Raw genomic sequence first — 935,495 nt, forward strand, 5'->3', positions numbered from 1 at the left:
ACTGCCATGTAAACCGTGTTTGGCACAAATAGGTGGCCTGGCTCCAAAATGGCCATGCCACGAGGTTCTTTGTCCTGTCCTTTGGCCATCTTGCCCCTTCACCTTCACCAGGTTGAGCCAACCTGGGTCAGTCCTTATTTGGGCATCCATTCTCCCACAAAACTCAAAGCTTTTGCGGCCTTCTGCATGCCTTGTGTGTGTGCTTCCAGGATGTGGGCTGGACTGTCTGGTTCCAATACATATCCTGGGTGCCAGAGAGTCTGGTGTGCTCTGAATACCTGGGACCACCATGGTCCATGATTGGTCCACGTATTGTATGTCTATATGTGAGCAGATCTCCCATTGGGTCTTCTTCGTTTTGGCGCGAAGGAGATTTTGGATAGGAAAAGGCTCCAAACAGCCATACCATGTCGAGCTCTGAAATTCTTACAGAACAAAGGATAGGATCCAAGTATCCTGAAAGCCGAGTCGAGGAACCGCTGGTGACCCGCTGGAAGGTTTGGCACACTGAGCCCACTGTTGTCCCGCTGGACCCCTCTGCATCTGGTCGTCCTAGAAGGTCTGTGAAGATGCTTCAAGCCATTGGAATAGTGGGACCAACTATTCTCGGCACCTTCATCAAACCCTGCAAGTAAGCCTTCTCAGAAGTGCACTTGGGCCAACCAGTGGGCTGACCAGCTTACACATGACCTTTGCTCTGATACCGCTGCCATTTCGAGCAGGCCCTTGAAACTTGGTACATTACAAGCTCTGTGTTCACGGCCCTCTCACACTGAATTTCGTACACTTCGCATTCCCAGGTCTGGAGTAAAGAGAGAGCGCCCGAACCGGAGTACACGCGGTTACTGTGTCACCCAGCCGTGGTGACGAACTTTGCAAACTCATTGCAGCTGTACCCCTCTGTGCCCTGAAGCCTGCTGCAGTTGAACTGGCCTGATCCATCCACCAGGAGCGGAGAAATTGCCACTGTCACGTTTAGGTATCAACGCTGTAACTTCGCTGCTGAAAGCCGCAGAGCCGCAAGTTTGTTGCATTTGAACCTTGAACCGAAGAGGACTAGATTGCTGAAGTTTGGTCCAGACTGCACCGGGGCAGTGAGTAATTGCAACCATAACCTGTGGCCCCTAGCACAACCATCCATTTTTACGCACCAGTGGCCCCTGAGAGCCCCTCTACTTTCCACTGCTAGTGCGAACTAGCAAAATATTCCCAACTGTTGGAACCTGCTCTGCCCTCAAGGGGAGACCCTCCACGAATAGTGGAACCTATTCTGCATCACCTCACCCACCTTCCTGAGCTGCTACAGCCATTGCAAAAGACCCTGTTTCACCCATCTGCACTACCACATGCTCCAGCATCACAAGTACATTTGAGCACTAGGCTCCTCTCATTTTAGGGATTGCACTGCCTTTCAGTTTGGATTGCGTTTGATGCAGAACTGCCTAAAGACTATTTGCACTACCTGATTCCTTCCCTTTCTAGGTTGTGGACCCATTTCGTGCATTAACCCTTTAGGCCCCTTTGGTCTTTTATATATGTATTTTAGAAGGATTGTGTGGCTTAGAAATGTTACTGTGATTATTACTGTGTGCTGAACCTCAAGGGCCTTGAAATAAATGTATTTGCATTTTTAATATATATACACCTGACTGGGAGTAATTTGTAAGTGTCCTTTACTCTGTGTGCTCATTGAGGTCTTTCAGTCACTCTCACCCCTCCTGAGACCTAGTCTTGACTGCCGCCAATGCTACCTTGATTGGTCTGGCTTGTCTAGAAGGTTACCCTGTTCCAGGAAACTAGGATGGCCTTCTGTACCTCTGCCCACCAGGTCAGAGTTCAGAAATCTGTCTTAACAGTTGACCTCCTTCCTTCTGGACTGACCCAGGTCCAACTTGGGTCCTTTCATTCCACCACCTCTCTCTCCACATATGGTGTTCCCCAGGGTTCTACCCTCTCACCCTTCAATGTCTGCTTGGCCCCTTTGGCCCACCTGATCTCTACTTTCTCCTCTAACATTCAGTGTTATGTGGATGACACTCAGATCTCTTTCAGGCTCCCCTCAGCCTCCTCTCCTCTCTTGTTCATTCCTGACTGTCTATCCGCGATTCAGGATTGGTGCACCTCCAACGATCTCTGCCTTAATGCCAGTAAGACTGAGATCCTTCTCATTTGGACCCCAGCCCCGAATTTCCCTCCCTCACTATGGCCGCCCTCCTTGAACCCTCATCCTTCGTCTTCCTGTGAGCCAAAAAATCTTGGTGTCATTTTTAACTTCATTCTCTCTTTCTCTCCTCACATCACAGACCTTGCCAAGAAGGCCTACTACCAGCTGTGCCTCCTCAGAGATATTTTCCTTTTCTCACTCTCCCCCAGAAGCTCACTTGGCCTCATTACGAGGTAGGTGGTAAGGGATTACCGGCACCGGTAAGGACACCGGTGCCAGTAATCCCTTACCACCCTATTCCGAGGTCCCTTAGCGGGTCCCTTCCATAACGCCCGGTTTTACCAGGCGTTATGGAAGGGATCCGTTAAGGGACTTCAGAGCTAATAACAGTACTGCAAATTGCGGTACCGTTATTAGCTCCATCCCCATTCCCATTGAGCCCTATGGGGGCTCGAATGGGAATGGGGTATGGTTCCCGGAATGGGGACTTACCGGGTCCTCCAAGGTTGGAATGACCCGGTAAGTCCCTGTTTCAGGAACCCGACCCGGAATGCGGTAAGGGGCTAGCCATGGTGCTAATAGCACCATGGCTACCTCCTACCTCATAATGAGGCCCACTGTCTCCAGAGCCCTGGTTCTCTCAAGGCTGGACTACTGCAACAGCCTCTTTCTCAATCTGCCTTCCTCTACTCTCCGTCCTCTTCAACTAATCCAGCACGGGACTGCAAGGTTATCCTTGGCCTCAAGTCCAGGCACCTTATCTCTCCAGCCCTGAAATCTCTACACGGGCTCCTGGTGGCTGCAAGGATCAAGTTCAAGACCCTCTGCATCATCCACAAGGCTTTCTGGGGCTGGGCTCTGCATTACATCCAACTCTCTCTTCCAAAATACCTTCCTTCCCGAGCCCTTCACTCAGCTACCTCCAACTCTCTAAGGATCAGATGCTTCTCCAAGCAGAGAGTGGGGGTAGATCTCTCTCCTCTGCAGGTGCCTCCCTCTGGAATGGTCTCCCTGCCTCTCAGACTTACGCCAGACCACCTGAAGTTCCGGAAGCAGCTCAAGACCTTCCTTTTCACCTCTGCTTTCTCTCTCTACCTTCCATGCTGACCTACCTGTCTGCTGCACCGACTGGTTGCCTGGCTACCTTCAGAGACTCACAGGGTTCAGACTCCTTCATGATCAGTCTCCACTGCACTGCCTCCGAGCCTACCGTGCACTTAGGGACTGTAACAGTCCCATGCCTCCTTGCACTTACCCAGAGCCGCGCTGCCCTGGTTGAACTTACTCAGAGCATTGCTGCCCTGATTGTACTGCCCACTTCCCTCTCCCTTGCACTACCCGCTCTCCATCCCCCCTGCACTTTGCGCTGTCACGCTTGCACGATTTGAATGACACAAGGCATTGTAAGATTGTTTGTCTTGTCCTCCCTCTGTCTTCCCTACCTTGTCTTGTCGCACCTTGAAACACTGGTGTATAGGTGCGTAATAAAAGACATATCATATCATATCATTGTGGTTCCCGCTCCATCAAACTCGGATGAAAGGAGGGCCGGATTGACTGTGATTGATTTTGCACACCCTAGTCCCATGCAGCACTATGGTTATGAGAAGAGCTCATTGGGATTAGGCTATTCATTTAACCGTAGAGGTGTCCAGCAGCACCCACTGATACTAGCAATTAATAAGGGCAGCTGAACTTTACCCTTCCATCCATGTAACGGATAAGCTCACTGATATGCCATAACGTGCTCAGCAATCTAAGCTAAAAATAATATGCTCCTGTCACATAGATGACAGGAGTATGTACCCCAATGAGAAACAACACCATCGTGGGACACCCATAGAGAGATCCAACCCTGACCAGGTTAATGATGGATATAGAAAGCCATGAGCCCCAGTGCTATGTTCCAGAGAGGTCGAAGGACAAAAAGAAACACAGTGGCAGCAGTAGTTCCAAGCAGTGCAAGATGCTGCAAGCATCAAAAGCCTTCTATAAAAAACAGACCTCCAAAGCCCTAAGAAACCACTTGAAAAGCCGTCAAAAACAAACATTCAAGGGGGTCACCTTGTAATGCTGCCCCTGGACTGAGCCCTGTATCAAAATTGGCAGGTTGATGAGTTTCTCAGGTAAAGGTTGAAGAAGAGGAGGGTAACAACATCTCCTTATCCAGTCAAAAACTCCCCATGTAAATTACCAGACACGAAGAGGAGGTGTGGTGTGAGCTTTGATTCAAGAAGAGCAAGAATAAGTGTGCAGATAAAAATAGGAAGGGAGAGGGAAGTTCAATCCATTACTTAAATCTTGGGAGACTGATCATCCCGATCCCAAGTGACCGGGAAAAGGAAATCTAATAACCACTAGCCAATCTGCAATATGGCACATGTTTGCCCAAGCACGCTTAACTGGTATCCTGTGGCAGTAAACAAGCAACACAGGTGTCAAACCTTCAGGTTGCATGCTATCCACACTCTCCTTCTCTTCTCACATCTCTGAAGTCTCTAAGAAGTCACACTACCAGCTGCACCTCCTCAGAGGTATTCTTCCTTTCCTCTCCTTCCATCAGAAGCTCACTGTCTGCAGTGCTCTGGTTCTCTCTAGGCTGGACTACTGCAACAGCCTCTTTTTAAATCTACCTGGTTCTACTCTCCGCCCTCTGCAACTCATCCAGAACAGGACTGCAAGACTTGTCCTTGGCCTCAAGCCCAGGGATCGTATCTCTCCAGGACTGAAATCTCTGCACTGGCTCCCAGTGGTTGTGAGGATTAAGTTCAAAACCCTTTGCATTGTTCACAAGGCCTTCTGCGGTACGGGGGCCTCAATACCTTCAACTCCCTCTTCCTATATATCTTCCTTCTTGAACTCTTCGATCATCCGCCTCCAACTCCCTCATGGTCAGTCGCTTCTCCAAGCAACGAGTTGGTGGTAGATCTCTTTCTTCGGCTGGGGCCTCCCTCTGGAATAGCCTCCCTGCCTCCCTGAAACGTGAGGAGAACCGTCTCCAGTTCCGGAAAACCTTCCTCTTTGCTTCTGCTTTCTCTCCTCCTCTCCCCTGCTGAACTCCTAGCTGAAACTGCACTGGTCACCTGACTACCCTCTGATCTCGAGCTCAGGTCCCCTCCCCCACCAGTTGCACCACTGCACTGCCTCCCTGGCATCCCCCGCACTTGGGGACACTACAGACTCCTACCAGCACTTGACACTGATGCCTGCACTCACCCTTGCACTTGCCACCAGATGGCTGCACTTTCACTTATTACTTTATTCTATTTATTTTACTGTTGTTCCCATGTATTGTACTGCCCCCTTCCCCTTCCCCTGCACTTGCACAATCTCAATGTCACCTGGCCTAGTAAGATCGATGTCCCTGTCTTCCCTCTGTTACCCCTCCCTTGCCTCGTCGCGCCTTGAAACACTTGTGTATAGGCGTGTTATAAATGCCACATCATATCATATTGGCCATGCACTGAAAACACACCATGTTTCAAGCTCTCTGCAAGCACACAACACACCATCCTACCATCCTCAAGAGGTAATTTGCACAGACCAGTCGTTAGCAACAAGTTGCATGCACAGAGTAGTGAAACACATCTTGTAAGTGATTTTATCTATAAAATACTCACATTGTGAAGATTTCTTCTACAGAGTATCCCCTGACCTAAAAACCCTTACCACGATAATCCCAATCCAAAATTCTGGTACAAGAAACAGGCTGTTTTTAATCTGAATAGTCTGTTTTGTTTAAAATAATAATTCATAATAATTAAGGATTATCCCTAACTTGAATGCTGCTGAAGTCATCTACAATATTCCATACAAGTACAGACAGCTTGTTTACAGAAGAAAAGTGCAACCTGCCCGCTGTTAACTTGCTATGTTTACATCCACAATGCACACAACCATGTATCCATGTGAAGACCAAGGGCCTCATTACGACCTTCGCGGAACGGGTTAACGGGCTCCGCTAATGGAGGCGGACCCGTTAAACCCGTTCCGCGAAATTACGAGGTCTCCTCGCGGGACCCGGTAAGGACGCCTGGTAAAACCAGGTGTCGTTACCGGGTCCCGCGAGGGGAAGAGGGAGCTAACAACGGGCTGGTCGTAATCGGCCCGTTGTTAGCTCCCTCTCCCATTCCCATTGAGCCCTATGGGGGCTCAGATGGGAATGGGGAAGATCCGGGCCCGGGTTCCCAGAGGGAGGAATTACCGGGCCCTCCAAACTCGGAATGGCCTGGTAATTCCCCATTCTGGGAACCCGGTAAAGGAGCCTGGTTTGGCAGCAGCCATGGAGCTAGTAGCTCCATGGCTACCGCCAAACTCGTAATGAGGCCCCAAGTCTCAATATCTACAATACAGAGTAGGTACAACCTTCTATGGTGCAAGTAAGAAGAATCCACGCATTAGGTATGGCCTAATACTCAAAGGGCATCTGAATGAGCGCATCTTAGATGTACTCATTCAGATGCCCTTTTCCCTCCATTGTGAATTTGCGCAAATAAGCAGTGTTTCTGCGCATTTAAGAGAGCATCACAAATTTATAAAGGGGGTGTGCTTTTAAATATAGTTAAATCAGGGTCACCTGTTTCTGACCCTGTCATGATTTCTTTTTGAAGTGTGACAAGTGTAGTTTAAAATGCGGCTGTCACACTAGCATTTCCCTCCCCAAAACCGTCATGGAAATATTATTTTTTTCGATAGGTCATCACTCCTTTCCCTGGAATAGCCTCTCGTCATGTGGCCAGGGGGAACTAGCAGCTTCCTGATTCTGACCCTGGGGGCAGCTATTTGAGGGAGGATCACATGGGGGGAGACGGCCCTCGGGGGGATGACATGACATCATAAGGTGAACCACAATATCTCCCTTTCCCTTTTGGGGATATTCCCCAATCCCTCATTCCCTAATGGCATGTTTCCATTATTCCCTTCATCAACCTGACCAATCTTTCAGACCATGTTCCTCAATATAAGAGAGCAAATAACAGAACAAGATCGAGACGAGGAAGAGGCAAGGAGCAATGAGCAATGTGAACCAAAGTCAACAGTCTAGTGGTTGGAAGACTGTAATTGCCCAAAATGGTTTAAAACCATGCCTAGAAAAGAAACGTGGAGTTTGTCTCCTTGCCCATCTGGTTTGAGGTCTGCCGAGGAAAGAGACCGGGAGGACTGCAACTGGTGGCACAGGAGTTTTGCTGTTTCCAACATGGTCAGAATGACTAAGGGAAGCAGAATATCCTGATGAGTCCTGAGAGTCCTCTGAGCATAGTCTGAAGAGCCTCAAGGGGCAGAGCACAGTCACTGAGACGTCAGGAAGAGAGGAGGCTGCTAAGGGGAACCAGAGGCATGGTGAATGCCGTTGAGTGAAGAAAGCGCCCCATGGACCCGCTGACAAGCCACAGACTGACACAGGAGATGCAAAGTACCCCGAATCCACTACTGAGAACCGGTGATCCCGCTGAGAGGGAAAGGTCAACCCGGGCGCTTTGGAGGGTTTACCACGTACCGAAGGAGATGCAGTGTGAGAACTTGGGAAAGCCTGAGCAGGCGAATAGAGCCCCAGGGACATTTGATAACAAGATAAGAAGCACATGGAAAAAGGCCCATTGCAACGTTGAAAGACACACATGGGGAAAACCGTGTGGCAGATAAAAGAGTGAAAGAACATTAATGCGAAAAGACCTGGCAAAGGAGAATACCCGACAGAATCAAGTGTGTAGAAAGTGAACTATATAACGAGAACCTGGTAGAAGAGTATACCAGGTGTTTTGTGAGCACCAGAATCCCAAGGAAGACACATACCCTAAGGATTCCGAATTGTGATGAAGGAGTAGAGAGCACCTGGCAGGAGAGTATACCAAGTATTTTGTCAACAAAAGAATCCCAAGGAAGATACATGCCCTAAGGGTGCTGATTTGTGATGAATGAGTAAAGAGAACCTGGCAGAAGAGTACATCAGGTATCTTCTGAATCTGGGACCCGCACCCATGCTGTATCAAGGAACTATATGAAAGAGCCTGACAGGGGAGTATAACAGGTGTTGTTCTGTGACTGAGAGAAACCCAAGGGAGATGCATGCCCTTCGGATTTTAGCAATGCATTGAATGTGAGAAGGAATTGGGGAAGAGAGACATTTCCCCTGGAGCAAGATGCAACATGAAGATGAGGGGAGTTATCCTGTTGAGCTACAAAGAACTTGGTTATTCTTTTGAACATTGGTTTGGTAGAGAGAAACCTGGGTAATGAAGCGATTCCCTGAAACTGTGAGCCTTATTCACTTGGAACTTTGTTGGATTTATGCTTTTTTGTTGAACTTGAACATTTTCGCACTTTGCATGTCAGAGACATTACCCTTAGCACCTTAGAGTTACTTTTAGAGTGTGAGGGCTAGGATAGGATGTCGGGCACAGAACATTTTGCTTTTGAACATCTTGACACAAGACAGGCCCTTAGACTTTGGTTGAGGTAGGGAAATACCTCCTGGGATAGGGGCAGTGAGGCATTTTCCAACCCTGTTTTCATTTAATAAAAGTGTATGGTGTTAGGCAGAATCCTGTGCAGTTCCCTTAGGGAGCACTACAGAAGATTAAGACTACAGGTATATGCAAGAAAATCCCCTTTGGTATCAGTCTGTACCACAACAATTTAGTTGGTAGCTGTGGCTAAGCAGTCAGACTTATCTCAAGAGGGAGATGAGCAGTATTCAGGGTTGACCAAGGTGGTTATAAGGGTTAGGTGCACCAACACATTTCTAGGTGAGAAGCAATCTAGAGAAGGCAGTTGTAACCGATTTAGCCAGAGTCAATAGGCCTGTGCCAGTGTCAATGGTACAAGGCAATGTGTGCAGGATCAATATGTTCTAGTAGCTGCAGTCAAGTCTTTGTTTAACGATTCGAAAAGGCGATTGCAGAAGGTGAAAGACAATGTTAGATGATAGGGGCAGCCAACCCAGTAGGTAAGTAAAGGATTTAAAACACCTTAAGCGATACCCAACAAAACGGGAGGCCTGGTGAACAATGTACCTTTAAAGTAGAAGAGGCTCCTGCGGTGGTGGTAGTTCCTGCAGTTCGGTAGATCCAGCAGAGGAAGAGAGGCTCTCGTTGTGGAGGAAGGTTTGAATTACTGCACTGCCCAGGGATGAAACCAGCCACGGTGCTGCCAATGAATAAAAGGTACGCTCCTTTAAATTGCGGTCCGGGTGGACAGGTGCCTGGCTATCCGGTCTCCTAGTGCTTGGCACTGGTGATTCGAACAGGGCAGGTCCGGGAAGGCGATTGGCGAACTGGTTGGCCCCACCAGCTCAAGGGAAGAAGACTCTTTCCGAGGAAGATCTTCTCAACTTGTTGGAGAAAAGTGGTGAGGATCTGCAGCAGGGCTTCACCGGTGGTTCAGTCGTTGCAGACGTCTTCAGCTTCTCTCCTCTTCGGCTTCTTAGTTCTAGTGGCAACATCTTGTCCTCCAGTCCTCAGGACCCCGCTTTTATGCAGCAAGACCCCCATTCATACAGCCTAGCTGTCACTCACACAGTGGGGTGGATCTCCTGGCGGGAGAACCCCTCAGCCTGTCAGGGCAGAGTGCAACTAGGGTTGCGTAGGCAACCCTGTCCAGGGTGCCTATTCCCCCTCCCACACATCCTGTCTACCCCAGACTCAGTGGCGCCGAGAGGAGGGCTTCTCTGTAGAAGCCCGCCAAAAGGACGAACAAAGGATCCCCGACCTGGGTTAGGATTATAGAGAAAGACACGAGAAAGAAATATAATCAAAGTTCTGGCAAAAAAAAACTACCGGATAAAGTTACTATAAAAATAAACCAGCAGTATGTTAGAGGCTGTCAGTAAAAGTGATAGCCTCAAACAATGGGAAAATCCCATAGGGAAATATTTGCGGTCGAATATTTATGGTAGTAACCACTGCCACCAACCAGAAACTTTTGAGAGAGGGACTGTACGATACCCCCTCGAAAATGAACGTTAGGGAAAAACTATGAACCCTTTCCAGTACTTCCATAGTAAGATGGGTTGTACTGGTTTTGTTCATAAGAATTGACTAGTAAAGTCAATGAGGACTTTACATGCCCTGGGAGACAGTAGTCAGTCCCAGGGTATGGAGTCTATGTTTGAGGGTCGCTACGACACCCCTGTGGTATGCCACAGAGGGTGCTGTATACCACACATGTTAAAAAGATGATTCCTATGAGGGTGAGAAAAACCCCATAGACCATAAGCACACAAGATAGCCTAAAACACACACGAGCAATCTGTCTAAGGGGGGAAAAAAGGGTCTCACTCTTAGCAGGAGAAAAAAAGAAACCCTTCAAATCCAGCAAAGCTGCTGGGGGACTCTACAGGCAAGGGGAATTAGCCTTAGAAGAGAATTCTCCCTAACATATGGCAAACACCATGAGTCCTCTGTGTCCAAGTCTCATTCCTGGTTCATCACATTTCACAGAAATGGGCCCTTTTGGGCTCATCCCTGTGAAATGCACTCCCAACAATGGTGTTGCTCAAAGCTTGTCATACATTAGTGTTGGGAGTGTGTTCCAGACACTAATGTATGCAAGAGGGCTGGGCAGTACAACATTGGCCACTCTTCAGCCCCTTCCCGAAATACTCAAGTCACTTTTGTGAATAAGGACACCTGAGCATTTCTGCAAACAGGAAAAATATAACAACTGAATTATCTGTGCTTGTTTCATTTGCACTACTTTTTAGGAGAATCTATCTTGTTGTACTTTTAAGACTCACTATATGCCCTGAATACCCCATATACATCTGTTCAACTAAGCGTATGGATTAGTTACTGATCAATGGTGGGTTTTGTTATAGCAGAGAATTGACCTCTTAGCCTCTTGTCTTGGGAACTAAGTAGAATAAACGCTGCCAGATTGCAGCTGCTTTGTACCAATTTTCAAATGACATGCAAATAGCAAGCAACGCCGTGGTCTAGTTTTTCTTAATGAGAAGTTGATAACATAGGCCTTATCAACAAACTTAATTAAATCATCATAATGTATAGTATATGGACATTGGGCCTCATTACAAATCAGGCGGTCCGGAAATAACGCTGGCGGTAAACCCGCCGCCACCGTTGTTTCCGGACCGCTTGATCCTGACTCCTGCAGGCGAGAGGTGATGTTCCCGCCAGGTTTGACCTGGCGGGTTTAACACCGCCCGCCTGCAGGCGGACGAGGAAACACCGGCAGCATTACGAGATGCTGCCGGTGTTTCCATGATCCCCATTCCCATTGAGTCCGATAGGACTCAATGGGAATGGGGATTAACACCATTCCGCCTCCGTGATCCCGGGAAACCGGGGTTGTAATGCCCCGGTAATTCCAGGAATCACAGAGGCGGAATGGTAATTCGAGTCCGGTGGTAACCAGGCAGTTTTACCGTCTCGGTTACCGCCAGACTCGTAATGAGGCACATTGAGTTATTTTGCCGCATGCTGTTTAGGGTTCATTTATGTAACATGGCTGCACCAAAGGAGCACTGTTTTTAAAAACATTTGCTTACACATGTTATTTTGTGATAATTGCATAGTAGAGATGAAAAAGCCCCACACTATACATTTTATTTAGTAGATATGTGTTTCATTTATATGAAATACGATTTACGAGATTGAGGTCTCTAAAACAGAAAACCTGGTGAGAAAGACTAGGTTGACTCGAAGGAAAGAGTGCATTCCTTGCACCAGCACTGGTGCCACAGCAGACAGCCTGGAGCAGATATCTGTAGTCCCCTGCTGTCATGTACCTTCTAGTGAGGCCAAATGAAGAGTGTGGAAGCCACTCCAGTAACAGGACTAACCTGACAATTGAAACAGGTAACACCATGAAATTAGGAGCAACCACCAATGGAAGCCCTCTGGAGAATTAAACCCTTGAACAGCTGTAGCCTGGACAGGCGAAGTACTGTGTTTGGGCAGGCAGAGTTCAGAAGCTGGAAGGTGGCCTGTGATGGCACATGGACTGCAGGAGAAGGGGAACTAGGAGCAGTGAACAAATGCAGGGGAACAAGAGCATAGCAGAAGGTGGGAAAGAATAGAAACATGTGCTCCTGCTCAGAAAGCCCGTCCTTAGCAGTCTGACACGAGGCAGTTCCTGCACAATCTCCTCCAATACCAGCATAACCACAGATTCTGTGGAGGAGGTTTTGGGTAGCATTGGATGCTGCATGACCTCTCGCCCTGAGCTGCCACCTTGTGTTTTGAGGCATGTTGGTAATGCTGAAACATCTTGGTTGGGGACCACTGCAGAGCAGGCCAGTTATCTGAAAGATAACGTGCAGCTGGTGCCAACGTTGCCATAGCAACCAAGGTCGCATGGAGGTCATGACACCTACTAACCCCTTGGTCTTAAACATTCACGTTGGAGTGCTGAGTAGGTAAGCATTGACTGTTAGGAGAAAGAAGGCAGGTGCTGGGATGGCATGAGGTCCCACCCGCACTGATGTCCCCAAAGACCCCAAACTCAGGTACCCCTTGGGGAGGCAGAAGGTACCCATTTTCAAAGCAAGAACTGATCAGCCTTCTTTGCCTATTCATCAAGTTGAGACGCTTATCACTCCAGAGTGCAACCAGGTGTGAAAATACAGGAGACTGCAGGAGTCAAAAGACGGTGGAGTGGAGACCAAAGGAGCTAGCAGGAGTCTCCTATTGGGGTACCATATTACTGTCAGGAAGCTAGGATGAAGGTGCCCAGAGAACAAAAGTCATTTCACTATCCATTCAATAGATGACTGAACAGCTGCAGGGAGAACCCCTCAAAATCTGGTACAGGACTTCCACCCTTTAGGAGAAGGGCGCATACCAGCTGTCATGTCTCTCTGGAACTTACTGTAGAGAACAAGGAGTCTGAAAGAGACAGCTGTTCCCCTTCAAGCAGCAACCACACTGTGACCCCACAGTGTGCAGTAGATGGCTGCAGCAACAAAGACAACCTGCCACAGGCAGAGATGCAGACATTGCCGATGAAAGTGGACATATTAAGGAAGGCATGTTCAAAGTTCCTGGGCTGCTGTGTCCCTCCCGGCAGCATGCTGCCAGCTATTGTGTAATTCCCAGATAGGGTATGATAATCCTAAACATGCTGAGATAGGCTCAGTCAATATTTCAGGACTATTCAGCAACACATGCATTAAGGTACCCGCTGGCTGAAGCAGCTAATGGTACAACCTGTTTTTTTCATTTACTATGATGACCATATTATGACACCTGCATGACGCTAATGCCAGTGGTAAGACTGGACCTGGATTATCTGTTCCCAAATCTTCAATGTACTCAATGTGCTACAGGGGAGAGAAAGTCAGAGTCCCCATTCTGTAGAGGACCCCAAAGATGCCTTGTGGAGCTTGAGGACTATGGACCCCTGACTTAAGCCACAATGACCTGGCTTTGACCATATCCAGGACTAGACAAGGAATCCACTCCTATTACTATCCGTTAAAGTAGGCCCTGCTCCTGAAGGGAGTACTGTGACACCAGTTGGGCCATTATATGGCCACTTCCAACCCAACCCATGTTCTGAGAATTTATTTTGAGAACCCACCTGCTTGTCATTGTGAGTCCCATGCTCTCACCTTGACATACCACCCTTTTAAATTGATAGATTCTGCATTCCACTACAAGGTTTCAACTGTTAGGTCCACTGGGGAGAGGGCATCAGAGGGCAGGACATATATAACCTTAAATGGATGGCAAATCCCTCAAAATACCATTTCCTCTCAAGTCTGCTATTGCTGTACTTATCTTATAGTGGAAGAACGAGAGAAGGTTGCAGGGGAAGGCTTATAGCTCAGAAAAATGCCTGTAGGAACTCTTACCAGCACAACCACAGAGACTGCACAAGCACTATGTGCCAGTTGTCATGAAGCCCAACCTCTCCTCTTTTAAAATAAAATGTTTCAAGAATAGAGACTCCTCTCAAAGTCAGTCACACATCCAGCCTTGCCTGCCCTTTCCGCATTTGGCTTTGTGGTAATGCGGTAGCACCCATCACCATCGAGGTCCTTAATGGTATTGCCTCTGTCTTCAGTGCATGGCAGCCCCAACTGTTGACCCTCTCTTATGGGTACAGTGTCATAGAGAGATTGAGGGAAGAAGATAAAACGGGCTCTGCCTGAATGAACTGTCTGAAGTGGGCACAAAATAAAGGTCATTTTCATTGGGCGATGTCCTCTTAAGAAGATCCCTGTGGTTGGGCGGTGAGGCCTAAGGAGGCCATGTTTTGGCTTGTAGGGAAAGTTTCCAGGGATACAGGGAAAATGTCTTTTGGAAGGATTGGACATCCTTCATGAAGTGGTGAATGTAATAAAGGAAGAGGGACGAGGGGGTAATAATGGTGTTGTCAGTCTAGAAAAGTAGACACCCCTCGAACAGAAGGCAATGCAGGATAATTGGTTGGCCGAAGACCAACCGCCTCATTTAAAGTATAAAGAATATGTGCTCATTACTTATTACGTAGCTATTAGTTCAACTAGAGTGCAGCCATTTTAAGGTAACCAGAATCGCCATTTTGTTTTCTCTATGTTTCTCTTTAACATCGCCACTTTTGCCTCATGTAAAACTGCTTTGCTGTAGATATTATTCTGCTTCAATGGTCCAAGGTTATTGAAGACATGTTGAAACATTGCGCGAGGAGCCAGACAGAAAAGCCAGTTTTCCTCCTTCACATATCCTTGGAAGCAGGGAGCAAGGCATTCTTATCAGTACACGAATGCCAGTGAGTCTCCTTAAAAGAATAGCAATGCACAAAACTAATATTAAAGGGCTTGAATTATGTTCTTCTTTCCGGCCCCCCCTTCTGAGCGCTGTGAGCCCCTGGAGAGCAAGCTGACCTCTAGAGAGTGAATTGAAACCAGGAGATAGTAAGGCCTGGAATGTGCCAATCCCCCTACGCGCAGCTTGTCCATGAAAACAGAAGCGCTGTGTTCTCACAAATAAAGAATAGTGTCTGTAAATTCGAGATTGCAAACTGTTACTAAATATGGTGATCTAAAGTGTCATATTCGTCACCATGGTCAATCATCGCCTCCACTTCAAAGGGAATGAATTAGGGGCGGAATCGAATGTGTCAAATGTGTCATTACTGATTGTAAGATGCTCATTTTGTATATATGTAACTGATGTACGATTTTCACTCTCTTGCGTCCCCTGAGGTCTGTTAGACACACGTCGCAGGGCATGGGACCATTTGGCCAACTGGGACTATTTGTTTTTGCAATAAACCCTAGATTTTGGGACTACAACCTCGTGTCTGGTGTATCTGTTTGTGTGTGATGATTGTGCCTTGTTTCCACATCTGAGGGTCCCTCAGGGGCCCCTTCAAGATGGCGCCCGAATAGGGACCCTCCCCCACTTGTTCCATCGTGTACGTTGCAAATTGATGAAGGCGGGGTAAGAACGGCGAGGACAGGAGCAATCGAGCCGGGATCAAGAGGTGTCCGGGGCACCCTGCGAAAGTGATGAGACTCCTTCACAGATCTGTACACAGTTGCTTCCTGATCGACGTGCCTGGCCAGCGAACAAGGGGACGAGGGTCCCGAAATGAGGCAGTGCCGAGATACGCAGACACAACGTCATTGGTTGCGTCAGTATACGGACGGATTGTGTCTTGAAAAGACAAATTGACTAATCAGGTGAGTCGTGCCCCGATTTGTAAGTAATCCTGATATTGGTTGAGAGTTGATTTTGCAAAATCAAACGCCAAGAGTAAGTTTGATTAGCCAAGGGTAAGGTTAAAACATGCCTGGGGTATTGTCCACCTTAACGGGTTTTTTCCGCTGCGGCGAACAATCTTTGGAAACTGGCCAGGTTGCCCCTCCGGGGGGAACACCGGCTTATGATATGTATGTGAAGTATGGTGTGGGAGAGATAATGTTTTGTGAAATTTGCATAATCAAACCAGAAAGCAGGAAGACCTTCAATGGCCGAGGAATGGTAGTTTTGAGATGTATCGGATAGATAACCTGGAAAAGGTTTTGATAAGTAAGAAAGCGCGTCCTGCGGCACTTGATATCCTTAGGGATTGGAGGAGGGAAGCAATGCTCCGATTTAGAAGTAGAGAGAAACATGCGCGCAGGCATAATCCAAAAGCAGAGAGAGCGGAGGAAAAAGAGGAGGAGGAGTGGAGCAATAGTTTGAGAAAGGCAAATAGACGCGACCAGTTGAATATTGAAAAAATATATCCACAGAGAGAGTTACATTCATCAGATGAATTAATAAACAAAATACTAACCGAGACAAAACAAGGCCCGAGAAGTGAAACTAAGAAGACCACTTCAGTAGCCGTCATCCAACCCCCTCCTATTGCTCAGCCTGTCCCAACCACAATACAGTCACAGGCAGCATTAGTAATTGCACCGCCCTCTAGTCAGCCAACCCTGAGTGTTTCGCAACCATCACAGCCCCAGCAGATCTATCCCATGCCCACTGCCCCTTCCACACCTTCCGCTCAAGGGGGTATTTCTGTTCCGACTGCGCCCCCATAAGCAAATTAGAACAAAGCGAGTGTGTAAACGCAGCGCGATTAGCAAGGAGAGAAAGCGTGAGCTGCAAGAGCAGGCGGAAATGTATATAGACGAGAACGATGGGACAGCCACGTTAGTGTCAATACATGACTTCAGGAAGAGCAACGAAAAACAGGTATTGTTGGAATGCATGGGGGAATATTTGTCGGCGCAATGGAAAAAGTTAGTTGGGAAGTTACCACCTCAGCGATTGTTGGATTTGAATGCATTGGCCCGTTGTAGAGGGAGAGATGAGGAAATAGAAGAGCATGTCAAGCGACTGTTTGAAATAAAGAATGAACTTGATGAAGAATATTCTGAAATACTTGCCACACCGGGGTACAGGAGAAAAGATATTGAGAGAAGTAGGAAGAGAGCGACAGGGTTTTATATGCAGAAATCCTTGCCACCACCGGGACAGATAGGTGATAGGCAAAGATTGCGAGTGTGTATGCAGGAAACAATGAGATGGATGTCAAGTCCAAGGATTTCTGTGAGTGAAATAAATGAGATATGTAATGAGTGCCCTTTACAAATAAGAATAGAAGCCCTGCGAACAATAGTGGGAGTGTTACTTCAGCAGGTAGCAGGACATAACAGGGGAAGGGGAAATGTGCAGAGCAGGGACAATTTGAATATGCATGGAGGGCCTCTGGGGTTAAGCCAATGGGCATATTGTAGAGAGGAAGGACACTGGCGAGCACAATGTCCACACTTGCAAAATAGAGGCGGATATGGTCAGAGGAGACAGCACAGAGGGCAACGAGGAACAAATGGCCATAATAGAAACCATATGCAGCAGCACTAGAATAGTCAAGGGAATGGTGCACAAAATCAGGGCCAGGCGCCGAATCAAAATGCTTTTACTCAGAGTCAAAATTATCCGGCCAATCAAAGTGGAAACAGAGGAAGAGGCGGAAATATTGTTGATACTCAGACAGGTGCATACTATAGTAATAGTAGTGATTACACCTCGGATGATGAGTTGTTACCCCAATAGGACAGCCCAGGAGAGGGGTCAGAACCAGTATCCATTCCCGTGAATCAGAAAGGGCCCTACGTAGAAATGAAAGTTGGGAATAAAGAGCATAGATTCCTCGCAGATTCGGGGGCACAGAGGTACTCGATAGATCGTCACTTGGTTCCAGATATACCTCTGTCAGGGCGACAAAATATCTCAGTAGGGTTCGCAGGCACCCCAGTAATAAATCCTGTGTCCAAATCAGTAGCAGTGACAAAAGGGCCTTTTACTGAACATTGTCCATTTCTTTTGACAGAGAATTGTGGGGAAAACCTCCTAGCATTGAATCTATTGAAAAAGCTAAGCGCGGTTATCCACTGCACACCAGATGGGGTATTTTTGACTATTTCTCCTCAGAGTGGGCCGACTTTTGAATTTGTGATGAAATCTTTAACAGGGGAATTGAGTGAGGTGCCAACTTGTATTTGGGCCATGAATGACAATGATGTGGGATGCTTGAAAATAGAGGCAGTGAAACATTTTTTGCAAGAAGGAGTGAGGTTACCACAGTATAAAATTTTAGCAGAAGGGGAGAAATGATTGAAAAGTATTGTTTCTGATTTGGTGAAATTGGGAGTGATTGAAGAAATTACAGGCAGTGTATGCAACAGCCCCATTCTTCCAGTGTATAAGAAAGGGGGTAATGAGGTACCGTACCGTTTCATAATTGATCTCTGTGCACTAAACAAAGTAGTAATGAGGTACCGTAGTAGTAATGAGGTACCGTACCGTTTCATAATTGATCTCTGTGCACTAAACAAAGTAGTAGATCCCCAATTTCCGTTAGTGCCAGATGCCACTACGATATTGACAATGATCCCTGCATCGGCAGAATACTTTAGTGTTATTGATTTGAAGAATGCTTTCTTTAGCATTCCAGTACACAGAGAAAGCAGTTATTTATTTGCTTTCACTTTAGGAGGACGATCATTCACATTTACACGCATTTCACAAGGGTATACTGAAAGTCCGAGCATATACAGTAGAGCATTGAAAGAACAGCTAGACATGTTAGAATTACCGGCAGACTGTGTGTTGTTGCAATCTATTGGCGATTTGTTAATCGCTGCTGACACAGAAGAAATTTGTAAAAAAGGTACTGTCTCATTATTGACCCATCTTGCTGTGCATGGCCATAAAGCAAGCTTAAAGAAATTCCACTACTGTCAGAAAGAAGTGTCTTATTTGGGTTACTTACTTTCAAAGGAAGGGAGAAGATTAACGCCAGAGAGGATAGAGAGCATTTCTGGTATGCCTATTCCAAAGACGCAGAAGGAAGTCAGAGCTATAATTGGCATGGCTTCATATTGCCGTCAATGGATTGTGAACTTCGCCTTAATTGTAAAACCAATGGTGGAATTGACAAAAAAGGATGCTGTGATGCCTTTGCAGTGGAATGAAGAATGTCAGGAAGCATTTGACTCGCTAAAAACCATTTTGAGTTCTGCTCCAGTTTTGGGCACACCGAATTATGAAAAGGTTTTTAGGCTGTTTGTGCATGAGAGCGAAGGATGTGCGTTGTCTGTCCTAACACAGGAACAAGGTGGAAGAAATAGGCCGTGTGGTTATTTTTCTTCCACGCTGGACCCTGTAGCGTGCGCACTACCACGATGTTTGCGAGCTGTTGCAGTGGCTGCTGTGTCAGTGAAACAAACAGAAGGGATGGTACTGGGGCACACTTTAATTCTAATGGTGCCACATGCCGTAGATGTTCTACTCAATAGAACGCAGACGCAACACCTCACCTCTGCTAGATTGTCTAGATATGAAATTGTATTGTTCGCCCCCCCACATCCAAATCATGAGGTGTAGCGCTTTGAATCCAGCAGAATTAATGCCAATGCCCAGAGAAAACATTGATGAGACTGAATCACCTCCCCATGATTGCTTAATGGTTACTGAGGAAGAAACAAAAGGGAGAATTGATCTACACGATACGCCACTAAAAGAACCAGATGGAGAACTGTTTTGTGATGGTTCTTGCTTTAAATAACCTGACGGCACTTCAACCACCGCATACACTATCACCACGTTGAAAAGCATTGTGAAGAGTAAAAGAATCCCATACAACTCTGCCCAACCAGCAGAGATAATTGCCTCAACAAGGGCTTGTGAAATTTCAGAGAACTTGAGCGTAAATATCTACACTGACAGCCAGTACGCCTTTGCCGTGGTTCATAACTTCGGCTGACTGTGGGTCCGAGAGAGGTTTCCTAACATCACATGGGGCTAGAACTCAACATGGCCCTTTGATTGTACGATTACTGTCTGCACTTACGTGTCCAAAGCACCTGGCGATAGTGAAATGCGAGGCGCATAAAAAGGTGACATGCAGAGTGGGAGAAGGAAACGCATTTGCAGACAGAATTGTGAAACAAACTGCCACTGATTTGAATACAAAAATGTTAACAGTACAATCGAATGAAGTACCCTGTATGATAGAAAATGGAATTGTAACTGTTAGAGAGTTGCAAGCGGAAGCTACCGCTGACGAAATACAGGGATGGGCCAGAACTAGACTTGGAGGGTTGTTGGGTGGACAAGAAGAGCGGGAATTGGATGTTGCCGAATGCTATCTAAATGCGATGGTAACAATGGCTCACAGTCCCACCCACATCTGTGCGAAGAAAATAGTCCAACATTTAGCCACGGTCTGGGAAAATCCTCTCATAAAAAAGAATGCCGAAAGGCTAGTACAGAACTGCATAACGTGCCTACAGCACAATGTGGGGAAGGGAACAGTGACTCCAACAGGAAGTTTTGGACCTCCCTCTATGCCATTCGAAGTGATCCACTTTGACTTCATAGACATTGAGAGATGCCAAAACCTGAAGTATGTTCTGGTGATCATATGTGAATTAATCAAATGGGTGGAAGCGTATCCATTGAAAGACTGCACAGCCATGAGCACGGCGGAAGAAATGCTAAAAGAGTATTTCTCTCGCTTCGGTCTGCCCTGTGTCATATGGTCGGACAATGGTCCGCATATTGTAGGTGCAGTAATATTGCAGATTTGTGCAGGTCTCCAAATCGATAAGCGATTCCTTTGCTCCAGGCATCCCATGAGTGCCGGACTTATTGAACGTCATAACGGCATCCTGAAATCCAAAATAAGTAAGATTTGTGCAGGCAGCAAGCTAAGTTGGGTAGATGCATTGCCAATAGCGTTACTGTGTATGCGAACATCAGTGCAAGCCAGAACTGGGCTCTCCTCATATGAAATCATAATGGGAAGACCGGCGAATCTGTGGTGTGCATCCCAGCCAGAATACCCTGTACTTAGCATTTTTTTTAATTCATCAGCAGGTGCAGGAGGCATTACCTGTGAGGTACACTGGTCGAGGACATGCATTGGAGCCTGGAACCTGGGTGTTGATTAGAAATTATGAGCGGAAAACATCACTGGCACCCAGGTGGCGTGGGCCCTACCAAATCCTTTTGACCACGTAGACAGCGATACGCGTGGATGGGCGGAAAGCGTGGATTCATGTCACATACGCCAAGAAAGTCCCACTGCCATTTGACACTTCGACTGATCGGGACAAAGTCCAGAAAGAGCCAGCAGTGGCTCCAGAAACGAGAAATGCAATTGCCAGTTCTTTGCCACAAAAACTGCCTGATCCTGAAACAAAGCCTGATGAGATTGCCATAAGAGAGGAGGGGCAAAGGGCGCCCCAACGTTGTCCAGCAGATTCTGCATCACTGCAGGCCGATATCAAGCATATACCTCTGTGGCGCCCACCATCTTCTGTTGCGCCGCTGCCTGCATCATCGCCTGGGCACTCTTCATCATCTGCCATTGTGCCCCAGGCTGACTCCAAGCTTGAGACCAGAAGTGCACCCGCACTATTTGTTGACCACGCGATACCGGGAGCAAATCGGTATAACCTACGGAGCAGAAAAAGGAGTGATCACATCGTCAGCTTTTTGTGATTTTATTGCCTCTGTTTCCTATTCTCGGATGAAGTAGGAACCGGAGGCCTAGAGGAGAGTGGTGTGAGAGTTGTGCAAGCTAGACAGCTCAACAAACGCAACTCCTCGGTGCTAAATCCATGTGTCCAGAACCCGAGCGAACAAGCTGGGCGCACATGGTGCAAACGCAACTGCTCTGAAACTCTAGAGCAATGTGCAAATGCACGGAAATCTTACCAAACAGATAAGCAATCCAGGCTGAACGAGAACTGGCATGGAAGGACTGTAGACATTTATCGAACTCTCTGACATCCCAACAAGTGCATCGGCAGGAGATATTCACGATGAACACGGCGAGAGCAGAACGATGAGCGAAGATGCCGGAGCCAGCCAACGTCTCCTTCTGCACCAATGCTGATAGTGAGTTAAACGCAGTACATAGAAAGGTGAAAAAGGGACATGGTCGAAAGAATTGTATGTTGGGTTTAGCAATAATAATGTGTATAATGAGTATATTAGCCCCAATATTGACCATATCAGTATTATGGTACCTAGATGAAATGCACACCCTTGAGGTACTGTTGCCTATTGTGAACATTTCCATGACGGAAAGCCCAGTCCATATGATTTCCTATACCTTGTCCCCAATAGAAGAGAGACATAGGGAAGGATATGGGAACAACACATTACTATTGATAATGAACATGACACACTCAATACTAAGAAAGAAAAACTGTTGGGTCTGTGCCCACTTGCCACAGCATGGTGGTAAGGTAATATGAAGGTATGTACAGCCCCTGCCATTGACTTCTGCATGTTATTCTTCTCTGAGTGCCTTATATCATGGGAAATGGAACGAAAGTGAAACTGGTCAACTAGACAAAACAAACATGAATGAATTCGAGGAAGTGATTATGAAACCGGTGGGTTTCTCCATATTCCATAAAAGATGATGAATTACACCAGCAATAATGCCACAGGATAGATTGTCTGTACCTTATAAATCTTCCGTGATCACGTTCCACGGGAACCCAGAAGGGAATAAGGATGCAGAACCCCCTTCTTATACAGTGAATTATAACCCTCATTCTGTCCCATTCTGTTTAAAGAAAAAGGGTTCTTTCCAGGTAGGAACATTTACCAGATGCAGGAACATAGCATTCCTTGATAAAGAAGTGGAACCAATATATGTGGGAGATCCTGTGTACTTTATATGTGGAGAAAAAACATATCCTTGGTTACCTAGGAACTGGGGAGGCACGTGTTATTTAGGCTTTCTGTTTCCTGGGGTGTTTCTTTTAAAAACATCAGACATAACCAAATTGACCAGGTCACGACCTCGCCAGAATATTGAAGACGGGTTGATTGTAGGGGACATAGCAAAATCATTCATACCATTTTGGGGCCAGGCGATAAACTCCTATAACATAAGACGACTATCTAGGATATTAGAAGAAACAATAAATGGAACCACCGACATATTATATAATATGACTCTTGAGGAAAAAGGAATTAGATTGATGCCACTGCAAAACAGAATGGCCCTTTATATAATCTTAGTTGATCGCGGCGGTGTTTGCAAAATCATGGGATCAGCGTGTTTGCATATTTGTAAGTCACTCCTCCCCCACGATTTTCTAAGTGATAAGAAAATTGCATGTATTAAGCTCTGACCTTCACCCTCCTGAGAGTGGTTGGGAGTTAAATATAAGCTCCTGGTTCTGGGAAGTGTTACAGTCCTGGGGATGGAAGCTATTTGCAATCTTAGTAGCAATTTTAGGAATATTCATGACATGTTGTTGTTGCATACATTGTCTTCCCATAGTATGCACAGAAATTAGTGAGGAATGTGTTCAAATGGTAGAACGAAAACCCATTACTAGACCAAATACCCACAATGATAATGAACCCAAAACAATTAAAGAATTCATGGCAATTAATATCGATGATGAAAAGGAGGAATCTAAGAGCGTATATGAGTCAGAGTTTGAATCAGATTCCGAGTCTGATCTAAACACTTAGTCGAAGGAAGTTGCAATTTATTGATGAGGCGTTTGGCATACGTCCAAGAGGAGGGTTTGTCAGTCTAGAAAAGTAGACACCCCTCGAACAGAAGGCAATGCAGGATAATTGGTTGGCCGAAGACCAACCGCCTCATTTAAAGTATAAAGAATATATGCTCATTACTTATTACGTAGCTATTAGTTCAACTAGAGTGCAGCCATTTTAAGGTAACGAGAATCGCCATTTTGTTTTCTCTATGTTTCTCTTTAACATCGCCACTTTTGCCTCATGTAAAACTGCTTTGCTGTAGATATTATTCCGCTTCAATGGTTCAAGGTTATTAAAGACATGTTGAAACATTGCGTGAGGAGCCAGACAGAAAAGCCTGTTTGTCTCCTTCACATATCCTTGGAAGGAGGGATCAAGGCATTCTTATCAGTACACAGATGCCAGTGAGTCTCCTTAAAAGAATAGCAGTGCACGAAACTAATATTAAAGGGTTTGAATTATGTTCTTCTTTACGGCCCCCCTTCTGAGTGCTGTGAGCCCCCGGAGAGCAAGCTGACCTCTAGAGCGTGAATCAAAACCAGGAGATAGTAAGGCCTGGAATGTGCCAATCCCTCTACGCGCAGCTTGTCCATGAAAACAGAAGCGCTGTGTTCTCACAAATAAAGAATAGTGTCTGTAAATTCGAGATTGCAAACTGTTACCAAATATGGTGATCTAAAGTGTCATATTCGTCACCATGGTCAATCATCGCCTCCACTTCAAAGGGAATTAATTAGGGGCGGCATCGAATGTGTCAAATGTGTCATTACTGATTGTAAGATGCTCATTTTGTATATATGTAACTGATGTACAATTTTCGCTCTCTTGCGTCCACCGAGGTCTGTTAGACACATGTCGCGGGGTGTGGGACCATTTGGCCAACTGGGACTATTTGTTTTTGCAATAAACCCTAGATTTTGGGAATACAACCTCGTGTCTGGCGTATCAGTTTGTGTGTGGTGACTGTGCCTTGTTTCCACATCCGAGGGTCCCTCAGGGGCCCCTTCAGTGTTTGTAATGTTTGTATAATTATTGTCCTCTATGTATTATTTTCACTGATTCTATAAATATATTGTTTTCCCCTGTGTTTAAATTGAGTTATGTAACTATGAATTCCAGGTTATTCAGGACAACATTAACCTGGGGTCCTGTAATATTTTGTAATGTATGGCCCAAACAACCTCCATCTCTCTTAACTATATGCTGATAGTGAAGGGACATCAGATGATGATAACCAGTGCATAGCAATGTGGTGCTTATTGCTTCAATTTAAGCATGTGCCCCAGAAAGCATGTTCTTGGTACTTTCAGATTTAATGTGCCTATCAATTTGTCTAGAATGTTAGTTGCTCTAGGCCAGAAACATGCTACCTTTTATCAGGACCATATTACATGGCATTTTGAGGCTTCATCAGACTGGCATTTAGTGGACAAAGCACAGCAAGAGGCACCAACGTAGGTTTCATGTACTGAGTGATGTATGTTCAATGTAAGACATTGGCCCTCATTATGAGTTTGGAGGTAGCCATGGCATTTTTAGTGGCATGGCTACCCCAAACTCAGATCCGGGTCCTGCAAAAGGGGAGTTACTGGGCCATTCCGACCTTGGAGGGCCCGGTAATTCCCTTTCACGGGACCCGAACTCAGTACGTCCCCATTGGGAATATGGGAGGATGCTAACAATGGGCCCGTTAATGAAGGGCCTGTTGTTAGCATCCTGTACTGCTAGCGTGTCCCGCTCTGCACGTCTGGTCTGGCCAGGCGTACAGAGCGGGACCCGCTGCAGAACTCGTAATGTGGCGGCCCGGAATGAATGGTGCCGGTCCCTTACCGGCACCGTTCATTCCGCGGCCGCTAGCCTCGTGATGAGGCCCATTGTGTGGCAATTGTTTGAATCTCAAGCTACAAGATACATTCTTAACCTGTAAACATATCACCACCCTTTCTGCCTTGGTTAATTCTGATTTCTTCTTGCACAACATGACGGTCATTCTGTGTCAGCATAACACGATTTGTATATTGTGCAGGTTAATGGACCAATCAGATTGCTCAGAATGGGTACTAAAAAACGGATTTGTGTAATTGTTCTGAGTGAGCTGAGCACTGCTTGCATTCGCTTGCATTTCCCAGACTATCAACCTGGCCTCCTACTGCACATGCCACACTGCTAAGTTGTCCTTAGTTGATGACCAGGTTGTAGACTGGCCTTCTTCTCTTACCCCCTTGGCTCTCTTCCATTTTCTATCCCTTGCCATCCCTGTCTGCACTCCCTAGAAATGAAAGAGGGTCTGGCTCTGAGTCCCAGCTTCCATTTTCATGAATGAAATGCTCATCACAAACTGCAAACTTTTTGCTGGTCATTTTGTTGTAGTACTAGAAACACTATTAACACCTTGGGTATAAACTCTGGGTGCTAATGCCAATTGCAGCCTCTGTAACATGTTTCATTGGCCAGTAACAATGCAATGCAGTGGCTTGCTTTAAGGCTGGTTAGCCTCAGAGCATCAAATGTTAAGTCTTAAGTGTCAAAACTGAGCAACGTTCAGAACGAATTTCCAATATGGCTATAAACAGTACAGACTCAGGAGGCTCCACTGGGAACCTAGGCCAACAACCTCTTGCTGCCTTTATACACCTGATGAATCATAGATTAGGATCACTTTTTATCTCAAAGTTCACATGTGTCAAGAATAATTTTCAGACACAGTCCTATGGATGGGTTCTGAGCTGAGATGCTAGCCTAAGTGATGAGACAAGACTTTTCACACTTTGTCTTACCAAACTCTCTCAAGTAGGCTGAGCAATAAGCCGATTTAAGAGATCAGGGGCTGGTAAGTAAATAGAGTTACTTGTGATGAATCTGTTGGAGTCATCACTGTTTTCCTGGCGATGGCTTCCTCCCATGTGGCCATGGGACGGTAGCCACTACCTGATCCTGACCTTGGGGGAAGCTGAATGAGGGAGGATCACATGGGAGAAGACAACCGCCGGGGAGTTGCCATTGCTTCATTGGATGAGACATGGCATCCCCCTTCTGCCCATGGAAAAGACCCCCTAATACTCAATAACCTGGCTTATTGCCATGCATTTTTCCCCCCTTAAGGAAAATGGTAAGCCTTTTCCCAACACCTTTTAGGCCAAACTCCCAACCCTGGCCTAAAAAGTAAAAACTCAAAGAATACCTTTTTCAGTACTAATTCCTTTCATACAGAACAGTTTTTTCATATGGAACAATTGAGAGAAATATTCCAAATACTATGCATTAGTTGACATCAATGGACTCCAATTCACACAACCACCTAAGTATTGAGACAATGAGAATGAAGGAAATGATGCAGAAGGCGTCTCAAGCTCAATGGGCGTGCTAGTTGTTTTTTTAAAGCACTGGTGCGTTGGACATTTAAAGAAGGAAAATAAGCTATTGGCAGCAGCTGTTTAGGAGAGGATGTTGCATCTCCCTCAGAGGTGTGTGGAAGCTGGAGACACACGCCGGTGTGGTGGAGGCAAGGAGCTCACCAGCAAAGAAGGAAAGTATTGTTCCGTGAGCAAGCCATGCTGCAGAGATGCCAGGAACCACAGGAAAATTCCTAGGCATTTGGAAGCTGGAGGAAGCAACGTTAACTCTTCAAGGTCCTGAAGGAAAGCAGGCGTGGAGAAGCGGAGCCACGAGAGAAGCCGGAGAGACGTCAAAGCCATCTAGAGTGGAAGGCAGGTGGCAATGCTATTCTGCATAAGTGCAAATGGGGCCAAAGACGCCACACAGAGCAGGTGAGTCAGCCCAAGTGAAATGGGGACACTAGGGTGTTTCGGAGTCACACAGTTTAAACATTGTTACGCTGCAGAGACAGAAACAATAAGAAGATTGTTTGTAAGTCAAAAAGTCAGAGTACAAACACAACCCCCAACAATGTATGAGTGCATGGAGTGCAGATATGGGGAAAACTGAAAGTGAACATTGAAACTAATAGAAATGCTGAAGCACAGAAGATATATGCAATTGTGGATGTAAAGTTCTGTTGTATTTTCATTTATGAGCACTTTTTAAAAATACCAGGTTAAAGACATTTCTCTTCTCACCCTTTTATTTGGTTTGTAGCGTGAGAGTCAGGATAGGAGGTTTTGGACACAATGACGATTTTTGATTTCTGACATCCTGACACAGACAGATCATTCGTTTTTGGTTATAGGTGGGTAAATTCCTCTTCGAGCAGGGTCAGAGAGGCATTTTCCCAACACGTGTTATGTTAATTAAAGTCTTTAACCAAAAACATGACAACTTTGTGTCCGGCTTTCATTTCTGACCCCTCACAAACCACACAAATAGACGCTCAAGTATTATCATTCCACACAGAGGTATAAAAATGAACTATGTATTAGGCTTTAACACACTAAGCAGGTAAAACCTAAGAATGCTACATACTACTAAAACACATATATGCATATACATACACACAGTTAGTATACTCAAAGTGAGATTACCTACTCTTAACACTACACACAGTAAAAAGCAATTCAATGAAACAGAACAGTAAAACAAAAAAGAAAAATACAGTGGGCCTCATTACGAGCCTAGCGGAAAAATTCAGGTTGTACCGTGATGGCAGTCCCACTGGTTCCGGCAATGTGTTGTGCCAGAAACAAGGTAGTATTACGCCTTGTAGTTCGCGTTCATCCTGTACATGAGGAACCGGTGCCAATGCCATTATGCTAAGACCGGCGGAGACGGGTGCACCGCCACCAAGGTGGGTGGTGCATCCTCTTCCTCTGTGTGCATGACAGATGCAGCAGCACCACAGAAATGGAGCCGGAAACACCAGAACCAGAAATAACGTGATCGCCGGAAATGGAATGAAGCAGCCAGCCATTACAAAAATCACAATCCACTGCAATCAGCCTGTACTGGAAGCCATCCACCCCTTCTGAACATGAACATGACAGCAAGGATCCCGCAAACCAGCCAGCACAAGCCACGCTTTTGTTGAGATCATTGTGGAGCATGCCAGGGAGCTATTTTCTGCCAACCAGCACCGCAGCACGCAGCTCCAGAGGAAGGGAATCTGGGAGGAAGTTGCCTGGTAGGTGACTGATGTGGGGGTGACACCATACAATGTCAAGGACTGTCACAAGTTCTGGGATGACCTGTGCCTGTAGGTGCGCAACCTCCTTGCTGCACACTGCAGGCACTGCATGGGTAACAGACCATCCTGCCCCATCAAGCTGCTGCCCTGGGAGAAGTGAAGCAGGGTGCTGCATATGAAGAGGATTGAGGGAGTCGGTGCAGCGGAGGAGGGAGCCGGGACACTGGTCGAGGCCGGTGAGTACACAAAGTGCCCCAATGTATACTTCACACCTGCCCACCCTGTCCCCCCATACCACCACGGCACTGAAATGGCTATAGCACTGCCCACATCACCCAGATCCAACCCAGCACTAGCATTGCCCCCCACCTAGTCAATATGGCACAAAGCAAGTTACATGCCCTGCCTCCCGTGCATGGCCCATACCCAACCACATGAAAAGGCACCACACAATGGCCCACATCCTGAGTTTGGTGGTGATAAAACAAGGGTGCCTGTAAGGTCACTGGCACACATGTCACTGGACCGGCACACAAATGACAATGCCCCATTACACTGGCTGCCGGTACTGCAGCGCCAACAGGCCTGTCCCTGGCCACTGCTGCAGCCCTGGCAGGCTGAGCTGGCATAGAAGCACCGGAACTGCTAGCAAAGGTGCTGCAGCTTCCAAGTCACCATCACCATGGAGTCCGAGGGAATGGGGACGGACCAAATACGCCACCTGAACACCCGCTTTGCTAGGACTTGCAATTACCCTACTGCACCGGGGAGTCAAGCAACAGATCGAGCGGTACAGAGACAGTTACACCCCACCGGATGCACCAGCGGAATAAGGCAACCACACAATGAGGCCCAGTGTCACCTGCACACTGCATCTCACCCACCCACCCCTACAGGGACACCCATACACACCTGCATGGACACCATGGGTACAGCCTTGACCATGCACCCAGGCCCCCCCAAAGTAACAAGCACCTGAGAGCCCTGATGAACACCTCATAGGCAGCCTGTAATGCCAAGTGAAAAAACATAATCCCTGATGCATACACTGGGCAACCTGGCACTGTGTACTGCATGTGTGCCTGCCGTACCACCGTTGACACTGCAGCACAACACTGGTAGCCCTCATCTGCATGGACGCATGGGCACCCATCCATCCAATGGACAGTGCATGTCCCTTACATGACCCTGCCAGCCCTACCACGAACCCCCCACACACATACTGGGCATGCAACTGTGTCACCCATGGAGTCCAGCTACGCTCACCCCGAACGCCTCCCTCAACACCTGCCTCATCACATCCCAACAACCTGCATATGGGCAGACAGGCATGTCGCTACCCACAGCCAAATGCAAGTGTACATGGCAGTAGTACCAGCACAAATGTGTTGCATGTGCCAACTGCACAGTGCCTGTGGCCGCACAACACATGCATGAGTGTGGCATACCATGCAGCACTGCATGTCCCCACAGTGTAATGCTGCACAATCACCATGTTGCATGTAACTGGCCAATTCTTAGCCAGGCTGGTCACTGACATCATGCCTTTCATTGAGCCACAGGCACATCATCTTACACGGACGGCGGTCAACCAGATGCATCGAGGGGTACCAGATGTGCAAGGCGGATGTCACAACGCCCATCAACTTCCTGTGACAGTACATCCGGCACTGTGCATGTCACAACTGCCATCGTGCACCAGGCAGCCCATGTGAAGGATACTCCAGCTGCCACTGTGCAACAGGCGCCCCTGTGGAGGACATCCCAGCTGCCACTGTGCAACAGGCAGCCCCTGTGCAGGATACCCCAGGTGACACTGTGCAACAGGCAGCCCCTGTGGAGGACACCCCATATGCCACAGACAACCTGGCAGTAGCCGCTGTGGCACAAGCACACACAAGGTGAACGGAATAGGGACGGGCACCACCCAGACCCCAGCAGCCCGACTACCATGGCACTGACACCAGTGATGGGGATGTAGCTGGAGACGCTGGACTTGACACATGGGATGACACCAATCACACCCCAGATGTGGGGGAGCCATTCAGCCCCATGGGCCTATCAGCCCACATCGCTCACCTTACCCCTCTCTCAGTGAAATGAATGTGCCACTCAGATGCATGGAGGAGCATCAGGGCACCCTCACTGCCCTGGTGCAGCAGCACCAGGAGGCGTCCCACCTCATGAGGGAAAGAAACCAGGCCATTGGACGTTGATGCGCATGTGCACTTGGCCGGTAAACTGCAGCCACTGTACATTTGGCGAGGAGGGTCTGTGAGAGGAACAGTGTCCAGTCCACAATAGCTGAAACAATGGCCCTGGCCCTACAGGCATGTATGGGACAACACGCCAGTGACCACACATCATTGGCCTCCACCAGCTCCACGCCTGCGAGCTCCCAAGTAGGCACTCATAGGAGGCGATCCATGCACCTGTCTGGCACAGCAGACAAGTCCACACATGGTGCCAAGCTTGGGCGCAAGTGTTAAAGATGGCGTCTCTAGGGCGCTGAGTACCTGAACTTCCGGTAGTTGATCGTGGTGAGGTCGCCAGGCTGTCCGACAGATGACTGCAGAAGATGTAACGCGGGAAACCAGTGCAGCCCTCTCCCTGGTGTCAACAGGGCTAGGGGTGGACCAGCTCCCAACGCCACAAGCGTGCACCTCCCTGATTCTCGTGGCGCCGGGGCAGTCTGGAGGGCCAGTGCTTGCGGACTGTATGCTGGAACCCACTTCAGAGAGGTCCCCAAAAGTAGGCTGAAGATTTAAGGCTAATGTCCACAAAAGAAGTAGCAAGATTCCAGGAAACGGCTGGGACCAATAGTTGAGCAGAGTAGGTAGTCCAAGGCAGTGACTGCAAGACACAAGGAAGGCAGCAGGCAAGTTGGCTGGTCCGAGGAGAGCAGTCCGAGGCAGTAGCTGCAAGGCTCAGGGAAGGCAGCAGGCAAGTCGGCTGATCAGGAGTGATTAGTCCATAGCAGTATGGCTGGGCAACAGGAAGGCTGCAGCAGGCAAGGCAGAAGAGAAGCAAGGCTGGGAGGGAAGGAGAAGAGCTAGGCAGCCTAAGGGAACCAAGGGAAGGGAGGACCAAAACCAAGGAACCAGGAGGGAACAGGAGGAACAGGAATCCAACAAGGAGGAAATGGGCGCAGCGGACGGCTGCAGGAGCGAAAAGCACGATCTGGGAACAAACCGCGTTGAGACGCGGTGAGTCTCAAGATTCCATCCCTTAAATAGGGCTGGCAGCACCCGGGAGGCTTGGAACGCAAGCCGTGCTGTCCCCGTGTGCTGCCGTGCCCAGAACGAGGCTTGGGAAGCAAGCTTGTGGCTTCCCAAGCATCTCGTGGACTGCGCATGCACAAAGAACAAAACGCGGCCTTCCGCGCATGCGCAAATCCCGAGACACAGAAACCCCGGAAGCGCCGAGTGCCGCAGAAGACCGCGGTCCCCCCAGCCGGTATCGGGGATTGCAGCGCCAGGATGGGGCGCGCCGGGACCCATAGGTGTGCCCCCTACGACAGGTAAGTGGTGATGTGGTAACAGCAAGTAGGGCGTAACTGCCTTCAACAGGCCTATGTCATAAGGGCTTGTAGTCTATAAGGGGATTGGTATCTTCTCCATGTCTTCATCTAAGAAAGCTGGAGGTTTCAGCTCTAACACCATTCTATGTGGGACCTCTCGTCTTTCTGTCCTGATCCAATAAGTGATGCTCATTTCAAACACCACTTCATCATTTAACGGGTCATCTCTTAACATATCCTTGACAGTGACATCAGTCAATCTATATCCATCACCAATGGCAATTACTGTTCTCCATGGCCTGCCCTGACCCTATCCTTTGAGCATAGCCAATTCCCCTAGCACTATGGCTGCCTGTAATTCCAAGGGAAAAACCCATCCCCGCTCTTCGTCTGTTGGTATCTCTGGTCTAAAGAGAAATTCACCTAGTATTCACATAATCTTACCAACTAAACCAAGTAGCCATGTTAACAAAATGCGTACCCCATAGTGAAAAACCTCAGGCTCCAATGGCATCCCTTGCAAAGCTACTTGCCCTGTATATGCTATAATGAATTCACTTACATTTAAACAGTGTATTCCTGGTGTTGAACACACTATGCCTTCATCAGTGAAGGAAATCGTAATATTTAACTTCGTCATTAAATCTCGACCCAGTATGTTAACTGGAGTCTGTCTTGAATACAATAATGGGATAGACATATCACATTCTCCTTTAGAAACTGGCAATTATACAGTAAAGGAACTCTACTTGTAGCTCCAGAGAACCCTTGAGCATTAATGGCATTACCCGATAACAAACATTTTCCCTCTTGTATACATGAACGTGTTGCTCCTGTGTCTATTAAAAAATAAAAGGATTTGCCTCCTATGGTGACATCAACCCTCGGTTCCTCTTGAGGATTGGGCATTACCGATAATACTGAACACATCAAGTCACCTTGTGAGCTGTCCTATTGTGGGTGCATACTTATTCCCGTACCTGTAAAAGGATTCCCACCATCGATGGTGACACCTCCTACTCTCGGGGTCAATAACTGCCCAGTGTTTGCACTCTGCTGTATCTGCATTGGTGCGTGCGGTGACTGCCCTTGCAGCTGATTCAATGGTGCTTGCTGTGATTGGAAAGCCTGCTGTGTATGCGGTGTTGGCATCTGATACAGTGTCTGATCTTGGGTGAACCCATTCCTGTTTTGTGGGCTATATGCTGAAGGATAAACTGTTCCCCGCCCTCTTGATAATGTCCCATTCTGCACTTATGCTTGGCTTCCACATGTTCACGCTATGTTCCCTGTCATTCCACATGTCCAACTGTAACGCTCACCTGATTCTCGCAGAGGCGCCGGTCTTGACTGGGCGACTACCATATCTTCAAAGGTGATGTGTAGCACCCGGTTGGCTCTTTGGGCTGGACCCCTGTGCACTGTATGCCTGACGTGTAGAGTAAGATGTCTGCAGATAGAAAAGATGGGGTTAATGAACTGGGGTTATTGGGGTGTCCCTATCTCTTTCCTCTTCTCCTCTCCTGTAGACCCCCAAAGGTTAACGCTCTCACCTTAGGTAAGTGAATGCCGAGCTCTCCATCTGCCTCGGGGCAGGGTGCTGTAACCAGTTTCTTCACTGGATAGGTAGCGCAGGCCTCTTGACTTCAGAGGACTGCTGTCCGTCGTTTACTGCATGAACGGTAAGTTTCGAGTCATTCAAATGTCTTTAAAGTCTTTAGTAATGATGTCTCTTGTTTTGCAGGGTTCCGGCGATGGCGGATGACGGGCTGAAGTGAGTTGAAGATGGAGCCCGTGTGATGAATAGAAGCGCCTGGAAGCACGTAAGTAAGCTCTTGTTGCCTGCTTCACTATGCGCTATAACTGTCTTTTTATTTTGCAGGTACGAGTTCGGAGCGGCTGCAGGGTGCCGGAATACCCACTGGATTAGATGTGAAAAGGAGTAATGGCACGTGAGTATTAAAGTTCCCCAATGTCTTTAAACGCACCTTGTTTTGTCTTTCAGATGCGGGATGCAGCGCCAAAGGCCTCCGGAGCGTGCGAAGAGTTGGTAAACTTTTGTCTTTCAGATGCCGGAATACAGTGTGAAGACCTCCGGAGCGCACGAAGAGTAGGTAAGCCTTTGCCTTTCAGATGCCGGAATGCTAACCTGTTCTTTCTTGTCTTTATAGGTGTTGCTGAAGACTGGATTCAGGATGGTAAGCCTTTGCCTTTCAGATGCCGGAATGCTAACCTGTTCTTTCTTGTCTTTATAGGTGTTGCTGAAGACTGGATTCAGGATGGTAAGCCTTTTTCCTTAGGCCCAGGACCGGATGCAGAAGACACGATGAGCGTTCTGCTGCAGAGGTTGCAGAATAACGCAAAGCAAGATTCATCCACCGGGTGTGGTTTAAATAGCCTCCTGTAGTGCTTAGTTGTCTCCTTCCACAGCCACGCCTAAGTAAGAAAAGAGTTCCTGGTAAGAAAAGGGTTCCTGCCTTCCAGAAGAGTTCCAGTGTTCTGAATCTAGGGAGTGGCTCCAGCCCCACCCAACAGGAAAAGTAGTTCCAAACAGAAGAGGATCAGAGGCTCAACTGGCAGGCAAGTAAGCAGCATGGTCTGCTGAAGGTAAGTCCACCCAAGCATTATGAGCCCGGCGCTTCCAGCGCTGGGACTGGGCATATTTATGAGCCTGGTGCCACTGGCGCCAGGACTGGGTCCAAAAGGTCCCAATTGGGACTGGTTGGCACTCGGAACCTGGGTTATGGATCTGCTTCCAAGGGAGTAGGGAAAACCCTGACCTTTTGGAAGCAGAGATCATGACACCAACATACAGGAGGGAATCTCCTAACCTGTCCTTCCTGCATGCCTTGGTTGTCATTCTGTACATTTTGAAAACCACCTTGGTTATTCGGGAAGCCTCCTTGATTATTTTGAAAGGCTCCTCTTCCATGAAAGCCTCCTCTGCCTCTTGGCACAAATCCATTTCCTCCTTGATCCAACTGCCATTGGTTATTCACCTGTGGCAAACCTGCTGTCTGCTGTGACCCTGGCCCTTCTCCACTAATTGACATCGCCCCTTCTATAGCATATTTGGACAGTTTTTTCTGTACTAATTTTGCTTCCTCGATCTTCCTACTATCCTCTTTCTTCTGATTTTTCTCTTGCAACAATTGGCAATGGTGTGCTATGGTCAGCTGCATTTCTGGCCATGGCTTTGCCTCCATACCCACCAGCTTCGTGAGCTGTCTCTTCACCTGATCTGGCAATCCCTGACATAGTATATGATAGAATACCGGTATAGATTTTCCCCACGGCTCATGAGTTTCTAAAGACCACTGCTCTTGAAAATTCTGAATGTAAGCAAGCAGATCTTCCCCTTCCTGCGTAATACATGCCATTATAGCTCCCATATCTGATGTATCAGGATTTATACTCTAAGCGCCTTCCAGACTGCCACTCTACAATTATTAAACAGCGTGCCATTGTGCACTGTGTTCTGGGAGGTAACACTCGAGTATCCCGCTTTCGTCCAAATATTGTCAGCCCTCTCCCCAAGGATGGTGGCTAGGAGACATTTAATGTCCCCTATAGCTAAAGTGTTTCCTCCTGTCATTTTTTCTCATTCATAGATTCATTACCTGGTGCACGAAGTCAAACTTGGGAGCTTACACCTTAGATTATCCTTGTCCATCTGGGGCCACAGTATATACTGTGGTCTAACCCCTCCTTTCTCTAACAAGGGGAATTGCAAAATCCCAAAATCGCAGTTGGCTTCCATCATCTGCCTAGTCATAGTAGGGGCAATGGGCTCCATTATGACTCCGACGGGAGCCATGCTGGTAAATACCTGCATGGCTGCCGCTGGAGTCATTTTTTTCGGCGCTCTGCAATGAGGACTTGCCGGGGCATTACAGCCCCAGAGGTCCCAGTAATTCCCTATTACTCCCCACTCCCATTCGAGTCCCATTGGACTCAATGGGAATGGGGATGACGGATGCACCGGCACCATTCATGAATGGTGCCGGTGCATCCATAAAGGTCTGCAAGCGGGTGCCATTCCGCCCGCCATGTCAGACCTGGCGGGCTGAAGGGCACCCGTTCGCAGACCTCAGAGTATGGCGGTCCGATACCAACGGTGCCGGTAGCTTACCGGCACCATTGCCGGCACACTCATAATGAAGCCCAATGGGTCCTGATCACCGTCTGCCTGGCAATTACTTTAATCTGCTAACGTCAAGTCAAGTGGCCGGTCAAGTGGCACAGCGAGTAGAGCGCTCGCTTTGACACCCGTGCAGAGCCTGTTAACGCAGGTTCGAATCCCGGCGGGGCCAAACTCAGCCTTTCATCCTTCCGAGGTCGATAAATGAGCACCACACACCGTGGGTAATAATAAGCAGCGCTCAGATACCTGAGGGTTTGTAGCGCTATATAAATGCCTAATTATTATTATTATTATTATTATTAACGTATGGTGGCGCCTCCGGCCCTTACACTATGAGATCACCCTTTAGATTGTTTTGTGCATGCCATAGGCTCTGGTGTCCTTTCTTTTGGTAGGTCCAGATCCGACCATCTAACCTCTTTGTCTGTTTGAAAACATCCCGCGGAACTGCATGAACCAGCTTCCGTCCCCCCACGGAAGGTTTCTCTGCCTTCGTCTGACATATCTTGTCCCCAACTCGTATGACTGTCCTCTTTCTCTTCCCTGTTCAGAGTCAGTTTGTCCAAAGACAGAGCTTGATGCTCTAGACTAAACAGACTTCGCCCTTACCCCGTGACTAGGAAATCTCATATCGATCATCTTTCCCTTTATTTTTCAATTCTTTTTTTCTTCTAATCTCTTGATAAGCCTATTCGATTCTATCTCCTATGTCTCCTATCTCAAAATCCTCCCCTAGATTTATTCTAGAGGGCCCTGGCATCGGTCCTTGTAATGGAAAGAACTCTTCTATGTCCTCCCATGCTACTGCTGGATTTGTTTCTATTAACTCTTTCTCAATGTGAGCAATGTTGCATGCTCTGTGTCTTCTCTTCTGTTCCATCTCTTCATCAAATGCCCTTTGGTTTTTAGCTTCTTCTCCAACCCTTTCTTCCTCTTGTGTCTTCCTTTCTCTCCTAACATTTGCCCTACGCACCTCTTCATCTTTGCATTCTTTTATCTCTCATTTTCTGTTCTTCCTCTTCTTCTCTTTTCTTCTCTAGTCCGTCTCACTCTTCGATCACTCTCTGCCTATTGACATATTTTCTTTGCTCCTCTGCCTTTTTTTCCATTCTCAACTGTTCTTCCTGATACATTTGTTCTCATCTTTGTGTACTCTTTCTTTTAGACTCGTCTTCTTTCAATCGCTTCCCTCATTCCCTGTCTTTTGCTTGTCTTGATCTTTCCTTTGCCATACATCCTCAATGCTCTTTCCATCAAGTTTGCGCAATATCTGACCTCCCATCTACTCATTCTCTTATGAGCACCATCTGGTCAGTTTTGTCTTTTTCCCCTTTCCATCTCTTAATTTCTCTTTCTATATCTAGAGTCACACTTGGTCGCCCACCTTTCTCTTTGTCCCGTGGAACTTTAGAGATCACATCTTTCTCTGAAAATCTCTCTGGGCTCTCATCACTGCTATAAGCAGGCAGTTCATACGTTGGATTACTATATCCTGCCGCTGCTTTAAGCTCTCTTAGCGGATGTATACCTTCATCTTTTGTACTATTGCTATTGACTTCAGGTGTGGTAGAGGGAGCAGAAGGCTCAATACCCCCTCTTTACACTAGTTAAGCATCCAGTCTTTGGGAGGTGGATCTTCCCATTCCTGCTGGTACATTTTCCAAAGCTCTAAGCTTGCTAGCCTTTTTCTAACTTCTTCCCTGTGTACGCTGCGTGCAAATACGTTGTCATGTGTTGCAAAACTGCTTTTGACAGTCATCCCCCTTGTGGACATGGCATGAACATTTTATCTGCTGTGCCCTTAACCCATTCTGCACTGTACTGCTTATGCTTAGGTGCCTGTTTCAGCAACTGTTTGCACAATTGTATGAGCGGAGTAACAGCCTCCATTGTGACAAGTCTTAATCGACCGTCGATACTTACCGTTCTTTACACAGAAAAATACTTTTCAGAAAAACAACACAATATGAGCGAGCACCAATCGTCTCCTGCTCCAAACCTCTATGTTTCACTTTACTTCAATCTACCTACTCTGTCAATACTCTCAATGACTAAATAAATAAATAATCTGCTCCTAGTCTTTTACCACAATCTATTAGTAGTCACTCTTCGACTTCTCATTTTTTCCTTTACACATAAAATACATAACATACAATACACACAGACGAACTGGCCTCCCCAACATATATCTCCTGCCAAAGCTCCTTGTGGCTACCCTCGCCCCTTAATGACTCAGATCGCAGTGTGAATTGTCTTCTCTCACAAATCTATTTCTGTGCAGGCTAGTTTCACCCACTTGGGTTTTAAGACAAATTCCTTCTAGACGTTCCTGAACGTAGGACTTCTGGGCTCATTTTATGGATCATTCCTCATCCATATTTCTCCACTCAACACTCTTCATCATCAACTTAATACCCAACCAACCCTCCGTTACTTATTCCCCATCATTGCATTCCCCATGCAATATTCTTTTGCCACATTTCTCAATCTACTCACCATTTGTTGTTCAGCTCCTGACCCTTGGGATCATATCCTCCTCAACCGACCCCCTCAGCCTTCAGGCCTCTCAGTTGCCTGTATAAACTGTGAGGGTAATTCTGTGACAGAGGGACCCGTCCCACCTATCTTTTAGTGACTGGCAAGTATTTACTACTGGCTGCTATGCACAGGGAGCCTTGCAGCCCTCCAGCTAAAGGGCGGAGGACATCCGATAATCAGAGACCCTTAAAAGCTTACTAGGTCTATGGGTACTTTAACCATAACCATCCTCTGCTACCACATGAACCTGGACACCTAGGGTCCTTTAAGACGAGGCAGCAATACTTAGAGGTCAAAGGGGATGCAGAAGTTATGCAAACATCAATACAAACATCAATAATCAAAACGATTAAGGAAGTTGGCAAAACTTGTTTCTGTTTTAATATCAATTATCTAAAACAGGAAGTTACAACGGACATCATCCGACATCGCACAGCACGGTCTCAGAATATTTCATACAAAACAGTACTTTTATAGCAAAAACTCATCATACGTGACATCACACTACATGGCAAACTACAAAAACCTACGGAGAGTCGAGATTGGTTTACAAGGAACCTCTAAGTATACATTCCATACTAACGGGGAAAGTGATTGGGTATTTAAGTCAGGTGGGGAACTAACCCCATTCCTAGTGACAGGTCATCTTCATCGTCATAAAATACATAACAATTAATTGGTTACACAAACTATAGGGCTCTTTCATATGTGGCCCTCTACAATTGGTTGGCACGCTTGTACCCTTGTACCCTTCTGGAATATTCCACATGCTAGCAGCACGCAGGCTAGCATCCCAGGTGCATAGATGGTCGGCGTGATCATACCTCCCTACCCACTTAGCCCACATCTATCATCACTCCTACAGTCTGCCAGTCAATTGACGCTTTGAACTTGGCCTTGCAGAAGCTCTCTGTGCCTGAGAATAAAAGGGAGTATCTTCTTGGTTTCGGTGTCACTCGACCCAATGTCTATTTGATCTGTGACTTGGAGAACACTCTTTCGGAATTTTGTTTTTTTCATGTAAGTTCATGTAACTACTGGATAGACAACCAGGCTCATGGTGGCCTCGACTTCTTGGTCCTGGGCCAGCCAAGCCTTTCTTGTATTTCTTCATTGCCATCCATTTTTTTCCAACTGCATCAGACTGAAATCCCTTCCAAGCCTTGCTAAAGTGCATCTTGGAATATTCAGGTTCTCTTCAGTCCTATATGTATACATTGGCGCATCGCTGCAACCATTCACTGCATAGCCAGCCGTATGATTACTTCGTCTGCTTGCGTTACTGCATCTGTACAAGTGTAAAATGACTTTGCATTGTCTTCAGTGTTTCTGTAGCATGAGCATCTTCATCTCAAGCCCGAAATGTTGCTCATATTTATCCCCCCCTCTTCAGATCCTTATAGAATGTTTATATTATTTTAGCTCATGCATCCTTTCAGGGTACGTCAGTTCTATTTCGTATGACGTCACCTAATCTTCTTTCTTGTTCATCTTCATTCCTCTGGAACTTCATCCAAAAGAACACTATACAGGGGATCATTACAAGTTTGCTGGTCCGGGAAGCATGCTGCTACCGTAGTTCCCGGACCGGCAAACTACAAGTTCTTCTCATGGGTGCCATTACAGCCGCCAGGTCTGACCTGCCAGCCGTACCGGCACCAGCGAGCAGAGCATGTCGGATGCACCGGCACCATTCACGAATGGTGCCGGTGCATCTGGCTTCCCCATTCCCATTGAGCCCTATGGGGCTCAAATGGGAATGGGGAAGAATATTTCCGGGCGCCCAGGAATGGGTAATTGCCCATTCCTGGGTGCCAGAAACATTCCCAAGTTTGATGGCAGCCTGACGGTTTTACCGGCAAGGCTACCGCCAAACCTGTAATGAAGATATATGTCTTTGTGCATGTATGCAGGGTTTTCTCAATGGGTACCTTGTCTCGAGGGTCCTTTGCAGTATAGGCTTCCTCACTAAAACTGCATGTGTCGCCATTTGTGGTTCCCAACATATAGGCAACATGGGGGTGGAGCTTTGGATGGGGGTACTTTGCTCCTCCTCTACACTTTCATGTCTCTCACACATTTCTGCCCAATTACACTGCATTGGTTGTTCATGTAGTCTGTATTGCTTGCTTCAGCATGACATTCTACATCTTCTGAGCGCTCATATTTCAATTTGCATGTCTGCGATCACAGGTACGATTTGTTGCATGATGGCACACTGATGTACATTGATTTTGGATATGGGTCCATGTGTGTAGTGATACGTTTATTGTTCATCACACATGATGCAGCATGGGTGTGGTTGTCATTAATTGTCAGAATTGGGTACTGTTTGAGGTGGGTGTATGCACTGTAATGTGCAATTGGTGCTTGCTGCACAGTTGTGTAGGGGAGGGAGGGTTGTCGATTGGCATGGCGACAATTACCTTGGTCCCTACGCAGGGTTGTTGACTGGGTGGTTTGGTGTCACTTTTCCATCACTGATTCTCACACACCTTGCCATGTTGGCCTATGCCTCCATGCCCTCCTTCTATGCCCATTGCGTCAGCACATGCTGTGTCCGTTGATATGTCGTATATTGCTCATCACTGTCATTCATTCCTGTGTGCCACATTCAGGTTCACATACATGTCACATGCATATGGGTATGTGCGTCTGTGACAGGCATGTGTACTGGCTACATGCTGTGAGGTTTACTGCTGATAGTGTGTAGGATTGCATTCAATTGACTTGTCTGTGATGCAGGTGGTGGGGGATGTGCAGTTTTATTTCCGAGATTTTTGTAAATGCTGTGATGCATTCTGGTACATATGGTACTTTTAAGTTGCTTCTATGACTTCAAAATGATTGGGATTGGGTGTTATCCGTATGCATATTTGGTACATGCTCTACATGCCTTTGAAATCAGGAATGCCATTTGTGTGTGTTAAGTTGCATTTGGCACATGCTCTGCTGACTGTTCATCTACCCCCCACTACTGCATTGGTCATTCTACTCACCCAACAGCCAGGTGCACTCTGCTGAGTGCCTATTAACCCCACCACTGCACAGAGGCCATGCATTGGTCATTCTACTCATGCCACAGCCAGGTGCACTCTGGTGAGTGCCTATTAACCCCCCCACTACACAGAGGTAATGCATTGGACATTCTACTCACCAAACAGCCAGGTGCGCTCTCCGCTGTGCCATGTCATGTACCCTGGCAGAGTGGAATTTCTCAGTACCATTGAGTCGTGGGTGTATCCCAGAAACTGGGTTCAACAGTAGGTGATGAGGTGTTCAGCATCACAGACCATCTTCACATTCAGGGAGTGGAATTGTTTGTGCTTTCAATACGCTGCCTCAATGGCATGTCTTGCCACTAGATCTACATGGGTGCAATCTAATGAAGTGATGCAATTGGGCATGCCTGCCAGGGAATGGAAGGCCACTTTGGTGGCATTCACCTGGGCAGTGGTTTGGGGTAGGGCGATGTGGTCTGCCACATGGCATAGCAGTGCATCAAGGACCTGGAACAGCACCCTTGAGAAAAAAGGTTGTGACAACTCATGCAGCTCACCCACGGTGTGTTGGTATGTGCCAGTTGCCAGGAAGTGTAGTACCAACACTACCTTCAGCAAGGTGGGGGTTGCAGTCCTTATATTTATCAGGCTGGTGATGTTGTCATGTATCAGGGTGATAATTGATATAATGGTCTCCCTGTCAAGCTGGTACAGGGTGTGTATTTGGCGTGGGGTCAGGTTCCAGGGCATGACCCTGATGCAGGGTATTGGTGGCTGCCTGCGGGGTGCTAGCTGCTGGCCATTGATGCTCTACATGGCCAACTGGTTCCTGATTCACCTCTGCCACCTCCTCTGCCTCTGTGCTGCTTCATCCTTAATCCCTCCTTGCAGATTCCCCAGCCCAATTGCTGCTACAATGACTGTTAGCATGGTTGCGTTGGGAGGGTGGTTTAGTATGGGTATGGTCCTTTTGTACATTCCCTGTGGTCAATGGTGTGCAGCTGTGCTGATTTTGGACACCTGGGATCTGTTGCTGCTCATCTGGCACTGTTTAACACCTGGTCCACGGTGCTGGTATTACAGGCGCGGTATTCACTTTGCCACCGCCATTTTTATGGCAGTGTTTCCGTGTAGGCGGTACTCAGAATGTGCCCATACTAACGCCATGCTGGTGATTCAGGCACTTCTGGTGGCTCATTTCCGCAGTTTACAGTCATGGTTCTGCCGTATGCGGTGGCACTGTGGGTGTGACTTTGCAGTAACAGTGTTTCTGCCTTAGCAACTCATAATGTTCCAGTCCATAAAACAGAGTGCTGGTACAGGGCTACCGGCACCACTTTTTCTGGACTGGAATACTTGTAATGAGACCAGTGATTCAAAACATATACCATACACTCTAACTTAAATTTATAATGCAGGCAATTAGCTTAAACAGTCCTGCCCTATCAGTTAAATGTTTCACAGTCTTAAAAGAGTTTAAGATGTTGTTTTGCTTTATAAAGAGTGCATCAACATATACAGGTATCTTTTCTCTCACCAATACACTGAAAGAAAAACCTTGAATGCAGGTAAGCAAGGATTCACACAAACACTCAGCTAAATGACATATTGACTCCTATATGGCCCTTTATTCATCAACAGCATATATAAACAAATAAATGCAACAGAATAAATGAAGCAAAGAAGTCTAAAGAAAATACATCACTGTTGGCACATCTTTAAGGAATGCCCTCATCTCAGCAGAATCAGCTGAAAATCCCCAGAACAGCCAGACAAGAAACCACGGCAGCCAACAAGCTTTCTGCATTATCCTTTCAGTGCCCCACATTTTAAACCCTCTGCAAAGGCGGGTTGGCACCTTCTAGAATCTTCTGGCCTGAGTCTCTGCTCATTCACAGTTCCTGTGTGCCCACGGCCGGAGTGACCCATGGTAACCTCAAGGAGCGGGACTCTTCCCTTTCTCAAGAAAGCAGCAAAAACAACTTTATAACTCATCCTCAGCTTTGACAATGTCCATGGCAACCTAATCAGGTACCAGCGGGCAGCTGCGTATCCCATCCTTTTTGTACACAGTGTCCTTAGATGAGCAATGCAAACCAATTTAAGCAACGAATTACGTCGAAAACATGTTTTTCAGTGAAATAATGCGAACCGTGCTGAAAATATGTTTATAGTTCACAACAAGTGCAGCTTTCACTGAGGTGTGGGGCAATTGTCCATTATGGCTCTGAGCGCACCAGAATGCACTGCACACCAGCGCCATATTATAGCACAAAGCATTACGGATGTAGATAAGTACATGAAGTAACTGAAGAGGGTAGGGAATCTCAGTTCCCCAGCACAAGATTTGACAGGTTGTCCCAAACACCACAGGATAGGAGCCACAATGTGTCATGCGACGCTTGGGTTACTGGCGTCTGTGGCCCCGTTTGAGTCTCCGCCGCTCTTCCTGATTCCCGCCACGCCTTCATCTACGTGCCCGCAGCGGTCTAGTTCTTTTTCCATTAGCAGGCACGTAGAACTATTTAGGCACACCCCTTTTTGACGTCTGTGCGTTGCAACCTTTCGGTCAGCTGTGTTTTTCTTCGCTGCCGTTGTTGTGCTCTGCTGTATTTTGCCGGACTCTTCCGGCCCTGCTTTTTTGCCTTATTTCTCCATTGGTCCTCTTACCATACTTCCCCTCCTTTTTGTTCTTTTTCTTTCGCTCTGCTTCCCCGTACGCGGCTTCGCTTATGGGTCTACTGTTACGAGTGGTGCCTCCGCTTCCCTCCCTTTCTGCTGGTGTACTTTCTACACTCATTACAACGTTCTTTGGGGGATACAGATCGAAATTAGTTCATTTGGATTCCACTGCTGGACACTACCATACCCTTCAGCCTGTGTCACGCTCTTTCACGGAATCCTGCTGTAACTGCCAATCTGAGGTTTTTTTTGCCACATTAGGCTTTTTCCCCTTATTTGTCCCGTCCGGGAAGGGGGTCACCAGGGAAGTGCTCCAAAATAGCCTTCACTGTGGCGTCCTCCCGTGCGAGAGCTAAGCTACAAAACAAAAAAGAAAAGGACTACAGATCCCACAGACCTCTGAGCCTAGTGGAGGAGGACACAGATTACTCAGGTGAGGAGGTGGAGGAGGGAAACGGTGATAGCCTGTCACATCAGGATAAGGAGCCTGACACAATGATGTCCATGATGGGGAGTGATACCAGGACAGGGCAGGCAAATTGCAGCAGTGAGGAAACCCCAGTGTTGGCTTAGAAGGCTGAGTTTGTGGTGGTGGTAAAGATAAGGCTCCAATTAGTCCTCACTTCATGCAGGAAAACAGCTTGACAAGGTTTCAGCCATCAGGTCCTTACAGCCACAACTTGAGGATCTATGGAGTCCAATCATGGACAGCACACAGGATGGGCAGGATACTTCTGACATCCACATATGGCAGGATACTGGTGCAGGATGCAGGACTCGTTTATCCTACCAGTCCAAAGGAAGCAAGCTCCATGAAGGGTCTTCCCTGGTTTCTGGCGAAGCAGCAGGGCGTCACCAGTAGATGGCTTGGGCAATGCTGGTTGCTTGTAGCATCAGTCCTCCAGGACTTAATCTCTTTTGATACTTGGCTCCAGTGGATATCCTCCAGAATGCCTTCAGGCTTCTTTTCTTATTCAAAATTCAGGTTGGAGTCTTGCCCAGGCAGACAAATTGCAAGGAAATGCACCATTCAAACAGGTAAGGGTAGACCAGTCATGGAAAGCCACTTATCCCCTATCTGCTCAGAGCAGTTTGAGCACGTTCAGTCACACAACACAATTTGTCCAGGTTCCCTGAGCAGAGCCTGCAAAATTGCATGCCCTTATAAAGCAGTTTCCAATTTGAAAGGACAGAGAAACCAGCCCAAAAGCAAGCTGATCAAAGACCAGGACTTAAACTTCATAGGGACACCATTTTAAATATATGGTTCTCAAACAGGTATACTTATGGTAAAAATCAAAGTAAAGCACATTTCGCTGCTACCAGCCTTTCCTAGACACATCAAAAACTCCTGCACAAATGCATGTAAATTGTTGCCAGGGGGTAGACAATACCCCCTGTAAAACCCCACTTAAAATGATCTGTGCTACAAAATGAAAACACAGGAAAACATGAAGGGGAGAAATATTCTTCCTGTACTGGTAGCCCTAGGTGCTGAATAAAATAAAAGAGTAAAGCAGTTAGGTGAATCTAAAAATGTCCCAAAATACAAATCTATACAAGTCCATGATCTTACATAACTATCTTTTGCCGCTTTGGTAAAGTGTGAAAAAGCCCATATGGGACATTGTTTAGCATGTGGGGAATTTGACACCCCAACATCATAAAGGCCTTTGCACATATGTTCGTACTGAGAGTCAGCAAACAAGGCGGTGTCTCTCCCTCAGAACATTCAGTAGCACCAGTCCAGATAATCAAAATGGGAGGCTAAAATATGTTTTTCAGAATACAATTCAGACTCCAACCATTGGTACTCAAACTGTGACAGACTGAATAGAATGATTTGAAATCTAGTACTTCAGTTCCTCCCTTTTGAAATGAGTGACACAGAGTTTTTAGTCCACCCTGTGTCTGTATTGTCTCCATAATATTTTGATCAGCAGTTTATTAATACCTTTAAAAATATCAGAAAGAATGTCTACCGATGAACCTTGTACCAGTCCAGGCAACATCAGCTACATAATGAGAGCCATACAGCCGAACATGGATAGAGGAGCGTTAATCCTAAAATTGATTGCATTTTCTACACCACACAATCTACAATTCATATTATGCTTTATATTTTCCTTAGTCCATCTTCCTTGTCACATTAAATCATGCAGTGAGAGTAATTTGCTCTAGACATGCATTATTTTCTTTAAAACATATTTACAATCCAAGGGCCTCCGCATCCTCTCCCCTCAGGGGTTGGGCATAAAAGACCATCATGTCCATCAGACATCCTGTTGTTATTTCGAAGCAATCTTCAAAACATATGTTTGTACTATCCCGGGTGGGAGGGAATGAACTGGAATGTGACAAGGAAAATACATTATAGGGCCTCCATCTTGACAGTGATTGTCTCTTCAAATATGTTGGCTTTCTTTAGGTCTATAATGGGTCTGAACTTCCGAGAGGTTTTTCACACCATAACGATTATGGAATAGACCCTGTGACCTCACTCCTCTTCTTGGACATTGGTGATAGCTTCATTGAGTAGCAAACCTTGATCCCTGATTCAAGGGCTGTCCTTCTCTCCTGGGATTTCAGACATGGCATAATGAAAATAATGGTTTCTGAATGGGTGTGGAAAAACTCTATCGTATATTCTTCCTATACAACACGGTGTGCCCAAGTGTTTTACGGCTGGGAGTTCCACAGATGGGCACAATTCTGCAGTCTCTACAGCCTCCTTAGAGACAGACAGGTCTACAGAAGCATATCAGGATTACAATCAGGAGGACTGTGACAGGGCCAAAGGGACTTCTGAGGCAGGTTTCCACCACTAGAATATCTAGAGTTGGAGAAGGTCTTGTTTACTTTATTCCTAGAGCTATATGGCTTGGACAAGGGATTGCTTTAGCCTTCATGTTACCCAAAGGACATATTGAGCCCTGCAGACTATTTCACTAGTTCCTGAGCTGGGGACCTAGGACTGTCTGGCCAGGAAGGGAGCCTAAGGAGAATAATTCACTGGGGGCTTCCTTTTCCAGAACTGAAGCTAGATCTGTTGTCTGTCTGAAACAGCTGCATATGTTTCTACAGCTGTTGTTGTTAGGATGTCAAATGATAGATGTATACTAGCTGCAGTTGCTTTCCATCATTTCAAAAATGGAACCCATATCCGTGGCCTCCCCCAGTGCTTTGAGGAAGGCCTGCAAGCATCAAGTAAAGATTGGGTGCTACAGGTATACTATGGATCAACTCTGAGGAGGTTCTCAGGGCTCTTTCCACCTCCTTGTCAGTCTCCAGGAGCTGCATCCTCTAATCCCACCACCAGTCCTTTACAAAAAGTAGGCAAAATAAAATCAAGTTTTAGGACCTCAGGCAATTCAGCCTCAAATCCCGAATTGGGCATGTCTTGGTGCAGTATGTGGGCACCGAGGATTCTCTGGGGGTTTCCCCTTGATAATGGGGGACTGTGACAGAGATGCTGGAGATGGGGCTAATGTGAGACAGTAAGAAGTTGGAAGAAGGTAGGAGTGGTGGGGGACCATATTACATTCATGGAGGACGATGTCTTTTACACTGTCCAGAGGGGGGGCTCATTGGGGGTAGGATATACCTGTTATAGGCATCTCACTCCAATACTGTAAATTACTTATCCTTTTTATTAAAGTTAGATCAGATGTACTCCATCACATTCTTAATCACGTCATTGTGCAAGAATGTTCCTTCTTTCACTAGATAAGGAACCTGAGGGTCTCGTCTTAGGAGGGAGGTTCCTCTTCGAATTGGATATCTGGATCAGGAGCAGGAATCAGCAGAGGCATCCCCACAGGTGCCGGGATGACCACTGGCATAGGTATTGTAGGTGTATGAATTGCCTGCACAGGTGTCATCACAGGAGTTGCTGGAAGGTACTCTCCAGCTTGGCACTGCAGCTTGTCCACAACAGCTGTCCCAACCAGCATTGAGATCAGAGAGAGTTACCCTGATTCTCTCTCTATGGTTTTCAACAGTCTTGAAACAATCACATGTGGAAAAAGACTAGTCTGTGCATAATTAATTGTTGGAATTGCTCTGCATTACCCAGGGTCTCCTCCTCATGTCAGTACTACCAGTCGCCCATGCTGCAATATGGTTTCTCCTTGTCATTATACTAAGGTCCGGTGCTCCTTCTTCATACCTATGGACAGGAAAACTGGTATTACTGAGAAGGTTTGGTTCCATAATTTCAGTAGCTTTACAGTTACAAAAATAATTTTTTGGACAGTCAGAATGATTCATGTTGATGTTACCAGGTCCTTTTAACATGTGAGGTAGAAACAAATAAGGTGACTTCCTTACAGATTTAAAGTATTTTACTGCAAGTTAATATTCAGAGCCAACAAGAGGAAAAGGTGTTGAACCTATCAGACAGACAGGGCTGAAAGGTATTTTGTCTCATGGGTAGAAGTATACTCTAAATGGGCACTGCGAGAAAATTAAGGGTATCCTGACACCTACTCCCCTTGGATCCTCTTTTCAGGTGGCCTGGGAAAGGCTATCACTTTTGAATCCTGATGCGAGATGCAAGGGAGGATCACCTGGGTCGAGGGTGCTTGGGGATTGGGGTGAGGGTATATGCAGGAGAGCCATGGTATCCTACTTTTCCTGATGAGAACTAACCTTACCCTCTCCATGCCTTGATAGGCTGTTGTCAATCCCTTCCCCTCATTTTGCCTCATTCATACCACTATAGTACTGGGATGAGGAAGAGGTGACCAGGAGTGGTACACCCTAGAATGTCATTTCACTACTCTGGTACTGAGACCCAAGAACCTTTGTGAGGGTCAGGCATGTCCAGAGAATACCAATAACTCTGGGCAGGCAATTCAAACTTAGTGCTCACACCTGCAACCTGTTAAATGGTTACAGGTGAATAAAAGGTGGAGCGGAGAGACTAGTAGAGAAACCCTCAGGGGAGACCAGCAGGAGAGAAACCAGGCTGACCATTTCAGGCCTGCGAGGAGACCAATCCTGTGGATAAGGAGGCTGCTGAGGAGGGTCTTGCATGGAGGACAGGATGCTGGCAGGACTGCGCCTCACTGGTCGGATGCGCACAGCAGGAGCAGTAAGGCACGGAAGCAACCCTGTTGCTGTAAGCTACCACCAGCATCCATGAGATGTGAGCGGAGCTGCCGGCAACCCACAGGGAGGATACCGGCATGCGAGTGTGGCTTGCAGGCTCGCAATATTACGAGGACATGTATGCCAAGCATGGGAAGAGGGATGAAGCTGCACGGAGGAGCTGCCAGGGACCGGTGAGTGAACACAAGGGAACACTTGTACCGGGACGCTCCTGGGGCTATTACAGGGCAACAGTAATTGCTGAATTAACTAAATGAGATGTGCATGATAAAGTGAACCCAAAGTGAAGGGTTGCAGTGAACCATACGAATAATTTGAACTGTAAATGAAAGAATATTAACTGAGAACTATTGAATACTGAACTAAAGGGAAGTTTTAATAAGCCTCTGAGTGGAAGGCAAGATGGCATGGAGCACACGCGATAAATATTGAAAAGCAAAGAAAAATCTTAGCATATCCAGTAAAAAGCAAGTACTGAATATTAGAGAAAGTGTGAAAGTAATGTGGTGAAGGAAAACAAGCTTCACATAGTGAACTGTGTGAATGAACATATTGTGGCAAAGTCAGAAGACTGGCAAAGAGGAAAGCACACTGTGGCAAAGCCAAAAGACTGGCAAGGAAAAGGCAGTGACGGTGAACTCGAGCACAGGGGCAGTGACAGAAGAACCTGTGTCAGCAAGAAAGCTGAGGGCTACTGGTTGCGTGACCTGTAGTGGGTGGACCATGTGGTCTGACAACTGCACCTAGACTGGGGGTACCCTATTTGTGAAAAGCAAGGAAACATATATAGAACAAATCATCCTGTGTGAAAGAGATTACTGAAGATAATCAGAAGAAAGCAATCTGCATAAACCGTCAAGGAATCGGAAGGAGTCTAAAGTTGACCTGGAACAGCTATTTGCATATGAAGAAACTGAATCTAAGATGAACAAGCTGACATCTTGGGGAGGGAACCCTAAGACCTTATGAACTTTGTTGTTTCCTTCAGGAAGGGAATCTCAGGGCCCCCTTTTTTGGAACGGTGTTGTCTTCTTGAGGAAGGTCATTAAGAGATTTTGTGGAACTGTCTTGAACTTGGGGAAGGGGAGCTGGAAAGCAAACTGAGAGCTGGAAGAAGCTCAGAACTTTATTTTGGAACACTATTTGATTTATGGTTGACATGCCTACACATTGTTTAGCTTTAGTTGTGAGGGCAAGTATAGGTTTTGGACACAGACAGACTTTTAAGTTGAACTTACTGACTTAGACTATCCTTAGATTATTTGGTAAGGAAATCCCAACTTAGTATAGGGCAAGTTAGGCCTTCAACCATCCTGACATTTGAGGTAATAAAAGTATTTTGTTAGAACTTTGAATCTGTTGTCTGTGTCTTTCTTTGTGATTCCTTCCTAGCACGCTGATTGTTAAGTAGAGATCTTCCTTTCATAGGGACTTCACTCTGGTTATTACCTTTACAGGAACTATCCAGCACAGACTGCCCTTTTCTGACATAGAAAGAAGGGGCTCTCCATCCGTAGAGAACAAGTGTCGAGATCTACTGATTCACCACGCATGCTTGTTTTGATGGAGACTGGACTTTGTACTTCACATCTGACAACGAGCACCCTAGGTTAGTTTTGTTAGAAGTGTATCCCATAGACTAGGGTCAGTCAGGCATTTTCTTTATTATTTAAGTAAAAGCAAGTTGAACATGCCACCTTATAGACCTTCTCCTACTTCTGACCTACCTCATAGTCCTCCAGGCAATTCCAGCATAGGACCCGTAATTCCAGATGGGTGATGAGGGCCCACAGCATGTGCCATGATGGATAATAATAATAATAATAATAATAATAATAATAATAATAATAATAATAATAATAATAATAATAATATCCCCAACTCCAACAGCTTCCATGCCTTGATGGCAATTACCTGCCTGGTGTTGCGCTGGTAGACACTGACCTTCGTGTTGTGCCTTGCACCGGGAGTGGTGTATGCAGGGAGCCTTTACTCACCAATGCAAGGACAGTGGTATACACACCTGCACACATGCACAAGTGCACGTGACCTGACGTTGGCAAAGCCAGTGGTTAGTATGATATGATATGATAGTTTATTTATATAGCACCTATACATAATGTGTTTCAAAGCGCTTCAAGGCAAGGGAGGGAACAAGGGAAAATACAATGACATTCTGTGATGCCATGAACAGTAAGGATGTGTAATTAACTATCATACTTTGCTTGATGACATTTCAGATAGTGCAGGAGCTAAGACATAGATAAGGAAGGGAGGGGCAGTGTGGGAAGGAAATGGAAAAAGACAGGTGACTACCGTACTAGGCCTGAGATCATTTCTGGTAGAACTGGAGAAAAGCAAAAGGTGAGGGAGAGGGGTGCAGAAAGGGAGGGGAGAAACAAAACAAGCGACTATTGTACTAGACTTTTTTTGGTTGGCTGACTAAATCAACCTTTCAAATTCATTATAAATTAGAAATGATATCATCATTACACATGACATATGAAAATTAACACATCACATCATAATACACAGGTAGAAAAATATACATTGTTCAATCTCATGATTCAATGACAGCATCTAGATTCTAATAAAATCTTTTTTTTTAAAGTGTTTCAATAATGGATTTAGAGAAATACCACTTTAACTAAAGGTCTAGATGTTTGCTGGAGGGGGAGGGGAAACAAGTAAGGGGAAGGTGGAGGAGATAGACGAGGTTGCTATCATACTAGGTCCAGGGACAAGTCTGAAAGAGTAAGTGCATAGAAGAAAGTAAGGGGACGAGGGGAGAAGATAGGAAAAGGGAGAGGAGGAGAGAACAGAGAGTAAGCAGTCAAAAAGAGTGGAGAAGCAAGAGGGGAGAGCGAATTCAATTGCAGAAGTCAGTAGTAACACATAATGTTGCAAGCCTGGATACAAAATGAATTTGGGAACAGCATGATTCAGGGCCACCATGAGTACAAGATGCAAAGGAATTCCAGCATGAGAGTTGAGAAAGGGTGATGCACCGTGAATCAATGAAGTCCATAAAGGTAAATCCAGCATTGGCCACAAGACGGTGATGGTGAAACCAGAATGTATCATGACAGACTCCTGCAGAAGGAGGCTGGAGGGGGTAGGGTGAGCAGGGTAGAAGAATCAAGGAAAACAAGCAACACCTGTGTGCGAGAAGGGTGAGGGCCACAAGGGAACATCACAGGGGGACCAGAGGGGGTGAGGATGGCCTGTGGGGACGGACTGAGTAAACACATGTTGGTGCATGCTTACCTGCTGTCTGCACATGGGGTTGGGCCCTCAGTCCGTCTGGTCCGAAAAGGTGCAAACAGGAATTGCCCTTTTCTTCATCTGCCCTTCGCTTTGGATGCCCAGGTGAGAGATGCCCTTGATCTAAGAGTTAAGAGCAGGAAGGAAGAGGTGGGGCTAAGAAGGTGGGTGGGGCTTAGGCCAGGTGACCTAGATCCACTTGCACCTACTCTCCATCTGCAAAGGAAAAGAGGTTGGAGTGTTCTTTGAGTAGGGAAAAAGAGCGGCAACCAGGTGGCACAAGGTGGACGGGGCTTGCTAAGTGGGGAAAAAGAGCGGCAACCTGGAAGGCACCAGGTGGGCGGGGCTTAGGTCAGGTGACCTAGATTCACTTGCATCTGCTCCCCATCTGCAAAGGAAAAGAGGCTGGGAGGGCTCCTTAAGTAGGGAAAAAGAGCAGCAACCAGGAAGGCAACAGGTGGGTGGGGCTTGCTAAGTGGGGAAAAAGAGCGGCAACCTGGAAGGCCCCAGGTGGGTAGGGCTTGGGCCAGGCGACCTAGATCCACTTGCACCTGCTCCCCATCTGCAGCTGCAACATGGTGTGTACATATTGTACATATTGGTAAGGCAGGGCAATGCGATAACCTGGGCGAGCCATGCACATGCCACAGGCTGCTTCCTCTTTCCAGTCAGGTATGCAATTTTGTGTACATGCAGGTTCAACTGTGTGAAGGGCTGCAACATGGACGTTTCTGCATGTGACATAGGCACCTGTGACTCGTGTCCTCAAGTGTCTCCTGCCCATGATGAGTGTTGTGCAGAAGCCGTTGTCCACTGGTGGAAATGCCTGGTGTGATTGGCATTGCATCCATCTGTGTATGTCATGCATATGATGGCTATGCCAAGCAGACTGGTGAATGTATGTACGAACACCTGAGCTTTCCATTTAGGGTGATATGGTGTTGGGGGTTTGCTGCAGCCTGGCCTGCTGGATGTCTGAGTGGCCGATCTAGTTTGTATCATGCAGGGCATGACTAGCATCCATATATCAGCACACACACCATGGTCATGGTACAGGTTATGCAAGGCACATGTGACTGTAAGGATATTTGGCATGTTACAGCATAGAGTACAGCACTACTGCACAAGTAGCATTTTTTTTTGCAGCACCACCACAAGGGTGCGGTGCATTGCTATAAGGGTTAGCAGATTAACAAGGAAAGACAGACTATTCAGTCAAAAACGATTTTAACATATAAGATGCAAATCTATTTTTACAGTTAAAAGCACACGTGTTCATTTAAAAATGCACACTATTTTTCACCTGAAATGCCTATATTGCTAGAGACACATTTGAAAATTAACAGCTAACATATTAACCATTAACCTGACTAATAAAACCTTATTTTAATATAACTCACTAATAAAATGTGTTCTCTACTGCAGAATTAGGCATACTTGGAAAACCAGTTAAATGAGTGTGCAGATTTTTTTTTCCTCTCTTCTCTGCCTGATTATCCGTGTTGTTGTGCACAGTAACTGCAGGAGGAAGGAAGTCAGATTTGCAACAATTGCAAATGTATAAGCGAAGCTATTGTTGAAGAGTAGGAGGATGAGAGATGATGGATTTCATTGGAACACGTCATAAAGAGGGCTGAGAGGAAAGTTTTAGTGGGCAGTAGCAGGGAAAAAGACAGGCAGACATCTTTCTGCACTACTGGGGAGAAGACCTGGCTGTGGGGGTGTCCTGCTGCAGTCGAGACTGGGGAAAGCTGAAAGAATTACCTTTCCACTGGCAGAGGCAGTCCTATCTGAAAAAGCTGAGAATTCCAGGCAATGACCCCGGCTTGAGAAGGCAAGCGTTCCTTTTTGCTGGAATTAAGCCAAGAGAGCCACATTCACAGAGAGAAGCCTCTGAACAGATAAGGTAATTACCTAACTGGGGGAGCTGTGTGTGTGCACGAAAGTATGCAGTCAGTGTAGAAAAATGAAAGTCCCGTGCGTGTCTTAATCAAGTGCTAATGTTGCAATTTAAGTTCTGTTCTCCGCCACTATAATTGCAGTGTGTCATTGAAAATGCTTTGATTGTTCCATTTTATTGCTGTAAAGAATGAGATCATGTCTAAATGCAACTTTTATAATACAGAAAATATTTGAAAACAGACGGGTGGTTTATTTTCTATTTACCATTACAATGCCAATGATGTGGGGAGATTTTTAAACAGTGCAATGGTCATTTTAAGACAGATGTGTGTATGTCAGAATCAGTATGAATAATTGTGAGTGACTGTAGTATAACTTGTTGGAGGTACATGAGCCAACGGGAAGAGAGACTCTCTGAACATAGCTCCCTACCGTATATAAGGTAGTGGAAATTACCACAAGACTACCACATATAGCTCTCTGTCGTAAATAAGTCAGTGAGTTTGCCCATGGTGGCACACCAACACTATCACTGGAAATTGTGGTATCTCTAGAATGCAGGTCTGAGGTCTCTCTAGTGATCACACGAAAAATCTAAGCGAAGATAAGGGATTCTGGACATTGGGGCCACAAATAAAACAAGGGAATTATGCTCACCAAAATACCACCAACCACGTATACCAAATAAGCAGGTCTGGGGTGCTGAAATAATGCATGTCCATTGTATTATTGTTGCACATGGCCAAATCTGAATACAAAGAGTGATTATTGCTAAGTTATTTTTCGGCGGTAATAAAATACCGTCAGGCCCCAAATCTCCACAAAATACCCTACATATTTATGGTGCGTTGGCCGGGAAAGTGATCATAGAGTACCTACTGGGCGTGGCAAGCGTGTCTCACACTGCCATTTGCACATTAAAGGGAACCCATTTTATAATAGCAGTGTGCCACTAAAAACGAATTTCAGAATGTCACAAAGGGAAACCACATTCTCAGATCTAGTGCAATATTTAGAGGCAAAGTTATTTGCACATGGGAATTGGTCTTCGAACAGTACCTTAGAATGGAGTAACCGCATTCAGGGTGAGGTGCAGAAAGAAAAACTAGACAATATTTTTGCAGAAGGCAGCATAATTCAGGTCTGCCTTACAAGATTATTGAATGCAGCCGATAAAAGTGCAGAGAAAGACTGTTTAATACGGCTATGCGGCAAAATATGGTTTATTTTAAACAAGTCACTGCGAATGCAAGAGAATGATACTCAGCAAATTAACAGGTTAAAGACTGAATTAGATGGGGCAAGTAAAAATCAGGAAATGTGGATCGATTTACTGATAATGGAAATCAATATAGGGGCCAGTACCCACAATCTGAGAGACAGGACATGAAGCAAAACGTGAACTACCGTCCACGCCAGTACAATGATTCCCCACCAGGGGACTATAATCAAAGGATGGGTGCAACCCGCTCCCCTCCACAAATGAATCAAGAGTTCAGAAACCATCCCAACCGGTATCAATCACCTGAGAGGTATCAGAATAGATCCAATCAGGGGGAAAACAACCAATATCGACCTAGGCCACAGAAAGAGGATCCTAGAGAGGTGGAAAGGTTCCAATGCCTTGAGGCCCAAGTGAAAATGTTAGCTGAGCAAATAGGAAAGCTCTATACAGCGCAAAAACAACCTTCCAAAGAGGGGGCTGATGGCCATAGCAATGACCGGGGGGCTTCCGAAAAGTGACTAAGTACTCATGATAACTGCAGTGCCAAAATGACAGATTGCTCTGATATAACTTTGCATAACGACTCTGAGATGACTAATGGATTAAAAATGAAAGTACCAGTAAATGAAATTGTGATGGAAAGTGTAAATACTTCTAAAAAAGAGGTACGGTTTAACTTAGAGCTAAATAAAACAGTAAAGATTTGCACAAATGAAAAAGAAACATTAGGAATTCCAAAAGAACAAAGGGACAGATTTAAGAAAAATGACTCATGCATGGGGAATACCAGTGAACAGGGAGTAAGTGGGGATGCCATAGCTCCTTCCCTGGGCAAGCAAAACAATGACCAAACACAGACAGAAAAAGGAAATACTCACAAGGAGGGTACAAGTCAATCACCTGAAAAATTCTTTGAGCCACATATTTTTGAAGAGGCTGAAAGGGCTGGTATTATACTAAATGATCACAAATGCACAGAATTAAAAAATGACAAATTGCTGAATGATGTTGTTACACATGTTCAGTTGGAAGGTTGTAATGTGGTCTCTGATGTTACCCAGATGGATGGGCGAACGGTGGCCACACTCCAAAAAACCTCTGAACATGGAGAAGTGAATAAAATACCTCGCACAGAAATGGGTAAAAAGGAGGAAAAAATGTCTTTTCATTTACCAATGTGCTTAGCCAAAAGTGAAAAAGACCTGAGAAAGGTGAGCCCTGAAATCAGTAAGAATTCACATTTCTTATGTGTATTAGAGGAAGTTGAGGACAGATATTATGCACCCATCACTGTAGAAGAAAAATGCCACACCTTTGCTATGATTGACACTGGCGCACAGGCCACAATTATGTCCAAGGAGCTGGTAAAGAGTATCAATGAAGGGAGGCCTCCACAGAGTCAGATCACAGTGAAGGCAAATCAAGGCCCAGTGCATAACTTTAATGGGGAGGAGGTGCCCATCATAGGTGTAACTGAGGTTGACATAAAAATAGGAAAGCACAGAATGAAACAAGAGGTATTGATCACATCTATTTGTGAAATTCCATTTCTGATGGGGACAGATTGCCTGAAAAGATTGTCTCCTCTCATAGATGGGGTGAATGGAGTGCTGTGGTCCTTAACCAAAAAACCATTGAGGCCTAAGAAACTAAAATCACAAAACAGCAATATAAAAGAATGTCACACCGTTGCCAAAACAAATGATGCTGTGGAGGTATATCTCCAGAATAGCTGCATACCTAGTGTCACTGTTATATTAATGTGTCAAGACAAAGATCAGAGCGACAATGAAAAACTACCTGTACAAATATACTTGGACCCAAGGAAAGATTGGCAGACTGCTATAGATGAACACACATTACGTTTTTACTTAAAAGAGAATACATGCAAACAGAATATTGTTCCTAAAACAGATTCAGAAAAACACATTACCACTCTGGCAGAGATACACATGGAAGATGAGCAACCATGGGTTCACGCTGGTATAAATGATTATCTTAAAACAATAAAAGCCACTTTAGCGCTTGAACATGAAAGGAGTTTCATTAATGAGAAATTGTTGCAAAAAATTATGGAGAGGGAAGAAATCCCGAAATTTAGGATTAAAAACCAATATGTTTCTGGGTTGGACAGTCCAGACTTTGAAAACCGAATTACAGGCAGATGCATGCTTAAAATTAGCATTGGGCAGAAAACAATTTACCATAATGTATGGATAGTGAGTGGAGCACAAAATGAATTTTACATGGGCAATGACATCATGCACAGAATGTGTATGGTGTTAGATTTCCTTAATCAAAAAATATGGTCACGCCTAGGTGGACCGGCGCCTGAATTTGAAGACAAAAGAAGGGCTTATCATTGTGCACAACTAGTTCCTTATGCAGTCGAATTACAAATGAGGAAAAATACTATTGTTCCTGCATTTACAAAACAGTTTGCAATAACACTGAAATGCAAAAATGGACAGCAGATGAAAGGCTCTGATGCATTTGTATGCCTGAATGAATCCATAAAACAGCAAGGCCTGGATTATGAATACATTCCATTGGTAGACATTGGTGAGGGATCTGTAAAAATCATGGTAAATAATAAAGGTTGTCAGGATATTCATTTAGAGGAAAACTCCCCATTAGGAATGGCCATACAAAAATCACATTATACGGCAGATTTAAATAACATGGTGATTGGGAATATTCCTGAAAAATATGTAGATGCCAAGGGCGAGTTGCCAGAACACCTGGACTCTCAGCCCAAAGGAATATTTAAAATTCATTCTGTGTATCCTTATGATTCAAATGAGACAGTGTGCTGCCATCAAGAGGATTGCATAATATTTAATTTAAATGAAAATAAAACAGGAAATCAGCCCATTGAAGTGGAAGCTGATATGCCAAAATATTTGAAAGTGGCAGCTCTACAAAAAGACACAGCCACACAGTTAGAGGAAAGCGCTGAGATTCCTTTACCAGAAGAGTTTCCAGAATTTTCCAGAATGGTAGAAGAGCAGATCTCCTTAGGGGATGCATGTAACAGCGATGAGGATCGACGCAATCTGAGGGAAATATTTATGGAGTTTAAGGATGTATTTGCAAAAGATGCTTATGATTGTGGTTTAACTGATTTACATGTGGCCACACTACCAGAAGGTTGTAGCAGAAATCCAGTGTTTGTACGCCAGTATAGACTACCGCTGGCATGTTTAGAATCATTGGCAGAGATTATTAAAAATTTGGAATCACGGGGAATAATTAGGCCCATTCATAGCACATCCAATACGCCTATTTTAGGTGTGTTAAAGCCAAATGGTCAATGGCGGCTGTGTGCAGACTTAAGAGAGTTAAATAAAAGAGTACCAGTATCTAGATGGCCACTACCATTTATTGATCAGGGCCTAGCTCAGATACATGGTTCAAATGTATTTACCACGTTAGATCTCACATCTGGATATTGGTGTGTGCCATTGGCAGAGGAGATACAACACCTATTTTCCTTTACATTTGACAGGACTCAATATGCCTGGCTTAGAGCTCCGTTCGGGTACATCAATAGTGGGAGTGAATTTGGCATATTTTTGAGAAAGGCCATGCCGGATGCAGCGGAAAGAGGGACAATAGTTTATGTGGATGATGTCTTGATAAAAAATGAAAACCTTAAAAGCCATTTTGATGAAATAAGACATGTGCTTGGCCAATTGCAGAAAGCAGGCGCCAAAGTATCTTTGCAAAAAGCACAATGGTGCAAGAAAAAAGTGAACTTTCTAGGGCATGAAGTGACTGAACATGGGCTAAATCCACAAAGGAAGAAAATAGAGGCCATACAAAGATTAAAAGATCCTAAAAATGTGAAAGGAGTAAAAAGTTTATTAGGGATGACAGGCTATAACAGAAAGTTCATTGAGAATTATGCAGAAATCACTCAACCATTGACTAAACTGCTTAAACTAAATACTCCCTGGAGATGGGAAAGAGAGCAGTCTGATGCAGTAGCTAGATTGAAGGAATGTCTTGTAAAGGCACCATGTTTAGCATACCCCATAAAGGACAGGGATTTCTTTATAGAAATAGGCTTTTCTGAACATTGTATGTCAGCAGTGTTATCACAAAAACACGATTTGAATCACAAAACCATTGCATATGCAAGTAAGGCATTTTCCCAAGTTGAAATGAAATTTAATGAATGCGAAAAGGCCCTATTAACCACTGTGTGGGCGCTACAACATTTCCGCCCCATTGTTCAGGGAGAAAAGGTGATTATTGAAACAAATCATCAACCTTTGCAATTTTTAGAGAGTAAAAGAATTAGATCAGGCAATCTAGCGCAATCCAGAATCACTTCATGGACACTGGCATTACAAGGTTTTCCCGTAGAAGTAAGATATGGACAAAATAAAAAGAGCCCAATTGCTCAAGGGTTAGCTGATTTACATGACTGTGCAGCTGAACAAATAACAAATGAAATGGATGTGGAAGCTAGTTTACAGGAATTTGAACAATCACCACACAAAGCTTTTGATGAAAAAACATGCAAGGATTTGCCAACTGTATATGTGGATGGTTGTGCTTTTCACATTGAAAATGACAGTAATAAACAATTAGTGGCAGGAATAGGAAATGTCTGGTTGAAATGTGAAGGCGTTCCTAGTATAGGGATGAGGATTGGAGATAGGAGCAGTCAGGTGGCGGAATTGGCAGCCATCTATAAAGCAATTGCTACTGCAGTTGATAAAAAGTTCAGTGAAATTGTCCTGGTGACTGATTCTGACTATGCACGGAATAGCTTTGTGGAGTATTTGCCTGGTTGGAAAGCAAGAGGCATGGTTACATACAACAAAAAGCCACTTAAACATGGAAAAATGATACAAGCCATAGACAAATTGGTGTCAGAAAATAATTTAACAATATACTGGAGAAAAATTCGTGGGCATTTAAAAACACCAGGAGAGGATAAGGAGGGAAATGATAAGGCAGACCATCTGGCTAAGATTGGGGCTGTGATGGGAGAATTGCTACCTATTGATTATTTAATGGGTGAAATACAAATTGATGCAGTCACACGTTCTAAAGCACCAAAGGAGGTAGATCAACCGGTGGTGCAGTGGAGTCATGACACGCCAGACCAAGATTTGATTGAGGCACAAAAGAATGATCAAATTTTGGGAATCTATTATAATCATTTGATAGATCCTGAACAAAATCCTTTAACAGAAAATGATTGTATGGGAAAAGAAGAGTTGAGGGTGTTATTAAAGAACAAAACACGAATTAGATTACAGGATGGACTCATGATTAGAGAGTCCATAACAGGGCAAATACAGTGGGTAGTACCCCTTTCATTCAGAGGACTAATGCTACACCATGCACACGATGCCATAACTGCAGGCCATAGAGGTTCACAAAAGACATTAGAAATATTAAAAGATTATGCTTACTGGCCACATATGTCCCAAGATGTGGAATTATATACTAGAGGATGTCTAGTATGCGCCCAATTTAAACCTGCTTCACCAATGCATAGAGCACCATTGATGAAAAGAGGCCTAACTCTCCCATGGTCAGATTTGCAAATAGACTATGTAGGTCCTTTAAAAAGGTCGAGCAGGGGACACCGTTATATTTTGAGTGTGGTATGTTTGATGTCAAAGTGGATTGAGTGCATTCCTGCACCAGATTGTAGTGCGCAAACAGCAGCCACATTGCTGGTGAACCATGTGTTCTCAAGGTTTGGGTTGCCACAAAGAATTGAGTTAGACAGAGGAAGTCATTTCACAAGTACTCTAATGAGTAAGGTATGGCAAATACTAGGTGTGAAAAGGAAACTACATATCGCATATCGGGCGGCGTCTTCAGGTACAGTTGAAAGAAGCAATAGGTCTGTTGTGGATATTTTAAAGAAATTTGTGGCAGAAGCAGGTTCCAGCTGGGATTTGCGTTTACCATTGGTTTTGATGGCAATCAGGTCGACTCCTGCCAAAGCAACAGGTGTTAGCCCCCATGAGGTCTTAACAGGTAGGAAAATGGTGTTACCACAACACCTACTATACAGAACACATGAGCAAACTCTAGTGAGTGCATCCACAGTTCATGAATATATTGATGAACTGAGGAGGCATTTGCAACATGCATTTGCTTTTGTGCAGAGAAATCTGGAAAGAGCTGCTGACAGTGCTAAGTCATATTATGACAAAAAGACATCAGTAAAGGAATACAATGTAGGGGATCAGGTGTACAAGTTTCATTTTGGAAAAAGTAAACAGAAAAATTCTAAATTTCTGGCAGCCTGGCAGGGGCCATTTCGAATTATAGATAAAGTCTCTCCTGTAGTGTATAAAATTTTGAAAAATGAAGGTGAAACAGCAATAGAGCAGTTTGTCCATGTAAATCAAATCAAACCATGCCATCCCAGACATGAGATCAGGCAGCTTGAGCATGTGGAAACGGATAGAGTCCCTTGAGAAAATAAATGGGTGTGATCAGGAGGCAGTGACAAAGAAGTTAAAAAAAAGTTGATTGTTATGATGGCACATAAACACTGTAATATATGTGAAAATATATAATATAAATAAATAAATAAATAAATAAATAAATGCACATATAACGGAAGCTCGTGGTTGGTGTGCAGAGAGAAAGTGTATTAAATATTGAATGCTGTTTTATATGTGTTTGTTTTCTTTTAACTTGTGTTTAATTTCAGAAAAAAGAAAAAAAAACGAAGTATTTTTACCAAGCATGTTTTATTTTTGGCAAAAGGATGAAGTTAGTATTGTGCTATGTACTTAATCTGTTTATTTTCTATTTTGATTTAGACAATTAACATTATTTGGTCGGAGGTTCCGGGATCAGAGGCCACGGGAGACGATGGAGTCCTGGAGTCCCTGGATGAAGACCAAAAGATGCCTGCCTCCAGGTGGAGGTGAAGACAAAATGACCGGAATGCCAAAAGAGATGAATACTGTGGATTCAAGATTGCCAAGATGAAAGAGTACTCGAATGAACCGAATAACATCGCTGGTCGGGACATACCAAAAGAGACAAAGCAAAAGTTCCGGCATATGAAGTTCCACGTATTTATTATTTTAATTATTTATTTTAACTTGTTATATTACTTATTTGTTTTAGTTAGTTGTTTTATTTCATTGTTTTTAATTGACTTGGAAAATTTAAACTTAAAGTAATGCCACTTCCACTGAGAAGGCAAATGTGGAACATTTTATGAACTTATGGACTCAGATGAAATATTGATTGCAAATTTTCATTGATGCACATGAATATTCATTTTGTTGGATTGATATATTGTATAAAAAAAAAAAAAAGAACAAGTTGTTTTTAGAGATTGGCTTGGATTATAGCCAAGTTCTAAAAACAAAAGGAGGGTATATGTAAGGATATTTGGCATGTTACAGCACAGAGTACAGCACTACTGCACAAGTAGCATTTTTTTTTTGCAGCACCACCACAAGGGTGCGGTGCATTGCTATATGGGTTAGCAGATTAACAAGGAAAGACAGACTATTCAGTCAAAAACGATTTTAACATATAAGATGCAAATCTATTTTTACAGTTAAAAGCACACGTGTTCATTTAAAAATGCACACTATTTTTCACCTGAAATGCCTATATTGCTAGTGACACATTTGAAAATTAACAGCTAACATATTAACCATTAACCTGACTAATAAAACCTTATTTTAATATAACTCACTAATAAAATGTGTTCTCTACTGCAGAATTAGGCATACTTGGAAAACCAGTTAAATGAGTGTGCAGATTTTTTTTTCCTCTCTTCTCTGCCTGATTATCCGTGTTGTTGTGCACAGTAACTGCAGGAGGAAGGAAGTCAGATTTGCAACAATTGCAAATGTATAAGCGAAGCTATTGTTGAAGAGTAGGAGGATGAGAGATGATGGATTTCATTGGAACACGTCATAAAGAGGGCTGAGAGGAAAGTTTTAGTGGGCAGTAGCAGGGAAAAAGACAGGCAGACATCTTTCTGCACTACTGGGGAGAAGACCTGGCTGTGGGGGTGTCCTGCTGCAGTCGAGACTGGGGAAAGCTGAAAGAATTACCTTTCCACTGGCAGAGGCAGTCCTATCTGAAAAAGCTGAGAATTCCAGGCAATGACCCCGGCTTGAGAAGGCAAGCGTTCCTTTTTGCTGGAATTAAGCCAAGAGAGCCACATTCACAGAGAGAAGCCTCTGAACAGATAAGGTAATTACCTAACTGGGGGAGCTGTGTGTGTGCACGAAAGTATGCAGTCAGTGTAGAAAAATGAAAGTCCCGTGCGTGTCTTAATCAAGTGCTAATGTTGCAATTTAAGTTCTGTTCTCCGCCACTATAATTGCAGTGTGTCATTGAAAATGCTTTGATTGTTCCATTTTATTGCTGTAAAGAATGAGATCATGTCTAAATGCAACTTTTATAATACAGAAAATATTTGAAAACAGACGGGTGGTTTATTTTCTATTTACCATTACAATGCCAATGATGTGGGGAGATTTTTAAACAGTGCAATGGTCATTTTAAGACAGATGTGTGTATGTCAGAATCAGTATGAATAATTGTGAGTGACTGTAGTATAACTTGTTGGAGGTACATGAGCCAACGGGAAGAGAGACTCTCTGAACATAGCTCCCTACCGTATATAAGGTAGTGGAAATTACCACAAGACTACCACATATAGCTCTCTGTCGTAAATAAGTCAGTGAGTTTGCCCATGGTGGCGCACCAACACTATCACTGGAAATTGTGGTATCTCTAGAATGCAGGTCTGAGGTCTCTCTAGTGATCACACGAAAAATCTAAGCGAAGATAAGGGATTCTGGACATTGGGGCCACAAATAAAACAAGGGAATTATGCTCACCAAAATACCACCAACCACGTATACCAAATAAGCAGGTCTGGGGTGCTGAAATAATGCATGTCCATTGTATTATTGTTGCACATGGCCAAATCTGAATACAAGGAGTGATTATTGCTAAGTTATTTTTCGGCGGTAATAAAATACCGTCAGGCCCCAAATCTCCACAAAATACCCTACAGACTGTGATGCCACTCAGCTTACGATGTCACTGGACCAATGCATGGCTTGTGTTGGATGGACACATGCAAACTACTGGTGACACTGAGGGGTACGTGGTCCTTTGCCTATGTATGGTGGGTGGGTGGTGATGCGGTATGTGCAGTGAACATGAGTGGATGTGTAAACATGTTACCAGTGTGTCTCTCTCCTGTTATCCACACATACAGCCCATTACTCTGCATCATGCGAGTGGCACAAGAAAAGTTGGATAGTGAACACGTGCTTTATTGAATGTGGTAGATACTTTTTTGGGTGCATTTGTGTGGTGCTGAACATGGGGAATGTGCAAGGTGGTTTGTGATGGTACTGTACTTCGGTGGGGGGGTGTTCAGGATTTGGTGGCACGTGTAGCAAGGAGCTAGGGGAGGGAGTGGGGAGTGGAGGACAAGTGGAATAAGTTGAAAGTAGGGGGCCGCTTCCTCGGTCTCTGACATCACATTTTGGCCTGTGGCTCAGCCTTGGATGGGAAGGCTGGTTGGCACTCTGGAGAGTGCTGGGCCTGCATGCAGGTTATGGCACATTAGGCAGGGTGCCAGCTGTGTGCCTGGCCCTATCCACCATTTCTGATCTCCTCATGGGTGCACTCTGCATTGTCAGCAGCTGCCCATCCTCCCTGACACTCCCAGGTGTGCCTCAGGCACAATATCCAAGGATGTGCCCAGCCCGAAGATGTTCCTGTTTATCTCATTGCCTGTCTGATGGATTGAATGAAGGTGGCTGGACATGATTGTGAGCTTCTATCTTATGCTGCACCAGTCCTAGGCCACAGTGTCGATCATGAGTCACTACTGCTGCAGGACGTTGCTCAGCCATTTGGGTTGCTCAAACCCTGATGGTCCCTCAAGCTGTGGTGGTGGGGTGTATCAAGAGGGTGGGGTTCTAGATATGCAGCATGTTGGGCCCAGATGCTTGGGTGCGCCACAGGCGAGGGACCTTGTGGGGAGTGATGATGGGGGGAGGTGATGTGCTTGGAGTCTCCGCTGCTGGTATCCTGCTCATTATACTCTGCATGTGCAAGGGGCATGCAGTCCTCTGCCAGCACCTCTGGCATCACCTCCCATGCAGGCATAGCAATAGCAATTTGGAGACCCACGTACCTCTGTGCTGCTGAAAGTGATTCCGCACGGTGCTCCTCCTGCTTCAATGAGATGTAATCCCCCAGACCTCTTCCTGGTTGGGTTTGCATAGGTCAGCAATGTCTTCTTCCCCCTCACCACTGCTGTCAGAGTGTTCCTCCGGGGCCCCTTCCTAGGTCATCATGGTTGCGAAGTTTAAAGAATAGGAGACATGTCAGTAACTGGCATTGAATGGATGTGTGCTCATGAGTGACATTATTGTGGCCACATGTGACTTTATGGTGGCAGGCATGTGGCCCTCACACATCTTCTCATTGCACTGTCCACCCACTGTTGTCGCCAATGTACGTATGACTCACATAGATGTGTTTCAGCTGCTGTTTGCATAGCGTGGTGCATGTCTGGGCATGGTGACAGTGTGTCAGGTGTTTGTGTGTGTCAGTATGGTTGCAGACCCATGATTGTTTGCATGGCTATGCTGCATGTGGTAGTTTTGTCCCTTGTATCCATGTGGCATGGAATAAGTTGCTTGTTGGCAGTGCACAGATGGCACACATAGCATGGTAATATGCCCATTTTGTTTGTAGGTGAGACTTCCATGTCCCTGAGGTGTGTGTTTGTTTTCTCTGTGATGCATGTGCCAGTGGTGGTGTTGTCTACTGAGTGGTTTGCTAACATGTATGTGTTTTGTAGACATGTGCATCCAGGTCTGTGTGTGGCGTGGGTGCTATGTTGTGTCCTCTGTGCAGTCGTCAGCTGTGGTGTACTGGCAATGGGTATGTGTCATGGCCTGTGTGCCTCCATGTTGCACTCCCTTTGACCAGTTGTATTGCTTGTTCGGGTGATGCATGGGTGTCTGGACCACAGATCAGGATGAGTGCACAAAGGCGATGTCCTAACCACAGATGTCCCCATAGGCCATTGCACAACTCCTCTGGGATCAGGTTCAGGGTCTTCTCCTCCCTGGGCATTAGTCACAACCCGGGGCCTGGTGGTACTCCTCTGGAATTGTGGTACATGTTCAACTGGGTGTACTTCAGTTCAACCCTCCAATTCTCATCCAATCACTTCTTTTTGATTTCACCCGAGGTGCGTTGTTCAATGCCCAGGGTGTCCACTTCATTGGTGAGCCTGAGCCAGTTTAAATGGCGCTGGCTCACCATGATGCTGTGTCCAGGCATCTGGAGCATGCATGTCTAGTGAGTGTGGATGAACTCCAACATCAGGTTCATCTTGCGCCAGACGTCATTTGCAGCTTCCATCTTGCTCTACACCACAACCTATGCAGCGCATGGGGCTACATATTTGTGGTATTTATAGTTAGTCAAGGTTGGAGGTGGAGGTGTTTCGCATTTGTCCTTGATTACTGCGTCACTTGGGTGTGTGAAGAGGTGTTGTGTCTTTCATGTAACCAGATGTGCATCTTTTCCTAGTGTGCAACTTGTTTGATGACTGTGGGAGGCATCTGTTCTTGATGGTGTCACATGTGTACTGGGCTCACTGTGTGCATTCTGTATGTTTGTCTCTTCGTTTGTGTTGGAATGTGCTTTTGTTGCTGTGTTAAGTGTTTGTCCTGTGGGTGCTGTGTGTATCTTGCATTGTGTTGAGTGGTTCGAATATACATGTGATATCTGGCGTATATTCCGCAATTTTGTGACATAATGTCCAAGTCGGGATGTCTGGCATGTAATGTACAAGCCTCAGTGGTGTGCTTTCTGCCTTCTTTCTCTTTTTCTTGGCCATGTGGTATGGGTGTTTTTGTGGGTGTGTTCAGTGAATTGTGGGCGTGTCAGCGTGTGTGTATTTTGGTGGGTGTGTCAGTGGGTGTGTCCATGCATTTTGGGAAATGTCGGTGGGTGTGTCTGTGTTTTGCTGTTTGTGCTAGGGGCGCAGTGTGTGTTTGGTTTTCATGGTCGGATGTGCTTTTTCTTAGTGAATCAGGCTTGACTTACATCCGATTTTAGGCACAGTGTGAGATCCGCTGAATTTCTGTGTCTGCTGATTTGGATGTTATTTACACTGCATGTGTGACTAAATAGATTTTCACGTAACTTACACATGAAACTGTTGTAGTTAGTAAATCGTGCCCACAAAGATATATTACAGGGCCTGCGGTAGTGGCCCTGTAGTTATGGTTCACAATGCTCAACCCACAGGAAGAGCACTTTTTTTGGCAGCTCATAACTTCGCCCCCACGGACGAATCCTCACAAATCTTTGCAAAAACCTATTTGGCCCCGTCACATTGATTCTGTGAAGTTTGGTGAGGTTTCGCGCAGGGCCGGTAAAGTTATAGGGGGGTCCCAACATTTGTGGTTTTTACCATAGACGCAATAGAGGAAAAAAAATGGACAGGCCTACAGCCCAAACTGTTGGATGGATGTTCACCAAATTTGTGCAAAATCAATGAAATCATCAATGACATTTGTGATGTCATCTTTCATGTCCTGGGTGTTACTCTTAGTAGTGTATGGTGGTTGCGCGGGTTATGCTTGCTTTGCTTACCATAACTGGCGAATTTCTGGGTTTCTTTCAGTATTCTTGTAACCATAACGTCCCTTTAACAAAGTTTTTTCATTGAATTTCATAGGTTTATATTAGTGCAACTTAACCATAGCATCCCTTTAACAAAGTTTTTCAGTGAATCTTTAGAAAACTACTATTTTAGGTCATGGTTATAGAAATATGGCTAGTGTAAAATCCTACTTCATGAAGAATAATACGTTGTATTTGCAATGTTAAGTATTTGAACTGTGAAAATATAAATATGTCTGTGTGTTTGGGTTCTGTGAATATGGTACATATGGAGATATTTCAATTTAAGTGTGCGTGTTTTTTTCAAGATAATATAACTCCTTATGTACTCTTCCACAATAAAGTCGTTGCTCTGTAGGTATAGGTTGGTTTTCTGGATTTTCTTTGAGGTTGTTGTGTTATTTGAGCGGATTTATCGTCGAGAAAACACTTCGCAAGATTTAGAAATTATCCATAGTTAATATGTACTGCGTGTTATGTTGAAGTTATATTACTGTTTAAGGGGAAGACTGTTATAAAATAGCAGATCAGGTCAAACGGTACAATTCTGCAGGAATACCAAATGCACCGTGAATTTTATTTCTGAGCTTCTTTCAACACCATTTTCAAAATAAAATTGTCAGGGTAATGCTTATTGTTGAATGCACTCATTTATACTTTGGACAGAATGCTGGAATTGTGGGAATTAATCAGAACGTAAATTTGTGCAGAAGTGTTTTCTTGTTTCATTGACGAATTCCTTGTGCCACAATGTTAGCTATTTGTGTTCATTCCAAGTCACCCACTCTGTCTTTGCTCTAATATCAGTCTTCAGCCTCCATCTGCCAATTTTCCACTTAATTGTGGCTGCTTTTTTCGCATCTTGTGGGATACAGAGGCTTCTGACTGTTGAAAGTGTTACTTTAAATAACTGTAGGTTGTAACATTTTCAATGTTTATTATGTTTTGGTAATTTTACGATATTGTTGTTTTGTATGTTTTTATTTGTTACCATAATGTATACCTGTGGTTCCTCTCTGTTTGCTACTTTGTTTATCCTCTGCATTCAGTCTTTTGAGCTCCATGTTGCTATTATGGAAAAACAAGTAGCTGATTTTCTTGATTTTTGATGAACATGCATAGTTACTGCTTGAATTACTATGAATTACTATGTATAATAAGTATATATATTGACACGTTCACTGTTTGTTACTGTGTTTGAAGGGAATTTCGTAGTCAATTGATGGACTAAGTTTGAAGATGTGAATCCCTGTCAGGGTAAAACCTACAGAGAATTAGGTAATTTACACATGCCACTCAGGGAAAGCTTCCAGGTGGTGGAATGTGGTCAGTCACTAAGAGATTCTACCTGCTTTTCTAGTTCCCTCATTACAAAGTCACACTGTAAATGTTCATTATATGTGATATTAGCTTTTGACAGAGAGGCAGGAAACATGTTCTAGTGTAATTACTATTTCATTACCTTTTTTACTTCTTCCACATCACAATTCCTTATTACCCTGCCTCACTGTTCCTTGTCCCATTACCTCATTTTATGATATGGTATTTATAACGCGCCTATACGTAATTGTTTCGAGGTGCGATGAGGCAAGCGAGGGGGAACAGAGGGAAGACAGAGACAACGATACTAGTAAGCCAGGTGACATTGATATCGTGTAGGGGAAGGTGGAAGGGGGAAAATGCAGGGGGGAAGGTGGAGGGGGTAGTGCAGTAGATGGGATCGAAAGTTAAAAAAATAAATAGAATAAATGTAAGCAATCAGTAAAAAGTGCGGCCAGCTGGTGGCAAGTGCAAGGGTAAGTGCAGACATCAGGTGTCAAGTGCTGGTAGGGGACTGTAGGGATACAGAAAACAGTCCCCAAGAGCGGGGGTTGCCAGGGAGGCAGTGCAGGTCTGCAACTGCCAGGGGAGGGTACCTGGTCCCGAGATCAGACGGTGGCCAGGTGACTAGTGCAGTTTCAGTTTCAGCCAGGAGTTCAGCAGGGGAGAGGAGAGAAGCAGAAGCAAAGAGGAAGGGTTTGAGGTGCTTCCGGAACCAGAGATGGTTCTACTGAAGTTTCAGGGAGGCAGTGAGGCTGTTCCAGAGAGAGGCCCCAGCCGAAGAAAGAGATCTATCACCAACTCGTTGCTTGAAGAAGCGACTGACCCTGACGATGTTGGAGGCGGATGAGCGAAGAGCTCGAGAAGGGAGATATTTAGGAAGAGAGAGTTGAAGGTATTGAGGCTCCAGGCCCCAGAAGGCCTCGTGGACAATGCAGAGGGTCTTGAACTTAATCCTCGCAGCCACCAGGAGCCAGTGCAGAGATGTCAGTCCTGGAGAGATACAATCCCTGGGATTGAGGCCAAGGACTAGTCTTGCAGTCCTGTTCTGGATGAGTTGCAAAGGGCGGAGAGTAGAAGCAGGCAGATTTAAAAAGAGGCTGTTGCAGTAGTCCAGCCTAGAGAGAACCAGAGCTATGGAGACAGTGAGCTTCTGGGGGAAGGAGAGGAAAAGAAGAATACCTCTGAAGAGGTGCAGCTGGTAGTGTGCCTTCTTAGAGACGTCAGAGATGTGAGGAGAGAAGGAGAGTGTGGAGTCGAAGATGACCCCAAGGTTTTTAGCCTCACAGGTGGGAGCAGGAAGAGGGCCAAGAGAGGTCAGCCAGAGAGTGACAGGAAAGGAGGGAGTGGGTGTGGCGATGAGGAGAATCTCAGTCTTACTGGCATTAAGGCAGAGATCATTGGCAGCCCATCACTCCTGGATAGCAGACAGCCAATCAGAGATGAGAGAAGGAGAAGAAGTGGTGGAGGGGAGCCTGAAAATGAGTTGAGTGTCATCCGCATAGCACTGAAAGTTTGGGTAGAGAGCGGCAATGCGTTGGGCAAGAAGTGGCAGGTATTGCATGAACAGCCAGGGAGAGAGGTTAGGCCCATGAGGAACACCACAGGTAGAGATAGAGATAGAGGAGTGATTTTCCACATCCTGCTCGTCTTCATCCTAGTACCCAAATAAGTGCTACATTATTTTGTCTCACTCTTCCCCATTCTACTGCCCCATTTTCCCTGCTTTGTTTGTTTGTTTTTAATATTTGTAAAGCGCACCTAAGCCGTGGGTAGCAGGGCGCAAGCAACAAGAGGAGTGTACAACTTAAGTTACAGAGCACGCAGTAAATTAATCCAACTAGGTTACAGTGTTGGAAGCATCAAACATTTGGGCCAATACATCAAAGTATAAATTATAGGTGAATATACATAGTTTACAAGTTGTGGATATATCTAAGCATAGAGGTGAGAGGATATACAATTTATACACAATTTACAATAGGCGCGGCAGTGGAAGTGATTAGATGTCCTAGCATTAGGTGTCATGTTCCTTGATCCAGCGGATGTATTAGATCTGAATTGTGGGTAGGGAAGGTCAACCCTAAGAGATGGTGGTAAGGAATTCCAACATTGTGCTGCTTTGACAGGAAAGCTATTCCCTCCAGACATAGCACGTTTGAATCTTGGTACAAGGAGGAGGTTTGAGTTGGCCTTTAGAGGGGCGGCATGAAGTCGGTCTGGTGAATCTCGTTATCAAATATTGAGGGGCCACTTGGTGTAGGCATTTATAGGTCAGAGAGACCGATTTAAGGAAAATGTTATCTTTTGTAGAAAGCCAATTGTACTTTCTTCTAGTCTCTGAGATATGTGCTTTCCTCGGGAGGCTTACGGCTGCTCTTAAGGCATTGTTCTGCAGGGTTTGAATTTTATTTGTAATGTATTTGTTACTGCCTACGTAGAGTGTGTTGCAATAATCCAACTTGGATAGGATCAATGCTCTGGCTAGAGTAATGCAGTTGTTTGGTGAGAGGAATGGTTTGGATGCCCTAATGAGTTTACATGTATAAGATGTAGCGGAAGCCATGGCATTGACTTGTTTTTTGAAGATGAGCGTTGAGTCTAAATAGAATCCTAAGGTTTTAAACTCCTTAGCTACGGTGATGATATTATTGTCAATGACAAAGGAGGAGTAGTTTTGACCTAATTTATTGAGGTTGGGTGCGGTGCCTAGGATGAGGAGTTCTGTCTTGTCATCATTCCGGCATAGACCATGAGAGGCCATCCATGCCTGGATGATGAGGTACACACGATTTACAAAGGCCAAATCCTTGTCATAATCCCCCGTCAATGGGATAAGGATCTGGGTATCATTAGCATAGTTTGTGTAGGTGATACCCAGGCCACCTAGATCATCGAAAAGGGGCTTTGTAAAAATGTTGTACAGGGTAGGGGAGACGCAAGAACCCTGTGGCACACCACAGGTAATGGGCATGGGGTCAGCGGCTGCTGAAGGGGAAAAAACTTGCATAGTGCGGTTATTGAGGAAGGACTCGATCCATTCAGTTGCCTCCTGGGAGAAATGAGCTGCCGACTGTAAGTGTGTGCAGAGGATCTCGTGGTTGACCAGATCAAATGCAGCTGAGAGATCGAGAAGTAACAGAAGTGCTGTCTTGACCTCATCTCTCAGCTCATCGATCTGTGCCTTAAGAACTATAAGCGCAGTCTCGGTCCCGTGCTGGGGTCTGAAGCCTCACTGTCAGACTCCTAGGAGGTGGTTAAGTTCAAGGTATTGTTGAATTTCTTGGTATGCTATTTTATCAAGGATTTTGAGAAGAAACGGCACTGTAGTGATGGGACGGTAGTTGGTAGGGATGTCAGGATCTAGATTCGTTTTTTTAAGGAGTGGGAGGACCCAGGATTGTTTCAGGTTGTTGGGTATGGTACCGGCTGTTAAGGAAGCATTTATTAGTTTAGTCATAAATGGTGAGAGTTCTCGAGCTGCATCTTTTATCAGTGGTGCAGGGCATAGGTCCCCATGGCTGTTCGAAGGTTTGAGTGCAAGAATAACTTTTTCAACCTCTTTAGTAGAGACTTTACTGAAGTTGAAGAGGAGGGTGGGCACAGGAGGTGACGTCCAGGTGGGTTGAGGAGTAGAAATGGTGTTGCTCAATTTGGAGATGGAGAGAAGGGAATCTTTTTTGTTACTGATTTTAGTTTGCAGAGAAATAATTTTATTAGCAAGAGCTTTTTGAATATCTGTGCACCCGTGTTTGTCCTTGATGCATGAGTCAGGTGGCTGGACGGGAGTTTCTATTTCTTTCAGAATTGAGAAGAGCTCTTTAGTATTAGATTTCGCTTGAGAGATTTGTTTTGCAAATATAATTTCTTTTTTGTACTGGGAAGCTAAATTACTAGGGTTTATCTTATTAATTTCAGATGGATCTGATCTCCAGATTTTTTCATAGCGTCGTTTCTCCTGTCTGATAGCCTTAAGGTGAGGAGAGAACCAATTGTTCACATGTTTGCGAGGTTTGCTCTTTCTCACTTTGAGAGGTGCTATGGCATCAAGGGAGGATAGCATTACTTTATTGTACAGATCAACCATGGTTGAGGCATCCATATGGTCGGGAATAGCTTTAAGAGTAGGTAGGATCATAGGAATAAGGTTTTCAGGAGTGATATTTCTCTTATTTCTAGTTGGGACAGCTGGAGCTATGCTGTTAGGTTGCAGCGATGGTGTGGGCTCTAAGGAGAATGTGATCAGGTGATGATCAGACCACGTCTGTGGAATTATAGATGAGACTGTAAGTGGGCAGTTACGCACAGCTAGCCATTCCAAGGTTCTACCTTTGGTATGGGTAGGAGCTGTGATGTTCTGAGTGAAACCTAGTTCCTCTAGGGGGTTGTTGATTATAGTAGCATTAGTGTCTAACGGGTCGCTAAAATCTCCTAATATGATGCTTTGGGAGGAGTTATTGAGATTATGCAATATAATATTTGTTAAGTTATCTTCAAAAGATCCTAATGGACCAGGAGGTCTGTATATTAGGTGAATGGATACAGTCTGCGTATTAGATAGAGTTAACTTAGCCGTTAGGGATTCACACAAACGTATGTTGTGTGGTGGTGAGAGATTCACTGATAGGTTGGTTTTAGCTATAATAGCAAGGCCACCACCTCGAGAGGTGGTACGGTCAAGTCTTAGGAGGGTGTAGTCGTCTGGCATGGCTAGCATAATTGCTGGGCCGGCTGCTGGGTGGAGCCAAGATTCAGTAACAGCTAAGAAGTCTAAGTCTTCGTTGTGTAGCAAGTCAGCTATGTTGGTAGCATGGGCTACCATAGAGCGTGCATTTATGAGAGCAGCTCTCATCCCAGACTGAACTGGTTTCAGGATTGCTAGTTGTGTTTTAAATTTGCATTTCAGGGGCAGGATAGGTTCTCGGAAGAGTCTGCTGTTAAGTTGGAGTGGGTGCTGGTGATGGCTTAAATTACGCAGGCTGCGAGTGGCATTACTGTGCGCTAGTTTGGTTGGAAGGTCATAGAGCCTAAGTAGTCTGGCACGTAATTTAAGGTTCCTCTGTGAAACAGTGCATGGTATGGTAATCATGGAAGCCTGTTTGAGGGCATTCTGTGCTGGCGTAGGTGGGGGTGGATTAAGGAACATGGTGTGGTCATGTAGGATAGTAATGTATAGAAGAGCTCTTAGTAGGACTTTGTAAAGCATTGGAAAATACATTGTATACAGAGAACTGGTAAGGAATCAGGCTCATCCTCATCACTACTCGTCCTCATCTAAGTCTGTCAATACACTTGCTCTACTCTTTCTCTGACCTCAATATTCCTGAACCCAGACTCCCATTACACTTGCCTCACTCTACCATTTCTCTGTACTCTATTACCCATTCACTCATTCTGGTTCCCCATTGCCCACCTCACGCTGCCTCATTTCATTACCCCATTATTCCGCCTCACTATTCCTAGTTCCAGTACCTGGTTTGCACCGCCTCACTTTTCCTCACACAGTACTTCATTACCCTGCTTCACTTTTCCTCATCTCTGTCCTCGTATTGATATTTTGTATGCTGCTTTTGTTTACCGTTGCATTTCATGGTTTGGATGAGCAGTAATATTTGTAATCTATTAGGATGATGTTTGATTTGCTCAATGCTGATTTGTTTTCAAATTAGTAGCATGTTTTCTATTTTCAGAGTACTTTAGAATGCTTAGCAATTTAGTAAAAATCATTTAAATATTGAGTTGTAGCAGTAATTACATGATATTCGTTGTCTGTGCGTTGATTTGGTTAATTTCTTCTCTGTATTTTTTCTTATTTAGAAGATTCTGTCAAGATGCCTAAATGGAGCACAAGGGTCAGCTGAAGACCCACCACTATCACCTGCAAGAAGTACTGTTTAGAAAATGTCAGTGCATCCTCTGAAAATAATTGCCATGTACATAATGAAGTAGAAAATATTGACCAACATGTAGCAGGAGCTGCAGAACATTTGAAAAAAGTCAGCTGAATTCAGATCTCTTCGCAAACCTTGTGTAAACTGAAGCAGTTCATCAATGCACAGACATACAAAAAACAAGTTAAACATAAATGGGGCAAAATTAGTCACTACGACTTTTTTTTCGTGCGGAAGTTACGATAAAACTCATTTAGTGGTACATGCAGTTTAAGTTACGTCCAAATCAGCATATTTACAATGTCAGACCAAGAAATACGTCGGATTGCACACCGTGCAGAAATCGGACATAAGTCAAGCATGCCTCACTAAGATAAAGCACTTATGACCAAAAATACCCCATTTAACAACAATCGACAGAAATCACACCAGCGTAAGTGATCGTAGCAAGGAAAACTTAAGAAAAATATGACGAATATGTGCACATCTCACCCGTGAAGGTGTCAAACATGCACCATTGCATTGTAGCCAAAAATCCCTGCAGTCACTGTGTCAATCAACAAACTTACCTGCATCGTTCACCACACTTACACCATCAACTGCATGGCTTAACTTAGAACACTCCACACTCATCTCCCAACATGCACCTAGTAAATATCTCCAAACTTACACCGTTTGGGCGTCCCAGTTGCCAAGACACACTAAGCCCCTGCACACCCAGCAAAACATGGACACACCCACTGACATGCCCCCAGATACATGGACCCTCTCACTGACCACTCAAATGGATGGACACACCCAACGAAAACACCAACAAAAATTGCATGCCAGACATCCTGACTCAGACATTGCACTAAGCAATTGCGGAAGATACACCAGATCGCAGATGCACACAATCACCGCTTCAACACTGACAACATCGCCAAAGCAATGCAAGATAGACACAGCACCCATACGACAAACACTTCACACAGCGATACAGACACATTCCATAACATACTAAGACACAAACATACAGAATTCACACAGTGAACCCACAACACATGTGACACCATCAAGAACAGGTGTCTCCCACAATCATCAAGCAAGCAGCACACTGGGACAAAGATGCATCTCATATCACGTGAAAGACACAACTGCTCCCTGGACCTGCACACACTCCATGGCAATGCAATATACATGGCCAGTACCACACAAGTCGATGATGCACACATCCTAATCAGAGCCAAATGCCTCCACCTCAAACATATTCAAACAGTATAAAGCTACACAAGTGGCCCCAATAGCTGCAAAGTCCTTGGTGTCCAGCAAGGTGAAATCTACCAAGGAGGTCCAGCGCAAGATGAACTTCACCAGAGGTGAGGTGCATCTGATGGTGGAGTTTATCCACAGCCACGAGACCCGCATGCTCTGCATACCGGGACACCACACTATGCGGAGCCAGCGGCCCGCCTACTGTCTCAGGCTCACAGAGCAGGTCGATTCTCTGGGAATTGAGCAATGCATCTGGGAGGGAAAATAAGTGGTTGGACGAGAAGCAGAGGGTCAAACTAAGTACATCCAATTCTATATGGCCAAAGCTTCTGGAGGAGAACCACTAGGCCCTGGGCTGCGCCTGATGCCCAGGGAGGAGAAGATCATGAGCTTGATCCTATGCACACACACACTCATGTCCGCGGCCCACACACACATGCAGAATGAGCACAATCCATGCAAACAGGCTGAAAGGCAACACAACATGTGGGCACACAGGCCATGACTGATGTCAATTGTAATGATGCCACATTGCCTCACGGCCCGAAGTACACGCCATGGCACAACCACTCCAAATGAACTTGGAAGAACACTTCCACAGAACACACATACACATGTCACAATACCACACAGTACCGGTACATGACACTACTGGTAAACGCATCCCAGACTCCACATAAAACCGCCCTCCAGTCCCATGGACGCATCTGTGACCACCAAAGGTAAAATACCACCACAACACATATGGAACCTGTGCACTGGCAGCAAGCAGCATGTCCCACGCCACCACTGCATGTGCAGCAACACCCCCAACAACTGTTGTATGCACAGCCAGATGTACACAGGTGACCCAACTAACACATGCGTTGCACCATCCGCCCCACACATAGACATGCAATGAATCATGGGGTAGTTACCAAACCAACATCCACATAGACCTCACAGATTGCCATCTTGCACAGACATGCACCACCAATCGGCAATGGGTAATGGTATCCGACTATGGAGTCATCCATACATGGATGACAAGAGTGGATCGACGTTGCAATCGGAAGATGCGTCAAGGCCACATGCATGCCAAAACATTGCAACATGTTGCATTATAAATGAAACATATCATCACACACAACAGACTGACATATCTCCTTCCCTTGCAATACACAGCCATGACGACGGATTAAGGGGACCCTGCAGACTGCTCCAACAGCAGTGAGGAGGGGGGACAACACCTGGCTGGCTGGAGCTCACCCACTCAAAAGGCTGAGGAGGAGGAGGAGGAGGAGGAGGAGGAGGACTGTGAGGACCACATCTCCCCCACATAGAAGGACAGCCATGCAGAGTCACCAGCAGCACACAGGTGCATGGGTCTCCAAATCGCTCTAGCAGCGGAGACGCCACGCACATCACCTCCCAGAACCAACACTCCCAACAAGGTGCCTCGCCTGTGATGTGCCCAAGTGCCCCGCTGAAACCGGCAGAGTCCAGCTTCAGGCTGCGCTGCCACCACCACGGCCTGTTGGACCATTAAGGTTGGAGCAAACTTAGTGGCTGCGTGACTTCCTGCAGCAGCAGAGGCTCATGTTAGATATTGTGGCTGAGGTCAGGCACAGCATAACACGGGAGCTTGCAGATATGTCCAATCACCTTGATTCCATTCTTTTGACAGGCAATGAGATAAACAGGATCGTCCTCTGGCTGGATCTGTCCATGGATTCTGCGACTGAGGCACACCTAGGAGTGTTGGGGAGGTTTGAACAGCTGCTGACAATGCACAGCACACCAATGAGCAGGCCCAAGATGATAGATGGGCCATAAAGGCAACTGGCACCCCGTCTTCTGTGCTACAACCTGCACGCAGGCCCACCACTCACCACAGTGCCAGTCAGCCTGGAGGTAGCCAAGCCCTTGAGTAGAAGGACAGCTTGACCTCCCAGGCATCTCAGGCTGAGCCACAGGCCAAAAGGTGATGTGGGAGGCCCAGGAAGCAGCCCCCTTATCCCATCATCATTCCACTCCTCCTCCTCCCGCCTCAACCCCACCACCAGTCCCCACTGCCACCAAGTCTTGAACACCCCACGAGGATGGCACCATCACAAATATATGCACATCCTCCATGTGCAGCGCGACACACATGCACAGAGTCATGGGCAGTACACGGGTGGTGTGAAGTTTGGACTGTGTGAGTGGAGGCCAGGGGAGAGACACACTGTACACATGTTCACACATTTATGCACATCCACTGAACATACAACATACAATGCCATTAGAGTGCCATTGATCATATCTAAGAAACAACACATATCGGATACTAGACACTGTATAAATTGGCTTAACATTAAGCAAAGGATAGCCCTTAAAAAACTATCCCTTGCACATAAGTGCTTATCCAACCATGCACCTATCTACCTATGTATGCCATCACCCGCCATACATCAACACGGTCATAAGAACATCACAGACTCACTTTGTTAACATCCCACACTACAAGTTACAAAGAGCAGGAGGGGCTAGTTTCCCAGTCCTTCCTGCTAAGAAATGGAACGCACTCCCGCTTTTTTTAAGAGCGGTACCTCCCACTTCTTATTCCGGAAAAAGGTCAAAGTGTGGCTCCATGAGCAAGACCTTATCACAGTCGCATAACCTCATCCCGCTATGTATATATGTATATTAACCCTTGCCAGATGCATATCTGTAACGCTTCTGTATATAATTTGCATGTAATTTACTGCTGTATCATATGCTTTTTTTTTCCTCTTGTATATTTTGTAACCTGCAAGCATTGCGCCCGGATGCCTTGGGGCTTGGCGTGCTCAACAAATAAATAAACTAAACTAAACTATAACCACACTCACCCAGCAACACATAAGCAAAGGACCACGCACCCCTCAGTGTCACCAGCAGTTTGAATTATATGATATGATCGGTCATTTATAACAGGCTTAATACCCATAGGTTTCTAAGCACGGACCCGGGATCGAACCTGTGTTGCTCCATGCCATTTTGTTTCCAAGACAAGCACATTGCCCCTGAGCTATCCTCCCGAGACAAATCCATCTAACACATCCACGCAGCAGTCCACCAATATCATAAGCTTACCACCATTACAGTCACATCCCACATATTCCGCATGTAACCTGTACCGGGAGTAAGATTTGTGTGCAGACATAGGGATGCTGGTCATGCCGTGTATGATACACACACGTGGAAAACACAAAATACACAGCAGTTAAGTCACATATGCATGCATCATGCATGCACAGACAGAGCCAGAAGCTGCGTTGATCGGCCACTCAGACATCCAGCAGGCCAGGCTTCTGCAAACTCCCCAACACCGGATCACACTCAATGGAAAGCTCAGGTATCCAGACATACATCCACCAGTCTTTGAGACATAGCCATCATGTACATGACATACGCAGATGGATGCAATGTCAATCACACCAGGTGTAACCACCAGTGGACAATGTCTGTTGTACAACACTCATCATGGACAGGTGATGCTTGATGGCACGAGTCAGATGTGCCCATGGCACATGCAGAAACCTCCATGACACAGCGCATCACACAGGTGAACCTGCAAGTACACAACAATTCATATCTCACTGGGAAGATGAAGCAGTCCCTGACATATGCACAGGTCTCCCAGGTCATGGCACTATGTACAACACCAACTGCCACTGCCCAGTAGAGGCGTGAGCTACATCTGGCCAACGTGTGGTCATGTGCCATTGTGCATGCAACCTTGCATCAGTGAGTCAAGGCTCCCTGCATGTACCGTACCACTCCCGGTACACCAGTGAAGGGTGCCAATGCACACAGTCACAGTACCAGTGAGTGTGCCTATCAACCATGGCCTTACCACATCACATGAAGCGCGACCATGCCAGTACACGTTGACGAGACCTGATGTGGAAGGGTGAAGGAAATGGCATTGAGGCCGGGATACAACAGACCCACTGGAGGGACCCTCTGGTCAGTGCAGGAGAATCATGTGGAGTGGGGCCTGCAGCCCACCGTGGTGGATGCAGATGCCTCAACCACAAGAAGTGGCCAGAATATGGGGGCACCATGGGCTAGCAGCACACAGTCAGGCCCACTGGAACCCTGCCCAGCGTTCACACGGCCCCTGTCAGGGACATTGTGCCCACTCCCACACATGACCACCCCTGAGTCCTATTGAGGAGGAGGGGGAGGATGGGGCCCTGTGGAGGACCCCAGTGAGGAGTGCGCCCCTGCCACACTGCCAGCCATGACTTCTGACACCAGCAAGTCAGTATCACCTACCTGACCCCCACCACACCACAAGATGACTCACCATCCAACCCTAACTTCATCCAACAGGAGGTGAATGTCCCCAACACTCCCAGGTGTGCCTCAGTCGCAGTAGGTATGGGCACCTCACTGGCACAGCTCGCTGCACACCGAGGTGGTAGCATGGGACAAGTCCTGGGCAAAGATCTCAAGGTGCATCACCAAGGCCTTGGTCTTCCGGAGCAACGCCAAGGAGGTGACTAAGCACTGGGACAACCTCACGCTACCATCATGGCATGGAAGCTACTGGAGGCGGTTACACACAATCCATCCTGGCCCATGCTGCAGGCCCGCATCAGCCACCTGATAATCTGGGTCCTATGCTGGATTTTCCAAGAGGACTACCAAAGGCCCTGCTGCCTTAACAGCATGTGCCAGTGTGTCTGGTGTCTGCTACCTGTGTAGTCACCATGTGTGTGCCACATGTCTATGCTGTTTGTCCCTTTGTGTGTGCATTGCCTCATGTCCCTTTCTCCTCTCTCACAGCCTCTGTTGCCAGTGACTCCTTGGCCCAGGATGACACCCGCGTGTCAGAGTTGGCAGCCTACAGGATGCACAAGAGGAGCAGTATGGAGGTGAAGGAGATGTCAGGGGTGGAGGCCCAGGTTTGGGTTGAAGAAGCACAGGAGCGGCAGCAGGCAGTGTGTGCAGGGCCATGTAGCCCCCACAGGAACTACGGTAGCCCCTTCTGTTGCAGCTCATGTGCCTCCTCCTGCTCCACCTGTCCCCCCACCCCTTGTGCATGTGACCCACAACCAGCTACATGAGACTACCTCTCCTACCTGGACTGTCTCACCCCTTTGTCCCACTGTGACTCCTGCCCCCTTACCAGTGCTCGAGACAGAACAAGGGCACAAGGAGTGTACCCCATCTGCCACCCTGTGTAGGTCACGCCCGTGTTCTGCAATACCTGAAAGTGGCGGGGCACCGACTGGCCATTGCACAACATGGGCCATCAGTGCTGTGTGCAGCTCGTCCACCTATGCAAGACACTGTCTCCACCCCAGTGACCGCTGGTACTGCCCCTTCAGGGGGCAAACCGCATGTCCCCACACCTTGAGTTGAAAGTGTGGACTTCAGGGGGTCCTGCAGGGCATCAGGGTGGGGTTGCAGAAGGTGCCAAGGGAGGAGAGGGAAGCAGGGGAGAGACAGTCACAGGAATAGAGGGCATTGAGGGAGAAGGTTGCAGGGCTGAGGGCCAAATTGCATGCAGATAGAGAGGAATTGAGGGCGATCAAGGATGCTGTCTGTGTTATCCAATATCATCTCTCACAGACACAGACAGGTGCTTTGCCTCATAGGTCCCCTGTGCTCTCGGCCACCCTGACTCCTCCTGTGCCCATGGGTGGCCAGCGGGGACAAGCAGCATGCCTCTCCTCTCACTTTCCTCCATCCTGACTGGCCAGTGACCCCTTCATGGTGAGGTGAAGGAAGAGGAGGTGGAGGTGGTATTCATGGGGATAATGATTCAGAAGGGTCGGAGGGGGCTCTGTATGGGTATTTATTACTGCCTAATGTACCCCTTCCATTTCACTTTTCTTGCACAGTGTGCCTTGTGTATTGGTTGTTTTACTCCAAGTCTCTGTTGACCACTTGTTCCACTGACTCCTCCATGTACTACACCCTCAAAGTCACTGTTCCATTTGCCTGCATTCCCCTTTCATTCCCCTTTCATTCCCCTTTAATTCATTTCTCCACTGCCCGTGTACATGTGCACCATACCCCCATTGTTTTATGCACCATGCTGTTGCTCACAATACACATTCATCTGTGTGCTATCCACAACTCATGTACAATTTGTAATGTGTGTGTGTGTGCGAGCCATGTGGTCATGTAGGTTTTGGTCTATGGGACGTTGTAAGGTCAGTATGGTCAGCGACGGTGTATTCCCAAGTTGATGATTAGATAGGTGCCAGGCATTCCTGGGCCCATCTGCCATTGCCTGCCTACATCCAGGGGGTAAACACTGATCTTGTACTTGTCTGTTTTGTTCATAGGGTGAATGAGCCCTTGTTTCGGGCAGAGTTGAAAGTCTCTTTGTCACGCTCACCTGGTCTCCACGGGGGCGTCGCACAAAGCTGCACAAAGGATGTTTGCACTGGCATTACACGGGGCTGTGTGATGAGGCTTGCACGCGACTTCTCCCTCACTGTCAATTGCCAGGAAGCGTTTGCCTAAAATGCCAAAATAAGATATTAGTCAGCCGTGAGGAACGGGTTTGGTTCCCACCTCCCGTAACCTCTTAATGCCCCCTCTCTGCTTCAGCCTCACCTTGGGTTTTTTAATGGAGGACCCTCCGTCCTGCGATCTCTAGCAGGGGCGCAATATGTTCAGTCTTTCCATGGATCGAGTTCCTTCACTGATCCTGCGGGTTTTAGCAGAGTCTTCAATAGCTTGGTTCAGCCGGTAAGTCTCTATGTCAATAGATGCTTGGTATAGTTGCTTAATGTCCTTAATACCCAAGTTTTGTGTTTTGTTTCTCTTTTCTTTCAGGCGCGGCCGTGAGTGGTTTGATAATGAAGATTTGCCTCTTCCTACAACGCTGAGCAGATTTCCTGCGGGTGAGTATAGCGCGAGTGCGTGGCGCTGAATGTCTTTAATAATGGGTTCTTTCCTGTGCACGACTAACCTGCTGTTTTCTTTCCTTTTCTGCAATGCAGGTGCAGGGTGGCTCCGGAGCGGCAATTGGATGAACCGCTACAACGAAATCCCATAAGAAAGCAGTCTCCGGGTGAGTATCGGCTATCCTTGCATATGCTTTCTTTTCTGCAGATGCGACGAGCCGGAGAGCAGCTGAAGGCACGGCTGTTCGGATGGAATGCTTCAGGTAAGACCTCAACTGCTGTACTAATTCCTGTTCCTTTCTTTCTCTTCTTCTCAGGTGCCGATGGATCATGATTCCAGGACAGGCATGGCTGCTGAAGTTCGGGTACTGGTTCTAAGCAGACACGGTGAGCGTTACACTGCATTGTTTGGATGATTATGATGGAATCTTTTTAACAACCGTGGAGCATGAATGTGATCACTAGGTTCCCATGATCTTTCTTGTGGTCCATATCCTTTCCAGCCTATCAAATAGAATAGTTTTGATTTGATGATTTTTTAGTCCAAAATATCCTTAACTTCAAATTCAGGTTCCCCGTCGACCATGATTGGTTTTGGTGGTTTCAGTACTCGGGTCCCAGGTTGCACCGGTTTCAACAGGGAGATGTGAAACACAGGATGAATCCGCATGTGTGGAGGTAAGTCCAATTTTACTCCTACCAGATTAATGATGACCTTTATGGGGTACGGACCTAAATATCTAGGATTGAAGGTATGGGTTCCTTTCACTGGTATGTGTTTCGAGGCCAGCCAGACTTCATCCCCAAATTGATACCTTGGGGCTTTACTTCTATGCACGTCTGCCGATTTCTTGTATCTTTCCTTAGATTTCCTCAGATGGTCTGTCACCAGTTTAAAGGCTTGAGTGATGGTAGTGTGCAAACTTCTTACGGCTGGCATTTCCAGAAGTTGAGGCGGGTCAAGATTGGAGGTTCGTGGAGGCATCCCGTATATTGTATAGAAAGGACTCTGCCCAGTGCTGGGGTGTAAGGAATTGTTATAGGCATACTCGGTTATCCACAAAACATCTTTCCAACTGCTTTCTGTTTTCTGTTTGGTGTAACATACATTTTAGGTATTGCTCTAAAGTCTGGTTGATCCTCTCGGTCTGACCATCGGTTTGTGGATGGTGGCTGGTCAAAACGTCTTACATCGATTTGCGCTAACGTGCAACATTTTTTCCAGAAACGTGAGATAAATTGACTGCCTTGGTCTGAAATCAGGATGGAAGGAAATCCGTGTATTCGGACTATCTGTTGAAGGGATTCCTTGCCCAGGATTGAAGCTGAGGGTAAGCCTTTTAGTGGAATGAAATGAGACATTTTGGAAAACAAGTCCACTACCACTAAAATGGTGATGAATCCATTGCAAGGAGGGAGATCAGTGATAAAATAAAGAGATAATGTGTGCCAAGGTGTAGGCAGAATATCCAGTAGTTTCAGTAGACCTGGTGATCTCTTCTTTTGGGCCTTGTTTTGTGCACAAACTCCACATGATAATACGAATTGCTTGATGTCCTTACGGCATGTTGGCCACGAAAAGTGTCGCTTGACCTTGGCTTCGGTTTTAGCAATTCCAGGATGACCTTCTACCAGTGATTTGTGGTAATTTAAGATGACCTTTTCCTGAAGTTCCTTGCTGGGTAGATAGAGACGTCCCTGAAAATATGGCAAATGGTTTGAGACTGAGTGGTGTGTACTTTTGGTTGGCCAATCCTGCAGAGTGTTGGTATCAATGAGATGTGCAATTTCCTTGTGAATGTCATCTAATGTTAGAGATGTTGTAATTCCTAGGATTCTTCCTCCAGGGATAATGGGTACTGGGTCTGAATTTGTATATGCATCATCTACCCCTATACGGGACAGGGCATCCGCCTTTCCATTTCGACAACAAGGCCGGTAAGTAATTACAAAATCGAATTCAGCAAAAAATAACGCCCATCGGAGTTGGCGAGTTGATTGTGCTTTCGCCATCTTTAGATATTGTAGATTGCGGTGATCTGTGATTACCGCGATGGTGTGCCTTGCTCCCAAGAGATAATGTCACCAAGCTTTGAAAGTTGCCTTGATGGATAAAAGTTCCTTGTCTGTTATGGTGTAATTCAGTTCTGGTGCCGGGAATTTCCGTGACCAAAAGGGTGAAATTGACCCGTTTCAGGATCTCATTGCGAGAGGACCGCTCCCATTGCCAAGCTGGAAGCGTCGTTCTCAACCACGTACGGGAGATCCAGACCAGGGTGTTTCAGAATGGGAGCTGAGATGAATTTTTGTTTTAAGTTCTGGAAAGCTTTTTCCGCCTCTTCTGACCATTGAAAACGTTTATTCCTTCGCAGTAAAGAGGTGATGGGTGCACAAGTTACGGAAAGCCTGGAATAAAGCGACGATAGAAATTCACGAATCAAAGCATACTCTGAATTCCTTTGATTGAGGTTGGAGAAGGCCAGTTGAGGATGGTATACACTTTCCACGAATCCATACGTACTCCACGAGGGGTTAGGACAAATCCAAGGAACTCGACTTCAGTAACATGGAAGAAGCAATTTTCTAATTTAGCATATCATTTGTGTTGCTGAAGTTTGTCCAGAACAGCACGGACGTGTTTCAAATGTTCTTTTTCAGAAGAGGAGTATACCAGAATGTCGTTGATGTATACTATGACACAGACATCAATCAACTCTCGCACGTCCTCATTCTTGAAATATTGAAACGCCGCTGGGGCGTTGCACAGGCCAAAGGGCATTACTTGGTATTCAAATAGCGCGTATTTGGTACGGAAGGCGATCTTCCATTCGTCCCCTTTCTTAATTTGTACAAGGTGGTACGCTCCTCGGAGGTCTAACTTGGCTTACATTTGTGCATATTTAACTTGATCCAATAGTTTAGGAATCAAACGCAAGGGGTAACGATTTTTAACAGTGACTTGGTTCAATGCGCGCTAGTCAAAACAAGTCCTAAGGTCTCCTTCCTTTTTAGGCACGAAGAAAAAGGGTGAGGCCATCGGGGACTTGGACAGCCGGATAAAACCGTTTGCCAGGTATTGGTCTACATACTTTTTAAATGCAGATTTTCAGGCTCAGTGAGCACATAGATTCGGCCACATGGAATCTGTGCACCTGGTATAAAGTCGATCTGGCAGTTGTATGGTCTATGGGGGGGAAGAGTGTTGGCTTGATCCTTCTGGAAGACATCTTGATAGTCTTGGTAAACCTGGGGCAGCAGATTCGTTAGACTCATGATCGTGGTCACTTCTTTGGCCAAAGGTCCTACTGCTTGATAGCAAGTATGAGCACGCTCGACTGAGAAGGTCAGCCTCTTAGCACACCAGTCGATGCAAGGATTGTGTGATTCTAGCCATGGCATTCCCAGAATTATATGGAATTGTGGAGCTTTGATTAAATTGAACACAATGGCTTCCCGATGCCCATCTTGGCACAAAAGCGTCATCTCTGTCGTTGAATGTGTTACCGGTCCCCAGTAAATCTCTGTTCCATCGACAGTGGTGACTAAGTCAGTTGTTGACTTCTCGCAAAGAGGAAGATGCATCCTTGTAGCCAATTCATGATCCATATAGTTCCCAATGGCTCCGCTGTCGATATATGCTCTGACTGCATGCATTTGAGACGGCTGTTGGTGACTTATGAGAATCATTGGCATAGCTAGGAGTGAGGTCTGGGAGTTCTTTTCACTCGCCAAACGGACCTCTATTCTTGTCGGGCGGGGAAGTTTTCTGGAACTGGCTCTGCCTCACCCTTGCCGGCAACCCCTACTGCTTTCTTGTGAGGTTTCACTGGGCACTCTCGGAGGAAGTGGCCCGCTGTTCCTTAATACAAGTACAACTGTTGCTACCTTCTCTTATCTCTTTCAGCCTTGGATAGCGGCCCTCGCACCCCTCCAATCTGCATGGGTTCAGACACGTCAGCAGTTTTGGAAGCATTTTCCTTTGGACGCACAAATACCCGAGTGTCCATTCTAGCTTGATCAGCCTTACGGTTCTGCAGCCTATGATCAAGCTGGACCACCAACTCTATGTATTCAGCACAGTCTCTTCGTGGATTGACCACTTGAGCTAAAACGTCTTTTAACTCGCCTCTCAAACCACAGTGAAACAGCGTGGTTCTTTTGTCATCCGGCCAACCGGTTTCCACTACCAGCCTATTGAAGGTTGCGTTGTACGTTAACAGATCTTGGTTCCCTTGACGCAGAGACAAGATTTCAATATCTAATGCCTGGCCTTGGCAGTGCCGGGCAAACAACTTTTCCATGTCCAATTGGAACCTCTGGAAGTCTCGCAAAATGGGATCATCTCGATTGACTAGTGGTACCGACCAGTCTTCAGCACTGTCACTGAGATATGAAAGCACAAAGGCCACCTTCGATCGGTCATTTGGAAAGGCCCCCTCCTGCACAGGAAATGTAGGCAGCACTGGCTCATAAAAACCGTGTACCTTTTTGGGTCTCCTACAAAGCGTTCTGGGTGTGCCAAAGGTACGGCTCCTGGAAGTGTCGGAATTGAAACAATATTATGCCTCCTATCGCAGCAATTGTATGTGAATTGGCCTACGCCAAGTTGTCTAAAACATCATATGCGAACAAACTCCGCGGCAAGTTCTTAACCTTAGAGAAAGTAATGTAAGTCGCCATCTTGGATTAAGCCGCCAATTTAGGTTCTCTTGTAATGTGGAAGTCACCCTGAACATCAAAATGGAGGCCGCATGACATTCTGAGTAAGATTCCGGCTGTTGTGACCTCCGCACACACGAATAATTAATATGCCTGCAGGCCACTTGTTGGGGTCGCGAACTGAGACCTTGTCCTATTGCTGACCTATGTGTAAATGTACAACTATATCAGCAAAACTAATCAAAATGCATAAATTATAGGATTGACCTGGCTAGGAACCCATAGGCCCGATCCCTAGAATGGTTAACCCGCAAGGGGGTTGGCCAAGGGCTGGACAAATCATATAAAAGACCCAAGTATTCCAATGTACGGTCTCTCTTACTAATGCATCGAACCTTCGTTGAAGTTCGTTACGTTACTATGAGAGCCGAATAGCTATCCATTTGTCAATTGACTTTGGTAACTGTTGCAGCTTTTAAATAAAGCACTTGTATGTTCATTGTAACCTGTGTTGGTGTGTTTCTTTTGGGCTTCCCGGCCTCATATTATTTTTATGTTTTCACAGTTGGCGCCCGAATAGGGACCCTCAAGATTGATGCCGGATCATTGAAGGTTGACGCAGACTATCGAACCGGGATCGGACGGTGTGATACTGCGGGCCCGACCGAACAAGACGTGATACCTCGGCAGCACTGCACGATCCGATCCTTGGACGATAGTCGTGTGGTCTGACACGGCATCTTGAAGAGGGTCCATTTTTGCGGCGGGCAGATTTGTCGAAACCACCAAACACAAGGTAAAATGTGTTAGTTAAGTTCTTTGGTAAAGCGTACGGTCCTCCTTAGGTTTGGTCAGGTGCAGTCGTGACCCGGCTCTTAATTTAACCCTGACAATTTGAATTTGGCGTATTGTATCTGCAGACACAATTATTGACCAGGTAACACCAATTTTTTGTGAAATGCCTGGGCAATTGTCCAGCTGCTTTAGGGCTCTGTTCCGCAGCGATCGACAATCTTTGGAATTTAGCCGCCCGGCACCACAGGAGGGGTCGCCGGCATGTACTATGTACTGTAAGTATGGCATTGGAAGTATAGTATTTAATGATATTTGGCACAGACAAACCAGACATGCCTCCGAATTTCAGTGGCCAATCAATGGTAGTTTTGAGATCTCCCATATTGAATACCTAGAATCGGTCTTGCTAAAAAAGAAGGCCAGACCTGCAGCCTTTGATGTTTTGCAGAATTGAAAAAAAGAAGCATTACAGCAGCTTAAAAGTAGGGATAAATATGCACGCCGTCATAAAACAAATTCGAAAAGCGTTGTAATATGATAAAGAAAAACATTTAGAGTCAGTTAAAAATATGGATAGGACTTTTTCACTCGGAATCCAGAAAATGTATCCCTCTAAAGATTTCCATGTTTCTGAAGAATTTATTGAAAAATTGTTAAACGAACGAAGGCCTGGTGCCTCTGCGCCACCTCCGTATGATCCTCTCCCGGGTGCTCTGCCCCTTCCTGCTGTTTTCCCTGCTGTTATTCCTATTCCCCCTGTACAACCTATTGTTCCTATTCCTCTAGTTGTTGTTCCTCCACCTATCGCACCACCCCTTCCTCCCGCGCCGATAGTTGCACCCTTATTGAATTTGCCCGCACCTCTGCTCCCGAGTGGTTCCGTATTGACTGAAGTTGATCACGGTGCGGGGTCAAAGATTGTCACTCGTAATACTGTTTCTGTAGACAAGAAACGGGAATTGTTTGCGTGGGCTAAGCACTGTATGGAGAAAGGTGATCAAGTTAATGTTTTTCCACATTATCAAATTTGAATAGTTTTCCCGAGAAAAATGTTTTTATCGAAGGTATGGGGACTCATTTATGTGTGATGTGGGGTAGATTACAAAATTCGGATCTCCCACAAGGGGAGAGGGATCTAAATTCTTTAGCACTTTCGAGGGACACAGAGAAGAAAGTACATGGTCATGTTGAAAGATTGTTTGAGTATAGGAGGGACTTTGAAAAATCACGAGATGAGGATGATGAAGACGACAGTATGTATGTACAGAAACGGTTCCTTCCGTGTCGGATCGGCACCTGAGGAAGTACGAATTTGTACCAAAGATGCGATTCGATGGATCTCGGATTCATCGATATCGCCAGATGAAGTATATGACACGTATAGTCAATATACAGTGGAAATGCAAAAGAAGGTGATTCAGGTAATGAATACAGTACCTGCAGGAAAAATATGTAAGGAAGAAGGTTAGTTGCCCTATAGAGTTATTGGGGATTTGTAAAAGGGATTTTTCGCCCAATATTTCTTCGACTGCCTTAGCGCTCGACCTGGCTCTGTTGCTTAGTAAGTGGTCGGAGTTACCTAGATCTCAGTTGCCTATGAGAGAGGTTCCTCCGACATTTGTCCCAAAGGTTGAGATTCCCGCTAACGCTGGGACTGGTGCACCCACTGCGCATTATGTATCGCAATTTGTTCACGTCCCGTTTTCACAACAGGAAGTGAACACTATTAGACAATCAATTCCCGATATCAGGAAAAACCCGACAGGGTTTTACAAAGAGATAGAGTCCGTTTTGCAGTCCTCTGTGTTCACCTTGAGTGATATTGACTTGCTATTCCCTGTACTCCTGCCCGTAGATTTATGGAAGCAGGTTCGGACAATAGACGATGTGCCAGGGTTGGGAGATACGTGGGCTAACATGACTAGGTTTGATGGGGAAAGACCAGCTGGTGAGAAACCACCTCAGGTAATACTCACTTTGCCTGATAGAATTGTCGCAAAATTAAAAACTATAATTCCAGAGAAAAGAATTATTTGGGACAAGCTTACGGCCTGTGTTCAAGGAAAAACTGAAGGCGCCACCGAATTCTTTAATAGATTTGAACAGGTATTCTCTGACTTCAGTGGACAGGACTTGGGCACAGAGTCTGGGAAAAGGTTGTTTGTGGACAAATTCGTACGTGGATTGTTGCCCGACATCCAGTCACAGATTATGTCCTCTGAGAGCGCTTGGCAGGCGAAATCTCAATCTGAAGTTTTGCACATGGCTCAGTATTATGAGAACCGTGTTAATAATGAAAAGGAGAAAATAGAGAAAAGGAAAGGAGATCTGAAGACTAAAGTATTGTTACAACAAATTGTTAGAAACCCCAGAGGAGGTACGATGCAAACCAGAGGTCAGTATGTCCCAAAAGGAAACGCTCCTTTGGGTTCTGTGAATATTATTCAATGTGCCTATTGCCGCCAGGAAGGTCATTGGCGAGCACAGTGCCCCGTCCTTCGACAAAGGTCAAACAATGCGTTTGGGAGTATGGGTAGAAGACCTAGAAGTTGCCCTGGAGCAAGGGGCCCTGATAGAGGTCAGTTTTCACAGATCCTCAGCAACCTTTTTCACGGGAAAATCAGACTTCGAGTGTGGACGCAAGAAACATATTTGATCACCCTTATGCTGCCTACCTTTCTGAAGATCTTCCTTCCGACGACATTTTATTTTGTTAGGACTGCCCGAAGCAGGGTTTGGAACCTTCACCTATTCCCGTTAATCAGAAAGGTCCCTACGTTGAATTGTTAGTGGGGAATAGGAAACATCAGTTTTTGATAGACACTGGAGCACAGAAGTGCTCCATTGCTCATTCCCGGGTTCCAAATATTCCACTGTCAGGGCAAACAAATGTTTCTGTAGTGTTTTCTGGTATACCAATTGTTTGTCCGGTTTCTTCACCGGTGTCTGTTTCTTTGGGTCCCTTTACGGACCATTGTCCCTTCCTTCTGACTTCGAACTGTGGAGAGAATTTGCTGGGGTTAAATCTGTTGAAGAAATTGAATGCAGTAATTCATTGTTCCTCTGATGGAGTACGACTGACGGTTTCACCACAGCAACTTCCCAATTCTCAGTTTCTGATTCGACCATTACCTCCTGAGTTTAGCTTTGTTCCGGAATGTTTATGGGCAGTGGACGACAATGATGTCGGGGTACTAGAGATTGAACCCGTCAAAATAGTTTTGAAACGTGGAGTTAAATTACCGCGCATTCCGCAGTATAAAATATCAGTTGAGGGCGAGCGTGCTTTGAAGTGCATTGTCTCTGATTTTGTGCATCGTGGGGTGATTGAGGAGATTGCAGGTAGTTTATGTAATAGCCCGATTTTGCCTGTATACAAGAAAGGCGACAATGCAATCCCATACCGGTTCATAATTGATCTTCGTGCTATTAACAAAGTCGTCGCCCCACAATTTCCAATTGTGCCTGATGTAACAACGATACTAACAATGATCCCTGCTACGGCTACGCACTTCAGTGTTGTGGATTTAAAAAATGCTTTCTTTAGCATTCCTATACACAAAGAGAGTAGATATTTGTTCGCGTTCACCTTGGGAGGACGCTCATTTACATTTACTCGGGCACCTCAAGGGTATACTGAAAGTCCAAGCATTTATAGTAGAGCTTTGAAAGAGCAGCTTGACACCCTTGAATTGCCACCTACTTGTACACTGCTTCAATATGTCGATGATTTGCTTTTGGCTGCAGATTCTGAAAGTGCTTGTAAAGAAGGCACTGTACTGTTGCTTGTTCATCTAGCTAAAAATGGTCATAAAGCTTCGCTCAAAAAATGTCAATATTGTTGTCAGGAGGTCGCCTATTTAGGCTACCTCCTGTCAGAGGAGGGGAGAAGATTGACACCTGAAAGAATAAAACACATTTCTGGCATGTCTGTTCCAAATACACAGAAGGAAGTCAGAGCCTTAATAGGTATGGCTTCTTACTGTAGGTTGTGGATCCCAAACTTTTCACTAGTGATAAAACTGATGTTGGCTTTGATGAAGAAGGGCATTTCTCTGCCACTGCCATGGAAATCGGAACATCAACGATCATTTGAGCTTCTCAAAACCGCGTTATGCTCTGCATCGGTTCTAGGTTCTCCAAATTATGACAAGGCCTTTGTGTTGTTTGTGCATGAATGTGACGGATGTGCTTTGGCTGTGTTAACGCAGGAACATGGAGGGAAGAATAGGCCGTGTGGCTACTACTCCTCCGCCCTTGATCCTGTTGCATGCGCTTTGCCAAGATGTTTGCGAGCTGTCGCTGCTGCTGCCGCGTCTGTAAAACAGAGTGAGGGAATGGTCCTAGGCCATGATTTGATTTTGATGGTACCTCACTCTGTAGATATCCTATTGAACAAAACCCAAACGCAACACCTCACCTCTGCACGGCTAACAAGGTATGAATTAATTATGTTGCCCCTCACATTCAAATTAAGAGGTGTTGTGTTCTTAATCCGGCTGAACTTCTACCTTTCCCGCAAAATACTGCTTGCGGTGACGAAGAATTACATGACTGCCTGTATACCACTGAACAGGAAACGAAGGACAGGATAGATCTTATAGATACTCCTTTGGGCAATGCGGAAGGGGAGCTGTTTTGTGATGGCTCCTGCTTCAAACTTCCAGATGGTACATCTACAGCTGCTTACGCAGTTACTACGTTGAGTACGGTTGTTGAAACTAAGAGAATTTCTTATAACTCCGCGCAGGCCGCAGAGATTATAGCGTTGACCAGAGCTTGTGAACTCTCCGAAGGGCGTATAGTAAACATATATACTGATAGCCAGTATGGCTTTGGGGTGGCTCACAACTTTGGGAGGCTCTGAGCAGAAAGAGGGTTCCTAACCTCACACGGGACCAAGATCCAGCATGGTCCCCTGATAGTGCAATTGCTCTCGGCACTCTCACTCCCTAGGCAGTTAGCGATCATGAAATGTGCAGCACATCGTAAGGTCATAGATGATGTGGGAAAAGGGAATGCTTTTGCTGACCAGATAGCCAGGCAAACGGCTACAGACCTTAGCGCAGACATGTATGCTCTAAGGGAAACAAAAGATGCCTATGTAATGGATGAGGGTATTGGGTCTGTGCGAGACATCCAAACTGATGCCACATTAGAAGAGTCTAAAAGGTGGGCCGAAGGAATGGGGAAACTGGATGATGATGGGTGTTGGGTGGATGCATCTGAAGGAAAATGGCTGCTCCCTGATTCATATGTGCTGGCAATGGTTACGATGGCACACGGTCCTACGCATGTGTGTGCTCAGCTGATCACGAAAATGTTAGAACAAGTCTGGGTGAATGATAAAATTCTGAAGACTGCACAGCGACATGTTCAGAATTGTATGATTTGCTTACAGCACAATGTGGGGAAGGGGACAGTAACTCCAAGGTGAAGCTTTGGGCCCCCTTCTGTTGCCTTCGAGGTCATCCACTTTGATTTTATTGAGATGGAACGGTGTAACAATCTAAAATATGTTCTTGTGATTATTTGTGCTTTTAGTAAATGGGTCGAGGCTTTCCCCGTTAAAGATGCTACTGCCATGACCACTGCAAAGACTATGGTAAAAGAATTCTTTCCATGATTTAGGCTTCCAAGGGTAATTGGGTCGGACAATGGTCCCCATTATTTCGCAGCAGTAATTTTGCAGATATGCACAGCGTTACACATTGAAAAACGATTTCACTCAGCTAGACATCCTCAAAGTGCTGGGTTGGTAGAGAGACACAATGGTATCTTAAAGAATAAGTTTGCAAAAGCATGTGCCGACACCAAATTGAAATGGCCAGATGCCTTACCTATTGTATTATTAGCCATGCGTACCACACCTCAAACTAAGACCGGGCTTTCTCCATTTGAGGTAGTGATGGGGAGACCTGCTAACATTTGGGGTCTTCCGAAGCCTAAAGCCCTGAGGGAGGTAGAAAATGTATTGCTTGTAGACTACTGCAACCAGTTGACTAAAAACCTGTATTTCATTTATCATCAGGTTCACTCAGTTTTACCTGTACGGTTCACGGGCCCAGGACACGATATTCAGCCTGGAAGTTGGGTCCTAGTGAAGGCCTACGAAAGGTCTTCATGTCTCGCTCCTCACTGGAGGGGACCCTACCAGGAGCTGTTGGTCACTCGGACAGCAGTGCGGGTGGCTGGGAAAAAACACTGGATCCACGCGACGCATGTCAAGAAACTTCCTCACCCGACGCCACACGTTACAGAAGAAGCAGAACCCCTCGCTGATGCTACAATCTCTGATCCTGGAGTAGCAAACAGCGCTGTGAGTGCGTCGAAGAATTCCTCTGAGCCCGTAGAGCTTGGGGAACAGTCCATTTCGTCTCCGCACTCTTTGGAAAAGTCACTTCCGGAAAACACTGTTACAAGTTCTGCAACTTCCGTCGCCTCCGATACGTCGCTTCCCTCAGGAAGTGACGACGCCTTGTTTCCGGATCAAACAGTTTTGGGTACCACCAGGTACGACCTTCGATGAAGAAAATAGAACTACGGCACGGGTCTTTCCGTGCATTTGGAAAGAAGAAGTGATTAAAAGTTTTCTCTTGTAAAAGAAAGTTCCTCTTGAACAAAAGGGAAAAAAAGGGATTCTGCTGGCTAGGGTTGAGAAGGACTAAGAAGTCGCGCGACCGTAGTGTCGCCAGCAACGAACATTGGGGTCGTCGATTGAGAAACTGCAATGCCTGCCACCTCCACCACTGCTCCCCGCACTGGACTTGTAAATAAGGGGGTGACCAACTCGGACAACGAACAATGTGCCTGGGCCCCGAAAACGTATTGCTGCGTTGTGTTAATAATAATTGGAATTTGCGTAATTACTGGTGTGGGACTTTGGTACTTTGAAGAAATTTACCCTCTAAAACCCCTACTGCCAATTGAGATTGTACCTACTGCTTTGACTCCCTCTGTACACCTTCACACTCTGTCACCTAGAGACTCCCAGCATAGACGAAAGTATCATAATAACACTTTAATGATAGTAATGAATGCAACGCATGCCATTTTTAATAAGAGTAATTGTTGGATTTGCACTCATTTACCGCAACATGGGAACAAGGGGCTAGGATGGTATATTCACCCTTTACCTTTAACGACTGCTTGCTATGCCTCTCTTAGAGCACTATTCTTTGGCCGTTGGAATGATAGCATCTCAGGGAACTTTGATGGAACTAATTGAAATGATTTCGAGAAACGTGAATTGACTCCCCTGGGATGCTCGCTTTTTGCAAATAGAAGTAAACCTAATGTTGCTTCTATTAGGCCGTCTGATAAACTATCTTTTCCCTTTCAAACTCTAATTTCCTTTAAAATGGCTCCGATAGGCAATAAGGACGCCGTGCCTCCTTCCTACTCTATTAATCATAGCCCTGATTCAGTCCCCTTTTGTGTACAAAGAAATGGCACTCGGCCAATGGGGGATTTTGAAGGTTGTATAAACATTGTAAATTTGACTGGAGAGAACAGGCCTCTGTATGTAGGGGGGCCTGTTTATTTCATTTGTGGTAGTTCAGCATTTCCCTGGTTGCCCAAGAATTGGCAGGGAACCTGTTATTTAGGAATCCTGTTACCTGGGGTATTTGTAGCTAGTACATTGGAGGTTTCTAAGGCTCGCCCACGGCGGGCCGAGAACGGAGATACCCCTGGGCAAGTATTGGGAGATATAGCAAAATCAGTTGTGCCCTTTTGGGGACAGATAGCAAATTCTGAAAACATTAGGGGACTAGCAAGAGTACTGGAGAGAACAATCAACCGGACCACGGATATACTCTACAATATGACATTAGAACAAAAGGCAATAAGATTGGTAGCACTCCAAAATCGGATGGCATTAGATGTCATTTTGGCAGAACGTGGTGGAGTATGCAAATTAGTGGGGTCCGCTTGTTGTGTTTTCGTACCAGATTCCTCGCCGACAATTTTTAAAGCAATACAGAACTTGCACATCCTTAGTTCTGAAGTGCATGTTCCTGTGGGGGATTGGAATATTAGCGCCTGGTTCTGGGATTCTCTACGTTCTTGGGGTTGGAAGGTGCTTTCTGTCATTCTGGTTATTTTGGGGATCCTGCTATTCCTTTGTTGCTGTTTTCAATGTCTACCTAGTATATGTGTAATGCTAGGGGGATGTTGTGCTCAAGCAGTGAGCACAGTAGGGCACAGAATGTACGCCCCAGATACAGCATCTAAAGAGTTTGTGCTACAAGAGGTTCTGATGAACGACCTAATGGCTATAGACATTACAGATAATGATTCAGGATGCATGGACGATAATGCATGGAGTTATTTGCAAAAGTATTAGAAATGATATTAGCACTTGGCATAGGCCAAAAGGAGGGTCTGTCGCAATTGAAACAATATTATGCCTCCTATCGCAGCAATTGTATGTGAATTGGCCTACGCCAAGTTGTCTAAAACATCATATGCGAACAAACTCTGCGGCAAGGTCTTGACCTTAGAGAAAGTAATGTAAGTTGCCATCTTGGATTAAGCCGCCATTTTAGGTTCTCTTGTAATGTCGAAGTCACCCTGAACATCAAAATGGAGGCCGAATGACATTCTGTGTAAGATTCCGGCCGTTGTGACCTCCGCACACACAAATAATTAATATGCCTGCAGGCCACTTGTTGGGGTCGCGAACTGAGACCTTGTCCTATTGCTGACCTATGTGTAAATGTACAACTATATCAGCGAAACTAATCAAAATGCATAAATTATAGGATTGACCTGGCTAGGAACCCATAGGCCCGATCCCTAGAATGGTTAACCCACGAGGGTGTTGGCCAAGGGATGGACAAATCATATGAAAGACCCAAGTATTCCAATGTACGGTCTCTCTTACTAATGCATCGAACCTTCGTTGAAGTTCGTTACGTTACTCTGAGAGCTGAATAGCTATCCGTTTGTCAATTGACTTTGGTAACTGTTGTAGCTTTTAAATAAAGCACTTGTATGTTTTTTGTAACCTGTGTTGGTGTGTTTCTTTTGGGCTTCCCGGCCTCATATTATTTTTATGTTTTCACAGAAGGACCACCTGTACTGGATTGCTTGATGAAGCCGGGACCTTTGATCCCAATCCCGGTAGCAGTGTTTGCTCCACCTGCTATCGAAGCAGTTGTCTGGTGAGGTTGTCTGTACAATCCTTGGCTACAATCAGTTCTCTTCTTAAGGCATTGGTTTCTTGCCTAGCGGAATGCACCTCAGCCCTGAGTGCCCACAAAATCTGGGCTAGCTGGTCAGCCTCTGAGGTTTCCATGACACCCAGGTGGAGGTTTTTGTAAGGCTTCGCATTCTGTCACGCTCACCTGGTCTCCACGGGGGCGTCGCACGAAGCTGCACGAATGATGTCTGCACTGGCGTTACACAGGGCTGTGTGATGAGGCTTGCATGCAACTTCTCCCTCACTGTCATTTGCCAAGAAGCGTTTGCCTAAAATGCCGAAATAAGATATTAGCCAGCCGTGAGGAACGTGTTTGGTTCCCATCTCCCGTAACCTCCTAAAGCCCCCTCTCTGCTTCAGCCTCACCTTAGGTTTTTTAATGGTGGACCCTCGTCCTGCGATCTCTAGCAGGGGCGCAATATGTTCAGTCTTTCCCTGGATTAAGTTCCTTCAACGATCCTGTGGGCTGTAGCGGAGTCTTGAATAGCTTGACTCAGCCGGTAAGTCTCTATGCTAATAGATGCTTGGTATAGTTGCTTAATGTCCTTAGTGCCCACATTTTGGCTTTTGTTTCTCTTTTCTTTCAGGCGCGGCCTTGAGCGGTTTGCTGATGATATAGATTTGCATTTAATAATGGTTTCTTTCCCGTGCGAAACTAACCTGCTGTTTTCTTTCCTTTTCTGCAATGCGGGTGCAGCGCGGCTCCGGAGCGGCAATTGAATGAACCGCTACAACAAAATCCCAGAAGAAAGCAGTCTCCAGGTGAGTATCGGCTATTCTTGCATATGCTTTCTTTTATGCAGATGCGATGAGCCGGAGAGCAGCTGAAGGCGCGGCCGTTCGGATGGAATGCTTCAGGTAAGTCCTCAACTGCTGTACTAACTCCTGTTCCTTTCTTTCTCTTCTTCTCAGGTGCCGATGGATCGTGATTCCAGGACAGGCATGGATGCTGAAGTTCGGGTACTGGAGCTAAGCTGACACAGTGAGCGTTACGGTGTAGGAGTGCAGAATAACGCGAAGCGTGTTCTGTTTGTAGGGTGTGGTTTAAATAGCCTTGTAAGTAGTTCCAGGTAAAATAGTCCCTCCAGCCTCATCCTGCAATCGCAGGTAAAGTAGTCCCATGCAGTGTACCACCAGATGAGTCCAGGAAGTCCTAGGACACCCCTTTGGGGCTTTATAAGCCATAATGGGTGCCAGTGAATGGGGTAGTACCACCAGCTCCAGATGTTTGAGAGCATGCACCATGACACTCTTATGCAACAGTGAAGGGCACGCTGTTCATTGTGGCCTACCGCTACTGCTACTGATTATAGTAGGTAGGACTTGTGCATTCGATGGCTTCTCAGAATATGTGGGGATCATGAGTCCTTCGCCGGATGCCTATGACTATATGCAAATGGTCCAATCCAACCAGTTTCTTGCCCAAAGAGGGTCTGGAAAGGGTGTACCATGGACATCAGGGCGTTCCGCTTCAGAATGCATTCGAAGTACAGGTTGGTACATTACAAGTCTGCATGTACCTGTGTGTTCCGCAGTAATACAAATGTGTGCATTGTGAGCCCTTGCATGAGCATATGTCAGTATGTGTTACAGGGCCAGCGTGTGACCCGTGCAGAGTACACAGATGTCATCACAAACCCATTGGGACCCCTGAAACTGATGTAAGCACACATCTTTAAAAGCATGGCTCCATTAATGTGTCTTGCTGCAAGCTGTGGGAATGGATGTGGTCTGACGTCCCATGTAGGGTACTGACTGCCTTGTTGCCAGATACATTCTTGCTGTCTGTCGATGTTGGGGAATATTGGTCCCTGAATTTGGATTTTTCAGAGTAGTGACAGTCATTAACCTGCCATTTGACTGTTCCCTGATGATCATGTAAAGTGATATTAATGGACTGATTTGCCCGCATGCTGGGCTACCTCTGTGATCTGATGTGCAAGATTGATTTGCAATTAAGTGTTGCCATGGAGTAGTCTGTGTGTTGTACATAGTGTGTGTTTCTCATGCTGCTGCTCTTGTGCACTCATGTCTACTTGATGCTTAGTTCATGTGCATGTCAGTGCAGGGGTGGTGTGTTAAGGATTTCAGTTCAGCAATACACCATGGTCTCAGCCTAGTATGTAGTGTGCACATTAAATATTATTTACTTTGTCTATAGGTTCAATATTCTGAGTGATACACCACTCATATCACACCCTTCTCAAAATACCCCCCAGGTCACACTGGACCAGGAATCAGGCTGGCTGGTAAAAGTAAATATTTATTTATTATTTAAAATTCAAATCACACATAAGTTTTAATATATGGGGCAGCAATCACCAATGTCGTGACAAAACAATTCAAAAAGTAAGTAAAGCAATTGAATTAACTTATAGCCATACAGAATAGAAAACACAGGAAAAAGAACAGTTTTGGCTTGTGAAAAGATAGCACTTAGGTTAAAGTTTCCCCCTGCAAAGTCCTTAATGCACAAATGAGCAATTCTACACAGATGTAAGTAAGCAGCAGGTATTTAGGAATGACGAACAGTGTATACAGTTTGAATGCAATCTTCCCTCCCCAAACAAGAGAGAAAAGCATTGTGTGAAGATTTACACTTTTAAATGACTTTTGAAAATAGCTTAGAAAATAATGAAAAGTGTGCAAAAATCCTTAAATTTATGTAAATTCCTGTGAGAGCAACACTGAACAGATTCTAACCAACATGAGCTACACGATGAGCAAGAGAACACACTTTAAATCAGGATGGAAGTTAAGAAACACTTTGAATGGGAAAAGGCACGTGTAAAACTTTTGCAAAATGCGAATTCGCTCCTTAATTTCACTATGCGATCTTTAATACAAACAGGTCAAATACATTATTTTGCAATGCGTTTTTTTGTTGTGGATGTAGCTACATGTCTTAGGTTTAACTGAGAGTTTAAATGCAGTCTCTATCTATAAAATTGAAGAAGTTATGTAAGTTTTAATGAGAGACTTGAAAAAATAGAACAGAGAAAAGCAGAAATTCGGTTTTAAGATGACAGATTGGTTTTATTTAAACTATATTAATGACTAAGAAAAAGAGAATGCCCCCCGTGAATCTCCACAGTTACGCACGGCCGATTGTAACCCTTCACGTGGCAGATACTCTGTTTTTCGGGTTGGGAATTACTTTATTTAAGCTAAATCACTAATGGCTTATGGTCTGATGAAACAATTGAGAGAAATTCAGTGCTAACACAGGGGATTACAAACAGGGTTGCAAAAATGATTCTGACAATATTCAGAAAGAGCTGTCATATTTTATGATGTGATTGGGAACTCCCACATGGATTTGAACCACAATTTAACTTTCCCACAAATGGTTATTTCTATAATTATGCCCTCTAATAAAATAGGACACATACATTACATATTTTGTGGGTTATACTTAAATCTAACTCCCATCTCAGTGAGAGATGGCTTTGTCATTCTGCGGAATCTCATCAATTTTAATCATAATGGTTTGGCCTAACAATTGCTAATTCAGTGCATATCTGTTCAATTAACCCCAGAACATGGGTATACAATATTATATTTGCAACATCAATAGTTTTGCCACACTTATTCTTTCTGTGTAACTTTTGTTCCTCATTAGTACAGAGTTCAATCACATCTTCAAAGAAAGGGCGTAACATTAGATTTACAACTACCAACTTTTAGATTTGTCCTCCTTCATGTGGCAAAGTTAAAGGTTTTGAAATCTTAATTACAAATAGGCATTTTATAATTACAAATAGGCATTTTAAACAACAAATGTCCTTTAGCAGTTTTTTGTTTACTTCTTCCAACTGGCAACAGCTGTCAAATTCCTTTGATCAGGGTGGGGTCCTCTTCCTTGAGAGGGAATTTCCTGCCCCTGCCCTGAAGTGATGAGAGTTCAACCTGCCATTGTCCTTGCCTTGACCACAGACAAATGTCTAATGAGTTCATTGTTCTGAGTATGCAAAAACCTCCCCCAGCAATTAAGGCTTCCTGCTAGCAGGGGAGTGTCAACCATTCCGAGGCTGAAGGTGTCAGCCCAGAATTAAATATTTAATCAACTCAAGACTGGGTTTTGACTTTAAGTTTTACCCACATCTTTCATTGAAACATATAAACTGCACATAGTTTATTAGTGTATTTTGACATTAGCAATCCTTTGACATTTCTTCAAGAATTAAACCATTAAACCAAAACATGCTTTTAAACAGGCGATTTTGCACTTTCTTCATGGAAAAACACATTAAACTGAGTCTTTTTAAATCCAATTGTCTTAGGCAGCACACACATTTAATTCAGCATTATTTCTGTCCTTGAGTGCTGGGATGTGTCAGCAGTCTGGAAGTAGGTATCCAGCCTTTGGTTGGAGTTCTCTCTGCTCAGCTGAAATGGTTACATGTTTTTCGACTTTTAGCTGCATTTTTCTGTGGAACTGAAAGAAATGTTGCTGTGCTGCCTTTTTCATGAGATACATTTCTTAGTTGCTGTCAGTCAAGGAGGCCCAGTTTCTCTGGCCACACTGGATGATATGTTATCCTTTTAATATCAATGGTTCACTGGAAAATGAATGAATTTATCACCAAAACAGCACTTTAAAGGTTGCAAAGCTGCATTTTAAGAGGCATTTTCGGTTTTTAGCCCGATTCTGTGGCCTTGCTTCATGTTGAATGGAACAGCACCCACTGGCATGCTCCTGCATTGAGTTCTTTTTTCACCCCCACTTTGACTTTGTGGCAGAGGTGTGCAGCCCTTTGTGATTGTGATCCACACGCAGTTTTGTAGATTTTTGCATGCACAGGGTTTAGCTAATCCATTTTTGGCTGTTTCTTTCCCTATTTGTAAATTGATGCAGTGGGGCATATCGGAATGGGTCAAAATATCCCACATACCCCCCCCCCCGACTTCGGCTTGACTTCCAGTCATGGGAAAGTCAGGCATGTGGGATTTTTCTTTCTGTCCATGTGAAGAACACCGGTTTCTTCTCCCATCAGCGAATGATGCGACATGCTCTCCTCGCTGGCTCTGGTTGGAATAGGAATGATACTCCCGTCTTCTCTTATGCTTTCTTTTCCAGTGTCGAGCGACATTCCGGATCTCTTGAATTTTTCCTCCAGGGTCCCAGAGTAGGTCTTCCTTGGTGATTTGGTGTATTTAGTGCCAATACTAGAAAAAAGAACATAACGCAGTTATGAACATTTTCCCACTACTGTTCCCAGGGGGATTTCTGCAGTGGGATAGACACATGCATTTAATGACAATTTACAATATTTCCCCACATGTATTCAATGACAATTTAACAATTTCCTAGGTGTCAGGATTCTCTCCCGCTGGGTTTCCGCTAGGCTCTTCTATTTGCCGCACTGCATGCCTGGGATTGCAACTCTTTAGCTGGTTTATGTGGACCCACTTGTCTTCCCCTTCTGTCAAATTTCCCTTGGGGATGCGGATTCTGTAGGCAACTGGTGAGATTTTGTCCACAATTTCAAAAGGTCCAGCCAGCTGGGCAAAAATGTGCGCTCCTTGGCTTGGTTCCTTTGAAAATTGTACAAGTAGACCGTGTCTCCTACTTGATATTCCTTTTTGGTTGTCTTAAGGTCATAGTGGGTCTTCATACTATCTGCAGATCTTTCTAGATTCTGATGAGCATACGCAAAAGCATGTTGAAGGTGTTTTCTCAGATTCTCAACATACTCATGAGTTGTGGAGGCATTTATCAATGTCTGCTCTTGGGTTCTATAGAGCAGATGCTGGGGTAGCACCATCCTTCGTCCAATCATCAGCTCAAATGAAGACATTTTAGTTGCAGAAGAAGGGGTTGATCTCATGGCCGTCAGGACAAGGGGTAATTGAATGTCCCAACTTGGCCCAGAGTCTGCCACAAACTTTTTTAATATGCTCACAATGGTTTTATTGTACCTCTCAACTCCACCACTAGAGGATTGGTGGCATGCAATGTGTAATTCCTTTTTACCCCAAGTATCTCCCACATCTTTGTCATCACTTCGCTGGTGAAGTGACTATGTTGGTGTGACTCAATCCTTTGAGGCAGTCCAAAAAACATGAGAAGATGTGATTGATCATCAGGGCAGCTGCTGTTTCTGCCTTGCAATTTGGGGCCAGGAGACATTCCACCCACATGTACTTGCTCCCCCTAGAGCAGCGAATCACGGGCCCGATGAAATCGACTTGCAAATCTGACCAAGGCAGTGTCATCCCCCTCTTTTGGAGGGTAGCACGGTGTGTGAGTGATGTTGGGTGAAATTGTGCACACGCAAGACACCCCTTCAAGTATTGGTCGAGGTCCTTTCCCATGTGTTGCCAGTATGCAACCTCTCGCAATATTTCTAATGTAGTACTAAACTCCCAATGACTGGCTGTGGCCGCATCATGGGTGTGACTTAGAATCAGGCTTCGGAATGTGGCAGGGACTGCCCACTGGTCCCAGCCAGATGTGGATCTCCTCACCAGCAAACCGCCTTGGATTCAGAACATTTTTGGACATTTCATCAACACTCTGAGGTCCTCTTTCCCAATGCAATCGGTATCCGTCAGGGGAAAGTCCTCCGGGTCCTCAATGTGTTGTTAAAACTTACCAATGATTGCATCCCCTTTTTGAGCCGTGATTAAATCAGCATCTGGGATCTCCTTTCTTCACTGGGCAGTTAAGAGTTGATTGCGAGCATTTGTCTGGGACCTAGTGATAGCAGCACCTGGATTTCCCCCAACAGGTACTTGATCTCAAGTAGATCCCCTTGGATGGCTCTGGTTTTGGCAAGCTGATCAGCTAAATAATTTCCAGTTTTGTCTGGTCCCGCTACTTTGGAATGACCCTTGATAGTTTTCCAGTAGATGGTCATCCCACTAGAGGTGACCAGATCATTAATATTTTGTATTAGTTTTCCATGTTTTAGTGATTTGTTGCTAGCATATAGCATTCCTCTGGTTTTCCAATTAACCAGGTGCTCCACGAACCCGTTCCGGACATAATCTGAATCAGTGATTATGACCAGTTTGTGGAGTTGGTATTGGACAGCAGTGTGGATGGCTTGATGAACTGCCATCAGCTCTGCCACCTGACTACTACGGGGACCAATTTTGTACCCAGAGGAGGATTCTGGGGCAGCATTCACCCAGGCATTCCCCACGCCGGCCACTAGTTCCTTTTACCCATTGTTGTCAAAATGGTAGGAGCACCCATCCACATAGACAGTGGGCATTCCCTCACACTTGTATTCTTCATAGACTTTGTGTGGGGAATTGAGGTATGCCTCCATGTTGTCCTGGATTTTAAGACTTTCGTCCTCGAGACAGTTTTCTCTGGAACAATCATGAAAGTCAGCCAGACCTTGCGCAAGGGTACTCTTCTTGTTTTGGCCATATCTGACCTCCACAGGAAAGCCTTGCATTGACAGAATCCAGGAAGTAATTCAGGAAATACTCGCATTTCCGGCCCGGATTCTGTCACTTTGAAAATATTCCAGAGGCTGGTGTGGAGTCTCCACTATGATGTGTTCCCCCGGATGAACGGGTGGTAATTCTTCAATGGCCACACCATTGCCAGGAGTGCCTTCTCACAATCGTTGAATTTTTCCTCCACAGAGGATAAAGTCTTGCTTGCATAGGAGATTACTTTATTGACCTTTTCATGCTTTTGGTATAATACTGCGGTCAAGCATGTATTTGAGAACCCTGTCTCCAAGAAGAACTCCTTGTTTTTGACAGGGTACGCTAGACAAGGCGTTTGTGAGAGGCTTCTTTTGAGTTGCTTTACTGCCTTGGCTTGTTCTGGACCCCACTCCCACTTGACCCCCCTTCAACAGATGGATCAGGGGTCTAGTGATCTCTGCGTAATCCTCAATGAACTTTCTATTGTAATTAGTCAGTACAAGGAGGCTCCTTAGCTCACGCAGAGTTGTGGGGTCTTTTAGTTTCCGGAGTGCTTCTACTTTCTTTTCCTGGGACAGAGACCCTTAGGAGTTATCTCATGCCCCAAGAAATTGACACAGGTCCTGTACCACTGTGCCCTTTGGAAAGATAGTTTTGCTCCGGCAGCCCTCAACAGTGTCAGGACATAACAGATCTCCGCTATGTGTTCCTCCACAGTTGAGCTTTTGATCAGAATATCATCTACATAGGGCTGCTTACCCCAAGTTGGGCATGGCCTTGTTCAAGAAGATATTAAATTAATTGCCAGAGTTGATGTATATGAAGGGAGTCCGGGTCCATGTGTACTGCTGCCCCCAAAGGTAAAGGTCAGCTTGTATTGGTCCTCCCTACTGACAGGCACGGTCCAGTACCCATTGGTCAGGACCTTTGACCCCTGGATCTGGGCCAGCCCTTGGTCAATGTGGGGAAGAGTCCATCGGGACGTGTGGATCCATTTGTTTAGCTCCCTTATGTCAGCACAGAGTCTCCCCTGGCCGTTCGGTTTTAAAATCCCCAGCACCGGATTATTAAAGGTGCTGTGGACTGGACGAATTATCACACGGGTCTCAAGGTTTTTCATTATTTCTGTGAGGGACTCCATGGATGTGAGAAGCAAGCGATATTGGTTCACAAACACTGGAGTCATGCCCGGGTCCGTGGGAATTGTTGTTGTATGTATTTCGGTGCGACCACAGTCATATGAGTCCACCGCAAAGAGATCCTGAAAATCTAAGAAAACTTGTTTCAACTTTTGCTTTTGCTCCAGAGTCTCACAGGCATCAGCTAGGTTTACTCTCTCTTCAACCATCTGCCATGATGCCCGGAAAGACTTCTGGTTTAGCTATCTTGCGGCCTCCTCCACCAGAGTGGAGAAGTCCCTGGTTAAAGTATTGACCCGGACTGAGGGTTCCAGGCAGGGAAGGGATTCCTTGTGGACTTGGAAGATCACCTCATCCCTCCTGAAGTCACATGTCACCTCTTACTTACCATAAGGGCAGGGAGAGTACACCAGGAAATTCCCCCCATGCCGGGTGAAGATCCTGTCTGGTGTTGTGTCATTGTTGCTATCACTGTCAAAATAGTCATTGGGGATTGGTCCTATCAGTTCATTACCTAAATCTATGGAAAAATGTCGATCATCAACCGCCATTGCAATAATGGTGCCTGCGTCCAGAGTGATACTCCTAAGGTCGCTGTTATCCAGCAATATTGGTATTGTGCTGTGTTCTTTATTAACTAATGGTGTTGGGTTTAACCCCAACCCTTGCTGTTGGAGATGGGCATTGAGGTGAACATATGCGTCAGGATTTTGCTGTTTCTGTCCTCTTTTAATTTTTACTTTAAGTGGGAATAGTCAGGTCTATTCTGGGATTGTGACTTCCTTTCCAATTTGAACTTCAACTGCAAACGGCAGCAATTGAGCTGACCGAAATGCTTTTTCTGAATCATCAAAGTCCATGGGATTACCCCCTAATCGGGACCAAGCTTTGAAGTTTATCAGGTCCAAACTAATGGCAAAGCGATTGAGAATGTCACTGCCTAAATAAAATGCAGCAGGGACATCTTGCACAATCTAACAATTATGTAATATGCTTTTGTTGTCCATTGAAATTTTGAGCATACACCTGCTAGGCAGGAGATGTTTAGAATTGGGAGTTTCCAGGTCCATTTCCCATTTGTCTATCAATTTAAATGTGGGAATGGCTGGATCTTTTGTGAGTTTTCGGAACATGGCTTCGCTGTTGAAGCTCTTACCGTTGTTCATGCACACTCAGAACAGATTCCTTCCCCTCATTTAACTGAATTGGGATGAACAACTGTTCTCTAATTTTCTGAATGTCAGCCAAGCTTTGTGCTGGTTTCTCATCATTTTGGACTATGGAAGTGGGTTTTTCTGATTGTGAATTGGTATAGAATTTCAGGGTATTTCCTTCCAGTGTGGAATGCCACTTGAAACTGGAAGGAAGGTTGATTTTCAGAAATAGAGAGGAATTCCCATCACCAGTTTGCTGTCCTACTGCAATTACTGTCACGTCAAGGATTTGGTTGTTTTGAAAATGGAATTCAATATGATCCTGTTTTTGTTCAACCATGTGGCATGTGCCATTTAAACTAACATGGTTGACACTATGTTTTAATTTTATTGGTCTGTTAGTCTGGGTCCAGAGGACCTTGTTTATACAGCTATTAGGGGAGACAACGTACGGAGGATGTCATTCCCCAGTAAACATGGTGTGCCCTCCGGACTCATGGCTATGACCGGGTGTTTCACCTTGTGTCGCCCAATTTTAATTTTGAAATCCGTAGTCCCTCTTCCCCCTTCCTGAATTCAGCTGATCAAAGGCTCTCTTTGACAGAAGAGTGGCTTCGGATCCAGTGTCCACCAGTGACAAAAATGTACATTGCCCTTGTACTTGGACCGGAGCATAAAATCTTCCCTCCTTCTCCTCAAGGGGGCAAATATAATGTGCATTTTGGGCCAGTTGGTGGGTTAGTTTCTTGATTCTTGATTCTGACACCGGGGTAGTTTGGGCAGGATTATTTGTGGGAGCTTGGGGATCTGTAAGAAAAATATGGCAGTTGGATATTGGTGGAGTTTTGGGCTCCCCTAGTTCTGATTCTGGGTGCCCCCCCTTTTGGAGGCAGTCCCCCGAATATCTTTGGGCAAGGTGGTTTTCTGGCTTATTATTTTGGGGTTCAATGGTGGGCAATCCTAACTCAGTCCCCACATTTACCCAGTCTTTATTGGGATCTCTCTGGACCCATTTTTCTTTGGGAGGAGATCCCCCATCCCTGAAGGAGAGGATTTTTTCCCTGAGTCCTCCGAGGATCCGTCTCCATCAAACTGGAGGACACTAACCTCCTGCTCAAAATGGGTCTTTTTAGGTCCTTTATTTCTCCTACCCGCCCTCTGTTCCTTAGGTTGCAGACTTTCGGGGGCAGGAGATTTTGGTTCTGGGTCCTGTGTTCCCAGGGGCATTTCACAAGTGGGTAAGGAAGCTTCCTCTAAGGCTTTACACCCCCTTTTCCCTGTGCCTCCTCCTTTGGAACCGGTGAGTTGTCGGGGTTCTCTTCCCGTCATTGTTCTGGTTACCAGACCCTTGGTTTGTGGAGTTCTGTGCCGCCATGTTCATCTGAGGGTTCTGCTGAGCCCTCAACATGTGACCCAGATCCTGGGACAAGTTCTGGACCTGTCACTCCAGTTGGGACACCCGCTCTGGCTGGTACGGGGGTCTCTGGTCCATACGAGGTGGATCACGGGAAGGGTAACTGTCCCTTCTCCCATAATACCCTGGGTTCAGATAGTTTGGGTAACCCTCCACCCTTGGCCTCCCCTCTCCCGGATTGGGCTGTCTGGGCTCAGGAAAGTGGGGAATGAAAGGAGGGTTGTTTTGTGGGTTGAAGTTTAGTGGGTACCGGGGAAAGAACCTTAACCTGGCATTTGGGGGATTACTACCCTCCTGAGGAAGTTAGGAGGGAAGTTTCCTGGGTTGATACCTACCTGGTTGGATCCCCCTTGGGCTGGGGGAGTCCACACATACCCTAGGATGGGGTTGTTGCCCTTGAAACGGGGGCTAATATAATCAGGGGAGTTAGAGGTCCCATTGGTGGGATTACCTCCATGACTACATGATTGGATTGGCCAAAGGGCCTTCTGGTTCTTTGATTGGGTAGTTTCAGTGCAAGTTTATATTTAGGCCCTCCCATCTCCAGATCTAAAATGGGGGCAACCTTCATTTCTGACACCTTATCAGCAGCAGGGGTGTTGGCTGGTTTGGGGTGTTTATTGATGTTTTTGTTCTCTACAGGTTTCTGCACTTAATAAATACGGGTCCCCTGTTCAATGACACAGTCCAGTGATCTCTTCTCATGAAAGTCCCTCACCAGCAAAGTCATGATGTATTTGGGGAGTGCATGGAAGAAGGTATTGATGAACTCCCTACTATATGAGTTCTTGCACACATTCTTGTGGGTCCTGATCTTCCCCACACTGAAGATTGTAGGCCACCTTGCGGGCTTCTTGGGGATTTCTATGGACAGAAAAGTTTTTTAAGATGGCCGCCCTGTAGGTGGACCATCTTGAATGGTTCTGACCCTCCAGCCCCACAAAGAAGCTGGAGTACTCAGGGGAGAATGTCCATTTTACATAGTGATGCAACTCTGACTATCTTTCAGATGAAAAGTATCCATCATCTCCTCATACAATTCAGGGTGTTCCCAGACAGAATCCTTGGCATTTTTGTGATAGGGAGATATAACACTTCTCATAGCCTTGATCTGTTTCAGGGGATCTTTTGTAGAGCCCTCTTGATTTTGTGGGCCTTTTTGGTCTTAGTCACCCGAGTCCACTCATCCTCTGACTCAGAGGCACTACTACAGGAGGTGGCTATTTGATGCTCTAGGCACTCCCTGATTCTGCAAGCTTGAGAAGGGCTTGCAGAATGTGGGGGTCTAGTTTCCTGTGGCCTCCGGTGCTCAGAAGAGTCTTCTGGCTCTCCCCTGCTCCCAGGATTGGAGGAGTCCCCTCCACTGCCCTAGCTGGGAAGAGGTTTTTAGGATACACTTTTTGGGATTTAGTCCCCACCAAATTTTACAAACTGATCCTTTAGTAGGCAGTATTTTTGAGGATCCAATTCCCTGACTCTCCCCTCACAGGAGTCTTCCTGATCATAGAGGTTAGCCCTAACATTTGGGGATCTGTAGAGAGACGCCCGTCCATCAATTTCTGGGAGGCGCTGACCTGTCAGTCCCATGTTACCAATTCTGCTGAAGTCTACCATCCCCATGGCCCTTGGTTCATATGAGCCAATGGACATGAAGCTGGTAGAGTCTGGCGGACTATGCCAGTGGACATGAAGCTGGCAGAGTCCATGGTACTGAACTCCCTGATTACAGGGATCCTGATGTTATGCTCAGGGGTTTCTCATTCCTTCCCTACCTCTTCTCTGTCAGCCCCTATTCCCTGGTGATATGTCCCAATTTGAATCTTTTGCTATTCTATCAGGGCCTTACTGGTCTAAATAATTTGCTCCTGCATGGCTATCTGTGGTGGAGTGGATCATTCTTTTCACAGAGAGCCTCATTGTCTCTCTGTGCTTCCTGCCTGGTTTGGAAATAATGGGCCAATTTCTGCTGCAGGAGCCTCACCTCCTGAGTTTTATCATTATTGGTCTGGGTGTTCTTTTCCAGAGCATCCTCATCCCGCCTGGTATGCTCTAGTAGCTTCTCACATTCTGTTTTTGCTTCATGGAGCTCCTGGAGGGACAGCTTTCTTTCCTCTGTTTTGGTTTTTAATTGGCTCACTTCCTGGCCTAAGGCGTCCCTCTCCTGACTTACAGTACCCCTCTGTTCAGCCAAGTCGTCCCTTTGTTTTTTAAATACACTGGATTTCTGGTGCTCCTCATTAAATTCCTCTTGAGAGTGGATGTCTTTAATAATTAATTTATTGTTTTCCTCATTTAATTTGTCTATCTTGTCTTGTAGGGCGTCCATTTGTTCTGCGCAGGCTCTATTAAAATTTAATTATTGCGCCAGTTTCTGTTGACTCTGTTGTAAAGAGTCAACCCTTTCCTCAAACTCATCTTTCAGTGCCTGGACTTGGGTATCTTGCTCTACCTTCTCATGCGGAAGGAGAGCCAGGATCTCTTTTAATTTTGTCCGATACTGCCTAGCTTCTGTCTCTGATTCTTGGCTCTTCTGTAGCCTTTGCTCTGGAGAGACTAGATCACTCTGGATTCTTTTTAGTGTTTCCACTTCATTCTTTACCAGAACTATGTTCTCAGCATGCTTTTCCTGCATTACTCCTATGTGGAGGTACAGGTAGGCCACTATTTTGGCAATTTTACTCTGCTCCTCTTTAGCTTTTGGGGCCATGTACAGTTCACTAAGAGCTTGGTGTAATTGGCTCTTGTCCTGCCATATATCTAGGTCCATGCCAGTGACCTGTTCTTTGATTTCTTAAAGCCAGATCTGCTCATTCTGTTCTGGCCACTCACCACTGACAAACACTTTGTGCAGGACGTGCTCCCTAGTGATACTGATTTCTACTGGGATCGCCATTTTGGAAATATCAATTTCTTTATGGCTTATTTCAGGGTTACTTTACTTTTACAAACAGGACTGATTTTGGAATATTTATTTTGAGAGGTGCTTGTACAGTGCAGCACAGTACACCAACCCAGCAAGGTGGCTGTACCCTGCAGGCTTGTATGCTGTGTTAGACTGTCACAGGTGGTAACTCAAACTCAAAATCACGGCACAAGCCCTCACATCTGTTAAGATTTCAATTAGGCAATACCCTCTGGTCTCAGCCTAGTATGTAGTGCGCAAATGAAATACTTATTTACTGTGTTTATAGGTTCAATATTCTGAGTGATACACCACTCATATCACACCCTTCTCGAAATACCCCCCCGGTCACACTGGACAAGGAATCAGGCTGGCTGGTAAAGGTAAATATTTATTTATTATTAAAAATTCAAATCACACATACATTTTAATATATGGGGCAGCAATCACCAATGTTGTGACAAAACAATTCAAAAAGTAAGTAAAGCAATTGAATTCACTTATAGCCATACAGAATAGAAAACATAGGAAAAAGAACAGTTTTGGCTTGTGAAAAGATAGCACTTAGGTTAAAGTTTCCCCCTGCAAAGTCCTTAGTGCACAAATGAGAAATTCTACACAGATGTAAGTAAGCAGCAGGTATTTAGGAATGATGAACAGTGTATACAGTTTGAATGCAATCTACCCTCCCCAAACAAGAGAGAAAAGCATTTTGTGAAGATTTACACTTTTAAATGACATTTGAAAATGGCCTAGAAAACAATGAAAAGTGTGCAAAAATCCTTAAATTGATGTAAATTCCTGTATGAGCAACACTGAACAGATTCTAACCAACATGAGCTACAGGATGAGCAACAGAACACACTTTAAATCAATCAGAATGGAAGTTAAGAAACACTTTGAATCGGAAAAGACACGTGTAAAACTTTTGCAAAATGTGAATTCGCTCCTAAATTTCACTATGCGATCTTTAATACAAATGGGTCAAATACACTGTTTCACAATGCAGTTGTTTGTTGTGGATGTAGCTACAGGTTTTAGGTTTAACTGAGAGTTGAAATGCAGTCTCTAGCTATACAATTGAAGAAGTTATGTAAGTTTTAATGAGAGACTTTTTGAAAAAAATAGAACAGAGAAAAGCAGAAATTCGGTGATTGGTTTTATTTAAACTATACTAATGACTAAGAAAAAGAGAATGCCCCCCGTGAATCTCCACAGTTATGCACGGCCGATTGTAACCCTTCACATGGCAGATACTCTGTTTTTCGGGATTGGGAATTACTTTATTTAAGCCAAATCACTGATGGCTTATGGTCTGATTAAACAATTGAGAGAAATTCAGTGCTAACACAAGGGATTACAAACAGGGTTGCAAAAATGATTCTGACAATGTTCAGAAAGAGCTGTCATATTTTATGATGTGATTGGGAACTCCCACATTGATTTGAACCACAATTTAACTTTCCCACAAATGGTTATTTCTATAATTATGCCCTCTAATAAAATTGGACTCATACATTACATATTTTGTGGGTTATACTTACATCTAACTCCCATCTCAGTGAGAGCTGTCTTTGTCATTCTGTGGAATTTCATCAATTTGAATAATAATGGTTTGGCCTAACAATTCCTAATTCAGTGCATATCTTTTCAATTAACCCCAGAACATGGGTAGACAATATTATTTTTGCAGCATCAATAGTTTTGCCACAATTATTCTTTCTGTGTAACTTTTGTTCCTCATTAGTACAGAGTTCAATCACATCTTCAAAGAAAGGGCGTAACATTAGATTTACAACTACCAAAGTTTACATTTGTCCTCCTTCATGTGGCAAAGTTAAAGGTTTTCGAAGCTTAATTACAAATAGGCATTTTATAATTACAAATAGGCATTTTAAACAACAAATGTCCTTTAGCAGTTTTTTGTTTACTTCTTCCAACTGGCAACAGCTGTCGAATTCCTTTGAGTTGATGCATATGAAGGGAGTCCGGGTCCATATGTACTACTGCCCCCAAAGGTAAAGGCCAGCTTGTATTGGTCCTCCCTACTGACAGGCACGGTCCAGTACCCATTGGTCAGGGCAATGGCTGTGTATACCTTTGACCCCTGGATCTGGGCCAGCCCTTGGTCAATGTAGGGAAGAGTCCATCGGGACGTGTGGATCCATTTGTTTATCTCCCTTATGTCAGCACAGAGTCTCCGCTGGCCGTTCAGTTTTAAAATCCCCAGCACCAGATTATTAAAGGTGCTGTGGACTGGACGAATTATCCCACGGGTCTCAAGGTTTTTAATTATTTCTGTGAGGGACTCCATGGATGTGAGAGGCAAGCGATATTGGTTCACAAACACTGGAGTCATGCCAGGGTCCGTGGGAATTGTTGTTGTATGGATTTCGGTGCGACCACAGTCATATGAGTCCACCGCAAAGAGATCCTGAAAATCTAAGAAAACTTGTTTCAACTTTTGCTTTTGCTCCAGAGTCACATAGGCATCAGCTAGGTTTACTCTCTCTTCAACCATCTGCCATGATGCCCGGAAAGACTTCTGGTTTAGCTATCTCGCGGCCTCCTCCACCAGAGTGGAGAAGTCCCTGGTTAAAATAGTCACCTGGAATGAGGGTTCCAGGCAGGGAAGGGAGTCCTTGTGGCCTTGGAAGATCACCTCATCCCTCCTGAAATCACATGTCACCTCTTCCTTACCATAAGGGCAGAAGAGTACACCAGGAAATTCCCCCCATGCCGGGTGAAGATCCTGTCTGGTGTTGTGTCATTGTTGCTATCGCTGTCAAAATAGTCATTGGGGATTGGTCCTATCAGTTCATTACCTAAATCTATGGAAAAATGTCGATCATCAACCGCCATTGCAATAATGGTGCCTGCGTCCAGAGTGATACTCCTAAGGTCGCTGTTATCCAGCAATATTGGTATTGTGTTGTGTTCTTTATTAACTAATGGTGTTGGGTTTAACCCTACCCTTGCTTGTGGAGATGGGCATTGAGGTGAACATATGCGTCAGGATTTTGCCGTTTCTGTCCTCTTTTAATTTCTACTTTAAGTGGGAATAGTCAGGTCCATTCTGGGATGGTGACTTCCTCTCCAATTTGAACTTCAACTGCAAACGGCAGCAATTGAGCTGACCTAAATGCTTTTTCTGAATCATCAAAGTCCATGGGATTACCCCTTAATAAGGACCAGGCTTTGAAGTTTATCAGGTCCAAACTAATGGCAAAGCGATTGAGAATGTCAGTGCCTAAATAAAATGCAGCAGGGACATCTCGCACAACCTAACAATTATGTAATATGCTTTTGTTATCCATTGAAATTTTGAGCAATCACCTTATGACTCATATCTTCAGCCCCAAATATGTGAAGCAATCTGTTGGTGTGAACAAATACACTCAGAAGGCAGTTTTAGAGGCAGAAGAAATACTAGAATTCCACAAAATAAAGTTTTATCTTCACGTTTTTTTAAATCTATGAAAATCAGTAAATCCAAAGTCGATTGTATTTCAGCAGTTCGGAAAAGGATTCAAGCTGAGTCTTTAATTATGAAAGCTTTCATGTAAAAAGAAAACTCTTTGTTTTGATTTTGAAATGCCTGAAGTGGTTAAAAAAGTTAGAACTCTGGCAAAACCGTGCACATTTCAAAACAGTTACACCAAGAGTTTTGGCACAATGGTCACTGGCAGTGGCTCCATACTTCTCATTCTGAAAGATTATTAAATGAAGAAAGTTATAATCAAAAAGCTGATGTAACTTTGCAATCAGTGACACATGTACAGTCTTTGAGGTTACAAATGATGCAATAAGTGAACTTAAATAAAGCAGCGTTTCACAAATAATGAAGGAGAGTCAGGCATAATTACTTTACAGTTTAGAGAACTTTTCTTACAACAATGTGCACAAACAATAGTGTATCATTTTGAAGGTTTGCTTTTTTCACAAATATGACAATGTCAAAAGGCAAATTAGAGTACTACTCAATTTCGATCAGTGGGTGTTAGGCAGAAACCTGTGCAGTTCCCTCTGGGACCACTGCAAAAGATTTAAGACTACAGGTGTTTGGCAGTAAACCCACTTGGTAGCAGTCTGTATCACCCAGATGTACCTGGTAGCTGTGGCTGAGCAGTCAGACTTCCCTCAAGAAGAGTTAGGCAGTATATAGAGCATACATAATAGGTACAGAGGCACAGTAGTACAAGCAAACACTGACCAGAGCTAGGTGTAAAAGTATATAATGATTTATTTAAAAGACACACTCATAAATTACACTAGCACAGAAAAGGTAAGTAAGTCAAAACACAGTCACTATTACTTATATGTACATCCCTAGTTATTTGTTGGACAAGTCCAAGTTAACACCACTTATTTCCAAACAGAGGTGAGCGCTTAACATTAGACGGCACTCCAACAAGTTAGTTAAAAAGGGAGGGAAAAGGCAGAAGTAATGAAAACAGCAAGGCAAAACACTTTTCAGAGATTCACAGTGAGTTTAGAAAGGCAGTCTATTGAGGAGCAAGGAAGTTCGGTTGCCAGGCCCACTCTAGGGAAAGCCAGGCGAAAAGATGTCCAAGATCACACAATGTCACAAGTCTTTACAGGTGAGTAGAAAAGGTTTTACTAAGTTTAGAAAAGTTTAGTTAGGGTGTCCCAGGCTTACCCAGGTTCGAGAGCCGAGGGCTAAATCTACCCCGTACAATCGGTGTCAAGGGAAGCCGGGCGGAACACGGTACCTTTAAAATGGAAAGGATCCTCCAGCGGTGGCAGTTGTTCCTGGTAGTGGGTGCAAGTCGCGGCGTCGTCCAGAGGAAGAGAAGATCTCGACGTGGAGGAAAGCTGAAGGTCGTTGCACTACCAGGGAAGAAACCAGCCGTGGAGTTTTCCGGTTAAAAGAATGTTACCCCTCTTTCGCGGTTGAGGTAAAAAGTGGTATCCCGGTTGCCAGGGTGCTTGGCACAGGCAAGGCGGCCACGAGATGCTTCAGGGTGGCGAAAAGAAGGCAGAAACTGGTTGTCCCCACCAGTCAAGGGAAGAAGACTCTCCAGGCGGGAGATCTCCTCTGTCGTTGGGAAAAGTGGTGAGACGGTTCCGCAGGGCTCCACCGGTGGTGTCGTCTTGGCAGGTCGGCTCGGCTTCTCCCTCTTCGGCTTCTTAGGTCCTGTGGCGACTTCTGAAGAACCAGTCCCAAAAACCCTGCTTTTATGCAGCAAACCCCCATTCATACAGCCTAGCTGTCACTCAAACATGCTAAGTGGTGAGCGGGGCGGCTCACCACTTGGGCCAATCACACCAGAGTGCGACATGAGTTGGCAAGGCAACTCAGTCCAGGGTGCCTAAACCCCCTCCCACACCTCCTGTGGTACCCAGACAGAATGGCACCACTTTGGAGGGCTTCTGTGCAGAAGCCCGCCAAAAGTGGAACAAAGGCTCGACTCGGTTCAGGGTTACTGAAGTGAACCTAGACGCCATTTTGGCGGCGAGTTCCGGCAAAAAATCCCAACCGGTGAATTTATATTAAATAAATAAACCGGCGGTATCTTTAACATTGCACCAAAAAGTGGTGCATTAAAATCAATGGGAAATCCCATTGGGAAATATTCCGGTGGAATATTTCCGTTGGAATCCACTGCCACCAGCCAGAAACTGGGCGAGGGGGGACGGGACAGTACCCACCCGACAACAGACCGAGGGGCAATCTAATTGCCCCTACCATTACTTCCACAGTATGATGGTTTGTACTGTTAAGTTCCTAAATTAAGACTAGTAAAGTCAATGGTGACTTTACAGACCCAGGGAGACAGTAGTCAGTCCCAGGGTGTGGAGTCTATGTTTGGGGGTCTCTATGACACCCCTGTGTTACTGCACTGAGGGTGCTGTGTAACACATATTCAAAAACCAATGATAGCCTATGGGGAAAAAATACCCCATAGCCCATAAGCACATAGCAAGTCACAGAAACACTCTCAAGTCAGGCCCAAGAGTGAGGGTAAAAGAGTCTCACTCTTGGCAGGAGAAAAAAATAAACCCCAAAAATCCAGCAAAGCTGCTGGGGGACTCACTAGGTTAGGAAATTCAGCCTAAACAGAGAATTCTCCCTAACACTCGCCCCCCCCAGACTAAGGGACAGGAGGATTTAATCCACTCCTGGACTCCTCATGACATACATCCTGGAGAGTTCATCAGCATTTTGATGGTGACACCCTGACCTGTGCTCAATGGTGAAATCAAACCCCTGGAGGCAGATTGACCATCTCAATAGTTTTGGATTTTCCCCTTTCATTTGCATTAACCATCTCAAGGGTTGGTGGTCAGTCTGAATGACAAAAGTAGAACCATACAAGTATGGCCTAAACTTCTCCAGTGCCCACACAATAGCAAAGCATTCTCTTTCTATTGTTGCCCACCTTGTTTCAGGATCCTTCAGTTTTCTACTGATGAAGCAAATGGGGTGTTCCCTACCCTTCTCATCCAGTTGGCTAAGAACTGCACCTATACCTACATTGGAAGCATCAGTTTGTACAATGAAAGTTTGGTGGTAGTCAGGAGCTCGGAGTACTGGAGCTTGGCAAAGAGCTTTCTTCAGGTTTTCAAAGGCCTGATTGCATTCCTCATTCCATTTGACCTTCTTAGGGAATTTTGGAGAGGATATCACATTCAGAGGAGAAGCTATGGTCCCATAGTTCTCAATGAAATTCCTGTAATACCCAGTGAGGCCTAAGAAGGCTCTCACCTGGGTCTGAGTAGTAGGTGTTGTCCAATTTTGCACAGCTTCAATCTTGCTGAGCAAAGGCCTTATCTCTCCACCTCCTACCTCATGTCCAAGGTAGACCACTTTACTCTGTCCAATTTGGCATTTGCTTGCCTTTATGGTCAGATTGGCCTGCTCAAGAGCCTGCAAAACATGTCCTAAGTGGTTCACATGTTCCTCCCAGGAGTGGCTGAAGACTGCAATGTCATCCAAGTATGCCATGCAGAAGTCCTCCATCCCAGCTAGAACTTGGTTCACCATCCTTTGGAATGTTGTAGGTGCATTTTTTAGTCCAAAAGGCATAACCTTGAATTGGTATAGGCCAACTGGGGTAGAAAATGCAGTTTTCTCCTTGGCATTGTCTGTCAGGGCTATTTGCCAATAGCCTGACGTAAGGTCCAGTGTGCTGAGGTACTTGGCTGCACCAAGTTTATCCACCAACTCATCTGTCCTTGGCAAAGGGTGGGCATCAGTCTTGGTGACTGCATTAAGAGCTCTATAGTCCACACAGAATCTCAACTCTTTGGATCCTGCCTTTGGTACTAACACCACTGGGCTAAACCATGGACTAGTAGAGGGCTCTATTACCCCGAGATCAAGCATCTTCTTGACCTCACCTTTGATGTGGGTTCTGACATGTTCTGACATTCTGTATCCTCTGCTTTTGACTGGCAGACAGTCACCAGTGAGTATATCATGCTGTCCCCAAGGGGTCAAGCCTGGTGAAAGGGAGAACAGAGGGGCAAACTGATTTAACATAGCTTTGCACTCCTCCTGTTGCTCAGGGGTCAGATCTGAAGAGAGATTAACTCCTTCAACCTTTTCGTCCAAAGGTAAGCCTCTCAGGAGGTCAGGTAGAGCTTCACTCTCCTCCTCCTCTTCTGATGAAGCTAGAAGCAAGGCTCCTACTTCTGGTCTAGAGACATAGGCTTTGAGGCGGTTGGTGTGGAAGACTCTGGGAGCTTCCCTGGGTTTGCCCAGATCCACCAGATAGTTGACCTCTCCAAGTTTTCCCACAACCTTGAAGGGTCCCTGTCATGATGCCTACCTCCAAGGAGCCAGGTTCGACCCAGCAACCCCAGAGGCAGGCATCATTTCCCCCAGGGAAGTACCAGCGGGCCCAGGCTGGGGCCCTTTGGACACAGTCCTGGCGCCTTTGGCGCCAGGCTCATGTTGGACCCCTGTCCTGGCGCCTTAGGCGCCAGGCTCATAAAGCTAGACATGTGTTCAAGTGTTTTAAGGTACACTTACCTGATGCAGACCATGCTGCTACATCCAGGCCCTCTTGAGGCCTGAATGGAACTACTTTACCTGTGGAACTACTTTCCCCTGGGTGTGGTCGGGGAAGGATACATACCTGATCGGTGGAAGGATACCTGGAACTTCTTCCAAAGCTATTTAAACCACGCCCGATCAGCAACTCACGCTTCGCGTTGTTCTGCTCCTCGCAGCTGGACGCTCACCGTGTCAGCTCCTGCATCTGGACTTCAGCCACGCCTGTCAGCATCCTGGGTCACCTGCTAAGAGAGAATTGGAGAGAAAGAAGACCTTACCTGCTAAAGCTGCATCACGGAGACTTCATACCGACGATCCTGAAAGGGAAGACATCATTTTAAAAGCATTTCGCTTCGATCGCTGCAGCGCTGCATTTCACTGACCTTTCCAGGGCATTTCCATCTTCAGCAGCGATCATCCGGATCCGCAGCCACTTCCCAGAGCCTAGAGAGAAAAAGACAAGAACACAAGGTGAGAGAAGGAAGGGAATAGGAAAAGCTCAGTTTCCTTCTAAGACTTACCTGTTGGGTCATTCCCATTTAATTTCGGGTCCTGCTGCATCCTGGCATTCCGGACCCCGGCCCCTATGGGGAAAAAAGACAAAGACATTGAATGAGCGAATGCAAAGACATTACCCGAACGCTCATCCAGAACTTCCCTGTCATTTACTGGAACTGCACGTTTCACTTCGGGTCGACGCCATATCTCCGGCATTCCGAACCCCGGCCCCTAAGGGGAAAAAAGACATAAGCGTTAGCGCTTGCTGCAATAAGACAAAGAACATTATTATTAAGCTTGAACTTTTGAACTTGCTACAGAACTCTTACAGCACCTTACCTGAATAGTCAGGCTTATTTGAACTCCCATCAAACCTCAATCCAGTGAAGTAACTGGGTTTCAACGTGCCCCTGCATCAGAAGCAGGATGGAGAACTCATCCTTCCAGACCCTAAGGTGAGACTTCACGGGGAATCAAGGAAGGGTATCATGGAGGGTTGGAAGGGAGTGGGAGACTTGAGCACTGTTCCGTCAGTAGGTAATACTCCCTTTTCACGCACAGGGGAATATTCCTGCGAACCAGTGAGGCCATCTTCAGAGTCCTGTGCTTCATCAGCACTCGAAGCCAGACCAGCGCCTCCGTGGGAATCAGGTGAGCGTGAGAGTCCCATCCATTTGTCTTGCTAGGCCCTCTGCCTTGTTGGAAGCATAACTAGAACTAGCTGGTCTTGAGTAAACTCAACCATGTTAGCCTTCTGATCATGCCAATGTTTGATCAGAGCTTGTCCAGCTTTCAAGTTGTCACTTGCTTCTGCCATCATGTGTGACATTCTCCTTTGGAGACCTATCACATAGTCAGTCACTCTGACTGGCTTGGGGGAAGGAGCACTCTCCAACCCCTCCTTAATCAGGGCCAAGGGGCCTCTGACTGGATGGCCATAGAGAAGTTCAAAGGGAGAGTAACCTACTCCCTCCTGAGGGACTTCTCTATAAGCAAAGAGAAGGCATGGCAGTAGAAGGTCCCACTTCTTTTTAAGGGGTTCTTCTAAAGCACCTATCATGCTCTTCATGGTTCTGTTAAACCTTTCTACCAACCCGTTTGTCTGAGGGTGGTATGCGATTGAGAACTTGTAGGTAACTCTGCAGGTTTTCCACATGGCTTTCATGTAGTGGGACATAAAATTTGACCCCCTGTCAGAGATCACCTCCTTAGGAAACCCAACCCTGGTAAAAATACCAAGGAGGGCCTTAGCTACAGCCGGAGCTGTAACAGTCCTCATAGGAATTGCCTCAGGGTACCTAGTAGCATGGTCTACTACAACAAGGATAAACCTGTTGCCTGAGGAGGTTGGGGGATCAAGGGGACCAACAATGTCAATCCCTACCCTCTCAAATGGGACTCCCACAACTGGGAGAGGCACTAAAGGTGCCACATTCTTGGAACCAACCTTACCAGAAGTCTGGCAGGTATGGCAGCTCCTGCAATATCTATCTACTTCAGCCCCCATCTTTGGCCAATAAAAGTAGAGAGAGAGCCTTTCCTTGGTCTTCTTGAAACTCAAGTGACCAGCCAAAGGAATCTCGTGGGCTAGTTGCAAGAACTGTTGCCTGTTCTCTTGGGGCACTACCAGGCGTTGGTAGGCTCCAGGTTCAGATCCAGTTGGTTCACTGTAGAAGAGGCCATCTTCCCAGTGTAACCTATACTTCCCAGGCTCTTGCCCATCAGCCTGAGAAGCTGCCTGTTGGCGAAGGCCCTCCAGAGTTGGACATTCTCTTTGTCCTTTACGAAAAGCTGACCTGCTGGGTCCACCTTCTGCCAGTAAAGACTGCAGCTCAGGATGGTCAGCCGGGTCCAGGTCTCCAATAAGTTCTGGGCCTCCTACTAGCTCTTCTTCAGAGTCTAGTTCAACCAGACAGGGTTGTACCTCCCTCTCAGCCTCAGCTGGAGGTGGAGTTACAGGTGTAACTTTGGACAACCTCGGGGAAGTCCTTGTTGGAAGCACTGAAGTGCTTGCTGTAGGTTTTTTCTAGGAGTCCTGGGTTGCCCCTTTGCTCCTGATCTGGTAGTCACTGCAGCAAGTTGCTCCAGTGGAAGAGGAGTGATTTTTGTCATCATCTCCTGAGATAAACCTCGCAGGCTTTTCTCTCTTGCAGGTTTGGTGAGCTCCTGTAACCTTTTACTAGGAGGTCTGGGGGTATGTGACACAACTCCAAGAGCTTTCAGGTCATTACCCAACAGAACCCTTCCTGGTACTTCACATTGTATACTGACAGGTATCTTCACAGCCATATCATTACACTGGATGAGAACTGGTAACTGGGGACACATCTGCACAGGCCCTCCAGCTAACTTGGTGAGGCATTTGGGTTCCTTAGCAACATCCTCTGCCTTGAAAAATGATCCATCCACCACAGTTATGCTGGCCCCAGTGTCCCTGATGGCAGGAGTCTCCTGACTATTCACGTGGACACTGTCCTTATAATACTCTTTAGTATTATCTGGGATAGAATTATAGACATCTAAATTCTGTTGTTCCCACAACCCCAGAGAGACTAAAGAAACACTGGCTGAGACTCCAGGGGGTTCATCAGCCAGTAGTAGAAAGTTTCCACTTGCCATAGGGACTTCCTCCTCTGGAGCGAAGGCTAAGGAGACAAGCTGGATCCCTGAGGGTTTACCCTTACATCTGGGATATCCTTTCACATGGTCAGTAGCCTTACAAACATAACAGGATCCAAAGGTCCTTTGGATTGGAGGCTTGTTCTGACCTCCTTCTGGTTTGGCACCAGAAGGTATACTACTCTGCTGTGGTTTCCCAGGTGGCTTACCCTTATGGTGTGGTTTGGGGCCCTCTTTGGAATTGTAATTATTAGAATTCTCTTTGGAGTCTTTCTTAGGCTGTCTCCCCTCATCCTTCTTCTGAGTTACCCCAGAATCCTTGTGAGTAGCCCTGTTGGCAACCCACAAGTCAGCAGCCTTAGCTAGCTTTCTAGGATCTAATTCCTGTGAATCAGCCAAGTGCTGTCTGAGCTCAGGAGAGCAGGCATCATAAATTGACTCCATCATTACAAGATTTCTCATTCCTTCATAAGTGTTCACTTTGCAACCCTTAATCCATCCCTCTAAGTTTTTCAACCCTTCACACACCCAGGTAGCCCAAGGGGTACCATCATGCTTTTTGAGGCTTCTAAACCTCCTAAGATACTGGGAAGGGGTCTTCCCAAACCTAGCCATCAAAGTTAGTTTCACACATTCATACTCTTTCCTATCCTCCTCCCCCAACTCCATTACTGCATCAGTCGCAACAGGGGGGGAGCCTAGAGAACAACCAGGTGAGTAACTCATTACCTGTGATGTTCTGGAGCCCATGATTATACTCAAACATAGACAACCAATCCAACACATCCAAGCTAGGCTCATACATACCAATCAGTTCTTTAGGCATCCGGGGTCTTTTAGGACTGGAACTTCTAGAGGAGCCAGAGAGAGAAGCATTCTCAACAGACAATTTCTTCATTTCTAGCTCATACTTGAGCTCCATTTCTCTTAGCCTTAGTTCTTTGTCAGTTTGAGCATTAAGTTTCTTGTACTCTAATTCAAGTTTCATTTTCTCCAGTTCGTAGTACTGAGGACCAAATGTGAGACCTGGCAAAGGCCCAGTAGGTACAGCTGGTAGAGCAGACAGAGGCCTAGAGGGAACATCTACAATAGTTTCATCCTCCTCTTCTGGTTCTGACCCAAGATCATCAATACTTTGTTCAATATCAATATCATTGCTGTTCTCTACATTTGCTGGAGTGGTAGGTTCCTCTGAAGCATCATCCAGACTTTGGTTTTCTAACAACCTTTCTATTAGCTCCATTTTCTTTCCTTTAGTCATGAGATTCTTATGCTTACAGAGAACTCTTAAACAATCAGCAGTTTTTGTAGCAAGGGACTCTTGACTATAACTTTCCATAGCAGACCTGTTAGAAAATGACTTTTTCTTTTTGTGCTTAAGCTTTGTGGTTAGTTGCCCTAAGGTATCTCAAAAGTACACTAAAGTGTATACTCAATATAAATCCCACCGCTGTACACCAGTGTTAGGCAGAAACCTGTGCAGTTCCCTCTGGGACCACTGCAAAAGATTTAAGACTACAGGTGTTTGGCAGTAAACCCACTTGGTAGCAGTCTGTACCACCCAGATTTACCTGGTAGCTGTGGCTGAGCAGTCAGACTTCCCTCAAGAAGAGTTAGGCAGTATATAGAGCATACATAATAGGTACAGAGGCACAGTAGTACAAGCAAACATTGACCAGAGCTAGGTGTAAAAGTATATCATTATTTATTTAAAAGACACACTCATAAATTACACTAGCACAGAAAAGGTAAGTAAGTCAAAACACAGTCACTATTACTTATATGTACATCCCTAGTTATTTGTTGGACAAGTCCAAGTTAACACCACTTATTTCCAAACAGAGGTGAGCGCTTAACGTTAGATGGCACTCCAACAAGTTAGTTAAAAAGGGAGGGAAAAGGCAGAAGTAATGAAAACAGCAAGGCAAAACACTTTTCAGAGATTCACAGTGAGTTTAGAAAGGCAGTCTATTGAGGAGCAAGGAAGTTCGGTTGCCAGGCCCACTCTAGGGAAAGCCAGGCGAAAAGATGTCCAAGATCACACAATGTCACAAGTCTTTACAGGTGAGTAGAAAAGGTTTTACTAAGTTTAGAAAAGTTTAGTTAGAGTGTCCCAGGCTTACCCAGGTTCGAGAGCCGAGGGCTAAATCTACCCCGTACAATCAGTGGCAAGGGAAGCCGGGCGGAACACGGTACCTTTAAAATGGAAAGGATCCTCCAGCGGTGGCAGTTGTTCCTGGTAGTGGGTGCAAGTCACGGTGTCGTCCAGAGGAAGAGAAGATCTCGACGTGGAGGAAAGCTGAAAGTCGTTGCACTACCAGGGAAGAAACCAGCCGTGGAGTTTTCCGGTTAAAAGAATGTTACCCCTCTTTCGCGGTTGACGTAAAAAGTGGTATCCCGGTTGCCGGGGGCTTGGCACAGGCAAGGCGGCCACGAGATGCTTCAGGGCGGTGAAAAGAAGGCAGAAGCTGGTTGTCCCCACCAGTCAAGGGAAGAAGACTCTCCAGGCGGGAGATCTCCTCTGTCGTTGGGAAAAGTGGTGAGACGGTTCCGCAGGGCTCCACCGGTGGTGTCGTCTTGGCAGGTCGGCTCGGCTTCTCCCTCTTCGGCTTCTTAGGTCCTGTGGCGACTTCTGAAGAACCAGTCCCAAAAACCCTGCTTTTATGCAGCAAACCCCCATTCATACAGCCTAGCTGTCACTCAAACATGCTAAGTGGTGAGCGGGGCGGCTCACCACTTGGGCCAATCACACCAAAGTGCGACATGAGTTGGCAAGGCAACTCAGTCCAGGGTGCCTAAAACCCCTCCCAAAAGTGGAACAAAGGCTCGACTCTGGTTCAGGGTTACTGAAGTGAACCTAGATGCCATTTTGGCGGCGAGTTCCGGCAAAAAATCCCAACCGTTGAATTTATATTAAATAAATAAACCGGCGGTATCTTTAACATTGCACCAAAAAGTGGTGCATTAAAATCAATGGGAAATCCCATTGGGAAATATTCCGGTGGAATATTTCCGTGGTATCCACTGCCACCAGCCAGAAACTCGGCGAGGGGGGACGGGACAGTACCCCCTCGACAACAGACCCAGGGGCAATCTAATTGCCCCTACCAGTACTTCCACAGTATGATGGTTTGTACTGGTTAAGTTCCTAAGTTAAGACTAGTAAAGTCAATGGTGACTTTACAGACCCAGGGAGACAGTAGTCAGTCCCAGGGTGTGGAGTCTATGTTTGGGGGTCTCTATGACACCCCTGTGTTACTGCACTGAGGGTGCTGTGTAACATACATTCAAAAACCAATGATAGCCTATGGGGAAAAAATACCCCATAGCCCATAAGCACATAGCAAGTCCCAGAAACACTCTCAAGTCAGGCCCAAGAGTGAGGGTAAAAGAGTCTCACTCTTGGCAGGAGAAAAAAATAAACCCCAAAAATCCAGCAAAGCTGCTGGGGGACTCACTAGGTTAGGAAATTCAGCCTAAACAGAGAATTCTCCCTAACATTGGGGAATAAGTGAATTCCATGGCATACATGATTATGCATTGGCTTGCCTTGCAAAAGAAATGTGTAGTAGTTAGTTTCATACAAATGTTAGCTGTTTAGAACATCGCATTGTGCCTCCCTGTCAAATAATATCATACAAAACATAATCTCTCTAGTATCACTGCAAAACACCATCTCTGTCTCTTGTGCTTGTGAATTGTCTATATTATATACTATCTGCTATATGTTTACAAAATGTTACTGCCAGTGAGATGGCACAAAAAGTCAAAGGAAAGGATGAAATATAAGAATGAAAGATAACAAACATGCTAGCCAGAATGATGCGTCAGACCTAAGAATATTGGTAAAGATGACATTCAGATATTTGATGCATGCTACAAAAAGTCCTCCCCCTTGGTTTTTGACTTTCAATTTTCCAGGCTATGATGACGATTATATTTGAGGTTCTATTCATGAAAATTACACAAATAAAGATGGGGTGATGAAGACGATAACAACTAAACATTGTGCCATGGACCCTGTTCTTGTGCCATTTCATAGATATTGGGCCTCATTACGACCCTGGCGGTAAGGGGTTTATGCCAGCGTTAGCTGCGCCGACCCCTTACCGCCAATTACGAGGTCCCCTAGCGCCATGGTGCTTTTAACACCTGCTTTTAGCAGGTGTTAAAATCCATGGCGCTAAGGGACCATGGAGTTAATTACGCCACCGTAATTTACGGTGGCGTAATTAACGCCTTCCCCACTCCCATTATGCCCTATGGGGCAAAAATGGGAATGGGGAAGGGTAAATGGGGATTGGGGACTTACCGCCCCGCCAAGGTCGGAATGGGGTGGTAAGTCCGCCAACCACCATGGCGTAAACGTAGTTTACGCCATGGTGGTAAAGTCACGGCCCAGGCGGTAACTTACCGCCTGGGTCGTAATGAGGCCCATTGTGTACATTATTTGCAATACAGAAAACGTTCCATTAGGTATTGTTGGACAATTAGTTGGAGTAAAGAATATCAAGCTTGCCGAGGAACTCAAATTCACATCCAAAGATACTTCAAACTTTGGAAAAGACCATGACATTTCTGTCATGGAATTAATAGAATGTATAGCAAAATATATCACAGGTGTTATTCCAACAGATTCTAGTAATAAGAAATGATGGGCCTAAGTATTGCATTTCCATACATGCAGATATGGCAAATATTGCAATAGAAGATAAAAGAATGAAGACAAATTATGTACAAAGTGTAAGTTTGGTTTTCCCTGGCTCATATGTGCATCTGGTCAGGCCAATAGTGTCTTATCTTCTGTTTATAACAATGACATAGGTAAATCACCCAAGAACACAAACAACCCCAAAAGAGATTAGCAATCTCAGAATATTATTGATTACAATGCTGAAATTATTCTGCTTTGGAATGCAAATAGTGATGTAAGTAAGTAACAGACCTTCTCCACAACCTTTTCCCAGTCATCCCCCAATGAAACTTTGGGCTTCTATTTCACTCTCGAATGTACATGTTCTATAGAATCTAAGATATGTCCTATAAGTTTCATAGAAACCAAATCATCCTTTCTATCAAGCATATTAAACATCTGGAACTCTGACAAGGTAATGTTGCTGCTGTAAAAAATGTAGTATTATTTGTATGTATTCCTTGGCCAAGGCTTTAGTGGAAAGGGTAGTGAAGTGCCTGCTCCATTTCTTCAAGCTTTCCTTTTTCTTAAGAGGGTTTATTAATAGTAGTTGTAGCAGGGTCCAGTCCAATACACAAACAATTTCACAAATAATTGCTTGTTCAACAATGAAAGTATGGAGAAATATAAACAGCCATTCATATCATAAAGAGTAATCAGGGGGTACCAGGTGTCACCTCAGAGTTCCCATTTAGATCTCCTAAAAATATTATTTAAATCTGTGGTCAGTGGTCAGATGGGCAGTGGCAGGCACAGAAAGTAAGCATGTTACTGCTGTGAACCATGTTCATTTTCTGGCTTCTGACCATTTATACATGTGTTTCCAGCATCCAGTAGAAGGTGGCTAAAGAATAATGGTAGGACAATGCATAGGAACAACCACACACTGCTTTTATCCCTCCCAGTAATCTCCTACTGGCTGCTGGGAGAGGAATGGAAGGGCAGATGGTGGAATTTTTTCTTCTCTCCTCACAGAGAAGTGGGAGGAGAGAACAGACATGTCATGAGGGTCAGAGAAAACTTGGGAGAACCCACTCCTGTCATTGCAATTAGATGTATGCATGGGTGAGCATGTATACAAAATGCCCCATCTGCGTCTTGTAGGCCTTCTATTTATGAGCTCTTTCTGACCAAATTGTATGCCCCTCTTGAATCCAGCTCTGAAAAGATCTGTGAACCTCACCAAATTGTATGGCCCCCTTGAATCTACCTTTGAAAAGATCTGTGAGCCTATTATCTTTTAAAGTATGTATCAGGTGGCAGGGCTACTAATTCTTGATTGTATTTAAATTCAAAACGTGGGGTGGCGCTAGGGAGCCCAAACACATATGGTGGACTCCCTGTGAGCTCCCAGAGCTGGCTCACATAAATCCTGATTTGCGCTGGTACTGGAGCGATCTCACTGTAATTGCTGAGGGGGTCGGGAGTTGTGGGTTGCCAGTCGCGTCCTGCTTCAGGTTTGCTTGAAACCCGTTGTGCAGTAGGAGGGGGACCTGAGCAGCGTCCTGTTTGGAGGTGCCTCAGTGGTCACCGTGCACAGAGGACAGCCCCCGGTGGGGGAGCGCGGTCGACCCGCAATACTTTGAGGAGCGGGAGAGTTGGCAGTGGGGGGGTGCCCACCCGGACAAAAGGTGGACAGACAGGGCCTGGCTGGTAGAAAGGAGGAGCGCAACACGGCTCATTGCGGGCCTGTTGGCGGTGCGGCTGACCAGAGCTGTAAGCCCGGCTGGGCTGGAAGAGGTGAAGGAGACCCTGTGGTGAACAAAGGCCATTTGCAGCACTTCTGCTTAGGTACTCTTTTGCCTGTGTCTTGGCTGTACTCCCCTGGCATTGGTGGTGCGCTCTGGCCCTCCTGGTCGCCCAACAGTGAACCCCATCTGTGCAACATGGGACTCCTGGTGGTGGGCTGAGGCTGTGACTGCTGCAACTCTGGTGGTCCCTATGCTGGCAGGACTTTGAAGTAGCGGCCAGAGGTGGTCTGGAGTCTGTTGACTGCAGCTATCCGGTGCTTGTTGGTGGTGAATTGGAAGTGGGGCAAACTCCATTTTCTTGGGTTGGTTGCCACCGGCAGGGCCCCCCCCTTCAAGCATTGGAGGGCGTCTACGTGTGTAATGGGGCCACACACTGACGTGGGTCGATGCAGCTCTTGTGGTCCCTGAGGGTCGGTTGGTCGGCAAGGTGCTGGTTGAGTAGCGCTGGAATCACTGGCCTATGGGTCTGGTGGCCTCTGCTGGTCAGTGGCTTGCCTTGATGGATCCTTGCCTTGAAGCACTAGGGGCTTGGAATGAGGTGTGGGGGCCCATCTGAATAAGGGGCTGTTTAGCCAGTGTCAGCTGGAAGGCTGAGCCCTGCCGTTGCTGGTAGGTTCTTCCTAACTTCAAGAGAAGTGGAATGTCCTCTGTTTGGCTGTGGCCTTGCTGCTCTTGTTACTTGGGCCCAGTGGCCTGCAAGATGGGGAAAAACTCTCTTTTGAGGTCTGATCCTGCTCCAAGACACCCTGCATCCAGTCCCAGTAGGTTGACCCGGGACTGGTGTATGTCTCTAATGGGGGGCGGCCAGGGAACCGGAGGTGGGCATTAAGATGGTCCCGAAGGATCTCAAGGCCAACATTGGGGGGCTGGACTTGAAACTGGATTCACTTTTGTTGAAGGTGGATATGTTGCAGCACCAGCTAGACAAGCATGGTGATAACCTGGATGAGGCCGATGTGTTGCTTACCTGACCTACATGATCTTGGGTCTGCAATATTCTTGTGTAGCTAGCACCCACACCTCTACAGGGACACAAGCATGTGCGGATTATGAAAACACATGTGTCCTTGTCTTCCAAGATATATGACTGGATTGTTGTGGACTGGGTTGTCTTCCCCTTGCTCTCATCTCTGTGTTTTCTTTCTGTGGAAACAGAGGGTGTATTAGAGTCCCAGCAATGAGGGCAGTTTCATCCACTTGTGGCCCAGGAACAGGAGGATGCTGTATCTCCTGTTGTCTTACCAGAGTCCTTGGGTGGTGATATAGCTCCAGCCTCGTTTTTTTGGGGTGTTGGTTCTGTGACTAGCTCTGTAAAAAGACAAAGTCCCATGAGTGCTAGCAAGTATATGGTCTGTATGGTTCTGAAGGCTTAAGACTTTTGGTCTTACAGTGCTCAGCCTATCCCTTGGCCTTCTGTTAATAATGTATTTTTCTTTTCTTTCCTCTCTTGCTTTCTTTGTGCATAACAAAGTATCTATCCTCTTCTTCCTCTCTCGCTTTACTCATGCACAATAATGTCTCTTCTCTTGATTTCCTAGTTTGTAAAATTGTTTCTTTCTTTTTCAGGTAGCCAAGTGGAGGCATGATGTAACAGAGACTGTGTGGTTCTGCATATGTTAATTTGGAGAGGGTACAATGATTCTGCTGAATGTGAAACATGAAGGAGAATCGATTTCAAAATTGTCCCCCAATGGCAGGCATTAGTGGGAAAAGCGGGTGGGAGGGAGTGGTTTCTTCGGAAGACTGCTCCTCTCTTTGGTAATGCTCCTAGAGAGCACAGGAACCACGAGAGATGCCACACGACCTGTTAACTTCACAGATCAGTGCACTGAACTCTGCGCTGAACACTGCTGTCTGAACCGTGGTGACAGAAATGCCTCACTGGGCACCCGGGGAAACGTTGACCTCACAGTAGGCTATCGGCTCAATACCAAGGTTGCTTTGGTTGGATAGGTTCTTCTGGACTTTGGATTTGACTCAATATAACTGGAAATAGGACACAAAGGTAAATGTGGGTGGAATTTGTTAAGTCCTTTCATATTAATGTGTTTTGTGGTCAGCCACACCTGGTCTCTGAGGTGGTAGGTCAGGGCAGCTTCTCTTTTCTTGTTAGGTTGCAGGTTGTATCTTTTTTATGCCAACTGTATGTGCTGTCTTGCCTGTGGGATTGTTTGGTGGATAGTTTTATGTAACAGCGAGACGGCGGGCATCTCAAGCACCTCTGGTGGGTCATTGGTTGATAGGCGTGGGTGCATGCCATCTAGGAGGTAATCTGGGATATAACCAGTGGAATCATGTATGGTGTTGTAGGCGTATTCCACTACCCAAAGGAGGTCCACCCAATCTTGCTTGGTGTACAGCAGCATGCATCAAAGGTATTTCTCGAGAGTCTGATTAGTTCATGGTAACTGGTCATGATCTCGTGACGAGCTGTGATGATTGCCACAAACAGTCGTCCTTGATAGTACGGCAGTCCGTTCCTTTCTTGTCTTTCTGAACCGCCTTTTATCCAGACCTACAACTCCTTTGACGGTAGAGTGCTGCAGATGTTTTCTTGTAATTTCAGAAGGTCAGGTGTGGCGTCAATGCTCCCTATGATTTTATGGAAGGGTATGATGGGAGTTGGGTCTGGTGCAGCATATACCTGTTGCATGTCTGCTTGTTCGCACTCTAATCTGGACAAGGTATCAGCTTTCCCATTTTGTGTTCCTGGTCGATAGGCAATTACAAAGTCATACTATGTGAAGAAAAGGGCCCACCACAGCTGCCTGGTTGATTGGGTTCTTGCATTTTTCAGGTACTGCAGGTTCTGATGGTCGGTGTACACAACGACCTGGTATCTTGCTCCTAAAAGGTGATGTCTCCATTCTTTGAATGCTGCCTTGATGGCTAGTAGTTCTTTATCAGTGATTGCGTAGTTCCTTTTGGTCCGGGTGAACTTTTTCAACAAAAAGGCTACTGAGTGGATGTGTCCCATCTGGGGGTCTCTTTGTGACAGCACTGCAACCATAGCGGCACTAGAGGCATCAATTTCAACAATGAAGGGCAAATCTGGATTTAGGTGCTTCAAAATGGGGTCTGTCACAAACCTGTTCTTCAGTTCCAGGAAATCTTGTTCATTTTCAACACTCCAGTTAAACCCACTGTTCTTTCGTAACAGTGAGGTGTTAGGATGTACCACTGCAGAGAAGTCAGGTATAAACCGCCTGTAAAAATTGTCAAACCCTGTGAAACTTTGCTGCACAGTTTTTACTGATGTGGGCGATGGCCATTGGAGGATTGCTTCCACTTTCTTGTCCATGCACATTCCCTGGGGTGTAAGGACATAGCCTAAGAACTCCACCTCTGTCACATGGAATTAACACTTTTCTGCCTTTGCAAATAAACAATGTTTTCAACGTGTTGGGTATGTGTCTCTGGATTGGGTGAATAAATCAGGATTTCGTCGATAGATACAATAGCACACACGTCAAGTAATTGTCACAGGACAATGTTCATAAAGTATTGGAATGTAGCAGGGGCATTGCATAGGCCAAACTGCATTACTTGGTACTCGAAGAGGCCATACTTGGTGCGAAACGCTGTCTTCCATTCGTCTCCTTCCTTGACGTGAACTAAGTGGTAGACCCCCCTGAGATCGAGTTTTTTTTTTATAAATGGCTGCTCCTCTCACCTGATCCAGTAATACGGGTATTAGAGGCAATGGATACCAGTTTTTTTAGGTGACATCATTTAGCCTCCTTAAATCGATGCATGTCCAAAAGTCCCCTTCCTTCTTTGGGACAAAGAAGAGTGGCAAGGCTGCTGGAGACTTGGAAGGGTGGTATCAATAATGTAAGGACTGACCTTGTCTTCTTGCACGGAGGAATAGATGCAAGAACCAACAGTCCAAAAGGTCCTGGAGAGTCTGGAATAAACAGAACTCACGAGAAACCTTCGGGATGCCAGCCAGGGAAAATCCCTCTTAGGGAATAATAAACCCTCGAAGAGATGCATCTTCGTTCCGCAGATGGTATAGCGGATGGATGGTTGAAACAGAATCAATGGAACAACTAGTAAGGACTGGAGAGAAGATCTTCAGCAACTGTCAGGAAGGCAAAGGAAGAAAAAACAGGAATCGGACAATGGAGAAACCCAAGGAGTCCAGGAATGAAAAATGGAGAAAGCTACCGGTTAGAATGAGAAAAGGCTGAATGATGCACAGAGTGGATGAAGGATCTCGAAAGCAAGGGAAGGAAACAAGAATAGATTAGTCAGGGAGCATCAATGCTTGAGGAAAAGAAGCAATGCATCTGCTTACCGTTCCGTGGCTCCTTAAGAGTTTGGACTGCATCCGATCTTGCCGAGCATGCTGGTTCCAGCAGGGGCGCCTTCTTGCGGGTAGTCTAGACCTTCCACTGCAAAAGGGAATGAAGGATCAACTTGCTGCCATCTTGGACGAAGCAAAGTAGAACACACAAGATTTTTTCTCCAACGCTGCCACAATGACCACCCAGAAGTAATGCGTTTCCTGAGAGGTGGGTGAACCCATTTGCCAGTTATTGTTTGCAGTAACTACATAGGTGTTTTTTCTCCTTTTCAGTAAGGGCATAGATCCCGCTTCAAGGCACATGGGCTCTGGGTACTAGATTGATTTGATAGTCATACTGCCGGTGAGGGCAGGGTTTCTGCTTGTTCTTTCTGGAACACGTCCTCATATTCCCAGTAAATGGCCAGAATGCCACCCACCAATCGTAACACCTTTTTCAGTTTTGTAGAACAACAGGTCTGCAAACACTCCTTCGAGAATGACAGTTCTCTCATTCTCCAATTCACCTGGGGAGTGTGCTTCTCAAGCCAGAATAGGCCTAATATGACTTGCATATGCAGAGCATCAATAAGGTCAAAAACGATTGAATCTCTGTCCATCCTGGCATACAAGGCTCAGGACTTCTCTGTTTTTGTTCACGGGCCTGGAAGATAAGGGGGTGCCGTCAACATCCACCATTTATTCTACCACTTCCTTTTGTCATATGGATAGCTCGATTTGCCTTGCGAGGGATTGGTCCATGTAGTTGCTGATTGCACCGCAGTTCAATAGGGTCCAGTGCATGCTTATTTTGCAGTTCCCGTGGGCTGACCAAGGTAATTGGTACATCCTATTACCAAGGTAATAGGATGTACCAATGCACGCAGGAAGTGACTCGACTTTCCGCAATACAAACATAACTGTTGTTGGCCCCTATGGCTCCATTCTTCTTGAGACAAAGGTCCCTAGAGAGCTCCCATTTGCATCGGTTTGGGTGTGCCAAGGTTGATATATCAGGCATTCTCTTTAGGTCGGACGTACACGAGTCAGAAGTCCAACTGTGACTTATCAGCCTTCCTTTCCTGCAAGTGATACTTCAGTTGCACCACAAGTTCTATAAGCTCAGAACAAACCACTGGCGGGTTCACCACTTGGGGTAAAACGTCATTCAATTCCTCTTGAAGGCCTCTGTGAAAAAGTGAGTTTCTCTTCTCCTCAGGCCAGTTGGTTTCGACAGTGAGCCTGTTAAAAGAAGTGATATAAACCAAAAGGTCCTGAGAACCTTGTCATAAGGGCAGTTTCATCCACTCGTGGGCCAGGAGCATGCTGTATCCCCTGTTGTCTTACCAGAGTCCTTGGGTGGTGGAATAGCTCCAGCTTCAGTTTTTTGGGCTGTTGGTTCTGTGAATAGCTCTGTAAAAAGACAAAGTCCCATGAGTGCTAGCAAGTACGTGATCTTGGATAGTTCTGAATGCTTAAGGTTGTTGGTTTTACAGTGCCCAGCCTATCCCTTGGCCTTTTGTTAATAATGTATGTTTCCTCTTCTTCCTCTCTTGCTTTCCTTGTGCATAACTATGTCCCTTTCCTCTTCTTCCTCTGTAGCTTTCCTCGTGCACAATAATGTCTCTTCTCTTGCTTTCCTTGTGTGTAAAATTGTCTCTTTCTTTTTCAAGTAGCCAACTGGAGGTGCGAGGTAATGGAGGCTCTGTGGTTCCGCAAATGGTGAGTGACCTGTTAATGTGGAGAAGGTACAGTGATTCTGCTTAGTGTGAAACACAAAGGAGAAGCCGTTTCCTCTGGTGACTGCTCCTCATTCTAAAATTGTCCCTCAATTGCAGGCGTTAGTGTGAAAAGCTGGCGGGGGACAGCGGTTTCCTCAGAAGACTGCTCCTCTCTCCGGTAATGCTCCTAGAGAGCACAGAAACCCCATGGGATGCTATGTGACCTGTTATCTTCAAAGGTCGGTGTGCGCAGACAGCTGAACTCCGCTGTCTTCTCCATGGTGACATAAATGCCTTACTGAGCACCGGGGGAACCGTTGACCTCATGGTAAGCTATGGGTGAGAAACCTGGGTTGTGTTGGTTGGATATGTTCTTCTGGACTTTGGGTATGACTGAATATAACTGGAAATAGGACACAAAGTTAATTGCCTAGGCAATCCTTTTCCAGCCTGCAAACAATATTAAGCATGGGCTGCCAGCAGGGTGTGGCTTATTCAACCAGGGTGTCTGGAGTGCTGCACTGCTCATTTGTTCTTTCAATCAGGGGGCCAGAAGGGAGCCATGTCAGTAGGTTCCCCTGTGTGTCAGATCAGGTGGCCATCCTGCAATGATACTGCTGTATCAGCGTTGCCCAAGTAGGCATAAATCCACCTAGGTCCTTGACAGCACTCCCACTCAAGGCCCCATCTAAGGGTTTGTTCAGGGGCTTTGGTTTGTTTGGGTGTTCTGGGTGAAAATGTTTCATCAGTCTTGCTGAATGAACATTTGTGGCCAGTTCCCATGTCCTGTCTATGGCTCCATGACCCTTCCAGTCTAAAAGAAAAAAAACTATTTGTTCCATACTAGTTTTGAGTCCAGAATTAATTTTTATCTCATACTCCGGTTCCTGCTGTTCATTCATGATCAGTGGTGGTTGGGTTAAGGGGCTGCGGGTACCAGGCTGTACTAGTTTCACCAAGGACACATGGAAAATGGTATGGATAGTAAGGTTTGAGGGTAACTTCAGACTCACGGCCATGGGGTTTATGACAGCTATGAATGGATAAGACCCGATAATATGTGGGTGGAATTTGTTGGTTCCTTTCATACAAATGTGTTTCGTGGTCAGCCACACCTGGTCTCTGATGTGGTAGGTCAGGGCAGCTGCTCTTACCTTGTCAGGTTGCATCTTGTATCCTTTTTCTGCCAACTGTAGGTGCTGTCTTGCCTGTGGGATTGTTTGGTGGATAGTTTTATGTAACAGCGAGACAGCAGGTACCTCAAGCGGCTCTGGTGGTTCATAGGTTGATAGGGGAGGGTGCATGCCATGTAGGAGGTAATTTGGGGTATAACCAGTAGAATCATGGATGGTGTTTTTGTTGGCGTATTCCACTAGGTAAAGGTGGTCCAACCAATCTTGCTTGGTGTACGTCAGCAGGCACCAAAGATATTTCTCGAGAGTCTGATTAGTTCTTTCAGTCTGTCCATCGGTTTGGGGGTGGTGGCTAGTGGACAGGCACACATTGATTTGGGCTAGTGAGCAACACCTTTTCCAGAATTTGAGACAAACTGACTGCTGCAGTCTGAGATCACTACCGATGGGAAGCCATGTAATTTGATGATGTTGTGCAAGAAATGTGTGCAAGTATTCCAGCCGCCGGTAGCCCTTTAAGGGCTGTGAAGTGTGCCATTTTGGATAGCAGGTCGACAACCACAAGGACAGCATCATATCAGCGGCTGGGAGGAAGGCCTGTTATACAGTCAAGGGAAATAGTATGCCAGGGTGCTGGCAGGGTAAGCATTGGTTGTAGGAGAACATGGGGGTTTCTTTGCAAGCCTTTCTGTTGCGCACAAATGCTGCATGTTCTTGCATGCTCTGTGATATCCTGCTGCAGAGGAGGCCACCAGTAGTGTTGTTTCACTTTGAGGTACATTTTTGTGATAACCAGGTGAGCACCCAAAAGGGCATCATGGTAACTGGTCATGATCTTGTGACGAGCTGTGATGATTGGCACAAACATTTGCCCTTGATAGGACAGCAGTCTGTTCCTTCCTTGTCTTGCCACGCTGCCTTCTATCCAGACCTACAACTCCTTCTGCGGTAGAGTGCTGCAGCTGTTTTGTTGTAATTTCAGAAGGTCAGGTGTGGCGCCAATGCTCCCTATGATTTCCCGGAAGGGTATGATGGGCGTTGGGTCTGGTGCATCATATACTTGTTCCATGTCTGCTTGTTCGCACCCTAATCTTGACATGGCATCCGCTTTCCCGTTTTGTGTTCCTGGTCGATAGGCATTTACAAAGTTATACTCTGTGAAGAAAAGGGCCCACCGCAGTTGCTTGGTTGATTGGACACTTGCGTTTTTTTCGGGTACTGTAGGTTCTGATGGCCGGTGTACAGCACGACTTGGTGTCTTGCTCCTAAAAGGTGGTGTCTCCATTCTTTGAAAGCCGCCTTGATGGCTGTAGTTCTTTATCAGTAATTGCGTAGTTCCTTTTGGCCGAGAACTTATTCCCAAAAAAAGGCTACTGATTGGATGTGTCCGATCTGGGGTCTCTTCGTGACAGCACCACACCCATGGCAGCACTAGAGCCATCAGTTTCAACTATGAACAGCAAATCTGGATTTGGGTGCTTCAAAATGGGTGCCGTCACAAACCTGTTCTTCAGTTCCAGGAAAGCTTGTTCAGCTTCATCACTCCAGTTAAACAGATGGTTCTTTCGTAACAGTGAGGTGATAGGATGTACCAATGCAGAGAAATCAGGGATAAACCACCTGTAAACATTGGCAAACCCAATAAAACTTTGCACAGTTTTTACTGATGTGGGTGATGGCCATTGGAGTATCGCTTCCACTTTCTTGGCCATGCGCACTCTCCGGGGGGGTAAGGACAAAGTCTAAGAACTCCACCTCTGTCACATGGAATGAACACTTTTCTGCCTTTGCAAATAAACAATGTTGTTGAAGGAACTCCAGAACAGCCCTGAGGTGTTGGGTATGTTTCTCTGAATCGGCTGAATAAATCAGGATAACGTCGAAATGAATGATAGCACACACATCAAGTAATTCCCGCAGGACAATGTTCATAAAGTATTGGAATGTAGCAGGGGCATTGCATAGGCCAAATGGCATTACTTGGTACTCGGAGAGGCCATACTTGGTGCGGAACACTGTCTTCCATTCGTCACCTTCCTTGACATGACCTAAGTGGTTGGCCCCCCTGAGATCGATTTTGGTGTAAATGGCCGCTCCTCTCACCTTATCCAGTAATACGGGTATTAGAGGCAATGGATACCGGTTCTTTATGGTGACATTGTTTAGCCTCCTGTAATCGATGCTCACCCGAAGGTCCACTTCCTTCTTTGGGACAAAGAAGAGTGGCAAGGCTGTAGGAGACTTTGAAGGGTTAATGAACCCATTTGTCAGGTATTGTTCCCGGTAACTACAAAGGTGTTTGTTCTCCTTTTCAGTTATCGTGTAGATCTGGCTTCAAGGCACCTGGGCCCCGGGTACTAGATTGATTTGACAGTCATACTGCTGGTGGGGGGGGGGCATGGTTTATCTACTTTTTCTTTCTGGAACAGGTCCTTGTATTCCCTATAAAGGGCCAGAAGGCATCCCACAAACCCTATCACCTTATTCGGTTGTGTAGAACAACAGGTCTGCAAACACTCCTTCAAGATCGGCAGTTCTCTTGTTCTCCAATTCACCTGGGGATTGTGCTTCTCGAGCCCGATTAGGCCTAACATGACCTTCATCTGCGGATCATCAATAAGGTCGAAAATGATTATCTCTCTGTGTCCATCCTCACACACCAGGTTCAGGGCCTCTTTGTTTGTGTTAAAGGGCCCGGAGGACAAGGGGGGGGCGCTTTAACAAAAACACAGAGGCCCTGATGTGGACATCACATTTTCTACCACCTCCCTTTGTCATATGGATTTCCCGATTTGCGTTGCGAGGGATTGGTCCATGTAGTTGCTGATTGCTCCGCAATGCAATAGGCTTCCGGCGCATGCATTTTTTGGGGTTCTCTGTGAAATGTGAGACTGGAGAGTCCTTATCCACCTCAGCAGTCTGGCCTCGACAACTGCCAGGCTTGTTAGTTTTCTGATTGAGGTCTTACTGGCGGCTTCTACTGCTCTCAATGGTTTATGCTGTGGTTTAGCTGGCCAGTCACGCAAGAAATGACCAGACATTCTGCAATACAAACATAACTGTTATTGGCACCTACAGCTCCATTGTTCTTGAGGCAAAGGTCCCTGGAGACCTCCCAATTGTGTTGGTTTGGGTGCGCCAGGTTAGATGTGTCGGGTATTTTCTTTAGGTCGGACGAACACAGGTCGGAAGTCTGACCGTGATTTATTGCCTTCCTTTCCTGCAAGCGATGGTTCAGTTGCACCACAAGTTCTATAAACTCAGAACAAACCACCAGCGGGATCACCACTTGGGCCAAAAAGTCATTCAATTCCCCTCAAAGGCCTCTGTGAAACAGTGAGGTTCTCTTCTCCTCAGGCCAGTTGGTTTCCGCAGTGACCCTGTTAAAAGAAGTGATATAAACCAAAAGGTCCTGAGACCTCTGTCATAGCGATAGGAGCTCATTGTCTAGTGCTTGAGCATGTGCCTTTTTTGCAAACAGTTTTTCCAGTTCTTTTTGAAAGCCCTGAAAATCACCCAGAAGAGGGTCATTCCGCTCCACCAAAGGTATATACCAGTTGGCCTCATGGCCTCCTAGATATGAAAGAATATGGCCTCCTTGGTTTGGTCATTAGGAAAAGAACATGGTCGGCAAACAAAATGCAGCTTGCATTGATTCATAAATATTTCATATTTCAACGGGTCCCCAGTGAAATGCTCTGGTGGAGGCAATGGCACTGGTGTGCTTGCCACCACCTGTACAGGTTCTGGGGCCTGTGGTGACTGGCTCAGAGCGGGTAACGGGATGTGGCTCGCTTGAGTTTTGGCCAGGTTTCTGGCTAGCTCCTTGGTTTTATCCCTGTTCACCACTAGCTCTCTTCAGAGGGTGTTGATCTCGTGCCTGGCCTCATGCACCTCTGCTCTGAGTTCCCCTAAAAGGGCTAACAGCTGATTCACATCTGAGGTCTCCATCTCTTCCAGGCGGTACTAGCAACGCAGGCTTAGCATTCTGTGATGCTTGCCTACCTGATGCTGGTTGTGCAATATGCTGTGTAGATAGCGCCCACACCTTTACAGGGACAAAAACATGTGCAGATTATGGAAACGCACTTGTCCTTGTCTTCCAAGAGATAGGACAGGATTGTTGTAGCCGCAGGCTGGGTTGTCTTCCCTGTGTTCTCTTATACGTGTTTTCTCTCTGTGGAAAACAGAGGGCGTATTAGAGTCGCAGCAATACGGGTGTTTTTATCCACTCGTGGGCCATGAGCAGGAGGATGCTGTATCCCCTGTTGTTTTACCGGATTCCTTGGGTGGATATATAGCTCCAGTCTCATTGTTTTTTGGGTGTTGGTTCTGTGACTAAGTCCATGAGTGCTTACAAATATGTAGTCTGGATGGTTCTGAAGGCTTAGGGTTGTTGGTCTTACAGTACTCATCCTATTCCTTGGCCTTTTGTTAATATTATATGTTTCCTCTTATTCCTCTATCACATTATTTGTGCCTAACAATGGGCCTCATTACAAGGTCTCCGGTCCGGAAAGTGGTGATTCCGTGGTGGTGGTAATAAAGTCTCTGCGTCCGCAAAGGTGCGGAAAGATCAGCCGATTACGGGCTGTCGTTCACGCGCACCACACGGACGTGGAAACGGTGTCACCGTCACCACGTAAATACCCACGGAAATGGACATAGCGGCCCCACAAGCAGTGTAATAACCGTGTCCGCCGCTGTCGTCGCGGACACGGAAGCGGAAATACCATGACCGCAAAAACCGGAAATAGAGAGGCGGCCATCATATAAAGCACAATCCACTGCCATCTAGAGTCAGCACAGGTTAAATCTGCAAAGTGAGAAGCCAAAAAGGACCACCAGCATGTCAGCCAGGATCCCTGCCCCGAGACAATGCAAACAGCGCTTCAGCGAGGCAGAGCTAACTGCATTGGTTGACCACATCGTGCAGCATTCCGAAATGCTGTTTAGTGCAGACCAACGGCGTGCAACACAGCAGCACAGGAAGGAAGTGTGGGCGGAAGCTGCACGCAAGTGCAGAGCTGTGGGCATGACTGCAAGGAGCATCAAGGACTGCCACAAGAGGTGGGATGATCTCAGACTGAGGGTACGGAACCTGATCTCAACACACCAGCAACGCAGCAGTGGGACAGGTGGAGGGACCCCTTCCCCACTGAGACTGCAAACATGGGAGGAGCGCTGCAGCAGTGTCCTCCACCTTGAGGCCATCCATGGGATCGGGGTTGCTAAGGCAGGAGTGAGCCCACCTGCAGATGCTGGTAAGTGCACAAATATGAATGCCATATGAGTTCTTGATGAGGCCAGGAGTGCTCCAATGGACCCATTAACAACCCCTCCCCTCCCCCAGTCAGTGCATGAGTGCCCCAAAGGACCCATTAACAACCCCCCCCAGCCAGTGCATGAGTTCCACAAAGGACCCATTAACAACCCCCCCAGCCAGTGCATGAGTGCCCCAAAGGACCCATTAACAACCCCCCCAGCCAGTGCATGAGTGCCCCAATGGACCCATTAACAACCCCCCCCCAGCCAGTGCATGGGTGCCCCAAAGGACCCATTAACAACTTCCCCAGCCAGTGCATGAGTGCTCCAATGGACCCATTAACAACCCCCCCAGCCAGTGCATGAGTGCCCCAAAGGACCCATTAACAACCCTCCCCGCCCCCAGCCAGTGCATGAGTGCCCCAAAAGACCCATTAACAACCCCCCAGCCAGTGCATGAGTGCCCCAATGGACCCATTAACAACCCCCCAGCCAGTGCATGAGTGCCCCAAAGGACCCATTAACAACCTCCCCATCCAGTGCATGAGTGCACCAATGGACCCATTAACAACCCCCCCAGCCAGTGCATGAGTGCCCCAAAGGACCCATTAACAACCCCCCCAGCCAGTGCATGAGTGCCCCAAAGGACCCATTAACACCCCCCCAGCCAGAGCATGAGTTCCCCAAAGGACCCATTAACAACCCCCATGCCCCCAGCCAGTGCAAGAGTGCCCCAAAGGACCCAATCATGACCCAGACGATAATCAACATCCCTACAATACATGACCGTCAACAGTCATATGCGTGTGAATGCAAATGTTCACTGATCAACCTGTCTGATGCATGTGATGCACCCATCAGGTACCACCACACAACTAATAGCATGACTTCTGTGTCCCCATAGCCATATCAAGTGACAGTGACACCGCACCACAGCCGAGGCAATTGGCACCTGCACGTGTGCAAGCCAGCGCCCCTGCCCAGGAGGATGCCGCTAGCAGCTCAGCAACTTTGCCACCAGTTGCATCTGGTATGCATGTACCGGCCACTAGCAGCAACATCTCCACCATCTCCACGCTGCCTGCTGCAACACAGTTGCCACGGGCACCCATCATGCCTACACAACCCATCCCAGAAAATATCTGCACTGCGGAGGAGGCTGCAGGCAGCGACAACAGTGCCCCAGCACTGCAGTCTGATTAGGGCCACAGGGGGAGGTGCCCAACCTGGATGACTTGGCATCCTTCCATGAACTCCAGCTCAGCCCGACATCACTAGCCAGTCCGATGAGGTCCCCAACCCCCTCAATGGCTGGGCTCAATGCCTGCATGCAGCGGATGGAGGACCAGCAGGCTACCCTCAACCAGCTAGTGGAAAGGCAGCTTGAGGAGTCCAGGCTGCAGAGGGAGAGCTACAGCACATCTGTGCATCAGCTCTTAAGGTCAATTGGACGCTTTGCCACCACCATAGTCACCCTGGCACGCCATGTGCGGGAGGGCAACAGCAACACTTTCAGTATTGCCGAGTCAATGTTGCTTGCCCAGCAGGCATATCTGGGACATTTGCGACCAATGCCAGCAACAGTTCCATCCACTACCACCACCCCATCCAGCTCCACCTCTGCCAGCCCACAGAGGCGCTCAAGTCGGCTAACAGGGCCCTCTGGCAAGGATGGCTGTGGGCAGAAGCGCACACGCAAATGATGGCATGTGTGTTTGGCACTGCAGGACACATGGGGACAAGAAGGGGTTAAGGGTGTGGGTACATTTGGGTGGTGGGGGAGGTCCATTAGGGAGTTAGTGATTTGGGGGCTGGTTGAGGGTGGGTACATTTGGGTTGTGGGTGGGCACGGGTATACAGCTTCCCTACCCATTGCACCTTCTTCCCTGTTGTAATGTTAAAAATATATCATCATTGAAACAAACATTCATGAGTGAACATCCATCAATTCATTTTCTGTCCATCAATTTATTAACTGGCATCGTCATATCCATGCATATCCATGCAATGCTGTCAATGTGCAGTCTTTCAAAAGTAAATGCGAATCAGTGTATCCCGTGCTTGTTGTCCATCTTGTGCATCTCCATCCCCATCTCCATCCTCTGCGTCTGGGGGCACCGGAATGTTCCTGTGCAAGCACAGATTGTGCAGCATGGCACAAGCGAGCGTGATTTATTTTTTGAAAATTCAGTTTTTATTAAAGTTTTTATAATTATGCCATGAATAGAAGAAGGATACAAGCGTTGAAATGAAAGAAAATATGGTCACAACTCCACCCCCCCTCCTCCCCCCCTCCACCTTCTCCCTTCCCTCACCATGGTTCATTGGATGATAATAACAGCATGGTCCAACACATTATCTTAAAACACATCACGAGCATAAGGTAGTCCCGAAAAAGGGTCGCTCAGAACGTAAGGTCCAACATGTAGGAGCAGCATCTCCCATCATAACATATCCCTCCATGCTCTGGGGGGAGTGTCCAGGCAATAAGTTCAGATCAGGGAGACCGTCTGAGATGTTACTTATGTCTTAAGCTGTTCTCCCATATTTATCGAAGAAAGGAAGCCATAGGCCTTCAATATTAGACTTGGATTCATGGATCAGGTGAGTTAGGAACTCCATGTTGTAGATTGCCCGTATTTTCGAAACCCAATCCCCCTCCCCATGGGGTCGGGTGATTTCCATTTTTGGGCCCAGCAGCATCTAGCTGCAACTAGCATGACTTGCAGCATGTGGTCGTGTTTCACCTTTGGACCCCCCTCCACCTCATTACCAAACAACATTAGCCAAGAGGATAGAGTTCTCCCAATTCCATCTACCTCTTTTATCCATGACAGGACCTCACTCCAATAGGTTTGCACCACATGACACTTCCACCACATATGTACATAGTCCCCTTTTTCAGTGTGACACTTCCAGCAGTGGGGATCGTAGCCCTTTCTCATTCTGGCTATCCTCTGTGGAGGGTAGTGCCATCTGTGGATCAGCTTCAGGGCCTGGTGGCGATATTGGGGGGCGGCTGTGGAGCGATTGGCCAGTCTACAGATCTTGGTCCATCTCTTTTTGGTTATGGGAGTGCCTAGATCTTTTTCCCATTGTACCTGGGAGAATGGGGGGTCCCGTGGGGCGGAGACCAGCAAAAATCTGTAGAGCCGCGATATCACCCCTTTGGTCCCTTTGCGTGTTATCAGGAATTTCTTGAAGTCTGTTAAATCTCTCCTGAGCCTGTCTCCCCATCTACTCTCAGTGAGGGTGCCCTTAAGCTGCAGGTATCGAAAGGGAGAGAGGTCGGGAAGGCCCAGGACGTCCTTCAGATCCCCCAGGGATATAAACACCCCCTCCGCCCAGAGCTGTCCGGCTCTATAAAGGCCTGCCTCGTACCATTGTTTGAAGGCTAATGGTTCATTGATCCCTTCCCATAGTGGGGGAGCCCAAATGCAGCTTAGGGACGAGGGCCATGTTGTGAGCCACCTGAGATAACCCCCCTCTTTCCATATGGACCATAGCACCCCCAAGACCGGTTGTTTCAAAACCTTTCTCGGGATAGATGCCTTGGGGACCCATAGCCACTCGTCTAATGTGACTAGGGAAAAAAGCGTGTTGTCCAATACCACCCATTGTTTCTTTGGGCCCATCACCAAGTGGTCAACCAGAATTCACAATTGTGATGCCTTATTATATGTGTCTAGGTCTGGGAAATTAACTTCGCCCTCATATTTGGTCCTTGTAAGAGTATCGTAGGCGATCCTGTGGGATTTTCCGGAGAAGGGTCCTCTTGACCTCTTGGAGGAATGGTTCGGTATCTGCGTCGGCAACATTTGAAATAGATATAAAAATTTAGGGAGGATCACCATTTTGATGGAGTTAAGGCAAGCCATCTATGAGAGGCTGGATTTCGTCCAGCGCTCCAGGTCACGTTTGATCGCCAACCAGAGGGGCGGGTAATTTGCCTTGAAAATATCCGCTAAATCTGATGGTATCTGGATCCCCAGGTGACAGAGTCCCTCAGTTTGTTTACAGAATGGAAGGTCCTCAATATATTGCCTCTCTGTATCTTTGAGCTGGCCTGCTGGAAAAACAACTGATTTGTTTAAATATACCTTTTAGCCGACAAGGGACCCATATCATTCTAAGCTATTCAACACCATAGGGACTGATTGAGATGGGTTAGAGAGGTATAAGAGGACATCGTCGGCAAACAGAGTTATTTTGTAGTTGGTTTCCCCTATTTTAGTACCCTGGATCTTGTCGTTCCCCCTGATCGCTACAGCCCAGGGCTCCATCACTAATGCATATATGAGGGGGGACAATGGACACCCCTGTCTTTTGCCTCTTTCCAGTGGAACGGGTTCTGATTCACCACCGTTCACCACCACTCTTGCGAAGGGGTGAGAGTAGAGGGCTGTCATCCACCCAGTCATTTGGGTCCCATGCCCAAAGATGATAGGACACCCTCCATGAAGGCCCAGCTCACCCTGTTGAACGCCTTCTCCGCGTCTAGAGATAGGAGAAGAGCACCCTCCGAATTCACTCCTTTTGAGCTCAGTGTAGGGTTTTGCGCATACTGTCAGCCCCCTGTCTGTTCATTACAAACCCAACTTGGTCAGGGTGGATCAGTCGGGGAAGACACTTTTCTAAGCGTGTTGCCAGGATCCTGGTGAAAATCTTCGCATCTGTGTTCAGAAGCGAGATGGGCCTATATGAGCTGCACTCTACAGGGTCCTTGCCGGGCTTAGAAATTACTGTGATCATGGCCTGTAAACATGTCGTGGGATGGTTTCAGAGGTTTTAATTCGGTTAAACAGCTTGGTTAGTGGTTGTATTAGCTCCGATTGGAATTGTTTGTAAAAGTCGGCTGTGTATCCATCTCCCCCTGGGGTATTACCTACTTTAAGCCTTTTAATGGCCCCCTCCACCTCTTCCTCAGTTATTTCCCTTTCCAGTACCTCCCTTTCTGAGTCTGTGAGCTTGGGTAGGGGGTGGTCCTCGAGATATCTTCGGATCTCGTCTAATGATTCACCCTCTTGTTTAGTGTAGAGTGCCTTATAGAAGCCGGCAAATGATTTGGCTATGTGCTCGGTTTTTGTCTGGATGTTACCTGCCCCGTCCCTGACCTTCTCTATCCGTCTACCCACCCTATTTCCCCTCAGCATGTGTGCCAAGAGGGTTCCAACCTTGTCTCCCTTCTCATAGTATTGCTGCTTTGTGTATCTCATTTTTTTGACCACCTCACCAATTAAGATTGTGTGTAGGGCTTGTCTCTTCTCTCTCATTTCGCCCAGGAGGTTTTCGCGGTCCATATTGCCTTTAGTGTGCTGTGCCCTCATAACCCGTAATTCCTCCCGGAGTTTGGATTCTATCAGTGCCCTCTCCCGCTTTTTGCTTGAGCCCTCTACGATAAGGAGACCCCTGAAGGTAGCCTTTGCCGCCTCCACGACTGTGGCATTGAGATTTCCCCTGTGTCGTTTGTTATGAAGAAGGCTTCTATTTCTTTCCATTGGAATTCCTTAAACACCTGGTCCCTCGTGAGGGTGTTGTTACAGCGCCACCTGTATGATTTCGGGGTGGCTTGCAATCGCCATTCCATAACGAGAAGTTCATGGTCCGACCAGGTCACTGATTCAACCGTGGGGTTTCCAACCTCCCTTCCTCCTTCCTCTGATACCAATAGTAAGTCGATTCTAGTATATGTTTGGTGAGGAGGGGAGAAGAATGTGTAACCCCCAGGGGCTTGCCAACATTTTCGCCATACATCCACCCAGTAATATTCTTGTAGAGGGTCCCTCATGGCAAGGTTATCCTTTGTGGGGGCTTTCAGTCCCGTCCCTCTGGCGGACCACCAATCAAGTCGAGGGTCTGTGATAAGATTAAAATCTCCACCCAGGATCATAGCCCCCTCCGCCCATTCGTCCATGACTTTAAGAACTTCATGAATAAACTTGATTTGGCCAGCGTTGGTTGCGTACAGGGTGGCCAATGTGACACGTGTGCCCTGAGACAGCCCAAAAATCTACCTCCAAAGCCCCTTTACGTCTCGACATTGGTAAGGTGCAGTTATTTACCTAGGAGAATGCCTACTCCCTCCTTCTTCGAGGATTTGTGCCAGAATTTACTGCCTATCTCCTTTCCTTTTATCGTAAATTCTGTCCCCCTTCTATAGTGTGTTTCTTGTAGGAAGAGGGCTAGCAGTTTCTGTTTGCGGAACATGTTACTTGTGAGAGATCACTTGTTTTGTGAGTTTAGGCCCTTAACGTTGAGCGTGCCAATCCGTCCTTCAACCATGATTGTCGCTACCCTTGCCCTGTGAAATTTCAGTGAGTACCCCCCGTATCATCCGTTTGCTTGAGCCCTGGTTCCATGGCATGGTGTCCCCCTTTCCTATGTCCCCCCCTCCCTTGTTCCCTATCTCCCTTACCCATTTTTAAGGCGTTCGTCTCCATCGCTCGACAAACATCGGGGTTAGTCAACGAACCACCAGGGCTGCTGCCCGGGAGAGTAGATGGTGCGGAACATACCCTCTGCATTTTCATTCAAGAACTTTTCCCAAATTTAGTTGAGATTTAATCTCCCTGTGGGCCCCCATTCAACTTTCCCCTCCCTGTATCCACAACTTGTATTGTGTCCCACCCACCTCGGGACCCATCGTGGATTAGTGCGAATCGGAGCGGATCTCTTCAGTCTTGGAGTTTAAGCCCGAATACTCTCCGGTAAAAACAACACCCCTCCGTCCCTCAGTCAGATGGGCCCCAAACTTTCCATTGTCAATTCAACATAAACCTTGCCAACAGTGGCAACACCCAAAGGCAACATGCAATTCCCCCCAACTTGGTGGAGCCCACGAGGGTGGTGTAAGCAATTGCATTACAGAAAATAACATCACATTTCTTTTCTCTCTCCCTCCCCTTTATGATCATGTGGGTACACCGCGACCCGCCAGGGGATGTCTAGTATTCTGAAATTTCCGAGTGCCTTTCACTTTGTGCTTCCCTTGACTTAAGTCAGGGCCTTGTGGGGCCCGGCCCGGGTCCCTGTCAGTCCCGTTCTGTTCCCCCGAAGTTCCTGGGGAGCCCCCAACCAGCTCATCAATGGCTCTTTGGATGTCTTCTTCCGTCACGAGCTGTTGGTTCTCGCCTTGCCATTCCAACGATAGATGAAATGGGTGTCCCCAGCGGTATCAGACCCCCTTTTCCTGTAACCATCTAGTAATTGCCCTGCATTTTTTCCTCATTTGCAGCGTGAGGGCGGACAGGTCTTGGTAGATTGCCTCCCTGGAATTGTCGTATTGTATGTCTCTTAGAGTCCTCGCCCTTTCAAGTAGTCTTGCTTTGTCTCTGTAACAGTGGAATCTTGCCAGCACAGAGCGTGGGCCCCTACCACCTCCACCAGCTCGATGGACCCTGTCGATCAAGACGGTTTCCCGAGAGTTGGTTCCCAAGACAATCCTGATGATCTCCTGCACCTTGCCCTCCAGGCCGGCCTGGGTCTCCCCCTCCACCTCCGTCAGGCCAAAGATTTGCAGGTTACTTCTCCGTTCACGATTTTCCATGTCGTCAACCTTGAGACGGAGCTCCCCCTCCCGTCGCTGCATGTGTGTCCAGGAGGTCAGTGGACACCTGATTGTTCTCCACCCCCTCCATTCTGTCCTCCAATGTGGAGACTTTGGCGGTAAGGTCAGCCAACTTGGCTCCCATGTCCGTTCTCATCCCCCTAATTTCATCTAGGATCGTCTGGATGTTATTCTGCATGGTTTTCATGTCCGGGGCCTGTGTGGATGAGGTGCCGGTCTCCATCTCTAGATCTCCGGGTGTGAATTGGTATTTTGCTAGGGTTTCTTTCCAACTCATGAGGTGTTTCTGGACCTTGATCTCTGTGGTTTCTTAATGTTGCCAGTGGTGTCTCCTGGGGTCCGGAGCTTATTCCCTTGCCTCCGCCTCAGCAAATGTATGGTATTGCGAGATGGGTGAGTCCTAGTGGTTTGTTTCACTTGTGGGGGGTTCCCTCGTACCACAGAGCCCAACTTTGGGGTGGCCGGTGCACCTTGCTCCTTATATCCTTAAGTTTGCCTCTGTGACTGATGGGTGTTCAGGCGCCTCGAATGTCGGTCTATCTGGAGCATCAGGAAATTATCTATTTGTGTCTCTATGTTTGGTGTCAGAGACTTCTTCCTGTTGTAGCACTCCCCTGTCAGTGGCTCTCAAGTATGGTAGTGGAGAGGGAAGTGGCTTGGGTGGGTGGTCTGGGCCCCAACCCCCGCTGGTTATTAGCACTCATGATTGCGCCAGTGTGGGCCTGGAGGATCCGTCTTGGGGTCACCGGAGTGATAGCCCCTAGAGCGTTCACTTGGATCTGGCGGGCTCCGCTGTGGATAGAGGTTGTCCCCCTGGAGGGGGGTGGGGACAGTGAGGGAGGGGGTTGCCTTGTGGAGATATGATATGTCCTCCGTCGCTGGGGGAGGCTAATTTCAGCAAGCCCTGCTTCAATGGATGGTGTCCCCCAGGTGATTCGCCATGTGGGTGGCCTTTAGCATGTCAGAGGGGACAAGGCGCGCTCCCGCATCGGCCCGGGCCTTTGTGGTGGCCGCCTCGGCAAGCCGCATCCCTCCGGTGGCTCAGCAGATTCCCTGGGGCACTTGATGCTGTTGGGCCCTCCGCTAGGGGGGAAGAAGGGGGTGGGCCTCGGGCGCGCTCCCGCGACGGCCCGAGCCAGTGAGAGGAGATGCCGGTGGGGGCTCCAGGAGTGAAGCAATACCAGTGGGGCACACGGCGGTCAGAGCCCGGGCACACTCCAGGCTGTCCTGCCTCTTGATCTGCCCCTCCCTGCTGCGCCGCGCCGGGTGCAGAAGGCCGGCAGGTTGTGGATGCCGGGAGGAACGGGGTCCAGATCCTCAAGGGATCTCAGCATTCATCGCTGAGTTCGCCGGCAGGGCCGTAGGGCGCGGAATCCGCTGGGTAGCTATGGCGCTGGGCTCGCCTGTGGTAGGGTGGAGCTTGGCTCCGCATCTCTGACTCCAGCGCAGCGCGGGCCTGGAATGGGGAGGGGGTGCGCGAACGCTCAAAGTCAATTATCTCCGGCACCAGTGTTAGGCAGAATCCTGTGCAGTTCCCTTAGGAAGATAATTTTTTGTCAGTCTAATTAGTTAAACTGTCTGAGTGAATTGAAAATTCCAATGAAGGGACAATCTAATCCTAATTATTGAATAGAATTAGAATAGAAGAATTAGAGATTAGAAAGTCATTATCTCTAAGATCTTTTAGAATTGTATGTTCTTAATGTTTGTCTTTGTCAACACGATACACTTGTATCTTTTTAGAGGGTTTAATCATGTATTTTAGACTATTTTGCTATCTCCATTAAAATGTGTACTTTTTGAATTAACCAATGGCATTCAGATGAATGGATAACTGTTGATAAAGGACTAAGTCCTATCTTTTCGAGTCTTGTGTAACCTTAAGTCCCAAAAACAAGATAGGACTCCACAATCTTGGAATTTGGGCTCTCTTCATTGTATTCTTTACCTTACTTCCCTTAGGAAGCACTACAGAAGATTAAGACTACAGGTATGAGCAAGAAAAATCCCCTTTGGTATCAGTCTGTACCACAAAGATTCAGTTGGTAGCTTTGGCTAAGCAGTCAGACTTATCTCAAGAGAGAGATGAGCAGTATTCAGGGTTTACACAATAGGTATCACAGTACTATGGCACAAGAAAACACTGGCTATTTACAGTAGAAGTGAAAGGGCTTCCACTACTTGTCTACGCCCCAATCTACACAGCACAAAACAGACAGTAGTTATTTCATTACAGATTAAGTTATTCCTGGGTCTGAGTCCCTATAGATAACTCACTGGCTCTGTGTTCAAATATCTCATGTCCCCGAATGTGTGACACACCCATCCCTAGAATAGCGATGCTGTGCCGCCTCCAAGGGGATGTAGAGATATTGGCCCTCAGCTCTCCCACTACTTTCTTAAAACAAACTAATAAGATGCACATTAATTGGTGGTCAGTTCTCTTCTTTATTTTTACTGCCACCGTCAATGTGTCTTATAAATAATAAATTGTTATGGTCATATTGGCCACCTTCAGCTAGTTAAGAATCTATCAGTTAATGTCCCATTACTGTTAGATAAGGTTAAAATGATGTATGATTACTCGAGCCCTATCTTCAAATGTATGTAGGATCTCGGAGTTGTGGTCATCGGCCTATCAACTCTACAATTTGTCAACCGGTTTCAGCGGAGTGGATCACTCGCCGCCTTCTTCAGGACGGAGAATCTTGCATTCTCAATGGCACTTTGATTTCTTCACAGGTATCCACTGGGTGGATGAATGTAGAGTTTTCTCTGGGTTTCCCACGGGCAGTACAGCTTGCGTTCTGATCCCTGTAGGATTATAAAAATGGACAAAGGGGGGAAGGGTTCAGTATACGAGGGTATATAGAACTCAAAAGTTAATTCAATTACAATTAAACAGGAGATGTTACCTGTAGTATCACTGGTTTCTCCCTAGTAATGATGGTAGCTTAGTGGGTTCCCCTTGTGTGCTTCTTTACTCCTGGTCACATGGCCTACAAAAAAGGGGTCCCCAGATGTCATTTTCTCTACTCATAATTTTGCATGAAATCTCTGTCACAGATAGCCAGTGTCTACAAAACTGACTCAGTACAGTAAAATTACCTGTAAGGTTAGTGGCCGTTCCTCACAGGCTCTTTACGTGTTGTGTACTGGGGTCGTATACTGGCAAGGAAACACTGACCAAAGCTTTGTATTAAAAAGAGAATATATAGAATTATTTTACACACATCTAGTTCAACACATAAATCACCGTTGATAAAGCAAGTTAAGTTTAGTCAAGGAAAGTATATACAACTCCCTAGTCAATTGTAGACAAGTTTGCGGTAGAGTGAAAACTGAGCAAAACGGCACAGTGAAAACCAACTACAAATGGCACTCTAGCAATTTAGCGAAAGGGAGGGAAAGCACAAGTTAAACCGAAATATCTTCAGACACCCACTAGCAACACTTCCCTGAAGTTTTGTGAACAAGTAATGCACAGTAATACTTTAGCAGAAAGATAAGTAATTGAAAACTGAGCAAAATGGCACTTCACAAGTTAAAACAGTAGGAAGGAAGAGGTGTTTAGAAGATGCAGGTGTATCAACACATTTCTCTTTGAGAATCAATCTAGTGAGAGCAGATCTAACAAATCAGCCGGAGTCAATAGGCCTGAGCCAGAGTCAGTGGTACAGGACCAAGAGTTTAGGAGCAAAAATGTTCTTGTAGCTGCAGTCAAGTCTTTGGTTAACGAATATTGAAAAGGTAGATGCAAGGTGAAAAGACAATGTTAGACGAAAGGGCGGCCAACCCAACAAGTAGATAAAGGATTTAAAACACCTTTAGGGCTACCACGCAGAAAGGGAGGCCTGGCGGAACAAAGTACCTTTAAATGAAGAAGTGGCTCCTGCTGTGGCGGTTGTTCCTGGTAGTTCCTGCAATTTGGGGGATCCAGCAGAGGAAGAGAGGCTCTTGTCGTGGAGGAAGGTTCGAGTTACTGCACAACCCAGGGATGAAACCAGCCGCGGTGCTGCCCAATGAAAAAAATGTACGCTCCTTTAAATCGCGGTCCGGGTGGATGACTGCCTGGCTATCCGGCCTCCAAGTGCTGGGCATTGGCGATTCGACCAAGGCAGGTCTGAGGAAGCGATTGCTGAACTGGTTGGTCCCACTAGCTCAAGGGAAGAAGGCTCTTGCGAAGAAGATCTCCTCTCGTTGTGTGGAAGAAAAGTGGTGAGACGCTGCAGCAGGGCTTCACCGGTGGTGCAGGTGCTGAAGAAGTCTGTGGCTTCTCTCCCTTTCAGTTCAGTAATTCCAGTGGCGACGTCTTGCTCTTCCAGTCTTCAGGACCTTGCTTTTATGCAAAAAGAACCCCATTCATACAGCCTAGCTGTCACTCACACAGTGGAGTGGTCATCTTGGCGGGAGACCCTCCAGCCTATCAGGATAGAGTGCGACATGGGTTGCGGAGGCAACCCTGTCCATGGGGCCTACTCCCCCTCCCACACAATGGACCCACCCCAGACTCAGTGGCGCCGAAAGGAGGGCTTCTTGGCAGAAGCCCGCCAAAAGGACGAACAAAGGATCCCCGACCTGGGTTAGGAGTTTAGAGTAAGGCCCTCATTACAACTCAGGCGTTAAGGGTTAATGCCGTCGTTAACCCTTAACGCCTGATTCCAATTTTAACGGCTGCTTTCAGCAGGCGTTAAAATCCATGGCGCTAAACCGCCTTGGTGCTAATTACGGCACCGTAATTTATGGTGCCGTAATTAGCGCCTTCCCCACTCCCATTATGCCCTATGGGGCAAAAATGGGAATGGGGAAGGGTAAATGGGAAATGGGGATTTACCGCCCCACTCACCTTGGAATGGGGCGGTAAATCCGCCATCCACCATGGTGTAAACGTAGTTTAAAGTTGGTGTACTTACCGCCTCGGTCGTGATGACCTCCTAAGACACAAGAAAGAATTTATATTAAAGTTCTGGCAAAAAAAACCTACCGGAGTAAAGTTAATAAAATAAACCGGCGGTATTTTAGAGGCTGTCAGAAAAAGTGGTAGCCTCGAACAATGGCAAAATCCCATAGGAAAATATTTGCGGTCGAATATTTATGGTAGTAACCACTGCCACCAGCCAGAAACTTTAGAGAGAGGGACTTTACGGTACCCCCTCGAAAATGAACCTAAGGGAAAAACTATTAACCCTTTCCAGTACCTCCATAGTAAGATGGGTTGTACTGGTTAAGTTCATAAGAATTGACTAGTAAAGTCAATGGGGACTTTACATGCCCTGGGAGACAGTAGTCAGTCCCAGGGTATAGAGTCTATGTTTGGGGGTCACTGCACTGAGGGTGCTGTGTAACACATGTGAATAAAGATGGTTCCTATGGGGGAGAGAAAATCCCATAGGCATTAAACACAAAATAGCCTAGAACACACATAGCAAAAAATACCTAAGAGTGGGAAAAAGAGTCTCACTCTTAGCAGGTAAAAAGAAACAAACCCTTCAAATCCAGCAAAGCTGCTGTGGGACTCTATATGTAAAGGGAATTAGCCATAGAATGAGAATTCTCCCTAACAACAGCAGTGGTTGGACCGGTAGTTGATTGCCATTCCTGGGTCATTGTAGTGGACGTTGGCATCTGGACATTGACCAGCATTGACCTGCGGGAAATATTGGTTGGTAAGTGTGGCATTGTGCACTGATGTACACACATGGCGGAGTCAATCAATTGACTGTGATGATGTTGTCGATGCAGGATGTCTCATGTGCAGGCATCATATGCATTGGAGGGGGGAATTGGTGCATATTGTGGGTGGATGTATTGAGTGGCTCCAGGTGTATGGGCCAGTGGTAGTATTGGCGGTGTGTGTCATGTGGCAGGTTGTGTACAGGCACACTGTGGCAACCTGTCATGTGTAGCTTTGTGATATGTTGGTTGTGCTGACTATTCACTCAATTGGCAGGGGGGGCATGTGCAGTCGTAGCGGCCCACTCACATAGGTCATTGCCGTGGACACACACCCCACTTCCACAGGGACTGTGCATTGGCAGTTTTACTCACCCAATAGCCATGTGCTTTGTCCAGCGTAGCGTTCCATGTACCGTGGCAATGTCGAATTGCACAGAACCATTGAGTCATGTGTTGATCCCGGGAAACATGCGCAGCAATGTGTTATGACTTGTGCAGCATCACATACCATCTGTACATTCAGTGAGTGGTACAGTTTCCTATTGCGGTACACCATCTCGATAGCACGTGGTACTGTCAGCTCTATGTGGGTGCAGTCTACTGCACCTATGCAATTTGGCATGTCTGCAATGGCATTGAAGGCCAACTTGGTGGCAATGACCTGGGTAAGGGTACGGGGTAGGGCGATGTGTTCAGACACATGGTGCAACAGGGCATCCAGTACCTGTACCATTATTCTGGAGAAACAGGGTTGTGAAAGCCCGTGTAGCTCACCAACTGTGTGCTGATAAGTTCCGGTGCCAAGGAAATGCAGTACTGACACCACCTTCAGGAGGGGGGATGGCGGTGGTGATGTCAATGTGGCTGCTGATGTCGTCATCTATCATGGTGGTGATATGCATGATTGTTGGACGGTCCAGCCGGTATAATGTGTGGATCTGTCCTGGGGTCAGGTTCCAGGGTGAGGCCCTGATGTGGTGTATTTCAGGCTGCCTGCGGGGTCGTGCCGGCTGGACAGTAGGGTTTGGCATGGGTACAGGGTTTGCTAGGTGCCACCTGCGCCTCCTGCGCCTCCGCCTCCTCCTCCTCTGCACCATTACTGCCATCATGTGCAGTGCTGCCTGTTGGTTCAATAGCCCCAGTCCCAATGCTACTAGAGCTGCTGCCTGCATAGTTATGTTTGGAGTTGGCCTGGGTGTGGCCCTTTTGTAGGCTCCCAGTGGGCTGCTGGGTCCAGCTGGGCTCATTTGGTGCACCTGTGGCCTAATTCAGATCACCAGGCACTGTTTAACGTCATGTTTGCGGTGGCGGCGATACCGCCACCGTGCCCACGGTTTTAGCGCCATTTTTGTGCTGGTCTTTCCATGTCCATGCTTCTCGTAATGCTCGCAGTGTTTTGTATTGCCGGTAACGGGGGGTTTCCGTGCAGGCGGCGTTTACGGGTGCCTTGACTCCGCGGTGGCGGTTTATATTGGTGGTATTTCCGTGTCCGTAGGTCATAATTTGGCAATCGTGGAAACGGAGCCGGTATGGTTATGACGGCAGTGTTAAGTCTGGACCAGTGTCCTTGTAATGAGGCCCAATGTCTTTTTCCTCTTCTTCTTCTCTTGCTTTCCTCCTGCACAAAACTTTCTCTCCTCTTGCTTTCCTCACATGTAATATTGTCTGTTTCTCTTTCAGGTAGCCAACTGGAGGCACGAGGTAATATAGCCTCTGTGGTTCCCTATATGGTGAGTGGTCTGTTAAAGTGGAGAGAGTACAGCAATTCTGCTGAGTGTGAAACACGAAGGAGAAGCGGTTTCCTTCATCCGCCGACCGCTCCTCATCCCTCAATTGCAGGTGTTAGTGAGAAAAGCTGGCAGGGGACAACGGTTTCTTCGGAAGACTTCTCCTCACTCTGGCAATGCTCCTAGAGAGCATAGGAACTCCGGGTGATGGGGCACAACCTGTTACCTTCACAGTTCAGCGGATGCTGACGGCTGAACTCTGCTATATTCTCAGTGGTGACAGAAATACCTCACCTAGCCCTGGGTAATGGTTGTCATCACGGTAGGCTCCAGGCTCAAAACCAAGGTTGCTGTGGTTGGATAGGTTCTTCTGGACTTCAGGTTTAACTGAATATAATTTGAAATAGAACACAAAGATAAACGACTGGGCAAGCTTTTTCCAGCCTGAAAACAATGCTAAGCACGGGCTGCCAGCAGGGTGTGGTTTATATAGCCCAGGTGTCTGCAGTGCTGCACTGTTCCTTTGTTCTTTCAATCAGGGGGCCCGATGGGAGCCATGTTGGTAGGTTCCCCTGTGTGTCGGAGCAGGTGGCCATCTTGCAATGGTACTGCCGTATCTGCGTTGCCCATGTAGGGAGCAATCCGCCTGGGTCCTTGACAGTCGAGCACAGGGTGTCCGGTCTGGAGGACGGGGTGGTGACGCTGGAGGCACAGCTCAAGTCGCTCTCAACCAAGAATAAGGACTTGGAGGGCCAGGCCCACAGGAATAACATCAGGTTAGTTGGGATCTGTGAGCAGCAAAGCCAGTCCAGAATGGAGGAATTTGTGGAGTCTCGCTGCAGGGCAGTTTTCAGAGAAGCAGAGCTCTTGTCCCTATTTGTTATTGAGAGGGCACATCGGGTCCCGGCGGTGAGGCCTGTGCTGGAGGCCCCCTGTGCCCCATCATTACATGCCTGTTGAATTTCTGGGGATCGGGACACTACCTTCCGCCGGGCATGGCAGAAGGGAGGCCTGCAGTTTGATGGATATAGGTTCCACCTTTTTCAGGACTATTCGGCTGTGCTACAGGAGTCCAGGAGGTCCTTTGTTGGGGTTAAAAGTAGACTTTGAGATAAGAACATACAGTACTCCATGCTGTTTCCTGCGAAATTGCAAATTAAATATGAGGTGAAGGCTCAATTATTCATGTCTCCTGAGGCTGTGAGCTCGTTCCTGGAGGGCATTGGGCGGGCTCGCCGCCAAGTTCGTCAAATGCACCGAATTGATTAAATGAACCACGGCCACGAAGGGCAGGAGGATCCCTGAGCACCGACTACTGGACTCTTTTGGGCAGTAGAGGGGAGACAGACTGCAACCTAGCTTCTGTTTGGCAGACATCTATGTCCTAGAAAGGTGGGTTTGTCCTTAGTGCTCCTTGTATCTATGTGAGTGAGCTGGCTTTAGTTGGTTGGGCACTCGCGTCCTGGCGCTGCACCTGTCTGGGTTGCTTTTTTGAGGGCTGGGAGGGGGGGCTCTGTTGGCTGTTCTGGGAGGGGGCTGGGTGGGAGTGCTTCAGGCTTTTGGGGGTTGCCCCTAGGACTGAGGAGAGACAGTTGTGCTGGTGGCTTGTTTTGGAGTCAGAGTGCTTATGCGGTAGCTCACCAACATGCCATGGTGGCCAGGTTTCAGCGCCTATCTACAGCAAGGAGGGGGCTGCCACCCAGGACATTTGTGGTTTGGAAGGATAAACTTTACAATAGCCACGGGGAACATTAGGGGGGAATCAGCCACTAAGGTCAGGAGGGTTGGCCAGTATCTGGGTCAACACATGGTGGATGTGGCTATCATCTAGGAGACCCATGTTATCTCATCCCCAGAATCCTGTTGGGCTTCTTGCTGGGGGTGCCACAGGTACTTCTCCTCGTACTCCTCCAATGCAAGGGGAGTGGCGATACTGCTGATTAATAAAACAGTTAAAGTCAAGCTCATCTTGGTGATGAAGGATGATGAGGGGAGAGCCTTATTGGTATGTGGGGTTCTGAAGGGTGTAAGGGTATCGCTGGTCAACACATGTTGGCGAAATGTAGATAGCAGCAACTCCTTTGATTGGGTGATGGTCCAACTTGCTGGGTGTCTGGGCACACATTTGTTTGGTGCAGGGATCTGCTGGATCCAAGCCTGGATAGGTCTGGTGTGGCCTAAGGGGCCCAATCTAAAGTTTGTAAACAAGTGATGGAAATATGTGAGGTCTATAGTTTAGTAGCCATTTGGAGGATGCATCACTTGTGACTACACCTTTCATTCTTGGGTTCATGGCTCTAGCTCTAGACTGGATTATCTGCGGGTGTCCCAGGGGGTGGTCGGATACTTCTCTGGAATCTTTCTGATCACTCACTGGTTGTCTTGGAATGCTCGGGTGCATGGGGCACTGGGAGGGTGTATGCCTGGCGCTTTAAGTCCAACGGCCTGGCTTGCACTGATTTTCCGACTGGAGGTGCATGAGGAAATTGAAGCTAATTTTGTACACAATGATGGATCTGTCTCTACACAGGGGGTGCTTTGGGAATTTTTCAAATGTTACATTACAAGCATTTATATGGGTAAAGAAAATTGAATTCTCAGACAGATTAGGGAGGAGCTTGAGGCAAGCAAAGGGTGGTTATAGCAGTTAGAAGGGAAATATGCATCCACAAAGGACCACAGGATCCTGGCTGCGCTGTGGCAGGAGCTCGATGTGTTTCGAGTGAATGCTGACAGGGAGATTAAATTCCTAGGTCAGGGCGATGCTGTGCTGCAATATGGCGAAGGGGAGAAACCAGAGGCCCTACTGGCCTGGCTGCTGATGGCAGATAGTCAACCACTGCAAGAACTTCAGGGGAGGCCTTCCTATTCCGATGAGGACATCGCTGCAGTGTTTTGGGAATTCTATAGTCGCTTGTACGCCTCCTGCCATACACAGATGAGGGGAGCTTGCAGGAGTATTCTGAAAAGGTTGCATTGTATTGGGTAGACTGCCCACTTCGGGAGACCCTGAATTGTGAAGTGTCATTGGAGGGAATCACGGAGGCCATTAAGGAGCTTCCCAGATGTATGTCCCCTGGTCCTCATTTGTTTGTTTGTTTGTTTGTTTGTTTGTTTTATTTATTTATATAGCACGCCTGACCCAGAGGATTCTGGGCACTTTAGGTAGAGATGTGGTTACAAGCAGGTACACATTATGCAATGGTTACATGATACAGTTATAGAAGGCAGAGTACAGATGACGAGTACAGTAATATAAGTACAAATGAAGAGATACAAGATGGAAATAAGTTAGGGAATACAGAATCGTTTCAGTTATAAAATAGTAGAGTTAGTTGTTGTTCAGTACCCATATGATGACTTCGCTTCTGAATTTTTCAAAAGTTTGAATGGTTTTGATGTCCTGTGGAAGAGTGTTCCATAATTTGGCGGCTAGAACCACCTGCTCTTTTCCGGTTGTACGTGGGCACTACCAGGCAGGATGTGTTGGTAGATCTTGTGATTCTGGTCCATAATTTCATAGTGAATTTTTCTGAGAGATATGTTGAGGCTTGGTGGTTCAAAGCTTTGAAGGTAAGGCAGATGGTTTTTAAGGTATCCGGTCATATTTTCGAAAACATATTTTCGAATGACCATTATGTCGAAAACATTTTGCCAAAATGTTTTGTTTCGAATGTTTTTATTTGATATGTTTTGTTTGGGTTTCGTTAGTAAAAAAAAAAGTGTAAATAAAAAAAAACAGGGTTTGGGGGGATCCCCCATTTTAAAAATAAAAAAAAACATTCGGAAAAAGAATTTCGGCAAATTTGGTTTCGATAAAATGCCATTCGAAAATATGGGTTTCGAAAATATCACTATAAACCAGTTTTTAAGTCAATTTTTTCTTGTATAGAGAGCCATTTGTGGGACTTTCTGATTGCTGAAATGTGCTCCCTTGTAGGTATGTTGAGTGCAGCTCTAAGCGCGTTATTTTGCGGAACCTGTAACTTGTTGATTATGGATTTGTTAGCACCTAGGTATAGGCCATTGCAGTAGTCCAGTTTGGACTGTTTAAGTGCTCTGGCCAGTATGATGCAACTGTTGGTGGACAGCACGGGTCTGCAAGCCCTGATTAGTTTCCCTGTGTAGGCGGTGGCCGAGGCAGTCATATTGACCTGTTTAGGGAGATTGGTGTTGGCATCAAGGTGGAAGCCCAGGGTTTTTACATGTTTGTCAATGGGTAGGTTGTTCCCATCGATGAGGATGCTATTGCAGTTGGGACTAAGTTTCTGTAAGTTATTGGGTGAGCCGACTAGGAGTAACTCAGTCTTATCATCATTCAGGCAGAGGCCATGTGTGGCCATCCATGCTGAATGATGGTGTAGACTACTTTGATCAGACAGACGTCAGCGTCATAGGTGCCTGACAGTGTTAGGAGGATCTGGGTGTCATCTGCATAATGACTGTAGGTGACACCTTATGGTCTCACATGGGAATTTTACAAAGCCTATGCTGCCGTGCTTGCCCCTGTGTTGTTACAAGTGTACGAGGAATCATTGGCGGGTTTGTCCCTTCTCCCGTTGCTCCAGGAGGCCAATGCGATTCTGTTGCATAAGAAAGGTAAGACAACGGAGGAGTGCAGCTCATACCTGCCGATATCTTTGATTAATGTTGATAATAAGAGGTTTGCCAAAGTGCTGGCTAATCGGCTTCTACTTATGATGCCTGGGTTTGCATTGGCGGACCAGGCAGGCTTTCTGCCCGGCAGCAACACTACATTCGGACTGCCCCGATTCTTCTGGGTCTTGTTGGTGCTCGCGCCCATGTTAGGGAGAATTCTCATTTCATGGCTAATTTCCCTTACTTAGTGAGTCCCTCAGCAGCTTTGCTGTATCTTTGGAGTTGTTTCTTTCCACTTGGTAAGAGTGTGAGCTTTTCCCCCACTCTTTCCCATGTTTTGCTATGTGTCTTTTACCTGTTTGTATGAATGTGGGCTCTGGAGTACACCACTTCAGTGGCCCCCTTCTTTTGTGTGTTACACAGCACCTTCAGTGCAGTGACACAGGGATGTCGTTCAGACTTCCCACCGACTCCATTTCTGAGGATGACTACTGTCCCCCAGAAAAGGGTAAAGTTGCCATTAACTTTACTTAGTCAAATTAACCACAGATCCAGTACACCCCATCTTGTTTGTTTGTTTGTTTGTTTGTTTGTTTGTTTATTTATTTATAATGCGTACCAGACCCGAGGGTATTAGGGCGCAGAAAAAGGAAAATAGGTTTGTTCAGCTTAGGTTACATTGCTGTGCATTATAATACAAAATATTAGTAAACATTAAAGACTTATGCCGTACAGATAAGTAGAATATTAAAACATAAAACAGCAGTTATATACAATATGTACAATATACGCAGTAGTGGGCAATGTTATGGAGGGTTAAATGTCATGCTCCATAATCCATTGGATGAGGTTAGATCGAAAGCGTGGGAAGGGCATGTCTTCTCTTAAGGAGGGTGGGAGTGAGTTCCAGTTTTGGGCGGCTTTAACCGGGAAGCTGCTGCCACCAGACTTTATGCGTTTGAATCTAGGCACTTGAAGTAGGTTAGTATTATCTATTCTGGAGGGGCGGTTGGTGGATTGTCTCCGGAATCTCGAGGTAAGGTATTAAGGGGCGGCCATATGTAAGCATTTATGAGTAAGGGAGGCTGATTTGAGGAGAATTTTATCATTAATGGAGAGCCAGTTGTTAGATCTTCTAAAGTCGGATATATGGGCTTTCTTGGGAATGTTGAGGGCTGCTCTTAAACCATTGTTTTGTAGGATCTGGATCTTATTTGTAATGTATTTGTTGCAGCCTATGTATAGTGCGTTGCAATAGTCCAGTTTAGTTAATACCAAGGCTCTTGCTAGGGTGAGGCAATTATTAGGTGTAAGGAAAGGCTTAGCTGCCTTAATTAGCTTGCAAGTGTAGGCGGTAGCCGAGGCCATGGAGTTAACTTGTTTTTTGAAGGTGAGAGTGGAGTCTAAGTAGAAGCCAAGAGTTTTCACTTCCTTGGCTACTGGGATGTTGTTGTTGTCTATGGTGAAGTTGGTGTATAGATGGCCTAATTATTTGAGATTAGACGTGGTGCCCAAGATGAGGAGTTCCGTTTTGTCATCATTCAGGCATAGTCCATGAGAGGCCATCCATGCCTGGATGATGAGATATACTCTATTCACAAAGGCCAAATCCATCTAGATCATCAAAAAGGGGCTTCGTGAAAATGTTGTACAAAGTGGGCGAAACACATGAGCCCTGAGGCAAACCACAAGTGATCGGAATAGGGTCTGCGGCTGCTGAAGGTGCGAAGACCTGCATAGTTCTATTATCTAAGAATGATTGGATCCAGCCTATGGCTTCTTGTGAAAAGTGGGTGGCTGAGTCTAGGTAGTGGCAGAGAGTCCTGTGGTCAACCAAATCAAATGCTGCTGAGAGGTCAAGCAACAGAAGTAGTGCTGTGTTGCCATTGTCTCTCAAGGTGTCTATTTGTGCTTTAAGGTCAATCAGTGCAGTTTCCGTTCTGTGTTACGGTCTGAAACCTGACTGACTTACTCCTAGGAGATGGTTGCATTCCAGGTATTGCTGAATTTGGAGGTACGCTACCTTGTCCAGAATTTTAAGCAAAAAAGGCACTGTCGTAATGGGGCGATAATTTGTAGGAACAGACAGGTCGAGTGATTGTTTTTTTAGTAGTGGGAGGACCCATGACTGTTTCAAATTATTGGGAATGGTGCTGGAAGAGAATGAAGCATTTATAAGTTTGGTTATGAATGGTGAGAGGTCCCTTGCGGCATCCTTTATAATTTGTGCAGGGCAAGGGTCGCCGTGACAATTGGAGGGTTTAAGAGTTAAGATGACTTTTTCAACTTCAAGATTGGATACTTTCTTAAAGTTGAAGAGGGATTTAGGTAGCTTGGGCAGGGTAGGGGGTGAGATGTTCGAGGGAGCAGAGGCCGTGATGTTGTTAGAGTTTGAGGCGAGGAAGAGAGATTCATTTTTGTTGGTAATTTTAGCCTGCAGGGTCGTTATTTTATTAGATAGGGCACTCTGAATACTAGTGCACCAAGCTTTGTCCATGAGGCAAGTGTCCGGGGCTTAGATAGGTGTTTCCAATTCTTTAAGGATTGTGAAGAGTTCTTTTATATTAGAATTAGCTTGGGTGATGCGCAAATTGTAAGATTCATGTTTGGCTAGGATTATTTCTTTTTTATATAGGGAGGCCAGTTGTATGAGGTTGTTTTTGTTAGTTTCAGATGGGTTTAATCTCCATATCTGTTCACATTTCCGTTTCTTAAGTCTGATGGCTTTTGGGTGAGGAGAGAACCAAGAAGTAAGATGTTTTTTCTGTTTGCATTTTATGATTTTCAAGGGTGTTATGGTATCCAAAGTGGATAGCATTACCGTATTGTATTCTTCAACCAAAGTAAGTGGGTCACCAGAGTCAGGAAGAGAGTTCAAGGTAGGGATGATCAGCGGAATCAGTTTGTCAACAGTAATGTTCTTTTTATTCCTTGTGGGAATAGCAGGAGCTGTACTGATGATGTGATCGGGGGCTGAGGCGTCAAGGGAGAAGGAGATCAGGTAGTGATCAGACCATGGCAAGGGTGTTATGGCATTGATAGCCATTGCACACTGGTGTTCCGCTATCCAATCAAGGGTTCTGCCCTTAGTATGAGTAGCGCCTGTTACCTTTTGGGCGAAACCTAGTTCCTCAATGGAGTTGTTGATCAGTGTGGCATTAGGATCTGAAGGTTCTTTGTAGCCGAGATTAAAATCTCCTAGGAGAAGACTTGGTGATGTGTTTTTGAGGTTATCTGAAAGTATATTAGTGAGATCTTCTTCAAAAGAGCCTAAAGGGCCTGGGGGTCTGTAGATAAGATGGATCAATAAGGTAGTCGTGGTTGAGATAGTTAATTTGGCTGTCAGGATTTCACAGGAATCAACCTTTAGTGGGGCAGCAAGTCTCAAACTAGGCTAGTTTTTGCGATTATGGCAAGGCCACCGCCTCGAGAGGTGGTGCGGTCTATTCTTAGGATAGTGTAATCCTCGGGAATGGCTAGCATAATTGCTGGGCCGGCTGCTTAATGCAATCAGGATTCCGTAATGGCGAAGAGGTCCAGTTTTTCAGATTTGATAAGGTCTGCTATTTCTGTGGCATCTGCCACCAGAGAACGGACATTGATTAAGGCTCCTCTTATGCCTAGGAGTGTGTGCTCAGAAGGTGATATCGTAGTATTATGGAGGGGGTTAGGGACGATGGTAGGGTCTCGATAGAGTCGGCTGTTGAGTTGGAGTGGGTGCTGAGTATTAGTAGGGTTGTATGAAGAAGTTTTGGTGTTTAGCTGGGCACTTCCTCGATTACTAGACAGGTTATTAGAGAGGAGGTGTAGGGATTTGGCTGTAGGTTCATAGATTTTGGGGAGTCTGGCACAAAGTTTGGAGTTTCTTTGGGTGAGATTGCAAGGTCTAGTGATCATGTAATTTAAATTTTTGGGCTCGTTCCGGGGTGTCACAGGCACCAAGGAGGGCAGGATGTGAGGCATGTTAACATTTAGTGTGATGAGTAAGTGTAGGATAGTCCTCAGTAGGACTGTGTAGATAGCTGGCAGATACATGGTTATATGAAAGTGGACTACCTAAAATAACATACTAGGCAGTAGGCCGGAACAGTTAGCAGCAGGGTTTGTCTGAGTTCAAGGAACACAGTGTGTGCTAAAAAAGCAATGTGTGAATAGGTGGAACAATTTAGCAGCAAGGTTCACCTAAATTCAAATCACAGTGTATGCTAGGAATACAGTGTACCAGCAGGTAAGAACAATTTAGCAGCAAGGTGTGCCTAAATACAAGACACAATGGGCCTCATTACGAGTCCGGCGGTAACCGTGCGTGAAATTCCGGCAGGTTACCGCCGGACTCGTATTACCATTCCGCCTCCGTGATTCCCGGAATTACTGGGGCATTATGACCCCGGTAACCCGGGAATTCCGGAGGCGGAATTTGGTAAATCCCCATTCCCATTGAGTCCCACAGGACTCAATGGGAATGGGGAAGTGGAAACACTGGCACCATCTCGTGATGGTGCCAGTGTTTCCACGTCCGCTTGCAGGCGGGTGGTGTTAAACCCGCCAGATCAGACCTGGCGGGAATGACATCTCCGCTTGCAGGACTCGAGATCACCCGGTATGGAAACAACAGTGGCGGCGGATTTACTGCCACCGGTATTTCCATACCGGGTGACTCATAATGAGGCCCAATGTATGCTAAGAATACAGTGTACCAGCAGGTAGGAACAATTTAGCAGCAAGGTTCACCTAAATACAAGACACAATGTATGCTAGAAATGCAGTGTACCAATGTATGCTAGAAATGCAGTGTACCAACAGGTAAGAACAGTTTAGCAGTAAGGCTCACCTAAATACAAAACACAATGTATGCTGGAAATGCAGTCTATAGTTTCTATGCTGTTTAAGCTAGGGAGCAATAATATAAAGCATGTGTGGGGTAGGTTGGGTCACTTTGTAGAGTACCTGGTTTAGATTGACCGTAAGTTGGATGCATACCAAAGAGCATAGCCATAGGTGAAGATTCAGGAGGGGCAGGTACTGTGAGGAGGTAGTTAGAAACTGATAATATGCGCGTGGGAAATACAACAGTACAGCATAGGAGCAGTAATGGATTGTGCCGTCATTTGCGAAAATGCTTAGTTATTTTATGGTACATACATTTAGTATAAACGTACTCACTGAGTCAGCGTATCTGTAATGCAAATGACTGAACAGGACAGATAGAGTCTTGGCAGTGGCGGATTGTTCAGTGTCTCCGAAGAAAGCTCCAAATGGCGTAGCCTCAGGAAGAAGCAGTAATGTTAAAGTTATAATGTTATGGGGTGCATTCAAGACTGGGTAAGCGACAGCAGGTGTGCTTACAGGCTATTGCGATAGGTATTGGCTGCGTATGTAGGAGGTTAGAGGGTTGGCCACGCCACGCTCCCATTAGCGAACAGGAGCTGTACAGGCCTTATCTCCGTGGCCATCGCTACAAGTGGCCGGCTTCTGCCTGCCGGTATGGCCTTCTGGCATAAGAAGGGCTCCGTTGCCTAGCAACAATAGGAAAGCCTTGCTTCCATGCCGTACATACCATGGGCCATCTTGTGATCAGGCATGTTTCGGGGAACAGCTGATCGAGAGTGCGATCGGGGCCGCACTTGCAGCGGGGCTTACCTCGCTGCTGAAAGTGTGGAGGGAGACCCTGTGTAGGCAGACTAGGGCATCAAATAGGATGAGCAGGTGAGGGGGGGGCTCCTCTTCTAAAGATGCAGGGATTCGGCGAGCAGAGTGCTGCTCACAACAGATGAGGATCCTTGGCTGGGGAGGGGCTCCTGCCGGTCCAGGGCTCCGGCTTCAATGGGGGAAACAGGAGCTGAACAGGCCTTATCTCTGTGGCCTTCGCTACTAGTGGCCGCTTCCGCCTGCCGGTTTGGCCTTCTGGGATAAGAAAGGCTCAGTTGCCTAGCAGCAATGGGAAAGCCTTGCTTCCATGCCGCACATGCCGTCGGCCATCTTGTGATCAGGCATGCTTCGGGGGACAGCTGATCGAGAGTGCGATCGGGGCCGCACTTGCAGCGGGGCTCACCTTCGCTGCTGAAAGTGTGGAGGGAGACCCTGTGTAGGCAGACTAGGGCAACAAATAGGATGAGCAGGTGAGGGGGAAGTACTCTTACATGGAGTACTGGAAGGGTTAACTCTTAGCCCTTTTTATCTGTACCTCTTAGAGCATTGTTTTGCTCTGTTAACATTTATAATTGGCTGGTGGCAGTGGTATCTACCCTAAACTTTTCTACCGCGGTTATCTTATATAAATGTGGTAGTATTGTAGGCTATTGTATTAGCCTCGAACTTAAACCCGCTTGACCAAATACTTTTTCTTTTGGCTCTGGTGTGGTTTATTCGCCATTTCTTTTTGTTAAACTCCATCTTGTGTTTTACTTTGTGCGGCAAACCAGGTTTGCCTTCTTTGTTCACTGTCTTTGGCGGGCTTCTGCCAAGAAGCCCTCCTCTAGGCGCCTGGGTGTCTAGGTGGGCTGAATGTGAGGGAGGGGTGTAGTCACTCCCTGCACTGGGTATCCTAGGAAACCCAAGTCGCACTTTTTCATGATTGGCCGAGGTGGTTGTCCGGGCTGGACAACCCCCCTGCTGTGTGATTGACAGCCAGGCTGTGTGAATGGGGGATTTTCGCATAAAAGGCAGGTCTCTTGGGCTGGAAGTCAGAGAGTCACCACTGGAACTACAAGGAACCGAAGAGAAGCGGAGGAGAGGTCGACTGCTGCAACTATCCCATACCGGTGAAGCCCTGCTGCAGTCCTGAGCTATCTACCCTTCAACGACTAAGAGAAGATCCAGTCCGGAGTCTTCTTCCTTTGAGCGTGGTGGGGATAACCAGCTCCTCTTCTTCAGCCAGAGGAATCCCTTCGTGGTTGAAATCGCTGCACACTGCTGTAGTGGTCTGGATAGCCACCTGAAGAGCCTCTCATGTTTTTAAGGAGAGCACCTTTTATTCATTGTCGCTACTGCCGGCCTCATCCCTGTGTGATGCAGACCCCCTCATCGTCCTTCTTCGTGCAGAAGCTCCAGGAATCATGGGTCTGCAGGAAACTACCAGGAACAACTGCCGTGGCACCAGCTTCATCAGTTGAGAAAGGTACTGTGTCCTGCTTGAGGAATTTGGGTGAATCCCTATTTCTCTTCTTCAAGGCTTGTCCTTACTTTTCCCTCCTTCTTATAACTTTTGCCTCCGAACATTGACAATATCAAAGTACTCTTGGCTACGTTGAATCGTGAACTGTCCGACTGTGAGATCCTCGACAACAGGCACCGGGTGTCACTTGACTTTGGCTCCGGCCGTTTGACTCTTGAATTCCTGTCTATGAGTGTTCTTCGATCCTGTCTGCCTAACTAATATATTGCCTATGATTTTTGCCCCAACTCTCTTTGGGTATCTCAGTATGTTTTTACCTCAGTAGAATTTCTTGCTGCGGATACGCGTTTATTTAGTAGACCAAACTGTCAAAAAGTGATCGCAATCTTATTGACGGTAACGTGTCTTGTTTCATAACACCGGTCCATTCAAACACAGGGTACTTACCTTGATTAATACCGTACAAAGTGAATTGGTTAGTTGTAGTGTATTTTACGTGCGGTTTTTGAATTAATAGAAGTGTCGTGTTGATGACAAATGGTTTAAAAATAAATGTACTTATATTTTTTACCTGAAACCTTGAGTCAGTGTTTGCTTGAGTCACAGTAATTGTGGTCCCTTTGTGTAATCTCTGCTACTGCTCATATACTCTTGAGATAAGCCTGGCTGCTTCGCTACTGCTACCACTTTAACATAGTAGTACAGGCTTGTACCAAAGGTAAAACTTGTATTGCCACCTGTAGTCTTAATTGTGTGTAGTGGTCCCTAAGGGCACTGCACCGGATTCTCCATGATGTCTCTGCTATACGTAGGACCGATGGCTAGGATAGTAGTTGGGCGGCATTGGTCCGAGAGTACTGTTATGAGTTGCAGGACGAGATAATGGTGCCCATTGTCTCCACTCCTTTTCGCTCTCGCTATGGAGCCTCTGGCGGCTCGTCTTCGTGAGTGGCGATTCTGGTGAGGGCTGCAGTTGGGCCCTCATAGAATAATCATATCCCTATATGTAGATGACGTGGCGTTATTCCTGGAGGACCTGGTGCATAATCTGTCCCCCGTGATGTGCAAGGTGATAAAGTTTGGGGAGTTCTCTGGAATGAAAATGAACCACAGTAAATCAGTGTTTTTTCCCCCTTACGAATGGGATGGCAGTGTTTGAGGATGAGTGTTTTCAAGACCTTCCTCTTCGGCTATGCCTTTTCCCCTCTTCTCCCCTGCTGATCTGTTCTCTCTCTTGGCACTGTGCACCTAGCCACCCTCTGTCCTTTGGGCCCAGGTACCTGCTCACCCTGCCAACCTCTGACTAACACAGCACTTGCCGGCTGCACTACCACTGTTTATCGCCTTTATTTATTTATTTTTAATTATAATATTTATTCTGTTCTCTCCTCTGTTACGCACCTTCCATTTCTCTCCCCCCATCCATGCACTTTCCTCATTTTCCCTTCCCCATGCACTTGCGCGTTTTTAATGTCACTGGGCCTAGTAAGATCGTGTTTTTTGTTCTTCCCTGTTCCCCCTCCCTTTTTGCCTGGTCGTGCTCTGAAATACTTGCGTATGAATGCATTACAAACAAAATATCATTTAATTTCATTTCATTTCATTTTGGGCATGTGAGGGAGTGGCTGGGGCTCGATATTTGGGGGTGGAGATCTCGTGTTGCCCGGACACTCGGTTTCATGATAACTGTGGCAGGGCTATTGGGTCCCTCCAGGAACGGGTAGTGCGGTGGCAGGGGCTCCCGCTTACATTGTTGGGACGAATCTCCATCAGGGAAGTGATTATTCTCCCAAAGTTCCTCTACCTGTTTCTCAAAGTTCCACTGTTTTTGTCCTCAGGCTTTTTCCTACAGTTCCAGGACATCATTTTGAATTTGATCTGGGCGGGGAAGCAGGCCGGGGTGGCTTACACCATGCTCACTCAATCTTATGAGAAGGGGGGTCTAGCCCTGCCGGACCTGGAGCGCTATTACTGGGCAGCACAGCCTCATTATTTGGCGCATTGGTATTCTACATGCTTTGTCCGCCCTCATGACCAAGTGGTGAGGGTGTTGGCCTCCTCTCACCTCCTGCACTCCATGATCCTCAGATCCTACGGGGGGTTGGTTGGGCTCCCGAAAATTGTGAAAGTAACTTGTGCGATCTAGCGGAAAGGTGGTGAGCAGGTTGTGGATTGACACTTTGTATTCACTGCTGCTTCTCACTGCTGCTTCCAGTCAGACATGTGGCCGATATGGTGTTCACCCGGGAGGGGGTCTACCTTAAATGGGTGGATAAAATGGGGATCACCTCCTTTAGTCCATTTTTGTAGATGGTACATTTATGTCTCTACAACAGGCGAGGGACGGGGGGGCATCCTCTCTGGATATCTTTTTATATTTCCGGGTGTGGAATATCTTTAAGGGGGCATTCCCCTCATTTCCCAAACAGCCCTCTACATGGACAACTTTACAATGGCAGGGGGAGTGCCTCCTGGTATCAGGCTTGTATATCAGTTTCATGGCCAATATCCTGTGGGATGGGATGGGACGGCGTCAAAGTCGCGCTGGTAGGGGGCTCTGGGTAGGGACATTATAAGTGATGATTGGGAATATGTATTGAGGCAAACTCGAAAAGTGTCCTTGAACTCTAAATTTAAGTTGATTCATTTTAACTTTTTGCACCCGGTTTATCATACCCCTGCAAAACTTCACAGGCACTTTGCTACTGCTCCGGATTCATGTGATAGAAGAAGCCTTGGCCCGGCTGAGTTCTTTAATTTAGCTTGGGAGTGCCCGCAGGTGTCCCAGTTTTGGGGGATGTGTGGGCCAAGATTTTGCTTATTGTTGGGGATCTAATTGATCCCGATCCTTTGGTGTCATTCCTAGGGTGTACCAGGGGGTTGCTGCATGGGGTTAGGTGCCTAGCCGACCTGCTTTTGGTGGTAACCATTAGGAGGGTTGCCTGGTCCTGGTGGAGGGTACCCTCGCCCTGTATGCAAGTGTGGTTGTGGGATGTGATGTATTGTCATGACACGGAGTCAGCCTTTATTCAGACTGGTCTGCTGCATGCTCGACCTCTGGATTGTAAAACTCCACGCGCACCCCTCGGAATACATGTACCCCGCTCGCGCCAGGCCAATTGCGTGTAAACCTCCCCACACACCCCTCAGAATACACGTACCGCTCGTGCCAGCGGAAACATGTGGAAAAAGTCCTCTCTGTGGAGTGGGCTGCCTGCGGAGCATGCCCAGGGTGGATGGGCTGCCTGCGGGGTATGGACTGGGGTGATGGGCTGCCAGCGGGGCATGCCCAGGTGTGATGGGCTGCATGCGGGGTATGGACTGGGGTGGATGGGCTGCCTGCACGTATTCCGGGGGTGCGCGTGGAGTTTCACACGCGATAGGCCTGGCGCGAGCGGGGTATGTGCATTCCGGGGGTGCGCGGGGAGTTTTACACGCGATAGGCCTGGCACGAGCAGGGTATGTGTATTCTGAGGGGTTCGTGTGAAGTTTTATATGCGAAAGGCCTGGCGCGAGCGGGATACGTGTATTCCGAGTGGTGCGTGTGAAGTTTTACAGGCGATAGGCCTGGCACGAGCAGGGTAGGTCTATTCCGAGGGGTGCGTGTGAAGTTTTACACATGATAGGCCTGGTGCAAGCAGGGTAGGTGTATTCCGAGGGGTGCGCAGGGAGTTTTACACGCGATTTTGCTGGCGCGAGCGGGGTACGTGTATTCCGAGGGCTGCGCGGGGAGTTATACACACGATTTGGCAGTGTGTGCCCTCCCGGTTGTGCCCCCCCTCCACATGCCCCGCAGGCAGCCAACACCACAGGGGACCACCCCACACCCCTGGCCATGCCCCACAGGCAGGCCACATGGCACCATGCACTTGGGAGCCCCGACACATGTCCCCCACCCCCCTCCCACCCGGATTGACGGGCACCTGCCAGCAGGCCCCGACTCATGTCCCCACACCCCCACCATTGACGGGCATCTGCCAGCAGGCCCCGACACATGGGCCACCAAACAACATGTCATAACAAAACAGACCCATGGCCCTCATATCAACCCAAAGCCCTCCTGCCCCCAAGTACAAGCACGCAACCATTCACTGCACCCACTCCCAAATTAGCCATGCCATGAGAGTCTCAAAAGAACCAGCTTGGCCATGCATGAGTGTACAACAGAGCCACTCAGTGGCAACACATGACTGAGGCAATGCTCATAGAGACATGCACAAAACCAATGAGAGTACACAACACCAATAATGAAGTTTGAATAAATGTATTAAAACATAATGAAATTACATAAAAAAAATCAAACTTGGAAAGCAATAAACAATGACAGATATTACCAATAAATAGGGAAAATCCAATGAAAAACAAAAATCCACGCCATGAAAAAAGAAAAGTGGTCCATCGCCAATGTCAATATGAAAATATTATCCAAAAATAATGAAACCTGATCCATGGAAATGTCAAAAAAGAAAGTAAGTGCAAGTCTTCAACTATATACAATCCAAGTCCAAAGGGTTCATGATCCCCAAAACAAATGAAACCTACCAAAAAGTCTGACGAATAAAAAAACGAAATACATGAAGTGGAGTAAAGTCCATTACCTCCAAAAAAAGAGAAAAAACAAAGGAAACCTAACCCTAAAGAATTATGTACAAAGGCGGCGGGCAAGTCCTATCGCTCACTCTTCGATGTTCTGGGCCAGGGCATCATTGAACTTCTCTTCAAAGTCCTGGAGGCGGGCCTCTCCCCTGGCCTCGAGGTCTCGCAGGGATGCAGCCATGGCCTCCTCCAACTCCCTGCGAGTTGCCTCGAGGCACTCAGCCCGCCTCAATGCCCTGCGCATAGAGTTCTCTGCCCTGACCATAGTGAGCCGTGCTTCTTCCGGCTGCCGCCGCTCCGCATCTATTTCCTGTCCCAAACACTGCCACACGGAAGACACTCCCAATCCAGGGTCCTCCTGCCCTCCGGCCAATGCCTGCCCCTGTGATATTGATGGCCCAGAGCCATCATCGCTCCCACCTTGAGCCTGCTGCTGCCGTGCATGTGCCCTGCCTGTCGATGCCTGCACGTCCTCCTCCTGCTGGGGTCCAGTTGTTGGGGTGGCCACCCCTGCTGGACCTCCGACTCCTGACTGTGGCAGGGATGTGTCCTCCACCAGCCTAGCCGCTGGCTCAGGGGCAGCTACACATGGTGCCCAGGTGATACTTGGGCAGGAAGATGGCATGGAGGATGACTGACAGATAGGGGGTTCAGTTGAGGAGGGGGTCACCAGAAGTTACAGCACATGGAGGAACCCAGCCCTGCTGACCCCTCCTAGTCGGTCGACGTGGTCAATGAGGTATTTGAAATGACGTGCATTGTCCTCACGAGAACCCTGCACGTCATCCCGAATACCACATTGACACAACGCCAGCCCAGCTAGGACAGGCTCAACACGGTCCCCGATTGGCACGTCCGCAGGGAGAGGAAGGCAAGTTGTTTTGAGCGCATCCCCTCCCTGAAAACAGGTCTGGACGGAAGCATCCCTGCTGGTGCCGGATGATGCAGTCACAGGATCGGGGACAGGATTACACACAGGCACCTCCGCGGCGGCCTGTGCTGCCTCCTGTCCCTGCCCCTGGACTGCACCACTAGCACCAGTGGAATCCCCCTCTCCAGGCCCCATGCGTGGGCCTTCCACGGCCTCCTCCTGAACTGCACCCCCCACCAACCTGGATGACTATGTGCCATCTTCCTCCATAGGCCCCTGTGCGGGCTCAGCTGCCCCTTCTGCTGCCGAGGAGTCCACCCCCAACCTCCACCTCTTGGACTGTCAGGGGTTTTGACCCATGTTCGAGTTATTATGCTGCAACATTTGGGGCTGTGGGCTCAGAAAATCCAAGATGGCCGAAAAAGTCCACATTTGCGCCAGAATCCAGGAAAACCGCGCAGTTTTGCGCACACCAAAATGGTCGCCGAACCTGCCACCCACCAGTGCGAGCGTGATGGGCCAGGAGTGCCATGAGTGGAATGTGTGCCAAAGGAAAAACAGCAGTGCCTGTAAGCTCAAAAACACTTTGAAATCACGTTTGCTTCTCGAATGCAAGCTCAAATTGCCTATTTTAAACATTGCAAGATATTCAAAAATCTCACTGAACACCAGCAGACATTTGACAGAATGTAGTCTTGTGTGCATACAAAATCTGGGAAAAGAAAGAGCCTAAAATATTGTTCATAATGAAACTGGCTGAGCTGTGGATGTCAGCAGATTAAGTTAAATTGGACTGAAAGCCATTAAAATCTAAATGTTTAAAATAAATGAGTGACCTACTGTTGAGTGTCACATAGTTTGCAACTGTTAAATGTCATAGTTTTGAACTTAGAATCAGCATTCTAGCTGCATGTGTAAAAATTGTAAGTTTGATTTGGATGAAGAAAAACTGGGAACAAAAGTGACATTTGGCTGAAGCCTGGCTTGAAGAGAGTGAATTCTGCCCGGCAAGTACCCCCGACAGGAGTTGAAACTTGCTCAGCCACTCTTCCCAGTCCTGGCTGCATTCTGCTGCACCCACCAAAAGGAGATGACACCTCCCTGATTGAATCAGGGGAGGAGCACCTAGGACTGGAGGGAAACAGAACAATGAGCCTTCCTTGGCTCAGGCAAATGTTAAATTAGGGGGGGGTCGTAAATGGCTGCCTCTTGAGAGAAACTGGGAGGGGCAGTGCCTCTGTGAGCAACTTGAGTTGGAGGAAGTGGACAAACCAGAAATTCCACCATGTGCTTTGGGAAACCATACCCCTCTGGGCCAGAGCATAATTTTAAAAAGATGGATAATTCATAGTACAGACTTGTCAACATTATATAATTAATATCATTATTCTTGTGATTTGTCTGTGAACATTTTAAGAGGTGTTAGCACTCTGTACCATGTTCTGAGGCAAAACCCCACGAATTATGGAGATTGCAGACACAGGGTTCAGGCTAGGAAAATGAAAATGTACTGGAATATGTGTAGAAAGGCGGTGTACATCTGTGTAATATTTGGTAAAAATCCAATATTGGTAAACCAACTAAAAACGAAAATAAGTTGCCATTTTTGAACCCTGGCTCTTAGAAACATTAGAGTTGGAACAGAGACCTACCCGAAGTAATATATGATGTGTACATGTAATGTCAACCACTTGTGTATTTGGGAAATATGTTTAGTTATGAAAATGATTTTCTAAGGTAAAAGCAAAGGGGAGTGTTCTTTCTTTGGAGCCATAAACATGACACCTGATGACATAGGATGACTCACTGCTCCCTTCTCAAATCAGGTCAAAGAGAAATCCTTGACCTATCAAATCATGAGTGGGTTGGGCATAGAAAGTTAGCATCCACACCCATTTTCAAAAGACATAAAAAGAGCCACTGGAAGCCGGACAGGGACATTCATTTTCCAACCTTCAACTGAATTCCTGCGCAGCACGCTGACGGAGAACTCCAGAAACCAGAACTCCAGAGATCCAGACTAACTCCAGAACAAAAACTCCAAAGAGCTGAACTCTTCAGCAGGCCTCAAAATCTTTTGCAAATTATTCAACCGCCGGGCTGTGCGGTTTGCTGCTTGCAAAGAGTCCTGTGTATCCAGAACAGAACCAGTACCCAGAAAGCAGTGCAGTATCCTGAATCCACTTGATCCAGACCAGCAGAACCAGAGACCCACACTAGACCGCTGTGAACCGAACCAATGCCTGATTGACCCGCCGAGCAGAGAGAACCGCAGCTAAACTTGTTCACCAGATCCGTGACGAGGCCATTCCTTTCAAATTTATAGTGTGAGTACCCAGCTAGAACTGTGCAGAACCCATCTCTTAGCTTAAAATAATCTGATTCAAAACATTTGAACCTGTTTAGAAATGCATCATAAGAAATCGTGTGTTCCTCCTGTTGATTCAAACCTTTCAAAGCGCATCTGTCATTCCGAAACTGTAATTTAATTTCTGAAAAACTACCTTTACAAAATCGTCTGTATCTATGGAACCGTGCATCCTAGGAACGGAATTTAACTTGTATTGTAAAGCTAAGAGTCCCAGCTTTCCAACAAGCCCTTTGCTTCCATTACTGAAATCCGTTTTCAACCTGATAATCCCTCATTAATCATTGTTAGTGTGGACCTGAACTGATTTAAAGTATCTCTCACTCACCCTGAACCTCTAGAGGGAATTAAATCAATTTTAGCATATTTCAGTCCCTTGCAACTCACCTGAAAGTCTTTCGCCTGTGTTTCAAAATCATCCCTGGTGCTATAAGCTTGCTAGGGGGGAACTGAATTCGTATTGTACTGTGATTGTATTCCTGAAGACTGTGTGTGTTACTTCCATCTCCTTACATTGCATAGGGGGGGAGTGAATTGTCAGAGAAAAAGTGATCATATTATCTCATGTGAAACCATTTTAGTTTATTTCTGTACTGCATTTTTATTAATCTTTGCATCTCCTTGAACCATATAAAGCATTCTCTGCTACCTTATTCCTCTGTTCCTATTCATAAGTATCCAAGAACTATGCTACAGTAGTATCACCTATTTCTGATTACTGCTCATATTCACAAGTGTGCTATCAATTATCAATTTATTTATAAAAGTGTGATATATATATATTGTGTGATTTTCCAAATAAACCTTTTAATTTGCAAAACAAACCTACTTCTTGGCTCAGTGGGGTCAGGGGGATTCTAAGAGAGGGGTGTTATATAAGGGTTGTCATCCAGAGTAAACGAACTGGACATAAAAATACATCAATAAGGGTTTCCATCAGCATCCCAGACTAGGCATTGACTTAGCTGTAGTGTTGAATTGAAGCCGCTTACAGGACCTTCCCTCAGCAGCTGCGGCCACGGACGCGGCATCAGACTCCTCACTCCCCAAAGACATGTCAACCTGGGAGGGGAGCTGGGCCTTGCGTCTCCTGCTGGCGGTGCGATCCCTGCCACTGTGCACCACAGCAACGTCTCTGCCCTCTTCATCAGTTGACGCTGCAGACAGGGAGAGACAGAACACAGGCATCAGGGCACTGTACAATGGTCTGATACACACATGACAGTTGCACATGAGTGGCAGTCTCAAACCTCACAGCTGGCATCACACTCCCCAACACACATATCAATTGAACCCACAAACATGAGCAAATTAACAGGAATCATGCAGCAGGCAGCAGCATCCATACACATACAACAGCATGAACATCAGAAGGTTATCCTGACGTCACATGCAACAGGGGGAGTGCCGAACACATGCACACACACCACCAGACATACATGCATCTGTGCATCTCCACCACCTGTCACAGTGCAATCATCGGCAACTATGTCACATCTGCCAATGGGGTTCCTACATGTCTGTGTCACATGCATCCATGGCGTATCACATGTGCACACATGTCAAACACACACATGCACATGTATGCTGTGCACGTACATGAAGGTGGAACCAGCATCCATGTGTCACACCCCAACCATGCCATAGTACATGCACAGAAATGCTAACATGTGTGCATTCCCTCATGAATTTGTGCATCATGCATTTGAACACATACACCATTGATGTGCCTCACACATGACTGGACTCACATGCGGCATGCTCATGTCCCTGCACATACACATCCATATATGGACCTTTCAAGACATATGTCCTAGCTGCACACACCTGGCACACCTCAACATGCACTGCGTCCAATCAGTACACATGGACACTTACCGCTCGACCCCTGGATGGGTATGCCTCTCAAGGACCTGGAGGTGAAGCGCTGGGTGTATACGTTCCAGGACCCTCATCTGGTCGTTGGTAAGGCGAACCCGGCAACCCTCTGCATCCACTGCCACCAAGAGGCACCGGGCCTTCCTGAGGGTCCTGGACCTGTAGTCCTCCCAGCGCTTCCGGACGTGTCGTATGTCGTGGGCTGCCACCCCTTCCACGTTGAAGGCAGCCACGATGTCCTTCCAGATCCTCTTCCGTCCATCATTGTCAGAGCATGGTCTTCCGAAGAGGGCATCATAATGCACCAGGACTTGCTCCACCAGGATACCAACTTCTGGGATGCTAAAGCTGGTAGCCCTCTGCCTCTCTGGCTGGGGGTCGCCAGTGGTCTCTGATGGTGTTTGCCCCGACATGTCAACCCTCGAGGCAGGTGTGGGTGGGCAACTGAGTTCTGGTGCTGGGCTGTGGAGCGATGGAACTTCAGTCAGGAGTCTTCTGTTCCAGCAGGGGTGGTCAAAGCAACTGGACCCCTGCAGATGGCTGACGTGCAGGCACCAAATAGCAGGGCACCTGGCCAGCAGGCAGCAGCAGATGGCTGGTGGGAGTTGGCCCGGGGCTCTGGGGGGCAGGAAAATGGCCTTCTGGTCAGGAGCGTGGTCTTCCATGTGTTGTCACGTGGTCAGCTTGATAAGGAGTGATTTGGCACCTAAAAAAACTGCACGTCATCGTGTAATTCGAGGAAAGGCCCTTAGCGCGTAAGCGCGTATATGACGTAACATGTGCGCGGGCGTTTCCCTGGCACGGGTTGAAGGTCCCATGTGGGTTTCCATCGCTCTGTATGTGCTTTTCGTGGAAAGCGATGCGTGTGTTTTCCAGGCTTTGGGGTTTACACGCGATTACTTCACAGCGGCTACAGTGCGTACTTCTTTTGGCGTGGGTGTTGGCTACGCCTTCTTCTTCTACACGCAAGGCAGACGGTGAGTCACACACGCTATTTTTAATAATGTGGGTGTCCCCGTTAGTCGCGTACCCCTTTTTCTCCAGGCATACTAGCCTGCGTGTTGATCATGTACGTGTTTTTTGTGTTCCTGGCTGCCACAGCGTACTGCGTGTGTTTTTTTACATGCACATGGGCTGCAGGGGTCGCTTATCTCTTTTTCTTCCTTTTTTGGGATTCCTGAGCGTTGCGTGACACGTCATGTCTCCTAGGGGGCCACAGAATGGGACATTCATCATAGCTGTATATACATGTTTGCTGTTTGCGCACACTTTTGTAATGCGCAGGGATGCTACCGCCTGCCTTCATGTGGCAGACGTGTTTAGGCCTGTGCGTGTCTTTGGCCATGCGTGGGTTTCCCCTATTCGATTCCAGGAATACGTGTTGTTCGAATACGTGTGGGCGTTTCATGTACTTTCCAGCAGTACATCCCTAGTTACGCCCTTATGTTCACGCGTTGTTCCCCATTCCGTGCGCTCTGCCCCGTGTTCCGCCCCCTTTTTGGTGTGTGCGCTAACGTTGTGCGCTTTCGCTGTGCATGTCGCGCCTGGCGTTCTGGATGTTGCAATGACGTGTGCACCCGTGTGCGCCACTCACGGATTTGGCGCACATCCAGGGGGAAAACACGCGCAGGCCCTTCCAAGAATCGCACGCGTGCGCTTGCTTTTTCACACTTGCACCACGATTTTCGGCGCACATTTGTTCCATGAATCGGCCCCTTGGTATCTTAGCTTACATGAAAAAAGTTAGAGTGTAGCTCTTTAATCTTTCAAGAGTACAGATAGGAGTTTCAAACAATGATGTGTTGACTGCTTTATTCAACCTAAAAGAAAAAAAAGCTTTCTTATCTTTGCACAATACATTCAGTGTAGGAATGTAAACCAATAACAGAGGCTTAAGAATGGACCCCCGGAAAAATATGAAACAAAGTGACAACTCTGAGGTAGTACTAAACTGTGAATAATGGAGTAGCTGCCGGAGACATGCAGCCTGGGAATGGAGTTCTTCCTGAGTTCCCGTGTAGGTAGGCAAATAGTTTCTCACCAAATGGTGTGCGCAATGCAGCTACTTCCGGCATAGTTCTGAAGGGTGTCCAGTAAAAGTTTCGAAAAAATAGTTTTGACAGGTAAAAGTTTTGACACAAAAGTGCCGAAAACAAAAGTTTCCTTTTTTAATAGTAAAGTGTTTATTTTAATTTGGTATTGTTAAATAGGTGTTTAAAAAAAACAGGGGTTTGGGGGGGTCCCCCCCCATAAAAAACTTTTTTGCCAAGAAGTCCTACTTTTGAAGCAAATAACCTGGGATGTATCTACAAAGAGAGCTGAGCCACACTGATGGTACTAGTGTAGATTTAACAGTGACTACCCAAGTGTATGGATGTGAGCCGTGCAACCACAGGGAGTCTGGGGTCCTCACACCACATGTATTATTTACTGATATAAACAAAGAAAAATCCTAAAATATAACACTGGGGGATGAAAGGTGCTGTTACACAACAGTAGATGAACTAGCAGGACGGCTTGAACATAATACTTAGATCTGTGAATTTGCCATTATGCCATTGATAGCTTGGCTCTGATGGTGTGGTTTTTGATGCAGCTGTTTAGATATTTGCACATTTGGAAGTGGAACAAGAAATTAGTTAATGCTGGAGAGAACATGAAAATGCACTACAGCAAATTATTGCAGTTAGCACTGGTTGGAATATTTTTTTATTTATTTGTACATGTATTAAGCACACAAAACCCAAGCGCATTGAGGCACTGTTAAAACCAGGTACTTTTACATTTTAGAGAATAGTGTAGGAAGAGAACACATAGCCGAGGGTAGAGTGTCTGGGGCACTAGGTAAAGATCCAAGTTTTCAAGGCCTTGCTGAAGGCCCATTACGATTGTTCCACCCTCAGATGTGGTAGGAGTGAGTTCCAATGAAGAGCAGCAACAGAGGGGAAACTAAAGCCTCCATTTTTAGCTTGCCGAGATTTGGGCAGAACAAGTCTTGGCCCTCCTGATAGCTCTAGAGGACTGAACTCTAACAAAGATTCGGGACTGATAGGGGGGGTCCAGGTTGGAGAGGCATCTGTGCGTGTTCAAGAGTGTTTTGAAGATGATCCTTTCCTTGACGTGCAGCCAGTGGGAATTTCTTCTTGCCTCAGAAATGTGCTCTCCTTTGGGAATGTTGAGAGCCGCTTGGATGGCATTGTTTTGGATCAGTTGTAATTTATGAATGTTGTGTGAGAAAGTGCTGGCCAAAAAGCCATTGCAATAAACCAGTCTCGCTCTGCTGATGGTTCTAGTGATGGTGAGGCAGTTAGAGTGGGCTAGGATGGGTCTGGCGGCACTGATGAGCTTCGTCGTGTAGGCAGCTGATGTCGTTATGGCGTTGACCTAGCCTGTCAGGGAGAGTGATGAGTCCAAGTAGATACCCAGGGTCTTTACCGGAGTGGAGACATTGATCAGTAGATTGTCTATGTTGAAGTTTGCATATTGGGGGCATAGGTTTTTTAGAGACTGATGGGGGTCCGACCATCAGGATCTCCGTTTTTTCATCATTTCAGCACAGGTCATTGGTTGCCATCGAAGCCTGGACAGTTGAGTAGATTTCTTTCAATGCAGTGGAGTCTTACATGTAGTTACCAGTGAGGGGTAACAGAATTTGCTTATCATCTGCATAGTTAGTGTAGGAGATACCGATGGAGTCCAGGAGGTCGAAAAGGGGTTTGGTGAATATGTTGTATAGTGGGAGGGAGGCACAGGAGCCTTGGGGCACTCCGCAAGAGATGGGGAAGGGGGTGACGGGCAATTTCTGAGAAGACTCTTATTGTTCTGTTAGCCAGGAATGAGGCTACCCAGGCCATGGGTATATGATATAAAACAGATGATGATGCCTGAGAATTAAGGATTTGCTAAGGTTGTTTGAACACGCTTCAAAAGATGCTCATCCAAAAATCACATGCGCCTTTGTGCTTGGTGAACTCACACTTTTCCCACTAACAGATACGGGAGTAACCAAAAGATGCCCATGTTTGCAGCTCTTGTTTCCCACAGAGAACTGAAAAAAAATGCCTGGGTTCTGTCATCCCTAATCAAAGATGACTGTGTACACCACTATGGAACTGAAATAATATATGAAGGATGCAACAGAAGAACAGTGGCATCAAATGATATTAAAGGCAGTCACCACCGAAGTATCTAGAGCTGTCGCTCTGCTGCAACATGTTGTTGGGTACCAGGACGGCTGGTGGTGGTATGGGCTCTGGCTGTTGATGAAAGCGTCACAGTTGAGGTCCTCTGGGTTCATCCCAACCCTTTGCATGCTTTCACATTTTCTGGCACTGCATGGCAGCCAATTAAGTCCCAGCTGTTTGAATGCACATTTTTCTTTCAGACAGTAAAGATGGCAAGATGCTTTCTTTTTCTGGTATGAAGAAAACTCCACACTATGGATGTATCTGTGGGACTGTGACCTACTTTGCACCAGTGGCCAGGTGAAGGAGTTAGTGGCGTGACTGGCGCATGCTGATGTTTTGCCCTTTCAAATCTGTCTTTCTGTTTTTAAATGCTCTCTACCAACATGGAAGGGTAGCTTTGTACTTCAATCTTGTCTTCAGAACTTTTGTATTGTTCTCCTCCTTTTCCTCGATATCATTTCTTTTCAAAACCAGTTTTTGTGGCATAGATTCGGATGGATCACCTTTACCCTGCTAATCACCATTACCCCCAGACTTATCGGGGATGTGTGCGTGTGGTGGCAGAGAGGGAGACGAGGAGCATCCGGTATGGACTTATAAGGTAGACATACAAATGAAAGTCAGACTCAGGATATAGACATTTTAAGATTTAAAGTTGGCAGAGAAAAATGTAAAATGAAGAATGGCAATGGGCATGAAAGTAAGCTTGCAGGGACATCATTGGGCGTCGCCAGCGGTTGCACCTGCGACCCCTGCGGTCTCCCTTGCTAAACCTGTGGTCTGCCTTGCTACCCTGAAAAAGAATAACTAAAATATAATGTATTTTTATTTTTTTAAATTGAAGCTTGTGGGCTTGTGTCCAGCGCCATATGGCTCTTTGTTTCTGGAGTGGCTGACTTCCTTGTTCAGGTCTCTTTAAAAAAAAAACAGGTGGTTCCACAAGTGTAACACTTTGAGCAGTAACACTAAATAAGAAAGAATAGGAATAACAAATCATTTGGCTTTCTCGAATTCTATACAATAATTGCTAGACTCATTAAAGGTTTATTTCAGGCACACTTTAGGGGATGAGTCACTGATTTAGTCTGTTCTTAAACACCTCAAATTCACAATGCAGACAAAAACTTCCAAAAAGCATTTTGAGTAGAATAAGCATCAATTTCTGGGATCTTTCACAAGTTGGCCGATATGCCGGCGGTAAATTTGTATTTGTATTTTTGTATTTTATTGTTTATATAGTGCTTAAATCCAAAGCGCTTTACAGTTTAACAACAATAAACATCAAACATAGAACATAGAAGCAATACAAATATACATGAATCAAACCAGAAAACAGATTGTAGAACAATTTACATATAAGAAGGAAGAGGGAAGAGAAAAGGAGGGGGAGGGGAAGGAGAAAAGGGAGAGAGAAAAGGGGAAAGAGTAGCAGGGAAGGCGGAGATCAAAGGGGAGATAGGGAAAGGAACAGGAAGAGTGAATTGGGAGGAGACGGAGGAGGTGAAGGGGAAAGGAGTCAGGGAGGGGAGTGAAGAAGGAGTGATTTCAAGGAGGAACGGGAGGAGGAATAGGTGGAGATGGAGCGGATAGTGAAAGGAAGGGAATTCCAATGTAGGGGGGCAAGGAGCTGAAAGGAGCGGAAACGAGATGAGGCACAAGGAGGTGGGGGAACAGAGAGTAAGAAGCAGAGCACAGGGAGCAAGAAGGGGGAATAGATTGAGAGAAGAGAGGTGAGGTAAGGAGGGGCAAGGTCATGAAGAGATTTAAATCCACCGGGATACCGCCCAATGCAATTAGCGTTACCGCAACTTGGTCCGGCGCTATTAGCGCCGCATCACAAATTGCAGTTTCGGGGTAAGCGTGTTTTTTTAAAGTCCATGTTAATTGTGCCGAAAAAGTGGCGGAAAGTCAGTGTATTCACCTCTAGCTCTGAGTTGGAGGTGAATGCTCTGAGTTTACCTCAAACTCGGGATTGGGCAGAGCGGTAAGGAGGTGGTAATAGCATTACTTGCCACATTTTTACTGCTCTGCCCAACTCCTGATGAGGCCCTATGTATTTTGCTTTTCGAATGTTGCAGTTATAGCATGTTTCTTTCTGCCGCTGTCTCTGTTACGATCATTACAAGACATTCCATCTTGGTGACCTCGATCATTTGACAAAATCCTGGTGCCTAAAAGCTTGTGTACAATGTAGAAATGTTTGACCATAGCACATAAAGTGGGCCTTGATTTCATTGTGCCAGAATTAATGCTTTGTTGTAATGTGTCTATCTTTCCTATCTCACTGGCATGCTGTTCAGGATGTTTGTTTGCATGTATGAGGTAACAAGTGCCCAGAGTATGGGTTGCCACGTGAGTGTGCTGCTTTCCATGTGCTATTCTAAACTCTTTAATACACAGTTATGAACCGTCCCAATGGTATGTATTTTTCCAACCTTCCAAGCCGGAAAAGTAGATCCACGCAGGCTGGACAAGTGGCCAACATTGCACCAGACCTGCAGATGAACTGGCATGCTTTTTAAATCTCACTTATCAGTTTAATGGTATCCATTACAGAGTGTAATTTTCTTTCAGATTTTGAGAACATTCAGACATGAAATTGCTCATTTTACTATAGCCGGTTAGATAGCTATAGCCACTAAGATAGCTCAGTGGATTGAGTGCTCACTACTGCAATGTGCATGTGATCTACAGATTGCAGGTTCGAATGCCGGCAGGGCCAACACAGCTTTTCATCCTTCTGAGGTTGATAAATGAGTACCAACACAGTGTTGGGTGATATTGTATGTATATTTGTTCTATATAAAGCACTTAAGGGTAAGTGCTATATAATAACACATCATTATCATTTGGTCTTGGACGCCTGCTTGCATTCAAAGTAATTTGGTAATATGGACCTATACACACTGATATTAACAATACATATGGTGATCCATTCTTGTATTAAATGTATATCACATTACAGTGATATCGTAACCATATTTCTCATGGTGTACTTTGGAACAATTCTATGGGATACCACTTCCTGTTTTGTCAAGGGATGAAAAGTTGTGTTCAATCGCTTCCTGTGATGTCACATTGGGGTGGGATCAAATGACATCACTTCATTTGATGTCATCAGAGGTCAAGGGTTGTGCAATGTCACTTCCGTTACCCCTGGCATTCTGGTGAAATGACGTCCCTGTAAGCTTGTTGCCGATGCCGCCCCCTATTATAAAAACAAAGCAATCTGAATGTAAAGGAAAACATTAATATAAGGGTGTATGTATGCATTTTTTGGTATATCTAGGGTGGAATGCGAAAATGCACTGATGGGATGTCATATTTAAACATGTCAATCTTTTAACCTGACAGTTTTTAACTGCCAAAATTCTACATATTTTTCATTTCAACGTAGGCATTTCGTTCTTTATAGCAAGTGACCTTATACTGTGTATATTTTCACATGGGGATCTTTTAATGTACAACAAACGACACGTAAGACATGTCGACCTCGGTGGCAAGTCGATCTTTTACTGTCAACATCTGGATCAAAAGACATACAACCGAACAGCCCCTATCCTGTACCTCTGCACTGTGGGTTGTTTATCCTGTGTCCTCATTAAATACGATCTGCAACTATTCTCCACAGTCTGCCCCCGGAGACAGCAAGATGAAACTCCTCCTCCTCCGGCTTCAATATCTGAATATGTATTCATGTGTCGTGCGTACCACTGTTGTGTGTATCCAAAGGTGCTGCTGATGAAATCAAAATTAATAATATCAAGTTGCCAAGCTCAATTCCGGCACCTGGATGCACAATGCTCATGTGGTCACACGCTTCCTTCAATCCCTGATACAGTGAGATGCTGCTGACATGCTATGCTGGCACTCACAGTGATCACTTCTTCGCAAAAAGAAAGCATGTGTTTCATGCCCAGTTACAACCACTGAATGTGATTGTATCCTACCTCCAGACAATTTTATAGGGGGAATTCTCTTGCATGTCTTTTAATGTGTCCGAGTTTGAGAAATGCCCAGGTCAACTCTGATTCTAAAAGGTGACCAGCACAGTTCAGGGGGGCTCGGCACCAGAGCAGAACATGTGCGTGCCAGCCCCTTTCCATACATCATTGTTGGATTATCCTCCCGGCGCTAATGTATTACACAGTGGCTGTCCCTTGAAGGCTCCATCATCGTGAAATGTAAACAAAACAGCATTCCTGTCCATGGTTGTGGAATAGACCTGCAAGCAGGACGGCGGCAGCTCAAACCACTGCTCATACTTAGAAACATATATGATAGGTTCACACATGCACCTGTCCTAGGGTGTGCATCGGCCTGCATCTGTTCCAAAGAGGGGCAGGGGAATGTGTTTGTTTTCGGCATATGTCAATGCGCATCATGTTTTTTTTTATACTGTAGATGCATTGAGATTAATTTGTATGTGGCTGCCTAAATCCTTCAGAACTGAAATCGAACCACTCTATGTTAACCCTAATCAGCCAAAACACCTTTCCCAACACTGCATAAAGCTCAGGAAAGCGTGCCTTGTTTTTATACTAGGGGGGATTCGCCCACCCCTCAAGCCTCCTTTCAGGCCCATTCTTTGTCTGGCTTTGCCTAAAAGGACCACATAATCACACCTTCCAGAATCACCTTTGTTGAAAAAGGGAAGTTATTTATGACTGCAGCATTGACATTGATTTAAAGCATTGAGTACATTGTTGCTATTTAGGAAGAATTAGAGGGAGATGACTTTTGCCTCCATTACCTTGCAGAAGAGTGGAATCGCGGCTCCTGGGAGGATATATGCTGTATTTTGTTTAACCATGGTAAGCTTCTTTCACATGGTGTGTTTGAGGTCAAGTAACAAATGTAGAATAGACGGAGGGCGATGTTGTGCGCCGACGAAAATGCCTGCCTAACCGTAGAACTCCACACTATACAATATCCTGTTGACTAAATCCTGTGAACTGAAGGACCACAGAACCAAGCGACTACAGCTGGTGGCCGTTGGAACATAACAGCTCTCATCGCTCCAAACTTGGAGGCGCTCTGAATCCCGGAACACAGTGATCAGCCACATTAGACTGTCTCCCGTGCAGCGGCCATGTGAGCGGTCGCGTGCCAGAGGGAAACAGTCCATCCCGGGCGGCAGAGGAGGTGCTGAATGCCACCCTGGAAAGTAACATGGAGGGACAGCTGCAGCAGGACTCACACACGACACGCAACTCTTAGGGGGTTCCCTGGTTCATGGGAGAAACCTCGCCTGACATACTTGCCACCATTATTGTCAGCCACCGGTGGACGACCAAAAGGAGGTGGCAACTCCAAGTGGACTGGGGAGGACCGTGGCAGGTACGTGGCTTAATCCCCTGCCATATAACCACAGCAGAGCAGAGCAGTACTCATGCGGAGAGTGTCCCACTACCGAATGTAGGCTGCAGGCACTAGTGGCTGCACCGGCACCAGCAACAAACAACCGGCTCACATTGGACACCCGACATACTGCCATAACGCACGCTGCAAAGTGCAAGCAAGCACTGAGAAGGGGAAATTCTTTACGCTGGCAAAAGAACTACTTACAGAGGTATGAGAAGCGAGCAGGAGAAATGAAACTGACATACTCCATAACTGTAAGGGCGCCATAGACATGCAACCTAAACAGAACCACAGCCTCTACATTGGTAAAGTGCAATAACTTGCCAGAAATACTCCCTATCCTCAAAATATGACCCACGGAGGCCCAAAAGGAGGTAAAAAGGGGCCCATCAACGCATTCACCAACATGCCACGGCCTGATGAGGACGCCATTTGCTCCCAGGAACCCCCCACGAAGACACTGGCACTTACCGACAAGGATATGGTTCCTTACATGGTGGCAATGCAGGCTGGGTTTGCGGTGGTGAACGCTATGATGGATGACATGGGCACCAGCATATCCTCACTAAGAGCAGATCTACAGAAAGAAAGCGTCCGGATCACTGCATCAGAAAATCGCATGGGAGATCTCAGGACATTGAGGAAATTTAAAAAAATGTAAAGGTGGTGCGTGTAAAGTGTGAAGACTTGGAGTCCCAATACCTGCAAAACAACATTAGGGTGGTGGGTATGGCTAAGAGAACCCTCAATGTTCCTATGGAAACGTTTATGCAGGAAGCACTGCAAACAATATTCCCAGAAGCACAATTCTTGGCCCAGTTTCTCGTGGAGAGAGCGCACATATCCCTGGATCCGCCACCCAAACCTGGGGTCCCACCGCAGACTTCATTGCCCAACTACTGAACGATAAAGGCCTGGTCCCGAATATTCAAGAGGGTTGGAGTCACTGTCGCATACAACAATACATCCCCTCTCTGGCACTACCCTGGTATTTCCGCCTCATATGACCTGGCATTGAAGAAAAGAGCATGGGATACCCAAAAACAACCGACATTCAGAGACATGTTCCCCAACAGCTCATTTGTGTTGCTAGAAGACCTCCAGGCTAAGATGGGGCATGGACTCATCAAGGCACTGCAGTACGACTGGATGAGAGCAGCATTCGGACACCTGTGGATCTCCTTCCTTTCCCATCCCCAAACCCACCCATTCACACATGCCATTATGACAACAAATGGAATTGCATGTGTTACCTCCACATTATACAACACTGTACAGTCCTATATTCCTACCTGCAACAACATAAAGGCCATATGGAAAGAGACCTGGGCATGGTGCTAGATGACACACAATGGACCCGTCACTGCCAACTAACCAAGACAATCTCCCTCAATGCAAATCTAAGACTAGTACATTTTAAAGTCCTGAATCACCTGCACTTCACCCCCAACAAAATTGGGAAATTCTCCCAAGGAAACTCGGCCAGATGCCCTAAGTGCCATGCCACAGAAGTTGACTCATTCCACATGTACTGGGCTTGTCCACCCATCCTTGAGTTCTGGGAAAAGGTGGCAGACACCCTGAGTGACATACTAGACATCCCCATCCCTCCTACCCCACTGAAATGAGGGTCGATATTGGGACGGTACCCATTAAGGTGCAAAGACTATTTAACGTAGCCTGTGCAACAGCAAAACATAATATCCTAAGAAACTGGAAATCTACGACGGCCCCAACTACACAGGCAAGGCTCAGGGACCTGAGCTATATACACGAGGGTGAGGAGGGCTTTGTTATGCTCGTCTCACCCACAAACAGATCCAAAGACATATGGGCCGCATTCCGTTCCTACCTAGCCGAACAACACAAAGCAGCCCAGATGACCTCGGGAGATTCTGATCTATGAGTCCTATATTGTAGGAAAATGTATTATATGTATTTGAATGTGCGCCGACGTACGTGAGAAATGTCATGAAGTGTGCTCCATGATTGTAACCGTCAATTAAATACAGTTTTGAAAGAAAAATGTAGAGTAGACCCAGTCACATATGTTATATAGCAATATGATATCAGAACATGTTTTTCTTTGCAAAATAATAGTGGGCAACCTCCACTTTGGAATTGTTTGTCCACCTTTCATGATGGTTGTCTTCTTAACTGATGATCACAAAGGTAACAAAAGAATTGGGAAACCATTAGGTTTTTCAAGGTTTTTTAATAATCTTCTGGAGATAAATGGAACAGTGTCACGATCTTGTTATTTTTCACGCCAGAAACTATTCCAAGCCAGGGTTTATTACGGGTCAACTGCAAGAATTCAATTTCAAAACTGCTTTCAACTTTTCTCTGAGTCTTTTTGCTGGTTCATTAACTTTTTTGAAGTAACTTTAACTGTTCATGGAATTTGTATGCCATTTTGTGTATCTGTATTTGCATTTTGTAGTTACTGAAATTGTTGTAGAGCTTTTGCCAAAGTGATGAACAATCAAATTAATGGTACATTATACATTTGTAAAATGACAATACATTGCAGGTTTAATAATGATGTTATACTAGGAAGAAGGGGATGATGAAAGGGAATACACTCTTTGGAGAGAGCGAAAGGTTGCAAGAGAGGTGGAAATTCATATATGAAGAGGTATTGCATTACACTGATTAGGCACAAGACCACAGAAAGCACAGAAATGAGATTGAGCACAAGGTGGATGAGGTACAGGCAGTAGAAACTGGGATGAGTAGCAAAGAGATTGTGATGTCTTAAATAAAGAAAGTAGGGAGTAGATTGAGGAACTGCCACGTGGCAAGGATTTAGAATCCATGGCTATTTTTATTTGTATTAATTATAAAATTATCCAGGTAATTCCATATCTGTTAGAGTAATCTGCTAACTAGATTCCCCTTTCATTAGTTCCATGCTGAAAGCACAGTGCACACCTGTGCCTTGGTCTATCAGTAGCCAAATCTTCAGCGCCACTTCTCCAGTGGCACAGAACAGGTTCAGAGGTCACATGTGCCCATCTGACAGTTTTAGTGACAGACAAGTATCTGAAGCACAGGGGCTGCATTTAAGATATGCAATTCTGTTCCAAAAACGACATAACCATGAAAATAATGTACTGATTGCATTCTAAACTAAAAATATAAACCATACCGAGTTAAATGCATGGTGGCCAGCATCTCTCATATTTATCTAAATCACAACATTTTGATATTTCACATGTGTTGGACTTGTGAGCCCAGCTCAACTGTGAAAAGGATTATGTGTATTCTCCCCAGCCAGGTTGTCCTTGATGCAACTGGCAGCACTGTAGCCTTCAGGGTTGCCACTCTTTGTTCCTTTGTGAGTGCAGTTAAACTGCCTGCCCCCCACAGATACAACCACTCCAAGGAAGTTTTCCTGAGAAGAGGAATCAAAGGGCATAGTCATCGACAAAAGGAGTAGCCTCACACCAGGGTGCTGCATACCAAAAGGCCTTTCCTTCTATTGAGAAGGGAAGTTGTGGGATGTGTGTAGATAGAGGGGGCTCCTTATGGCTGGAAGAAGGCTCCACCATCTAGTTTCTCTCTGCCTCTGTCTTTCCTTTCTTTCCCTTGCACTCCCTGTAGCATAAATCACTTTGGGTGTGATGTCAGAAGGCAAGGTCCATGATGAAAGGGATTGGACCCCTAACACAATCTTGCTTGAACCCACCAGCTTGCTTTTGTCCAATAACTTGTGGCCTTGCACATTTAAAAGAAGGGGGCAACTATTCCTTCTTTGATTCACTTTTGGACAAACACTTAAGGAAGAATGTGTTGGACCTCTGTTGGAAGGGTTGACATTTCCAAAGTTCTCTACCATTGAGTTGAAGATTGAGTGTCCAAAGCAGAGGCAAGCACCCCAGAGAACATTGGGGTGAACTGCTGCTGATATAAGACCTGCCTCTCTGCCAGCCACACTGGTAACCATGACCTTGCCATGCTGAAGGACCCTTGCAGTTTTGTGGCAGCCTCCCTGTGTTTGAGTGCCTGAGAACAAGGACTACTCTGGTCTTTGAATCCCTGAATTGGATTTCAATCACAGCATCCTGAGAGCCAAGACAGCCAGTAACCCTGTTTTCATTACTTTGAATCAGTCGAACTGCTTTCAAACTGGGTTGACTGCAAAAGGAACCACGGGACCCACCAGTGCTGCCTTTGGCACTTAAACTCTTCAAACCAGTGTGCTTGTACTTCGAACCATCTTGTTGCTGCATTGTATCTTACAGAGCAGGTCAGCTGCTTTTCTCGTATCAACTGCTCCTCGCAAGAACCAATAGAGTGCCCCTAATCATAGACTCCATCAGGCTTGACCTTGAACTGCAGCTTCTCCAAACCACACACCAGAGCATCAGGATCAATGCTTCCAACTATTGCAGGCCTTTGACCCGAACCACTGGAGAATCCCTAGCTGACTCTACCCAGCAGTTACTACCCGTCTCGAACCAGCTTGACTCTGAATAGATGCTGGCTGATGCTCCAAGCTCATCGCTCGAACACCACATTCAAACCTCTATGAGCCACGGCATTATTCCTAACTTGATGCCAGCTCATCCTTTGGATCAACATGACTCGCTGCACCTCTCACTGCACGGCTCGCTGCACCTGAATTCGAAGTTTGTTTCAATTTTATTTAACCACCAAGAACGCAGGAAGATATTATTGACTGCTAACGTCCCCCTTGGTCCATTTTTGGGGCCCTGCAGACTGGTTAGGTCCTTCGATCCCTTCTGCACCGAAGAACATATCCTTGAACACTGTGGGCCTGTCACGCACTCCACTCACTCTCCCCCCAGTTCTTCTAGGGCTCCCATTTCCCACCCCTGTACCTCCAGTTCCCCCCATCCTCTGGCCCGGTTCCGGGACTCACATGTGCTTTCCTCAAATCCTCAGGCGCCACGGGGCCAAGTGCCACAGCGCAAAATCCAGCATGCTGCTCGCTCCATTGGCGTCTTCCCTGGCGCTTGCGAGACCGGCTTCTTCCGCGTCACATGACCACCGCCTCCCGCTCACGTGTTTCTAACCTACGCTCACATGATGCGGTCAAGGATCATGTGATCGGGAGGAAATAGCAGCGCTAGTATTTAAACGGCTGCATTGTAGGGCTTCGGTGCTTCACAGCTGTTCTCTTGGACTTCTGTACGGCGCTATTCTTGTCTTTTGTCACTTCTGGATTTTGGACTCGGATTTCACCACGGACTGCTATCGGATTACCCCTGGCTCTGGTTTCTACTTCTTGGATTCATTGCTACGATCACGGACTGCCTCTCGGATTCCTATCCACTACGTTCCGTCTTCATTGTGCGGATTCTGGTACCCGGTGGGCCCGGCTCTCGCAACACTGCTGGGATCGCTACACTGCTAAAGGAACAGCCTTGTTGGGTCTCGGAACCTCCCCTATAGGTACAACTGATTCTCCACAGACACCTCCTGGTAAGACCGTTCCACCTATTTGTTGATTGGTTGTTGATGCTGTTTTGGCTTAATACTTAACCAGTGTTTCCCTTGCAGTGGTTCAGGGTTCCACGAGTTCCGCAGTTCCGGAAGAACATCTCCCACCTGTGGCCTCAAAGGTTGTACAGAGAGTGGCTTAGATTCTCTCTGTGCGGCACTTGTGGACAGAGGACTCTTCGACTACACGACAGTCAAGACACAACAGACTGTGAATCCATCCTGTCGTGTAGCCTATGGAGGAAGCTGCGGATGACCCCTTGACCACTATGGTTCAGGCCATAACCGTGTTACGTGCAGACATGGCCGCAGCGAATTCTGCCATTCACCAACGTTTAGATAACATTCAGAGTTCTAGACACCCCTTACCCCCGGAAGCTGAATTTGGGGATTTGCCACCAACCCCTCCGCCTGTCCAGCCTTCTATTCCACCCACTCCTAACCCCATTCCCGTGGTACTCCCCTCTCCTTTTCCCTTGGCCACCCCCGAGAGGTATCATGGGGATCCCAGCAAGATTAGAAGTTTCCTGAACCAATGCAAGTTGCATTTTTTGTGCAGGCCCCTGGCCTTTCCGGACTCCACCACCAAGGCAGCCTTTACTCTCTCGCATCTAGCAGGTACGGCCACTGCCTGGGCTAACCCACTCCTAGAAAACAACAACCCAGCCCTTTACGACTTTGATTTACTGGTTACGGAAATGTCCCGAGTGTTCGAAACCCGTCACAAAGTTCAGTCCCGAGATCTGGAACTCCTGGATCTGGGGCAGGGTAGGGGGTCCCTAATCGAATACATCACTAAGTTCAACCAGCTTGCTGCCGAAAAATCCTGGCCCGAAGCCAAACAGGCTGTTGTATATTATCGAGGCCTAAACAACGCTATGAAGGACGCCCTTGCGCTTGTTCCCTCCTTACCGACCTCTTACCAAGATCTAGTAGACCTAACCCTGCAACTGGATGCCAGATGTTCTGAACGCAGGGCTGAGGCTGGTTTTGTGCACACAAATGCCCCATCTCCTTCCACCTCTGCCCCCTCTGGCACCAGTCCCGAACCCATGCACAGATTGGGGGCATCAGGAGTCCTATCACACCTATAGAAAGGGAACGTAGGAGGGTGGACAACGCGTGTTATTATTGCGGCCTAACTGGCCATTATGTGAAGGAGTGTCCCCGTCGCCCAAAGCTTAAACCTTCGGGTTTTCGGAGTGCTCGACCCTAGACTCGGGGACTGGATCGAGCGCTCCTTGTCATACCCCGAACCCTGTGTTTGCCTTTGGTCGCATCAGGCCCGTTTATGTACAGGCCGTTCTGCAACCCACGCCTGATGTCTCTCACCCACTCACTATTATCATAGATTCCGGGGCCACAGGCAACTACATGGATATCACGCTGGCTCAAACCCTAAACCTACCTCTTCTAGCCAAAACCAGGCCGGAACCAGTGCAGGCAGTCGATGGTACGTCTCTAGTATCTGGGCCCATCAAACAACAGACTGCCCCAATGCTCCTGACCATACAAGCCATACATAAGGAAACCTTGAGTTTCGATCTCATCTCGATGCCCCAGCTCGGTGTAATATTGGGGATACCCTGGCTACGCGAGCACAATCCTTTAATTAATTGGAAGGTGGGTTCGGTGCATTTTGAATCCGATCTCTGTCAACACTATTGTCTAGCAGCAACCACTAGCATCGATACACCCGCTCAAGCATTGGGAGTCATAGCTCAGTTAACCCTAGAAGAGGCCACTATTCCCTCTACAGAACACCACACAGTTGGATTGGTCTCCACACTCATTCCAGCTCAATACCAAGATTTCATGGGAGTGTTTGACCATGGTTCATCGGAAGTCCTACCGCCGCATCGTCCGTACGACTGCCCGATAGATCTGGTTCCGGACAGTGCGATTCCCACAGGCCGTATCTATTCCCTTTCCCCTACTTAAGACCTGGCCCTCAAAGAGTACATTCAGAAGTCCCTCCGTTTGGGCCAGATACGTCCTTCCACTTCTCTGGCGGCTAGCCCCATTTTCTTTGTCCCCAAGAAGGAAGGTGACTTACGGCCTTGTGTGGACTATTGTCGGCTCAACGCCATCACGAAGAAAGACCGCTACCCCATCCCACTAATCACGCCCCTGTTGGACCGCCTCACACACGCCACTGTTTTCACTAAATTGGACCTCCGCGGTGCCTACAATCTAGTCCGATTGCGTCCCGGAGACGAATGGAATACTGCTTTTTGTACTCACTATGGCTTGTACGAATATACGGTCATGCCGTTCGGTTTGTGCAACGCTCCGGCCACGTTCCAGAGGTTCATGAATGACATCTTCTCTGATATCCTGGACGTGTTTGTTGTGGTCTATTTAGATGACATCTTGATATTCTCCCAGACCATGAAAGAGCACGTACAACACGTTAGGGAAGTGCTTTCCCGCCTACGTAGCCACTCCTTGTTTGCCAAACCCGAGAAGTGTCAGTTCAATGCCGACTGCGTAGAGTTCCTTGGTTTTCACATCTCGCCTGGAGGGTTAGCCATGAATACCTCCAAAATTCGGGCGGTGTTGGACTGGCCGGTGCCCGATTCCCTGAAGGCTCTCCAGTCTTTCCTTGGTTTTGCTAACTTTTACAGGCAGTTTATCTCTGAATTCTCGTCTCTGGTGGCTCCTCTTACCTCTCTAACTAGCCCTTGCTCTCCTTTCTTGTGGACGGAGACACAACAACGAGCATTTGAGGCCTTAAAGACGGCGTTCACTGCCGCCCCTATTCTACAGCACCCAGACCCCGAACTGCCGTTCATAGTGGAGGCTGATGGCTCATCCTTTGCCCTAGGTGCTGTATTATCACAGACTTGCCCTACATCTGGTCGTCTTCACCCAGTGGCCTTCCATTCTCGTAAGTTCACAGACGCTGAGTCCCACTATACTGTGACCGAAAAAGAACTACTGGCGGTCATGGACGCATTCCGTGTTTGGCGACACCATCTCTTGGGGGCTAAGCACCATATCACGGTTTATTCCGATCACCAGAACCTACAATACCTAGCGTCCCTGAAATGTATCAACAGCAGACAGGTCAGGTGGCATCTCTGCTTTGCGGCCTTTGATTTTGTTATCAAACATCGCCCATGTCCTATCCATGGCAAAGCCGATCCCTTGTCGCGTTCCCCTGGGGGGGTGGCCTTGCCCACGTTTACAGATAGATGTCGGTAAGGTGGTTTGTTTGTGTACTCCGACTTTGCCCCTGCTTGACACAATACGGAACTGGGTTACCTTACACCCAGATCAGTTGTCCGATTGGGATTTAGTGGTTCACGACGGTCTTCCCTTTGTTTCTGATCGACTATTCCTGCCCACGGTAGACACCTGCAACATGGCCTTGGAGTGGTCGCCCGACGCTCCGGTTCATGGACATCCCGGTCAGAAACGCACTTTGGAGTTGTTGAGAAGGTGGTGCTGGTGGCCGTTCATGAAGAGAGATGTTGAGTCATATGTCAACGCATGTGCTGTTTGCGCACAGAGTAAGCATCGTAGGGGTCGCCCTGTTGGTCTTCTGCTTCCTTTACCTGTCCCTCCCAAACCATGGCACACTTTGACCATGGACTTCGTTACTGACTTACCCCGGATCCGGGGCTTTGATACCTTGTGGGTAGTCAGCGACTCTTTTTCTAAGATGGCTCGCTTTATCCCTTATAAGGGCATCCCCTCTGCACCTACACTGGCTCGACTGTTCTTCGAGAATGTCTTCTGTCTTTTTGGGCTTCCTTCCGTTCTCATCTCGGATAGAGGTTCCCAGTTTACGTCACGCTTTTGGCGGGCCCTGACCAAGCTACTCGGTATGGACGTCTGCTTCTCCTCCGCATACCATCCTGAGACGGACGGCTAGACCGAAAGGCTTAACCAGACGCTGGAGCAGTACCTGCGTTGTCTGATCTTCCAGATGCAGTGTTCTTGGTTAAACGTGTTGCATCTCGCAGAATTTGCGTACAACAATGCCGTGCATTCCTCCACTGGTTTCTCCCCGTTCTATGTGCTCTATGGTCAACATCCTCGTGTTTTACCTTTCACAGATCTGCCTCCCTCAGTCAATCCGGCTGCCCTTGCGTGTGTTAGGGACCTGACCTCCATCCACGCCCAGGTGTCGACTCATCTCGTCGAGGCTCAGGCGTCCATGAAGGCGCAGGTGGATAGGAAATGGGTGATGGCCCCGCTGTATTCTGTGTGGTTCCGTGTTTGGTTGTCCACCCGTCACCTGTGGTTGGTGGGTTGCCGCAAGCTACTGCCTCGTTTTGTGGGTCCCTATGTTGTCACCCATGTTATCAACCCTGTGTCCTATCGTCTTGCAATTCCGGGGTCCTGGCGGCTTCAACTCGTCTTCCACTTCTCAAGTTTCACTGCTCAAGTCCTGTCACGCTTCCACACGGCTTCGCTCCCCTGTGGCAACGGTGTCTCTGTCCTCCCCGGATGTGTTTGAGGTCTCTGCCATTCTGGGTTCCCGTGTCTCTAGGGGTTGCCTCCAGTACCTCGTGGATTGGTCGGGGTATGGCCCCGAGGAGAGGTCCTGGGTCCCTGCTGCTGATGTCCAGGCTCCCCGTCTGGTGGCGCGCTTCCATAGGGACAATCCTTCGTGCCCACGGGGTCGTGGGCCTTTGGGGGGGGCTCTGTCACGCACTCCACTCACTCTCCCCCCAGTTCTTCTAGGGCTCCCATTTCCTGCCCCTGTACCTCCAGTTCCCCCGTCCTCTGGCCCGGTTCCAGGACTCACATGTGCTTTCCTCAAATCCTCAGGTGCCACGGCGCCAAGTGCCACAGCGCAAAGTTTGGCATGCTGCTTGCTCACGGAGACGCCCGCTCCATTGGCGTCTTCCCTGGCGCTTGCGAGACCGGCTTCTTCCGCGTCACATGACCACCGCCTCCCGCTCACGTGATGCGGTCAAGGCTCATGTGATCGGGAGGAAATAGCAGCGCTAATATTTAAACGGCTGCATCGTAGGGCTTCGGTGCTTCACAGCTGTTCTCTTGGACTTCTGTACGGCGCTATTCTTGTCTTTTGTCACTTCTGGATTTTGGACTCGGATTTCACCACAGACTGCCATCGGATTACCCCTGGCTCTGGTTTCTACTTCTTGGATTCATTGCTACGACCACGGACTGCCTCTCGGATTCCTATCCACTACGTTCCGCCTTCATTGTGCGGATTCTGGTACCCGGTGGGCCCGGCTCTCGCAACACTGCTGGGATCGCTACACTGCTAAAGGAACAGCCTTGTTGGGTCTCGGAACCTCCCCTATAGGTACAACTGATTCTCCACAGACACCTCCTGGTAAGACTGTTCCACTTATTTGTTGATTGGTTGTTGATGCTGTTTTGGCTTAATACTTAACCGGTGTTTCCCTTGCAGTGGTTCGGGGTTCCACGAGTTCCGCAGTTCCAGAAGAACATCTCCCACCTGTGGCCTCAAAGGTTGTACAGAGAGTGGCTTAGATTCTCTCTGTGCGGCACTTGTGGACAGAGGACTCTTCGACTACACGACAGTCAAGACACAACCGGGCCTCATTACGAGTAAGCGGTAAGTGGTATAATTAGCAGTAACGCTGTTACCGCCAATTTTATCACTATGGCAAATTATAAGGTCAGGCCTGGAGGGGAGGATTTACCTCCAGGAAACTCCTTTGGTTAAATTCTGCCACTCTCCACTGAAAAATTAACAGATCCGGTGGAATTACTGTGGCAGATTCCGCCAAAAAAGCCACATTGAGTCCAATGGACTAAAAAACTATGGGGAAATACACCGCCACCTGTAATCCGGTGGTTATTCCAGAGGACGAATTGGTGGCAATGGTAATTCAGTTGGGCAGTATTCTGGCGGATTTACTACCAGGATACTGCCCAACTTGTAATGACATCCTGTATCTTTTACTTGCCTTGCACCCCTGCAGCTTCCTATCTTTGCTAATTCTCTGTTCTTCCCTCAGGGTCGGGTATTTTGCAGTCTCTTCTCTTTAGTTACAATTGCATATGGTATTTTTAATTAAAGGATATACATTTTTTATTGAAGGCTGCTTGAACATTCCTTTATTCTGAACTGTTATACTGCTCTCTTCGCATTGCTACTGATTCACATTTACACCATGCTTGAGAGTATAGCCTTCCCTCGGCCCACATTACCACAAAAGGTGAAGGAGGTGTATCTCTTAACTGTACCTGTTTTACCTTTCTGATTGTGTTCGCTCTTGGTTTGTTGAAGTGTACATTAAAATAGTATAATAACTGAATAGATGAATCAGGGTTATATAGCAAGAAAATGTTCAACTATTAGGTGAAGTTGACAGTAAATTACATTTCAAGAGAGTACGAAAGAGATAAAGAGAAATGGTGGCATGGACAGGGAGAGAGAAGGAGTTCTACAAGTTAGCTACAAGAAGAGAAAAAGAGTGGACATGAAAGGAGGCACATGGGAGTTTAGGGACAGTAAGAAGACACATTTACAGAGCAGACGAGGACAGGAGGGAGTATAAAGAGAAATATGAGAGGCTAGATAAGATGAAGCCAGTGTAAGTGATCTCAACCCAGCACTCCACCTAAGTCAATGCCTAGCGTGTGATGCACAGCTGGAACCCTTAATTAATTATTAAGTTATGTCTATAAGTTCTTTTATTTCTGAATGATGTACCCTTATATCACGCCCCTCTCTTTGAATCCATCCCGGTCACACTGAACCAGGAAGCAGGCTGTTTTGCAAAGTTAAAAATATTTATTTTATGGATTTGCACAATATATCTATCACACTACTTAATGGTTATACAATGGTCACCAATGGGGTGATGTCACAATACATCTCTTTTATCTCAAGAAGCAATGAAAGGAAAAATAATGTAGCATAGAATAATACTTTTGTGTGGGTTCAATCAAAATGCAATGTGATCATTCTTTCCCCCTGCACACTACTCAATCCCCCCAATATGCAATATGAAGAGATGGAAGGAGAGAAAACAGGTTTCAGGAATACAGAATTCAACAATATAGTATCAATCCCAATTTCCCCCCAGCAAACACAGAGAAAAACAGGAATGATTGCAAACTTGACAAAAATGGTTTAAAGTTGGCTTGCATGAATGGAAACACTGAAAATGGATTTAATTCACTAATATTTCGATACTAGAGGGAGCCACTTTGTATGGTATCAGACAAACACTACCAATGATTATTGAATAACTGGCAGGTTGAAAACTTAATTCTGAGGTCGGATGCAATGAACAGCTATTTCACACATGATGGATTTGAGCCAAACGAAAAATTCACAGCAAACTTTTCTGCGTGCGGTAAGTGCGATTTCAGAATAACTATAAGGTTTTGGGTGTGTTGGAAAGCTAAGGAGGTTAGCTTCGATTAGACACTTAAATTTCGTTTCAGGCATACACAGTGAAGAAGTTATGAAGGTTTTTGTAGAGGTCGTTTTTTTTTCAGGAAGAGTCAAAATTTGCAAAAGAAATATGCGCTTTTTAAAATGACAAACAAGATTTCTTTACACTAGGTAGACTATGAAGCCACAAGCTACACGATAGCACAGCCACCAACCCAGCGACGCCTCTTTATGGTTTTTGCCCGCCGAGACGCTCGTCTTTCTTCAGAAAATATGTTAGCGCAAAGATGATTTTAACACTCCTATAACAAAGGACTATGGGGTGAGAGAAAGGGTTCAGGTAAGACAAAAGAGTTTTAGCTATACAGTTCTGGATATAAGAGAATGGGTTTGGATAGGATTACTTATGGATAATATATTTGCTAGCGACTATCCTATGCTATGGATACTCACTACCAATGTTTGGAATGGACCCGTCAGGGATCTGGTCAGGGAGACTTTCTGGACAGGAATTCAGCTAGCACACCGGACTGGACTCAAGGCGATCTGGTACTGCACTCAGCAAGGCACTCTGGACACTGCACGGTGGGATTGGACTGGATCTGACTGGTTGGTTCTGGTTCGCACCTATCTGGTCACAGCTCTGCTCTACTGGGTTGGATCTCTGGATTCTGGCAAGAATTCTTAGCAAGAAAGCAGCAACAGCACAGCCAGGCTGTTCTTTTGTTCCCTTTAGAGGTCTGGGGTAAAATCTGGTTTCTGGATTTTTAAAGGCCAGGCTAAGAAGAGTTCAGCTTTGGAAATGGGCCTTTCTGCTTTCGAAATTCTGGAGTTTGGAGTCTTGGATATGGATTTCTCTTGCAAAGTGCTCCGCCAGCAATCAGATGGTGGGTGAATGTGTGTGTCTTCTAGGTCCTAAGTTATCTCTATTTATGTATTTTCTAAAGGGGTGGGTATGCTAAATTATGCTAGGCACACCCCTAGGGATTCTATTGGTTAGGGTATTTCCTTTCCCCTGATTTGAGAAGGAAACAGAGTGTCATGATTTTATGATCCAGGGAGAACCTCACCTTTGTTTCTGCAAAGAAAATCTATTTTTCATACAAGACACATTTACAATTTTACAAACTTGCTAGCAATCTCGGTGAGAGCTTGGGTTCAGATTTGGCAATTTTTAGCACTTTTGGTCTGGTACCCAATGTCAGATATGTCCACATTTTTCCACATATATGCACATGACATCTGGGCATAATCATGTGAAGTTTCATGTTTCTGGTATCACCACAATTGCTACAAAACCACATATTATGTAGTCATGTCCCTGAACATAGCACAGAGTTCTGAGTATTTTTAAAACGTAACCAGAATTTTCATATTAACAATACTGTAATTTTCCAATTTTTACAATTTCGCACAGTTCTGTGTCAGTCCTTTTCAAAAATATACGTTTCTGTGTTCTCAGAATATACAACACCGTCTGTCCCGCCCCCAAAGTTTTGGTGGGTCAAGAGCAATCTCGCCTCTTTCCTCTGGCAGGAGTTTCTGTTGACACTTGCATCTGCATATTCTTTTCAGCCAAGGAAACCCTTTGTCTCTGCCAGGGGCAGCAGAGCAAAATCCCCTCCTCTCTTCATTAACAACTAACTGAGAGTTCCTGGGCTTTGCTGAGAAGCAGGAGAGCTGCCTTTTGTTGGGGCAACTGTGGAATTTGCTTTGAAGTTCTTTGCCTGGCCTCAGATTTATTTAAAAGCAAATGTTACATTTTCTTTAGTTGAAAAAAAAAACTTACAATTTCACACAGGCAAACAAATCTCTAATTCCAGTCTTTTTTTAAAACATAGAGATTAAATAGTTGCAACCTATATTGCTTTTGATGGAAAGTCTTTAATTCCAACCATTCGATTTTACTGCACAAGTTTAAGCTTCCAGTGTAATTAAATGACAGCTTTTATACAGGCGGCCGATGGTACTGCGCCCATATTTTACAGATTTTCACAGACAAGCACACTTTTTAATGTGGGTATTCTTATGATGGATTCTGCTTTTCCGGACATTGTGTGCTTCTGTTAATTCTTTAAATGAAGAGATGGGTAACACCCAGCAAGGATGTTGGACATTTCTGATGTTTGGGAACCAATATTTTGTGATTTCAGCAACCAAGGAAAAACGGACTTCAGAGCATTTCTAGTTTTCCTCGCAATAAAGCACTGCCTTTCAGGTAGTTTCCATTTTCACTCTGTGGGCAGCCCAATGACAGGTTTTAGCAGTGCAGTCTCCTGTTCCACCACTGACACAGGCAAAGTAGATTGTCAGCCATCTTTCTGGTTTCACTGCGCAATTTTCAGAGGTTTAGCGCGCATAGGGATTTTTGCGGCCATTTCGCTGGTTCTGGTGCCACCAGCACACAGTGATGTCGCAGGGCAGAGACAAGTGGGTCAATACATCCCACACCAGGCTGTGGATTCGTTTGTAAACAGTGCAGAGGAAATATGATATGATATGTCATGTATAATGCGCCTGTACACAAGTGTTTCTAGGCGCAACAAGACAAGGGGGGAAGACATCCGGGGACAAGACAAACAATCTTACTAGGCCTTGTGTCATTCAGATCGTGCAAGTGCGGGGGAAAGGAAGGAGGGCAGTGAAATTGGGCAGCATAGCTCCCAGTGAGTGCAGCCAGAGCAGTGCGGCTCTAGGTAAGTGCAAGGAGGCAGGGCTGTAGAGGTTAGAGTTACAGCCCCTACGTGCACGCTAGGCCCGGAGGAAGTGCAGGGGAAACTGATCATGGAGGAGACTGGTACCCAGTGACACTCTGGGGGTAGCCAAGCAACCAGTCCGCACAGCAGACTGGTAGGTCAGCAGGGGAGAGAGAGAGAGAGAAAGCAGAGGAGAAAAGAAAGGTCTTGAGCAACTTCCGGAACTTCAGGTGGTCCGGCTCAAGTTTGAGAGGGGCAGGGAGGCCATTCCTCCAGAGGGAGGCACCTGCAGAGGAGAGAGATGTACCCCCCACTCTCTGCCTGGAGCAGTGTCTGACCGTCAGAGAGTTGGAGGTAGCTGAGCGAAAGGCTCGGGTAAGAAGGTGTTTTGGAAGAGAGAGTTGGATGTAGTGCGGGCCCCAGCCCTAGAAAGCCTTCTGGATGATGCAGAGGGTCTCGAACCTGATCCTTGCAGCCAGTGGGAGCCAGTGGAGAGATTTCAGGGCTGGAGAGATTCGGTCCCTGGGTTTGAGGCTAAGGATAAGTCTTGCAGTCCTATTCTGGTTTAGTTGCAAACGGGTGGAGAGTAGAGGAAGGCAGATTTAGAAAGAGGCTGTTGCAGTAGTCCAGCCTAGAGAGAACCATGGCTCTGGTGAAAGTGAGCTTCTGGGGGAAAGTAAGAAAAGGAAGAATACCTGTGAGGATGTGCAGTTAGTAGTGGTCCTTCTTGGCAAGATCTGTGATGTGAGGAGAGAAGGAGAGAGAGTGGAATCGATGATGACACCCAGATTTTTTGTCTCACAGGACGGCAAAGGAAAAGGGCCCAAGGAGGGGGGCCAGAGTGAGAGAGGGAAAGCGGGAGCAGGGGTCCCAATGAGAAGGATCTCTGTCTTACTGGCATTAAGGCAGGAATCGTTGGAGGCGCATCAATCCTGAATCATGGGTAGACAGTCAGGAATGAGCAAGAGAAGAGAGGAGAGGAGGCTGAAGGGAGCTTGAAAGAGAGTTGAGTGGCATCCGCTTACCACTGAAAGTTAGAGGAGAAGGTAGAGATCAGGTGGGCCAAAGGGGCCAGGTAGACATTGAAGAGCCAGGGTGAGATGATAGAGCCCAGGGAAACACCACATGTGGAAACAGAATAATAGACAGTTATTAAAAGAGAGGAGGGAGGCACATTGTATATAAGGAGTAATAGAAGACTGAGTGGGTAAGCAGAACATGAGATTAATAGTAGAATTGAAAACAGAGCTGAGAGGGGCAAGATGAGAGGTAAGGAGACCAACCAGGAGTGAATAACAGTAGTCTAGATGGAAAGATTAGACAAAAGATACATGTAATTGCATTACAAGCAAGGCAGGGCCACCCCAACACATATTATAGAGGTTATAACACGCCTGAGCAGTAGTAGAAATGTGCACCGAAAATCAAAGGGAAGAATCAAAGATGACACTAATATTTCTATTGGTGGGAGAAAAACAAGAGAAGAGCGGGTGAATATGTTTTCCCAGATGGGTAGGCAGAAGAAGAGAGAGTAGAGTTTGGAAAAATAACAGCTTGCTTTGGAAGGATTCAAGTGAAGAAAGTGAGTATGAATGTAATGTTCGACTGCAGAAAGACATGCAGAAACATTGGTATGAAGACTGTCAGAGAGGGTAGAAAATAAGAAGAATATTTGAGAGTTATGTGCTTAAAAGTGGAATGAAAGATTGACAGAGGGAATGGGCTTAGAGCAAGGAATAGTATAGAGAGAAAAGAGAAGAGTGCCAATTACAGAGTCCTGAAACACTGTTTTGGGAGGGCGCGAGTCAGAGGTACGACCAGCCCATGAGACAGGAAAGGAATGATTAGAGAGATAAGAAGTTCACCATTGAAGCATATTGCCAAAACGACAAAGTGAAGAGAGACAAGATAGATGGTTGGGGTGATCCACAGCATCAAATGGAGTGGACAATGTGAAGAAAGTTAGTGACATGTAGTAGGGCAGAGTGAGATGGACAGTAACCAGATTGTCGAGAGGGCAGTAGGGAGTGAAGGTTAAGGTCAGATAAGACCTGAGAGTAGATGATGGGCCTCATTACAACCCAGGCGGTAAGTTCCCTACTTTACCACCATGGTGTAAACTAAGTTTACACCATGGTGGATGGCGGATTTACCGCCCCATTCCAAGGTGAGTGGGGCGGTAAATCCCCATTCCCCCTTTACCCTTCCCCATTCCCATTTTTGCCCCCATAGGGCATAATGGGAGTGGGAAAAGCGCTAATTACGGCGCCTTGCATTTTAACGCCTGCTAAAAGCAGGCGTTAAAATGGTAATCAGGCGTTAAGGGTTAACGGCGCCGACGGCGCCGTTAAACCCTTAACGCCTGGGTTGTAATGAGGCCCGATGTGTTCCAATAGTTTGGAAAGAAAAGGAAGAAGTGAAATAGGGCAATAGTTGACCCAAGAGGAGAGGTCAAGAATGGGATTTTTCAGAATTGGAATTACAATGGCATGTTTGAATGAGGATGGGACTAGAGCAGAGGAAAATAAAAGTTTGAAGAGACAGGTAAGATATGGGATAAGGTGAGGATAAACCAAGAGTATCAGGGTAGAAGGAAGAGGATCGTGAGGGGAGGAAGTAAATTTGGAACGATGCAGGTAGCGTGCATGTCAGATTCAGAGAGTGGAAGAAAAGAGGGAGTGTGTAATGAAGAAGAACGGGGCGTGGTGGGCAAATGAGTTGGCCTTTTAGCCTCTGCTCATCCTTGATCTCCTGCAGGGCAGATGGCAATTCATCCCAATGAGGGATAGGAGGGGAGGGCTTGCCATGAATGCACTGATATACAATGAAAATAAAGTGAAATGTACTCCAATGTAAAGAAGCAAGCCTAGAAAATATAGAAGAATGAGGTGATAGATGGAAGAACAGATAGATAGATAGATAGATAGATAGATAGATAGATAGATAGATAGATAGATGAGTTAAAAATAGAGTGGAAGGGGTGCCAGAGCCTACGCAGCATGACTTATAAGAAGAACAGAACAATAGTTTAACAGTGAGAAAATAAAAGAAGCGATTAGAGGTTTGGTGACATGAAGAGTAACACAGACATGAATTTTAGCAATGTGAAAGAGAAAGAAACAAGCCAAAGAGAACCATCATGAATGTCTAAAAAACAATGCACTGATGTTGATAGCGGAAGATGTGATGTAGGAACAAAGAGAGAAATGGGGAGATAAAGAAGATGGCTCTGTGGCAGCGAGGTAAAAAATTTCGTTTTCACGGGTTTAGGATGAAAAAGAAGAAGTGAATAAGAAAGCATTGAAGTTTAGATAACTGAAAGACAAGCAAAAAATTAGAGTGCAGAGAGAAAGAAAAGAGAAAATATAAAAATAAAATCTGTGAGTCGTTTGCATTGAAATGGCACGACAGATTTACCAGTGAAGTAATATCAGAGAGAGGTATTATATATGGATAAAAGAGTAAAGGACCAATAACAGATTATTGTGGGATACCATAACAGAGGGCTGGGCGTGCAGAAGCAAACTGACCTGCCAAAGATACATAATAAGGCTGGTCAGAATGATAGGAAGAAACCCAGTAAAAAACAGTCCCAGAGAGACCCAGGCTGGATAGAATAGACACACGTATAGCATGATCCCTGTATCAAAGGTGCTGAGAGATGCAATAGCAGAAGAAAAGAAGAATGTTTAGCATGTTGAGCTGAAAGTAAATAATTGGTAAAATGGGGCAAAGCAGTTTTGGTTGAGTGAAGATGGTGAATTCCAAACTGGAGTATAGGAAAGGGAATTTGTTTTAAGAAAGGATGATCGCTCTGAATACACAACCTGATAGGGCCCTTGAGGGACCCTCGAATGTGGAAACAAGGCACAATCACCACACACGAACTGATACGCCAGACACGAGGTTGTATTCCCAAAATCTAGGATTTATTGCAAAACAAATAGTCTCAGTTGGCCAAATGGTCCCACGCCCCGCTATGTATGTCTAACAGACCTCGGGGGACGCAAGAGAGCGAAAATTGTACATCAGTTACATGTATACAAAATGAGCGTCTTACAATCAGCAATGACACATTTGATGCTGCCCCTAACTTAATTCTCTTTGAATTAGAGACGATGATTGACCATAGTGACGAATTTGACATCTCAGGCCGCTACATTTAGGAACAGTTTGCAATCTCAAATTTACAGACACCATTCTTTATTTAATAGAACACAGCAATTCTATTTTCATGGACAAGCTGCGCGTAGGGGAATGGCACATTCCAGGTTTTGCTATCTGCTGGTTTCTATTCGCGCTCCGGAGGTCAACTTGCTCTCCGGGCTTCACAGGGCCCAAGAAGGGGGGCCGTAAAGAAGAACATAATTCAAACCTTTTACTAATAGTTTCGTACATTGCTATTCTTTTAGGGAGACTCGCTGGCATCCACGTACTGGTTAGAATGCCTCGCTCCCTGCTTCCAAGGATATGTGAAGGAGGGAACCGGGCATTCTTGTCTGGCTTTCCGTGCAATGTTTCAACATGTCTTTAATAACCTTGGACCATTGAAGCGGAAAAATATCTACAGCTAAGCAGTTTTACATGAGGCAAAGTAGCAGCGTTAAAGAGAACAGAGAGGAAACAAAATGGCGATTCTGGTCATTTAAAAATGGCTGCACTCTAGTTGTGCTAATAACTATATAATGATTAATATATATATATATCTCTAACACTGAGAATGAGGCGGTTGGTCTTCGGCCAATCAATTGTCCTACACTGCAGTCCGCTCGAGGGGTGTTGAATTTTTCTAGACTGACAAACCCTCCTCTTGGCCGTATGCCAAACGCCTCATCCATCCATTGCATCCTCCTCCGACCAAGTGTTTAGATCAGACTCAGAATCTGATTCAAACTCTGACTCGTATACACTCTCTGTCTCCTCCTTTTTATCATTGATATCGATCGCCATGAATTCCTTAATCGTTTTGGATTCAGTATCATTGTGAGTGGTTGGTCTTGTGATGGTTTTTCATTCTATCATTTGGACACATTCTGTGCATACTATGGGGAGACAGTGTATGCAACAACAACATGTCACAAATATTCCTAGGATTACTACTAAGATTGCAAAGAGCTTCCATCCAAGGACCGCAACAGGTTCGCAGAACCAGGAGCTTATGTTCAATTCCCAACCTCCTTCAGGAGGGTGAAGGCCAGAGCTTAATACATGCAATTTTCTTATTGCTTCGAAGATCGTGGGGGAGGAGTCACTTACAAATACGCAACACGCTGATCCCACGATTTTGCAAACACTGCCGCGATCAACTAAGATTATATCAAGGGCCATTCTATTCTGCAGTGACATCAATCTAATTCCTTTTTCCTCGAGAGTCATATTATATAATATGTTGGTGGTTCCATTTATTGTTTCTTCCAATATTCTAGACAGTCGTCTTATGTTATAAGAGTTTATCGCCTGGCCCCAAAATGGTATAAATGATTTTGCTATGTCTTCTACAATTAGCCCATCCCCAATATTCCGGTGAGGTCGTGACCTGGTCAATTTGGCTATATAGAAAACCTAAATAACAAGTACCTCCCCAATTTCTAGGTAACCAAGGATATGCTTTTTATCCACATATAAAATACACAGGATCTCCCACATATATTGGTTCCACTTCTTTATCTAGGAATGCTATGGTCCTGCATCTAGTAAATGTTCCCACCTGGAAATAACCCTTTTTCTTTAAACAAAACGGAACATAATGTGGATTATAATTCACTGTATATGAACGGGGCTCCGCATCCTTATTTCCCTCTGGGCTCATGTGGAACGTGATCACAGATGATTTATAAGGCACAGACAGTCTATCTTGTGGCATTATTGCTGGTGTAATCAACCGTGTGTTGTGGAATATGGAACAACCCACGGGTTTCATAATCACTTCCTCAAACTCATTCATGTTTGTTTTGTCTAATTGACCGGTTTCACGTTCGTTCCATGTCCCATAATATAAGGCACTCACAGAAGCATAGCATGCGGAGGTCAATGGCAGGGGCTGTACATACCATCCTATTCCCTTCCCACCATGCTGGGGCAGGTGGGCACAAACCCAACAGTTGTTCTTTCTTAGTATTGAGTGTGTCATGTTCATTATCAATAATAATGTGTTGTTCCCATATCCTTCCCTATGTTTCTCTTCCATTGGGGACAAGGTATAGGAAATCACATGAAATGGGCTTTCCGTCGTGGAAATGTTCACAATAGGCAAGAGTACCTCAAGAGGGTGCATTTCCTCCAGGTACCATAATACTGATATGGTCAATATTGGGGCTAATATACTCATTATACACATTATTATTGTTAAACCCAGCATACAATTCTTTCAACCATAACCCTTTTTCACCTTTCTATGCACTGTGTTTAACTCACTATCAGCATTGGTGCAGGAGGAAACGTTAGCTGGCTCCGGCATCTTCCCTCGTCGTTCTGCTCTCGCTGTGTTCGTCGTGAATATCTCCTGTCGATGCGCTTGTTGGAATGTCAGAGAGTTCGATAAATGTCTACAGTTCTTCCATGCCAGTTCTCCTTCAGCCTAGATTGCTTATTTGTTTGGTAAGATCTTCGTGCATTTGCACATTGCTCTAGAGTTTCAGAGCGGCTGCTTTTGAACCATGTGTGCCCCGCTTGTCCGCTCGGGTTCCGGACACATGGATTTAACACATTTAACACCGAGGAGATGCGTTTGTTGTCTGTCTGGCTTGCACAACCCTCACGCCATACTCCTCTAGGCCTCCGGTTCCTACTTTATCCGAGAATAGGAAACAGAGGCAATGGAATCACAAGAGAAATGCAGATGCGATCACTCCTTTTTTCTGCTCCGCAGGTTATACCGATTTGCTCCAGATATCGTGTGGTCAATAAATAGTGCGGGTTCACTTCCGGTTTCGTGCTTGGAGTCAGCCTGGGGCACAATGGCAGATGATGATGGGTGCCCAGGCGATGATGCACGTTGTGGCGCAAAAGAAGATGGGAGGCGCCACAGAGGTATACGTTTAGTGTTGGCCAGCAGTGATACAGAATCTGCTGGACAACGTTGGGGCACTCTTTGCCCTTCCTCTTTTATGGCAACCTCATCAGGCTTTATCTCAGGATCAGACAGTTTCTCTGTCAACGAACTGGCAATTGTTTCTTTTGTTTCTGGAACCGCTGCTGTCTCTTTCTGGTCTTTGTCCCGATCAGTCAAAGTGTCAAATCGCAGTGGGACTTTCTTGGCATGCGTGGCATGTATCCACGTCTTTCGTCCATCCACACGTATTGCTGTCTGCGTTGTCAAGAGGATCTGGTAGGGCCCCCACCACCTGGGTGCTAACAATGTTTTTCGTTCATAGTTCCTAATCAGCAGCCAAGTTCCTGGCTCCAATGCATGTCCTGGGCCAGTGTATTTCACAGGTAATGCCTCCTGCTGATGAATCAAACGCAGTTTTTTCATTAACAGGTTACAATAAATGCTGAGTACAGGATATTCCACTTCTTTCATTCTTTTTGGCTGAGGTGCACACCACACATTCGCCGGTCTCCCCATTATGATTTAGTACGGGGAGAGCCCAGTTCTCGCCTGTACTGATGTTCGCATACACAGTAACGCTATTGGCAATGCATCTACCCAACTTAGTTTGCTGCCTGCACAGATCTAGCTAATTTTGGACTTCAAGATTCCGTTGTAGTGTTCAATAAGACCGGCCGACATCGGATGTCTCGAGCAATGGAATCGTTTATCAATCTTTAACCCTGCGCAAATCTGCAGTATTACTGCACCTACAAAGTGCGGACCATTGTCCGACCATATGACATGGGGCAGACCAAAGTGAGAGAAATACTCTTTCAGCATTACTTTCGTCGTGCTCATGGCGGTGCAGTCTTTCAATGGATACACTTCCACCCACTTGCTAAACGCACATATGACCACTAGAACATACTTCAAGTTTTGGCATCTCTCCATTTCTATGAAATTAAAGTGGATCACCTCGAATGGCATGGAGGGAGGGCCGAAACTGCCTGTTGGAGTCACCGTTCCCTTCCCCACATTGTGTTGGAGGCACGTAATGCAATTCTGTACCAGCCTTTCGGCATTCTTTTTTATAAGTGGATTTTTCCAGATGGTGGCTAAATGTTGGACTATTTTCTTCACACAGATATGGGTGGGACTGTGAGCCATTGTAACCATTGCATTCATATAGGCATTTGGCAACATCCAATTCCCGCTCTTCTTGTCCACCCAACAACCCTCCAAGTCCAGTTCTGCAGAGCCCTCAGCCCACCCCTGTATTTCGTCGGCGGTGGCTTCCGCCTGCATCTCTTTAACAGTTACAATTCAATTCTCTATCATACAGGGCACTTCCTCCGATTGTACTGTTCACATTTTATATTCAAATCAGTGGCAGTTTGTTTCGCAATTCTGTCTGCAAATGCGTTTCCCTCTCCCACTTTGCATGTCACCTTTTTATGTGCTTCATATTTTATTATCGCCAAGTGCTTTGGACACATAAGTGCAGACAGTAATCGAACAATCAAAGGCCCATGTTGGATTGTAGCCCCATGTGATGTTAGAAAACCTCTCTCGGCCCACAGTCGGCCATAGTTATGAACCACGCCAAAGGCGTATTGACTGTCAGTGTAGATATTTACCCTCAAATTCTCCGAAATTTCACAAGCTCTTGGTAAAGAAATTATCTCTGCTGCTTGGGCAGAGTTGTAAGGAATTCTTTTACTTTCTACAATGCTTTTTAACGTAGTGATAACGTATGCGGCGGTTGCTGTGCCGTCAGGTAATTTAAAGCGGAACCATCACAAAACAGTTCTCCATCTGGTTCTTTTAGTGGCGTCTCACTTAGATCAATTCTCCCTTTTGTTTCTTCCTCAGTAACCATTAAGCAATCATGGGGAGGTGATTCAGTCCCATCAATGTTTTCCCCGGGCATTGGCATTAGTTCTGCTGGATTCAAAGCGCTACACCTCATAATATGGATGTGGGGCGCAAACAATACAATTTCATATTTAGTCAATCTAGCAGAGGTGAGGTGTTGCGACTGTGTTCTATTGAGTAGAACATCTATGGCATGTGGCATCATTAAAATTAAAGTGTGCCCCAATACCATCCCTTCTGTTTGTTTCACTGATGCAGCAGCCACTGCAACAGCTCACAAACATCGTGGTAGTGCGCGCTACAGGGTCCAGCGCGGAAGAAAAATAACCGCACATCCTATTTCGTCCACCTTGTTCCTGTGCTGGGACAGACAACTCACAGCCTTCATTCTCATGCACAAATAGCCTAAAAACCTTTTCATAATTCGGCGTGCCCAAAACTGGAGCAGAACTCAAAATGGTTTTTAGCGAATCAAATGCTTTCTGACATTCTTCATTCCACTGCAAAGGCATCACAACATCCTTTTTTGTCAATTCCACCATTGGTTTTACAATTAAGGCGAAGTTCACAATCCATTGATGGCAATATGAAGCCATGCCGATCATAGCTCTGACTCCTTTCTTTGTCTTTGGAATAGGCATACCAGAAATGCTCTCTATTCTCTCTGGCGTTAATCTTCTCCCTTCCTTTGAAAGTAGCTAACCCAAATAAGCTACTTCCTTCGGACAGTACTGGAATTTCTTTAAGCTTGCTTTATGGCCATGTGCAGCTAGATGAGTGAATAACAAGACAGTACTTTTTTGGTGTCCAGTCATTATCTCGAAAACAAAATGTCGAATTACAATAATGTCGAAGCAATAATGTCGAAAACAAAAATGTCGATTTTTTTTTTTTTAATTTACATGTTTTTCATTGGGTTCTGGTGGTAAAAAAAGGGGTAAAACATAAAAAAAAAAATTAAAAAAGGAGGGTTGGGGGGGAATAAAAATCAACAAAAAAAAAAATTCGACATATTTGTATTCGAGATTATGACTATAAACCTACTTTTTTTTACAAATCTCTTCCGTGTCAGCAGCAATTAGTAAACCGTCAATGTATTGTAGCAACACACAGCCTGCTGGTAGTTCTAGCATGTCTAGCTGTTCTTTCAATGCACTGCTGTATATGCTCGGACTTTCAGTGTAGCCTTGTGGAATGCGTGTGAATGCGAATGATCGCCCTCCTAAAGTGAAAGCGAATAAATACCTGCTTTCTTTGTGTACTGGAATGCTGAAGAAGGCATTCTTCAGATCGATAACACTAAAGTATTCTGCCGAAGCAGGGATCATTGTAAAAATCGTAGTAACATCTGGCACTAACGGGAATTGGGGATCTACTACTTTGTTCAATGCACGGAGATCAATTATGAAACGGTACGGCACCTCATTACCCCCTTTCTTGTACACCGGAAGAATGGGGCTGTTACATGTGCTGCCTGTAATTTCTTCAATCACTCCCAATTTCACCAAATCAGAAACAATACTTTTCAATCCTTTCTCGCCTTCTGCTGAAATTTTATACTGTGGAATACGCAGTAGCGTTACTCCTTCTTTCAAAACAATTTTCACTGGCTCTATTTTCAAGCATCCAACATCATTGTCATTCACAGCCCAAATACACGTTGGCACCTCACTCAATTCCCCTGTTAAAGGTTTAGTCATAAATTCAGAGTCGGCCCATTCTGAGGGGAAATAAACAAGAATACCCCATCTGGTGTGCAGTGGATAACCGCGCTTAATTTTTTCAATAGATTCAATCCTAGGAGATTTTCCCCACAATTTTCTGTCAAAAGAAATGGACAATGTTCAGTAAAAGGCCCTATTGCCACTGCTACTGATTTGGACTCGGGATTTATTACTGGGGTACCGGCAAACCCTACGGAGATATTTTGTCGCCCTGACAGAGGTATATCTGGAGCCAGGTGATGGTCTATCGAGCACTTCTGTGCCCCCGTATCTACGGGAAATCTATGCTCTTCATTCCCAACTTTCATTTCTATGTAGGGTCCTTTCTGATACACGGGAATAGATACTGGTTCCGACCCCTGTCCTGGGCTGTCCTATTGGGGTAACAACACATCATCCGAGGTGTAATCACTACTATTACTATAGTATGCACCTGTCTGAGTATCAAAGATATTCCCGCCTCTTCCTCTGTTTTCATTTTGTACGGCCTGATGATTTAGACTCTGGGTAAAGGTATTTTGATTCGAAGCCTGGCCCTGATTTTGTGCACCATTCCCTTGACTATTCTGGTGCTGCTGCATATGGTTTCTATTATGGCCATTCGTTCCTGGATGCCCTCTGTGCTGTCTTCTCGGACCATACCCGCCTCTATTTTGCAAGTGATGGCATTGTGCCCGCCAGTGTCCTTCCTCTCTGCAATATGCACATTGGTTTAATCCCAGAGGCCCTCCATGCATGTTCGAATTACCCCTGCCCTGCACATTTCCCATTCCCCTGTTATGTCCTGCTACCTGCTGGAGTAACACCCTTGTTTTCAAATTTGTCCTTTCCTTTGCCTCTCTTTCTTTCTCCACATTCACTCTATTCTCATAATATTTGGCCATGTGTGATACCTCACCTAATGATTTTGCTTGCCATGCACTTTCTGATGTCATTATTACATTTTGGATCGGTAGTATTAGCCCTCTTACATATTTATCCACAAATAGCCTTTTCCCCGCTTCCGTGCTTATATCCTGCCCACTGAACTCTGCAAATACATCCTCAAATCTATTAAAATAGTCGGTAGCCAGTTCATCCTTACCTTGAACACATGCAGTCAGTTTGTCCCATTGAATCCTTTTGTCTGGGGCAATTTCATTTAATTTTTGTACTATTCGTGCCGGTAATGCTAACATGTTCGGCCCTGGTTTTGCACCCACCTCTTTATTCTTATCCTCCTGCATGAGATTTGCCCATGTGGCACCATAGGCCGTTTCATTGTCTACCTTCCTTATTCTTTTTCATATGTCCGCTGGTAGTATTACGGAGAATATTAGATCTATATCCCTCATAGTGAATACTGATGATTGCAATAGTGACTCTACTTCTTTACAAAAGCCCACTGGATTTTTTTGTATGTCAGGGATTGTTTGTTTTATGTTATTCACTTCCTGCCTAGAGAAAGGGACATGCACATATTGCGCCATGTAATGTGCTGGAGTAACACGTGCTGGCTCAGAGCCTACCCCAGGAGTCTCTACCTTTGGTACAAATGCGGGGGGCACTTTTCTCATGGGAAAAGCTGCACTCACAGTTCCTCCCCCCTCTCTCATATGTAACAATATTCCCAGATCGATGGATAAGGCTGTTTCTCCCGTTCCCCGTTTCATTGCCCTCTTATATACTGCCATCAGCTAAGGGGGGCTGACCTTTTCCTCGCTTATATCCTTGTTTATCAAATATTCAACCATTGTCTGTAATGCTCTCCTTTTCATTGATAGAGTATACTCATCAAATATTCCATGTATTTCCATTGTGGGAATACTAGGATCTGAAATCCATTGTAGCGCCTCTCGCATACATACTTTTAGTTCAGCACTGATTTGCGCTGCCGGTGACAAGAATCGCTGCTGTCTACACCTCTCAATATCTTTTCTCCTATACGCCGGTGTGGCAAGTATTTCAGAATATTCTTCATCAAGTTAATTCTTTAATTCAAATAGTCGCTTCACATGCTCTTTTATTTCCTCATCTGTCCCTCTACAACGGGCCAATGCATTGAAGTCCAGCAATCGCTGAGGCGGTAACTTCCCAAATAACTTTTTCCATTGCGCTGACAAATATTCCCCCATGCATTCCAACAATACCTGTCTTTCATTGCTCTTCCTGAAGCCATACATTGACGCTAATGTGGCAACCCCATCGTTCTCGTCTATATACATTTCCGCCTGCTCTTGCAGCTCACGCTTTCTCTCCTTGCTGATCGCGCTGCGGGTCACTCTCACACATTCGCTTTGTTCTAGTTCGCGTATGGGGGGGCAGTCGGAACAGAAACACCCCCTTGAGCGGAAGGTGTGGAGGGGGCAGTGGGCGCGGGAGAGATCTGCTGGGGCTGTGGTAGTTGCGAAACACTCGGGGCTGGCTGACTAGAGGGCGGTGCAATTACTAATGCTGCATGTTGCTGTGTTAGCGTTGGGAGAGGCTGACCAACAGGAGGGGGTTGGGTGGCAGCTACTGACGTAGTCTTCTTAGTCTTACTCCTCAGGCCTTGTTTTGTTTCAGTTAGTATTTTGTTTATTAATTCATCTGATGAATGTAGCTCTCTTTGTGGATATATTTTTTCAATATTCAACTGGTCGCGTCTATTTGTCTTTCTCAAACTATTGCTCCACTCCTCCTCCTCCTTTTCCTTTGCTTTCGAGTTATGCCTGCGCGCATGTTTATCTCTACTTCTAAATCGGAGCATACCTTCCCTTCTCCAGTCCCTAAGGATATCAAGTGCCGCAGGGCGTGCCTTTCTGTTTATCAGAACCTTTTCAAGGTTATCTATCCGGCCCGGAAGCAGGCATCAAGTTATTTTGAGCAAGCCCAAAAACCCCTGCTACGGGCTGTTTGGGTGCGGTCCTGGCGCCTATGGTGCCAGGCTCATATGGAGAGTCAGTCCTGACGCCATAGGCGCCAGGCTCATAGAGTAGAACTTACCTGATGCAGACCATGCTGCAGAGCTCCAAGCCAAATGAGGCTTGGGAGGGACTATTTTACCTAGGGACTATTTTTTACTCGGGTGGGGCTGGGGAGGAATACTTACCTGGGACTACTTTGGAGGCTATTTAAACCACGCCCGAAGAGCAGCATCCAGCAGCATAACGCTCACCGTGTCTGCAAGCCTGCATCCAGTCTTCTGCCACTCCCGCCTCGAATACAGATCACTTTCAACAAGACCACAGCCCATATCTAGAGGTAAGCTTAATTAAGCAGACGGTGGCCTTATGTATTGGTGCACAGTTTAATTATATACTGTCATACAGTCCAATCATGTCTTTCTTTACAAGTATAAAAAGACTGAGGAGACTAAACATAAAATGTCACCCCTGATTTTGGCAATAGGAGCCCTTTGGGATCATCACATTCACTTCCATAGGTATGCTGTGTTTTTCCTTGAAACTTTTCACATGGCACAGCTATTGATTTATTCATTGCCAAATAATGACCACTTGAGCACTCCCCTGATTACTTTTCCCTTTCCCTGTTCACAGCACTCAAAGAATATCCATATCATACAGCACCCCGTCCTGAAGAAGGCCGTGTCAGATACGAGGCATATCTAGCCCCTATAGACGGCTGAAACACCACGGTGTAGACACACCTTTTAAGCACAGTGTATTGTCATTGTTCTCTGGAAGAGCAATTTGTTACTCGTTTTGTTGTCTCTGTTAAAAATGTTCCCTTGCTTTCTATGTGATACTGTCTATCGGATAATGACAGTGAAGGACTCACTCCTTGTTTTGATGCACAAGCAACTGGATTAATTATTGTTCATGCTCTTGTATTTTTTCTCCCTGTATGATCAATACCGATACATTTTGTGTTATCTTGACAATGTGCCTTTCCTTATAAAAACCAAGAAGGTAACATATTTTGAGTGTTTATTTAACTTTTATGGTGATAGGAAAAAGGAGAGTGCATAAGGGAATTCCCCGACCTATTCAAGTGTATCCTTGTTCCATAAGTAGCCTTCCTGGGCAGAATAGGTTCCTCACCAGGAGCCCGGATTTATAAATACATTTATTTCCCTACATTTTCTCAACATCTTTTACCTAGTAGTATCTTATGTGTGTGCATGTTGCACAATTGCACCATACCATTCGCACACATACCTCCCACGTATGCATCCATAGTTCAGGACGTTCTATATGTGCGAATCAAGACTGCTATGTTTTCTAGGAATGTATGTATTGCTGTTTAAAACAAAACGTGTGTGATTCGGTCCCAGTGTATTTTCGTGATCCTTAATGTACCCTGTTGATACAAAAAATAGTGTAGGAATGTAGAGTGTGTTGCTTCTCACCAGCAGTCCCTTCACATTCGTTTCACACAAAACACCAATGCAGGTGGGGCTTCATTCACAGAGCCTAGACAGAAGAGTGTAACCCTCCACGTGATGATTTAAAAGACCTGTTCAAGATAACAACTTTCCGAGAAAGCACTGCTTACAATCAATCTCTGGCAGAGGACATCTGTTTTAATAAAAGTTCACAAACATCAGCTTTTCGAGAAGTCTGTTCCTTCCTTGTGTAGCCTTTGTTTTCAGTTGAAGTGCAAGAGGAGGAGATGCGATTGCGTACAAAGAAAGGGCACATCTGCTCCCTGCACCTGGGGACAGAAATTGTTCAGTGCTTAACAGCCAGCCCTGTTGCTTGAAAGCACTGAGAATAGTTTATGAATCTATTACACCATTGTAGGGTATCGGTTTATCAATCTTTAAAAGATAAATTATCCCACCTACCTGGCAGCAAAGGCAACCCAATAACAGCCACCTCAGAGCAGACAAGGTCATTAGCCAGGTGAGACTCCTAAAATATCCAGAGGGGTAGAGTAGAAAAGATCTTGCCTGCGACTGCATCCTGCACGAGTTCTCTCGTACGCTGTCAGTGCCAGTCAAGGCCCAGATTTAAAGGGCCGTTGTATTCTTTCATTTAACAAAATAATAATTTACTGCAGGCTAATTCTGTTCCACAATACTGAGTAAAGATTAGGTAGGAGATGTTAACATTTGTCTCCAAAGCAAGTAATGAGCGGCGTGCCGCGTAGCTCGTGTTATTTGGTATGTGTGGCACAGACTGTGCACTCTGTTTCTCCTCAATGAATCATGAATTACCGGCGGCATTCTCCTTGCTGTTTCTCCGTATTGAGTAATGAGCTGGGAGCTGCCAGTGCTGTTTCGTCACACTGGGCCTCATTACGAGGTATGCCGGTAAGGGAAAAATGATGCCGGTATGTAAATACCGGCATCATTTAACGTTCCGTAGCATTCTGAGACACAAACCCGGTATTAACGGCACTTTTATTTACTGTGCCGCAAATAGCGGCATAGGCACGTACACGCGCCTCTTCAGGCAGGAAATACCGGCATGCCAGTAATAGGTGCCAATTACAACCCACGCAAACATGCAAATACCGGCATCGCGAACCCGGTAATAATGGGCTGCATGATGCCGGCAAAACAGGCATCGCGGACCACCCGCAAACAGCAACCAAGATACAAGGCAGCTGCCACAGGTGCACACAATCCCCACAGGTGGAGTCAATGGAGGCTGTGCCAGTATGAACTGAGCACACCCACACACCACAACCCCCCCACAGGTGTAGGCAATGTAGAGTGGCCCAGTACAAAAGGAGCCCACCTACACACCACACCCCTTCCTACACCAAAATGCTACCACTAGCATTTGCAATCATGGCGCAGAAGGACATGCCTATACTGCTACAACTACAGCATCAACAGCAACAACAGGCAGCAGAGAGGAGACGCAGGAGGGTGAGACAGGGCCAGCAATTACCACCAGCGCAGCTACCAGCGCCTCGTAGGCAGCCACCAATCCCTTGCACCAGACCCAGCCCATTCAACCTAACCCCTGAGCAGAACCACACCCTGTACTGGTTGGACCGTGACACCATCACCACCATAGTGGACATGATACAGAACGACATTGCCAGCCACATGCGAATATGCACTGCCATCCCCTCACTACTAAAGGTGGTGTCTGTGCTACACTTCCTGGCCACAGGCACCTACCAACACACAGTGGGCCAGCTGCATGGCATTTCACAACCACTATTCTCACGCATGCTGAACCAAGTGCTGGATGCCCTCCTGAAGCACGCAGGCACCCACATATCCCTACCACTGCCCAGGAGATAGCCGAAACCAAAGTAGGCTTCCATGCACTGGCAGGCATGCCCAATTGTGTTGGTGCCATCGACTGCACCCATGTGGAATTGGTAGTCCCCCATGCCATAGAGGCGGTGTACCGCAATCGCAAGCAATACCACTCCATCAATGTGCAAATGGTATGTGACTCCAGCAAGATCATCACCCATTGCTGCGCCCGATTTCCTGGATCCACACATGATGCCATGGTACTGCGCAACTCCACGCTACCCCGTCACATGGAACGACATGCTGGACCACGTGCCTGGCTGCTCGGTGAGTTGCACAACAGGCCCATGGCCATGCTGTGGGGTACTCATGTGTGCGGATGCAGAAGGGGGGGGCTACTGCACCCGGGTGGGAAAGGGGGGGATACTTTACCAGGGTGGGAAAGGGGGGGTTAATAGTACACCTGGGTGGCAATAGCCAGTGAGTGGAGAATTAATGCAGAGCTAAACACTCCTCACCTGACCCAGCCAAACGGAAAATGACACATCACTGGGCCACATATCACAAATAATGCATATGATGACAACAAGTTAGAGGCACAACCGGGGCACCATGGTGATGGCAAGCAATGCATGACTGAATAGGATGGCAACTGTAGCAATGCGGCTAGTGTTACCATGCATAGTGAAGAGTATACAGCATGAATTGGAGGCTAAACATTGTCGCACTGCCACAGCACATCTGCCTCAGAATACATGATTACACCCTGCATCATCTATTCAACCCCATCCAGTGTTCCACACCTCTTTACAGTAAACATTCTATATAGGTGACTATTTGGTACACGTACAGGGACATGTTCATGCCCACACCAAATAGCTGCTGCCATGACCGTGCTGCCTGAAGGTGGCAGTTCAGAATGATACACACCTATTTGTATCTGCTTGCAGGTGATGGAGGATATCCCTTGAGGCCGTGGCTACTTACCCCTGTGCGGAACCTGCAGAACAGCCATGAAGAGGAGTACAATCGTGTGCACACTCGTACCCGTGTTGTGATTGAGCAGACCTTTGGCCTGTTGAAGGCGCGGTTCCGCTCCCTAAGCAGGTCTGGTGCGGCACTCCTATATAGGCCTGATGAGGTGGCAAAGATCACCATGGCCTGTGTCATGCTGCACAACATGTTCGTGCGAAGGAATGTACCACTGCCACTTGACATTGACATGCATGGGCCGGGTGAGGATGAAAGGGATGGAGACGGAGGCGAAGGAGTCCCCCTGCCAGTACGTGATGCACGGGACGGCCATGCTGTGCGCCAAGCACTAATTGACGAATACATTTGAAACACATGGACGATGAATGACTTGTGTCAGTCAGACACTGGGCCAATGTGAACATGCACAAAGGCAATGTTGGTGGTTGGGCACTGAACACTGTAACACATTAAATGGATTAACACGAAAAATAACAATGTCCAGCCATGGATTTTTCTCATCACAACTTGTGTATTATTTGTAACAGCAGAACTGTGCACACTCCCCCCTCCCAGAACCCCCCAACAAACTCCCTCACCCACCCCACATACCCCAGTGAATAGGCCAACAAACTCCCTCACCCACCCCACGGATCCCAAATGTCCCCATGTGTGCAACAAACAGTGTTGCCTTCACCATTGTAGTTCCTCACATATTGCCATTTCCCATAATGTCATTTCTTTGCGACTTTTGGGTGTGGGGGTGCCACGGCCGAGCGCCGTGCACTCCTCCGCGTTAAGCACACAGGGCTTGATTGTACCGAGGTGGAAGGGGATGACGTGGTTGAGGTGTCTATTATCGGTCCCCTGGCTGGGCGATGGTGTGGCTGCTGCACTTGCGTGATGTTCGCAAGAAGGGCCTGGGTCAGTGACCCCATGCACTCCCGGAATGCACACGTGGACGCCTCCACGGCAGCTGTATTGGCAGCAATGGCCGTGGATATGGCCTTCATGGCCTCAGCACCAGAGACGACCTGTTGTCGCATTATCTGGAAAATTTCTTTTTGGCGGACCTCGAAGGGGGTTTCAGCCGCAGGTGTACCGGTGGCTGGCGGGGTGGTGGAAGGCAGGGTGGTGGAAGGCAGGGTGGTGGCTGGCGGGGTGGTGGAAGGCAGGGTGGTGGTTGGCGGGGTGGTGGAAGGCACCTGCGTGGGGTCCTCGTCCTGGGCAGTGTCCTCTTCGAAGATGCCAAAGTCCGATTCTCCAAGGTCGGAGTCATGCAGACATGGGTCATCCTGGCTCTCAGTCTCCGCAGGTGGGGGGGTGCTGGCAATGGGCGTTGGGCTGGGCGTTCCGGACATTACCTCTGCCTCTTCAGCCACCTCTGTGGACACGACGTCCGTGGTGGCCGGCGGAGCAGCTACCACTGTCGCAGCAGGGCCCCCCTGCAGGGTTGATGCCTTGCGTGGCACACTGGGTGTGGCTGCAGGCAATTTCTTGGACGAGGGGGTGGCGGTGGTCCTGGTCCCCTTGCGTGCACTGGATGTGCTCGCACCCCTGTCCTCTGTTCCACCTTCCTCATCGGTGCCTGGGACATAGAAGAGATGCAGGTCATCAGTGATGTTGCCAAATGGCAGCTGTGATGTTTTGCGGTGTGATATTTGCATACATACATGTACAATTTAATTTCTGTTGTGTGGCATTTGGTGTATTGAGGGGACATGTTGGCAATCATTGCATGGCTGGTGGCATTGGATTGTTTTGGTGTCTGGGGGGGGCATGGGCATGGTTGGGTCATGTTGCACCTCTGTTGGGATTGGAATTTTCACTCATCATGCGTGTGGTGCAGGGGGTGGCACTCATTATTCTATTGATTTGTTGATGTTGCCTTGGGACATGCATTGGCGTGCCTAATTTGACTTCACCATCACTTGTGTCACATCATGTTTTGTTTTGAGTGGATGTGATGGTTCACTCACCTTCCTCTGTTGTAGTTGCTGCGCCAAACTCCTGGTCTCCTATCCCCTCTATGGATTCCGGGTCAATGAATCCACTTGCGGTCTCCTCCCATGCAGTGAGCTTTACAGGGGAGTGTGTGCCACTGCCTGTCGCCATTGCGGCCCTCCGGTTCTCCGACAGGATCTTCCGGACCCGGAGGCGGAGGTGGTCCCAGCACTTTCGGCAATCCCATATGCTCCTTGGAGTGCTCCCCACTGCCGACACCCTTGTAGCAACCTCCTGCCACACCTCTTTTTTTTGGGTTTGGACCGCATGCTTAAGGTCTGTGCTTCTGATGACATCAGCATGCTGCTCGAGGGTGTTTGCCAGCATTGTCTGTTCAGCATCACAAAAACGCTGCTTCCTCTTCCTTTGGGTGCTTTTTCTGGTGGCCTTCGACATCCTGATTGAGTTGTGGCACTCAACAAAACGGGTGTAGTGGTGGTTATGGAGGATGGCAATGGATTGTGTTTTTAAAGATGGCCGGTGGCCCATTTCCCGTTCCTGCGCGATGACGTAATTTCCAGATCCGGTTTTTACGTACACAGGGATACCGTTCCAGTATCACCGTGCCGGTATTCAGGTGTTGGTATGAAGCGGTAACGCTATGGGCGTGTCGCGCGACGCCGGTATAAGGGGGTTGGTGGCACTTTACCGGCATGGCAGGATTGCAACTACCGTTTAGAAGAAAAGTAAGGTAGCATTACCTTACTAAAGGCTAGAGCTCTCAGTTGACCCTTGGCAGGGTTGCACATTTTTTTTCAAATATACAATCAAGTATTAAATATTGATTCAAAGATATGAAATAGTTGTAGTAAATTCTTCAACAAGAAATGTTTTATTCACATTTCTAGGTTTAGTATCGCCAATTCGATTTTTGTATATTTCAGATTGCAACTACCGGCATGGGGGAACGCGCGTGCTCGCGCCCTCGTAATCACCAGCTGTTAGCGGGTTCATACGTGCACGGACACGCTCATTCTGGCATGCCGGAAATGGACCCGCTATTACCGGGCAACTCGTAATGAGGCCCACTGACTGATGATTTGCATTGGCCGCCCGTGCTGTTTTTATGTGCTGAATAACGGTTAACACGAGATGGCCAGGCTGTGTCTGAATGCCAGGCAATGATCTTGCAGTAATGAGCTTCGTGCTATATCGCCGGCTTGTTAAGGTTTTACAGGTTCTGTTTGTGCTGTTGCTTTACCCCGACTATTCAACCTTTTCACAGAGTTAACGAGTTCAACTGTGTTATTGCTTTGCATAGTACAAATGTACATACTACCGCCCCACACAAAATCAACCACATAAGCCATACGATACAATCTAGACACCAATAACTTTAGGAGGGTTATTGAATTATCTTTTTCCTTTTTCCGATTTTGCTTGCCAGTCTCTGGCTGCCTCAGACTCGTGAAGTTCCCCGGGGCACTGAATTAGGACTTCCCTTCCTGGCCGGCTGCCACTGCCTCCTGCTGCTGCTGCGTGTGCCCCTTGCCCATACCAACCCGGAGGTAGCAGTCACGTTTTCTCTTCACCTGCGCATGTTGCCACCCCTATACATGTTAGAAAGCTGGTATTATGGCACTTTTCAGAACCTATGATCTGATACAGATATTTTCTGTGTGGTAGCTCAGTGAGTTGAGCACTAGCTGCTGAGTTGTGCCATGCGTTCAGAATGCCAGCAGACCCAGAGCAGCACTTGCGAGTTCGGCCTCAGTCCGAGCAGTGTTGTGCCCGCAGCCACATAGCACCGCTTATTTCTTCCCTAAATTAAATGGTCTATTGCTTATTGCAAATTCCCCCTTTGCCAAAAGCTTTCTGGCCCTGTTTAATCACGCTCTACAGGCACAGAGTGAACAACCCTGTTAGGTGCTATGTAACAGGTGCACAAGTAGCAGAAAATGCAGAGGCGCTAGGACAGCTGAAGTGGCCACTGCTGCTGGCATATGTGAAGTAGGAAGGGATACCTTGGCTTGTAGGCAATGCATACCGTGAGAGGAGTTGTGCCCATTAGCAAGAGTGCATTGCTGAGTGCTTTCAGCTTTCTGGTATCTGGGAGAACCCTTGTCTAATTTCATCCGGAGACTCTTTCCCTTCTCGAAGCTGTTACCATCTGATTGGTCCTAGCCACGATTTGTTTCATCTAAGTCCCACCCTTCTCCACAGAAGTGGATAAAGGCCTGGGCCACGCGCATCCAGCGCACGCACATTAGCAAGAGTGCATTGCTGAGTGCTGTCCGCTGTTCACGCTTTAGCGCAAGGCCTCATCTGATTGCCACCTTGAGTCCTCTATTGGTCGGACAAACGCCCATATTCTTCACTCTAGTGTTCTGCCTTGGTGCCTCCTGTCCTTCGGGGAGCCTTTACAAAGTGTGGTCCTAAGTGTTGAAGTCTGCAGTCAGCAGGCTAGCAGGTGAGTGGGGAAATACTCACTCCTATCTTCAGAAGATAACAATGTTGTTATAAAGAAATTTGCTAACGGATGGAGTAAACCAGCTGCCTGGAAACTGTGGGGGCTCGCCCCTTTGATCCAGGATCTTTTGACTTACTCTTAACTTTATACCACTACCTATTTTGAGATGTGTCTGTACTAGGGGCAGGCAACATCATCAGCCTTTGCTTTTGCTGCTAGCTTTCATCGAGTGCAGAATATGTGAGAGTGAGGTACCTCTGGTTGTCTGAAACCACACCGCCCTTTATTGGACTCAATACAGATCTTATACCTTTATTATCAACACTTAGACGGTTAAACAAGACTCTTACTCTCGAACGGCGACTGAGGGCCTGGTGTCCTGAGCGTTTGAACATTTTGTGTTACTCATTGCCTGGGAGTGGTTTTGCTGCTTAATAACTTGGGGATTTGTTCTTTGTCATCACTCTCTGAGTCTGGGAGTCTGAACGAACCCTGGTTCTCCGAGGTCTCCTCTTCCTGCATTTATCCATCTCGAACTTCATACTCCCATTGACAGCACTTTGATTGTAAAGCGTGACCTCTGTGAACGGCGACTGCCTACTTGGTGTCTTGGCGCCGTGTCATTATCTCAGACTATCCGTTGCCTGTGCAGGGATCTGTTGTCCAACAAACTTGAGATTTGGGCAACTTAAGTGCATCACTTCTCATTTTTGTTTTAATCATGGTACTCACCTGCTTTGAGCTCCACCTCCCTCCTTTTCAGATGCATATGCGAAGTGTGAAACCTGCTGCGAACGTGAATCACCCAGTCTTCTATACGGACGAGGAAATGAGGAAATGCTGAAGACCGTAAACGTTCCCTTGCCTCTGTCTCTTAGAGGTCCTCTAACACCAAGCATAAAACGCTCCAAATTGCAGTCCATGCCACAAAACACTCCTAAAGGCTCCAATAAAATCAAAGACACAGGAAACACTTTAATAACTACTTTGTTCCCTAAAGACGTACATTCTACGTCAAATGACGAATTAAAAGCTCTATCTACAGTGCCGGAAACGCCCAACAAGCCACTGCATAGTCAACAGTTGAACTCTATACCTTCTTCTGGACGATATGCTAAAAAATCTTTGTGCGAGTCTACTAATCTGTTATATTTTACTACCATTGATGTTTCCTCTGATTACAATGACTCTAAAAACCAAACTGTTGCCTGCTTGTTTTTTGTGTGCATCCCCCCCTTCTTTTGAAGCTTTGCGTAGACCCTCTTTATCCACTTCTGGGACCAACCTACACTGGAAGGTCCCCTAAGATGAAACTCTAATTGAAATCAATCAAGTTTTATGTAATATGGTGAAATTATATGAAGCCTTGATAATTTAACAACTATGTACAAAGCTTCTAATAAAGGGAATTTCTGATGGTACATCTTCAGACTCCCAACCTTATTTTACTCCCACCCCACAACTAATTTAGATACTAAGTTGACTACCTCCAGCACAAGACCGCCTGAGGAAAGCATGAGAGTAATAGAGGAGGGGGGGGGCAATAAGGGATTGTGCTGATGATGTAATTTTTGTGTGTGAACTTGCCCCTCGTTGCACTAAGCCCCCTAATCAGACTGTAACAAAACTTAATATCAAACATGAGTTGAGAGGTCTACCCACAATTGTTACCTCCATTGCAGCAAAATGAGGATGCTGTGGAGCCCTGTGTCAATGTGGTGGTGGTCCTTCTGCAGCGGGGCCAGGTGGCCCTCGATGTACTTGGCTGGCTAGACTCATTACCAGATGATGTGCCTGAGGGAGTTAGAAAGGCAGGGCGTCAGTGATGGGTGTGGATTGATGAGACAGACATGAATGCTAGTACTCTTTGATGATAGTGCTGTGTCAGGGACATGGTGGTGGCCATGGCATGCTTCACACAAGCTTTTGTCAGGGAAACTGTGCGGGTGCATGTGTGGTGTGCCTACATGGTGTGTGCAGTGATGCTTCCGTGGTGTACTTGTGTTTCCTGGGTAGGGTGTTATGGGTGCGGCACACAAGCTGTATGATATTGTGTTGTGGCTGGTTGTGACATGGATGTGTTACACATGTAACTGCTGCCTGTGGCACATAGTGTGTCGCTGATGATTTGGCGACATGGGTCATGGTGGATGGGACGAGGGGGCCACATGTTTCATTGCTGTGTGCGGAAGTTCATTTGTTGGTGCTGTAGGTGCTTGGCACTGACGTGACTTTGGGCTTGTACTAGAACAGTGGTAAAAACACAAGTTAAGCTGTGTCAGGGGGATGCGTCTCTGAGTGCCTGCAGGAGCATCTTGTGAGGGCGATACAGGAGGCCTGTGTTATGTTCACTGTGTGAGTGGGTATGAATGAGGTTTGCGTGCAAGGTGTATGTCGATGTGTGCAACCAGGTTGCAGGGGGTGCCGGCAGGGCTGTACTGGCATTATGCATGTTCACACATTAAAGAACTCAGATTAGCCAATTCTATAAAAATGTTCCAAAAATATATTATTTTTCTTTTTTTAGATTCAATTCGCCCTCTTGTGAGGTACTTGAGATTCCTTTAAAAGCTACTTCAAAGATGAAAAAAATTATTTTTATTAAATTTCTCTGTCCACAGGGTGTTAAAAAGAAATATATGTAACTGTATTCCTATTGGATACCTATGTTCATTTATCTCAAAAGGTAGTATCCTGTTATTTATGTTATCCCTCGTTTAGGGACAATAACTTTTTCAATGACTGTCCATTTAAAATCCATCACTCAGTGCTGATGTTCGACAAAGTGCGTGACCATCGGGGCAGTCATTTTCTTGGTGCGGATACACGACCGATGTTCCGCCAGTCTGGTTTTAATAGACCGGGTGGTCATGCCCACATATCGTTTGTCACAAGGGCAGGTGATTAGATAAATAACGTTCTTGCTGTTACAGTTGGTGAAATTTCTCTGAAGCCATGGGTAGAGCCAGCCAATGTTGATAGATGTAGTTCTGGTGGTTCCTGCACAGGCACTGCAAGACCCACATGGTGCATGTCCCATGGGTTTTACCTGATTCCATAAAGTGTTGACAATGGGTTCCCTTGGTTCTTTATAAGTGTGGATCAAAGAGTCTCGAAGGTTCTTCCCTCGCTTGATTGCAAATCTTGGTTTCTCCAGATTTGACTCACCCACCTTCAAGAGTGGCCACAGTTTGATCACTTCTTTTTTGATTTTATTAGTAAGTGGTGAAAAGCTAAAGATCGCAGTGATTTTCTCTTCCCGTTCATTTTCTCTCTGGTGTTGTTCCAAAGTTACGTCTTGTGGAATGTTCTTTGCTCTTTTTCTAGCTCTCTTTATCCTGTGTTTTGGATAGTGTCCGCCCAGCCCTGATGAATGTGGAGCTCTTGCCACTGAAACCGGTAGGCTTTTTTGTGGCTTCCATAGCAGGATGAGTCCTAGACGAATAGATAATTAAGAATCGCTGGACTTCCTGATCCTCGACTCCCCTAGAAATAGATGGGAATCATCAAGATTTCTGAACTGGATTCTACAAATTGTAACAAAGACCAGAACAGAAGTAAAACATGGGAGATTTGAACTCTTGAAGAAAACAATTTGAAAGTATACAAATAACAGGATACTACCTTTTGAGATGAATGAACATAGGTATCCAATAGGAATACGGTTACATGTATTTCTTTTTAACACCCTGTGGACAGAGAAATTTAATAAAAATAATTTTTTTCATCTTTGAAGTAGCTTTTAAAGGAATCTCAAGTACCTCACAAGAGGGCGAATTGAATCTAAAAAAAAGAAAAATAATATATTTTTGGAACATTTTTATAGAATTGGCTAATCTGAGTTCTTTAATGTGTGAACATATAAGGGTAGACTCAGGTATGAGATCCCCCCTCTCCATTTGGTCCTTTTTTGTCTGTCAAGTGACTGGCATTATGCATGACATACTTGATGTTTTTGCCGACTCTAGTGTATGCAGTGTGGACAAGGTGGTTAATGTGACATTGGGTTACAGGTACTCACCAGCCTCCTCAGATGTCACACCTCCGGCCTCCGCTGCACCAACTTGGTCAATTGATTCTAGGTGCAGCACGCTACTGCAGGTCTCCTACCATGGCTGCAGGTGGATGGGGGATGCAGTGCCACCTCTTGTGGCCATGCCCTGGGTGCACTGGGCCGACAGGAGGTTTTGCTCCCTCACACACAGGTTGTCACATCTTTTATGGCAGTCACAAACAGTGCAGGGTGTTGTTCCAACTGCGGTGACCTTCTGGGCCACCTCCCACATTGCGAGTGTTAGGGAGAATTCTCTGTTTAGGCTGAATTTCCTAACCTAGTGAGTCCCCCAGCTGGATTTCTGGAGTTTGTTTTGTTCTCCTGCCAACAGTGAGACTCTTTTCCTCACACTCATGGACATGATTTGAGGGGTTCCTTTGACTGTTAATGTGTTTTATGGGCTATGGGGTCTTTTACTCCATAGGGTCTCACGTGTTTTTACTATGTGTGTTACACAGCACCCTCAGTGCAGTGACACAGGGGTGTCATAGTGACACCCCACCATAGACTCCATACCATGGGCCTGACTACTGTCTCCCAGGGCATGTAATGTCACCATTGGCTTTACTAGTCCCAAATTATGAACAGAAACCAGTACAAACCATCATATTGTGGACGTATTGGTCGGGGCAATTCGATTGCCCCGGGGTCTGTTGTTCGAGGGGGCACGTCTCCGTCCCCCGTTATCGAGTTTTGGCTGGTGGCAGTGGATACTACTTTTTATATTCAACCGCAAATATATCTCTATGGGATTTTCCCATTGTTCGAGGCTACCAACTTTAATTATTTAATTCCTATAGTCTCGAACATACCGCCGGTTTATTTAATTAATATTAATTCACCGGTTGGTATTTTTTGCCAGAACTCGATTCTAAAATGGCGTTTGTGTTCTCTTCTGTGACTCCAACCCAAGTCGAGCCCTTTGTTCCACTTTTTGGCGGGCTTCTCCACAGAAGCCTCCAAAAGTGGTGCCACTCTTTGTCTGGGTACCACTGGGGGAGTGGGAGGGTGTTTAGGCCCCTTGGACTAAGTTGCCTTGCCAACCCAAGTCGCACTTTTGCGTGATTGGCCCAAGTGGTGAGCCGCCCCGCTCACCACTTAGCATGTTTGATTGACAGCTAGGCTGAATGAATGGGGGTTTCTTGCATAAAAGCAGGTCTTTTGGGACTGGAACTTCAGAAGTCGCCACAGGACCTGAAAATCCGAAGAGGGGGAAGCTGAGCCAACCTGCAACGATGACACCACCGGTGAAGCCCTGCTGAACCGTCTCACCACTTCCCGACGACAGAGGAGATCTTCTTGCCGGAGAGTCTCTTCCCCTTGAGCTGGTGTGGACAACCAGTTTGCTTTCTTTTTCGCCTACCATGACGTCTACTGGTCGAATTGCCCGTGCCAAGCACCCCGGCAACCGGATAGCCACTTACCACTGAACCGCAAATAAAAGGACCACTCCTTTTAATCAAGAACTCTGCGGCTGGTTTCTTCACTGGCAGTGCAACGACCTTCTGCTTTCCTCCCCGACGAGATCTTCTCTTCCCCCGGACGAAGCACTGACTTGCACCCGCTGCCAGGAACAACTGTCCCCGCTGGAGTGTTCTCACCATTTCAAGGTACTGTGTCCGCCTGGCCTCCCTTTCTATAGATTGCTACAAGGTGACAATAAATCCTTAACCTTCTAGACTAGGCTGGAAGATGATGGTGCACAGACAGCGCCAAGCACTGAACCCAGGACACACGGTGCTAATGAGCAAGAATAAAGAGGACAGAAACAACCCAGAGGTGAAGAAAAGTACTCTGAGCAGAGAGAGCAGTTCAGGAACAAGCAAAGAGTACTCGGGAGCAACGATAGAGAATGAGCTGAACTCCAGCAGGGAGAAGAAGAACAGGATAATCAAAGCAGTGAAGCACAACATAGACATTGAGACACGTGGAGCACTGTTGCAACTGAACTTCTATAGCCCTGGAGGGCCGTGCAGTCATTTCCACAACTGCCTAGTGATGGCCAGATTCTCCTGCGCGCACATGCGTGGAGCAAAGGAAACAGGAAACAGCAATGATACACATGCATTTGGGCAGCAAGATGGCGTGCCCAGTTGTACAGGCTGATGTCAGGGTGGAGAGGATGACGGATAACGTAAGTTCCTCATGCCACCGTGTCGATAGCATTATGGTGGGTAGAGCCTCCAGGCTCCCTGCACAGGTAGGATGGGCAGCTACTCGTGGGTGGCATATGAGGGCACGCTCCAGCACGTAACACTTAAAAGGGAAGGTAGAGGACTATCAGTCGAAGAGGTAGGATGAGCCCTAGCCAGTGCAGAGGAAAAATCTACATCAGAGAGAGGGTGGAATGCAGACATCACAGAGGAAGAGGAACTAGAACATTATGAGAGAGAAGATGAGGTAGAGGAAGTAGAGGGAATACATACATGCCAACATTCTGGGACCAAAAATCTGTAGGAATCTTAAAGTTTCAAAAATAGTCAGGCAAGGAGGTAATGATAGGAATAGGGCACGTCAGGAGCCCATTGTCATTGAATGAGCCCGCCGCCGCGGGTGCATTCAATGACAATGAGGCACCTGCCATGCCTTCTGCCACCACGCCAGCTCGGGGGAGCCCTTGAAAGACTCCCCCGAGCTGGCATGGTGGGGGGCTAATGTCGCCTTTTGTCAAGGCACCCGCAGCGGAGGGGCACATTTAGCCCACTGCCGTGGGCGCCTTTTACATCAAAAGCCTGCATGCCGCGCCTTCTCCCACTACGCCAGCTCGGGGGAGCCCTTGAAAGACTCCCCCCGAGCTGGTGTGGGCAAAAAAAAGAAATATAAAAAAAAAAAAAATCCGTAGGGTTGGCAAGTATGTAACTATCTACTTTAAGGTGTTGACAATTATTTGTTGCAAATCGTGATGTCCTGAAAGCCTTATGGTTAAAGATTATGAGGACAATATCAAAAAATCTCCTACATAGCTGGTGAAAGTCAGCACCCATGTCTGCGGCCAACGCGTAAACATCACTTCCTTCTTAAAAAATCACCTTACCGTGGAATAAGTACAACATGCAACTGTAAATAACCCCCCTGCCTCCACACCCACCGTTACATGCTACCGTGGAATGTGCTATGTTAAGAAAATTCGACAAAAATCAGCATTTATTCAACCAACTATTAAACCAAGTAACTTCCAGCGACACATTCTTTCCCCACAACAGACCCCATAGTGTTTGTTTATACATATTATGGAAATCATTGCCACCCAATTATGTGTGGGTCACACGGTGTTGCTACGTCTGAAAAAGATCCGGGACTACGCTAATGTCGGGACTGGCAGGATTCGGGGCTAGCTGTAGCCCTTTGGTTGTAGTCCCTGAGCTTCTATCCGGGGCTACAACCAAAAGACCAGGCGCTATAGCCCCCTTACGCCTCTCCCAGCAACGTCACCAAAACAGAATTTTGAAAGGCATGGAGCATTTCAGTATGCATATCCGTTAATGCAAACTGTGTTTCAGGCACACACACTTTATTTTAAAAGTCAGAAACACAGTTTTAAATTTCCTGTGTTTAACATTGTTTTTAAAGTAGATTTTGCAAGTGCATTTCTACTTCCTGATGTAATGATGGATCATACTTTAAAGGCCCTCCTCATGCTAGCGGGATTATTTGCAGATCACTGGTCTGTAGAAAAGTTCATCTGTTTTTGCACTAAGGCCCATTATGCTTTCCTTCCCATAAAAAGTGCTTTGAAAAACTGCCACAGTTCTTTGACAATGACATTTTTTGTGATTATAAAGTGGATTTCATTTCACGTTTTCTGCATAAATAACCCAAGAATCCTGTTAAACAGACCAACAATTTTCTTTATGAATCAGGTCCTGTGTTTGTAACAAATTGTTGCAGCAACTGGGAATGACAGTGTGACAGGCCCGGTGGGTTATTAATGCGAATGACAGACTGCAAATCAGAAATCATCGCGCTGCCTCCGTATGAGCAGCTACTTGTGCCGAGTCGAATCACCGGGAAAGCTAAAGATATCCTGGGAAAAGGAACCATCGAACGGGCCCAAAGATGTATCCAAAGGTACCCGGAAGTAATTGAGAAACAACGCAATGCGTGAAAACTGTCTCACAGTATTGCTTGCACGCCCCCACCAGAACCTCCCACCGCCGTGGCAAGAGCTCCACACCACCCTAGTTCACAATGTTATATTTTACCATGTTAACAGGGTGTGCTACGCCTATATTATGTGGGATGAGAATAGCGTAAACAGAATATTTTTTCTTTTACCTGACTGAGAGTGAGTCCGGTCGTCCAGACTGACACTAGTGACTCAATTTAGCTGAGGCACTGACACTGCCCGAAGGATCACGGCACTTCACGCTGCAGGCAAACACTACCAAGCCTTGGTGCGCAGGGGTCACGTGACTGCCCATTTCAGATTTTGATTGATGACAGAGGCGTGCGCCTGGCCAAGCGCACGCCTCTCTCATCAATCAAAATCTGAGATGGGCAGTCACGCCCCCAGTGCTCTGGGGCCTCAGGCATAGGCCTGAAAATCCGTAGTGCAGCCCCGAAAGTCGGTAGGCGGTAGGACTGCTTAAAAAGCGGTATCCTACCGCCTACATCGGTAGGGTTGGCAAGTATGGGAATAGAGGAACGAAGTAGGGAGGTTTTGTAAGTAAAGTAGTTGCAAAAAAAGCTGCAGAGAGGGGAGAGGATGATGCAAGATCAGGGGGATCATGGGAAAGAATGCAGTGCGGGTTCCGGAAAACATGACGATGGAAAAATTGTTGCTCAGCAGATAAAAGCAGGGAGACATAGGTCGTGTGAAGAGAAGATGAGAGACAACTCAGTTGCTTCCCCGGACTTACACTAATACCGCCCACCCTGTAGTAGTGAGCGGCGAGTTGGCCAAAGAGTCTGTGGCATCCAAGAATGGGAAGGCCTACAAGATGGAGAAAAAGCAACCCAGCGATAATGAAAAAAAGGCAATTGTACTGCTGCTGGCCATTTGTGCATTTCTCCTCAAAGTTTGATGTCTGAGCCGCTGGGGTCTGCATTGTGTAGGTTCCTCTGTCGAGCCATTTCCGTTGTTGACTCCAATTGTGGATGGACAATTCCTCTTTTTTTGAGCAATTGGGTTTGTTTCTGGCTCAGGGTTCAAGGCTTTGGGGGACCAGAACCTTCATTTCACCCTTTAAAAAGAAGTATTTACTTACAGGGTTGTTCTGCCTTTCTGAAACAGTGTTTTCAGGAACAAATGCTGTAACTACTTACCTCTGGGTCCTGCAATGGTGTGTTGTTCCTGATACTAATCCTCAAGGGTCCTGTGGTCCATGATAGAAAATCTGTGCAAGCGGATGACTTTACTGGGCCTGCTGGGTCTGGGACCTAGCCGTGGATCTCTTTGGTGGGTCCCGAGGTTGCTGCTTCCATCTCTGCACCTTAGGGGAGGAACTGGGACTTACCTGGCTTTTTCTATCAAAAGCACAGTTCGGCCTACAGCCTTGTTTTCATTGATTTCTATGGAGCATGTTTACAACACTAAAACTTCTACAAGTGAAACTGTGAAGTATTTATCTGAACGGTGACATGTTTTTAGGGTCCTTGGAGTTACCCACCAATCCCTGGATTTTTAGAGACTCCCCTCGATTAAGTAGTGATTTTTAAATCTATTCATTACATTCCTGTCTCAGGATGTACACTGTGTTATTGTGTATTACTTGTGTTTCCCTTCTTGGAGTGTAATATGCCAATCTGCACCTGTGTAGTGTAAACCTAAAATATATCCTGGACTTTGGCAGCCCTAATGGCTTTGCTGGACATTGTGTACCCCCATTTACAACCTCTGTGTATTTTACAGCAGTCCTATGTGCATACGTATTATGTGTAATATTGAATTTGAGTCTAGTAGGAAACCTGTAGTAAATAATGTGTGGCATACTCAAATCCTAAATATGATGGCCGTTACTGTGTATGTTATTGTCTAAGGTTCTACTCTTACCTTACATCTGGGCTCCTGAATGTATAGTGTCTGCCACCAGCTGTGGGGGCTTGCATTTTAGAGTAAAGAGTCAGTTAGGGCATAACTGGCTACTTACTGGGTTTTGTTTATCTACACCATGCTCTACTCTGTGTTGCGTTTCACCTGAGTGCTTATTTTTTTCCAAACACATGTATTATCTATGTAATCTTGTAATAACAGTGTATATTTGTCAGCATAGAAACGAGGGGTTGTTAGGAACGCTGTATGTCACGCCAGTTGTGAGATGTACAGGGTGATGACAACTTCAGTGGGCATTTGTGTATCATAGCTACTTTGGCATTTATGGTTATGTTATGTTCAGTTATGTTATTTTCTGGCAACCAGTGCATCTGTGCTGCATTGCCATAACATTCCATCCATGATGTGTCTGGGTTCTCACTGTCAACATATTGGAACCTGGAACTATGGGGGGCACTGGAGCATTGCATGGTTCCAGAGAGAGACAGTTGGTGTCTGGTGGCAGCAGAGGCTGCTGCTTGATGTAACTTGATCTTCTTAAGTAAAGTTACTTCATTTATCTTATCACTGTGTCTCCTGTGATTCACGAAGCCCTCGCCACAGTACATAACAACTGCGTTCTTTTATGGTGACTATTGGGAATAATTGTAACTCCTTGCTAGCGTTCCTCCCCTGAAGTTAAACCTAACTACATTTACAGTAAGACAGTTTTGTCTTTTCTTTTACCTGACACAGAGTTCTAACATTAGGTTAGATGGTTACCAAGTCCCCACCGAAGGGACCAACAAGAGCGTTGTACATAAATCTCCCTAACAGTATAATTATGCAAAAATAAAAAGATCTTCGAAAAAAGCTAATCAAAAACATTTCAGTGTGCATCACTGGACTATCCTCAAACCACAATGTGAAGCTCTACTGCATAGCATCATTGCACATAACACAGCATATGAAATCTCTGAGCGGTCTTTCTAAACACTCAGAACGGTCTTTCCAAAGAGAACTGTCACACCCCTGCTGCACACAAGTGCACGCAGTGGCTGACAGACACTCCAAGCCAGGAAGAAGATGGGAGCCAAGGACGCAGCAGGTAAGCGTAAGTGTGTGTGCGCGTGTGTGTGTGGAGTGGACAGTCGGATACTGTTGGCCCACCCATATGGATCATCACACGGACACAGGACACAGAGAGTTGATTGGTTTCGGTAACCCTTTATTAATTACTAACTTCCCTTTCCTTCGCTCCTCCTCTTCCTCCAGCATGGGTGTAACTTTGCGAGGGGCCCGTGCTGCAACCTGCTGTGACACCCACAACACCTCCCTCTCACATATCTCCTTAAGTGAATCTCATATCTCTTCAATAAGTCTGATCGGCCGCTTGATGATTCCCTGTGGTAGACAGCCACTTTCTCCTCCTGCCCCTTGTGGCCCTTGCTCTTCCAGCCGGTCTGCTCCTCCACCTTGTTAGCTGCCCTTTGAATGTCTTGCTCCAAGCCACACCTCTGCCCTGCTGTTACCTCCATGTCAGGGATGAGGTGTTTGAAGAATGATGCATTTCTGGTCATCTTCTTTCTCTCCTTCTGGCCCATTACCATCATCCCCTTGAACTCTGTCACTCTCAGGGGCATTGTTTCATATTTGAGGCGGTCTGCTTCTGCATCCTCTCTTTGACCAGAATGATGGAGATGTCCCTGTACTGTTTGCAGCATTCTCCACTGTGCTTGTTGTATTTGTATCCTTTCAAGCATGGCCTTCTGTTTCTTTCCCTTTATCGACGCCATGAAGCGCTCTGCCATGCCATTTGCCTGTGGCCACAGTGGGGTGAGTTTCTGATGCTCAAACCACAGGTGTTTTGCAAATATGTGATACTCATGACCATTGAATGGCGGCCCATTATCGGTTTTCACTGTTTGAGGAATGCCCCACTCGCTGAAGACCTCATCAATCACACCAGCAACCTGAGCAAATGCCATGGAGGTTGCCACTTTTGCAATTGGGAACCTCGAAAACTCGTCCATGATAACCAATAGGTAATCTCACCTGACTCCAGCAGTCCATAGAAATCTATTGTGACTCTGTGTCAACCCCCCCTCCCCCGGGCTCTCACTCAAGTACAGCAGGAGAGGCGGGTCGCTTTTGAATGTGCATTGACATGGGAAACATTTCCCGACCACTTCCTCCACCATACCATCCATGAATGGAAACCATATGATATGATATGAAGGGTTATTTATAATGCGCTTAATAGCCAGAGGTTTCTAAGCGCGGACCCAGGGATCGAACCTGTGTTGCTCTGTGTCGCCTTGCTTCCAAGGCGAGCATGTTGCCGCTGAGCTATCCTCCCGAGACAAGACCATACAGTCTGTCAGAGTATTTTCTTGGTGGCATCTACTCCCATATGTCCTTCATTTGCTGTCAGCACCATGCCTCTCCTAAGGGTTGCTGGTATGACTAAGCAGCAGTCCCTTTGCAGTATCCCTTGCTTGGACACTGCCAGTTCCGTACTGATCTTAGCTAGGCGTTCCATCTCTCTCCTGTCTGCGCTCTTGTGCTGTTGCAGCTGCCGCTTCCATCTATTGATGCTGGTCAACTCCATGGCCATGATGATGGAAGGGTCTTCCCGCAATGCCTCAGCAAGCTCCTCCATCAATAACGCTGGTGGTAAGGTGTGCTAAGAGATGCAGTACAGGTATTCCACAACACCCTCCCTCAGTATTTGCTGTTGTTGACCAGGGTAACGTGAAATGTAATCAGTTGGGTGTGAACGATGTCGTAGACGGTTGTATTCCTGCAGTCGAATGCCCCACCTCTCAATCTGCTGTGCCATCTTTGTCCTCCAATTGCCAAAAAGTTATAAGAGTGCCTGGTGGTCCATGACAAACGTACATTTATTTCCTATTATAAAGTGGTGAAAGTACTCACATGGCCAGGTGGCATCCAGGCTCTACTTCTCAGCCTGAGAGCAGGTACCCTCGGTATGGGTCAACACCTGGCTAGCGTAGGCCACTATGTAGCTTGTTGGCACGCACCTCTGGCTGTTCACGCTGCCCATGGGCAACAGGGCAGGCTTCAACCACTATCTCTATGTGCCATGTCGGGTTGTAGTAGGCTAGGTGTGTTGTGTTTGCTAACTCTTCCTAGATATTATCAAATGCCCTCTGACACTCTTGCGACCACCGGAACAGCTCATCCTTCCACAGCAGTCTCCTCAGGGGCACCGCGGGGATGGCGTACTTCGGTAGATATCTGGCACAGTATCCCACCACACCCAGAAACAAACGCACCTCAGCCACCTGCATGGGCACAGGCAGTTCCCTGATAGTGTGTACTTTAGGGTTAGGTTGCATCCCGTGGCCAGAAAAAATGTGTTAATAGAATCGTAGTTTGCCCTTATTGATGTTGTGCTTGTCATAATTTAGCCTGAGGACTGCCCAGCTCAGAATTTCACATACAGCCATAAGGGCCTGATCGTGCACCTCTTGTGTCGTCCCATAGACCAGGATGTCATCTGAGTAGTTAAACACAGACATGACAGGAAATAGCAGCTGTCTGATGGCCTCTTCAAAGATTTCTGTGGCAGAGTAAATGCTGAAGTTGAGGCGTTTGTAGCATAACAACTCTGCGTGGGTGGAGAACCTAGTGATAGTCCTCGATTCAGGGTGCAGTTGCAGCTGATTCAGGTCTAACTTCGAGAACTTGGTGGCTCAGTTTAGCTCAATTTTCGGACCTGGGTGTCTCTCCCTCTGTATTGCCACGTTGGCCACCCTCATATTGATGCAAAGCCTAATTTTGTTTTCCTCTTTTGGCACTAGCACCAGGGGTGAGATCTACGGTGTCGGTCCCACTGCTTTTTCTAATATTTCGTTGTCAAATAATTGCTGTAGCTCTTGGGATGCTGCCTGCTGCAGTGAAACCCAACCCTCCTGGGGTGGTGTGGTACAGGCCATACCCTCTCATCGATGTGCAGCCAGACCACAGTTCTGAGCAGATTCCCTAGACTTCGGAACAGCTCTGGAAATTCCTGCCCGATTACAATGTTTCCCATTGTTGTCCCTGTCATGTGGAAGGTGTTCTGCATGGCGGCGGGGTCTTCACTGCATCGGATGACCTCCTTATCCTGGTAGTGGATGTCAATGAGGCCCAGCTCCTTTGCTGTGCGATAGCTGAGAAGACACTTCCCACTGACAGAGCTTCTGAGGATGTGTATGGTGGTGGTGTTATCCTTCCCTTTGTGTGAGAATGTCCGCTGGAATTGCCCAATGAATGGTAACAGTGTATTGGCTCCCCCACTGGAAAATGTGCACCTTCGATTGGGTTAGGTCGCTTCTGTCTCCCGTCTGCAGAAACTCTTGCTCTTCCATGAGTTGACGATGGCACCTATATGTATTAGGAAGCAGTGCTACATCTCTCCTATCCTAAACATCACTTTCAGGGATTCCACCCCCTCCAGTTCACTGTGCATGAGGTCGACCAATTTATCAATGCATTTCGGGTATATGTCCTGCTTATAATCCTCATAGTCATGATATGTGTCCACTGGGTATTCGTATTGATCAGGGTAGTATGCAGCCAGGGCCGTTTGTTCATCAAATTGGATCTCCCCATAGTCTGTGCCCTGGCCCTTACCATCCTTCTCAGCATTTGTGGTTAAGCCGGTGCTGGCCTCCATGGCGCCTGCCTGGTCCGTCTACCCGCAGGTCTCCAGTTTGTGGGCATCGGCTGTCTCACGTTCAGAAATGGACTCCCTTCTCTACAAATGGTGTGAAAATGGCCTTCCCTTTCGCACTTGGAACAATTTTGGCTGATTACTGGACGCATTCCCGAGTACGGGAACGTCTGAACACACGTTAATCATGTCCTCTGGGCGGGGTCCCAGCCACCGCTGTTGATATCCATCTCTTGGTGGACCTCTCATCGTGGAAGGGCCATGTGCGGGTACTATGATTGCATCCCTTGTCACTGAGAGGGCTGCTACTGTCTTGTCCTTTTCCCCTTTTTCCTTGGGCGTCTCCATGGAATTTGCCTGTATCTCCACCTGTTCATGAACTCTCGCTAGCTCGATGACCTCATAAAACCCCAATGCCTTCTTCAATAGCTGCTTCCGGAATGCCGATGATATGTATCCTTCATTCACATGTAGCCGAATAACTTCATTGTCTTAGAACTGTGAAAACTGGCACTGGCCCGCTGCTTTCTGAGTGGGCTGAGTTGATTGATGAATTCATCTATGGTTTCGTGGGGTGATTGTGAACACTGATTGAAAACCTGTCTCTCATAATGTCTATTGGGCTGTATCACTAATTTCTCGTTCAGTGCCACCACAAGGTCTTCATAGGAGGCTCTCTCCTCTATTGGGATTCTCTTAATTATACCTTTTATTTATTTCCCTGCCAGATTTGTGAAAATATCTTTGATGACTGGTGACTTTTCCTCTCCAGCCGCTCTTATGAAGTTGTCAAACTGTTCAAACCACTCAATCCATTGTGGACTCTTGCCCTGATGGGGCTGCAGTGCAAGCAGGCTTGGCTCCCTCAGGAAGGATACGTTTGCGCTTGTCTGTGGCACCGCCATTGGGTCAGCTCCTTGATCTTCCATGGCGACTCCTTAAACTGTTATTAGTCACTCAGTTGACAGACTGGAGTCCCTTGTGTTTCACGGTGTTGCCCTCCCACTCATCGGCTACCGCACATGGTTATGCAGCACGTGCAGCTTTAGAGGCCTGCATGGGCCAAATCAAATTCAGTTCTGGATGCTGCTGTGCAGCCACTCCTCGCAGTCTCTTTATAGTCTCAGGGGGTGGCCCAGCAGGCTAATGATCACACAGGAAAATGCAGAATCCATTTTTGATGGTGCAGTCCCTGATCCGTGATTTGTCTCAACATGGCAGCCACAGTTCATGCAAATAAATGATTATTGCTATTTTAACCTCTTCATTAATAGTCAACATTCGTCTGATCCTGATATCATATGTGGATGTAATTCATCTCACCTCATCTTATTTTCCCAATTTACATCAGATCTTTATATCATATATTATGATGATAGTTAATCTTATCCTTTATACGTTATTATAACAAATCCCACAAAACAAGAGTGGGTAACCCCTCTCTTCACAAATGCACATTTCTATTGTGTAGAACGAATCTTGATTATAGTTTCTGGACCACCAAAAATCAGCAATCACTATTACCAAGTCTCTCAAAAGAAATGTACAGAAATATTTTGACTTGTTGAATGTACAAAGATATGTTTCTATTTTTTATGTGTACATCAACACCACCTTTTTCAAACAAACATTACAATTCAATTTCACCATAAGAATAGACACATTTCATATCAACAAAGTGCATCAGGGTTAGTGCATGTGTGCTTATGCAGGAATGGAAAACATTGTTCATTGTTAAGCTATAAGAGAAAAACCTATTGCCAAACAACTTTTAGGAAATCCTATTTCTTGAGGTCAGTAACTTAACTAGGATTGCCTGTGTGGCATATCAATAGAAAGAACACCTTTGTCCCTGTGATAAGTTATTATAATTTTTCTTGTCATCTTGTCTCCTATTTATCATATATTATTATAGTTTATCTTGTCAACAAGCTTATGAATAGCAAAACACATTTTGGTGCTGGGAGTAATTGTGGCGCCTTCGTTGGGGCCCTGGAGTCTAGTGAGCAGTGTTTAGTTTACTTTTTGGTCTCATGATAAAAATTGGATGTCAGCCCGACATTCATTTTGATTCTGCCCCAGCAACGCATCTATTAGTCAAACAGTGCCTAATCATGGTGCATCCTCAGAAAGAAGGAGTCATTTTTAGTTTGGGCTACTAGGTGTCGGTTGAGACACCTATTAGCCAAAACTACTGCACTGGATTACAGATATGAAGGCATTACATATGCGGAGTGACACAGAGTCTGTAGGTGTTGTTTGGTTATGTGCCCACCCATTGCCTGCTCATGGCCATGCTAATCCTTATGGCCATTCCCACCCAATCCTTACCTCTGCCCACCCAAAACCCCTCCTCATGGGAACTCTTTGGGCTCGCTTTAATCAAGCCATACCATCAGACTTTGCATTCAAAGTGCCTGCCAGTGTTTGGTCAAAACAGTCTTCTGAGAGTTAATGACTTAATTGAAGCTGTAAACCCACTACTGGTGTAATACAAATGTCTTACCAGGCCTGCTTTCAGCCACTCGATTCATTAGCACTCTGCATGTCCCTCACTGAAGTCCTGTTTAAAACAAGCATTGGCAAAGCCAACATTTTTGGCTTGGTCATACGTTCTCAGCTTTTGCCAGGCACTGCTATTACATGACAGGTACTCGTACCATTATGCACCTGCTACCAACAATGGGTAGTTAATACCACTACAGCTGTGCCTGGCAAGTGCCTTTTCCATACGTACACAAAACTCCAAACTGTTGGCAATGCCAGTGCTTGTTCAAGCAGGAGCCCAGCTTCAATCCTAGCATTCCGTGCACAAATGGTTCCAAAAGGCTCTTTGAGGGCGGTCGTGCTGCAATGTGACCCCAGTCTGGGAGGTATGGAGCCTGCTGCATGGATGCTGGGAGCCAATGAATATCTAAGTATTTTGTGCAGGTTCTTGATACTTAGATATAGATGGGAGCCTAACTGTAGCAATATGTGAAGGCAGCGTTTTAAAAAATATGGTTGAAAGCAAAACATATATTCAATAGTAGGGGACAATGTGAATGTACTAGCGAGAAAGTGTGAGAGTGGGAGGGTAAGCGAAAAAGCATGGGTGTGAGAGGATGGAATAAAAAAAGCAAGGGCTGAGAGCTACGGTGAGAGTTGGAGAAGATGAAGAGGGAATATCTTCAAAGGAAGAAGAAATGCAACAAGCAAGAGAATGTGATGGTGCACAAATAGAGTGACAGTGCATAAACAGAAAGAGAGTGACCGTGCACAGAAAGACAGCGCAGAGAGAGAGACAGCATGCAGAGAGAGAGAGAGCGTGCAGCGAGATGGCGCGTAGAGAGGCACAGAGGGAGAGAGAGGCACAGGGAGAGAGAGCACACTTTCGTTCTGACCATTGGAGAAAGTTTGGGGTTTAGGGCCTTTTGCATTTGTTGCATTGAATCTTTTTTGTCTGTTGCGCTCATCATGTGTATATTGTGTTGTGCTCCATTTTGTTATTAACGAAGCGCGATAAGCTTTGAAATGAAACAGAGCCTTTACACGCTTCGTACAGATTTGCCTCCTCTCCAATGTGAAGGTGGGAGTGTTGACATTTGCAAACAGCCCAAAGTGGCTGCATCTACTGTGCTCATGCAACAACAAGTGTGCTCCACCCCGAATGCTCGCTCCAAAGCTAGGAAGCTGGTGACACGTCTCCCAACTCATACTAAAGATACTCCTGCACGTGATATATGTTTCTTTTATCCTGACCCTGTAGTGCAATTGCATGCTTCTAAAAGTGACAGTCACTTACCTCCATCCAATAGTGACACAGCATCTTGTCATTCTCATATTAATATGGATGCTAAAAGTAAATCTCCCTTTCTGATAGTACGGTCTTGAGGGGGGACTCTTTAGCTCCTATAGCCATAGCAAGTCAGGATAAAAACTCCCTAGTCTCCGATGACGTTGCCGTCATCGACTTAGAGTCCCCCTGGGTCTAACTTCACTGTACAGGAGACTATTGAGAACCTGTCTTTCTTGCCTAAGATTTTCTCCAATGCTGATTTTACAAAATCAAATGTAACTTCCTCCTTTCTAGCTCCCACCCCACGGAAATCCAATATTACGGAAAGCCGACAAAATATCCAAGGCATTCCAAAGGTGGTTGAACTAACATTGGAAGCTATGAATCTAACAATGAAGACTATCACTCAATTTTTTGATACATTGAATGTTAAATTAAATGCTGAAAGTTCACAATAACTTCTGTTATTGCGTGGCAAATGAAACAGGACAAATACATGGAACAAAAAGGTGCCCCTTTAGTTGAACAAACTCTGTGTAACAATGTGCTTACCACACTAATAGATAAAAGCACTTCGCCCATAAAATCTTTAGCATCTGGCGCCTGTGCGAATTTCCCCCTCCTATTGTTGGAAAAAGGCTCCTCTCCTATGAACTCTTTGGTTCCATGTCTGCCACTGAAAATGAATATAAATATTGCTGACAATGTTGCTTTAAAACCTTCATTACCTTATATTGGCAAAATTATCACTGAAGAATTACCTTGCAAAGGTAAACTTGATGAAGCACCACATAGAACGCCTAATAAAGCATCAGAACAAGAACCATATACCATTTTTTGCAAAAACCCACCCTTAAATAAGAAAACTACTGTTCCTATTGGGTAAAAACCAAAAATCATAAAAATGATTAAAGCCACTACGACAGCTGCGACGAAACAATTTATCAAAACACTGACTGTTCCTCCAAAGAATGCTCATCTAGCTTCTATGGCTGTAACTAAGAAATACCTCCAACTGAACCGAGCTCGTAAACGGAAACTTGCTACTGTAAATATCACTACCCTGACTATAATGCCCTATGCACCACTGGATAATTTAGTTGATGCAGTTCAAGGTCATGAAAACCTGCGATCAACCCTAGAATCCAAGAATGCAAAAGCTTCTTTACCTGTTGACACTGATCATGCTCTGTTGGATAACTTAGTTGATGCAGTTCAGAGTCATAAAAATCTGCGACCAACTCCAGAATCCAAGAATACTAAAGCTTCTATATTTGCTGTTAATGATCAAGCAGCTGTTGTGAGTGGAAAAAGGACAGAGCCCCATTAAGAGGGAAGCTCGAGACTATGGGAGGGAGCGGGAAGTGGGAGGAAAGGGAGGGGCAAGGAAAGAGGGAAGTCAGTGAGGAAAAGGGAAAATAAAGAGAAGGTCATGGACAACCCTGGTTCCTGTGTGGTATGTCCTAGGGTGTGTGTGTGGCCCAATTAGGGGTACAACAGCAGCACAAGATATAAGAAGACAGGAGATACGGAAAGAAGTCGATGCTTACATGTGCAGATTTCCCACTGCCCCTCTGCTACAAGCACCATCTCTTATTTCTAATGCATGTCCGCCTGCAGCGGATTTTGAGCCCTCAAATGAAGTTCTTTTGCCTGATGGGCGATCTGATGCAACTAGCAAATCATCTTTAAAACTGCAGCCTAGTATTAGTGGGTCGGAATCAGTGTCTCAATTTCCACAATCTAGACATGACGCTGAGATAGACTTATTGCTACAATCTCTCTTACCACCAAATCAAAACAAGGCATTAGCTGTAACAGCTTTCAATACCCAAAACATCAATCAAAACTTAAAACCAATTCCAAATGTGAAAGATCGTAACAGGAATTAATCTGCGTTAATCCTTGGCTGTCGACCCTTTCCCTATCCACAGTATGTCCTCAACAGACGTAGTGTCTTGGAACTATTTTACGACATCTCTCTGTTGGAAGACATAAGTACTGCGGACATAGAACAAGTTGAATTCTTTAATGACTCCACATTGAGCACGGCTTGTTTGTGGCTTAGCTCTCGAGTCGTTCGGAATCTTATTTGGGAAGCTAAAGATCAGCTCCTTGCTCTGGGTTTTTGATTCTGGTGGGACCTTTCAATGTTAGCAATGAACAACCAAAAGCAGGTTTGTGGATAGATGAGACCTGAAAGGAGCTCGCCAAGCTCTCCACAGTTAGAAATTCAGAACAATCTAGTTTGAAATGCATTTGAAATTGCGGTTCTAGAAGTTAACTAGAGCATACAGGTGGAAAAGATCGCTTCATAACTCTAGCATCTTGGAATACACGTGGTCACCATCATCTGATCAACAATGAAAATTGTAAATTAGATAGCTATGATCTGATTTTATTACAAGAGACTTAGCTTACTGCAGCGCCTATTTGGAATGACCATGCGCTTCATTTTACCCCTGCTCTTAAGGGAGAGAAGGGTCGCTCTATGTCTGGCCTTTTAACTGGTTCCAAATCTAGCTAAAAAATTGGCATAATCTTCACACATGCTCCGAATCCATACTCACAACTTACTATTGTATCGATCGATACCGACCTGCATGCACTAGTTAACCTATACTGGAACCCTGAGGGCATTGACAAACAGAGGTTCTTGTCGGATGTTTCCACCCTGTTGGATTACATTGTATTGGTGCCTGAAATTGTACACAATATTGTGGCTGGAGATCTTAACTTGCACTGCTTTAAACAAAAGAACAGCGATGAATTTTCAAGACACATACAATGGGACCAGCTGATGGCTTCTAGAGGATTTTGCATGCTTAACGGAAGTAGTCTCGATAACAGTGACTTGAAACACACATGGACACATGGTTGTAACAAAGCTACCATTGATTATATCTATGTAGATGACAAACTATTCTCTAAAACAAATTCCTTTCAAATCAAATCCGTGGTGGGCAATGACCATCGAATGCTTACCTTTAAGTGGATTGTTGCTTTGCGCCAACCAGCTCAAGCAACCTCCTTTACAATTGGAACGATGTTTGTCAACGGGTCATTGAATCGAATAAAATGGGAAGAGAAAACATTAACACAATTTGAGCAATCTTTACACTCTGCTTTCATTCATTCGCGAGCAACTAAACCATCTTGCGATATCCCATACTATCCCATCTAATGCAACGATTTGTTGTGGGAAGTAATAATCATGTATCTTACTCACGTCGAAATCATACCTTTGACATCGAGGCTAAAAACATGATAACTGCTTTTCATTTCCAAAAGCGAGAAGCCATGAAATTGCCAATAACCATAAGATCCAAAGCCTTAATTAAGGCTAAGTCAACCTACAGAAACTGGTGCCGTTGGCACCGAATCAAATTATTATAAAAAGATGGTGAGACTATGCTAATAGCAACACGTGATAAAAACACTGCCCATATTTGGAAAGCGTTGAATAGTGCTGTAGCTACTCCTCAGACAATGTCTCAAATTCATAGTGTTCCTGAGTCTGTGTGGATTCAACATTTCACAAAGATCTATGCCAGCCCAAGTACCATAGATAAAGTACATGAGACCCATTCTGATAGCCCTTTCTTTATTAATATAATAAAGACTGACATACTATACTTCATCAACACAATAAGTCAATCAAGAGCACCGGGCCTTGGCGGCCTTTCTAATAAAACTTACAAACAGCATCCTGAAATCTGGTCTACAATTTTACAACAAATATTTGACCAAATCAACATAACCCAAAATATACCACTTCATGGAATTTTCCATAATCGACCCCATTCATAAGAAAGGTTACCGTTGTCTGCCTGAGAGTTACAGACCTATTGCTTTATTGGACGCCCCTGGAAAAATGTATAGTTGTATTTTATTACAAGAACTAAACTCCTGGACCTTGAGAGAGTGTAAAAGAAACCCTTTTCTATCTGGTTTTGTCTCTGGGCTAGGCACCTCACTCAACATGATCATCCTAAACATGCTATAATCCAAATACTTTTGAGCGAAACCAATCCATCTATATGGCCTTTGTGGATTTCCGCATAGCCTTTGAATCGGTTGACCGAGAACGCTTATTTGGTAAACTTAAACAATATGGTTGTCCTTCGTCACTTCTAACCGTTATTAAAAAATTGCATACAAATACAACTATACAAGTCAGACTTTCGCTAGATGGCACTTTCTCTGCTAAAATCAAAACTCAGAGGGGACTAAAGCAAGGGTGCATACTTGCATCAACTCTATTCAACCTTTTTCTGTTGGACATGGGAATGTCCTTTGAAGATGTTATTACTGATTCTCCCAAACTAGGCCTTCAAAAGATTATCTGGCTTTTATATGCTGACGATCCCATCCTACTATCTCAAACTCCAAAGGGACTGCAAAATCTACTGAATAAACTGGACGAATATGTTGCTAATAACCCGACTATTAATGTTGAAAAAACTCAAATAATGGTTTGTAAAAAAAAAAAAGAATTCTAAAATGTCTAACTACCAATAGTCCCTACAAGGAAAAAAACTGATGGTGGTATCCCTTTATAAATATTTGGGATTACCCTTCTCAGGGTCCATGGTTGACCAGGTCTATGAATCCACTCTTGATGCTAAAACAAGATCATTGACTTCTCAAGCAAAAATCATACTGCACAGATATGGAAAATTTACTACGGTTCACATATGAACCTTCTTTCTTCAAAAAGTGGTCCCCATTCTATCATATGGTGCTGACACTGTACTACCTAGATCAAGACAATTTTGGGACCGCTATGAGGCAACATTTTGGAAGTCAGTTTTGTGTTTACCTACCTGTACTCCGACAAGTCTATTACGCTATGAATTGGGTTTTATCTCCATGTCTAGCCAAGTGCTTTGGAAAATGTGTAACCTGTATAGAAAATGTTTATTGGGAATGAATGCACCAAACATCTTAGGCTCGGTCGCAGCTTACATTCAAACATCGGAAGCTACATTTCCTAGAATATGGGTTAAATGTGTCCTGAATACTCTTACTGATGCAGGCATAACAATTGATTTACTGTTAACTAACCCTGTGAAGGCCAAACTCCAGCTCTATCGTTATGATTGGATTATGACCCAAAATCTTTGTGCACGATATGTAGATTTCAATCTCCAATTATTCCCACATAAGAACTTTAGAACAATGGAAAGTTATCTTATTAAATGTCCTTCAGCTTCCGTTATATCTGAAATGTTGAGACTCTGACTGAATTTATGCCCAACTAATCAAATTTTGGTGAGAAGAGGCCTAATACACAAAAGTCAAAACATCTGTCGATTCTGCAAAGATGTAAAACAGTTGGAGACCTTATCACATTTGGTAGTAGAATGTCCAGCACTTCTCCAACTCTGAGTACAGTACTTTCGCAACTTGATGCAATTCACATGTGCCCGCACCACAGATGAAACTTGGAATGCCTGGATTACTAGCACTAGAACAGTGATACATATTGCTTTAACTCAATTTATAAAAACCATCATACCAAGAGAACTATGTCTGAATACAAACTGAGTAATAACAGCAATTACTCACCTATCTTGAAATAAGCGTTGTTTCTAATATACCAAGAACAAAATAGTTCTTTCTTATAATCTGTGATTCCTATATATATCTCAAATCCATTTTATTTTATTATTGTTTGACTATGAACTGTTTCAAATAATGAACTATGTTGTAAATCTATGTTTTAACATTTTGGATTTTTGAAGATTGTATGCTTATTATTGTTTATGAACATTTGTATATTGTTAATTATGAATACTAGTTGATGTAAATAATGAATTTATATATGTTTAAAAGTACACATTTTGAAAGGTTGAATTTGTCAGCCAAACAAAATTAAAAAAAGAGGCAATACTTAAAAAGAGTAAAAATGTATTGGGGAATACACAAAAGTCATTTAATTTGATTGCACGTTATATTTTAAATTCTTTTCACAGCTGCTTCTGTTTTGGAACAATTCCCGATTGATCACAAACAGTTAACCACGCCCCAGAAATGCCTATTCTTACTTGAATTCCTGGTGGTGCAATATGTTCAGAATTGTTCAAATTGCTTCATTTTGCGATGGTATTGATCCTTTCTAAGAGCCGTTGTATAATCGATCAAAGCATATGCTCAAAGAGAGACATTGGGCCTAATTATAAATTGGGAGGTGCAATGAAAATGCAGTGGTATTACAGTTACCACTGCATTACCGCACCGTCCAACTACGAGTTTGAGGGTAATGTGAAGGAAAAATCTCCAGCAAAAAGCTGGAGGTAACTCCTCCACCTTACGGGCTGAAATCAGCCAAATTGGCGGTAATACCGCCAAAATCCCCCCTTCAAGTTCTGTGGAATCCAATTAATGGGGATTAGCACAGTCTACCACCTTTTGTAATCCAGCTGTAATTCCGCCAGGCCGAGTGGCAGTAACAGTAAAACCATTTGGTGGTATCTCCAAACTAGTAATGGGGCCCATTGTATAATCGTTCAGCTTGAACAAAGGCAGTAACATTTCAGAGAAATTATCCCCATTGTTCTCCTTTTAGATGTTGTTCGTATTTTCCTTCTCCTCTGTTCTGGTATGGTGCAAGTGCATTGTAAACTATAGCACCACAGCATTGACGATGGCATTGGGCATGTTCTTTCATTGCGTGCATATCGTGGTTTTTCTGACCCCTGTGATCAGCAACAATAGTGCACTGAGGTGAATGACCTGATTACCGAAATAGAGACCATTTTAGTAGATTTAAGATGGTAGATTTAAGATGACAAAATAAGTCTGTCTCATGGCAGTAGGGAGGTAGCCTCAGTAGGAATAAAAAAAGATTGCAGACAAAAGTAGCCTAAAATAGCCCAATGGTGTGTGAAATAGCCCAAAATAGCCCATTGGGCAAATCACTATGCGGCTGGAAAATGGAAAGCCCAGCAGACTTGGTTCTTACAAAGCTACTGAATGGAGCAAACCTTGTTAGGGAGCTCCTCATTGGGTAGTACGGCGGAGGAGTTTGGAAAAATAAATGTTAGTGAGTTGGCCATTTCATTCCATGGCATGGCATGGCTGGTTGCTATGTCAACCAGTGACTGTCAGTTCAGAGCGCCATGTCCCTCTCTTTGTCTCTTTTGTAACAATGGTTTTGGAAAATGTGTGGCCTGCACCACAAAAATTTGCCAAAACCAAAAAAAGGTTCCCAGGATATTTTGTCCACGTTTCTGCAATTCAACATTTGCAATGGTGTTAATATATCTGTACCACAGTTTAAAAAAAAAAAAGTAAGGTCTTTACATATCTATAAATATGATTCTTGAAACCACAATTATATTTCGACTTAGTTTACTTGAAAAAGGATTTGTAAACCTTTTAGATATATGTACAGTAAACATCTTTTTTATAACGCTCTGTTAGAACTTTCTGACTTAGACTCCGGAAACGCAAGGCACGTCAGGACATTCAAACGTCTCGAAATACATGAAATCCTAAAACAAAGAGAAAAAAATGCAATTAGCAATTACGCTATATCGTGATAAATGTGTGGGTTTCTGCTGCATTTATTTGTATTAAAGGCACTAGGTTATTATTCTCATCAGGATATCTTAAACTGAAAATCACTCTTGAGAAACAATATCACATGATTTGAATATGGAAATCACCTTCATTGAGGCGATATTAATCGTGTCAGTGGGCCGACTCTGCCAACAATGGCCCACCTCCCAAGTTAAGGGGCTGAGCGAAGTGGCCCATTGACCCGCTTAATAGAAGGAGCATTCACAAGAGTGGCTTGTTAATGGGAGTGGCAAAACAGATTCTAAGTGTCTTACAATCTTAGTTAAAAACGCCAAAGAGGCTTCACAGAGACTTTGGGTCAGATTTACAAAACGTTTTTTAATGGGATTGCGCAATTGCAAAGCGCATTTGTAGATCAGGCCCCCTATCTGCAGTACACTATGTCCGCATTTGCAAAATCTGACAATAGAGAGCAATGATGCCATGAGTAATGTGAGGGGTCAAAAATGCAAGACGGACAAGTAGGAACAAGTTACTTACCCATAACTGTTGTTCTCCAGCATGGGTCTGGCACGGATTCACATGATCATAAATATTCCCTGGCAGGCTGGGAATCCTCGGTAAAAGAAAAAACTGTTTCAGTTTCGTTTCTGATCTGTCTTTCTCCTATAAACCAATCACTGAGCTTTGGTTCATACTGCCCCCAGCCAATTACTGCCCTCTACCTAAGACCCTCCTCTGGCAGCCATCTTCAGATCTGGTAGCACGTAAAGTGGCAGTAGGACCAAGAGAAGAGCCGCAGAGGGCTAGGCGGGAGGGTTTGCATGTGAATCCATGCCAGACCCATGCTGGAGAACAACAGTTACAGGTAAGTTACTTGTTCCTTCTCCAGCATGGGGTCTGGCATGGATTCACTTGCTCATGGACAAAAAATACATAGCAGTAGATACATGCACAACCATGGGAGGTGGCAAGGCTCAACAGAAGCAATCGCTTACCTCCTCACCAGGCTCACCTTCAAGAGAACAGGTTGCGTAGCACTGCTTGGCCGACTCTGTACTCCTCCCTGGAATCCCTGTCGATGCAGTAGAATTTCGTGAAGGTGTGCGTCGACCTCCACATAGCAGTCCTGCAAATATCCAGCAGGCGCACACTAGACAGGAACGCCGTTGTAGCAGCAATCATTCTGGTAGAATGGGTTCTCGGACGGCCAGGCAACGGTTAGTTTGCCAACCGGTGACAGTGAGTGATACAACCGGAAAGCCACCTGGAAATGGAAGCCTTGGACAGGGCCTTCCCATGGGTCAGAGGACAAAAGTTCACAAAAAGCTGAGAGGTTGTCCGGAAACTCTTTGTGCGGGCCACATTAAATTTCAGCGCTCTAGCCACATCCTACGAGTGCAAAGTCCTTTCAGCTGGCGATGAAGGCGTTGGAAAAAACACAGGTAACTCCAAGGGCCCGTTGAGGTGAAATTTTGATAGAACCTTGGGCATGAAGGAGGGGTGCGTCCACAGCACCACCCTCGTCTCGCAGAAAGTCAAGTAAGGCTGCTTGCAGGACAGGACCTGGATCTTACCTACTCTTCTTGCAGAGGTGATGGCCACGAGGAAAGCTGTCTTCCATGACAGAAACTTGAGTGGAGCTGAATGCATAGGTTGGAATGGAGCTCCCATGAGCCTAGTCAGTACCACGTTGAGCTCCCACACTGGGGCAGGAGCCTTCACCGGCGGGAACGAATGGAACAGTCCATTGATGAATTCTTTGACTAGATAGTGCAAACACAGTGAAGACCATCTCAGAGACCTGGTATAGTCGGAGATGGCTGCCAGATGTACCATGATGGAAGCGTGCGCCAGCCCTGATTTAGCCAGTGACAGTGAATACAGAAGTACTCGAGGGGCCGTGACCCTAAGAGTGTTTATCTTCTGTGACCGGCACCAAGTCGCAAAGCACTTCCATTTTTGTCCATAGCATTTCAAAGTGGACGATGCCCTGGCCTTGGCGAGTACTGCCCTGCAGTCTCCCAGAAGATCGAAGCCACCGAGCTCTAACGCTGCCGGAGCCAGGCCTTTAGGTTCAGAGATCCCGGGTCATAGTGCAGAATTGCGCCTCCTTCCCTGGCGAGAAGATCTGCGACCACTGGCAGCTTGACTGGAGGGGATGCTGACCCGGAGAAGGTTTGGGTACCAGATCTACCTCGACCACACTGGTGCGACGAGGATCATCCTGCACTGGTACCGTCTGAGTTGACTGATGACTCAAAAAAGTAGAGGCAACTGAGGGAACGCAGAGAGAAACAGGCCTTCTTAAAGGAATGAGAATGCGTCTCTCATGCTCCCCGACTCGGGCAATCTGCTGGCGAACCTCTGGCACTTGATGTTCGTTACTGTCGCAAACAGATATATCCAGGGACTGCCCCATTTGAGGAAAAGGTTGTCCACTTCATCCTGCCGAAGCTCCCACTTGTGGCAAGAGCGTAGCTCCCTGCTGAGAGAGTCGACTACAGTGTTCTTTACTCCTGCCAGGTGAAACGGAATGAGGAACATCCCGTGGGCGACAGCCCAGTGCCACAAGTCCTGTGCCTCTTTGGAGAGCGCTGGGGATCTGGTGTCACCCTGCTTCCAGATGTAAAACATCATGGTGGTATTGTCTGTGAATACTCTCACCACTTTGCTCTTGAGGGACAACAGAAACGATCTGAGGGCCCAAAACACCGCCTGTAGTTCCAGTACATTGATGTGTAGCAACTTCCCTTCCAGCATCCACAGGTCTCTGGCATGAAGATGTTCATTGTGGTCCCACATCCTTCCAGGAAAGCGTGCGTCATGACAATCTCCTGGTACGGGGGCTCTGGAAATTCATGCCTCGCCACCTTATCGCTTGACGGAACTCCTTATCGAGCGCGATCTTGTCCTGGAAGCCTCCAGACACCTGAACCCAACAGGCGTCGAAGAATTCCTGTATAGGGCGCATCCACTACCTGCAGAGCCGAATCAGGTATATGCATGATGACATCATGCCGAGCAACGACTTGATGTTCCGTACCGTGGTGATCTTCAGTGCCAACAGCCGTTGCACCTTGTCCAAGATGGCCGCTGTACTTTCCCCCGACGGAGACGCCAGGCATGACACCGTGTTAAGCCTGGACCCCAGGAACAGCGCACCTGCAATGGAGTCAAGCAGGACTTTGCATAAATCACAAAAAAAAACAGTTCCGTCAGCAGCCAGACGGTCCTCTCTGTGAGGTCGACAGCAATGTCTTTTGATGTGACCCGGATGAGCCAATCGTCCAGGTAAGGGTACACGTGGATCCCCTGCAGATGCAGATGGTCCACCACAGGAGCTAGGCACTTGGTGAAGACTCTGGGTGCCGACTTCAATCCAAAGGGAAGAGTCTTAAACTGGTAATGCCTCTCTTGGACGATGAAACACAGGAACTTGCGGTGCTTCTCGCGTATGGGGACGTGGAATTAAGCGTCCTCTAGATACAATGACAGAAAGTCTCTTTGCTCCAGCCGGCCGAGCACATACTGCAGCGTTACCATCCTAAACTTCTGGGACTTTATGTACTTGTTGAGTTGTCATAGGTCGAGAATGGGCCTCCTGCGCCCAGTCTTCTTTCTTACGAGAAAGTATCTTGAGTAAACTCTGGAGCCCTGGTGTCGCTGTGGAACAAGCTCTATCGCCCCTTTTCTTCACATGGCCCAAACTTCCAGCAGCAGCTGAGGGATGTTGTATTCCTGTCGGGCCACCATTGGTATTTGCAGACACTTTCGTTGAAACTCCAAGGTGTGTCCATGGCAAGAGCATCCAGCACCCATTTATTGGTGGAGATGGTCTTCGACACGCTGATGAAGTTTGCCAGCTGGCCACCCACTGGGGTGCATGGGTGGAGGACCGACATCCTGGCTGGTTCAATCTTGCTTGGAGGTCGGCGGTCCACCTTGGTGCCTTGACGAAGATGGAGGCTACCTCAGAAGACCTTGGAGCGACCCCTATTAGCTTCCTGGGTCAAAGAGCGGGAGGGTTGACGGAAAGAGGAAGAGCCAGCACCAAAACCCTTTGAAGACCTGCTGGACTTCCCTCCTGAGGAACAAAGGACAGCCAGTGTTGCTGCAGGGTGCCCAAAGCACGGGTCATCTATGTTTCGGTCTTGATGGCCTGGAGGGATTCATCAACACCTTCCCGGACAGGTTGTCTCCATCGAACGGCATGTCCAGGACCCTCGTCTGGACCTCCTGCCTGAAGTTGGTGGCCTTGAGCCAGCAGCAATGGTGAAGGCAAACCCTGTTGCCCATCTGTCGGAAACCCATGTCTGCAATGTCCAGTGCCACCGTGATGGCATGGTCCGATGCCACATTGCCTTCCTGGAAGCTCTTCAAAGCCTTGACCCGTTTATCGGGGAGGAACTCCAGGAAAGGAGCCATTTTGTAACAAAGTTCCCGGTCGTACCTGGCCACGATCGCTAAGGCGTTGGCCACTTTCACTGTCGTCGGCACTGAATAGATGACCTTTCTACCCATGGAATGTAACTTCTTCCCCTCGGTGTCCGGAGGGGCCGGCGAAGAAGACGCAGCACTCAACGATATCTTCCTGGTGGCCGCCGAGACCACAGAGTCCAGCGACGGTTGAGATCTAAGGCACTTGGGTGCAGACTCTGGCACCCTGCATTTCTTTTCTAGCCAGTCTCTCTTCGCTGGGGCTGAGGCGGGGTTCCTCAGCAGGGCCAGCCCCTCATCCCAAATGTCATCTAGGAGCGGGACCGACAGGATGGTCTTCCTCTTTGCCTCCCAGCGCAGATACAGGAAGCCCTCCTTTTCCTCCGGGGTGAGTTGGAAAAGCTCTAACGCAGAGGCGATCATGAAATGAAAGGAGCCCACCTCGTCCTGTGGAGAAGCTCTTGGCTGTGGCGACGGCGGACCTACCGTCCCACCGTCGTCCATGTCCGTTGTTGCTGTCTCTGTCCCCCTAGAGGGCGAGGGCAGCGATGGTTGGAAAGGAGGTGTAGGATGTCTTCTCTTCTTCGCCAGTGGCCGCCCCAGTGTCAATGGGTTCACCGGTGTTGGTGCCGCTGGTGGTACTGTCGGCATCCTCCTATGAATCTCCGACACCAGCATATAAAGGGTTGAGAAGATATCCTGCAAGACGTCTGCGGGGGGCAACTGGTGGACAGGGTCGCTGGGCCCAGCACCCATGTCGTCATCCCCATCGATGTCTTCGCCAGCTGACTCCGACGGGCGTCGCACCAACATTTCCATCGTTGTCATCACCACCCTAAACGGTGTGGATGGAAAGTATCTCCTCCTCGTCGGACGAAGAAATGTCCATTCCCTGAAGTTCTTCACCTCCCCCGTTTTCGGGTCCTGAGGGGTTGGTCTCAGGCTGAGGTCCGGCATCCTCTTCTCAGGAGTGTTCTCAGCCAGCTTGGCCGAAGCCTCCCTCCCGGGAGGAAGAGCCACTTGGGCTGCCGTGGGGCACCCTGGATGGGGTCTGCCCCTTTTGCCTTCGAGAGGGATGCCACTACCAACTCGATCGAAGAGGACAGTTTGGGCTGGTGCACCTGTGTCCTGCTTGACCTTCTCCTTCACAGGCAGGTCAGATACCTTGTCCTGCTTGGCCTTCTCCCTCACATGTAGGACGGACACCTTGTCCTGCTGGGCCTTCTCTGGCATCTCCCGCAGCTTCTCTGGGGTAGCTGACTTCCTTTTGGCTGAATAGCTGGAGCAGTGGCTGGAGACCTATGATATGATATGACATTTATAATGCGCCTATACACAAGTGTTTCACGAAGATGCTGACGAAGACGATGAAAGCGCCCTAACTTTTGCGGTACCCGCAGGAGCGGCGCCCCTGACAGAAACAGACTTGGCCCTGTGTTGGGCCTCCACAGATGGGGCGCCCCCAAAGGATTTAGGAGCCTTCTCAGATTGGCTGGATCCAGAAGAGACATGCCTCTGTGAATCACCCAGGGTAGAGGCCCTGGCCTTGAGCCATGTGGCCAACCAGACTTGTCGATCCTTCATTGTGCACTTAGTGAAGCCACGGCAGATCTCACAATCTTCTTTATGTGTCAGTTGTAGGCAATACAGGCACTGGGAATGCTTGTCGCCTGTGACCACATTCCGCAAACCGCAACTGGAGCATGGCTTGAAGAGGGAAACGCTGTCCTTTTCATCTGACATGATCTGCTCGGTGTAGGCCTGACAAACTTCTGGAAGCTTCCAAGAAGAACATTCAACGATTTCTGCCCTTGAGGGCTGTGAAAGATGCCGAAAAACGGGTCCCCGTTAATCGGAAGGATAATCGATGGAGCACACAGGCTCAATTTTCCCATCAAAAAAGTGAGAAAAAGCAGAAAACCTTGAAGAGCGAAACGTGAGGACTCCCAACACTTAAACGTACAATAAAAATCTGAAGATGGCTACCAGAGGAGGGTCTTAGGTAGAGGGCAGTCATTAGCTGCTGGCAGTATGACCCAGAGCTCAGTGATTGGTTTATAGGAGAAAGACAGTTTAGAAAAGAAAAACTTTTTACTTTTACTGAGGAATCCCGGCCTGACGACGGGGAATATTCATGAGCATGTGAATCCATGCCAGACCCCATGCTGGAGAAGATAGAGTTTCCTCACAAGTAGTTATTTTATTAAACAGTAAAGGTGAGACAAACGACTATCCTTTCCTAACCTAACAAGTGTTTCCCTACCTTTCAAACTAAGGCTAAAGGAAAATGACCTAATTTCCAAAGGTCTGTCCCTCACATTCATACATCCAACAAAACCATACAGGGATTATCTGACTGTTCAAACATCACAAAATAACAGAACATGTATAAACATAATTCCTTGTAACCAGGATTGGATCGCCTTCCCCTGGATCAATTCAGGATGTTTGAAACCAAAGTTCTAAATCAAGAAAGGTATTTTCAATAGCCAAGTTCCACTTGAAGTATGGACACAGTTCTGTTCATTCCATAGGTTCTTCACTTGGCAATATAATGGTCTTATTTTCAAAAAGGATTTCTCACTGTTTGACAAACCAAAAAGACATAGGGCCTCATTATGACCCTGCCGGTCTGTAAAGAACTGTGGCGGTAAAACCGCTGCCACGTTCTTCCCAGACCGGCTGATTGAGAGTCTTGCAGGCGGGAGGAGTCACTCCCGCCAGGTCTGACCTTGCGGGTTTAACACCACCCGCCTACAGGCGGACATGGAAACACCGGCTCTGTCATAGACAGAACCAGTGTTTCCATTGTCCCCATTCCAGGGGACAATGGAAGTCCTGGGTCACCGAGGTCGTAATGCCCCAGTGATTCGGGGAATCATGGAGGCGGAATGGTAATACGAGTCCGGCGGTAACCTGCCGATTTTTCCAGCACGGTCACCGCCGGACTTGTAATGAGGCCATTGTCTTCATACATCAGTCAGTATGAAAAATTCAAACATTATTATTCTCTTCTCTGAAGACCAATCATCTTTCATTAAATCACATTTCTTCTTCATAGGCAACGCAGTTTTGTCAGGATAGTTTCACAATAGTTTATCAGTGCACATCAATGGATCTACTTCTTTCTTTCCACCACTTTCTTCTACCACATAGCTGTACTTCAACTTACATTCTTACTGGTCCTGCCAGGACTAACCACTAATTGTCCCTTTATACTTGCATACCAGGATAAAACTCCTACCACCAGTATTTTGTGGTGAGAATTTCTTCAAACTTTCCACACTTAAGTCCTCAATGGGAAAGTTAAAAAAATAACTGCATCATGGATGAGTCTTAACTTTCAACAACCACAATGAGGTTTTGACTTCTCCAAGAATACAGTTCACACTGACAATGTCTCTCCCACTGGGCCTCATTACGAGTCTGGCGGTAAACCTGCCGGTGCTTCCAGCGGTTTGCCGCCAGACTCTTAACATTTTACTGGCACCTGACTTCCCAGTGCCACCAGGACATTACAAGTCCAGCGGCCCGGGAAGTCAGACGCTGGGAAAATGTTAGTGCCCATTCCCGTGGAGTCCCATAGGACTCCATGGGAGTGGGACTCAGAAGCGAAGGCACTGTTGCTAATGGTGCCTGTGCTTCCTTGAAGAGTATGCATACAATGGCCGCTGCAACCGGCAGGGTCAGACCTGTCAGGTGCAGTGGCCCCGGCAAGCAAACTCGTAGTTTGCCGGTCTGGAAACAAGGGTGCCGGTGAGCTTATCAGCACCCTTGTCTCTGGACCAGCAAACTCGGAAGGGCTTCTATTCTGCCATTTTTGGTTTTCTTTAGCCTTTCTTTGGCTTAGTCAATCCTGATTATAATCTTTTACAAATGAGCTTCCATTCTGTAAATCACAATATCGTTCCCTTTTGGCTTTGGCAATGGTGGTTATAATATTCTTTTACACATTGGTTAAATAGTGTCCCCTTTTTGCTTTGACAGTAGTGGGTACAAAATTCATTAACTCGATCTCTCTTAAAGTAAGAGTTTTGCTCAAACTGCTCCAATTCATTCGTTCGGTATTCAAAAATTTTCTTTTGAGCTGCAGGTCTGTTTCGGAATGCCCCAGGGTTACCTAACAGAGGTCATCTCACAAGTCTTTCCACGCATTTCCGCTGGACCCACTTCTCCTGTTTCTTCTTTCGTCAGGTTTGCACAGGTGCCTGAGAGGTCCGGTTTTGGTCCTGTTGCTTGCGCCTCCTGTAGCTGGAGCTTTCTCTGCTCCACTCACACTCCGGTGAACACCACACACTGGAGCAGCATGCAGGACCAGGAGAGCTTCTGTCTCCCTCAGGACAGCTAGCTTCTGTATCGCTTACCACTGCATGCTCTCTGCATTCTACAGTAGTACCGTCCTCTACCACTTCTTTGACATAGCGTCCTGCTTCCAAAACAGTGGCGGCACCGTCTCCTAATTATTCCTTCTGCATCTGCTGCTCCCACTGAGTCTTCTTAATGGCCCACGCCTGAAAGGCCTTTAAATGTTTAAAGGTCACACTCTGGTGTGGGTCATTACAACCACTGGACTGCACAATACAGTTTTGTAACTCGGATCTCCTCTACCTCGTCTCAGTTCTAAGAGCACTATGGGACTTGAAGTCCATAATGTTCTTATCCACTTCAATCCCAGAATTCCCAACTTAACGATATGCCATTAATACGTTATGGTCATTAGGAGAATTATTCACAGTATTTTCACATTCTTCCAAACTTGAACCTCCTCTCTTGTAATCCTCCCACATGATACTACCCCCAGGGTCAGGATCAGGTAGTGGCTGCCTTTCCCTGGCCACACGGGAAGAGGTCCTGCCCAGGGTTTCTGGGATGATCACCTCTGATTCCTCACAGTAAGCATTACATAAATGTGAAATACTTCATCCCAAAGAGAAAGTGAACATTGGCTGACAGTTAAGCAGTGTGGATCGCAGTGTCTGGCTGACCTGCTAGACGTCTGAATGTAAAGCACAACACTACCTTCAAAGAAACCTTTTTTCTTTGGATGGAGGGAGTCAGATGTCTTCTTGCTGCAAACCACAGCCACTAAAAGAGCAGAAGGACAGAGTTCATGTCCTACATCCATGGGTAGGCTAACAGGATACCTACTATTTAACTTCATATCTGAGGGATGTGTACGTGACAAATGTGTGCCTGCACATTGGTCCTACCTTAATTTTGTCTTTTTGGGGTCACTTACAAAGATGCTCCCTGTGTCCAGGGGCAACAAAGCAGGGCTTTCTATGGCAATATACAGGAATATGCTAGTTGAAACAAAACCTTGTTTTTTATCAGTTCAAATCCAGACCAATGTACTTTACTAACCATTCCATCCAATGACCAAAAATCCATAAATAGCACGTCCCACATCTAGGAAGCCTACACGACATGCAGTTGCATACATTTATTATTTCTGCAAATCTAAATGCATGCATGTGGTGGTTGTTCACTCAGTAACAAAGGGAACAGCCTCGAGAAATCTCATTGGTCTTTAGAGTATTAATCAGTGTTTGTTTGCATTCGCCTCTGCTACTTCCAAACACATTCACTCTAGAACAGGGACTCGGCACCGATAGCAGCAACTTGACACTCCCATGATACAGGAATCCATCATTGTCACTCTGCCATTTTTTGTCCCCAGGAGCAGACATTGATCTGATGATTCACTTCACTGTACTGCACACACCACATTTTTACGGCAAATACGAACTGACAATCTCCACCATCCAAGGAATCAACAAAGTCTGCATGTTACAAATTATTTTGTAATGTACTTGTGCTCTTGTATACTCAAAGTGGAATGGAGTGTGTGTCATGTGCAGTGGTAGAAGTGTGCCAAAATAAGTAGTGAGACTGTGACTCCGGAGGTGGACAGGGTAGGCGAGGGCACAAGCTGCAAGGGACTGTGGATGGGCCAGGTTGAGAGATAATTGGGTGGAACAGGTGAAAGAGGGAGGACCTCCTGTATTGTGCTTTATTTTTCGTTAATTCTGCTCATTTGGAACATTTATGTGAGGCCTTGTGAAATCAATCACCTCTATTCACTGATCTTAACTCGACTGGAACACATAACTACCACCTACCTGAACAGCAACTGCTTCAACAGAGACTTGGCCCTAGAACAATGTGTGCTATCATGAATAGAATTGGGTAATTTATTATAAAGTCTGGATCCCAAGAATGATAATCTTTTATCTTCTCTGGTCTGATAGAGTCTGAGAGATGAATAGTCTGTGGTCCTGAAGTATACTACGGGAGTGCATTACACTAGTCCGAGTGACTAGTCACTAAGGCTGCTACTAAAACCGCAGTTATAGTAGCAGTCTCAGTGACGTGAAGAGGCAAATCCCATGTGTCCACCTAATATTAAAATGAAATCCAGTGAAAATGGCCTGGATCTTTATCAACTGTAACATCTAAGCATGTAACCTGAGATGACAACTTGACAAGTTTTCCAAATCCAGAGGGAGATAGGGTGCTCTGAATGATAATTTCTTAGTTTTAGCAGAACTTCCTGCAGCTTCCAATATTTAAGATGAAGCCAGACGGAGTTCATCCAGAGATGTCATTCATTCGTTCTGAATGTACAGTGAAACAGATTTCAGCTGTCACTGCCGTAGGGGGGGGGGTAAAATGAAGTATGCTTTAACTTTAAAAACAATGATTCCAGAATGGTGAAAATAGTTGTAGAAAGTAGTGCACCTGTTAACAGTAAAAAATACAAGTTTTGGTACTCTGTTCCCGATAGTTCCCGCTCACTTCGACCACTGCTTCTTGTGTTGATATATTTTAGACTCTATAAACAAGTTAGATTCATGTATTCTTTCTTGTGGACAGCTTTTATTTTAAAGTTTACCATATTCTTTTTCTAGACGTTATCACTTAGAAAGGATAAGCAAAGGGATGTATTTGTGTATTCCTGTTGCTACATTTGGTATCGGTCGAATCTCAACCCTCACAAACTTCACAATTTAAAATCATCTACCATTGACTAATTTTCAGCGCTATTACCGCAGCACTTTTAGTGCTGCGGTAATAGTGCCGAAAATGCCCCATTGGGTCCAATGGACTCAATATGAATGGCGATTTACCACCCCCCCCCCCACCCCCTGCAACTCTGAATCCGGCTCCAGTAGCACCAGCCTAAGTTGCACTAACGCTATTTGCATTGGGCAGTATCCCGGTGGATTAACCGCTGGGATACCACCCAGTTGTGATGAGGCCCTAAATCTTTAGCAGAGCTAGTGGTAGATGCAAATCACTGCATCGTGTGTGAGGAATAGAAGCAAAACATGTTTGAGAGTAAATTGATGAATTTACAGATGCAAAGTTTATAGAGAAAGGTGAAGGGACTGATCCTGAATGTGCAGTCACTCGCCAAGAGGGGAGGCCATCCATGGAACAGGGGCTGAGGATGCTCTCCCATGGGGACACTATGCAAGTGGGACAGGTGGGTAGTTACCCCAGACAACCAACCCAGTAGAGACAATGAGACCTGCCAGTTCAGCAGAGATAGTGGGGCAACTAGATGAGCCGAGATCAGGGGGCTGGACAAGTACACAGGGATCACAGTGACCCCCACCAGGCCTCTTAGATTGTAATTACTGCAAGCAAACCGGGCACTGGAAAAATGAATATTCATATACATCACAAAGACTATAGTCCCAGAGAAACACAGGACACAGTGACATTCAAGGTCCCCAACCCAGGGGCCTGGCCCCTATTTCAGAGGTGTTGCAAGGAGGTCACACATCTTTTGTCAACCTCATGGTCAACACTTTTACCCCTGGAGTGTTGAATGCTGCCTTGATTGATCAAGACCCTTTCTGATTACTTGAGTAGGAGAGAATCCTGGAAAACCCTCTAATTTCAGTATATCAGGATGACCCATGTGTCCAGTGCCATGTAGAGATGATGTCTGTGTCATGGTTATTAAACATATGCGCAGCAAATAGATCTGCGCTGCGAATAGACAACTTTCCAGACGTCCCCGGGACAAGGAGACTGCGATGGCTGATGGTATATTTAACACCCCTGTCATACTTCCAGTTACCGAACTGTCATAATCACATTCAGACCCATTACTGACAGGCATGGATTTAATTTGAGCCTGACGGCACCTGTACATCTATTAGGCAGTGATCTTTTTATGCAAACTTAGATGCAATATATATTTTACAACACATCAAGTGTTTTTGAGTGTGCCCTCTGAAAATACCAAAGCAGTTCTTGCTACCCTCCAGGTAGAGATGTGGAGGGAGTCAGTGAGGGAGCACTGGATGACTTGAAAGCATTAATTGACACAATACCCGTTTCTTCTAGTGAAGAAGATAATGGTTATAGGTCAAATGTTCGAATCAAAATGATCGAATGACAAAAGGGTCGAGTCAAAATGACCGAAATAAAGGGTGGAATATTTTTTTTTGCGGGGGGGTATTTTTTTTGGGGGGGGGGTATTTTTTGGGGTGGGGGTCCACCCCAAAACCCCTGTTATTGGTGTAAAAACACCTTTTTTTACCAGTACTAAAGCAACAAAAAAATATATATTTTATAAAAAAATGTGACCCTTTTGTTTTCGGTCGTTTTGACTCGACCCTTTTGTCATTCGACCATTTTGATTCGAACATTTGACCGGACACCGAAGATAACTATACAGTAAGGGGATTACATAGAGACACTTTGTGGAGAGATAACTAAGGACGATTAGTGGCTCCCAAGATGTTAGTATCCCAACTTGTCAGAATGAATCATGTTCAGGCACAAGTGGGGCAAGATTAAACAATCACATCCCTAAATCATTCATAGTCCACTCCTAGGTTTGCCAAGATGGTGCATGAACATTGTCACCAATGTATTATTTGTCTTCAGAACAATAAGACTGTACTCTTCATATTGGGGAACCTCCTCCGTATGACCCCTTTGTGGGTCTCCACAGTTTGCCTACTGAAACTTCCATGCTGCAGTAATACACAGTACCTTCTTGTTGCCTAGGATGGGGTCTCCGAATGGATAGAGGCTTAACAGTGTAGAAAAGCAGATGCAATAACTGTTGCAAAGGTTTGGTGAAGGATGTTGTACTGGGATTTATAATGTCCATCAAGTCTCCCACTCTGTGAATAATATTATAAAATCATATCTAACTGCATTGAAAATCCAGCAAACTTTGCACTTCCCTCACCACCCCCAATTTGCAGGAGCAGTAGCAAGGAAGTATGAGTGCTGAATATTAAGTTAGCAAAATTGCATCAAGAAATTGGCTTTAAAAGGCAGGAGGCCTTGCTATTTGTGTGGTATAGTATGAGGCATACCTCAAACAGAAAAACAGGGCTCAGTCCATATGACATTCTATATGTACACCCTGTGTCTAATGCTTTTCATCTGACAGACGACAGACTATGAGAATATGTGAGGTCCTTCATTTCTACTGTCGGCCTCATCCACGATCAGGTAACATGTGCTTTGCCTAGAGAATTACTTCTACCTAGTCAATCCTTACAGCCTGGAGACCGAGTCCTGATAAAGATCCAACTGCAAAAACCTGCTTTGGCTCCTAAGTGGAGAGGGCCATATCTGGTCCGCCTGATATTGAACATGGCCGTTATACTCCAGGGCCATCCATCATAGGTGCATGTGTCCAGCTGCGAAAGGGAGGTAGCCCATGCAGTTTGCAATATCCAATATTTGTGTTCTGGCCTTTTGTCCTATTTTATTAAATTCAAGTTTGAACTTTATGCAACACTTTTACCTTAGAGCCCACAAACAATATAACCTAACTGACATAATCACCACTTCTAAGGTCGAGAGTCGCCCCAGGTACCAAAAACAGTACATCATCCAATGGCAGAGTGATTGTTAGGGTTCATTCTAAAACCAGTTATGTGCCCTCATGGAGTTATTTCTTATCCATGTGAAACAAATGCATTCTAATATCCCACAAATGTCAATATTGAATTCTTAAGATATGAGTTGGGTTTAAGATTTCATATTCTGACGTTGCAGTCGATGTTGGGCGAAGCGCGTATAACTAGTACAATTTTGTAATACTGTTATTAGAGGCTATGGGTAGTTCTGCAGCTTGCCATTAGACTGACTTTTTAGGTTACAGCGCACTGGCATTCCGGCGTACCCAATTCCTTGTTCTCTTATCCATATACAGCTCTCCCAAATTAAATGAGTGATGAGGATTACCTCCAGTTGCTAAATGAAGAATCACAGACTTAAGTAGTAAAACCTTCACCTGAAACATTTTCTAAAAATGAACCTATAGTTGCTAGATCTACCCGAATGGCTGAAGTGTCTGAATTGTACCATCATTATTGTTATTCTGCCTTATTTATTTGAAGAAGAAATAAAGTGATTTTGAAGATGGTATAGTGATACACCCAAATGCCAGGTACCTTGGTGGTGGCAAGGCAACAAACGCAAGGCAGTAACAAAAGCAGAAATGCTGATGAGTAATAGTGCAAGGACAGTGAGGAATAGAGGATCTGAGTATGTCTTTAAGAAAAGGCTCTAAAGGCTATATGTAGTTATATTGTTATTTGCCAAATAGTTTAGATTCTAGGAATTTGTATTTATTTTAATGTTACTTTATTGTATTTATTTATATTTATTTATATAACGTGAACCTTATCTACAAGTGATATGGGGAGCACTGTACATAGTAAAAATAAATGCAATTTAACAAAGTGAGAAAAACAAGAATAAAGGAGAGAATTTACCTCACCATTGGTTAAGATTATGGACATTCTGAAGAATATTCATGTTTGGAGTCTGTTTCTCTGGCAGCACTTTTAGTGATGTAGAAAGAACAGGATACTGATGCCTCATTTTGAATGCTACTTTGGTGACTAGTATGTTTACTGTGACTCTGTCTGCCTTTCAGGTTATTACACAGTTTCCAAACTGCTCTGAGATGGCCGATATGCGATTCAGCAGCAGATTGAGAAGTTACACTGAGGACGATTGAAAGGGAAGTAGCAGATTGGGTTTTGAATGTGGCAAACACTGCACTAGCAGTCTGGTGTATGTAAGAGGATTCAATTCAGCACTACAGCCAAGTTAACGCCTAGTCTAGAATACTGAATGAAAACCCTTATTGATATATCTTTAGGTCCAGTTCATGCGTTCTGGATGACTACCCTTGTATAACACCCCTCTCTTGGAATCCCCCTGACCCCACTGAGCCAAGAAGTAATTCTGTTTTGCAAGTTTAAAAGGTTTATTTGATAAATTAAAATATATATCACACTTTTTAATAAATTAATAATTGAATATCACACTTAATCTGATATGGTAAATATTAACAACGGAGAATCTGGCACTAGCACACTTCTTTAATCACTAATGAGTTGACATGAAATGGATAAGGTAGCACACTGGTAAATAGGAACAAAAGTATAATGTGGTAGAGGATGCTTTATGTAGGCTCAGGTGGATGCAATATTCATTGAATGCAGTACAGAAAATACGCAATATGATTTCAACCAAACAATGTAATCACTTTTCTCTGGCTACTCCCCTCCCCCCCTTGATGCAAGGCAAGGAAATGGAAGGAAAACACACAGTTCTCAGAAATGCAATCAACTGTAATTCAGTTCAATCCAGCAAGCTTAAACAGAAGTTTGAAAACACAGGCAAATGCTTTGATAGGTGCTAGCAATGAATGAGAAATATGCTGGAAACGCTCTTAATTCCCTTTTAGAGGTTCAGGATGAGTGGTATCTAGTTAATATTAGTCCAGGCTCACACTAGCAATGATGCAGGGATAGTTAGCAGGTTAAACGAATTTCTGGCAAATGAAATCAGGCAGCAGCAGTTTTTTTACATGTGAAGAAATTGCAAATCGCGGCAAAATTCGCGGATGCGCCGAGCGCTATTACAAAGGAACCGCAAGAACTATCTCTACCGTTTTGGGGTCCTAGGAAAGCCTGGGATCTCAGCTTCCAAATGAAAGTTATTGCAAGTCTCTAGCCCAAACGGTTGCGGAGATATGAGTAATTTAGTAAAGGTCGTTTTTGGTTTTGTAAATTTTAAACGCACACTTTTTCAAAATGACAAATTTTACTAGAAATGACAGGTGACAGATAGGAGGCAGTTCTACTTAGGTTAAATAGATTGAATTAGATGAATTTAAACTAAGAGATGTGTTCTGAGTTTTGCTAAGTACTCACAAGAGATTTTGAACAGGAAAGCGACTTGGTCACGATCTTCAGTCTGGTCAGGTCTTTCCGGATTCTGCTCACAGCGCCTGGTCTGGTCTCGGCTAGGCACAGCACTGCTTTCTCTCTGGTCTGGTCTCTGCTAGGCACAGCACTGCTTTCTCTCTGGTCTGGTCTCTGCTAGGCACAGCACTGCTTTCTCTCTGGTCTGGTCTCTGCTCTGGATAGATTGAAGTCTCTAGTTTGGCTTTCTGGAGTTTGATGGAGGTAAGTATGGATTTTTCCGGCAGGGCTTCCAGCGGCAGATGAAATTGAATGTCTCTATGTGTCCTGACTCTCTGCTTTTATCTGTTTCTTGAGAATGGGTGTGTGTGTTGCATCACTAGACTTGCCCCTCTCATTCGTCATTGGTCAGGCTTCCATTCCTCCGCTTGATTGGCAAACTGAACTGTGAGTCAGATTGATGTCATTTTATGATCTCTTGAAACAACCTCCCTTATCATCTGTGCACCCAAATATATATGTGATCAAAATCCATACTTCAGAGTTACACAGTTGTTTGAAATTACATATACATGGTGTGGCTGAATTTAGCCATGTCTATGTCCAAATCTGCTCATTCTCGGAGCTTGCATTCAAAGAGTGTACATAATTGACTTTTTAACTGCTTTTTCAATTTCCGACATGGACCCAACTTTACATACATGTGTGCAGGGGGTAGGGACATTAACTGATGAAGTTTCAGATTTTTAACATGCACACATTTAGAGTAATATCCACTTTTCCGCTAAAACCCCCCTGAACATACCACCGGTTCCTACCACGTCTTAAACTGTGGGCAGAAAAATCACAAGAATTATGGTATCATTTATAAAATTTTCACATGTCCGCACTATGAATTATCCCCCTTTTTATAAAACCATATCCTTGCTGCAGGGGTGTGTCTTTTCAGGTCACATGGTACAGAAACCAGTCTTTCCAGTTTCTGCCAAGCCAGCTTGCTTCTCACAGGCAGTGCCCCTCCCAGCTTCTCCAGGAGGAAGCCACTTTTTACGACGTCTGTAATAAAAACCTTTGCCTGAGTGGAGAGGGCTTTGTTCACTCTCTGGCAGAGCACAGGAAATTCAATTATCAGATAGATGGCATATCCTTAGTGTGGGCAGCAAAAGGAACATTGGCCTGGGAACATAGTTGTGACTCAAGTTTCACTCCTGATGGGATCCGTTGCTAGGCAAAATCAAGTTCCTTAAGCCAGACCTTCAGCTAACTTTTTGTTGCTTTTAAAATAACTTGTAATTTTACACATGCAGCTAGAATGCTGATTCTAAGTGCAAAACTATGACATTTCAACAGTTACAAAGGCATGTGACACCAAACATAGGTCACTCATTTAATTTAACATTTTCGATTTTGGTGGTTTTAAATCCAGTTGCAGTTAGGCTTAAGCTGCTGACTCCATAGCATTTTTGTTATAAGCATTGTTTTTGGGCTCTTCATTTCCCAGATTTTGTAGGCACACAAAACTCCATTCTGCCAAATGTCTGCTGGTGTTCAGTGAATATTTTGCACATGTTGCAAGGTTTGAAATAGGCATTTTGCTTGCCTTCAGAAAAACACACAGTGGGTTTTAAAACGCCGGCTTTTGGATAGTGGTGAGTACTGGTACTGCACCCATTTTTGGGATTTTCTTGGATTAATGCATTCTAAACAGGAATGGTTCTTACATGGTAGTAAATCCTTGCTTAACATTGTTTTGATGGGGCTCCTTACAGTAAGATGGTTATGTGGAACCCCACAAAAAGGGTTGAATCTTTAAAGTGGTCCAATGAGTCACGATTTCAGCAACTTTTTGACATCAGTAAAAGTGGATTTTGTTAACAAAGACCTTTCTTTACCCTGGTGGGTGGCAAGTTAGGTAACCATTTTGGTGTGCGCACAACTGCGCAGCTTTCCTGGATTTCGGCGCACATGTGGGTTTTCCGCCATCTTGAATTTCCTAAGCCCACAGCACCAAATGTTGTAGCAGGGTAGCTTAAACGTGGGTCAGGACACCCTACAAGCCCCCCCACGTGACTGCACTTTGAGTTTGGGTCGATGGGGAGTCGCGTGCCCAAGGGTTTTGACCCACGCACCGGTCTGTCCGCATAATCTTCTTCCTCTTCTGTAGATGGCACAGTTCAGCATCTTCTTCTCCATCCGGTCAGATCGATCAGTTCTCCTCGCCGGTCCTGATGGGAAGATTGGGCGGTACCCCGGGCCCGTTGTGTCTTTGCTCCCGGTCTCCGGATCGTCCTTCTTGGTCATCCTTCATGGTTTCATCTCTCCTAGGATGATAAAGGAAGAGCGGCAATATCTACTCATAGACGATTTTTTTTTCCACCACTGTTGAGATAGTGGGGCAGCATATGCATTTCATCGTAACGAAATATTACATTCTTATTTTGAAAAAAAAAAACAGCATCACTAGAGACAGTTTCATGTAAATCACAATATTTTAGAGACTAGATGTGGTAGGTTTTATGATTGGAACTGAATTAGTCTGATACAGTACCCGCTAGGATTCCAGAGGATTCCTCCAGTTGTTGCAGAGTGTGCCTGGGATGGCAACATTTCAACTGGTTTATGTGGACCCACTTGTCTTCCCCCTCTGCCGAACCACCTTTGGGGATGCGGATCTTGTAGGCCACAGGGGAGATCTTATCGACGATCTCAAAGGGTCCCTTCCATGTAGGCAAAAATTTGCGCTGCTTGGCCTGGTTCCTTTGGAAGTTGTATAGATAGACCCGGTCTCCCACCTGATATTCCTTCCTGGAAGTTTTCAGGTCATAATGGGTCTTCATGCTATCAGTCGATCTTTCTAGATTCCGCTGAGCATAAGCAAAAGCATGTTGGAGGTGTTTCCTTAAATTCTCTACATACTCATGAGTAGTGGAGGCATTTATCAGTGTCTGCTCTTGGGTCCTGTAGAGCAAATGCTGCGGAAGCACCATCTTGCGCCCAGTCATCAACTCAAATGGTGACATTTTGGTTGCAGATGAAGGGGTAGATCTGATGGCCATTAGGACCAGAGGTAATCGGATATCCCAAGTTGGCCCAGAATCTGCCACAAACTTCTTTAATATGCTCACAATTGTCCGGTTATATCTCTCTACTGCCCCAGAAGAAGCTGGTCTATAAGCAATATGCAGCTTTCTCTTGACCCCCAGTATCTCCCACATCTTTGTCATTACTTCACTGGTGAAGTGGCTACCTCTGTCTGACTCAATCCTTTGAGGTAGACCAAAACGGGAAAAGATGTGGTTAATCATCAAGGCCGCTGCAGTTTCTGCCTTGCAATTTGGGGCTGGGAGACATTCCACCCACTTGGTAAACAAGCATGTCACGGTCAACATGTACTTATTCCCCCTAGCCGAGCGAATCACAGGGCCTACAAAGTCGATTTGTAAATCTGACCATGGCAGTGTCATTCCCCTCTTTTGTAAAGGCGCCCGGTGTGTGAGGGATGATGGCTGAAATTGTGCACACACAAGGCAACCCTTCAGGTACTGGTCGAGGTCCTGCCCCATGTGTGGCCAGTATGCAACCTCTCTTAAGATTTCCAATGTTGTGTGAAACCCCCTATGACCGGCAGTGGCCGCATCATGGGCGTGACTTAACATCAGGCTTCGGAATGAGGTAGGAACCACCCACTGATCGTGGCCAGCTTTGGATTTCCTTACCAACAAACCGTCTTGGATCCGGAACATTTTGGGACATTTCATCAACACTCTTAGGTCCTCTTTCCCAATGTAATCGGTATCCGTCAGGGGAAAGTTCTCAGGGTCCTCAAGGTGCTGGTAAAATTTACCAATTATTGGATCCCCCTTCTGAGCAGTAATCAAATCAGCATCAGGGGTCTCCTTACTCCATTGTGCAATTGAGAGGTCGTTGTGAGCATTTGTCTGGGACCTAGTGATGGCAGTGACCTGGATTTCCCCCAACAGGGACTCAATCTCAATTAGATCCCCTTGGATGGCCCCGGTTTTGGCCAGCTGATCAGCTAAGTCATTTCCAGTTTTGTCTGGTCCCTCTACTTTGGAATGACCCTTGATCTTCTTCCAATAGATGGTCATCCCATTCGAGGTGACCAGATCATCAATGTTTTGGATCAACTTCCCATGTTTCAAGGGTTTGTTGTTAGCACATACCATGCCTCTGGTCTTCCAATTAACCAGGTGCTCCACGAACCCGTTCCGTACATAATCCGAATCTGTGATTATGACCAGTTCGTGGAGTTGATGCTGGACAGCAGTGAGGATGGCCTGATGCACAGCCATCAATTCTGCCACCTGACTACTTCGGGGACCAATTTTGTATCCAGCGGAGGGTTCTGGGGACTCATTCACCCATGCATTCCCTACGCCGGCCACCAGTTCTTTCTCCCCGTTGTTGTCAACATGGTAAGAGCATCCATCCACATACACAGTGGGCATTCCCTCACACTTGTCTTCTTCAAAGACTTTGTGGGGGGAATTAAGGTATGCCTCCATGTTGTCCTTGATTTTTAGACTTTCGTCCTCGAGACAGTTTTCTCTGGCACAATCATGCAAGTCAGCCAGACCTTGCGCGAGGGGACTCTTCTTGTTTTGGCCATATCTGACCTCCACAGGAAAGCCTTGCATTGACAGAATCCAGGAAGTAATTCGGGAATTACTCACATTTCCGGCCCGGATTCTGTCACTTTGGAGATATTGCAGAGGCTGGTGTGGAGTCTCCACTATGATGTGTTCCCCCTGGATAAACGGGCGGTAATTCTTCAATGCCCACACCGTTGCCAGGAGTGCCTTCTCACAATCGTTGAATTTTTCCTCCACAGAGGATAAAGTTTTGCTCGCATAGGAGATTACTTTATTGACCTTGTCATGCTTTTGGTATAATACTGCCGTCAAGCACGTATTAGAGAACCCTGTCTCCAGGAAGAACTCCTTGTTTCTGACAGGGTAAGCTAGGCAAGGCGCTTGTGAGAGGCTTCTCTTGAGTTGTTTTACTGCCTCGGCTTGTTCTGGACCCCATTCCCACTTGACCCCCCCCTTCAGGAGATGAATCAGGGGTCTGGTGATCTCTGCGTAGCCCTCAATGAACTTTCTGCTGTAATTAGTCAGTCCAAGGAGGCTCCTTAGTTCCCGCAGAGTTGTGGGGTCTTTCAGTTTCTGAAGTGCTTCCACTTTCTTTTCCTGGGGACAAAGACCCTGAGGAGTAATCTCATGCCCCAAGAAGTTAACACGGGTTTTACACCACTGTGCTTTCTGAAAGGAAAGTTTTGCTCCGGCGGCCCTCAACTGTGTCAGAACATAACGGATCTCCGCTATGTGTTCCTCCACAGTTGAGCTTTTGATGAGGACATCATCTACATAAGCCAGGTTACCCCTTGCACCCAGGTCGGGCATGGCCTTATGTAGGAAAATGTTGAATTCATTGCCGGAGTTGAGGTATCCGAAGGGAGTCCGGGTCCATGTGTACTGCTGGCCCCCAAAGGTAAAAGCCAGTTTGTATTGGTCCTCCCTGCTGACAGGCACGGTCCAGTATCCATTGGTCAGGTCTATTGCAGTGAATACCTGTGACCCCTGGATCTGGGCCAGCCCCTGGTCAATGTAGGGCAGAGGCCATCGGGAAGTATGGACCCGTTTGTTGAGCTCCCTGAGGTCGGCGCAGAGTCTCCACTGGCCGTTTGGCTTCAATATTCCCAGCACCGGATTGTTGAAGGTGCTGTGGACTGGACGGATTATTCCCCGGGACTCAAGGTTCTTAATTATTTCGGTAAGGGACTCCATTGATGCGAGAGGCAAGCGATATTGCTTCACAAACACAGGAGTCATGCCAGGGTCCGTGGGGATTGTTGTTGTGTGGATGTCAGTGCGACCACAGTCATATGAGTCTACCGCAAAGAGATCTTGGAAATCCAAGAAAACTTGTTTCAACTTTTGCTTTTGTTCCAGAGTCACACAGGCATCAGCTAGTTTGACTCTCTCTTCCACCATCTGCCTGAAGCCTGGAAAGACTTCTGGTTTGGCTATCTCCGCGGCCTCCTCCAGCTGGGTGGAGAAGTCCCTGGTCAGAGTGCTGATTTGGACCGGAGGCTTCAGGTGGGAAAGGCAGCCCTCATGGACCTGGAAAATCACCTCATCCCTCCTGAAGTCACAGGTCACATCTTCCTTACCATAGGGGCAGGAAGTGTACACCAGGAAGTTCCCCCCATGCCGGGTAAAAATCCTGTCTGGTGTTGCGTTGTCATCACTGTCACTGTCAAAACAGTCCTTGGGGATGGGTCCTAACAGTTCATTTACAAGATCAATGGAGAAATGTCGGTCATCAACCGCCATTCCAATAATGGTGCCTGCGGCTAGAGTAATACTCTTTAAGTCGCTGTTATCCACCTCTATTAGAATGGGGTCATGTTCTATGTTGACTAATGGAGTCGGGTTTACCCCCAACCCTTGCTGTTGGAGAGAAGCATTTAGATGTATGTAAGCATCAGGGTTTTTCAACTCTTGTCCCCTTTTAACTTTCACTTCCAGGGAGAATTGTCGGGTCCTTTCTGGGATGGTGACTTCCTCTTTAACCTGAATTTCAACTGCATAAGGTAGCAATTGAGCTGACCTAAATGCTTTTTCTGGATCATCAAAGCCCATGGGATTATCCGCTAATCGGGACCAAGCTTTGAAGTTTATTAGGTCCAAACTAATGGCAAAGCGATTGAGAATGTCACTGCCTAAGTAAAAGGCGGCAGTGACGTCTCGCACGACCCAACAATTATGGACTATGCTCTTGTTGCCAATGGAGATTTTGAGCATACACCTGCTTGGCAGGAGATGTTTGGAGTCAGGTGCTTCCAGGTCCATTTCCCATTTGTCTATCAGTTTGAAGGTGGGAATGGCTGGATCTTTTGGGAGTTGGCGGAACATGGCTTCGCTGATGAAGCTCTTACCGTTGTTCACACACACTCGAGCGAGAACAGAGTCCTTCCCATCATTTAACTGAACAGGGATGAACAACTGCTCTCCAATTTGCTGAATATCAGCCAGGCTTTGAGCTGATTTCACATCTTTCTGGACTATAGGAGTGGGGGTTTCTGATTGTGGATTAGTATAGAATTTCAGAGTGTTTCCTTCCAGCGTGGAATACCACTTTAGACTGGAAGGAAGGTTGATTTTCAGAAATAGAGAGGACCCCCCATCACCAGTCTGTTGTCCTACTGCTATTACCGTCACGTCTGGAATTTGGTTGTTCTGGAAGTGAAATTCTACTTGGTCAGATTTTTGTTCAACCATGTGGCATGTGCCGTTTAAACTAACATGGTTGACACTCTGTTTTAATTTTATGGGTCGGCTAGTCTGAGTCCAGAGGACCTTGTTTACGCAATCTATTAGGGGTGACAACCTTCTCAGGAGGTCATTCCCTAGTAAACAAGGGGTGCCCTCTGGGGTCACAACTATGACCGGGTGTTTCAACTTATGTCGCCCGATCTTAATGTCCAAGTCTGCCGTCCCCTCGACGGGAATTTCCTTCCCGTCAAAGTTCTGCAGTTGTCCAGGAAGAGAGGTGAGAGGAATTTGGTAATTCTCTCCCCTTCCTGCATTCAGTTCGTCAAAGGCCCTTCTGGACAGAAGGGTAGCTTGAGATCCAGTGTCCACCAGTGCTGAGATTGTACCCTGCCCCTGTACTTGTACCGGGGCATAATATCTTCCCTCCTTCTCCTCAAGGGGGCACAGATAATGTACATTTTTGGACAACTGGTGGGCTAATTTTCTGGTTTTGGACATCGCTAGCGAGGAGATTTGGGCAGAATTCTGTGGAGAGTCTTGGGAATCTGAAAGAAAAAATTTGCAACTGGAGATCAGAGCCATTGTGGGTTCCCCTGGCTCCGTTTCTGGGCCGCCCCCCCCTTTTTGGAGGCAGTCGCCAGGATGGGTTTGAACCAGGGGATTTTCTTGCTGTTGGTTCTGGGATGAGATGGTGGGCGGCGGTAGCTCAGTCTCCACATCTCCCCAGTCTGGATTTGCATCCCTAGGGACCCATTTTTCTTTGGGAGGAGTTCCCCCCTCTCTGAAGGAGAAGATCCTTTTCCCAGGATCCTCTGAGGATCCCTCTCCCTCAAATTGGAAGATCTGTACCTCCTCCTCAAACTGAGTCTGTTTGGGTCTTTTGTTTCTCCTACCCCCCCTCTGCTCCTTAGGAGGCAGACTTTCAGGGGCAAGAGATTTTGTTTCCGGTTCCTGGGTTTCCAGGGGCTGTTTACAAGTGAGGAAGGAAGCTTCCTCCAAGGCTTTACACCCCCCTTCCCTTTGTGCCTCCTCCCTGGGAACCGGTGATTTATCGGGGTGCTGCCCCCGTCATTGTTCTGGAGCACCAGGTCCAGAGTTGGGTGCGTTCTGCGCCGGCATGCTGATCTGAGGGTTCTGCTGTGCCCTCAGTATATGACCCATATCCCGCGCCATGTTTTGAACCTGGCGCTCTAACTGGGAAACCCGCTCAGGCTGATACGGGGCCCTGTTTTCTCCCCTGGGCTGATCCCGGGAAGGGTAGCTGTCCCTCCTCTGGTAGTACCCCTGGTTGGGAAGATTTTGGTACCCCTCCACCCTTGGCCTCCCCTCTCCCGGATTCAGTGGTCTGGGCTCAGGGAATTGAGGAAAGAAGGATGGATGATTTTGGGGTTGGAAGTCGGGTGGATATCTGGGGAAAAAGTTCTGCCCAGGGTTTGGTAAATTTCTGCCCTCCTGTGGGAAGTTTGGAGGGAAGTTCCCTGGGTTAGGTGCTTGGCTGGATCCCCCCCCTTGGGCTGGAGGAGTCCACACATAACCCAGGATGGGTCTGTTACCTTTGTAGCGAGGACTTACATAGTCAGGAGAGCGAGGGACCCCATTTGTGGGGCTGCCTCCCTGGCTCCCTGTCTGCGACTGGCCCGAGGACCTTCTGGGCCTAGCATTATTAGGTGCAGGTAGGTTTTTAGGCCCCCCCATCTCCAAATCCAAAACGGGGGTGACCTTTACCTCTGCCACCTTGGCAGCAGCAGGGGTGCTGTTGGCTTTGGGGTTTTTCTGGGCATTGCTTTTATTTTCTATGGGCTTCTGCACCTCATAGATGCGGGTAGCCTGTTCAATGACCCAGTCTAAAGATCTTTTCTCGTGAAAATCCCTCACGAGCTGGGTCATGATATATTTGGGCAAGGCATGGAAAAACGTGTTTATAAATTCACGGCTATCCGTGCGCACCCTTCTTGTGGTCTGTGCAAAAGCCCGCTTTAACTCCTGCACAAATTCTTGTGGGGCCTGATCCTCCCCACATTGCAAATTGTAGGCTGCCTTGCGAGCCTCTTGAGGATTTCTGTGAACAGAAAAATGTTTCAGGATGGCCGCCTTATAGGTGGACCATCTTAAATGATTTTGGTCCTCCAGCCCCGCAAAGAAACTGGAGTATTCCGGGGAGAAGGTCCACTTTACATATTGAATGCAGCTTTGGCTGTCCTTCAAATGGAAAGTCTCCATCATTTGTTCAAACAACTCTAAGTGCTCCCAAACAGAATACTTAGCGTTCTTATGGTAAGGCGTGATGACGCTCCTGATCGCCTTAATCTGCTTTAAGGGGTCCTTGAGCAAGGCCCTTTTTGCCTTATTGGCCTTTTTGGTTCGGGTAACCCTTGTCCATTCTTCGTCGGACTCAGAGGCACTGCTCCCAGAGGTTCCCGTCTGTTCTTCCAGGTTTTCCCGGATTCTGCGAGCCTGGGAATGGCTGGCAGAATGTGGGGACCTGGTCTCCTGTGTCCTGCGCAGTTCAGAGGAGTCTTCAGATTCCTCCTTGCTGTCAGGATTTGATGGGTACCCCCTCCACTGACCTAACTGGGCAGAGGTTTTCAGGATGCCCTTAATGGGCCTACTCTCCTGGGGTTCCCCACTGAACTGTATTGTACTTGGGTGCCCATACCCGGATGCCCACCCCTCCATTCCTGGATGGTACTGGCCTATGAGCCCCATGCTTCTGGCTGGATAGTAATCTGCCATCCCTGTGGCCCTGTGCTCATGTGCGCCAGGGGACATGGGGGTGGCAGAGTCCAGGGACTGAGAGGTATGAGGGCCTCTGGTACTAGGGCTCCTGAGGTTATGCTCCGGAGTTTCCATTTCCCAGCGAACCTCATCTCTATCCGCCCCTGCTCCCTGTTGCAATGCAAGAGCCTGCATTTGTGCCTTCAGTTCCTCAGTTAAGGCCTTACTCGACTCTATCAGTCTCTCCTGCATCGCTACCTGCTGTTGGAGCCTATCATTGTGTTGACAGAGGGCCTCATTTTCCCTCTGTGCTTCCTGGTTGGTCCTGGAGAACTGGGCCAGTCTTTGCTGCAGGAGGGTTACCTCCTGAGCTGTGTCCCTATTGGCCTGCTCCTTTCTTGCTAGAGCATCCTCCACCCTCCTGGTGTGCTCTAGCAAGTTCTGGTTTTCTTTTTGGAGGTCACCCAGTCCCTGGTGGGCCAGGTGATTTTCTTCCATTTTCCTTTTTAAATGGCAGACTTCCTGGCCTAAGGCGTCTCTTTCCTGACTAAGAGCCTGCATTTGTGCCGCCAGGTCGTCCCTTTGCCTTTGGAAGGCACCAGCTTTCTGGCGCTCCTGATCAAACTCTGCCTGGATATCCAGGTCTTTCAGGATCAGTTTATTGCTCTCCTCTTTCTCTCTGTCTAGTTGGATTTGCAGGGTGGCTACCTGCTCTGTGCATGCCCTGTTGAAATTGATCTGTTGCTCCAGCTTTTTCTGGCTCTGCAGTAAGGAGTCCAAACTGTCTTGGTGCTCCTTCTGCAGGGCCAGAAATCTAGTATCCTGTTCTGACTTTTCCTTTTGCAGCACATCCATATCCTCCTTTATTTTAGTAATGTACAGTCTGCTGTCATTTTCTGACTCCTGGCTCCTCTGCAGCCTCTGCTCAGAAGAGTCCAGATCAGATTGGACCTTCTGTAATGCCATCTGTTGCCTATTTGCCAGATTTTGGCTTTCAGCACATCTATCCTGCATGTCTCCCATATATAGGTACAGGTATGCTGCTATCCTGGCGATCTTATTGTGTTCCTCTTTGGCTTTAGGAGCCATATATAGTTCACTCAGGGCCACATGTAAGGGACCCTGATCTCTATATATATCTGACCCTGTTTCAGTGACCTGTTGTGTGATGGCCTGCAACCACACATCCTGGCCCTGTTCGGTCCATTCACCTCTCACAAATAGCTTATGCAAGAGGTGCTCTCTGGCTATTTTCATGTCTACTAAGGTCGTCATTCTAGAGATTGGTCTCTGTCCTGACTTACAGAAGTTAGTATTTTATTTTTGCAGAACAGAACTTTTCTTGGAGTGTCCCTTTTGAGGAATGCTTCACAGCGTAATGCAGCGTGGTGATCCGACCGGGTGTATGTATCCCGTCAGTTAGCACACTGTATTAAGCTGCACAACTGGTAAATCTAACCCAACGTCTCGGCTCGAGCCCCCACTTTGTAAGAGGATTCAATTCAGCACTACAGCCAAGTTAACGCCTAGTCTAGAATACTGAATGAAAACCCTTATTGATATATCTTTAGGTCCAGTTCATGCGTTCTGGATGACTACCCTTGTATAACACCCCTCTCTTGGAATCCCCCTGACCCCACTGAGCCAAGAAGTAATTCTGTTTTGCAAGTTTAAAAGGTTTATTTGATAAATTAAAATATATATCACACTTTTTAATAAATTAATAATTGAATATCACACTTAATCTGATATGGTAAATATTAACAACGGAGAATCTGGCACTAGCACACTTCTTTAATCACTAATGAGTTGACATGAAATGGATAAGGTAGCACACTGGTAAATAGGAACAAAAGTATAATGTGGTAGAGGATGCTTTATGTAGGCTCAGGTGGATGCAATATTCAATGAATGCAGTACAGAAAATACGCAATATGATTTCAACCAAACAATGTAATCACTTTTCTCTGGCTACTCCCCTCCCCCCCTTGATGCAAGGCAAGGAAATGGAAGGAAAACACACAGTTCTCAGAAATGCAATCAACTGTAATTCAGTTCAATCCAGCAAGCTTAAACAGAAGTTTGAAAACACAGGCAAATGCTTTGATAGGTGCTAGCAATGAATGAGAAATATGCTGGAAACGCTCTTAATTCCCTTTTAGAGGTTCAGGATGAGTGGTATCTAGTTAATATTAGTCCAGGCTCACACTAGCAATGATGCAGGGATAGTTAGCAGGTTAAACGAATTTCTGGCAAATGAAATCAGGCAGCAGCAGTTTTTTTACATGTGAAGAAATTGCAAATCGCGGCAAAATTCGCGGATGCGCCGAGCGCTATTACAAAGGAACCGCAAGGACTATCTCTACCGTTTTGGGGTCCTAGGAAAGCCTGGGATCTCAGCTTCCAAATGAAAGTTATTGCAAGTCTCTAGCCCAAACGGTTGCGGAGATATGAGTAATTTAGTAAAGGTCGTTTTTGGTTTTGTAAATTTTAAACGCACACTTTTTCAAAATGACAAATTTTACTAGAAATGACAGGTGACAGATAGGAGGCAGTTCTACTTAGGTTAAATAGATTGAATTAGATGAATTTAAACTAAGAGATGTGTTCTGAGTTTTGCTAAGTACTCACAAGAGATTTTGAACAGGAAAGCGACTTGGTCACGATCTTCAGTCTGGTCAGGTCTTTCCGGATTCTGCTCACAGCGCCTGGTCTGGTCTCGGCTAGGCACAGCACTGCTTTCTCTCTGGTCTGGTCTCTGCTAGGCACAGCACTGCTTTCTCTCTGGTCTGGTCTCTGCTAGGCACAGCACTGCTTTCTCTCTGGTCTGGTCTCTGCTCTGGATAGATTGAAGTCTCTAGTTTGGCTTTCTGGAGTTTGATGGAGGTAAGTATGGATTTTTCCGGCAGGGCTTCCAGCGGCAGATGAAATTGAATGTCTCTATGTGTCCTGACTCTCTGCTTTTATCTGTTTCTTGAGAATGGGTGTGTGTGTTGCATCACTAGACTTGCCCCTCTCATTCGTCATTGGTCAGGCTTCCATTCCTCCGCTTGATTGGCAAACTGAACTGTGAGTCAGATTGATGTCATTTTATGATCTCTTGAAACAACCTCCCTTATCATCTGTGCACCCAAATATATATATGATCAAAATCCATACTTCAGAGTTACACAGTTGTTTGAAATTACATATACATGGTGTGGCTGAATTTAGCCATGTCTATGTCCAAATCTGCTCATTCTCGGAGCTTGCATTCAAAGAGTGTACATAATTGACTTTTTAACTGCTTTTTCAATTTCCGACATGGACCCAACTTTACATACATGTGTGCAGGGGGTAGGGACATTAACTGATGAAGTTTCAGATTTTTAACATGCACACATTTAGAGTAATATCCACTTTTCCGCTAAAACCCCCCTGAACATACCACCGGTTCCTACCACGTCTTAAACTGTGGGCAGAAAAATCACAAGAATTATGGTATCATTTATAAAATTTTCACATGTCCGCACTATGAATTATCCCCCTTTTTATAAAACCATATCCTTGCTGCAGGGGTGTGTCTTTTCAGGTCACATGGTACAGAAACCAGTCTTTCCAGTTTCTGCCAAGCCAGCTTGCTTCTCACAGGCAGTGCCCCTCCCAGCTTCTCCAGGAGGAAGCCACTTTTTACGACGTCTGTAATAAAAACCTTTGCCTGAGTGGAGAGGGCTTTGTTCACTCTCTGGCAGAGCACAGGAAATTCAATTATCAGATAGATGGCATATCCTTAGTGTGGGCAGCAAAAGGAACATTGGCCTGGGAACATAGTTGTGACTCAAGTTTCACTCCTGATGGGATCCGTTGCTAGGCAAAATCAAGTTCCTTAAGCCAGACCTTCAGCTAACTTTTTGTTGCTTTTAAAATAACTTGTAATTTTACACATGCAGCTAGAATGCTGATTCTAAGTGCAAAACTATGACATTTCAACAGTTACAAAGGCATGTGACACCAAACATAGGTCACTCATTTAATTTAACATTTTCGATTTTGGTGGTTTTAAATCCAGTTGCAGTTAGGCTTAAGCTGCTGACTCCATAGCATTTTTGTTATAAGCATTGTTTTTGGGCTCTTCATTTCCCAGATTTTGTAGGCACACAAAACTCCATTCTGCCAAATGTCTGCTGGTGTTCAGTGAATATTTTGCACATGTTGCAAGGTTTGAAATAGGCATTTTGCTTGCCTTCAGAAAAACACACAGTGGGTTTTAAAACGCCGGCTTTTGGATAGTGGTGAGTACTGGTACTGCACCCATTTTTGGGATTTTCTTGGATTAATGCATTCTAAACAGGAATGGTTCTTACATGGTAGTAAATCCTTGCTTAACATTGTTTTGATGGGGCTCCTTACAGTAAGATGGTTATGTGGAACCCCACAAAAAGGGTTGAATCTTTAAAGTGGTCCAATGAGTCACGATTTCAGCAACTTTTTGACATCAGTAAAAGTGGATTTTGTTAACAAAGACCTTTCTTTACCCTGGTGGGTGGCAAGTTAGGTAACCATTTTGGTGTGCGCACAACTGCGCAGCTTTCCTGGATTTCGGCGCACATGTGGGTTTTCCGCCATCTTGAATTTCCTAAGCCCACAGCACCAAATGTTGTAGCAGGGTAGCTTAAACGTGGGTCAGGACACCCTACATGTATTTATAAGGGGCAAGCTTTAGAAGGCTGACTTGACCGCTTAAAAGCCACCAGGCTTTGTAGGAAATCAGAAATAGGAAACAGACAAGAGGACATGTTTTGTTCAAATGTTTATTGACGAAATTAAGAAAACCTTCTCTAATCCCTATATTACAAATAATCTTGGTCCTCCGTACACATCTACACAAACCTACTGTCTAGCCTACCACTATGAAAAGAAAAGCAAAGGGTTTAAGCAGAGCCTTTCCGGTTAGTGCAGCTACAAATTGGAATGGCCTGCCCCTGAACATAAGATTAGAGACCGACCTTCTCAAGTAAAAAAAAAAGGCTGAAAACGCATCTGTTCAAATGAATAGAGTCACTTCACAGTTAGACAGGTATACTGATTGTGTTCGTGTTGGCTCGGACAAGTGTCCTGTTCTTCACGTGTCATCTGTCTTGTTTCTGTCTCTATGGTGGCGCCCCGATGCACGCGGGCTTCCGGCGCCTTATAAATAAACAAATAAATAAGAGAATTTAAGCTTCTGCCTAGTATTGGGTTACTCCCCTTTTGTGGTGGCTGGTTTCCTGAACCCCACCCAAAGAGTTCTCACAGTCTCCGATTCAAATAATGTTCTTGTCGGATAGTCTTAATAGTCTCTGGTTTATCCCTTCACCTGTGAAGAATTCTCTTTACCTGGATAGGTAAGTAATTATAAAAGCAACAAAATTCACGTGTTATTCCCCCTAGTTTGTTCACAATCTTAGACACAGGCAGGGTCCCAATCTGTTCTACTCTGCTTGCTTTCTCCTTTCTTTCACGCTCATGCGAGGTAGTCGTTTTCTCATCCCCGGGTGGGCTATTGGCCTGATCAGCCCTCTGGTGGCTAATGCTTTTCTCTTCCCCTCCAGGGGTATTTGTTCTCTCAACCCAGAGTGGGTTACAGGTCTGCTCAGCCCCATGTGTGTCTCGTTACTTTGCAATGCTCTTACTACGGTATTTACATTGTTAGACATGTGCGGGCCATGACCTGCTCAGCCTAGTCTCTGAAGTTTCTTCTTTCACCCCCCTTGCAGGGTATTCAACTTCTCAACGCGTTGCTTCTTTAGCCTCCTGATTGCTTCTATTCCCCCCTCATGGGGTATATGGGTCATTAGCCCCATTTGGGTTTTGGCCCTGCTCAACACGGGGCAATCTGTTGCTTCTCTCATCGCCTTGCAAGGTGTTTGTACTTTCAGTCTAGTGTGGATTTTGTTGTGGTCTCACCACCCTCCAGCTGCTCCTCAGATGCTAACACATACCTGGACTACAGTGGAGCAGCTCTGTAGTGAAGGCATTCTCTTGGGCCCATGAGGATCTCCGTCCTTACCTTTACTCTGGTGAGCACTGGTGAGCACTGTCCACTGTTCTGCTTTACCTCTCCCTCCTCAGAGCTTCAACATCCGCAGAGTAGGCCGGGGCATCCTGTATCTTTTGGTTCTGCTTCGTTCTTCCGTGGCACACGTCTGTTCAGGATTCCTGCCTTCTCTGAAGTCAGGGGAGTTGCTAGGTCTGGAAAAGACCCGGGGCTACGCTGATGTTGGAACTGTTGGGACTGGGGGCTAGCTAGTCTTTTGGCTGTAGCTCCTGAGATTCTATCAGGGGCTACAACCAAAAGATCAGGGGCTATAGCCCCCTAAGCCCCCCCCATAGCAACGCCCCTGTCTGAAGTGACAGCACTCTGCACGCTGTACTGGAGCTATACTTGCCACGCTGACTGTGTGGCTGTTAGCTATCCTATGGGGGAGCTTCTCCCTCTGCTGTGCCTCCATGCACTCTACCGTCTCTGGCTGATTCTCTCCTCCTCTGTTGGCATATGGCAGCATTTACATTCCTTCAATGTAGAAAAGGATTCTATTGGTCCTGGTCTTCCCCAAGAGACGGCAAAAACAGCAGGTCAGTAACCAAGCCATCCACTTCAAAGGGACCCTGTAGCAGCTTGCAATGTTCCATTCCCATATACCAAATGAACATTAAGGAGTTAGAAGGGGAGGGAGGTGGGATGGAATTGTTACTTGGGCATTCCTTGTCCCCAGACAGGGGGGTTACCCCAAGAGGGATCCTGCTTACCCTGAGCCCTAGAAAGGTTATTGCGTAGTGGACTCACCTCCCTAGTCCCAAAGGGGGGGTCGCTCCCCCTTGGAGATAAGGGATACATTCCCTGAATTCATCACAGCCTATCTCTGGGGAAGAACTCTCCAATAGCAATACACATATCAATGAGCTGCATGTTATCAGGACGCTCAGTAGATTGAAAAGAGAAGCCCTGCAGCAATCGACGAAGAGCGCGATAATAGCAGGAATCAAGCTGCAATGGGATACGGTGTGTGTGAAAAAAGTGCAAGATTATCTAAACACTAAGCTGTTCAGTATCTGAGAAGATGGTTAACATAACAGCTGGCCAAGAAGTTTGGGAAATGACTCGAAGTGACAGAGTACCTGTGACCCTGAGGATGCATCTGCCAGTACAGCAAATAGTTCTGTGAATTGAAAAACTGTGGTTGCAATTGGGACTGGATAACTCACTAAGAAATGTGGGAAGTGCAACCACCTGGCAGTCCAGCCCGATATCTTACGTCTGCCCGGGAATATTCCCTAATTTGTGGTTTGGAGTTATGGCTCAAACTGGCAATTATGGCCCCTGCAACCATTCAAGTTGCAGTGTCTTAATAAGTTAGGCTTCGGTCAGGTATTGTTAGTGAGAAGGACTTTAAACCAAATACTCATCCTAGCGTGATCTGCCGAACAAACTCTTGAGAAATGTGTCTGGGGAAAGCAAATAAACCCTAAAACACTAACACATAGTTCTTACTAGTGCTTTTACTCTGGTTAAAAAAAGTGTAATAAATAGATCTACTAAGCCATATACAAAACAACACAAACACTGTGCAGCATGACAATTATACAGTACCCAAACCTATAGAGTGGTGGGTACAATTCCTATAAAGTGAGTGTGTACGATAACAATTTTAATCCTTTGACAAACACATCTTATCCTTCATTAGAATATAGCACCAATCAAAAGAAAACAATACAGTTGCCTATGTTGGCAAATAAGTAAATATGTATATAGTTGTTGTCTATCAATGTAGATGCTTGCTGTACTGAGTAATCGTTCTCCACCTTGGCCCTACATGTTTCAATACCCTGTGTTGGTGTCAGGATTTTCTTCTGGGGCGGTTATATTGTGAGTGGCACGTGGTACCTAAAGAAACAGAATAGTGAATAACATATGAGAAGCGTAGGCTCAGAATCAAAATAACTAACATTGACAAAAAAGAAGAGGAAGGATCCATTAAGATTAAGACCATACCTCTATCCATCTGGAATCTTCAAGACTACTAATTAGTGTCAGCTTGAATTTAACAAATATGCACTTGTCACTTCAACTGGTATATTTCATTCGACAAGTCCTGTGAAAAACACATAAACCACTTATGTATCTCATTTATTGATTAGATGTTGTGAGATTAAAGGTCAGTAATAATAAACACTGAATTAATGCTGTATTGCTATCTTACTATTGTGAGAAACCTGAAACGTGTCTTCTAGATTATTCCCAGCAATCCTTTGTTCAGGTGGCCAGGGGAGGGCCATCGCTCTTGGATCCCATCTCTGGGGGCGGACGAGCAAGAGAGGATCATCTGGGCAAGGGGTCCTTAGGGACTATGGGAGACACGCACATAGGAGAGACATGGTATTCCTCCCGTTCCGATACACCCCTACCTGACATCCCCTCAGTTGTCATAGGATATTGTAAACAGAGTCCCATCATACCCCAGTACCTTTCTGTAAGTAAAAGGTAAAACCATCAGGGAAAACAAAGACCATTCCTAAATTCCAACATGAGTTTTACCCCTCTTTCCTCTGAACCCACTTTTCAACCACCCTACATTCAAACCCCTTTTCCTGACAAAAATCTAAAACATTTTTATCCCTTTTTTATAGAACACCACAATTCCCATAATCCCATTCCCCTATTGAAATACACAAGGAATGGGACGAAGAAGGGGCAGATGAGATTCGTGAGGATTACCCATCGGAATCCATGGGCAATTGATTCATATGGGCAGTCTCCATGTTGTCCCAATAATGAGGTCAGGCGGAGTCAGGCAGGGAGGGACACCTACTCACATCAGACTCCAATCAACTCTAGCTGGGAGTATAAAAGCAGCAGCCAGAAACAGCTTTTTGTTAGTGAGCTAGGTATGCTGAAGGGTGCTGAGACACCAGAGGGAGTCCACTGTTGCCAGAGAAAACCTGGAAGAGGAAAAACTGCTTGTACACTGGACTGGTGAGCACAGGGGAGTGGCAGGAAGCCAAACTAGGGTCACCTGGTGGCACCGACATCAGAGGTCCTCTGCTGGGCCAAACCAGAGAGCTCAGGACTTTGAGGGGCAGGTGGTAGGACCCTGACCTCAAGCAGAAGATGCTCCTCATGCTCCCAAACTGTGAGAGTGCCATTTTAGGGAGCTGAGGAAGTGTGGGCAAAATATGCAGAAGTGCATTATGGGACTTGAAGTGCAAAACATTTATTTTGAAAACCATGAAAGAGGAGTCTGAGCCTGACTGAGGGAGACCCCTGAGGAGTCTGAGCCTGACTGGGGGAGACCCCTGAGGAGTCAAGAGCGAGGCAGAGCATGAAAGAAGGCTGTACTTCAAGGGCAGAGACAAAGGAGGTGGAGGAGAGCGAGAGGCCAGGGGGCTGAATCCAGGAGGCTGAATCCAGGAGGCTGAAGAGTGAAAGCCCTTTGTTGAGAGACCGCTACCACCTAGAAATCAAGGGGACTATGCAGGGAAGCCCAGCAGTGAAAGCCGGCATAAAATGCTACAAGGTTACCAGCCGGCCTTACCAGGTGAATGGCAAAGTTGGGGAGGCGCTGAGGCGATCAAGGTTAACAGCCTTTGACTCCAACATCAAACCGACCTGATAAAGGTTGACTCCCAAACCCAGCCGGTGGCAAAAGTCCAGTCTTTGGTTTGGAGTGCTTGCAACATTGAATGTGAACTTTGCTGTATGATACTTGATTGAAATTAGTCTGAGCCCGACTGAGGGAGACTAATTGGTTTTAAAAGGGATCTTTTCCTGACTGAGACGGATCCGGGTGAATACGTAATCACCTAAATTGAATACTTGTGAAAATTCAAAGAGAAAATTCACTTGTCTTTCTTTTTTTTATTTTCGTTGCATCAGGCCAGTTGCATGAGGTCCTCTGAATGAACAGACTTTGAGAAGCAAAGAGGCTTGCATACAGAAGGTCCTGATGCTAATAATCAAACTGTAACCTCGTGCCAAAGAAGCCAGAGACGGTGCTGCGCTCGAGTGAACCTCCTTGTTCCATGCTGAAAACGTGGGGAAGAGAGGCCAATGGCCTGAACATCCTGATATATCATTTTTGAACACTTCTTTCTTTTTTCTTAAACACCAATCCCTACCTGATATACTAATAGTGTGGGGGATAGTAATAGGTTTATTAGTATGGGCCCTTTTATTTGACAAGAGACCACTATGACTGCGTTATTATTTGGTGGTCATAGGTGCTCCCATCTGTAGATTTAGGGTTAGATATGCATTTTTCGAACCCTTTTTAAGTCAATAAATACCCTTGAACTGTGATAATTTGTGTCTGTCATCTTACTGTTGATAACATGTTTCCCTTGCACTATGCTCACTCGGGGACTTGTATGAGAGAACTCTCAGGCATCTGCAAAGTGCACATTCACTGCAGGACAAGCACCCCTCATTGTAATCGCTAGGACCCTACTGCTTAAATCTATAGATAGAAGGAAACAACAAACAAACCAAACTCATTTGGTAATTGTTCGTCATGTAGTTGGAATGTCATTTATAATGGCCCATTAATATGGTACTGAGCTGCCTAAACCTATGCAAACGGTGCAAGCAAACCAAACACGTTTAGAAGTTGTGCTTAATACTATGGAAAGGCAGATGGTTTGTCCCAATATTATAATATAAAGCTACCTGGATAGAGGCCATGCATCATATTTTACTAACATAATTTCTTACCAGTAGCACATTGTTTGACACCCTGAGAAAGGCCTCCTAGTGCCGATTACTGTGTGTGGTTACAGGCGGAGTTAGCCGGAAGTAGAACAGAACGGTGTGATTATACGTGTACACAGTAGCGAACTAGACCGAAGTTGTAAATGCTGGCATTGCACTGCTGCCACCATATTAAGATAGTGATGGTGAGACACAGGGGCCGATTCATGGAACAAACGTGCGCCGAAAATCCCAGCGCAAGCAGGCGCAAGGAGGCGCAAGCGTGAGAAAGCAAGCGTACGCGCACGCGTGCGATTCAAGGAAGGCGCTGCACTACTTTCCCACTGGTTGTGCGCCAAATCTGTGCATAGTGCACGGGGGCACACACGTCATCAAATGGCATGCGCTTCGCGCACAGCAAAAGCGCACATAGTGCAGCGCACAAAACAAAAGTGGGCGGAACAGTGGGCGTAACATGCTGAATGGGGAACAACGCGTGAAAAAGAAGGCGTAACTGGGGAAGTACTGCAGGGAACTACACGGAACGCCCACACGCACGCGAACAACCCGTATTCATGGATTCAAATACGGGAAACCCACACGACAAAAGACGCACATAGGCATCAACGCGTCCGCCACACGAAGGCAGACGGAAGCGTCCCCGCGCACAGCATAAAAGTTCGCGCAAACAACAAACACGTATATACAGCTACGATGAATGCCCCATTTGTCGCAGCACTGATCGTGGGACACCGCAGGAGGGGAATAGCCAGGGCACGCATTTTTTCACCACGGACAAGCCTTTTTGGGATGCCTAACGACCAGGTCTATGGCAGGTATAGGTTTCCACACCATATCATCCTAGACCTGGTCAGGGAGTGGGAAGATGACCTAACATCCCCCACCCTCTGCTCCCAAGCATTGAGCCCCTTGGTGAAGGTGCTCAATGTCCTGACTTTTTTGGCCACTGGGTCTTTTCAGCGGACTACTGCCATAGTGGGTGGAGTCTCACAGGCCACGGAGTCACGCTGCCTGAACCAGGTATTGGCAATCATGACCCTCAGTCCGCAGGCACATATACATGCCCAGAACACCCGCAGAAAGGCAGGCCGTTGTCCAGGACTTTTACAGGGTGGCACACTTCCCCAGTGCTCAGTGCCATAGATTGCACCCATGTGGCCCTACATCCACCTAGGGCCACTGAGCACATCTACCGAAACCGCAATCACTGGCATTCCATCAACGTACAGGTTGTATGCGATGCAAACGGAATCATCACCTCTGTCTATGCAAACTACCCTGGCTCGACCCATGACAGTTTCATATACAGAATGTCTGCCCTGAGCCGGGCCCTGGAAGCTGGGCAGCATGGCGACACATGGCTCCCAGGTGAGTACAAATGCCCGTGCACATACATGCATGTCACACACACACACAAATACACAAACCCCAATAATCACAACCATTATCACCTCTCCAGGGTACAGTGCCTACCCTCTGAGCAACCACATGATGACGCCAATCCGGAACCCCACCACACCACCCCAGGTAAGATACAACGCGGCCCATATTGCAACCAGGGCCATAGTGGAGCGCACATTCGGAGTGCTCAAGTCACACTTCCGCTCCCTTGACCGCTCTGGCGGGCAGCTACTCTATGCACCCCCAGTAGTGTGCAGGATCATTGTGGCAGCATGTGTCCTGCACAATGTTGCAGCACGGCAGGGCGTACCGGTGGACATGGTGGTGCCCCCACATCCCCAACCACAGGCACAGGCGTTGCCCATGGGAGGGGATAGGGCACGTGGCGAGGAAGCCCGGTCCCAGCTTGTGGCCAGATTTTTCACCTAAACTCCCAACCCTGCGGAGTGCACACAGGCCTGGGACATACCAGATGACAATCGATGATGACAAAGAGACAGTCAACTGTCACAACCTTACCACCCTGAGATTCTTGCCATGGAATTGCCACATTGTATGCATCCCTAGCTACTTAAACACAAGCAATCCTGTGAGACCAAAAGGCACACATGCAAGGTGTGAATCACACAGACCTGCAAAACAGGCCATGACTATCACTGGTATGTCACTCAAACCCTCCTAAAGCACAACATGACATGGCAAGCACTAGCCATACACCAACACAGTACCAATAAGGTACATATTGCCATGGGAAAAATGTAAATGGGCATCAGACAATGATGCCTGACATGGAATCAGATGAAATGACTGACCAACAACCTCCCACCCAAAATAAGTCATACCCAAATGCATTCCAAAAGTCGTATTTGAAACATAACAATGAATGCCTGTCCACATGCACAATGTGCATTGAATAATCAACACTGCAGCTACTGTGTGCCATGTCCACCTCCTGCAACACACTGTTCAGCGCACAGCACAGTGAACAGCCATTGTGTGTGATGCACACCCTGAGCATCACATCTAAGCGACAAACTACATAAAATAACAAAATTAGGCATGTAAAGGATCCAAAAATGGTCATAGAACATTCACTGCAGGGACACAGTGGGCATCAGAAGGCAAACACAGTGTACACGTGGACATGTAAGGGTGGTTGTACATGTAGTGGATCATAGTGCGAGTGTGTGGGTCAGTAGGGACATGCACTCAACATATGCATGTGAAATCAAGTGACCATCACTGTCCTCTACACATCACATGTGAACATTCACCATGTGTATACCTCAGCATGTCAAACCACAACTATCCCCTCATACCTGAAAGGTAAACACAACACATGAACAGGCATTGATGAGCAGAATACATCATATACAAGGTAAAGCACAATTACAATTTCAGGGTGCCCATCACACTGCAGGGCAAGGCAATGATCACCAACAAAACACCCCCCCCTCCCTCATAAATCACCACGACCCACTGAACAACTGCATCTGGGTTATTCATCCGACATCCTTGAATTCCACCTGGCCACAGGATCACCCTTCCCCTTTGTCACCATCTCCCACCTTGTGTGTAAAAAGTTGCCATCACCCTCAGAGTCTACCTAGATTTGCAAAAGCACAAAATCCAAGAGAACTGAAAGCAGGACAACACAGAAGCCAAGCAAATACCCTGCAGGCAGTAAACCAGAACAGCCTACAGTAGATGACTTCAAGAAGCAGTACGCCACAAAGGCCAAGTACTACCACAATGATGTTAACAACCAAGGTAGCACAGTAAAACAATGTCACAACAGGATCTGAACCAGGTGTGGTACATAAATTAGAATGATGCAACACGAACAGATGTCTACTGTCACAGCTCCCGTGTACAGGCACAGGAGTGGCACAAAACAACCACCCCCACCGTGGTCTGGGTGCCTGCAAGGTCTAACTCACACAGGCCTCTGAGACCCTGGTGGGGAAGGAGGACTAGGGATATGCAGTCGGCACAGGCATTGGCATACTGGATAACCGGAATGGTGGGAAGGAGAGGGGAGTAGGATTGACACAGGAAGGTAGGGAATGCACCAAAATAGAGTACACACATTAACACATACCCAAATAGACCAAACTTGTTCACATGCACATAGCAGCAAATTACTCAAATGGAAGTCAAAGAGAAACTTCTCTGGGGTGAGTGCTGGCCTCCTGCCTGCGCACTTTCCGGTCCGGTAACAGGAGCAGTTCAATGCTGCAAAGAGAGCCACAGTTAATAATCTGTGCATGCCCAAAACACACAAACACACCACCAAATATGCCCCCAAAGTAACAAAATACTCTACAAACAGACAATCTTGTGTGAATGCTTCATACCCATACGTAACATTACCCCTGTGATGGTTCATACACAGTCAATGCATTAAGCCAGGTACCGGTGGGTGCGTGGCAAATGGAACACCAATGTGCCACGATTCACATAACATGCAATGTTCCCTGGGTAAGCAGACAGACGCATATAGCAAGGTCTGACTTCGGAACAAGTCCTGTACCACCATGACCAAAATAAAGTAGCCAGTGCATGTATCAAATTCTACTTGGAAATGAAATGCACTTCACCCGAGTCTGTCCCTTGCTGTCTGTCCCTGTGAGCTGCTTCATTCCATGTCTTGCAACGCTACATGGCTAATACAAGTGCCACAATGGACCATGGTGGAATGGAGGGTATGTGCCACTGCCCATGAAGGTGCCCCAGACAACTTTCCCATCAACAGCCATCAGTCCACCAACACATCTGAGCTGTATTGTGTGCTTCAACACCAATATTTGTCCAAGCTCACCGTCAGTGCTGCTACTAAGCATGCATGCTCAACTGGCCAGGTGGAAGGTTTGCTGTGTTGTGACCCCCCTGTGCTGCTCACCTTGCCTGCAGTCCCTTGAAACACATCATTGTTTATTGGATGCATGATCGCAATCCCTGTGCCTCTGCTTGCGCACACATGCGCATGTCGGCACCACCAAACGTGTCCAGATTCCAGGCGTCCAATTGCCCATGTCTGCTGGCAAAGGTGGTCTTGAGGCTCATCCCCCTGCAGAAAGTCCATGAAACACATGATTAATGCTTAATATTCATCTGTGTGTGTCTCTTCAGGCATTACATGAGTGGACCACGTCAGAGACATACATCAGAAATCACACCATCAGTCTGTCTTTCACAGCAACAGTGTGGAACACACTATCTACGGCATGATTTTCAACAAGCACATGTTCATTAAAGATAAGAAACATACTACACAATGCATAGCAATGAATGTACACATGAATCATTAAACACCCCATCTAGCAAAATAAGAACAGTGGTCAATTACACCCCAATCCTCCCCACTAGGGGTGTTAACACAAGTTCCACAGCAGCAGAAATGCCACAGATATGACAGTCTGTTGCCCTTGTGCAATATGCTGTTACACTGAACCATCCTTGCGAGCCCATGGATAAGAGAAGCAGGAGTGGCATATGTGAGTCAAGGACCCCAAGCAGCAAACACATACACAAGACAAGCTTGAAGGGCCCAGCTGGAACAGACAGTGGATGTTTTCAAAAGCCACAAAGCACCACACCGTCACATGAAAGCACAATAGACTAGCAATTTTAAACTATATTAACTAATTACACTAACTTTGAAAAACCTACTTTACCTATTTAAACTAACTATCAAACAGAAACTTAACTAACTAAACTAAAAGAAAAATCAAAAATGGCCACATAAAACCCGGGGGGGAGGCACCCAGGAGGGGGGAGGTACAGGGTGCTGCTCAACACCCACATGCGATGATGCTGAGGAAAAAAAAAACTCCATGGGCTCAACGCCTGCACATCCCGACCTATGTGGGAGATAGATTGTCGTCCGAGTCTGGCTCTTCCTGGAAAGGAGGACGTGGCACAGGAGCATGACCACGCCTAGCCGCAGCTTGCCCCTTGTCGGCAGCAGGTCTGCCGGACGGGTGAGCCTGGTTCTGTGTGGCGATGACATGATATCATACGATATGGCATTTGTAACGCGCCTATACACAGGTGTTTCAAGACGCAACGGGGCAGGGAGGGGGGAACAAGGGGAAGACAGACAACGATCCTACTAGGCCAGGTATCATTCAGACCGTGCAAGTGCAGGGGTAGGTGAAGGGAAAAGTGCAAGGGGAAGGGGAGGGGGGGAAGTGCAGTGCAAGTAAGTAGAATAAAAAAAAAAATATATAAAATAAATAAATAAATAGGGCCAGCTGGTGGCAAGTGCAAGGTAAGTGCAGACAAGTGCTGGGAAGGGGGGCTGTAGGGATACAGAGACAGTCCTGCATGCAGAACCTCCCGTGATACACGTGCTTCCTCTTGCAAGGTAGCACGTGTAACACGGAGTTCCTCCTGCAAGGCCTGGCTGGACAACCACTGCACCTCCCGGCAAGCATGTAGCTCAGCCGAGATGGTACGCTCAAGCTGTGCAAACCTCTCCTCTGCCCACTCCCTCTTGGACATCAGAAGGACACCCAGAGTGGATCTGAGGGAAGCATGCTCCTCCCTCAGGGCCTTCATGTGTGCCTCTGCGTGAGCAGCAATTGCTTGACGCAGAGAGGACATTTCAGCCTGGCGTGCCCTGTCTGAGGCTGCCATGCACAGCCTGAGCGAGCCGGCCATGGACCGTGCCACCTGCTGCTGGAGAAGCACCTGCCTAGCAGGGGGGAGCACAGATTGGGCCACACGATCCATGCTCACAGCTATGTTCTCCATTGCTGCCCCCTGCCATTCAGAATTGGCAGTCATGTCTTGCTCCCACTCAGTATACTGCGGTTGCGCACAGTGGCTACGTTGCTGGGCTTGACCCCTGCGGGACCCAAGGACCATGTGTCCTCGTTGTGTTGGCACCGCCCGCGGCTGCACGACTACATGCCTCGTTGACGTGATGTCCCAGGCACATCAGTGACTGTTGTGGAGGGTGACCCGGCGTCCCGATCCACCACGGGTGGAGGTTTCCAAGACTGTCTGACCCCTCAGTGCAGGTGTCACGGACAGAGGAGTGTCCACATCAGAATCACTCACCCCTGACATATGGACCTGATGCTCATCCAACTCAACATGGTTGTCAGAGTGTTCTTCAGGGCTGGACTCATAGGCAGCCAGAGACAAGATGGACTGTAGCACTTGGGGGTTTTCGTGGCCTACCACCCCACTATCCCCACTTGTGCTGGGTTGATCTAGTGATAACAACCCTGTGCCTGGCATGACAACACCATCCTCCGGCTCCATTGCGTCATCATCTGAAAAACAGAGAGAAAAAAGGTCACTACACATGTTAGAAGCACACAACACACACACCGACAACAAACACATCAGGCAGACATGTGACACACAAAATAGAACCTGGCATGCATGCTGGGTCAACTTGGAATTGCTTCTGTGATCAGACCTGTTGAAAGGTGGCAGTCTGCATTGAAGTGGGTCTATGCAGTGCAGCAAATATGTATGTCACCCACTACCTACATGTACAAGGACTCCATGGTGTGTGTCAGAAAATGTGAAGGCAGTGCAAGGTCAACTTCAGGCATCACGTGCAATGTGCATTCAATTGGTAGCATATCTACAAGCAAAGCACCCCTCCACCCAAGTGCAAAAGCAGGGATGCCTAGCATGGTATCAAAAGGATGACCATAGACCTGTGTATTGACAGTGTTGACTAGCATCAACAGCTTCATATGAGTCAAGTGACAACACTGCAAATGATGATGGGACAGTAAGCAGGACACATGATGAAACCTCTGGAGTCCACCCACGTGTGAAGAAGACACTACACCAGTTGGACAGAGTCATTGGCCATTAAACAGGGTGAGGCCTGTGGCCCTCACAGATTGTCAGACCCTAAACATGTGTGCAACGCAGTACTGAGCCACAGTTGACATGGGAAGGCAGATGAAATGCCATGCAATTTGGGTCATCATGGACTTGTGTAACAGTGATCATCCAGTCATGGATACATATGGGCATGCGTGGAATGCACATGGAGCATGAATGGGCACTCATGTCCCTGCGGGGCATCTGACCTCTGCACAGTCCAAGTGAGACAGCCTGCATCAAGTACTAAGGATGTACCACAATGGATATGTCTGGCAGATCGGCCGCTGGATGTTAGAATGTACACAGGAGGCATGACCAGGGAAGTAACCAACGGCAATATTGTAGCAGACCAGTGCTAAAATGGAATTGGGGTGCAGAGCAGGGGGTTGAGGGGCAAGGGAGCATGCCTACATTGGCTACCCCCTTTCAGGCAGAGGACACATGCACGTCAGTCATGCTATGCATAGTTCCTGGGCTGAGAGGAAGCTCATCATGCTACATGCAGAAGTGCCAGTGAGCTGGAACATGGACCGGAGGGGCATACTGGTAACCAGCATGTGACTACAGTGCAAAAGTGGTGATGTGGACAGTCCCCGTCTGCTCCACATGTCCACCATCCATCAGAGTAGACATGCACCAGGGAAGCATTGCATTACTCACACATCATAACCAGACTGGGCATCAAAGTCCGGCATCTCTCCCACTCCTTCAACCGATTCAGAAGGTATGAACTCCCCAACGAGTGACTCATGCGGAGTGAGGTCTTCCTCCTCCGGTGAAGGCCCACCGCCAGTCACCAGAGTCAAGTTGTAATTTGAGGCACGCTTAGCCTTAGCGCTGCGTTTGAGGTCATTCCAACGCTTTTTGCACACTTGCGTCGTGCGCACCTCATGGCCGAATGCACTCACATGTTCCGCAACTTGCTTCCAGTGGGTATCACGGTGGGCAGACGTAGTCTGACAATTAGCACCCACTAGCATGTCACGGTTGTGTTTCCGCACGTTGCCCATGAGGAAGTCCAGTTCCTGGTTGCAGAAAGGCTTCTTCCTTGACGTGCAGAGGTCGTGGCTGTGTGTGGGGTCCCAGCCTGTGCTGCAGGTGCAACCTTCCTCCTCTAGGATTGTGGCACAGACCCTGGCTGGCTGATGCCGCCATGATCAGTATGACCAGTGGGACTGGTGGATTGAGCCAAGGGGGTGGCAGGTGGAGGGACGACCAAAGGGCTGTCAGTGGCAGCTGGGTGCCCTCTAATGGACCCTGCGCATCAACATTCTCTGTGGCCGGGTCATTGGCCGCAACTGTCCCGGTTGGCAGACTCACAACCGGGGTGTTGTTGGCTGCATCTGCCCCTGCACTTACCAACACCCGGCTGTTCGGGGCAGCAGAGGACATTACGGCCCCAGGGACACGTGTCTTGGTCAGGGCAGCCCTGCGTGCCCCTACGGTTTCTCTCCGGTCCTGTTGGAAATCTTCCAAGGGCTCTTCAATCGCCAACGCAGCCTGCGCTGGCAGACCCTGAGCCTGGGTGGTGGTTTCCACAGCTGCACCTGCAGCTACTACTAACCTTGGGCCCGTGGCAGTCAATGAAACGGACTGCCGGGTCACACGGGCGCCAGTGCCAGATGCAGAAGCTGCATCTCCTGGAACCACAGGGGGTGGTGGCATGACTACACCGACACATGGCACAACATCGTGCTCAAGTGGCGCACCCCTGCCTCTTCCCCCTCTGCGGCCACCCTGGACACCCTCGAGTCCCCCGACTCCCTGGTCACCCCGGCCACGTCCCTGACCATGCCCGCCATGAGGAGTACACCCAGCTGAGGCGCCCCTCACCTTTGGTGGCCTCCCAACCATGGCACAGATGGACTAGTGCCGGCACAGATGGAGTAGTGCCAATGGGAGGTGTAGACCACAATTGACCTGGGCATTTGGGGGTAAGGGGATGGGATGCAAGATGTTAACAGGCCCCCGGAACCTGCAAGGCTGTATGTGACCCCGGTGATGTAGTGACGGGTCACGCTACGCTCAGGCACCCCAAAACTGCAGTAAAACCATGCATGCAACCCTGCAGCCTACGTGCGTGGAATCAACCTCCTGCAGTACGCGGTAGCACTAAGTAACACGAAAAATGCATACACGTGGGACACGCAGGCTACTATGACTTCGAAAACGGGTGCGATACACAGGGGCACCCGCAGTGGGAAAAATAGCGTGCGCGACTCACCGTCTGACTAGCATGATAATGGAAAACACGCGTAGCCAATACCTCTGCCAAAAGTCGAGATAAATCCTCGATCGCTGTGGAGATGTGATGGCACGCGAAACAACACAAAGCAGCTACACATGTTGGTCTCCACGAAAGGCACGTACAGCGAACTACTGGCCCCGCTCACCTTTAACCCGTGCTGAGGGAAATGCCTGCGCGTGTCACGTCACTTACGCGCGTAGGCCCTTTCCTCGGATTACACGCATTCACACGCGGATGTGCAGTTTTTTCACGTGCACTGAACCACTATGCCCACGTCACGAGTGAAACGCCTGCGCGCGCAACTTCAGAGAAGCCCTTACGCGCTAAGGGCCTTTGGTCCAATGAAAACAAGTGCATGTGCTGACGCGCTTACACGCTAAGGGCCTTTCCTCCAATTACACACGGACGTGCAATTTTTTCACATGCCAAATCACTCCGTATCAAGCTGGCCACGCGAAAACACATGGAAGACCACGCTCCTGCCCAGAAGGCTGAATTACTGCCCCCCACAGCCCCGAGCATGCTCCCACCTGCATCTGCTGCTGCCTGACTGCCTGCTGCCCACGTGCCCTGCCATTTGCTGCCTGCACGTCAGCCAGGGATGCAATTGCTGTGACCACCCCTGCTGGAACCGAAGATTCCGACTGGGATTCCATCGCTCCAGAGCCCAGCCCCAGGACCCAGTTGCCCACCCACTCCTGCCTCTGGGGTTGCCATGTCCAGCACAACACCATCTGCCAGCACTGGCAACCCCCAGCCAGAGAGGCAGAGGGCCACCAGCTTCAGTGCCAGGGAAGTTGGTGTCCTGGTGGAGCAAGTCCTGGGGCAGTATGATGCCCTCTTTGGAAGTTCGCGCGCCGAGAAAATAAGGACAAACCAGGATCTGGATGGACATCGTGACTGCCATCAACGCGGTGGGGGTGGCAGTCCGCGACTTACATCATGTAAAGAAGCGCTGGAAGGACTTCAGGTCCAGGACCCTCAACAAGGCCGGCGCCTCGCGAAGGCAGCGGATGCCGAGGGGCACCGGGGCCAGCTGTCGGACCACCAAATGAGGGTCCTGGAACGCATATGCCCAGCGCTCTACGTCCAGATCCTTGAGAGGCAGACTTGTTTGGAGTCGAGCGGTAAGTGTACATGCATACTGATTGGACGCTGTGCGTGCCGTGGTGTGCCAGTAGTGTGCAGGTTGCACATGTGTTTTTGTAGGGCCATGTAGGGATGTGTATGAACATGGGCGTGAGGCTGCCACATGTGTGTCCTCTCAGGTGTTAGACACATTGATGGTGTATGTGTTGGTAAGCATGCTGGACAAATGCAGGGGTGGGAGCACACATGTTTGAATTTCTGTGTATGTACATTGGCATTGTTGTGGCATGGATGGTGGTTCTTAATGCATGTATCTGCACTGTGTACATGTGCGTGTACTTGACAAGTGTGCAACTTTGATGCAACATGGATGCATGTGACACTGATATGTAGAAGGCAGAATGGCAGATCTGACATGTATGGCAATCTCATCACTGCAACAGTTGGAGGAGATGTAGACATGCATGTAAGTGTGGTGGTGTGTGTGCATGTCTACTGCACTCCCTGTGTTTCATGTGATGTCTGGCTCACCTTTGGATGTTCATGCTGTTGTATGTGTATGGATGGTGCTGGCTGTTGTGATGTGGCTGTGGAATTGCTCATGTGTGTGAGTTGAAATGACATGTGTGTTGGGGATTGAGATGCCATGTCTGAAGTTTGACACTGCCACTCATGTGCAACTGTCATGTGTGTATCAGTCCATTGTACAGTGCCCTGATGCCTGTGTCCTATCTCTCCCTGTCTGCAGCGTCAACTGATGAAGAGGGCGGAGAGGGTGCTGTGGAGCACAGCGGCAGGGATCGCACCGCCAGCCGGAGACGCAAGGCCAGGCTCCCCTCCCAGGTTGTCATCTCGTCAGGGAGTGAGGAGTCCGGTGCTGCGTCCCAGGCCACAGCTGCCGAGGGTAGGTCCAAGAGGTGGAGGTCGGAGTTGGACTCCTCGGCAGCAGAAGGGGCAGCTGAGACCTCACAGGGTCCGACGGAGGCAGATGGCACAGAGTCATCCAGGTTGGTGGGGGGTTTGGTGGAGGAGGAGGCCGTGCAAGGGACAGACATGGGGTCTGGAGGTGGGGATTCCACTGGTGCTAGTGGTGCAGTGCAGTGGCAGCGACAGGAGGCAGCACAGGCCACCGTGGAGGTGCCTGTGTGTAATCCTGTCCCCGATCCTGTGACTGCATCATCCAGACCCGTTTTCAGGGAGGGGATCCGCTTACAACAACTGGCCTTCCTCTCCCTGCAGACGTGGCTATCCGGGACTGGGTTGAGCCTGTCTTGAGTGGAATGGCGTTGCGTCAACGGGGCATGCGAGGTGACCTGCAGTGTTTTTCGTGAGGACACTGCACGTCATCTCGAATGCCTCGTTGACCGCGTTGACCTACTGGGACGGGTCACCAGGGCCGGATTCCTCCGTTTGCTGGACCTTGTTCCGACCCCCTCCTCACCTGAACCCCCTATGCGCCAGTCGTCCTCCATGCTATCTTCCCACCCATGTATCACCTTGGTACCCTGTGGAGCTGCCTCTGACCCTGCGGCCAGGCTGGTGGAGGACACATCCCTGCCACAGTCGGGAGTCGGACGTCCAGGAGGGGTGGCCACCTCAACAACTGCACCCCAGCCGGAGGAGGATGTGCAGGCAGCAAGAGCCAGGGCACAGGCAGAGGCACAGCAGCAGCAGCAACAAGGTGGGAGCCATGATGGCTCGGGGCCTTCAACATCAGAGGGGCAAGCATCGGCCAGAGGGCAGGAGGAACCAGGACTGGAAGTGTCTTCCGTGTGGCAGCGGTTAGGCCATGCTATAGATGCGGAGCGGCAGCGGGCAGAAGAGGCACGGCTCACAATGATCAGGGCGGAGAACTCCATGCGTAGGGCTCTGAGGCAGGCCGAGTGCCTCGAGGCAATTCGCAGGGACCTGGAGGTCCACATGTCATCGTCCCTGAGAACCCTCAGGGCCATGGAAGAGGACCGCCTCCAGGACATGGAGCAGGAGTTCGATGATGCCCTGGCCCAGGAAATCGGGAAGTGAGCCGTCGGACTAGCCCGCTGCCATTGTGAATAGTTTTTAGAGTTAGGTTTCCTTTTCCTTTTCCTTTTATTTGTGGTTAATGGACAATGCCACACACATTTGTATATAGTTTTATTTTTATGTAGTTTCTTAGGTAGGTTTCATTTGTTTGGTTAGGCTCATGGACCCTTTACATTGTTGGGCAATGGATTGATTTGATTTATTTTTTGGATTTTGCACATGGATTCATGGATTTTTCTTTTGGACAATGGATTGTGAATAGTTTGGTCATGGATTAATTAGAATATTTTTTTGAGTATGGACATGGAGTAATGGATTATTTTTTGGACAATGCATTGAATATAGTTGGACTATGGAATAATTAGAATTTTTTTTTCATTATGAACATGAAGCAATGTATTTTTTTTTTTACCTTTCCTTTGGATTTGCATTGGTGGAGGGAGAGTTTGGACGGTTTTTCTTTCAATTTTTTTTGGATTGGTTATAATTTTCATTCACTCATCTTTTGCACATGCTTTTCATTTCATGTTTGCTATTTTTGTATGATTTCATTTAATGTTGTTATTTTTGTACATAATACATATTCATATTTTATTTCCATGTGTGGGATTCGCTCATTGGGTTGACGCATGTGAAATGTGTGTTTACACAATCAATGCCAACCAGTGTATCTGTGTGATGGATATGTGTTGATGTACATAGTTGACTTTTGGTTTGTGTCTTGAGATAGGCATGTCAGTGTGGGGTGGATTGGGAAATCATTGCGTCTCAAGAATGGGTTGGCGTGATGTGGTTTTTTGGTGTAGAAGTGGCCCATGATTGTGCTTCTTTATTTCGTGTAGGGGGGACATGAGTGGGGGCCTGCTGGCAGGTGCCCCTCACTGCTGGGGGGTAGGGGTACAGGGGACATGAGTGGGACATGAGTGGGGGCCTGCTGGCAGGTGCCCCTCACTGCTGGGGGTTGGGGGTGCATGGGGACATGAGTGGGACATGAGTGGGGGCCTGCTGGTAGGTGCCCCTCACTGCTAGGGTGTGGGGTTGCAGGGGGACATGAGTGGGACATGAGTGGGGGCCTGCTGGCAGGTGCCCCTCACTTCTGGCGGGTGGGTGTGCAGGGGGACATGAGTGGGACATAAGTGGGGGCCTGCTGGCAGGTGCCCCTCACTGCTGGGGGTGGGGGTGCAGGGGGATATGAGTGGGGGCCTGCTGGCAGGTGCTTGTCACTGCTGGGGGTGAGGGTGCAGGGGGACATGAGTGGGACATGAGTGGGGGCCTGCTGGCAGGTGCCCCTCACTGCTGGGGGTGGAGGTGCAGGGGGACATGAGTGGGGGCCTGCTGGCAGGTGCCTGTCACTATTGGGGAGTTGGGGTGCAGGGTGACATGAGTGGGACATGAGTGGGGGCCTGCTGGCAGGTGCCCCTCACTGCTGGGGGGTCGGGGTGCAGGGGGACATGAGTGGGAGCCTGCTGGCAGGTGCCCCTTACTGCTGGGGGGTAGGGGTGCAGGGGGACATGAGTGGGACATGAGTGGGGGCCTCCTGGCAGGTGCCCCTCACTGCTGGGGGGTGGGGGTGCAGGGGGACATGAGTGGGGGCCTGCTGGCAGGTGCCCCTCACTGCTGGGGGGTGGGGGTGCAGGGGGACATGAGTGGAGGCCTGCTGGCAGGTGCCCCTCACTGCTGGGGGGGTGGGAGTGAAGGGGGACATGAATGGGGGCCTGCTGACAGGTGCCTGTCACTGCTGGGGGGTGGGGGTACAGGGGGACATGAGTGGGGCATGAGTGGGGACCTGCTGGCAGGTGCCCCTCACTGCTGGGGGGTGGGGGTTCAGGGGGACATGAGTGGGACATGAGTGGGGGCCTGCTGGCAGGTGCCTGTCACTGCTGGAGGGTGGGGGTGCAGGGGGACATGAGTGGGGGCCTGCTGGCAGGTGCCCCTCACTGGTGGGGGTGCAGGAGGACATGAGCAGGGCATGGGTGGGGGCCTGCTGGCAGGTGCCCCTCACTGCTGTGGGGTGGGGGTGCAGGGGGACATGAGTTGGTGATCACTAGTGGAAGGTGACATGTGCTGGCTGGGGGGCATGCCCAGGGGTGCAGGGTTGTCCCCTGTGTTGTGGGTTGCCTGAAGGGGCCGTGGATGGGGTGGAGGGCACACCTGGGAGGACCCACACTGCCAATTCACATGTGGGACTCCCTGTGCACCCCACTAGATACACGTACCCGCTCTGACAGCAAAATCACGTGTGAAACTTCCCGCGAACCCCAGTAATACATGTACCCCACTCGCACAGGGTCAATCGCGTGTGAAACTTCCCGCAAACCCCAGTAATACACGTACCCCACTCGCACAGGCCCTTTCACATGTGAAACTTCCTGCGAACCCGAGTAATACACGTACCCCATTCGCACAGGGCCAATCGCGTGTGAAACTTCCCGCGAACCCCAGTAATACATGTACCCCACTCGCACAGGGCCAATCACGTGTGAAACTTCACGCGAACCCCAGTAATACACGTACCCCACTCGCACAGGCCCTTTTGTGTGTGAAACTTCCTGTGAGCTTGAGTAATACACGTACCCCACTCGCACAGGGCCAATCGCGTGTGAAACTTCCCGCGAACCCCAGTAATACATGTACCCCACTCGCACAGGGCCAATCGCGTGTGAAACTTCCCGCGAACACCAGTAATACACGTACCCCACTCGCACAGGCCCTTTCGCGTGTGAAACTTCCTGCGAACCCCAGTAATGCACGTACCCCACTCACATAGGGCCTATCGCGTGTGAAACTTCCTGCGAATCCCAGTAATACACGTACCGAATTCGCACAGGCCCTTTCGCGTGTGAAACTTCCCGCAAACCCCAGTAATACATGTATCCCACTCGCACAGGGCCTATCGCGTGTGAAACTTCCCGCAAACCCAAGTAATATACGTACCCCACTCGCACAGGGCCTGTCGCGTGTGAAACTTCCCGCGAACCCCAGTAATACATGTACTCCACTCGCACAGGGCCAATCGCGTGTGAAACTTCCCGCGAACCCCAGTAATACACGTACCCCACTCGCACAGGCTCTTTCACGTGTGAAACTTCCCACGAACTCCAGTAATACACGTACTCCACTCGCACAGGGCCAATCACGTGTGAAACTTCCCGCGAACCCCAGTTATACACGTACCCCACTCGCACAGGGCCTATCGCGTGTGAAACTTCCCGCGAACCCCAGTAATACACGTACTCCACTCGCACAGGGCCAATCGCGTGTAAAACTTCCCGCGAACCCCAGTAATCCACGTACCCCACCCGCACAGGCCCTTTCACGTGTGAAACTTCCAGCAAACCCCAGTAATACACGTACCCCACTCGCACAGGACCAATCGCATGTGAAACTTCCCGCGAACCCCAGTAATACACGTACCCCACTCAGACAGGGCCAATTGCATGTGAAACTTCCCGCAAACCCCAGTAATACACCTACCCCACTCGCACAGGCCCTTTCGCGTGTGAAACTTCCCGCGAACCCCAGTAATACACGTACCCCACTCGCACAGGCCCTTTTGCGTGTGAAACGTCCTGCGCACCCCAGTAATACACGATCCCCACTTGTCGTGTGCTGTGTGGCGGCCATGTATACTGGTACAGGGTTAGCGCAGCCCTTTTTCGCTGGATTGGGTATTTTCATGGCTTTTCCCTGCGCAAGGGGCATTCTTGGGGGCGTAACTGGTGCTGCTGCAGGGTCGCTGCGCCACTGTGCGCCACGGCTGGTTTTGGTAGTTAAAATCCATGAATACGCTGTGCGCGGAAATGGATTTTAGCGCACGCGGCTGACACAGAGATTCGCACGCGCACACTGTGCGCCAGCCCCGTGCGCCACTTGTGCACTAAATTCTATGACTTACCCCCTTAATGTGTTGGCTAGTGTGTTGTTAGTTAACCCTTTGGGGGCAATGTGCATGACCCCTTGTGATGAGTGGCTTGGTGTTAGGAAGACTCTGATTACCATCTCTAATGCGAAAATCCCCCCCTGCTTGCTCTGTAACAATACATCTGCCAACATTGTTATGCTGGGAACAAACTCCAAGTAAAGTCAAAAGAACCGTCGGTGTGAAAGTAAAACGTTGCAAACATATACAATTTTTCTGAATCTTGATGAGGATGACAATCTTCTAGGCACATTATTGACTCATATCAACACTCTATCCTAGGACATATTGGTATATAAATGGCAGAGCAGTAAACCTTGCAGAATATTATTGTAGGGATCTATTTACACCTTTGGGTTGACCTTAACTGATAGAAGGTTGTTTCATGGTAAGACGAAAAGCATAGAGTTAGTCACAATACCCGAGACAGATGTGCACTTCATAGTCCTCACTGAAACTCAACAGTTTAATTGTGTTGGGTGGCAGTAGGAAGGAATTCAGTGAGTATTCATGTGTAGTTTTGAAGGATTGGCCTAAGTTAGTACCTAGAAGGTTCAAGAATTTAGAAAGCTTAGCACCAGAGATTAAGAAAATTACAGATATCAAGAAGAATCTGCAGGTGTTAGAGGTAGTGTTAAATGAAGAAAAAAGGTAATTTTAGTCGGCACATCGTATGGCCACTCTGTGCACTCCAGGAGATATTGTATGTGCAGTTCATAAAGAAGTGTCTGATCATCCATACATCATCACCACAGTGTATTTAATGGTTTTCTTTTTATTATTGGTAGGCATTGTTTCCTGTTGTCTCAGATGTTGTAATAGAAAATGATTTATGATTATGAACATAGCGCCGCAGGACTGCTCCCCTTGACTGGGCCCTAGAATTGTTTGCTTCTTTGGCACTTTTTAAAATGTTCCTGTTACAATCATTCTTCGAAATCTCAATCATGGTTTTTCATCAAGCTACACGCTCAACTTAAGAAGTGTTGCGGTTTATTACGCAGTCACACTCAACTCAGGGTTTTCCTTTCCCCCCAATCAAGGTGGCGCTTTTAGATTGTTAAGGTTCACTTTGGAAAGGCCGCCAACACGTCTCCCACCCAACCCCAACAAATACCCGGTGCCACAATGGACTAGGAACCTGGCCGGTGGGTAGTAGGAATATAGATTATAGATTCATTAATTTAATTAAACCAAATTTGTCAAACAGACTAACATTACCCACCAATGCTGTGGCAAACAAGAATAAAAATGACTTCCGTAATGGCACCAAGAAAGATCTAATAGTGAGATATCCAGTCACAACTGCTTTCTTTTCAAATCACCCACCAATACAGAAAAAGAACATGTCAAAACATGCAGTGATTGCTGATTTGGTTATATTTTTTCCCCCAGCAACCCTCACCCTCCAAACATCAAATAGATCTGGCCCCTCTGAATTGAAGGCCAGTGACCGAGAATGGGAACACACTGATACCATTGTTTTGGGTCCTGATAGAAACGCACCCTTTGGAAAAGGGATTCAAGGGGAAAATGTGATATTTTTTTTTACTTGTTACCACAGATGCAATATGAGGGAAAGAAAAGCAAGTGGGAAAGTTTGTTTTGCCACACCTAAACAGAACAGGCAGAGCTTTGTGGTTTTGGTCAGAGCACAATGGGAACAAAGGAGCAATTTAGTTTTTTCCACCACACATGCAGACGAAATACAAGGCTTCACACTTCTGATTTAAAATGAAGGGGCTCAATGTGGAATTTAGTTTTGCACCCTGCACCCTCACTTTGAAACAGGGTTTTGAGATTCATTCTGTTGGCAAATCTTTGTCTATACCGGCTCAAAACACACTGGGAAGTGCTTGTTAGTTTCGAATGCTAACAAAACACATCCCGTGATTTCTATAGGATAATTAATTGATTTACTTTAATTAAATATGCTAAGAATCTACACAGACAGACGGGATATTTTGCTATGGGGAAATAAATAAAACAATGCTTGTAAATGCAGGGCCTACATAATCTATGGCTTTGGGGATAGTTTTACTTACTGGAGAGGCTTTGACATGGGCATCATGAAACAGCAGGGCACCTCTCGGACAGCAAGGGTGTCAGTCAAGGATAGTCCCCTCTGGCTCCTCCAAGGGGTCCCATTCAGCTTCTAGATCTCCTGGTCCCTGTCTGCAATGCAAGATTTGGGCTCTCTCTGCTTGGGTGTTTCTCGAAGAGTTCAGCAGCAGGTTACCTCCCAGAATAAGTGGAAAAGCCCCAGTTCTGATGCAAAATGGTATACTTATACGGCAAATGACATTACAAACTTGTCATGATTCCCTCAAAGGGATTGGTTGGTTTGCTCTACCCACCTCCCACCTGTGTTCTAAAAAGACAAGGAAATGAGAGAGAGTGTGAGATAGGAAAGCTGTGGCAGAAGAAAGCCTTGTCATCCCAAACTGACATGTGGGCTTGGCCTGTTGAAACTCTGAAAATCTATCAGCATGGCAATTACCCTAATTTTTCAAATCTTTACATGTATGGATATATTTTTTAAGAACTACATTTTAAGGCAAATCAGATGATGCAAATCTGAATTTGACATGCCCTTCCTATGCAGAGAAACATTTTTTTTTGTTTACTCAGGAGCCATATCAGTGAAAAATATGCCACTTTATTGTTCCCATGTTAATTGTGTCCTTCACCCTCACACCAACTTTCAAATCTGTCTCATAAACTTCTGTTATGTTTATCACACAAAAACCATTTCGGCATTGTTCAAAGGGGGTTACTGTCACCCTTAACAAAAGTCTGCAATGACTGTTGTGGCATATATGCTGCCCTTTTTCTGCAATCATATGTATTTTTCAATTAACAAAACTCCAGCCTTCGCTTGTTCCCTTCAGTTTCATTTCCCCTTACGCATGTGATCAGCTAGAGGCTGGCTCATGTTTATATTTGCCTATCCCTTCTTGGCCTTTAATGGCCCTGGCTGCAACTCTAATGTTCATTGTATGGGAGCTGTGACCTCAAGGTCACTTCTGCTGAAAGAACAGGCATGGCTTTATCGATTTCCACCGTGGTTTAAATCTAGGCAGTGTATTCCTTTCTATTTATTCAAGCAATGGACCTGATTGATGGTTGACAACCAGACCTCCCTCTCCAGGACCAGCAGAGGAAAGGTATTGGAGGTTAAGTTTCATTTTCAGGAGAAAATGCCCAGCTGCATGTCAAATTCTTCATGAAATGGCTTTTAAACTCACACACAATACATTTTACATGACATTTATAAACGCGCCTGGGCCTTATATCCTTGTGCAATGTACTTCTTTAATCTCACAGTTGCAAAATACATGGATCTTACTTCTGGATTGTTCATATGTATAGGGCAATTATACGAGAAAACCATGTTGAACTCAGAAAGTATAGTAGCCACTTCTCTCTGCATATTGTCATTTGGATGAGGAAATGGAAGTTATTTTATTTCTTAGAATTGCAATAAGCTTGATTTCAATTAAGATTTTGGGATCACAGTCTCATGTTGCATAAATATATTGTACATGCTGCTATATGTCTATTTAAGTAAAAAGTGCAGCTCTCCATGGATTTAGTAAAACAGCATTGTCAGCCAAATGCCATTCTTTTCCTTCCTGAAATGCATTGTGCATACCTTTGCACTTTTGAAATTTAAGCCCACTTTCTTTCCTTTGAGATCTAGGCCTGTTTTTTGGTTCAATAGGCCTTATGTTGACATCACCATTTCTTTGCTGGCCTTATACTTCAATGGGACTTCAAAAGTCACTCTGGCCTCATTATTTCTTGCATTCAGGGGCTATGTTTCGCCCCACAGAAGCAAGAAAGAACAAAAACAAATGTTTTCTTTTAAGTAGATTTGCAAGGGCTATCAGTGACTGTCTTAATGCCATTTGTTCTAAAACATGGGAAGAGCCTCTGCCTTCTGTAGTCTTCATACAAGGGGTAGAACAACAAGAAGTGAATAACATATCTTTTTGAGTTGTAATTGAAACATGTGTCTAAGCTCTGTCTGATCCAGCTAAACTTAGAATCGGCCAGAGGAAATATATTAATATGAAGTTTCAAAAACAAAGTCTTCCTGAAATAGGGATGTATGCAGTCCAAATATTCCTCTATCTCGAATGTACATTTATTTCCTAATTGATAGCTTATGTGAGGCTAATCTTGCCATTGAATAACTGTTTCCTGTGCTGTCCATTCGTAATACTTGGCCTTTACTCAGGTGCTTATTTGTTTAGGTTAGAAAGCCAGATTCACAGTCAAGTCAAACCTTCTAGTTCAAGCAAAGAAAAGTGCTACATGTTCGAACCTTGGCCACAAAGTGCCTCCAGGAGATTGAATAATAACCCTTTAAAGCAGCCCTGTTGCCCGACAGCTCTCAAAGCTATGAAGCCTGAGCCAGCGCTTTGAATCCTAAGCCAGTAAAGTATTGGTCTCTATTGGGCTTCATGATATAACCTCCTTAATCCAATCTTCATACACGCTGGAACTCTGGGGAGCTTTAAGGTAAGGATAGCAAATGTTTGAGGAAAAAACGTCTCGCAGTTCATCTATTTATTGAAATGTGTATACCCCCACAGTTCTGCACCATTTAGGACTGTTTTGACTTGTGCTCTACATACCTTTATAGTTGCCAAGAATACTTGAGGTGCAAATTGTTTGTAAAATTGCAAATTAGCCACTGCCCATCTCTTCAGCACAAGTTCACTCTTTTCTCTCTGTTCTGGCCAGAGTTCGATCCTGTGAAATTTGATTTCTAAATAGTCGTGGCTATTGGCCTGAGCTAATAGCTGGGCTTCTAAAACTATAGCTACGGTATTTCACAAGTGTAAGTGTTATAAGTGCTGCTTGGAAACAGTTTTAGTAATGAATGCCTTTTCCTTACAGATGGTGCTGAAAAATTACAATTGTTTCAAAGTCTCCATTGCTGGGAAGGATAGGAATCTTCGTACCATCTAGTTTGGAGCAGGTGCTATCCCACATTCCTCTCCACCCCTGTTTCCACTGGTAATTCATTAATGGTCTCTCCTCCTTCACTGTATCTTGTTACTGCGTAATTCCTAGTGTCAAGGTTTATTATAGCTTTTAGTGGAGAGGCTGGGAGTAAGCCAGAGGCCATGTATCTCTATGAAAAATTACCATAAACAGTATCAAAATCCGATTTAAAGTCAATGAAGACCATGTATAATGATGCCTCCTTTTGATGGAAACATTTATATATTACCCAATTGAGACGGAAGTCCAGGTCAGTTGTACCTACTCCCCTCTTAAAACCTGCCTGAAATGTTGATAGGACCGCGTTTACATTTTCTCAGGTCTACCCAGGACTTTATCATAAGATTTCAATAAGACATCAAGTGAAGAAATTGGCCGCTAATGCTCAAGTATCGTTTTAACTCATTTTTACGCATAGGCACAATTTCTGCGCTTCTCCATGTAGAAGGTATCCTCTGTATTGAGTTAAAAGCATTAGCAAGCATTGTCAAAAATGGTACCCAGGTGATCGGTTCAGCCTTAACGAGGTCTATCAGACATGTCTCTAATCCAGTTGCCTTCACAGATGTATGTGCAGCTAAAGCATGATCTACCAACAGTGATAATCATTTTGCCCTTGCTTTGCCCTATAAAGTGGTCCAACATACTCAAGTCATTTTCCTGGAGGAATATTGGTGTCAGTTTCCATTATGGACTCTCTAAACACATAACAACCATTCCCCAGAATCCCAGTTGATCTTTCTCCTTCAATGCCCTCCTGGGATTTGCCCAATTACATTCTTCCACTTCTTTTTTTCCTATCAGCAATAATGTTATTAGTGATGTTCACACCATCGCTACATCTTCCCTTCTTTAGTTCTAAAATTAATAATTTCTTAGTTATTTGACAATCTTCATTTTACTAACAAAACCTAGCTCTTGCCCATACCTGCTGGTATTTATGACATATGTGTATGCCATTTCCCCATTGATAGTATCTGTAGGCTCTAGAGCAAATGCCTTTTCCATAACGGGCAATAACATATCATACTTGGCTGGGACTGCATCCAAATGATGTATGCCAGCCCATCTGTTCAGTTTATGATAATTCTTGGTCCGAACATAAACATCTTTTCTTCACTGTTTCTTTGATTACAAGTTCTACTGAGTATGGCCTCTTTAAAACTAGAGTTACTGGATCGTGGTCACTCTCCATTCAAGATTTATCATCATATTGAGTTTTCAATTACAGAAGGCTAGATCCAACACAATATAATCTAGACACTGGAGCAATTTCCCCTTTTGAAAGTTGGATGTGCTGGTGAATTCCATGGAGCATGGCCATTGCAGACCCTCACTCCTGACCTCTGACCCCATCTTGTTGTTATAGTCTGCCTGGAATAATGGTGGAATGCAGTTTATTATTCAAACTGGCAATATTCCAAGTTAACATCCTTAATTCGCCAATGTCATTCATCAGTTTGTTAATTTCCATTCTGGTTTCGACAATTGATTTCTGGTAAGTGGGCGAGGGCTTGTCATGCCATCAACATGTCGCTGGCTTTGGTGGTCCAATTTCATATTGCCTCTGCTTGTCTGAGCCCATGTTAAAAATATTGTCAGTTGGATTGTGTGGATGTCTATTAATTGGTACATGATTTCTGCTTCTTTTGCTATACATACATGCTTCCTAAACTGTATTCCAGAACCACAGAGGGGTAAAGTCCTGTATGCAATCCATTAGGTAGTTATCAGTCATGGAAATTTCAAGTACTCAGTTCGATCATTCAGATCTTGTTGCATAGCAACTTTAGTTAAATCCTCTTGAATAATTGATAAGCACCTTTTCTATGCTCGCTCCAGGGAATAACATTGTTTATCAATGCGTCTAAGCTTTCTATGGTACCTTTACAAACCTTTGGGTTCCCTGTCATGTAAATTATATTAGGCAACTTTGTGTTGTAACTACATTCTAGATCTCCATGATAATGTTGTGACTGAACATTCCACCTTCGGTGAGTGTTCCTGCTTTTTCAAGTGAAGCCATCCTAAAATGACCTTAGTATTGATTTTATTGAGATAGGTGGGGGGTCGGGTGACCCGTGCTTTGAAACTACTGAGAGTAAAGGACACGGCACAGTAATGGCTTTATTGCACAGCATGGCAAACCTAGTGTCAGCATTTGGTTTCACATTTGGACATTCCATAATACAGGGAGGTAGAATATGTCTCCTCTATTTCCACAAATACTTATTTTTAGAAAAAAAGGCCTTCCTTCTCTTCATCTACCGGAGTGTGAATATTATCCACCATATTTTTCAGAATCTGCACCCCATTCAGAATGTCTTTAACATTTTAGTCATTTAATTGCACCTTATACCACCATCTCTCAATCTTATCTATGAAACCACACATTGTAACCGATTCCTTAAAGCTAATGAGGTCCTCTTGTGGGATAGCACTATGAAAATGTGGAGAAGATACAGTTTGTAGTTACAAGATAATTATGTTGCTTTGGTCTTGGGTCATCTAGAGATGCTAAGCAAGGTGAATTTGATAACAAGACCCCTTCAACTATATTGCAGAGACCACCCACACCCTCTCCCAATCCCTTTGTAGGGTGCTCAACTAAATGTCAAAGCCATTAAGGAGATCAATATCAGGTACACAACTGAAATAGGTATCGGCCACAATTTTAAAATTGAGTCCTATATTACATTCTGCTAAGCGTTGAACCACAGAGTTCACAAGATGATCATCTGTGTCAGTATTCCAGCTCACCTTGGGTATTCTGCAAGGTTGTTCTGCTGGAGACTGGTGTCAGCCCTCTGAGAATGTTCAATCTCCACCCTTAACTTTCTCCCTTTTCCTCCTCCTGACCTGAAGATTGGTCTTGAATGGATGATATTTGTGGTCTTCTAGCACAATAATCCTTCTCCTTCTTTCTCCTTTCTTTTTTTTCTGAGAAAGTGTCTTTCTCACGAAAGGAAGCCACAGTGTACTGTTGGGAATAGCACTACCTGCGGCCCCTCTTCCGAGAGGGACAAACTGGGGAAAAAGCCAGCCGGCACAAAAAACCCCAGAAGTAGAACAACAGCAGCGGAGGTCCGTCGTAAGGATTCCGGGTGGAAGGTAGGATCCAAAGGAACCGTGAGGTAGCCGATAATGACGGCATGCGAGAGTCAACAGTTCGGAGAAAGAACCGGAAGGGAGCCGGAGAAAGGAGGCGAACCGAAGAGAGGAAGGGAAGGAAGAATGAAAGGATAACAAGAGGACCGGGAAACGGGAAGGCAAGAAGCGGCTCAAGGGGCGGCAGAGGAGAGAGAGGAAAACGGAAAGAAAACTAGCGTAACCGCAACCGAAAGAAAGCAGTCAGGGAGCTGACCAAGCGGGTTGCAACTCACTGTTTGCCGGGGGGCGTGGCTGATAATCTTCCCGGCTCGCAGTGAAGGAAACACCAGACTGCTACAGCGACGTTCGTAAAACGTGGTGGAACGCTGCAATGGCGGCCCCCAAGCCGCACCCTGGACCATAACGTCCACAGGAGGCAGCGCATGACAACTGGCTGCACCTGCCTTTTCTCAAGGTGCAGGTATCCTGCAGATAGGGGAAAGCCTCAACGTAGCTACTCTGCCTGCTTAGAGGGAAACCCAGGCAAAGTGAGTCCCGGTGCAACTGTCAGGAAAAAAAAACCCTTCAAAGCAAGGGTTCAGAAACCGGTTCAGGATTCAGTGTCCAAATTATGCAGAAGATGGACAATTTTCCAGTATGAGCAGAAGTGGAGGATTCATGTGACAGGAATCAGACAAAGCAACAGAGAAAATTGAGCCATAGAAAAAAGGGGGATGAAGCATGGAAAAATGAAGAAGCCAGGAGTATATAGGAGGAGTGCTGAGCTGGTAATTATATCTAGTGTTGCAACACAGTGTGCTGAAGGAGGCTGCTGGTATGTAAATTGTGAAAAAAGTAATGGGTAGGTACCCTCTTCTTTGTTTGTGAGGGCCTGACTCTTGAGGGTTGTATAGATCAACAAAGGAAGTGTTGAGTCGCGCCTACCCCTCCCTTCGACACACATATAGTGCAAAACAACGTACAGAGGGCTAAGATGTATTTCACTTAGCCATTCATGATCAAACAAACAAGTTGAAGTACTGTTAAAACAACAGTTATTCTGAATGAAGTCTCACATTAAAAAACAAACATACGACTTGGATTGTTGGACATGACAGATGTAATGTGCTGTTACTGTTTCAGTACATAAATTCACTTCTCTGTTAGTAACTTCACCCTTTTAGAACCAAAGGTTCTCATGTTGTGAATAACAATCCAATTTGTATGTTTGTTTTTCAAAGTGAGACTTTATTCAGAATATATTTTGTTTTAACAGGATTTCAACTTGTTAGTTTGATCCTGAATGGCTAAATGAAATACATATTAGCCCTCTGTAGGTTGTTTTGCACTACCTGTGCGCCGAGGGAGGGGTAGCCTTGACTCATCTCTTCTTTTGTTGATCCAGTACACAGAAAATGCCAGCACCAAGAACTAGAACAATGCAGCTGCTTTCTGTTCGTCTTAGGTGGAGCCATCTTGGAGCAGACTATAGTATTCAGTAAACGAGGCGACAAATGTCATCTGGACCATACAGAGCAAGGACTTTTCATAACAACCCTGTATTGAGGAGCTTGGTAATTCATGGGGCAACTTCTTTTGTTCATTAGGTACAGAGTTGGTTGGTGCTTCAGTTGGAATGCCAGAGTTGTCTGAAACATTGGGATAGATTTTCAAGGATCTTGCAAATGGCCGTTTGAGGATCACTTTCAACCCTTCCATCTTTTCTTTCCCTCCAAATTGCATCAGAGAATCTGAACTCCTTCAATTAAAGGAGACGCATCCTTTATGAGAGCATTTGACCTATGAGCCTGGTCCCTTGGACGTGGTAGCAGTGCACGGCTCAATGGTAACATCGTCGGTTGGAACTGCTTCTGTAACTCACAACGCTAATTTCTTTAAGAGACTGGACGAACCCAGGGCAGAAGCAGCGCAGAAAAGGGACATGACGGACGTTCCAGATGAGGGGGGTGGCCTGGCCCATCAGCCAAGTTCCCCAGGTCGAAAGAGCTCAGGTGAGGAGGGCCCGCCCTGGGAGGCAGGCATGAGTTATCCTGACAGGGTCGAGAAGGGGAAGCCTGCCCACCTGAATTACTATGTTTTGGACCCCTGAATTGGCAGGAACACCCCGTAAAAGTGGAATTTATGTGCGGGACGATGGTGGCTGTGATTAAAGGGGTCCGTTATTGTGGTGTGTTGAGTGGTTTGATGTTTTGTAGGTAGCCATCCTTTGCTCTTTGTTTTGTTATGGAAAAGGAGGAGTGTGGTTCAGCCCCTTTAGGGGCACAGGCACGCGGCAGAGTGACGTTGCACTCCGCTGCGTGCAATATAAATAAAGTGGGCGTTCTCGGCCGCGGCAGTGCGACCGGGGAGCCCGACCTAGCAGCAAGTGTGTCTGTGTGCCTTTGTCAGCTGTGGGAGGGGTTCACGGTACTCTGTGAGCTGAGAGATACAAAAGGTTGCACCACTTAGAGCTGCAGCACTTTTTCTTTTTAATTTGAGTGCCATAGCAATGGCCCCCAGGTGTGGCTTGTCCCCCACAGATTGTTATTGACTTCTACACCCCTACTGTTCTGCTTGATTTATGCTTAGTTCAAAATGGCGCGGACGCGCAATGCATTCTGGGAGCGCTCGGAGCCATGTTGGATATTTACTTCACTCCGCAGTGAAAGGCTGCACACATTTGCTGAAGTGTTAGATTCACAGTGCTGAGACAAACATGCTTTTTCAAACTTGGTATGCAGTCAAGGCCAATTCTGCTGGGAAAAGCTCATGTTGTTATGACTTGCTACTGTTCTCCGTGGAGCATGTTTTTAGAGCAGGGAGGCCCTGCGTTCCGGGGGGAATTCTCGATTGACCCAGCTGGCAACCGACGGCTGTTCCTCAACTGCGCAGGTGCAATTCCAGAAGTTTCGAGAATTAACTCCCCTTTTTGTGGAGTTCCTATATATGCGGAAACCCGGAGGGGGTCAGGTGAGACTTCAGCCAGAGAAGGACACTCCATCTGGCCTTCCTGTGAGCTGTGGCACTCTCGGGCTGGCTGCCCCTGGAGTCTTCCAGCCGCTTCTGGACGAGATGAGGACTTCAATTACGCTCACGGTGATGTATTTCATTTGACTTCTTTACTTCTTCTGTGATCTATGGCCATATTATTTTTATGAGTTATTTCTATGTACTTGTAATCTTTTAATAAATAGCCGTAAAGAGCTGATTATCTTCTAAAGAGTGCGTGGCTGTGAGTTATTGTGTCTGTCTGTTTATGGGTTGAAGTATTTGCTCTATAAGTGCATTGGTGATTTATGGTTGTTCCGTGCACTTTTCAGGGTAGAGCAATACATTATGGCGCTGTGAGCAGGGTTATTTGTGATGAAGTATTCCAAATATTCAAGAATCTGTTTGAACGTAGATGGGCTTCGGTTATCTTGCAAGTGAAAGTAAGTTGGCAGTGAGTGTTGAACTGTGTTAAGCTGTTTTTTTTTTCCTTGCTGGTGTCTGCGTGCTTGTGGGAGTGATTGCAGTGAAAAAAGAAAAAAAATAGATATAAAGAGGTTTTGTACCATTTTGCAGTAAAGAATAGCTTGTTCAGGAAAAAGAGTGTTCCCGCTGTCGGTGAATGTTCTGATGTTATTATTCCAGGGTGGACTAAGAGTCCATATGATAAGTTGGCTCAGGCATGGGCCTGTGGTGCCGGGCTAAGTGAGACTTGGGATCAAGGATTGGGGGATGCCGATCCGGCTGATGTAATTGCATGCTTGCAACAGGTTTCAGTAGAACGTGGTAAAGAATGTGTGGATTCGGCAGGCGAGCTTGGGTTCTTTTGCATGCTTATAGGAAAATACATCAGAGGCAAATGGATATGAAAAATTAGGTTTTGCGATTAGAAAGAGAGCTGGCTGCAGAACGGCAGACTGCGTTAATGCAGCAGATTCAAATGAAACTGTTTAAAGATAATGCCAACACATATCAGGCGGTGGCCGAGAGGGCAGCAGTCAGAGTAGCCCGTTATAAGTATGGGAAAAGACAGGGAGGGGTCAACAAAAGAAAGGTGGCAACTGTAATCGCTACCGCTGGCGCAGACTGGCATCCAGACATGTGGGATGGTGATATTTTTGATTCGACAAGTCTAGAAAGTAGTTCTGCAGAAGAGTCTGACCCCAAACCAGAGGTGAAACAGAAAACAGTGGTGGCGAAGCCTGTTAGAAGGCGGCGAGCCGGACCACACCCGCAGAATCCTGGTGGTGGTATGGTGGATTTAACCACTTTGGAAGATTACACACAACAGGAGGTTGGGGAAATGATTGCCCGTTTGAGGCAAAAATCAGGGGAAGCTTTATTGACATGGATGGTGAGATTTCTAGATGGGGTGCTGCAGGGTTGTTGGTAGATTCTACTGATTGACCGCGTGTTTTACCCCTGTCAATTGACACCAATGTACAGGAGGTCTTAAGAGCAGGACCGCCCCCTGATGCAAATGGTCAAGATACACAGGTGTCTTTGTTGCACCTGATAGCCCAAGCATGTAACCGTAAATACCCCATTACCACAGACTGGCCTAGTGAAGAAACAAAGTGGCATACATTGAGAGAAGCAATTCAAAAAAGTCAGAGAGCATGCTATGAAAGAGGCGATTCACATAGATGCTCCTGATTACGTGGGAGCCGTGCCGCTCTCAGTTTCAACTCACAACATGCTGATTAGAACTGCGCCACCCGCATACAAAAGTATCATTATGACTTTGCTCGTAGGCATGACGGGCAAGGCTACTGATGAGGTAGCAGATGCCATTAGGGAACTTGCAGATTTGGGAGAGTGGGACAAGAGTGATAACAAGCCACGGGAGAGAGAGGGGCGCAGTGAGAAAAGAACTGAAGGCAGGCAGCAAGATAGCAGAGACTCCTGAGTGTCCCGAAAAGAAATGTTTTTGGCTTTGTTAAAAGATGGTGTGCCACATGAAGAAATTGATGGCATTAAAACCAGAGTAATGTATGAATTATACAAAAAACGAGGACTTGCAGCAAATGAGCGCTATAAACAGGTTAAGAAACAAGTAGTCACCACGCCACAGGGGGATGTTTCACCTTCTGCTCCCCCTGCGGAAGAACAAGATGAATGGTCTATGGGGACACCTTCCCCGTACCAGCCGACATACGCTGATTTGAGAACGGTGGCGAGTGCAATGCTAGAGGCGGAGTCAAGTCACACTCATTCGAAGTTTGACTAGGGCTATGGCCAAGCTCCGGCAGCGTCTGCCCGCATAAAAGTGGATAGGGGGCCTCATGTTGATGTAAAGATTTTTTGGGGGCCAGGAAATACACAAGGGGTGCGAGCATTGATAGACACCGGGGCGCAGGCCTCTTTGATTCATGGTAATCCGACATGATTTAAAGGCAAACAGTTTACGATCACAGGTTTAGGTGGAAAGGAGACCCCCGCAGTGCAAACGCGAGTTGAGATGAAAATTGGCAATTTAAAGAGGCAAAAATACCAAGTGTTGATGGTCCCGATACCTGAGTATATATTGGCTTTGACATTTTGGAAGGGCTAACCCTGGGACTTGGCGGTAAAACGTACCAGTTTGGGGTGAGTGCATTGATTTGTACACCCATTACTGTAGGCAAATTGAAGATGCCCCCAGTGCAAGTGCCAATAGCAACCAAGTGGGTAGCAATGAAACAATACCACATTCCTGGGGGGCACAAGGAAATTTCCGACACCATCAAAGAGTACTTGGAGGCGGGTGTATTACGCCCTATTACCACATCATGGAACAATCCGCTCTGGCCCATTAAAAAGGGGGATGGGTCGTGGAGGATGACGGTGGATTACAGGGATGTTGAATAAACACACTCCTCCCTTAGTGCCCGCAGTCCCAGATGCCATTACTTTAATTGAAAATGTCCAAAAGTTTGAGGGGACTTGGTATGCAGTGATTGATTTAGCTAATGCATTTTTCTCCGTGCCAATTGCTGATGAGTGTCAAGATCAGTTTGCATTTAGGTGGGGTGGACGTCAGTACACTTTCACAAGACTACCTATGGGGTACATGCACAGTCCGACTATCTGTCACCGGCTGGTGGCAGAACACTTAGACAAGATACCATGTAAACCTGACATACACATTTCTCATTACATTGATGACATTTTGATTCAGGGCAAGGATGAGCACAGCGTGCAAAGTCAGTTAGATGTCCTTATGGAAGGATTGAAAAAGGAAGGGTGGGAGATTAATCAGAGTAAAATTCAAGGTCCAGATGAAACAGTGATATTTCTAGGGATTCAGTGGCATCATGGGCATCGAGAAATGGTGCCAAAAGCTCAACAGAAAATACTTGAATTCACCACTCCAACGAACAAAAATAAAGCTCAGCAGTTTATAGGACTGTTTGGGTTTTGGAGACAGCACATTCCGCATTTAGGGCAGATATTGGCCCCCCTCTACAAAGTGACACAAACACGAAAGAAATATGAGTTTCAGTGGGGGGAAGAGCAGCAGAGAGCCTTTGCGATGGCGAAAGACACCGTGCAGGTGCTTGGTTTATGGCCCTTGAAGGAAGGCGAAGTGGAATTAAATGTGTCTGTGCAAGACAATTATGGTAACTGGATTGTGTGGCAGAAACAAGACAGGAAACTTGTGCCATTAGGGTTTTGGAGTCATAAGTTGCCCGATGCTGGTAACTCATATACTCAGTTTGAGAAACAATTGCTGGCATGTTATTGGGCTCTTGTTGATACTGAGAAAATGACGGTGGGCCATGATGTATTGATGAGGCCAGAAATAGCAATCATGCTATGGGTACTGAGCTCTCCTAAAACACATAGAATAGGACATGCTCAAGAAGCCAGCATAATTAAATGGTACATTCAAGACAGAGCCAAATCAGGGAAGAGTGGAGTGGCAAAATTACATGAGCAAGTAGCCAACATACCGCCCTCAGATTACATACCACCGGAAGTGCCTGAAAAACGTGAGTCTCCCGTGAAATGGGGAGTACCTTACAGCGATTTGACCGTGGAACAAACAGAGCATGCTTGGTTCACGGATGGTTCAGCTCGATATGTGGGAACTGAGCGGTACTGGAAAGCAGTGTCGTACAATCCCAAAACCAAAAAGATGTTGACGACGACAGGGAAAGGAAAGAGCAGTCAGTTCGCAGAACTTTACGGAGTTTACCAAGCATTGAAACAAGAGACCCCTGGTCAATGTTATGTGTACACAGATTCATGGTCAGTGGCAAATGGATTGGCAGTGTGGTTGCCAACTTGGCAAAAGAATGGATGGAAGATTCATTCAAAAGAGTTGTGGGGAAAAGAACTGTGGCAAGATATTGCAGAAATGTTGTTACAAAGTGAAGTCACTGTATATCATGTGGACGCGCATTGTGCCACAGATTCATTAGAACGTTGGTTTAATTCTGTTGCAGATGAACACACCAAGATTGCCTCAGTGGATGCAGAGGCTCGGGAAGATGATGTGGAGGGTTTGGCCAAATGGGCCCTTCAGAAATATGGGCACCTTGGAGAAATGGCTACAAGCTTGAGGCATCAGTCTTCCTTTAGAAGTAGTGAAAACCATTATTTTGCAGTGTCCTGTGTGCCAACACCAATTGCATAGACCTATACCCCAAATTGTTCGAAGCACATTGAGAAGAGGAAAATTACCAGGTCAAATTTGGCAGATTGATTATATTGGTCGTATGCCAATCAGCAGAGGTTGTCAGTATGCATGCACTATTGTAGATACCTACTCGGGATATTTGATGGTTTTGCCGTGCAAACGTGCAACCCAATTGAATACCATCATATTGTTAGATCAGATCATATTACATTATGGAGTGTCTTTGCAGATTCAAAGTGACAATGGGTCACATTTCAAGGGCAAATTAATCCAAGAATGTTGTCAGGAAAAGAGCATTGAGTGGGTCTATCACATTCCCTACCACTCAGCTGCAGCAGGGCTAATTGAACAAATGAATGGGTTACTGAAAGAACAGTTGCGCAAATCTGGAGACGGCAGTTTGGCAGGCTGGTGTGATCGTGTGTTTGATGCGGTGCAAGTGCTGAACAATAGGCCTGTGTATGAGCATGAAACTCCTTTGATGCGATTAATGACTCCTACTTTGCAGGTTCAACCCAATTCAGAGAAACACTATTATACTGGGAAATTACACCAGGTTCTTTAGCTCCCTATCGAGCAACTCCAGAGTCAGCAGGGGTAGACTTGCATTCTAATGAAGAAATCAGATTAGACCCAAGAGGAATAATTGTAATTGAAACAGGGATTGGAGTACAGATTCCCCCAGAGCATATGGGATGGATTGCCCCTAGATCTGGCCTAACATTGAAGGGAGTTCAAGTGTTGGGAGTGGTAATTGATGTTGATTCCCAAGGCGAGATTAAAGTCATCCTAATAGATAGTGGGGATCAATTGTTATCAATCCACAAGAGTGATCGAGTGGCCCACTAGTGCCAGCAGATGTCATTGCATCAGGCAAAGATCAAGTGGTTTTAGTAATGGAGCCTGGTAGAAGGAAATGGCAATATGTACCCGCAGACAAATGTTACCTAAGAGAGTGATGTGCAACACTGATATCTCTTTTCTGGGTTTGCTTTGTAGATCCTAGGTCTTGTTGGTGTGACTGTGGCACTAAATGGACTCCATTTGGAAGGGTTAGACGGTCTTCTGTCACCAGCAAAAAATGTCACATCTGTGCCAGTGATCAAGGGGATACCTATAGTGATGAATAATGTTGTCCCCAAGCAACCCTATACCAGTGCCAGCAAGCCCGCCAGACCGAAGACATGGATCCGTGAATTGTGACAAACACATCAAGAGCAAGTGAAAACAACCTTGATGCCAGTTGTGCAGGAGCCCTTTGTAGGACGGAAGACACACTCTCCTATGATAACTCAAGAAGAAAATATGTGGATCTATTTAGCACAGCAAGTACTGAATATATCACACTTTTGTTTAATTGATGTGCCCAATGCTGAAGCTTTATTGACTACATGTTTAGTAGTGGTGCCGACGCCTGTTCCGTTTTTAAAGCATATTTTCGGCGTCACACATAATGATTCTTTAGTTCAAGACTCAGACATTAGACAATCTTTTTCAGTCTACAAGTACTTCAGGTTCTGCCAAGAAATCGACAAGAAGTGGAGAAATTTGACACGTGTGATTACGTACAACGTAACCCAAGGTGATGTGTGTTATAATATGACGTGCAAAGCACAAGAAATTGGTAAATGCAGACAAATAGAGTTGACCGATCAATACAATCATACTACATTCGAGAGGAGACTGTGTTCACGAATGTCACGCAAATGCACCAGTGTAAATAACATTATGTCTTGCAATCATACAGTGATAACTGCTAGTCATTTGAATCATGTGAAACTTCCAACAGGATGGCTCTTTTCATGTGGTAACGTTACATATACTTATATTCCAGCTAACTTTTCTGGAGGTCCATGTGCTTTGACTCGATTAGGACTAATGATGTTTCCTTTACACTCAGCGATAACTCGAGGTAAAAGGTCAACCTTTGAATCTATGGGACTATCTCGTGACTGTGATTCACATGTATATTTGCTATCAGAAGCTGAGGTTTTAGCATTAACCCTTTCATTAGTAGGTGTTTGGGGTTTAGCTGCTTGAGGTTACAAATCTTTGATGAAATTAGCGTGTTTAGTAGTTAAAAGTCTTAATCATACTTCGCAAGCTTTAGAAGAATTACTCCTTGATAGTCAAGTTGTTAGAAAAGCTACTTTGCAGAACAGAGCTGCTGTGGATTATCTATTGCTGAAACATAATTTAGGGTGTAATGCCTTTGAAGGTATGTGTTGCTTCAATTTGAGTGACCACTCACGATCCATTGAAAGTCAAATTCGAAGTTTGAGGGATCTCATTTCTCAAGTGTCTCAAGATCAGAACAAAAACTGGTGGGATTGGTTATTTTCATGGATACCTAATATTGGGGGTACACTACGTTATATTTTTGCTTGCATTTTTATTATTCTGTCTATTATAATTGCTTGTTGGTGTTGCCTTCAATGTGTTCCCAATTTAGTTTTAACATTTTGTAGGTTTCAGAGACCAGTTCCAGTGCCACCTGGCTTCGGAAGATAAATATCTAAAGGGTGGAATTGTTCTGCTTTATTTATTCTTAGTTCAAAATGGCGCAGGCGCGCAATGCATTCTGGGAGCGCTTGGAGCCATGTTGGATATTTACTTCACTCCGCAGTGAAAGGCTGCACACATTTTGCTGAAGTGTTAGATTCACAGTGCTGAGACAAACATGCTTTTTCAAACTTGGTATGCAGTCAAGGCCAATTCTGCTGGGAAAAGCTCATGTTGTTATGACTTGCTACTGTTCTCCGTGGAGCATGTTTTTAGAGCAGGGAGGCCCTGCGTTCCTTGGGGGGAACTCTCGATTGACCCAGCTGGCAACCGACGGCTGTTCCTCAACTGCGCAGGTGCAATTCCAGAAGTTTCGAGAATTAACTCACCTTTTTGTGGAGTTCCTATATATGCGGAAACCCGGAAGGGGGTCAGGTGAGACTTCAGCCAGAGAAGGACACTCCATCTGGCCTTCCTGTGAGCTGTGGCACTCTCGGGCTGACTGCCCCTGGAGTCTTCCAGCCGCTTCTGGACGAGATGAGGACTTCAATTACGCTCACGGTGATGTATTTCACTTGACTTCTTTACTTCTTCTGTGATCTATGTCCATATTATTTTTCTGAGTTATTTCTATGTACTTGTAATCTTTCAATAAATAGCAGTAAAGAGCTGATTATCTTCTAAAGAGTGCGTGGCTGTGAGTTATTGTGTCTGTCTGTTTATGGGTTGAAGTATTTGCTCTATAATTGCATTGATGATTTATGGTTGTTCCGTGCACTTTTCAGGGTAGAGCAATACACCTACACACACCCGCTCATCTGCCTCAAAAACCTGGTTTCCGATTCTGCAGGTCCCCCTTGTAAGCATGCTTTGATTGGTCTTAATTGTGTGCCTCTCTACTTGGACAGAATGACATCCATTATGCCCAATGAGAGAGGCTGAGTGTGGAGCCAAACGAACTTCAGTAATGCAGAGTGGAATCACGGTGGGGGTGGACTGTGTTAACATTCTTCCGCTTAGGCCAGGATTTTCACTGATCCATATAGGTAGCACTTTGTTCCACAAACTGTTTCCGTTAATTTAATTGTGTGATTACTTCATGGTTGGAATGTGAACTACAGTCATCTTGATCAGCAGCATGCCGTATCTGCAGTCCTATGCCAGGTCAAGGCTGCCATTTTTCCTTGTGATTCATTGTAATGAATTTGCTCGCTAAGACAAGCATTTCCACCAAGAAAATAGAGCAACATATCCAGGATGTTATGGCTCTCCAATTTTGAGAAATGGCTTAGGCTTGTGTCATGTGTGACGAATCCAGGGAATTCATCCCTTCTCCCCAAGGAGGAGCTGCCCCCTTTGGGACTAGGCAACAGCCTCCCTAGGGGACAGGACAAGCAGGATCCCACAGGGGATTACCTCCCACTTGGGGACAAGGAATCAACGAGTAAGGGTTTTATTCCCCTTGCCATTCTTCAGAATCCTTAGTATTTTTTGGTTACATGGAGATTGAACAGAGTAGTAATATAAGGGGCCCTTTAAGGCGTGGATGGCTTGGTTTCTTACTCAAACTTGTTGCCATACTTTCATGGAGAGTGGAACAAATGGATTCTCCCCTTTTGTTCCAGGGAGGAGTATAAAGACCCTGGACTTCAACACACAGCAAGAAAATCACCAGGAAAGTGAGGGTCGCAATCTTGCGCAAGCACTTAAGGATAGATTCCCCACCTTGCAGGAGAAACCAGGAGCAAGAACCACAGCATCAGCGTGGTGGGCGGGGTGTCGACAAAGCCGGGGGAATGCTTCTGCTTGGTCAAAGGTCATGAAGCCATGGAGCTCCGAGCCGTGAAGCAGAATCAAGCATAGCCAAGCCAGAAGCAGCAGGTCAATATTCCGTCTAAGCATCCCCAAACGCCCTTTAGGCCTAGATGGGAGAAACTAACCGCACAGATTGAAGCAAGGTCTGGAGCACAGAACTACAATGCCCAGAGAAACGGCAGCCCCTGACGAGCATCACTGCTGGAAAGAAGGTATGCAGCTTCTTAAACTTTCGTGCTACAGGGGTAAGTAACTATTATCATCTGAACTGCCTATAGAGGAGCACATAATCCTAGAGGAGACGACACTAGCACTTCTGCCTGCAGTCTCTATATCTAACTCTTAGTGACATGCTGTTTTAACATTGCTACCGATAACTCCTAACAATTGTGTATTTTCATGAAAACATCTTGAGACATTCACGTTGAGTTTTTTTCCCTACTGCCGTATGAAATAGACTTGAATTTGCTTGCGGGCTGGTTTACCTACAAAACCAGTTTTCTGTGTTGTAGCCTTGTGTAGTATTCCTTCCCTGTCTGGTGCGTATAAGCACCGGCGCGCCTGGCCCTAGCCATTTGACATGAGTACGTGTGCAGGATATGCTGGTACCATCCTACGGACTTGTTTCATTAAAGGTGCGTGTGACCCACGTGTATCAAGGACGTTGTATTTTGGCTTGCATACTGTTTTAAGAGGTGTTGTTTGCCTAATAAACATGGCTAAAGTAAATGGAGAAATGAAGAAGGTTAAAATAGTACTTCTCAACACACGATCTTTGCATAAACATGCTACAAATGTAAAAGATCACATAGTAGATCATGAAGTCAACATCATGTGCCTCATTGAGACGTGACTGAAAATGTCTAGCGGCCCAAATATTCAACTTGCTACTCCAACAGACTATAAGTTTGTAAATCAGAATAGAGAACATAATATGGAAGGTGGGGTGGCAATTCTAGCCAGAGAGAAATTGGGCTTCTTTCAAACACCAGTTTCACTTACGGATTGTGAAGCAGCAATGGTGAAAACACCTACCCCAAATAACTGTGTTAATATTTAGTACTCTATCATCCTCCTAAAGGCACTCCATCCTTCTATGAGGAAATGCCGACCATTCTGGCGGACAGGAACAAGAGACTTTAATAGGTGGTTAGTGAATACTCTGGTCTCTGAACATACGAGTTTGGAGCAACTGTTAAAAGATTTTGTCTTTCAGTCACTTGTAAAACAATCAACTCATTGCAAGGAAAACATTCTGGACTGGGTGATGGTCAGAAACCTTTCAGTTACACTGTCTGAAGTAACACCATGACCATGGTCCGATCATTTCTTTGTTAGTTTGTAATGCGTATGTCCGTCTGTATTTATACAGAAACAGAAAAGGTGGTGAGCATACATTTTAAGAAAATCAGTGACAACGACTTGGAATGGTGTATGAAGACACTCAAGACATCTACGTCTAATGACGAAGCACCAATTTCACTAGCATCTAAATATAATCTGGCCTTGACTGTTCTGTTAGATCGTATAGCCCCACTTATGTTGAAAACTGTCAGAGAAAATAGTAACAATCAAAAATAGTTCTCACCTGCCTAATGACACGTAAACAGGAAAAACAGAGCAGAAAGGACTTGGGAGAAAAATCCTACCCATGAAAACAAAGATTCCTGGAAAGCATTGGATAGGCTTTATAGAAAGGAAATCTGCAAGGCCAAACGTAATTATTACGACACCCAGATAATGAACTCTAATAATACCACTAAAAAACGTTTTGAAACATTCAAAGAATTGTAAAAACCTAAGGTCCAATTTGTTCCCACTAAAGAAGACTGCATTGCAGTCCAAAAAGCTTTTGCTAAAAAAATACAGCTACCTCAAATCAAAATTGCACAAAGTCAGATGAAAATAAAGAGGAAAAATAAGAATCCCAAAGGGAGAAAACTGTAACTATTGGCAGATGATCTTTCACATTTCAGAAGGTAGATATACCTTGTATGATTCTTACATTTAAGACTTTGAGGCCCACATCGTGCCCAAGAGATGCCTTTCCTGTAAAGGTCATTCTGGACAAGGCTGAGATTTTAGCGCCTTTTCTAGTGAACTTTACTAATGTATCTTTTGAAGCTAAGGACGTTCCCGACTGCTGTAAAAGGGTGGTGGCTACCCCACTGCCAAAAAAAACAGGACAAAACTGCAGAAATCATAACTTGAGACCTATTATGAACATACCTTTCTTGCTTAAAATTATTGATAAAACAGCATCCATATAATTAAATATAATTATAGTCTCAAAAGTCTCAAAAACAGTCGGGTTTTAGAGCCAACCACGGCACCAAAAATGCCTTAATAGATCTCCATACAGGAATTCAGGCTATCATGGACAAGAGTAAATCGGGGCTGCTGATGCTTTTGGATTTGTCAGCAGCCTTTGATCTGGTGAACCATGATTTATTATTAAAAAAGGCTTGTCGAAGTAGGCCACTGCTCAGAAGTGGTAATTAAATGGATGAACTCGTTCCTCATGAATAGGATTTCCAACATTAATTGAGGGAAGAAAGCACTGAGCCAGAATGTATTGGCTGTGGAGTGCTGCAGGGGGCCTGTCTTTCCCTGGCTTTGTTTAATGTGTTTTGTTGTCCCCTGTGTGACCTACTGGACAAGCCGGGCATCCGCTTTACTAACTACGCGGATGATACCCAGTTAGTCATGTAACTATGCAGGGATTACAGGGAGGATTTAGAGGAGGTTTCTTTCATCTATGAATCAATCAAGGCATGGATGATAGAAAACGGATTGTGTATTAATGGATCCAAGACTGAGTTCCTCATATTTGGGTCTACACAATCACGAGCGAAACTGAATGCAAAATATGCAGGTTTCGAGAATGAACACCACCTGATCCACACCTTCACGGAAGTTAAAACATTAGGCATTACGCTTGAACCTTCCTTAAAGCGCACACCAGTAGTGTTGTGAATAAAGCGCAATACCATCTAAGGCTGCTCCGGTTAATTAAACTGTTTCTTTCTCAGGCTAATTGCATTACCTTGACGAGAGCAGTGCTCATGCTGAGATTAGACTATTATAATGCTATCTTGGTGGGAGCAAATAAGGGATGCATTCATAGGATGCAGGTATTGCAAAACGATGAAATCTGCATAGTGAAAAGCATCCCTAGAGGTGATCTAATTACTGAACACAGAAGAGATTTACATTGGTTGGCTATTTAGGAGAGGATTCGTTTTAAAATCAGCATCATTACCCACAAATGCCTATATAGTTCAGCCCCGGTATACCTCTGTGATAGCGTTCAACTGCAGCAGCCTGCTAGGACTACAAGGTCCAGTGATTCCATGCTTCTTCGCTGCACCCGTATTAGACGAGTCAGGGGTGGCGACCGTTATTTTCCATTGCAAGCAGCTACAACATGGAATAAACTGCCCATGGAGCTGAGGATGATTCCAGACTTACATCTTTTTAGAAAACGTCTAAAAACAATTTTCTTTAAATAAATTGTATAACCTTTCTTTCCAGACCTGTTGCTCCCTGCAGTCTTTTTGCGCCCGGATGCCTGTGGGCTACGGCACATTATAAGAAGATAAATAATAAAAGTTAAAAAAAAATATGTATACAGCGGGATGCTTTGGTATGAGTGAACAGTTTGAGGTTAATGTAGGAACAGTGATTCCCCTTGCATTTCAGTTATATAATATGCAGCAGGACTTCTGCTCCTGGTGTTCATGTTTTTCACTAGTAGCAGTTCACTCACCACTCCTTATCTACATTTTTTTGTCAGTGGGATGTAGAATAATAGCCTGAAACAAAAGGGGAAGGTGATATAGGGCGCCAGTTAATGGAATAAATATTATGTATATACCCAGTAGTGGACTGGCCTATCAGCCATTCTCAAAAACAAAACAATGATCAGGGTGACTGAACGTGGTGTACACACCTCACACAAAATAAAAGTACTTTGTCAGGCAAACAAAATTATTCATTTTTACCAAATGCTTATCAAGCAATGCTTGTTAAATCGACTTAATAACTTTCTGAATCAGTACACACTTCAAAATACACCTCTCTGTTCATTCCTTGACAGAGAGAAACCGGAGCTTTTAACCAAATTTTCACTTCCTGTCCTGATGAAGGCCAATCAAATCCTCAGCAACATAGATCAGCTAATGAATGGCCGAAACACTGTTGTGTCGACTTCCCTCCCAGTGTTAATATTCACACTGCAAATGTTTGTAATCTGATACACGTTGTCTACATGTTCATTGGTTTCACTAGGATCCCTGACTGCTACAAGGGTGTATAGATGTTATTTTACTCTAATCTAGGCATAATGGCATGGATAAACAAAGTTTCAATCAGATATACTGTTTCTGAACTGATAAGTGTCCTGTTAAGACTTTTTAACAAAAACAACTTTTATGCATTAAAACATTTGGTAAAAATGAGTAATTTTGTTTGCCTGAAAAAATACTTTTGTTTTCTATAAGCTGCAATAATGTCATTTATCTTGTGAAAACTGGGTGAGGTGTATACACCACATTCAGTCACCCTGATCATTGTTTTATTTTTGATTACTAACCTTCCTGGATAGATCAGTGCTTAGCCAGGAGCCCATACGCTCTATTATCTGCCATTCTGCCACCGGCCAAATCAAAATGGACTTTGGATGGCCCTGGGGCCGGTTTTGTGAGCCACATTAATATCCATGCAGTTGGGCTGGAATTTTGTAACTGAAGTTGTATTTGTTATGCTGCCTCACACAGCATGCCGCCAGATCACTGCACAGTGGAAAATGGATGCATTTATGATTAGGATGCACACAGTGTCAGTCGGAGAACATCAAAGACAAGTTAACACTTAGTAAGTTTTAACTTTTCTTTGATGATGCACCAATGGCATGAGTTGTGGGGCTGCCAGTGCCCCCGCTATCCACTGGCTTGGCGCCAGGCAGGCAGCTTCACGCTCTCTTCGAGAACACCAACAATTCCTATTGTGGGGGGTGGGCTTTACATCAAGTTTGCTTTTGCCTACCTTTGGTTGGGGGAAGGGCTGGCCTGGATCGGGGATGACTCTTCAGCCTCGCCCTATCAGGGCAGAGTCAGGGGGCCTGTTAATATGTAGCAGGCTGCCAGTGGCAGCCAATCATGCTCAAGACGCGTGGGCCATCAAGCGCATTGATGTGTTGCTGGGTGCCACACCCAGCACAATGCGCAGATATTCGAAAGGAAGTGTTGATGACAGAGGTGGGAGCAGGCCTCAAGCAAAGCACACCCAACAACGACAAGGGGCCTATTCGAGCTTCCTGGCCCAGCCATAAACTGCAATGGAGAGTCTGTGCAGAAAGCATTTGGGCATGAGGGTTACACAGATTAAGTAATAAAAACATAAAATTGAAAGGGCTAGCGGGGGTTGGGAGTCGGAGAAGAGGCAGTCACTCTGAACGAGAACAGTCAAGTGAAGTGTTTGAAATTAATTGTTACTATCTCTGTTAGTCGAGAAAGGGCCAGAACACTGCCACTCAGTCATTGTATGTCAAAACCGTGCAATCATTGAGTCAGCATGACTAACAATACATGCAACTCAAACCAGGGGATGTTTGAGCACAGACAAAAACAAATATGGAAGAAAAAATCCCATTTCCAATCAGAATAAATGAGTGTCTTTTGAATGAAGATCAGGTTTCCTCAAACACCTGTTGCAGTCAGCAGCATCCCTCCCATCCATGGAATATGGTGGTGGGAGCATGAGATGACACACTGAATGCTGTCCCTGGGGCTATATCTGCAGCTGGTGCGGAAGGGAGCCGTGTCGTGGTTTGCATGGGTCATTGCTTGCAACACCTGGATCAGTGTGGGCTAGACAGCAGTGGAGGGTCGGCCTTTGTAGTAGTCCTAGTCCTTACAAAAGTGCACCATGGGAGAGGGTAACACTGAATCCTAAAACAACCCATTTGTGTGTGCATAAATGTGCGCATGTAGCACTGTCAATTTGAATGAATGCCAGAACAACATGCTTAAAGTAGTGTGGACTCTGCCCACATGGAAGAGCTTCCCTGGACAGACTGTGTGCAGGGAAAGGTAAAAGGTTCTGTCCTGGTGGCGCATGCAGGACCTAGATATCCTGGTTGATGTGAAGTTTTTGGAAATAGCATCATTGTGCAGTCTTTCATTCTACTAATTGAAGCGTCGACCTGCTCCAAATTCCCATTTTACCTTTATCTTCCTGTCTTCACCCTCCATATTCTATCAAGCCTAGCCCCAAGTATTCAATTGAAACCGATTTCTCATAATGTGGGCCTGGGAGTGTTAGCAACCTGGCTGTCCGTGTTGCTCGTCTGTGCATAAGGTGTTTATGGTGCAGCTCGGTTGGTTTGCTGAAGGCAGCCCCACTGATGCTCGCTAGTGGACACTGGGTTTCTGGTCGCAAGTCTGAGACAGTCTGCGCTTGTCTATCCATTTTAAGATAGCGCGGGCCAGGCCCGGGCCCTCACTTCTTTGGGGTGCTACTTGGTGGTAGGGCTCTACAAATGGAGGAGGTCCGACTACAGTTTAGGCGAATCAGGCGGGACTGGTTCTGAAGTGGTTATATGCTGTGGCAAAGTCAGGACAGAGTTACCAAATGTGCAGCTAATGTATAAAACATTAATGCTGCTCTGTGATGCTACTCAGAGAAAGAGATGTTTACTCTGCTGTCAAAGGTGCTAGGCTCCTTTCAGTGCTGCTTTGTGTCAAAGGCATGTGAATGTGATGGTGTTCTGTGGTGAAAACATACAGTGCTGCCCAGTGGTAACGGCATTTGATGCTACTCAGGGTGTCAGTGTTAAAAAAGCATGGTGAAGGCGGTTAATTGTAAAGGTTCAAATTGGGTTGGCCTGGGAGGGAGTGGTGACAATAGAGTATTTAGGTGGCTCCAGTGTCACAATAAATATGTGCAGGAAGCTCTATGTTTCGACCTGGGCTACCCTGCGTCTATGTTATCGTACCTGCTGGATCCTTCATGCAGTGAGATTGTATGTATGTATGTCACACTCATGATCAAGCCTCCATGAAAGCTCTTTAAGACAGACTGAAAACAAACTGTATCCACGCCATGTGTTTCTTTTTAAGTGAAAGTGCTTATCTTCTAAATATGTCTCAAATTCGACATGGACAAACCGCTAGAAGCCAGGACAGAGCTTCATAATTTTGGTTTACAGAAATGGAAATTTCCATTAAACTGTAGTAAATATTTCTGCATGCATGTGTATTTTGTGCATGCCTGTTGACTAGGAGTGTCCAATGCACAGTGGTTATTGCAAGAGCTGATTTCCTAATAATTTCCATTGTACAATTGTAGGACACAGACAGTCAATTGTACTTCTGCATTAGGTATAAAGTTGTCAAGCACAAGTGTGCCCTATAATTTGTCATGTGGTCCTTTCACTCTCAGTCCGAACTGTTGGCTTTGGAGCCTAGTGTTTGACCTTGCTTCCAAACATTGCAGCATATGGCTGTCACGTTCTGTAAACCCTAGGATTGTATTTCAGAATGTAGTATATATCCAGAATATGAGGATTAACGCAAATCAGCAAAACTAATTTAATTTAAAAAAACTATTTCCCAGAATGCCTTGCACACTGCTTCCTCCTTACCTTTGCAGGTCAAGGGTGGGTGAAATAAAAAGAACATTTGTGCTGGCAGACGGTTGCATTTGCTGATACCTGAGATGCACAATCATTTTCTCTTAAAAGTTCAGTTTTGTTTATTCCAACGTTAGTCACAGGCTCTGGCATTTAAACGCTGGCCCTTAATCCAAACAGCCTGCTTTAATATATATTGGGTGTATGGTTGAATGTACAGATCCTACCTTTTATTTTGCCTGTGCACTTGCACAGATGAACCACAATACACAAAATTATATGAAGCAATGTTTTCTCTGTGCTTCCCTGTGCATTGGGAGTTTTGTTACAGGCCCCTCAGTAAGGGACCTCTCAGAGGCTGTGTATGGTTCAGATTCAGTGGCTGCATTGAGGCCCCTTTCTGAAGTTGCATCAATGCCTGTTTTCTTGGGGCATTTGTGTGCCTGGAAGGAAGCCTGAGGGACATAAGGTTTATTGCACCATGTTTCCTTTGAATACGTGTTTTCTGGTGTAGGGCATGTTTGCTCAGGGTTTTGAACAGAAAACAGGATGTTGTGGAAAGTGAGAGCTTCTTACTTCACTACAGTCTAAATACAACAATCTAAAGCCAGGTTATTGCTAGTGCCAGTTCTGCAGCATGCTGTGTCATACTGATATGGTGCACCGAGGACCAGTTTTCCTAATTTTCCCACCAGCAATCGCACCTCGGTAGTTTAGGTGCATTACCCTGATTTAACAAGGGATTGTTCTCAAACTGCAGGATTAGGGAGGTGGTAACCGTAGAGTGGCATTGCTTTAGATTGGGGATTGTCTGAGTGGCATAAGGTGTGTGATGGCACTGTGGTTGTGGTGAATTGTGGCATTGTTAAGTCATAGCTAAAACTGCATGCTTGCAGACATCACCCTTTCCTTACCCGCAAGACTAGACAACACACACAAGCATCATACATCCTGGCGCCTAATCCTGTACCTAGACAGACCCAGATGTGGGGTTCATGCATGCTTAGATTAAATGCTTCTGTCTGAACATGGATTTATCACACTCTCATGCTGTCTTGACTAAGGGCTTGGTGGTGCAGCTGCCCTTTGGTATCAGCTGTGATTCAAGAATGCTGCAGAGCAGAGCCCATCATTGCACTCGACTCGAGTGCACCCTAGCCTGCTGACCTATGCACAATAATTTATCTGTAACTGCTATTTTCCAATATAACAATGGGGTAGGAATTACAGAGAGTGAGGAGGGGAAGAAATATGGAGGAATGGTAGAAGAGACAAAAACAAGGAGGGTAGAAGGATGGAGGGAAGTTAAGAGGAAAGATGGTAAGAAGACAGAAAGGACACAATGTGAGAGAGGAAGGAAAGGAAGTTAAGAAAGATGCCCAAGAAATAAAGGGGAGAGAATGGAAGGGGAAGCAAGAAAAAAGGAAGGAACAAAAGAAAGAAAAAAATCAAAGGGAAGGAAGGGAGAGATAAGTGAGTGATGGATGATAGGAGGGAAAAAGGAAGGAACTGCTTGTTCCTCCTAGCTTACTCCAGTAATATAGACGAGCAGGTTGAGGGCTCGCTGATGCTGCTGCGATCTATGCATGATCTGCAGGTAGCAGGTTCAAATCCTGGCAAGGCCAACTCAGCCTTTCATTAATGAGAGGTTGATAAATGAGTATGAACTACTTCGGTTGGGAATGATTGTAAATATGTGCTATGTACATTGCTTTGGCAAGCGCGCTATTAAAATAACAAATCATTATCAAATGCCGGAGCTATGGAAAAGGAATGTTATCACTCATTGTCTCAAGTGTTTACAGGAAACATTACATGTGAAAAACACCATTAGCCCTCCATAAGTAGCATTTTCTGTAAAGGTGTGAATTGACATGATTTACAAATGAGGGTTTGAGGGCCACTTTTTTTAGGTGCGGGGCACTTTTCTTTTAGGTGTCTGGGCCCATTTCTTGTCCCAGTCCGACACTGTATATTTCCGCACTCTTTTCTCTTAATGCCAGGTATAAATTAATACAATTTAAGTTGTTACATCGGGCATACAACACACGAGCACAAATTCACCATATGGAGGATGCTAAGTTGTATAGATAATGCTGGGTCCTTTCACTAGATTTGGGCTTGCCCTGTAATTCACCAATTTTGGTCTGAAATTCGGTTCCTTGTGTTAATATCCCTGCAAAAATATTGCCATGCTAGAATGGCGTCATATTTGTGCCGGGATATTAACCCATTGAACCTGCGGGGGACACCCCCGCCACCCGGATATTATTTTAAAGGGAGAGGGGGACAACCCTGCAATCCCTGCTTCCATTTACCCCAGATATTATCCCCACTAATAATATTCCTTATGGCCGTTTCTGACAACCATATATATGGCGATATTATTGGTGGGGATGATATTACCTGATACCTGAAATCCTTGGCAATATTGCTAACATTCTGGGTCGTTCCAAACCTCAAGAAACCTTCTGCTGTGTATTTGGGGGATCAGTGGGCCTTTCAAGAGAGTCTCATAGGTTGTTGTCCACACTTTTTGGTTTAGCCGTACCAGTCCCATCTACGCAAGCATGGATATAAGACCTGCTATGGTTTCATGAGACTCAGACTAACACTTGTAATTTAACAGTAGGAGAGGAGTGCCCACCAGCGTAATGTGTGGGCTTCATTCAGGCAATTTCTTTTGCATTTGGCAGACCTGGTGGGCCCATGCAAATCTGATTGGCTTGCACAGCGTGCATTGTGTTTGATTTTTTTTTCCCCCTAATGTGACTTGATGGAAGTATTGATTGTTTGAGTACTATGGTGAAGGCTAAGTACTTCAACATTTTATTAAATTAAGGTACTTTGCTATGACCAATAAAGGTTGGAGAAACAATGCCTGAAGACTTGTATGGAGGTGAATTGGGGTCACACTAAATTTGAATTACAACATGATTGATTCAATTTTGTTGTTTTTGATCAACCCACCCACTCTCTCTCCTATACTATTTATTGAAAAATTAGTTATTTACATCGTGTGCTAATAGATGTAAAAAATGCATATATCGAGTGAAATGTTGGACTCCAATACAAAGAGCCATAAACAAGGGTAATCATAAATATCCTGGGCAAATCGTTAGTTCGAGTTTGGGATGCGGTAAACCCAGGACTGACCAATGAATAATGTGCACACTATTCTTAAAGAGCCACTTTAAAAGAAAAACCATGCGATTCGGACCAATATGGTACAACATAACCAGGGGTGGACTATTGGGAACTCTGGGGAGTTCCTGGTAGGCCTCTGCACCCTGGGCCTATTTTGTGTGGTGTTTCCAAATGTTGCCATAGGAAAAGGGTGGGGACTGTTGAAAATGTGTAATTTGGGGCCACTATGAACATTATTTCCAGGTCTCTTTTGGTTCCCAGTCCAGCACTGAACATAACTCAACTAGTAAACCACTGATTAAAAGCAAAGCTGTGCCCTTACTGGCCGTGAAAAATCCATTTTGAGGGAAGAAAAAAAATCTACGGCCGCAGGGTCTGGTGACATGGCTTTTGGTATCGACAGGCTCCCTCTGAAATGGCGGGCTGGATACCTGCGCACTTCATTTAACCATGGAGTTGTAGAAAAGGCTTTGCTAGTTGTCATGCGACTTACGAAAAGGATTTGTATTCTGGCCGAGCGTCGTACCCCCTAATTCCCTTATTGGATCCTTGCCAAGCGTGTTGCTACATTTCTACTAAAGCACCTAGAAGACTTGCGCTTTGAAAAGAAATATGTTTTCAGATTGTCTGAAAGGCGTTTAAAAAAATAGATTGGCTAATACTCTAATTTATGATACTACGTAATGCACAGGGAAGAAAGGCCAAACAATATATGCCAACTTCAACTATTTGTCGACAGCATTTGGATAGTAGATATATCTATGGTGTAAGCTAGGCGCCTATGGTATCAACCATCCCCTTTTACATCTCGTGCAAGGACTTAATTTGCATAATTGGACGGTAGCTCCTATAGGGAAGGGCACACGCCAGTTCAGGAAAGATTATAACAGGGCTGCATACTGGCACCCTTCCTATGAAATGCATTGTTCGCCAACCTGCCAGATTGGTTGACTCTTATTCATGAGGAACCCCTATTTTGAAATCATTTATGGTGACGGCATTACTTGTCTTCCAAACACCAATGGCCTTGCAAAATCGACTTAATATGTTACAAGGCAATGGTGTTTGGAAGAAACACAAAGGGAGGTGGTATATATATATACAATTGAACCAGCAGAGATGGTGACAACATTTAGGTACTTGGGCTTGTATTTTTTCCACCAATAGCTGCTGGGATAAGTTAGTAACCAATCAGATTTACCACTAGGGCTCATTACGGGTTTGGTGATCTTTTCCATGGCAATACTGCCAAATTTAAATACTCTTACATGCGGTAAATCTGCCAGATTATGAGTGGCAGGTTGGTGGTGCTGATTCCCATTAATGGAATACCAGTGTCCTTATTGGGCATTTTAAGCATTTACTGCAGACGGTAATTCTGCCCACGGTAAATCTTCCATTTCTGGAGCCAAGGTTGAGGAAAACCCTTCAGCAAAGTGCTGGAGGGTTTCCACTTCTCCTTGAAGTCAAAATTTGGCAGTACGTTAAATGTAATGGCAATTACTTCATAAACACTTTCCAACCTCATGGGAGCTCATTTTGCTCGAGGCGTAACGTGAAGTCAATGCGTAATGCGTAAACGTCATGCGTAAGACTTTTTTACCAATTGAATTCACGTTACCCCTTATTTTCATGCATTTGTATGGGAGAGGCTAATCATAAATTGCGATTCTGCCTCCCCTTCCTCTCTGTTATTCAACTGCTCCAGCATTTATGCCAGCATGAAACTTTCATGCTGTTGCAAATGCTGTGGAGTCCCATGAAATCTGCCTGCGTTTTACACCATCCAAAAGTGAGCGAATTCCATCATTTCAAACGCGGCCTGCCACGAGTACATTGCAGGCATCTTGCAGGCATCGTTTACTCATGCTGTATAGTGGGTGTCATACCTTTTTGCACTACACTTTTGCACTCTCTGCACAGATTGAAAATTATGCAAAGAGGACCTGCGTACGTCAGGGTGAACATGTAACAGGTCCCCTAAACGCAGATTAAGGGGAACTCGAAAAAGAGCCCCATAGTGAGGCGCAATGTCAGCTGAAAGGATTTAATCAAGAAAAATATCAACTCAAAGTGTAAGCATCCACAATTTACAATGAACTCTGTTCACTGGCTCACTTACTTGCCATTGTTTATGACACATCAATCCATGAGGAAAGTTTTTTTACATGAAAAACTTACTAATAGAAAACAGGTACCGATCAGGATAGCTTTCATTTTGACATCAAGGTCTAAGGGGAATTGCATCCCAAAGGAGTCAGAATCGAGCAACATCTCCTTCGCTAATCCACCATAGCGTTTGGAAATATTTCCAATGGTGTAACCACTACTGTACGTTTTGACCTGTAATTAAATAATACATGGCATTAGAAGGAAATCAAAACCACATAGTTCAATTTGTGGTATTTGACTAAACATTTAAATGACTTGATGAAAAGAAAAATGTACTTCAGACAAGAAGGAACTAAGCAAATGCCATGACCAACATTTCAGGGTTACTTTGTCTACATTATTATACAGAAATGACTTCCTTTTATTCAATATTTCCTTCAGTTATTTTGGAGTTTTCTTATTTGTTAGAGACTGGGCTTCAGGGAACATCCACCACACAACAAATGTAGTAAAATGATTTTTCCAGGATAATATTATTTAGTGAAAGGACAAACCTGCGATTTCAGAGCAGGTTTCCTGGTGGCCCTGTTCGCAATTTGACAACAGCCCCCATCACCTCCAATCCCAGCTTTAGTTTTAAACCAATGTAAAGAGGTGGGGAAGCTAGAGAATTATTAGAGCTGGGCTCATCTGGCCTTCTGCCTCTCCTCCCCACAACAGAGTGCCCTTAATTGGCACACTGACTACTCAGCATTCCACAACATAAAACCGGTGGCATCCTGCCTCCTCAGCAATACACATTATTCAAATGTTTACAAATTGTTAAGCTTATTATATATGTAGTGCCTCTAATAGATTATAAACCCATAGGGAAAATAAGGCACTTTCAGAATCACATGATGTGTAAAGTGTGGAATTAAGCACTGGTTTCCTGGTCACACAGTTTACAATTTATGTAGCGGAGTAGTCTTCATCTTCTCCTATTTCACCTTCAGTGTTAGAATCAATACAACACTTTCTGCAATGGTGTTATTCAAAGGCTAAACTAGTCCCCTTTTCAAGAAACATGCCTTTCACAATGTTCCAACAGTCTGGCTTTTAAAGTATCATGTCACATGATGAGGCAACATGACAAAATATAAGAGAAATCCTGTTTGAAACGTACATTAAAAAAGCAATTATGAATCACTTAATCTGAAAAAATGATGGTGCTGAGCACGTCCCATAATTGGGTGCGGTGGCATGCAGGTAAGACACAGATCTCAGCAAGCGTCACTCAATCTGCTGAGCTACCCTTCCCAGATTTGTGTATGTGCTTTATTTACTCTATTTTCCTTGCCATTCAACTGCCAATGTCCTTTCCCTGCCCCTACTCCTCAATGCCCTTCACCCCTTTGTTTACAATTAACTTTATAACCTCAGTTTTCCTTTTGCTACATCCCTCAGACACTCCAGAATATTGTGGCACCCGTAACCCTTAACGCAATCTATTCCTATATACCTCTCTTGCCCCCTTCCCTTGCCTATATTGTTCACTCACAAACTCCTTCCCACTGATCCACTTCAACTGCTCTTCACACCGAGTGCATTCTTTAGTCCTCGCCACCTTCCGTTGCCCTGGCTCACATGCAGACGGTAGACAATCGTAGTTCCCCATCCAGCCTCTGCCAGACATGTAAAGGGGCTGTGATGGTGTTCTTGCTGGAAATTGTGGCAAATTGTTGTTGGTTTATCAAAACGTTTACAAAAAAGAAACCAAACACAATAATAAAAGGAACTTCACTATCCATAAAACAATGTAGAAATATCAGACATTGACAATTTGTATTACAATTAAAAAGATTTCTACATTACTAATGTCATATAACCATGATGAAAGGAAAGTAAAGGAAAAGAAATACAAAAATTATCAAATAAGACTTTTAAAACAAGAAAGCCAAACATGTATCACTGAATTTTGCACACATTAACAAGTTAAGATTGTTCTCTATGAATTGGTATCTCCCATGACTTAACAAATGCGGCAACCGCCACGCCTTCAGCTGTCGATTTGGCGTTAAGCATTATTTTCCCCAATTCAATCAAATAAACTTTGTCATTAACCCCCATCATTTTATGAAATTAAGAGGACAGGGTAATCCATAAACAGATGTTTAATGCTCTCTGCAACCTTGGTATCTTTACAATGTATACACTCTGATTCCAGAGGGTCAATGGCACCCCTACTTATTAAAATCTGCTTGGTGTGAAACAAGTTCCACCAAAGTTGTAATATCATAGATCAGTAGTATCTAATAGGAAAGAATAAAAAAAGAGAGGGGGCAACAGCACTGCTGCGCTTGTGTTCATGAGACAAGTGTTGCAAAGAAGCAAAACCATGCAATATGTCGGTCGTTTTTATCCAGTCTTGATCACATAAAGCCATTTTCACTTTACCGGGCATACGTTGGAGAAATCCCACATCTAAATTTAGATCAAGAAGTATTGCTTTACAATTGGTTTTCAACCTGGGCAGAAATCCACCAGAACCTGGTGCAAATTGTCGGTGGCAAATCTGAAGCGCTTCAAAGTAGAGAGTGCCTTGATCAGCTGTAAGAATGTTATGATACAGGAGCAAGAACTGCCATTGGACATGGACTTTGAGCAAAACTAGCCCTAATTCAAATTGCATGGCTGCTACAGGTACCCCATTCGGAACTCGCAACACTTGTCTCCAAATCTTACCTTCTATAATATTTAGCCAATGTTGGGATTTATTTGGCCATAACTCCAACCCGTGTATTAGCTTTGGAATTACCTTTGCCTCGTAAAATTGGAGGGTTGCTTTAATGAAACAACTTCCATATCTCCTGTCAATGAGACTTAGTTGATTTGTTAGATTTTTAGTTTACCAAATTACTAAGCTCTGAGTAGCTCCAAAGCTGGTTTCTGAGGAAAAGTGAAAGCAAAAGCTGGAGACAACTTCCAGTTCTTTTGATTGAAGTAACCTTTTACTGTAGTTGTGCTTTCTTCCTCTAGAGAGCACCAGTATTTTTGTCTTTTGTGAATTCATCACCAACTCATTCTCCTTTGCGTAGTTAGTGAATGCTAACAGTCTACGCATCCCGATCTTTGCTCGATCAAATAGCAAAAAATCATCAGTGTGGGAAATCCATGAGGTTTTTATACTACCAAATTTAGGGGGAATTAATGCAGCCGTGTCATGAGACTCACCAATGTCAGACACATATAAATTAAAAAGACAGGCAGCTAAAATGCAAACCTGTCTTAGGCCTTGACGTGTATCAACTCTACGTGACGGGTGTTCAGCTTGATTTAATTGAAAGCAAACACCTGTATTAGAGTATAGACAAATTATTAGTATCAAGAGGCCTACAGATATGCCCCATTTGGCTAATTTGGACCACAGCCGGTTGTGATCGACCTCGTTGAATGCCACAGAGAGGTCTACTGACGTGACATAAGTTATTTTATGAGGGGAGCTCCAGGCAGATTCTTGTAGTTCGCGCAAAACCACACCACTAATATTAGTGGAGTGGCGGCGCCAAAAGCCTGTTTGAAAGCGATTCAGTCTACCCATCTCCTCTGCCAATCTTTCCAAATGACCTAAGAGGAAACCGGCAAAAATCTTACTCTCTACATCTAGAAGAGCGATCGGTCTATAGTTCGTTGAATCAGACCTCCCACCCTTCTTATAGATGGAAACTACACGTGACAGGTTCCAAGATTTAGGGATCACTACTTTATCGATAATGCTTGCAAAAAGGATCGATAATATGGTAGACCATACACATGGATCCTTTTTCAAAAGATCTATAGAAAGGCCATTTGGGCCAGGGGCCCCAGAGGATTTAGCTCTCTTAATCAGTTCTGTAATTCCGTCTGGCTCTGGTTTGTAATGGAGAGGCCAAGCCGACTGGTAGATGACCTTGCACCTCATTATTGGTTGTCATTAGAAGATTATTGGCGGAGTATAGAGTAGTAAAGTAAGATACCCAGCAAGACTCAGAGACAGCATTTACTTGGGAGAGATATGATATGATATGGCATTTATAACGCGCCTATACGAGAGATTGGGAATTGGTCATTGCATTAACAGTTTCCCAAAAAAGGCGAGAATCTTTTTCGACCAATATTGTTAACATGAATTCAGCATCTTTTTGTAATGAAGCTGCTTTGTTTCTTTTGCCAAAATGTCTATATTCCTGCTTTATTGTTTTTAGGTTGCAAATCTTAACTGCATTTTCACCCAAGGACTTCTCTTCCAACCTAATCGCTCTGCTAACTGCTTGTTTTTTTATGACAAGTTGTTCATTGTACTAGTGTAGATGTCTGCCGGGTTTGTCTCTAATTTACCTTGGACTACCTGGCACTATTTCAGACAGAAATAGCAATACATTCTCTGCATAATTCTCAACTTCAAAGCAAGCGAGTTTACTTTCATATGATGATTTTTGCAGAAAGCTCATGAGTTCTTTATTTAATTTCATTGAAGTTCTATGAGACCATCTTACTCTTTGCCTCTGTTATTAGTTATCAAATTAACAGGACCATTGGTATTGACCCTAGCATAGGGCACAATGAAATGGGTCATTACCATATTATGGTCGCTCCATACGTTTTCTATGACTAAAAAAACGAAACAAACATTTATTAGCGATCTATCAACAAATATGTAATCCAAAGTTGTATAACTTATCCCTCTATGCCATGTTGTTACCCTTTTGCCTGTCAGAGGGTCTACGTCACGTCATGAACCATAAACAAATCTATGCCTCGCCTAGTAAGGGCCCAATTCAGGCCTGCTGAAGCCTTGGCACCCGCTTAGGGAGTAAATCAGCTTTAACTCTGCAAAATTCACCACCAGGAAGAGTATTCGGACAATCAGCATTTAAGTGACCAGCAACTAGGATGGAAGCCCATATTTGCCGTTTTCCATCGCAGTATGCAACTATCTAGATTCTTTAGAAAGTCATCCAGGTCAGCTATGTCTTTGTGCCAATAGATGTTAACTAAAAGTATCGGGGCATACAATACACCAAGATTCATCTCAACAGCTAGAATCCCAAACAACGTGTTTGCGACTTTAGTAACCTTCAAACCATGCCCAGTTCGAATAGCAATGATTAGACCACCCGAAGTTCTACCTGGGCCAACTGTTGTAGCAGCTTGGTGAAAAAGCTCATAGCCATCTATTTGAGGGCAGCTAACTAGCCAGGTTTCTTGAAAAAAAATTAGCGTATTAGCATTCAGATAAGACCAAGCCTCAACATTCTCATAGAAATGTACAAACCCTTGAGTGTTGCAACTAACAAATTTGATGGAAAGGGTTTCAGTGTCAACCGCTTGCCGCCCTTCATTATCTATGTTTTCTAGCCCATTATGCTGGGGGTTGGGGGGATCAAAATTGACTCGTTTTTAGGCTGTTCTATCACCACTTATCCACGTTCTATCATTCTTAACCCCCAATCTTACATTGCAGGAGCTTAATTTTAGTATATATTTAGTATTCTTAAAGAACTGGAGGCTCCATGTCCTCTACCCGGTCAGGTTGTCAAAGACTCGAAGTGGTTTAATGATATTCAAGAGGCTTTCTTGGATACATTGAAAAAAATGCCGGCAAACATCTGCTGAAAAAACAGAGTGAGTCCTGCAGACCCTAATGACACTGTAGGGCATGCAATGCCCAAGACTTTTTTCGGAGATTGCTTTTCAGCCTATCTCTGAGCAGCATCTTGCTGATATCCTTTGTAAATTAACCTACTGATTGCAAGTGTAATATCTGCCCGGCTATTACGTCAAAAGCCTGTAAACCACATCTGGTTCCCCTCCTAACAAAATTAGTTAATGCGTCTTTCAGGGAAAACTTTGTCCCTAGTTCCATAAAACAAGCCCGGATCTCACCATTAATTTAAAAAAAAAAACTCTCTTAACCCTGGCATGGCAAGCAACTATCGGCCCATTACGAATGTGCCTTATCTGTTAAGGATCTTAGATAAAGTAGCACATCTACATATTGGAGGTCATTACGACCCAGGTGGTAAGGGTTAACGCCGTCGTTAACCCTTAACGCCTGATTCCAATTTTAACAGCTGCTTTTAGCAGGCGTTAAAATCCATGGCGCTAAACCGCCTTGGTGCTAATTACGGCACTGTAATTTACAGTGCCGTAATTAGCACCTTCCCCACTCCCATTATGCCCTATTGGGCAAAAATGGGAATGGGGAAGGGTAAATGGGAAATGGGGATTTTCCGCCCCACTCACCTTGGAATGGGGCAGTAAATCCGCCATCGACCATGGTGTAAACGTAGTTTACACCATGGTGGTAAAGTTGGTGTACTTACCGCCTGGGTCGTAATGACCTCCATTGAATCTTTTCTAGTTGAACATGACATCTTGGGGCCCAAACAATCAGGCTTCAGAAGAGCTAATAGTATGGAGTCTACTCTTCTCGAGCTCAAGACCAATATATTGCAGTCTATGGCAGAGGGCAAGACCACCATGCTTATGCTCCTCGATCTCTCTGCCGCTTTTGATCTTGTGGATCACTCTATTTTCTGAGTTCCGGATTATGCAGATTGCAATATTGTCACTCAGCACAAGGTGAAGACATTTGTGGTAATTTTTGATCAAGAACTGTCTCTGAAAAGTCAGGTTAATGGTCTTGTGTCTAGTACTTGTTACCATATGAAACTCTTGGCTCAGCTACAGTCCTTTCTCTCACCAGCTAATTTTGTCATAGTTGCACGGGCTATTATAGGAGCCAAATTGGATTATTGTTCCAGTCTTCTGCTTGAAATTTCCAAACATGACATGACCCGTTTACAAGTGATTCAAAATAACGCAGTACGTATTGTGGCAGGTTTGCAAAGGAGAGAACACGTCATGGCTGCTAGGAGAGCCTCACACTGGCTCCCTATTTGCAAACGAATCACCTATCGCGTTATGTCTATCAAGCACAATTGCCCAAGCTCCCAAGTATTTGCCCAGCCACATTTCGCACCTAGCAGCTCGTAGAGTTCTGGGATCTAACAATACCTGCCTTTTTGAAACCCCAAGATCTCATCTTACTTTCCGTATGCTGCTCCACGGATGTGGAATGCCCTTCCTTTCGATCTCAGATCATGTACTAGTCTACATCTTTTTAAACACAGGCTGAAAACCGTTTTATTTGAGTAAACCACTGGACTGCTCTAGCATGATCAATCTTCCATGATTATTTCTGATTCATGTTTTCTGTTGTATTGTCTTTGTTGGCACTCCTATGCCTCTGGGCTTTGTCTTGCGCGTGGTATAAATAAAAATAAATAAAATGTGTGTGCAGAATCATCTATTTTATTTTGTGAACACTTTAGCTCATTACAACTTTCGACACTGAATCCCAATTCTTCAAATCTGACTTTTTCAGCTAGAACTAAACCCATGCCTAAACGTGAAAAGAAATGGATAACACCCATCTGATTGTGATTGATTGGGAAAATTGATTCCTTCAAAAGGAGGAAATTGAGCATAACGTAGGAATTTCTACAAAAATGGTTAATACATTCGATGTATTTAAGCAAACTTGCATGTCTCCAGGACGTTGACAAGTCATGTACAGATTTTTTATATCTTTTTTGACTTGTTGAGGAAGCGGATGAGCAGGTCGCAGAGGAGGAGAATTATCAGTTGATGATGCCGTGGCTCCTTCATGGAGATAAGAGCGAATCAGTAAGAGAAGAAAGAGACATATCAGTGGATGTTTCTCTAGGGTAGTAGTTAAGAGGTAAGTCTGCTCCTTTCGCTCCACGCAGCACACTACAGGTCAATAATACTTGCCTGTTGGGAGCACTAGGAGTCAGATTTCATTCTTGCTGGTGATAAGCCACCCGAATCGTTAAGCCCACAGATGTTCTGTTATCAGGAACTTCAGCCAGTCATGGTTCCTCAATCGGCAATGGCTATAAAGTGTCAACCATGGCCGAACAAGGCCAATTCAGCTGTCAAAAAGGTACTGCATACAGGGAGGTGGCCACCAGGGGGCGCGCGGATGTGGTCTGACTTCGCGTGAGCTCCGCCACTTTGGGTCCCTAAGAGGGATTGAGCCCCCACTTTAACGACCCCCCCAAGATTCTACGTTGGTGTGCTGCCAGCAGAGAGCCCCCCCCCCTGTTTGGTCGAAAACCCGATCGAAAACGACCCCTGCAAACCGGAGATATACGTCCATCAAAAAGACGCCACACGTAACGGCTCCGCGGCCTGCTCGCAAGGAACTGCGCAACAGTCGGAAGCGGACCCTAGGCCTGCCGAACGAAGGACGCCTGAAAGACCTAGAACCCTGACCACAGAATTCGCACTCCCGGCGACGTCCCGCGCCACAAAAGGAGCGGGACAGCCTCGATCGAGTCAGCAGAGTTTCCGAAGAGCGAGACCGGGCTAGGCTAGGCCCTGGAACAGCGCTGAGCGGGGAGACGGTAGGCCTGCCCATCCCATATATCCCGTGAACAATGGCGGCATCACCACGCAGCAGCGGCTCGGACCCCTCGGACCCCTTGCGCCCTAAATGTTTCGCTTGCACAAGAAGAAATCACCCCCATACGCATTACTGAACCCGCACCCTGGGCATATCAGCAAACGCCTAACGTACGGAGAACACCGATGTCGTAGTGCAGAGGGTAGGGCCCCCGATCCAGGGGCATGTGCCTCCTCTGACCCCGACTCCGTCTCCCCATCGAACAGCATTGGTGATACTAAGGAACTTTGGGAGAACCAATGGACATTATGGAGAAACTAGCCACATTCTCCTACGTCTCGACTTCTGCCGAAAACTGTGCCCATACCATGGCGAACCCAAATCCCTCGGAGAGTGAATCAGCAGCTACCAAAGGGGGCATTGCCGCCTTGCTGGGCGAAATAAAGAATATGGGTGCCAGCATTGGCTCCAAAATTGACAAGATTACCCAACGTTTAGATACATTGGAGGGGAGGCTCGAAGGGGTCGAGAACAATCAAGCGTCCATAGACACTCTTGAAGCGCAACTCGACCAACGGATGACCGAACTGGAGCAACGAGAGGAGAGCTTCAAATTCAAGCTTGATGACTTGGAAAACCGAGAGAGGCGGAATAATCTGTGGATTTTCGGAATCCCGGAACGAGAAGGGGAAACGGAGAGCGATCTGAAGAATACCCTGCACGACATCATCAAACTCTTAGTTGCCGACGATGCAGTTGATGAACCTAAGACGGAGAGGATACACAGAGCAGGAGGGCCCCCAGGCAGACCGAGATCTGTCCTCGCTCGATTCCACCGCTTTCAGGACAAAACACGGATCCTCGAGAAAGCAAGAGGTAGCGACTCAATTACCCTCCAAGGATCCGTATCTCGATATACCAGGACCTATCATCCATGACCCTGCCACTCCAACGCACGTGCGGGCCTATCACCAAACATCTGAAAGAAAAGAACATAAGATACAGGTGGGGGTACCCCTTCTCTCTGTCCTTTGAATATAACAGAAACAAAATCAAGCTGAGCTCAGAAGGGGAGATCAAGGCGTACATCTCCGAACTCCTTGGATCAAGCGCAGAGGAACATGATCGGGGAGACCCACGCTACGAAGAAAGAGGATGGCGTATACAGGGCCCCAGAAGGAAATGTGTCAAGGGATCAAGGAAAGTTCGGAGAGGTAATACCCCCCCAGGGGGGGAGAACTGATTAACTACAACACTGGTAAGACGACATATACTTTAATACACATGTCCATGGCCTGAACTTTGTAAGGATATCTAGGGTCAAAAAAGATCCAGACCTTGTACACAAAGATGGGGGGTGAAGGGGGGCTCAATCAAGATTATGATGTTATAGTAGTCTTGGGGACCCGAGGCGACGGTCCCTAAAGGTGGTTCGATGCGTGACCAGCGTTTTCACCTGGGTCCGCACGGACGCCGTCAATGTGGGAAGGGTGGAGGGTGTGGGGGCTGGGCAGACAAGAAATCTACAGAGGATGAAGCAATACCGGCAACACGAAGGATCACTCAAGACGACGTGAGTCCCTATGACCAATATACATACTTGACATGGGTCTCGAATCCACAACCGAAATACTGTAATAATGGCACCAATTGAAGAGCAGAAGGGTAGGGAGTACCTAAGGATAGGAACACTTAACGTGAAAGGCCTCAACTCGCCGACCAAGAGATCACTAGTGGCGAGGGAATTCCGTAGATCTCAAATAGACATTCTCCTTCTACAAGAGACAAAGTTTGCCAAGGGGGAGGAGAGAGGAATACTTGGAAAAAGAGGGGGAAAGGAATTCTGGGGCTCGGGTCCACTCAGGAAAGGCGGAGTCGGAATCCTGATCAAGAAAGGAATTAACTTCGAAGTGGAAAAGACCTGGTCTGATGTAAGCGGGCGGGCTCTCCTGATATCTGGGACAATCGCAAAGGTCAAAGTAACAGTTGCAGTAATATACTCTCCCAATGCAGGACAAGCCAAGTTCCTAGAAAAGACAATACCCAAAATAATGTTGGAAGCATCCGGCCAGGTTGTTTTTGGAGGAGACTTTAACCAGTGGGCAGACCCGACCAAAGACTGGGAACCGGGCAACCCCGAGATAAGAAGCCAAATGAGATGTGAACGCACTGGACGTTCAGACATAATGGAGATATATGATCTACAAGATGTGTGGAGAATTAAACATCCTGATGAAAGGGTTAACACATTTTACTCCAATCCGCACAAAACATACACCAGGATTGATTACCTGTACCTCACCAAGGACCTCCTTGACACCACAACGCTATCAGAAATAATTCCGATAACATGGTCGGACCATGACATGGTCCTGGTAGATATAAGATGGGCAGACTTACCTGTTTTAGGAGGGAAGTGGCGCTGTAATGAAAGCCTGCTGAAAGATGCAGTATTTAAAGTTGAAATGGCAACTGAAATCGAGGAATACTTCAAACTAAACAACAATGGAGAAGTCTCCAAGCAGATAGTATGGGAGGCGGTAAAAGCCACCTGGAGAGGCATCCTGATACGAGAAGGATCTACCAAAAAAAGAGATAGAAAGATCATTGAGCACAGACTTAGGTCCGAAATATGCCAACTGGAGAGCGAGAACAGAGAACACCTGGGCACGGACTGCGACAACATCAACAATGCACAACGTAAAAGGGAAGAGCTAAAACTATTGGAGCACGAACAAATAGCACGCAAACTCTGATTCCTCAAACAGAAATTCTATGAGAAGGGGGACAAGGCCAACACACTATTGGCAGCCACACTCAGAGAACAAAGGGCAGAACGGAAAGTCAAAGAGATAATTGAAGATAACCCTACGACCCCCCAACCCCCCACACAATCCCAGAGAGTTTGGCAACTTTTACGAGGCGTTGTACACCTCCGAAGTGACTCCAGGGGAATCAGGTACAGAACACTATCTCTCCCAGATAGATATGCCCAAAATCTCGTATCCCGAAACTGATCTCTTAGAATCCCCGATATACGAACCTGAGGTCCAAGAGGCAATTAAAAGACTAACTATAGGTAAATCCCCCAGAGAGGACGGTTATACCGCTGGGTTTTATAAAACCTTCAGCAACCAACTGACACCATTCCTGACAGAGCCCTTTAACGAGATATTAGAAACAGGGACGGCCCCTGACTCCTTTACGAAGGCGCTAATAACAGTGATCCCAAAGGAGGGAAGGAACCCCAAACTTTGTGCTTCATACCGCCCAATTTCATTGCTCAACTTGGATGCAAAAATTTACACCAGGGTCCTAGCCGCTCGTTTAGAAGCACTGATCCCTCACCTCATACACAATGACCAAGTCGGATTTATACTGGGTAGGCTAGGGGCTGACACCATGCGTAAAACTCTTCATCTCATCCATGCATCACCATACCTACCAAGTGACCCTGCCCTACTGTCAATAGATGCAGAAAAGGCGTTTGATAGAGTGGAGTGGGAATTCTTGAGAGCAGTCCTTCGCAAGGTGGGGATAGGGCCGAGATTTAGGAAAGGGATACAAGCAGTATAAACATCCCCAACGGCATCTATCTCTGTTAATGGGGAATACTCCAGATGGTTTGGCATGGGACGTGGTACTAGACAGGGGTGCCCCCTCTCAGCTATACTTTTTGCCCTCTCCCTACAACCCCTGGCCCAAAAGATACGATCCGACTCCAGAATAGAAGGCATGCGATTGGGAACAAAAGAATATAAGATAACACTTTATGCTGATGACATACTTCTACACATTACCAACCCCTCTGTATCTGTCCCTCATGCTCTCCAACTATTAGAAGAATATGGTAAACTCTCCGGGTTTAAGGTGAACAAGACTAAATCAATATTGTTCCCTTTGCAAGGAACAAAAGAGGAAAACGAAACCAAGTTCTTGCCCTTAGGCCTCAAACTCGAACACTCTGCCTTTAAATATTTAGGCATCCAGATCACTAAAAACATAAAGGACCTATACGAAGCCAACTTCCCTCCCCTCCTCCAGAGCTTCTCGGCCGATCTGAACAGGTGGGACAAACTCACAATTTCGTGGTTAGGGCGGATTAACGCCATTAAAATGGTATGCCTCCCCCGATTCCTGTACCCTTTCCAGATGCTACCTATCGAGATACCAAATGCGTTTTTTGACGAAGCTAAGAAACTTATGCTTAGGTTCCTTTGGCAGGGAAAAAAGGCGAGGATTGCATTCAATACTCTGACGCTTTCCAAAGACAAAGGAGGGGCAGGTCTCCCCAACCTGCGAACATACTCCAAAGCCTCACAACTACGCATCCTTATCCCACACTTACGTTAACACAACCATCTACAATAGGTCCACATGGACAACCATTACTTCTTGCCGGCCACTGTGTCAGAATGGCTATGGACCTCTCACAAAAGGATACAATGGAAAATTAAGGGCCACCCAATATTGAGTACCATCTGGAACATCTGGCAACCAAGCAAAGCAATGAACAAGATCACCACCTGGCCGTCCCCACTTAGCCACTTATGGTCCCCTGGCATAAACGATCACATACCCGAGGTAGGGAGATTCCAATCCTGGTACGAGGCGGGACTCGAAAGGGTAGGGCAACTCCAGCAGAAGGACAAATTCACTACTCTCCCAGACCTAACAGATGCCTAGGGATAGGCCCACTGTCCACCTTCCAATAAATCCATATAAAAGGAGTCCTCACAAAATCCACATGGAAAGAAAAACTGCAGAGAGAACTCACACCATTCGAACAACTCTTGGATTCAAAGTCTGAAATGAAGGGTTTCATATCGGCTATGTACAAGGAACTCATCGAAGCAGGCACCGGGTCCACGGAACATCTTAGAAGCAGATGGGGGAGAGATTTAGGAGAGGAGATAGACCCAGAACAATGGGAAATGATATGCAAAAACGCATCCAAGACGTTCTTATCCAGCCAATATAAATCACACGCCATCAAACTCCTACATAGATGGCAATACGACCCACTCAAATTGTCCAAGATGTTTCAGACTCTGAGCCCGAAATGTTGGCGAGAATGTGGAAAAACTGCCGACTACTGACACATGTGGTGGAGCTGCCCACGCATTAGAGTATTCTGGGAGGAAGTCCTGGCATGGATTAAGGACATAGATGGCATACAGAGAGACGCTGATCCACGTTTGGTTCTCTTCGGAATGGAAAAAAAACGAGGACGAATGGACTAGACTTAGGGGTCTTGCCCCACACTTATTATTAGCAGCCCGTGCGCTGCTAGTAACGAAATGGAAATCCAAAAAGGTTCCAAGTAACATTTATACAATGGAATTGATCACGGCTTCCCTGCATAACAAAGCACCGCAATGCGAGACCTTATGGTCGGAGTTTCGAATCACACACCTCTCTGAGACGATGGACTCACAACCTGAAGACACTACGTGATCTTAAATAAATCAAGAATCCCAAAACATTCAATGCAAGCCAGCTAAGACCCATGAATCAAGGAAACCTCATAATAGTGAACCGAACATTACCCGCTATGAACATGTCAACAGAGAAAAGATGCTGCAATGATGTCTGCCCAACCACGGGGAGGGACGGGGGGGTATGGAGAATGTTATTCTGATTGTTACTACTAGAGATCCGAAACGAACGCAAGGACGATCAACTGTATAATGAGACTCTAGTTTTATTCTTTTGATGTAACCACATGCTAACAGAGTTGTAAGAAGTTGTAAGAAGTGAAACGCTTGAATCTTTTGTTCTTTTTTTTGTTTTTCTGTTTATTTTTGTTTCAAAATCAATAAAACCAAATTAAAAAAAAAAAGGTACTGCATATCAGTGTTAACGTTGACTAGGGAGGGACAGTCACCTTGCCCCGAGTCAATAGGCAGACAGGAGCCGCTAGGTATGCCACATCTCTCAGTTTTGCCAGCTGTCTCAGTAGTTTGACAGGGCCCACTCATGGAGGTAATAATAGTTGACCTCGAGGGTAGCTGGAATAAAGGATCCACTTTAGTGTTGGATGTCACGACAATTGTTGATTTCTCATCTTGTATCTGAGCTTTGCTTCCTAATTGCAAGCAAGATTGCGTGATGACTGACTTAGGGCATGACTCTGTTAGCATATCTGGATGCTGACAGAAACGGAATTGGGAAGGTCACAAGAACTTGTAGCCTTAGATTCCTGTGTTTGTGGGACAACCGCTTGACTCGATTCAACTGACGGTAACGTTGGAAGGTTTTCATTGGGTGGCATATTTGGTGAAATAGTCAAAGGTAAAGTTCCTTCAGCCAAGTTTGCAAGATTTATAGAAGTAGTGTCTCCTTTTCTCCAAAAAAAGATTGTGCAGTTGGTGGAACTTTCATTGACTTTTTAAAGGCTGTTTGTTTCTTAATTACGAGTTTAGCGGTCATGCGTCTGTGTTTAATTAATTTAGATCGCGACCCATTCCGTAAAAGTTAGAATTTATTTTCCTTCAGCATCCCTTTTCAAAAACAATGGCGAAGTTGGAATAACAACACCTTGATTTTGGCTTGTTGATTCAACCAAGATCACAGAATCATCCAGGATAATAGAATAAGGACCCTCTTCCTGCTTTTCTGGGAAGAGAATGGGAGAAAGCAACGGAAAAGGGCATAACATGTCACCCATTAGATCCAACTTCCGAGCAATCACGTCCAAGTAGTTCAAATGGTCCTTCACTTCCTTGTATATGTTGTTGTATGATGCGACAAAAGAGCAGAGTACCATATTCAGCGCTGAGACCATTGGAGAGGTCAGGCATAATCTATCATCCGGTTCCAGTAACGTATGGTGTAAGCCAGCTCCATCATTATAAAAGCTGCAAGGTTCAGATTCTGCTGCATCTTGAGTCCCATTGTTTGCCTCTAACAAGTTAATTAAGGCAGTTGGGGAATCAGGAGGGGAGCCATCTCAAGAAAGTGGTAGTGAAAGGATTGCCATTATTGGAAATGGCGCTGTGGCCAATGGTGCACTAGATAAATCACATACCATGGATTCAGCAAGATTTATCATGCTGAGATCATTCACATGGGAAGGATCAATCTCTTTGACATTTCTCAGATTTCAAAGGGTTTAATTTCAGTATTAGATAAAGATTTCTTGAAGAAATTAGTAAATGTATTCTGTCCCGTTGGTGATTTTTTATGGTCTTTTGTAGCATGGATTATTGGGGGCAGAGACCTCAATGGTTTTCTTTGAAAACCCCTTTGCAACTGAGGTGGCAGGGCATCATTGCCTAGATTGGTTAAGGGTTCAGCAACAATGGCATCTTCTTGCAAGGAAACACAATTAGATTTCAGTTTATAGTGATCTTTAAGAGAAGTCTGTCCCCTGTGTTAGCAGACAATTTCAGAGTCTAGTTTGGGCTTTCTTGTGGTATGCTTAGGGCCCCCCTGACTTCTCAGACCAGTCCGTGCCATAGATATTGTTGTATTTATCGCTGCAAAGTCACAAGGAGACCAGTACCTGATGAAGCAGGATTCGTTGGTCTCTGCTGTCAGCAGCTCTCAGCCTGCGGACAGCTGACCTCCTCACTTGTCAGCCACTTTGCGGTCGCTTTGTGGATTCCCACAGTATTTGTGGCAGAGCCCACCTGCAGGGAGCGGAGTCAGGTCAATGCAGGCTAACACTGGTAGCAACAAAGTCAGCAAGAGCAACAAAGTGGAACAGCAACCTCACCGTAGACCTCTTCACCTGTCAGCCACTTCGCTTTTATTGTGCTCCCAAGTTGCACTAACTTAAAGTCGGCTGCACACCGGAATTCTTGGAAACAGAATAGATTGTGAGGGGAGTCTGCCTGGGAGCTTGTGGCTGGGAGGGAGAACGGGTGACCTAGTATATTTGTGTTTATAAGGAAGGTGGTAGATTTGTGACTGTGTGATGTATATGTGGAAGGATGTATTTGTGTATGTCATTCAACTGTGCATCTATGTATGTCTCGATATTCGTGATGCTATAAAAAACGTATTATGATGAACTCCCCATTGATTAAGAAATTCACCACAACATGGGGGAGGCATTACAAGGTGAAACCGTGGACAAAGTCTAACAAGATATAGGCACTTATTTCGGTGGCAAAAATGATCACAATAAGCTGCTGAGGATCATAAATTGGGCCACAGCAGTGACAACATAATAGGCCTTGGTCAGAGTCTGTCACTGACATTTCTACATTGCCTGAGGGCATTATTAACATGAGTCTGTCACCTAGGATCTGCTCCTTCTCAGTCACTCGCTGTAAAGTCCCACATATGTGTGGGGGGCATACATGCACATTAGCAACATTGTTGAAATCAGCACGAGTGCTTCATCTACACAGAAGCCCAGTTGGCCGCGCACAACTTCATTCCTTCCAGGTAGGCTACATTCTGACTAATTTTCTCATAAATAAATGTATATATTTATATATGTTAACATAGTGCAGCTCTGGCTCAGGGACCAACAGTCCTGTCAGCCATTGGGGCAGTTGCCTCTTTGATCCCTTTCCCTGTCCACCCCTGGGAGCGAGAATGCTTTGTTCCTGTGGTAGATATCTGTGGTGAAAGTGGAAGACCACAGAACAGTTAAGTACAGGCTGATAAGACTGACATAATGGCCTTTCCAGGTCAGGTACAGTGGCATTTGTCTGACACTGCCACGTCCAAGTGGCTGGTTGGAGACCTTTTATGTTGGGAAATCTCACCAATTCCCCAAAGGTCAGTCTGCCTCATGGAGCTCAATGCGATAGGTAAAAGGTCTCCCTCTGTTTGTGATATATTAAGAGATCATTCATCTTCAGTGCAATTAGAAGGTGTCTCAAAATGCACATTTCTCGAAGTCAATACATCTGAGGAACTATGTTAGTGGTCAGAAAGAGCAAAGTGTGGCTGACTTTGTCCCAACCCTCCCCGCCTCTTAATAGGTGTTAGAAACCTCTACATTTCTGAATCAGAAAATACACCTCTGAGGTAAAGGAATGAGCAAATAGGGGTCTGTGCTTGTTTGGGACAAAAATAGAGAGGTAGTGACTCTGTATCTGTTATTAGTACCCAGCGCGGGTTTGTCAATCCCCCACACACAAACCGATTGGTTCGTTTGCGAGCCTTACCTGTTGGAAAGCCCGCTTATGCTTTTGCGTGTCCCTCATTTTTTTCAGGCCACCATGGAAAGGGAGAAGGGATTACGCATAGTCCCTTCTCCCTGTTCCATGGCGGCTATTTTTTTTGTTTACTTGTTTTGCAATTTACTTGAATGGCCGCCATGGAAGGGGAGAAGGGACTACATGTAGTCCCTTCTCCCCTTCCATGGTGGCCATTTTCTTGGGTTACTATGGCCGCCACGGAAAGACGAAACGCACTACGTTTTCTGACCGCAGCAACCATTTTTTCTACTTTCTTTTTTCTGGCTGCGAAACGCAACACGTCTCGCAGCCGGAAAAAAAAAAAACATTAGTAACCGAGTCTAACGGTACTAATGGCAATAAGTCCCTAGACTGCGGCCCATTTACGCATACGGTAATGCCCCCGGGGCCTTTGTTAACTATGGGCCCTGGGGCATTACCTTCGGCGGTAATGGCCCACAGTCGAGGGGCTTATTGCCTAAGTAGACAATGGGTGGAGAGTGAGAGATATCGAAAGAGTCATAGGGGCGAAGCTGAGGGAGATCAAGATAAAAGCTTCTTTTGATTGCTCGGCAAGCCATTTCAGGTCCCCTTTGTACTCTGGTGGGGTTCTCAGACACAGCATCTGGTTGTATATGATTTTGAAACAACAGCGAGTTAGCAGGCCTGAACTGGAAATGAAGTGTTGTGGTACTGTACAAAGACCATGGGCCGCACCCCTTATCCACGGTGCAGTGTTGGAAAGATGGCACCCTAGCATGTTCCCCCTGCTGCTGAATACAATTGAGGAGTGGGGGGTTTGGGCTGGAAGACTGGTGGCAGAGCAATATGGGGGTAGAGGTGGATCAGGCGGCAGTATTCTTCTTTGGATGTTGGAGACAGGCAGCAGATTAATCAGGGCCACTGTAACAGATACTTTTCCACTAAGGTGGACGAATTGGTCCAGGCTTCAAGGATATAATGCAACACATACAAGCATCCACATAAGGTAGATGAGGTGAAGAGGACAGCAACATCCATAGAATCCAGGAAAGAGATTGGGGCCAAAGATTGAAAGGATTTCTAGGAAAATGTGGTTGGATCTATGCCATTGTTTGCCACAAAAATAGAGAGAAGTGAGAACCGCTGAAGTGCAGGAGAAATGTGAGTGCTAGGCATTCTGAAGTTGAAGGATGAAACCGGTTTGTGTATCACAATTCATGTTCTGCTTAAAAAAATCATGCAATGAGAGATGATTCAGGGACTTTTCACAGTAATTTGGATGCAGTCTAGGAAGATGGGGAATTTGAGGTCAGAGAGGATAGGTACAGTAATAATTATTCTCTCTGGCCCAGAGCAGAGAAAATAATATTTAAGGAAGCTGGCTATGTCCAAGGAAATGAGGCTAGGGTTAAGCAGAAGAACTTGTTGGATTGCAGGAAAGAGCCATTGGATTTGGGGTGTAGCAGCATCAGATTGGTGCCCAGAGAAGCTGAATATAACCCTTCAAAGGAACCTATTTGTATTCTCTGATCCTAAAGCAGCTATTATGTTTTTCAATAAGGCCTGGTGGGAGGCTAAGCCCACAGATGGTTTAGGACGGTTGGAGAGATGATACATCGGGGCCATTCACGAAGGCTGGAATACCCTTGGATTGCATATTTCGTAATTGCCATGGGGTGGGTTTTTATGAAGCGGTTATCTGACTGAATTTGTTCAGTCACATAACCTGTTTCTTCATTAGCGCTCCTGACCTTGCTCTCTTGGTTTACTGCTCTCCCCTTTTTGGTTTTCACTTTTTTCTCCTTATATGTGTCTTCTTCCATACAATATTCTACCTTCTCAGTGGTATTTCATGGTTGATATAACTGCTTTGGTTCAATGTTTCTTCCTCACAAGTGTCTTTGGAAAGTGTAATGTTGTGCAAACAGTTCACTCATAAGATTTTAGAAAAAGAATGTGTAATAGATTCCTGCATCCTATGGTGTGGTCAGGTGGAGGAGTAAATAGAGAAGGATTGGAATAATGGGAAGGCAAAAGACTGCCCAACAGACAGGTGCTTTTAGGAAGCCCATAGGGCTGGGAAAAGTCACTCACTTTTCTAACTGAGCAGCATGTAATCAACTCTGCTGTACCCCTATTTGCCTCTGTCGGGAACCGGGCAATTAGTAAATCATACCTTTTGCCTATAGGCCAGATTATCTCTGAATACAAGGAATGGGAGATGAGAGTTTGAGGTTTGCAGGGTACAGAGGTCCATAAACCAATGCATCTACTATTGTGGCTTAACGGCAGGATGAGGAATGAGAGCTGAGAGGGCTCTGCATGAAGTAGGAAAATCCATATAGGTCTGCATTTTTAAGTGTGGTGGTGTGGCAGAGGGGCAAGCAGCAGTGGTCTGGCCTATCGAGAAATAGACTAATTCACAAGAGGTAGGTGTCTTTACAATGCTGTAGTTTTGGAGCAGAGTAAGTAACTTATCAGGTTTGATATTTCATTATCATGTATTATTTTGTTTGAAGGTACACTCATTTACCTGATGAAAACCATGAGAACCATGGCAGTTATTTCAGTAGGTATTGAAACATGTCAACATATTATGGTTATCTGAATCCCCAAAATGGGATATTGGATTTGATGTGGAAGACATAAAAGATGTAATTTTGAAGCTGAAGGGATCCAGAACCTTTCTTTTATTTGAGTTGTTAAAGAATATAATTGATTCAGCTTAAGTGTACCAGAAGTGGGGAGACTCTTTCCTGGTCGAAATATTTAAAAAGGAAAATTGGGTATACACAAGGAATTATTTCTTAATAGCATTGTGGGTGGCTCACGTGAAATATTTGTGTTGCTTCTCCTAATAGAGATGAAATGATGGGCTGTTAAACAAGATGTTTTGCCAGCAGAACAAACTGGTATTAGAATAGGCATGCCTACCATCATTCATAGCAAGTTTATTTTGACAATGTTGGTCAAAAAAGGCACATATGTGATGTTTTTGATATGTGAGTCTCTTTTGTATATTGCATTCCTGGATTTTACTGCAGGTTTCAATCCGGTGATTATGACTATGAGTCAAACTGCAGCATTGGGGAAATGATCAAGGCTTATTAAAGCGTAGAATCTTTTTGTATGCAGATAACATTGTCAAACTGAGAATGAGTGCACATAAGGCTCCTGTTTGAATCTCATTAAAGCATACAGAGGATAAAAGGAAGAGTGTTTGCTGTTCACATTTTTTTTTTTATATTTCAAACATAGTTGAAGTATTAAAAGCTATAACACATTTTCCTCCTAAAATGGGCGGTCAGCACATTGCATAGATGGTGCTAAGACATGAACAATAAACGGCCAACACGTATTTCACAATGCTGTACCAATATATCGTGGTACATCATGCAAGCTTCTTAGATAGTGGTCACATAGCTCAAAAACAACTTATGAAATTTAATTACAGCACGTTTTTGGTATTATTTAATATATCAATCACATTGAACAAATTATCAGTTCAAGAACAAATAAACCATATTAAGAATCACAGCTTTCAAAGTAATAAATCATAGAGAATGTGAAGAGGGGACATGAAAAAAAATAATTAATAAGTCAATGAGGACTTTGTTATTATAACTGGTTTTCTCAAGTAATTCAATATTTGTTACCAAGATTGTAAAAGTCAATTAATGTATCTGTGTCTATCTCTGTTTTATTGTATATCCACAGTTATAGGCTTCTTATTGTGTTGGCAATTTCTCACGTGGTACTGATTTTATTTAGACTTGGATCTGTTAATAATAATAACTAAAGAATCTTGTTGTAGATCAATTAAAAGATCTTAATATAGATCCATCCCTAAGAATAAGAATAATTTCCCCTTCCTGTTATGGTACAGTTCAGCTGTATTCATAACTAAACTATTATCAATTGCTGTGAAGTATTTTGATTATTACGTCAGGTTTATGGCACTGAAAAGATAAAATATCTATGTTTCAGTATATATGTTCACTTTTAGGTACTTTTTCTATTTAGTCCTCAATTTAATGAACCAAACACCATTACTTGTTGATGTATAACACATCTAACATTTCAGCTTGTAGTCATTTTGCATCCCTTGTCATGTGTGGTATAAAGGCTGCTTAGTGAATGGTGTTCTGTTTGAAGTGGAGAACACCTGCTTTGCTACTCTATATCTCTAACTATGAGTGGTGCAGACAATGGAATTCCATCCATCATTACTAATAATGTTGTTGCCTTCTTGTTACCATCTTGCAGTAGCGGTAGATAGTTTGGTAAAGCTTTAAAAGCTATGTTCTTTCAGTAGTATCACTTCTTATATATATTTGTAGTCTACCTTTTACTAAATACATAAATAATCAATATGTATGTTTGATACCTATCCATTACAGACAAAATCCATTTTAATAACAGTTTAGATATGTATATTCTAGTTTAGACATATAAACAAGACCTTTACCTTAATTGAACCACCAGCAACTTTTATGTTCTTCATCAAATACATTTGGTGATACGTTTTACTGACTATTTTTTTACAGATAAGTAAGTCCAGTTAAGTATACGTATACTCTCACTTTCATATTAGATGCCTATCAATAAAATACATTGTGCATGTGGTATTGATAAAAAATATTTGACCAAATTGATTACAATAATAAGGGTCATTAACATACAGAGCAACATCTTAAAATGTATATTCCACAATAATCTTTATCATACTTTCTTCACAAAAAAGTATATAATTCATGGTCCTTGTTCACACCATCCTCATTTGTATTCAAATGAAAGATGGTTTAGGCTTCTCTTTATCTTAGGTACTGTTAAAGATTGCCTTTCCTCTCTCCCAACTTTAAATGTTGCACTCCCATGATCCGTAACTGTTGAATGTCGTCATGTGCATGTTTTTCAATCCGGTGCATCGCCAGAAGGTATCTTTTATCTTTCAAATTCATTGATCAAATATGTTCATATATTCTATTTCTTAATTGTCTGATGGTGCGCCCAATATACAATTTTATACACACACACACATTTAATAGCATATATAACATACACGTTTGCAGTTTATGAATTGAATATTCTTTATACTTCTACCATTCATAGCCAATAGTGAAGTTTGTTCATCCATGGCATAACTACACATTTTGCATTGTTTGCATATAAAGAAACAGAAAATAAATGACCTAACCACATCAGATTTTTCAAAATAACACTTTGTAAATGGCTAGGAATACTATCTGTAGACTCTGAGTTTTCATTTCTGTGTCCAATTTAAGTAAATGTCAATGTTTATTAAGAATCTTAAAGATTGGATTACTATTGTGATCGTAATTCGTAATGAACAAGACGTTCTTTGCAATGTTCTTACTTTTTAAGGTTAGAAACTGTACTCTGTTGACTATGCTGACTTTGGTTTGCATGTTCAATTATTTCCTATGTATACCCTCTTTCAATAAATGTATTATCTAACGTGACACATTCTGCAACATAATATTTGATATGAACACAGTTTTGATGTGCTTGTATAAATTCACCTAAGGCAATATAGAGGTAGTTAATGACGAAGGCATACCCACAAGAGAAGTAAGGGAAGAAGGGGCAAACAGAGGAGTAAAAACCAGAGCCCAAATCAGAGGCAAAAAGAGACGAGAAAATGATTGTACATTTGTCATCAATTAAACTCAGCAAAAAAGAAGTCCTAACTTTAAAATGTCTTTCTTTTGCACCTTGTACAAAATGTAGACCTGTTAATATGTATTTAAATCCATTTAAAAAAGATTTAGAAAATGGAATTAAAAAACAAATCTTTCTTACAAAAATTGAGGAAATACCAGAAAGCACTAGGATTAATATACCATTCGTACATTAATGTCATGTTTTGGAAAACATGGAATTACTGCTATCACTAGAAAATTGTGTAGAAGCAGAAAATAAAGTCTTACAGGGTAATTCATGGAATTTCGCACAAAAGTGTTGCACGCGGCTGGCGCACAGCGTGCCTGTGCGAATGTCTGCACCAGCCGCGTGCGATAAAATCGATTTCCGCACACAGCGTATTCATGGATTCTCGCATCCAAAACCATCCGCAGCGCAGCGTGGCGCAGCGAGCCTGCAGCAGCGCCAGTTACGCCCCCAAGAACGCCCTCGCGCAAGAAAAAGCCATCAAAATCCCAAAACCAGCGCAAAGGGCTGCGCCAACCCTGGACCGCTTTACCGGACTGCTAAACAGCAAACGCCAAGCGGGGAACGTGTATTACGGGTTTCGCTGTAACACGCGATTGGGCTGGGTACGTGTATTCTAGGGGTGCGCGTGTGTTTACACACGCGAACGGGCCTGGGGGAGCGAGCACGTGTATTTCAGGGGTGCGCGGGAAGTTTTACACGTGATTGGGCTGGGTACGTGTATTTCATGGGTGCGCGGGAAGTTTTACACGCGATTGGCCTGGGTGCGTGTATTTCAGGGGTGCGCGGGAAGTTTTACACGCGATCGGGCCTGGGGGAGCGTGTGCGTGTATTTCAGGGGTGCGCGAGAAGTTTTATACATGATTGTCCTGGGTGCATGTATTTCAGGGGTGCGCGAGAAGTTTCACATGCGATCGGGCCTGGGGGAGCGTGTGCGTGTATTTCAGGGGTGCGCGCGAAGTTTTACACGCAATTGGGCTGGGTACGTATATTTCAGGGGTGCGCGGGTGTCTTCACACGCGATTGTCCTGGGTACGTGTATTTCAGGGGTGCGCAATAAGTTTTACATGCGATTGGGCTGGGTACGTGTATTTCAGGGGTGCGCGGGTGTCTTCACACGCGATTGTCCTGGGTACGTGTATTTCAGGGGTGCGCGGGAAGTTTTACACACGATTGGGCTGGGTACGTGTATTTCATGGGTGCGCGGGTGTTTTCACACGCAATTGGCCTGGGTACGTGTATTTCAGGGGTACGCGGGAAGTTTTACACGCGATTGGGCTGGGTACGTGTATTTCATGGGTGCGCGGGAAGTTTTACACGCGATCGGGCCTGGGGGAGCGGGTACGTGTATTTCAGGGGTGCGCGTGTGTTTACACACACGATCGGGCCTGGGCGAGCGGGTACGTGTATTTCAGAGGTGCGCGGGAAGTTTTACACGCGATTGGGCTGGGTACGTGTATTTCAGGGGTGCGCGTGTGTTTACACACGCGATCGGGCCTGGGAGAGCGGGTACCTGTATTTCAGGGGTGCGCGGGAAGTTTTACACGCGATTGGGCTGGGTACGTGTATTTCAGGGGTGCGCGGGAAGTATTAAACGCTCGCCTACAACACGTATTCATGGAATCGAACGTGGCCAATCCGGAAAGTGCGCGCAAACAACAAACAAGCTCAGACGCCAGGATGAATATACCGTTCCTAGCAGCAGTGGCCGTGTGATACCGCAGGAGGAGGAGGAGGATAGTCAGGGCCAGAATTTTTACACCCAGAAAAAGCCTTTTTGGGATGCCTGATGACCATGTGTATGGGAGGTACAGGTTTCCACCTCACATAATACTCGACCTGGTCAGTGAGTGGGAGGATGACCTCACATCAACCACCCCGTGCTCCCAAGCACTTAGCCCCCTGGAGAAGGTCCTTAATGTACTGCACTTCTTGGCCACTGGGTCATTTCAGCGGACAAGTGCCATAGTGGGGGGGGTGTCACAGGCCACGCTGCCTACACCAGGTCTTGGCCATCATCACTGCACGCCCATCAGTCCGCAGGCACATATACCTGCCTAGAACACCTGCAGAAAGGCAGGCTGTCGCCCAGGATTTCTACGGGGTGGCACAATTCCCCAAAGTGCTAGATGCCATTGATTGCATCCATGTGGCTCTACGTCCCCCCAGGGCAACTGAGCACATCTATAGAAACCGCAAGCACTGGCATTCCATCAACGTCCAGGTAGTATGTGATGCCAAGGGAATCATCACCTCAGTATATGCCAACTATCCAGGCTCCACCCACGACAGTTTCATTTACAGAATGTCTACACTAAACCGGGACATAGAAGCTGGGCGGCATGGCGATACATGGCTGCTCGGTGAGTATAAATGCCACTGCGCATGCATGCATGCATGTCAGATACTGAGTAATGTCACAACCCCACTAATGATACCCATCACCACCTCCCCAGGGGACAGTGCCTACCCTCTCAGCACCCACATGATGACGCCAATTCGGAACCCCACCACGCCACCCCAGGTAAGATACAACACAGCCCATATTGCAACCCGGGGCATCGTGGAGCGCACATTCGGAGTGCTCAAGTCACGCTTTCGCTCCCTTGACCGTTCTGGCGGGCAGCTGTTATACGCTCCCCCAGTAGTGTGCAGGATCATAGTGGCAGCATGTGTCCTGCACAACGTTGCAACACGCCGGGGCCTGGCCGTGGACATGGTGGTGCCCCACATCCCCAACCACATGCATGCCCGCTGCGCATGGGAGGGGAAGGGCACGGGGTGAGGCAGCCCTTACGCAGCTGGTGGCTAATTACTTCACATAAAATCACACCCCTGTGGAGTGCACACAGCCCTGGCACATACCAGCTGACAATCAATGATGAATCAATCTGACAATGATGATGCCTCAATGGACAGTCAACTGTCACAACCATACCAGCCTGAGATTGTACATCTGGAAGTGTTCCATTGTGTGCTTCCCTACCTACACAAACACCACCAATGCTGTGTCATCAAAAGACACACTTCTATGCTGCTAAAATCATTACCCCCTTGCAAGATACAACATGACAACAGTGCCATGTCACCCAACCCCTCCCCAGCACCGCCACCCAACACACCATGGCATGACATGCCATGTGAGAGCAAACAAAGTCATCCCCCAAACATGACACAAGTGTCACAAAGTACAGTGTCCCGAATGGAAACTGGCCACACACAATATGCCCACATAAATGTAGAAATAACAACACACATGACCAAATACTTACCACAATACAATCCACATAGCATAAACATGACAGTACTAAGGTAAAGGATACGTAGTCTTACAACATGAGAATGCCAGCACATCCACCACCTCCAACTGTACAATGTTGTTGCCACGCACATCTGGAAGTCCACTGCTCACAACATGAACTCCATCTCCAAAGGGGACGGCCTTGTGAAGACATGAGGAATGAACCTGCAAATTAGGAGGGAGACATGGATGCACAAGCACACATCAATACACCATGCAGTGCACAATAAAACAACAATATGCACTAGGAATGTATACACAGCATTGACTACAGACTGCCCACACATGTCGTGGGAGTCCAACGTCACTGTGTAAGCCACTGTCACTTGGGCACACCCTTTGCAAGCCCATGGAAACGGGAAGCAGGAGGGATGTGTGTCTCACGAACCTAAGCATCTAACCCAAACTCAGGACAAGCCTGCATGTGCCCAGCCGGAATACAATGGATGCCCACGGGAGCCACACAAGGCAACACACTGCAACAAAAAATCAAAAATCAAAAATCAAAAATGGCCATGTGTGGGCCAGGGGGGTGGGGGAGGCCACCCAGGAGGTCCGAGGACAGGGTGCTCACCAACAGCCACCCGTGTGGATGTTGCGAAAAAAAAACACCTCAATGGGCTCATGGCCTGCACGGCTACGACATCGTGGGAGATTCATCGCTGGATTCGCTCTCCTCAACCTCTGCTGCTGCTGCCACAGGAGGTGGTGGTGCTATGGGAGGCAACCCACGCAAAGCCCTAGTTTGGTCCTCCATGGCAGCAAGAATGCGGGTGTGGAAGGTCTCGTTCTGGAGGTATATGGTGCGGAGATCCCCATGCACCACCCGACGTGATGCCCGGATCTCCGCCCGAGTTGCCTGCATCTCTGCTGAGAGCGTACGGGTGACGCGCTCCAGCAGCTGTTCTGTCCTCGTGACAGTGGAAGCCTCAAGGTCCACAAGAGTCTGCCTGAGGTGCCGGACTTCTCTCCTCAGGGCTTCCCTCTGGCCCTGGGCCTCTAAAGAAATGGATTCCCTCAGATTGTCCAGGGCCGCCCGTCTGTCCCTGTTGGACGCCAACATGTACTCCCTGAGTGATTGGCAAATGGAGTCTGTTGCCTGCTGTAGTTGCTCCATCTGCCTTTCTGGGAGTGCAATGGAAGTGGCCACCCTCTCCATGGCTTGAGCCATCATCTCAGATGATGCTGCCTGTTGGTTTGCCATACCGTATATGGATTGCTCCCATGCGGTATTGCCTGGTGGCTGACGGCCACCGCGTTGGCGGGCACCACACCTGTCTGGGGCAAGGCGAACTGCGCTTTGCTGTGTCGGCACTGCCTGAGGCTGCAGGACTGCATTCCCCCTCTGATTTGCTGGCCCAGGAACAGGATCACATGTTGCGGAGTGTGGCCCTGCATCCGTAACCGCCAAAGGCGCACCTACCAACACTGACATCCCCATAGTGGGCTCTACCCCTGGTGCAGGTGGGTCGGACAGAACAGTATCCGTTCCATGAACACATACCTGCGAATCCACATAGGTCTCATCCGAATCAACACCTGAAAAGAGGTCTGGGGAGGTGCAGCCAGAAACACCCCTGGACACTATGGCCTGCAGCAAGAGAGGGTTCTCCCCCACCACCAAACCACGTACCCCACTGGTGCCCGGTCGTGCTTGAGATCCCTCTTGGGTCTGCACCATCTCCTCACCCTCAACAGCATCAAGTGCGTCATCCTCTGGAAAAACATGAAAGACAAAGAATGGAAACAGGCATTAGCACCATGGCACACAATTAGGCCAGACAAGCTACAGAACCAGTACTTGATTGACACATGTCCCACATGACCATAACCCTCCCATGCATGCACTGTCACTGAGTTGGAAGGGGAGGAAAATGTCAGACACTGATGACACCAAGATGGAAGACCAACACATTAGCTGCATGCTGGCTAGCAGTGCCATCACACAATGGCCTGTGAGTGGCATGTCCAATCCACATACATGACACATGCCATCACACAGATGGCATGTACCATAGGCATGTCATATATGTGACAATAGGGCAGAGAAATGCGTAGTAAAAGTGGGGGAATTCAAACAATCAGCCTGAATGAACACTGCAAAATACGAACAATGTTGTTGCAGGATGCCACTTCAAGGGCAACTGGTGTGATGTAGTGCAGAATGCCTACTGTGGGCAGAAGGGATACTGTAATACCCAAATCCAGGGCCGCAGAATGTATTGGATGAAGCACATGGGTGACGCGAACCACTCAGGCACACACACCCTCACCTGGCACTCAACCAGAACCCCTCCCACAAACAACATACACATGGATCACACACACATGCATGTGCACTCACAGGACAATGCCTCGTAATCCGGCAGTTCTCCCACACCTTGGATCTTGTCCTCTGTGACGTAGGTCCCAGCAACATGCTCATGTAGAGTGAGTTCAATGTCCTCTTGTGGAGACCCACCTCCAGTCACCAGAGTTGCGGCATGACTTGAGGCCAGCTTTTTCTTTGCCCTGCGCTTAAGGTCGTTCCAGCGCTTGTAGCACTCACCAGCTGGGCGCCTCACAAACCCAAGGGCACCTATGCTGTCTGCGATGGACTGTCAGTGTGCCTGATGTCGAGCAGGTTTGATCTTACACCCTGAAGTGATCAACATTTCGCCGTCATGTGCGGACACATACTGCACAAGTGCATCCAGTTCGGCATCATTGAAGCTAGGCTTCCTTGGCGTGCCGGACTGTGTAGCCGTGTCTGGGGCATCAGCCTATACTGGACAAGCACTCTTCCTCCTTCTTTTTGAAGGTGATGGGGATCCTGAGTGGCCTACGCCGCTCTGGCCACTAGGGGCAGGAGCACTGGTGGACTGTGTAGTAGTAATGTGCGATGGCACACTGACCATATTACTTTCGGCAGGCATTAGCTGAAGTGTGATGTTGGCAGGGGGAACCTCAGTCTGATGGACCGGGACCAACACTGACATGGCTGGGAGAGTTATAGCTGGAGTGGAAGGAGCTGCAGCTGCCCCTGCAGCCTCCCCACCCCGCCTACTCGGGCAGCAGATGACATGGCTGCCCCTGATCCACGTGACCTGGTGACACTGACTTGCATCGCCACCCGTGGCCTAGACTTGGGGACCTGGAAATCAGCCTGGGAGTCACCCTGTGCCAGGTCAGGAGCCACAATGGGCCGGTCCGACAAGGGCTGAGCAGAGATGGTGTCAGCCACGTTTCCCTCAACCATGGTGGGGGGGCATGGGTGTCCCTGACTGGTCCTCCACACGTGGGGGGCTAGGGGTAGCCTGCAAATCCCGGCCACGTCCCCTACCGCGCCCACCACGCCCACCTCTTGAGGTTCGGCCACCTTTGCCACCCTTACCACTTGCTCGCCTCCCAGCCATGGCACTGATGTTGTTGTGCGTATGGGAGTTGCAGTAAACTATTGTCCTGGGCAATTGGGAGTCAAAGGGGTAGGGTACTAGATGGAATTCGTACCCTAGTGCTCTAGCAAGGCTGTATGGAACCCCTGGGGAAAGATGACGGGTCACGCAACGCACAGGCACCCCAAAAATAGAAAATGAGGTGCACGCGACCCCTCGTAGACCACGTGTGTGGAAAAATGAACCCGCACTACGCTGTGGCACCCAGAAACACAATAATGAACGTACGCGTGTCACACGCAGCCTACAATGACCTCTGAAGGGGTACGTGACACACTGGGCAAGCACAGTTGGTAAATACGTGCGCGACTCACCGTCTGCCTGGGAAAAGAGCGTGAAAAATACGCTTGTGTGCGCGTTGGCAACACCCCGCCAAAAGAAGAATTGTACGCTGTCTGAGGAGACAGGACAAAAGAAGAAGTGAACGCTGTTTGAGGAAACAGGTCCAAGAGAAAATCAGAGAAAAACTGACAGAGGTAACAGGGAGTACGAACTAGAAACGCTGTGAAGTAAATCGCGTGTGAACCGACAAGAAGTACAGTATTCACCCACTCGCTCTCCACGAAAAAGCACGTACAAGGAAATGACTTCCTACACGTACCTTTTAAACCGGACCATACGTCCGACGTCACTTCCCGTATACGCACTGAGGCCGTATCCTCTAATTACACGAGATGACAATGGCACGTGCAGTTCTCGGACGTGTAACATGCACCCGGGTTCAGGGACAATCGCGCGTGTAAAACTTCGTGTGCACCCCTGGAATACACGTACCCAGGCAAATCGCGTGTGAAAACACCCGCGCACCCCTGAAATACATGTACCCAGGCCAATCGCGTGTAAAAATTCTCGCGCACCCCTGAAATACACGTACCCGCTCCCCCAGGCCCGATCGCGTGTGAAAACACCCGCGCACCCCTGAAATACACGTACACAGGCCAATCGCGTGTAAAACTTCTCGCGCACCCCTGAAATACACGTACCCGCTCCCCCAGGCCCGATCGCGTGTGAAAACACCCGCGCACCCCTGAAATACATGTACCCAGGCCAATCGCGTGTGAAAATTCTCACGCACCCCTGAAATACACGTACCCGCTCCCCCAGGCCCGATCGCGTGTGAAAACACCCGCGCACCCCTGAAATACACAAACACAGGCCAATCGCGTGTAAAACTTCTCGCGCACCCCTGAAATACACGTACCCGCTCCCCCAGGCCCGATCGCGTGTGAAAACACCCGCGCACCCCTGAAATACACGTACCCAGGCCAATCGCGTGTAAAACTTCCCGCACACGCCAGGAATACACGCACACGCTATTTTTGACACAGCGGGTGTCCGTGTTTGTCACGTACCCCTTTGCACGTCATTTGTCCTAGAGGGCCACAGTATGGGACATTCATCATAGCTGTATATACGTGCTTTTTGTTAGCGCACATTTTGGCGCACATTTTTTTTATGCGCAGGGACGCTACTGCCTGCTTTCGTATGGGTACGTGTATGGCCCTGTGCGCGTCTTTGCCCGTGCGCTGGTTTGCCCTATTCGATTCCATGAATACGTGTTGTAGGCGAGCGTGTGGGCGTTCCGCGCACTTGCCTCCTGTACTTCCCCCGTGACGCCCACATTTTCACAAGTTTTTCCCCATTCTGCGTGTAACGCCCCGTGTTCCGCCTACTTTTGTTATGTGCGCCGCGCAATGTGCGATTTCACTGCGGCCTTAGCGCACGCCGTTAGATGATCTGTGCGCTGGCGTGCGCCGCACACTTTTTCAGCGCACATCCCACATTTTACTTGCGCACGGACTTCCATGAACAGATGTGCGCTGGTTTCCCTGCGATATTCGCACTTGCGCTGCGATTTTTCAAGTAACACTGCGAATCGCACGTTTTCGCACGCGTGCGCTGATTTTTTCAGCGCACATTAATTCCATGAATCGGCCTGTTAATATAGGAACAAAATATTAAACAGGCAACATCACAAGATGTTCAGCTTAAAATTAAATCTAAATGTACATCTCCAAGTTGTTACAATCTAAAGCGACAAAGATAAACCCACTTATCAAGAATAACCTCTCAACATATCAAAAGGAATCCTTACTACATTTGACTTCAAATTAAGGACCTTACTATTATTAAATAATCTGATAAGGGAGGGAATATAGTCTTCTTGGACAGACAAGACTACAATAAAATTGGAGGAAAACATTTGACAACCCCAAAAATAGAATTACCTGAAATATCAATGATTTGAGATTAGGTTACCAAAACAATTTATTTTGGTATGGAGAAGCTTTGATAAGGAATAAGATTAGAGATCAATCAATCAACAAACAACATACAACACCTATTTACTTTATACCAAAATGTCATGATGATTTTGAAAATGTACCAACTGTAAGATCTATAATCAATAATTTAGGTTCCCAATTAGAACCTATATCCAAATGCGTGGACATATTTCCCAACCCCATGGTAAAAGATCTAGTATCATATACAAGGGGAAATATGCACATCTTAAATATCAATCAATTATGTTCATTTCAGAAATAAGATTGAATCTATGAAACAACAATGCAATACAAACATAATTTAAAAATTCAGTTGATTCAATTTGGGTAAAATCCAACAGAATATATAACAATCCGAGTCATTAAAAGGGCTTGAAAATCAATCAATTTGAGGCTGGAGTTACATAGTTTCTCCTGAACAAGGCTTATCTCAGATAAGATAGCAAGCACCATCCAACTCAAGGAGAGTCTTCCCATAATAAAAACAATAAGGCTGGTCATCATTGCCTAAACCCCAATTCAATAAGCATTGCATTCAGGGTCTTTCCTCGATAACTGCATATAACTGGCAAACAAACATAACATGTAATACATCTTCTGGGGTTAAACAAAAAGAGCAATCCTTTTAAGAAGGATTATGTGATCTCAGAGCAGTAGTTGTCCACACTCTTGCAATGATATTTCGTTCCGAAAAGTTAATATCCAATAACAAATAATCTTGTATTAGGCCAGAAGAAATTATTACTTGATTACAGTTAAATGGCCTAGTTAACTTGCATAGCTTAAGTGTAAGAAGATAAGTGTTCCTTTACTTGTGTTACTGTGATAGAATGTAAGTTAAAAGGTGCAGAACATGCATTCAGTTTTTGCAAGTGAGATTTAACATGGCTTCGCCACAGGAATTTATAGACCCCTTTTTTGGTCACTATGGTTTGCAGAATTGTTTGCAATAACTCTGCCTTTGGAGTACTCAGTAGGTGAAGCCAATGGTAGATTAGCTGTAAAATCAAATCATCTGTCAAATACTCAAGTCCCAATTCTAGGTGAACACCAACGTTCGAGGCTGACTGTGGTATTCTTTTAATGAAAGAGTTTTCTGCCACTTGTAGGTAAGTAGCATTAGAGCAACCCCGTAGAGAAGAGCCATACTTGGCAACAGAAGCTGCCTTGCATTTCTATACCTGAAGTACAAGATTGAGTGGGTGGGTTTTTAAGATTCTCCTAAATCGATATACCCCACCTAAAGCTTGGTTAAAGTGGATCATGAGCTTAAAAATGTGATGCTCTCCTGTAAATTTAATTGTGAATCGAATACCTTAGTAATCAAAATCTTGGGCACCACACACTGTGGGTAATAATAAGCAGCGTTCAGATACCTGAGGGTTCGCAGCACTATATAAATGCTAAATTATTATTGAACCTGTGGGATTACTTTATTATCTATCTGCTCTTTTCTATAGCGCCTCTGTTACGCTCAACTGGTCTCTGCGGGGGCGTTGGGGCACGGTTGGAGCCCTCCATTGACTTGGCTCCCCTGGATCGTCTCTCTCTCCGTGCTGCTGCAGAGCCTGCTGTTCTGGATGCTGGTATTGCCCCTGAGAGAAGATGAGAGGCAATGAGAATGGCGTGGTGGTGTCGTGACTTCCCTCAACCCTCTCGTGCCAAAATGAAGTGCGCAAGCGTTTTCCCATGCAAGCTCGCCTGTTGTGTTGTAATGCTGAGCTATCCGTCCTGCTTCTTATAGCAGGGGTGCGTAGAGTGGACCAAGTTGCTTCACTGGTACATGGAAGTGTTGATCCAGACCGGCTGTGACCAATCCACTTAGATGGTAAGTCTTTTGGTTATGATTATAGTTTGTTTATTATAATATCTTTTGTCTTGATCATAAATAGTAATTCTTGCAATGTCTTATCTCTTCCCAATAGGTGTGAAGATGCAGATCAGAGTCGTGGAGCGAATCCGGGGAATCCTCTGAGGATGATGGAGCTCCCAAAGTAGCTGGTAAGTTGGCCTTTATGATGGAACTCTAGTCTCAAGTATAGTGCGGCCAAGCGTTCGTTATCTATATGATTTCTAACCTGTTATGTTCTTTTTCCCTTGAAGGAGAAGGCCGGCAGCATAGAGTGAAGCCTGGAAGTTCGGCGCAGCTCCGTGGTTGCAGGATGAATGTACCGCAAAGGAGAAGAAAATAAGTGGAGCTCCGAGTAGCTGGGTGCCCAGATCAGGTGAGAAGAAGGCTCCGACTCCGATAGTGATGGGATGCAGGTAAGAGGCGCGCACAGCGATGGAGCGGCTGGAAGTAGGTATCGTGCGCCTAAAGTGATGGAGTAGCTGGAATCAGGTAAAATGCGCCTTCAGCGGTGGAGTAGCTGGATACAGGCAAGAGGCGCCTTCAGTGATGGAGTAGCTGGAATCAGGCAAGATACGCCTTCAGCGGTGGAGTAGCTGGAATCAGGTAAAATGCGCCTTCAGCGGTGGAGTAGCTGGATTCAGGTAAGAGGCACCTTCAGTGATGGAGTACTGGAATTAGGTAAGATACGCCTTCAGTGGTGGAGTAGCTGGATTGAGGTACTGGAGTACTGGTATCCTTTGTTTAACCATTCTTGTTGGGCAGATTGGTCCATTTGAGACTGGAGGTCGACCTTCAAATCTTTCCAGCCGGCGGTTACTGCGATCTGATTCTGAATTCGCTCCTCCGGAATGATGGGTACTGGTTCTGATGGTATAAGCGCGTCTTTGTCTTCTCCCATTCGTGACAGAGCCTTTGCTTTTCCGTTACACACTCCTGGTCGGTATGTGATCACAAAATCATACTCCGCGAAGAAGAGAGCCCAGCGAAGCTGATGAGAAGATTGGGCCTTGGCTGTTTTTAAATATTGCAAATTACGGTGATCCGTGATAACGGTGACAGTATGTCTAGCCCCCAGGAGGTAGTGTCTCCAGGTTTTAAGGGCTCCTTTAATCGCCAATAATTCGGAATCGGTTATGGCATAGTTCATTTCTGGTGCTGTAAACTTACAGGACCAACATTCTATGGGATGTAACTGCCCGGTGACTGGGTCCCTTTGTGACAACACTGCCCCCATGGCCACACTGGCGGCATCGATCTCAACCATGTAGGGTAGGTCGGGTTGAGGATGCCGAAGAACTGGTGCTGAAGTGAAAGCTGATTTCAGTTCCTGGAATGCTTTTTCAGCATCGGGAGTCCAAGAAAACTTTGTATTCTTTTTTAGTAAAGAAGTGATAGGATGAACGATTTGAGAAAATCCCAAGAAGTCGTTATCTATATGATTTCTAACTTGTTGTGTTCTTTTTCCCTTGCAGGAGAAGGCCGGCGGCATAGAGCGAAGCCTGGAAGTTCAGTGCAGCTCCGCGGTTGCAGGATGAAGGTACCGTGAAGGAGAAGAAAAGAAGTGGAGCGCCGAGTAGCTGGGCGCCCTGATCAGGTGAGAAGAAGGCTCCGACTCCGATAGTGAATGGATGCAGGTACGAGGCGCGCACATCGATGGAGCGGCTGGAAGTAGGTAAAGTGCGCCTACAGCGATGGAGTAGCTGGAATCAGGTAAGAGGCACCTTCAGCGGTGGAGTAGCTGGATTCAGGTAAGAGGCGCCTTCAGCGTTGGAGTAGCTGGAATCATGTAAGATGTCTTCAGAGATGAGCAGCTGGAATCAAGTGGATGCACAGGTAAGGACAGCGGTAAGCGTTACGCTGCAGAAAGCAGAATAACGCGAAGCGGAGGCATGTGGATGGGTTGGCCTTAAATAGGCTGGCCTTTGCCCTCCCTTTAGCCCCGCCTAGTGGCTCCACCTTGCCCCTCCCAGGGACTCCTGCACGTGCCTTCCAATGATGTTCTATGGCCTGCTGCACGTACCTTAGGCACAGTGTGTGCAAAGCACACTTTCATGAGCAGCAAAAAACAAGAGCAACAGGGGATACCAGGTTCACCTCTGCACTATGATCTAACCTGGAGAGTACCGTTAGATCTACTTAAACAAAAAAGATCATAGCACATGTGCTTCTGTCGGTGAGCTCAAAACAAGTCCACACGTCTATACAACCATTACCTCATATATAAGTACCATGGGGTATCACTAGGTCCAAAAGCATGAACATGTGATGTGAAATAATTCAATTCACTTCACTACCAATTTAGAAATGTATGAACATTTTTCTTAAATCGTACACAAATACACCAAATTATTATAACAAACTCATTCTAAAAATCATCAAAAGTGCCAAAACAAATGCACCTCTAAAAAAGTTAGAAAAGACAGTTGACCTATCTAAACAAACACACGACTATCATACTCTCCCTGAAAGCATACTCCAGACATACCTCATTCACATTCAAACAATCAGACAACCTAACATCACTCTTATCTCATCCACTAGTAACATTATAATCTAGAGTGAGCACAAGGTTACAGACTGACTACCCCTCTCTCTAAGGTCTGACGGCACAGCAGGTGCAGGTGCTAAGGGGCTGATGTATGGGTCAACAGCAAAGTCTCAGAAGAGAGACAATATGTAGACAGAACCGTAGTAATTGTATCAATTAATCTCTTTAATAGGATTTGGTAAAAGTATTATATAAAAAATATCTCTAAACAGCTTTATCATATCTCACTCATACCATTCATATAGGTGCAATCATTCTGTGACAAACAGGTGCGAAACTTGAACAATTTCTTCAAGCATATTGGTTGTTATTAATATGGAGAGACAGTAAGAAAAAACACATTTGAATTTTCTATAGGTCGACATATGTTTCGGCCCCTTTCAGTAGTCCCATCGTTGTCTGCGGTGGGCTAAATAGTTAGTACTGGGCCATCTTCAGGACAGTTGTGATTTTAGTGAAAGCTTAACGTCTTCACCCTAATTCTGTATGACAAGCCAAATCAGTGGCCGAAAAAAATAGTCGTAGACCGCGGAGAAGAAATTACGGGGTGTCTTCGGTATTCCCCTGCTGTATACCCAGGTTTCCCTTGAACAGTGGGTGGAGCCTCAGAATTTTGTAGTTCCCGCTCGTATCTTGAGACAGTTGGAACAGCGAGTGGCTTGCTGCAAGACTCGTGGTGTCTATTTTGGAGTCTTTTAGCAGTATACCGTCGTGGCTCCGGCGGCGTCTGGTCACTCCTGAATGAGTCAGAATCTAAAACATGAGACAGCACTCTAAAATACAATCCATTATCCTAACACTAAGGAACAGTAGATCTTCACAAGAAAGCAATATACAAATATCAAATTGAATCTATTCAACGCAATTCACTGTGCTACATAATATAACCTACAACAAAATCAAATTCCCCGACCCGACATGTTTTTTTCCATGCTATTTTCATTAAGCGGAAATTCTTCAGGGGTAAGTAGGTCTGGTGTTTTCAAGGGAATACATGTGGAGGCACAGACGTGTGGACAACATCAAGAACTCACCTATATATGGAAACAGAAACAGACTCAATCGGACTGTGTGCATGATTATACCGATTGAGACATCACAGAACCGCTGAATAAATAAGCGGTATGAAAAAGGCAATAAACGCCCTTCATCATCCTAATCAATTAAGGATGTCACATGTACCTAACACGTACAGTGACACGGAGACCATCTAAATTGGTTCAATCCGTTCAAACACCAGCTCCCTAAAACACTGTCGGGCACCGGGACATCCACAGTTACAATCTTCCACTCATGTATGACAAACCAATGGAACTGCCAGGGAGCAAATCCCAAGTGTGTGAACAAGCAAAGCTCAGTGACCACCAGAGGCTGTGTGACACAAACAACAGTCCCCTACGCCTGAGGACTTGTTCATAACAGTGGCCTGAGGACTTGTTCATAATCACCAGCAGTGCCCGATTAATAAGTCAACCGGCACTGTACTCACATTCCTATAGTTCAGTAATTCCCATCAACACATTAATTGCCAGTGCAGGGCAGCAGTATTGGACCTGGTCTAAAAACCGATAAATAGTCAAGTGTTGACACTTCTATGGTAAACAGCCTACTTTCTCAGGCTGTAAAGACAAGAGACAAAAGAGAAGAAAAGAGAAAAAACAGGAGGGGACAAAAATTAACCAACCTCCTCATTAAGACAAATATTGTCATGCGGGCCAGAGCGGCTGCACCCCCGCCCACACCCCCGCCCGCACTCACTTCCACCTTGCGGGTCCGGCGTGGCCGGGAGAAGCCACGGCCTTCGGTGGCGACCGCGCCGGGAAGCGCTTCCTTGTTGTCCTCGGCAGCGCGGCGCCGACACGGACAGGGGCAGCCATGGCGCTTATGGTCCCGATGGACCTTCCGATCACGTGATCCCGCACGTAGCACTGGCAAACTACGCTCACGCATGGGTCACGTGATGCAAACAAATCCAATCCAGGCCCAATCAGGTCATGTGACCAGAAGCACAGGCCCAACCAGGTCATGTGACCAGAAGCACCTATAAAATTGAGTGCACAATCTTACTAGAACGCTTCTCAGCTGTTCTTCTACAGCGTTTAGCTTCTCGCTGCCTTGGTCTTGTTTGGAACTTTGGAAACCCGCACTCGAATTTGGATTGCATCTGGACTACCCTTTGGATTTGAAATAATTGGCTTTGTGTCTACCAGGTTTGTTGAACTCTGGACTTTGACCCACGGATTGCTTTACTCCTTACCCTCTGGCTTTGGTGAATTTGGGATAACTTTGGAAACAGTTGGATCTATATAAATTCTTGCACCCACGCCTCGCAAATCAAGTCAAGAAACCCACGGGGGGCCCTGGTAGAGTCTTCCCACTTCTTCTACTCCCAGGAAGGGACAACAAGGTACATAGCTGACATCGGTCTCCCTATGGGTAGGTGTCCTTAACTCTCTTATTTATACATTTGTACTGATTACTCGCCTTTGCCTAAATCCTGTCCTTTTCTTGCAGCAGCCATCCGGGATCCAGTGTTCCTGCCCCCCCCCACCTGTGGTCTCAATAATCGGTCAGCGAGTGTCTATTGTTCTCCCTGACGGGTACTTGGGAATGGAGGTATTCTTGACTTCGTGGAGCTCAGATCTTGACAAATATTCAGTGTGTACCTAATTGGCTAACACATGCTAGATGTAACCTAGGAAAAAAGGCTGCTGCGTCGCAAGCCAGAATCCTACTGACCTGCTATTCCAGACGCATTACATCCATCACCGAATGTTGCTGCAACTCTTTATTGGTCATCCTTGCTCGCATCAACGGCCAAACAGTGGCACCAACTGCTGTTATCTCAGTGTATTCCATGGTTGTGTATCTGTGTGGTAAACAACAAACACAATGCACACCACTGTCAGATACGGTCCGGCTACAAAAGACGTTAGATCAACACAAGCCGTGATTCCGCCAAATAACTAAAGACGCATCACGTAGACAAACTCGAACTGGTAGCGCTACCCAATGTGATAAAATGTACACTCTCTGGCAACCTAGTGTGCGGTCAAACCAGTACATATGACAAGGGCACTTACACTTATAGTTTTGGACATCATTCCACAAAGCCGGGAATACTCCTGGAGCCAGAGGCGCCAGGACTATGTCCATTTGGACCCTGGGGGTGAGGAAGGAGTGGACCCTTGTCCAGTGGCCATGACAGCCACTAACCCATAGGCCTCTTGGTGCTCACAAAGAAACATTGAAGACAAGAGAAAGGGGGCCTAGTCATCAGAAAGGGGGGGCAACCCAAAAAGTGAAGGGCAGGAAGATACGTTGGGTAAATTAACCAAGCTCTTCGTCAAAAAGGAACGTCTTCAGATGTTTCTTGAAGAGTGTGTTCGAATCACTGTCAGCAAGATGTTTAGAAAGGGAATTCCATAAGGTAGGGGCCCAGAAATTAAAACTGTCTACTCCAATTTTTTTCAGCCGGGCAAGTGGTTGACTCAACCTAATCTTATTAGAGCATAAAGTACATCTGATGGGAATCCTTGTGATCCTATTTCTGAGATAAGCAGGGGCTTCATTGTTGAGGCACTTGAAAACTGTGACTAGGCCCCTGTATTGCAGCCTTTGTTGAATTGGTAACCAATGTAAGCTTCTACGAGCTTGGGTCACATGTGTGTGGCGCTTCAAGACACAAATTGCATGTACAGTCTGTGATGTTCCAATCAGTAAGCTGTTACAGTAGTCCAGCTTAGCGTTTATAATAGCGGCTGCTAGCATTGATCAGTTTGCATCATTTAGGAATGGACGAATATGCCATAGTAGCTGTGTAAAAAAAAGTAGCATGTTGATTTGAGGTAACTAACCTGCCTGTTAAAAGATAACTGAGGGTCAAAGAAGACTCCTAAGGTCTTCACTGACTTAGAAAAAGGGATGATGTGTTGAGCAATTGTAAAATTCTCAAATTGCGGATCAAGTTTCTGTAGCATATGTTGAGTACCTATTACTGTGATGAATCAGATGGAGTCATCACTGTTTTCCAAGGGGTGTCTTCCTCTCATGTGGCAAGGGGACGGCAGCAGCTACCGATCCTGATCCTGTGGGTGGCTATATGAGGGAGGATCACCTGGGAGGAGACAGCCTCTGGCATGGAGTGGCGATATCCATGGATGAGACATGGTATCCCCCTTTCCCCTTGCAGAATGAGTCTCCCATACAATCGACCTTAATGGCCTATTGTGTTTCTTTCCCTACTCCCTAAAATGAGAGTGCTGAATTTCTCTCAAATCAATCTGAAAATCACTTTTCAAACACCGGTTTGCCTTCAGAACATGTTAATACCTTTCCTCCAATGTCTTTGTGCAAGTTAGTTAAAAGGAACTATTGTTCCCAGAAACACCTTAACACTGTGACGAGGAAGAGGAATGGAGGAATACAGAGCAGGAGAAGCCACGAGCACAAGCAATGCTGTAGTTGTTGGGAGCGTGCACCTGTGCCCAGGATCCATAAAAATGGGTCGCCACAAGAAATGGTAGACTGCTGGTGGGAGCAGGCTGCTGCTCTTTGTGCCACAGAGGAGCTGAGAATGAAATGTTGGAGCCGACTGGCTCAAGTGTCAAGCAGAAAAAAGATCTACAAAGAAGATTTCACACAGGAATGTCAGCAAGCTTCTGGACTTTCACTGGTGCAAAGAAGCAAAAGGACGCTTACCAGAGACCTGCAAGAAGAAGCCCAGGAGAAACCACAGGACGCAGGGAAGCCAAAAGCCAAAGGAAGTGAAGATCTGGCGGCTGTCATCAGCGGGCTGCTTGCAGAGCAGGAAATGTCATGAAGAGATGGTGATTCCACGCTGGGACAAAGGGGACACCAGGGTGTATTGGCGAGCATGCCACACGTTAAAAGTTAAACAACCCAAAGCGGATAAAGAAAGGTGTCAGTTAATATCAAAAGCGAGAAGTAAAAGTACATTTACCACGAAAGGGGAGCCTTGAAGTTTGCCCTTATGTACAAAGGATAAGAAACAGTAACATGTCAATATTTTCTGGACAATGGGAATAAGCCAATGGCACTAAGCGGGTGAACTACATTGGAAGTGTGAGCAAAACACTAACAAAGCAACAGTCTATGGACACACGGAATTGGCTAAGAGTTAATGTGGTGAATTATCAAAACTGGAATTTCAGAGATAAACAATTAAAAGTGTGCAACAAGTGTGTGGAAATTGGACAAAGGGAATTAGCTAAAAGAGCTAATGTGGCGAATTATCATAACTGGAATTGCAGAAATAGGCAATTACAAGTGTGTAACAAGCGGGTGAATATTGGAACAAAGGAATTGGCTAAGAGAGCAATGTGGTAAATTATCGAGAGTGGAATTGCAGAGACAGACAACTACGTCACAAGTGTATGAATGCAAGAAGGCCTGGCAGGAAGAAATACCATGCAGTCAAAAGTGTATACATACAAGATGTCCTGCCAGGAGAGTATACCAGGCAATCGAAAGTATCTGAATACAAGAGGCCATGGCAGGAGAGTATACCAGGAAATCACACGTGTGTGAATACAATAAGTCCTGCCAGGAGAGTATACCAGGCAATCACAAGTGTTTACAAGAAGTCCTGGCAGGAGAGTACACCAGGCAATTGCAAGTGTGTGAATACAGGAAGTCCTGGCAGGAAAGTATACCAGGCAATCACAAGTGTGTGAATACATGACGTTCTGGCAGGAGAGTATACCAGGTGATCACAAGTGTTTTGAAGAAGTCCTGGCAGGAGAATACACCAGGAAATCCCAAGTGTGTGGCTATAAGGGAACAGAGACACCCTGACAACCCAAAAGCCAAAGATAAATATACATGACATTGGTATTAAACAAAAAGAAGGATAAGAACTGTCATTATTCATGAAGCCATGAAGAAGAATCCATGGGGAAGGGAAACACCCTTTGCATTATGGAACAATATCCTTGAGAGACTCTTTGTTGGAGTTATTCATTCCTTTGACCATTTGAACATTTTTGAAACCCTGAAGGCCAAAGACATTATCCTTTTCACCATAAGATGTATTTCTTTAGAATGTGAGGGACAGAATAGTATTTTTGGCACAGCACAGAACGGTTTTGTTTCAGACATTCTGACGCTGACAGATCCTTAGTTTTGATTTTAGGTAGGGATACACCTTTCCCACAGGGACAGAGAGGCATTTTCCCAACCCCTTTTATTTATCAATAAAAGTCTTCAGCCAAAGCCATGTCTAACTTGTGTCTGAATTTCATTCCCGATTCCTCACATTACCAAACATAGTTGGAAATGTAATTCTTCTTTTTCTAAAAAAGCAAACCACACCAGCAGATTTTGCTGCATTGACTTGCAAGTCCACATCATTTATGAAGTGAGTGAAGGCTGTGATCAGGTGCTGATATGCATGAGGAGTATGGGAAATAAGCACCTTGTCATTGGTGGAAGCTAATAATGGGAATTGTGTAGGTCCTATTTTGGGGTATCAGCACCATATTCAACCAGATGTTCTTGTACCTCATTTAGATAATGGGAAAAAAGCAATGGGGCCAATACACAACCCTGTTAGACACCTTTAACAATCTTTAAAATTCAATACAATGACCACCATCCCCACTCCTCACACATGCCATGGTATTATCTTGGATACTAATCAACAAGTTGACTTATTCAGAAGGACAATACAATGATCTGAGCATGGACCAAAGCTCTGTTTGATTTACTTTGTTGAAGGCCGTGCTCAAGTCCCTAAAAGCCAAATATATTGGTTTGTGTTTCAAGTAAAAGGAGTTGGCAATGATCATGTACAAATGTAATTCTTACTCACTCATGCCGACTCCCGCTCTGAATCCCTGTTGGATGTTACAAAGAATTTGTTTGGTTTGTACCCAGTGCTCCAGTCTGGTAAGGAGAGGTCCACCAAATATTGTAAAAATAGAGTCTAACAATGAGATGGGTCTTTACGATACGGGAGAGCTTCTAAGGTTTTTTTTTTAATATTGGATATATAATTGCTGACTTCCAAGATTGTGGTATGGACTTAGACTTGCATATGGCATTGAAGCAAAGGGTCAGAACAGGTGCCCAGAGATCAATTTGTACGTGTAAAAAGTCAGCAGGTATGGCGTCTGTCCACAGACAATGGTTAGCTTCTGTTTTAGAATGGCACCTTCTTTTTGAATTTTTTTATTTGCATTTTATGTGTTTAAAGGGAAAACATTATTTTTTGCAAAGGTATCACATATCATCCAAAGCATTCCATTTCATTTCCTCTAGTACACAATTAAAAGACTGAACAAAGAGACACAGCAGAGGGACAGAGCAATATAGATTCCTTGTCTACATGAGTCTTTCTGCCAGTGAAAACCATTCAGATGGTGATCATTCCGTCATCTTTTACCGCCTAGGGGGGCTTCTAGTACATCCCAGTACAATTAAGCCATCGCTATTATCAATGACATTTGTCTGCCCCCCAGCATAAGGCTCCACCAATCTTCACTTGTCAATAATACGAATCTGTCAGAAAAAATGTCCAAAATACTCCTCTCGTTTCAGAGCGAAAGCTGACAGGTAGTAAAAAGATGGCCATGCGTTTCTTTTAGTTCTGCCTGGTTACAGAACCTACAGGCAAATGCATGTTTTTCTTCTTTAGATCGTGCCGTAATCATTTCATTAGAGCTACGCCGATTAAAGCAAATGCTCAGAAAAGTAGACCTGATTCTGGAATTGGGACATTTCCATAGATATAGCTGGACATCCCCTCTTTTCCTTGATTCTGCCCCCAAATGATTATGTAGCTTTAATTTAGTGACTTCAGTCAAGGTCTGTATCCAGTCCAATTCGCGCATTTTCTTTTTCACTTTTCCAGGATTTGTCCATAGGTCGATCATTGAGCAATCTATGTCTTTAAGTAGTTGGTTACAGTTCTTCTCCCACCTATTTAGGGTTTTGTTGTTTTTTTTTCCCTTTAGTCAGAAGCGGGGGGCATGGGTCATTGCATTTTCCAAAAAGACAAGGTTTTCCAGTCCGAGGCTAATTTAAGTGAGCCCAGTCCCAGCTCTTTCCTTGCCACCTGGATAGGGATTGAGCGGGGTAGCCCCAGTACTTTTTTCCCAAAAGACCCTTTCACCGGCACCCAGGTTTCAACTGGTAAGTCTATCAGAGACTCGCTACCATAAGTCAGAATAGGCACCACTTTCGCTGTGTAGAAATCTATGAGGGGTTTAGGTGTAAATTTGCAATATTTCCTCTTCAGAATTAGAGCTTGACAGGCGAGCGCATCTGCCCTTTTTGTTGTTGATGAAAAGACATAGTGATCTCCAGTCGACTTCTAGAAATCCAAATGGCAGCTTCCACTTCCTTAATTGAAAATAGAATGGGACTCATTACAAGTTTGTTGGTATCCCGCCTGGAAATCCGGTGGGATACCACAAAACAATTACAATTACCGGCACTTGTTATCTGCTGATAATTCCGGCAGACCAAGTGCCAGCAAGGGTGGTTAATTCACATTCCATGGAGTCCTATAGGACTCCATGGGGGATTGCCTGTATTACCGGCACCGGTAATACCGGCTGTTTTTTGCTGGTGGGGTGCCAGCCTTGCCTGCTCTTGGCTGGAGGTAAATCAGGCCCCCTCACCGGCAAACCTGTAGTTTTCTGGTGCAGAAACTTGCCAGTACGTAATTACCACACCAGCAAACTCGTAATGAGGCCCATGAGTTGTAGAGCTGAGGCGCTCCCAACTTCGGTCCAAAAAGCAAGGGAAAACGCAATCCACAAAAACTAAAAAAGGAGTGCACCACATGCAGGAAAAATACAAAACGTATTTGTACCTCCTGACCAACTTCAACCGGGCCCTTGCAGGCCCAACATTTTATAGCCACAATAAGAAAATTAGCATATGTTAATAAAAGTGGAACAGAAATATCATCCTAGCAAGGTGATTGGATGGTCGTCGCCAGCCACCTAAACATCTCTATTAATTGTTCAAATACTACTGTCAGAGTCCATCTCATCATAAAAGATCACCATCTACACCACATAGTCACACTCCCCTTGATCAGACCAAGAAATTCTCCAATCCCATCTCAGGAAAGCAGTTCGATAAAGGGTTTCATTTCAATTGGGACATATTACCTCAGACAATTGGGGCTGAAATGGACCAATAGGCAATGAAGCAACATGTCACACACCTCCTCTATTCATTCCCTGTTCCCACCATCTGCTCCTGCTCACCATGTATCTCCCTATCTTGCCAAATGTTGCCAGCGCTGATAAACTGCCTTCTAGTACCCTTCCTGCAATGAATGCCCTTCTAGAAAAAACATGACTGTTCCACTACTGATCACTGCTCCTGGACCATCATTTCTGCTAATTTCTCTATATTTGTCAAAATTAGCTTTCGCAGGTTGCGGTAAACAAACTTCCAGATCCCTCTCCTACTCACCTGAATCCTCGGATGATGGTTTCTGTTTTCGGCCTTTCTTAATCCGCGGCTTTTTTCTTGAGAAGAGATATGGCCGCCCTCAGATGGAAGCCACCCTGATACCCTGGAGAGACAGGACCCACTCCCGAGGACGCCAATGAGAGGAAAAAAGCAAGAGCTAAAAAAAAAACTCTCTTGTTGATGGTAAGGAGGAGTAGATGGAAGGCACAAACTCCAATGTCTGTTGTAGCAGTTGTCAGTAAGAGTTCCCTTTTTCCAGCAATGGAAAGAAGACGGACTGGGAATCCGATAAGTGTTCTGTAGTTGACAGTCCTCCTGGGGTGAGGTAAGCGGCACCTGTAGCAGATGGAAGACCGGACCTGTCTAGCGGACCTGTCCCATAGTGGAATTCCGTAAAGGAAGGGAAACAAGGAAGGAAACAGACAGCTACAGGGAACGGAGGTAAGGAAAGTAAGAAGGAAGTAAACGGCAGGAAACAGATGGTGTACGGGTAACGAAAAGATACCCGTGCGGTAAGAAAACCGCAAGAAAGGTAAATATGGACAGGAAAGGGGGACAGGAAAGCAGAAGAAAGTATGAGTAGCAGCAAGCAACGAAAAATAGGGAGGCGTCAAACTGAAGCCGGTTCCTAGAAAGGAAGGAGCGTACTACGGAAAACACTGGAAGCAAGGGAGCAAGGAAGAAGGGATAAAAGGAGGCAAAGGAAAGCGGGGCGAGACCCGCTAGGCAAGGAATGACCAAAAAGGCACAAAAAATACAGCGGTAACACCCGGAGCAAGGAGCAATGGGTTGCAACGCGTTGGTACAAAATAAGGGGCGTTGTTAAATACGGAACCAAAACAAAAAGACAGAAAACACTAGCACAGAAAAACAGGAAGTACAGGGAAAGAACGGAACATCCTAATGGTTTTACCAGGTGTCTTTACCGGGTCCCGCGAGGGGACCTCGTAATCAGGCGGAATGGGTTTAACGGGTCCGCATCCATTTGCGGCACCCGTTAACCCATTCCGCCACTCTTATAATGAGGCCCTGTGTATTATTTTCCCAATCTGATGAGGCAGTACTTGTTGCCTGTGACCAGGCATTCATTCCTTGAGAAACGCGTTCCTTGCAATAAAGAGCCGGCCATTAACTCACATCCCTCCCAACTTGTCCTTGGACTCTCAGCCTGTTTACAGTGTGAGACAAAATTCAATGAAGTTATTTCAGCAACTGGGAGCCAGTGGAGGCTTTTTAGAACAGGAGAGATGCTGTCCCTAGGCTTACGGCCAAGGATAAGTCTTGCTGCTCTATTTTGGATTAGCTGAAGTGGGTCACAGAGTGTTAGAAGGTATATTGAGGAGGAGGTTGTTGCAATAGTCAATCGTAGAGAGAACAAGGGCTCAGGAAACATTGAGCTTCTGGGGGAAAGTAAGAAATGGGAGAATTCTTTTGAGAAGGACGAGTTGGAAGTGGGACTTCTTACCAATGTCCTGCGTGTGAGGGAGGAAGGATAAATAGGAGTCAATGATAACTCCATGGTTTCTGGCTTCAGAAGAAGTAGCGGGGGGAGAGCCCAAGGTGGGAGGCCAGAGAGAAGGGAAGAAGGAGGGAGCAGGGGTCCCAATCGGAAGGATCTCAGTTTTGCTGGCATTGAGGCAGTGATCATTGGAAGAGCACAGAGCCTGGATGGCAGTCAGGGATTAAGGAAGGTGAGGGTGAGTCAACAGGAAGTCTGAAAAGGAGTTGAGTGTCATCTGCATAACACTGGAAGTTGGGGAAGAAGGATGAGATGAGTCGTGCTGGCTGAGCAAGGTAGATGTTAAAGAGCCAGGGGGAGAGGATAGATTCCTGGGGTACACCACAGGTTGAGATGGAAGTAGGAGAGGAGAAGGTGCCCAAGATGGCATGGAAAGAGCGGTCAGTTAGGAAATAGGTCAGCCATTCCAGTGCCCGTTCTGAGATGCCATGGGTATCGTGGATCCTTTGTATGGAATTGTTGAGAGTGTCAAAGGCAGAAGAGGGATCAAGTAGAATGAGCACAGCTGGAGAGTTGGAGTCCAGGGATGCGAGCAGTTCTTCATTGGTGTTCAGAAGAGCAGTTTCCTTGCCTCTGGATGCTCGGAATCCAGATTGATGATCGTGGAGACCACTGACAAGTTCAGTGTGCATGTTGAGTTGGGGCAAGGCCAGCTTCTCCAGCAGTTTCCCCAGGAAGGGGGTGATTGGAATAAGGTGGTAGTTGAATGGACATGTATGGTCTGCTGAACACTTTTTCAATAGTGGGCGCACAGGGAGTGCTTGTGCGAGGAGGGGAAAGAGCCAGTGGCAAAAGAGTGGTTGCAGAAATCAGTGATTGCAGGAGCAAGAGAGCCAATGTTGTCCTTGAAGGTTCTGGATGAGCAGGGGGGAACCTGTTTGGAAGAAGCCTTCATAGAGCGCACAACTCTGTTAACATCTTTAGGTGTGACAGGGATGAAGGAGGAGAAGGCGGAAGGGTGAGTGGCCAAAGGTGGCAAGGGGGTCTGGGTTGGGTTTGGTGGGTGAGTAACAATGGTGTTCAGGATGTCCTGAGTTTGGGTGGCAGTGTTGTGGCCAGTGAACTACAGAGGGCCTGGGAAGGAAGATGGGAGGACGAGACTGCAGAAGGGTTGGCTAGCACCCTGCAGATTTTGAAAAGTTCAGCCGTGTTATTGGATGCACCTGATACCCGTGCCTGAATGTGGGCCCTTTTCTTGGCAATAAAGATAGCAAGGCTTTCTCGAAGAAGGTGACATTAGTAGCATTAGAGGACAGAAATATTGTCTACGGCAACATCCGGAAATGGTTTGCTCGAATTATTTCACCAAACTATACTCAGAATCTGAAGGGTCCATATATGGTGAGAGTAACACTGACGGTGTAGCACCCCGGCCGGAACAACTAGGGCTCTGACAGAGATTGACGTAGCAATAAACCTGCAGAAGTGAGGAAAAGCTCCTGGGCCGGCATGATACCTGTTGAAATATTTAAGAATGCATCTGATGTTTGTCAGTTACTGTCTATTTAATGCAATTATAGAATCAGGTGAAGTTCTCAGCTCTTGGATGACAGTGACTATTGTACATGGGCACAAAAAAGACGGCAGTGGGGATCCTACCAACTATAGACCAATCTCTCTGCTTGACGCTGCGGGCATGATTTATGCAAGATCCTTATTATTCCATCTAGATGACTGGGTATGCCATGTAAAGATAATTGCCCATCTCCAGGCTGGCTTTCAGCCAGGCCTAAGCATAGTTGATCAATTGTTTAGGCTTTTCTTATTACACCACAAATATGTGTTTCTGCGGATGAATATGTATACAGTGTTCTTTGACTTGAAAAGTGCTGGTGATGGGGTCTGGAGAGACACACTTTGGGAAGCCTTGCAAGAATGAAATATTCCTATTCAACTACTTTCAGCCCCCTGAGTCTTTATAAAAAATAATACAGCTAGAGTATGCTGAACAAGGTCTGGGGACATACCTTTCCAATGGATTTCATAAAGGGGATGTGACATGGATGCGTCCTTCCACCAACTTTATTCTGCATTTTTAAAAATGGATTAATCACCAAGTTGGTAAAGATGCAGTTTGAATCGCCCAGTTTGGAGCAGAACAAAATCCTGTTACTCTTACTTACAAACAATGCAATCTTCATCTCTTTGACCCCATTTGGATTAAAGAATCAAGTGGTACAAAGGCTGCATTAAAAATGGGCTTTCAATTACATTTTGATAAGACCAAATAATGGTCTTCAGACCGCCTAAAAAGAAAACTAAACACAGACTCCATATTACGAGGAAACCCACAAAATTGAGTAAGTAGATAGCTTCGACTGTTTGGGCTGTAGGTTTATGAGCAACAGTAGTTGGTCAGGTCAAATAGAAAAATCTCTACCCACCCTGCAAAGGTCTAGCAATGCTGTGTTGACATTTTCTCTGAAACGCGGAAGTGGTGCAGTCTCCCCAGCCATACAAATATAGCACATGATAGCTGCAGTCTATGGTGTCGAACTATGGGGATATGTGATATCATCTAACATGAAGGCCAGGATAGCTGCAGTCTACGGTGCAGAACTATGGAGATATGTGATATCGTCTAGACTAGAAATAGTTGAGAACAAATCCTTAAAAAGGTTCTGAATCTACCCGAAAGTAGTACAAAGCATATCCATGATTTTGTACGCTACTGTGGGCCTCCCCATACCTGGGCAAATGTAGAGAGGCGATAATGGACCTCTTGTCTCAAAGCAATGGGTCAAGCCTTCCTTAGAGTAGGCATATTAGTACAATGCTGACCTCGCTAGCCCATAAAGAACTGTGGCTCAACCCACAAGGAATCGATAATAACACTAAGACAATATTACAGCAGTCACAAAATAGATTATTGAAAGGGAAGACCTGTAAACAGACACTTGGGTATGAAACTTATCTGGACGTGATAACCCCTCATTATGCACGGTCACTTTATATTAGATTTCGATTAGGTACATTACCTTTAACTGCAATTCAATTTGCTTGGCACATGGCCGATACAGACATGTGCACAATTTTCACAGTGGGTAAGGAAAATATTTCTCAATGTTTTTTTCTCTTTCCTTTATACAGAGATTTGAGGGCACTTTTCCTAAAGCTGATTTTAAATACATTTTCAATTTGATGCTAACTGATACACTTACTCTGTGCAAGCCCACCAACAGCAATTTTGGAATTTATGCCATTACTAGATACAGACATAGAGCATGGGCACTTAGGAAAGGGTGTGTCCTAATGTTTCAACTGCATTGAATGCATTGCTGGAAAACACGGAGTAACATTGAACAGAGAATGCTCCAACGCGATGATGGCTGGTACGATGAACCGATTGTATGTCCTTTCATAAGTATTTATTATGAAAGTAGATATAAATGTTACCCTTGAGACTTCCAATGCTGCAAGAACAAAGATGTTCTGAATTGCATGTATTTCTTTTTAATTTTGTGTTTTTTATAGATTACTGTTTTGGTTTTAACATAGCTTTCATGGAATCAAATCCGAAATAAATCCTGATTGATTGGTTGAAAAATAAGGTTTTAAAATATACATTGTATAAATGCCCTACACAATTGATGTTGTTCTAAATCATATTCCTCTTGGTTTGCAAAGTAGTATAAATGCAAAAAACACTTTTGCAGTTAAATGTTTTCTTCAATGGAATGCAGATAAATCCAAGACGGCTTACTTCACTTCAAAAAGGAAAAAGCAATGTTTTCTTTAAATATAGCCAATGCCATTTTAGAAAACGTAGAGAATTTGTATTTCGTTAGGTAGACATGACTAAGAATGTAGCTACCACAAAGATGCAGACAGTGGTGGGAGCCATGAAACTATTAGAGCATCAATACAGAGCCTTCGAACATGAACCATTCAATGTGACAAACAGAACATTACTCTGGTAATCTTTTATGGGATTGAATGCAGAAACCATTTGCCAGAGAAATGGTTAACCCATTTAGGAGGACAATTTGGAAACAAGTTTTAGTATTGCCAGAAAAGATTCCAATACAATGTGTGTGCGAGGGACCCAGCTTGTTTTCCCTCATTTCTCAAGCAAAGCTGAGCAGCTTCAGTCCCTATGTTTAAGTTATAAAGACAAACGATGGTCTGCTACTAGGCATTAGTAAGGTTGCCTTGTGGAACAGTAATTGTGAATGATTGACTTTTGACAAAGACATACGGACTTTATACATGTATTGCCTACTCCAATAGATTGGTCGCTGCAACAGAAGAAGAAAAACGAATTATGCCAGAGAGTAGAAAGAAGATGTATCATCAGGGATGGGATACAAATGCTGAATATATGTCACTAAAGTTCTGGCAATTTTCCCTTGTATTTAACTAATCAGCCACGTGTGGCGTGTTTTGCTGAAAACAATAAGACTCTTTCTGTTCATCAGCATAAATCAGCTACACACAATGGAAGAAAAGGGCCCCAGTACTTCACTGAAAAATAGATTTTGAGGGAACGCTAAGAAAGAAGTAGTTGTGAGACATGTAGAATGTAGTGGCACCTTCATTTTAAGGCATCATTCTTTTAGGAGATTTGTGCATGATGTAAGATTTTTAAATTCAGATGAGCTGTGGTTAAGAATGAGGACGGGTCATGAATTAATATTGACCCTCGCTGTGACATGTGATTCAATACACCGTAAAATCGTCCTTGATCGGGGAAAAGATTTTACTTTGCTTGGTTATTCTATTTCTGTATTGAAAGAAAGTAGACTTTTAGAATTTGATTAAATGAGTTGTGATGAAGTGGCTGGATTGGTTATATATTTGTATACGTTGTGTATATATTTTTTGTCTTAATGTGTGTAGTGTTAATTTGGTTTATTTTGCTCTCTAAACTTCTGTGAGCATGAGAGCACACATTGTCAGCCAAAACACGCATGGTTTAAATTAAACATAAACATTAATACTTTTCATGATTTTTTAAATAGACTACCATCTCCCACCATATCTGCAAAAAAATTGAAATGAATTGGATCTAAACCTATTTTAGAATGCTGCATGTCCTCCTGTAGCTCTACATCCAAACGCATTGCCTACCTCTTGATCTGATCCCTGTGCAGCCCACCAACACCCAGCTTCGTAGTCTACTGTTTGTCATGGTCTAACTTGAGAAGACTGATTAAAGCTAGATGAATATATCATTGGCTGTGATCTGTAGTCCATTGGTAAACAATACAACTGGCACCATGAGGACCAACTACTGCCACTGATCTGTACATCGTTACATGATTCCAGCATGTTTGAGGGACCAGTAGATTTGCACTACAGGCGAGGCACAGGGGGAGAAGTGTGTGCACTCACAATGGCACTGATCGCCACACGACATGCCTTCCATCCCATGCTGTTCCTATCTCTCTCTCATATATGTATTGTCAGGCATGTAGTGACTATCCCGCTGCATGCACCACCCCTGGTGGAGTGCAGGAGTTCCACTCGGCTGCACATTTTCCTGCTCGATTATCTTCCACAAGACTGTGCTGTTGATAAGGTCTACCTGAATGCTGTGTTTGTGGCATACCAGTCACAATCTGTGTACAGTTGAACGTGAAATCTAACTGAAGGGCTTTCTCTGGTATTTGACTCTTGTCCACAAGTTCCATTGTACTTACCGGACTGAAGTCTGGATCTACATTTTGCGTACACATATACGTGGTCTCCATGACCTTTTGGAATTGAATGGGTTATTCTAAGATTTTTGTTATAACTACCAGGAGTGGCCCTTGCTCGGCTGTTACTCTGTGCCCTTGGATGTAAATACTAGTTATTCTGTGTTCCTGGCATGTCCTATGGATCGCCAGGTAATGTAAACTTCACAAAATATTATTACACAGAAGGATGGGGCTCATGTAAAAGGTGGCTTGGGCCTAAAAAGGCATCACCAACACAGTTCCGTCTCAGGCTTAGTCATGTAGGTAGAACTAATGCTTGAGTTCAGGCACATGGATGATGGCCACTAGTTTGGGCTAACTTGGGTTTCCCATATAATGCTCTAGTTGATATCACGCGTACAATCACGCATGATGTGAGCACGTGGATGTAGGACTAAAAACAGCTTGAGTGTTTGAGTTCCCTCGGTGGTGGAGTGGTCCCTGTGTATGCTGATGGGTGTGAAAAGTTGGGTAGCACCCCACCCTCTACACTTATGAAAGACAAAGCATGGTGTACTAATTTTCAAAAAGCTTTGCTACAAAAAAATGGACACTACACAAAGGATTTTTCACTGAACAATCTGCTTTGAAACACCTGCAACTAGCCACTAGAGACACTCTCCCTCCCATGACCAATAGCCTAAGCATCCCACTGTTTTGCTTCCATAAAGTCACCAAATTGAAAACACTTCACATCCTAAGGCGTCTCAAAGCCTCGAGATGCAAAGACGATGTCTCTCCTGCCACTCATCAAAGATTGTGCGGAAGCCGTTACACCCTTCTTCACAGCCTTCATGAATGCCTCTTTGGAGGCAGGCACAGTCCCATACAGCATTAAGGAAGCATGGGCTCTCCCCCTACTAAAGAACCCTACTCTTGACCCCCCCCAACAACTACCAGCTGATCACCACAGTGCCCTTCTTACTAAATATCCTAGACAGAGCAGCATATGCCCAAATCCGGCACCACCTTGAAACCAACCACATCCTGGGAATCCAACAGTTTGGCTTCTGTCCAGGCCATGGCATTGAATTAGGACTCCTAGACCTCAAAAAACAATTTAATCAGTTCAGAGATGAAGGGAAACCAGCACTGCTACTCCTCCTTGACCTATCGGCATCGTTCACTCTAGTCGACCACAACATTATTTGCCATCATCTGACCACCTCAGCATCATTCTCACCTAAAGTTACGACCTGGATCGCCTCCTTCTTAGAAGAAAGAGCTATGAGGGTCTTTGTGAAAATGCAAGTGCTCCACCAGTTCCAATCAAATGTGAAGTTCCACAAGGATCCTGTGTCTCTCCCACGCTATATATAACATATTTACTAAACCACTCTTTGACCTCCTGGACTCCTTCGGCATAACGTACGAGACACATATTCTTCTGCCCCTATCGGGAATCTACTCCAATGATGCTGACACCTTGAGCTCACCCTACGCGACCATCCAAGCCTGGATGGCAACGTTTGGCCTTTGCCTGAATGACGAGAAGACTAAGATCCTTCTCGTTGGACAATCAGCGGTGCTAAAAAAACTCGACCCACGCTACTCAGCATTCAACATTGACGGTATTCTGATCACCGTCTCCCTGACAGTGAAAACTTTGGGAGTCTAACTCGACTCTACCCTATCACTGACTCACCAAGTGAATATGATTTCCTTCTCAGCAGCATTCACTACCAAATTGATAAATTCCGCCAGACCTTTCCTATCTAGTGATAGCTGCCTAACTATTGCACGGGCTGTGGTAGATGCCAGGCTACACTATTGCAATGCATTCTTTGCTGGTACGTCTGCACACAACATAGCGAAACTACAGACGATCCAAAATAATGCCCTTCGAGCAGCATTAAACATTCCTAAAATTGATCACGTCTCGGCTGCCAGGAGAGCCGTTGATTGGCTCCCAATCCAAGAAAGGATTATGTTCAAGATCCACTCCATCGCCCACAGGTACATCTCTGGATCTGCCCTGCCTTACTTTTCCCAGAAAATCTCCAAGACCCTCTCGTCTAGACCCACTAGAGTTCCTTACACCCATCGGCTGGTCCAGCTTAAATGTAAACACGTGAAAGCAGGGGTTAAAGATTTCCAACCATTGCAGCCAAACAATGGAACCCCTTCTCCATGCGCTAAGAGCCGAAGAATCCTACTGGGCTTTCCGCAGGGCTCTTAAAACCAGGTTGTTCACATAGTGGATGACCCTGTACCTTGCCTGATCCCCCTTTCCCCATTTCTGCATGTAACACGCCACCTTTGTCTGTATGCAGCTGTGTATCTTTCTGATTGTAAGTTTCAATTGCCAAATGGCCACATGTAACTGGTTCCTGCAATACCGCCTTGATTCCTCTGGGTTATGTGCGCTTTATAAATGCAAAAATAAATGAATAAGTGAAGCAATGTTTTAAGCATTATGATTTGGATCTTTGTAGCCTGTGGTGCAGAGGTGTCTTCTGTTTCCACAGTGCCCACAATTGGAAAAGCATGTTGGGACCGAATCACCAGTAAATGAAAAACAAGGATTCCCACGTTTCCCACTGCCTTACATGAAGTTATTTATGATTTGAAGCCCAATCAGTTGCATTATAAGCACACATGAGTTCACGGTGCTAAAAGTGATTTCTTGCACTTAACAGATTTCTTGAAAGCTTAGGTTCCGGACCCACATGCCACTACGAGGTGCGGATGATAGAGGTACAGTCTTTGGAACTGGTATATGTGTTTATGTTTATTCTATGGTGGTATTGCCACCAACATTATTTCTGAGTATTACTTTGTATTCTAGATCGAATAAGTCAAGATTGGCCCTGAGGAAGATGAGGCTAGGCCCTGAGGAAGATTAAACTATATTGTTCTTCGTGGAAAGTAGTAGACCACAGAAAATGTAGCAAATTTGCTGCCATAAGAGCTTTTAGCAGCAGGTAGGTAATTAGTCACTGATTGGTTGCGCACTTTCAGGCGACTTGTTAGCCTCAGATTTTTTGTGAATCAATGCCACCAGCCAAAATATTTCGTTTAGATTCTCGTCACATATATGAATAATGTGTTAATTTACTGCATTAAGTGTGATGATTATTGTATTTATGTATTACCTATATTGGGATTGGCTTAAAGTCTTTGTGAGTCTGGTATTAGCTAAAATCATCTGCCAAGACTGTTTACACAGATTCATTCATAATTTGTGTCCTATGTATGTAGTTTTCTGTATGCTACCAGAAATGCTTTTACCCTTTACAGTTTGCATAATTGCATAATGTATGTATACGATGTGACTAATAAGATGATTTTTAAATATCATTAAAATAATATATATTTCTGTAATTGTGGTATGAGATGTGTACTTATTAATACGTTTTTTTGTATGTATTGATGTTCCTTAATACCTCTATTATTTACAACAATTCCTCTTTCATTCCTAGTATTTTACAATCCGCAAGGTGCATTTAAAATTGCTTACAAATAGTGTATCTTTGAATAGTTATCCCCAAAAATAGCGTTTCACAAATGTTTTAACATGGAGAATTAGTGTTGTTTGGTGTCTTTTTCCCAGCCCTCCATGGTGGTCCCTGGTGTATTTCTAACATTCCGCATCATTGCACCTTTAAAACTAAAAACCCTATTCTAGGATCGCACTGCGAACTGCACTTTTTTCTTTGACTTCATTGTAGAAAGCAAAGGATTAGCGTGTGTTTAAAGAAATGAAGTTAAGATGGCAAATGGAACAGGAAGGTAATCACTTTCAAATGCAGATTCTGTGATGATAAACATACCTTAAACGTCACATTTCCACAACAGCCGAGTAAGAACAATGGGCCACGGATCTTAAGTATGTTCTCTCTGTCCTCATTCTGAATAGTAAAGGATGGAACTACAGGGTTCCAGGTTTGGACACAGTAGCCAATAACTTCCTTGGGAGGTGACTCCACCGTCAACTTAGATGCAAATAAAATATAAAAACTAGTTTTAGTGCATCACTGAGAACTCTAAACGTGCAAAGTATTAATCATTTCGTTTTGTATGCTGTATGTCACAAATCATAACAAGTCAATCATTTTTGAACTTCTTCCAGCATTAACAAGCACAGCTATAATACTCATTTTTTTCAAAATACTTGCGTTTAGAAGGTTATTTATTTTTAACAGTGGGTCTGCATACTGCATGAATGCTCGTGTATCGATGAGTATCACTGGCATTGGTTAGAAGATCATGGAAACATTTTCTATAGTAAAAATACATGTGTAGCTTCTTACAAGTATTGGCGTCAAAAGCTCCATTGTCCCCATAGTGTGACACACTGGTTGCTATGAATACTTGTATAACACTCAATGTCCTAATAAGCAGGTTCCATTAATATTGAGTGTATACGTTATTCTGGAAAAAACCCATAAGTGATACTCAATGCTTCTTTCCCTTCTAAACCGTATTGAGTAATGCAATACTTCAAAAGGGGACTACATAAGTGTGAAAAAAACCAAATTACTTTTAAAAGAAAACATTTTTTCTTTTCTTTTTACTTCGATAGCTATTTGTACTTCCCCTTCGTTTTATTATTTTTAAATCTTTTTTCAAGTTATTTGTAGATCCTGTAACCATACACTTGTTACTATTTCGAGCCATGGAAATACAATCATTGCAGACTCGTTTTGTTTATGCATCAAAATAAGACATGCATATAACAATAAATTTGTACTATTAGATGCATCTTGTTAAAATCGCATCAAAAACAAATGCATTCTCCAAATACATTTACAAAAAAGGCAAAACATGCAAAGGGGGAGGGGGAGGACAACCAATAGTAAGGAGTGAAAACGTAGACTGTTCTGACAGGGCCTATGAATCTTCTGGTGATCTATGTTTGTCCTACGGGATATCATCAGTGCTCTATTCTCCCTGTTCGCTGACGCACAGGCAGTCTGTTAATGCTTGTCACGTCCAATCCGACGTCGCTAATGGTTAGTTGAGGGTAGACTCTGAAACTCGTTTCAGAATTATCTAGTCCCTCTAGGTGACGTTTCTGCAGTACACCATGAACTCAACTGCTTTCTTCTGAACATGGATTGGTGGTCCCTTGAGTGACCAACCGAGCTACAGAGTTAGCGGGTCTGATGATGTTAGTGAGGTCACCGGAATTACAAGCTATATATGAAACCAGATAGCTGAAGTACACCGTGTATGCCCTGACATATGATTGAAGGCAGGTCACTCCATGCGATAACCTGAAAAGACAACCACTGGACCAGACAACCGTACATAACTTAACTGGATAATTTGCGTAGAGTGAAAAACTGACGAGGACACTAATGCAGTAATCCAGCCCGCTGGGAGTGGTGGTTGAGATCACGGTTTATTTGATATTGAATTGGAAAGTGATTTTGTGAATGTCCAATAGGCTTAGCCGCAAGTCGTGGCTATGGATGTGATAAACTGTTGGACCTTCTAGTCGTTATTGAACAGAATTTCTAGGCTTTAAGGTTGAAAATACAAAGAAGAAAGGAAATACAAGAGGAGAGACAGGTGGGAAGATCACTTTTGCTTTAAAGGAGTTGAGCAAAATATGATATGATTGAGGTTCTCCTCAGTGGATCTCAGCCTGTGGAACAAGCCATTTTAGCAACTGTTCATTCTAGTAGAGACATGCTGATATTTGTCCATTTTGCAATCACTTGAGGTTTCACCATAATGAGTTTGGCAGTGGTGCAGGCATGGTTTCCTTCCTGCCTTTGCATACAGAGGAAGCTGTCCTCCCTGATGGCACCCATTGAGGCAGAAACGTTTGTCTAGTGTGGCTGTTAACACTCTTACCCAACAAGATTTGCCTGGTATTTTGAGTGTGACTGCCTTTATGGATGGCAACAGATTGATATACAAATGGCTGCTTTCCTCTGATGTGGCGCAGAACGCTATACTGTGATTAAGGTACCCTTCAGTGGCTTACAGCCCATAGAACAAGCTGTTTTCGTTTTTGTTCATGCTCAATGGAACACTTTTCACATTGCTAGTTTAATTTATGAGCACATGAGTGCTGAACCTAAGTGATTAAGTCAGTGCCTTAAGTGGCACTACAAAATGAGCCGGGGCTCATCATGGGGAGTGGCCTGATGGCGGGGGTCCTGCTGGGCCGTTAGGCCACGCCCCCTGATGAGCCCCGGCTCAATGGGCTACTTGCACCCCTGCCAGGCAGCCTTTGTAGACATCAGCGACCTCTCCCCTCTGTGTTTATTTTCAATAGGTTTGCCTGGCAGGGAATAGCGCCTCGCCTGTTCAGCCTTAATGGTGACGTTGGCCTTCTCCAGCTGGCGAGGGGCAGCATCACCATTAAGGCTGAAAGGTGAGGCCACTGGAAGCTGAGGCCTTTTTCTAAATAATGAAACTCCCACGAATCCGCGGGAGCTTAAGTATTTAGAAAGCAAGGCCTCTGCTTCCAGTGCCTAACGTTTTCTCCATAATGGTGGCCGCCGGCCCACGGGCATCTCTTGATTAAAGGGATGCCTCGCAGGTGCGGCGCCACCATTATGGCTGAAAGACCTTTTTTTCTGAAGCCTGAAGCTCTCGCACATGAGCGAGAGCTTCAGGCTGTAGAAAAAAAGCCTTTTTTGTGTAGTAGCTGGGGCTGCCAGGGTAGATTACTAGGCCCCGGCCGGGCCCCGCCTCAAAACAAGTTTTCGTAGATTCCCGTGGCCCAGCCCTGGCTGGCACCAGCCTACTTAAAGCCCTGGATCAAGTTCATGTATATGTGGAGCCCTTGCTCTCTGAACTTCAAAAGGTAGATGCACCGATGAGGAAGAAATAAAACATGCCTGTCAATGCTGTTGGTACTCTTGCTCACTACAGATCTGTCTGGAATTTCAGGCAGGGCTATAAGGAGGAATCGGACAAAAAATGTAAATGGGAATTCTCTTCTCTGACACAGAGAGATAAAACATTATTGAACTCCTCTTGAGTGGGTTACAGCACATGGAGGAAATGTGCCTATTTCGTTGAGATGACATGTGAAGAAGGATATGCAGCGTGTGGGTTTTGTTGGGTTATTTACCCAGTGATTCACTGCCCATGGCCATGCTAATCCCTATGGCCAATCACAGCCACTTGCTGCCCCTCCCGACCCAAAACACATTCTCCCTGGATCTCTTTGAGCCAGCTCTATCAAGCAGTAATTGTAAACTGTTGTGCCTTCACCTACACAATATGTTCTTTGCACTTAAGACCTGTTAAGAACAAGCATTAACAAAGCCAGCATCTTTGGCTTGTGTACAGGTATTAGGCGAGCGATTACCAGGAACAATATCATATGTCACGGTAAGCACACCATTTCCCATCTGTTTTCATTTTATGGCTAGGTAGTACAATGATGGCAGTTCCCGGCAAATGCCAATCCCATACTGACACACAAGCCAAAACCTTTGGCTTTTCCAAATCTTAACCATTGAGAAGTCTTTGTTCAGGATTTCTCACGTACAGTTGGCTGATTTGCACATGTCAAATAAAGTGCATATTGCCCACGACCACCACTAGTGGGGGCATTTCTTTTACAGATTGTAATGAAAGAAGGCGATTTGATTATGTAACAAAAATGTATCACATTTGCAATGTATGTGGAAATTCCACCCTTCGAAAGCAATTTTAACCCTTGCTGCATTGCAAAGAGTCTTCCCAGCATGAAACCCATATTTCTGTTACCACTCGTCAATATGATTTACTCTGTGGCAGTCCTGTGACATGAAAAGAAAGGCGTAAGAGAGATGGTTTCATATTCAAAGCATTCACTCTACAGGAGCCCATGAAGGATTCTTAAAGCACCAGTAAAAAGCGGGAATAATGATATTGCCCCCCATCCTGTATCTTTATGTGTGTTGCTTGCCTCTCTAAATTGGGCTCCAGGGTCGTTTTAAAATCCCCCCTACCGTTAACCTTTTCAAACAGTAAGACGAGAGGAAGGCCTGCAAAAGGGTATTATGATTAAGGTTGGCTGCATAAATAACACCCAAGACATAAGCCTCCACAGCTAAAATAAGTTTAACAAAAATATAGCATCCCTCTGGGTCTTTCCCCCTCTAACTGTTCTAAGCAGCTTAGTGATATCTGAAATATATATAGAGGAACTTCATAACATGAGAATGAATTTGAACTTGGCGCCACTGTGTCAAACTGACTCCACGGGAGGAGCTACAAGTATTTGTCCAACATAAGTTTCTCTTGCAAAAACAAACATTCTAAATGGATGGGTACGTTGAAAGCAGGCCTAAAAGCGAAGCATAATTGACTCCTAGATTTCTTGCTCTGCCCTCTTATGGAGCAATGGAAAGGCATGGGGGGGGGGGGCAAGGCTTTTCATTTCACGCCTGCATTTGATGGTCAAGCACGTCTAAAAATAATGGATTCCTATGGAATCCATCTCAGTTTTGCACCTTCTCAAACCAGGCAAATTCCATAGGAGTCCATTAGCACACATTGCCTGCAAAACATAATTTTCAGACGAAATGTACATGTTCTTGAGATAGAGAGGAAAACTGAAGAGTAAATGCAAGTTCTACTCACGTTTGCTCTTTCCTTGTCCCCTCTGCCTTGTGAACACTGTAAATTGCTTGCGCAGGACCCAACAGCACTTAAGCACTAACATTGGTTGCTCACTGCATGCAATCAACATTTTTACAAAATGAAGCGGATTGTGTACCTGCTCCATGAAGTGCAGAGATAACTTTCAGAAGTTACCCAGTGTGTTCAGATCAATGGCTTTTAAGGTTACTAGCTGCATAGAGATAGCGGGGGTCCTTTTAATTGACCACTTTTGTAAAAGAAATTCACAAAAGACAAAGATAATAAGTTTATGCATTTTTTTATGAACACAGTTATGTTCACATTTTTTTATAATTGTGCGGGGCCATGAATCGTTTATAGAAAATTCAGTCACTCCCATCTGCTCTGCCATACAATCCCAAATGCATTTCTGCCATCAGCCGATTTTTAATGCTGATGAAAATGCATTGGATGCTTATGGAATCGGGCAGCTTTTAGTAACTACTACAAGCTGCTGGATTAAATAGAAATCTATGTAATTACTTTTCCAAGCATATACATTGCAGGAGGCATGTAGAAATGCTTGCACACTTCATAGTGCATGCAACGATATTAGCACAGAGCACAGAGGAGACTGCACGCATTCAAGTGCATGTTCTTAGTTTCCTTCATGCTAACTAAGCGGCCCTTGCACAATGAGGCTCATATCCTTTAAAGTTATATGATACTGTTAAGGGTTGCTATCTGGTGAGGGTGCAGAAACCCATGCCCTTTTCATTTTATTACATAATTAAATGATGCAGGTAATTCATCTCAGAAAGGGTGGTCTGCTAACCAGACCCTCTTTCATGGAGCTCCATGCCAAAAGCATATTACATACATGTGCCCTGCTATGTCAGGCTCCTAGTATGCATACCCTGTCCTTCTGCGGAACACAGCAGGTTCCGAGGTCACATGCCAGCTATTTGCCAGCTGCTGTGACACAAGTTCACTGCAGACAGAGGTTGCATTTAACTCCAGCACCTCTGATCCAGAAACATGAATTATCTGAGCCTATCCATCTGGTGGTAGGATACTTTCTAAGAATAAGACATACCTGGTCTATAGTATGGTGACTCATAGTTCACACAATTATTATAGCCACATCAAACTGGTATCATACTCATGCCAACCCTGTGAGCTCTGGCCAGCTATTGAAAGGTTGTGTGGATTATGACCAGGCAGCCTATCCTAGCTTCAGCAAGCAAGACAATAGGCATAAAAGCTGCTTTTGGTATCCTATAGGAGGTAGTAATCCTGTTAAGTGACTTCAATTCAGCAGTCCCACTAAGTCAGTGCCTCGTCTGGGACGCCCCAAAGGGAAGCCCTTATTTATATATTTTTATGACAAGTTATACTCTGGATCATAAACCCTTATATAACGCCCCTCTCTTTGAATCCCCCTGACCTCACTGAGCCAAGAAGTAGGTTTGTTTTGCAATTTAAAAGGTTTATTGGAAAAATTAAACAAGATATATATATCACACTTTTATAATAAATTAATATTTGATATCACACTTAAGAATATGACAGTGATCAACAATGGATAAAATTTCAATTGTACGCTTATTTAATTACTTAGGAGTTGGTATAAAAAGGAAAAGGTAACTGAGAATGCTTTTATGGTTTCAAGGAAAAACAATGATTGAAAGAATGCGGTACAGAAATAAACTGATAGGGTTTCACAAGAGATAATACGTTCCCTTTTCCCCTGGTGGCAATTCACTCCCCCCCCTATGCAATATAAAAAGATGGAAAGGAGAGCACACAGTTCTCAGGAATACAATCAAATGTAGTTCAGTTCCCGTTCTCCCCAGCAAGCTTAGAGAAACCGGGAATATTTTAAACACAGGCAAAATACTTTAAATGTGGTATGCAAAGAAGGGAAAAATATGCATAAAATGATTATAATTCCCTGTAGGAGGTTCAGGGTAGGTGATAGCTATTTAAGATTAGTTCAAGTCACACTGGCAATGCACAATGAGGGATTAGCAGGTTGAAAACAAATTTTAGCAGTTCAAGCAAAAGCGGTATTTTGACGGGAGCTAATTGGACCAAATCACAAATTGCGGCACTTTTTCTGAGTGCGTCGAGCGCGATTACGGAAAAACTATAATGAATAGAAAGTCGGTTTTAGGCTTGTTGGAAAGCTTAGAATCTTAGCTTTAAAATGAAAGTTAAATCTCGTTCCTAGTTCCAAAGATACGGACGATTTTGAGAAGGTAGTTTCTTGAAATTAAGTAAACTTCAGAATGACAAAATTACACTTTTACAGCTTTGAAATGACAGATTGAACACACGATTCCTATGATGCGGTCTGGACAAGTTCAAATGTTTTGAATCAGATTATTTTAGACTAAGAGATTGGTTCTGGCACAGTTATAGCTGAGTACTCACAATATAAATTTGAAATAGGCCGTCAGGGTCTGGTCAGGTTGGCTGGTTCTCTCGCCATGGACGGTCTTTAGTACTGGTTCTGCTCACAGCGATCTGGTCTGGGTCTGGTCTGCGGATCTGGATCTCTGGTTCTGGTCTCGGCACTGCACAGCGGTCTGGTCTGGGTCTCTTGAATTGGATCTGACGGTTCTGGATACACAGGATTCTTAGCAAGCAGCAAACCGCGCAGCCCGGCGGTTGAATAGTTTGCAAAGGATTTTGAGGCCTGCTGAAGAGAACTCAGCTTGTGGGTTAGGCCTTTGCTTTAAGTTCTGGAGTCTGAGTTCTAAGTTCTGGTCTCTGTCTGGATTTGAAGTCTAAGTGCTGGATCTGGTGTCTTCTGGCAAAGTGCTCCGCAAGAAATCAGCTTGAAGTGGGAAGTGAATGTCCCTGTCTGGCTTTCAGTTGCTCTTTTTATGTCTTTTGAAAGTGGGTGGGTCGGCTCATTCTGCATGTCCAACCCTCTCATGATTTGATAGGTCAAGGATTCTCTGTGACCTGATTTGAGAAGGGATAGTGTGTCAGAGTGAGTCAGAGTGAGTCATCATTTTACAATCTATTGAAGAAACGCCCCTTTGTGTCCGTGCAACATCTCTACACATATTGCAGTAATTTTTCATTTTTCTAGCATAAACCCTGTGTCTGCAATCTCCATAATTCATGGGGTTTTGCCTCAGAACATGGTACAGAGTTGAGTCTGGTCTCAAATTGTGGGTACATTTCTCATATTAAGGATCTCCAAATTGTAAATTTTTGTAAGCTTAATACAATATTTCAGAAGCATTTAACTTAAACATATATTTGCTGCAATATGAATCCACAATCCAGTCTGGCCCCCCTCTGGAAGCTTGGTGAGTCAGAGATCACAGGCCTCTCCTTTCTCCAGAAGACTGTTTACAGTGCACACCCAAAATCAGCATACCCCATTCAACTGAAAGGGTCCATTGTGTTGTGTCCTGCAGGCTGCAGGGGAAACTCCTCCCTCTCAATCAACAGGGCCATGTGATATCCTGGGCTGTTGTGTGTGTCTCTGAGGTGTTAATGGTTCCCAGGAAAAGCAACTCTTTTGAACTTTTAATTACATAAGACTCCCTTCTGTTCACTGCACAGTTCTGCAAGACAGCTCTGCTGTCAAGATTTATAGAGAGCCAGCGCCGGTCAGTGGCTTGCAATGGTACTGTACCCATTTTTGGGAGCTGTCTTGAATTAATACATTTCAAAAATAAAGGATTTTACTTGATAGTATATGATCCTTGCTTGACATGGCATTGATGTGGATCTGTAGTAGAGTAAAGTAGAACACTCAACCAGAGTTGGATTTTTGTTTGGTGGTTTCGGGCCCATGATCTTAGCAATTTTTGACATTAATAATAACAGATTTTGAACAGAACCATCTTTCTTTGCACTGGTGGGTGGCAGGTCAGGGGACCATTTGGGTGTGCGCAAAACTGCGTGGTTCTCCTGGATTCTGGCGTAAATGTGGGCTTTTCCGCCATCTTGGATTTTCTAAGCCCACAGCACCAAATGTTGCAGCATAATAACTTGAACATGGGTGAAGACACCCAACAATCCCTCTTCCTGAGAACCATGCTTCTAAACACACATCCATAACAAATGCCAGCCTCACACCAGGGTGTTCATTGCCAGAAGGTCTGTGAAGTTGCAAGGCATGGAAGGAGCGGGTTGAGGTAACCAGAAGGGACAGAAAAGGGTTTCACCATATTGTTTTTCTTTGGGGCTCACTCTCAGTCCTGTCCCTTCCATTTCCTGCAGAACAAAGTACTCTAGGTATGATACAAGAAGGCATGGGTTTCTTGTCACAGTGACAGTGATTGGACCACTTACAGAAGTATTGCTGTTGTCCAATCACCTCTGCTATTTTGCGTTTATAAGGAAGAAGTCTCTCCCTGCTGCTGTGATTCATTTTTGATTTTCATGAAGAGAATAATTGATTCGGACTCTGTTGGGAGAGTAGGCCTTTCCAAAGCCCTCTGCCAGAGTTGAAAACAGATGTTCAAAGGAAGAGGAAAGCTCTGTCTCCTAACCATCCACAAGAAATATTTGGGGGAGGGGGCGTGGCCAACCGCTATGTAGAGCCGACGCACTCTTGGCTAGCTCGGCTAGATGTGACAACAGATATGCTGCAAAATATACTTTTTTGATCGCCTGTACCCTAATGGGCTGCCGCATTCGTTGGTGCAGCTGACCTGCGACTTTAGCCTGAGTTGGGTGACCAACGGAACCCATCTGGACTGAAATCACCGCAGATTGAGGTGCCCGCGTAATGTGGAGAAAATGGCACCCACCAAGAAAGCGCTCAATACTGCATTAAGCCCGCCTGCCTGCACCAGCGGGCCGGCGGCCAACAGAGCAGAAGGACCGGAGATGTGACAGCGGAGCTGCAGGACGAACCTGTGTGCGGACCGGAGCTAGAAGACCGCTCTGCAGGAGCCGGGAAAATCAAGGCAATCCACAGCGCCGGCAGATCCCAGCGGCCCGGCGGCTTGGCGGCCCCGGGTCCTCATACGCAGACTGGCCCCTGGGCAGCTGCTGGTCGAGTCGGGGGGCGGAGGAGCTGCGCCCGAGAGACGCTGGCTGAGGCTGGACATATGCCCGCCTGGGAGTAGCAAGACAGCGGAGTGAGGGAGCGGAGACCCGCACGCCGCGCGCCTGGAGAAGCCGGGTAGAGAACGAGCCCTGGATTCATACTTGGGGCCGCAGACCGGTGCGCCCCACGCAAGGTGAGAAGCGGGCATGGGAAGCGAACCTAAAGGGCAAGGCTGCACACCCTAGCTGCCTCTCCCCCGGCTGTTCCAGTCCGCCCCCGGCAGAAGTGAGGGACGCCTTGACAACGGCTGGAGAAAGGCCCTTGGTGATGTACACATAACGTGGGCAGGAGCCGAAATCTAACTCCAGTAAAGTGCAGCCTGCCCTGCGATCCCGGGGAGAGGGGCGAGCCCAGGCAAATGAGGCCCCACGCCCGCCAGGATTATTGGCTCCCTCACACTCTGGTGGGGGCGGTAGGCCATAAAGATAAAAAGAAGGACTACACAGTGGCGGGACAGCCAACTGCGCCTAAGAGCCCGGCTGCCTAGTGCACACCAAGAGAAGCCCGAACGTCCCCGCCCAGGCGGAGCCCAATGGCCTGAGCAGCCACCGCAGGCCCACGAAACCGCCCCAATCCACCCCCGGCACGAATGCAGTAAGCAACCCCAAGTGCCCTGGACTCAGAGGGCCCCTCAACTAGGCGCCGGCAACATCCATAAACCATCACACGGTCGCTGGGCCACGCACCACCAGTAGGGCACATACAGCACACTCCTTGAACTGATGTGCCCCCGCCACATACTGGAATGTCCTCAAAGGGGGCGAAGGCCAAACAGAAGCAGACCACTATGACGACCTACGCAGCTGGAGGATCCGCAAAGCCCGACACCTGCCCCAGGGGCACTGCAACAGTGCTCCCAGAGCCTCCAGCTAAGGAGACAGAACCAGGCAACTCAGAGATCCTAGAAGCCATACAAGTGCTCCAAGCGAAGATGGAGAGCAAAATAGATGCAGTAGCCATAGACTTGGGCCTACTCCGACAGGACGCTCGCAACATCACTGGTAGGACTGAAGTACTCGAAACCCAGGTTCGGGAAAACACTGTGACTAAAACGCAACTCCTGAAGGATGTTGATGAGCTGGCAAAAAGGGTAAAACACCTCCAAGAAAGAGCAGAAGAAGCCAAAGGGCGAGCACGCCGGAACAACATTAGAATTCTAGGCCTGCCAGATGGCATTGAGAGAACCGACCCTACAAACTATGTAGAAAACCTCCTAATACAAGAAATTGGCACCGAGAAACTCTCACAAGGCTTCACCATTGAACGATCCCACCAATCCCTCACTAAGAAGATCCCCCCCGGGCGCCCCGCCCAGGCCGGTAATAGCAAAAGTGCTCAACTACAAAGACAGGGAGACTATTTTGGCCTTCTCAAGATCAGGAGGCCAGATTCAAAGAGATTCAGCTAAGATCGCTATCTACCCTGACTATACCTTCCAGGTCCAAATGAAGAGAGCCCAATTCATTTATTCGAAGGCTATATTGAAGAAAGCAGGCCTGCGCTACATGCTCCTATACACTGCACGTTTGAAGGTGCTACACAACAACAAGGCATTCTTATTCGACACGCCGGCTGAGGCCAGGGACTGGATGGACAGGGAACAGATTCCGGATCTCGTCAAAACTGAGCGAAAGCAGCGCTGAACCTCACCCAGAGCGACCACTCAATTGGCTAACATCTAGCGCTGAACACACAACAGGCAACACTACCACTCATGAGCAGCAAGAATGATCACCCTCAGGAGCAGTGCCGGGAAGGGACGGTTCCCGTCGTCGAATTAACAATCGAAGCGGAACTCTTCCGCCCCCAGTAGTTCTCTTTTCTTTTCCTCCATTTTTTTGGGTTTGTTAAACCCGCCCGTAGGGCGCCACAAGATCGCTTTTTGATCAAATGGAGCGGAAATGGGAAAGTCACAGTGGGGGAAGCCCCACTGGACAGTTTTGGTTACATGGGACTATACAGTTGAAGGAGAGAGGGAACATGGGAGTTGGGGTTAAAGTTGGGGATTTTTCTTTTTGAGGACAGGCAAGACCGCTTAGAATGTCAAAAATCACCAGGGCCAGAAGAGATGCCCCCAGAGGGGTCACCCTTGCGTTCACTTGGACACTCAAAACACATGGCTGACAAGCTCAGAATTATGTCATGGAATGTCAGGGGAATGAACAGCTTTGTAAAACAATGCCACATCCACGCCCTAATCAGAAGAAGCAAGGTTGGGATTGCTTTGCTACAGGAGACACATTTGGATGCACGAAAACTAGAAACACTAAGTCCTGGAGAGGGACCCTGATAGGCTCCACCTATTCCACTTACGCAAGAGGAGTCCTAATCTGGATTGCACCCACTATCTCCTTTAAACTAATAAATACAAAAACAGACGACGAAGGCAGGATGGCCCTGGTTCACGGCACCATCGAAGGTAGGGAGATATGCCTAATCAACACTTATGCTCCCAATCATGACGCCACAACCTTCTTCCGCTCACTACACAGACGGCTCAGCCCTTACAGGGAAAGCACCCTCATCTGGGGGGGAGATCACAATTGCACCCTGGACCTCCGCACAGATAGATCGGACAACAAACACATTTACCCATCCCTGCCCGCAAAATATTACATACCCTGATGCAACAACTAGGGTTGGCAGAACTTTGGCGCAAACAACACTCGGAAAAATGAGAGTACTCCTTCTATTCCCCCCCCCCCATGCTGTCTATACTAGGCTAGACTACATATTAGTTAGTGAGGAATGGCTAGCGCTGTTCGAGGACGCACATTACCTAGCCAGAGTATTATCCGACCACTCCCCACCGGTGACCAACTGGGTGGTGTTCCCACCCAGACCCCTGTGCCAATATGGAGGCTAAGAAGAGAACAGATCAGAAGCAGCACATTAGATTTCTGGCAGGTAAACGAGAATAGGGTGCAGCACATAGGCCCGGTATGGGAGGCGTACAAAGTAGTCATGAGGGGCGAAATGCTAGCAACCATAGGGGGAACCCGGAGATCCATAGTAGCCTCACTCGCAAACACAGAAAAGGAGCTAGCTGAAATGGAAGGGAGGGCCACCTTAGAGTCAGAACACATAAAAGGATGGTTGAACTCAGACAAACTTGCTTAATGTACTGGGACAAGCTGGGGAAGCTTAGCTACACGAAACACATTGAGAGAACCCATCCCCTTGGAGATAACCAGGGAAACTATTAGCATGGCTCTATAAACGGGAAATCCCCAGGACCCCAATCTGCCACGTCCGCGGGCCGGACGGCACTATAGTGCACATGCAGCTAGGTATAAACTCCGGTGTTTGCCGGGTTTTACCAGGAACTGTACGCCAGCACCCCATCCCCGACCGCCGCCCAAATTGATGACGTCCTTGATATTATTAAACTACCCAAATTGGACGCACAACTGGCTGAGGCCCTGGATGAACCGATTACCCCGGAGGAGGTGATGGTCACTATTAGGTCCTTACCATCCGGGAATGCCCCAGGGACCGACAGGCTCCCGGGGGAGTTTTATAAAGCGTATGAGAATGTTCTGGCATCTCTGCTAGCCCGAGTGTTCAATGAAGCATACGATGCAGGCACCGTCCCAGACACCATGAAGGTAGCCATTATCATCCCCCTTTTGAAACCAGGCAAGGACGGGAAGGAGTGTGGCTCATATAGGCCCTTGTCCATGTTGAACTCAGATAATAACATTCTAACGGCAATACTGGCACAGAGACTACGAAGAGTAGTCCCCCTTCTGATCCGTCAGGACCAAATGGGTTACGTGCCTGGGCAATCCATCACGGAGAACCTATGCAGACTACAACATGTTATTTGAACATCAATAGCAGGTCCAAGAAATGCGCAGTGGTGTCTCTAGATGCCACTAAGGCTTTCGGCTCGGTCAGGTGGGAATGGCTATATGCAACCATGATGAAAATGGGGATAGGCCCTGCCGTCCTAAAGTGGACCAAACTCATATACACAGACCCCACGGCCAGAGTACGCACAAACAACACATTCTCCGACAAATGGCACCTCCACAGGGGCACACGGCAGGGCTGTCCACTCTCCCCCATGCTGTACATCTTGGCAGTCGAACCTGTAGCGGCATACCTGCGCCAAGAGTATGGCGACGGGGGCATAGTGATCGATGGGGTAACAAACCTGGTGTTAATGTATGCCGACGACACACTCCTGTAACTAAACAACCCGGAACACATACTACCATATATCCTGGAGACGCTAGAGGGGTTTCACAGCTACACGGGGATCCAAATTAACAATGAAAAATCCTGCCTCTACCCCGTGGCTGCCCTAAGCAGGGACACCCCTGATAGACTCCCCCCAATGGCCTTCCAATGGATGACCACATCCTTTAAATATTTGGGGATCACTATTCACCGGGACCCCAATATGGAACATGCTTTAAACACAGTCAGAGCCAAGGAAAACCTAGAAAAATCAATGACTTTCTGGGGGAAATTACCACTTTCTGTGACGGGTAGAGCTGGACTCTTGAAAATGGTGGCGCTCCCCCGATTCCTCCATCATTTCACCCATGTCCCCTTCAGCATTCCCACACGTTTTTTTGCAGACTTAAACAAACTCTGCATGAAATTCCTTTGGCAAGACACAGAGTCATGCTAGAAGTGCTACAAAGGCCATATGACAGGGGAGGACTAAAAATACCCAACTTTGAATTGTACTACTTGGCAGCCCAATTAAAGCACGGCATACAATTGATGGCCGATGGGATCACATTTGACACCCGACTTCTGCAACCAGCTGTCTCCCAGATGCTACTCAGAGATTTATTCTGGGTCCCAGCAGATGTGACCCGGAACTGCCCCTACCTGGTGAAGCTGGGAATATTGATCTGGAAACGGGCCTGGAAGGTTGTGAAGATGGAAGACCCATACTCCCCGCAGATCCCCATAGCAGCCATCATGACGGGCAGGCAATTGGGTCAGAATGAGGTGCGACAAAGGTGGGAGCCCTGTGGAGTGGCCACCCTGGGGGACCTGGTGGATGACCAAGGGATCCTAACATTCGACGAACTACAGACAACCTCGGGGCTGCCACCAGGACAGTTCCTGCTCCATGGAGCTGTGGTGCGTAGGCTCACAGACCGATGGCCGGGCGAGGAGAGCTTAGAAACTGGGTGTGAGACCATCGAAAATATGCTGTCTGCAGCTGACAATTCTATGTTCTCAATAGAGCATACCTGATGCCAGAAGTGATCTCCAAATTCAAAGGGGCGAGAATCATCGAATGTCCCAAGCGCCGCGAACCCCGCGAGGGAATGACGCACAAGTTTTGGGGATGCCAGGTGATACAAACATTTTGGGTACAGATTGCTGCAAAAGTAGCTTAAGTAGACATTGAACTGGAAGTGAAAACACCTGCGGCATGCATTCTGGGCAGTTACAAAAGAGGCAAATAGAACAAACCCCTTAAGAAACTTAAAGACTTGATGTACATCCTGGCGAAGAGACGCATTGCATTGGGGTGGAAGAGTGCTAGAGGTCCAAGCAACGCAATGTGGTGGGAGGACCTTCGCAAATGGGTGACAGCAGAAACTGGGGTGTGGGAGAATGTGCTGCGAGAACAGAAACTGGACACCAGTGAGGACTTGCACCAATGGGTGGCGCTCACGGTACCGTTACTAAGCCCCAGGGAGACAGAAAATATTTCTAACGACACGGGCAGCTCATGACGGCTGTTTGGTGTGAACAGAACTGATTCATAGACAGTGGTCTTGGGCGGAAGGGGTAGGCGTTGTTCCGTCATGGGTTAAATCCCTCCTGAAAAGTTCTATGTCCTTCACCTCCGTCAATGTATGTTTAACCCATGACGCAACAACCACAAAACATCAAAACAGAGATGACAAACACGCAACAGAATTTGGATCATTTGGGACATGCCCTGATTAGACAAAGGTATAGTGTATGCTGAAACACGTGTTATCATAGAGGGCCAACTGAAGTACACGATTAAGGCGCCGATTCATGGAACAAATGTGCGCCGAAAATCTTGGCGCAAGCGGCACAAGCGTGAAAAAGCATGTGCATGCATGCAAATCATGGAAGGGCATGTGCGTGTTTACTGCGGGATGTGCGCCAAATCCAAGTGTGGCGCGCACAGGCGCACATGTCACAGCAACATCCTGAACGCCATGTGCGACGCGCACAGCGAAAGTGCACAACATCGGCGCACACACCAAAAGGGGCGGGGCACGGGGCTTAACACGCGGAATGGGGAACAACATGTGAAAAAGAAGGCGTAACTGGGGAAGTACTGCAGGGAAATACACCGAACGCCCACACACACGCGAACAACACGTATTCATGGAATCGAATACGGGAAACCCGCGCACTCTAAAAGACGCACACAGGCGTCAACACGTCCGCCACACGAAGGCAGGCGGAAGCGTCCCAGCGCGCAGTATAAAAGTGCACGCAAACAACAAACACGTATATACAGCTACGATGAATGCCCCATTTGTCGCAGCACTGATCGTGGGACACCGCAGGAGGAGGAGAATAGCCAGGCCCTGCATTTTTTTTCCCCCGGATCAGCCTTTTTGGGATGCCTGACGACCAGGTCTATGGCAGGTATAGGTTTCCACCTCGTATTATCCTAGACCTGGTCAGGGAGTGGGAAGAGGACCTTACATCCTCCCACCCTGTGCTCCCAAGCATTGAGCCCCTGGGAGAAAGTGCTCAATGTCCTGCATTTTTTGGCCACTGGGTCATTTCAGTGGACAACTGCCATAGTGAGGGGGGTCTCACATCCCACGCAGTCACGCTGCCTACACCAGGTTTTGGCAATCATGACTGTGTGCCCCTCAGACACATATACATTCCCAGAACACCCGCAGAAAGGCAGGCCGTGGTCCAGGACTTTTACAGGGTGGCACACTTCCCCAGAGTGCTTGGTGCCATAGATTGCACCCATGTGGCCCTACGTCCACCTAGGGCCACTGAGCACATCTATCAAAACCGCAAGCACTGGCATTCCATCAACGTACAGGTTGTATGCGAAGCCCATGGAACCATCACCTCTGTCTATGCAAACTATCCTGGGTGTACCCATGACAGTTTCATTTACAGAATGTCTGCCCTGAGCCGGGACCTGGAAGCTTGGAAGCATGGTGGCACATTGCTCATTGGCGAGTACAAATGCCTGTGCACATGCATACATGTCACACACAGACAAATACGCAAACCCAACTAATCACAACCATCATGACCTCCCCAGGGAACAGTGCCTACCCTCTGAGCAACCACATGACGACGCCAATCCGGAACCCCACCACACCACCCCAGGTAAGATACAACGCTGCCCATATTGCAACCAGGGGCATAGTGGAGCGCACATTCAGAGTGCTCAAGTCACACTTCCGCTCCCTTGACCGCTCTGGCGGCCAGCTACTATATGCACCCCCAGTAGTGTGCAGGATCATTTTGGCTGCATGTGTCCTGCACAATGCTGCAACACGGCGGGACGTACCGGTGGACATGGTGGTGCCCCCACATCCCCAACCACATGCACAGGTGCTGCCCATGGGAGGGGAAAGGGCAAATGGCGAGGCAGCCCGGACTCAACTTGTGGCCCCATTTTTCACCTAAACTCCCACCCCTGCGGAGTGCACACAGGCCTGGCACATACCAGGTGACAATCGATGATGACAAAGAGACAGTCAACTGTCACAACCTTACCACCCTGAGAATGTTGCCACGGAAGTGCTACATTGTGTGCATCCCTAGCTACTTAAACATAACCAATCCTGTGTGACCAAAAGGAACACATGCAAGGTGTGTATCATACCACCCCCTGCAAAACAGGCCATGACAATCACTGGTATGTCACCCAAACCCTCCTAACCCACATCACCCTTGTCTGCCACACCATGACATGGCATGCAACAGCAAAAGCCCCACACATGACCAATAAGATACGAAGTGACATGTGATAAATGGAAAGTGGCCCGAGACAATGACGCCTGACATGGAATCAGAGGAAATGACTGACCAACAACCTCCCAAGTCATACACAAATACTTTCCACCAGTGGTAGCATGAACAAAAGACTGAATGCCTGTTCACATGCACATTAGGCAAGCCAAAACTGCTACTCCCTAACCAGTGTGCTGTGTGTGTCTCCTGCAACACACTGCTCAGCACACAGCATAGTAAGCAGCCATTGTGTTGGGGATACACCTTGAGCATCACATCAAAAGGACAAACAATATAAACAACCGATTGACGCATGTACACAATCCCCAAATGGCAATTGATCATGCGCTGCAGGGACACAGCGTGCCCGAGAAGGCAATCTGTGTGCACCTGTGGGCATGGAACGGTGGTTGTACGTGTGGTGCAGCATTGTGTAACTGTGTGTCAGTAGGGACATGCACTCATTATATGCATGTGAAATCAAGTGACCCTCAGTGTCCTGTACACATCACATGCGAACATTGCCTATGTGTACACCCCAGCATGTCAAACCACAACAATCCCCTGACACCTGCAAAGTAAATAAAACACAAGAACAGCCATTGACCAGCAGAACACATCATGTACATAGTACCCCACAATGACAATGTCAGAGAGTGCCCAAACACTGTAGCCCAAGCTTACTGTTCAACAACAAAAGGCCCTCCCTCATTTAAACATCACCATGACCTTCTGAACAACTGTGTCTGGGGTATGTACCCTTCTTCCTTATAGTCTACCTGGCTACAGGATCCCCCTACCTCTTGGTCTTCATGTTCCACCTTGCATGTAAATGGGGTCCAGCCCCCTCCGAGGCCACCTTGACTGGTAAAAATACCAAATCGCAGAGAAATCCAAGGAGCCAAACCCCCAAACCAGGGATAAAGCCGCTAGGCACAAAAAAACCCTGGAAGAGTCTGCAGGAGATGACTTGTAGTTGCAAAAAATGTCTAAGCACATGTACAAGCAGAATGCTAGAACAACCAAGGTAGCACAGTTCAACAATGGTTCAACATGATGGGTACCATTTTCAATGAGGATGCAACAACTGATGGGTAGTGTCACAGCTCTGGTGTCCAGGCTGGCACGAACCAACCACCCCCTCCGTGGTCTGGGCGCCTGCAAGGTAAAACTTACACAGGCCTCCGAGACCCCAGCGGGGAAAGAGGGTTAGGGATCCGTTGTTTGGACAGGCATTGGTATTCAGGATAACCGGAAAGAAGGGCAGGAGAGGGGAGTTGGATTGGCAAGGGAAAGCAGGCAAAATACAAAATACAACTATTGACAATAACACATACTCAATCAGGGAAACCATGTTCTTCATGCACATTGTACTAAATGAGTCAAATGCAAGCCAAAGAGAGACTTATCTCTGGGGTGAGTGCTGGCCTCCTGCCTGCACACTCTCAGGTCCGGTAACAGGAGCAGTTCAGTGCCGCAAAGAGAGCATGAGTTACTGATCTGTGTGTGTCTACAAGACACACAACAACATTCATGCCCCAAACTAAGTGTCTTCTCCACAAACACTCATGTCTGCTGCTTTGTACGTATAGGTTAGCTTGCCCCCGTGATGGTTCATACACTGTCAATGCGGTAAGGCAGGCGCACGTGGGCGCGCGGTAAATGGAAGACCAATGTGTCAAGAATCACACATGATAGAATGATCCCTGGTTGAGCTGCTAGACATGTATAGCGAGGTTTGACTTCAGTTCAAGTCGTGTTCTGGCAGCCACAGATTTCAATAGGTAGTGCATGTGGAAATTTGCACATGCAAATGATATGCACTGCACTCGAGTATGTGCCTCACTGGTTGTCCCTGTGCGCTGTATTAGTTTCTGGCTAGGAACGCTACTGCGCTAATAACTCAGCTTCCATGGAGCAGGGGGGACTCGAGGATATGTGCGACGGCCCCCGCATACGCCCCTGACAACTTGTAAAGCTACTTGCATTTGTTCCTCAACGCATCTTAGCTGTACTGTGCGCTTCTACAACAATGCCTGGCCAAGCTCCCCAGCACTGGCGCTACTTAGCATGCATGTGCAAGTGGCCTGGTGGAAGGTTGGCTGTGGTGTGGCCCCTTGTGCTGCTCACCTTGCTTGGAGTTCCTGGAAACACGTCTGCTTCTGTCAGACATCTGAGAACAAGCCCTGTGCTTCTGCTTGCGCATGTGTGCACCACCGAATGTGGCCAGGTTTTAGTAGTACTTGGCCCGATGTCTGCTGGGAAAGGTAGTCTGGAGGCTCATTTTCCTGCAGAAAGGGCATAAAAGATATTAATAATGCTGAAAAGTTCCCTGGGTGTGTGTCTTCATGCTGGTTGTCACTGGGCTATGTTTGAGACCTACATCCGAACTCCTCCCACCATCAGTGTGACTTTGACAGCCAAAGGGTGCAGGCTACTACTGTCTACAGCATGAAGTGCATCAAGCACATATACAGGCAAGAAAAGAACATACATCACAATCCACATCAATTAATGGAGATATCAATCATTTACTCACCCAAATTGATTGCAGACATGCCATGGAGAAAACCCACTAAATCCCCACTAGCGGTGTTAACACAAGTAGTACAGCAGCAGACAGGCCACAGATATGACGAAAGTCCAATGCCCTTGTGTAAATGGTTGTTACACCGAACCATCCTTGTGAGCCCATGGATAAGGGAAGCAGGAGTGGCCTATGTGAGTCAGGACCCCAAGCTGCAAACACATACATGAGACAAGCTTGAAGGGCCCAGCTGGAACAGACAGTGGATGCTTTCAAAAGCCACAAAGCACCACACCGTAACATGAATGCACAATAGACAAGCAATTTTAAACTATATTAACTAATTAACTAATTAAACTAACTATAAAAAACCATATGAACGAATTAAACTAACTATAAAAATCAAAAATGGCCACATACAACCCGGGGGGGAGGCACCCAGGAGGGGGAGGTACAGGGTGCACCTCAACACCCACATGCGATGATCTTGAGACAAAAAGTCAACCCTCATGGCCTCCATGTGTGCCTCTGCATGAGCAGCAAATGCTTGATGCAAAGACACCATTTCAGCCTGTAGTGCCTTGTCTGAGGCCGCAATGCCCAGCCTGAGCGAGCGTGCCGTGGACTGTGCTGCCTGCTGCTGGAGTTCCACCTGCTTAGCAGGGGGAGCACGGATTGGGCCACACGTTCCATGCTCTCAGCGATGTTATCAATTGATGCCCCCTGGTGTTCTGAATTGGCAACCATGGCTTGCTCCCACTCAGTATACCCCAGTGGCACGTGGCCACCGTGTTGCTGGGCTTGACACCTGCGGGGCCCAAGGAGCTGACGTCCTTGTTGGGTTGGCTGCAGGATTATATTCCTCCATTGACGTGATGCCCCAGGCACAACAGTAACTGGTGTGGAGAGTGACCCTGCATCCTGATCCACCACAGGCGGAGGTCCCACCACCTTCTAGCCCCTCAGTGCAGGTGTCGTGGACAGAGGAGTGTCCACATCAGAATCACTCACCCTTGACGAATGGGCCCGATGCACAACCAACTCGACATTGTCGTCAGAGTGATCATCCGGGCTAGATTCATTGCCAGCCGTAGACAATATGGTCTGAAACACAAGTGGGTTCTCGTGGTCTACCCACCCACAACCCCCACTTGTGCTGGGTTGCTGGTGTGATAGCAACCCTGTGCCTGGCGTGACAACACCATCCTCTGGCTCCATTGCGTCATCATCTGAAAAGTGGAGAAAAATTAACATTAGTACACATGTCAGAAGCACATAACACACACACACATAGACATCACATAGACAGCCAACACATGAAGCAGACATGTCACACACCAATGAGAACCTGGCATGCATCCAGTGGCATTGATATGCAAACACATCCCAAAAGCAGAAATGGATGTGTCTAAATAGCAAAGCCTACACAAGTACAAAATGTAGTATATGAACTCCATCAGACACCACCTCTGTCAGGCACATGTCACAGGCAGAAAAGACAGATGGCAACTAAGAGATGCAACACACCATAAGCAATTATGAACTGCAAATTGACCACTGTTGCAAGTAAATCCAAACACACAATGGAACAGGTAACATGCATGTAGACATGCATCACTAAAGCATCATCAGCAATATAGCTCCATCCATCTGCAGCTCGGCTCGGGTGGCATGGGCAATGTAGATATAGTGAATGTCACAAGCAAAGCAAGGGCCTTCAACCAGGCATGAGGGACCATAACAACCAGTACCGTCCGAGCTGCAGGACATGAGGCCTCCACAACACCCCTCAGGGCCTGATTGAGCACATTAGGCTATGAGTGTGCCATATTACATCATTCCTTGTGAAAATCTCCACGCCCAGGACCCACCATATTAGCTAAGTGGGCCTGGGCATACACATATTGCACAACAGTGAACCTTCTGGATCATGCCAGTTCGACATAAAATGCTCAGTGCAGAAATCTCACCAGCATAAACGTCAATCAACTGCATATTAGTCAGTCAACAAAAAATCTGCGGAAGACACATGTGTAAATGAACACTTTCACAAACACATAAGTGAGTACTCGCAATGTTGCACGGCACAACATTGAAGCTGCTTGCATATGTACATGTGAAAGCATTCAAAAACACCCATTTCCCCATACACCTGTATTGTGAACATGACCAGCATCCAATACACCAAAGCAAGCAGCTACAACGCTGCTTGCTTTGATGTATGTGGAAGTGCACACATACACATGTGAAGGAAGCTCCACAGTCATTACAACCCGGTTGGCAGGCTACATTCAATCAGCACCCTATGCCAGTTGGTATAGGCTGCAGATTGACCAATCAACCCATCTAAACAACCACTAGGGAGTTCCAATACTGACTACATGTGTCACAGGATGCACCTGCGCCCGTCGCATTCATGTAACGCTCACCTGATTCTCGCAGAGGCGCCGGTCTTGACTGGGCGACTACCGTATCTTCAAAGGTGATGTGTAGCACCCGGTTGGCTCTTTGGGCTGGACCTCTGTGCACTGTATGCCTGACTTCAAGAGTAAGATGTCTGCAGACAGAAAATATGGGATTAATGAACTGGGGTTATTGGGGTGTCCCTATCTCTTCCCTTTTTTGCTCTCCTGTAGACCCCCAAAGGTTAACGCTCTCACCTTAGGTAAGTGAATGCCGAGCTCTCCATCTGCCTCGGGGCAGGGTGCTGTAACCAGTTTCTTCACTGGATCGGTAGCGCAGGCCTCTTGACTTCAGAGGACTGCTGTCCGTCGTTTACTGCACGAACGGTAAGTTTCGAGTAATTCTATTGTCTTTAAAGTCTTTAGCAATGATGTCTCTTGTTTTGCAGGTTCCGGCGATGGCGGATGACGGGCTGAAGTGAGTTGAAGATGGAGTCCGTATGATGAATAGAAGCGCTTGGAAGCACGTAAGTAAGCGCTTGTTGCCTGCTTCACGATGCGCTCTAACTGTCTTTTATTTTGCAGGTACGAGTTCGGAGCGGCTGCAGGGTGCCGGAATACCCACTGGGGTTGATGTGGAAAGGAGTAATGGCACGTGAGTATCAAAGTTCCCCAATGTCTTTAAACGCACCTTGTTTTGTCTTTCAGATGCAGGATGCAGCGCCGAAGGCCTCCGGAGCGTGCGAAGAGTCGGTAAGCTTTTGTCTTTCAGATGCCGGAATGCAGTGTGAAGACCTCCGGAGCGCACGAAGAGTAGGTAAGCCTTTGTCTTTCAGATGCCAGAATGCTAACCTGTTCTTTCTTGTCTTTATAGGTGTTGCTGAAGACTGGATTCAGGATGGTAAGCCTTTTTCCTTAGGCCCAGGATCCGATGCAGAAGACACGATGAGCGTTCTGCTGCAGAGGATGCAGAATAAAGCAAAGCAAGATTCATCCACCGGGTGTGGTTTAAATAGCCTCCTGTAGTGCTTAGGTGTCTCCTTCCACAGCCACGCCTAGGTAAGAAAAGAGTTCCTGCTTTCCAGAAGAGTTCCAGTGTTCTGAATCTAGGGAGTGGCTCCTGCCCCACCCAACAGGAAAAGTAGTTCCAAACAGAAGAGGATCAGAGGCTCAGCTGGCAGGCAAGTAAGCAGCATGGTCTGCTGCAGGTAAGTCCACCCAAGCATCATGAGCCCGGCGCTTCCAGCGCTGGGACTGGGCACATTTATGAGCCTGGTGCCACTGGCGCCAGGACTGGGTCCAAAAGGTCCCAATTGGGACTGGTTGGCCCTCGGAACCTGGGTTATGGATCTGCTTCCAAGGGAGTTGGGAAAACCCTGACCTTTTGGAAGCAGAGATCATGACAGTACCTCCCCTCAAGGCCACTCCCAAACCGGGCTTCTCCGGGGGTTTTGGCTTGTCAGGAAATGTTCGGTGAAATCTTTTGATTAGGCGAGGAGCGTGGATATATTCAGCAGGTTCCCAGGATCTCTCTTGGGGGCCGTAGCCTTTCCAGTCAATTAGGTAAAATAGTTTAGATTTGGAGATCTTGGAGTCCAGAATGCTTTTGACTTCAAACTCGAGTTCTCCATCAACTAGGATGGGTTTTGGAGATTTAGTTAGTCGGGTTTGAGGTTGCACGGGTTTTAATAGAGAGACGTGGAAGACCGGATGTATCTTCATGTGAGGGGGCAAGTCCAACTTGACCGCTACTGGGTTTATTATGGTAGTGATGGAATAGGGACCAAGGTATCTTGGGTTGAATGTGCGTGGCCCTTTTAGAGGTAGATATTTGGTGGATAACCAGACTTGGTCCCCTACTTGATATTGAGGGGCTTCCTTCCGATGTTGATCTGCTCCTTTCTTGTATTGTTCTTTAGCCCTTTGAAGGTGAGAAACAGCTTCCTTAGAGGCTTGGGTGATTGTAGAATGCAGGTAGTCTACTGCTGGTGTTTCAAGATCTTGGAGGGGATCCAACTCCGAGGTTCGAGGGTGACTGCCGTACAAAAGAAAAAACGGTGTTTTCCCAGTTCCCGAATGGACAGAGTTATTGTAGGCATATTCGGCTATCCAAAGGATGTCTTTCCAAGTTTTTTCAGTTTGTTGCAGCATGCAGCGTAAATACTGTTCCAGAGTTTGATTGGTCCTCTCGGTTTGTCCGTCGGTCTGAGGGTGGTGACTGGTCGATAGTCTCACATCAATTTGAGCCGACCGACAGCAACTTCGCCAAAAATGAGAAATAAATTGACTACCTCGATCCGAAATTAGAACCGAAGGAAAACCGTGTAGTCGGACGATGTTTTCGAGAAATTCTCGGGCCAGAGTTGCTGCTGTTGGCAAGCCTTTGAGCGGAATGAAATGCGCCATCTTGGAGAATAAGTCCACGATTACTAGAATCGTATTGTATCCGGAGCATGGAGGTAGATCGGTGATGAAGTCCATAGAAAGCGTATGCCAAGGGCGAGGTGGGATGTCAATAGGGCGTAAGAGGCCTGCTGGTCTTTCCTTTTGACTCTTGTTTTGGGCGCATACTCCACAAGACATTATAAAGTCTCTAATATCTTTTTTCCAAGACGGCCACCAGAAGTAGCGCTTGATCTTTTCTGAGGTCTTGGCCATACCGGGATGACCTTCCATTAAAGAATCGTGATAACAGGAGATTACTTTTTTCTGTAAATCTGTGCTGGGTAGGTATAATCGTTCTTGGAAATACAATAAGTTGTCCTTTACTGCAAAGTCCTTTCCCTGCAGATGCCAATTTTGTATGTCTGCTGGAGTTACAAGTTGCCTGGCTTTATCCTTAACTTCCTCTATGGATTCTGTGGCGATTACACCCAGAATTCTTTGTTCGGGAATGATTGGTACAGGTTTAGGGTTGATCAAGTGTTCTTCCACTCCCATCCGAGAAAGGGCATCAGCTTTACCGTTCTTTGTACCAGGTCGATAGGTAATTATGAAGTCAAACTCGGCAAAGAATAATGCCCAACGGAGTTGTCTAGAGGATTGGGCTTTTGCGGTTTTCAAATATTGCAGGTTTCGGTGATCCGTAATCACAGTAACGGTGTGTCGGGCCCCCAGCAGATAATGCCGCCAAGCCTTAAAGGCAGACTTGATAGCCAGAAGTTCCTTGTCAGTAATCGTGTAATTGATTTCAGGAGGCGAGAATTTGCGGGACCAAAATGCCACGGGATGCAACTGATTGGTTACCGGGTCCTTTTGTGATAGAACTGCCCCCATGGCAAGGCTTGAAGCATCAGTTTCCACGATGTAGGGGAGTTCGGGGCGAGGGTGTTTTAAGATTGGTGCAGAGATAAATTTAGTCTTCAAATCCTGGAAAGCTTGTTCCGCCTCGGTAGACCATTCAAAACGTTTGTTTTTCTTTAACAAGGCAGTGATGGGCTGGACTATTCGAGAGAATTCGGGGATAAACCTGCGGTAAAAGTTAGCGAAGCCTAACATGCTTTGCACACCTTTTACGGAGGATGGTGATGGCCATTTGAGAACTGCATTGACCTTCTTTGAATCCATACGTACTCCGCCAGGTGATAATAAGAATCCCAAGAATTCAACTTCAGTCACGTTGAAAACACATTTTTCCAACTTAGCGAAAAGTTTGTGTTGACGCAATCTTTCGAGGACCATTTTCACGTGTTTCCGATGTTCAGATTCCGATGAAGAATAAACGAGGATGTCGTCAATGTAAACAACAACACACACATCTATGAGCTCTCTGAGGACATCGTTCATAAAATATTGAAAGGCGGCCGGGGCATTGCAAAGTCCGAAGGGCATGACCTGATATTCAAATAGCCCATACTTGGTGCGGAAGGCCGTCTTCCATTCATCGCCCTCTTTTACTCGTACCAAGTGGTAAGCTCCTCTAAGATCCAGCTTTGTATATATGCATGCTTTTCTGACTTGGTCCAGGAGTTCAGGGATCAAAGGTAACGGATATCTATTCTTAACGGTGATCTGGTTCAGGGAGCGATAATCGATACAAGTTCTAAGGTCTCCTTCCTTTTTTGAAACGAAGAACAAAGCTGAAGAAGCAGGGGACTTGGAAGGACGAATAAACCCATTCGCCAGGTATTGATCCAGGTATTGTTGAAGGTGAAGGTTCTCAGGCTCGGTGAGGGCATAAATTCTACTACAAGGAGGAGTAGATCCAGGTATCAGGTCTATCTGGCAGTCATAAGACCTATGAGGAGGTAGAGTGTTAGCCTGATCCTTCCGGAAAACATCTTGGTATTCAAGGTATTCGGGAGGTAACTGGGGAGTCTCTGAAGAAATTGCTGCCAGTGCAACACCAGGTGGAGGGTGACAAGTAGAGACACATTCTGGAAACTGGACCGTTCTTGCTCGCCAATCGATCAGAGGATTGTGTTTCTCTAACCAAGGTATTCCTAGAATAATCTGAAACTGAGGGGCCTTGATCACATCGAACACGATCTTCTCATGGTGTCCATCTTGACTTACTAGCGTCACCTCTTGAGTGGTATGCGTTACTGGCCCGGAGGCTATCTCCGTACCATCCACTGTAGTAATGACGTCCTTTACAGCCTTGGGACAAAGAGTTAGATTCATCCTCAAAACCATTTCATGATCCACATAATTGCCGATGGCACCGCTGTCGACGTAAGCTTCAATTGCATGTAATCGATCCGGATTATCAGGGCTAATGAGGACCATAGGTATCACGAAATGCGAGGTCACGGAACTGGTTTTCACGCTCGGCAAGAGGACCTCTATTCTTGTCGGGCGAGGTCGTTTCCCTGCTCAGAGTTTGTAACTTTGGTAACTGCAGCTCCTACTGCCTTCTTGGCAGGTTTCACCGGACAGTCTCGAAGAAAGTGCCCTGAGTTTCCGCAATATAGGCATAATTGCAACTGTTTTCTCCTTTCCCGCTCCTTTTGTGTTAGAGGACCTTTCAGACCCCCGATTTGCATGGGTTCCCCGGAGTCTACTCCTTTGGAAGGAGTTGGCGGTTTGGAAAATACTCGAGCATCAAACTTGGAACGGTCGGCCTTCCTGTTCTGCAGTCTATGATCTATTTGAACGACCAAGTCTATATAATCCGAACAGTCTTGTGGGGGATTCACTACTTGGGCTAAAACGTCTTTGAGCTCTCCACGTAGACCTCTGTAAAACAGCGTAATCCTTTCGTCCTCAGGCCATTGAGTTTCCACTATTAGTCTATTGAAAGATGCAATATAAGCCAAAAGGTCTTGATTACCCTGTCGCAACGAAAGAAGCTCATTGTCCAAGGCCTGCCCCTGTGAATGTCTTGCGAACAGTTTTTCCATACTAAGCTGAAAGGCTTGAAAATCATGGAGAACCGGATCATCTTGATTAACTAGAGGGATCGACCAGTCTGCCGCATTGCCACTAAGGTACGAAAGTACAAAAGCTACTTTAGCTTGATCAGTTGGAAAGGCTGCTGGCCGGCATAAGAAGTGCAACCGGCACTGATTGATAAATACTGCAAACCTCTTTGGGTCACCAGAAAATCGTTTGGGCGGAGCCAGAGGTACATTCCCAGGTAGGTTGATCTGCACTGGATTCATAGAGGATGTTGAAGGAAGATTTGCCCCTGATGCTGGTAACGGGGTTTGTCCGGCTTGTGACTGTAGCAATTGTCTAGCAAGACCGTCTGTTCTCTCCTTGGAAATAATTAGTTCCCTTCTTAGAGCATTCGTTTCCTGACGAGCTGCATGCACTTCTGCCCTTAGTTCCCCAAGTAACCGGGCTAGATGGTCAGTATCCGAGGTTTCCATAGCGCCTGGGCGAGAGTTTTGCGGTAGGCTTTGCGTTCTGTAACGCTCACCTGATTCTCGCAGAGGCGCCGGTCTTGACTGGGCGACTACCGTATCTTCAAAGGTGATGTGTAGCACCCGGTTGGCTCTTTGGGCTGGACCTCTGTGCACTGTATGCCTGACTTCAAGAGTAAGATGTCTGCAGACAGAAAATATGGGATTAATGAACTGGGGTTATTGGGGTGTCCCTATCTCTTCCCTTTTTTGCTCTCCTGTAGACCCCCAAAGGTTAACGCTCTCACCTTAGGTAAGTGAATGCCGAGCTCTCCATCTGCCTCGGGGCAGGGTGCTGTAACCAGTTTCTTCACTGGATCGGTAGCGCAGGCCTCTTGACTTCAGAGGACTGCTGTCCGTCGTTTACTGCACGAACGGTAAGTTTCGAGTAATTCTATTGTCTTTAAAGTCTTTAGCAATGATGTCTCTTGTTTTGCAGGTTCCGGCGATGGCGGATGACGGGCTGAAGTGAGTTGAAGATGGAGTCCGTATGATGAATAGAAGCGCTTGGAAGCACGTAAGTAAGCGCTTGTTGCCTGCTTCACGATGCGCTCTAACTGTCTTTTATTTTGCAGGTACGAGTTCGGAGCGGCTGCAGGGTGCCGGAATACCCACTGGGGTTGATGTGGAAAGGAGTAATGGCACGTGAGTATCAAAGTTCCCCAATGTCTTTAAACGCACCTTGTTTTGTCTTTCAGATGCAGGATGCAGCGCCGAAGGCCTCCGGAGCGTGCGAAGAGTCGGTAAGCTTTTGTCTTTCAGATGCCGGAATGCAGTGTGAAGACCTCCGGAGCGCACGAAGAGTAGGTAAGCCTTTGTCTTTCAGATGCCAGAATGCTAACCTGTTCTTTCTTGTCTTTATAGGTGTTGCTGAAGACTGGATTCAGGATGGTAAGCCTTTTTCCTTAGGCCCAGGATCCGATGCAGAAGACACGATGAGCGTTCTGCTGCAGAGGATGCAGAATAAAGCAAAGCAAGATTCATCCACCGGGTGTGGTTTAAATAGCCTCCTGTAGTGCTTAGGTGTCTCCTTCCACAGCCACGCCTAGGTAAGAAAAGAGTTCCTGCTTTCCAGAAGAGTTCCAGTGTTCTGAATCTAGGGAGTGGCTCCTGCCCCACCCAACAGGAAAAGTAGTTCCAAACAGAAGAGGATCAGAGGCTCAGCTGGCAGGCAAGTAAGCAGCATGGTCTGCTGCAGGTAAGTCCACCCAAGCATCATGAGCCCGGCGCTTCCAGCGCTGGGACTGGGCACATTTATGAGCCTGGTGCCACTGGCGCCAGGACTGGGTCCAAAAGGTCCCAATTGGGACTGGTTGGCCCTCGGAACCTGGGTTATGGATCTGCTTCCAAGGGAGTTGGGAAAACCCTGACCTTTTGGAAGCAGAGATCATGACAATTCATGACAGAGAAGGGATGAAAAACTGACCATACATGCCAGGTCACTTTGACATTGCATCAGTGAGTAGGCATGTAGAACGGTGTAACACGGCTCAGAGGTGGGTTGATGCAGTGCAGAACATGTGTACGTTACCCACTATCTATATGAACAAGTACATTATGATGTCTATCAATAAACGTGATGGCAGTGCAAGGGCAAGTTCAGGTATCACGTGCAATGTGCATGCAATGGGTTGCATGGCTACAAGCAAACCCCCCGCTAAGTGAAAATGCAGGGAGGCATTGCATGGCAGAGAAAGGGGGACCAGAGACCTGTGTATTGGCAGACAGTGTTGACTAGCATCAATTGCATCATTTGAGTCCACTGACAACACAGCAGATGATAATGGGACAGTAAGCAGGACACATGATGAACCCTCTGTAGTACACCCATGTGTGCAGAAGCCACTACACCAGTTGAACAGAGTCAGTGGGCATGAAACAGGGGGAGGTCTGTGCCCCACACAGACTGTGACACCCTAAACATGTGTGTGATGCAGGACTGAGCCAGAGTGGGCATGGAATGGATGATCAAATGCCATGAAATGTAGGTCATCCTGGACACGTACTACAATGATTATCCAGTCAAGGACACATAGGGCATGCATGGAATGCACATGGGGCATGAATGTGCACTCATGTCCCTGTGGAGCATCTGCCATCTGCACAGTCCCAGTGAGACACCCTGCATCAAGGACAGAGGATGTACACCACTGTATGTGTCTGGCTGGTTGGCTGGTGGAAGTTTGCATGTACACAGGAGCCTTGAACAGGCCATTGCAGTACTTCAACATGATACCCACCAGTGCCATGGTGAAATTGGGGTGCAGGGGGGTGGAGGGGCAAGGGAGCGTGCCTACGTGCAGTAGCCGCATGCAGACAGTACACGCATGCACTTCAATCATGCAAAGACATAGTCCCAGTGCTGAGAAGAAAGACACCCCAGGCTACATGCAGAAGGATCAGTGAGCTGGAACATGGACCGAAGGGGCAGCCGGGTGACTAGCATGTGAGTAGGGTGCAAGTGTGGTGATCAGGACAGTCCCCGTCTGCTCTACATGTCCAGCATCCTGCACAGCAGGCATGCATCAGTGAAGCATTGTATGACTTGCACATGAGGACCATTTACACATGACATGTAGTGGCAGTCAAGCACAACACATCACACAAGCAAACCACACATGGCCTCGACAAGCACGCAACAACACTCACTGGACGGGGCTGAATTCTGAAAGTCCAGAATCTCTCCCACTCCTTCGACCATTCCTGCTGGTATGAACCCTTAAACAACTGACTCGTGCGAAGTGAGGTCTTCCTCCTCAGGTGGTGGCCCACTGCCAGTCACCAGAGTCATGCTGTAATTAGAGGCACGCTTCGCCTTAGTACTGCGTTTGAGGTCATCCCAACGCTTTTTACACTCTTGAGCTGTAAACACCTCATGACCGAATGCACTCACACAATCCGCAACTTGCTTCCAGTGGGACATACGATGGGCAGCCGTAGTGTGACAATTTGGCCCCACTAGCATATCACGGTTGTGGTCCCGCACGTAGTCCACAAGGAAGTCTAGTTCCTGCATGCAGAAAGGCTTCTTCCTCGACGTGCCGAAGGGCAGAGCTGTGTCTGGGGTCTCAGCTTCTACTGCAGGTGCAATCTTCCTCCTCTTGGACATTGGTCTGGACCCTGGCTGGCAAATGTCGCCTTGATCAGTATGGGCAGTGGCGCTGGTGGTTTGAACCGAGGGAGTGGCAGGTAGAACAAGGACGGGAGCACTGACTTGCGTCAGTGGCTGCTGGGTGCCCTGGAATGGACCCTGCGCAGCAACATCTGCTGTGCCAGGTTCATTGACCGGGACTGTCCTGGATGGTAGACTCACAACCGGGATGGTGTTGGCTGCATCTGCCCATGCACTTGCCAACACCCGGCTGGTCGGGGCAGCAGATGACATTACTGCCCCAGGGACACATGCCTCGGTCAGGGCAGCCCCGCGTACACTTACGGTGTGCCTCCTGACCTGCTGGGACTCTTCAGGTGCCAATGCAGCCTGCGCTGGCAGACCCTAAGCCTGGGTGGTGGTGTCCTCAGCTGCACCTGCAGCTACCACTACCCTTCGCCCCGTGGCAGTCGATGAAACGGACTGCCGGGTCACATGGGTGCCAGTGCCAGATGCAAGAACGGCATCTCCTGGAGCCGCATCGGGTGGTGGCATGACTGCACCAACACGTGGCACACCATCGTGCCGAACGGGCACACCCCTGCCTCTTCCCCTTCTGCAGCCACCCTGGATACTCTGGAGTCCCCCTACTCCCTGGTCACCCCGGCCATGTCCCTGACCATGACCACCACATGGAGTACGCCCAGCTGAGGCACTCACCTTTCATGGCCTCCCAGCCATGGCACAGATGTAGTAGTGCCAATGGGAGGTGTACACGACAAATGTCCTGGGCAATTGCGGTGAAGGGGGTGGGATACAATATGTTAACAGCACCCCTGCACCTGCAAGGCTGTATGTGACCCCGGTGATAAAGTGACAGGTCATGCAATGCTCAGGCACCCCAAAACTGCAGTAAAACTGTGCACGCAACCCCTGGTAGCCACGTGTGTGGAATTAACCTCCCGCAGTACATGGTGGCACCCAGGGACACGAAAAAGACGTACACATGGGACACGCAGGCTACTATGAACTCGAAAACGGGTACGCGATATACAGGGACTCCCGCAGTGGAGAAAATAGCATGCGCGACTCACCGTCAGACTAGCGTGATAATGAAAAACACGTGTAGCCAACACCCCCGCCAAAAGAAGAGATACGTCCTTGATCCACTGTGAAGTTGTGATGGCGCGCGAAACAACACGAAGTAGCAACACACACGTCAGTCTCCACGAAAGCCACGTACAGCGAACTGCTGGCCCCGTTCACCTTTAACCCGTGCTGAGGGAAACGCCCGTGCACGTCACTTCACTTATGCGCTAAGGCCCTTTCCTCGAATTACACGCAGTGACACCCGGATGAGCAGTTTTTGCATGTGCCAAATCACTCCGTATCAAGCTGGCCACGCGACAAAACACGGAAGACCATGCTCCTGCCCAGAAGGCCATTTTCCTGCCCCCCCTAGAGCCCCGAGCATGCTCCCACCTGCCATCTGCTGCTGCCTGCTGGCCACGTGCCCTGCTATTTGGTGCCTGCACGTCAGCCATCTGCAAGGGTTTATTTGCTGTGACCACCCCTGCTGGAACAGAAGACTCCCGACTGGTATTCCATCACTCCACAGCCCAGCCCCAGGACCCAGTTGCCCGCCCACATCTGCCTCAGGGGTTGTCATGTCTGACACAACACCATCTGGCACAGTGGCACAGTGGCAACCCCCCAGCAGAGAGGCAGAGGGTTGCCAGCTTCACTGCCAATGAAGTTGGCATCCTGGTGGAGCAAGTCCTGGGGCATTATGATGCCCTCTTTGGAAGTTCACGCGCTGACAATGAAGGACGGAAGAGGATCTGGAAGGACATTGTGGCTGCTATCAACGTGGAGGGGGTGGCAGCACGCGACATGCAACACGTCTGGAAGCGCTGGGGGGACTTCAGGTCCAGGACCCTCAGCAAGGCCCGGCGCCTCTTGAAGGCAAAGCATGCAGAGGGGAGCCGGGTCTGCCTTACCAACATCCAGATGAGGGTCCTGGAACGCATACACCCAGTGCTCCACCTCCAGATCCTGACCGGAGTCGAGCGGTAAGTGTCCATGCGTACTGATTGGACGCTGTGCATGTTGAGGTGTGGCAGGAGTGTGCAGGTTGCACATATGTCTTGGAAGGCCCATGTATGGATGTGTATGTACAGGGACATGAGCCTGCCGCATATGAGTCCAGTCATGTGTGAGACACATCAATGGTGTATATGTGCAAATGCATGGTTACCAAATGCATGTGTAGGTGCACACATGTTTACATTTCTGTGAATGTACTGTGGCAAGGTTGTGGTGTGACACATGGATGCTGGTTCCACCTTCATGTATGTGTACAATGTACATGTGCGTGTATGTGTATTTGACATGTGTGCCACTGTGATACACCATGGATGCATGTGACACCGACATGTAGGAGGCTGATTGGCAGATGTGACATGGATGGCGATGATTTCACTGCGACAGATGGTGGAGATGTACAGATGCATGTATGTCTAGTGGCATGTGTGCATGTGTTCGGCACTCCCCGTGTTGCATGTGACGTCAGGATAACCTTCGGATGCTCATGCTGTTGTATGTGTATGGATGGTGCTGCCTGCTGCAACATTCCTGTTAATTTTCGCATGTGTGTGGGTTTAAATGATATGTGTGTTGGGGAGTGTGATGCCATCTGTGAAGTTTGACACTGCCACTCATGTGCAACTGTCATGTGTGTATCAGACCATTTTACAGTGCCCTGCTGCCTGTGTTCTGTCTCTCCCTGTCTGCAGCGTCAACTGATGAAGAGGGCGGAGACAGTGCTGTGGAGCACAGCGGCAGGGATCCCACTGCCATCCGGAGATGCAAGGCCCAGCTCCCCTCCCATGTTGTCATCTCGTAGGGGAGTGAGGAGTCTGGTGTCGCATCTGCGGCCACAGCTGCCAAGGGTAGGTCCAAGAGGTGGAGGTCGGAGGTGGACTCCTAGGCAGCAGAAGGGGCAGCTGAGACCCCACAGGGCCCTATGGAGGAAGATGGCACGGAGTCATCCAGGTTGGTGGAGGGTATGGTTGAGGAGGAGGACGTGGAAGGGCCACACACAGGGTTTGGAGGGGGTGCTAGTGGTGCAGTCCAGGGGCAGGGACAGGAGGCAGCACCCGCGGCCGCAGAGGTGCCTGTGTGTAATCCTGTCCCCGACCCTGTGACTGCATCATCCTGCACTAGCAGGGATGCCTTCGTCCAGACCTGTTTTCAGCAAGGGAATCCGGTAACAACTGGCCTTCCTCTCCCTGTGGATGTGGCAATCCGGGACCGTGTTGAACCTGTCCTGGCTGGGGTGGTGTTGCATCAACTTGGCATCCGGGATGACATGCAGGGTTCTCGTGTGGACGCTGTATGTTATTTCAGATGCCTCGTTGACTGCGTCAACCTACTAGGACAGGTCACCGGTGCTGGGTTCCTCCGTGTGCTGGACCTTCTACCGACCCCCTCCACAATTGAACCCCCTATGTGCCAGTCGTCCTCCGTGCCATCTTCCTGCCTAAGCACCCTGTGGAGCTGCCTCTGACCCGGCGACAAGGCTGGTGGAGGACACATCTCTGCCACAGTCGGGAGTTGGAGGTCCAGCAGGGGTGGCCACCCCAACAACTGGACCCCAGCAGGAGGAGGATGTGCAGGCATCAACAGGCAGGGCACATGCACGGCAGCAGCAGGCGCAAGGTGGGAGCGATGATGGCTCAGGGCCATCAACATCAGAGGGGCAGGCATCGGCCGGAGGGCAGGAGGACCCTGGATTGGGAGTGTCTTCCGTGTGGCAGCGGTTGGGCTGGCAAATAGATGCGGAGGCGGGCGGAAGAGGCACGGCTCACTATGGGTCCATGAGTCGGGGGCCTGCTGGCAGGTGCCCGTCAATGGTGGGTCGGTCTTGGACATGAGTCGGGGCCTGCTGGCAGGTGCCCGTCAATGGTGGGTGGGTGGATGGGGGACATGAGTCGGGGCTCACAAGTGTGCTCACAAGTGCATGGTGCCATCTGGGCTGCCTGCAGGGCATGGTGAGTGTTGTAGGGTAGTCACTTGTGGTGTGGGCTGCCTGCACGGCATGGGGGGGGAAACGCACAACTGGAGGGCCCACGATGCCAAATCGCGTGTGAAACTCCCCGCGTACCCCCCAAATACACGTACCCTGCGCTCGCTTGGAGTATCGCGTGTGAAACTCCCCGCGCACCCCCCAAAATACACATACCCTGCTCTCGTCTGGAGTATTGTGTGTGAAACTTCCCGCGCACCCCAAAATACGCGCAGGCAGCCCATCCACCCTCCCCATGCCCCGCAGGCAGCCCATTCACCCTACGCATGCCCCGCAGGCAGCCCATCCACCCTGGCCATGCCCCACAGGCAGCCCACACCACATGGGGGACTTTTTCCACGCAATTTACCTGGCGTGAGCGGGGTACGTGTATTCCGGGGCATGCGTGGGGAGTTTTACACAGGTTTTCGTGGTTGGGGGGCTGTATGCTGGTCCACTGGCCTTTGCACCATGTACTGGATTTGTGTGATGTTTTTGGCGCATGGGGCGGGGTTAGGGGCGTAACTGGCGCTGCTGCAGGGTCGCTGCACCACTCTGCACCACGGCTGCTTATGGATGTATTAATCCATGAATACGCTGTGCGCCTAAATGGGTTTTGGCGCACGCGGCTGGCGCAGACTGGCGCACGCGGCTGGCGCAGACTGCCGCACGCGCACTCTGTGCGCCAGCCGCGTGCGCCACTTGTGCGCCGAATTCTATCAATTACCCCCTAACATTCAACAATAAAATTCGAGTTGATTGTAACCATAATTTCATATCCAACAGCTTTTTTGTGGCGCATGTACATGTGTGAAACAAGATTATAGCATTTATGTTTATTTTGTGGTTTTCTGATGTAAAAAGGACATCACAATGGACATACAAACCTCTAGGAAGTTCACACTGCTCAAAACATTGTTTCTTCCTTTGGGGAGGGGTAAGGAAGTATTTCTCTCTTTGCATGCTGCAGATAAAAGGCTTGAAGAAAACTGTTCTCCTTTATATGAGCTGCTGATGGAAGGGTGATCGCATAAATTAGGATTTCCCCTTTTAAGGATTTGCATCTGTTGACGAAAGGCCCTATCCGGATTTGCTATTGTTCCCTGTAGGTGCCTTTCCCCGTCTTACTACGTGTGAGAGAAAAAGAAATAAAATAACAGGCAAAACCCCTTGTCAGGGAAAGAGGCACTGAGACCCGGCTGCAAGAGTTCAAAGGATGGTTTATTTCTCCAGCTAGGAAATAACCCAAAAAACTCTAGCTCATTTACATCAGTGCCAACATTTATATTAGTTACAGTAAGTCTAACAAAAAATACTAAATGGACCCGATTGGCCAGACGAAGTGGTGCTGTAGGTGTGGGTAGCATCTCTTCCTCCTGATTGGCTGAGTAGCTGATGGACGTCAAACATTTTGTGCTCCATGCAGGTCAGGGTCCGGTCACTGTGGTCACTACCTAAGCTAGTATTGTTTCATACTAAATGACAAATTATTTAAAACATTTTATGCTACTTGTCACATTTCTACATGAGTTACACACAATGAATATTGTCAGTACAATTGGGTCAGTCGTGGCTTTAATTGAAGGCCTTGACCTTTATTGTGCATGCAAAAGAATCAGACTATGTTTCGTATTTCTTTCTAGGTTTCAAATTCATTAGTGCAAGTAAAAGCATATATAATAATAAAAATGCTTAAGGTTAGTAGTGGGGGTGTTGGCTGGGTTTCGCAGCACAGGCGAGGGTCTGGCACTTGAAAGAAATACCTTACAGGGGGTGCAGGGTCAGAATGGCAATAAATTGTTTTAATGGGGGTGGGTGGCTTGCACGTTTATGAGGACGAATCGAGCAGAAAGTGCTTAGCTCATCTTGGTTCACATGCCGGTTTTCAGGCAAACAGTGATCTCAGAGGAAGAAAACTGTAGCATATTGATGGTTGCAACTTTCTCCAGCCTCAGCGTGAGAATGGAAGTGCAGAGCTTTCCTTCGCAGGGGGAGTGCAAGGTTGGGGGCCAGCCAGCTGCCTGCGTGCCTTGTGTGTGTGTGTCTCTGTCCTTGGCTGCTGCGGTGGAAAGGGGAGCTGAGCATTGCTGTTCTATCGCAGTGAGGCCTGTTTACCCAAGATGGAGTCGAAAGGGGGCACAAAAGATGGATGCCCCGTGTCCTGCTCTGTAGTCCCATCTATGCAGCAGTCAACCGTGGTTAACTTTACATAAGGGCAAGGGGCAATACCACTACCGGAGGCCCGCGGTCCAAGCCTTGTACTGAGGAGCGTACGACACGAGGGTGCTTGAGGACCCGTCGCTCCCATACATTCCCCCCTTTCGTTACATCTAAAGTAACGAACTACTTTATCTCGTTCTTTCCGTTCTCCCTTCGGTAGCGCTCAGCTTCAGCCACAGCCTCATCCCAAGCAGGTGTACCCTTTATTGGCATCCATGCTTTACACACACTTCTTAAGCTGTTACCCCTTCTTGCATATTCTTCCGGGGTGACCATTAAGTATATCCCACCATCCCCATCTAAATCTATCCATACCTCACTATACCACAGAAAGTTTTTTGGTTCTCTAATGGTAGTATAATGTAGATTATCAACCACGTCCCCATACTGTCTATAGATGGCAGTCATCCTATACTGTGGTGTGGTGTATTCTCCGGTTTGTACTTGGGCATCTATCATGGTAGCCACCATTGTCTGTCGGCCCACTGTTACCATCATCATTGCTGAATTAGGCATATTATTTTCACAGCATATCAGTCCCAGTTGGCACACACAGAATATCAAAAGAAGAAAGACTATGATGGGAATGAGTATCTTTGCTGGGATGTTCACCCACGATGGTATCCAGCTGAACAGGTCGTCGAACCACGTGTTGTTATCTACTCCGCCTTCTGCTTTCATTCTTTCTCCTAAATTATGCACTGCTGTTATCACATGTGACTGTGTCCCGTTATCAGCATCGGAAGTTGGTACGAACGTGCAACACGCCCCCCCCAATTTTTTTGCAAACACCACCGTCCATCGCTGTGATAAGATCTAAGACATATCTGTTTTGCATCGTCATCAGGCACAGTGCACGGAGCTCTATTTTTATGATGTTGAATCCTTCTTCAGTGTCGTTGGCCAGCTGGATGTGCTCCCAGCGTGTTATCTGCAGCCATTTCGCGTTTGCCCTTGCTTGAACGCCTGGTGCTAGGAACGATGCAAAGATGAGAAAAGCTTATACTGTTGTGGGATTTTAGCAAGGAGTTCTGACGATCTGGACGAAATATAATTGGATCTTTTGCTGCGTGACAACTTGGTTTTCAAAGTTTCTTCTGACAATAGTTTTTATACTGGGGGCTCTGTGATTGTCTCATCGGGCGTTGTCGATGGTTCAGCCGATTGCCCTGCTGCCGCTGTGTCAGTCGATTGGCCTGCTGTCGATGTGTTAGCCGAAGGCCTTGCTGTAAACTGGACGTGGCTCTCTGGTATCACCATTACTGCTGAGTGAAGTGTGGCTAGGGCACAAGTGCCCCTCCAGGATGCTGGGAGATGCAGGTAAGATCGTTTGCCACAGATCCAGTATATGTCCATTAATGCAGCAGTGCCTTTTTTCATGACTGGCATTATTAAAGTCTTATTGCACTGCCGCAACATTCCCATGTTCACCTTCCCTTCTCCATGGAAGCAAAGTTCGTGCAGTATTTCCTTTTGAATCTTTATGGGTCTCTCCAGGGGTGTGACCCACATCAGCTTGGTGATATGCTGTGTCCAGATGGGGATGCACGTTTCTCTTGCCCATTCGTATGTTTCATCTGGCAGCCCTCAAAGCCCCTCAGCTTTGCATTCAATCGTTTCATCATGCCACTTGTCATCTGCATATCTTGTGGCTTTTATAACGAAAAATGGCTCCTGGAGGCAGATTACTCCTTGTCGTCTGCTGGTGCAAGTTTGTTCGTTTTCCAATTTTTCCATAGTGACTGTGTGTGCTTGAAATGTCTTTTTTATTTTATACAGCATCAGATGAATCAAACATTAGGCCTCAGACAAGGGTACTTTCTGTGGGATTAACATTTTTGGGGTTCCAGTTGCGTGAGGAATAAGTGAGCAAACGTAACAACTTTCGTTACTTGCTTGCTTTGCTGCGGTGCTCATGTCTGAATACCATTTGTTTGATTGGTCAGGGTGTCGGGGGTCCTCTATTTCATCTAACCCCAAGTTATGATAAATATCGTATCTGTTTTTTCCCACCCCCCTTTTCCTCCTCCTTCTGTTTTTTAATTGGGTACTAACTAGTGAATATGGCAGCGGGAATATTCTAGACCATGCTTCATCTATGTTGTTCATTGTGACATGTGTGTATTCAGTAGTGGTTTCTGGTGCAGTGTGTGTACACATGCTTGTATTTCTGGAATCAGTTAACCAATAGTAATCATCATTTACATTCCATCCAAGCTCTATTTCCTTGGCTCCAGTATTATTCAACAATGGAATAGCAGTTTCGTTTAAGTGCAATTGTAAAAGGGGCAATGTTATATTTTTATCTTTCAATTCAATGTTATAAGTGTCCTTCAAAATAGCCGTTGCTTCAGTCCATGCCAGCCTAGACCCTGGTTTTGTCATATCAGTTCCGCTCCCCCCTTTGTTCATTTCATTTGCCACATATATTACAACATTATACCAAATAGGATAAAACATAATTATTGCAAATAATATGGCAGCATATTTTATAACACATTCCAAATTATTTAATCTACTGGCCCTATTGGCATCCCTATTTCTATCTAACATTTCTGCTTGCTCAGCCATTTCGTTGCATTGGCTCATGTTGAACCTATGTGGGCGAGACAAATTCGTTAAGTCACATAGAAGAAAAATAAATGCAATTATTCATTTCTTTTTCATTTCTTTACTCAGTTAGGCATGTAACAATTCCTTTTCATTTCATTATGGAATAAATTAGGAAAAAATAGAAAAAGCAACACGATTTATATGAAAAGAAAAAGAAAAAGAGAGAGAGAGAGAGAGAGAGACAAAATATATATATAAAACCTTTGCTTTTCCCCTATACTTTCCCTGTCTAAGTTGCAATTGTCATCATGTTAACCTGTGCCAGTGATGGCATCCACGCAGTCAGTTTAATTTTGGGGAGGTGTAACCCTGTGTGCCCTTCTTACGTCTGAGAGGTGCACCCAGAATTTTAACCCTGTGACTTTTACTGCAGTTGGATTGCTGTACACCACTGTGTATGGACCATGAAATCTTGGTGAGTTCCACTTCCTTACAAAGCTTCTAACAAGGATTTGCTCCCCTGGCATTAAAGGCCCCTCTGGGCTGTCTGCGGTCAGCACGGAGGTGTCTGTTGTTACATCTTCCGTAAATGGTGAAACAATTTGTTTTGCTATGCTGCGTACTGCGCGCGTTAGCTGTGTTAGGTATTCCTTAAATTCTTCTCCCAGCACTGTGGCAGCCCCGTGCGCATCAGACGCTCTCCTAACAGGGGAGAGCGGTGTGTGCATTCTCCGTCCCGTCACAATTTCGTGCGGGCTTAAATGATGGTCCTTGCATGGTTGGTTTCTGAGTTGGAACAGTGCTAGGGGCAGACAATATACCCAATTTTTTTTCAACGTGCTGCATAATTTCGATAAATTGCTTTTAAGCAGCCTGTTGATCCTCTCCACAACTCCATTGGCCATTGGATGATATATCGAACATAATTTGTGTTTCACCCCCAGAAGAGAGGTCACTTCTTTGAAGAGGTCATTTACAAAGTGCGTGCCGTTATCTGAACGGATCACGTCACAGATTCCCCACCGTGAGAATACTTCTCGCACAAGGAATTTGGCAACACATTTTGCATCAGGATGGGGACAGGGGCCCGCTTCCACCCACCGTGAAAAAGGGCACACCACCACAATCAAGTATCTTGCTCCGTTACATCTTTCTCCCATATCGGCGTATTCGATATGCAGTTTTCTAAATGGACCTGTAGGGCGTGGCAAAGTGCCACGCAGAGTTCGCAATGTCATTCCTGAATTGTAAGTTTGGCATGTACTACATTCAATCACAAATTTAGTCAAGTATTCGTGTAGATTAGGAACAAACCAATCCTCTTGAATATCTGAGGCAATGTGGTGTTTTGCAACGTGAGCTGGAAAATGCAGGTGTTGGAATGCTACTTCTAATAATTCTACGGGCATCACTACTTTGCCTGTCGTTTCCTGTCTCCAAATGAGATCTGTGGCTGATTGCTTACACCCTCGTTTGCCCCACAACTCCTGCTCTTCCGGTGGGGTTCTTCTCTGGAGTTCTATCAATTGTGCTACGGGCGTGTTATTATATGCATATGCTGGTTGTTCTGCTGAGGTTGTTTTTACAATGTACTCTGATGTTGGTGTCTTATTGAAGTACGAGGCTTCTTTCGCTGCTGCGTCGGCTGCCGCGTTCCCCAATGAGACAGCGTCTGTGTTATGGGTATGGGTTTGGCATTTAACCACTGCTACTACCGATGGTTCTGCTAAAGCTTCTATTAGTTCATTTAGCAACGTGGCATGTTGTACAGGGGACCCGTCTGCTCTTCTGAACCCTCTCCTTCGCCAACGTGATAGCCCTGAGTGAACTGTGGTGGTAACATAAACTGAATCTGAATATATGGTCAAGGCACAACCTTTGGCTGTGTGTAACGCGCTGATTAGTCAGTTCGGCTGCTTGTGCAGAGTAATGTAAGGGGAGGCGTTTTTGTACAATCACTTCATATGTGTCCTCTTCCATGCACACTACCGCCATCCCCACATGTTTCTCTCCTGTCTCTGAATTTATGGATGCTGACCCGTCTATGAAATACATTTCTCCTTCTGTAAGGGCGTTTTCACTTGCTTTGGGAATGTCATCGCCCTCTCCTTCGTATGTGCTACAATAGTGTTCCTGTAAATCCTCAGTTGTGCATGGCTCTGTAATGAAGGTAGCTGGGTTCACTGTTTTGCATCTGACCAGATGTACATTTGGACTTGATATTATTATTTCATAAGCAGAGGCTCTCTGTGTTGTGAGGGTAGATTTTGATCTTTCCAAGATAGCAAATAACGAATGTTCCGCATATCGCGTCACTGAACATCCCATTATGATCGTGGCACTTTTCTCAATGGCGAAGGCCGCTGCAGCGAGGGCCTGTTCGCAAGCGAAATGTCCCTGCATTACTGGGTCTAATATTCCACTGTAGTACGCTAATGGTTTATGGCCTAGTGATGTCTTTTGTGTCAATACTGCTGTCATTAATGTTCCATTGCCGTGTGAAAACAGGAAAAATTCCCTTTCATAATCTGGATTTGCAAGGACTGGGTGTCTGAAATAAGGTCTTTTAATCGAGAGAATTGAGCAATTGTCTCCTGTGTCCATTTTATTGGGGCTCTGTTGTTTTGTGCTTCTTTTAGTGGTTGTAACATTGGCCGTGTATATGCTGCGTAATCAAGGATCCATGCTCGGCAATAGTTACATATGCCAAGAAATTTCTGCATGTCCTTCACTGTTTTTGGTATGATAATGTATCGAATGGCTGCTGCTGTGTCTGGTAATATTCTTTTTCCGTCTTTAGATATTTGCTGGCCAAGATACACAACGTCAGCAAGGCAGTATTGTAACTTTCCTTTGTCTACCTTGTATCCCTTGGCAGCCAATACGTTAAGCAGTGTTATCGAGTCTTCTCTACACTCTTCTTCTGTTTTGTTGCAGACGAGTAAATCATCTGCGTACTGTATAATGGTGCTCCCTACATCTATGTTGCCGATGTCTTCTCGTAGTACTCTGTTAAAAATGCTCGGGCTTTTGCAATACCCCTGTGGGAGTCTGCGATGTTCATATCTGTTGTTTACTAATGTAAAAGCTGTAAGGTACTGCGACTCTGGTGCGAGTGGCACAGAGAAAAGGGAATTTTTCAGATCAATGACAGTGAAGCAAGTTGCTTCTTTTGGTATACTGCACAATATTGATGACGGGTTAGGCACTGAAGGGAACTCTTTTTGGATGACGTCATTGAGTGGGCGGAGGTCTTGGACTATTCTCCACGCCCCTCCTTTTGCTTTCTTGATTGGAAAAACTGCCTCAATGTCTATAGACATGATTGAGCCTGGCACTACATCTGTTGGTGTGATTGGGCGGAATATGAAGTTGGATGGTATTCTCGACTCTTTTTGTGTTATTTCAGGCACTACTCGGGCTAATACCTTTATTCCATAGATGAACATGTCCATATCAATGGGAATCCCTCTTACTGCAACTTCCTTTGCAATCATACTTATTAACAAGAGTGCCCGTACGGGGCATACCCCTGGCGTTGAGCACACTATACTTCTTTCAGTAAAGGCTATGGTCATGTTTAACTTACTGAGTAGGTCTCGTCCCATCAAATTGATTGGCGCGTCTTCGTAATACAATAAGGGTGCACGCACTTTTTTTCCCCCACTGTTACATCAAGATCTTTTGTATAAGGAACTTTTAAAATAGCCCCAGACAACCCCTGTGTCTCCAAATTTCTTCCCGAGAGCTGAAACCGTCCTTCGGTGAGGCATGATTTTTCTGCTCCAGAGTCTACCATAAAGATAAACTGCTTGTTTCCTATCTCTGCCGCCACTAGTGGTTCCTCATTTGCACTTTGTGTGGTGGATAGGACTGGACACGTAAGTGCTCCCTGTGGGCTGTCCTAGTCTAGGTATCTTTGCTGACCTGGCATTGAAAAAACGTTGTCACCCACGACCGTTACGCCGTGGTATGGTGCAGGGGCACCGTTTGGGGCCGCTGCAAAATGGTTATTGTTTAAGTTCCCTACTGGGTTTTGTCTCGCCATGGGCTGTAGTGCGTTTTGCTGTTGTGGCTGCTGCTGCTGTTGCTGCTGTTGCGGTGGGGCTGGCTGTCTCTGTTGTATTTGGGGGTCATAGCAGTATTGATCGTGTTGTCCCCCCTCCCCATTGGAGCTCCACAAGGGCTACCTGGGTGTGTTCATTATTCATGGGCTGTTGTTGCTGTTGAAAATACCCTGATGGTCGCATTCTACAATCTCGTGAATAATGTCCCCATCTTCCACAATTCCAACACGACCCCTGTTGTCCTCCCCTTGGTCTTTGCCCACCATACCCTCTGTTTCCCATTCCTCTGTATCCTCCCCTTTGCCCGCGGTACTCAACTCTTCCTTGGGCCGGCCAGTTCTGCCACTGCGATCCTTGGCATGGCTGTTCTTCTCCGTTCCACTGTCCCTGGTCCTCTCCAACCCACTGCGCTGCTATCCCGACGGGCCTTCCTCCCACGTTTTCCTCTCCTTCGTTTCCTCTGTCTGCTGTTGCACTGGCAGTAATGGCGACGACCTTCACTAATTTCGTCTGTACTAATTTTGCTTCGTCAGCCAGCTTCTTTTGCGTGACCTCCTTTTCCTTCTCTTTGATCCTCCTCCAGTGGTGTACAATTATGCTCTGAATTTCAGGCCACCCTTTGGCTTCGATCCCAGCTATTTTGTCCAAGGCCTTCTGAACCTCTTTCGGCAACCCCTTTTTAATGATAAAATAGAATAAAGCTGTTGATTGATTCCATGCCGTACCAGTTTCACTTCTCCATAAATCTTGCACTCGCAAAATGAATTGCGCAGGATCCTCGTTCTCCTCCATCGTACACAGCATCACTGCATGTAAATCTGGAACGTCAGGAAATGCACGCCGCAATGCATCCCACACTTGTGCTCGAACATTGTTAAATGGTGATCCATCGTGTCGGTCACAGCTCATCGTTACTCCCAGGAACCCTGCCCTTTCCCAGATTGTGTCTGCTTGGTCCCCGATTGCTGAAACTAATAAACTTTTTACATCACCTATAGCTAACGACACGCCTGCCGTGTTCTTCTCAAATACATGTATCCACTTACCTGCCCCTCCCGTCAGCGGAGGGAGGAGTTTTAACAGGTTGGTTTTGTCCATTTGGGCCCACGGAATGTAATTTGGCCTACCTGCTCCTTTATGTATCAATGGCATTTGTAGTTTTTGTTTCTTTCCCGTTCTGCTTGTCTTCCCTTTTTTTGCTTTATTTGCCAATATGTTTCCTATCCTCCCTGTTCGTTGTCTTAATCTACCTTGCCATAATGGTGGCGATAGTGTGTCTGGGTAACGGTGGTTTGGCAGCGGGGATCCTTCCGCGGCAGCTGCCTCTTCGTATTCATCTAAATCGTCCCATATTTCTTCTATTTCTGACTCTAACTCGTTATTATCCTCCCAGTTTTTCTTGGGTTCACTTCTTGGTCTTCCACTCTGGTCTCCACTTTGTTGACTCTCTGGTGTACCTGGGCGTATAATTCTCACTGGCTTGTTATTCAATTGGAACAGGAACTGTCCTGACTGCCACTCTTGTTCTTGCCTCTGCTGTGATGACGTCCCTTGCGATACTATAGACTGCCCTGATACCGAGGCTACTGAGGTTGCATTGCTTGCTGCCCCGATCGGGGGGGGTGAGATCTGCCAATGACAGCAGGGGTACCTCCCCTCCCCCTGGCAGCATTTGCCCTTTGTCACATAAAGCTCTTAACCGTGTTATTTCCATTTGTGCTTGTGCTAGCTGACGGTCCAAATCACCCGTTAAACGTGCTATATCCACAGGAGGGGCACTTGTGGGGCCATACAGGCCTCCTTTGTCATATGGTGGAGGTTCGGGGGCTGTTGCCCCGCTCTGGGCAGTGGCGGTGGGTGGTATATACAGGGGTTCACTAAACCCTACCGCTGGCCTAGTCATTAAGGGATAGATTTTTGTTACTTCGTTTTCGGTTGTAGTTGTTGAGCATTCCCCTTTTGGTGCCCCACCTACTTCTTCAGGGTTTTTCTGCTTTTCCGTCATTATGTATGTACCTACCTCTGCCGTGGGGGAAACTTCCTCAAACATTCGCCATAAATCTAACACTTCTCTCCGGTTCTGTAACTGTTTCCCTTTGTATCGCGCTAGCAAATGTGTTGATACTAAGTCCAACACTCTTTTGTCAAATGATCCTCCTTCTGGCCAAATTGGTGTAACCCCGTCTCCCTTTATCTCAGTGATCCACTGATCGTGATACTTCTGTATCCTGTCGCTATAAAGTGGAAGGTGCTGGCAAATATGTGCCAGTGGTGTTACTCCCCCCATGTCAATGTTTCTTTTCCTTTCTTGTGTATTCTAGTACCTTTGAATCTCTTCCCACCTCTTTCTTGGTTTATTAATTACAATATGTAGAAATAATACATTCTTTATCAATATTCACAATTACCATATGTCACATTAGCTTTCTGAGAGGTGTTACCTGATCACCTCTCATAGTTTATTTCTTCTGCTTTACCTTGTATCGATCACAAATTACTTGTGTTAAAATACTTTAGCGTGTTCAACAAGACATATACATAAAAGCAGACCAACAAACATATAATCATGCAGCATACACATGCACTGCCTGCGCGCGTTTGTTCTTTCCCTATTCCCGTTACTGACCCTGTTTTTTCTTCTTCCCTATACTACCTACTATTTCGCATTCACTCCCCACCTCTTTCACCTTTATTATGTCTCAAGATTTCTTACTTTCACGGAAAAAGTATATTCTAAAAACTACTCCGCGCCTACACGAGACTCCTACTATTTTTCTCTTTATCTCTATTCTGCACTTGGTCGGGACAAATGCTATGTGGCGCAGCCTTCTACCCCCTACGGGCTAGGATACCACTTCTCTTCTTCTTCTCACTTCTTACAACACCTAATGGCCATATAAAGGATAGATCAGAAAAGCCTCACCGTCACTCATGCAGACCCTATTCTTGGCTACCTTCCCTTTGTTACTAATTCCCTTCTTCCCGTATTTCCCCCTTACCTTCCTTTGGGGTCTTTGCAACTGGGACTCCACGTGTTCAGTCAGGTACTCCGAGGGTCGCCGCTCGCGGCCGGACCACGCTCAGGTCCGTCCCCCCACCAAGCCGTGGCCTGCCTTGGCGAGCAGCTTTTGATTGGGTATTCGTTAACCGGGAACCCTTGACCCTTTCTTCATGGTGTGCACAGTCTGGTCAACCGCGGAGGCGATGGTTCTGCTGGGGGGCGCCCTGGATCTCGCTGCCGGGCGGCACAGGCCTCAAGGCACCTCTCTAAATCACGTCACGGGGTCACCAAAAATGTAGGTGCCTTTCCCCGTCTTACTACGTGTGAGAGAAAAAGAAATAAAATAACAGGCAAAACCCCTTGTCAGGGAAAGAGGCACTGAGACCCAGCTGCAAGAGTTCAAAGGATGGTTTATTTCTCCAGCTAGGAAATAACCAAAAAAACTCTAGCTCATTTACATCAGTGCCAACATTTATATTAGTTAAAGTAAGTCTAACAAAAAATACTAAATGGACCCAATTGGCCAGACGGTGTGGTGCTGTAGGTGTGGGTAGCATCTCTTCCTCCTGGTTGGCTGAGTAGCTGACGGACGTCAAACATCTTGTGCTCCATGCAGGTCAGGGTCCGGTCACTGTGGTCACTACCTAAACTAGTATTGTTTCATACTAAATGACAAATTATTTAAAACATTTTATACTACTTGTCACATTTCTACATGAGTTACACACAATGAATATTGTCAGTACAATTGGGTCAGTCGTGGCTTTAATTGAAGGCCTTGACCTTTATTGTGCATGCAAAAGAATCAGACTATGTTTCGTATTTCTTTCTAGGTTTCAAATTCATTAGTGCAAGTAAAAGCATATATAATAATAAAAATGCTTAAGGTTAGTAGTGGGGGTGTTGGGTGGGTTTCGCAGGAAAGGCGAGGGTCTGGCACTTGAAAGAAATACCTTACAGGGGGTGCAGGGTCAGAATGGCAATAAATTGTTTTAATGGGGGTGGGTGGCTTACACGTTTATGAGGACGAATCGAGCAGAAAGTGCTTAGCTCATCTTGGTTCACATGCCGGTTTTCAGGCAAACAGTGATCTCAGAGGAAGAAAACTGTAGCATATTGATTGTTGCAACTTTCTCCAGCCTCAGCGTGAGAATGGAAGTGCAGAGCTTTCCTTCGCAGGGGGAGTGCAAGGGTGGGGGCCAGCCAGCTGCCTCCGCACCTTGTGTGTGTGTGCCTCTGTCCTTGGCTGCTGCGGTGGAAAGGGGAGCTGAGCATTGCTGTACTATCGCAGTGAGGCCTGTTTACCCAAGATGGAGTCGAAAGAGGGCACAAAAGATGGATGCCCCGTGTCCTGCTCAGTTGGCCCATATATGCAGCAGTCAACCGTGGTTAACTTTACATAAGGGCAAGGGGCAATACCACTACCGGAGGCACGCGGTCCAAGCCTTGTACTGAGGAGCGTACGACGCAAGGGGGCAGGAGGACCCCTCGCTCCCATACATCCCCCACATCATATCTTTGTCTGAAAGAAACTCCTGAATCCACTCTGGGTGTTTCATCCCCAAACCTCATGCATCTTGGCAGAAGTAGTCCTGAATACCCAGTTTCTGTTGGGGACTGGTAGTTTTTTACTAGTTGATGTCTTGGGCAGTTTGGGAATAGTTTAGGGCTAGTCCTGTCAGTTATACTCTCAGGTGGATTGGGGACTGGAAGCGATGTTGTACTGTGAAATTGTCCACTGCCAGAATGTAATAAGTGTTTCAGGGTTGAAGTGATCCAGTGTGACATGCTGGTGATATGTGAGGAGAGTAATGATTCATGAGCTGAAGGGGGAGCAAAGCCAATGGATTGTAGCCAGTGGTTAAAAGTCATCCATGTGCAGAGGTTTTGGACAGTGGCGATATTTGGAAATGGTTGAGAATATGGACCATCTAAATGAAGAGGTATTTTAATGAAGCGGTGGTCAGGCTCAGTGTTTGGTTTCCACTGGGTGAGTTCAGTAAGTAGCATCAAAGAAAGCCAAGTAGCAAGTGCTCTATGAAGATGACACATTTAAAAATAAAGTCTCCTGGTGGCACTGCCTAGAGCCATTGTATCTTTCTTTGGAGCTGGGACATCAGAACAAATGCCAATCGCTGCTCAACACGTCACTTTTTGTTCTTTTTTTCTTTTTAAGACATGGCATGCTCCTCAGTAATCACAACTTCAGAAAGGCACCTAGAAGTAATTAATCACCCAAAATTGAGACAACAGTTTTACAATTTGGCTCCGTAGCCTGTGCCAATGCTGTGCATGCGTCTGGCCATAGTATCTCATACCTTTGGCAGGTCTCCCTTGGTCTCCCTTCCACAGAAATGTCTTTATAAAGAAATCTGTGCACTGTGGATAAACAGTGTTGATGAGAACTCAGTATATGCCAGTGTTTTGAGCAGCAAAGACAGTTCTATTCAGTACATTAGTAGAGACAACACTTAGAAAGTACGCAATGTCTAAGTCCAATAACAAGTGACAAAGACAAGGGTGAAAGGGCTGCAAAATTGAGCAGGTTCTGAGTGATGAAAACTGTACATTAGGAACATTCTACCAATAAGAAACTGTTGCAACAAGCTTCGTCTAAAAAAAAAAGTTCCAGTCTTAGTAGGATAAAAGAGATGTAAAATCTGGAGCTCTATTTCCAAAAATGTGCACTGATGCAAGTGCAATTAGTATGAGGAAAACACAATTCCTAGTGCAAAAAACTCAATTTTTAAATGGATTTTTGCCCCAGGGCAAATGATTGTCAATAGGCCAGATATTGTTATGGGGCAAAATGCATGTAAAGAACATGATTTGTGTACTAGGGCTATCTTCGTTTCTGTTGCTATTTGCACTTTCACCTGTGAAAGTTTCTGTTATACCACCCCTGGTGCTGATTACTTCCACACAATGTGCATTAGCAATGTTTTATTCTTTGTCTGAGGCACTATCAGAAAAAAACATGTGCCGTAACAATTTTGCAATTTCCTGAACCAATACCAAACCCTTTTATAAAACAGGAGAAACACCTACCTCCTGCAGACAAAAAGGGCAAAGGCCACCAAGACATTTGAATGGTCTGTGGATTCGGATGACTTCACGCCTCTTAGTGTCAACAATCTTGATCACAAAGGAACGGTCTGATCCGCAAAGCATCCGGGTGCAGCACCAATTCTTTTCTGCTGCATAATAAACCTTTCTTCCCTCGGCATCTTTTATCACATATTTGTTGTTTGTTTCAAATCCTGTTAAAGCTATACAAGATAAAAAATAGCGGTTAAAAGAAAATAAGTTGCTTAAAGAAGATATATTGGTTTTTATTAGGTGCTTCACATTTACTGAGCATGGACGTATGAGGGTTAGTCTTTTTTTCCAGTGATTGATAAAGTGCTATATTGCTGGGGTACATTTCACACAGAAATTATTTACAGCACTGAGACTAGCACTACACTCCCCCTCACACATCCGTGATTACACAGATTAACAAGTTGAAGGCTGTGTGAGGTGATATGTGGTGGATATTCTACGCGGCACCTTCTATTTTTAAAAATGAGATGTGTTTTCTAAGTCAGGATCAGGAACATAATAGTTTAATTGTATTTGTGTGTTACAGTTTGTGTTGCCATTCCCCCTTTAAAATGTTATGGTGTATCCTTCCTGTTGCCATGGCATTTGATTGCCTCTGATCTCTAGCATTGCGTCACCACTATGGACTCAAACAGATTTCACAAGTGGAGGACCCTAGGCTGCCAAAGCTGAGGGATCTCTTCCACAAGGGCACCTTTAAAATCTCCTTGCCAACAAAATTGACTTTGGGTGTTACAGAAGATGATAGGTTACATTATTTGAATTCCACCGCTGGAGCCTTTAATTGAATAATCCAGGGGTCACTACACAAACCGGTTTGAGAAGGTTCTCCAGGAGGCAACCTCAATGAAGGGCCTCATCTCAAAGCCCTCAATATGAACAGACACACAGTTTCTCACAAATACATAATTGCCTGGCAGAGGGAATTGGGTATAGAAAATGCAGTCAAAAGACAAGGAGCAGATATAGAGGAATGTCCAGTACCATGCTCAGTTCAGATGTGCAATATAAACCCTTTAAAGGGGGTAATACTCTCCCACATTCATAAAAAGGCAATACTCAAATAGATCAGACCAATGCTGGAGAGAATATGGGAAGCAAGAACTAATTTTACCATATCGACAGGCACGGCCAGCTTTATAGAAGTTCTGGTACGAGATTCAACCTTACATCATTGAATTGCAGAGGCACCCCCTCACAGGTTCTCCTAAAACCTATGACAAGAAAGTCAATCAAATAATAAATGGGGTGATCATGTTTATAAGTTCAATATTCCTAAAATTAAGATGAAGCATGTTAGGTTTAATGCACCCTGACAAGGACCAATACAATTATAGCCAAAAAGAACACTCTATAGTGAATCATGCATTGGCCCAGGATGGGGGATAAAGCCAGCAGCACTTTCTGCATGTGAATCAATGAATGGCAATGGGCCCAAAACCTACAAAATAAAATAGAGGATTAATTTGCTATAGGTGCATGTGGGTTGAAGGAACACAGCAATGAAGATAAACTGAAAACCACTTCGACCAATAAGTAGGTGGGGTTAGGTGTGAAATGAAGAATGAGTAATTTAATGTTTAGCCATATTCTTTTAAAGGTTTTATAGGAAATACAGGAGAAGGTTTCAAAGAAATCGGTACTTAATATTTTTGTTATTCACTTCCAGAAAATCCTAACTAACTTTACTCCATGCACAAGTGGTAATTGGGAGCCGGAGGCTTATCTAGTGAGCCTCCAGGAAAACACACAAAGCTGAGGACTCAGAGGATTGTCACATCAAAAGGAATGCCTGGAAAATGTTCTGTGAGGGAAAACTGTTCATCTTCAAAGGAAAGAAAATGCAATACACCCAATACGCTCTTAATAGGTCTATAAAGTCAATTGCTTGGTTCTGGATGTTCAACAGATGTGTTTCCCACAGGTTTTGATTGTGCCGGGGTCTTCATCTGGTGGCAGGGTTATGCTTACTGAGCCTAAATTAGTTCCATTAAAATGTGTCTGCAGAGATGGATACACGTACCATTTGCAAAACAAAGTTTAACACCTGCGCTATTTATTCACATGAGGTCAGGGAATGGTATTTGAGGCATCTTGAACAATCACATGTCACGGTAAAGGAGAGGTTGCAGATGCAAACATCTTGTATACCATAATGAAGCGAAGATTGGTGGGTTTCTTTTTGCAGCAATGGTATTTGCCGTTATTTTGACGGTATGTCAAGGTTAACAGCTTGGTCACTCTCTTCCCCCCCCTCCTCCTCACCTGAGCCTTCAGATGGTATGTACTTGGAATAATTTATAACAGATTTCTTCTCTTTAGCCTTCTTGCGGACTGTAGTTGGCTTATTTTTGGATGGTTTCTTCTTATCGTGTAAGTAGGATCTGGCTTCCCCAGAGGCCACCTTGGCAGGGAAGGAAACCTGCCCAAGGGGGACCCTGAGGAGCCAGACCCCAAATCCAGGGAAAAAGCCATGGCAGAAAAAACCCTGGTTATCCAAATGCAGATGAGGAACGTAGTTGGTTTGCTTAGTTCAGCGAATATATTCGCAATCAAGAATTCCTCTGATAAAGTAGCAAGGATTTGACAAAATTCTCCTCAGAGTGTGTAAAAAGGAAGAATATAAGAATAGATAATAGAACGTGGAATAAGCGCCTTCAGGGGAGAGGAGGATAAGATACCCTGAAGGTACGTGTTAAATCTCGGGGTGTAAAGAAACAAATGAATGGAGAGGCTACTTACCCAAGAATAGACACCGGGTGTGTCGGAAGCAGCACCGCTCCCTCTGAAAGAGTAACCGCGGCTCCGTGACCGCGAAAAGAAACTAACTAAGAAAGTCGGGTCAGCTACAGATACCAACCTGGGTGTAGTTTGGAAATAAAGCTAGGCAGAAGAAAGCGTAGAAAGAGACAGAAGGGTGAAGTAGACAAAAACCGTAAGCGGTTATAAACGGAAATAAGGTCAGAGAGGGGAAAAGGGAAATAGAAAATGAAAGTACAGCCGGCAGGTAGAATAGAAGGAACATGGTCTCTACCGAGCGTAAAGAAGCGAAAGGCAACAGAACTGGAGGCCAGAAGGTAAACTGGATCCGTAGGGTGAAACACTGAGCCGTAGCACAGCAGCATTGGACAAACTGGAAAAAAAACAGATACAACGCGCTGGGCTGTGGGCGTGGCTGGGCTTTAAGAAATTAGCCTCCATCTTGTGTCTGAAGACTAGACCGACTTGACAGATGAGCCGGTTACAATCGCCAGGAACTCCACAGCTTCCAGGGGCGAATCCTGACACGGTAGTGGTAGAACCATATCAACGCAATCAGTATCTGTTGGTACACCCGCTATATCACGTGATAGTGATAATTAAATGTATTTCAGCAGAAACATCATATGATTAGAGGAACTCATCAAAATGTAGTACATGTTCAAAACCATGTCATACCTGATGTAAACTCAAATTCACAATAAAGCACTAAACCTCACCATCCCATACCCTCCTTGTGCCGCATGTCGCTTCTGCTCTTTCTCCATACTTGCCCCACTCTATTAGAACCCACTTCCCATAACAGGCAAAGCCAGCCAAACTGTGTGTCCCTTCAAAGATCAGCATACACATCTCTTACTTGCTAAAGAGGGAGCTCCCCTACCTTCTCCTCATCTTCCTTAACTGACCCCACCACTGTCTCCAGTGAAGCTTAATAATTTAATTGTGTATATTGAATTAGTACTCCTCTTTAATTTGAAGCACTTGCCCCCTTAGGTAAATGTTAACTGGTTTCCTATATACATTTTGTTTCTGTTTCCTTTGTCCTTGCTATATGTCCTAATATGGTTACACCATTATAAACTGCTCACTTCCTGTTCTCATTTGTTATGCTAGTGTACACCTTCATATGAATGCTTCCATCTGTAAATATGTCATTGCAAGTCATTTCAGTTCGAAATTGACATTCCTGATCTTCAAATAAATGCACATAAATACAAAAGTCACAAGCTATTCATTTGATATCTACATAAGTAAGATATCTAATTGTATAATGTTTTAGGATCCAATGTATTTCATGTTTACTTTTCTTTACGAATTACAGGGTGGTATTAAGGCACGACTTCTACCACTATACTTTACATAGCCACAGATAATACAGAAGACAATTTTAACACCCAAGGAAAGAAATGTATTTATGAATGTAGGAACATGTAGCGTTTGAAAAGGGAGTTGCTGTTCCTTTGTTCATTGTTGTTGAATGTAATGAGATTGATTTTCTGCTTAGTATTCTGCTAACTACTTTATGGTGCAGCAAACCAAAACAGCACACAATGCGGTCCCCTGGAAGAATGGGAAATATGTAAAAAAAAAATAAAAACAAGAAATCTCTTGGGAAGATAGCATTTCCCGAAGGTCAGATCCATATTTTGTACCCCAAATAGAAACCTACCTGAAATGTAAGGATCAAAATGATGTGTGCCTAGGAAAGGCACTTATCCCAGAAACAAATCATAGTTTATGTGGGGGTACAATATCAGTGTCAAAGAGAAAAGCAATAGGAGTTGCTGATAGTGGTTGAAAATATGACGTTTCAACTAATACAGGGTTGCTAATGGACAAATGGCGAGTGTTTCTATGTTTAATTTCTCTATTACCTGTTTTATTAATAGGACATTAATTCAAGCACCCTACTGTTATTTTCTAAATAAGAGTCTTAAAAAAAGAAAGGCAACGAGGCTTGGTCTTGACTTTACACAAAAACGTGTGTGTGTGGGGTAGTAGCATGTTTGTAAATGTAGATTAAGCCAATTAGAGATACAAATTAATTGCGAGGCATTTATAAAAGAGAGCCGAAATACGTCAGAAAGTTAGCCAGTGCCCGTATACATTTGTCAGCCTCATGTCATCTTGCACTAGAAACATTAGTTCTTAAAGGGAAGTTCAGGGTGCATTTTACAAACCTGTGCTTTTAACATTTCTAAAAAGAAATCCATCTGCGTTAAAAGAAAGTCTGGAGAAGATCCGGGGCTACGCTAATGTCGGGACTGTCGGGACTCGGGACTAGCTAGCCTTTTCGTTGCAACCCCTGAGCTTGTATCCAGGGCTACAACCAAAAGCCCCCTTAGCTCCCCACCCTCCCAGCAACGCCTCTGCCTGAAATATTGATCAGTACAGTGACATGTCAAGCATGCATTGGCAAAGCCAAATATTCAATTATAGTCTGAGTGTGAAATGACAATTTTGGTGTCTGTGTTTTTGTAAATAATAGGCGATTGGCAAGTTTCAAAGCGTGTGCTTTACTGGCCTTTTTAATGAAGTTGTATTTTTGTAGCTAATAGGTAACCATACAAATTCCATGTGCCAAATAAATCATCATCAAATTAGTTACACAGTGTATACACATGTCGGTGGGTAAATACTATTTCATTTGCAGATTTCTTCCTAAAAAATCCACATTTTATGCTGACATATTTGCGTTTAGCATTAAATAGAGAAATATTACTTGAACACAATATACAAAAACATTTTGAATACACTGTAGGTTTGATATAAAGCAGAAACTTTGAGAATATCAAAACATAACAAATATAACATCTACATTGTAAAATCATACCTTCAATTGGTTCGAATTTTTGTTCCACTGCCAAGTGGTCCAACTGTCAAGGTCAAAAAACAAGAACAATTTAACCAAGTGCAAATGAGAGATATTAATCAAAAAGAGTTTGTAAAAGAGTTCAATTAAAAAGGAACCCTCTTCATGCTGTTTTTAAGTATTTGGTCAAAGCAAATGTCTGGGCAATAATAAAGAACAGAGCCCTATATTATGATGTACTAGCGGTACCCGCGGGCTTTGCCCAGGGCCGTAGCTGACATGCACATGGGGGTCTGCTATAGCCCTGCGTATGTATTTTGTCACAACTTCCTATTCTTGAAAATCGCATAATTGTCAATTTCCCGAAATCGCCTATACTGATTGAACAGGGCCCTGCCCCCACCCCATGCAGAGCGAATGGTTGGTGTTGGTCAGATTTTGCTATTGCCAATACATCCCAGACTGGTATGCCGACCTCAGGCCAACATTTCAGCCCACCAACTGTTGTGGGGCTGAAGCCAACAATCGCAAAATCAGCAATTTATATATGCTGTGAATATAATCTATCATATGGGGCTCTTAAGTGCCCCAGTCCGGAGAAATGCTGGAGAAAATGCTGGTATTTCCGGCATCAGCATTTTTTCTGTACCAGGAAACAAGTTTTGCCGGTGGGGGCTGTGATCTACCGGCAGGTCTGACCTGTCCAGAGTTCAGGCCCCTACTGGCAAATAAATGCCAGAATCACTGGCACCAGTACCGGGACTGAATGGAATGGGAACTTTCTAGTGTCACTGCTGCCCCTAATATCCTGGTAGTACTGGGATATCAGGCAGTGGAAACAGTAAAGCAGTTTTGCTGGTATCCCGTCAGAATTACCCACGGGATACCAGCAAAACTGTAATGAGGGCCTATGTCTTCCAGAATCTATAATCCTCTCCATAGATACGTGCACAACCTTCATGTGGCTAGCAGAATGGGTCTGCCGTAGCTGTAGAAGATGCAGGATATGTGCTAATTGTATTATCAATTAGCACAGGAATCCCCCAAATGCACTCAAAACAGGCATTGGCAAAGCCAATAGTTTTGGCGTTTGTAGTTATTTATTGCATTTTACATTTAGCATGGAAGGAAGGAATGAGAAAGGACAGGACAGTGAGGAAGAAATTATATTATGGGGGAACAAAGGGCAGCGCTGGTAGGGAGAGGGAAGCACTATGGGGGGAAAATAAGAAATAAATGGTAACAAGAGCAGGAATAAAATAAATCCAAAGATGAAAGCTAAGCCAGCAACAGCTGACAGGAGCATTGTACACATTTTGAAGGTAGGACTGACAGCACCAATTGGGGGGAGGAGTGAAAAGGCAAAGGGGGCAGAGCAACAGCACAACGAGGGATTGATTGACAGCACAAAGGTGGGAAGGGCAACAGAGCAAAGGGGAAGGAGCATCAGCACAAGGGAGAGGAGAGTCAGTAAAAGCCGGGAGGAGTGAGAGCACAAGCGAAGGAGCAACAGTGCAAGGGGAGGCACCACAGTGCAAAGGTGGGAAGAGCAACAGCACAAGGGGGAAGGAGCGTCAGCTCAAGGGGGAGGAGCGACAGAGCAAGGGGAAGGGGTGACAGCACAAGGGGTAGGTGCATCACATAGGGGGAGGCACAACAATGCAATTGGGGTGGTGGGAAAGCACAAGGGGGAGGCGTGACAGCAGAAGGGAAGGTGGGACAGTGCAAGGGTGAAGGAGAGACAGTGTAAGGCTGAAGGAGAGAGAGCACAAGGAGGAAGGAGGGATAGCAGAACGGGCAGGAGGGGAGTAAAGACAGCGCAAGCAGGATGAGGGAAAATCCAAGAGCAGGAGGGAATGCATAAGAGCAGGAGTGAAAGCGCAAGGGGGGAGGAAGGAAAGTACAAGAGGGACAGCGCAAGCGTGGCAGGAGGTCCAGAGCAAGGGGATAAGGAGGGGAGAAGGTAAAGCACAAGCGTGGAAAGGAGCAATAGCGCACGGGGAGGGAGGGACAGCACAAGGGGGAGATGAACATCACAAGGGGGGGAGGAATATCACAAGGGGGTAGGAGGGACAGTATAATCGGGAAAGAGCTACAGTGCATGTTGGGAATTACACCTGTTGGTTGTATGTACAAAACACAGCTTTTGATCATAGTTGTCCTTTATTGTAGTTTTGATCTCAATGTGATTTCTTAAAAGGACACCTATATGTTGTCAGTGGTAGTACACCTGTCAAATGTACTACAGCCTGAACATATCCTCACAACTTATTTTGTGGGAGAGGTGCAGTGCTACTGACAACAAACAAATGTCCTCATAAAAAATCCAATTCAAGCTTATTATGAGGACATCTCATGACCCGCTCCTCTTTCCAATCTCAGGAGCAGGTGAGTGTGCCTGCCCATCCGCGCCCCCATTTCGTTGTTTGATTGTTTAACTGTTCCCCAGGCCCCGCTTTGCCCCGTGTTTCCCGGACTCCCCTTCCTGAATCTCCATCGCCCACCCGCCTCCCAGCCCGACCCCCACCCCTGATTGGCTGCTGCCTAGTGGTTGCCTGGGTCTAGCGACCCGCTCCGGTGCACCTGCTCCTCTTTCCAATCTAAGGAGCAGGTGATTGTGCCTGCCCATCCGCGCCCCCATTTCCATTGTTTGATTGTTTAACTGCTCCCCAGGCCCCGCGTTGCCCCCGTGTTTCCCAGACTCCCCTTCCTGATTCTCCCTCGCCCGCCCGCCTCCCAGCCCGTCCCCCCACCCCTGATTGGCTGCTGCCTACTGGTTGCCTGGGTCTAGCGACCCGCTCCGGTGCACCCGCTCCTCTTTCCAATCTAAGGAGCAGGTGAGTGTGCCTGCCCATCCGAGCCCCAATTTCTGTTGTTTGATTGTTTAACTGCTCCCCATGCCCCGTGTTGCCAGTGTTTCCCGGACTCCCCTTCCTGATTCTCCCTTGCCCACCCCCCACCCCTGATTGGCTGCTGCCTAGTGGTTGCCTGGGTCAAGCGACCCGCTCCGGTGCACCCGCTCCTCTTTCCAATCTAAGGAGCAGGTGAGTGTGCCTGCCCATCCGCGCCCCCATTTCCGTTGTTTGATTGTTTAACTGCTCCCCAGGCCCCGCGTTGCCCCATGTTTCCCGGACTCCCCTTCCTGATTCTCCCTTACCCAGCCCGCCCCCCACCCCTTCCTGGTCCCGCCCCCTCCCGCCTCCCGACCCGCTCATCCTACCCTTCATCACTGGTCCTCCCAGGGCAGCCCTCTGCCCGGCAGCCCCCAGCGGATATGGGCCCCAAGGCCAAGGGCGGGGCGGCTCCAACAGAAGCGGCTCCAGGAAGTTTCAGCAGGTGTCCGCAGGGGAAGCCAAGGAAGCCACCAGACACCGACAAAACTATAAGTGCTGGCTTGGGTGGGGGTAGAGCAATTACTCTACTCCAGAAAGCTCCTGACACTCTAACCTACCTTTCAATGGCCTGCAGTCTAATGTTAACCAGTACCATAGCCCGAGAAAACCACAAAGATTAGCCTGCGCCGCCTCTGGGCAGAAGTGTGATTATTAGCATATGCCACACCTAGATCGAACCTCTAATAGCCTCTTTGAGAAAAGTTAAATTTAGAAGTGTACCCAATTACATTTAGAAGTGTACCCAATTCCATTTAGACGTATACCCAATTGCATCTAGGAGTGTACCCAATTGCATTTAGAAGTTGTGACCAATAGCCTCTCTGAGAAAAGCTGAATTTAGAAGTGTACCCAATTGCATTTAGAAGTTGTGACAAATAGCCTCTCTGAGAAAAGTTGAATTTAGAAGTGTACCCAATTGCATTTAGAAGTTGGGACCAATAGCCTCTCTGAGAAAAGTTGAATTTAGAAGTGTGCCCAATTGCATCTAGGAGTGTACCCAATTGCATTTAGAAGATGTGACCAATAGCCTCTCTGAGAAAAGTTGAATTTAGAAGTGTACCCAATTGCATGTAGAAGTTGTGACCAATAGCCTCTCTGAGAAAAGTTGAATTTAGAAGTGTACCCAATTGCATTTAGAAGTTGTGACCAATAGCCTCTCTGAGAAAAGTTGAATTTAGAAGTGTACCCAATTGCATTTAGAAGTTGTGACCAATAGCCCCTCTGAGGAAAGTTGAATTTAGAAGTGTACCCAATTGCATCTAGGAGTGTACCCAATTGCATTTAGAAGTGTACCCAATTACATTTAAGAAGTGTACCCAATTGCATTTAGAAGTGTACCCAATTCCATTTAGAAGTGTACCCAATTGCATTTAGAAGTGTACCTAATTACATTTAGAAGTGTACCCAATTACATTTAGAAGTGTACCCAATTGCATCTAGGAGTGTACCCAATTACATTTAGAAGTTGTGACCAATAGCCTCTCTGAGAAAAGTTGAATTTAGAAGTGTACTCAATTGCATTTAGAAGTTGTGACCAATAGCCTCTCTGAGAAAAGCTGAATTTAGAAGTGTACCCAATTGCATTTAGAAGTTGTGACCAATAGCCTCTCTGAGAAAAGTTGAATTTAGAAGTGTACTCAATTGCATTTAGAAGTTGTGACCAATAGCCTCTCTGAGAAAAGCTGAATTTAGAAGTGTACCCCATTGCATTTAGAAGTTGGGACCAATAGCCTCTCTGAGAAAAGTTGAATTTAGAAGTGTACCCAATTGCATCTAGGAGTGTACCCAATTGCATTTAGAAGTTGTGACCAAGAGCCTCTCTGAGAAAGTTGAATTTAGAAGTGTACCCAATTGCATTTAGAAGTTGTGACCAATAGCCTCTCTGAGAAAAGTTGAATTTAGAAGTGTACCCAATTGCATTTAGAAGTTGTGACCAATAACCTCTCTGAGAAAAGTTGAATTTAGAAGTGTGCCCAATTGCATTTAGAAGTTGTGACCAATAGCCCCTCAGAGGAAAGTTGAATTTAGAAGTGTACCCAATTGCATCTAGGAGTGTACCCAATTGCATTTAGAAGTGTACCCAATTACATTTAAGAAGTGTACCCAATTGCATTTAGAAGTGTACGCAATTCCATTTAGAAGTGTACCCAATTGCATTTAGAAGTGTACCCAATTGCATTTAGAAGTGTACTGTAACGCTCACCTGACTCCCACGGAGGCGCTGGCCTGGTTCGCGCTGCTGTGACCTCTTCTAAGGTGATGCGCAGGGTTCGGAAGACGGACTGGACCGGGCCCCCAAATCTGGCTTGTCTGGCTCGCAGAAGTATCCTTCTGTAGGCGAAAAAAGGGGATTAACTGTCTGCGGGGTAATGCAATCAGCCTCCCACTTTCCCCTCTCACCCTCCTCGAAACCCTTCTGTGATTCCTCGTAGCGTCTCACCTTAGGGTCTGGAAGGACGAGCTCTCCATCCTGCTTCTGATGCAGGGGCGCGTTGGTATCCAGTTACTTCTCTGGATTTTCGGATTGGTGAGAACCAAACTTGCTTGACTTCCAGGTAAGTTTTTTGATAAGAGGTTCCCCTTGTGTCCATGCATTAATGTACTAATGCTAGTGTCTTTTTCCCCATGGGGGCCGGGGTACGGAATTCCGGGGAACAGGCACCGACCCGAGATGAGAGGTGAAATCCTTGTAGAAATCAGGTAAGTCTTTAATGAGCGTTTTTTGGTAATGTCTTTTAATTTGCTCATTAACGCTGATGTCTCTTTTTCCCCTTAGGGGCCGGGGTCCGGAAATGCCAGGATACGGCGTGGACCCAAAATGAAGAGGGAATGAATCAACAGGTAAGTCTTAACATGGAGATTTAGCTTTCCTTATTCCCTTCTCTCTCTCACCTTTTGTTCTGGTCTTTTTCTCCCTAGGCGCTGGGGCGTGACTGCGAATCCGGATGATCGCTGCTGAACATGGAGACGCCCAGTAAAGGTGAGTGGAATGCGGCGCTGCAGCGATCGACGCGATGAGCTTTTTAAATAAAAGTCTTCCTTTTCAGGATTGTCGGCAAGATGTCTCTGGGATGCGGATTTAGCAGGTAAGGACTTTTCCTTCTTCTGTTCTCTTCTCTTCATTTGCAGGTGATCCAGGATGCTGGCAGGCGTGGCAGAAGTCAGGATGCAGGAGCAGACACGGTGAGCATCCAGCTGCTAGATGCAGAACAACGCGAAGCACGTGTGGCTGTTCGGGTGGGGTTTAAATAGCCTTGGAAGAAGTTCCAGGTATGTATCCTTCCTCCAATCAGGTATGTATCCTTCCCCGACCACGCCCGGATGGTAAATTAGTCCCATAGGTAAAGTAGTTCCTTTCAGGCCTCAAGGAGGCCGGGATCCTGCTGCATGGTCTGCATCAGGTAAGTGCACCCAAGCTCTTCCATAATGAGCCTGGCGCCTATGGCGCCAGGACTGATGTCTTTTATGAGCCTGGCACCATAGGCGCCAGGACACTGTCCAAAGGGCCCCTATATGGGGTTGCTGGGTCCTTCCTTGGGGACTGGATGTCCGCTTTCGGGGACGCAGGGCTTGAACCGGCTCCCCGGGAGCGGGCATCATGGCAGCACTCCCCCCCAAGGCCCCTCCAAAGGTTGTTCCCTCCGGGGGTTTTGGTTTGTCTGGGAAGAGTCGGTGGAATTTCCTGACTAATCGAGGTGCATGCACATGGTCGCTGGGTTCTCACGACCTCTCCTGAGGTCCGTACCCCTCCCAATCAATTAGGTAGAACAGTTTTGACCTAAACATTTTTGAGTCTAAAATGTTCTTCACTTCGAATTCGGGCTCCCCATCTATTAGAATAGGTTCTGGAGGTTTGAGTAGTCGGGTTCCGGGTACTACTGGTTTCAGAAGTGACACATGAAAAACAGGGTGAATTCGCATACTAGCTGGTAAATCAAGTTTAACAGCCACTGGGTTAATTATTGCCGTAATAGAATAAGGTCCCAGATATTTTGGGTTAAAAGTTTGAGGCCCTTTGAGTGGTAAATGTCTGGTAGCTAACCACACTTGTTCCCCAATCTGATACGGAGGTGCTTCACTCCGATGTAGATCAGCATTCTCCTTGTATTTTCTCTTGGCTTGTTGTAAATGCGTAGTTGCCTCTTTGAAGGCTTGGGTAATTGTAGAATGCAGATGTTCTACTGCAGGCATTCCGAGGTTCTGAGGTGAGTCAAGGTTTGAGGTTCGAGGGTGATGCCCAAACAAAGTATAAAAAGGACTCTGGCCAGTTCCAGAGTGTACCGAATTATTATATGCGTATTCGGCTATCCAAAGAATGTCTTTCCAGTTGCTTTCAGATTGCTGTAACATACACCGTAAGTATTGCTCAAGGGTCTGATTTGTCCTCTCGGTCTGACCATCGGTCTGAGGGTGGTGACTGGTCGATAATCTTACGTCGATCTGCGCCATTTGACAACATTTGAGCCAGAAGTGGGAAATTAATTGGCTTCCCCGGTCAGAGATTAGTATAGATGGGAATCCATGTAGCCGCACAATATTTTCGAGGAATTCTTTGGCTAGGACAGAAGCTGAAGGTAAACCTTTCAAAGGAATAAAGTGGGCCATTTTGGAAAACAAATCCACAATTACCAGAATAGTATTGTACCCTGAACAAGGAGGCAGGTCCGTAATAAAATCCATTGATAGGGTGTGCCAGGGTGCTGGAGATATGTCTAGAGGTTGAAGGAGACCGGCTGGTCTTTTCTTTTGACTTTTATTTTGGGCGCAAACACCACAGGACATCACAAAAGATTTAACATCTTTTCGCCAAGAGGGCCACCAAAATTGTCGTTTCACCTTTTCCTCTGTCTTGGCAATACCGGGGTGTCCCTCTATTAATGCATCATGATAACCGGAAATAACTAGTTCGTGTAATTCCTTATGTGGCAGGAATAAGCGTCCTTGAAAATAAGGTAAACCATTATCTATGGTAAAGTCTGATCCCTTTTGTATCCAATCCTGTAAGGTTGTAGGGTCCAGGAGTTGTTTCACTCTGGCTTGAATGTCTTCAAGCGTCTGTAACAAAGTCATGCCTAGAATCCTCTGTTCGGGAATTATTGGTACTGGTTCTGAGTTTGTATCAGATTCTCCCATTCCAATTCGGGATAAGGCGTCTGCTTTGCCATTCTTGCAGCCAGGTCGATAGGTAATCACGAAATCAAATTCAGCGAAAAACAAAGCCCATCGGAGCTGCCGTGATGACTGAGCCTTGGCGGTTTTCAAATACTGTAAATTCCGGTGATCAGTGATCACTGTGATGGTATGTCGAGCACCAAGCAGATAAAACCGCCAGTCTTTAAAAGCAGACTTCATGGCTAACAGTTCTTTGTCCGTGACTGGATAATTAACCGCGAGTGCCGAGAATTTTCTGGACCAAAATGCTACGGGATGCAGTTGGTTGGTTTTGGGATCTCTTTGGGACAGTACAGCTCCCATGGCTAGGCTGGATGTGTCAGTCTCGACGACATAAGGGAGATCTGGACGCGGGTGTTTCAATATAGGTGCGGAGGTAAACTTAGCTTTTAAATCCTGAAAGGCCTGCTCGGCTTCTTCAGACCATTCAAAACGTTTATTTTTCCTCAAGAGTGCAGTAATGGGTTGTACCACGCGTAAAAATTCCGGGATAAACCTGCGATAGAAATTGGCAAAGCCGAGCATGCTTTGAACCCCTTTTACAGAGCTAGGTGATGGCCATTTGAGGATGGCATCCACTTTTCTTGAGTCCATTCGGACTCCTTTGGGTGTCAGGATGAAACCTAGAAACTCGACTTCTGTGGTATGGAAAACACATATCTCCAATTTAGCAAATAGTTTGTGTTGGCGCAGTTTTTCAAGTACTGCCCTGACGTGTTTTCTGTGATCAGATTCCGAAGAGGAGTACACCAGAATGTCATCGATATATACGACAACACAAAAATCGATGACTTCCCGAAGGACATCATTCATGAAGTATTGGAAGGCAGCCGGCGCGTTGCACAATCCGAAAGGCATCACCTGGTACTCTAATAATCCGTATTTAGTACGGAAGGCAGTTTTCCATTCGTCACCTTCTTTAACTCGTACCAGATGATAAGCCCCCCGGAGATCTAACTTGGTGTATATGCAAGCGTCCTTCACCTGGTCAAGGAGTTCAGGGAGCAGAGGCAGACGTTAACGGTTTTTAACCGTTATCTGGTCCAATGCACGCTAATCGATACAAGTTCTAAGGTCGCCTTCTTTTTTGGGCACGAAGAACAAAGCCGAGGATGCCGGGGACTTTGACGGGCGAATAAAACCATTAGCTAGGTATTGATCCAAATATTGTCTCAAATGCAGATTCTCAGGTTCGGTAAGGGCATAAATCCTGCTACAAGGGGGTTGTGCACCGGGCACCAGATCGATTTGGCAATCGTACGATCTGTGAGGAGGTAACGTGTTGGCCTGTTCCTTTTGGAAGACGTCCTGAAAGTCTTGGTATTCCGGAGGTAGTTGCATGGAGGCAGAGGTTACAGATGCTAGATTAATCTTCAGGTTTTCTGGGTAGCAGGTTTGTGTACAATCCGGGAAGGTTATTCTCTTAGCTCGCCAATCAATTCGAGGATTATGTGTCTCTAACCAAGGGATTCCAAGAATAACCTGAAACTGTGGAGCCTTGATTACATCAAACTCAACACCCTCCCGATGGCCGTCGGGAACAATAAGAGTCACCTTAGTAGTGGAATGTGTTACCGGTCCAGAGGCAATTTCAGTTCCATCGACTGTGGTGATGACATCTTTGCTGGTTTTAGGACGGAGAGGGAGGTTAATCCTAGAGACCAATTCACGATCCACATAGTTTCCAATAGCCCCACTATCGATGTATGCCTTTATTGCATGCAACCGCTTAGGCTGTTCTGGATCTACGAGAACCATTGGCACAATGAAATGCGAGGTCTGAGAGTTAGTTTTCAAGCTCGGCAAGCGGACCCCTACACTTGTCGGGCAGAGTCGTTTCCCGAAACAGAGTCTTCATGGTTTTTATCAGCGGCTCCTACCGCCTTTCGGGGCGGTTTTGCCGGGCAATCTCGTAGAAAGTGTCCAGAATTCCCACAATAAAGACATAATTGTAACTGCCGCCTCCTTTCACGTTCCTTTTCAGTTAAGGGTCCTTTAACCCCTCCAATTTGCATAGGCTCAGAGACATCAACTCCCTTGGGATTAGCATGGGTCTTGACCAACACCGGGTCTCAAACCTGGACCGATCTGCTTTTCTGTTTTGAAGTCTGTGATCCAATTGGACCACTAAATCTATATACTCTGTGCATTCTTGGGGAGGATTTACAACTTGGGCCAAGACATCTTTAATTTCTCCGCGTAGGCCTCGATAAAACAACGTGACTCTTTTATCCTCTGGCCATCCCGTTTCCACAAATAGTCTATTAAAGGTTGCATTATAGGATAGGAGGTCCTGATTGCCCTGTCGCAGGGATAGAGGTTCGTCATCCAGAGCATGCCCCTGAGAGTGTCGAGCAAATAACCTTTCCATGCATGCTTGAAACCTTTGAAAATCACGGAGAATCGGGTCATCTTGAGTAACCAGTGGAACTGACCAATCGGCAGCGCAGCCGCTGAGATATGACAATACAAAGGCTACCTTGGTCTGATCATTAGGGAAGGCCCCAGGTCTGCATAGGAAGTGCAAACGACACTGATTCATGAATACGGCAAATCGTTTGGGGTCCCCAGCAAAGCGTTCGGGTGGGGCCAGCGGCATGTTTCCAGGTAGATTAATCTGCACAGGGTTACTGGAAACCACAGGAGCGGGGTACCATCCGGAACCGGGTATATGAGTTTGCCCAGCTTGACCTTGCAAAAGCTGTCTGGCCAGGTCATCAGTTCTTTCCTTTGATATTATGAATTCCCTCCTGAGGGCATTAGTCTCTTGACGAGGGGCATGTACTTCGGCCCGTAATTCCCCCAGTAATTGGGCCAACTGATCAGTCTCAGAACTTTCCATAGCGCCTGGGTGGGAATTTGTAGGAAGGCTTCGCGTTCTGTAACGCTCACCTGACTCCCACGGAGGCGCTGGCCTGGTTCGCGCTGCTGTGACCTCTTCTAAGGTGATGCGCAGGGCTTCGGAAGACGGACTGGACCGGGCCCCCAAATCTGGCTTGTCTGGCTCGCAGAAGTATCCTTCTGTAGGCGAAAATAGGGGATTAACTGTCTGCAGGGTAATGCAATCAGCCTCCCACTTTCCCCTCTCACCCTCCTCGAAACCCTTCTGTGATTCCTCGTAGCGTCTCACCTTAGGGTCTGGAAGGACGAGCTCTCCATCCTGCTTCTGATGCAGGGGCGCGTTGGTATCCAGTTACTTCACTGGATTTTCGGATTGGTGAGAACCAAACTTGCTTGGCTTCCAGGTAAGTTTTTTGATAAGAGGTTCCCCTTGTGTCCATGCATTAAAGTACTAATGCTAGTGTCTTTTTCCCCATAGGGGCTGGGGTACGGAATGCCGGGGAACAGGCACCGACCCGAGATGAGAGATGAAATCCTTGTAGAAATCAGGTAAGTCTTTAATGAGCGTTTTTTGGTAATGTCTTTTCATTCGCTCATTAACGCTGATGTCTCTTTTTCCCCTTAGGGGCCGGGGTCCGGAAATGCCAGGATGCGGCGCGGACCAGAAATGAAGAGGGAATGAATCAACAGGTAAGTCTTAACATGGAGATTTAGCTTTCCGTATTCCCTTCTCTCTCTCACCGACTGCGAATCCGGATGATCGCTGCTGAACATGGAGGCACCCAGTAAAGGTGAGTGGAATGCGGCGCTGCAGCGATCGACGTGATGAGCTTTTTAAATAAAAGTCTTCCTTTTCAGGATTGTCGGCGAGATGTCTCCGGGATGCGGATTTAGCATGTAAGGACTTTTCCTTCTTCTGTTCTCTTCTTCTCTTCCTTTGCAGGTGATCCAGGATGCTGGCAGGCGTGGCAGAAGTCAGGATGCAGGAGCAGACACGGTGAGCGTCCAGCTGCTAGATGCAGAACAACGCGAAGCACGTGTGGCTGTTCGGGTGGGGTTTAAATAGCCTTGGAAGAAGTTCCAGGTATGTATCCTTCCTCCAATCAGGTATGTATCCTTCCCTGACCACGCCCGGATGGTAAATTAGTCCCACAGGTAAAGTAATTCCTTTCAGGCCTCAAGGAGGCCGGGATCCTGCAGCATGGTCTGCATCAGGTAAGTGCACCCAAGCACTTCAATAATGAGCCTGGCACCTATGGCGCCAGGACTGATGTCTTTTATGAGCCTGGCGCCATAGGCGCCAGGACACTGTCCAAAGGGCCCCTATATGGGGTTGCTGGGTCCTTCCTTGGGGACTGGATGTCCGCTTTCGGGGACGCAGGGCTTGAACCGGCTCCCCGGGAGCGGGCATCATGACATGTACCCAATTGCATTTAGAAGTTGTGACCAATAGCCTCTCTGAGGAAAGTTGAATTTAGAAGTGTACCCAATTGCATTTAGAAGTTGTGACCAATAGCCTCTCTGAGAAAAGTTGAATTTAGAAGTGTACCCAATTGCATCTAGCAGTGTACCCAACTGCATCTAGAAGTGTACCCAATTGCATTTAGAAGTGTACCCAATTGCATCTAGGAGTGTACCCAATTGCATTTAGAAGTTGTGACCGATAGCCTCTCTGAGAAAAGCTGAATTTAGAAGTATACCCAATTGCATTTAGAAGTTGTGACCAATAGCCTCTCTGAGAAAAGTTGAATTTAGAAGTGTACCCAATTGCATCTAGGAGTGTACCCAATTGCATTTAGAAGTTGTGACCAATAGCCTCTCTGAGAAAAGGTGAAATTTAGAAGTGTTCCCAATTGCATTTAGAAGTTGGGACCAATAGCCTCTCTGAGAAAAGATGAATTTAGAAGTGTACCCAATTGCATCTAGGAGTGTACCCAATTGCATTTAGAAGGTGTGACCAATAGCCTCTCTGAGAAAAGTTGAATTTAGAAGTGTACCCAATTGCATTTAGAAGTTGTGACCAATAGCCTCTCTGAGAAAAGTTGAATTTAGAAGTATACCCAATTGCATTTAGAAGTTGTGACCAATAGCCTCTCTGAGAAAAGTTGAATTTAGAAGTGTACCCAATTGCATTTAGAAGTTGTGACCAATAGCCTCTCTGAGAAAAGTTGAATTTAGAAGTGTGCCCAATTGCATTTAGAAGTTGTGGCCAATAGCCTCTCTGAGAAAAGTTGAATTTAGAAGTGTACCCAATTGCATTTAGAAGTTGTGACCAATAGCCTCTCTGAGAAAAGATGAATTTAGAAGTGTACCCAATTGCATCTAGGAGTGTACCCAATTGCATTTAGAAGGTGTGACCAATGGCCTCTCTGAGAAAAGTTGAATTTAGAAGTGTACCCAATTGCATTTAGAAGTTGTGACCAATAGCCTCTCTGAGAAAAGTTGAATTTAGAAGTATACCCAATTGCATTTAGAAGTTGTGACCAATAGCCTCTCTGAGAAAAGTTGAATTTAGAAGTGTACCCAATTGCATTTAGAAGTTGTGACCAATAGCCTCTCTGAGAAAAGTTGAATTTAGAAGTGTGCCCAATTGCATTTAGAAGTTGTGGCCAATAGCCTCTCTGAGAAAAGTTGAATTTAGAAGTGTACCCAATTGCATTTAGAAGTTGTGACCAATAGCCTCTCTGAGAAAAGATGAATTTAGAAGTGTACCCAATTGCATCTAGGAGTGTACCCAATTGCATTTAGAAGGTGTGACCAATAGCCTCTCTGAGAAAAGTTGAATTTAGAAGTGTACCCAATTGCATTTAGAAGTTGTGACCAATAGCCTCTCTGAGAAAAGTTGAATTTAGAAGTATACCCAATTGCATTTAGAAGTTGTGACCAATAGCCTCTCTGAGAAAAGTTGAATTTAGAAGTGTACCCAATTGCATTTAGAAGTTGTGACCAATAGCCTCTCTGAGAAAAGTTGAATTTAGAAATGTACCCAATTGCATTTAGAAGTTGTGACCAATAGCCTCTCTCAGAAAAGTTGAATTTAGAAGTGTGCCCAATTGCATTTAGAAGTTGTGGCCAATAGCCCCTCTGAGGAAAGTTGAATTTAGAAAGGTACCCAATTGCATCTAGGAGTGCACCCAATTGCATTTAGAAGTGTACCCAATTACATTTAAGAAGTGTACCCAATTGCATTTAGAAGTGTACGCAATTCCATTTAGAAGTGTACCCAATTGCATTTAGAAGTGTACCCAATTGCATTTAGAAGTTGTGACCAATAGCCTCTCTGAGAAAAGTTGAATTTATAAGTGTACCCAATTGCATCTATGAGTGCACCCAACTGCATCTAGAAGTGTACCCAATTGCATTTAGAAGTGTACCCAATTACATTTAGAAATATACCCAATTACATTTAGAAGTGTACCCAATTGCATTTAGAAGTGTACCTTATTGCATCTAGGAGTGTACCCAATTGCATTTAGAAGTTGTGACCAATAGCCTCTCTGAGAAAAGCTGAATTTAGAAGTGTACCCAATTGCATTTAGAAGTTGTGACCAATAGCCTCTCTGAGAAAAGTTGAATTTAGAAGTGTACCCAATTGCATCTAGGAGTGTACCCAATTGCATTTAGAAGTTGTGACCAATAGCCTCTCTGAGAAAAGTTGAAATTTAGAAGTGTACCCAATTGCATTTAGAAGTTGTGACCAATAGCCTCTCTGAGGAAAGTTGAATTTAGAAGTGTACCCAAGTGCATCTAGGTGTGTACCCAATTGCATTTAGAAGATGTGACCAATAGCCTCTCTGAGGAAAGTTGAATTTAGAAGTGTACCCAATTGCATTTAGGAGTGTACCCAATTGCATTTAGAAGTTGTGACAAATAGCCCCTCTGAGGAAAGTTGAATTTAGAAGTGTACCCAATTGCATCTAGGAGTGCACCCAATTGCATTTAGAAGTGTACCCAATTACATTTAAGAAGTGTACCCAATTGCATTTAGAAGTGTACGCAATTGCATCTAAGAGTGTACCCAATTGCATTTAGAAGTTTTGACCAATAGCCTCTCTGAGGAAAGTTGAATTTAGAAGTGTACCCAATTGCATCTACGAGTGTACCCAATTGCATTTAGAAGTTGTGACCAATAGCCTCTCTGAGAAAAGTTGAATTCAGAAGTGCACCCAATTGCATTTAGAAGTTGCTCCCAATAGCCTCTCTGAGAAACGTTGAATTTAGAAGTGCACCCAATTGCATTTAGAAGTTGCGCCGAATAGCCTCTCTGAGAAAAGTTGAATTTAGAAGTGTACCCAATTGCATCCAGGAGTGTACCCAATTGCATTTAGAAGTTGTGACCAATAGCCTCTCTGAGAAAAGTTGAATTTAGAAGTGTACCCAATTGCATCTAGGAGTGTACCCAATTGCATTTAGAAGTTGTGACCAATAGCCTCTCTGAGAAAGTTGAATTTAGAAGTGCACCCAATTGCATCTAGAAGTTGCGCCCAATAGCCTCTCTGAGGAAAGTTGAATTTAGAATTGTACCCAATTGCATTTAGGAGTGTGCCCAATTGCATTTAGAAGTTGGCCCAATAGTCCCTCTGAGAAAGTTGCACTTAGAAGTGTAACCAATTTCATTTAGAAGTTGTGACCAATAGCCTCTCTGAGAAAAGCTGAATTTAGAATTGTACCCAATTGCATTTAGGAGTGTGCCCAATTGCATTTAGAATTTGCGCCCAATAGTCCCTCTGAGAAAGTTGCACTTAGAAGTGTACCCAATTTCATCTAGAAGTTGTGACCAATAGCGTCTCTGAGGAAAGTGAATTTAGAAGTGTACCCAATTGCATTTAGGAGTGTCCCCAATTGCATTTAGAAACTGCGCCCAATAGCCTCTCTGAGAAAAGTTGAATTTAGAAGTGTACCCAATTGCATTTAGAAGTTGTGACCAATAGCCTCTCTGAGAAAATCTGAATCTAGAAGTGTACCCAATTGCATTAGAAGTTGTGACCAATAGCCTCTCTGAGAAAAGTTGAATTTAGAAGTGTACCCAATTGCATCTAGGAGTGTACCCAATTGCATTTAGAAGTTGTGACCAATAGCCTCTCTGAGAAAAGTTGAAATTTAGAAGTGTACCCAATTACATCTAGGAGCGTACCCAATTGCATTTAGAAGTTGTGACCAATAGCCTCTCTGAGGAAAGTTGAATTTAGCAGTGTACCCAAGTGCATCTAGGAGTGTACCCAATTGCATTTAGAAGTTTACCCAATTGCATTTAGAAGTTGTGAGCAATAGCCTCTCTGAGGAAAGTTGAATTTAGAAGTGTACCCAATTGCATTTAGAAGTTGTGACCAATAGCCTCTCTGAGGAAAGTTGAATTTAGAAGTGTACCCAATTGCATCTACAAGTGTACCCAATTGCATTTAGAAGTTGTGACCAACAGCCTCTCTGAGAAAGCTGAATTTAGAAGTGCACCCAATTGCATTTAGAAGTGTACCCACTAGCGTGCCCTACTCAATCAAGCTGCGCCCAGTAGCACCTCTGAGAAAGTTGCATTTAGACGTGTCCCCAATTACATTTAGAAGTTGTGACCAATAGCCTCTCTGAGGAAAGTTGAATCTAGATTCATGCCTAATACCCTCCCTGTATAAACAAATTGAATCTAGAGGCTAATGTAGAATCTAAAACAGCGACTAATAATCTAACACAAAGTTGTGTTAGATTCATGCCTAATACCCTCCCTGTATAAAGGTGAATTGAAAGAAGTCCACCCACGAGCGTGCCCTACTCAATCCTATTAGTATAACTAACAGTATAGCTGTGTAATGTAGAATCTAAAATGGTAACTAATAATCTAATACCCCCTCTTAGCAAATTGTATCTAGAGACTGACCGAATATCAGCTCTGTGTACAGGTGAACTTAGAAGTGTACCTAATAAACTAATATCATCTCTGTCTACAATTGTATCTAGAAAGCACCAAATAGTCTTTGACCAGTTGAACCTGGAAGTGTGCCTAAAAGCGTGAGCCACCGATCTTAGAACTACAATCAGAAAACCCTCCTAAATCAACCTAAAGCTCACACCAATCATGAGCGCACCCACTCCACCAGAGTTTGTCAGAAACGACCCCCGTGGACCACCCGCACTCTCCGTTCTGCCTTCTCTCCCGCCCCCCCCTCCCAAATCAACCCACCCTCCTCCGCACTCCCTGCCATTCCCCTCTCCAAACACCAAGCCAGGGGGCACGATGGCGAACCACTCACCCTAAGACCACTCATCCCCTGAACCCCACCCCGACCCACCAGCATTGCCCATACCCGCTCCCCTCACTATCATACCTGGCACACCCCACCCTGCAACCACCCGACCCCCCCCTTGCCCTCATACCCCTGCCACCTTCCCCCCCGACCGCACCCTTTCCCCTCCCTAAAAACTGCACGCCTAGCCCTAGCAAGAACCGGAGCTGCTTCCCTGTCCCCCTCTGACCCCCCTACCCTCTCTCACACCCCAGTCGCAGCAAAGAAACTAAAGAGGAAACGTTCCTGGTCCCCTTCAACCTCTCAGCACTCCTCGCTTCCCCTGTCTCGACCCACCACCTCTCTCCCACATTCTCCTCCTTTCCCAGTGGCCCCTCCCTTCCTGAGACCCCTCTCCCTCAACTGCAACTGAAACTCCCAATCGCCCACACCCCATCCTCAAATCCTCCAACCCAAACCCGATCATCCTATCACACACAGCCACCCAACACCGCCCGAAGCCTGCCAAATTATCCGCTCGCCCACTATTCCCTAGCATCACTAACCTTACCCCTCTCCCTCCACTCTCTCCGCCACCGCCCCATCCCGCTCCAGCACCAAAACCATCCCTGCCTGCCGATGTGAACTGTATCCTATTTAACGCCCGATCTGTGGCAAAAAACAGACATTGCATCTTTGATCTCCTTGCCTCTGTCAAACCAGACCTAGTTTTCATCACTGAAACCTGGTTCTCTGATGACTTTGACCCAATCGCTAATGAAGCCTTTCCCCCCCGACTACTGCCTCATCCCACTGAACCGTCCGTCCAGAGGAGGGGGGTAGCATTCCTCTTCAAAGCCCTCTTCCGCACCTCAATCATGGACAACCAAGCCTCCATTCCATCCTGCAAATCTCTCCTCGTTAAACTATCCCTCTCCCCGTCGCTCTCACACAGCTTCCTAATAATCTACAGGTCCCCTGGCTACGATAGACAATTCGCAAACAACCTTTGCGACTCCACCCTCCAACTAAACCATCCCAACCTCACCCTTCTTGGAGACTTCAACATATGGCTCGACATCCCCACCAACCCTATGACACACGCCCTGGTTGACGGTTTAGATGCAATTAATCTCCAACCCCACATAAACGGCCCGACTCACTATAAAGGACACACTCTTGATGCCATCTTTAGCTCCAACACCCTGATTCCTTTAAAGCCCCCCACCCCTATCATCTGGTCCGATCACTTCATTCTCTCGTTCGCCATCCACTCACCCGGCCCCCTTCCCACACTCGCATCTGAGCCTCCGAACCTACGCAAATGCTGGAAAAAACTAATAATCACCCCGGACCTAGCCGAGGCACTCCTCCAGTCTCCACCACCTACCTGCTGTCCCAACAACCAACTAACCCCTGAGGCCTTTGACTCATGGCTCAACGCATCTCTGATGCGACTCACCCCCCCGTGCAAACCATCATCCCGCAGTGGCCCTTTCACCAGATGGTTCACTCCTGAGTTGAAGACCACTAAACGACATTACAAATACCTAGAACGCAATTGGCAGAAAGAGAAAACCCACGAGAGCAGGACCATCTTGGCCCGACACCTATATCGGTACAAGGCCGAAATCCGGAAAGCAAAAAAAGCCCACTACAACACCTGAATCCTAAACTGCAAAAACCCAAGCAAAGAACTCCACAAAATCATCTCTGAATTCACCAATCCAGCTTGTAATACAACCGTCCCGACCCCGTCACAATCACTGTGCAACTCACTCTCCCTCCACTTTTACACCACGGCTATTGAAAGGACAAAAACTCTAAACACAAAGCTGGGTCTCCTACAGCCACTTGACAACCCTCCGCCCGTACCAGCCAGCCCATCAGCTGCGACCTCTACCCAACCAATGTTCGAATCCTTTAGTATAATATCACCAGAACAATTTCTCAAACTTCTATCTGCCCGCAAACCATCTGGATCACCACTGGACCCTTGCCCAGCCACAACCCTTACAGAAATTTTTGCTTCCACCTGCGCAGGAGAACACGCAAGATCTATCATAAATGCCTCCCTTTCTTCTGGTATCTTTCCCTAAGCATTCAAAACGGTGCACGTCAAACCTCTAATTAAAAAACCTTTGCTCGACCCTCTCCAGCCCAAAAACTACCGCCCAATCTCAAACACCAGGTTCCTTGCCAAACTCATTGACCGAACCGTCTACTCTCAACTAAATGCCTTTGTCGAAGCCAACAATCTCCTAGACCCCACCCAATCAGGTTTCAGAACACGTCACGGAACTGAAACCACCCTAACCTCGATCTGGGACGACCTTAAAATGACAGCAGACTCTGCGGGATACGCCGCACTAATCCTTCTCGACCTATCCGCTGCCTTTGACACGATCAATCACTCAATCCTCCTAGACCGCCTCCACTCCCTAGGAATCTGTGGAACCGCTCTTAAATGGATAGCCTCATTCCTCAAAGACAGGCACCAAATAACGACACTCTCCAGCTTTACCTCCCAAGCTCGACCAGTTGACACGGGAGTCCCTCAAGGAGCATGTCTATCCGCCCTCCTGTTCAATCTCTACCTGATCACCCTCCCACCAATAATTTGTTCACACAACATCCTAAGTTACAACTACGCCAACGACACTCAACTAATTCTAAAATTCCTGAACTCAGATCCCAACTCCCGACCTGACCTGGCATCTTGCCTCCTTAACATAGAACTCTGGACGACCCAAAGCCACCTCTTGTTAAACCCCTCCAAAACAGAAATCATGGTTTGCGGCAACTCCGATCTTCTTCCGTACCCACTACCCTGGCCACCCGCTGTGGGCAACTCACCAACACCCACCAACACAGTGATAAATCTTGGATGCACCCTGGACTCCGACCTAACTCTCTCGCACCAAGTCAACAATGTCTCAAAGTCCTGCCACTACCATCTTAAAACCCTTAGGCGCATCTTTCCATACCTCTCATTTCCCAACAGAGTCTCCGCATTCCAATCAATCGTTATATCCAGACTGGACTACGGAAACCCCCTATACCTCGGAATCCATGCCTACCAACTGAATAAACTCCAAAGAGCACAATATGCGGCGGCCAAAATGCTACTTGCGCTCGGTCCAAGAGACCACGTATCACCAGCCCTTAAGACACTGCACTGGCTTCCAGTAGCCCGTAGGGTGGCTTTCAAAACCTTATGCCTCTCCCATCGAGCACTGCATAAAACCGGACCTCAATATCTTCAAGACAAACTAATACCTTATCATCCCACTCGCACCCTAAGATCAAGCTCAGCCGGCCTCCTAGTAATTCCTAAAACAAACACAGTCAGGTTAGGCGGATCATCATTCTCAGCCCTGGCTCCAACCCTATGGAACTCGCTCCCACCCCACATCCGCCTAACTGAGGACTTAACCTCCTTCCGCAAGCTACTGAAAACCTGGCTCTTCCCCTAAAACTAACCGGTTTCCAAACTAGCCTCATCACAATAACACCGACCCAACAAACTACCTGAAGTGAGAAATTGACAGCTAAATAAATTTGAATGTAAACTAGAAAGACAAACAGAGTTAAACGAGTAAAGTAGATCAAAACAGTGAAGTGGATAATAGGAATAAATCATTGGAAAACCAAGGAGATCTGAACCGATGAAATGGACATAATGAATGAGGAGGGAACATAGTGAATGACATTGATGAAATAGTTAGAATGGATGAAGCGCATAGAACAGATGAATACACTAAGTAGAAGGGTGCATGAGTGGAAGAACAGTCGACTAGAAAGATCATATGAGTATGGAGATCGGATGAAATAGATGAACATACTAAAGCCAATGAGTTTGTAGAGTGGTTGGGTGTGTAGAACGGCCGAGCGTATAGAGTTGATGAGTACGTGTAGAATTGACGAGTACGCAAATACAGAGAAGCGAACAGAACACAGGAGGGCATAGAACTGATGACTATAGTGAAGGAACGAACGTATAGACTGGATGAACGTTTGGCCAGACGAACGTGTGAGAGTGAACGAGCATGGAGAGAGGATGAGCGTGGAGAGCGGATGAGCGTGGAGAGCGGATGAGCGTAGAGAACGGATGAGCGTGGAGAGCGGATGAGGGGTAGAGCGGATAAGCGTGGAGAGCGGATGAGCGTGGAGAGCGGATGAGCATGGAGAGCGGATGAGAGTGGAGAGAGGATGAGAGTGGAGAGCGGATGAGAGTGGAGAGCGGATGAGAGTGGAGAGCGGTTGAGTGTGGAGAGCAGATGAATGTGGAGAGCGGATGAGTGCGGAGAACGGATGAGTGCGGAGAGTGGGTGTGTGCGGAGAGCGGGTGAGTATGGAGAGCGGGTGAGTACAGAGAGCGGGTGAGTGCGGAGAGTGGGTGAGTGCGGAAAGCAGATGAGTGCGGAGAGCAGATGAGTGCGGAGAGCAGGTGACTACGGAGAGCGGATGAGTGAGGAAAGCGGGGGACTGCAGAAGGCCGATGAGGGTGGAGGGCAGATGAGGGTGGAGAGTGGATGAGCGTGGAGAGTGGATGAGTGCGGAGAGCAGATGAGTGTGGAGAGCGGATGAGTGTGGAGAGAGGATGAGTTTGGAGGGCAGATGAGTGTGGAGAGCGGATGAGTGTGGAGAGCGGATGAGTGTGGTGAGCGGATGAGTGTGGTAAGCGGATGAGTGTGGAGAGCGGATCAGTGTGGAGAGCGTTTGAGTGTGGAGAGCGTTTGATTGTGGAGAACGGATGAGTGTGGAGCAACGTTCGAGTACATAGAGCGGATGAGTACGTGGAGCGGACGTGTTCATGGAGCGGACGTATGTGTGGAGCGGATGAGCAGGTGGAGCGGATGATTGTGCGGAAAAGGTGAGTCTGTGGTGCAGATGAGTGTGTGGACCGGATGAGTGTGTGGAGCGGACGAGTGTGTGGCGCGGATGAATGTGTGAAGCGGATGAATGTGTGGTGCGGATGAGAGTGTGGAACAGACGTGTGTGTGGAGCAGACGAGAGAGTGGAGCAGACGAGAGAGTGGAGCGGACGAATGGGTGGAGCGGACGAATGTGTGGAGCGGACGAATGTGTGGAGCTGACGAGTGTATGTGGAGCGGACGAGTGTGTGGAACGGATGAGTGTGTATGGAGGGAATGAGTGTATGTGAAACGAATGAATGTATATGGAGCGGATGAAGGTATGTGGTGCTGATGAGTGTGTGGAGCAGATGAGTGTACGGAGCAGATGAGTGTGTGGAGCGGATGAACGCATGGAGCGGATGGATTTGTAGAGCGGATGAGTATGCTGAACGGAGGAGTATGCTGAATGGATGAGTACTTAGAGCGGATGAATAGTATGTTGAGCGGATTAGTGTGTAAACCGGATGAGTGTGTAGACCAGATGAGTGTGTAGATCAGATGAGCGTACTGAGCAGATGAGCGTACAGAAAGGATATGTATACAGAGCGGACGGGTATACAGAGCGGAAAAGTGCAAAGGCAGACATGAGTACATGCGCAGGGTAGACTGGAGTGCATGTGCGAGAAGGACAGGAGTGCACGCGTATGGATCACATGAGAGCATACGTGGGGCACACTGGAGAATGAAGGATAGACTAGAGCACGCAAGGTGAACCAGAGTGCGTCAGTATGTCGAGCAGACATGAATGTTAAAGGACAACCTTGAACGCCTGAAATGAACAAAAATGCATAGAACGGACCTGTCCGCACGGAATTGCGAGACGTACATAATATGGTTTGGAATGCAGGGAAGATTTGAAAGAGCATACATCATACCACACCCCACGCTTACTCTCTCCTTTACACCACCACTCAACTAGAACACAGAGATACTATGACACCATTCGGTATAATCTGTTCTCATATCAACATCTCCCGCTCACTCCACATCACTCTAAGTAAACATTGCTGGTTTCACACCCCCCAGCCAGGCGTTCTCCTCAAGCCTAACACTGCCACACTCCTCCAGCCAGAGCGAACACATACTCCTGATCTCTCAACCACCACACCTACCACTAAGAAGCAGCTACCACATGAATTCCAGACCAGCTGCACACATACCTGGTCCGCACTCGCACTTTTTGGACTCTCTCTACTCTCTCTACTGACCCGAACTTCGGTTCCCAAGGGCGTTCAACCTACCAGCGCCTTCAGACCATACCAATGGTATATAAGGCGCTATATAAATGCAAAATAACATAACATAGCATAACATCTGTGGGTGTCAATTGCACTGCACCTCTCCAACAAATAAAATAAACAAGAACCAGGGAAACAAGAAATAAAAACAGGGTTTGAAGGAGAAACATTTGTCAGTGGTAATGCACCCCTTCAATGAACTACAACTTACAGTTGATTGAATTGGAGAGGTGCAGAACCACTGACAATACCGATTCCAGTACAACAGGCAACCTACAGATGCCCACATAAGAAATTATTTCTACTAAGGACATATGTAGGTTGTCAGTCGTACTGCACTTCTCCAAAAAATAATGCTTGTATGGCAACAGTACCCAGAAAGGGAAATCTGCATGAAGCCCAAAGGTGGCAGCAAGGTAACCCATTATAGCCTTACTCCCTCTGGCTGCTTACATTGGTGTAATGGAACAAGAAATCACTTTTAGTGTATCGGCCGATTATGCCACAGCATTTCCAGCTGTCGTGACAAACACAAAGTCAGCTTTCTGTCGCCCTAGCCCCTTTATACTATTTTTTCTCTGTAGGACTGTTGTTGGTGATGTTTTGGTGGCTACATCACCAAAATGCGCAAAAACCAAAAATGTCTTTTAACTGCATATTTACAGCTTCCCAACATAATGTTACCCTGTCCCAGGGCAAGCAAAAAACAGCCTGTCAGGCAAGGGTAATGTTTACAATCTCAAACACAATCACTAAATCAGCTGTCGAGAGATGTGAACCCAGTCTATTAGTCCCTTTCCTACTTCCACAACCTCTGCTCAGCCGGATTAAGTAGCATTGTTGTGGCTGTCTGTGCCGTGTCTGTCGTCCAGTCTTTTAAATCTGCTCATAAGTAACATCTGAAATTGGAAATTGGATTTTTCATGTCAAATCAAACAGATGTAATATACATTTTTCCTTCAGCGTGGTATACCTGACTAGTGGTGTAAACTGTTCTGAATATCTTGAAGAAATGGAAAATAACAGCTATTTTCTGGCGGGAGGAAATGGTATTTTTGGAAAAATGTAAACTGGCAATACCGATTTTGTGTTTCGCCCATTACAGATGTTAATTCACATTGCTACGTTAGGAAAATAAAATAGATTGGGCCAAATTCTCTTTTTATACGCTAACGTATCTCAACAGTACCAGAAAAAGAAAGTTCCCTTACCTTCAAGGCGCCTTTGAATGTGTGCATTCTAGGTTGCCACATTCAAATACCCTCCTTTCCCGCTTTGTGCGCTTGCGCAAAATAAGGTGGCATTTCTGTGCATTTTAAAGGGCCTGCACTATAAAATGTGCAGAAGACAAAAAAACAGTATGCGTATTGCCTCAGAGTGATTCCTGGCCCTGTCATGCATTTTATTAATTGTGGGTGCTGTCCCAGTCACATTTCTATCTTGAAAAAGGGATAGAAATACGGTTGTCTTTTTTTAGCATACGATAGTGATAGACCCTGTGAAATGTGCTCCCAGAACCAAAATGGGGATTGGGAACATGTATGACAGAGGGCAGTGCCGATCTTTTCATAAGGCCGTGCAGGCAGCCTCTAGGTGGCGCCAAGAGGATCATGATGCTTAATGCTGCTGGTGCATCATTTAATTTAACGTGCATCATTTAATTTCACAAACGTACGCAGGTTACAAAGGGGTAACGTATCTATACACACACAAAAGAAAGTGCTACTCGAAATCAGACTCAGTCTGAGAGCCAGAGGGCACTATGACTGCATGATGCCGGCTGCTCCTGAGTAAAGCCAGGCTAGCACTACAAGCTTAATTTTATGATCGACTATTTAGCTTAGTAAAAAAGCAACATTTGTTGCTCATCAGCCCGGCCCCACCAGGCCTTACCACACGTGCCTCCTCCTCGGCGCATGAGATGCAGGAGTCAGATGGTGATTCATTTTTGGGATGTGTTTAGTCAGTGGACGGGATAGACACACAAAACCTTTAGAGCTGAATCCCCAATTTGCTATCAAGAACTTGGAAGGATCAAGGGCCAGCACAGCAACAGATGGCTTAGATAGAAGCGAGGTCAACAGGGGCAGCAGGGCAAGAGGAGCCCAAACAACTCCACTGAGGGATCAATACATGTTAATTGGGTAAGATTTGGTTGTACCCATGACGACCCCTCACTCGCTACCCTCCACAAGAACATAAAACATAATTTTTTTTTAATTAAAATGTTTTATTGGTTTCATAGTCAAGAACAAAGACATTGTTAAACAGACATACAGAAAAAAAAACGAACTCAATCCGCCAATCCCTCTTTAATAGTCATCTTCAAAAAGCCACAAAAGTAACAAAAACACTTGTCCTAACATTTTAACACAGCTTCCAACATACTCATAGTTGCAATTTCCAAACCTGTGTGTTCACCCATCAGTACCCATTTCCACCAATCGGTGGGACTTAAAGTTGTCCCCCACATCTTGTATCCTTCTAGGTAAGTCATTCTGACTTGATTTGATGACTCGCAGGCCATTATCAGATGCATTGGAGATTCCACTGAATCAATAAATTTACAGAATCGGCATTGCAGATTGACCACACACAGTATTTTCCTCATTCACTGCACCTCTCTTGTACCCAGGATATTTAAATGACATCTAAGCAACATATCTCTATATCTTATTGAGGGAAATTTGTGCAGGTAGCAGGGGGGGGACATTGAGACCCTTTCCATCTTCAATTCGAATGAGCCCCAGTTTATCCTTCCCACATTGATCTATAGTATCTATCCAATCCCAAGACTGCAGCTTCTTTACCTTTAGAGGATTTCCCATTAACTCATCAACCTCAACACCTCTCCCCTTCAAGATTTTGTCTACTTTCAATTTCCAGAGATTATGATGTTTATCGTGAGTGTCCGAACTTATATCCAGGATTGCAAACGGTCTTATTAGAGTTGCTTGGGCGCATTTGTTATATAGAGCCATAGTCTTCCACACCACCATGGATTCTAGCGATTGCAGCTTAAGTTCCTGTCTAATTGCACATGTTTGAAGTCCATTTGGGAGTCTCAACACATTCTCCCAAAAAAGAACTTCTAACTGCTTCCATACTGAACACAATAACTGGTGCATGGCTTCAGATCCATGTGTTAAAATTTGAGCGACTTTTTGTTTATAGAAGGAAATTATTAGTATAAGTGTGAATTTCCCAAATTTTCAGTGGAAAGACTTTCCTTGGTTTATCAGTGTTGCCAGCCTAGATCTTAAGTGCCGATAATGATCCATTTCATTGCTGCTCCTATTTATGGTCACCCCTAAGTACAAGATAGATTCCACCACTTCCAATGGAGTACCCTCCACTCCCATATAAATTCTCCACTCCTCTTTTTGTTCGCCGATTTCATAGTTACAATTTGACATTTTGTGACATTGATCTTCACACCATTCAGGCACTTAATCTCCTTTGCAGACCAATCAGCATCTGATCTGAAAAGACAAGGTCGTCTCCCTACCATCAATCATCGGAGGGAAAGCCCTTACTTCACTCAGAGTCTGATAGATCGGCTATATACAGGCAAAACAAAAGAGGTGTCAGGGCACACCCTTGTTTTAATCCATGAAAGGAATGATTTTTTTCTGAGAGGATCCCCTTATTAGACATTCGGATCCGGACTGAGGTATCGGTATAGAGGGCTTCGATGGCTTCAACGAGGTCAACAGGGCAGTCCCATCTTCTCAACTTTGCCCATATTTCCCCCTGATGACTCCATCGAATGCCTGCTTGAGGTCCATGAAGGCGAGGTACAGAGTTTTTCCCAAATTCAAGGCCCTCTCTTTTAAGAGATTTATAACAAAAAGATTGAGGGCCGTATGTACCCCTTCACAAACCCAGTCTGCCTTGGGTCCAAGATCCCGCTTTTCTCTGCCCAAGCTCTCAGATCTCTGAGCTGGACAGTAGCGAAAAGCTTTCCAATCGAGTCGAGCAGTGCTATGGGGCGATAGTTCCTCGGCTCTGCCCGACAACATTTTTTAAAAATAGGAACTATATTGGCCTCCCTCCCTGAGGCTGGGATCTTTTTGCCATAATTTGGGAAAACATAATGACTAACAATTTGCCCCACTGCTCTTTGTTTTTTTCAATTCCAGGTTAGGCAGGCCACCTGGCCCCGCTGCCCGCGAGCAACTCAGATTGCCTATCATCATTATTTTATCATGTTCATCAAATGCAAAGTTCTACCTAGGCGGAGAAGGTTCATTCACTTGACAATCATTCCACTCTGGATCGGCAAACAGGATGGCATAGTGCTGCATCCAATCACTCTCAGATACCATGGTTGTCATGATCCATCGATCACGCCCCTTTTGGTCCTCCTGGTCCCTGGCACGTCGGGGGTTACTCGCTGTAGTACACCCAACATGGCCGAATTCACAGAACGTGGTCTATCGACCTTTATGTCCATGTAGCACGTTCCATAAAGGAACCACGCCCCCGCAGCTCCGCGCTTCTCAACGCTATCGTTAGCTGAGGCTAGATGTGCGTCGCAGTTCGTGCTCCTGGAACTGAGTTGCTACTCGAATTCACGGACCCATTCCTTCTCCTTCTCCTTCCTCCCCCTTGTACCTGTATTCCATCCGCGTTCCACGCAGACCGCTCTCGTGTGCAGCCTTCCTTCCTGGAGTTCCGTGGTCCCGGACGAAGAAGCTGAACGAATCCTGGAATCCGACGACGGCCGAGCGGGCTTATACAAGACCCGAACAGCACGGTAGAAAACCCCGGCGAAGGATCCTGCAAGGCAGCAAAAACAGGTGAGAAAAAAGAAACCTGTGACAGATTGAGATGCCACCTGATTGAATTCGACACAGACATGGAAGCGGGCCTCCAGGACCTTATGCGTGGCATGCAAGAGCTGACGACCGAAGTGCAAAATTTAAAGGCAGAGAACGCCGCCTTAAAGCAATTGGTATTGTCCCGTGAATCTGCTACGAAGGAGAGTGTAATCCTAGGCGGCATTGTTGGTCTTACAGGCCTTTTTATCGCCATCCAAGAAGGAAACGTATCCCATCATGGCACTGGTGGACTGTGGAGCTATGGGGATTTTCATAGACCAAGAATGGGTTCTTAAACACCACATTCCTTACGAATCCCGGACTATTATGCAACCTGTAGAAGCAATTGATGGGAGGCCCCTTTCTTCAGGACCCATAACACTTCAGACCAAGGACATCAAACTTGCCATAAACCACCATCGAGAAAGGATAAAATTTGACATCATCAAGTCAGCCCATTACCCAATGGTATTGGGAATGCCCTGGCTTCAAAAACACAATCCGTACATCAATTGGACAGCGGGTTCCTTGTTCCTGGGCTCAAAATTTTGTATGTCCCACTGCATAATGTCAGACCTCACTCCGACACCATCAGAAGGACCTCCTACGAATCACCAGGGTACAATCTCAGTCTCAAACATTATCCGGGTCCCAGAGATATACCAGGAATATTCTGATGTTTTCTCTTCTGCCATTGTCCAGGCGTTACCTGCCCATAGACCAGAAGACTGTGCTATAGAAATGGACCCTTCCGCTGTGATTCCCTTTGGAAGGATGTTCATCTTGTCCGAACCTGAAAAGAAAGCCCTTCGAGAATACCTGGACACTAATCTTGCAAATCGCACCATACAACCCTCTAAATCCCCAGCAGGGGCCTCACTGTTTTTTGTTCCCAAGAAAGATACCAAGGAACTCAGACCGTGTCTGGATTATGGAGGTCTAAATCAATGCACCCTTAAGGATCGCTATCCGTTACCCTTGATCTCTGACATTCCGGAGGCAGTAAGGGGCGCAGTTGTTTTCACCAAGTTGGATCTCAGGGGTGCCTACCATCTGATTCATATTAGGGCAGGAGACGAGTCAAAAACAGCCTTTAGAACACCCTTCGGTCATTATGAATACTTAGTCATGCCCTTTGGACTTGCTAATGCCCCGGCGGTATTCCAGCGCTTCATGGATAGGGTGTTCTCAGACATGCTGTTTCTTTTTGTCATTGTCTATTTGGACGACGTCCTAATATTTTTGAAGGACATTTCCAAGCACGAAGAACATGCAAAGGCAGTCTTACAACGACTACGCGAAAACAAACTCCTGGCAAAGCCCGAGAAGTGCATCTTCCATGCTTCTACTATACACTACCTAGGATTTGCCCTTAGTCAAGAAGGCATTGGAATGGATCAATCCAAGGTTAAGGCTATATTATCCTGGCCAAGTCCCACCTCTGTGAAACAAATCCAGTCTTTCCTGGGCTTGGCTAATTTCTACAGGAAATTCATACCTTCCTTTTCCGAGATAGTCCAACCAATCATTGCCCTGTTAAAGAAAGACATTCCCATCCTTTGGACCACAGCTCAAAAGGAAGCCTTCCAACGGTTGAAGACTGAGTTTACACAAGCCCCCATCCTGGCTCCACCTGATGTCAACCAACCATTCATAGTGGAGACAGATGCCTCCAGCTACGCTATTGGAGTCGTTCTCAAACAGATATTCGGGGATAGGATGGAGCACCCCATCGCTTACCTTTCACGGACATTAACTCCCAGTGAAACCCATTACTCAGTCTTGGAAAAGGAACTGCTAGCCATCCATCAAGCCTTCACCGAGTGGCGTCATCTTCTCCTAGGAGCAAAAGATCCTGTCCAGGTCCGCACAGACCACCGAAACCTACAAGTACTGCAGGCCTTGGAATGTAGGAATAGCCGTCAAGCTCGGTGGGCCTTCTTCTTTGCCCAATATCAGTTCCAGATTCACCACGTTCCCGGAACACAAAATCTAATAGCTGACGCCCTCTCTCGTCGTCCAGACTACGAACCTCCGGGGGATCGGGCATTTCCCAAGATGTTTCCTCACAAAATATTTATAGCTCAAGCAAACAATCTCCTGGAAGACATTCGCATACAAACTCGGACTTCGGAACTCTGGAAGGGTCGTTCAAAAAGGAATCAATGGAATCTGAGAACCAAGGACGGATACTTGTTAAAGAATAACAACCTGGTCATTCCCACACAGAAACTACAACAAAAGATTATGAACCTCTGCCATGATACCCTTCACTCCGGTCATCGTGGCATTTCCAACACCCTCCGTCTAATACAAAGACAATTCTGGTGGCCCAGAATGAAGTCTGACGTTCAACTGTATGTTCAATCTTGTTACGTCTGTAATCAAAACAAACATGACAACCAGAAACCAGCAGGACTCTTATTACAGCCTACTCCACCAACGAGACCTTGGGAAGTCATCGCTACAGACTTTATTGTAGAATTACTGCCATCTAGAGGGTACACCACTATCATGGTCACTATTGACTTGTTCACTCATATGGATCATTTTACACCTCTGTATAAGTTACCATCCTCGTCAGAACTTGCTGGTATCTTCCTGGAACACATCTTCCGACTGCATGGACTTCCTTCCAAGATCATATCGGACAGAGGACCACAATATCTCTCAATTTTGGAAGCACCTCTGCAGGATACTAGGAATCCAACAAGCCCTCTCCTCAAGATATCATCCCCAAACCAATGGAGTCACAGAACGAGTAAATCAAACCCTTGAACAATACCTTCGTTGTTTCTCTACTAAGGTCCAGGAGGATTGGTCGCTTCTAATACCAGTGGCAGAATTCGCCTACAACAATTCGGACCAATCGGCTGTTAAAACCAGCCCTTTTTATTGCAGCCATGGATTCCACCCTGCAGTATTACTTTCAGTCCTTCCGCATCCTACTGCAGTTCCAACAGTCGATTCCTGGATCGAAACACTCATCAATATACAGAGAGAAGCCAAGGAACATCTAGAAAGGGCACAGATCCAAACTAAGCACTATGCAGATTCGAGGAGAAGACCAGGGCCTTCTTACACCATTGGGGATAAAGTATGGTTATCTTCGAAGCTACTGCCCCGACATCTCAGACCGAATAAGTTGGCTCCTCGATATTATGGCCCTTTTCCTATAAAAGAAGTCATTAACCCTGTGGCCTTTTGACTTAAACTACCAGACTCCTGGAAGAAAATCCATCCAGTTTTTCACAAATCTCTATTGAAGCCTTACATCCAAACCACCCGGACTAACCTTAGACCCAGTCCTGTGATTGTCAATGACCAGTTAGAATATGAAGTTTCTCGAATATGTGACTCCAGATATAGGCGAGGACAACTTCAATACCTGGTGGAATGGAAGGGCTATCCACCCAGTGAACGTACCTGGGAACCCGATTCAAACCTGAACTCCCCCAGATTACTCAGAAGGTTCCATCTAATACATCCAGGCAAACCTGGTGGAACGAGTTTTAGAATGGGGTATGCAGTCATGATCCATCGATCATGCCCCGTTTGGTCCTCCTGGTCCCTGGCACGTCCGGGGTTATTCGCAATAGTACACCCAACATGGCCGAATTCGCAGAACGCGGTCTATCGACCTTTATGTCCATGCAGCACGTTCCATAAAGGAACCACGCCCCCGCATCTCAACGCTATTGTTAGCTGAGGCTAGGCGTGCGTCGCAGTTCGTGCTCCTGGAACTGAGTTGCTACTCGAATTCCCGGACCCATTCCTTCTCCTTCTCCTTCCTCCCCCTTGTACCTGTATTCCATCCGCGTTCCGCGCAGACCGCTCTCATGTGCGGCCTTCCTTCCTGATCTTCCTGGAGTTCCGTGGTCCCAGACGAAGAAGCTGAACGATTCCTGGAATCCGATGACGGCCGAGCAGGCTTATACAAGACCCGAACACCACGGAAGAAAACCCCGGCGAAGGATCCCGCAAGGCAGCAAAAACAGGTGAGAAAAAAGGAAACCTGTGATAATGGTCAAGGCGCTTGCTTCCCAAACTACACCCCTATTATTGATTAAGGATATGTTCGGCATCATTTTGCGCCCTTATTTCCTTGGAGCTCTTACACCAATTTTTACATTTCTGCCAAACTATCCTAATTCTTTCAGGTTTGGAAGTGTGATCATCTCTACCAATAGTTCATCTCATTTCTCATCAACCGTCACCTGTTTACCACTTCCGGGTCATACACATGCCTCTGAGCCCTATTCTTTTTTTTCCATTGGGTTTACCTTTACGGATAAATTCCTTAAGAATTCCTAGGTATTCAATCCTATTGGGGTTTTCCTGGATTTGAGCCGGGTATAGACTCATCGCTTTGGTCACCTCTTGCTGTTTCAATCTTAGTTGATTACCACCCCAGCCTACTTCGACTTCTCCCATCTTTTTTGGAGCATTAGTTAATTTCCATCCTGAAATATGAATAGCTAACAAGTCGTGGTCACTGAATCTCTGGAGCATAATGGTGAACCACTCTACCTTCTCTCTGAGGTTTTGGAACACAAAGCAATAGTCAATACACGACTGCAACTCGCCACATTTCGTTGTGACACATCCAGGTAAATCTCCACTTGTTTGGGTGTTAAGCAGGTGCATTTCCCTGATTTTCACATTCCTCATCCACTCACGCTCTCTTTCCTTCTATTGACTCTCCTTCATGGGGACACCCTTTTTATCCAACAACCTAATGTTTAAGTCACTACAGATAACCACTTTTACCTCCTCCCACTCACACATCACTTCATCTATAATTTAAATCACTGAATCTATCATTTTCGTCTCTCTCGCCATATTCACAAGCCAATAAATATTAATTAGCACCATTGAAGTCTCTGCTAAATCCTGCTTTTGTTTTAGGAATAACATCTGAACGTAAGGGTTCAGGCATTTAATCTTTATCGCACTCCAACCTGATTCCATCTTAACGTCAGCAAAAGGGCAGCCTGTTAATCCCTTGGGGGCTGGGTTTAAATAGGCTACATAACCTTCACACTCTGACTTCTTCATTAACCAAATCTCTTGGAATACCAAAATTTCAAATAGCTCCAAATCTGGAACTTTTTCATTGAATAAAGTTTGAAACCCTCTGGTAGTCCAACATCCGATCTTCAGTAAGTCCTGTCTCCTTTCAATATGAGTCTATTCCACTCCGGGATTGTTTAGGGCACCGGCCAACCAGGACCACAAGCTCCCCTCGCATCCACTTTCATCACCTTGCACCGGCTCACTTTCGCTTCTTTTTTCATTGTTGGAGACTGAAGTTCAGTGCAGTAAGATCCTTCCTGACATAAGATGCGTCTTTTTCTTCTTTTTTATTTTTCTCCTGCTTTTTCTATTCTCCACCCGGTTGTCGAGGCCTGTTTTTTGAGGGATTTTTCTTTATTTCCCTTGGTATCATTGCCTCTCTCCAACTTGCTTTAATTGTTTCGTGTTAATCACTCACTTCGTATCCCAGCTGTAGACATTTTTCTTTCATTGACAGGACTAGGTCTTTCTTCGATTTGGAGAACATATGTAGGAGAACCCAATCCGATCCCTTGTCCTGCACAAACTCCACAATTCTGATGTCTCTTGAAGCCATTTTATGAGTAGGTATGACGCAGTTTGACAGCCTCATCACATTCCGTCTTTTTAACACCAGCATATTTGTCCCAGCCACAATTCTTTCCACATCATTTTTAGGCTTCTCGGCTCTATTATTTTGGATCCAATATTGTTTTTATCATCCTTTTTCTCTCAACCAATATGCCATGCATCATTTCCTCTCAGCTTACTTTCCTTGTTATTTTTCAGGGACTTAATTAGGGTCGAGTGTAGGCAACATCTTGCTCTTTTCTTCCAATGTTGTGAAAGCTATAGAGGATTTCATTTGTGCTTCTAGGTCAACTTTCCCCCCATAGTCGGACCAGTCTTATCTCTAGACTTGGGTGCTGCCCGGGTAAATTTCCCACACCCATTATGGCCAAATTGCATAGAAGACTTAGGTCCTTCAAGGATTTGCTTTTCCTTATGGGCTGCTGAGATCTGTATCCCACAGTCTTTTTGCCCCCCTTTCACAATAGATATAGGTTTTTCGGGTTTTGTTTTCCCACCTAAATTCAAGCCAAACTTAACAGGGGATTTAAGTGCTAGCACAAGTTGGCTTTCAATGGTTTCCCATTCTCAAAGATTCACCTCCTTCCACCTATCATCCTCCTTCACCCTTTCAATGTCTTCAATCAGATCACTCAAATCCATAATGGGGAAGGAATTCCCCTCTGCCTCTTCCTCCTTCTCTGAACCTTCCACCAAATCTGTATTTATCATAGGTTCATTTAGGGTTAGCTCTTTCCTTGCCTTTTTAGGGGCTGGCACATTGTCCATCACCGGAGGGGAGCAAAAATGGCTTAAAACTCTCTGGACCCATTTGATTTTCTTTTTGAGTTTCCCGGCATGTTTCTTGACTATTTCATCCTGTTGTTGTTTCCCTTACTGGTCCCTTCTAAGATTGTATTATCTTCTGCCACCTTTTGCAGTTTAAAGACCAAGAATACATTGCTTTTCTTAGGAGCCATCTCCACATTTAGGTAATCCCGAACCACCTCCACCACTTCTTCCTCGTCATTTACATCCCCCGGAACACTGGGAGCTCATTGGGCCTCCTTAAAATGGTCCCTCATCCATTTACAGTCCTGGAGTATCGCCTCCATCATCAACCATTTGTCAGTCATTTCTCTTCGAGCCAAGTCACAAAGTCTATTTTGCCAAGATGTCGAAATTTCCACTTCTTTGTCCAGCCTTGTCTCAACTCTATTCGCTAGGATATCTAGTCCAATCAACTCACTTCTCATATTAGTAAGTAAAGTGTAGTGATCTTGGGTGCTGGTGTGAATTGCCTCATATAGCTTTGTAAACGGGGCTAGCACAGTTGTTAGTGATGCCAGCTGTTGCACAAGCACATTTGCCTCCACTCCAGAAGCATCCATTCTCCCCTTCTTCCTTCTCCCAGAACTTGACTGGTCGACTGAGGACACCATAGAGGACAAGGTACCTGAGCCGGATCGTTGACATACCACATCATCATCATGTCCCCACTCAGCGTCCAAGCTTACTCTTCTTCATCTGGATAGAGCTATCTCCTTTGTCACAGACTTTACTCATGGAGTTTGATGGCTCTTGGGATTTTTTTAGATCATTACCTTCCCTATTCATTTCCTCAGAAGAAGGATCAACATCACTAGGGGAGGAAAGATTTTCCCCACTAATTTGCTCAACCCAGGGAATATTCAATGAGACTCTACCTTCCGCCTCCAATCTCTCGGCGGTTGCATCAGCCTGCAGCAGCGATTGATCTAAAATACGGAGGCAGTCATTTACCTTTGACAAGCTTAAGTGTTTGTGTTTGGCAATCTTCATTGTCAGATCCGCCAATTCATTGGCCAAGTGGGCTGCCAGCCCAAGATTTTCACTGCCGCCCCTACTGCCAGCTATATCAGTTTGATCCAGCAGTAATATACTCCCAGGCTGAATGTCCTCTGCTCCATTTAGTTCCTTGTGCTGGTGGTTATTCACCTCACCACCTTGGGATGATAGCCGGCTCAGTACAGTTATCCCCGAACACTCTTCATCAACTGTCTCCCATATAGAAGTAGGATGTTTAAAACGTTCATATACTTCTCCCTGATCTTGTTCATTCTCATGCATATGAGTGGGAATATTCAGTTGGGTATTATCTTGGGGGATTTGGCGGTCCAATTTGGTCCCATTTTTCAGATTCCTTTGATCAAAAATCCTGGATCCCCTTCCAACCACTCCTCCCCCTTTTCATTGGCCTCTCCTGCATGTAGACAATATCCTCTAGATCCAGGGCCACCAAGTCGTTTACCTCTTCATTTACCTCTTCTAGTTCATCCTCTTTGGGATTCTGGAACTCCATTGCCCGTCATTTTCCACCTTGCGCGTCACATGAATGCGCTCTTCCGGCCACACTCCAACAAGCTCCACTAGCCACCACTTCACTCCGCTCCGCAGAGGAAGTGGTTTTATGGAGTAGTGGAGTAGAGTTCTTACATGGGGGGGGCTGCTGAGCACTGTCTTTAGGTCCTTAAAGGCGTGCACATCGCAATTTTGCATGTCAACATCTTTTTATCAAAAGAAACAGAAAGCTATTTACCATAGACACGTGTAGTGTACACAGTGTCTCCTCCAGACGGCTCCACTTGTTAATGCCCCCCTTGTTTTCCCTCACCGGCTCAATTCTCAAGTTATTATTTAGCCTCTGAACAAGCAAGTAGTGTGAGGATGCATATTGATCACCTTCTGACGGACTGTGGAGCAGTGCCGGGCCTGAGCCAAGACTGAGCTATGCCACTATCTACGTCCATGTCCCCAACAAGGACCAACAATGAAGACGGCACGCTCAACTCGCTCACCTGCATGCTTCCACCACAGCGCAACTCACCGCTGCCACACTGCTGCCAGGCACCTGTACAAGGGACCTCAAATCGAATCTCTCATGGCTTTCTCTGCGACTTTCACTGCCACCGTCTCTCTCGGCTCTCTCAGCTCCTTCACACTCTGAGCATCGAGAATAGAGGAAAGGACCTACGAAAAGTGATCCTACATGTCAAGCCGCACCTCAGAATACACAGGGCCAAGAGGATCGAAAAAACAGAGGCTGCTTCCGACACAAACAAAACATAATACAGTGTATTTATTCCACACTGCCAGGAATAGGTGTTCTGGCTGGGGGTTATTCTGGCATACAGTAACATTTTTGAAATGTCAAAATTAAATCGGAGGATTAAAAAAGCAGTGTTTTTAATCCAGCAAATTAATTTTGACATTTCTAAAATGCACGGACTGGCAGCGCATGACTGTAGTGGGGAGACAGGGAGTAGACTGCGGCCTCCACTGGCAAACCTCAGTTCTCCTGTAATTCATTGTGAAAGTACTGCCACTCCTAAGCAGGAACTCGAGCACTTCACTTGGGCAGTACTCGGACTTCTCGGCAGGACTCAGCAGAATTGACCAATTCTTAGCAGATCTGATGCACTGGCCGTATAGTGCAAGATTAAAGCTAGTCCCACAAATACGGGCTAGCTTGCAGTAGGTTTGAATCCTTCCAGGGCCACCTCAGGCCCTCATTCTTCAAAGGTAGATCAGTTGCGTACCATTAAATTGGAAATTATATGTGTTATTAAAGTGCTATGAAGTGTGGGGCATCGACACGGTGCACTACAAAACAATATTGCATGTTAATGTTAAAGATAATTTATACCACGCACTATCACCACTGGAGTGGTCCCCTGGCATGTGAGACTACTAGTAGTTCACAGCAGATCTCCTATACATCATTAACAGTATAACAATAAATTATGGCGTTTCTCAGTAGTACTCAAATGCCTGAATTGTAACATTAGTTGCCTCGCTCAGAAGGGCTCCCCAAAGCCATTTGGAAAGTAAACACTTCCCAAAAGAATTTAAATACCTTATCTATAGTACTGCCACTTCTGTACATAATAAATATACCTTTTCTGTAGGACAGTATTGGCAAATCTCAACAGAACCGCAATGACTACTGTATTCTCAACAGAGAGAGTAGCCAATGGGAGACAGGGAGAAGGGCCATGGTTTAAACCTGTCAGGCCCTGCCCAATTTATTTATTTATTTATTTATTTATTTATGTATTTATTTATTTACTTATTTATTTATAACATCTGCTGGGATAAGTGCAGCAGTTTCTCTGCAGGTGACCAAAGCTGTTGAATGCACCAGCTCTCTGAGCGGTTTCGAGTTTGCACAGTGGGGGGTGGGAAGGCTAGAGTAGGGCCCAGCAGCCGGATTGTAGGTCACACTCCTGGAATGGGTTTTCCAGGCTGTTTGCTTTCTCTGCCGGCAAAGGCACACGAATAGACCTGATGAGCAGCACAGTCCCCAAATTGTGCAAACTTAGGTCACTAAAAATAAGCATGGCAAAACAAAAAGCTGAAATTAACAAAATGTGACCGTTGCTTCACAGAGAATAAATGAAACTGAGCGAGAGCGGTGAAGAAGAGAGGAGGGACTTTCGTCCCAGCAAACAGCAAGAATTCTCTTTATTGCTGGCTGCTATAAACATTTGTCGAAACACGCATCTAGGTGAAAGATAGATTGCCGAGCGCTAGAAGTGCACCGTTTCATAGATCACTGGGTGCAGCCAGAGCCATGTATGCGCGTGAGCAGCTGGTGAAGGTTTAGCGTTAATTGCTGAGGACAGTGTTATATTCCGAAGCAGCAGAAGTGGCGTCAACATTGCAGCCCAAACACCACTTTCAAACCCCACTTTCAGGGTCGCGGTTCAGTGTTGGAACTAACCAATCTGCTCACTGCTCAGGGTGCTAGTTTCTTTGACTTTGCAATACTGTCGGCCCTTTTTTGATTTCTCAACATGTGGTGGTGGTGGTGATGATGGAAATATCTTATTTTAGCCTGCTGATGTTGATGGAGAGACATTGGGCCTCATTACAACCTTGGTGCTAAGTGCACCAACTTTACCACCATGGTGTAAACTCTGTTTACACCATGGTGGATGGCGGATTTACCGCCCCATTCCAAGGTGAGTGGGGCGGTAAATCCCCATTTCCCATTTTCCCTTCCCCATTCCCATTTTTGCCGCATAGGGCATAATGGGAGTGGGGAAGGCGCTAATTACGCCGCCGTAAATTACGGCGGCGTAATTAGCACCATGGCAGTTTTGCGCCATGGATTTTAACGCCTGCTAAAAGCAGGCGTTAAAATCAGAATCAGGCGTTAAGGGTTAACGGTGACGTTAACCCTTAACGCCTGAGTTGTAATGAGGCCCATTGTTGTATTGACTCTGAAATGACTTTTACATTCAGTTGGTCTAAAATTAATGAAAAAACCTTTTTGAAGATGTTTAGCGAAAGATTTGGGGAATGTCTTTGAAAAGAGTTACTTTAATGTAAAGATGCGCTCTGTCCTTGGAATCAGTGTACATTTTATGTGCGCACACACTTTTAAGAGAAGACCCAGTATCTTTGTGATCACAATGGTTTTACAGGGACGGTGTCAGGGCTTTTCTGAAATGAGAGGGCCCTCAAGCCTCAGGGGGCCCCCAGCAACTCCCCCGAGGTTTCCAGTCAGCAGTCTTTCAATATATACATTTTTCTATTTGTGTTCTGGGGCTTAAAATTCACGCTTTGCGGAGCTTACATCACAAGCTACATTTTCTCTTCACACGAGATATACAGAAGTGTTATCACCTCATTGCCTTCCAACACTGGTTCCTCCACATCAACCAACTGCTGACAATGAAGCGTTTAGATCTCTTCAGTGGGCAATTTGTGTTTAAGCTATCTCGCGGTTGTCCATCTTGTTATAATTGGCAGCTGTTAGCCTTATCATTGTCACCATTGTAATGTATGCACCCCATGGGCGCTTCAGACAGTTTTCGCTCTAACCAGCAGGCCCCCAACCATCCTGTTGAAATGGGTCCCCACACATGAAGATGTTGCCAGGCCTGCTTGAGTAGAGTGATCACCAACCTACGGTGTGGGGGCCTCTATCATTACTGTATTCGCAAAACATCCCCACTGAACACCCTGCTCTCATACCAGGTGGAGTCACCGTACCTTCTACGACAGCAGGGTGTTCAGTGGGGAAGTCTTGCAAATACAGTAATTATAATGAAATGTTTTTTTATATATAACTTTTACCAGAACACTTAACATAGAACATATTTACATACATTATCACCCAACTGAAGTTGGTACTCTAAAAAGCTGACGTGTTTGCAAGGGGAAAGTAAAAAAAAAGGTACTTTTGAACACATAATACAGGGAACATTTTAAGACTGTCACCTAGTATCTAATGTATGCATTTTGTATTGCATTTCCATTTAGTTTTTTTATCATTATATTTTTTTATTAATTATACAATTCAACAACGAACAATACTGTGTGAATTCATTGCAAGTGATTCTCACAATTGACAGATTAACAATGAAATAACAGTAAAAATTATAATCATAATCTCCTCTCCCAGCATTTCCGTTCCCCATGCGACACCTCTGCCTTCCCCATAATATTCCTGGTCTCCTTCCATTGTAAACAGATCAAGTCCAATCAATTCAGATCACACTACAACAAACTAAACCAATTTAGATCAATTGATTACTTGACTAATTAATTGCCTAACTAATTCCGTTCCAGTCAGCCCCTCTCTATTCGACACCATTGAGTTCAATTCATTTCTGTTTAGTTCAATTCCCTTTAGTGCAGTTCAGCTCATTTCAGTTCATTGAACAAAGGACATCATCTCGGGCCACATCATAGTTCCTGGAGTTCAACCCAGATCAAAAAAAGCTCCTGGTATATCTTTACACATTTCAATTCGAGGTAAGTAGGTTTCTTCAAACCACACCTATTCGCTTCTGACCCCCTCTCCTGCTCACCATCGGTCCGACTCCCCCCTAAAACATGCCCGCTGTCTTACCTCCACTGCTCACCCCTGTCTATGGTAACAACCTATTGGGTTGAGATAACCCATAAAAGAAGTGAACAACAACCTTTGTAACCAACCAAAACCTGTTACCTCGGCACTATGGTACAACACTCCTATATCCCATTCCTGGTTGCATTCCCTGCCTCTCCTACCCTTCTTGTCCTCTGCCAAAGTTTCTACCTCCCAACACACGTTGCATCCCACTGACAGCACGCTCATTTCCCTCCTCCCCCCACTTTCAGGCGTCATGTAAACATTTCTCCCAGGCTAACTGAAAATCTGCCTCCCTATACTTTGACCTGTATATCAGCCTCTCATATGAAACTACCTTGCCCTTTTCCTGCTCCCATACATCCACTGAAAGAGTTTTGGTCAATTTCCAGAGTCGTAAGATCATCTGCTTTGCTACCATCAGCGCTATATTTAGCCATTTCTCAGTCTCCCTCGCTATATGTGGCACCAGTGACATATTGTGTAATATGCCCAATCTTGCGTTCATCTGGGCTCTCCATCCCAATGTACTCTGCACTCTTTCCCGAACTCCCAACCAGTTGCCCTGCAACATTGTGCAGCACCACAGAATATACCCTAGATCCCCTGCTTCTCCCACATCTCCAGCACATGCCTTACTGTGCTAATCTAGCCACCCCTAGTCTGTCCGGGGTCCAGTACCACCCGGTTGGATTTTATAGTGCATTAGCTTCTGCCTTGCCTCCATCATCCCTTTCTCAAAGTTATGAAAAATGCTGTCTATCGCCTCCCACGAGAGTTGTTCCCTCAATCATTTGTGCCACTTATCCACTATTCCACTTCTGACATTATTTGTGTTTAATGTGTCTATTCGTTTTGTGTGGAGCTTTCCCCAACTCCATCCCTCTATCAGCACTGTTGGCGGGGAGCTGCCTATCACCCCTTGGCTCTACCTGAGTCTCTTCTGTACACTGTGCACCAGCTGTCTGTGCCTCCATGCTTGTCCTGCCCCCAACACTTCTCGTGTCTGTATCTGCTGGAATGACTAACAGATGTTCCCCGATAGCATATCTCCCACTTGCTTCATTTACACATTATCCCAGCTCCTCCAGTGGACCTGTGCCCCCCCTATCTTTATTTTCCTGTTATGCCGGATTGGGGGCATCCAGTAGCCATCCGCCTGGAGCCATGCCCTTTCCCATGCTGTTATATTTGCGCCAAGTGTAGGGTGATTCCTGTCCTCCCCCTATGCCCCAAAAATAACCCCCGACCATTTTCTCTTAGCAATTTTCTGCTCCCACCCCATCCACCTTGGTTGCTGAGCCTGCGTTCTGAAAAATTCTGCCACCTGGGATAGCTGCTCAGCTACATAATGTACAGCCATCTGGGGCAGCATAAGCCTCCTCCCGCCCTCATTAGCGTGTACAATTTATCCATTCTTAATCATTATTTTTTTTCATCAGACTCCCCAGTACTTTCAGGGGCAGCATTACAAATATATAATCCAGTCAAGCTGCCGTCACCATCTTAACTACCTGAGCCATCCTCAGATGGACAAGTTCAACCTTCCCACCTCTTAAATTCCTCTCATGCTTTCCCCATGCCCTTTCCACATTATCCTTTATCATGATCGCTAGATCTTTGTTTAAATATATTCCTAGATATTTAAGTTTTTCCTGCACCCACTTCACCTGAGCCACCCACACGCGTTGCCTATAGGTGTTCTCATTTACAAGCATTGCCTCACATTTCTCTGAGATGATTTTGTATCTGGACAAGAGTGAGAATGCTCTCACCATGCTCATCAATTCTTCCACTGACTTTTCTGGTTCTAACAACATCAACATAATGTCGTCGCATATAAAAGCACTTTCTACTCTCCCGCCAGCGTATTTATCCCATTGATATTCGGGTTCATTCTGATGGCTGCCAATAACGGTTCCAGTGCCAGTATGAATAACAGCGGGGAGAGCGGACATCCCTGCCTTCCCCCCCTATTTATTTCAAAGGCCTCCGATTCTGAGTGACCCCCACCCCGAGACTCTGGAGTTTTTGCATAAAAAATTGGACCATTGCCACAAAACCTTGACCTAGGCCGAAGTGCTCCATTTCTCTAAACAAATACCCCCAATCCACCCGATCAAACGCTTTCTCACCGTCTATTGAAAGCGGTATACCAGGTACCTTCCCTGTCCTCTCTTGCCATAATGCATGCAAAAAGCAGCCTAATATTAACTCTTGCCGACCTTCCAGAAAAAAAACCTACTTGCGTCTCATTAACTAACTTTGGTATGACCTTCCTCACCCATGACACCAACACCTTGGCCAATATCTCAATATCTGCATTGTTCAGAAATAATGGCCTTTAGTTGCTGCAAAAAAGAGGGTCCCTGCCTGGCTTTGGCAGTATGGTTATCAGTGCTTCATCTAATTCCTCTCTAAGCCCCCGCGCTCCAATGCCTCATTATATACCTGTGCAAGTTTTACAGCCAGCTTGATCTCCCCCACCTTGTAAAACTCTACCGGAAAGCCATCCCCTCCTGGGGATCTCCCACTATTCATACTCATAATACTTTCCGATACTTCCTAAGCCCTGATTGCATCCCCCAACCTCTCCTGATGCTCTGACTCTAAATGCGGCATGGGCAATGCATCTAAGAAAAGATGCTCCGATGTAAGATCCTTCACTGGCTCAGCCATATAGAGTGCCTTATAAAAAGATCGGAATTCCCTCAGAATCTCCTCAGCCTGTGTCACCTGTTTCCCTGTATCATCACACTGTATCACGGTAATCCACCCTTGTTCCTCTCTCTTCTTAAGCTGTACTGCCAACAGCCATCCTGTCTTCTCCCCCTGCTCATAATAAGAGGACCTTTTCTTAAAAAGGAAGTACTCTGCCTAATGAGTAAAATATGTGTTCACCTCATATTTTGCTTTCCTCAATGGCACCAAGGTCCCAGCGTTGGGTTCATTTTCATATTTGCGTGTTAGGTCCTTCACTTCCCATTCCAGGCCCATAAGCCTTTTCTTGTCCACTTTCTTCTTCTTGGCCCCCTTCTGAATCAACAACCCTTGTAGGTATGCCTTCCCTGCTGCCCAAAATGTGTCACATCCTCCCTACTTTGCCCTCTTTACATACAAATAAGTCTTGTATCATGCCTTCTTTCTTGTCTTTTAGGTTCTTCAATAGGATCACATTCAACCTCCACCTCCTCGAACATTGATTCTTTATTGCAGTATCTATAGGTAAGAAAGGTTCATGGTCCGAGATCCCCTCCCAGCAGTATTTCCCAGCATGCTAGTTGAGGTACCACCCTCTGTGACACTAAAAGAAAAGTCTATTCTTGATTGTGTGCCATGCACACAAGATGTGAATGTGCATTCCTTGGCTGTGGGGTTTATTAGTCACAGCCCATCTACTAACTTTTGCTCCCTTATGACCAGCTTTAAAGCTTCCCGTTCCCACTACAGTCCATCCAGATGCTTCTCCGACTTATCAAAGAAGGGGTCCAGGGCTAGATTCCAGGTCCCCCCAGCACTATTTTGGCATTGTTCATCTCATTCAGTGTCGGAGCAAGGTATGTAAAAAATGATTGCTTATCTGTCATGGGTGCATATGCCGACCCAAATACTAGTGTGGCCTTTCCCATATGTGCTTTGATCGCCACCATCTGGCCTTTCCCCATCTGTCCACACCTTACTAACCCTGGCAGGTATAGACTTTTTGATAAGGATGGCTACTCTGCATTGTTCCTCCTGTCCCTGCAACTATAATACACTTTTTCCACCCATCCCCGACACAACTTTTCAGCTTCAGCCTTCACCAAGTGTGTCTCCTGTAACAATACCACACCTGCATCTTTTGCACACAAATACTGTAACACCTTATTGTGTTTAATGCAGTGATTAAGACCATTCACATTCAGTGAGATGACATTTAGCGGTCTATCCACCATCATCTTCCCCTCGTATGTGCTCCCTGACCTGCCACCTGATGCAGCCGACAAATTTGCTGGAATTAATCCTTGCAACCATCCCCAACTGCCTCCCTCCCTCCTTCACACTCTTCAACCTTGTTTCCCCCCATATGACCCGCCCCAAATATGTTTGTTGAACCCCTTGCCAAGTAACTATTTACATCGCCCACAGCCTCCAATGCCTCATGGCCTTTTCTTGCCCATATTGATGTCCCATGTGCTCCCCATTATGGCAAATTGTGGAATTTACTCCAACTCATCCAACCACACTTTCCACTTAGGGTCGTGGTAAATCTACCCACTTACTCCCACACCCTCTCCCCCAGACTCTCATCTGTGTTATTCAGCACAACAGAACTGCTCAGGCATTGGTTAGACGTCCTCCAATGCAGTAAGTGGTTCAACTAGAAGAATAGCGAATGGCCTTTTTCCAGAACTCCAGGTGACCTGAATTCAAAGAATTCAGGCTTCCTCCACAAGAGGGACTCTTCTTTACGATATAGCCATAGCCGTCTGCTGTTCTGATAAATACAGACAGAGGTTTTGATCGCACAAAAGAGCGGGGAACACGTGCACCGCCAAACCAATGTTGCAAGAAACCACAGAAATGATTGACGGTACAGAGTATTGTTTAAACCAAAAGACAAAAAACCCACAAACAGAAATACCTGTTATGATGTTTGGCTATAATGTTGAGAAGGCATGCAGATCCTGAACCTATAAGATAAACCCCACACTATAACCTTGTAATGTATTGAAGTAAATCCCAATGTGGATACTTAATATATCAGCTGACCTTAACAAAGGATATGTTCCGAGGATAAGAACGTTCACATGCCCAGACAGAAACAACGAAAGGAGAAAATAATAAAAAAGGAGGTTAGTATAGGAGGAATAACCCGGGAGGCATGAGGGACACACTAGTTACGGGTTGGTGCATAAACAGCAAAGCGTTCGTACATGCACAAGTAGCTGATGTTATGCAGTCAGTTCATACTAGTCCATTGAAGAGTAGATGATTGAAAAAAAAGGCTAATGAAGGGTTGAGGAGTTGGTTAGAATAGACGTTCCCCAAATAGTTCTTTCCAGGAAAGTTGGTTAAAGTGGAAATGTAGCTCTTTGGGTTTCACCACTAGTACTGAGAAAACAAGGCAGGAAGGCGACCAAGAAGATCCTTACTTGTGTGTGCGTAACGCAATACAGAACATACACACACAGAGACAAGCAGAAAAAACACTTATGCTTGCAGAAGCACAGTCCAGATAGCGTTCCTAGTACAGCAGCGAGAGGTCACGTAGGAATGTAAATGTGACACTGGACAAAACTGGAATGCGGTCCTGGATAGACAGCAGGGTAGATCAAAAGGCGAGACAGTCTGGGAAGCGTTCCTTGTTTGGCAGCAGATCAATCAAGGCTAAGATGTAAGGCAATGACAGTCCGGGAAGCGTTACCAGGGTTCGATTAACACATCTCATAGAAAATAGAAAATGGCGGACAGTAATCCAAGGCAGATATCCAGAATAAGGATAGATAAAGCGCAAGTTAGCAGTGTCAGAGTAACGCCACAATTAGAAGCAGCGACTATGCGCCAGATGCCAGATTTAGAGCACTGGGAGCACTGGGAGGAGGAGCTTCCACGTACGCATATCGGCCGTGCACATATGACGGGTCTTTATGGAGGGGACTTTATCAGAGATCTGGACTTTTCTCTGTCCCTGCCCTGCAGGCGCGTTTTGTCCTACATGACTGTCAGCCAGTAGTTTCTTCCTATACACCGGCACTCTGAGAGCTCCCACTTTCTTCCTTCTTGCATTTCCCCAGCCATGCTCATATGTTCCCTCACTTCATTGCCGCACCCTGGCTGTGATGTTTCCATAGATATTGATGCCTGCTCTTGAAGAAAGTCCCACAACGCCTCTGGCTCTCTAAATTCCAGCGTCTTCTATCCCGTGGTTATCAGCTTTGTGGCGGGATCCAACAGACCATATCTTATGTCCAGCTTCCTTAACTGTGGTCTGAACGCCAAGAATGTATTTCTCTTTTCCATTGTCTCTTTGGAGTAGTCAGCCGAGATGTTTATTTTATGGCCTTCCCACATTGAAGGGTTTCCACCTCTTAGCCAATGCCAGTTTCTGACATGGTATTGTAACAGACATGCAATGAGTGGACAGGGTACTTTTGTGTTGCTTCCATTCCTTCTCTGGAACCTGTGTGCTCTCTGTATCTCCATCGGCCCATTCACTTCTAGTTTCAGGAACGCTGGGATCCATTTCTCTAGGAACGTGACTGGGTCTCCCTCCTCTACTTTCTCCTGGAATCCAAACATGCATATTTAGCATCGCCTGCATCTATCTTCCAGCTCATTGCACGCCACTTTCACTTATTCAAATTGTGCTTTCAATGTATATATCTTCTCCGCCAGCTCTTCCACTCGCCCACTCTCTCCTCCATCTCCGTTAGCCTGTTCCCCAGCCTGCCCATGTCCATCTTTACTGCCAGCACCTCAGAGTGTGCATCTCTGATGCTTTCGTCCATATCGCGAATACCTCATTTAGATTTGTGAATTGCTGTAAGATCAGGTCTTGTTTCGGCGATTCTATCTCCCCTTGCATGAAGACCCCAGCAGTCCAGGCCTGGTGCCCAATATCTCCCCTCACTCTGTCGTCCTGGTCTGCCGGCTTTGCAGGCACCTATTAAGCAAATGGACAGAAACATGGCCCTCCTGTTACCCTCAGCCTTGTGTCGATGCCGGCTCTTCCCTACCGATGTAGATCCTGGTTGTTACTTGCCTCTAATGTCTGAATTCTCTCTTGGGCCGATTCCTTGTTCCACCAGGTGCCCTCCCTAGGGCTCTCCGAAAACCTCTGCTTTGGTCAGTGCCTTATCCTTCCCATTTCTCACTCCTGCATTATTGCTTCTTCTTGCATGGTGAGTTTTTTCCTTCTAAACATCGCTGCACCTGTGCTTCAGCCACTCAGTGCCTCTATAATCCTTCCTCTCTCGGTCCTGTGGCTGCCTCCTGGGCTGCCGCTAACTGGCATCTGCAAAACTTCTGCCCTGTCCAACTAGGTTCTGCCTCCTTTCCCCCGGGTTGATGTTGCTCCTTGTTCCTGGCACAGTACTGACAATGCGAAAATGCTGCCTCCTCTTCCTCGATTCCCTGCAGGTAGGAACACTGTCAAGTCCTTGGACTGGCAACCACAGGGGCTGGTGCTGCTCTATGTGTATTGCCTGATCCGAAAGCTTGTGCCAGTCATATTTTTTTTATTCTTTTTTTTTCTTTCGACAATAAATCCTGCGTGTTTTTTAAAAAAAAGTGTATATCTGTGCGTTGTGTCAGTTACTGCGCTAGGTCCACGAGGAGAGACGCAGGCTTCAGCTGTCGGGTCGCCGCCCTGCTGCACCGCCTTCACTCTGCATCTTCTCTCCGCATTGGAGCTCAATTCCCCTCAGGCTGGCTCGCCGCATTTCCACTGTGCCACGGGGGGCACTCCGACGTCTCTGCTTCCTCCGCTTTATTTATTTATTTATTTAGACATTTATAAAGCGCGCTTAGCCCAGAGGCATCTAGGCGCTGATACTTAAGATAAGGGTTACAGTAAGGTACAGTTTCAATACAGCGTACATGTTACTTGATACAAATGCGTTCAATGGGGCAGGTACACAAACAACAAACCCGTAGGATCGCCAGCCCGCTCCTGCCTGCTTCCTCCACCGCTACCTCCACTCACCGCTGCCCACAAGGCTCTCCTTACCACACGTCTCCTGAAGCCTCTCTTCTTCCCGGTTTGTCCAGCTGCCGACTCCATCTCTTGGGCATTTACTGGTCACGGTGGCCTCCGACTGCCATTTTCTTCTCCCAAAGCCCATGCACCCCATGGTCTGTTACTGCTGCCCATTCCTTGCTGTCAAAACCCGTTTTTCTCACTGTGACAGGGCCATCTCATACACTCGGACTTCTCGGACCACCTCCTGCCTCAGCTCATTTATTTTTTCAGATTTCGCTTTGGGGAGTAAAAGATGGATTAGGAGTTGTGTGGCTATGCGGCCATCGTGCGGGCTGAATGCCATGCCCCCCTCCATCTAGTTCTTTATTGAGTGCCCTACTATCCATTTGTAATATACAATTTTTGTTGTCATTTTTTTGGGGGAGGAGGTGGGTGCCAACAAAGCTTCCCACCTGGGGTGCAAGCTGGTCTTCTAAGACCGACCCTGCCAGAGAGCTAGACAGCCCCACTGAAATGTGTAGGTCGCCTTTCAGAATAAGGTGCCCGGCACATTTCTCAAACTAAAGCTAATGAAAAAGAGCAGCGTCTGATTTTTTTTCTTTGTTTTCAAAAGTTTCTGAGAATCTGCCCATTATGTATAACTTGGTTCATAAAAGAAGAGAAATGCTCTCCCCTTTATAAAATGTACCAAACATTATACATTTATGTGCAAACCAAATTGTATGTAATGGGCAGACTCCCAGAAACTACTGTGATTTAAAAATTGCACCACAAAATTCCCCAAACCATTGTTACAGAATAGAGAGAGGGAATGGGGGCTCTGACAACACCATTGTTACAGATAAGGGAAGGAAAGGGGGTTCTGAACTGAGAATATCTGGTTGGCACAGTAGTCAGCAATGATACAGCATGACAATGGCAACTCACTAAAGTTTCTTTTTCCAAACTCCACCACCATACTACCCAATGAGGAGTTCAATAAAAATATTTGCAATCCAATCAGCAGCTTTGGTGGGCTTTCCATTTCCCAGCCGCGTAGTGATTTGTATGGTTGCGAAAGAGGGCTATTTTGGGCTATTTTGCATACTATAGGGCTATTTAGGAGCTACTTTTGATGGCAGATCTGTTTTCTTCAGTCCTCCAGAGGCTGCCTCTTTACCCTCACCCACCAACCCCATGCTCACTGTCTCTATCTCCACCCAACCCATTCCCCCTCTCTCTACCCACACCCATCTCACCCCCATTACATGTGCTGGTTGGGTTTTGTTTGGGCTATTTTGGGTTACATTTGATAAGTTTTCCGAGGCTGCTTTGTTCTTCATCGTTTTTGCAACCAGCCAACTACCACCACCCGCCCACCAATCTCTCTACTATCACCCATTCCATCCACCCACTCTAACTACATACCAACCCCACTCTACCCCACCCACCCTACCCTCACTCTCTACCCCCAACCTACCCTCACTGTCTCTACCACCACCCACCCCAACTATCTCTACCCCACGAACCCACCCTAACCCCACTCTCTACCCCACCAGTCTCCACTCTCTCTAAATAGCAACCCTCTCTCTACCCCACCAACCAAGCCACCAGTCACTCTAACACCCAGTCTCTCTACCCCAGCCACCCAGCCTACCCCTGTACACCGACTCTGTCTACCCACAGCCACCCACCCTACCCCACTCTGTCTGTCTATCCCACCCACCCTATCTCACTCCATCTAGCCCCCCACCGACCCATCTTACCCCAACTCTCTACCCCCACACACCCACAACCCCCACTCTCTCTAGACCGATCCACCAACCCTACCCTACTGTCTCTAGCCCAAACCATCTTACCTGACTCTCTTGAAATCCCAATTACCTGCACATTCTCTGAACCCCACCCGCCTACTCTATTCACTCTCTTTACCCCACCAACCACCCTATTCACACTTGCTTTGCCCTCACACACACACTTTCTACATACCCACCCTGTCTTTACCCAGTCCAATCCCCACTCTCTCCAACACCCGCTCTACCACCCACCCAACCCCTGCTCCCTTTACCCTCACCCACCACTCTCTACCAAAACCCACCCTATCCCACACTCTCTCTACCCCCACTGACCCAACTCCCACATCCCTAGCCCAACCCACAGTACCCCCACTCTCTTTACCCCAAGCCACCCATCCCCACTTTCTACCCCCATTGACCAAATCCCACTCTCCCTACCCCACCCACCCCACCCCACACTCTCTAACCTCACCCACCCCACATGCTCTATCCCCACACACCCAACCCCTCTCTTTAACCCTAGCCACCCACCCTAGCCTCACTCTCTCTACCCCCCACCAACCACACCCTAACCTCACCCACCCCCTCCCAACATACTCTCCTCCCCATCAACCCACCCTATCCCTTCTATTCCTACCCCCACCCACCCTAACCCCTGTCTCTGCCCCCATCTACCCCCTCTACACTCAAACATATCCCCCTTTATATTTTCCCTCACCAGTTTACCCTACCACCTCTCTATCTAGCCCCAGCCTACCCCCTATATATTCCCCCACCCATCCACCTTACCCACTCTATTACCCCGATCCACCCTACACCTCTCTCTACTCCCTCTCATCCTTCGTCTCACACTCTCGCTTTATTTCTTACCCTCTCCCTCACCCTTTTTCACTCGCATTTCCTCTTGCTCATCGATGGCACCGTCTATCAATTACGTCCTCCCTTGCTATATTCCCCTTCTCCTTCTCTTGCACACCTGCACCCCTTATCGCATCCTCCTTTGAAACTTTGCACCCTCCTCCTTGCACACTGGTGCCTATAAATGCAAAACACAGAGAGCAGCAGTAAACCCCCAAACTATTGGCTTTGCCAATGCTTCTTTCATGTGTGTTAGTTTGAGAAATGTGCAGGACACTTTACTATCACGGACGTAGCTCTCAACCTTTCATGGCCCTTGGGTGGGTGAAATGCATGATTTTCCATTTGGCGGGTGAAAGCCCATTGATTCCTTTGGGCGTGTAGGGAGCTTGGTGGGCGAGAGCTGGTTAAGTGGCGGGTGACACCCCCCATAAACGTGCGAGTTGAGAGGTATGGAGTGAACTGCGCATTTCAATGGGGCTGACCAGCCCTCTGGCAAACATTAGTGTTGGGAGCACACTCCCAACATTAATGTGTTACATGCGCCCAGCCCCCACGTTGGATCTGCTAAATACATATATTCAGGGAGCAATCTTTAGTTAAGATGGTCATCCCTTCCCACACCCTGCAAACTTCCCGAGTTTTATTGCAATGATTCGGATCACCTTAACGTTATCTTAACTAAAGGTCCTTCACTGATTTTCAAGGGTTTTGTTAAGCTATCGTATTGGCCCACTGAACAAATAAGTTAAAAGACTGCAGTCCAAATCACTCTGCCTACCCTCACTCAGATACCATGGGTCATGGCCTTCGGATGTTTCCTTTGTCTACATGGCAACAATTGGGGGGAAAAGGTTATGGCCCATATCCCCACTCACTAATAAATAACCAGATCCCATTTGCCTTGGCTAGTGGCCATGGCCGAACTAGATGAGCACTATTCTGATTTCTGGTTAAAAGAAATTGCAGATGAAACACTGACACTAATTCCTTCGTCCATGCATTTCCAAAAGTCAACAAAAACGAAAGTCGACAGCAAAACATGCACTAAATAATTTCTTCTATTGTAAAGACGACAGTGCCACCTGGAGTCAGAAAGCATGGACTACATTCCCTTGTTTTATAGATGGTGTAATGATAGGATACAATAGTTTGTACATGAAAGTATTCTATTGCATAGCTGTTATAGCATACTTTGGGGCATGAAGGTTACAAATACAGTTTTATCAAAAAAATATTAAAGGAAGTATGTTGCTGGATATGAGAATGAAGGGCATTGAGCCCTTCGCTTCTGGTGAGCAATTTCTCTCATACAAACATACAGATTCTCGACTATTTGCAGGTGCCAGTCGTTGCTCATCGACAGATTTCAGCACTAAACACATTAAATAAGGGCAACACAACTCTTAAGAGAGACACATTTTTTTTTACTATAGTGGGTACTTGCTACACAATATATTCAGTATTCTAGAAAAGCAGGATGAAGTGTACGGTAAAAAAAAATAGGGAAGCATACTAGTCTTTCATTCCATGACAGATGCAAACTTCAAATGCAAAAAACATATTTTAATTTCCCAACATATCTGGTACGAACGCCTCTCTCCAATGCAAAATAAAAGGAGCAGGGTTCCTGGCACGCGCAAACTCTGCACTCTATAAGTTACAATGGTCACAGAGAAAGGGGATTCAAAATAAAGTGAACTATAACAAAACAGCAGGCATGGCAATTGTGTAATTACTTTCAGCCTGGGTTTCGGTTTAGGTGTGCCTTCTGGGTGGCTGACTTGCCATAGGACTGACATCCTCAGCTATTTCTGATTGCATTGCATTCAGAAACACAAGGTCATGGTCCTTACTGTTAACATGGGAGGCCACTATTACGCAATATAACACGAGGAGGGAGGCGGGGGGATTACTGGTAGGGTACTTCCCCCGGGCCATGGTTAGAATCCCGAGCGAAGCAAGGGCTTTAACGTAGCCCCGGGGGTATGACCCGACCTGTAATGTCCCCCTTCCAAGGGTTATATTGCTACTTGTAGCCCGGCAGGTCGTACCAGAGTAGTAATAGCAATGTTTTCCTTGCATACCACATGCAGCAGTTGACAACACCAAACACATACCTGGAGTCTATATAGATGGTTACTGTTTCATCTTTAGAAACAGACACGCTAAGGTGGGGGGCAACTAATTGGGAAATTGTGAAGAATGTAGGTCAGGAGGTTGTGCACTTTCAGTGATGACATATGAAGAACACACTGCACACTCAGTAGTCCGTGTACCGTGTGGGTCTGCTTTACAGCCCCCTTAGCATACTAAATAAATAAGATCCAAATTGTTTAACTAAGAACAAAAAGGTCTTTTCTAAGGCAAGTCAGGGCAAAAGTCACAGTAATACAATCATACGGTTCACCATCTGCTGTGCTCAGCAATAATGAATCCTGGTTAAGAACAGAGCACCGTGTTAGTGCAATGTTTGCATTATTCAATAAAATCAGTTCATTATTGGTAAGGCTGGAAGTGGACAAATGTTAAGTTTTCATTTTCAACAAAAAAGCTGTGATAGCATGAGAGACACCGACAATAAGAGGGGAACTCAGGAGCAAGCACTCAGATAATGGAACCTCAGGTGCATCAGCTACAGACCATAAGTAGAGCAGTAATACAGCACTATGAGATTTTACCACTTGAGAGATTTTACCACGGTGAGATTTTGTCACTGAGATTTCGCCACTGGGAAGTTCTGCCACTATCACTTTTTGCAACTGTGATATTTTGCCACTGTAGGGTTGTGTCACTGTAAGGTTCTGTGGCTGTACGCCTTTGCCAGCATATCACCCTGCCACTGTAGAATCATTCCACTAAGATTTTTCCACTGTAAGGGTCTGCCACTGTAAAATTCTGTCATTGTAAGTTTCGGACACTTTAGGGTTATGCCACTGTAAGGATCTGCCACTCTAATGTGTTTCCACTGTATGATTCCGCCACTGTAAGGTGTTGCATGTGATGAACCTTGCAGAGTCATCACAGAGTCCAAGCCCAAAGTCTCCTCTGATATGGCTTGTGGAAGGCGGACGCTACCTGGTCATAAACCTGGGGTGGTACCAAGGGGGAGGATCACATGGAGGAGAAGGCTGTCAAGGGAATGTGGTGACTCCATCAGGAGGGACGCAGTATTCATCTTTTTCTGAGAGTGAAGGTCTATTGATGCCCGAATATTTAAGGAAATATTGTCACCTTAGGACCTGTCCTCCCAGACTTACTCAAAGTACCAAGTTTAAACCCTTTCTTTGTAAACATATCAATGCTATATCTCGGAGTTAAGATAACGAGGTTACTAACTTTAATAGTGTTGACCTTCCCAAATGTAGTGAATCTAAAAGAGAACCTATAATTCTCTTAAAATCTTCCTTTAGAAATATATAGCATACAATCCCCAAACAATTCGAGTAAGACGGAGATCCTTCTCATTGGGACTGCTGCCCCTGCTTTCCCTCTCTCACTCTGGCTGCCCTCCTTTGCCTTCCTGCAGGGCAAAAATCCTTGGTGTAATTTTCAACTTCACTTTCTCTTTCTCTCCTCACACCTCGGACGTCGCCAAGAAGTCCTACTATCAGCTGCACCTCCTCAAAGGTACTCTTCCCTTTTTCACTTTCCCGCAGAAACTCACTTTCTCCAGAGCCCTGGTTCTCTCTAGGCTGGACTACTGCCAACAGCCTCTTTCTCCATCTGCCTTCATCTACTCTCCCTCTGCAACTAATCCAGCACAGGACTGCAAGATGTATCCTTGTCCTCAAGCCCAAGGACTGTATCTCTCCAGCCCTGAAATCTCTCAACTAGCTCCCAGTGTCTGCAAGGATGTAATTCAAGACCCTTTTCACTGTCCACAAGGCTTTCTGAGGCCGGGCCATGCACTACATCCAACACTCTCTTCCAAAATATCTTCCTTCTCAAGCCCTTTGCTCAGCTACCTCCAACTCTCTAAGGGTTAGATTCTTCTTGAGGCAGGGAGTGGGGGTAGATCTCTCTCCTCTGCAGATGGCCTACCTACCCCTCTCAAGCTTGAGCCAAACCACCTGAAGTTCCAGAAGCAGCTAAAAACGTTCCCCTTCTCTGCTTTCTCTCTCTCCCTCCCCTGCTGACCTACCTGTCATGATCTCTGCTTCCAAAAGGTCAGGGTTTTCCCAACTCCCTTGGAAGCAGATCCATAACCCAGGTTCCGAGTGCCAACCAGTCCCAATTGGGACCTTTTGGACCCAGTCCTGGCGCCAGTGGCACCAGGCTCATAAATATGCCCAGTCCCAGCGCTGGAAGCGCCGGGCTCATAATGCTTGGGTGGACTTACCTTCAGCAGACCATGCTACTTACTTGCCTGCCAGTTGAGCCTCTGATCCTCTTCTGTTTGGAACTACTTTTCCTGTTGGGTGGGGCTGGAGCCACTCCCTAGATTCAGAACACTGGAACTCTTCTGGAAGGCAGGAACTCTTTTCTTACCAGGAACTCTTTTCTTACTTAGGCGTGGCTGTGGAAGGAGACACCTAAGCACTACAGGAGGCTATTTAAACCACACCCGGTGGATGAATCTTGCTTTGCGTTATTCTGCAACCTCTGCAGCAGAACGCTCATCGTCTCTTCTGCATCCGGTCCTGGGCCTAAGGAAAAAGGCTTACCATCCTGAATCCAGTCTTCAGCAACACCTATAAAGACAAGAAAGAACAGGTTAGCATTCCGGCATCTGAAAGGCAAAGGCTTACCATCCTGAATCCAGTCTTCAGCAACACCTATAAAGACAAGAAAGAACAGGTTAGCATTCCGGCATCTGAAAGGCAAAGGCTTACCTACTCTTCGTGCGCTCCGGAGGTCTTCACACTGCATTCCGGCATCTGAAAGACAAAAGTTTACCAACTCTTCGCACGCTCCGGAGGCCTTCGGCGCTGCATCCCGCATCTGAAAGACAAAACAAGGTGCGTTTAAAGACATTGGGGAACTTTAATACTCACGTGCCATTACTCCTTTCCACATCTAATCCAGTGGGTATTCCGGCACCCTGCAGCCGCTCCGAACTCATACCTGCAAAATAAAAAGACAGTTAGAGCTCATAGTGAAGCAGGCAACAAGCGCTTACTTACGTGCTTCCAGGCGCTTCTATTCATCACACGGGCTCCATCTTCAACTCACTTCAGCCCGTCATCCGCCATCGCCGGAACCCTGCAAAACAAGAGACATCATTACTAAAGACTTTAAAGACATTTGAATGACTCGAAACTTACCGTTCGTGCAGTAAACGACGGACAGCAGTCCTCTGAAGTCAAGAGGCCTGCGCTACCTATCCAGTGAAGAAACTGGTTACAGCACCCTGCCCCGAGGCAGATGGAAAGCTCGGCATTCACTTACCTAAGGTGAGAGCGTTAACCTTTGGGGGTCTACAGGAGAGGAGAAGAGGAAAGAGATAGGGACACCCCAATAACCCCAGTTCATTAACCCCATATTCTCTATCTGCAGACATCTTACTCTACACGTCAGGCATACAGTGCACAGAGGTCCAGCCCAAAGAGCCAACCGGGTGCTACACATCACCTTTGAAGATACGGTAGTCGCCCAGTCAAGACCGGCGCCTCTGCGAGAATCAGGTGAGCGTTACAGAACGCAAAGCCTACCGCAAAACTCTCGCCCAGGCGCTATGGAAACCTCGGATACTGACCCCCTAGCCCGGTTACTTGGGGAACTAAGGGCAGAAGTGCATGCAGCTCGTCAGGAAACGAATGCTCTAAGAAGGGAACTAATTATTTCCAAGGAGAGAACAGACAATCTTGCTAGACAAGTGCTACAGTCACAAGCCGGACAGACCCCGTTACCCGCATCAGGGGCAAATCTTCCTTCAACATCCTCTATGAATCCAGTGCAGATCAACCTACCTGGGAATGTACCTCTGGCTCCGCCCGAACGATTTTCTGGTGACCCAAAGAGGTTTGCAGTATTTATCAATCAGTGCAGGTTGCACTTCTTATGCCGGCCAGCAGCCTTTCCAACTGATCAAGCAAAAGTAGCTTTTGTACTTTCGTACCTTAGTGGCAATGCGGCAGACTGGTCGATCCCTCTAGTTAATCAAGATGATCCGGTTCTCCATGATTTTCAAGCCTTTCAGCTTAGTATGGAAAAACTGTTCGCAAGACATTCACAGGGGCAGGCCTTGGACAATGAGCTTCTTTCATTGCGACAGGGTAATCAAGACCTTTTGGCTTATAGTGCATCTTTCAATAGACTAATAGTGGAAACTCAATGGCCTGAGGACAAAAGGATTACGCTGTTTTATAGAGGTCTACGTGGAGAGCTCAAAGACGTTTTAGCCCAAGTAGTGAATCCCCCACAAGACTATTCGGATTATATAGACTTGGTCGTTCAAATAGATCACAGGCTGCAGAACAGGAAGGCCGATCGTTCCAAGTTTGATGCTCGAGTATTTTCCAAACCGCCAACTCCTTCCAAAGGAGTAGACTCCGGGGAACCCATGCAAATAGGGGGTCTGAAAGGTCCTCTAACACAAAGGGAGCGGGAAAGGAGGAAACAGTTGCAATTATGCCCATATTGCGGAAACTCAGGGCACTTTCTGCGAGACTGTCCGGTGAAACCTGCCAAGAAGGCAGTAGGAGCTGCAGTTACCAAAGTTACAAACTCTGAGCAGGGAAACGACCTCGCCCGACAAGAATAGAGGTCCTCTTGCCGAGCGTGAAAACCAGTTCCGTGACCTCGCATTTCGTGATACCTATGGTCCTCATTAGCCCTGATAATCCGGATCGATTACATGCAATTGAAGCTTACGTCGACAGCGGTGCCATTGGCAATTATGTGGATCATGAAATGGTTTTGAGGATGAATCTAACTCTTTGTCCCAAGGCTGTAAAGGACGTCATTACTACGGTGGATGGTACGGAGATAGCCTCCGGGCCAGTAACGCATACCACTCAAGAGGTGACGCTAGTAAGTCAAGATGGACACCATGAGAAGATCGTGTTCGATGTGATCAAGGCCCCTCAGTTTCAGATTATTCTAGGAATACCTTGGTTAGAGAAACACAATCCTCTGATCGATTGGCGAGCAAGAACGGTCCAGTTTCCAGAATGTGTCTCTACTTGTCACCCTCCACCTGGTGTTGCACTGGCCGCAATTTCTTCAGAGACTCCCCAGTTACCTCCCGAATACCTAGAATACCAAGATGTTTTCCGGAAGGATCAGGCTAACTCTCTACCTCCTCATAGGTCTTATGACTGCCAGATAGACCTGATACCTGGATCTACTCCTCCTTGTAGTAGAATTTATGCCCTCACCGAGCCTGAGAACCTTCACCTTCGACAATACCTGGATCAATACCTGGCAAATGGGTTTATTCGTCCTTCCAAGTCCCCTGCTTCTTCAGCTTTGTTCTTCGTTCCAAAAAAGGAAGGAGACCTTAGAACTTGTATCGATTATCGCTCCCTGAACCAGATCACCGTTAAGAATAGATATCCGTTACCTTTGATCCCTGAACTCCTGGACCAAGTCAGAAAAGCATGCATATATACAAAGCTGGATCTTAGAGGAGCTTACCACTTGGTACGAGTAAAAGAGGGCGATGAATGGAAGACGGCCTTCCGCACCAAGTATGGGCTATTTGAATATCAGGTCATGCCCTTCGGACTTTGCAATGCCCCTGCCGCCTTTCAATATTTTATGAACGATGTCCTCAGAGAGCTCATAGATGTATGTGTTGTTGTTTACATTGACGACATCCTCGTTTATTCTTCATCGGAATCTGAACATCGGAAACACGTGAAAATGGTCCTCGAAAGATTGTGTCAACACAAACTTTTCGCTAAGTTGGAAAAATGTGTTTTCAACGTGACTGAAGTTGAATTCTTGGGATTCATATTATCACCTGGCGGAGTGCGTATGGATTCAAAGAAGGTCGATGCAGTTCTCAAATGGCCATCACCATCCTCCGTAAAAGGTGTGCAAAGCATATTAGGCTTCGCTAACTTTTACCGCAGGTTTATCCCCGAATTCTCTCGAATAGTCCAACCCATCACTGCCTTGTTAAAGAAAAACAAACGTTTTGAATGGTCTACCGAGGCGGAACAAGCTTTCCAGGATTTGAAGACTAAATTTATCTCTGCACCAATCTTAAAACACCCTCGCCCCGAACTCCCCTACATCGTGGAAACTGATGCTTCAAGCCTGGCCATGGGGGCAGTTCTATCACAAAAGGACCCGGTAACCAATCAGTTGCATCCCGTGGCATTTTGGTCCCGCAAGTTCTCGCCTCCTGAAATCAATTACACGATTACTGACAAGGAACTTCTGGCTATCAAGTCTGCCTTTAAGGCTTGGCGGCATTATCTGCTGGGGGCCCGACACACCGTTACTGTGATTACGGATCACCGAAACCTGCAATATTTGAAGACCGCAAAAGCCCAATCCTCTAGACAACTCCGTTGGGCATTATTCTTTGCCGAGTTTGACTTCATAATTACCTATCGACCTGGTACAAAGAACGGTAAAGCCGATGCCCTTTCTCGGATGGGAGTGGAAGAACACTTGGTCAACCCTAAACCTGTACCAATCATTCCCGAACAAAGAATTCTGGGTGTAATCGCCACAGAATCCATAGAGGAAGTTAAGGATAAAGCCAGACAACTTGTAACTCCAGCAGACATACAGAATTGCCATCTGCAGGGAAAGGACTTTGCAGTAAAGGACAACTTATTGTATTTCCAAGAACGATTATACCTACCCAGCACAGATTTACAGAAAAAAGTAATCTCTTGTTATCACGACTCTTTAATGGAAGGTCATCCCGGTATAGCCAAGACCTCAGAAAAGATCAAGCGCTACTTCTGGTGGCCGTCTTGGAAAAAAGATATCAGAGACTTTATAATGTCCTGTGGAGTATGCGCCCAAAACAAGAGTCAAAAGGAAAGACCAGCAGGCCTCTTACGCCCTATTGACATCCCACCTCGCCCTTGGCATACGCTTTCTATGGACTTCATCACCGATCTACCTCCATGCTCCGGATACAATACGATTCTAGTAATCGTGGACTTATTCTCCAAGATGGCGCATTTCATTCCGCTCAAAGGCTTGCCAACAGCAGCAACTCTGGCCCGAGAATTTCTCGAAAACATCGTCCGACTGCACGGTTTTCCTTCGGTTCTAATTTCGGATCGAGGTAGTCAATTTATTTCTCATTTTTGGCGAAGTTGCTGTCGGTCGGCTCAAATTGATGTGAGACTATCGACCAGTCACCACCCTCAGACCGACGGACAAACCGAGAGGACCAATCAAACTCTGGAACAGTATTTACGCTGCATGCTGCAACAAACTGAAAAAACTTGGAAAGATATCCTTTGGATAGCCGAGTATGCCTACAATAACTCTGTCCATTCGGGAACTGGGAAAACCCTGTTTTTTCTTTTGTACGGCAGTCACCCTCGAACCTCGGAGTTGGATCCCCTCCAAGATCTTGAAACACCAGCAGTAGACTACCTGCATTCTACAATCACCCAAGCCTTTAAGGAAGCTGTTTCTCACCTTCAAAGGGCTAAAGAACAATACAAGAAAGGAGCAGATCAACATCAGAAGGAAGCCCCTCACTATCAAGTAGGGGATCAAGTCTGGTTATCCACCAAATATCTATCTCTAAAAGGGCCACGCACATTCAACCCAAGATACCTTGGTACCTATACCATCACTACCATAGTAAACCCAGTAGCGGTCAAGTTGGACTTGCCCCCGCACATGAAGATACATCCAGTCTTCCACGTCTCTCTATTAAAACCCGTGCAACCTCAAACCCGACTAACCAAATCTCCAAAACCTATCCTAGTGGATGGAGAACTCGAGTTTGAAGTCAAAAGCATTCTGGACTCCAAGATCTCCAAATCTAAACTATTCTACCTAATTGACTGGAAAGGCTACGGCCCCCAAGAGAGATCCTGGGAACCTGCTGAATATGTCCACGCTCCTCGCCTAATCAAAAGATTTCACCGAACATTTCCTGACAAGCCAAAACCCCCGGAGAAGCCCGGTTTGGGAGGGGCCTTGAGGGGGGGTACTGTCATGATCTCTGCTTCCAAAAGGTCAGGGTTTTCCCAACTCCCTTGGAAGCAGATCCATAACCCAGGTTCCGAGTGCCAACCAGTCCCAATTGGGACCTTTTGGACCCAGTCCTGGCGCCAGTGGCACCAGGCTCATAAATATGCCCAGTCCCAGCGCTGGAAGCGCCGGGCTCATAATGCTTGGGTGGACTTACCTTCAGCAGACCATGCTACTTACTTGCCTGCCAGTTGAGCCTCTGATCCTCTTCTGTTTGGAACTACTTTTCCTGTTGGGTGGGGCTGGAGCCACTCCTTAGATTCAGAACACTGGAACTCTTCTGGAAGGCAGGAACTCTTTTCTTACCAGGAACTCTTTTCTTACTTAGGCGTGGCTGTGGAAGGAGACACCTAAGCACTATAGGAGGCTATTTAAACCACACCCGGTGGATGAATCTTGCTTTGCGTTATTCTGCAACCTCTGCAGCAGAACGCTCATCGTGTCTTCTGCATCCGGTCCTGGGCCTAAGGAAAAAGGCTTACCATCCTGAATCCAGTCTTCAGCAACACCTATAAAGACAAGAAAGAACAGGTTAGCATTCCGGCATCTGAAAGGCAAAGGCTTACCTACTCTTTGTGCGCTCCGGAGGTCTTCACACTGCATTCCGGCATCTGAAAGACAAAAGTTTACCAACTCTTCACACGCTCCGGAGGCCTTCGGCGCTGCATCCCGCATCTGAAAGACAAAACAAGGTGCGTTTAAAGACATTGGGGAACTTTAATACTCACGTGCCATTACTCCTTTCCACATCTAATCCAGTGGGTATTCCGGCACCCTGCAGCCGCTCCGAACTCATACCTGCAAAATAAAAAGACAGTTAGAGCTCATAGTGAAGCAGGCAACAAGCGCTTACTTACGTGCTTCCAGGCGCTTCTATTCATCACACGGGCTCCATCTTCAACTCACTTCAGCCCGTCATCTGCCATCGCCGGAACCCTGCAAAACAAGAGACATCATTACTAAAGACTTTAAAGACATTTGAATGACTCGAAACTTACCGTTCGTGCAGTAATCGACGGACAGCAGTCCTCTGAAGTCAAGAGGCCTGCGCTACCTATCCAGTGAAGAAACTGGTTACAGCACCCTGCCCCGAGGCAGATGGAAAGCTCGGCATTCACTTACCTAAGGTGAGAGCGTTAACCTTTGGGGTCTACAGGAGAGGAGAAGAGGAAAGAGATAGGGACACCCCAATAACCCCAGTTCATTAACCCCATATTTTCTATCTGCAAACATCTTACTCTACACGTCAGGCATACAGTGCACAGAGGTCCAGCCCAAAGAGCCAACCGGGTGCTACACATCACCTTTGAAGATACGGTAGTCGCCCAGTCAAGACCGGCGCCTCTTCGAGAATCAGGTGAGCGTTACACTACCTGACCTACCTGTCTGATCCACCGACTGAGAGTCGGTACCATTGGGTACCAGGCTCTTTCTTGATCAGTCACCCTTGCACTGCCTCCGGGCCTACCACTCACTTAGGGCCTGTAACTAAAACCCTACAGTCCCTTTTTCTCCTTGCACTACTCAGAGCCGCGCTGCCCTGGCTGCACTTACTCAGAACATTGTTACCTTGTTGTCCCCTCCCCTCCCCCTTGGACTCCCTCCTCCCTTTCCCCTTGTACCTTTCGTTCTCGCACTTGCATGATCTAAATAACACAAGGCCTAGTGAGATAGTGTCTTGTCCTCCCTCTGACTTCCCTCCCTTGTCTTCTCGCGCCTAGAAACACTTGTGTACAAGCGCGTTATAAATTACTTATCATATCATAAACAAAGTGAAGTAAAAACAGCCAATAAAAGGAATTAGGAACATTGTGTACTTCAAGTCCCATAATGCTCCCAGTACTATGATGAAGAAGAGGGGCGACGGAGCACTAGACCAGCATGAGTGGTGTAGTTGTTCTAAGGACCCACACCTGAGCAAACCTTTAAATATCTAAAGGCCTGTCAGGTTCAGGTCAACAGAATGCTGAGCAGCAGGAGAAGCAGGATTTTCTGAAGCACCAGAAGAAAGCAGAGGTCGGCGACACAGTGCTGCCAGAAGCAGGACATCATACTGTGGGTATGTCAGAGGTCGGAGTAGCCTGGAGATGTAGAGGATGGGCAGCAGGAAGTGCTGGTGAGCCCAGTTGTACTGAAGGGGATAATTTCTCTCTGTGTCTGATTAAGAACTCAGGTGCAAGCATTGCCATGGAGCGCTTGTGAAGCTGCGAGAGCTCCAACGAGAGGCAGCACATACAGCAAGATGCTGACGGTGACTATCCAGCATGAGGCAATACCTGATGAGCAGCAAACCACAATAAGCGGGTCCGGAGGGGACATCAAGCGAAATCGGTGAGTTGTCCTGAACTAGTGAGCCATGAGCGCTCCATCCTAGACTGCTTCAAAAGAAAGCAGTTTTTGAATACTGATCAATTAAAAGGAAGCAGAATGAAAGTAATTACCTAAAAGGGAAATGGTAATATGAGAATCATTGTCCTTCCGTGCAGCATGTGTATTAAAGACATTATAAGCCAATGATGTTACAAGTGCTAGGACTTATTCCCAAAGTTGTTGTAGATTTAACTTTCCCCATTGAGGAGTCACGTGTGGAAAGTTGGGAACAAACCTTGCCACGGAGTACAAATATAGGTAGCAGTAGGAGCTTTTGTCCTGGCAGGCGAGTATACCAGGAAACGGACAAATAGTGGTTAGTCCAGGCAGGTGAGGAGTGGACCAGGAAGAAGAGAAGTTGAAGTACTTTAAAGATGGTAGAAGGTTATACGTGATTATGGTAGAAAGGAATTGGCAATTCCACTTCTGTGTTTGATGAACTGTTGTGAAACCATTCTGACTGAAATAGAACTGCTGCATTAACTTTTTCAAATGAGTGCAGGAAGAAAAGACTTTTTGAACTGTCAAGTGGGCGCTTTAACGATTGTTGCCAAGTGAAGGATACATTGGAGACAAATAACTGTGCATTCCCCCCTGGAGTGACACTGTGTGAAAGAAAAAATTTTCTTGAAATGAACTTTGGTTTATTCTGAATTTATAAGAGGACCCACCCCCTGATTATAAGAGTTTCCCGCTTGCAGAGTTCTCACAGGAGCCGGTGCTCCCATTTTACCCATTCCAATGGTGTCCGAAGGGACTCCATGGGAATGGGGAGTAACAGAATTACTGGTGCCTGACTTCCTGGCCACCAGACTCAGAATAGCCTGGTGGCACTGGGAAGTCAGGCACCAGTAATTTTTTTTCAGATCCGGTGGCACCCGCCGGTTTTACCGGCAGGGTTACCGCCGCCCCGTAATGAGGCCCAGATAAATGTGGGCTGTGTTTAAGGTTAAGTTAAGGGGCATCCCTTAACCCGACTTGATGTTATTATATTGGGGAAAGGAGGCTCCTTAGTGGTAGCAATGTTCCCCATTTTGATCAATGGATACTGCAAGTGGCTCAGATAAAATTGAAAACAACTAATGCTCTCTGTAAAAGGAATTATAAGATTCTTATTCCCCCATACATTCTTGGGCTCAAGAAGCAAGTTTTTCAGAATACCCTGTGTGGAACAGGGAAGCCAAGGGGTCTTCTTTAAATATGGTGGGGTGGGGGGGTTGAGGGATCCGAAGTAGGAAAATAACCTAGAATGGGAGGCCAGGTCTTTAGTTGAAGGGTATGTGATGAATCCTGCATAGTCATCACAGAGTACCAGCATAAAGTCTCTGCCCATGTGGCCAGGGCAAAGCAAACACTACCTGATCCTAGCCCTGGGTGTTGACCCAGGGAGCAGGATCACATGGGAGGAGAAGCCTTTCAAGGGAATGTGGTGAATCTATCAGGAAAGGCCTGGTATCCATCCTCTTCCGAGAACAAAGGTTTCTAAATTGCTAAATATTTAAGGACATATTATCACCTAAGGAACTACCCTCCCAGACTTACCCAAAGTACCAAGCGTAAACCCCTTCTTTGTAAACATGAAGATGACATATCTCAAGTCAAGCTATTGAGATTACTAACTTTAGTAGTGTTGACCTTCCCTAACGTTCAAGTAGTAAACCTAAAATAGAAATATCATTCCCTTAAAATCATCCTTTAGAAATACATCACATACAATCCCTAAACAAAGTGGAGTAAAAAGAGCCATTAAAGGAACTAGGAAGATTGTGGACTGCAAGTCCCATAATACTCCCAGTACTGTGATGAAGAAGAGGGGCACAGAGGAACTAGATCAGCATGATCAGTTTAATTGTTCTAATGACCCACACCTGAGCAGTACCGTTAAATATTTAAAGACGCGTTAGGTGCAGGTCAGGAGAACGCTGTGGCAACAGGAGTTTCTTAAGCAGCAGAAGAACAGAAGAAAGTAGAGGTTGGTGCTGCTGTGTTGCCAGCAGCCGGACACCATGCTGAGGGTTTGCCAGAAGTCGTAGTAGCCAGTAGATGCAGAGGACAGCAGCGGGAAGCAGTGGTGAGTCAAACTGCCCTGAAGGAAAAACTTGCTCTCCATATCGATTAAGCATTCCGGTGCAAGCATTGCCCAGGACCGTGTGTGGAGCCGTGAGAGCTCCAGCGAGAGGCAGTTGGTACAGCAAGAGGCCAAGGTGAATGTTCAATGAGAGAGAAGACCCGCAAGTTCAAAACACAATAAGCGGGTCTGCTGGAGACGCCAGGTGAAACCAGTGAGTTGTCCTGAACTAGGTGACTCTGGGGCGCTCCGTCCTAGACCGTTTCAAAGGAAAGAAGTTTTTGAAAACTGAACAATTAAAAGAAAGCAGAATGAAAATAATTACCCAAAAGGAGAGGGCGAACAGAAAGATATGATAATCCATATTACCCACACCAAAAAGGGGCAATTGTAAATAAATTTGAATGTGACTTGCCTGAAAAGAGATACCCTATAAGAGAATGCTGGAGCCAGCATTGCCCAAGCCAAAGAAGGGCAAATATAAAACAAAGGGGATACAGTTTTCCTAGAGAAAGATATCACCACAAGAGACATTGTTCCCTGCATTGCCAAAGCACAGAGATATCAAGGCAGATTTAAGGTCACAGTCAGAGTTGTGAAACACATTTTCAGCATCCAATAGGTTGTGGGGAAGGAGATAGGAGACAGCAAGAGAGATGCCCTCCTTGTGAAAGGGACCAAGGGGGAGAGAATTGTAACCTGCATTTCAAAAGGCAATATAAGAATCGCTGTCCTTCTATGCAGCTTGTGTATGAAAGAAGTTATAAGCCAATGGTGTTACAAGCCCAAATAACTATCCCAGAAGTTGTTGTATATTTAACTTTCCCCATTGAGGGGTTAAGTGTGGAAAGTTGGGAACAAACCTTGCCACGGAGAATGAATAGTAGTAGGAAAGGGGCAGATAGTGGTTAGTCCTGGCAGGAGAGTGGACCAGGAAGAGGAGTTGAAGTACTTTAAATGTGATAGAAGGTTGTACATGGTTATGGTGGAAAAGAATTGGCAATTCCACTCCTGTTTTTGATGACCTGTTGTGTGACCATCCTGATTGAAATAGAACTCTTGCATTAACTTTTTCAAATGAGTGCAGGAAGAAAAGACTTTGTGAACTGTCAAGTCGACACTTTAACAATTGTTGCCAAGTGAAGGATACATTGGAGACAAAGAACTGTGCATTCCACCTGGAGTGGAACTCTGTGAAATAAAAAGAAATTTCTTGATTAACTTTGGTTTATTCTGAATTTGTCTAAGGGAAGGAAACCCACCGCTGATCAAAAGAGTTTTTGTTTTTCGCATGTTTGAATATATGCGAGTTACAAAGTTGAAACTGCCAAATTATTTATATTTAATTTTGTTGTATGGAATAGTGTGAGGGACAGACATTTTGAACACTAGGTAATTTTTCGTTTAGTCTGGGTTCTGTTAGGCTAGTTTAGGGAAAGATAGGTGTCTGTCTCACCGTTTATAATTTCAATAAATAGCGAATTATGAGAAAACTCCATCTGTGTGGCCATCTCCCATGTCTGACTCCTGAGATGCCACTGTAAGATTCTGCCACTGTAAGATCCTGCCACTATACGTTTTTTCAACTGAGATTTTGCCACTTTCTTCTCCACACTACTCACCTGGCTGGCTGACCTGACCATGGCTACTCATTGGGGTGTACTTCCATTCCCATAACCAAGAGTGGCAGTGACTGCCGGGCTGGCGAGCCCTTCAAACCACCTCCGCCTGATTAAATCTGGCTGCATAGTGCTTAAGCGGCGCTTCATCAGCGGTGTGCAGAGCATACAATGTGCGCTGCCATCTGACAGACTGATGACTGGTGGCATGGCATCTGTGGAAGCAGGTCATCATTGTGCAAATCAGCCTGAGAAATCTAACAACATTACCATTCTAAAGACGACTGCCTCCGTTAATACTGGAACGCACAAACTACCTTCTACTACAGATAGACTGCCATGGTCTGGCAAAGGCCCAAATGTTGTCAAACATAATTCCTTTCTGGAAAGCAAGGTCATACCCAAAATCACCAACGGTTTTGTGCCATTGGCTGAGACCACCGCTGACTCAACCCCTCTAACTAATGCCAACATTGAAGATCATCCTTAGCTTGCCTATTCAGCAAGGTGACCAGCTCCATTATAGCTACTCTTACTAATTCTCAATGCAGCACACTTAATATGCTGACTGCAACACGGCTGTCACAGAAGTGATCACATTACCTGACTCTGGTCAAACTAAGATCCTGCCACTGTAAGATTCTGCTGATGTAAGGTATTGCCAATTTAAGGTTTTGCCACTGTATGATTCTGCCACTATAATGTCGGGGGGAAATTCTCCCGGGGTCTGCTGGGCCATCCGCGGACCCCCGGGCAGGGAGGCCCCAACTCCTCCCGCATATCCCAAAAATGAGGCACACACAAGAAGCAAGGTGGTTCTGCTGTTTATTAAACAACGGCAGGGATGGGTCAAGGATCGTACGTGTCCGTCCTGACTCTCGAAATTCGTGGGGCTTGCAGGCCCTTTTTGCCTCAGTATGACGCGCTACTTGCGTCACCTGGGAAAGTTAGCAAAAAACCTATCGCCACTCTGGATTGGTTCCTCGAGTGGTAGGGTTAGTATAGCATATGTATAGAGAACGCTGTTAGTGGTTAAGGGTCAGTCAGGTGGTATACTTGCGTTGTCCCTTCTATTAGATACATAAAAATTGTTACACGAAGACCCCTGATGATTGGCTAATGTTAATGGCGTCAGTGATGAGTGCCCCATGTTCTGATTGGTCCACTCGCGAGCCCCCCAGCCTGGGACCATCGTTGTTCCCAGCTCGCGGTGCACCTGTCATTTGCAACAATATGTAACTATGTGTCTGTGCAGACAATGCGTGAATCTGCTCATATGCTTGAGAGCAGACTATTCCCACCGGCGTAAGTGTCCATTGGGTCATTTCATTGTTGCAGTCTGTGTCTCAGAACGTGGGACCCAGGCCACTTCTCCCTCCTGGGTCTGGCACCCTGTCAGGTTCGGCTTGGTCACGTGAGGAGAGACCGTGGTTGAGGCAGAATTCTGCACATTTAAAATTGTATTTGCCTCTGCGTATCTGGCTTAGTTTGCAGGTGTGACCTTGGCTTCGGCTTGTGGCATGCGAGTTGCAACATTGCCCCCTTGGCTGTCAGTTCTCGCTGGGCTCATTCTGCAGGGTCAGCAATTGTACTCTTGCTCGTTCAACGTTCCTGGAGGCTCTTGTTTGCGGCCTACTTGGGCCTGGTGCATAGGTGGGAATGTTTGATGCATGGCACTTTAAGTTACGGTATCATATTGCTTCGTATCCAGTATCATGTCTTCGTTGCATTTTTCATCACAATGCATGGGTTAGGAGAAGCGTCAGCAAGCATTTTAGATGGGTGCTTTGTGCGTCTTGCGTTTCTGCATTTTAAAAACCCTATGTGAAAAATAATAAAGATGCGCGTCAGTGGGTGTGTCCGTCACCTACGTCATAGCACTGAATATGTTCTTCATGTGGATTGGTGTGGGAGTGTCCAGTGTGCAAGGTTGCACAGGTGTTCTGACCGTTGGCTAGGTCGTCATGGCATCTTTAACAATGTGTTTATTTACTGTTGAATGGTTCAGTCGAGTTCATCCATGCCGCAGGTATCGGCTTGGGCAGGGCAGGCTGGTGGGCACATCCGTATGTTCCTGTACCAGGGTATTTGGTCGTCTGGTAGATAGGCAAATTCTTCTTGTGGCGGGTGTCTGGGCCGCGATCCTCTAGGCCAGGGGCGTGAGGGGATTGGGGGGAGTCTTTTGTCCCATTCTCCCACTTCAGTCCCCCCTCTGGTCGACTTGTCGACCACAAACATATCCTTTTCCTTATCTCCTCTTACTCTCCATATGTTAGTTACTCCTCCCAGGTGTCCATAGTGGTTGACATGGTCTTCAAATGACCAATACATATACACACAGCTTCCTCCAGGTGTGCAGTATACCCATTTCCCTATGTAGCTCCTTGGGTTTCTTGGGTTTTCGAGCTTCACAGATGGAGGGTCCAGGTGGTTGGTGATGATCTGTTTGCGCAGTTTTTCTCTTTCTTTTATTATTGTGTCTGTGTGCTGGCCATCATCCGTCGGCATCAAGGGGTGCATACCAACCATTTCGATCATTTTGTCTGTAGTGCGTGCCTTCCGGGCCTTCCAAAACCTTATTATGATCAGTGCAGCTCCAGCCAGTATTATGCATCCAACTATAATCTTCAGTCCGTCCGACAGCCATGATGGCATCCATGACCATAACATTGAAAACCAGCTGTCATCCTTCTTCACTCCTTTACTTTCTTCCATCATTTTGGAGTGCATTTGAGCCAGTTGTGATACTGCTTCTGTCAGTGTACCATTGTCAGCATCGTTAGCAGGAATAAATGTGCAGCATGATTGTCCTATCTTTGTGCAAACTCCTCCTTCCATTGCTGTAAGGAGATCCAATACATATCTGTTCTGTAGTGCTACCATCCTTACTGCTCGCAGTTCCTCTTTTATTGCGTTGAATCCATTTACTGTAGAATTTATTGTCATCATTAGCTCCCATCGGGTTATCTGGAGCCATTTTGCGTTTGCGTAAGCTTGTAGTCCCGGATGTATTATTGACTAAAAGAACATTGCTGCTCTGCTAAATAATCTGTGTTCTGGTGGGATTGAAGTCAGTGCTGTTTCCGACCTTCCCCATAGGTAATTTCCTGTCAGAGGTTCTCCTTGTATCTTCTTTCTATTCAGAACATTGTTGTTGTTGTTGTTTTCGTTCTCTGGCCCCTTCTGAGGTTGTACAGATCTCTTCTTCCTCTTGTTTCCTTCATCCATTTTAGGGAAGTTTGCCATGTTCACATGTTTCTGGGGCACCACTAGTGATGGTACGTTAATGTGTACCATAGTGCATATACCATTCCACAGAGGGGGCAGTGTGTGGTATGCCTTATTTCCACAGGCCCAGTAATGTTCCATTAATACTGCTGTTCCTGCTCCCCCCTCAGGTAACTCTATCACGCTTGCACAGTTGGTGTTGTATCCCACGTCCACTTCTCCTCTATGCTGGTAGCATATCTTAGGTGCAGACAGCGGCAGTATGCTCATTGGGTCTTCATACTTCTCCATCCACGTCAGCATGGGTACGTACTTGCCCCAAATTGTCCAACATCTGTTATTGTGTTCATCAATAGTTGTAATATTTTCTCTTGTTACCATGTTGCTGCCAATCACTCCTATGTCCCATTTGTTGTCCATGTACACCTTCCCTGTTATTGTTACCAGTGGTCTTTCCCAACATCCTTGTGTACCAGGAACTTCAGTGGCGTACCAGTCACATGGTAGGTATTGTAGTGTTACTTTCTTCGTTTCTCCCTTTTCAGGACCACTTGTCATGTATCTGAATGCTTCAGCATGCAAACTGCTCTTGTGGTAACTCAAATAAGTCTTGAGGAAGTTGTTTTCGTATGGATATGTGTCTCGAGTTTTCCACACCAATCTCACCACCGTCCCTTGAAATCTCCCTCTCGTTTGGAATAGTGCCAGGTATATTATATATCGTGCTGTCTTTTCATCTATTTCCGTGGCAACGAATGTTCGAGAAGCGCTCATGGCGTATGGGATCAATGAGCAGACGTAGCAGCTGTCTTCTGTTGTCTGCTTACCTATTTGGGTCATGTGTTGGTACCACATGTTGTTCGAGACGTGTGCTGAATCTGTTATGTAATTATCAATACCTTTATTATCTGAGTATGTGCTGCGTTTAACTCTATTTCCCTTATGTGGAGGCTTGCTAGTACCACCTGACGTAACACCTGTTGCAGCCGTGGGTGGGGGTACATTAGGTTTGGGTACAGCCAAAATATTGATAGCATAACTTTTCTGCCATACAGAGGCAGCCAAAAACCCAGTGATCATCAAAATCCCTATCATCTTTATTACAGAAGCTAGTCTCACCGGCATTTTGCTCTTACCTTGCTGCAGTCCGGCAGCTTATTCTTGGGACATTAAAGTTGCCCGCCTGAAAGTTCTCAATAAGCTTGTTATTAGTGTTAGTTGTTGTTTTCAAGCTCTCCCTATCAAGTAGTCATTCAGTGCCCAGGCGAAGAGCTGTTCCCACGCCAATCTAAGCGATCTGTCTCTTAGGGCAGGCAAGTGTTGGTGAAGATGGGGCATTGATTGTTCTATGGCCAAGATAAATGCTGTGTAGTAGACACGTACCCTCCTTCTTTTTAGGTACTTTGGCCTTTTTATGTGATAGATAAATTGGTGTGATAGGGCTTCAGGGTAATTATCGTCTGAGGGTATCATCTACTCCTGGGCAAGAAAGGAAAAGAAAACATACAAGTGTTTACATGTGTATATGTGCAAGACAATGTCCTTCAATTGGGTGATGACTGTAGTGGGTTGGAGGTCGGTGGGCAGAGGGTTTGGGGCTCAACTGGCGGAAGTCTCTTTACTCTTTGATCGTGTGACCATGGGGTGGGCGGTATGGGAATTACCAGTTTCTATTTCAGTAGTTGCCTCTGGGCAATCTGGGGGGTGGCAGGGTATGGAGACACTTAGGTCATCAGCTGTGGTAGAAGTCTCTTCCTCCGTGGGTGACGCTGTCGCTGTTCTTCCAATGGCCCTGTCGGTGACGCTAGGGCGGGTCTGGAGTTTGCAGATCTTCACGTCGTGTAGGTGATTCTAAGCAAGCTTATCCTGCAACTTTACTGATCTCGTAGATACCTCCTCTACAAGGTGGGGACCAGTGAAGCGTGGGCTGTTCCACTTTCTATTGAAATTGCGGAGTAGCACGTGGTCACCTTTAGCAATTTTGCACAGTTTTTCCTTTTCCGATCCTTGGTCCTCGTCTTCTTGCTGATAACTCTTAGACCCGCCCCGCGTGCGCTCGAGCTGTTGAGACACAAACACTACACTAGTAATCAAAGAAGACACATATTGGTACATTTCATCACCAAGAACAGTTGCAGTGTTTTCATAGTCTGTGAATGCCCTTGATGTTGGCGTTAGAGGAAGGCGCATTTGACGTCCGGTCACCACCTCGTGAGGAGTGAGGTGGTGGTTGGAGCCTGGTCTATTCCTCAGCTCAAATAGAGCTAGCGGAAGGCAATCCAACCAACTCTTCTTTGTTGTTTGCTGTATCTTTGCAATTGCCTCCTTCAGTAGGCCATTCAGGCGTTCGCATACACCGTTGGCCTGCGGGTGATATGCACATGCAAATGTATGCTTGATGTTCAGTAAGGATGTGATGTGCTGGAACATTTCATTAGCAAAATGCGGGCCGTTATCCGACCGCAGTACCTCGCACACTCCCCACCTGGGGAAAACCTCCCTCACTAGAAATTTAGCTGCTCTAAATGCATCTGGATGTGAGCAGGGTCCTGCCTCAATCCACCTGGAGAATGGGCATACCACTACAATCATGTACCTATTTCCTTGACATACGTTGATCATATCAACGTAATCAATATGGATGTGCAGGAAGGGTCCCTCTGGCCGGGGTATAGTACCTTTTATCACTTTCAGTGTGTAACCGGCCGTAAACTGTTGACATGTGAGACAAATGCTGACAAAATTTGTCACATGGGAATTTAATTCGGGACAGAACCAATCTTCCCTAATTTGTGCTGCAATAACTTCCTTGCCTGTGTGGGCTGGGTGGTGGAGTTGGCTCAGGGCGGTGTTCAATAGTGCCAATGGCATTACCATCTTTCCAGTGTTACCCTGACGCCATAGTGTGTCAGTTGGCGACATTGTACATCCTATTTTACCCATATTTTTTTTTCTGCCATTGGTGCAGCCGCTTGTAACTCCATCATCTGTGTGGCTGGGAGATGGGTGTACCCTTCTCTCATCAACATCTCTTTAGCTATCCCCCTCCCTCTCCCTCTCTCTGACTCTGGGGGGTTCCATATCTCACCAAAATATGCGGCATTCTTCGCATGTGCGTCTGCTGCTGCATTTCCTTTTGAGATATGATCTACTCCGTTAGTGTGTGCGAGACATTTGACCAAAGCTAGTTCTTGGGGATCATTTATTACTTCAATTAACTCAGCTAACAAGAGAGCATGTTGTACTGGGGTGCCGTCAGCTCTCCTAAACCCTCTTCTCCTCCATTTGGACAATCCTGAGTGGACAGTAGACGTGACATATGCGCTGTCAGAATATATAGTTACTCTTTTGTCAAAGCTTTCCTTCAACGCCAAGATCAGTGCAACCAATTCTGCTGCTTGAGCAGAGTAATGTTGTGGTAATTGTACGCATTTCACCGCCACATACACCAATTCCTCTGTCATTTTTACCACTGCTGCCCCAGTTCTCCTTATCCCATCACTCTGGTCTATTGTTTATGACCCATCAATGAACAAGAGCTCTCCTCCATTTAGCGCGTCCTCTTCAACTTTTCTAGTACATGAGTACATTTCGGTAGTCTGCGTACAATCATGTACATAGTGGCCTTCCTCAATAACTTCCGCTATAAACCTTGCAGGATTAATTGTGCTGCATCTAACAATTGATAATTCTGGTCTAGATAAGATGATCTCATAACCTGACGCCCTCTGCGTGGTTAGTGTGGACTTAGGCTTGTTCAATATTGCAAATAGTGCATGTTCCACAAATAGTGTGGTTTGGCACCCCATCGTAATTGATGATGCTTTCTCTACCGCGAAGGCAGCTGCGGCGAGACCTTGTTCGCAAGGGAAATGTCCTAACATTACAGGATCCAAGTGACCGCTGTAAAATGCTACTGGTTTGTATCCCATGCTTGTTTTTTGAGCCAACACTGCTTTCATTACTGGTGAGTCGCAATGTGAAAATATAAAGAATTGTCGTTCACAATCTGGGGTGGCCAGTACCGGAGCAGTTGATATTGCATCTTTCAATTCATGAAAGGCCTCTTTCATTTCCATTGTCCACCCCAATTTTTTCTCCACTTTGTTAGCTTCTCTTAATGCCTCAAGTAGGGGTCCTATGTATGAGCTGTAATCAAATACCCATGCTCTACAGTAGTTGCACAGTCCCAGGAACTGCTGCAGTTCCCTCACTGTTTGTGGCAATGGCGTTTTTGATATGGCCTGTGCTCTTTGTGGTGCAATCTTTCTTCCGTATTGGGATATGAGCTGACCAATGTATAGTACCTGTTCCTGACAGTACTGTAACTTTTCTTTGTCTACCTTGTAACCCATTTCAGCCAATATTGTCAGCATCTTCAATGAGTCCTCTCTGCATTTTTTTCGCTTGTGCTGCAAATTATTATATCGTCAACATAGTGCAACACTGTGCGTTCCAATTCAATGTTTCCCAAGTCCATCTGTATTACTCTGTTGAAAATTGAGGGTGACTCGCAGTACCCTTGTGGCAATCTGGTGTGTTTCCATTTTGTGTTTCTGTACGTGAAGCTTGTCAGATCTTGTGAATCTGGGTGCAGGGGTATTGGGAAAAAGGCATTTTTGAGGTCAATCACTGTAAATCGTGATGCCTCTGCTGGGATGCCACACAATATTGTGGCCGGGTTTGCTGCTATGGGGTATTCTGCTTCCACTATGTTGTTCAAGGGCCTGAGGTCCTTGATGAAACGCCAAGACCCTTCTTTAGCTTTGCGCACTGGATATACGGCTGTGTTACATGGTGATTCTGATGGTACCAATATGCCATTATTTATAAGGGCCGTTATTGTTTCATATATGCCCTCATCTGCCTCTTTTGATAGTGGGTATTGCTTCACTCTAGAGAGTATTGCACCTTTTTTCAATTTTATTCTTACTCCCCCTATACTCTTTATGCACCCCACGTCATAAGGACTAGTAGTCCATAATGATGTTGGGACTTTTGCCATATCCTCCTCAAAGAAGGGAACTGGGGTGGATGTGGGTGCTTCAAGTGCCATTGCAATTTTCTGTGCCACTTGTTTGTATGTCACTCTTAGCCATATATCTACACTCATCATAAATACCATTTCACCTTCTTCCTTTTCTTCTGAAAAGAGCTCCTCGTCTGACACCTGGGTGAGCCTGCATCCCTCAGCTAGGGCTATCACTGCCCTCCATGCTCTTCCTTCCCTGTCTTGGGCATGTACTGCGATATAATCAGCAGTTGCTATAATGCTCTCCATGCTCACTGAAATCACCTTTCCTTCTGGTTCATTGGCTGGTGTTTCTGGTCTAAACAAATAGGCTGTTGGCCTCCTCCAGATCTTTCCTTCTATTCCTGGCATCCATGCGAATGCCATGTCTGTTCTGTACTGGAACAGTTCGCCATCTACTGGCTCAGCCCTAATCACTGTCTGTCCACAGTATGCTTGCATAATTTGCCGTGCAGTGAGCATGTTTATTCCAGGAGTCGAACAAATTATGCCGTCCTCCGTAAAGGAGATTGTCATATTCAACCTGCTCATTATGTCTCTCCCAAGTATGTTTACTGGTGAGTCCCTTGAATATAAAAGCGGGACAGACATATCATAATCCCCTATTGATAAGGGGATGTTATCAGTAAAGGGAACCAACCCCCTAGCCCCAGAGAATCCTTGGGTGTTCATGGCCTCACCTGACATTTTAAATTTACCTTCCCTTATACAAGACCGGGTTGCCCCGGTATCGACAAGGAATGATAACTTTTTGTCACCTATCGTCACCTCTATGCGTGGTTCCTCCGCACTATTAGGTGTTACCGACAGGATGGGTCACACCAAGGCCGTCTGTGGGCTGTCCTATTGTGGGTAAAGTGATTGACCACTTCCTGTGTAAGGGTTGTGTCCCAGGACCGTCACCCTTCCCAGTTGTGTTTGCTGTAGTTGTGTATTGGTAGAGGTTATTTTATGGTCTTGAATTTGGGCAGGTTGCTGTACTTGCTGCACTTGAGGTTGTTGTGTTATCGCTACCTGGTGTTGTGGTAGTTAATATGTCTGTGGCTGTTGTTGTGTTACTAGTTGTTGCTGCACATTTCCCGGTTGCAGTGCCTGCTGTTGTTGGTTTCCCTGCTGTTCCCTTGTAGGCCCTTGCTGCCCCTGTTCTCCCCATGCTGGTGTGCCGGGTCTCATTCTACATGTGCGTGACATGTGCCCTAGTAATCCACAAATCCAACACACCGGTGGTTCCCTGTTCTGCCATGGGAAGCTCCCTGAATTGTCCTGGTATACTGGTTGTCCGGTGGGGTAGAAATTTCTGAATCCTCCCCCTTGCTGTTGTGTGTTATAGCCGTATCCCCTCCCCCTCACCATTCCTCCCCTTCCCCTGTTATAATTATAATATCCAGCTCCTGGTGTTGAGTATCCTCCTCCCATGTTAGTCGTGTATGGTTGGGGTGGTGGCAGCTGTTGTGCTACAATCTGTGATGATTGTATTTGGGAGGGATCTTGTGCAGCCACTACTTGTGTGGGGTTTTGAGTCATTGTTGTAGGTGTAGTTATTAGTGCACCTTCCATCGTGTATTTAGTAAGTTTTTCTGTACCAATTTAGCCTCTTCCGCTTTTCTATCCTCTTCCTTTTGTTTCATCTTTTCTTGCCATGTCCTACAATGATGTACTATCGTCAGTTGTATTTCTGGCCATGCTTTTGCTTCCATCCCCACTACCTTCTTCAGTTGTTTCTGCACTGCTTCTGGGAGTCCTTGTATTAGTATATGATAGAAGATTGCTGGTGTTTTGTCCCATTGTTCTCTAGTTTCCATACGCCACTTCTCTTGAATTTCCTCTATATAATCAACAGGATCTTCGTTCTCACGCATCTTGCGTGATGTAATTGCTCCTATGTCTGATGTGTCTGGGTACCTCACCCTCAGCGCTTGCCATAATGCATGTCTGCAGTTTGCGAATGGTGCCCCATCGTGTGATGTGTTTGTTATTGTGACCCCGGGGAAGCCTGCTCTCTTCCAGATGTCATCTGCTGCATCCCCTAATATTGATATTAGGAGGCCCTTTACATCCCCTACTGCCAGTTTCTGTCCTGCGGTGTGTTTTTCCATTTCATATATCCATTTTCCCGCACCTCCACTTAATGATGGGAGCCTGCACTTTATATTTTCCTTGTCTGCATGCTTCCAAGGGACGTATTGTGGTCTAACCCCTCCCCTCTCCAGAAGTGGCATTAAGTTGTGTCCTTTTTGACGCCCTGGGTTCCCCAAAGTCGAGTCTGTGTACCCCTCCTCTTCTTCCGTGTCGTCTACAGCGTCAGTTGTGTCCATATCTCCCCTGCTCGTAACTGTCTCTCCTCCATCTCTTCCCCTTCTTTTATCATTTCCTTTATTTGATGTGGGCGTGTGTATTCGTGCTTACTGCCTGCGTCCAGGGAGGTCTCTAAGCCTGCCTGCATAGGGTGTGAGTTTGTGAGGGGCGGGTGCGGGTGTAGGTGGGCATGTTGCACGGGATGAGTGTGGGGTGGTGGAGCATGTTGGACGGGATGATGAGGGTGTAGCTGCACGTGTCTGCCTTCCCGCCATTCCTTGCTCTTCCCCCTCACATCCCCCCAGTTCTTCCTTTCTCCTGCAGGCCCATGGTGATTCCCTGTTTGTCCGGGTGATGTACAATTTATCTAGGCTTTCCCTTTCCCTATTTCTTCCTTCCTTCTCCATTCCTTCTTCTTCCTCACTACAAAAGTCATCCAGGAGTGACAACCCCCAATCTGTCTTTTTCCCCCTAATCGTTACTGTTTTTAAGTCTATTAGATCCGTTCCTCCCGTTTCTTCTTTACCAATTGTTCCCCTTTGTGCTGATGCTGTTGCTACTTCTGTGTCTCTGCGTACATACCTCCTTACTTCACTCTCCCCTCTCCTATCTTCTCTTTCCCCTTCTTTTTTCTCTGCTATTTCTCTACCAATTTCCTCTCTTTTCTTTATTAATTCCTCCATTACTTCACTACTCATCTTTTCCAATATCCTTTCTTCTTCTCTCTTCCTTTCCGATCTCTCTCTTTCCCTCTCTAATATACTCTCTATCATTCTCCCTTCTTCATATTTCTTTGTGTTTTCTGATAGTATTCTCCTCTTCCATATTTCCATTTCTTTTTCTTTCTCTTCTTCCTCTCTTTTCTTGTCACGCAGTGCCGCTCTGGATACCCTTTCTGCTACTGTCTTTACCCTTTCGGCTTCTCTCTTCCGCTCCTCAGTTTGTTCCCTCATTTTTTCCAACTCATTCTTACTTTCTTTCCTTTCCCGTGCTCTCTCTCTTTCCTCTCTCTCAAACTGCTTGATCAGTGCATTCTGCTCATCCCTTAATTCTGCTAATCGTTCCTCCAAAATCTCTTCCTTTTGTCGTAACAGCTCTTCCTCCTTTCTTTTTCCCTCTTCCCCTTTCATTTCACTCTTTCTGGTATTATCCTCGTCCATTTTCCTTACTACCTCCTTCTCTTCTCCTGTTAATGAACCTCGTAATTTTAATAATACCTGCGCAGCTACCCACTCATCATGTCCTATTGCCGCGATTTGTTCTTCGCTAGTCCTCCCCTCCCCTGCGGGCATCTTCGTATGAGCTGATCCCGTCGTACTAGTCTGCTCCCCTCCTGTGTGGCCACCTGCAGCTGTATATGGTGGCGGGCTGTATGCCGGGTTCGAGTACCCCTCAGCCGACCTTAATTCTTCTCTTACTATTTCTCGTAGTTCTGTTAAAGGATATAACCCCCCTTCCTCCTTTTTCACTACCTACGCTAGGGGCATATCGTCGCTCTGTTCCTTTTTTATTTCTTTTTCGTTTAGGTTGTTACTCTTTTCTCCTCCTTCTTGTCTGTTCCCCGTGTTCTGTGTTCCTTCACTCTTTTTTTCCCCATTCCCTTCTTCCTCCTTAATCTTCTTCTCTTCCGTAGTTTCCCCCATAGTGAACATTCCGTTTGGCCCTGGTCGGGACCCTTGGAACATCCTCCATAAGTTAAACACCTCCACGTGGTGTGTCAACTTCTTCCCCTTGTATGTGTTATGCAAATGGGTTAATAGTGAATGTTGGGTATATGGATCGAAACTGCCATTAGGCGGCCATGGTTTCGTCATTTTGTTGTCCGTCCCCTGTGTCCATTCTATGCTGTATTTGATCAGTTTCTCCCTATGGGGTGACAGTGTTTTACATATATGCTGTAGCGGGGTAGTGAGGGTGTTCCCCCACCCTCCCGATCCTGTCCCGTATGACATAGTAGCACTTCACTTGTTATCCTACCCCTATATGGTAGCGGTTATCTTGCTAACAGTGTACACTATACAATCTCAGATCTTTACCTGGCCCCGTAATTTTGGGGACTTGCGATTGTCCGCTAAAGAAAAATAGTAAAATATAGAATTTGCATTTGTATATGCTTTTCTTTCTTTTCCTCCTTCACCGAACACCTTTACGGCCCCCTACGGCCGGGGCGCACGTAGCCCCCTGCGGCTGCGTGCCCTGTGTGACGTTCTTATATAGCCGTCCCACTTTGTTTTAGCCCTCCTCCTCTTTCTTCACTTGTCGTGGCCGGCGTTCTCCGTGCGCGGCCACGTCCCCCTTTTCACCTTGCCCCGATCTACTAGTTACCGTTTATCTCCGTCTCCACTTCCTTACCATTATTCTCTTCCCCACCACTCTCCAAAAAATGCCTTGTGTTCGAGATATCCTATGAAAGCCCTACTGGTGACGTCACCGATCTCTTCCAAAACTACTGGTAAGTTCTTTACATGTTTTTAAAAGTTCGAAATACGCTTGCAATCTACCCCCGTTAACCCCACAGCTGTCCTCTTGTCACGCCTGGAACAAGGTAATCAACAATATAATCAGACTGCGCACACTGCGTCGCCTCGCGTGTGATACGCCCCTCGACAGGAGGGCTTAACCAGCCATTATCTTCCGTATTAGGCAACCAGCTAGCTACCGCCTACAGGGAAACGTCATCTATCTATCGAGTTTTCTGCTCGATCAATAGGGATCCTCATCTACTCATTGATCAATAATCACCAAATCGTAGGAAATCGCACACACACACCCTTACAGGTGGTCGCGACCTAGGCCAATCAGTGTCTACGAGCGGCCGCACGTGATGTTTTCGTGCTCCGCCCCCTCCTCTTCCATAACGTAGCGGACTGCTCTCGCACTTCTCCAGCTACCATTCACTTCACCGTCAACACTAATTTATCAAACCTTTGCCGCGCACCTGTGTAACACCTCCCACCTCCCGTATTCTATTCCTCCCCCCTCCCTCACAATTTCACATTGCTTGTTGGGCGTGGCATACTCACCAAGTTCTCTTGATGCGGGGCCGCTCGACTGCGTGCACCCCTCCAAGCGGCTCGCCACCTCCCCTCGTCTGGACCTCGTCTGGACACTCGCCAACCGCGGGCGGGATACTTCTCAACCGGCTCCCGAAGGCCAATATCCGGATTGCACTGTCCGGTCTTCTCGCAGTTCCGCGATGGTCCTGTAGTCCTAAAAAAGGGGGCAGCGGCAGAGGGGGCCGCGCCGCCGGGCCTCCTCGCAACGAGGGCACTCGGAAAAATAAAATAAAAGCAGATCTTAAACAGATCTCAGCAGTGCCTCCAACTTGTCGGGGGGAAATTCTCCTGGGATCTGTTGGGCCGTCCGTGGACCCCCGGGCAGAGAGGCCCCAACTCCTCCAGCGTATCCCAAAAATGAGTATGAGGCACACACAAGAAGCAAGGTGGTTCTGCTGTTTAATAAACAACGGCAGGGATGGGTCAAGGATCGTACGCGTCCGTCCTGACTCTCGAAATTCATGGGGCTCGCAGGCCCTTTTTGCCTCAGTATGACGCGCTACTTGCGTCACCTGGGAAAGTTAGCAAAAAACCTATCACCACTCTGGATTGGTTCCTTGAGTGGTAGGGTTAGAATAGCATACGTATAGAGAACGCTGTTAGTGGTTAAGGGTCAGCCAGGTGGTATTCTTGGGTTGTCCATTGGGTCATTTCATTGTTGCAGTCTGTGTCTCAGAACGTGGGACCCAGGCCACTTCTCCCTCCTGGGTCTTGGACCCTGTCAGGTTCGGCTTGGTCACGTGAGGAGAGACCGTGGTTGAGGCAGAATTCTGCACATTTAAAATTGTATTTGCCTCTGCGTATCTGGCTTAGTTTGCAGGTGTGACCTTGGCTTCGGCTTGTGGCATGCGAGTTGCAACATTGCCCCCTTGGCTGTCAGTTCTCGCTGGGCTCATTCTGCAGGGTCAGCAATTGTACTCTTGCTCGTTCAACGTTCGTGGAGGCTCTTGTTTGCGGCCTACTTGGGCCTGGTGCATAGGTGGGGATGTCTGATGCATGGCACTTTAAGTTACGGTACCATATTGCTTCGTATCCAGTATCATGTCTTCGTTGCATTTTTCATCACAATGCATGGGTTAGGAGAAGCGTCAGCAAGCATTTTAGATGGGTGCTTTGTGCGTCTTGCGTTTCTGCATTTTAAAAACCCTATGTGAAAAATAATAAAGATGCGCGTCAGTGGGTGTGTCCGTCAACTACGTCATAGCACTGAATATGTTCTTCGTGTGGATTGGTGTGGGAGTGTCCAGTGTGCATGGTTGCACAGGTGTTCTGACCGTTGGCTAGGTCGTCATGGCATCTCTAACTATGTGTTTATTTACTGTTGAATGGTTCAGTCGAGTTCATCCATGCCGCAGGTATCGGCTTGGGCAGGGCAGGCTGGTGGGCACATCCGTATGTTCCTGTACCAGGGTATTTGGTCGTCTGGTAGATAGGCAAATTCCTCTCATGGCGGGTGTCTGGGCCGCGATCCTCTAGGCCAGGGGCGTGAGGGGATTGGGGGGAGTCTTTTGTCCCATTCTCCCACTTCAATAATGTTTTGCCACTGTGAGATTTTACCTTTGCAAGGTTGTGCCACTATCACATTTTGCCATTCTAGGATTCTGTCACTGTAGGGGTTTGTCACTGTACAATCTTGCCACTGTGAGGCTCTGCCACTATCCGACTATGGCACTGTGAAACTTTGCAACTGAGATTCTACCACTGTAGAGTGTTTCACCTATAAGGATTTGGCATTGAAACTTTGTGACATTGAAAGGGTTTGACACTGTTTTGCCACTGTAAGATGTTTTCCACTATAAGATTCTGCCACTGTAGGGTTTTTCCACTATCGGATTTCGCCACTGTGAGATTTTGCCCCTGAGCGTTTGCCACTTTAAGATTATGCCATTGTAGGGTTATTGCCACTGAGAAATGTTACCAATGTGAGCTGCTGCCACTATTAGATTATGTCAATCAGAGATTTTGCCACTAAGATTCTTCCATGGTAGGGTTTCGCTACTGTAGTGTTCTGCCACTATAAAGTTTTTTATGGTAAGATCCTACCACTTTAAGTTTCTCCCAATATAAGGTTCTCCCACTGTGAGATCTACCACTGTTGGGCTTTGCTACTGTACGGTTTGTTTTGTGACTAAGATCCTGCCACTGAAAGGTTCTTCCACTGCAGGGTTGTGCCACTGTGAGATGTTGCCATTGTAAGGTTTTTCCACGGAAGCGTTCTGCTACTGTAAGAGTCTGCCATTGTAAAATCCTGCCACTGTAAGGTTGTGCCAATGTAAGGTTCTACCACAGTAGAATTTTGCCATTGAAAAGGTAAGCTCCTTTAAGATTCTGCCATGGGAGGGTTTTTGTAAGAGTCTGCCACTGTAAGTTGTTTCCACTGTAAGGTTCTTTCACTGTGAAATCTTGCCACTGTAAGGTTCTGCCACGGTAGGGATTTGCCACTGTAAAGTTGTGCCACGGTAGGGTGTTGCCACTAACATTCCACCACTGTAAGGTATTGCCAATGTAAAGTTTTGCTAGTGTAGGGTTCTGCCACTGTAAGGATCTGCCACTGTAAGGTTTTGCTACAGAAGGATTTTGCGACTAAAATCCTGCCATTGTAAAGTTCTTCAGCTATAAGATTCTGCCACTGTGAAATTTTGCCACTTTGATGTTCTGCCACTATCGGATTCTGTATTTTGTTACAGTGGTATGCCCAACAGTTGTTTATTTCATTGTTTTCAATTTCTCTTTAGGTTTTCTACAATAAATGAAGAACAGTTCATGGAACTCGATATTATCAACCAATTATATTATTTATTGGTGTATTTTTTACCTTTAACAATTTCAGGTTCTCGTTTACTTAACAGCCTTCCTTAGCCTAAAGTACACCTCATTTCCGACTGATTCAATTTTACAAAAAATGAATTATACAAAGTCTATTTATACTGCAAAAAATGTTTTTCTCCAATAAAAAATATCATAAAAACATCAATCTGAACAAAATCGAGGATACACTGCTTGCTATCACCTTGTGTTGTGTTTTCTTTAAACACCCAAGTGCCAAACATACAAAATGTGCATATCACAGGGTCTACGTCACAAAGAATAAATGTGTAAAATGTCTCTATGTGTGGAAAGCTTGCAGGGGGATCTCGACAACCCCAACTGCTAGCATGACATTTCAGGGGAGTACCAATTTGACTGCCTTCTTCAGGACCTTATTAGTTAACCCTGAAAAACAACATAAAAAACATATATGCAAATCTTATCTTCTAAAACTATATGAACAATGTATTCTGGAGTTCCAATTTGCATCTAAATAAAGGTATATCTACTTGCTTCGCATTGCGTTTGACCTGTCCTCTTTCCTCTCTTCTTGATTCGTATTGTGTGCTCCCTTTTGGTCTGGTTCCTGTGCCATTGCCAAGGACTTTGCAAAGAGACCAAAAGGTTACTTTGTGAGAAACCAGAAGGTGTATCACCCATTAGTCCCCGGGGACTTGTCATCCAGGTGGCCAGGTCACGGCCATTGCATTAGGATCCAGTTCCTGGGGATGGACCAGAGCGAGAGGATCACCTGGGTGAGGGGTCCTCGGGGAGTGGGAGTGGGACACAGGATGGTGAGATGCAGTATCCCTCTCTTCCTTGTAACACCTTTATCCCATCTTACCCGATGGGCTATTTAGAAACACAACCCTCCCACACCCCCCACACCCTTTTCCTGCATGAACACTTTCTCATGGACAGCCCGCTCTGGGAGAAAACAGGGGCACACCCGAGCTGTGTACATGACCTGTCCCAATACTATGGGCAGGCGGGGTCAGACAATTATCGACAATCACTCACACCTGACTTCCATTACACTTCCCCACACAGATAAAAGGCAGAACACGAGCACACGCTCTGTGCGAGGCACACACACACAAAGGTACAGCAGTTTTGAGTTTGCAGTTGAACGATGGAAGAAAGATGGCCAGGCAGGAGAGGTTCGTGAGAGGGGAAACACCCTTGACCTGGTTAACAGGTAGCTGTTATTTTCCAAAAACCTTCAAGGTAGAAAATGTAAGACCAGGGAACAAGGCTAAAGAATCCTGCATTGTGTGTCAGAGACATCAAGGGTCTTCCTGAGTAACTGACCCAGGTGGGGAGGAGCAGCAGACGCCATGGTATCGTCCTTGGCTCCAAGAACAAAGTGACAGAGAAAAACAAAGTCAGTGAGTTGGGGAGACTGGTCTGTGTTGAAGTCAAGGTTGCAAGTGGCAACATTGTAAAGTGAGCGCTGGAAGGAACATTGTTAAACGTGTGTGATGAAAGATGAGAATGAAGCTGAATTTCTGGTGCATATGTGAACATTAGAAGAAAAGGTACAATACCACTGACAGAGTGGTCCGGCACTGTGAATGCGCTCAATCAAAGGTCTCTGTATGGTACCTTGACAATAGGAAATGAAAGCAGAAGAGCAATGTGAATTGTAAATTGTGTGAAGTGAATCAAAGTGGTCCTGCGACAGATTAAGCAAAACCCATTGGACATTTGAAAGTCTTTGATTCTGGTAACTTAAGGGTATCTGAGCCGGGCGAGGGAGTCCAAGTTGTGAATATTGTGGATATGGGGATCTGAGCCCAGACGAGGGGGACCTGTGGTTCAAGACCAGAGGAGGAAGACCAATCTTGAACTGGTGAAAGTGAAACCTTGACAAAGGAAAGGAACTTTTGTGTTATATTTGCTGCATGAGGCCCTCTGCCTTAAGAGACTGTCATTGCGAGAAAGACTTTGGCATTGGGCCCTGATGCCTATGTGTTGAACTTTTACCTTATGGCCAAAAGCTAGAGTGTGTGCAAAGACTACACATGCAGTCTTGTCCCGTGCTGAAAACATGGGCAAAGGAATTGCTCAATTATCCTGACATATGAATTCTTGAACACTTATTATTTTGGTACATTGTTAGCCCACACCATTTTGCATTTAGAAGTAATGATTGGCAATAGGTTTATTAGTATAGGCCCTTATATTTTGACAGACTCCAATAGGACAACGTTATTATTATTTGGTGGTCGCAGCTTGCTCCCATCCTCAGATTTAGGTTTAGATAGGCGTTTTACCAACCCATTGAAGTTCAATAAACACCCTTGAACTGTGGTCACTTGTGTTTGTCTTCACTGTTTGATACCATGCCTTCCTTACATGTTGTGTAGAAGTGGGATATGATTCAACTGACTAAAATTGTAAACCCATGCTAATAATCGTCATACCACCAGAAGGAGAAAATAGGATCATTGAACTCCTTGAGTCTGATAGAGTATATACCATAAAAGAGAGCTTGTCCTCCCAGCTTCAAATCCCAATTGGCCAAAAAGTTTTGTTTTTCAAAGCCCAGGTATTGTTAGATACCCTTCGGCTCTCCCCCGAACATATCCAACAATGGGATCAAATAGTCTCAAAAATAAACCCTGCAAACATCTTCATTAGACCTAGCATCCTAAATTTGCCTTTCACAGAAACTTTTTCCTTTGGTACCGAACTCGTTTAAGTCCCTGTCCTATCTGGTGTAAAGATCCACCCACCCAGATGTTTTGCTCCATTAGGATCCAGTTAGGAAGAGTCAGACAACATTAAAACCCTTTCAGAGGTTGAGACCCTTTTTCCCCAATTCAGAAAGTGTTACGGAGGGAACCATTACTCCCCCGAAAGATATGGCCGCCATGAAGTCATGGCTCAACTGGCCACCCATCAAATGCAGGCTGAAACCCGTCTTCAAGAAAATTTACCAAAATTAGTTGAGTTGCAGGTCAGACCCATACTACCACAAGGGATACTGCAACCTTACGTACGAGGCCCGGCCACTAGGGGTGACCCATGTCAAGGGGTCCATGGTCATGGCAGCCAATGTAAGAGGAACCGTCACGCGGAACGTCTCGTTCTTCAAGAGGATCAAGGCCTCCCCACCCCCTGTGCCTCCGGAGGTGTCATCTCCAGGACCGGGACCGCCACTGAGGCACAAAGACCCTCCAGAAGTACCACGGTTCATCAAGACCACCTTGAGAGGAGACCTGAAGGTACCCGAGCTGTGACGGTCGACAGTGCCCGCAGAGGTTCCAGGATTTCATCATGGACCCGGTCTCCTAGGAGGTCGAGAACTGTTCCAGTGTTCCCAGTTGGGTGTGTTACTTGTTAATGTTGGACTTGTTCATTGTTTGGGGGAAAAGGAGGGATGTTGCGTAGTACATACGCATTTTGCGCATGCGCGAGCCTCGATCCGGGCCACGCATGCGCATTGTTAATAAAGGAGGTCCCAGACAGCAGTTGCAGCCGGGAACCCATACCAGCAACACACGTCCCGTGTGTGTTCCTGTATGCATGCGTGCGAGCGTGTGTGCGTGCATGCTGTGGGCCTGGGGGTCACACGCCACCTCTAACACTTCTAAATGTATTTGTTGCCGTTGCAGGGTCCGACCACCACCACGCCTGTGGATTGTACCTTCAAAAGGTCCCACAGTCCCAGTCACGATCTTGTCATTACCGCACCTCTGTGTAGATCAGGGCACTTGGGGGCAGAGGGATAACACAGTGAGTGCTGCGGTTTTATACTGAAAATCTTTTGTGAGGTCCACACAGACAAAATCCAACATGTGCTTATACAGGTAGCCATTGTCGAGTGCTAGACACACCGACTGTTGGCATTTTGTTTGCCGTGTCTCGCACTGTATGCTGGTATCGAAGCATTGCTAGGGGCAACCTGACGTGGCCTTGCACATCTTTGTACCTGAGGCTCCCGTATAGTTTCCTTGGTAATATAACAGGCGCACCGCGGACGCCTATGTTAGTCTATGTGGGTCTGACCTTGCATGTGTGTCTGCATGAATGCAGCAATGTGTGCCGCCCTTGTCCTTCCTTGGTTTCACGCTTGCATCAGAGAGGCCTTGTTAATTCACCCGGTATTCTGCAATTCACTGTGGTGATGTTGCAAGCTCCTCACCCTCCCGTATTGCTGTAGAAAAACTGGCATCACAGAATGTATCTAGATGTCTGTAAAGCGTGTTGCATTGTCACGGTAATGCAGCTTGCTCAGTTTGGCTAGTGAAAACTAAATGCATGCACACTCGTGAATGTATGTATGCACAAACGCCAGTTTCCCGCTTAGCTGGGTGCCTTTATTCCTATTTAAATTTGTGTTCAATAGCATTGGGGCATCTTGGTGGGCATTCTCGTGCTGTATATGGTTTGATCCTGTGATTTCATGGCAGCCATGCTGATACTCGGCCATACTGGCATTCCATTGGGCATGGGTCTGGTAGACCTGGTTGTTAGGAAAAGACAAGTGGTGTAAACAATGCTAAAGCTTTGTGTAACATAAGGAAAAGGCCTATAATCAGGTATGCTAGAAGGCTCATCTGTTTCTATTGTAGGAAAATCCCAGGGAGCAAAAGGAACACTCCCAGACTACATTTCCCAGCAGGCCTGTGCAAGCATGAGCCTACTAGCATTGCCACGGAAACACCTTTGAACTTGAGCATGTGTGCACTGCGCCCAAAAGGCCCTGCTCACGCTACAGGCTTTAAGGCGAAAGGACGTGCCTCAGAGGAGCTCCTGTAGGCAAGCCATTGCGTGGCCAACCCCCGCCTGTACCTGCTTCAGGCCCTGCTGAATTATTTAGAGAAGTGAATGTTACCTCGAATAAGACTTCAATGTTGTTGCTACTGTTACAAAACATGCATTGCACAGAACGAGTTCACGCGTACAGAGCATTATTCACTGAGGAAATGCTGCTATTATATGCTAAACAGGGAGACTTATTTGCCTGCATAATTATGAGTCGGGCAGCACTTTACAACCATATGTTAGAACTGTGAAACCTACTGGCCACATAGTTACTGGGAACTTACACTGTGGCAGAGTTTAGCGTCCGCATAGTACGAACTGTTAAGGTGGCAAGCGGCTCCTCCGCATGTGAGATAATAGAGACAGCTTCCGCTGCGCTGTCTTAGTTTTTTGATATTTTTCTAGCGGCAACTCCCACGCTGGAAATTGACTTCTAGACGGTAGCGAGCAGTGGTGAAAAGAACCCACAACTAAGTGGCGTTTTATTTTTTCCTAGAGATGTTGTGCTGAAGTGTTTAAAAACCCTGTAATATAGAAGAAGCATGTAAGAATGTAAAGTCTGCTAAAGAGCAATATTGATCAGGAAAGGTGCACAATAGTGCAAAACTATAGACAAGTTAGCATGATGCAATGCTGATGCAGGTGACCCTCATTGTGCTTTGGGCTTAGTGGAGAAGTGATCACACTGGGTTTCAGGCAGAAGACCTGGGGCACCAAGTTTGTGTGCATGAATGGTATGAAAGGGCAGAGATAATCAGCCCAGGAGGGGATGCCGCAGCATGGATTTCCCTATATCCCCTTCCCCATCCATAACCTCTACATAACCCTCTTTCCGGTTACCCTCAACCCCCTACCTATCCACTCAGCGGGCCCCAACCCTCTTTCCCCGGCAGGTTGCGGAGGACTGCAGTGATCTATATTCCCAGGTGCTAAAACCCAACGGAGAGGCAGGTTTTTGTGCTGCCTGTATGCAACACTGGGCCAGGATCTGACAGAAGCACAAGCCCAAGAATTGTCAAGCGCCCGGGTAGCAGGATAAACCATGGAGTACATATTGACCCAATTGCAGGAGCTTAAGACTGAGCTGTCTGCAACCAGACAGGATTATGTAAGTCTGGCTGGTCAGGTACAGAACTTGGCAGCCCAGGCTTCCACCCCCAAGCCACGCCATTGCCCAGGGCATCATCCACTCTGTTCCAATTCCAAATGTCCACGGAACCACCACTCCCTCTAGCTCCACCGGAAAGATATAATGGTGATCTCCAGAAGTATAATCAATTTGTAATGCAATGTAAACTGCATTTCCTGACAAAGCAGGAGCTTTTTCGTTCTGCTCAAACTGTATCGCTTTTTTAATATCATATTTGGGTTGAGACGCTGCTTCCTGGGCTACCCCCTTGGTACGTAATGATGATGCACTCCTGTATAGCTGGGATGGCTTCTAGGAAGTATTTTGTAAAGGTTCCAATCGGCGCTCTGCATCATTGATTGAAGACAGAGAACTGTTATTGCTTTGTCAAGGAGGCAAAGATTTAGTGACTTGTATTACTGCCTTTAATCGCCTGGTGGTGGAAACTGACTGGCCCCAAGAAAAGAGGACAGGCATATTCTACCAGATGTTAAAGGACAAGCTCAAAGACTTGATTTCGCAGGTTGATCCGCAGCCGGAAAACTGTTCATCTATGATAGACCTGGCTCTACGCCTTGACCAGAGACAAAATGAACGCAAACAGGATCAAAGAAAGTGGGAGTCCAAGCCAATAGCTCGCTTAGATCAACAGAAACCCTACAAAGGAACAGAGAGAAACCAGGAAGAACCTATGCAGATCGGATATGTGCAGGGGCCATTAATTGAAAGAGGAAAAGGACAAAAGACAGCATGATAAGTTATGCCTCTATTGCGGAAAATCAGGCCACTTCACCCGGGACTGTCCCACAAAGCCCAAGGGAGAGCGGTCGGGAAACGCCAGTGCTCGCCAGTAGTAATGGTGGTCCTGGTGAGCCAACTTAAAGACACCCCAAAACTCTTAGCGAATACCGAGCAATCACAGGCTGCTCATGTGACCGTCTCAGGCCACTTAAGTTGGCAGGGCAAGCAAGTACCTGTATCATTGATGGTGGACTCTGGAGTTACGGGCAATGTTGTTGATGAAACCTTGCCGCTACAGTTGGGCTGCCGCTTGTGAAGTAGGAACACGAGGAAGAGGTCAAGTTGGTGAATGGTTCTCCGTTGCTGTCAGGCCTGATTACCAAGCAAACCAAGACAGTGCAATTGGAGTGTGGCCCACAATACCAAAAGGAGCTGAGATTCGACATCATAGCAGCTCCGCAGTTCGGATTGATCTTGGGGTTGCTTTGGTTATGGCTTCATAATCCAACCCTGGACTGGGCTCAGGGTTCCATACAATTCCTGTCAAACCATTGTTCAGAGCATTGTAACCGGGCAGCAGCTGTTCCCAGTCACATCAGCAAGCCGAGCCAGATAGAACAAACGATTGGGAACATGGAAAACACCTTGCCTTCAGAGTATCAAGAGTACAAGGATGTCTTTAGTAAAACAGTGTCTGAAGCCCTACAGCCACACCAGACCTTTTATTGCGGGAATGATTTGGAGCTTAGAGCCACCTTTCCCTGCAGTCAGATTTACGCATTAAAGGATGAAGAAAACAAGCATATATAGAGACCAATCTAGCCAATGGATTCTTAAGACATTCGACTTCACCAGTATCTTCACCCTTGTTTTTTGTGCCAAAGAAGACCGGAGACCTGAGAACATGCATCGACTCGAGAGTGGTCAACTGTATTATGGTAAAGAACCATTATCCCTTGCCACTGATTTCCATTTTATTAGATCAGGTACGGAAATCAACAGTCTACACCAAGCTCTACTTACGCGGAGCCTACCATCTGGTGCGGCAGGGGGACGAATTGAAGCCTGTTCTCCAAACCAAATATGGACTGTATGAGTATCAGGTCATACAGTTCAGCCTCTGCAACGCACCCGCCACCTTCCAGAATTTTCTGGGTGAAGTCTTGCAAGGTTATCTCAACGTTTTTGTGACCGTCTATATTGATGACATACACATCTACTCCCGGAATATGGAGGAACATCGAGACTATGTAAGTACAGTTCTCCAACAACTGCAGGAGACAAGCTTTACGCCAAGCTCGAGAAAAGTGAGTTCCATCAGTCGACCATAGAATTCTTAGGATTCATCCTGTCCCCTGAAGGAGTCACCATGGACAAGAAAAAAGTACAAGCAATAGTAGACTGGCCATCTCCTACCTCAGTGAAGGACGTACAAACCGTGCTGGTATTTGCAAATCTTTATCGCCGGTTCATAGATGGCTTTGCTAAATAAGTTGAACCCATTACCCGACTGCTGAGGAAAGGGGTAGTATTCCGTTGGGATGCTGCAGTAGATTTACAAGCTCTTAAGGCCTTCACTACGGTACCCGTACTGCTTCATCCGGATCCTACATGACCCTATGTGGTGGAGACTGATGCCTCGAATTACGCTATAGGAGCCATCTTTCCACAACGGGATGATTCAGGACCAGCACACCGGGTAGCATATTACTCGCTGATCTAGAGTTACTGGTGATAAAAGCCTCATTTGGAGAGTGGCGTCATTACCTAATGAGAGCCCAACAGATGATCACCATATTGATGGATCATCAAAATGTACACTTTTTGAAATCAGCCAAGGCATTGGACCCCCAACAGCTAAGGTGGGCGATGTATTTTGCAGACTTTTGATTTTGTGGTAACTTATTGGACAGGAGTTAAAAACAAGAAGTCAGACACCTTGTCGTGCTACCCAGAACCCACTATTAACCCAATCATGGAAACGGAAGAGCCCAAACCCATAGTGCTTCTCACACATATCATTGGCAGTGTCATGGCAGACATGTTTGAAGGCATTCGAATGGGCATGACAGCACAAGAACACGCCCAATGGAATGCCCCAAGGAAAAAGCAAATGGTAAAGGACGGGTTACCTTTCTATGGATCGCCTTATTTCTTCCAACTACAGGAATCCAACAGCAGGCAATTAAATGGTGCCATGACTCACCTTTTGTAGGACATCCGGGAATATCCAAAACTCAAGAATTAGTCAGTCATCACTTCTGGTGACCACACATGAAACAAGATCTACAACAATATGTATCCACCTGTGAAAATTGCTTACAAAATAAGTTGGATCACCAAAAACCAGCAGCAAAGCTACAACCACTACCTACACCACCCATGTCCTGGCACAAGATATTGCTGGATTTGATAGTGGAGCTTCCAGAGATCCTAGTAGTGGTAGATTGCTTAACCAAGTTGACACACTTCATTCCTTGTAAGGGAACACCATCTGCAATCACTCTGGTAAACTTATTTCTACAGAATGTAGTACAGCTCCGTGGAATTCCTCAGCATATCATATCAAACAGAGGCTCACAGTTTACATTGCGCTTTTGGCAAGACTTTGCAAATCTGTAGGGTTTGATATGTGACTGTCCACCAGTTATCATCCCGAAACTGATGGGCAAACCGAGCACATGAATCAGAATTTAGAACAGTACCTGAGCTATATGACACATGATAATAAAGTCTTTTGGGTAAACACCAACTGGTTGGCTGAGTTGGCCTATGACAACGCTATGCATTCTTCTACTAAATTGACTCCCTTCTTTAGCATTTATGGAAACCATCCGCACTTTCAGTCAGTTCCAAAGCCTGAAGTGACCACTGTCCCCGCTGCGTTGTCATGCAAAGAGAAACTTGAAGAAGCATGGCGGGGCATTCAAATCAACCTAACTGAAGCCAAGCATAAGTACAAGCAGTACGCAGACAAGAAGAGGAGACAAAGCCCTGTATACAAGGTTAGGGACAAGGTTTGGCAAGCCACATGTAATCTCCATCAGCTAGAGCCACAAATGTTCGAATCTCGCTTCATAGGACCCTTCCCAGTAGAAGCAATCATTAATCCAGTAGCAGTGTGGTTGACCCTACCCCCAACGGATGCAAATACACCCAGTTTTTCATGTTGCACTGCTCAAGCCAGCCTCAGCATCCATTTGCCAAAAGATACCATCACCAATCCTAAATAGATGGGTCCCCAGAATTTCAGGTCAAAGCAATCCTTGGTTCACAGTTGCAAAAGGGGCAATTATGGTACCTAATTGATTGGGTGGGATATGGGTCAGAAGACCACTCCTGGGAGCACGCACAAAATGTACATGCTCCTCGACTCTTCTACATTTTTCACCACAATCATCCTGCTAAGCCTGGGCCTGTTGGAGGGAGGGTGAGTACTGTCAGGAAAAGACATGTGGCTAGTGGTACAAGTAGTGTAAACAATGCTAAAGCTTTGTGTAACATAAGGAAAAGGCCTAGAATCAGGTTTACTAGAAGGCTCATCTGTTTCTATTGTAGGAAAAGCCCGGGGAGCAGAAAGAACACTCCCAGACTACATTTACCAGCAGGCCCGTGCAAGCACGAGACTACTAGCATTGCCACGGACCAGGGGAGTTGCTAGGTCTGGAAAAGACCCGGGGCTAAGCTGATGTCGGGACTGGGGGCTAGCTAGTCTTTTGGCTGTAGCTCCTGAGATTCTATCCGGGGCTACAACCAAAAGATCAGGGGCTATAGCCCCCTTAGCGCCCCCTAGCAACGCCCCTGCCAGGGACACACCTTTGAAACGCGCTTGTGAGTGCCATGCCCTCGAGGCCCCGCTCGCGCTACAGGCTTTCAAGGCAAACAGATGTGCCTCGAGGAGCTCCTGCAGGCAAACCATCGCAGGGCCGACCCCCGCCTGTACCTGCTGCAGACCCCGCTCCATAATTCAAATAAGTGAACGTTACCTTGAATAAGCTTTCAGTGCTGTTGCTAATGTTACGAAACCCACATCGCACAGAACGCGATCACGCGTACAGAGCATTATTCACCAGGGAAACACTGCTACTGTATGCTAAACAGGGAGACTTATTCACCCGCATAATTATGAGTCAGGGAGAACTTTACAACCATATGTTAGAACTGTGAAACCTACTGGCTGCATAATTACTGGGACCTTACACAGTCGGAGCGTTTACTGGCCGCGTAGTATGAACTGTTAAGGTGGCAAGCGGCTCCTCCGCATGTGAGATAAGAGAGACAGCTTCCACTGCACGCTCTCATAGTTTTGTGATATTTTTCTAGCGAAGACTCCCACGTTGGAAATGGACACCTAGACGGTAGCGAGCAGTGGTGAAAAGAACCTGCAGCTAAGTAGTGTTTTATTTCGCCCTAGAGATTTTGTGCTGAAGTGTTTACAAACCCTGTAATATATAAGAAGCATCTGAGAATGGAAAGTCTGCTAAAGAGCAATATTGATCAGGAAAGGTGCACAATCGTGACAAACCATAGACAAGTTGACCCTCATTGTGCTTTGGGCTTAGTAGAGAGGTGATCACACTGGGTTTCAGGCAGAATACCTGGGGCATTAAATGTGTGTGCATGAATGGTATGAAAGAGCAGAGATCAACAGCCCCAGGAGAGGATGCCGGAGCTGAGGAGCATGATTTTCCCTAAATCCCCCTCCCCATCCATAACCTCTACCTAACCCTCTTTCCGGTTACACTCAACCACCTAGCTCTCCACTCCGTGGACCCTAACCATTTTTCCCCGGTGGCTTCCGGAGGCCTGTGGTCATCTATATTCCCAGGTGCTAAAATCCAATGGGGAGGCAGGTGTTTGTGCTGCCTCTGCGCAAGACTGGGCCAGGTTCTGACACGGGCTTAGCCACGTCCTGGTATTTCACCTGAATTGCTTTTACTTGTACCACTCATAGTCTGCAGTTGCATATTGTTCCTGGACCCGCCTGGCAAGAATAGGGGTTCCCTTATGTAAAGGTGTGTAAACTATTGGATTCTGCCACTGGGAGATGTTGCCCCTGTAAGGTTCTGATACTAAGGTTTTTCTACTGGGATTTCTGCCACGGTAAGGTCCTGCCACTGTAGGGTTTTGCCACTGTAGCATTCTGCCACTGTAAGGTATTGCCACTGTAAAGCTTTGCTACTGTAGGGTTCTGCCATTGGTAGGTTTTGCAGTGTTGCCACTGTTAGGTTCTGTCACTGGAAGGTGTTGCCACTGTAAAGTTTTGCTGCTGTGATATTTGCCACTGTAGGACTCTGCCACTGTAGAGTTTTGCAACTAAGATCTTGCCACTATAAGGTCCTGCCATTGTAGGTTTTTGCCACTGTAACATTCTACCACTATAGCCTATTGCCATTGTAAAGCTTTGCCACTGTACGGTTTTGCCACTATAAGATTCCACCACTGTGGGGTTTTACCAATCCAGGGTTATGTGACTAAGATCGTGCCACTGTAACTTTCTTCCTCTGTAAGGTTCTGCCACTGTGAAATCTTGCCACTGTGAGGTTCTGCTACTATCAGATTCCGCCACTGGGAGATGTTGCCACTGTAACATTTTTCTATTGCAGGGTTCTGCTAATGTACGAGTTTGCCATTGTAAAATCCTGCCACTATAAGGTCCTGCTAATGTAAGGTTCTGCCACAATAAGGTGTTTCCACTGAAACTGTTTTGCTACTGTAAGATTCTGATGCTCTAGGGTTTTGCCACTGTAGGATTCTGTCATGCAGGGGTTTGCCACAGTAGGTTTCTGCCAATGTAAGGTGTTTCCACTGTAAGGTACTTTGAAATCTTGCAACTATCATATTGTGTTACTGTGATATTTTGCATCTGTAAGGCTTTGCACCTGTAAGGTTCTGCCACTGTAAGGGTATGCCACTGTAATGTTTAACCATTGTAATATCATGTCACTGTAAGATTTTGCCAGAATAAGGTTTTGCCACTGTAGGGTTCTGCCACTATAGGGTTCTGCTACTGTAAGGTTTTGCTACTGTGAGATTGTGCCACTGTGAGATTTTGCCACTGGATATTTGCCACGGTGGGATTCTGCCACTGTAATGTTTTGCAACTAAGATCCTGCCACTGTACAGCTATTTTACTCTAAGGTTCTGCCACTATGAGATCTTGCCATTGCGAGGTTCTACCACTATCGGATTCTGCCACTGAGATTTTGCAATTTTAAGATTCTGCTACTGGTTTGGTGCCTGTAAGATTCTGCCAGTGTAGGGTTTTGCCATTGCAAGCTTTTGACTGTTTGAGATTTTGCAACTGTGAGATTATGCCACTATCTGTTTCTGCCACTGTGAGATTTTGCCACAGTGAAGTTTTTGCCGCTTCCAGGTTCTTGCCAGTGGAAGGTTTTGCCACTGAGATTTGGCCACTGTAAAATATTACCACCATAGGATTCTGCACCTGTAAGATTGTGCCACTAAGATCTTGCCACTGTACGGCCTAACCACTGTGAGGTTCTGCCACTATCTGATTCTGCCACTTGAGAATGTTCCACTAAGATTTTTCCACTGTTCGGTTTTCCTACTATAAAGTTCTGCCACCGTAATATCCTGCCACTGTAAGGTTCTGCTATTGAGGTTTTAGAGACAAATTTCAAGGGGACCCTATAACTAATGTGCCAAAAGGGGATCATCATAACAATCTAAATATACCCTCCTCATCGGATACATAAAGAAAACACAGTTCAATCAAATCAACATTTAGAATGAATCATCAATTGTATATGAGCTGGACTAAGAAGGCAAAACAAATGCTGCTATTTACTAAAACAAGATTAAAACGACCTACAAATGCATCTACAAATATATACTATGCACTTTACACAAATTCACAAAATCATCAGTAATTTATGATAAATACATATGCTACAGCCTAGCCATACATATGCAAAACAGTTGTGTGCAAACATTCACAGAAACTATGACAACACCTGTGAATGTAATAAAACAAGTGCACCATAATACTAAAAATAAAGGGTATGTAGTAATTCTTCCCATCATCATATTGCTCTCATAATCTGTGCTGGGACTGCTGAGTTAACAAATGTGAAAAAAACATCTGAAGGCAACTAGTCCAGTGTGAAGGCATATTATTGCTATCATGATTCAAACCCAATACACCTACAAAGAAGCAGTTTTTTATTATGTAAGCACCGAACTAAATCAAGCCATCATTGTATTTATTTCTTTGTTGGCTTACCCTCATGTTCGTATGGACAAGAAATTAAATCCAAAAGCTGTGAAAGGCATCAAGCAGCATCACATTTAAAGGATAGTTCCGGGACTTTTTTTTTATTGTCCCTACGGTTCGGCCATGTGTTTTTAAGCATAAATCGGTAGATCGTAGAAAACTTTCCTATGGACCTTACCTGACTTTTCGTCCATTAACGCACTCGAAATCAGCCACCATTTTGTGATAATCCTATCATTTCCCCCCATCGACCTGGCTCACTTGCGTTTGCGGCACTAAATCAAATCCCCCGCCCCTGAAACAGACTTTATCAAAACATTCATATTCCCCGCCTCTATCCGTGACGTGACTGTGCTGCATAGGCAAACGCGCCCAGGCGTCTTCTACGCGACTCCACACAGAACCCGGAAACCAACACAGATCAGCTCACAACACAGCGCGCCACAATTCGGAATATGAAACTGTACTTTCAAATCAAACCGCAAGATTGTAAATTTGGTGAAGTACATTTATTTGACATCAAATGTTTAGAGAATATTCAGCGATTTGCATTTTTATTTGCTCACGTTCCAAAAAGTTTGTTTTGAGGCACGCGATGTTCCTTTGCTGTACACAGGGTCTTTGATCATCTCACAATACAGCGGCACAATTCGAAATATGAAACTGTGGTTTAAAAGCAAACGGCAAGATTGTACATTTGGCAAAGTACATTTATTGGACATCAAATGTTTATAGAATATTCAGAGATTTGCATTTTTATTTGCTCTCGATCCAAAATAGTTCGTCTTGAGGCAAGCGATGTTCGTGTGCAGTACACAGGGTGTTGGTTTACGATAAAATAAGCTCTTCGGTCGCACTGATCATCGCATGGCTGTTCCAACAACGAGGCACTAGGCCACCACAATGGTATGTATGTTGCATCTAGCCGTTAGTACCGCGTAAGGGCATACTTGTACTTGGCGATCGTCCCATAAAATGGTGAGGGTGGTAACGTTGTTCACGCGGAGAAGCAACTGGCGGCTGTAAAAGCCATCCGCCGGTGTCTGGTACTCGTGACACAGACAATAATGAATTATGTACCTGTTTCAAAAACATAAAAAATGAAATTAGTCTCACCATCAGATCTTTATTAAAAATATTCATTTTATATATTAGGTAGGGAAATTATTTCATAGCTAGGACAGTGCAAGGGTACTGAGATAGTCCCCCAGTGCAGGGGTTGACAGGGAGGCATTGCAGGTGGAGAGTGGAAGGGCCCAGGACCGAGGTCGCAGGCAGTGGACCAGTTGTAGCAGGGGAGAGGGAGAGAGAAAGCAGAAGCAAAGAGGAAGGTTTTGAGGTGCTTCCGTAATAGGAGATGTTTTTCCTCAAGATAGTGCGCGGTACAAAACAATATGCCACATAGAACGAACAAGTACAATTTAACCCGTCTTTAAAGCTACTGTATAGTAATTAAATTGCGGTATAAACTCATCTAAAGAGTTACTTACATTATATTTGCATTTTCCATTGTGTCTGTGCGTAGGGCAGCCACGAAATACCACTTCTTCTATGCCGACGTTATTTCTTCTAATGAACGAACATTAAATGGCTTTCGTTTCTGAAATTATATTCATTATCGTTTACGTCATTGCACCACACCCCCAAAAAGAAGTCTTTCGGGATGGTCCCGGCCTGTCAAGGTCAAATAACAATAGAACCTTATACTGAGTCGTGGGCCATTCCGGCACCCGAGCAAAAAATCAAAGCAGCTGACCTTCACTTTGAACGAGCACACATTCCTAGTTAGCTACATTCAGTGTAAGGCCATCTCACAGGACTTGAAATTTACACTCCATCTTTGCATTTTGTGTGCGTGTATTTGCAGCCCCAGAGAACCATAAATACGGAGACATTCTATATATTTTGAAAAATGATTTATATTACTGTTTGGTTTAATTCAATGCGCAAATGAACAAGGGTGTAGAGACACATTGCATGTACACTGAGCAATCACTTTTATTTACACATTACATAGATACACATATTCAATGGGCCTGCGACATGAGGAGACTCGAGAGCAAAGTCACAGGCGACATCCGGGTGGTTCGCACTACTGCACGGTGAAGGGAGGGGCAAGGGTGGAGAGACACATTGCATGTACACTGAGCAATCACTTTTATTTACACATTACATAGATACACATATTCAATGGGCCTGCGACATGAGGAGACTCGAGAGCAAAGTCACAGGCGACATCCGGGTGGTTCGCACTACTGCACGGTGAAGGGAGGGGCAAGGGTGGAGAGACACATTGCATGTACACTGAGCAATCACTTTTATTTACACATTACATAGATACACATATTCAATGGGCCTGCGACATGAGGAGACTCGAGAGCAAAGTCACAGGTGACACCCGGGTGGTTCGCACTACTGCACGGTGAAGGGAGGGGCAAGGGTGGAGAGACACATTGCATGTACACTGAGCAATCACTTTTATTTACACATTACATAGATACACATATTCAATGGGCCTGCGACATGAGGAGACTCGAGAGCAAAGTCACAGGTGACACCCGGGTGGTTCGCACTACTGCACGGTGAAGGGAGGGGCAAGGGTGGAGAGACACATTGCATGTACACTGAGCAATCACTTTTATTTACACATTACATAGATACACATATTCAATGGGCCTGCGACATGAGGAGACTCGAGAGCAAAGTCACAGGTGACACCCGGGTGGTTCGCACTACTGCACGGTGAAGGGAGGGGCAAGGGTGGAGAGACACATTGCATGTACACTGAGCAATCACTTTTATTTACACATTACATAGATACACATATTCAATGGGCCTGCGACATGAGGAGACTCGAGAGCAAAGTCACAGGTGACACCCGGGTGGTTCGCACTACTGCACGGTGAAGGGAGGGGCAAGGGTGGAGAGACACATTGCATGTACACTGAGCAATCACTTTTATTTACACATTACATAGATACACATATTCAATGGGCATGCGACATGAGGAGACTCGAGAGAACAGACAATGAAATTACAATCATTTAAACCGTGATGTGTATTTCTCAATGAGCTCTGCTTTAGGTGGACATGGAACAGAGGCAATGTTGGGTGGCAATGCAGTTGTCCCCTGCACAGGTTCGTTCACAACTCCATGTATGTGCCTATCTAGGACCTCAACAATAAGTCTCTCAATAAACTCATATTGCATATCCTGAAACACTGGTTTGATCACCCATTGTTTACTTATTTTAGTGAAGGCCTTATTGTAGCGAAGCGTCCCTAAAGTTCCGGTCGTCCTACTTTGTTGACGGCCAACATTATGGTTATGTGCCTAGACCGCTAGAAGAGTCCGATTTATCATGCCCTCCATGCCAAAATGCAATCGTTTTGGCCAGTACTTTAGGCACATATTGTGGAACACCTCCAAATCTCCTGTGTGGCAGAATTCAGTGAGTCCCCTCAAATCTCTTGTTATAGTTTTATCAAATACAATCTTTTCAATGGCTTTGTGAGTGGGTGATGAAGGAATCAACCACTTCTTCTTCCGTGCCTCCTCTGTGGACCAATGGCCATGTTCACAATTGTGGAAATGTTGGTTTGTGTTCCAACGGTGAACGTTGGTACAGTGTAGCATTACTGACCGCCATTTTTCCAGTAGAATTTCCAACGACCCTCCACATGTTTTTGAGCTCCACCAAAGATGGTTGCTGATTGACTTGGACCACTGTGAAATACCTTGCATATCTTTTTTTTTACCTGCAGCCGACATTTTTTTATTGATTGTTTTTGCAAGATGCCAAACGTCAAATTGGAGATTTATATTTTTGTACTCTTCTCTCATTGTCTTGGCAATTGAAACGTGTCTGTCCGTGGCTATCAGGTCGATCACCATTCCACGCGATTGTAGTTCTTGCAATGATGCTACAAAGCCAACTTTCTCCATGGCCACTGAGGATGTACTTTGTGACACCTGCACGACCACCGAACTCACAATTTTCTTACTTTCCATGTCCTGAAAGTGGTAGGTGCAGTACTTGGCTGAAAATCCTGGGCTGTCGCACTATCCATCACCGGCTAGCCTGAACCGTTTGCCCGCGAATGTACTATCAATAGACATTTTTTCCATTCTCCAAGCTTCGCTAATGGCTGGAAATAGATAATCGGTTTGGTATTTGTAGAACTGAGTTTTCGCAATGAAATGGATTCCCACAAACTGAAAGAAAGACTCTAAATTTTTAAAACTTGAACCATTAAAAAGTGCAGCCGCTGCACAAAGTAGATTGCCTGCTGGCAGTTGCCCCAGCATGGGTTGTGCAGACCATGAGAAAGGATGATATTTTGTACAGGTGGCATGTATTTTAAGGTTAGTGCCTCGAATTGCACGAGTCACATTAATCAATGGCTCCCCACATACTTCCCCACCAACCGAATGCCCACATTTCATCCAAATAATAATATCAATCAAACAACTATCGAATACAATGAATTTGGCCTCTTTCCTTATACTGTCACTCTGCATCCCAGCTGGTTTGGCCTGTAACGTTGAGGACATGTGACTCACATGAAAGGTAGAATCTCTGATATCGTCTTCCGCTATGTTCAGTGATATTGATGGTGTTTCATTGTCGTCCACTTCATTCTCTTCCATTGCAACATCTGTTCCTTCTCCGGCGATGGGTGAATAAAACAATTTCTTCAACTTTCTCGCGGTCTTAGTTTTTGCGGGTGTGGATTCTGAAAATTGATCTCCGACTGCATCCGAACTACCAGGAGGACATTCACTATCAATGGCTGGTGGTGGTATAGCTCCGTTGTCAATCACTTCATATTCTTCCCATTGGCACGATGCATCTCCAGTCTCAAGTCCCTGCCAAAAGGTATGAAAAGCAATATCTCTCGTTCGCTTCACTGTCTGTGTAGATCTAGTTCGTACACCCACTCGCAACTAGAGGACAGATAGGAAAAGGGATGTTCAGTTTAAACACAACTTACAGTATTGAACTATTAACAGTGAAAAACAACATAATATAGTGACCAGGACACTAACCTTCTTTTGCTTTCTTTTCTTTGAAACTTTCTTGCCTCGAACTTCAACATCAGGACGCTGTTGCTCCGACTCGTGTGTGCATGTCTCCACTTCCTCTTGCGCTGCAACGACTATATTTTCATGATAAGCGCATCCATCACGCACTGACGCTCCATCGACTCCCTGAAACATAGAACTTTCATTAGTATGTATAATAATATCGAAAACACAAAATGTACTTGGGGACCAATACCCACGTACATCTCAATAGCAAAACACGAATGAACGCTTTGTGTAGAACATTCAAACGACAATTATTCACGCATTGTTGATCTAGTTAGATGGAACTGTCAAGATCCATACCTCGGGCTCCTCATAGACTTCCATTGATGATATTATTGAAGATGATGCTTCAGTAACTCCCTGAAACACAGTAATTGCATTAGTATGGTTTTCTATTTTGTTAAAAAGAACATAAACTTTGTGCAGGCGTCAACGGCTCATCTAAATAGACCTGCACAAATGATCAGTTGTCTAAAATAAATAATGGATATGTAAATATGATTCAATTTGCTCAATCGTTGAAAGTGTCACCACCCAGAGATCTGCATCAACTACTAGGGGTGATGTTCTTGTAGAAGAAGCTCCGTCATCTCCCTGAAACATAGTACTTGCGTTAATAAAGAAGGAAGTATAGCGGATGTAATCACGTCATATGATTTCGATTGATCGGACTGTCAGTATCCATACCTCGAAATGCATAAGAACATCAAGGGACGATGTAACTGCGGTGCACACTTCTGCAAGCTGTTGCGCCGACCCGTAACTGCATGCTCCCCCTTCTTCTTGGGCTAATGCTCCATCGACTCCCTGAAACATAGGACTTTCATTAGTAATGAACACAATATTGAAAAAAAAAGACACATAGGAGGGCGACGACAGAAGGACATATCAATGGCTAATAACGAAAGAAACATTGTGTGTAACAATCACGCTACATGAATGCAAGATCTGATAATCTCCATCGATGGAACTGTCCGGAAACGTACCTCGAGCATCTGAGTGACATCAACGGTTGTCGTCAATACGTTGGACTCCTCAGCATCTCCCTGAAAGACAGTACTTGCATTATTTTGGATAACAATAATTATAACTGAAAACAAAGACTAGAGGACGAGTATAAGGGTGTACCATTAGGTAAAATAATCACACGATAAATTAAAACTATTGATTTACATGCCCAAAACAAGTCAGTGGCAGAATAGCCAAGTAAGATTACCCGATAGGCGCTTGAAGTGGCTGATGACTGCAATAACGACACGGATGGAGAATCTTCCGCCTTCATATTGAGTGGATACATAAATGGGGAAATTATTGTTAGCTAATGCTACACACTACCGCAAGGCCGAGAGATAAATACATAAACTTGACTCACCAGTGGAGGGATGTGGACGAATAGAGTGGGAATAGCGGTTGAGAGCAATTTTCGCCTCGCTCGCGGTGTGTTCTTCTTTATTAGCAATGATGTGGAGTACATGTCAGAGGTAAAGTGCCTGCTGCAGATGCGGTATCGATCACCCCTCTTGTCCGCAAAGACTTCTAGGACTCTACTTTCAAGCTCAGACGGTGGATATCCGCAATATCGGACCCATTCTCTTATCTGATCTATTGTCTTAGGGAAAACATGCATTATACTACCTTCAGATTTATTATGGGTCTTCGAAGGGCAACCGCCAATGGAACAGGCAGGCATTGTGGAAAGTTCTGAAAAGTAAAGATCAACAATTCTCTATGAATACCAATGTAAACTCAGAACATGTGACTAGTTCCTTGCATGTACTGTCTTGAACGAAAAGAAATTGGACTCAAAATGATTACGGTACATGGCCTTACCTTGACGAACAAACAGTTAGATGCAGGGATCAGAGTAGTTTCTTGTCGTAGAACAGGGAGCAGTTCACAGGTTGCAAACTGACGAGTTTCCTCGAAGTGTTCACGGAAGTTCACAGAGACGAAGAGCAGATAACCAGCACCTTCACGGGTTGACTAGCAAAGCGCAAAGAAGTTCTCATTAGAAATATGAAGTGGGTTATAAAGAATTCGAAACAGGGGTGTGTTTGTGAATGAATGACGTGTATATGTCGTGGCATTATGCGGTTTGCAGGGGGCCGTCCAGTGTGAAGGGGGATGCTTGGCAGGAGACACGGGGTCTGGAGGTAGACATGGGAACAACAACCCATGCTCTATAGACCACTTTGAAGTGTACATGGTCTTTGGCACCTCTTGGCCTTTATCGCTCCCTGACAGCTCCACTTGACAGCACAAGTACCCCGTTGCGAACTGCCTTTGATGGGGGGGGGGGTGGATTGGGGCGGTGGTCGTGCAGACAAGACACAGGAAGACTCGTGAATGGAGACACACTTATGTGGATTGCAGGGGGCCGTCCAGCGTGAGGGGGGATGCTTGGCAGGAGACACGGGGTCTGGAGGTAGACATGGGAACAACAACCCATGCTCTATAGACCACTTTGAAGTGTACATGGTCTCTGGCACCTCTTGGCCTTTATCGCTCCCTGACAGCTCCACTTGGCAGCACAAGTACCCCGGTGCGAACTGCCTTTGATGGGGGGGGGGGCGGATTGGGGCGGTGGTCGTGCAGACAAGACACAGGAAGACTCGTGAATGGAGACACACTTATGTGGATTGCAGGGGGCCGTCCAGCGTGAGGGGGGATGCTTGGCAGGAGACACGGGGTCTGGAGGTAGACATGGGAACAACAACCCATGCTCTATAGACCACTTTGAAGTGTACATGGTCTTTGGCACCTCTTGGCCTTTATCGCTCCCTGACAGCTCCACTTGCCAGCGCAAGTACCCCGGTGCGAACTGCCTTTGATAGGGCGGGGGGGTGGATTGGGGCGGTGGTCGTGCAGACAAGACTCGTTTGCCGCAGGGCCTCACCAAGGAGAGGCCATCTAACTGCATGTAAGAGGCAGGCTGCAGGATCTAGTACATGGAAGGCAGGGGGGTGAGTTTATAAATACCTCACCCTCCCAGGAGAATATATGGGTGCAGTTCACCCTGGAGACCCTTGATGCCTAGGCAGTTAGTCAGCAGCAGGCTGGCCTGTGGTGGCAAGGCGGCACGGGCCAGAGGGGGTCATCTCTGTACCCGGTGCCCAAAAGGATGATTTGTTATGATCAACCATATTGATTATTTACCTATTAGCATGTTTTGTATCAATAAAATCCAACGGCATTTTATTGCCAACGCTTGAACAAAGTGGTGTGGTAACAACCATTGTTAAAATATATGTTGGGTTTTATTTTAGATCTTATTTTCAATTGAACATAAATAATAAACATTACACATTGTAAAGTTCCGGTTGCAGCACATCCAGGAAAAATCCGCGGTATTGTCCACTGTCGCTGGGGAAATGTTGTCTAATGGCAAGTACCGCACAGGCAGGTATTACTCTCCGAACGCGGTGTCCGAGCCTCCCGTGAAGCCACCAAGTGAAGCAACGATAGGCCACCAGCCTGTACCACCTGTGAAAAAGAAAGATGCAAACTGTATTAAAATGACAAAACTTTCTTATCAATGTCGATTCAGGTAAAAAATGTCATGCTGCTTTGAAAAAAATTCTATCTAGAAAATGCACAATATGGAACCAAGTGGCATCACTGACATCACAACCAGAGTATACTTACTCGTTACTCGGATTACGCGGACGAACAGTGCCGCGAAGTTCGTGCATAAGCACCATCATCATCCTCAACACGGTCCGTGAGAGGCAGGCTTCCCTGAACTCTGGCAGCTCGGTGATGCATTGCGGACTTGGCTCGCCTTCCGAAATGTAGGCCAAGCACCCGGAATTTTCACGGCAGCAGCAGTTCTCCTCCTCAGTTGGCATTAGCTCGCACCGATTGCACGTGCACCAGGTGGAGACGCCGTCCATGTGACATGATCCAGGCTCTTCATCCGTTGACTGGTCCTCCCAACTGCCGTCTGAATCCCCATCGTTTTCGCGTGCTTGCCTTTCCAGTAGTTCCTCCTCGGTGTACTCGGGCTCGTACATATACGGCATTATTGTAGCCATTGTGTGGTAAAGAAAGTAAAATAATTTACAGAGATGGTACAGGTGTTCACAAGGCCTAGAAGCGGCGAAGGTAGCTGACCAGAGCACAGAAACGAGTCACAGAATACTCAAAGTAACACAGAGAGAGGAATGGAATCGAAAATCTGCTGCTGTGTGTTGTGAAACGGTGTGTTTATACTTATTGAGGAAAGAGGCGTCCTGCCATTTCCATGGCGACACTTCATTAGCTGAGGTGCAGCGATTGTTGACACGAAACGTGCTTTCGCGTTGGGAAATGGGCGGTACGCGTCTGCTGATGTCAGGCTCAGGGGCGGGGGATTTGATTTAGTGCCGCAAACGCAGGTGAGCCAGGTCGATGGGGGGAAATGATAGGATTATCACAAAATGGCGGCTGATTTCGAGTGCGTTAATGGACGAAAAGTCGGGTAAGGTCCATAGGAAAGTTTTCTACGATCTACCGATTTATGCTTAAAAACACATGGCCGAACCGTAGGGACAATAAAAAAAAAGTCCCGGAACTATCCTTTAAGTCTGATGCAAACCATTTATCTCCAAATCAGACATGTGCTCCAGAATGAATTTGTAACAAAACAAATTCAATTGCTACAGTCAACCACCAAGACATTGTGAGCTAGATTGTACCAATTTATATAAAACAATGGATTATCTTTGCACTGTTCGGACTAACCACCCATTTAAGGTTTTGTCAATGAAACATTCTGCCACTGTAAGGTCTTGCCACTGTAAGATTCTGTGCGCTAGAGTTTTGCCAATTTAAGGGTTTTCCACTGTAAAATGCTGACACTTCTAGGTTCTTCCACTGTGTAATCTTGCCACTGTGAGGTCCTGCCACTGTACGATCCTGCCACTGTATCGTTGTGCCACTGTAAAGTTCTGCCATTATAAGGTTTTGCCACTGTAAGATATTGTCACTAAGATATTATCAGTGTAAGAATTTCCTACTGTGAGATTTTGCCACTGAGATTTTCTGCCACTATCAGATTCTGCCACCTTGAGATTTTGACTTTGTAGGTTTCTGCCAATTAAGGGTATTGCCACTGTGAGGTCCTGCCACTGTAAAGTTCTACCACTATCAGATTATGCCAGTGTGAGATTGTACCACTGTAAGGTTCTACCACTGTGATACTTTGATACTGTGAGAGTTTACCATGGAAAGATGTTGGCACTGAGACTTTGCCATTATGAGATTTTACTGTGCCCCTGAGTTTACACCCTAATCTCTTACTCAGGCTTCATTATCCCCAGGCAAATTTCTGCACAGATGATTTCATTCCATTGTGACACTGTGCCCCTGCGACTCCATCTCCCTGTAATACTGTGACTTCAATATTCAACCATATGCATTGTACCCCTATGATATTGTACATCTGTGATATTGAACCCTCATAATACTGCACCATTCAGATATTTTGGCCATGAAATATCGTGTCCCTGAGATATTGACCCTGCCCTGCTCTACTGCTCTCCTTATGTAGTAATCTCCCACACTACACCCCTGTGACATTCTAAGCCCTGAAACAACTTAAAGCCTGGAGGTCCCTCTGGCATTGATATTATCCTAAAACTAACAAAATACAAACCGCTAGTTTGAATAGACCCAACAATTTACTGCTTAAATAGTTGCGCCCACTAACATGAGTAGGCAAGGAATATCAATGAAGAAAATAAATTATCGCTCATGACCTCCACGACTAAACACACAATTAAGTGTTTTGAAATCCAGACAACCAACTAGGAAAGACCCTGGATCAGTAACATAACTAAAACAGCTAAATCCAAACAAGGAACTGACTACCAACCAGCAAGCTCACAACCAAACAATAAAAACCCCAGCAAAATGGCATATTCTAGTAAACACCTGCACACAAAAAGAGACCATAAAAGAAAAAACTAAAAGGAAGAAGATCAATCATCACAACCTATAATGTCAAGGAATTAACTAACATCAAGAAACAGTACATTAAACCACTTCTTGCAAGAGAACCCTTTCATGATAACACAACCAACATCACTATATTTGTCGCGCTACCTATCTACTTACAACTCACCTCAACAACCAGCCATGCATTAACATTGCAACGACACAGGGAGCGATGCTGGAAACACTACTGGCAGAACTGAGATGGATGAAAGAAATACAATAGAACCAATTGAGTAAAACACATTGTTCATGACTTAAAACTGGCGATAGAACAAGATTCATCAGTACAAACTCACAGACAATCCTGAAGGCCAGATCAACCCAAAATACAACCTTTTAAAACTACTCAACCTAGAAATGGAAGCAATGAAAGTCTGCCACACAACTCGTACACCAATACCCAATACAAAATCAAAAGGAAAGAAGAACCCATGCCAAGAGAAATCACAGATACCTGCCTCAAAGGACAAACACACTTCAGGAAACACAAAGATTCACTGCAAACTAATAAATGCCAAAACAATCTCAAAGCACAGCACATATTTCCTCAGTGATGGTCTGACCAGACATCCTATTCCACACGGAAACTTGGCTAACACAAGAGTTTAAATGTATTTGCACACTAATCCCTAGCCACCAACTTCAAACTGAAACAAGCATACAGAGAAGGTAAACGATTGAGGAGGTACAACCAGCGGAAGATCACAACAGCACCATCACTAAATATCCCAAATTGTGAACAGCTCCATCTCCACCTAGCGATGGACCACCAAAATAATCGTTAATCCCTGCTCATCTAGAGATCACCCACAATCAATCCACCTTTCACTGGCGCATTTGTAGACACCATAACTAAAATGTCCATAAAATCGGACAACCTAGATGCTGTTTTAATGAAAATGCCTTTCACACCTTCACCAAATGTAAAATGACGGCGAAATGGCACACACCCCAACTCACAAGCCTGAAGAAAACAAACCAAGAAACAGGAACAAACATGTTGGATAAACTGCGACTAAAAGGACAAACACACACCAGAAGCAGATACAACAATATAAAACCGAAATCCTCAAAGCCAAAAAACTATACAATTCTGAACACATAGCAAAAGCAAGCAAAACCCTGAAAGATATGTTCAGCATCATCAACGTGCTGAGAAACCCAACATCCTGCAACAACGCACCCTCTCCCTCCAACAAACTGTGTAATGACCTTTGTAACCACTTCAAAAACAAAATCATAAAAATCCACCAAGTCAAAAGAGTATACCCAAGAACACCAGCAACAACTCCACCAACGTGCACTAAACTACTTCACAACAATTTTGACAGAAATATTCTATAATCTAGTTAATCAGATAACCAAAGCAGGACGCAAGCAGACCCCTGCCCACCAGACATCTATAAGATCTTCCTCACCCAAGAGACGCCTGCAGAATGCCTCCAGAACCTCACAAACTACTCACTGGTAAAAGGAGCCGGATCACAAAGTTTCAAAGTGGCATACATTAAATTACACCTCAAAGGCCCCACGGGAAACCTAGATGACCAAACCAACTATCGGCCTTTCTCAAACATCCCATAACTGGAGTGTATAAGAACAAATTCTGGAACACTTATAAAGCAACCAGATACTAGAACAGGCTCAAGTCAGTTTCAGACCTATGAGAGGAACATAATCAGCAATACTATCCTACTATCCATCTGGGATGACCTAAAAATCAACTCAGATTTCAACATCACCTCAGCCCTAACACTACAAGTCCTTTTGGCATCCTTCAAAACAGTCCACCTTAAAACCTTCATCAAAAGATTTCAAGAAATAGGCATCAGCAGCATGGTATTGCTAAGGTTAATGCCCTTTCTAACAGAAAGAACAGAAACAACCTGGCTAACCTGCTTCAGGCCAGAACCACATACACCACTCTATGGGGATCCACAAGGTTCATCCCTCTCGCATTACTGTTCAACATCTACATGTAAAAACTATGAGAGGATACAGGTTTCAACAGAAGGACCTATGACATATGTTTTTTGTTCGAAAGTCTTCAAAGGTCTTGTTAGAGACACTATGGGCCCAATTCATGGAATGATTTGCGTGGAAATATGGGGCTTGCGCGCGAAATCGCGCGCAAGCACCAGATTGTGTATCCATGGCACACAATGCATGGGGCTTACCAGGTTCTTGTGATGAATCCGCGCCAGTCCAACACGTCACTGCAACAACACAAACACCTTGTGCAAGACTCATAGCGAAGGGGCATTGCGTTCTGCGGAATCACCTAAAAAGGGGGCAGAACACATGGAATGGAGAACAACAAGCGAAAATATGGGCGTAACGAGGGATGTACCAAAGTAAAATTCTCGCAACACCCATACGCGCGCTAAAAACCTGTATTCATTGAATTTAACATGACAGGCTGGCCCGCGGTAAAACATGTGCAAATCCTAAAACACGTACGGCACACGATATCTGGCAGATACGTCAACACCCACAAAAACAAATGCATAACAATCAGGGCGATCAACAAATGCCTCTATACAGCTATGATGAATGTACCATTTGTCACAGCAGTGATCGTGGGACACCGCAGGAGGAGGAGGATAGCCAGGGACCGGAATTTTCTACCTAAGACCAGCCTTTTTGGGATGCCTGATGACCAGGTCTATGGAAAGTATAGGTTTTCCACCTCGTATCATATTAGACCTGGTCACGGATTGGGAGGATGACCTTACATCACCCACCCTGTACTCCCAAGCACTGAGCCTCTTGGAAAAGGTCCTCAATGTTCTGGATTTTTTGGCCACTGGGTCATTTCAGCGGACAAATGCCATAGTAAGGGGCCTTTCCCAGCCCACGCAGTCATGCTGCCTACACCAGGTTTTGGCAATAAAGATTGCACGCTCCTCAGTCCGCAGGCACATCTACATGCCCAGAACACCTGCAGAAAGGCAGGCTGTGGTCCAGGGTATTTATGGGGTGGCACACTTCCAAAGAGTGCTTGGTGGTATAGATTGCACCCATGTGGCTCTACGTCCACCTAGGGCAACATAGCACACATATCGCAATCGCAATCGCTGGCATTCCATCAATGTGTAGGTTGTATGTGATGCCAAGGGGATCATTACTTCTGTATATCCAAATTATCCCGGGTCCACCCATGAAATTTTCATATTCAGAATGTCACTCCTCCACCGGGCCCTGGAAGCTGGGAAGCATGACAACACATGGCTTATTGGTGAGTAGAAATGCCTGTGCACATGCATGCATGTCACACACACACAAATACACACTAATGACAAACTTTTCGCCTGTACAGGGGACCGTGTCTACCCTCCGAGGCACCTACATGATGACACCAATAAGGAACCCAGACACACCACCCCGGGTAAGATACAACACAGCCCATATTGCAACTCGGGGCATAGTGGATCACACATTCAGAGTGCTCAAGTCATGTTTCTGCTTGCTTGACCACTCTGGTGGTGAGTTGCTATATGCACCACCACTAGTGTGCAGGATCATTGTGGCAGCATGTGTCCTGCACAATGTTGCAACACGGCATGGCATACCCGTGACATGTTGGTGCCCCGACACCCGCAGTCACATGCATGCCGCTTGTGCATGGCCGGTCAAAGGCACATGGCGAGGCTGACCGTAACCAGCTTGTGGCTACATTTTTCACCTAAAATCCAACCCCTGAGTGCACACAGCCCTGGCACATTCCAGGTGCTAAGGTACCATTCAATGATGACAAAGGGTCAATTATCTGTGCCCACCAAACCACCCTGAGAATGTTTCCTGTGTGCATCCCTTAGAACTAAAACTAATTTCAATATGGCTAATGTGAAGGAACTTTTGGGTCGATATCACTTTATGCCTCTGCGACCTGGTGCTGAATAAGTCGCAGAATCCCCAGGGCTGGAACTGGGCCTGAATAGGTCCAAACACGCGATTAGAAATGTGCGCCTGTTCCCTTGGAGTCCACAACTCGAAATGGTTGCTGACAGCCCTGGGGATCCTGCGACTTATTCAGCAACCAGGATACCCCCGCCCAACTTCAAGTGCTCTTCGCACCTACAATCCAACACACACTGAGGATTGCTGTTACACAGCACCAAACAGCTACACGTAGCAGCAGATTACACGGACAGCACCACAATTGGTGTTTAATCCTGATGAAGGCCAACACCCAGACAGGCTACAAACACAGCCTAAGATGGCTGAAACACACCTGTGTCAATCTCCTGTGACACATCTGCAAAATACTCACTTCTGTGTATGTTCTGTAATTTATGTTGTGTACACCTTGTGTTAATTAAACCCCGGACTACTCCCCGTCCCGGGTGCACCTCACTGCAACTTTAGGTCCATCCTACTATCATTTGTAACTGTGCTCTAACGTGGATTTCTTACCTCTACACCATAGAGCTTGATATTCAACTAATATTTCCACTGTATTCAATGACTATCTGTCCGTTTGTCAAACTTACTTTCGTGCTTATTGAAAGTTCTGTAAAATAACTGTGAAATTGAAAAGATTCTGTGTGTTTTGAAATAAATGTACATGTTCAGAATCACATAAACGCTCTTGGGATCTCTCATCCTGATTATTTTTCTCTTTTTATGTGTACCTACCTGGGTATATCAGGACCCCGCCAGGCTCCCTTAATATTTTATACATCCCTTCATAATACAGAAGTCTGACACATGATCCTAAATTCATAATCACATTAACTCCTTTTAGTCCATAGCTAACTCACTAACTCTAAGGGGACATCATGCTGATTGATTGAAAAAAATGTGCGGCAATGTGGACTGGACAATGATCTCAGCAACAGGTGTACTTCTATTCAGTGCGGGCCTCGCGCCCAGGCACGTGTATGGAAACTGTCTGGCAATGGACTTGTGTGGGTATCTCGTCTCATGGACCCGGGAATCCGATCTGTTACTGATGTACAATGACATGTTGCACAGCACAGTCTGTGCGCCCATTGAGGTATTCACATTGGTAGCTTACACAGTGACATGAGCTCAAATAAAATTACCACAACACCATGTGTGCATGCAAAGAACATATAAGACAACCAACACATGCAGCAAAGATGACCAACAGTGAAGCATGCCCAACATGCAAGGCAATGCAAATGCTGACCAAATAATTGCCTGAATGTCGTAAATACCACCCGACCTTCACCAGTAAGTGTGTTTCCTAATTTGTTAAAGGAACAACATTGTCTGATGGAGGGCATGAGGAGTGTGGACTTCAAATTGTGCAGGATATCTCAGCCAGGACAGCATCACCTCCCCCTCACGGATTACTGGAACGACATGGGCCAACATGTTAAATCACCCATTGATTTGTACAATTAACACAGCACACATGTGCCATGAAAAAACAAAGCTATTGTAGGAGATTTTGGGCCTCATTACACGTAGTGCAGTAAACCATGGTGCTACTAGCCCCATGGTTCATGCCGGTAATTTACTGGTACCGCCTTGGAGGAAAGGGGAATTACCGCCCTATTCCAAAGTTGGGAAGGCGGTAATTCTGCTTTCCTCCATTGCCCTTCCCCATTCCCATTTTTGCCCCATAGGGCTCTATGGGAACGGGGAAAGTGCTAATTACGGTACCGCAAATTGCGGTACCATAATTAGCACCCTGGTCCCTTTGCGGGTTGGTTTTTAACACCTGCTAAAAAGCAGGCGTTAAAGCACCAACCCGCAAAGGGACCCCGTAGTAAGGCGGTAAGGGTTTACCGGTAAATGTGCCCTTACCGGTACTGTTAAACCCTTACCGCACTATGTGTAATGAGGCCCTTTGTCTTTAGTGGCAAATTCTGGATTTGGTGGTATTTTTTACTGCAGTATCTTGGTGGTATTTTGGTGGTAAACTGACCTTACCATTAGAGGTAGTTCAGTATTACCCTATTTTGGTGATAATATAGTGTTAGCTTATATTGGCGGTAATGTTTAATGGTATCTTATTTTGGTGGTATTTTAGAATTATCTTATTTTTGTGGTATAGTGGTGAGCATGTCTTTTATACTACCGACCCATCATAGAACAAACTCTCCCTCATTACCATTGTGACCCACCTTTGGCTGACTGCAGGTACTCCATGGACTTAGTACACCTTTAGGGAACCTGCTGACTTTATTCAGAATGTAATTATTACATGACAGGGGCACTGTCTTCTCTTCAGCATGCAGAGAAAACACACCCATACACACACATAACCTTCTATCTTGCTTATTTGTATATATTTACTCTTTTTACTAACATTGTCCCAGGTGGTAAATGAGGTAACATATTTTTACCACAGTGATATAACACTAGGATCACCACTTGACTTTCCCACTGACAGAATGATCATCAGAGGCAACAATAAAACACAAAAACCAAGTAACAGCCTTGTTCTGTTTTCTTTTTTTAATCATATTATGGTTTGATTACTACCATTATGTTGCACCAATAAAAAGATAAAACAATACATCACATAATCTCAGAATTACATGTTCTTACCAACAGCGAGCCCAGCTCCGACTCTCTGAGAGATAGAAAGACAACACATGGCAACATGAAAGAAATGAAAACAGTGTATGCAATTGAGATCAGAATAAAACACATTGCAAAAGGAACTTAGTGTGCATCACTTTCTTACCCAGTGCAGAAATACAGAGAGAAACATGAAAAGAAATTTATAAACCTAGCTCACTACACTATCTGCCAACAATGACATCATCTCCCATTCATTTTGTCTTACGCGCCCCTCACTTAGGACCTGACTCACCAAGGCAGGCGGATTTTGAATCTTTTGCTGCCCGAGCATTTTATCTGCACGACCTCACAGCTTTTCGGAATTCCTTCTACTTCGATGCCAGCAACCCGATCCCTTTCTGCATGGTTTACCAACTGTTTTCAAAGCTGCATTCCCGGGGCCCCGTCCAGCAAGACACTGACAGCTTTTGAATCTCTGGAAGGACTGCCTTCTCTCCCCTGCTCAGCTGATTAAAAAACTCTGGCTGTCTATCAAACTGAGATCAGCCTTCTCTGACATCAACACTACCACCTCTTGATTCCTACCAATCATATTATTAGTTGTTAGTTGGTTACATATTTACAATGCAGTTCCACACAGATATAAAAGTATCCAATTTGTAAATTTGCACGTTTCTACATTTTAAAATGACTGGCCCCTTTACTGAATGGTTTTAACAATGATGCTAGCTGGCATGCTTGCTTGCTGGCATGCTGCTAAAAAAACATTTAGCTAAATACTTTTAAAATTAATGCTTTTCCAAAAATAATGCTTACTGGTTTGTTGCAGAAAAGCGGTCCCTTGCACCCATTTCGAAAAAGCTGCATCTACATACTAAACAATGAAACCCCCACTTTTACTTTCCTTTAAATCTGTACACATGTGCTGTTTGCACAAATATTTCATGCATGAATATATCCCTACACTATGATTACCTGCACATGCCATCCAGTGCACCACCATGCAAATATGCTAGATGACTTCACTAGGCATGCCTGCACGTACACCACTGCACATGTATATTCCCTGCGGAGTTGATGGCACACCTCACTGGCAATCAATGCAAAAAATAACAAAGACGACAACCAAGGACTTAGCGTATGCTAAGAGTCGTACCCCTAATAGTCGGTATTGGGCAGCGTATCAGCTTCATTCGTGATGATATGTGTGCTTGTGCTAGTGAGGTGGCACATCATCACAATGATGTCTGGTCTGTCCTGAACTGGCTAGTAGCATTCCTGGTCTCATATGTGCTGTGTGGGGTGGCCACTAACGCAACCGCCTCCTAATCTTGCTACTCTGTGCGCCAGTCATCCTCCTGGGCGCCTTCCGGCCCAGATATCACCAGGTCCCCCTGTGACCAGTCCCACCCATGTTGGCTCATCTGGTGGAGATATCATCCCTGACTGAGTTGGCAGTCGACGTAGGATCAGCTGACGTGGTCACCATGCCGATCCAGGGAAGACAGGAGCAATGGCAATGGAGGGAGAGCAGGCACCCGGGAGTAGGGCATGGGTCCGACACCGCCAGGTGGTTGTCATGATGCATACCCCCGGGCATCCAGACCACGTCCATCAGCCCCGGGAGCCGGCATCATGTTGCCTTGAGAAAACCCAGCAACCCCTGCTAGGGGCTGTCTGGGTTCAGTCCTGGCGCCTATGGCGCAAGGCTCATATGGGACATCAGTCCTAGCGCCATAGGCACCAGGCTCATAGGTGCACACTTATCTGATGCCGACCATGCTGCAAGAAGATCCAAGCCCATGTGAGGCCTGAAAGGGACTAATTTACCTTAGGGACTATTTTGTTACTCGGGTGTGGTCGGGGAGGAATACCTACCTGGGACTACTTTGGAGGCTATTTAAACCATGCCCGAAGAGCAGCACACACTTCGCGTTATTCTGCATCCAGCAGCGTAACGTTCACCGTAACGTTCACCGTGCCAGCAGCAGCATCCAGCCTTCTGCCACGCCCGCCTCGAACCTGGAGCACCTAGAAAGAAGGAAAGCAGCAAAGGTCAGTACAAGAGTATTACCTGATTTCTTACCTGATTCTGGATCCATCGCATCTTCAAACCAGAGGAAAGACTTTGTTTTAAACGCGTCGCATTGCCAGCAGCAGCACCACGCCATTCTCACCGTTCCACGCAGCATCTCTTCGATCCGGCGCTACCTCCATCTTTACATCGCCGAATCCCGGCATGAAAGGGGGACAAGAAACAACAAGGTGAGCAGAGAGAACAGAGAGAGACAATGGGCCTCATCACGACCCAGGCGGTAAGTTACCGCCTGGGCCGTGACTTTACCACCATGGCGTAAACTACGTTTACGCCATGGTGGTTGGCGGACTTACCGCCCCATTCCGACCTTGGCGGGGCGGTAAGTCCCCAATCCCCATTTACCCTTCCCCATTCCCATTTTTGCCCCATAGGGCATAATGGGAGTGGGGAAGGCATTAATTACGCCACCGTAAATTACGGTGGCGTAATTAACTCCATGGTCCCTTAGCGCCATGGATTTTAACACCTGCTAAAAGCAGGTGTTAAATCCGCCATGGCGCTAAGGGACCTCGTACTCAGGCGGTAAGGGTCGGTGCTGTTTACGGCGCCGTAAACCCCTTACCGCCTGAGTTGTAATGAGGCCAAATCTCTTTAGCCACCATATGCTTACCTGATTTTACCGCCGGAGGTATTATTCATCAGCACGCCACATCTTCTTATGCCGCACCTGTAAGAAAAGGAGAAAGCAGCAAGTTTAACCCTTGGCATTATTTATTGGACAGTGTTGGGCAACACAGACTTTTACCGGAGCGCTTTCAGCTGTCAATTTTCTTATTGGGTCAAAGCTGCAAGATAAAAAGAGGAATTGGACAGGAGTGAATTCCAGACATTTTGAACTCTTACGACCTATATACTTACGGCTCTTCACCAGGACCTTTGGAGTCAGGATTCGTCTACAACTCTTCCAATATCTTCAGGCCAGTGAAGTAACTGGTCATCAACGCTCATCCTTCAAGAACATAAGGTGAGATTGCTGAGAGGGCAATTCAGAGGTGATTGGTGGGGAGGACAGTGGGGGTGCTATCACTTGAATCCACAAGTGGCTAAATCCATCTCTCCACTTGTAGGAGAATATTTCTACGGGTCAAGCAGACAAGATTAGGAGGGCAGATCCAGTCAGTCATCGCTGCACTACGCATCACGTGGGTGGAGGCCGCAGCAGTCCGGGTCCGACCGACGCCCCTGTGGGAGCCAGGTGAGCGTAACAGTGGTGTCATCAGCCCGTAGGCCGTCCTCCGAAGCAGGCACTGGGCAATTTGGCAGCAGCAGGCTAAAGGTAGGAGGCTATTGTAATCGGGGCATACCATCTGAAGGCAGCAGGGATCCAGCGTCAGGCAGGATGCAAATGTGGACCGGGCAGTGAATCCAAGCAGGGAGGCAGAGGGCTCTGGATGCGAGATTCACCATAGCCAGGGCGGAGATTGCACTGTGTTGGGCAGAGAGGTGGGCTGACATACTTGAGGATACTTGCAGGAAGTGGGAGGGGCTGGAGAGGCCCATGCTGGAGTCCATGCAAACCCTCGTGGAGAGAGCAGAGGCCTGCCTAGGGAAAGTGGACACAGTATTCGATGATGCCCTGGCTGAGACATTGACTGAGATTGGTGACAAGGTGGACTAGCCTGCTGCCTGTGTACATAGTTTTGTAGACATAAGTTTCCTTTCATTTTTTGTTATGATTTGGAGCTAGAATCACGGACATTACCATTTTTTTTTCTACATAGTTCTATAGGTGTAGGTTTCCTTTTGATTTTTTTTTTCCTTTGGAGTGGACAATCTTCCATGTTCTATTGTACATAGTTGTTTGGTGTGTTTTTGTTTTTTTATTAGTGATTTTAGTGATTTGTTTGTGTAAATACTTTTTTGTACGCATGGACATTTTTTAATTTTTAATTTTTACATGTACATCTTTTTATATTATGAGTTATGATTTAATTTACAGTATGTGTGGTTTGAATAAACTGTTTAATATATTTTTTTACTCTCACAGTCATTGTCGTTCACAGTTATTTTTGCAGTGTGCCTGTTTGGTAGTCAATTTAGTAGCCCTGATGCTGCCTATTTTGGTCATGGGTGTGGCTGCTTACTTGCATGTGTTATCTTTGTGGTTTGTTTGTAGGGTGAGTATACACATGGGGTGGACCAGGGGTGGTGTGTGGTGGGATTTTGTGTGTGCACAGGCAAATGTCATTTCCTTTCACATGTGCAGCATGACTGTGTTTGTGAGTGAGGTGGGGTGACTGTGGGAGTGTTACATGCTCAGGACATTTGCAGATTTGCTAGATGCTGTGCTTTCCCCTTCACCAGCATGTGTTTTTGCAGTTGTGGTGGTCAACCTCTTGCAATGGGATACACTATTGGCATTTCATGGTATTTACACATTGGCTGCCCATTGCAGCTGTCTCAGTGCGTGGTGAACTGTCTGATTGCCATGTCCTTCACACCTGGCCATAACAGTGAACTATTTACTAGAGATTCTCTTCTAGGATTAGCAGCGCAATGAAGGTCAGGCTGTGGGACAACTGGCCAATGTTTGTTCATGTGACACACATTGAGGGTGATTTGGGATCTGTGATTGGTGAACAATTTGTCCCGGGGTATTGTTGCCATGACATTGTCACATGTCCAGCAGGCACTCACTTTTACATTCAGTTGTTACATGTGTATGTTGGGAGATGGCTGCGGACAGCTATTCTTTATGCATTCATTGTTATTTGCAGGATACATTTTCCGGTGGATATTCTGGCTGGTGCCACCACATGGCAGTAAAGTTGCATGACACACAATGGATGGAGGGATGATGTGTCACTATGTAAGGGTTCATCATGCAGGTTATGTTCCATGTGGAGGGGGCTGCCTGCAGGGTGGTGTCACGGTTGATGGGGCCTGCGCTGGGGGTATCCCATGTGGAGGGGGTTGCCTGCATGGTGGCATCACAGGTGATTGGGGCTTAGGTGTCCCATGTGGAGGGGCTGTCTGCAGGGTGGGGTGACAGGTGATGGGGTCTGTGGTGGGGGTTTCCCATGTGGAGGGGGCTGCCTGCAGGGTGGTTTCACTGGTGATGGGGCTGCGGTGGGGGTGTCCCATGTGGAGGGGGCTGCCTGCAGGGTGGCGTCACAGGTGATGGGGCTGGGTTGGGGGTATCCCTTGTGGTGGGGGCTGCCTGCAGGGTAGTGTCATGGGTGATGGGCGCTGGGGTGTCCCACGTGGAGGGGACTGCCTGCACAGTGGCGTAATGGGGGCCTGTGAGTCGCATGCTGAGTGATGGGGCTGGGGTGTCCCATATGGAGGGGGGTGCCTGCAGAGTGGTTTGTCAGGTGATGGGGGCTGGGTTGGGGGTATCCCATCACCTGGCTGGGGTGTCCCATGTGGAGGGGTCTGCCTGCAGGGTGGTGCCACGGGTGATGGGGGCTGGGGTGTCCCTTGTGGAGGAGGCTGCATGCAGGGTGGTGTCATGGGTGATCTGGGCTGGTCGTATCCCATGTGGAGGGGGCTGCCTGCAGGGTGGCGTCATGGGTATTGGGGGCTGGGGAGCGCCATGTGGAGGGGGCTGCCTGCACAGTGGCGTCATGGGTGATGGGGGCTGCAGTGTCCCATGTAGAGGGGGCTGCCAGCAGGTGGCGTGCCGGGTGATGGGAGCTGGGGTGTCCCATATGGAGGTGGCTGCCTGCAGGGTGGTGTGTTTTGTGATGGGGGCTGGGCTGGGGTAGCCCATATGGAGGTGGCTGCCTGTAGGGTGGTGTCATGGGTGAAGGGGGCTGGGATATCCCATGTGGAGGGGGCTGCCTGCAGGGTGGTGTCATGGGGGCTGGGGTGCCCCATGTGGAGGGGGCTGCCTGCATGGTGGCGTCACGGGTGATGGGGGCTGGGGTGGGGGTGTCCCATGTGGAGGGGGCTGCCTGCAGGGTGGTATCACGGCTGATGGTGATGGGTTAGGGTGGGGGTGTCCCATGTGGAGGGAACCGCCTGCAAGGTGGCGTCATGGGTGATGGGGCTTGGGTGGGGGTGTCCCATGTGGATAGGGCTGCCTGAAGGTTGGCGTCACAGGTGAAGGGGGCTGACTGGGAGTATCCCATGTGGAGGCGGCTGCCTGAAGGGTGGTGTCATGGGTGATAGGGGCTGGGGTGGGAGTGTCCCATGTGGAGGGGGCAGGGTATCCCATGTGGAGGGGGCTGCCTGCAAGGTGTGGTGAAGGGGGCTGGGGTGTCCCATGTGGAGGGAGCTCCCTGCAAGGTGGTGTCATGGGTGATAGGGGCTGGGGTGGGAGTGTCCCATGTGGAGGGGGCAGGGGTGTCCCATGTGGAGGGGGCTGCCTGCAAGGTGGTGTCATGGGTGATAGGGGCTGGGGTGGGAGTGTCCCATGTGGAGGGGCTGCCATCAGAGTGGCATCATGGGTGATCATGGCTGGGCTGGGGGTATCCCATGTGGAGGGGGCTGCCTTCAGGGTGGTGTAATGGGTAATGGGACTTGGGTGTCCCATGTGGAGGGGGCTGCCTACAGGGTGGCGTCATGGGTGACGGGGGCTGGGGTGGGGGTGTCCCATGTGGAGGGGGATGCCTGCAGGGTGGGGTGATGGAGGCTGGGGTGTCCCATGTGAGGGGGCTGCCTGCAGGGTGACATCACGGGTTGGGGCTGTGGTGGGGGTGTCCCATGTGGAGAGGGCTGCCTGCAAGGTTGGCGTCACAGGTGAAAGGGGCTGACTGGGGGGATCCCATGTGGAGGGGGCGGCCTGAAGGCTGGTGTCATGGGTGATGGGAGCTGGGGTGTCCCATGTGGAGGGGGAAGCCTGCAGGGTGGGGTGATGGAGGCTGGGGTGTCCCATGTGGAGTGTGCTGCTTACAGGGTGGGGTGACGGGTGATGGGGGCTGGGGTGTCCCATGTGGAGGAGGCTTCCTGCAAGGTGGCGTCATGGGTGATGGGGCTGGGGTGGGGGTGTCCCATTTGGATAGGGCTGCCTGAAGGTTGGCATCACAGATGAAGGGGGCTTACTGGGGGTATCTCATGTGAAGGGGGATGCCTGAAGGGTGGTGTCATGGGTGATGGTGGCTGGTGTGTCCCATGTGGAGGGGACCGCCTGCAGGGTGGGTTGATGGGGTGGCCCATGTGGAGGGGGCTGCCTGCAAGGTGGCATCATGGGTGATAGGGTCTGGGGTGGGAGTGTCCCATGTGGAGGAGGCTGCCAGCAGAGTGGTGTCATGGGTGATCAGGGCTGGGGGTATCCTGTGTGGAGGGGGCTGCCTGCAGGGTGGTGTCATGGGTAATGGGGCTCGGGTGTCCCATGCAGAGGGGGCTGCCTGCAGGGTGGCATCATGGGTGATGGGGGCTGGGGTGGGGGTGTCCCATGTGGAGGGAGATGCCTGCAGGGTGGGGTGATGGAGGCTGGGGGTAACCCATGTGCAGGAGGGAGCCTGCAGGATGGCATCAAAGGTGATGAGGCTGGGGTGTCCGATGTGGAGGAGGCTGCCTGCAGGGTGGGGTGATGGGGGCTGGGGTGGGGGTATCCCATGTGGAGGGGGCTGCCTGCAAGGTGCCGTTATGGGTGATGGGGCTGGGGTGGGGGTGTCTCATATGGAGGGGGCTGCCTGCAGGGTGGGGTGACGGGTGATGAGGCTGGGGTATCCCATGTGGAGGGGGCTGCCAGCAGGGTGGGGTGACGGGTGATGGGAGCTGCCTGCAGGGTGGCGTCATGGGTGATGGGGGCTGGGGTGGGGGTGTCCCATGTGGAGGGGGCTGCCTGCAGCATGGCGTCACAATTTATGGGGGTTGGGATGCCCCGTGTGGAGGAGGCTGCCTGCAGGGTGGGGTGATGGGTGACGGGGGCTGGGGTGGGGGTGTCCCATGTGGAGGGGGATGCCTGCAGGGTGGGGTGATGGAGTCTGGGGTGTCCCATGTGAGGGGGCTGCCTGCAGGGTGACATCACGGGTTGGGGCTGTGGTGGGGGTGTCCCATGTGGAGAGGGCTGCCTGCAAGGTGGCGTCATGGGTGATGGGACTGGGTGGTGGTGTCCCATGTGGATAGGGCTGCCTGAAGGTTGGCGTCACAGGTGAAGGGGGCTGACTGGGGGGATTCCATGTGGAGGGGGCGGCCTGAAGGGTGGTGTCATGGGTGATGGGAGCTGGGGTGTCCCATGTGGAGGGGGATGCCTGCAGGGTGGGGTGATGGAGGCTGGGGTGTCCCATGTGGAGTGTGCTGCTTACAGGGTGGGGTGACGGGTAATGGGGGCTGGGGTGTCCCATGTGGAGGAGGCTTCCTGCAAGGTGGCGTCATGGGTGATGGGGCTGGGGTGGGGCTGTCCCATTTGGATAGGGCTGCCTGAAGGTTGGCATCACAGATGAAGGGGGCTTACTGGGGGTATCTCATGTGAAGGGGGATACCTGAAGGGTGGTGTCATGGGTGATGGTGGCTGGTGTGTCCCATGTGGAGGGGACCGCCTGCAGGGTGGGTTGATGGGGTGGCCCATGTGGAGGGGGCTGCCTGCAAGGTGGCATCATGGGTGATAGGGTCTGGGGTGGGAGTGTCCCATGTGGAGGAGGCTGCCAGCAGAGTGGTGTCATGGGTGATCAGGGCTGGGGGTATCCTGTGTGGAGGGGGCTGCCTGCAGGGTGGTGTCATGGGTAATGGGGCTCGGGTGTCCCATGCAGAGGGGGCTGCCTGCAGGGTGGCATCATGGGTGATGGGGGCTGGGGTGGGGGTGTCCCATGTGGAGGGAGATGCCTGCAGGGTGGGGTGATGGAGGCTGGGGGTAACCCATGTGCAGGAGGGAGCCTGCAGGATGGCATCACAGGTGATGAGGCTGGGGTGTCCGATGTGGAGGAGGCTGCCTGCAGGGTGGGGTGATGGGGGCTGGGGTGGGGGTATCCCATGTGGAGGGGGCTGCCTGCAAGGTGCCGTTATGGGTGATGGGGCTGGGGTGGGGGTGTCTCATGTGGAGGGGGCTGCCTGCAGGGTGGGGTGACGGGTGATGAGGCTGGGGTATCCCATGTGGAGGGGGCTGCCAGCAGGGTGGGGTGACGGGTGATGGGAGCTGCCTGCAGGGTGGCGTCATGGGTGATGGGGGCTGGGGTGGGGGTGTCCCATGTGGAGGGGGCTGCCTGCAGCATGGCGTCACAATTTATGGGGGTTGGGATGCCCCGTGTGGAGGAGGCTGCCTGCAGGGTGGGGTGATGGGTGATGGGGGCTGGGCTGGGGGTATCCCATGTGGAGGGTGCTGCATGCCACAGATTGTGAGGTGCAGATGCACATTTTGGCTCGGGTGCGGCCGGGGACGCACAGTGTTTTCACGTGATAATGCTGGGGTGCGGCCAAGGATTGCGAGGTGTTGGCACGCAATTTGGCTGCTATAGGAGAAGGCCTTGCGTGGGAGGGCACATGTTTTCTCTGGGGTGTGGCCGGGGATCAAGTGGTGTTTTTGCACGATTACGCAGGGGAGTGGCTGGGGATTGCGAGGTGTTGGTGTGTGATTTGGCTGCTGGAGGGGCAGGCCTTGTGTGGGAGGGCACGTGTTTTCTCTGGGGTGTGGCCACGGATCACAGCGTGTTTTCATGCGATTATGCAGGGGTGTGGCTGAGGATTGCGAGGTGTTGACGCACAATTTGGCTGCAACGGGAGCAGGTCTTGCGTGGGAGGACGTGCATTTTCTCTGAGGTGCCGCTGGCAATCGTGGGGGGTTTTGGCACGATTACGCTGATTTGAGGACAGGGGTTGTGGGCTGTTTTTGCGCAATTATGCTGGGGTGCAGATGCGGTTCACAGGGTGTTGCTGTGCAATTTCACTGGGTGGGGCTGTATGCTGGCTCAGGGATAGCAGGGAGGCTAGCGCCATGTTGAACATTTCACTTGCTTCTTACTGTGCATGGGGGTGTGTTGGGGGCATTACTCGTGCAGCTTGCTGCTACTTGCGCCATGGCTACTGATGCCTCTAGGAATCCATGAATACGCATGGCGCACAAAGACGCTCCTTTTCAGTGTGGGGCATTTGGGCCTTTTCTGCACGCGATTGTATGAATCAGGCCCTATGTCTGGTGTGGCCATTACAGGAATTGCCTATAAACATTAATTTCTTTGTGGTGTCAATTGATTGTGAAAGGGGTGCCCTTGCCACTTTATCCAGGACTACACGCGCAACTACCATGCTAAATGATTTGTAATACAATTGGCACTCTCTATAATATGAAGTAGTAGGTGATATGATGAATCCAGGGTATTCATCCTTCTCCCCAGAAGGGAGCCACCCCCTTTGAGGCTTAGACAGTGAGACTGCTCAGCAGGACCATCCCTAGGGACCAGGGCAAGTGGGAACTCACTGGGAGTGAATCCCCTCTTGGCGACACAGGCTGCCATTCTGGTAAGGACTCCCTATCCAGAACTCATTATCGACCTACATGGAAATCGAAAAAGACTGTTAAGCCTGTTTTGGATTCACCAAATAGTGACTTTTGTTCACTCTTTTTGGCTTCAGGTAATGCTGAATTCCACCTGAATGCCACAGTCAGAGAAGAACAACACACCCCTTTTGTTTGTGATGACATACATAAAACCACAAGAAACCTTGAATGGAGGAGAGTGAATCCTACACAGAGGCATGCCTCAGATGGGAAGACGTCCTGGAGCGCCAAACCACATAGCCTGCTTAGCCAGCGATAGAGTGGAGACCAAACAAATCACTTGCAAGACGCCGGAAGGCTGGCATATGGACCGGTGAAGAATCCAAGGGCAAAAAAGAGGCTGAGATGGTAAAGTAACCATCTCCCCGGTGGCTTGAGCACACAGAAGCCATGGTGGGCCTAGGACCCATTAAATTAAGACACAACCAGACTTTACTGGAGAGCCCAGAACCCAGAGTTCCACATGAGAAGTTTATTAGCTGCCAAGGTGAGCAGCGGAAGAAAAGCAAATGCTCCCGAAGAGATTACGCTGTTGAGACGGGAGAACAGTGATGTTTGAGACTGGAGAACCCACTGGGGTTAGTGGAGCCAGATAAACCTGAGCGGGCAGACACCCTACCGAAATCAAGCTAAATAAATCAAATCAGGGGACCACAGGGCTTTGCAGAGCCCTGGGAAAGTGAAAGACATGAATGTTTGAGGCTGGAGATGCCACAGGGGTTACGGGAGCCAAGAAAACCTGAAACGGCAGACGCCCCACCGAGACCAAGATAAAGTAAGCCTATAAGAGAGCCAGAGGACTTTGGGAATTCCAAGAACCATGAAATAGAAAACTGGAAGGTTCCAGTCCTTAAGTATAAATAAAGAACAACTTCAAGCACCAAATGGGAAGTGGTGGAATTGTATTAGGAAAACTTTTTTCTTCCAGGAGAGAGAGAATCATATGGAACTGAGATTTGACATGCAAAACCTGCAGAGAGGTTCTGAACGACGGTGCTGTGGGACACTGAAAATCTTATAAAACAGATTGAAAATAAATCTAAGTGATTGAGCCAGGCAGAAGCCAAGGCCAGAGGCTATTGCTCCAGCCTCCTTTCTTAAAATTGTTTTCCTTAGTGGTAGGTTCATTTAGAAAATAGAATATGGACTAAGGACTGTTTCTTTTGGACTTTATCGAGCACCCTTACTTTTAGTTGGTTAGGCACTTTCCTCATAGCAGGAGGACTAGGTAGGTGTTTTCTTTGTATTTAAATAAACATCCTTAAACCATGGCACATCTTGGTCTGAGTCCTCCTCCTGGTTCACCACAGTGGTCTCAAAAGGATGTCAAGTGAACATATGCCCGTGTCGGCCAGGACTGTTCACCTATGTTTTGAAGCGTTCATACAACATTCCGCGACAGGCCGCCTTCACCAAACAGCACATCTGTTTATTGCGCATTGCTAGGCAGGGACCAGGGAGTGGTGGAAGATGGGTGGAAGCCGATTGGGGCTAGGTTTGTGTGTGATAGGGAAATGGGGATGGTGGAGGGGGAGAACACAATAGAACGTGCGGGGCAAGCAGACTATGGTTTGTGCATGTGTCCCTCATGGAACACAGGATGAGAGGAGGGGGAGGAAGGCAAGGGAGAGAAGAGGGGTAGCGGTAGTGTCCAGCACATAGGAGAGGAGGGTAGAGAGGGGTGCACAAAGAAAATGAAACATAGATCCAGTTAGAAGCATATTTTATTTTATGTGATTGCATGTACATCATTTGATTACCACAAACCTTGTGGTCTATAAGATGTTAGGATCTTCACTGTGGACACGCATCTACATCAAACCTATAGAAATCCGAGTGGAACTCACAAATTTAATTGTGTGCATCTGACCTGCACCCATCCAGACCAATAATTCACATCTGCATCTCCAACTGTCACATTTATCAACCATCACCCCTTTTTCATACAGAGCCATGTGCCGCAAAGGAAACTATAGTGGCAGAAGTACGCTACACAATATCACTTACTTTACATTTCAAAGGTTATATGAAGCAAATTAGAGCCAGTAGGTCCAGTGGCATCTTCAGAAATATATTTGGATACACGACGACAGTCCCTGACAATATAGAGAAAACATGTGAGTGGCAGCATTTATTTAAATGCACTGGCCCTCATTACAAGTGTGGCAGTGCGGAAACAAGGGTGCCAGTAAGCTTAACGGCACCCTTGTTTCTGGACCACCACACTACGAGTCTGCCTGCCAGGGCCGCTGCACCCGAGAGGTCTAACTCTGCAGGGCGCATAGGCCCCGGTAGGCACAGTTGCCATGGAAACACCGGCACAGTTAGCAAAGGTGCTGGTGCTTCTGAGTCCCTATTCCACAGAGTCCTATGGGACTACATGGGAATGGGGACTTACTTTTCCGGTGCCTGCCTTTCCAGGACGCTGGGACTTGTAATGTCCGGGTGGCACCGTGAAGTCAGGTCCCGGAAACAGTGTTTCGGGGTCGTGGCAACCCACTGGTCGCACCAGCGGGTTACCGCTGACCTCGTAATGAGGGACACTGTGTATTAAAGTGCTTTAAAAAATATATATATGCTTATGTTTTCTATCACCAAATGTCTGTCATAGCATTTATGAACATGCCATTTCTATATAGCATATTTGGGAAATAATCTAATATCGGGACAACAGCATCTACTTTTTACATTTTATCTGGTGAACGTTAGACATATGTAATTCTATATTTCTCATCTTTTTGACTAATGGATATTTGGAATAAAAAATGTATATATGGTCAAGTATGTGACAGCGTGTCTTCCCATTTTTTTTATAGATAGATATTGTGAGATGACATGTGGACCTTTGGCACATAATCGGAAAATGTGCTTCAAAGGAGAATAGAACAAGCTCGCAGGAGAATAAGCAATTGGACATCAATATTGATTTGGCCATGCTCCTTTGCAATGTGACATGTCTATGTATAAAATGTTGAAGCATTAGATATATCATTACTGTTATCACAAGTATTGTCTTTTATTTCCATTTTTTTTTTAAAGCTGAATGACAATGTACAAATTATGTGTATAGGTATAGGTGATATGTTGTGGTCAGCAGAAATTTGAAAAACATACATCCTTTGCGCTGCATGTTCAGGCTATGGGTGGACAGTGTTCTCTAGACTCCCCTGAAATGAGTACAGAGCTCCCGGTAGCTTCTATACTTTCAGGGCCCCTTATAGGTACTCTAACCCATCACTATGACGGGAGTGTCCCCGAAGTTCGTGCTATGAGTGGCTAGCTTACCTTAGACCCCTCGGCAATGGGAACTAAATTTCCAGTGCTGACACGAATATTAAATTTGCTGGACAGAGGACATGACAAACGCACTCTTAAATTGGTGCTATGAAGGGCGCACTTGTTGAAATTGTATGCAAAATAAACTGGATGGAAGGGCTCTTATTTGCCTGTGACACGGTTGCTGCCTTGACAGCTGGGAAAAATAAACCTAAGTGTGCACAGTAGATGGGGCTGTTCAAACACCTCCCGACTATAGGACGGTGTGTAACCAAATTAAGTCCTTTGCTGAATTAGCAGCTGCAAATGTGAGCCATGGTGAACCTAATTTGGCAGCATCAATGAGGGAACTGACAAAGCTTGTTACTTCTAATTCATTGGCAACTCAAAAAATTCTACAGGACATTATTGTGATCCCCCAAGACAATCAGATTTACCACAATTATCCAGGTGGTGAGGCGTTGGGTAACTTTAATGAGGTTCCTTACAGTGAACCGATCAATAGTCCTCCCTCATTAACTAATCTGATAGACTTGAAAGATGCCCTTTATGTTAAGCATGAGCAAATCCCCTCAGGGTCAACAGATCTGGTTAACACAGACACAGGTCACTGTGCCGTCTCAAAAACAAAACAAAAATGGCTGCAAGTGCATTAAAATGAGTGGCCCGACAAAATAAGCCTTTGAGTGTTAAATCAAAAAAATCCAAAAATGAATTCTTGAAGAAAAATGATAAGTATGCCTCCCATATTAAGGATATTTGTAATGTATTTTACGAGGATGGGGTTATTGATCTGAAACAGCTCAATACCGAGTCTAAAGCTTTAATGAACATTGAGCATGTAGATGTGGTCCCAATACTAAAATCAGTTAAGGGGAAAAAGCAAATTAGAAAAATCCCAGAACATGGCACGCTGGAAGCCAGTCCTCACAAGAACGATAGGATGCTTAGTGAGGGGTCCTTTATATATAACCAAGAAAAACAATCTGTACTACTAAAATTCTATCCTGCCCTCGAGATAAAAAAATCATCAAACAGAATCAAAGGTATAGATGGAACTATGCCCTCTAATCCACTGAAACAGGGCACAAAAAAACTCAGTGGCGAAAACTGGTTCTATGGTGAAGTCCATTCCCAAAGAGAAAAGAGTTGACCTGAAACCCAAGTCAGTTGAATCTATTGCTCCGAGTACGCATCTTCGGAATCCAAGTAACGTACCGGTAAAACCAGCGGCGGCCTGTGCTACCTTTGATGAAATCACAAAAGTACCACCTAACTCCACTGCAAACACCTTTGAAGTGAATTTTGAAGAGGAACAAAGCGAGTTTGAGATGGCCCTTTCAACAGCAGTGCCATATATTGTGCGGTCGGAATCTAATGCTGCATCAAACGGGAAATCCAGTCTAAATCGCTCTGCAATTTTGAGAGCATTTCAAGCCATTCCTTCCCTAAGAACAATCAGATCGGATGATATAGACTGGGTCCGGTTATCACTCCAAAATCAGCATTGCATGATTTGCGGATACCATTCATGTATCATCATTAAATTGATCTGGGAGCAAAGGGATGACTTCGAGTTGATTGGTCTTACCCCATATATTTTTTCATCTGAAGCTGAAGCGACGGCCTTTGTGGAAACACCTCCCATTAGGTGTGAGGTGCCAGATGTTCCACTTAAGGGCCAGATTCCTCCCCAATTTAGCGAATATCTGCTTAAGCAATTTATGATCTTAGAAACCGCACTCACAGCGATTGCGGGATCGATGCCATCTACCTCCACTCAGTCCAACATTCAGAATCAGAATCACTAGAATGATCATGTAGGGGTGACCTTCATGTCATGGAACTCGTGTGGCCTTAGACATTTTTTGTCATGGGCTTCCCACCTTGATGTTGAATCACGACTGTGAAGATACTGGTGGTGGGTGCCTGTACTTCCGCTCTCTATATGGTAGAGGAGAGGCACAAAGGACCCCAGCCAAGATTCTCAAGCGGTAGCAATGGACGAGCAATCAAGGCCTAGCTTCTCAGGAGGTGATGCAGGCTAGTTCTTAAGTACAGTGTAGTCCCCAAGCCCCCACAAAGGAATGTCCACACACTGTATTACTGAAAACTGTCTTTATATAATTAATATTCAAAGGTATGTACACGATCACAATAACGCACTTTGTACTCGGAAATCAACAATGATAAATATATACAATTCTAAAGTGGTATCACTAATGTTATCGAATCTCATTAAAGTGCATCAACTGTACGGTTAAAATGTCACACAGATCAATAACTAGGAAACCAGCAATAGAGATAGGAAGGAAAGCAAGCTGGTTGACACAATTGGCAGAATACTGGGCCCGTTACCTAGACACAGTTCTGTGTGGAGATCCCCCCACCTGGCAACCTGTAAAATAAAGATATATAGCACAAGCCCACTCCATATACTGTTCAATAGCCTTATTTCCTCCTGTTAAGGTTTTACCCCCAATGTACCTGGTGGAGTATAGTTCTTCGAAGACGCGTCGAAGGATCCTTCTTGAGTGACTCCCTTTAAAGCAGGAGCCACTGATCATCGAGAGGCGCCGAAGATGGTGAACTTGTCGTCGATGGCGGCAATGAGAAGTTCAAGGATGCTGAGACCCCGATGTCGATCCAGGCGGTGCTCGTCAGCGACGTCCTGCGAGGATGAGGTGTGCGGGGCACCTCAGCGAGGGTTTGTCCAGGACCGCAAAGAGTTTCAGAAGAACTGTAGCCCAACAAGGGCGTCGAGTCGTCGAAGTCTTTGTGGCCTTCAGGTGGCGGGAAACCCACCGGCGGATTCCCCTCGGCGTGTTGGTCGTCCTCGACTTTATCCGGCGGGACAAAGCCATCGACGTTGCGGACAAGGGAGTCCTTGGATTCAAATGTTCTTAGGCAAAGGAGCGGGCGGCTCCGGTCGGCGGCGGCACGGCGTCAAGTGGTCCCCACGGCTGGGCAACACAACTTCGACAGGCCTCCAGCGGTTACACAAACCTGCAAACCCTGGTCGACGGCAATAGACTTCGACAGCGGCGAAGTCATGGTGCTTTGCATCGTTCTTTTCAGCGGTCCCGTCTCGGGTCGGCAGCCTTTCGAGGGTCTGACTTCCAGGGAGCTTCAGCGAAGGTTAGCAGTGCTCGATGGTCCCTCGGAGCATGGGAAGAGGGCGCCTTACTAGGTCCTCTCTTGGATCAGTCCGTGACGAGTTCGGCAGCTTTCAGATCAGGTCGAAGCAAATGCAACAGCAAGTCTTCGTCTTCCAGCTGGGCGTCGAGGATCAGCAGTTCCAGTTACTCTTCAAGTGTAGACACAGCTTCTGAACAATTTCCAGTGGTGAGAGGTCCCCAGATATACTATCTTGTCTCTCATCCACACTGCTGGGTCACTCTCAGCAGCCAATCATACAGAAGAGCATTCATGCAGTCAGTCAGCCAATCGGGCACACAGTGCATTCAGGCTATCCTCCTCCCTCTCAGACACTCACAACAAGGAATGTGGATTGGGACAAGTACTCAGCCATTCAACACTACACACTGCATTCAGGCCAGTTTCGGGCAGGGCTGCCTCAGTCTTTGTCTCTCATACTAGAAACCAGACAGCCACAACAAGAAGTGCATATTGGTCACACACTCCATTCACCCAGGTCCCACCCACAGGAGGTACCCACAACATACAGTCATTGGGAAGGCTCCAGTCAGTCTGGACTGGACTTCACAACAACACCATATATGGAACTTCCACCCAACAGCCAGTCAGGGGGGAAGGGACAGAGTCAGGGCTTCCCAGGACTTTGGGAAAACAAGGTAATAGGTAATAGAAAGCAAGAGGCCACAGGGGCCATCTTGTTTTCCACCAGGAATCAACTGATTCCAATGGCAGGGCCTGGGGATCCCCAAAATGGAGGATACTCCGCGCACCTGTAAAAGTCAGCATGGAGCTGCCACCAGCCCATACCCTGCTCTGCGGGCCACCCACAGGTGCCCAAAAACATACAATAGGGGCACAGGGTTGTACCCCCCACCCATGGGTGCCATGAGGGTATCCCACGGGTCTGTTCACCAAACCAAAAGAGAGAGAGCTGCACCAGCCCATACCCTGCTCTGCGGGCCACCCACAGGTGCCCAAAAACATACAATAGGGGCACAGGGTTGTACCCCCCACCCATGGGTGCCATAAGGGTATCCCACGGGTCTGTTCACCAAACCAAAAGAGAGAGAGCTGCACCGCCAGGAGTCCCACATGAACTCCTGCGCGGAAAATATGACAGAACACACGATAAAAAGGCAGTAAAGGACAAGGATACGGAGGCCCTCTCCCTCCGATGCATTTCCAGCATCACAACGACCCAGAGTTATTCTCATTCAAGAAACTATGCATTTAACGCGGTTTGCTGTGGAGGGTTATGATATTCATCATCACCCAGCCAAACAGGGTTTACTGGGGCAACCTTCGGGTGGCCTTGCAATTCTGAACGATAAAACTTGTAGAATTGTATCTAATTTAGTGTTTGCTCACAAGTCCCTCCTTGTTGTGGAAATTCCATTTTCCAGAGGCTATGAAGGAGGGTATTTTGGTTGTATGTTTATACTGGGATAGATTGGCATGCTCCATCTCTGATGTGTGTGACTTGTTGAATCATATTTTTGAAGAAGCGGTTTCTAGAAATCCGGCATTAAGGGTCATTGTTGGTGGGGACTTGAATTCTAGCTGTTTAAACTTAGGTTAACCGGGAGGTGCCTCTTTTGGAAGCCCTGCCAGTCTCTAATGGGGAAAATTGGGTTGAGTATTTTATGTCTTGGGATTTACAACTTGTTAGGCCTATGCGGGATAGTTATGGTTATACTTGGAGTAGAGGGTCTGCATGCTCTATGATTGACAACTTCTTTGTATCTACTAGTTTGCTCTATTTAGTCGACAAAACATCTATTAGTGAGTGTGGATCAAGTGACCATCTGGCCCTGAAATTGAATCTGCATATTCCAAAACTCATTTATAAATCTGTGATTACCTTAGCACTCCTGGACACTATTTGGCCACACATCTTTTAGATGGGACCTTAAAACTTGGATGACGCTAACCCAGTGAATCAAAGATGACCCAATGTTCTGTTACGCGCGTTTTAATTCTTCCACTACGTCTGTTCGAGCAGACTGCCGGAACGAAAGGCGCATTCAGGTACACTTGTCATGGATGGCACAGCGCCATTGCGAAGCGGTGCCCAAGCACCAACATTGCTTTAATGAGCACATTATTTCTCTTAGAAGATAAAAGAGAAGGCAATTGCATCTAGCCAATCATGAATGGTCCATATATAATCTTGCAGTTGTATAGTAATAAGGTGAAGGAGCTTAGGTATGAACTTCATCGATGATATCCCATCTCCTTGCCAATGATACAAGACAGATGTGGGCTACGCTTAGAGCAATCACAGGTGCTGCTACTCCCCTTCAGGAAGCTGCTGTATTGGAATCTACATGGGTGACTTATATAAAAAACAAATATGCCCTGCTAACCAGCTTTGAACCCATTGAACATAGAAGATTTGAAATGTTGATTTTGAAATGTTCCCCATGGTCTTGTGAAGACCTTGTTAGTGCAATTGCCAAAATTAAAGGTTCCAGGGCACCAGGGCCTGATGGTATTCTGCCTTGTCTGATCAAACTAGATCCGGAGTTATGGGCCGATATTCTAAAAATTAAATTTGACTCAATATATTTGTCCAGAAAAATTCCACTTTCTTGGGGGTCAGCGATCATTGTACCCATCTACAAGAAAAGAAAGGTTGATGATCCCAATAATTTCAGGCCCATCGCTTTGATGGATGCTGTGGCCAAACGTTTTACTCTTTTGATCTTAGAGGTAATTCAGTTACATATATCCCACTTAAAGTTGTTGCCGCGCTTTCAAGTGGGCTTTGGAAAACAGATGGGCTGCCCTCTCAAAGCGTCTGTTATGGCCCACTTATACGAACATATGAAACATTCAAGAACTGGCCCTATTTACATGGCAGCTCTAGATTTTACGGCTGCCTTTGATATGGTTATTAGAGATGTGCTTTGGGAAAAGATGATTAATGTGGGCTTTCCTTTAGATTGGGTGGTTATATTGCTCTCCTACATCAAAACACCATTCAAATAAGGCTGTCATAGAATGGGGCTGTAACTGACCCGATCTCTACTGAGATACGACTTAAACAGGGCTGCATTCTTGCTGCAGTCCTGTTCAATCTCTACCTAGTGGACTTGGATGCTGACTGGAGTAAGAATGTCATATTCCCTGTTAAATTGGGTCGACTGCTGCTAAACTGGATTGGATTTGCTGACGATTTGATGTTGTGGATCGTACTCCATTTGGTCTACAGACAAAATTTAATTTATTTTTCAGTTTTGCGCAAAAAATAACCTTCAAATCAATTCAACCAAATCTTTTATCATTTCATTTGCCGATAGCAAGAGGAAAATTGCCAGATTCAATTGGTGCGTCTATTCCTCAGATGCCTTCGATCCGTTATCTGGGCTATACACTTGCAAATACCTATTCTATATCTATGTGGAAAGATCTTCGTAATATGAAAGGGAAGTCGCTCACCTCACAGATGAAGATCATCTTTAACAAATATTGTCATTTTTCGGCCATACCCTGTAAATAATATTATCTCTTAAAAGTCAGACCCATAGTGCTATATGCACTTGATATCTGTCTCTTAGAGATGGAGGGGTTTCTCGACATGATACAGGGTAGAATGTGCAAGCAGGTACTTGGCCTAGCCCTCTCAATCCCGAATGTGCCCATCTGCCATGAATTGGGTATATTACCCCTTTCAGTCAAATGGCACTGGCGCATGCAGAATACCTATGCAAAAATGCTCTCCCCACCAAAACAATCCTTATATGAAGATTTTACACATATGTTGGGGGATGGATCTGTCCCATCTATGGTAAAATTTTAAAATAAAATGGAAGAAATCCTCCATTCCACATTGATTAGCAAGGAAGAGCTTACTGTTGGGCTACCATCCTGTGAGAGCAAATTTCAGAGGTATTATTGGTGTCTGATGTTAGATCAAATTGGCAAGAGTAAGGCGTATTATGAATATGCGAAATGTTGCAAGAAATGGGGAGAGGGAGCTAGCTATTTGGAGATGTTTCCGTGTAATCGGTCACGCAAAATATATATGCGCTATAAACTGAACCAATTGTTGACAAATGAAAGGATTCAATATTGGAATGTAGAGGTGGTGAACTTAACATCTGGAAAATGTTGATTTTGTGCACAAACCTCAGTACTTGAATCACTAAAGCACTTGACCATACATTGTGAGTTTCTTTAAGCCTTTAGACATAGGATATTTGGCTCCTATCTATCTTTGTCATCCTGATTGAGCAGAGAAAGCCTTTGGGAAAATTGTATGTGCGGCTATAACCAAAAGTTATTGCTTAAACTGACTCAATTATTGAATGTCATTCAAGAAAACTTGGGCCTAAAGAAAATTTCAATGGCTGTCAGAGAGAGGTGAAATGTTATAGACTGAGAAATAGACTGAGAAAATGGTCTTTTTTTTAATGGAATGATATATTTTGGTATGACTAGTTTTTATGTTGTTATATGATGAAATAGATGTTGAGAATGATTATTTTATGATGAAATGTTGAATTGTGGATTTTATGATATTTGGTATTAGCTTACCTATTGTGTTTTAGATGGGAGCATATAATTGCAAGTGACATTTTTCCTTGCTTTTTACATTTTTATTGTTAAATGATTAAATGTTTGTAAAGGTTTTTTTTAACCAAAAATGTATACAAAAACAGTCACACAGTGCCAATAGTGAAGCATGGACTTGTGCTTTTGATGCACAAATTGAGTTTATTGACGTCGAGCTAATAGATACAGCCTAGCACGTGTTTCGAGCTTAGACTTGCTCTTCCTCAGAGGCTGTTTGTAACATAGATTGCTTATTGCGGCTATGTTTTCCAAGTAAATCAATCAAAACAGAGAAAGAATTGAATTAAGACAATATTAAAATACTTATGGCACAGCCATTACAGGGTATAATGCACATAACATGTTTATGGAATTATAACTTACTTTGAAATACAATTGTCAATCCGTTTTTCATTTATTGACCATAGGAGCATGACAAGAGTTACATGCAAAGATGATATAATAATATTTTAAAGCATAGTTAATATTGTAGATAATGCAATCTTATGTACATTTAATATGAGAGTTCTCCCCCCCCCGACTCTGAGGAAAGCTAGTGGAGTGACCATTGCGACCGAGTGTCTCTGCAAGCCAGTGGATGAAGAGCCTATGGGGGGTACAGGGAGGTTCCTGTGTTGCTCTAACTTAGTTCACGGCAGGGAACATCACATGTACCATCACTTCCTATTCCCTCGTGGTGCCCCACTGATCAGACCCACACCCCCCATTGGACAAAACCCTTCCAATGGCATACACCATTATGAAAAGGCATCACACAAAGACCCTGGACCTTTGATTGCTCTCTTGGGTGGAAGTGGTACTGCCCTTTTAGAGGAAGAAAGCAATTACTTTGGGAAGCCAGAACACCTAGAGATGAATGGCTCCAAGCTCTCCACATTCCCAAAACAAGTAATTTGGGTTGGCAGGAAACTGAGGAAATCCTATACATTGCCTCTTTAAGAAACATCAAACAGACAATAGGGCCGCTGAAAATTAATGATTACACTACTGCAAAGTCTCCATTGTCCTCTAAAACAAGCATCTCCACTATTAAGCATGCTTATACATTCATTAACACTATACCTCCAGGCTCAGTGGGGTGTGTCGAGTCAACAGAAACAGGTAGCAGAAATTGTTATCCTCAATACTGGTACTAAAAACCTGCTAGAATTCTTAATTTGACTCGCCGAGCGTGCCCGTGCAAATGTCAGAGGTAAACTAGCATTTTCTTCATGCCTCCCATATCGAGTCCGCATAGATGTCTAGAACAGCTTGCACTTTCCTTTAGCACTCGCTCCATGAGTGCACAGGTCAGAATAATGGTGGCAGATTAAAAAATCCTTCTCTTTGATCACCTTCAACAATCCACATCACAAAAAAAGTTAAACTCTGTGAAAGGGCTCACACACCCACACAGGACAGCACCAATGCGGAAAGACAAATCCAAGATGGCAAACCAGCATGTTAAAGGCTTGGCCTACCCTCAGAGACGCTTATTGAGCCGAGAGGTTGAACAAGCAGGTGAACCTCAGAAGATGGTAAAAGAAGGGATTTAGAGGGGATTGAAGGAGAGAGTCAAGAGTTGGTGGAAGGTGGTGACCATCAAGAGGTGGTGGTAGAGAACGATCAGGAGAAGGTTATAGGCAAGCACCTGCAGAGCAAAGCATAGGGACATAGGAAGAGAACAGGAAAGAAACAATGTAGCCAGTCAGAATAGGAAAGTTTGAGATTGGCTGGGGTAAGAGGTGAAGCCCCAATCTTAAATGTCTGAGCCCATGGTGGGATGTGGAATGATCTCATGGCAGGTTGTCAAAGAAAAGGACTAGAGTAGGAGTAGACAAGTAGTAAGGAGCATGACATTCAGTGTCCTGGACATGGAGGTGACAGAGATCCTACTAAATTTCAGCCATGGAAGAACTTAAGCAAGGAAAACTCTGTTCCAAAGCAGGCAAAGCTGTAGACAGCCGAAGGAGACCTGTCGAAGAGCTGTGAAAAGACCACTAAATCAGGTCTCGGGACCCACTTTTATAAGGGTTTTCAAAGAAGAGATATGAAAAGACCAGAAAAGAAGGGTGTGGGAACAACTTAAAAGCTGGTGTTCAGAACCCAAGTAAAGACCTGAAAATACTAAAGAAGAAGGTTGCAGAAACCCCTTGAACCTAGGACTTAAATACCCAAATGTGAGGAAACCAGAGAAGTCAAAGAAGGATGTGGGAAACCCCTTCAGCCTGAGCTAGATCTACAATGTGATCCTCCTTTAGAGGATAGGAACCCCTAGGTGTGGGAATTCCATTACACCTGTTTTTGTGTTGTCCCAGAATAAGATGATCAATCCAGTTGCCTGATTTACATTACAAGTGCTTGCTTGTTTTTTGTCCACACTATAGTATAATCCCAAAAATAAAGAAACTTAGTTTAAGCAGAATTTTGCTCTTGTTGATAACTGAGCCCTCTCACACCTGTGATAGCTTCTTAAAATGAAAGTTGTATACATCAGTGCCAAATATCTTTAGCTTTTTGGCAAAACTAGCAGCGGGTCTATACATTCCCAAAGTTGTGGGATTTCTTTTTAAGGTGAGTGAGACAAAAGCTAGCTGGCAATTTTGGATGAAGAGAAAACTCTACTTAAGCCAGGTCTCCGCCTCTGACACTACTAGAATGTGTGATGGCACCCCGTAGTCAGTAATCTGCCTGGTATTAAGCTACTGCCAGATGCCTTACCAGGACCAGCAGGCCATTACTGCCATTTACCTGACAGAACATCAACAATCTGCCTGTTCAGGGATGGTGGTAGATCCTCTTCCGTCCTCATCCACACTGGCCTTAGAAGATGAAAGGGATTGAGACTGGCTTGAGAGGTAAGATAATGCCTCTACCACACATAACATCAGTTTGGGACCACATATTCTGAACAAAAGTTAGGTGATTTGATTTGATTTATTGAGTATTTGTTAGGAGCCTATGCAACAAAATAGTGTTTCCAAGCGCCACGAGACAAAAGTAGGGAGGGAACAAGGGGAGTATATAAACAATAGCAAAAACGGTAAATACACAAAAACGGTCCTACTAGGCCATGTGACATACAGACGTGCAAGTGCAGTGATGAGAAGTGCAGGAAAGAGGAAAGGGAGGGGGAGGGGAGAACAACGTATGGGCAAGTGCTGGTGGGAGCCCAAGAGGGGAAAGGCCAAGGGATCCCAGGGGAGGAGGCCACTGGTTAATTGCTAGGGCGGAGGTGTCCCAAGGTGGTGGGATGCACAGCCACAAGGGCTGGGGGCCCAGAGGGCAGTGCTGAGGGTAGTGGGTGCTGGTGTCAACTGGTCACAGGGCCTGGTAACCTGTAAGGCTCATGAAGGACCAGGCCGCCAGTCTCAGCAGCAGTGGGGAAATTAGCAGGTTAAGCAGAGGAAAAGAAGTAGAGAAAAGAAGAGTTTTGAGAAGTTTGCGGAACTTAACGAGGTCCGGGTGAAGTCTGAGAGGGGCAGGACGGCTGATCCAAAGAGAGGCAACAGTCAAAGAGAGAAACCGTCTCTCCACTCTCGGGTGATAGTTAGCAGGACAGGAAAGGTCAGGAGATGGCTTTTTTAGAAGAGGGTGCAAAGAGAGTGTTTCAGGGATTTAGGGAAAGTGCCAGTGGCGAATGAGTGGTTACAGAAATAGGCTAGAGACAGGGCGAGAGAGGAGATGTTGTCCTTAATAGTTCTCGAAGAGCAGGGGAGCATAGGTTTGTATGAGACCTTTTCGCGCTCTGAAACACCTGTGTATGAGCGTGATATAAATAAAATATCATATATCATAGAGCGGACAACTTTAGAGACCTCATCAGGTGCTATGGGCAAGAGGGAGGGGTGGAGGGAGAGGAGCCAAGGCAGGCAAGAGAGCAGGAATGGGGGTTGTGGAGAGTGAAGACAGGATGTCCTGTGTTTCAGGAGTGAAATGGGAGGACAGAGCAGTGCAGAGAGCCTGGGAGGGAAGGGGAGAGGTGGCGACTGCAGTTGGATTGGCGAGTTCCTTGTAGATTTTGAAAAGTTCAGCCATGTTATTAGTGGTTCCAGAGATGCAGGCTTGAATGTGGGCCCTCTTCTTGGAGCAGATGGAAACAATATTGCCTTTTGAGCAGGAGACAGGCCAGTTTGTCAGTGGATGTACCGAGTTATGCCACTTCCATTCAGCAGCTCTGCACTTCCGTTTCAAAGAAGCTAGATCAGATTCATTCCAGGCATTATGCTTGGAGGCAGGCTTCAGGCGAATCCTAATGACAGTGGCAAGGGTATTAGAGATGGAGCGGGTAAGGTTAGCAACAATCAAGTCAGTGGGAGAGTCATAAGCAGGAGTTGGAGAGGGATGAAAGTGGAAGCAAAAGCAGCGACTGAAACTCGCTTCATCGATTGAATGACAGCGAAGAAGGCTGGAAGTGCAGGAGGTGGCTCGGATAGAGGGCCGAGAGGACCCAAGCGGGAGGAGAGGAGAGAATGGTCAGAGCAGAGGAGGGGTGAGTGGCTCGGACAGGAAGGAAAAATGGTAAGGAAGAAGGAGTCACAAAGTTCACGGAACAGTGAAGTGGCTGATTCAGGAGAGTCAAGGTGGATATTGAAGTCACTGTGGAGGAGGAGTTTAGAAGTAGAAGTCAAGAGAGAAGAGGTGAGGTCAGCCCATTCAGACAGAGAGAGGGGGATAGGGCTGGGAGCCTGTAGATGGTAGCGAGGGTAAGCGAGAGAGTAGGAGCGACACTGAGCCTACAGACGAGGCATTCAAAAGAGGAGTCGGATTGTCTACTAATGATAGAAGCAGGGACCCGCTCAAGGAAAATCAGGGCCACTCCACCTCCAGACCAGTTGGGCCTGGATTTGTAGAGGAGCTTATAAGCTTATAAGGAATTCCATTGAACTGTGCCATGGGAAAACATCTCTGTGGTTTTCTTATGTCCCCTTTCCACTTTATTCACACTGGCAAACCCACAAATCTCGAATTATCAGCTTCATATTTCTGAGAATGATCGTTGGAAAGAGAAATCGTGATTCAAATCCTAGTATACAGAATTCATTATGAATGTTGATCAACTACAGTATTTTATTTGACAAATGTAGTTGTGTGATTTCCCTCGCAATGTATTATGTTACATAGCTACATTACAGTTGAGCCAAATATCTGCCTAGAAACAGTATAGGTTGATTTGCTAATACATCGGCAAGAGACTGAGTGCCAGATTCTCAAAGTAAATTTTGGAGCAAGTCATGAGATGCCCTAACACATCTCATGAATTGTGCCAAAAAAAAGAGTAGGCCAAGTCACAAAGGGCATCTGAATGTGCAGTTAAATGTCCTCTTGCCCACCTTTTCACGTTTGTGCATATCAGGGGTTGTTTCTGTAAGCACATCCATCATTCACAAATGGTATACACTTTTAAATGCAGAGACAGGCATCACATTCTTCTATGCCCGTCACAGACGGATGAGCAAAATCATGACAGGGTAATTTCTGACCCTGTCATTTGTCTTCTTGAATAGTGACAGCCTGCATGTGTTTCGCCCGAGACAGGAACAGAAATGCTGTCCTTTTCCTCACATGTCACAGGGGTAGGACCTTTAAAAGCCAGTCTCTTTGAAATGCTGGGGTTGCCGAGAGGCAGTCATACATGAATGTCTGGAGCAAGCTCTCAATACTAATGTATGTAAAGGGGCTGGCCAGAGTAAGTTTGATCTACTATCCAGCCCCCCATGAAATTAACAGGTCACTTTTGGAAGTGAGGTGAGCTGTGCATTAGTGCAATGATCATAAATGAAATAAGCACAACCTCTGCACTTTTTCCATTTGCTCTATTTTTGGGAGTCTAGCCCTCTATGCCCAGCGCTAATTCTACTTCCCTAGCGAAGGGGAAACACACACTCCTATCATTGATTAAACCACTATCACACATTTCCGCCCAATGTAACCTCCACTCTGATTCACCTACTCTAATACTTTGTAACTCAGTTTGGCCAGTTACATCATCGTTTACTATAGACCAACAATGTTGAATGTTGCATTAATTAAGTGCTTGCAGCATCCTTTCACTATCTTGCTGAATCATTTCAGATGTACGATTACCCATCCAATTATTATGGGCTCTTATTGTGTCATCCTTTTTTTTAAAGATATGTTACTTGATCAAAGGACAGCCAACACATCTGTTTAAGATCTGCCTGATGCGTTTCCTTTTGTTCGCATACCGATAGATAGATTAAAGGAATGAACATGGATAGTTGTCCTACTAATACAATCTGTAGGCTTCTCTCTTTCCCAGATAAAGTCTCAAAAACCTTTATTAGTACATTTCACAAAAAAGTCTTCTTTCAAGCCCCGATTAATATAGGCCATTTCCCTGTTAAATTAGCCCTATCCCTACTAAACTTTTTAATTCCATTGCCCCCACAGCTAACCGCAAGATTTGGATATATGTCTGAAATGTGCTGTTTAGTATATAATTCAAATGTGCCCATGAGTATTTTGTAGTCACTCAAATATGTTGTTATAATCTTGAAGCTATTGCACTGCTGAAGCATATGTAAAGATAATATTAGGTAATCAATGTAAGACGTCTGGCGTGGTGTACGAGTGGAGCTGTCTGCAGCAGTCTTTCCTAGCAGTCTGTTGTCTATCTTCATTTCCAGGAGGTGGAACATTTTCATCGAAATTGTTCACCCACCGCGGAGTGGAGTGCTATTGGAGGGGAGCTGTCTGTGGCTGTCCATGCACGGTCGAGTGTGCAAACTTTTTATCACGTTACACGCCAGTTCTACATAAACATGCAAAAGACAAGAAAGAAAATGCACCTTCTTGGGTCTAAGCCATAACAAGAACCTCAGGTGAGCGGAGGAAATGCAGGGGAGGGAGTGTGCGGCCAGTCTTCTAGCTCTGACTCGAATTTGGCTGGGGGAGTGAGGGGACATTAGCTAATTTAATATTAACTACAGCAACCTGGAAGAGGGAGAAACATGATGTCTATGCCTATGATCTCCTAATGCCATTAGATTACCCTCCGATCAAACCCCCTCTCCCCCCCAACCTTCCCCCTCGTGCTGAGCACAACTCTGCAACAATCAACAAAGCTTATGGGCCTCTTTACTGCTCAATTCCCTACAAACTCAAGTGAGAACGATGGCAATTGTGTATCAAACTAGGGTGCTGCCCTCATCACAACTAGATGTAGTACACGATTCAGATGATTTCTCCCAAGACCTAAATGGCGCTGGCTCAATAAGCCACGTTGAAGCTCCTTTGGAGAAGACCACCCAAATTAACTTGATATCTATCAATAAAGATACATGCTCAAAAGGTGTAGAATCACTGCCAAAATGAAACACAGAAAATCGCGGATCTGTTTTTCAATGATCCCCCAGACCACATTCTTTTGGAAGAAGTACCCCTATTAGAAGCTCTGGACTTAAGAGGAGCTAGCAGACCTCCTCCACTAGAAGACGAAGTGGAGCCAGAGACCCAGGCATACCATAAAACACAGAGAGTGAATAAAGAAAGGATAAAACCGCTCTGATATCAGTGCCAGCCCTAAATGCAGATAAAAAAAGACGTGTGCTTGACATCCGAGCCTCGCGCAGTCTAACAAACACAGCTGTGACTCAGCCACCTAAAACATCAGCTATGTCGGAATAGAATTGAACTCGGAGAATATACGCTTTAATAAAAGACATTGCCTCAATATTATTACTAATTGAAAAAAAACAATGTGCAATGCCGCTTAAGCTTAACAACACAGCAACCTCTTCAAATGTTCATCTGCCAGCTCTATGGCAAGAGCCCCCCAAGGCTCCAGAACAGAACCTAATAACAAGACCGCAACATTGGTTGGAACCAAGCATGGCCCCCTCAGAGTCGGACTCCTCTTCATCGTCAGATCACCGACAAGGTCCTCATCCCACAGAACTTGAAAAGTGGGAACCACAAACAACGAAGATAAGACCTCTTTTCAAATGCAATGCAGTCTAATGTTGGCATTAACTATCACACTGGCACCATTTATGAAATTGTATGAGGCAATCAATGACAGCTATAATACCAAGCCACCCTGTTGGCGATGGTGCACTCTAAGTTGATCCACATTGACACACTTGAAAAACTCCTTGACAGAGAAGGCAATTGGGAATTCCTTCTGCAAAAGTTTCTGTGTGAACACATGGAAGAAGTGGGAGCAAATAAAACAGTACAACTACAAGCAGCAAGGGAGATCCTGAAGTGGTGCAAAGATCCCCTAAGAAAACTGACAAAGACGCTTCCAAAAGAAATGCCAGTTCCAATTAGTGGAACGCCGGAAATTATCCCTGACATTTCAATGGAGCAGAGAGAAAACGAATTGGAAAGAATGGACAAATCACACGCTGATGAGGAGAAACAAGAACACATTCCTCTGTTCCTCTCCGCTGTCTCCAACAAACATGGGGTGCCAACCATCGTGAAATCCCCAATAAAAGTGACAGAAGTTGACCTCAACAAATCAGTAGATACAGACAAAATTGAGATGATGGGCTCGACCATGAATGAAGACGACCTCGCAGAAAGGAAAAACTATGATCTTCCTCACGAGAAAAAAGAAAAAGACAAGCAAAGACCAAAACCAACTCTGTTCAGGCTCTCCAACTAAAAAAGTCGAAAAATATACCATCAAAAAAAAAGTAATCAGAATCAATGGCTCTAGAGGATTAATCAGAAATCTAAAAAATCCTGGAGAGGGGATGGATCATTAACCGCAAGAACTGACACCCAAAGAGAAAAATATGGTTGATTACATAACTAAAAAGAAAAATCACCAAACACAAATTTTAACCCACGAGAAAATTCAAGCTAAAAATACTACCCTCCCAAATCATACCGAAAGAGAGGTTGTATTTGATCAATAATTACTGGATTTATCGGTATATGACTATGAAGAAGACCTGATGCTTACCAGACATATGAGCGTACCCAGTGGAGAAGCAACTCCAGCCTCTCTGTTACGACCATCTGACTCCAACAAAATTACACAACTAGCGATGCCTACCAGATCTAGGAGTGCACCTAGCAGATGAGTGACTTTAGCCCCTCTGTCACCACAATCTGACCCTAGTAAAATAACGCAAAAAACACGCTGAACACTTTATAACATTGGAAGAAAATCAGATTTTACAACTTGAGAAAATGGCCATACAGCCCAAAGCTGAATCCCCCCCACCAAGACATTCAGTCCAATTCAAAGGATCTTCATTGAACGAAGCAAGAGAGCCGATAAACACCAATCACGACTTGACTTCACAGAGGAAGCAAAATTTACACACAACATCCTTAGAAATCCTAAACAAAAGTCATACAGGTCCCTTCATGACCTAACTCTCCATAGCCAAAAAAGAGCCTATAAATTGGTTGGACAACAAGATCAAGATTCCTAATTTAAATAGCAATAAAATCTTCTCATTCAATGATAAAAGGCCACAGAAATTATATCTAGAAAGAATGTTGCCAGCAAAAGATGATTTAAAAATGAACTGGACTAACATTCTGAAACTGCTGCACCATATTCCAATGCTTAGATCAATTGAATCCAGCGACATTGGAACAGTAGAATTTCCAATTCCTCTAAATCATGACTGTTTGTCTGCAGATTGATTCAAAGCTGATCTACAACCTACTGTTAAATTCAGCTGAGCATCTATGGCCTTTAGGCTTCACAATAAGCAAAATCCCATTGCATGACAAATCCATCCCCAAAACCAGGAGCAATGACCAACCATCTATCTCCAGTGGATCGGTTTTGGTGAATAGCCTGGAGAAAATAAACATAAGCGAAGCAAGGCCTCCAACATGCCTACTTTCCAGAAATTGGAAGGCATTTAAATGTTCAGACAAAAGCCCTATGCAAGTAACATTCAACTTGCAGTAGATTGGCAGAACGAACAATGAATGTTCAAAAAAACTTCAGAAAGCCCACTCTTGCAGATGAAAATTGGGAGTGGTTGGTTGGGTCCATAATGCTAAAGAATCACGCTAGAGAGAGGAGCCCCTCGATAGAGATCGAGTTATCTTTGGCTCTCTTGCCTCGTCGCGCCTTGAAAAAATTGTGTATAGGGGCGTTATAAATGCCACATCATATCATTTCATATCAAAGGGCTTCAGTCACCTTTTTATTTTAAAAAGGATGTGAACTTCAAAAATACGACTATCCTTTGCCTGCAAGAGACCTGGCTACTCACTTCCCCGATAACTGAGGGCTTTGACCTGCTCATGAATTCAGCTCTAAAGGGAAAAAAAGGAAGACCTTCATCTGGTCTCCTGACGTTGATCAACAAAGACGTGAGCGCTAAAATGTTCACTTCGATAAACCCAAATCCATACATCCAAATATCTCTCAATTGGCTATCAGGGAATCTATCTAACCAAAAACTATTGATTTTTGTAAACATATACCGGAAACCAGATAATGTGAAAACAAAAATGTTTCACCATCATGGTCATGAGAGAACTAGATGAATGTCTTGCAAAACATGAAGACCCAATGATAATAATCGGCGGGGACCTCAATCTGAATTGTATAAAGACTGAGAGAACATGGGCAAGTCAAAACAAGGAATCAGGCCAATTGTGGTAGAGAAGATCAAGGGCAGAGGTTTGGCTGAATTAATTAGCCAAATGCAATCTTCACATGTTAAATGGTCACATCCTCTGAGATATTCTAGCTGCCCCCACTTGAAGTAGAGGCCTCCCACGCTCGACCCTTGATTACTTCTTCACCACAGCAAATGCCCTCCACCGAGTTGCAAAACTAGAGGTGATAAAAATGCAGTACAGTGACCACGAGCTAGTGAAATTCTCCCTGTTATTGACAAAGAGCAAAACCAGAACCAAGTGGCGATTCGTCACGAAGTAACCTGCGGTAGAAATTGTATGCACCTCAAGCAAGCAGATGTGTCTCTCCTATGTGATCGATACACCATATCATCGAACATCAATCTCATGGGTTGCAACTACTTACCCCTCCTGAGAGACTTTTGGGAAAATATGAGAGGTTGGGGGAAAACCCTCATTTTAAACCGAAACACATCTTTGACGAAGAAATACAGGTGAAGAAACGTCTGTTAAGAAGGGACATCAAACTGTCACAGCTAATAGGGAGACTCGAAAGTAAACCAGCTATAAGAAAGCAAAAGCAAAGATACAAAAACTGGATAAAATTGCACAAGGCTATCATAATAGCCCAATATGATGCAGAATGAATGCTAGCGACCCTCTCAAATAAAGACTCTCGAAGTTTATGGACTAATAAATTAAACAAATGACCCTCAGAAAGTGCTCAGGACAAGACCGGTTACAGAAAAGACATGGATTTCCTTCTTTGGGACCATCTACGAGAACACTCCTAGCCAGGTCCCACATAATGTTCTACCACACATATCATCAGTTTGGGACCTAAATAGATCAAGGGCAGAAATCAGATTTGATCAAAAAAGAAAGCAATTCGAGAGCACCGGGACCCGATGGTCTCTCGAACTTCATGCTTAAGCAGGCCCCTGAAGAGTGGGGATCATTTTGCTTCAATCTCTTCACCACAATTGGGGCCCTAGGGAAAATTCCTGAATCTTGGAAAAAGTCGGTGGTGCGCCCCATTTTCAAGAAGGGCTCTAAAGCGGATCCTAAAAACTACTGCCCGATAGCCCTTCTTGATGTTTTGGGCACTCTTGTCGCGATTGAAATACTGGGCAACTGACTCGGGAAAATTCTTCGTCAGACAATCTGGATTTGTCAAGGGGGTTGGCTGCACCCTAAACTTATTCCTATTGAAAATCCTTAAGGCAAGAGCCTTGATCAAAAATAAGAAAACTTACATTGCTCTAGTTGGCTTTGCACAAGCATTTGACAGCATAGACCACAATTTGCGGTGATCAAAATTTGCCCACTGGAAATGCCATCCAGACGTATTGTCTCCAATCATAGCCCTTTATACGAACACCTCAATTCAAATAAAATTGAACTCAGAGAGACTGCTTACCAGAGAAATAGCCACCATGAAAGGTCTAAAGCAGGGCTGCCCCTTGGCATCGGAATTTTTCAATTTTTTCATTTCTGATATGAAAGATGCCTTGAGCGAAAAAACGTCCTATGTCCCCAAAATAAATGGCGAACTATTGGAGCAGATGATTTACGCCGACGACCTGATTCGATTAGATCAGACCGAAATTGGCCTACAACTCAAATTAAATTTATTGCACAAGTATGTACAATCCAATGGTCTTAAAATCAATACCTCAAAATCGTCCATCCTGGTTCTCCAAAACACATGAGGAAGAAAGGGAACCTCAAAATTCAGGTGGTATCTTGCAAACGAACAGATCTGTCAGATACCAAATGTAAGATACTTAGGCATCAACATTAGTTCAAGCCTCGCTGATGCCCAAAGGGTAACTGATATAAAATCGAAAGTGAAGATTTTAAGAACACAGGGCAGGATGATCCACTAAAACTTTGGCAAATGTTCTCTTATACACATTATAAACTTCTATTAGCAGAAAGTTTGTCTCATACTGACAAATGGTGCAGAGGCTTCCTTATGCACACCATGGTAAAGCTGGACAACATTAGAGGGCACCTTTTGGAAGAACATCTTACACCTCCCTCAGTGTGTCCCAGCTTGTAGAATAAGGCACAAGCTGGGCCTACAATCCCTGTACATAATAGTAGTATGGAATTCTCTAGCACATTATCGAAAGCTATTGTTCGAATACTCCCCGACTCAATTTGACATTCTGAAAGGTAAAGACAAAAAGACATATTGGGCTCTTAATCTCTGGTCTAAACAATGCTCCTATCTTTTAGATAATGAGATATCGCCGGATCTCCTGAAGGCTAACGCGAATGCTGGCAAGAAGTACATTTGGCTAAGAGACTGGCTCATGACAGTATCAGAAAAATTAAAATTCTATTTATATCCGTGCATAAATGCAGAAACCAAAGCTTTAAACAAAATTGTGAAATGTCTAATTACATTTCCCAGCTCTCTACAACGAAACTTGTTAATGAGATTTAGACTCACTCTATTCCACACCAAGGAAGTCCTCAAATCCCTTAACAACTGGGGAGGACAACGTAACATGTCATCTATGTAGCAGACTGAGAGAAACACTAAAACATTTGACCCTTCTGTGTCCCTGCATTAAAGATCTTGAGAACCGAGTATTTTGGTTAATTCATGGGTGATTTTCAAACAAACGCTGATGATTGGTGGCTACAACTATGTGATGGGAACAATTTCCATCTGATATTTGCCATAACGAAACTATTGAACGAAATCTCCAAATCGTCAGCATGGCTATAAGACACAAATAGCCCGTAGTCAAGGACATTTTTAACACAACAGTTACTAAAAGAATACTGCTTAGGGGATAACAGTAAAGATGCCATTCCAAAACAGTGAAGTGCAAAATTATCTTAAACCCTTTCTAATGATTTTAATGTATAAACATTTTATATACTCATATGTTTTTCTTTGTCCTGAGCTCCTCCTTCATTTTTCCTGGTTTTTTTTCCTTGCTAATTTGTGTAATTGTCTGTCTCCTTACATTGTTTATTGTTCATTGTTACCCTTTTGTATGACTATGTGGTAAAGGTTTGAAATCAACCATGTGCCAAAATAAAAATAAAAAGATGTCTGCTCCCCTCTTTTTTTAAGTGGGGCTTTTTACTAAAACGTCCTCCACATTGCCATTGGCAACCAACAGGTTCCAGTCTGCCAGCAAGTGGGTGCATTTCATGTTAAGCCTAAGATTAATGCTTCTCCCATTCCTAAGCTCAGTTATACTATTCACATTATGGTCACCAACCATTAAAACATGTATCTCCCCACTAGACCTCCACCTAGCCAAACACTCCTCAATATGGTTTACAAATTCAACAATCCCCACAACCCTCTCATTCCAGTATAAATTTACAATCAAGATATTCAAATATTTGTCACCCATTTTATATTTCACTGAGGTAACCAAAATCTCTGATGTACTTTGGCCATTTTAGGTGATTCTTTCAATTCATAACGAGAGGCCCCAACCCGTGCACTCTAACAAAGCAAAGAAGAGATAGATTTACAATGCCAAAAGTTGTTGCTAAAACATTTCTATAATAGTACCAAGGTAAGTCCTTCCAAGTCACTTGGATAATCTTCAGAATCCTCTTGAAGTGGATATCCTGAAAGAGCAGATAGATACAGTTTTAAATTGGCTATAATGTTTAGTTTACACATTTTACGCTATATATTATTATTCCAAATCAACTTCTACTACATATCTAAAAAACAGAACTTGCACAGGTCAGATAAAATGATGATGATAGGTATATCAGACTTACAGTATATAAACCAATATATCGTTCGGTGTAGCCCTTTGGGGAGCTGATGCAGAAAAAGTGCTTCAGAATAGTGAGGCCTTTTGCATGAACACCTAGGGTTTATGAAAGTTGACTGTTGGCATAATTATCAGAATGCATAGGGGTATTAGCCGTATCTTTATGAGCAGAGACGGCAAGGGAGAGCAATACAGTGCAGCATATGCAAGAATACAATCATTTTTTTTTATTGTATTTGGTTTAGATTAAACCTTTACAAAATGGATAATCAAATTAACATACATATAAACACATAAAAGTCAATTTACAGATCAGGAGGCCTATTTACAAATTATTTACAAAAGACACAGAAACATATCTATTAAATAAAGAAAACAGAAATAAAGAGAAAAAAACAACAGATTAATTCATTTCAGATTGCAGATATGCAAAAACTAAAATAAAAAAAGTAAACAAACATATTGCCCTAACAGAATCACACCGGAATTATTAGCCATTAAGGTTAACATTCAATTCTTACGACAGATTAAGGCTTTTAATAAACCCCAAAAGAGAAAGGCCTTCATGAAAATTTTGAATGTTTAAATATCTTCTTCATATATTGTCATCAAAACAACCCAATCGGTACTTAAATAGCCATGTATTTGTTCCTGCATGTAGTCAATGCATTACAATCAAGAGCCAAGTGTTTTATTGTTTCCAAAGCAGTTTGACAAAATCTTCCTCTAAGCTCTATCTCCTTAGATAGGAGCAAATTCCAGCATACCCTAAGGAGAAGATCCCTATGACGACGATTAGGGAATTCATACAGCAAACGTGATAGGCTTCCCCAGCATTTATGCTCATGAGAAATGTTTCATAGATGAGAATGAGTGGAATACATCAGTTGTAACAGCCCAATCGACATCAAACACTAGCCCTTTTGCCTTATTTGGATTATTAATTAAAGTTTCCAGTTCCAGGACAATTCTTTCAAGGATAGCTTGGCATTGCATCCCCAATTGGACCAAATATTTAGAATTCACATGAGGGGGCTGTTCAGACTGAAGGGAACCCCGTAAGATCTCTTAAGGGAAATCTGCAATTGGGGAGACCAATTTAGAATATAGCGTCAACAACCACCACTCTACACGGGCCGATAGATATGCCACTCCTAATTCAAACCTAATGGCCGCCAGAGGTATGGCATTAGGGATGCTAAAGATCTTTTGCCACATTCTACCTTAAATTCTATCCAATTGTTTAAATGTGGCATCACCATAGAGCTCAAAGCCGTAAATTATCTTAGGGACAATTTTCTCTTCATAAAACAGGAGTGCGGGCCTAAGAGAGAATCTGCCAAATTGTTGATCAAGTTTAATTATCTAGTGCTGTAGCTGTGCGGCCTTCTGCAAGAGGATTTCATTAATATTTCTCATGCCAGCATATGCCCCCAAATTGAACCCCAGATAAATAACACTCAGGCTGTTTTTGATGTTCACCCCTTCAACAAATAAAGACGAGTTACTAGCATTCTGTCTTCGATTTCAGAATGCCAGTATTTCTAGGATTAATAAGCCCATTCTCCTTAGCGTACTTTACAAATGCCTTAAGCAATCTTTCCAGACCAACCCTAGAATTATCAAATAGAATACAATAATACAATAGTCAAACATGGCTTGTGCATTTTCTTGAAGAGGCACAAGGTTATACTCAGAATATTCAAGTTGAACGTGTCACACTCCAAAGTCCGTGGCGTAAGTGGGTTCAATGGCGCTTAAGCGGCCATTGAATCGCCCCGCCACGTTTTTTCTCTCACTGCTATGCAGCGCTCTAGTCTTGGCGGCCCCGCCACCAATCGCCTTTTTTCTTCCCTTCCACCCGGAAGCCTGCACCTTGTAACCCTTCGCGCTAGGCTTTCGGGTGAAACGCTCCTCAGTTTTTCCTCCGTTCTGTTTCCCTCGAGCTTTCTCTGCTTAGTTTCTCTCTCCCCTGGCCCTGCCGGCCATATATCTGCTTACCTGCCTCGCTCGCTCTTCTCCCCTCGGCTTGCCAGCTTTCTGGCTCTTTCCCTGGGCTTCTTATCTGTATCTGTGGCTTCCCCCCTGTGCTTACCACGTCGCAAGGCTCTCCTCCAGGCGGCATCTCCAGGCTCTCCTCCAGGCGGCATCTCCAGGCCCTCCTCCAGGCTGGATTTCCAAGGCGCCCACACACTTCACTCAGAGGGGGTTTTTTATGCCGGAAGGCTTTTTCCCCCGATAGTTTGTTCCGGTAGAGGGGCCCCCCTTGACCTCTTTGCTTTAGGTCAGGGTGGCTTCCTACCGAGGCACACCCTATCCACCTCTGAAGAAAAAGGCCCTGTGGAAGAAAAGACTCCAAAACCCACGGACACTGAGATACCAGGTGAGGAGTGGGCGGAAGGGCTGGATCAGGAAGGAGGGTCGAATCCTACTAGCGCTGACAGTTTGCAACGCCAAGAAAGGATCATGGCTTCCCCTGAACAATTTCAGGAGCTGGTTACGGCGGTTCAAGGGATGAGTGTTGAATTGCAGAACATTAAGGTGGAAAATGCAGCTCTAAGGCATCTGGTATCCGCACGGGAACCCAGGGAGTTGGATCTCCCCCCTATGGCCTTGTCCTCTGGAAAATTTGACGGAACACCAAAACAACTCAAGGAGTTTTTGGAATCTTGTGCCATTTATTTTGCCTTTTGCCCCCACTCTTTCTCCAGTGGTCATTCCAAGGTGGGATTTATGATATCTAATATGACCGGTAATGCCCTGGCTTGGACATCCCCACTGGTAATAGAGAATAATCCAGTGGTGCAAGACCATGGAGCCTTTTTGACCTTATTAAGGCAGACCTTTGAACAAGAGGAGATTACCCATGTAGCCGCCGAAGAACTGCTCGATGTTCAACAAGGGAACAATGACTTACGCACATATATCTCTTCGTTCAAACGCCTGGCTGCTGATGCAGGATGGCCAGAACACGTCCAGTACACACTCTTTTGCCGAGGTCTAAAAGAAGAGCTGAAAGATAAATTGGCTCGCATAGCTCGACCCACAACTCTTTCAGACCTGATATCCATCACACTCCAGATAGAGTATCGCCTGAGCGAGCGACGGGTTGAAAGGAAGAAACATCGCAATCCAGTCCTTCTAGCCTCCTCTACTCCTCCTGTTTTATCGCAGCCACCGGGCCGGAGCAAGGAAGAACCCATGCAGATCGGATCCGTCCAAGCTCCCTTGACTCCAGAAGAGCGAAAGAGACGTCGGGATGCAGGCCTATGCATGTATTGCGGATCGAATTCTCATCTCCTTCGTAACTGTCCGGAAGTCCCTCCTCAGCGGTCGGGAAACGACAAACCTCGGGACTAGAAGGGACAGGTTTCCGAGGTTGTAGCTCTAGTCCCTATGTTACTCTGACAGTCGCACCCCCTCCTAATACCTTGGATTCTCGTCTCATGGTGGTATCCATTCAGCTGCAAACTCCGCTAAGTCAACTTTCCACTTTGGCCCTAATCGATTGTGGAGCTGCTGGGATCTTCATGGATACCGAATGGGCAGGACACCAGGGACTTACCTTGGTGCCACGAAAGGAAGCTCAGAAGGTAGAGGGCGTGGATGGATCCCCATTATCTTCCGGACCCATAACTCACACCACTGAACAGATGACGATCATTATACAGCAGCACTCAGAACTCTTAATGTTCGACCTCATTCGAGCCGCTCATTTCCCCGTGATTCTGGGTATCCCTTGGTTGAGGAAACATAATCCACACATTGACTCGGCCAGAAACTCTATGACATTTGATTCAGAGTTTTGCAAGGAGCACTGTTTACCTCTTCAATCTCCCGAACGGATCCAGATCATTCCATCAGGAGTAGCTACTACGAGTGAAATTTGTTGTGTTCCATCTGAACTGTCTGAATTCCGAGAGGTCCTTAGAGAGAGGGCTGTCCTTGAGTTGCCCCCGCATAGACCCGAAGATTGCGCCATCGACCTGGTACCTGACGCTTTGGTACCGTTTGGGAGGATGTTTCCTTTATCCCTCATTGAAAAGAAGGCTTTACGGTCATATTTGGATTCCCATCTAGCCAATGGTTTGATAGAACCGTCAAAATCCCCGGCGGGCGCATCATTGTTCTTCATTCCCAAGCGTGATTCATCAGAATTAAGGCCTTGTATAGATTATGGTGGCCTCAATAAGGTCACGGTTCGGGACAGATATCCCATGCCCCTCATTAATGACATCCTAGAAGCAGTACAAGGCTCCACTATTTTTTCGAAGTTGGATTTACAAAGTGCTTATCACCTCCTCCAAATCCGCAAGGGGGATGAGTGGAAGACGGCTTTTCGGACCCCTTTTGGTCTTTACGAATATAGGGTGATGCCCTTTGGACTCGTTAATGCACCAGCAATATTCCAACGCTTCATGGATCGCCTTTTCTCTGATGTCTTATTCATCAATACCATAGTCTATTTGGATGACATTTTGGTATTTTCTCGTTCCCCCCAAGAACATCTTCTACATCTCAGAACAGTATTACAACGTCTTCAGTCAAATGGTCTGTTGGTGAAGCCAGAAAAATGTGTCTTCATGGCTGATTCTGTTCCATATTTAGGATATATCCTTTCTAAAGAAGGAGTAACGATGGAACCAAGGAAGGTCGCCGCCATTTTAGAGTGGCCTATACCCACTACCCTGAAGGAAGTCCAACGCTTTTTAGGCTTAGCCAACTTCTATCGAAAATGTATTGACCATTTCTCGCAAGCTGTGTTGCCCATTACCGCTCTGCTCAAGAAAGAGGCTAAACCTTTTCTTTGGACTGAACAGGCTAACACCGCTTTTGTCCAGTTGAAGAAGTTGTTTTGCTCTGCACCCATTTTGTGCCAACCGGATCAGGGCAAACCATTTGTGGTTGAGGCAGACGCCTCTGCCGAGGCACTGGGGGCTGTGTTGCTTCAGGAATGTAGGGGTGTGGAACACCCAATAGCCTATCTGTCTAAAACTCTATAAGCTAGTCAAAGGAATTATTCCGTGATTGAAAAGGAGCTACTCGCCCTCAAGTCGGCCTGCGAGGAATGGAGACACCTATTACAAGGGTCCGTATATCCATTTGTTCTGCGCACTGATCACAAAAACCTGAAAATCCTTCGTGGGATGGAATGCGTTAACTCCAGGCAAGCACGCTGGGCTCATTTTTTCAGGCAATATGACTTCACCATTACATACATACCGGGGACTCAGAATGGTCTAGCTGATGCTCTATCCCGAAGAGATACCCCTGCTACACATGTTACCCCTCCTTCTGAGTATTTGTCCACGCAATAGGATTGTAGGTGCCGTCTCAACCTTCCTTCAAGACATAAGGTCTGCCTATACGCCAGATCTAGAGGAGACAATCCCTCAGAGGGATTTACGGGGTGTGCAATTTGCAGAAGGCTTGCTGCTAGTGAACCAAAGACTCTTTGTACCCACTAGAGCCTTACAGTTGAAGATACTGGAATGGTGTCATGACCATGCCACAGCGGGTCACCGAGGTCAAAGAGGCACAATGGAACTGATCACTCGTTCCTTTTATTGGCCTACACTAAACAAGGATGTTAAAGATTACTGCAAGGCCTGTTCCGTCTGTGCTCAAAGTAAGACTCCCACTTGTAAACCCATGGGGCTATTGGAGCAACCGGAGATACCTTCTAGACCTTGGTCCCATATTTCTATGGATTTTATTGTGGATCTACCGGCCTCCCAAGGCTCTACCTGCCTCCTGGTAACTGTGGATTCCTTCACCAAATTGGCACACTTCTCTCCGCTAGCAGGTGTCCCATCCGCTTCCAAGATGGCGGAGGTATTCCTCAAGGACATTTTTCGTTTACATGGGCTACCCGATAAAATCATCTCTGATCGAGGGAGTCAATTCACATCACGGTTCTGGGGTGCCCTGTGTAAACGTCTTGGCATTGATAGAGCATTATCTTCAGGGTTTCATCCCCAGACTAATGGCCAGACAGAGCGCCTTAACGCCACTCTGGAGCAGTACCTCCGATGCTACATAAACCGTCACCAAGACAATTGGGTGTCTCTTATTTCCACCACCGAGTTTGTTTATAATAACACTGTTCACTCTGCTACCAAACTTAGCCCTTTTTATTGTACTTATGGGATTCACCCATGTGGGGTATTACCAATTCTCCATTCCCCCTCTAATGTGCCTACCATCGAGTCCACTTTAAGCGAAATTGTAACTGCACATAGAAGAGCTCAACTTAGTTTGTCTGCAGCGAAAACAAGGTACAAGGCCCAGGCCGATTCCCATCGCCTACCTTGCCCCCAGTGGAAGACGGGTGATAGGGTTTGGCTTTCCACCAAGTTCCTTCCCCGTTGGTTACGCCCAACTAAGTTGTCCTTTCGCTACGTGGGGCCTTTTAAGATCACACATAAGATAAACCCAGTAGCATTTAGACTCGAGCTTCCCAAGAAGATGAGCCGCATACACCCGGTCTTCCATGCTTCTTTACTACGCTCTGTAGATCCAAGTATTACTGGTAATAATAAACCCATCTTACCTGCCTGTTCCGAACCCAGTTCTGCTGAATATGAGGTTTCACACATCCGAGATTCCAGGTATAGAAGAGGACGTCTTGAATACTTGGTGTCCTGGAAGGGTTATCCCCAATCGGAGGACTCCTGGGAACCTGATTCCTATGTACACGCCCCAGTTCTCACTAGAAGGTTCCACCGTACCCATCCGGGCAAGCCGGGAGGTGTGAGGTATAGAAGGGGGCATACTGTCACACTCCAAAGTCCGTGGCGTGAGTGGGTTCAATGGCGCTTAAGCGGCCATTGAATCGCCCCGCCACGTTTTTTCTCTCACTGCTATGCAGCGCTCTAGTCTTGGCGGCCCCGCCACCAATCGCCTTTTTTCTTCGCTTCCACCCGGAAGCCTGCGCGTTGCAACCTTTCACGCTAGGCTTTCGGGTGAAACGCTCCTCAGTTTTTCCTCCGTTCTGTTTCCCTCGAGCTTTCTCTGCTTAGTTTCTCTCTCCCCTGGCCCTGCCGGCCATATATCTGCTTACCTGTCTCGCTCGCTCTTCTCCCCTTGGCTTGCCAGCTTTCTGGCTCTTTCCCTGGGCTTCTTATCTGTATCTGTGGCTTCCTCCCTGTGCTTACCACGTCGCAAGGCTCTCCTCCAGGCGGCATCTCCAGGCTCTCCACCAGGCGGCATCTCCAGGCCCTCCTCCAGGCTGGATTTCCAAGGCGCCCACGCACTTCACTCAGAGGGGGTTTTTTATGCCGGAAGGCTTTTTCCCCCGATAGTTTGTTCCGGTAGAGAGGCCCCCCTTGACCTCTTTGATTTAGGTCAGGGTGGCTTCCTACCGAGGCAGACCCTATCCAGCTCAGAAGAAAAAGGCCCTGTGGAAGAAAAGACTCCAACAACCCACGGACACTGAGACACCAGGTGAGGAGTGGGCGGAAGGGCTGGATCAGGAAGGAGGGTCGAATCCTACTAGCGCTGACAGAACGTCATGAAACAGAAATATGGTATGAGGGAAGAGTGTTAATTTTCAAACATCAAACTCTATTGAAGAAGACACTCATCTAAGTAAATTGTAGTAGGATTATTAAATATAGTAATTATTGCAAAATTATAAACTAAATCCAGGGTTTGAAGGTTATATCTATCACCGCCCCAGTTTCCTCAGCAAGACCAGTAAAGGTTTTTTTTTTAAACATTTATTTTAAAAGCATGATTGGACCAGCTTCCCATGAAAATTGTGATGGGGACATGGGGGAAATGCTGATCTGGAGAAATTATCTTGGAATTCTATGTGAAGACTGGAGGCTTCTTATTATGCATTATCTTCTTTGACGCCGAAAACCAGCAGCAAAGAGTACACTTTTTGAAAATGTGAACAAGTTTTTTAACCCCAACTTCAAGTAGTAAACCAAAGAGAACAAGCCCAAATCCAAAATGCGAATCCAACATAGAGGCCAACGTCATACCCACACAACATACAATGAGGGAACAAACAAACCTAGGTCTGCATTGATGCTTGCCAGCATGACTTAAGACACTGTTTTACATTTATTTCCACCTAGCTCTTTGAATTACTTTTTGTCTGGGTCAGACTGGAGCATGACATTGTCTCGTGCATCTATGAAAAAGTGTCCCACAGTTGCAAATGACAATTCATTGCTTTTGTGACAGGCTATTCGAGTAGTCCCCATGGGGAGTTTTATGATAAAATGTGTCCAAATTGTGCAATTTAAAGAATGTTTATTCAGGAACAATAGTCAAAACAACTAGGCACATTGTGAAATAACTCATCAAACGGGCCCACATTGGCCAAAAAAGTAGCCCACTTTGACCAAAAAAACGTGCCCACACTAGCATTTTGCATTTTTGGTTAGTGCATTGACCTATTGCCTTATGGGCCAGTTCGAGCCAGTCCGAGACTTCTTATTGTATACTTCTTTTATGCTTTTATTTAGGCGTGTGTTTGGGCAAATGTTAGGCTTCTAGTCAGAGCTACTCTGAGGTGCGACTAGCCATGGTCTCGGTGCAAGCCCTGCTCTTTTCTTCAGTGATGTAGGTACGCATGCTTCGTACTGCATTCCCAACGCCGCTCATCGCTTTCGTTTTTTTCCTTTAGCATCGTGAGCGAGTAACCTGTGCAGCATCGTGATGTACCCTTGGGATGTGTGGGCCTAAGCAAGGCTTTACTGCGCCATTCTCTGGCCCAGCCTTACTCCCTGCACATAGCTGCATCAGCAGGTGCTTAGAGCGGCCACTCCACTGTTGCTCTGTGTCACAGTTTCAAGCAGCGGTGTTGCTAGGTCTGGAAAAGATCTGGGGCTATGCTAATGTTGGGACTGTCTAGACTTGGGGCAAGCAAGCCTTTTGGTTGTATCCCCTGAGCGTCTATCCAGGGCTACAACCAGAGGACCCAGGTCTGTAGCCATCCCAGTCTCCCTGCCCCCTAGCAACGCCTCTGGGTTCAAGGCCTGCTGTTCCAGTGCCTCACCCATCTCCTCTCTTTCACTCAATGTCTTAGCTCATTTCACTTCTGTTGAAAGGGCAATGCATCTTGCTCATCTGTAGTCAATACTTTTTTAAACTCCATAGTAAGCCGCAAAGTTGTTCTCTAGAGGACTTAAGGGGAATTAAGCGTTGACTATATTTGTTCCTGCGACTTGTGAAAAACCCTGCTAGGGGTTCCAGAATGTCCTGTGCCTCCAATATTAGGGGCGGATGACCCTATTTATTCTTCCTCTTCATCTGTGGCAGGGGTGTTCCAAGAGACTATGGATTCTTCTTTCTCTTGTCCAATTGGTCGACCACGATTGCCTCACCTCGTCCGGTCCACCCCCACACCCCATTGTGGGCATGATCCATCTTCAATGACTTCCTCCACACACCCCATATACCTAACTGTGTATCTTGCTCCTCTTGCCCTCACTTCACAGTGCCTCTCATCTTCCTCATATTAGGCCTTCCTGTGACCTGTCTGACCACACTATTCTATGGCCCTCATTACGACCCTGGCGGAAAGTGACTGACCGTACCGCAACAGCGTAAATAGCGTTTCCGCCATTGCACGAAGGAGCAAAGTGCGGTCCATTCCGACCCATCGGGCACGAGCACCACGGCATGGCGGAAGTGCAAAGTCCGCGATGGCGGAAATGACCCCAAAACGGCCCACACCGCCGCCGTACGTCGCCCTAGGTGCAATACCGCCACCCATCACAGCGGACACCGCAGAGTGCGCCTACCGGAAAGTACGGTGACCGGAAATATACAGAAACGGAAGTAAAAACATGGGCCCGGAACGGGAAACATCCCGCCGTACACCTATAAAACCACAAAAACCACACAACCACTAAAAACACTACCCCGAGACACACCCCAACCCGTCATCCACCCTAGCGAAACCAAGAAAAATGGGAAAAGTAGCGAAGAAAGCGTGCGACCGCAAGCGGCAGGTCCACTTCTCCCGTGAGGAACTCACCGTGCTAACAGAGACCCTCCAGGAGAATGCTGCCGTCGTCTTCTCCACGCAAATGACCAGGACGGCACTTGCGAACAAGAAGGCCATATGGGCTCTGGTGGCACAGCAGGTAAGTGCGGTGGGGACCGCACCCCGCAACCCACAGCAATGCCGAAAGCGATGGGACGACCTGCGGATACGCGTCCGCAGCATACTCTCTGCCAACCGCAACATTGCCACAGCCACCGGGGGAGGTCCAGAATCACCCATCAAGTTGACCCCCTGGGAAGAAATCTGTGCCTCCACCATCGGAATGGAGAGCATAGAGGGAGTCGGAGGGATGGAGAAAGGAGTGCAGACATCCGAAGATTCAGGTAGGTGGGCCAGATAAAACAATGCTAAATCCACAATGTCCAATCATGTGAACTACCATGTGTCCAACAGAAACACATGTCCAGGAGAACGTCCACACACATCGCCCTGATAGCGCACTTTAAAACTCACAATAAATACATAAATAATTAAAAACACCTAAAACACCCACTACACGTGCAGCAGGCACACCCTAACTGCAGGCTGCCAAACAACTGCACCCTCACTCCACACACAAATGAAAGCACCTCCAAGGCCCCGACCCAAATCACCCTCAGGTACCACCCCAATGCATGTGATACAATGCCATTCCAATACCCACAGACCCATTATTAACCCTCGCCCTCCTTTACTCCACCACAGGGTCTGATCCAAACGACGAGCATCAGGACACCCCTACCAGCGCACCTGCAAAGAGGGCCAAGACCAACGGCCAAAGACCCTCCACCTCAGCTGCACGCATCAAGACACGGCAGCAGCACACATCAGGTGGCAGCACAGAGGAGGGAACATCAACAGGCACCCCAGCAGCCAGCATGCCCACAACACCACCACCACAGGTCCCCCCAACGGATGCCACAGAAGGCACTGCCTCTGGTGGCAGCAGCACCATAGGTGACACCCCATTGATGGCAGCATGCTCCGACACAGAAGACGGGGATGTCGAAGTCAGATCCATCCATGACCTGTCCCATTCCCCCTGTCTGTCCCATCCCATACAACATGAGGATACCACGCAGGGGCACCCACAAGACGACGACTGGCCATCCCCCACAAGCCCTGTGGCAAGGCAACATGAGGTCAACAGCCCCTCTGTGACACCCCCGCAAATGGCCATGGCCCAGCAGAGGCAACAGTCCCTCGAGCAGTTAATCGTGCAACAGCAGCAACTGGCCACGCTCCTCAAGGACCATGCCGATGAATGTGGGCGCACTAAGGCAGACATAGAAACAACAACTGAGACACTCAGGGCAGAAATGGAGAGAAGTACAGAGACACTAAGGGCACAAATGGAGAGTAGCACCGAGAGCCTGAGGGGGGAACTGCATGCGACGTCCAAAGACGTATGTGCCGAACTTGCCGCAGTGCGCCGTGTGCTCACTGAGCTCTCACAAACCCTTAGGGACATGCATGGACGTGAGCAGGCAGAGACATCATCCGTTGCAAGTTCCGTCCAGGGCAGCCCCCAACGTAGATCTGGGAGGAACCTGCGCTCCACAGGCAGGGGTGCCCCTGACACCCGCAGAGGGGGCTTGCAATAGCGACAGCCCACTGACAATGAGCATCTTTGGACACTGGTGTTCGGGGGGGAGGTAGGAGGGTGGAGGGGGTGTTTTGGGCTCACTTGGGTGGCGGGTCGATAGGGTGTTCAACATGATATCACATATGCCATAAACAGTGCACGATCAACCAATGAGATGTGTGGACAATGATCTTTGTGTACTAGGCCATCATAGGCGTACAGTCCATATTGTGCATGTACCAGACACACACAGTGCCACGAGTCCCGTGTCCATGTATCAGCCACCAGGCGTGAGTGCTAGAAGCATGCATCAATGAGATGCTGACGAATGTCACGGCCCTCCGGTGCCTCGCAGACTCCTTGAGGTGCTGCCACATCCCCACCCTCATCATGACCATCATCAGGTGCTTGCAGTTCTGCGTCAGGGGGCATGGGCACATTTCTACGTACGCACATGTTGTGGAGCATGACACATGCCATGACCATCTTTGCAACCTTCTCATGGCGGTACAGGAGTGCCCCGCCAGACCTGCTAAGGCAGCGGAAACGAGTCTTCAGTAGGCCGAATGCCTGTTCAATGACTACACGGGTACGTGAGTGGGCATGGTTGTAGTCCTCCTCTTGCTGGTCCCGTGGGTTCCGGACTGGTGTGAGGAGCCATCTCTTCAGTGGATACCCAGCATCACCTGTATGTGGACGATAAACGTATGATGTGGAATGCCATTGCTACGTACGCACACCCCCCCCCCTTCCTGCCAGGTCATTGCCGCATCACATACCCCACATCATCATGCATGAAAAGAGACTCACCGAGTAGCCAGGATCTGTTCCCTGCGTGTCGCTCCATGTAGCGTGGTATAGTAGAGTTCCTCAAGACCATAGAATCATGGGTTGATCCAGGGAATCTGGCACAACAATGTGTAATGATCCTGTTGGAGTCACACACCATCTGTACATTCAGGGAATGAAATTGTTTTCGGTTGCGGTACTGGGCCTCCATGGCATGTGGGACGACCAATTCCACATGGGTGCAGTCGATGGCACCAATGCAACCCGGTATGCCGGCAAGTGCATGGAATCCCACTTTTGTGTTGGTAATTTCCTGCTCCGAGCGTGGTAGAGAGATGTAGTCGTCTGCGTGCTGCAGGAGGGCATCGAGCACTTGCGATAGTGTCCGTGAGAACAGTGGCTGAGAAATGCCATGCAACTGTCCGACTGTGTGCTGGTAAGTGCCTGTGGCCAGGAAGTGGAGTACAGACACCACCTTCAGTAGGGGTGGGATGGCGGTTGGGCTATCTATCATGCTGACAAGGTCAGCCTGTGTCATGTCCACAATGGCGGCTATGGTGTCCCGGTCCAAACGGTAGAGGGTGTGGATCTGCTCATCAGTGAGGTTGAACGGATGTGCTCGGAGGCGTGGGATTGCGGGCTGCCTGCGTGGTGGTAGTGGCTGTGCTGGCGGCCCTTGCGGGCCCTGCCTTGGCCTCCTCCTCCTCCTGCGTCTCCTCCGTGCGGCCGGTTGTAGTTGGTGTTCGTCTTCTTCTTGGAGTTGGAGTACTTGCAGTGCTATCAGGTCCCCCGGGGCCAACATCGCGAGTCCTGCCGGTAGCATTTCGGAGTGGGTGTGGTTGTGGGAGGAGACTGGGTGTGCATTTTATGTGTTTTCAGGCTGTATGGCCTCCACCTGTGGTGATTCATTCCACCTGTGCAAGCCGCTCTCCCCTTTGGGCGAGCACGTCCCGCACACAACGCTGCTATTCGAGGAATGGCATCTTGCTATTGCAATCATGTATTTGTACCCGATGGCCGTGTAACATTTGTTGATATGTACATTCGGCTATGGTCCCATTGTTTCACATACAATCTTTGCAGTCGCGAACAGACTTGTGATGGGTCAGTGGAACGTAGTACTCGAGTAACGGTGGGCCCTCATGCATCACTGTACCGAGTTGCAACGACGGGCGGGGCGTCCCATTAGTGGGTGATGGCAGTTGCCATTTTCACACACAGCCACACTAGATGGATTAATTTGTGATTTCAAATGGCCACAGATGCCTTTTCGACGTGATGTTGCAAATGAGGAATTCGAAGGCCGGCGCTTTCGGTTTTCAGCTAGCGGAGAGGAGATGCCCACAGGTCTGACTGCAAATATAACGTTCTATTGTTCAATGTCCTTGAGACAGAGGCCATGGCGAGGAAGCAATGATTGATATGAATAGTTTGGGATGCGCAATAGTGACGTGGCCGATGAGGCCGGACGTTCCCAAATACATGTAACTTCACAACACTGGAATTACGGGCTGGGGCACTGTGGATTTTGCAGGCTGCATAACGCACAGACTGAATGGAAATTTCGAATGTTTTGTGAGTAAATATTCAGGCGTTTTTATAACAGGATGAGGGAATGATGAATGGATGCATGGGCAGGTGATTTGATACAGGGTTTGCCATGTACAGTGCTTCTTGGAATCTATCCGCCTCCCCTGCGCTATGTGATGCAGGGCTGCCATAGTGGGACCATCGTCTATCTGGCCTTGTTGAGCCCTCCCTGTCTCGACGCGCCTTCAGACACTTGTGTCCATGCACGTTAACATTCCCATCTGATGGAATCTGTTTTGACAGACGCATGCACAGGTACACTCGTTTGTGATGGTGTTTACACCTCGATATAGATAGTTATGAGTCGCAAGTGGTTTTGGGGTGGTGATGATCCTTTGGAGTGGGCTAGCATGCATATGGCTGTGGATTTAGTGTGATCATTGAAGTGAGTTGTTCGAATGTAGTTCTGATGGCCATTCTGTTCTTTTTCTTTTCTTTTGGTTGACAGGTATCTCCTCCCCTTTTGCCACTGCCATCTGTATGCCACTCCTGCAGATGGCGTTTACTCCCGACACCTGCTGCTTCGTGTTAATCAGTGGAGCAGCATTACGATCTTATGGGACGATCGCCAATGGGCCACATGCCCTTACGCAGTACTAGTGGCTCAGAGCAACATTTCGGCCTTTCAGTTGGACTAGTGCCTCCCCATTGGGACGGGCCTGCGGTTCTGTGCGCTTCCATGTTGCCTTTTCGTACGTGAATGTGGCTCTGTGTACCATGATGGAACAGGGCGTCACACAAGTAGTAGCTGGTCCTTCCTTGCGGATGCAGCCCACAATGGTGATATGTGTTTTGTAGTTCATGGACTAATGGCTGTATGAGCTTGGTGATTTAGTTGTGCATTAAATTTCTATTCTGATATGGGCCGTGTAGCGTTCTTCTTTGCGAGTGATGCGGCATATTCCTATTTGGGGAGCGATGTATTGTGAGGAGATCTGCATTGGGTTCCGGTTTCGGAGTATAGTCGCGTGGTACTGTGCTGGGCGCGTTTGCCTACGGAGCCCAGTGAGGTCAGGGATGGGGGCTGCCAATATGACTGTTTGAATGTTGTCATGCTCAGGGGCGGGGGATTGGGTTTTGTGTAACAGACGCCGGTCAGCCAGGTGGACTGGTGGAATGTTGTGATTTTCGGAATATTGCTGGTCACAGGTGCCTGTGTTTGCGTGCGTTTCGGGGGGGGGGGACTGTGGTCATGTCCATTGGAATGGCTTCTGTATTCGTGCCATCTGTGCCCTGCAGCTCCCATTGGCCCCTCTTGTGAATCTTTTGTTCGTTGGCATGCATGGGTGACTTGTACATTTCACTGGTTGCATTGTGACTTCATTGCACCTACGGGGAGTTGTACTTTGTGGGCAGGGAGCGGTGTACAGGCACTCAGTGGGGCCGTTTACGGTTGATTCGCGATGCCGTACTTCTCACCATGGCGGAATGGTGCTTTCCGCCATGCTTGATGGCGTTAGGTACATGTCCGCTAGGGTCGGAATTCGCGTACCCTTGCGCCATGGTGGTATTTACGGTTTGGCATGGCGCGCGCGCGCGTACTTGGTGCAGTTAGCGTTGGCGTTCACTACGGTGTCGCTAATGGCTTCGTACTTTGCGGTGGCGGGTCATAGTCGCACCGAGCGCTATTCGATGGCGGTATTGCATTTCCGCCATCGTTTTCCGATTTCCGCCAGGGTCGTAATGAGGGCCTATGTATTGTATGCTTGCATCTCGGTAATTACCTTCTACTTACATATTGCTGCTTTTATGTGAAAAGGTGTGTTTTTACCCACCTGCTAGAAAATTGAAACCTGCCTACTTGCATATTACTGCTTTTATGTGAAAAGTATGTTCTTTCCTCTCCCATAGGCAAGCCTAAACCTGTGTGCTTGTACAACTGCCAATTTTTTTTAGCTTCTTTCTCCCTCCACTAGCCCTCTCTTGTTCCTCTTTTTCCTGTTTTCCCTTCAATATTCATGCCCTTCTTCTATTACTGTAACCTTTGCCTCTTCCTTTCACATTTGGCTTGATCGCTGCATTGCTGTGTGGCTAGCTGGGTCGTGCTCGGCAGCTCTTCACTCCCCCCCACCCCTCCTTCACTTCATTCTCCACAATGGTGCTTTCAATCTCCCCCATATTCTCTAACTGTTTCTTTATCACCTATCCCACCGTTCTGTCAAAGACCGGAATGACAAAGTTCAAAACAGATCTCCTGGTCTCAAACCCTGGCCTGCCTATCGCCGACACCTATGTCAATGCTTCCGCCAGGCAGACCCTCACTGACATCCTCTCTGTCATTCCTTCTCTTGACATTTGGGTTCCCCTCATGGTCTCTGTACTCTCCCCCTCCAATTAATGGTGGCACCTGCTGTGAGGTACTCCTGGCATCCTTCCTTTCCTCCAGGGTCCTCATTAATGTCTATCAGAATGGCACTGTCATGGCCCAGGGTTCTCAACCCAACCTCCTCCTACTTGATAGGCGTCTCCCATCTCTTACAAATATCCTCCTCCTCTCTCCTGCCCTCCCTGCCCCTCCCTCGGTCATCCCTCTGGCTCTCTTGCCATCTCTGATGAGTGTACCACACTCATGCATCCCTCCACTGAAGACCTTTAAAAGTGGCAACCTGCTCCACATATCTACCCTCAATTCCCGCTCTGCAGTCAAACACTCTTCTGATATCTGCCACCTCCTTGAGGACCTTGACCTAGATGTCCTCGCCCTGACTGAGACATGGTTCATGGACAACTCTGTCACAAGTTTTGACACTCTCCTCCCTGAGGGTTACAAAATCCTCTACAAACCCAGGCTTAACCGGCCCTGGGTGTAGTGACCTTCATATTCCCTGAGTGAGTCCCTGCAACTATCATACCTACTCAGACCTACTCCTTTTTCGAATGCCTTGTCTGCAGGTTTGGTGTCTCCCCTCACCTCTCTCTGACCCTGGCCACCATCTACAGGCCCCCTGGCCAGGTCTCTCACATCCTCTCCGAATGGGCCAACCTCTCCTCCTCCCTCCTGACTTACTCCTCCAAGTTTATCTTCCTCTGAGACTTCAATATTCACATCAACTCACCTGCTGCGGCCTCTGGGTCTTTCTGCAATCTCTGTGACTCTCTTTCCCTCTCAATTCTGCCCTCTGGTCCAACTCACTCTGCTGGACACACCTTTGATGCTCTCATCTCCTCAGACCTCCTCATTTTCAATCCTCTGGTTACTCCTCTCTCCTGGTCTGATCATGCTTTCCTATCCTCTGACCTGGACCTGTTTGGTTCCCCTGCTAAGCCTCCCTCTGAAATGCTAGCCTCATTCTCCTTCAATCAATAAGTGAAGCGAGTGTCTACTGCCGCTTTTGCCACCACCTTCATTCCCCCTCCAACTCCTTCCCACACCTCTCACTCCAATAAAGCCCTGCCTTACCTTCAACTTTCAATTTCCAACACACTGGAAATCCTTGCCCCTGCCATGACTATCCGCATGAAGCCTGCCTCCACATGCAACACCTAGTATGATTTTGATCTGGCCGCTCTGAAACGCAAGCGCAGAGTGGCTGAGCGGAAGTGGCAGGCTTCAAGCACATCCTCTGACAAACTGGCCTATCGCCTTCTCCAAAGGCAATACAGACTTGCCATCTGCTCTAAAAAGAAGGCCTACAAAATCTGCAAGGAACTCGCCAACCCTACAGCAGTCTCCACCTCTCCTCTGCCTTCCCTGGCCCTCTACACTTATCTTGCCTCTCACTACCTTTCCGAAATGCAGGACATCCTCTCCTGATTTACCTCTACTCCACATCCTTCTCCCTCCCATTCTTTCAGGCCCCCCTCTCCACTCTCCCTCTATTCCCCTAGTTTTCTACCATATCACCTTATGAGGTTTCTAGACAAGTCTGCTCTATGAAAGATACATCCAAACAGATGCTCCCCTGCTCTTCAAGGACTGTCAAGGACAACATTGTCACCCTTGCTCCAGCCTTGGCCGATTCCTGCAATCACTCCTTTGCCACTTGTTCTTTCCTCTCACTCCTCAAGCACTCCCTCGTGCACACCCACCTCAAAAAACGTCCTGCCGATCCTTCCTGTCCGGCAAATTACCATCCTATCTCCACTACCCCCTTCTTGGTCAAACTCCTGGAGAAACCATCTACCAGCTTGGCCATCACACTGAATCTGTTGGTTGCATTCACAACCACCAGCCTGGCCTTAGAGCTTCCAGAAGCACAGAAACTGCTCTCCTGAACAACCATGAAGACTTGCTTGCTAACCTTGATTCCAGCTCTCCTTTTCTCATCCTTCTTGACCTTTCCTCTGCCTTTGATACAGTCATTCATGCCACCCTGATCAAATGTATCTGTGACACCCTAGGCATCACAGACCTGGCACTGGACTGGCTGACCTCGTTCCTCTCTGACCGACCTTCCCAAGTTCAATTGGGCCCTTTTCTTTCCACCATCTCACTCTCCACCTGTAGTGTCCGTCAGGCCCCTATCCTTTCGCCCTGGCTCTTCAATATCTTTCTGGCCCCTCTTGCCCATTTCATCTCCACCTTCTCTCCTAACTTTCAGTCTTATGAAGATGATATGGAGCTCTCCTACTCTACCCCCTTTGTTCCTCTCTCATTCCGGATTGCCTGTTTGCCATTCTGGCATGGTGCAGTAGTAATGGTCTCTGCCTTCAGGCCAGTAAGACAGAGATCCTTGTCATTGGGACCCCTGTTCCCCTTTTCCTGCAACACTCCGACCACCCTCCTTCGGACCCCTCAACTCATCCTGCTGTGAAGCTAAAAACCTTGGCGTCATCTTCAACTGCCCTCTCCTCCTCTCCTTACATCACAGACATTACCAAGAAGGCCCCCTTTCAACTGTACCTCCTCAGAGACATTCTCCACTTTCTCACCTTCCCCTAAAAACTCAATGTCTCCAGAACTCTGGTTCTCTCCAGGCTGGACCGCCGCAATAGCCTCTATCTCAATCTACCTAAATCCTCCCTTCACCCCATCAACGAACCCAGAAGAGGACTGCCAGATGTATCCTTGGCCTCAAGCCCAGGGACTGCATCTCTTCAGCCTTTAAATCTATCCACTGGCTCCCGGTTGCTGCGAAAGATCAGGTTCAAGACCCTCTGCATCATCCACAAGGCTTACTTGGGCCTGGAACCCCGCTACATCCAACTCTCTCTCCCCCTAAATACCTTCCTGCTAGAGCTCTTTGCTCGTCTAGCTCCAACTCTCTGCAAATCCCTCTGGAATGGCCTCCCTGCCCCTCTCAGACTTGAGTCAGATCTCCTTAAATTCTGGAAGATCCTCAAGACCTTCCTTTTCTCCTCTTCCATCCCCCTGCCCCTTCCATGCTAAAGTCCCCTTCTGCCTGAGACTGGTGGCCTGGTTCCCTCAGTCATATTGGCACCAGGCCCACTCATGCCCAGTCTACCTTGCACTTGCCCTCCCCTAAACCTCCGCCCTCCCAAGACTTAACCTGCACTTGCCCTCGTGGGCCCCCCGCCTACACTTGACTTGTCTGGCCAGCCAACACTCCTTGGAGCTATTCCAGCCCCTTTAACTTGCATTTACTTGCAGAAATCTTCACTCTCTGCTTCCCCCTGGCCCTGTCCACCTGGCCTCCCTTGGAAATCTCCTTCGCAATGGCCCTCCATCCAGTTCCTCCACTTCCCCTCCCATGCAATTCTCGTTACAGCACTTGCACGAAATAATGTTGCATGGCCAATTAGGACTGCTACTTCCTCTCCCCCACCCTCCTGCCTTGCTGCGCCTGATAACACTTGGGTATAGGCTCATTCCAAATGACCAATACATAAATATGGGACTTTGACTATCTTATTAACACAATTGTGGAGTTCAACCCTTCTGTATCTATGACTCACTACCACCTGGCCTCCTACTCCTCCTGGACAATGCAAACATGTTTGTAAAACCATGCATATTAATAATGACTCAGAAAGGTAATCTAATTGCCCCTTACCACCAGTACCTCTGAAAGGACACCTGAACAGGAAGAGAGAAAGGTTGGGCTGATTGGTCCTTTGAGAGCACCAAAGACGTTGTTTGTGGCACAAGATGCCAAGTATGTGCTTTCCATCCCTGATACCCCCTAGGCAGATTCTAAAGACTTAGATTCTCTTCTCTAACCAAGAGAAGGAAAAAGTGCCCTACACCCTTGTCTGCAGTTTAGATGATGTTGGGAGCCATCTTTTGATCATGCATACAGCCAGGACTTAAGGGCAGCAGAGTGGCAGCCCTCCGAGGGAGTGCCCTTATTTTTTATAGGTCACTGGTTTAGGTGTCACCTATACAAAGATGAGTGGAACAAACTCCAGGCATAATGTCCCCATCCTGCTCTCCCTGATATGGAGGGACAAACAACAGATGCAACAGCCAGCCTATAGTTTCCTTACACTCTTAAAGGGTAAATATCCAAATAAGTGTTGTAGAAAAAGCCCTGAAATCATGTATAGACAAGATCCATGATGTACTGGGTCCACTTACTCAGATTTTGAACGTGTACAAAAGTGAGCAATTCATATAATACTCTTAGACATACAAGTGCTTAGAGGCTGGGTACAAAGGTTGGTTTGGATATCCGACTATGTCAATCCAGGCTGATGCTGAGACAGGATCCCACACACAAGGGAATTGTTTTTGGGGCAGAATGATTATGAATTTGTCCTCTTACATTCTCACTTTCACTGCCCTGGACAAAGCCGAGTCCAATATCTGAAAAGTGTTTACCACAAATATTTTTGACAGGGATAGAATAAGCAGATCCCACTTCTATAGTAGTTGTCCCCACAGTTCTACCAGACCCTCACAATACACCCCCTGGGATGACCACTCTTTCTCTTCTCGACGAGGACAGTATGCTTTCTTGCCCCACCAAGGAGATTACTGGAGGGGATGCTTCATTAGGGTACTCTGGCCAATAACAATCCTCACCAAGTAAGACTACAACATGTAACTGTTTACAAGGTATCCGGGAAGACTTGCCCAATTGCTGATACAGTGGAAAACATCTTACACCAGAACACTGATATCTGAAGACTGTGGTGGAGTTTCAGGTATAAATCTACTTTACCACCTGCTAGATGGTTCCTCCCCTCCCATTTTCTTTCAATGAACACGAGGGAAAAATAATAGACCTAGATGTCAGGGATCTCATTACAAATGTGGCAGTGGTTCCTGCTACCCATTTAGTTTACTAGTTTTTAATTACGCATTTCCCGATACCGAAGCAGACAAGGGATATTGTGTTGTTATTGATCTAAAAAGCACTTAGTTCATTTGTATTCTATAACCTCTTGAAAATAGAGCATATGTATTTTCTGAGAGACATCCACTTGCCTGGGGATTGGATCATGAAAATAAACATCAACTATGCATGTCTAGTGGTGGCGTTACATCCCATCCACCTCAACAAGAATTTCTCCAATTCCTGAGAAAGAGTTACAGGCTGCAATTCATCCCTCTCCAGTCTTGTCTCTCCTCAGCATGTTGGTGTTTCGCCAACCATCAAAAACCTTTAAGGGCTCATTACAGATCCAGAGGAACGAGGATCATTGTGTATGCAGGCGACGTGCTCATGTTGGCACCGGATGTTTCAATTCTCCATCAGCATCTTGCAATAACATTATTTCTCATTCAGGGTCTGGTGTCTGTCAAACTCCAAGAAATCCATACTTTCGCCCACTCAATGCATTCAATGTCTGTGTTTCCATATAGGTTCAAAGAAGTGCATTGCCCTTCTGCCAAGAGCAAGGAAGAAGAGAATTAATCAGAAGATAAGGCTCATCATATGGAAGGGCACAATTTCCATCAGGCAATTTGCAAGGGAAGAGGGCATACAATCTACATCCATTTAGGTATTTGTTCCAGCCTCCCCCCTACATTACAGTTCTCTCTAGTGACTCAAGTGCAGGCAACTCTGTAAGAGCATGTCTTACTTCCAGTTAATGCCTCTCTTGAGGTGCCAAAGAAGAGCTTCTTAAAAGGCAGAAGCGTATGGAGACCTGAAATGAGAATTTAAACTTGTGTCATTCTCCAGGCATAATGTTAAGATTAGATGCCAGCAATTTGGGTTGGGGGGGCAAGGATAGAGAATGTTTCCACATGGGAAATGGTCCCAGGAAGGAAAGAATCTTCACATGAGTTGTCTGAAGAGTTTGGCAGATTCATTTGCTGTTGAAAAGTCTGTAAGGGATAAAGTGAATTGCTGTATCCTTTTTCACAAGGACAACATTTCATTGATTTGTTATACCAACCGACTAGGAGGGACAAAATCTAAGGGCATGGGGGTCCTGGGGAAGGAGTTTTGGCACTTCATTCTGAGTAGGAGAATAACTCTATGGGCAGAATACCTCCTTGGTCTAGCCAATACTCTCACAGACTGGAACTCCAGATACCCGAGGGGCTGAAATGATAGGATTACTGGGCAGCAGTAAAAGAGGTGTGTTCGGGACCACCTACATGGCATCTATTGACTTGTCTAATGAGTTTGATACCGTGAGCAGGAACAGGTTATGGAACAAACTCCTTTCTTGGAACATTCCATTGAAGATTGTACAGTTGTTGACATTGTTGCACACTGGAGGGGTTGTAACACGCTCAGTGCTTACTTTTGTTGGGGCTAAATCAGGATTGTGTGCTGGCCCCCACCCTTTTCAACCTTTATATTTCAGATATTGATGGCACCTGGGATTGGGGGTTACGAACCCTGTTAAACCGGGGTCCTTGAGCCTGAATTGGCTAGCCTTTGCAGACGACCTCATTCTATTTGATAAAACACCCATCTGCTTGCATAGGAAACAACCTTTTCTTTCAATACGCTGTGGATAAAGGGATTTGGAAAGCTAGTCTAAGAAGTAGATCTGAACCTCTGCTCACTAAAGTGAGGAAAATGTATTCTCTTTGTGTCAGTATTTTCTTTTGCCCCTTGTAAGGTTCTATTCAATTAAAGTCAAACCAACAATCCTGCTTGGTATGGACACACTTCTTGGAAAAGAAAACTTTACATCTGTCTAATTCTTTATCGCTGTCATCTGGCACGAGTTAGCTTAATTTCGCTACTGAGGAGTACCACCCCTAGGAAGTTAGAAGAGTTTTCCAAGTTTTTTGATCTCCCGGAGAACTCACCTCATCAAGATTTTTGGCCTGGATGACACAGGTGACAGCTGTAACGATAAATGACTTCAAACAAATAATGGGCAACATTCTACATGCAATACGTTCCTCAATTGAAGTACTGACTGTTAGTCTGGTGCCCACTAAAAAGAAATAATTTACCTTCGACTGGGCAGAAACAGTAGACTTACTTGCAACTTATTCTTCTTACAAAGAGTATGCTAGCTTTCCAAGAAAAAGAGCTGAACTATCGAAATACATCAATTTATTTCCATGCCTGAAGTCACATAGCATACATAATTTTCCAACTAAATCAGTTCCCCACTTTGGAGTGTAAAAGTTACATTGGACAAGTCTACTCTAACATCCCACTGAAGGTTCTGTAATGATGACAACAAAAGGGAAACCCTAAAACACCTAGTCCTGTATTGTATAGGGTTGGTAGACGTTAAATGTCCTGCACTTGGGATCTGAATCACTTAATTAACTATTCTGGGCTAGGCTGATGTGGGGCAATGGTGTGAAATTAATTCTAGCTTTACATGCCTTTTTAAGAAACATTTCGGTAAAACTGGATGATTTTTGGAACTGTAGATCGTAAAGTATCTTTTTGTAATTTTTGTAAAATTGCTGATACTACAAAATGCTCAATTGGGCATTTCTTTGTTTATACCTTTTTCTTTTTTATTGATTCTCGTTAATGCATTTTATGAATTGATAATTGTGAAAGGTTTAAATGACAAGCCAATAACACAATAAATAAATAAGATAGGATACTGGACTCCAAAAACTACTTTCTAATGAATAAATCACAACAAATGAGGATGCCAATGGTGTAGTAAAAACTGTTGCAGGTGAAACATTACAAATGTTAAACTCAAAATATCATAGCTGAACGAATTTACATCTTTTCATTAGTGTAATTGTCAGGGTAATTTCTGGGGCCAGCAGAGCCGTGCCAATGGTCCATGGACTCCCAGCTTGCAGAGGGCCCCAACTCCCTCCCTGGTCCCAAGAAGTCGAGGTCCACACAAGGAGCAAGGAGTTACTGTGGTTTATTAGGCAAACGCACAGGGATTACATGCCACTACAAGATTCAGGCACATCTCGCCACAGTCTGGCTCACAGGCCAGTTTTGTGTCCTCGTGACGCAATAACCTTTGTCACCTGGCGGACTCCCTCCCGAACTTCGACTAGTCAATGAGTCATTAGGTGGCCACTGCGCTTGCTGAATTGGTAATACTTCACAAAGGCAGCTGGCGACTGTAGAGACTGGGTACTAGGCCTGATTACTCCAATTAGATTGAATAATTGCTACAAAGACAGCCACACTGCACCAATTGTGATAATATTTCTGGTGCTGGAATAGCACTTAATTTATTGATTAATTGATCTAGAAACATTAATAAATGAGCAGCCTAACACGTGTTTCGAGCAAAACCTAGCTCTTCATCAGAGGCTTGTGTTAGTTACTAGCAAAGCATACGACTGATAGTCCAGCGTGACAATTTTGCCACCCGGTATCCGGTTGGATGGTTGATAACTCGATTTGTATCAATTAATCTATCTAATTGGAGTACTCAGGCCTAGTACCCAGTCTCTACAGTCGCCCGCTGCCTTTGTGAAGTATTAGCAATTCGGCAAGCGCAGTGGCCACCTAACGACTCATTGGCCAGTTGAGGTTTTGTAACGTTTTCGTGACTCCAGGAGACCCTGCAGCTGCAGACTGTTACATAATCACTTTTGCCAATATGGCGGATTCTGCTGAGTATTTACTCACTAGAGAAGATGATATTAAGGCCTTATTTGCCCCAAGGGGCTCCACTCTCAACCCATTCAAAAGGATACAAAAAGTAACCACAGATCTAAGATCGTTATTTATCAAATTGGAACACCTTATTATCAAAGAAATGAATACATTTTGGGGAAAAACAACACTAAGTCATTATCTCAAAGAAAAAGTTCTGCAACTGCGAGGGAATAGAGTTATCAACCATCCAACCGGACACCGGGTGGCAAAATTGTCACGCTGGGACTATCAGTCGTATGCTTTGCTAGTAATTAACACAAGCCTCTGATGAAGAGCTAGGTTTTGCTCGAAGCACGTGTTAGGGTGCTCATTTATTGATGTTTCTAGATCAATGAATCAATAAATTAAGTGCTATTCCAACACCAGAAAAATTATCACAATTGGCACAGTGTGGCTGTGTTTGTATCAATTATTCCCTCCCGAACCTATCGGGCCTGGAATTGGGCCGCTGACTGGTAGGTCCAGTATAGGACCCTATAGAAAGGGTTACCATTGAGCAGGTCTGTGTCAGGTGGTACACTTGGATCATCCCCAAAAGTTGCTAAACAGAGTGATGCAGTGAGAAAGCCTGTTGATTGGTTGGCAACCCTCACCATCTGCCCCCAAAACCCCTCGTCCTGATTGTTCAGGCTACGGGCAACCAAGCCTGGGACAACCGCTGTTCCCAGCCCACGAGACACCTGTTCTTAGTGCATGAAGAGAAGAGACCACAATGTGGTAATAAATGAAGGGCGTGCACACAAATGCCACTTTTACAGAAAGGAAAGGGCGAAGTTCATTACATACCATGGCAGACAATGGAAAGGCATAATTTAATTCACAGTTTACCTTTGTTGATGGCACAGGGCAAGCACATGGATTTATGTTTTTGAGAATGAGACAGCAGGAATCCCATTGGCAATAGGAAATATAAAATGTTTGTTGGCAGGATTGGTTGGGAAGAGAAGTGACAAAATATGGCATCAGGTCGGATATTCGGGAGTAAAATAAAACTTTTATATACATGATTGAGCGCTCTTCAACAATTAACAAGCACATGTTTGGAAGGCTCTGAGGGAGCTATATCCAGACACGTCAGACATGGGATCTATACTGGCTCAGGAAATGTGGACACAGGAAAATAAGCAGTCATGGGGCAAGAAAATACCTTTGTTTTACCATATACTAGTGAGGATGCTATCCGCGGATGTACAGGTCTCTTTAGGAAAAATAGTGGGAATTGTGGCAAAGGGATCACCTGAGATACGGGCGACAATCGTGCACTTTTGCAAGAAAAAACAGGAGCAGGATAAGGAACTAGAGGATAATGCAAGGAAGGCAGAAAACAAATTGGTTCAGAAAAAACTGTTAAAACTACACATGGAGGGAGCAGTATTCACAGGGCCGGTGGTGGTTCCTTAGGCACATCAAGGAGGGGCTCCACGTGGCTGCGATGATGCCTCCAGGAGGCTACACACAGGTGCCACCCACCCAGCAGTGGGGGATGGAACTGATGCCTCAGCAACCTGCATTCACAAACATGCAGCAACCTGGCATTATGCAGGCAGGAGGGGAGGTACATATATGGGACAGTATCAGACGGGGAAAGGATAATACACACGTGGAAAGGGAATGGAATACACTCCACATTTTGGAGTAGAATGTTACACATGCAGGAATTTTGGACATGTCGTACGAACATGCCCACTAGTTGCACATGTGGGGCAACAATAGCAGACATACATGCCGCAGACTACACAGCAAGTACCGTTAATACCACAGCAGCAGCAAGTGCAGATACAGCCTGCACAGGCACAGGGATTTATTACCCAAGGGCAAGTGCAGGAACAAAATGGGGAAATGGCAGGAACTCAAGGAACAGTACGTATACTTCAGGCACCAGTGCAGCCACAGATTCCTGAAGGGGTGGTAATATTGGGGCAGAACACCATAGCCCAATATACTGGAGTGCCAATGGTGGGTGGTAGCCCATTTGCATCATCCGCAAACAGTTTTTCCCAATAGGGGTGCCCATGGGGGGTGCGAGTCTGTCCTGTTCTAGCAGTAACTGAAGAGGAGGAACCGGAGGTGGCAGTTCAGATAGGACAGAGTGGATTTTACTTTTTTATAGCTACTGGGGCAACCAGATCATGCATCAAGGAAGAAGGATTTCCATTATCAAAGTTCCTCTGACAAAAGATTTGCCCTTAATGATAGGGATACGGCATATTGTAGCCAGTTGCTGTATTCAAAAGACACTCCCATCAATATTCTGGGATGGGACTTAATTAGCACATTGAATACCACAATTTCATTTTCAGAAAAGGGGATGCGTGCTCCACACCGGGAATGTACCGAGCCCAGGTGCCAGTACTGATTCAAGCATACCATGAACACAGTGCAACGAGAGGGATACCTACACTCAGAGGTGTTTTTATATGGAGTGCACATGTTGCTGGAATGGTTTCCAGGAATTGAGGGGAAGATGATCCGGCAGTCCAACGAGTTTGTGTTCAGTCCTCAGTATCCATCCTCAGTTAGCTCAGGCACACACACACTACTGTACTTGGAGGAAGTAGAAGTAAAGAAAGACAGGATTATATTGGTTGCTACTGATGAGAACAACATGGAATGGCAATCAATATTATGTATTGATCCTACACTGACATTGACAGTAGTAAGTGACACAGAGTTGTTTGCAACAAAAGAGAATGAAAAAGGAGAGGTAGTGTATGAGGTTAGCCTACCGTGCCCAGTTTGTATAAAAGAAAGAGCAGTGCCCCCAAACGATGCAGATAACAAAACAGAAAGCCCACTATTTAGAGGAGGATTTGGTAAAAGTGCCCAAGAGCTTGTGGACAACTATACCCCATAATGTAGGAATACTTAAAGGAGCAGGGGCAGCACACATAAAGTTAAAAGAAGGATCACTATTGCCATAAATAAAACAATACCTCTTATCAAGACAAGCAGTCGAGGGCATATATGAGACAGCAAGGCATAATACAGGTGAGCACATCAGCTTGCAGCACTGCTATCTATCTGATTAAGAAAGCAAAAGGAGGGGTGTGACATTTTATACAGGATTGACACCCTCTGAATGACATTATTGAAGCAGAATACCCATCTGTCCTCTCTAAGAAGAGAGCCTACATCCAAGCCGCATCTCTCCAGCATCTGATAACTCGGCCAAACTTTTCTAAATCGGGAAGGAGCTGGCCAATCCTGCTGCAGTCTCTACCTCTTCAGTTCCCTCCCAGGCTCTCTGCATGGCCTTGGCCTCACATTTCACTACTAAAACTGAGAACATCATGTTCACCCTCTCTTCCTCTACCTCCTCTTCCTCCACCTCTACCACTCCTTGCACGTCTGAGGCTGTGTCTCCTCCTCCTTTCTCCTCCTTTCCCCTGTTCACCCCTGACAAGTCTGATCTATGAAAATCTCATCAAAGCATGTTCTCCCCTGCTCATCCAGAACTATCAAGGACCACATCAACACCATTTCTCCAGCTTTAGCCGATTTCTGAAATCACTCCTTTGCCACTGGATCTTCCCCTCCCATCCCAGCTTAATCTACATACTGAATCTGTTGCTTGCCTCCATGACCACCAATCTGGATTCAGAGCTGCCAGACACATGGTAAATGCAGTCCTGAACACCCATGAAGACTTGCTGTCCAATCTTGACTCTAATCTCCCTTCTGTCCTCATTCTCCTTGATCTATCCTCTGCTTTTGACAGAGTCAACCATGCCATCCTGCTCAATCGTCTCTGGGACAACCATGCTATTACTGATAAGGCCCTGGCTTGGTTGACCTCCTTTCTAACCGACCAGCCCTCTAAGGTCCAATTGGGGTCCTTTTGACTATCTCTCTATACTTGTGGTGTTTCCCAGGGGTCTAACCTCTCTCCCTGGCTCTTCAACCACTACCTGGCAACTCTTGCCCACCGCATTAATACTTTTTAGTCCAATTTTCAATGTTATGCTGATGACACTCAGGCTCCCCTCAGCCACCTCTGCTTCTTCTCTCATACAAGACTATCTGGCTGCAATTCAGAAATGGTGTCCCACCAATGATCTCTGCCTTAATGCCGGTAAAACTGAGATCCTCCTCATTGGGACACCCGCTCTATCCCTCCCTCTCTCTGGCCGCTGACTCTGGGCCCTGTTCCTGCTCCTTCCTGTGATGCTAAGAACCTTGGTGTCATCTTCAACTCCACCCTCTGCACTTTTCTCCTCACATCTCCGACGTCTCTAAGAAGTCAAACTATCAGCTACACCTTCCTCAGAGGTATTCTTCCTTTTCTCACTTTCGCCCAGAAGCTCACTGTCTCCAGAGCTCTGGTCCTCTCTAGGCGGGACTATTGCAACAGCCTCTTTCTAAATCTTCCTGTCTCTACTCTTCGACCTATACAACTTATCCAGAATAGGACTGCAAGACTTGTCCTTGGCCTCACGCCTAGGGATCGTATCTCTCCAGCTCTGAAATCTCTTCACTGGCTCCCCATGGCTGCATGGGTCAAGTTCAAGAACTTCTGCAACGTCCACAAGGTTTTCAGGGGCCTCGGACCGCTCTACCTGCAACTTTCTCTTCCAAAACTTCTTCCTTCTCGAGCTCTACGCTCATCCACCTCCAACTCTCTGAGGGTCAGACGCTTCTCCAAGCAGAGACTTAGGGACAGAAATATCTCCTCGGCTGGGGTCTCCCTCTGGAACAGCCTCCCTGCCTCTCTCAAACTTGAGCAGAACCACCTCTGGTTCCGGAAGCAACTCAAGATTTTCCTTTTTGCTTCCCTTTTCTCTCTTCCTCTCCCCTGCTGATGCACCTGACTGCTCTGCGCACTGGTCACCTGGTCACTCTCTGAACTCGGCTCCAGGCTCCTGCATGTCCAGTTGGCCTTGCACTGCCTCCGGTCTTCCTGGCCCTTAAGGGTCTGTATCTGCAACCCTACAGTCCCCTTCCCTGCACTTGCGTGATCTGAATGACAAGGCCTAGTAAGATCGTAATTTTGTCCTTCCTTGTTTCCCCCTCCTTGTCTTGTCAATCCTAGAAACACTTGTGTACAGGCACATTATAAATGCCACATCATATCATATATCATATCATTGGTTCCAAATCCTGCGACAATTTTTTGCAGCATTCCTGCAGAGGCACCTTTTTTTTACAGTGGTTGACTTAAAGAATGCTTTTTTTCTCAATCGTACTGCACCCAGGCTCCAGGTAGCTCACTGCCTTCGCATATCGTGGGATGCAGTTCGAACATACTAGAATGCCTCAGGCATACTGCGAAGGGCCAAGCATCTTTAACAGAATGATACAAATACACCTGAGCAACCTACAGATTGTGAGCAAGGTGATACAATAAATTGACGTATTAGTGGGCAACTGTCACAAATATCAGATATATCCAAGTCGCTCTCTACTTCTGTCACCTCCCCCTCCTCCTGACCTGAGGAAATGTCTTTGGAGAGCTTCCTTCTTCTTTCTCTGGCGGCGGATTTCTTTTTTAGGAGATATGGTCTACCACGGAACGACGCCACAATGGTTTCCGGAGTTTCCGGGAACCAGTGGCCCCGGATCCGTAATATCCGGAGGGGAAAAAGCCTGAAAGGCAAAAAACCCCTGGAGGACTCGCCAAGAGATGATTTCAGCAGACTGCGATGTCCGGTAAGTAATAAATCCTCGGAAGTTGGCGATGGTATTTAGATAAAAGGGGCGAAGAGTACTGGCAGAGGACAACAGAGGAGCAGCAGGCAAAACGGGATGCCCAAGAAGAGACCCTGCACTAAGGGAGAAGCCACAGGGGAGAGGACAATATCCTCTAGCAGGTAAGGAGAAGGCAGGGGAAACCAGACTGAGAGGAGGCGCCGAGGGGAAAGCCCCGCGGGCCGGTAGGCGGAAAAAAAAGAAAGAGAGGAGGGCGAGGGGCCTTAAGGACAGGAGGGTGCTCAGCAGAGCCAAGCGGAGCACTGAGCGCAACAACCAAAGGAAGAGAAGAGCGAAAGTTGCAACGCAGCGAGCCGGCAGCAACTGGACGCCAATATGCTGGAGGCGGCCATATTGGAAAAAAACTAGACTGCTCTCGGAATGCGTCTCAAGACATGGCGGGACATTCGATGGCGACCGAGCCTCCATCGGTGCCAATGACCGACAAAAAAGGGTTGCATGACAGCAACACAACAGAAGAAGAGCGTAGAAAGGACTCAGTGACACTACTGACACTGCTAGCTGACAAAGAATACAAGGTGGACAGGGAAAAATTGCTATACTGTCAAAAAGAAATGATGCACCTGGGTCAGACTGTGTCAGCAGACTGGAGAAAAATAACACCAGAAGAGTAGAGGCCATGCACAAGACTCTATGACTATAAATAGTGAAAGAGATGCAGCAATTATGGGCTTGTGAAACTATTGCAGAGCATGGGTTTTTGATTACTCCACATGTACCAGGCCATTGTTGCAAGCACTAAGAGAAGCACAAAAAAAACACAGAAAATTGATTTTGATGAGTTGAAAAATTAACTAGCACATGCACTAGTGTTAGCAACTCCCAATTATAAGGATAAATGTCACCTGTTTTCACATTCAGATGGAAAAGTAATGACAGCAGTACGGGCACAGAAAAAGGGTGAGGGACACAAGCCACTCGCATATTGCAGTGGGTCATTGGATGCAGTGATGCAGGGACACATCCCATGTCAGCAGGACCTTGCCGCTGCTGCATTTGCTATTGAAAATAACCATAGGGTGCCCAGTAGTTCTGTACATGGAACATACATTATTTGCAATACTGGAGAATACTAAAACAACACTGACTACCTAGAGGTCTTCAGGTTATGAGGTAATACTAACCAACCCAGCAATAGAAGTGGTGAGGTGCAGAACAATAAACCCAACAGAGTTAATTGCCAACAAAATCGAAGAAGGAGACTTTGCGCATAACTGTGAAGCATGCATTGACAGGAGTGAAGGAAACACCCTAGTTAAGGAAGAAGTGATTGAAGGGGGTCATGATCTTCATTGACGGGAGTTCCAGCATTGATCAAACCACACGACAAAGGCACTCAAGGTGTGCAGTAGTGGGGTATGGAAGGGAAGTACAATAGGGGAGGAGATAATAGTGTACTCACAAAAACGATTGCCAAATCATTACTCTGCACAAGCAACTGAATCAGTGGCTCTAATTGAAGCACCAAACATGCCTGAAGGCCAAGAAGTAAACATCTTCGCAGACTCCGCTTAGGTCACCTCCACAGTACACTCAGGACTAGCAAGATGGGAAAGGAGAGGGTTTAAAAGAAGTGACGGTACTCCTGTTCAACATGCAGCATTGTTGAGAGAACTACTGAAAATTGTACCACTCCCAGTAGAATTAGCATTAATAAAGTTCAAAGCCCATACAGGAATGCAAGATTTTATAGCACTAGGAAATCAAAGAGCAGACAGAGCAGCAAAAGAAGCAGCATATCTGCCAGAGGGATCACATGTGCTGTACCCTGGCGAGGAAGAAAACATACCCCTAATAGCAGTATTGATAGTGAGCAAAGAGAAAGATGCATTGCCAGAAAGCTTTAATGCAATTCCAATGGTACAAATAATTGAGCTGCAAGGAGAAGCTGAAAAATATCTGTGGTAAGAAGAGAGGGTGCTTTCCGTCGACGACTGATCTGGTTTGGCGACATGATAGCACAGGAAAGGTTGTTATGCCAAGGAGGCTGTAACAATTGGCATTAGAACAGCTTCACTATCTTTCCCACGTATCAAAAGAGCATTTGGCTGCAGGGGTAAGTGAAGACTGGTTTGTGCAAAATCTGTATGAATATGTTTCTGAGTATGTAAGCATGTGTATGGTATCCCAGAAGTACCTACCAGGTCATACATTTAGAGCTGTACAGGGAGCTTTGCTGCGACCGGAGGGCCCCTTCCAGCACTTGCATATTAAGTAACTAGATATGCAAGAGAGGTGTACTTCATACAAGTACCTGCTAGTAGTGGTGTGTCTATTCTCACATTGACTTGACGCAGGTCCCTGAGTGTTACATGTCTTTACGTCGAATAATTTCCATCAAAAGTAAAATACATCAAAACATATCCAACGAAAATGTATTCATCGAAACACCATTGAAACAGTTAAAAGTGCATATCCATCGAAACCTTAGCATCGACAATATCCAAAGGTTCGATGAATACACATAACATGAGAGTAAAGTACCCTATGCAAGCATGTCTAGCAAAGTGACAGTTGCTACTAACGGTGCTTTCAGGTTTACCGATTTTCTGATGAGAAGATCGAAAGGACAACAGAAAGTGCTTCAGTAAACCTCATTAAACAACAACAGTGGTAAGCTATTTATTTCTCGTGAAAAATGTACCCCTATCGAAATGTTAAACCACCATAGCTATCATGAAACAAATCGTATAATATAACTCTTTCATTTTCTAGTCAGTAAAATTGACAGAATGAATAGAGTTTGTAGTCTCTAAAATGGGAAAAAACAACTGGCTTTCATGGGATATACATATAACCAGGAAAAGCAAGTGAATAAACGAATATATTGGAAGTGTTCCGAGTATTTTAAAAACAAATGCAAGGGAAGGACAATCACTCACAGCGAAAAGGTGATTCATCAAATAGAGCACAACCATTTACCTGATTGCACTAAGATTATGTTTAAAAAAACAATCAGCAAAAATCAAAAATAGAGCAAATGAGAATATGGAAGAAGCAAGACGATCAGTTGTTAAACACATCTGCGCGAAACTACTGTTTCATGTAGCTGCACAAATGCCAGAAATGAAAACACTAGAACATCAAATAAGCAAACAAAAATGCTGGCTGGGCTATGCATGCTGCTCGCTGTGCGCTGCATTCTGCTGTGTTGGCTCCGTCCCCAAGTTCCCACACATGCACAATGGCTGTCGGACGTGACCTGGGCTTCCGACATGGAAGAGGCTTGGGCAAATCAGCAACCGTCAACATCTAAACCTAGGGATATATGGTCACAGTTCTGCTCTTACATTTCCTGCATCTCCACCGATTCCGATGACTACTCATCGCACCACCCTCCCCTAACAACATTCCTACTTAAGCCATGGCCCCGTGTGCTAGATAATATATATGTGTGGTGACCGGTGGCTGTTCGCGTGCCCTCCTATTCTGATTGTTGATACTGTATGCCAACTGTATATGTTATTACTGTAATCGCTGAATACTGTTCACTGCTCACTCTTTCATTGTTATGTCAAGCACAATAAATAAAGTAAAATAAAATAAAAAATAAATAAGCAAACAAAGACAATTGATAACCAAATTTCCAAAAATGCCAGAAACATATGCAGAAATTGAAATACCACCGCAGTTACTAATCACGGAAAGAAATGACAACTTTTTACTGTTAAATAAAAATATACACAATCAAAAATTAATAATATTTGGCACATCACGTAACATGGAATACCTCAAAAATTCTTAAATCTGCCATGTGGATGCAACATTCAAGGTATGCCTCAAACCATTCCACCAATTTTTCTAGCATTCATGGAATGATCGATGACTCTCTTATCCCTCTAATATGTGTCCTGATGCCTAACAAAACCGAGGATATGTACAAAATCATTTTTAAATTCATCCGAGACAATATTTCCCCCAATTCACTGCAAATCATGGCACTAGATTACGAATTACAACAAATCAAGGCATTTACAGAAATGTTTCAATCATGTTAAGTAAAAGGCTGTTTTTTTCATTTTACACAAGCAATTTTGAGAAAATGACAAAACATTGGTATTTAATCAAGATATATTGACGATTTACAATTTCAACAACATTAAATTATTGTTCTTCTTAGCATATGTAAATATTGATCATGTAGAGAATTATTATGAACATTTAACAGAATCAGTTTTTCAAAGACAATGAACAATACCTACAATCATTGTTAGATTACTTTGATACTAATTGGATCGGACAATTAACAAGAAGTGGGATGAGAAGGAGAGCACGATACGATAACAAACTATGGAATTATTATGATTTGGTATTAGAGGGACAGGCCAGAACAAACAACAAGATAGAAGGGTGGCACAACGGACTGAATCATTCCTTCAAAATGCATAATCTGACATTATGGAGCTTTTTAAGATACTTAAAAATGGAACAATCAAATCAAGAAATGCAGATAGCACAAGTAATATTGAAAGAGAAAACGCAAATGCAGAGGAAAAAGGACAGAGGCACAGAAGAAAGGCTAAAACAGTGCATACTTGATTTCGAGAAACTGGACAAATTAACGTACTTAAACAGTGTGACATTTAATATAAAATATTAACATGATCGAAAAAACATACCAAAACCAATCGATCCACAGACATATTCACGAAGCAAGGGACAGATCCAGTCAGAATCCACGGGAAAAACCATTAAAAATTAGCCAAATTCCAAAAATCCAAGAAATTGAATCAAAAACCCATGAAAAAATACTGCATCCAAAGACAGAAAAACACATTCCAGGAAATATCCACACCAAAATCCAAAAAGGAAACCCAAACATCGACATGAAATCCAAAGAAAAAAAGGTCAAAATCCACGATGAATCCGCATGGAAATCCGTTGAAAAATAACAATCCTCTGGAAAAAATGCAACTTTTGGACTCGAAAAAGAATCAGGAACTCCAGAGAAAACCATCCACAAGAAAAAATCCACGATGAATCTGCAGAAAAATCCATTTGAAAAAACCAATCCACAGAAAAAATAAAACTTTTGGATGCGAAAATCGAACAAGAACCCCAGGGGAAACCTCCAATCCAAGCAAGCGAACTTCCAAAATGGCGATTACGTCTTACGTACCATAGAAACGCAATGAAGAGCATTGAATCCTATGGAGAAACTGAGCAAAACAGCGACACCAAGTGTCCAAAAAATATATCTATTTCTCAATTTTTTAAACAATAGTTATTTAATGTATATTATAGTTATAATAATTTACTATTACAATACATTTTTTTAATATGGTTATGAAAAATACTGTTATTGATAGTTATGGGAAACAATGCAGTTGACAGCTATGAATTATTACAATGCATTTTTAAAATAATATTACAGTTACAGTAAAAAACCTATACAAGCATGCCATTGTAATTATTTATTATTTATATTTATGTATTATTATTTATTAGAGGGGTTCCCAATAAAACTAACACCAACCCAAACCCCAACCCTAACCTGATATATTTCATCACTTGTATTTTCCTTTATTAAGTTCTATCGAATCATAATCTATCGAAATGTATTCAATGAATATGGTTTTCAATGGAAATGCATTTCAATTAATACATTTCGATGGATTATGATTCGATAGAACCTATTTCGATGAAAAGCGTGCATACCATGCTATTCTGGGAGGGGAATTTGATCCGTATCTCAAAGAACTTAACAACTTCTTTAAAAACATATTACAGAAAAGGCCTAAAAATCAATGTGAACCTTCAAGTGATGTGACAGACAATTTCCAAAAGGGGAACCTCTTTTTCAGGGAGACAAAGTGTTTGTCAAAAACCATATAAGAAAGTGGAAAGATGAGCGATTCACAAGCCTGCATACCGTTGTCTACTCGACATCAACTGCAGTTAAGCTAGAGGGATGCCGCAGATGGGTCCATATTACAGACGTTAGCAGAGACAAAAGGACTGTCTCCCAAAGCACAACATGATGGGAAGTATTACAGAATTCTCCTTTTAGTTCCTAAGCATTGAGATTTGTTCACAAACCAGCATTTCTGTGGAAGCAGAAAAGGGTTGTACTGTAAAAAAGATGACCAAGAAAAATACATGTTCAAGTTTTTGGAGTGTTATGATTCTAATATGTTTTAGTATAACATTGTTGTTCTTATTTTATATGTTACTCAAAGAAAAAAGCAGAATGCAGTTGAATGCAAAAAGAGAAATGGGAAGGAGGAGTGAGATAAATGGCAGGGCATCCAGCACAACACGGAGGAAGAGTATAGTTCATTAACAGGCAGTGGGCCTCATTACGACCCTGGCGGTAAGCGAAAAACGATGGCGGTAAATGATTACCGCCATCGTTTTCCGCTAGGTCCGCTTATGACCCTTGACCGTTAACTACGATGCCATTAGCGGCATCGTAGTCAACGCTGCCGCTATCTGCGCCAAGGACGCGCGCACGCGACCTCCCACACCGTACTTAGCGCCATGGCGGAAAGGTACGCGAATGCCGACCCACGCGGACATGCACCTAACGCCATCACCCAGCCCGTTAAGTACCTTACCGCCATGGCGCTAAGTACACCATCGCGAACCAACCGTAAATGGCCATGTAAAGTGAATCCAGCTGCCACAGGTGCACAGAAACAGCACAGGTGGAGGCAATACAGACTCAGGAAGTACAAAAAGAGCACACCCCACCCCTTCCCACACCCAGTCACACTCCACAATGATACCAATACGACTTGCAATGTTGGGGCTGGAGGACCTGATAGCAATGCAAGTGCTACAACAACAACAACAACAACAACAACAACAACAGGCAGCACAGAGGAGACGCAGCAGGAGAAGGAGGGCTAGGCAGGGCCAGCAAGTCCCACCAGCACAGCCAGTGCCACCACGCAGGCAGCCCCCAATCCCACGCATCAGAGCCAGTCCATTCAACCTCACTGCTGAGCAGATCCACACCCTGTACCGTTTGGACGGGGACACCATCAAAGCCATCGTAGACATGACACACAACGACATCGTCAGCATGATAGAAAGTCCAACCGCCGTCCCACCCCTACTGAAGGTAGTGTCTGTACTCCACTTCCTGGCCACAGGCACCTACCAGCACACAGTGGGGCACTTGCATGGCATTTCACAACCATTATTCTCACGTACACTCATCCAAGTGCTCGATGCCCTCCTCAAGCACACAGACGACCACATCTCATTACCACGGACTGCCCAGGAGATTGCAAACACCAAAGTGGGTTTCCATGCACTAGCCGGCATACCTGGTTGCATTGGTGTCTGTCATCGACTGCACCCATGTGGAATTGGTGGTTCCGTACCGCAACCGGAAACAATTCCACTCAATCAACGTGCAAATGGTCTGTGACTCCAACAAGACCATCACACATTGTTGTGCCCGATTCCCCGGATCAACCCATGATTCAATGGTCCTGAGGAACTCCACAATACCACGCTACATGGAGCGACATGCAGGCCCAAGATCCTGGCTACTCGATGAGTCTAATGTCATGACCATGGAAATGTGAAGTGGGTAGGTGAATGACGTACCAATGCATACTCTACCTGGCTGAAAGGGGGGGGAAATGATGCATACTCCACCTGGCTGAAAGGGGGGGAATGATGCATACTCCACCTGGCTGAAGGGGGGGGGAATGATGCATACTCCACCTGGCTGTGAGTAGCAGAGAGAGCAGAGACAGATGATACCCTAAAGCAACCCAAACTCCACCCAACACCAGTGAAGCCAATACCCAATGTATGCAGCCCTACCATGTGAATGAGGTTGTGTCCCAACCATGACACAACCATCTGCAAGTGCATTCTACCAATTCAGACCACATTGTCAACAATGAAACGCACCTACATGCACGTCACCAAACACCATCAACCGAAAGGCCTGTCCCCCATAACTGCCCACGAAGGAGGCACATGACGGACAGAAACATCAACACACCATTACACAGACAGCAGGGCCCCCAAAATGTCCCTATCAACATCAGCATTGCTCACTGGGGTAATGATGAGGCCCACAGCAATGTTGCAATAATGTGCGCATTGACATCACAGGACACGTGCCAGGCCAACAAAACAAACGGCATGAACGGACACAGTGGATGGGCACTCACAATGCACTCCACCCCTCTGCATATATTGGGTGATGGCATGCAAAACAGGCCATGAGAGCCATGAGCATATACTGGTTGCATTGTGTGAATCAAGTAGTGCATTTAGAAGTTGTCCAAAGTAACAGTTGGATGCAAGCCATGGTGGCACATCATGTTCTTGATCAGACGTCATGACTGACACATACATTCTCACCTACATACAGGTGATGCAGGCTATCCCCTGAAGAGGTGGCTCCTTACACCAGTCCGGAACCCGCAGAACCAGCACGAGGAGGACTTCAACCGTGCACATACACGTACCCGTGTGGTCATTGAGCAGACATTCGGCCTATTGAAGGCACGGTTCCCATGCCTCAGCAGGTCTGGTGGGGCACTCCTGTACCGCCATGAGAAGGTGGCAAAGATGGTCATGGCATGTATCATGCTACACAATATGTGCGTCAAACGAAATGTGCCCCTGACGCAGAACTGCAACCACCTGACGATGAGGATGAGGAGGGTGCAGATGGGGTCGCACCTCATGGAGGAGGCGATGCACAGGAGGGGCGTGAAATGCGTCAAAATATCATCGACCAATGCTTCTAGCACACACGGATGGTGTGTATCACATGGAGACGGCACTTGGGACACTGTGTGTCTCTGGGACATGCACACTGTGGACTGTACACCAATAAAGACACATATGCAATGAAAATGTCCACACATTACATTTCAGCAAAAGGAAAAAGTGTATTTTAATCATAAATTGTCGTGACACACCCCCTCCTCCCTCCCCCCTCCCCCCTGCACACCCCAACACACCCCCTCCCCCCTCCCACCTGCACACCCCAACACACCCCCTCCCCCCTCCCCCCTGCACACCCCAACACACCCCCTCCCCCCTCCCCCCTGCACATCCCAACACACCCCCTCCCCCCTCCCACCTGCACACCCCAACACACCCCCTCCCACCTCCCCCCTGCACACCCCAACACACCCCCTGTGAGTGTCTACAGATGCCTGTAACAGTGGGCACAGGCTATTACAAGCCCCCTCTCCCGGCCCCTGGGGCACCCCTGCCTGTGGAGCGCAGGTTCCGTCCTGAACGTCGGACGGGGCTGCTCCCGTGCATGCATGTCCTGTAGAGTGTGGGAGAGCTGAGAGAGCACACGGCGCACCCCGGCAAGTTCGCCACAAATGTCCCTTGACATGGACTGCATTGCATCCCTCAGGGTGTCAGTGTTCTGCGCAATTTCGGCCCTTAGGGTCTCCGTAGCCTGTTCGATGGCTGCCCTAGCCCCCACACATTCCGCAGCATGCTCAGTGAGTAGCGTGGACAGCTGTTCCTGCCGTTGAATGATGTCCTCAAGGGACTGTTGCCCCTGCTGGGCCATGCCCATTGCTGGTGGTGTGATGGAGGGGCTGCTCCCCTCCTGTGAGCTTAGAACTGGGCATGGGGTAGATGGCCACTCCTCTTCCTCTGTGTGCCCCTGTGTGGGATCCTCATGGGGGCTGGCATGGGACGAACAGGGGGAATGTGGAAGGTCAGTGGGTTGTCTGACGTCGTGCTCCTCAATGTCGGAGTCTGAGCATGCTGCAATGGCAGCTGATTCTCCAATGCTGCTGCTGGCCGCAGAACCGGTGCCTTCTGTGGCAGGCAATGTTGGAACAGGTGGTGCTGCTGCTGCTGGCCTGCTGCCTACTGGGGTGCTTGCCGGTGGGCCGTCCTGTTTGCTGGCAGTGGATTGTGCTTGCTGTGGGGTCTGGCTCACTGCAGCTGAGGTTGAGGGTGCGTGTATGGTTGTCTTGGTCTTCTTGGCTCTTTTTGTCGCAGGGGTGTCCTCGTCGTCGGGGTGTGATTCTGAGCCTGTGGTGGAACAAAGGAGGGAGAGCGTTATTGATGGGTCTGCGGACATTGGAATGACAATGATTGACATGATTTTGGTCAGTAGATGAGGCACATTTGAGGCAGGGGCATGCAGGTTGTCTCCTTTTTGTGTGGAATGAGGATGGAGGTATGTGGGTGCCGGCAGTTAGGGTGTGCATGCTACATGTATACAGGGTGGAGCTCGCATGTGGCTGTGGGCAGTGTCCAGCTAATGTGTTGCATTTACACTCTAGGGCAACATTGTGCTACACATGAATGGACTTCAGTTACTATGGCATGTCTTGATTTGAGGCACCTGCCTTCATCGCCTGATGTCGGTACTCCTCTTTCCATCCCTCTAACGCCTTCAATGCCTTCCATGCCAATCGTGCTGGTACATATTTCCTCCCACGGTTGGAGTTTCAGTGGGGATTCAGAACCTCCACCGGTAGCCAGGGCAAGGTTGCGGTTGGCAGAGATGATGCTTCTTACACGTAGCCTAAGGTCATCCCACCGCTTCCTGCACTGCTGGTGGGGTGTGGGGTACGGTCCCCACCGCGCTGACGCGCTCTGCCACCAGGGCCCATGTGGCCTTCTTTTTGGCTATCGCCGGCCTGGTCATTTGCGGCGAAAAAACAACAGCTGCATTGTCTTGTAGGGTCTCCGCGAGCATGCTCAGTTCCTCCCGGGAGAATCTGTCCTGGCGCTGGCGGTCGCATGCCTTCTTGACAACTTTGGGCATTTTTGGGTGGTTAAGTGGGTGGGTGATGGGTTGGGACAGGTGTCAGGGTTGGATCTGGTGTTGTTGCGAAGGATGGCAATGGATTGTGTTTTTAAAGATGGCCGCCGTGCTGTTTCCCGTTCCGCCGCGATGACGCTATTTCCGGTTCCGCTTTTTACGGTGACCACTAATTGCGGCCACCGCTGATTACGGTGGCCGCTAATTACGGTGGCCGCTGAGATGGGTGGCGGTAGTGCACCTTGCGCGGCCTACGATGCCGGTAGGGGCCCTTTCCGCCATGGCGTTATTTACATTACCGCCATGGCGTAATGCTCGTGCGCGATGGGTCGGAATGTGGCGCTCTTTCCGCCATCGGTCCACGGCGTAAACGTTCATTACGCCATGGCGGTAATGTCGGGTACTTACCGCCAGGGTCGTAATGAGACCCAATGTCTGATGATGCGTGTAGGACGGAAGATTGGAAATGACACATGCCATGTGTGCTCTCTCACTCCACACATGGTAGAGATGTCCAAGGTTCTTCTGCCTCAGGTTATGTCCTATGAGGAGGCTGGATGTATGATGCAGCAGTCTCTTTGTAGAACTCACCAGGGAAACAAAGTAGCTGTTCACCGGGTGGATGAAGGACAATTATGGCAAATTAACCCAAATGCTCCAAAACCAGGATACCAAGCAAAAAGTGATAAAATATCAAGAGGGCGAATTAGAAAGAGAGGATCATAAAAAAAATACAATGCACAACTAAAGAAGGAACATGTGTGCCCTGGTGACATAATGGACAGCTGATGCAGAAAGAGGGAGCAGTGTGGTATGGGGATAAATGGGAAGGGGGAAGAATGCAATGTTGTGCTGAAGGACTTGTGGGTTTGAGCAAAATGTTGTAGCCAAGGTTAATGAAAACTGCTGAATTATTTGTGGAAAGTATGTTCCTGCTTAAACTTGGTTACATGGAAAACAGTGGAGTGTGTGCCCTCGTCACTTTGCACAGCCCTGCACATGCGGTGCCTTGAAATAGCACTGTCATGAAGATTGCACTGCAGGGGAATATGGCACATCAAAAGGAGCAAAGAAAAATGGTGTGAAGGAAAAGAGAGAGTAACTACTTCTCCAGGAAAAGTTCCGACAATTTGGCTGCTACCACGGAAGAGTACCACCTGTTTTCTTCGGCAGCAACTTTCTTTTACATCCTTGCTACTTCCAGGAGTGCAAACTGCAGCCAGTGTGAAATGGCTGCAGCTAATCCGCTATGAGCTATTGCAACTGGCTAATTCCACAGCGAAGGTACGGAATGCAATCAAAGAAGAAATGAGGGCATTGCGCCTGGTGGGCCTTCAGAACCACTTCGTCCTGTGCCCTCGTAACAGCCATAGAAGGAGTTGTGTGTACCCTCTTTGGGCCAAGCGGTTGTACAGCAGGCCCTGACGAGGTGGCCTCAAATGGAACTTTAAGTGCAGTTATACAAGAGAAAAGGACACTCCAGGGAAAGATGACAAGCAAAGTTAATGGAGTGCAAGCAAAGGACTGATTGGACAAAATATTCGCATGGGTGCACACCGGGCTTTCTGGACTTTTCAGAATGACTGTCCCTATGCTGGTGCGTCTTCTCATCACCTCATCAATATGTTTTAATAAGCAAAGAGGAAATTGATGTTACCATTGACTACTGATAAAAATAACACTGAAATGAAAAATAGAAAGAAAGTAATGGGGGAAAATGAAGGGAAGGCTCCTGATGGATGGGTGTTTACACAGCCTGACCATATCGAAAATGATAGTACTGGATCCAATGTCTAAAAGAAGGGACAGGGAGTGTCTGGGTTGGAGAAGACCTGAATGGATGGTAAGAGACTGGGGGAGATATGACTTGTTTAGAAAAGATATGGATCTATAAAGATAAAGTGGCTTAAAAAGAACAAGTGGCCCAAAAAGATTTAGGGGGTAATTCATAGAATTCAGCGCACAAGTGGCGCACGCGGCTGGCGCACAGTATGCGCGTGTGAATCCCTGCGCCAGCCGCGTGCGCTAAAATCCATTTCCGCGCACAGCGTATTCATGGATTCCAGCCACCAAAACCAGCCGTGGCGCACAGTGGCGCAGTGACCCTGCAGCAGCGCCAGTTACGCCCCCAAGAACGCCTCTCGCGCAGGGAAAAGCCATCAATATACCCAATCCAGCGGAAAGGGCTGCACTAACCCTGTACCAGCACGGCAAGCGGGCTACGTGTATCACTGGGGTGCGCGGGAAGTACCTCACGCGATTGGCCCTGTGCGAGCAGGGTACTCGTATTTCAGGGGTGCGCGGGAAGTTCCACACGCGATTTCCGCAGGGTACGCATATCTCAGGGGTGCGCGGGAAGTGCCACACGCGATTTCAGCAGGGTACGTGTATTTGAGGGGTGCGCGGGAATTTCCACACGCGATTGGGCCCCTGCGAGCAGGGTACGCGTATCTCAGGGGTGCGCGGGAAGTGCCACACGCGATTTCAGCAGGGTACGTGTATTTCAGGGGTGCGCGGGAATTTCCACACGCGATTGGGGGTACGCGTATCTCAGGGGTGCGCGGGGAGCACCACACGTGAATTGCACATGTGGGTCCTCCCAGGTGTTCCCTCTACACCCTCCACGGCCCCTGCAGGTGGCTCACACCACAGGGGCCTACCCTGCACATGTCCTGCAGGCACACCATCCACCATGGCCATGACCCCCAGCCAACCCACATGTCAACTTGCACTACTGCCCACTAACGCATGTCCCCCTGCACCCCCAGTCACCAGGGGCACCCTCCACCAGGCCCCCACCCATGTCTCCCAGCACCCCCACCCCCCAGCAGTGCAGGGGAACCCACCACCAGGCCCCCACCCATGTCTCCCAGCACCCCCACCCCCCAGACACCAGGGGAACCCACCACCAGGCCCCCACCCATGTCTCCCAGCACCCCCACCCCCCAGCAGTGCAGGGGCAGCCTCCACCAGGCCCCCACCCATGTCCAACTCATGTCTCCCACCACCCCCACCGCCCAGCACTGTGGGGCACCTGCCAGCAGGCCCCCACCCATGTCCAACTCATGTTCCCCAGCACCCCCACCCCCCAGCACTGTGGGGCACCTGCCAGCAGGCCCCCACCCATGTCCAACTCATGTTCCCCAGCACCCCCACCCCCCAGCACTGTGGGGCACCTGCCAGCAGGCCCCCACCCATGTCCAACTCATGTTCCCCACCACCCCCACCCCCCAGCAGTGCAGGGGCACCCACCACCAGGCCCCCACCCATGTCTCCCAGCACCCCCAAACCCCAGTCACCAGGGGCAGCCTCCACCAGGCCCCCACCCATGTCTCCCAGCACCCCCACCCCCCAGCACTGTGGGGCACCTGCCAGCAGGCCCCCACCCATGTCCAACTCATGTTCCCCGATACCCCCACCCCCCAGCACTGTGGGGCAACTGCCAGCAGGCCTCCACCCATGTCCAACTCATGTTCCCCACCACCCCCACCCCCCACCACTGTGGGGCACCTGCCAGCAGGCCCCCACCCATGTCCAACTCATGTTCCCCAGCACCCCCACCCCCAGCACTGTGGGGCACCTGCCAGCAGGCCCCCACCCATGTCCAACTCATGTTCCCCACCACCCCCGCCCCCCAGCACTGTGGGGCACGTGCCAGCCACCAGGGGCAGCCTCCGCCAGGCCCCCACCCATGTCTCCCACCACCCCCACCCCCCCAGCACTGTGGGGCACCCACCACCAGGCCCCCAACCATGTCTCCCAGCACCCCCACCCCCCAGCTGTGCAGGGGCAGCCTCCACCAGGCCCCCACCCATGTCCAACTCATGTCTCCCACCACCCCCACCCCCCAGCACTGTGGGGCACCTGCCAGCAGGCCCCCACCCATGTCCAACTAATGTTCCCCACCACCCCCACCCCCCAGCACTGTGGGGCACCTGCCAGCAGGCCCCCACCCATGTCTCCCAGCACCCCCACCCCCCAGCCACCAGGGGCAGCCTCCACCAGGCCCCCAGCCATGTCTCCCACCACCCCCACCCCCCCAGCAGTGCAGGGGCAGCCTCCACCAGGCCCCCACCCATGTCTCCCACCACCCCCACCCCCCCAGTTACCAGGGGCAGCTTCCACCAGGCCCCCACCCATGTTTCCCAGCACCCCCACCCCCCAGCCACCAGGGGCACCCACTATCAGGCCCCCACCCATGTCTCCCACCACCCCCACCCCCCAGCAGTGCAGGGGCAGCCTCCACCAGGCCCCCACCCATGTCTCCCACCACCCCCACCCCCCCAGCAGTGCAGGGGCACCTGCCAGCAGGCCCCCACCCATGTCCAACTCATGTTCCCCACCACCCCCACCCCCAGCACTGTGGGGCACCTGCCAGCAGGCCCCCACCCATGTCCAACTCATGTTCCCCACCACCCCCACCCCCCAGCACTGTGGGGCACCTGCCAGCAGGCCCCCACCCATGTCTCCCAGCACCCCCACCCCCCAGCCACCAGGGGCAGCCTCCACCAGGCCCCCACCCATGTCCCCCACCACCCCCACCCCCCCAGCAGTGCAGGGGCAGCCTCCACCAGGCCCCCACCCATGTCTCCCACCACCCCCACCCCCCCAGTCACCAGGGGCAGCCTCCACCAGGCCCCCACCCATGTCTCCCAGCACCCCCACCCCCCAGCCACCAGGGGCACCCACCACCAGGCCCCCACCCATGTCTCCCAGCACCCCCACCCCCCAGCCACCAGGGGCACCAACCACCAGGCCCCCACCCATGTCTCCCACCACCCCTACCACCCCAGTCACCAGGGGCAGCCTCCACCAGGCCCCCACCCATGTCTCCCAGCACCCCCACCCCCAAGCACTGTGGGGCACCCTCCACCAGGCCCCCACCCATGTCTACCACCACCCCCACCCCCCCAGCAGTGCAGGGGCAGCCTCCACCAGGCCCCCACCCATGTCTCCCACCACCCCCACCCCCCAGCCACCAGGGGCAGCCTCCACCAGGCCCCCACCCATGTCTCCCACCACCCCCACCCCCCCCAGCACTGTGGGGCACCCACCACCAGGCCCCCACCCATGTCTCCCAGCACCCCCACCCCCCAGAAGTGCAGGGGCAGCCTCCACCAGGCCCCCACCCATGTCCAACTCATGTCTCCCACCACCCCCACCCCCAAGCACTGTGGGGCACCTGCCAGCAGGCCCCCACCCATGTCCAACTCATGTTCCCCACTACCCCCACCCCCCAGCACTGTGGGGCACCTGCCAGCAGGCCCCCACCCATGTCCAACTCATGTTCCCCACCACCCCCACCGCCCAGCCCTGTGGGGCACCTGCCAGCAGGCCCCCACCCATGTCCAACTCATGTTCCCCACCACCCCACCCCCCAGCACTGTGGGGCACCTGCCAGCAGGCCCCCACCCATGTCCAACTCATGTTCCCCACCACCCCCACCCCCCAGCACTGTGGGGCACCCTCCACCAGGCCCCCACCCATGTCTCCCACCACCCCCACCCCCCAGCAGTGCAGGGGCACCCACCACCAGGCCCCCACCCATGTCTCCCACCACCCCCAACCCCCAGCAGTGCAGGGGCAGCCTCCGCCAGGCCTGCACCCATGTCTCCCAGCACCCCCACCCCCCAGCCACCAGGGGCAGCCTCCACCAGGCCCCCACCCATGTCTCCCACCACCCCCACCCCCCCAGCAGTGCAGGGGCACCTGCCAGCATGCCCCCACCCATGTCCAACTCATGTTCCCCACCACCCCCACCCCCCAGCACTGTGGGGCACCTGCCAGCAGCCCCCCACCCATGTCCAACTCATGTTCCCCACCACCCCCACCCCCCAGCACTGTGGGGCACCTGCCAGCAGGCCCCCACCCATGTCCAACTCATGTTCCCTACCACCCCCACCCCCAGCACTGTGGGGCACCTGCCAGCAGGCCCCCACCCATGTCCAACTCAGGTTCCCCACCACCCCCACCCCCCAGCACTGTGGGGCACCTGCCAGCAGGCCCCCACCCATGTCCAACTCATGTTCCCCACCACCCCCACCCCCCAGCACTGTGGGGCACCCTCCACCAGGCCCCCACCCATGTCTCCCACCACCCACGCCCCCCAGCAGTGCAGGGGCACCCACCACCAAGCCCCCACCCATGTCTCCCACCACCCCCACCCCCCAGCAGTGCAGGGGCAGCCTCCATCAGGCCCCCACCCATGTCTCCCAGCACCCCCACCCCCCAGCCACCAGGGGCAGCCACTACCAGGCCCCCACCCATGTCTCCCACCACCCCCACCCCCCAGCAGTGCAGGGGCACCTGCCAGCAGGCCCCCACCCATGTCCAACTCATGTTCCCCATCACCCCCACCCCCTAGCACTGTGGGGCACCTGCCAGCAGGCCCCCACCCATGTCCAACTCATGTTCCCCACCACCCCCACCGCCCCAGCACTGTGGGGCACCTGCCAGCAGGCCCCCACCCATGTCCAACTCATGTTCCCCAGCACCCCCACCCCCCAGCACTCTGGGGCACCTGCCAGCAGGCCCCCACCCATGTCCAACTCATGTTCCCCAGCACCTCCACCCCCGAGCACTGTGGGGCACCTGCCAGCAGGCCCCCACCCATGTCAAACTCATGTTCCCCACCACCCCCACCCCCCAGCACTGTGGGGCACCTGCCAGCAGGCCCCCACCCATGTGCAACTCATGTTCCCCAGCCAACATGTCATCACAATCTAGATCCCTGGTCCCTATGGTCAGCCTCCAAATGCAAAACACCCACCCGAGTATTGCATCCACCCACTCATAATTTGCAATTACATCACAGAACACCAATTGCAAGTTCCGAAACAAACACATTTCCCTCACATACACCCAATGGGTGTCAGTGAATCTCAAAACACATATCATGAAATGCATGAAACCAATGAGATACCACACATTGAAGTTCACCAAAAAAAATATGTATTAAAGGAAACATAAATAGAATAAAAAATGAAGAAACAGAAATGTGAATGTACAAAAATTAAAAGAAGCATGTCCGTTAAAAAAAGCAAAACCAAAAATAAAATTCCAAAGTAATGTTGTCCAAAGTCAATGTCCACAAAACAAAATCCAATGGGAAATAAAAAAGAAAGCCGTTGCTCCATGGTTAAAAAGTGAAAAAAAAATACAATCCAACAGTGAACTATGTACATGGGAACAAGCCAGGGTCCATTATCCCAACAAAAGAAAGGAAACCTATCTAACTACACTAACTAATAAAATAAACTATATACAAAAATGTGGCCAATGTCCGAAAGGTCCAAATAAAATCAAAACAAAAATGAAACCTAACACTACCTACATAACTATGTACAAGGGCAGCGGGCTAGTTTCACGGCTCACTTGTGGATGTCCCGGGCCAGGGCATCATCGAACTCCTCCTCAATGTCCCGGAGGCGGTACTCCTCCATGGCCCCGAGGGTCCGCAGGGCCGTCAACGTCTCCACCTCCAAACCCCTGCGGATTGCCTCGAGGCACTCGGCCCGCCTCAGGGACCTCCGCATGGAGTTCTCCGCCCTGACCATTGTGAGCCGTGCCTCTTCCGCCCGCTGCCGCTCCGCATCTATGGCATGGCCCAACCGCTGCCACACGGAAGACACTCTCTGTCCTGGGTCCTTCTGCCCTCCGGCCGATGCCTGCCCCTCCGATGTTGAAGGCCCCGAGCCTTCATGGCTCCCACCAGGTTGCTGCTGCTGCTGTGCCTCTGCCCGTGCACTGCCTCCTGCTGCCTGCACATCCTCCGCTGGCTGGGGTGCAGTCGTAGATGTGGCCACCCCTGCTGGACGTCCGATCTCCCGACTGTGGCAGGGATGCCTCCTCCACCAGCCTGGCCGCACCGTCAGAGGCAGCTCCACAGGGCACCCAGGTGACTGATGGGTGGGAAGATGGCACAGAGGACGACTGGCGCATAGGGGGTCCAGTTGAGGAGGGGGTCGTAGCAAGCCCCATCAGACGGAGGAATCCGGCCTGGGTGACCTGTCCCAGCAGGCTGATGTGGTCAATGAGCCATTCGAGATGACGTGCAGTCTACTCATGAAAAGACTGCAGGTCACCTCGCATGGCCCGTTGACGCAACGCCACACCAGCCAGGACAGGCTCAACCCGGACCTGGATAGCCACGTCCGCAGGCAGAGGAAGGCCAGTTGACGTGAGCTCATCCCCTGCCTGAAAACGGGTCTGGACGTAGGCATCCCTGCTGGTGCAAGATGATGCAGGGACAGGATCAGGGACAGGATTGCACACAGGCACCTCCGCGGTGGCCTGTGCTGCCTCCTGTCCCTGGTCCTGCACTGCACCACTAGCACCAGTGGGATCCCCACCTCCAGACCCCGTCTCTGGTGCTTACACGGCCTCCTCCTCCACCAAACCCCCCACCAACCTGGATGACTCCGTGCCATCTTCCCCTGTTGGGCCCTGTGGGGTCCCAGCTGCCCCTTCTGCTGCCGAGGAGTCCAACTCCAACCTCCGCCTCTTGGACCTCCCCCCGCCAGCTGCGGCCTGGGACGCGGCACCGGACTCCTCACTCCCCAACGAGATCACAACATGGGAGGGGAGCCGGGCCTTGCGTCTCCGGCTAGCGGTGGGATCCCCGCCGCTGTGCTCCACAGCACATTCTCCGCCCTCTTCATCAGTTGACGCTGCAGACAGGGAGAAACAAAACACAGGCATCAGGGCACTGTACAATGGACACATACACACATGACAGTTGTACATGAGTGGCATTGGCAAACCTCAGACATATCATCACAATCCCCAACACACATGTCATTACAACTCGCACACATGAGCCATACCACAGCCGTATCGCAACTGCCACCACCATCCATACACATACAACAGCATGAGCAGCCAAAGGTGAGCCAGACATCACATGCAACACAGGAAGTGCACCACACATGTACACACACCACCACACTTGCATGCATGTGTACACCTCTGCCAAGTGTCGCAGTGTTCAGACGGGCATCCATGTCACATCTGCCAATCAGGCTTCCACATACCGCTGTCACATGCATCCATGTTGCATCACTGTTGCACCCTTGTCAAATACACACACATGCACATGTACACAGTGCTGATACATGCAGCCAAAAACAACATACATGCATGACATCACGGACATGTCTACTTACATACACATTCATCCAAACATGTGTGCCCACACAACTGCATTTGGCATGCAAGCCTACACACACAAGCACCATCCATGTCTCACACATTCCAGCCCTCGCATGTTTTAGCCCCACGGCCCTGTACACCCCCACCCATACTCGACCCCATACAAACAGCTGTGCAACCTGCACACTACTGAATAATCACCACACGCACTGCTCACAATCAGGATGCATGTACACTCACCGCTCGACTCCAGAAGGGTCTGCCTCTCAAGGACCTGGACGTGGAGCACTGGGGATATGCATTCCAGGACCCTCATCTGTTCTTCCGACAAGTGGCCCCGGCACCCCTTGGCATCCGCTGCCTTCAAGAGGCGCCGGGCCTTGTTCAGGGTCCTGGACCTGAAGTCCTCCCAGCGCTTCTTGACATGTTGTAAGTCGCGGACTGCCACCCCCTCCGCGTTGATGGCAGTCACGATGTCAGTCCAGATCCGAGTCCGTCCTTCCTTGTCGGCGCGGGAACTTCCGAAGAGGGCATCATACTGCCCCAGGACTTGCTCCACCAGAACACCAACTTCAGTGGCACTGAAGCTGGTGCCCCTCTGCCTCTCTGGCTGGGGGTTGTCAGTGGTCTCAGATGGTGTTTGCCCCGACATGACAACCCCAGAGGCAGGAGTGGGTGGGCAACTGGGTCCTGGGGCTGGGCTGTGGAGCGATGGAATCCCAGTCGAGAGTCTTCGGTTCCAGCAGGGGTGGTCACAGCAACAGCACCCCTGGCTGATGTGCAGGCAGCAAATGGCAGGGCATGTGGGCAGCAGGCAGTCAGGCAGCAGCAGATGGCAGGTGGGAGTGTGCTCGGGGCTCTGGGGGGCAGTAGTTTGGCCTTCTGGGCAGGAGCGTGGTCTTCCGTGTGCTTACGCGTGGCCAGCTTGATACGGAGTGATTTGGCACGTGAAAAATCTGCACGTCAGCGTGTAATTCGAGGAAAGGCCCTTAGCGCGTAAGCGCGTCTGCACGCATACGCATTTTCATTGGACAGAAGGCCCCTCAAGCGCAAGCGCCCCTGTGACGTGACGCGTACAGACGTGCATGGGCATTTCAGCGCGCGTGAAAAACTGCACGTCCGCGTGTAATACGAGGAAAGGGCCCATGCGCGTAAGCGCGCGTCGAAAACTGCACGTTCGCGTGTAATACGAGGAAAGGCCCTTAGCGCGCATGCACGGCAGCATGCATATGCGATTTCACTGGCCCAAGGCCCTTAGCGCGTGAGCGCGTCTGTGACGTGACGCGCGCGGGTGTTTCCCTCATTGCACGTGATGACAGAACACACGTGGATTTCCACCAATCGCGTGTGAAAGTTCCCGGCACCCCGGAACACACGTACCCAGGCTAATCGCGTGTGGAACTTCCTGCGCACCCCGAAACACACATACCCAGGCCAATCGCGTGTACGCTCACTCCCCTCCGATCACACGTGATGACACTCGGACCTACAGTCTTACCACGTATCCGAATACGGGAAACCCGCGCACGGCAAAAGACGTGTACAGGCGTCAACGCGTCCGCCCACACGAAGGCAGGCGGAGGCGTCCCCGCGCACAGCATAAAAGTGCGCGCAAACAACAAACGGGTATATACAGCTACGATGAATGCCCCATTTGTCGCTGCACTGATCGTGGGACACCGCAGGAGGAGGAGAATAGCCAGGGCACGCATTTTCGCACCACGAACAAGCCTTTTTGGGATGCCTGACGACCAGGTCTACGGCAGGTATAGGTTTCCACCCCATATCATCCTAGACCTGGTCAGGGAGTGGGAAGATGACCTCACATCCCCCACCCTTTGCTCCCAAGCATTGAGCCCCTTGGAGAAGCTGCTCAATGTCCTGCATTTTTTGGCCACTGGGTCATTTCAGCGGACCACTGCCATAGTGGGGGGGGTCTCACAGGCCACGCAGTCACGCTGCCTACACCAGGTACTGGCAATCATGACAGCACGCCCCTCAGTCCGCAGGCACATATACATGCCCAGAACAACCGCAGAAAGGCAGGCCGTTGTCCTGGATTTTTTCAGGGTGGCACACTTCCCCAAAGTGCTCGGTGACATAGATTGCACCCATGGGGCCCTACGTCCACCTAGGGCCATTGAGCACATCTACTGAAACCGCAAGCACTTGCATTCCATCAATGTACAGGTGGTATGTGATGCAAAGGGAATCATCACCTCTGTCTATGCAAACTACCCTGGCTCCACCCATGACAGTTTCATATACAGAATGTCCGCCCTGAGCCGGGCCCTGGAAGCTGGGCAGCATGGGGACACATGGCTCCTAGGTCAGTACAAATGCCCTTGGACATGCATGCAAGTCACACACAGACAAATATCCAAACCCTAATAATCTCAACTATTATCACCTCCCCAGGGGACAGTGCCTACCCTAAGAGCAACCACATGATGACGCCAATCCGGAACCCCACCACACCACCCCAGGTAAGATACAACGCCGCCCATATTGCAACCAGGGGCATAGTGGAGCGCACATTTGGAGTGCTCAAGTCACGTTTCCGCTCCCTTGACCGCTCTGGTGGGCAACTACTCTATGCACCACCAGTAGTGTGCAGGATCATTGTGGCAGCATGTGTCCTGCACAATGTTGCAACACGGCAGGGCGTCCCGGTGGACATGGTGGTGCCCCCACATCCCCAACCACAGGCACAGGCGCTGCCCATGGGAGGGGACAGGGCACGTGGCGAGGAAGCCCGGACCCAGCTTGTGGCCACATTTTTCACCTAAACTCCCACCCCTAGGGAGTGCACACAGGCCTGGCACATACCAGGTTACAATCGATGATGACAAAGAGACAGTCAATTGTCACAACCCTACCACCCTGAGATAGTTGCCTTGGAAGTGCCACATCGTCTGCATCCCTAGCTACTTAAACACAAGCTATCCTGTGTGACCAAAAGGCACACATATGACATATGACATGATATGGGCCATACACAAGTATTCCAAGGCGCAATGAGGCAGGGAGGGGGGAACAAGGGAACACAGAGAACGGTACTACTAGGCCAGGTGTCATTGAGATTGTGCAAGTGCAGGGGTAGGGGGAAGGGAAAAGTGCAAGGGGAAGGGTGGGGGGGAGTCCAGTACAGGTAGAGTAGCCCAAAAAAATAATACATAGGTCGCCTGGTGGCAACTACAAAGTGCAGACAAGTGCTGGGAAGGGAGGGCTGTGGGGATAGAGAGACAGTACTGCAGTGCAGGGGTTGCCAGGGAGGCAATGCAAGTGGAGTGGCTGGGCCAGGGACCGAGGTCAGTGAGAGTGGCCCAGTTGCAGCTCCTGTGCAGTTCCAGTGAAGAATTCTGCAAGGGAGAGGCAGAGAGTAAGCAGAAGCAAAGAGGAAGGTCTTGAGGTGCTTCCAGAACTGGAGATGGTTCCCCTCAAGTTCAAGTCAGGCCGGAAGTCTGTTCCAGGGGGAGGGCCCTGCTGCAGAGAGAAATCTACCCCCAGCTAGTTGCTCTGAGAAGCGGATGACCCGGACATGCAAGGTGTGCATCACACACACCTGCAAAACAGGCCATGGCCATCACTGTCATGTCACTCAAACCCTCCCAAACATCAACATGACATGGCAAGCAATACCCATACACCAACGCAGTAACGATAAGGTACACATTGCCATGTCCTAAATGTACAGTGGCATCGGACACTGCTGCCTGACCCGGAATCAGATGAAATGACAGACCAACAAAATCTCCCACCCAAAATAAGTCATTTCCAAATGCATTACAACAGTCGTAGACGTAACATCACAATAAATACCTGTCTACATGCACATTATGCATTGCAAAATCAACACTGCAACTCATGTGTGCAGTGTCCTACTCCTGCATCACACTGCTCAGCCCACAGCACAGTGAACAGCCATTGTGTGTGATGCACACCCTGAGCATCACATCTAAGTGACAGACCACATCAAACATCAAATTAGGCATGTACTGGATCCATAATCGGTCACAGAACATATGCTGCCGGGACACAGTGGGCACCAGAAGGCAAACAGTGTACACGTGGATATGCAAGGGTGGGAGTACATGTAGTGCATCAGAGTGCAAGTGTGTGGTTCTGCAAGGACATGCACTCCACATATGCATGTGCACTCAAGTGACCATCAGTGTTCCCTACACATCACATGTGAACATCCACCATGTGTACACCCCAGCATGTCAAACCACAACTATCCCCTCGCACCTGAAAGGAAAACACAACACATGAACAGGCATTGATCAGCAGAACACAACATGTACATATGATACCACCATTACTATGTCAGAGTTCCCATCACACTGCAGGGCAAGGCAACTATCAACAACAACCCCCCCCCTCCCTCACAAATGACCATGACCCACTGAACAACTGCACCTGGGTCATGGAGCCTCCAAACCTCAATTCCACCTGGCCACAGGATCACCTTTACCCTTCGTCACCATCTCCCACCTTGTGTGTAAAAAGATGCCTGAACCCTCAGAATCCACACTCATTTCCAAAATCACAAAATCTAAGGCATAAAAACGAACCCGAACACCCTCCAGTAGATGACTTGACGTAGCAGTACCTCACAAAGGCCAAGTACTACCACAATGATGCAACAACCAAGGTAGCACAGCAAAACAATGTCACAACAGGATGTGAGACATGTGTGGTACATGAAATAGGATGATGCACCATGAATGGATGTGTACTGTCACAGGTCCCCTGTACAGGCGCGGGAGTGTCACGAAACAACCACCCCCACCATGTCCCGGGTGCCTGCAAGGTCAAACTCACACAGGCCCCTGAGACCCTGGTGGGGAATGAGGTTCAGGGATATGCAGTCGGGACAGGTGTTGACACACTGGATGACTGGAATGAGTGGCAGGAGAGGGGAGGAGGAATGACACATGAAACTAGGGAATGCACGAAAATGTACAACCTGCATGAACACATACACAATCCAAACAAACTTGGACATCATTGTCATGGCCTTCTGTAGTCCAGGCTCAGGAGTGGTACGAACCAACCACCCCCTCTAGGGTTTTGGCACCTGCAAGTTCGGGGCATACACAGGCATCCGCAACCCCAGTGGGGAAAGAGGGTCAGGGAACGTTGCTTGGATAGGCACGGGAAGCAGGAACACCGGGTAGAGGGTACAGGTTTCAAAATTGCATAGGATCACGGGTGATTAGAGAGAAAAAACATACCAAATTGAACCACACATACATCCATGCATCAGTACACTCCCCAGCAAGCCTATGCAGAGCAGTTCGTAAGAAAAACAACAAGACACTTAGCTCTGGTTTTGAGTGCTGGCCTCCTGCCTGCGCACTCTCAGGTCCGGTTACAGGAGCACTGCAATGCTGCAAAGAGAGCCACAGTCAACAACCTGTATGTGCCAATTACACAAAAACACAACACCAAACATGCCCCATAGCAACAAACTACTCTACAAACAGACAATCTGTGCTCGATGCTTCGTACCCATATATAACATCACCCCTGTGACGGGTCATACACAGTCAATGCAGTAAGTCAGCCGCTGGTGGGTGCGTGGCAAATGGAACACCAATGTGTCACAACTCACACAACATGCAATGTTCCCTGGGTAAGCAGACAGACCCATATAGCAAGCCATGACTACAGAGCAAGTTGCGTACCACCATGACCGAAACAAAGTTGGCAGTGCATTTATCATGAAGTACGTGGAAAAGACATGCACTGCACCCGAGTATGTCCCTTGCTGTATGTCCCTGTGAGCTGCCCCTTTCCATGTCTCGGAAGGCTACATGGTTGATACAAGTGCCTTAATGGACCTTGGTGTACCGGAGGGTATGTGCCACTGCCCCTGCATGTGTCCCAGACAACCCTACTATCAACAGCCATCAGTCCACAAACACATCTGAGCTGCATTGTGTGCTTCAACACCAATATTCGTCTAAGCTCACCCTCAGTGCTGTGACTAAGCCTGCATGTGCAACTCGCCTGGTGCAAGCTTTGCTGTGTCGTGGCCCCCCTGTAATGCTCACCTTGCCTGGAGTTCCTTGGAACATGTCAGCAGTTCTAGGATGTGGGTCTGCAATCACTGTGCCTCTGCTTGTGCACACATGTGCATGTGGGCACCAACAAACGGGTCCAGAATTCCGTCATCCAATGGGCCATGGCTGCTGGCAAAGGTGCTCTGGAGGCTCATCCCCCTGCAGAAAGGGCATGAAACACATGATTAATGCTTCAAAGTCATCTGTGTGTGTCTCATCAGGCATCTCATTACTTGACCATGTCAGAGAGTCACATCACGAATCACACCATCAGTCCGTCTTTCACCTCCAAAGTGTGGAACACTATCTACAGCATGAATTGCAACAAGCACGTGTACAGGAAAGATATGAAACATACTACACAATGCATAGCAATCAATGTCCACATTAATCATGACACACCCCATCTAGCAAAAGCTGAACAGTGGACAATGACACCTGAATCATCCCCACTAGGGGTGTCAACACAAGTCACACAGCACCAGACATGCCACAGATATGACAGTCCAAAGCCCTTGTGTAATATTCTGTAACACCGAACCATCCTTGCGAGCCCATGGATAAGGGAGGCAGGAGTGGCATATGTGAGTCAAGGACCCCAAGCAGCAAACACATACACAAGACAACCATGAAGGGCCCAGCTGGAACAGACAGTGGATGCCTTCAAAAGCCACAAAGCACCGCACCGTCACATGAAAGCACAATAGACTAGCAATTTTAAAGTAACTCAACTATTAACTAATTAAACTAACTATGGAAAACCTACATTACCTATTTAAACTAACTATCAAACAGAAACTTAACTAACTAAACTAAAAGAAAAATCGAAAATGGCCACATACGACCCGGGGGGGAGGGGAGGCACCCAGGAGGGGGGAGGTACAGGGTGCTGCTCAACATCCACATGCGATGATGCTGAGCCAAAAATAAATCCTCCATGGGCTCAACGCCTGCACAGCACGACCTATGTGGGTGATAGATGGTCGTCCGAGTCTGGCTCATCCTGGAAAGGAGGACGTGGCACAGTAGCCTGGCCACGCCTAGCCGCAGCTCGCCCCTCATCGGCAGCAAGTCTGATGGACGGGTGAGCCTCGTTCTGTGTGACGATGTGACGTAGGTCTGCATGAAGAACCTCACGTGATACACGTGCTTCCTCTTGCAAGGTAGCACGTGTGACACGGAGTTCCTCCTGCAAGGCCTGGCTGGACAACCGCTGCACCTCCCGGCAAGCCTGTAGCTCAGCCGAGATGGTACGCTCAAGCTGTGCAAACCTCTCCTCTGCCTGCTGCCTCTGGGACATCATAAGGACACCCAGAGTGGATCTGAGGGAACCATACTCCTCCCTCAGGGCATCCATGTGCCTCTGCGTGAGCAGCAATTGCTTGACGCAGAGACGACATTTCAGCCTGGCGTGCCCTGTCTGAGGCCGCCATGCCCAGCCTGAGTGAGCGGGCCGTGCCGCCTGCTGCTGGAGAAGCACCTGCCTAGCAGGGGGGAGCACAGATCGGGCCACACGCTCCATGCTCTCAGCGATGTTCTCCATTGCTGCCCCCTGCCGTTCGGAAATGGCAGTCATGTCTTGCTCCCACTCAGTATACAGCGGTTGTGCGTGGCGACCGCGTTGCCGGGCTTGACCCCTGCACGACTACATGCCCCCGTCGACGTGATGTCCCAGGCACATCAGTGACTGGTGTGGAGGGTGACCCTGCGTCCCGATCCACCACGGGCGGAGGAACCAAGACTGTCTGATCCCTCAGTGCAGGTGTCGCAGACAGAGGAGTGTCCACATCAGAATCACTCACCCCTGACACATGGACTTGATGCTCATCCAACTCAACATGGACGTCAGAGTCGTCATCAAGGCTGGACTCATAGGCAGCCAGAGACAAGATGGACTGCAGCACTTGGGGGTTTTCGTGGCCTACCACTCCACGACCCCCACTAGTGCCGGGTTGTTGTGGTGTTACCAACCCTGAGTCTGGCATGACAACACCATCCTCTGCCTCCATTGCGTCATCACCTGAAAAATAGAGAGAAAAAGGTCAATACACATGTCAGAAGCACACGACACACACACATACCGACAACAATGGCATCCGGCAGACATGTGACACACAACATATGACCTGGCATGCATGCTGGGTCTACTTTGAATAGCTTCTGTGATCAGACCTGTTGAAAGGTGGCAGTTTCCATGGAAGTGGGTCTATGCAGTGCAGAAAATGTGTACGCCACTCACTACCTACATGTACAAGCACTACATGGTGTGTGCAAGGAAATGTGAAGGCAGTGCAATGTCAAATTCAGACATCACGTGCATTGTGCATTCAATGTGTACCATGTCTAGAAGCCAAGCACCCCTCCACCCCAGTACCAAAGCAGGGATGCCTAGCATGGTATCAAAAGGCTGACCATACACCTGTGTATTGACAGGCAGTGTTGACTGGCATCAACAGCTTAATGTGATTCAAATTACAACACTGCAAATGATGCTGGGACAGTGGGCAGGACACATGATGAAAACTCCGGAGGCCGCCCACGTGTGAAGAAGACACAAGAGTTGGACAGAGTCATTGGCCATTGAACAGGCTGAGGCCTGTGAGCCACACAGATTGTCAGGGCCTAAACATGTGTGCAACGCAGGACTGAGCCACAGTTGACATGGGGAGGCCGATGAGATGGCAGGCAATGTATGTAACCAAGGACTGATATTACAGTGATCATCCAGTCAAGAACACATAGGGGCATGCGTGCAATGCACATGGAGCATGAATGGGCACTAATGTCCCTGCGGGACATCTGACCCATGCATAGTACAAGTGAGATACCCTGCATCGAGTACTAAGGCTGTACCACACGGCATATGTCTGGCAGTTTCTACGCTGGAAGTTAGCATCTACACAAGACACATGAACAAGAAACTACACATTGGCAAGATTGAAGCAGACCAGTGCAAAGGTGGAACTGGAGTGCAGAGTGGCGGAGGAGGGGCAAGGGATCATGCCCACATGGAGTCCCGCATGCAGGCAGAGGAGACATGCATGACGGTTGCATTGAATTACTTACACATCAGAACCATGTACACGTCACATGTAGCAGCAATCATGCACAACACATCCCACAAGTGAAACACACACGTCCTCAACAAACACGCATCAACACTCACTGGACTGGGCATCAAAGTCCAGCATCTCTCCCACTCCTTCGACCAATTCAGGTGGTATGAACTCCGCAACGAGAGCCTCATGCGGAGTGAGTTCTTCCTCCTCTGGTGGAGGCCCATCGCCAGTCACCAGAGTCAAGTTGTAATTTGAGGCACGCTTGGCCTTAGTGCTGCGCTTGATGTCATTCCAACGCTTTTTGCACTCCTGCGCCGTGCGCACCTCATGGCCGAATGAACTGACATGTTCCGCAACATGCTTCCAGTGGGTGTCACGTTGGGCAGCCGTAGTCTGACTATTGGCACCCACTAGCATGTCACGTCTGTGGCCCCGCACGTAGTACACGAGGAAGTCCAGTTCCTGCTTACAGAAAGGCTTCTTCCTCGACGTGCAGGAGGTCGTGGCTGTGTGTGGGGTCCCAGCCTGTGCTGCAGGTGCAACCTTCCTCCTCTTGGACTGTGGCGCAGACCCTGGCTGGCTAATGCCGCCCTGACCAGTATGGCCAGTGGGTTCAGTGGACTGAGCCAAGGGAGTGGCAGGTGGAGGAATGACCAAAGGCCTGACTTGTGTCAGTGGCAGCTGGGTGCCCACGAATGGACCCTGCGCAGCAACATCAGCTGTGGCAGGGTCATTGACCGCAACGGTCCTGGTTGGCAGACTCACAACCGGGGTGCTGTTGGGTGCATCTGCCCCTGCACTTGCCAACACCTGGCTGTTCGGGGCAGCAGATGACATGACTGCCCCAGGGACACGTGTCTTGGTCTGAGCAGCCCGGCCTGCGCCTATGGTTTCCCCCCTGGCCTGTTGGAGATCTACCAAGGGCTCTTCAAGTGCCAATGCAGCCTGCGCTGGCAGACCCTGAGCCTGGGTGGCGGTGTCCACAGCTGCACCTGCAGCTACCACTACCCTTGGGCCCGTGGCAGTCGATGGAACGGACTGCCGGGTCATAAGGGTGCCAGAGCCAGATGCAGGAGCTGCATCCCCCGGAACCACAGGGGGTGGTGGCATGGCTGCACCGACACATGGCACAACATTGTGCTCAAGTGGCGCACCCCTGCCTCTTCCCCCTCTGTGGCTGCCCTGGACACCCTGGAGTCCCCCTACTCCCTGGTCACCAGGGCCACGTCCCCGACCACGCCCGCCACGAGGAGTACGCCCAGCTGAGGCGCCCCTCACCTTTGGTGGCCTCCCAACCATGGCACAGATGTAGTAGTGCTGGCACAGATGGAGTGGTGCCAATGGGAGGTGTACACCACAATTGACCTGGGCAATTGGGGTGAAGGGGGTGGGAAGCAAGATGTTAACAGCCCCCCTGCACCTGCAAGGCTGTATGTGACCCCGGTGATGTGGTGACGGGTCACGCAATGCTCAGGCACCCCAAAACTGCAGTAAAACCGTGCACGCAACCCTGCAGCCTACGTGCGTGGATTCAACCTCCCGCAGTACGCGGTGGCACCCAGTAACACGAATAATGCGTACGCGTGGGACACGCAGGCTACTATGACATCGAAAATGGGTGCGATACACAGGGGCACCCGCAGTGGGAAAAAGAGCGTGTGCGACTCACCGTCTGACTTACGCGATGCAGAAAAACACGCGTAGCCAATACACCCGCCAAAAGAAGAGATACGTCCTTGATAGCTGTGAAGTTGTGATGGCGCGCGAAACAACAGGAAGCAGCAACACACGTCGGTCTCCACGAAAGGCACGTACAGCGAACTTCTGGGCCCGCTCACCTTTAACCCGTGCTGAGGGAAATGCACTCGCGCGTCACGTCACTTAGGCGCATGGGCCCTTTCCTCGTATTACACGCAGACGTGCAGTTTTTCACGCGCGCTTACGCGCATGGGCCCTTTCCTCGTATTGCACATGGACGTGCAGTTTTCCATGCGCGCTTACGCGCATGGGCCCTTTCCTCGTATTATACGCGGACGTGCAGTTTTCACGCGCGCTGAAATGCCCATGCACGTCTGTACGCATCACGTCACAGGGGCGCTTGCGCTTGAGGGGCCTTCTGTCCAATGAAAATGCGTATGGGTGCAGACGCGCTTACGCGCTAAGGGCCTTTCCTCGAATTACACGCTGACGTGCAGATTTTTCACATGCCAAATCACTCCGTATCAAGCTGGCCACACGTAAGCACACGAAGACCACGCTCCTGCCCAGAAGGCCGAACTACTGCCCCCCAGAACCCCGAGCACGCTCCCACCTGCCATCTGCTGCTGCCTGACTGCCTGCTGCCCACGTGCCCTGCCATTTGCTGCCTGCACATCAGCCAGGGGTGCTGTTGCTGTGACCACCCCTGCTGGAACCGAAGACTCCCGACTGGGATTCCATCGCTCCACAGCCCAGCCCCAGGACCCAGTTGCCCACCCACTCCTGCCTCTGGGGTTGTCATGTCGGGGCAAACACCATCTGAGACCACTGACAACCCCCGGCCAGAGAGGCAGAGGGGCACCAGCTTCAGTGCCACCGAAGTTGGTGTCCTGGTGGAGCAAGTCCTGGGGGCAGTATGATGCCCTCTTCGGAAGTTCCCGCGCCGACAAGGAAGGACGGACTCGGATCTGGACTGACATTGTGACTGCCATCAACGAGGAGGGAGTGGCAGTCCATGACTTACAACATGTCAAGAAGCGCTCGGAGGACTTCAGGTCCAGGACCCTGAACAAGGCCCGGCGCCTCTTGAAGGCAGCGGATGCCAAGGGGCGCCGGGGCCACTTGTCGGAAGAACAGATGAGGGTCCTGGAATGCATATCCCCAGCGCTCCACGTCCAGGTCCTTGAGAGGCAGACCCGTCTGGAGTTGAGCGGTGAGTGTACATGCATCCTGATTGTGAGCAGTGCGTGTGGTGATTATTCAGTAGTGTGCAGGTTGCACATCTGTTTGTATGGGGTCGAGTATGGGTGGGGGTGTACAGGGCCGTGGGGCTAACACATGCGAGGGCTGGAATGTGTGAGACATGGATGGTGCTTGTGTGTGTAGGCTTGCATGCCAAATGCAGTTGTGTGGGCACACATGTTTGGATGAATGTGTATGTAAGTAGACATGTCCATGATGTCATGCATGTATGTTGTTTTTGGCTGAATGTATCAGCACTGTGTACATGTGCATGTGTGTGTATTTGACAAGGGTGCAACAGTGATGCAACATGGATGCATGTGACAGCGGTATGTGGAAGCCTGATTGGCAGATGTGACATGGATGCCGGTCAGAACACTGCGACACTTGGCAGAGGTGTACACATGCATGCAAGTGTGGTGGTGTGTGTACATGTGTGGTGCACTTCCTGTGTTGCATGTGATGTCTGGCTCACCTTTGGCTGCTCATGCTGTTGTATGTGTATGGATGGTGGTGGCAGTTGCGATATGGCTGTGGTATGGCTCATGTGTGCGAGTTGTAATGACATGTGTGTTGGGGATTGTGATGACATGTCTGAGGTTTGCCAATGCCACTCATGTACAACTGTCATGTGTGTATGTGTCCATTGTACAGTGCCCTGATGCCTGTGTTTTGTTTCTCCCTGTCTGCAGCGTCAACTGATGAAGAGGGCGGAGAAGGTGCTGTGGAGCACAGCGGCGGGGATCCCACCGCCAGCCGGAGACGCAAGGCCCGGCTCCCCTCCCATGTTGTGATCTCGTTGGGGAGTGAGGAGTCCGGTGCCGCGCCCCAGGCCGCAGCTGCCGGGGGGAGGTCCAAGAGGCAGAGGTTGGAGTTGGACTCCTCGGCAGCAGAAGGGGCAGCTGGGACCCCACAGGGCCCAACAGCGGAAGATGGCACGGAGTCATCCAGGTTGGTGGGGGGTTTGGTGGAGGAGGAGGCCGTGCAAGCACCAGAGACGGGGTCTGGAGGTGGGGATCCCACTGGTGCTAGTGGTGCAGTGCAGGACCAGAGACAGGAGGCAGCACAGGCCGCCGCGGAGGTGCCTGTGTGCAATCCTGTCCCTGATCCTGTCCCTGCATCATCTTGCACCAGCAGGGATGCCTACGTCCAGACCCGTTTTCAGGCAGGGGATGAGCTCACGTCAACTGGCCTTCCTCTGCCTGCGGACGTGGCTATCCAGGTCCGGGTTGAGCCTGTCCTGGCTGGTGTGGCGTTGCGTCAACGGGCCATGCGAGGTGACCTGCAGTCTTTTCATGAGGAGACTGCACGTCATCTCGAATGGCTCGTTGACCACGTCAGCCTGCTGGGACAGGTCACCCAGGCCGGATTCCTCCGTCTGATGGGGCTTGCTACGACCCCCTCCTCAACTGGACCCCCTACGCGCCAGTCGTCCTCTGTGCCATCTTCCCACCCATCAGTCACCTGGGTGCCCTGTGGAGCTGCCTCTGACGGTGCGGCCAGGCTGGTGGAGGAGGCATCCCTGCCACAGTCGGGAGTCGGACATCCAGCAGGGGTGGCCACATCTACGACTGCACCCCAGCCAGCGGAGGATGTGCAGGCAGCAGGAGGCAGTGCACGGGCAGAGGCACAGCAGCAGCAGCAACGTGGTGGGAGCCATGAAGGCTCGGGGCCTTCAACATCGGAGGGGCAGGCATCGGCCGGAGGGCAGGAGGACCCAGGACAGAGAGTGTCTTCCGTGTGGCAGCGGTTGGGCCACGCCATAGATGCGGAGCGGCAGCGGGCGGAAGAGGCACGGCTCACAATGGTCAGGGCGGAGAACTCCATTCGGAGGGCCCTGAGGCGGGCCGAGTGCCTCGAGGCAATCCGCAGGGGTTTGGAGGTGGAGACATCGACGGCCCTGCGGACTCTCGGGGCCATGGAGGAGGACCGCCTCCGGGACATTGAGGAGGAGTTTGATGATGCCCTGGCCCGGGACATCCACAAGTGAGCCGTGAAACTAGCCTGCTGCCCTTGTACATAGTTATGTAGGTAGTGTTAGGTTTCATTTTTGTTTTGATTTTATTTGGACCTTTCGGACATTGGCCACATTTTTGTATATAGTTTATTTTATTAGTTAGTGTAGTTAGATAGGTTTCCTTTCTTTTGTTGGGATAATGGACCCTGGCTTGTTCCCATGTACATAGTTCACTGTTGGATTGTATTTTTTTTTTCACTTTTTAACCATGGAGCAATGGCTTTCTTTTTTATTTCCCATTGGATTTTGTTTTGTGGACATTGACTTTGGACAACATTACTTTGGAATTTTATTTTTGGTTTTGCTTTTTTTCACGGACATGCTTCTTTTAATTTTTGTACATTCACATTTCTGTTTCTTCATTTTTTATTCTATTTATGTTTCCTTTAATACATATACTTTTTTGGTGAACTTCAATGTGTGGTATCTCATTGGTTTCATGCATTGCATGATATGTGTTTTGAGATTCACTGACACCCATTGGGTGTATTTGAGGGAAATGTGTTTGTTTCGGAACTTGCAATTGGTGTTCTGTGATGTAATTGCAAATTATGAGTGGGTGGATGCAATACTCGGGTGGGTGTTTTGCATTTGGAGGCTGACCATAGGGACCAGGGATCTAGATTGTGATGACATGTTGGCTGGGGAACATGAGTTGCACATGGGTGGAGGCCTGCTGGCAGGTGCCCCACAGTGCTGGGGGGTGGGGGTGGTGGGGAACATGAGTTGGACATGGGTGGGGGCCTGCTGGCAGGTGTCCCACAGTACTGGGGGGTGGGGGTGGTGGGGAAGATGAGTTGGACATGGGTGGGGGCCTGCTGGCAGGTGCCCCACAGTGCTGGGGGTTGGGGGTGGTGGGGAACATGAGTTGGACATGGGTGGGGGCCTGCTGGAAGGTGCCCCACAGTGCTGGGTGGTGGGGGTGCTGGGGAACATGAGTTGGACATGGGTGGGGGCCTGCTGGCAGGTGCCCCACAGTGCTGGGGGGTGGGGGTGGTGGGGAACATGAGTTGGACATGGGTGGGGGCCTGCTGGCAGGTGCCCCACAGTGCTGGGGGGTGGGGGGGGTGGGGAAAATGAGTTGGACATGGGTGGGGGCCTGCTGGCAGGTGCCCCACAGTGCTGGGGGGTGGGGGGGGTGGGGAACATGAGTTGGATATGGGTGGGGGCCTGCTGGCAGGTTCCCCTGCACTGCTGGGGGGTGGGGGTGGTGGGAGACATGGGTGGGGGCCTAGTGGAGGCTGCCCCTGGTGACTGGGGGGGTGGGGGTGCTGGGAGACATGGGTGGGGGCCTGGTGGAGGCTGCCCCTGGTGACTGGGGGGGTGGGGGTGGTGGGAGACATGGGTGGGGGTCTGGTGGAGGCTTCCCCTGGTGGCTGGGGGGTGGGGGTGCTGGGAGACATGGGTGGGGGCCTGGTGGAGGCTGCCCCTGGTGGCTGGGGGGTGGGGGTGCTGGGAGACATGGGTGGGGCCTGGTGGAGGCTGCCCCTGCACTGCTGGGGGGTGGGGGTGCTGGGAGACATAGGTGGGGGCCTGGTGGTGGGTGCCCCACAGTGCTGGGGTGGTGGGGGTGGTGGGAGACATGGGTGGGGGCCTGGTGGAGGCTGCCCCTGGTGGCTGGGGGGTGGGGGTGCTGGGAGACATGGGTGGGGGCCTGGTGGAGGCTGCCCCTGCACTGCTGGGGGGTGGGGTGCTGGGAGACATGGGTGGGGGCCTGGTGGAGGCTGCCCCTGCACTGCTGGGGGGTGGGGGGGTGGGAGACATGGGTGGGGGCCTGGTGGTGGGTGCCCCTGGTGGGTGGGGGGTGGGGGTGCTGGGAGACATGGGTGGGGGCCTGGTGGAGGCTGCCCCTGGTGACTGGGGGGTGGGGGTGGTGGGAGAAATGGGTGAGGTCCTGGTGGTGGGTGCCCCTGGTGCCTGGGGGGTGGGGGTGCTGGGAGACATGGGTGGGGGCCTGGTGGTGGGTGCCCCTGCACTGCTGGGGGTTGGGGGGGGGGTGGGGAACATGAGTTGGACATGGGTGGGGCCCTGCTGGCAGGTGCCCCACAGTGGTGGGGGGTGGGGGTGGTGGGGAACATGAGTTGGACATGGGTGGGGGCCTGCTGGCAGGTGCCCCACAGTGCTGGGGGGTGGAGATGGTGGGGAACATGAGTTGGACATGGGTGGGGGCCTGCTGGCAGGTGCCCCACAGTGCTGGGGGGTGGGGGTGGTGGGGAACATGAGTTGGACATGGGTGGGGGCCTGCTGGCAGGTGCCCCACAGTGCTGGGGGGTGAGGGTGCTGGGGAACATGAGTTGGACATGGGTGGGGGCCTGCTGGCAGGTGCCCCACAGTGCTGGGGGGTGGGGGTGGTGGGGAACATGAGTTGGACATGGGTGGGGGCCTGCTGGCAGGTGCCCTTGCACTGCTGGGGGGGTGGGGGGGGTGGGAGACATGGGTGGGGGCCTGGTGGTGGGTGCCCCTGCACTGCTGGGGGGTGGGGGTGGTGGGAGACATGGGTGGGGGCCTGGTGGAGGCTGCCCCTGGTGGCTGGGGGGTGGGGGTGGTGGGAGACATGGGTGGGGGCCTGGTGGAGGCTGCCCCTGGTGGCTGGGGGGTGGGGGTGCTGGGAGACATGGGTGGGGGCCTGGTGGAGGCTGCCCCTGCACTGCTGTGTGGTGGGGGTGCTGGGAGACATGGGTGGGGGCCTGGTGGTGGGTGCCCCACAGTGCTGGGGGGGTGGGGGTGGTGGGAGACATGGGTGGGGGCCTGGTGGAGGCTGCCCCTGGTGGCTGGGGGGTGGGGGTGCTGGGAGACATGGGTGGGGGCCTGGTGGAGGCTGCCCCTGCACTGCTGGGGGGTGGGGTGCTGGGAGACATAGGTGGGGGCCTGGTGGAGGCTGCCCCTGCACTGCTGGGGGGTGGGGGTGGTGGGAGACATGGGTGGGGGCCTGGTGGTGGGTGCCCCTGGTGGCTGGGGGGTGGGGGTGCTGGGAGACATGGGTGGGGGCCTGGTGGAGGCTGCCCCTGGTGACTGGGGGGGTAGGGGTGGTGGGAGACATGGGTGGGGGCCTGGTGGTGGGTGCCCCTGGTGGCTGGGGGGTGGGGGTGCTGGGAGACATGGGTGGGGGCCTGGTGGTGGGTGCCCCTGCACTGCTGGGGGGTGGGGGTGGTGGGGAACATGAGTTGGACATGGGTGGGGGCCTGCTGGCAGGTGCCCCACAGTGCTGGGGGTTGGGGGTGCTGGGGAACATGAGTTGGACATGGGTGGGGGCCTGCTGGCAGGTGCCCCACAGTGCTGGGGGGTGGGGGTGGTGGGGAACATGAGTTGGACATGGGTGGGGGCCTGCTGGCAGGTGCCCCACAGTGCTGGGGGGTGGGGGTGGTGGGGAACATGAGTTGGACATGGGTGGGGGCCTGCTGGCAGGTGCCCCACAGTGCTGGGGGTGGGGGTGCTGGGGAACATGAGTTGGACATGGGTGGGGGCCTGCTGGCAGGTGCCCCACAGTGCTGGGGGGTGGGGGTGGTGGGGAACATGAGTTGGACATTGGTGGGGGCCTGCTGGCCGGTGCCCCTGCACTGCTGGGGGGGTGGTGGGAGACATGGGTGGGGGCTTGGTGGTGGGTGCCCCTGCACTGCTGGGGGGTGGGGGTGGTGGGAGACATGGGTGGGGGCCTGGTGGAGGCTGTCCCTGGTGGCTGGGGGGTGGGGGTGGTGGGAGACATGGGTGGGGGCCTGGTGGAGGCTGCCCCTGGTGGCTGGGGGGTGAGGGTGCTGGGAGACATGGGTGGGGGCCTGGTGGAGGCTGCCCCTGCACTGCTGGGGGGTGGGGGTGGTGAGAGACATGGGTGGGGGTCTGGTGGTGGGTGCCCCTGCACTGCTGGGGGGTGGGGGTGGTGGGAGACATGGGTGGGGGCCTGGTGGAGGCTGCCCCTGCACTGCTGGGGGGTGGGAGTGGTGGGAGACATGGGTGGGGGCCTGGTGGAGGCTGCCCCTGGTGATTGGGGGGGGTGGGGGTGGTGGGAGACATGGGTGGGGGCCTGCTGGTGGGTGCCCCTGGTGGCTGGGGGGTGGGGGTGCTGGGAGACATGGGTGGGGGCCTGGTGGTGGGTGCCCCTGCACTGCTGGGGGGTGGGGGTGGTGGGAGACATGGGTGGGGGCCTGGTGGAGGCTGCCCCTGGTGGCTGGGGGGTGGGGGTGCTGGGAGACATGGGTGGGGGCCTGATGGAGGCTGCCCCTGCACTGCTGGGGGGTGGGGGTGCTGGGAGACATGGGTGGGGGCCTGGTGGTGGGTGCCCCACAGTGCTGGGGGGTGGGGGTGGTGGGAGACATGGGTGGGGGCCTGGTGGAGGCTGCCCCTGGTGGCTGGGGGGTGGGGGTGCTGGGAGACATGGGTGGGGGCCTGGTGGAGGCTGCCCCTGCACTGCTAGGGGGTGGGGGTGCTGGGAGACATGGGTGGGGGCCTGGTGGAGGCTGCCCCTGCACTGCTGGGGGGTGGGGGTGGTGGGAGACATGGTTGGGGGCCTGGTGGTGGGTGCCCCTGGTGGCTGGGGGTTGGGGGTGGTGGGGGACATGGGTGGGGGCCTGGTGGTGGGTGCCCCTGGTGGCTGGGGGGTGGGGGTGCTGGGAGACATGGGTGGGGGCCTGGTGGAGGCTGCCCCTGGTGACTGGGGGGGTAGGGGTGGTGGGAGACATGGGTGGGGGCCTGGTGGTGGGTGCCCCTGGTGGCTGGGGGGTGGGGGTGCTGGGAGACATGGGTGGGGGCCTGGTGCTGGGTGCCCCTGCACTGCTGGGGGGTGGGGGTGGTGGGGAACATGAGTTGGACCTGGGTGGGGGCCTGCTGGCAGGTGCCCCACAGTGCTGGGGGTTGGGGGTGCTGGGGAACATGAGTTGGACATGGGTGGGGGCCTGCTGGCAGGTGCCCCACAGTGCTGGGGGGTGGGGGTGGTGGGGAACATGAGTTGGACATGGGTGGGGGCCTGCTGGCAGGTGCCCCACAGTGCTGGGGGGTGGGGGAGGTGGGGAACATGAGTTGGACATGGGTGGGGGCCTGCTGGCAGGTGCCCCACAGTGCTGGGGGGTGGGGGTGGTGGGGAACATGAGTTGGACATGGGTGGGGGCCTGCTGGCAGGTGCCCCACAGTGCTGGGGGGTGGGGGTGGTGGGGAACATGAGTTGGACATGGGTGGGGGCCTGCTGGCAGGTGCCCCACAGTGCTGGGGGGTGGGGGTGCTGGGGAACATGAGTTGGACATGGGTGGGGGCCTGCTGGCAGGTGCCCCACAGTGCTGGGGGGTGGGGGTGGTGGGGAACATGAGTTGGACATTGGTGGGGGCCTGCTGGCCGGTGCCCCTGCACTGCTGGGGGGGTGGTGGGAGACATGGGTGGGGGCTTGGTGGTGGGTGCCCCTGCACTGCTGGGGGGTGGGGGTGGTGGGAGACATGGGTGGGGGCCTGGTGGAGGCTGCCCCTGGTGGCTGGGGGATGGGGGTGGTGGGAGACATGGGTGGGGGCCTGGTGGAGGCTGCCCCTGCACTGCTGGTGGGTGGGGGTGGTGAGAGACATGGGTGGGGGCTTGGTGGTGGGTGCCCCTGCACTGCTGGGGGGTGGGGGTGGTGGGAGACATGGGTGGGGGCCTGGTGGAGGCTGCCCCTGCACTGCTGGGGGGTGGGGGTGGTGGGAGACATGGGTGGGGGCCTGGTGGAGGCTGCCCCTGGTGACTGGGGGGGTGGGGGTGGTGGGAGACATGGGTGGGGGTCTGGTGGTGGGTGCCCCTGGTGGCTGGGGGGTGGGGGTGCTGGGAGACATGGGTGGGGGCCTGGTGGTGGGTGCCCCTGCACTGCTGGGGGGTGGGGGTGGTGGGGAACATGAGTTGGACATGGGTGGGGGCCTGCTGGCAGGTGCCCCACAGTGCTGGGGGGTGGGGGTGGTGGGGAACATGAGTTGGACATGGGTGGGGGCCTGCTGGCAGGTGCCCCTGCACTTCTCGGGGGGTGGGGGTGGTGGGAGACATGGGTGGGGGCCTGGTGGAGGCTGCCCCTGCACTGCTGGGGGGTGGGGGTGGTGGGAGACATGGGTGGGGGCCTGGTGTAGGGTGCCCCTGGTGGCTGGGGGTGCAGGGGGACATGCGTTGGTGGGCAGTAGTGCAAGTTGACATGTGGGTTGGCTGGTGGGCATGGCCATGGTGGATGGGGTGCCTGCAGGACATGTGCTGGGTAGGCCCCTGTGGTGTGAGCCACCTGCAGGGTCCGTGGAGGCTGTAGAGGGAACACCTGGGAGGACCCACACGTGCAATTCACGTGTGCTGCTCCCCGCGCACCCCTGTAATACACGTACCCTGATGAGATCGCGTGTGGAACTTCCCGCGCACCCCTGGAATACATGTACCCTGCTGATGTTGCGTGGGATACTTCCCCCGCACCCTGAAATACACGTACCCTGATGTGATCGCGTGTGTGACTTCCCGCAAACCCCCGAAATACACGTACCCCGCTCAATCGCGTGTGTAACTTCCCGCGTACCCCCGAAATACACGTACCCCGCTCAATCGCGTGTGTAACTTCCCGCGCACACCCGAAATACACGTACCCCTCTCGATCGCGTGTGTTGCTTCCCGCGCACCCCCGCAATACATGTGCCCCGCTCACACAGGCCCAATTGCTGTATGTTGCCACTTTTGTGATGCTCTGGGACTCTACCGCCTGCCTTCGTGTGGCGGACGTGTTTCAGCTTGTGCGTGTCTTTGGCTGTGCGTGGCTTTGCCCTATTCGATTCCATGAATACGTGTGGTTCGAGTGCGTGAGGGCGTTCCGTCTGCTTCCCTGCAGTACATCCCCAGTTACGCCCTTATTTTCGCGCGTTGTTCCCCATTCGCGCGTTACGCCCCGTGTCCCGCCCACTTTCTGGTGTATGCGCCGAGGTTGTGCACTTTCACTGTGCGCGTCATGCACGCCTTTCGGGATGTTGCAGTGACTTGTGCGCCATGCACGGGTTTGGCGCACATCCCGAGGTGTACACGCGCAGGGACTTCCATGAATCGCAGGCGTGCGCGTGCGCCTGTTTTTTTCCGCTTGCGCCTGCTTGCGCGAAGATTTTCGGCGCACGTTTGTTCCATGAATCGGCCCCCAAGTTATTAAAACATTTATAAAAGGGGGAATAATGTAATAAAATTGCAAGTCCAGTGCGGTATGAAGGAACATACTTATCAGCTGAGAGAGTAGCACTCTAAAAGGGGAGGGGCCCTTTTTCATATCTGCAAAATTAAAAGGTTAAGAAAATGAATCCATGAATCCTGGGGCACAGGTAAGTCTAATTAAACTTAGTGATAGAATAAAGCACGGTAAATAGGCTCCAAAAGCCTGCTTTGTTTTAAACGTGTGAGAGCATTATGTTCACGGCAAAGGCCACTGAAGATGGTGCATTAGCACAGAGCATGCATTCCCTGGCCAAGTGTACTGAGAAGCACACAGAAGTCATTTTTCAAGGTAAACTGATTAGAGCGCACAGGGTCTGCCAGTGAAAGATGAGTATATGACCATTTTATAATGCAAAATCATTTATGAAATGTGATTTTCTAGTGAAGCCGGCAAGACCCACAGTAGTTTCAAATTGCCTGCAGACCATTTTCCCTGGGAAGAGGGTTAGAATGTTCCAAATATGCAACAATCATTTTACAGTATGTCTGTGGTTCAAGGATCTGATGGTGTCATGGTGGGTAGCCGTTCCCATGGGCGACAGGAAGATGCGAACAAGGCAGAATAATGAAGTTCTGCTGATCATCTAAAATGTTATAATCATATAATTCTGTGTTATGGGAATTGGTGGTGCATTGTGACATCACATTATTGTAATTGAGGGCGGTGTGGGAAGCTACATGTACCCAATGGTCCAGCATAATGTATAGGCTTCTATATGAGTCCAAAGTGCAAGAACCAATCATTTCTGTGTGGGGAGTTTTTTTCTATGTTGCACGATCTCAAATGCCAATTCTTTTTCTGTCTACATTAGTTTTCAATTTGAGGGCTTTTCTTTGACAGCACCTTTTCATGCAGTTCTGTTCCGCGTTCTGTTTGAATTTGCTGTCCCAGCTGCATCTGAGCCTTGAATAAAATTGCATTACTTCTTGCATGGGCGTACACTCCTTTTTGACTACTTTTGTAATTTTTTGGTGAGTGCTATGAGCCAACCCCTGACACACACCGCTCTTTATCTGACTCAGACTCTACCCATTTATGCCACTCAACTTAGACTTTCTGCAGTGTGCTGCTGCACTTGGATTCCCACTGCAACCAGTTTCTCCTTCTGTGCCACTAACTGCATTGTTCCATAAGGTATAGCACTGCCAGCTTGTTCATTTGCTGTAATAGTCCCTGCTTTCCACCTATTGTTCCTGCATTGGTGTGGAGCCCCCCGCACCATAGGGTGAGGCTTTCCCATGTGTGCATGCAACCTATCAAATATTTGCATTTGTGATCTAGGCCCCCTCACCATAGGGTGTGGCTTTCCCACTATGCACCCGCTCCAATGTATTTTCTTCACTCCAGCCTTATGCTTTGCCAGAACATGTTTCACCTGCACTTAATGATGCTTCTCTTCCTTCCCCTGGAACTTACTCCTTCCTCCCCTTCCTGCACATTTCCTCTTCTACCTCTCCGTCTTTTCTGTTATTGTACTTGCACTCCCCTAATTGTCTCACCACCTAGTAGGGGCGTTTCTGTCTGTCCTTTCCCCTGCTCAACCCCACTACACTTCCCCTCCTCCCCTCATTCTTGTACTGCACTTGCACGTCCCGAATTGTCTCACGACTTACTAGGGACGTTACTGCCTGTCTCTTCTCTGCTCTTCCCCACCTACACTCCCATTCCTCCCCCTCTGACCTCTTCTATTTTTGCACACCCCACATTGTCTCAGGACTTATAAGGCACTTTACTCTCTGTCTCTTCCCCTGTCTGTCTCCTTACTCGACCACTCCCCTGTGCATCCCCCCTACCTATATTCCCCTTTTCTGCCTATGCCCTCTCTCTGTCACTGCACTTGCATGATCTGAATGTCTCAAGACCTAGTAGGAACGTTATGGTTTTGTTTTATCTACCCTGTACTGCTCCTGAGTTGGCGCCTTGAAACACATGTTTTGCTGTACAAGCGACTTACAAATAACTAATAAATAAAATAAATGAAGGACAAAAAAAGACCTTTGTAAGCATGTTGAATACCTATTTCTTATATGAAATAATGCTTGAGTAAATTCGAGCTTGTACTCGTGAGTCCTTACCTCGAATCGTGAACACTGCTTCCTGTAGCTTAGCTGGTGTGAATAAGCTGTGTGTAAATGTGCAAAACCCTGTTTAAATGCTCGCCAGCAGTGGCACGTACACACTGGCCTGGCCGCTGGAGCATGTGACGTCATGACGTGTCATGATGTCACTACACGTTAACGCGCTTTAGAAATAGATGTAAACAAAGAGATGGAACGTATCGTGCAAAGGGGAATATTACAAGCTATACCTGACCAGCTGTTTTTCATATGTTACACCTAATATATGATTTTCAATGTTATACTACATAGTCCTGTGTACAAATGTAAACAGGCCATTTTCACATTCTGTTGATGTTATTTTTTATTTATTTGATATTTTATTTGTATCGCGCTCGTACACAAGTGTTTCGGAGCGCGACTAGGCAAGGGAGGGGAACAGGGGAGATTACAACACAACAACGATCTTACTAGTCCCAGTAACATTGAGATCGCGCAAGTGCATGGGAAAGGGAAAAGGGGTAAAAGTGCATGGAAGGTGGAGGGTGGAAAGGGCGGAGCAGAGGAGAGCTGATAAATAGTAATAAATAAAAATAAATAGAAAAAGGAGGCAATAAACAGTGGTATTGCAGCCAGCAAATGGCAAATGCTGTGTTTAAGGCAACAGACTGGGTAAGTCTGACAAGTGTAGAAAAGGAAGAAAAATGGGGGGAGCTGTATGGGTACAGATACAGTCCCCAGTGCAAGGAGTGGCCAGGTGGCAGGGTGAGCAGGTACCTGGGCCCGGGCGACAGAGGGAGGCCAGGTGCACAGTGCCAAGAGAGAGCATATCAACAGGGGAGAGGGGGAGCGAAGGCAGAGGCAAAGAGGGAGGTCTTGAGGTGCTTCCGGAACCAGAGATGGTTCTCCTCAAGTGCTAGAGTGGCAGGGAGGCTGTTCCAGAGGGAGGCCCCAGCCGATGATAGAGATCTACCCCCAACTCATTTCTATTAAAAACGATTTACCTGGAGGGAGTGAGAGGTAGAGGGGCGATGAGCTCGGGGGGGGGGGGTATTTGCGGAGGGATAGCTGAAGGTATTTTGGACCCAGGCCCCAGAAAGGCTTGTGGACAATGCAGAGGGTTTTGAATTTAATCCTTGCATCCACTGGGAACCAATGGAGAGATTTCAGAGCAGAGCTGAAGAGATACGATCCCAGGGCTTGAGGCCAAGGACAAGTCTCGCAGTCCTGTTCTGGATAAGTTGCAGAGGGTGGGGAGTAGAGGCAGGTAGATTTAGAAAGAGGCTGTTAGAATAGTCCAACCTAGAGAGAAACAGAGCTTGGGAAACAGTGAGCTTCTGAGGGAAGGAGAGGAAAGGCAGAGTACCTCTGAGGAGGTGCAGTTGGAAGTTTTACTTTTTAGAGACCTCAGAGATATGGACGAAGAAGGAAAGTGTGGAGTCGAAGATGAGCCTGAGGTTCTTAGCCTCGCAGGTAGGGGTAGGAGGAGGGCCAAGGGAGGCCGGTCAGAGAGTGAGGGAAAAGGATGGACATGGTGTGCCGATGAGGAGGATCTCAGTCTTGCTGGCATTCAAAGATCATTGGCGGCACACCAATCTTGAATGGCAGTTAGGCAGTCAGAGAAGAGAGAGGGAGCGGAGGTGCCCGAGGGCAGCCGGAAAATGAGTTTAGTGTCATCAGCGTAGCACTGGAAATTTGAGCAGAAAATGGCAATACAGTGGGCAAGAGTTGCCAAGTATTGTTTGAAGAGCCAGGGTGAGAGGTTAGACCCTGGGGAACCCCACAGGTAGAGAGTAAGATAGATGATAGGAAAGACCCCTTTTAGACCTGAGAGGGTTGATCATAGAGGAAAGAGGTCAGCCAGGCCAGAGCCTGATCAGTGATACCCAGGTTATCACAGAGACGGTTGAGAAGGATGGTGTGGTTGACCATGTCGAATGCAGAAGAGAGATTGAGAAGGATGAGGACAGAGGGAATGTTAGAGTCCAGTTTGGAGAGCAGATCTTCACAGATGTCCAGGAGAGCAGGTTCCATGCTTCTGGTCGCTCTGAAGCCAGACTGGTGGTCATGGAGACAGCCAACAGAATCTGAATGAAGGTTAAGCTGAGAGATGGCCAGCTTTTCCAGGAGTTTGCCCAGAAAGGGGGTAATGGAAAGTGGGCAATAGTTAGCCAGACAGGAAGGATCATCTGTGGGTTTCTTGAGGAGAGGATACTCAAGGGAGTGCTTCAGAGGGGAGGGGAAGGACCCTTAGGCCAAGGGGTGGTTACTGTTAGATGCAGAACATTTGACAATGCTGTGCTAATGTCAGCGCTTGTGATTACGTCTCGGAGGATAGCTCAGTGGCAACGTGCTCGCCTTGGAAGCAAGACAACACAGAGCAACACACGTTCGATTCCCGGATCCGCGCTTAGAAATCTCTGGGTATTAAGCTCATTATAAATAACCTATCATGCACTGATATTTAGAACTTGTAGTATTGTCGCCTCAGACAGTGGAAAGAAAAGCCTTTCAAGTCAGTGCCTAAACAATAAACACTCTTTAAGCAATGCTGTCCATATTGGAGACAATAATGTGATGGAAACCTTCATCACTATGAAAGTCAATTATGCAGGCACATATACTTTGGCACAAACATTTTTAGATGCACTTATCTCTACTTGTACAAGGTAGTAGTCAATACAAAATTGGAATTGCTGAAGCTCGGAATAGTTATTTTAAATCCTCATAATGTGAACGTGATAATTTATAATTATTATACATAAAATATCAGTTCTGCTTATACAACCACAATCTGATAATCATGTGTTCCAAGATGGGTATTGTACATCTTTAAATCCTTCAAATTGTGTTAATAGGTTGAACCATTGAAATATTTAACAATGTTATATAGTCTAAAGAAAATGAGTGAAAGAGAGACTCTAAATGTTCCAGGCATGAGTAATCACGTTTAGATCCATAGAGTAATCAGGCTAGATGCATATGACAATGGAAACAGCATTCTTGTACAAAGCAATTTAAATGTAGGTCCTCATTTATTTTGTTAGGGAAGACAGATTCCAACCTATGGATCCAATATGTTTCCCTTTGTTCTAATGTCTTGTTGATACTCATTGTGAGGCCTATTCAAATATATGAAATCTGATCTGGGACAACTGGTGTCTATGCTGTCGAACCAAGCTTTAAAGCGGCACACCCACAACAAAAAGGCCAGCCTCCTACCAGGGTTTTGCATATCAAAGGTCCTTTAAATCTACAGGCGTGTGAATGGGATCAAGTTAGGAGAATCAAACAGAACAGAAGGGCTGGAGGAAATCACATATGGTGCAGGAAGGCAAAAGTCACTTGTTACCTTAATGGGGAAATAGGCCACTTAAAGCAGAATTGCTTTAACCCAATCCCCAGTGGCCTTTTGCCTTTATTAATATAAGATTCGAGGAAGGGGTTTCCCACCTTCTTCATTCATTTTGGATTTAAAAGACAAGAAGAATTTAGTTGGACCCTGTTGGGAGAGTAATCGTTTCCAAAATCCTCCAGTATTGAGGAGAAGACGGGTGTTTCAAGCAGCTGGTTTCCTCAGCTTTGAACAATTATTACACACAAGTCATCCACAATTGAACCCCTGCAAACCATCAGGCCCTGGGATGCTGCTTTTGGAGCTCTCTGTCACTCGTTCAGCTCGAAGACCAGCTCGCCTCTATGGACGACTTCGAACTGCCTGCTTTTTCGAACAATGCAAACAAACCTCAACATTACCGCGTTGAACCACTCCGGATCTCAACTCGAAATACTGGAAGCATGGTGACTCCTACACTTACTCAACCCAGCAGTAACCATTGTCTTCAACTGGCAGGATGCTGGTGGGTCCTCCCGACCCTGGTGGGCTCACTGAACTGCATCCCTCAAATGCTGCCTTTCAAACCATTCCTTTATTTTGGACTGTTAGAGGATTGCTGTTTGGTTGCTACTGTTATCACATTCAAACCCCTCGGCCACGTTATTGTAATAAAAAAAGTTCTGCATGGTGAAAAGGTGTGCCCTTGTCAATTGCGAGAGTGGCACTGTAAAAGGGCAGGGGGTCCTTTTAACCATTCTACAAGTCATGCCCAAAATAAAAGTAACTTACATATAAAAGAAATGCAGGGGCACAGTTAAGTATAACCAAACTTGGGGGTAGGCTGAAATGCAGTAAATAGGCCTTACAGCATGCTTTTGCAGAAATAGTGTTTTTGCTTTTTCAATAATCTGCAACGAAGCCGCAGTGGCTGGTAACATGTCGCGGGTCCCACGATCCCAGGCTGGTATGGTAAGAAGCAAACAATAGTTGTTATTCTTTCGAGGTCACAGATTAAAAGCCATTTGTCCCGCTGACAGGCCAGGAAGGGCATAACCATTTTATAATTCAAAGTGATTTTTAGATGGAGTCAAAAGAACCGCAGTGGTTTCAAATTGCACCTTAGTATATTTCACCTGGGAAGAAGGTCGAAGAGTTCTTAATATGCAACATTTGTACAGCAGTCTGTCCGTGGTTCAAGGCTCTGACATTGTCATGGTAGAAAGCGCTTCTCATGAGAACTTAGATGAGATGACCGGGGCAGATGAATAAAGTTCTGCTGCTCATCCCAAATGTGTCAAATGAAGTGCCATTATGATGTGGGAACTGGATTCTGATGTCACATTTTGTAATCAAAGGCGGTGTGGGAAGGTTTGTGGACCCAATTACAGAACATAATATATGTTTTTATTTAAGGGTATAGTGTGCAAGCACTATCAGCTTGGTGTGGGGAGATTTTTCCGTGTTGCAAAGCTACTACTGTTAATTAGCTTGAGTGTTATAAACATTTTAGATTTAGGGTTGTTTCTCTGACAGTGCCTTTTCACACAGTTGTGTTCGGTTATTTGTTTGAAAATAGCTGTCCTTACGTCTGGGCCCTGAATAAACCTGTGTTACTTCTTGCCTGCATACACTCCTTTTTTGACTACTTTTGTAATTTTTATTGGTGAGTCGCGAAGCGACCCTCAACACATTTTTAGAGGCCCCAGCAACATATATCAGCCTTGCGACCCAGCGTGGGGATTCCAGCTGTGCCCCAGGAGTGCAGGACAGCGTCTATTGGTCAGTACTAAAAGCACAAGCAAGAGGTCAGCGGACACCGAGTTCCCGAAGGTCCGCCTGGTCCGGAGCTGCCTTCACTCCGACTGAAGTACAGTCCTTTAAAGGGAGACTCTGAGCTGGAGAGAAGTGAATAATCTCTTAAAAAGGATACATGAGTGTACTGGTGCATGAAAGCGCGAGGGGTGGGAAGGCACCCACAGAAGTGGTGGGGGCGATTGACCGTAGTAGTGTTAGATTTTAGGTCTGCCGTTCCGATAGGGAGCAGGTGGACCGTGGCACATCTGCATCAGAGCAGAGTGTCGCGTAGTAAGTGGCGGACCTTGTTGGACAAGAATTGTACGTAGTGAAGGCAATTGGTATAGTTGTGTCATTTTATTTTTTTGAGGCAGAATATTTTGAGGGACATACGCACACATGTTTTGTGAGTAGCAGCAGTTCATTTTTTAGCATTGTAGAAAGGGGTCGTAGTATTTGTTTAATGCTGCTAAGGAGATGATGGAAGGGCCAGAGCCGAAATAACGTGTACAAATTTACAGAGCTGCATAACGTGAGTTAAAGGTGCAGTCGACTGAAGGGAGGAGTAAATGCTCTTAACGTGCTAACATTGGGCATTGTTGTTAAGATTGTAGGCCTGGGGAGAAGGCCATGTGTGTACTAATAAAACCTAACAAGACGTGCCTGTGGAGGAGGCCAGTGTACATAAGTGTGGGGTGTGAGGTGTGAAAGGGCAGTGCCTGTGGAGAGGGCCAGAGAATGAAAATAGGGCAAACAAGTAAGTGGTAAGTATAAAAGTGAGTGAGATTCATTGAATAATGTTTGAGAGTTTAAAGGTTTAAATTATAAATGAAAAAAGGAAAAAATGAGGGAAGAGTATTGCGACAACAAGGATTAAGGTAGAATAATGACGTGCTATTGGATTGATTCACCACTTAATCACATGTGTGGGAATTTCCTCAATATCATGACAAAATAACAAAGTACCATTTTGTGCGGGTACATGACACAGTCAGGAAATATTATAAAGAATGGCCTGTAGAGGGAACATTCAATAAAAATATTATCAAGCGTATGTATTCATATTTGTTGGCTACCAACAAAGGTGCAAAGTTTAAAAAGTGGCAGGACATTTTAGGACTTTGGAAGTTGAACGAAGAAAAAGAAAAAAGAGACAGAGAAGGGGAAAGAGGAGGAAGAGCAGGGTAGTGCCCACCCCCCCTCAATATATACGGTTTACCCATTACTAAAACCACCTGCAGGATATACGAATCCTAAACGAGTGTCTCAGGATAAGGAAGTAAGACACAAGATGAGGGTGAAGTGCCATTAGTAAGGATGAGGTGGGGAGGCAGAAATATTTAATCAACATTAAAATGAGCACCTATCAGCAACTTGACTGTTTGCAGGGAAGCCAAGAAAGCCATGGAAAAGGAGATGGAGAAAAAAGGAAAAGAACAAGGAAAGGCAGCTGATGAAGGGGGGTAGACAGCAGGACGAATAACATGTAAAATCGACTGGGGACAGGACTTGGACAATAGTGAAGATGACACGACAGAAGATGTGTGCACCGCATCAGATTGGGAGGACAATGGTGACAGCAATCATGGGGATGATGAATTAGACATGTGCTATTGATGAAAATGAGAAGGGGAAGGAGACGACATGAGAAGAAAGAGGAAGAAAGATTGGGGAAATAGGCTCTGGGGTAAAATAACAAAATTAGCAGTCACAACAAGACTGCAACATGGTAATAAATTCAGAGCTCACACACAGATGCCCCTTTTGCATAAGGCGAGGGGTGAAGTTCACCACATACCATGGCAGACTATGCATAGGGACCATCTGGTTTACAGTTTACTTTTATTAATGGCAGGGGCAGATACATGGATTTATGTTTTCGAGAAAGAGATAGCGGGAATCCCATTGTATATAGGGGTTATAGAGTTTATTGGCAGTGTTGGTTGGGGAAAGACGTGCCAAAATATGGCAACAAGACAGATATGCCGGGGTAAAATTGAGCTCTAACATAAATGATGGGGCACCCTTTAACAACTATCAACCACATATTTGGAAGGCTCTAAGGGAGATGTATCCAGACACGTCAGGCATGGGTTCAATATTGGCTCGTCAAATGAAGCCTAGAGGACCCTGCAGAATATATACGATCCATACAAGAAATGTGGACAAAGGAAAATGAACAGTCTTGGGATGACAAAATACCTTTGTTTTACCATATCTTAGTGAGGCGGCTCCCCGCAGATGTGCAGACATCCCTAGAGAAGATAGTGGGGATTGAGGCAAAAGGGTGGCCTGAGATACAGGCCTGAGACACAGGCAACAATCGTACATTATTTCAAAAGAAAGCAGAAAGATAAGGACACTGCTGACAATGCAACAAAAGCTGAAAACAAATTAGTTCAGAAGAAACTGGCTAAAATAAACATGGGAGGAGCAGTGCTCACAGGGCCAGTTGTCGTTCCGCAGGTGCAGCAAGGAGGGCTCCCTGTGGCAACGGTAATGCAACCAGGAGGGTACACTCAAGTACCACCCAATCAGCAGTGGGGAACGGTGCAGATGGAGCAACAACTTGCATGTGGGAATTTAGGTAACCTTGCACAGACATGCCCACTAATAGCACAAGCTGGGCAACAACAGCAACCTTATACACTGGCACCTCAACAAATACAGGTGATGACACAGCAGCAATTACAGATACAGCCCACACAACCGCAGGGTATATCCACCCAGGGACAAGTGCAAGTGCAGGGTGGGGCAATGGCAGGAACCCCAGGTACAGTAAGCATACTCCAGGCACCAGTACAGGCACAGTACAGACACAAGTACAAGAAGGGGTCACATTACTGGGACAGAACGCTGTACCCCAATACACCGGAGTGACCGTGGTGGGTGATAATCCATTCACATCATCCACCAATATAGTTTCCCAATGGGGGTTCCTACAGGGAGTCAAGTGTGTCCTGTTCTAGCATTAACTGAGTACCCTGAGGAGGAACCGCAAGTAGCAGTTCAGATAGGACAGAGGGGATTTTCCTTTCTTATAGATACTGGAGTAACCAGATCATGCATAAAGGAAGAAGAATATCCATTATCTAACAGAAATATATCTATTATCTAACAAAACATTGGACACACAAGGCTTTTCGGGGACAATTTTGAAAGTTCCTCTGAAAAAAGCCTTACCCTTTGTTAGGAAAGATTTCGTTATTGTAGGGAACTTTCCTTCCATGTGGCAACCCCTAAACTTTTTGCTATTGTTTTCAACCTGTTTTCTTGACTTTGCCAGAGAAGTGCAGCCTTCTGCCGTACTCCTCTGGGCTTTCGCTCCTTTCTTACGGGGAAACTGACATGCCCTTAAGACAGTCAGTACCGGGGAACGCTGTTTCCCGTAGTTTCTTTTATCGTGTCGCCATTTTAGTGCAACACGACACAAGAGGGCACTGTAAGCTAAGTTACAGCTCTCTTGGGTCTCTAGCCTTCTACAGACCCTAGACACTCTTGTAGGATGGTTTTTGGATCGGTGCAAGTCATTCAGGGACTGGGCTGGTGGCAGCGATCATTTGGTTTATTTTGAGCTCCTTTTGCCGTTCTGAGCACCTTTTTGCCGCGAACACAAAAGGGTGGCCCGGCTACCCAAAATGGCCGGACCACGAGGCTCCTTTGTCTCGTCCACTGTCCGTCTTGCTCCCTTTACCTTCCCCCAGGTCAGGCGACCCGGGGCCTTCCTTATTTGGGCATGTAGTTTCCCGCGAAACACGGTTGCTTTCGCGGGCTTCTACATGTCGTTTGAGTGCCCCCAGGATGTGGGCTGGGCTGTCTGGTCCCAATACACATCCTGGGTGCCAGAGAGTCTAGGGTGGTGTGAATGCCTGGGACCACTGTGGTCCGTGATTGGTCCACGTATGGTATGTGTGTTGATGAGCGGATCTCCCATTGGCTCCCCTCCGTTTTGGCGCGAAGGGAACCGTGGATAAGAGGGAGCTGGAAACACCACTACCATGTCGATCTCCTGAGTTCTTACGAACCCAGGGATACAGGAGCCAAGTATCCTGCGAACACGAGGCTGGACCGAGGAATCGCTGGTGACCCCCTGAAGAACTTCTGCTCCTCATTGCTGTCGTCCGGTGAAGCCCTTTCCACCTAAGATCGAACAAGAAGGCCTGTACTGGCGCTTCGACCTATTGGAATAGCAGGACCAGCTATTCCCGGCACCTTCATCAACTCCTGCCGTAAGCCTTCGGAAGTGTCTCTGGGCCATCCAGTTGACTGACCAGCTTACTAAGGAGTCCTGCTCTGTAATCGCCGACAGGTTGGGTGGTATTCTGAGTCCGGGGCACACTCACACGCTTCGTTTGCTTAGCAACCCTAAGCTAGAGGTGAACGGTGCTCGTTTGGCTTGAATACACCCGGCCGTTCCGTTGCCCTGCCGTGGCGACAAAACTGTGCAGGATTCTTCGATCGGGACGTCTTTTTACTCTTCACGACGACGAGACGTTCCCTGCTCTTCAGAACCTGCCAGAAGCTGCATCTATCGAGGAGAAGCTCGGGCCTGCTTGCTTCGGGGACCGGTGAGTAGATTAGCTAGGATCTGGTCGCCCTCCTGCAGTGCCCCTTGCTTTTCCCCGCTGTAAATACAGCTCCCCTTGTCCGTACTCGCGCCCTGCTTCTGCCTCACAGTGGAGGCTGCGCTAGAGTCGCGGACCGTGTCCTCCTTCATTAGGGCACCCTACAGAGCTGTCCAACGTCCTCCGAAGAGCTTCACCTTCTGCCCATTGGCACCGGCGTGTGCAGGTACTTTTGAGCGCTAGGCTCCACTCTTCGTAGGGATTGGACTACCATCTAGTTAGGGGCCTCAGAAAGCGGACATATCACACGCATTGGTTCGCACTGCCTGTTTTCCTTCCCCTGCAGGTGGATAACATATTTCGTGCTGCTAATGCTGTGAAACTGTGTATTCTGTATATATATTGGGTGGATAGTGTATGTGTTGGTTTAATATCGTTGTACATTGCTGCTTTTACTGTGGTTATTAGTTTCAAGGCCTTATAATAAATGTGTATCTATTTTTGATATAAACAACTGTTTGGAGTAGTTTGTACGCGCTCTTGCTTTGTGTGCTCATTGCGGGCTTTCAGTCACCCTCACCCCTCTTGAGACCTAGTCTTGACCGCCGCGATCGCTACCTTGATTGGTCTGGCTTGTCCAGAGGTTACCCTGTTCCAAGTAATTAGGTTGGCCTTCTGAACTTCTGCGCCACCAGGACAGAGTTCAGAAATCCGTCTTAACAAATTGGTGTACAGCGGTGGGATACGACTGAAGGTATCCAGTGTTGCGCACGAGCTAAGGCGTTTTCAGGTTATTCCAACCAGGACACGCAGTAAAGTATTGAATATAACGTTAAAAAGGCCATAGTCCTATCAACAGTATGGAAACGAATACTTTATTAACCTTAAATGCTTCGAAATCTGAAACATTGAAGAAGATGTGTGCGGAGAGAGGGGTTTCCTCTCAAGGCACTAAATTGGAAATGATCCAGAGAATCGTGGCGTGGCAAGAAGCGCAGCTTGACGCTATAACTTCCGAGGACAGTGCAGAAGGTGGTGGGGCTGCTCTCACTGGCAGAACCGACGGTTCTGCCGCTGCACTGATCCATCACGACCACGAGGACAGGGAGGATGTAATGTCTAACGTTTCCTCTGCCAGTGTTGATGGGGAGGCTATGCTTGAATTCAAGAAGCAAGAGCTGCGGTTTAGGCAGCAGGAGCTTGAATTCAGCATAGCCAAACTGAAAATCGACCAGGCAGAAAAACAAAAAGACAGGGATCACCAGTTGGAACTGGCCAAGCTTCAGTTCGCAAATGGGTCCAAGGGTCCTGGACATGGTTCTGGGGCTTCCTCTCATCCACGGTTTCCAAAAGATCTGCTCAGTGTGTATGAGGAACGAAATGACATTATGGACTGGTTAAATGCGTTTGAGTATGCATGCGAGGTTCAAGAGGTTGATAATGCGGATAAGATTGCATGGTTACTCAGCAGACTGCCCCATTCTGGTTGCAGTGCCATTATGGAAATGTCGAAGGCTGAGCGCGCTGATTTTGCAATGTTGAAGCAGACTCTCATTTTAAAGTTTGGGAAGACTCCGACCCAATATTTGAAAAGGTTTAGAGAGTATAAGAAAAAGGAAGGTGGTACTTGGGTGTCGTATGTAGCTGAGTCCCTGAAAAACTTAACTGGCTGGGTTGAAGGTTATAAGGTTTCTACCTTCGAAGGCATGATCAATCTGGTCATGCTGGAACACATTTTTGCTTCTTCTTCCCCGGAGCTTAAGCAGCATTTGGCCGATTCGAAGGAGATAGATCCTAAGAAGCTGGCCATTGCAGCAGACTTATGGGTGTCACATCGAGTGTCCCATAAGGACAAAACTCATCCTGGTAAGCAGGAGGAAGGGAAAAAGTCCAAAGATGTGGAGGGTGGGGAATCTGCTAAATCTTCTTCCCATAAGGGCCACAAAAAGAAAAATAAGGGTAAGCCATACGAGAACTCACAGGGTAGTGGAGGTTCGCCTCCGAAACAGAACTCTGGTTATAATAAGCCTCCCTACGTAAACAGACCCAATGGGGCTTGTTTTTCTTGTGGAGCAACTGACCATGTGAAGGGGGATCCCCGTTGTAAGGTTAGACCTTTGGGGGTCCACTCCGCTAATCTGGCCTTCTCCTCCTACGAGGAAGAAGAGATTACAGGAGCATCCTTCTCCTCAGACTCATTTCCCAGCGGAATAGAGGCTGAGGTAGTTTTAGTGTCCCTGGGTTCCTGGGAGCCTAAAGTCGCAGAGGCGTATGCTAGGATTCCGGATAATACCAAGCACTACTTTAAAGACAGTGTGCTGATCAATGGAGTGGATACTCCAGCTCTTAGGGATAGTGGGTGCAGTCGAACTGTAGTGGATTCTACCTTGGTAGACTCAGAGGAAGTTGCCAGAGCTACTCTGATGCCCACTAAGTTGGCTGACGGCCCCCTCCGTATGTTTCCCGTGATCCCTGTTAATCTAACTTTAAATGGTACAGCAGTTAGGATTCCAGTGAGCATTCAGAGAAACGTCCCGGGAAAGGTCTTGTTGGGCAATGATCTCAGAGCTCTAGGGCTCGTAGGAGACACTGCCGAAAGACCCTACACACGGTCTCAAGCACGGGCAGCATTGGCCAAGTCCAATACGCCGCCCCAGCCGAAGGGGAAACCCAAGGCGAAAGGAGTCAACAAGTCCCGACGGGGGAAAGAGAATATTCCCCCGAGCTCGCCTACCACTGCGGTGGAGGGAGTTGGTCAATCGCCCGAGCCTGACGAGGAGGTGGCGATGCCTGAAGTGTTCGACCCCAACGACCATCCTGAACTAAAAGACTTGTTAGTTGAAGGAGGTCCTGATAGGGACGACTTCAGTAAGGGCCAACGTGAGTGCCCATCTCTGGAAGGCCTAAGGAGACAGGCCTGCTCCCAGCTTGAGGGTGAACCTCCTGGGAAGCATCGGATTTATTGGGAAGGTGGACTCCTGTACAGTGAGCCCACAGAGTCTACAGAAGGAGACCATAGGAGGTTGGTGGTTCCCCTTGCTGTTAGACCCTTCCTCCTGCAGTTGGCGCATGAAGTTCCCCTTGCTGGTCACCTTGGAATGAAGAGGACCAAGCAAAGGTTATCTATGCACTTCTACTGGCCCAAGATGGGGGTGCAAGTAGAAAGTCACTGCAGGAGTTGTGCCTCCTGCCAGTTGTCTGGTAAGGTTGGCGCGACAATCCAAGCTCCGTTGGTACCGCTCCCAGTTGTGGGGGTACCATTTGAAAGGGTAGGGATCGACATCGTTGGTCCCCTTGACCCGCAAACATCCTCAGGCAATAGGTTTATCCTGGTGCTGGTCGACCATGCAACCAGGTATCCTGAGGCCATCCCATTAAAGACTGTAACTGCCAAGTCAGTTGCAAAAGCTTTACTCGGCATATTTACTAGGGTTGGCTTCCCTAAAGAAGTTGTGTCAGATCGTGGCAGCAACTTTATGTCGAAGTATATGCAGGCTATGTGGAAAGAATGTGGGGTCACCTACAAGTTCTCTTCTGCATACCACCCCCAGACCAATGGTCTGGTGGAGCGTTTCAACAGAACGCTAAAGAGCATGATTGGGGCTCTGGAGGAGCCCCAGAGAAGAAAATGGGATCTTCTTTTACCATGCTTGCTGTTTGCCTACAGAGAGGTACCACAGGAGGGTGTTGGCTTCAGCCCCTTCGAACTTCTGTTCGGTCATCCCGTACGGGGACCCTTAGCCATCGTCAAAGAGGGATGGGAGATGCCCACTCCCCCTGTTACTACCAATGTAGTTGACTATGTGTTAGGGCTCAGAAAACGGATGGTACTCCTGATGGGCTTGGCTAGTGAAAAGTTGAAGGCAGGACAAGCGCTGGTGAAACATTGGTACGACCAGAAAGCTTCCTTAATTCACTTTACCCCTGGTCAGCAAGTCCTGATCATGAACCCTATAAGGCCTCGCGCTTTACAGGACAAATGGTCAGGCCCTTACACAGTGGTGGAGCCCCTGGGTGAGGTGAACTATTTAGTGGACCTTGGAAGGCCTGGACAGGCTCCAAAAGTGTTCCACGTAAATAGGCTGAAGGCTTTCGTCCCAAGAGTCGAAATCGCAGCACTGCTACTGGCGTCAGACGTTGAGGAAGAGGAGTCAGAACCTCTTCCCGACCTGTTCCAAAGCGGTCCTTCAGACAGCTCCGTTGAGGGTGTCCGAGTGGCCCCTCACCTGACTTCTGATCAGCAGGCTGAGGTGAAAAGTTTGCTTAGGCAGTTTTCCCCCCTGTTTTCACAGTCGCCTGGTTTGACACCTTGGTGCAAACATAACATTGACACAGGAGACAGTGTACCTACCAAAAGTAGGGGATACAGGATGTCGGATAAAGTACGGTCTTATATTAAGACCGAGGTCAACAAGATGTTAGACCTTGGGGTGATTGAACCCTCTAGTAGTCCTTGGTCCAGTCCTGTGGTATTGGTTCCAAAGGCAGGCACTTCTGAATTGAGGTTCTGCGTGGATTACAGGGCTCTGAATGCTGTCACCAAGACAGACGCTCACCCCTTGCCTCGAACTGACGAGCTGGTGGATACCTTGGGTGCCTCCAAGTACCTCAGCACGTTTGACCTGACTGCGGGCTATTGGCAAATAGCTTTAGCAGAACATGCCAAGGAGAAGACAGCATTTTCAACTCCCGACGGGCTTTACCAATTCCGGGTAATGCCGTTCGGATTGAAGAATGCACCTGCCACTTTCCAGAGGCTTGTGAATCATGTGTTGAATGGGTTGGACGAATTCTGTCTTGCATATCTAGACGATATAGCAGTTTTCAGTGCCACCTGGGAAGACCATGTGAAACACCTCGGGATTGTGCTCCAGGCTCTTCAGAAAGCCCACTTGACCATAAAGGCGAGTAAATGCCAGATTGGACAAGGCTCAGTGGTTTACCTTGGGCATGAAGTAGGTGGAGGAAGGATACAGCCTCTCCCCAGTAAAGTACAAGCAGTACAAGACTGGCCTACCCCCACTACACAAACCCAAGTGAGAGCCTTCTTAGGACTCACAGGTTATTACCGCAATTTTGTGGCAGACTATGGCACCATAGCTGCTCCTCTGACTGCCCTCACAACTCCGAAGAAACCCAAGAAGGTAACTTGGACTGACGAGTGTGAGAAGGCCTTCAATGGCTTGAAAGACTCCTTGTGCCAGGCCCCTGTGCTCAGGGCCCCTGATTATCAAAGACCTTTTATCGTGCAGACGGATGCCTCTGACACTGGGATAGGAGCTGTACTATCACAAGTAGATGAGAAGGGTAAGGAACACCCTATCGGTTTTATTAGTCGCCAGCTTAAGGACAGAGAGCTCAGATGGTCCACGGTAGAGAAAGAATGTTTCTCTGTTGTGTGGGCCCTAAAGAAGCTGCGGCCCTACCTCTATGGGACCCACTTCACTGTGCAGACTGACCATAAGCCGTTAAAGTGGCTAATGAACATGAAGGGGGAGAATCCAAAGTTGCTTAGGTGGTCCATAAGTCTACAAGGCTTCGACTTCACTATTGAGCATAGGCCAGGTGTCCAACATAGCAATGCTGATGGGTTGTCCAGAATGTTTTACCGACCTGAACAAGAGACTCATCCAGGGGTGGATTAGTTCCCCCTGTCCATAGTCTGGGAGGGGCGAGTGTTAGGAAAGATTTCGTTATTGTAGGGAACTTTCCTTCCATGTGGCAACCCCTAAACTTTTTGCTATTGTTTTCAACCTGTTTTCTTGACTTTGCCAGAGAAGTGCAGCCTTCTGCCGTACTCCTCTGGGCTTTCGCTCCTTTCTTACGGGGAAACTGACATGCCCTTAAGACAGTCAGTACCGGGGAACGCTGTTTCCCGTAGTTTCTTTTATCGTGTCGCCATTTTAGTGCAACACGACACAAGAGGGCACTGTAAGCTAAGTTACAGCTCTCTTGGGTCTCTAGCCTTCTACAGACCCTAGACACTCTTGTAGGATGGTTTTTGGATCGGTGCAAGTCATTCAGGGACTGGGCTGGTGGCAGCGATCATTTGGTTTATTTTGAGCTCCTTTTGCCGTTCTGAGCACCTTTTTGCCGCGAACACAAAAGGGTGGCCCGGCTACCCAAAATGGCCGGACCACGAGGCTCCTTTGTCTCGTCCACTGTCCGTCTTGCTCCCTTTACCTTCCCCCAGGTCAGGCGACCCGGGGCCTTCCTTATTTGGGCATGTAGTTTCCCGCGAAACACGGTTGCTTTCGCGGGCTTCTACATGTCGTTTGAGTGCCCCCAGGATGTGGGCTGGGCTGTCTGGTCCCAATACACATCCTGGGTGCCAGAGAGTCTAGGGTGGTGTGAATGCCTGGGACCACTGTGGTCCGTGATTGGTCCACGTATGGTATGTGTGTTGATGAGCGGATCTCCCATTGGCTCCCCTCCGTTTTGGCGCGAAGGGAACCGTGGATAAGAGGGAGCTGGAAACACCACTACCATGTCGATCTCCTGAGTTCTTACGAACCCAGGGATACAGGAGCCAAGTATCCTGCGAACACGAGGCTGGACCGAGGAATCGCTGGTGACCCCCTGAAGAACTTCTGCTCCTCATTGCTGTCGTCCGGTGAAGCCCTTTCCACCTAAGATCGAACAAGAAGGCCTGTACTGGCGCTTCGACCTATTGGAATAGCAGGACCAGCTATTCCCGGCACCTTCATCAACTCCTGCCGTAAGCCTTCGGAAGTGTCTCTGGGCCATCCAGTTGACTGACCAGCTTACTAAGGAGTCCTGCTCTGTAATCGCCGACAGGTTGGGTGGTATTCTGAGTCCGGGGCACACTCACACGCTTCGTTTGCTTAGCAACCCTAAGCTAGAGGTGAACGGTGCTCGTTTGGCTTGAATACACCCGGCCGTTCCGTTGCCCTGCCGTGGCGACAAAACTGTGCAGGATTCTTCGATCGGGACGTCTTTTTACTCTTCACGACGACGAGACGTTCCCTGCTCTTCAGAACCTGCCAGAAGCTGCATCTATCGAGGAGAAGCTCGGGCCTGCTTGCTTCGGGGACCGGTGAGTAGATTAGCTAGGATCTGGTCGCCCTCCTGCAGTGCCCCTTGCTTTTCCCCGCTGTAAATACAGCTCCCCTTGTCCGTACTCGCGCCCTGCTTCTGCCTCACAGTGGAGGCTGCGCTAGAGTCGCGGACCGTGTCCTCCTTCATTAGGGCACCCTACAGAGCTGTCCAACGTCCTCCGAAGAGCTTCACCTTCTGCCCATTGGCACCGGCGTGTGCAGGTACTTTTGAGCGCTAGGCTCCACTCTTCGTAGGGATTGGACTACCATCTAGTTAGGGGCCTCAGAAAGCGGACATATCACACGCATTGGTTCGCACTGCCTGTTTTCCTTCCCCTGCAGGTGGATAACATATTTCGTGCTGCTAATGCTGTGAAACTGTGTATTCTGTATATATATTGGGTGGATAGTGTATGTGTTGGTTTAATATCGTTGTATATTGCTGCTTTTACTGTGGTTATTAGTTTCAAGGCCTTATAATAAATGTGTATCTATTTTTGATATAAACAACTGTTTGGAGTAGTTTGTACGCGCTCTTGCTTTGTGTGCTCATTGCGGGCTTTCAGTCACCCTCACCCCTCTTGAGACCTAGTCTTGACCGCCGCGATCGCTACCTTGATTGGTCTGGCTTGTCCAGAGGTTACCCTGTTCCAAGTAATTAGGTTGGCCTTCTGAACTTCTGCGCCACCAGGACAGAGTTCAGAAATCCGTCTTAACACCCTTGACAATAGGGACACAGAACATTGTAGCACCATTTTTGTATTCAAATGATACTCCCATCAACATTCTGGGAAGGGGCTTACTCAGCAAACTGAATGCCACAATCTAATTTTCAGAGAAAGGGATGGTGTGCTCCAAACCCAGATTGTATCCAGCCAGAGTGGCAGTCTTGATTCAGGTATACTACGCACACAGCACGATGAGAGGGATTACCCACACACACATGGAGGTGTTTTTGTATGGGGTACACATGTTTGGATTGATACGAGGAATTGGAGGAAGGGTGTTTCGACTGTCCAACACATTTCTGTTCAGGCCATGGTGTCCCCTCCTCTGTTAGTTCCGGCACACACACACTGTGTGCCTAGAGGAATTAGTGGTACGGAAGGAAATTATCATAATGTGGTTGCCACTGATGAAGACAACATGGAATGGCATTCAATATTATTTATTGAGCCCATACTTACATTAAAAGGAGTAAGTGACACAAAGTTTTTTGTAACAAAAGACAATGAGGTAGGAGAGAAAGTGTTTGAATTGAGCATACCTTGTCCAGTACAGACAAAAGGAAGGGCAGTTTCCCAGATGACTCAGACAACAAACAAAAAAAGAATACAACATATTTGCAGGAAGATTTGGAAAAGGTAATAAAAAGCTTATGTAAGACAGTGTTCAGGTATCCTTAGTTGTGCGCTCCAATTTTTTTATATTTGCAGTTTTTGATTTTACACAATGTTGTAGTTCTCTCAGTCAGTGTAACATTTGATGCAAATTGCATAAATTTAATTTGTTCATTCAATCAATGTTTCATCTCATTTGTAAATCCGCTGCCTTTTGGTGAAATGCTGCTAATTCCAAACTCCTATTGGATTGTGCCTTTGTATACATTCCCTCAACATGTGTTCCCCATTGATTTTTAATGGTTCTTCATGAGGGGTTTTAAGGTTGTAATTAGTTTGCTCCTTGTGCTATATATGCACTGAGCATTAAAGTGCTGCTTGTGACGATTTTTCTGTTGTGATTGTTTTTCCGAATTCGTATCTTTCAGCGTTATTAAAGTTTTTGTATCCTTTCGGTTCTGATTGCATTGATGTGATAACAGGGTTATCATAGAAAATATTGTCACTAGCTATTTGACAAAGCTTACAAAGTGGACAAAGAGAAATTGCAGTGCTGTCAAACAGAAGTGGTGTACCTGGGTCAGATTGTGTCAGGAGATGGGAGAAAAATAACACCAGAAAGAGTAGAGGCCATTTACAAAACTCCATGAACAAAAAAAGCGAAAGAGTTGCAACAGTTCTTGGGCCTATGCAACTACTGCAGGGAATGGGTTTTTGATCACTCCACTTACACCAGGCCAGTGCTGCAAGCATTAAAAGAAGCTCAGAAACACAAAACAAACATAAAATGGACAACTGAAATGGGCGAGAGCTTTGATGAATTAAAACATGAGTAAGCACATGCACCAATACTGGCTATACCGAATTACAAAGAGAAGTTTCACTTGTTGTCCCACTCAGATGAAAAAGTAATGACGGCTATGCTGACAGAAAAAGGGACAGGTACACAAACCATTGCATATTACAGCCGATCCATAGATGCAGTGATGCAGCAACATTTCCCATGTGAGCAAGCACTTGCTGATACTGCATTTGCAATTGAGAAGGCATCCACAATAGCTATGGGGTGCTGCGTAAATTTATATGTGGAGCATGCATTTTTTGCAATACTGAAAAAAACGAAATCAACATTGACAACTCAGAGATCTTCAGGGTATGAGGTAATACTGACAGGACTATAAATCCAGCAGCGTTCATTGCAGAAAAAATAGAGAGGGGGATTACATACATGACTGCATAGCGTGCATAGACAGGCGCAAATGCAACACCCTGGGTAAGGAAGAGGTGATTGAAAGGGGCAACATGATTTTCATTGACGAAAGCTCCAGTATTGATCAGACAACATGACAGAGACATTCACGTTCTGCAGTGGTAGGGCACAGACATGGGGTACACAAAGGGGAGGAGTCGACAGTGTATTCACAGATGTGACTACCAGACCACTACTCTGCACAGGCAGCAGAACTGGTGGCCTTGATTGAGGCGCTGAACATGTGGGAGGGCCAAGTAATAAACATTTTCTCTGATTCTGCCTACCTTACTTCTACATTGCATTCAGGGCTAGAAAGATTGGAAAGGAGAGGGTTCAAAAGAAGTGATGTTACACCTGGTTGAGACTCTAACACGGGATAGAGGCTGGTAGTAGAGCAACTCACAGACCCCCCCTTGTTTTTGCATATTAAGTAGCTTTGGGTATTCACCCTAAGTTACAAGGGTAATCCAGATGTGGAACCCTTGCTCACTGTTCTTAGAGAGGCACAGCTCCACCTCACTGACTAGGACCAACCAGGCCGAAACACATATCTGGGGTCTTTGTTGGTACTCTTGTTCAGAAGAGAATTGCCAGGCATTTCGGTGGTGGGCTGCCCTTGGGCAGGAAAAAGACTGCTATGTAGTGGAAATTTCTCTTCTGTGAAAGAGTGGTGAGCTTAAGACTCTGGTTGAGACTCTAACCTGGGATATAGCCCGGTAGTAGAGAAACTCACAGAACCCCCCCTTGTTTTCACATAAGGAGGGCTACAGGCTCATAGGAAGCATTATCACCCTAGAGTTGTGGTAAATATTGCTATTAGCATCTATCCATGAGGCTAGGTGTTGTAGGCATAGGGAAAGAAAACAAAGTGTGAGGATTTACGTTTTGACATGACTGCAGAGGAATGAGCGCTCAGCGGCCTGTCAGCATAGATACTTTCTTGCTGTTAACACTGCACAATGGGATGCGAGGGAGTTTTCTCCTCCTTATTGCTTAGAAGAGCCTGGTTAGCTTGAACCCAACAGTTACCAGGAGCCTTTTCTGTCTCCTCAGGCTAACTGATTCTGATTAAACACAACTATGTGAATTTATCTCTGTGCATTTGGGACAATCTTTAAATAAACATTAGGGCACATCTTTATGATGTTATGATGTTTAAAGCATAAGGGGTCATAAATAATGCATACAATTATGTGTTTGGATTTTATGTGTAAGTTAGATGAACAAGGTACTTACCAACTGGTAACGTTCTTTCGAGTGGATGTTCCTCCAACGTATTCCACATCTTTAATATGTAATGTCCACAGCTGTGCACTTCGGAAACTTTTTCAGCAGAGGGCGTCCTGCGTCAATGACATCGGGTCGATGTCCCTCGAAGGCCTCCGTCAGAACTTACACCAACAGCAATGGTTCAGGGATTTTGTTGCAGGTCGCCTGGCCGAAAGCAACACCTCCATCACATCATCCGGGAGGTCCCAATCCTTATACCTCAACCTTTCAGATACCATGCGTGAAGGTTGAGAGTCTTGACCTCTGGATGGAGAACCTGACTCCCCACGCACAAGAGCAGATCCTCTCAGTAGTGAAGACGTTGTGGACGGTAGATGGACATTTCTAGAAGGTCCGGGTACAAGGCTCTCCTGGCCCAATCTGGAGCAATGAGGATCATGTGGGAACCAAACCTCCGTAACCTGCGCAACACTTGAGAAATGAAGGGCACTGGTGGAAACGGCTACAGCAGTGGGAATGACCAATCCACTACGAACACGTCTCCTAAGGCTCCTCTTGGAGGAAATTCCTTTGAGCAGAACCAAACCTCCGTAAACTCTGCAACACTTGAGGAATGACAGGGACTGGAGGAAACGCCTACAGCAGTGGGAATGACCAATCCACTACGAACGCATTTCCTAAGGCTCCTCTTGGAGGAAATTCCTTTGAGCAGAATCTCTTGCACTTCCGGTTGACACTGGTGGTGAAGAGATATACTTGTGGGCTTCCCCAAAGGGCACAGATCTCCTGAAGGACTTCCTGAGCCAACTCCCACTTGTGAGAGATCGTGCTCTGCCTGCTCAGAGCGTCCGCCGCTGCATTTTTGTTTCCGGCCAGATGAACTGCCAAGATCAAAATTTCCTGCTGGATGGACGAGAACCAGAGCTGCATTGCCTCTCTGCACAACGGGAGTGACCTACCCCCCCTTTTTTTGTTGAGGTAATGCATGGCCACTGTGTTGTCCATCATGATTAGTACACTCTTCCCCCGTACAGAGAGCAGAAAAGCCTTCAGGGCTAGCCTGATGGCCCTCAGCTCTAACAGATTCATGTGGAGTCTGGACTCTGACGGAGACCAATGACCACTGGCAGTCAAGTCGTTGGCATGAGCACCCCGTCCTGTGAGGGAAGCGTCTGTCACTACAGTCAACTCTGGCCATGGTTGCCAAAACGGTTCCCCCCCTCATCAGATTCCCTTCGTTAGCCCACCACAGAAGATCCTTGGAGACCGAGAGTGAAATCTGAATGGGATCCGACATCTTGTCGGAGAACTGCGACCACTGTATCTTGAGGACCCATTGAAGGAATCTCACCACAGCCAGGCCGCTGGCACCAGATAAATGCAGGATGCCATGAGGCCGAGTAACCTTAAGAATTCGAAAGCCGGGAGACTCTGGGTATGTTGAAACTTGTCCACCATCGGCACAATGTGATGAGCCCTCACCTTGGGTGGCAAGCACTTCCACAAGGACGTGTCTAACACAGCCCCGATGTACTGGAGCTGTTAGGAAGGTGTTAGATGTGACTTCTTGAAATTCAGGGAGAAGCCCAGCCTGTGGAGGGTGCGACAGGTGAGACCGAGATGATCCAATGCTTGCTCGGGAGAGTGCGCCAGGATCAGCCAGTCGTCCAGGTAGGGGTAGACTTGAATCCTCCCTCTCCTGAGTTATGCTGCCACCACCACCATTAGCTTGGTGAAGACCCTTGGGCGGAGGTCAATCCGAACGGTAGGACCCGAAACTGAAAGAGCGAGTCACCAGCCGCAAATCTCGGGTACTTTCTGTGCTTGGGATGAATCGGCACATGAAAGTAAGCATCCTGTAGGTCCAGAGACACCAACCAATCCTGAAGTTGAAGGGCCTGGAGGACTTGAGAAAGAGTAACCATCTTGAACTTGTCCTTCCTGAGAAGCTTGTTCAACCAACGCAAGTCCATGATGGGTCTCAATCCCCCGTCTTTCTTTGGAATCAATAAATAAGGGGAATACCATCCCTTGTTCCTCTCCGCTACAGGCACCAGTTCTATAGCACCTTTCTCCAGCAGGATTAAGATTTCCTGCACAAGGAGCGGATCCGGAAGCTTCAAAGAGAGTTTCCCCGGTGGATTGTCGTGAGGCCGCTGAAGGAAGGGAAGGCAGTAGCCTTGGGCTATGGTATCCAGAACCCACGCATCTGAAGTAATGGCTCGCCATTCTTTGAGATGCTGAGACAGTCTGCCCCCAACCAGCGAACCATGGGTCATGGCCTCATGACTGTTTGGAAGTGGCTGCGGCAGTGCCCAAAGGCAAAGAGGCAGCTACCTGAGCGGCTTTGGCACCACGATTTCCCCGACCACCACAGGTACTTTTTCGCTGGCCCCTTTGACTGGCGGCCCCTCTCGTTCTACCAAAGGAGGAGTAGTAATGAAAATAACCTCCCCTCCATTGCTGTCCCCTAGGACGAAAAGGCAGAGGTTGACGCACAGCTGCGCTTAAAGATTTAGCCGCAGCTTTTGAGGTCTGCAACCTCTCAAGGCTCTCGTCAGTCTTGCTGCCAAACAAATATGCGCCATCAAAGGGCATGTTCAGAAGACGGGCCTGCACATCTGGAGAAAAATCTGACTTCCGCAAGCACGCAAATCTGCGGATAACGGTGCTCGCAGCCATGGAGCGGCTAACACTGTCGGCCGTATCCAAACCCGACTGAAGGGATTTGCAAATGGCATCCTTGCCATCTTGCATGCGAGCAAGGAACCCATCCTTTTCTTCCACCTCTGGAATATGCTCAGCCGCTAAAGAAACACAGTTCCACAGAGTGTGAGAAAACCTTGCCAAGGCACAAGTGGAGTTGGCTGATGTCAAGGCCATGCTCCCAGCAGAAAATACCTTCCGTGCCCAACCGTCGAAGCGCTTGTCGTCCATATCAGGAGGGATGGTAGGGTATGCTGCCTGCCTTGGGGTGGCCATAGCAGCCTGAACCACCAAACTCTTGGGAGTGGGGTGAGTGGATAAATAGCTGGGGTTGCCAACGGAAGAGCAATACTTCTTTGTCAAAGATTTATTAACAGCTGGAAGAGATTCCAAGCAGCCGCCACACTTTTCTTTAAGGTTAGATGAAACGGTAACACAGTGTCAGAAGATGGACCTTTATCTAAGATGTCTGTTAGAGCATCCTGTACAAAGTCTTCAGGAGGACTGGACCAGCCCAGATATTCTGAGACCCTAGCCATGAGCCTCTTGTATGAAGACTCAGCATGAGCCCCAGGCTCAGGACTACCAAATTCCATTTCGGGAGTAGTGTCGAACCCACTGGCGTCATGAAGGGTTTGCCTCAACTCCTCCAATTGACTGTACCGAGAAAAAACTGGAGCCACATCAAGTTCACCAGGGTCCTAAAAATCAGACGTTTATCCTCTTCATAAATGTTGTCCAGAGGGCGTTGAAACCCTGGGGACAGAAGAGGGCCTGGAGTCCACAACTGACCTCACAGACTTCATAGTAGCCTTCCTAGGAGGATCCACGATGTCCGGGTACTTCAATGGCGGATTGTGGGCATAAAAATACCCAAAGGCGTCGAGGGCGCCAAAGGCTTCAACGTCGAGAGCGTCGACAACCTCGGTGTCGTGAGCACCGAAGACCTTGACGTCGACACTGGTGCCGACGGTGCGGTGGGCTGATACGACGGTTGAGTCGATGCCGGTATCGAGTCCTTAGTAGGTTGCTGCGGTCTCGCTTGGGACGAGGACCGAGACCTAGAAGCAAGTCTCTTGCGATCTTTCGAATCCTTGTCCGAACCGGACCTCTAAGGCCGTGGACCCGATCCCGTAGGTGTGTGAGCCACGGTACGAGACCGATCCTGGCCGGCTTCATTAGAAGGCACGATCGGACCCGTGCCCTGCGATTGAAATATCGCTAACATATGCTCCTTAAAAGCAGCCTATTCCTCTGGAGTCGAGGACTTTGTCGGGCATGCTACCCTCCTTGAGGCACCATCCTCTGAGGAGGACAGGGAAGGCGACCGGTGACAGCGCTTCCTAGAGTGCCGAGACGAGGAAGAAGAATGGCGGGAATCACTCCGGGACCAAGATCCCCGGGCCTCCTCCCGACATGTAGAGTCGCCCCGCGAGTCGTCGGTGGAAACCCCCTTGGATGATTTAGATTTTCGGGCCTTACTAGGCTTAGAGCCCCTACCTACCTGGAGCTTCCCCTTCCGCTTCCGCATGACCTTGGCAGTCAACGACTGGCATTTCGAAAAGTCGTCGGTGTCGTGCGACTCGCCCAGGCACCACAAACAAATGCGATGTGGGTCGGTGATCGACATTTTCGACTTGCAGTCCCGGCAGGTCTTAAAGCTAGACCCCGGAGTCGGAGGGGTCGAAGAAAAAGAAATCTCAACGATGAAAACACACGAGGCGCGCTGAGTTTCACGAAGCAACACATTCACGGAAAAAATGGAACTGAGGCTACGGGCGCCACGCGTCCTATTTATAACATCCGGTGACGTCGCCCTCGACATCCCTCAACGGAGGCCTTCGAGGGACATCAACCCGACGTCATCCCCGCAGGACGCCCTCTGCTGAAAAAGTTTCCGAAGTGCACAGCTGTGGACATTACATGTCAAAGATGTGGAATACGTTGGAGGACACAATCCATTTGAACGGTGTAACTACGTACTTGCTCCTCGTTCCCCAGTGGTAGCTCCTGGTGACCGGTTACTACTGGATAGGAGCTGCTTGTAGCTCCTGCTTATCTAATCCTAATGTCGAGCCCTGCAATGTATTTGATAGTTGTGACTATCTAGGTTAGCGTTTTACTAAACTACTCATTAGAATGGACCACCTGCTGAAACAGAGCAGTGGCATGTCTCAGCTAAATGGAGGTGTAGGATTTGTAAAACAATATCTGTTTTCCTAGCTATAGTAGCCTTATGCAGTGGTAATACAGGATATGAGTATCTCACAATATTGCAAATCACTGAACATTTCTTCTTGAAGGCTCTCGGAGCTAATGATTCTACAAAATGTACACAATAGATTTGAAAATATGATTTTAATATGTGAATCGAATCCGATGGCTAGTAAGAATCACAGAAGATCTATATTGTATTAATTGGATCATTGGGTTTAAAACCCAACTTCAATCCAAAAGAATATAAAGCGCATTATTAAGAGGATGTTTATAGAAACACCAGAACTGAATAAAACCTATAACAATGATCATGGACTTTCGATTACTCTGTTCAGAGAGTATTTAACATGGACACATGAGGTGTTGCAAGACCTGTCACTTACTAAAATTGTTTTTTATCATTTACACCCCTTTAAAAAAGACATAGGGACATGGTCAGGTAAATGCATGGATGAATGTACTTGCATATTTGACAAGGAGATTTCAAGACTCCTATTTATGTTTTACAATTTTGCAAAGCGCAAAAGCAAATCCGACAGAAGACTATAGTTCCTTTAATGAAAAGTTATGTTTTTTTTGTTTGAAGATCAGCAAACGTATACTTACTATGCATGATATGGGGTCTAAGGCATAATCCTAAGGCAGCATTTTAATTAGACATATAAAGCTCGGAACCCATGTGACCTGTGCAATGTTCTTGCTGCATTAATGGTTTTGTCTTATTTTCCTAGATATTTCCTTGTTTGTTGTAAAATGCATTTCCTTCAAACATTCATTTTACATTAGAAGAGCGTTAATTTTAGATTATGAATTGTGCTTTTATGGACATGTTTATTCTTTGAAGAATGTTAGTGACTGATTTATCTTAAACCCCAATAGGTTAGTTGTCTAGATACCCGAGGGCATTGTCGGCTACAGAAGGCAAAACAGAAGGATGCACAGATGATGTTGTTTAAATCTGTGGAAAAGCATATCAAACGACTTCCATTTTTATTATTACTAAACAGATTGTAATAGCAATAATGTACACATGGTTTTACACTTCTTGTTATGCAATATACTGATGAATTCTCAAATGTACAATTCATAACCTGTGAGTAATCATTATTAATAGAAATACTTTTTCTGTTTGTGGGTATAACGGACTCTAGCAGCAGCTGTCATTTAAGAGGCTGAGTTTACCTCTGTGTGCTCACTTCTGCTCTATTATTTCCACATTTCTCCAAAAGCATTGCCCTATGTTTTCGCTTTTGGGAATCTGTGTTTGTGCTTACGGAGTGACCCAGACATATGCTATACTTTTTCTTTATTAATTATTTGTTTAACACACAAGTGTCTGAAAACATGGCATGGTTTATCAGATGCCGGAGAAGGTAATAGCGCTGCTTGCTAATGTTTTAAGACTGTCAGAACTGAGGCATACAAATGTATATGTTGATAACCAGGCTTTACATTTGAAACATTTTGTTAATTTACCGTTGTCGTCATCCCCATTACTACTGTCATCATCTGAATCGTCATCCATGGCTCCACTTTATAGATACCCTGCACAAATACAAATAAAAAGATTTTTGGACAAATCAATATAGGAGAAACTATAAACAAAATAAAAGTTACTTACCAACTGGTAACATTCTTTCGACTGGATGTTCCTCCAACGTATTCCACATCTTTGACATGTAATGTCCACAGATGTGCTGCTTTGGAAATTTTTCGGCAGAGGGTGTCCTACGTCGATGGCGTCGGGTCAATGTCCCTCGAAGGCCTCCGTCGAGGATGACATCATCGGATGTTATAAGTAGCATGCAAGGAGGCCGTAGCCTCAGTTCATGTTTTTTCCCTCCACAACGTGTGATATAACCGCACACAATGCCTGTTGGACTGCACATAGCCTTCTGGGAACGCAAGCTGCAATAGCATAAGAAATTCTTCAGAGGGGCAGGCTGGGAGGGCAATGAGGAATATGTTGGAGGAACATCCAGTCGTAAGAACATTCCCAGTTGGTAAGTAAATTATTCTCGAATGGACTATGTCCTCCAACCTATTACACATCTTTGACAAACTCCCAAAGCAGTATCAATGATTGGGTATATCTGAATTCTTCTCCCACCTCCAATCAGATGGCAGAATAAAGCACTGCTTTACCAAAGGCAATATCTCGACCATGGAAAGTATACAGGGAGCAGGGGTGTTGCTAGGTCTGGAAAAGACCTGAGGCTAGGCTAATGTCGGAACTGTCAGGACTGGGGGCTGGCTAGCCTTTTGGTTGTAGCTCCTGAGATTCTATCCAGGGCTACAACCACAAGATCAGGGGCTATAGCTCCCTTAGCCCCCCCCAGCAACGCCTCTGACAGGGATTAACGCTTACAACACACGTATTGGACTTGGTGGGGGAGCTACCTGTAGATTCCCCTCGTACATGTGTCACACAACAAATATCACAGGTTTATAATTCAAAACTTGTTTACACATTTCTACTGAACATGTAATCTAATTATATCTTGCCCTCCAACATACTAACTAAACCTTAGGTATTTCTATCCCTAGGTAGCGCTGGTGATCCGCTTATCTAAGGTTCGGGTAAAGAAAGAGAAAACTTGCCCTATCTAGCTCTAATCACCTATGGTTGTTCTTAAAAAAGAGTGGATGGATCGGCACATGAAAATAAGCATCCTGTATGTCTAGTGACACAAACCAATCCTGAAGTCGAAGGGCCTGAAGAACCTGAGAAAGAGTGACCATCTTGAACTTGTCCTTCCTGAGGAACTTGTTCAAGCAACGTAAGTCCAAGATGGGTCTCAGTCCTCCATCTTTCTTGGGAATAAAAAAATATGGGGAATACCAGTCCTTGTTCCTCTCCGCCATGGGAACCTTTCTCCAGCAGGGTCAAGATTTCCTGCACAAGGAGCGGATCCGGAATCTTCAAAGAGAGCTTCCCCGGTGGATTGTCGTGAGGCCGATTTAGGAAGGGTAGGCCGTAGCCATGGGCTATTATTTCCAGAACCCACGCATCTGAAGTAATGGCTTGCCACTCTTGGAGATGCTGAGACAGTCTACCTCCAACCGGCAAACAATGAGACCTGGCCTCATAGCTGTTTTGGAGCGGCTGCGGCAGCGCCTGAAGGCAAAGAGGCAGCTGCCTGAGCGGTTTTGGCACCTCTTCCCCGTCCACCACAAGGAACTTTACGGTGGCCCCTTTGACTGGCTGCACCTCTCGCTCTACCAAAAGAGGAGTAGTAACGAAAGGAACCACCCTTCCACTGCTGTCCACTAGGAGCTGCTTTGGAGGTCTGCAACCTCTCAAGGCTCTCGTCAGCCTTGCCACCAAACAAATGAGAACCGTCAAAGGGCATGTTGAGAAGACGGGCCTGCACATCCGGTGAAAACCCCGACTTCGGCAACTATGCAAACCTGCGCATCACGTTGCTCGCAGCCATGGACCGGCTGACACGATCAGCCTTGTCCAACCCAGACTGAAGGGATTCATACATGGCATCCTTGCCATCCTGCACAATAGCAAGAAACCCATCCCTTTCTTCTCCCTCGGGAATATGCTCAGCTGCCAGAGAGACAATTCCACAGAGTGTGCGAAAAATTTGCTAAGGTGGAGTTGGCCAATTTCAGCGCCATACTCCCAGCCGGAAATACCTTGCGTGCCCATCCATCGAAGCGATTGTCATCCCTATCAGGAGGGATGGTAGGGTACGCCGCCTGTCTTGAGGTGGCCATGGCTGCCTGAACCAGCAAACTCTCAGGAGTGGGGTGTGTGGATAGGTACCTGCGATCACTACTGGACGGGCAGTATTTCTTAGTCAACGACTTGTTCACCGCCGGAAGAGACTCTGGGGTTTTCCAAGTAGCAGCCACCCTTTTCTGTAATGCCATGAGAAAAGGCAACACTGGGTCAGTGGACAGACCCTGACCTAAAATGTCAGTCAGGTCATCCTGATCGAATTCAACTGGAGGGCCGGACCACCATAGGTACTCTGTGACTCTCGACATTAACCTCCTGTAGGAGGATTCAGCATGAGCCCCAGGCTCTGGCCTACCAAACTCCATTTCAGGAGATGTGTCAGGGCCACTGGCATCATGTAAAGACTGACGCAGATCTTCCATCTAACTGTCCTCAGAAAAGGCAATGTCAGGAGCTTCAGGTGTTTCACCAGGAATATCAAAAGGCTCCAACTCCACATCAGACCTCTCCTCATCCTCATATATGTTCTGTAGAGAATGAAAAAACTCTTTCCTAGGTACAGGAGCAGACCTGGATTCAAGAATAGGCCTCACAGTCTAAGACAGAGCCTTTCTCGGAGGATCTTCAGCCACAGGGGCCTCCAATGGCAAATTTTGGCCTATAGGCCCCAATGGCATTGAGGGCCCCGATGGCTTTGGCGTCCACGTCGTCAAGGATGCAGAAGGCTCCGAGGGCCTGACCGAAGGCACAGCTCAGACATCCGCACTCGATGGACACGGCGTCAATGGTGTAGATGCCTTCGCTTATGCTCACCTGGTCTCTGCGGGGGCATTGGGACACGGTTACAGCCCTCCCGGGGGTGAGGTCTCTCGGGTCCGACTTCGCCCTCTGCGCTTATGTGGTGACTGGTGGTAATAGGTGCTGCTGCTTGGGACTGCTCCTGCATGGAGAATAGGGAGTGTGAGTATGCCAGCCTGTGCACCTGATCCCCTTCCAGACCCCTTCTCCCAAACCGTGGTACCTATGGGATGCACTGTCCCTGGAAAGCTCACCTGTTGATTAGTTTTGGCAAGCACTCCGTCCTGCTGCTTCTGGCAGGGGCGCTTGTATGATCTGGACCGAGTTCCTTCACTGGTCCCTTGCATGTGGTAGTCCAGTCCTGCTGCGACTAAGCCACTGTACTTCAGGTAAGTGTTCCTGTTTGCCTTTGTCTTTCCTTGTCTGTTTTTGTTGTATTATAAAGTTTGTTGTCTTGTATTGCTGTCCGTTCCACTTTTGAGGTTTGCTCTTTTGCTTTCTTATCTTGCAGGTGATGTTGCCAGGCCGGCAGAAGCTGCGGAGCTCGAGGCGACGGGCGGGGGGAATGAGGAATGAAGCTGCAGCGGTACAGTAGCTGGTAAGTTGTTAACTATGGGGCGCGCAGGGTTCAAATGCAGCACGGCCCTAGGACGGATGTTCTAACCTTGTCTTCCTTCTTCTTCACAGGGTCTGAGTTTGTGGATGTGGAGTGCGGTGCTGCGGCGTCGGGCTCAAGATCACTGGAGGTCAGGAGATGAGTCTGCAGATGAAGCGATGAAGCACCAGTTTCCTGTAGGTGAGTATGCAGGAGAACGCCTGGTTTCAAAAGTAAGTAAACTGGTCTAAGCGGCGGTGAGCGTCACATTGCACGCGAGTGCACATTAACGTGAAGTACCGGCCTAAAGGATGGAGCAGCTTATATAACTGAGCTTCTGAAGCCATGCCCACCAGGTTCAGCCTGCCTGCCATAACCTGCCACACCCGATGAGTCAGCACATGAGGATGTTCTCAAAGGCTTTCAGCTCCTGGAAAGTTCTTGTAAAATAAAAGCACTCCTGCACTGAAATCAAGTGTTCCTGCTCACATCTCTATATGAGCCTGGTGCCAAAGGCACCAGGACTGAGTCCAGCCAGGGCCCCTGTGTTTATAGGTCCCAAAGGGACATGAGTCAAGTGACTCATTGCCCCATCACTAGATGGTGTGTTTTTTGTGTTAAGGGACCTGTGGCCATGATACCTTCCTCGACACCTTCCCAGACTTCAGCGGTTTCGTCAGGGACGAAGGCCACGACCTGGATCTGGCAAATCTCTGGCGATCTACCGGAGCCTTGTCCGAATGGGACCTCGATGGTTGCCCAATGTTTATCATGCCGTCTGCCTGGGCCCGAGGAAGTGCGGGAGGGGGACTGAGACCACTCCCTGCCAGCTTCAACCGAAGTCGCAGACGGAACAGTGCCCTGAGATTGAAAAATCTCCCGCATTTTCTCACTGAATGCCTCCCATTCCTCCAGAGTAGAGGATTTAGTGGGACAAGCCACTTTCCTCACTAAGCCATTATCTGAGAAGGACTGGGAAGGCAAACAGTAACGCTGCTTCCAGTAGTGCCTCGACGAGGAGGATGAGTGACGGGACCCACTCCGGCACCGAGATCCCCTGGACTCCCTCCGATGGGGAGAGTCACCACTCGAGTCGTCAGTGGAAAGACCAGTAGTCTGTATGGATTTACGGGGTTTGGATACCCGACCTACCTGCAATTTCCCCTTATGCTCCCGCAAGATCTTGGCAGTCAACAACTGGCACTTCGAGCAGTAGTCCGTGTCATGGCTCTCGCCCAGACACCACAAGCAGATATGGTGCTGGTCAGTGATGGACATCTTGGACTTACAGTCCCTGCATTTTTTGAAGCCAGACTGCGGGGTTCAGCGGGGTAGAAGAAGAAGACATTATCGAAGTAGATAACAAGAGGCGCGCCGATTTCTCAAAGCAAACACATTTGCGAAAAAACTGAACTGAGGCTACAGGCGCCATGTGTGATACTTATATCCAATGATGTCACCCTTGACAGAGGCCTTCGAGGGACATTGACCCAACGCCATCACCGCAAGACGCCCTCTGCCGAAAGAATTCCAAAGCAGCAGAGCTGTGCACATTATATGTCAAAGATGTGGAATACATTGGAGGACACAATCCATTCGAACATACATTACAAACATGACAATATTTGATGATCTTTCCTAGTAGACACAGAGAAAGTACATAATGAACTTGAGAGTGATATTTGTATATATCACTCTTTTTTATTGGCCGCTTTGGCCAACCCAGCAACACATCTCAGCACTTTAATGGGGACAATTTATCTCTAGTACATGCCTGACACACGCTGGTACTATTTATCATTTCATCATTAGGTGGCTAATCATCATTCAACAGGGCTCGAAGCACCCACACAAGGATTCATTGGCCCTGCCTTACAAAGAGGAGGTGTCAGGGACATAGGTCTCCTTTCAAGCACAGAGGCTTTCAGAAGCTTGTGGTTCACTTTAAATTCAGAGGATGTGTGGTTGACTGCCTGCCTGGTTTACCCATAATATATTGGAGACTACGGTTTGAGGCTGGTAAAAGCCACCACACCTGGGTGACTCCTTGAAACAACTGGCACACCAGTTTTGATCTGCACCACCAATGTTATTTTAAAGGCATTCAATAAACATTACATTTAACACCCGAATGATTTATTATTTCTTTTGTTTTAATGATCCCTCCCTACTTTTTCAGGTGTGTTTATCTATTCAGTTTTTATTGCAACTTATTTATTATGTATTTTTTTGCATGTGTCCCCTGCAGTTTTTACTTTCGATATTTGTATTATTGTAATATACTTGTATCTTTTTTTTTATCAAAGGTGCTAACAGCTTCAAAATCAAACCTTTCATAATAATCAGATAACCTTAATCAACCTAAATAGACATCAGTCAATTCATTCAATACTTCTAAAAGTTACTTATAAACATTCTCTTCTAACTATCAATTCAGTGAAATCTGATACCCAGCCATAACTGGCCACCCTGACCTGGAGCTTCTTGTTCATACCTGACTTGTACGTAACTGTAGCCTAACCTATATTTTCACATCGCATTGACGCCTTTGGGTTTTCGTGTGCTTTACAAATGTATTAAATAAATAAATAATTATATTCCAAAATTCAAGTTCTGTACCTAAATTTATGTCGTGAAAGAATTTCTCAAAAAACAGAAGATGATTAACAAATAACATTTTACATTACACAGTCAGATGGCGCAGGGTTTCAACCAGTTGTTGGGATCTACATAATCTTCAGATTCTTAACGCTCTCTGTGTATTGAGGCGAGCACCCAATATTCCTTGAGAGGGCAGTAGATTGAAGCTGAACCTCAAGAACCAGCCCTGTGCGTTCTATCCGTGAAATTCCTCATGTAAAATGGAACGCAAATCAAGGTTTTTTCTGTACTTAGAATTTAATCATATAATTTATAATTCCCAATCTTATTTCTTGTAGAAATCCAGTCTATGCTCGAATGTATTTTTTTTTTAACCTCCATTGGGGCCAATAAAAGATCTTCTGCGTTCAATCCCATCTATTCAAGTAACCCAATATCATTAGCAGCCCAAATATCTAATTCCACATCAGTTTCCATTATAAGAGCCTGATTTATCACTCCACATAAGAAGTCTATAGTTGGAAGCAATATTGTGCTATACAATGCAAGGTATTTCTAACTGACTCTAGCTTTGAATGATAGGATTCCCAGTTTGTTTCTTAGCACCACTAGCGGAACACAATTTGATAAATTCAGGACACGTCTCCAGAAAAGATCTTCGAGGTGGACCCTAATACCCTCATCATTAGAGTTTGTTAGTTTGGCTCTGTAGAAGAGAATAGGTATGGCTTGGTCTTAAAACATTTAAGAACCAGAATTGTCTAAAAACTCCTAAAACGATTATTAATTATTTTGGCTTGCCTGGCCAGTGCAATACATTTATTACGAAGCTGAGTATAATAGATCACTGCAATCTTCTTTGTGTATATAGGGAATCCCAGATAAGTGAAACTGGAGGCTTTCTCGAGTGGGGTTTGATTTTAAGACCAATTAAAGCTCTTTTGTTTAGGTCCTTGCTTGTGTCTAAAATTGAGGATTTTTTTTTTGATGAATTAATGGACAAGCATTAGGCTTTCATATATATATATATATATATAATGCCACAAGCTGGTGTTGCAGCCCAACAGGTGTTAGATCCAGCAGGACCAGGTTGTTGGCATAAACTTACCAATTGGATTTGGATTTGTTTTTACCAAATCTGGGCGGAAATTATCTTATCTGATTCCGATATTCCCCAAAATTGGCTACAAAGACATTGAATAGAAACGGGGCAAGTAAACATCCTTGACGCAGTCCATGATAAGTTGCAATAGGTTTGATCAAAGCACCCTGGGCATTTAATCGAATTTGAACCCTAGTGTCTTCATGCAGATGTCATAAAATATTTAAATACTCCAAAGCAGAGATCAATTAACACAATCAAAGGCCATCGACAAGTCGAGGAATGGCATGTATACGGATTGCTTTTTAGTCAATGCTCTAGTTTGCAGAAGTGAAAACATCAAACTATTAAGGGCAGTACCCAAGTATCTTTTAAAGACAGATGTATTAATGTCATGATCTTCCTATTTCTAACCCAGTTTTCCAGATGATTTAAAAGAGAAGAGGGAAACATCTTACTAGAGACGTCCAACAGGGCTAGCAGATGATAGATAATTCTTTGGGAGAGCCCTGTCAGCCTTTTTGAAATATGTATGACATGAGGTAACTTCAGAGATTCCAGAATGGTTTTTGAAGCAGTTTTCTGGTCAAATAGAACATTAAGGGTGTTTGGCCACAGATCTGGCTGATTCCTCATAGTAACTTTACTAAGACCATCAGGGCGAGCAGCCCGCAATGGCTCCCTTTTTTAAATTAGTTAGCAATTGTCATCAGCATCGAAGGCCATAGACCCGGCAGCATCATCTGCACCTTTACAAGGTACAACCTTCAGAGGTTTAGCATAGATCTCACTGTACTATTGGATCCAGTTTTCATCTGAGATGGAACTTCAAAGTCCATAGGGTGAGTCAAGGAAGTCTTACTGATAAAAAAAGCTGCTGTTCTATTGGAGGATAAACTATAAAGCATTAACTCTGCATCTTTTTGGAACAGAGCCACTCTATAACTTCTCATCCAATTTGCATATCAAAGTTTGAACCTTGCTTCATCGGATTTGATATTCATGGAGGAGGAGCTAACCAGAGCTCTGATCCCCTGCTTTAGCTCCGGCTTTTTGTCCCTAATGACAAAGTAGATTTTTTTTTTACATTAAGGGGCTTCCCTTGGTTTATATTTAAACATAGCATTGAAATGGATTTAAAAAAGAAAGCTCTCAGGAGAACTACATGATGTACAGCATCACTGATTACATCAGTGATTGCATCAGAAATTATATCATATATGACTTGACTGATAAAAGCAATGGTTACAATTATGACATTTTCAAATTTTAGAACTATTTTCTTTTACATAAAAAAAAATATATATATATATATATTATTTTTTGTTCAAAGTACATTTTATTATACTGTAATTTCTTTACATTTAGTGTATGGTCCACAGTTTGAAGTACATAGAAAAATGAGTACAACAAAAAATAGTATGTTATGTAAAGATTAATTTCCTTTGGCATTGTCATGTTCATGCACCTTGGAATGCCTTATATCTGGCTTGTGATGACTTTGGGTATTGTGGAGATAGAGTCGATCTCTGGAGGAGGTCAGTCTGATTCCACAACTATAGCACATGATATTCGGCCAGGCCTCCTCCTCAACAGATACAAATGAGGGGAAGACCCTCCTAGGGGATAAAAAAAAACCTTGCAGAAAGCAAAAATGCAATCTGCAACAACACGCTAGTCAACAGGGTCCAATGTAGGAAGGCCAGATTGACAAGCAAAAGTAACACAGAAGTCAACAGGGTTCAAGGCAGGTAAAGCCACGTCAGGAGGCAGCCGCAAGAAATGGAAAAAAGAGCAATTCCACACAAGGGGGTTACAGAGCGCGGGGAACACGAGGAGACAGGAAAACTACAGGCTCAGCAAAGGGGGTTACAGAAAAAAGGAACCAACCCAGAGGCAACAGAAGTTGTGATGTGCCGAGTCGCGGACAACCAGGAAGATAATGTGAATGTGACGTTGCTCACAGACACGACACACATTAAAAAAAACAACTAGACCACTGTATGCATGTACCGAATACAACGTGGCAGAACCACAGTGAATGCCAGAAGTGCGGAACACAGGAATGCATGACAGTTTAACCCCTCTGAAAAGACCTGACACCAGTTTTAAAGGGGTGACGGCGATGAAAGCGTCTGACCAAGGCAGGAGCATGAACATGGCATGCCGGTTCCCAAGAACTGTCTGAAGGACCATATTCCATCCAATTAACCAAATACTGAAGAACACCTCTGCGAAATCTGAAATCACAAATGCTTTCTACTTCAGATTGCTGTTGTCCTTTTACCAGTTAAGGAGGCAGCCTGACAGGGTCCAGGTGTGCAGCAGCATCACTTCGGTATGGTCGAAGAAGGGACACAGGAAAAACAGAATGGATCCTTTGGCATGTCAGGGGTAACTCAAGCTGGTAAGCCACAGGGTTTACACAGCAAAGAACACAAAACGGTCCAAAAAACTAGATGGAAACCAATGACGAGGGAGGGTCCTAGAAGCCAACAACATATGGTCACCAATAGAAAAAGAAGGGGCATCCTGCCAGCGCTGATCAGCATATAGTTTCATCCTTCTTTGAGCGTTCTGAAACAATTCTTTGGTTTTATGATATGCAGCTTGAAGATCTGAAATCCATCGATCAGCACTATGAACTTGTGTCTCAGGCATGGGTGACTCTGGGAGACAATGAGGATGAAAGGGAGAGGATTGTAGAGCAGTATAATGAGCATTGTTGAGTGTATATTTCGCTATGGGTAACATTGGAGACCACTCAGTGTCAGCAGTCGTAGCCAAATAACTTAGGTATTGTTCTAATAACTGGTTTGTGCGCTCCATCTGTCCATTGGACTGGAAGTGGTAGCCAGAGGACAAATTATGACTGGTTTGCAAGACTTTGCAGATTTGACCCTAAAGCTTGAAGATAAATTGAGGTCCCCTCTACGATACTATGGAAGATGGCAATCCATGAAATCGAATCAAGTCTTGAAAAAACATTGGGCCTCATTACACGGTAGGCGGTAACCATGGCGCCATTAGCGCCATGGTTGCCGCCGGTACCGTACCGAGTCCGCCATGTTGAATGGCGGAATTACCGCCACATTCCAAGGTGTGTGGGGGCGGTAATTCCCCATTCACCATGGCACTTCCCCATTCCCATTGAGCCCCCATACGGGTCAATGGGAATTATGATATAGGCAATTACGGTACCGCAATTTGCGGTACCGTAATTGCCGCCTTCCCCATTCCCATTGACCCCCCATAGGGCTCAATGGGAATGGGGAAGGCGGCAATTACGGTACCGCAAATTGCGGTACCGTAATTGCCTCCAAGTCCCTTTGCAGGCCCGTTCCTTAATGGCTGGTAAAACCAGCCGTTGATGTTGGGTCCTGCAAAGGGACCTCGTAGTAATGCGGTAACGGTTTACTGGTACCGGTACCCTTACGGGTAACGGTAAACCCTTACCGCATTCCGTGTAATGAGGCCCATTGTGCGGTATCCAGAGCTGAAGCCAACTTCAGCAAAGGTGTAAAATGCGCCATCTTTGGAAACCGATCAACGGTCACTAAAATTGTAGTCATGCCTTCTGACAGTGGTAGCTCAACAAAGTCTGTGGCTATCTTTCTGCCAACCTGGCCACCAACATTTTCTTGCAATGAGTTTCTTAGTAAAGTATTGGCCTCTGTGGCGTGCAGCAGGATGGTCAATAAACATTTAAAGAACCTGTTTTTGGGTATGTATAAATGGAAAGTATAGATTATGCTCCTTGAATAAATAACCATGCTGGTCCTGTAATCCCAAGGATTCAATATCCGAGGCTGGCAAGGACCCAATGACATCCACGACAAAAACAAAAGATTTTGCTGGAAGAGTCTTTCCAGATACATCTTAGGACTGGCTTTATGGACTTTTTTCCATGAAAGGGCATCAGCAATCATGTTGGAGGAACCTGGGATGTATGTGATACTGAAATTGTCCTGTGCAATCAATAGGCCCACCTAGCTTTTCTGCTGTTCCTGCAGTCTAGGTTCTGCAGTGCACTGATGTTTTGATGGTCCGTTCTGAATGCAGCTTGATGGGCAGCTCCGTTCAAAAGCTGATGCCATTCCAGATAGGCATAATTTAGTCTCAGCAATTCCTTCTCACTCAGTGACAACTTGCATGAAAGATAGGCCACACAATGTTGCAGCCCATCTGGTTGTATTTGTAATAGAACTGCTCCCACTGCATGCTCTGAAGCATCGGCATATGCAATAAGTGGTCATTCAGTATACAGCTGACTCAGGATAGGTGCAGTACCGAAGGCTTCCTTTAAGTCTAAAAGTCCTTGTCCTGTTCAATGGACCATCTTTAGGAAGTAGGCCAGTCAAGGTTTTCACACGAAGAGAAAAATTGGCCAGAAAGAGAAATTGAGTTGCCTGACGGTAGTTGGAGTTTTCCACAGCATAATTGCTTCCACGGGTCAGCTATCCATCGTTACTTCAGAGGGTGACATTATGTATCCCAGGTAAGAGATAGAAAAAACGTGCAAAATACACTTCTCCAATTTTGCTTGTGGATGGGGACCATAAATGTGACCAAGAACTTCACAGAAATAGTTTTGGTGTTCTGACAAGAATTTGGAAAATACCAAGATATCATCCAAATACACAATAACCGTGGTGTACAAAAGATCATTAAATATTCGGGCCACTGTGGGATGGAAATGAGCCTATCTCACCACCCTATGCGCTTCCAAATAAGACAAACACCATATGAGGCAATATAACCTACAAGGGGGGAGTAACCCACACTTTCAGGCAACACGTAAGGGCTAGAAGTAGATGCATAGCACTAGAAAAGCCCATAGCCCATGACTACATTTTGTATTAGGCCCAAAAGGGATAAGCTGCAGGCTTGCGCTGTTCATGACAATGGCTTCACAAGAGCCCTGTTCCCAGAGAAGTCTACTTCCCCCCCTTGTCCCTTTCATGTTGCGAATATTTAGTATCTTCCAACAGAATGTGCCCTGCAAGAGCGTGAGACAGCACCAGGCTCTGCACTGTGTCCATTCATCTCCACTAAGCTGCCATCAGGCCTCTAACCCCCACCCAGCCAGGCTGGAGCCAGCCCCCACACCACTGACTCACCCCACACACCTTTGCATTCTTCGATAAGCAAGAGACCCCTGAGTCCCAACCCCCTTCAAGTGTTCATAGAAGATATAAGCATATGTGGCTGTTTTTCCTCCTAGCAGCAACACATATCCCTTGTAACACAAGGTACCGGAAGGGATAAATTCAAGATCAAACCCCCGGGTGGAGACCTTGAGTGCGCGAACTGCGATATCAATGAAGTCCTGAATGTGTGGGTCAGCACAACTGTATTTTATCCTCCCTGGCAGCATTTCCCGTACCACCCAGGTACCTGCCACAATGAGTTAATATTCAGTCTTAGCGCGTTTAGCTTAGATAGGAACAATGCATTTTATGTGTGCCCCGACCTTCACTGCGAGGATGAGCCCAGATGACCTACGTGGATCCAGACTGACGGGGAAGAACCAGCCAATTACTGTTTGGCATCCACTATGGAGCAGGCTCATTTGTAGGGTGCCTCCAATCAGTGGCCCCAAATTGTACTATATGGCATGACGCTTTTGGAGTTTATAAGCAATTGTTTGTGAATGTACTGGAGAGAGCGCTCTCGAGCAGCAGAGTCCTTTTGCTGATAATTGTATTCTGTACAAATAAACCTTGTTATCCTTGCAACGCTATCTCCTGGCCTATTTCCATAGCGTGTTGTCTTCACTCTAGAGTGTGCGTACTAAGGGACTTGCATTCATTTGGTAACCCCTATGACAGGCCTATTTCCCTGGCAGAATGTCTTTATTCTGGAGTGTGTATACTATGGGACCTGCCTTCACCATGAACGGTTGAAACACGGTTGGGTGTTAAGCAAACCAAAGGGCATCACTCTATACTCAGAGGTCAAACGGTCTTTCACTTATCACCTGATCCTATTGCAAATGAGATGGTACGCCCCACGTAAATCAAATTTAATAAATATTTGTGCCCCTCTGACCACCTCCAGGATCTCCTTGATCAGGGGTAAGAGGTATTTGTCCTTCTTAGTGATCAGATTCAAGTCACGAAAGTCCAGACATGGTCGTAATTCTGGTGTTTCTTTTTTGGCACAGAAAACGGGAAGCTCCTCCTGCTGCCATTGAGTGTGTTATCAGGCCGTTCTGTAGATTTGTATCCAAGTATTCTCTCAAAGCCTTGTTCTCTGTCTCAGACAGAATAAACATACGTCCAGATGGATTGATTGTTCCCGGTAGTAGTGCAATAGCACAATCGTCCGCCCTATGAGGGGAAAGATTGCCTCTTTTTGATGGTAAACACTTCCAGATACTCACTGTACTCAGGAGGTAATATGTACAAATTATGAAGAGACAGGATCCTTGATGTCTTAGATTCCACTGTGTCCTGAAAACAGTTCTGCACAGATCTCTTAACCCAAGGAAACCGTTTCAGCCCTACAGTTTCTCCTATACAGATATATGATGTTCTTTCGCCCATAGGGTGCCCATGAAATTTCCCACTGCTCCATTGTCTATCAGAGCGGGTAGCATTAAGATGGTGTCTGTTGTAGTTGTCAGGCATACCTGAAGAGCCATCAGCTTGGATTCACAAGATGCTGGTTGCACTTTAGACAAAAGAGTACGACCCCATGAATGATTCCGTCCTTTGTTCTCCTCTAACAACGGAAACTAATGTTTCCCCGATGCCTGGCTGGGGCAATGGGGCAATCTTTCACTAAGTGGAATTTCATGCCACATTACATGCACAGCCCCAAGGATCTCCTCCTTTGGCTTTCTGCTGCAGACAATGCTACTCAAGTGGAACTGATGTGTATTGGTTCCGGTTCTGATGGACTCGAAGAAGAAAGGACAGAGGGTTCTAGGGCTTGCCGAACTGGGAGGTGTTTTCTTCTTTTGGCTTTCCTTTCCTGTAGTCTCTAATCCAACTGTAAGACCAATGTAACCAGGTGAGCAAATGTTCCTTGGCAAACCACTCGTACCAATTCATACTTTAATTTGTCAACCAAGCCCCAACGAAACGAGGTGGCTCAGGTTTCTTCTGGCCATCCAGTCTAGTCTGCCAGATGCTTGAAATGAGTAACATATGACATGATATCAGTAGAGCCCCGAAAGTAGTCTAGGGGGGCTAACCAACCTCCCCAACTATGTAAACCATCATTTAGGAATCTCCTTTTCGGTTTTTAATTTTGCAAGCTATTCTTCACATTAGAAAGACCATGGATGGGAATGATTTCCATCTGTTTTAGCCACATGATTGTCGAGTGCCAGAGAGAGACAAAATAATAATTTCATTACGTTCACAACTCAGTTTCCCCTATGGTGTGTGCAGTTTCCATAAAGACCCTTTTGAGATTGAACAGCGCCAATTGGTGGGAAGTTTAAGATATGAACATTTATGGGAACCTCTTGCTTATCCATCCTGGGAAGAAGGTTGCCATGAGAAAACACCTGGCAAGGAGGGAAGTCAGAATTATTTTTCCAATCCGTTAAAAGGGGAAGACAATTTTCCCTGAGGAAAAATATTTCCCAAAAAGTATCTTTTCCCACAGAAAACCTGGCAAACCATGATAACAAGGTGAACAGTAAGCAGAGAGTGAGTGAGAAGCACACATTTTTTGTCCAACACATATGGCCCAAAAAGAAAAAAGAAAAGAACTCTATAAATTGCTGAATAAATTGTCCTTCTACAACCAATTCCTACTAAAACAATCTTTTAAAACAATTTGCAAGTTTTGTATGCTCTCATCCCCCCCCGTCAGCTGGAACGAACTGTGATTCCTTAGATTCCACTTAAATATTAGTCGACTCCTATTCCTCAGGAGTCAGTTGTGGTGTACCGGTGTCCCTCTGAACATTGTGGAGATGCACCCATGCTTTAATGCCTTCCACTCTCACAGCTGTAGAAGTAGAGAAGATGACCTTATGGGGTCTGTGGAATCGATGTTCGCTCCAGTGACGGACAAGAGAGTGAACAAAGACCCTCTCCCCGGGTAGTAACAATGGATGCTGATGCTTGTTTGGTTCCATGCCGTCTTCGATCTTGTTTTGCTGATGAGATGCAGTAACCTGTTAGGACACAATTCTGACACTGTTGGTTAAAGCCTTAAGATAGTCCCCAAATTAATTTCCCAGAATTTATGCTGACTTATGTGCATCAATACCTATACGTGCGGGTGAGAGGTGTAAACATTCTACGACCCATCACCACCTCATGGGGACTAAAGTGGTGATCTTTTCCAAGCTAATTCAGTAAACAAAATAATGCCAATGGAAGGCAATATAACCATGACTTATGCCAATGAGAACATATTTTTGACGATTAGGTTTTCAACAAGCCATTGAGACGCCCCACAATCCCATAGGCCTAAGGGTGGTACACCGAGCACAACCCGTGCCGTATCCCAAAAAGTGACATAATTTCAGTGAAAAAAGTATTAAAGAAGTGAGTCCCATTATCAGACCTTAACACTTCAAAAATACCATACCATGGCAATACCTCCCCTCCTTCACCAAGAATCTGGCCACTGATTTGGCATCAGGGTGTGTGCAGGGTCCAGCCTCAAGCCATCAGGAAAATGGACACACAACATAATTAAATAACGATAGGTGGTGCACCTTTGTACCATATCAATGAAAGGAACATGTAATTCATTAAAAGTACCTGAAAGTTAGGGTATAACCCACCTTATCGCCCTCATAGTATTTCCTTGATTGAATTCCTTTCAGAGTGTACAATTACCAATAAACCTACTCACCTGCTCAGAGAAGTTGGGCACAAACTAATTCTCCTGAAGTTCTGCAATTTGTCATTGAGGAGTATGTGCCGGGAAATATAGTTGCTCCAAAGCCACAAGAAGCAACTCTACGGCAATCACTATCTTACCTATCAGGTCCTGCCTCCAAAACAAATCTGTGGGCGAGAGCATACACCCCCACTTTGCCCAAAGCTCCTTTTCCTCCTGTGATGCTTTTCCCTGCAGTTCAACAATGTGTAACAAGGGGACTGCAGTATACAGGAACGGCAACTGTGCCTGTTGGACATCATTTCAATTTTGAGGATATCTGGGAGGAGCAAAAAAACTGGAGCATTTGCCGATCAGTCTGCAACATTGTTACCAAGTGCTACAAAAACAGTTCTGCTGGTATGCTCAGAGCAGTTAACAACCCCTACCTCCACTGGCAATGTTAACGCATTAATTGTGAAAGCAGCGCAGCATGCTGCACAGGGGTCCCTTCATATCTTCTGAACCCTTTTTTCTGCCATATGGATAACCCAGAATGTACTGTTGTGGTAACATACACAGAGTCAGAGTAGATAGTGACTGCTGACCCTTATTCATTTCCAGCGCCTCTATAAGAGCCACCAACTGGGATGCTTGCGCAGAGTAATGTGACTGCAATCACTTCTCCACCTCCACTCGGTACTCACCAACCACAAGACTTCCAACTGCTGCTCCTGTATGTCTCGCACCAGTGTCCTGGTCAATCATTGATGATCCATCAACAAAAAGTGTTCCTCCTGTCTCCAAAGCATCTTCTTTAAAACTTGTACTTTTTCCATCATCTCCCTTATAGGTCACACAATCATGAACATCACCAGGCTGCACTGGGTCAGCCAAAAAAGTAGCTGTGTTTACTACACGACACCTGAATGGTCGTTCGGAAGCATTTGACAAAATAACCTCGTACCCAAAAACTCTCAGTAGTCAAAGTTGATTTTGACTTCTCTAAAATTTCAAAAACTGCATGCTTCATGTACAGTGTCACCAGGCAGCCCTTAGTAAAGGCTGATGACTTTTGTATTGCAAAGGGCGCTGCCGCAAGAGATTGCTCACACGGAAACTGACCCTGTATAACTGAGTCTAACAACCCACTATAATAGGTCAATGATGTTTTCTGTGTTAGGACTGCTGTCATTACCTTCCCATCTGTATGCGAAAAAAGAAAAAATGACTTTTGGTAATCTGGAATTGCAAAACTGGAGAGTTACTGATTGCAGTCTTGAGCTCCTGAAAACAAGGTCTCATTTCATCTGACCACTCGATTGGACTCTGCTCTTTCTGTGCTTCCTTGAGAGCTTGCACCAGGGGCCTTGTGTAACTGGAGTAGTCTAAAATCCAAGACCTGCAATAGTTACAGAGCCCCAAAAATGGTTACATCTGTTTAACCGTAGTTGGCTGAAGTGTGTTCTGAACTGTGGTGGCTCTCTTAGGCATTACCCTTCTCCCGCTGGATGATAGTACATGTCCCAAATATAGTACTTCTGTTTGACAATATTGCTGTTTTTCTTCGTCCACTTTGTACCCATTCTCTGTGAGCAGGGTGAGGAGCCTGACTGAGTCTCCTCGAGACTGTTCCTCTGAAGCTATACAAACAAGTAAATCATCCACATACTGAATTACAGTGATGGACCTTTGTAAGTTCCCCAAATTAATCTGAATAACTTAAAAACAATTGGAGATTCACAGTACCGCTGGGGTAATCACATGTGTTTAAATCTCTGTCCACGATACGTAAATGCTGTGAGGTACTGAGAATCAGGGTGCAAAGGAAGCAAGAAAAAAGGATTTTTCAAATCAATAACTGTAAAGTGGGTCGACCCAAGTAGGGATGTTACAGAGAATGGTAGCAGAATTTGGCACCACCAGAAATTCTGCTTCAACAATGTTGTTCAGAGACCACAAATCCTGAACCATCCTCCAACTAGACCCCTTTGCCTTCTTCACAGGGTAAATGGCTGTGTTACAGGGGGAAAGGAAGGTTGTATAATGCCTTGTTCAACAACGCCATAATGGTCTCAAAAACCCCTTTGTCTGCCTCCTTAGACATGGGGTATTGCCTAACCCTTGGTAAAATTGCTCCTTGTTTTAATTTTATTTGCACTGCCTAAAGCACCCCAATCTCAAAAGCCATTTCACCTGTGCCTTCCGCATCCTTGAACAATAGCTCGTCAGACATGTTTCTTAACGATTAGGTCGGATCAATACACAACACTGTGTGCCATTCTCCTCCTTCCTCATTGGTGCCTGAAAGAAGCACCCTGTCCATCTTTGCAACCACAGCTTCTAGAAAAATGGTGATAATAGTCCCTGGCGTTATCTCCTCTGATTCAGCAGACCGGAACAAAAATTCTAGTGGTATCTGCTACGTCTGATCTCTTATTCCAAGAACCCAATTTAACATGATCATAACCCCATACAAGAATAATGCAGAATATACTGGCACCTCTCTAATCACGCTGTCACTGCAAAATGCAGGGGAAAGCGCTGGTTCTCTTAATGGGTACAATCCTGGAGTTGAGCACACTATGCCATCCTTTGAAAACGTGATCAACATATTAAGCTTGCTCAGGAGGTCCCTTCCCAAGAGGTTCGCTGGAGTATCTTTACAGTATAACAAGGGAGAATATAAAGTTTGATTACCTACCTTGATATGCAAATCTTCAGTGTATGGAACAGATAGGACAGCCCCAGAAAATCCATGCATGCCCATTGCTTTGCCTGATAGGGAAAATCCACCTTCTTTAAGTCAGGATTTCGTGGCCCATGTGTCGACCATGAAAGAGAATGTCTGTTTACCTACCTTTACACCTATCCGGGGTTCTTCTTCCAGATCTGTACTAAACGATAGAATTGAACACCTCAGAGATACCTGTGGGCTGGTATATTCCTGATACATTTGAGCACCAGGATGCAAAAGGGTTTCCTCAGAGTACACTTGCTCCAGTGTAATGGGTAAATGTTCCATTCGGTAGAGGATTCTTTTCCCAAGCCAGTACTGGTGCCTGGGCTGACATGATCGGGGCGTGAGTCTGCGTCATTCCAGTTCCCAGGTTCTAATCATCCTGGAGTTGCTGCAATGGCACAGAATTCGGGGCATTGGGTGAAGTGTGGGTATTCATCTGGAGGGGAACTAGATTAAAATACTGTGGTCGACTTTGACAATCCAGCGACACATGCCCCATTCTTCCACACGCACCCAATACTGCACGCCATACATTCCTCCATACCCACTCCCATGGGCGAATTGAATCGTGGCACCATTCCTCCAAGAACGCCGAATGACCCAACGCCTCGCGAAAAATCATCCCCTACCCCATGGAAATCCTCTCATCGGTCTTGGTCCAGGTACATACCAATTCGTCCATGCTTGTCCCATTCCAGAGTCTATTTGTCCTTGTTGTCCCAACTGTCCCTGCTGTCCCTCTATGGAGCTGGTTATCATTGACCCCCTAAATAAATCGTCTAGGTCATGCTGTACTTTTTTAAGAAGTCCCTTTTTCAATATGTGATCAAAAATAGCCACAATTGTGTGCCATGCTTCTCTTGTCTCTGCTCTCCACATCTCCTGAATCAACTGAATGTGGGCAGTGGGATCCTCGTCAAGCTTCATTGTTTTTGCCAAAATGGAATTTATGTCTGGTGTATCAGGATACATTATCCTCAGTGCTCCCCAAACTTGTGCCCTATAATTATTGAAAGCTGCTCCTTCGTGAGTATTTGTGTCTAATTGAATTCCCGTATACCCCGCTTTCTTCCACAAATCGTCTGCCCATTCCCCATCAAGGCTGTGAAAAGGTTTTTCATGTCCCCAATTGCCAACATGACACCACCAGTTTGCTTTTCTAGCACATAAATGCAATTCCCTGCCCCTGCAGTGAGCGAAGGAAGCATCTTCATTAAGTTATTCCAGTCCATGCATGACCAATGGACATAATACGCCCTCCCCTGACACTTCTTGAGTAGTGGGTATCGAGTTGCTTTTACAAGGGCTTCCCCTATCTGTCCTCGTCCTCTCCCTAAAGCCATGAAGGCTCCACGGCACGTCCAAAGACCTCATGGCATACTTTGCAGTCTCCTTCCTAGAGCGTGAGGCGTAGCCTCTGCTTCCTGTCCGCCTTGCCATTGTCTGTCCCTCAGTCATCCTCCTCTTGCTCCTCTGTCCCTTCTATCAAATTCCCTAATACTTTTGTGGAGCCAATGACACCCTCTGGGCTGCCATAGCAGGCCACCTCTCTTCCCCTTAGTTCTAACTCTGCATCTTAAGCAGTGCCTCCCTTTTCCATGGCCACACTTACTCTCTTTATGACAGATTTATCAAGCCATATGAGAATCTGATCATGTCTCCATCTTCCTTCTTTCACTTTCTGTGTTTCCCGGTTGTCTTCCTGCTTTTTACTCTTATCCTGTTGTGCCCATGCCACTTCGTTCTCTACTAACCATATCGCTTCTTCCCGATTCTGCTGTTCTTGCCTTTCCACTACTCTCCATAATCTGTCCTCTACCCTGGAACCGGGGGGCAATTTTCCCCTCGTTGACCCTTCTTCATGCCTGCTCCTTACAATCCTCTCTCGCTCTGGCTCTTCTGGTCCCAAGGTTAACACTGATTTATCCTTAAAATAGACTTTTCTTCTTTCCTCTTCCCTTCGGGCCAGCCAACAGCCTTTACTAAAGAGGGTGTTATCCTTCTGCTTCCCTCATATTCCTGTCTCTCGAAAATTGGTTCAGACGGACGTGTTACCCCCTGACCATCTCGTAACCACTGGAGTAGTCACTGGAGAATATGAAGGTTCAAACTCTGGATTTGTATACCCTTCTGCAGGCGACAAAGGATAGCACACATATGGGGTGGGTCAGAGAAAAGTCCTACACCTTCCTTCCTCGTCCCTTCTTCTATAGTTACGATCTCCTGGGCCTTCCCGCCCTTCTCATATAACCTCCATAGCTCTGAGATATTCACTATATTTTCCAATATTGACACCTCATGTTTGGTCCCTAAGAAGTATGCATATTTTCCAACATATCCTAATCATAGGACCTCTCACCAGGCCTCGGTTTAGACATATTGTATTTTGTTTCCCTCAACCATTCAAGATATTTCAAATGTTTTATTTTATGTCCGGGGAGCACTTGACAAATGATTCAATGGAGTTTCCATGGTTCAACAAAAATCCCCCACAATCCCTATATTTATTAATGAAAACCCCAACATGTCAATATAAAAATGATTTCCCAAAAATTCCTTTTATGTCCCTTAAAAGATTTTACCCACACACACTCTCTGCTCTCACTGCTTTATCATAACCGCCTCAATAACTATGTATTCCTCAACCGCGCATAAAAGACAACCTCTTATTAAAACACACAGGCCCAAATTATTCCCATTCCTTGGAGATTTCACCTTCACTAGAGCATAAAAAGAGTGCAATGTTTTCCAATACAACACCGCTGTATCTCTTCCTCTTTTCACTAGCATGGCCCCTTCTACTACAGGGCCATCTTCCCCGAAACTACCAGAGGAGACCCACACTCCATTAGAGTAACCAAGAAACTCAAGGTGCTGGGTCCGCCCGCGCAATTATTACAAGTAAGGCCTTACCAAGATATGCCTCAGAAAGGTATTTATGGGTGGTCTTACCATAAAATGCCACCTCACTCTAAAGAGAGGGGTGCAGCCAAACAGACAAGCAACCTGAGGGATATCGAGCCGATCCCCATGGGTAACACACTGCACTGAAAGACTACACCTCTAAAATAACAAACTAGATAATAAATACACTTCCTAAACACTTTCACTCGTCAACCTGCTTAGTCCCTTCTAATCCCACAAACATTTCTTGCCCTATCTAAAAACCGGTTTCCTTGTTCTCCTATTACAACCACATGGTTTACCTGACAAAGATGCACTTATGTAGATTTCGAAACCTCAAAGTGCTTCAAACTGGTGCTCCGCCAATCGGTTCTGCTTCACAGCTGTGCTGCAGAACTTCCGCCTCAGGGACCAGACAGGCCTCTTGGCACTCGCAACCCGCTTCTTGTTTGTGCACAACCTGGTCCCTGCAGAGAAGGACCACAGTCGTGCTGGATGAACAGGAGACCCCCAATATTTTCAGAGAGCCTAAGGCTGCCTCACCAAATTGTAGGCATGTACCTTTAGCTCTGCCCCTTTACTCAAATTAGGGCCACCTCTAAAATTATTCAGTGCACCTTTTGTCCATAAAGCATGTTCATTGTACAACAGCCGATAGGGGGCTTCGATTACATCTAACAGTCAAATTAACCCTGGTCTCACCGAACCACAATAAGAAAACATATTTATACAGTTTGTAACAGTTAGTACACTCCCCTAGATACCATTACAAAGGTATCCCCCCAAACACGATTGGTTGCCCTGTAGAGAGAAATCTAAAACCCATACAGTTCATTGGACACAGACATTACACAATCCCCTAAAACTTTCAACAGAACTAAAAACCTCCCCATATTTGGTGGCAGCCCTATCTCTTGGTTACAAAATAACAGAATTCCTATTAATGGCACACACAGACCTGCCCTACAAATACTTAAGCACGTGAAGGTGAGAGAAAGCCATGTATATTCCCTTTGACCAATTCATCTTTGCTAACCGCATTGCCCAAACTTGTCCAGTGTTCGATTTTTATGACTATTAGCCCTTCCTATTCACATGAGTTCCTCCCACTCTCTGACAACATAATCGCTCTCCTGAAATGTATTACTACTGATCTCCATAAGTGTTCTGGTTGAAGTATCTGCTCAAACAACCCTGCGGGATTCACAAATGCCTATCCCTTAAAACAATGAATTATCTTGTATACCAGAGATCATATTTTCCCTTTGACCTCTAGCACTTCAGCCATCTGCAAACTGACAGCAACCACCCCGTTGACCAGTTTCCGAAACCTTTTTCCCTGACTGCTGACGGGCCTTTGCCATGATTGCAAAAACACCCCTCAATACATTAAGCAACCACACCTCATATATTTAATATATTTTATTAAATTTGAAAAATACTTCCCATACAAGTATACCATTACATTAGCATTTTATACCTATTATGATCTCCTCTTATGACCGCCATTCATATAGCTAAACTCCACGTGCACATATTGATCGCCTGCTTCACCTGAGTGTGGAGGAGCTCTCCGTGTGACATTGTTTCAACGTTATGTTTCTGCGTGCATGCAAATCTACAAATGTATCGCCTCTATACAAAATAACACAAAGTAACCTAAATGTAACATTTATCCCATTTACCATAAATATTGTAATATTTGCAGCAATTTGTGAAAGTGACAGAAATGACGATGATGATGATGTGTCCACCACCCAGTCAGTGGTATGGCGCGCAAAGTTCGAACTTTTCCAATTTCCCAACAATATCCTTACAATTTGGTTACTTTTAGTTGTGAGAACCAGGATTGATTTTGGACACAGACTGACTTTTCAGTTGAACTCTAACTCAGACTTTCCTTAGTTTCATTGAGGTAGGGAAATCCCACCTTAGCACAGGCAAATTAGGCCTTCTACCATCCTGACATCTGATTTAATAAAGTATTTTGTTTTAAACTTTAAGTCTGTTCTGTGTGTCTTACTTAATGATGCCTTCACAGTACATCATTGACTCATATGACCGTCATTGTCTTTAAGATCATAATGTGTTAGTGTCCCACTTGAACATTTGTTGTTGGCTTTGCATGTTTGAGACTCTCTGGACATTACATCTTCACACATCAATTCATTGTACTTAAATAGAAGGTCGCTCACTCTATGGGCCTTGCACTCCCTTACATTTTTATTGCATCCCCTTTAAGGACCCAAGCTACTGTGAATTTATGTGGCCATCCTGGAAATTACGAAAGTATAACTGTCGTCAGAGAGCATGCGCCAGTGACTTTGCCACATATTGAGAGGGGAGGATGGCACGCATGCCATGGCCGACCCAGGGTACCAGCGTGGCTGTCCAATAAATCTGTGTGAAGAACACGTAGCTAATACATTACATGTCTATGATATAGACTTAGCAAAGTATGTCATGCTGGTGAACATCTCGACACTTCCAAAGAGACTTGAATGCATATCTGTAGAGCGAAAATGTGATGTTCTAACCCATCAAGTTTTGCCTCAAATGGTACCAAAAACTGCATGTAACAGCGTAGGCAAAATGCTAACAATCCAATTAGTGCAGGTCTGTTGATGGACTTAACTAATGTGCAGGCTTTGGGGCATGCATCTAGCTAGTTGTAGCATATGAGCAGCTGCCACAGGAGCAAACTAGTATGTTTATCTTAATTATGTGTTGTTTGCAACCAAGTGCCATCTGTTCTCTGCCTGTGTAGTACACTTTAATGGATGTTGCATCATCTCGTGACACGCGATTTCACCCATGTGACATCTTCTGTCTTTGGCTTTGGACATACCATGGTGAGCTATGTACACACAGTTTGAGGATAAGGGATGACTGAATCTGCATGGTAGCATACAACAGCTGTGTGGTACTTCCTTTCTTTACACATGTCTACATGCCAGCTGTCCTTGATTCTGGCCTACACATGCTTTGGGGCACCTAAAGTTGCAGCGATCAGAGTGCCACCATTGTTCTTTGTTGAGCGCAGGACATGTCCTTGTGATCATGACTGCGCAATTGAGCAGTCAATCCTGTGAAATGTATCACTCATTTTGTAGCAGTCATGGGACAAAAGGACTTAAGCCACAGTGGTTTATGTAGTTCGATTCCAAAATCTTGTTCAGGGGATGAGTTGTACATATGTAGGTGTAGTGATGGATGTGCATTTGTACATATCAGGGAGCTAGTAGTGGTGTCATGTGTTGTGCAGCTTTCAAGCAGTGGTAGCAGATGGGACAAGAGGACGAGGAGGAGAATCAGAGATGGGTGATGGAGGCTGCTTGCTGGCCATTCCACATTGTCGTTTCTGTGCCATCGCAGCATGCAAGGACTAGTCTCTTCTCAGCAGTCTTGTGTCCCTTCTGACTGAGCGGCAGTGCAGAGCATGTTCAGCACATAGGTAGACTTTGGCACAGAATGCACAGTACCACTACTTTGGGCAGACACAATCCTTTCCAGGTACCTGCAGTGCTGCATCATCTGGTCCTGTTATATGTGCCCCCTTGCTCATGACTTCCTCAGTCAGGTTGTCCATAATGAAGATAAGGGTAGACACGCCAATGCCGTATAGGCTCCCCATCCTCGAATGTCTATTCAGCATGCCTCCCCTGGCTGCAAAGTATTTGGAAAAGCTCCCACTGCAGGAAGAAGTTCACCCAGTCTGCTGGGCCCACCCCTCACTTGTAATTAACATGTCCCACTGGCGCCAAACCCTCTGCCCCCATTAATAAATAACCAGTACTCACCACCCATGGCTACACATAGGCTAAAAGACTCCTTGCCCCCCTTTTCATTCCCATCTTTCGATGCCACAGTATTTTCTCCAGGACATTTCCAGCAGGAAAAATAAATGTGGTCACTGAGGATTAGCTGCATTGCCACAGGAATTTTTGATAAGTGAACAAAGTGAGCAGTGTGAATCGCTCTCACATAATTGCAGCTATTTCTAATTAGGGTAATGCACAAACACTAGAACACAAAAAAGTCACCAACCTTCTCAATTTACGACCCTACATGTGCGACCCCCCCTTGCCTGCATTGTCTAATTACCACAACCCTCCCAAATTGTTACAGGTCTATGGAAGCCTTTGGAATCCCCTTGAGCCCCCTCCTGCCCACAGACTCAGGCAGACACTGGTGTGTTCGGATTGGGCTCCGCGGTCGCTCTGCCGCAGCCGGGAACACCCCTTTTATTCATAGGGTATGCGGCAGAGTGCAACATCACGCCGCCACATGCTGGTACCCTTAAAGGGGCAGCACCACAGTCCTCGTTTTTCATAACAACAACAATGAACAAAGGATCACTACTTGCTAAAACATAAAACACACTGTAAACAAAAACCACAAGAATCCCTTTAATAACAACCACCCTGGATCCCTGCACCAACTGTTGGTTCCCCGGATGTTGCTTCTAGTTCAGGATTCCAGCACATAGTCAGTGAGGTGAGCATGTTTCCCCTCTCCCTGTCCTCAGGGGGTACCTCCTGCCAACCTCCCGGATCGGGGTTCCCTCACTTGAACTATCGCGAGCCGAAGAGCAGGGTAGGGGAGCCACACCCATGCCCTCATCGGGAACCTCTCATGTCCCTGCTCTGCGCCGCTTCTGCCCTGGGCTCCTCCAGCCTCTTGAAGAAGCTGGCATTGTGAGTGACGGGCGCAGTTCCATCAGAGGCAGTCACCATTAATCCCTTCACGGCCACCATGTCCATCGGCCCTGGCTCATACGTTAAGGACAGCTTTCAATGTGGGTGCCGGTTCCTTACCAACATCTCATCACCAGGGACAAACTGCTGAGGCCTGAGTCCCCTCCGATCGGTGCCCTGCTCAGATCTATGCTTCGTCTCCCTTTCCACCTGCTGACTGTCAATCACAGCAGGCTCACGCTCCCCTGTCTCTGGCAACAAGCCTCTTGGACATCGCCTGAACAGTGCCACTGCTGGCGCTACCCCAGTAGATGTATGGGGGGTGGCTCGATATTCACGCAGAAATTGATACAAGGCCCTCTGCAAACACTGACCTTGTCCCTGGGCAATGCGGAATACTTTATTGAGGGTCCTCATCATCCGCTCTGCATCGCCATTAGCTCAGGGCCACAGCGGTGTAACCTTTGAGTGATGTTTTCCATAGTCTTCCATCAATTTGGCAAAGCTCTCCCCTTGAAAGGGTGCTCCGTTGTCTGCGCACAGTACCTTGGGCAGCCCATGGGTGGCAAAGATCTTCTCGACTGCCACCACTACATTCTTAAATGCCACAGACTCCACAAACTCCACCTTTGGGTACCTGGACCACTCATCCACTATGACTAAGAAGTGTGTGTCACAGGTTGTAGAGCCAAAGTCAGCATGTACCACCTCCCATGGTCTGGTGCCTCGTGGCATTGGGCCTCATTAGAAGGTTGGAGGTAACCATGCCGCTTTTAGCGGCATGGTTGACCTCCATACCGCAATCCGGGCCCGGGTTCCTCGAATGAGGAATTACCGGGCCATCGCAACCTTGGCGAACCCGGTAATTCCCCGTCCGAGGAACCCGGACCCGGTCCATCCCCATTCCCATTCGAGCCCCCATAGGGCTCAATGGGAATGGGGATGGAGCTAACAACGGGCCTGTTAATGACTGGCCCGTTGTTAGCTCCCTGGTCTCCTCGCGGGACCTGGTAAGGATGCCTGGTTTTTCCAGGCGCCCATTGCGGGTCCCGCGAGGAGACCTCGTAATAGGGCAGAACGGGCTTACTGGCACCGGCACCTTTACCGGTGCCGGTAAACCCATTCCGCCAACCTTATAGTGAGGGCCATTGTCTCTATGGTGGGCTCCTTATGTGCAGGTGACGCCGCCTGACACCACACGGATGCCGTGAAAAGTTCTTCCACACGCCTCCCCAGCTCTGGAAACCCGACCTCTTGACGCAGATGGGCCTTCGTTTTGGCAGTCCCCTGGTGCACCTGATGGACCAGTTTGATGACCTGCTGTACCTTCCCTTGCGGGAACACGATCCAGTCATCTCTAGGTAACAAGCCAGTTTCGTAGAATGTCAATTCGTCCCTCACCCTCCACATCTGTTCCAATGTGCCCTTGGCTTCATGGGTCTTAAGGGCCAGAGTTTCCAGTACAGCCTCCACGAACCCTGCTGAATGGGCGTCTTTATGATGAGGAAGCATTCATCCTCCGCTACAGCCTGTTCCAATTCACAAACTGGCAAAGAGTTGGGAGTAGCCGCTTCTACCACCAGTCAAACGTGAGCATCGGCCTCCTCTGCACAGTTGTTGAGCAGCCCATCATACTCACTTCTCGGGTGTCTCGAGAGGTAATCAGCGACATTCTTGCTCCCAGGTTGGTACACGAGGGAGATTCCATATTCTAGTAGAGCCAGCATACATCGCTCAATCCTCGCTGGTGGACTAGGCGGGGAGCCCGCCAAGATGGGCAACAAAGGCTTGTGGTTTCTGACCACCATCACCGGTCTCCCCAACATATACAGCCTGAAGTCTCGACAGCCCCAAAGGACCGCCAGGGCCTCCCGCTCAATCTGGGAATATCTTTGTTCAGTCTTTGACGGGGCTTTACTGGCGTATGCAACTGGGCGGACCTCCAAATTTGCGTCAATCTAGGTGAGTACAGCCCCCAGACCGAACAGGCTGGCGTCCACCATGATGTCCGATTGAAGGGCGCGGTTGAAAAAGGCCATGGTGTCCTCCGCAGTCAGGGCTCCTTTTATGATCTCAAATTAAGCCTGCTCCAGCGGTCCCCCCTGGCAGGCGACATCCTTCTTGGTGAGGGCTCGCAGTGGCTCCGACCAAGACACCAGGTTCTTGATGGACCAGCCACAGTAGGTGACCATCCCGAGAAAACTCTGCACTTCCGCGATGTTCTCGGGCAGTCGGGCCTCCATTATGTCTCTTTCACTTTTCTTGGGTCAGGTGACACACCACCCTTCTTTAAATATGAAACCAAAGAATTTGATCGTGGTCTTTAGGAACTTACATTTGTCTCGGTGTGAGGTTAGGCTCAGTGACTAGAGCTGCTCAAATTTCTTTGCCAGTTTGTTCAGATGTTCCAAAATGTCATCACTTATATTGAGCACACTGTCTAGATCAGCGAGGGCCCCACAGATGATGTTCTGGAACACCTCGGCTGCGGACGACACTCTGAAGCTCAGCCTCTTGTAGCGGTACAGGCCACAATGGGTGGTGAATGCGGTAATGTACCGTGATTCAGGGTGCAGCACAACCTGATGGTATCCTGCCCTTAGGTCCAGCTTCGAAAAAAGAAGCGGGCACCCTGCAGCTCCGTAATGATGTTGTCAATGGTCGGAGTAAAGTGTTGTTCCCTCTTGATCGCTTTGTTGGGGAGCCACATGTCAACACATATACTGTTGGAATCAGGCTGCTTTGGTTTTCTCGCGATGACGATTGGGGCCACCCATGGGGTCGGTCCCTCCACCTTTTCAATTATGTCTAGGCTGACCAGGTTGTCCAGCTCTTGGTCGACCAAGTCTTGCAAGTGGAATGGCACCTGGCAATGTTTCAGGGCAATGGGTTGGATTGACTCGTCTATATGCAGTCTTACAGGATCACCTGCCATTCGCCCAATCCCTTCAAACAGGAGGGAGTATTTGTCCAGCAGCATTTGGATGTCTCCCACATACACTGAGTTTGCAAAGCTGACGATTCCCAATGCCTCCGCAGCCTCACAGCTTAGCAAGGTGTTACTGCTCACCGTTGTGACATAGAAGCGTGCTCGGATCAAAGAATCACCATGCCCCACATCAGCCACAAAGGCCCCATCCAGTGGAATCGGCTGTGCTCCCCCAAATGTGAATATGCATGCCTTTGGGGATACCAACTTCGGCGAACACTCCATGGCGTCATAATATACTCTCGTAATGACATTCACAGAGGCGCCGCTGTCCACTAGTACGGGAACCGATGATTCATTCACCCTTACTAGGCATCTTGGTTGGCGCCTGTTCTTTGGGCACAGGACATCCACACTGGACACTATGAAAATATTCTCTTCTTCCTCTTCCTCCTCCTCCTCCTCTTCCACCGAGGCGCCTGCTTCACCTTGATCCACCTGGGCAACATTGGGCAGGCGTGGCTGGCAAAAAAATCCCGCTCTGACTGGACCTCGTGGAACTACCAGCGGAAGTGGAACATACGGGGATAGTGATCAGCCATCCCAGAGTGGCCACACGCTTTCCCGACCGCCGGGCAGTCTGCTGGGTGTGGCAAGTCAAACCCACACTTCAAACAAGAGTCCACCGACCTGTTGCCACGGTCGTGTTGGTTTCCACCTGATCACCTGGCACCCCTGCCACAGCCTATGGTACAGATCTCTTCTGCCTTTCCAGGGCGCACCCATGCCTCCATCCAGGATGCTCTGACCCAACTCAAGGATGCGAGGCACAGCGATGCCAGGCTCCCGCAGTACATGTCTGCGTAGCTTGCCTAACGCACACCCCTCGATCAGCTGGTCCCGGATCATTGTGTCAGGATTGTCCCATGCACACGACACTGGTAGCCGGCGTAGACGACCATAAAAAGTGTCCAACGTCTCGTCATCCTTTTGGCGAGTAGAATGCATAACAAAACTTTTGTAGTCTATGTTCGCCAAGAGCAGGAAGTAGTTGTGTAAAGTGGCCTTTACCGCATCGTACGAGTTGTCGGCAGTCTGAAGAGATTGGAATACTTCATGCACTGCAGGCCCGGCAGAATACAGCAGTGTTTGCCACTTTGCTGTTGTCATTGGTTTGATGGTGGATCTAAAGTACATATCCAGCCGATCAATCCACATCTTCCAGCTGGGCCCCAGGCTGGAAGGGGCACTTGAGATATGAAATTCAGGCATTGGCTATAGAGCGCCAGGTGGTCTCATTCGAGGCGGTTGTTGGGGCACTGGGGCTTGAGGCCCTTGCAGAGGGGGCACCACCGCAGGCGCTATTTGGTCATTGGGATTGCTCATAGCGGTGAGCGCACAGGCACCGCACCCTGTTTAAATGGAGCCGCAACTCACCCAGACAGTCCTCAAACTACGTTGTTTCTGCCCTGATGGGCGACCCCTCCAGATGTTGCTGGACACCTTCCACTCCTATGTAGTGTTGCCCTGCTCAATGCACCCCCAAAATGTCAAAAATGAAAAAATAGGGGAACTCCAAACATGCACCACAGTCCAAAGAGTTCAGGATGGGCAGATTTAATTGCTAAAGAACAAATGAGTCACCTAAGTGGCTCTAAAAATTGAGCTGGGTGGGCCCAGGGGAACAAACAAACAAAACTGCAGACCTCCCCTAGCTCCTCACATCAACTTGTCGGAAAGAAGACATCAAAAACATCCAAATGACTTCCCAGAAGCAGCGTGTGCAGTATCCGCTGCCCGCTGCCAGTGTTTCCACAATGTGAGGCCGGATAGCGCACAGGCACTCTGTAGAGGAGCTGCGACCATCCCTGCCTTAGTACCCAAAATGACCGCCAAACTGCGTGGTCCGTCCCCTCTCCGCGGCATACAGGACATCACTGTTACAGGTCTACGGCAGCCTTCGGAATCCCTGTGAGCCCACTCCCGCCCACAGACTCAGGTAGACGCTGGTGTGTTCGGTTTGGGCTCCCCAGTCGCTCTGCCCGGCCGGGAACTCCTCATTTATATATAGGGCACACAGCGGAGTGCAACGTCACTCCGCCGCATGCTGGTACTCTTAAAGGGGCAGCACCACACTAATTATCTTCTTTTCACGTGCTTTCCAATGACAATTTTCCTGTTTGCATCCTCCAATGTTCCCAGGAATCGCATAGAATTCCCCCGGATTCCTGCAGGAAAATGAAAACAACACAAATAAAAAAATAAATCGATCTCCATCACTCCACAAAGTTCTCAATCGGCCATTTGGTGATTTTTCACTCTCCCCATCCCTACCAAGATGTAAAACTCCCTTTCCCTTCCCCAACTATAATTTTGAGCACTTTTCTTTCTCCTGTTCCTGTGGGACTGGGAATACCATGGGAATCCTTCACATCAAGCCAAAGAAAATGATGGCTTATCGTTTGTGAAAATCCTCAGCGCTGCAATGCACCTTTGGAGATACATATGCATTTACTTGGACCAGGTGCAACCCCTTCTCCCACACATTGTTTTAAAAACTACTAGATGGATTTACACCTACCCAAAACATTGACTATTTGTTACACAGTTTCTGTTCGATCTGGTCAAGTATCTGGCCCAGGCCCTAAATTGATGCTATTCACAATAAACCCAAGATAGGAAATATACAGAAGGCAATGTTTTAAAATGTATGCTTTGCTAGCGTTGGTTTATTGGGAAAGGGTTAGGTTTTTCCTTTTATTTACTGATTGGAAATGTTTTAACTGTATATTGTGTACTGACTTATTTGTTAACCAAGGATTTATGGATTAATATTTAATGATTGAGAATGTCTTTAACTATGTATTGTGTGTTGATTCTAAGTGATCCAGCCGCAGCTGATTTTGCCGCGGCTGGAATGTTCACATGAGAAAGGTGCGAACTACGAAAAGTTTGCACCTTTATCATGTGAACACACTTACATACAACAGGGGCTGCAGGGGTGTCCCCCGCAACCCCCGCTCAGTATACTGTGAAGTATAGTGAGCGGGGTGTTGCGGGGGACACCCCTGCAGCCTTTTTTTTTTTACTTACCTGCAATGCAACCACCAAAGGTTCGAACTTTTGGTATTCGAACCTTTGGTGGTAAACATTTTCGGTTGTTTTGTACGGTCTGACCTTTTTTTTCTGTCTGACCGTACAAAACCTTGTGTGTTTAGTATGGGTTAATGGAGGAATCTGAATAAACTTTGAGATGACATGTTACTTATTTGGTGTAAAAGCATCCAGCTGTTTTCATGGTGTCAATGTTCAACAGAAGTAACCTCTCCATAGGAACATTCTTGGGAGTAGGCCGAAACATGTTTTTTCATTGCTTAACTTTTAAACCATTTAACGAGTTTTACCAAAGGATACAGTTTAGAGGGGCCAGTGCCCCATTCTTGCAAATTTCATCCAGATTCGTCCAGCAAGCCAAAATTATTAGCAATACAATTTTGGGAAATGTCAATGTAAATTGGTTTGATCTTAACTATAAAGCGTTGACTGCCACCCTATACATGATGTCATCAGTTTGCTTAGGGGATGCCTACTGGGGGGTTCATAGTTAGGAGTGTGTAGCTTCCACCACCTGTTGAATTCCAGGGGTTTAGTTGTATTAAATCAGCACCTTGACATCAATTCAACTAACGTTTTCTCACTGAATTTCAAGGTTTTCGTGATGCTATAGCTCGCACCACTCATAATTCTAATTATTTTGTTCTGATCCTGCTGATATCATACCCATTGTTATTCTTTGGTCCCCCTCTCATCTCCGTTTTTTTTACCCCATTTGTGGTCAATTTGATCACTGTCCATGCGCTGTGGAAAATGCAAGTGGCCATTGTTCCTGGGGCATGGCCCCTTTATCCTGATGTGCCACCAACAACTAAGGTTACGAGAAACTGGGGCAAGGAAGAGGAGAAAGGGCTCGGATGAGGAGGAAGCACCAAGATGATGTGCCATGATGAAGAGGAACTGTGATGAGGAAGAGTCAGTGAGATGAGGAGAACAGTCTGGATCCAGGATATTAACAATTAGATAATAAATATAATAAAAACCTATACTTGATAATATCCTCATTGAGATACAATGTTATAAACATACCAATCCAAATGGAAAGTTGCCCATACCTCACTTTCTTTTTCATCCTCCTTACTTGTTCCCCTCACCTGAAAAAAACATCAAATTGCCATTTTCTAAAACTATTACATAAGGTTTACCATTTTCTATATTTACTTTTATATATGGATTAAATATATATATATATAAGATTGAGATTTCCAGAACAGGAATCTTGATTTTTAGTGTCAATCTCAACTTTCAGTTGCCTCTCATGCCACTGTGATAGGAATCAACACTCTATATAATATCGATTTTTTTGCTCCCTAAATATGGTAACAATGTCTGAAAAAATCTGGCTCACAGCTCACTTGCAGTCTCTGTTCATACTTACAGTCTCCGTTCATATTACCTTCACATCCACACATTTTAAATTGCAGTTTACTATGTGAACCTTTTATATTGTTTAGACATGAAAATAGATATTCTCACTGTAGGACTTTCAATGTGTTGCGGGGTGGCCTGCTCCTAGAATAAAGATGAATGTCGATATCTTTGAAAAAGAAGTGTGCATTTTTCTGCTTTCTTGCTGTATCAGTTTTCAAAGTGGCTTGACGCATTAATTTCTTTCGTGCTTCTTATATCTTATATTGCTCCCATGAATCTTAAATTGCTATTTGATAGATGTACTAAATTACATGGGTAAGCACAGATGCACCGTGAACATCAAGATCTTCACTGTGAAACACTTATCCAAACAAAGCAACAGCTTATGAAAGCACACTTCAGTACCAACCCCCCAAAGCAACAATTCATCTTAATAACAGACTGGCAAAAACTTTAGGAAATAAACCCTACATTTTGTTCTAATAAAAATCAGGGAATTTTCCTAAAGTTACTTAATATACCCAACCCCAAGATAAATTGTTCTTACCACAACAATGTATTCAATATGTTTTAAAGTATTTACTCTTTTCATTTAACGTTACATTTTAACTGAGATCTCAGTTCTCGAGCTGGGGGAAACACACGACAAAGAAAACATATATACTGTACCCAAAACTATCTTGCTTCCTTCTCCTTACATCATTTTAAGGTTGTTTTAAAAAAAGAATCTCACTATTTTGCTCTTGCTAATCGTGATTTTCAATATGGCAGATTTTCCAAATTGAAAATCATTGGGTTCATCATAGAAGTTATAGATACACATTTTGGGGGACAAGGAGCACCCTGCACTCTGTTAAATTCAAAATAAATGACTAGAGGGATTTACACTAAATCAACTGTGTGGGAGAGAGGGGCCCACAGGTCCCTCGCATCCTTTACTTCTCAGTACAAAACTCTGACGACGTGCCTCCAGTAGTGGGCTCGCCCCTTGCCCTTATGCAATGTTAACTTAGGTTGACATTCGTGTAGATGGGACCACTGAGCAGGACACAGGGCATCCATTTTTGTACCCCCTTTCGACTCCATCTTGGTAACCAGGCCTCACTGCGATAGTACAAAACGCTTCTCTTTCCTTTCTCGCAACGGCCAGACGCGCAGGGCACATGGCCCCCACCTTCATTCCCACTCTGACTGGAAAACTCTGCGGCTCCATTCTCATGCTGAAGCCGGAGGTATTTGCAACAAATAATGAATGTAACACATCACTCTTCCTCTGAGATCACTGCCCTGCATGTGAACCAGCATGAGCAAAGCATATAGCTCGTTTCATCTCCACAAACGTGTCCTTGCCCCCACACTCTCTCCAGTGGAAACCTACTGCTATTGTGACCCTGTGTCCCTGCAAGGTATTCCTTTCATGTGCCAGACCACTGACCACGCCATGATGCCCACCCAACAGATCCCCAACTAACATTAGACCCCTGCTGCAGTATATCGTCGCCTACCACTAACAAATTCCAAATACCAGAGATTCTTGTGACATAGACCCACACTTCAACCGGTGTATTATAGTGGTCAAGACCCTGAACCTAAGGCCTATGTAATCCACTGTAATTGATAGTATAGATATACGCGTGACTTTTATAGAGACATGATAAATTACTTAAAGACTTCGAACAATTGTCATTTAGTACATGCATTTTGAGAATATATTATGTTAGCTTAGTTAGTGACCACCCTGCTTCACAGCAACCTGACCTTCACCCATTCGGAGCACAGATGTCTGACCTCCATCCTCCCGCCAACCTAGCAACCAACCCGGATGAAGAGATGCCACCCACACCTAAGGCATTATATGGACTGACCAATCCGGAACCAACGTAGTATCCTATGTTAGTTGCGTCATTTGCCCTATAAAATGTATTGTAATGTTAATTTTTGTCAGAGCGCTCTCAGAGGCAACAGAGATCTTTGAATGCCATTTACTTATAAAACCTTGCCTTGAACTCTCGCAGCCTGTTCTCTTTGCCTCATTCCCTGTCCGGGTGTGTTTATTTTATTCTTTTGCACGTATAAAACGGGGAGGGCACAAACATTTGGTGACCACCTGCGACGTAATTTGGAGAGGTGCCTCGAGGCCCGCACCGTGCGGCGAGATCCGGGACGCCCCGCAGCAAAAACATCGTCTCCGCGGCCGACCAGTCTGTGCGCGCTACAAGAAAGGGTCAAGGGTTCCCTGTTGACGAATACCCAACTGAAAACCTGCTCGCCGAGGCGTGCCACGGCTTGGTTCGGGTGCGGACCTGACTGGGGTCAGACCGTGAACGATGACCCTCAGAGTACTTGACTTAACACGTGAGTGCCGGTTGCGAAAGTTCCCAAGGAAAGGTAAGGGGGAAAAGAAGGGAACAGGGGAACAGGTGGTAGTGGGTTAAAGCCGAGAATAGGGACTGTGTGAATGATGCTGAGGCTTTTCTGATCTGTCCTTTATATGCAAAAAAGAAGGGGTACCTGTTTTAACGTCCCTAGTTCTACAGGTCAATCTAACATAAATATCACAAAATTTGAACTAGTAGACCAAATACAAGGATGACGGAGTACACAAGTGGTTTTAGCTTGGTTTACAATTCCCAAGTTTATTTTCTTTAATTATGCAAAAAATACTATATCAAAAAATATATATATATTCAACATTTCATATAATTCTGTGGCCCATACTCTTAATTCATTCATTCACATTTATACTTTCTTCATCAATCTCTCGTTCTGCACTTCATACTTTGAAAAAATGGTCTGTATATAAAAAACAGTAAAAACATCTGTTATCTCTACATGTGTTTACAATTCATTGTAAAAAACATCCCCACCAATTTGGGGTATTACACAAGTCTGTGTTCTGTTATTCCCACAGTTCTCACGTCGACACGTGTTTCAGTTGCTCTCAGCGAGCATCAACATTAGTACTCTCTTTGTATGGCAACCTTCTTCAGGACAAAACAACCCATTTTTCAGGCACATGTATTGACATGGGCCACATCATCTAGAAAAATACATAAAACACTATATGAGTATTGTATATCCCCGTCAATCCTTTTCAAGTTATTTAATTGCATATTAATATGCTGTGTTCTATAATCACTAGAACAACCAACCAACTCACCTCCTATCCGATGAGGTCAGGAGGGACAGTGGAATCTGGAGGCCAATAGTCCTCTCGTCTATGGGGTAAAAAATTATATCCATTACCTAAGACTGTCTCCGTTTCACTTGATCGCAAAAGCCAACATTTTATTTATAACTTTACAGATCACCAAGGGTGGAGAAGACCCAAGATAAAACAAGGGGGAGGGCTAGGTCACTTACTCAGCGTAGCAACAGCCACAGCTTCCCAGGTGGGTTCATGCAAGACGTGATGTTCTATGGATGAAATGTCTGAGGCGGAGGCTTATAATTCCAAAGCTATCCTTCTGTCAACGCCTTTTCTTCTGGCTCATGGATCTAAAAATAATATATAAACACCATTGGTTGGTTTTATATATTGCACTTTAGCTAGAGATTATTTAATGTGGAGTTATATTACTCCATGTTCATACATTTTTCTTATTTCATTTAAATTGTCAACACAGAGGGAGTAGAATTAACACTTATCCGCTTTTTTCAAAGTACACCAATCCAAACTAATTTGTTCGGATGACCAACGACTAGTACTAATTCTAACGCATATAAGTCTCTTATGGTTGAAGAGACGTAGATCGATCTATCAGAACACGCGTTTATGCCCTTATTTGTTATTTACAAAACAACTGCCTCCCATTTATACTTGTGCCGGCAGCGTCATCTCGTATATCACAGGGGATTCATTTCTACTTTCATTCTTATAGAGCGTACTTACCCGATTCTTGCCGTCTCAAATTTTCTTTCCTGCCTGCACCAAAATAACGCATAAAACAACCAGCGGGGTCGTGAGTACCATCCACACGAATCCTCGTGTTCATGTTCATAGAAAGCGGACTTGGAAAAGTATATGCGAGCACAGAGGGACGTCTCCTCACTTTACGCGATCTTAGATCATGTCTTCATTTTTATTTTGTGTGTGATCTCATCATCACACTTGGTTAAACAATACAAATCAACAATGATCAAGCACCTCCTAACTTATAAAGGCAATATTTCTATTTCAGTAAAAATAGAAATAAAAGACAGACTAATCCAAAGTCTGTTACTCGAGGATTTACATTAACCCATTTGTTGTAAGGACGCGGAATCAAACTCCTATTCAGGAGAATATAAATTATCACGCATCTTTTTTTCTTTTTGTGTAAATGCCGTATACACTATGCCACGCGTTGGTAGGCGTAATCGTTACAAAAATGATGGATGTTATCAGTTATTTTGATAACGTTTCTAGGTGTAAAATTCTAAATTGCTGCAAAATAAAATGTTGCAGGGAACAAGGCTAGTTTTACATATGGGCAATCAGATGATTCCGTTCCACAGACAGGTTTAGGCCCCGTTTCACTGTATCTAAAGTGTGTATCCAACGTTGTTCCTTCTGATGTAGGAGAGTGCCCATGTCGCCACCTCTCCTTGAAGGTTTTATTACTTGTAATACAAACCACGTTAGGTCTGTATCTTTGTGACCGTATCTCCCAAAATGTTCCACAAGCGGCTTATCCGCCACTTTATTCCTTATACAGGATCTGTGTTCTGAGATGCGCTGCCATACTTCCCTAGTGGTCTTTCCTATATACAAAAGGTCACAAGGGCATCTTATTACATAAATTGCATTCTTGGTTTTGCAATTAGTATGCATTTTCAGTTGCCATTTAATTTGTCTGTACTCGAAATCGGTTCTCACCTCTGCCAGTGGGCAGGCTACGCATCCTCCGCATTTGTGGTGACCGATCACGGGGGGCAACCCCCATTGACTGAGTATCGTCTGCGTGTTTTTTGGTTCCACATATGTATGTACTAGTTTCTGCCTCAGATTTTGATTTCTTTTGAAGGCAAACATTGGTCTCTGATGTAGAGACCCATCCTGTTTCACAAGGTCCCAATTGTGATTGACTATCTTTTTAATCTGATTACTTATTGGGCTATAGGTGGTAACACAAACCAATCGCTCTTTTTTTACCTTAGGCTGATGGGTTAAACATATATCCCTATTGGTATTTTTTGCCCTTTTCAGATTGTTTCTGACCAGTCGTGTGGGATAGCCCCTCTCCACCAGTCTATCTTGTAACTGTTTGGAATGTTCCATAAATTCTTGACTGGTGCTACAGTTGCGCCGTATTCTTAAAAATTGCCCATATGGTAAATTATACCGCAGGCTTGCAGGATGAAAGCTGGTATAATGAAGCAAGGTATTGCGGTCTGTTGGCTTTCTATAAAGTGTTGTCTCCAATTTGGCTCCTGCTTTTCTAATAATTAGATCAAGAAAACTTACCTCTACAGTGCTTGATTCCATAGTAAACCTGATGTGAGTATCTTGCCTGTTTAACCATTGATGAAATAGTTCCAGGGATTCTGCATTACCTGTCCATGTTAAAAAAATGTCATCAATATATCTATGCCACCCTTTCAGGTATTGGCATAGATCTGGGATAGTTTTCAGTGCATTTAAATGTCCTGATATAAACTTGTCCTCAAAATCTGCCATATACAGATTCGCTACATCTGGGGCAAAAGTGGCCCCCATGCTAACGCCCCTGCATTGTTTGTACAACTGTTGCTTGTGTAAAAAGAAATTTTCGGTCATCGCTAATCTAGCGCATTCAAGTATAAAAGGTGTAGGTGGTTTCTGAGGTATTGTACGGTTGTTCAAAAATTTACCCAGGACCTCCAGGCATTCAAGTTGCGGAATAGATGTATACACCGATTCTACATCCATTGTTACGAGGATCAATCCCGGAGAGCACTCAATTTCTTGTATGATTTTAATCATGCTCGTCGAGTCCTTGACATAGCTAGGCATCTCTTCAACAAATGGCTTTAGAAAAACTTCCACGTACACTGACAGTGGCTCCAGTAGTGAATGCAGAAACAATAGGTCTTCCAGGGGGATTCATTTTATCCTTGTGGATTTTCGGCAGTATGTAAAATGCTGCCGTCTTTGGGTGACTTTTATTCAAAAAACATCTTTCTCCCTCACTGATCCATTCTTCTCTCATAGCATGGTCGGTGAGACTTTTTATTTCTTCTTTCAATCTCGAAGTGGGATCTTGTCCGAGGGTTTTATAAGAGTCTATGTCTCCCAGGAGTCTTAGACATTCTTTTTCGTAATTGCTGGTTTTCATAATCACTATCCCGCCTCCCTTATCTGCGGGCTTGATGGTGATGCCATCTGTATCACAAAGTTTTTTCAAGCTGTTTCTTTCAGCTCTAGTCAAATTGTCCGGTTGGAAATTTTTCTTTTTTATGGCTTCCTTCACTTCTTTTATAACCTTATGTTCAAACGCCAAAATCTCGGGCGGGCATGCATGAGAGGGAGGATTAAAGGTGGACTTATTCTTGAGACCCGTTCTATTAGGTGTGTCTTCATTCTCTCCAGACACTCCTGATTGGGTCCGGTCTAAATTAGGTAGGAAAATCTCGAAATAATGTTTTAGTCGTATATTCCGGAAAAAACGATGAAGTTCTAGTTCAGTAGTAAAAAGGTCAGCCTTTGCGGTAGGAACAAAAGATAAACCTTTTGACAGAATTTTCAATTCATTGGGATTCAGAACAATCGTTGATAAATTAACGATAGGTATTTTATCTTGATTCTCTAATGGTTCTGATACCATTGCCGGGTTCTCATCCCTGGTCCTTGATTGTATCGTCCCTGACTCTGTCTGGGGCGTCCTCTCTGATTGCCTCGGTAAAAACCCCTCTGTTGTTGACCTCTTCCTCCTATATTCGTGGATTCCTGATTATTCAGTGACGAATCTGAGCCACTTGATGAACCGGACGTATTAAAGAAGGAAACAAATTTATTATTTCTCCTATTGCTGGCTGTTCCCACCTGAGTAGTGAAGAAACCTTCTTTCAAATACGGATATGTTTTTTCTTCCGAATAGTTTGCCACATCTTTTTGAAATTTAAAGATTTTGCGATCAAGATTGATTTTCCTAAACTTGACAATTTCTATTTCCAGGTCTTCCAATTGTTTTTTCGCATCTTTGATTGTTTTACTTTCTAAAAAGGCTTTTTCCAGAGCGGCCAATTCATCTCCCTGTTTTTTAGCTTCTTCCTCTGCTGTTTCGATTATGAGGATGATCCAGTCCCGAGAACATTTGTTGCCAACCCCACTGAAGTTCTTCTGGAACCTGGGGTTGTCAACAAATATTCTTGGGACGTTTCTTACTTGGAGTCCCTCGGGGATAATCCCCGCTTGTAGATATTGCAACATAAATTTCCCATGTAGATCGGTTCTGGTCAATTTTTTCATCTTTTGTGTAATTTTTTCAATGTCATCTATTCCTTCTACTGCGGGCACTGCCGCAATCACATCAGCCCCTAGTGCTGGTATTCCCATGAGCCTTTGGAAGTGCTCCTCAGTAAACGAAATAACATGTACGTTTTCCATTATTATAGGGCTCAATAATCACCCACCAACAATAGTTGCCCCTACAGCCACGGGCTGCACTTACAATGCAAAAAAGAAGGGGTACCTGTTTTAACGTCCCTAGTTCTACAGGTCAATCTAACATAAATATCACAAAATTTGAACTAGTAGACCAAATACAAGGATGACGGAGTACACAAGTGGTTTTAGCTTGGTTTACAATTCCCAAGTTTATTTTCTTTAATTATGCAAAAAATACTATATCAAAAAATATATATATATTCAACATTTCATATAATTCTGTGGCCCATACTCTTAATTCATTCATTCACATTTATACTTTCTTCATCAATCTCTCGTTCTGCACTTCATACTTTGAAAAAATGGTCTGTATATAAAAAACAGTAAAAACATCTGTTATCTCTACATGTGTTTACAATTCATTGTAAAAAACATCCCCACCAATTTGGGGTATTACACAAGTCTGTGTTCTGTTATTCCCACAGTTCTCACGTCGACACGTGTTTCAGTTGCTCTCAGCGAGCATCAACATTAGTACTCTCTTTGTATGGCAACCTTCTTCAGGACAAAACAACCCATTTTTCAGGCACATGTATTGACATGGGCCACATCATCTAGAAAAATACATAAAACACTATATGAGTATTGTATATCCCCGTCAATCCTTTTCAAGTTATTTAATTGCATATTAATATGTTGTGTTCTATAATCACTAGAACAACAAACCAACTCACCTCCTATCCGATGAGGTCAGGAGGGACAGTGGAATCTGGAGGCCAATAGTCCTCTCGTCTATGGGGTAAAAAATTGTATCCATTACCTAAGACTGTCTCCGTTTCACTTGATCGCAAAAGCCAACATTTTATTTATAACTTTACAGATCACCAAGGGTGGAGAAGACCCAAGTTAAAACAAGGGGGAGGGCTAGGTCACTTACTCAGCGTAGCAACAGCCACAGCTTCCCAGGTGGGTTCATGCAAGACGTGATGTTCTATGGATGAAATGTCTGAGGCAGAGGCTTATAATTCCAAAGCTATCCTTCTGTCAACGCCTTTTCTTCTGGTTCATGGATCTAAAAATAATATATAAACACCATTGGTTGGTTTTATATATTGCACTTTAGCTAGAGATTATTTAATGTGGAGTTAAATTACTCCATGTTCATACATTTTTCTTATTTCATTTAAATTGTCAACACAGAGGGAGTAGAATTAACACTTATCCGCTTTTTTCAAAGTACACCAATCCAAACTAATTTGTTCGGATGACCAACGACTAGTACTAATTCTAACGCATATAAGTCTCTTATGGTTGAAGAGACGTAGATCGATCTATCAGAACACGCGTTTATGCCCTTATTTGTTATTTACAAAACAACTGCCTCCCATTTATACTTGTGCCGGCAGCGTCATCTCGTATATCACAGGGGATTCATTTCTACTTTCATTCTTATAGAGCGTACTTACCCGATTCTTGCCGTCTCAAATTTTCTTTCCTGCCTGCACCAAAATAACGCATAAAACAACCAGCGGGGTCGTGAGTACCATCCACACGAATCCTCGTGTTCATGTTCATAGAAAGCGGACTTGGAAAAGTATATGCGAGCACAGAGGGACGTCTCCTCACTTTACGCGATCTTAGATCATGTCTTCATTTTTATTTTGTGTGTGATCTCATCATCACACTTGGTTAAACAATACAAATCAACAATGATCAAGCACCTCCTAACTTATAAAGGCAATATTTCTATTTCAGTAAAAATAGAAATAAAAGACAGACTAATCCAAAGTCTGTTACTCGAGGATTTACATTAACCCATTTGTTGTAAGGACGCGGAATCAAACTCCTATTCAGGAGAATATAAATTATCACGCATCTTTTTTTCTTTTTGTGTAAATGCCGTATACACTATGCCACGCGTTGGTAGGCGTAATCGTTACAAAAATGATGGATGTTATCAGTTATTTTGATAACGTTTCTAGGTGTAAAATTCTAAATTGCTGCAAAATAAAATGTTGCAGGGAACAAGGCTAGTTTTACATATGGGCAATCAGATGATTCCATTCCACAGACAGGTTTAGGCCCCGTTTCACTGTATCTAAAGTGTGTATCCAACGTTGTTCCTTCTGATGTAGGAGAGTGCCCATGTCGCCACCTCTCCTTGAAGGTTTTATTACTTGTAATACAAACCACGTTAGGTCTGTATCTTTGTGACCGTATCTCCCAAAATGTTCCACAAGCGGCTTATCCGCCACTTTATTCCTTATACAGGATCTGTGTTCTGAGATGCGCTGCCGTACTTCCCTAGTGGTCTTTCCTATATACAAAAGGTCACAAGGGCATCTTATTACATAAATTGCATTCTTGGTTTTGCAATTAGTATGCATTTTCAGTTGCCATTTAATTTGTCTGTACTCGAAATCGGTTCTCACCTCTGCCAGTGGGCAGGCTACGCATCCTCCGCATTTGTGGTGACCGATCACGGGGGGCAACCCCCATTGACTGAGTATCGTCTGATTGTTTTTTGGTTCCACATATGTATGTACTAGTTTCTGCCTCAGATTTTGATTTCTTTTGAAGGCAAACATTGGTCTCTGATGTAGAGACCCATCCTGTTTCACAAGGTCCCAATTGTGATTGACTATCTTTTTAATCTGATTACTTATTGGGCTATAGGTGGTAACACAAACCAATCGCTCTTTTTTTACCTTAGGCTGATGGGTTAAACATATATCCCTATTGGTATTTTTTGCCCTTTTCAGATTGTTTCTGACCAGTCGTGTGGGATAGCCCCTCTCCACCAGTCTATCTTGTAACTGTTTGGAATGTTCCATAAATTCTTCACTGGTGCTACAGTTGCGCCGTATTCTTAAAAATTGCCCATATGGTAAATTATACTGCAGGCTTGCAGGATGAAAGCTGGTATAATGAAGCAAGGTATTGCGATCTGTTGGCTTTCTATAAAGTGTTGTCTCCAATTTGGCTCCTGCTTTTCTAATAATTAGATCAAGAAAACTTACCTCTACAGTGCTTGATACACACTTTAGATACAGTGAAACGGGGCCTAAACCTGTCTGTGGAATGGAATCATCTGATTGCCCATATGTAAAACTAGCCTTGTTCCCTGCAACATTTTATTTTGCAGCAATTTAGAATTTTACACCTAGAAACGTTATCAAAATAACTGATAACATCCATCATTTTTGTAACGATTACGCCTACCAACGCGTGGCATAGTGTATACGGCATTTACACAAAAAGAAAAAAAGATGCGTGATAATTTATATTCTCCTGAATAGGAGTTTGATTCCGCGTCCTTACAACAAATGGGTTAATGTAAATCCTCGAGTAACAGACTTTGGATTAGTCTGTCTTTTATTTCTATTTTTACTGAAATAGAAATATTGCCTTTATAAGTTAGGAGGTGCTTGATCATTGTTGATTTGTATTGTTTAACCAAGTGTGATGATGAGATCACACACAAAATAAAAATGAAGACATGATCTAAGATCGCGTAAAGTGAGGAGACGTCCCTCTGTGCTCGCATATACTTTTCCAAGTCCGCTTTCTATGAACATGAACACGAGGATTCGTGTGGATGGTACTCACGACCCCGCTGGTTGTTTTATGCGTTATTTTGGTGCAGGCAGGAAAGAAAATTTGAGACGGCAAGAATCGGGTAAGTACGCTCTATAAGAATGAAAGTAGAAATGAATCCCCTGTGATATACGAGATGACGCTGCCGGCACAAGTATAAATGGGAGGCAGTTGTTTTGTAAATAACAAATAAGGGCATAAACGCGTGTTCTGATAGATCGATCTACGTCTCTTCAACCATAAGAGACTTATATGCGTTAGAATTAGTACTAGTCGTTGGTCATCCGAACAAATTAGTTTGGATTGGTGTACTTTGAAAAAAGCGGATAAGTGTTAATTCTACTCCCTCTGTGTTGACAATTTAAATGAAATAAGAAAAATGTATGAACATGGAGTAATATAACTCCACATTAAATAATCTCTAGCTAAAGTGCAATATATAAAACCAACCAATGGTGTTTATATATTATTTTTAGATCCATGAACCAGAAGAAAAGGCGTTGACAGAAGGATAGCTTTGGAATTATAAGCCTCCGCCTCAGACATTTCATCCATAGAACATCACGTCTTGCATGAACCCACCTGGGAAGCTGTGGCTGTTGCTACGCTGAGTAAGTGACCTAGCCCTCCCCCTTGTTTTAACTTGGGTCTTCTCCACCCTTGGTGATCTGTAAAGTTATAAATAAAATGTTGGCTTTTGCGATCAAGTGAAACGGAGACAGTCTTAGGTAATGGATATAATTTTTTACCCCATAGACGAGAGGACTATTGGCCTCCAGATTCCACTGTCCCTCCTGACCTCATCGGATAGGAGGTGAGTTGGTTGGTTGTTCTAGTGATTATAGAACACAGCATATTAATATGCAATTAAATAACTTGAAAAGGATTGACGGGGATATACAATACTCATATAGTGTTCTATGTATTTTTCTAGATGATGTGGCCCATGTCAATACATGTGCCTGAAAAATGGGTTGTTTTGTCCTGAAGAAGGTTGCCATACAAAGAGAGTACTAATGTTGATGCTCGCTGAGAGCAACTGAAACACGTGTCGACGTGAGAACTGTGGGAATAACAGAACACAGACTTGTGTAATACCCCAAATTGGTGGGGATGTTTTTTACAATGAATTGTAAACACATGTAGAGATAACAGATGTTTTTACTGTTTTTTATATACAGACCATTTTTTCAAAGTATGAAGTGCAGAACGAGAGATTGATGAAGAAAGTATAAATGTGAATGAATGAATTAAGAGTATGGGCCACAGAATTATATGAAATGTTGAATATATATATATTTTTTGATATAGTATTTTTTGCATAATTAAAGAAAATAAACTTGGGAATTGTAAACCAAGCTAAAACCACTTGTGTACTCCGTCATCCTTGTATTTGGTCTACTAGTTCAAATTTTGTGATATTTATGTTAGATTGACCTGTAGAACTAGGGACGTTAAAACAGGTACCCCTTCTTTTTTGCATTGTAAGTGCAGCCCGTGGCTGTAGGGGCAACTATTGTTGGTGGGTGATTATTGAGCCCTATAATAATGGAAAACGTACATGTTATTTCGTTTACTGAGGAGCACTTCCAAAGGCTCATGGGAATACCAGCACTAGGGGCTGATGTGATTGCGGCAGTGCCCGCAGTAGAAGGAATAGATGACATTGAAAAAATTACACAAAAGATGAAAAAATTGACCAGAACCGATCTACATGGGAAATTTATGTTGCAATATCTACAAGCGGGGATTATCCCCGAGGGACTCCAAGTAAGAAACGTCCCAAGAATATTTGTTGACAACCCCAAGTTCCAGAAGAACTTCAGTGGGGTTGGCAACAAATGTTCTCGGGACTGGATCATCCTCATAATCGAAACAGCAGAGGAAGAAGCTAAAAAACAGGGAGATGAATTGGCCGCTCTGGAAAAAGCCTTTTTAGAAAGTAAAACAATCAAAGATGCGAAAAAACAATTGGAAGACCTGGAAATAGAAATTGTCAAGTTTAGGAAAATCAATCTTGATCGCAAAATCTTTAAATTCCAAAAAGATGTGGCAAACTATTCGGAAGAAAAAACATATCCGTATTTGAAAGAAGGTTTCTTCACTACTCAGGTGGGAACAGCCAGCAATAGGAGAAATAATAAATTTGTTTCCTTCTTTAATACGTCCGGTTCATCAAGTGGCTCAGATTCGTCACTGAATAATCAGGAATCCACGAATATAGGAGGAAGAGGTCAACAACAGAGGGGTTTTTACCGAGGCAATCAGAGAGGACGCCCCAGACAGAGTCAGGGACGATACAATCAAGGACCAGGGATGATAACCCGGCAATGGTATCAGAACCATTAGAGAATCAAGATAAAATACCTATCGTTAATTTATCAACGATTGTTCTGAATCCCAATGAATTGAAAATTCTGTCAAAAGGTTTATCTTTTGTTCCTACCGCAAAGGCTGACCTTTTTACTACTGAACTAGAACTTCATCGTTTTTTCTGGAATATACGACTAAAACATTATTTCGAGATTTTCCTACCTAATTTAGACCGGACCCAATCAGGAGTGTCTGGAGAGAACGAAGACACACCTAATAGAACGGGTCTCAAGAATAAGTCCACCTTTAATCCTCCCTCTCATGCATGCCCGCCCGAGATTTTGGCGTTTGAACATAAGGTTATAAAAGAAGTGAAGGAAGCCATAAAAAAGAAAAATTTCCAACCGGACAATTTGACTAGAGCTGAAAGAAACAGCTTGAAAAAACTTTGTGATACAGATGGCATCACCATCAAGCCCGCAGATAAGGGAGGCGGGATAGTGATTATGAAAACCAGCAATTACGAAAAAGAATGTCTAAGACTCCTGGGAGACATAGACTCTTATAAAACCCTCGGACAAGATCCCACTTCGAGATTGAAAGAAGAAATAAAAAGTCTCACCGACCATGCTATGAGAGAAGAATGGATCAGTGAGGGAGAAAGATGTTTTTTGAATAAAAGTCACCCAAAGACGGCAGCATTTTACATACTGCCGAAAATCCACAAGGATAAAATGAATCCCCCTGGAAGACCTATTGTTTCTGCCATAAATTCACTACTGGAGCCACTGTCAGTGTACGTGGAAGTTTTTCTAAAGCCATTTGTTGAAGAGATGCCTAGCTATGTCAAGGACTCGACGAGCATGATTAAAATCATACAAGAAATTGAGTGCTCTCCGGGATTGATCCTCGTAACAATGGATGTAGAATCGTTGTATACATCTATTCCGCAACTTGAATGCCTGGAGGTCCTGGGTAAATTTTTGAACAACCGTACAATACCTCAGGAACCACCTACACCTTTTATACTTGAATGCGCTAGATTAGCGATGACCGAAAATTTCTTTTTACACAAGCAACAGTTGTACAAACAATGCAGGGGCGTTAGCATGGGGGCCACTTTTGCCCCAGATGTGGCGAATCTGTATATGGCAGATTTTGAGGACAAGTTTATATCAGGACATTTAAATGCACTGAAAACTATCCCAGATCTATGCCAATACCTGAAAGGGTGGCATAGATATATTGATGACATTTTTTTAACATGGACAGGTAATGCAGAATCCCTGGAACTATTTCATCAATGGTTAAACAGGCAAGATACTCACATCAGGTTTACTATGGAATCAAGCACTGTAGAGGTAAGTTTTCTTGATCTAATTATTAGAAAAGCAGGAGCCAAATTGGAGACAACACTTTATAGAAAGCCAACAGACCGCAATACCTTGCTTCATTATACCAGCTTTCATCCTGCAAGCCTGCGGTATAATTTACCATATGGGCAATTTTTAAGAATACGGCGCAACTGTAGCACCAGTCAAGAATTTATGGAACATTCCAAACAGTTACAAGATAGACTGGTGGAGAGGGGCTATCCCACACGACTGGTCAGAAACAATCTGAAAAGGGCAAAAAATACCAATAGGAATATATGTTTAACCCATCAGCCTAAGGTAAAAAAAGAGCGATTGGTTTGTGTTACCACCTATAGCCCAATAAGTAATCAGATTAAAAAGATAGTCAATCACAATTGGGACCTTGTGAAACAGGATGGGTCTCTACATCAGAGACCAATGTTTGCCTTCAAAAGAAATCAAAATCTGAGGCAGAAACTAGTACATACATATGTGGAACCAAAAAACAATCAGACGATACTCAGTCAATGGGGGTTGCCCCCCGTGATCGGTCACCACAAATGCAGAGGATGCGTAGCCTGCCCACTGGCAGAGGTGAGAACCGATTTCGAGTACAGACAAATTAAATGGCAACTGAAAATGCATACTAATTGCAAAACCAAGAATGCAATTTATGTAATAAGATGCCCTTGTGACCTTTTGTATATAGGAAAGACCACTAGGGAAGTACGGCAGCGCATCTCAGAACACAGATCCTGTATAAGGAATAAAGTGGCGGATAAGCCGCTTGTGGAACATTTTGGGAGATACGGTCACAAAGATACAGACCTAACGTGGTTTGTATTACAAGTAATAAAACCTTCAAGGAGAGGTGGCGACATGGGCACTCTCCTACATCAGAAGGAACAACGTTGGATACACACTTTAGATACAGTGAAACGGGGCCTAAACCTGTCTGTGGAATGGAATCATCTGATTGCCCATATGTAAAACTAGCCTTGTTCCCTGCAACATTTTATTTTGCAGCAATTTAGAATTTTACACCTAGAAACGTTATCAAAATAACTGATAACATCCATCATTTTTGTAACGATTACGCCTACCAACGCGTGGCATAGTGTATACGGCATTTACACAAAAAGAAAAAAAGATGCGTGATAATTTATATTCTCCTGAATAGGAGTTTGATTCCGCGTCCTTACAACAAATGGGTTAATGTAAATCCTCGAGTAACAGACTTTGGATTAGTCTGTCTTTTATTTCTATTTTTACTGAAATAGAAATATTGCCTTTATAAGTTAGGAGGTGCTTGATCATTGTTGATTTGTATTGTTTAACCAAGTGTGATGATGAGATCACACACAAAATAAAAATGAAGACATGATCTAAGATCGCGTAAAGTGAGGAGACGTCCCTCTGTGCTCGCATATACTTTTCCAAGTCCGCTTTCTATGAACATGAACACGAGGATTCGTGTGGATGGTACTCACGACCCCGCTGGTTGTTTTATGCGTTATTTTGGTGCAGGCAGGAAAGAAAATTTGAGACGGCAAGAATCGGGTAAGTACGCTCTATAAGAATGAAAGTAGAAATGAATCCCCTGTGATATACGAGATGACGCTGCCGGCACAAGTATAAATGGGAGGCAGTTGTTTTGTAAATAACAAATAAGGGCATAAACGCGTGTTCTGATAGATCGATCTACGTCTCTTCAACCATAAGAGACTTATATGCGTTAGAATTAGTACTAGTCGTTGGTCATCCGAACAAATTAGTTTGGATTGGTGTACTTTGAAAAAAGCGGATAAGTGTTAATTCTACTCCCTCTGTGTTGACAATTTAAATGAAATAAGAAAAATGTATGAACATGGAGTAATATAACTCCACATTAAATAATCTCTAGCTAAAGTGCAATATATAAAACCAACCAATGGTGTTTATATATTATTTTTAGATCCATGAACCAGAAGAAAAGGCGTTGACAGAAGGATAGCTTTGGAATTATAAGCCTCCGCCTCAGACATTTCATCCATAGAACATCACGTCTTGCATGAACCCACCTGGGAAGCTGTGGCTGTTGCTACGCTGAGTAAGTGACCTAGCCCTCCCCCTTGTTTTAACTTGGGTCTTCTCCACCCTTGGTGATCTGTAAAGTTATAAATAAAATGTTGGCTTTTGCGATCAAGTGAAACGGAGACAGTCTTAGGTAATGGATATAATTTTTTACCCCATAGACGAGAGGACTATTGGCCTCCAGATTCCACTGTCCCTCCTGACCTCATCGGATAGGAGGTCAGTTGGTTTGTTGTTCTAGTGATTATAGAACACAGCATATTAATATGCAATTAAATAACTTGAAAAGGATTGACGGGGATATACAATACTCATATAGTGTTTTATGTATTTTTCTAGATGATGTGGCCCATGTCAATACATGTGCCTGAAAAATGGGTTGTTTTGTCCTGAAGAAGGTTGCCATACAAAGAGAGTACTAATGTTGATGCTCGCTGAGAGCAACTGAAACACGTGTCGACGTGAGAACTGTGGGAATAACAGAACACAGACTTGTGTAATACCCCAAATTGGTGGGGATGTTTTTTACAATGAATTGTAAACACATGTAGAGATAACAGATGTTTTTACTGTTTTTTATATACAGACCATTTTTTCAAAGTATGAAGTGCAGAACGAGAGATTGATGAAGAAAGTATAAATGTGAATGAATGAATTAAGAGTATGGGCCACAGAATTATATGAAATGTTGAATATATATATATTTTTTGATATAGTATTTTTTGCATAATTAAAGAAAATAAACTTGGGAATTGTAAACCAAGCTAAAACCACTTGTGTACTCCGTCATCCTTGTATTTGGTCTACTAGTTCAAATTTTGTGATATTTATGTTAGATTGACCTGTAGAACTAGGGACGTTAAAACAGGTACCCCTTCTTTTTTGCATTGTAAGTGCAGCCCGTGGCTGTAGGGGCAACTATTGTTGGTGGGTGATTATTGAGCCCTATAATAATGGAAAACGTACATGTTATTTCGTTTACTGAGGAGCACTTCCAAAGGCTCATGGGAATACCAGCACTAGGGGCTGATGTGATTGCGGCAGTGCCCGCAGTAGAAGGAATAGATGACATTGAAAAAATTACACAAAAGATGAAAAAATTGACCAGAACCGATCTACATGGGAAATTTATGTTGCAATATCTACAAGCGGGGATTATCCCCGAGGGACTCCAAGTAAGAAACGTCCCAAGAATATTTGTTGACAACCCCAAGTTCCAGAAGAACTTCAGTGGGGTTGGCAACAAATGTTCTCGGGACTGGATCATCCTCATAATCGAAACAGCAGAGGAAGAAGCTAAAAAACAGGGAGATGAATTGGCCGCTCTGGAAAAAGCCTTTTTAGAAAGTAAAACAATCAAAGATGCGAAAAAACAATTGGAAGACCTGGAAATAGAAATTGTCAAGTTTAGGAAAATCAATCTTGATCGCAAAATCTTTAAATTCCAAAAAGATGTGGCAAACTATTCGGAAGAAAAAACATATCCGTATTTGAAAGAAGGTTTCTTCACTACTCAGGTGGGAACAGCCAGCAATAGGAGAAATAATAAATTTGTTTCCTTCTTTAATACGTCCGGTTCATCAAGTGGCTCAGATTCGTCACTGAATAATCAGGAATCCACGAATATAGGAGGAAGAGGTCAACAACAGAGGGGTTTTTACCGAGGCAATCAGAGAGGACACCCCAGACAGAGTCAGGGACGATACAATCAAGGACCAGGGATGATAACCCGGCAATGGTATCAGAACCATTAGAGAATCAAGATAAAATACCTATCGTTAATTTATCAACGATTGTTCTGAATCCCAATGAATTGAAAATTCTGTCAAAAGGTTTATCTTTTGTTCCTACCGCAAAGGCTGACCTTTTTACTACTGAACTAGAACTTCATCGTTTTTTCTGGAATATACGACTAAAACATTATTTCGAGATTTTCCTACCTAATTTAGACCGGACCCAATCAGGAGTGTCTGGAGAGAACGAAGACACACCTAATAGAACGGGTCTCAAGAATAAGTCCACCTTTAATCCTCCCTCTCATGCATGCCCGCCCGAGATTTTGGCGTTTGAACATAAGGTTATAAAAGAAGTGAAGGAAGCCATAAAAAAGAAAAATTTCCAACCGGACAATTTGACTAGAGCTGAAAGAAACAGCTTGAAAAAACTTTGTGATACAGATGGCATCACCATCAAGCCCGCAGATAAGGGAGGCGGGATAGTGATTATGAAAACCAGTAATTACGAAAAAGAATGTCTAAGACTCCTGGGAGACATAGACTCTTATAAAACCCTCGGACAAGATCCCACTTCGAGATTGAAAGAAGAAATAAAAAGTCTCACCGACCATGCTATGAGAGAAGAATGGATCAGTGAGGGAGAAAGATGTTTTTTGAATAAAAGTCACCCAAAGACGGCAGCATTTTACATACTGCCGAAAATCCACAAGGATAAAATGAATCCCCCTGGAAGACCTATTGTTTCTGCCATAAATTCACTACTGGAGCCACTGTCAGTGTACGTGGAAGTTTTTCTAAAGCCATTTGTTGAAGAGATGCCTAGCTATGTCAAGGACTCGACGAGCATGATTAAAATCATACAAGAAATTGAGTGCTCTCCGGGATTGATCCTCGTAACAATGGATGTAGAATCGTTGTATACATCTATTCCGCAACTTGAATGCCTGGAGGTCCTGGGTAAATTTTTGAACAACCGTACAATACCTCAGGAACCACCTACACCTTTTATACTTGAATGCGCTAAATTAGCGATGACCGAAAATTTCTTTTTACACAAGCAACAGTTGTACAAACAATGCAGGGGCGTTAGCATGGGGGCCACTTTTGCCCCAGATGTGGCGAATCTGTATATGGCAGATTTTGAGGACAAGTTTATATCAGGACATTTAAATGCACTGAAAACTATCCCAGATCTATGCCAATACCTGAAAGGGTGGCATAGATATATTGATGACATTTTTTTAACATGGACAGGTAATGCAGAATCCCTGGAACTATTTCATCAATGGTTAAACAGGCAAGATACTCACATCAGGTTTACTATGGAATCAAGCACTGTAGAGGTAAGTTTTCTTGATCTAATTATTAGAAAAGCAGGAGCCAAATTGGAGACAACACTTTATAGAAAGCCAACAGACCGCAATACCTTGCTTCATTATACCAGCTTTCATCCTGCAAGCCTGCGGTATAATTTACCATATGGGCAATTTTTAAGAATACGGCGCAACTGTAGCACCAGTCAAGAATTTATGGAACATTCCAAACAGTTACAAGATAGACTGGTGGAGAGGGGCTATCCCACACGACTGGTCAGAAACAATCTGAAAAGGGCAAAAAATACCAATAGGAATATATGTTTAACCCATCAGCCTAAGGTAAAAAAAGAGCGATTGGTTTGTGTTACCACCTATAGCCCAATAAGTAATCAGATTAAAAAGATAGTCAATCACAATTGGGACCTTGTGAAAAAGGATGGGTCTCTACATCAGAGACCAATGTTTGCCTTCAAAAGAAATCAAAATCTGAGGCAGAAACTAGTACATACATATGTGGAACCAAAAAACAATCAGACGATACTCAGTCAATGGGGGTTGCCCCCCGTGATCGGTCACCACAAATGCGGAGGATGCGTAGCCTGCCCACTGGCAGAGGTGAGAACCGATTTCGAGTACAGACAAATTAAATGGCAACTGAAAATGCATACTAATTGCAAAACCAAGAATGCAATTTATGTAATAAGATGCCCTTGTGACCTTTTGTATATAGGAAAGACCACTAGGGAAGTACGGCAGCGCATCTCAGAACACAGATCCTGTATAAGGAATAAAGTGGCGGATAAGCCGCTTGTGGAACATTTTGGGAGATACGGTCACAAAGATACAGACCTAACGTGGTTTGTATTACAAGTAATAAAACCTTCAAGGAGAGGTGGCGACATGGGCACTCTCCTACATCAGAAGGAACAACGTTGGATACACACTTTAGATACAGTGAAACGGGGCCTAAACCTGTCTGTGGAATGGAATCATCTGATTGCCCATATGTAAAACTAGCCTTGTTCCCTGCAACATTTTATTTTGCAGCAATTTAGAATTTTACACCTAGAAACGTTATCAAAATAACTGATAACATCCATCATTTTTGTAACGATTACGCCTACCAACGCGTGGCATAGTGTATACGGCATTTACACAAAAAGAAAAAAAGATGCGTGATAATTTATATTCTCCTGAATAGGAGTTTGATTCCGCGTCCTTACAACAAATGGGTTAATGTAAATCCTCGAGTAACAGACTTTGGATTAGTCTGTCTTTTATTTCTATTTTTACTGAAATAGAAATATTGCCTTTATAAGTTAGGAGGTGCTTGATCATTGTTGATTTGTATTGTTTAACCAAGTGTGATGATGAGATCACACACAAAATAAAAATGAAGACATGATCTAAGATCGCGTAAAGTGAGGAGACGTCCCTCTGTGCTCGCATATACTTTTCCAAGTCCGCTTTCTATGAACATGAACACGAGGATTCGTGTGGATGGTACTCACGACCCCGCTGGTTGTTTTATGCGTTATTTTGGTGCAGGCAGGAAAGAAAATTTGAGACGGCAAGAATCGGGTAAGTACGCTCTATAAGAATGAAAGTAGAAATGAATCCCCTGTGATATACGAGATGACGCTGCCGGCACAAGTATAAATGGGAGGCAGTTGTTTTGTAAATAACAAATAAGGGCATAAACGCGTGTTCTGATAGATCGATCTACGTCTCTTCAACCATAAGAGACTTATATGCGTTAGAATTAGTACTAGTCGTTGGTCATCCGAACAAATTAGTTTGGATTGGTGTACTTTGAAAAAAGCGGATAAGTGTTAATTCTACTCCCTCTGTGTTGACAATTTAAATGAAATAAGAAAAATGTATGAACATGGAGTAATATAACTCCACATTAAATAATCTCTAGCTAAAGTGCAATATATAAAACCAACCAATGGTGTTTATATATTATTTTTAGATCCATGAACCAGAAGAAAAGGCGTTGACAGAAGGATAGCTTTGGAATTATAAGCCTCCGCCTCAGACATTTCATCCATAGAACATCACGTCTTGCATGAACCCACCTGGGAAGCTGTGGCTGTTGCTACGCTGAGTAAGTGACCTAGCCCTCCCCCTTGTTTTAACTTGGGTCTTCTCCACCCTTGGTGATCTGTAAAGTTATAAATAAAATGTTGGCTTTTGCGATCAAGTGAAACGGAGACAGTCTTAGGTAATGGATATAATTTTTTACCCCATAGACGAGAGGACTATTGGCCTCCAGATTCCACTGTCCCTCCTGACCTCATCGGATAGGAGGTCAGTTGGTTTGTTGTTCTAGTGATTATAGAACACAGCATATTAATATGCAATTAAATAACTTGAAAAGGATTGACGGGGATATACAATACTCATATAGTGTTTTATGTATTTTTCTAGATGATGTGGCCCATGTCAATACATGTGCCTGAAAAATGGGTTGTTTTGTCCTGAAGAAGGTTGCCATACAAAGAGAGTACTAATGTTGATGCTCGCTGAGAGCAACTGAAACACGTGTCGACGTGAGAACTGTGGGAATAACAGAACACAGACTTGTGTAATACCCCAAATTGGTGGGGATGTTTTTTACAATGAATTGTAAACACATGTAGAGATAACAGATGTTTTTACTGTTTTTTATATACAGACCATTTTTTCAAAGTATGAAGTGCAGAACGAGAGATTGATGAAGAAAGTATAAATGTGAATGAATGAATTAAGAGTATGGGCCACAGAATTATATGAAATGTTGAATATATATATATTTTTTGATATAGTATTTTTTGCATAATTAAAGAAAATAAACTTGGGAATTGTAAACCAAGCTAAAACCACTTGTGTACTCCGTCATCCTTGTATTTGGTCTACTAGTTCAAATTTTGTGATATTTATGTTAGATTGACCTGTAGAACTAGGGACGTTAAAACAGGTACCCCTTCTTTTTTGCATTGTAAGTGCAGCCCGTGGCTGTAGGGGCAACTATTGTTGGTGGGTGATTATTGAGCCCTATAATAATGGAAAACGTACATGTTATTTCGTTTACTGAGGAGCACTTCCAAAGGCTCATGGGAATACCAGCACTAGGGGCTGATGTGATTGCGGCAGTGCCCGCAGTAGAAGGAATAGATGACATTGAAAAAATTACACAAAAGATGAAAAAATTGACCAGAACCGATCTACATGGGAAATTTATGTTGCAATATCTACAAGCGGGGATTATCCCCGAGGGACTCCAAGTAAGAAACGTCCCAAGAATATTTGTTGACAACCCCAAGTTCCAGAAGAACTTCAGTGGGGTTGGCAACAAATGTTCTCGGGACTGGATCATCCTCATAATCGAAACAGCAGAGGAAGAAGCTAAAAAACAGGGAGATGAATTGGCCGCTCTGGAAAAAGCCTTTTTAGAAAGTAAAACAATCAAAGATGCGAAAAAACAATTGGAAGACCTGGAAATAGAAATTGTCAAGTTTAGGAAAATCAATCTTGATCGCAAAATCTTTAAATTCCAAAAAGATGTGGCAAACTATTCGGAAGAAAAAACATATCCGTATTTGAAAGAAGGTTTCTTCACTACTCAGGTGGGAACAGCCAGCAATAGGAGAAATAATAAATTTGTTTCCTTCTTTAATACGTCCGGTTCATCAAGTGGCTCAGATTCGTCACTGAATAATCAGGAATCCACGAATATAGGAGGAAGAGGTCAACAACAGAGGGGTTTTTACCGAGGCAATCAGAGAGGACGCCCCAGACAGAGTCAGGGACGATACAATCAAGGACCAGGGATGAGAACCCGGCAATGGTATCAGAACCATTAGAGAATCAAGATAAAATACCTATCGTTAATTTATCAACGATTGTTCTGAATCCCAATGAATTGAAAATTCTGTCAAAAGGTTTATCTTTTGTTCCTACCGCAAAGGCTGACCTTTTTACTACTGAACTAGAACTTCATCGTTTTTTCTGGAATATACGACTAAAACATTATTTCGAGATTTTCCTACCTAATTTAGACCGGACCCAATCAGGAGTGTCTGGAGAGAACGAAGACACACCTAATAGAACGGGTCTCAAGAATAAGTCCACCTTTAATCCTCCCTCTCATGCATGCCCGCCCGAGATTTTGGCGTTTGAACATAAGGTTATAAAAGAAGTGAAGGAAGCCATAAAAAAGAAAAATTTCCAACCGGACAATTTGACTAGAGCTGAAAGAAACAGCTTGAAAAAACTTTGTGATACAGATGGCATCACCATCAAGCCCGCAGATAAGGGAGGCGGGATAGTGATTATGAAAACCAGCAATTACGAAAAAGAATGTCTAAGACTCCTGGGAGACATAGACTCTTATAAAACCCTCGGACAAGATCCCACTTCGAGATTGAAAGAAGAAATAAAAAGTCTCACCGACCATGCTATGAGAGAAGAATGGATCAGTGAGGGAGAAAGATGTTTTTTGAATAAAAGTCACCCAAAGACGGCAGCATTTTACATACTGCCGAAAATCCACAAGGATAAAATGAATCCCCCTGGAAGACCTATTGTTTCTGCCATAAATTCACTACTGGAGCCACTGTCAGTGTACGTGGAAGTTTTTCTAAAGCCATTTGTTGAAGAGATGCCTAGCTATGTCAAGGACTCGACGAGCATGATTAAAATCATACAAGAAATTGAGTGCTCTCCGGGATTGATCCTCGTAACAATGGATGTAGAATCGTTGTATACATCTATTCCGCAACTTGAATGCCTGGAGGTCCTGGGTAAATTTTTGAACAACCGTACAATACCTCAGGAACCACCTACACCTTTTATACTTGAATGCGCTAGATTAGCGATGACCGAAAATTTCTTTTTACACAAGCAACAGTTGTACAAACAATGCAGGGGCGTTAGCATGGGGGCCACTTTTGCCCCAGATGTGGCGAATCTGTATATGGCAGATTTTGAGGACAAGTTTATATCAGGACATTTAAATGCACTGAAAACTATCCCAGATCTATGCCAATACCTGAAAGGGTGGCATAGATATATTGATGACATTTTTTTAACATGGACAGGTAATGCAGAATCCCTGGAACTATTTCATCAATGGTTAAACAGGCAAGATACTCACATCAGGTTTACTATGGAATCAAGCACTGTAGAGGTAAGTTTTCTTGATCTAATTATTAGAAAAGCAGGAGCCAAATTGGAGACAACACTTTATAGAAAGCCAACAGACCGCAATACCTTGCTTCATTATACCAGCTTTCATCCTGCAAGCCTGCGGTATAATTTACCATATGGGCAATTTTTAAGAATACGGCGCAACTGTAGCACCAGTCAAGAATTTATGGAACATTCCAAACAGTTACAAGATAGACTGGTGGAGAGGGGCTATCCCACACGACTGGTCAGAAACAATCTGAAAAGGGCAAAAAATACCAATAGGAATATATGTTTAACCCATCAGCCTAAGGTAAAAAAAGAGCGATTGGTTTGTGTTACCACCTATAGCCCAATAAGTAATCAGATTAAAAAGATAGTCAATCACAATTGGGACCTTGTGAAACAGGATGGGTCTCTACATCAGAGACCAATGTTTGCCTTCAAAAGAAATCAAAATCTGAGGCAGAAACTAGTACATACATATGTGGAACCAAAAAACAATCAGACGATACTCAGTCAATGGGGGTTGCCCCCCGTGATCGGTCACCACAAATGCGGAGGATGCGTAGCCTGCCCACTGGCAGAGGTGAGAACCGATTTCGAGTACAGACAAATTAAATGGCAACTGAAAATGCATACTAATTGCAAAACCAAGAATGCAATTTATGTAATAAGATGCCCTTGTGACCTTTTGTATATAGGAAAGACCACTAGGGAAGTACGGCAGCGCATCTCAGAACACAGATCCTGTATAAGGAATAAAGTGGCGGATAAGCCGCTTGTGGAACATTTTGGGAGATACGGTCACAAAGATACAGACCTAACGTGGTTTGTATTACAAGTAATAAAACCTTCAAGGAGAGGTGGCGACATGGGCACTCTCCTACATCAGAAGGAACAACGTTGGATACACACTTTAGATACAGTGAAACGGGGCCTAAACCTGTCTGTGGAATGGAATCATCTGATTGCCCATATGTAAAACTAGCCTTGTTCCCTGCAACATTTTATTTTGCAGCAATTTAGAATTTTACACCTAGAAACGTTATCAAAATAACTGATAACATCCATCATTTTTGTAACGATTACGCCTACCAACGCGTGGCATAGTGTATACGGCATTTACACAAAAAGAAAAAAAGATGCGTGATAATTTATATTCTCCTGAATAGGAGTTTGATTCCGCGTCCTTACAACAAATGGGTTAATGTAAATCCTCGAGTAACAGACTTTGGATTAGTCTGTCTTTTATTTCTATTTTTACTGAAATAGAAATATTGCCTTTATAAGTTAGGAGGTGCTTGATCATTGTTGATTTGTATTGTTTAACCAAGTGTGATGATGAGATCACACACAAAATAAAAATGAAGACATGATCTAAGATCGCGTAAAGTGAGGAGACGTCCCTCTGTGCTCGCATATACTTTTCCAAGTCCGCTTTCTATGAACATGAACACGAGGATTCGTGTGGATGGTACTCACGACCCCGCTGGTTGTTTTATGCGTTATTTTGGTGCAGGCAGGAAAGAAAATTTGAGACGGCAAGAATCGGGTAAGTACGCTCTATAAGAATGAAAGTAGAAATGAATCCCCTGTGATATACGAGATGACGCTGCCGGCACAAGTATAAATGGGAGGCAGTTGTTTTGTAAATAACAAATAAGGGCATAAACGCGTGTTCTGATAGATCGATCTACGTCTCTTCAACCATAAGAGACTTATATGCGTTAGAATTAGTACTAGTCGTTGGTCATCCGAACAAATTAGTTTGGATTGGTGTACTTTGAAAAAAGCGGATAAGTGTTAATTCTACTCCCTCTGTGTTGACAATTTAAATGAAATAAGAAAAATGTATGAACATGGAGTAATATAACTCCACATTAAATAATCTCTAGCTAAAGTGCAATATATAAAACCAACCAATGGTGTTTATATATTATTTTTAGATCCATGAACCAGAAGAAAAGGTGTTGACAGAAGGATAGCTTTGGAATTATAAGCCTCCGCCTCAGACATTTCATCCATAGAACATCACGTCTTGCATGAACCCACCTGGGAAGCTGTGGCTGTTGCTACGCTGAGTAAGTGACCTAGCCCTCCCCCTTGTTTTAACTTGGGTCTTCTCCACCCTTGGTGATCTGTAAAGTTATAAATAAAATGTTGGCTTTTGCGATCAAGTGAAACGGAGACAGTCTTAGGTAATGGATATAATTTGTTACCCCATAGACGAGAGGACTATTGGCCTCCAGATTCCACTGTCCCTCCTGACCTCATCGGATAGGAGGTGAGTTGGTTTGTTGTTCTAGTGATTATAGAACACAGCATATTAATATGCAATTAAATAACTTGAAAAGGATTGACGGGGATATACAATACTCATATAGTGTTTTATGTATTTTTCTAGATGATGTGGCCCATGTCAATACATGTGCCTGAAAAATGGGTTGTTTTGTCCTGAAGAAGGTTGCCATACAAAGAGAGTACTAATGTTGATGCTCGCTGAGAGCAACTGAAACACGTGTCGACGTGAGAACTGTGGGAATAACAGAACACAGACTTGTGTAATACCCCAAATTGGTGGGGATGTTTTTTACAATGAATTGTAAACACATGTAGAGATAACAGATGTTTTTACTGTTTTTTATATACAGACCATTTTTTCAAAGTATGAAGTGCAGAACGAGAGATTGATGAAGAAAGTATAAATGTGAATGAATGAATTAAGAGTATGGGCCACAGAATTATATGAAATGTTGAATATATATATATTTTTTGATATAGTATTTTTTGCATAATTAAAGAAAATAAACTTGGGAATTGTAAACCAAGCTAAAACCACTTGTGTACTCCGTCATCCTTGTATTTGGTCTACTAGTTCAAATTCTGTCCTTTATATGGCCATTAGGTTTTGTGAGAATTAAGAAGAAGAAGAGAAGAGGTATCTTAGCCCGAACGGGGTAGAAGGCGGCGCCGCGTAGCATTGTCTCGTCCAGTGCAGATAAATAAGTGGAGATAAAGAGAAAACAGTAGGAGTCTCGTATATTGAGTAGACTCGGAGTAGTTATTTAGAATATTCTTTTTCCGTGTAAGGAAGAATTCTTGGGAAAGAGTAAGAGGGTGTAAGAGGTGGGGAGTAAATGAGAAGAGTAGGCAACAAGGGGAGGATAAAAAGTGGGTAGTAAAGGGAACAAGGGGGAGATAAAGCACGCAGGTAGTGCATGTACATGTTATGTGTCATATGTCTTTTTCCCTTTTGTCTGTTATTGTCGCGCATGTCAAAATGTTGTAAGTCATTTGCTGGTAAGGGGTTGAATATACAAAAAGTGAACTATTGAGATTGGAAATGCAATAATTACGAAGGTGATTTTTGATCATCGATGCACAATAACTGTCAATAATTGAGAAACGCTTAATATATTGTTGACCTATGAAAACGGGAAAGGTGGTTGAAGGGTGTGATCAAAGGAAGGATCAGGTGCAAGTATACGCACAAGCGAAGGAAGGAACATCGACATGGGGGAATAACACAGTTAGCTCATATTTGACAGGATACAAAAATACCACGATCAGTGGGTGACGGAGATAAAAGGTGACAACGTGACACCAATTTGGCCAGAGGGAGGGTCATTTGACAATAGGGTGTTATGTTTAGTGTCCACACACTTATTGGCGAGATATAAGGGGAAACAGTTGCAGAACAGAAGGGAAGTATTGGACCTGTGGCGAATGTTCGAGGAAGTAACCCCTACAGCAGAGGTAAATACAGAAAAAACAATCAAAAAACAGAAAACACAGGAAGAGGTAAGCGGAACACCAAAGGGTGAATGCACAAGGACCACGGCTGAGAATGATACAACCAATATATATCCCTTAATGACAAGGCCAGCAGTAGGATACAGCGAACCTCTGTATATACCAGCGTGCCCCACCCCCACTTCCTCAAATGGAGCGGTAGCAACGGCGCCACCGCCATACGACAAAGGAGGCCTTTATGGCCGGACAAGTGCACCCCCTGTAAATTTAGCACGATTAACTGGAGAGTTTGACCGCCAGTTAGACCATGCACAAATTGAAATAACACGGTTAAGAGCACTGTGTGACAGGGGCCAAATGCTACCGGGGGAGGGGAAGTACCACCATTGTCTGTAGCAGATCTCACACTCCGCTAAGTGCAACAGAGGAGTTGGCCCCTGCGTCGTCAGAGCCAGCGCAGTCCGTATTGTCACAGGGAACACCCACATCACAAGGGCGAGAAAACAAATGGCGATCGGGAGAATTCCTGTTCCATTTCAATGATAAACCACTAAGAATCATACGCCCAGCCACCCCAGAAAGCCGGCGAGGAGAAGGACAAGAGGAGAATGGTGAACGAGAAGAAGTAGTAGAGGAGGTGTGGAGCGATCTAGACGAATACGAGAAAGGAGTGGCAGCTGTAGGATCCCCATTGCCGCATCATTTCGATGACTTAGATCCACAATCACCCTCGCGATGGCAGGGTAGATTAAAGCAGCGAGTAGGGAATATGCTGGTAAGTAAGACAAGGAAAGGAACGGTAAGTAAAACAGGGAAAAAGCATAAGTTGCAGATGCCATTGATCCACAAAGGAGCAGGTAGACCACACTACATACCGTGGGCCCAAATGGAAAAAACAACCTGTTGAAACTCCTCCCACCACTTGCGGGAGGAGCAGGGAAATGGATACATGTGTTTGAGAAGAACACAGCAGGAGTACCATTAGCGATAGGTGATGTAAAAAGTTTGCGAGTGTCCGCCGTCGGTGATCAGGCAGACGCTGTGTGGGAAAAGGCGGGGTTCCCAGGAGTAAAAATGAGTTGTGACCGCCACGATGGATCACCCTTCAACAATGTTCGAGCACAAGTTTGGGGCGCATTGCGGCGCACATTTCCAGACATACCAGATTTACATTTAGTAATGCAATGTACAATGGAAGAGAACGAGGACCCTAGGCAATTCATATTGCGGGTGCAAGACTTGTGGAGAAGCAAAACTGGTACGGCATGGAACCAATCCACCGCTTTGTTCTATTTTATAATCAAAAAAGGCCTCCCGACGGAGGTACAGAAGGCCTTGGACAAGATAGCTGAAATAGAAGCCAAGGGTTGGCCCGAGATTCAGAGCATAATTGTGCACCACTGTAGGAGGATTAAAGAGAGAGAAAAGGAGATAGCACAAAAACGGCCGGCCGACAAAGCAAAACTGGTACAGAATAAATTAGTGAAGGTCACCGCCATAAACGCAAGATAGGGAGAACGAGGGGGATGAGAGTACGGGGGAAGGCCAGTCGGAATAGCAGCGGTGTGGGTAGCAGGAGGACAAGGATAGTGGGACGGAGAGGAGCTATACAGAGGACCACAGTGGCAAGAAAGGCCAACAAGAAGATGAGGTGGGTACCGTAGCCAGAGAAGGAGGTTCTGAGGTATGGGGAATAGAGGATTCGGTGGGCAAGGGATGAGAGGAGGACAGCAAGGGTCATGTTGGAGCTGTGGGAGATGGGGACACTATTCAAGAGATTGCAGAATGCGGCCTTCAGTGTATTTCCAAGGGCCACCACCCATTGACAATGAACAGGTGTGGGGATGCCCACACCCAGGTAGCCCCTATGGATTACCAATGGGAGGGAGGAGACCACAAGACCAGTGTTACAATGAGCCCCAAATACAGCAAGGACAACCACCCTCACAACCACATCGCAGTGCATCACAGCCCATGACCAGACAAAACATTGTAGGAAACGATGTACGCAGATTAGGACAGCCCACAGGGAGCACTTGCGTGTCCAGTCCTATCTACCACCCTACGTGCAGAAGAGGAACTACTAGTGTGGGCAGAGATAGGAAATAAGCAGTTTATCTTTATGGTAGACTCAGGAGCAGAAACATCATGTCTCATGGAAGGACGGTTTCCGCTCCCAGGCAGGAATTTGGAGACGCAGGGGTTCTCTGGGGCTATTTTAAAAGTTCCTTACACCAAAGATCTTGATATAACGGTGGGGGGTAAAACAGTGCGTGTACCCTTACTGTGCCATGAATATGCGCCAATCAATATGTTGGGTAGAGATTTGCTAAGTAAATTGAATAGGACCATTTCGTTTACCGAGCGGGGAATAGTGTGTTCCACCCCAGGAGTATGCCCAGTAAGAGCAATGTTGATGGTCAGTACGATGATGAATGAAGTTGTGGTGCGAGGGATACCCATTGATATAGACATATTTATCTATGGCATCAAGGTGTCAGCCCGAGTAGTACCCGAGATAATGAGAAAAGAATGGAGGACACCATCAGACTTCATATTCCGCCCAATTGTAAATACGGATGTCGTGCCAGGCACGATAATGTCCATAGACATCGAAGCAGTTCAGGTATCGAGCAAACATATTGTGGTCATAGGCCTGGACACGCATGGGTGCGAGTAGAGAATTGTGCTATGCATAGATCCGAACATAATACTAAGAGACTTAACTGACGAAGAATTATTCACTGACAACGAAGATGATGGAGAAATAATAATGGAGATAAGCATACCGTGTGACATCATGATCCATGACAGAGAGGTACACAACCCACTTATGGCTAGTGTTAATGCCCCACCAACAATATTTGAGGAAGACATGGCAAAAGTGGCACCAGAAACTTGGACTATAGGCCCCCATGATGTAGGGTTACTACATGAAGTGACACCAATAAAGATAAAACTTAAACCAGGTGCCATACCGCCAAGAGTGAAACAGTACCCAATATCCAGAGAGACAGAGGAAGGGATTAGGGAGACAATAAATGCACTCCTGAAACAAGGTATAATAGTGCCATCAAGTTCCCTGTGTAACACAGCCATCTTTCCGATTAAAAAAGCAAAGAGAGGGGCGTGGAGGATGATCCAAGATCTCCGCCCACTTAATGACGTCATTCAAAAAGAGTTCCCACTAGTGCCTAACCCGGCATCAATACTGTGCAGCATACCCAAAGAATCTACATGTTTTACTGTGGTTGACTTGAAGAATGCTTTCTTCTCCATACCACTTGACCCAGGATGGCAGTATCTCACAGCATTCACACTGGGAAATAACAGATATGAACATTGCAGACTCCCACAGGGATATTGTGAAAGCCCAAGCATTTTTAACAGATTATTACGTGAAGACATTGGAAATATAGATGTAGAAAGCACCATCATGATCATACAATACGCAGACAATTTACTCGCCTGTAGCAAAACAGAAGAAAAGTGCAGAGAAGACTCCATAACACTGTTAAACGTGTTAGCTACCAAGGGGTACAAGGTTGCTAAAGGGAAATTACAATATTGCCTTGCTGAAGTTGTATACCTCTGACAGATGATATCAAAAGATTGAAAACGAATACTCCCTGACAGGGCAGCTGCTATACGAAACATAATAAGACCAAAGACAGTGAAGGACATGCAGAAATCTCTTGGCATATAACTATTGTCGAGCGTGGATCCTTGATTATGCAGCATACACACGCCCATTATTGCACGCATTAAAAGAAGCGCAAAAAAGTAGAGCCCCAATAAATTGGACACATGACATGATGGCTCAGTACTTGAGACTAAAAGACCTTATCGCAGACGCCCCAGTGCTCGTGAACCCAGATTACGAGAGGGAATTTTTCTTGTTCTCGCACTGCAATGGAACACTGATGATGGCAGTGCAAACACAGAAAACATCGTTAGGCCACAAACCATTGGCCTACTACAGCGGAACACTAGATGCAGTGATGCAAGGTCACTTTGCGTGCGAACAAGACCTCACAGCTGCGGCCTTCGCTATTGAAAAAAGTGCACCATTGTAATGGGATGTTCAGTAACATTGTATGCAGAGCACTCATTATTTGCAATTCTTGAGTGGTCAAAATCAACACTAACAACACAGAGAGCAACCACATATGAAATAATAATTTCAAGCCCCAATGTGCATGTGGTCAGGTGTAAAACAGTAAATCCAGCAACATTCATTATAGAGCCCTGTACAATAGAGGACAAGCAGGAACACGACTGTGCCACACATGAGGGGGAGGGGGATGATATTCCCAAAGCGAGTGAAAATGCCCTGCAGGAAGGGGAAATATATTTCATAGACGGTTCAGCATCAATAAACCCAGAAACAGGAGAGAAGCATGTAGGGATGGCAGTAGTACGAATGGAGGAAGATAGCTATGAAATAATAGTACAAAAGCACCTCCCATCCCATTACTCCGCACAAGCGGCTGAACTAACGGCATTAATTGAAGCATTACGCACAGCCAAGGGATGCACAGTGGCTTTATACTCAGATTCAGCATATGCAACTACTACTGTCCATTCAGGACTATCGCACTGGCGTAGAAGAGGGTTTAGATGAGCGGATGACTCACCCGTACAGCATGCCACACTATTGAATGAATTAATAGATGCATTAGCAGAGCCATCGGTAGTGGCAGTGTGAAATGCCATGCCCATACCAATAACACAGATGCAATCTCATTGGGAAACGCGGCAGCCGACGCAGCAGCGAAGGAGGCCTCATATTTAAATATAACAACGGCTGAGTGCATTGTTAAAACAGCCGCCGTAGAACCACTAGAAGAAGCCTATAGTAACATGCCCATAGCACAGCTAATAGAGTTGCAGAGGAGAGCACCACCGGAGGAGCAAGAATTATGGAGCAAGCGGGGATGTAAACAATCAGCCACAGTCATCATCTGGAGACAGGAGACAACGGGGAAGGTAGTGATGCCGATAGAATTACTAGAAGTAGCATTCCAACAGCTGCACTTTCCAGCCCATGTAGCGAAACAACACATCGCCGCAGGCATCCAGGAACATTGGTTTGTCCCCAACCTACAGGAACATTTGTCAAAATGTATCATAGATTGTACAACATGTCAAACATACAATTCAGGGATGACATTGAGGACATTGCGAGGTACTTTGCCACGGCCAGTAGGGCCATTCAGGGAGCTCCACATAGACTACGCCGATATGGGAGAAAGATGTAACGGAGCGAGGCATCTAATTGTGGTAGTATGTCCTTTTTCAAGGTGGGTGGAGGCGTGTCCATGTCCCCACCCAGACGCGAAGTGTGTGGCGAAGTTTCTAGTACGAGAAGTGTTTTCCCGGTGGGGAATATGTGACGTGATACGGTCAGACAACGGCACACAGTTTGTGAATGACCTCTTCCAGGAAGTGACGTCACTCTTGGGGGTAAAAAAAGCAGAAACTGTGTTCCATTTATCATCCGATGGCTAATGGGATGGTGGAAAAGATCAACAGTCTGCTCAAGAGTAAGTAATCAAAATTGTGTAATACATTGAAGAAAAACTGGGTGTATTGCCTGCCCCTAGCACTGTTCCAACTCAGAACGCAACCATGCAAGGACCACCATCTGAGCCCCCATGAAATTGTTACTGGGAGGCAAATACACACAACTCTCCCCGATTAGGAGAGCATCAGATGCACACAGGGCTACCAAGTGCTGGGGGAAGAATTTAAGGAATACTTGACTCAGCTGACGCGCGCAGTATGCAGCATTGTCACGACCCTCGCCCAAAACCCCCTGTGGCAAACCCATTGGCCAGGTGGAGTCAGGACTCGGCCCTCTAGAGCCTGGCATCCTCTTCAAAAGCCCTGATGGGGCAAGTCATGGCGCCTATGGCGCCAGGCTCATACACCATGAACAACAATGTACTTGGGAACTACTTTATTATATTGTCAGCCAACATGGAGGCATCCACATAGCTTGGTTCGTAAGAACCAAGCTATGCAGTCTAGTGTTTTGGGTGGCAGGCCTGGAACTACTTTCCCTGGTACTACTTTACCTGGGCTATATAAACCACACCCTGACTGCAGAACATGCTTTGTGTTACTTTGCAGCTTGCAACGTGACGCTCACTGTGTCCAGCTATTCCCTCGAACCTCGAAGAAGCAGAACCTGCAATGAGACAAAAGGAACATCATTAGCAGCAGCATCTTACCTGCAGTCTTCATCTTTAAACACTCGCAGCTACTGAGAACAGCTTCCTCGAATCTGCACGCCTCCCGGACAGAACGACCTAAAAGAGGAAGATAGAGGCAAGAGACATTTACAAATTACGAACTGCTCAAAAGGCTTACCTGGCTGGTCGCCTCTGAAGAACACCGCGACCTACAAGGAAGGAAAACACAGGTTAGACTTTGCAGCGCTGTGCATAGCGCTTACTTACCGCATCATAGTGCTCTTAATGCGCCATCATTTACCAGCGGGGCTCAACCAAGCCAGTTCGCGCTGCAGCTCTGCATACCTAAGGGAGAAAAAAGAGACATTTTAAAAAAAAAAATGCATGCAGTATAGCAACAAAACTAAAGAACAGCAATAAGACCCACCTGAACAATATCAAACGGGCCGGCGTCAGTGAAGTAACTGGACAGCACTCGCCCATGAAAGACAATGCGCCCCTGCAAAGAAGGCAGGACGGAGAGCACGCCTAATTCTACCACAAGGCAGAACCTTCCCCGCAGACCACATAAGGGCAAAGCTGAGAAGCATACCAGCGATTAACCCAGCTGGGTGGCATCCCTGTGGATAGCAGTTGAGTGTAACAAGCATAGCGCGACAAATAGCACTGCCTTTTACTGAAAATGTGGCACCTGATACTACCACGCCAGCCGCAGACAGCCCAATTGGGTCATTGATGCCAGGAGCACAGGTATACGTGAGAAGTTTTGTCAGGAGATGGAATTCACCAAGGTTTCATGGCCCCTACAAAGTGATTTATAGAACGCCCACCGCAGTGAACGTTAAGGGACTGACATATTGGGTGCACCTCTCAGATGTGAGGAGGGCACACGTTAGCACACTCCCTCAGAGCGAACAGGAATGCGCAAGTGGTACTACAAGTGAGGTTGAGAAGCGATGACACACTAATAAAATAAAAAGAAGGTTGAAAGAAGCAAAAAAAAAAAACGATGTGTCCTCAGGCCTGCCTCACTGTATGTCTCTATCATTCTTCTTTCTTGTCCTCTTTTCATCACTATATCTTTGGCTTGCTATAAAAATGCACAAGGAAAAAGAGGATATGAGTGAAGCAAATTACAGATAATGTATAATGGTAATAAGTGCAGCAACTGTAATGAAAGCAATGAGTAAACATGAAGTTTAAATATATATACATATATATATATATATATATATAATGTACATATTGTGGTGACAACAAATTTGTATCGTCCCTCCACATGACAAATGGCCCAACGAAGCACGATCACGGAGAACACACTAATATTAGATAGTAATAATGACACCATTAGGGCTAATAAGTTTAGCAATGTTGAATGCGTTTTGAAATGTGCTGCAGTTTTGCTTTCTGTGATGTTGTTTTTCATGGCTTGGTATTATACTCTCTTATCGCTGGTTAATGATATGCACAAAGGGGGGAGTGGGGCTAAGCTGATACAAGAAGGTTCAACCCTAATATGGACTGGAGTAAAGACAATATGGGGAGAAACATATATCATTGGTGTTAACGAGACAAATGTAACACAACCTTCAGAACATGCCCCTGTTGATACAACAATTGTCTCCTTGTTACATCCTGGCATAAATATGAGTGGTGATTATGAATCAAATGAATATGTTGGCGACTATTATTGGATGAGCAACTTAGCAAACACGAGCATGCATGTACAGACAACCATAGAACCTACCTCATATTACGCTGCTGCTACTAACAACTACACACATACCATATTTAACGACACTGATGCTGCCTGGGCTGGAACTTTTCCAATACATTACCAAAAAGTGAGAAGCTACAAGGAGGGAGGAAAAAGGAGAAAGAAAAGGGGGGCGGGAAGGAAAAGATACAACATTTATCATGACCTAGGGCTAGATGAAATAGAAGACTCCCGCCACCCTGATCAATCTAACAAATGGTATTCAGACATGAGTGCTACGGCAAAGCAAGCAACAAATGAAAGATGCTATGTCTGTTCACTCATACCGCATGCATCAGGGACACCCAAAATGTTGGTACCACAGGAAGTGCCCTTGTTGGAGGCTCAATGTTTAATTCACTTAGTTCTGTGCAGGATAAAAGCACCTTCTAGGTACACACTGTCACCATAGAAATGCTGGAAAATGAGAGAACGTGCATGAGCAGGCGACAAGGAGTAATTTGCATCAAAGAGCCATTTTTTGTCATAAAAGGGACAAGGTGTGCAGAAAACAAATGGCACGATGAAACCATTGAATGCAAAGCAGAAGCACTCCCAGGGCTACCTGAGGACAACTTCCAGTGGATAAAGGAAGTTTGCGCCCCTATCTAGTCACAACACATCACTAAGCTAACATGGATCACAGCACTGGAAAAACCCATAAAAATACAGAAAGAAGTACCACATGAACTATGCTTCCATGTGGAAGGGAAGGTGAACTTGGGGGAGGCAAAGAAATGCAATAAGACAGTAATCACACCTGATATGAGGAATGGCACCGCAGCCCTCATGGACATATATTGGATATGTGGCAAACAAGCCTACCTGCATCTATCCGCATCCTGGAAAGGTACTTGCACCTTAGCCACCCTCCATACAGCCCTGACGGTAATACCAGAAAGTCATTTCTAAGGAGCAGCAGGAGAATCGGCTGGCAAATTGGCAGCAGGAGAATAGGCTGGCAAATCGGCAGCAGGGCAATCGGCTGAGCCATCGACAGCGCCCCTACAAATAAAACCAGAACCTCCAGTTTACGAACTGTTGTCAGAGCACGAGTTGAAAACAAAGTTATCACGAAGTAAGAGATCACCCAACTATATTTCGTCTGAATCATCGAAACTCCTTGCTGAGATCCCGCAAAAGTATAAGCTCTTCTCATCTGCAGAGACATTTTTCGCATCGTTCCTAGCGCCAGGGCTCCAAGCACGAGGAAATGCCAAATGGTTACAAATAGTGCGCTGGGAGCTAATCCAACTGGCCACCGACACTGAAGAAGGATTCAACGTTATAAAAATAGAGCTCCGTGCCCTGCGCCTGATGACAATGCAAAACAGATATGTCCTAGATGTCCTCACGGCAATGGATGGTGGTGTTTTCCGAAAAATCGGGGGAGCGTGTTGCACATCCATGCCATCTGAAGATGCAGATAACAGGACACTGTCGCATGTGATAACAGCAGTTTACAACCTAGCAGAAAGGATGAGAACAGAGGGCGGAGCAGAAGAAAGCACATGGTTTGACAACATGTTCAGCTTGATACCATCATGGTGAATGTGATGATGAAAATACTCGTCCCCATCATCGTCTTTGTGCTGCTATTCTTCTGAGTGTGCAAATTAGGCCTTGGGTGTTGTGCGAAAAGTATGCCTACCTCAACTATGATGATGGTAACAATGGGCCGACCGACAACGGTAGCAACCATGACAGATGCACAAATACAAACAGGGGAACATAAACCTCCAAAATACAGTATGACTGCCATCTACAGGCAATATGGGGACAGAGTTGATAATTTATATCCCACCACAATCAAGGAACCAACAGAATTGCAATGGTATAACGAGGTATGGGTAGACCTGGATGGGGATGGTGGGATTTATCTAACCTGTACTCCAGACGAATATGCAGGGAGAGGTAATAGCTTGAGGAGTGTGTGCAGAGCATGGATGCCAATAAAAGGTACCCCAGCCTGGGAAGAAGCAGTTGTTGAAGCTGAGTACTACCGAAGAGAGAATAAAAGAAAACAAGTGTCATAATGCGTTACTTTAGATGTACGAAAGAGGGGAATGTGTGGAAGCATCCTTTACTTCTCAGTACAAAACTCAGACCACGTGCCTCCAGTAGTGGGCTTGCCCTTGCCCTTATGCGTTGTTAACTTAGGTTGACATTCGCGTAGATGGGACCACTGAGCAGGACACAGGGCATCCATTTTTGTACCCCCTTTCGACTCCATCTTGGTAACTAGGCCTCACTCCATCTTGGTAACTAGGGCTCACTGCGATCGTACAAAATTCTTCTCTTTCCTTTCTCACAACGGCCAGACGAGCAGGGCACATGGCCCACACCATCGTTCCCACTCTGACTGTAAAACTCTGCGGCTCCATTCTCACGCTGAAGCCTGAGGTATTTGCAACAAATAATGAATGAACACATCACTCTTCCTCTGAGATCCCTGCCCTGCATGTGAACCAGCATGAGCTAAGCACATAGCTCGTTTCATCTCCACAAACGTGTCCTTGCCCCCGCACTCTCGCCAGTGGAAACTTACTGCTATTGTGACCCTGTGTCCCTGCAAGGTATTCCTTTCATGTGCCAGACCACTGACCACGCCATGATGCCCACCCAACGGATCCCCAACTAACATTAGACACCTGCTGCAGTATATCTTCGCCTACCACTAACAAATGCCACATACCAGAGATTCTTGTGAGCACAGACCCACACTTCAACCGGTGTATTATAGTGGTCAAGACCCTTAACCTAAGGCCTGTATAATCCAATGTAATTGATAGTATAGATATACGTGTGACTTTTATAGAGACATGATAAATTACTTAAAGACTTCGAACAATTGTCATTTAGTACATGCATTTTGAGAATATATTATGTTAGCTTAGTTAGTGACCACCCTGCTTCACAGCGACCTGACCTTCACCCATTCGGAACACAGATGTCTGACGTCCATCCTCCCGTCAACCTAGCAACCAACCCGGATGAAGAGATGTCACCCACACCTAAAGCATCATATGGACTGACCAATCCGGAACCAATGTAGTATCCTATGTTAGTTGCGTCATTTGTCCTATAAAATGTATTGTAATGTTAATTTTTGTCAGAGCGCTCTCAGAGGCAACAGAAATCTTTGAATGCCATTTAATTATAAAACCTTGCCTTGAACTCTCGCAGCCTGTTCTCTTTGCCTCATTCCCCGTCCGGGGTGTGTCTATTTTTATTATTTTGCAGGTATAAGACGGGGAGGGCACAAACACAACCAAGGATTTCTTTGAAAGCTTTGTGCCCAACCTGTTTCCTTTATGGTGAAAATTCATCCAGTGATTTGGGCTGTGCAATTCAGAAAAATGTCGAAGATTTCCCAATGGGAAACCTGATGCAAGAAGTGAAAATACAACTTTTTTTTAACAATTTAAATCAGTTGAACCGTAAGACAGATTTTCACCAAATGTTACTGTTTTGGGACAGAAAAAGTGCTTCGAAAATTTCAATGTGATCCTACTATGGGTCAAAAGTTTAGACATGGAATTTTCGCATTTCCAATGGATGATATATATATACATACACACACCAATTAAATATAGATGACATATGTACCTCCGCTAAACCAACTCATCATGAGGTTGGCATATGCAAAAACTGGTTAAGGAAAATGAAGTCAACTACACCAACAATACATTCTACATGTTGATAACTGGGAGCAGAGTTCTGGCTGGGGGAAATAATGAATGGTCACAACACCATCTTAATGACCAAGAGAGGTATAAACGGAAGTGATATCAAACCAACTATAATATCAGTGTCCATAGATATGTTTGGTGTAATGTACATGAGAAACCAAAATATTCAAAAACATGGTAAGACAAACTTTACATAGTCAGCTGATTGTCCACACAGGCCCCCAGGGAAAGAGATATGTCTCTTCTGAGAAACATTCCCCCCTTGTGTTCCTTGGTCAATAGGTACAGAGATGGTATCTTGATACTCTTCATGTACGATACATTTCTTATTTGATCCACACATTAATCAAGTTCTGATTCTTTCAGCAATCTCATGAGTATGAATAGATAAGAGGTTCAGATAACAACCTTGATCCATCTCAGATTCATAATCACAGGTGTCTAACACAACTATCTACCACTCCGGGTGAGCTGCTTTAATAATTATGACCAAATCATGAAGAGTTCTTATTGCTCGACAAGATTTGCCAGAAAACAGCCTTATGTGCTTCTGTTGGGGCTATGGCACTTTCTGGCAGCGCATCGTGTGGCGCCAGTATCACCAATGGGGTTGAGGTTGTTTCTGGCATCAGGGGCTGCAGAGTGTTCCTCTGGGGCAACAGTCATGCTAATGCCCATCCATACAGCGGCCAGGGGGGCCCGTGGATCAGGAGCTCATTGGGGAGTCATCTCCAGATGGCTCCACATGCGGCTATGGGGAGGAGCCTGGGCATGGTTCAGAGAGAGGCTGGGGGAGGGACAGCAGTTGAGGCTCCACTGGAGGTTTATCACGTGGGAGCAGTGGTGGATTCAAGGGGCGGGGCTTACACACAGTCCCATTGACCCAAAGGGGAGGGGCCAAACTTCGGTTGATACCATCATTGGCTGGGCAGGACCCCAGGGGGGGATACGGATGGGGGAATCAATGGCAAAAGAGGCTGGGGTATTTTCAGACCAGGTTAAAGACTAATGGTTGTGTGATGCTCTCCTGCTACAGGAGGTGGCTGGAGGTGCAACGGAGGAACATGAGTTCTTCATCTGGGTATAATGAGAGAAGGAAGCTGCCAGCCCTGGCCTTGCTACTGTACTGCTGAAGAGAGAAAGAGGTCTGGCTTCCTCACTGAAGAAGGAAGAAAAAGGGTCTTGAATGGATTTAATGTACCGATATCTTCGTGGTTATGAGCATAGAAGGAACTAAAAGAAGAATCTAAGTCTAAAGTGACCCTTTTGAAAGTGCCAAATTATGACCTTACCAAGGTCCCTTCTCTCTCCTAACCCCCCCCCATATGCCCTCCATCCTCAGACATGCACACACTTTCATAGACAGACAAAGCCACTTGCTTCTGCGCACACACACATACACACACACACCCTCTGTCACACACATCTCTTCCATGCACACAAACATACAGTTCCCATGCCTCACCATCTCTCACTCACATAAGCACGCACACACGCATGCACACATACACACATTCCCATTCTCTCACTCACTCACTCTGAAGGACTGGAATCTGGCAAGAGTGTAGAGACCCTGGCTGGTTGTTTGATTTGTATAATAATAGGGATGTGGGTAATCGTATGTCAGAGAGGTTGGCCTGCTAACCAAGCCCCCTTTCAGAAAACTCCATGCCAAAAGCATTGTGTACACCTGTACCCTGTTGTATCCTGAGGAGCCCAGTGGCAGAGTTCAGTTTCAGACTTCACAGTAGCCCTCTTGGCAGGGACGTCATTTCACCAAAATGCCTGGGGTAGCGGAAGTGACATCACATGACATTTGACCTCTGTTGACATCACAGGAAGTGATGTAATTTGACTCCCCACCTCGAAGTGACATCACAGGAAGTGATGGAACACAACCTTTCACCCCTTGACAAAACAGTAAGGGCATCACATATTGGTCCTAAGTACACTGCTAAAAAATATAGTTGCATATCACTATAATGTTATATACATTTCATACAAGAATGGATCACCATATATATTGTTAATATCAGTGTGTATAGGACTATAGTACCAAATTACTGTGAATGCAAGCAGCCATCCAAGGCCAAATGATAATGATGTGTTATTATATAGCACTTACGCTTACGCGCTTTATATAGATCAAATATACATACAATATCACCCAACCTGTGTTGGTACTCATTCATCAAACTCAGAAGGGTGAAAGGCTGATTTGAGGTGTTTAAGAACAGGCTAAATCAGGGACTCACCATCTGAAGTGTGCCTGGAAATAAACCTTTATGAGTCTAGCAATTATTGGATAGAATTCCAGAAAGACAAATTATGTGTTATTTCTATTCTTATTTAGCGTCACTGTTCAAAGTGATACACCTGTGGAACCCTGTTTTTTATTTTTTTAAGAGGCCTCAACAAGAAAGTCAGCCACTCCAAAAATAAAGTGCCACATGACACTGGCTGCAACCCAGAGGCTTACATTTAAAAAAAATAAAAAAAGTAAAAAAATAAAGTTAAAAAAAACATATCTTTTTTTTCTAGGGGTAGCAACAGAGATCACAGGGGTAGCAAGGGAGACCTCAGGGGTCGCAACTGCGACCCCTGGTGACCCCCAAATGACATCCCTGTTGGCAGCTGCATTGACAGCCAACTCACTTCAGCACAGTGGCTGCATTTAAGACATGCACCCTTGTTCCCAAACCACATGACTATGAGAGGGACTATCCTGGTGGAGGATGTACATTTTAAATATAAGGCAAGCCTTTGTTTAAGAAACTGGGGCTACAATCTCTCATTGTTAGCAAAGCCAATTCAAACTGATGTTAAACATGTGTCAGCAGTGTGAGCCCCGCCCACCTATGCAAGGACTATGTGTATTCTGGTCAGAGAGCCTGGCCCTGCCAATTTGCAGGGCAGGAGACTGAAGGATTGTGCCTCTCCTTTGATCTGTTGTGAGGCCTGGTAACACCTGGCCCCAGCCAGACAGCCTCCCCGCAGTATCTAGAGGCAGGATATCTAGGACTAGCGAATATGCTTAAACAGGAAGAAAAGGGGCAATCAACTTGCCACACTCCGTACATCCTTCATTCAAGAAGGGTTACTCAGCCAGACAAATAGGCAGGGAATTTGGTTATGTATTGAATACATACGCACAGACAATCTGCTGTAATAAAGAGACAGCAGATATACTGAACGTATACCATTGGTTGTAACTTATCATCCAGAACTAACAACTGAATAGTATTGTGAAGTACTTACAAACAATATTTAGTGGAGAGGAGGAACAGAGACATTTTCACACCACTAAATGCATACAAACAGCTGAGAAACCTAGCATGGTCTCTGACCAGGAGTAGTTTTCTACTAAACCAAGGACAAAGAAGACCTGAAACACACTGACTTAATGTTAGGAAATGCAAAACATGCCAACACATCGGCACCAGTTCTGCCATAACAATTCCACAGAACCAAACCATACAGATACAAGGGACATACGAATGTAGATCGCCCAAGGTTGTATACACCATACAATGCAAAAAATGCCCACAAGGAAATTATGTACGTGATACCTGTCAGGAGCTGCCTGAAAGCATGAACCTACATAGATACGCTATCTTAAAGCACAAGACAGAAACACCATTGGGTTGAGACACAAGGTTTTAAAAGGTGAACTCTCAAATAATAAACACGGAAGAACATGGGAGCTCAGGTACCTGGAGATGCATTGCCTAATAAAAAGAGGTCTGAACATAGATATAGGTTTTATAACACACTAAAGACAAACTTGAGCAAAGGACTAGCAAGGCAGTCACATCAACAAAGCCAGAGGACAACCCTCCAGTACAACCTCCCAACAACAGCTGGGGACACTGCTGTTCAGGACCCCTAATTGGTGAGGAGACATGACATTGGAAACATAGATGTTTGGTGTCTAAGCTCAAATGGTAGGCACCCATTAATGAGCACGAGGCACACTTAGATAGCAATGGACCGTGTACCATTAAGAGAATGGGTAAAGTATTGTGTATTAGTCACATCATATACAAACCAGATAGCCATTGTTAATATTTAGGCATACCACAGAAACATTTTCTATTTGCCAAATGTTATGTAATCCAGGAAGCTAGTGTGGTGCTTGAGTCATAATGAGGTAACTTTGGAGACTTTATATATACTGTCACATTGCATACCAGCCAGAAAACCCCTTCAGCAGCACTGTAATCATTACATGGTCCTGGCAATACATGAAGTCTGCAAAACAAATCTTACATTGGTTTCAGGACAATACAAAACCTGCCCTGCCTTCGAATTGTGTGCTTTTACATCTTTCTCTTCAAAACTTTTCTAAGAGAAGAACATCCGTCAATATAAGATGATTACTGGGGCCCACTTTAAGGCTGCTTGTGCCTAACTTTGAAAAATATTTTATTCAACAATTGCATGGTAATTTTGCTTTCTTAAATGTAACCATAAGCCAGAAATATGGACTCTTTTCAGTGAAAACGTGTGTTATTCCTGGCTTCCAGCAGATGTATGTTCCCTTAGATCAGGAACCTTGCCGTCCGGCATTCCCATCATACTATTCCTTCACCCAATAGAGTGTAACCTGAATATGCTTTCCTTTGCTTTATTTGCTTTGAGAATGAACCGACTAGTGGGTCTTTCTTTTCCAATCATTCCGCTCTGCACCAGCTAGCTGATGAAGTCATCTGTGGGACTACGAAAGAAAATGGTTTGTTCCATCTATGCATAATATTTCCAGGTTTGTGAGACAAAAGGTATCACGAGTATCATGTTGTGTGAAAACAATTATAAAAATGAAGATTGACCTTCCCTGATTTGTGCATCCTCTTCTCAAGCAACCCACAGCTGATCCTTCTTGTCCAGCTAACTATCACCCAATTTCTATTAATCTCTTTCTGGTCAAACTCCTGGAAAAGTTGGCCATCTCTCAGCTTAACCTTCATTCCAATTCTGTTGGCTATCTCCATGACCACCAGTCTGGCTTCAGAGCTCCAGAAGCACGGAAACTGCTCTCCTGAACATCTGTGAAGATCTGCTCTCCAACCTTGACTCTAACATTCCCTCTGTCCTCATCCTCCTCGATCCTTCTTCTGCCTTCGACATGGTCAACCATACCATCCTCCTCAACCGTCTCCATGAAAACCTGGGTATCACTGATCAGGCACTGGTCTGGCTGACCTCTTTCCTCTCTGAACGACCCTCCCAGGTCCAACTTGGGTCCTTCCTATCATCTATCTTCCTCTCTACCTGTGGTGTTCCCCAGGGGTATAACCTCTCGCCCTGGCTTTTCAACCAATACCTGGCAACTCTCGCCCACTGCATTGCCATTTTCTGCTCAAATTTCGAGTGCTACGCTGACGACACTCAACTCATTTTCAGGCTGCCCCCGGCCACCTCCTCTCCCTCTCTCATCTCTGATTGCCTAACTGCCATTCAAGATTGGTGTGCCGCCAATGATCTTTGTCTGAATGCCAGCAAGACAGAGATAATCCTCATCGGCACACCTTCACCATCCTTTCTACTCACTCTATGGCCGGCTTCCCTAGGCCCTCCTCCTAACCCCACCTGCGAGGCTAAGAACCTCAGGGTCATCTTCGACTCCACCCTTTCCTTCTCCGCCCACATCTCTGAGGTCTCTAAAAGTGAAACTTCCTACTGCACCTCCTCAGAGGTACTCTGCCTTTCCTCTCCTTCCCCCAGAAGCTCATGGTATCCCAAACAGTGGTTCTCTCTAGGTTGGACTATTGTAACAGCCTCTTTCTAAATGTACCTGCCTCTACTCTCTGCCCTCTGCAACTAATCCAGAACAGGACTGCAAGATTTGTCCTTGGCCTCAAGCCCTGGGATCGTATCTCTCCAGCTCTGAATTCTCTCCATTGGCTCCCAGTGGATGCAAGGATTAAATTCAAAACCCTCTTCATTGTCCACAAGGCCTTCTGGGGCCTGGGTCCAAAATACCTTCAGCTATCCCTCTGCAAATACCTCCCCTCTCGAGCTCTTCGGTCCTCTACCTCTAACTCCCTTAGGGTCAGTCGTTTTTCAAAGAAATGAGCTAGGGGTAGATATCTGTCTTGGCCTGGGGCCTCCCTCTGGAACAGCCTCCCTGCCACTCTAAAACTTGAGGAGAACCATCTCCGGTTCCGGAAGCACCTCAAGACCTTCTTCTTTTCTTCTGCCTTCGCTCCCCCTCTCTCCTGCTGATCTGTTCTCTCTTGGCACCGTGCACCTGGCCACTCTCTGTCCTCCTGGCCCAGGTACCTGCTCACCCTGCCACTGCCTCCGGGCTACCCCTTGCACTGGGGTCTGTATCTGTATCCATACAGCCCCTCCCTTTTTCTTCCTGCACTTATCAGACCTACCCTGCCTGCTGCCTTAAACCTAGCACTTGCAAATTGCTGGCTGCACTACCACTGCTTGTTGCCTTTATTATTCATTTATTCATTTTATTTATCTGTTTCTCCTCTGCTTCGCACTTTCCACTTCTCACCCTTCCATGCACTTTTCCCCTCCCTCTCTCCCATGCACTTGCACGTTCTCAATGTCACTGGGCTTAGTAAGATCACTGTTATGTTCTCTCCTGTTCCCCTCCCATGCCTTGTCGCGCTCTGAAACACTTGTGTACGAGCGCGATAGACATTAAATATCAATATCAACATCAGGGTAAATCTGGCTCACTAACCATGCTCAGGTCTCTCAACATTGCTCATCCCCATGTATGCTTGTTCTGTATAGTTACCTCAATGTAACTGTACTAATACGTGTTTCTCCTCCTGTCTATTTGTCTACACAACACCACAGTGGCCATTCTAAATGCTTCCCTTGTAAAACTACCATCTATCCACTTGTATTGCATTTCCAAATCTAACTGTTTTCTAATTGTAGGTTTCACATGCTAAACTGTTGCATCTCCCCACTTCTGCGTGGATACACCTTACTGGGCATTCTGTAGCCTGCCTGCCCTTTGCTGCCATCTCTCATGTGTGTTTGGCAATCCCTGCCGTCTAACTACATTATTGGCCTACACTAAGTATGCTGTCAGGAACTTTCATCTATATCTAACCCACTCTGCCCATCTGTTTTCTACTGCTTTTTAGTGCTTGTGCGAAAGTTGTATTTAGATGTAAATTTAAATTTGGGAATTTTAGTGCTTTGTTTGAAAGTTGAATCTGGATGTACATTTAAATCCTGGCATTTTAGTGGTTTGTTTGAAGAATAAGTTATTTACCAACTGGTAACGTTCTTTCGACTGGATGTTCCTCCAACGTATTCCACATCTTTAACATGTAATGTCCACAGCTGTGCTGCTTCGGAAATTTTTCGGCAGAGGGCGTCCTGCATCGATGGCGTTGGGTCGATGTCCCTCGAAGGCCTCTGTCGAGGGTGGCGTCATCGGATGTTATAAGCAGGACGCACCGCACTCGTCGCCTCAGTTCATGTTTTTTTCCTCCACAACGTGTGCCATAACCGCACACCAAGCCTCCTTGACTGCACATAGCCTTGTGGGAACGCCAGCTGCAATAGCATAGGAAATTCTTCAGAGGGGCCGGCTGGGAGGGTGATGTGGAATACGTTGGAGGAACATCCAGTCGAAAGAACACTACCAGTTGGCAAGTAACTTGTTCTTCAAATGGATTGTGCCCTCCAACGTATTCCACATCTTTGACAGACTCCCAAAGCAGTATCAGTGAGTGAAGGAGGGAGAAGAATTTGGATATACCCAATCAGATGGCAGAATGGAGCACTGCTTTACCAACGGCCATATCTTGACCATGGAAAGTATGCAGGGAGTAATGCTTGACAAAGGTATGGATGGAAGACCACGTTGCAGCATCAAAATTGTTTTTAACAGGAACTCCCTGTTGCAGGGCTGTGGATGTAGCCACGCCCCTGGTGGAGTGAGCCCGCAAACCCTCAGGAGGGTCCTTGCAAGCCAATCTGTAACATTCAGCAATGGTGAGGATAATCCACCTGGACAAGGTATGTTTGGTAACAGCCTGGCCCAATCAGTGTCCAGTGTATCCCACAAAATGTTGGTCATCCACTCTGACCCTGGACATCGTAGAAATATAAAAGCTCAAAGCTCTCCTAGCGTCCAACCTATGGAGTCTCTCCTCTTCCTTATCAGGATGAGGAGGAGGATAGAAAGCAGGAAGTACCACTTTCTGGCTCAAATGAAACTCAGACACTACCTTAGGTAGGAAGGAAGGACGTACGCTCAGTACAACCCTATCCCTGTGGAACACAGTAAAGTGTGGCTTAGACAAAAATGCCTGCAACTCGCTCACTCTGCGAGCAGATATAACTGCAATCATGAAAACTGTCTTGAAGGTCAACAGTCTCAAAGGGCAAGAGTGCAAAGGTTCAAACGGAGCACCCATCAAGAATTTCAATACTAGTTTCAGATCCCAAACCGGCACCTGAAAAGAGGACGGCGGGAACACATTTGTGAGCCCTTTTAGAAACTGGGTAATCAAAGGAATCTTAAAATAAGGACATTCTTCAGATGAGTGCTTGAAAATAGACAGAGCTACCAGGTAACCTTTAATAGTACCCAGGTGAAGACCCTTGTGGACCAAAGAAAGCAAGAAAGAAAGAACCATCAGAATGGAACACTGAAAAGGATCAACATTGTTTCCTCTGCACCAGTCGCAAAACTTACGCCAACGGCAACGGTGCAGGGATTTGGTTGCCGGACACCTGGCTGAAAGCAACACCTCCATCATGTCATCCGTGAGGTCCCAATCCTTATATCTCAACCTTTCAGAAACCATGCATGAAGGTTGAGAGTCTTGACCTCTGGCTGGAGAACCCGACCCTCGCGCGAGAGAACATCCTCTCTGTGGGGAAGACGGCGTGAAGGACAGATGGACATTTCTAGAAGGTCCGGGTACTCACCCAATTAGGATCATGTGGGACACAAACCTCTGCAAACTCCTTAGAACCTGAGGAATGACGGGGACCAGAGGAAACGTGTACAGAAGTGGGAATGCCCAATCCATGACAAGCGTATCCCCTAAAGCTCCTCTCGGAGGAAATTCACTTGACCAATATGTCTCGCTCTTTTGGTTCACACTGGTCGTGAACAGATCCACTTGAGGGGTTCCCCAAAGGGTGAAGATCTCCTGAAGGATTTCCTGAGCTAACTCCCACTCGTTTGAGACCGCACTCTGCCTGCTCAGAGAGTCCACCATGGCATTCTCCTATTCTGCCAGATGAACTGCTGAGAGTGAGATTCCTTGCTGTATCACCCAGAACCAGAGCTGCATTGCCTCTCTGCACAGTGGGAGCGACCCTACACCTCCCTTTTTGCTGAGGTAATGCATGGCCACTGTGTTGTCCATCATGTTCTGGACACTCTTCCCGCTTACAAACAGCAGAAAAGCCTTCAGGGCTACTGATGGTCCTCAGCTCCAAAAGATTTATGTAAAGCTTGGACTCCGACGGAGAGCAACAACCACTGGTGGTCAGCTCGTTGGCATGAGCTCCCCATCCTGTGAGGGAAGTATCCGTCACTACGGCCACCTCCGGCCACGGTTGCCAAAACGGCTCTCCCTTCATCAGATTCCCTTCGCTGGCCCACCACAGAATATCCTGTGAGACCGTGAGCGGAATCTGAAGGAGATCTGACATTTTGCCTGAGAATCGGGACCACTGCGTCCTGAGAGCCCATTGAGGGGATCTTATCCGCAGTCTGGCCACTGGCACTAGAAAAATGCAGGATCCCATGAGGCCGAGCAACCTTAAAAATTCAAAAGCATGGAGACTCTGGACAGGTTGAAATTTGTCGACCATCTGGACAATGTGAAGAGCCCTCACCTTGGGTGGCGAGCACTTCCCCAAGGATGTGTCCAACACAGCACTGATGTACTGGAGCTGTTGAGAAGGTGTCATATGCAACTTCTTGAAATTGAGGGAGAATCCCAGCTTGTGAAGGGAGTGGCAGGTGAGGCTGAGATGATGCAAGGTCTGTTCGGGAGAATGCGCTTGGATCAGCCAGTCCAGGTAGGGGCAGATGTGAACCCCCCATTTCCCGAGATAAGCTGCCACTACCACCATGAGCTTGGTGAAGACCCTAGGGGCGGAAGTCAACCAGAATGGCAGGACCCGAAATTGAAGGTGCGAGCTGCCCACGGCAAACCTCAGGTATTTTCTGTCCTTTGGATGGATCGGCACGTGAAAATAAGCATCCTGTAGGTCCAATGACACTAACCAATCCTGAAGTCGAAGGGCCTGAAGGACCTGAGAAAGAGTGACCATCTTGAACTTGTCCTTCCTGAGGAACTTGTTCAAGCGACACAAGTCCAAGATGGGTCTCAGTCCTCCATCTTTCTTGGGAAACAAAAAATATGTGGAATACCAGCCCTTGTTCCTCTCCGCCACAGGCACTAGTTCTATAGCGCCTTTCTCCAGCAGGGTCAAGATTTCCTGCACAAGGAGCAGATCCAGAATCTTCAAAGAGTTTCCCCGTTGGATTGTCATGAGGCCAATTTAGGAAGGGTAGGCAGAAGCCGTGGGTTACAGTTTCCAGAACCCCGCATCTGAAGTAATGGCTCACCACTCTTCGAGATGCTGAGACAGTCTGCCCCCAACCGGTGAACAATGACAGGTGGCCGCATAGCTGTTTTGGTGCAGCTGCGGCAGAACATGAAGGCAAAGAGGCAGCTGCTTGAGCGGCTTTGGCACCTCGTCCCCTTCCACCGCGATGACCCTGATGGTGTCCCCTTTGACTGGCTGCTCCTCTCGCTCTACCAAAAGAGGAGTAGTAACAAAAGGAACCCCTCCACTGCTGTCCCCTAGGAAGAAAAGGCAGAGGTTGATGCACAGCTGCACCAAAAGATTTAGCAGCTGCTTTGGAGGTCTGCAACTTCTTAAGGCTCAGCCTTGCTGCTAAACAAATGAGAGCCGTCAAATGGCATGTTGAGAAGACAGGCCTGCACATCCGGCGCAAACCCTGACTTCCGCAACCACGCAAACCTGCGTATCACGGTGCTCGCAGCCATGGACTGGCTGACACCATCTGCCGTGTCCAACCCAGACTGAAGGGATTCACACATGGCATCCTTGCCATCCTGCACAATAGCAAGGAACCCATCCCTTTCTTCCCCTTCGAGAATATGCTCAGCCGCCAGAGAGACAATTCCACAGAGTGTGTGAAAATTTGGCCAAGGTACAGGTGGAGTTGGCCGATTTAAGGGCCAGACTCCCAGCCGAAAATAAATACCTTGAGTACCCATCCATTGAAGTGCTTGTCATCCTTATCTGGAGGGATCGTAGGGTATGCCGCCTACCTCGAGGTGGCCGGGGCTGCCTGAACCACCAAACTCTCAGGAGTGGGGTGTGTGGATAGGTAGCGGGGATCGCTACTGGGTGGTTGGTATTTCTTAGTTAATGACTTGTTGACGACCAGAAGAGACTCTGGGGTGTTCCAAGCAGCAGCCACCCTTTTCTGTAATGCCATGTGAAAAGGCAACACTGGGTCAGTGGATGGACCCTGATCTAAAATGTCAGTCTGGTCATCCTGATGAAATTTAATTGGAGGGCCGGACCACCCCAGGTACTCCGTAATTCTTGACATCAACCTCCTATAGGAGGATTCAGCATGAGCACCAGGCTCTGGCCTGCCAAACTCCATCTCAGGAGATGTGTCCAGGCCACTGGCATCATGTAAAGATTGACGCAGCTCCAGCATTTGACTGTCCTCACAAAAGACCATGTCAGGAGCTTCAGGAGTGTCACAAGGAGCATCAAAAGGCTCTAAATCAGACCTCTCTTCATCCTCATAGATGTTCTGTAGAGAATGAAAGGACTCCTTCCTAGGTACAGGACTCGACCTGGAGTCAAGAGTAGGCCTCACCATCTTTGACAGAGCCTTTCTCGGAGGTTCCACAGCTCTAGGGGCCTCCACCGGCAAATTGAGGCCTGTAGGCCCCGATGGTCATGACGGCTTCAGCGTCGACGTCAAGGGTGCCGTGGGCTCAGAGGGCCTGACCGAGGGGCATGGCGCCGACAGCCGCACTCAATGGGCATGGTGCCGACAGTGTCGACACCTTCCCAGACTTTGACGGTTTCATCTGGGACAAAGACCGCAACCTGGATCTGGCACATCTCTGGCAATCTACCAGAGCCTTGTCCGAACGGGACCTCAACGGTTCCCGATGTTTATTGCGCCGACTGCCCGTGCCCTAAGGCGCAAGCGTCAAACCGAGACCGTTCCCTGCCGGCTTCAACCAAAGGCACGGACGGAACAGTGCCCTGAGATTGAAAAATCTCCAGCATTTTCTCCCTAAATGCCTCCCACACCTCCGGAGTAGAGGATTTAGTGGGGCACGCCACTTTCCTCACGGAGCCATCATCCGACGAGGACGGGGAAGGCGACCGGTGACACCGCTTCCGGTAGTGCCTCGACAAGGAGGAGTGGCGAGAACCACCCCGGGACTGAGATCCCCTGAACTCCCTCCAATGGGGAGAGTCACCCCTCGAGTCGTTGGAAAGACCAGTAGTCTTTTTGGATTTACAGGGTTTGGATACCTGACCTACCTGCAACTTCCCCTTACGCTCCCGCAAGGCCATGGTAGTCAACAACTGCCACTTCGAGCAGTCCGTGTCATGGCTCTCGCCCACACATCACAAGCAGATACAGTGCGGGTTCGTCATGGCCATCTTGGACTTACTGTCCCTGCACTTTTTAAGGCCCGACCGCAGGGTCGGTGGGGTAGAAGAATACATTATCGAAGTAGATAACACAAGGTGCTCCGAGTTCTTGAAGCAAATGTGTTTGCCGAAAAAACAGAACTGAGGCTACGGGCGCCATGCGTCCTACTTATAACATCCGATGACGTCACCCTCGACGGAGGCCTTCGAGGGACATCGACCTGACGCCTTCGACGCAGGACACCCTCTGCCGAAAAATTTCCAAAGCTGCACAGCTGTAGACTTTACATGTCAAAGCTGTGGAATACGTTGGAGGATACAATCCATTCGAAAGTTGCTTTTACATGTACATTTAAATCTGGGCATTTTAGTGCTTTGTTTGAAAGGTGCTTTAAGATGTACATTGAACTCTGGGCATTTTAGTGCTTTCTTTGAAAGTTGCTTTTAGATGTACATTTAGATCTGCACATTTTAGTACTTTGCTGAAAGTTGCATTTGGATGTGCATTTAAATATGGTCATTGTAATGCTTTGTCGAAGTTGCATTTAGATGTACGTTTAAATGTGGGTATTGTATTATGCTGCATACTAGCACCCACCCAAGATGGGTACGTACAATCCTATTACCTTGTGCATATCCTGAGAAAAAGCGCCCCCTTCATCTTGCCTGCCTGACTGCTAGGCCACCTGGTCAGTTCATTTGTGCACTGTGTAGCTCCCCCGCCTGTCTCTCTTCTTCTCCTCCTCCACCACACACATGGCACTCTCTATCTCCCCTATATACCCTAACTACTATTCTATCACCTACCTTATCTCCCTCACAATGTCTGGAAGAAAAACGCTTAAAAGAGCTCTTTTGGCCTCTAAACCAGGCCTATCTATTGCAGACACCTATACCAATGCCACTTCCAGGCAAACTATTACTGATACCCTCTTCTCTGTCCCCTCTCCTAACATATGGACACCCCACTGGGTCCCCACTCTCTCCACCTTTTCGTCTTTACCCATTAATGGTGGCACCAGATGCAAAGTACTCTGTGCATACTTGTCATCCTCTAGGTGCATCATTAATGTCTATCATAATGGCACGGTCATGGCCCAAGGTTCTCAACCTACTCTTCTTCTTGACAGATGCCTGCACTCTCTTATTAACTTCCCCCTTCTCCTGCTACTCCTCTCTCCTCCTCACTAACCTCTCCACCACCACCGACGGTAGTGCCATGTCCCTGTACACCCCCTCTGAAAACTTTCAAAGGTGGCAATCAGCTCCACATAGCTACTTTGAACGCCTGTTCTGCTGTCAAACACTCTTCTGACATCTGTCTCCTTCTTGAAGACTTTGACATCGATGTCCTCGCCCTTACTGAAATGTGGTTCAATGCCAGCTCAGTTACTGAGGACTACAAACTCCTCTCCAAACTGAGGCCCAAGCGGCCCAAAGGTGTAGTGGTCCTGACTTTTACTGAGTGGGTCCCTGTCTCCATCATATCTACTCAATCCTACACCTCCTTTGAATACCTCGTCTGTACGCTAGGGATCTCAGCAACTTTCTCACTCACCCTCCCTACCATCTACAGGCCCCTTGGCCCTATCCCTCACTTCATGTCTGAATGGGCCGACCTCACCTCCTCACTCTTGACCTCTACCTCCAAAGTCCTACTACTTATTAACTTCAATATCAACCTCGGCTGCTCTGAATCAGTCACTTCACAGTTCTGTGATCTCTGACTTGCTCTCTCTTACTATCTTTCCTTCTGGTTCAACCCACTCAGCCAGGCACACTTTGGGGATGCCTCTATCTTTGGCGACATGCTTATCACTAAGCTGGTCACCACCCCTCTCCCCTGGTCCGACCATTCTCTCATCTCCTCTAACTTGGGGCCCTGTGTCTGATCTACCTCCCACACTGTCAGTCTCCTTCGCCGTAATTCGACCGATGAAGCGAGTGTCAGTCGCTACCTTTGCCTCCACTTTCATCCACCCTCCCACCCCTGCATTTGACTCTTCCTCTGACTCTGTCCTTGCCAAACTTCAACTTCCATCTCCAACACCATTGACATCCTTGTCTTTGTCATGAGGATCCACCTGAAGCCTGCCTCCAAGTCCAACAGTTTGTATGACTCCGATCTAGCTTCTCAAAACATAAATGCAGAGTTGCTGAACAGAAATGGCATTCCTAAGGTTCACCCTCTGAAAAACTGGCCTGTCGCCTGCTCCAAAGGCAATATTGTTTCTCCATCCGCTCCAAGAAGAGGGCCCACATCAAAGCCCACATCTCTGGAGACACTAACACAGCTGAACATTACAAAATCTGCAAGAAACTCGCCAATCCAACTGTAGTCTCTACCTCTCCCCTTCCTTCCCAGGCCCTCTGCACCGCTTTAGCTTCCCATTTCACTTCTAAAACTCAGGACATTTCCCTATTCTGAATTTCAACAAGGTAGCTCCACATTTCATCATCCCCATTTTAGCAAAGGTCTGAAATTTAACTGGGGCCAAGGGTGTGAGACTCATGTGTGTGACTCAAGGGTAATTGACTCAGGCTGAATCTAAATAGATGCCAATGTTGGGAATGCACAAAACATATGCTAGAAAATAATCTCTTTGCTCACCACAGTTGTGGGCTGAGTTGCAATGAAAAATAAAACTAACATGAAACTAACATACTGATTTACCTTAACCATTTAACATATAACAGATTCCCACAGTAATATTTATTGCAAACCAGTCCATGATATAAACGTGGTGCAGATTGATGAAAACGCATAGTAGTTTGGAAATGAAATAAACTAAATGTGCAGGATCATGTTTAAAGCAGTGCTGTCACTCAATAGAAAACTTGTAAAATCAGAAGTGTGGAATGTGAAATCCGTTCTGGTAAAGACAGTGCCTTGGTTAAACAAATTTCAGAGCAGGAAACATCACCTGATGAATGTAACATTTTTATTCAGCTCTGCAGCTTGAATCTCGGTCAAAGGCACAAAGGAAATCATGCGCTATTAAATGGGCTACTTGTCAAGGGGAGGTGCTCTTTGAATGACACGAGTTTGAGAAAAAGGCTTGAAGCAGAAAGAGCTGGGTCACTCACTCATTCCCTGGCAAATGGAGCAGAAAGACTGGGAGAGGGTTTGTTCCTGGGCAGACTGACTCATGTGTCTCGGCCGGCAGTGCTTCAGGCTGCCTTGTGGGCTGTCTTCTCTCTCCAGTGTTGGCAGTCATCAGAAGAGCTGCAATCTTGAGCACCCTTCTCTGTGGCTGACCCTGAGTGCGGCAAGCAGAAAGGCTGGGGAAGGACTGTGTGGGTCACTTCCAGGCTGAGTCGGGAATATCACCAGCTGAATCTATGTGAATCTATGTAACTTTGCAGTGATTGAGCAGCGTGTTAAAATGGATATTTGATACTAGGTAGTGTAGGTAAAATAAGTCATTTCAATTTTAGACACTGCATAATAACATTTGAAATGTGTAAGTAGAACTGTGTTCATACATCTCCAAGTTGTGCTGCAATAAAATTCAGAGAGACAGAGGCTATGCCAGTTTTGTTGCGAAGTTCAAGGCCAATGACAGACAGAACTCTGGGCAGACATTATCACAAATACAGTGTTGAAACCCATTGCAGGAACGCCTTTGCTTATGTTTGAAATGTGGGTGCACATGCCATTTTGTGTAACTTGCATACGTTTAGTTTCTGATAAAGAATAACGATTCGAAAAGGTGATTTGGTCTCAGTGTATTTATTCTGCACGCAGTCTCATTGGGTTGGCATGCACAGAGATACAACACGTGCAGTAAGAAAAATATCAAAAGAAAGTGAGTCAGTATAATTATGTTTTACCCCGAGAGGCTGAATGAATGTTTTGTATTTCATTTGCATGGTTAATGTATTCTGGGATGCAAGCCAAAAGGGCATAAAGTGGTATTGTAAATAGGATACCACAGGAGGGCATGAGTGAAATATTTAGAGTATACTAAGTCCAGTACTTGTTTACCTTTAGTGGCACTGGTAAAATAATTATTAGGCAGTGTTCTGAAGTTAGTCTCACCACAAAAAAATACCCCAATAATTTAGTACAATATATTAGCAAGAGCTAACAAAATACCATGATACCAAAATACCACGAGATACTAAATATAGCCCCAAAAGATCTCTAACAACATCCTGTCCTCACTCTCCACCACCACCATCTCCACTCCCGCTCCTGTTTCCCTGCCTCCCTTGGCTCCCTTCCCTCCACCCTCTGCACAGTCTTCCCTCCTACCCATAGAACTTGATGAGGTCTCTAAAGTTGTCCGCTCTATGAAGCTCTCATCCAAACAGGTGCTCCCATTCTCCTCTAGAACCATTAAGGACAGCATCTCCACTCTTGCCCCGGCTCTTGCCGACTTCGGTAACCACTCCTTCGCCACTGGCTCTTTCCCTCAAGCACTCGCTTGTGCACCCTCTCCTAAAAAGGCCATCTGCTGGACCATCTTGCCCAGCTAACTATCACTGCCACCCCCTTACTCTTGGAGAAGTTGGTCCTGTCATGATCTCTGCTTCCAAAAGGTCAGGGTTTCCCAACTCCCTTGGAAGCAGATCCATAACCCAGGTTCCGAGTGCCAACCAGTCCCAATGGGGACCTTTTGGACCCAGTCCTGGCGCCAGTGGCACCAGGCTCATAAATATGCCCAGTCCCAGCACTGGAAGCGCCGGGCTCATAATGCTTGGGTGGACTTACCTGCAGCAGACCATGCTGCTTACTTGCCTGCCAGTTGAGCCTCTGATCCTCTTCTGTTTGGAACTACTTTTCCTGTTGGGTGGGGCAGGAGCCACTCCCTAGATTCAGAACACTGGAACTCTTCTGGAAAGCAGGAACTCTTTTCTTACCTAGGCGTGGCTGTGGAAGGAGGCACCTAAGCACTACAGGAGGCTATTTAAACCACACCCGATGGATGAATCTTGCTTTGCGTTATTCTGCATCCTCTGCAGCAGAACGCTCATCGTGTCTTCTGCATCTGATCCTGGGCCTAAGGAAAAAGGCTTACCATCCTGAATCCAGTCTTTAGCAACACCTATAAAGACAAGAAAGAACAGGTTAGCATTACGGTCTTCAGTGACAGCTCTTCACTTACCTGGTCCATCGGCTGTCACCAACGCCTCGCGCTGCATTCCGGCATCTGAAAGACAAAGGCTTACCTACTCTTCGTGCGCTCCGGAGGTCTTCACACTGCATTCCGGCATCTGAAAGACAAAAGCTTACCAACTCTTCGCACGCTCCGGAGGCCTTCGGCGCTGCATCCCGCATCTGAAAGACAAAACAAGGTGCGTTTAAAGACATTGGGGAATTTTAATACTCACGTGCCATTACTCCTTTCCACATCTAACCCAGTGGGTATTCCGGCACCCTGCAGCCGCTCCGAACTTGTACCTGCAAAATAAAAAGACAGTTAGAGCGCATCGTGAAGCAGGCAACAAGCGCTTACTTATGTGCTTCCAGGCGCTTCTATTCATCACACGGGCTCCATCTTCAACTCACTTCAGCCCGTCATCCGCCATCGCCGGAACCCTGCAAAACAAGAAACATCATTACTAAAGACTTTAAAGACATTAGAATTACTCGAAACTTACCGTTCTTGCAGTAAACGACGGACAGCAGTCCTCTGAAGTCAAGAGGCCTGCTCCCCTTATCCAGTGAAGAAACTGGTTACAGCACCCTGCCCCGAGGCAGATGGAGAGCACGGCGTTCACTTACCTAAGGTGAGAGCGTTAACCTTTGGGGTTCTACAGGAGAAGAGAAAGGGAAGAAGAGAGAGACATTCAATAACCCAGTTCCTTAATCCCATATTTTCTATCTGCAGACATCTTACCCTTCGAGTCAGACATACAGTGCACAGAGGTCCAGCCCAAAGAGCCAGCCGTGTGTTACACATCACCTTTGAAGATACGGTATACGCCCAGTCAAGACCGGCGCCTCTACGGGAATCAGGTGAGCGTTACAGAACGCAAAGCCAACCACAAAACTCCCGTCCAGGCGCTATGGAAACCTCGGATACCGACCAGCTAGCCCAGTTACTTGGGGAACTAAGGGCAGAAGTGCATGCAGCCCGTCAGGAAACGAACGCTCTAAGAAGGGAACTGATTATTTCCAAGGAGCGAACAGATGATCTCGCTAGACAATTGCTACAGTCACAAGCCGGACAGACCCCGTTACCCGCATCTGGGGGAAATCTTCCTTCTACATCCTCTATGAATCCAGTGCAGATCAACCTACCTGGGAATGTACCTCTGGCTCCGCCCGAACGATTTTCTGGTGACCCAAAGAGGTTTGCAGTATTTATCAATCAGTGCCGGTTGCATTTCTTATGCCGGCCAGCAGCCTTTCCAACTGATCAAGCTAAAGTAGCTTTCGTGCTTTCGTACCTTAGTGGCAATGCGGCAGACTGGTCGATCCCTCTAGTAAATCAAGATGATCCGGTCCTCCATGATTTTCAAGCTTTTCAGCTCAGTATGGAAAAACTGTTCGCAAGACATTCACAGGGGCAGGCCTTGGACAATGAGCTTCTTTCGTTGCGACAAGGTAATCAAGACCTTTTGGCTTATATTGCGTCTTTCAACAGACTGATAGTGGAAACTCAATGGCCTGAGGACAAAAGGATTACGCTGTTTTATAGAGGTCTACGTGGAGAGCTCAAAGATGTGTTAGCCCAAGTAGTGAATCCCCCACAAGATTGTTCGGACTATATAGACTTAGTCGTTCAAATAGATCACAGACTGCAGAACAGGAAGGCCGATCGTTCCAAGTTTGATGCTCGAGTATTTTCCAAACCGCCAACTCCTTCCAAAGGAGTAGACTCCGGGGAACCCATGCAAATAGGGGGTCTGAAAGGTCCTCTAACACAAAAGGAGCGGGAAAGGAGAAAACAGTTGCAATTATGCCTCTATTGCGGAAACTCAGGGCACTTTCTTCGAGACTGTCCGGTGAAACCTGCCAAGAAGGCAGTAGGAGCTGCAGTTACCAAAGTTAGAAACTCTGAGCAGGGAAACGACCTCGCCCGACAAGAATAGAGGTCCTCTTGCCGAGCGTGAAAACCAGTTCCGTGACCTCGCATTCCGTGATACCTATGGTCCTCATTAGCCCTGATAATCCGGATCGATTACATGCAATTGAAGCTTACGTCGACAGCGGTGCCATCGGCAATTATGTGGATCATGAAATGGTTTTGTGGATGAATCTAACTCTTTGTCCCAAGGCTGTAAAGGACGTCATTACTACGGTGGATGGTACGGAGATAGCCTCCGGGCCAGTAACGCATACCACTCAAGAGGTGACGCTAGTAAGTCAAGATGGACACCATGAGAAGATCGTGTTCGATGTGATCAAGGCCCCTCAGTTTCAGATTATTCTAGGAATACCTTGGTTAGAGAAACACAATCCTCTGATCGATTGGCGAGCAAGAACGGTCCAGTTTCCAGAATGTGTCCCTACTTGTCACCCTCCACCTGGTGTTGCACTGGCAGCAATTTCTTCAGAGACTCCCCAGTTACCTCCCGAATACCTAGAATACCAAGATGTTTTCCGGAAGGATCAGGCTAACTCTCTACCTCCTCATAGGTCTTATGACTGCCAGATAGACCTGATACCTGGATCTACTCCTCCTTGTAGTAGAATTTATGCCCTCACCGAGCCTGAGAACCTTCACCTTCGACAATACCTGGATCAATACCTGGCAAATGGGTTTATTCGTCCTTCCAAGTCCCCTTCTTCTTCAGCTTTGTTCTTCGTTCCAAAAAAGGAAGGAGACCTTAGAACTTGTATAGATTATCGCTCCCTGAACCAGATCACCGTTAAGAATAGATATCCGTTACCTTTGATCCCTGAACTCCTGGACCAAGTCAGAAAAGCATGCATATATACAAAGCTGGATCTTAGAGGAGCTAACCACTTGGTACGAGTAAAAGAGGGCGATGAATGGAAGACGGCCTTCCGCACCAAGTATGGGGTATTTGAATATCAGGTCATGCCCTTCGGACTTTGCAATGCCCCGGCCGCCTTTCAATATTTTATGAACGATGTCCTCAGAGAGCTCATAGATGTGTGTGTTGTTGTTTACATTGACGACATCCTCGTTTATTCTTCATCGGAATCTGAACATCGGAAACACGTGAAAATGGTCCTCGAAAGATTGCGTCAACACAAACTTTTCGCTAAGTTGGAAAAATGTGTTTTCAACGTGACTGAAGTTGAATTCTTGGGATTCATATTATCACCTGGCGGAGTGCGTATGGATTCAAAGAAGGTCGATGCAGTTCTCAAATGGCCATCACCATCCTCCGTAAAAGGTGTGCAAAGCATGTTAGGCTTCGCTAACTTTTACCGCAGATTTATCCCCGAATTCTCTCGAATAGTCCAGCCCATCACTGCCTTGTTAAAGAAAAACAAACGTTTTGAATGGTCTACCGAGGCGGAACAAGCTTTCCAGGATTTGAAGACTAAATTTATCTCTGCATCAATCTTAAAACACCCTCGCCCCGAACTCCCCTACATCGTGGAAACTGATGCTTCAAGCCTTGCCATGGGGGCAGTTCTATCACAAAAGGACCCGGTAACCAATCAGTTGCATCCCATGGCATTTTGGTCCCGCAAATTCTCGCCTCCTGAAATCAATTACACGATTACTGACAAGGAACTTCTGGCTATCAAGTCTGCCTTTAAGGCTTGGCGGCATTATCTGCTGGGGGCCCGACACACCGTTACTGTGATTACAGATCACCGAAACCTGCAATATTTGAAAACCGCAAAAGCCCAATCCTCTAGACTACTCTGTTGGGCATTATTCTTTGCCGAGTTTGACTTCATAATTACCTATCGACCTGTTACAAAGAACGGTAAAGCTGATGCCCTTTCTCGGATGGGAGTGGAAGAACACTTGATCAACCCTAAACCTGTAACAATCATTCCCGAACAAAGAATTCTGGGTGTAATCGCCACAGAATCCATAGAGGAAGTTAAGGATAAAGCCAGGCAACGTGTAACTCCAGCAGACATATAGAATTGGCATCTGCAGGGAAAGGACTTTGCAGTAAAGGACAACTTATTGTATTTCCAAGAACGATTATACCTACCCAGCACAGATTTACAGAAAAAAGTAATCTCTTGTTATCACGATTCTTTAATGGAAGGACATCCCGGTATGGCCAAGACCTCAGAAAAGATCAAGCGCTACTTCTGGTGGCCGTCTTGGAAAAAAGATATCAGAGACTTTATAATGTCCTGTGGAGTATGCGCCCAAAACAAGAGTCAAAAGGAAAGACCAGCAGGCCTCTTACGCCCTATTGACATCCCACCTCGACTTGGCATACGCTTTCTATGGACTTCATCACCGATCTACCTCAATGCTCCGGATACAATGCGATTCTAGTAATCGTGGACTTATTCTCCAAGATGGCGCATTTCATTCCGCTCAAAGGCTTGCCAACAGCAGCAACTCTGGCCCGAGAATTTCTCGAAAACATCGTCCGACTGCACGGTTTTCCTTCGGTTCTAATTTCGGATCGAGGTAGTCAATTTATTTCTCATTTTTGGCGAAGTTGCTGTCGGTCGGCTCAAATTGATGTGAGACTATCGACCAGTCACCACCCTCAGACCGACGGACAAACCGAGAGGACCAATCAAACTCTGGAACAGTATTTACGCTGCATGCTGCAACAAACTGAAAAAACTTGGAAAGACATCCTTTGGATAGCCGAATATGCCTACAATAACTCTGTCCATTCGGGAACTGGGAAAACCCCGTTTTTTCTTTTGTACGGCAGTCACCCTCGAACCTCGGAGTTGGATCCCCTCCAAGATCTTGAAACACCAGCAGTAGACTACCTGCATTCTACAATCACCCAAGCCTTTAAGGAAGCTGTTTCTCACCTTCAAAGGGCTAAAGAACAATACAAGAAAGGAGCAGATCAACATCGGAAGGAAGCCCCTCAATATCAAGTGGGGGATCAAGTCTGGTTATCCACCAAATATCTACCTCTAAAAGGGCCACGCACATTCAACCCAAGATACCTTGGTCCCTATTCCATCACTACCATAGTAAACCCAGTAGCGGTCAAGTTGGACTTGCCCCCGCACATGAAGATACATCCGGTCTTCCACGTCTCTCTATTAAAACCTGTGCAACCTCAAACCCGACTAACTAAATCTCCAAAACCTATCCTAGTTGATGGAGAACTCGAGTTTGAAGTCAAAAGCATTCTGGACTCCAAGATCTCCAAATCTAAACTATTTTACCTAATTGACTGGAAAGGCTACGGCCCCCAAGAGAGATCCTGGGAACCTGCTGAATATGTCCACGCTCCTCGCCTAATCAAAAGATTTCACCGAACATTTCCTGACAAGCCAAAAACCCCGGAGAAGCCCGGTTTGGGAGGGGCCTTGAGGGGGGGTACTGTCATGATCTCTGCTTCCAAAAGGTCAGGGTTTTCCCAACTCCCTTGGAAGCAGATCCATAACCCAGGTTCTGAGTGCCAACCAGTCCCAATTGGGACCTTTTGGACCCTGTCCTGGCGCCAGTGGCACCAGGCTCATAAATATGCCCAGTCCCAGCGCTGGAAGCGCCGGGCTCATAATGCTTGGGTGGACTTACCTGCAGCAGACCATGCTGCTTACTTGCCTGCCAGTTGAGCCTCTGATCCTCTTCTGTTTGGAACTACTTTTCCTGTTGGGTGGGGCAGGAGCCACTCCCTAGATTCAGAACACTGGAACTCTTCTGGAAAGCAGGAACTCTTTTCTTACCTAGACGTGGCTGTGGAAGGAGACACCTAAGACTACAGGAGGCTATTTAAACCACACCCGATGGATGAATCTTGCTTTGCGTTATTCTGCATCCTCTGCAGCAGAACGCTCATCGTGTCTTCTGCATCTGATCCTGGGCCTAAGGAAAAAGGCTTACCATCCTGAATCCAGTCTTCAGCAACACCTATAAAGAAAAGAAAGAACAGGTTAGCATTACGGTCTTCAGTGACAGCTCTTCACTTACCTGGTCCATCGGCTGTCACCAACGCCTCGCGCTGCATTCCGGCATCTGAAAGACAAAGGCTTACCTACTCTTCGTGTGCTCCGGAGGTCTTCACACTGCATTCCGGCATCTGAAAGACAAAAGCTTACCAACTCTTCGCACGCTCCGGAGGCCTTCGGCGCTGCATCCCGCATCTGAAAGACAAAACAAGGTGCGTTTAAAGACATTGGGGAACTTTAATACTCACGTGCCATTACTCCTTTCCACATCTAACCCAGTGGGTATTCCGGCACCCTGCAGCCGCTCCGAACTTGTACCTGCAAAATAAAAAGACAGTTAGAGCGCATCGTGAAGCAGGCAACAAGCGCTTACTTACGTGCTTCCAGGCGCTTCTATTCATCACACGGGCTCCATCTTCAACTCACTTCAGCCCGTCATCCGCCAAGGAAGATTACTTACATTGTTATTTTAGGTGAACTTGCACTCCTCTTCAGACTTTACATCCCTACCGGTTCCCGCGTTACACCCGTTACCTTCACTGGCTTTGAGATGTTCTGCTGGTTTTTCGTGGGGTCTTGATTCCTTTGGGAGCATTGCACAGGCGTGCACTGTCTCTGTGACTCTTGCTCCACATGTCTCATGCTCGTCCTACAGGCCGGCAGTGTAGGCACTGTTGCAGGACCGCACGGTCCACCTTTCCAAGGTTGTGCCACCACTTCTCAGTCTCCAGCCATGTTCCTGACCAGCTCCAGACCACCAGGCAAAGGATTCTCACCGTCTGCTTCCAGTCTCCAGCAGATGAACAAGTTACTTACCAACTGGTAACGTTCTTTCGACTGGATGTTCCTCCAACGTATTCCACATCTTGGACATTACATGTCAATCATGTGGAATACGTTGGAGGACACAATCCATTCGAAGTTGGCTTTCAGCTTCTTCGTAGCGCTCTCCACGTCTTCCTGGCGTAACCCAAGTTGTACTTTCTCCCGTGCTTCTCTCCTTTTCGGCTGGACCGCATCCAGGACTTTTCTCTCTTTCACTGAGTCCTTCATCTATTTTCATGTTGCTTAAGTGAACAACCCCACACGGAGCACTATAGCGTTTCCTCCCGTTTCAAGGGTGACTCTTCATGGCTCCTTGAGGCCACCTTTTCTCGGTACTTGCATTGGTGCTAATCTTTATGCCTCAGATGATCTCCTTTTTCTCAGTAAGGGAAACTGACATGATGTCACACTAAGACATGGATGTATCAGCCAGAGGGGGGTGGTGAAAGGGTGATAGAGGTTCCGGGCAGGTTGGAGTTCAGGAGTTGTGCTGCCTATCAGCTAGGTGGTCGTCCTTCCGCATTAAACCACCACTAGGGGGAATATTGGATAGCAGCCTCATCTCTCTAGTCTCATGAGAAGGGTCCCCCCCCCAGGGAGAAGTGACATCTAGTGAATCATCACAGTATGTGCAAATATATTCTTTGTGTTTGTTTTCATGTATGCATGCAAACAAGCAGTTGTTTGAATGTGCTGCTGATTGACAGAGTATATGCTGTATGAATGTGTGTAAAAGAGAGCGTGTGTACCTGCATGTGTGAAGGGGGAGCTAGCTGCTAAATTTAGAGTTGGGTGCTGTTGGTGCTTGGCTTTCTTTTGCTTTACCTTGATCCACAGTAAAATTATTTACTGTGCTTCAAGGGTAAAACAAACATGAAAGTTTTATTACATGGCGAAGTGAAGCAGAAGGAGAGGGCCTTAGGGATGACATGTTAAATGTGTTTAATGATAATTAAAAGAAAAATGCCTCACTGTCCCTATGGCTGTGAGGGATTTCCCCAACTATAAAGTAAACTAAGGGTGCTTGTCAGTCCTCAACAAAAAAAAGGCAGTCCTCAGTCCGTGATCTATCTGCTATCAAGCCCTTCCACTATATCCAAATAACAGAAAATGGTGATGGCCTTCTCACTCTGGCTTTCTTGGGTCAATGTTCAGAGGATCTCGCTCTCGACATATTTTGCACAAACAGTTCAGGATGAATACGTTTTCCACTCTCCTTTTAAACTCTTCAGGAAAAATTGCAACACTGTTTTTAAATTAAATGTCTCTAGTCCTTTATTTTTGTGAATGATTTCTCTTTTCACAACACCATAGCCATTTTCTCTTCCTTGGCTTTATGTTCTGATTCACTTGCTTGAACCCTCCAGGTGTCCTTAGTTTTCCCAAATGTCCCTTCGGGTTTATATACCATGACCCCCTTGTCTCGTATCTCTCTTGGGCCTTCCAAACCACTTTGGCATTCTGTGCTTCTTAAGCGTTTTGTTGCTTTTAATATTTCTATCACATAGTCATCTCTCCGGTTTCTCAGGCTCCCGTAACCCTCTTTCTCTTGGTCCGTGGGTCTCCACTCACCTCCCTCTACCATAGGCAACCCTGTTACCTTTTGTATCTCTTGGTGTCCTCGAGCTGGCGTCCCAGTGGGGCTGGGCCATTTGCCTTCCTTCTCGCTGTTCTTGGCCCATAAGCCTCTGCTTCTTGAATGGTCCCTGGCACAGCAGACTTCTGGCTTCTTGAAATCAGAATGGAGGATTCTTTCCTCGATTCCCTCCTGGCCTCAGTGCTGTTTCCTAGGCCCCTGACCCATCGCGGCTGCACCGTGGTCACACCACAAAGGAAGATGATTTTCCCATCTCTGTCATTCTGCTGTGTCGCCTCTCTCTGCACCAGTCTTCTGGCATCTCTACTTCCCCGCTTCTCTCCACGGTACAGCAGGCTATGTGATCTAGTGTGGCTCCTCCCCTCCAGGATGTCAGCACACTAGGGACTTGCCTCCGTATAGGATTCTCTTTATATATATGAATGCTTGCATACATAAAAGGGGTGTGTTGTTGTAAGTCCACAGCTGACTTTAACTGGCCTCCAGCATTAACTTGCGCCAATAGTAGAAAGTGTTATCAGTCTTGGTTGTAGGCCATATAGTTGTACCATTGGTTTCTTCTACTCCCATATAGGCAGAAATGTTGTTCTTTGGAAGGCGTGCCATAAAGGAATGGGTGTCCTCGTGCCACATAGGAGAGTCACTTCAAGTGAGGTTCTGCTTGGTGGGCTCACCTCCCTAGCCTCAAAGGGGGTGGCTCCCCACTGGGAAGAAAGGACAAATTGCCTAAAGTCATCGCAGTGGCTAGACTACCTTACTTTGGCAGTACCAGTCTGGCCATATACTCTAATGGTACCATGGTATTTCTTTACTGGGCAGCAAGGGCAAAGGAAGCATGCTAAGTGTTATGCGGCTGGATGGCCTACATTGGTTGTGCCACTCTACCCGTATATTCTTAATGTGGCATAGAATTTATTTTTACTGTGCATCAAGTGATACTTTAAATTTGGCCTTGTTCCATGGGCCCTGTGACAATTAAGATGAGATTTTATAACTTATAGACATATTCTTCAACTTTCGACAAAGACTATTTGCCTGAATACCCTTATCGTCATACCCATAGGGCCCCTTTTCTCCAGATGTCTCGATTTCCTTTCAGGAGGGGGTTTCTTGTGCTTTTAATAGTTTGTGCTTTTAGTGTAATTAATATCTTACTTTTTAGAATAACTTGATTTAACAGTTCTTTTATTTTGCTACCACAGTTCTGTTCTTTTGGATTCTTCCCTGGAGGGTTAACACCCCCTCTTGAAGAGTGTAGCTTGTCCTAGGCTGATGCTACCTTATATAGGCGAAGGATTTATAGAATTTGTGCTGTAACAGTATCATCTTTATGAATGAGATAACTGCTGGTTTAGTAGGGTGGGACGGAGTAGAGGTTTAGAAACCACTACTCACCCATGTCCTGCTGCAGAGTAGAAGTAATTTCATCACAGAGAGGCAAGTGGTTGGAATCTAGCTTGGACTACGCCTCAAGCTTGTCAGCCAAAATAAAAGAACTGTGCAGGCAACATTAGAAACATTATCAGGAAAGGTCTTGAAACTGAACATGGATTCCTTGAAGGGCTTGAAAGTCAGTGTCCTTTTGCAATTTGTGTCAGGAAAGGGGACTCTGTCACAGTAAGGCTAGCAAGCCTGAAATACTAAAGAATATCCAAGCTTTTGAGGAAGCAAAGAGGGTGGAGACCTTGAGGACGGTTAGTGACCCTGAGACCCAAAGCAAAGTACTTATTTCAGTGGGGGGCATAGCAGAAAAAAAGGGACAGGGAAATCTGCTCTTGCCACTTTTACCAAAGGGAAGGTAGTGTGATTTCCCAAAGGTCCTGAGTTTCAGCCACCTCCATACGTAGTAACTCTGGGCTGACCGCAATAGGAAGTTCCTTCTAGAAGAAAGGGAAGTAGCATTAACATAACAGAAACAAAAGAATCATGTAATGCTGGAGATAGAGGGAGGGCCACATGCAATCTTCTGGCGGGCGAAGTGTTTAAAGACAGGGAACACAGGGAACCCCTCAGTGCCATGCCCTCAAGGATCTAGTGCAGCCATACGAGGGGGGGAATTATATATTTGATTTGTTTGAGGCAGCAGAGTTAGGCTTCCAGTTCCAGCAGGTGGAGACAGAATTGTGGGGTGCCACCCTGATGAATCACTTACAGTCCCACGATCATTCCGCTAGCTCTTAATAGGCATATTTATCCAAAGAATGTCTTCAGCCAGCCTGATGAACTTCTGCCAAACCCCAAAGCTTTTGAATAAAATTGGCACAAATCTGAACTGCTTGAAAGCATTCTACTTCTAAAGCTGAAAAACCATCATCTTTTTATCTTTCAAATCCTAATAAAAGTTTTAAGCTCAATGGCAACCATGAAGAACATGGAAAATGTGCTCTCTTTTCACGATTCACAAAGACATTCATTATATCATCTAAGTTACAATAATATTGAAGGTTTTTAGCCAAAGAACTCCAATTATAAATTGTACAATTACTATTTTAGAGAGCTTTGTTGAATCTAGGGATTTTGCCCCTTCTCCCCAACCGCGGGCCACCCTCTCTGGGACTGGGGTGATGAGCCTGCTGTACAAAATACTCCCTAGAGGACAGGGAAAGCGGGATCACATTGGGGGTGACACCCCACCTCCCTGGGGACGACTGCTGGAACAGTTATTCCCATTCTCCTCCCCTTAATGACAAGTCACAAGCATTCATTGGGTATGCAGAAATTGAGCAGGTTCACCATATGCAAGGACACATTTGGGTGGATGGCTTGGTCTCTGACCCACCTCTGATACAAACTCCATCTGCAAACCAGAACAGATGGGAGACCTTCCTCCACTCCAAGCAGGCCCTGAAATATGCTGATGGGTCTGAAGAGAAGGAGACAAGCTGATGAGTAGCAAACACTGGCCTGTGCTATCACGCAGAGAAGGAAGTCCAGCCACCTCAGGGGAAGCCCAACCGGGGAACCATGCAGTCGGCGTGGATGGGGGAAACCGGAAGCAGCCCGCAGAGCGATACCTCTCCTGCAGCGGCAGAGAACCCGCTGAATCCGAGGCCACTGGGAAAAGGAACCACTTATGCAGATGGAGGTGGTAATGCAGACTAACTTTTCCCACGTAGCAGGAAGGAGCATAGACAAATCCATTGGCTGTGCATCCTTGACGCACAAGACACAAAGGGGTCCGTGCATGCCGGAAAGACTGCCTGCAAGACCGAAGTCCGCCGCTGGACTGCAGGTACGTGGCCCACACTAGTAGTGGGTAGTGAGAGAGATATATAACCCAGCCGGGGCTGAAGGTCCGAAAACCCCAGAATGGGGTGTGAGCAACCATCAGAGAAACTGTAAAACATGCAGGCCAAGCCACCCTATAGCCCACCCAGGGATGCCAGTGAGAAGACCCCTGTAGGGGGCGAGAATAATGGTCGGGAAAACATAAATCAAAGCAGGGTCAAGCCAGCCCATTGCCCATCCAGGGCTGCCATCCGCAAGACCCCAGAGGGGGATAAGATAAACAGACAGATAAGACAAGTGGGGCCAAGCTGACCCATAGCCCAGATGGGGCTGATACCGAAAGGACCCTAGAGGGAGTAAGAGAAGTCACCAGAATTGTTGCAACCAAGACGGTGCCAAGCAGGCCAGAAGCACAACCAGTGATAAAACACAAAGACCCAGGAAGTGTTGAGCAAAACTACAATCACAGCCAAAGCACGAGTCAGGCAAAGTAAACATTGAGCCTTCCCGAAACAGAATACAGGGGTGTCCGAGTCAGGAACAATAGAATGGAGTGTTTGGTGAATATCAGACACCAGAAGTCAGAGGACTTCCTTGTTTTTTCCATCTCTCTCAGTGGGGAATGAACAAAGAACTACTGGGATTTACTGACAAAGTCTGTTGGCCTAAAATGGAACTTTGAGACACATTCTTTTATAAATTACAATAATTAAAACAGCCACCACCAAACATACAGGGGGAGAGCCATGCTATTCTAAATGATTGCATAGTTGTTTTCAGTCTTTCATAGTGGTAGCTTGAACAGTAGGTTACAGTTAAATAGATGAGTGTTTATTTGTTCGATCTCCTGTTGAGCACACTTTTTATGGTTTTTTAAGAGTAGAGAATTCATCATAGTAATATGGCTTACATACGTTTTTTTCTTTATTGTGGAATAAAGCAGTGTGTGAAACATATCCCCTTGTCCGTCCCCTATGTCTGACTTACAAACAGCTCAGGATGACTCGAAGAACATGATCACGTGATAAGATTGTGTGTCCCTAAAAAATGAATGTTTTATCAAATGTAACTTCTCGATGTTGTCAATTTTGAAAATACTAAGGACTAAATTCACTACTCATGAGGCCCTATGACATTACACATTTGTTTGCATGCGATCATATTCTTAATAATTGTGAGACACAGTTACACCAGCATCCAGAGGACAAAGATATCTCAGAACGTTATGGAGCTTGCAAAGTCTGCTGACCGTTATGGGAGTTCTCGCATCCACATTAAGACTCTGGCAAGCACGCCTAAAACCAGAAGAGAAGGCTTCTTACAAAAGTAAAAACCTCAAGGATTAGGGGGCACAAGTTCAAAACCTTCTTCCAAGAAAGGCCTCCAAAACTCTGAAGGAAAATACTCCACAGAAAAGAACAGAGATGGTACTTCAAACACTGGGGCACTACCACCCTCAACACCCAGATGATGTTTTCTGTGTGGGCACTTTACACATAGGTGATGTGACTTGCAAGGGCAAACACAAATAGGCAATAGTCAGTGATGGTCTCAAGGAAGAGACTATAATCATCAGGGTGGTCATCCTTGTGAATACGTTCCCACTAAACCAGGGAGTAGCCAAATGTTCCATAGTCACTCGAAGCGGAAAGGTTACCGGGCCGCCATGACAGTCAGGTGCCGAGGATAAGTGTCTGTTGGCGAGTCCAATCCGATCCCCAAGAGGGTTCCAACCAGTCTTAAATTCCCACCAGAAGAGCAAACAGGTAGGGTAGGTCCCCCACAAGATCTAGAGGGAGGAAACCAGCAGGTTAGGAAATTGACTCAACAACCCCTTCTGTCGCCATAATGTGCAAGGTACTATGAATCACTTGCTGTTCTGTCCAAGGATACTGAAGAACAGAGAAAAGGACACTAGAACCTGATCTGGCGAAATGAGGATGAACTAAGAAAATCAATGTCAGAGAAAGGTAGATCCACAAAACCAGGAGGAAAGGAGAATTCAGCAGAGTTCCGTCCCATTGGGCAGCAGAAGCCAGCAGTACAAAAGAACACTAGGAACAGGCAAAAGGCACTTCCAAGCATATCAGAGGTAAGGCAAAGGCTGTCCCTTAGACTAGCGTGGTGCTGGTACACCAATGTTCAGAGCAAACAGGGTTAATGCAAAAGCAGTGCTTTAGGCTAGCATGTCATCGGTTTGGAGAGGTTCTGAGCAAACTGGTTACAAAAAGGCAACCCTTTAAGATGGCATGGCATCTGTACAGAGTGGGTCAGATGAAGCCTTGGGTACAGTAAACAGCATGTTGGGTTCTACCTTATCTGGTTGTTTCTGGTGTGTGTGTCTGTGCTTAGAGTGTTGAGTATGGAGTGTTGGCTCTGTAGAATGTTATTATGTAAAGCTGCTGTGATTCCAGAGAGTGAGTTGGGAACTGATGCTTGAGCACAGGGGGACCGGTGGATGTCTCTTAGATTAAGAACTTGTCTCTCATACTAAGGACTTGTCTTATGTATACCATATCTACTCCTATTGTACTTACCTGTAACCTACAAACCCAGTAAAGCTGTCTACGTCACCTGAGGCTCCAGAGTAATTTATACCACCCCTAAAGCTTCCAATGTAACACTGGTGACGAGGATCTTGGAGACTGAAGGGAAGAAGGTACAGAAAAGGAGCAAGGAGCAAGCTAAGTACAGAAAAGGGTTAAAGAAGTGAACAAACTGGAACGAGAGGACAAGTGGTGGAAAAGAAGTTTCCCACCAGGAAGCAGTGAGGAAACAGCAGGATCCAACGCCACCCTCATGCCCTAGCCCCAAGGTGAGCACACCCCGTGCCATGCATGTCTTGAGTGGGCAGGGACATCTGGAGTGATTTTGAGGGGCAGCGCTGCGCACCTTTAATGGTTCTGTCACTTAGCCACTTGGTAATCTCCCTTCACCACAGCAAGCGCCTGAGAGAATTATTGGAGAGCTGAGACATGGCAAAATGGAAGGGAGTGGCAGCTTACAATGGCAGATTGTAAGGGGCCAGGGAACAATCTAGTGATTCTGGTGGTCAACGTTGAGAACTGCAACTAAGAGGAGAGACCGGAGCTACAGTGAAGGAGTTAGTCAAAGTCCTTACAGGTTATGGATTGGATGTGGTGTGTTGTTGGAGTTCAGCCTGCTTTGGTGTGTGGACATCATGGCTGGTGTGGGCCAGATGACGGTTGGCCCTGGGAGATGTGGTCGTGTTTGAGGTCCGCACAGCAATGGTGACGTCATCAGGCTCTGTGGGGTACCAGCGATATGTGCTGGTGGAGAACGTTGATACCAGTGTTCTTGGAACCTGCAGCAGTCAGAACTAGATTACGGCAAGGTATTGGGAGTTCCAAAAAAGAAAAGGACTGCCGACATGTCTCTAACGTGCTCAACGAGTAGAAGTTCTGGGGGTAAAGGACCTTCCAACGTGCCTTAGCGTTCACTGGAACAGTTGGATCGGTGCATCTGAGTGCTACAGGGACTTGAAAGGGAGATACATCAATGTGTATTTAGGATGTCACTGTTGAGGATTTCGTATTATCAGGTCGTGAGTATGCAACGTTGTTATCCTTTCGCTTCTGTGTGAATTGGACTACGGCGTGACCCAAAGTACGGAAACAGCTGATTCTACTGACTTCCTTTTGGGTAGCGCTTGGATTACAATGGTTCCATCATAATTTGGAATGAAATGTGAAATTTCTTCACATTTTTATGGCGTTTACCGTACGCTCTGTATCACTGCAATGCATTTGGTTTAGGTTTCATGGGAAATACTAATTCTGTTACGTTTATTGTTTTGATGTTTACTGTAGGACTCGTATTACTGCGATTTTGTTTTTTTGGTCACATATTTGTGCAGCGATTAAGCGGCTTCACTGAGGTCAACTTTAGACCTAATTGGGTTGTTTTGGTAACAACTATTGAAGTGGTATGTGATGTGAGTTACTGTGGCTGATGAGTGTGGGGCCATCATATTTAGTATGCTGAGTGAAAACATATTGGTTGCAATGTGGCATGTAGTTTAGTTAGTTGGTGTTGGTTTTGCGCAGGATGGTGGGCTGGTTTACTTGTGCGAGTTGCATAATAGGCCTGTTATGGTACTGTTGATAGTTCTTGTGGAGGTATGGCTATTTGGTAGCTACTTTAAGGGTCTTTGGAGGGGAATAGCTTTATTGCTTGGAGCGGTTTTCTGGATAGGTGAATTTACAAGGATAGTCTATGTTTTGTGGTCTTATACATTTTTGGTGGTGACTGTTCCTTCTGTCTCTTCCGTAGTGTTTGTATTGTTATGTAAGGGGGAAGATGTGTTGGGTTCTACCTTATCTGGTTGTTTCTGGTGTGTGTGTCTGACCTTAGAGTGTTGAGTATGGAGTGTTGGCTCTGTCGAATGTTATTATGTAAAGCTGCTGTGATTCCAGAGAGTCAGTTGGGAACTGATGCTTGAGCACAGGGGGACCGGTGGGTGTCTCTTAGATTAAGAACTTGTCTCTCATACTAAGGACTTGTCTTATGTATACCATATCTACTCCTATTGTACTTACCTGTAACCTACGAACCCAGTAAAGCTGTCTACGTCACCTGCAGAGCCAGAGTAATTTATACCACCCTTAAACTTTCAATGTAACACAGCAGTCTCTTAGACACTGGCAGAGTGGAATAGTAAGCCATGCAGACGAGCAGATGGCCTCGCAGAGGCAAGGCTGTGGAGACAGAGGGGAAACTGACAACATAGTATCATGAACAACGAGTTCTAAACATACAGGACTCGTCGGATATGTTGAGAGCTGCATCCTCCTTTGTGTTACCCTTCATGCAGGGGTGGACTGGGAACCAAAAGTGGCCCCATATTACACATTTCCGACAAGCCCAACCCTTTTGCTACGGGAACATTTGGAAATATCACAGAAAAGAGGCCCAGGGTGCAGAGGCCTACCAGGAAATGTCCAGAGTTACCTATTGGCCAGTTCACCCCAGCCTTCATGCATTTGAGCACCAGCGTGAGCTCTTCCCCCTCATGACCGTGAGCAGTTCTGGGAAATGTAGTCCTGTTTCCCAGGCACCTTTACGAGCACCAGCATCCCCAGAGTGGTCTGCATGACCGTAAAGTGCTGCGCAAAACACCTCCTCGTGGGAAGTCTTTGAGCTTGCTTTAATCCACCCTTACCATCAAACTGTGTGCTCGAATTGCCTTCCAGTGTTTTTTCAAAGTGGCCATGTGAGAGTTAATGACTTAATTTGGAGCTGTAAACCTGATATTGGTGTAATAAAACCAGGTTTGCTTCAGCCACTCAATTTATGAGCACTGCATGTCCTTCTCTGGAGTCTTGTTACAAACATTGCCAAACGCCACTAGTTTTAGCTGGTGCAAAAGTATTAGGCATTTGGCAGGTAACAAAAGCCCTAACTTTTGGCATTGCCAGTGCTTGTTTTCCTTTCGTGTTTGCTCAATAACTAGTTTTAGCTGGTGCAAATGTATTAGGCATTTGGCAGGTAACAAAAGCCCTAACTTTTGGCATTGCCAGTGCTTGTTTTCCTTTCGTGTTTGCTCAATAACTTCCTGCCTTTCTAAGAAATGTTTACATGTCACTTTCCAGTGGTTTATTTTCAACAATTTTACAGCAGGATGTTAACTTTTTAGCATAGATGGCAGGAAAACGCCTGTTAAAAACGTCTTCTAGTTCAATGTATTGATATAAATGGCAACACCCTCTACAGCAAATTTGCAATTGGCAAAATATATATAGTGTTCTTACATAGTACTTCGCACAGGGTCTCTCCCACTTCTAAGATCCATCATAAAATGTCCATTTTTAAGGTTACTCAGATTCAGATAAAACATGCTCCGTGAAATGTCCCTCCTTTCCACCACCTAAAGGAAAATTGAAGGGTAAAGCAAAGGCGATTTCTGCCTTTAATGCAACTATGTGGTGGAAAAGTGTAAATGCCGCTTGCAAAGCATTTACAGCAGAGTCGTAAGGAATATGCCTGCTGTCACCAAGTGGTAATTGCAGTTGGATTTCATAAGAATCGCTGCATTGACCCCAGCATGAAACTCCATGCTGGTGTTAAATCACCCCCATTTGTATGGCAGATCGGAAAGGGAGCAGGACACGTTACACACCCCTCACTCCGCAACAACAGCCCCAGAACAAATTAAGCAAAAAACAGAGGTAAACGCTTTTATCAACCCCCCCCCCCCCTCGCGTTCTTTCTCAAAATTTAACTTTATTTAAATGTGTAAATAATTAAAAATGAAAATTCTTAAAAAATATTTTGTATCTGCTGCTGGATGATGATGCAATGTGATAATACCAGGCTCCGTGTATTTAATAGAATATAACCCCCAACTCAGTGTATGAGGGGGATTTGCCATTGCAAAGATGCAAAGTGGTCCTTACATCCTAAAAGACTGCACATTCTTTAATATTCCGAGAGAGGGGGTTAGGATAAAGCCAACCTCGGTAGGATGCAACACTCAAAACAGAATGCATATCGAAAAAAAATCATACATTGGCAAACAGGTGGAGGATCAAAGTACAATATAACTAAAGTGTGCCAACTGAAAACTGGTGTTCGGTCTATCTACTGGGCCAGTTAACGACGGCTAAGCCGGCCAATTACTCCAAAGGCCTGTGTGCACATCAGCAGGTGGTGAAGTGTCTTCTCTACGATAAATCACGTAACACAAACAGTGAAAGCCCTCTGCATACATGGAGAAAGTTAATCGCGCTCAGGCGATGCGCTCTCACCTTTGCGGTCTCTGGAAACGAAGCCCTATCACGGACCAAACCGTCAGCTGGTTGGGCAGAAAACCAGGCAGTACAACCCTATGCACTAAAATACAGCCTAGACCCTGAAACCCCCGAGCACAGAATCAGGCAGGGACAGAATTGTGAATCCGCTCTAGAGCGTACTGCGAGCGATACCGAGAGCGAAGTGACGCCATAAGGGGCGTACTCGAAGAGTAGGTGCTCGAATGTCTGGACGTTCACTGCTTGTGACGCAGTAGCCCTTCGAAATGAAAGGCGCCGATTTGTGATGAAAGGATTTAGTTCACCAGTGCAAGTTTCGCTTGGCTGTACACGCTGCTGACATGAAACGTTCATATTAACAGACCTTTGAGAGGATGAAGCAACAGGCTATTTTTTCCACCAGGTATATCATTTATGTTGATTCTAATTCAAGTTGCCAATCCTTTTTTGGACACCTTCAGTAGATACAATCTCCGACTTTTCCCTTCTAATCGAGATCACACCCACTACGCTAAGAGCAATACTTGATAAAAACAACATTCAGCTGCATACAGTTTAAATGCAGGACCAACCCTAAGATTTGCGGGGAGCTAGGGGGTAAAATATGTGTGCCTCCCTTCATACATGCCAACATTCTGTGATCAAAAATCTGTAGGAATCTTAAAGTTTCAAAAATAGTCAGGCGAGGAGGTAATGATAGGAATACGGCGCATCAGCAGCCCATTGTCATTGAATGAGCCTGCCTCCTCGGGTGCATTCAATGACAATGAGGCGCCTGCCATGCCTTCTGCCACCACGCCAGCTCGGGGGAGCCCTTGAAAGACTCCCCTGAGCTGGCGTGGTAGGGGATTAATGGTGCTTTTTGTCAAAGGCACCTGCGGCAGAAGGGCGCATTTAGCCCGCCGCCGTGGGCGCCTTTTACGTCAAAAGCCTGCATGTCGCACCTTCTCCCGCTACGCCAACTCGGGGGAGCCCTTGAAAGACTCCCCCGAGCTGGCGTGGTGGGGGCTAAATGCGCCCTGGGGAGTCTAGCGCCCCGGGCCTCAGGCAGCCAGGCCAAAACATATATATATATATATTTTTTTTTTTAAATTTAAAATAAAAAATAAAAAAATCAGTATTTGTTGTCACTAAATCGGTAGGCGGTAGGACTGCTTAAAAAGCAGTATCCTACCGCCTAAATCGGTAGGGTTGGCAAGTATGTCCCTTATTTGCATGAATTGTGACATCAGTGTTATTACAGAAAATATCACAGACTGAGTCTTTAATACGCCAAAGTTTAAATGGGTATTGCATGTGTAGGGCAGGAGACAAACGCACTGTGATGTGCAGTACATGAATTGTCACAGTTATTACCTATGTGGAGTGGCGTAAAGAGCAGAGGGGTAGGTGGGAGGAGGGGGGTAGCTTGACCCCCAATGGATCTTTAAACAGCCAGACCGGCAGCAGGGCACCTTTGCCATTCGTACTGCACTTGAGCAGAGCATGGAAAGTGGGAGCGATTTACACATGATGGTTAATTTAAGAGACCATTGTTTTGGACAAGACGTTCTTAACGCTTGTTAAGAATTGCAAAGGAGCATTCTTATTTTGAAAGCCCACGCAAAGTACATGTTCGCTGCCTACAATAAATGCCCTCCTCCAGGACAGTTTAAAACGTTTTTGTGCGATATATTTAATTAGCTGCCTTATTTTCACAGGTTCATGTTTAACACACCAAAAAGCGGCCAATATAATAAAAATAATAATAATAATTGTGCATGTATATAGCGCTACGAACCCTCAGGCATCTGATCGCTGCTTATTATTACCCATGGTGTCTCATATGGGAAGAATGCAACATTTTTCTCTCATTATATATATGAACCAGGACTTTGTCAAACATTGAAACACAAACAGATAACCTTTTCACACATTACCTTTTGTTATGAGTCTTAAGTCTTGAAAGTACAGTTTCCAAACTCACAGGCCATTTTTTGCCTCCTACAGAATTGTATTTGGTATTTGTAGTATTCCAATTAAGGTGGGGGGAATATTGCCATAGTTGTACACTTTTTGCCTAGCATATTTCTATGAGGAGTGATTTGTGTAACAACTTTACTATAGTGTGCGTACTTGTGAAGTCATCTTCATAAAACAGAGTGTGGTTTAAAGCCAAACATGGGGTTAAGGACTGGACATTATGTGAGGTCACGTGAGTCATGAATATTTGCCCAGAGGTTTCAGTACTGGAGACTGGAGGGGTTATTTTCCCTGGTTCTGGTCCTGTGTTGATTTCGGGGCATAAGTCAAGGATACATGTGGGTGAACAGTGTCAGTTCACTTTTTTTCAGAGAGCAGACGCAACGCCCGTTGGGAGTTTTGAGACGTCATTAAAAAAATGTTTGCTTGCTCAAGTGTTTGGCTAATAGGATTTCACCTCAGGTTATCATGTTTCCAGTGCAGATGGTTATCATGTTTCCAGTGCAGATGCTTACCCGGAAGACCTCACCAGGTGGCTGAGAGCCAATGACAACTAACTAGTCCACTTGTCACATTGTACAATACTGTATATAACTATATATTACGTGAACAGGAGCATGCTCCTCGCACCCCTGTCCTGGATCTCTCCCTGTTCATATTTGCTTGCTATAATTCTGCTTATGTCTCCCTGTTTACATTCGATTGCTGTAATATTGCCTATGTCTACACTTCCTGCCTTTTTTTCTGTACTTGCAATGGCTGAGCATATCTGTAACCAAGCTCAGCGCATCTTTGTACCCCCATTTCTATGTACCTGTAACTAAGTTGAGCATATCCTTGTCCGCTTGCGCCCTGATACTCCAGGGTATGGCGCGCTATACAAATTAATAAACTAAACTAAACTAATAATAAACTAAACATACAAGTGTCATTAAAGCACACGTCTCATATTTGGATTTTGTTTTCCATGGAATATGTAATCATACATTGTTGGATCTAAAAGGTGGGCACCTTTTATACTTTGCCATCATAGGTACTGGAAATTCTCCTGCCTCTGATTATTTTTCCCTGTTAAGTAATTTTGAAAGGCAAATGGTCCTCTATCTTGTTCACTTTCTTCTAATGCAGTAGTATTCACTCTTTTTCATACCAAGCTCTCCTTGATTAAAAATATTGTTTCTGCCCACCCACACCTAGGGGTTGAACTCTCTTGGGAGCCCAAAGGAAGCCTGTGGGTGTGGGGGGAGGGCAGGTTGAAGGGGACTGATTTTAAAAGAAAATATAAGCAGTATTCTTTTTATTTGAATTAAAGGGGTTACCAGTTTACAATGAAACCTTTCACACTATCTTCAACAAACCATATGAAAAAAAGAAAAACATACAATATGTATACAATAACAACACATATCCCCAAAAGAAGTAAAATACTTTCCCTGATAAAAAAAATGTACACTTGCAAGTTCTCCTCAATCAGAACACAATTAGCAAAAATCAATGTCAGTTAGCACAACTTTATTTCAATTTCAGTCCCAAATTTCTCGCCAGTCTCGCGCCCCCTGTTGTAAAATCTTTACCAGCTCGGCAAAAATATTCCAGGTAATTTAGTGAAGGCTAGCATCAAAGCTAGTGAAGGCTAGTACAAAGGGATGATTGTACCTTGGTTGCGGGTGTGTTACGCTCACCTGGCTCCCACAGGGGTGTCGGTCTGAACTGGACAGCTGCGGTCTCCACCAATGTGACGCGTAGTGCCGAGATGACAGACTGGACTGGCCCACCTCGCTTCGTTTGCTTGGCCCGTAGGAGTATTCTTCTGCAAATGGAGAAAGGGAATTAACCACCCGTGGAGTTGAGTGTTAACCCCCACCCCCGCTGTTCTCCCCACTGATCAGCTTTAATGTCCCCTCTTATAGTCTTACCTGATGGTTTAGAAAGATGAGCTCTCCATCCTGCATTCAGCGCAGGGGCACATAGATAACCAGTTGCTTGACTGGTTCGAAGGAATTGGTGAGTTCCAGAACAATATTGACTCTGAGATTTCCGGCGAGACGCCGTAAGTATATAGTTTGTAAGAGTTCAAATGTCTGACTTTCACTCTTGTCTGATTCCTTGCAGGTTGCAGCTTGACCCTAGTGAAGAGTTCCTCGTGGCAGCCGGTAACATTCAGGTAAGGATTTGTATTATCCAACACAGTTCGATAAAATAATGTCAGCGTGTAACCTTTTGCTTTCTCTCTTATTCAGGTGCCGAGAGAAATTATGAAGTCTCGGGGAATAATGCCTCCGGTGGTAAAATTAGGTAAGTCTATTGTGGTGAGAAGGATTCCCCTTGTTTGTCCCTTTGTTTCACCTTGCTGTCCTTTTGTTCCCCTTAGGGGCCAGGGTACGGCGAAGATGCGGTGGAGGCAGCGCCGACCCGTGAAGAGGAATAGTACCCCCGGCGGTAAAATCAGGTAAGTCTATGGGGGTAACTAATATTGCCTCTGTTTATTCCCTTGGCTCACCTTGCTGTTCTTGTGTTCCCCTGTTCCCCTTAGGTGCCAGAGTGGGGCAGGAACATGCAGAAGGATGCGGTAGATAGTGAAGATGCTGCGAAGGCTGGTGAGTTCAGCGTGGCGCTGCAGCAGGCGAGGTGACGCGCATTAAATAACTTCTTTCTTCCAGCTCGAAGGCGCGGTGGATCAGGAATTCAGGTAATGATCAAAGGTATTGCTCTTGTTCTAACCTTTTCTCCTTCTTTCTCCTTTTTTCTAGGAGCTCCAGACTCGAGGCGGGCGTGGCAGAAGACTGGATGCAGACTTGCAGGCACGGTGAGCATTACGCTGCTGGATGCAGAATAACGCGAAGCGTGTGCTGCTCTTCGGGCATGGTTTAAATAGCCTCCAAAGTAGTCCCAGGTAAGTATTCCTCCCTGACCCCACCCGAGTAAAAAAATAGTCCCTAGGTAAAATAGTCTCTTCCAAGCCTCTTTTGGCTTGGAACTCTTGCAGCATGGTCTGCATCAGGTAAGTTTGCAGCATGGTCTGCATCAGGTAAGTTTTAATCTATGAGCCTGGCACCTATGGTGCCAGGACTGACTCTCCATATGAGCCTGGCACCATAGATGCCAGGACTGCAACCAAATAGCCCCTAGCAGGAGTTGTTCGGCTTGCTTGGAATAACTTGATGCCTGCTTCCGGGGTTGCTGGACTTGATCTGGATCCCCGGGGGTAGGCATCATGACAGGGTGTGACGCCCGCTGTATCTGAATCAGTATGGGCTGCAGAATGTGCGGGAGATCCTGCCTTACTTGAAATCAGAACGGCACTCAAGAGTGGTGTTGTGAGTGCAGAGTTGTCCAAGCTTTATGGTCATGTGTGGCAAGAATTGTCTGAAGGTCTTTGGGGCGTGGCCAGGGGTCTGAGGTTGGTTCCCCCTGATTCACTTAAAGGGAAACTTGTCCAATTGGCTCATGAGGGGCATTTGGGCAGGTCCATGCCTAAGAGGAGGCTTAGAGAGGACTATTGGTGGCCCAGAATGGATGCTGACATTGAGCAGGTAGTGAAGGATTGTGCGGCCTGTGCGGCCAGTGATAAAAGCAAGGTTCCTACTCCCCAACCCATCTACCCGGTAGAGGTGCCCCAAGAGGTGTGGTCCAAGCTGGCTCTTGACGTAATGGGGCCCATAGAATCCTTGGGGGGGGTTTGGGATTCATTGTGGTAATGGTGGACTATATGTCCAGATGGGTCGAGGCCACCGCATTGTCTACGGAGACAGCTGAAAATATTGTGGAATTCCTTTCTACTGTGTTTGATAGGGAGGGTGTGCCGGCTGGCATAGTGACCGATAATGGGTCTCAATTTGTGTCGGACTACATGCAGAGGTTTCTAGACGATCTAGGTATACACCATCATAGAGTTGCATTATATAATCCCCAAGCCAATGGTCTAGTAGAACGCATTAACAGGTTTGTCAAGGGGGCCATTCAGTTGGCCCTTGCTAATGGTCTTCCATGGGGAAGTGTAGTGTCTGAATCGCTTAAAGCTTATAGGCTGACTCCTTCTGTTTTCACAGGTCATTCTCCATTTGAGTTGATGCGGGGGAGGAAACCCGGCACCAAATTAAGGGTCCCTGCGTTGGGCGGTGGTGTCCAATCACAGGTCGATATGCAAGGAGTGTTGGAACGTGTGCGGGTGGGGCAAGGACGTTTCTTGCAAAGGCAACTTGCTCGTAATAAGCCCTTACCGGTCAAGATTGGGGATTGGGTGCAGATCAGGAATCCTAGGTTTGTCGTCAAGGGGCACAGCAAGTAAATGCAACCACGAGTGGTCATCAAGTGTGGTCCTGGTTATGTGAAGCTCGACGACGGGTCTAGGTGGAGTCTCAGGCGTGTTGTAGTGGTAGATAAGGTCGTAGCGGCTCATGGGGATGGTGCATTGGGGAGTCCGGATGCAGTGGAAACAATGCTGAAGTGGTGTTTGAAGGTCGTTAGAATGTTCTTCTGCTGAGGGAGCCAGTGATTGTCAGATTGACTCAGAGCCCAAGGGCAGCGGAGTGTTGTTGGATGTTCGGCATGATGAGGTGCGCACCATTCCAGTTGTTGTTCCTGTTCTTGGTACCACCAGTGGTGTTGTGGTTGAAGGTGACAAGGGGTTGTCTTCCCCAGTGGCTGCTGACTCTCTCGAGGCTCATGCTCATTCTGTCAGGGGGAGCAGACTTCCCTCCAAGTACAAGGACTATGTTGTGGGATCCATAGTTCAATAGCAACCCTCCTGCACAAGTTAGGTGTTATTTAGCTCCTTGCTTTTCTTAGTTTTCCTGGTAATGGTCTTCCCCCGTAAGTTGCACTCTTTTGGTGCGTGTGGTATGACTGTTTGTGTGTGTGTGTGTGGTGAGGGAATGGGTTGATGTTGTGTTGTATGTTGTTGATGATTGTGTCGTGTCTTGTTGAGCAAGGGGGAGGGGGGTGTTGTAATATGAGTTTGCGTAGTGTGGAATTCTACTTTGTAGAATTCCACGCTCGCTTCTTACTGTGTGTTTTCTTCTGTTGTTTGTTCCACATTCCATGGGGAACAGTTGATTACTTATGGTGGAGAGGTGAGGCGCAGGCTGAGTACAGCTGGACTCAGGCTGGTTATCAATAAAGGATCTTCACCTACCCAGTGTCTCACTTCCTTTCTTACACAGATCAAGTTTCGGATCAATGACTTCTAGTGTTGTTAAGGCAGAATTTGAGGTATCAATCCCTATGCTTTTGCGATGGAAATTTGGATATATAATCTCTAGGGTTAGCCCTGGGAGCATACTAGATTGTATTATTATTATTTATTTATTTGTTTAGTTTTATAAAAACTTTACAAAGTTACATTACATCAACTTATTGTACTTTAAAATATCTTAAACCTAATTTACATATTTCTGATTCACATAATTACACAGGTTACACAGATTGATTCTAATATCTCATTATAAATCCGTCAAATCAACCTGGTCCATCAGATCCTTTCCATCAAGGTTATCAACAAAAATCATTTTACCTCATTTTTAATATTAAAATTTCTTTTCTTATTAAAACCAACCATCAATAATAAATATGTGCTCTAAGGCATAAAATCCAATAAATTCCATTTAACCTACTATTATTGCCTCACCCTACTCCTCACTGTACTATGCGACAATCTGCATATGAGTCCTACCTTTTACATTTTTTTATTTTAAATTTCAATTACTCCTGGGGGTTTACTCAATACTTTTTTAATTCGCATCCACAATTGATACAGGGCTATGTGCACCCTCCGACTCTCTAAATTCAAACAATATGTTCAAAATGGGTCATTTTTAATAGTGTCATATTCGTGTACCAAATGACCCAAGATTGTCATATATTCAGTTCCTAGAGCGGAACATTCAGAGAATACATGTTGCAGAGTCTCTAATTTATTAGGTTTTTTGCAAATTCTGCAGAATCTTTCATTCTGAGGTAGTTTTAATTGTGCACCAATGAATGCTAGCAATGGTAGTTGATTGGTGCGCGATCTCAGGTGAAAGGATCTGACTGCTGGACATGGACATTTTCTTAGATATAATTGGGTCTGCAAATACTTGTGTGTCACTCCAGCAACATACTTGTAGCTGCGGAGTGATTCTAGATGCTCATAGTTACAGGCCCAGTCCCAGGTCTTAATTTTTCTAATTAGGATTTGCCCCAGTATCTCATATGGAGTTTTCTTTCTTAAATAGTGCCTCTGTAAGTCTCTCAAAGCTATCAATGGTACAATTTCTATTTTCCAATAAACGCAAGAGTAAGCATTGTGGAGTCGAATGAATTTTTAAATGTAAAAGCCCACACCTCTTCAAAAGGGCACCTTTCAATGAGGTCAGACCCAACTCAAGACGTATATATTGTATAGAGGTAGATGGTTTAAGTCTGAGGATCCTTCTCGAGAATTGACCTTCTACTATGTCTAACCATGACAGGTCTCTTATTGTCAGTGCTTCCATGCCATACAAAATGGTCAGACAAAAACATTGTTTGTAGAGCATTAGGATTCCCACAAACGTGAAACCAGCTGTTTCCCTAGCAAATTTTGCAATTAATTGAGTCAATCTTAGGGCTTTTGTTTTCTTGGTGTCTACTATGTATGTGTATGAAGTGCTGCTACTCACATCAAGACCAAGGTAGGGGTAAGTGTCAATATATTCCATTTTACCCAGGTCGGTGACAAAGTCAGGATGTGCAGTCTTTTTTGATGAAAAGGCCATTATTTTGGTTTTTCCCATGTTTATTTTAAATCTATTCTCTAATGCGTATTAACAAAAGGCCGCAAACATTTTTTTGACTCCAAGATATGTGTAATTCAACAAGACTAAATCGTCTGCATAAAGTAGAAATGGCACGGGCGATCTTCCCCGTTTTGGACAACATCCAACAGTGGGTAATAACTGGTCTAGGAGATCAGCCATATACAAGTTATAGAGAAGCGCTGCCAGGGTACAGCCCTGTCGCACTCCTCTATATATCGATATGGGGGCTGTAGTGCTGCCATCTCCCTAGAGTCGTACTTGCGTTTGTATCTTGATGCAGGCATTTCAAGATGTTAACTAGCTAAGGTGGGCAACCCCAATTCCTGAATTTGCTCCAGAGTCTCTGGCGGTCTTCACTGTCAAATGCAGTGGAAAAGTCAATAAAGACTACATATAATGTTGTTCCAGCTACATGACATGTTTCCGCGATGATGGAACCTAGCATTCTAAGGTTGTGGATTGTACCAGCCCCAGACCTAAACCCTGTCTGGGTAAAGTGTAGAATTTTAGCATTATTTGCCCACTTCTGTAATGCTTGACAGAAAAATGATGAAAATAGTTTGCCTGAGTAGCAATAATAGTCTATAGTTGTCCGGTAAACTGTGTACCCCCATTTTGTAAACCAGAAGTATTATAGCTTGGAGCCATGACTATGTGTTGGGCTTGAGACTCCTTGTTAAATAACACACAACCAGCCCATTGATCTGGGTTTTGTTTGAAGATAGCATTTGCTATTCCATTTGGTCCTGGTGCTCTGGAGTCTTTCAATTTTAGTGTGGTGGTTTTAACCATTTCCACCCTAAATGCCATGGGCCAACCTCTAACCATATATTTTGGTCTAGAATTCTGATACTGTGTATCAGATTTCTGCTGGAGGTGAGTAACCCATACTCTTTCTTGAATAGGGTTTACCGTAGATTTATCTAAGTCTCCTTTTGCTCTCGTTAGTTTAGCCCAACAGTATTGTTGCTGTTAAGAGATTTAATCATATGTTGAAAATTTGGTTACAGATGGAATGTCTCCATTGTCTTAGCCATCGTTGATAACTGTCTCTGATTGCTTTGTTTTGTTTAATAATATCATCCAGTTCTAGCCCTAGCTGGTGTGACTTCTGCATCTTTTTGCCCATTTCACGTTTGAATCCCGAATCGCACTATCGTACTTGTACAGGATTTTGTTACATACCACCTGTTTTTGTGTGTTAATTGTACCAAACTTCTTGGTTATGTTCCAGAACACGTTTTCTATTTCATCGAGAGTTAGGGACTTCATTTTCATCTTAATATGTTCATAAGAATCCCGGATCATCTTGTTAATCTTCACTAGGTTGTCTCCTGTCCAGCGAACTACATTACCAGCATGGTTCGCACTAACATTTTTGCAACCACTTTGACGGGCCTCATGGGTCTGGATGTTGATTTCGAGTGCTAGAATGCCATGGTCACTATTTACAGTGGGTATCATCTCCAGCCTCTGTATCTTTTCTAAGCACTCATTGTTACCAAACAGGTAGTCCAGCGTGGCAGCACGCATTTCCTCTCCATGTGTAGGCACTGGGTGTATCTCCCACAGTCCTACCGTTCAACATCCATAGATCCCATTGCCTTAAGAAGGATATCCATCGGGTGCCCTTAGGGTTACCTTTTCCTTGAAACATGTTACATCTTTTTCTGACATTGTCATACTCAGCGCATTCTGTGTTATCAAGGCATCTTGTATTTAGGTCGCCCCCCACTATTACCAATTGTGAGTTTCGGGATACATTTGTTGAAGACAAGCTACTTTCGATACCATCAGATACGTTTTCTAAATAATCCATGCCAGGCGGGCTTAAACTTTTATCAATAACAACTTCCAAGGTTAGCTAGGGGTGTTGTAATGCTCACCCGGCTCCCACGGAGGCGCTGGTCTAGTCTGGTTTGCTGTGACCTCTTCTAAGGTGATGCGCAGGGTTCGGAAGACGGTCTGGACCGGGCCCCCAAATCTGGCTTGTCTGGCTCGCAGAAGTATCCTTCTGTAGGCGAAAATAGGGGATTAACTGTCTGCGGGGTATGCAATCTGTCTCCCACTTTCCCCTCTCACCCTCCTCGAAACCCTTCTGTGATTCCCCGTAGCGTCTCACCTTAGGGTCTGGAAGGACGAGCTCTCCATCCTGCTTCTGATGCAGGGGCGCCTTGGTATCCAGTTACTTCACTGGATTTTCGGATTGGTGAGAACCAAACTTGCTTGGCTTCCAGGTAAGTTTTTGATAAGAGGTTCCCCTTGTGTCCATGCATTAATGTACTAATGCTGGTTTCTTTTTCCCCATAGGGGCCGGGGTACGGAATGCCAGGGAACAGGCACCGACCCGAGATGAGAGGTGAAATCCTTGTAGAAATCAGGTAAGTCTTTAATGAGCGTTTCTTGGTAATGTCTTTTTATTCGTTCATTAACGCTGATTTCCTTTTTCCCCTTAGGGGCCGGGGTCCGGAAATGCCAGGATGCGGCGCGGACCTGAAATGAAGAGGGAATGAACCAACAGGTAAATCTTAACATGGAGATTTAGCTTTCCTTATTCCCTTCTCTCTCTCACCTTTTGTTCTTGCCTTTTTCTCCCTAGGTGCTGGGGCGTGACTGCGAATCCGGATGATCGCTGCTGAACATGGTGGCGCCCTGTAAAGGTGAGTGGAAAGCGGCGCTGCAGCGATCGTCGCAATGAGCTTTTAAATAAAAGTCTTCCTTTTCAGGATTGTCGGCGAGGTGTCTCCGGGATGCGGATTTAGCAGGTAAGGACTTTTCCTTCTTCTGTTTTCTTCTTCTCTTCATTTGCAGGTGATCCAGGATGCTGGCAGGCGTGGCAGAAGTCAGGATGCAGGAGCAGACACGGTGAGCGTCCAGCTGCTAGATGCAGAACAACGCGAAGCACGTGTGGCTGTTCGGGTGGGGTTTAAATAGCCTTGGAGGAATTTCCAGGTATGTATCCTTCCTCCAATCAGGTATGTATCCTTCCCCGACCACGCCCGGATGGTAAATTAGTCCCACAGGTAAAGTAGTTCCTTTCAGGCCTCAAGGAAGCATGGTCTGCATCAGGTAAGTGCACCCAAGTACTCCCATAATGAGCCTGGCGCCTATGGCGCCAGGACTGATGTCTTTTATGAGCCATCAGCGCCTATGGCGCCAGGACACTATCCAAAAGGGCCCCTATATGGGGTTGCTGGGTCCTTCCTTGGGGACTGGATGTCCGCTTTCGGGGACGCAGGGCTTGAACCGGCTCCCCGGGAGCGGGCATCATGACAGGTGTCTTGTTCAACCATGAGGAGGTTACTATTTGTTGGATCAGGCAATATCTGTTTAGAGGCACATTTTTATTTTACCCCTATTACTAATCCACCATAGGGTCTACCTTTCTTGCCTTTGATGGCTAGTTCTTGGTGTATGTGATACTCTTCCATGCTTAGCGGACAATCTAGCCATAATTCTTGCAACATAAACATGTCGAAGGCTTGTAGTTGGAGCACAGAGTGACTCATTTAATATATGAGTGGAACCTTTAGTATTGCAACTAGCAATGCGTAGTGGCCAGTTTGATGATGGTAAACCATCTCTCAATGTCATGTTTTTATCGCTCAGATTCCATGTCAAAGATTGGTATATCGGGTCATACCTTGATAATTTGATTCGCATTCCTGTCTACTATGAACTGTTTCTTCTTTACACACAGTGAGTCTAAACCCCTCATTTAACAGTGCTTGGGTATTAGCCCACATCAGCGATACTGCAATAGGAGATACAAAGCGAAGACCCAATTGGTAGCGCTTCCAAACTTAGGGAGTTTTATCTGAGCAATATCTTTACTCGTAATCGTGGAAATCCATGGCATAGTCGACCAGAGGTGCAGTAAAGTTGTCCGATTTAAAACGGGCTCACATCAGAAGTGGCGATTTCATAGTAGATTTGTTTCTCTTTAACTAACTTCAATCTTTCCAAATCTGGCACATCCGTAATATTGTCCATTGCACAATCTTCTTTTTCTTTATGTAATCAGAATCTGACACTTTCAGCACAGTTATTTCCTGAAAAACCAAACAACCTTTGTGTAATTTGCTCAAAAAGGTTACCGAATTGGGCCCATTTATTACGCAATCATACAGATGATGGCCCAAATTGGGTTCTTCTGACAACATTATTTTATAGAGCAGAAGAAGACTTTGATTTACCTACTGAGCCCACCATGATGTAATACCCAATTCCAATCGGATCACGTTGATTGCGGTCGATTTAGGGAGTCCCAAAACTGCCTTCCAAATGTTTCCCTCTAATCTAGGAATTTCCTATTTTTAGAAGAAATAGCTTGCACCTGTAAAATATCATAGCAGTTACTTTTAGCGTATGGATCTCTATTAACAGTGCTAGAGAGTATGCACACAACTTGCATTTCAAGACCTTCATAAGTGAAATGCACTGCAGAACTTTCCCCATCATTTTTCCTTTCTGATTGAAAACATGACCTTTTGATGAAATAGGAAAGCCCAAATAACTTATTGCTGTAACCCTGGTAACAGGTATCTTGTTCAGTCACCAGGTATAGGCTTTCGTTTTATGCCGATTGATAAAGGTCATTACGAATGTTTTGGTGGGATTGATCGTCTGTTGATTACCGAAAAAGTAATCCACTCCATCCAGAAGTCTTTGGAGACCTGCCTTGGTGTAATCTAGCAAAACAAGGCCATCAGCTAAGGCGATTATATTTACCCTCAGATCTCTCCATTTCGGTGGCTCGCTCTTCCACAATTTGCTTTCCTCCCACAGAGCCGCCAAGTATAGATTAAACGACGTGGGGGCTATAACACACACTGGCACACTCCTTTAGTAATGGGAATGGCACTAGACTTATCTGCCTGATTATTGATTATTTAATCTTAGTTTAATCGAATTGCAAGTATAACATAGCTGGATAATACAAAGGAGGCCCCTATCAATATCCCAGGTTGTAAGTTTGCGCCATAAGTTATTAATATCGATGTTATCAAGTGCAGCTGCAAGGTCAATTACTGCAGTATGTACTGATTTCCCAAACATCCCTCCTATCTCAGAGGTACATGTCCAGAGTGTTAATGTGCTCACAAAGTGGTCCCCACCTCTTTCAGAAAACTTGTTTGTAAGGGGCTAAGCAACTTCTTAGAGTCAGCCCAATTAGTTAAGTCCCTCATTATTAGTTTAGCAAACATTTTTGCCGAGGAGTCTATCAGCGCAATTGGCCGGTAACTGGGTGGCGCTGCTCTATCACCTCTTTTGAAAATTGGTACAATCAGGGCTTTTTGCCAAGAACTGGGACAAGAATCACCTTCTGTAATATGGGAGAATATTTTGAATAGACTATCCGACCATAGTAGTGGGTTTTCTTTGTATATTCGATTTGATACCCTGTCCGGGTCACTTGCTCTAGAATTATTTAGTGAGCCAATAGGCATTTCTATGTCTATTTTATCAAATTTAAACTTCCACACAACAGTCGTCATACCATTTTCTCCCAAAGGCATCAAGTTTCCCAGGCCAGCTTTAAGTTTGTTAGTCAGGTAATCTATCCAGGCCCTTTACGACACACGCAGCAAGACTGCAGATCTGCCATCCCATTTAAAATCTTCCAAATGGCATGGTTGTCCTTATTCACCAATTTTCTAAAAAGTACTTGATTTTTGTTGGTGTATTTGTAGCCTATTATATTTGAGCCATGATATGCCTGTCTCGCCAATTTTCTCCCTGCGTAATTTGATTTTAACGGGGCACCACAGTTCCTTATTTTTCTCATTTATTTGGCCATCAAACCCATTTCGATGAATGGCCCCCCAAGGAATTTGCTCTGGTCTGTCACTGGTTTTTCCAATTTAGATAATAACAGTGCAAAGTCGTTTGGTAGGGTACATGTATCCTTACTTTCATGATATAAGGTAGCCCACCACTCACCAAGTCTGTTGTTGGCTTTGTTGCAGTTCCCAAGTTGCCCTCTCCTGTTATTATTCCTGTCACAACAAGGTTTAATGGGCCCCCTATATCAGCTGTCTTTGTGAAACCTAGATCTACAATTTGGCAAACATTGCATGATCGCTCTGATTGGTAGGCACTATCTTAAAGGGACAGACATTCTCTGGTTCCACATTGCCCAAAAACAGATGGTCAATCGTTAATGCTGCACCCACATTCTGCCATGTGGGCACATTCTTCCATTTCCCATCAAACAGATTTGTCTGCATGAGACCCCATCTGACAAAAAAGGAAGACCAGATTCTACCATTGGAGATCCTCTTTGTTCTATCACTCGAGTGCACCAGAACAGAGGAGTTATCCTCATCAAAAGCACGTCAGCTTCAATAGAGATACACTCGCAATTAGAATCGCCTCCCACAACAATTGGACTCTTAGGTTATTAAAGCTGCCATTTTTAAAAGATGTTTTCTATTACATCTACAAGTCTATCTATATCTGTATGAATTGTATTAAAACTAGATGTGTATTATTAAAGTGTGCGAAAGTGTGTTATTTTTATCTATGATCTCCATTACCAAAACAGCTTTAGACCTGCAGTTCCAATTTTTTAAGGAGTGATTCTTTGTGATAGTTATGGCAGTTACCAGACCCTCACTTGGACAACCTCGTACACCTTTCTTAGCTGGTTTGTAGTTCGGTAAGATCCTGTCAAACACTGGGGAGATGGTCAACCACGTTTCTTGCAGCAAAATAAAGTCATGTTTCCTTAGAATTTGAGACCGTTTACTTTGTGTAAAGTAATTCTGGCCACAAGAGTTTCAGTTTACGACCAAGGTTTTAGAATCCTGGTCTAAGAGCTGGGTTTCCCAGTATGGTACTGGCAAGCCACTCCCAATCAAAAGAGGGCCAATCTCTGTAGATACGCCTGCGATGATTGTTTTCAAAATGACACATTACTGTCAGATTCTTATGGGGAGAATCCTCCCCTTTCCCAATTATCTCCATATAGTAACTTTCAAAACCTTTTAATGGGATATCTTCCTGAATTTGAAACACTAGGTTTTCCACTAGTTTTGAGGTAAAGTAAACAGCACATCTCCCTTTACAGGCTTTATCAATGAGATGTACAAATGCCATCTCCAAAGATACAATTGAGCATAGTCCAGGCACAGAGGAGAGTAAAGTCTGTATCTTGGACCTGTTTAGGGGAAGATTCCTCTCCTCGTCAAAAACTGACTCATAGATTGATGAAGATAAATTACTTGCTTGAGTATGTCCAACTGAGATCTGTGAATCCCTTACACTAGATGTTTCCAGTGCGTCATATGCCGGGCAAAACTGAATTCCAGGCCTTGCCAGGTTTCTATTAGGAGCAAAAGGCAGCACAAACAAATTATGTGCCGTGGGGGGGGGGGGCAAGACCTTGTTTCCCCTGTTCAGACTCACCCCCCCGACACTCTCCTTCAATATCCTCTTAATTTCATATTGCCATTCCTTCTGAAAGAGTACCCCCTTCCTAGAGTTATCTGCCAACATTGTTAGGGTTGTGGCATGGTAGATGAAGACAAGTTCCTTGTTTCCTCATGTCTACCAGGCAGTAATTTGTCAACAGTTGTAATTGAACGCAAAGGTGCTTCTTTTCTTGTGAAACCTCCTGCTGAAGTACGCCTAGTGGCCTATAATATTTTGTGCAGACATTTTCTAGAGCCTTTGTTATTTTGCCTGGAAATGCCCTGTACATTTTTTGATTTTTTCCTGGGAGTGTCAAGTACTTTATCATTGACTCCAATGGATGCAGAACCATTGACCGACTGTTCACTTTGTTAAGATAAAGAGATTGCGCTTGGGTTCATAGTCAAAGAGATACTAGTAAGGTCCCCTATCCTTATTTCTTCCTTATTCGTTTTGCGCAAGAATATTTGTCTTTGATATATCATGTGAGATATTTAAGTGTGCCGTCAACAGGGCCCAAAGTTCACCTAAGGTCACAGAGTTGGCCCTGACCGCATAAGCCACTGCGTCATAAAGTCATATGCATGACTGTAGGACTAAGTTTAAGGTGACCAGTGAGTTCAGACTGGCATCTGAGAATTCCTTGCACAAAGATCCATCGCCTTCGAATAGAAGAGAGGAATGGTCAACCCTCACAAGGCGTCCAGATCCATTTCATAGTCATTTACCATAGATTCTTGAGAGATGTTAGTTACCTGGGTATTAAATAACCTGGGCAACATACTTAGCCTATCATTCGTACTATCAGCAGCATCCATTTTTTTCTCCAGACACTCACATTCACTTGGCTGCAACATGCTCAGTCTCTGTTCAATTTCACTAAGCACGGGTCCAGATACTTCACATGTAACTTTCTCTGTTTCTGCAGCTCTTGCCATTGATTGGTCTGAAGCACAATTGTCTTGCAACAGCGCTTGACTGTAGGTTTTTGTTTAACACTGCTGTGGAAAGAAACCGGTTATCTTCCTTTGATCAGGGTGCCAGGCCGATGTCTCCACATCACCCAAAATAGTTCCAGTCCCCTCAGTCAACTGGATATTACCCTCACTTCTGAGGGGGTAGAGCTTATTTTTGCCCTTCATTGAAAGTTATAGTCAGGAGCTGGGTAAACAGAGCAACCTTCACAAGTTGGCTTCAACGTACCAGTTAGTGGACTCAAATATCAAATATCACAAATAACAGTAGCTCAGCAGTGACTCCATTCATCATACAACATACAGTCTTGTGCAGAAGTCTAACACACCATAATCTGAGGACAACCACAAACATCCACCTCAGGATCCACCAGTAGTTGCCAAGGTCTTGATGTTCCCGGCGCTAGTCGTGAGCCACAGTCTGCAGACTGCTTCTGCCACACGATGGCCGCTTCGCGGAGTCTGCAGGTTTTCAAGGATGAGGGGGCAGGACTCCAGCATGCACTGCTTCCTCTTCAGAGCTCAATAGTGACACAACACCAACAATGTAGATACAACTACTGAGACTGCAGATTGCTCCTGCCACATGACATCCACTTCCCAGTAGAAAATCTGCAAATATTTTATATTAAAAACAGTCATCTAAATCGCTTTTTAAAGAGTCTTGGTCCCCCTCTGGACATTTGAAGACCACTGTTCCAAGGGGAAAGGTCAGTTGAACTAAATGAGTATGCTCAATTCAACTCTGGGCATCTAGATCGCTGGTTGTGGCATTATTTCTCCCTCCTCTCCAGTTGGGTTCAAGCTTGGTAACCCATGCATCTTGGAAAATTAGCAAATGTTGTTCACTTGAATATGGGAAAGGAGCCTCATTAATGGACCACCAGTCCCTTGATTAGAGGCGGTGGGCATGCCAGAGCAGGGAGAACCAGGGGTTCCTACAGCAGAATGCTGCAAGGGCAACTCAGCAGGTTAGGTGACTGTTAGTGAGACGTTATATGTTTATTCCTTCCTATAAATCATGGGTCTTTTTACCTATTCATTCTTCAAAATGTACTGTAAAAATTTGGTGTTTCAACCTTGGGATGGGTACAGCTCTCCCGCTTTACTCCGTGTGGAAACCTCTGCCCACATAGCAAAAATCAAAAACTGACCCCCATTAATATAAACCAAGTCCCATCTTAAAGTGAAATATATGCATTTACTTTAATTGACCTTTCCCCTTGGAGGAATATGCACAAGACAAAAGACATGGCATTCATTTAAAAAGAAATGACCAAACACCAGAAAAATAACTCGAGAGAGTATATTTTCCAGTAACTACACTGGCAAATTATAAAAGGTGCCCATATTTTAAGCCAACCAATCGATATCGAAAAATTACCTGGAAATTAAAAACCCAATATGAGACATGTGCTTTGTTGACACTTATGTGTTCTTGTGTGTAAGCACCTTCACTGGGGACATTACAACTGTAAAGCAGACCTCCCGACAACCAGACACAGGAAAAACAATCCTCTAACGAAAAAGTCTTGGTGCACCTCTTTGTAACGAAAACACATTTATTTCTGTATGCAAAAAGGAAAAATGTGACACAGGGTGCCGTACAACCCAACTGCCACAGAGCTCACCCAGTTAGTTCAAAGGATGAAAGTAATTATAAGACACCTCTTCGTCACTCGTGATGCACAGAGTATACAGTGTTCATCTCTTACCCTCATTGGCTACCACCTATATACATACTATCAGTCCCCTATAGTCCCTGGGCCGATTGGCCGTACTCAAATCTACCCAGGCCCTCTGACATGTGGTCTGCTACTCCGTCACTTTGGCTCCCCGCTACCTAATTGATGGGTTGCATGCAGTACTCCAGATAATATATTGAGGTGGGTGTATTTTACTCCCTAATTTTAAACTTTGAGAGTAAATGTGATTTCAAGAGAGTAAAAATGACTTTGCTCCTTTGCAAGAGAGTAAAATGTTTGTGACATCCAGCCGACGTGTGCAAAAACTGTATTGAATTCATTACCATGCAGCAGCTCTTTGCATTGTGACAGAATACACCTTTCAATATTTCTCCAAGGTCCGGCCATTTGATCTCTCCTGTATATATTTAAATGTTGAAAGCACAAAAACCTAGTCAATTACATGGTAAAGCAAACATGAATTGTATTGTGTTTTTTGAGGTTCGATAGCAGAATTGTCTTTTGATATTTGATAAAAGACCTCATTTCCTGGAGCTATTACTACCTAATGGTATGCCAGTGTTATGATACAACAGTGCAGAGAGGCAAGGACCCCATGCTAAATTCTATACCTAATCTCATTGTGAAATGGATATTTAAATAGCGCATTTGGCAAAGCACTGTCGATAGAACATATTTATCACAATTAACACCAATTGTACTCCTTTAGCGACCTTTAAAAGTATGAAAGGCTGAGTTGGCCTTGCTGGGATTCGAACCTGTAACCTACATATCATGCACAGATTGAAGCAACGAGCGCTCAACTGGCTGAGCTATCTTATTGGCTAACATCCTTCAGAGGTCGATAAACTGGGCATCAACTGAGGTATAATAATCACAGCGCCTAGATGTTTGACAAGCCATGTATGAAGTGCTACATAGCATTCAATAGCTATCTGGATTATCACAGGAACAGGTTTTGCTGACTTTCTTTTTCAATTACAAATGTAACTTTCATTTGTTTGTTTTTGAACAGCACTTGCACTTCCTGGAGGGACAGGTTTTGGATGTCTTAATGGTAGTCTTGTAGATTTGAGAGGTATAACACCTCTGATTGGTGCAAGGACAATCACTTACCCTTGAGCAAAGACTCTGCTGCCACTGACCATTTACAGTAATGTACCCCATTGCCTGCAAGGTTGAATGGATGTAAACTAGACTGTGCATACTCATCAATTTAGACACTGTTTTTATAATTAGAGTGTACATTAAATTACAAGCATAAAAATGATCTGCCTCCGCATGATTACGCACACAACACAGGAGTTCTGAAAAATACAATTGTGTAATACTGGTTTGCTTTCACTGGAAAAACAAAACAATTTGTTAAGAACGATTGATTCTCAATTGCACCTTAGTATTCCATGTTATTAATTATACAATCCTAAAATGCTAGGAAATCAAAATAGCACAGTGCTTCGTTTTTTGCTCCATGACCATCTACATAACAATACACAGCAGAAACTGAATGGAAATAAACCATTCCTTTTATCACAGTATGCAGTTTCTTTTTTTGAAAGGCTTCAAAGAAATACATTCTGTTTCAGAGGCTTTTCTCCATGGCTTACAATTACATCCATGTAGATAAAAATCAAAAGAAACTTTCTGGTTTCTGTCAAGTAACCTGATCTTTGAACTGTCCTCTGCTCTGAACCTGTGCATACATGTACACAGGAAAATAATAAAGCTGTTGTATTTACAAGATTTTCATGCATAAAAATGCCTGGTACAAACCATATCTGGAGGCCTGCTTGCATGATATGCTCCCTTCTCCCTAGGCCTGGTCACATGGTGTGCACCTGGTCATTAACATGAGACTCAGTGTACACCCTCAAGGTCAAATTGGCCCTCTAGAATAAAGAAGTGCTTCTCTTGATCCCAGACATGTGGCGCCCCACCACTCTTGCCTATCACAAAGCTAAATTTGTTGGCATCACCTCCTGCTCCTCATAGTACAAATCACAGGGCGTGTCACTATTTCCTCCCCCCTTACCAGCAGCCCCTCCCCAGAGCTCCTACTGGGCCTTTCGAGGCCCACACTAATCAGCCAAATTCTGATGGATTTAGGTGTTCTGTTTGTGGGCATCTGGCAATTCAAATCGAGTGAAAATAATTCTGGGGGGCGCTAGTGCCCTAAATCTAGACCAGGCCTCTGGAAGCTAAAGACCTCTGCCCAACCCCTATGGGTGTGTCCTTTGGGACAGGTGCAACCCTACATGTGCTTGGCCATACACATTCCTTTCTTGTTTCGCAGCCTGCAACATGATACAATTGTATTTTATCTATCCGGCCTGAAGGCCTCTATGTTCAGCTTCACTGATGGGACTTGAGATGGGAAAGGGAAAGTGATTCAGAACTCATTGCCATGCTGTGCTGCTACTTTCTCCATGGCCTGCAACAGACTAAGCCTCACTCTGTACATGGTGGTGTTTCAGTATTTCTCGTAGCGTCTCATGTGTACATCATTATGCATTATATTTCAACTGCTATACCCCACACACCCCATACCTGGACCCACCTACGGTTCCACAGTGTGCTACAAAAATGCTGCATGCGCCAACCTTTTTCTCATGTTTTACCCTCCTCTAGCCGTGCACAATAGTTTCCTCGTGAACGCGTAGATTTTCCTCAACCTAAATAATTTGGGTGAGCATGGGAGCTGGACGTGCATACCAACATTACCCCTTTAGTTAATCCTCCATTTAGCTTCCCATGCTCTATAATCATCATCCTTGGGCACCCACACCCTGCATACATGATATAAAGTCCTCCCGTCCTGGGCATATGTCTCCAGGGTACTGTGAGGAACTCATGGTGACAACAAGTAAGACAGACATAAAAGATCACAGTTTAAGGGTGTTCATCGAACAATGAATGCTGTATGCAGGTTGGAAAAACACCTAATCTAAACCTATATCTAAGATGGGAGCAAGCGTCGACCATCAAATGAAAAGTAAGGCAGTTCTAGTGGCGTTGTTTCAAAATAAAAAGGGCCTATACTAAGAAACCCATTGCCAAGCCTCAGAACTAATACAAAAAGGGGTGTGGGATGGTTCTCAAGAAAAGAAAGAAGTGTTCTCAAAATAATATGTCAGGATGTGGTAGCCTGTGTCTTCCTTACACACATTTTGGATTAAGATGTTAAGATGGGAGCTTGGAGCACAGTACGGTCTCGGGCTTCTCCAGCAGGAAATGAGACTTCTAATGGCAGCCCTCAGGACTGTCGATGGCTAAGTCTTGTTTTCTTGAAAATCTCTTGCCTTCGAGGATCCACTGTATTCAACTAAAGAAACAATGACACAGTCTCTTTTCCATGGGCTTTGGGTGTCAACATTTGTCCCGGGGTTCCCCTCTCCTGGGTGAAAATCCCTAGAAAGTTCTTTAATGATATCAAGACACCGGATAGCTATGTTTTCTCACTTTCGAGGACTTCTCTGGTTTCAAATACCAAAACCATAAGGTTCCTTTAACCAAATGAAAGTTTGTTTCCAATCTTCACTCAGGGGTGGGATTACCCTTGGTCCGCCTCTTCTGGGCGCTGACCCTTCTCAATTGTTAATCACAGTGTCAAGTAGGGTGAGAATTTTACCCCTGGGTCCCCCTCTTCTAGGCATTGACCTTCAAGTATCCTATTCCAGAATATATCAATGTTCCTTTATCAATTAACTTTGGGTGACAGCTTCACCCTTGGATCTCCCTCGGTCAGGCTCGGACCCCTCTTGACTTTTGCAGGATTTCTTCTCCCTCAATTTCACAATGTCTTTTGCTTGGGTGATGGTTTCACCCCTAGATCTCTCTCAGTCGGGCTCGGACCCTTCTTTATTTCACATTCACAATTGTCCAATATTGTTGGGATTCACGTCCCTTTCTCTCACAATTCTTGTAGATCAAAGTCTTTTGATTGTACAGGGATTTTGCTTGACCTTCTTTATGACCACTTTTACCTATTTCGCTGGCCCTCCTATGGCCTTCTGGTATCTGTAGTTTCTCTCAAATGGGGCTCTACCAGAGTCTCCTGAATTACCACCCACATGGTGCTGGCTTCCCCCTGGCCACTGGTCTCCCCTTCACACTTTTTACAGTTCATTCAAAGTTCACCCGCTTTGGTTCAAAACTTGCCACTTTGTGATTCCTACTCAACACAGCTTGGTTCTTATTGGTTCTCCCCTCGACTCACTGGCTGTGGTGAACCACTTGGCTATTGCCTCTCTGGAGTCAAGGCCGGTACCATGGGCGCAGGAGCTTCCCTCGCTCCTGCTTATCGGTTTAGGTTTGCCCCATTTACTGTTGACATCTGCTGCAGGACACTTGTGCTAGTGTTCGCTGTCTTAGGCTTTCTTCCACAAAGGCTCTGAGGGTCTGCGACGAAAAAGGGCAAGGTCACTTCTCTCCTCGCCACCCTCTTGATTCCTGCTGCCTTTCTCCTTCTCTTGAACTGCCATGAAGTAGCCATCTTATCATGCTGTCTGCCGTGCTAGCCCTGCTCGTACTGTGCTTCCTGGCTCTACCTTTTATCCCTGTGGGGGAAGGAAAGGGCATCAGGTGTGTGTGATTCTGATCAATTGCCTAACTTTGCCTGACCCTGGTTTTGGGAAATGTCAGGTACATGACTTTCGTGTTAGTCTGTTGTCCTTTGTGCTGCGCGAAAGCGTTATAGTTTGAAAAGTGGGGGTGGGGTGGTTTGGAATGTCTTAGGTAAGAGGATGGGGAAAAGTTGTTTCAGGAAGAGGAATACCACGTCCGACCAATCAGTGCCCCACTCCCACACCCAGAGGACCCCCCATCCAGGTGATCCTCCCTCACTGGTCCACCCCCAAGAACTGGATTGAATAGCAATGGCCATGGCCTGGCCAACTGGATGACAGATCCTTGAGGTTTAGACAGGGAGACACCTTCAGGTTTCTCACAGTACATGTAAGGTAAATACAGCCACCATTGGCAGCTAGATCGACCCAATGTTCTACATAATTTTCTGGATCTGGTGGGGGTGAAGTCAAAATCCGTGGAAGATCTATAGGCCGTTCAATTCTCACAATGCAGGGTTTCTTTGGATCATCTGTTTGAGCATGCCTATCTTTTTACCTGCCCCTACCGCCACCATCATCATCATGCACTGTTCAGGAGTGTCTTCATGCAGCACCGGAGTACCATCTGGCACCTGCAGCACATCACCAGCAGGAATGCCATTAAAAGGGACCAATATCTTAACCACTGCTCCGAGCTATGCTGATGCCCACAAAAACATTGTGTCAAACCACTATTCAGCGTTCACTCCTGCTTGACTCTTCATGCCTGTCTTTAGCTTGTGAAGGGCCCCTATAAGGGCCCCTATAATGTGCGACAGGGACACATTTTTGCATTGTTTGGGGGATATATGTGTAGCATAATAATCCGATCTTATTGCACATGCCCACTTTCCATGGCCTTCAACAGATCCAGGACATAGTGGTTCTGATGCATCATCAACCGGATTATGCACATTTTGGTCTTGATCACATTTAGTCCTTGCTCCATATTGTTCACCAACTGGATAATTTCCCACCTCACTATCTGGAGTTACTTGGCATTGGCTGTGACCTGAACCCTGGTTAAAAAAAAAAAAAAATTAAAAAAAAAAGGTGAAAAATAACTCTGTTTTGGTTTACATATGATATTTGTCTGGAAATTGGCTCAAATTTGTTTGGAATTTGTTTCAACAGCTTCAGTCTTCTGATAAAAAATTAGATCATTTTTGGTGACTTCTTAGTGAGTGCTTTTCCTCCTTACTTGTGGTTGGGATGGGGGTGGCTTTGACTGTGCTGTGACGGACCTGGGTGCTATAGTTAAGTGGACTTTAACTATGAAAGGTTATTATTGAACATTTCCCTCTCTATGATGGTGGGAGATGCATGTATGCTCGCTGGTCACACACCCAAAAGAGATCCACAAGGGCTGCTGTGCTCTTGCTGAGATCAGGGATGAATAATGTCTTATTGCACTTGCTGTTGGAGCCCACGAGATCAGTTAGATGTCCTCGAAAACAAAACTCATTTTCATCCGCTGCTTGTAATTTCACAGATGTTTTTGGTTTCGATCCATGTCAGTTTTGAAACAGATGTGGCCCATATAGTAAGACAGTTCTTGTTAACGTTCCACATAATTTTTTCATCAAACTCCACTGACCCCCCTGCTGCAGTGCTCATTACCTCTTCCCATCTGTTTGACACGTATAACACACTGTCTTTTTTAGCAGTGGGCATGGCTTACATCTTGGGCCTTTGTGTTTTGCACACTTTTCTTCATCCATCAGCACAACGTGTGCCCCTGGAACATGCTGAGACCCCAATAGAGTGCCAGATGAACCAAAGACTGGGCTTCCAGAGATGGCATTTCCTGTGGTACTAATATTTTGGGTGCCCTGACACATGTGGGGGAATGAGAGAGCAAACTTAGTAGCTCGCATTTGGCCTCTGCTTCCCCAATGAGCACATGTGACTTCTGTGGTCATACTCTTTCTCTTTGTCCTCTCCCTCTTTTCACCCAGGGCCTCCATTGCCATGGGACTGTATCAACTACCCATGTTCTGAGAGCATTCATTAAATTATCTGGATTTTTAAAAACCCACCTACACTACATCCCACTTTATATGCCCCCCCACCATATAACCTGGCTGAGTATTTACAAAGCTCTAAAACAAAACTGAAGCAATTATCGAATGCTTGTGATGAGAAATCTGAAGGGGGTGAGAAGAATGGGGTAAAAATTCAATACCTATAGAATGTTTCATATTATAAAATGCAGCAATAATAGTTTGATCGCAATGAGTCAATATTACAGTGAAGGGAATACAAATCCTTTAATACACTTATTTGCTGTAAACGAGCTAAGGTTGCAAACATGTGTTGAGGTAGGAAAGTCAATGAAAAGAACAAGAGCCAGTCAACCTTTGCAGGTTAAGACAACAAACAAAAGACAGTCAATTGGTGCAAAGTGACAAAGAAATTGGTGAAGCAGGTGCTTCATGAGTAGACCGTCTGACATCAGAGAGGTGTACCCAATACTGCAATTCTTTTACTTTGACCGCACATGCAGCAGCATATATCACTGTGCATGGGCCATTATGACATGGCTCACTTCACCTGTGGACAAAATTCCTCACAAAAATATTATCTTGTAGCTGCAACTGTAGGGGTGGTGAGCTCACTGGTTCTGGTGCAGCACAGTTTTCGTCGTCCGTTCTTCTGTGTTCTATCTGTTGAGAGATAATCTTTATTGATTGTGTTAACTGGCACAAATATGCTTTAAATTCATCCCCTTAGATGGACACAGCCCTGTGAGAATCAGAGGCACTATGCTTAGGTGAAACTGGCATGCACATGCACCGCCCCATCACTACTACATGAGGGGAATGGTAATGGTCCTTGCAGGGCTGCATCCGCAGACTGAATAGGCCCAAGGGCAAAGAGTGGACCCAATACTTTTTTAGGGTAACACAATTTAGATAATTTTGCCTTTAGGAGGCCATTGATTTGGTCAACAATACCATTAGTGTGAGGGTGATAAATTGATCACATCTTATGCTTGATCACTAACAGAGCTGTTATTTTTTTTAAATGGCACATTGAAGAAGTGGGTGCCATTATCAGATTTAAGTGCTTTGCACACTCCCCAATGGGGAAACACTTCTTGCACTAAAAAGGTGGCTGCTGATTTAGCATCCGGATGTGCACACAGTCCAAGCTCAATGCAACAGGAGAAGGGGCACACCATAACAATTAGATATCGATAGGTATTGCACCGTTCACCCATGACAGCAAAGTCAATATGTTTCTCTCCAAATGGCCCGCTGGGGCGTGGTAACATGACTCGCAGCATCCGCAATGTTTGCCCACAATTGTATGTCTGACAAATAGTTAAAAGTAAACAAGTTCAACAGTTCCTGCATGTTACGCATGTACCAATCCTCCTATATGCCAGCAGTGATATGCTGCTTTGATACATGTGAGGGGTAGTGGAACTGTTCAAATGCTACCATTACCAGCTCTTGGGGCATTACCACCTAATTGATGACCTGTCGCCATATGAAGTCAGTGAGAAATTGCTCACCCCCCTTTTCTGTCATAGCAGCTTTTCAGCCTGCAATGCCTGTCCATGCAGCTCAATCATCTGGGTAACTGGCACCGTAGTATATGCACCCTCAAATTGTAACTGCATACTAGCTATTTCTGGGTACACTGATATGTCTGGCACTGGAGGATAGGCTGCTATTTTGGTTGCCTGTCTGCTGCTTCTTTACCCAGAGAAATTGGGTATCTGTTATTAGTATGCATGGCACACTTGACAACAGCAACAAGTGTAGGCCACAAGAGCATACATCAGCCTGTCTAACCGTGCTGCATGTTGCACTAGAGATCCATCCACCCTTCTGAACCCCCTCCACTTCCAGATATGACAGTCCTGAATTAACGGTGGTGGTAACATATGCTGAATCAGAGTAAATGGTAACCCAATATCCTTAGGATGCCTTTAACGCTTCTAGCGAAGCAATGAGCTCTGCAGCCTGGGCAGAGTAATGCATGAGCAATCTCTTTTGCACTAACACTACATATTCCCCATCCACTACCCAACCCACTGAAAAACCTGTGTGCCATTCACCCGTCTCCTGGTCAAAAGTCGCTGAACAGTCTAAGAATACTTTTCCATCCTCAACAGCACAGTCTCTTGCTTTTGGTATGTCATGGTCAGGGCTTTCCTATGTGGCAAAGTGATGCACATCATCAGTGATTGGTTCAGTCAGGAAGGGGGCTGGGTTCACAGACTTACAATATGAATGGATGGATGGATGGACTGGACAGTATGGCCTCGTATGCTGAAGCCCTTTGTGTCGTCAGTATGGATTTGGACCTTACAAGCATGGCAAACACTGCATGCTCTACATATAATGTCACTGAACATCCCATCGTGATAGCAGACTTTGATAGCAAAGGCTACTGCAACCAGAGTTTGTTGCACAGGCATTGTCCCTGCATGACTGAGTCCAGCACGCTGCTATTAGTATGCTAAAGGCTTGTGGCCCATAGTGCTTTTTTGTGTAAAAACAGCTGTCATTATTTGCCCATCGGAGTGGGAGAAAAGACAGAACTCGTGTGTAGTAAGGTGTCGCAAGGACTGGGCTGTAGCAATGAGATCCTTAAGCTCCTGAAAACTAGGGAGCATTTCTTCAGTCCATGTGATGGTGCTCTCTCTCATTTGGGCTTCCTTAAGTGCTTGCAGTAATTTTTGTGTGTATGTTGTATAGTAAAATATCCAGGCCCTGCAATAATTGCAAACTGCTAGGAATTTCTGCATGTCTTTAACCGTCACTGGTTGTGGTGTGCCACACACTGCTGCTGCACGCTCTGGAGTTACCTTCTTGTCATTAACAGAAATCAGTTGCCCCAGAAATAGTACTTCCTGTTGACAATACTGCAACTTTGCTCTTATTACTTTGAACCCTTTGTCAGCAAGTCATTTCCACAACATGTTTGTTAAGGCGTCACACACTCGACCAGAACACTTGGGCTTAGCCTGGGATGTGGCACTCAAAAGGAATGCTTTTTCTTTAATTTCAATTAATTCAAATTGAGCCGATACCCGACCCGTCTCACACCCCATTTTACAAATACCTCGGGTCACAATGGACCATGAACCAGGCCGGTTGAAGAAAATACAATATTTATTTTGAAAGCTCACAAAAATCACACAAATTTTAATATTGGGCAGCAATCACCAATGGGGTGATAATTAAAATGGGAATGAAGCAATGCACTTAGCTAACTTTCTAAAAAGAGCGCTAACACCAATAGCTTCCCTACTTCCCAGCACGTCGGTTGTTTGGGGACTACTCAAAGAATGTCGATATATTTCAAGCAGTAGTGTATATAAACATCAATCCAGGCATCAAAAAACATATTTTAATAGATACACATCACCAGTTTAAAACACAATGTAAAGAACACTTAAGATGTGTAAGCCACATCAACATATCAATAAAAATTAGATTCAAAGCCATTCGATTCATCACCATTTAAATAAAAAAAGCATAAACAAGTGGTAAATCACAAGATGGGGTTGTCAGCTCACAAGTAAACAGAGAATGCACAACTTCCTTTCTCCTTTCAAAGTGTGTGATGTTAGTAACACTCTTGATTCACATAGCCATAATATATATATTTCTATTTATCATGACCCGTCTACACCAAGTGGTGTTTCAGGGGGTTAGGGACACCCGGGTTGGTAAACTCCTAATATCCGAGTGTTGTTGGCCCCCGTAGTTAACCTTCTACATTAACATATCCAAAGCACAGTGGAATAGAGGTACTTTTTGAATTAGGATAGATAGCACCCAAGTTACGGTTTCCCCCTGCAATGCTCCCTCAACCCACAAATAATTAAATTCTGAGTGGATAGAAAGAAGCAGCAGGTAGTCAGGGATAAGAGACAGAGGATTTTAAACCCTTTGCAAAGGCCTGAAATGACACTCACATTTTGCTAAATAATTATTTGCGTGTTTAATTAATGGTATGCATATGTTTAATCACAGTATCAGGGATGTTATATCACTAGCAACCATCAGGCAAAGTATCATAGAAGCATACAGTTCACAAAGCAAGTTAAAATTGAAAACCCAGTGCAGTCAAATCACACGTTGGAAGTTGCATTTTTACACAGAAGCAGTTTTAAATGCAAAACGGTTTAAAAAAACCGGGTGAAAAACACTGAATTGGGATGTGGTTCTTCGGCTGGGGAATAGATGTATATCACAGGGACAATATAGAGGTGAAAGGAGGGGTATAGGTGGTGAATTGAGAGAGATTTGGAAGGTAGAATGCGGTTCGTTTTGAGGAAAATAGGGCAGTGAAAAAAAAGAAAATCAGTTTTAAAATGAAAGGCAAATCTTTCTTAAACTATATTTAATGGTTAAGAAAAGTTGAAAGCCACCCGTGAATATATAAGTTACGCTGTAGTCATAACCCTTTACGCAGTGTACCCCTTTTTTTTTTTGGGAAAATTAATTCATTTCAACAAAATATTGCTAATGACTTATGATATATGCAAGACAGAATAGATAGAGAAATGGCGCTAGTACTTACAAAGTCAAGGACAGGGTGCACAGAGAATTCTAACAGTTTTAACAAGTTACCAGGGTATGGATATGATTGCTTGGAGAGGGAAACAAAGACAAAAGGGTCGAGATGGGGAGACTACGTGTTTCTCTGGGATGAGGAGATACTCCCATTCCACGCTTGGGTTTGGAATTTTGGAACAGCCAACCGGGTCTGGTCACCACACGGCGGGCGTGCCTTACAGCAAACAGCTGGGCAATTCTGGTCACCAGATGGCAAGGACAGCTGGATGATAGGGTTGCAGCGGGCATGCAGGTAGTGGGCAGCAAGCGGGTCTGATTACAGGATGCAAAAGGTATCACAGCTGTTCCCCTTTTGTAATGGGATTTTAGTGGGTTTTTTTCTGGATCAATGGCCTTGCTGGGACAGGATCAGCAAGCTTTGGCCTTCTTGGAGTAGGGTCAGCAATGCTTTGGCCTTGTAGTGAAATCTGGAATCAGCAAGATGAATGGAGCAGATCAGGAAGGCTGGTGCAGGAAATTCAGGAGAGAGTGTCTGTCTGGAGCTCTACCAACCACTCTTATTTATAGGGCATGGTGACATTACAGAAGTATTGGTGGGCAGAACTGAGCTAGGCCTACCTCCAAGAAGCAGATGGGGCAATCAATGTTGGTTGCCTCCTCGAGGAGGAGTCACAGTTTATGAGGTTGCATTTTATGAGGTAGAATTCCATCCCACAGTCCTTTTTGCCAAAAATCAGTCATACCCTAATTTACACATTTATACATGTGTGGCACTTTAACGAATCACATGGGCAGAGAACATATTGTATGTAGAGAATAGCAGTCCCATCCTCACGGTTGTGGGACCTTGTCTCACTCTTCTACCAGTTGTTCACACTTTTCAGTGAGAATTATATTACTTAAAATTCTATAACTTCATACATGGCTGTGGATTATCATTAGGCATGTAAGTATTAAAATTTGCAATAGCATCATGGATACTTTCCTTATAATACCCAGTTCTCTGCCATTTCTATTCCCCATATGTCAGTGAAGTCTGTTACGTCTTAAATGAAAACCCTTTAAATTACAATAAAGCTGTTAATGTTTTACATTTGTACAAAGTCCGGTTGCAAAGATAAAAATCTTACAAGTTTTTTTATAAAATAGTCTTTGGAAACAAATGTTCAGTATTGTTCCCCATATACGGGCATAGCTTCCAAGCTAACCCCCTAAGTCCAGGGTATGTCATGGAGATTTTCTTTGAAGCTTCTTGTTGAAGTCACAGGGAGGTGTGATTTTCTTTTTCACACATCCATGTCTTAGAAGTTCCATTGTAAGATGGCCCAGCCCAGACCCAAGTCTGATTAGTATGGAAAGTTTCTTTGTCCTGGTCAGTCAAAGTTTTCCAACTTAGCAATTATCACTTTTGTGTCCTGGAAGTTGTACAAGTAGACCCTGTCTCCTACTTGGCATTCCATTTTGGCTTTTTTGAGATCATACTGAGTCTTCATCCCCTCTGCAGATCTTTCTAGATTCCGCTGAGCGTACACAAAAGCATGTTGAAGGTGTTTTCTTAGGTTCTCAACATACTCATGAGTTGTGGAGGCGTTGATCAGTGTCTGCTCCTGTGTTCTATAGAGCAGATGCTGAGGTAGCACCATCCTTCGTCCAGTCATTAGCTCAAATGGAGACATCTTAGTTGCAGAAGAAGGTGTAGATCTGATGGCAATCAGGACAAGCAGTAATCGGATGTCCCAACTTGGCCCAGAGTCTGGCACAAACTTTTTTAAAATGCACACAATGGTTTTATTGTACCTCTCAACTCCACCACTAGAGGACCGGTATGCAATGTGAAGTTTCCTTTCTACCTCAAGTATCTCCCACATCTTTGTCATTACTTCGCTGGTGAAGTGCCTACCTCCGTCTGACTCAATCCTTGGAGTAGGCCAAAACGCGAGAAGATGTGGTTGATCATCAAGGCAGCTGCTGTTTCTGCCTTGCAATTTGGGGATGGAGACATTCCACCCATTTGGTAAACAAGCATGTCATTGTTAACATGTAATTGGTCCCCCTAAAGGAGCAAATAACAGGCCCGATGAAATCTACTTGTAAATCTGACCAAGGCAGTGTCCTCCCCCGAGCTTGGTGTGTGAGTGAAGTTGGCTGAAATTGTGCACACACAAGATACCCCTTCAAGTATTGGTCGAGGTCCTGCCCATGTGTGGCCATTATGCCACCTATCGTAAGATTTTTAAGGTAGTGTGAAACCACCGATGACCGGCTGTGGCCGCATCATGGGTGTGACTAAGCATCAGGCTGCAGAACGAGGTAGAGACCACCCACTGGTCACAGCCAGATATGGATCTCCTTACCAACAAACGGTCTTCGATTCGGAACATTTTGGGACACTTCAGTAACACTCTGAGGTTCTCTTCCCAATATAAATCAGTATCCGTCAGGGTTAAGGTCTCAGGGTCCTCAATGTGTTGATAAAATTTGCCAATAATCGGATCCCCTTTTTGAGCCGCGATTAAATCAGCATCTGGGGTCTCCTTACTCCACTGGGCAGTTAAGAGTTCATTGCGAGCATTTGTCTGGGACCTAGCGATAGCAGTGACCGGGATTTCCCCCAACAGGGACTCAACCTCAAGCAGATCCCCCTGGATGGCTACGGTTTTGGCCAGCTGATCAGCTAGGACGTTTCCAGTTTTGTCTGGCCCCTCTAATTTGGAAATATCCTTGATCTTCTTCCAATAGATGGTCATCCCACTAGAGGTGATCAGATCATCAATATTTTGGATTAGCTTGCCATGTTTAAGCGGTTTCTTTTTAGCACATAGCATGCCTCTGGTTTTCCAATTAACGAAGTGCTCCACGAACCCGTTCCAGACATAATCTGAATCAGTGATTATGACCAGTTCGTGGAGTTGGTGTTGGACGGCAGTGAGGATGGCTTGATGAACTGCCATTAACTCAACCACCTGACTACTACAGGGACCAATGTTTTACCCTGCAGAGGGCTCCAGCATCATTCACTCAGGCATTCCCAACAACGGCCACCCGTTCCTTTTCCCCCGTTGTTGTCAACATGGTAGGAGCACCCATCCACATAAACTGTGGGCATTCCCTCGCACTTGTCTTCTTCATAGACTTTGTGCGAGGAATTCAAGCACGCCTCAATGTTGTCCTTAGTTTTAAGACTTACGTCCTCGAGACAGTTTTCTCTGGCACAATCATGCAAGTCAGCCAGACCTTGCGCAAGGGGACTCTCCTTGTTTTGGCCATATCTGACATCCACAGGAAAACCTTGCATTGACAGAATACAGGAAGTAATTCTGGAATTACTCACATTTCCGGCCCGGATTCTGTCACTTTGGAGGTATTGCAAAGGCGGGCGTGGAGTCTCCACTATGTGTTCCCTCTGGATGAACGGGCGGTAATTCTTCAATACCTACACCGTTGCCAGGAGTGTTTTCTCACAATCGTTTAATTTTTCCTCCACAGAGGATAAAGTCTTGCTTGTATAGGAGATGACTTTATTGACCTTGTCATGCTTTTGATATAATTCTGCGGTCAAGCATGTATTAGAGAACCCTGTCTCCAAGAAGAACTCCTTGTTTTTGACATGGTAAGCTAGACACGGCGCTTGTGAGAGGCTTCTTTTGAGTTGCTTTACTGCCTCGGCTTGTTCTGGACCCCACTCCCACTGGACCCCCCCTTCAACAGATGGACCAGGGGTCTTGTGATTTCTGCGTAATCCTCAATGAACTTCCTACTGTAAATTAGTCAGTCCAAGGAGGCTTCGTAGCTCACGCAGAGTTTTGGGGTCGTTCAGTTTTAGGAGTGCTTTCACTTTCTTCTCCTGAGGACAGAGACCCTCAGGAAATAGCTCATGCCCCCAGAAGTTGACACGGGTCCTGCACCACTGTGCCTTTTGGAAGGATAGTTTTGCTCCGGCAACCCTCAACTGGGTCAGAACATAACGGATTTCCGCAATGTGGTCCTCCACAGTTGAGCTTTTTATCAGAACATCATCCACATAGGCCAGGTTACCCCTTTCACCCAAGTCGGGCGTGGCCTTATGTAGGAAGATGTGGAATTTGTTGCCAGACTTTATGTATCCAAAGGCAGTCTGGGTCCACGTGTACTGCTGCCCCCGAAGGTAAAGGCCAGCTTGTATTTTTCCTTCCTACTGACAGGCACGGTCTAGTACCCATTAGTCAGGTCAATGGCAGTGTATACCTTTGACCCCTGGATCTGGGGCAGGGCCTGGTCAATGTAGGGGAGAGGCCATCGGGACATGTGGACCCGTTTATTCAGCTCCCTCAGGTCAGCACAGAGTCTCCACTGGCCATTTGGTTTTAAAATCCCCAGCACCGGATTATTAAAGGTGCTGTGGACTGGACAAATTATCCCACGGGACTCAAGGTTTTTGATGATTTCCGTCAAGGACTACATGGATGCGAGAGGCAAGCGGTATTGCTTCACAAACACTGGAGTCATTCCAGGATCCGTGGGAATTGTTGTAGTGTGGATCTCGGTGTGACCACAGTCATATGAGTCCACTGCAAATAGATCTTGAAAATCTAAGAACACTTGTTTCAACTTTTGCTCTGGAGTCTCACAGGCATCAGCTGGATTGACTAGCTCTTCAACCATTTGCCTGAAGCCTGGAAAAACCTTGGGTTTTGCTATCTCAGCGGCCTCCTCCAGCTGGGTGGAGAGGTCCCTGGTTAGAGTATTGACCTGGACTGAGGGTTTCAGGTAGGAGAGGCAGTCCTTGTGAACCTGGAATATCACCTCATCCTGCCTGATGTCACAGGTCACCTCTTCCTCACCGTAAGGGCAGGAAGAGTACACTAGGAAATTCCCCCCTTGCCGGGTGAAGATCCTGTCTGGTGGTAAGTCATTGTCAACAGAGTCATTGGGGACTGGTCTATCAGTTAATTTCCTAGATCCATGGAAAAATGTCAGTCATTAACCGCCATTCCAATAATGGTGCCTGCGCCCAGAGTTATACACCTGAGGGTGCTGTTATTCACCAATATTGGAATGGTGTTGTGTTCTGTATTGACTAATGGTGTTGGGTTTAACCCCAACCCCTGCTGTTGGAGATGGGCATTGGGGTGTACATAATCGTCAGGATTTTGCAGTTTGTCCTCTTTTAATTTTTAATTCAAGTGGAAATAGTTGTGTCCGTCCAGGGGTGGTGACCTCCTCTCCAATTTGAACTTCAACTGCATATGGCAGCAATTGGGTTGACCGAAATGCTTTTTCTGAATCATCAATGTCCATGGGATTTACCCCTAGTCGGGACCAGTCTTTGTAATTTATCAGGTCCAAATTAATGGCAAACCGATTGAGAATGTCACTGCCTAAATAGAATTCAGCAGGGACATCTCACACAACCCAACAATTGTGTTATATGCTTTTGTTACCTATTGAAATTTTGAGCATACACCTGCTAGGCAGGAGATGTTTGGAATTGGGAGTTTCCAGGCCCATTTCCCACTCATCGATCAATTTAAATGTGGGAATGGCTTGATCTTTTGGGAGCTTTCGGAACATGGCTTTGCTGATGAAGCGCTTACCGTTGTTCACGCACTCCTTCCCCTCATTTAACTGAATAGGAATGAACAACTGTTCTCTAATTTTCTGAATATCAGCTAAACTTTGAGCTGGTGTCTCATCACTTTTAACTATAGGATTGGGATTTTCAGATTGTGAATCCCCATAAAATTTTAAAGAATTTTTTTCCAGCATGGAATGCCACTTAAAACTGGAAGGAAGGTTGATTTTTCAGGAATGGAGAGGAGTTCCCATCACCAGTTTGTTGTCCTACAGCAATTACTGTCACTTCTGGTATTTCATTGTTCTGGAAATGAAACTCAATATGATCCGTTTTTTCTTCAACCACGTGGCATGTGCCATTTAAACATGGTTGACACTCTGTTTTAATGTTATTGGCCTGTTAGTCTGAGTCCAGAGGACCTTGTTCACACAGTCTATTAGGGGGGACAACATATGCAGGATGTCATTCCCTAGTAGACAGGATGTTCCCTCTGGAGTCATGACTATGACCGGGGTTTCACTTTGTGTCGCCCAATTTTTATTTCCAACTCTGCAGTCCCCTCGACAGGAATTTCCTTCCCGTTGAAGTTCTGGAGTTGTCTAGGAAGAGGGGGTGAGAGGGATATGGTATCTCTCCCCCCTTCCTGAATTTAGCTGCTCAAAGGCTCTTTTTGACATAAGATTGGCTTGGGATCCATTGTCCACCAGCGCTGCAAATGTACATTGCCCTTACACTTGGACCGGGGCATGAAATCTACCCTCCTTCTCCTCAAGTGCACAAAGGTATTGTGCATTTTGGGCAAGCTGGGTGCTCAATTTCTTTATTTTGGGCTCCGACACAGGGGTAGTTTGGGCATAATTCTGTGTTGTAATTTGGGAATCTGAATGCAAAATTTGACATTCTGATATTTGAGGAGTTTCGGGCTTCTTTTCTGATTCTGGGCTGCCCGCCCCCCCCCACTTTTGGAGGCCATCACCAGAATTGATTCGGCAGGTTTGGCCATCCTTTTTTAATAGTCGATTCTCCGGATGCTCATTCTGGGGTTCAAGGTTGGGCGATTCTGAATCAGTCCCCACATCCACCAAGTCTTCATTTAGATCTCTTGGGACCCATTTTTCTTTGGGAGGAGTTCCCCCATCCCTGAAGGAGAAGATTATTTTCCCAGCATCCTCTAAGGATTCTTCCCCTTCAAATTGGAGGACACCAACTTCCACCCCAAAATGGGCCTTTTTAACGTCTCTTTTTCTCCTACCCACCCTCTGTTCCCTGGGTGGCAGATTTTCAGGGGAAGGATATTTTTGTTCTGGTTCCTGGGTATCCAAGGGCTTTTCACTGGTGAGGAAGGAAGCTTCCTCTTGAGCTTTACACCCCCTCACCCCCCCGTGCTTCCTCCTCTGGAACCGGTGACTTGTCAGGGTTCTCTCCACGTCATTGTTCTGGGGTGCCAGACTCTTGTTGTTGTTGGGTCCTGGGCCCCCATGTTCATCTGAGGATTCTGTTGAGCCTTCAACATGTGACCCAGGTCCTGGGTGAAGTTCAGCACCTGGCTCTCCAGTTGGGACACCCGTTCCGGCTGGTACGGGGGTCTCTGTTCATACCTTGGTTGTTCACGGGAAGGGTAGCTATCCCTTCTCCCGTAGTACCCTGGAGATGGTGGATTATGGTAGCCCTCCCCCCATGGCCTCCCATCTCCTGGATTGGGTTGTCTGGGCTCCTAAAACCGGGGAACGAAAGGAGGGTTGCCCTGCAGGTTGGGGTTTTGAGGGTACTGTTGAAAGAAACTTAACCCTGGATTTGGGGTATTACTGCCCTCCTGAGGGAAGCTAGGAGGGAAGTTTCCTGGGGATGTACTTACCTGGTGGGACCCTCCTGCTTGGGCGGGAGGAGTCCATATATACCTCAAGATAGGCCGGTTGCCCTTTTACCTGAGACTGATACACTGAGGAGAAATAGGGGTCCCATTAATGGAATTACCTCCAACTGCCACCTGTTTGTGATTGGCATGAGGGCCTTCTTGGCCTCTGGTTTTGGATTGGTGCATTTTTAGTCTCTCCCATTTCTAGGTCTAAAATGGGGGCAACCTTAACCTCCGCTACCTTAGCAGCAGCAGGGGTGTTGGCTGGTTTAGGGTTTTTGTTCTGATTTTTATTTTCTGCAGGTTTTTGGACTTCATAAATGCGGGTTGCCTGCTCTATTACCCAGTCCAGAGATCTTCTATCGTGGAATTCCCTCACCAGCTGGGTCATGATATATTTTGGGAGCGCATGAAAGAAGGTAGTTATAAACTGCCAGCTATCCGTACACCCCCTCCTAGTGGTTTGTGCAAAGGCGCGTTTTAGCTCCTGCACAAATTCTCGTGGGGCCTGATCTTCCCCGCACTGCAAATTGTAGGCCGTTTTGCGAGCCTCTTGGGGGTTTCTGTGGACAGAAAAGTGTTTCAAGATGGCCGCCCTGTAGGTGGACCATCTTGAATGGTTCCGATCCTCCTGTCCAGCAAAGAAGCTGGAGTACTCTGGAAAGAACGTCCACTTAGCATACTTAGCATACTCTATGCTGTTCTGGTTGTTTTAAGGTGGAAAGTGTCCATCATCTGCTCATGGAGTTCCAAATGTTCCCCGACAGAATATTTTGCGTTTTTGTGGTATGGTGTTATGAAACTCCTAATGGCCTTAATCTGCCTAATGGGTTCTTTTGCCTTAACCCTCTTTAGTTTATTTGTCTTCTTTGGCTTGGTCACCCGAGTCCACTCGCCCTCAGACTGAGAGGCACTGCTACTTGAGGTCCCCTCCTGATCACTAGGCGCTCCCTGATTCTGCGAGCCTGGGAGGGGTTCACAGAATGGTGAGGCCTAGTTTCTTCACTCCTGCGGTGCACAGGAGAGTAGTCTTCTGACTCCTTCCTGCTCCCAGGTTTGCCAGAGTATCCCCCCACTGCCCTGATTGGGTGGTGGTCTTCAGGATGCTCTTATGGGGCCTAGTTTCCTGTTGTTACTGTGCAAATTGAACCAACTGGTCCCTTTGGAGGAAGTGATTCTGTAGATCTAAGTTTCCTGGTCAGAGACATCAGCCCTTATATTTTTGTATCTACCCAGGAATGCCCTGTTATCAATTTCTGGGAGGTGCTGACCTGTCAGCTCCATCATGCTAGGCCTATTTAATTCTGATGGCCTCATGGATTCTGGCTCATGTGAACCAGTAGCCATGAAGTAATCAGTGTGCAAAATATTAAATGGGTTGGAGGCCCTATCCCCTATCTCGTGCCGATAGGCAAAGATCTGAGCCTTTTGTTCAGCTATCAGGACTTTACTGGCCTCTATGACCCGCTCTTGAGCCGCCACTTGCTTATGGAGCCCATCTTTCTCCTCACAGAGGGCCTCATTATCTCTTTGTGCTGCCTCTATAGTTTGGGCACCCTGATACAATTTTTGTTGTAGGTGGTGAACCTCGCTTCTCTGCACATTTAGAGCTTCTATGCCTGCTCTAACTCGAGTTCCATTTTTCTCCAATGTCCTATTAATTTGTCATATTCTTCTTTTAGGCCAGTCAGTCCCTGACGATCTGACTGCCTTCTCTCCAAATTGGTTTTTAAATTACACATTTCCTGGTGGAGGGTCTCTTTCTCCTGACAAAGAGCGGCCCTTTGTTCAGCCAGGTCATCCCTTTGTTGTGTTATGGCACCTAATTTCTGGCGCTCCTCATCAAATTCTGATTGAGTGTGGAGGTCTCTCATTAAATTATTATTTTTCTCTTCCAATTTCTTTATCTGATCTTGTAGAGTAAATGTCTGTTCTGCGCAGACCCTACTATATTTTATTTGTTGATTTAACTTCTGTTGACTCTCTTGCAGAGAGTCAACATTTTCCATACACTCCTTTCAATACCTCTTATTGGGTCTCTTGATCTGCATTATTCTGCTGTTGGAGAACCAAGTCTTCTTTCAACTTCTGGATGTAATTTCCAGATTCTGCCTCAAAATCTTGGCTCTTTTTCAATTTATGTTCTGCTAATTCTAGTTCAGTCTGTAGCTGAGCTAAAAGTTCGGATTGATTTTGCGCAAGAGTTGTATTTTCGTCATGCTTTTCCCTCATCACTCCCATATGAAGATACATATATGCCGCAATTCTGACAATTCTACTCCTCACCTCTTTAATTTTCGCAGTCATGTATAACTCGCTTAATGCTTGATGTAATAGGCCACCGTCCTGCAGTGTATCCATGTCTATGGCCTTGACCTGTTGCGTTATTTCTTCTAGCCAGACTTTTTCATCTGGTTCTGGCCATTGCCCCTTACAAATAATTTGTGCAGAAGGTGTTCCCTAGCTACGTTGATCTCTACTGTGGCCATTTTGGAACGCCTTCTTTCTTTATTAATTTATTTATAGAAGGGTAATCTCTACTTTCTTACTACTCTCCAGCAAGGCCACTTCGTTCTTCAAAAACAGCCCCGGTGACTTGTACTGGTCATAAACGAGCTAAGGGGTTAGGCAGATCCTTCCCAGTGTGTGCCGCAAAGCTTTGGAATTACTTGCCACTGGCGCTCAGACTATAAGAAAACACAAGGGTGTTCCGCAAAGCGTTAAAAACCACACTGTTTCGATAATCACTGCTTAGCGTTTTCAGCAGTTTCCATGATGTTATGTCTTGTTCTCATCTGCCTATTCGAATGTGTAAATGTAGTCTTATATTATCTGTTTGTTGGAGCGTGTTTTCACAACAAACACATAAAATCAATTCATCCTTAATAAGATCAACTGGGATGAAATCAGGGTCAGATGCTTTCCTACCTCGTTGGAACGAGATTGCATTCTCTACTTCGCAATACTCAAATAGGACAGGGCGCATGTTGTGTTCACCAGCTCTGATCCCATATTCTACTTCCACTAGGTACTTACCCAGGGCATCAATATGTTCTATCAGGCCATAAAGGCTCTGAAAGTGCTTCCTGCAGGAACTGAGGGCAATATTAGCACCAAATGTGTTACTATATCCCTTCCTGCTTCCACTAATGATTTTCCAGTATTTGCAGGTGTCCCCAGAAACAGAGGCTTACTGCATTCTCTGCCTCTATAGTCGTACAGAACTTTTTTTTTATACTTAATGAAAGATTTGTAATGGGCTCTCAGACGCCGTAACTCAGTCTTATCGACACTCAGGCCTCCCTTGATGCAATTTAAAATATCAGATTTTGCTAACTTACATTCTTCATCAAACCACTTATTGGATTTGATAGCGTGTTTCTTGACAAACTGGCTAGGTTTGGTAATGAGGGATGAAAATTGTTGATCAAGTTATCGTATAAAATGTATACCTCTTGGTCCAAAAGCTCCATAATCAAAAGCTGCTCCAAATCAGGCAGCAATAGATGGTAAATGCTAGACTTCAAAGACGGCAGACTAAGGTTGGCCCATTTGATTCTCTTCCTCGACTGCCCCAAAATGTGGGCAGAGATACTGGGGCTACCATGCTTGTTTGTCTCTTGTATAACAATAGTGTTAAGGCAAGAGGCATGTGGTCACTACCCAGTTCCCCCAATACCTCACAATCCAACACATGACTCAAAATCCTGGCTGATAGGAAGATAATCAATATGCAAGGTGCAGTTGTTCCCTTTATTTATTTATTTTACACTTATAAAGAGCACTAAGCCTGGAGGCATCAAGGCGCTGTTACAATCAATTCTATGGCAAGACTGGAGGCGAGCATTATGCTTTCACTTCTTTTATTACTCTTCAGCAGTTTCAACTATAACATGAGGAAAACAAATGAAAAAGATGTCCTTATGTTCAGCACATTTCTTTTTTCCCATAACAAAACTACAAGTTCCAAGATATCTGTAGTCCATCTAGCACTGTCCCTTGCTATGACCACATCCTCTTCCATAGGCTGTAGGGTGTCCTGACCCACGTTTAAGCTACCCTGCTACAACATTTGGTGCTGTGGGCTTAGGAAATTCAAGATGGCGGAAAACCCACATGTGCGCCGAAATCCAGGAAAGCTGCGCAGTTGTGCGCACACCAAAATGGTTACCTAACTTGCCACCCACCAGGGTAAAGAAAGGTCTTTGTTAACAAAATCCACTTTTACTGATGTCAAAAAGTTGCTGAAATCGTGACTCATTGGACCACTTTAAAGATTCAACCCTTTTTGTGGGGTTCCACATAACCATCTTACTGTAAGGAGCCCCATCAAAACAATGTTAAGCAAGGATTTACTACCATGTAAGAACCATTCCTGTTTAGAATGCATTAATCCAAGAAAATCCCAAAAATGGGTGCAGTACCAGTACTCACCACTATCCAAAAGCCGGCGTTTTAAAACCCACTGTGTGTTTTTCTGAAGGCAAGCAAAATGCCTATTTCAAACCTTGCAACATGTGCAAAATATTCACTGAACACCAGCAGACATTTGGCAGAATGGAGTTTTGTGTGCCTACAAAATCTGGGAAATGAAGAGCCCAAAAACAATGCTTATAACAAAAATGCTATGGAGTCAGCAGCTTAAGCCTAACTGCAACTGGATTTAAAACCACCAAAATCGAAAATGTTAAATTAAATGAGTGACCTATGTTTGGTGTCACATGCCTTTGTAACTGTTGAAATGTCATAGTTTTGCACTTAGAATCAGCATTCTAGCTGCATGTGTAAAATTACAAGTTATTTTAAAAGCAACAAAAAGTTAGCTGAAGGTCTGGCTTAAGGAACTTGATTTTGCCTAGCAACGGATCCCATCAGGAGTGAAACTTGAGTCACAACTATGTTCCCAGGCCAATGTTCCTTTTGCTGCCCATACTAAGGATATGCCATCTATCTGATAATTGAATTTCCTGTGCTCTGCCAGAGAGTGAACAAAGCCCTCTCCACTCAGGCAAAGGTTTTTATTACAGACGTCGTAAAAAGTGGCTTCCTCCTGGAGAAGCTGGGAGGGGCACTGCCTGTGAGAAGCAAGCTGGCTTGGCAGAAACTGGAAAGACTGGTTTCTGTACCATGTGACCTGAAAAGACACACCCCTGCAGCAAGGATATGGTTTTATAAAAAGGGGGATAATTCATAGTGCGGACATGTGAAAATTTTATAAATGATACCATAATTCTTGTGATTTTTCTGCCCACAGTTTAAGACGTGGTAGGAACCGGTGGTATGTTCAGGGGGGTTTTAGCGGAAAAGTGGATATTACTCTAAATGTGTGCATGTTAAAAATCTGAAACTTCATCAGTTAATGTCCCTACCCCCTGTACACATGTATGTAAAGTTGGGTCCATGTCGGAAATTGAAAAAGCAGTTAAAAAGTCAATTATGTACACTCTTTGAATGCAAGCTCCGAGAATGAGCAGACTTGGACATAGACATGGCTAAATTCAGCCACACCATGTATATGTAATTTCAAACAACTGTGTAACTCTGAAGTATGGATTTTGATCATATATATATTTGGGTGCACAGATGATAAGGGAGGTTGTTTCAAGAGATCATAAAATGACATCAATCTGACTCACAGTTCAGTTTGCCAATCAAGCGGAGGAATGGAAGCCTGACCAATGACGAATGAGAGGGGCAAGTCTAGTGATGCAACACACACACCCATTCTCAAGAAACAGATAAAAGCAGAGAGTCAGGACACATAGAGACAGTCAATTTCATCTGCCGCTGGAAGCCCTGCCGGAAAAATCCATACTTACCTCCATCAAACTCCAGAAAGCCAAACTAGAGACTTCAATCTATCCAGAGCAGAGACCAGACCAGAGAGAAAGCAGTGCTGTGCCTAGCAGAGACCAGACCAGAGAGAAAGCAGTGCTGTGCCTAGCAGAGACCAGACCAGAGAGAAAGCAGTGCTGTGCCTAGCCGAGACCAGACCAGGCGCTGTGAGCAGAATCCGGAAAGACCTGACCAGACTGAAGATCGTGACCAAGTCGCTTTCCTGTTCAAAATCTCTTGTGAGTACTTAGCAAAACTCAGAACACATCTCTTAGTTTAAATTCATCTAATTCAATCTATTTAACCTAAGTAGAACTGCCTCCTATCTGTCACCTGTCATTTCTAGTAAAATTTGTCATTTTGAAAAAGTGTGCGTTTAAAATTTACAAAACCAAAAACGACCTTTACTATATTACTCATATCTCCGCAACCGTTTGGGCTAGAGACTTGCAATAACTTTCATTTGGAAGCTGAGATCCCAGGCTTCCCTAGGACCCCAAAACGGTAGAGATAGTCCTTGCGGTTCCTTTGTAATAGCGCTCGGCGCATCCGCGAATTTTGCCGCGATTTGCAATTTCTTCACATGTAAAAAAACTGCTGCTGCCTGATTTCATTTGCCAGAAATTCGTTTAACCTGCTAACTATCCCTGCATCATTGCTAGCGTGAGCCTGGACTAATATTAACTAGATACCACTCATCCTGAACCTCTAAAAGGGAATTAAGAGCGTTTCCAGCATATTTCTCATTCATTGCTAGCACCTATCAAAGCATTTGCCTGTGTTTTCAAACTTCTGTTTAAGCTTGCTGGATTGAACTGAATTACAGTTGATTGCATTTCTGAGAACTGTGTGTTTTCCTTCCATTTCCTTGCCTTGCATAGAGGGGGGGAGTGAATAGCCAGAGAAAAGTGATTACATTGTTTGGTTGAAATCATATTGAGTATTTTCTGTACTGCATTCATTGAATATTGCATCCACCTGAGCTTACATAAAGCATCCTCTACCACATTATACTTTTGTTCCTATTTACCAGTGTGCTACCTTATCCATTTCATCTCAACTCCTTATTGATTATAAGAAGTGTGCTAGTGCCAGATTCTCTGTTGTTGATCTTTATCATATCAGATTCAGTGTGCTATTCAATTATTAATTTATTATAAAGCGTGATATATATATCTATTTTAAATTATCAAATAAACCTTTTAAACTTGCAAAACAGAACTACTTCTTGGCTCAGTGGGGTCAGGGGGATTCCAAGAGAGGGGTGTTATATAGGGGTAGTCATCCAGAACGCATGAACTGGACCTAAAGATATATCAATAAGGGTTTTCATTCAGTATTCTAGACTAGGCGTTAACTTAGCTGTAGTGCTGAATTGAATCCTCTTACAAGGCTCCTCCTCTTCTTTTCCTGCTCTTCAAGCAGATAAGTGCATTCCTTGTTTACCCCAAGCTATTTGGGTTAGCTTAGAGAAATTAATAGGTAGAACGGGGATTAGAATGCTAGTATGCGTAAGGTTCGTGTCTTAGACACATATAATGTACCTCTTTAGAAGCGCAATGATTTTATAGCCGTATATTGACATGTTTTTCTGCCATTGTTACACCACCTCACCAGGGGCTTGAGGCAGGAGTCGCGACATGCGCTCGCATCAAGGCGGGGTATCTATTCAGGCTTTGAAGCCTCCGCTGGTCGGCAGGAAGGGAGAGGAGCCCCGTGTCGCATTCACGACACGCCCGGGCTCTTGCTCTCCCTTTCCAGGCCATACGCGGCGGCCCCCACCGTTGGGGGGGGTGGAGCGAGGGTAGAGAGCGGATATTTTTTAAATCGACACCGTTGTTTCTGCAATTACACGGCAATCCGTATCTCATCCATTGTTACAAAGTTCTAAATAAAGAACGAAGCAAGTTTCTCCCTCGATCCTTTGTGGATTAATAATCAGAGGAAGGCCCGAACATCATGGCTGCACGGCAGAAAGCTCACGAGCCGAGCAGAGAAGGGGTTCTGTAAGGGAGGAAGCAGCAGACGCTGTGAACAAGGAAGCTACTATCACTGACTAGAGTGCATTGAAAGTCTGGTCACAGGTGCTAGCCACTAATTAAAAAAAAAAGATTTTATATAAAAAAATATATATTTATTTATATAATTAGTTACATTACACAATCCTACTATTTTGAGGGGATTGCTGAGTTCGGGGGCATAGAAGGAACCTTTTTCCCCCATACTGAACCAACTGAGCTGTAGGCATGCAATAGACACCGCAGAGGTACTAGGCACACAGCACGATTAAAATGTCTGAGTTTGAATGGAGCGAGGAGGAGCAGTCCCTGGACCTTGCTGACAGTTTCAAACAAGTGCTGGGGAGCTTGTTGGCAGACGCAGTGGCATGGGGGGTGATACCCCTCCAGGAGAGGCTGGAGACCCTAGAGCAGCGGTATTCAAACTGTAGGTTGCAACCCCCTAGGGGTCCGTGGGTGCATCCCAGGGAGAGCTCAGCATGAATTATAAAAAATAAAACGTTTTTTTTTTTAGATTCGAAGAAATGGGCAGGGGTGGCTCACATTGTCCGGCTGAAGCATGAAACTGTCTCAGGCAGCAATGAAAAAGTGGCCCACAGTTGTAAATGGATATTCATTCTTTTAGTCACAGATTGGGCCTCATTACAACTATGGCGGTATGGTAACAACGGTGCTGGTAAGCTACTGGCACCGTTGCTACAGTACCGCCATAGTAAGAGTTGTGTTTGCGGGTGCCTGACAGCCCACCAGGTCTGACCTGGCAGCCGCAAGCACAGTTCGTCGGATGCACCAGCACCTTTTTTAACGGTGCCGGTGCATCCGAGCTCCCCATTCCCATTGAGCCCTATGGGGCTCAATGGGAATGGGGATCTACCATTACCGGAACCCGCGAAAGGGCAATTATCATGTCTGCCTAACTCGGCATGACCTGGTAATTGCCCATTTGTGGGTGCCAGACCCGGATGCAACTCCAGCGGCAGCCGTGCCGGTTTTACCGGCACAGCTATCGCCAGAGTAGTTATGAAGCCCACTGTTTCAATAGTACCCAAGGGGGTGCTTTGTGTTAAAATTTAAGTAAATTGTGATATATTCAGCAACAATGGTCAACATTACTAACTGCATAGATAAGTAACTCATCAAAATGGTCCACATTGGCCAAAATGGTGGCCCATTTTGATTGGCCCACACTAGCATTTTACATTTTTGGTACAGGCATTGCCCTATAGGCCTATCCGAGCCAGGCGGCTCATCCATAATGGCAAGGAGCGCCCACCCAGTGGCCCCTCACCCATTATAGAGGAGCTAAGGAGCAAGCCAAGTGAAACAGTGAGCACTCCCCCAGCTGATTTATTCAGCTATTGGAGTGCTCCTGTGCTGGCTGAACTGTCAAAGGGAAACAGTTCAGTTTAGTTCCCCAGCCGCACATGCTCACTGAGCCATGCAAGTGCTGGGGCGTTTTGCTTCGCCAGCATTGCATAGCTCATTGGAAATGCTGGCTGGGGCACTGCATGTCTGTATGTCCGAGGGGGAGCTCCTGCGCCTCCTCGCACATACGGACAGAGCAGCTGGAGCAGGTCGTTTCAGCACCCACACGCAGGCCAATGCATAAGGTACGTTTATGTTCATTGTTTTTATTTAAACATGTGGATGGATGCGTGTATGCTTATGTTATGAGTGAATGTATGGTGATGGATGCTCATGTGAATGATAGAGTGATTGCTGTATGTATGTGCAGCGCCTTGCATACACACATAATCATGTTGATTGTGTTAGGACCAGTGGTGCCCATGAGACAGGGATGGTATCTTTTTACTAGACATCTATCATTCAAAACCCTCTGCATTGTCCACAAGGCTTTCTGGGGCATGGGTCCAAAATACCTTCAGCTATTCCTCCGCAAATACCTCCCCTCTCGAGCTCTTCACTCCTCTACCTCCAACTCCCTCTGGGTCAGACGTTTATCAAAGAAATGAGCTGGGGGTAGATCTCTGTCTTCGGCTGGGGCCTCCCTCAGGAACAGTGCCCTGCCACTCTAAAACTTGAGGAGAACCATTTTCTTCCTGCACTTATAGACCTACCCTGTCTCCTGCCTTAAACGTAGCACTTGCAAATTGCTGGCTGCACTACCACTGTTTGTTGCCTTTATTATTTATTTATTGTTATTTATCGGTTTCTCCTCTGCGTCGCACTTTCCACTTCTCCCCCCTTCCATGCACTTTTCCCCTCACACTGGCACGTTCTCAATGTCAGTGGGCCTAGTAAGATAGCTGTTTTATTCTCCTCTGTTTCCCTCCCTTGCCTTGTCGCGCTCTGAAACACTTGTGTACGAGCGTGATAGAAATAAAATATCAATATAAATATCAATGCCTGCCCCCTGAACTCCCAGCACCAATTGCAAACTGTTTGGCTATTTACCCATTTTTTGTTAAAAGAATGCTCTACAATGCAACATTTTAACCTATTATTCAAAAAAAACTCACAGGGGGAAACCCCCCCGAATCCCCCTTAATGCCCCTCCACTTAAAAAAGAATCACCAGCCACCACTGGCCCTCAGACTGTGTTGGGATCGGGATGGGGGAACCCAGGGACTATGGTGGGAGCACAATGGGCAGGAACCATGGGATAGTGGTGGGAGCAGAGTGGGGAGAGCCCAGGGTGCGTGATGGGGTGGGGAGAGACCAGCGACTGTGTAGGAGTGGGAAGAGGGAGACCAGCGACTTTGATGGGAACAGGTGACGGCGCAATATATACTGTCCATTTGGCATTTCTGGGGGGTCCCGATCTGCCCAAATTTTGATCAGGGGGTCCCCGGCCAAAAAAGTTTGAAGACCACTGCCCTAGAGTCTATGCTGAGCACTTTGAAAAAGAGTAGCACCCCTATGATAGATAAGGGTAGTACACAGACCTGTAAGAGGAAGACCTCTTATGACCCCCCGGGTAGTTCATACGGGGTACCTGATAAGGCCCAAGAGGCTGTCAACGCTTTCTCTAAGCTTAAGGAAGCTTTCATACAGCAATCGGCCGTGCCAAGCCTCGAGACCCCCTGCCCAGGGGAAGAGAATATGGGAACTGAAGACCTAGGCTCGGAAGAAGAGCCAGCGGAGGACGAGCGATCCTCGCTAGAAGGAGATGAGAAGGGGGAGGAATGGGTGAAACCCAGTGGTAAAAGGATTCACAAAGAAAAGCACCTGGATGAAGAGCCAGAGGAGGATTCCGATAGGTTTGATCCTGATAGTATCAGGAATACGAAAGCCTCCGACTGGCAACCATCTCCAAGAGTGACAAAATATATGACTGCCAGGCTAAGGAAAGCCTTAGACAAAGAAGTGAGGCAGCGGTTACGGGCAGAACGCCCTCACCCAGACCTACCTGGCAAGGTAGCAGACACGCCGGACCTAGATCCGAAGATGCTGGCCTTTGTCGCGAAAACAAGAAAAGGCCCGAGGAAGGGTATTGATTGGTCCTGGCGGAGTTGTCAGGAGAAGGTCCTAGACATCATAGGACCCCCTGGCTAAGATAATGTACCTGGCCAAGAGGGCCAGAGACACAGGAGAGGAAATTGACCACGAAACCCTCGCGAGCTGGTCCCAAAGAGCAGTATGCCTGCTGGGGAACGCCAACTGCGCCATCTCGTCCGAGAGGAGACGTGGCCTTCTACTCAAGATCGACGCCAAGCTAAGTGTTCTGGCGAATTACGAAGCAGGAGAGGCGGCCCAAGGACTCCTTTTTGGAGAGACTTTCGGCAAGGAGATGGGCAAATTCGTTACCACTTACACCTCTCTAGAAAAGGCTCAGGCATCCATCTGTAGGATATTTCCTGGCAGAGTTTTTGCTGGGACTGGCCACCATCAGGGTCGATCGGCCGGTCGACACCAAGGAGGAAGAACACCCCAGAATTCAAGAGCGCAGTATTGGGAGTCAAAACAGCAAGATTCTTTCTTCCCATCGAGAGGTCGCTTCCCTAGAGGTCGCATAGAAAGAGGAGCCGGCTGTGGCCAGAACTTTTCACCAGGTGAGAGAAGGGTACTATACTCCAGTGGTGGGGAGAACACAGCTCTATTGGGAGAACTGGCGCAAGCTATCCTCAGACGCATGGGTTCTGCAGACAGTAAGAGGGTTACACAGACTTCATTCAAGCGCCAGCGCAAGAGTCTCATCCAGCAGAGATCTACCTGCAGCAAGCAGAACAGGTCAAACTACACCACGAGCTTCAGCAACTCCAGCTGAAGGGTGCCATAGAGACCTGCGAATCAAGCCCTCGCTTTGTCAGTCCTATGTTCCTGGTACACAGGAAAGAGAAAGTTTGACCCATTATAAATCTAAAGGAACTGAACAGCTGGGTGGTATACCGGCATTTCAAAATGGAAGGCATACACCAGCTTCGGGACACCCTGAGAGGGAGACTGGCTAACCAGGATAGACATGAAAGATGCTTACCTCACTATACCAGTGCAGGAGGAGTTCAGAGAGTACCTAGCATTCAGGTGGAAGGGACAGCTGTGGTGTTTCAGGGCTAGCCTCTGCGCCCTGGGTCTTCATCAAGTTGATGAAGCCAGTAGCAGCAGCGATCCGGGAGAAGGGTATACAAATGATCATATATCTGGACGATCTTCTCCTTCTAGCGCAGGATCGGAGTACACTGGTGTACCAAACCGCCAGGGTGCAGGAGCTCTTGCAATCTCTAGGTTTCCTAGTGAACAGAGAGAAGTTGCAGACCAAGCCAGTGCAAAGGTTAGACTTCCTGGGTTTCGATCTAGACACTAGAAAAGCAACATTGGAATTACCAAGCAGAAAGATCAAAGATATCAAAAAAGGAGATCAGAGACTGCCTGAAAGAGCAAGAGATCTCCCTCAGGAGACTAGCGAGGATACTGGGGATGCTAGCTGCCTCGATCCAAGCTATTTTCCCAGGGCCCTTACATTATCGAGCCCTGCAGAGATTGAAGATCAGTCACCTTCAACGGGGTCTGAGATACCACCAGAGAGTACCCCTAGACCAGGATTCTATCACAGAACTGGAGTGGTGGTTGAAGAATATGGACGCCTGGAATGGGCGTGCCATCTTTGGAGACCAACCAGACGTAGTGATAGAGTTGGACGGAAGTCGACAAGGTTGGGGAGCAAGATGCAGGTCCCTGGAGACTGGAGGGAAATGGAGCGAAGAACAACTTCACCTTTATATAAACTGCCTGGAACTCCTGGCAGGGTCATTTGCCATCAAGGCATTCACCAGGGAGAGAGTGAGTTCTTGGGTACTCCTCAAAATGGAAAACATACCAGCCGTGAGATACATAAATCACTGGGCGGTACGAGGTCCAAACTGCTAGCAGAACTGGCAAAGGACTTTTGGCACTCATGCCTTCAGTCCAGAACATCAGTCACGGCAGAGTACCTACCTGGAGAACTCAATGTGAGAGCAGATTGGAACTCTTGTTATCTTACAGACTCCAGCGACTGGAAACTGGAACCACAGACGTTTCAGCTCCTGAACAAGAGATGGGGCCCGTTGCACTACGATCTATTCGCATCACGGCTCAACACGCAGACGAGCAGCTTTTTCAGCTGGAGGCTGGACCCAGCCGCACAGGGTACGGATGCTTTTCTCCGGACGTGGTCAGGGCAGATACATTACGCTTTTCCTCCCTTCGCGATGCTAAGCAGAGTACTAGCGAAGTGTCGCCGGGAGAGAGCAGAGCTGATCCCGATAGCCCCGATGTGGAAGTTGCAAGTCTGGTGTCCGACACTGATGGAGATGTCCGCGGACATTCCGCTGTTGCTCCCGGAAGGGCAGCACCTGCTCACGGACCCAGCTCGATCGTTTCACCCTCTGTGAGTGAGTGGGACGCTCCCACTGATAGCGTGCAGAGTATCAGGAGATGCTGGGATTTGCCAGGCATTTCGACACAGGCTGCTGAGCTTATCGCAGAATCCTGGGCTCCCTCCACCCAGAGGAGCTACAACGCGGCTTGGGCCAAGTGGACAAAATGGTGCAGAGGGAGAAATGTTCATCCAGTTTCAGCACCTACAGTCGCAATTTTGAACTTTTTAGCACACCTGTTACAGGACGGGAAGGCCTTTAGGACGATTGGGGTCTACAGGTCAGCCATCTCAGCAGGCCACTTGCCAGTGGAGGGCATGCCGTCAGAACACCCGGCAGAAGCCAGGCTCATAAAAGGAGCTCGATACAAGGCACCTCCCGAGCCAAGGTATAGACAACTGTGGGACGTCACAGTGGTGCTCAAGCTGATAGACAGTTGGCCATCAGACAGATTGTTATCATTGAAACAGTTATAAGGCAAACTAGCGATGCTGTTGTGCCTCATATCATGTAAGAGAGTAGCGGACGTGAAGGTCTTAGAGATTAATAGGAAGATTTTTGGCCCTGAGGGGGTTACATTCTCGATAGTGAGGAGGACAAAGACAGGATCCACCTCAGTGCACTATCCATATTATCCAGATAATTCCAAGTGGTGCGTCGCTAGATGCATTAAGGAATACGAGATCAGAACAGCCAAGTGCAGGGCAGCCGGCACCACTCAACTATTAATAGCACGCAGGAAACATTTTCAGGCGGTCGCTACAGCTACCATAGCTAGATAGGTGCGCGAAGTGATGCAATTGGCAGGCATAAACCTCAGGGAATATGGAGCACACTCAGTGAGAGGGGTCATGGCGTCCAAAGCATTCACGGCGGGGGTAACCCTACAGGAGATTATGCAAGCAGCAGACTGGGCGAGCGATTGTACATTTAAACAGTTTTATTTTAAACTTATTAGAGGGATAGTAACAACTGTATTAGGGAAGCTTTAAACAAGCATAATGCTTGCCTCCAGTCTGGTCATAGAATGTAGATTACCCCTGCTAACTGCACAGGGAGTATTAATTCTATTAAAGACTTGGAGGCGAGCATTACTTTCCCTCTCTCATGAGTACTGCACAGTAAAGTGAAATGTTGCTATTGTTTGTGACTTTGTACTGCAGTACCGTAACACCACCCTGATATTGTTGTTTGTATGCTCCTCAGGGGAAGACAAAAAGAGCAACTGAGATCGGAAGATTCGGATGGTCATTGATCGTATAAAGGTTTGCCTCGCAGCGGATTCCGCAGCACGGACAGGCATCAGTTCAAAGAGTTCACCACGTTGTTGGACCAGTCGTTGTTACAAGTTGGACGGATGCAGTTCAGAGCATCAAAAGAAGAGTAGGAGCCTAAGGAAGAGGATGTGGTCATAGCAAGGGACAGTACTAGATGGAATACAGATACCTTGGAACTTGTAGTTTTGTTATGGGAAAAAATAAAAATGCTGAACATAAGGGCATCTTTTTCTGTTTTTTCCTCATGTTATAGTTGAAACTGCTGAAGAGTAATAAAAAAAGTGAAAGCATAATGCTAGTCTTTATTAGAAATAATACTCCCTGCGCAGTTAGCAGGGGTAATCTAAATTATGCTTTAGTCTTGAGTAGGCGTGCAGAATAGGAGGGGGGATTGGTTAAGGGAAACAGTGGGAGAAAGCACAGGATCAGGCAGGGGGCGAGGCCATCGACACAAAATTAGTTGAAGTCATGTTTTCAGTGTTCTCCTGAACACCCAGTACGACTGTTCTGCTCTCAGGGGTGGTGAGAGTGCATTCCAATGTCTAGCTGCAAATATGGCAAAGCTTGCCCCAGCTGTATTGGATGTTTTGAATTTAGGAAGCAGATGCCTGTTCGTGTATGCCGATATGAGTGGCCTGTCTGACTGCGCTTTGTTGATCTTCTGCGAGAGGTAGGGTGGGGCTGAGTCAGAAAGACATCTGTGTGTGATGGAGTTACTTGAAAATGATCTGTTCACAAACTGGGAGCCAGTGGACCTCTTTTCCTGGTGCCAGAGATGTCTTCCCTTTTGGCTATGCTGAGGGCCAGTCTGATGGCATTGTCTGGATCACCTGCATCATACTGATGTTGTGTTGCAAGGTCCCAGCAAACAAGGCATTGCATTAGTCTAGCCTTGCCCCAATGATTGCTATGGTGATGGTGAGGCGACTGTCCTGGGAGAGGGCTCTGAAGGCATTTATGAGCTTTGTGGTGTGGGCAGCAGATGAGGCGATTGCATTCACCTGGTGTGTGATTGAGAGGGTGGCATTGAGATAGACTCCAAGGGTCTTAACTGAGGAGGATATGGGGATTTCGATGCCGTCAACGTTGAAGGATTCTTAGGTGGAATTGAGTTTCTTGAATGCAGATGGTGGACTGGAGTTTCCTGAATGCAGATGGTGGACCGACAAGGAGGTTCTCTGTCTTTTGTTGGTCAGTCAGAGTCAGTGTGTGGCCATCCAGGCCTGAGTATACTTTGTTTTGATTGTGAGAGTCATCTAGGTAGTCACCGGACAGAGAGAGGAGAATTTGGGTGTCATCGGAATAATTGGTGTAGAATATGCTGATGGAGTCGAGTAGGTCAAAGAGGAGTTTGGAGAATATATTGTGGGTGGGGGCTACACACAATCTTTGAGAGACTCCACAGGGGATGGACTTGGGTGGGGACTGGCATTGTCAGCAAACACTCGTAGATCTTTCCTTCAGGAATGATGCAACCCCTGCTGTGGCATCGGGTGCAAACTTACCTGCTGTGATGAGTTGGTGGCAAAGGATGTGGTGGTCGACAAGGTCGAACGCAGCAAAGAGGTCTAGTCGGAGGAGTGTAGGAGTACCTTTGTCGCTGAACTCATCCTGCTGGTTCTTTCGGTTGAGCAGGGCAGACTCAATGCTATGACAGAGGGAAGCTTGATTGATGCATTTCTAGGAGGTGGTGGGTCATGAGAAAGTGGTGGATTTCTGTGTAGGCTGCTCTGTCTAGAATCTTCAGTAGAAAAGGGACTGTGGTGATGGGACGGTAGTTGTTAGGGATGGTTGGATCGAAGGAAGCTTTCTTAATCAGTGGGAGAACCCAGACTAAGGCTGGAAGGTACTAGGCCAGTTGCAAAGGAGCTGTTTATGAATTTACTGATGAATGGGACAAGGCATTCTGAGCATTCCTTGACATTGGCGGCTGGGCAGATGTCTCCTTTGCATCTGGTGGGTTTCAGGCTGTTTAGGATGGTAGCCATCTCTCTTTCAGAGACAGGTCTAATATTGAACAGTTGGGTCTGTTTGATGGTTTCCCTGGCAAGGTCGGGAGTGTGTGCTGTGGTGGGCATGGTAGGGCATTTGAGTAGGGATTGTTTGTGGAGGATTTTTTTGTGTAGCAGGTCTAGGTTATTCAACATGGCATTTTGTATCTATGTGCAACAAGCTGTGTCTTTAGTAATGGCGGGAGGTGGAGCAGCTGGCATTTCAAGTTCTCTTAGAATGGTAAATATCTCCCTTGTGCTGGAGTTAGCGTTGGCAATTCTAACGTTAAATGAGGTTGCTTTAGCTGTGGTTATTGCTTGTCTGTAGGTTTTGGAGGCACTGGAAAAGAGGTTTTTATGCAAGTCTGAGGGGCTGTTCCTCCAGTTGGCTTTGGCTGTGCGTTTCTTGGCCCTGAGCTTGAGGAGCTCGGGAGTAATCCAGGAGTTGGCATGCCTGGTTTGTTTGGGTTTACAGGGGGTAGGGGTGCAACGGTGTTAACGGCAGTGGTTAGTGTCCTCCAATATAGGTCCGCATTGTATTGGGGTCATTGAAGTGGAGGTTTAGGGTATTCAGGTACTGAAGCAGCGATGCAATGGCATCTTTAGAGAGTTTGTGAGAGTTCCAGGTGAGTGTAGAAGTTAGTTCGATGGTGGATAGGGTCAGCGTTGTAGCAGGTGAGATGGTGAAAGACACAAAGTGGTGGTCAGTCCAGGGACAGGGGGTGTTGGCGCCGATAGCGATGTGGCAATTTAGGTCCGCTATCCAGTCAAGGGTATGGCCTTAGACATGGGTGTGGCCATTGATATGGTGAGTGAAGACCAGTGCTGGGAGCGACTCTTGGGGCGACTCTGATCGCTGCAGCAGTTCCAGTGCAGCTGAGCAGTGCAGGAGGAGCCTGCTCTTCAGTGGATGTCCTGGCCAGACCCTTTAAAAGTGAGTTTGACAGGTTGGTCTTTCACATACCGCCCATTGCATGCCCTTAATGTCATGCCAAATAATATACCAGCAACATCATTTTCTCGCAGGCGCATACTCTTTGGAGCAATAGCATTTAATGTCAGAATATCCCAGGCCTCGTCTTGATTCTCCCAAACACCGTCTATATTAGATAATGGTTCTATTTGCAGGTTGAAATGACCGGCAAGAACAATTGGGCGGCCCAGTCCTTCGTGGGCTTCCTTGTCCTCCAGGAGTTTCTTAACCAACCCAACTGCATTTAATTCTTGATTATTATTCAGTCAATTATAGATATTAAACACTAGATACAATATATCCGGGGAGCCTGAATCAAGCGTCGGTATTTCCCCGTCAAAGCCAGCATTAATCCATGTAGCCAGAGCGCCAGAGGGCCTTCGATTTTGGCTTATGATTGCCAGGATTGGAACTACCTCATACCGCTGAAAAGCAATCAGACTCACCTCAATGCTTCCTGGAAACACACTACATCATATGCCCGGATGAAGTCGCACCACTCAGGGTCAATAAGATGTTTCATTAGGCCCGTGATGTTCCATGAAATCAGTCTTGTGGCACTCCCAGAGGGCCTCGACTCCATGATGTGAATCGGAAATTGTCAATCGACTTCATCCAGACAGATGCCTGCCTGACCATCATCTGTCTGGAATCCAGGGATATTAGTCCTCTTCATTACATATTCATTTCTGATTACTCGGCACTTCATAGGGCCAGTATCTAGTTTTTGCATACTGGGTGTGGGTCTGATCGTTATTCTAGAACCATTGGGCGGGTATGCGCAAAGCTCAATCGACAATAAGCCCCCCATCAAGTAGTCATTTTTTAAGAAAACCACCTTGTCACTATATGGCATTCTCTGCCTCACACATCTTGTTATGTCATTCTTGATAATAGATATGCACCCTCTTGTGTGCCTAAAGTAATGAATACATTTCTTAACCAAGGATTCCTGACTTTCATAATGGCCACTTTGCACTCCTGAGACATTATGTAACATTACAGGGTGGTCATGAATGAGCATCCCATAATAACGAGGATCACTTAGACAACTGAGATTGCACCTGTGAAGGTCATTTGCAGGCCTTCTTACATCTGGTGTCCTATGGCCCAGTGGAGTGGGGTTAGCAGAGCTTATCCAATGTGGATACATATTTGACATATTTGGGCCTATTGCTTTCGAATCTTTATTCACTGAGTTGTTAGTACTTATTTGACCTCTTGCCTCCCTGATGTTGATTGGGTTAATTATGTTTCTGCATATTAAAGTGGGTAGACCTTGCAGAATCAAAGTCACGTTGTAATTTACACAAAGTACTGGTTCTATTACTTGCAGCATTACTGTTCAGGGTCTGCAATTCATTTCTATTAATCAGTGGGGTCCTCAGAGGCCTGTCCTTATTGGCTGCCAAATCAGTCACAAAAGGCTTTAGACATTCCTTAACTGCCTTTTCCAGTAACCCACATGTAGTAATCATGGTTTGCAGGTCTCCACAAAGAACCCCCAACCTCTCTACTTAATTCCACCTGGCTTTCGCAAAACTCAGCTAGAGTATCCGTCTGGGTTCCCTTGCTAACTCCCTTTCACAGAGCTACCATTAGTTCTTTCCTTTGGGATGTTTGTACCATCTTATTTAACTTGCTTTTATACAAGTTAGATTCAGCCAATCATACCACAAAGATTGATACCTATTAGAGGTCGCAACCATCATTTGAGTTGTGTCTGTGCACTCTTCGGCAGTGAGCAATGGGTTCCTACTCAAGAAGCCCTTCGGTTACCCCCTGCTATGGCCTAACAGCTGCTTCAGATTTATATCAAGAACTCGGGGGCTATGGGGTGGATAGTTTAGTGCAGCTGGGTATACAAATCTGATGTTGTTCTACAATTTGTTCCACAACAGCACTACTGATTGTAGCCAGTATAACAAAGTGGCGCCCCCGCCTCCTGACCATCAAATGTTCATAATTGTCCACAGGATCGTTTGGCTTTGCTTTATGTCTGCATGGATCCTGTGCCAAACTTTGTTTAGGAGCGGGGGCTACACACTCAAAGAATTTCAATGCCTTCTGTCACAGATATACAATATGAAGAAGCTGCAACACTTTGTGTTGCCACCTAAAGTGGGTAACAGTGATATTGGGCCCTTCTATATCATTTAGTAGGCACTTGATCTCAGTTATGGGTTCAAATCACTAGTAAACCTTTTTACCCCCCCCCCCCTCACCCCCCACTTGGGCGAGATAGATTGAGCAGCTTTCCTTTTAGTCATCTTGAAGCAATGAAGTGGTAATTTGCAACTCCCAGCCCGAACTAGCAACCACAATTTAGCAACTGCTATCATTTGCTGCTAGTTAATACTAGTTCTTCCAATGACTTAAGACCAGACCGAAAAAAATATGTTAAATGCGTTAAAATCAAATCATTAGGCCTCATTACTAGCCTGGCGGCAACCCTGCGGGTGCTACTGGTGGGTTGCTGCCGGACTCGTACATTTTACCGGTCCCTGTCTTCCCGGTGCCACTGGGAGATTACAACTCCGGCAGCCCAGGAACTCAGGCACTGGCAAAATATAAGTTCCCATTTCTTTAGAGTCCCATAGGACTCTATGGGATTGGAGACATGGATCGCCGGCACCGTTGCTAATGATGCCAGCGCTTCCAGGAAGTGTTTGCCTACCATGGCCACTATGCCCGGCAGGGTCAGCCCTGTCAGGCACAGTGGCCACGGCAGGCAAACCGAGTTTGCCACTCCGGAAACAAGGGTGCTGCTGAGCTACCGGCACCCTTGTTCCACACCGGCAACCTTGTAATAAGGCCCATTGTCACAGACTAAAAATCACGTAATTAAAATGACTTAATAAAACATAACAAGCATAAAGAACTATAACAGTGGTTCTTGGGAGTCCGACCTTACCTTTGAATTCCCTTGATCCACTGTTTGGGAATCTCTCATTCACCCCCTAACATGAAAACTGGTTAAGCAGTGATAGTCAATGCAATGCCAGGCAGTTTGTGGGTGGCAAAAATAAATCTGTGAATAGCTGGAGTGGATTAGTGTTTCCCCGCAACCTCGTAAGCCTGCTATTGACTCTTAGCAGATAAGCGGGGAATGTCTGACAGCTTAAAGGGCAAACATAGTCGGAGGCCCAGTCCCTCACTTACTCCACTAAGTTCCATTCCAAAAATGCACTTGCACGTATGATTACGAGTCAGAATGAACAGAATGACAGTCAAAAGGGCAACAGCCAGGGGCTCCACAACACCCTAGGTGTCCTCTGCATACCAATTGCAATCACCAGTACTCACTGCAGTGCAGGTAAGTTAGAACTCCAATTGAGGTATGCACAAGAGGAAAGTACTGTGTCTTGGTTTACGCCGGCAACAGGAGCGGAAGAGGATCCAGATAATCTGCAGTCTCTGGGTTCCCTTGTTCTCAGCCGATATCCCCTGCTGCTTTAACACCCTGTGGGCTACAACACCCGTACCCTTAGACCCTGCATGCTTTGCCCCCGCAGGGATGACAGGTATGCTTAAACAGCTGATGTACGGGACAAACAGGCAGCAGCAGATGTTCATGGCTCCTCCTGCGGGCTACAACACCCACGCTCCTAGACCCCACGGGCTTTGATCCACACCAATGGTTCCTCTTCTGCGTTGGCAGTGACTGATAGAACTGGGCACACTAAGGTTCTCTATGGGCTGTCCTAATCTGGTTAAGTGTGTGTCCCCGTGAAAAAAAAGGACTTCCTCCAACCACACTGGCCCCTTCGTAGTGTGTTACTGTGCCATGAGGCACTGCATTATTGTTGGATACCTGAGGAACTACGGCTGTGTGGGGTGTACCAGATATGCTGGTGAACCACTGGGCACCAGGAATTCTGTGGAAACTGTGGTGGGGGAGCAGTCGGGACCTTGGGCAGCGGTGGGCCATACAAACTGATGAGGGTTGGGCATGGGGTTGTGGGTATGGGACAAGGCACTTTGCGCATAAGGGGAGAATCTGCTGGTTGTATGCGGTAACCTGCCTGCTCCTACACTCTCTTGAAAAGTGCCCCTTCCTGCCACATGTCCAACACGTCCCATCTTCCCCCCTCTTGGGCCTGTTCCTCCAAATCCACATCTTCCTCCCCAGGGTCCTGCAAACCCCCCTCTCCCTCTGGGATACCCTCCCGGAGGCCATCTTGATACCCACCATTCCAATCAAATCCACCTCCCCATTGGTTGCAGTCTGTACTTCAGCCAGGACTGGCCTGTGTTCCATCTGCCCTTCTTTTGGAGCTGCCACTACTGCCCCTCCAAAGAAAGTTTTGCTAACTTCTTTTGCACTAGCTTCAATTCCTCTGTTTGCACCCTTTGTGCTGTTTCCTTTTCCTTCACCTGCTTACAATGGTGTACATTTATCTGCGCCCACCCCTTCGCTTCAATGCCCACCAGCTTATCGAGTGCTTTCTGCACTTCTTTGGGGAGCCCTTTTTTAATCACGAAATAGAAAAACGCAATGGCCCGTTACCATGGATCACCCGTTTCTGCCCTCCACATCTGTTGTGTTTGTAGAATGTACTGATGTGGGTCCTCATCCTGAATTTATTGCGTTGCATAATTGACTGGAGATCCGGTGTATCAAGGTATGCGCATCTCATCGCTGACCACACTCAGTCCAGGATATTAAAATGGGATTTATTGTGACCGTCATCACCCAAGCACACACCGGGATACCCTGCTTTAGCCCAAATGTCATCTGCGTGATCCCCAATATTGGGACAAGCATGCTTTTCATGTCGCCCATGGCCAGGGTAATCCCTGCTGTCCGATTTTGAAATGCATAAATTCCCTTTCCCACTCCAGCTGTGAGGGACCGTAGTGCCTTTATCAAATTATTCTTGTCCATCGTTGGCCATGGTATGTACTGTGCTCTCCCTGGTCCTTTGTGCAACAGTGAGAACTGTACCCCTACCGTCTTCACCACCTCCTCCCCTCCACCTACTTTCACTTCACAACCTCCATGCATCCGTTGTGGATCCTCAACCTAGGCTCCCACAAGCTCTCCACTCGTGGCGATATCACGGGTGGGGCCTCTTAATTTCCTAACTCATCCACCTTGTCCCACTCCTCTTCCCTGGCTCCCATTTTATTGTCAGACTGCACCGACCTGTAATTGTAACGCTTACCTTCAAATGTCCTTGCAGGGGCGCCAGTCTTCGGTGGTTGGCTGTGTGTGCAACTCCCCTCACGTGGACAGCTGTGATGAAAAACCCAAAACACTCAGTCCCCACTGAATTCGCTGACTAGCACTTTGGCCCAGCACTCGGTGTAGGCAGGAGTGTTTTGGGGATTGATGTTCACCCTGGCTGATGTGGTAAGGATGTTCCCTGACTGGACTGGCAACTGTGTTGCTGCACGACCTAAGGGCGATAAGTGAAAGTGAACACACCTTAGTATGAGCTCAATACTGTTCCCTGTCGCAATTTCCCTAACCTCCTTCCTTAAGGCTGCTGGCTGGCAAGGGCACAGGATCACCTTCATATGAGATGTGGCAGGAGACTGTGCTTGCAAGCTCCAACACCGGGTCCAGTTGCTTCACTGGGCTGCTGTGGTCCAGGCCGGCTGTGGCACACACTTTGCAGGTGGGTAGCGATGCTTCAGGTGAGTGAAACTCTCAGGGTGAATGGATGGGATTGGCGCTAGTCTTTTAGTGAAGTTTTGGCAGTTAAGGTCTTTAGTGCAAAGTGCTAGCTGCTTTCAAGTATTACTGCCAGTTCCACATTGGTAAAGGCTGTGCAGAGTTGCGAGATGCGTACGCTGCGTAACCTTGTGCTTTTAATGTCGTCTTGCTTTCCTCCCCCTTCTGCAGTTTTAAAAATGCATCTGTACGTTACCGGCAGCTTTGCCAGGTCGGAACTGCAGTCAAAGACGGTGAAGGTAAGCGGTCTGTGAGCGGGGCGGGCCACGAGGCAAACAAGTTCTACCCTGTGTGTTTTCACTTCTGTTGTTCTTCTGTAGGTTCCTGCAGCAGCGAAGAGCGTATCGAGTGAAAACTGGTGAGTATTACAGAACGGAGCTTCCAGCAGTGGCAGAGAGCAAAACAGATCAAACCTGTTAAGTATATGTAGGACTGAGTTCTGATGGGCGTTCCCTCTGCGAAGGCAATGCCGTGGAGGACACGGATGGTAAGCATTGCACTGCTCGTGCTGAAGCAGAAAAAACTCTAAGAACGGAATGCGGTCCAGGGCATGGTTTTATAGCCCTGGGTTGCACCCTAGAACACTAGACCACCAGGATGGTTTCAGCACAGCTACTTGGGGGCCACCTTGAGTGCCATTGACTGGTCCGATTTGGTGGTGGCCATCTTGGACTAGGTCTCCATAATAACTGCCCTCTTGCCTACGCCAGCCAGCCCCTGCCAATACTATAGGTGTAGGGAAGGTGACACGAAACCCTGGTTAGTTTGGCAGGAGTGCCAAAATGAGGAGTCTAGCCTGGCCCTCCACTGGGGATCATGACAGTAATCCAAAATTCCTGCCCGCGGTCTTCCTCGTTCTCTATCCTCCTTCTTAATGTGCACATCTCTGATTGCTGTAGTATCAATTCTAAACAAAATGCCTCCCACTCTCCACTTGTCTGTTCCAATAGATTCTTGCTGCCGTCTCCTCTATCCAACTTCAACCTCACTAACTCTTCCTCTGTCCTCCTTAACACTTCTATCTGTTTTCTGATCTGGGTCCCTCTGCTCTTGAGCTCGAGTGGCTGCAGACGCTATAGGGTTTGGGAGATTCTGATACTGGGCCTGTGAGGAAGGAGGCGTTGGAGCAGTGTACGGTAAGGGGACATATATTGGGTTTGTGTACCCTGATGCTTCACATGTGGGGAAGCTCCATAATGGGGGAGGCTGCGCTCCTTGTGCCAACTGTGTTGTAACCGATGGGCCGGGGGGATTCTGAAAAGCCGGGGCGGTGAGCATGGTTGCACAAATTGAGCGTGGAGCACTGGCTGCCTTCAAAGAATCACGGGGGACATCTTCTAAATCCTCAACCGTCTTCCATTAAGACTTAAGACATCATTGTTGTTTGTTTCATGTTCTGGCTTTTACTTGTACATGGCCCCTCTAATCTCGTCCAGCCACTCTCCATGATCTTCTCCCTATACAAGGGGAGTTCAGTGTACATAGACTCCAATGGGGTCGTCGGCTCCATTTTAGCCGCCCTTGTTCAAATGCTAATATTACCATGCTTACTCAGGCTTTGACCCAGCAAGGCCTTGTCATGCCGTTACACCACTACACACACACACCTTTTATATTTGGACAACAAAACCGGACCTTGCGTGGTTCCCACCACCACAATAAAACCACCAAAATACTATGTTTCATCCACATGCCCCCTTTATATCAGGCCGCAGTAATCGCAGGCCCACCCAATACATGGAGCCTCAATCCGTACTCCTCTTTTCCTCTTAGTCATACAAAGCTGTATTCTCCTCCCAATTGGGAAGGACCGAGTTACTTTTTTATCCTCTTTACTCCATATAAGAATAACAAAAAAAGGTCAAAATACAAAGTGCCACATGGTCTTTCCACTCCACAATCACACCATGATCACCATATTACACTCTTCTCCACACCCTCCAACAGTCACACTTCCACCACCTGTGTTTTCTCCCGCAAAAGGTACACTTGCATCTATGTGCTCTCCAGAGTTGCTCCATCACAGGGTCCATCAACCGCCTGCACAATCCGGGAGCAGTGCCCACTCCAAAGAACAGACAGGAACTCAGGCAACATGGCTCCTATAAACCTTTCCAATTTGTGTACAGCTGACTGGTTGTTGCAGGCGGGCGCAGCCCCTAAGGATGTGCAGCCAGAAATCCTTCATCCCTGCGGAGGGTCTGGGATCACGTCAGGATCATCACATTTGTAAGGCAGGCCACAAGACAACCGGAAAAATTATCCTTCAAGGAAAAAGGTTTGGTGCATCGCTTTGCAATGAAAAAAAATATTTTATATACAAAAAGAAAAATGGTGACAGAGGGTGCCATAGAATCCAACTGTCATTGAGCTCATTGGGTTAGTTCAAAGGATGCAATTCATTATAAGTCAACTCCTCATCATCTGTGATACATACAGTATACACTGTTCATCCCCCACCCTTATTAGCTACCACCTATATGCATACTACCAGTCCCCCATAGTCCCTGGGCCGATTGGCCATACTCTAATCTACCCCTGCCCTCTAACACATGGTTCTCTACTCCGTCACTTTGGCTCCCTGCTACCTAATTGGCGGTTTACATGATATGCTCCCCACCCTGTAGGCCTAGTCACATGGTGTGCACCTGGCCGTTAACATGAGCTCATTGGATACCTTTGAGGTCAAATTTGCTCTTTAGAATAAAGTACTTCTCTTGATCCCGGGCATGCAGGCGCCCCCACCATGCTTCCCTGTTGCAGAGCTAAATTTGTTGGCATCACCTCCTGCTCCTTGTAGTACAAATAATGGGATGCTTCACTCCTTGCTCACCCCTTATCAGCTGTCCCTCCATGGAGCTCCTCCTGTGCCTATTGATGACCACACTAATCAGCCAAATTCTGATGGATTTAGGTGTTTCGTTTGTGGGTATCTGGCAGTTCAAATCCGATGACATTGTTAAGACGGATTTCTGAACTCTGTCCTAGTGGCGCAGAAGTTCAGAAGGCCAACCACATAGCACATGGCGGCAACCAGGGAAATAAACTCTCTAGTTACGCAACCTCGGTTGCCATATCCTGGAAAATATGCATGACTCACTTACCCTCCCAACATTCCCCTTACTCATCCCCATGTTTGTCGTTCAACAATAGTGCATTTTATGAAGGACTCGAAAAGTACACAAACCATAGTAAGCTACTGTGACGAATTTGAGGATGTTGCCCCATCTCCCCTAGGGGAAGTTGTTTCCTATGGGGCCAGTGCGGTGCATCCACAGCACAATAGTCCCCCTAGGGGTGAAGCACTGAGGGAGGATCAAATGGGGACGGCCATGCTCAGAGAACGCGGTATTCCCCTCGGTAGTACACCTAAACCCTTCCCCAATGTTAAATCCTCCCTCGCCTGCTTTTGATAGGCCCAATGTCTGCTATTGTCAACTTAGCCAACCGGATATACTTAATGTTAAAACATCAGAAAATATAAAGTATGCTGAGTATGGCTCTATTGCAAGTATTGGGAAACCGAATATACTTGGCATGATCAACACAGAGAATGCAAAGTGTACTGCAAATGGCTCTACCTCAACTATAGGGGAAGCCAACAAACTTGGCAAGATTCAAACCTCAGAGAATGCAAAAATATACTTCATATAGCTCTGTTTCAAGTATTGGGAAACATAATTTACTTTATGAGACTGAAACAAAAGGGAATGCAAAGTGTGCTACATCTGAGTCTATTGTGTGTACTGAGAAGATGATGATGATGAGCAGAAGTCCAAGGATCAATCTGGCGAAGCAAATTGAGCCTTCTAGCTTCTCTCCGAATGTGATAGGCCCAAAGCAATTCCATATTCCAATGTGGGAGTTTAAATGCAGCTGAGCCAAGATGAAAAGGCAGAGCTGTCCTACAAGGAGGAATCGGGTGAGCCGTGGAACAGTAAAGCAGACGAGAGCCAGCAGAAGGGAAGCCAAGAACAGAGGCAGAGAACCCGAACATGCTCCAGGAAGCAAGGACCGCTTGGGCTGCTGCCGAGAAAAACCTCTGGGCATCCAGAGCACTGGCAAAGTCTCCAGGAGAGAGGATGCACCACCGGGGAAAAGCAGACGTCCACACAGCCACTGCAGATCACAGTGGAGCCCTGAACGCTACTGGAGCCGTAACATACACAGCAGCTGCTCTGGAGACGTAGGTACCTACCAGGAAGAAGCAAACAGGTATGCAGGATCTCCGAGAGCTACTGGAGGTCCAGGGGAACAAGGAGGTGAAGGCGGAAGCTGGAACAAGAGGGTTTGGGTCCCTGGGAACGAAGTCTAAGTATGGGACCCAGAACTATATGAGAAGCAAAAACCCAGTAGTTCTGAATATTACAAGTCTGGGACTCGCACCCAAAGAGGAACAGTCTATGAGAGAACAAATGCTTGGCAGGAAACTATGCCAAGCCATTGTGAACATTGCAAGTCTGGGACCCGCGCCCAAATGAGAAAGGATAACTGCTTAGCTGGAGAGTGAACCAAGCAATAATTAATATTGCGAGTCAGGGACTTGCACCCAAAAGAGGGCCAGTCAATGAGAGAACAATTGCTTGGCAGGGGGGCAAACCAAGCCATTCTGAATACTGCAGGTTGGGGACCCGCACCCAAAATAAGTGAAGAATTCATAGTGAAAACGAATCCTACGTTTGGTGAAAGGGGTGTGCCAAGTTGATGGGATAAAAAGGAGAAAGATAAGGAGCATATTCTTGTGAACTGCCTATTGACATTTGTATAAGGAAATAAAGGCCCGAGAGGCCCCAAAAGGAGAGAAACACTACTTGAAGGAGTCTAGTGCCAAGTATTAGGACACTAACCTTGGAGCTCTACAATTTTTAGCATTTATTTTTACCACTTGATATCACCTGAAAGACTGGCAACTTTTCTATGGGTTGGATCTGCAAAGAACACTTTACTTTTACAGTTGGTTAAAGTTATTAGTGTTAGAGACAGATGTAGGCTTTTTGAGACAACAGTGATGGACTTTAAGGAAATTGTCAGAATATACAGAACTATAGTTTTCTTTGAGGCGGGACACCTCTCTTAGTTTTAGGGACATGGAGGAATGTTTCCAACACTTTTTCATATAATATGAGTTTCTGCCCAAAAACATGCCACCATTATTTCTGAGCCTTACTACTGCACCCTCACAGTCCTCACACAAAGATAAATCCTTATAGAAATGTTAGGAAAAAAGTATTGGCATTATTGTCCCCATCTTAAAGGGAGACTACAAATACCAGCATGCAATTCTGCAGAAGGCAAAAAATGGCCTTTGGGGTTTTAGTGTGAAAAGAGTATCTGTGTATCAATGTTTTTTTAATTTGTATTATTGTATTCATTGGTAAAATAAACCTTATACATATAGATAAAAATACAGAATGACAGTTCATAAGCTAGAAATACATTAACAATCACCAATTCTACAATTTTCTTGATTCAGATAAGAAAAATAAAATAATTCAAGTTTCTTTCTTCAAAAACTATTGCCATATGTAAAACAATGTAAAATGTATCACTACATTTGTATCACATCATAAATGCACCCAAAACTGATAACTATTAATTAAATTCAAATCATATCCTAAACGATTATACCCCTTTTTAACGCACTACATACTGTCAGCAGAGGTCTCCACCTTGATTTTGCATAATCTGAAGTCGTTCTTCAATAGACATGCTATGCCGCCAACAATTGTATACAACATAGGGCAGCTGGTTCATCCTAAGGCACATGATGAATCTTCTGACCTTAGTGTTGGGCACATACATTATGTAATCAGAAGGAGATCCCAAATGGAAAGACTGTCTGTTATATTCCGAGTAATTACTCCTAGTCGACAACCACGCAGAACGAGAATTTCTATCCCAAATCTCAGCTTTTTGTTTGATCTTCTTGAATTTTGTAGCCAAATGCTCATCAGCATTACAATCCCATCCAATCTCATCTAAAAAGACAGTAATCTCTTCAAATCAAGTTCTTAGTACATTTTTTTATATGGATTTTATTTTGAGTCCTACAAACTAAGAATATATAGTATTGGTATTGTTCTGAGTCATAAGAGGTTTTATGTAAAATAGGGAGGAGGCAATAATTTTTCTAGTGGAGTGATACTAGACCCAGATCATTACAAATGGCTTCCACCGAGACAGATTGAGAGGCGCCCAAGGAGGAATGCCAGTTTTCCTTCTAGCACTTTTAACCAGGCAGTTTATTTTGCCGTGTAAGCCTCTAACCCATATAAAATGGAAGGAACAATAAATGCCCAATACAATTCTAATAGTCCCTCAATAGAATGACCTCCAGATCTCAGTATAAAGGATCTAATAGCCTTAAATTTGGTGATGGCCTTATTGATGATAGTTCTAGAGAAAATATCTTTATCCATATTATTTGTAGTGAGTGCTCCTAGATACTGGCAGCTCAACACTTCTTCCAATTTCATTTTTTAATTCCTCTTCTATTTGCTTTAAACGTCATGATCTTCGTTTAATTCAAATGAATCTCTAAACCATGTTCAGAACAATATTTCTCCAGAGCAGTGAGGCTACGTTGTAGTTCTATAGCAGTGAGAGCCAACAATACGATATCATCTGCATACGACAACAAAGCAACAGGCGATGTGAAATATGCAGAGGATTATTGTTGCAGTTTTCCAGAGCAATATCCAAATCTCATACAGAGATATTAAATAAGACTGGGACCAACCTGCACCCCTATTTTAAACCATGGTTAACCCCAAAACACTGACTCAAGGCACCTTCCTGATGGATTCTAATTTGAACAGTATTATCTGTAGAAAAGGTTTTAATAAAATGTAAAATCTGGGGTGCAATTCCTGTTGCCGCATTTTTTTCACATAGTGTATGGCGATTGACCCTATCAAATGCTTTGGAGAAGTCAATAAAACCGATTATACAGAGAATTAGAGCTGAGCTTCAAAGTCGATGAAATGAAATGCATAAGGGTCCCTATATTAGAATGTGTGCTGTAACCCTTTCAAAAGCCAGTTTTTAAAATACTAAAAATCCCCTCGTCTTTTGTCCATTCATTAATATAGCTCAGCAATAATTTGCAAAAAATGTTTGTGCTTGTGTCAATCATTGCTAGTATATGATAAATTAGGAGGCAAGTCTGTAGCACCTTTTTTATACATTGGAATCAAGAGGAATTTACTCCATGAAATCGGGATATGTCCAGTTTGCAGAATTTCTTGGATTATTATAAACAGTATACGAGCCCAGGTTTTAGGATCATGTTTTAATGAAATGTTCGAAGACCATCTGGATCGGGTGCCTGAGCAGATTAAAAACCTTTTATGATGTTCTCCACATCTACCTCCGTAAACCTTAAGTAATCCTTCTCCAACATATCTTGGTAGTTATTGAGTTTAAGGTATTCTTCCAATAATACAAGGAGAATATATAGACTCTTCAACAATTATTGGGTATAGGGTTAATTTCTCTCTTAACTGTGACTCCCGCTTTATGTTTATTAAAAATATGCCAACATTTACGAGAGTCTCATTCTTCAAAGCATTGTACATAAGTTTCCATTGAAGAGAGGCACTGGTACTTTTGTGAGATCATAACCAATTCTTAAAACCCACACGCAACTTCTTTATGTTATTTTGTTGTATGACGGGGTCAGGCGAATTTTTCCTAGCCCAAAGAATGTCAACTTTTGTTTTTTTTTCATCGCAATTGCATGATGATAATTATGCTGTGGAAGTTCATGTAGCACAACCTTATTTTGGGCCTTCTTAATTTTGCTAAAAGATGCATGAGTATGCTGATCAAAAGATCCAGTATCACGTAAACAAGGGACATCCTCCTCAATCAACTGTGACAATAAGATGGAGTGTTTTGTACATTACTCTCAGTCCATCTCATTCCATCCGCCCCGCCCCCCATTCGGGGAACAGACGCCCTTTAAGTCACCATGCAATTGAGGCAGCTCACATGCAAGATAGAACTCAATAATGACATGGTCACTAAGGCAATTTGGTAGAAGAACAACATGTTTTACAATTCCAAATCCTTCGGCATCCGGCAACACAAAACCAATCCATGAAGATTGTGAACTGTTAGTCCAAGTATAGAAAATATCACTGCTATTAACATTAATCATTTGCAGCAATTGATGGATATATATAAAAGGCAACCAAGGATTGGAGTCCTTTCTTACTTCCTCCTCGTCGCACTCAATAGCCCACTTCTGATAGTTGTTTTGCATGTAAGAACAAGGTTTCAAGATGATAATCTGTTTGTGTGACAAGCAAGGGCGATGGAAATTAAGGTCGCCCACAATAAAGAATAAACCCTTAGGATGGGTACTTACCGGGGGCGCTGGTATTACTGCCTCTTCTAAATCTCTCATAATACAGCAATGATTCTATATGTGCAATCACCATTTCAGACTTTCCATTTCCAGGCGGATTGTAGACATGTATTTGTGATGCTGGAAATGCATCGGAGGGACAGGGCCTCCGTATCGTTGTCCTTTATTGCTTTTTATCGTGTCGTCTGTCGTGTTTTCCATGCAGGAGTTCATGTGGGTCTCCTGGCAGTGCAGCTCTCTCCATTTGGTTTGGTGAAGAGACCCTTGGGATACCCTAATGGCACCCTCGGGTGGGAGTACAACCCTGTACTCCTAGCATATGTTTTTGGGCACCTGTGTGTGGCCCGCAGAGCGGGGTACGGGCTGGTGGCAGCTCCGTGCTGAGTTGACAGGTGTTGTGAGCATCCTGCACTTTGGGATGCCGTGCCATTGGAATCTGTTGATTCCTGATGGAGACAAGATGGCCCCATGGCCTCTTGCCATCCATCACCTGTTACCTTGTTTTTCCGAAGTCCCAGGAAGCCCTGACTCTGTCCCTTCCCCGACTAGCTGATTGGTGGAAGTTCCATATATGGTAGTGTGGGGAAGTGCCGACCAGACTGGCTGGTGCCTTCCCAACAACCATATGTTGTGGTTACACCCTTGGGGTGGGACCTGGGTGAATGGAGTGTGTGACAAATATGCACTTCTTGTTGTGGATGTCTAGTATCTGGTGTGTGACACAAAGACAGACAGCCCTGCCCGAAACTGGTATGAATGCAGTGTGGAGTGTTGAATGGCTGGGTACTTGTCCCAATACACATTACATGTTGTGAGTGTCTGGAGGGAAGTGAATGGCCTGAATGCACTATGCACCCGATTAGCTGCCTGCCTGCATGAATGCACTTCTGAGTGATTGGTTGCCTGAGTGTGACCTAGCAGAATTAATGAGAGACCAACTAGTATATCTGGGGGCTTCTCGCTGCTAGAAATCATTCAAAAGCTTAAGTCGAAACTGATGCTTAATCTTGAAGCCCTGCTGGAAGAGAAGAATTGCTGTTACTCTACTTCATTGATCTGAAAGCTGTTGCGTCTCCAAGAACTGATCCGAGACAGGACCTGGTAAGGAGACCTCTTCCCGAGCTACAAGGAAATATTGTGCACTGCTAATCTTCGCCGAAGCACCCTGGAAGCCAGCCTACGAAAGTGTCAACCTGAGACAGGAATCGCCGCCTAGAACGAGGAGAAGTGCAGCCGTCCACCCTCCACAGAGATCCAGGCAGTATCACTGTGACCTCGTCGACCAGAGCCGCTGTGCTCTACTTGCCTAAGAAGCACTTTTGATCCAAGGACTCCCTTGTTCATCACCGCTGACCGCTTTCCTCCCGTCGGAGAAAGTCAAGGTAACCAATGACTGAGGAGAATCCACCTGAGGGTTTCCTGCCACCCAAAGACCTCAAAGACACCGGAGAAGATCCAGATGCCAGCCGTTGTCACGTTCCGATCGCTGACACCAGGCGCCGAAGACTCGAGGCCCTTGCTGGGCCAAAGTTCTTCACTAAACTCTTTGCGGTCCTGAACTATCGTCATCGAGGTGCCCCGCATGCCTCTTCCTCACAGGACGGCTACGCTCAATCATCGAGGAGCACCGCTAGGAACGAAGATGCCGCCTCTACGTAGTGGTTCATCTTTTCTTCATCGCCGCAAGTTCAACGACCCGTGGCTCCTACCTTAAAGGGAGTGCACTCAAGAAGGGCCAGTAGATTCCCCGACGAAGAACTCTACAACGCCATGTACATTGGGGTTGCAGAACTAGTGTAAAGACTCTGGTGAACAATATATGGACCGAGCTTGCACGATATATGTTTATTTACAGGTTGCCCAGGTGGGGGATCCCCATACAGAACTGTGCCTAGAGGTAGGAGCCAGTATTCTGCCTATTGTTCTAACCAACTGCTTTCCTCCTATTTATATTGTTGGTTACCTTTAATTGATTTGTGTGACATTTGACTACCGTACAGTTGATGCGCTTGAATGAAATCAGATAGTAATTGTGATACCACGTAGAACTGAGTATATATTTTCCATTGTAGATTAACTGAGCACAAAGTGAGTTATCGTGATAATGTATATAACCTTCAACCTTACATATATAAAGACTGTGCTTTCATTAATACAGTGTGTGGACATTCCTTTGTGGGGGCCTGGGGACTACAAGAACTTAAGAACCAGCCCGTATCACCTCCTGAGAAGCTAGGCCTTGATTGCTCGTCCATTGCTACCGTAAAAGAGACTCTTGGATGGGGTCCTCTGTGCCTCTCCTCTGCCATGTAGAGAGCAGGAGTACAGATACCCCCTCCAGTCTTTACAGTATTAATAATATAACAAATTGTTTCCCCATAGTCAACGTCTCCACGCTAATAGCCAATACAAAAATCAGATTGAAGTCCAGGTAGAAATTCTTGAACTTTAAGGTGATTGACAACAGCAATATTCAAGCCTCCAAAAAGTCACCCAGTTGGGTGTTTGGCCTTCCTTTGGAACACCATGTAGTCATCTGTTACCCATGTTTCCTGTAATAACACAATGTCTAGGACAGCAAAAAAAAAATAACACTGCATGTTTCTCTAGAAAAGATGTCAATTCGCTCATGTTCCCTGATCTAATTAGAATCTCGGGGTCCATAACTTGCTGCCGTCATTTGATCTGATCGAGCGCTGACCCTACCAAATGATTATAGTGGGAATGATTAGGCTTTTTGCATGATTTTGTAAAATTGAACAAATCTGGATGACAAGAGGCTTCATTACGAGTCCGGCAGTAACCTTGCCGGTGCTACCAGCGGGTTGCCGCTGGACTCGCAATATTTTACCGGTGCCTGACTTCCCGGTGCCACCGGCTGATTAGGAGTCCGGCGGCCCAGGAAGTCAGGCGTCAGTAAATTCTAAGTACCCATTCCTATAGAGTACCATAGGACTCTATGGGAGCGGATACCCTGAAGCACTGGCACTGTTGCTAACGGTGCTGGATCTTTCGTGACGGGCCTGCCTACCTTGGCCCCTGAACCCAGCAAGGTCAGACCTGTCAGGAACAGCAGCCACGGCAGGCAGACACAGTTTGCCGATCCGGAAACAAGGGTGCCGGTGAGTTTACCGGCACCCTTGTTTCCAGACCAGCAAACTTATAATGATGCCCAATCTCCTTAATCTCATGATCACACAATTTAGCAGACATTTTTCCAGAATACTTTTTCTCTTGTGGGTTAGCCACAGGCTTTATTTCTTTTGTAAATTCATAGTCTAGTTCTAAAAAGCTAGGCACCTGGGACATAAATTCCACAACAATAGGTGAAACGAAGTGTAACACTGACCAATTGAGGTCCCAATCCAGTTGTGGGCTGTCAACCAAATTTAGATCATGGGTTGTAATCTTTTGCACAGTTGGTATTTGATGTAATAATTCCAACACATTAGATCTATTTAAAAAGGGGCTGATGTGGTTGCATAGAGGATGGCTATTTTTATGATACACAATGTTTCATTAATGTCTTTATAGGATAATTGCTCGAGAATTAATAATTTACTGTTACAACATAATTCATGTCCATCTCTCGCATTCCCACTTAAAGCATCAATTGGACTTTGTACAGGCGCAACAGTGTTAGAAAAAATAGTTTTGAAAGAAGAATTGTTACTTTCCATCCGTAACCCCGGGATATAGCCCAATGCTTTCACAGACTGGGTCTAAAGGCCCAAGGCAAAGGGCGGCTCCAACAGTGGCAGCTCCAGATCGTGTCAGCAGGTGTCTGCAGGAGAAGCAAGAAGCCAGTAGTCTGCCGTCAACTAGCACCAACTACTAAAGTGTGGCACGGGTGGGACTAAAGCAATCACTTTACTCCAGAAAGCCGTGCCACTCATAATTAACAATAGCCTACCTCTGACCCGTAAATGCTTGCATATGCCACACTTAAACACACCTGTGAATGTTAGCAAGTGTGTCACCTCAATGTAGTCAGGAATGTTAGTGTCCATCTAACTCGCATCTAAATGGAGGTGTGAAATTCTGCCTCGTCAGTTACTAGTCGGATGAGTTGTACTCTGCATCTTAAGACTGTTCTAGATAGCACACCCAGCATTGAGTTTCACTAAAAGTTTACAGTATTGAATTCTAGATCTTAAGAATGTGTCACTCCTAGATATTGTGGTCAAGCAACATTGAGATTGCTGAAAAGTTTATTCTGTTGAATTCTGCATTTTAAGACTGCGCGGCTCCTAGAAATTGTGGTCAAGCAACAGAGTTTCACTAAAGGTTTACTGTGTTGAATTCTGCATCTAGAGATTGTAGTCAAGCAACTTTGAGATTGCACTAAAAGTTTATTCTGTTGAATTCTGGAAAGGTTTATTCTGTTAATTTCTGCATCATAAGAATGTGCCACTCCTAGATACTGCGGTCACGCGACTTTGAGATTACACTAATTATCATGTTGAATTTTGCATCTTAAAGACATTTCACTCCTAGAGATTGTCATGAAGCGACATTGAGTTTCACTTAAAGTTTACTGTGTTGAAATTCTGCATTTTAAGAATATGTCACGCCTAGATATTGTGGTCAAGCGACATTGAGATTGCTGAAAAGTTTATTCTGTTGATTTCTGCATCTTAAGACTGTGCCACTCCTAGATATTGTTGTTAAACAACTTTGAAATTACACTAATTATTCTGTTGAATTCTGCATCTTAAAGCCGTGCCACTCCTAAAGATTGTGGTCAAGCGATATTGAGCCTGCACCAAAAGTTTACTGTTCTGAATTATATATCTAGAGATTGTGGTCAAGTGACATTGAGACTGCACTAAACGTTTATTCTGTTGAATTCTGCATATTAAGACTGACACTCCAAAATATTGTGGCCAAGCGACATTGAGTTTGCACTGGTGAACTCTGCATCTCTATTCCCCTTTGCACTACGCCATGACTCCCCACCACCCATCCAAATCTAAAATGAGAGCTTCACTCTGGCGCACCACCCAGCACCCTCCTTCTTAATCCCCCACCCCGCTCCCGTCCCAAACAAACCCATCACTCCAAACCCATCTCTCACCTGCCATTGAGAACTCCCCAGTAACCGGCGCCATGACACCCCGCCCCCTAGCTAACTCCCAAGCCAGAGGAGCCGGATGGTGTGCCAAACATCCAAAAGGCCTCTGTTTCTTCCATTCCTTCCTCGCACCCTCCTGCGATCATATCTCCCCCCTCGCACCCTCCAGTACCTCAGAGTCCCCACCCCCCATCCTATCACTGAATTGCTCACCACCCTGCCCAACCCACCCCCTCCGTCCCCCGCCCCCTACCCTATCCCCCCCCCATCAACACCAGCCAACACCCCCCCCCCGCCATATCCCTTCCCCTCTCTAAAAAATGCATGTCTCTCCCTGGCAAGAACAGTGGCTGAATCTCCATCAACCTCCGACCCCCCAACCCCCTCTCACACACCGACTGCCCTGAAATGTTGAAAATGAGCCCGGTGCCCTTCAATGACTATCTACTCCTCACCTCTCCTACCTCGAACCAACCATCACCACTCTCCCCCCTACCCTCACCCTGCTTCCAACCCCTCTCCCTCGACTTTACCCCCAGCACACATGTCATCCCCAGCCCCTTGAGATTCACACATGAATCTCTGATCCCAAATCCCTCCCTGCCCTCTGACCAACTGACCACCCACACCCGCCTGCCCAACTCTGTCCTCTCCCTCTCACATCCTTCCCCACACACCTAATCATCCCATCCTCCATCGACCTGACTGCACCATTCATCAACCAGAAACTGCTATCACCCTACCTCCCCTCTTGCCATCCTATTCCCGACCCACCGACCTTGAATGCCCCACCACCCCCACCCTCCCCCATCATGCCTGCTACTCCCCTTACCCACACCCCTACAACCTCCAGCACAACCCCTCACTCCAAAGTCAGATGCATCCTTTGTAATGCCCGCTTGGTAGCCAAAAACAGACAGCATCTTTGACCTCCTCTCCTCTGACAATCCTGACCTAGTCTTTATCAAAGAAACCTGTTTCTTCGACGACTTTGACCCTGTTGCTCATGAGGCTCCCCGCCCCACCCCCGGCTACTCCCTCATCCCGCTCAACAGACCCTCTAGAGGCGGCGGCATGGCAGTCCTTTTCAAATCTCACTTCTCTGTCTCACTCGTCAACTCTCAGACGTGCACTCCATCATGCAAATCCCTTCTTGTTAACCTTTCACTGCCTGCGACATTCTCCCACAGCCTCCTAATCATCTACAGACCTCCCCACTATGACAGACATTTCACAACCAACCTCTGTGACTCTATTGCCACCATCAAAGTAAACCACCCCACCCTGATCCTACTAGATGATTTCAGTAACTGGCTAGACATCCCAACCAACCCCATGACCCATTCACTGGTCAACAGCCTTAATGCTTAACCTCTCCCTTCACATGAACGGCCCAACTCATTGAAAAGGACACACCCTTGATGCTATCTTCAGCTCCCAAAACCTGATAGATCTAGCCCCTCCCTTACCACTCATCTGGTCAGATCACTTCCTTGTCCCTTTCTCCATCCTCTCCTCTGCCTCAGCCCCAAACCCGGAACCAGCACCCCCCCCTTTGGCACAAATGCTGGAACAAACTAAAAATCCTCCCTGACCTAGCCGAAGCCCTGCTTCACAGACCCCCCACAACTATCCGCCCCTGATGAATCTCTTACCATTGACTCCTTCGACTCAAGGCTCAATGACTCACTAATACCGCTCACCCCCTCATGCCACTCCTCCTCACGCCTTGGACCTTTTCCCAAATGGTTTACCACTGAGCTGAGGAATGCCAAACTAAATAAATCCCTGGAACGCAAATGGCGGAAAAGAACAACCAATCTCAGTAGATCCACCTTCGCCTTGCACCATCACATCTATAAAGAAGAAATCTGAAAAGCCAAAAAGGCCCACTACAAAAACCGAATTCTCAACTGTGGAAACCGCAGCAAGGAAGTCCACAGAATCATATCTGTATTCATCAAACCCACCTGCACCTCTGCCCAATCCACCCCATCACAATCACTCTGCGACTCTCTCTCGCTCCACTTCTACAACAGTGCTCTCGATAGAACAACCTCCCTTAACAACAAACTGGACCTCCTCTCCCTGCCCGATAATCCGACCACCCTACCGACCACTCCCCCACTCGCCACCGCAACACCGACCCTACCCACTTTTGACTCCTTCAAACCAATCTCCAGAGATGAATTTCTCGACCTTCTCTCTGCTCGACAACCTTCTGGCTCCCCATTGACCCTTGCCCCTCCTCAGTCCTCAAAGAATTATTCTCATCCACCTTCGCAGGAGAGTACGCAAGAACCATCCTAAATGACTCCCTCAGCTCTGGAATCTTCCCTGATGCCTTCAAAATTGCACATGTCAAGCCTCTTCTATTCACCCTCTATATGTCCACCCTCACTGGAATCATCCGCCTGCACAATATCCTGTGCTACACCGCTGATACACAAATCATCCTGAAACTCCTCAACTCAGACTCCAACCCTCAGCCCAACCTTGTGGCCTGCATCCTTGATATCGACCGCTGGATGACTCCAAACCACCACCTCCTAAACCCAACTAAAACCAAAATCATGGTGTGCGGCAACACCAAACTTCTTCCCACTCCACTACCTTGGCCCCCATCTATGGGCTAACCGCCCACCCCCACTGTCACAGTAAAAAACCTTGGATGCACTATGGTCTCTGACCTTACCCTCAAATCAACAACGTATCTAAGTCTTGTCATTACCACCTCAAAATTCTTAGGCACATTTTTCCCTACCTCTCGTTACCGAACAGACTTGTCTCTGTCCTGTCCATTGTAATCTCAAGACTGGACAATGCCAACTCCCTCTACCTTGGAGTCCTGGCATACCACCTTAACAAACTGCAAAGAGTGCAAAACGCTGCTGCCAAAATGCTACGAGCGCTGGGTCCAAGAGACCACACCTCTCCAGCCCTCAGAACCCTCCACTGGTTCCCAGTTTGACCAAGGGCCACTTTCAAGACCTTGTGCATCACTCACCGTGCAGTGCACAAGACTGACCCTTTATACCTGCAAGACAAGCTAAAACTTTACCTCCCACCCCGCACCCTAAGGTCAAGCTCTGCCCTCCTTTCAGTGATCCCAACCACCAACTCGGTCAGGATCGGAGATCCTTTTTCTCAGCCGGCCCCTACTCTGTGGAACTCGCTTCCACCTCATATCCGACACACCCATGACTATTTGTCATTCCAAAAATCACTAAAAACATGGCTCCTCCAATAACACCAACAACCCCTTAAAGATATGTTTGAACCTCCCCCCCCCCCCCCAACAACCCAATGACATAACTCACAATGAGAAGGTCTACCTGGTGTTCAAAGACCTCCAATCATACCAAGAGGATAGGATGGAATGGAATGGACAGAATGGATGGAGTGGTTGACGGAACGGATAGAGTAGACGGAACAGATGGAGTGGAATTAATAGAATGAATAACATGGATGGAACAGGAAGGAGCGAATGGGATTGGACGGAGTGAATAGAACGGATAGTGTGGATGCAACAGTTGGTGTAGATGGGATGAAACGGTTGGAGTGGAATGAGTGGAATGAATGGAATTGATGGAGTGGATAACATGGATGGAACAGGATGGAGCGAATTGAATTGGACGGAGTGAATAGAACAGATAGTGTGGATGCAACGGATAGTGTGGATGCAACGGATAGAGTAGGTAGATGGAATGGGTAGATGGAACGGATGAAGTGGATGGAGTGAATAGAGCGGATAGTATGGATGAAACGGATAGAGTGGAGGCAACGGATGCTGTAGATGGAACGGATAGAGTGGACAGAACGGATGAAATGGATGGAGTGGATGAAATGGATGGAGTGGATAGGACGAGTGGGAGGAGTTGGTGGAATGGACGGAGCAAACAGAACAGATGGAATAGATGGAATAAATGAACTGGAATAGATGGAGTAGATGAATGGACAATGAATGATTGAATAGAATGGATGAATTGGACAGAACAGATGAATCGACAGAATGGATGAATTAAATAGGGTGGATGAAATAGATAAAAGATAGATGCTATGGAATGGATGGAATTATAAGGAATGGATCGAATGGATAGTGTGGATGGAATGGACAGTGGATGGAATGGAGGGAATAGATGGATAGTGAGGATGGAATAAATGGATTGAATAACATGGATGGAATAGATGGAACGGATAGAGTGAATGAAATTGATGAATGGATAGAGTAGATGGAATTGAAGAATGGATGGAATAGATTGAATGGGTCGAGTGGATGGAATAGGTGGAATGGATCGAATGTATAGAGTGTATGGAATAGGTGGAATAGATGATATTGATAAAATGGATGGAATAGATAGAATGGACGAAGTAGACGAAATGGACGTTAGTGGACGGAATGAATGGGGCAGAATGGAATGAACAGAATTCGATGGAATTGACCCCACAAGTTGTATCACTATCACTGTACCATTGTGCACCTTGTCCCCCTATTTCCCATGTTGCTGCTATATATCTGTATTTCCCCCTATATACCCGCATCGCCCCTGACTCCAAGTGTCTGTCTGTCGCTATACTCCCACCATCCTGTTCACGTGCCTGGTCTTGGGCGCTCTAAAGATAACCACCACATCACGTCACTACTCTTACTTTCTACTATACACCATCACTCAACTAGAACACTGCTATACATCCGACTAATTCAGCCTAGCTGTCCACATACGAATATGACCTCATCAACACCTCATCACCCTAATAAAACGCAGATAGCCAAGCACATTCCGGCATAGTTGCTCACATACGCGTCCTTCAGGTCTAATGCAGCCAGAGCCCTGTCTGGATATCTACCCACCAGACTGCACACATCCAACTGACATCTCCAGTACCACACCTAAAGGCTAGGACGCAGCTACCATCAGGCGATTACACCAGCTGCACACATATCTGGTGCACCCATGCACCCTACAACACTATCTCTCTCCACTGACCAGAACTATGGTTCCCGAGGGTGTTCAACCTACCAGCGCTTTGAGGTCATACCAATGATATATAAAGCGCTATATAAATGCCAAATAGCATAACATATGTCCCGTGGACACACATGGACTAAAATAACCTGATGAAGACACTCAGGCCCAATTCATAGAGTCTGGCGCAGGAGCAGCGCAAGCGCCTTGCGCACAGAGGGAGCATGCAGCACATGTGCGCCAGCGCAAAATAGCATTTTCACGCACCACATATTCATGGATTTCCTGAGCCATTACGATTACTGCGGGGTATGGTCACGGGTGATGGGGGTCTCCCTGGTGGTGTGGGTTGCCTGCAGGGTATGGACCCATGTGGGCTGCCTGCAGGGTATGGACATGGGTGTTGGGGGGTCCCTTGTGGTGTTTGCACACACATCACCATTGATAAACAGCAGGGACACCTAACATAGGAAGTGAAGAGTGACACATGCACCAAACCGTTGTGAGCAGACACCACTTTGATTAGAAGTAATACAAATGTATTAAAAATTAAAATCTACACGGACTGAAAGACAACCATGAAAAAGAAAATATGAATGTAATGCAAACGAAAATTAAATGTAAAAAATAAAAATAATTGGTGATAAATGGCAAAATGAAAAAAGTGGTCTATGTCTCTTGAATGTTCTCAGAAATTAAATAAAAACCATTACATGGTGAAAGAAATAAAAAATAAGAGCAAATGTGAGAAACTATGTACATCGTCCAACGGTCCATGATACCAAAAACCACAAACACCCTAAAAAAGCCTAATATTGACTAACTATTTACAAAATGTGGAGCAAATTCCATGGACTCCAAATAATTTAAAAAAAAATAAAGGAAACCTACCACTACATAACTATATACAAAGGCAGCGGGCTAGTCCTACGACTCACCAATGTTCCCAAGAGTCTGGGCCAGGGCATCATCAAACTCTGCATCAATATCCCGGAAGCGGGACACTGCTCTATCCTCGAGGGCTCGCAGGGACTCTGTGATGCTCCTCTCAAACTCCCTGCGAGTCGCTTTGAGGAACTCCGCCCAACGCTGGCCATGGTGAGTCATGCCCCCCGAGCCCGCTGCTGCTCTGCATCGATGTGCCGGCCCATCCGCTGCCACACGGAAGACATCCTTGTTCTAAGGTCCTCCTGCCCAATGGCCGATACCTGCCCCTGTGATTTTGTTTGCCCAGAGTCCTGACACCTCCTACGTTGAGCCTGGTGCTGCCAATAAGCCCTGTGCCTGCGCCACTAGGATTGCCTCTGGGAAGATGACAACCCCCGGGGCAGTCATGCACGTGCCCTGCTGCAAGGTTCCTGCACAACCTCCATTGCCAGTGGTCCTGTTGCTGGGGTGACCACCTCTGCTGAACCTCCGACTCCAACTGTGGCAAGGATGTGGTCTCCACCAGACTGGCTGCCGTGGTTGGGACAGGTCCACAGGGGGCCCAGGTGGCATCTGGGCCAGAAGATGGCAGGGAGGACGACCAGCGCATAGTGGAGGAATAGGAGGAGGGGGGGGGGGTCGCAGCAGTGGGCAGCACACGTAGCAAAGCCGCGACAATGAGCTGTGCTAGCCAGTTCAGGAGGGCACAATCCTATTTGTGATGATGTGCAAGCGTCCGCCAGGAAGCATGCACATCACAAATGCCGCCTGTGCGCCTCCTGATACTGGCTAGCATGGGCTCAACCCTGTCCCGGATTGCATGGTCCGCTGGTAGAGGAAGGTCAGTTGATCTGGACTCATCCTCTACCTGTAGACCGGCCTGGACTGAGGCATGCCTGCAGGTGCCCACTGATGTAGGTGCAGGATCAGGGACAGGATTAGGCACAGGCCCCTCTGTGGTGACCTGCACTGCCCCTTGACTGCACCAATTGCACTTGTAGCTTCACCCCCGCCAGACCCCATTTGCTGTTCTGATGCGGCCTCCTCCTCCCCCTCGTCCACCACCAACATGGATGACTCCGAACCATCTTACACATTGGATTGTACCTGTGGGAGCTCAGACATCCCTCCCGATGCCGAGGAGCCCGCGTCCAACCTCGCCTTCTTGGGCCTCCCCTCAGCAGCTGCAGCCGTTAGATGTTGTAACCTGGGAGGGCCCTGCATCTCCGCCTGGTGGAGGCATCCCCGCTGATGTGCTCCACAGCGCAGTCCCCGCCCTCTTTCTCCATCGCCGCTGTAGATAGGGAGACATTGAACACAAGTATCAGTGCACCAAACAAATGTCTTCTAGACAGAAAGCAAATGCACATGAGTGGCACTGTCAAACGTCACTACCATCATCACCCTCCACAACACACAGGTCAGTGCAAGCAGCACACCTGCACAAAAAAGCATGGTACGTGCATTAAACATTCACATCCATGTACAAGGCACTGAGGACAAATCAGAAGAGGGGCTGAACCTCACATGCATCATGGCACATCAAATACACATCACCAGACAGTCATGCATCAGGCCATGTAGACCGCCCATCACAGTGCACTCATGCACAACTGGGCCGCATGAGTAAATCATGCATTGAGATGCTCGTGTCATGCATCCATGGTGTTGGATAGTCAAACACTCACTACTCAGACACATGCACATGTGCACCACGCATGTCCATGAAGGTGGCATAAGCATCTATGTCTCACACCTCTCACATGTCCAAGTACAGACACAGGAATGCAAACATGTGCAACTCGTTTCATGCCATTGCACATCATGCATTGCAACACAGACACCATTGATGTGGAACACGCTTGTTAGCACTCACATGCAGCAATGTCATAGACATACATACACACACATCTGTACATGGGTCATGCCAGACATAAGGCCAAGGTGCACACTCCAGCCACAGCTCAACATGCACTACGCTGGACAAGAACACATGGACACTTACCACTCAACTCCGGATGGAGCTGCAACTCTCAGACCTGGGCGTAAAGCACTGGGTGTATGCGCTCCAGGACCCTCATCTGATTGTTAGATAACCTTGTTGAGGGTCCTGGACCTGAAGTCCTCCGGGGGTTTCGGAAGTGTTTGTAGTCGCGGGGGGCCACCCCCTCCACGTTGATGGCACCCACAATGTCTGCCCAGATCTTACTCCGTCCATCCTTGTCGAGGAGCGATGTCACAGTGAAGAGGGCATCATAATGCCCCAGGACTTGCTTCACCAGGATGCCAACTTCATTGGGGCGTGAAGCTGGCAGCCCTTTGCCTCTCTGCCGGGGGGTTGACACTTGGCCCAGATGTTGCTTGGTCTGACACAGCAACCCCCAAGGCAGGTGTGGGTGGGAAACTGGGTCTTGGGACTGGGCTGTGGAGCGATTGAATAGCAGTCGGGTGTCTTCTGTGTCAGCAGAGGTGGTCTCAGCAACAGGATCTCTGGCAATGGCTTCAGTGCATGTACCAAATTGCAGGGCACATTGGCAGCAGGCACACAGAGTGGGCTGGCAGCAGAAGATGGCTTGTAGGAGGCAGCTCGGGGCGTCTCAGGCAGTTAAATGGCCTTGTGGGCAGGTGCTTGGGTCTCCTGTATGCTTTCGCATGGCCAGCCGGATGCAGTGTGACTCCGAACATGCAAAAACAGAGCGTTAGTGTGGAATCAGAGGAAAGGCCCTTAAAGCGTAAGTGATGTGACGCACGCAGGCATTGCCCTTCAGTACGGGTTAAAGGTCCGCGTAGGACACCAGTGCGCTGTACGTGCTTTTTGTGGGTTCACACATGATTTCTTCACTATGGTTGCAGTGCATACTTCTTGTTTTAGTGGGGGAGTTGCCTACACGCACACGTGCGTGTGCCTGTGTGCATTTCTTCATTTTTCCTGGCAGATGGGGAGTCGCACAAACATTTTTCCCACTGTGGTTGCCTCCGTGTGTCGTGTAGCCCATTTGCAAGGTCAAAGTAGCCTGCGTGTTCCATGTGTACACATTTTTTGTGTTTCTGGGTGCCACAGCATACTGCTGGATGTTTATTCCACGCAGGTGGGCTACAGAGAGGTCACATGCACTTTTTTTGGGGTGCCTGAGCGTTGCATGACGCGTCATTTTTCCCCAAGGGTCAGAGCCTTACAGGAGCACAGGGGTATGTTTTCCATCACGTACCCTTCCCCCTTCACCCCAATTGCCCAGGACAATTGTGTGCACCTCCCATTTGCACTAGTCCATCACTACCATGGCTGGGAGGCCACCAAGTGGTAAGGGAGGCAAAGCTGGGAAACCTCCCAGAGGTGGCCGCGGTGGGGGACATGACCAGGGTGGGGGGCGTGGGCACGGTGGTCCACAAGGGCAGTGTGTCCAGGCCCATCCAGTGACAGCTATGGCCCCCCGCCGTGCAGCGAGTTAGGGAGATGCAGGTAATGTTGCCATCCCCAGCACCCCTCAGGCCCGACAAGCAGTTCCATCTGCTGTCACAAGCAGGCAGGGAGTGGAAGAAGCAGATGCAGCTGCACTGGACACCACCCCGGCTCCGAGTCACCTGGCCAGGACTGTGTTGGTCCCAGACCTTGCCACCAAGGCAGTTGTGGCGCTAAGTCCTGGCGTTAGCCTCTTCCAGTAGCCAGTCAACCTGCACCTCAGCCCCTACTGACCAGAGTGGCAGAAGCCGCTCGGGGTCCGCACCACCTCCCAAGATGAAGAAGCGTGCTCCAGTTGTACAGGCTGGGACCCCAGACACGGCTCAGGCCTACGGTACGTCAAGGAAGAAGAGTTTCACTGAAGTGGAACTGGACGCACTTGTGGGCTACGTGTCGGCACACGGCTACGAAATGCTGGTGACAGCAGGGTGCAAAACTACACCTGCTCAGCGTAGGGCCCACTGGCAGTGCATCGCGGACCGTATAAGCGCCTTGATTTGTGAGAAGCACAGAGCTGATGATTGCTCGAAGCGTTGGCATGACCACAGACGCAGGGCTAAAATAAAGTGTGCTGCTAATTACACCTCTACTCTGGTGAGTGGCAGTGGGTCACCACCAAAGGACGATGAAATAACTCTGCATGAAGAGATTGCTGGATGGTTCATCGATGAGGGTCAGATGCAAGGCATGGGAGGCATGCTGGATTATGAGAATGTCCGGTGAGTGTTCATGCGTGTGTGTGTGTGTGTGTGTGTACAAGCCATGTGTATTTTGCTTGGGTGATGTGTTGTGATTGAATGCCAGTTCAGGCTATGTATTCATGACTGCCATGTGTGACCCATGCGATGCTTGACTGATACGTGCTTGTTGTCATACAGACCATGTGCTGCACACAGAGGCAATCCTCATCACCACACCTGCACCCTCCTTCCATGTCAATCACTGGCCAGCCTCTCTTGTCCATGTTCTTACTCCAATATATGTTTGCGGATAGCCTGTGATGAGCTTCCACTCAAATATCGCCCGCTGTTGTTGCATGAAGGATGTCTCTGTAAGGTCACCCTGCAAGCTGATCCTCCTCAGGGGCATCCTTCCTCGCTTCTCTATCCCCCAGCAGCTCACTGTCTCCACTCTTCCCTCTACAACTCTGCCAGACATGCACGGTGTGCGACATCCTTTGGCCTTGGTGCAGGGTCTCTCACTCGGACTGTGCTGATGGCACAGGCACACAGTGGCCATTCATGGGCCATGTGCATTTCAGGCAAGCCCCTATGGGTTCGGGGCAAGGCCCTCATTTGACTCCATCTCCAGTATTTCCTCCTTCTCATGGTATTTGATCATCCCGTTCCTGCTCACTCAGGGTCCTCACGCCGATTTGTTTGTGGTTCTCATCTGTGTCGAGCATGAGCCTCCCTCTGGAACAGCCTCCCTGCCATTATCCAACTGCTGGTTTAGCTTCTCTGTGTCTGGGTGAACTTCTGATGCTTCATGTGTTGTGCTTTCTGTACTCCTCTCCCCAGCTGTAGTCCCAGATGACTCAGATAATGCAATTGACACCTGCCACACACACTGCTAATATACAGTACTGTGATCCACCATTTCAAGCCATGCACTGCCTCCAAGCCATTCCCTGCCCTTGGGGGGGGGGGGGGTGCGGGGTACTGTATCCCTACAACCCACTGCCAGCACTTTGCACATGACTGCACTTGCCCTTACACTGCCATCATGACACCACATTGACATTACTTGTTTTGTGTTTTTATTGATAGTTGAGACCTTACACAAGTACTGCACTGCACCTTCACACTAATGAGCCCTGTTTCTCCCTTCAACATGCCTATTCACTTGTGTGATGACAAAGTGACCTAGCATTGATGTATCCATGTGCCATCCTTCACTGTATTTCAACACCCTAGAGTTGTTGCATCCTGTGACGCATGTGTGTTTTGTTTTAGTGATTTCCATGTGCTGTCTAATGGCATCCATTTCACATGGATCATGGACAGTAGTATTTGAGTTCCATCTGGGTCTGGTTGACATTACCGACATGTCTATGCTACGTGCCATTTATGTGTTGGCATCTGTCATGTTTGTGGGAGGTCTGACAAACACAGGCGTGTGTGATGCAGGTGCTATGCACCATGCAGTACATGTGTTGGCTTGACATTTGACACGCGTCCATGTCTTCTTTCAGGGTCCCCTTCCATTTGATTACCACTGCATGCTGTTGGATATTTTTACCCATGCCGATGCGCCCCACTGCACCCCTTTGCCCATGGGAAAAGGAACAGCCAAAAATGGATGCGCTAACCCCTGCACGCGCAAAAATCTGCAAAATTGTGCATGGTTCATAATCACAAAAGGCTGCACACCCCTGTCACACAGTCAAAGTTGGGGTAAAAACAGAATTCACTGCAGGAAAATGCCAGTGGGTGCTGTTACATGTAACATGAAGCAAGGCCACAGAATTGGGTTAAAAACCGAAAATGCCTTTTAAAATGCAGCTTCCCCAACCAATTGCAACCTTCAAAGTGCTGTTTTAGCGCTAGATTCAGTCATTTTCCAAGTGAACCATTGAAATTAAAAGTGTGCTGAAATCACAGATCCTCCAGTTGGCTCAGAGAAACTGGGCCACACTGACAGAGTAGCTAAGAAATGTATTTGATGAAAAAGGCAACCCAGCAACATTTATTTCAAGTTCCACGGGAGAAATGCGGCTAAAAGTGGCAACATATAACAATTTCAGCTGTGCAGAGAAAACTCCAAGCAAAGGCTGAATACTTACTTCCAGACTGCAAATACAGAAATGGTGCTGAACCGATGTGTATGCTGCAAACTGATGTAAAATACTCCTTAAATGTGCTTTTTCCATGAAAAAATTGCAAAATAAGTCTGTTTAAAAGCATGTTTTTTTGAAGGGCTTAATGCCTTTAATAGTCAAAATCCCCATAAACTATGTTCGTTTTTATATGTTTTAAATGAAAGATTTAGATGAACTTTAAAGTAACCCAGTTGGAGTTAACTGGTTAATTCTGACTGGACAGTGCCCAGCCTGGGAAAGATGACACTTCATGTTGACAATCTGCTGTTACAGGAAGGCTTAATTGATGGTGGAGGTTCTCGCATATTGAAAACAATGAACTGATTGGACATTCGTCTGGGGCCCAGACAAGGACAATGGCAGGCTGCCTTCTGATCCCTACAGGGGAGGGGCCGGGAGCTTCCCTCTCAAGGACGAGGACTCCCCACCTTGATATAAGGAAATTGACAGCTGTTGCAGTTGAATGAAAGTAAAACAAAACTGAACTTTTGGTGTTTAACCCCTTCAGCGCCAAGGATGAGCTAGCTCGTCCTTTTTGGCACCCTGTTTTTGAGGGATCGCTCAAAACTGTAATCCAACCCCCGGGCTATGTGAGGGGGAGGTCCCTCCTCATTGCCAGGGGGCTGGATTACCTTCAGTTTCACGTCGGTGTGCATAAGGTGTTGGAAAGGGGAGATTCTCCCCTTTCCAACAACACCTTGTATGAAAGCATTGCTGGGTGCGGAGAGGGCGCAGAGCGCTCGATCCGTGCCCAGCAATGCCCACTAGACACCAGTGATGTCTTTGAATGTGGGGGGCATGGGGGCTGCTCACAGTAAGCAGCCCTGTCCCCCCGGCTCCCAAAGCATGGGGGCACATGTGCACAACCCTGGGGGCAGATGGCTGATCCTCTTCCCCCAGGGAAGGGGGCAAAAAAGAACTGAAATGCAACGGGGATGGGGAGTGGGGGTGCCCGGGATTTTTTTGCCCACCTGAAAGGGTGGTGCCCCCCCCCCACCAAGTGGAAAGAGGGGGCACCCCTTGTAGCCATCCCTGGGGGCAGATTGCTGCCCCCGGTCAGGAGTACATGAGGTGGCCCCCCATTCAACTGGAGGCACCAGGAATAAGTGTACAGGCCCCCCAAAGGATGGGGTCTGCAGGTTAGGGCCCCCTAGGAGCAGATGGCTGATAATCTGCCCCCAGGGAAGTGGGCAAAAAGAAATGAAAAAACCAAAAGGGAGATTTGAGTGGGAGGGCACTAGCCACCAGGGATTTATTTGACAGAAAAGGGGGGTGGCCTTCTCCCCCTCACCCCAAGGGGAAATTGGGGCACCCCTTTCAGCCCTCCATGGGGGCAGATGTCTACTCCTAGGAAGGGACATCTGACCCCATGGAGGGCTGCATGAGATGCCCCCCTGCATTTGGTGTGGGTGAGAGAGGGTCACCCCCACTATATTAGAAAATTATCTGGCAGTGTAGGGTGCCCCTCAGCCCCCATTAAAGGGCAGCTATTTTGAATTATTTTGTTTACTAAACTTGTCTTGATGCAGAGGGGCACATTGGTGTGCCAATCTGGCCCCAGGGTGCCCAAACCTTACTGCCCACCCACTGGGGGGCCTGTCCCACAATTTTTGGGGGGCCCTCTCCCCCACCCCAAATGGAGGGGGGTGTACATCACGCAGCAGTTTGTGGGAGGCTCAGGGAGGCCTGCCTGAGGTGCCCCTGCCACCCATTTGGAGTGACGTGGAGGGCCCCCAAAAATGGTGGGGCAGTAAGGTTTGGGCACCCCGGGGCCAGATTGGCACACCAATGTGCCGCTCTGCGCCAAGGCAAGTTTGGTAAACAAAGAAAAAAATTGAAAATGACAATTGCAGGGGCAGGCCATAAATTGCCCCCCATGCCAGCAGAACATTGGTGTTTCTCTAGGAGCGGATCCCTCCAATGTGGGTTGTCCATCTGCAAGCCCAGGCTCCACCTCCGGCTGTGCTATGTTACAGACGTCACCTCTGGGGAGGAAAGGTGATCCTGCGGGGGCTCCCTTGAGCTGCTGCTGTGCTTGGGGGACGGTACACCCACATGGTACGTGGATGTCCAAGGCCAGGGACATCACCTCCAACCGTCCTGGAGTTGCGGCTGGGCTGCATTACAGCTTTTCCTTTCTGGGAGGTATTGGCACACTGACGGGATTCCCTGTTGGGGAGAATCTGTAACGCAGGTCAGCCAGGGCTCCAGCAAAGTCGGCTGTAATATCCCTTGGCTTGGGCACCCTTCTCCCATGTTGGTCTTTGCCGGGGATGCTCGGTAATAAATTCTGGGTGATTTGCGTAAGTCAGACCTCTGTGGATTCCCACGGGTGTCCTCTTTTGGGAAATGCATGGGGTTCTGTGTTTTCCTTGCTGGTTTGCCGGGGTAGCTCTTACAAGGAAAAAACTACAGGCTTCTTTGTACATCATTTTATTGGCATTTTTTGAAAAAAAGCACAAAAATTGCGCCATTTTTGGTTATTTTCTATCACCCCCTACAGCAACCTAGGATTCGTAGCTGGCGTTACGACCGCCTACATGTGGGGAAAAAAAGTTACAAGGCATTGAATGGCCACATACCAAAAAAAGGCCTTGGCACTGGGGGGGGGGGGAATACCCAGTGCACTTATAGGGTTAAATACCTATTTGTGATTAAGTTTTGAAACTAACTTTGCAACATGAGGGAGGACAAATCTAAAAATTGGTAGTTGTAAATCTAATGTTATGCCCTTTCTTTGAAGACGTGAGTGAACACTGTACTGCATAAGGAACGAAAGATACACCAAAACACTGATTGCGCCAAAACTATTAATGCTACAGCCTATTATTGTATACCCATGCTCTAGTGATAATCACCCAGATATGTACTGAATTAGGAATCGTTATGCCACATCTCTATGATTAAAATTGAAACAATTCCACAGAACGACAAAGATAGCTCTCACTGAGATCAGAGTTAGATGTAGGGGTAACCCACAAAATATGTAATATGTGTCCGGTTTATTAGAGGGCATAATTATAGGAATGTGCATTTTTGGGAAAGTTAAATTGTGGTTCAAATCAATGTGGGAGTTCCCATATCACATCATAAAGATGATAGGTCTTTTGTGACTTCCAGCCAGAACAAGGCAAGTGCCTTTGACCACTCACAGCCGTGGGGCTGTGGTTTCAAATTCTGCCCCTACCATAAACTTTGTGATGTCACTTGGCATGATAAATATAGGAACTTCAAAACATAGATAACATCCTGATTTCCACGCAGCGCTTTCTTCCCGACTTCATCTTGTTCCTGACTTCTTCATCTTGTCCTGATCCAGACTACTTTGCAAAACCAAGGCCTAGCATTTGTTGAACTCTTTTCAGCTAGGCCCAAATCCTGAACCATCCCAAAAGAACTTCAGGAATGTATTTCTGATCCAGTCTGGCTCACTGCCATTCAGGCTTGCCTGCTGAAATTCACATCCCGCTAATCTACCGTGACCAGAAGGGCCAATTCAATCCAAATCCAATCTGAGGTGCCAGTCAAATTGACCAGAACCGCCCAGCTGACCATCCTGCCAGAGGTGCCCAGCTGCCGGTAGACCCGATCCGTGATGACCAACCCGATGGTCCAATCTTAATTTACAGTGGACTGCAAGTATAAACAGGAACCATAGTAACCCATATATATATATATATATATATATATATATATATATATATATATATATATATATTGCCTTGTCCTATCCCAATCTTGACCCATCCCATCTGTAACTTCAGAACCCTAATATTGTCAGAACCATTCTTGCACTGATTTTTTCTCATTTGTTTCACAAAACCATAAGCCATTAGTGATTTGGCATTAGATAAAGTAATTTCCAGAACGGAAAACAGAGTATCACACGTGAAGAGTTACAAGCGGCCGTGCGTAACTGTGGAGATTCACGGGTGGCATTCTCTTTTTCTTAGTCATTAATATAGTTTAGATAACCCAATCTGTCATTTTTAAAACCGAATTTCTAGTTTTCTGTTTGTTTTTTTTTAAAGAACGCCTCTCGCTACAACTTACATAACTTCTTCAATTTTATAGCTAGAGACTTCATTTCAACTCTCAGTTAAACTTAAGATATGTAGCTACACCCTCAACTAAAAGTGCGAAACAATATATTTGACCTGTTTTTATTAAAAATCTCAGTGAAATTTTGCTGCAAATTCACATTTTGCAAAGGTTTTACACATGTCTTTCTATTCAAAGTGTTTTTTAACTCCCATTCTGATCTAAAGTGTGTTCTGTTGCTCATCTTGTAGCTCATGTTTGTTAGGACCTCTTTAGTGTTGCTCTCATAAGAATTTCTATCAATTTAAGGATTTTTTGTACATTCTTCATTGTTTCACAAAGCCATTTTCAACTGTCAGTTTTTAAAGTGTTAAAGTTCCAAGAACGTTTTCTCTCTTGTTTGGGGAGGGAAGATTATATTCAAACACTGTATTCTTCTGTTCATTCCTGAATACCTACTACTTACTTACATCTGTGTAGAACTGCTCATTTGTGAATTGAGAACTTTGCAGGGGGAATCTTAACTTAAACGCTATCTTTTCACAAGCTAAAACTGTTCTTTTTCCTGTGTTTCATCTTCTATGCTGCTCAAAGGTGAATTCAATTGCCTTACTTATTTCTGAATTGTTTTGTCACCACATTGGCGATTGCTGCCCTATATATATATATAAATATATATATATATATATGTTGATTTGCATTTTAAATAAATAAATATTTACCTTTACAAACCAGCCTGATTCCTGGTCTACTGTGACCTGGGGGGTATTTTGAGAAGGGTGTGATAGGGTGGTATATCACTCAAAATATTGAACCTATAGACACAATGAATAAGTATTTCATTGTGCATTACATGCTAGATGAGACCCGGGTGTGTGCCTGATTGAAATCCTTAACAGATTTTGGGGGCTCATGCCGTGATTCTGAGTTCGAGATACCACCCATAACAGTCTAACACAGCATACTAACCTGCAGGGTACAGATACCTTGCTGGGTTGGTATACTGTGCTACACTGTACAAGCACCTCTCAAAATAAATACTCCGAAATCAGGCCTGTTTGTAAAAGTAAATTAACTCTAAAATAAGTAATAAGGAGATTGATATTTCTAAAATGCCAACCCCAGTAGAAATTAATATCGCTAGGGAACACCCCTGCACAAACTGTTTGTCAGGGGTGAGTGGCCAGAACAGAATGAGCAGATCTGGTTGCAGGAAATCAAAGAACAGGTCACTGCCATGGACCTAGATACATGGCAGGACAAGGGCCCATTACACCAAGCTCTTAGTGAATGGTACATGGCCCCAAAAGAAACAGAGGAGCAGAGCAAAATTGCCAAAATAGCAGCATACCTATACCTCCACATAGGAGTAATGCAGGAAAAACATGCAGAAAACAGTTCTGGCAAAGAAGCAAGTGGAAATACTAGAGAAAATCCAAACTAATCTAGACTCTGCAGAGCAAAGGCTACAGAAGAGCCAAGAATCAGAGACAGAAGCTCGGCAGTATCTGATCAAGGTCCAGAACTTGTCACAGGATCTGGGTCGCATTTTGAGGGCTCAGAAGAACCCTCAGATGAACATGGCAGCTCAGAACTCCATAAATCAAGGATCTGGTACTCCAGAGCAATGACCGGGAGAGAACCCCGATAACTCACTGGTTCCAAAGGAGGCGGCACGGGGTTAGGGGGGTATAAAGCCTTAGAGGAAGCTTCCTTCCCCACTTGTGAAAAGCCCAAGGAAACCCAGAAACCGGAACCAGAATCTCCTGCCCCCGAAAGTCTGCAACCTAAGGAACAGAGGGCGGGGTAGGAGAAATAAAGGACCTAAAAAGACCCATTTTGTGGAGGAGGTTAGTGTCCTTCAATTTGAAGGAGAGGGGTCCTCAGAGGACTCTGGGAAAAAGATCTTCTCCTTCAGGGATGGGGGAACTCCTCCCAAAGAAAAATGGGTTCCAAGAGATCCTAATCAAGACTGGGTAAATGTGGGGACTGAGTTAGAACCGCCCATCATTGAACCCCAGAATGATAAGCCAGAAAGCCACCTTACCCAAACTTATTCTGGGGACTGCCTCCAAAAAGGGGGGTGCCCCAGAATACGAAACAGGGGAGCCGAAAACTACCCCGATATCCACCTGTCCTATCTTTTTTACAGATCCCCAAGCTCCCACACAGGATTATGCCCAAACCTATTCTGGGGACTGCCTCCAAAAGGGGGGGTGGCCCAGAACCAGAGAAAGATGTCCTAGCTCCCCAAAGCCATTCTAGGGACTGTCTCCAAAAAAAGGGGGGGGCAGCCTCTAATCAGAAAAGAGCCAGAGACTCCTCAAATCACAGAGGGTGAAATTGCCTGTTCAGATTCCCAAACCACCCAACTCCATTCTGGAGACCACCTCCTAGAACGGGGGGGGCAGCCCAGAACCAGCACAAGAGGAACCCCAAACCTCACCAACCACTTCTGTTGACTGCCTCCAGAAAGGGGGGGCAGCCCAGAGTCCTAAAAAGGGGAGCCCGAAACTCCCCAAATAACGGTGTGTCAAAATTCTTTGCTAGATTCCCCAACTCCAATGCCGTCTCTTGACCCAACTACCCCGGTGTCAGAGTCAGAAATAAGTAAATTGACCTTCCAGTTTACCAAGAATGCCCATTACCTTTGCCCATTGGATGAGAAAGAAGGTAGATTTTAAGCCTCCATCCAAGTGCAAGGGCAATGTGCAATTCCAGCACTAGTGGACACAGGATCACAAGCAACTTTGCTGTCAAAGAGGATATTTGAGCAGCTAAATTCAGGAAGGGGGGGGAGAGATACCAGATCCCTCTCACTCCTCTTCGTGGACAACTCCAGAACTTTGACGGGAAGCAAATTCCTGTTGAGGGGTCTGCAGAGCAGGAAATTAAAATTGGGCCACACAAGATGAAGCATCCGGTCATAGTCGTGGCACCAGAGGGAACCCCCTGTCTATTAGGGAATGACATCCTCCGTAGGCTGTCTCCCATAATAGATTGTGTGAATAAGGTACTCTGGACCCAGACTAACAGGCCAATCAAATTAAAACAAAGTGTCAGCCATGTTAGTCTAAATGCCACATGCCACATGGTTGAACAAAAACCAGACCAAATTAAGTTCTACCTTCAAAACAATTACATACCCGATGTTACCATAATTGGTATGGGACAACAAACTGGTGAGGGGAACTCCTCTCCATTTCTGAAAATCAACCTTCCCTCCAGTCTCAAGTGGCATTCCACCCTGGAAGGAGATACCCTGAAATTCTTTACTAATTCACAATTAGAAAATCCCAATTCCATAGCCAAAATTGATATCAAACCAGCACAAAGCTTAGTTGGCATTCGGAAGAAGGGCGAACAGCTCTAACTCCCGATTCAGTTAAATGACGGGAAGGAGTCTGTCCTCGCCCGAGTTGACTTTAATAGCGAAGACAGTTTCATCAGCAAAAGTACCATTTAGGAAACTCCCAAAAGTCCAGACCTTGCCCGCCGTTGAGCCCATTGGTCCATGGGTATGGGGCCTGGAAACTCCCTGTTCCAAACATCTTCTGATAGGCAGTGGCATAATCAAAATTTCTAGGAGGTGAGAAAAGCATAGTACATAGTTGTTGGGTCATGCAAGGTGCTCCTTCCGCCTTTTATGATCAGTCACCTCCTCAACCAACTCGAGATTGATTTGGACCCCAGTTATTGCCAAGCCCGGTCCCATCTGGAGAGTAAATCTCAGGGTCCTGGAAATCCTAAAGAAAGCCTTCCAGTCAGCACTAGTGCTACGGTAGGAAATGGAATTTCAGAAATGGAGGAGAGGTCACCATCCCAGGCCTCACCTACAGAATCCGCATTCCCAGAGGTGACTTGCTTGCTGAAAGACAAGTGGAACCCCATCAACCAGCTAAAGAGTTGCCACCCAAGGCATACTTTGCGGTAAATAGAAGAGCCTACCGGAAACCCAGGGGGAGAAAATCTGGACGCCTAGGAAAATTATTAAATTGTCATTGATTACTTGCGAGGAATATGTTAAAATTGTCATTGAATACATGAGGGGAATATTGCCATTAAATGCATGTGTCTAGCCCACTGCTGAAATCCCCCTGGGAACAGTAGTGTTAACATTTTCATAACTGCGTTATGTTCTATTTTCTAGTATTGGCACTAAATCCATCTAATCACCAAGGAGGACCTCCTCAGGGGCTGGGGGGAAAAACCCCATGAAATCTGGAGTGTCGCTCCACACTGGAAAAGAAAGCGGGGGAGAAGATTGGAGTATCTTCTCAACCCAACCAGAATCTGCGAGGAGAGCGTGTCGCCTCAATCACTGACGGGAGAAGCAACCGGATTTCTTCACATGGACGGAAAGAAAAATCCCATGTGCCAGACTTCCCCACGACTGGAAGTCAAGCCAAAGTCGGGCGGGGGGGTGACTGTGTGGGATATTTGTACCCATGCCAATACACCCCGCTGCACCCCTTTCCCATGGCAAAAGAAACAGGCAAAATGGATGCGCTAAGCCCTGCGTGCGCAAAAATCAGCAAAACTACACATGGTTCATAATCACAAAAGGCTGCACACCCCTGCAACACAAAGTTGGGGTAAAAACAGAACTCACTGCAGGAAAATGCCAGTGGGTGCTGTTACATGTAATATGAAGCAAGGTCACAGAATTGGGCTAAAAACCAAAAATGCCTTTTAAAATGCAGCTTTCCAGTCAATTACAATGGAGTTTGCCAGAAGTTGTGGCTGTATGCAGACAACTTGTTGTTGGTTTTCCGGGACCTTGATTCTTCAGTCTTTGAGGTAATGCTCTTGCTTCAAAATGTCAGCCTTGTATCGAATTACAAAATCAATTGATCTAAGTCAGAGGCACTGCCATGTTCGCACCTGACTAGTAGTGCGCCACTGAAGGATATGGGCTTCAGATGGTGTCCTACACAGATGAAGTATCTAAGGATCTGGGTTGCAATGAATATAAAAGAGATGATGAATCTAAACCTGGAAATGGTAACGCAGAGAATGAAAACGGAAGTGGACCGCTGGAATGAACTGAACCTATCCATTGGTGGCAAGGTGAATGAAATTAAAATGGTTCTGCCCCCCAAATTGAATTACATATTGAGCATGCTTCCTCTTCCTGTTATTAAACATAATTGGGGAAAGGTGGCCAATACCTTGCAAACCTTCTTATGGAATAGGAAACAACCAAGATTAAAACTCTGGAAATTGCAATTGCATGGCGACAGGGGAGGATTGAATGTTCCAGTTTATGAGCTGTATCATCAGGCATTTTCCTTGCATCATGTCATGCCATTCTTGCAGGAACAAGGTGATGAATGGGCCAAGGCAGAGGCCAGGGGCTCTGGCCCTCTAGATTTGGGAGTCTTTCTCTCCACAGCCCCCATGGAACGGAATAGTCACTCTGTTTTAAGAAATTTTCTCAGAACCACTTGGAAGTCATATGAAGTAGCAGGAAAGGTATCTCCTGGCAAATCTGAATTTTCCTCCATCTGGTTGAATCCAGCGATCAAAGTGAACAATAAAGTCATATACTGGCCTGATTGGCACGCTGCCGGCATTAGTAGGATTGGGGACCTATTTGATGCAGTAAGATGGAAGTTATTTCATTAATTGAAACTTGAATATGGTATGTCTGGATGTACATATGGAGAATACAGAAAGTTGAAAAGAGCTATGATCACTCCATCCATGGACAAATTGGAATTATTGTCCATGATTAAGAAGATTGGCGATGGTGATCACTCAGCGTCTAGAATGTATATTTTTCTGAAAGACTTCATGAAAGGAAATGATCAAATCCGGTGTGTCTGGTCTAGATGCCTGGGGGAAGAGATGACACCGGATAGATGGAGTGTTATATGTGGAAATATCCAAAAGATGTCCTTGAATGTGGGTGAAAGATCTCAAGTTATGATCTTAAATAGAGTGTTTTGGACACCAGTGAGGATGAAGGAACGAAATTTGGCAATATCGGACTGCTGTTGGGGTTGTGGTCACATTCAAGGCACGATAGAACATATGTTATGGGAGTGTCAAAAAGTGAGACACTTCTGGAGTGAGATCACATCTACAATGAACAAAGTGCTGGAGGAGAATCTGGACTATGATTTTGAGACTCCGATTTTGGGAGAAACCTCTCGTTTGAATTCTTTGAATAATCGCCAGATCACATGGTTTCTGAGAGGGGCAATGGTCGCAAAGAAGTTAATTCTGCGAAACTGGAAATCTGTTGATTATATGTCAGTCAACAGTTGGCTGGAGGAGATGTTTCATATTTGTAAAATTGAAAATGTCATCTACTGTGTGCATAAGAAGAGGCCTGCTTTTGAGAAGATCGGGGGGGCCTTCTTGGATGCAGATTTGGTCTAGTTGGTGATCTTGGCCATACTGTTACATGTGGATAAGTATTCATTTTTTTACTACTCGTTTGATTTATAATGTATTGTATTGTGCTTCAATTGTTTTGTAATTTTGTGCGCTCGATGATTTGCTGATGACATGAGTCACCTGCTCCTTCTTGCATATCTAATATGCCATTATGTATTTTTTTCTCTTTTCTTCCTTCCTTTCGATATTTACCGGTTGTTGATTCATGTAATTTAGTATGATGCATGTTTACTGGGATATCTATTTGTAATTCGTTAATTCTTAATAAAATAGTTTAAAAAAATAAAATGCTGCTTTCCCAACCAATTGAAACCTTCAAAGTGCTGTTTTGGTGCTAGATTCAGTCATTTTCCAAGTAAACCTTCGAAATTAAAAGTGTGCTGAAATCACAGATCCTCCAGGTGGCTCAGAGAAACCGGGCCTCACTGACAGCAGCTAAGAAATGTATTTCATGAAAAAGGCAACCCAGCAACATTTATTTCAAGTTCCACTGGAGAAATGTGTCTAAAAGTGGCAACATATAATAATTTCAGCTGTGCAGAGGCTGAATACTTACTTCCAGACTGCAAACAAATTCCAGCACTCAAGGACAGAAATGGTGCTGAATAGATGTGTATGCTGCAAAGGAAACTCTGATGTAAAAGACAGTTTAAATGTGCTTTTTCCTTGAAAAAATTATAAAATAAGTGTTTAAAAGCATGTTTTTGTGAAGGGCTGGATTCCTTTAATTGTCAGAATTCCCATTAATTATGTTAATTTAAATGAAAGATTTAGATGAACTTTAAAGTAACCCAGTTGGCGTTAACTGGTTAATTCTGATTGGACAGTGCCCAGCCTGGGAAAGATGACACTTCATGTTGAAACTCTGCTGCTACAGGAAGGCTTAATTGATGCTTGAGGTTCTTGTACATTGACAACAATGAACGGATTAGACATTCATCTGGGGCAAAGCCAAGGACAATGGCAGGCTGCCTACTGATCCCTACAAGGGAGGGGCCAGGCATTTCCCTCTCAAGGAAGAGGACTCCCCACCTTGATCAAAGGAAGTTGACAGCTGTTGCCAGTTGAATGAAAATAAAAATAACTGACCAGAACTTTGTGTTTAAATACCCATTTGTGATTAAGTTTTGAAACTCTAACTTTGCAACATGAGGGAGGACAAATCTAAAAATTGGTAGTTGTAAATCTAATTTTATGCCCTTTCTTTGAAGACGTGAGTGAACCTTGTACTGCATAAGGCACTAAAGATACACCAAAACACTGATTGTGCCAAAACTATTAATGCTGCAAGTCTAATATTGTATACCCATGCTCTAGTGATAATCGCCTAGATATGTACTGAATTAGGAATTGTTAGGCCAAAGGATAACCCACAAAATATGTAATATGTGTCCAGGGCATATTGATAGGAATATGCATTTTTGGGAATGTTAAATTGTGGTTTGTGGTTCAAATCAATGTTCAAGTTCCCAAATCAAAACAAAGATGACAGCTCTTTTCTGACTTCCAACTAGAAAAAGGCAAGGGTCTTTGACCACTCACATCCGTGGGGGTGTGGTTTGAAATTCTGCCCCTAATATAAACTGTGTGATGTCACTTGGCATGATAAATATATGAACTTCACCACGCAGACACACTGATTCCTGACTACATCCTGATTTCCACGCAGTGCTTTGTTCCCGACTTCTTCATTTTGTTCCTGACTTCTTCATCTTCTCCTGATCCAGACTTCTTTGCAAAACCAAGGCTCAGCATTTGCTGAACTCTTTTCAGCTACGCCCAAATCCTGAACCATCCCAAAAGAACTTCAGGAATTTAATTCTGATCCAGTCTGGCTTGCTACCATTCAGGCTTGCCTGCTGAAATTTGCATCCCGCTAATCTACCTTGTCCAGTGACCAGAAGGGCCAATCCAATCCAAATCCAGTCTGAGGTGCCAGACAATTGACCAGAACTGCCCAGCTGACCATCCTGCCAGAGGTGCCCTGCTGCCGGTAGACCCGATCCGTGATGACCAACGCAACGGTCCAATCTTAATTTACATGGACTGCAAGTATAAACAGGAATCATAGTAACCCATTGTATATATATATTGCCTTGTTCTATCCCAATCTTAACCCATCCCATCTTTAACTTCAGAACCCTAATATTGTCAGAACCATTCTTGCGCTGATTTTTTCTCATTTGTTTCACAAGACCATAAGCCATTAGTAATTTGGGTTAGATAAAGTAATTCCCAGAACGGAAAACAGAGTATCACACGTGAAGAATTACAATCAGCCGTGCGTAACTAGAGATTCACACGTGGCATTCTCTTTTTCTTAGTCATTAATATAGTGTAAATAACCCAATCTGTCATTTTTAAACCGAAATTCAACTTTTCTCAGTTCGATTCTTTTCAGAAACACCTCTCACTAAAACTTACATTACTTCAATTTTATATCTAGAGACTCCATTTCAACTCTCAGTCAAACTTAAGAACTGTAGCTACATTATCAACTAAAAGTGCAACACAATATATTTGACCCGTTTTTATTTTTTTAAAAAACAAAAAAAATAAAACGCATAGTGAAATTTTGCTGCAAATTTGCATTTGGCAAAAGTTTTACACGTGTCTTTTTCTATTCAAAGTGTTTAACTCCCATTCTGATCTAAAGTGTGTTCTGCTGCTCATCTTGTAGCTCATGTTTGTTAGGACCTGTTTAGTGTTGCTCTCATAAGAATTTCTATCAATTTAAGGATTTTTGCACATTGTTCATTGTTTCACAAAGCCATTTTCAACTGTCAGATTTTAAAGTGTTAAAGTTCCAAAAATGTTTTCTCTCTTGTCTCTTGTTTGGGGAAGGAAGATTATATTCAAACACTGTATTCTGTGGTTCATTCCTAAATACCTGCTACTTACTTACATCTGTGTAGAACTGCTCATCTGTGAATTGAGAACTTTGCAATGTGAATCTTAACTTGAACGCTATATTTTCGCAAGCCAAAAACTTTTTTTTTTCCTGTGTTTTATCTTCTGTGCTGCTCAAAAGTGAATTCAATTGCCTTACTTATTCCTGAATTGTTTTGTCAGCACATTGGTGATTGCTGCCCCATATATATTAAAATTTGTGTTGATTTTGCATTTTAAATAAATATTTACCTTTACAAACCAGCCTGATTCCTGGTCCACTGTGACCTCGGGGGTATTTTGAGAAGGGTGTGATATGAGTGGTATATCTCTCAGAATATTGAACCTATAAACACAATAAATAAGTATTTCATTTGTGCATTACATGCTAGGCGAGACCCGAGTGTGTGCCTGATTGAAATCCTTAACAATGCATGCCTGAGTTTGTCTCGTGTGACATGGCTTCTTCATGTGTTGGCTGTCTACATTGTGATAGCTATGTGTGTGGTATATGCTGTTAACATGTGTGATCACGTCTTTTCATTTTGTGCAGGTGATGAGGCAATGGAAGCAGAGGAGGCGATGGAGGGGGGTGGAGTGTTCAGGGCCCCAACCAGGCACCAATGAAGGCTGTGGTGTGGTAGGCCATGAAAATCCATTGGTGCTCCATGTTAGGGAAAATTCTCAAGAATGGCTAATTTCCCTTACCTACAGAGTCCCTCAGCAGCTTTGCTGGATTTCTAGGATTTATTTCTTTCACCTGGTAAGAGTGAGCCCTTTTTCCCACTCTTACAGGTATTTTGCTGTGTGTGTTTTAAAAAATGTTGTGTTCATAGACTGGAGTTTCACCACAGGCATCATCATTTTATTGTGTGTTACACTGCACCTTCAGTGCAGTGACACAGGGTTGTCTTTTAGACTTCCCAACTCAGACTCCATTTTATGGGACTGACTACTGTCTCCAAGAACATATAAAGTTGCCATTAACTTTTAGTCTTTTAAAACCACAGACCCAGTACACACCATCTTCCTTGGAGTACTGGAAAGGGTTATATGTATCCTTTTTGTCTATTCCTCTTGGAGCCTTGTTTCGCTCCCTTTTCAATAAGACTTGGCTGGCGACAGTGGTAACTACCCTATTTTTCCTACCGCGGTTGTCTTAAATAACCTAGATATTGTTTTAGGCCATCTTGGTAGCCTCAAACTTAAACCCGCTTGACCATATTGATTTTAATATTGTTCCGGCTGGGTTTAGTCACCATTTCTTTTTGAAAATGTCTCTCGTATTTTTCTCTGCGCGCCAAACCAGGTTTGGTTCCTTTGTTCACCGTCTTTTTGCGGGCTTCTACACAGAAGCCCTCCTTAGGCACCTGTATGTCTGGGGGGGAACAGGATGTGAGGGAGGAGTTTAGCACTCCCTGCACAGGGTTTCCTTAGAGACCGATGTCACACTACCATGATTGGCTGTGGTGACTGTCTCGGCGGGACAGCCACCCTGCTGTGTGATTGACAGCCAGGCTGTGTGAATGGGGGAAAACTGCATAAAAAGCAGGTCTCTGGGTCTGGAAAGGTAGAGTCGCCACTGGAACGAAAGAACCGACGAGGAGCTGATGGACGAGGACCCGTACCACGACTGAACCGCCCGGTGAAGCCCTGTTGCAGGTCTGAATCCTCGAACTCCGACGACAGAGAAGATCCACCAGGAACCTGCTTCCCCCGAGCTGGTGGGACCAACCAGTTCGCCCAAACTGCAAGCCAGGACTCCCTCCTCTGGTCGAATTCGCTGTACAGAGCTACAGTGGGCCGGATAGCCAGGAAGGTCGGTCCCTGCTTGGGTTTTAAGGAGCGCACCATTTATTAGTTGTTTTGCTCTGGTGCTGGTTTCTTCCCTAGGTGGTGCAGGACCTTCCAGTCTTCCTACTTCGTGTCAGTCCGACAGTCGCTTCAGGAACCATGAGCCTGCAGGAACCACCAGGAACGTCCGCCTCAGCTTCTTCTCCATTGAAAGTTACTGTTCAAATCCGTTTGTTCGTTTCGTTCAGCAGCGGTGAAAGTGTGTGAAATCTTTCTCCAATCAGAGGGCTTGTCCTTCTCTACTCTTTCAACTAACTTTTCTACTAACCAACTTTGTCCGGAACTCTTGGCAAAGACTTAACAGCGAACTACCCTGAACTGTGTGATCATGAACAAAAGACGTTTGTCCTATTGACTTTGGCACCAAGCCTATTTGATTTGATCCCATCACTGTAGTTCCTCTTTCTAGATTACCCTGCTTAACTGTTGGTGCTTTCAATGTCTGCCTAACTTTGTTCTTCCCTCCCTTTTAAATTACTAGAGTGCCATTTTGCTCCCACTTCATTTTGTGAGCCTAACTTGTCTGGAAACTATTGGGAGTTGTGTGGTGTATTAAGAGTGTGATTTTCGAACTGTTTTTCTTTAGTGAAATGTTATATAACTGATGTGTAAATAAATGTATATTCTTTTACTCAGAAACCTCGAGTCAGTGTTTGCCTGAATCATAGTAATTGCTTTCCTTTATGTAACTATTGATACTGCTCACTTACTCTTGAGATAAGTCTGGCTGCTCAGCCATCGCTACAACTTTACTGTGTAGTAAAGGCTTGTACCAAGGGTGAATTTGTGCTGCCACTTGCAGTCCTAATTGTGTGTGGTGTTCCCAAAGGGTACTGTATATATATATATATATATATATATATATATATATATATAATTCGGCCTAACACTCCAGACCATCCTGACCAGGGGTGTCTCCGAGTACACCTCTGAGGATCTCTATGTCTCGGATGCGGAATCGGATGTTGAACCATATGTGCAGTCATAGGTGAGTGATTCTGGCATGGATGCTGTTCTGCCCGACACCTGCAGTGGGGGTAGACCCCTCAAGGGGCCAGTCAGTGTTGGTATGTCCGCCAGTAGCGGTTATGGATGCAGGGTCACGCTCCACACAATTTGCTCCTGGAGCAGCAGATGAAAGGAGGATTGCAGTCCTGCAGCCACAAGCAACACCAGCACAGCAAGGACCAGGTCTCCTTGGGCCCGACAGGTGTGGCGTCTGGCAACTCGGGGGCCATGCACCACCGGGTAATATTATGTGGGAGAATTCCATGTATGCCATTGCACAGCAACAGGGGGCATCATGTGAGATGATGGTTCAGGGCGTGGAAAGGGTGGCCGATTCCATTCACCCCCCCCGAAAGGCAGGTGGAGCTCCAGCAGCAGGCAACGTAGCCCACTTGCCGCTCATACAGGCAGGATACGTTGGCCGCCAACAGTGACCGACGGGCTAAACTTGGGGTTCTGCGCAAAGCCATTGCTGCTGAGGCAGTGGCCCACAGGGATGCCCTGAGGGAAGAGAACACCTCCCTCAGAACTACTCTGGCTGCACTTATGAGTACACAGGCGGAACAGCAGATGGAGCAGCTGACGGAACCTCTCTGCTAAACTCTATGCAAGCCGTGAGGAGGTTTGTGTGTCACGTGAGGCCTTGCAGGCAGAACTCCGTGCTACACATGAGTTGCTGCATGGCACGTGAGGTGCTGCATTGGTACCTCCGTAGCATCATCTTACAGAACCAAACCTTTCAGACCCGCATGCTTGCTGTCATGGAAGAGCAGGCCAGGGCTATGCATGGTCAGGCACCCTTACCACGCACATCTTCTGATATTCCACCAGAGGGCGACGACAGCGATGACAGTACTCCCACTATGGTCTAGCCATGCAGGCCATGAGCCCATGGAGGGGTTTCTTTTATTTTCAACATCCATGCATGTCCTTGTTTTCAACATCCTTGCACCTCCTCCCTCCTGGGTGCCCCCCCGTCACCCGCTCGACCATGGCCATTTTTTTTTCTATTGTGCATTCATGTAACAGCGTGTTGCTTTGTGGAATCTGATGGCATCCACTGTGCGTTCTGGCTGGGTCCATACAGGCTTGTCTTGTGTTGGTGTTTGTGGCTTGGGGTCCATACATATATGCCAATCCTTCACCCTTTCCATCAGCTCCGAAGGCTGGCAGCATGTGACAGTAACTTACTCAGAGGCATTGGGCTTACATCATTTCTGTGGCCAGTCTGAAGTCCAAATTGTGTATACACCCCTAGTGGGGATTCATGATGGTTTCTCCAGTGCATGGTTGACATGCAATTTCGTTTGTATTTTGGTAAATGTGCATATATTTACATGTTACACCTTCATTAAATACCTTGCCCATCTCCATTGTTGCTGCACTTTATGCTGTATGCGGTACCCTGACACATTTTGCTTGCAGTCACACACAGGATGGGAGGGGTCCATGTGGCGCTTTCTCGCATTGAGACACTTATGTGATTGGTAACTGTCTGACATTGTCACTGTTGGGTCATGTGTTCATGATATTTTATGATGGTAAATAGGTGTTCATGTGTACAGATTGATTTTGATGTGGCAGGGGGAGTTGTCTCTGGCCTACTATCATTTGTCAAAGTGCACATTTTGACAGTTGCGTCATGTGTGGTGCATTCATTTTGGGGTTTTCTCATGGCATGGTGTGTTGGGAGGATTTATGTGACATCCCAGTATTTGGATGTGCTGTTTTGCAAGGGGGTAGTGGGTTCTGAACCTTGAATGTGTGCACACAAGGTAGCACTTCCAAAACACATTCTCAGGGTGGTAAAGTTGTGACAGTTGACCGTCCCTTTATCATCGATTGTCACCTGGAATGTGCCAGGCCTATGTGCACTCCGCAGGGGTGGGATTTTAGGTGAAAAATGGTGCCACAAGCTGGGTACGGGCTGTCTCACCACGTGCCCTTTCCCCTCCCATGTGCCACAGCTGTGGATTTGGCTGGCGATGTGGGGGCACCACCATGTCCACCAGTACGCCCAGCCATGTAGCAACGTTGTGCAGGACACATGCTGCTACAATGATCCTGCACACTACTGGGGTGCATATAGTAGCTGTCCACCAGAGCGTTCAAGGGAGCGGAAACCTGACTTGAGCACTCTGAATGTACGCTCCACTATGGCTCTGGCTGCAATTTGGGCTGCGTTGCATCTTACCTGGGGTTGTGTGGAGGTGTTCCGTATTGGTGTCATCATGCATGCAGGTGATCAGAGGGTAGGCACTGTCCCCTGGGGAGGTGATAATGGTTGTCATTAGTTGGGTTTGTCCATTTGTCTGTGTGTGACATGCATGCATGTGCACAGTCATTTGCACCCACCAATGGGCCATGTGTTGCCATTTCTCCTGGCTTCCAGGGCCCAGTTTAGGGGTAAAATTCGGAATATGAAGCTATTATCGGTGGACCCTGGATAGTTTGCATGCACAGAGGTGATGATTCCCTTGGCATCGCATACAACCTGCACGTTGATGGAATGCCAGTGCTTGCGATTACAATAGATGTGCTCAGGGGCCCTAGGTGGACATAGGGCCACATGGGTGCAATCAATGGAACCAAGCACTTTTGTTAAGTGTGCCACACCGTAAAAGTTCTGGACCACGGCGTGACTTTCTGTGGCTGTTTTGGGCATGTATATGTGCCTGCGGACTGAGGGGCGTGCAGTCATGATTGCCAACACCTGGTGTAGGCAGCATGATTGTGTGGGCTCAGAGACACCCCCAACTATGGCAGTTGTCCGCTTAAATGATCCAGTGGCCAATAAATGCAGTACATTGAGCACCTTTTCCAAGGGGCTCAGTGCTTGGGAGCACATGGTGCGTGATGTGAGGTCATCCTTCCACTCAGTGACCAGGTCTAGGATATGAGGTGGAAACCTATAACTGCCATAGACCTGGTCATCGGGCATCCCAAAAAGGCTGGTCCTGGGTAAAAAAAAAAATGCAGGCCTGGCTATCCTCCTCCTGCAGTGTCCCACGATCACTGCTGCGAGGAATGGTAAATTCATTGTAGCTGTATACGTACATTTGTTTGCACACATTTTTATGCTGTGCGGGGGTGCTTATGCCAGCTTTCGCCTGGCGTACATGTTTCCGGGTTTGCGCGTCTTTTGCCGCGCACCGGTTAGCCCTGTTCGGTTCCATGAATAAGTGTTAGCACATGTGTGGGCGTTGCAGGGATTTCACAGCGAAACTTACCCCATTACGCACACATTTTCACATGTTGGTCCCCCATTTCACGTGTAGCCCCCCCCTTTTTAGGGGTGTGTGCGCTGGACGGTGTGCACCTTCTCTGGGCATCTCGCGCAGAGCATTCCTGATGGTGCAGTGACTTGTAGGACCTGCCCGGATTCTGCACAGGTCGCGGGTAAGCCATGTGCAATGTATTACAGGAATCAGTAAACGTGCACATGCGCTCATTTTGCGGGCGTGCGCTGCATTTCACGCTTGCGCCCTGTTTTCAGCACATATTTATTCCGTGAATTACCCAGTCAGTTTGCTCAATGCAGGAGCGGGCAAGTTATTTATGCATTGGAGAAACATACCACCATTGTCACGTTGGCCATAGGGGGATATGAAAATTCTATTTGCGGCTTGGGGAGTGGTCAGAATAGCTTAGGGAAAAGGTGGGATATCTAGGAATTCAGTTTGATACGAATACCCACAATGGAGCAGTGTTTAACAATTATAGGACAGACTTATGGGGCCCTGCGACTGGATATAAATTCGATATTAACAACGAAAGAAATTGGAGGATGATTCTACCGTACACATTCAATTCATTCAGGAAACGTGAAAAGCAGAGACGGTAGAAGGATGGGATCAAATTATAGCAATCGTATCATATGCTAAAAAAAGGACTCCCTAAGGAAGACTTGCATTATTTAGATATGGTGGTAGGAATGGAGGCCAAGAATTTTTGAAAAAGACAAGAAAAAAAAGGGAACTTGTCGAGCAGGCACAAAAGCATTGGCTAAGCTTGTTCAAAAGAAATTGGCAAAGATTTGTCTAGAATGGGTATTAATTATGAATTCTATGGAGGGACAGCGGGGGCAATAGGGACAACAAGGACGCAGTGAACCGGGTATGACAGGGGTGGATTGACAGGTATGTTCTTGGTTCAAGGCCAATGAGGGTGTTTGAGGGGCAAGGGAGGATTTCTGTGAGGGAACGGGTCATTTGGCAGATTCAGAGGAATGGGTCCTCGGTTTAATGGACCAATGAGAAACAGTAGCAGAGGGTTATATGGGATTCAGTGTTGATCGCATCAAAGATTGGGACACATGCCACAAGATGGTCATGAGCAGCTGTAGTACCTGAACATGGGAGTACAACAGATACAAGCCCCAAGCCTGCCATATGCTCCAGGCTCTGTGCAATCCCAGCCGGCACGGGTTGAACAAAACCCAGTGACTGGAGCTGCTCAGACCTTGGGGATCCCACCGACCATGCCAGCACAAGCATCAGTGCAGCCATGGGACAAGAATCCTTTATCCCTAGGAATGGTTGCACACTTAACAGGAGCAAGAGGCTTTGGAGGGAGAATACGTACCAGGAGTAGGATGGCCCACAGGGGTCTCCGATGTGTTCAGTCCTGTCCGCTACCACCGATCCCAAGGAGGAAGCCTGGATAGGTGTGCAGGTAAGTGACCGAACGTTCCCAGTCATGGTCGACATAGGGGCTACAAAATCTTGCATTAAGGAAGGCGAGTTCCCCTCGTCAGGCAAAATGATGGACATACAGGGATTTTCTGGGGCTATCCTGTTGGTTCCTTATACTGAAGATCTTCATATTAAGGTAGGTACTACAAATTTATCAGCCCCTTTGTTGCATTGTATGGACACCCCAGCAAATCTTTTGGGAAGGGAACTCCTGAGCAAGAGACAGATGTTGATTGCTTTCACAGAGGAAGGTATAGTATGCTCAACCGCCTGGTTGTAGCTGGTAAGGGAAGCAGTGCATTTTCAAGCCTATTGTAGCAACAGTGCAATTATAGGCGTTCCCGTACATTCCGGATTGTTCCTTTATGGGTAATGGTTTTGTTGAGTTGGGTCCCAGGGATCAGAAATCAGACTTGGCAGGTACTGATTGAGTTTTTATTTTGGCCTGATGTGTCGCAGGAAGTAACACCATTTTTACAATTCTCTTAGAGGCGGTAGTGATCAAGAACAACAGTGTGGTTCTCTCGGGCACAGATGAGGAAGGCACAGAGTGGTACACAGTTCTGTGCATCAATTCAACCTTGTCACTGAGGAACAGGTCCAATGAATAATTGTTTGAATACATCGAAGACACACAAGAGATGATCTTTGAAAGTTGGGTGCCTTGCCAGATAGCGATAGAGCAAAGAGAAGAAGCACAGACCATGTCCATCGTTAGAAATAAATCGCCATATTGGAAGGAGGATTTGGGAAATGTGCCGGACCATTTGTGGACCCGCAATCCTGATGATGTGGGGCTGCTAAAGAGTGTTGGAGCAGTGAGGATAAAATTGAAGCCTGGTTCGATATTACTGCGGTTAAACAGTACCCCATGTCTGGGGAGGTGGATGAGGGGATTTACAAGACCCCTACAAGATCCCTACTGAGTTGACCCACTTTGTGGTGATAGATTTAAAAAAAAAAATCACATTTTTCTCTGTACCTCAAAGCCTTTACTTATCGTGGTCAGATAATTGAGCACTCAAATCTGCCCCAGGGGTACTGAAAATCTCGGAGGGTCTTAATAGGGTGGTTCAGATTTAGGGAATTTACATGTGTCAAGTACCGTAATTCAGTACGTGGACAATTTATTAGTCTGTAGCAGCTCTGAGCAGCAGTGTCAAGGAGACTCAATTACGCTCCTCACCCTGCTCGTAGAGAAGGGGTATAAAGTGGACAAACACAAATTGCAGTACTGTCAGACAGATGTAGATTTGGGGCAAGTATTATCGCCTGCAGGAATGAAGGTAATGCCGGAGGGAGCCACTGCATTTCAGAATAAGCCTCAGACAGTTACGATGATGCAACATTTTGTGGGGCTCTAAGTATTGCAGATCATGGATCTTTGATTACTTTAGTTATGTGAGGCCCTTACTGAAAGGACTCAAGGAAGTGCAGAAGGTGAAAGGTCCGATAGAGTGGTCTGAGGAAATGGGGACTTGTTTGTGGGAACTCAAGATTGCGATCAGTAATGCTCCGGTCGTGGTGAGCCTGCATTACAAAGCTATTTTATCTTTTTTCACACTCTAATGGGCATGTGATAACAGCGGTCCAGACCCAGCAAACATTGCTGGGCCACAAACTCTTCACTGACTATAGTGGACTCAGACCCAGTGATGCAAGGACAGTTCCCTTGTGAACAAGCGCTAGCGGCAGTGGCTTTTGCGATTCAAATGTTTTCAACTATTACTATGGGTTGCAATGCAACATTGTATGTGGAGCATGCAATTTATGCAATTTTAGAAAAGTCTAATTCCATATTAACAACTTGGATGGTTTCAGGGTAGGTGGTCATTCTGTAAAATACTGTTATTCATCCTGCAACATTTGTAGCCAAGCTAGTGTAGCCTTAGGACATTGTTCACAACTGTGCCACGTATGAAGGAGAAGAGGAAGAGAATTAAAGTGAAAGATGATGCCCTGAAGGGGGTGAGGTGATTTTTGTTGAGCCTTCAACCCTCAACCAGGAGACGGTTGAAAGGCATACAGGTGCAGCTGTTGTGGGTCTTGTGGAAGAGGATTACCAGATCAGACTGAAGAGACAATTGCCTTCTCATTACTCTGCACAAGCGGCGGAACAGGTGGCACTTGGGGGCGCTAGAAATTAGAAGGGGAAGGCAGTCACTGTTTATTCTCATTCCGCGCAAGTCACCTGCACTGTCCTTCCTGGGTTATCAAGGTGGCAGGTCCTCTGTGGAGCATGCTGCACTGCTATCCCAACTAATTGAAGAGTTCACTTTGCCATCAGATAGGTTTAGTTAAATGCTAACCAGACTAATTCAATAGCTCTCAGGATTAATGCCGCAAACAAGGTCGTAAAAGGAAGCAGCAGATTTGCCTTTCACAGATTCCAAAAAAATGGAAACCGTGTCCCAGCAGGTACAGTTACCAGCCCCATACACTGCAGTCCCAGTGCTTCAGATTAGAGAAATGCAAGACAAAACACCTAGAGAAGAACAGCAGCTCTGGAAGAAGAAGACTGTCACGACTACAAGGTCCTCACGCACCTATTGCGCATATGGGGGTAGGACCTGGCGTCTCCCTTGGCGCCTGCAGCAGCATATCCAACAACATCATTGAGGCACTATGTTTGCCAGCAGAGCCGGCATTGCGTAACTTCATGGAATGCTTGTTTTCCGCGTTCCATGCCTCACTCTGGTTAGTGCTTCTTAACTAGGCCATGCCCCCCAAACGTTGCTCCTAAACCGTTTTTATGACGAGCAGCGTTTTGTTTCTTGTAACCGTTTGCTTTCCTGGTACCTGGACTTCTGCCTGTCTTTGACCCCCTCTTGTGGATTCTGTTTTGCCTGACGCTACGGTGAATTATCCTTGCACGTGTTCTTGACTTCGGACTGCCAACGGACTGTTTTTGGATATCCTCTGTGTTTGCTTTTTGGCTACCTCGCTTCTTTTCCCGAATCCTCCAGAGAACCAATACCCCCCACCCCCTTAGTCCCTCCACTTACAGAGAAACTAACGCCTCCACCTTTCCGGCTCCCAATTACTAACACCTCAATTGGGTGCTGCTGATCTGCATTGAGGCATTACACTGTATGAGCAGCCACTTGTCTGTGAAGGACCCCACTTATTTTCTTAGTTCACTATTCCTGGATGCACTACCCCTTCCTTCCTGGACGCTCTGCTGACCAGAAAGGGTGGTGTTCAACTTCCTTGCTACTCCTGGTTACACTGCCCTTCCTTCTTGGATGCTCTGCTGATCAGGAAGGGTGGTACCTTGTGCTTTTCTACTCCTGGACTCAGATCTTTTGGTGGGACTCTTGTGAATTGATTTTTGTCTGCCCCTAGTTACGTCCTCGTTCCGCCCGGGTTAGGGATTCCCACTTCTACAAGGACTACCCTGGAGTCATTCATCTTCCGGACATTTCCAGCTTGGATTGGAGTCCCTGATGCTCTCGATATCCCGTGTTCTAACACAAGTAGGTGTACCGGCATTCAAGGGATAGATACAGGCAAGCTTGTGGGTATTGGGGAAGAGGGAAAGTGTTGTATTCAGACATCATAGAACAACGGTGTATAACCATTGAGTTGTTTTCCTTCCACTAGCTCTGCTGTGTATCCCGCCTTTTTGCCTGAGCCCTTGGCCTGAAAGGTTTTACTACCCTGCAAGCCGTGCTCTCAGGAAGAACATCTATTTTCTTCAGAGGTGGAGGATCTGCTTAGGTTTTCAAACCACCAATGGAGTATGACAAACTTAGCCACGGATTTGCTCTAGAGACAGGCGGGGACGGGGAAGGTAGTAATGCCTGTAGTGCTGCTTCTTTTGGCTCAAGGGCAAATAAACTACCCATCGCATACTTCTCAGTAGTGAATTGGAGCAGAGCTCCAGGAGGACTGGTTTATCCCTAACTTACAAGAACAGGTAAGTAGATTTGTGAACTCGTGCCAGGAGTTCAAACCCGGAGGTTGGTCTTGCTCAGGCCCTCTGGTCTATTGAAGGAGCTCCACATCGATTTCATTGACAGGCTTACGAGTTGCAGTAATTTCAGATATTTAATCATAGTAGCTTGTCCATTCTCCCAGCGGCTCGAGGTGTCCCTGCGTATATCCTGAAGCTAAAATCGGCAGGAGGATTCCTGGTGTGAGGTGTTTCCGCGGTGGGGAGTTTGTGAGGTCCTAAATTCCTACAATGGAACCCACTTCTTTAATTCCTTGTTTGCAAAAATTACTTGGCTGTTAGCGATCAAACACAGTTTGTGCTCGGTTTTACCACCTGCCAGCCGTCAGGATCGTGGAGAGGCTCAGTGGAGTCCTTGGTTAGCCAAACTATGCAATGAATTAAAGAACTCCTGGCACTATTTCCTTGCACTGGCATTATTATACTTGAGAAAAGGACACCACATGAGCCCTCACAAAATCGTGACGTGTAGCCTACACACCTCTCACCTGCCCACATGGCAGACACACACAAGACTGCAGCAGTCCTAGGAGAGGAGTTTAGGGAGTACCTTAGGGCTTGAACGAAAAGTGTTATTATATGTTCACAGGTTGTCTTCTCACCAACAGACAGAAGAAAACGGCGAGACTACTGACGATCAACACAAGACACAGCTGCTCCCTGGAGACACTGCATCTACATCAGCACCTTAGTGCATTGTTGAAACGTGCAGAGTTTCCATGGACCTCACTGAGTGATCTAATCGATTCAGACTGCTGTGGAGGGCAACAAGAATTGGATACACCTTAGTGATACCCGAAGAGATACTGACCGCCCTTCACCGGCGTAGGAGCAGGCATACAGTCAAGTACACCCTAAGGATTCACTGTTCGTTTCAGTGCAAAGGGGGGTGCGAATGAAAATCTGGAAGTTGAATTATTTTGCTTAAGAAAAGAAATTTCTAAGATTGTAAATAAATTGTGTGAAAATTAAATTTATGGTTTTTATGGTTTTTGTGTTTTGTCTGAGGACTACGACCAGTGTACATACAGAACATTTAAATGTGCTAATTTTGTGGAACCCAAGGAGATAATAGCAAGAGAAGTGTTATTTTTTTTATAATGGGGATAACTAGATCCCACACAGAATGCACATTTTTTTGCAGCGGATAACATATGGAATAGCCATTTGATGAAGGTGGTGAGCGATCCATAGTATATTGCCACATCTGCTCTCTGATACCTCGTGCTTCTGGCAGCACTACAAGGTTAATCCCGAGTGAGATAGAGGTAGCAGATGCGTGAGGTCTAGTGCACCTGGCCCTGTGTAGGATTTGAGGTTAGTTTAAAGGGCAGTCAATTACAGCATCAATCATACCAATCGATGAAGACCATTGAGTTGCTGATCGTACAGAGCAGAATACGAGGTGTGTCATAAGTGCCCAGTTGACTTTGGAAGGGGCTTCAGTTTCTAAAAATCGATGGGAGAAAGGGGTGAAGAGTTGCAGAGCTGGAGGAATGAGGGGATTCTCAGAAGGGGTGGCACAAATAAATCAGGAATGTGGGACAGTGTGGAGAAATTACTTGCTGCATCTGATGCGGCTCAAAAACCTGTCAAGACACTTACCCAATTTCATTGTGTTTCAAGGGCGATGGTGTGGTTCCCGTTCACACAAATGGGAAATGCAGCCCCACACTTCACAGATCTGGCTGGATGTACAGCTGATCTTCCAGATAACTTCTGGAACTGTGGACAAAATGTGTACATGCAGTTGACTCCAGTCGAGCGAGGTGTGTGCAATCTCTCTACACTTCTAGTACCCTTTCTCGTTATCCCCGAGAAACATTTAGTTTATGCCTATACAATGCACAAAGTTACATATGTGCCCCCTTTGTCCTTTGTGCCCCTAGCATCCCTTTCATCAGCTTATATGGTGAAACAAGACTGATGTTTGAAGGCGAAAATCAGCAACAATTGCAACCTAAGAGATGATCCAATTTCCTTTCAGTAGCATCATCAGAGGCTTTAGCGGACATTTCTGATCGATACCAGATGTTTAGCCACACCAAGACTCTCTTCACCTGTTTTCTGGCACCTGGCGTCCAAGCAGCGGGCAATGCCAGATGGCTCCAGGTGACCAGATATGAATTTTTGCTTTTCATGAACATTTCAAAGTCAGCGTTAGTGCCATTAGGGAAGAGTTGCAGGCACTTGGGCTCATCACTTTAAAGAACCAGTACAAAGTCAACCTCCTGACATTAATGGAGGGTGGAGTATGCTGGAAAATCTGGAGTACCTGCTGTACATTTGTGCCTCCCAATGACACCAAACAGTACCCTCACACAAACCATTACTGCCCTGCATAAACTCAAAATGATCATGAAGATTGATGCTGGGTTTGTCAGTGATTCATGGCTCAACTCATTTCTCCTGGTTACCTGCTTGGTTGAGCCTCGCTGTGAAGATTGTTGCCGATTTTTGTGACAGAAGCTGCTGCCATGACGACTAACCCTGTCCAAGGTTAGGGCCACCACCACTTCATCCCACATGGGTATTCAAACTGAAGTTCTCTTGTGTCATCCACCAAATTGCCATGCTTGTGTGGAGCAGCAATTAGATTGCACAAATGGTGCAGGACGAGTTGGGATTGTTTGGCAGAGGAGTATGCCCTGATTGGGACAGGTGTGGGGGATGGTTGTAGAGTAGTTCACTAAGAGGATTATGATTTGTTAGTTTAAGTATTAAATAAAAGGGGTCCCCATGATTGTGAGGGGTTCATGTTGCATGCGCCGGATTGATGACTTGGGTGGCAGCAAACTGTGCACGATGTTGCAATTTCATATATAGCAAGTCTATTTATGGAATGGATATGTTACTTTTAGTGTTATTTTTTGTATAGAACTGATATAGTAGATTTTCACATGCGTAGAAAGATACAATGATAAAACCACATATGTAACAAACAGTCTACACACAGGGTGCTCTGAAGTACATGGAAGCTGGCAGAGAGAGGGTTTCAATGTGCATGCAGAGTGGGGCCTGTTCTGCAATCCCACGGTAAAGAAGGAAATAAATAAGACATACACAGGTGAATGTATAAAATTAGTTTTAATAAGGAGTTTATATTGATTATATCAATCTGCATGTTGTGGGTTTTGTGAGCTTTTTCAGACTTTGCAGTTAGCAGTTGCACAATTAATTTTAGGTAGCTGGGAGATGAGAGTTTTGCTGGTTTGGGGCTTGATGGAGGAAGAATGCATCATCCAGTAGAAGGACAGCCATTGTGAAGGACGTAGGTTTATGGTCTAAGAGTTCCGCAAGGAACAGACCTAATCTTGCCCATTTCATTGAAGTCGTGCAGAGGGGTTTGACCATTTGTTTGGGCCGGTAATAAAGACGGGACCCGAGTACAGGGTGTCGGGTGTTCAATTGTTTTCTCAGGGTGAAACTAGAGACTGCACACTGTACAAGTTGTAATGTTGGTGGCATGAATTAGAATGTCTTAAGACTAGCCAGGAGGCTGGGATGAATGAGATCGCAATCAGTAGTTCAAAGAGAACCTGTTTGTTCAGCTCTTCCTCGTATTGCTAAGATAGAGCGGACCATGTGCAATCATAATTAATGGTTAAAGGGCTCTAGTCCAGTTGTTACTAAGTCATGACTTATGTTGTATGTGAATGTTTCATTATGACATGATGTTACAGCCTACCACGGACCAATCCCCACCAAAGGCAGACTTCAAACACGATCAGAAGATGGTAGTAAAGATTGTCGATGACCAATGAGAAAGAATGAATTGGGAAAAGATGGTACCTCTTTGTAAATGTTTTGTCCAATTATGTTTGAGGGGTGTTTGGAAATACAATATCTGGAAAGGTTTCAACTGTTGCTGAAATGTATAAAAATGTATCAATTAATATGATTCATTGAGACTTGGGTTAGTTTGGTCCTATGTTACCATCTAACTGCTCCCCGTATAATTTGTACAATAAACCTTGCTTTACATACAAAATATGCACTAGTTCCTCAGGTGGTGACCTGGTTTGGGCTGAGGTAATCAGGGGTCTGCCCAACACAGGCTATGCCACCAAGCAGAATACTGTTATTAATGCCGTGTTGCTCAAGCTAACATGGAGAGGATGATTATTCACTACCCATTTTTTAAGTTGCCCATTGAAACGTCACTGAAGGGAATCTAGCCTATCTACATTTTCCTTTCTATAAGCCATTTACATAGAGGAAGGACCAGTAGTTTGTTGCAATTTAGTTTTATAGAATGCTTTTAAAATTCTAACATGCCTATTAGGTAAGGGAATGCTATCTATTTGCAATAAAGGGAAAGTTGAGATAATTAGGGATGTTTTACAATAATTAGTTTTAACAAATTAACTCTTATCCTGGCCTAGCATGCATTTTAATGAATGGTGCATGCGCGCCTAGGGTAAACAAAACAACAAAAGTGTGTGTGCTGAAAACGACTATTTCTATGCCTGTAGCAATGAAAACGGATTCATGATTTTTCATGGACGTATAACTTATTTATCTTTAAACTGACTAAATTGGTTAATACATACCTTCTGTTCAACCATGTGGGTTTCTTGGCATCTGTAAGGAATCAATTCTTCGAAAGTGGAGTACCGAGATTCAAAAAATGAACTTTAAAATAATGGAAAAATGTGTGTGCCTGGTTCGGGGCGGGTGGAAAAGCACCCTGAATTAGAGGTAACCGGATTAAAACATCCTACAGGTTTACATATATCCTAATGCTGTGCTATCTCATACTACTGTGTTGTGCCTCATGGTCGTATTTAGACCACACTACTGTGTTGTGCCTCATGGTCGTATTTAGACCACACTACTGTGTTGTGCCTTATGGTCGTATTTAGACTACACCACTGTGTTGTGCCTTATGGTCATATTTAGACCACACTACTGTGTTGTGCCTATGGTCGTATTTAGACCACACTATTGAAACAAGGCGGGTGCCTATTTCATACCTGTTACACGCCAGTGCCTGCCGACGGCCAGACCCCCGGCATCACAACCCTATCAACTACCTTTATCTAGGGGCTACATAGACCATCCCAACCACGGTCACCTTAACCAGGTATTACTCAGCGTTTCCATAACATTCTCGACCCCACCATTTAGCATGTATCTACTCACCTCCATCTTGCTTGCCTACGTCATGACCAGCCTCAATACCACATTTCCGACCAAGATGGCTCCACACCTACCCAACATGCCAGCCCTACCCAGGCGTAACAACCAAGTACCTTACTCAGATTTAAACGCCTCTCAGACACTATCTTCCAGTCACCCTCGCACCACCACAGAAAGGAACTTAGGACTTAGAGCTAGACTAGCCAAAATCCATGAACCACTTGCCCGCTCACTGTCCACTACACATAACTCTAGATCGCTGCCACCGCGACCTATTACCTCCACACAACCCAGTAACCCACTACAAACCCTTCAGAACTCCCGCAACCAGGGTACCCCTAAACTTACACAAGACAAGCGCCATACTACTACCTCAAAAAATATAGCTACCATCTCTAAAAACAAAGCTAGCCCCAATATCAAGGGAGCCTTGATCAATGCCAGGTCGCTAGTAGCTCATGCTACAGAAATTGCAGACCTAATACTCACCGAAAACCTTGACTTCCTCGCCATCACTGAGACCTGGCTACACCCAGCAGCAGGCCCTATGCTTATGTTGGCAGTCCCAGATAACTATTCTATCCTGAGACAAGACCGCCCTAACTCTAGAGGAGGTGGTGTCGCCTTTATCCACAAGTGCAGTCTTACCATGAGACTAACCACCTCGACCGACGCCCTCTCTTGCGAATCACTAGCAGTCAAAATACCACTCACTAACTCCCAAACTCTTAACATCTATCTGATCTACCGTCCGCCAGGCCCCATCGGCACCTTCGATGAAGACCTTAACTCCATCCTATCCAGCAACCTCAAAAGCTCCACTCAAGCCCTCACCTTAGGAGACTTTAACTTGGGCTACAATGACTTAGAAGACCATTCCGCTAGTACCATAGCTAATACTCTTACTGAATTAGGCTTTGTACAAAGATGTATGACACCTACGCACACGAAAGGTAGAACACTTGACTGGGTGGCCGACCATAACTGCCTAGTGAACATCACTAATATCTCACCCCAAGCCTGGACCGACCACCACTTGGTATCATTCATGCTCTCCACCGACAGACCCCCACCCCCGCCCACCATCAAGGCCCCACCCACTCTCACTAGAAACAAGAAGAACATGACAGTAGAAAGACTTATCCCTGACCTCCTCCCCATTCTCAACTCACTTCCTGATAACTTGGACCCTGAGTCCTTAGTTGAAGAATATAACAAGATTATGGCCACCTCACTGGACCGCATCGCCCACCTTAAACTGAGATCCAGTAAACCGAAAACGCACCTCAACAAATGGTACTCACCATTCCTCAAAAAACTAAGACAGCAAAAAAGAAACTGCGAGGCCATCTGGAAAAAATCCCCTTCAGTCGCTAATAAACTAAAACTCTCCAAACTAGCCGCACTCTACAAAAAAGAAATCTACCTGGCCAAACGAGCCTCCTTTGACTCTCGTATATCCCAAGCGAAATCTAACATGAAAGAACTTTTCTCCATCCTCAAAGAAATAGAAACCCCCATAGCACCCCTTGACACGTGCACCAAAGATAAAAACTGGTGCTCAGAAATTCAAAGTGCCCTAGCCAACAAGATTGCGACTCTTCAAAGTAAAATCACTAGCAAAAGAGCATCCCTGAATGACACCCTCAACTCAATAATTCTGGACAAACCCACACCCACTGACCTAGCCCGCTTCCAATTCACCAAAGTCAACATACTGGAAGTCGAAAAAATTATCCTGTCCTTGAAACCGTCTAACTGCCAGGGAGATCTATGCCCTGCACAGCTCATTAAAGATGCTGCCCGCGACCTCTCCCCTTTCATTACAAAATTGATCAATGCCTCCTTTGCCACTGGCTCCATCCCTACTAACCTAAAACAATCCTGGGTACTACCTCTACTGAAAAAACCTACACTCGACCCAGCCACACCCACAAACTACCGACCCATAACTACTGTTCCCTTTCTACTAAAAATTCTGGACAAGGTTGCCTATGTACAAATACAGAAGCACTTGGAAGAACACAACCTCTTAGGCTCTAGACAATCTGGATTCCGTCCCCAACACGGGACTGAAACCGCCCTTATTGACTTGAAAGCGCAGATCGATTCGCTCAGAGACAACGGACAAGCCGCCCTACTCCTCCTCCTCGACCTATCTGCAGCCTTCGATCTGGTCGATCACTCCGTCCTTTGCTCACACCTCCACTCCTCGGCTCATTTCTCCAGCGAGGCCATCACCTGGATCACATCCTTCCTTAACGGCAGGACTATGAGGGTCTTCTCTCCCACGGCGGCAGCAGACCCTATACCCATCACCTGTGGTGTTCCTCAGGGCTCTTGTGTCTCCCCCACATTATATAAAATATTTACCAAGCCCCTTTTCGATGATTTGGATCATCTTGGTATCACCTACACTAACTATGCAGATGATACTCAGATCCTCCTTCCGCTTTCAGGAGATTATGGAAAGGATTTGGCCTTGTTCAATAGGGTGTACATCATCATCCAGGCATGGATGGCTACTCATGGACTATGCCTGAATGATGATAAAACAGAACTCATCATCTTAGGCACCACAATCAGTATAAAGAAACTTGGCCCGGCTTATAAATCCTTCATGATTGACGGGAACAACATCAAAGTCGGACTGGAGGTCAAAACATTGGGATTCTATCTAGACTCCAATTTTTCCCTCAAAAGACAAGTGAGCTCCCTTGCATCCTCCACGGCTTACACGTGCAAATTAATCCGTGCAGCCAAACCTTTCCTGTCCGACACTAGTTGTCTGACACTCGCCAGAGCCCTCATACTGTCTCGCCTTGACTATTGTAACGCCCTCTACCTAGGATCCACCAAGGCCATCACCAATAAACTGCAAACCCTTCAGAACAACGCTCTCAGAGCAGCTCTGGGCATCTCCAGAAGAGAACACATTACAGGACTCAGCCAACAGAACAATTGGCTCCCCACCAGAGATAAAATTCTCTTAAAAACGGCATCCCTCACCCACAAGTCTCTCAACAACGCAGCCCCAACCTACCTGATCAACAGGTTCCACAAACTATCCTCCTCAAGACCCATCAGAACCGCATACAAAGATTGCTTATCTGTCCCCCACTACAAACGGGCCACTATAGGAGGCAACAGCTTCCCGGTAAAAGCTGCCAAGTTCTGGAACTCCCTGCCTCCAAACCTCAGAGCAGACTTGCCTTATCAGAACTTCCGTTCCAAGTTAATCTCCTGGCTGAAACTGGAGACCCACTAAAACCAGGTAGTGTCCAGCGCTACACGCACACATCGTAACCACGTGTGCCTCTTGCTTATCTGTATATTACATTACGGCCTGCTGGCCTACTGTTGATTTGTATATATTGTATATAACATTTGTGCACCTATATTTGTATTATGTATTTTCCTCGTGTAGTGTAACCAAGCTTCGAAAATTCTTGTAAAGTCTGCGCCCTGATACCCCCGGGTACGCTCGCGCATTATAAATAATAAAACAAACAAACATTTAATTGGTCGCCAAGATTGCAGTACGGTCACTCTTATGTGGAGTTAAAAAAACAGACATGTGAGAATATAAAAAGACAATGTCAGCTAATAAAACTCATGACACAGCACCACCCAGTAGAAATCACTGGAATTTCACCTTCAGATCAAAATGATAGCAGTGCATCAGGTGTAAGCGTTCTTTCGCTCCACCACGATGATTCCCAGCTAAGGTAAAACGCACAGTTGCACTCTTCGCTTGCATACACAATTATGCGGTCTCCCATTAGGGCAATCATATTGACTAACTATACATGCCACACTAAGCCCCGCCTAACTTTCAGTAGGTTTACCCATTGCGCGGTTATGTGGGATGTCATCAGGGTTGGCACACTTGTGATGCTATGACTGAGGACATTATTGACATAATTTACAAGTTCATCTTTGAAGTCATGCGTGGCGTCATGAGCAATGCAGCAAAGTGTAGGAGTTCTGGTGAATATTGAAGTTTGTTATGGCTTCAACCATAACATACCTTTAACAATTTCTCCACTGAAATTGCTTTTTTTTAATCTTTGTTTAAATGGCAAACTTAGACATGCACTGTGCTGCGATCCCGCCGATACGTGGAACTATGTTCATTAATGTTAAAGATCCCATGAAGCAGGGGAGTTGCTAGGTCTGGAAAAGACTCGGGGCTAAGCTGATGTCGGAACTGTTGGGACTGGGGGCTAGC

At 46.3% G+C, this 935,495-nt stretch overlaps 1 protein-coding gene across 1 annotated transcript; it reads right to left on the minus strand.

Annotated features, from left to right (window-relative positions):
- Positions 1-252,251: 252,251 nt before the first annotated feature.
- Positions 252,252-814,814, minus strand: LOC138493214 (phospholipid scramblase 1-like). The gene is made up of 8 exons (XM_069620366.1): positions 814,669-814,814; positions 704,192-704,260; positions 603,223-603,281; positions 452,640-452,682; positions 446,990-447,210; positions 396,389-396,550; positions 339,347-339,508; positions 252,252-252,405 (listed from the first exon to the last, which is right to left on the minus strand). Exons 2-8 carry the CDS (start codon positions 704,238-704,240, stop codon positions 252,346-252,348), a joined length of 756 nt encoding a protein of 251 aa, XP_069476467.1. The 5' UTR covers positions 704,241-704,260; positions 814,669-814,814; the 3' UTR covers positions 252,252-252,345.
- Positions 814,815-935,495: the final 120,681 nt, after the last annotated feature.

The sequence above is a fragment of the Ambystoma mexicanum genome, chromosome 10 (assembly GCF_040938575.1).
Source record: "Ambystoma mexicanum isolate Mex_15411 chromosome 10, UKY_AmexF1_1, whole genome shotgun sequence".
NCBI classification, from domain to species: Eukaryota; Metazoa; Chordata; class Amphibia; order Caudata; family Ambystomatidae; genus Ambystoma; species Ambystoma mexicanum.

Bases quoted from the DNA above. Each gene is read 5' to 3' on its own strand.
- LOC138493214 (XM_069620366.1), bottom strand. From the start codon at position 704,240: ATGGATGACGATTCAGATGATGACAGTAGTAATGGGGATGACGACAAC. The intron at 447,211-452,639 runs GTATGATTTTAC...TATCTTGTATAG, and splicing joins AAAATTCGAACCAATTGAAG to CTTTAACAGGATTTGAAACA. The intron at 339,509-396,388 runs GTATGTTTATCA...ATTTAATTACAG, and splicing joins GTGGAAATGTGACGTTTAAG to GTCAAAACGTACAGTAGTGG.